At 45.8% G+C, this 1,153,433-nt stretch overlaps 1 protein-coding gene across 1 annotated transcript; it reads right to left on the bottom strand.

The window, feature by feature from the left end:
* Positions 1–325,420: 325,420 nt before the first annotated feature.
* LOC138259736 (sodium/hydrogen exchanger 2-like) lies at positions 325,421–828,628 on the bottom strand. The gene is made up of 12 exons (XM_069207631.1): positions 828,340–828,628; positions 791,504–791,967; positions 720,621–720,871; positions 670,384–670,601; positions 606,601–606,797; positions 451,698–451,787; positions 423,221–423,291; positions 397,105–397,269; positions 384,937–385,039; positions 375,339–375,470; positions 365,379–365,439; positions 325,421–329,747 (listed from the first exon to the last, which is right to left on the bottom strand). The coding sequence occupies exons 1-12, from the start codon at positions 828,626–828,628 to the stop codon at positions 329,617–329,619; spliced, it is 2,172 nt and encodes a 723-aa protein (XP_069063732.1). The 3' UTR covers positions 325,421–329,616.
* Positions 828,629–1,153,433: the final 324,805 nt, after the last annotated feature.

Raw genomic sequence — 1,153,433 nt, 5'->3', positions numbered from 1 at the left:
TTAGAGACTGTTGCCTTCTGGGATGGATTTTTGCCACACTTCCCAGGAAGTGGTCATCACAGGGGGACGACCCTGTCCCTGATTGGAGAACCAGGGCCCCCCTGCTTTTCACCCAGGAGCAAGGATAAAACTGGCAGACCTGCACCCACGCCTCAGATCCCCACCAAATTTCAAGAAGAAAGAACTACAAGGAGAAGAAGGACTGCCCTGCTGGACCCCTGGCCTGCACCTGGACCCTGCACTCAGAAAGACTGCACCAGCTGCACACTTGGGCTTCACCACAAGAAGGACTTTGCCTGGCTTCCACTGGTTCAAGGAGGGACTCCCTGTTTGCTACAGGTGAAAAATTGCTAACCAGAGTCCCCTGCACCAACTCCTGAAAAAGTGACCAGCTGACCACTGTCCAGTGGCCAAAAAGGAGTTTGCGCCAGGTGCATTCTGGGAGTTGAAGTCCGCACTTCCCAAGGACCATCACAGAACTTCTGGACCCTTGGGGTGAGCTGTGGACCCCAAAAGAACCTTAAAAGAACATCTGGGTGAAGCCCCAGAAGTTTGGAAAAGATTGGAGAAATTTTGGAAAAAAGCTCCATAAAGTGACCGACCCGACGCGGAAATTCTAGCCGGCTTGCCTCAACCGCGATCCGGCCTGACTTCGTGGTTCGTCCCGGTAAAGAAAAACATCCAAAAAAGAGACTAAGTCCGAACGTAAAAAGTTGACCGGGACCTTCCAGCCATCGTATCCGAGAAGGGCTCCACGGACGTCGGATCAAGATCCAGGTTTACCCCGGTCGAAGGATTTTCATCTCGAAAAAACGACTAAGTCCGAAGGTAAAAAATCACCACCGAGGAAACCGACTTCGCGTATCCGGACAAGGGCTCCAGGAGGTCGGATCCAACTGGCAGGTTCGTCCCGGTGAAGAAAAACTTCAAAATAAAGACTAAGTCAGAAGGTAACTTTTTAACCGAGGCTTCCCGCGACCTGTAGCCGAGCAGGGCTCCATCGCGGTCGGCCTGAAAGTTTGACTTTGTCCCGGTCCTGGTGCAACCAGATGACCCGATTGGCGCTTTTTGTTTCTATGCGCTAGAAAATAATAATACTTTAAAAATTCATATCTCCGGTTCCCCTGAACCGATTTTAATCGTTTTTGTGTCATTTTAAAGATAAAAATATAAGCTATTTTTATAAATTGGTTTTGGATTTTTAAACTGTTTCCTGTGTTTTATTTAATTACTGTTGTGTGATATTTGAATGCTTTACACTTTGTCTCCTAAGTTAAGCCTTGACGCTCGATGCCAAGCTACCAAGGGTAGAGCTGGGATTAATTTACTGAGACCTAACTGTACTTTTGTGGAGGTTTGTGGCTTGTTGCTAGGTGTAGGTACCTACCTGCCCTACCAATAACCCATTTTCCAACACCCTCCTACTGGGACCCTGGCAGACAACATGGAACTGAAAGGGGACCTTGTGCACTTCTAAGCCACTCTTTGAAGTCTCCCCCACTTCAAAGGCACATTTGGGTATTCAAGCAGGATCTCTGACCCTACCGACTTAGACACTTCTGAAGTTAGACACTTCTTGACAAGGCACTCTTGTCACAGACACTTCCTGGAGAAGAAACCTGAACCAGAACCTGCAACCTGCCCTGAAGAACTACGTGGCTGCCCAAAGGACTCACCTGACAGCTTTCTGTGAAGGACTGCTACCTTGCTGTTGCCCTGCTGCCTTTATTCTCTCTGGCTGTGCGGAGAAGTGCTCTCCAAGGGCTTAGAAAGAGCTTGCCTCCTGTTCCCCGAAGTCTCAGGACCAAAAATACTTCATTCCTGCAAGAATAACTCCCTGTGCGGCGGAAATCGATGCACTGCTGGCAGAAAACAGTGCACAGCCTGCATCGCAGTGAAAAATTCACTGGATGCTGAAACGGAATGAGGCAGCCTGACTTTGCAAGGTAAACATCGATGCAGCGCCAGCATAGCAACCGGAAATTCAACGCACAGCCCACTGGACCGATGCACAGCTGAGCTGGACCGCCACAGCCAGACTTCCAGAGAGGAATCGACGCAGCACCTGCCGTGCGGTAGAAATTTCCACGCAACGCCCACCGGATCGAAGCAACCCCTGTGACTTCATTCTGAAAGCGACGAATTTCAAGGCATCGTCCCCAGGGCGTCTGAAAACCCTGCAACCCGAAGAGGATCCGAGCACCGGAAATCGACGCAAAGCCTTCCCTGCGTGAAAAATAAACTATGCATAGCGGTGTACGGCCCGAGAAATCGACACACACTTCCCCGTGTTCCACGAATCTCCTCCTTTCTGGTTCCTTGCGGAGATTTTGTACGCAAACCAGTTACTTTGTGCTTGCAAAAGACATTTGTTGCTTTTAAGAGACTGAACACACCTTATATCATTTTTACAATGATAATTTCAACATATACTTATTGCCTCCCAATCTTTTTGACCTGCATTTATCAGGATAAATATCGTATATTTTTCTAAACACTGTGTGGTGTATTTTTGTGGTGTTTGTAGGAGCCAGGTCTGGTTTGTAGTGGGTACCTTGGGTACTTACACCTTATACCACATCCAGTTATCCCTTATTAGTGAAGTAGTAGTGTTCTAGCAGCTTAGGCTGATAGTGGTAGCTATAGCAGAGCAGCTTAGGCTGAACTAGGAGACATGCAAAGCTCATGCAATACCACTTATAGTTACACAGTACTTATGCACAAGTAAAGGCAATACTCAGTGTTACCAAAAATAAAGGTATTTATTTGGGTGACACAGTAACAAAAATATCTTAGAGACAATACTCCTTCTGGAGGTAAGTATTACACACAATATGTACACTAGACACCAACATTAGACAAGTAAATAGTCATAGAACAATGCAAACAATAGGAAATGCTATGAATGCAATGGTAGAAAATAGGTCTAGGGGCAACACAAACCATATGCTAAGAAAGTGGAATGTGAATCACGAATTCCCCCCTAGACAAGTATAGTGTGTGCAGAATCGCTGGGAGAGTAAGAATACAGTAAAGGTAAGTAAGCAGGAGTAGAGTACTGCAAGTTTCCTTAGGACACACTAGACCTCGTTTTGGGAATTTTGCAGCAGCCAACCAGGTCTGCAAAGAATAACTGCTGGATTATTGGACCTGAAGACCTGCACAGGAAAGGGACCAAGTCCAGAAGTCGAAAGAAGTTCCAGGAAGGACAGGAGCCCCTGCCAACCAAGAAGAGGGTGAAAAAGAAGAGTCCCCAGTTAGTAGAAGTCTGCAGAAATGCACCCTAGGAAGATGCCAGCAGGTTCCTGCATGATGCAAAATATGTCCCACGGTGCGAAGATTGTTGCAGATGAGATTTCGTGTTGGAAGGCACCAACAAGCCTTGCCTATGACAAAAGTGCATTTTTTATCAAAATGGCAATGGATAGACCCAGGAGGGACTTGTGGGCCTCAACTCTGTGTGAGGAGGAAGAGGAGGCTCTCAGAACTTTAGACAGCCCTCAGGATGCCAGCCAGCACCCCCAGAAGCTGCAGGATCTTGGTTCAAAGGAGGAGCAAAATGCAGTTGATGAGGCACAATAAAAGAAGGTTCCACACCACTGGAGAACAACTCAGCGAGTTGAGCATTTCAGGGTGGAGTGCTGGGGACCTGGGCCAGACTGTGCACAAAGGAATTTTTCAAAGAGTGCACAAAGGCTTCAGGAGGCGAAGAAGACACAATACACAGGGGTACCATCGTTCTCGGGGAAGGCAAGGTCTTACTGCCTCCAAATTGCGTCAGCAAGACCTCAGGACAGTCTACGTTGATGATCTCCACCCTCTGTGTCCTTAGGAGCAAGCTCATTGCTGTGAGAGGAGTCCCAGGGTACCGATTGTCACCTTGGAAGGTGCCTGCTTGGAGCAGGGGAGTGACTCCATCACTCCATGGGAGATTTCTTTGGTCCTTCTGGTGCAGGATGAAGACAGGGAGTCCCCAGAGCATGCACACCATGGAAACTGTTGCAGTTGCTGACTTGGAGCTGAGGTTGCTAAAGAAAAGTGTCTCTTGTAGACACTTTCTTGCAGTTACAGTGTTTCTTGGAGCAGGCTGAGGTTAATCTGAGGTCAGAAGAGTCTGACGTTGTTGCAGAGGATTCCTGAAGGAAACTTGCAAGCAGAATCTGAATCTGAAGAGAACCCATAGGAGAGACCCTAAATAGTCCTGAGAGGGGATTGGCTACCTTATCAGATATGGACCTATCAGAAGGGGTCTCTGACATCACCTACTGGCACTGGCCACTCAGAGGCCTCCAGAGTGCCCCCACACCTTGCAAAGCTGAAGCCTGGGACACACTGGAGGAGGTCTGGGCACCACCCCTGGGGTGGTGATGGACAGGGGAGTGGTCACTTCCCTTTCCTTTGTCCAGTTTCCCACCAGAGCAGGGGAGAAGGGGTCCCTGATCTGGTGTAGACTGGTTTATGCAAGGAGGGCACCATCTGTGCCCTTCAAAGCATTTCCAGAGGTTGGGGAAGGGTACCCCTCCCCAGCCTGTAACACCTATTTCCAAAGGGATAGGGTGTAACGCCCTGCTCTCAGAGGAAATGCTTTGTTCTGCCTTCCTGGGACTGGGCTGCCCAACCCCAGGAGGGCAGAACCCTGTCTGTGAGGTGGCAGAAGCTGTAGCTGCAGTGCAAGCTTCAGAGAGCAGAATTGGCAGTACTGGGGGTCCATAGTGGAGCCCCCAGGATGCATGGAATTGACTCCCCAATACCAGATTCGGAATGAGGGGACACTTCCATTATCTTTGACATGTTACATGGCCATATTCTGAGTTACCATTGTGAAGCTACATATAGCTGTTGACCTATAAGTAGTGCATGCGTGTAATGTCGTCCCCGCACTCACAAAGTCCGGGGAAATGGCCCTGGACTATGTGGGTGCACCTTTGCTAGTACATGGGTGCCCTCACACTTAGTAACTTTGCACCTAACCTTCAGCAAGTGAGGGTTAGACATATAGGTGACTTATAAGTTACTTAAGTGCAGTGAAAATGGCTGTGAAATAACATGTGCGTTATTTCACCCAGGCTGCAGTGACAGTCCTGTGTAAGGGTTTGTCTGAGCAAAAGAAATGCTGCAGCCCATAAGGATCTCCTGAAACCCCAATGCCCTGGGTACCTAGGTACCATACATTAGGGACTTATAAGGGGGGTCCAGTATGCCCATTGAAATTGGTAACTGAAGTCACTGGCCTACAGTAACAAATTTAAAAGCAGAGAGAGCATGCATAAGCACTGAGTTTCTGATTAGCAGAGCCTCAGTGACATAGTTGGGCACCATACAGGCATACACATCAGGCCGCAAACTATGAGCACTGGGGTCCTGGCTAGCAGGATCCCAGTGAGACAGGCAAAACACACTGATATATAGGTTTTTATCTATGAGCACTGGGGTCCTGGCTAGCCTTCTAAGTAAAGCCTGACTGATCAGTGCCAAGGTACCAGAGGGTGGGCACAGGATAATTTGGATTGTGTGTGACTTACCCTGACCTGACCTTTCTTGGACAGGGGGTAACCTGACTGCCAACCAAAGATCCCATTTCTAATAGTGGATATAATTTAACCCTTATTAATTAGGACAGCTTCTGTTTTAGACATATGTTTTATAATACATCATTTTAGCAAATATATCTAGTACTTCACAGAGCTCTGTATTTTTCTGCTGCTCTTCATCCGCACAGACTAATAACTTATGCACACAAGGTCAATTTAAACTCACCCTAATTGTTTCTTCTTTAGTAATATATCTAGACAGCAGCTCAATAAAAAGCAAAAATAGCAATGGAGATAGTAAACATCTATACCAGGTACCCCATTCTAACTGAATTATGCCAATTCCTTCTCAAAATAATTTCATTTGCCATGGAAATCTTAATAGCCTAATGAACTTGAATGGAAAACCCCTAGCTATCACATTTTCTGGAAAATCACAGTTTCCCAGGTCAGATGTTTTTTCTACATCCATAAAAATACACCCAATGGTTTGCCTGTAATTTTTGCAAAGTCTATCACTTGCATGCACACAGTATTGATATGAACCCTATTTTGAGGATGGTGCAGGTCACCCATGCTGGTGGGAGCTTTTAGAAGAATTGTATGACCCATGATCAGTAACATAAATGGCCAACTGGATCCATAGCACCCTGAATCCTTTTTAGGTCTGAGAAAGATTGTTATTTCCCCCTTTTTAAAGAAGGCAAAGGTCCCTTTGAGAGACAATTGTGTCAAACACTTTTTCACTGCAGAGTAAAAGAATCATTCAAAATCCTATTTGCCTCTGCAGAAAAGCCATTCTTCCCAAGTGTTTTTCCCAATGCCATGGTTCTTACTACATCAGTGACTTTATCCACCCTTTAAACTGATGAGCCTCATGCAATAAGCATTTATCTAGACTGGTTTTCTCTAAGAATTTAGGGCCGCATTACGACTTTGACAGTCTGACACTGTGGTGGCGGTCATCCTACTGCCGTATTAAGAGATATACAGCTCCGACCACCAAAAAACAGACCATTTCCCATATCCACCAGGATATTGGCGGAGAGAAAAATGGCGGTTAGACCACCAGCACCACCAGCCCAACAAAAATCAACCAATCTAATTACGATCCACAAATCACGAGAGCGGTTCTTCCATGGCGGAAAACCATTGGTGGTGCGAACCACAGTGGTCTGAACTAACATCAATCAAAACATGCCACATATGAAGTAAACTCACTTTGGGCTACAGTGTTTGGGAAGGGCATGTGAAGTCCTGGGAACTGACAGCACTACAATTCCCAGAAGGGACTAGTCCAGCATTAACAAAACCAGAACTGTGCACTAAATTTGAAATGTCTTACATGCGAAACTAACAATCAAAGTAATACATCCTGAATGGTCCACTATTGAACTGTTGATTGCAATGACAGAGATGCAATGTCCCACTACCAGTACCATTACAAGCAAATCACAGCTACAGCTGTGTCCCATACCAAACTGGACTTAGATAAAACATCCATAATAATGTCATATACTCACCTGGGGGGGTGACACCTAAATGGCAAACTGGACATTGTAGTACATCCAGACAGAAGCCCAGGCCAAACTGTAACACCTATTTTAGTGCCAGCTCTGCCACCATTGTGCATTGTCCAGCTTCTAGCTGGCTCAATGATGCCATACACTTTACTGGGAGAGAAATGTACAGTGTCATGTCTTCACTCAGACAAGATGTGAGGGTATTTGCAGCCATTTAAACACCAACATACTTCAGGAGCATGGAGCATGTTGTATGTAATTGCCATACCATGTTTAGTTGTCCATTTATACATCACTTGTTGCATCACTTACACCAACTGTCTGTTCCATTTCTCTTAAAGTTAACCTTGACATCCCCAACATGGATAGGACACCAGAGACTGACATTACCCCTTGGGATGAAGGCCCCAGTAAGGAAAACAGCCCTGGATGGCTGGACACTGAGGAGTAAGCTGGCCCATCAGGGACACCTGGTCAGTCAACAACTGTCAGCCTCATCCTGTCCTCAATGACTCCTCTCAGCCCTGTTGCAACTACATCTTAGACAACAATGTGCCCCCAAACCTGTGTCCTAATGACAGTTTCTTCTATCCTGTGCCCCCCAGTACAGGTCTCTGAGTCTCCCAATGTCACCCATGACAATGATGGTCCTGCCACCAGTGGGAGTGGGTATACTGTTCCATGGGCACAGGTACCTATGGGTAGGGTGCATGGGAGGGATGGTGTGGGCCAGAGGTTGGGGGCTCCAAGGGACACTAGGGATGGTCTCCTGGTCATCTCCCAAGTCTCTGGAGCCTACCAAAATTCCCAAGGCATGATGGGCCAGGTACTGACCATGATGGGGGAGATCAGACAGCTGCAGAGGGAAAACTACCAGGAAGCCATATAGCAGTAGCAGGCCCAAAATGCCATCCTGGTTTCCATTGCTAGGGTGCTGGGGAACATGAACCCTACCTTGAGTAGGTTTGGCACCCAACATCACGCCTCTTCCACTAGCCATGAGACATCAGGCCCCTCAACATCTGTCGCTGATAGGGAAATTGAGGCCCTGCCAGGTGAAGGGAATGCCTCAAACACCCCGCAAACGTGGATGTCTACCCAGACATTCAGGAGGAGCAGATGCCAAGACTAAACCCACTGCCAGGAAGTTAACCTCTCCTGATTGGTTCCCCCTGTACATCACTGATTCACCCTGTTGACTGTTCTGATACCTAACTCCATTTTCTTATGGTGTAAAGACATTTGACTTGTGTTTCCAAATGGTGTAGCTACTACCCTGATGATTTCATCCATCATGACTGACTCCTTCACTGTTAACTTTATTACATTTCTATTTCAATTCACTCATTTTTTTGTGCACTCCCCAGTCAATACCCCTTAGCCACAGGTCCTGTAAGGTAAGTGTGATATATCAACCATGTACAACTGTCATGTATAAGAAATATTGAACCAAAATGTTCCTGTCCAATGTTATACCTTTGTTATGTTCATCGCACATGTACTGGACAACCAGAATACATACAGCATTGGGATTTTTACATAAACATGACACAAGTCACCTGTATTGTACATCTCTACATATTTATTTGAAGAATGGCAATCACCACAACGTGAAGTCATGCTGTGGACTTAGTGTTACAGCTTAGGTGTCATTCACTACCAACCCACATAATACAGAAGTTAAGGACATATCATTCTATCACCATCCCAGGAGGCAGACAGGTTGGTTCAATGTATCATCAGCTAAAGCCTTATCACATACCCATATTTTAGCCTCCCAAATGACCATACCCCATGGAACAGACAGAGGTGTGTACTAATCTCCCCAGTCATGGAATCTTCCACTTACCATGGTCAGGTATCTGTAGGCTTGCCACTCACCTATGTCAGTCTTCCGACACATGCCCATTGGTCTGCAATGAGGAAACACACTGACAGCTATGCACAAGTTAGGTCACATACAACACAACACATAATGATTGTAGAGTGTCTAGATACCACATTATGACATGTGTTAGACACAAATGGACACACACATGGCACCATTTGAGCCACCTCCAATACCAAACATGTCTTTTGTGTGGAAAAGGACACTACCATCCCACTGTACTGACAGTCTAGGCATAGAACTTACACACAATAAATCTCATGCTAATCAGTACCTGGTTTAATCCATGCCCACTTCTCATGACAGTCTTCAAATACCACTTGCCTGTGACATTGTCTGAGAATGCCAAATGAGGGTGAGCCAAACTGCAAATATGTGATTGAGAAAGATAAGGTATATGCCAGAGTGGAACACACACATGACATTGTCTATTCATAGCTACAAATATAACTTTGATTGTGCATTTTTAAAACAATACAGGTACATAGCAGTTCTGTACACAACTCCAAATAAAATTCAGCATGCATATCTGAGTTATGGGCTTTGGAGTCACTTAAGACCAAAATGATGGTGATATAAAGAATATTACATGGCATGCATAACCTCAACAATATCCCATGAAATCTCTATTGAACATCACATACCTTGAGGCAGTTGAAGAAGTGATTGATGACATCTACCCTGATGTCTCCAGCTTCATCTTCATCATGCTCATCCTTACTTGGCAAATCTGCATTTCCACTCACAGGATCTGCTGGCTCCCCTCATCTGGTATGAATGGCATCTGAAGTCTCAGGGCAAGGCTGGGGAACATGCAGCAGGTAACAATTAGTTGACATACCTTGTAGGGTGAGTAGAGGAGGCTCTTCCAGATTGTTCTATGCTGTGAAATCTTGACTTCAGGAGCCCAAAATTCTGCTCCACGACATGCCTTGTCCTTCCATGGGCGTCATTGAAATGGACTTCCCCTGGCATGGTTGAGTACCTCACTGGTGTCAATAACCAAGGAAGGTTTGGGTACCCAGAGTCTCCTGTAAGATATAGTGACACCAATCCAAACTTTAATCTTGGACATCCACATTTATGGTAGCACGAAAAAGGTACAGACGCACATGACATATGTGAATTACCAACCAGCCAGGCCCTCGCTGTATAGTCGTGTCATCAGCAGTAGAATATTGCTCTTCTGCATGATGAAGGAATCATGGGCTGATCCTGGATACATTGCACAAACTTGTGAAATTTAGAGGTCAGCCAAACAGACCACTTGGATGTTTATGGTGTGAAAGTTTTTCCTGTTCCTATACACCTGTTCATTTGCACTTAGGGGAACCAAGGCTACATGGGTTCCATCTATGGCTCTAACCACATGTGGAATGTGTCCCAAAGCATAGAAATCTGCCTTCACGTGCCAAATCCTCACGCTGGGGAAATCTGATATAGCTATTCAGGTGTTTTAACCATGCAGACAGAACAGCCTTCGAAATAAGACTGAACATGAGCTGAGACATCCCTGAAGTTAGGGCCACTGTAATCTGAAAGGACCCAGTGTCCAGGAAGTGCAGAACTGACATGACTTGAACAATGGGAGGTATGCTTTTGGGATTGCCAATGACAAGGGTCAGATCTGGCTCCAACTGATGACATAGATCCATAATTGTATGTCTATCCAGGTGATATATTTGGATTACATGTCGCGCCTCCATGGTCTACAGGTCTGCTAGTGGACGGTACACTAGAGGTTGTCTTGCACTTCTGAGGCAAGGGTAACTATGTGGGACAACACCAGAATGTCTGTGAATGACTAAATCTATACATTATAAGTATGATCAGAACAACATCACACATGTATCCAAATCATGTCACACGAAACAGTGAATATCTGGTCTTCAGCACATAGCAAGGCAAAATATGAAAGTGTACCAGATTCAAATCCCCAAAACCCTTGCATGTACTGACAGTGAACATTATATCACTCTGTTGACATGTAACACATAATTGTTGCACCTATACCCTCTTCAGATTGTCATTTGTATAGTGACAACACTGTTTCATGTACATAACCCAAAATACTTCATTTTACTTCCTCAACTAATGACAAGCACATTGATACGTGTAAACAGTAAGCCTGTACTTTATATATTGTCATAGATATATGTTTTCGGATAATGATGCAACTTTCATAACTTCATCATACATAGTTGAGCCCTAAAATGGCAGCTGCCTGACATACTGTACTGCACATTATGAAGTGACTTGACTCAGCCGGCGGATGTTATCATGCCGGTAGGCGGTTACAACCGTGGTGGACATTGCCATTGGAACACATTGCATCCTTTGGTAGACTTGGGCCAATGGTGATGTCCCCCAGTGGTGATGGTCCTGTATGTAGCGGGTGTGACGACCATCTTCTGTGCAATCTCTCACTTGACTCTTGACATTACTGCCAGCAAGACTTCCATGACCTGAACTGCTGTGTACTGTCTCTGGGAGCAATCATGACAAGTCCTGCAGATGATAGGGCCCCTGCTTTCTCTCCGGAACAGCTGGACAAGCTTGTGGAGGAGGTCCTACCCCTGCTTGACCAGCTTTATGGTGCACTAGAGGAGCAGGTGAGTCCAATACAATACCAAAGGGCTCAGCCTGTAAGACTACTGAGACCCAGCTGGGGATGTCCTCCAAGGAGAAAGGGGTGCTCGGGGGACCTTAAGCCCCCCTAAAGGCCCACTGTTAGAAATGGGGTCTTTGGTTGACATTCAGGTTACCCCCTGTTCAAGCAAGGACCATCACTCTAGTCAGGGTAAAAGAGAATCACCCTCAGCTAACCCCTTCTTACCCCCATGGTATCTTGGCAGACCAATAGGCTTAACTTTAGAGTGCTGGTGTAAAGTATTTGTACCAACACACCAAGTAAAATAATGAAAACACTACAAAATGATACAACACAGGTTTAGAATAATAGAGAGTGTTTATTTAAACAAAACAAGACCAAAATGACAAAACTCCACAATACACAAGTCAAGTTATGAATTTTTAAAGAATTATTTAAAAAATAGCGCTTAGAAACACAAATTGCTTCGATGACGTCTGAACACGGCGTTGTGACATAGTCGTTCCCAACAATCCAACACCATCGGCGCTGGCCACGGAGTCATGCAGACCCCAAGGTACAGTACCTTGCTGAAGAACGAAAACACGCTGATGCGTGAAGTCGGGATGGTTGCGTCTGTGCAAAATGATGAATCTGCGCACTCCGAGTGGCGTCAGTCACGACGTGGTGCGGCGCCTTCCACTGAGTCACATACTTCAGTAGGGCTGCAGTGGTGTCAGGCCTGCAAAGGTAGTCACGTTCCAGCGAAGATCACGGAGTCGGTTGCAGGCGGCGGCACCGATTCAGCAGCGGCGTCGGTCCGGAGTCGTCCGAAGTCGATTTCCTTGAATTTTCACCAGTTTTTGCTTTCAAGGGCCCAGGGACTGGATAGGGCACCACTTCTCAGGGCAGGAGTCTCTCCAGAGACTCCAGGTGCTGGCAGAGAGAAGTCTTTGCTGTCCCTGAGACTTCAAACAACAGGAGGAAAGCTCTAAATCAAGCCCTTGGAGATTTCATAACAAGAGGAAAGGCACACAAAGTCCAGTCTTTGCCCTCTTACTCTTGCAGAAGCAGCAACTGCAGGACAGCTCCACAAAGCACAGTCACAGGCAGGACAGCTCTTCTTCCTCAGCTCTTCAGCTCTTCTCCAGGCAGAGGTTCCTCTTGTTTCCAGAAGTGTTCTAAAGTCTGTGGTTTTGGGTGCCCTTCTTATACCCAATTTCTCCTTTGAAGTAGGCCTACTTTCAAGCACAGTCTCTTTTGAATGTGAAATCCTTTCTTGCTCAGGCCAGGCCGCAGACACTCACCAGGGGGTTGGAGACTGCATTGTGTGAGAGGAGACACAGCCCTTTCAGGTGTGAGTGACCACTCCTCCCCTCTCTCCTAGCACAGATGGCTCATCAGGAAATGCAGACACACCCCAGCTCCCTTTGTGTCACTGCCTAGTGTGAGGTGCAGCCAGCCCAACTGTCAAACTGACCCAGACAGGGAATCCACAAACAGACAGAGTCACAAAAATGGTATAAGCAAGAAAATGCTCACTTTCTAAAAGTGGCATTTTCAAACGCACAATCTTAAAATCAACTTTACTAAAAGATGTATTTTTAAATTGTGAGCTCAGAGACCCCAAACTCCACATGTCCATGCGCTCCCAAAGGGAATCTACACTTTAATCAGATTTAAAGGTAGCCCCCATGTTAACCTATGAGAGGGACAGGCCTTGCAACAGTGAAAAATGAATTTAGCAATATTTCACTGTTAGGACATATAAAACACATTACTATATGTCCTACCTTAACCATACACTGCACCCTGCCCTTGGGGCTACCTAGGGCCATGTAAGAAAATGGAAGGTTTAGGCCTGGAAATTGGGTACACTTGCCAAGTTGAATTTACAGTTAAAACCACACACACAGACACTGCAGTGGCAGGTCTGAAACATGATTACAGAGCTACTTATGTGGGCGGTACAACCAGTGCTGCAGGCCCACTAGTAGCATTTGATTTACAGGCCCTGGCACCTCTAGTGCACTTAACTAGGGACCTACTAGTAAATCAAATATGCCAATCATGGATAAGCCAATTACATACACATTTTGTAAAGGAGCACTTGCACTTTAGCACTGGTTAGCAGTGGTAAAGTGCCCAGATTAACAAAAACAGCAAATTCAGAGTCCCACACACATCAACAACCTGGGAAACAGAGGCAAAAGGTTAAGGGAGACCATGCCAAGGATGAAAAGTCTAACACCCGCATATTGGCGGTGGCCTACCCTGAGTTTGATGGGAATTTGATGGCAGAACAGCAGCCACAATGAGTTGAGTACTGACTACACTCATTTACATTCCTCTACCGAGGCAGTGTATGATGTGAAAGACTCCTGAGTGTGACAATGTGGTAGGTGCAACAGGTAAAATGTCTCCTAGGTACACCTAGATGTAGAGTCCTCAACATTGGTACGTAAGTGTGCACATTGTATTGTGTATAGGGACATGTTACTCACCTATGTCATCCCTTCTGTACAATACCATATGATGATGCACATGTGACTGTGTCATATGTGCACCACTATACTGCTCCTAATACCCTGCTGGTTGTTCCTTGCCATCTACAGATTCATACTCTCAATATTCTAAGGGTAAATTGTCCTGGTCTTTGCCCTCTGTCCATTCAAATGCCCCTTGATCCATCTCTATGTGCAACATAGAGTCTGACAAGTTGAGAACATGCCTACTAGTCAGAGACAGATAGTCTCGACTCGGCGTAGGGAAGGCGTGGAGGCATAGAGGGCGGGCTTGCGAACAGCCCGCAAACAGCAGCGGCTGAACGCGGAGCTGAATGGGGAGGAGCTGGAGGACTGTGGTCCCTTCCTCCTGAGCCATCCCACACCACCTTTTGACAGTCAGCAGAAGTCCTCCTCCTTCCCAGGAATTGGAACCGGATGTGGCATCGGACTCAGAGCAGCAGAGGGGAGGGAGAGGGCCTAGCAGTGCTCATGGGATGCCCCACCTGGAGGTGGAGACCCCCAACCCCTCCCCCAAAAGAGCCCGGAGGTCAGACCAGGCCCACAGCCCAAGAGAACCCAGGAGCCCAGGAGACCAAGAGTGTGGCAATCATCAGAGAGCCGGAGAGCTGGTGAGTCTTGGATTTTGGAACGCATTGCCTTATTGCGCGCTGATTGTCGATCGTGGCACAGCGAGGCCCAGAAAATGAGCTGAAACCGCATGCCAGGTGGAACTCGTAATACGGTGGGTGGGATATCCATCACATTTGGGAGGGATTAACCCCTTCCGCCAAAGTTGTAATCTGGCCCTAAGACTAAGACGAGACTTAGATTAAGAAGGAGCACCGAGGGGCTAGGTGTGGAATAGTAGATCGCCGTGATTAGACTCTGCTCTACAGCTCACCAGCATCCCAGCATCTTATTAGACATGCAATAGAGTTAAATTGCAATAAAATCCGCAATCATTAGAGCCACTGTTTGAGTTCAAACTTAAAGGCAATTTAAAAGGATAATTCACAAGACCAAAGAGCAAAAAAAAAAAAAAGCCACTGGAGACACTGAAGCTATAAGGGGGCCCTCAAAGCGCTCCACAGAACTGCAACATTGAAGTGCAAAATTACATGGCACTGCAACAATTCAATTGTGACTGAGCATGAACAGAGTTTTCCATGAGTGTGCTTGTGCCCCCCCGGCCCACGGAGACAAAACAAAATAAAGTCTGTGGAGGGGCAGGGGGTGAGGTGGTACTCAATTGTGCTGAGGCAAGTGGCTAGTGGCAAACTAAACTGAATTGAGTAGACTAGCATTTTCTATGCTATATAATTCTATATTGAGAGGGCTATGCAACCAATCAAGAAAGAAAGCATGCACTATCTAAACAAATATTCATTGTGTCACAAAAGACAATTTGCACTAATAGCTCTCCTTCCACCTTCCCACTCAGGACACTACTCAGGACACCAGCCAGCTGATTGAACAAACAACTAGAGTGAATCCATTGCTAAGCTGGCCTTTGTCCCCCCTGGAGGGGGAGCAGACACAGAAGCAGGCGCTGGAACCAAAGCCGGGAGAGGCATTATCAGCACTCAACTCGCTTAGAATATTGAATCCCCGGGCCGGTACCTAAGCCAAAAAAGGCACAAAAAACAGAAAATTTTTAAAGACGATGTAGTTTTCAAAATATTTGGGGTTTGTTGGAAATCGGCACATAGGATCTTTTCTATACTGGCAGCTTGTGGTAAGTTGAGGTGACAACCCAAAACAGCTCAACAGTCTCAATCCGGGTATACGGGACTGAGACCATCCGATCATTCAAACATGATCAAAATGAGAGTGGTGGAAGATGGTGAAGGAGGGTGCCCCACTTGTCCTATAAGCCCCGTAATCAAAGTAAACTCTACGAGGAGTACTGCAATCATTACAGAACCCATAGAAGAAGTGTCACAATGGAGATGACTACGAACCGGATGCCGAGGCAGGTCAGTCACCGACAGATGGGCCCAATGCCCTGAAGGATCACAAGACAGGCTTTAAGTGAAATGTTCCAAATTCTAGGAAAACATACACACATAATTATTTTACAAGAGAGAGGAGTGGGGCAGGAGAAGGAGAATCCATCAAACTTATGGATAACCAAGTAACACAGACTTCCACTGGTCCTCCTACTCCGATATTGGAGCTTCATCCATTACTTAGGTTCACACAAACTGGGCAAGCACAAGATCCTGTTAGCTGTGCTACAAGTTTCAGCCTGGATGCTTCAATGATTGGACAATTGCTAGAACTGGCAGACACTGCATTGGGAGAAAGCAATAACAGTCATAATAACAATGATAGAACAACCAGTATCAACATTTGCCCAGTGGGCCTTGACCGCAGACCAGCTCCCAGGGTAGGGACATCCAGCCAGCTGAAAAGGGGGAAGGCTGTATCTCCAAGCAGCAATAAATGGCAAACAGTGGCAGAGATTCATCAGCCGGCACAATCACAAACAAGGGAGGCCCAGGCACATGAAATCACTGGCAATAGCCAGACCTGTTCCACCCCCGCCCACAAGGTACAAAGAAGTTCCCCAGGCACTGTTCACTGCAACAGGTCAAGATGGCTGGACATTGCAGGAAAATAGTGTAGAAGCGCCAGTTCACGAAAATGAGATTAGTGGGATGTATGAGGAGATCTTGGGAGAGGGAAACTCGCCCAATTAGGAACCGGAAGAAGTGTGCAGATCAGACTACATTACAAACACCATTAATGCCTCTCTCCTAGCAGCAATTAAAGCTCTTACTTGGCTGTCACACAAGATGGAGATTCATCTAGAACTAACCCACATGCTGGCTCAAAGTGTACTAACGCTAGACAATAAATTGAACTAATTGAGTGAAAAGCTAGACAAGTGGGGTAATAGTTGGAAAGATGACAATGCGGTGGAAGGGACCCGCAATGATGAAATAATAGATAAATTATCGACTCTGCCAGACCTGCTAACTAGCCTCATCCAACAATGTAAAGCAGCCGATGAAACTAACAAAAAAAAAGAACGGTGGGACGCCAGTAGGAAAGCAGCGAGACACAGCACCTACCGAATCAACCCAAAGGGGAATCTACTGCACCCATAGAAGGTGAGGAAGGAAGTAGGGAGATGAAATCAAACAACAGGCAGTCAATTGTGGCACACCCAATGCTGTTGACCCCTTTAGATACTAATGCTGCCGAAAATAGCATAGAATAGCAAGTTCCGGAAGTAATCTTCAAACCACTGTGTGAGTTTGATACTAGGATCAATCAACAATTACAACTAACAAGGCAACAGAAGAAGAAGTTGAAAAAAACTCTCAAAGCCACAAAAAAAAACAATAGACTAATTTGCACTGGAAAGTCACACAGGCATCAGGGAATATGCCAGTGCAGATCAAGACCTATCCAATTTTCCAGCAGAGATCGCTATCTACTATGGTACCTGAAACCCACTCCCACGCACACATCACCCCAGTAACTGGGGAGGAATCAGGCAGAAAAGGAAAACATAAATCTCAAGTGGTGAAAAATGTGGATGGCAGTCATATCACTGGGTTGACATGGCCCAAAACTCCAACCAGGCGCAGCCCAAAGGCAAAGGTTGAGAAAAGGATATAGATGACTCAATTCCCAAAAAAAACATGCATCTTCACAGACCGGTGAGACAGAATCTGCGATGGGTCTAGGGCAATGCCCTGTGGTCGAGTGGGGTGATGACTCTACAGGAAGGGCTATCCCCAAGAAGAAACCCTTGATTTATCAGCTATGTCTGGATAGGAGGAAGAGTTCTACAGGTGCCGAGGTAGCAGGGTCGGATGTATGTCAGAACGACGCCTGCCGGAACAACGAATGCCTGAACAAGGAGGTCGGAACAACAACCTCGTTGTTACCACTAATGCCTTTACCACGAATGCCTTAACAACGATTTTTCATTGTAAAGGCGTTCCTGATAAAGGCATTAGTGATAGGCATCCATTGTTCCTGCATGCGTCCCCTCTGGCCCCCCACCCCCACCCCTAAAAATTACCGCAACCCGCCCTCCCCCTAAAACCACGATTGCACCCCCCACCCTTGCCCCTAAAACTACCCCGCCCCACCCTTAAAACTGACCTCCACCCTACCCCCAAAACCTAAAACAACCCCAACCCCATCCCTGAAACCTAAAGTACCCCACCACTAAAACTACTCCGAGCCCCCCACCCTGCCCCTAAACCTAAACCCCCAACCTGCCCCTAAAATTACCTGACCCCCCAACCTACCCCTAAAACCTAAAACCCCAACCCCCACCCCTGCCCTTAAAACTGACCCCACCCTACCCCCTACCCCCAAAACCTAAAACACCCCAACCCCCACTCCTGAAACCTAAAGTACCCCAACCCCCACCCCTAAAACTACGCCGAGCCCCCCACCTTGCCCCTAAACCGAAACTCCCCCAACTCCCCAACCTGCCCCTAAAATTACCCACCCCTAAAACCTAAAACCACAACCCCCCACCCCGCCCCTAAACCTTAAACCCCGACCCCCATCCCCACCCCCAAACCAGAAAAAAACCCGATCCCCCACTCCCGGCCCTAAACCTTAAACCCCGACCCCCAACCCCTCCCCCAAACCAGAAAATAACCCAACTCCCCACCCCCGGCCCTAAACCTTAAACCCCGACCCCCGTCCCCCGGCCCCAAACCAGAAAATACCCCGACCCCCGGCCCTAAACCTTAAACCCCAACCCACCCACCCCAAACCAGAAAATACCCTGACACCCCCACCCCCTGACCTAAACCTTAAAGCCCGACCCCCCACCCCGTCCCCAAACCAGAAAATACACCAACCCTCCACCCCGCCTCAAAAACTAAAACCCCGACCCCCCACCCTGCCCCACTTACCTGAGTCATCGTGACGTCCTCCTCAGCCGACTCCCTTGTTTGTGCCTTAACCACACATGTGCGTTGTTCAGCACATGAGTGGTTAAGGCACAAAACAACGAAGTCGTGGTTAACAAAAGCGTTGTTCTGCTTTCGTTAACCAGGACTTCGTTGTTTAGGAGTCGGCATTGAGGGCGTTTCCCAGCAGGGTCACCCCCATACACAAACAAGGGTGATCCAAAACTACAAAGAAATACAACAGAGAGGCCACGACGAACCCTGCAACCTGGCAACAATCTCAGGAAGAATCCACACAAGGACCCAGTAATCAACCTTCCAGAACAGAATCTAAAGGGAAGCAGGGGGGCATGCCCCCCGGAATTAAGACAAGTGAAACAAAATGGTGCCCATCAGGAACACAAACCAATGCAAGAAACAATCCCACCCTCAGAGGCAACAGAGATGGCTCAGGAGCATGCCTGGACCACAGAACGAAGCCATCGATCACCTGTTCATACATCTTCTTGAGGATATTCCATCATACATAGATCAGATAACGAGCAGGAGCACTATGGGACATCAAACATAGATACTGTAAACTTACAAGAAACCAATGAACAGCCGACAATAATATTCACCCCTTTATATGTATCACAAGTTCCTTTGTATATACTTAATAGGTCAAATATCCTGCGGCTGCTGAACTATTTACTATCACCGGCGAATCTTACAACAGGGGGCCTCTCAACAGTAAACTTTAACCCATAAGCATAGATCAGCCAAAGAGAATCTACATTAATGACATGGGCTGACCAAGGCATGGTTGAGAGACTATTTGAACATGAGGGATTGCTGGAAAATTGGGGCATAAAAATCAGTAAATTAGAGAAAGAACTCTATCCTCGAGTGCTGTCTATGGGAAATGAATCAACAGGCCCAACCAAAAAATTGTTCAGTACCTTGAGGGGAACCCTGGTGATAAAACCGCTGATGGTAGATAAGAAAATTACCATACAGCTGACAAGGAACATAGAAGGGTCTCGATTTGAATTTGATGACGTAAGAAACTATGACAGCAATCTGGAAGGGCCGGACTGGATCTGGCATCCCGCAGCATTGACCCCTAAAGGGAAAATGTATCATTAACCATAAAGGACTCTCATTAAACAAATCAAACAAGGTGATTAAGGTAATCAGCTGAAATGTGGCTGGATTGGCATCCCTTATCGCTAGCCCCAACATTGAGGGCTTCTTAAACTATGTAGATATTATGTGCCTTCAGGAAACCTAGACAAAGGAGCCACAAACCATTCTGGACTACATAACAACTCAGCCCCCTGCACAAAAGAAAAACTTGTTTGGAAGACATATGGGAGGTCTTGCAACGTACGTTAAATTAGACTTAGCGGTTAAACTGGAGCCTTGGGAAAAATCGACTAGTCCACGTCATAACCGTATATGGCTTAGCACTCACCAAAAACACAACACCGATATAAGTCATAAATTTGTACAGAAATCCCAGTCGGGAAAGTAAACAGACAAAGGTTAAATCAATTTTGTCCCTATTAAAGGAATTTTTATATGAACACCAGATCATGAACATCTAAGCGCAGGAGACTTCAATATTCGACATCTCAGCCAGGAGGTGGGGCTCCCTGGAGATTCCATAAGATCTGCCCTAGAAACCGTTTTTAAAGAACAGGAATTGCGATCTTCCAATTGCAGCAACAGAGTAGTGGGCACACTCATCCCAACGTTCAAAAACATCTCTACACTAGACTACACTTTCTTGAGCCCAGCATTACTGTGTAGATGCCTAAGTCATCATAAAGTGACCGAAAGATCTGAGAGTGATCAGAATCCTGTCATAATAGACATAGACCTTGAAATGGTGAGATATCAGTCCTATAAGGCCACCGGACAGCAATTATCAACTAACCTATGCCCATTGACAAAAAAGCTCAAATGGAGCTGGACCAGCAAGGCAAAATACGACCTCTGGAAGCAGGGCAATGGCCCATTAAAATTTCAAAGCTAGACAAGCAAGATCAGTAACCAATGGGCTAACACGATGAAGAATTTACACGCTTCTTTATGCTGTCCAGTGCAGCAAGGGTTAGCAGGATGCAGAAGGCAAAAAGCAGATATGCTTACAGCAATTAGGGAAATACACAGAGCAAGAGAAAATGCAGGTGGACAGAAATTTGATGCAGAAGGAACAAAACCCTGGAAGCAGAAGCCCTTAGGAGGAAGGTGATGAAAGAGCACAAGGAAATACTGTGGAAATTAAATCAAAAGGAGATCGAAGAATGCTGAATCAATTTTTATGCATTACTTCCTCCGAGCAAAAGCAGAGAATTTTGGGACTACATCAACTCATTGCTACACGCATCTGCAAATAAGGTCAATGCAATATCCGCCAACGCATGGGAAAGCCATGTGGGCAACCTCTATGTGGACCCAGAGTCCTCTGAAAGCCAGGGCATGGGATGGGAGCACGATCTAGATGGCCTAGAAAATACAGCGTTAATGGTCACACTCAAATCAGCTAAAATGGTGTTCTGCAATATCAGGCGGGATGGAGCTCCCAGACCAAACGGCCTTCCAGGGAGCATATTTAGAGACTATCAAGACTATTGGGCTGAACCTCTGACCACTTTTTCAATGACTGCCTTCATTATTATGCGGTCCCAGAGGCCTGGAAATGCTCCATACTGCACCCAATCTTTACAAAAGGAGACTCTACTCTCCCGGAAAACTACAGGTTAATAGCACTACTGGATGTGGATGGCAAGGCCTATGAAAGGGTTCTGCTCCAAGAGATTGAAAAATGGATCACTGAAAATAACATCATACCAATATATCAAAACGGTTTTAGACTTAGTTCCTCCACACTAGATAATGTTCTTACTATGTCATACCTAGTTCAGAAAGCACTGAAATCACATGCCCAGCTGCTTTTTGCTTGTTTCATTGATTATAGTGCGACCTCTGAGGGTGTTGTGTGTCACAACCTCTGGAAGAAGCTGGCGACCAGTGGAATTCCAAAGAAATTGTTAGCTTCCGTAATCGCACTTTATCCTGACACCTGGATGAGAATCAAGATCACAAATACACTTCTTACCAAGAAAAATCTCACCCACAAAGGACTAAAAGAGGGATGTGTAATCGCCCCCACTCTCTTTAATCTGTACACAGCTGACCTTGGCTCGGAATTGCACAGAGGAAATCCTCTCCCTCTGAAACTGGGTAAGACAGTGCTCCCCATAATTCAATATCTGGTCCTGCTTGCTCAGACCCGGATAGGGTTGAAAAGGGGTATGGACATATTACATAGCTACAACTAAAAAAATGCATTAACGGCAACATCAGACCAAAAAAGAGAATGGAAACTCAGTCCGCTAGAAATAGAAATGGAAGAAAATTTATCTTGGAGTTTGGCTATTGAAGATGGGGAAATATCATAACCAGTAGCGGCACTGAGAACTAAGGCAGAGAGAACTACTTATGCTTTAGCAAAACACCACCTCCGGCTGCAATCACCAGAGACAATGAGGAGAGTAATTAAAGCAAAACTACTACTTGCTATCACCTATGGACACCTTGCTTATCCCCGTAGGCTGATTAGACTGCTGGAGAAGTGCCAAATGAGAACCTATTCCAGATGCCTAAATCAACCAGACATGCAGGGATATGTCTGGAGTTCAACATAATCAGAATAGATATACATTGCAAAATGGATATAATCAAGCTTTTCCACTCTGTCTGTAGGGCCAATATTGACAGCTTGAGAGGGTCCCTGAAAGCAATCTTTGAAGATGATTCTATCAGCTGCACCATCTATCTAAGGCAAGCTGAGAAATGTTTCAATTAAGCTCCCTCGTACTCATCGGACCCCCTCAGATTGATGGCCCTGCTGAAAAAGACTTTGAAAGACAATGGTGTGAAAGCTTCAAGAGAAAAAGACATTGACATAATCAGGAATGTTGGCGGAGCAGAGGGTTTAGCTCATACAACTACTAATGCCCAATTGTTCACGAAAGCAGCACTGGGAGCCCATGGGTTTCAGAGTATCTTGCACGTGCATCTTTTAACACTCCCCGTCTGGGACTTTAGACGCAACTGGAAGTCAAAGCGGGGATACTCACAAGAATGCACCCTATGTAACTACCATACTGAATTCATAATACATTTAGGGCCATATGTATGAACACTTTTTCCCATAGACACAGAATGGGTAAAAACCTTTGATACATCTGGCCCTTAATATGTTGCTACCCATGCTTGGCCTCAGGCAGACTTCAATTACTAAAACCTCTATTCCTGAAACATGGCTTGAGAACATGCAAAGAAGACGTAAAATATATATTCACTGCAGAGATCCCTATGGAACTGGCTTGTCTTGGGAAATTGTTCACTATTATGAGAAAGGTTTTACAGTTTGCTCGGGGCCAGCAACATGCTAGAATCAAAAGGGGAGATGTGGCCCCTAAAGAAACCTTATTGTCGAAGTGGCTCATTCACCTATGCTAATTTCACTCATACCTAGCCTGTCTTTGACCAACATCATGGTGATACACATAAGACAGGGAACTTTCACTTGAACTCCTGGTCTCTACCACTCTGTTCCACAGTTTTCAAACTTTGGCCCATATTTATACATTTTTAGCACCCCATTTGCATCCTTTTTTGACGCAAAAGTGGCACAAACTTACAAAATACAATTGTATTTTGAAAGTTTGCGCAGCTTTTGTGTCAAAAGGTGGCACAAATGTGGCGCTAAAAAGTATAAATATGGGCCTTTATACTCTCCTTAAATCGATGTTAGACTGCCTGGATACATTTCATTGGCGCTTGCACTCTCACTGCTGTGTTCATAGCTCTTTTTCAGCATTTTCACTATCACGTTTAAGTTTTATAATTTTTATAGCACTTTATTGCATTCACACTCTAAAACTGCAAATTTTATAATAACTTGATATCAGATTGCTAGAATTTTATAATAACTCAATATCAGGTTGTCAGCTCTTGCAGTGTCATTGCTGTGATTATAGCACTTTATGGCATTCACGCTCTAATTGTAAAACTCTGAATTTTTAAATAACTTGATATCAGATTGCTAGAAATTTATAATAACTTGATATCAGATTGCTAGGACAGGCTCAATCGGCCTCCTCATTTTCATTGTTGTAGTCACATTGTTGTATTATAACATAGAATAAGAGGTATCTCGTTTTGTGCCTTTACTGCATTTTAAGCTAGGATTATAGAATTGTATAATATCAGAGGCACCGTCAGACTTTAAGGATAGCCTCTTCTGGCATTTTGCACTTTCATTGCTAAGATGATAGCATTTTAAGACATCTGCACGCTCATTCTAAGCTACAGAAATTTTATACCAATTGATTTGATACCAGACCTTAGGATTGTCTTCATTGACATTTGTACTTTCTTTGCTGGGTTGACACTATTTTATTACTGCATATGACAAGATGTATTTTATCTTATTCTATGTGTGTTTATTGTACTTTGTCTGAAACAATTTTAAGTAATCATGCAATAAAGTTACCTACCTACCTACCTGCCAACTAGTCCTGAGGTTTCCAAAGAGTGTTAACGTATTGTGAGACTGTAATCTCAATCTATTTCACATGCCATACTTCCTACACTTACTCAGACCTGTTAGGAGGTGTACACACTGGTAAGTAAGGACTAAACATTGGCTCATGCGATGTTTCATCAGAATGGACATCCTGCATTTACTAAAGCATGCTAGTCCATCTGGATTCCTAGTGCAACCCATATCATTGATATGAGAGCTGAGAATATTGGTACCATGTACATGTTCTCTGGATGGTAAGTGGCTACACAACAATTTCCTATTCTAAAGTGTTGTGCGCATGCTAAGTAGGCCACACCTACTTAGTAATAGGTACAATCTACACTGTTTTTTGACAACATTGTGTGTACATCATTAGGGTCAGCCATAAATCAACATTGTGATGCAACATAAACATACTTATTTTTGCTATTGTGGATATGTTTGGAAGGCTTTTGGTATGTAATCTTATTGTTTTTAAAGACTTCATTGGGTTGCAGGTGTGGGATTTCACCTTCACATGTTGTTGGAATGGCATGTATAGTCAGTCATTTGGCTTGCCTCATGGTGTATGTCTCTGTCATGTTAAACTCAGAAGTGTGTTGTGGTATTGCAAAGTTCATATACAGATGTGAGATTACTCATGTCTAAAATGTGGATAGTCATGCCGGCACTTGTATGATGGGCTATTTATGTTGCCACACATCAAGATTAGTTGTATTGTATGTGGCCTTCATGCACATGACAGGTTTACATTATATTTAAGGTGTTGGTATGATGCCTGGGGTTGTCTGTCGGTAAATTCTTTGGGCCATGTTGGCCCCTAGGAGTGGATATGACTTTGTTTAAAGGGGGAGAATGACTAAAATGACTAGCTCCACAAAGTATGTATACTCCTTTCCTACATGACTATTGGGACATGTGTTGGTGACATGTGTTTAGACTCTATCATACTCCAATTAAGGAAAAGGCAGGTAGAGTTGTTGCATGTTCGCAAATTTCAATTGTGAAAGTTGTGGACTTTGTGACATGAAATGGTTTTGGCTTGCATGCAACATGCTGTCTTGTGTTTGGCATATGATGTAGTTCCTTTCCTGGTACATTACATCAGCTAATGATATAGGCATGTGTGGATTTTGAGTATGTGATATATTGAAATGAATATTACCACTATTTCCTATGGCTTGGTTCTTGGTTGACTATGTTGCTGTGGATAGGGATTCAGATTCAGATTCTTGTGATATGGTGGTATAGTAGGTGTGTGAGAGGTGACTTATCTGGTGTGTGACATTGTTGTAATGTAGGGATGTAGATGGTATCTAGTTGTGACATTGTATTTACAGTAACCTGGTTCTATCTGGGGGTTGCAATGTGATTAGTGGGTACATTGTGATGTTAGTGTTTGAAAAGAATATGATGACCCTACCTCTCTTTCTGTTTTCCAGCATCAGCAGGCAAAGCTGTTGGCCATGGACCAAGTCTAAGCCTAAACCTAAACCCCTCTCTCCCAAGCTACATCCCAAAGGCCCCCTCCCAAACCTAAGAATAAACCCCCCCTACCACCTCACTGAGAATCCCTGAGGTGCCTGCCACGTGAATGCCCCTACCTGTGGAAGTTACATGGCAGTCAGGAATCAAGTTCAGGGCACACTTATGTGCATTGTTTGCATACAGACTATTGTAAGAGGACTGGCCTATGGCCATTGAGTTTCAAACTGCAGAATTTTCAATAGATCTACAACCAATGTGTTGCTGGTTTAGTGGTTACATCTTTATTATGCATTTCTTTTCCCAGTATGAAGTTGTTCCTGGCTGACATTGGATGTGTGTGAGTATTTGTGTGTGTGTGGTGCTTGTGCTACCTGTATTGTTTGGGCAGTATGTGAGATTGTGTGCTGTACTTTTGTACCCTAAGCATATGAAGTGTTTTGTGTGATGGGCATATGTCTGTTTGAAATATTTTGTTGACATGCTATTGACATGCTATTGAGTGGTGTTTGTGTTGACATGTGTTTGTTGCTGTGTTGTGTGGCTTGGTGTGTTTTGACAGTATGCATGTGCGTGTTGAGTGCATGGTATGATAGATACAATGTGCTGTGTCTGATGTGTATGTCGATTGGTAACTTGTATGACTGTGTGATTGTGTGTTCATTGCCTGTTACTTGTAGGTTGTGTTGTATGTGTGATGTGTCCCTGGATAGTGTCTATTGTGAGTGATTGCCAATGTACTGACAAAGTGTGGCTATTGTATATTGTGAGTGCTTGCCAACATATTGGTGTGGTTGTGGTATTGTGATGTGTTGTGGTGTTGTGTGTTATCATGTGTAACTGGGCCTGTGCTGTGTTTCCATGCATGTGTGTTTTGGTGTATGTATGTGTGTGTTGGCCGAAGTGTGTGTACTGTATATGTGCAGGTGTGTGTGTGGCTGTAAGTGAGTGTGCGTGTGTATGTAGGAGTGCGTGGTTGTCGCCCATGCACCCCTTCCCGATGATATATTGTGTGAGCTTACATATATTGGCAATATACAACAGTAACAGGTAAGTGTGTGTGTACTTACGGTTGCTGTTGATGTCATCAGCAAAGATTTCATAGTCTTTGTGCCAGCAGGAGCAGTGGGATGGCGTCTAGTTCTGGTTCCATGGCGGCTCCGGATGCATATGGCTTCCTGAAGGTGAGTGTCTCCTTTATGCAGTTTGTTTCCGCCTGGGTTTCCATGGTGGTGAAACCGCGGCGGAAACCTTGGTAGTGTGCTGCCTTGTAATCTGTCCAGTGGTAACAGGGTATCCGTCAGCTTGAATATGCCTACGTTGTCCATTGCGGTCCGACCACAGTGGCAGTGACAGCGGTGATTTGGCTGTTTTCCTTTGGGAATACAGCTGTGGTCATAATTTGGCAGTCTTCTGTGCCTGCCTGTAGGCAACACCACCACCACCACCACCTGAGACAGACAAACTCGCAATGAGATCCATAGTGTTTTTTGCCAAAACGGGGAGGAGGTTCTCTGTATACAAATCCTGACAAAATGTTAAAAATATTTCTGCTATTGCTGAGGGATCATCATTCATGATTCCTGTCTCAGTGTTCTTTATTTTAAAGTCAATACAAATCAAATTTTAGTGTTTAATATCAGGCAAAAAATAAATTCTAGTTAGACTTTGAGATTTCCTGCTAAAATAAGTATATTGTTACACCCCTAACAAGAGTGGTGCCCAGAGGTTTCCAGAGTCTGCATGCATTCAAAGGATAAGGAATTGCCCCTTATACTGTGTATTTCTAGGCAACACATTCAGCATTTGACTGAACATCCCATTACGTCGACAGCCCTGTTTTTCACACGCTACAGTCATCAAAAGAGGTGTGTCAAGAGTTCTGGATCATGAGGTATAAACGGCAATGGAGCAACATTGGATGCTGTGCTGGGTGAAAGGTGTCTAATTTAGATGTCTTATTTGTGTGCCAAGTAAACGGTATGAGCTACAGTAGAGACGGATTAACAGATCCTATAAAATGCTCTAATTCAAGATGGTGGTCTGTACATAGGATTCTATTTGAGGTTCCCAATCCAAGACAAAGTAGAGTGTTTTTGTTACATTATTTTCTATTGTGTTATTTGCCAACTTGCTTTATTTTTGTTTCTGATTTTTGCTTCTAGCAGTTGGACCATTTTCTGGATTCTACTTCTTGATTTCTTGTTGGGCTCTTTTCTCCTGCCTGATGTCAGGATGGGTTTGGTGTCTTGTTAATCACATCTGTATTAACCTTCATCTTCAATTAAGGGAGTAGAAGATGTCCAAGGAGGATATTTATCCTTTGTGTTTTTTCTCCTATCTGGGACCCTCTAAATGAGACACTTAAGAACTTCTACATGTACTATTCTTTTCCGAGTGGCACTGTGGCAAGAGTCACCCTTCTTTGGGCAATCAATCTTCACTACAACACCGCCACCCTCTGCGCCCTCAACACCGGCTGCTCTTCTGCCTGCCTTCAAGCCTCCACACCTGCCTTAAAGCCCCCCTCAGGCCACCTGCCGACCATTCTCCTGCCGGAACTGCACCTTCTCCAGCCTTCACACCAACGACCCACCCATCAATGCAGGATGCAACCATCTCAGATGTATACTCCTCAACACCCGCTCCACCCACAAGCACCTAGTAGAGCTATGGAATCTGCTCGACTGAGCCTCCGCAGACGTCGCCTTCCTGACCGAGACCTGGATGCACCCCTTCTCAGCGCCTGACATCACCATAGCCATCCCGGAAGGCTACAAGATCACTCACAGGGACTGCTCCAACAAACCAGGAGGAGGCATCTCCATCATCCACAAGAACACCCTCAGGATCACGACCAACACCAAAGACACCCTCAGCACTGCCGAACTCATGCACTTCCAAATCCACACTGACCCAAGCACCACCCTCTGAGGGACTCTCGTCTACAGGCCCCCCGGCCCATGACTGCAATTCTGCGACTCCATTACCAACATCATCAGCACACACACTCTCGCATCCACTGACTATATACTCCTTGGAGACCTAAATTTCCACCTTGAGAACACCAACAACAACAACACCGCCACCCTGCTCGACAACCTCGGCCTCAAACAGCTCATCACAACACCAACCCAGTCCACAGGACACACACTCTACCCTATTTTCTCCGCCAGCAATCACGTCTCTTTCAGCCATACCACCGAACACCACTGAACAGACCACCGCTGCATCCACTTCTCCTTCCAGAAACCCACAACACACCACCACCCACCACGGATCCCCCACTGCAGTTGGAACAAGGTCACCGAAGAACAACTTATCGCGACCCTCTCCCAGAACCCACCCATCGACACCACTGACACTGATGCAGCTGCCCACAACTTCAGGCAATGTGTCAACACATGTGCCAATACTCTCGCCCCAATCAAGAATCCCTCCAATAGACGCACCGACAAAAATGCCTTCTGGTTTAATGCCAACCTCCACAAACCTAAGCAAAGCTGCTGAAGACTCAATAGGAACTGGCTGCCAAGATCAGACTCTGAACAACCACACAGCCTTCAAAAATGCCATCCGCAGACACCACCAACTCATCCGAGCCGCCATAAGAACAGCCTTCAAAGACCGAATCAACAACAATGCACACAGTCACAAGAAGCTCTTCAATGTCGTGAAGGAACTCTCCAACCCCAGCTTAAACGCCAACGCCATCCCGCCATCCCAAGACCTCTGTGACTCCCTAGCCTCCTACTTCCACCGCAAGATTGCAGACATCCTGAACAACTTCAGCACCCAGAACCCCCCGGCAACCACCACCACAGATTCACCTCCGAGCAACATCCTGCTCTTCTGGACCCCCGTCAACGACAACAACACCATCGAAATCATGAACACTATCCACTCCTGCCCTCCATGTGACCCCTGCTCTCACCACATCCTCAACAAAGCACGCTCCGTCATCGCACCCCAACTACGGAAGATCATCAACAGCTCCTTCGAGTCCGCCACCTTCCCGGAGAGCTGGAAACATGCCGAGATCAACGCCCTCCTTCAAAAACTCAAGGTGGACCCAAAGGACCTCAAGAACTTCCGGCCTATCTCCCTGCTCCCCTTTCCAGTAAAAGTCATTGAGAAAGCCGTGAACAGACAACTAACCTGCTTCCCACAGGAGAATCACACCCAATCCGGATTCCACAGCAACCACAGCACAGAAACTGCCCTTATCGCCGCCTCCGACGACATCAGAACCATACTCGACACCATCGAAACCGCAGCCCTCATCCTCACCGTCTGCCACCACACACTACGCTCACTCTTCAGCAATGCAGGAATACACGACAGAGCCCTGGGCTAGGTCACCTCCTTTCTCACTGGCAGAACCCAGAGAGTCCGCCTCCCCCATTCCGCTCGGAGGCCACTGAAATCATCTGCGGCGTACTCCAGGGTTCGTCTCTTAGCCCGACCCTCTTCAACGTCTACATGGCCCCGCTCGCTAACATCGCCCGATCCTACAACCTCAACATCATCTCATACGCCAACGACACCCAGCTGATCCTCTCCCTCACCAAGGATTCCGCCAAGACCTACCTCCATGAAGGAATGAAGGCCATAGCCGAATGGATGAAGAGCAGCTGCCTCAAACTCAATTCCAACAAGACGGAAGTCCTCATCTTTGGCTCCACCACCTCCGCATGGGATGACTCCTGGTGGCCTACCACTCTCAGAACCGCTCCGACTCCCACCGACCACGCATGCAACCTATGATTCATCTTGGACCCCTCACTATCCATGACCCACCAAGTCAACGCCATCTCCTCCTCCTGCTTCAACACCCTCCCAATGCTCCGAAAGATCTACAAATGGATATCCACCGAAACCAGAAGAACAGTCACTCAAGCCCTCGTAAGCAGCAAGCTGGACTACGGAAATGCCCTCTACTCAGGAACCACGGCCAAACTCCAGAAGAGGCTGCAATGCATCCAGAACGCCTCAGCACACCTCATCCTGGACATCCCCCACCACTGCCACATCACAGACCACCTAAAAAACCTGCACTGGCTCCCAGTGAATAAGAGATTCACCTTCAAACTCCTAACCCACGCTCACAAAGCACTGCACAACACCGGACCAGAATACTTTAACAGACAACTCTCCTTCTACACCCCTACCTGGCATCTCCGCTCCACCAACCTCGCAACCGTCCCACGCGTCCGCAGAACTACATCCGCCGGTAGATTATTCTCGCACCTCACCACCAAAACGTGGAAGACTCTTCCCATCCATCTGCGCCAGACCAAAGACCTCCTTACCTTCAGGAAACTTCTCAAGACCTGGCTGTTTGAGCAGTAGCAGAACCTCCACCTTCTCCCCCCTCCCCTCCTCACAGGTGAGTAATGTGCTTTACAAATCCCTGATTGATTGATTGATTGATCAAGAAGAGGACTCAACAAATCCATTTAATGTCCAGTTTTTGACGTGTGTCTTTGCTCTATGGAATGCAGCTGCATCCAAATATCTGCATTTTGCACCACACATAGAAGTGCCAAATCACCATATTGATTGCTTATGTGCAGGAAGGGGCACCTTTCTGCACATAAACAATCTATCCCCCCAATGCAGACACCCTTGCACTATGGTGCAAGGATCCCTGACTTGGCGCTAGGCAGCTTAATTCAGTGCCAGCGCAGGGGGGAACACAGGAGTGTGTATTCCTCTAAATACGGCAAACCTCTGCATTTCAAAAGTGACGCTGTGCGGCACTGCTAGTTTTGGTGCAGCACCATGCTGTGCCATTTTAACATAAATCTGGGCCTTAGATTTTGTCTAACTGAAGCTCCAGTAGGCTAATATAGCCTTAGAGCTGTTGCTGTGAACAAAGAACATTGGAATGTTGATGCTCCAGGCTTTTATTCAACAGTAAAAGCCTAGAGTACTTCATTGTCTCCAATGGAGCTCTCATCATTCCGATATTCTAATACATATCAGTTGATGTGTGATGTGGGCACAACAGTCTAACTATGCCATTGCCAGACTTCCTTACTTCTCAAAACATTTCACTTGAAAGAAACAAGAGCACACACTTTTCATTGTAAATTAAATTATGTTGCTGGCTTTGATCCTGTGACCCTACTGTTGTGACTTCCGAGGTGTTGCCTTTTCTACTCATCTTGGGGTTGTTTGTTATACCGATGCCTGTAACTCCACCTGAAGCTTTAATACAAATACTCAAGAGCAATGAATATATACAATATACTGATCAGTTGAATTTTATTTAGGGTTAGTGTTTGGGAGGGATTCACCACAGAAAAAAGGCAACAAAGGGAGGAATCTCAGTGGCCCTGGCCTTAGGTGCACTGTGGCCCCAATCTGGCTTTTTAAAATGATGCTGCAGGAACAAAGTCTCCTCTTCATTTAGGGCCTCTAACTCCTGCCTGGAAGATCCCTTCTACCTAATGCAGAGAGGAGTTACATCTACTCTGGCATTATGATTAAACACTATGGTGTGGCCCTCATAAGGACGCAATCATCTTCTGACCCCTATACAAAATCTCAGACATACACTGTCTCCAAATATTTATTGTAGTATGCTCAACTAAGAATATTGTGTGTAAAATATTTGTCATTGATTTCATACGTTAATGTGCTTCTAATTACTTTTAACACAATTCCTCTGACTTTGGGAAGAAAAGTTTAACTGAGAAATAAAAAAAATGTTAAAACATTGGATTTATTGTGCCTGGATACTTCATATTTATTGGACCATCAACACATTGTGGCACGTGTGGTGTGCTTGCTGCATAGAGAGCTTTAAAATCATGGTATGTCTTGCCTGTTTCTGCATACACAAGAACAGTTAATTAACAAATGCCAATGTTCTATGGCCTAAGTGCACTCAGGCTGAACATTGGCACAACTCCAAAGTGGTTCTGGGTATGTAAGACACACATGTTTAAGGGTTGAATCTAGTTGGTTCTTGTTTCAGTGTGTACTTTACCTGTATAAAGGTCAATCTACTAACCTAACTCTTCAGAATTAAGCAAAGTCATCTTTGCCCATGACCCTCAGACTTAAGTGAACATTAGGCATATGATAAACTTTAAGATAATTTATTTCAGAAATCCGTTTTTGCTTAGAAGATTTACTATTCCAAATCCAACTTGAGCAACAAAGTGAAAGTGCAGGACTTTGGAGGGACCAGGTTTGCTATTTCCACTCAAAACTGAGCAACAGTAGAAAAAGTGTTTGAATTTAAAGGGGTCAGATTTACTGTTTCCACCCCAACCTGAGCTACAGTACAGAAAGTGTTGCAATTTGAAGGAGTCAGATTTATTATTCCCATTCCAACGTAAGCAACGTAGAGAAAGTGTTTGACTTTGAGTGGTCAGATTTTCTAATCCCATTCGAAACACAGGCAACAGTATGAGAAGTGTTGGACTTCAGAGGAGCTATATTTAATATTACCTTTCCAACCTGAGCAAAAGTAGAGAGAGTGTTAGACTTTGGAGGCACTAGATTTATTTTTCTCACTTCATCGTAAGTAAAAGTAGGGGATGTGTTGGACTTTGCATAGGTCAGATTTATTATTTCCACTCTTAAAATAAAAGTAAACATACATAAACAGTCAATATAAATTATAGTTTAAAGATATATTTTAAAAAATGTATACATTATATATTTTGTAACATTATACAATTTATAAAAGTTAGTACAAAATCGAATTTCCACATTTGCACATAAACATTTAAGACTATAACTAAAATAACATTAAATAATGTTTATCAATTAAAGGCATTAAGCTATACATATATATAAATATATATATATATATATGTATCTGTGTATATATATATATATATATATATATATATATATATATATATATATATATATATATATATAAATATAAAAACTTTTGATTTTACCGCCACAAAAACCCAACACCACATAAACAAATTGAAATAAAAAGACATATTTTAAAAATAATAATATAAACAATGAGTTAACCACTTCACTGCGGGCGTCGGCCACTGGCCGATGCCCGCACTACCTCCCTGGTGCGGGTCACGACCAGTGGGCGACACCAGGGAGGGGGTTAATAAATCCTCGGGTGCGTCGCACCTGTGGATTATTATTTTTTTTTTATATCCCCGGGAGACACGGAAGCTTCCGTGTCTCCCCCCCCATCCCCCCACCCGCCCCTTTGTGACATCTGACGTTACAAAGTTGATTTCCCCATCGGAGCAGGAAGCAGCCTTTCGGCCGCTTCCTGCTCCGATGGGGAAAACGGCCTTCCCCGCGTTCGGGAAGGCCTCGTGAGAAAGGGGAGAGTGTGCTGCGATCGGGGACCAGGAAACACCACTAGATGCCAGGGATTTCACTTGGGGGGGTCGGCCCCCTCGGAAAACGGGCCGCCCCCTCCCCCCCCCCCCCCTCCTGGGGGCATTTTTTTTTTTTTTTAAAGGTAGTCGCGATCCTGCCCCCTCCCAGGGGAAACATTTTTTAAAAAAAAGAATAATAATAATAAATAAAAATAAATAGACAGGGGGTCGCCCGTGGGCAGGGCGACCCCCTGTGGGGGCAATATTTTTTGTTGTTGTTGTAGGGTTTCCCTGGGGGCCATTTTGGCCCCCAAGGAAACCATACAACAACTAAAAAAAATAGATCTATATATATATATATATATATATATATATATATATATAGATCTATCTATATCGATAGATATATCTATGTACATGAATATATCTATAGATAGATCTATAGATATATATAGATATATGTATATATATATCTATAGATCTATCTATAGAGATATCTATGTATATATATATATATATAGAGATAGAGCTATATATATATATATATATATCACTTTTGTCAATATGTGTGTGGTTTCCCTGGGGGTTGCGATCGGCCCCCAGGAAAACCAGACCCACATATAAAAGTGATATATATATATATATATATATATATGTACATATATATATATATATATATATATATATATATATATATATATATATATATATATATATTTGCCGCCAGTTGTATTGCAGTTGCAGCTTGCGTCTTCAAAGCAATGCACATACTTCAACTGACGCTTTTCAACTGTAGCTTTTAGGCAGCAATAAAAAAGTCAAGTAAGTATTGTGACTATGTTTCTGCTACAAAAGGGTCAGACTTGTCTAGTGGCAGTTTTAGTGCTATAAAGAAGCGCAGAAGGTTTATATGCCTACTGCAAAGAGCCTATCTGTATTTTATGTAAATAGCTGAGTACATTAGTAAAGTCAGCCATTACCTGCGCTATAATACCGATGAAATGTATGTGCGGGGTGGAGGGCAGCTATGGAGAGATGAAGGGCACTTTTGCTGTGTGGTAATGAGGGAATCCGTGGAGGAGGGAGAGGGAGCACCAGTAATGATTGTTGGACTGGGCTCAGGAGGTGCTAAAGACTGTGACGAATGGTATGTGACAAGGTGTTTTTGAGTGTCTTGAAAGAACGTGCTGATTGAGGGAAGAAGCGCAGGTAAGGTGGCCTCTACTGTTGCACGTATCTCACACACACCATCGATTTTGTGACTGTCTACGTAGGCTAGTGTTTTAGAGCAACAGTTTAGCCAATAGCAGAGATGGCATCTTGATGGATGACTGCTGCCTTCGCTCTGGTTACAGAGGACAGCTCTGACATAGGATCAGAGACTGAGACATCAGATACTGAGACAGCATCTGAGGGATAGGACAATGGCGCAGACTCTGGGAGTGATTTTTCAGTCGGAGGAGTCCCATTCGATAACTCCTCTTCCAGTACATTATGAGGGAGGTGATGAGGACAGTCCTGCTGTCCCTTCGCAAGCAGTTTGTGCAACTGGGTAATAGTGGGTTAGCCCAACCCAGAGAGCAGGTGAATGCGGCGGCAAGCAGAGAGAGAGAGAGTGCTCTCTTGGGAGCTCCCCAATTTAGTTCAGCCCCAAATTCCACCGCCCAAATCGTATTGTGGAGACATAAAAATTATCTATGGCAAAACAAACTGGTTTTGTAAGGCAGGCACCTGTGTTTTTGGTCCTGGGTTCGGCCGCCATATAGAGAAACACACTAAACCCACACATTTCTGGGAACTAGACATTCGGGGGAGTCCACAGAGGTGTGACTTGTGTGGATTCCCCAAAGTTTTCTTACCCAGAATACCCTGCAAAGCTGAAATGTTGAATAAAAACTAAATTTTCTGGCATTTCTGTCACACAAACTACAGGAATATGCTGGGATCCACAAAATTCCTACCACCCAGTGACTCCTCACCTGTCCTGATAAAAACACTACCCCACTTGAGTGCCTACACCTAGTGCCTGCGTCAGGAATGGATCACCCCAGGGTCAACAGTTGCCTCATGTAAGGACCAACATTGACCGTTGTGTGATCTATTCCTGTCACGGGCACCAGGCCTACCCACACAAGTGAGGTACCATTTTTATCGGGAGATGTGGGGGAATGCTGGGTGGAAGGAAATTTGTGGCTCCTCTCAGATTCCAGAACTTTCTGTCACCGAAATGAGAGGAAAAAGTGTTTTTTGGCCAAATTTTGATGTTTGCAAAGGATTCTGGGTAACAGAACCTGGTCAGAGCCCCCCAAGTCACCCCATTTTGGATTCCCCTGGGTTTCTAGTTTTCAAAAATGCGCTGGTTTGCTAGGTTTCCCCAGGTGCCTGCTGAGCTAGAGGCCAAAATCCACAGGTAGGCACTGTTTTCTATGAAAAAATGTTATGTGTCCACGTTGTGTTTTGGGGCACTTCCTGTCGCGGGCACTAGGCCTACCCACACAAGTGAGGTATCATTTTTATCGGGAGACTTGGGGGAACGCTGGGTGGAAGGAAATGTGTGGCTCCTCTCAGATTCCAGAACTTTCTGTCACCGAAATGTGAGGAAAACGTGTTATTTTAGCCACATTTTGAGGTTTGCAAAGGATTCTGGGTAACAGAACCTGGTCAGAGCCCCACAAGTCACCTCATCTTGGATTCCCCTAGGTCTCTAGTTTTAAAAAATGCACAGGTTTGGTAGGTTTCCCTAGGTGCCGACCGAGCTAGAGGCCAAAATCTACAGGTAGGCACTTTGCAAAAAACAGCTCTGTTTTCTGTCAAAAAATGGGATGTGTCCATGTTGTGTTTTGGGGCATTTCCTGTCACAGGCGCTAGGCCTACCCACACAAGTGAGGTATCATTTTTATCGGAAGACTGGGGGGAACGCTGGGTGGAAGGACATTTGTGGCTCCTCTCAGATTTCAGAACTTTCTGTCACTGAAATGTTTGGAAAACATGTTTTTTTAGCCACTTTTTGAGGTTTGCAAAGGATTCTGGGTAACAGAACCTGGTCAGAGCCCCACAAGTCACCCCATCTTGGATTCCCCTAGGTCTCTAGTTTCAAAAAATGCACAGGTTTGGTAGGTTTCCCTATGTGCCGGCCGAGCTAGAGGCCAAAATCTACAGGTAGGCACTTTGCAAAAAACAGCTGTTTTCTGTAAAAAAATGGGATGTGTCCACGTTGTGTTTTGGGGCATTTCCTGTTGCGGGCGCTAGGCCTACCCACACAAGTGAGGTTTCATTTTTATCGGGAGACTTGGGGGAACACTGGGTGGAAGGAAATTTATGGCTCCTCTCAGATTTCAGAACTTTCTGTCACTGAAATGTGAGGAAAACGTGTTTTTTTAGCCACGTTTTGAGGTTTGCAAAGGATTCTGGGTAACTGAACCTGGCCAGAGCCCCACAAGTCACCCCATCTTGGATTCCCCTAGGTCTCTAGTTTTCAAAAATGCACAGGGTTGGTAGGTTTCCCTAGGTGCCGGCTGAGCTAGAGGCCAAAATCCACAGCTAGGCACTTTGCAAAAAACAGCTCTGTTTTCTGTCAAAAAAATGGGATGTGTCCACGTTGTGTTTTGGGTCATTTCCTGTCGCGGGCGCTAGACCTACCCACACAAGTGAGGTATCATTTTTATCGGGAGACTTGGGGGAACATAGAATAGCAAAACAAGTGTTATTGCCCCATATCTTTCTCTACATTTTTTCCTTCCAAATATAAGAGAGTGTGTAAAAAAGACGTCTATTTGAGAAATACCCTGCAATTCACATGCTAGTATGGGCACCCCGGAATTCAGAGATGTGCAAATAACCACTGCTCCTCAAAACCTTATCTTGAGCCCATTTTGGAAATGCAAAGGTTTTCTTGATACCTATTTTTCACTCTTCATATTTCAGCAAATGAATTGCTGTATACCCAGTTTAGAATGAAAACCAACTGCAGGGTGCAGCTCATTTATTGGCTCTGGGTACCTAGGGTTCTTGATGAACCTACAAGCCCTTTGTATCCCCGCAACCAGAAGAGTCCAGCAGACAAAACGGTATATTGCTATCAGAAATCTGAAATCGAAGGAAAAAGTTACAGAGTAAAATATAAAGAAAAATGGCTGTTGTTTTCAGCTCAAGTTCAATATTTATTTATCTGTGGGAAAACCTTGTAGGATCTACACAAATGACCCCTTGCTGAATTCAGAATTTTGTCTGGTTTTCAGAAATGTTTAGCTTTCTGAGATCCAGCATTGGTTTCACACCCATTCCTGTCACTAACTGGAAGGAGGCTGAAAGCACCAAAAATAGTAAAAAATGGGGTATGTCCCAGTAAAATGCTAAATTTGTGTTGAAAAATGTGGTTTTCTGATTCAAGTCTGCCCATTCCTGAAAGGTGGGAAGATGGTGATTTCAGCACCAGAAACCCTTTGTTGATGGCATTTTCAGGGAAAAAACCACAAGCATTCTTCAGCAGCCCTTTTCCCCAATTTTTTGGGAAAAAACGACATTTTCACTGTATTTTGGCTAATTTCTTGGTCTTCTCCAGGGGGAACCACAAACTCTGGATACCATTAGAATCCCTAGGATGTTGGAAAAAAAGGACGCAAATTTGGCGTGGATAGCTTATGTGGACAAAAAGTTATGAAGGCCTAAGCGCGAACTACCCCAAATAGCCAAAAAAGGGCTCAGCACTGGGGGGGGGGGAAAGGCCCAGCAGCTAAGAGGTTAATATATAAACAACTAACACAACAAAATCAAGTTATAAATCATTAACCACAGTTCAATAATTTATAAAATCAATAATATAAAAAAACTAGTTTTGGTTACAACAATGACTTACAAATTTATTTAAAATGATCTCTTAAGTAACTGAAAAATAAAAAAGTGTACATAATTAATAATAACAAAGACAGCTCAAACATTAAAATTAACAATTTATAAATAAATAGAAAATAAATAATAAAAACTACCACCAAATTTGACCACAAATCCAGTAACTCACCAATAAATAAATACATTTAAATAACTATGGGCCAGATGTAGCAAAGTTTTGCGAGTCGCAAATGGGCCGATTCGCTATTTGCGACAGTGCAAAATCGGAAATGGGATGCAAAAACCCCATTTCCGACTTGCAAAAAGCGATGGGACCCGTTTGCGAGTCGCATCAGTTGCGACCCCATTTTGCGACCCGCAAATTGCAAGTTGCAATTTGTGAGTCGCAAACCATATGCAATTGCAACTCGCAAATTGCGACTAGTAGCAAAAAGCCCATTTTTGCACTTGCCATTTACCACTAACTCAGAGCAGGTGGTAACCATAACCAAAGTATAAAAGGAGACCCAGAAGGCATCTGGGTTACTCAACATGGCGAAGATATACCTGATAGCAGTGAGAAGGAGAGTCCACGCAGCCCAGCAGAGGAGGAGGAGGGGCCACAGACTGGAGAAGATATATAGAACAAGGCAGACTCTTTTTCAGCAAACTGAGGATGAGATATACGATAAATACCGCCTTAGCAGCGCAGCCATACTAGAATTAATTGATTTACTGAAGCCACAGCTAGAACACCAGACTCTGCGTGGCTGCGCCATCCCTACGCATATGCAAGTGCTATGCTCACTGCACCTCTTGGCCTCAGGGAGCTATCAGGGGGTAATTGCTGTGGCAGGTGGGGTATCCCAAAGTTCAGTGTCAAGGTTCCTCAGGGCATTCCTAGATGCCATACTCACACACAGGTCTCACTTCATATACCTACCCAGGAATGAGGCAGAAATTAACAGCACCAAGCTGGACTTTTACCGCATTGCCCACTTTCCCCATGTCATAGGGTGTGTAGATGGGACACACATTCAAATATGCCCCCCTGCAAATCTGGAACATCTTTTCCGCAACAGAAAGTGTACCCACTCACTGAATATTCAGGTTGTTTGTGACGCCCATTATGTCATCACGGACATTGTAGCTAAGGTTCCAGGCAGTACCCATGACTCATACATGTTTAGGCATAGTGGGATACATCAACGCCTGGAACGTGGGGAATTTGGAGACGGATACCTCCTAGGTAGAGCTACAGACACCTTGCAGACATACACACAGGTCACTATGCACAACAATCAGGACTTCCTAACAGTGTACTTTTTGTGCCCAACAGGTGACAGTGCATATGCTCTAAGGCCATGGATCATGACTCTGTTTTTAACACCCAGCAATGAATGTGAGAGGCGATACAACAATGCACATAAGAGGACCAGGAACCTTATCGAGCGCACCTTTGGACTCCTGAAAGCAAGATTCAGATGCCTCCACCGCAGTGGAGGTGCCCTCCAGTATACCCCCATTACAGCATTCAAAATTGTGGTCGCATGCGCCATCTCCACAACATAGCCACCCGACGTGGGCTACCTCTCACCCCTGCAGACCCAGATCCTGATGATGAAGAGCAAGAACAACCACATCGCCATCATGGGGATAGGAGTATAGCTAATCAAGGCAGACTGAGACGGGAACACATCGCAACACAATACTTTGGAAGGTACGTGTCAACTCCAACCATACTCACCTATTGACCAAAAACTCCATTTGTTAAGTGGAACAAAAATAACTATTTTATTAGTGCAGAAATGAAACTATTTACAAGTAATGAATGTCCATGGGCATGAAAATGCACACCAGGCATGTGGCACATTGACGTCATGTGCCACTTCTAATGGTCCAGGGTGATCTCTATGACCTTCTGCCCCTCCTGCCAGCCTGGCTGGTCCCTGGTGCTTCCGTGGTGCTCTGCCTGCTACTCCTGAGCACTCTGCTCTCAGTGACAGAGACACTGCTCACTGTCGAGCCCTCCTCACTGTCCTGGGGTGTTTCCCCTGTGCCCCTAGACATATTCCGTGTCTCCATCAAGTCAATGATGTGGGTCAGACGTCCCAGGCCCCTAGCCACATCCCCAGCAAAATGGCCCATTTCCACCTGCAGCCCAACTGTCCTCCTCGACAGGCCTGTGGTGTTCATGGCGAGCCTGCCGATGGATGTGGCCATCCTGTCCAGTCTACGCAGGAGCTGACGGTCCCAGCGCCGCCCACCCTCGGCCTGGGCCAGTAGTCCCCCCGCCAGTTCCCTCATGGCAAGGGCAAGGTCCCCAGTGTTAGTGCAGATCATGTCCATCCTTGAGTTCAGGTGCTGCATGCTGGCATGGTTATTGCGCACGAAGCGGTGCAGCACACCACTAATCCTCCCTAAAATTCGATTTTGTAGGTGCTGACCATGCAGCTGATGTGCCTCACTGGTGCTGGGAGGTAGTTGCCCGGATGCAGACTGCAGCCCTGATGTCCTGGACCTGCGACGCCTGCGCAGCGGTGGCTGCCCTGTGATTTCACCTGTCTCATCCCTGCCTGTTGCTGGGGCAGCCTCTTGGGATACTGTTGCAGCAGGTGTGGCTACTGCAGGGATGCTGTTGACCGTGCAGGTGGGGGTGCTGGCGGGTCCTGAGGTGTCCTCATGGGGCTGGCTGATTGGAGTAGTGGTGGTGTCTTGTTGGAGACCTGTGGGACATGGGGAACAGACTGTCAGTATCTACTATCTGTTGCACACTTCCTAATAAACATTTGCCTATGAACTGCCTACTTGACTACATTTCCCATAATGCATCATTCTGGCGTTTGCTACCCTGAAATGGAGCTATCTTGGTTGTGCATGCCTCTGTGTACATGGTGGGTGGGGGTATGGCATTGATCGGGGTACAGGCATGTCACATGGTACTCACCGGTTGATGTGCTGGGCTCTGAGGTGTCCAGGTCCCCAAATCCAGAAACTGCCTCCTCCTCCAAGGTTTCCTCCACCCTTTCTTCCAGGGGTGTGGGTGGTGGCACAGACGATGGTCCCCCTCCTGTGCCTCTCATCTCCCGGAGCCTTTCAGCCAACCTCTCCTTGGTCCGGGAGCGGAGGTCATACCACCTTTTCCTGATGTCATCTATGCTCCTGTGGCTCACCCCCAGGGAATTTATCTTGTCCTGTATGTCCTGCCACAGCTGTTTCTTGGTGGCTTCAGGAACATTGAGGGCTGATTTTCCAAACAAGTCATCATAGTGCTGACAGCATTCGTCTGTCAGCACCTCCAGCTCCCTCTCTGAGAATTTCTGCTTCCTCTTCCTTGGTGTTCCTTCCATGGCAGCTGCTGTTTGTCCTGTGTGTAGTTCAGCAGTTTTAAAAGGGTGTGGTCCTCCCTACTCCCAGGTGTATTAGTAAACTTCCTGGCTGTGATGTCATCATCATGTGCCAGGAAGTGTTTCCAGAGTGTTCTGGAGTGGTTTCTGGAGTGTTCTGCTGCACCTGTAATCAATTAACAAGCTAATCGCAATTTGCGACATCCACTCGCTAATTGCGAGTTCGTTTTTTGCACACTCGCAAAAAGCGACCTCGCAATCGGCGGACTCGCACACTGCGTTGCGAGTCCGGGTGCGAGTCGCAATTTCGGCACGTTTTTTTTGCCTGCATTCCAATTTGCGACTCGCATTTTGCGAGTCGCACCAACTCGCAAAATCCGAGTCGCAAATTTTTTGTTTGCTACATCTGGCCCCAAATGGTTTCGGTATTTTTTTTATTTTGCAACTCATTTTCCTTTAAGGAAAACGGGCTGCAAAATTAAAAAAAACTGCTTTATTTAAAAAGCAGTCACAGACATGGAGGTCTGCTGTCTTCAGCAGGCCACCATCCCTGTGAGTGCAGGGGCTCGCTATGGGGTCGCAAAATGCGACCCACCTCATTAATATTAATGAGGTGGGTCTTTATGACCCCATAGCGAATTGCAGACGGTGTCTGAGACACCGTTCTGCATCCAACTTTGCGAATCGGAAATTGCGAGTCGCACTGACTCGCAATTTCCGATTCGCAAAATCGGAACTACCTACATCTGGCCCTAAATTCCTGGTCACTGCTGGATTAACCCATGACCTTAGCACTATTAGCGTGCCACACTAACCGACCCAGGCAAACAACTATGCATTGATTTAAGGTTTACCGAACTGAAATGAAAGGTTACTACCTGCCTTCCACATGAGGTCACAAGTTATTGATCATAGAGAAGAAGTACAGAAATATTGGGCAGGGTGGTTCTGGGTCCTGTTCATGTTTTGTCTTTTCTTTAAAAAATGTGTATTGGCTAAAAAAGATGGACTTTGAGTTCTGAAAACAATTTAAGGAAAAGGCAGCTCATTTTAGAAGATAATGTGTGATTAGGGTACAGATTTCACGTTGGGGCTTCTCCCAGTTTTACATTTTTTGAGTTGGTAATGCCAGACAATGATCTTTGATTTATCATACACAAAATTTGCAATGCAAAGATAACACTTACAGTGTAAGTGCATAAAATCGCCCAGTTTTCAAAGATAAGGGTGAAGAGTGGAGATGTGGCTTTGGGGGTGTTCCTGCTGCAGTTTGGCCACCGGCTGCTCCACACTTCTGTAACTGACATATTTTTCTCATGAAGGATGTGCGAAAGCCTTACTCTATACCTGGGGACGTCTCAGCTGCCTCTGGTGGAAGGCGCATATATGGAGAGCATGAAGCTGGTGCTGCCAGGCAGGGAAGTCATAACTGGGTCATGCCAGTGCATGGACTTACTCAGCAGGACACCTGGGTCTCTTAATGTTTCCAAAGTACATTGTTTCATAAATAAATCCATCAAATTATGGTGAACACTATGCCCTAAGAAACCTACTTTGTGTCCTGATACCATAATAGTCGGAAATGTAAATATTCAGCTGTGTTGTGGGTTGCTTCCAAAACATGAAGGACATCACAGTAAGACAATGCCTAATGGAGAAGTGCTGAGGCATGCAAAAAAATGATGGATTTAGGCCCAGATCACTGTACTGGGGGTGAATGTTTGACAATGTTCAGCATTCCGTCCATCACTTGTTTATTTTTGCTTTGTCGCCCTAAGTGGGAAGGGTATGCCCAGACGTGGGTCCCGTGCTTCCCATGCCACTGGATTCAAGCTAGCCTGGCTGATGAGGGGTGAAACCCCGAAACTGGTCCCAGGATGCTTTTTTCCAGTCCAGGGAAGACCTGGCCTAGCAGTTCGGGCTGGACTGTTCCCATTGGGAACAGGGTCAAGACTGATTTGCATATGGCTGGGTCCAAACTGGAATGGCATGGGCAGCAAAAAAATGATGGATTTAGGCCCAGATCACTGTACTGGGGGTGAATGTTTGACAATGTTCAGCATTCCGTCCATCACTTGTTGTTTTTGCTTTGTCGCCCTAAGTGGGAAGGGTATGCCCAGACGTGGGTCCCGTGCTTCCCATGCCACTGGATTCAAGCTAGCCTGGCTGATGAGGGGTGAAACCCCAAAACCGGTCCCAGGATGCTTTTTTCCAGTCCAGGGAAGACCTGGCCTAGCAGTTCGGGCTGGACTGTTCCCATGGGGAACAGGGTCAAGACTGATTTGCATATGGCTGGGTCCAAACTGGAATGGCATGGGCAGCAAAAAAAAGATGGATTTAGGCCCAGATCACTGTACTGGGGGTGAATGTTTGACAATGTTCAGCATTCCGTCCATCACTTGTTGTTTTTGCTTTGTCGCCCTAAGTGGGAAGGGTATGCTCAGACGTGGGTCCCGTGCTTCCCATGCCACTGGATTCAAGCTAGCCTGGCTGATGAGGGGTGAAACCCCGAAACCGGTCCCAGGATGCTTTTTTCCAGTCCAGGGAAGACCTGGCCTAGCAGTTCGGGCTGGACTGTTCCCATGGGGAACAGGGTCAAGACTGATTTGCATATGGCTGGGTCCAAACTGGAATGGCATGGGCAGCAAAAAAATGATGGATTTAGGCCCAGATCACTGTACTGGGGGTGAATGTTTGACAATGTTCAGCATTCCGTCCATCAATTGTTGTTTTTGCTTTGAAGTGCTGAGGCAAGCCAGTAGATGACCTGGGCTGTACCAAAGTCTCTTTATATATGTTATATACTGTTGTTAGAACTGACAAACTTGGGGTGGTCTTCCTCCAACTTTTTGCCTGCCTCCCTCCCTTTTGCTGGTCTCATTTTTTGCTGGTTTTAGGACTCTTTGCACTTTACCACTGCTGACCAGTGCTAATGTGATTGCGCTCTCGCCCCAAACACGGTAACATTGACCAAAATGCCAGAGAGTGCAGAAGGGACAGCAAGTTTCCGCTTGCACGCAGGCCGAGAGCGAGTTTCCGGTTTCTGGTTCATTTTGTCCTCGACGCCGTCCGCCGCTGCTGCCCTTGAGGTTTTGCTGTTGCTGTTAGGCCCCCCGCTGGGCTTCTCCTGCGACTGGGTGCCGGGATCTAGGTGCCGGGTGCCAGGTCAGGGTCCCTAAAGGTGGATGAGGCTTCCTCGGAGGGTCTCCCCCCTTGTTGTGGATCCCGCTGGGCTCCTCCTGGGCTGTTCCTGTGGCCGGGAGCAGGGTGCCTGGTGCCTGACGGCGGCGGGCGGCAGACAAAGTTCTTGGGAGGGTCTCCCCCCTTGTTGGTGATCCCGCTGGGCTCCTCCTGGGCTGCTCCTCTGGCTGGGAGCAGGGTGCCTGGTGCCTGACGGCGGTGGCGGTGGGTCCCCCCTTATCTTGGACCTTGGGCCTGAGCTCTGAGTCCTGAGACCCTCAGTCCTGAGCAAAAGAGAGGCTGCGGGCCTTGAAGTTGGGGTGTGTTGTGTCTTGGAGCTCAGGAGCTGAGCCAAGTAAGCCGAGTAAGCTGAGTTGGGGGTCGTGAAGCCTGCCCACCTTGGTGAAGCGAGGTGAGCAGTCTGGCAGTATTGCAGTGCAGGGGAGTAGAGGACTGAAGGAGAAAGGAGAAGGAAGGAAGGAAGGAGGAGGAGGGGATCGTTTGAAGGCCATTGGGCTTGAAGGAACAAGCAAGGGAGCGTGGAAGCTGGCTTGACTTTTGTGGCTGAGGTAAGGGGGGAGAAGGGGAGAGGGGTCTCTCTCTCACCCCCTTCGGTCACTTGCCTGTCTAACTGCCTCATAGTGCCCATAGTGCTCCAACTACCCTGCACTTCTTTTAACCCCTACTGATCCCTACTGACTTCTATTGACTCACAGGAGTCCTAAAAGGTGCTTTTCCCTTCACCGGTCTCCAGTGTCTCTAACTGACTTCATCGTCTTCTGTGGTATTTTACCTACGAAGGCACCATAGTTATTATGACTATTAATTATTGACTATTGACTATTGTCGGGCTGGAATCAGCTTGGCAGCGGAAGCCCCGAAATCCCCGAACTGAATCGCGCAGCAGGAGGGGAGAGGATTAAGAGTGCGGGGGAGTTGGGAGCCAGGAGAGCTCCAGAAGGGCTGGGAGTCGAGTCGGGTTGGCCTTCCCGCTTCTGCCCACCTGGTGCCGGTCTCCCCATTTCATTTTATTTAATTTTGTTTCATTCCTGCCGCAACTGCAACTGCAACTGGGATCGGGTGGTACTTATGGTACTTCTGATGGTATACTGGTGGTACTACTTTACTTTATTGGACATTGCCTATATTTTGAGAGAGCGGTGTATCGGAGACATTTTGTATCATTTTGTAGCAAGAGGGTGATTGAGAACAGCACCAACAGAATGACGTCTAAACGCACAAGAAGGGGTAGGTCCTTCCTGAATCGGGCATGTAAAAAAGCTAAATCAAACCCCCTGAGAAACAAAGTGGCGCAATAAGTAAATATAAAAAGTCTGAATAACATCCTACCATTCCTGTGGAAGGAGCCTTGTGAGAAAATAGTGGTTATGGAAGAAAACACACCTGGCATCATTAATCTATCTCCTCTAGGCCCTACTCAGAATAATGATCCGAATGTTTTGGATGGTGAGGGCTCTACTGCTAAGGAGGGGCCTGCGGGGGCTATTGTGGAGGGGATAAGTCAGGTTAAAGTTACAGATTTTACCCTCCCTGATATAGTTCTGGATGAGGATGAGGGGCTTAGCTGTAGAGTAGCACCCTCAATTATACCAATGACTCCCGCAGAAGCACACTCCAATATTGTCTCACCCTTGCTAAAACTATTCAGTAGTACCCCTTCGGATCATTTTCTTTCTGATTTAACTCCATATTTAACTCCATCTGCTACCATAGATCTATGGTGTCCATCTTCACATCACTTAGTTTTCTCTGAGTCTCTCAAGTGCCTTGAAAGAATTTTATCATCCATCCTAAAACTTTTGGAGAAATTGGTAAAAAATTCAGACCATACTCAAGATATTCTGGTTTCTATTTTAAAAGATTTACTAGTAAATCAAAATATGAGCTATTCCCCGACAGAGTGGATTATGTCATCTAAAAAAGAAGCAACTAAAAGCTTGGGTCTGAACGCAAATGGTATAAACCTGCACTATACAAGTACTGAGGAGCTGAAGATTGAAGGTGAGAGACCCGCTCTCCTCGATAGAGGAATTCAAACTGGGAAATCACAGGTGGACAAAAGAGACTCTAAGATAGTAACGCATGCCTCGGAAGAGAACAAGATATATTCTTTGGACCATTTGTTTACTAATTCTCTTTCAATTCAAAATACTACTCCACTGGACCACATCGCCCAGTCCAAAGAAATGGTCCCTAGCCCCAGTACAGTACCATTCCCAATCTTTCTTCCCAAAGATCACCTACTTATAAAATAGGTGGAGCGAGTAGAGCAAAGTGATCAAGTAGAAATCGATGTGGGGCAGGCCAGTAGAATATCCAAAAGAAGAGGGAAAAAGTTGGGAAAGAAAAGAAATCGGAGAATTATTTTAAAAAAAGAACGGAAGGTTAAGTTCGAAGAGAGAGAACAGTTGGAATATACAGACACAATGAAACTGGGCCTCCCTTTGAGGAATTCTCTGAATAAGACTGAGAGTGCATTTGTAGTTGGACAAGCACAAGTCCTGGCCCAGACAGATGACCCAGCGACTCCAGTGATCTCACGTGTAAGACCTGACTCTTCCATCATGCTCCTGACTGAATTAGCCCATAACGTGGATAAGGGGCCTCAACCGGGAGCCAATTTTCAGAGTATGGGAGGAAAATTCAGACCGACTTACCTGACTATTTGGAATTCTCGGCTATATTTGACTCAAATGTATGCATAAATTGATCATTCATATTATCATGTTTCTTGGAAATAGCTGAGCTCAATCTAATTGAAAGTTCTGATATTGTGAGGGTCTTTCCTGACCGCAGTAAAGGTAGGAGCCAGGCAAAGGTTTGGTTCTATTCCAAAACTACTGTGAAATTAATATTGGCTAAAAGTGCCCAGTTACAACGTAGAGGAATAGATGTGATCCCAGTCAGAGAGAAGTCATTGTTTTTGGGTGGGCCATCTAAGACTCACGGATCTGATCCTATAAATGTAGCCATGAATGGGGGGGAAAAATCTTTTTCCACCTTAGGAGAAAGTGTCCAAGTTTCTTTACACCAAGGTATAAGGATAGTGAACGTGGTGGAAGGGCCCAAATCGCAGGGCTATGGTGCCATTCAAGAAAATTGGAATTGGCTAGCAGGGGTATTGAACAGACCTAAGCCGAGGGAGAAGTTGAATCCGCTTTGTTTTTAGCTCTGGCCCTACCCTGGCTTCCTGGAATATTGCAGGTCTAGGGAAAGATCAATGTAAAGTACAAGTTTTGTGTTCAATGAGGTTTGATTTGATTTGTATTCAAGAAACTTGGTGTCATAATGATTTTATCTGTCCAGGTTACACGGTCTTAAGCAAAAAAGCACTCCCTTAAAAAAAAAGGGCATGCTAAAGGGGAAATAGCCGTGCTTTTAAGTAATAGATATAACTGGGAATATGTCAGTCTCCCCGATTCTATACATTTTTGCCAAATAGTACAAGTACATCTTAGAGAGGAGAAGAGTTAGAAAATACCTGTAACTAATATGAATGTGTATATCCCGCCTGAAAAAGAATGGGACGTTTCACTTCAACAACTCTTTGTACAAATCTGTGCTGTAAGAAACCCCGTCAATTTAATTATGATGAGGGACTTAAACTGCAAAGTTTCTAACACTACACTTTACGCTTTTAGTAACCGAGACAGAGAAAAATACGCTTAATATTCCAGCTATTAAGTTCCCTCCTAGAATTAGGACATATACAAGACGAATTTCCTTGTTGAAAGGCCTATGGGCTTGCAGCTGCATCATTCTTAATGGGCGCTATAGTACAGCTTCTCCCGCAGCTCACCCCCATAAGTCATTTAAGAATAACTCTATAATAGACTACATCTGTGCTTCATCTAACCTGGTTCAAAAAGTTGGGGACATGGAGATATTTGATACTCCATATAGTGGCCATAAAATTTTAAGGCTTTCCTTATGTCTGAAGCTAGGGGCAACAGATTTGTGATCATTAAAAGGTGTAAACGTAAGTAGTATGGGAAAAAATAGGAGAATGTCTTGGTCGACAGTAAAAATGTTATTGATTAAGCCACTGCTGGAGAATATCACAGGAAATCTGGAGGTGTGGGGTAAAGATGCACCAATACAATTTCCCAAGTTGATAAGGAATATTACAGCGCACAAGAAGCCTGGGCTTAATTCAACAAAAGTAGATAACGATCAGCTCCCTATTTTGAACTTGAATAGAGTAATTAATAAGTTAATACATTGACATCTGGAGTACACGTCTAAGGAGTTGAGTAGGGAAATAACAAAACTAAAGAGAAGAAGATCGAGGCTGAAACTGACAATAAAAAAAAAAAGAGGACCAGAATTGGGTGGCATTGAGGGAAGCGGCCATAAAGAGAAATACCAGATTATTCTGGACTATCATATCGGAGAGGTGCGAAAATTGTAAAAAACGTAGCGGCCGCCCCGATAGCAGAGGAAGTATGGAAATCGTATATCCAAGAACTATACGCTGAAAACCAGGGTGCTGATATGGGGAGAAACGAGATAGTATTATATAGAGGTGGAGAAAGGGGTGATACAGAGGCACCAACAGTGATAGAACTAGAAGGGATCATAATATCAATGCATTGTTAAGGCACCATGGGCCCCAATGAGATCCCAATGACCCTAATTAAAAGGGAGCCCTTGCTACGGGCAAAATTACTTCAACCAGTTTTCGGACTATGCTATGCCTATGGCACCATCCCGCAATCATGGACAGGTAGTATAATATTCCCTTCACATAAAAAAGGAGATAGATCAATCCCGTCAAATTAAAGACAAATTGCTTTATTAGACGCTACAGAAAAGATATTTGCAAAAAGTATCCTCATACAATTGACGGATTGGGTGGAGGAAAAGGGTATTTTACCAATGGAACAGGCAGGCTTTAGAAAAGCCCATAATACCCTTGATAATATCTTGATTATGCAAACTATAATTGATAAGTATGTCCAGACTAGGGGAGGTATATTGTATGAAACATTTATCGATTACTCCACAGCATTTGACAGAGTGGATAGGGGAATACTGTGGAAAAAACTCCAAGATCTAGGAGTTCCATCTGGCCTCCTGCAATTGGTGATTGTCCTATACTCATCCATCAATCTGGTGTAAAATCTTAATGGGCGGAGAACAGGGACTATCTTCAAAGATATTAACAAAAAATGGCTTAAAACAAGGTTGCATACTGGCCCCATTACTTTTCTCCCTTTATATTCATGACTTACCTCTGAGCCACAGGAACTCCTACGGCGTTGCCCCTGCGGTGGGGGGCCGGCCAATTGTGTGTCTGATGTATGCGGATGATATAGTAGTGTATGACCGTACCCCAAAAGGCCTAAACCGTCGACTGGATGCTTTGAAAACTTACTCAGAGATGCACTATCTGAAAATTAATGCAGCTAAGTCTCAGTTGGTATGCCTCTCCGGGAAGATCCGTAGAAGAAAAGTCTTGTTTCCCTGGGTAATCGGTCAACATAAACTGGAACAGCAAACTGCATACCAGTTTTTAGGTAAGATCTTTTCGGCTTCAATAAAAGATTCTGATCACACACATCAGAATACCAACAAGGGGGCGTGGCCGGGCCACGAAACAAGATGGCCGCTTAGAGCGAGAGCTCTGCGGCGAGGCGGTCCCGGAGGGGCGAGAAGACAGCCGGACAACACACCGGGTTCGGTGCCCCTCCACACCTACAACAGCGGCGACACGGAACCATGTCCGGGGACCCCGTAGGAGCGGGACTCAAGGCAGGAAACTCGTGACTCGCCCCAGGCCGATAAGGCCTGGAAAAAGGGGCGGAGTCGCGTCTTCGGAAGACCGCGGACGGCGTGCCCGTAGCGGCAAGGAGCAAGCTGAACAGGCCGCAGGGACTGCGGGAGCCGTGACGACCCGCATCCATCTCCCTACAACGCCAACAAACACCCGTGGACCTTCCCCCCCCACAGGGAGACGGGAAGACGCAGCAAAGGGGTGCGGCCCCTTCGACAGCCGGGAGAGAAACCCAAAAAGAGGTAGGATCGAATCTCTTCAAAATAAGAACGGCATCGCCTGAGGCAGAGGCACGACTTCTCCCCTCTTTTCCATCACAGAGGGACAACAAAAACCCTCCGGCTGAGATAATAAACTTTCTCCCCCCCCCTCCAGACAACTAATACTGAGGAGGGCAGAGGGGCACGACGGGAGGCACGTGGAGGTGAGGGGACGAGAGGGGTGAGCGACTGGGGGGGCACCGGAGATGAGGAGAGCCAGAGGGAGCCAAGAGAACAGAGATACAGGAGAAGGGAGTGGACTGACACCAGTGTAAGCCACCGAACATCTATATCCTTATCGGAATCTACAGAGGGAATCTCGGGCCCCACGTGGTCAGACTCTGTAGACAATTGAGGCGATGCCCGGCAACAAACCGAACCATAAACCTGTCAGCAAGCCTGCACGACAACTATTATTCTCAGAAGCGCTACAACACAAACGCCTAACCCCCACGAAGATAAACCCTCAAACATCGCCACCTTTAAACGAGTCCACCACGATGCCTGATAAAGATCAATCCACGACTATGGACAGGATACTACAAGAGATCACCACCGTCAGCCGCCGCATAGAGGGGATGGACGCCTCTATAACTTCATTGACACTAGAAACCAAATCCATGCGATCTGACATTGCCGGCTTTCAATCTAGAGTGACAGAGCTAGAACAACGCATGGGATCACTAGAGACGCAGATCAACACGTCTCAGGTGCGAGAACAAGACTTCATCTACCTCAGGAGCAAACTAACGGACATGGAGGACAGGAGCCGGAGAGACAATATCCGCATACTTGGGATCCCGGAAAACGAAGAAGGCTCGGATATGCAGACTTTTCTGACCTCCACTCTTCCAAAAATGATTTCATTGGACTTTGACCCGCCGCTAGAATTCCAACGGGCACACAGGATAGGCCCAAAACGCTCTGACAACTCCTCAAGGCCCCGCCCAATCATCACATGCTTGCTGCGGCATAATCAAACCCGACAAGTATCACGCAACCACGGCCCTTTCCGAATAGACCAGCACGAGATCCGAATAACCGCCGATTACTCCAAGGAAACCAACGAACGTAGAAAGGCTTTCCTAGCCCTACGACCCCGGCTTCGCAAACTAGAGATGAAATACGGTCTCTTTGACCCTGCAAGAATGTGGGTTACAAAAAATGGAGTATCCAAGGACTTTTATAACCCCGACGAATTGAGACTCTTCCTTGACTCTTTCCAATCCCAGCCTATGGACTCTTACAACACAGACAGTGAGCATGACATTGTAGGAGGCAGTGATAGGGCCGAAACCCCCCACTCGGGAATAGAAAAGGTGAAGACGGCTCTACACGACACCGGAGCCAGTCATAGAGGTAGAGACATGGAGAGACTAACTAGATCATATGATGACAGGGGTCAGATTTTACACGCAGTAGTAACCCACACCCAATTATCGGAAAGAGACAAATCCCGCTCCCCTTTAAAGCCTACAACTGGGTCTTCTTGAGAAGGTAACGCAACAAGACGACTTATGGGACTATCGCCAGAGAGTCGAAAATAACAACTATAGACTCCGCGGAAGGATGAGTACCTTTCCAGATCATATGTGTATTACTATTGTAATTGTCTAAGACTGCTAGTATCAATGTTAAAACCAGATACATGAAAAATCTATGCTCTTTATGACTAGAGCCGAGGCCCTATAATGGAAACTACCAGTAAATCGTTATTTGCCCTCAGTACACAACAGATGATGATTACTAGAACAGGGATCAGACCCCACCAACTGACTGTATGTTGAATAAGGGCCCGGTCCCGACCCTATAACCCTATAACAAGGTAACAAGGTAACAGGGGCATTAAACAGATAACAAAAAATAAACACTAATTAACTATCAAGGAACTTACCTTACATTCCACACACTACAAAGTATCTCATGGTAGTAAACAACAAAGTATGTGAAACTTTCCTAATACACACCACACTCGACCAGCGCCGACATTAGAACCGTTTAGCCCCCATTATCACCCCAAGGGATGGGACTAGACCACGTAAAGATAAATTAATTCCAATACAGGGACACACAATACGATATAACCTGAAACATATCAAAGCTCCCACTACTTGACTTTACCTTATTCTACAATAAGAAACTGGGAAAAAAAAAAAAAAAATAGAACACGAGGACATAATACAACATAATACCGCATAACAAAGCGAAATATTATGACATTCTACACTGCCACTCCACACCACATTATAACATCACAATGTAAATTATAAACTATTAGCTATTCTTTTCCCCAGATGTTCTTACCTACCCCCATCCTAATCATTATTACTATCTTAAACTATCATCAACAACAGAACGACTATGATGGTGGCACATACCAAGTAAGACCTTAGTAGGTCAGTATTATGATGTAATAATACACGGCAAGGAGTTAGTAATAGGATGAGATACGCACTATCCTCGCGTAACCCGGGGCTCAGCTACACTCATTACCTATCCTACGATTAATAGAGAGACGTTTGGCATAATGGCTCCTAACATGATAATGTGATAAGATGCCAGGATATGTTATGTTGATCAACCTAATATGTCATTGAACAGTTGTAAGGCGAGACGAGACGAGGCAGTGTTATAGTTGAAAAGAAATGCTCAGGAAGTATTATATTATACTGTATATTGGTATCTTTATGTACCCATGCATACGCGAGAACTATAATACTCTGTTTGAGCTCTCTCCCCCCCTCCTCTGCCCTGCCCCCCCTCCCCTCGCCAGCCGGTCTCGGTCTTTCTGTCTGCCCAGTCCCTACTTTAATTTACGACCCTATCTTATGAACTCCTAAACACCCTAGGATACCATACAACATCAAGTACTAGACACAACATCCTAAACACCATACCCCATCAACACCCGACACCCCCTCCCTCCTCTCCAGCGCCGCTCAGGTACTATAGTTATTAACCGATCATTACTTCTGCCAATATATACTTTAGTTATATAACTAATACACTAGCCACTAACCACCGATGAACAGACCCACTTCCCGATACATAAACATAAGCACTGCTGTGTGCCCCCCCCACCCCTCCTTATCACCGACATATCGATAACTGGCTGTCTGCTGTTTCCCCCCTTCGCCCCCCCCCGATCGAGACCGCCCGACGGCACGAGAGCTCCGAGAGAAATCGGTCCCGCCGTTTACAGACCTAACGAACGAAGGAGGTTGGACTCCTAACCTCCCTCATCCCTACCCTTCTCCACTTCTTCCCCCAAATTGCACGCTCTCTTGCTATACTCTCATTCTCAACTTCAGCACACGCATCCATCCCTTCCCCCCCTTCTCCCTCTTTTCTTCTCCCTCTCATTTCTCCTTGCCTTCTTTTTCCCTCATATTTCCCCTCCATCTGGCTCTCGTCCTACTTATATTACCTCTCTTCCTTCACCCTCTCCTCTCTCTTCTCTTTCTTCTCCAGAGGATTCCCTTGGCCTCCACCAGCTACTAACCCCCGTATAAAATAAAATAAAATAAAACACCGTATCATATCGAAACACAACTCCCACTCTAACTACTAAGTCAATATCTCCCACCCTCCCTCCCCCCCCCACCAACACCAACCCCGGATCGAGGGTGCTTACTTACTCACCCTCAAGCCCCACCCTCAAGCGACGCGACCATTACGCATACTCTCTTGGAATGTACACGGCATGACGAGCTATGTTAAGCGGAAAAAGATACTGTCCTATCTTCAATCCAAAAAAACAGATATAGCTCTGATTCAAGAGACTCACCTTGACACTCTGGAATCCAGTAAACTTAAACGGGATTGGGTAGGGAGGGTTGCCTTCAGCTGCCGTCCAACGAGTCAGGAATCTGGAAGTAACGGACCCCGCAAATGTGGAGTGGCGATACTAGTGCGTAAATCCCTCCCGGTCACTATCATTAAATCCTGGAATGATACGGAAGGAAGGTATATATTTGCTAAATTAAAACTAGGGGACACTGTTTTATGCGTGGGATCCGTTTACGCACCAACCGGCCCAAAACGCCCATTCCTTCTACAGCTAAATCTCCTCCTGACAGAAATCGGAACTACTCGATACATAATTGGGGGAGACTGGAATCTCGTCCAAGACGCCATAATGGATAGGACAGGCCCTGTCGATGTATGTAACAATCACGACAGAGCGCTTCTGACAGACCTGACCACTGACGTCGGTCTGGTGGACTGCTGGAGAATACAACACCCGAAAGATAAGGAATATACTTTCTTATCCACCGTCCATGGCACCCTATCGCGTCTGGATTATTTCTTAGTATCACACACTGTAATCCCTCATATACAAGACACCTGTATCCTAGACAGCGGGCTCTCAGATCACTCCCCAATACTAATCCGGATCCAGGTGGGACTCTCCTTCTCTGGTCGAAAACCCTGGCGACTGGCTGTACACAGATATCGCTCTCCACAAGGGAAGGAACAATTAAAAGCTCATGTAACCACATACATGGCCGAGAATTCAGGCACTGTATCCTCAAAAAGGATCCTATGGGCGGCAGCAAAAGCAACCCTAAGAGGGAATATGATGCGAGATGCAGCACTGGCCAACAAAGACAGAATAGCCCGCCAAACCACCTTAGAGACCACGATACAGGACCTCACTAAACAATATACCGCCCAACCATCCCCTAGGCTGCGACACGCCTTAGAACAGGCCCGCATGGCACACAATGAACTCTATACATCTCAGGCGGAATACGCACTGCAAAAATTGCGAGGCCGCCATTACGAACAAGGGGAAAAAGCAGGTCGCCTCCTAGCGGCGCAGCTCCGACAAAGAGAGGCAGCCTCTGCCATTGCGGCCATAACATCTTCTTCAGGAGCAGTGCTAACTCGCCCACAAGACATTGTAAACGAGTTCGCCAAGTACTACCGACATTTGTACACTCCTGAAACAACGACAGATCAAACACAAATGGAGACATTCCTTGCCGCGGCCAATCTACCCCGTCTGTCTGAGGCAGGCAGGGCCCTCTTGGACGGTAACATAAGCAAAGAAGAGATAACCCAAGTTATAACAAGCCTCCCCTACCATAAATCACCAGGAGAGGACGGATTCCCTGCGGAATTCTATAAATGGGCTGGGGAGGAGGCAATAACCGCAGTACATGAAGCACTGACGGAAGCATGTCAAGAAGGCTCCCTGGGCGCTCTATCCAATAAAGCCACGATTGTCATCTTGCCTAAGCCAGGGAGAGACCCCCTTCTTTGCGGCAGTTACCGTCCTATCTCCCTTTTGAATGGGGATGTCAAACTCCTAGCCAGTGTTCTAGCAGCGCGGCTCCGCAAGGTGATACCATCATTGATTCACAATACCCAAGTAGGATTTGTACCAGGCCGTACCTCCAGAAATCATATGCGAACTCTTTGCCATACACTTACCTGACGAAGCCCTAGCCCTGTCCCTAGACGCGGAGAAAGCATTCGACCGCATTGAGTGGCCCTACCTATTCACAACCATGAAGCATTTTGGCCTGGGGGAACAATTTATCTCTAAAGTACGTTTATTATATGACCACCCCACAGCACAGGTTAACTGTGGGGGCATCATGTCAGACCCATTCCCTATCGGAAGGGGCACACGCCAGGGATGCCCCTTGTCGCCACTTCTATTTTTATTGGCCATGGAACCCCTAGCTGCCACCATACGAAATTCTCACCAAATAAAAGGGATCCATATCACCGGGGGCATATCCAAAATATATCTCTACGCAGACGACATTCTGTTAACAATGTCCGATCTAGAAACCTCGCTCCCAGCACTACTTTCCACTATAGAAGACTTTGCATCCCTATCCGGATATCGGGTAAACTGGGATAAAAGTGAGGCACTCCCATTATCCCGCATAACGACGAGGGCAGCAATACATGGCCTTCAATTCAAATGGACCCCGACCCGCCTTAAATATTTAGGAACGTTTATTAACAGAGGTCTAGAACATATGGTCAGGGACAACATAGACCCCCTTATATCTAAAATGAAACAAGACTTTGCCAAATGGTCCCTACTAGGCCTGTCCATGTGGGGCAGGACACAGGAGGTCAGAATGGTCACCTTACCACGCTTCACATACGTGTTAGGTATGCTTCCCCTACAGATACCTCTTTCCTCACTCCGATTAATAGACGCATCCATAAGGGCCTTCGTCTGGGGCTCCTCACGCCCAAGACTGAAACCTGCAATAATACTGGCACGACGGCTCTACGGAGGATTAGGACTACCCTCGGTAGAACAATACTCTCTGGCCCTACAACTCTCACAGCTAATATATACGCTTCCGGATATAGCCGATCCACCGCAATGGGTGATCACAGAGAAACTCCTATATGGACAGTATACGGAGATGGGAGGAACATACGCCGACCACGTTCCCTTAACTAACCCCATCCGCAAGGCTACAAACACAGCGTGGTGCAGAGCCCATCGACTACTAGGAGTACACCCCTCCCTGCATACTCAGGCTCCCATAGCAGGGAATAAAAGCATTAAAATAGGAGGGACTATTCTCAGATGGCCCCAATGGTCCGAGGCAGGTATCCACAATATATCTCACATAATAGATGGAGATAGCTTCCGCACATTCGCCTCCCTCCAGGAAGAATTCGGTATCCAAAGTAACCAGGAGTGGCGATATCTACAGCTCAAACACTGTATGCGGAGAACATTAGGAACCCCCCCGTGGCTGCTCAAAACCTCACCCATCGTCACCTATCTTCAGAAATGGGGCCGACAAAAAGGCGTCTTGGCTGGCCTCTATGCCGAATTAACTAACCACCTTTACTCTCAGCCTTTACTTGAACGACTACGCTTAAAGTGGCAGGACATACTAGAGATAACCTACACGGACGAAGAATGGCCAGACATACTAGAAGCCCTCGACAGGGGCGTACGTGAAGCACGCCTGAAATTTTGCCTATTTAAAATCCTTCAGGGATGGTACTGGACCCCCGTTAAACTCTTCAGGGCAGGGTTGATACCTCACGCGAACTGTTGGAGATGCACAGAGCCATATTGCGACCAACTTCATATTTTATGCCACTGCCCCACGGTACAGTCACTATGGGACGCGGTACGCCTCGCCTTATCGGACTTCATACAGATACCAAAACCGACCCCACCAGCATTTATCATTCTACATGACATTCGCCCGTATCCCTCCCTATCGCGGGCACATAAACGATTAATCCACACGGCGCTAGCCACGGCCAAAATATGCATACTCCGGCACTGGAGATCTAGCATTGCCCCCACACCCATGGAATGGATGACGGCCATGTATCAAACGGCTACCCATGAACGAGTGATTTATAACCTACAGGACCAAGCAGAACAATTTGAGGAGGTCTGGCGCCCATTCTTGAAGAGACCATGAAGCGGCTGGTGGATGACCAACGGATGATCAATGTTCAATGATCAATGATTAGGGAATATTAATTACCAATCACCCTCTGAGAATCCTAGACTCCGGAAACACATTTAATCTCCTACTGCCCCCTCTCTCTCTCCCTAGCTACGCTATCCTCTCTTCTCTCTCTCTTTTTTCTCTCTCTCTACCAATCCACAGGCCTCTAATTTTGTCACATGCCCGCGACCCTGAACTACCCAACATAGTAATACAAGTCGCTTCCTAACACAAACAAGGACTGAGAAATCAACTCATATAAGACGTAGACACTCTCTAACCGACCTTACCATATCTATCATACATATCATCTACCTCTAGATAATAACTTGCTACAGACGGAGAAGTACAGAACGATCTACTCTTAGGCCTGAACAAGCTAGTCTCAGGATACAAAGACCCCCTGCCTACCTCGAGTCTCTTCATTCTACATTCCCCCGCGATTACCCTTCCTCTTTCTCCCTCTTTCTTTCCCTTCTCTCCCCCTCCCCATTTCATATGACTATTTTGTCTCTCCCCTATACCAAGACCAACCTCTCCTACACAACCCTATCCTCGCTCCCCCTTCCCTTACCACCCCCCTCCACCTGTTTTCCACTCTTCTTCAAAATAAGGGTACACAACTCAACTATGCAACTGGGAATTTTTACTTACCTGACAGTACATGTATATATGCTTACAATGGAAATAATTGTGGTAAACGAACAAAAACAATGTTTTGAAAGCTAAACAGTTTGTTTATATGCTGTATGTACCGCCATATATATTCTTAATAAAACTTTTGAAACTTAAAAAAAAAAAAAAAAAAAAAAAAAGAATACCAACAAGGCCCTGTCATTAGCCCAAGGCCTTTCAGGCTTTTTATAAGGCCAATGGTAAGCGCCATTTTGCCCATTTCCTATCAGCCTACAGGGTTAAGATCCCAGCGACTCTATTATAAGTGACAGAGTGTGCATCCTTACCAGCCAGGACCCCGTTAACCAGCTGCTGGAAGGTAGCACAGGCATGTTTCCAACCAAAGGGCATCACCCTGAACTGGTAAAGTCCTTCAGGAGTTGAAAAACTGGATCTCTCTTTAGCCCCCTCGAACTAGGCGATCTGCCGGTACCCTTATGTGAGATCAAAAGTAATGAGGAATATGGCAGCGCCCAGCCTGTCTATAAGCTCATCAGTTTGGGGGATGGGGTGAGCGTCAGTTTACTGACTGAAATGAGACCCCGGTAATCCACGCAGAACCTAAGTGCTGGCTTTGCACCGGGTGATGCAGCCTTTGGTGTCAGCACCACAGGGCTGGACCAGGGACTGCTGGATTTTTTGATTACCCCCCAGAGCCAGCATCCTGGCAACTTCATCCCTGATACTGGCCTTCACCCTGTCTGACAACCTGTAAATGTAATTCTCCTGTGTCAATATCATGGACAAACAAGTGTGTGAGTCTAGGGGTCAGAAAAAACAGGGAGGAGTACTGCTCCAGCAGCTGGTAGCAGTCACCTTGTTGTTCCAGGGTCAGGAAGTCAGAGAGACTGACACCCTCCACCAACCCATCACCTTCTTGGGCAGAGAGGAGGTCCGGAAGAGGTTCACTCTCCTCCTCCGGCCTCCCCTTTATGCTCCTTTATCTCTTATGAGCCAGTCCAGTGGTCCTGGAGAACTCTGTGCTCTACTGGCTCCATCACCCACACTTTGTCTTCAGCATGAAACTCCACTAGGTTGGTCTTCTGGTCATACCTGCATTTCATAACCTCTTGACTGGCCTCGAGGTTGCTCTTGGCCTTCTTCCAGAAGTGGTGCATCTGGTTGCGAAGGGTCAGCATGTAGTTGACCACATCCTGAAGGGGTGCCCTTGGAGCTTTCTCCCACCCCTCTTTCACTAAGCTTAGGGGTCCCCATGACTACCCATAAAGAAGTTCAAAGGGCCTGAACACTAGCCCCTTCTAGGGTACCACTCTTTAAGCAAGGAGAAGGCATGGCAAGAGGACGTTTCACTTATGCCTCATGGTTTCAGGGAGGCCAGTGATCATGCCCTTCAAGTCTTGTTGAATCTCTCCACAAGACCATTGGATTGAGTATGATAGGGTGTGGTGCACTTGTAGGTCACCCCAAATGCATCCGACATGGGTTTCATGTATGCAGACATGAAGTTTGTGCCTCTGTCAGACACAATCTCCTTGGGTAATCCCACACAGGTAAAGATCCCATCAGAGTTCTGGTCACCACCAGTGCAGTCACCATCCTCAGAGGGATTGCCTCTGGGTAGCGGATGGTATGGTCCACCAAAACCAGGATAAACCTGTTGCCGAGGGCAGTTTTGCGGTCCAATGTACCAATAACGTAGATGCCCACCCTGTCAAAGGGGGTGCCAATGATAGGGAGTGGGATCAAAAGGGCATTGAGCCTTTTCCCTGTCTTCCCAGTAGCCTGGCAGATAGGACAGGACTTACAGAATGCATCTGAGGCTGTCTGCATTCGGGGCCGATAGAAGCGGGTGACAAGCCTGCCAGGTAAATGTCATGAGCCAGGCCCAGTAGGAAGACTCCGCAACACTGGGGGACCACCAGCACATGTGCTGTCCCAGCCTCTGGTACCTTTGGCTCACTGTAAAGGAGATCATTCTCCCAGTAGATAAGGTGATCCCCAGATGCTGCTGCTTGGACTGAGGCAACATTCTAATATTCTAATTACCATTAGACTTCCCACAGCTGCCCTGGCTGTTAGTGCTTTCGCCTTTGCTAATGTGTAAAACTGCTCCCACAGCAGAAACAATGGATTGGGACACTTGGCAGAAAGACATTTGTGTGAGGTATGTGTGAGATGTGTGAATCATCCTCTCTCAAAAAAAGCATTAGGGGAGGGTTCATGCAACAGGGGACCATAGTGAAGCCTGCCAATTATTAGTTTATTAATTTATAAAGATGAGCTTTATGTGACATGTATGTGATCCAGCCGTATAAGAGCGTATAATTAGCCAGCAATTTTCCACCTGTAATAGCATATTTCAAAATTACATACATGTTTTGTACGTATTCCGTAGTCAAAAATTTATATGAAATAGCATGGTTACCTAGCGCAGTGTGTTCCTAACATCACCAGTAGATTTTCCTTGGTGGTTCCAGGACAGCAACTATGGTGTGAGATAAGATCAATGTTTCTATAGTGTTTATAAGGTCAGACCAAGAAGAGTCCCTGTAATATTGTATTCTATGTTTGAATCTAGGGCCATTATTTATACTGTTTTAGCGCCGCATTTGCATCAAAAAATGATGCAAATGCGGTGCTAAAAAAGTATAAATTTGGACCTAAATTTGCTTTTACGTACCTTGGTGTGTTGTAGATTTAGAGTTTGCATTATGGGAAAAGTATTCATTTACTCATTTGTTGCCTGGTGTCTTTCTAGCATCATTGCTTTTAGACTTTCATTGAAGTTAGTTATCCATGGCTTAGTGTGAATCTCTGATGACAGGGAGTTTCAGATTCTGGGTACATTACAAGAAAACGATATGTATTTCATTGTGTATCTATATGGAGACCTTTGTGTACTATACAGGCTGTTTTAAAAATAATGTTTCTTCTATATTGAGACATCAAGTTTGGTCACTGTGGATGTGATGTGTTTGTATCATTGTTCCACTGTTATAAGCCTGGCTGCTGCATTAGGAGTGGTCCTCATGGGGGTTAAGTGGGTTTTGTTGTGCCTGGGAGCATCATATTGCCATAGTTCAATCTAGGGAATACCAGAGATTAGACTACATTATTGAGGTCCACTTTTGGATTGAAAGGATAGACCTTTTTTATTAGCTTGTGCTTGTCAATGGTATTTCTTGATGCAGAGTTTATGGGAGAGATCATACTCAATGTTTTGTCTAGTGGGATTCCCAGAGATTTGGACAGTTGAGTTGCAATTGTGGTTGTGAGCTTTCCAACACTGCAGGCACAAAGAGCCAGCCAAGGTCGAAGGTTATGCCTTTAGTCCGCACATTGAGGAAAACTGCAGCATCCTGATGGCATCGCAAGGAGCTGCTGTTGATGGTGAAAAGGAGAGAGAAAACGCCAAGGATGGCTGGCAAAGGTTCACACCAAAAAGTGAACAGAGCAACGAGGAGAGGACATAGAAGCAATGGAAGGGTTTATGAATTAGGTGCTGTGCACCCTTCGGGGATGGGTTTAGGGCTCAGGGTGGGTGTGAGATATCCAGGGTAATTTTGTTTTAGGGGTGGGGGCCTCAGGGTAGTTTTAGTATTAGAAGTGGGGTACTTCTGGGCCTTAGGGCAGGTGGGGGGGGGTCGCATGCTAGAACCATGCATGCCATTCCCACACATGCCTTTTCTAGGCATGCTTTTACAATGGATAACTCTAGTGTACTGTACTAGGGACTTACTAGTAAATTAAATATGCCAATCAGGTATAACCAATCATATTCACAATTTATACAGGGAGCACAGGTCATACATACTCTCTTTTACATAAGCACACTCTCACCCGCAAGAAAGCACACAAAATACATTTAAACGTTTTTTACGTACCTTAGGTATTAAGGAGGGTCATATTCCAGCTAACTGTACTTCATTTTTCACTATACTATTGGTAAACAATGAACAATATACTATGCACTATTAGTGTAATGAAGAAAACAGAATAAATACAGGAAAGTGTAGCCCCAAGCAAAGTCTATTAGGAGAGCTGCCCCTGTGTTCCTTGCACTGGTTTTTCCACCTCTGAGGCCAGGGGTCGCAGCTGAGACCCCTGATGACCCCTAAACAACATCTATAGAAGGCCATAGCATGGGGCAAGCACTGGTTTGCAGGCTACAAGAGTTATGGTGATTTTGTACGGGTGTTTGGATGATTTTACTGGCCTCACCAAAGGTGATATTGTCGGGTATCTCTTCGATGGGCAGCACAGATAAGGATAGGGCTTATTAAAATGCATTTCCAAAGTCAAGCACTAAATGGGTGACTCGTGAAGGGTACCAAAATAAGATCAAGAAATAGTAGATCAGGATCTCTTTGTTTTCCTGAGGGTCTGTCTGGCAGTGACAAGAAGAGCAAATTCATAGAGGGAGTGAACCATATAACCTGAAAGGGTGAAGGAACTCTGTTTTGATGAACTAACTTATGTGTACTCTAAATATTGATTGTGAAATACAGCAAGACCTCACTAAATCCTTAAAAGAAGGGTGGTGAATAAATTAATCTAAGACACCCTCACACTAGCTTGTGTCTCTTCAGTCTGACCTTCTTACATACGGTGCCAGAAGTGGGACACTGGTCCCAAAACAGGTTGCACACATCACACAACCAGTAACTATGGAACAGATGATCCAGCAACTTTCTGAATGCCAGAAGCACTTACATTTGGTTCTAGAACAGTATTCTCAGACTGTGCGACAAGACAGGGAAAACATCAATACTGCTCTGAAAGCCCAGGCTACATTAATACCCGATAATCAAAAGGCCCATAACTTGACATTTTTTAATTTGACTGAAGCTTTAATGAGCTCCAAAGTCCACCCCACTTCCCCAGTATAGTTTTAAGGAGCTCATCTTCTGTGGGGGTTCAGAATTCTTTCCATGATGCTCTGTTTTTGAGATGCTGGGGGTAGAGATGTATGAGGGCTTCTCTCTTCTTGGTACTTTGTTTCAGCTGTGTGAATGTACCTGATGTAGTATTCCTCTTGTGTTTTTAATAGTTCAGAAAAAGTTAAATTTTCATTATTTTATCTGTGAAGAATTTTGCAAAGTCTTGGCATTTTTCGAATGTGGCATATGAGTTCTGGACAATGTTGGTCATGTTTGCTGATGTTGTAGAGTTTCTTAGGATGGTTTCTGGCCTTGACCAGTTGTGATCTGCAGAAGGAATTTTTTGTTCTGTATACAAAGTATATTAAATGGGTTTTGTCCAGTGCAAAGCTGTGTGAGGTTGATGGGCTTTGTTTCCATCTTCTCTTTGCCAGTCTGATTTGTCCTTTTTCTAAATTGAGTTGAAGCAGGTGCATGACGGATTGTTTTTTAAGGGCCAGATGTATCAAACGTTTTAATATTCGCAAGCAGCCCAGTTCCTAGCATTGGCCTGTTTGTGGTTGCTAAAAGGCCTTTTTTTGTGTTCAGAACTAAATTGCAATTCGGTAACACACTACTGAATCGAAATTTAGGTTTACAACCAAATACTGATTTGGTATTTTGACTGGGCTTGTTTAGGGTGTCCCTTCCAAAAAACACTTCAAATTGCTATGTATTTATTGTTTGCAACCAAATTTCAGGTGCAAAACATTATTCTTTTACTGACTGCTGAAAGGTAGTAGTAAGGCATTTGCATATAGAAAGGGATCCCCAAGCGACCCCCTTCCCTATTAAGAATGTTGGAAAAAATATTTCTAAGAATAGGCATTGTTTCCATGGATGCCTGCCTACTCTTAAAAAGTGTTACTTAAACGTTATTTTTATTTAATCATCCTGTTTTCCTATGTAAGGAAACGGTTTTCATTTAAATAAAAAAATGTATAACTGTAAAGCAATCACAGACTTGATGGTTTGCTGACTTCAGAAGGTCACCGTTCCGGTGATGGCTACATTTTCTAGTGGGTTGCAATTTGCAACCTACTTCATTAATATTTGTTGGAAATGGGGTATCTAGTTGGCAGTGGTTTGCACCATGTCCAAGTAGGGAGCCTCACTCTAGTCAGGGTAAGGGAGTCACACAGCTACGATAATCCCTGCTCATCCCCTTGGTAGCATGGTTCAAGCAGTTAAGCTTATTTTAGAGGCAATGTGTAAAGTATTTGTACACACACACACAATAACAGTACTCCATACCAGTTTAACAAAATAGCCAATATTTACAACAAAAATCCAACATACACAAAGTAAATATACTAATTTTCAAAGATTAAATGTAGTATAGTGCTTAGAAATATAATAGTTCCCACTGAGGCTATCCCAGTGGCTTGATGCAGTCAATTCCAATCAGCCCGGTGCCACCCGCAAGGGGGTGCAGCTGACCCCAGAGTCATATAGACCCTGGCTACAGATCCTTTGGAATTGATGAGAAAAAAAGATGTTGCAGGGGAGGTGAGGAGTCACTGCAGCCAGAGCAGTGTTGGTTCTTTACTGCCACCGGGGAGGGGAGGCATCAGGTCCTTACTGCTAGGCAGGGGCTGTGAGGTGTTGGCTCCTTATGTTTGCAAGGGAGGTAATGCTGCATTGGCGGTGAGGCGTTGGTCACTTAATACAAGGTGGAGTGTCATGATAAGACCACAGGAACACAGGTGTTGGTGCGGAGTCAGGTGCCATAGATGTTGGTGACCCTCACACTGTAGCTGGACTTTTGAGGCACTCTGGTGGCATTGGACTTGCATTGTAGGTCACAGTCATTGCACTCAGCAGGGACCATGGCTCCAGTGCAGGCAGGGACGCAGAGTCAGAGAGAGGTACCAGTTCCAAAGTTATTTTGGACAGTGATACACTACTTTCTTTCTTGTGGCACCAGATCTCACTCCCAAAAGCCCAGGAACTTGATTAGGCACAAATTGACAAGTCAGGACTCCCAGCAAGAGAGTCCAGGCGCTGTCAAGTGAAGTTTAATATGTCTCTCAGACTTCTTAACAGGAGGCAAGCTCAGTCCAAGCCTTTGAAAAATCTTTGGAAGCAGGATATAGAAAGACAAGACCAGTCCTTTCACTCCCAGGACAGAAGCAGCAAGCAGCAGGCAAGCACAACAAAGCAATAGGCAGAGTGGCAGCCCCTCCTACAGCATCCAGCTCTTCTTCCTGTTGGAATTTCCTAATTCGAGAGGGATTCTAACTATGTGGTGACAGGGTTCCAGTACTTATACCCATTTCTGTCTTAGAAGTAAGCAAACTTCAAAGAGAAGTCTTTGTAGTGCACAAGACCCTATCTTTCCCTGTCCTGGCCCCAGTCACACTCCAGGGAGTTGGAGACAGCTTTGTACGAGGACAGGCACATCCTTATTAAGGTGTAAGTGTCAGCTCCTTCACCACTCTAGTTCAAAAAGACCCACCAGGATATGCAGGGCACACATCAGGTCCCTTTGTATGACTGTCTAGAGTGAATGTGCAAACAGCCCAACTGTCATCCTGACTCAGATGTGTATTCAGCAGACAGGCAGAGGCACAGAATAGTTAAGCCAAAAAATTGCCACTTTCTAAAAGTGCCATTTTCAAACTAACCATTTAAAAACCAACTTCACCAAAATATGTATTTTTAAATTGTGAGTTCAGAGACCCCAAACTCCAGATCTCTATCTGCTCCTAATGGGAAATTGCACTTAAAAAATATTTCAAGGCATTCCCCATGTTACCCTATAGGAGAGATAGTGCCATAGTCCCAGCTGTGAGCAGGGCTAGTCATGCCTTAGTCATATCTTACCCCTCCCATTGTGTGATATCAGAGATGTTGTTATTTTCTATTCATCACAGTACTAGTTTGAATCATGTTATGCCTTTGAAACCTTGTGCGACTTGATTACTCAGTTATGAACATAATGGCAATGTTTAAAGCAGATCTAGACCAATGCATATTGTCAAGATAACTTATGAACACCTGGTCCTCACCCAGGTAATCCAGGAAGCACATGTCAACTACCGACAACTGTTGGTTCTTTAACTGATCCTCCTAATAGAAAAAAGACAGTTGAGAAATGTGTAATTACAATTATGACTAACAAGTTCCTATGTTTTCCCCATGTGTTTCCTTGCACCTGGTTCGGCCTAGCTATGAAAAAACAACCTTTCAGACTAAATCCTGATTAGCTGCAATGCTTACCTGTCTCCTGTCTTCAGCAGCCTTCCCTTTGCAGTGGCAGTCCTCTCTTCACAGTGGCATCTATACCTTCACAGTGACCGACCTATTCTCGCAGTGAGGCACTTCCTGAGTTCCGACCTAGTATATCTGATCTTCTCTGCAGTTACCACAGTCCCTGTAAAAGGCGTGCAGCTTGCAACTAATCTCCTGCATCACACTTTCTTGCTCTGGCAAATGGACATGAGTCATCCAAAATAAGGTAACACAAATTTTTCTGTTTAATTTGGGATTTTGATCAGCGCTGATTAAAACCAGCAATAATATTCAGACCAATCTTATGGCTGAAAAGACATTAGAGAAAAGTTGCATTCTTGTAAACTTCACCTTCCGGGATCCTGAGCTCATAGATGGTTTTCAATCTGTGTTTTCTCAATCAGAATCTGATGTTGGTGTTCTGAAGACGTTTGGGACAATTGAGAACTATAGTGTGATTACGTTTGCATATTTGCATATGAACCTTGAACTCTTGAGACTCTTGAACTACTGAAGAATTTGAAGTAATTTTGTAGTGATTAACTAAGTTATTTTCTCTCAGTGGAAATCCTTGTAAATGATAATTCCAATTCATGATAATTCCTGGATAATGCCTAAATCTCACTGGGGAATGTTTCTAGTGTGAACTATTGGTAGGTTGACGCTACTTAATGCTAAAGATCTGTTTAGTTTTTCCTGTTTTAAAGTGTGGTTTCATTACAGGGAAATCAGAGCCCACACCGTTGTATCTGAATAATCCTTATTGCCAGTATCCTGAATCTAGAACGACAATCCAGCTATCCTTGAGCCCAGCAGTGCCCGGAGTAGAGAAATTTGAATATGCAGAAGTTCTGGTATTTCTCTTTTTCTATCTCTCACAAGCATTCCCTTTGAAACTCCAATGGTTGCAGTCTGTCCTTCATTGCTGCCATGTCAGTTCTCATTTGGATTCAGAGATTATCCTTGCTCGATGTGAAAACCTGAAGTTCAGGTGAGTGGCCCAAACTGAAGGCTAAGCCACAAAAATAGCGTTCCTTTTGGGCGACGATGTCACCATCGACACCCTACACCTAAAAGAAGAGAGTGTGTGTTTAAGGGAGGAGGTAACCAGAAGCAAGACTGAATTCGCACAGTGGAGGGATACTTCACAGAAAGGAAATTGGCCAGTCTTAAGCCCATCTATTTTTGGTAATATATACAAACACTCCGTTGCCTGCCTCTTCTCGCCCACAACAAAACTTACATAGTACAATAATGACTTCTAGTCTGGTTCCTCTGGCTAACCCAGAAAGATTTAATGGCGATAGGGCAAGAGTCACAGTATAAACGAGTCAGTGCCAATTATATTTTATTTGTAAGCCTCAGATTTTTAACTCTGATTCAGCCAAAGTCGCCTTCAAAATTTCTTATCTGGGAGGTGTGGCTGCTAATTGGGCCATTCCGTTGATAGAATCTGATGACCCTATCCTATACAATTTCATAGTCTTTAAGGCAACAAAGAATAGCCTTTCTGCACAACATGTTTTTATTCAGTCCAGTGACAATGAGCTATTAAATTTGCAAAAGGGCTCTAAAGATCTTTCAACCTACATTACTCAATTTAAACGGCTTATTTCTGAAACCCATGGCCCTGAGGAAGAATGTACATCTTTGTTTTATAGAGTCCCTAAGGATGATTTAAAGAACTCACTGGCACACATTGTAGAATTACCTGAGAACTGCACAGAATTCATTGATCTGGTTGTTAACCTGAATCATAGACTAGGTGAATGTAGAAGTAACAAATGACAAGTAGTAGTGGTAGTCCTGAAAACAGAAAACTGAAAGAAAAGGCATGGTTGATAAAGCATCTGAATGTACACTGGAGGTATCAAGGGGTCCTTACTATCAGACAAGAAGGGCAGACAACATAAGGCTAATCTTTGTCTTTATTGTGCCAAGCCTGGTGATTTTGCCAGAAAATGTACTGCCAAGCCAAAAAAGAAAAAGAGATTAGCTTGCCTAGATACTGATGACACAGTGCATGAAAACTAACACTCTTGAAGAATGACAAGATTGCCTTTTCTAGAGTTATAGTTCCTCAGATCTCACAATATATTAGTAATGTTATTAATCGAGTCCCAAGACACATAACCATTAGAATGACTTTCATTCTATCTCCCAAAAAAGATATAGGCCCCCATTATGACATTGGCGGTAAGTACCACTTACCGCCATGCGGACTTCCGCCAACATACCGCGGTGGATCACCGCTACCCGTATTATGACACACACATAGCAATCTGTCACTATACAGCCACACACAAGTCCGCCAGTGCAAAGGTCAGTGATAAACTGGCGGTATCCACACCTACACCGTTACGCCAATAGAACTATGCCCACAACATTATGACCCACCAATCACCACGGCGGACATTCAATTGTGGTAAACCATTGGCAGTACATACCGCCGCACTCAAAATGCACACGCACATACAAAACAACACCACATTGAACAATTAAAACAACACACACCTGACACCCATTCACACATCACACCCACACACCCTCACAACTATAAAACACACACACACATTACCCACAACCCTTTATGAATAGAAACAAGTGCCACAAGAGAGATAGCAAGACCACAGACAAGACCACAGCCACACTCCACCATCAAATATACACCATCCACACCTTACATCACACACCCCAACACATCACCCTACACACCCTCACCCACCCAACTTCCACTACACCCATGGCACCACAACGACACCCCAGGTTCTCAGAGGAGGGTCATGGTGGAGAAAATCATCCGGGTAGAGCCACAGCTATTCGGATCACAGGTGCAGCAGACATCTATTGCTAGGAAGATGGAGCTATGGTGGAGAATCATGGACTGGGTCAACGCCATGGGACAGCACCCCAAAACAAGGGATGACATCAGAAAGAGGTGGAACGACCTACGGGGGAAGGTGCGTTCTGTGGCAGCAAGACACCAAATATCTGAATAGAGGACTGGCGGTGGACCCCCACCTCCTCCCCAACAACTAACAACATTGGAGGAGCAAGTCTTGGCAATCATGCATTCTGAGGGCCTGGCAGGAGTAGGAGGAGGACTGGACTCTGGTAAGCCTAATCTCTATTACTATCACCCTCCTACCTGCATGCCATCACATACCTCTACCCTTACCCTCACTCCCATCACTCCACCACCTTCCACACAGCCCACCATCACAACCCACCCATCCCAATACTAAACCCTGCATGCAACACCAATGCATGGACACCCATCACAGACCTGCATGGACACCTATCAATAAAGCATGCACCCTAGAGGGAAACAGCTAGCTCACCAAATAACAGCTCACACAAAGCAAAGTTGCCAGGGCAAAAACAGCCTTAGAGGGCAACACACCCATGCACAAGATGTCACACGCAGAAACAATAACACTGCATTTACATCCCCACAGGTCCCCCAGCCAACGTCACTTGAGAGGAGGTGCCAGCAACATCCAGTCCCCCCCAGAAGAGGCCCACAATGATGACAGCAGCTCTGGACATCTGGATCACCAACCTGGCCCATCAGGGATCTCCGGACAGTCGGTTACCCAGGCACAGTACCATACCAGAACCTCCGCCCCCGCACAGTACCCACCCAGCGGGCCCATACCTCTGTACCCAGGACACGTCAATCAGCAGTGTGACCACCACTACAGGGACCCCAAGCCACCCCACAAACACAGGAAAATTAGGGACCTGGGGTCAGTGGCAGTGGGCACAAGGTTCAGGGGACAGAGGCACGGGACAAGGGAAGCTGGGAGGACTGCTGTGTGACGGGGGGAACCGACTCTCCAGGAGGCATTCACCAAGATCCTGGGAGCATACCACCATTCCAGGAGACGATGGGACAGATTCTGGACAATGCAGAAGAACCAGCTGCTGCAGGAGGGACAGTACCTGGGGATCAGGGAGGACTTGAAGGACATAAACACCACCCTGGTCACCATTGCAGGCGTGCTGGCAGACATGGGCAACACTATAAGGGTGGCAGTGGCACACCACCAGGCCCCTACCACTAGCCAAACCAATGAACAGCCCTCCACCTCCGCTGCCGCTAGTGGACCGGAGGCCCCGCCACAGGACCAACAGGTTACCAACACCCCACCCCCTGCAGAAGGAGAACCACCCCGCAAACATTCCATGAGATCCAGACAGAAGCCAGAGACTATTTCCAAGACCCCCGCTAGGAAATAAGACTCTCCTGAATGTCACCCTTGTGTCCCACCCTGTCACCCTGTCCACCTTGAACTGCAATTTCTTCCCTTTCCTGTGCCCCCTTGGACAATGCACCTGTGATCCACATAGACTGGACTCTATCCTGGACTTTTCTCCACCATCAACCCAGCCCATTCCACATCCCCCTCTACTTATTAGCACTTAAAAAAACACCCTCTGACAAAATACAAGTATGGAGTATGTCAAATGATTTAAGTATGTATTTGTTTAACAAGGCATAAACACGGCAATACAATAGTACAGTAATGTATACATAGGAATGACCTGTAGTTGGCTGCAGTCAACACAACAGGAGAGATAGTGGGGTACAAATATCTGCAACTAGAGATGCCAAAGTGTACCAAGAGTGGCCACAGAAGTGGGAAAATCAGCCTGCCAGTGACAATGTCAAACACAAAACTGTCAATTAAAAGTGAAGTCACACTGTCTTACCTGTGTGTCATTGGAAGTATTGACAAATTATTGCACTTCTGTTGTCCTCATCCTCATCCTCTGCCTCCTCATCTTCACTGTTCACAGGGTACACTGCTGCCACACACCCATCTCCAGCCTCATCCTCCTGCAGAAAAGGCACCCGGCGACATAAGGCAAGGTTGTGCAACATACAGCATGCCACAATGATCTGGCACACCTTCTTGGGTGAGTAGCACAGGGAACCACCTGAGAGATGGAGGCAACGAAACCTAGCCTTCAGGAGGCCAAATGTCCTCTCTATAAGTCTTCTTGTTCGCCCATGTGCCTCATTGTAACAATCCTCTGCCCTTGTCCTGGGATTCCTCTCAGGTGTCAGTAGCCATGAGAGGTTGGGGTAACCACAGTCACCTGCAAATATCGAGGGACACCTGTTAGACACACACTAACCCTTAGGGCCCACACCATACCCATACACCAACATCCACTGGCTGGGAACCAGGGCTCACCAATTAGCCGCATCCGGTGCCTCTGGAGTAGAGCCATCACATATGGGATGCTGATATTCCTCAGGATAAAGGCATCATGCACAGACCCAGGATACTTTGCATTGACATGGGATGTGTACTGGTCCACCAGGCACACTATCTGCAAATTCATTGAGTGAAAGCTCTTTCGATTTTTGAACACCTGTTCATTTCTCCAGGGGGGGGCACAAATGCAATATGTGTACCATTTATTGCCCCAATAATGTTGGGGATATGTCCCATTGCATAGAAATTAGCTTTCACTGTGGACAAACCTCCACCTGGGGGAAAACAATATAGCTGCACATGTGTTTAATCAGGGCAGACAACACTCTGGTCAGCACTATTGATAACATTGGCTGTGACATTCCTGCTACCAAGCCCACTGTGACTTGGAAAGAGCCAGTTGCCAGGAAATAGAACACAGATAGGACTTGCACAAGAGGGGGGGATCCGGGTGGGGTGACAGATAGCAGATATCAGGTCAGGCTCCAGTTGGGCACATTGTGATTGTGGCTCTGTCCAGTCTATAGGTGAGGATAATGTGCCTGTCCTCCATTGTTGCCAAGTCCACCAGGGGTCTGTACATGGGGGGATGTCTCCATCTCCTATTCATCTGCTGCGGTTGTAATCTATGAGGCAAAACAGTGAGCAGCTGGTCAGTATCTCATATTTCCAAACATTACACTTCATTCCATGTTGTGATTGTAACAGTATATTGTTGGATAGGTCCAAGTGGTGCTTATATGTACTGTGACACAGTTAGGTGCCATGGCCTGCCCCCCCCTGAAATGGCTTACGCCTGTCCTGTGTGGAGGGACATGTGGAAATTAGGTAATTGCGCTGATGTTGTGCGCCATTGTGGGAGGCGGTCGAGAACCGCCGTGCAACTCCTCATTGGTTATCATTGGGCCCTGTGGGTTACGTTGGCCAATGGTGATGTACAGAGGCGGTTCACTCACTTACTACCTGACCTTTAACAGGAGAGGACCTACACTGAATGTGCTGCTGTGACCTGTGTCTGGAATCAACAATGGCTGGTGTCACTAGGGAAAGGGCCCCTGCCTTCACCACAGCGGAGTTGGACAGACTGGTGGATGGGGTCCTACCCCAGTACCGAATGCTGTATGGGCCTCCAGACCAACAGGTGAGTACACTGTGAGCACGATGCATGGGGCATGAATGCATGGAGTGCTGTGTGTGAAGGCCTTGTGTAGGGGGTTGTTGGAAGGGCACTGGGCAGCGTGCTGCATGTATGTTTGGCCTTGTCTGTGCATCGGGGGATGTGAAAGGCTATGGTGGGCCATGAGTGTAACAGGCAGGACACCTTTACCTATGTGTATTTCTCTGCAGGTCAGCGCCCATCAGAAAAAGGGTATATGGGGTGCCATTACCAAGGACGTGCGGACCCTGGGGGTCTACGGCAGGCAGAGCACCCACTGTCGGAAACGATGGGAGGACCTGAGATGCTGGGCATGGAAGACGGCGGAGGCCCAGCTGGGGATAGCCTCCCAATGAGGAAGGGGTGCCGTCGAACCCTGACCCCCCTGATGGGCCGCATACTGGCGGTGGCCTATCCAGAGCTGGAGGGCGCTTGGGGGCATCACAGCAGCCACAAGGGGGTGAGTACAGTGGTCCAATATACTACTTGCGCGTTTTGGGGTGGTATCCCGGTGGGGGATGTGGGCCTGTGGGTGCCCCTAGGCCAGGCCGGACATTGCAGGGCAGGTCTCATGTTGTGCAGGGTCTGATGTAAACTTCCTCCAACAAAGCTAGTAGGCATTCACTAGTACACAGGGGTCTGTGGGTCTAAGGTATGCTACAATTGGCGTTAGGTCCCGACGCCTTCAACAGAACGGTTCACAACGCCGGAACAACAACACATAACATAATTCTGCACTAAAAAAATACATTTTCTTGAATTATGTAGAGTTTGCGCCGGAAAAGGAGATAACACACTGCTGCACTAAAGAAATGTATTTTCTTTAATTTTGTAGAGTTGGGTACTTGGGAAATATGTTCAGTGGTCGACTTGCTCACGGGATCTTGAAGGCGAGCCAGGCCCTTTGCTGGCCTCTCCCTGTTTGTGAGATTGCCCACGCCTGTTGGTATACCACAACTCCCCCCGCCCCATCCAATCAGTGACATTTCACAGGCTTGAAAGGTGGAGGCCTTCGTCCCTGATACGTGGAGAGGTAGAGGAGAAGGTTTTAGGGTCCAAACAGGGTGGAGAGATTTAGAAGGGAAGGGGGAGCAGGCAATTGGAACAGAGACAAGCAGTGATCAGATATCGAAGGGGGTGGGGTTGTAACTGGTCCCCAGGAAGGGGAGGGGTAATAGGCATCCTGGTGTCTGGGGGCTCCAATGCCTCCTAGAGTAAGGAGGGCAGCGACAGGGCGCATGTACCACGACCCTAAGGAGGGAGGCAGTGTGTGAAGACGGCACTATCGGGAAGACAGGAAGGACCAAATCCATGTTTCTTCTGCCGTGGGAGAAATAAGGGACCCCGGGTAGGTGCAGAGGGGAGACTCACCAGAACACCAAATGTGAGCCGACCAGATGAACCGGGAGAAGGCTACAGGAGGGGTGTCAGGCGACAATGGTGCACCAAATAGGCCCGAAGGGACTAGGTCGGGGTACACTATCGAAAGCGCAACATGTTCATTGGTATTGGGTCATAAAGTCGTGAAGGGGGGGCGGGAACTACACCCCATTGTGGGTGTAGCGCACCACCTTATTCGGAACCTGGGAGGCAATTTTCCATGCGCACGTGAAGACCCATGGTTCCCCCGGTGCGCCATCAGGAAGGGTTTACGGAGGGGGGCGGACAGTACACGGAAGGCTCTCAGGCGCGGGGTGAGGGGCAGCGTACATGGGCAGAGGTGGGGGGGTGTCACCTGTATTAAAGCAGGGCTTGCGGGTAACACTTAGCTTCTTGGCATTACCCCCAAAACACCAGACTTGCGGGAGGGGATTATTTGTGGAGGATGTTTTATGCAATCCAGTAACCCGGCTACAATGTGGTGATTTTGGAGATCACGGTAGCGCAATATGAAATAGAGTTCTGTCGCCCTCGGGTTACAAGTGGAGGTATACGCAAAGTACCAGTGCACCCACTTTTAGAAGGGGGCGTTGATTCTTAATCCCAGGCCAATGGGGTTTTCTAGGTGTCCGTGGTGTTGCCTTATGCCCCGACGTGGCGCCGGTCTCAGCAGATGGTGAACAGCATCACCTAGGCATGCAAACCGGCCTTTGGGGCATTTATAACTCTCAGACCTACTACCAGCATCTTCCTGATGTGTGGGAGTGGTCGTGGTTGGGTTTGGTTAATCGTTTGATGCTGCAAACCCTAAGTAGAAAAAATACAAACTCTGAAATGGGATTACAAATGTTATTTCATCCGTAAATTCAGTTTTTGTTATGTAGAAAGCATAGATGTGATTTAAAAAAATCTTTTTACTTTTGAATTTACATTTTTATGTTTCTATAACACGGGGGCGATTTCTCAACAGTGGGGACAACACAGGCAAGGACAAACCTCATACACTATGTCCTATTTTTAAAGTGTCCCGTCATTTATCGACTTATTCAGATCATTCCTGACACCAGCTAGTTTCCAAATCTAATTGACGGTTTAAGAGCTTTTATTATACCATCTTTGTTCTGTTTCCTGTAAATATCTTTGCGAAGTTTGTCCTTCATATCTAGTAGAGGCTGCATCTCATCGTTGACAGTAAAGTCCTCTTTTAAGTTCTACCTGTGCTACGTTTGTGACGTCACTTAAATGGGAAGGGGGGAAGTTACTCCGGTGGCTCCTAATAGTTTACTTTTGCCACTTAGGGGCATATTTATACTCCGTTTGCGCCGGAATTGCGTCGTTTTTTATGACGCAATTCTGACGCAAAACTAACTCCATATTTATACTTTGGCGTTAGACGCGTCTAGCGCCAAAGTCCATGGAGTTTGCGTAATTTTTTTGCGTGGACACCTACTTTGCGTTAATGAGATGCAAGGTAGACGTTCACGTCTAAAAAATTTACTCCGAGGCATGTGCGCTGTATTTACACTCCCGGGCAAAATTCACGCCCGGGAGTGGGCGGGTCAAAAAAAATGACGTACGGCCGCTTTTGCGCTGTTTTTTAGCGCCTGGAAAAGGCAGGCGTTAAGGGACCTGTGGGCTCGGAAGGAGCCCAGAGGTGCCCTCCCATGCCCCCAGGGACACCCCCTGTCACCCTTGCCCACCACAGGAGGACACCCAAGGCTGGAGGGACCCATCCCAGGGACATTAAGGTAAGTTCAGGTAAGTCATTTTTTAATTTTATTTTTGTGGCATAGGGGGGCCTGATTTGTGCCCCCCTACATGCCACTATGCCCAATGACCATGCCCAGGGGACAGAAGTCCCCTGGGCATGGCCATTGGGCAAGGGGGCATGACTCCTGTCTTTGCTAAGACAGGAGTCATTTCTATGGGGGTTGGGAGTCGAAAAAAATGGCGCAAATCGGGTTGAGGCGAAAAATTTGCCTCAACCTGACTTGCCCCATTTTTTGACGGCCAAGCCCCATATCCCCCTACGCCGGCGCTGCCTGGTGTACGTCGTTTTTTTCCACGCACACCAGGCAGCGCTGGCGGCTAACGCCGGCTAACGTCATTGATTAAATGCGGCGCCCGCATGGCGCTTCAGAATGGCGTTAGCCGGCGCTAATTTTTTTGACGCAAAACTGCGTTAGCCCAGTTTTGCGTCAAAAAGTATAAATATGGCCCTTAGTCTCTCTATATGTTTTAGACTTGTGTCAGGGTATTTACTCTGCAGAGATGGCAATTTGGGAATTTAGGGAATAAGCTTCGTGTACCGGCGTCGGCTGCACGCCCTGTGATTCCGGGCACATCAATTAATCTCCTCGTGCTTAAAAAAAAAAAAAAGAAAACACAAATCTGACCCTCTGTATTCTGGTGGTGGTGTAAAGCGCGCTAATGCCCTTGGGATACGTTTGCGCTGTACAAAAACTGCCAAAAAAATACTTTTGGAAAAAAGTGCATCCTGTTTAACACATTTATACCTATGAAGTAATGGTTTCATTTCTGAGTTGTTCATTGCTAAATTGAAATCTAAAAAAAGTTTTGAAAAATGTCCAAATTTATAGAATAAACACTATATACACAGTGCCAGGACGTTTTCACATTAGCAGAGGATGCGTTTTAGTCCAATGCGGATTCGAGTATCATAGACTCACTTTCTATGGGCTGTCCGGACAGAAAAATAATTTCCTTCCAGTATTTTGCAATTAATAACGAACGCTATACAGATACTATTCGGTGATCCCGCAGAATTGAAATTGTGTAGACTTTAGAAAACAATAACATTTGAATTTAATGAAAGATAAAACCATTTTTGTATGAGGCGAGACTTTAAATGTGCAAGGATCCACAATACCACAGAACAAAAACAGTCTGCTGAGGTTGAATCATTCTTTGTCCTGACAGTCATTGGGGATTACAAATCTTTGATTTGGGATGGCATTTTTATAACTTATTAGTTGACTCAGATGCTTGGATAATATTATAAATGCCGATTATCTACAGAAATATACGTTTCCCTACATAGCACTTCATGCCGTCGGTTAGCTTGGGCATCTTATTCATTTTTAGAACATACACTAGCTTTCCTGGAAAAACAGGAGAGCTCATCTGATTGGTGTCCAGGGGCCAGATGTAGAAAAATCTGTTTTTGCGACTTGCAATTTGCAAGTCGCAAAAACGGATGCAGAATGGTGTCTCAGACACCTTCTGCGACTCGCTACGGGGTCGCAAAGACCCACCTCACCAATATTCATGAGGTGGGTCTGCACTAACAGGGATGGTGGCCTGCTGAAGACAGCAGACCTCCATGTCTCTGACTGCTTTATAAATAAAGCTGTTTTTTTTTTCCTTTTGCAGCCCGTTTTCCTTAAAGGAAAACGAGTTGCAAAATGAAAAATAAACCGAAACCATTTGGTTTCGTTTTTTTCAGAGTAGGCAGTGGTCCATAGGACCACTGCCTGCTCTGAAAAAATATTTTTATCGACATTCACAAAGGGGAAGGGGTCCCATGGGGACCCCTTCCCTTTTGCGAATGTGTTACCACCAGTGTGACACTGGTGGTAACTGCGAGTTGGTTTGAGACCGCATTCACGGTCACAAAGCAAATCTGAATTGCGATGCGAGTCGCAAATTGGAAGGGAACACCACTTCCTATTTGCGAGTCGCATTCCCAAATTGTGAGTCGGTACCGACTCGCAATTTGGGAATGTGCATCGCGCGAGGCCGTTTGCATGGCGCAAACCGCGTTTTTTGCAGTTTGCGCCATGCAAACGGCATGCTACATCTGGCCCCTAATCCCTTATGTATCTTCTAAATGTTGTCTCATATGAATTTTAAGTTATTTGAATATTTGTATTTTTGCTGAAGTGGATGCTTGAAAGATGCAAAAGATAATTGTAGGGAATTTAACAACTACCATCGATGACAGTTGTGTGAGTTGGGTGCAGTCTAAGACGAGATTAATTCAGGCTTGGAGTAGTTAAGGCAATTTTGGTTCGTCCATCACAGAGTGAATACGAGGCAGCTGGCAAATTGAAAGGGATAGCTTTGTACTCTCTTTTCTCAAGACCTTACTAGGGGTCTAAAGATCACGTTGTGGGAAAGTCGACTACATAGATAAAGCATGGACAATCTCCACTTGATTTTCAAAGGAAGCTCTCATTCTATATACATCATATTTTTGATATTTTAAGGCATGTAATGTGATAAAAGTACTGGAACGACCAAGATGGTGCACAGTGGTACAGCAAAGGATTGTATATCTTGTAATGTTGGTTTGTTCTTGTAAAGTTGTTATATATCAGTGGGCTTTATTAGTACAGAGAAGAAAAAGATTTGCATTAACAGCTTCAAGTCGAGGCAGGTGATCGATTGCTAATGGAATGTCAAGTGATTTTCTGTAGCTTACGCATAAATTAATTATATACCACAGTAATTTGTGAAAACTCAGGACCAAGAAGCATAGTCAGTCTGTGTTAGTGAGTTTTCTGCAGGAAAAGGCAGGCACAGGTGATGTGGCCGAACATTTGAAAGGTGAGTAAACGCTTGCAAAGATAAATTTTTGGATCTTTTTAAGTGCACTCAAATAAACGTGTTGTGAGAAAACAATAAGGAACTATGCATCAGTTTACAACTGAGTAATGCGTGTGCTGTTTGATGGCAGTGAAGAGACGTTCCAACTGACACCAACTATCCAGAGAAATGTTGTGCTATAAAGTGTTCCAAAGTGAAGATTAAAGCAAAACACGTTCTTATAAGGAAGATATAAGATAGATAACAACACAAAAGGATGATGGACGGAGTGCTGAAACACTCACCCCCACTGATGGATTAAACCACGATCTGTGACTGGGGGTGAATGTTTGATTTGTTCGGCATTCCGACCATCATGTTTTTGCTTTTGTCGCCCTAAGTGGGAAGGGTATGCCCAGACATGGGTTCTGTGATTGTTATGCCACCAGATTCAAGCTAGCCTGGCTCATGAAGGGTGATACCCTGAAAACCGGTCCCAGGATGCTTGTTTCTCGTCCAGGGAGAACCTGGCCTGGCAGTTTGGGCTGGACTGTTCCCATGGGGAGGAGGGTCAAGACTGATTGGAATATGGCTGGATCCAAAGTGGAATGGCATGGCGAGCAAAAAAACTGATGGATTAAACCCAGATCTGTTACTGGGGACTGAATGTTTGATTTGTTCAGCATTCCGTCCATCATCTGTTCTTTTTGCATAAGATAGATAACATACAGCTAATATGAGACCCTGTGAAATAGTGCTTTAGGCATTTTCAGTGTATTTAAGAGTATGGGGCAATATGTTCCACATAGGATCCATTTGTGAATCTATTACAAAAACTTGCAGTGATAGTTGTGGAGGAGAGTGGTCATCTGCTGAAAAAGAACCAGTGAGAATTCTGGGAAAGGGACATTTTAAGGACTAAAACAGCAAACAATAAGACATTTTTACAAGACTTATTTTGATGAAGGACTCCTGCAGCAGATTGGGTTGAGTTCTGTCTAGTGAGTGAAGAAGGGTAGGACCTAGATAGATCTGTTGCAGTGACGGTGATTTGTAACAAGTAGGATGGATGTGGTCTTGGTGTTGCATTGTTCTGTTCTCAAGAGAAATGGCAATTTATATTTGTGAACTTGCTTGTGTTCCTGAAGTTTCAACTACATTCCCCAAAGACATTTTGACGAGCTGCCTAGCAAGAGGTACGTATTTGAAAATGGGACAGTGCCACCAGATATAATTAGGTGTTAATGCTTTCAGATGGTTCTACTCCTATTGAAATGCAGACTGAGGAGCAATCTGCAATTAGGTACCGATCATCAGCTTTGTATGGTCACTTTTGTTAACCAAGCAGAACAGAAAAATTGTCAGTAGTTGGCGATTGGTCTTGTAGCCCCTTCATGTTTCTTGTAGATACCTAAACTAAACAATTGTTCAATCTTGAAAACTTGGCAACAACTTGACATTGTAATGACCTAGTATGTTCTTAAAACAAGGGGAAACTGATTTTCCTTTTATGATGTAGTAACCAACCCAGTTGACCAGCACAAATCACCCAGATATTCAAACAGCTATGGACTGCATATGTCTATGTTTATAAATATTTTTAGCTGATTATGTGTATATTCTAGTTATATGTAGTTCTTTAGAAAATATATATCTCTACTATGTCATAACAATAAACTACACACATACTCTTTAAACCTGTTTAACTAATGTATATTTACTCATGGTTTAAATATGTATATGTATGTACCTATATTTGTGCATATGTCTGTGTATTCATGTGTGTTTGTGTATATATATTTATATATGTGTGTGTTATTCTATGCTTAACATGTTCATAGGTCATTGCATAACTCCTAGATTAGTTGTTATATAAGATATGTATGAATCCCTGCTCTAATTTGATATCACATTTTTGTCTACCCATCACCATATGTCATGTCTCTATCAATCTATCCTCCATTCCCACTCTGACTCATGCAAAATCCATTCTACTACTTTCATCTCCTAAATAACCCTGCCTAAGCTCTTCCCTCCTCTTCCACATCTAACTCACCCAAACCTCACTTTACTACCATGATCTCCCAAACAACCCTACTAAACTCTCCCTCATTTATCTCACCCTGCTACTATGATCTCCCTAACTAACCCTTTCCACAGACTCTTCCCTCCTCCATCCCCCCTTTAGTCATCCCAAGCCTAAACCCTATTACCATAAACTCCCAATTGACACTTCTGGATTCTTCCCTCTTCCACCCCTCCATTGCTCCAGTCAATCCAACTAACAAACTCACATATCCGTGGCTCAAATTAACTCATACTAATATTAAAACGGTACTCATATTTCCCTGTACTAATCCACCACTAATTCCTTTTGGGTTCCGGACTAGCATGCTACTCGCTAAAAAGCGCTTCAATGCCTCGTCAGGGGTAGTAAGCGATATTTAAATACTATTACAGTACAGTACAGGTGTCCATGTCAATGGGCTGGTGACTAGCATTGTGACTGGTAGTGCATTGCCTAGTGCGTAGAACTGCTCCTTGTGTGTTGTGTACGCCAACGGTGGTGTTGTTGCCGCCACTGACCAAGTGTATCGTTTGTCTCTCTCCCCCCCTTTTTGTTTTGTCACCCCATCCTTATGTGCATTAGCATCATCTGGTGGAGGAGCAGAGGCACGGGCAACGTTGGGAGCTGCATCCCACAGGGCCCAGGAGGCCGAATCCACCGACGGTGAGGGCACCAGTGGAACGGAGGGCGAGGGGAGCACCACAGCAGAGACTGGAGGGAACAGTTCGGACAGTGATACCTCCTCTGTTGGAAGCTCCCTGGTGGAGGCGGACACGTCTGTGCCCACCCCTTCTACAGGTACAGCACCGCCCTCCCAGCAGCCCCTCAGCATGTTTCCTGTGCCTGCTCACCCAGGAGGGTGGGCATCTCCTTCGCCCCAAGCACCTCAGGCCCTGTCCCAGTTAGCCCTGCTGCCCTGAGTGAGGAGGCTATTGACCTTCTGCGATCCATCTCTGTTGGGCAGACAACACTGTGAATTCCATCCAGGGGCTGGCAGCCCAAATGCAACAGACCAATGCATTCCTGGAGGGCATTCACACTGGCATGGCAGCCCAACAGAGATCAATCCAGGTTCTGTCCTCCTCTTTGGTGGCAGACATTGCCTCTGTTTCTAGCCTCCCCCCTCCAACTTCCTCTACCCAATACCATTCCCCTCAACCCCAACCTATCCCAAGTACACAGGCAGACCAGCATGCACACAAGACAACACACAGGAGTGGTTCAGGAAAACACAAGCATCATCCCACAGGCACTCACACAAACACCATCCAGATGCAGACATACCAACATCCACTGCCTCCACTGTGTCCCCCTCCTCCTCCTCACCCACCTCCTTCCCAGTTGCGTCTACACTCACACCTGCATGCACTACATCCTCATCCACTCCCACCATCACCATCACACCTATCACTACATGCCCCTCACTAACCGTCACCACCCTCACATCCATGCACATGTCCCCTGTGTCCTCTCCCACTGTGTCTGTGCCCCCTCCTTCCAAAGTACACAAACGCAGGCACTCAGACACCCAACAGTGATCCACCTCACAACAGCATCCAGCCATGCACCTGCACCCAAAATCAGCAGACACCTCCTACAACCACTTCCTCTTCCTCCACTCCCAAACCTTCACCCTCTTCCCACCCCAATGTCCCTAAGAAGCTTTTCCTCTCCACCAGTGACTTCTTCCTTACCACTCCCCCCGTCCTTCACGTCAGGCCAGGTGGTCAGAACCCAGACGAGCACCTCAGCCACCCAGTCCACATCCACAGTAGTGTTGATAGCTGCTCCAGGTGGGAGAGGATCCCGGGCACCAGGCAGCCACACTTGAAGGGTGCCTGCACCAGGTGCTGCAAGGAAGGCTAAGGAGGCACTACCAGCTGCGTCAAGTAAGGGCAACGAGGCACCCCCAGCTGCTACAGGGAATGGCAAGGAGGCACCACCAGCTGCTACAGGGAAGGGCAAGGAGCAATCCCCGGCTGCTGACAGGAAGAGCAAGGGGTCTGCATCAGCAGGCAGAAAGGACAGGAGGCCTGGTGCTTGGACTCATTCAGAACCCCCACCACCACAGTGGTTCAGCCACCCAAGACTGCAGAGGAGGGGCTGGAGCCTCCCCCCACCACTGCCAGCACTGCCACCAGCACCACTACCAGCAGCAGCAACCCCAGTGGGCAGCCTTCCGGGGCTGCAGGGGAAGGGCTGGAGCCTCCCCCCACAACTGCCAGCACTGCCTCAAGCACTCCCACCAGCACCAATGCCAGCAGCAATAACCCGAGTGGGCGCCCACCAAGGCTGCAGGGGAAGGGCTGGAGCCTCCCCCCACCACTGCCAGCACCGCCACCAGCACTACTGCCAGCAGCAGCAGCCCCAGTGGACAGCCGTCCGATGCTGCAGGGGAAGGGCTGGAGCCTCCCCCAACCACTGCCAGCACCGCCACCAGCACCACTGCCAGCAGCAGCATCCCGAGTGAGCAGCCATCCAAGGCTGCAGGGGAAGGGCCGGAGCCTCCCCCCACCACTGCCAGCACCGCCACCAGCACCACTGCCACCACTGAGCCACCATCACTGCCAGCGGACAGTGTGTAGTCCTGCATCCAATGGCTGTTGCGCGGCCTGGCCCCTGCAAATCCTGTGGTTCTGACACCTAGGTGAGTGACTGTGACTTTGCACTCCACAAGATCTGCATCACAGGGCTAAATGCCCCCTCCAGAACCAGTGGAAGAAGCCATTCACTCACCCCATCATTCCCAGGATGAAGCTCACTGGGCACAATGCCCCCTCCAGAACCAGTGAAGAAGACATCCACTCACCCCATCCTTCCCAGGATGAAGCTCACTGGGTACAATGCCCCCTCCAGAACCAGTGGAGAAGCCATCCACTCACCGCATCCGCCACAGGATGAAGCTTACTGGGCACAATGCCCCCTCCAGAACCAGTGGAGAAGCCATCCACTCACCCCATCCTTCCCAGAATGAAGCGCACTGGGCACAATGCCCCCTCCAGAACCAGTGGAGAAGCCATCCACTCACCCCATCCTTCCCAGGATGAAGCTCACTGGACACAATGCCCCCTCCAGAACTAGTACAAGAAGCCATCCACTAGAGAGACTGTGGCCTTGCACTCCCCAGGACCGAGTAGTGGGCAAACCACCCACGTGAGAGACTGTGGCCTTGCACTCCCCAGGACCAAGCAGTGGGCAAACCACCCACTTGAGAGACTGTGGCCTTGTACTCCCCAGGACCGAGCAGTGGGCAAACCACCCACTTGAGAGACTGTGGCCTTGCACTCCCCAGGACCAAGCAGTGGGTAAACCACCCACTAGAGAGACTGTGGCCTTGCACTCCCCAAGACCAAGCAGTGGGCAAACCACCCTCTTCAGAGACTGTGGCCTTGCACTCCCCAGGACCAAGCAGTGGGCAAACCACCCACTTGAGAGACTGTGGCCTTGCACTCCCCTGGACAGCGCACAGGGCATGCTGCCCCCTCCAGGACCAGTGGTGTTGCATTATCTTCCAGCTGAGGTGCCCCCCCACTCCCCATCCCCCTGAGGTGCCTGTCTATTTTTGACCTGATGCCCCTGCAGTGTTCTCTCCGTGTTGTTGCAGGAGTGAGGTGGGGCCTTGGCCAATGTGTTGTGGCCCTGTGGCCCACGGACATTGAGGACTAGGCAGTGTCCCTACATTTGTAAATATGTATAAACGTTTGGATTTTGATGCACTTATTCATAGTATTTTATTGTATAACACTCACTTTCTTCAAATCATTTTGTCTTTGCAGTATTCCTGAGGGGTACGGGGTAGATGTGTTATGTTGCTGCTTCTGGTTGTGTGTATGGTATTGGGGGTGGAGTGTGTGTTGTGCGTGTGTGTGTCACTCTCTTTTTCCTCCCCCCTCCCTTGTGTGCTTGGCGGAAGTACTCACCATGGTCGTCTTCGCCTGCGTTGGTGTTCATAATGAAGCAGAAGGTAGACGAACATGGGGAAAACTTGCAGCTCGGGCTCCATGACGTTGTGGTTGTTCCCTGAGTCTCCACAGGTGAGTCCTTAGACTTCTGAGATCTGTTTCCGCCAGGCTTTTGATGTCGTTTGTACCACCCCAGAAAAGGTGGCAGATAGGCCGGTCATAATAGAGTGAGCGGTACGTTGTCTACTGCCTGGCTGTTGGCGGTTACCGCCGTGGTGCCTGTTGCTTTTACCCTGGCAGTCGGTGTGTTAAAGTGGCTGTCTGTCTGAGTGGTTTCTGCCATGGTCATAATTTCATATTTCTGACCGCCGGGCTATTGGCGGTATTACCGCTGCTTTATCACCGACCTCCAGGGTTGTAATGAGGGCCATAATCTTCCTGTTCTCATTGATTCCGGGGCCACTGGAAATTTCCTTGATCTACCCCTGGCTGAAAAATTAAGTATCTCCTGAGTGACAAAATCAGAACCAGAACCTGTGAGAGCTCTTTCCTCTGGACTGATACGGTTTAATACCACAACACTGACCTTGGTTGGGGATAGCAGTCACACAGAACACATAATCTTTCATCTTATTGACACACCAACTTTTGGTGTGATTCTAGGCATCCCCTGGTTAGAGCATCACAACCCTAAGACAGATTGGGTCTTGAGAACTATAAAATTGGATTCCCCCTTTTGTAGGACAACATGTTATCCAGAAACTCAGGAACCAGTCACACCAGTTCATTGTGTGGCTGCACATCATTCTCACCCTAACACATTACCATAGGAATATCATGACTTTTCAGACATCTTTGATCCTATCAAAACTACCCAGTTACCACCTCACAGGGTGTATGATTGTAGAATTGATCTAATTCCAAGGGCAATACTCCCATGCAGTAGAATTTACCAGGAAATAACCTTATTTACATAAATATTTCAATGAAATGCTAAAACTGGTATTAATAAGGCATACCAACTCACTCATTTCCTCGCTCCTCTTTTGCGTCCCAAAACAGAATGGGTAATGATGGACCAGCATCAACATTTGCACAGTTAACAAGGCCTTGATTAAAAATTGTTACCCATTACCACTCATTCTCCTGCTATTAGATCAAGTATGCAGCTCCAGTAGATATACAAAATCAGATCTACGCACTGCTTACCAACTCATATGTGCTAAAGCTAGAGTTGAGTGGAAAATGGCTTTCACAACACAATCTGGCATATTATAGACAATATTTTGATTTTCTCTAAGACTAAGCAGGATCACGTCCTACATGTAAGAACTATTCTTCAGCATTTGAGAGACAACTCTCAATACACCAAATTAGATAAATGTACATTTCACTAAAGGTCAGTGGAATTCTTGGGTTACCATCTGTCCCCAGAAGGTATTTCAATGGCCCAAAAAATGGTAGAAGCCATTCTTTCTTGGCTGTCACCTACTTCTGATAAAGGGATCCAGGGAGTTCCTGGTTTTGCCAACTTTTATAGGAGATATTTTGCAGGTTTTTCAGATATTGTGGTACCAATTACTCAATTATTAAAGAAAGGACAAACATACTTGCGGTCAGAAGTGGCTGAACAGGCCTTTCAAACCTCGAAGCAGAAATTCATAACAGCTTCCATTCTGTCACATCAAGATCCTGGTCAGCCATTCTTTATTGGGGCGTCCACTTCACAAAAAGCTATTGGTGGGGTGTTATATATCTCAGAGAAATTCCAAGACCGGCTATCTGCACCCTTTAGCGTATTATTCTTGAAAGCTACTTCCTGCTGAACAAAACTACACAGTGGCAGATAGGGAGTTATTGGCCATCAAGGTGTTTTTTGCACAATGGCATCATCATCGATTGGGGGCAAAACACACCATTACAATTTTCACGGATCATAAGAGCTTACAGTTCTTTACTTCAATAAAAGCTCTCACACCTCGTCAAATGCGTTGGCTATAATGTTTTAGTGATTTTGATTTCCTTATCACGTATCATCCTGGAACAAAGCAATTACAATCAGACATTTTGTCTAGGTTGGGTCAAAAAGAAGACAAGGAGGACTCTACACCCCTCCTAGTATTATACCTTCTAAAAAGATTGTGGAAGTGTCAATAGTCAATACTTTCTTGACTGAAGTTAAGGAGGCACTACTAACAATTTAATCTCAGGATTGATTGCTTAACCCAAAACACAGCATAAAAGGTGGTTAAAAAGATGTTTATACCACAAGGAGATTTGAGACACCAAATCATAGAATAGCACCATGACTCGGCCTGAGCTGGGCAGCCAGGTATCCAGAAGACCCTAGAGAAAATTTTAAGAGATTTCTGGTAGGAAAATACTCCAAAAGAGGTTCAGACTTACTTAAATTCTTGCCCTGTATGTGCTCGTAATAAGACTCAACATTTAGCACCCTCGAGTCTTCCACAGCCATTGCCCATTCCACCAGCTCCTTGGCTTACAAACAATTTAGATTTTGTCACTGATTTACCAGAATCTAACACATTTACCACCATTCTGGTAGTGGTAGATGTTATCCAAAATGACTCACTTCATTTCCCTCAGAAAGATACTCTCAGCTGTGGAGTTTAGTGATATATTCTTACAACAAATTGTTAGGTTACATGTTTTACTAACTAAGAATATTTCAGATCGTGATTCACAATGCACATAAAAATTCTGGCAAGTCCTATGAACTACATTAGGAATACTGTTTCCAGTGTATTCCCTCAAATGGCTATTCTCTAATCCTAAGGATGATGCAGACAGAGGGCCAACTTTAACCTCAAATTCTAAGGATGCGCCAAGGGGGAAGAATACTGATACCAGCAACCCAGCCACCCCCGCACCTGATATTGCTCGCTGCCAGGTTGCTGGATGCTGGGGTGAAGTAGCCACCCCACGATCCACCCATTTCCTGCACTACACAGCATGAGGGTGAGGCGATGGAAGATGTTGATCATTAACTTCACCCCCAAGGGATAGGAGCAAGAAGAAAGACGTCATAAAGAGAAAGAGAAAAAGAATGGTGGTGGGGACAGGTGCACGAAGAGTATTTGAGACAGATAGTTCTCTGCCTCGCCCACAGGAGATGGCGGTAACTCCAATTGAAGAGGATGATATGCAAACATCTAGTGAACTGAGGGTTCACCCTGACTAGAACTTGAACCCGGATGCTGTACCATTTCCGATGCCCTCAGGAACCAGACGCACGATAGTGTGGATGCTCGCCACGCATATAATGGTGATACTGCCGTTACTCTTGGTATTACGCCATTGAGAAGATATAGTGGACACTGCCTGGAGTTTATTGATCTATTCCCAGATGTGGGTCTAAATTTACCTCTAAATAGATCACGACTATTCAACCTCTGTTATGCTGTGCTGGAGCTGAGAGTCCTCTCTTCCAGTGATATGAGACTAGTAAAACTGGGATAAAAGGTAAATCAGATTGATATTTACAGGGGGTATGCCTGTTCTGAAAGCATTCAAAGTGATCTAGCCCAATTTTGCTCTTTGGCACTGGTCAAGTTTGCCTCATCAGGGACAGACAATCTAATTCTTAACCAAGTAGATTGTTTTCACATAATTGGGGCCGATGTGCAGCCATGTCCCAACTTTAACCAGGAGGAACCAAGTGGGATGAGCAGTGTGGGAATTATCTTGACATGCTAAGGACTGGGAGTTCTCCCAGGTATGGACCGATACTATGGCAAAAAAAGGAGAAAACCATAGCTAAAGATAGTGAGGGGCGAGAAACATTGACCATTACTATGCATAAGAACTGTAGGCAAATCCCAGCCACGATGGGAGGGTTAAAGGGGACAACTGCGAGGATTAGTCATGGGTAACAGCGGCATTGGCAAGGAGCTCCGGAGCATCCTCTAGAACAAGCGTGGATTGAACAATGAGGAATTGTACTATTGCCCCACCATGCTCCCCCCAACACTTATTTCATGTAACAAATTGAAGGTGGGTTGCTTGAGAATCCTGTCCTGGAATAAAGCTGGTCTGGCTAACAAGCTGAAAGATAATGACTGAATTTGTCAGTCTGTACGATATCTGCTGCTTTCAAGAAACCTGGGCTGTTGAAAGAACATGTATTAATGGGTTCCTGGGATTTGACTTGCTGGCCATTCGGCCCAGGAAGGGACACCCATCTTGCAGTATCTCAATTTGGGTATCGTGCAGGTTAAACTGTAACATAGAACAAATAGATGTGCCACACCTGTTGGCTCGTGCTAATATCCAACATGTGAGACTTTGGGCAGCAAGGGGTAAAGGGAGTATAATGGGTATTTTGAATTTATATATCCCCCCAGAATAGTCGCCGGGGTACAGGTAATCTGGAAAGAATGCTCCACATACATTGGCAAAATGAGAAGAGGTACTGTAAATGATAGAACACCATGGCGCCATGATAGAGATAGGGATGTGATACTGGTATGTGGAGACTTTAACACATCAGCTTGTGATGCCATTAATAGCAGTGAAACTGTGACAGAAGATTGGAGTATGGGAATTCCAGAGACAGCGATGAATTGTACAAAGTCTACAAAAAACGCTAAGGCCTTCACTGACCTTATGCTCAGTAACGGCCTTCGCTTTGTTAATGGCCGCTCCAAGTCGGATGGTGCCGCAAAGGCAACCTTCGACAGTGGAAGATCTCAGTCTGTCATTGATTATGTCATGGTTAATGTGGAAGTGTGGCCAGCTATCCTTGATATGGCTGTGGTTAGTTGGATAGAAAGCAATCACAACCCACTTGCTCTCAATATGAAGCCAAATGTTCTTGGGCTTGGAAATGTGAGAAGGAGATTGTTCTGACCAACTGTAGAAACAGAATACGGTGAGATAGGGAAAAGTATCTGCAGGATCTCCCACAACTTGAACTCATATTGGCTAACTACGTCCAATTTATCTCTGATGCTTCACCTACTGCCAGCCCTCTTATCCTGGCGGCATACGACACAATGATAGGGGAGTTGAGGGCTTTGTGGTCTAAACCTGTAACATCTAATCCATGTGATAACAGTAGAAAAGGGCAGGCGGGTCGCAAAGGCTGGTTTGATGAGGAGTGTATAAGGGTAAAAATAGAGGTCTCGCTTGCCCTATCCCAGCGCCATGATAGCGCTGCTAGTGAAGAGAAATTTAGAGCACATAGAAAGGGCTATAAACACGTAATGGCAACTAAGAAGGGGACGTACCAAAGTACACTCTGGGCTGAACTCAAAGAAACTACCGCTGACTACGACCCAAAACGATTCTTAGCATTGGTGGCAGGAGTGGAGAAGGGGGCAGCGACTGTTGTAGAAACCTGCATAGGCCCCCTTGCCTGAGTTGATTACTTCAGCACATTATATAGTACCCCTGTGGTTGATGCCCCTCCTACTGCCCCTTGTGAGATAAGAATTTTAATCCAAGAGGTAATTAGGGCACTGGAAGCAATGAAGACAAATAAGGCCCCAGGCCCAGATATGGTGCTGGTGGACCTTTACTGTGAGGCATCTCCTTATTGGGCCAAAATACTCACCAAGGTGTTCAATGCAACCCTGGAGGGGAACATAGTACTGCGGTCCTGGTATTCTGCCGTCATTGTTCTGATTTATAAGAAGGGTGATCGAGGATGCCCTGCCAACTGCGGGCTGATCTCTTTGCCTGATGTGGCAGGGAAGGTCCTAGGGAAAGTCCTGCTCAATCGCCTCCAGGGGTGGGTTGACGCCCTGGGGTGTGTTGACAGAAGTGCAAGCGGGCTTTCGTCCCCGAATTGGAACCATCGGCCAGGTCATTCTACTCTACCTGATTTCATATAAATTTACTGTAATCAAGAAGTTCTCTTTATATCTGGTCTTCATAGATCTGAACGCTGCCTTTGATTCAGTAGACAGGGGTAAACTATGGTGGTCTCTGCTAAGTCTGGGGCTGAGGCCTCCCTAGTGAAAGCTATAGCATCTCTTCATACGGACAACACGGCTAGTGTAAGGTATGGGATGGGTGGGGAATGCACAGACCCCTTCAGGTACAAAAGGGCATACACCAGGGCTGCGTCTTGGCACCCCTACTCTTTAGCCTTTTTTTAAATTATGTGACTCAATTACTCTTAGGGGAGCAGTTAGATCTCCCCCTTGCAGCGGTTAGGAGGGTGCCAATACTATTGTTTGCGGATAATGAAGTTCTTATGGCAAGCACTGAAAATGCGGTCCATAGGCTCCTTGCCCGCTTTGTGAAATACTGCGATGAAAAAGAATTAACTATTAATTCCATGAAGACCATGGGGATGACCTTGCAGCCCTCTCCTAGCCTAAAGGAGGAAGCTCATGATTAACCATGCCCCAATTGAAGTTACCAAGCTCTTTGATTATCTAGGGGTGTGGTTCTCTGAGAACTTAAGTTGGGACTGCCATGTTCGGAATGCAGCCATTGCCCTTAAACAAACGTCTGGGGCAATATTGGGATTTAAGTATAAGGCTGGAGGCCGTAGTGTTAGCATCATCCTGGAGATATATGCTAAAAAAGCAGTGGTTGCAGCACTCTATGGAGCGGAACGCTGGGGATTCACAAATGTTAGAGTGCTGCAGATTGCTGAGAATAATTTTCTGAGAACCTTACTGGGGCTGGGACCGGAAACCCCCCAGAACGTTCTCTATGCAGAACTAAATTTGACACAGATTACGGAACTAGAAGCCATAAGGCCAATATTGTACTGGGCAAGAGTAGTGCGCAACCCTAGGGCGGCAGTGTATTTAGAAACTTTGGAAGGAGTCATCTTGTATGGTGGTTCTGAGGGGTGTTCCTGGGGAGCTTATTTTAAAAAGACTCTAGAGAATCTTCGGTTGAAGGGCCTATGGGTGGATCCAGGTAGAGTTACCAAGGATACGGTGGGCCTGATAAAAGATGGATATTGGAAACTCAGTAAGATGAGGATGCACTAGGAACTCAGGCCTGATTCAATCATGCACTATTACTTTAAAAATGTATATGACCCAGGTCCCCAGGCTTACTTGGATATTTTGTATCCTGAATTGAAGTGGACTCTCCATATGAAATAAAGGCTGGGTGTTCTGCCCCTAAGAGGCTACCTGGTCCACACTCATAGGCTGGCAGTAGGTTTGGTGTTGTGTGACTGCAACCTTGGGTAGGTGGATAATGTAGCTCATTCCATCCTGGACTGTTAGAAATTTGATGAGTCAAGGCGCCAGTGGCTTCTCCCTCTTTTTAATGCTAGTGGAGCAAATCCCACGAAAACTGTGCTCGCACTTTGCGCAAGGCTGGGTAATATGAGCGAACATAACCTGGTCGCCTCATACATAGGGGCCACTTGGCCCAGGCTAAGGGAATTGTCAGCGACCCTAGAAGTGGCTGATTTTTAAAACTTTTAAAATTTTACAAGATCTAAAAGGGGCCTAGGCAATAGCGGTATGATGAAATAATGGTTGCCCCACGCTAACGTTAGGGTCCCTCTTTCCGCTCTAAAAGACCCTGTAGCTATGTGAGTTATTACTGCCAATACAAAATACTGTGAGCACAAGCACTTTGCCTCCGGGTCCCCCCACAAGTAGAGGACAGGTACTGACAAAGTGCTGCCCTTCTTCTAAAGATGTGGATGGGGGGGTAGTCGTTCTTAAATCAATTATTTACATTTAATTGTTTGCCAATATGTGACTTTTTATGAATAGAGTGATTGTTGCTAGTATGTTTTAAGCTGTGACTATGGGGCTATTATAATTTTTTTGTCTTCTTTGATGTGTACTTTTTATATTATTGTATGGCGTGTTGCTGATACAAGTTAATAAAATGTATTGACATTAGGAATTGAGTTGGTTCGTTCAACACCCAATCATCCCCAAACTGCTGGTCAAATGTAGAGAGTGAACCGATCTTTGGAACAGATGCTTAGGTGTTTAACCTCCACTCTTACTAGTCAATGGGAACAGGCCCTACCATTGGAGGAGTTCTCACACAAAAATAGTAGTCATACTGCTTTGGGTGCTCTCCTTTCTTCTTCCTCACCGGTTATCATCCATGGTCCCTCCCAGTGATCTCAAACACAGCAAAGCTAATGCCTTCTGTCTCTGAAGGTTACTGACATTACAAGATACACAAGTACAAGCCTCTAAATGTTTAGTACAAAATAAACTAATAATGAAAGCACATGCCAATAAACGTAGAACTCCTGCACCTAAATATAAGAAAGGAGACATGATGTAGTTATCCACTCGCAACATCAGACATGAGAGCCCAAGGAAACTTTAATCACGATTCATAGGTCCTTTTCCGATTACTGATATTCTGACACCTGTCACAGTATCTTTACACTTACCAGATGAATATGCTATACATCCAGTGTTTCATGTTTCTCTTATCAAACCAAGTCATCCACACACATGAAATGATATACCTCCTTCCCCAGTGGTAATAGGAAATCATAAAGAATATGAAGTACAATGCATCCTAGATGCAAAATGCATTCCAGGAAAATGTATTTTTTGATTGATTGGAAGGGTTAGTCCCCTGATAAGCACTCCTGGGAACCAGCCTCCTTTGTCCATGCCCCTCGTCTCATCCAATGTTTCTATGCCCTGAACCCTACTAAACCTCGGCCTGTTGGTCTGTCTTTTGGAAGGGCAACAGTCATGGTCCCAGAAGGGCTAGTCATGCCTTTGTCAAACCTTATTGCCCCATTATGAGTGATATCAGAGAGGCTGTTATATTCTTTTCATCATAGTACTGGTTTGAATCATGTTATGCCTTTGAAATCTTGTGTAATATGGCAACTCAGTTATTTACATAATGGCAATGTTTAAAGCAGATCTAGACCAATTCTTGTTGTCAAGATAAGTTCTGGACACCTGGGTCTCACCCAGGTAATCCAGGAAGCACAAGTCAACTGTCCACAACCACCTAGGCTTCAACCAGATAATCCAGGAAGATCATTTCAACTGGCCACAACTGCTGGTTCTTTAATTGATCCTCCTAATAGAAAAAGGAAGTTGAGAAACATGTGCAATTACAATAATGCGTAACGAGTTCCCGATGGAGCCAAGTCCAATGTCATTGCACAGAGACCCTCAAAATACATGCTGTTTGCATTCTGAGGGTCCTAGAAAGAGGGGGCCCCAGAACTGGGTTTCTGCCAGCCTTTCCATGGCAGGGTCCCCACCATGGAAAGTCTCGCAGAAACAGGAGACATGATCAGCACAGCTGCATGGAGTTCTGCGCCGCCGTGGCTGACCACCAGTCCTAATGCCAATAGCCTTTCGGGAGCCATGCTTCTGGCGGGCAAGGTGGTCCCCTCACAGTCTGACCAACAGGGTCGTAATTGACGGCTGGACCACCTGGAGTGCAGCAGTCTAACCGCCACTGCGAGTCTGGCGGCCTTTGAACCACAAGACTCATAATAAGGCCAAAGAGCCTGATTTACATCTCAAAGGACGAGTTACTCTGTCACAACAGTGATGGATATCCTATCCCCTGAAATATAAATCCAATAGGATATAATGAGATTCATCTTCTGGGGAACAGGAAATTCATCACAGTTGTGATGGAGTAACTCATCCATGGAGATCTAAATCAGACCCTAAGTAAGAAGATAAAAACTTTGAACTGGACAACTTGCTTGGTGTATCTACTCTCCACTAAATTGTGGTCAGCCTGAAATTACACCTGGGCCCTAGTCAGTGGTTTCTGTTTTTTACATTACTTTACCTTGGTGTTTCTTGCCTTATAAATTAACAAAGGTCATACCTCTGCCCCCTTTATTCGATTTTGTTATTATGGTGCCATTTTATTAATTTTGTCTTTATTTTTAGAAATCGGCTGTGGGACTTTTATTGTTTTCTTTTTCTTTTCTTTTTTCTTAAGCCTGTCTGTTTCTGTCAAAGCTACCAGGGGTTGAGCCCAAGCATAAATTATTGAAATTGTGTGTTTGAATTTACAGGATTGGGAACTTTGTACTTGGCAAGGAGACAGATTTTCCCCAAGGGATCAGATGTATCCAGTCACCCAAGTGTATGGCAATATGATACACAACTGTGGATGGAAAGTGCCTACTTTGCAACTATCATTACTCACAAAAACTGTGCAACAAATTGAAAAATAGATGGCATTAAAGGACTTCAAAGTAAATCTAGAAAATATAGAATTCTTGTTTGTTTCCAGAGAACACTAGTTAAGTTTAAAACAAACGGGATTAGGAAACAAAATTGAAACGTTTTTGCTTAATCTGGCTCAAGATGTCAAACCTCTAAGACTCTGATTCATAAAAACAAGTTTAGCATTTTCACCCCTATAACTAGACCTATGCATAGGGTTAAATGTACTACCTTGAGGGAGGCGCAAACATGCCATGAAGGCTTTACCAGTGGCAGATTTACAGGCTGATTTAAAGGGGTACTCCTAGGAATATTTTGCTTTGTCCTTAAGGTGACGTTATTCACAGGGTATCACTTTGCTATGCAGTTTTGCGTAAAAAAAATTAGCGCCTGCTAACGCCATTCTGAAGCACCATGCGGGCGCCGTATTTATTCAATGACGTTAGCCGGCGTTAGCCGCCGGCGCTGCCTGGTGTGCGTGAAAAAAAACGACGTACACCAGGCAGCGCCGGCGTAGGGGGATATGGAGCTTGGGGGCCAAAAAATGGGGCAAGTCAGGCTGCGGCAAATTTTTCGCCTCAACCCGATTTGCGCCCTTTTTTTCGACTCCCAACCCCCATTGAAATGACTCCTGTCTTTGCAAAGACAGGAGTCATGCCCCCTTGCCCAATGGCCATGCCCAGGGGACTTCTGTCCCCTGGGCATGGTCATTGGGCATATTGGCATGTAGGGGGGCACAAATCAGGCCCCCCTATGCCACAAAAAAAAAAACCCAAAAAACTTACCTGAACTTACCTTAATGTCCCTGGGATGTGTCCCTCCAGCCTTGGGTGTCCTCCTGGGGTGGGCAAGGGTGGCAGGGGGTATCCCTGGGGGCTTGGGAGGGCACCTCTGGGCTTCTTCCGAGCCCACAGGTCCCTTAACGCCTGCGCTGACCAGGCGCTAAAAAACGGCGCAAAAGCGGCTGTACGTCATTTTTTTTGACCCACCCACTCCCGGGCGTGAATTTTGCCCGGGAGTGTAAATACGGCGCACATGCCTCGGAGTCATTTTTTTAGACGGGAACGCCTACCTTGCATATCATTAACGCAAAGTAGGTGTCCACGCTAAAAAATGACGCAAACTCCATGGACTTTGGCGCTAGACGCGTCTAACGCCAAAGTATAAATATGGAGTTAGTTTTGCGTCGGAATTGCGTTAAAAAAAACGACGCAATTCCGGCGCAAACAGAGTATAAATATGCCCCTCAGCGTGGCGCAGGGGGCAACACAGGGGTGTGCCCTATGCTATTAAATACAGCGCATCCCTGCATTATGAAAGTGATGGTGCGCGATCCTGCCAAATTTGGAGCAGCATCTCGCACCATCATTTTCCCTTAAAACTGGTCATAGTTTATTGGTGTAACTATGTTCCAGAGATCGTGTACTGTGCAAATGAATATTGCCGGGTGATAGCAGGGCCATGTTAAATAGGTTAGTAAATCGACACAATACGTTGTGGCGCTTTGCGCGACGTGAGCGCTCACAGAAAGCATAAACCACTCCCCAGTGTATTTACCAAAGGTTAGAGGTGGACACGTTTTAGTAAGAAAAACACAGATATATGGAACTGGAGTAGCGCGGTAACTAACTTATTGTAGTAATCCCTGGCAGAATAAATATTATAACGCTAAAATGTTACTTCAATAAAGCAAAACAAAATTTACATTTATAAAAAGATGTTTCAATAAGCTGTCGAAGAGCTATCAGTCAGTAATTGTAACACAATATCGCCTCCTGGTGTTTTGTTGGAATAAATGCAGTCGTATGCATCATTGTAAAATAACGAACTCCCCAAAATGCATCTTTACTGTATCCAGTACACGGAAACTATAGGACTTGCTGGCATGAACCATCATACACTTGTTGATGAGATGTGTGGGCAGTGGCAAGACATTATTCGATACACCACTCCATGGATGAATGAATCATGAACCCATAGCAAGGTTGATAGTGTTAGTACTGCTCTGTGTAATGGACTGGGTACCAGTTGTTTATCTCTCAAGCAGGAGAAGTCATTCTCTGGGGCAGCTTTGAACCTGTGCAATGAAGTAGCTGCCATAATATCAAGAGGAGGAGTGCATACACATACCTGGATACGGATTGGGACGTTTTAAGACATGGGCAAAGTGGGCCCTGGCCCAGGACCTCAGCTTTTCAGGGGCCCCGATAGAGCCAGCTCTGCTCTGCTGAGACCTTGAATCATTCTTAAACAGATTATTATAAATACAGTTTTCCTTTGATTACTTTTTGATATGTGGGGATCTATGGGAGTCTTTTAAAGGTACTTACAAGATAAATGCTTATGTTTTTCAAGACCAGCTAACATTTAGAAAAAAATGTTATTTGCAAAAAATATTAGTGAGCTACTGCTGTATCATAATATTGAAAAAAACACGTCACTATCCCTAAACATTAGAAGTAAGCACATTTAGAATTTGAACCAGTATGCCTGTGACCTATTCAAAGAGGGCATGAAAGAGCTGAAATGGATCATCGATTCAAAGCTGAGCTGAACAGGGGCCCCAAACCAATTTTGCCCAGGACCAGTGAAATGCCTAAGGTGTCCCTGGATACAGAGGTGGTAAAGGATGATCGCCCACTGCTTAGGATCTGTAGGCCAAGAGTTAAGAGGGCCTAGCGTCTCCTTGTGCCACATTAGCGTCATTTTTTATGATGCTAATGTGGCCTGAGGCAAAATTCGCAGCACCATATTTATAAAGTGGCGCAATGCATGCATAATGCCACTTTGTAACCCCTTAGGCCACATTATGCCTGTGTCAGGCATAATGTATGTAAGGGACGGGCGTTCCCCCATTAGGGGGACTGCAAAAATGGCACTGTGGAATCTAAGAGATTCCACTACGCCTTTTTTAGTGGCATTTTACACCTGCACAGAGCAGGCATTAAAAGGGGGCATATCATTGTCTTCAATGGGCCCCTCTGTACTCTGCAGGATGAGCAACAAAATATTGGTGCTAATCTTGCACAGTACATCAATAGCGTCACAAATGTTGACGCTATTGCCCCTACCCTGCGCCAGTATGTGCTGTATATTTGTTAGAATTGGGGTCTTTGGTTGACATTCAGGTTACCCCCTGTTCAAACAAGTACTCTCACTCTAGTCAGGGTAAAAGAGATTCACCCTCAGCTAAGTCCTGCTTACCCCCTTGGTAGCTTGGCAGAGCAGTAGGCTTAACTTCAGAGTGCTAGGTGTAAAGTATTTGTACCAACACACACAGTAACTTAATGAAAACACTACAAAATGACACAACAGTAACTTATTGAAAACACTACAAAATGACACAACACAAGTTTAGAAACATAGAAAATATTTATGTTAGAAGTGGGGTCTTTGATTGTTAGTCAGGTTACCCCTGTTCAAGCCAGGACCCTCACTCTAGTCAGGGTAAAACAGAATCACCCTCAGGTAACCCCTGCTTACCCCCTTGGTAGCTTGGCAGAGCAGTAGGCTTAACTTCAGGGTGCTAGGTGTAAAGTATTTGTACCAACACACACAGTAACTTAATGAAAACTCTACAAAATGACACAACACAGGTTTAGAAAAATAGGAAATATTTATCTAAACAAAACAAAACCACAACGACAAAAATCCACAATACACAAGTCAAGTTATCAATAAAAAAGCAAAAAGAGTCTTTAAGTAGTTTTAAACACACACTGACGCTGTCAGCGTGAAAAAGTACCTTGGGCACATCAAAAATAACCCTGAACGGGCGAGTGCACGTCAAAAATGGCTTGCGAGGCATTGATTCCACTCACGAGCGACCGTGCGTCGTTTCTTCTTTCGCCGGGTCGGGCGTGTAGTTTCTTCTCTCCACAGGAGAGCGATGTGTCGATCCGGTCAGCACTTTCGGGTCCGGGCAGACCTTGTGTTGTTTTTCCACGCACACCAGTACTTGAGTCGGAAATCCAGCTGCACGATGATCTGAAAACCCTGCAGCGCAGGTTGTGATCTCCCAGCCTCCCAGGAGGTTGCGCATCGTTTCTCCTGCCCCGTGCATCGATTCTTCAGTCGCGTTCCCTACGAGTGTCGTTTCTCAGCTGCGGAGTCGGTGGCGTGTTGTTTCTTCAGCCGCAGATCGGAGCTGCGTCGGTCTTTTCCCAGCACGGCGCTCTGTGCATGGATTTCCTTGTCTTTAGGCTGCCAGCTGCTCCTTTCAGGGTCCCAGGAACTGGTTAGGCACCACAGGGTAGACTAGGAGTCTCTTCAAAGACTCCAGGTGCTGGAGAGAGAAGTTTTTGCTGTCCCTGAGACTTCAAACAACAGGAGGCAAGCTCTAGATCAAGCCCTTGGAGATTTCTTCTCAAGATGGAAGGCACACAAAGTCCAGTCTTTGCTCTCTTACTCTGGCAGAAGCAGCAACTGCAGGATAGCTCCACAAAGCACAGGCAGGGCAGCTCTTCTTCCTCAGCTCTTCAGCTCTTCTCCAGGCAGAGGTTCCTCTTGTTTCCGGAAGTGTTTCTAAAGTCTCTGGTTTTGGGTGCCCTTCTTATACCCAATTTCTCCTTTGAAGTAGGCCTACTTTAAAGTAAAGTCTCTTTTGAATGTGAAATCCTGCCTTGCCCAGGCCAAGCCCCAGACACTCCTCAGGGGGTCGGAGACTGCATTGTGTGAGGACAGGCACAGCCCTTTCAGGTGTAAGTGACCACTCCTCCTCTCCCTCCTAGCACAGATGGCTCATCAGAAAAAGCAGGCTACACCCCAGCTCCCTTTGTGTTACTGTCTAGTGTGAGGTGCAACCAGCCCAACTGTCAAACTGACCCCGACAGGGAATCCACAAACAGGAAGAGTCACAGGAATGGTATAAGCAAGAAAATGCTCACTTTCTAAAAGTGGCATTTTCAAACACACAATCTTAAAATCAACTTTACTAAAAGATGTATTTTTAAATTGTGAGCTCAGAGACCCCAAACTCCACATGTCCATCCGCTCCCAAAGGGAATTTACACTTTAACCCCTTCCCCGCCACGGACGTAATGGTTACGTCCATGGCAGCGCCCGTGTGGCGCCATGGACGTAACCATTACGTCCTGAATGCTTCCCTCGGGAGAAGCGCTAGCGCTCCTCCCGAGGGCCGCCCCCCCACCCCCCTAGGTCAGGGCTGACCGGGGAATCCCTTCCCCTTCCACCCCCGACCCCCCCCAACCCCCCCTGTGACGTCAGCGCGCGCGCGCGCGCGCGCTGATGTGTCACAGGGGCCTCCCTCGTCGCACTGGAAGCTCTGCTTCCAGCGCGATTGAAAAAGAAATGCAAAAGCATTTCTTTTTCAATCACTTGGGAGGCCCGGAGGGGCTTCAAAGGGAAGGAAAAGTATTTCCTTCCCTTTGAAGTCCCTCCGAGGGTTTCAAAAGCCGGATTGCTTGCAATCCGGCTTTTGAAACCCCACTAGACACCAGGGATTTTTTTTTTTTTTTTAAATTGACAAAAGGGAGCGACCCCTTGGGCAAGGTTCGCTCCCAGGGGGGGCATTTTTTTTAAAAGGCCTTTTCTGCCCCCCCTGGGGGCAGATCAGCCTTATTAGGCCGATCTGCCCCCAGGGGGGGCAGAAACCTCTAGGCACCAGGGACCATTTTTTTTTTTTTTGTTTCATTTTTTTTTATTGAGGTGGGGAGCGACCCCTTAGGCAAGGGTCGCTCCCCTTGGGGGAAAATTATATTTTGGCCATTTCTGCCCCGCTTGGGGGCAGATTGGCCTATTTTGATTAGGCCAATCTGCCCCCAAGGGGGGTAGAAACCACTAGACACCAGGGATTTATTTTTATTTTTATTGTTATTGACAAAAGGGAGCGACCCCTTGGGCAAGGGTCGCTCCCAGGGGGGGCATATTTTTGGGAAGGCCTTTTCTGCCCCCCCTGGGGGCAGATCGGCCTACTATTAGGCCGATCTGCCCCCAGGGGGGGCAGAAACCTCTAGGCACCAAGGACCATTTATTTATTTTTTGTTTCATTTTTTTTTTTTTTGGTGGGGAGTGACCCCTTAGGCAAGGGTCGCTCCCCTTGGGGGAAAATTATATTTTGGCCATTTCTGCCTCCCTTGGGGGCAGATTGGCCTATTTTGATGAGGCCAATCTGCCCCCAAGGGGGGTAGAAACCACTAGACACCAGGGAGTTTTTTCTTTGCGTGAATTTCACGCAAAGGGAGCGACCCCTTAGGCAAGGGTCGCTCCCTGGGGGGGAGGGCAATTTATTTTAGGCCATTTCTGCCCCCCCTGGGGCAGATCGGCCTATTATTAGGCCGATCTGCCCCCAGGGGGGGAAGAAACCTCTAGGCGCCAGGGCAAATTTTTTTTTTGTGTTTTTTTTTTTTGTTCTTTCTTTTTTTTAGAGATGGGGAGCGACCCATCAGGCAAGGGTCGCTCCCCTGGGGGGCAAATTGTATTTAGACCATTTCTGCCCCCCTGGGGGCAGATTGGCCGATTTTAGGTCAATCTGCCCCCAAGGGGGCAGAAACCACTAGGCACCGGGGATTTGTTTTTTGGCGCCAATGTCACGCAGGGGGAGCGACCCCGTAGGCAAGGGTCGCTCCCGGGGGCGGGGGGTGGGGGTTGGGGGGGCAAATTTATTTTAGGCCATTTCTGCCCCCCAGGGGGACAGATCGGCCTATTATTAGGCCGAACTGCCCCCGGGGGGGGCAGAACACTCTAGGCGCCAGGGCAATTTTTTTTATTGTGTTTTTTTTTTTTTGTTGTTTCTTTTTTTAGAGATGGGGAGCGACCCATCAGGCAAGGGTCGCTCCCCTGGGGGGGCAAATTGTATTTAGACCATTTCTGCCCCCCTGGGGGCAGATTGGCCAATTTTAGGTCAATCTGCCCCCAAGGGGGCAGAAACCACTAGGCACCGGGGATTTGTTTTTTGGCGCCAATGTCACGCAGGGGGAGCGACCCCGTAGGCAAGGGTCGCTCCCGGGGGGGGGTGGGGGTTGGGGGGGCAAATTTATTTTAGGCCATTTCTGCCCCCCCGGGGGACAGATCGGCCTATTATTAGGCCGAACTGCCCCCGGGGGGGGGGGGGGCAGAACACTCTAGGCACCAGGGCAATTTTTTTTTTGTGTTTTTTTTTTTTGTTGTTTCTTTTTTTAGAGATGGGGAGTGACCCATCAGGCAAGGGTCGCTCCCCTGGGGGGGCAAATTGTATTTAGACCATTTCTGCCCCCCTGGGGGCAGATTGGCCAATTTTAGGTCAATCTGCCCCCAAGGGGGCAGAAACCACTAGGCACCGGGGATTTGTTTTTTGGCGCCAATGTCACGCAGGGGGAGCGACCCCGTAGGCAAGGGTCGCTCCCGGCGGGGGAGGGTGGGGGTTGGGGGGGCAATTTTATTTTAGGGCATTTCTGCCCCCCCCCCCCTGGGGCCGGCTGAGCTACAGGCCAAACACCACAGGTAGGCACCTTGCAAAAAACACCTCTGTTTTCTGTGAAAAAATATGTTGTGTCCACGTTGTGTTTTGGGCCATTTCCTTTTGTGGGCGCTAGGCCTACCCACAGAAGTGATGTACCATTTTTATCGAGAGACTTAGGGGAACGCTGGGTGGAAGGAAATTTGTGGCTCCTCTCAGATTCCAGAACTTTCTGTCACCGAAATGAGAGGAAAAAGTGTTTTTTGGGCCAAATTTTGATGTTTGCAAAGGATTCTGGGTAACATAACCTGGTCAGAGCCCCGCAAGTCACCCCATCTTGGATTCCCCTGGGTTTCTAGTTTTCAAAAATGCACTGGTTTGCTAGGTTTCCTCAGGTGTTGGCTGAGCTACAGGCCAAAATCCACAGGTAGGCACTGCTTTTTATAAAAAAATGTGATGTGTCCACGTTGTGTTTTGGGCCCTTTCCTTTCGTGGGCGCTAGTCCTACCCACACAAGTGATGTATCATTTTTATCGGGAGACTTGGGGGAACGCTGGGTAGAAGGACATTTGTGGCTCCTCTCAGATTCCAGAACTTTCTGCCACAGAAATGTGAGTAACATGTGTATTTTTAGCCAAATTTTGAGGTTTGCAAAGGATTCTGGGTAACAGAACCTGGTCCGAGCCCCGCAAGTCACCCCTCCTTGGATTCCCCTAGGTCTCTAGTTTTCAGAAATGCACAGGTTTGGTAAGTTTCCCTAGGTGCCGGCTGAGCTAGAGGCCAAAATCTACAGGTAGGCACTTCGCAAAAAACACCTCTGTTTTTTTCAAAAATTTAGGATGTGTCCACGTTGCGCTTTGGGGTGTTTCCTGTCGCCGGCGCTAGGCCTACCCACTCAAGTGAGGTATCATTTTTATCGGGAGACTTGGGGGAACGCTGGGTGGAAGGAAATTTGTAGCTCCTCTCAGATTCCAGAACTTTCTGCCACAGAAATGTGAGGGACATGTGTTTTTTTAGCCAAATTTTGAGGTTTGCAAAGGATTCTGGGTAACAGAACCTGGTCCGAGCCCCGCAAGTCACCCCTCCTTGGATTCCCCTAGGTCTCTAGTTTTTAGAAATGCACAGGTTTGGTAGGTTTCCCTAGGTGGCGGCTGAGCTAGAGGCCAAAATCTACAGGTAGTCACTTTGCTAAAAACAGCTCTGTTTTCTGTGATATGTCCACGTTGTGTTTTGGGGCATATCCTGTCGCGGGCGCTAGGCCTACCCACACAAGTGAGGTATCATTTTTATCGGGAGACGTGGGGGAACGCTGAGTGGAAGGAAATTTGTGGCTCCTCTCAGATTCCAGAACTTTCTGCCACAGAAATGTGAGGAACATGTGTTTTTTTAGCCAAATTTTGAGGTTTGCAAAGGATTCTGGGTAACAGAACCTGGTCCGAGCCCCGCAAGTCACCCCTCCTTGGATCCCCCTAGGTCTCTAGTTTTCAGAAATGCACAGGTTTGGTAGGTTTCCCTAGGTGGCGGCTGAGCTAGAGGCCAAAATCTACAGGTAGTCACTTTGCTAAAAACAGCTCTGTTTTCTGTGATGTGTCCAGGTTGTGTTTTGGGGCATATCCTGTCGCGGGCGCTAGGCCTACCCACACAAGTGAGGTATCATTTTTATCGAGAGACGTGGGGGAATGCTGGGTGGAAGGAAATTTGTCGCTCCTCTCAGATTCCAGAACTTTCTGCCACAGAAATGTGAGGAACATGTGTTTTTTTAGCCAAATTTTGAGGTTTGCAAAGGATTCTGGGTAACAGAACCTGGTCCGAGCCACACAAGTCACCCCTCCTTGGATTCCCCTAGGTCTCTAGTTTTCAGAAATGCACAGGTTTGGTAGGTTTCCCTAGGTGGCGGCTGAGCTAGAGGCCAAAATCTACAGGTAGTCACTTTGCTAAAAACAGCTCTGTTTTCTGTGATGTGTCCACGTTGTGTTTTGGGGCATATCCTGTCGCGGGCGCTAGGCCTACCCAAACAAGTGAGGTATCATTTTTATCGGGAGACTTGGGGGAACATAGAATAGCAAAACAAGTGTTATTGCCCCTTGTCTTTCTCTACATTTATTCCTTCCAAATATAGGGGTGTGTGTAAAAAAGACATCTATTTGAGAAATTCCATGTAATTCACGTGCTACTATGGTCACCCCGGAATTCAGAGATGTGCAAATAACCACTGCTCCTCAACACCTTATCTTGTGCCCTTTTTGGAAATGCAAAGGATTTCTTGATAGCTATTTTTTACTCCTTATATTTCAGCAAATGAATTACTGTATACCCGGTATAGAATGAAAACGCACTGCAGGGTGCAGCTCATTTATTGGCTCTGGGTTCCTCGGGTTCTTGATGAACCTACAAACCCTATATATCCCCGCAACCAGAGGAGTCCAGCAGACGTAACGGTATATTGCTTTCGATAATCTGACATTGCAGGGAAAAGTTACAGAGTAAAAAGTAGAGAAAAATTGATGTTTTTTTCACCTCAATTTCAATATTGTTCTTTTTCAGCTGTTATTTTCTGTAGGAAACCCTTGTAGGATCTACACAAATGACCCCTTGCTGAATTCAGAATTTTGTCTACTTTTCAGAAATGTTTAGGTTTCTGGGATCCAGCATTGGTTTCATGACCATTCCTGTCACTGACTGGAAGGAGGCTGAAAGCACAAAAAATTGCACAAATGGGGTATGCCCCAGTAAAATGCCAAAATTGTGTTGAAAAATTGGGTTTTCGGATTCAAGTCTGCCTGTTCCTGAAAGCTGGGAAGCTGCTGAGTTTAGCACCGCAAACCCTTTGTTGATGCCATTTTCAGGGGAAAAACCACAAGCCTTCTTCTGCAGCCCCTTTTTCCAATTTTTTTGCAAAAAATGAAATTTTCACTGTATTTTGGCCAATTTCTTGGCCTCCTTCAGGGGAACCCACAAAGTCTGGGTACCTTTAGAATCCCTAGGATGTTGGAAAAAAAGGACGCAAATTTGGCTTGGTTAGCTTATGTGGACAAAAAGTTATGAGGGCCTAAGCGCGAACTGCCCCAAATAGGCAAAAAAAGGCCTGGCACAGGAGGGGGAAAAGGCCTGGCAGCGAAGTGGTTAATCAGATTTAGAGGTAGCCCCCATGTTTACCTATGAGAGGGACAGGCCTTGAAACAGTGAACAACGAATTTAACGATATTTCCCTGTCAAGACATATAAAACACATTACTATATGTCCTACCTTAACCGTACACTGCACCCTGCCCTTGGGGCTACCTAGAGCCTACCTTAGGGGTACCTTACATGTAAGAAAAGGGAAGGTTTAGGCCTGGCAAGTGGGTACACTTGCCAAGTTGAATTTACAGTAAAAACTGCACACACAGATACTGCAGTGGCAGGTCTGAGACATGATTACAGAGCTACTAATGTGGGTGGCACAACCAGTGCTTCAGGCTCACTAGTAGCATTGGATTTACAGGCCCTGGCACCTCTAGTGCACCTTACTAGGGACTTACTAATAAATCAAATATGCCAATCATGGATAAATCAATCAACCATACAATTTACACAGAGAGCATATGCACTTTCGCACTGGTTAGCAGTGGTAAAGTGCTCAGAGTTCGAAAGCCAACCACAACAGATCAGAACAAATTGGAGGCAGGAGGCAAAAAGATTGGGGATGACACTGCATAAGCAAAAAAGTCCAACAATATTAAATACGTCGCGCACATGGTGGCAGTAGGGGTGTGCTAAGGTGCGCAGCAAAAAGTGGTGCTGCACTGGATGCAGCACCAATTTTCTTAAATTCAGGTTGTAATGTTTAAATATGTGTGAGAGACAGTGCTTAATTTGAGTTAGTGGGGAGGCATCAGCACTTATTTCTGGGGACGGGCTCTTATTTTTCCCCTATCAGATATTTACCAAGTGCAAGAGAGGGAAACATACACAGATCAAAAAGGCAAAGGAGGAAAAAGATGGCAAAACTAGAATGAACAAAAAGGAGGAACTTTCAAGTGTGAGAATAGGGGGAGGCAGTGCCTGTAGTGGATTAAAGACTACTTGCCTCAGTATTCTTCTTGCCAATGTTTTATTGCACTGCCAACTGACTTCTGAGCACAGTTTCAGACACCAGTACTCTTTCTTTCACAAATTAAGTACTGATGAGGGAGGCTTTGAGGTAGGTGGAGCAGTTGCGGCTCGCACAAAGCAGAATGGGTGGCTAAGGGGGAATTATATTAAATTAAAAATAATAGATTTTTTTTTAAAAAACACTTAAAGTCATGCGCAGCTCCGCCCCTCTGTCTCCTCGCTGCAAGCAGGCACACGCTCCCAGCTTGCCCTCCACTAATCCTGACGCTGTTTAGAGCGGCGTTAGGATTGGCTGGGAGCGCCTAGCCAGGGCGCTCCCACACAGACTGGGAGCCTGTGCAGGCATCCACCAGGATAGCAACTATGTTGCTGGGCTGGAGAGAGCCCTGTGTGTATGTGTATTTGGCCAGGCTGAGACGCCGGGCCAAACCCACTTGTGCTCTGAGGGGGAGTAGCTCATCACCCCCGTGGCCCTGCCCCTTTTCCCAAAAAACAATAATAAACAGAGTTTATTATAGTTTTTTCAGAAAGGGCTTGCAGCTGCAGCTGCTGGCAGGGGAGCAAAGATCCTCTGTTTTTTTGGAGGAGTCGCCACTTTTCAGGAGGGATCACGATGTGGACACTAAACAATTTGAACACTAGGGCGGATCTTTAAACAGGCTACTACACGCGAGTCTGTGTGACTCGTGCTGGAAAGGAGAGGTTGAAAAGAGCAGTGCGCACAACATTGCCTTCTTTCTTCAGAGATGAGAAGTAGCAGCCAGGGGAACAAACAAGGAACCTATTGAGGTATTCGAGGATGGTAAGGACCAGGGTATTGTTTCGGGAGCTTGATGAGTAGAGAGAGGAGGGCCCTGGAAGAAGCTGACTAGAAGGCAAAGGGGAGAGGTAAGAGTGGGAACAAACGTAAATCTCCTTTAGGGGTACCAGTTGAAAAAGTATTTTCATGGTCATGCTGGCAATGGTTAGTGCTTACATTTGGTTTTGCAATTGAAGCCTATGAAATTGTTTTAAATACATTATTTACTTAATAGTTCTTGGAGTATCCTACATCAACTACTGTCAGCTCTGAGAAAGTTTCACTCACAATGTGACGGCAATACACGCACTGATCCACTTGTTAACTGAGTTTCAGCGTAATTGCTGGAACACAAGTCCTGTTTAAAAGTTTACCAAGTTATTACCAAACTAACACACAGTAACACTCATGTTATTGATTACTCGTTTGGGAGAACATTGCATGCTCACAGTATTTGAAACAGTCTTGTTTTTACCTGGTCAATGTGCCATATTTTCTCACTTTGGGTTTGCATCATTGATTTTGAGAAAGATAAACTAGCTAAATGCAATGAAATTATGAATATTATGAAAATATTATTACCTCATCATGTTAGACCGGAGAGCCATAGAGTGGTCTTCCCCCAACCTTTTGCCTGCTACCCTCCATTCTTCTGATCTAATTTCCGCTGGATTTAGGACTCTGCACACTTTACCAGTGCTAAACTGCTTGCGCTCACTCCCCTTAACATAGTAACATTGGCTCCTTCCCAATTGGCATTTTTAATTTACCCATCAGTCCCTAGTAAAGTGCACTATATGCGACCAGGGCCTGCACATTAATTCCACTAGTGAGTCTGCAACACTGATTGTACCACCCACATAAGAAGCCCCTTAACCATGTCTCAGGGCTGCATGGCCTGTATGTGCAGTTCTACTGCCACCTCAACTTCACATTAAAAACCCTTTGCCATGTCTTAGACTCCCCTTTTATTTCATATATGACACCCATTAGGTAGGCCCTATGTGACCTACAGGGCAGGGTGCAGTGTATCTAAAAGGCAGGACATGTACTTGTAAGTTTTACATGCCCTGGTAGTAAAAAGTTCCCAAAGTCATTTTTCACTATTGTGAAACCTGCATCTCTCATAGGCCAGACAGGGGAATTCCCTTATATACTTTTAAGTGGTAATATCTGATCTGAAAGGAGTGGCATTGTCATGTTTGATATGTTTGGAATGGTTGAGAGAAATCCTGCTAACTGAGAAAAGTTCGATTTAACATTACTATTTTAGAAATGCCAATTTTAGAAAATAGTCATGTCTCTGCTCTTACTGCTCTCTGTGTCTTACAGCCTGTTTACAATCTATGTCTGGTCTATGATAGGTGACAGCTTCCCTTGTGCATTCCATCAAGACAGCCATAAACACAGGACACTCCCCCTGCCGTCCCTTCTGGGGTCCAGCACCCTCCAACTAGGAGTGGCCTCCTCAGAAGACAACATGGTAGGGGCACTGTTATGAGTAGCCCCTCCCTCCAGATCCGGGGGAACACCCTGAACCTGGTCTTCCAGTCCAGGGTCTGTACCCTCAGACTTGATCACTGCCTGGCAAACCAGGACTTTCTGGGGGGCACGCCTACCCCCCACCAGGTCAGAGTTTAACCTCTGAACCTGGCCATCCAACCCAGAGTCACCACCCTGAGGTTGAACAATTGCCTGGCACGCCAGGACTTCCTGGGGGGCACACTGACCCCCCACCAGGTCAGAGTTTAACCTCTGAACCTGGCCATCCAACCCAGAGTCACCACCCTGAGGTTGAACAGTTGCCTGGCACACCAGGACTTCTTGGGGGCACACTGACCCCTCACCCGGCCAGAGTTTAACCCCTGAACCGGGTCATCCAACCCAGAGTCACCACCCTGAGGTTGAACAATTGCCTGGCATGCCAGGACTTCCTGAGGGGCACGCTCACCCCCCACAAGGGACACACCATCCCCAAGGGCTACACAAGAGTCTGATTGGCGCAGGTCTCCTGACCTCTGCCCATCTGGCAGAGTCTGGATCTCCCCCAAACCAGAAACGGTTTCACCTGGGTCATTCCTGGGGGGCTCTGCTCTCAGAGCTGACCCCTGACTCTCCAGGACCTCCAATGGGGACCGCAACCCCCTCTCAACCCTCTGTCTGGACTTCTGCACCCCCTCACTAGGAGTGGTACTGCCAGACACCAGAACTGGTGGGATTGCTGGCTACAGTCACCCCCCCAAGTTCTTCTGACACTGCGGGCCTCCCTCAACAGGTGGCCCTACGGTACAGGCTAGGCTTCCCTCCTGGCGTTCCCGCATGGAACCTTCTAGGACCTGGGACCTACCTGGGACACTACAATCCTCTCCCACCTCACTTGGTTGGGAAACACCTAGACCACTCCCTTCAGGAGCACCCCCAAATGCCTCTTCAGACTCTCTGGTATTCACCCAGAAGTCTGCCTCCATTGTAAGCTCCCTGAGGTCAGAGAACTCACACTCCACCTGGTGCTGGCATAGCTCTGGAAAATAAGGACCTGACATATGCTCTCCAGCAGTTACATCACTCTGCCCTTCACATGTATTAACCACAGTACCCTTCACCCAACCATCCAGTGACTCAGCCTTGAAAAAGCACTCTACATCACCCTCCAGAGACTGGTGGGACAGTATCTGACTGTCCCTGACACTCAACCCATACTCTTCTGGGATGTCTCCACACTCTATATCCAGGACGGCCACCAGGGGGAACCCTTTTCCCTGTCACTGTCTTCTAGAGCCAGTAAAGTGTCCCTCCCCCCAGTAGGAATATGACTCCCTGTGCCAGGTCCCCAATCCTTCTCAGGGACTGTAGGAAGTTGGCTCTGTATGTGCTATTTCAAAGTAAGGAATAGCATGCACAGAGTCCAAGGGTTCCCCTTAGAGGTAAAATAGTGGTAAAAATAGATAATACTAATGCTCTATTTTGTGGTAGTGTGGTCGAGCAGTAGGCTTATCCAAGGAGTAGTGTTAAGCATTTGTTGTACATACACATAGACAATAAATGAGGTACACACACTCAGAGACAAATCCAGCCAATAGGTTTTTATTTAGAAAAATATCTTTTCTTAGTTTATTTTAAGAACCACAGGTTCAAATTCTACATGTAATATCTCATTCGAAAGGTATTGCAGGTAAGTACTTTAGAAACTTCAAATCATCAAAATTGCATGTATACTTTTCAAGTTATTCACAAATAGCTGTTTTAAAAGTGGACACAGTGCAATTTTCACAGTTCCTAGGGGAGGTAAGTATTTGTTAGGTTAACCAGGTAAGTAAGACACTTACAGGGCTTAGTTCTTGGTCCAAGGTAGCCCACCGTTGGGGGTTCAGAGCAACCCCAAAGTCACCACACCAGCAGCTCAGGGCCGGTCAGGTGCAGAGTTCAAAGTGGTGCCCAAAACACATAGGCTAGAATGGAGAGAAGGGGGTGCCCCGGTTCCGGTCTGCTTGCAGGTAAGTACCCGCGTCTTCGGAGGGCAGACCAGGGGGGTTTTGTAGGGCACCGGGGGGGACACAAGTCCACACAGAAATTTCACCCTCAGCAGCGCGGGGGCGGCCGGGTGCAGTGTAGAAACAAGCGTCGGGTTTGCAATGTTAGTCTATGAGAGATCTCGGGATCTCTTCAGCGCTGCAGGCAGGCAAGGGGGGGGTTCCTCGGGGAAACCTCCACTTGGGCAAGGGAGAGGGACTCCTGGGGGTCACTTCTCCGGTGAAAGTCCGGTCCTTCAGGTCCTGGGGGCTGCGGGTGCAGGGTCTCTCCCAGGCGTCGGGACTTTAGGTTCAAAGAGTCGCGGTCAGGGGAAGCCTCGGGATTCCCTCTGCAGGCGGCGCTGTGGGGGCTCAGGGGGGACAGGTTTTTGTACTCACAGTCTTAGAGTAGTCCTGGGGTCCCTCCTGAGGTGTTGGATCGCCACCAGCCGAGTCGGGGTCGCCGGGTGCAGTGTTGCAAGTCTCACGCTTCTTGCGGGGAGCTTGCAGGGTTCTTTAAAGCTGCTGGAAACAAAGTTGCAGCTTTTCTTGGAGCAGGTCCGCTGTCCTCGGGAGTTTCTTGTCTTTTCGAAGCAGGGGCAGTCCTCAGAGGATGTCGAGGTCGCTGGTCCCTTTGGAAGGCGTCGCTGGAGCAGGATCTTTGGAAGGCAGGAGACAGGCCGGTGAGTTTCTGGAGCCAAGGCAGTTGTCGTCTTCTGGTCTTCCGCTGCAGGGGTTTTCAGCTGGGCAGTCCTTCTTCTTGTAGTTGCAGGAATCTAATTTTCTAGGGTTCAGGGTAGCCCTTAAATACTAAATTTAAGGGCGTGTTTAGGTCTGGGGGGTTAGTAGCCAATGGCTACTAGCCCTGAGGGTGGGTACACCCTCTTTGTGCCTCCTCCCAAGGGGAGGGGGTCACAATCCTAACCCTATTGGGGGAATCCTCCATCTGCAAGATGGAGGATTTCTAAAAGTTAGAGTCACCTCAGCTCAGGACACCTTAGGGGCTGTCCTGACTGGCCAGTGACTCCTCCTTGTTATTCTCATTATTTTCTCCGGCCTTGCCGCCAAAAGTGGGGCCTGGCCGGAGGGGGCGGGCAACTCCACTAGCTGGAGTGTCCTGCTGGGTTGGCACAAAGGAGGTGAGCCTTTGAGGCTCACCGCCAGGTGTGACAATTCCTGCCTGGGAGAGGTGTTAGCATCTCCACCCAGTGCAGGCTTTGTTACTGGCCTCAGAGTGACAAAGGCACTCTCCCCATGGGGCCAGCAACATGTCTCGGTTTGTGGCAGGCTGCTAAAACTAGTCAGCCTACACAGATAGTCGGTTAAGTTTCAGGGGGCACCTCTAAGGTGCCCTCTGTGGTGTATTTTACAATAAAATGTACACTGGCATCAGTGTGCATTTATTGTGCTGAGAAGTTTGATACCAAACTTCCCAGTTTTCAGTGTAGCCATTATGGTGCTGTGGAGTTCGTGTTTGACAGACTCCCAGACCATATACTCTTATGGCTACCCTGCACTTACAATGTCTAAGGTTTTATTTAGACACTGTAGGGGTACCATGCTCCTGCACTGGTACCCTCACCTATGGTATAGTGCACCCTGCCTTAGGGCTGTAAGGCCTGCTAGAGGGGTGTCTTACCTATACTGCATAGGCAGTGAGAGGCTGGCATGGCACCCGGAGGGGAGTGCCATGTCGACTTACTCGTTTTGTCCTCACTAGCACACACAAGCTGGCAAGCAGTGTGTCTGTGCTGAGTGAGAGGTCTCCAGGGTGGCATAAGACATGCTGCAGCCCTTAGAGACCTTCCTTGGCATCAGGGCCCTTGGTACTAGAAGTACCAGTTACAAGGGACTTATCTGGATGCCAGGGTCTGCCAATTGTGGATACAAAAGTACAGGTTAGGGAAAGAACACTGGTGCTGGGGCCTGGTTAGCAGGCCTCAGCACACTTTCAATTGTAAACATAGCATCAGCAAAGGCAAAAAGTCAGGGGGCAACCATGCCAAGGAGGCATTTCCTTACACAACCCCCCCCCAAACGAAAGAGGATGAGACTAACCTTTCCCAAGAGAGTCTTCATTTTCTAAGTGGAAGAACCTGGAAAGGCCATCTGCATTGGCATGGGCAGTCCCAGGTCTGTGTTCCACTATAAAGTCCATTCCCTGTAGGGAGATGGACCACCTCAACAGTTTAGGATTTTCACCTTTCATTTGCATCAGCCATTTGAGAGGTCTGTGGTCAGTTTGAACTAGGAAGTGAGTCCCAAAGAGGTATGGTCTCAGCTTCTTCAGGGACCAAACCACAGCAAAGGCCTCCCTCTCAATGGCACTCCAACGCTGCTCCCTGGGGAGTAACCTCCTGCTAATGAAAGCAACAGGCTGGTCAAGGCCATCATCATTTGTTTGGGACAAAACTGCACCTATCCCATGTTCAGAGGCATCAGTCTGCACAATGAACTGCTTAGAATAATCTGGAGCTTTGAGAACTGGTGCTGAGCACATTGCCTGTTTCAGGGTGTCAAAGGCCTGTTGGCAGTCCACAGTCCAGTTTACTTTCTTGGGCATTTTCTTGGAGGTGAGTTCAGTGAGGGCTGTCACAATGGATCCATATCCCTTCACAAACCTCCTGTAATACCCAGTCAAGCCAAGGAATGCCCTGACCTGAGTCTGGGTTTTTGGAGCTACCCAGTCCAGAATAGTCTGGATCTTGGGTTGGAGTGGCTGAACTTGGCCTCCACCTACAAGGTGGCCCAAGTAAACCACAGTTCCCTGCCCTATCTGGCATTTGGATGCCTTGATAGAGAGGCCTGCAGATTGCAGAGCCTTCAAAACCTTCCTCAGGTGGACCAGGTGATCCTGCCAGGTGGAGCTAAAGACAGCAATATCATCAAGATAAGCTGTGCTAAAGGACTCCAAGCCAGCAAGGACTTGATTCACCAACCTTTGGAAGGTGGCAGGGGCATTCTTTAAACCAAAGGGCATAACAGTAAACTGATAATGCCCATCAGGTGTGGAGAATGCTGTCTTTTCTTTTGCTCCAGGTGCCATTTTTACTTGCCAGTACCCTGCTGTCAAGTCAAAGGTACTTAGAAATTTGGCAGCACCTAATTTATCAATGAGCTCATCAGCTCTTGGAATTGGATGGGCATCTGTCTTGGTGACAGAATTGAGCCCTCTGTAGTCCACACAAAACCTCATCTCTTTCTTTCCATCTTTGGTGTGAGGTTTGGGGACTAAGACCACTGGGCTAGCCCAGGGGCTGTCAGAGCGCTCAATTACTCCCAATTCCAGCATCTTGTGGACTTCCACCTTGATGCTTTCCTTAACATGGTCAGACTGTCTAAAGATTTTGTTCTTGACAGGCATGCTGTCTCCTGTGTCCACATCATGGGTACACAGGTGTGTCTGACCAGGGGTTAAGGAGAAGAGTTCAGGAAACTGTTGTAGGACTCTCCTACAATCAGCTTGCTGTTGGCCAGAGAGGGTGTCTGAGTAGATCACTCCATCTACTGTACCATCTTTTGGGTCTGATGACAGAAGATCAGGGAGAGGTTCACTCTCTGCCTCCTGATCCTCATCTGTTACCATCAACAGATTGACATCAGCCCTGTCGTGGAAGAGCTTAAGGCGGTTTACATGGATCACCCTCTTGGGGCTCCTGCTTGTGCCCAGGTCCACCAAGTAGGTGACCTGACTCTTCCTCTCTAGTACTGGGTAAGGGCCACTCCATTTGTCCTGGAGTGCCCTGGGAGCCACAGGCTCCAGAACCCAGACTTTCTGCCCTGGTTGGAACTCAACCAGTGCAGCCTTTTGGTCATACCAAAACTTCTGGAGCTGTTGGCTGGCCTCAAGGTTTTTGGTTGCCTTTTCCATGTACTCTGCCATTCTAGAGCGAAGGCCAAGTACATAGTCCACTATGTCCTGTTTAGGCTCATGGAGAGGTCTCTCCCAGCCTTCTTTAACAAGGGCAAGTGGTCCCCTTACAGGATGACCAAACAGAAGTTCAAAGGGTGAGAATCCTACTCCCTTCTGTGGCACCTCTCTGTAAGCGAAAAGCAGACATGGCAAGAGGACATCCCATCTCCTTTTGAGTTTTTCTGGGAGCCCCATGATCATGCCTTTTAATGTCTTGTTGAATCTCTCAACCAAGCCATTAGTTTGTGGATGGTATGGTGTAGTGAATTTATAAGTCACTCCACACTCATTCCACATGTGTTTTAGGTATGCTGACATGAAGTTGGTACCTCTGTCAGACACCACCTCCTTAGGGAAACCCACTCTGGTAAAGATACCAATGAGGGCCTTGGCTACTGCAGGGGCAGTAGTCGACCTAAGGGGAATAGCTTCAGGATACCTGGTAGCATGATCCACTACTACCAGGATATACATATTTCCTGAGGCTGTGGGAGGTTCCAGTGGACCAACTATGTCCACACCCACTCTTTCAAAGGGAACCCCCACCACTGGAAGTGGAATGAGGGGGGCCTTTGGATGCCCACCTGTCTTACCACTGGCTTGACAGGTGGGGCAGGAGAGGCAAAACTCCTTAACCATGTTGGACATATTGGGCCAGTAGAAGTGGTTGACTAACCTCTCCCACGTCTTGGTTTGTCCCAAATGTCCAGCAAGGGGAATGTCATGGGCCAATGTTAGGATGAACTCTCTGAACAGCTGAGGCACTACCACTCTCCTAGTGGCACCAGGTTTGGGGTCTCTGGCCTCAGTGTACAGGAGCCCATCTTCCCAATAGACCCTATGTGTTCCATTTTTCTTGCCTTTGGACTCTTCAGCAGCTTGCTGCCTAAGGCCTTCAAGAGAGGGACAGGTTTCTTGTCCCTTACACAGCTCTTCCCTGGAGGGTCCCCCTGGGCCTAAGAGCTCAACCTGATAAGGTTCAAGCTCCAAAGGCTCAGTTCCCTCAGAGGGCAGAACTTCTTCCTGAGAAGAGAGGTTCCCTTTCTTTTGCTGTGTTGCAGTTGGCTTCCCAACTGACTTTCCTGTTCTCTTGGTAGGCTGGGCCATTTTTCCAGACTCCAGCTCTACTTTTTCACCCTGTGCCTTGCATTGTGCTCTTGTTTTCACACACACCAGTTCAGGGATACCCAGCATTGCTGCGTGGGTTTTTAGCTCTACCTCAGCCCATGCTGAGGACTCCAGGTCATTTCCAAGCAGACAGTCCACTGGGATATTTGAGGAGACCACCACCTGTTTCAGGCCATTGACCCCTCCCCATTCTAAAGTAACCATTGCCATGGGATGTACTTTTCTCTGATTGTCAGCGTTGGTGACTGTGTAAGTTTTTCCAGTCAGGTATTGGCCAGGGGAAACCAGTTTCTCTGTCACCATGGTGACACTGGCACCTGTATCCCTCAGGCCCTCTATTCTAGTCCCATTAATTAAGAGTTGCTGTCTGTATTTTTGCATGTTAGGCGGCCAGACAGCTAGTGTGGCTAAATCCACCCCACCCTCAGAAACTAGAGTAGCTTCAGTGTGGACCCTGATTTGCTCTGGGCACACTGTTGATCCCACTTGGAGACTAGCCATACCAGTGTTACCTGGATGGGAGTTTGGAGTGGAACCTTTCTTGGGACAGGCCTTGTCTCCAGTTTGGTGTCCATGCTGTTTACAGCTATGACACCAGGCCTTTTTGGGATCAAAGTTTTTACCCTTGTACCCATTGTTTTGTGAAGAGGCTCTGGGCCCACCCTCCTGTGCAGGTTTTTGGGGGCCTGTAGAAGACTCTTTACTATTTTTAGTTTTGGTTGTCTCATCACCCTTCCCCTGGGGAGTCTTTGTGACCCCTTTCTTTTGGTCACCCCCTGTTGAAGTCTTGGACACCCTTGTCTTGACCCAATGGTCCGCCTTCTTTCCCAATTCTTGGGGAGAAATTGGTCCTAGGTCTACCAGATGCTGATGCAGTTTATCATTGAAACAATTACTTAACAGGTGTTCTTTCACAAATAAATTGTACAGCCCATCATAATTATTTACACCACTGCCTTGAATCCAACCATCTAGTGTTTTCACTGAGTAGTCAACAAAGTCAACCCAGGTCTGGCTCGAGGATTTTTGAGCCCCCCTGAACCTAATCCTGTACTCCTCAGTGGAGAATCCAAAGCCCTCAATCAGGGTACCCTTCATGAGGTCATAAGATTCTGCATCTTGTCCAGAGAGTGTGAGGAGTCTATCCCTACACTTTCCTGTGAACATTTCCCAAAGGAGAGCACCCCAGTGAGATCTGTTCACTTTTCTGGTTACACAAGCCCTCTCAAAAGCTGTGAACCATTTGGTGATGTCATCACCATCTTCATATTTAGTTACAATCCCTTTGGGGATTTTCAACATGTCAGGAGAATCTCTGACCCTATTTATGTTGCTGCCACCATTGATGGGTCCTAGGCCCATCTCTTGTCTTTCCCTCTCTATGGCTAGGATCTGTCTTTCCAAAGCCAATCTTTTGGCCATCCTGGCTAACTGGATGTCCTCTTCACTGGAGTTATCCTCAGTGATTTCAGAGTTGTTGGTCCCTCCTGTGAGGGAACCAGCATCTCTGACTATTATTTGTGGAGTCAGGGCTTGAGAAGCCCTGCTCTCCCTAAGTAGGACTGGAGGGGGGGAATTTCCCTCCAAGTCACTATCTTCATCCTCTGAGTTGCCATCCTCAGAGGGGTTGGCCTTTTCAAACTCTGCCAAAAGCTCCTGGAGCTGTACTTTGGTAGGTTTGGGGCCCATTGCTATTTTCTTTAGTTTACAGAGTGACCTTAGCTCTCTCATCTGTAGATGGAGGTAAGGTGTGGTGTCGAGTTCCACCACATTCACATCTGTGCTAGACATTATGCTTCTAAAAGTTGGAATACTTTTTAAGAAACTAAAACTGGTTCTAGAATCTAATTCAAACTTTTAACAAACTTTTAAACTCTAAAAGAAATGCTAAACAGGATCTAACACAAGGCCCTAGCAGGTCTTTTAAGAATTTAGAAAACTTTTCAAATTGCAAAAATGAATTTCTAATGACAATTTTGGAATTTGTCGTGTGATCAGGTATTGGCTGAGTAGTCCAGCAAATGCAAAGTCTTGTACCCCACAGCTGATCCACCAATGTAGGAAGTTGGCTCTGTATGTGCTATTTCAAAGTAAGGAATAGCATGCACAGAGTCCAAGGGTTCCCCTTAGAGGTAAAATAGTGGTAAAAATAGATAATACTAATGCTCTATTTTGTGGTAGTGTGGTCGAGCAGTAGGCTTATCCAAGGAGTAGTGTTAAGCATTTGTTGTACATACACATAGACAATAAATGAGGTACACACACTCAGAGACAAATCCAGCCAATAGGTTTTTATATAGAAAAATATCTTTTCTTAGTTTATTTTAAGAACCACAGGTTCAAATTCTACATGTAATATCTCATTCGAAAGGTATTGCAGGTAAGTACTTTAGGAACTTCAAATCATCAAAATTGCATGTATACTTTTCAAGTTATTCACAAATAGCTGTTTTAAAAGTGGACACTTAGTGCAATTTTCACAGTTCCTAGGGGAGGTAAGTATTTGTTAGGTTAACCAGGTAAGTAAGACACTTACAGGGCTTAGTTCTTGGTCCAAGGTAGCCCACCGTTGGGGGTTCAGAGCAACCCCAAAGTCACCACACCAGCAGCTCAGGGCCGGTCAGGTGCAGAGTTCAAAGTGGTGCCCAAAACACATAGGCTAGAATGGAGAGAAGGGGGTGCCCCGGTTCCGGTCTGCTTGCAGGTAAGTACCCGCGTCTTCGGAGGGCAGACCAGGGGGGTTTTGTAGGGCACCGGGGGGGACACAAGTCCACACAGAAATTTCACCCTCAGCAGCGCGGGGGCGGCCGGGTGCAGTGTAGAAACAAGCGTCGGGTTTGCAATGTTAGTCTATGAGAGATCTCGGGATCTCTTCAGCGCTGCAGGCAGGCAAGGGGGGGGTTCCTCGGGGAAACCTCCACTTGGGCAAGGGAGAGGGACTCCTGGGGGTCACTTCTCCGGTGAAAGTCCGGTCCTTCAGGTCCTGGGGGCTGCGGGTGCAGGGTCTCTCCCAGGCGTCGGGACTTTAGGTTCAAAGAGTCGCGGTCAGGGGAAGCCTCGGGATTCCCTCTGCAGGCGGCGCTGTGGGGGCTCAGGGGGGACAGGTTTTTGTACTCACAGTCTTAGAGTAGTCCTGGGGTCCCTCCTGAGGTGTTGGATCGCCACCAGCCGAGTCGGGGTCGCCGGGTGCAGTGTTGCAAGTCTCACGCTTCTTGCGGGGAGCTTGCAGGGTTCTTTAAAGCTGCTGGAAACAAAGTTGCAGCTTTTCTTGGAGCAGGTCCGCTGTCCTCGGGAGTTTCTTGTCTTTTCGAAGCAGGGGCAGTCCTCAGAGGATGTCGAGGTCGCTGGTCCCTTTGGAAGGCGTCGCTGGAGCAGGATCTTTGGAAGGCAGGAGACAGGCCGGTGAGTTTCTGGAGCCAAGGCAGTTGTCGTCTTCTGGTCTTCCGCTGCAGGGGTTTTCAGCTGGGCAGTCCTTCTTCTTGTAGTTGCAGGAATCTAATTTTCTAGGGTTCAGGGTAGCCCTTAAATACTAAATTTAAGGGCGTGTTTAGGTCTGGGGGGTTAGTAGCCAATGGCTACTAGCCCTGAGGGTGGGTACACCCTCTTTGTGCCTCCTCCCAAGGGGAGGGGGTCACAATCCTAACCCTATTGGGGGAATCCTCCATCTGCAAGATGGAGGATTTCTAAAAGTTAGAGTCACCTCAGCTCAGGACACCTTAGGGGCTGTCCTGACTGGCCAGTGACTCCTCCTTGTTATTCTCATTATTTTCTCCGGCCTTGCCGCCAAAAGTGGGGCCTGGCCGGAGGGGGCGGGCAACTCCACTAGCTGGAGTGTCCTGCTGGGTTGGCACAAAGGAGGTGAGCCTTTGAGGCTCACCGCCAGGTGTGACAATTCCTGCCTGGGAGAGGTGTTAGCATCTCCACCCAGTGCAGGCTTTGTTACTGGCCTCAGAGTGACAAAGGCACTCTCCCCATGGGGCCAGCAACATGTCTCGGTTTGTGGCAGGCTGCTAAAACTAGTCAGCCTACACAGATAGTCGGTTAAGTTTCAGGGGGCACCTCTAAGGTGCCCTCTGTGGTGTATTTTACAATAAAATGTACACTGGCATCAGTGTGCATTTATTGTGCTGAGAAGTTTGATACCAAACTTCCCAGTTTTCAGTGTAGCCATTATGGTGCTGTGGAGTTCGTGTTTGACAGACTCCCAGACCATATACTCTTATGGCTACCCTGCACTTACAATGTCTAAGGTTTTATTTAGACACTGTAGGGGTACCATGCTCCTGCACTGGTACCCTCACCTATGGTATAGTGCACCCTGCCTTAGGGCTGTAAGGCCTGCTAGAGGGGTGTCTTACCTATACTGCATAGGCAGTGAGAGGCTGGCATGGCACCCAGAGGGGAGTGCCATGTCGACTTACTCGTTTTGTCCTCACTAGCACACACAAGCTGGCAAGCAGTGTGTCTGTGCTGAGTGAGAGGTCTCCAGGGTGGCATAAGACATGCTGCAGCCCTTAGAGACCTTCCTTGGCATCAGGGCCCTTGGTACTAGAAGTACCAGTTACAAGGGACTTATCTGGATGCCAGGGTCTGCCAATTGTGGATACAAAAGTACAGGTTAGGGAAAGAACACTGGTGCTGGGGCCTGGTTAGCAGGCCTCAGCACACTTTCAATTGTAAACATAGCATCAGCAAAGGCAAAAAGTCAGGGGGCAACCATGCCAAGGAGGCATTTCCTTACAGGGACCCTGTGCCTAACGGGAACTACCTCATACTCTTGAACCACCTGGGGTGTGTCAACTCCCTTCTTCAAGTCGGGCACCACATCTCTGGGCTTGTGCCCTTCTTCAGCAGTACTGGATGCAGGATTTTTGCTGCCACCATCTGAACTGGACTCAGCCCTTCCGGCTTCCAGTTTCAGCTCTTCACAGCTCAGCTCCTGAGCTGCAATCCTTTCTTTTTCTAGGGCTAAGGCTCTTGCTGCCTCAGCCCTTTCAATAAAGTCATCTAGCTCCTCCAGCGACCGCTCTGCCTCTAGGAGCCATTCATTTTTCACTGGTTCTCTTTCCTCATCTGAGTAGTCTTCCTCCTCATCTAAGCAGTCCTCCTCCTCATCTGAGGAGTCCTTAGTCATTTGTTTTTTTGCTGCCTCTTCCTCTGCCCATCTTTCTTCCCCCCAGGTTATGTAGGTATCTAGCAGTTCCATCTTAGTAGATCTCCTTGACATAGGAAGTCCCCATTTTCTGCAAAGCCTCCTTAGGTCAGCCTTAGTGAGGGATTCAGTAGGCACAAAGAATGACACAAGGTAGATACCCATTCTCAATCTGATAAGGTATCACAGGCAAAAGCCAAAATCCAAAGTCCAAAATATCAATAATATATCCAGGAGGACATCAGAGAACCAAAAGCAAAAAGATGAAAAATCAAGTTGACCTTCAACTGTGGGTAGGTAGTGAAATACTTAGCTACTGTATGTCACTGCACAAATACAAGTCCTATCCTCACCGCTGATCACCAATGTTAGAAATGGGGTTTTTGGTTGGCAGTCAGGTTACCCTCTGTTCAAGCAAGAACCCTCACTCTAGTCAGGGTAAGTCACACACAATCCAAATTATCCTGTGCCCACCCTCTGGTAGCTTGGCACGAGCAGTCAGGCTTAACTTAGAAGGCAATGTGTAAAGCATTTGTGCAATAAATCATACAATAACATAATATAGCACCACAAAAATACACCACACAGTGTTTAGAAAAATATATAATATTTATCTGGGTATTTGCATGTCAAAACGATCAAAGATGCAATATGAATTTCTAAAGATATTACTAAAAAGTGATATGAAGTGTCTTAAGTCTTTAAAAAGTAAACAAAGTCTCTTTCAAGCACAAAGTACCTGGTTTGGAGTGAAAAATCTCCGCAGAGGGCCGCAGAAGAGGAGATGCGTGGAAAAATGGTGTCTGTGTCGGTTACGCCCCTTCACACACGGACTTGTGTCGTTATTTTTCACACAGGGAGACGTGCGTCGTTCTACGGGAGGAAAAATGGTGTGTGCATCTGTTGCGCCCCTTCACACACGGACTTGCGTTGTTATTTTTCACTCAGGGAAGACATGCGTCGTTTTCCGGCACGCGGACCGTCTCCTTCTATGGATCGCGGGATTACCAGATGTCCCAGGGTCTGTGCGTGGATTCTTTGGCTTGTTATCCAGCTGCGCGTCGTTCCGGGAGGCTGTGTGTGGAATTTTCTATCTCACGGCAGGCGTTGCGTCGATTTCCCCTCTGGAAGTCGGGCGGGGTTGTCCATGCGAGGCCGTGCGTCGAAGTTCCGGTCGCACCGCAGGCGTCGAGCGGAGTCTTTCTGGATCGGCGTGCGGTGAATTTTTCACTGTGGTACAAGCTGTGCGTTGAAAATTTCAGCGCACGAAGAGTCCAAATGAAAAAGAGAAGTCTTTTTGGTCCTGAGACTTCAGGGAACAGGAGGCAAGCTCAATCCAAGCCCTTGGAGAGCACTTTTACACCCAGACAAGAGTTCAGCAAGGCAGCAGGCCAACAGCAAGGCAGCTGTCCTTTGTAGAAAGCAGGCAGGTGAGTCCTTTGAGCAGCCAGGCAGTTCTTCTTGGCAGGATGTAGTTTCTGGTTCAGGTTTCTTCTCCAGCAAGTGTCTGATGAGGTAGGGCAAAGGCCCTGTTTTATACTAAATTGTGCCTTTGAAGTGGGGGTGACTTCAAAGAGTGGCTACGAAATGCACCAGGTCCCCTTTCAGTTCAATCCTGTCTGCCATGGTCCCAGTAGGGGGTGTGGCAGTCCTTTGCGAGAGGGCAGGCCCTCCACCCTCCCAGACGCAGGAAGACCCATTCAAATGCAGATGTATGCAAGTGAGGCTGAGTACCCTGTGTTTGGGGTGTGTCTGAGTGAATGCACAGGGAGCTGTCAACTAAACCTAGCCAGACATGGATTGAAAGGCACAGAAATATTTAAGTGCAAAGAAATGCTCACTTTCTAAAAGTGGAATTTCTAGAATAGTAATATTAAATCCGACTTCACCAGTCAGCAGGATTTTGTATTACAATTCTGGCCATACTAAATATGACCTTCTTGCTCCTTTCAAATCAGCAGCTGCCACTTCAACAATGTATGAGGGCAGCCCCAATGTTAGCCTATGAAGGGAGCAGGCCTCACAGTAATGTAAAAACGAATTTAGGAGTTTTACACTACCAGAACATATAATCAAATCAAATCAAATCATTAACATTTATAAAGCGCGCTACTCACCCATGCGGGTCTCAAGGCGCTAGGGGAAAAAGGGGGGGTTATCGCTGCTCGAACAGCCAGGTCTTTAGGAGTCTCCGGAAAGCGGAGTGGTCCTGGATGGTCCTGAGGCTGGTGGGGAGGGAGTTCCAGGTTTTGGCCGCCAGGAAGGAGAAAGATCTCCCACCCGCCGTGGAGCGGCGGATGCGAGGGACAGCAGCGAGTGCGAGGCCAGAGGAGCGGAGGAGGCGGGTGGGGACGTAGAAGCTGAGGCGTCTGTTGAGGTATTCCGGTCCCTTGTCGTGGAGGGCTTTGTGTGCGTGGGTGAGAAGTCGGAAGGTGATCCTTTTGCTGACTGGGAGCCAGTGCAGGTGTCTCAGGTGTGCGGAGATGTGGCTGCTGCGGGGTATGTCGAGGATGAGGCGGGCCGAGGCGTTTTGAATGCGTTGCAGGCGATTTTGGAGTTTGGCTGTGGTCCCGGCGTAGAGGGTGTTGCCGTAGTCCAGGCGGCTCGTGACGAGGGCGTGGGTCACGGTTTTTCTGGTGTCGGCGGGGATCCAGCGGAAGATCTTGCGGAGCATGCGGAGGGTGAGGAAGCAGGCGGAGGACACAGCGTTGACTTGCTTGGTCATGGTGAGAGGAGGGTCCAAGATGAAGCCGAGGTTGCGGGCGTGGTCTGTGGGGGTCGGTGCGGTGCCGAGGGCCATGGGCCACCAGGAGTCGTCCCAGGCAGACGGGGTGTTGCTGAGGATGAGGACTTCCGTTTTTTCAGAGTTCAGCTTTAGGCGGCTGAGCCTCATCCAATCTGCGACGTCCTTCATACCCTCTTGTAGGTTGGTCTTGGCGCTGGCGGGGTCCTTGGTGAGGGAGATTATAAGTTGGGTGTCGTCGGCGTAGGAGGTGATGATGATGTCGTGCTTCCGTACGATGTTGGCGAGGGGGCTCATGTAGACATTGAAGAGTGTTGGGCTGAGTGATGAGCCTTGGGGTACGCCGCAGATGATCTCGGTGGGTTCTGAGCGAAACGGAGGGAGGTAAACTCTTTGGGAACGGTTTGAGAGGAAGGAGGCGATCCAGTTCAGGGCCTGGCCTTGGATTCCGGTGGAGCGGAGGCGGGTGATTAGGGTGCGGTGACAGACGGTGTCAAAGGCAGCCGAGAGGTCGAGCAGAATGAGGGCGACTGTTTCACCGTTGTCCATCAGGGTTCTGATGTCGTCAGTGACTGAGATGAGGGCGGTTTCAGTGCTGTGGTTGGTACATGTCCTGCCTTTTACCCACACAGCACCCTGCTCTAGGGGTTACCTAGGGCACACATTAGGGGTGACATACGTAGAAAAAGGGGAGTTTTAGGCTTGGCAAGTACTTTTAAATGCCAAGTCGATGTGGCAGTGAAACTGCACACACAGGCCTTGCAATGGCAGGCCTGAGACAAGGTTAAGGGGCTACTGAAGTGGGTTGCACAACGAGTGCTGCAGGCCCACTAGTAGCATTTAATCTACAGGCCCTAGGCACATATAGTGCACTCTACTAGGGTCTTACAAGTAAATCAAATAGCCAATCATGGATAAACCAATCAACAGTACAATTTATACAGAGAGCATATGCACTTTAGCACTGGTTAGCAGTGGTAAAGGGCCCAGAGTTCAAACGCCAACAACAACAGGTCAGAAAAAATAGGAGGAAGGAGGCAAAAAGTTTGGGGATGACCCTGTCAAAAAAGCCAGGTCCAACAGCATTCAATTGCTCAAATTAATCAATCATGATTAAAATTCAGATTACATTTCAATGTTATATCATTAATCAACCATAAAGTGATAAAAAGCATGCCACTGAAACAATGAAAATAGGTTATCAGGATAAAATCTGCTGCTGGCAGCTGACATTCCTAAGATAAAAATGCCCTAAGACCATAACATTCAGTATGGTTAACAAGCTGTTGGAAAGTGGATTATTGGTAAGGGTAGGTAAGTATCTACACTTAGCAGTAGGCCACTAACCTCCACTTAGGTCCAGTTAGGTCTCAATAAACTAATCTCAGCTCAACCATTGGTGGCTTTGCAACGAACGACAAGGCTTAACTTAGGAAACAAGTGTGTAAAGCATTTAAAAATCACAAAGAGACAAATAAGTAAAACACAAAACACAATTAGGAAAACACCAATTCCCAAGAATAGATTATGTTTTTATCTTTAAACTAACACCACAATTATAAACATTGGCTAAGGGGAACCAGAGATATGGATTTTTAAAGAGACAATGATTTCTAGCTCATAAAAGTAACTAGCGCTCAAAGGGTTAAAAAAGATTACACTGGAAAGGGACAAAGTCCAGAGTTCAGGCCATCCACGAGGTAACACTGTCGCACTTACTTTCAGAAGTGTTTCTTGATTCAAGAAAGTGGTCCACTGCACCAGCCAAGGGTTCAGAGGTTCTGGTTTGCCTCTTGGGGTTTTGGACTACGACTCCCACAATGCATCTCTTCATCTTATGGAGTTGCTCCAAATGTGTCCAGGCATCTGCATCTTCTTCCAGAGGTTCTTTTTGGGTCCTTGGTGTGTTCACAACTCGATCCAAGGTTCCAGAAGCTCTGAGTTGCTCCTTGGGAGTTGGGACTAGAATTCCCAGAATGCACCTAGTCAGAATCCTCAAATGGCCACTGGATGCTAGTCAGCTGGGCTCGGCTTGCTGGACTTAATGCAGGTGACTCTGGGCAGCTACTTTGTACCTGCAGCAAACAGGGAGTACCTTCTTGAAGCAGTAGAAGGCAAGCAAAGTCCTTTTAGTGATGAAGCCAAAGTGTGTAGCTGGTACAGTCCTTTAGAGTGCAGTATCCAGGTGCAGGTCAGGTGTTCAGCAGGGCAGTCCTTCTTCTTCCTTGTCTTGTTGCTTGTAGGGATCTGAGGTGTGGGTGCAGCTCGGCCACATTTATCCATTCTCCTGGCTGAAAAACAGGGGGGTCCTGGTTGTCCAGTCAGAGGCAAGATCATTCCCACTCTGAGTGTGGCAAAATTCAATCCCAGGGAGCAACATTCTTCAAAAATCCAACATGGCTGGAAGTGAAGTGATTTTTGGAAGTTAGATCTGGCTGTGTCCACCCACTGGTGTGGCTAAAATTCTAAACACACCCCTCTCCTGCACTCTCCTAATCTTATCAAGAGGGCACCTGATTGTTTGGGGTTGCAGGATGTGAGGAAGGTGCTGGGCTACTCCAAACATCCTTCCCTATCTTTAAAGACCAGTTTGGCCACCCTTTCCCCTTCCTGCTTTACCATCTGTTGAGGCAGATGTCCTCTCCCAAGCACATCCTTTGTGTTCAGCACAGGCCATTTCACACCTCATCAAAGCAGCCTGGCGAGGCTACCATGGCCTGGCCAATCAGAGAAGGGCACTACAGAGCTGAAGTTGGCGACTTTCATGTAGATTTCTAAAACTGTTTACCTGAACTAGTTATATTAACTCCAACAATTGTAAGTTGTGGGATTTATTATAACAAATACTTTGATACTGAACTCTAGGTAGTCTGACACTTAAGGGGACTTTGTTAATTAAAATAAAGTCTCCCCATTTTAGTCTATGGAGGCTATTCACTACAGTGAGGGAAAACAAATTTGCCTGCTTTACCTCACAAGGGCTTATAAAACTATTTTTATAAGGTCCCTGCAATTGGTTACATGGCACCCAACCCTAGGGGCCCATAAGGCACACCTTAGGGGTGACCTATTTGTAAAAATAAGGTAGTTTAAGACTTTGGAAGTACTTTTAATTCCACAGTAGAATTTGCATACAACTTTAATTTAAAAGCAGCCTGAAAGACAGGCCTGCCTTTAAAATGACCCTGGGCACATCGGCAGTGCACCTGTGGATGCATTACCTATGCTGGGGTCTCTAAACGTACATGCCCTACCATATACCAGGGACTTAGAGGTAGGTTGACATAGCCAATTATAATTAGCCTACTTTGCATACTCATTTTACACAGAGCACTGGACCTGGGACTAGTTAGCAGTACCATCAGAGTCAGGAAAACATTAGCAAAAAGTGAAAAATCAGGACAAAAGGATAGGGGGCCTCTGCAATCAGCACAGTTTTCTCACACAAGCCAATAAGCAAAATCGGCAGTGTGTGAGCTCATTCTACAAATAGCAAAGTGAGAGCAATCTGGGGTAATTTAGCACAAGCAGGGCCAGTTTTTAGCAGCCAAAATTTTGTTAAAGTTAAGGAGCCGTAGAGCCTTATAACTGAATAGGTTATGGAAACCAACGTGCAAAATTATCAATACTTTTTGGATTCTTGCTGCAGAAAATAGGACCCACTGTGTCAAACCTAGCAATTTATAAATTCTAAATAATGTGCAAATTAGCAAATGATTAGCGCACTATTGCATTATTAGAATCTAATTTCTGTTCAGCAATGCTTAGGAATCATACTAGGTGGCAAGCCAGCTGAACAGCTCCACCAGCAAAATATGCATTCACTGCCTGCCTACATGTTCTTCTTCCATTGATATTAAAAAAAAGGGGGCTTTGCAGTAGTCTGCGTTTGTGTGCAAGTTCTCCACATATACATAGCAAATGCAGCACATCCTGTTTTGCTGTCCCACATAGTCAGCAATTCTGAATGGTCCAGTGGGTGTTTCCATGGAGGTAGGAGTAATACGGTATGGAGGATACCAAGCTGGTACCTAAATAATGTGGTGGGGCTGTATTAGCATAGCTGTGCAGAGAAAACCAATGGTGCGTCCTTCCCGACAACACTTCTTTGTCCTCTGTTAAAGAGAAACTTTTGACAGCTTTATTGACAAGCTGTTTGAAACTGTTGTATGCCCCCAAGGCCTCCCAGAGATCCAGAAGGCCCAGTTACTCTATTGACTCTTGTAAGTAGTACTTTGCAGCACCACTGTTTTTGGCCAATGATAAATTCCATAAGTGAACATTTAGGCCCTCATGACAACCCTGGCTGTAAATCCTGCTTACCGCCGTGCAGAAGACCACCAACTGTCGTAGTTTGGACTCTTGCTCAGAGCAAGACTGCTGGTTTAAGGATGACAGTACTTTTGTTTGTAGGCGACTACGCCTTTCCTACAACAAGTCGCAACTGTTGTCCCAACCTTACCGGCTCACTAGCAGTACCTCACCAGAAACACAATAACACAATAGTAAAAGAAGAGTTATGGCAGCCGATACGCATGGACTCGAGAATAAGATATCTCAGGGAGTGTCATGGTTAAACGGAAATTACCCCTTTCTCACAGATTTATCATGTCTCAAACAAACACAGGCAATGACAAAGATGCAGTAGAGTTTCAATAGTTTTTATTTAACATAACTGCAATTTGCGATAAGTTGCATGGGCGGCAATGATTAGGATAGTGAATAATGCAAGAAAAAGAATTGTGAAGACAAGAGTCATTATTACAAAGACCCCCACCATCTTGCAATATGTAGAAAAGACATACGAGATGTAATATGCCCTAATACCCTAATGGGAAAAGGCCTAACCTCCTACCTAAAGGAGAGCTGGGTTTGTTAAACCTAATCTGCCAATGCCATGTCCATGAGAGGAGCCCCCAACCCTTGTTACCTTGGAATGAGGTCTCTATCTCAGACTCCGCAGGGACACGAAGACTGGGTCAGCGTCAAGACGACTGCAGCATCGGTATCAGTGATGGTGGCGATGCCCTCTGGTCGGAATCCCTCTGATTATCTGTCTAAAGTGTGATGTATTTATACAGATCTACAAGGACCCCCGACGTAGGTGTGTTCCTAAACAATAGATAACAGACATGCTTGGGACGGCAATTAATATAAACAATCCCTCAAAAGTATAGAAAGGGAAAATCCCTAAGTGTGAACACCTACTGTTTGTTTGTCTTTGGTGCTTGATCTTGACGCCTTGGCGCAGTGACACTGATAATGTTACCCATAACAAGTGGCCTATCTATAAACAAGGCAGCCATCTTAGAAGAAATAAATAATTAAATGGGCTAAGACAGAGCAAGCTAAGAAGGTTAAAAGTCACTAGGTGACAGGGCACAAGTCTGCAAGTCAGAGGCTAAGCTAACTCCTGTTATCCCATTAAAACGAACTAGGATTCACTACACAACATACTGCTGCAGCTGCAGAATTCCGCTACAGGTATTACGACCCACATCCCGGAATCCGCCACAATAGAGACACCCACACAAGTCTGCCACACCAAAGGTCAGTGATAAACTGGCTATAACAAAACCGACACCGTCACGCCAACAGGAATACGCCCACACTATCACAACCCAAGAATCAACACAGCGTTCTTTCAACCGCGGTAATCCATTGGCAGTACACACCACCGCGCTCAAAATACACACACATATACAAAACAAAACCACATTGGACAATTCAAAATATACACACCTGATACACATACACACACCACACCCCCAATCCAATATAAAGCACACACCCACATCACCCACAAACCCTTACTACCAGAATGTTGAAACCACGCCAGAGAGATACACTACCTAAAACAATACCAGCATCCACAGACACACAACACCATCACTTACACAACATCCACGCACCTCAAACAACACACACCAACACACCCCCTCACACATCACAACACACACCACCTCACACATCACCCACACCACATCATGGCACCTCAACGACACCCCAGGTTCTCTGAGGTGGAGCTCAGGGTTATTGTGGAGGAAATCGTCCGGGTAGAGCCACAGCTATTCGGATCACAGGTGCAGCAGACCTCCATTGGAAGGAAGATGGAGCTATGGCGCAGAATTGTCGACAGGTTCAAAGCAGTGGGGCGGCATCCAAGAACTAGGGATGACATAAGAAAGAGGTGGAACGACCTATGGGGGAAGAGCGTTCCGTGGTCTCCAGACACCAGCTGTACAGAGGACTGGCAGTGGACCCCCACCTCCTCCCCCACAACTAACAACATCGGAGGAGCAAGTTTTGGCAATACTGCATCCTGAGGGCCTCACAGGAGTAGCAGGAGGACTGGACTCTGGTAAGGCAAATCTTTACTACCTTATCCCCCCTACCCCAACTGCATGCCATCACATACTCCCACCCTCACCCTCACCCTCACACCCATCACCCCAACAACCCACAGATACCCCACCAACACAACCCACACATCCCAAAACCAAGCCCTGCATGTGACACCAATGCATGAACAACCATCACCCAAGCATGTCCACTACAGAGACTCACTCATGCCCCAAAATCACCAATCACATAAGGACAAAGCCGATAATGCAAGCACAGGAGTATATGGTCACTCACCCATTGCACACAATGGCACACACAGATCCAATAATTATGCACTTATACCCCAACAGGACCCCTACCCAACGACACCAGACAGGAGGTGCCAGACATATCCAATCCCCCCACAGAAGAGGCCCACAGTGATGACAGCAGCTCTGCACAACTGGATCAAGATGACCAGCCCGGCCCATCTGGAACCTCGGGACAGTCGGTTTCCCTGACACTGTCACAAGCCACCACAGAGCCTCCCCACTCAGGAAACACCAGCACAACACCCACCCAGTGGGCCCATCCCTCAGTCTCCAGGACAAGTCAATCAGCAGTGTGTCCACCACTACAGGGAACCCAGGGAAACCCACCAACCTAAGAAAATCAGGGACCTGGGGGCAGTGGCAATGGGCACACGGTTCAGGGGACAGGTGCACAGGATAACAGGGAAACTGGGAGGACTGCTGTGCGACAGGGGGAGGGCAGGCCCAGGGAACCCACTCTTCACGAGGCACTCGCCAACATCATGGGAGCTTACCATCATTCCTAGGAGACGATGGCAACGGTACTGGCCACGTTTCTGGAGACCCAGCGTCTGCAGGAGGAACACTACCTTGGGATCAGGGAGGACTTTAAGTCCATCAACACCACCCTGGTCACCATTGCAGGGGTGCTAGCAGACCTCGCCAACACCAGGAGGGACAAATGGCACAACAAGGGGCCCCTGACACTAGCCTGGACGATGAACAGCCCTCCACCTCCGTCGGCGCTAGTGGACAGGAGGCACCGCCACAGGAACAACAGGACACCAGCACCCCACCCCCTGCAGATGGAGAACCACCCTGCAAACGGTCCCTGAGATCCAGGAACAAGACAGAGAACATTGCCAAGACCCTCGCCAGGAAATGAGACTCCCCTGAATGTCTACCTTCTGTCCCACTTTGACACCCTGTGCATCCTTAAACTGCCATTGCTCCACTTCCTATGCCCCTTTGGACAATGCACCTGTGAAACAAATAGACTGGACTTTGCCATGGACATTCCTCCACCATCCTCCCAGCCCATTTTATAACCCCGTCCACTTATTTGCACAGGAATAAACACACTTCAATCACAAAACAATCTGGAGTCAGTCTGTGCTTTCACAAATGTGTAATTGCAATAACTATGGAATATAGCAATTTACTTGTTCACATACCAATGTAACACAGCTGTAGGCAAGCAGTAAACATAGCAGAGGTCACAAAGTGGGACCCAAATCTGTGAAATGGAAAGTCAAAGTGACAAGTCAGGGTCCATACACGAAATGAAAATGACACACTTATACTAGTTCCAACAATAAAATGAGATGTGGGAAGCAGTGGCATCTTCTTAGCTGTGTCTCACTGGAAGTATTGCATGATGATGTTGTTTCAGTTGTCAATATCCTTTTCTTCTCCCTCCTCTTCTTCACTGTCCACAGGCTTCACAGCTGCCACAAGACCACCATCTGGCCCATCCTCCTGCAGAAAAGGCACCTGGTGTCGCAAAGCCAGGTTGTGCAGCATACAGAAAGCCACGATTATCTGGCACTCCTTCTTTGTTGAGTAGTGTAAGGAGCCACCTGTCAGATGGAGGCACCGGAATCTGGCCTTCAGGAGGCCGAAGGTGCGTTTGATTACCCTCCTAGTTCGCCCATGTGCCTCATTGTAGCGTTCCTCTGCCCTTGTCCTGGGATTCCTCTCTGGGGTCAGTAGCCATGACAGGTTGGGGTAACCAGAGTCACCTGCAAATGTCGAGGGACAACTGTTAGACACACACTAACCCTTAGGGACAGACCCATACCCAGAAACCTATGTCAACTGTATTGGGACCTTACCCTCATCCATTAGCCACACACGGTGCCTCTGGAGTTGGCCCATCACATAAGGGATGCTGCTATTCCTCAAAATGTAAGCATCATGCACAGATCCAGGATACTTGGCATTGACATGGGAGATGAACTAGTCTGCCAAACACACCATCTGCACATTCATAGAATGGTAGCTCTTCCGGTTTCCATACACCTGTTCATTTCTGCTGGGTGGGGGTACAAATGCCACATGTGTACCATCAATGGCACCAATGATGTTGGGGATATGTCCCAGGGCATAGAAGTCACCTTTCACTGTGGGCAAATCCTCCACCTGAGGGAAAACGATGTAGCTGCGCATGTGTTTCAGCAGTGCAGACAACACTCTGGACAGCACGTTAGAGAACAGTGGCTGGGACATCCGTGATGCCATGGCCACTGTTGTTTGAAAAGACCCACTGGCCAGGAAATGGAGTACAGACAGGACCTGCACTAGAGGGGGGATTCCTGTGGGATGGCGGATAGCTGACATCAGGTCCGGCTCCAACTGGGCACACAGTGACTGGATTGTTGCACAATCAAGTCTATATGTGACCAGGATGTGTCTCTCTTCCATTGTCGACAGGTCCACCAGGGGTCTATACACCGGAGGATGCCGCCATCTCATCATCTGCCCCAGCGCATGTGCCCTATGGAGGAGAACAGCGAGCAGAGAGTCATCCAACACTGAGGTCTTATTTTCAGAAACGTTATTAATCCGCAATGTGCCGGTATCTGTCTATATTCCCGGCCTAGATAGGTGTGACGCAGTTAACATCCATCCCATGTGGCCTCCTGAAATGGCAGCTGCCTGACCTGTAAGGTGGGATAAGAGGATATGAGGTAACTGCGCTGGCATTCTACACCATCGCGATGGGCGGTCGAAGACCGCAGCGCAATTCAGCATTGGTTAACATTGGGCCCTATGGGTCCCAGGAGCCAATAACGATGTACGCCGGCGGTGACGGTACACACTGCCGCGGACGTGACCGCCATTTTCTGTCTGTTCACTCACTTGATACCTGACCTTCAACAGGAGAGGACCTACACTGCAAGTGCTGCTGTGACCTCAGTCTGGAAGCGACGATGGCTCATGTGTCTGGGAAAAGGGCCCCTGCCTTCAATTCGGAGGAGTTGGAGAAACTGGTGGATGGGGTCCTCCCCCAGTACAGACAACTGTACGGTCCTCCAGACAAACAGGTGAGTACACTGTGAGCATGCTGCATGGGCAATGCCTGTTTTGAGTGGTGTGGATGGAAGATACGGGGGGCGCTGAGGCCTGCATGTGCGGATGGGGAGTGTATGAGTGTCAGGGCAAGGGTGGGAACTGGGGGGCAATGAGTATGACGGTACAGATGGGTAAGTAATTTCCTTTTCCCCCTGTACCATTCCTCTAGGTCAGCGCCCACCAGAAGAAAGGTATTTCGCGTTCAATCGCCAAGGACGTCGGGACCCTGGGGGTCTACCACAGACAGAGCACCCACCACTGAAAGATGGGAGGACCTGCGCCGCTGGAGCAAGAAGACGGCGGAGGCCCAGCTGGGGATGGCCTCCCATCGTGGGAGGGGTGCACCATGACCTCCCTGATGTTCCGGATTCTGGCGGTGGCCTATCCGGTGTTGGATGGGCACTTGAGGGCATCACAGCAGCCACAAGGGGGTGAGTACTCTCTCATTCAGCTGACTCTGCGCGCATTACGAGGTGTCTGGGTGGGGGAGGTGGGCAATGGGTTCCCCTAGGCCAGGGCGAAGTTGGTAGGCAAGGTCCGTTGTGAGGCAGGCTCTTTGGCACCCCAACCCCACCAGTGGTAAAAGCTATCTACACCTAGTCAGGCTCCTTTGACTTCCAGGTGTCCAGCAATTGGTCTTAGGCCTTGTACCCCATGGTCAGCTGAAATTTCTAGGAACTGTTAGTGCATGGGGTAGTGCAGAGGGCTGCTTCATGTGTATTGTGTCCACCAACAGTAGTGGTGTTGCATGCACTGAACATGTCTTTCTTCTGTCTCCCCCCTTTTTGTGGTCTCCCTGTTCTTGTGTGCAATAGCATCATCAGGCGGAGGAGCATTGGCACCAGAGCAGGAGAGAACTGCAACCCACTTGGCTCTGGAGGGCGAAACAATGGAGTCCGAAGCCACCAGTGGGATGGAGGGCGAGGGAAACTCCACGGCGGGGACAGGAGCAGACAGCAGTGACAGCGACTCCTCCTCTGATGTGAGCTCCCTTGCGGTGGCGGGCACCTCTGTGCCCACCGCATCAACAGGTACAGCCGCCACCCCCCTACCAGCACCGTCCTCCCAGCAGCCCCTCAGCGTGTGTCCCGTGCCCGCTCACCCAGGAGAGTGGACATCTCCTTCGCCCCAGGCACCTCAGGCTCTGCCCCAGTCAGCCCTGCTGCCCTCAGTGAGGAGGCTATTGACCTCCTGAGATCCCTAACTGTCGGGCAATCTACCATTGTGAATGCCATCCAGGGTGTAGAGAGGCATTTGCAACAAACAAGGGCATTCATTCTGGCCAGGCAGCCCAAAAGGCTCTGGCCTCAGCACTGATGGCAGCCATTGTCCCTGTGTCCAGCCTCCCCCTTCCAACTTCCTCCACCCAGACCCAATCCCTTGTACCTCAGCCTATCCCAAGCACACAATCAGACCAGCATGCACACTCATCAACACACAAGAGTGGCTCAGGCAAACATGAGCACCACACATCCCACAGGCACTCACACAAGCACCATCCTCATGCAGACACAGCTTCATCCACTGCCTCCACTGTGTCCCCCTCCTCCACGTCTTCCTCCTCCCTCCCTGTCTCATCTCCACTCACACCTGCATGCCCCACATCCTCAGCCACTGCCTCCATCACCAGCACGCCCATCACCACACACCGCTCACGTGGACTCACCAACCCCACTACCATGCACACATCCCCAGTGTCCTCTCCCAGTGTGTCTGTGAGCCCTCCTCCCAAAGTACACAAACGCAGGCACACACCCACCCAACAGCCATCCACCTCACAACAGCCTCCGACCCATGTACCTTCACCCAAATTCAGCAGACGTACACCTCCTACAACCACTACGTCTACCTCCACTTCCAAACCCTCTCCATCTTCCCATCCCAGTGTGTCTAAGAAACTCTTCCTGGCTAACATTGACCTCTTCCCTACACCTCCCCCCGTCCTTCCCCTAGGGCCAGGCTTTCCAGGTCCCAGTCCAGCACCTCAGCCACCAAATCCCCAGGCACAGTGGTGCCAGCAACTGCGGGGTCATGGAGTGCGCCACTCATCAGGGCTGCCAGTGTGCCATGTAGCGAGGGCAAGGACATTCCGCCACCTGCCAAGGTGAAAAAGGTGCCCACATCCCAGAGGGAGAAGCCAAAAGTACCAGCCACCAAGGGCTCAGCAAAAACCAAAGGGGATAGTGGCAAGACAACTGTGGCACCATCAGAGCTGAGGAAGGGCCAAAAGCTGAAGAGCAAGTCAGGAGAGGGCATGGTGGCACCGACTGAGGGACCAGTGTCACACTTTCTGTCCAAGACCACGCCAACCTGTACGGTGGTGAACACCGCTAGCTGCCCCGCCACCACAACCGCCACCACAACCGCCACCTGCACTGCCCCCGGCACATCTACAGCCTCAGCGACAGTCCCCAGCCTCTTCCCCAGTGGACAGTTGTCTGAGGCTGCAATCAACGTCCTGCTGTGTCCCTCTGCAGGTGCCTACCCATAAACCGCCGCCAGCACCGCAGCGACAGACACCGCCGTAAGCACTGCCGCGACAGACACTGTTGAAAGCACTGCCACCTGCATCGCCCCGGCACGTCTACAGCCTCAGCGACAGTCCCCAGCCTCTTCCCCGGTGGGCAGCTGTCCGAGGCTGCAGGAAACGTCCTGCTGTGTCCCTTTGCAGGTGCTGACCCATGCACTGCCGCCAGCACCGCCGAAAGCACCGCCGCAACAGACACCGCCACAAGCACAGCCGCGCCAGACACTGCCGCAAGCACCGCCACCGGCCCTGCAGCGTACTCGGACACAGGCACCACCGCTGACATGGCTACCATCCCCAGTGGTCAGTCGTCTGAGGCTGGAGGAGAGTTCCTGGACCCTGGGCAGCTTCCATGAGGCATTTCTTCCATCACTGTTTACACCTGCAGGTGGAAGGCACAGCCGTAGCAGTGTGGGGTATGTCGCTGCCTCCATGGCGTATCATGCTACCTGAACCTCGCAAATCTTGTGGCACGCACACCCAGGTGAGGGAATTGTACTGGCCACACTGCACGTGGAGCAGTCTGGGCACCATGCCCCCTCAAGAACCAGTGGAGAATCACATCCACTACCTCAGTCCTTGGCAGGATGAATCACTCTGGGCACCATGCCCCCTCAAGAACCAGTGGAGAATCACATCCACTACCTCAGTCCTTGGCAGGATGAAGCACTGTGAGCACCAGGCCACCTTCAGAACCAGTGGAGAATCACATCCACTACCTCAGTCCTTGGCAGGATGAAGCACTCTGAGCACCATGCCCCCTCCAGAACCAGTGGAGAATCACATCCACTACCTCAGTCCTTGGCAGGATGAAGCACTCTGGGCACCAGGCCCCCTCCAGAACCAGTGGAGACTGTTATACACTTGAGAGACTGTGGCTTTGCACTCCCCAGGATAAAGCAGTGGGCACACCACCCACTGGAGAGACTTGAGAGACTGTGGCATTGCACTCCCCAGGATAAAGCAGTGGGCAAACCACCCACTGGAGAGACTTGAGAGACTTTGGCTTTGCAATCCCCAGGATAAAGCAGTGGGCAACCCACCCACTGGAGAGACTTGAGAGACTGTGGCATTGCACTCCCCAGGATAAAGCAGTGGGCAACCCACCCACTGAAGAGACTTGAGAGACTGTGGCTTTGCACTCCCCAGGATAAAGCAGTTGGCAAACCACCCACTGGAGAGACTTGAGAGACTGTGGATTTGCACTCCCCAGGATACATCAAAGGGCATGGAGACCCCTTGTGCAGCAGTGGCGTCGTGCGTTCATCAGGCTGAGGTGCCCCCCACTCCCTCCCCCTGAGGTGTCTGTATATTTTCGATCTGATTCCCCAGCAGTGTTCTCTCCGTTTTGAGTCAGGCATCATGTGTGGGCCTCGCCCAGGCATTTTGGGCCCAGTGGTCGACGGACAATGATTAATACACTATCCGGACTTGTGTAGTTAGTGTACATATTTGTATATACTGAATTCTGACTTTTGAATAATGGATTGTTCTTGATTACAATGGTTACAATCATTTCCTTTTGTCCTTGCGTTCTTCCAGTGGGCACAGGGGTGTATATGTAATGTTGCTGCATGTATTTGTGTGCATGTTGTTGTGTGTGAGGGTGAGGGTGGGGGTGTTGCGTGTTGCGTGTGTGTGTCACTCTGTTTCCTCCCCTCTCCCCTGTGTTGTAGGTGCAGTACTCACCGTAGTCGCTGCAGCCGCCGCCGTTCAGACTCCTGGTATAAGAGGAGGTAAACCAACATGGGCAGTACGTGTAGTTAGGGCTCCATGACGTCCTGGTTCCTCGTTGGGTGTTGAGAGGTGAGTGTTTTCCCTTCTGTGTACTGTTTCTGCCGTGCTTTTGATAGCGTTGGTTTCACCCCGGGAAAAGGTGGCGAATAGGCCTCTTGTAATAGGGTGGCCGGTACTTTGTCTCCCGCCTGTCTGTTGGTGGTGACCGCCGCACTTTTTGTTTCTTCCGCCGTGGTGGTCGGAGTGTTAAAGTGGCTGTCTATGTTGGCGGTTTCCGCCACGGTCGTAATCCCATTTTCTTTTCCGCCAGCCTGTTTGCTGTATTACCGCCGCTTTAACACCGACCGCCAGGGTTGTAATGAGGGCCTTAGTGTGCTGGGCTCAACTCTCTTAATCCTTTACCAGCTGTTAACATAAGCGCCTCTGCGTGCAAGTTGTTGTGACTGCATGCCAAATACCAGTCTTCTTTCAGCTGGTGAAGTATAATTTGGTAGGTTAAAAATCATTCACAATGCTCTTGTTACTATACCATCCAGCATGCTTGTGCCACTGCCCCTCATACATTCACTTCCGTAGGTGATAGTTGGAATGAAGTTTGCCTGCACCACCTGAATCAAAGGCTTAAGACTTGGTCCCACCATTTTGTTCTTGAGATTTCACAGTGCTATCGCCATAGCAATTCCTCTTCTTTTGAATGCCTGTTTATGCGCAATAAACATAAACAACATAAACATAAACATAAACAATAAACATGCCATTGCTGTCAATTATAACCCCCAAGTATTTGTATTTAATAATTGTTTCTAGCTGTTGTCCTGCCAGATGCCAGTAATGTTTTCTATTGACCTTTGTTTGATTTAACTGAATGACTTTCAATTCATCTATGTTCATCTGCAGCCCATTTTTAACAGAATGATCTTGGGTAGTGTCAAGTAAACCCTGGTGGCTAACCAGAGTTCAGCTAAGCACAAGGTTGTCAGCACATAATAAATTCAAAAGGGCAAGACCACCCATCTTTGGGACATGAGAGTTGCACTTGTCCACCTCAGTTGATATAGCTGACATAAAGAGATTGAATAAGGTCTGAGCTAAAATGCATTCTTGTTTCAGCCCCTTACTAGCTGGAACCCTTCTTGTCAGATAATCACCTGCTCCCAGCTTCACTTGGATCCAGGTATTTTAAGATAGAACAATCAACTGCTTCAAAAGCCTAGATGGAATATTTCTTTTAGCACATTTGTCCCACAGTTTCTGCCTGTTTATATGGTCAAATGCTGAGGCATCATTGAAAAAGCAGAGGTAATAATGGCAGTTTGGCATCCTTTACAACGTCAATCAGCAGGGAGACAATTAGTATGTTTGTGGTAGTCCCCTTAGGCTTGCTGAATCATGTTTGATTGAGGGGGGTGACTGCATTTTTTACCTCACAACCTTTCAGTTCTTCTAAAATGAGGCCAGCTCAGTATTTAGCGTTGTTGTCTATTAATGTGACCAGCCTATAATTGTGTGGCTCATTCTTGTCACCTTTCTTAAATATTGGGGAAATAATCAAACCCCTCCAGGAAGCACAAATTATTTCTGTTTGAAGAATTTGCTCAAATACTAGTTTCAATATTTCCCTCCAGCAATCTGGATTTAGTTTGAATGGAACTGCGGGGATCCCATCTTGTTCGAGTGTTCCCTCCCTCATGCCTTTGGCTATCTTGTTTTTGATCTGTTCACCCGTAATTGTGATTGTCTGAGCATAACCTAAATCGTGAGTATTTTCTCAATCCATGTGACCTGTTATCACTTTTTCCTGTGCACTACTGGAAGGATCCATGTAAAAATGATCCATGAGAAAATTGACTCAGCCCTTTTCTGTTAAATGAGAGCTAATTTCATGGACTGTGGGGTTCTGTAGTCTGTTAATCATTCGCCAGAATCTTGAACTGTTGTTCCTTTTTATGTCATGGAGTAGCTTCACCCAGAGCATCTCTTCTGCTTCCCTTTTCAATTGTCACATGATCTTTTTCTTAGCCACTTTTAATTGCCTCAACGCCTTTAGAACATTGGTCTCGGGCTGTATAGGTGAAGTCTTGGTAATGATCTATTTATTGCTTTCTTTAGACTTTGAATTTGCCTGTATTGTGAAGTAGGGAGGTGGCTTGCTGACATGGGTTGTGTTATAATTGGGTTCTCGCTGCAAGGGTTTTCTCTTGCCATCAATTGTGGCCCTTCATTTGTGGAGTTAGCTTCTTCAAATTATTTAGTGATGTTTTCCCAGCTTTTTATTGCTTTTGGGCCAGCACTTCGCTTTTCTTCCCAAAGATTCTTCACCATAACCAGCAGTTGATCAGGATGATGGGTTTTGCATTTAATCCTTTTAATATTTACTGTATAAATGGAGCTAGAAACCTATGCAGGGCTATTTAAAATAACACCTTGCACACTCATTCTGATTTCTTGTGGGAGGTGGACATGGTGATCTTTTGCTCCTAAATGAAAATCTATAACTTTGCAAATCAAAGAGATGTTTACCAAAGTGTAGTCTTTTATAGTACTGGCTAGCGCATTATCAAAGGAAGCTGCAGGAAAGCGATCTCCTGGGAAGCATCCGTTTAGAGCACAAAAACATAGATGTTCTTAATCTCTCAGTAGATTCTTGGCTAATGTGGTTTGCTTTCCCCGCTTACCACTTTCCTGGTATGGAATGTTCCATGCAGAGAAATGTTCTTCCAAGAAGTAATCGCCTTCTGATCCAGCAAGTGCATGTTAAAGTGGCATGCTAGTACTAAATTTGGCAAAGGCTCCTCCGTTAGTATCCTTGTTAATTCATCTCTCAGCAAATTCGCTCCATTGATCTCATCACAAGGGTAGAGGTACACATTTATGAGCACCAAATGTAAGTCATTATTATTACTTCTTATAGCCAGTGATAGCATGGCCTTTGCTGAAGTTGTCTTTGTATCCAGTACGTTGGCTGCGTAAATGCTCTTTATTGAAGTAGATATTTCAAGGTTACCTTTCAAATGTCCAAATTTAGCTCTTTTTGCAGCTGGGAGATGATAAGTTTTGAATCCTTGCAGATGAAACGATTGTTGTAACCATGGTGGTCATTCTGACCCTGGCGGTCTTTGACCGCCAGGGCGGAGGACCGCGGGAGCACCGCCGACAGGCCGGCGGTGCTCCAATGGGGATTCCGACCGCGGCGGTAAAGCCGCGGTCGGACCGGCACCACTGGCGGGGTCCCGCCAGTGTACCGCCGCCCCATTGAATCCTCCGCGGCGGCGCAGCTTGCTGCACCGCCGCGGGGATTCCTACCCCCCCTACCGCCATCCAGATCCCGGCGGTCGGACCGCCGGGATCCGGATGGCGGTAGGGGGGGTCGCGGGGCCCCTGGGGGCCCCTGCAGTGCCCATGCCACTGGCATGGGCATTGCAGGGGCCCCCGTAAGAGGGCCCCTACATGTATTTCACTGTCTGCTGCGCAGACAGTGAAATACGCGACGGGTGCAACTGCACCCGTCGCACAGCTTCCACTCCGCCGGCTCGATTCCGAGCCGGCTTCATCGTGGAAGCCTCTTTCCCGCTGGGCTGGCGGGCGGTCTGAAGGCGACCGCCCGCCAGCCCAGCGGGAAAGTCAGAATTACCGCCGCGGTCTTTCGACCGCGGAACGGTAATCTGACGGCGGGACTTTGGCGGGCGGCCTCCGCCGCCCGCCAAGGTCAGAATGAGGGCCCATGTCTTTTGTAGAAATAAAAGATCAAAACATTGGAAGTATTGCAATAACCGAGAATCCCTTATTTTTCTTCCCAAGCCGTTAATGTTCCAGGAGCATAACAGTAAAAAAATATTATCTGTTGGTGACTTTTTTCTTCCAAGTCAAATATTGTTGCTCCAAGTGTTTAGTGTTCTGGCTAACCAACCCCAACCATCAAATGTTGAAATATCATCCTTGACTTTACCCTCCCTCCAGCCATCACTTGTTCACTTGAGTTCTGGGTAAGTACTACAAGCCCATCTAAGTACAGATTGTGTCCTCGTCGCAATAAACCTGGGGAGGGGGACTAGCTGTTCTTTGCATTCTGGAAGCAAGGGAGCTGGATACCCTGTTTTTTGGAAAGGCATCACTTTGTTCCCCCAGGCATTTATTTGCACTTGCTCGTCCATGATCCTCTTTGCTTTTGTTACCTCATTCTCTGAGAGGTGTTTGTACTCTTTAAATTCAGTCACTTCCAGATCATGGGATTTTAAATCTGTGAGTCTGCTAATTGAATTTAGTAGTCACACAGTACTTCCTCTATTGAGGATGCCCCCGCTTCTGGACTTATACCCCGGGACAAACAAGGTCATTCTAGCTTCTGGCTGTATCTGTGAATGATTTGAGCAGTTAGCTTGGTGTAACCGTTCATCTGCTTCCAGTGGAGTTGGTACCCCTGTCTATACGAACTCTAAGGTACTTCCAGTAGCTAAGATTGGCGCTGAAGGTTCCTCCTCCGCAGCTACTGTCCCCTCCTCTATTTCGCTCAATGTTCGGTCATCCTGGCTGATGCCTCCCCCACTCCCTTGGTCCTCCTCAATTGTTTTGAAGTTTGTACTGGACAGGTTAGTGATATTCTGTGTGTTAACTGCTATTATTATGCTGGTTCCCCTCTCCACTCGGCTCTTGCCTCTGGTATTACAGGGCAAGTATGGAAGAACACTGTTATATCAGTCATTCTTTTCCTACCCTTCCTCTTCTGTTTCTGGTGTTGCTTTGAAGAGCATGCTACTGTTGACCCTGCTTTATCCTTCTCTAACTGCTCTAACAGAGGGAGGTCCTTTCTGAAAGTTGATTCCTCCACTGTATGAAAGCCTGTAAGTCTCTTGGTTTTCCTTATCTATGTGCTTCTGTAAGAGCTTTTTCTGTTCTTGGACATTTTCCTTGCTGATTGTTTCCTCCTCTACTTTCTCTGCCTTCTCAGCTGTTTGGTCAGTTGTTGCATTATCCTGCATGGGGCTTGCCTGAGCTGATGTCCATTTTTAGAACCTCTTTTATATCAGACAGGAGATTACCTATCATGGCTGGTAATGTTAGAATTTATCAACTATTGTGATACAGTTGCAAAATGATTGAGTTAGTTGTGTTTCAGCCTGGGCCTTTCTAATCAAACTATTCATGTCAGACAGCCTGGTATCGATGTTTGAAACGAGCAAGAATGAAGTACTGATAGTTGCATGTCCATTTTATTGGATTGATATTGCATTTCATTAATTGACAGTTGCATAGTGTTTAATAGGGAGGACCTTATGTTGTCTGTCCCTTCCAGCTTCTACTTAGTGTTCTAAGTTTCTGGCAGTTTGCTGCCCTTCTCCTGAAATAGTTCTGGAGTTTATGAAGTTACCAGTTCTTCCCATCCTTGCCTTGTCAAATATAATGTATTTCATATGTCACCAATTGCTGTCTCAATATCTGAACTCTTGGGCCTCTCAGAGGGGGAGTCTTTGTCAAGGGCACTATTGGAGGACTGTTTTAAGATGAGAGCATAGCCAGGAAATATTCACTGAGTTTACCTCCATAGCTTGGCATTAGAAATGGGGTCTCTAGGTGGCAGAGGTATACACCCTTGTCCAAATAGGTACCACAATCCTAGTCAGGGTAAGTCACACACAATCCAAATTATCACTTTTGCAAGATTAAAAAGAGTCTTAAGTGTAAGAAATCAACAATGGTCTCCTGTTAGCACAAAGTAGCGGGTTTGCATCAAAAAGTACACGCATGGAGACCACAGAGGAGGAGATGCGTGGAAAAAAAAGGTGTGCATCGGAATTTCCAGCCTGGCACAAACGATGCATCATTTCTTTCCTCGCTATAAGGGGATTGCGTCGATTTCCGTCACAAAGGCTTGGTTCCTTGCTGCAATGCAGGTTTCTCTTTGATGCCCAGGGACGATGTGAGGACGTCACAGTTGTTGCGTCGATCCGGTAAGCAATGCGTTGAATTTTCTGTTGCATGGCAGACGCTGAATCGATCCTTCACTCGGGAAGCCGGGCTGCATCATTCCAGTTCAGCTCTGCGTCCATCCGGTAGGGCTGTGTGTCGAAGTTCCAGCTGCAAGGCAAGCGCTGCATCTTTTCTTCACTCAGACCTCAGGCTCTGCCATTCCGTTTCAGCTGTCCAGCGGTTTTCTCATTACAGGCAAGGCTGTGTGTCATTTCCGGCAGGCTGTGCAGCGATTTTCAGCGCACAAGGAGTTCCTTGAAGAGATGAAGTCTTTTTGACCCTGAGACTTCGGAAAACAGGAGGCAAGCTCGATCCAAGCCCTTGGAGAGCACTTCTCAGGAAAGTCAGAGGGCAGCAGGGCAGCAGGGCAACAGCTGGGCAGCAGTCCTTTAGAGCAAAGCACTCCAGATAAGTCCTTTGGGCAGCTAGGCAGCTCCTCTTGACAGGTTGCAGATTCAGGTCCAGAAGTGTCTAAGTTGGTAGGGTCAGAGACCCAGTTTATATACCCAAAAGTGCCTTTGCAGTGGGGGAGACTTCAAATGAAAGAGTGGTTTTGAAGTGCAGAAGGTCCCGTTTCGGTACAACCCTGTCTGCCAGGATCCCAGTAGGGGCTCTGGCAGTCCATCTTGTGAGGGCAGGCCACTGTCCTTTGAAATGTATGTGTCAGGTCCTCAACATTTCCAACCCAGGAAGACCCATTCAGTATGCCGATATGTGCAGGTTTGACTGAGCATCCTGTGTTTGTGGTTGTCTGGGTGAAATGCACAAGGGAGCTGTCAACCAGCTCAGCCCAGATGTGGATTGGAGACAGGATGTAAGGCACAGAAGGATTTTAAGTGGAGGGAAACGCTCACTTTCTAAAAGTGGCATCTAAAATAGTAATATAAAATCCAACCTTACCAGTCAGCAGGACTTTGTATTACCATTCTGGCTATACTACATATGACCTGTCTACTTCTTTCTGATCGGGATCTACCACTCAAACAGTCTATGAGGGTAGCCCTAATGTTAGCCTATGAAAGGAGCAGTCCTCATAGTAGGGGAAAATGAATTTAGGAGTTTTCCACTACCAGGACATATAAAACACACAGCTACATGTCCTGCCTTTTACCTACATAGCACTCTGCCCTATGGGTTGCCTAAGGCCTACCTTAGGGGTGACTCATATGTAGAAAAAGGAGGGTTTAAGGCTTGGTAAGTACTTCTAAATGCCAAGTTGAGATGGTAGTGAAACTGCACACACAGGCCTTGCAATGGCAGGCCTGAGACACTAAGGGGCTACTTATGTGGGTGGCACAATCAGTGCTGCCGGCCCACTAGTAGCATTTAATTTACAGGCCCTGGGAACATGTAGTGCACTATACTAGGGACTTACAAGTAAATCAAATATGCCAATTGGGAATGAACCAATGTTACCATGTTTAAGGGAGAGAGCATATGCACTTCAGCACTGGTTAACAGTGGTAAAGTGAGCAGAGACCCAAAACGAGCAAGAACAGTGTCAGAAAAGTGGAGGGAGGCAGGCGAAAAGTTGGAGGATGATCGCCCTAAGGCTGTCAGGTCCAACACTTGGCTTGTCCTGCTATGATTCAGGTTTGGTGGTACTCAGGGAGGTTCATTTGAATGTAAATAAGTTCGTTGTAACCAGGTCATCCGATTTGCAACCGTCTGAGATTTCATTGACTGCTAGGAATTTTAGACCAGGGCTTATTGACAGACTTTCCTTAAAGCAGGCTGCTGCTGAGGTTGGTTCGTTATTGTGTCTAGGTCTCTCAGTTTCAATTACAGATATTAAAGGTGCACATAGTTTTTGTAGTAATTTCCAAGGAGTATTTAAGTCTGATAAGATGACAACTGTTGGTTTAAGTGGAGCCCTTTTAGCCTCTGCTGTCCCTGGAAGTATTGCATCATTGCAAACAATTCTCTGTATAGCTGATATTCCTGTGGTAACCTCTGCTGTAAAGTGATCAAGAAATAGTGTGTTTATATCTCCCAGGGCCGTGTTCATTCGTAATCCTCCAGAAGCCAATACTCCTTGGTAGCCTCTAGTAAATGGAGAGTTTTTAATATCACTTACATTTCCTTCAGTCATCTTCAATGGGTTGGGCTGTTCTATAACCACTGGATGCAAAGGAGATTGAAGAGCATAGAGGTCCTTGTTTCTTCAGACATAGCAGAGCCCCTGTGTCCCTCATGAAGGAGAATTTTGTGTAAATCCTTGGCTGGTGCTCCTTTGTTTTGGAGGTGGTGGCCGGCTCTACAGCTACCAGAGTTGGGTGAGGGGGTGAAACATTACCCTCACCTAAGGTTCTTTTTTTGATTACTTCATTTGTCCCTTTGCAAATCCATTTCCTTTTGTTACTTTTCAATAATCCAGTTTGCCTCGCTCTCCCTGATCTCATATTTATGCAATCTTCCTAACTGAGCCTCTCCCATGCTTCCAAAACTTTAGAACTCCTTGTGAGCAACCTCAGGTTTTACAACCTTAGATCTAGGTAAATATAGGTGCATAAGTGAATTGCTGGTTTCAGGGATGCTGGAATGCTGGTTTGCTCCTTATGTATGCACCAACTACTTCAGATGCAGGTGTGTGAGGAAACCCACCCAGCCACAGGCTGCTTCCCTTGGTTCCTTGTTTCTCACCCACTGAGACTCTCAGCACCCTCAGCCATCAGGCCAGCTGGCTAGCTGGTGAACAGGAGCACTTGACAACGATTTGGCAGACTTAGGCTTGTAATTTGTCCAAGTCCTACAAGTCTTTAAATCTTGGATAGTCTTTAAGATCTTTTTGCTCAGTTGGCTGAAGCTGATTGGGATCCAGTGAATCCATGGAGTCCAGAAAGTGCAGATGAATACGTGGATGTTCCTTAATATGCCTTAAAATTTGTCTTGATTTTAAGCCCTAGACTGGGGCATGCTTTTCACACCTACCTGGTCACTCCTAATAAACCAAGTCACTGTTTAATTACGATCTGTAATGGCATTTTTTTTTAGACTCCTACCAGTTAATCCTTAATATCTAGCCAGAATAGTAACATTGTCACTTAAAATCTACCCAGAAACCTACCGGTGTCCTGAAAGGTCTATCCAGAATTCTCCTAGTATCCCACAAAGTATAGCCAGAATCCTACCAGTGTCCCTTACGGTCTAGCCAGAGTCCTGACAGTTATCCCTTAAGATCTAGCCAGAATCCTATGTGTCCAGGATCCTACCAGTATCCCACAAGGTCTTGCCAGAATCCTACCATTGTCCCTTGAGTTCTAGCCAGTAACCTACTGGTCGTCTCTTAAAGTCCAGCCAGAAGCCTATGGTTTAGACAGAATCCTACCATTGTTCTTCAAGGTCTAGCCGTGAGCTGGCTCTGTTCTTCAAAGTTACATATTAAGCATACACGCTTCTCAAATACCCCCTATTAAAATAAGTTATCTTAGATTCATGGACCCCTAGACACTTCAGATCTTTTGTGGGCCATCCGGTGGTTAGCAAAATGTATGAAAGTGCGGTGACTAAGTACTTGTTGAATTGCCTCAATGAAGCCCTCTTATTTCACTTCCATCAGAAGAGTCATAGGGCTGAGACAGGCTTTCTGACTCATAGTATAGATCTTAGCTCGGAGTATTGGCCATGCGAGTGCTCTTTTACCTGTACATCGCATTTGACACAATGGTCCACCACCTATTGCCAGAATGAATACATACTGTGTTCGCTCTAGAAAGCACCAGTTTGCCCTTCTTTAAACCATCTTTGACAGACCTCACGTCATATGTTTAGTTGTATCAATTCGTTCCCATCCCAGTGGCTTTAGACTGCAGTTCGCTGCAGAGCTCCTGTTCTCTTCATATACAGACCAGTCAATTAATCTTATTAATTAATGAAGGTTTCAGCGCCAATTTTAGCGTGAGAATAGTTGATTGTTGATTACATTTAAGGGGAACTGGCATTGACACATATCCCTTTGTGGTGTTGTATGAGATGCTAAACACTGAAAGCATTACATTTTGCACCATTTCAAAGGCGCTTTAAATAAAGTTAGTTGTTTGTGGTGGCAGGACTTCTCTTTATATTGGTTTGCATGGAAAGAGCCATTTACTTTTGTCCAGAGTGTCAACCTGGCTTATAGTAAAACACTGAGTAATATAACTAGGTTAAAATTAAAACACCAAATAAGGTGCTAATACTGGTACCTGTTTTTCTTGTTTAAACAGTGCAGACACTTAAGTTCACCTCTTTTATCGAATTTTCATTTGTTGTTTTCAGCCCATGGGATCAAGACCAGGGTGCGAAAATTGCCAAGCTGTACATTGGTAGATTATAAATAATATTCTACATACAAAATGTGTGTCTGATTCACAGATGTTCCATTACAAACGGTCATATTTATCTGAAAAAAGAATTTGCTTTACTCTTAGCCATCATACCCTGTAGGTCTTCTAGCACAGAACACTTGCCTGCTGACCCTTTTTAATACTGGTAGATATTAGCATCTCTTGGTAGTAATATGTGTAACTATTAGCACTGAAGTTAACCCAGGCACTGGGTCCAATTCTCGCTTCTTGTGACCATACAATACACAAATTGACAGTTTCTATTTGAAAGTAAAGGCCGCAATTCATTCAACATTTGACAATTTCTAGCTCGTTCGCAGGCAACCTGCCAAAGTTGTTTTCTTTGCTGATTGTCATGCAGAAATATTTTCATTCTCGTTCAGAGTGCAGCCCTGGATCCTCCATCTTGGTTAGGCTTAACTCACTACTGTCTAGCCGGGCAACAGGCGGGCCTAGGCTACGAGTGCTGGGTCTTTGCTAAGACTTTGCTAAGACACCTCCGTTGTCTGTTGTTGGGCTAGCTCTGCCGTCAGGCAACAAAGACAATTTGTCACCTGCTGTTATCCCTTGTCCTGTGGAGGGGGTGGTCCCATCATTCAGCTCATGACCGTGCTCACTGGCTCCTGCTATGCCGGGTAAGTACCCACACTGCCCCTTGAATCCTCTCATTGCATCTCTCTCATCGATTCTCTTTTTTTATGCCACTGACAGCACTGGTCTAAGGCTTCACCTGTCTTTTTAAAACGTTTGCTCCATCCAACCTGGCTCCTTGCTGTCCAGTTGTAAAAGACTGTTGGAGACAAGGGGTTAGGCAGTGTTTGCCACACCTGCATCTTCTCCTATCTTCACTTTGTGACCTTGGCAGGGTTATCCTCTGACCTCTTGCGGCCCACTTTGCAGGCAGGCCTCCCCTAGTTTCTCTTCAAGTTCAGGCAACCTGTGTTCATGTTAACTTCACCCTATACAGAGAGCTCAGTGGCTTAGTGCCTTGATCAGTGACAGCCGGCAGCTTTTGGAGGGAGGGGGGCAGGTGGGAAGAGCACACACACACACACTCATTCTTTCACACACAGACATGCACGCACATACATCCATTAACAATACTCACAACATTCAAACATGCACGCACACACCAAACATTCATTTTAAAAGTTCACACACACTCATTCTTTCACACACACATGCACGCACGCATGCACATCCATTAACAACACTCATACCATTCAAACATGCACGCACGCACCAAACATTCATTTTAAAACATCACACACTCATTATTTCACACACGCATGCACCCACATCCATTCACACTCATAACATTCAAACATGCACGCATGCATCAAACATTCATTTTAAAACATCACACACACATTCTCACACACACACACTTACTTTCAGCTTCGAGGTCCCAGGTGGGTTGGGACTGCTGCCTTCCCTCATTGGCTGACCTTAGGTCAGCCAATGAGGGAAGGCAGCAGTCCCAGCCTCGTCACAGAGTGGGATGGGGTCAGTGAGACTGCTAACCCCACCCCACTCTGTGACGAAGTGTCACTGATTGACAATCGCCCTCGGCGCTTCAGGGCTTAAACCTGAAGCGCCCAGGGTGAGTGTCAATGGTTGACACTTTCCTCGTCACCCAGGGTAGGGCCTCGAGGCACCTTTGCTGAGCTGAGGAGGTCACGCCCATAGGAGCTGTGACCTCCTCAGCCCAGCAAAATTCAGCTCAGGCAGCCAGGAGTCTGCACAAATCGCGCATGTCTCACTCCTGGCTGTCTGAGCTGAAAATGAAGAGTGTCTGCCAGGCTGACCTTTGTTCAGGCAAAAGGTGGGGGGGCGTGGCCCCTCCGCCCTAAAGGACGGGCCACGCCTGGCCTTGATGTGCCTGAGCTGAAGGGACTACGTAAAAGTTCTGTTCATGCAGTCAATCACCTGACCTTCATTTGAGCTTATCATACTGAAAGCAGTTAAAAATAGGAAATCTCCTTCCACCAGTATGAGGATTCTCGAAATAGACCACCTCACTTAAGGAAAGTTACATCACCCCATGAATCTGACCTTCATGGAGACCGCATTTGAAAACCAGGATTCAGTGTTTGCCACGCCTCTATTGAGCTAGCAGGGGGTGCCTATAGCCCTCTCCTGCTTTACTGAGCAAGCACTGCAACCTGCAAGTGCTACAGCCAATCATTGCTGATGTTAAAGTGATGAGACAGAACATGTTGAGTCCAACTCCTTCATTAATATCAGAAAATAATTTGTTTTAGACCTACATGTTTTCATAACATAGATCTATTATTTTCCATTGTGAATGGGACTACACCAGAGGCTCAAACCGAGTACAAAGTGATAGAAGCCTGCAAATACCTCACGGTCGTGTGATTTTTCTTTTCTTGCTGATTCCCAAGTTCCAGCAGTTAATCACAATCCAGTTATGGTTTATGAAATAATATCCTTGTTGGCACCCCATGGCAGGCCTGGTAACATTTAACCAATGTGGGTGCTTTTGTATGATTAAATCACAATGTACATTACTAATATTATGCAGACCGATTCATCTACACTGGAATTCATATGTGCGTATTGACAAGAAACTATTACAATTTAAATGCATTTGCTATGAAATGCTAAAGTTTGCTTTTCTGGCTTAAGCTAACTATGCCTTAGGTAGGCCTTGACTCCGTCTTGTCTAAAATGGTTGTCATAATGGTTAATCATTTTGTTTATTCTCCCATTATATTTCTGCCTTACACTACATGTGGCAAAATGTGGATTTGTTTATATTGAATGACATTGTTCACAAAGTGGGCCTACTAGAGGAGCTTTCTGTAACATTCTACAAGGACCTTCACCTTGCATACACAAATGCGTTTTTTACAGCTGTCTACTATTGTTTATGTAACAAGTTTGTTCTGCCACCTCTGGATGACATGAGGTCCCTCTTTACAGGTTTGGTAGTCTGAGGACCGTCATGTTGGTGGTGGCGGTCCAACCACAAACAGCCTGTTGGAGAAGACTACCAAATTATGTGTTTGACTGTGGTGCACACAGAAGACTGCCAAAGCACTGCCTGTGTGGTCAGACCGCCGCAGACAATTGGAGCCACCACCAGTCCGGGGGAGATCATGTATCCACCTGACTCATTACAAGGTTGCTCACTGCCAACATTTCCGCCACAGTCAGACCACCACAGAACACCAGTCATAACAATATAAAAGGAGCCACTCACCTCCAGGAAGCCATCTCGTCCAGAGCTGTGAATCACAACTAGACATCATCCAGCTGATCCTGCTCACAGAAAGACAATGAAATCACCATCAACGAGGGCGACAACAACCGTGAGTACCCACACTCACCTGTAACATATGTCAAATGAATGATGTTGAAGTGAAACATAACATACCACAGGGTGGGGGTGCAAGAGCTATACTCAGACACAAGAGTACAGAGACACATACACTTACACAGCAGCACATACACCCACACATACACAGCAAGCACACTGCCACCGGCACATACACACACACCACACATCAAGAACACACAGTTGCAGACAGCAACACAGCACAGGCCCAGCCACACAAATACACATACAACATACGAATTTGTAACAACATAACAAGCGAAAAAATATAAACACATGCCACACACTCACTACCGACACTGGCCAGAGACTTCACACACAAACAACACAATGTACAACCATCTGTGATGGAACATGCACAATTACACCATCACACAACCTATCAATCTACACACATATCACACACACACACAGTACACCAAACCTATCATGCCATGCATAATACACACAGACTCAAACAGTCTAAACACACAGGTCACCAAGCACTATGACAAACACATATCATCACTAAGACAATACGCTAAATACACATACTCATCACACAAAATACACCCTATTCCTGGAAGATGAAAGCACTACACACAACCTCACAGACTGCTCAGACAATACATCACGCAGTACACACACACATAAACCGGCACACAAACAATGTCAGCCATGAACAACTCAAACTTAGGAAAGGGAATGCAGGATAAAGATGTAACCAAAATACTAACCACTGTTTGGTTATATTTATTTATGCAAATAATAAATATGAAAATAAATATGTGCAAGGCCATTTGCCAGTCCATTTTCCATGACAAAAAGCACCTAAGGCACAAAATGGTGTCCCTACTTGACTCCTGACTGCCAGTAACCTCCACAGGTAGAGGCATCAATGGGGCAGGCAGGCACCTCAGGGATTTGTGGGGGTTTGGGACGGGGTGTTTAGGCTTTGGCTTGGGAGGGGGTTAGATCTTTTTGGGAGGGATGGACTTCATTTTGGCAGGGGCAGGGGCATGGGTACTGGCAGGGGTGTACGGGAGGCCTTGGAGGTAGAAGGGATGGCCTTGGGGAGGGAAAAATCATTTTAGGGGTGTCACAAAGGTGTAGGGAAAAGGTCAAACACAGCACGGAAAGTTATTTTGGACACACTGTGACGGTCATAAGAAGGGGGTTTTGGTGTGCAGGGTGAGGGAGTGGTTGTATGATGTGTCGGTGTGGAAATTTTGGGTGCGTGTTTGTGGGAGGTGTTCTTGTGGGAGTTTGTTGGGTGGGTGAGTGTGGGTGTTTATGTCTCTTGGGCTGAGGGGAGATGAAGGTGCTGGGGGATGCCGTGGTGGGTGGGTTGCTGTCTGTTGGGGTGGTGACTGCAGGTATGGTGGATGTGCTGCATGTAGGCATGTCTGTGGTTGTGGTGTCTGCAAGTGTGGTGACTGGGGTGGATGTCTGAGGGTCTGCTGGGGTGCTGTCTGTGAGTAGGCGAGGTGTGGTGGCTATAGCAGTGAATGTTGGTTTGGTGTCAGCAGGTGTGCCAGGTGTTGTGTCTGTGATGCTCAGGGTAGTGAGGGTGTCAGGGCAGGTCGTGACTGTTGCTGAACCTGCAGGTGGATGTTGTCTGTGTGCATGCTGCTGGCATGTCTTGTGGTGCTTATGTTTGTCAGAGCTACCCTTTGGTGTTGAGGTAGATGCATGCCTGTTTGTGTGCTTTGGTTGGGTCAGAGTAAAGGGTAAATTGGGTTAGGAAGAGAAAGGTGGAGGGGGACCGGTAGACAAGGGGTGACTGGCTGCCATCAGTGTGGAGACCAGCGCCTGAAATTGATCTTTGTAGGCCATTCCAGTGCACTTCCAGGAACACATTACTCTATTGTATTTGAGTTGCCAGTCCCTGGATGGCATTCACAATAGTTGACTGACCCACAGAGATTGACCTCAGGAGGTCAATAGCCTCCTCACTGAGGGCATCAGGGCTAACAAGGTCTGGGGCAGAGGTGCCCGCTGCAAAGGAGGCTCCCATCCTCTTGGGTGGACGAGCACAACCAACTGGGTGGTGAGCTACAAGGAGGGTGATGATAGAATGGGGGGTGGTGGACAGAGATGGTACTGGGCTTGTCCCAGATGGGTATGTTTCCACTAGGGAGTGGCCACTGGAGGAGTAATCCAAAGATGTAGTTGATCTGGTCTCCCCCGTTGCACTCCTCTCGCCCTCCAGGCCACTGGGTCCCTCAGTGCTGGTGGTGTTGTGACTGGAGGTCCCGTGGCCAGTAACTTCCCCACTTGGTGTGTCCAGTCTCCTTCGCCTGCCAGTGCTGATGTTGAAAAACAGAAATTCAGGAATGGTTATCAAAGTCACAAGATAACACTTCCACCATATAAACATAAGGCTCATTACATCTTGTTCATCAACAACACGAGGTAGTGCCAGTTAAGTGCCAACATCATGTCACAACCAAACATGAAGTAGGTTCTTCAATATAAACATTGTAATACACAAACTAAGCAATCTAATTGACACCGACAATACCAAGAACCAAGTTGACCAACCACTCTGACCATACCATGACAAGGTGACTTTGCCACATGATACAGGTCCCCTATCCACAACAACATAGTCACACACTAAACAAACAACAATTTATTAATGTCAAGTTGCTTACCACCAATCAAAAACACATACTCAAAACATACAAATATTTTACTCTGATTTAAAATACCAGGCTATGACAAATGTTGTAAAGCAAAGGCAAGCAAGCCTAGTGTAGTTAAGCCATAACTTCTTCATTTCACATAGTTACAACAATACACCAAGGACATATGGAATCCTGTAACAACTCAAATTACCTGGAACTTTGACTGGGACTACATATCCCAGATTCTTTGTGGCCCCAGGAGGCGGCCAACTTACCAGCACCTGCATCCACTCGACCAGAACAACAAGCGCTATTTAGCGCGTGGGGGCACTTGGCGGCGCGGGATGCGCCTGGAACTTTGAAAAGTACTACATATCCCAGACTGCTTTGTGACTCCAGGTGGTGGTCATCTTACCAGCACCTGCATCCACTTGACCAGACCAACGAGCGCTATATAACGCATTGGGGCCCTTTGCAGGGCGGGACGCGCCTGGAACTTTGAAATGGACTACATATCCCAGAATGCTTTGTGGCCCCAGGAGGCGGCCATCTTACCAGCACCTGCATCCACTTGACCAGAGCAATGAGCGCTATATAGCGTGTGGGGGCACTTTGCGGCACGGGACGCGCCTGGAACTTTGAAAGGGACTGCATATCCCAGGCTGCTTTGTGGCCCCAGGAGGCGGCCATCTTACCAGCACCTGCAACCACTTGACCAGACCAACGAGTGCTATATAGCGAGTGGGGGCACTTTGCGGCGTGGGACACACCTGGAACTTTGAAAGGGACTACATATCCCAGACTGCTTTGTGGCCCCTGGAGGCGGCCATCTTACCAGCACCTGCATCCACTTGACCGGACCATCGAGCGCTATATAGAGCATGGGGGCACTTTGCAGCATGGGACGAGGGCAGGCTACGCCTGGGCGAATGCCCAATGTAGCCCGGAGGAGTCTGGGCTGGGCCACCCCCCTAACATTTTCTCTAAGCAGGCACCGTTGACTCTTGCCACTATTGTATCTTCTTGTAGGTGTATCATTGAACTAACTTTTTATAGAACATTTATCCATCAATTATAGCTCAATGGGCAAAAGGAAAGCAATAGAGGGTGGGGCAGGGGCGGTGTTAAAAACAAGTGGAAGAGACATAAGCATGTAGCCAATAACTGTGTTATGGACAGAATCGACAACCTTCTTGACGAATGTGAAGGAATCTTAACTTCCTCTTCAGACAGCGGCCCCAACGGAACTGGGGGAGAGCGCTCCCTTGTCTGGAAGGGCACTGGTCACAAGAAAATTGCTGACATATTTGTAAAACGCGTCCAACAGGCTATAGCCTCCACAGGGCAGGGGGAGGGTAGGGATGTCATCACCCACACTCCCCCATTATCAGCAGATAAGCCTCCAACCGATCCCAGCGAACCTATTCAGTGTTTCAACCGCATTACCCCTTCAATAAATATCTCAGACTCACAGGACGACCCTGACCCATGCATCAGGGTGGGTGGGTCAGTAGATGTAGATGTAAATGAGCACTCAGCCCAGTCAAATGCACAGCATATGTTATGCATACAAGATTTAAAGAGGGAGGTGTCAGAACTTAAGTCTATGGTTAACTCCTTAATTGCAATAGTCAAGCAGCTAATTTCTCCGGACACAACGACTTCCATAAATTATTTCTGCAATCCAATGGAAAACCTTTCAGGTACCATGACAAAATTGCCGACAACGCTAGCAAATAGTTGTGCTGACCAATCTCTAGCTGATGCTAAGATCAGTCCCCCCCAACCCAATAGCTTAGGTGCAGGGAAGGCATTTGATGCCTGCTATTAAACCACAAAATCCACAAGCAATTCTGTCCCTAAATACACTGCACAACCCATCATTGACCGACTCCAATCTACAAGGACTGTTCTAATGGTCCATGTTCCTAAGCTACACCCACTGGCATAAAGAGAAGGGGGAGATTCCATTAGGTTTTTTCTATGTAATACGTAAGCATATAATTGATGCAGTAAGAAGGCCCAATGTAGGCAAACACTTTGACATTCTACAGTTGACACTTAGGGACAGGAGTATGGTAGACAACTTGGTGGCCCTAGACACAAGGACAAGTGCTCCAGAGCAATCCTGTATCCAGTTCAAATATCATAGTCCACCTGTATACTGTGGGGCTCGTCCCATCCACTGCCCAACAGGTAATCCATCTGCTGTTTGCGAGAATGACTGACTTAAAGCATCATCTGAAATACATGCTCAACTTCCCCCCTGACTCACATGAAACAACTGTCTCTGGTCTGCCTGTAGCCCCCAATATTGCCTCCGCAAGCTTTCACGTTTCTTCTCCTTACAGATCCCACCAGACCACTGGTGTTCCATTGTATAGCTGTGATAACATTGTACATTCTTTCCCCAGTGAATCTCACTTATTACAGATAGCAAAGCATGAGAATACTGCACCTATGACCAGGTCAGGTCCCCCAGATGGTTATCATTACTCAATACAGGATTTGCTGGACAATAGTGATGATGACCCCTTTCCTCCCAAGCAACCTCGCCTGTTAAACCACACTCTGGTAACCAAACTCTCAAATATGTCAGTGGACAGGGCTGTCCATTCAACCACCGGGGTACGACTTGTCCCATGGAATGTGGCAGGTCTGAGATCTATCCTCCCCCTCCCGTCCTTCACCCCCCTATTGAGGAATACAACATGTGACTTCTTCAAGAGACATGGTCGACCGACCCACTCTTTCGAACTGGCTATTCCAACTTTTATATTCCAGGCCCTCTGGGGGGTACAGTCATTTGGACTAGAACATCACTAAACTGCTGTATATTACAGCTATCCATTGATTCCCCCGACCTGCTAGGTCTTCGCCTCTCATTTAGGGGTGATGCAATTGTGATTATTTTTAACATCTATACCAGAGAGGTTGGGGGGGTCAGGTTTCCAAAACCCTCTGCATTCTGGAGGCATTTCTGCAAAACTGTTCCCGGAATTACAAAATTATTGTGGCAGGTGACTTTAACATCACATTTGAACCTCTTGACTGGGATGATCTTGGGTCCACCCACGAGGAGGATCAGGTATGGTCTATCCCTGCCCTGGATATCCCACCCCTTAAAAGAAGTTGCTGTTCAAGTAAAATCATTGACTATGGAATTTGGACTTAGGGCACTCAATGGCAGGACCAAATCAGACGTAAAGGGTTGCCATACATATAACAAAGTTAACCACACCAGTAGAATTGATTATCTAGTCAACATAAGATTATGGCCTTTAGTCATTGACATGATGGTTATTGAGAGATCTGAAAGTGACCATAATCCTCTCTCAGTCCACTTGTCAGCTTTGAGCAACCACCTGTCCATGGGCAACACCAAAGGGAATCAGTCTGGTTAATGACAAATGTCACCTAAAGAGGAACATGGTTCTGGCTCAACCTACACTCATTGACGCTGCTAACAACACCTTTGCAATCCCCAACGAGGAAATAAGCTTAACTCACACCTCATGTTTCAAGGGTATCGCAGCCCTCTTCTTATCGCTGATTTAACAAAGAATGCCGCTCCTCAAGCAAGCATTTAATCCGAGCTGTCAAATCTAAGGAAGTAAATGCAATTAGCTCAGCCAGAAAGTCTTACAAATCAGCTATCAACAAAGCTAAATGTGAACAAGATGACAAGTGGTGGGCTGCACTTAGTGATGCTGCACAAGAGAGGAATTGCAGCACATTTTGGTCTCTGGCAGCGCGCAGCCCTGCAAACAGCGAATTGAACATTACAACTAATATTGCACCAAAGGACTAGGTAAACCACTTTAGTGGGTTGTATTCTTCAAACCATGATAGTTCTATCTCTCGACATAAGGACACTTGCCCAAATATTACCCTAACACCCACCCCTCCAGTGTTGCGACTATTTTCCCAAGCGTTCATAGCATACTCTTTAGACTCTCTAAAGCGTGGTAGGGCACCTGGTGCAGATGGTGTTCCAGCAGAGCTATTTTTAACCGCTATAGCAATCTGGTCAAGATATATCGCCATCATAGCGAATGCAATAGCATCTGGGGCGCCAATCCCTGAGTCTTGGAAGGGGGCCATTGTTGTCCCAATCTTCAAAAAGGGCGAAAGAGGCCTCCCCAGTAATTATAAGCCAATTAGTTTAATAGACGGTGTGCAGAAAGTGTTCTGTCATTGCCTTCTGGGCAAGATTCAAGACTGGATGACAGAACATCCTTAGTCCCCTCCAGGCCGGCTTTCGCAAAAAAACTTCTACCATTGAGTAAGCCCTTAGGTTTCTGCTCTTATACTGGAAAACCGTTTTTATTGGTAAAGGGAACCTGTATGTTGCTTTTGTGGACTTGAAACCCTCATTCGATTTAGTACCCCGTAACAGGCTGTGGGAAGTTCTTTCCCTAATGGGAATCCCCAAGCACATTCTTGTATTACTAACTCAGCTCCATGAGGGTAACTATGAACGTGTCAGGTGGGACGATAGGGGGCAGCTAACTGACAGCATTCAGGTGTCAAGGGGTGTGTGGCAAGGGTGTGTCCTTGCCCCCACCCTGTTCTCCCTGTACATAAATGATATCGTCCCCTCTTTACTCAGACTGGAGGCTGACGCATCATCGCTAGGCACACGGAAAGTTCTGGTCCTGCTCCCTGCAGACAATACAACCCTGATATCCAAGACCCCAGGTGGATCGCGTAAACTCCTCATGCTTTTTTGAGGAATTTTGCTCCACACGGCGACTTGAAATCAATGCTTCTAAAACTAAATTGATGACACTTAATCCACACAGATCATTTAGAGGAAAGTTCACTCTCGAGGGAACTCCACTTGAAAAGGTTGGAACTTTTAGTTACCTGGGCATAATGTTAACTGAAAAAATGTCTTGGAAATCACATATTGCAAAGCAAGCCCTGAAGTTAAAGCAAACAACAGGGGTCTTAATAAAGGACTTTAACCTCTCACATACTAAACTAATACGCCCCGCAATCCAGATTTATGAAACCAAGACAGTAAGTTCAGCCCTCTACGGAGCTGAACTTTGGGGCTATGCTAAAGCCCAAGAAATAAATGTTTCTGAAAATAATTTCTTAAGAAATCTAGTGTCCCTCCCGCCAAGTACTCCATTGTTTTCCCTTTTTAAAGACCTAGGCATGAAACACACATTGACCACAAAGCCCCCCTACATTCCCTCTTGTATTGGTGGCATCTTTGGACCACCCTGGAGCTTGCCTCCTCTACTATAGCCCTGCAGGTCATCTTAGAAGCTGACCACTCTCATTGTATCCCCTGGTTCAGACACATCAAGGAGCTACTTTACTCTCTTAGGCTTAGAGAACATTGGGATTCCCCAACCACTACTTTCTTCCCTTCAAAAAGTGATCTTAAAAAATTGTACTTGCATATGGTAGACTCAGAAGACATGAGGGTTGCTCTTCACTCTACACTATCATGTGTCTTCACCAGCCTAAAAGAGATAATATGAGGCTTTCTGGGACTTAATCACGGTGCCAAGAGAAAGGAAGTTGTACTTCCAGTTCCGTATTGGCACCCTGCCATTAAGACTATTTACTAGTCGCTGGTCACATGATGAAACAATCCTCTGCCCAGCTTGTAAAGCACCCATTGAAAACCTCCCTCACGTCCTATTTGTCTGCCCTGCATACACTGCTTCACACAGGAAATGGCTGGCCCCAGCTTGTAGACTGCTGGGTGTTAGCAGGTCCGACTTAGCTCTCCGAATCAGACACTCGTCATATGCCTGTGATTGCTGTTGCCAAATTCCTTGGGGAAGTTGGATTGTCAGAGGGAAACCTATCTGAATAATGGTTTTAGCAAGAATGTATAAACTTACTCTGGGAGTGTATTTAATTTTATTTAATTTTATTATTTTATCTAATCACATGTGCTGTATATATAATATTTAATTCTGTGTGATTATTTATTGTTGCTGTGCTTTTGTGGCTCTTGTAGCCGAAATAAAGTTAATTTGACTAACTGACCATTCATCTAAATTTTCAGTTAAGAAGTCAGAACACATGGCACATACATATCCTCCAATAGTGAGGTATCAAGGGTTGAAATTACAATGTGGGCCTAGTCATCCAGCTCATTTATGTTCTGTGAGCAGGCTTTAGCAGTCAAGTAAGGGCCACGTGAACTCAAACCTATGTTCCACACACAAATACAAGATGTCTGTACCTTACAAATATACAACTGTACTGTTCAGAAAGATGACAATCAGACCTACCTAATCATGCAATTAGTCCATCAATAGACCACTGACTGAGTGGAAACATCACTACAGACATCAGGCATGGCAAGCCTTACATCTGTTTGTGAACGATTCTCATAGGAAAAGCACATGTGTTGGCAACATGACAGGCACACCTACCATGATGCAAGTCACAAGCCTAGAAACACTTACAATACAACTCACATGTGTATGTGAACTTTCACACCTGCAACACATAGGTGTCATTGCCAACATTAGGTACCCAAACAGTCAGGACTCAATAGCCACATCCTTCATAACAACTGCAAGCAGACGTAACGATTTCCAATGTTGAATCATTACAGAACATTTCAATGAATACATGATGATGACACATATATCTGTCAAAAATGTAACTATGAATAGGCTAACAGTGCCTCTGAATCATGCCTAGTACAGTATGCCCTAGGGCAAAGCAGTGTGGCCACTTTGCACTAACAGAACATTGTCAAGGTAGGAAAAATCCTGGCCTATGATACTGATGTATATATGCCCTTTAAATGTTGCAACACCTCAGTGGTATCTACATGCATATTGCCTACTCTGATGAGACTGCACATTATATCAATGTGAATCCCTCGCTTACTGAGGGGGATAACCTTGTAACATGGGTGAAGGAGTTAGCCCTGTATGTCATGTGACATGTCAGGTGGACATCACATGCTGCTGTCCTTTATCAGAAAGCATTTGAAAACTTGAGTTGACTACAATAAGTATGACTCTATTTTGTACATGGACAGAAATCTTGAGACATTTCAGAGGACAGAAGTCAAGGATCTACACAACTTACTAACATGATAATAGGAGGATTGACCTTTTGGTGGGTATGTACAATCACCACTGTAGTAAATGCAGTATAATGGTACACATATGACAGTCACATGTGCTCCATAAAATGCTATTGTAATGAGGGGACTACATATTTGAGGTACATGCCTCCAAATACATAGGTATGTGCACACCTGAGTGCTATAGATGGCTACGGTACATCAATGTGTACACAGGAGATCTGTGACACATTGCACTTACCACATTGTCAGAGCTGACACACTGTGCACTAAATCAATCATCTGTTAAAGGGACAAACTTAATTTAGGCCTGTACTTACCCCCTTGTGGCTGCTGTGCTGCCTTCAAATGCCCATCCAACTCAGGGTATGCCACTGCCAAAATGCGGGCCATTGGAAAGGTCATGGTACGATGGGACTCCATCCTCATTGGGAGGACATACCCTAGCTGGGCCTCTGCGGTCTTCCAGGCCCAGTGTCTCAGGTCCTCCCCCTTCTTCCGACAGTGGGTGCTCCACCGGCTGTGGCCTCAAGGGTCCACACTTTCTTGGATATGGCATGCCAGATACCCTTCTTCTGATGGGCGTTGACCTGCATGGATGACATAGAAAAAGAAAAGATTGTCATATCCACATGGTGCATACTAAAACAGACAGGGCAACTAACTAGTTAGTACAACTTGCCAAACACTGATTGTCTTGAACATCCCTTCCACTGATAGATGAGCATATGCAGTCAGGCCAGATGTGAGGGTGGACACAGAGAGACAACATGCATCTCCAGCACCAGCTTTTTTGTTATCAGATATGACCAGACAGGAAACATATATGCCAATATGGTCTTTCAGGAGGAGTCTGGTATACCACCTCTACTAACCATTGAGAAACAGTCACAAGGTGGGTCAGGGAACATACATCAAACACTCTCCACAATGTCTCAGGACTCAAAGTCTGTCACCAGACATAAGTACATGACCAGGAACTCATCCCATTCTATCCCAATTTTGGGACCCTACACACTTTGAGGACAGATTCTGATACATTGCCCATCAGCCTTTGTTTAGTTAAACCAAGTATAGTTGAGCTAATTAAATATATGTGTACATAGTGCACTTACCTGCTCCTCATGTGCACCATAGAGCTGTCCATACAGAAGTAGGACCTCCTCCATCACTCCAGCTCCAGCTCCAGCTCCACAGCTCCAGCTCCTCGGGTGAGAAAGCAGGGGCCCTATCACCTGTAGGCCATGGCATGATTGCTCCCAGAGGCAGTATCCAGCAGCTCAAGTTGTGGAGTTCTTGCTGGCAGAAGTATCAGGAGTCAAGTGAGAGATGAAGTATGAAATGGCCATCACATCCACTATGTGAGACACCGTCGCCGCTGGCAGTCATCACCATTTGGCCAAGGCCGCCAAAGGCAGCTATGTGTTCCAATGGCAATATCCACTGCAGTAGTATCTGCCTACCACCATGACGACTTCTGCCGGCAGACGTAGGTCCTTTCCTGAGGTCCAGCACAGTAAGTTAGGCAGCTTCCATTTCAAGAACATTATATGGCCTGAAAAGTTGAAACTGAGATACGTAACAGGGTTTGAAAAATAACTACACCATGGTTTTCAGTGCAGGCTATTAGCAACCATGTTACAGAAATCCGATTTGAATACATGTTGTGGTATTCATGGGATGTGAGTTATGTATTGTTGGTGGCATTTTCTGAAGCTCATGGCAATTGGTTTGATGGTATCTGGTCTATAATGTGTGAAACATGGTAAGAATGTCATAATCACTGAGGCTTTCATTGATATGCATATCGATTTTCAAGTCACAATTGCGGAAAGGGGAGGACATAGTAGCAATAAGCCATTATTTCCCAAGGTATGTCCTGTGTACGATGTTTTTACTATTTCATATGGCATGTACAAGCATCATGTATGACATATGTATTTACACACTTACAATGGACACAATGACTGCTAGACACACCTTCTTATTCCTCTTCATCTAGTTACCCTGGTATGAGAAGGGTCAGACAACCTCCAGTGTACCGACCACTAGCAGATATGCAGTCCATGGAGGATCGACATGTCATCCAGATCCACCACCTGGATAGGCAGACAATCATGGATCTCTGTTGTCAGTAGGAGCCAGATCTGGTGCCTGCCATTCATCATCCTAATATCATTCCTCCCTTTGTACAAATGATGTCTGTGCTGCACTCCCTGGCCACAGGCTCCTTTCAAAATACCATAGCCCTAAGTGCAGGGATGTCACAACCTATGTTAAGTTTGGTCTTGAAGGATGTCCTCTCAGCCCTGTTGAAACACCTTAACAGCTACATCTGATTTCCACAGCGTGAGGATTTGGCAGATGTGAAGGCAGATCTTTAAGCTTTGGCACACATACCACACATGGTGGGAGCCATTGATGGTATCCATGTAGCCTTGGTTCCCCCAAATGGCAATGAACAGGTGTATTGTAACAGGAAGAACTTCCACTCCATAAAGTAGTCTGTTTGGTGGACCTCTACATTTCCCAAGTATGTGCAAAGTACGCAGGTTCAGTTCATGATGCCTTCATCATGCGGAATAGCAATATACCTCAGATGATGATACAACATTACAAAGAGAGGGCCTGGCTGATTGGTAAGTCATATTGGTGATACGTGTCAGTATCTAAAGTCTAAAGTCTGCTGCCAAATGTAGGATGTCTCATGTTTGTTTGTTCAAATGCTATGGTTCCTTTCAGGTGATTCTGGCTACCCAAACCATCCCTGGTTGTTGATACCAGTGAGCTGCCCAACCATGCCAGGAGAATTTCCCTTTAATGAGGCCCACAGAAGGACAAGGTGTGTTGTGGAGCAGACCTTTGGGCTCCTAAAGGCTAGATTGCATTAATTAATCAGGTGGAGCCCTCCTCTTCTCATCCACCAAAGTGTGTCAAATCATTGTTGCCTGCTGCATGTACCACAACCTCACCCTGAGAAGTTAGACCCCATATATACCAGATGAGGGGGAACCAGCAGTTCCAGTGGTTGAGAATGCAGAATTGCCAAGTGAAGATGAGAGTGATGAGGATGAAGGTGGAGACATACGTGCAGATCTCATACATCAGTACTTCAACTGTAGGTATGTGTTGTTCTGTAAAATGCTTGACTCAGGGAGTATTTTGGGGGCTTAGAGATGTTTGTGTTTTTGTATGACCATCAGACACCTCATTAGTTGCTTAGCAGTACATAGCTCAAGTGTGCATGCAAAATTGTACATAGAGGTGTGACTATCGTGATGATCTCATGTGTTACTGTCTGTCACACAGCACACTCAGTGCAACTATTGTATTTATAAAATGTCTTTGTGGGTCTTCATTACCATTACCTGCTTATACCTTTTGTATTACACTTTTACTTTGCAGGTTTCTTCGCAAGGTCATCTTTATGTGGTCAATTCTGAATTGTGTCACAGGCAGGTGGGATTTGCAGGTTTGACATGTGAAGTGAACATGGATGGCTCCAAGTACTGTATGGCATCATATTGGTGGTGTGTTAGTTCCATGCCCATGCTGTCAGGACAGTGGGACCTGTGTGCCATGTTGTCTGGGTAAAATGGTTTCATATGTGTGGTCTGTGTCATCCTGTGTACCCCATCACTTCACCCTTCTCATTGGTTTGATAATTATACTATTTAACTTGTATGTAGCTGTCACTGTGTTTCCTCATTGCATGCCACTGTGCATGTGTGTCAAGACATAGATGAATAGCATGCCTACTGATACCCGACCATGGTAAGTAGAAGGTTCCATAACTGGGTGAATTTGTACTGACCTCTGTCAGTAATATGGGGTATGGTCATTTTCGGAGGTATGGTATGGGTATGTGATAAAGATTTAGCTGATGAGACATTGAACCAATCTGTTTGCCTATTTGTACAGACAAACACTGACATGTCCCTAACTTCAGTAGTCTGTGGGGGGCTTGTTGTTCACACCTATTATATTGTGAAGCTAAACTGCACTGTATGAAATTTGGCATGTTATTAACCTATGTGCTGGATGATGTGCTAAATGCGAAAAGGAGTCTGTCCATTTGTACAATTATCCATATATCAGACCCAGATTCAACAGTACATTTGAGATGGGATTTAAATGATTTGTAACATATGTGAAAATAATGTGTATGCAACATGTTTCACAGTTCACTGTTCAATATAGCTAAGAAATGGCTCTCAACCATTATATGTGTTTTAGTTGTGTTTATATGCAAGTGCAAAGGTAAGTTCAAGGATTGGGATCAAATCATATAGTGCAAAAAATGAAGGGTTAAGTCATGGTGGATGCAATGATCAGGGTAGTTGCTACAACATTTGGAGTCTCACGTCCAGTGTCTTTGTGCCTTTGGAAAATGGAGAGTGGTGGAATAACAGGGTGTATCAGTCACCCACAAGGGGAACCAATGAGTAGAGGATCACTTCCTGGCCGTGCTTGAGGTTTAGGCATCTGCTCCTTATGGATGTTCAGGTAAACGTCCACATTTGCAGGGGAGGGTTCTTCAGCTACAGAGGCAGGGGTGTCTGAGGAATGTCCTTCCCCTTGCAAAGCCTCATTCCACTGGCTGCCACAGATATAGAGGGGTCTGATATAACTTGGCTAATGGAAGGGGTCTGTGGTAGTGGACATAACCTACTCAGGGTGGTATTGTCTTTCAGCACCCCTGTTAGGGAGGCCATGAGGGCATTGTGGGCCTCCCACCTTTGCACGACTTCCTGGTGGTTGTCCCTCTGCAGCTACTTTATCTCCACCATCATGGCAAGTAACTGGCCCATCATGTCTTGGGACTGTTGGTAGGCTCACAAGACTTGGGAGAAGATGTCTTGGCCAGTTGTATCCCTAGTAGCCTCAATCCGCTGGGCAACACCATCCCTCTCATGCACCCTACCCCCTCGTGCCTGTGTCCTTGGGACAGTTCGCCCACTCCCACTGTTGGCAGGTCCTTCATTGTCTAGGTTCTCTAGTGATGACTCCAGTACCTGTACTAGGGGCACATGATGGTATTAACTGTCCTTGCGAAACAGGTTTGGGGCTGAATGGTTGCCTGGGATGTCGAAGCAACAGGGCTGGGAGGAGTACCTGTGGGCAGGGTGAGGCTGACAGTTGTAGACTGACCAGGTATCCCATAAGGGTCAGAGAAGCCCTCATTGTCCTCACAACCAGGGATGTTCTCCTCACTGAGGGCTTCATGCAGAGGGGAAACTGGCTGTCTCAGGAGTCCTCTCCATAGTCATGATGGGTAGGCGACCTGTGGAAGAATTGGAAAGGACTGTTACAGATTGTAATGCAACATGCATTATCAATCTTTGACTGGTTAATAGGCTTTGAGCCATGTATAGAAAGGCTGTACTTGATCCCATGATATGACAGTCACACCTGCTTTCAAATCTGGGGTACACATGTCATACACCTTGCTACAGGATGTCAGTTGAGCTTGGCAGTTGGACGTCTGTTGATAGACTCATATCTGGTGTGGCTGGATAATGTTCATGTTACCTCCCAGTTAGCAGTAGTTCAGTATTGAGTCACCAGACAGCTACTGAATGTAATTGTACACTGAACTGTTAATCAGATTATGAGTAACCATTCTACCTGGCCATATATATCAGGTTACACCTAGTACAGCACACTGTAGATATGTATGTTCTCCCCAGGTGGGTATCTGTCAATGGTTGATGTGAGGTAAAAAGGCCAGCGGTAGCTGTATGTTGGTGGTATTGTACTGGCAGATGCCCGAAGCATTGCTTTCAATGCCCTAGAGTGTGAAATTGTTGATCATTCAGGTGGGTTGAGTTGATTGTGTAGTTAACATGCAAAGCTATTTTCATTATGGTACACTGTTCTGGTTTTCTTAATGGTGGAACAGTGCCTCTTGGGAGATGTAGTGCTGTCAGTCCTTGTACCAGCCACACCATACACAGACACTGTGCCCCAGGTGAGTTTAGTTGACATGTGGTATGCGGGAGAGCGGTATTTGGACAGTTGGACAGAGGGATGGTTAGTGTGTTGGCTGTTACAACGTCAAAAAGTGATCAGTGAGCATGCAAGACACAAGTTTAGGGTGACATTTTCAGTGCTGTGACTTACCTGACTCCACTGCCCCAGGTAATCCTGTCAGGCTCGCAGGATGCAGGATATCCAAGACCTTCTTCTCCGGAGATGTGAACGTTGGGGAAGGTTGTGGGGGCCCACCACCAGTCTTGAGGACTGCCAGCTGGTACCTGGCGGCCTTGGAATGTACCTTCCCCCTCAGGCTGTTCTACCTCTTCCTGATGTCCTCCTTTGTGTATGGATAGCTACCTACAGAATTCACCCTGTCGACTATGTTTTGCCACATCTCCATTTTCCTGGCAATGGTGGTTTGCTGGACTTGAACTCTAAATAGGTGTGACTCTACCCTGATTATTTTGTCCACCATGACCCTCAACTCATCGTCTGTGAAGTGGGAATGTTTTTGTGGAGACATGGTAGAGTTGCATGACACAAAAAGGTATATAATTGGATAATGAGGTGTGGGTGCTGTGTTGTGAGTGGGTGACGGGTGGTTTGTGATGTGTGGCAAAGATTGGTTTGATATGTGTGATGCGCAGGTGTGAGATGGGTGGTGTTTGGAGAGGTGAAGGGTGCCTATTCTATGGTTCCTAAATTCGGTGCGTGGCCTCTGTCTAGCTGTGTATGGTGTTTTTGAAGCAAAGGATTGTGGGGTGTGAAGGGGTGTGTTTTATAATGCAGTTTGTCGAGTGTGTGGATGTGTCTCAGGTATGTGGAATTCAAACAATCCAATGTGATGTAGTGTATTACTTTGTAGACCAATGCAGTTTTTGATGGGCTAGCAGTGCTGGTAGTGGAACCGCCCCTTTACCGCCCTCTGTAGTCCTGGCGGTATTGGAATTTTAGTGCGGCTTCAGCAGTCCTGCATGTGTAACTCGTAATACAGTGGTCTGTATGACCACCATCATGGTGGTCTTTTGGCGGCTGCCACCGCAGTGGTCTTACTCAGACCACCAAACTCATAATGAGACCCTAGGTCAAAAGGGCAGAATCAATATTCATGTAGTGGCTTTGTGTGAAGGAATAGGGCTATATGAAATTTTATGATGCAATACTGTGATTTGTTCATGGAATTATCATATGATGGTGATATAGCAAATACAATACTTTCCTTTTTTTATTTTAATTTTATTTGAACACACAGCTTGGTACATGCTTGCCGCACAGATACATGAATACATCAATATCGTAATACCTACAGAAAAAAGAGACTTCCTAATCAATTATCACGATCTGTAACCATTGAGATCCCATATAACATTAATTTTTTTGTATTCTCAGGGCCCAGGAGCCATGCGGCAAAGGGTGCCCAAATTCTCGTGCCATTTTTCCCGGCTGAGATACCTTTTAATTCGTACAGGCTGTTTTCCAGATGATAAATAGATAGAAGCGGTGAAAACCATTGATTAAACCGTGCTGGATCTACATCCCGCCAATAAGATGCTACAAAGCTGCGTAATACAGACATTGCTATGAACAAAAAATATCTATGTCGATTCTCACACACTGAATGGTCAACCCCCAACAAAATCATTTGAGGTGTCAGATAGACTGCTTCTTTCAAAATTTTCTTCAAGATACCAGATATGCCGATAATCAAGCTTGACAATTTTACACACTCAAAAAACATATGATGAAGATCTGCTTTTGGGCTACCAGAGCGCGAGCAGGTAATACCAGCAGTCTTACCCCAGCTCGCAATCTTAGCCGGTGTGTAATATAGATTGTACAATACCATAAAATGCTGAGCTTGAGGGCCTGCAGACAGTAAAACAGTCCGTGCCATTTCCATTGACTCACGAACCTCTGCCTTTTTGGCTCCAACCCGCCCTTCCCACTTTTTAACAAGTAAAGCCAGGTCATCCTGTATTACATTTAAAAGAAGTGGATACAAATTCTTAATACCGCAACTAGTAGGATGTCCCGAAACCTACATCAACTTAATCTTGTCTATGCACAGGCTTTGAGTCATAGCGGTTGATAGAAAAGTCCTGATCTGTAAAAATTTGAAAAAATCTCTTTTTTCCAAAGCAAATTCCGTGCTTAAGTCTTTAAATTATTTAAAATAACTACCAGGAAGGAAAAGGTCTCCAACTTTATGGATGCCATGGCTACCCCATCTCAAACAATAATGGCCTTTAAATATCGATGGAAACATTGGGGTATTCCACAAAGGGGTATAGTAGCAAACTCGTCCTGTGCCTGTCTTACGTTTGACCTGAGTCCAAACCTTAAATGCGGAATAAATTATCTTAAATTTAACCTTTTTATAATAACTAGGTTCCAAAATCCGCAAGAAAACTGCATCTGCTTCTTTACCCAGGATCAAGGTATATATCGAAGGGAGAGTATCTTGCCTGGATCTATCTGTGACATAAAGTGTCTGTGCATACTGCAGTACTGCTGCCAGATAATAGAGTTTAAAATTGGGGCGTGCCCACCCCCCTTTCTTGGAAGCGTCATAAAGTGGAAGGCCCGGTACGGTTTCGTACAGGACCGTATAAAACTACTAACCAGACCTTCTATTGGTTTAAACCAGTCCTGCCCAATCTCTAGCTGGATTGTTCTAAAAAGAGAAAGTACTTTGGGGAAAAACACCATTTTAATCACATAACACTGTCCCATGAGTGATAAATGTAGATTGTTGATGCGAGCGAGATCTTTCCTAGTCTTAATTAGGACCGGGGCCAGCTTTATTTTCACTAATTCGTCAAGATTTGCTATCAATTTAACACCTCGATATTGAACCTGAGTCTTTACACTCTCATCCTTAAAATCTACTGATTCATTCACCAAAATCTGACATTTGCTTTTATTCAACAAATAGACAGACCTTTTCCCAAACTGCAGGGCTTCCTGCTCTATTTCCAATGTAGCAGTTCCAGGATCAGTAGTGACCACCGCAATATCGTCCGCGTATGCTAAGATCTTAGTGCACTCCCCTTTCAATGAGACTGGAATGATCTGATTATTACTAATCAGTTTCCTGATCAAGGGGTCGATGTATAGAGCGAAGAGCAATGGTGAACACGGACAACCTTTTCACGTACCTCTCTGGATACTGATTGAAGCTGACTTCAGCCCGGCAATTTGTAGCGTAGCCATTGGTTTATGATAGAGTTGCTGAATTGCCTCAACAAACCCAGGACCGATGTTATTTTTGGGCAAGACAGCTAATAGAAAGGGCCAATGAACCCGATCAAAGCTTTTTCTGCATCCAGCAGAATTACTGCCATAGGAAGCTTAACCGTAGCACTTGCATCAAGTAGCGCAATAACCCGTTTTATGAGATCTGCCGTGCTCTTCCCTGGAATAAAGCCATGCTGCCATGGAGATACTAAACCAGAAATTACCGAACTCAGTCGGCTGGCAAGTATTTTAGCATAAATCTTGGCATCGCTATTGATTTACGAAATTGGGCGATATGAGCCAGGAAGGCAGGGTTCCTTGTCCTTATTCAGAAAGACTACGATCTTGGCCTCCCTCCAGGAGGCCGGTTGAGGGGCCCCTGCCTGTACTTCGATAAATAGGCTAAACAGCTGGTTGCGTATCTCCACAAAAAAAACCTTATAAAATTCTAATGGAATTAAATTCCCCCCCTGCCGCCTTCCCACTTCCCAGAGCACGAATTGCTATATCTACTTCTTCAAGTGTCACAGGCGCTTCCAAAGCTACCTTATCTTCCTCCCTCAGTTGACCTGATATCTCATTACCCATAATACCAAGCCCCCCCTCTTCTTGTGATTGTTCTTCCTGGCTATATAGTTTTTGATAGAACCGTCTAAAGGCTTCTATAATCTCTGGGCCATTATGGACCAGCTGCCCATCCTCATTCATTAAACTATTAATGTTCCCAAAAACCTGCTTCTGTCTTATTTTTAACGCTAGCTGTTGGCCGACTTTCCCACTATACTCATAACATACCTGACGATGCGGCAAAAATTTTGCAGCAACCCTTTCCATAAAAATCTTAGTGGCCTCTGCCTTAATAATATTTACATCACACAAAATGTCAGAGGTCTCTGCTTCACTGCGGATCACCTCCCCTAATCGTTGCTCCGCAATCACCAGCTTTGTCTGTATTAGTTTTAATTGATCCATGCGCATTTTCTCCTTTCTTATTCCATAGCTCAAAGTTTCTCCTCTGACAGCTGCTTTAAATGTGTCCCATACTGTCTGACTGGAAGCAGAGCCCTGGTTTATCTTAAACAATTCCGGAATCCATTCCTTCATTTATTGGATATAACCTGGATCAGCTAATAATGCCCTATCAAATGTCCAAGATCTAGGCTGCGGGCCCTTTCTCCCAATCTCTGTAGCCAATAGCAATGGATTATGATCTGATATGATTCTAGGGAATCTATCCACCCTTATTTGCTCTTGCAAAGATGCTGTCACAAAAAAATAATCTAACCTAACTAGTTTCTTATGTGGAGCAGAGAAGAAAGTGAACCCTGGATGCTGCGGGCAGCACTGCTGCCAAGCGTCGATCAAGCCCTAATAGATAACCAATGACTGAAGCGCCCTAAAAACTTTCTTTTTTTCTACCCAGGAACAACATTTGTTCCCGAATGGGTTCTTTATTATCTAAATGTATATTAAAATCCCCACACATTATAACTGGCGTTGCCCATGCCGTAAGTTCTAAGTTAAGTGATTCCAATATCTCAGGATCGTCTATATTTGATCCATAAATGGAACATATAGTAAACCTTAACCCTCTAACTGAGCATTCCAACAGGGCTGACCTGCCTAACTTGTCAGCGAATTGTTTATGTATGACCAAAGATCTGATTCGAGTTAATATAGCAACCCCTCTAGTGGTTGTATTTTGACGTGTAAATACCACTAAATTCCACCCATAAAACTCCATTAGCTGCTTTTGTGTGCCTGCAATATGTGTCTCCTGCATACAAATAAGATCAGCATTCCAAGACTTGAAAACCTCTCCTGCAAGCTGTTGCTTTTTTCCATTATTGAGCCCACAGACATTTACTGTGGCAATGCATAATTCACTCTCCTGCCCCATTGTTATGCATGTTGTTACTCCTGGTTACCCTGAACGAGCCTTTTAGCTTTGCTACTTCCACAACCTGAACCCTTTTCCTAACCCATCCCCAACCCATACCCCTACAAATAGAATCTCCATGCTTCTAAGCCGTAAGATGGAATTTGCCAGTCCCGTTAACCCACTCATACTTAAATAATCTACCCAAATTCATGCCTAGCAAAACCTTGCAACCGGCCCCTCTTCTCCACCCTCCTAACCAGTGCCCTCTACAAAAAACAAACAAAAAACACTAATGAAAAATAAGGGAGAGGGGAGGTGCCTATCCCAATCATTACCTTATATGCTTACATATAGATGACTTAATTTTGAGAGAAGCTATTCCTCCCCACCCCCACCCCTACTTTTTACCACTTTTCAGTTGCTGTACATGTTCCCCTGCTTTGACTTCTGAAAGAAAAAATCTTGTGGTTGCTTTATAAATAACTTTTAGACGCGCAAGGCTCAACAGGTAGGCTTCCGCCTCCAACTCCTGAAACTGAACAATCATCTGCCTGAGTCGCCACCGTCTCTCTACTGTGGCATGTGCAAAGTCTGGCCTGGTAAAGAACGATACACCTTCCACAGTCATCTTTGAGTTGGAGCGAGACCTTTCAAACACCACCTGCCTCAATAACAAATTACCAAAGTACACAATAATAGCCTGTGGATAACTCTGGTCTCTACTAGTAGTAGTCAATGTCTGCTTCTTTCTCATTAACGGGAACCGATGTGCTCTCTGGATCTCCCTTTCCCAGTCATACTCAGTAAGATCTGGGAATGATTTCTTGAAGAGTGACTCTACATAGGCCCTGGTATCCTGCCCCTCGAGGCCCTCGGCAATACCCAGAACCCTCAAATTATTCCATCGCTGCGGTTTTCAGCATCTTCTAGTTTCCATTGGGTGTCCGAGATCTGTTGCCCTTGTGTCGCCATCTGTGCTGTTGTTGCTCTGACTTCTGCCTCCATGGAAGCAATGGAAGCAATACGTGTGCCAATGTCCTGGCAGGATTTAACCACCTTTTTGATGCATAGTTGTAACTGTCTATTTGCCAATTTCGCTTTCCTACTCTCCTTCTGGGCCTGCTCATGTTTATGGACCATTGTCCGGTAAATAAGATCTAACGAAGGAGTCTCAGCAGGGCCATCTATAGGAGGGGGCATTGAGGAGTGGCCAGCCGTATCTACTTTCAGGAAAGCCTGTTGGGTGCCAGTATAGTCCCACTGCATTTCACAAACTTCTTCTTGAGGATTAGGCGGGTTTCCCCTGAGCTTAGCCCCCGAATTGTACCTAGAACCAGTCTGTTCCAATGATTTTCTTCTACATGTTAAATGATTAGATGCCCAGATGCTTGCTACAGAGCTACCTTCAATGTCTGAGTCTGTTAGTGGGATTTCCTCATCTAGATCTGAGTCTCTAGATTGATCAGACAGGGAAAAAAAGCTTTCTGCCGTATCAAGCAGCCCGTGATCACTGTTCGCTGGTTTTGCCTCTTTCCCCCTCTGGGCCTGGGCTGAGAGTCTCAAATATCGCTAAGTGTTTGACCATGTCCTCAGCCTGTTGTGAGAGCGCATCCTTGGCTAGGGTGTGAGATTGTACATTGCATTTCCCTGGGTTAAGCTCACGAAACCCTTCCTTTAGCTCCTGCTCAGATGATTTCTCATCCCCCAATGGGGGGGGCCCACCACCTCCCCGCTGTTTCCTGGGCTTGTACTGATAATCTCTGGGCTGGCTGGCTCCGTCCCCTCTGCATTACATATAGAAAGAAATAGGTACTTCAAAAGATGTAGCTGCCCTCCATCGACTCCTGGCACGCTGGATTGTACGTCAGGTACTACCTTTACTGGAGGCATATGTTTGGTCTTCATAAAACTGGCAAACATTGTTGGAACCGAGTTCCTTGCGTCTTTCTCCGTGCCTGGTATCCTCTGCGGGGGCACTTTCCAGTGAGGGTTACTGTGCTCCTTCGAGCCGAGGGCCGGATGTCTTTTAACCCTTTTGGCTTCCACTGGGTCTGGATTCTGCCGTGCCCATGAGGAGCGGGGAGTCCTGATGGGATTCGGCGCCATCGGGACGCTCCAAATGCCAAAAACCGTCCCCAAGAAACAGCAGGAGTCGCGCTCCATCGATAGATAAAAGAGCGCGGCTCCAGGGCAAACGTGGCGCTTAATTCTTTCTGAGGCACCCTCCGCCGCTTGTCCCCCCGGCCTTGATCCTCATAAGAGCCACCAAGAGGCAGTGAGATGCCTGCAGCGGTCTGTGCTGCAGGCGCGCGGCATCCGCGGCATCTGCGGCTTCCGCGGCGGGTGTGGAGGAGCCGTTTGCAGACGAGGGATGGGCTAGAACGGTTGTGGCGATCAGACGGGAAATCCGGCCACCATCTTGGATTCCTGCAAATACAATACTTTCCTATGCAAGAAATAAATGTAAATCTCCACACCTCCTTGCTTTTCTTGTGCGGGGATAGCTCACACATGCAAGTTTAAAACTTAGGTGGTCATTACAACCCTGGCGGTCGGTGTTAAAGCGGCGGTGAGACCGCCAAAAGGCCGGCGGTTAAAAATTTGCAATTACGACCGTGGCGGAAACCACCAACAAAGCAGCCACTTTAACACTCCAACCGCCGCGGCGGTACAAACAAACAGCGCGGCGGTCACCCCCAACAGACAGGCGGGAGACAATGTACCACCCACACTATTATGACAGGCCAATCCGCCACCTTTTCCGGGGCGGATTCACCACGGATAAAAAGACGGCGGAAACAGGAATCCTGAAGGAAAAACGCTCACCTCTACACACCCCACGAGGAATGAGGACGCCATGGACCCGGAACTCCAAATTCTCCCTGCAATAGTCTTCCTGCTCCTCTACCAGGAGCACGAATGCCGGCGGCGAAGACCACGGTGAGTACTTCACCTACAACACAGGGGAGGGGGGAGGCAAAAAACAGGGACACACACATGCAACACGCAACACCCCCACCCTCACCCACTACAACACACACACTAATGCATATCAATACATCACAGTTACACCCCCCAAGCCCCCCGGAAGAATGCAAAGACAATAGAAAATGAGTGTAACCATTGTAATATATTAAAAGCAAGTAGGCAGAAATATATATATATATATATACACCATGTACATAATATATACCAAGCATAGTAGTCCAGGTAGTGCTCTAAGAAAGTCTGTGGAACACTGGGACCACGCAGTATGGGCGAGGCCCACACAAGATCCCCGACCATGATGGAGAGAACACTGCAGGGGCATCAGAGAGCAACTAAACAGGCACCTCAGGGGGAGGGACAGGGGGGGCACCTCAGCCGCTTGAGTGCACAACGCCAAATCCACAAGGGGGCCACATGCCCACTGTTCAATCCTGGGGAGTGCAAAGCCACAGTCTCTCAAGTTTCTCCAGTGGGTGGTTTGCCCACTGCCATATCCTGGGGAGTGCAAAGCCACAGTCTCTCAAGTCTCTACAGTGGGTGGTTTGCCCACTGCCATATCCTGGGGAGTGCAAAGCCACTGTCTCTCAAGTCTCTACAGTGGGTGGTTTGCCCACTGTTCAATCCTGGGGAGTGCAAAGCCACAGTCTCTCAAGTCTCTTCAGTGGGTGGGTTGCCCACTGCCATATCCTGGGGAATGCAAAGCCACAGTCTCACAAGTGGATGACAGTTTCCACTGGGTCTGGAGGGGGCATGGTGCCCAGAGTGCGTCATCCTGCCAAGGATTGGTGTAGTGGATGCTTTTCTCCACTGGTTCTGGAGGGGGCTTGGTGCCCAGAGTGCTTCATCCTGCCAAGGATTGGTGTAGTGGATGCTTTACTCCACTGGTTCTGGAGGGGGCTTGGTGCCCAGAGTGCTTCATCCTGCCAACGATTGGTGTAGTAGATGCTTTTCTCCACTGGTTCTGGAGGGGTCGTGGTGCCCAAAGTGCTTAATCCTGCCAAGGATTAGTGTAGTGGATGCTTTCTCCACTGGTTCTGGTGGGGGCTTTGTGCCCAGAGTGCATCATTCACCCCGTGACGGACTCAGTTGTGTCTGTGCCCTTGCCGCTCATGGGTCAGCGGTGCTGGAGACGGCGGTGCCCTGTTCAGCGGTGCTTGAGATGGCAGTGCCCTGTGCAGGGGTGCTTGAGATGGCGGTGCCCTGTTCAGCGGTGCTTGAGATGGCGGTGCCCTGTTCAGCAGTGCTTGAGGCGACGGTGCCCTGTTCAGCTGTGCTTAAGATGGCAGTCTCCATTGCAGGGTCTCAGCTGCTGGCGGTCCTTCATGGCCCAGCGGGGCTTTTGCTGGCGGTCCTTCATGGCCCAGTGGGGCTAGTGCTGGCGGTGGCCTCCTGGGCAGGTGGGCTGGTGCTGGTGGTGGCCTACTGGGCAGCTGGGCTGGTGCTGGTGGTGGCCTCCTGGGCAGCTGGGCTGGTGCTGGCGGTGGCCTCCTGGGCAGCTGGGCTGGTGTTGGCTGTGGCCTCCTTGGCAGGTGGGCTGGTGCTGGCGGTGGCCTCCTTGGCAGGTGGGCTGGTGCTGGCGGTGGCCTCCTGGGCAGGTGGGCTGGTGCCGGCGGTGGCCTCCTGGGCAGCTGGGCTGGTGCTGGAGGTGGCCTCCTGGGCAGCTGTGCTGGTGCTGGCGGTGGCCTCCTGGTCAGGTGGGCTGGTGCTGGTGGTGGCCTCCTGGGTAGCTGGGCTGGTGCTGGCTGTGGCCTCCTGGGCAGCTGGGCTAGTGCTGGTGGTGGCCTCCTGGGCAGCTGGGCTAGTGCTGTCGGTCCTGTCCTGGGCAGCTGGGCTTGTGCTGGAGGTGGGCTCCTGGGCATCGGGGATGATGGTGGTCTTCTCCGCCGTGCTGCTCTTCCCAGACTTGCCGGGTTTCTTGTGGCCCTTCCCCACCTTGGAAGGTGTCACAGCTGACTCCACACTCCCACCGGGACCCCTGGGAGCGGCTTTGGTGGCTGGAGACTTCCCCCTCTCCTGCCGGGCACTGGCCAACTTCTGATGCTTCACAGGTGGGGGACTGTCTGTGCTGTGGCTCCGTGCCACACTGGCTGCCCTGGTGGCCGGTGCACTCCAGATTCCGGTGACTACAGGCACCACTGGTCCCAGAGATGTTGTGGCTGAGGTGCTAGTTCGGGACCTATGAGACGGACGGGGTGGGGGAGGTGTGGGAAAGAGGTCAAGGTTGGACAGGAAATGTTTTTTGGACACACTGGGACGGGTAGCTGGAGGGGGTTTGGGAGTGGAGGAAGAGGTGGTGGTTGTAGGAGGTGTACGTTTGGTGACTTTGGGTGAAGGTGCATGCGCTGGAGGCTGTCTTGAGGTGGATGGATGTTGGGTGGGTGTGTGCCTGCGTTTGTGTATCTTGGGAGGGGGTGTCACAGACACACTGGGAGAGGACACAGGGGACGTGTGAATGGTAGTGGGGGTGGTGACTGCACGTGAGCGGGGTGTGGTGGTGGGTGTGCTGGAGAGGGACATAGTGGCTGTAGGGGTAGTGCATGCAGGTGTGAGTGTAGACGAGACTGGGAGGGAGACGAGGAGGAGGGGGACACAGTTGAGGCAGTGGATGTTGGTGTGTCTGCATGTGTGTGATGCTTGCGTGAGTGCCTGTGGGATGTGTGGTGCTTATGTTTGCCTGAGCTTCCCTTGTATATTGACGTGTATGCATGCTGGTCTGTAGGTGTGCTTGGGATAGGCTGAGGTACAGGGGATTGGGTCGGGGTGAATGAAGTTTGAGGGGGAGGCTAGACACAGGGACAATGGCTGCCATCAGTGCTGAGGCCAGAGTCTGAAAAGCTTGCTGAAGGGCCGCCTGACCAGAATGAATGCCCTCCAGGAATGCATTGGTTTGTTGCAAATGCCTCTCTACACCCTGGATGGCATTCAAAATGGTAGACTGCCCAACAGTGAGGGACCTGAGGAGGTCAATGGCCTCCTCACTGAGGGCAGCAGGGGTGACTGGGGCAGGGCCTGAGGTACCTGGGGCGACGGTGATGCCCACCCTCCTGGGTGAGCGGGCACAGGGCAAAGGCTGAGGTGCTGCTGGGAGGCCGGTGCTGGTAGGGGGGGTGGCGGCTGTACCTGTAGATGCAGGGGGCACAGATGTTGCCGCCACAACAAGGGAGCTCCCATCAGAGAACGCCCTCCGTCCCACTGGTGAACTCTGAGTCCGTAGTCTCGCCCTCCAGGGCCATGTGGGATGCAGCTCCCTCGTGCTCCGGTGCCACTGCTCCTCCGCCTGATGATGCTAATGCACACAAGAACAGGGAGACCACAAAAAGGGGGGGGGAGACAGAAGAAAGACATGTTGAGTGCATGCATTACCGCTACCGTTGGTGGACATGAAAGACACAGAAGCCCCCTGCACTACGCCGCGCTCTTGTGGTCCACTGTTCAATTCCTGGGAAATGGCCTACAAGGCTATGGACGAAATCTGTACACATAGATGACACAGGGGCTTGAGTAGGTGTACTTGGCACTCTACAGAGGTGCGGTGGGGTGCAACATGGCCTGCCTTACGGAGGGGCCTTGCCTACGGAACTCGCCCTGGCCTAGGGAAACCCACACCTCCCCCACCCAGACCCCTCCACTGCGCACAAAGTCACCAGAATGAGAGTGTACTCACCCCCTTGTGGCTGCTGTGATGCCCTCAAGCGCCCATCCAACTCCGGGTAGGCCACCGCCAGGATCCTGAACATCAGGGGGGTCATGGTGCGACGGGCACCCCTCCCACGTTGGGAGGCCATCCCCAGCTGAGCCTCCGCCGTCTTCTTGCTCCAGCGGCGAATGTCCTCCCAACTTTTCCAACAGTGGGTGCTCCGTCTGTGGTAGACCCCCAGGGTCCGGACGTCCTTGGCGATGGCATGCCAAATATATTTTTTCTGGTGGGCGCTGACCTACATGAAATGTACAGGGGAAAAAGAGAAGTTATTACCAGCTGCACCGTCAAAGTGATTGGCCCCCATCCCTACCCTTGCCATGTGGCACATGCATTCACTGTCTTTCATGCACGCAGCACTCTCCCCCCTTCCTTCTTACATCCAGCCCACTCCACACAGGCATAGCCCACACAACATGCTCCCTGTGTACTTACCTGTTTGTCTGGAGGACCGTAGAGTAGCGTGTACTGGGGGAGGACCCCATCCACGAGCTTCTCCAACTCCTCCGATGTGAAGGCAGGGGTCCTTTCCCCAGACACTCGAGCCATTGTCTCTTCCAGACCGAGGTCACAGCAGCACTTGCAGTGTAGGTCCTCTCCTGTCGAAGATCAGGTATCGAGTGATTGAACAGATAGAAAATGACGGTCAAGTCAGCGGCGGTGCGTACTGTCACCGCCGGCATACATCGTCATTGGCTCCTGGGACCCATAGGGTCCAATGTTAACCAATGCAGCATTGCGCCACGGTCTTCGACCGCCTACCGCGACGGAGTACAACGCCAGCGCAGTTACCTCACATCCCATTGTCCCACTTTAGAGGTCAGGCAGCCGCCATTTCAGTGGCCCACATGGCTTCATTTCCAACTGCATCACACATACCTAGGCCTAGACTCAACACACATACAGGCCTCCTTTTTTGTATGATTGGTGTTCTGGGTAAACTGTGGGTACGTACCTCTTAGTTGTTTGACTCTGTGCTCGCTTGTGTCCTTCATAGGCACCGTCCGCTGGGACATGTGAGGAGATGACGGCATCCTCAGGTGTACCGACTGTTGGTGGACCTGTCGATAATGGAGGAGCGACATGTGATTATCACATACAGGCTTGACCGTGCCACAATCCAGGAACTGTGTACCCAGTTGGAGCCAGACCTGATGTCAGCAATCCGCCATCCCACAGTAATCCCCCCTCAAGTGCAGGTGCTGTCAGTGCTCCATTTCTTTGCAAGTGGGTCTTTTCAAACAACAGTGGCCATAGCATCAGGGATGTCCCAGCCTATGTTTTCCAACGTATTGTCCAGAGTGTTGTCTGCCCTTCTGAAACACATGCAGAGCTACATCGTTTTCCCTCAGGTGGAGGATTTGCCTACAGTGAAAGGGGATTTCTATGCCCTGGGACACATCCCCAACATCATAGGTGCCATTGATGGGACCCCTGTGGCTTTGGTCCCCCCCACAGGAGTGAACAGGTGTACAGAAACCGGAAGAGTTAACATTCTATGAATGTACAGATGGTACGTTTGGCAGACCAGTACATCCCCCAGGTGAATGCCAAGCTCCGTGGCTCAGTGCATGACGCCTACATCCTGCGGAATAGCAGCATCCCTTATGTGATGGGTCAACTCCAGAGGCACCATGTGTGGCTATTAGGTGAGAACCTGGAGGCAAGTCAGTGGGAATGGTTGTCTGGGTCTGGGGATATTCCTCCAGGTTAGTGCTAGTCTGACAGTTGTCCCTCACCATTTGCAGGTGACTCTGGTTACCCCAACCTGTCATGGCTACTGACCCCAGTGAGGAATCCCAGGACAAGGGCAGAGGAACGCTACAATGGGCGAACTAGGAGGGTGATTGAGCGGACCTTCGGCCTCCTGAAGGCCAGTTTCAGGTGCCTGCATATGACAGGTGGATCCCTATTGTACTCACCAAAGAAGGTGTGGTAGATCATCGTGGCCTGCTGTATGCTTCGCAACTTGGCTTTGCGACGACAGGTGCATTTTCTGCAGGAGGATGATCCAGATGGCGGTGTTGTTGCAGCTGTGGAGCCTGTGGACAGTGAGGACGAGGAAGCAGAAGAAGAAGACATGAACAACAGGGACTCAGTGATCCAGCAATATTTCCAGTGAGACACAGGTACAGACCTGCCTACTACATGTACTTTAACATTACTACCTCTATACTGTCTGTCGTTTTCACCTAGTGTATGAGTTGTCACTTTCCCTTACTATTTCACAGATGTGGGTCCCACTGTGTGACATCTGCTTAGATTCCTCAGGGACTAGAGCTGAGTGACATAGGTATTTTGACATTATAATTGAAAGAGCATTTTGTCACTGCAATTGATAATACACTATTTCGAAATCAGACAGACTCCAGATTGTTTTGTGCTTTAAGTGTGTTTATTTTAGTGCTCAATATTGGAGGGGGTAGTGAAATGGTGAGGGGTGATGGCGGAGGAATGTCCATGGCAGAGTATAGTCTATTAGTCTCACAGGTGCATTGCCCAAAGGGGCATAGGAAGTGGAGCTGGGACAGTTTAAGAATGGACAGGGTGACAAAGTGGGACAGTAGGATGACAATCAGGGTGGTCTCATTTCTTGGCGGGGGTCTTAGCATTGTGGTCTGTCTTTGTCCTGGATCTTAGGGACCATTTGCAGGGTAGTTCTCCCTCTGCAGGGGGTGGGGTGCTGGTGTGGTGGTCCTGTGGCGGGGCGTCCTGTCCACTAGCGCCGGCGGAGGTGGTGGGCAGTTCATCGTCCATGCTAGTGTCAGGGGCCCCTTGTAGTGCCACAGTGTCCCTCCTGGTGCACCCCTACGATGGTACCCAAGGTGGAGCTGATGGTTCTGAGTTCCTCCCTGAAGCCCATATACTGTTCCTCTTGCAGGCGCTGGGTCTCCTGAAACTTGGCCAGTACCATTGCCATCGTCTCCTGGGAGTGGTGGTAGGCTCCCATGATGGAGGAGAGGGCCTCGTGGAGAGGGGGTTCCCTCGGCCTGTCCGTCCCCGTCGCACAGCAGCCCTCCCAGTTCCCCTGTGTTCCTGGGCCTCCGTCCCCTGGACCGTGTGCCCACTACCACTGCCCCCAGGTCCCTGTTGTTGTTGGGGTGGTGGGTTATCCTGGGTTCCTTGTAGTGGTGGACACACAGCTGATTGACGTGTCCTGGGAACGGAGGTATGGGCCCGCTGGGTGGGTGCTGTGCTGGTGTTTCCAGAGGGGGGAAGGTCTGTGGTGGCCTGTGACTGGATGAGGGGAACTGACTGTCCCTAGGTCCCCGATGGGCCGGGCTGGTCATCTAGATCCAGTTGGACAGAGGTGCTGTCATCACTGTGGGCCTCTTCTGTTGGTGGTGTGGACATGTGTGGACCTTCCTGTCCGGTGACGTTGGGTAGGGGTCCTGCAGGGGTATAAAAGGATGGTTATTACATCTGTGTGTGTCATGGTGTGCAATGGGTGGGTGACCGTGTACCCCAATGCTTGCATTCCTGTGTGGGACCTTGTGTGATGATAGTTTAGGGGGTTGTATGGGTATGTGCAGTGGGCATGCTTTAGTGATGGGTGTCCATGCTTTGTTGTTGCATGCAGGGCTTTGTGTTGGGATGGGTGGTTTGTGATGTTGGGACATATATGAGGAGTTGGGGTGCTGGGGGTGAGGGTGGGGGTATGTGATAGCATGCAGGTAGGGTGGGGGATATAATAATTAAGATTTGTCTTACCAGAGTCCATTCCTCCACCTACTCCTGCGAGGCCCTCAGGATGAAGAATCGCCAAGACCTGCTCCTCCTATGTCATTAGTTGTGGGGGAGGAGGTGGGGGTCCGCCGTCAGTCCGCTGAACCGCCTGGTGGTGTCTTGAGACCACGGAACGTGCCTTCCCCCGTAGGTCGCTCCACCTCTTCCTGATGTCCTCCCGATTTCTTGGGTGCTGTCCCACTGCGTTGACCCTGTCCACTATTCTTCGCCATAGCTCCATCTTCCTTGCAATTGAGGTGTGCTGCACCTGTGCTCCGAATAGCTGGGGCTCTACCTGGACGATTTCCTCCACCATGACCCTGAGCTCCTCCTCCAAGAACGTGGGGTGTCTTTGCCGTGCCATGGGGTGGTGTAGGTGATGTGTGGGGTGGAGTGTGTGGTGATAAGTGTGCTGATATGTAGTGGTGTGTTGTGTGAGGTGCGTGGAAGTTCTGTGGGTGATGGTGTTGTGTGCCTGTGGATGCTGTTGTTCTTGCTGGTGGTGTCTCTGCCTGGCCTTCTTTCAGAATTTTTGGTCGTGGGGGTTTGTGGGTGATGTGAGTGTGTGTTTTATATTGTAATGGGTGTGTGAGAGTGGTGTGTGTATGTGTATCAGGTGTCTGTGTTTGGAATTATCCAATGTGGTAGTGTTCTGTAAGAGTATGTGTATTTTGAGCGCGGCGGTGTGTATCGCCAATGGAATACCGCGGTTGAAATACCGCCGCGAGGATTCGTGTGTCGTGATAGTGTGGGCGTATTTCAGTTGGTGTGACGGTGGAGGTTTTGTTTTCGCCAGTTTATCACTGACCTTTGGTGTGGCGGACTTGTGTGGGTGTCTGAATTTTGGCGGATTCCGAAATGTGGGTCATAATAGCTGTGGAGGAATTCTGCGGCCGGGGCAGTGTGTTGGCGGTCTTCTGCACGGTGGTAAGCGTCTTTTACCGCCAGTGTTGTAACGACCGCCTTAGTGTTAAATGTTGCAGGTACCGGGGAGAGACTGGAAAATGGGGTGGTGTTCGTAGTAAATGGTGTGGGTGTAGAGAGGAAGGTGGAGGGGTTTAGGAAAGGCTGAGGAGGGGTTTAGATAGAGCTACGTACCCACTCACAAAACAGTAAGTTCCTTTGTATTAACAATTGCATTTCTAAAGTTATCATAATTACATAATGACCTAAAACAGTAGCAATTGTACTCCAGCTCAGAAATGGACTAAGTCCAGCACCAAGTATGGTTAACCACTGATATTGCAACACCCTCCCATTGAAGCTAATGGAAGCAGGGACTTCAAGTTGAACCACCTCTATATATATATATATATTGACATTGTACACATAGAAATTGTTTTAATTTGTTTACAAATGCATATGTAAACAAAATAAATATTATTTTATGGAAAAATATTTTAATATTTTTTAATTTCAAAATACATGTAAGTTTAGCGCTTTGTAACATAACTACAATGGTTTCAATTAATTCTACACATAAACTTTTTATAGCGGGGGTAATACATGTATATATATATATGTAGTTTACATCAGGATATATTTTTTAAGAATTAACAAGCCAGCTATTTTTATTCATTTTTAATCTTTTCATAATGTACCTCAATTTGCTCTCACACTTTCTGCCTGGCCCCCGTGTCACCTCCAGTCCGTGTTCTGCGGCTGGTTGTAGCAGTGGGCGGCAGTAGCCATTATGACTCAGGTCCTTTGGCACCCGATTGGGCACCATTTTTGGAGGTCAGCGTTCTAGTGGCCTGACTCTCCTAGACCGGGAAACCTATTTTTGCCGGCAATGCTGCGACCGTGCAGCAGGGGCGCCTAAGGCAAGCCCGTCCATGCCCATCTGCGCCCATCCGCGCCCGTCCGCGCCCATCCGTGCCCAGCCGGGACCAGGGGCCAGCAGCCATGCCCAAACCAGGTCAGAACAAATAATTTATGATACAGATTTTTTACTTTCTTTTAAGCCCACTCTTCCATCTATAGCCATGGAACGGGAGACATTACATGGGGTGAGTTCAGACTTTCTAACTACAGGACCCCCATATATTGGGAATCGTCCTCATAATTCCCCGCAAAGCAGGTTTCTTTTGAGTAACTGTAGATCATTAGCTGCTCATAAGCTAGATATTAATCTGCTTCTGGACACCCAAAAACCGACAGCGCTGTTCCTAACCAAAACTTGGTTACATGAGGGCTCAGGACCAGATGTGTCACTGGCTTTGCCCAGTGACTATTTAATCATTAGGGTTGACAGAGTGGGGGGGAGGAATTGCTATTTTTTTTAAGGATACGGTCAAGGTGACTTCAGCCCCCCTTGATATCTGAGATTGTGAGTGTTTACTCTTTTCTTTTCTTCTAATTCGCAGCCTTAGTTTCTCAGGAGCCCTAATTTATCCTCCTCCAGGATCAGTGTAACGTTTTATAGATTCATTTCCAGAATATGTTGCTGAGTTAATTTGTAATAAGCCTAATTTTACTATTTTAGGGGATTTTAATGTACACACAGAAAATGAGGACAAGACCATAGTCCAGACATGTTTGTCTGAAATGAGAGCCCTGGACCTTACACAATTAATTACAGGTCCGACACATAACAAAGGCCACACGATTGACCTGATTTTTAGTAATGTAATGAATTTAACGGTCTCTCCACCGACTCCTTTAGCATGGTCAGATCACTTTTTAATTGATTTAAGTTTTCCTACCCAGCAAGCTGGAAAATCTCTGCAGACTACATCTCAACCTCACAGACGTTGGCATACGCTCAAGGTTACTGACTGATTTAATATATTAACCAGTACGAAACCAGCTGTGAATGGGAACTTGACTAGTTCCATAGATTCTGTGAATAATTGGATCACGAATAGTCTGGATGCCCTCATACCTTATACAGTAAGACGGGGGACCTCCATCAGAAAGAAAAGGGAACCTTTGTTCTCCTCTCAGCTGCAGGCACTCAAAAGAGACTGCAAAAGATTGGAAAGGAGATGGAGAAAATCCTATAGTGCTTCTGTCAAACAAGACTATAATAGACGGATTAGACATTTCCATTTGGAAATCAAAGCAGCCCAAAGACTCTACTACTCGGCAATAATTGAACAGAATGCTAACTCTCCTAAAGTAATCTTTCAGTTGCTAAAAGATATTGCTTCCCCTCAGCTACATGCAGAAGGGGTAGAAGCCTCCCATAAGCATAGTAATGATCTAGGCTCCTTTTTTCAGGACAAATTCACTGAGATTTATTTAGCATTTCAGGCCAACCCCACGAGCCATTTAAACACGGAGGTACAGCCTTTTAATGAGACAGTTAGGTTTTCAGATTCCCTCCCTGTTTCTATTGAAAGTGCTGTAAGATCTATGGGCACTCTAAAATCAGGATCCCCCCCTCGACCCTGCTGCCCCTCCGACGATCCTAGCCCAAGGATCACCAATAATAGCACCTATTTTCACTGAGTTACTGAATCTATCACTGGAGAATGGCAGTTTCCCTTCTCAATCGAAACATGCGATTGTTAAACCTCTCCTCAAAAAACCCAATCTAGACCCCTTAATTTTACACAACTATAGACCCATTTCCCTGCTACCAGCCTTTTTTAAAATACTAGAAAAACATGTAAATAGACATTTGTCTGTCTATCTTGAGGCCAACAATATTTTACACCCCTCCCATATGGGTTTTAGACCCTTACACAGTACTGAATCAGCTCTGATTGCAGTAATGGAATGGGCTAGACAGCACCTCGATGATGGCCAGGCTTTGACAATGGTGTTACTGGATCTGAGTGCCGCTTTTGATACGGTAGACCATAGGATCCTACTCCAGAGGATGAAGGAGATAGGAGTCACAGGGACTGTGCTAAGTTGGTTAAATGAGTTTTTAAGCACACAGTCATTCCAGGTACTGGATAGATCTTTTTACTCATGTTGTTATAATAATAGATGGGGCCTACCTCAGGGCTCCTCCCTCAGTCCTTCATTGTTCAATATTTATATGCTGTCTCTTGCTAAGGTAGAGGAGCCTTTTGGCCTCTCTCTGATAACATACGCCAATGACAATTGGTGTTTTCTTTGACTTCAAACTAGAATTCACTAGACACCTTGCTCGGCCCCTGCCTACGGGCAATATCTAATTGGATGTCAGACTGTAAACTCAAACTTAATGCAGACAAAACAGAGTTTATGTTTTTGGGCTCTCGAGGTCCTTTAAAGCCATCCCCCCTCTGCTCTGTCTCCTTTGAGAGAGCTTCCAGTACCCAAGGAACATATTAAGAGTCTTGGGATTTGGCTTGATCTGTAGTTAGCCATGGATCAAGAGGCAAAGAAAACCTCGGCCTCGCGCATCGACATATTTAGACTCCTTAGGAAGGTGTTTAAAATCCTTCTGTTTTTGGCAAAGAGATTAATTATACAGGTATTGATTAGCTCATACCTGGATTATAGGAATGCCCTCTTTCTCGGGTCTCAAAAGTACGTGAAAAGGAGACTTCAAGTGGTACAGAATACCGCCGCTAGACTGCTTTTTAATATCCCTAAACATGAATCCGTTAAATCTGCATTTCTGACCCTGCATTGGCTCCCAGTTGAGCAGCGAATAAAATTCAAGGCTCTATGCTATATACATAGATCCCCACATGATAAAGGGCCCCCACAGCTGCGTTCTTTGGCCACTTTCTATAAGCCCTCAAGACATTTTAGGTCTTCATCAGCAGCTTTGGCAGCAAACCCTCTGTAAAAAAGGTTAGATGGGGTGGAAGGTCCTTGTCATACCTAGGCACGACGCTGTGGAATTCATTACCTTTATCATTACTGCTCACTGACCAGGAACTAATCTTTAGGCAGTTACTGAAAACATGGTTATAGTGATCTCCTTATGAAATCACTGGGAGGTTCTGCTGAAGCGCTGGGAGGCCTTCGGGTAGCTATGCGCTATATAAATTGGTTAACATAACATAACATAATATAACCTTTTATAATCTTTAATGCATGATAAGCAAGTACAAATAAAGTTATATGGCATTTTTTCAAAAGAAATCTTTTAAAAGTGATTTCAATCTAATTTAACATATTTAAATCAATTAAACATTAACATGAAATAAAGTTCACAGTACTGCATGCAAAATAAATAAACAAATCAAACTCATTTACATTCATATTTGACATTTCAATATTTGTTTCCCTGCTTTGCCATGGATAGATCTCTGCAGATGTGGAAAATGAATAGTAGCAGCTTTACAGTAATTAATTATTTAAATATATTGAATTAAATTATAATTAGGTTCTTAAATATTTATTTTTAGAAATCCCAGTTAAAGTAAAATAAATAAATTAAACATATATTGTGACAGTTTGATTAGTATAAATAATTGAAATTAATTTAATTATTTTTCAGAAAAGTTAAATTACACTTTTAAAGCTAAAAAGGTGAACAAAATATTTACCATGAAATAATATATATGTTTTAATCATGTTTATATTTTTTAACATTGAATTAAATATATAGCTTTATCCTGAAGCTAAAAAGGTGCCTGGCAAAGCAGGACATATAGGGGGAACCACCACCCTCTCAAGAGTGACACAGTCTGTTGGTATCATGCAGGGTTTTGCCTGGTGCAGGACTACTCTCCTCTATTCCTATGACAGCACAGGCTGCACTTCCCAGTCAGTAGTGGGCTCCACTTAGTCAGTCTTGGGGTATTCTGTTCTTAGAGGTGGCAGCCCCTTATCCACTGGTCCTTTCACTGTGGGCTGTTTCCACCACCTTCACCTCCATACTCTCCTGTTGGGAGTAACCAGACCTTTCTGGGTGCCATGGGCAGCTATGCCTCTCAGCTCTTCTACCACTGGTGGTAATTCATTCCCCAGAAATTAGCAAGTGAGCATCAAGGGACTAACTAAAACCTCCTTAGGGATGCTTTCCCACTTAAATCTGGGGACACCACAGCCATTTGGCAGAAAAAGTCATGCCAGTGGTCTTGTGTTACTGTACACACCTGCCTGGTGAACTGCTCTGAGGAAATCAGTCTTTCCACCACCATGGTCTAACTAGCACAACTATCCCATTGACTGTTCCCTGATGAAAGTGATGAATCTCACCGTCAGGGATTACAAGTTTACCCTTGGAATCCACCTTCCAACTAAGGAACACCAGGGCATGCTCTACATTCTGTTTCTAAAGCCACACAGGTCACTCCTGCAACAGTCCCACTAGTGTGTGGTGTATTAGGACAGAGTGCTGCTTGTGTCCTAACTGGGAGCATTTATTGCCACTGCTCACCAGGCCTTAGGGATGCCACTGCTCACCAGAACCTTCTCTCTGTTTCTCAGAAGGGGCATGGGAACCCTTTCCCCCACCTTACCTGTCTGTCTCACCATGGACCTCCCCCTCACTCTGCTGAGGTACCTGAACCACCCTTCTTGTAGTAACTCCCAGGTATCTTCTTTTGTAACCTGGTGCTGAGCCAACGGTTGGACTCCATAGCAAGTTCACTAGGTCTAGTGAGCTTGCTGTCTATCAGGTGTTGGTTTGGCTCTGGAAACCAATGACTGAACATGTGCTTTCTGGAAAACAGATTGTAGCCCCTCAAAAGTGTTTACTTTTGCGACCCCACCGAGCAACGATCCAGTGCCTTGCTGAAATACTCCACAAAGTCAACACAAGACTGGTGGGGAAGTTTCTTGCTGTCCATGAACTTCAGTCTATACTTTTCTGGGGTGAGTCCATACTTTCGGATGAGGGCAGCCTTCATGGATGATAGTTCATCCTATTACCCGTCCCCAAGGCCAACAAATAATCTCTCCCCTCTTTAGGTATGTGCTTCCACATACTGACACCCCAATCTCCCTCAGGCACCCTGTGAATTCTGTAGGCCTCAAATCACTTGTATATGTTATCCCTCACTATAAAACTAGGTGTTTAGGGATGTAGTCTCTCCTTTACTCATGAGATACTGTAGTTTTGCTGCCATAATTGTTGATGGACCCTGTGCTTTGTTTGGTCTTCAAGTTCACCTGTTGTTTACTCATTTCATGAACCAGCAGAATGTTTCTTTCTTGCAGAGCCAGTTTATTTTCTTCTAGGGCCCTGTTGCCTTCTGCCTTCTTCCTTTCCAAGGCACTCTGTGCCTGAACCTTCTCCTTGGCTAACTCTCTCTCTCTGCCTTTGTTTCCTTTTCCTCCATCTTTATCATGGATAGCTCCAGCTGGAACTCCTTATCTGCCCTCCTAACCTGCAGCTCCTTCAGGGAGAGGTTGCAGGCAAAGGTGCTGCCTGCTCCAGATCTGATAGAAATCCTGCTCCTGTGGGGGGCACAAGCAGAGATTGCTTTCTGCCTCTTCCATTTTCTCCTCCTGCTCATCCTCCACGACCACATCCTCATCCTCCTCCTGTGCTGTAGCCTGAAAATGGTAGGCCTCACACTAGGTCCTAAGGACATTCTGAAGCCTCTGCTTTTTGGAACTTCTGTTTGCTGGAGGTCCCACTCTACAGAATAACTTGAGCTCAACCAGAGTGTAGCTCTCCAGGTTGTTGAGCTTAAACTCCATGTTTGCATCAGGCAGAGTTACAAGTGCACAAATTCAGGTAGAATAGAAGTGAGTGTGGAAACACAAAAGAAGCGAATCAAGGCAAATTTTCAAAGGAGGTTGAGTCTAGCATCAAATCATGTATATGGGATTTTTAGTGTTACAAAAATCACACTGAATGGAACTGCACAAGCACAAGTACTGAATCCCATTACTGAGCACCAAAGTGAGTGCGAGAAAGTAGCCTCTTTCTAGCACGGTTACCCCCATTTTTGACCTGTTTGTCAGTGTTTGTCAGTGAGTTTTTACTGTGTTACTGGGATCCTGCTATTCAGGACCCCAGTGCTCATAGTTTGTGGCCTACATGTAAGTATCTTTTACTATGTTGTCAGTATGCTTGACTGTGTCACTGGAGTCCTGCTAATCAGAACTCCAGTGCTTATGCTCTCACTGGTTCTAAATTTGTAACTTACATACTGGTAACCCAGAATTCCACTCCAAATTGGTATACTGGACTGCCCTTATAAGTCCCTAGGATATGGTACCTACGTACCCAGGGCATTGGGGTTCCAGGAGATCCTTATGGGCTGCATTATTTCTTTTGCCACCCATAAAAAGCTCATGCAAACACTTCTTCAGGACTGCCATTGCAGCCTGAGTGAAATAGTGTAAGCACTATTTCACAGCCATTGGCACTGAACTAGGTCACTTATAAGTCACGTATATGTCAGACTCTGAAGACTAGGTGCATAGTACCTGTGTGTGAGGGCACCCCTGCACTAGCAGATGTGCCCCCACGTCATCCAGGCCCATTTTCCCTGACTGTGTGAGTGTGGGGAGGCCATTATAAGTGTACACTATATACAGGTCAATACCCATATATAGCTTCACAGTGGTAATTCCAAATATGGCAATGTGAGGTGTCTAACAACTGGGAATCGTACCCCAATACTGATTCCAGTATTGGTTGCACAATCCCATGCACTCTTGGAGCTCCACCATGCCCCCCCTACTGCCATACCAGCCTTCGGAGGTTTTCACTGCAGCATCAGCTGTTGCCACCTCCCAGACAGGCTTCTGCCCTCCTGGGACAGTAACAGCCCAATCCCAGGAAGGCAGAACAATGCATTTCCTTTAGAAGAGGGGTGTTAAATCCTCTCCCTTTGGAAATAGGTGTTACAGGCATTGGAGGTGTATACTCCCAGAGCCTCTGGAAATGCGTTGAAGGCACAGATGGTGCCCTCTGTGCATAATCCAGTCTACACCAGTTCAGAGACCCCCAGTCCCTGCTCTGGCATGACACTGGACAAGGGAAAGGGGAGTGACCACTCCCCTGTCCATCTCTGGGTCCCCTCTCCTGACAATGAGCGTGGTTCCTGGAACACAGGTGGTGGACCAAAATGACCCCGACTGTCCAAAGGTCCAGCTGTCCGAATTTGGTGGAGGTAAGAGCTTGTGTCCCCGAGCCAGACAGTATCCCTGTGCACCACATGTTTTGCAGCTCCTGGGGGCATCTGTGCACTTCTCCAAGAAATCCTTCAAACACAGCATAGCCGAGGACCCCAGCACTCTATCCTGTGATGTTCAGCTCCCTGAGTTGTTCTCCTGCGGTGTGAGATACCTTTATGTAGTGCTTCAATGACTGTCATTTGCAACTCCTTTGTCACCATATTCTGGGACTCCTGTGGGTGCTGCCTAGTCTTCTGAGGGCCCTCTGAAGTGCTGAGAGCCCCCTCTGCCTCCCCAGTCTGAGTTGAGACTCCCAGGACCTTCCTGGGTCTAGGTAGCACTTTTACATGCCAAACGCATCTTTTGCATGAGCCAAGGCTTGTTGGTGGAATCCAAGGACAGAAACCAGCCTGCATACATTTATTCGACGTGGGACATCTCTTGCATCAAGCAGGAATCCTCAGCTGTCTTCTTTGGTGCACTGGAAAATTCACTTTTGCACCTTCCTCTGGGTTAGCAGGGGCTCCTGTTACTCCTGGACTCCTCATTGAGTCTTGGACTTGGTCTCCTCTCTCTGCAGGTCTTCAGGTCCAGGAATCCGTCATTGGTGTCTTGTAGTCTTGCTTGATTTTTGCATTACCCTTCTACCACAACCTCTAGTGTGTTTTAGGAAACTTGCTGTGTTTTACTCCTGCTTTCCTGGGCTCTGGGGTGGGGTACGTTACTTACCTTTGGTGTATTCTTACACTCACAGTGCCCCTCTAACCACTACACTTGCCTAGGTGGGAAAACAAATTTCTCATTCCACTATTTTAGTATATGGTTTGTGTTCCCCCTAGGCCCATTGCAGCCTATGGTGACTTTCACTATTTGCACTATTTTCTGACTGTTTACTTACCTGTTTTTGGTTACTAGTATATATATTGTGTAATCTACTTACTTCCTAAGGGAGTATAGTCTCCAAAGTATTTTTGGCCTTGTGTCACTAAAATAAAGTACCTTTATTTTTGGTAACACTGAGTATTGTCTTTCATGTGTGTGAGTACTGTGTGACTACAGTGGTATTGCAAGAGCTTTGCATGTCTATTAGTTCAGACTTCACTACATTTCACCAATAAGGGATAACTGGACCTTGTGTAATGTGTAAGTACCTTAGGTACCCACTACAAGCCAGACCAGCCTCCTACAGTAAGAAATTGGACCACTGGTTGAGAAGGTTGAATCCCTACTGAAGCAGCAAGCACAGTCCCTGTTAGGGTGAACCACAAGGAGTCACTTAATAACTTGCCCTAAACCGTGTGGTAGCTTGGAACATAAACAGTCAGGCATAACTTAGAGGCAATGTGTAAAGTATTTATGCAGCACACAAACAATAATAAAGTGAATAAAGAACGTAAAAAAAATCCCACACTAATTCAAAATAATAAAGTAAAATGTAATTCATTATTTGACACCAAAACAAGAATGATTTAGCCAGTAGAACCACAGATATGAACTTTCAAATATTTAATTAAATATAGTTCCTAAAAGCACAAAACACTACTGTTAGTTATCTGGTCATGTGAGACCAGTAGAAAGTCAGGATGAGTTGAAGGAGTGCAGGCTGGATACAGGAGCCAGGTTAGTCCCATTGAAAAGATACCTTCTCTAAGTCCAGCGCAAATAGTCTGGTTCATAATGGAGAAGGTCGCAGGAGGAGGCAGAGCACTGTGGATGGTCATTGCTGTAGGACAAAGAGTAGGCCGAGCTTTGAGGATGTTTGTTGCTAAAGTGTGAAGATCCTGTTTGGCGTCATGGATGGTCATTAGTGGAGCTTCACATTTGGCAGTCACCAAGGGCTGTCGATGTTGTAGTGCAAAGTATAGATTTTGCATTGCCAGTCATATTTGGCAGTCACTGAGACATGGAGAGGCGGGTTCACCAGAGTTTCACACTGATGGTGGGTGTAGAAGGCAAGATTTTGGGACAACTGGGCCCGTTTACAATTGTGAAGAGCTTCAAATGTCAGGATTTCCTATTTTCTTCCATGCAGAAATCAACTGATGCAATACCAAGGCACCTCTTGGGGATAAGGAACTCTGTCCAGTTGCAAGTCCAGACAGTTCCAGTGCAGCAGTTGAGCTGCATAGTTGCAGAGAGGCTTCTGGAGCTTGTTATGTCCTTGTAGCTCAGGCCAGAAGGGCAGTTAACTAGCCCTTGGATTCACTCAGGTAGCCTGGGATGAAAAGAGCAGGTACCATCCTCCTTCTCAGTCTTCCTTCTCAGACAGCAGGCCAGGGCTAAAACAACAGGGCAGTCCTCTGGCAACAGGGCCATCCTTCTCTAGTGTCCATAGGTGCAGGCATGTATTGAAGAGTTGTTCTGAGGATCTAATAGTTACACCTGGTGCCAACTTTGAAAGGGGAGAAACTTCTAGACTTCCCCCCATAACTGGTTATGGAATTTCCATTCTTCCCATCCCCTGGCTCCAATGGGTCTGTAGTGACAACAGACTAGTGTGAAGTACTTTCTGAATGTGCTGAGGGAGGACCTTGAAGTACAAGTGTGGTAGATGACAGCTCGGTTCCACTTATTCTGACAAGATGGTCCATCCTAACAACACCAAGTCCCCTTTTGTATCACTATCTAGGAAGTGTGCACCAAGGTCAACTGCCAACTTCACCTAGTCACGTGACCTAGGACACATGTTGCAGACAACAAATAGTTAGGGCAAGTGTTAAAAATGGAGTCTCTAGTTGGCAGAGGTATACACCTTTGTCCAAATAGGGATCACAATCCTAGTCAGGGTGAGTCACACACAATCCAAATTATCCTGTGCCCGCCCTCTGGTAGCTTGGCACTGAGCAGTCGGACTTAACTTATAAGGCAATGTGTAAAGTATTTGTGCAATAAATCATGCAACAACACAGTGAAAACACCACAAAAAGACACCACAGAGGTTTAGAAAAATATAAGATATTTATATGATTACATGGAGGTCAAAACTATCAAAATTGGATAATCACAAGTTGAAATATCACTTTGGTAATAATAATAATAAGAGTCCTAAGAGCTTAAAAGCAACAATTGTCTCTTGCAAGCACAAAGTACCTGATAGGTGTCAAAATAACACGCACCAAGACTGCAGAGGAGGAGATGCGTGGAAAAAGGTAGGTGTGCATTAGACGTCTGGGCAAACAAAGACGATGCGTAGATTCTTTTTCACATGCAAAGGACTTTACGTCGAATTCTGGCGCACAGGCTTGAATCCTCTTTGTGAGCAGGGTCTTTCGACACCCAGGGACGATACGTGGAGATCCTGGGTGTGCAGGACGAAGTCACAGCTGCTGTGTCAATCCGGTGGGCGATGCAGCTGAGTTTCTGTTGCACGGCAGGGGCTGTGTCCATTCCTCTTGCAGGAAGTTGGGCTGCGTTGTTCAGGCTCGCCGATGCCTCTATTTGGTGGGCTGTGCGTCGAAGTTCCAGTTGCAACGCTGGCACTGCATCGATCTCCACTCCGGGAGCAGGGCTGCATCATTCCGGTCCAGTGATGCAGTTATTCTTTCACCGCTAGGCAGGCTGTGCATCGATTCCGGAAGGCTGTGCATAGATCTTCACCACACAAGAAGTTCCTTTACAGAGGTGAAGCCTTTTTGGCCTCAAGACTTCAGGAAACAGGAGGCAAGCTCATTCCAAGCCCTTGGAGAGCACTTCTTAGCAGAGCCAGAGGCAAGCAAGGCAGCAGCGCAAGAGCAAGGCAGCAGTCCTTCACAGCAAAGCAATCCAGGTGAGTCCTTTGGGTCGCCAGACAGCTCCTCTTGGCAGGTTGCAGGATCTGGTTTAGAGTATCTGTCTCAAAAAGTGTCTAAATTGGTAGGGTCAGGGACCCAGTTTATATATCCAAAAGTGCCTTTGAAGTGCACAAGGTCCCGTTTCAGTACAACCCTGTCTGCCCATCGTGTGAGGGCAGGCCACTGTCCTTTGAATTGTAAATGTTCTGCCCTCCACCCTTCCCGTACCAGGCAGACCTATTCAGTATGCAGATGTGTGCAGGTGTGACTGAGCATCCTGTGTTTGTGGTTGTCTGGGTGAAATGCACAAGGGACCTGCCAACCAGCCAGCTCAGATGTGGATTGGAGACAGGCTGTAAGGCACAGAAGGATTTTAAGTGGAGGGAAACGGTCACTTTCTAAAAGTGGCATCTAAAATAGTAATATAAAATCCAACCTCACCAGTCAGCAGGATTTTGTATTACCATTCTGGCCACACTAAATATGACCTGTCTTGTTCTTTCTGATCTGAATCTACCACTCAAACAGTATATGAGGGTTTCCCTAATGTTAGCCTATAAAAAAAGCAGGCCTCACAGCAGTGGAAAACCAATTTAGGAGTTTTCCACTACCAGGACATATAAAACACAGAGGTATATGTCCTGCCTTTTGCCTACATAGCAACCTGCCTTATGAGTTACATAGGGCCTACCTTAAAGGTGACTAATATGTAGAAAAAGGGGAGTTTAAAGCTTGGCAAGTACTTTTAAATGCCAAGTCGAAGTGGCAGTAAAACTGCACACACAGGCCTTGCAATGGCAGGCCTGAGACATGGTTAAGGGACTACTTATGTGGGTGGCACAATCAGTGCTGCAGGCCCACTATTAGTATTTAATTTACAGGCCCTGGGCACATTACAAGGGACTTACAAGTAAATTAAATATATCAATTGGGTATGAGCCAATGCCACCATGTTTTAAGGGAGAGAGCATATGCATTTTAACACTGGTTAGCAAAAACAGTGTCAAAAAGTGGAGGGAGGCAGGCATAAAGTGTGGGGTGATGACCCTAGGACTGTCAGGTCTAACAGCAAGCAAATGCCAACTTGCTAAAGGTTTTTAGAATTGTGACATAACATTCAACTTTATCATTAAAGAGAGGTTTATATTACAATTCTTTTGAAACCAAACTTGACATTCCTACCTGCTCCCAAACAAAGGTGATCACTTAATAAATGTAATAAGGTAACCCAATGTCATTCTTTGGTAGAGGTAGGCCTTGCAGTAGTGAAAAATGAGTTTACTTTTTTTACTGTCAGGACATGTAAAAATTGAACTAAATATCCAACATTTTAAATACTCTGCACCCTGCCCTTAGAGCTGTTTAGAGCCTGTCTTAGGGATGACATATGTATCAAAAAGTGAGGTTGAAGACTGGTAAAAGGGTAATTTTATCAGGTCAAAATGGCAGTTTAAAACTGCACACAGTCCACAATGGTGGCACATGGAGTGCTGCAGGCCCACTAATGGACCGGGTAAATGTAGTGCACTTTACTAGTGATGTGCAAGTAAATTAAATGTGCCAATCATGTGTAAGCCAATTGTACCATATTTTTGGGAGAGAGAGCACAAGCACATTAGCACTGGTTAAGTCCACAGAGTCTAAATCCAAAAAAACAAATTCAGTAAAACAGATGCGAATACAGCAAAACAAGCAAGAGGTGATCCTGCAGGGAGCACAATGCACCTGCCCTCAGCCTGCTCACATCCTTTGCCCAATTAGCCTTGGAGACTGGAACTTATATTTTTACAATTAGGCATTGGATACTTTCTATATAAGATTCTATGAGGAGAGACAGAGAAAGACCCCTTGGCCTGTACTTAGCGTGTACTTGGCATGTACTGGGCGCAGACAGCTAGTGCAAGTGCTCTCCAGAGTCAATCCGATTTGACCTGGTGGAAACAGTATAGAGAGTATCTGGTGCTGCCAGGTATAATAGTTCTGGTGGAAGGGAAGGGCTGTGGGTTTATTTTATTTGAAAAGTAACTGTGGTATCTGTTCGTGTTTTAATAAACGTATGCAGTATTTGTGTGATATATAGTGTGCAATAGGTGCATAGTTTTAAACAAAACGTCATTTACTGAACCGGTTAAGTATCTCGTTTTACTTCAAAGTCTGTTTGAATTTCATATTATTAAAGTCTGTGAAACAGATCTAAATTTGGATTAAAAATAAGTTTGAAATGCAGAAAACAGTGGAACTTAATTCATGGGCACTGTAACGTTTGACATAAGGAAAATGGAAAATCATGGCACAACTATATAGTAGCAGATTCCCGGAAAATAACTTAAATATACAATAACTCTATCCTTCAAATAAATATACTTTTAAGGTAATAAGAGTAATATTTCTTTCCAAAGCACCATGTCATATTTAATTGTGCACTATAACCATGGTCAATAACTTTAAAAAGAATTTACCCTTTAAAGTGTGGATTTTCCACACTTTGAAACTCAGTAGAGTAGAATTGTTCCACCGTATTGTGAGGTCTAAGACCACCGACGGTGATTACTAAAAACTGATTATTTACTAAGTAAACTGAAATGCATAAATCTGGGGCCCGACGAACAACTGGCATCGACTCCCTGAAACTCTATGCTGATCTGTTTGTAGCCTGCTAGGAGATATACGAGTCCAAATCCCCAGCTTTTCCAGGGTTAGAACTGAGCGAAATGATTCACTGGGAAACTATGCTGAAATATTGCTGATCTGCAGACCAAACAAATGTTTATCTTTGCGAAGATCATTTCAAAAGTTGACTATTCCTATACGTGGTACACAAAGCTGCAATTTCCACAGCTATAATCACAAATGCAGATACATGATCTGGAGGGATAAACTTGAATACTGCAAACTACAAATATTTTTACAACTGCTGCTTATAATGACATAAGGTTAAATAAATAGTGGCTCAGGGGCATGCTTTCTAAGCATAACATTTAAGGGAATAGCTTAAGGCATGAAAAAATAAAACATTGAATTACGAATAGCTTCTTCACACTTTGAGCTACGTTAAACTGCGCTTTGTTGCTATTGCTTAGCTTTGGCTGATTAGTTCTTTTTGAGATAGAGTGTTACTTATTGTCGCTTGTTGTTTTATAATTAATTTTGTCTTAGCCCAGTTGTGATAACTTTTGTCCAGTGTGCACATGATGTCACTCCCATCTGCTTTCTGCTTCTGAGCACCAGGGTGCAGGTGGTAGTGCTGCCAAAGAGGTCCCATCTTGTGGCCTGTCTGTCCTAGTCTAACATGGTAATGTGCCACAAACACCTTCCTATTGCGGAGGACGATTGCCACTGCTGCCAAATATCTCCCTGTCTTAGTCAAAGTTCTGCATCATTTACACCTCTCTTGGAGCTGGGTCCTGGTGACAGTGTCACTACGGCTCTCTTGTCTTCTGTCCTATTCATCTAGGTATACCACAGTTATGTGTCACACCTGCCTTGCATGCACGTGAAGGTTCTGCCATATATCCCATCTTTTGTTATATCCGTCTTAGTGTAGAAGGGAGATTGTTCTTCAATTCATTGGGGGATAGAGGCGTGTTTCTCGGGACTTGACAGTGAGTTTCTTGGCGAGATGGCATCAAATAATGTTACTACAGCCGGGAAGTACAAGCTTTGGTCAGTTGGTTCTGTGCTCAGTTTGAAGGAGGTGAATAATTTTATGGAGAAAGGAGATATTCATTTGCACACCCTCTGCCACTTCATGTACGTTTTGAACATATCAGTATATTACAAACTGAACCAGACTTTGTTCTTTATAGGTCTATTCCATCCATGGCTGAGTGATTAAAGACGACCTACCTCCTTCTTTGCACAGGCAGGATGCTTCAACTTTTCTTAAAACAAACCATTCTATCGTGGCAATTTAACTGCCTTGCTAGTTTAATATAGACTTAGGGAGGCAAACATTGGCTTGGGAATTGACTTGGTGAGGCAAACCTGTTGCTGCTCACAAATAATGGTGCTGGGGCCTGCTTATATTCATCTCTCCTCAGTGACCAATGTTGAGGGCCCTAAAGTTTTAGATTTTTCTCCGTTCTTACATCGGCAGACAGAAATACAGTCCAGGTTATATTATGCCAACACACAACACAATGTCCAAGGGAGTGGCTGTTTAAACCTGATTTCCCCATATTAGTAGATATTAGCCACTCCGTTTAGACATATATTGATATGGGGTTTAGCACTAACCTGCATAGTGGCAGCTCATACCCAGGTCTGCCAGTATTGGAAAATAAAGGGTTTCGGGCTGAAATATTCATAATGCTTCTACCTTAATCAGCAGGGTTCAGGAAAACCTCCACCAGAGTATCACACTGATAAAATCATCACACATGTACAAATAGGTGGGGAACCATACTCTGGATGTTTGTTTTTGTTTTTTTGCAATATACAGCAACCTAACAATTATCTGTATGGACAGAAAATATTCACATTTAGTGTGGGAAACATATACCTATGGTATTTAACACCTGTTGGAAAATGGGTTATTGATAGGGCAGGTAGGTACCTACACCTAGCAACAAGCCACAAACCTCCACAAAAGTACAGTTAGGTCTCAGTAAATTAATCCCAGCTCTACCCTTGGTAGCTTAGCATCGAGCGTCAAGGCTTAACTTAGGAGACAAAGTGTAAAGCATTCAAATATCACAAAACAGTAATTAAATAAAACACAGGAAACAGTTTAAAAATCCAAAACCAATTTATAAAAATAGCTTATATTTTTATCTTTAAAATGACACAAAAACGATTAAAATCGGTTCAGGGGAACCGGAGATATGAATTTTTAAAGTATTATTATTTTCTAGCGCTCAGAAACGAAAAGCGCCAATCGGGTCATCTGGTTGCACCAGGACCGGGGCAAAGTCAAACTTTCAGGCCGACCGCGATGGAGCCCTGCTCGGCTACAAGTCGCGGGAGGCCTCGGTCAAAAAGTTACCTTCTGACTTAGTCTCTTTTTCGATGTTTTTCTTCCCCGGGACGAACCTGCCAGTTGGATCCGACCTCCTGGAGCCCTTGTCCGGATACGCGAAGTCGGTTTCCTCGGTGGTGATTTTTACCTTCGGACTTAGTCGTTTTTTCGAGATGAAAATCCTTCGACCGGGGTAAACCTGGATCTTGATCCGACGTCCGTGGAGCCCTTCTCGGATACGATGGCTGGAAGGTCCCGGTCAACTTTTTACGTTCGGACTTAGTCTTTTTTTCGGATGTTTTTCTTGACCGGGACGAACCACGAAGTCAGGCCGGGTCGCGGTTGAGGCAAGCCGGCTAGAATTTCCGCGTCGAGTCGGTCACTTTATGGAGCTTTTTTCTAAAATTTCTCCAATCTTTTCCAAACTTCTGGGGCTTCACCCAGATGTTCTTTTAAGGTTCTTTTGGGGTCCACAGCTCACCCCAAGGGTCCAGAAGTTCTGTGATGGTCCTTGGGAAGTGCGGACTTCAACTCCCAGAGTGCACCTGGCGCAAACTCCTTTTTGGCCACTGGGCAGTGGTCAGCTGGTCACTTTTTCAGGAGTTGGTGCAGGGGACTCTGGTTAGCAATTTTTCACCTGTAGCAAACAGGGAGTCCCTCCTTGAACCAGTGGAAGCCAGGCAAAGTCCTTCTTGTGGTGAAGCCCAAGTGTGCAGCTGGTGCAGTCTTTCTGAGTGCAGGGTCCAGGTGCAGGCCAGGGGTCCAGCAGGGCAGTCCTTCTTCTTCTTGTAGTTCTTTCTTCTTGAAATTTGGTGGGGATCTGAGGCGTGGGTGCAGGTCTGCCAGTTTTATCCTTGCTCCTGGGTGAAAAGCAGGGGGGCCCTGGTCCTCCAATCAGGGACAGGGTCGTCCCCCTGTGATGACCACTTCCTGGGAAGTGTGGCAAAAATCCATCCCAGAAGGCAATAGTCTCTAAAAATCCAAAATGGATGAATCTGATTTTTAGAGGAGAGATCTGGCTGAGCCCACCCACTGGTGTGGCTAAAAATCATAAACACACCCCTCTCCTGCCCTCTCCTAATCTAATCAAGGGGGCACCTAGCTGTCTGGGGTTGCAGGATGTGGGGGTGTTGCTGGGTGCTCCAGATGTCCTTCTCTGCCTTTGAAGACCAGTTTGGCAGCCCTCCCCCTTCCTGCTTCCCCATCTGCTGAGGGGAGATTCTCTCCCCCAAGCACATTCCTTTGTGTAAAGCCAGGCCACTTCACACCTCATAAAAGTGGCCTGGCAGAAGCTGCTGCAGGCTGGCCAATCAGAGCACAGCAGCAAAAACAATGCAGAGCTGAAATTGGCAACTTTTTAGGTAAAGTCTAAACTTTTTACCTGCACTAGTTATATTAAATCCAACAACTGGAAGTTGTGGGATTTATTATAACAATCAATTTGATACCAAATTCTTGGTATGTAACATTTAAGGAGACTTTAAAATTTAAAATAAAGTCTGCCCATTCTAGCCTATGAAGGCCATTTACTTCAATGAGGGAAAAACGAATTTGGCTGTTTTTACCTCACCAGGGCTTATAAATCTATTTTTATAAAGTCCCTGCTTATAGTTACATGGCACCCAGCCCTAGGGGCACATAGGGCACACCTTAGGGGTGACTTATATGTAAAAATAAGGTAGTTTATAACTTTGGAAGTAACTTTAATTCCAAAGTCGAATTTGCATATAACTTTAATTTAAAAGCAGCCAGCAAGGCAGGCTTGCTTTTAAAATGACACTGGGCACCTCAGCAATGCACCTAGGTGTGCACCACCTATGCTGTGGTCCCTAAACCTACATGCCCTACCATATACTAGGGACTTATAGGTAGGTTAACTTAGCCAATTTATAATTAGCCTAATTTGCATATCCATTTTACACAGAGCACTGGCCCTGGGACTGGTAAGCAGTACCCAGGGCACAGCCAAGAGTCAGTAACCACCAGTACCTATCCAGAAAGAGTGGGGGTGATCAGGCAAAAAAAAAGGACTTTCCTACACTGCCCCCCCCCAGATGAAAGGTGATGGGTACTAACCTACACCCTGGTAGTCCTCATCAGCTAAGTGGAAAAACCTGGAAAGGCCATCTGCATTGGCATGAGCAGTCCCAGGTCTGTGCTCCACTGTGAAGTCCATCCCCTGTAGGGAAATGGACCACCTTAACAGTTTTGGGTTCTCCCCCCTCATCTGCATCAACCATCTGAGAGGTCTGTGGTCAGTTTGTACACGGAAGTGAGTGCCAAACAAGTAAGGCCTCAACTTCTTCAGGGACCAAACCACAGCAAAGGCCTCCCTCTCAATGGCACTCCATTTCTTCTCTCTGGGGAGTAGTCGCCTGCTGATGAAGGCAACTGGGTGATCATGGCCCTCTTCATTAACTTGTGCTAACACTGCCCCAATCCCTTCCTCTGAAGCATCTGTTTGCACTACAAACTCCTTGCTATAGTCAGGGGCCAGTAACACTGGTGCTGAACACATAGCCTGTTTTAGGGTGTCAAAAGCTTTTTGACACTCTGGGGTCCAAATGACCTTCTTGGGTTGTTTCTTGGAGGTAAGCTCAGTCAGAGGGGCCACTATGGTCCCAAAATTCTGAACAAACCTCCTGTAATACCCAGTCAGGCCAAGAAAGGCCCTGACCTGAGTCTGGGTTTTTGGAGCCTCCCAATCCAGGATAGTCTGGATCTTGGGCTGGAGAGGTTGTACATGGCCTCCACCAACAAGGTGGCCCAGGTACACAACAGAACTTTGCCCTATCTGGCACTTGCTTGCCTTGATAGTCAGGCCTGCTTGAAGCAGGGCCTGAAGCACTTCCTTCAGGTGGACCAGGTGGTCCCTCCAGGTGGAACTAAATACAGCTATATCATCTAGATAAGCTGCACTAAAAGATTCCAACCCAGATAGGACTCTATTCACCAACCGTTGGAAGGTGGCAGGAGCATTTTTCATCCCAAAGGGCATCACCTTGAACTGAAAGTGGCCCTCTGGTGTGGAAAATGCTGACCTCTCCTTGGCTCTTGGACTTAAGGCAATCTGCCAATATCCTGAGGTCAGATCAAATGTGCTCAGGAATTTGGCAGCCCCCAACCTGTCAATGAGCTCATCAGCTCTAGGTATGGGGTGAGCATCAGTCCTAGTGACTGCATTTAGACCTCTGTAGTCCACACAGAATCTTAATTCTTTCTTCCCACCTTGGGGACTAGCTTTGGGCACCAGTACCACTGGACTGGACCAAGGACTATCAGAGGGCTCAATTACCTTTAGGTCCAACATCTTAGCCACTTCAGCTTTGATGTTGGCCTTGACCTGGTCAGACAGCCTGTACAGCTTGTTCTTGACAGGCAAGCTGTCACCAGTGTCAACATCATGGACACACCAATTGGTGAGTCCAGGGGTCAGGGAGAACAGACTAGCAAACTGTCCCAAGACTTGCTTACAGTCTTGTTGTTGCTGATCTGTCAGTTTGGGAGAGAGTACCACTCCCTCCACTGACCCATCTTTTTCCTTTGAGGACAGGAGGTCTGGCAGAGGTTCACCCTCCTCCTCCTTCCCTTCATCAGTGACCATCAGCATGGTCATGTCTGCCCTGTCCTGGTGGGGTTTCATCCTATTAACATGCAGGATCCTGTGAGGATTCCTGGGGGTGCCAAGGTCCACCAAGTAGGTGACCTCACCTTTTTTCTCTAGGATTGGATAGGGCCCAGTCCATTTGGCCTGTAGTGCCCTAGGAGCCATGGGCTCCAAAACCCACACCAGCTGTCCTGGGTGATACTCAGGCATGGTAGCCTTTTGATCATGCCAGAGCTTCATGAGCTCCTGACTGGCCTCCAGGTTCCTGCTTGCCTTCTTCATATACTCAGCCATGCGAGACCGCAGGCCTAGTACATAATCCAGCACATTCTCCTTGGCTTCCTTGAGAGGCTTTTCCCAAGACTCTCTCACCAAGCACAATGGGCCTCTTACAGGGTGCCCAAACAGTAACTCAAAGGGGCTGAATCCAACCCCCTTCTGTGGCACTTCCCTGTAGGCAAACAGCAGGCATGGGAGGAGGACATCCCATCTCCTCCTGAGTTTGTCAGACAAACCCATGATCATGCCCTTCAGGGTCTTATTGAATCTTTCCACTAGACCATTGGTCTGTGGATGGTAGGGTGTGCTGAACTTATAAGTAACACCACACTCCTCCCACATGGCTTTCAGATAGGCTGACATAAAGTTTGTGCCCCTATCTGAGACCACCTCCTTTGGGAATCCCACTCTGGTGAACACACCAAGTAGGGCCCTAGCCACTGTGGGTGCAGTGATTGTCCGGAGGGGTATTGCCTCAGGGTACCTGGTGGCATGGTCCACTACCACCACAATGTACCTGTTACCTGAAGCAGTTGGTGGGTCTAGGGGACCAACAATGTCAATCCCCACCCTCTCAAAGGGAGTCCCAACCACTGGCAGTGGAATTAAGGGAGCCTTTGGCTTGCCCCCTGTCTTGCCACTGGCTTGACAGGTGACACAGGAGCTGCAAAACTCCCTGACTTTTTCTGACATTTCTGGCCAAAAAAAATGGTTGACCAGCCTGTTCCAGGTCTTGGTCTGTCCCAAATGACCAGCTAAGGGGATATCATGGCTTAAGGTAAGGAGGAATTCTCTATACTTTTGGGGGACCACTACTCTCCTAGTAGCCCCTTCTTTGAGGGTCCTAGCCTCAGTGTAGAGAACTCCATCCTCCCAGTAAACCTTGTGGGTACCACTGGTATCCCCTTGTTCTTGCCTGGCAGCAGTCTGCCTCAGGCCCTCAAGAGTGGGACACTCTCTTTGTCCCTGGCACAAATCTTCTCTGGTGGGCCCACCTGCCCCTTGCAGTTCTGCCAAGTCAGGCAGAGTTTGCAGGGAAGGTGTCCCTCCTTCAGAGTTCAGATCCTCCCCCTCAGGGTTGGATTCTTCCTGACCCTCTGTACTTGTTGGGGCTGGCAAGCCAGACCCAGTGCCCTTTCTCTTCTTCTTGGAGGCTTGGCCCATTGTTCCAGGGTCCAAGTGTCCAGCATTTCCCTGTTGTGCTGCCTGTGACCTGGTCACAGCACACACCCATTCAGGGAGATCCAGCATCTTTGCATGGACCCTTCTCTCCACTTCTGACCATTCAGATGCTTCAAGATCATTTCCCAGTAGACACTCTACTGGGAGGGCAGGAGCTACAGCTACTTTTTTAGGGCCAGTCACACCTCCCCATTCCAGACTCACCATAGCCATGGGATGGAGTTTGGTTCTGCTATCTGCATAAGTCACCTGGTGGAAGACACCAGGTAAGACCTGCTCTGGAGAAACCAGCTTTTCTGTGACCATTGTCACACTGGCTCCTGTATCTCTCAGAGCTTCCACTTCAGTCCCATTGACTTTAGGCCTCTGCCTATACCTCTGCATGATGGGAGGTAAGGTGGCCATAGTTGCAATGTCCACCCCACCCACGGATACTAAGGTGACTTCAGTGTACCCTGATTCCACCCCTGGGCCAACTTCCACCCCCAACCCTACACTAGCAATCCCCTGGGATTGCCCACCAGTGGGGGGCTTCTTGGTGCAGATAGCATCTCCTCTTTTATGTCCTGGCTGAAAACAGTCAAAACACTTGCCGGCCTTAGCAAGCTCCTGAAACCTTCCTGCTTTAGCAGGATCAAAATTCTTTCCCTGATACCCTTTCCCTTTAGAAGTGAATTGGCTCGGGGCTCCCCCTCCCTGAGAAGTTTTTGGGGACTCTTGTGAGGACTCTTTGGGTTTTTTGTCATCTTTCCCCTGGTTCTTCCCCTGAGAAGAACCATGTCCTCCCTTTTTCTGATCACCCCCTGGGGGTCTCTGGTTAACTCTAGTTCTTAACCAGTCATCTGCTGCCTCCCCCAGCTCTCTGGGGTTGGTCAACCTAGAGTCTACTAGATACTGGCGGAGCCTCTCTTGGACACAATTAGTTAGAAGGTGCTCCCTCATAATCAAATTGTACAGCCCCTCAAAGGTACTTACCCTGTTGCCCTGTATCCAGCCCTCCAGTGCTTTCACTGAAATGTCCACAAAGTCCACCCAGGACTGGGTGCTTGTCTTTTGGGTGTCCCTAAACTTAAGCCTATACTGCTCTGGGGTTAGACCAAACTTTTTAGTCAAGCATCTCTTCATACTGGGGTATGAGTCTGCATCCTCCCCACTCATGGTTAGGAGCCTATCCCTCCCAGAGTTGGGAACTAACTCCCAAAGGAGTGAACCCCAGTACTGAGGCTTGACTTTCCTCATCTGGAGGGCCCTCTCAAAGGCCCCCAGCCACTTATCAATGTCATCCCCCTCTACATAGGCAGGAACCACCCCTTTGGGTAATCTGGGGGCAAAACCCCCACCCAGGGACACCTCAGTTTCTTTCTCGCTGCTTCCATCTTTTTTTTCTTTGCTTGCCCACTTCTTTTTTTCTAGGGCAAGCTTATCTGCCTCCAAAGCTATGTAGGCTAGCTGGGCTTCCAGCTCTCTCTCCCTGATGGATGGGTTCTCTCCTCCTGAAAGGACCCCCTTCCTACCACTAGCTTTGGGTCTCCCCCTAGTGACTGTGTCCAGTGAGGACCGTTCCTCCTCTTCCTCACTTGGGGTCTGATGCCTTCCCTCCCCTGAATGGTTAGAGTTAGCATCTTCCTCTTTTTCTTCCTCCTCTGGAGCTTCCTCTGTCTCTACCTCTTGGGCCTCAGCCCATGCTGTCAGGGATTTAATTAGGATTTCCTTCCTGAGATTAGTGGTTGCAGGCAACCCTCTCTCAACACACAACCCCCTAAGCTGGACTACTGTCAGTGTAGGTAGGCTAGCCAGATCAAGCTCCATGGTTCCCTAGTTTTGTGTCAACAAAAACTTTTTGCAAAAATTGGAAACAAGAATTTAGAAAAATTACAAAAATTCAATAATTGAAATTAATCCAAATTAATTTAAAAAAAAAAAAAAATTAAAATTAAAAATTAAAAACAATTTTTGCACTAGGACAATTTAAAGGATTTTTTAATTTGTTTTATCTAAAACTGTAACGTGATATTGAACACAAGTACAGGATCCCGTCGCTGCCACCAATTATGTTGGAAAATGGGTTATTGATAGGGCAGGTAGGTACCTACACCTAGCAACAAGCCACAAACCTCCACAAAAGTACAGTTAGGTCTCAGTAAATTAATCCCAGCTCTACCCTTGGTAGCTTAGCATCGAGCGTCAAGGCTTAACTTAGGAGACAAAGTGTAAAGCATTCAAATATCACAAAACAGTAATTAAATAAAACACAGGAAACAGTTTAAAAATCCAAAACCAATTTATAAAAATAGCTTATATTTTTATCTTTAAAATGACACAAAAACGATTAAAATCGGTTCAGGGGAACCGGAGATATGAATTTTTAAAGTATTATTATTTTCTAGCGCTCAGAAACGAAAAGCGCCAATCGGGTCATCTGGTTGCACCAGGACCGGGGCAAAGTCAAACTTTCAGGCCGACCGCGATGGAGCCCTGCTCGGCTACAAGTCGCGGGAGGCCTCGGTCAAAAAGTTACCTTCTGACTTAGTCTCTTTTTCGATGTTTTTCTTCCCCGGGACGAACCTGCCAGTTGGATCCGACCTCCTGGAGCCCTTGTCCGGATACGCGAAGTCGGTTTCCTCGGTGGTGATTTTTACCTTCGGACTTAGTCGTTTTTTCGAGATGAAAATCCTTCGACCGGGGTAAACCTGGATCTTGATCCGACGTCCGTGGAGCCCTTCTCGGATACGATGGCTGGAAGGTCCCGGTCAACTTTTTACGTTCGGACTTAGTCTTTTTTTCGGATGTTTTTCTTGACCGGGACGAACCACGAAGTCAGGCCGGGTCGCGGTTGAGGCAAGCCGGCTAGAATTTCCGCGTCGAGTCGGTCACTTTATGGAGCTTTTTTCTAAAATTTCTCCAATCTTTTCCAAACTTCTGGGGCTTCACCCAGATGTTCTTTTAAGGTTCTTTTGGGGTCCACAGCTCACCCCAAGGGTCCAGAAGTTCTGTGATGGTCCTTGGGAAGTGCGGACTTCAACTCCCAGAGTGCACCTGGCGCAAACTCCTTTTTGGCCACTGGGCAGTGGTCAGCTGGTCACTTTTTCAGGAGTTGGTGCAGGGGACTCTGGTTAGCAATTTTTCACCTGTAGCAAACAGGGAGTCCCTCCTTGAACCAGTGGAAGCCAGGCAAAGTCCTTCTTGTGGTGAAGCCCAAGTGTGCAGCTGGTGCAGTCTTTCTGAGTGCAGGGTCCAGGTGCAGGCCAGGGGTCCAGCAGGGCAGTCCTTCTTCTTCTTGTAGTTCTTTCTTCTTGAAATTTGGTGGGGATCTGAGGCGTGGGTGCAGGTCTGCCAGTTTTATCCTTGCTCCTGGGTGAAAAGCAGGGGGGCCCTGGTCCTCCAATCAGGGACAGGGTCGTCCCCCTGTGATGACCACTTCCTGGGAAGTGTGGCAAAAATCCATCCCAGAAGGCAATAGTCTCTAAAAATCCAAAATGGATGAATCTGATTTTTAGAGGAGAGATCTGGCTGAGCCCACCCACTGGTGTGGCTAAAAATCATAAACACACCCCTCTCCTGCCCTCTCCTAATCTAATCAAGGGGGCACCTAGCTGTCTGGGGTTGCAGGATGTGGGGGTGTTGCTGGGTGCTCCAGATGTCCTTCTCTGCCTTTGAAGACCAGTTTGGCAGCCCTCCCCCTTCCTGCTTCCCCATCTGCTGAGGGGAGATTCTCTCCCCCAAGCACATTCCTTTGTGTAAAGCCAGGCCACTTCACACCTCATAAAAGTGGCCTGGCAGAAGCTGCTGCAGGCTGGCCAATCAGAGCACAGCAGCAAAAACAATGCAGAGCTGAAATTGGCAACTTTTTAGGTAAAGTCTAAACTTTTTACCTGCACTAGTTATATTAAATCCAACAACTGGAAGTTGTGGGATTTATTATAACAATCAATTTGATACCAAATTCTTGGTATGTAACATTTAAGGAGACTTTAAAATTTAAAATAAAGTCTGCCCATTCTAGCCTATGAAGGCCATTTACTTCAATGAGGGAAAAACGAATTTGGCTGTTTTTACCTCACCAGGGCTTATAAATCTATTTTTATAAAGTCCCTGCTTATAGTTACATGGCACCCAGCCCTAGGGGCACATAGGGCACACCTTAGGGGTGACTTATATGTAAAAATAAGGTAGTTTATAACTTTGGAAGTAACTTTAATTCCAAAGTCGAATTTGCATATAACTTTAATTTAAAAGCAGCCAGCAAGGCAGGCTTGCTTTTAAAATGACACTGGGCACCTCAGCAATGCACCTAGGTGTGCACCACCTATGCTGTGGTCCCTAAACCTACATGCCCTACCATATACTAGGGACTTATAGGTAGGTTAACTTAGCCAATTTATAATTAGCCTAATTTGCATATCCATTTTACACAGAGCACTGGCCCTGGGACTGGTAAGCAGTACCCAGGGCACAGCCAAGAGTCAGTAACCACCAGTACCTATCCAGAAAGAGTGGGGGTGATCAGGCAAAAAAAAAGGACTTTCCTACAACACCTTACTGTTCATACACATTTTGAAGTAAGGTTCCTATTCTGCTTCACGACAAACATGCTCCATCTGAGACAACAAATACCCAAATGTGCCTTACTCTTGTTTGGTAGCATAAACAATTGTGAGGTGACAATAAGAAAGTTCACCCAATACATTGACTATGTCAGGAACCCCGCTTGGAAAGCATTAAGCTTGCTCGATGACTGAGGGCTAAAGTTTATGTGCAGGGCTTACCTGGTTAGGAGTTGAAATATGATCCCAATTTATGTTCTAAACTTACATACATAGGATGGTAGCTTTATGATGGTGATTCACAGACACTTTCTGCTTACTCCTATATTGATCAAGTCAGAGCCAAGCTATTCTTCTCCATCCTCTATGCGTTGGTTCATCTCTCAAGCACAATCTGGTGCCATAGGAAGCCTCAGGGTATCTCTCTGTAAGTCGCTCAATCCAGTTCATGCCTCCGCTCATTTCTCTAGAAGCGAGCGCCACTCCATTTAGAGAACTCTTGTTCTTGGCACTTAGGACCTTGTCAATTGTCCTTAAGGTAAATTAATCCTGGCCCCCTGGTATATTGTAGTAAAAAAAAATAGTTATCCAAAGATTTTCATTTTTAATTTGTGTTTTTGGATCATTAGAGAAGTATGTTAGCTTGGGTAGACATTGCTGATCTGGGCCGAATTTTTCTGGACAGCGTTTTTGAAATCCGCCGATGTGTTGCAGTGCTGATGTAACATTTCAGGAACTATGAGACCTATATACTTCATTTTGATGTCAAAATATAGATTTCGGGGGTCAAATATTGTTATAGAGATAGGAAATAACTCCTCAGAGCAACTCTTCCACCTTTTCCCAAAATGGCGGCTATAATGGAGGAAGAAGAGACATATGAAAACAGTGGTGGCTGCTGCATAACACAAGGGGAGGGGCTGGGGGGAGGACAGAGAGAAGGTAAACATGTTAAAAGCATAAAAACGTACCTTTCCTTCGTCCCTGCTCCCTCCTAGCCTCCTCGCACTCCTCTTCCTCTGGTGTCTCAGCATTCACTGCTGGGACACCAGCACAGGCACCCCAGCATTCCTGGTGCTGCTTTCATGCAAAACCTTGCATGAAAGCAGTGCCAGGATTGGTCTGAGCGGCAGTGACTGCCACTCAGACACAGCCCTGGGGTCTGTGCAGTTTCTCCAGCCTGGCTGTAAAACACAGTCGGGCTGGAGAAACCTAAGAGCGCATGTGTGTCTGGCCGGCCATCTGAGACTGGCCAAACATACATGTGCACTTATGAGCACTCTCCCTTCCTTCCCCTCCCATCTCCCGTGGCCCAGCCCGACCACTCCCTGAACTTCTGGCTGTGCCAGAAGCAGACAAATAAAACTATCTGTAATTTTATTTGTCTGCTTCTGGCACAGCCAGTGGGGCGACGCTCCTTCGCCATAGCAAAGGAGCCACCCTAGTATGGAAATGAAACAAATAATTAAGATTTTTATTCCCTTTATGTTGACATCAAACAATGTTTATGATCTGAATATGAAAAAAGGAATGTATATTACTCCTGTTTTAGAACATTTTCATAGTTCACTTTTTGCAGAATGTTGAACTTTTGACAAGAGCATATTGACAGGGACATCTTTTTGTAGCACAGGTTTTGCAAGCACGTGTACATGTAAGTTCTGTGGGTAGAGGTTTAGAAATTTCTTAGGTTTTAGCATCCCATCAATATCTTCCCAACCAAATTCACACAGATCTTTCTTTACATACGCATGATCCAAAACATTTGCACAACTTCTCATCAAGTAAAAGGCTCTTTTAATGTGTCCACACACAGAATATGACGTCTGTGGAAGGTCACTTAGCAGGATTGATCTCAAACTTACTGTACTGAAGATCCTCAAATGTGTGACAGTCAGAACTTGTTTTCCACACAAGCACAAGATATTTTTCAGTCTTTGACATCATATTATTCTTCTGTCCCAGCAAATCCTTTTAGAAACGTCACAGGTTCAGCAGTAAAATCTCCAAGCTTTGATCAGATTTTGCTCATAGTGTCATCATCCTTAAGACTACGTGCCTTAATAAGAACACTGGGTATCTTTGGGTCATATTTCTTGTACGGAATATAAATCAGGATTAAGCATATTTTCTAGGCTGTTCCATAACATATCCATAACTCTGACAATTCTTGACTTATGAATACTGCAACAGATCTAAGTAGCACAATAATATCTGTGTAATTTGACAATAAAATGATTCAATTGGAACCCTTTCGAACAGCCCAGTCAGCATGTGGCACAACATGAAGGTCAGCTTCCTCCAATTTGCTGTTAAGTTCTTGAACAATATAGTCCGTACCTTTTGAATATATTTCCGCAGGCACCAACTCCTCATTTACAATCATTCCTCTTGTGATAATTGATAATTCAGTGTTCACTGAAGCATCAGCAATCTTTTGGCAACTGAACATAGCCAAGTAAATTTTGTTTGATGTTGATGACCAGAATTTATCAAAATGCACAGGTATAGGTGTCGAATTTTTGATGCAGGCAAGGACAATTGTTCCACTTGTAGACATTCATCTGATTCTCTCACATTCTTCTACAGATACTTCAAGATACCTCTCAAAGGCGATGTGCAGTTCTTGCAAGGTGCATACTGACGTTTATCTCAGTAGAACAGTCTGAATGACCTCTCCCAAATTTTGCTTGGATAAAATTTTGACCATTCGCAATTCTGACAAATAGTCAACAACAACAGCAGTTTTTATTGAGGACACCTTTTTTTAATTGAAATTCTTTAAGTGTAAGCTTTTTTCCGAGCTCTTTTAACACTTTGTGCTTCACTGGTTTGGTTGCAGCATCTCCATCAAATATTGTGTTTGTTGGAAGAAGATCATGTAACATGATCCTTGATAATTTCACCCCTTTCTTTTGCTACATCCATATCTCTACATGCTTGCGAAAATTGTTTTTGTAGCCTGTTTTGTAGTGGCTGGCTGGGTGAGAGTCTTACTATGGCAATTAAAGTGTGGAAGTTTAGCTTTAGTGATTATGTCTAACAGATTCTCTTTCAAGACAGATCTCTCCGGCTTCAGTTCTGCGTATAGTTTTGATCCATGTTCCAGAACATCTAGTAGATGTATCTTTATATTGTTATTCACATATTGTTTGGTCACCAAGTTCTGTAGTCCAGTAGGCTCAATCATTTCAAAAGGGCTTCCTTGCTGCTGTATTAAATGAAGAAAGCTGTCAACATGTTTATTAAAACTTTCTCCTCTTTTTCCTACAAGTTAATGGTGAGGAACAGTTTCATGATGGTCAATTAAGTTTGAAATTGTTATCTCTCTGAAAACATTGCAAATATAAAGGACTTCATAGTAAACTAGCTGCTATTGAGCAACATATTCACTTTTACGTGTCTGACCAACAATTCCCTTGGAACTTTTGTGTGATCTCTTGATTGTCTTTCAGTTTTATATCTGGTGGCACAGCATTAAACCTTCCCTCACTGTCTTTCATTAGAAAATGTTTTTGTATGAATTTCCTGTAGAGGTATGGTTTTTCTACTTCTAGCTTCTTCACCCTTTACAAATACCAGGACCCATGTCTCAGGTAGTTTATGCAATTGAATTTGCGAAAGACAGTAATCAGTGACTCCACGGTCTTCACATGCAGCTCCTAATCACCTTCCTAATTGTTCACTGGAGCTATCATGTGTAAAACATTTCCCCAGTACTTGCAAAGTACTCACTATTCTTCATATTCTTTGACAAACTCTATGACCTTAAGGTTTTCTGATTTTGAACATAGTGTCATGAAAATTGCCCGGCTTTGCTTCATGTCTTTTAAATGGAGTGCACCCTGTGCCGTTTTCACTTCTGAGATAAAATATAGAAAACCTAATTTGTCATTCTTGTTCCAGAAACCATTCTAAAGCAATGTTTTTATAGCCTCAGATACTCTGAGCATACCTTGTAATGAATGAACATAATGAGTTCCACTCAATACTGAATGAACAGTTTTACTTTTGACATGTTTTGACACTTTTTTGACATTTCTGCCTCCATGAGTACATTGTCTATGCCATATCCACTAAAATAACTTCCTACACACCACAACACATTGTCATGTGAAAAATGCCCATCAATGGATTAAGATCCATTCTACTGGATTGCTCATAAAAAGGTCAGTTACAATATGAAAAACACTTTCATCGCAGAAAATTGGCAGCATAGACTGGTCTTCAAGCTGAGAATGCACATTTTGGACATGTTTTAGAGCTGTGTTTATTGTTGCGTAGTTTGTGACTGGAGATAGTATTTCTGGTAAAAATGCAACCTTCTTCAGCGGGACGGTATTCTGGGAGATCAGAGCATAAATCCTAGCCGACGGAGGAATTGGCTTTTCTTCATTCTTCAGCCCGCATTGAATAAGTGATATGAAAAGTCCAGTTAAATCAGCTTTAGCTCTCTATTTTTGCACCTGTCATAGATTGGGTGGGCAGTCATCATGTGTAGCAAAGTTTTCTTTTTGCTGTCATATAATTAATAAAACATGATTTGGAAAAGACAGTACATTTGCACAGCATAAGCCTGTCGGTTCATGGGATTGTCTTCCACTTCTTCACTTATATATTCAAAGCCATCATCAATGTTGTAGGCTTCTGTTCCATACTCAAGAACTTTAGTTTGTAACTGTTTTGCTTTGTTGATATTAAACAATGATGTAAAATGTTAAGACAACATCAGGCATTCTTTGTTGACTTCCATGGTTTTCTGAACACTGGGGAATCCCAAAATTTGTCATTAAGTCCAAAATCTAAATCTTTCAGAATGTTTCCTAAAATGGTTCCTGCTGATTGTACTGCATCCTGTGATCTTATTTTGGCAGCAAGAATCTCAGGAGTCAAATCAACTCAGACCACCCATAATTGGCTCATTTTTTTTTGTTAGACTGACAAAAAACGAATTCTGTCATTGTACATTCTCACCAGAAAACTCTTAATTTCAATATTATGGATCAATACAGTTTCATCAATGTTGACCATTATTTCTCTGATCTCACTGAGTGTGAACTCGTAGTCAGCACTCGAGATTTGCTTTAAAACTTCATGTGCTTTGTCAAAGAGTGCAAACTTAACTGAAGTCTGGCGGTTACCTTGATGCTTGGAGCTCTTTGTACATTCATGTTTTCGAATGTATGCATGCATGAAGTTTAGGTGGGCATACAAATCTGCTGCATATACTCTCACCTGCCTGTTTAGGTCAGCTATTCAGCTGAAAATTAATCTTGGAAGAAGATAAAAACATGTTTGCCGTTTGAGACTCACATACTTTGTGCTTTATTCTTTCACTAGTCCCTTTGGCTCTTGCTCTGGTTAAACCACAGATAACACATTGAAGATCCTTTGTTTTCTGATCAGTTGTTGGAGGTGGGCAACGGGTAGCCATTGATCTTCTAAGTGGATGGGCATTGGGTTATTGTTGTGGTTCACTGGTTTGTGCTATTTTTAAACATCTTACCAGGCTTTTTCCCATAGTATATGACTTGTAGCATGTGTTGTTACAATGCTAAATTATTTTTTCCTCTTCACCCATCAGTTTCAATCTTTTGTGAACTTCGCCTTGCCGTATTTCTGCAGCATCTTGAACTCTTTTCTGTCATGCCGCAGTTGATGTTAGCTTTTCTTTTAGACTAGTTTGGCAAATGACACAATTTTCTTTGTTGAAGGAGTCCTCAGATTTTGTAATCAGCAACACTTTGTCAGGAGGTAAAGGCCCTCTGCTACCACCTGCTTTGCTCATGTTTATGAATTTGAATCAACGGAAAACCTGTAACTAAAAAAGTATTAAAATAATTTACCAATATGATGGCTAATTCACATCATTATAGAAATGCCAATTTGGAAAAAGGTGGAAGGGTTTCTCTGAGGTGCTATTTTCAGTCTCTATAAGACTATTTGACCCTCAAAACATATGCTTTGACACCAAAATTAAGAGTATAGGTCTCATGTTTCCTGAAATATTATATCATCACCTCAACACATCCGCCATTGAAAATGTCATCCAGAAACAAATGGCCTGATTAGCAATGTCTAGCCAAGCTGAATCACTTCTCTAATGATGCAAAAACATAAAACAAAAATCAACATCTCTGAACAACATTTTTTTTACAGAGGTACAGCAAGGGGTCATGACTACCTGTAACCTTTGTTTTTTTCAGTGAATCTTTAAGGTTTTTTAAATTTTATTTCCTAACTATGACGCCCCTGTAACCTTTGTTTTTTTCAGTCAATTTTGTAATGCTATCTCCTAACTATAACATCCCTGTAACTATTTTTTGTAAAGTTCACAGTTTGTTGTATATAAATCATACTACAAATTCACTCATACGGTCAATTTAGCAATATACATTTTCACAGTTTATAATTACATATAAATACATTAAAAGAAGGTTGTTGCTAAGATTGTAAGGTGCAACAAATGCAATGTTGTGAGGAACAGGCAAAAAGCATTCCCATGGCACATCTTCCATGTAGAAGCATCTCAAAACCATCCACTCACAAACATATGACAGTATGATGAGAGAAAAGGAAGGAGGTGCAGCATCATCAGCAGCTGGACCATCTGTGTAACTGTCACCACATGACCAGATGATTACTATCCCTGGTGTCTCACAGAAACTCCCAGACATGATCACCCATTGTGGCAAGTGTAATATGTCAGTGGGACTAAAGATGTCACCTGTTGCTGACTTCATGGGTCCTGTCAACAATGACACTTGGTATTTTTTTTCTCATAATTTCACTTTCCATTCTTCGCAAAGACTGCAGACAGTTGCTTACTCCAAGTTGCCTTTCTTTAATGCTTTTACTACCCTGGTTATTTTTCCTGCAAAATTAAAAAACTCCCAAAAAATGGTTCTTTTTAGGATCATTTCATGTGGTCAAAGAAAGAGCTATCACTTGTGTTATGTTTTTATACAATTGTGTGTTTATGTGTCCCTTAGTTTTTCTATGTATACATGTACCATACCTCACCTTAGTGAAATCAAAGTAGCACATCTGACTACTTTATTATTCACCAAGAGGAATAAACTTATAGAGTATTAAAGAAGACACTAGCAAATGTTATGCAATGTCATCTAGCATACTAAAATGGAAATGGATGTTTACGTGGTTGTATAAGTGTCTCAGTAGATGTGTGAGTGGCTCTATGGGTGTATCAGTGCTTGGGTAAGTGGCTGTCTGGGTGTGTGAGTAGCTGTATGGGTCTCTGAGTGGGTATGTAAGTAGCTGTGGATACGTGAATGAGTGTCAAAGTGTCTATGGGTATATAAGTCTATGGGCCTCGTTTACAAGAATATGACATCAGCCCCAATGCATCAGATTTCTAGCAGTGCCCCATGAACCCCTAATGATGCCATGGATGCAATGTATTTACAATACAGAGCTTCATGGTACACGTTTTCACACATACGTCCAAAATTCGGACAAATCTGTTGCCACTAAACTCACACATTATTAGACTATCATCCAAAAAATGATGCTACTCCAGCAATGCGAGGAGGCCCCATAGGGAAAAGCCTTGCATCCATTTTTTGCCTGCTCTGAGCAGGAAGTAAAATTATAATGCAGTGAAGTTGCAGAATGATGCAGTGAAATATTATTAATCTCACTGTGTCAGTTCTGCGTGGGTTTTTTCCTGTGGGAATGCCTTCCCTGCATATATTATACCTGGTGCAGGTACAATTTGGTGCAGGGCCCAATGCATCCATTTGTAAATATGGAGCAGTGTAAAGCACTGCTAGCATCACTATTGTGTCAAAAAAATGATGCAACACTGGCTCTAAGGCCTTGTAAATGATGCCCTATGTGCGTAGGTATTTCCATGTATAAATGGATGTGTGAGTAACTGAATGTGAGTGGGTGTGTGAATGTGTGAGTGCCTGTATGGGTGTGGTTAGATGTTTGTCAGTGAGTGTGTGGGTGTGTGAGTAGCTGGGTGATTTTCTGTTGAGTGTGCAATTGGGTATCTGAATGACTGGGTGGATATGTGGTAAATAAATGTCTGTATAAATTTGTTAGTGAGTATGTGGGCAGCTGTATGGGACTGTAAGTGGGTGTCAGACTGTGTAAGTGGGTGTATTTATTTTGCAGTCCTGAACACCCTCACAATGCAATCTTATACAACAACACTGGAAGAACACATTTGTAAACCACATTACTCCAATAGATGGTGCCATTCTTCTGTTAAAAAAAAAAAATAGTATTGCAATTTACAAAATTATCAATTAAACTTAGAAATGTTAACAATGCAAAAACCCATATTAGCAGTAAATTGCTACACATTTCCTATGCTCTAATGTTGTGTTAATATAAAAAATAAGCATTTAATTTTCCTATTTTTCACTGTTCTCAGGTGTTATACTTATATGATAAATGATGTACTCTATGAGGAATCGTTCTTGAACAGTGGGGAGAAACAATCATATAAACATTATAAAAAACTCTGAACTGCACAGTATCTCACTGCAAATAAGCAACACTGCACATTGCACCTGATACAATACTTTAAATTATCATTTTATCTGTACTTGCACTACTAATCCAAAGAAACATATGCTAAAAATGAGGACTTCATCACTATCAGTACTTCTAGATATATAAGGCACACCAGCATAGGCAAAGCCTTATAAAGACATCACTCTTGATAGGCCTGATGATATATGATGTCATAAACCCTGATAATGCATCTAAAATAACTAGATTGTTTCACTTTTACAACCGTGACCCTCCTTAAACATTTGGTTCCATAGGAATATGGTAACTTCCAAGGCAATCTTTGATTAATTTAGAGGTTCCTATCTTTATATTCTGTTCATCCACTTCTACTTTTTAGATAGACAGTGCAACAACCAGATCTAATACTAACTCTTTCATGGAAAATGATAGCGATAGTAGTATATATATTACCAGAAACAGATATGTGTCCTGCTTTAAAGTTACTAATCTCATTTTCTAATTTATTTTCATCTGCTTTGCATCATTGATGCATCCAATTGACATACTTCCCAGTTAGTGCTACATGTAAAGCCGACAGACCATCTGTTTGACAATTTAGACATATATTATTTTGTGGAGCTTTTCTCACTAATATCTCAAAGGTCACACTTTTGGAATCTGGTAACATTAAAAAAATAAATCGCTCTGATTCTATTTGGGGAGTTGATGTGCATGAGCAATCTTCTCATTCATGGTCCACAAGTAACTAAGTCCAAATAACTTATTACAGGTATCATGTCTTCTTCTAAAACATCAAACATCACGATTAAAAACTCCTTTGCATCCTCTTGAGTATTTTGAGTAAACTGTCCAGATCCACTACATGTATCTACAGTGTCACGAATTACTGATGCAGAATGTATTGTCATTGTCTCACTACGCAGACGGTTTAACAGACTATACAATGCAAAACACAATATATTCTGTTGTTTCTCAGGCTGTTATCGCCAGAGGGGTTTGACAATTGATAACCAACAATATCTCCGTAATTTAGTTTTTTTGTTTCATAACAACGTCCTTCTTCTTTTTCTTCTCCTTCTTTACAATGCCATCACTATACTGCTTTGAAACTTTACGCCGTGGACAGATGAGCTGTTCTCATTAACTGGATACTGTCCTAAATGAAGACCATAAAGACGTCTTAATCTGTTGCATTCTTTAACACAACTTGAGTCCATGTTTACTCTGCTCTCCTCAGATGCAACGAGACACAAACCAGACAATGTCCTATCTCAAGACAAAGCTACATATGACATACCTTCCTTAAACACTGTACTATCGATATTAATATATGTTGCATCTAAACTTAAACCTTGAGATTTATGAATAGTAACAGAATATGCTAAAGAAATTTAATACTGTTTCAGTCAGATAAATCTTTTACAAGCAAAAAGCATGTAGGAGATTGTGCAATTTGCTTTGCATTGTAAATTTTTCGAATTTAATCACAAGGCATTCCACCATAGTACTATAAGTAAAATTAATAAACTCAACAACTTTACCTATAGCACCATTAAACAAACCAACCTTCCTCACAACATTTAAATTTTGACACAAAATCACCCTACAGTTTTTGCATAGAATTAAACATTTCCCCAATCCTGCAGTTTGTGAAACAGATTTTTCTAATGAATCCAGTTTTGCTTGTAACTTTTTATTGAGCAATACAGTGACAACCTTCTATTCTATTTTATATTTAGCCTTCAGTTTTAAGCATTCTTCTTTCTCCAATTCTACCAATTTATTGTTGAAAGATGCACACTCTTCCAACGTAAGCTTTAGCCACACAATATATTTACCTTCTTGTATAATACTGAACATTAGTTCTGCTGCTGATTTCTTTGTTATTGGATAATGTTTTTTTAAGAAAATGACTTTCTAAAACATGTCTTCCGTCTTTTGAATGAACATCTACTCTAATATCTTTCAAAATTCTGTCATATTTAATGTCAGATATTTGTCACGTATTCCTAATTAATTCTTTGTATTTAGAATGTAAACAAACATCCACAATGACATTGTGTTCAGCTAATCCTGATTGTGCTGTAACACACATGATAAATTACAGTCTGTAGTGTTCTGTAGAAAAGCAATAAGAACTTGCATTAGGAAACTTTTACCAGTACAAGTTTGACTGCTGATACAGAGCAGTATAGGCTTAAATGTTGAGCATGCACACCCATTCTTGTTGTGAAACAATCCATGCTTAACTTTACCTTTCACTTCCATTTATATATTTCAATTTCCTCATCATTTAGTTATCCATTTAATTCTGCCAGATCAATTTTTTCCTGTCTTGATTGCTCCATCACAGTCTCCACCTCATTCATTGCTATTGCCGCCTCATTTTCAACTATTGACTGTCCAAGTGGGTCCTGACTTTGAGGACCTCAACTTTTGCTGCTTTGGGAATGCCCCTTCGCTATGTCAGCAGCAATTATATCTTCCTGTTGAATTTCATCATTGATCATTTTCAAGTAGATTGGAAATACTGATCACTCAATGCCATCCTATGCAGCACTGAAAGAGACTTCATGGCAGTCAGACTCGCCCACAAATCCTGTTTCAGAATGCCAAGGTTTAAACAGCTGCAGAAGTGCCAAATAGAAACATTCTCTTTTTTTCATCAATCTGGTAACTCAGTTTTCAATGGTTAATTAGACTGCCTTTCCTATGTTGAACCAAACACCGATTGCAACCAAGTACAGCAAATTTATCTTGATTTACATTTGTCATATTGTTTCTATATGTGTAGCACTGAAGTACATCATAGAGACAAACATTATCAAGATGTACACTCCTTTTTTGCATAGTAAGTGTCCAACAATTTTGTTTTTACAATGTCTGCACTATCTGGCTCAAATTCTGAAAGATGCTGAATTTCTGATTTCAAAACTCTGTTTTGAGTTAATGCTAGGCCTTGACTCACCAAAACAATTTATTTTGACTTAGAATAGAAGCTAGCAGAATTCATTCAATCACAGCATTCATAGGATCCAATTTCTTTGTGTGACTGCATCTTCAAACTTAAGGTATACAGTTTTTTGTTGGAGACTTTTCATCTGACATCTCTTCCCAAACATCTTTCATCCCCATCTATCAGATTTTGTTATCTATGAAGTAACATAACGAGCAACAGCTATAAAGTTGTCTGCAACAATTTGAATACCCATATTGGTATTCCACATTTCAAAATGGCAGGATTATAGTCATTAATATATTTCAAAGCCTTTGTTCTCCTGAGGTTGTAGGAGTCTTTTGGTGATTTATGAATAAGTGTATATCTCATTATAAATATACATCTTTTCACTCTTCCTATTGAAGTAACAGGTCTTTAAAATCTAAAATGACATTTTGTGTAAAACTTTCCTTTTGCTCTATATTTTTCTTTGGACAGTACTTTCCACATCTATGAGACTGAAAATGTTGTACTTGCTGCTTAATGGTTTTTCCCTCAGTGTATTTTAGAATGCCACATGTAATATACTGTTCTATGAAATGGAGGTACAGGCTCATCTGTGTCTGTTCTGATTTTAGATACATCTTTCATCCACAACAGCATATGACTGTGAGGATCACCTCTTGCTTTGTACTCTTTTCACCACAAGAAATCAGTATCTTCTCTAAAAGGTGAATTTTTTTGTTTGCGGATGAAGGACAACAGAGCTTGAAATCTGTGGTTAAAATACCTGCAAACATTTTCAGGATCCAAAAAGTAAAGTTTTCTTGGTCTCTTCAATTCAATGTCTTTAATGGTAGGGCTTGCTTCTCTCAAAAACTCATGTAAATAATTCCATTCATACTCTGCACAACTCAGTGTTACAAACCAAGTTGTGGCACCTAAATTTCAAAGCATACCGTTGAGTTCACCAAAATGATGACACCAATACTCATTGGTCCCATTTGACATGCCATCAAATTTACCAAATTACATTTGAGCTTCTCATCTTTTCATGATTTGTTTCAACAACGTCTTTTGCAGACATAGTTTGTACATAAACTCCTGTTGTAAGAATATAATTAACAGGATATGACAGTCCAGATAAATCACTTTTAAGTAAGAGATGGAATACATAAAGAATATTTGTCGAAATCTAAGGTCCTCTGAATATAGTCTTGTTGACTTATACTTAGCTACAGGTATTTGCACAGGGCGCTCATTATATCGTCCACCTACTTCAATTGGAAACAGTTTAGAAAAAAATCAAGCTTAAAAGCATTTCTCTCCCACATTCATTGGAGCTCTTTTAGCTTGTTTCATCTGATACAGTTCAATAGCTTTCCCATAACCACTTTTGAATGCAGGGGATGGATACTGTAGTGCTCACATATTTCTTCAGATCTACTTCTATCCACTTTTCCAAATAGTCCACTTGAAGATAACATTTCCTCCTCCATGCATCTTCCATGTGCGACATGCTTCTGATGTACAATATTTTATTTAAGCGACAACATAGCTTTTTTCAATATATTTACATCCATTAATTCCTGCAATATTTTTTTGTTTTTCGTGGCACAGTTTTCACTAGAATAACAGTTCATCCAGAACTTTCTCTACACCCACAGTTTCAATATTGCATTTAAAAATTAAAGATCAATACACAACTCTACCTTTAAGCCTTTTCTGAACCTCATTGGGCAGTAGTTTTCCAGTCTTTGGTTCCATGTGATCGATTGCTTTAAAAGGATGTTTAGAGTGTATGAGTATTCCTTCATAAACACTTAGATGTCAAAATTCCTCTGGAATTTCAACTACTTCTAATTTATTGTGTATTGCTCTGGCTGGCATTTTATTGTCCTAATTTGTCATAGCAATACTTTCACATGATCTGGTGCTTTGACAAATCCAAATGTTCATCCACAAATAATTGCACTGAAAATTCTAGCCACTTTCCTAATTTTCTTCTTCAGTTTGCAAGGAGACATCAACATTTTTAATTTGGCCTTTGCAGTGGGACTTACAAAGTAAATTCTTCTAACTACATTTCACATCTTCGAATGATGAGCTGAAATTTGTTTGTCCATAAACACACCAATGAGGGTCGTAGTACAAGAAGAAATGCAGCAAACCCAAAAAGGAGAAGAGACGCACCAAGCCCTATTAGTATCCAGTAACTCACGATATATATAATAATACAAAATTATTCCAGGTACAATAGTGTGCAACTCCACCGAAGCTCCTGCTGCACAGAAGAGCCTAAGAGGTAACAGAGAACCCCATATGGTTAAACATAATAAGGGGGTGCACCACTTGATCCATCAGGTGAAATACAATAAATATATACAAAGTCCAATATAGTCAAAAAAGTAATGATGCCAAATGTCTGTTGGTTTCTTCCAAAGAGTTTTTAATTAGCACTGGTTCGTAAGAGAAAGCAGCCAACGCGTTTCGCCCTATACATGGGCTTCTTCAGGGCAATATTCCGATTCGGATACAAGTCGGGCTCGTAACGGGCATGTGAACGCGAATGCCGAAAGGTTCTGAAGAACCAAAAAGACTGAATTATCAGGATCCGCGATTTAGCGAAATCAGTATAGCCATAAAAATCCGAAATTAGAGAGAGTGCGTGTCCCAAACAAGGTGGACGGGTCCAATAATATATGGCCAGTCACCAACAGTGTACTCCCGTATATTCTGGCCATATATTATTGGACCCGTCCACCTTGTTTGGGACACGCACTCTCTCTAATTTCGGATTTTTATGGCTATACCGATTTCGCTAAATCGCGGATCCTGATAATTCAGTCTTTTTGGTTCTTCAGAACCTTTCGGCATTCGCGTTCACATGCCCGTTACGAGCCCGACTTGTATCCGAATCGGAATATTGCCCTGAAGAAGCCCATGTATAGGGCGAAACGCGTTGGCTGCTTTCTCTTACGAACCAGTGCTAATGAAAAACTCTTTGGAAGAAACCAACAGACATTTGGCATCATTACTTTTTTGACTATATTGGACTTTGTATATATTTATTGTATTTCACCTGATGGATCAAGTGGTGCACCCCCTTATTATGTTCACACCAATGAGGGTCCTTGTAAATCAGAAACTGTCATGACTTTGCCTGGATGCTTCCAACAATGCAATTTTCTGTTTTGCATTTCAATCTGGAAATTGACGTAGAACATTTCTTAACATATCAATTGATTCCTGGTGAACACTACAAATACTACCGCAATCCCATTTATACATGTGGGCATGTCTAGGTCGTCCTTGTACCTGTTCACCTATTTTCTCCTCTACATTTCTATGAACCATCTCCTCCTTTGCAATGGGAGTACTGTCTTTTAACTCATAGCATCAGCCAGTTGTTTTAACTGCATGCACGAATGCGTTCTGTTGGACATAGCTTTATTCATTAAAGAAAGCCTCAGTACAAGACCCATGCTTCCATTCCCCTTTGAAAAATTTGCAAAAGTTACTTTTATTAAGAAGCCTTTTTTGGCTTCTTTTCTTCATAGACAATACTGTACTGTCCAGTGTTCTCATCCTGTTTAGTATCAAGATAAATAGTTGGTGCTTCACAGCAATTCCTGTATCAACCACTCTCACAAAATGTTGTTTTTGCATCAATGCTGCCCTTCTCTTTTAACACTGCTTCATGTTTCCTACCACATTTCGTATTACCATACTTCTAATCATTCTCAATCACATTTCTTTAAATTATTTGCCACCTTCTCGTCAATGTGACTTTCTTCTTTGTGAGTTGATTTTAAACCTTGCTTTTTCTTTGTGTTTTTCCACATTTTGCATTTTTTCACATTCTGTTTCAAGAAACCCCTTGGTTTTCTTACCAACAACTCTTTTTTACATCACCTATATGCAGATAGTACTCTTCCTTCTGTTGTTTTTGTTGTCTTCTCTGCCTTTCTTGGCATCAGAAATCCTCCTCTTTCAACACAAGTAGATATCTGAAAACAAAATATAGAATACATTTAACTTTACTTTACATACTATTAGACTGCATACTGTAAGCTTGCAAATAGCTACATAAATGGTTATTTCAGTTTGTAACATGCTGTGTAAGTGTTTGAGTATGGGTGTATAAGTGAGTAAATGAGTGGTTGTACAGGTGGGCGACTGGGTGTGTGACTGGTTGAGTGGATAGGTGTATGAGCGTATCAGTGCCTGTGTGGGTGTGTTACAGGATGTGTAAGTAGCTGAGAAGGAATCTGAGTGGTTGTGTTAGTTACTGTATGGATGTCTAAATTAGTACGTAAGTGGCTGTATGGGTTAGTAACTGGTTGTGTATGTTAGTGTTTGGGTGTGCAACTGCCTCTGTTAGTGGTGCATACATAACTGCTGTGTGGATGTGTGAGTAGATTTGGAATTGCCTCTGTCATTGTCTGACTCTGTGTTAGTGACTATTTGGATTTATAAATAGGTATGTGACTGGGTATATGGGTGGGTGACTGGATTTATAACTAGGTGTATATCTGTGTAAGTGCATGGGTACCTAACAGTCAGTGCTGGGCATATGAATCGCTGTATAGGTGTGTGAGCGAGTGCGACAGTGCCTGTATGGATGTGTGAAAGACTATGTAAATGGATGTATAGGTGAGTAAATGGATACATAAATGCTTTTGTTGGTGTGTTACTAAGGCCCTCATTACAACCCTGGTGGTCGGTGTTAAATCGGTAGTAATACCGCCAACAGGCAGGTGGTAAAAAAAATGGAATCATGACCACGACGGAAACCGCCAACATAGACAGCCACTTTAACACTCCGATCGCAACGGCGGTAGCAACAAACACCGCAGCGGGACAGCCAACAGCCAGGTGAAAGGCAATGTACCACCCACTCCATTACAACCCACCCATCCGCCAGCTTTTCAGGGGCAGTACCAACACCATCAAAAGCTTAGTGGAAACAGTACTCTGTAGGGAAACCACTCACCTCTCGACACTCAAGGAAGAACCAGGATGCCATGGAGCCCGAGCTGCAGGTCTTCTCCATCTATCTTCTCTATCTACTCATATACCAGGAGCAGTAACGCAGGTGATGACGCCCACGGTGAGTACTGCACCTAGCACACAAGGGAGGGGGGGATAAAAAAGAGAGTGACACACACACGCAACATGCAACACTCCCACCCACACCCCCAACACCATACACACAAACACATGCAACAACGTTACATATACACCCCGTAACCCTCGGGAATAACGCAAGGACAAAAGCAATGGAGTCAAATGAGTGTAATATTAGAAATTCTGAGAAATACGTTAATAAATAAATAAACAGTATGTACAATATATACAATATATACAAAAGGAGGGAAAATGTCCACATAGAAATAGTCAGTGGCCCACTGGGCCAAAACACATAGGCCAAGCCCACACTTGACTCCTACCTCAATACGGAGAGAACAATGCAGGGGGCATCAGGTCGAAAACACACAGGCACCTCAGGGGGACGGGGAAGGGGAGCACCTCAGCCGGAAGATGGAATAACACCACTGCTCCTGGAGGGGGCTCCATGCCCACTGCTTGGTCCTGGGGAGTGCAAAGCCACATTCTCTCAAGTGGTGGTATGCCCACTACTCGCTCCTGGGGAGTGCAAAGCCACAGTCTCTCAAGTGATGCCTTCTTCTAAGGGTTCTGGAGGGGGCCTTGTGCCCAGTGTCCTTCATACAGGCAAGGAGGGGGTGAGTGGATGCCTTCTTCCACTGGTTATGGAGGGGGCTGTGTGCCCAGTGTGCTTCATCTAGCCAAGGATAGGGTAAGGGGATGCCTTTTTCCACTGGTTCTGGAGGGGGATGTGTGCCCATCGTGCTTCACCCAGGCAAGGAGGGGGTGAGTGGATGCCTTCTTCCACTGGTTCTGGAGGGGGCTTTGTGCCCAGTGATGCAGCACTTGGGAAGTGCCAGGTCACAGTCCCTCACCTGGGTGTCAGACCCACAAGATTTGCAGTGGGCAGGATGCATGACACTCCATGGAGGCAACGCTACAGTCCATCCACCAGCAGCTATGGCTGCACAGTGGTGGTAGTGCTGGTGCTGGTTGGGGTGCTGCCAGTGGTGGGGGGAGGCTCCAGCCCTTCCCCTATAGCCTTAGACGGCTGCCCACTGGGGCTGCTGCTGCTGGCAGTGGTGCTACTTGCGGCGGGACAGGTAGCGGTGCTTGCGGCGGTGCAGGTGGTGGTGCTGGCCACGGTGCAGGTGCCGGTGCTGCCAGTGGTGGGGGGAGGCTCCAGCCCTTCCCCTGCAGCCTTGGATGGCTGCCCACTGGGGCTGCTGCTGCTGCCAGTGGTGCTACTTTCGGCGGTGCAGGTGGCGGTTTTTGCAGCGGTGCTTGCGGCGGTGCACGTGGCGGTGCAGGTGGCTGTGCTGGCCACGGTGCAGGTGGCGGTGCTGGCGGCTGTGCTGGTAGCCACCAGGCCTTCACCTGCAGGCTGGGATGGCTGAAGTGCCCTGGCTGGTGTTCTGTGCAGCTTCCTGCCAGATGGTGGTGCCTCCTTGGGTCTGCCAGCTGGAGTCCTTGATGTGGCCTTGCTGGGTGGTTGTGGCTCCTTCTCCTTGCTGGATGCTGTCCCCTTCTTGCCCTTGCCAGGTGGTGGAACCTTCTTGGCCTTGGCAGGTGCTGGTGTCACACTGGATGGGCTGACGGGTGCCCCCTGAGAGCCTCTGGCAGCTGCAGAAACCACAGCGGGCGTGGACTTGGTGGCTGAGGTGCTGGGTTGGGTTCTAGCCACCCTGGCCAGAGATGAAGGACATGGGGGAGGGGTAGGGAAGAGGTCAATGTTCGGTAGGAAAAGCTTCTTAGAGACATTGGGGTGGGATGAGGGTGAATGTTTGGGAGTGGAGGAAGAGGGAGTGGTTGTAGGAGGTGTCAGTCTGCTGTGTTTGGGTGCACGTGCATGAGCTTGATGCTTTTCTGAGGTGGATGGCTGTTGGGTGGGTGTGTGCTTGCATTTGTGTACTTTGGGAGGAGGGGTCAGAGACACAGTGGGAGAGGACACAGGGGACGTGTGCATGGATGTGGGGGTGGTGACTGCCAGTGAGGGGAGTGTGGTGATAGGCGTGCTGTTGATGGAGGTAGTGGATGAGGATGTAGTGCATGCAGGTGTGAGTGGAGACGCAACTGGGAGGGAGGTGGACAATGAGGAGGAGGGGGACACAGTGGAGGCAGTGGATGTTGGTGTGTCTGAATGAGCATGGTGCTTGTGTGAGTGCCTGTGAGATGAAGTGTGGTGCTTGTGTTTGCTTGAGCCACTTCTGTGTGTTGATATGGGTGAATGCTGATCTGAAGGTGTGCCTGGGATAGGTTGCGGTTGAGGGGATTGGGACTGGGTAGAGGAAGTTGGAGGGGGGAGACTGGAGACAGGGACAATGGCTGCGATCAATGTGGAGGCCAGAGCCTGAAATGCTCTCTGTTGGTCCCCCACGCTAGAGTGAATGCCCTCCAGGTATGCATTCGTTTGTTGCAAATGCCTTTCGACACCCTGGATGGCATTCAGTATGGTTGACTGCCCAACAGTGAGGGATCTCAGGAGGTCAATAGCCTCCTCACTGAGGGCAGCAGGGCTGACTGGGGCAGGGCCTGAAGTCGCTAAGGTGAAGGAGATGCCTACCCTCCTGGGTGAGCGGGCATGGGAAACACGCTGAGGGGCTGCTGGGAGGGCAGTGCTGGTATGAGGGTGGCGGCTGTACCTGTTGTTGGGGTGGGCACAGAGGTGTCCGCCACCGCCAGGGAGCTTCCATCGGAGGAGTCACTGTCTGTAGTGTCAACTCCTGTCTCTATCGTGGTGCTCCCCTCGCCCTCCGTCCCATTGGTGCCCTCACCGTCTGTGGATTCAGCCTCCAGGCCCATGTGGGATGCAGCTCCCTCCGTCGCCGGTGCCTCTGCTCCTCCGCCAGATGATGCTAATGCACACAAGGACAGGGTGACAAAACAAGAAGGGGGGGAGAGACAGAGGATACACTTGGTCAATGCCAGCAACAACACTACCGTCGGCGTACACAACACACAGGGAGCAGCCCTATGCACTAGGCCATGCACTACGAGTTACAAAGCTAGTCACAAGCCCATGGGGTACATAGCATAACACCACCAGCTGCACACCTGAAACCAACAGCACCCTGCCCAGTAGTAGATGGCCACTAACACTAATGGGGTTGGAGTGCTTCAGAGCCTGCCAAACAAGAGACCTACCCTGCCATGTTCGCCCTGGCCTGGGGGCACCCACAGCCCACATCCCCCACCCAGGTAAAACCTCAACACGCGCAAAGTCATGTTTCTGAATCTGTACTCACCCCCTTCTGGCTGCTGTGATGTCTTCAAGTGCCCATCCAACTCCGGATAGGCCACCTCCAGGATGCTGAACATCAGGGGGGTCAGGGTACGACAGACACCCCTTCCTCTTTGGGAGGCCAGCTCCAGCTGGGCCTCCGCTATCTTCCTTACCCAACGGCGCAGGTCCTCCCACTGTCTGCGGCAGTGGGTGCTCTGCCTCTCAAAGAACCACAGGGTACGCACCTCCTTGGCGATGGCACGCCAAATACCCTTTTTCTGATGGGCGCTTACCTGCAGGAGAAATACAGCAGAAAAGGGATTAGTCATACTGTCCGGACTGTCATACTCATGGCCCACCATATCCCTCCCATCCCCTTACGCACATACATTGACCACCTCAGCCCCCCCTACATGAGGCTTACACACACAGCACTCCATGCATCCATGGCCCACGCATCATGCTCACAGTGTACCCACCTGTTTGTCTGGAGGACCATAGAGTAAAGTGTACTGGGGTAGGACCCCATCTACCAGTCTCTCCAACTCCTCTGAAGTGAAGGGAGGGGTCCTTTCCCCAGACACTTGAGCCATTGTCGCTTCCAGATACAGGTTACAGCAGCACTTGCAGTGTAGGTCATCTCCTGTTGAAGGTTGGGTAGCAAGTGAGTTAAGAGATAGAAAATGGCGGTCACGTCCGCGGGGTGCGTACCGTCACCACCAGCGTACATCACCATTGGCTCCTGGAACCCATAGGGCCCAATGTTAACCAATGCGAAGTTGCGCAGCGGTCGTCGCCCGCCAACCACTACGGCACACAACGCCAACGGAATTACCTCATTTCCACTTGTCTCTCCTCACAGGTCAAGCAGCCGCCATTTCAGGGGGACACAAACCATGGCACCTAACTGTGTCACTGCAGACATTGGCACAGCAACTGACTCTCGAATTCACATACTGTTTCTGTAAAGGAAGAAATGCATTTTTATTTTAAAATATGTGTGACTATGACCCTCGGCTCACCGTTTTTCTCCCTAGACTTAAACCGCTGAGGATGAATATGAGATGGAGACATCCCCCCATGTACAGACCCCTGGTGGACCTGGCGACAATGGAGGACAGACACATTTTCCTGACCTACAGGTTTGATAGGGACACAATCCAGGAACTGTGTGCCCAATTGGAGCCAAACCTGATTTCAGCTATCCGCCAGCCCACAGGAGTCCCCCCTCTTTTGCAGGTCCTGTCAGTGCTCCATTTCCTGGCAAGTGGTTCCTTCCAAGCGACAGTGGCCATTGCATCAGGCATGTCACAGACTATGGGGGTCATTCTGACCCTGGCGGCCGGTGGCCGCCAGGGCCACCGACCACGGGAGCACCGCCAACAGCCTGGCGGTGCCCCTTAGGGCATTCTGACCGCGGCGCTTTGGCCGCGGTCAGTGCAGGAAAACCGGCGGTCTCCCGCCGGTTTTCCACTGCCCGTCAGAATCCTCCAAGGCGGCGCAGCATGCTGCGCCGCCTTGGGGATTCTGACACCCCCTACCGCCATCCTGTTCCTGGCGGTTCGGCCGCCAGGAACAGGATGGCGGTAGGGGGTGTCGCGGGGCCCCTGGGGGCCCCTGCTGAACCCATGCCAATGGCATGGGCACTGCAGGGGCCCCCGTAAGAGGGCCCCGCTTGTATTTCACTGTCTGCATAGCAGACAGTGAAATACGCGACGGGTGCAGTAGCACCCGTCGCACCTTCCCACTCCGCCGGCTCGATTACGAGCCGGCTTCATGGTGGGAAGGTCGTTTTCCCCTGGGCTGGGGGGCGGCCTTTTGAAGGCCGCCCGCCAGCCCAGGGGAAAACTCAAAATACCCGCCGCGGTCTTCCGACCGCGGTACGGTATTTTGGCGGCTCCCGCCGGGCGCGCGGTGACCGCGCCCGGCGGGAGTCAGAATGACCCCCTATGTTCTCAAACGTGTACACCAGAGTGTTGTCTGCCCTGCTGAAACACACGTGCAGCTACATCATATTCCCCCAGGTGGAGGATTTGGCCACAGTGAAAGCTGACTTCTATGCCCTGGGACATATCCCAGACATCATTGGTGCCATTGATGGTACACAAATATTTGCAAGTGGCTCTGGTTACCCCAACCTCTCATGGCGACTGACCCCAGTAAGGAATGCAAGGACAAGGGCAGAGGAACGTTACAATGAGGCACATGGGCGAACAAGGAGGATAATTGAAAGAACCTTTGGCCTTCTAAAGGCCAGATTCCGGTGCCTCCATCTGACAAGTGGATCCCTGTACTACTCACCCAAGAAGGTGTGCCAGATCATCGTTGCATGTTGCACAACCTGGCCTTGAGACACCAGGGGCTTTTTCTGCAGGAAGATGAGTCTGGGGGAGGTCTTGTGGCAGCGGTGGAGCCTGTGGACAGTGAGGAAGAGGAGGCAGAGGAAGAAGATGTGGACAACAGAAGTTCACTCATTCAACAGTACTTCCAGTGACACACAGGTAAGACACTGTAACTTCACTTTCCATTGCAATTTTGTGTTGGACATTGTACATGGCAGCTTGATTTTCCATATTCTATGGCCACTTACTATACCCTTTGGCATCTCTATTTTCAGATCTCTGTGCCCCACTCTGGCTCTTGGTGTGTTTACTGCTGCCCACTAAAGGTCATACCTATGTATACATGACTGTATAGTTGAATTGCAATGTTTACAGCTTGTTAAACGAATGTATATTTGAATCAATTGGCAGACTCCATACTTGTATTTGTTCCAAGGGTGTTTATAAATGTGCTAATAAGTGGAGGGGGTATTGCAATGGGCTGGGTTGATGATGGAGGAAAGTCCAGGGTAGACTCCAGCCTATTGGTATCACAGGTTTATTGTCCAATGGGGCATAGGAAGGGGAGCAATAGCAGTTCAAGGTGGACAGGGTAACAGAGTGGGACAGAAGGGTGACAATCAGGAGAATCTTATTTCCTGGCGGGGGTCTTGGCAATATTCTCTGGCTTCTGCCTGGATCGCAGGGACCGTTTGCTTGGTGGTGCTCCTTCTGCAGGGGGAGGGGTGCTGGTGGCCTGTTGTTCCTGGTGCGGGGCCTCCTGTCCACTAGCGCCGGCAGAGGTGGAAGGCTGTTCTTCGGTTTGGTTGGTGTCAGGTGTCAGTTGGTGTGCCATAGCCTCCCTCATGGTGTTGGCCATGTCTGCCAGCACCCCTGCAATGGTGACCAGGGTGGTGTGGATGTGCTTGAGGTCCTCCCTGATCCCTAGGTACTGTCCCTCCTGCAGCCGCTGGGTCTCCTGCAACTTGTACATTATCTGGCCCATGGTCACCTGGGAATAGTGGTCTGCTCCCAGGATCCCTTCAAGTGCCTCGTGGAGGATGGGTTCCCTGGGCCTGTCCTCACCCTGTCGCACAGCATTCCTCCCAGCTTCCATGTTGTCCTGTGCCTCTGCCCCTGAACCATGTGCCCACTGCCACTAACCCCGGGTCCCTGATTGTCTTGGGTTTGTGGGGTTGCCTCGATTCCCTGTAGTGATGGACACACTGCTGATTGACGTGTCCTGGGGACAGAGGGATGGGCCCGCTGGGTGGGTGCTGTGCTGGTGTTTCCTGAGGGGGGAGGCTCTGTGGAGGGTTGGGACTGTGGCAGGGTAACCAACTGTCCAGAGGTCCCTGATGGGCCAGGTTGGTCATCGTGATCTAGGCATGCAGAGCTGCTGTCATCACTGTGGGCCTCTTCGGTCGGGGAACTGGATGTCCAGTGACGTTGAGTGGTAGTCCTGTGGGGATTAAATGCAGTGGTATTGTATCTGCGTGTGCTATCTTGTGCATGGGTATGTTTCCCTCTATGGTTGTTCTTAGCAAGGCAGCTTTGGCTTGTGTGAGTTGTGATTTGGTTAGCTAAGTGATTGTCACTAGTGTGCATGCTGTGGTGATGGGTGTCCATGCAGGTCTGTGATGGGTGTCCATGCATTGTTGTTGCATGCATGGCTTGGTATTGGGATGGGTGGGTTGTGATAGTGGGGTATGTGTGAGGTGGTAGAGTGATGGGGTGAGGGTAGGGGTAGGAGTTTGTAATGGCATGCAGGTAGGGTGGGGATATAGTAGTACAGATTTGACTTACCAGAGTCCAGTCCTCCTGCTACTCCTGCGAGGCCTTCATGATGCATGATCGCCAAGACTTGCTCCTCCCAAGTTGTTAGTTGTGGGGGAGGAGGTGCGGGTCCACCGCCAGTCCTCTGTACTGCTACCTGGTGTCTTGCAACCTCAGCTCTTTCCTGGAATGTTTTGGGGTGATTTGTCAAGTAGGATCTGGGTAAAAATGGGGGTGCCAAAACATAAAATACCCATGTATTTTCCATAGACTTCTTTAAACATGGCTACAGCAACAACTGCTGATCAGAATTACTCAAAATTTGGCAGGAAACTAGAGTTTGGTCTAGAGATTGTGCTTTTTGTGATTTGGCATAAATCCATTCAGTAGTTTTGGAGAATTGGAGAGGCAAAAAATTTAATCATTCTATATTTTGATGGTTCTGCTTGTGAGGGTCCTATGAGCCTCTGGAAAGCGCAAATTTAAAAATGGAGGCCTGGATTGATCAAGATGTCAATTTTTACAGTGAGCCTTAGTGCTCTTGTGGGAGCGAGATGCCACCATGAGTCCCACAAGCATTCTGTTTGGCTGGCAAAATTAGAATAGAAATTGCAGCCATTACAGTTTACTGTGAAAAATTTGAGCTGTTGTGGAAATTAAGTACAAAATCCACAGAAAGGGCAATAAAATGGCAAGCTGCCACATTGATTTAGAGAAGAAATTACTAAGGGATAACTATTGTGAAGATTATAAATGAATATTGTTTTTAATTTATTTCTACTATCTTGCGGGACTGTAGTGAGATAGCGAATGGTAAAAAGGGGTAGATGAGTTCTGAATACACTCCATTAGTAAGAATGCATATTGAGGTCCGTTTTATTTAAAGAAAGTGTGTAAGAGATAACTATTGTCATGAGTACAATCTTGCGACCGTGGACCTTGAAAAAAAGGAAGGAGTAGGTGATCTTTAAGTACACTTTGTTAGAGTGTACTATTTACTAAGATTTATGAGTATCATATAATCTTTTCCCACACCCTACTGTGGACACTCATTATCATAGATAGGGGTCTCAGTGGAGAGGCCAGTCCATCAACACCCCTACTGCACACACCCCTCATCTGAGTGAGAGAGGGACATCTCAAAGGAGAGGCTAGTCCCTCACAATACACCCTACTGTGTAAATTTTAGAGAGACGTCTCAGCGGAAAGGCCAGTCACTCTCCATACACCCTACCACACACACTTGTCTTCTGAGTCTGAAAGGAAAGGCCAGCCCCTCCACAATCACTACCAGGTATACTCATCATGTGAGAGAGAGATCTGACAGGAAAGACTAGTCCCTCCACGCTCACTACTATGTACCCTTGTCATCTGAGAGAGAGGTGTGAAAGGAGAGGCCACTCTCTTTCCATACCCTATTATGCACACCCGTCATCATGGATGATCTCAGTGGAGAGACCGGTGTCTCTCTGCACACACTACTACACATACCGATCATCTGAGAGACAGGTTCACAGGAAAAGCCAGCCCATGTTGCACTCTAATATGCACCACTGTCTTCTCAAAGATAGGTCTGCGAGAAAAGGGCAGTCCCTCTCTGCTCACTAATATGCATACCTGTCATCTCAGAGAGATGTCACAGCTTGGAGGCTAGTATCTGATCCCCCATTCTACTATGCATACCTATCATCTCAGAGATAGTTCTGAGAGGAGAGGCCAGTCTATATATACACACTCTAAAATGCACACTCATCACGTCAGAGAGAGTTATGAGTGGAAAGGGAAGTCTCTCTCCACTCCCTGCTACGCACACCTGTCATCTGAGAGAGAAGTCTTAGTGGAGAGGATTCATTTGGTGGCTGTGGTGGCTCAGCTGGTGCAGAAGTCCCTGGCTGTTCATCTGAATCAGATGAAGACATCTTTCTGCAGAAAGAGAAACAGGATAGGAGAGCAAGCCAATATGTCTTCTCTCGCCAAAGCCCAATAATGAAATAAAACAAAAGGGATGGAACCTCCTTTTTCCTAAATAAGGACATCCATAAGAATCAATCAGAATCCTTCCTTAGGGTTTGCTTCCTCTTCATGACCTCTCCTGGGTGTCTCATGGGCATCTCACAAGATCGTAAAAAATTCCTTCCTTTATATATTGTATAACACACATTGTATAACACAGTACACAATTCATTTTTGTGTAATGTTCTATTTTGTTCAGAATTACAGTGCAACACAGTAATTAACTTAATTCTAAATGTACAATCTTGTTAGTGGTTTGCGGGAGGTGAACAAGAAGTGCATCCAGCTCTCACGAGTGTCTCATGAGAGCCATCACTTTATAAAAAAATAAAAACCTACATTGAGAAATGAACTTGATATGAGCCACAAAGTAAGTACTGTAAACAGTTTTTTCCTTTAGAAAGGGTTTACTATGGATTACACAGTTTGCAGACAGTGAAAGTCTGATGAGACATGCACAACAGAGTATTTTTAAAAATCGACTAAGAACAGTGTACACTCTATGCAAGAGATGTCAGGTGGAAAAGAACCTGCACCCTTCACACTGTGGTGAAAACATTACAGATAGCTGATCTATTATAGCAAAACTACATAGAATGTCTCTTCTGTACAATGTATTTTCTGTAGAATGAAAAAGCTAGTCTGAAGCATAATGAACAAAAGTGAATTGTCACCTACAGACAGAGTTACTGTGGGATAAAAAAAAATTATTTGTTCTATACCACTACACAGCTATGGTGCATTAGGAGCACAGGCATTTTGGAAACACTTATAATCAGTCTCTGTATCCAAGCTATATGAAATTATGTAGGAAAGTCATATAATATCATCTATTTGTCACTATGTAAACTATAAACAAACTAGCACACTCATTGGATGATGTCATCAGTGATGTAATCAATGTCATCAATGTTGTCATAAATTATGTCATGGAACATGTCATAAATGATGTCATAGAACATGTCATGAGTGATGTCATATGTGAGTTCATATACAGTACATGGCAGGGGTCAAGTTATGATTAGTGGTGCAAACTGTAACTGCTGAATTTCTGTGTTTTTTTAGTTCCAAATGTTAACATTGTCAGAGAGCAATTCACCTAATTATAACGTTACTTTAACCTTTGGTTATTGTTACCTAGTGCCCCTATTTTATCATTTCATCCTTGTAATCCTAAACGTTTTGCAGCATTTTGTCAACTGGGGTACAAAGAAAAAAAAGGAGGGGTAATAAAACAAGCGTAAAATCCAATGCATTTCACATTGACTTTTGTATTTTGAATAGAGTGAAAATTATCAGTTTGGTTTTAACGAAATTTGGAAGGACTAAATATATATTGGTGTGCAGATGACTCTGTGAGGTACTGTGAGGTAAGAAGGTAAGAATTTCATAAGTTTTAAATTTAGTGAAATCTGTAGACAGGGCAGTGCTGCAGTATTTCCAACGTATATAGCAATGACAAGTCATTAGCTGACTACCTTTACAAAAGTTAAAGGCAGCCATCTTGTTTCTAGCTTGAGTTTCCCTGTGTTCTGCGTTGTGTTTTTTTTACTTTTTTACATATGTAAATGTTAGACCTGACAGCCTAGGGTTGTCTCCCCCAACATTTTGCCTGCCTCCCTCCACTTTTTGACACTCTTTTTGCTGGTTTTAGGACCCTGCGCACCTTACAACTGCTAACCAGTGCTCAAGTGCATATGCCCTCTCCCTTAAAACATGGTAACATTGGCTCATACTCAACTGGCATATTTAATTTACTTGGAAGTCCCTAGTAAAGTGCACTGCAGGTGCCTAGGGCCTGTAAATTAAATGCTGATAGTGGGCCTGTAGCAATGATCGTGCCACCCTCATTTCTCAGGCTTGCTATTTCAAGGCCTGGGTGTGCAGTTCCAGTATCACATCGACTTGGCTTTTAAAAGTACTTGCCAAGCCTTAAGCTCCCCTTTTTTTACTTATAAGTCACCCCTAAGGTAGGCCTCAGGTAACCCATAGGGCAGGGAGCTGTGTAGGTAAAAGGCACGACCAATACCTGGGTGTTTTAAAACTCCTAAATTAGTTTTCCACTGCTATGAGGCTTGCTCCTTTCATAGGCTAACATTAGGGCTCCCCTCATATACTGTTTGAGTGGTAGATTCTGATCAGAAAGAAGTAGACAGGTCATATTTAGTATGGCCAGAATGGTAATACAAAATTCTGCGGGCATACTGGTGAGGTTGGATATTATATTACTATGTTAGAAATGCCACTTTTAGAAAGTGAGCATTTCTCTGCACTTAAATCCACACATGTGCTGGGCTGGTTGACAGCTCCCTTGTGCATTTCACCCAGACAACCTCAAACACTGGATGCTCAGTCACACCTGCACACATCTGAATACTGAATGGGTCTTCCTGGGCTGGAAGGATGGAGGGCCTGACACTTACATTTCAAAGGACAGTGGTCTGCCCTCAAACAATGGACTGCCATATCCACTACTGGGACCCTGGCAGACAGGATTGTACTGAAAGGGGACCTTATGCACTTCAAACCCCCTCTTTGAAGTCTTACCCACTTCAAAGGCACTTTTGGGTATATAAGCTGGGTCTCAGACCCTACCAATTTTGACACTTCTGGACACTTCAAGATACTCCTTGGGACAGACACCCTGCCCCAGGACCTGCAACCTGCCAAGAGGAACTGCCTGGCTGCCCAAATGACTCACCTGGCTGCTTTGCTGTAAAGGACTGCCACCTTGCTTTTGCCCTGCTGCCTTGCTGCCCTCTGGCTCTGCTGAGAAGTGCTCTCCAAGGGCTTGGATTGAGCTTGCCTCCTGTTTTCTGAAGTCTCAGGGACAAAAAGACTTCATCTCTGCAAAGAACTCCTTGTGCAGTGAAAATCGACGCATAGCCTGCCAGAATCGACGCACAGCCTGCCCTGCAGTGAGAAAATCACTGCATTGCCAAAGCAGAATGACGCAGCCCGGCTTCCCGAGTGGAGATTGACGCAGCACCAGTGTTGCGACCAGAACGTTGATGCACAGTCCACCAGATTGACGCATCACCGAGCCAGAATGATGGAGCTCGACTTCCTGCAAGAAGAATTGACGCCGCGCCTGCGATGCAACAGAAATTTCCCAGCATCGCCCACCAGATCAAAGTAGCTCCTGTGACTTCGTCCTGCACCCCCAGGATTTCTCTGCATCGACCCTGAGGCGTCCAAATATCCCACAACCTGAAGAAGATCCAAGCCTGCATGCCAGAAATCGACGCAAAGCCCTTGCTGCGTGGAAAAGCATCCACACATCGTCTGTGTGAGCCCGAAGAAACCGACGCACCCTGCCCCTCCAGTTTTCCACACATCTCCTCCTATTCAGTCCGGTGCGGATAATTTAGATGCAAACCAGGTACTTTGTGCTTGCAAGAGACACTTATTGCTTTTTAGGAACTAAAGACTTGTATTTATCAAACCTTGATTGTTTTGACCTTAATCTACTCTGATAAATATTCTATATTTTTATAAACCTGTGTTGTGTATTTTTGTGGTGTTATACTGTGTTATTGCATGATTTATTGCACAAATACTTTACACATTGCCTTCTAAGTTAAGTCTGACTGCTCAGTGCCAAGGTATCAGAGGGTGGGCACAGGATGATTTGGATTGTGTGTAACTTACCCTGACTAGAGAGAGGGTCCTTGCTTGGACAGGGGGTAACATGACTGGCAACCAAAGACCCCATTTCTAACAGTAAATATACACAAAAATATATATATGGGGTACTTTCATTAGTAAAAAATACCAGGTTACTTTAAACAAAAAAGCAGTTCACAGTGTACTGGTATTAAATTATAGAGAAATGTATAAACAAAAATGACAACCTTAAAAAACTTTTTGGGGGTAAAGCAGTAAACTCCAAAGTATTTTAAAAATATTGAGAAACGTAGAAATAATTTGATCTACCTAGTACCTTTTTACTAATGTTGTAAAAGATATGACAAAAACACCAAACCTAATGCTTATCTACATTAGAAGGTGTAAAGCACAACACAGAGAAAGTGTACATAAAATAACATTGCTGCCTTTGACTTTTGTAATGCCAATGATTAGCTAATCAGCTAACGACTTGTGACAACCATGTACCATGGTACTACCGTGAAATACCCCAACATTTCACAAAAATACCGCAATAAGAAATATTACTAACTTTAAATACATTTAAACGCATAAAATAATTACACTACTTACCTGCACTACTCAAAATAAACTTCTGTGCACCATAACGTGTAATCCTGCCACGTTTATGCAAAATACAACTCCTGGTTTTCACGAAATGCAAAATATAAAAGTGCATGTTAAATATTTTTAATTTCAGCCTGTTTTGGGATACCCCTTTTTTGTTTACACCCTCTTTAGCCAACTGCACAAAACATTTACTCTGACAATTAAACGTGTAGAAGAAGTCTCCTAAAATGTGCAGATATTTCTCAGACAAGTGCAAAATTACTAAGGTATAATTTAAAAAAAAATCTATAGGTGGATAATATATGCAATTTTCAAAACAAAAAAGTTAACCTACTACCACTTAATGAAAGTTGTAATAGGTTGTTAACAATAATAAAACTTAATACTCAACTACATGTAATACCCTAACCCACAAGTCAGGGAAACACTGAAGTACAATAATGCAAAATTGTCATATAAACAACATGGCTGACTTTTACCTTTGGTAAACACAGCCATCAACCAATCACATCACCATTTCTAAGCCCCATGTACTGTGGTACAACATGACCTTTGCACAGTATACTATAGCACAATATGTAACTACATTTTACATTATTACATTACATTACATTTTACATTTTACAATTACTTACAGTATTTATAAATATATATATGTATATATATATATATATAGATGTATGTATCTATATATATATATATATATATATATATATAGTCACAAAATTAAAATTAAATAAGCATTTAGAGATTATAATTATAATTTCTCAGATATAATTTTACATGTACATAATTTTATTGTACCATTCATTTTAATTTCACACTCCACTTTACGCAACTCTACCATAGAAGAGTTTACTTTACGCTACTGCATTCTCTGCTATTTACAACATGCCATTTCACTTTATGACTCTCCAGTATATGCCTTCATGTTCAATGCTAATCCACTGTATGTTACTCCACTCCACCCAGCATCTCCATACTCCACTCCAGTCTACACCACAGTACTGTATTCTATTACACTGTTCTCCTAAACATTTGGCTATGCCAGTTTACTGGACGGCCCTACACTGTATTGTTAACAACTGTACGCTATTTCACTGTACCAAACTCTATGTTAAGTTATTGCACTAAAAGCTACTTGTTAGAAATTGGGATTTTGGTAGACAGAGGTGTGTACCCTGTCCAAACAGGAACCACAGTCCTTGTCAGGGTAAGTCAGATATTCACCATAAATTAACCTCTGCTCGCCATCTAGGAGCTTGGCACAGAGCAGGTAGGCTTAACTTAAGAGGCAATGTGTCTAATGTATTTGTGCAACACTTCAAATAGTAAATCAGTGAAAACACCACACAAAAACAATCCACACCAAGTTAGAAAATAGCTTAATTTAATGAAAAAAATAAGAACAAAATGACAAAAATCCAATAGGTAGAAGTTGAGATATGAGTTTTTAAAGAATATCTGCAAATATAGTGCTTAGAATCTTAAGGCACCAATCAGGGCTATCTGGTCACGTTAGACCTGGGAAAATCCAAAATGCAGGCTGACCCTGATGGAGCGTGGGCTGGCTACAGGGATCATACTTGTCCCTCTAAAACAGTACCTTGTGTGGAGGAATGCGTCAACATTGAGGATCCGTTGCGAGGAACTGAGAAGCCGATGTGAATGCGATGAACTGGTTTTGTTGTGCGCAGTCAGAGATGCATGGTAGATGAGCAGCCCAGTCATTGATTTGACGTTTTAGAGGTGTAGCATTGAACCCTTTGCGATGAAGGTGATGCATCATCATCGAGCTGGGCAGCCCGTGATGCAAAGTCAATGTGTCGGGCAGAGTGAAGCGCTGATTCCAGGCCATGCAGTTGGTGCTGAAATGTCCTCATCCCTAGCAACAGCAGCGATGGTTTCGCATTGAGTAGAGATGCAGTGGTTCTGATTGGCACAGTGACATTGGTGCATAGGTTTATGTAGACGATAGTTGCAAAATAAAACTTCCAAGGGCTCAGGACCTGATTGCCACCACTTGGTAGGATAGGACTCACAGTTAACTGAATCCAGAAGCTGTAGCAGAGTGGAGTGAAGTTTTTGATTTCCCTGAGACTTCAGAACAGCAGGTAAGCCACCAAGCCCTTGGAATCACTTTGGCTCTTGGGATGTAGAAGTGCAGGTCCAGTCCTTCCCACTCCCAGGCAACGAAGGCAGCAGGGCAGACATAGCAAACTAAGGGGGTCATTACAACCCTGGCGTACGGTGTTAAAGCTGCGATAAGACCGCAAACAGGCCGGAAAAAAAAGGGAATTATGACCGTGGTGGAAACCGCCAACAAAGACAGCCACTTTAACACTCCGACCGCCATGGCAGTACAGACAAGCAGCGCGGCGGTCACCGCCAACAGACAGGCAGGAGACAAAGTACTGCCCACAGTATCACAACCTACCAATCCGCCACCTTTTCCGGGGCGAATTCACTGTGGATAAAAACACGGCGGAAACAGTCATGTCAATGGGAAAACGCTCACCTCTACACACTCCACGAGGAACGAGGGCACCATGGAGCCGGAACTCCAAATACTCCCTGCAATAGTCTTCCTGCTCCTCTAGGATCATCAGCAACGCCGGCGCCGAAGACAGCGGTGAGTACTGAACCTACGACATAGGGGAGAGGAAGGGCAAAAGTCAGGGACACACACACGCAACACCCCCACCCCGACCCTCACCCACTAAAACACACACACCAATGCATATCCAAACATCACAGTAACAACCCCCAACCCCCCAGGAAGAATGCAAAGACAAAAGGAAATGAGTTCAACCATTGTAATGTATCAAAATACAGTAAGCTAATATATACAGATATATATACACATGCAACAAAATAAACATCACGATTAGTAGTGCAGGTATGCACCATTTAATGTCCGTGGACCACTGGGCCCAAAATGCATGGGCGAGGCCCACATCAGATACCTGACCAGAAATGGAGAGAACACTGCTGGGGCATTAGATAGAAATATAACAGGCACCTCAGGGGGAAAAGGGGAGGCACCTCAGCCGGATGACAGCACCACGCCAGATCCACGACCGGGCTCCATGCCCATTGATGTATCCTGGGGAGTGCAAAGCCACAGTCTCACAAGTCTTTTCAGTGGGTGGTTTGCCCACTGTACCATCCTGGGGAGTGCAAAGCCACAGTCTCACAAGTCTTTTCAGTGGGTGGTTTGCCCACTGCTATATCCTGGGGAGTGCAAAGCCAAGTCTCACAAGTCTTTTCAGTGGGTTGTTTGCCCACTGTACCATCCTGGGGAGTGCAAAGCCACAGTCTCACAAGTCTTTTCAGTGGGTGGTTTGCCCACTGCTTTATCCTGGGGAGCGCAAAGCCAAGTCTCACAAGTCTTTTCAGTGGGTGGTTTGCCCACTGTACCATCCTGGGGAGTGCAAAGCCACAGTCTCTCAAGTCTTTTCAGTGGGTGGTTTGCCCACTGCTTTATCCTGGGGAGTGCAAAGCCAAGTCTCACAAGTCTTTTCAGTGGGCTGTTTGCCCACTGTACCATCCTGGGGAGTGCAAAGCCACAGTCTCTCAAGTGGATGACAGTCTCCACTGGTTCTGGAGGGGAACTGGTGCCCAGAGTGCTTCATCCTGTTAAGGACTGAGGCAGTGGATGCTGTTCTCCACTGGTTCTGGAGGGGGACTGGTGCCCAGAGTGCTTCATCCTGTTAAGGACTGAGGTAGTGGATGCTGTTCTCCACTGGTTCTGGAGGGGGACTGGTGCCCAGAGTGCATCACTCTCCCCGTGATGGTCCCAGTTCCGTCACTGCCCCTGCCGCACATGGGCTACCGGTGCTTGACTTGGCGGTGCTTGCCCTGTTCAGCGGTGCTTGCCATGGCGGTCTTTGCCCTGTTCAGCGGTGCTTGCCATGGCGGCCTTTGCCCCGTTCAGTGGTGCTTGACTTTGCAGTTTCTGACCTGTTCAGCGGTGCTTGCCATGGGGGTCTTTGCCCTGTTCAGCGGTGCTTGCCCTGTTCAGCAGTGCTTGCCATGGCGGTCTTTGCCCTGTTCAGTGGTGCTTGCCCTGTTCAGCGGTGCTTGCCATGGCAGTCTTTGCCCTGTTCAGAGGTGCTTGCCCTGTTCAGCGGTGCTTGCCATGGCGGTTTTTGCCCTGTTCAGCGGTCTTTGGCCTGTTCAGCTGTGCTTGACTTTGCAGTTTCTGACCTGTTCAGCGGTGCTTGCCATGGCGGTCTGTTCAGCGGTGCTTGCCCTGTTCAGCAGTGCTTGAGTTTGCTGTCTCTGACCTGTGCAGCGGTGTTTGCCATGGCGGTCCCTCATTGCCCAGCAGGGCTGTGGCTGCCAGGGCCTTCCTGGGCACTGACTCTGGCGGTGGTCTCCTGACCAGTGACGATCGGACTGCCCTCCTGGGCACTGACTCTGGCGGTGGTCTCCTGACCAGTGACGATCGGACTGCCGTCCTGGGCACTGACTCTGGCGGTGGTCTCCTGACCAGTGACGATCGGACTGCCCTCCTGGGACGATCGGACTGCCCTCCTGGGCACTGACTCTGGCGGTGGTCTCCTGACCAGTGACGATAGGGCTGGCGGTGGCCTCCTGGGCAGCGGGGATGATGGCGGCCTTCTCCACCGTGCTGCTCTTCCCAGACTTTGGCTCTTTCTTCTGCCCCTTCCCCACCTTGGGAGGAGTCACAGCTGACTCGACACTCCCCCCGGGACCCTTGTGAGCGGCTTTGCCGGCTGGAGTCTTCCCCCTATCAGGTCGGGCACTGTCCAACTTCTGGTGCTTCACAGGGGGGGGACTGGCTGTGCTTTGGCTCCGTGTCACACTGGCTGCCCTGGTGCCCGGTGCACTCCACATACCTCTAACAGTCACCACTGGTACCGGAGATTTTTTGGCTGAGGTGCTAGTACAGGACCTATGAATTGGAGGGGGGGTTGTGGGAAAGAGGTCAACATTGCTCAGGAAAAGTTTCTGACGAACACTGGGACGGGTAGCTGGAGGGGGTCTGGGAGTGGAGGAAGAGGAGGTGGTTGTAGGAGGTGTAACTTTTGATGATTTGGGTGCAGGTGCATGTTCTGGAGGCTGTCGTGAGGTGGATGGATGTTGGGTGTGTGTGTGCCCGCGTTTGTGTACTTTAGGAGGGGGCGTCACAGACACACTGGGAGAGGACACAGGGGACGTGTAAATGGTAGAGAGTGCAGGTGAGCGGGGTGTGGTGGTGGGTGTGCTGGTGCGAGTCCTAGTGGCTGTAGTGGTAGTGCATGCAGGTGAGAGTGTAGACGACACTGGGAGGGAGGAGGGAGACGACGAGGAGGGGGACACAGTGGAGGCAGTGGATGTTGCTGTGTCTGTATGTGGGTGATGCTTGTGTGAGTGCCTGTGGGATGTGTGGTGCCTATGTTTGCCTGAGCTTCCCTTGTGTGTTGACGTGTTTGCAGGCTGGTCTGATGGTGTGCTTGGGATAGGCAGAGGTACAGGGGATTGGGTCTGCGTGGAGGAAGTTGGAGGGGGGAGGCTAGACACAGGGACAATGGCTGCCATCATTGCTGAGGCCAGAGATTGCAGGGTTCAATGATGGGAAGCCTGACCAGAAAGAATGCCCTCCAGGAATGCATTAGTGTGTTGCAACTCCCTTTCTACACCCTGGATGACATTCACAATGGTAGACTGCCCAACAGTGAGTGACCTGAGGAGGTCAATGGCCTCCTCACTGAGGGCAGCAGAGGTGACTGGGGCAGGGGCTGAGGTGCCTGGGGCGAAGGTGATGCCCACCTCCTGGGTGAGCGGGCACGGGGCGAAGGCTGAGGGGCTGCTGGGTGGGCGGTGCTGGTAGGGGGGGTGGCGGCTGTACCTGTAGAAGTGGGGGGCACAGATGTTGCCGCCACCACAAGGGAGCTCCCATCGGAGGACGAGTCCATGTCGCTGGTTGCTGATCCGGTGACCGCCGTGAAGCTCCCCTCGCCCTCCGTCCCACTGGTGTATTCTGATTCCGTGGTGTGGCCCTCCATGGCCATGTGGGATGCAGCCCCCTCGTGCTCCGGTGCCACTGTACCTCCGCCTGATGATGCTAATGCACAAAAGAACAGGGAGAGCACAAAAAGGGGGGAGGACGACAGAAGAAAGACAGGTGGAGTGCATGTCTTACCGCTACCGTTGGCGGACAATACAGACACAGCAGCCCCCTGCACTACGCCGCGCTGTTGGGCTCTACTGATGCAGTTCCTGGGATATGGCCTACATGGCTATTGTGGACATCTGCACACATAGATGACACAGGGGCATGTATTCCTGTACCTGGCACTCTACAGAGGTGGGGTGGGGTGCCACATGGCCTGCATTACGGAGGGGCCTAGCCTACGGAACTCGCCCTGGCCTAGGGAAACCCACAGCCCTCCTCCCCCACCCAGACCCCTCCACTGCGCGCAAAGTCAGCTGATTGAGAGTGTACTCACCCCCTTGTGTCTGCTGTGATGCCCTCAAGCGCCCATCCAACTCAGGGTAGGCCACAGCCAGGATCCGGAACATCAGGTGGAGGCCATCCCCAGCTGAGCCTCCGCAGTCTTCTTGCTCCAGCGGCGAATGTCCTCCCATCTTTTACGGCAGTGGGTGCTCCGTCTCTGGTGGACCCCCAGGGTCCGGACGTCCTTGGCGATGGCACGCCAAATATCCTTCTTCTGGTGTGTGCTGACCTACATGACATGTACAGGGGAAGAAGAGAAGTCATTACCAACTGCACCGTCGAAGTGAGTGGCCCACATCCCTAGCCTTGCCATGTGGCACATGCATTCACACTCCTTCATGCTCGCAGAACTCTGCCCCTTCCTTCTTACAACCAGCCATCTCCACCCACGCATAGCCCCTACAACTTGCACCCTATGTACTCATCTGTTGGTCTGGAGGACCGTAGAGTAGCGTGTACTGGGGGAGGACCCCGTCCACGAGCTTCTCCAACTCCTGTGCAGTGAAGGCAGGGACCCTTTCCCCAGACGCACGTGCCATTGTCTCTTCCAGACCGAGGTCACAGCAGCACTTGCAGTATAGGTCCTCTCCTGTCGAAGATCAGGTATCGAGTGATTGAACAGATAGAAAATGGCGGTGACGTCCGCGGCGGTGACGTCCGCGGCGGTGCCTATCATCACCGCCGGCGCACTTCGTCATTGGCTCCTGGGACCCATATGGTCCAATGTTAACCAATGCAGCATTGCGCAGCGGTCTTCGACCGCCTACCGCGATGGCGTACAACGCCAGCGCAGTTACCTCACATCCCATTGTCCCACTTTAGAGGTCAGGCAGCCACCATTTCAGGGGCCCACATGGCTTCATTTTCAACTGCATCACACATACCTAGGCCTGGACTCAACACACATACAGACAACTTTTTGGATTATGTTTCGTGTTCTGTGTAGCTGTGGGTACATACCTCTGAGTTGCTTGACTCTGTGGTCGCTTTTGTCCTTCCTAGGCACCGTCAGCTGGGACATGTGAGAAGATGGTGGAATCCTCTGGTGTACCGACGCTGGTGGACCTGTTGACAATGGAGGAGCGACATTTAATCATCACCTACAGGTTTGACCGTGCCACAATCCAGGAACTGTGTACCCAGTTGGAACCAGACCTGATGTCAGCAATCCGCCATCCCACAGGAATCCCCCCTCAAGTGAAGGTGCTATCAGTGCTCCATTTCCTAGCAAGTGGGTCTTTTCAAACAACAGTGGCCATGGCATCAGGGATGTCCCAGCCTATGTTTTCCAACGTGTTGTCCAGAGTGTTGTCTGCCCTGCTGAAACACATGAGGAGCTACATCGTTTTCCCTCAGGTGGAGGATTTGGCTACTGTTAAAGGTGACTTCTATGCCCTTGGAAATATCCCTAACATCATAGGTGCCATTGATGGGACCCATGTATCTCTGGTCTCCCCCACAGGAGTGAACAGGTGTACAGGAACCGGAAGAGTTATCATTCCATGAATGTACAGATGGTATGTTTGGCAGACCAGTACATCTCCCAGGTAAATGCTATGTTCCCTGGCTCTGTGCATGACGCCTACATCCTGCGGAATAGCAGCATCCCTTATGTGATGGGTCAACTCCAGAGGCACCGGGTTTGGCTATTAGGGGCTCTGGTTACCCCAACCTGTCATGGCTATTGACCCCAGTGAGGAATCCGAGGACAAGGGCAGAGGAACGCTACAATGAGGCCCATGGGCAGACTAGGAGGGTGATCGAACGCACCTTCAGCCTCCTGAAGGCCAGGTTCAAGTGCCTCCATATGACAGGTGGTTCCCTATTCTACTGACCAAGGAAGGTGTGCCAGATCATCATCGCCTGCTGTATGCTTCACAATCTTGCTTTGCGACGCCAGGTGCCTTTTCTGCAGGAGGATGGTCCAGATGACGGTGTTGTGGCAGCTGTGGAGCCTGTGGACAGTGAGGAGGAGGAAGCAGAGGAAGAAGACATTGACAACAGGGACTCAGTCATACAGCAATATTTCCAGTGACACACAGGAGAGAACCCTTTCTTGCCTACTACAAGTACTTTCACACTTCTACCTTTACCCTGTCTGTCAATTTCAAGCACTATTTGGTAACTGAGTTGTACATTTCCATTACAGTTTCACAGGTGTGGTTACCAACGTGTGTCATCTGCTTGCATCCTTCATGGACTTGTGATGTGTGACATAGGTATGTTGACATTACATTTGAAAACGCATTTTGTCATTGTCATAGCTAATACACATTTTCAAAATCACAGACTGACTCCAGATTGTTTTGTGCTTCAAGGGTGTTTATTGAAGTGCTAATTATTGGAGGGGGTGGTAAAATGGTGAGGGGTGATGGTGGAGGAATGTCCATGGCAGACTCCTGTCTATTAGTCTCACAGGTGCATTGCCCATATGGGCATAGGAAGTGGAGCTGGGGCAGTTCCAATATGGACAGGGTTACAAAGTGGGACAGTGGGATGACAATCAGGGTGGTCTCATTTCTTGCCGGGGGTCTTGCCATCATGCTCTCTCCTGTTCCTGGATCTCAGGGAGCGCTTGCAGGGTGGTTCTCCATCTGCAGGGGGTGGGGTGCTGGTGTGGGGCGTCCTGTACACTAGCGCCGGCGGAGGTGTTAGGCAGTTCATCGTCCAGGTTAGTGTCAGGGGCCCCTTGGAGTGCCACGGTGTCCCTCATGGTGTTCTGTATGTCCTTCAGCACCCCTACGATGGTGCCCATGGCAGAGCTGATCGTTCTGAGTTCCTCCCTGTAGCCCAAATACTGTTCCTCCTGCAGGCGCGGGGTCTCCTGAAACTTGGCCAGGACCGTAGCCATCGTCTCCTAGGAGTGGTGGTATGCTCCCATGATGGAGGAGAGGGCCTCGTGGAGAGTGGGTTCCCTTGGCCTGTCTGCCCCCTGTCGCACAGCAGCCCTCCCAGTTCCCCTGTGTTCCTGGGCCTCCGTCCCCTGGACCGTGAGCCCACTACCACTGCCCCCAGGCCCCTGTTGTTGTTGGGGTGGTGGGTTATCCTGGGTTCCCTGTAGTGGTGGACACACAGCTGATTGACGTGTCCTGGGGACGGAGGTATGGGCCCGTTTCCAGAGGGTGGATGGTCAGTTTTGGGCTGTGCCTGTGCGAGGGGAACCGACTGTCCCGAGGCCCACGATGGTCCGGGCTGGTCATCTGGATCCAGTTGGCCAGAGCTGCTGTCATCACTGTGGGCCTCTTCTGTGGGTGGGGTAGAGATGTCTGGACCCTCCTGTCTGGTGACGTTGGGTAGTTGTCCTGCAGGGGTGTAAAAGCAAGATTATTGCATCTGTGTGTGACATGGTGTTCAATGGGTGGGTGACCATGTACCCCAGTGCTAGTATTCCTGTGTGGGGGCTTGTGTGATGATGGTTAGGGGGTGTTATGGGTATGTGCAGTGGGCATGCTTCAGTGAGGGGTGACCATGCTTTGTTGTGTCATGCAGGGCTTGGTGTTGGGATGGGTGGTTTGTGTTATTAGTACATTAGTGAGGAGTTGGAGTGATAGGGGAAGGGGTGAGGGTGGGGGTGTGTGATAGCATGCAGGTAGGGTGGGGTATATAATAGTTAAGATTTGACTTACCAGTGCCCATTCCTCCACCGACTCCTCCGAGGCCCTCAGGATGCATAATGGTCAAGACCTGCTCCTCCCATGTTGTTAGTTGTGGGGGAGGAGGTGGGGGTCCGCCGCCAGTCCGCTGAACCGCGATGTTGTGCCTGGAGACCACGGAATGCACCTTCCCCCATAGGTCGTTCCACCTCTTCCTGATGTCCTCACGATTTCTTGGGTACTGTCCCACTGCGTTGACCCTGTCCACAATTCTTTGCCATAGCTCCATCTTCCTAGCTATGGAGGTGTGCTGCACCTGTGATCCAAATAGCTGTGGCTCTACCCGTACGATTTCCTCCACCATGACCCTGAGCTCCTCCTCTGAAAACCTGGGGTGTCTTTGCCGTGCCATGGGGTGGTGTAGGTGATGTGTGGGGTGGTGTATGTGGTGATGAGTGTTGTGATGTGTAGTGGTGTGGGGTGTTTTGTGCGTGGATGTTGTGTGGGTGATGGTGTTGTGTGCCTCTGTGTGGTGGGGTTGTCTATGCTCTGCTCTCTCTCTCTCCGTCTATAATTTTTTGTCTTAGGGGTTTGTGGGTGATGTGGGTGTGTGTTTTATAGTGTATTGATTGTGTGGGAGTGGTGTTTGTATGTGTATCAGGTGTGTGTATTTGGAATTGTCCAATGTGGCGGTGTTTTGGAGATGTGTGTGTGTATTTTGAGCACGGTGGTGTGTACCGCCAATGGAATACCGCGGTTGAAAGACCGTTCCGTGGATTCGTGGGTCGTGATAGCATGGGCGTGTTTCTGTTGGCGTGACGGTGGAGGTTTTATTTTCGTCAGTTTATCACTGACCTTTGGTGTGGCGGACTTGTTTGGGTGTCTGAATTTCAGCGGATTCCGAGATGTGGGTCATAATAGCTGTGGCGGAATTCCGCGGCCGCAGCAGTGTATTGGCGGTCTTCTGCACGGCGGTAAGCGGCTTTTACCGCCAATGTTGTATTGACCCCCTAAGAGTCCAGGAAGGTCTAGTAGAGTTCCAACAGAGTGACAGTAGAACAGCAGTTCTTCTTCCTGGCAGAATGTCCTCAGGTCCAGAAGTGTACTGATTTGGTGGTGCTTGAGGTACATTACTTAAACACAGTAGTGCCTTTGAAGTGGGGGAGACTTCAAAGAGAGGTGTCTGAAGTGCACCTAGTTATGCAACCCTTTGCGAGGGCTCAGGACCCAGCCTATTCATATGCAAATGTCAGCCACTCCCTCCCATCGTGCCCAGGATGGGCCATCAACATGCAGATGGCCACTCAGTTAGCTTACACCTAAGCTCCTTTTGTGTGTGGCTGTCTGGAGGGAATGCACAGTAGCCAAGTTGCAACCCACCCAGACGTGTATTCAGTGACAGGCAGCAGCACAGAATGGTTAAAGTAAGAAAATGTCAACTTTCTAAAAATAAATAGAAAAGTAAAGGTGCAAACAAGGGATCTACTTAAAAACAATATTTTCAACAAAGTTTTGTTGCAAAATTGTGATGTCAAAATATGACATCCCAACTGAATTGAATAATTATTTGACTCATATACAAAAGAATGCACAATTATATGCACAAGCAGGTGTATATATTTTCAAACATATTTCAAAACAAATAGAGATAATTAACACAGAAATTCAGGGGTTCAAAATATGAAACTCAGGGTACTTTGACAATGTGTTTTTAAAATACACGTGAGATGTTTACTGATTGGCTTGTATTTTAAATGCTTTCCTAAGCATTACGCCATTTCAAGCCCAGTCTGAAGTTGGCCTCAAAGGGGTCCGTTATCCTCTTTCGAAAGACACAGTCCTAAAGATGGTCTCACTGAATTATTACAAGTGAGACCAAACCTTTGATGCATAACTCAACATTCTTTTGAAAAACATTGTTATTGTTCAAGAGCCTTGTATTTGTATAGACAATCTCTTATCGTATATTAGAAAGTGGGTATTTTGTACATTGACATATGTTGGAGAACATCTCATCTGTATTTTGAGTACACATTGTCAATGTACCTTGAGAGTTTCTTTAAATTGAGAGTAGGCAAGGTGGCCTTTGGCATTAAGCTTTTAGCAGTAATTTTAAATCCAGATTTTCGTGGCAGGGAATTTGGCAACTGAGGGTGAGTATCCCAAATATGGATAGGACATTTTCCAGCTGCATGTCCAATGTATTAGTTAATGGCTACAGCATACTTGGAGAGAAGGAATCCAGTTGATTCTTTTTCGGTTCTCAACAGAGAACAGATTATAATACCTAGAAAACAGTGATGCTTCATCCCACCGTGAAGGACTGTGAGGCATAACTATAAAACAATTGTGCAACTTCCAAACTGGGCAAGAAATTCAAAGCTAAGCAGCACTCTGTTGCAGTAAGGGTTTAAGCAATTGAGGTCTGGGAAGACTGAAAGTTTAGAACAACATGTTTTATGATGTTTTGGGGTGATATACTGGCCAGCACACTGCAATGTGCTATTTTATGGACTTCATATTATGTAATTAACAGGCTGGTAAACAATCCTTGTAACAAATATTGCTGCTGTAATTGGACACACAGGACCCAGGAAATACTATTGACCCACTAGATTTTCTGTGGCATTAATATGTCTTCCGAAAGCAGCGTTTCTAATGCTATGTATTTTCTCTGTGTCTTTTGTTTACACATTGGTGGTGATACATTCGCTGGGCTAATTACATGTAATAGCCAAGCACAAATATCTGATATACTAGTGAACTTATGGCACAAGTTGTTACAGAGATTTGATTTCTTTCAATCAACGTGCATTTGTTGGTAGCTGTAGTACAGTCAGTAGGTCACAGCTGCTATGAAAAAGAGTGTCAGTCTCATGGTGGAGAGAGAGTCTGAGGTCAGCAGCACCATGCAATTGTATACAGACCTACTTACATCCCTAGCCACTCGGTGATGGGGGATGTTGTTCTGGCACACAGGTTTCATTTAGTCACTTAGGGCCTAATTTATATTTTGCTGGAGAGGGAATACTGTTGCAATTGTGACAATGTTTCTCCTGCCAACATAGTGGTCAGCCCACCCGATTTAAATGTGGGCAGACCATAGGTTTAATCACAGTGGAGACTACCCCAGCCCCACTGTGATTAACCCCTTCCCCCGACTGCAATGCCAAGTAAGGGCTGTCAAAGGAAGACCTCTAATTTCACTTCCCTGATTTAGAAGCCCAGAATTAAGGGTCAGTTTTCACTGCCCATCACCACCAAGAAAACCCTTGAAGAGTAGATGATGAAGAGAGTAGGGCTGAGCAAAGATCCTGGAGGGATTCCGCAGATGAAGTGTAGGGCAGGAGTCTTACTTGCTGGATCATTTCAGACAGAAAGAGGCCAGCCATCTCAGGGAGCGTCTTTCTACTCCTGAATTGTAGAGTCTTGTTATGAGGGTGCTGTGTGAGACAGTGTTGAAGCCTGTGGAGGGGTTGACTAATATGAGTGCTGCAGTTTCCCCTTTGTACATGATGATCCGTACGTCATCCACTGCTGCAAAGAGAGAAGTTTCCATGCTGTGGTTGCTGTGGAATCCACACTGTGATATGTCTAATAGGTAGTGTTTTTCAAGATTGTTGGAGAGTTGTTTGTTGGTAGCTTTCTCCAAGAGTTTAGATGCAAAGCACAGGAGTGAGATAGGTCTGCAATTGCTGAGCTCCTTTGGGTCTGCTGTGGGCTTTTTCAGGAGAGCTGGGATTGGTGTGTGTTTTCAGTTGCCTGGGAAAGTTCCACTTTGGATAGAGGTGTTGATGATGGTGCTGAAGAGAGATCTGACTTCCTCCCATGTTGTAGATATTGTGGGGCCTATGTTGGTGGGGGCCCAGGAGTGCACTGTTGTCAGGATTTGCTGGTGTGTTCCGAGGTTAGGGGTTTCCAGTTTGTGATCTGGTGGTCTGATTTGGTGGTGGTGGGCAGCTAGTTGATGAGTTCTTGTGTCCAGATGCTGTACATCTTGACGATTATGTGGTGAAAGAAATCAGAGAGGTTGTTCCAGAGATCTTGTGAAGGGGTGATGGGGTTGGTGGCAGCTGTGGGGTTGGAGAATTCTTTGATAATATTGAAGGGCTTTTTGCAGTTATTGGAGCTGTTTTCTAGTCTGAGAGCTAGGGCTGTTTTTCTTGCCTCATAGAGTTGGCTGTGGTAATTCCTGAGTACAGACTTGTAAGAGTTTATTGCAATGGTGTCATTAGTGGGTCTCCATTTTCTCTCCAGCTGTTTGCAGTGCCATTTGACTTTCTAAGATCTTCAGTGTACCAGCTGGCTTGTGTGTTGGTTCTTGAGTGTCTGACATTCTCAGGGGGACTCAGGTGTTTGCACCAATAGTGATCCAGTTGTTAAAGGCTTTGATGTTGGCATGCAGGTCACTAATGAGGTTTGATTGCTCGGCATTGAGGGTGTTTAGCACAGTCTGCATCCTTTATATTATTCCAGCTACATCTGAGAATGTTAGCAGTTTTGACTGTATGGGGTTGGGTTCAATAGTGTATCCTGCATTGTGGGTAGGACTTTGGGAGATCTGGGTGAGTACCAGGATCTCATGGTTCTCGACAAGGGGGGTGGAGGTGAGATTGTTTCAGTCATTAAGATGGAAATTGAGGTTACTGAGTAAGTCTGAAGTACACGTGTTCCATGAAGGTTGTGTTATCATCAGGGAGATAGTTCAGGTAATGGAGTCCTTGTGGATGATGGGGAGTCCTTCCCCCAACGTCTTCAGTTTGTCTTGGTGAGAGATCTTGCATCCGAGTAGAGTGATGGTGCTTGCTGATGTTGGGTTTAGCCAAGACGTTATCAGGGAGAGGATGTCTGCAGCATGTGTGTTGATGAAGTTCCAGATCTCGGAGGCATGTTTTCTGAGAGATCTAGTGATAAGGAGCATGCATGCCAGATGAGCTGAGGCATGTGTGGCACTTAGGTTTAGCGTGTTGGTGCAGGTGAAATGGCAGTGAGTGCATGAGAAAGGTCCTACCGTGGAATGAGGTAAGGCGTGAAAACAGCTGTTGTGATGGTGTCCTGTGTTGAGTGCATGCAGGAGTGAAGATCTGTAGTGGTGGTGTTCAGTTGAACCAGGGTCTGTGGCAATGGGTACAGTCAAAGTGCAGATGGGCGCAGACAAGCTTGTCTTTGGAGCACCTGCTGTGCAGTCACATAGCAGCCGCCATTAAGTAGGTCATGGAGAGTGGACAATGGGCAGAAAGAGGCACAAAGAGAGAGAGTGGAGAGTAAAAAATGGGCTAAAAGAGCCACAAGGAGAGCGTGGAGAGTGAAAAAATGGGCACGAGGACAAAGGCAAAGCAGTGAGAGAGAAATTGAAAAGGACAAGGAGAAGAGCACAGGTGTGAGGGTGAGAAGAAGGAACAGAGACTGAGATAGAAGACAGAGCACAAGAATGAAGCAAAGGGTGTGAGGCAGGGTCCGAAAGGGCTTTAGACAAGCTGGAGGACCAGGTCAGGTAAATTGGAGCTGGGGCCTGGGCACCTGCTGAATGGGGTCATGTAGCATTCATGGGAGGAGGATGGGCTATGGAAGAGCGAGGCACAGGAAGCGGGAAAAGGGACTTGAAAGAGATACAAGTAAGGAGTGGGGAGGCGGGAGATGGGAAAGCACAGGACGAATCATTGGAGAATGAATGTAAAGGAATAGCAGACATATGGAAAAGGGACAAATAGGCACTAAGAGAGAGAATGGAGAGAGGAAAAGGGCACAAAGAGGCACAATGAGAGAGAGAGAGAGAGAGAAGAGAAAGAAAGAGAGGGGGGAGCTAAGTGAAAAAACAGGCACAAAGAAGAACAGAGTGAGTGAAGTGAAAAAAACTACATTAAGAGACAAAGAGAGAGAGTGGAGAGTGAAAAAACAGGCAAAAGGACAAAGGCAAAGGAGTGAGAGAGATTGAAAATGATAAGGGGAAGAGCTCAGGAGTGAGGGGGAGCGGAAGTATAAGAGACGGAGAGAGAAGAAGGAGCACAAGAACGAGGCAGAGCCTCAAAGAGCGATGAAGGGTCCAAAAGGACGTTAGACTGGTCCAGGTAAGTGGGAGCTGGGGCCTGGGCACCCAGGGCAGTGATTAGATTTACATATTCATAGTAGTCATCTCATTACTTTTTTTTGTTTTAAGGCAATTAAAAACAAAGATTGGCCAACATGTGTTTTGCCCCCTCACAGGCAAGACAGTCACTGCTGTGCAGTCATAGTGGGTATCAAAAAGTTTTGACACACACTACGACTGGGCCGCAGTGACTACTGGAATAGTCATGCGGGGACACATTAAGGCAGTTTCTGGAGTGGGGCTCCATTAACCAGCATCCCCAGGGCTCCAGGAGGTGTCCCTGTCATCTCCATCACCTGCTGCTGGCAGACGTGTTATATAGCACATTTCTTTGACCACCTGTGCGGGACCCCATTAAGGCACTTTCTGGAGTGGGGACTCCATTAACCAACATCACAGGGCCCCAGGATGTGGTACCTATTATCTTCACCACCTGCTGCTTGCGGACATGATATATAGCGCATTTCTTTGACCTGCTGCATAGGACACATGTGAGCAATGTCAGCAACAGGAAGAGCCGGAGTGGGGCCACCCCCTTTGGTTTTATGGTTGAATCCCTGGTTGCTTCAGGTTTGTGCTGTTCTCATTACCTTTGTGATTCTTTTCGGCCTGCATGACAACATTGGCTGCAGGAGGACTTCATTTAGTAATGATTGTGACTCTTATTTGGATTGTTTTAGTTATATAGTTACAGCTAACCCAGCCAAGTGGACCTATTCTGTTAGTTATTATTAATATTTTTTTTAATCATGCAGTTTGTTAGACCTGGAATCTTTTGACATATTTCCCCCTGTCTTTTTGTCTTCTGACCTCCTATTTTTATGGTATGCCGTACTCTGTTTTTGCTGGTGTATTGTCTATGCGTACTTTACCACTGCTGATCAGTGCTAAAGCGCAAGTGTTCCCTGTGTAAGTAATATTGGTGATTGATTTATCCATGATTGGCATATTTATTTTATTAGTAAATTCCTAGTAAAGTGCACAATGTGTGTCAGGGCCTGTAAATCAAATGCTACTAGTGGGCCTGCAGCACTGATTGTACCACCCACATGAGTAGCCCTGTAAACATGTCTCAGACATCTGCAGTGTCTGTGTGTGCAGTCTTGCACTGCCAATTCAACCTGGCAAGTGTTCCACTTGCCAGGCCCAAACCTTCCATTTTACTAGATGTAAGTCACCCCTACAGTAGACCCTAGGTAGCCCCATGTGCAGGTTACAGTGTATTTAAAAGGTAGGACATGTACTGATGTGTTTTACATGTACTGATGTGTTTTACATGTCCTGATAGTGAAATACTCCCAGATTTGTTTTTCACTATCCCTCCCATAGATTAACATGGGGATTGCATTTAAATTTCTCTTGTGTGTAATTTCCTATTGGGAGCAGATAGAGAGCTAGAGTTTGGGGTCTCTGAACTGACAATTTACAAATACATCTTTTGGTAGAGTTGGTTTTCAGATTGTCTGTTTGAAAATGCCACTTTTATAAAGTGGGCATTTTTTTGCTTAACCATTATGTGGCTCTGCCTGTGTAATCCACATCTGGGTCAGACTGATAGCTGTTTGTGAATTCCCTCTAGACAGTGACACAAAGGGAGCTGAGGTGTAGCCTCCATATCCTGATGAATCTCCTGGGCTAAAGTGGGGAGGGAGGAGCTGACACCTACACCTGAAAGAGCTGTGCCTGTCCCCACACAATGTGGCCTCTGGCCTCATTGAGTGGTTCTGCAGCCTAACCTGGGCAAGGCAGAATCTTGTGAACAACAGAGACTTTCCTTTAAAGTTTGCCTACTTGAAAGGCCAGAACTGGTATAAGTAGTGGATCCAAAACCCCAAACGTTTAGAACACTTCTGGATCAAGGGGAACCACTGCCAAGGAGAAGAGCTGAAGAACTGCAGGAGGAGTACTGCTCCTTTTCTGTGTGTGCTGGGCTGGGTTGGCCTGCAGTTGCTGCTTCCACCTTAAAGAGGACAAAGGCTGGACTTTGCTGTGTATCCTTCTTGCGAAGTTTCTTCAAGGTCTTGAAGTGGAGATTGCCTCCTTTTGGAAGTCTCAGGCACATTAAAGACTTCAGGTTCATCTGTCTACAGCACTGAAAACTGTGTGTTTTGTGCTGCAACTGAATTATAACCACCACCACGCCATCAGCGACACCGCTGTCTGCACTATGACCTAATGACGCCACACAGAGCTGTGCCCCGCTTCACACAGCAACCGTGGTCCCACCAACGGCGCCACCTGATGCCATCACCGAGCTGCTGCTTGCACCCTGACCTGTGGGTCCCACACTCCGCATTGTCTTGCTCACAACACAGCCTTGGTATCCCCGACAACACCGCTGTATGCTGACACCTACGCCACTGCCCGCACAATGGCCCAAAGACACCACTCGTGCGGCGCATGAAGCACTTTCCCATCCCACACCGCAGCCCCGGTCTAACGACGTCAGCATCATCAATAGATGCCCCTGTCTGCACCACGACCCGTGGGTGCTGCAGGGAGCCAACCCTGCATCGTATCCAAACCTAGGGCCTACCAACGACAGTGATTGAGCAACAACGACACCTATGTCTGCACCGCAACCTGGAGACCCCGCAAATCGCACCGCCCTGCTTCACACCGCAGTCCTGGTCTTACCGACACCACAGGTTGTCATCACTGAGCCGCTGCCTGCATTGTGACCTGTGGGCACCGCACATCGCATCGTCCCACTTCACACCACAACCCGACACCATTGACGCTAGTGCTCCTGACTTCTTCATCAGCTCGGAGTTTGATTTGCAATGCATGTGACTTCACTGGCCCGAAGACCCCTGCACCTGCCTCTGGAACCCACACCTGCTGATGCCTAGCGGCACCACACACTGGTTCTCATCGCGAAGATCACAATGCCCTACATTTCCAAGGTACTGTTTACAGGTCCTCCTGACATAGTAGCTGGACCGCACCCCATAGTCGGCTTGAACTGCTGAATTTGTTATTCACAATGCCGTGATAGCCCCAGATGGAGCTATTGAAGTTAAGAAATCATATTTTTAAGTAATTGTTGTAAAATTCATATCTTTATTACTATATGCTGAATTTTTTTCGTTTGGGTCTTGTTTTACACAGATAAATATTGGCTATTTTTCTAAAGCCGGTCTGGTGTCGTTTTGTATAGTTTTCACTGTATTACTGTGTGTTAGGTGCAAATGCTTTACATATTGCCTGACTGCTTGTGTCAAGCTACTAGGGGGGTGAGCAGGGGTTATCTGAGCTGGGTATCTCCCTCACCTTGACTAGAGTCAGGGTTCCTACTTGGCCACAGTGTAAATTGACTGCCAGCTAGAGACCCCATTTCTAACCCAGTTCAAGTGGTTTATTTAGTCGACCAGTTGGATGTAAGAAGGTTAATTCACTAAGGAGGTTGCTTAGCTATTTAACTACTATTGCCAGTTTCTTAGTTTATTTTTCCCAAAATTTGAGTGGGTGAACTTTGTCGATTAATTGTTGCCTAAAGACATGGGGGAAAAAAGAGTTCCAACAAAAAAGTAGGTGAGCCCACGGGGAAAACACCTTAGATTATTTCACCAACTCGATCAACATGCAAGATATTGATAATCTTATAGGGGAGGTGGAGAATATTTTGCTCCCAGAAGCCTCAAACATCTCCGGGGCAAAATAAAAAAAGCTACAAGTTCCTTCTTTAAAAGAAAGGCAAACAAATCTAAGTTATTTCAATCCCTGACCACCAGCCCTTAAGAGAAGGGGCGAGGGGTTAATTTTGACAACAGTTCTCAATTGCATAATCCATCTAAACTCCCTATACCCCTAGAACCTACAATTATATGCTCTGTTTTTCTTCATTGGCTGATACCGTCTTGACCATTAGTGAATCAGGAGTGCCTGCTGCTTCTGCTGCTTTGATGTCAACGGCAGAGGAGGCTAGCGTCCAGATCAAAGAACTTTGGGCAGTCATTAGCACCCTGAGGGCTGAAATAAAGGATCTACGAAGTAAGGTACTTTTTTATTTAAACTCGGTACCCAGGGTCCTTGTCAGCAGGCCAAAAAGACAGCCACAAGCTGTCGCATAGGCTCTCATTAGTCTAATGAGACTACTAGATTTTGAGCCGCAGAATCGCCTGCTGTGTTGGAGACTGAGGGGGTCATTCTGACCCTGGCGGTCATTGACCGCCAGGGCCAACGACCACGGAAGCACCGCCAACTGGCTGGCGGTGCTTCCTGGCCAATTCTGACCGCGGCGGTAAAGCCGCGGTCAGAAATGGGAAACCAGGAAGAGGCTGGCGGGAACAGGTGTCGTGGGGCCCCCTAACAGGGCCCCAACAAGATTTTCAGTGTCTGCTTGGCAGACACTGAAAATCGCGACGGGTGCCACTGCACCCGTCGCACCTCAGCAAATCAGCCGGCTCCATTCGGAGCCGGCTTCATCTTTGCTGGGTCTTTCCTGCTGGGCCGGCGGGCGGCCTTTTGGCGGTCGCCCGCCGGCCCAGCGGGAACGTCAGAATGACCGCTGCGGTCATTTGATCGCGGTGCGTTCTTTTGGCGGTCTCCGCCCGGCGGGCGGTGCCCGCCGCCCGCCGGGGTCGGAATGACCCCGTGAGTTTGTTTAAAATTAGAAGGGGTGTCTGCAGTGGGTGTTTAGCGGAGGAAACTTTAATTTGTTGGTAGATGTCACAACAAAGGACATACTGCTTGGCATCTTTGTACAGACCTGGCCACCAATAACCTGCTTGTAACAATGATATTGTAGCCGCTACACCAGCATGGGCAGATGCTACCCAGTCATGCGCTGCTTTAATCAATCAACTCTGATCTTATGTCTTTGTTGGGAATTTCTCGAACCCTATGCCTGGTATCTTAACCTCAGTGTTTAGGCAGCCTCCCATTCGGTAGGAATATTTAGCAGGAAATACTTTTTGGTAAGGCGTACCTTCAGCCGTAGCTTTCACAACAGCCCATATTTCATCGTCTGGTTTCACACCTCAGAAGGTTACTGCAGCAACAGTGGCCTTCGCTACTGCTGACTTTGCAGCTTCATCAGCCAGTATATTCCCAGCAACGTGTAATCCAACACGCTGGTGTACAAGTGTATGTACAACATGAACATTTGGTAGCTTTTCCTTTAGATCCTCTACTTTCCCCCACAGAAGTCTATGTTTAATGGTGTTGCTTTTAGAATCTCTGAACCCATACTGGTGCCAGTAATTCAGGTGTTCATTGAAGGACTGGACACAATAACATGAATCACAAACAATGAGCATTAACTGTGCAGAATCCGTATGTTCCAGTGCCATCACCAAAGCCTTGAGCTCTGCTAGTTGTGCTGTGTAATCCCCTAGGGTTTGCGTAAATGTATGTTGGGGACAAAATGTATTATCCTCCATGTAGCCACTTCCGACTGCGCAAGCAGTGGAGTATTGATGCTTTGTGCAAATTGCAGGTTGCGCTGAGCCATCGGTGTACATGACTCTTTGATACTGATCAATAGGCAGTATGTTTGCTGGAACTGGGTATTCTAGTTCATATTGTAAAAATTCTTGAGTTTGTAATTTTGGGTCAAAAATGTAGTCTACATCAGTGGCTGTCAAAGACGTTGCCCATTGAGTGTGAATGTAATGCTTTAGCGTTTGGAACGCTGGCATTGGCGACAGCCTCAAGAGCCAGAATTGGAGAGACAACACTAATGCGTTTGCTTTGGGCCAGAGGTCTTTCTTTAATGACAGCCATCTGTACAGCAGTGAGACTTTTCTCAGTGGGAACAAAGCGTTGTTCTGCTGCTGAGTACAAATGCGATTTCTATGCAGTCAGGACTGTCTCACCCTCATTAAAAGTAACAAGGGTGAAACCAATGGCACCAGCAATTACTGTGATTACGAAATGTGTTTTTTTGTCCCTTGTGTGTAAGTGTTGAGCTGCAAGCATGTCTGTTTGCAAAGCTCTGAGAATGCATGTGTGTTCAACAGTCCAAAATGTACTTGAAAAGTCAGGATGTATTAAGTCATATAAAGGTTTTATGCGTTATGCATAATCAGGAATGAAAGTTTGTACAAAATTTAGGAAACTCAATAAGGATTGGATTTTTTAATGGTATTTGGAGGTTGTAATTGTGCACATCTTTCCAGGAATTGTGGCACTAGGCTCTTTCATTCACTTGATAGCCCATATCCCAGAAACAGGACACTAAGGAAGGCTATTTTTAATTTTTTTTAATTGAATTTGTAGCCGAAAATCCTACAACAATGTGGGCTACCCGTCTTAACCCCTTCGCTGCCAGGCCTTTTCCCACACGTGCCAGACCTTTTTTTGGCTATTTGGGGCAGTTCGCACTTAGGCCCTCATAACTTTTTCTCCACATAAGCTACCCACGCCAAATTTGCATCCTTTTTTTCCAACATCCTAGGGATTCTAGAGGTACACTGTGGGTTCCCCTGAAAGACACCAAGAAAGTAGCCAAAATACAGTGACATTTTTGATTTTTTCAGAACAATGGGAAAAAAGGGCTGCAGAAGAAGGCTTGTGGTATTTTCCCTGACAAAAGCATCAACAAAGGGTTTCCTGTGCTAAAATCACCAGCTTCCCAGCTTTCAGGAACAGGCAGACTTGAATCAGAAAACCACATTTTTCAACACAATTTTGGCATTTTACTGGGACATACCCCATGTTTACTATTTTTTGTGCTTTCAACCTCCTTCCAGTTAGTGACAGAAATGGGTGTGAATCGAATGCTGGATCCCAGAAAGCTAAACATTTCTGAAAAGTATATACAATTCTGGATTCAGCAAGGGGTAATTTGTGTAGATCAAACAAGGTTTTCCTACAGAAAATAACAGCTGAAATAAATAAAAATATTGAAATTGAGGTAAAAAAACAGCAATTTTTCTCCACGTTTTACTCGGTAACTTTTTCCTGCGATGTCATATTTTTGAAAGCAATATACTGTTACGTCTGCTGGACTCTTCTGGTTGCAGGGATATATGGGCTTGTAGGTTCATTAAGAACTCTAGGTACCCAGAGCAAATAAATGAGCTACATTTTGCATTGGGTTTTCATTCTATACCGGGTATAAAGCAATTCATTTGCTGAAATATAAAGAGTGAAAAATAGGTATCAAGAAAACCTTTATATTTCCAAAATGGGCACAAGAGAAGGTACTGAGAAGCAGTGGTTATTTGCACATCTCTGAATTCCAGGGTGCCCATACTAGCATGTGAATTACAGGGCATTTCTCAAATAGACGTCTTTTTTACACACTATCTTATATTTGAAAGGAAAAAAATGTAGAGAAAGACAAGAGGCAATAACACTTGTTTTGCTATTTTGCATTCCCTTCAAGTCTCCTGATAAAAATGGTACCTCACTTGCGTGGGTAGGCCTAATGCTTGCGACAGGAAAAGCAACATGGACACATCACATTTTTACATTGAAATCTCAAGTGTTTTTTACAAAGTCGCTAGCTGTAGATTTTGGCCTCTAGCTCGGCCGGTACCTAGGGAAACATACCAAACCTGTGCATGGTTGAAAACTAGACACCTAGGGGAATCCAGGATGGGGCGACAGGAGGGGCTCTGACCAGGTTCTGTTACCCAGAATCCTTTGCAAACCTCAAAATTGGGCTAAAAAAAACTTTTTCCTCACATGGTGATACAAAGTTCTGGAGTCTGAAAGGAGCCACACCCAGCGTTCCCCCAAAGTCTCCCAATAAAAATGGTACCTCACCTGTGTGGGTAGGCCTAGTGCCCGCAAAAGGAAATGCACCAAAACACTTTCTGGACAAATCAAAATCATCAAATACAAAACTACCTGTATTTGCATGGTGTGGGGGGCACCTGCGTTTTTGGTCTTGGGCTCAGCAGCCATCTAGGGAAACCTACCAAACCCAGACAATTCTGAAAACTAGACACCCGAGGGACTTACGTGGATCCCCAATGTTTTCTTATCCAGAATCCTCAGCAAACCTCAAATTTAGCTAACAAATCAAATTTTTCCCACATTTCTGTGTGGGTTCACCACACCGGGACAGATTTCCTACCACCCAACATTCCCCTTAGTCTCCCAGTAAAAATGATACCTCACTTGTGTAGGTGGGCCAAGTGCCTGTGACAGGGAAGAGCCAAAAACATGTTGAAATTGAGAGGGAACCAAAGCGGGTCCAAAAGGGCAGTTTTGAAAAAACATTTTTAGGCTGAAATTTGCTGCAGAATTTTTATCGGTATAGATGAGACAATGCTGGGTGGTAGGAATTTTGTGGATTTCTGCAGATTCCGGAAGGTTCCATCACAAAAATGTGGGAAAATGTATGATTTACAGCAAAGTTGGAGGTTTGCAGGGCATTGTGGGTAAGAAAATGGTGTGGGGTGCATGTGAAGCACACTACCCTGGAATCACCTAGGTGTTTAGTTATCAGATGTGTCTAGGTCTTTTGATTTTTTTACATGGCAGCATCCCAAAGTCCAAAAAGTGCAGCCCTCGCCATTCCAAGTGGGACAATTTTGAGAGTTAGCCAAGCTCTCATGGCCCAATTGTAAAACCAAAACCCCAAATAATCAAATGTTCTCTTGCTTACTGTGGGATAAGATGTTTTAGTGTGCCGAGAGAGAGGTGAAAGACTGTTACCACTTTCAGTTGGGGTGGGGGCATAACCAGGCCCATACTGGTTGGTAGCCACCACCCCACTATTTTATACATATTTTTTTATTCCCTGGCATCTAGTATGCTTTCTGCCCACCCTCCCCCCAGGGAGTGGATTTGGTTTAATTTCCCCATCTGTCCACTGGTGGCCAGAACTTTGGCCCCATTTATTTGGGGTGGGTGTATGGCCATACCCCCACCCTCTTATTTGGGGGAAAAAAACTTCCATGGTCTCTGGTGGGCTTTCTGACTCCTTGGGGGCAGATGGGCCTTCCGAAAATAGGGGGGGCAGGTATGACCAACAGTAAGGTGCCCCTCATGGGGAGTGACCGTTGCCCAAGAGGCTGCCCCCCCAAACAAAACACACACACCAATCCCTGGTGCCTAAGTGGTTTCTGCCCCCGGGGGCAGATCGGCCTAATAGAAATAGGGCGATCTGCCCCCAAGGGGAGAAGAAATGGCCTAAAATAAATTAGCCCCCCCCAGTGGAGCAACCCATGCATAAAGGGTCACTCCCATTGTGTGTAATTGGCACAAAAAAAATCCCTGTTGCCTAGTGGTTTCTGACCCCCTTGGGGGCAATTCAGCCTAATACAAATAGGAGACTCTGCCCTCAAATGGGGCAGAAATTACCTCAAATAAATTTGTCCCCCCAGGGGAACGACCCTTGCCTAAGGGGTCGCCCCCCCCCCCTTGCGTGAAATTGACACAAAAAAAATAAAAATCTCTGGTGTCAAGTGGTTTCTGCCTCCCTTGGGTACAGGGTGGCCTAACAAAAGTAGGCCGATCTGCCCTCAAGGAGGGCAGAAATGGACTAAAGGCAATTTTCCCCCCAGGGGAGTGACTCTTACCTGAGGGGTCGCTCCCCATATATTAAAAAAAAGTAAGCATAACAAAAATATACATATTCTTGGTGTCTAGGGGTTTCTGCCTAATTATAATAGGCCAATCTGCCCCCCCCCGGGCAGAAAAGGCCTAAAAATAAATTGCCCCTCTGGGAAGCGGCCCTTGCCCAAGGGGCCGCTCCCCTTATGCACAAGTATAAAAAAAAAATCCTGGTGTCTAGTGGTTTCTATCCCCCTTGGGGGCACATTGGCCTGATAAAAATAGGCCGATCTGCCCCCTTTGGGGGCAGAAATGGCCTAAAAGTAAAATTGCCCCCAAGTGAGCGACCCTTGCCTAAGGGGTCGCTCCCCACATATATAAAACAAAAAACAAAACAAAAAAAAAGATCCCTGGTGTCTAGCAGTTTCTGTCCCCCTAGGGACAGATCAGCCTAATTGTAATAGGCTGATCTGCCCCCGGGTAGGCAGAAAAGGCCTAAAAGTAAATTGCCCCCCTGAGGAGTGGCCCTTGCTTATGCGCAAGCATTAAAAAAAAAATCCTTGGTGTCTAGTAGTTTCTGCTCCCCTTGGGGGCAGATTGGCCTAAACCCGGCCTAAAAGTAAAAGTGCCCCCAAAGCAGCGACCCTTGCCTAAGGGGTCGCTCCCCACATACATAAAACAAAATAAAAAATGATCCCTGGTGTCTAGCGGTTTCTGCCCCCCTCGGGGGGCAGATTGGCCTAATTGTAATAGTCTGACCTGCCCCCAGATGGGGGGCAGAAATGGCCTAAAAATAAATTGCCCCCCTGGAGAGTGGCCCTTGCCTAAGGGACCACTCCCCTTATGCCGTAAACAAAACAAAAAAATCCCTGGTGTCTAGGGCATTTCTGCTGCCCGAGCGCATCGAGATCGGGCAGCAGAAATTCTGAGAGAGATATGAAAGGAGAGGAAAGGCCTTTCATTTCCTTTCATGTCTCTCTGCCCCTCCACGTGATCAGAGGAGAAATGCTTTTGCATTACTCCCCTGATGGGGGCAGGCCTCTGATGAGGTCAGCACGCAATCAAGCGTTGACGTCATCAGACGCCATAGGGGGTTCAGGGGGGTGGGGGTGGAAGGGGAAGTGATTCCCCTTCCACCCCTGCCCATAGGAGGGGGCCCTAGGCCCCTGGGCGGAGCGCCAGCGCTTCCCCATGAGCCCCTGTCTGGACGTAACGGTCACGTCCTGGGCACCCGAGTGGTGCCGCCCAGGACGTAACCGTTACATTCAAGGCACCCGAGGGGTTAAATGTTGTAGTAATTCATCATCTGTGAGATAGATATCATCTACATAGGTCAATGCTTCAGGGTCAATATCATGCAATATTGAAGTCACACAAGCTGTGAACAGTCCTGGACTGTTCTTGTACCCCTGGGGTAAACAATAGAATTTTTCAGGGAGCCTAATGAGCTGAAACTTGTGAAGTCTCTACTCTCAGGCTCTATATTTTGGCAGAAAAACCCATTGGAGATTTTTTATGCATTATATTATTCATACGTGCTGTGCTATGTGAGTTTTGTATAGCATATGTGCGTGTCTGACCGTTTAAGTGTCTGTAGTCTAAGACTATTCTGTCTGAATTGTCAGATTTAGCTATTGCGAATAAAGGATTATTAATTGGTGGGATGCAGAGTTCGATTACACCCTGGTATTCCAGTTGTGTGAGGATTTCCCTCACGGGTGCTTTAGCATCATGTTTAATAGGATAGTGAGGTTGAGGATGGTTCTGACTTTTAATAGGAATTACATGATAGGAGGAATCTTTGTCCCATCTTATGTGGTTGTGATAGAACGCGGGTGCCTGCGCCAGTGCCCAATCGATGGCGTAGAATTCTGCAAGCTCCTCTGGAACAAGGTGTGACAAAGAAGGTTTAATAACATCTTCCCCATATGGGGATAAATTCAGGTGGCCAATCCTGTTCAGCCAATAACATAGGTACATGACGCGGTCCCAAAAGATTGCGTCGATTGTGCATTCAGTGTCTCCTTCTTACTGTAGCGTTACTTTGTACACCCTATCAGGCATTGAGACACGCATGTCCACAGTTTCTACTTGTAGGAAATCATCAGTTGCTGTCACCTCTAGATGCTCTAGAAGATTCCGGCGAACTATTGTGACCTCTGCCACGCTGTCTAGTAGAGCTAATGCCCACTTCTTGTTTCTTCAAGAGAGCACATTTATTGAGTGGCATGTCGAACTGCAACTGCTGCCACTTTTTTCTTTTTAAATTGGGGTTTTTGTTGGGGAGGTTTCTCTTCCTTTTTAACAGAAACCTCTTTTAAGCATTGTGATTCCTGTCTCTGTTTCATGTACTCAGTTCTTCGCTCTGACCGCCCACCTCTCTCACTGCGTTTTTCCAATGAGTCCTGAAAGGAACGAGATTGGCTTGTATCAATATATTAATATCAGTCAGGAATTTTTATGTTATCCCTATTCCTGAGATTATATCTATTCTGCGGGGCCTCTGTGTGCGGAGATTCTCCCCTTTCTTTTTTAGGAGTTTGTTGTTTTTTGTCCCAGCGTTTCTTATTACCCTCAGGAGCTTGCTTGGTAAAATCTTTATTAGATTTACCCTGGAACTGTAGTTTTGTTTGTCTGACCCCCAGACTACCTTGACCGATACTACAGTAGGTTTCCACGATAATCTTTGGCAGCTCGCAATCTTTATCCTGTGAAGGAACGTCCTGGAGCAGCATGCGCACCGCTAGTGCGACCGCTTCACCTTTAAGGTTAATTAATATAATTGAAGATACCATGGCATAATTGCCCATTAATAGCATCCCCAAGTCCAGGGCCGGGGAAGCCCCGTATTCATCTTGAATTTGTTTCAACACTTCTGGTGAATTGGCAAGTGTTGGTGTACCGTGTGCGGTAGTATAGAATGCGGCAAATGTATTACAGTTATCTATTGTGGGAACCATCCCAAATGGCAATTACATAGTTAGTATTCTGTGTTTATCCTGAGGTCCTGTATGGGGAAAAACTGCTTCCAGCACATTTAGGCACGTATTTAAACTTTTTGACGCTAAACTGAGCTAACGCAGTTTAGCGTCATAAAGTTTAGCGCCGGCTAACGCCATTCTGAAGCGCCATGCGGGCGCCGTATTTATTGAATGGCGTTAGCCGGCGCTAGCAGACCGGCGCTGCCTGGTGTGCGTGGAAAAAAACCACGTACACCAGGCAGCGCCGGCGTTGGGGAAAATGGCGTTAGGGCGTCTTAAAATGGGGCAAGTCAGGTTGAGGCAAAAAAATCGCCTCAACCCGATTTGCGCCATTTTTAACGACGCCCAGACGCCATTTACATGACTCCTCTCTTAGTAAAGACAGGAGTCATGCCCCCTTGCCCAATGGCCATGCCCAGGGGACTTCTGTCCCCTGGGCATGGTCATTGGGCATTGTGGCATGTAGGGGGACACAAATCAGGCCCCCCTATGCCAAAAAAAAATATTAAAAAATATATATATATATATACTTAACTGAACTTACATGAATGTCCCTGGGATTGGTCCCTCCATCCTTGGGTGTCCTCCTGGGGTGGGCAAGGGTGGCAGGGGGGGTCCCTGGGGGCATGGGAGGGCAGCTGTGGGCTCATTTTGAGCCCACAGGTCCCTTAACGCCTGCCCTGACCCAGGCGTTAAAAAGAGGCGCAAATGCGGGGTTTTTTGCCCTACCCACTCCCAGGCGTGATTTTTGCCCGGGAGTATAAATACGACGCATTTGCGTCGCAGTCATTTTTCTAGACGGGAACGCCTACCTTGCATCTCATTAACGCAAGGAAGGCGTTCACGCAAAAAAATGACTCTCATTCCTCATACTTTGGCGCTAGACGCGTCTAACGCCAAAGTATAAATATGGTGTTAGTTTTGCGCCGAATTTGCGTCGAAAAAAACGACGCAAATTCGGCGCAAACGGAGTATAAATATGCCCCTTACTTTTTCTTCTTTCTTCTCGTTTGGCGGGTACCTTACCCATGATCGAATGTACAGTTGCAGGGTTAATGCCTGGCATCACTGCATGTGGTTGCACTGGTGCAGCACGTGCTGGGTTTGTGTTTAATGTTTGCATTACAAACTGTACTAATCGTCTGTATATACCGTCAGCTCAACATATAAGCGACGGACTTCAGCTGCTGTTAAATTAGCTGCAGCTGGGAGAGGTGTATAAGTGGCCAACAAAGGTCAGGTAGGACCATCATTTCTCAGAAAACCTAACTTAACGGGTAACATTGTGTGGGGTAGGGTGCCATCAATCCAATTATTATGTTCTTAATAAGATAAAGGTATTCCTAAATATGAACATGTACCTGTGTTGTGCAGGTATGTTTGCAGGTGTTTAGTGATGAAATATATTTGTGTTCCCATCAACTGCTGGAAATGTGACCCAAGAATAAGAGAGTTCTGTTTTATAAGCTGCATGTGCATCAACAACAAATGTGACTGGACCCCCCTGGGCCGTCAGGCCATGTGCCAGTAAATGTGCAGTAAGGGGTGGACTCATATTGACTGTAATTGCAACCTGTTGTGGATTTGCCATATTAAATGGTAAATATGTTCAGAGATAAGATCACCAAATGGGGATTATCCTTTTAGAGTTCAAGGTTGAACAACCTCCAGCGTCAGATAGGTGTTCCTTACTTAGCTGAGGAGGAAATCCTCAATACCACAAATGTTTTCGTATATAGTACTGTGTCTTTGTATGTAGTGAGACAGAGATTCTCAGGAGGATCCGAAAATTAGAGCCTGACCAAACGTTGGTGGCGCCTTGTCGCGTAGGCTCTCATTATTCTAATGAGACTACTGGATTTTGAGTGGCAGAATTGCCTGAGGTGTGGGAGACTGAGTCTTAACCCACTACAGGTAACACCTGTCGCCCCAATCCGGGATTTGCTCCGGCTAACTAGCAGTGCTTCACCTATAACCAATAGCAGGGATGAGTGGGCAGCTGAGCGCATGACACAGCTGACTTCACAAGGAAATCGTGGTTATTCAGGTCTCATCTGTTTCTCTTAGTTACATTAGTCTCATATAAAAAATGACAAACAGAGGCAGTATATGTTTCAATAAGATTTTAATGAAGTGACTGCATCTTAGGTAACAAAGCATGTACTGCAATGACCAGGATGATAGAGCATGACAGAATTAGAATTGTGACAAGGAGAGTGAAGCATAGAAATAAAGCTACCATATTACAGAGTTAATAGGCTAATTTCTACCTAAGCTATAATAGAGCACAGCATGTTAAGCTCTAGTTCTGCCTTTCAGGTTTCCCTGGGAAGACATCATCTCCCATACCTGAGCAAAGGCCTAATGCCTGCATAAGCAGCTGTAGTGAAGCGTTCAGCAATCAGCATACAGGCGTGGTCCTCTGGCTGGAATCTCCCTCTAAAGTTTAAGGGACAGGGAAGTGTTTATATAATAAAACAGCTGATGTTCTGAGAAAATGTCCCTACGTAAGGATGTGTGTTTTCTATGAATACCAGAGACAAAACTTTTACCACATTCACCGGCAACCTATCTTACTGCAGCCTTGAAAGACACACAGAGTGAACAAGAATGTCTTGTTTGAGAACGTAGTGCTGGCCTAAGCAAGAACAGCTAGATAGAAATAAATAAAACAAGATAGCAAAAGTGGCTTTTGTTAAAATAATAAACAAAGTAAAATAAAATATATCTAGGTTAAAGTGCACAGTGACAGGCTTAGTGTGACCGAAATAACGTTCATTAAGCTATAACTAAAATGGCTACACAGCAAAACCATCACTCATATTGGAGGCTTCATCATATATTGACCCACTATTAAACTGCTCTAGTTGTAGCTCTTATAGCGAGGCCACTGCAGGTTCTCTAAAATAATTTTGTGGTGCAGGCTCAGAAACCCTCTTATCCCTTTTCTGTTGGCAAGCACCAAAACTCTGCTAGATGTGGCATAAACCAGCCCCATATAAATTTGAAGCATGGCCCTTAGGAGAAATGGGAGGGCCTATGTCAATTCCAGGTCCCTCTTTTCTTGACTCCCTCTCTATGTCGGTTCTAGACCCAAAATTAGCTTTCCCCACCTAAAGAACCTCCTTTCATTTTTCCATTGAATAATAATACTAACAACGTCTTCTCCCACATCAGGTCATCTGTATGACCATGGTCCCAAAGTTACATCCATCTTCAAAGGAAGACGAAGCTTCCCTATTAGATAAAGTGCCACACTAGTTCAGGGATGTGAGGAAGTGCTATAGTGCAATTTACTCAGATATAATCAAAGCTCATCGACAGCCATTTTACAGATAAATCAGATTGTATTAAATTGCAATTTTCCCACCCCTTGTTTCTTAATTGTCTATCGTCCTTACAGGTGTGAACTTTTACTTCCAGTGATCCCCAATCCAGTTTAAAGCTAGAGTTCCATCTTTGCAGAGAGTGGAACAAATCCAGTTCCCTCCTCCCTTTCCCAAGTGGACTGACCGGATCCCTTAGAGATTCTCAATGTGAATTTGTCATACACCTCCTCTAACCCAGGTTGCTGTTAAAAACCTCAGTCCCGCTTCAGTTACTCTGTTGGAGGACCCAGGTGATTTGATGTATTCTTCAACTACAGACGTGTATGTATCCCTTATGAGCAACTCCTTGTGTTCCTGGCAAGACAATTCTAACCTTCAATCCCAGAACTTGCAAGACCTGGCCAAGTCTACTCTTCCCATCAACTTCACTTTGGTCTCTTAGAATATTGCAGGACTAGGGAGGAAGCACGTTCAAGAGGATTGGGGCATATTCATTGACTTGGTCAGTTTACCTATGTACTAAGAAACTTGGATCCAATCCCTCCCACAAGCAAGGTTTAAAGACCTTTCAAGTGCCAGCTCACAAGTCACAGGCAGGTAGACCCTCAGGTGGCCTGACCATTTGGTTATAGATTTCATTGGATTGCCATGTGAGACAATTACTCATTGATTCTCTTCACCTGCTTGGGCTCGAGGTCGCTTCCCAGAAAAATGTAAAACGTCTTCTCACTAATGTATATATTAGGAGCATTTAAAAATCAACAGAGTCTCTGGGTTTTCACCTTTTGAGTAGCCTTACTTCATCAAAGTCAAAGGAGGAAGGCAGCTGTGATTGTAGCTAGAGATTTTAATGTATGTTTTGAGCCCTCTGCACAAATAAGGGAAATTACAACTGAAGTAAATCAATACTCTGGAATTCCCAAATCTCAGGCCCCAGTCTAACAACTTTCCGTAGTGTAGCTCTGCAATCTCTGAATCTCTGTACGTGTTGTCAACTGAGAGCCTGTAATGGCAGGACTGCATCTGATAAAGGGCACACCCCACCTTTAGAAGGAACTCCTGTCAGAGTTGCATTGATTACATCTTTGTGGATGCAACGTGTGATGATATTTGTGCTGCTGTCGTGTAAGCTTGAAAACAACTTTTTTAATGATTGTTTTAATGATTGCAAGGTTGTGATGCATTTTTCTTGTATTATTGATTGGTACGTTTATGGTCAATGGCTGAAATAAAGTTTCAAATGAAATGAATGAATGACTGCTAGAATATTATTTTTTTCAACAGAGGTATAAACCTCCTATTACAAAACAGCCTAGGAGGTCAGAGTTATAAATGTTATTGAAATTTAAATGCATCATCACAGATTCTTTACTAATAGACCTAGGAATGCAAACACAGGATCAGACTCTCTACTGGACATATGCAAATTTCAGGGACGAATTAGAGAGATGGCTTTGGCTACCAAGACCCTTTTAGCGCTGAAAAAGCTACAGGTCTGTGCATCATTGAGGGAGTGAAACACGTGCTGGCTGATCTTTGTTTTTGTTTGCCTTAAAATAAAATATATGACTGAGATGACTACTGCAAATCTGTAAATGTAATCACTATACCAATTACATATAGCAAGACCATACTTTTACTACACATTTGATGTATGGCAATGTAAGTTGAAGGTGCTTGGGCCTCTCATAGTCATCAACATAACTTGAAGAAAAGACATACAGCAATTCTGTATGCAGACACATAGGCCTCTTATAATCATCAAAATCTCTTTAAGGAAAGGTGCAGTGCATGGCAATACATCGTGCAAGTTGCAGAAATCTCACCTGGTTGTTATTGTCGCACATAATCACATCTCATGGATATTACAGCCACTGCAGTTCAAAGCACATGGACTTTGGGGGAGCCACTTACAAGATGGTGTAAGTGGGACTGGGCATTAGTTTCCTGCTCCCGGCCTTGGCATGCTTGGCTTCTCTGACTTCCTCAAGGCAAGGTTCTGAATGCAGAATGTGGACTCTGAACTGAGCATGTCCTCCACATTTATGGCAGTTCACTACCTGGATTCCCCCAGGGCAGAAACAGAGTATTATCTTCAGACCTGGGACTACATACTTGCAGCAAAAAGGCAAAAGCAAAACATTCTGCCTCTGTACACGGTTCGTCTTTGCAGCCATCCCCAAGATCTGGAAAAGCACAGCAGTAGGAAGATCCTTCTTCAATCTAGCAGCCCAGACATGAAACACCTCTCAAGCTCAGGCAGACCACACCACTGAAGCAGTTCAGGATGGACCTCAAGACCTGGCTCTTCGACTGAGCAGCACGCCCACAAACAGCACCTAGAGACCCTATGGGTGATTAGCCGTTCCTCATTCATCCTCTAAAAACGTGGACAAAGTTCCATAAGTAAAAGAAAAACTGTAGATATGATGAAGGGTTAGCTTATATCCAGTCTTGGAGCAATTGGTCCGCATCCAGCTGTCCAGTCAGATTTGAAGGTTGTCCCAAATCTTTGGGGTAAATCAATTAACTCAGAATTCATTTTCCTTTTAGAGTTGGTACATCTCCATCAGTTTTGCAGGTGGAACTATCATTCTGAGTTTTTGTTCTGCTTTACAGAAGGTAGCTCTCCAGCAGCAGAGATTACAAGATCTGTGGGCGGGAAAGGCAGCCTCTTTTCTCTTTGAGATGTTGTGCAGTCTGGTGTTGCCTTTTGGCTGTACCTTTACATAGATGCTGTCCTTGAGCGGTCACAAGCTGAGCTGCTAGAACCAATTAGGCCCAGGTCAAGTTAATAATGAAATGTTCCTCCTTGGCCCTCAGCTTTATAAAATATTCCAGACGTATACCAGCCCTAGGGACATCCATTGAGGGTAGAAATAGTAGGAGCGACTGCTACTAAACCCTGTGTAGTGCCCTACAACTCTTGATATTACAACATTCAAAGCAGACTCCCATGAGTAGCCAAACTCAGATGTACTTTTTAACTCTTATGTGCCTTCACACACAATCAAAGGGAATGGGTGGCCTTAGTCTTGATATACATCATAGATTTACCAGAGCGAACCAGTAAGCAGTCTCTATACTGGCTTTGAGGTAAAAGAGCTTTACATCACTATGCTAAGTGGCGCAGTGACCGCCGACATTAAAAAGAGTAACACCTGGGGTAGAAGTCAATCAACAAACACACTCTGGCACTCTGTTGGTAAGCAACATGCCATAATGTGCCAAAATAATTTTCATTTTTTGGGAGAATTGTGATGCTAGTCGCCTGCACTTAGGAAAATTCTTGAACTGACAATGTTATAAAATGAAAAGTAATTTGTTGTAAACCCTGCACCAGGCTCTTTTGGTATTCCACGAGTAGAGGAGCAGCTGTTCTAGAAGTTAGATAAGGTATCAAAGTATTATATATTTTAAAAAATTAAATTACCATTCCTGGGTTGGACTGATGTAAATAGTTTGCGGCAGCTCCATGACTTAAGAGAGCTCTGATGTTGGGGAGATCTAGTGTGTTTTAAACTGAACAGTTTGATAGGCATATATATTTTGAAGGACATTTGTTCATATTTTTGCATAAGGATTCTTTTGGTGCATTTTGAGTAGCCAGTTAATTTCAAAGTTTCACTTTTTACCTGAAACTTTATGAGTAACAACGTTTAAAATGGTGCTCAGTGTTCAGTAGGTTGCAAAAAGAAATATGCCTTTCGGAAAGGTTCATGGTGTCAGGAGACAAGGATCTTTGTATTGGAACTTGGTCACCAGGTAAGTGATGGCAGAGGTCAAAGGTTTTGAAGGTGAGATTTTTCTGGGCATGTGAAATGGCTTGTTACACTTAAACAGAAAAAAGTACAATAAATTAGCCCATTCAGAGAACCAGGTATGAGCTTTGGGACAGGATCAGACAATTCTTTGTGTTTATCAAGTTCAAGAAACTTCTGGTTTTATCAGAAGAGTCAAATATTCATTTGAGTTTCAGTACAGGAAGACATTGGCGGTCATTCTGACCCTGGCGGTCAAAGACCGCCAGGGCGGAGGACCGCGGGAGCACCGCCGACAGGCCGGCGGTGCTCCAATGGGGATTCCGACCGCGGCGGTAAAGCCGCGGTCGGACCGGCACCACTGGCGGGCTCCCGCCAGTGTACCGCCGCCCCATTGAATCCTCCAAGGTGGCGCAGCTTGCTGCGCCGCCGAGGGGATTCCGACCCCCCCTACCGCCATCCAGATCCCGGCGGTCCGACCGCCGGGATCCGGATGGCGGTAGGGGGGGTCGCGGGGCCCCTGGGGGCCCCTGCAGTGCCCATGCCACTGGCATGGGCATTGCAGGGGCCCCCGTAAGAGGGCCCCTACATGTATTTCACTGTCTGCTGCGCAGACAGTGAAATACGCGACGGGTGCAACTGCACCCGTCGCACAGCTTCCACTCCGCCGGCTCGATTCCGAGCCGGCTTCATCGTGGAAGCCTCTTTCCCGCTGGGCTGGCGGGCGGTCTGAAGGCGACCGCCCGCCAGCCCAGCGGGAAAGTCAGAATTACCGCCGCGGTCTTTCGACCGCGGAACGGTAACCTGACGGCGGGACTTTGGCGGGCGGCCTCCGCCGCCCGCCAAGGTCAGAATGAGGGCCATTGTGTTGGAACTTGTGTTCCCTATTCAGATAAATGAAGCAAGGATAGAAGGTTTTACAAATTGAAGCATTATTTATCCCATCTGATAAATACCAATACCACAATGTACACGATTTATTGGGTGTGATAAATAATACCTATTATGAGTTTGTGGGGAATAACATGCAGATTTCAGTGGTTCAAGCACCAAATTCTGCATGATAGGGTAAATACTGTGTGTTTTCTCCTGTAAAATTTTGGCAGGTTCGACCTGTTGAAATTTAACTATGTTGAGTTCTGTATGGTGGAGGAGCATAGCCCCACTGCTGAAAGGCAGCAGAAAGTAGAAAAATAAAATGAAAATAAAACAATTGTATTATCATTTTGTTTATTACTTAACCAGTCTGCCGAGTCTAGGAAGGGGCACGGCCATCCTCTGCGGCAACAGCAGGGAAGAGGTGTGGTAGGTGCACTGGAAGTGCACATGTCGGTTTGGGCAGCTATCTTAGGCTGGCCAAACTGACATGCACACTTAGAACTCTCTACCCGAACTATGTTGCACAGCCAGGTGAAGAACCAGTGCAGGCTCCCAGTCCCTAACTGAGCAGCATTTCAGCTCACTCAGACCAATCCTGGTGCTTCTCTCATGCTGGGTAATGGCATGAAAGAAACATCTGGATTGGGTGGGGAGGGGGGCAGAGAAGCACAGAGGAAGCAGGAGCACAGGAACACCGAGACAGCATCCAGCAGCGGCAGAGAAGTTGTTTTATTTATTTTTATTATTCCCCCCTCCTTTCTCCCTCCCACTCCACGTGCCGCCCCACCAAGTTTTATTGGCAGCAGCCACCATTGATTACTTAATGCAGCTGATAAATAACAAAAAACTCTGTATCGTTATTTATGAGATGCCATAAACTATAGGCTAGATGGTTAATTCCTTCCAGTGAGTAAACCCTACTTATGAACGGGGCAGAATTAACCACCCAACTTGTAATCAATTTCAAAGCATTCATCCTGACCAATGACAAAAGAGGTGAGAGCCCTATGAATTGATGAGGAAAGAAGGTTGACCACCATCGGATCTGCCTGCTAGTGGTGTTGACCGTCCATGCACTGATTAGGTATCTGAGAGATCATAAAAGATGTTGGCATTTGGTTTGGCTTGAAAGGATGGTTCTATTGCTCTGCAACTCTCTTTGGATTTATATTCTAGTGGACTACATTAGGTGGATGTTTGAAAGAAGGTCTAGAACAGGAAAGAAAGGTCAGAGACAAATGGTGTTTGGCATTTGGCCAGGTCTGAATGTACTGCAGATGGTATTGAAGATGGTATTGAAGTTTGGGTTTACATAGGAATAGTTTATTTGATAGGAATAGTCATTAGAAGTTATACAGAGAGGGTATACTTGTGTAAGGAGGACAATATATCAAGATTTAAAGCTGTATTTTATAAACTTAGGCTTTCAAGTGTCAATGTACTTTAACTATTTTATTTATATTTTCCTCAATATTTTCAATAGTGATGCACTTGTAGATAAAATAGTAATGATAATATTTACATATTGTGATAGATAAATAAAACAAATAAGCGTGCATATATATATATATATATATATATATATGTGTGTGTGTGTGTGTGTGTGTGGGTGGGTGTGTGCGTGTGTGTGCGTGCGTGTGTGTGTGTGCGCATGTATATATTACCTAGTGGAAGCCACCACTTGGCAGTTATAGTAAGGACCTAGGGCCAGATGTAGCAAGCATTTTGCATGGTGAAATCTGCGAAAATCGCAGTTTGCGCCATGCAAAATGCCGTTAGCGATGCTCATTCACAATTTGCGAGTCAGTACCGACTCGCAAATTGTGAATGCGACTCGCAAATAGGAAGGGGTGTTCCCTTCCTATTTGCGACTCGCATCGCTATGCTAAATTGCTTTGTGACCGCGAATGCGGTCGCAAAGCAATTCGCAGTTACCACCAGTGTCACACTGGTGGTAACTCATTCGCAAAAAGGAAGGGGTCCCCATGTGACCCCTTCCCCTTTGTGAATGTTGCCAAAAAGGGTTTTTCAGAGCAGGCAGTATGCCTACTCTGAAAAACCGAGACTAAAAGGTTTTGTTATTTTTTTTATTTTGCAACCCATTTTCCTTTAAGGAAAACGAGCTGCAAAATAAAATCAAAAAACAGCTTTATTTAAAAAGCAGTCACAGACATGGAGGTCTGCTGACTTCAGCAGGCCACCATCCCTGTGAGTGCAGGGACTCGCTATGGGGTCGCAAAATGCGACCTACCTCATTAATATTAATGACGTGGGTCTTTGCGACCCCATAGCGACTCGCAGAAGGTGTCTGAGACACCATTCTGCATATGGTTTTGCGACTCGGAAATTGCGAGTCGCTCCGAGTCGCAATTTCCGAGTCGCAAAACCTAGTTTTGCTACATCTGGCCCCTAGTTTATAAAGAAAGAGTTTTTTTTTTTTGCTAATAACTTTGGCGCTGTTTGAGCAATCTTCAAAAAAGAAAATACGACACTCACTTCAGCTGCTGTCAGAAAAGTTTTGGGATGATTCATGAAGCGGGGCAAAGAAAAGGGGGGTCCCGAAACGCATTTTTCCTCCATTCATTCCTCCATAGGAATTTTGAACAGTGATAGTGCCAAAACCACTGGATGGAATTACTCAAAATTTTTGCTCTTGGTCCAGAAAGAAACCTTGTTGTTATTTAGCGTAAATCCGTTCAGTAGTTTTTGAGAAATTAAAGGAAATGCAAATTTGTATATATAGGGATGCAAATGATTTGTGACTCCTCCAGATCTCGTGCTGAGATCTAATTGGCTGCCAACAATTAAACAAGGAAGTGCTCGTAGCCATGTTGGAATTCAGCTTCACAAAAAAAGAATAAAAGGATCAAAAGGGGCCAGGGTATAGACACCCTGACCCCTTTGCTCTGGTTCTGGAGCCCTAAAGGGACACCCTCAGGGTTAAAGTATATTTTTTTACATTGTCACTGGGAATTGCAACAGATACAGGGAAAATTTGTAAAAAATAAAGCACACAATTCTGTAGCCCAAGGGTGTTCCAAGTTCCGGGGGCATTGTTTACTCGGTCCCCCCAAAGCACTGGAGGCCACCACCTCCCCAGGGCTAAAAACAAAAGTAATGGGAGGAGGATGCAGCCCTGGGGACCACCACCTCCCCGGGGCTTCAATTTAATTCTGTGCATGGGGACAACGTAGTCTCCCCCACAGTCCCAAGGACCATCTCCTTCCAGGGGTAAACACTAAAAAAATAAAAAGAAGGTCCAGCACTGGAGATGACCACCTCCCTGGGGCTGTTTCTGTGGGTGGGGTAACTGATGGTCTTGGGGACCGCCAACCTCCAGAGCTGGACACCTGCTATGTCCCAGGGTGCCCGCTCCTGGGACATAGCTGTTTGCTGTGGCTTGGCTGCAGTTTTTGAAGCTGCCCCAAGTCACAGCAAATACTCTGTTCCGATGAACAGCTCTCCCTTCATCAGAGCAGAGTTTTCCTCTGTCTGCCTGCCCTCGGACAGGCAGACAGGCACACAGAGGAAATTGCTCTCAAAGAGAGGGAGTTGCTTTAGCAGCTCCCTCTCTGTCACAGCAATGCTGACTCCCACAGGAGGTGGGGAGCCACATGAGTGGGCCCCAGGGTATGGGGTCCCTGGGGCCAAAATTGGTCCTGGTGAGGGGATCCCCCCCCAAAAAAGTAACAAGTAGGTCAGACACTGGGGGATGGAGTACCTAGGTCAGAGATCAGCCTGGGGATGGGGATTGTATGGCCCCCTCCACTAAAAATAAAATTAATGTTTAGGCCGGGACTTGGTGGATGGGGCCCCCACGGCTAAGATCAGCCCTGTGGAATGGGGTTATGTCACCCCTTCCTCAAAAAAAAAAAAAATTTGTCTTGGCCCCAGGTGATTGGGCCCCAGGGAGAAGAGCTGTGAACCTCCCACCCTAAATAAATTAAATGTTTAGGCTGGGCCCTGGACTGAGATCAGCCTGGGGAGGGGGTGTGCTTTCAGGGTTTAGCTGGTCTAGGGGTTGGCCGCAGGGACAGGTCACAGAGAAATTCAGCAGTTATAGTTAGAATTCTTTCAAGTAACTATAATTCATGGCCTCAGGTAACTATAACTTGCGCCCCCACCATGCATAGTTTTTTCTTTAATAATTTAATTTCTAGTGTTTCATTGATACTTGTATTGACATTATAAAAGTTGTCATGAGTTCTGTAACATCTGGGGTAATTAGCAGTGCATGGCAAAGGTGCGAGTTAGACTTACCTTAGGCCGTGAGTTATAGTTACTTGAAATAACTCTAACTATAATTGCTGAGTTTCTCTGGTTTTGTGTGACTACATTCAGAACCTAATTAGAATGCCCCTCTAACTTTTGCTTTTTTATGTGAGTGTCTAAGGTTTTTTTTACTTATTTTTTAAAGTAATTTTCATTTCTATACAGTAATCCAACCACTGCTGCCATGGCCTTCGGCCTGCAGACCACCAAGCCCATGCTGCCCACCGGCTTTGGCCATGCACAGCGGGAGTGGCAGCAGGGCCTGTCTCTCTGGGTGTTAGAATAGGTGCGAGAGGCAGTCTCTGGATGTGAGAGTGGCTTGAAAAAAAAAAGAGTTGGCAGCAGGGCCTGTCTCTCTGGGTGTTAGTGTAGGTGTGAGAGTGCCTGTCTAGGTATGAGAATGGGTGTGAAAGGGTCTATGTGTGAGTGAGAGTGGGTGTGAGAGTGTCTGATTGTGGTCCAACAGATGAAGGATGCATTGACCTCCACAAAGGATTTCAGATATTTTTTCAATATGGAATTGCAGAGTAAACACACTTGCTTTGCCTTTGCCAACCCCAAGAGTTATGATCATTGTGGAGTTTCAATGGGGTCACCTGCCACATTTATATTTCTAAGTGCTTCCTGTTGAGGTTTAATTTCTGTGAAATGAGCATCATGGCCAGAACTGAAGCTCAGCTGCTTGCTTATCCAACAAGAGTCCACAGTTTGCACAAAATGTCCATCAAACTGGGGCACTTTCTAATGTTTAGTTAGTAAGTATTACCTAGTTGGGCTAATGGCTTGTGTGAGGGAGGGCGGCTGCAGGACCCCCCACCTCTGGCCAATTTCGGCTCTGTGGACCCCATCTCCTGGGTCTCACTACAATTCCATTGGGGATCCACGTGGTCTACCTCACCCAGCTGATTTCAGTCCTTGAGACGCCACCCCGGGGGCTCGGCCTTAATATAATTATTTCTTTTAGGGAGGGGTCATCCGGCCCCCTCCCCTGGTTGATTTCGACCCTGGGGACCCCATCCCTTGGGGCCCAGCCTTAAAATATTTTTTTTAGAGCAAGGGGGCCACGTGGTCCCCCTCCCTCAGCTAATTTCAGCCTTGGGGAAACGATCCCCCAAGGCCCAGCCTTATTGAAATAATTTTTTGGGATGGAGGGCGTCTGTGCAGCCTCTGCCCCATCAATTGTGGCTCCAGGGACCCTATACCCTGGGGCCCAGCCTTAATATGTTTATTTTTGGGGGGAGGCGGCCACAGGCTCCCATACCTCGGCCTTTCTTGGCCACAGGAACCTCACCCTCAGGGGCCCTGCCATCTGTCTTAGGTGCACTGCAGGGCACCCATGGTGCAATGGGACCGCGGGAGGAGTCTGAAGGCCCCAGCAGCCCCTGCCGGCTCCTCGCCTCCTGCGGGAGCAGAACTCCTTTTGCACACAGAGAGGTGCTAAAGATTCAGCTATCTCTCTGTTTGACAGCTCTGTCTTGCTAGAATCTGAGTGTTTGCTCTGACTTGGCGGGAGCTGTCAATAATCCCACCAAGTCAGGGCAAACAACTATGCCTCGGGGTGACCACCCTGGGACATAGCAGGAGCCTGCCCTGGGGGCTGAATGCCCCCTGGGCCATTTGTGGCTCCACGAGGGGGGTCACACCGCCCCCCTTCCAAAATTGAATTTGCCCCGGGGAGGTGGTGGAAACCATGGCTGGGAGTCTGCAATGGATCTCCTTCATTCTTTTCTTGCAGCCCTGGGGAGGTGGCGGTCCCCGGGACTGGGGGTCTGCGTGGCTCCCTTAATTTAAATAAATGGCCCCAGGGAGGTGGCAGTTCCCCGGGCTCTGAGGGAGGACAAACATTTTCCCCCATGGAGGTGGTGGTTTAAGAGTTCACCTGCTTATGTCATTATGTTTTTAACTAGTGAACCAACCGGTAGCAGACAATGTTTATGCCCTTAAAGAGTGTTCTTGTTATTGTTTAGACTTGTAATGAAGGTTAGTCTGCAGCACAACGTTTCTATGTGTTTTATTGTCAACATTGCTGTTTACTAATTAGGAGATGGGCGGTGATTACAAGAGGTTGCTACAGCTTGACGAGACCTATTTACAATTAGAGTTCTTTCAGCCACCAGGGTGTTGTGGTTACAGTAGCATAATTACTTAATGCCCAATCTGTCATATATGAAGAGATAGTGAATATGAATATCTGTGACCCAAATCTTGCTCCAATAATGTTTGCTAATGTTGGCGTTCTTGTGTGTTGTTAAGAAGTTGTATACACTATGGCCCCTAAGGAAGGGCTACTCCTGAAATGCATCCAGGATGAAATGAACACCTGTGGTTTAAATGCAACTGTTGTAAAATAATGGATCTGGTGTGGATCGTTAGTCAAATACTAGTTGGACTTTAGATAATTTGTATGTGGATTGTAATGTCTTCAAGGTGAATGAATAATGAAAAGCTATTCTTAAAAAAGGAGTTCCTGAAGTATTTTGGAACAATTACATTAACATTTTATTCAAGTATCTTTTTTTCCTATGGTGCCCAGTAGGAACTCTGGAGCTTCCAGACTTCTTTTCTACATACTGCAAATTACCCAAACCACGGAAACAGGCAGGAGGTGCACTACAGTCCTTTCACCATTTGTTCTGAGATTACTACAAAAAGAAAGGAGGCTTATTTGTAATACAGAGAAATTGTAACGCATATAAATGGAGGCTTCACCAAGAATGTCACCAGGCAAGCAAGTCATTAGGTTTACTGGTAAGAACAAAGAATCCACATGGCTGTATCAGCTTGAACCAGGATCCTAATGTTAACCTTAGCTATGCTCAAGAGGGAATGAATGCAGTGCCTAATACTTATCTAAACGAACGGAACACAAAATCCTTAACTAGGAAGCTGTCAGGTCACAAGACACTGTGAAGCACATGAGACAAACATGGTGGCACAGAGGACAATGGAAAGTACACCATTTTACATGTAAGACTACATTTCACAGAGTCAGTCATATCTCCAGCCACTAGAGGACCTTCACACTAAAGACATATTTCCAGATCAATAGTGGCATAGGGCCTGATTTGGAGTTTGGTGGATATGTTACTCCCTCACAAATGTGACGGATATCCCATCCGCCTTGTTATTATCTCCATTGGCTATTATGGGATTGTAATACGGCAACTGAGATATCTAACATGTTTGTGATGGAGTAGCCCCCTCCCCCAAGTTCTAAATCAAGCCCAAAGTATTTAGACTTGACTCATATGTAGCTCCCTTGTCTGGCAACAGTGGATGATTTGACTCCTCACTATTCACATTAGTCTCACCTGTCATCACTACACTTTTGTTGTTCCCCCCTTCCATTCTGAACTGAACTCTCCTCTAGTATGACTTATCTGCCTCCTAAACATGAATATAGTTGTATCTCACATCCAATCTACCATCTTCCCAGTGCTTGAGCGTCTTCATATCCAGCTCCAATATTGGTTTCATGGTACACTGGAAGCTAGCTACAGCGTACTACCTGCTGGTACTTGATAAGTCTTAATCTGTGGTATTCATATGTCATACTTCCCTCCAGTGTTGTTTGACCCCTTAGTCATTTGTTTTCTCTCACCTGTAGTTGGAGACCTAAATCTTGATTTGGACTCGAAATACAATGCCTAAAGAATCCAGTCCAGATCTTCCAATTGCCACCAGGAGATGAGCCTAGAGTGTGCCTCTCTCTTTCTCTCGCTTTCATCATCCCAATTTCCACTGGGCCTTCAGCACCATCCTTGACCTCATTCAAGGGGGTGTTGGAGATTTTAATAAAAATAAAAGATGCAAAAAAAACAATAACCCATACAAGCGGATTATAGTGCCTAAATAAACACGTCCTTCACTTGGTTAACTTGCTGATTCTTGCAAATTCCAAATAGTTAAAGCTCAGCAGAGGTGTTTCTTCCAGGACTGTTTGCATAACTTTTCATGATGCAAACTTCATATGTTAACAAATAAAGTTATATTTTCTCTTCTTTTCTTTTTAACCTCTTGACCTGCATTGGAATTCCTAATTTGCCTAATACATTTTACCATTTGTTTCTTTATGAATGAGCTTTCAACGTGAAGATGTGTGTGAGAGAAAAGAAAGAATGAGCTCATACCAAAAACGTACATGATTGTTCTTTCTTTCAGAGACTCAGATGTATGGGAACATTACATAATGTTGCAGTTTAGTTAAAAGTGTAATAAATATTTGTTGTGTTTAGAATGCTCTTTGTTAGAACATCTCAACAGAAACAGTTCCTGTCTTACGGACCCTTTGTCTTCTGATTGGCTGGGAAAATATTTGAAATGTAAAAAAATTTAAATTTATGTATCATATTCTGTATAAAAATGTCCCAGAGAAAGAACAGGTTCACACACTATATAGACATGCTAGAGAGATGTGCTAGAGACTCTGACAAGAGTCACAAGTATTGTCAAAAGCTAGCATCCCAAACCCAACCACTCTCTGCTCATTACTCATAGCTTGCATAAGAGATTCTCTCTTTCGACTTGCTTCACTGTAGGGTTGGGTGGAGCTCAACAGTTCAGTTCAGTTCTTCTTCCATTTGCAATTCCGCAAAGTAGGTTAAAAACTCTGTGAGCTCTGCGGATTTCTCCTAGCAGGCAATATTGCTTGATGTGCCCGTTCCTGCTATGTTTTTCACATGTGCGTGGCCATATTGTTTTCTTCTGTTTCTCTTGGCATGGTGCTGTGCCTAACTTAATCCACCCCTAATCTTTGCAATCCCACCCTTATCTAAATCACCCAGCCCTCATTTTCCTTTAAAACATCAGTGTGTCTTTGTGGTGTGTATTATTTGTTTCTGTAATTTATTTTGTGTTTTACATGACTTTTGATACTTTGTTGTTTTGTTGCTTTTCCCTTTATTTTTTAATTTTTTTCTTTCATACTTCCTTGCTTCTATTTCCTTACCTTTTCCCCATCCAGCACAGTGGCAGAGCAAGGGGCAGAGGGAGTGGTGGCACCGATGCAGCTGCTAATCACACACATTGTGGTCATCATCACCGCCAAGGGGTTCAGCCCCAAACGATTTTTCCTAGGGGCAGGTGGTAGCATTTGTGGTATTTGTGTAGTGCCATCTCCCCTCTATGCTGGCAGTAGGTGGTAGACCTGGGAACGGTTATGCCCTTTGTGAGCATCGACAGCTGTGGGGGAGGGCGCGCCGGTGTGTGCATCCACAGACTGATGTCCAGCACACCTAGCAGCAGTTGACACACCGTTGGGCGGATATACTGGACCTCAAGCAGGTCCTGCTCAACCTGCTGGGTGTGAAGGTGTCCAGGCTCAGTCAGTAAATAATTATGAATTTGTGGTGTGTATTCCAGAATGCTAATATTTTTTTCTAATAGTAGTGCTGACAATCAGATGTAAGTTAAGTTTACGTTGCAACAAATATTATGTGATCCAGATTGAGCTAGCCAGGTGCTCAGTCAGCGCTACCTAATTGTACTTATCGGCATACAATTGCGCTGATTATTTAGGAAGCCATGCAGATTGAGACTCCTCGGTCCTGTCACCAAGAATAAGATAGTGGTAGTAGTAGTAAGTAATATCAGTGAATATGCATTCTGTTCTCTGTGCCTTTCTTTAAGTGGCTTATGCAGTCCCAATCACAATCTCCCAGTGATGCATAGTATGGATCTATGCTTTGAAAAAAAAAAGGGAGACTCAGTTGGCCCATTAAAGGTAGTTGAGAAGCAAAGATCATTTGTTGCAATATAAATGATAACGATAGTCGATACTAGTACTATAGGTGATCTGATTTAGAAAAGTACAATGTTACTGTGTTTGCCTTTGCCTGTCAAAAATATTTCTTGGGAGATTAACTGTACCACTAATCTATTTTTTATCTTTTTTATTTCTTACCTCAACACGTAAGGGGAAGAAGAGGGCAAGATCTGAGGTGGGTTCGGGGGATGAGGGTGCCAGTGACACCAGCAGTGCGGCAGCTGGTGGACCTGCTGACCCCAGTAAGTATTCCTGCTATTTTATTATTATTTCCCTAACTGTCACCTCTCCTCAATTAGAATATTTTTTCTTTTTTTACTGTGCCTGTCTACCTTTTTTGTACTTATTTTCAGTCTATCTAAGCTTTGCTATCCCTGCATATTTCTATTTTTTATGTTTCTGTACCTGACATCCTTCTGTCTGTGCTACTAGGTAGCTTTCTTCTGCTTTATTACTAAACATAGCTTTCCCCTTAACCCTTTATATATCTTGTGGACTGATACTGTGACTAAGAGGATAGATTTTTATGGCAGATACTCTACTGAGAAATTTGCAATGCCAAATCAGCTTTTCTACGCAAGTTTATGAAGGTTTTATTTTCCTTTCTCATGCTCAAACAGCAAAATGAGAGAGTGGCCATAGTCATGGTGGCTCTCCCATGTTGTGTGCATGTATTATTCATTTATCCAGTAGTATGCCATACTAGCACTTTCAATGGCAGTGCAACCTGGCTGGAAAGTAGTATAAGGAGAGTCCCATTGCATTTGTCAACAAAGACCTCACCATAGGTCCCGGAGTGATCAAATATTCTACCCCTTCATTGAACTTCAGAGACTTAGCTCTGCCCCTCCATCATGAAACGTTTGCAGTTGACTTGAATACCTGGCTATTCTAACATAGTTAACTGACAAAATTCCTAAAGTGCCTGATAGAAGAAGAGAGAGCTGTAATGATCTATTACGGTTTTATTTTGTTGAATTAGTTCTTAAAAAATAACAAGTGGAGGTGTATTTGGTATCTAAAATGTGTAATGTTTTTCCCAGCCACAACAAGCACTAGTGCAGGGGCCAGCAGCAGTGCCACCAGTGTGCCGGACACGGCCTGATGGGGAGAACCAGCAGCATTAGGGACAAGGGTTGGTAAGGTATAATGCTTTCTTATTGACAATTACTAGTATACACACTGCAAGGGCATTGCTTGTGACCTCCCTGCTTTAAGAGCTACAGCGGGGATTGAGTTCTTAATACTTAATAGCCTCTTCTATCTGTAACTCAGCAGACAAAAGCTCACAATGAACGGACAATACAAATGATGGGTTGATGGAAAAGGAAATGATGGATGGATGGTTAAAAGAAAGGATCGGTGAAATGGTATATGAGTAAAGGGATGCGTGGGTGTAAAGTTGCATAGGTGTGTGATCAGAGATGCTTGGGTGGGTGAAAGGATATATGAAAGGGTATATTGGTGAAAGGATGCCTGGGTGGGTAAAGGGAGGATAGGTAAGAGGATGCTCATGTGGGCTAAAGGATGGGTAGATGGTAACGATGCATGGGTAAATGAATGAATGGGTGAGAGGATGGGTGAAAGGGTGGATAGGTGAGTGTATGTATGGGGTGGATATATGGATGAATGGATTGGAATGGTGAAAGACTGAATGAGAGAGAATGCAAAGCTTAAATGATAGGTGTCAAAGGTGGGTATCAAAGGGTGAATAGAACAAAGAAAAGATACATTGATAATTGCTTGGATCAAGAAATAAGAGAGCTCTTCTGGAGAAGGACATGTTCACCTGTTTCACTTGGTTTGTTTGGTTATCAAAGCTTTGGGTCAAAGTGAGAGATATTTTAATTTTCTGTCTACTCCCATAACTCACTGTCGTTGTTAAACAAGGCAGATATGGATCCTCCCACCCAACTTCATTTACTACCTCCCTGCCAATAACATTTAGGGCCTAATTCATAAAATGTTTGCGCCGCTTTTGCATAAAAAAAATGATGCAAAGGTGGCACTAATCTTTCATAAATCAGGCCTTTAGTCACCCATGCTACTGTGATGTAACTGCAGCGTGAATCTTCTTAAGGCAATGCAGCATTTACAAACTTGTCAAGGCGTTGCAAACCTAAAACAAGGTGTATTCTCCTCCCAGTGCCCACTCTGTCACCTCTCAGTACTTCAGTCTCTTATTCTTTCCTAAATTCTATCCCGGCCATCAAAACAATTGAAAAAACCCTTTTTGACATGCACCACATTTATGTACAAGTGATTTATAGTTCATGGTTCTAAAACAAATTCAGATGACAGTTCAAATATTATCCTTTCAACATTCATCATCTACAGTAAGGCATGCTTGGGTAAAAAAATGGCCCTGTGGCTCGTAATCAGCCGCATCAAATTCCAATGGCCCTAGGGGTCCTGCAATGTACTGCCACTATGCCAATCTACTTTTTAAACAATTGTTTGCATAGAGCACAGTATATAATTTGCTATTTTCCTTTTTCTTTTGTGCAATAACTACTTCTGGTGGAAATACTCCTACACGCCAGGAGATAGCAGCCCGGCCATAGCGGCAGAGGCTGGAGGTCATCTGCAAGGAGTACCAGCAGCTGGTGTCTCTGCAGGAGGAGGACAAGGCAGCTGTCTTCATGCCGACAGGTCCAAGTTAATCCAGCCTCCCAGGGGCAACAACACCTTCATCCCCGCTGTCAGCAGCCCGTCTGTGTTTCTCCACTGCTGCTTCCCTCATGTTCAGACCGCATATTCCACACCCTCTCCTACAATGCCTTGAACACCTGTACTGCTGGGTGGCACAGATTGAGGCAACTCCAATGCTCTCCAGACTCGCTTGGCAAATTTCCTCTTTTAACCCTTTTTTTACATTTTTTGTTTTAGTGTGAGGGACACTTGTTGTGGGAGAAGAGGGTGGGAAAAGGAGTTAGGACCAGGTTTTTTTTCAGTTTGGACTTGGGCCAGTTGTGGGTGGAAAGGGTGTGTTTTAAAATTGTAAATAATAAAATGGGAACTATTTATTTTACTGTATTTGTGCCTCAAATCTTCATTTTAGTCTTATAATGGCACTGCTATCTTTTAGCACAGTCTATTTTTAAATCTGCTTAAAAAGTGAATGCATTTAGTTATACCCTTGCTCTACTATTCTCTGTAACTATATTGACCACTAGTGGGTGACAGCTATTGACTATTTTACCTACAAAAACCTAGCCACACAGACGACAACATCAGTAAACGTTAACTACTAACTAAATGAGTTCACTTCACTCCATAGTTATTTTACCTGAATAGATGAAGCAAGGGCTGCTACCTATCTTCTTACTGCAAGGTTTCCCCAAGGTGCCTTTTTTATGGTGGTGGTGGTGATAATAGTAGCAGGCTAGAACACTTACTGGTGTGACATCACAAGCAAGGTTCCACTCCCTCCTATGCAAGCTCTAATTGTAGGATTAATCAAAGGGTTATCTATCACTGTCAACTTGACTGAAAGAAAACAGAAAGTTAGTGGATTATATTATATTATAACATTAGAAAGACTGAGACCAGGCTACCATGATGATCAAATGACACACAACAAAGAAGATCTGATATGACAATAAAAACAAGAATATCAGCTTCTTTTGAGCAATGGAGAGCTAGTATTTAATGAAAAATAAATGTAGGAAATGAAATTCTAGAATCAGGAAAAGGTTAACCGTTTACGAAGAACAAGACAACGTCTGAATGATGATTTTGACAATTGATTTGTGGGTGGGTAAGTGGTGCCAGTGTGGGCTACTGCTTAGATAATTTAAGATAATGCAGTGTGTAGGTGTTGCTTTCACCACATCCACCCCTGCAAGTGTGTGATCCATGTATGGTGAAAATGAAGTCACACTTCAATGAACTCGCACAGGTAGGAGCAAGAGGGTTAGGAGTTAGATGAAAGGATGGGAAAGAGGATTTGGGAAAAGAGGTAGTAAAGACAAACACTACATAAAACAATATCAGTATTCAGAGGAGCAGAGCAGCATACCATCATCAATCTGTTGTGGAAAGAAATAAAGGAATGAGTATGAAACAGTTTAGTTAAATGCATTGCAAACCGTGCCTCATCCCCAGAGAGACCCAAGATAGTATATCTCTAAATGTTCTGTCTTCTAGGTTTGAAAAATACAAATTATAGAGGAGTGAAGTTAACTTACCCAGTTCTAAACAAATTATGATTGCTAAAAGAAAAATGATTCTGTATTGCCAGTGTGGGTGGTGCATCTCTATTCTCTCTCTTGGGTTCCTGGCTAAACCTGTGCAGTAGGTAAGTAGGAGTGTTGAGCTTTCACCAAGTTGTGTTCAAGCAAAAGAGGAAAGGGCCTTCACAACTGAAAAACAGAAATTGTATTGTAGAGTCAAGGAGAAGGACAGAAGAAAGGTAAGCTTCACGAGGTGTCAGGAGTGCACCAAAAAGGCGCAGATGTAGAGTAAGAACATAAGAGGAGTTTCATGTTTGAGCCAGCTATGCAACAAACACACACTCAGCAGCATTTTACAAATGAATGCATCTCTTTCCATTGCACATAACTGAGTAAGTACTAGGCCTCAGAGTCTTCATCATCATGGTTTCTCTTTAACCCCTTCGCTGCCAGGCCTTTTCCCCCTCCTGTGCCAAGCCTTTTTTTGGCTATTTGGGGCAGTTCGCGCTTAGGCCCTCATAACATTTTGTCCACATAAGCTAGCCAAGCCAAATTTGCATCCTTTTTTTCCAACATCCTAGGGATTCTAGAGGTGCCCAGACTTTGTGGGTTCCCTTGAAGGAGGCCAAGAAATTAGCCAAAATACAGTGGAAATTTCGTTTTTTTCAAACAAATGGGAAAAAGTGGCTGCAGAAGAAGGCTTGTGTTTTTTTCCCTGAAAATGGCATCAACAAAGGGTTTGTGGTGCTAAAATCACCAGCTTCACAGCTTTCAGGAACAGGCAGACCTGAATCAGAAAACCCAATTTTTCAACACAAATTTGGCATTTTACTGGGACATACCCCAATTTTATAATTTTTTGTGCTTTCAGCCTCCTTCCAGTTAGTGACAAAAATGGGCATGAAACCAATGCTGGATCCCAGAAACCTAAACATTTCTCAAAAGTAGACAAAATTCTGAATTCGGCAAGGGGTCATTTGTGTAGATCCTACAAGGGTTTCCTACAGAAAATAACAACTGAAAAAGAAAAATATTGAAATTGAGGTGAAAAATCATCAATCTTTCTCTACGTTTTACTCTGTAACTTTTTCCTGCAATGTCAGATTTTCGAAAGCAATATACTGTTACGTCTGTTGAACTCCTCTGGTTGGGGGAATATATAGGGCTTGTAGGTTCATCAAGAACCCTAGGTACCCAGAGCCAATAAATGAGCTGCACCCTGCAGTGCGTTTTCATTCCATACCGGGTATACAGCAATTCATTTGCTGAATGTGAGAAACTGGGGCTGATTGCAGAGGCCCCCTAACTTTTTGCCCCCATTTTCCACTTTATGCTGGTGTTTTCCTGACTCTGCTGGTGCCCTGGGTACTGCTAACCAGTCCCAGGGCCTGTGCTCTGTGTAAAATGGATATGCAAATTAGGCTAATTATAATTGGCTAAGTTAACCTACCTATAAGTCCCTAGTATATGGTAGGGCATGTAGGTTTAGGGACCACAGCATAGGTGGTGCACACCTAGGTGCATTGCTGAGGTGCCCAGTGTCATTTTAAAAGCAAGCCTGCCTTGCTGGCTGCTTTTAAATTAAAGTTATATGCAAATTCGACTTTGGAATTAAAGGTACTTCCAAAGTCTTAAACTACCTTATTTTTACATATAAGTCACCCCTAAGGTGTGCCCTATGTGCCCCTAGGGCTGGGTGCCATGTAACTATAAGCAGGGACTTTATAAAAATAGATTTATAAGCCCTGGTGAGGTAAAAACAGTCAAATTCGTTTTTCCCTCATTGAAGTAAATGGCCTTCATAGGCTAGAATGGGCAGACTTTATTTAAAATTTTAAAGTCTCCTTAAATGTTACATACCAAGAATTTGGTATCAAATTGATTGTTATAATAAATCCCACAACTTCCAGTTGTTGGATTTAATATAACTAGTGCAGGTAAAAAGTTTAGACTTTACCTAAAAAGTTGCCAATTTCAGCTCTGCATTGTTTTTGCTGCTGTGCTCTGATTGGCCAGCCTGCAGCAGCTTCTGCCAGGCTACTTTAATGAGGTGTGAAGTGGCCTGACTTCACACAAAGGAATGTGCTTGGGGGAGAGAATCTCCCCTCAGCAGATGGTGAGGCAGGAAGGGGGAGGGCTGCCAAACTGGTCTTCAAAGGCAGAGAAGGACATTTGCAGCACCCAGCAACACCCCCACATCCTGCAACCCCAGACAGCTAGGTGCCCCCTTGATTAGATTAGGAGAGGGCAGGAGAGGGGTGTGTTTATGATTTTTAGCCACACCAGTGGGTGGGCTCAGCCAGATCTCTCCTCCAAAAATCAGATTCATCCATTTTGGATTTTTAGAGACTGTTGCCTTCTGGGATGGATTTTTGCCACACTTCCCAGGAAGTGGTCATCACAGGGGGACGACCCTGTCCCTGATTGGAGAACCAGGGCCCCCCTGCTTTTCACCCAGGAGCAAGGATAAAACTGGCAGACCTGCACCCACGCCTCAGATCCCCACCAAATTTCAAGAAGAAAGAACTACAAGGAGAAGAAGGACTGCCCTGCTGGACCCCTGGCCTGCACCTGGACCCTGCACTCAGAAAGACTGCACCAGCTGCACACTTGGGCTTCACCACAAGAAGGACTTTGCCTGGCTTCCACTGGTTCAAGGAGGGACTCCCTGTTTGCTACAGGTGAAAAATTGCTAACCAGAGTCCCCTGCACCAACTCCTGAAAAAGTGACCAGCTGACCACTGTCCAGTGGCCAAAAAGGAGTTTGCGCCAGGTGCATTCTGGGAGTTGAAGTTCGCACTTCCCAAGGACCATCACAGAACTTCTGGACCCTTGGGGTGAGCTGTGGACCCCAAAAGAACCTTAAAAGAACATCTGGGTGAAGCCCCAGAAGTTTGGAAAAGATTGGAGAAATTTTGGAAAAAAGCTCCATAAAGTGACCGACCCGACGCGGAAATTCTAGCCGGCTTGCCTCAACCGCGACCCGGCCTGACTTCGTGGTTCGTCCCGGTAAAGAAAAACATCCAAAAAAGAGACTAAGTCCGAACGTAAAAAGTTGACCGGGACCTCCCAGCCATCGTATCCGAGAAGGGCTCCATGGACGTCGGATCAAGATCCAGGTTTACCCCGGTCGAAGGATTTTCATCTCGAAAAAACAACTAAGTCCGAAGGTAAAAATCACCACCGAGGAAACCGACTTCGCGTATCCGGACAAGGGCTCCAGGAGGTCGGATTCAACTGGCAGGTTCGTCCCGGTGAAGAAAAACTTCAAAATAAAGACTAAGTCAGAAGGTAACTTTTTAACCGAGGCCTCCCGCGACTTGTAGCCGAGCAGGGCTCCATCGCGGTCGGCCTGAAAGTTTGACTTTGCCCCGGTCCTGGTGCAACCAGATGACCCGATTGGCGCTTTTTGTTTCTAAGCGCTAGAAAATAATAATACTTTAAAAATTCATATCTCCGGTTCCCCTGAACCGATTTTAATCGTTTTTGTGTCATTTTAAAGATAAAAATATAAGCTATTTTTATAAATTGGTTTTGGATTTTTAAACTGTTTCCTGTGTTTTATTTAATTACTGTTTTGTGATATCTGAATGCTTTACACTTTGTCTCCTAAGTTAAGCCTTGACGCTCGATGCCAAGCTACCAAGGGTAGAGCTGGGATTAATTTACTGAGACCTAACTGTACTTTTGTGGAGGTTTGTGGCTTGTTGCTAGGTGTAGGTACCTACCTGCCCTACCAATAACCCATTTTCCAACATAATTGGAAGCAGCGACGGGATCCTGTACTTGTGTTCAATATCACGTTACAGTTTTAGATAAAACAAATTAAAAATCCTTTAAATTGTCCTAGTGCAAAAATTGTTTTTAATTTTTAATTTTATTTTTTTTTTAATTAATTTGGATTAATTTCAATTATTGAATTTTTGTAATTTTTCTAAATTCTTGTTACCAATTTTTGCAAAAAGTTTTTGTTGACACAAAACTAGGGAACCATGGAGCTTGATCTGGCTAGCCTACCCACACTGACAGTAGTCCAGCTTAGGGGGTTGTGTATTGAGAGAGGGTTGCCTGCAACCACTGATCTCAGGAAGCAAATCCTGATTAAATCCCTGACAGCATGGGCTGAGGCCCAAGGGCTAGGCACAGAGGAAGCTCCAGAGGGGGAAGAAAAAGAGGAAGATGCTAACTCTAACCACTCAGGGGAGGGAAGGCATCAGACCCCAAGTGAGGAAGAGGAGGAACGGTCCTCACTGGATACAGTCACTAGGGGCAGACCCAAAGCTAGTGGTAGGAAGAGGGTCCTTTCAGGAGGAGAGAACCCATCCATCAGGGAAAGAGAGCTGGAAGCCCAGCTAGCCTACATAGCTTTGGAAGCAGAGAAGCTGGCCCTAGAAAAGAAAAAGTGGGCATACAAAGAGAAAAGAGATGGAAGCAGCGATAAAGAAGCTGAGGTGTCCATGGGTGGGGGAGTTTGCCCCAGATTACCCAAGGGGGTGGTTCCTGCTTATGTAGAGGGGGATGACATAGATAAGTGGCTAGGGGCCTTTGAGAGGGCACTCCAAATGAGAAGGGTTAAGCCTCAATACTGGGGTTCCCTTTTGTGGGAGTTGGTCCCCAACTCAGGGAGGGATAGGCTTCTGACCTTAAGGGGGGAGGAGGCAGATTCATACCCTAGTATGAAAAGGTGCTTAGCCAAGAAGTTTGGTCTGACCCCAGAGCAATATAGAATGAAGTTCAGGGACACCCAGAAGGTCAGTACCCAGTCTTGGGTTGACTTTGTGGACACCTCACTAAAGGCACTAGAGGGCTGGATTATTGGCAACAAAGTAAATACTTATGAGGGGTTATACAATCTGATCATGAGAGAGCACATCTTGACCAATTGTATCCAAGAAAGGTTACGCCAGCATCTAGTGGACTCTAAGCAGACCAACCCTAGAGAGCTAGGGGAGGCAGCTGATGAGTGGTTGAGAACCAGGGTGGTTGTCAAGTCCCAGGGGGGAGACTCCAAGAAGGGGGGGTCAGGTCCCCAAAAACCTAAGGAGGGAGGTGGTAAGCCCACCACAGAGACTCCCTCTGTACCCCAGAACCCTAAGAAGGAGGAGAGTAAATCCCACTCCCACTCTGACATGCAGAGACAGGGAGACCCAGGGTTAAAAAAGCTCTTGGACAGTAGGGCTTGCTTTGACTGTCAGCAGACAGGTCACTTCAGAGGAGATGCAGCCTGCCCAAAGAAGGTGGTTAGCACTGGGCTGTCCAGTGTAGCCATAGAGGAGGATTCCTCAGATGATGAAGTCCTCCTAGCATTGTGCTGGGAGACAGGACCAGATGGTAAGCTGGTGATCCCTGAGGGTGGGAGTAGGCACTTCCACCACATTCAAGTGAATGGGATCCCTACCACTGGCCTGAGAGACACCTGTGCCAGTCACACTGTAGTGAGTGACCGGTTAGTGACCCCAGACATGTATGTCCCAGGAAAGACAAAGAAAGTCAGGATAGCCACAGGGGAGGTCACCTCCAAACCTGTAGCCATAGTGCCCCTAGAGAGGGAGGGTATCCTTGACTGGATTAGGGTGGTAGTCAGTGCTGACCTTCCCCTAGATTGTATCCTGGGCAATGACCTCCCAGAGGTGAGTCTGGTCACAGATGGGGTGGTCGCCCAGGGCGCCCCCCCAACCCAAAGTCCTGGGGAGTCAGTCCCTACAGTTAGGAGACAGGGGTCCCCAAGAAAAGGAAAGAAGAAAAGGAAGGGTAGGCCACTCTTAAAGAGAGTTCCAGGGAGCCAAAGGCCTTCTGCCCCAGTAGGGGGGGAGCCCAGAGTTGGCACTGGTGAGGCCTCACCTGACCCCAAGGAAGTCCTGAGTAGTCAGGCAGCTGTCCAGATGCAAGATGTTGCCCCTGCACTGACAGAAGGGAGAGTGGAAGGAGGGTGTCTGCCACAGGAGGTGGTAGCCCCCCACTCAAGACAGCAAGAGGGGTGCCAGGACCCCAAAGATGCCCCTAAAGCAGCTCAGCCACCTGTCAGTGGAGAGCTTAGGGTGTGGTTCTGGGTACTGACAGCTGTCAGTAGCCTCTGCTGGGTGCTAGCCTTCCTGGCAGCACTGTACTTGGCCTGGGAGGCAGACCCCAGGGCCAATAGCAAAGTAGGCCCCCTGACCCTATTGGTCATGGTGGGGTTGCTCAAGTGTTGGGTGACCTCTTTGGGTAAGCTAGGTGTTGCCCTAGCAAAGTTTGGAGTAGGGGAGGTGGGCACCTCACTACCCAAGTTGGCAGAGAGAGAGGAGGAAAACCCCCCTAGAGGGAAGTTTCAGTTTGAGTTGGGTCCTTTTACTGTTGGGATGGCTTCACTACCCAGAGGGAGTGACCCTGACAGGAGGATATAAGGCAGAGTAGGCCCTGCAAAGGGACAGCCAGTTTTCTTCACTGTCTTCCTCGCCTAACAAGCCAGGAAGACTCTCCCAGGGTTGGGCTGAGTCTCCTGGGCGTGTGGGCTGGGGGGGGGTTGTGTGAGAAACTGGGGCTGATTGCAGAGGCCCCCTAACTTTTTGCCCCCATTTTCCACTTTATGCTGGTGTTTTCCTGACTCTGCTGGTGCCCTGGGTACTGCTAACCAGTCCCAGGGCCTGTGCTCTGTGTAAAATGGATATGCAAATTAGGCTAATTATAATTGGCTAAGTTAACCTACCTATAAGTCCCTAGTATATGGTAGGGCATGTAGGTTTAGGGACCACAGCATAGGTGGTGCACACCTAGGTGCATTGCTGAGGTGCCCAGTGTCATTTTAAAAGCAAGCCTGCCTTGCTGGCTGCTTTTAAATTAAAGTTATATGCAAATTCGACTTTGGAATTAAAGGTACTTCCAAAGTCTTAAACTACCTTATTTTTACATATAAGTCACCCCTAAGGTGTGCCCTATGTGCCCCTAGGGCTGGGTGCCATGTAACTATAAGCAGGGACTTTATAAAAATAGATTTATAAGCCCTGGTGAGGTAAAAACAGCCAAATTCGTTTTTCCCTCATTGAAGTAAATGGCCTTCATAGGCTAGAATGGGCAGACTTTATTTTAAATTTTAAAGTCTCCTTAAATGTTACATACCAAGAATTTGGTATCAAATTGATTGTTATAATAAATCCCACAACTTCCAGTTGTTGGATTTAATATAACTAGTGCAGGTAAAAAGTTTAGACTTTACCTAAAAAGTTGCCAATTTCAGCTCTGCATTGTTTTTGCTCCTCTGCTCTGATTGGCCAGCCTGCAGCAGCTTCTGCCAGGCTACTTTAATGAGGTGTGAAGTGGCCTGACTTCACACAAAGGAATGTGCTTGGGGGAGAGAATCTCCCCTCAGCAGATGGTGAGGCAGGAAGGGGGAGGGCTGCCAAACTGGTCTTCAAAGGCAGAGAAGGACATCTGGAGCACCCAACAACACCCCCACATCCTGCAACCCCAGACAGCTAGGTGCCCCCTTGATTAGATTAGGAGAGGGCAGGAGAGGGGTGTGTTTATGATTTTTAGCCACACCAGTGGGTGGGCTCAGCCAGATCTCTCCTCCAAAAATCAGATTCATCCATTTTGGATTTTTAGAGACTGTTGCCTTCTGGGATGGATTTTTGCCACACTTCCCAGGAAGTGGTCATCACAGGGGGACGACCCTGTCCCTGATTGGAGAACCAGGGCCCCCCTGCTTTTCACCCAGGAGCAAGGATAAAACTGGCAGACCTGCACCCACGCCTCAGATCCCCACCAAATTTCAAGAAGAAAGAACTACAAGGAGAAGAAGGACTGCCCTGCTGGACCCCTGGCCTGCACCTGGACCCTGCACTCAGAAAGACTGCACCAGCTGCACACTTGGGCTTCACCACAAGAAGGACTTTGCCTGGCTTCCACTGGTTCAAGGAGGGACTCCCTGTTTGCTACAGGTGAAAAATTGCTAACCAGAGTCCCCTGCACCAACTCCTGAAAAAGTGACCAGCTGACCACTGTCCAGTGGCCAAAAAGGAGTTTGCGCCAGGTGCATTCTGGGAGTTGAAGTCCGCACTTCCCAAGGACCATCACAGAACTTCTGGACCCTTGGGGTGAGCTGTGGACCCCAAAAGAACCTTAAAAGAACATCTGGGTGAAGCCCCAGAAGTTTGGAAAAGATTGGAGAAATTTTGGAAAAAAGCTCCATAAAGTGACCGACCCGACGCGGAAATTCTAGCCGGCTTGCCTCAACCGCGACCCGGCCTGACTTCGTGGTTCGTCCCGGTAAAGAAAAACATCCAAAAAAGAGACTAAGTCCGAACGTAAAAAGTTGACCGGGACCTCCCAGCCATCGTATCCGAGAAGGGCTCCATGGACGTCGGATCAAGATCCAGGTTTACCCCGGTCGAAGGATTTTCATCTCGAAAAAACAACTAAGTCCGAAGGTAAAAATCACCACCGAGGAAACCGACTTCGCGTATCCGGACAAGGGCTCCAGGAGGTCGGATTCAACTGGCAGGTTCGTCCCGGTGAAGAAAAACTTCAAAATAAAGACTAAGTCAGAAGGTAACTTTTTAACCGAGGCCTCCCGCGACTTGTAGCCGAGCAGGGCTCCATCGCGGTCGGCCTGAAAGTTTGACTTTGCCCCGGTCCTGGTGCAACCAGATGACCCGATTGGCGCTTTTTGTTTCTAAGCGCTAGAAAATAATAATACTTTAAAAATTCATATCTCCGGTTCCCCTGAACCGATTTTAATCGTTTTTGTGTCATTTTAAAGATAAAAATATAAGCTATTTTTATAAATTGGTTTTGGATTTTTAAACTGTTTCCTGTGTTTTATTTAATTACTGTTTTGTGATATCTGAATGCTTTACACTTTGTCTCCTAAGTTAAGCCTTGACGCTCGATGCCAAGCTACCAAGGGTAGAGCTGGGATTAATTTACTGAGACCTAACTGTACTTTTGTGGAGGTTTGTGGCTTGTTGCTAGGTGTAGGTACCTACCTGCCCTACCAATAACCCATTTTCCAACACTGAAATATAAAGAGTGAAAAATAGCTATCAAGAAAACCTTTGTATTCCAAAAAGGGCACAAGATAAGGTGTTGAGGAGCAGTGTTTTTTTTGCACATCTCTGAATTCCGGGGTGACCATACTAGCATATGAATTACAGGGCATTTCTCAAATAGATGTCTTTTTTACACACTCTTTTATATTTGGAAGGAAGAAATGTAGAGAAAGACAAGGGGCAATAACACTTGTTTTGCTAATCTATGTTCCCCCAAGTCTCCCGATAAAAATGATACCTCACTTGTGTGGGTAGGCCTAGCGCCCGTGACAGGGAACGCCCCAAAACACAACGTGGACACATCACATTTTTTGAAAGAAAACAGAGGTGTTTTTTGCAAAGTGCCTACCTGTAGATTTTGGCCTCTAGCTCAGCCGACACCTAGGGAAACCTACCAAACCTGTGCATTTTTGAAAACTAGAGACCTAGGGGAATCCTAGATGGGGTGACTTGTGGGGCTCTGACCAGGTTCTGTTACCCAGAATCCTTTGCAAACCTCAAAATTTGGCTAAAAAAACACATTTTCCTCACATTTCGGTGACAAAAAGTTCTGGAATCTGAGAGGAGCCACAAATTTGCTTCCACCCAGCGTTCCCCCAAGTCTCCCAATAAAAATGATACCTCACTTGTGTGGGTAGGCCTAGCGCCCGTGACGGGAAACGCCCCAAAACACAACGTGGACACATCACATTTTTTTAAAGAAAACAGAGGTGTTTTTTGCAAAGTGCCTACCTGTAGATTTTGGCCTCTAGCTCAGCCGGCACCTAGGGAAACCTACCAAACCTGTGCATTTTTGAAAACTAGAGACCTAGGGGAATCCAAGATGGGGTGACTTGTGGGGCTCTGACCAGGTTCTGTTACCCAGAATCCTTTGCAAACTTCAACATTTGGCCAAAAAAACACATTTTCCTCACATTTCGGTGACAGAAAGTTCTGGAATCTGAGAGGAGCCACAAATTTCCTTCCACCCAGCGTTCCCAAAAGTCTCCAGATAAAAATGGTACCTCACTTGTGTGGGTAGGCCTAGCGCCTGCGACAGGAAATGGCCCAAAACACAACGTGGACACATCACATTTTTTCATGGAAAACAGTGCCTACCTGTGGATTTTGGCCTCTAGCTCAGCCGGCACCTGGGGAACCTAGCAAACCAGCGCATTTTTGAAAACTAGAAACCCAGGGGAATCCAAGATGGGGTGACTTGTGGGGCTCTGACCAGGTTCTGTTACCCAGAATCCTTTGCAAACCTCAAAATCTGGCTAAAAAAACACTTTTCCTCACAGTTCGGTGACAGAAAGTTCTGGAATCTGAGAGGAGCCACAAATTTCCTTCCACCCAGCCTTCCCCCACGTCTCCCGATATAAATGATACCTCACTTGTGTGGGTAGGCCTAGCGCCCGCAGCAGGAAATGGCCCAAAACACAACGTGGACACATAAAAACTTTTCATAGAAAACAGTTCCTACCTGTGGATTTTGGCCTCTAGCTCAGCCGGCCCCAGGGGGGGGCAGAAATGGCCTAAAATAAATTTGTCCCCTACCCCCAAAACCCCCCCTGGGAGCGACCCTTGCCTACGGGATCGCTCCCCCTGCGTGACATTGGCGCCTCAAAAAAAATCCCCGGTGCCTAGTGGTTTCTGCCCCCTTGGGGGCAGATTTACCTAAAATCGGCCAATCTGCCCCCAAGGGGGCAGAAATGGTCTAAATACAATTTGCCCCCCAGGGGAGCGACCCTTGCCTAATGGGTCGCTCCCCATCTCTAAAAAAACAAACAAACAAAACAAAAAACACAAAAAAACTATTTGCCCTGGCGCCTAGAGGTTTCTGCCCCCCCTGGGGGCAGATCGGCCTAATAACAATAGGCTGATCTGCCCCCGGGGGGGCAGAAATGGCCTAAAATACATTTACCCCCCCACGCCCCAACACCCCCTGGGAGCGACCCTTGCCTATGGGGTCGCTCCCCCTGCGTGACATTGGTGCCCAAAAAAAAAAATCCCTGATGCCTAGTGGTTTCTGCCCCCTTGGGGGCAGATTGACCTAAAATCGGCCAATCTGCCCCCAAGGGGGGCAGAAATGGTCTAAATACAATTTGCCCCCCAGGGGAGCGACCCTTGCCTAATGGGTTGCTCTCCATCTCTAAAAAAACAAACAAAAACATTTGCCCTGGCGCCTAGAGGTTTCTGCCCCCCCCGGGGGCAGATCAGCCTAATAACAATAGGCCGATCTGCCCCCGGGGGGGCAGAAATGGCCTAAAATAAATTTGTCCCCTCACGCCCCCAACCCCCCCCCCCCGGGAGCGACCCTTGCCTACGGGGTCGCTCCCCCTGCGTGACATTGGCGCCAAAAAAAAATCCCTGATGCCTAGTGGCTTCTGCCCCCTTGGGGGAAGATTGACCTAAAATCGGCCAGTCTGCCCCCAAGGGGGGCAGAAATGGTCTAAATACAATTTGCCCCCCAGGGGAGTGACCCTTGCCTAATGGGTCGCTCCCTATCTCTAAAAAAACAAACAAACAAAAAAAAAACACAAACATTTTTTTTGCCCTGGCGCCTAGAGGTTTCTGCACCCCCTGGGCCTAATACCAATAGTTCCTCCCCCCATCACCCCCAACCCCCACCCACGGGAGCGACCCTTGCCTACGGGGTCGCTCCCCCTGCGTGACATTGGCGGCAAAAAAAAAAAACACCGGCGCCTAGTGGTTTCTGCCCCCCTTGGGGGCAGATTGGCGTAGCAAAAATCACCCGATCTGCACCCAAAGGGGGCAGAAATGGCCTAAATACAATGTTCCTCTCCAGGGGAGCGACCCTTGTCCAAGGGGTCGCTCCCCATCTGTAAAACAAACAAAAAAAAAAATCCCTGGTGCAGATCAGCCTAATCAAAATAGGCTAATCTACCCCCCAGGGGGGCAGAAATGGCCTAAAATAATTCCCCCTCCCCAGAGGAGCGACCCTTGCCTAAGGGGTCGCTCCCCTTGCGTGAAATTCACGTAAAAAAAAAAAACTCCTTGGTGTCTAGTGGTTTCTGTCCCCCTTGGGGGCAGATTGGCCTCTTCAAAATAGGCCAATCTGCCCCCAAGGGGGGCAGAAATGGCCTAAATATAATTTGCCCCCTAGGGGAGTGACCCTTGCCTAAGGGGTCGCTCCCCACACCTAAAACAAAAACATAAACAAAAACAAACAAAAATAAAATAAAATCCCTGGTGCCCCTCTGGGGGCTCCCCTTTTTGCCCCCCTGGGGCCAAATCGGCCTAATAATAGGCCGATCTGCCCCCAGAGGGGGCAGAAAAGGCCTTCCCAAAAATGCCCCCCCTGGGAGCGACCCTTGCCCAAGGGGTCGCTCCCTCATGACAATTAAAAAAAAAAAATCCCTGGTGTCTACTGGGTGTTTCAAAAGCCGGATTGCAAGCAATCCGGCTTTTGAAACGCTTGGAGAGACTTCAAAGGGAAGGAAATACATTTCCTTCCCTTTGAAGCCTCTCCGGGCCTCCCCCTCGTGATCGAAAGAGAATTGCAAAGCATTTCTCTTTCGATCCCGCTGGAAGGTGAGCTTCCAGCACCATGAGGGAGGCTCTGTGACAAACAGCGCGCGCTCATGTGCTGATGTCACGGGGGTGAGGGTGTCGGGGGTGGAAGGGGAAGGGCTTCCCCTTCCATACCTGCCTTTGGGGGGGCGGGGGGAAGCACACAGAGGGAGCGAGAGCGCTGGGCTGTGTGCCGAGGACGTAATGGTTACATCCTCGGCACAGCGGCACAGAACAGGTTAAAGTGGATATATTTCTTGTTCTAGCTATTACGGTAGTCTCATCCTAAGTCTTTCCATCTTCCTTCGCCTTATTCCAAGTAGCCCTGTCCCATGCAAGATAGATAGACATGTAGTGCACTTCTGTTGAAGAACAAATAGAGAAAGACAATTGGATCATTTTGTGTGAATTTGTGTTTGTTAACTAAAGTGACTGGCCCGGTCTCTGAAGAACCAGAAAAAAGAAGTGGACTGTGCAGGCAAATTACATTAAGTTTGAAAGGACAATCATATTAAGCAAACAAATATCACCCATCAGCCTCCAAACTTTGCAAATCATCTAAATCAAGTTTACACCTTTGTCAAACATCCTCCTTCACTGTCTGCCACCACATACATCTTCAATCATTGCTCAATAATATATATTCACTCATTAGTGCAATAGTAAATAGTTACCTCTTCCAATCCAAGCACTGTGGTAGATTCAAAATTGTATCTCCTCTTTGATGCTAGCAAAACATTGGAATTTGGCATTGGCACTGGTAGTCTTTAAATAAATGATTTTCTGGGACATACCTGCTAGGTGATGCATAAAGAAAATAGGCAAGGGGCATGCGAGGGAGGCAGGCATTGTCTCCAATGTCCTGAAGGGAATGTGGAGGCTTCTTCACTGCATACTGGTTCAACTCCAATCCAGCCATATATGTGGCTAACAAATGGTGGGGCAGCTTAAATCAAACACATATATAGTTTTACACTAGCTACTTTTTGGCAAAGAAATAAGTTCAATGTGAAATAATAAAAAAGTTTCTATGCTGGCACTGGCATACGCAGTTCAGGAAATAGAGTTGATTCTGACCAATCATCCTCCTCTTCCTCCTGTGCTGTTTCAGGAATAGTGTAATCAGGTGGTATGAAATGTGGGTTAACTTTGATCATGGTCATTCTCTCCACTTTTTGAGGTGAGAGCCTGGTCCTTCTCGCTGTAACAACTGTGCCAACTGCACTGAACACACAATCAGCAGAAACACAGACTACTGGACAAGCCAGATACTTTATTACCAGCCTGCTGAGCTCTGGTCATTAGTGGATCTTCCCATACCAATACAACCATGGGTTTTGATCGGCATACACCTCTTTTGGGTCATCCAGATACTCTTGGAAGATCCTATGACTGGTCATTGGTGCTGCTACTTGCTCACCTTCTTTTGCCTTTGCCTCTGCACTGGACTTGGGACCGGCCACTTGAATCCAAGCCAGTGCAGAAGTTGCGCCCACTTGATATGTTGCTGTTGTTGCTTGTGCTCTTGTTTCTGGTGTTGGCTGCTGTGATGAGACAAGACTGCCCTCTGAAAGTTGAAGGTGGCATCCCATAACTGCAAAGAGGGACTTAAAGTTCTAGCCGTTCTTCTTCCCGGTGCCCAGCTTGTTCAACAATACACCTCTTGTATTTTGAAACATCCCCATCAGAAAAAGGAATGAATGCTGGCTGAATTCTTTGCACTGTGGATCAAGTAGGGTGGCACGGATGTACTCTTTGGACGAGATGATATCATTTCACAGCATTGCATTACAAGCCAAGTAAAAGATTAATCTCTCAAGCAAGGCATGCCCTTCTGGGTTTCTGGCCCAGCGTATCTTGGGAATGTTGGCATGCTCCTAGGATCATGGTGAGTGACTCCTGGAGAGTCGGTTCCCTGGGCCTGTCCTCCCTCTGGCACACAGCAGTCCTCCCAGCTTCCCTGTTTTCCTGTGCCTCTGTCCCCTGAACAGAGTGCCTGTTGCCACTGACCTCAGGTCCCTGAATGTCCTGTGTTTGTGGGGTGGCCTGGGGTCCCTGTAGTGGTGGACACCCTGCTGATTGACATGTTCTGAGGACAGAGGTATGGGCACGTTGGGTGGGTGCTGTGGTGGTGTTTCCTGAGGGGGGAGGCTCTGTGGTGGTGTGAGACTGTGTCTGGGTAAACCACTGTCCAGAGGTCCCTAATGGGCCAGGTTGGACATCCAGATCCAGGCAACCAGAGCTGCTGTTATCACTGTGGGCCTCTTCTGTGGGGGGACTGGAAATTGCTGGCACCTCTTCACCGCTGACATTGGCTGGGATACCTGTGGGGATGTAAATGCAGTGTTATTGTTTCTGTGTGTGACATATTGTGCATGGATGTGTTGCCCTCTATGGCTGTTATTGCCATAGCAGCTTTGCCTTGTGTGAGTGCATGCAGCTAGGGCGTGATAGTAGTATAGAGTTGACTTACTGAGTCCAGTCCTCCTCCTACTCCTGCCTGGCCCTCAGTATACATGATTGCCAAGACTTGCTCCTCCCATATTGTTAGTTGTGGGGGAGAAGGTGGGGGTCCACCGCCAGTGCTCTGTACAGCGAGTTGGTGTCTTGCTGCAATGGAACGCACCTTCCTCCCTAGGTCACCTCTTCCTGATGTCATCCTTTGTTCTTGGGTGCTGTCCCACTGCGTTGACCCTGTCCACGATCCTCCGCCATAGCTCCATCTTCCTAGCAATGGATATCTGGTGCACCTGTGATCCAAGTAACTGTGGCTCTACCTGGATGATTTCCTCCACCATGACCCTTGGCTCCTCCACAGAGAATCTGGGGTGTCGTTGTGGTGCCATGGGTGTAGTTTGAGTGGTGTAGGTGAGGGTGTGTAGGGTGATGTGTTGGGGTGTGTGTTGTGAGTTGCATGGGTGGTGTATAGGCAATGGTGGTGTGTGTCTCTGGTCTTGTCTGTGGTGGTGGTGTCTATCTCATGGCAATTATTTGTAATGGTAAAAGGTTGTGGGTAATGTGGGTGTGTGTTTTATAGTGTTGTGGGGGGTGTATGTGTGTCAGGTGTTTATAGTTTGAATTGTCCAATGTGGTGTTGTTTTGTTTGTGTGTGTATTTTGAGCGCTGCGGTATATACCGCCAATGGTTTAGAGCCATTGCATGTCTGCCGTGGTGATTCATGGGTCATAATGTGATAGGCGTTGTTCTGTTGGCGTAATGGTGTGGGTTTTGATACCATTAGTTTATCACTGACGTTTGGTCTTGTGTGTGTGGCTGCATAGTGACGGATTGGTGTGTGTGTCATAATATGTTAAGCGGATATCCGCCGCGCCGGCTGTATGTTGGCGGCAGTCAACATGGTGGTAAGTGGGATTTACTGCCATGTCAGAATGAGGGCCTACGTGTTCTTTATGGAGAAAGTCTTGCACAACCAGGTTGATGCAATGCAACAAACACAGGACCCTGAAATAGCCGACATCTGACATTACGTTGACTATGTTACTTTATTGTACGTGGCAACAAATCCAATTCTGAGACCTCAGTGTTGCAGCCATTCAGACACCTTGCTGTTAAAATCATCCAAGATGTTAGCAGCTGTATGTAATTTCTCCATGGCAAATATGTCTACTGTTGCATGCCACCGAAAACTCTTAAAACTTTTTTAGGGCCAGGACCTGTAGATAACTTTTGCTTTACCCCCACAAAACAGATCCATTGTGCAGTGATGTACGTGTAATCAGTCACCTGACAACTCATTCACATGTCTGTCGGCAGGAGGATAGTGTGAACAAAACTTTGCTGCAAAGCTTGTCCTGTCAATTGCAGCTTAAATCAAACACATATATAGTGTTCCACTAGCTACTTTTTGGCAAAGAAATAGGTTCAATGTGAAATAATAAAAAAGTTTCTATGCTGGCACTGGCATACGCAGTTCAGGAAATAGAGTTTGTCCTCAAACTCAGGTGGTTTACCCAGAAGTTGGTAAGCCAACACACTTGATTCTGACCAATCATCCTCCTCTTCCTCCTGTGCTGTTTCAGGAATAGGGTAATCAGGTGGTATGAAATGTGGGTTAACTTTAATCATGGTCATTCTCTCCACGTTTTGAGGTGAGAGCCTGGTCCTTCTCGCTGTAACAACTGTGCCAACTGCACTGAACACACAATCAGCAGAAACACAGACTACTGGACAAGCCAGATACTTTATTACCAGCCTGCTGAGCTCTGGTCATTAGTGGATCTTCCCATACCAATACAACCATGGGTTTTGATCGGCATACACCTCTTTTGGGTCATCCAGATACTCTTGGAAGATCCTATGACTGGTCATTGGTGCTGCTACTTGCTCACCTTCTTTTGCCTTTGCCTCTGCACTGGACTTGGGACCGGCCACTTGAATCCAAGCCAGTGCAGAAGTTGCGCCCACTTGATATGTTGCTGTTGTTTCTTGTGCTCTTGTTTCTGGTGTTGGCTGCTGTGATGAGACAAGACTGCCCTCTGAAAGTTGAAGGTGGCATCCCATAACTGCAAAGAGGGACTTAAAGTTCTAGCCGTTCTTCTTCCCGGTGCCCAGCTTGCTCAACAATACACCTCTTGTATTTTGAAACATCCCCATCAGAAAAAGGAATGAATGTTGGCTGAATTCTTTGCACTGTGGATCAAGTAGGGTGGCACGGATGTACTCTTTGGACGAGATGATATCATTTCACAGCATTGCATTACAAGCCAAGTAAAAGATTAATCTCTCAAGCAAGGCATGCCCTTCTGGGTTTCTGGCCCAGCGTATCTTGGGAATGTTGGCATGCTCCTAGGATCACGGTGAGTGACTCCTGGAGAGTCGGTTCCCTGGGCCTGTCCTCCCCCTGGCACACAGCAGTCCTCCCAGCTTCCCTGTTTTCCTGTGCCTCTGTCCCCTGAACCGAGTGCCTGTTGCCACTGACCCCAGGTCCCTGAATGTCCTGTGTTTGTGGGGTGGCCTGGGGTCCCTGTAGTGGTGGACACCCTGCTGATTGACGTGTCCTGAGGATAGAGGTATGGGCACGTTGGGTGGGTGCTGTGGTGGTGTTTCCTGAGGGGGGAGGCTCTGTGGTGGTGTGAGACTGTGTCTGGGTAAACCACTGTCCAGAGGTCCCTAATGGGCCAGGTTGGACATCCAGATCCAGGCAACCAGAGCTGCTGTCATCACTGTGGGCCTCTTCTGTGGGGGGACTGGAAATTGCTGGCACCTCTTCACCGCTGACATTGGCTGGGATACCTGTGGGGATGTAAATGCAGTGTTATTGTTTCTGTGTGTGACATATTGTGCATGGATGTGTTGCCCTCTATGGCTGTTATTGCCCTGGCAGCTTTGCCTTGTGTGAGTGCATGCAGCTAGGGCGTGATAGTAGTATAGAGTTGACTTACCGAGTCCAGTCCTCCTTCTACTCCTGCCTGGCCCTCAGTATACATGATTGCCAAGACTTGCTCCTCCCATATTGTTAGTTGTGGGGGAGAAGGTGGGGGTCCACCGCCAGTGCTCTGTACAGCGAGTTGGTGTCTTGCTGCAATGGAACGCACCTTCCTCCCTAGGTCACCTCTTCCTGATGTCATCCCTTGTTCTTGGGTGCTGTCCCACTGCGTTGACCCTGTCCACGATCCTCCGCCATAGCTCCATCTTCCTAGCAATGGATATCTGGTGCACCTGTGATCCAAGTAACTGTGGCTCTACCTGGATGATTTCCTCCACCATGACCCTTGGCTCCTCCACAGAGAATCTGGGGTGTCGTTGTGGTGCCATGGGTGTAGTTTGAGTGGTGTAGGTGAGGGTGTGTAGGGTGATGTGTTAGGGTGTGTGTTGTGAGTTGCATGGGTGGTGTATAGGCAATGGTGGTGTGTGTCTCTGGTCTTGTCTGTGGTGGTGGTGTCTATCTCATGGCAATTATTTGTAATGGTAAAGGGTTGTGGGTAATGTGGGTGTGTATTTTAGAGTGTTGTGGGGGGTGTATGTGTGTCAGGTGTGTATAGTTTGAATTGTCCAATGTGGTGTTGTTTTATTTGTGTGTGTATTTTGAGCGCGGCGGTATATACAGCCAATGGTTTAGAGCCATTGCATGTCTGCCGTGGTGATTCATGGGTCATAATGTGATAGGCATTGTTCTGTTGGCGTAATGGTGTGGGTTTTGATACCATTAGTTTATCACTGACCTTTGGTCTTGTGTGTGTGGCTGTATAGTGACGGATTGGTGTGTGTGTGTGTCATAATATGTTAAGCGGATATCCGCTGCGCCGGCTGTATGTTGGCGGCAGTCAACATGGTGGTAAGTGGGATTTACTGCCATGTCAGAATGAGGGCCTACGTGTTCTTTATGGAGAAAGTCTTGCACAACCAGGTTGATGCAATGCAACAAACACAGAACCCTGAAATAGCCGACATCTGACATGACGTTGACTATGTTACTTTATTGTACGTGGCAACTAATCCAATTCTGAGACCTCAGGGTTGTAGCCATTCAGACACCCTGCTGTTAAAATCATCCAAGATGTTAGCAGCTGTATGTAATTTCTCCATGGCAAATATGTCTACTGTTGCATGCCACCGAAAACTCTTAAAACTTTTTTAGGGCCAGGACCTGTAGATAACTTTTGCTTTACCCCCACAAAACAGATCCATTGTGCAGTGATGTACGTGTAATCAGTCACCTGACAACTCATTCACATGTCTGTCGGCAGGAGGATAGTGTGAACAAAACTTTGCTGCAAAGCTTGTCCTGTCAATTGCAACACATCATGATGCAGCACTGGAACAGCAGCTTTGACAAAATAGATCTGATTTGAAACCTTCCATTTCGAGCAGATGGCGCCACAAATTCTTAGAATCCCACTCCTTAAACAAAAGAAAAGGGGAGGAGGTCAAGCGCTAACTTTTTTGCCAACTTCCCATTATACAAACATACCATTGTGTGGTTGTGGTTGTAGAGCCCCTCCTGCCTAAACTGTAATAGTAGCCTGGATGTTCTTCTTTTCTGGGACCACTGATGCAGATAACTTTCAAGAAGTAGGTGGTAGTAGACTCAATGTGTAGTGTGAGTCAGTAACTTTATGCTGTGGTGTCTCCATCTGACTCTGAGTCTTCTTGTGTCATTGTGAGGAGGCATAGGCGGGTAATTCTGGTGCATTGCTGTGGACAGGGCTGCTTTGCTTGAGGATGTTGCCTTCTTCTTCCTCATCATCACTTCCCACCATGATTGGACTTGTAGCTGATGTTTCCCGGCTCTCCACATCCTCACCACCACAACCACATTCAGCAATTTCTTTAATGTGCTCCTCCCACCGGATTGCGCAATGTTTTTCGTATGGTTTGTTTGGCCTTCAGTACCGTAATGTGAACCAGACTTCCCTCGACGAACACTTGTGTGGCAAATGAAGCGTGTTGCAAAGTTTTTCTCCTTTTCGCTAAGTGTAAAAAGTCCAAAACTGGGGAGGAGTACTTTTTTAGTGGGCCAATGCCTGAAGAAGAACTGGATGTAGGTGGGTTTGTCGTCGATTGCCTCTCTGCAGTGCATACTTCTACTCAGACCAAGTTGAATAGTAATATTGGACTGCTCTGTGCCAGCCTCCACATTGAGTGGCTCGTCATTCTCCTCAACGTCTTCCATAATTCTAAGGCTTTAAGAAACTTTTATTTTCGCGTGCCTCTCTTTGCGTCTCCTGGACTCTGACGGGGTCTACTCCATGTCCCTATCATCATCATCATCAGAAGTGGTGTCTGAAGAAGATGGCGCAGTAGTACCCTTCCTTTTCCTTGCTGGAGAACTGGGACCCAATGCTTTTAAAAGAGGAGGTTCCTTGTTAGCAAAAAGCTCAACCTCTTATTCTGTTCCAACTTCAGAAAGATCTACTATTGCTGGCTGCTGTCCACTTTGCTCTGGTTCCTAAACTGTTTGGGTACTACTCTACAAAAGAGACAAATCAAATTCAGCATCACTGCTCATCTGCATTGTTATAATTGAGGTGGCTTTCTCACTGACAGACATGGTCTAGGGCTTAGGTTCGGGTGGTGCTATGGATGGGGGAGTGCTGCTCACAGGTTCATCCCAAGAGGCCGGTGAGGCAGTCACACGTCTGCCGAAAAAAGGTTGTGGTTGGCACACCAGTGGTGGAAAGCTGCTTCTTCTTACTGACCACTTAATGAGAGCAACTTTGGGGTCATCTTAAAGCTCTCAATTGACAGTGGCACTAAGCTCTACAAGCGGAAGAGATTGGAGGACTGGTGTCATTGTATAGGCATTCTGTTTGCCAGTATTGTGAGTGATGTCTCCTCTTCTCTTGTGCACATAAAAGCAAATAAGCAGGAAAAACATTTGGTGAAACATGGCATTATTGCAGTTTGAGTTAGTATAGACTAATGCAATATTAATGCAGTTGCTTACTTAGGTAACAGTAATCAATCACTTTAAAGTCAAGCCACACCACCATTCCATAAACAAAATGTGCAGTCAGGATAACATAACACACAACATACTGATAAAGCTCTTTGCTTTATGTCCATCTATTCTAAAGGCGATACCTGTGGCAGTCAGGGAAGTGCATGGATAAATGGAATAATCTTTACAAAAATGAAGGTAAGTGTGCGCCTATTGCAGGCGATGCGATCCAGTGGGAAATTGAATAATCATTAAAAGAAAATGAACGATGCTGAATGCGTCTGCAGTGCACCGAATGCAGGGTGTTTATGAGGAAATGGAATTATAACTAAAAAAACGGAATTCTGTTGCACAGCTGTGCGATCAAGTCAAAATGCAAAAAAAACTAAAAAATAAAAAACATCACAAAAATTTACAATCAGAGTTAAAAAAATGTAAAATCCAAAATAAAAATGAAAAAATGAAAAAAATAAAAATAAAAATATTCAAATAAAATAATAATAAAGTAAAATGAAAAAGTGATAAAACATTGCTGATGTTTGTATTGGAGGATGAGAAGAAACCTATTGTGAGGCAAGGAGATGCAAAATAAAAAAATGCACAAAAATTCATGTAATAAAAGCACTGTTCATCAAAATCATATTCATAATGTAAAAATACTACAATGATCCTCAAGTATATTATTTAACTGAAATAACATCCATCCATGCAAGCCTATGGCAAAACCACACTGGCTGAATGTACAAAAAGGCCACCAGCCCCATAATAAAATAACAACTGTGAGCAAGGAGCATGGAGAACAAAGAACACATGCAAGCTTATGGCAGAACAAACTGGCTGGATGCACAAAATATCTTCCAGCCGCACAGTCAAACAACAGTGAGCAAGGAGGCATGAAGAACAAAGAATGCATGGAAGCCTATGACAAAGGCACACTGGCTGGCTGCACAAAATGGCTGCCAGCCTCATGGTCAAACAACAACAGCGAGCAAGGAGACATGGGAAACAAAGAACACATGCAAGCCTATGCAAAGGCACACAGGCTGGATGGACAAAAAGGCTGCCAGCCACATGGTCAAACAACAACAGCGAGCAAGGAGGCAGGGGCGACAAAGAACACACGCAAGCCTATGGCAAAGGTACACTGGCAGGATGCACAAAATGGTTGCCAGCTACATGGTCAAACAACAGTCAGCACGGGGGCATGGGAAACAAATAACACATGCAGGACTGTCTTATCCAGGTGACTGGTTGACACCTGTTCGGTATAAGTCAATAAGGACGCTCAATGAAGGACCACACGCCAATTATAAATACAATTTAGCTTTACTAGAATTGCAAGTAAAATGTAGGCATTTAGCACATTAACAATAGTAGAATAAGAATAGCAATGAAAATCATCTATTTATATATAAGTACACTACAAGGAGCATCTATGTATATATAGATATAAGCAAAGAGTTCATTGACAGATATAAGTTTTGAATAACTGTATACTAAAATGCATCACACTACGATATTCAGGAAGCAGAATATAAATGAGTTGAATACTTCAGATAAGCTTTGATTGAGTTTCAATTACTGCAGCAGGCTCTCACTACGATGTTCAGGAGGCAAAATATAAACAAACTGAATACTTCAGATAAGCTTTGATTTACTGCTCACCAAAATGCATGTTTCAGTTATTGTAGCAGTTCACACTAAGAGATTTAGAAAGCAAAATATAAACGAGCTGAATACTTCAGCTTATAAACACAGTGCAAGCATAAATAATCAGTCATAATAATAGAGCAGAGAAACAAAGGCCTTTCATCCCTGTGTGGAAACTTAACTTAGTCCACGACATGCTGGGAAGCCCTCTACCGCCTGCTTGGACCTCTCTCCCCCTCAAGCACCACGGTCAGCAAACAGGGAGGCAGCGCTGGGCCATGGCAGCTTCCACAATTCCATCTGCGAGCTTCCAAATCCCTCACCCACACTTCAGTGCTTAAATAACTCGAAGCTTGGATTCTAGCTCATTCTGGCATTTTCTACCTATGTTATCAGTACTTGGCTGCTCTGCCCTTCTCCAGCCTTTGTTTTCATTCAATCTTCTCCCTGTACTCTCGTTCTCAAGGTTGAGACGGAGTCTTCTACACAAACAAGCTTGAAAATAATATCATGAACTTTTCCACGATGTTTGGGAGGGGGTTTCAACAGGCATTACACTCATCTACACTGCTCAAGCTAATTAACCCTTTGCGTCACAATGTCTTCCGCACCTTTCCCTATATTGATCAAAGACTATGGCAAAAATGCACTGGCTCAGTGCACAAAATGGCCACTAGCCACATGTTCAAGCAACGACAGGGAGTAAGACATCATGAAGAACAAAGAACACATTCAAGCCTATGGCAAAGGTGCACTGGCCAGATGCACAAAATGGTCACCAGCCACATGGTCAAACAACAACAGAGAGCAAGGAGGCATGGAGAAAAGAGAAAACATGCAAGCACATGGCAAAAGCGCACTGGCTGAATGCAAAAAAATGGCCACCAACCACTTGGTCAAATAACAACAGCAAGCAAGGAGGCATGTGGAACACAGAACACATGCAAGACTATGGCAAAAACACACTGGCTGGGTGCACAATATGGCCACTAGCCACATGTTCAAGCAAAAACAGTGAGTAAGAAGGCATGAAGAGCAAAGAACACATTCAAGCCTATGGCAAAGGCACACTGGTCAGATGCACAAATTGGCCACTAGCCACATGGCCAAACAGAAACAGAGAGCAAGGAGGCATGGAGAAAAAAGAACACATGCAAGGATATGGCAAAAGCACACTGGCTCGATGCAAAAAAATGGCCACCAACCACTTGGTCAAATTACAACAGCAAGCAAGGAGGCATGGGGAACAAAGAACACCTGCAAGACTATGGCAAAAGCTCACTGGCTGGATGCACAAAAAGGCCATCACCCACATGGCCGAACAATAATAGTGAGCAAAGAGACTTTGGGAACAGCAAACCCATGAAAGCCTACAGCAAAGGTACACTGGCTGGATGCACAAAATGGCCACCAGCCACATGGTCAAACAACAACACAGAGCAGGGATGCATGGGAACAAAGAATACATGCAAGCCTACGGCAAAGACACTCTAGCTGGATACAAAAAATGGCTGCTAGACACCTGGTCAAACAACAACAGAGGCCAAGGAGGCATGGAGAAGAAAGAACAGATGCAAGCAAATGGAAAAAGCACACTAGCTGAATGCACAAAATGTCTGCCAGCCACACGGTCAAACAACAATAGAGAGCAAGGATGCATGGAGAACAAAGAACACATGCAAGCCTATTGCAAAGGCACACTGGCTGGATGAACCAAAATGGCCACCAGCCTCATGGTCAAACAACAACAGTGAGCATGGAGGCATCAGGAACAAAGAAAGCATGCAAGCCTATGGCAAAAATACTCTGGATGGGTGCACAGAATGAATGCCAGCCACATGTTCAAACAACAACACAGAGCAAGGAAGCATGAAGAACAAAGAACGCATGGAAGCAAATGGCAACGGCACACTGGCCGGATGCACAAAATATCTGCCAGCCTCATGATCAAACAACAACAGGAAGCAAGGAGGCATGGAGAAAAAAGAACACCTGCAAGCGAATGGCAAAAACACACTGGCTGGCTATACAAAATTGTCACCAGCCACATGGTCCGACAGCAACAGTGAGCAAGGAGGCATGGAGAAAAAAGAACACATGCACACCTATGGCCAAGGCACACTGGCTGGTTGCACAAAATATCCGCCAGTTATGTGGTCAAACAACAGCAGCGAGCAAGCAGGCATGGGGAACAAAAAACACATGAAAGCTGATAGCAAAGGCACACTGGCTGGATGCCCAAAATGACTACCAACCATGTGGTCAAACGAGAACAGCAAACAAGGAGGCTTGTGGAACAAAAAACACATGCAAGCCTATGGAAAAGGCACACTGGCTGGATGCACAAAATATCTGCCAGCTATGTGGCCAAAGAACAACAGTGAGCAAGGAGGCATGGGGAACAAAGAATACATTCTGGACTATGGCCATAAAAATGAGAAAATGTGGTAACACTGAAGAAAACACTACCATTAATTCAGCAGTGTAAAACATGAAAATTAACTGAGCTATAAAAAAAATACACATCCTCCTATGCAATAAAAAATTAAGTTTAAACAGTAGCCAACATTTGTAATTTAATCCAATGCCACCCCTGCCCTAAATGAAGTTTTAAAACCATGTACCATAGAAATATTTCTTTCTTGCACTGATGACTAGTACTGGGCCTACTCGCTAGATTGCCAGCTGGAAGTATAGGTCATATAGTAAAGTAGATTAATATTGCAAATGTAGCAAACATGGGGAAAAGGTGCTGAACTGTGCAACAGTTTTCCTTTACAAAAGATGAAAATCAATGAAATGCAAAACACTTAACTAGGTCCCTAATTAAACTCCAGGCCACCCACCACAATGAAATTCAAAAATAGTTTTAAAGTACAAGGAAATACTGGTGGCATGCCCTAACAAACAAACAACATCCTTATACAGTAATGATTGAACTTACTTGTGTGATGTCACAAAACAAGTCCTTAAATCCACAGGTATATATCAAGGAGACAAAGAAAGTGATCCTTCTACCTCAAAATCCAGGTTAAATGTGATCAGGAGATAGACAAAGCACTGGACAGAGCCTGCTGGACAGGAACAGAAAGTTGAAGTCTCTGGGGCACTTTCATCCTGTTAGGAAAAAAAGTAAAAATGGAAAAAGCTTCTGGCACTGAGAAACAACTTGAACGTTCCGTTGGAGAAGAAGATACTTTCAAAAACCTCTTTTTGAGTAGATGTAGCTCATCCTTGAGTAGAAAATGTACTGGAGGTGCATAAGTGTTGAGGAGTGGCACTATGGCACTGTTGTGGCTTTAAGCTGTGCAAGTTGGCCCTGAAATCTTGTGAGTGCTCACTAGCAGTCTGAAAATATTGTGGCACTTGTGAGCGAGCGACAAAAATAAACCTCACGCCCATGAACAGTCTCAAAAGTTCACACGCACATGGCCCAAGAATTGTGGAGTTTAAAATAGTTGATGAGATGTAGGACAGTCCACGCTCCCAGGGGTGGGTCAACTTCTAAGGGTGGAGGGAGGGTTTGGCCTTGACAGCCTCATGCTTGCAGTACTGAGCCCAAGACAGAAACAGGATGAAACCCAGCAAACGTATACCTTCCCAGATTGTTACGAGAACAAAGTGAACTGCTTGAAGCTCAGCTGGTCTGGGAAGAATATGTGATGGCAATAGAAAAATGCAATAGAGAGAGTTTGCATGGTGATGGGCTTCATGGTGTACTTCTATGAAGAATATGGAGAGATGATAAGTGACAAGCCCCTCAAATCAGTGAATTAAGTTACTAATATGGGAATTCTTCTACCATCTAAGAGAGAGGAGTTTATAGTCATTGTCTAGATGATAAATAAAGATCCACTGGATTTACAGACACAGGAAAGGGTGGCTATTTCAATATCAGACATTTATCATTGTAGAATGATATACTTAAATATATTTTGTAAGTGGCAATAGTAAAATGCAGAATGTTGTGGGCCATGTCTGGGACTTACTGCATAAGTCTGAACATTACTCAATAGTTAGTCTCTTTATATGTCTTTTAAAAAGAGTCAGTGCTCTCTCAATTATATTCATCATATCATGGACCATGGCTGTGAGACAATCTAGTGCATTCACAGATCATATTTTGGACCACCAGAGATTTAGTGAAGGTCTCTCAACCTGTTTCCAGAACTGGGCAACACACAATCGAGCTACCAGGGGAATGTGTTACACATTTGCCAGTTGTAGATGTCAATGATTCAATGCCAAATAATGGCAGTATAGGGTCAGACCAACAACGTCTCCCATTTACATCTTTTTTAATTTGTGAAATCATTCCTCAGTATCTTTGTACTTTTAGAAATGTTTTCACATCTTCTGGCCCACAATACTTTTTTCGTCACATCCTCTCCAGCAAAATGTTTAGGTACCAAAAACGGCACACAGTGCTACTCATTTTGAATGCAGATAGAAAAAAATATGGAAGTACTAGTGATAAGGTTGCTAACAGTGATTACTGAACTAGTTCATACTGACAAGTGTGGGTGAATACCACATAGCAACATACCTCAAATATCATATGGGTCAGCATCTATCACCAAGGAGCTGGCTTCTTTGGTTATGGAAAAGAAAAAGGCGCTTGACACTTACACTGCATTAATTGTTTAGAAATCTAAACTTACTAAGAGCGTATTTAGCTCTGGTGCTATAAGGTGCTCTGAGCAGTGAACTCCCACCAAATAGGCCCCATTGATATCACTGATATTGGCTGGAATCAGGTTTTCTTAAAATATATGGCCTGTAAATGTGTGGGGTTCCATTAGTGGCACCCCCAATGGCTAGCACTGTAGGCACTGGAAGTAGGGCTCCGGGGGTGCTACAGCACCCCCGAAATAACCATTCTGAAGTTCCGAAGGTGAGGGGGCATTAAAGTTGACTTGTCTTTATCTTTGTCACATTTGCTGTGCGGCCAGAAACAAATGGCAAATGTCAGGCTAGTTTTCTGACAAATTGCTAGATCTTCTCATGGATATTAGTGTTTACTTTCTTTATCTGACTGCAAAGTGAGAGATTTTTTTTTTAATTGAACTATAGCAATCTTGCTGGTTAGAAAGGAAAGGCTGTAGCATGTAGAATCTTTCTAACACACAACAAAATGTGAAGGTCTATAAATGAACTGTATAAATCTTTCAAAATAAATAATCAGTTAGGAAAGTGTAATTTAATCACTTTTTTGTAGTTCTGAAGAATGATGAAAACAAACATTTTAATGGGATCAAAAGAAATCAATACACTTTACTTGGTGATGCCCAAATGACAAATTTTATCTGAAAATCAGTTTCCACACATTATCATTTGTGCGCTGTACAGTTTTTATCAGTAAAACTATATGTACAAATGTAGTAGTCATTTCAATGGAACATGTGCTGTTTGCAAATGACAGTGTGCTATCACACACAGTGGTTTAGTAATATATTGGTGACACTCTGCCCCAAAATGCAGCTGCTTACTTTACACTTACCACTCTCTTTCTGAACGGATGTGGCACATTTGCAACACTTGTTCTTCGTGTGATGTTTGTGTTTTTCAGAATGCCTATGACATTAGTGATGTAACATTGATGGCAATACCCCGCTATGAAAATTGTACCAGCAAAGCTGAGTAGCACTTGCAGGAATTGTGTCTTGATGCTACTGCCTGCCTGAATAACGATACTTTTGTGGTCGGATCAATGAAAAGACACCCACTCAATGGTTGGGGGATCCTTAATTAAACAGGCCTCGCCTCTGCTTCATCTGGCACAGCAAGGGCCTGGGCGGACACAAGAATCAGGAGAAAGTGAAGTAGCACCACTGATAGAAGTTCTAGACATGCACAGATGTTGCCTGCAGGTCGATGGGGCCTGAAAAGTGGGCCTTTGATTTGTGCCAGAGAAGTGTCTCAAAGTCAGGGGCTCCAAGTGGGCAGGACCCCTAAACAGACATATAGGCTGGCGGTTCTTTTCTCCCTATTAAGACATCAGCTATTTGGCTCAAGCCAAACCGCCAATGTACCACACCGTCCGCCACGGCGGTAATGACCGCTGGGCTGGAGACTTCAGTCTCCACCCCGGCGGCCATCACTAGCCTGCCTGCGGGATTATGACCCCGCCTACCACCATGGTTTTCGTGGCTTCCTTACCGCCACGAAAACCATGGCGGTAGGCAATATCAGTGATAGGGAATCCCTTTCCTGTCACTGATAGGGGTCTTCCCCACCGCAGGTTTCCCCCCAACCACCCCCTCCCTCTCCAAACCCCCACCCCTTAATTCACACACCTTCATGCACACACACGCATTCACACATTCATACCCACATTCAGGCATGCATGCAGCCATCCATTCACACACACATCCGCACACACTTACATACATACAAGCACACAGGCATTCACACAACATAACATACACACACTCACACAACCATACATGCACACACACACAACATGCAACACACACCCACATTCCCGAACGCACAGGCATACACACACACACACCCCCCTACACACACAACACCCCTCACCCCCTCCCCTGTCAGAGCACCCGACTTACCTTTTGTGAGGGTGTCCACTGGCAGCAGCAGCGTCCACCAGCAGAACACCGGGAGGCTGTATCATGTGTCATGATACTGTCTGCGGTGGTCTACTGGTGTGGCGCTGCTGCTGGCAGCAGCGCCACCTTACCGCTGGCATGGCAACAGTCAGATTTCTGCCATGCTTCTTGCAGAAATCTGGCTGTGGTCATAATACGGCTGGCAGCTGGTAGCCACAGCGACGGTCTTTTGGCAGCCGTCGCCGCGGCAGAGGCGGTATATACCGTCAATGTTATAATGAGGGACTGGTTGGTTTAGTGCACCTTAATCACCTTAATTCTTTTGGAAGTCTATGCATAATATAGGCCTACACAGGGAAACACATAAGAAGGTTGAAGTTTGCAACGTTCATGTGATGGGATGAAGGGAAATTTATAATTTGCTGCATTTTATGAACAGCCTTACAAGCAGGCATTTGACCTTTGCTAGCGATACACTCCTGTACGAATAATATTGAATGGAAAGAGATGTGTCACAAAACCACCACTTTGGATTATATTCCATTGTGAAAACTATCAATGGCACTGTGAAGGGTTTTTACGCCTGCAGGAACCCTACCTTCACTGAAATGTATCATATTCACCTGTATTTGTTAGCTTGAACGATTTGATGAAATCAACTAAATATTTCCCAGTGAAAACCTGTTTTACAGCACCTGGTGGCATGGTGTACTCTGAAATGTTCTTTATGCTCATGTACTTTGTTTAGTTTATGAAATTTGTGACATTTAACATTAATTGAAAAGTGTGAAAGTTTAGAAATTATGCAATGCAAAGTTGAATGTTTGTTTTTGTCACGGGGTTAGGTTCAAGCAAAAACTGTCTTGCAGGCGAGGGCTCCAAGCTAAATATGTCTAGCCAGTTCTGTTGCCGGTATCTCGATTGACTCCTGAACAAAACCTATAAAGTTGTGCTCTCTCTTAACTCGAGGTGTCCGAATCACATTTCGTGAAATGTATTCGTACGTTTGCACCCATTTCTCAAAAGCTGTTGCAAATGCTCTACATAAAGAGTGCAATTTGGTAAATATCTGGTCCGTGATGCAGATGGTGGGAGGGAGATCATTAACCAAAACAAGAGTTCTTGTACAGTACAAGGTACAGTAGAAGCCAATGACAATTAAGCATATCTTTGTCTTTTATCATTTAAAAACACAGCTGTAAAGTCACAGGTGTAGTGTACAGATCAGAATATGAGACTACCTACTCCATTCTTAGAGAAGTGAGCAGCCGAAACAATGCACAATGTACAGCACCAGCAATGAAACCAAACTACGATCACAATTCTATAAAGTAGAATACAAATACTGACAAACTAAAACCTGTTTTCATGCCTGACTACTGCGGTATGTTTTAGAAACGTTTGAATATTCCTTAAGGTTATTAGAACTGTACTTATGGATCCAAAGTGATGCCACACAAGAGAATATGGCATCTATTCAAAAAGGTATGTCTACCCTTGTAACTTTACTCTTGTGTAAACCTACTACTGCAACTATTAGTAACTTTGCATTTACTAAAAGATGCAAACCTACATATCTCCAACCCCTCAAAACAGGGGATGATACATGCTAGAACAGGATTTACAAGTGTAAAGTTACTACTGGTAATTTTCCACACACAGATGGAATCACCATAATAGAAGTCTCCCTACTGTACAGTACATGGAAATATATAATAAAGTGAATTACTTCTTTAAAAAAATATTAACAATATTTTAATGTAAAATAAAAAAGTAAATGATCTTAAAAGAATTATTGAACTTAAACTAAACAATAAATTTTGCAGAACATTAACCCATCAAATTAAATGTTAATAAATAAATCCACATATTAATTACATTAATATTTTTTTATATTTTATATCCACCCTCACTTTTATTTTTATATCAATTTAACATAAATGTAATTATTCATTAGTAAATTTTATTAAACTTATTTGCTTAGTTCATTTATTTAAAAAATATTTAAATATTCATTTTTCATTCAATATAATTTTAAATTGAATATAACTTTTAACATATATATTTACAAAATATGTATTTTAAATTCAAAATGATTTATTTTATTTAATATTATTTCCTGTGGGCTATTATTTTAAGTCCCTTTCTCCTTTATTTTCTATGAAAGTGTGCAGTACCTATGAGTGACAGGATGTGGTGTTGGACTTAGTCCAAGGCTAGGCTGTGTGCATTTACTACTGTTATGGGTCCTTTAAGACTGTAGTAATTTTAGAAGTGCAGTTTGTGAATAGCAATAAAAGTATTTAGGATATGTTGTAGTGCATCTAAAGTTAGAAATGTAATAAGGGTGCAGTTAATTGTAGTAATCAATACCTCACTACATAACACTAGGCATGTCAATCACTGTAGCAGCCATGTTAAAAAAGACCAGATGTCCTGCTTGATCAATGCGATGAAATCATTCTGATCCTACTTTAGTAACAAAGGAATCAGACATATGTTATTTCAGTGAAATAGCATGCAATTTCCAATATTTTAAATGTTGCTACAACCTATTATTACTGATTACATTCTCTGTGGCCTCAATTAAAAGTGATGAACCCCCTGCTACTTTTGTCATTTCTATGGAATGAAAACAATTTTTGAAAAAGGTAGATGGATACCCTCTCGTGTGAATAGTGAGCTATACAAATCAAAATAACATAAGGTAGGTGTTGTGGTGGCAACTTCCAAATTTTCCTGGCTCCTAGAGTGTTCACTGATCTGAGGTTGGCATAATCTACTTGCCACCCTCACTTTCTAGAGCTATCAAGAAGCACATTGATCTGTCATATAGATTGACTGTAATGTGACTGGCACACTGAATGCTCCCCTCTCTCTAAGAAAGAATGGAAATAAGGAAGGAAAAGGAGGCCAAGAGAACAATGTTAGAAGGAAGCAGGTCATCAGGTTTGTTTTAATATGTGACAAAAATACTTATGGGAGCTCAGAGCTCAGGGGCATGATGGAGTACATTATTTATTTTAAAATGTCTAAAAGGCATGTGGACACGAGGCTTAAAGTAGGTGGAAAAAGGAAAAGGGTGCCAGATATTGCCTGTATGTGTGAATGGGTGAAGCCCTAATAGAGGTGGGGGAGGTTGGCAAGATATGTTATTTGTTCAATGCACAAGAAAGAAAGCTAGAAGTTAATTACAGCAGTGGAGAAAAGGGTGACAGAATACCAATCTATCAGGGTAGGAAGTCAGTTGAAAGGTGTTTAGGTATGATGTCCTAACAACCCTCTAGGGCTAAAGATCTCAAATTAATGTATTGTGAACAATATTTGTAAGCCTTTCAAACTACATACAACTTAATAGAGAGGGGGGCCTATGGAAGTGTGGGATTTTTTTTTAATCATAGTGTTTAATGCATGAGAAATAAAGCTCACACTGGTGTAAGTTAAAGTGTGCTTTCTTTCATTTTGGATGTGACACTGTAATGTATCACGTGATCAGTGTAGTTGTTGTTTTTGTGCAAGAATAAAGAATTGTGGGCTTAAGACTGAGACTTTCCCAATCACATTGAATGCAATGTGCCTATTCAAGGACAACATAACTGTCCTAGAATGAATAACAGACGATGTAACAAGTCATGTCACCTGAATGATTCTGGGAACATCTGAATCTAAAACAGTAGAATTATGAGAGAATTTTCAAATGCACCATGTGGTAAAATATTTCTTCTTGCTTGTTTCCCATTTGGTGTAGTGAATGTAGTGAATAAAATCCTTTGTATATGTCCTACAAAAGAAGCTGCTTATTCTGCTTGTGGGCCCTCACCTTTTACCTATTTTAGAAGGTGAATCTATTCTTGATTCACAGTAGAACTTTACGTTCTTGTATTTTATGATTTATATACTTATATGCATAATTGATGTATTTCTGTGCTAATATTCTTTCAGTAAACTTCAAAACTTTAGCCCTTTAGCCCTTGTCTCTATTTCTTGCTAAAAATGTTTACAGCTTCATCGTAATGTGTGAGATTTAACCAAGTAGAGACAGGTCCATCAGGGAGCACCAAAGTCCATAAGGGACTGCACTGTTTCCGGTCCTAGAGGTTGGTGCACATTGGGCATGTAAATGAGACACAGGACACCTTGTGGCAATTAGGTCTTTACAAAACCATACAATAAATACATACATTGTGCTGCTTCGTATGGCAACAGCTGTTGTCTGAATGAGTCCAGGGAGGGTGTGGTCTGTTAATGAACATGGTACATATATTTTCGACGTACATTATAGGTTGCATGCATTCTTTCTTATTTTATTTGAAGATAACATAAAATACATTTAGATTTTTCCCCCTTTGAAAAGCTATTCTTCCTTTTGAGGAGTAGATCTTACATTTATCTGTACACCACAATGGAGCACAGCAAAACATGTTTACAAAATATAAAATGAATAATTTTTCCATCTGTATTTATATTCATTTCTCAGCTTACAATCTAGTCTATTTTGGTTTGGGCATTCTTGCATTCATCTTCATTGATCTTTGAGACAGACCCATTGGTGTGTTTTATCCGTGGTTTCCAATGATAAAATGATTATTGGATTGACAAGTTTGCAGGTAATAGATCTTTTTGGCTTGCTCTCTTTATCTGTGAATACCAGTGTTCTTCACTCTCCTACTGATGATCAAATACATAGAACTACAACAAAGAAAGAGACAATATGGGATACTCTGGCATGCAAAAACTGCCACTGGAATTTGGTGCTTGATTTAGGGGTGTGTGGGACCAAAATATTGAATTTCAAATACTGATATGCAAAACTATTGTGAATACAATATCCTGATGGTAAATATATATAGGTTAGTATAGGTATGACAGCTTTAAAATACAAAAATCCTCAGGGCACGTAGGTGTGGAGTTTAGAAAAGTAAATCTATACTTACCAAGATACTATAATCTGGTTTTCAATATTTAGCCCATGATATTAGAGCTTATTGATACTTTAATGTTTAATTTTTTGATACAGAAGGAAGTGGCTTAACTTGTAGTGGAGGATTATCACTTCCTTCTGGAAGCAAAAGATGTTCTGTTACCAATCAACTACTGCACTATCACTGCAAAGGTGTTCCTTGTCTAGGGGATTCTCGAATGTAGCTAGCAGCACCTCCGCTCTGAAGCAGGAATGCCTACATTTACACACCTCAAATGGTTCATGTAGATATTCTCCCTCGCCACACGTCTGCATTTTCTTTTCCACCATTCCTAGCATGACTCTTGAAGGCAAGAAATGTCCATTTTGTTTATATACAGAACATTTAAGAAAAAACAATACTACTCCATTAACAACATGTTCTATTGCATTCACAAATCTGAAAGTAAAATACTCCTTTTGTGGAAAACACTGTATTCTAGCATGTGCACAAACAGCCTGGGAGGATAGTGTGTGCAATTTGGCCACTCTCAGCACCTAAGCATTTTTATGTTATCGCAATTTTGTACGGAGCAACAAATTTGCAGATCTTTGTTAACTGCAAACAGAAAGGAAGAGCATTGAACTGTAACAGGTTGGAAATTCCAGGGCCCTGAGCCTGTGGCCAAAATCACTTCCATACAAATAATGAAACTGAGATCACAGCGCCTCAGAGGTCAAAGTTAAACAAAACCAAACTAACTTGTTAAGGGTATGTGACTAGTATACTCTGTGTCAGAGTGTATTTAATTATTAGAAAATAATGGTGATTTGAATGTGCTTAAATTAGTATAAGAAGGCTGTAGTAAGAGACAGTGCCACAGCCAGCTTGCATTGACATCCATTCATAAAAATTGTTCAATTTATGTTTGTGTTTGTATTTTTCCATTTGAGAAAATAAGTGAAATAGACGTTTTCTTCATAGAGTCTACTTGTTGGTTTAGAAAAAGTGTTTTGATTTACCTCCTAACAAAGAAAGTCTGCTGCGAACGCTCTCAAGTACTGCAATATTCAACGCCTTTCGCACAGGGTCAAATGAAAGACAGCCATTCATAATTGTTTAATGTAAGAAAAAAATGCAAGAATATTTCCTTCATTTTCACACAGTAGGTGTGCCTAAATGTTTCTTATTTGATACTTCACATTTTCTTATTTCTATTGGCTTATGTGCAAGTTACTGTATTAGTACAGCTCTATGATGCAAGATCTCATCACGTAAACAGTCTGGCTTTCACTGTCTGAGACCTATAAAATGTTCCCTTTTGGGAGATATGTCATACTTTTTGCTTACTTTCTCAAAGGCAGACTCCATGTTGGACTGTCTTCTGATTTATACTACCCAGACTCATCTTTAGTCCGCCTAGTGGTTTATATTTAGGCTTTACCTGACAAGTATTATGCATGTCCCCTTGCTGAACTATACTTTGGTTCTGGCTATTTACGTGCTTTGAAGCTGTACCTTATTTTGTTACCTCTCACAATTTTATTATTTGATGCATTATTAATGCTGATTTGAATCTAGCAAACTAATCACTTTTTTCCTTGGGTAATGACTACTATATGTAGATAAACGTTTATAGTTTTGACTTTGAATTTTGACCTGTGAAGGCTATCTTGTTAAGTGTGTGATTTGTATAATCTGCATTATAAAGAAGGGCACATCATTTGAGGCATTAAAAAGAAGTACCAGCTGCAATATATAGATGACTTTTGGTGCTATGTTTAAATCATCTCTGGGTATTGACGACTCTGGCTGCCGTGATTTGAAGAACCTAGAGGGAGAAAAACCATTGCACTTTTAACTGAGACCTTAGCTTGAACCCAACCTCAATGGCATAGCATTGTGTCTTGAGCTTCTCAATAGTATGGATATTTCTTGTAGCCTAATTACAAAGTATTCACCAGTGACAGACTAAATGTGCACTATTGCCTATCTATCTTTACACTAGCATTTGCATTGACCGATCTATGCACATAAGTGATATAATGTTTGCATTGACTGATCAGTGTCAGAGTGACAATTGAACTGAAAATAATTGCCATTTCAGCTGGTCTGTTGGTGAACATGTGATGCAAAATTGCCCATTCACTGATGAAAAATTGCTCATTCTCCAGTGCAATGTATGTAATATAGGGCCAGATGTAGAAAACAGTTTGCACGTCGCAAACAGCGATTTTCGCTGTTAGCAATGTGCAAACTGCACTATGCAATGCGCAAAACCGGTTTTGCGATTCAGTAACCTGGTTACCGAATCGCAAAACGGGTTTGCAAGTCGCAGTGCGACTCCCCTTTCTAATTGCGAGTCTCAGTGCAATGCCAGATTGGTTTGTGACCGCGAATGCCAATCGCAGTTTGCACCCATTTGAAATGGGTGGAAACCCATTCGCAAAAGGGAAGGTGTCCCCATGGGACCCCTTCCTCTTTGTGAATGGAATTGCAAACATTTTTTCAGAGCAGGCAGTGGTCCTATGGTCCTATGGACATTCATCTGAAAAAATGAAACAAAAGCATTTCATTTTTCGCTTTTGTAATGCATCTCATTTTTCTTTAAGGAAAACGGGCTGCATTACAAAAAAATGCTTTATTAAAAAGCGGTCACAGACATGGTGGTCTGCTTTCCGCAGCAGGCCACCATCCCTATGAATGCCGCCACTCACAAGGGGGTCGCAAATTGCAACCCACCTCATGAATATTAATGAGGTGGGCCTTTACGACCCCCTTGCGAGTCACAGATGGTGTCAGGGACACCATCCTACATTCCAAGAGTCGCTCTGACTTGCAATTTGCAAGTCGCAAATTGGAATCTTTCTACATCTGGCCCATGGTCCTTAGAAGCAGAAAATGCAAGATTGTTAAATACTCCACATGCAGTATGTAACCATAAAATGCTCTATGACTCCTTTTCTGTTACTAGGCAGTATGCATGTCCACGATGTTTCAAGGCTTTTTAGAACAAATCAACTTAACTCAAATATAATAAATTAATTAAACACCTAAATCATTAGTTAGGCCCTTGTCAACCAGCTAAATCCTTTTTTATTATGTTCAAATATTTAAATGATTTTGAAGCAGAAGGTGTATCTCAGTCTGTATTCATGCATGTGTACATCCACAAAAAGATATCCTATACTATTATAAAGAAGTATTGTGGGATTGAGTATACACAGAGAAAGAGCAGCATTCCAGGTGAAACTTTTTGGGTGATCATAGGCCAAGAAGAACCAGTTATAAAGAAATGTCCTATTACTGCATATACTATTGACTGGTTATCTGCATTATTTTCTAGTCAATCAGTTGAATGCCCCACCTCTACCCCCAAGACTCCAGTCACCATCTCATTCCCTAGGAGAAGAATGCCCATGCTGTAATTCATGTTCACACACATCGTCCATTTTCTGATTCTTCTTCAATAACCTCTTCTGTTGCATCAGGATGAGGAAGCATAACGAAACATGTAGAGGATGCTGGATTGTATTCTACACTTGGGACCGTTTCAGCATCCCCAACTAGAGAATACAGAAGAAAACAGAAGATTATGAGCAGAACATTGTTAATAAACAGTAAATAACATTCTCAAGCAAGCATTTCCCTCAACCAGAAGAACTTCATTAAACTCGAACCAAGGTCAAATTATGATTAAGAAGCATTATTAATTTAGGATTCAGAGCTCATTAGCAGTGTGAGTAGTTGAGAACAAGTACCTTCATATATGCCAAATTTGTAGGACATCTCAGCTGAGGTAATTCATTACATGAGTGTTAATTTATTCTGATAATTTTAAAAAGTGTCTTTACAAAGGAGGCGAAGATGAATCCAAAAATACATGTGAACATGTAGAGTTCACGGGGAATCTCAAACAAACTTTGGAATATGTTGTAAACAGACTAGACTGGTCAGACGTCAAACTATTGATTAGCAGGTATGTGGAAATGCATGTATTGAAAACAGGGAAGTAGAATGGGCCTAATACTAAATGGTTGAGGGGGCAGGGAGCCAGAGTATGAATTATATGAGTGCTATCTTAATAGGAATTATAGAAAATGGTGATGAATGCGCTCATATTTGAATAGTTGTGAGTATTTTCATTTTCAAGTGCTCCCAAGTTACCCACTTTAACAAGCACCAAATCTACATTCATAAAATAAACACAAACGAAAGTGTGCAATCAAACTGCCTAATGCGCCATACTGAACACAAATATACAACGGTAAAGGATCAACCTATGGGAAGCCGTTCATGTCAAAATTACAGCTCCCTATAAAGGATACCTCCTGGAATGCATAGCGTATTGCAAAATGGATATGAAATACACCAGAATGAATATACTATGTGTCAAAATAAATATGATACCTGGCAGAGTGAATCTGACTTGAACCAAAACAAATATGAATATGCTACTTAGTGATTATTATGAATAACTCACACTCAGAATTGAATAAGAGATATACTGAAATATATGTATCAATCATACTGAAATAAATATGGCCCTCACTGTAAATAATAAAGCAATCACTGAAACATGTTTTACGTTTATGTTTTACGTTTAAGTTCACGTTTACACGTTTGCCGTTTACGTTTACATACAATATCTGTCAAAAAGAATGTGACATTTCTTGAAATGACTGACATAGGCCAAGAGGAATATGACACACATTGGAATGAATATGACAGCTTGAAATGAATATAAGGTACTGAAATGAAAATGCATTATTCTGAAAGGAATATAATGTGCAATGAACATTACATTTATAAAAAAATGAATACGGTTTGCATTGAAAGTAATATGACACACATTGACATGATTATGATATGTGTTGCAATTGGTATGAGTCATGTTAAAATCAATATCATGCGTTAATATGAATGAGACATCTATTGAAAGGAATATGACACATGCTAAGATGAATATGACATGAAATGAATATGAGCCCTTTTGAAGTTAATTCAACATGCCTTAAACTGAATATGACTAATGCTGAAATTAAAATGAAACTTGTCAAAATGAATGTTATGCTTTGAAATCAATATGATACACATCGACATGAATATTGCATGTATTGAAATGAATTTCACCTATGTTGAAATGGATATGACCCATGTTAAAATTACAATGTCAGGAGTGAAGATGAATATGACATCCACTGACACGAATACACCATTCATTTAAAGCAATATGACACATGTTAAGATTTATATGAACCATTTTCAAATTAATATGACATCTGATGAAGTTGATATGACCCATATCAAAATTAATATGGCATTCATTTAAATTAATATGGCACTTATTAAAATGGATATGAAACTATATAAGATAAATATAGCATACTTTGAAATGAATAAAGCACATATCGAAATGAACACAAGCCATGTGTAAATTAAAATGCTCACTATTTAAATATGGCTTGCCTTGAATCGATGTTGATTTGCTTTAAAATTAACAATACATATTGAAATTAATATTACATATTCTGAAGACAAATTAATTAACTAAAATAAATATATGTTTTCGACTATGTGCTACATTTAGTTTTTGCCGCCTTTCAGACCTTGAGCACTTTACCACTGCTGACCAGTGTTAAAGTGCAAGTGCTCTCTATCTAAATTGACCTGATGATTGGTTTATCCATGATTGGCATATTTGTTTTACCAGTAAGTCCCTAGTATAGAGCAACATGAGTGCCCAGGACCTGTAAATCAAATGCTACTATTGGGCCTGCAGCACTGATTGTGCCACCCACATGAGTAGCCCTGTAAACATGTTGCAGACCTGCTACTGCAGTGTCTGTGTGCAGTTTTAAACTGCCATTTCAACCTGCAAGTGCACCCACTTGCCAGACCCAAACCTTCCCTTTTACTACATGTAAGGTACCCCTAAGGTAAGCCCAAGGCAGCCCCATGACCAGGGTGCAGTGTATTTAAAAGGTAGGACATGTACTGGGGTATTTTACATGTCCTGATAATGAAATACTGCTGTAGGAAAGTACCATCTTTCTTGGCATGTTATCCCCATTTTTACATGTATGTCAGTATGTTTTTGCCTGTCTCACTGAGATCCTACTGGTCAGGACCCCAGTGCATATAGTTTATGGCCTAATGTGTGTGTCTGTATAGTGCTTGACTGTGTCACTGAGGCTCTGCTAATCAGAACCTCAGTGCTTATGCTCTCTCTGCTTTTAAATTTGTCACTGTAGGCTAGTGACTTCATTTACCAATTTCAATTGGCAAACTGGACCCCCCCTAATAAGTCCCTAGTATATGGTACCTAGGTACCCAGGGTATTGGGGTTCCAGGAGATCCATATGGACTGAAGCATTTCTTTTGCCACCCATAGGGAGCTCAGACAAACTCTTTCACATGCCTGCCATTGCAGCCTGCGTGAAATAGTGCACACTATTTCACAGCCATTTTCACTGCAGTTAAGTAACTTATAAGTCACCTATATGTCTAACCTTCACTTGCTGAAGGTTAGATGCAAAGTTACTAAGTGTGAGGGAACCCTTGCACCATCAAAGGTGCCCCCACATAGTTCAGGACCATTTCCCGGAACTTTGTGAGTGCGGGGACGACATTACACGCATGCACTACTTATAGGTCAATACCTATATGTAGCTTCACAATGGTAACTCCGAATATGGCCATGTAACATGTCTAAGATCATGGAATTGTCCCCCTATTCCAAATCTGGTACTGGGGAGCCAATTCCATGCATTCTGGGGGTTCCAGCATGGACACCCAATACTGCCAAACCAGCTCCCTGAGGCTTGCACTGCAGCTACAGCTGCTACCACCTCACAGACAGGGTTCTGCCCTCCTGGGGTCTGAGCAGCTCAGTCCCAGGAAGGCAGAACAAAGCATTTCCTCTGAGAGCATGGTGTTACACCCTCTCCCTTTGGAAATAGGTGTTACAGGATGGGGAGGGGTAGCCTCCCCCAGCCTCCAGAAATGCCTTGAAGGGCACAGATGGTGCTCTCCTTGCGTAAACCAGTCTTCAGCTGTTCAGGGACCCCTTTCCCCTGCTCTAACCTGAAACTGGACAAAGGAAAGGGGACAACCACTCCCCTGTCCATCACCACCCCAGTGGTGGTGCCCAGAGTTCCTCCAGTGTGTTCCAGAATTCAGCCATCTTGCTTTGTAAGGTGTGGGGCGACTCTGAAGGGCCAGCAGGTGATGTCAGAGACCCCACCTGATAGGTCCTTACCTGATGAGGTAGCCAATCCCCCTCTCAGGGATATTTATGGTCTCTCCTGTGGGATCTCTTCAGATTCTGCTTGCAAGTTTTCTTCAGCAATCCTCTGCAACTACTACTTCACCCTCTGCAACTAGTACTTCACCCCCTGACCTCGGATCAACTGCAGCCTGCTCCAGGAACCGCTGTAACAGCAACAAAGTATCCACAAGGGATACTTTTCTTCTGCAACTTCAGCTCCAGCCAGCAACTGCAACAGTTTCCATGGTGTGCACGCTCTGGGGACTTCCTGTCTTCACCCTTCACCAGAAGGACTGAAGAAATCTCCCTCGCCACTGCGGTGGTCTGCGCTGCCTGTTGGTGTGGGCGGGACTGCAGCAGTCTTTCCCTATGGGACTACCAGCATCGTAATACTGTGGTCTGACTGCCAAGCAGATGGTGGTCACGCCGCCGCCATGGTGGTGCACAAACCGCCAAACTCGTAATGCGACCCTTTGAGAATATGTAACATTAATTTCAATATGTAATATTAATTTTAAAGCAAATCAACATAAGTTCAGAGCAAGCCATATTCATTTAAACAGCAGTCATATTCATTTAAACATGGCTTGTGTTCATTTCAATATTTACCTAATTCATTTTTAAAGCATGTTACATTTATCTCACAGTTTCATTTTCATTTCAAAAAGTGTGACATTCATGTTACAGAATGTCATATTACTTTTGATGTGGGCCATATTAATTTCACCAGGTGTGATATTCATTTCAAAGTGGCTCATATTCATCTTAACATGTGTCATATTCCTTTCTACAAACATCATTCATTTCAATGGATGTCATATTCACCTTAACACCTGTCATAATAATTTTAACACGGGTCATATCCATTTCAACATAGGTCATATTAAAATTTCAATATATGCAGTATTTATTTTACTGTGTATCATATAAATTTTAAAGCATAACATATTCATTTTGACAAGTTTTATTTTAATTTCAGCATTGGTCATATTCAGTTTAAGACATGTTGAATTCATTTCGGTGGAGCTCATATCTGTTTCGATGCATGTCATATTCATCTTAGCATGTGTCATATTTCTTTCAATGGATGCTTCATTCATATGAACACATCTTAATTTTAACATGAATCATATCCATTGCAACATATATGATAATCATGTCAATGTATATCATGTCACTTTTAATGCAAGCCATATTCATTGTGATAAATGTCATGATAATTTTAACGTTACTCGTATTCATTTTAAAACATGTCAAATTAATTTCAATGAAGGTCATATTCATTTCAACTCATGTTATTCATTTTAACATGTGTTATATTCTTTTCAATCAATGTTAACTTTATTTCAATGGATGTCATATTCATATTAACACTTGTCATATTAATTTTAAGATGCATCAATTTTAACATATATCATATTTATTTGAATATGTATCATATTAATTTGAATGTGTGTCATATTAATTTCAAGGCGTGCCATATTCATTTTAACAAATCTCATGTGAATTTCAGCTGTGGTCATACTCATTTGAAGGCATGTCAACTTCAATTCAATGGGATTGAATTCATTTCAACACAAGCCATATTCATTTTCAATCATCTCCTATTCATTTCTGTGTGTCTTATATTCATTGCCATTTCAGTAATATTGATTTCAACACAATTCACATTAATTGCAACATGTTTAATGTTCATTTCAATGTACATTGTATTAATTTCAATGTGCATTGTTTTCTTTTCAGAAGATAATATATTCATTTCAATACTTTATATTATTTTCAATCTGCCATATTAATTTCAATGTATGTTATATTTCTCTTGGCATAAGTCAATCATTTCAAGAAATGCTCCATTCTTGTTGGTGAATATTGTATTTGTTTCAGTGATTGCTTTATTGTTTACAGTGAGGGCCATATTAATTTCAGTATGATTTATATATATTTCAATATATTTCTTATTCAATTTGGTGTGTGTGTTATTCATAGTAATCACTAGGTAGCATATTCATTCTGCCAGGTTTCATATTTGTTTTGGTTCAATTCAGATTCGCTCTGCCAGGTATCATAATTATTTTGACAGATAGTACATTTATTCTGGTGTGTGTCATATTCATCTTCCAGCACACTATACATTTTAGGAGGTGTCCAATATGGGGAGCTGTAATTTTGACATGAACGGCTTCCCATATTAACCATTCTTTCAGAATGTTATATTTTTGGTTAAGAGTATTAACATTGCTCAATTCAGTGTAATACCTTACAGAATGATCTTTTATTATTGTTGAATATTCTGTTTATAAGCATACATCTGTTATTTTTTCAAAACAAACCTTTTTTCGCCAAAATTGAAACTTAATTGTTACATAAGGTTGTGACTTTTATTTAACTGAGTCCGTTTGGCATAATATTTGTATAGCAACATGTTAGTACGAAACTAGGCAAGAACACAAGTAGTACGAGAAGGTGCAAACATTAGCTCCTCTTTCATTTTCAGCGCTGATTTTAATCGATTGGTGGCTCCAAGTGACCGCTAGTGACAGCTGGTAAAAACGTTGAGATTAAAACAATCAAACGGAGGACTGAAAACATTTGGGTCTTTTATTCTCTAGATGTACTTGTTAATCGGCTCGCTGACACTCAGCCCCTTCTCGACGGATAATTGCGTTGTTCAGTTTTTTCCCTCTATTTAGTACTATATCCTAAATGATCAGATATACCTAAATGGTCGATGATGTAATTTCGTAAGTGTTTTCAGCTCTACGTTCATACTGGCACACCATATACCCTTCCCCTTATATAGCATTCCTGCTTGTGCCTTCTGCTTTTCAGTAATTTGTAGAGGAGCAGCAGTTTCCGTAGTGTGTGCAACAGGTACTGTTGGGATAAAATATTATAGTATGGGCAAACAGACTGTCCTCTAACCTGGTTGTGTGTCCAGTAAACCATTTATTGTCTGTTTTACCTAATAAAGAATCACACATGCACAGGGGGGTAAGTGAAATACTCTAGGATGTATACTCACATGCCCACATTGCAGCAGGGTAAAAATAAATATGAACAAATATGGATACAATGCTCTCATTCAGGAAACACGTAAACTAGCATACTCTTGCTCACTTTTGTATGCTTTAATGGCTTTCACATAAACTAGCAGAGTAAATCAAGATTGCTCTGGGGTGGCAATTACCACGTAAAATGGCAACAATATGATGCAAATATGTGCAGGGTCAATTCTCCAAACCCATTTTGACTACATATAAGGGCAGAGTTAAGCTTATATATCCTGTCATAAAAGTGTGAGGCTTGTGGCAATGGCTGTGAACCAACGACTGTTGTAAGGTATTATTACTCTTGCGTTGATGAACTGGGGACCCAGAAAGGGCCTCAACTCACCCATTGGGTTGATAGTCCTTAGTAATAAATTAATTTGCATTACCCAGTCACTGGCTACTCATGGAATGTATGGCCCATAATAGGCAACTCATCTTCATTACCTGCAGCTCAGTGCGCATCATAAGGTTAGAAAGTTCTGCGAACCCATCAACCAGTGAATTGCTGAAGATTATTACCTGGCCCTTTATAAGGAGGGAGGGAAGAGGAACTTGAGTAGTTAAAGTCGCTTTCACAAGAGATGATATCCAAGGGATGATCTCTATTTCTTGTCGCCCATGACAGGCTTTGAAGGGCACTGGCCCAATTGTTCTATCCTGCAGCCTTGATTGCTACTCTTCCCTCCTCAAAGACCAGCTCTTTCCTGCCTAAATGTATTGTATTTGATGTCTGTCGTAGACTCAGGTTAATACACAGCAACAAAAGGCAAAGCAGCAGTCTCCATCATTTATCCCGAATTCAGTTATATCATCACCTACATAATGTTTCCTTCATGAAGGTGAAATATCTGCTTCCACCAAGGCCCAGAAATATGTATCTTGCCTTGTGTTGTGCTGGCTGCCAGCTGTAGTCACACAGCTCCCAGCTTCCACACTCCACACTCACACATACCTTTAAAGAAGGTGGCCCTCCATATTTTTCAAGAGGAAGCAGCTTATCCTGGTTCACTTTATGTCACCTTGATACAGAGATTTATGCACATATCTTATATAATCATTATTTGCATGGACTAGATCCAGGCATTTAGCCAGGTGCCTCTGTACATATTTAGTTGTGTATGCGAGCAGGTTCAACTGAAGTGACAGAGGTCCCTTGAAGGCTATACCAGCACTAAAGATTTCAGGTCAGAGGAGCTAAAACATAGAAAGCAACAAAAAACAAAACTGGTCATATCCTCAGGAGGGGAGGTAGGAGGTGACCAGCAGAAGACTCTATCCAGCAGAAAGAGTATTCCCAAAGTCAATAAACTTGTTCTTCTAATGGATGCTAGCTCTTGCAGTTTTTGTTTATTAACCACTTCTAAAACAAGGTTGAGAACTCCTATATAATATTTTTAAAGCAAAAAAGCTCTGAAGCCCCACTATGCTGCATTAGTAGTGTATTCTATTGCGCACATCCAAACAGTAATATTAAGAGAAAGATTATCAGGAGGCACAATTGTCTGCTCTACAAAAGGCCAGACACTGAAATAGGGGAGTAGCTAACAAAAGTCCAGCAAATGCAGTGGCAATGTCGTCCAGGGCTGTGTTGAGTCCACTGCACCACAATTATGGCTGCATATTACTACCAAATTGGAAGTATGGTAAACAATTTTCGTTGCTTGCATTTAGAACACACTTGCAATGCCAGTGATTAGAATTCTTCTTTGAAGTGCATACGTAAATGACTTTGTTCAAAGGGTACAAGGTAGAGCTTTACCAGCTAGTTTGTAAAAGTGTTGATAAAATGATGGAGATTGTTTGCAGCTTTTTATAGTTGCTGTACTGAAAAGCTACAAAAAGGTCAGTGATTGACCTGGCTAAAAACCCTGCTGCGATAAAAAAGAATGTGCAGCTTAGTTGTCCTTTGTATGACAAGGGGAGGAAAGAAAGTTAGTGTGGAAAGCACTTGAAATAATGAAATTCAGAAATCACCTTCAGTAAAATGAAAGGTTTCTAGTTTAGCGTGACGTTACCTACAAAGATGCAGTAAAGAAAGAAGATGCAGAAAGAGCCTTCAAGCCACCAATAGTCTTGCAATCTATGTAAGAAATGTAAGTGGAAAAGAATCTATGAATTAAAATTATGGCTTCATGGAGACTGTCACAAATGAAATAAGACCTATTGAAGGTACATCTAAAGGTGTAGGAGGTAACTTAATTTGAACACTATGAAAATAATTTCAAACGAGTAGGTTGGAATATGTAGACTGAACTTCTATGTCAAAGGCTCGTTAATGTCCCCAAAGTCGGACCTGCCTTGGCTAGAAAAGCTGCAAATTGAGCAATCCTACATTTTCAGCTTGTAAAGGGTCACATGGGTTAATACAGCAACACACTACTAGCATGGTCCATCTACTGGAATATATTGTTGTTGGAGATAGGTGTCTGATCTCTAAAATGACAGCCAATGTTTTGGAGACAATCTATATCTATAGTGGCTTTACAAATTTAGAACTGAAGATTAGAATAAAAAAATAAGACCTTTGGGCCAGATGTAGCAAAGTACTCTTTTGCATTTCTTAAATAGCGAATTTTAAGAAATTGCTATTTAAGAAATGAAAAATGATATGTAAGAAAATAGTGATTCCCTAATAGTGATTCCAAGATAGTCGCAATCATTATTAGGGAATCGCTATTAAGAAATGCAACTCCATCCAATTTCACTGCGAATGCCTTTCTTAAATCGTGAAAGGCTATTATGCATTCGCAAATGGTGGCTGTTAGACCTGACAGCCTTAGGGTGGTAACCCCTAACTTTTTGCCTGCCTCCCTCCACTTTTTGGACACTGTTTTTGCTGGTTTTTAGACTCTGCACACTTTACCACTGCTAACCAGTGCTAAAGTGCACATGCTCTCTTCCTTTAAACATGGTAACATTGGATCATACCCAATTGGACTATTTAATTTACTTATAAGTACCAAGTAGACTGCACTATATGTGCCCAGGGCCTGTAGATTAAATGCTACTAGTGAGCCTGCAGCACTGATTGTGCCACCCACTTAAGTAGTCCCTTAACCTTGTCTCAGGCCTGCCATTGCACGGCCTGTGTGTGCAGTTTCACTGCCAATTTGACTTGGCATTTAAAAGTACTTGCAAAGCCTAAAACTCCCGCTTTTCTACATATAAGACACCCCTAATGTATGCCCTAGGTAACCCATAGGGCAAGGTGCTGTGTAGGCAAAGGCAGGACATGTACCTATGTAGTTTACATGTCTTGGTAGTGTAAAACTCGTAAATTCATTTTTACACTGCTATAAGGCCTGCTCCCTTCATAGGCTAACATTGGTGCTGCCCTCATACATTCTTTGAGTGGTAGCTGCTGATCTGAAAGAAGTAGGAAGGTCACATTTAGTATGGCTAGAATGGTGATATAACATCCCGCTGACTGGTGAAGTTAGATTTAATATTACTATTTTAGAAATGCCACTTTTGAGCATTTCTGTGAAATCTTTCTGTGCCTTACAATCAATGTCTGGCTGGGTTTATTTGACAGCTCCTTGTGCATTCACTCAGACACACCCCAAACACAGGATACTCAGCCTCACTTGAATACATCTGCATTTTGAATGGGTCTTCTTGGGGTGGGAGGGTGGAGGGCCTGCTCTCACACAAAGGACTGCCACACCCCCTACTAGGACCCTGACAGACAGGTTTGAACTGAAAGGGGACCTGGTGCACTTCTAAGCCACTCTTTGAAGTCACCCCCACTTCAAATTCACATTTGGGTATATAAACAGGGCCTCTGCCCCTTCGAACTCAGACACTTCCTGGAGAAGAAAATTGTAATCAGAACCTGCATCCTGTGAAGAATGACTGCCTGGCTGCCCAAAGGACTCACCTGACTGCTTTCTGTGAAGGACTGCTGCCTTGCTGTTACTCTGCTGCCTTGCTGCTCTCTGGCTGAGGTGAAGAAGTGCTCTCCAAGGGCTTGGATAGAGCTTGCCTCCTGTTCCCTGAAGTCTCGGGACCAAAAATACTTCACCTGTTAAAAAAGGACTCCTTGTGCGGCGAAATTCAATGCACAGCTTGCCCGAAACTACGCACAGCCTGCACCGAGGTGAAAATTTCACGCCGAACCGGAATGACGCAGCCCGACATCGCAACAAGAAGATCAACGCAGCGCCAGAGTAACAACCGGAAATTTGACGCATGGCCCACTGGATCGATGCATAGCCGAACTGGAACGACCGAACCCGACTTACAGAGAGAAATTGATGCACCACCTGACGTGCGGTAGAAAATGTGACGCAATGCCAACCGGATCAATGTAGCTCCTGTGACTTCATCCTACCAGTGCAGAAAATCCATGCATCGTCCCTGGGGCGTCTGAAAACCCTGCAACCCGAAGAGGATCCACGACTGAGTGCCCGAAATCGTCGCACAGCCATCCCTGTGTGGAAACTAAATGACGCATCCCCGTGTGTGCCCCAAGAAATCGACGCACGCCCCTTTGTTTCCACGTTTCTCCTCCTCTGCGGTTCTTTGCAGAGATTTTTCACGCGAACCACTTTGTGCTTGAAAGAGACTTTTTTTGCTTTTAAAAGACTGAAAACACTTTATATCACTTTTCAGTGATATTTCTACATTTACTTATTGCATCTTTGATCGTTTTGACCTGCATTTAACCAGATACATATTATATATTTTTCTAAACACTGTGTGGTGTATTTTTGTGGTGCTGCATGGTGGTATTGTATGATTTATTGCACAAATACTTTACACATGGCCTTCTAAGTTAAGCCTGACTGCTCAGTGCCAAGCTACCACAGGGTGGGCACAGGATAATTTGGATTGCGTGTGACTTACCCTGACTAGAGTGAGGGTCGTTGCTTGGACAGGGGGTAACCTGACTGCCAAATCGCATGTGAATTGTGATGTTTTTGAGGTTTTAGGCAATTTGCATACTCCAAATGAAGATGTAGAAGGAGTTTGCATAGTCCAATGTGTGAGAGTAGGGAAGTCGTCGAACTTCACATGTGTGGTGCTTTGTGCTGACAAATTGGTATACAGACCCTGTGTGGTCTAAGACTCCGGAGTATATTGAAAAAGTGTATGAGACACTTGGTTTTTCTTGCAATTTGTCTGGTTTAATAGATCGATCGGGCGTGGTCGACAAGTAAAAATGTGAGTCAAAGTGAGCAAAATAATTTTCGACTGTGATCTGGCGAGTCCTATGTGCACCAGGACAGACCCACTGATCAGTTGAGAGTAAAATTTGCGGGTCAAATTTTGCTTGCGAATCATGGAAACTGAGAAAGAAGGAGTAGCTGCTAGAGCAAAACTCCATCAGTTAAAAATCTGTAAAGTTTCTGAAGCAATTGTGTTACCTTACCTGTAGTTAACTGACAAATTGGGTTTTGATTTTGTTTAGTGCTTGCAATAAATCACATTAGTTTGGCGTGAATCTCAGTTTAGGAGGACAAGCTGCAAGACTTTGTCAGCTGCAATATGTGTGAGTGTGATGTCATTGGAGCTGCGCTGGGATAGGTTAGTTAGTGAGATGGGTCACACGGACTGGCAGCTGTCCGTGAAGCACAATTGGTTGAGAAGGTGTTTGAAGAGAATTCTGGGATTAAAAGTCACTTCCTGATTTGATTTTGAATAACATAAAGATCATAAAAATAAAAAATGTAAAAGCTTTAAAGAGTGCTTTAAGGGAAGATATGTACATTACAATGAGTAACAGGGATACTGCACCGCCAGAAGGTACACCAGCTTACATTGTGATTGCGGAGCAGGGTGTCATGCCATGTCTTTGGTTGAAACAATGGTGCAAAGTGACAGAAAAGGGTGGGAGCTTGGGGTTTCCTGCCCACTGAACATTTAATTTGAGGAGCCTAAAGAATCTAAGGAGGGTGCTGTATGATCTGAAACCCCCTCCGAGACCAGAACAGTATTAGGCATTAGCAATCTAAGAGTTAGTATCCAGGCAGCAAAAGCGACAACAACAGAAATTTGAGAGGAGATTGAAAAAGACAGAAAAGACACTAGGGGAGGCTAGATGGGACAGTGGTCAGAAATTGTGGAGAGTAGCGACTTTAAAGGGGATTCAAATATTTCCAGCGATTACACAAGACAGCGAGGGAGAAGGAAGGAAAGCTACCAGAAAAAGAAACAGAAGCCCTTCCGAGAGTAGGGAGCAGAGATCAAAGGAGTCTAGAGGATCTTTAACATTTGAGGAAGAGTCAGACAATGATGAGTTTATTTAGCAGTTACTGAGAAACCGTCCCCCACCATATGTAGTGCAAGAGAATAGTCCAAGCACTAGAGTGAATCAGGTCCGACCCAGGTTAACATGAAGAGTCCAGTGCAGATTAATCCTAGCATGACACAGAGCCCAACGCAGCGCAGTCTTAATGCATCTATTACTCCAGTAGCACAAAATCATGTGCCACAGTTGAATGTCCTGAGAATTTACCATGATGTACCCATAGTGGAAACTGCCACAAACTTAATAGTGCCAAAAGGACAGGTTTTCCCGAAACTGATGTTGGTTCAGACAGAGCCAAATCCACTTTTACTGCCTCAAGTGCAGTCACAAGCAGTGCCAACTTACACACCGATAATAGGGACACAGTCAGACAGGTCCGTACTGATGAGCCAGAATGTGGGAACTATGCACCCACAGAACTTCAGTGTTAGACCAAACCCAGATGTTGTGTCTGTACCTGTCACCATTGGTCCAGTTGTACATTTGTTCACACAGGAGAAAAATCGTGCAAATGGACAGGGAGTTCTGAGTCAGAATTCAATGAGGGGAGGACTTAATGGGAATATCCAAGTAGTCTCTCTGTGGGGTAGACCTTTGGCGGATCGAGATCATTGCTAGACCTTAGTCCATTCGGAGTACCTCCGGATACTGTCACAGGGTCGAATGTTAGTCAGAGCCTGAAATTACTGAGGCTTCAGTACCCGAACCCAGTGGTGCAACAAGTGCCACATGCCCAGGCCAACAATATTTCACTGCAATGGAAGAGGAGTACTTGAACTACACAAGACTAGGAATGGAAGCGGGTGAGCTCATTGAAGGAACCTTAGGTGTGAACAGACTAGAGTCCTACACAAAAGCAGAATTGAAATATCTGTGCCCAAAAATTATGAGGGAAGTGAGCAATGTGCATGAAAGGTTAGAAGACCTGGCAAAGAAGTATGGCTTAGAAATACAGAAGACAAACCATTTGAAATGGAGTATTAGGGTAGCATTGTACAAATGGGAAGGCAGATGGGCAAAGAAAAGAGATAAAATAAAAAGGAAATCTGTGGAGCTGACTGCAGATGTGCAGCAGAGAAAGGATCAAATTAAAATATTACCAATGAGAAAGATACCAGGAGGGAATTTTGTTCATGTCCATTGGAGCAGAAATGATATTCTGTCCTTTACGAATGACTATACCAGGTTGAGAGAGAATGGTACCAGCAGTCAGACAGGTTCAAAAAACTTACAGAGTGACTGTGGGAAGACCTGAACACTCTGTTAGAGATAGCAGTCCCAGCTGATCTGTGGATGGAGTGGAAGAGGAGTATAGATTGGCCGACAAAGGAACCAGCGAGAGGTCCGAATACGGGTCTGCCATCTCCTGAAGTAATGAAATATTATTACAAAGTGATTAAATTTCTTAAAATGAGAATTTCACCCAAAAACATTGACTGGTATAGAATAGACAGGACAGCTCAGGATGCAAAGGAGTCAAAACATGAGCATTACAAGAGATTGTTGCAGACATTTAAGCAATACAGTGGTACAGAAATGATCGAGCCGAAAGGCATGATTTATTTTGTGTTCAGATTTGTGGAAGGATTGAGACCTGAAATTGGCCGGATTATTAAGAGTCCTTTGATTTGCTGGCAAGCAAAGCTGACTAATGAGGTGTTGCAGTATGCAGAGTACTGTAGTGACGAGATTGAGTTGTGGCAGAGAAAATTGAAAGAAAAGGCGATGGTGATGCAGATTAAAGTGTCACCAACCATATGAGAGGTAGAGGTCACGGGGAATTGGTAATGGAAACTGTAGCCCTGATTTGAGTACTGTAGTGGTTCAGAATAATGTGCAGGGAATGAAGAGTGTTGCCTTGTGACGCTTGCATAGCAGTCGTACATTGGAAATGGGAGTGTCCGATGATGGTGCAGGAAGGCATTGTTCAGTAAACCTCAATTTGTTTCAAAACATGAGAGGAATGACAATGAGAGGTTATAATCTGGATTTTCAAAATAATGTGTATCAAATGCAAAATGTTCAACTCGTGCAGCAGGTACAAATACCACATGTCTAAGTGACACAGTTACAGCCAATGCAACAGCAGGTTCCTAGACAGCAAATTCAAATACCTCAAGCCCCAATGGAACGGAAGCAGGTGACGCTTCCCCAACAGGTCACAGGTCAGAGGTCTAACCAAAGGAATAACACAGTTCCCCAATTTCTGCTACACAGTGAGAATGGAATAAATGATGATTGGATTAGCAAGAGTTCGGATGAAGAGGAATGTGTGCTTGCAGCATCGTTAGAAGTAGATTAGAAAGGACCATATGAGAAAGGAAAGGTAATGGTTCACAAAGTTTCATTCTTGATTGACACAAGAGCTACACGCTCTACAATGAGAACTTCAAAAGTTCTGAACTTGTCCCTTTCAGGAAAGACAGTTCAGATTGCAGGAGTAGCAAATCAGTATTTTACCAATCCAATTACAGAACCAGATCAGGTTAAAGCTGGCAACGTTAAAGGATTATACAACTTTGTAGTCTGTGATTCAAGTCCAGTATCCCTATTGGGAAGAGACTTGCTGTGTAAAGCCAGATACTCGATTACCTGCTCAAATGATGGAATCGAGATACAGACGAATAGTGATGATGAGGAGGACCTAGCTCCAGAGACCGATTGTGAGATGATAAATGAGGAGTACCGTCTGATTAATTTCTTTCCAGTGTTCACTGTGAAGGAGCTTCCTCCTGATTTGCAGGGAACAGTTGAAGATAAAGTGTGGGATTTGACAGGGAAAGAGATAGGCCCGATAAAGGGAGTTGAGCTGAATGTTTCCCCAGTATCATGTGCCACAGGACATCCTTATAAAGGTTGCTCACATAATTGGAGAATGTGTAAAACAAGGGGTCTTGAAAGAAGTGTTGAGCAGCCCATGTAATTCACAGATAATGGGATTGATAAAGCCCTGTGGAAAGGTTCGAATTGTCCAGGATTTGAGAAAAATAAGGGGGTCATTACAACCCTGGCGGACGGTGTTAAAGCGGCGGTAATACCACAAACAGGCCAGCGAAAAAAAAAGAGAATTATGACTGTGGCGGAAACCGCCAACAAAGACAGCCACTTTAACACTCCGACCGCCACGGCGGTACAGACATGCAGAGCGGCAGTCACCGCCAACAGACAGGGGGAGGACAAAGTACCGCCCACAGTATTACAACAGGCCAATCCGCCACCGGGGCGGATTCACCGTGGATAAAAACACTGCGGAAACAGCCATTTCAATGGGAAAACACTCACCTTAACACACTCCACGAGGAAGGAGGGCAGCATGGAGCCGGAACTCCAAATACTCCCTGCTATAGTCTTCCTGCTCCTCTACGATCATCAGCAATGCCGGCGCCGAAGACAACGGTGAGTACTGCACCTACGACATAGGGGAGGGGGGAGGCAAAAGTCAGGGACACACACACGCAACACCCCCACCCCGACCCTCGCACACTACAACACACACACCAATGCATTTCCAAACATCACAGTAACAACCCCCAACCCCCCCGGAAGAATGCAAAGACAAAAGGAAATGAGTTCAAGCATTGTAATGTATCAAAATATTGTAAGCTAATATACAGATATATGTACACATTAAAAAAATTATACATCACGATTAGTAGTGCAGGTATGTATCATTCAATGTCTGTGGGCCACTGGGTCCAAAATGCATGGGCGAGGCCCACATCAGATACCTGACCAGAAACGGAGAGAACACTGCAGGGGCATCAGATCGAAATACAACAGGCACCTCAGAGGGAAGGGAAGGGGGGGCACCTCAGCCGGATGACAGCACCACGCCAGATCCAAGATGGGGCTCCATTCCCATTGATGTATCCTGGGGAGTGCAAAGCCACAGTCTCACAAGTCTTTTCAGTGGGTGGTTTGCCCACTGTACCATACTGGGGAGTGCAAAGCCACAGTCTCACAAGTCTTTGCAGTGGGTGGTTTGCCCACTGCTTTATCCTGGGGAGTGCAAAGCCACAGTCTCACAAGTCTTTTCAGTGGGTGGTTTGCCCACTGTACCATCCTGGGGAGTGCAAAGCCACAGTCTCACAAGTCTTTGCAGTGGGTGGTTTGCCCACTGTACCATCCTGGGGAGTGCCAAGCCACAGTCTCACAAGTATTTTCAGTGGGTGGTTTGCCCACTGTACCATCCTGGGGAGTGCAAAGCCACAGTCTCTCAAGTGGATAACAGTCTCCACTGGTTCTGGAGGGGGACTGGTGCCCAGAGTGCTTCATCCTGTTAAGGACTGAGGTAGTGGATGCTGTTCTCCACTGGTTCTGGAGGGGGACTGGTGCCCAGAGTGCTTCATCCTGTTAAGGACTGAGGTAGTGGATGCTGTTCTCCACTGGTTCTGGAGGGGGACTGGTGCCCAGAGTGCATCACTCTCCCCGTGACGGTCCCAGTTCCATCACTGCCCCTGCCGCACATGGGCTAGCGGTGCTTGAGTTGGCGGTGCTTGCCCTGTTCAGCGGTGCTTGCCCTGTTCAGCGGTGCTTGCCATGGCGGTCTTTGCCCTGTTCAGCTGTGCTTGCCCTGTTCAGCGGTGCTTGACTTGGCAGTCTCTGACCTGTTCAGCGGTGCTTGCCATGCAGGTCTTTGCCCTGTTCAGCGGTGCTTGTCCTGTTCAGCGGTGCTTGCCATGGCGGTCTTTGCCCTGTTCAGCTGTGCTTGCCCTGTTCAGCGGTGCTTGACTTGGCAGTCTCTGACCTGTTCAGCGGTGCTTGCCATGCCGGTCTTTGCCCTGTGCAGCGGTGTTTGCCATGGCGGTCCCTCATTGCCCAGCGGGGCTGTGGCTGCTGGGGCCCTCCTGGGCACTGACTCTGGCGGTGGTCTCCTGACCGGTGACGATTGGGCTGCCCTCCTGGGCACTGACTCTGGCGGTGGTCTCCTGACCAGTGACGATTGGGCTGCCCTCCTGGGCACTGACTCTGGCGGTGGTCTCCTGACCAGTGACGATGGGGCTGCCCTCCTGGGCACTGACTCTGGCGGTGGTCTCCTGACCAGTGACGATGGGGCTGGCGGTGGCGTCCTGGGCAGCGGGGATGATGGCGGCCTTCTCTGTCGTGCTGCTCTTCCCAGACTTTGGCGCTTTCTTCTGCCCCTTCCCCACTTTGGGAGGAGTCACAGCTGACTCAACACTCCCCCTGGGACCCTTGTGAGCGGCTTTGCCAGCAGGAGTCTTCCCCCTCTCCCGTCGGGCACTGTCCAACTTCTGGTGCTTCACAGTGTGGGGACTGGCTGTGCTTTGGCTCTGTGTCACACTGGCTGCCCTGGTGCCCGGTGCACTCCACATACCTCTAACAGGCACAACTGGTACTGGAGATTTTTTGGCTGAGGTGCTAGTACGGGACCTATGAATTGGAGGGGGGGTGGTGGGAAAGAGGTCAACGTTGGTCAGAAACTTTTCCTGGGACGGGTAGCTGGAGGGGGTATGGGAGTGGAGGAAGAGGAGGTGGTTGTAGGAGGTGTAACTTTTGATGATTTGGGTGCAGGTGCATGTTCTGGAGGCTGTCGTGAGGTGGATGGATATTGGGTGTGTGTGTGCCCGCGTTTGTGTACTTTGGGAGCGGGCGTCACAGACACACTGGGAGAGGACACAGGGGACGTGTAAATGGTAGTGGGGGTGGTGAGTGCAGGTGAGCGGGGTGTGGTGGTGGGTGTCCTGGTGCGAGTCCTAGTGGGTGTAGTGGTAGTGCATGCAGGTGAGAGTGTAGACGACATTGGGAGGGAGGAGGGAGACGACGAGGAGGGGGACACAGTGGAGGCAGTGGATGTTGCTGTGTCTGTATGTGGGTGATGCTTGTGTGAGTGCCTGTGGGATGTGTGGTGCCTATGTTTGCCTGAGCTGCCCTTGTGTGTTGAGGTGTGTGCAGGCTGGTCTGATGGTGTGCTTGAGATAGGGAGAGATACAGGGGATTGGGTCTGCGTGGAGGAAGTTGGAGGGGGGAGGCTAGACACAGGGACAATGGCTGCCATCAGTGCTGAGGCCAGAGATTGCAGGGTTCGATGATGGGCAGCCTGACCAGAATGAATGCCCTCCAGGAATGCATTAGTGTGTTGCAACTCCCTTTCTACACCCTGGATGACATTCACAATGGTAGACTGCCCAACAGTGAGTGACCTGAGGAGGTCAATGGCCTCCTCACTGAGGGCAGCAGAGGTGACTGGGACAGGGGCTGAGGTGCCTGGGGCGAAGGTGATGCCCACCTCCTGGGTGAGCGGGCACGGGCGAAGGCTGAGGTGCCTGGGGTGAAGGTGATGCCCACCCTCCTGGGTGAGCGGGCACGGGGCGAAGGCTGAGGGACTGCTGGGAGGGCGGTGATGGTAGGGGTGTGGCGGCTGTACCTGTAGAAGTGGGGGCACAGATGTTGCCGCCACCACAAGGGAGCTCCCATCGGAGGACGAGTCCGTGTCGCTGGTTGCTGATCCGGTGACCGCCGTGAAGCTCCCCTCGCCCTCCGTCCCACTGGTGTATGCTGAGTCCGTGGTGTGGCCCTCCATGGCCATGTGGGATGCAGCCCCCTCGTGCTCCAGTGCCACTGTACCTCCGCCTGATGATGCTGATGCACAAAAGAACAGGGAGAGCACAAAAAGGGGTGGGGAAACAGAAGAAAGACAGGTTGAGTGCATGGCCTACCGCTACCGTTGGCGGACAATACAGACACAGCAGCCCCCTGCACTACGCCGCGCTGTTCGGCTCTACAGATGCAGTTCCTGGGATATGGCCTACATGGCTATGGTGGACATCTGCACACATAGATGACACAGGGGCATGTATACCTGTACTTGGCACTCTACAGAGGTGGGGTGGAGTGCCACATGGCCTGCATTACGGAGGGGCCTAGCCTACGGAACTCGCCCTGGCCTAGGGAAACCCAGAGCCCTCCTCCCCCACCAGACCCCTCCACTGCGCGCAAAGTCAGCAGAATGAGAGTGTACTCACCCCCTTGTGTCTGCTGTGATGCCCTCATCCGCCCATCCAACTCAGGGTAGGCCACCGCTACCGCTACTGATCCGGAACATCCAGGGGGTCATGGTGCGATGGGCACCCCTCCCACATTAGGAGGCCATCCCCAGCTGAGCCTCCGCCGTCTTCTTGCGCCAGCGGCGAATGTCCTCCCATCTTTTACGGCAGTGGGTGCTACCGTCTCTGGTGGACCCCCAGGGTCCTGACATCCTTGGCGATGGCACGCCAAATATCCTTCTTCTGGTGGGCGCTGACCTACATGACATGTACAGGGGAAGAAGAGAAGTCATTACCAACTGCACTGTCGAAGTGACTGGCCCACATCCCTACCCTTGCCATGTGGCACATGCATTCACAGTACTTCATGCTCGCAAAACTCTGCCCCCTTCCTTCTTACATCCAGCCCTCTCCACCCAGGCATAGCCCATACAACTTGCACCCTATGTACTCACCTGTTGGTCTGAAGGACCGTAGAGTAGCGTGTATTGGGGGAGGACCCCGTCCACGAGCTTCTCCAACTCCTGTGCAGTGAAGGCAGGGGCCCTTTCCCCAGACACACGTGCCATTGTCTCTTCAAGACCGAGGTCACAGCAGCACTTGCAGTGTAGGTCCTCTCCTGTCGAAGATCAGGTATCGAGTGATTGAACAGATAGAAAATGGTGGTCACGTCCGCGGCGGTGACGTCCGCGGCGGTGCGTATCATCACCGCCGGCGCACTTCATCATTGACTCCTGGGACCCATAGGGTCCAATGTTAACCAATGCAGCACTGCGCCGCGGTCTTCGACCGCCTACCGCGACGGTGTACAACGCCAGCGCAGTTACCTCACATCCCATTGTCCCAGTTTAGAGGTCAGGCAGCCGCCTTTTCAGGGGCCCACATGGCTTCATTTTCAACTGTGTCACACATACCTAGGCCTGGACTCAACACACATACAGACAACTTTTTGGATTTTGTTTCGTGTTCTGTGTAGCTGTGGGTACATACCTCTGAGTTGCTTGACTCTGTGGTTGCTGTTGTCCTTCCTAGGCACCGTCAGCTGGGACATGTGAGGAGATGGCGGAATCCTCCGGTGTACCGACCTCTGGTGGACCTGTTGGCAATGGAGGAGCGACATTTAATCATCACCTACAGGTTTGACCGTGCCACAATCCAGGAACTGTGTACCCAGTTGGAGCCAGACCTTATGTCACCAATCCGGCATCCCACAGGAATCCCCCCTCAAGTGCAGGTGCTATCAGTGCTCCATTTCCTAGCAAGTGGGTCATTTCAAACAACAGTGGCCATGCCATCAGGGATGTCCCAGCCTATGTTTTCCAACGTGTTGTCCAGAGTGTTGTCTGCCCTGCTGAAACACATGAGGAGCTACATCGTTTTCCCTCAGGTGGAGGATTTGGCTACTGTTAAAGGTGACTTCTATGCCCTGGGACATATCCCTAACATCATAGGTGCCATTGATAGGACCCATGTAGCTCTGGTTCCCCCCCACAGGAGTGAACAGGTGTACAGGAACCGGAAGAGTTATCATTCAATGAATGTACAGATGGTATGTTTGGCAGACCAGTACATCTCACAGGTAAATGCTATGTTCCCTGGCTCAGTGCATGACGCCTACATCCTGCGGAATAGCAGCATCCCTTATGTGATGGGTCAATTCCAGAGGCACCGGGTGTGGCTATTAGGGGACTCTGGTTACCCCAACCTGTCATGGCTATTGACCCCAGTGAGGAATCCCAGGACCAGGGCAGAGGAATGCTACAATGAGGCTCATGGGCAGACTAGGAGGGTGATCGAACGCACCTTCGGCCTCCTGAAGGCCAGGTTCAGGTGCCTCCATATGACAGGTGGTTCCCTACTCTACTCACCAAGGAAGGTGTGCCAGATCATCATCGCCTGCTCTATGCTTCACAATCTTGCTTTGTGATGCCAGGTGCCTTTTCTGCAGGAGGATGGTCCAGATGACGGTGTTGTGGCAGCTGTAGAGCCTGTGGACAGTGATGAGGAGGAAGCAGAGGAAGAAGACATTGACAATAGGGACTCAGTCATACAGCAATATTTCCATTACGGTTTCACAGGTGTGGTTACCAACGTGTGTCATCTGCTTGCATCCTTCATGGACTTGTGATGTGTGACATAGGTATGTTGACATTACATTTTTGAACGGATTTTGTCATTGTCATAGCTAATACACATTTTCAAAATCACAGACTGACTCCAGATTGTTTTGTGCTTCAAGGGTGTTTATTGAAGTGCTAATTATTGGAGGGGGTGGTAAAATGGTGATGGGGGATGGTGGAGGAATGTCCATTGCAGAGTCCAGTCTATTAGTCTCACAGGTGCACTGCCCATATGGGCATAGGAAGTGGAGCTGGGGCAGTTCCAATATGGACAGGGTTACAAAGTGGGACAGTGGGATGACAATCAGGGTGGTCTCATTTCTTGACGGGGGTCTTGCCATCGTGCTCTGTCCTGTTCCTGGATCTCAGGGACCGCTTGCGCAGTGGTTCTCTGTCTGCAGGGGGTGGGTTGCTGGTCCTGTGGCGGGGCATCCTGTCCACTAGCGCCGGCGGAGGTGGTGGGCAGTTCATCGTCCAGGCTAGTGTCAGGGGCCCCTTGGAGTGCCACGGTGTCCCTCATGGTGTTCTGTATGTCCTTCAGCACCCCTACGATGGTGCCCAGGGCGGAGCTGATGGTTTTGAGTTCAACCCTGAAGCCCAAATACTGTTCCTCCTGCAGGTGCTGGGTCTCCTGAAACTTGGCCAGGACCGTAGCCATCGTCTCCTGGGAGTGGTGGTATGATGGAGGAGAGGGCCTCGTGGAGAGTGGGTTCCCTTGGCCTATCCGTCCCCTGTCACACAGCAGTCCTCCCAGTTCCCCTGTGTTCCTGGGCCTCCGTCCCCTGGACCGTGTGCCCACTACCACTGCCCCCAGGTCCCTGTTGTTGTTGGGGTGGTGGGTTATCCTGGGTTCCCTGTAGTGGTGGACACACAGCTGATTGACGTGTCCTGGGGACGGAGGTATAGGCCTGCTGGGTGGGTGCTGTACTGGTGTTTCCAGAGGGTGGAAGGTCAGTGTTGGGCTGTGCCTGTGTGAGGGGAACCGACTGTCCCGAGGCCCACGATGGTCCGGACTGGTCATCTGGATCCAGTTGGCCAGAGCTGCTGTCATCACTGTGGGCCTCTTCTGTGGGTGGGGTAGAGATGTCTGGACCCTCCTGTCTGATGACGGTAGGTAGTGGTCCTGCAGGGGTGTAAAAGCATGATTATTGCATCTGTGTGTGTCATGGTGTGCAATGGGTGGGTGACCGTGTACCCCAGTGCTAGCATTCCTGTGTGGGGGCTTGTGTGATGATGGTTTGGGGGTTTTATGGGTATGTGCAGTGGGCATGATTTAGTGATGGGTGTCCATGCTTTGTTGTGTCATGCAGGGCTTGGTGTTGGGATGTGTGGTTTGTGTTATTAGTACATTAGTGAGGAGTTGGAGTGATAGGGGAGGGTGTGAGGGTGGGGGTGTGTGATAGCATGCAGGTAGGGTGGGGGATGTGATAGTTAAGATTTGACTTACCAGTGTCCATACTCCACCGACTCCTCCGAGGCCCTCTGGATGCATAATGGTCAAGACCAGCTCCTCCCATGTTGTTAGTTGTGGGGGTCCACCGCCAGTCCTCTGAACCGCGATGTTGTGCCTGGAGACCACGGAACGCACCTTCCCCGTAGGTCGTTCCACCTCTTCCTGATGTCGTCACGATTTCTTGGGTGCTATCCCACTGTGTTGACCCTGTCCAGGATTCTTCGCCATAGCTCCATCCTCCTAGCTATGGAGGTGTGCTGCACCTGTGAACCAAACAGCTGTGGCTCTACCCGTACGATTTCCTCCACCATGACCCTGAGCTCCTCCTCCGAAAACCTGGGGTGTCTTTGGCGTGCCATGGGGTGGTGTAGGTGATGTGTGGGGTGGTGTATGTGGTGATGAGTGTGGTGATGTGTAGTGGTGTGGGGTGTTTTGTGCGTGGATGTTGTGTGGGTGATGGTGGGGTTGTCTATTGCTGTGCTCTCTCTCTCGCCTTCGTCTATAATTTTTGGTTGTGGGGGTTTGTGGGTGATGTGGGTGGGTGTTTTATATTGTGTTGGCTGTGTGGGAGTGGTGTTTGTATGTGTATCAGGTGTGTGTATTTTGAATTGTCCAATGTGGCGGTGTTTTGGAGATGTGTGTGTATTTTGAGCGCGGCGGTGTGTACCGCCAATGGAATACCGCGGTTGAAAGACCACCACGTGGATTCGTGGGTCGTGATAGCATGGGTGTGTTTCTGTTGGCGTGACGGTGGAGGATTTGTTTTCGCCAGATTATCACTGACCTTTGGTGTGGCGGACTTGTGTGGGTGTCTGAATTTCGGCGGATTCCGAGATGTGGGTCATAATAGCTGTGGCGCAATTCCACGGCCGCAGCGGTGTATTGGCAGTCTTCTGCACAGCGGTAAGCGGCTTTTACCGCCAATGTTGTAATGACCCCCTAAATGTCATTGTGAACAAATTTTACCCCGTGGTGCCAAATCCAGCTGTGATGCTGTTTCAGATTCCATGTGATGCTGAATGGTTCACCGTCATAGACTTGTCACAAGCTTTTTTTTCTGTGCCTCTTCATGAGAATAGTCAATTTCTCTTTTGTTTCAAAATTTTTGACCAAGTTTACTGTTGGTGTTGAATTCCTCAAGGGTTTTCAGAATCACCTTCCATATTCAATCAGATCTAGAAAAATAGTCATTGGAATTGCCTTTCTAGTCGACACTGGTACAGTACATTGATGACCTGTTGATTGCGTCCAAAATGAGGGACGAGTGCAAGTATGACACAATTGTCTTGCTTAACCATTTGGGAAAGAATGGTCGTAAAATGTCTCCACTTAAATTACAATACTATCAGAAAGAAGTGAAATACTTGGGTCACCAGATTGAGAAAGGAATAGGGAAAATATCCAGAGAAAGAGTCACAGCCGTATTGCAGATGAATCCCCCAGCCAAACACAGTTGTCAGGATGGTTTTAGGGATGGTAGGCTACTGTTGCCAATGGATCCCAAGTTTTTCAATCATTTTGTTGCAGAAGCTGACTCACAAAGGAGTCACTGATCTCCTAGTGTTAGACCAGGCTTGCATGAAAGCGTTTTTTGGAATTGAAAAAGAGGCTGTGCAAAGCTCTGGCTTTGGGTATGCCTGACTACCCAAAGTCCTCACGTTGTTTTGTCGTGAGCTTGATGCATGTTCTTGTGTAAACTGCTCAGTAACATATTTTTCAGCTACTTTGGACCCAGTCGCAGCAGCTTTTTAGCCGGCTGTTTGCGTGCAGTTGCAGCAGTTGGACAAAGCCTCACACAGTGTGAAGGCATTGTGATGGGACACCCTTTAACCATAATGGTCCCTCACTCAGTTGAAGTTTTACTTACCTGAACCAAAACCCAGTACCTGACAGGTGCAAGATTGACTCGTTATGAGACGATTATTCTAGGGTCACCAAATGTGTAATTGAAAAGATGTATAGTGCTAAACCTGGCAACCTTGCTTCCAAATGAAAATGTTGAAGTTGAAAAGTTGGAAGACATTGAGAATGATTGTCTTGAAGTAACTGATCTGTGCACAAAACAGCGACCTGATAATAGAGACACCCAATTGGGAGAAAATTACCAAATTATCTTTGTTGATGGTTCCTGTCTAAAAGACAATACAGGAGTACTGAGAGCAGGAAATGCTGTGTGCACAATTACTGGTATACTGGAAGCGTCTTGGCTTTGAGGAGTATATTCTGCACAGGTAGCAGAACTGGTAGCCCTTACAAGAGCGTGCCATGTTTCTGCCCAGCTTAACGTTTCCATCTATATGGATAGCCAGTATGGATTTGGAATAGTCTATGACTTTGGCCAGTTGTGGTCACAGAGAGGTTTCATTGCCTTCTCTGGTTCACCAGTGAGAAACAGTGAGAGAATTCAAGAATAGTTTCAAGCTATTCAAATGCCTGAAAAGATTGCTGTGGTGAAATGCAGTGCACATCTGAAATCGCAAGATTTTGTGTCAATGGGAAATGGATATGCAGATCAAGCCACAAGGTTTCGCGCATGGAACTGTATATCATTTAAGGATAAGTGGGAATTGTTACCTGAAGAAGATGAGACATGTCCAAGTTATGCATTACATGTTATAGATCGATTGGAAGAATTGTGAACACCGCAGAATAATGTTGACAGGGAAGAAAGACGATCATGGAGCAAAATGATATGTGTACAGCAACAGGATGAATTATGGGTTTCAGAAGAGGATCATTTGGTTTTGCCAAACAGTATGTTGTCTCAAATGGATAGATATTATCATGGTCAAGCACATGTTGGGAGGGATGCAATGATTCATACTTTTAAGCAGAATTGGTTCAATCCAATGTTTAGACAAGTTGCTGAAGCATTTTGCCATTGTTGCGTCATTCATCAGCAAATGAACGTGGGAAAAGGGACTGTGGTACATTTGAGCCACATTGGAAGAGCCAGAGGTCCATTCAGCAGAATGCAAATGGATTTCATTAAGATGCCTGTATATGGAGGTTTGAGATATGTGTTGGTGATTGTCTGCATCTTTAGTCATTGGATTGAAGCATACCCCACACGAAGGAATGTCAGCCTCAGAATAGTGAAATTACTGCTTAGGGAACTGATACCCCATTTCGGGTTTCCGATCTCTTTAGAATCAGATAGAGGAAGTCACATCAAGAATGAAGTAATTTAATTACTATGGGCAGCCTTGAACATTGAGCAGACATTGCATTGTAGTTACCGCCCTGAAGCATCAGGGCTAGTGGAAGAGATGAATGATACCTTGAAGTGAAGAATGGCAAAAATGTGTGTGTCTACGAATCTGCAACGGCCTGATGCACTGCTGTTACTTCTGATGACAATGAGAAAAACACCCTGCAGGAAGATAGGACTGCCATCACACAAGAACTTTATGGGGAGAGCAATGAGATTGCCAGGGGTTCCTGTAAATGCTTTTGTGAACATAACAAATTATATGTTATTGGACTACTGCAAAGGTCTGGCTGATGTGGAAGCCACAACACTGCCACTGATCCAAGATCAGGACACAACCTGAGAGCTGGTGACTAGGTGGTGGTCTGGAAACACATGAGGAAGACATGTTTTGAACCACGTGGGAAAGGCTCTTTCCTGTTAGTTTTGATCTTTATCACAGCTGTGAAGTGTGCTGGAGTTCCGAACTAGATACATGCAGGCCATACGAGAAAAGTCGCATGTCCTTTGGTCAATGAAGAAGAGTTGTTGAAAGTACCAACAATGACCAGACAAGCCTCAGAGCCGGAAAGAGAAGAAAGAGGAACTGTGACCAGATCTGAGCAAGTTGAGAACAGTCCAGTCAATCCTGTGAGAGACAAAGGAGAAGACCTCCAGGAGAGTGCCAGTGAACGAATATCGATTGAGGCAGCAGGAGAACCTAGTCAGAGGAGGGCTTTTCCAGAAGTAGATGAAGTCAAGAGACAAAGAGAGCAAACGCCAGACCCCGAGGGGGAAGGAGTTGTGGCAGATCAAAGCCAGTGTGATCTAAACCCTCCTGAACCAGTTGCAGGTCTGTCAGGAGAAAATCCTGCAGAGCAAGAAGAAGTTTAAAGTTCAACACTGAAAAGAGCATTGACCAAAGGTCCACTGAAAGGAGATAAGTGTCCGGAGTCACAATCAAGAAAGAAGTAGATATGGCAAGAAGGGAAGATCTGAGTGAAGGAGAATTGAATAGATATCGTTGAAAAAAAAGAGAATAGCAAGTCGAAAGTACGCAGGTCCTGAATGGGCATATGAAACAAGTGAATGGCAAAGACAGTTTTTGTCTTTTTGTTTTGATCGAGACATTCAAGGTCAATATTTATGCTATTGAAGGAAGTTAATGAACTGAACTGTTATGACAAATTGAGAAAAGTACCAAGAGAAAGAGACTGTTCAAAGTAACCAGAAAAGACTTCTTGAAAACCTGATTTGACAAGATAACCTGATTTGACAAGCTGCTAAGCCGATTTTGACAAAGGTCCCTAGAAGTGAGACTGAAAGCTGTAAATAACTGCTGAAAGAAGATTGAAGATTTTTGTTTTTGATTTTTGCTGCGTAGTTCTACGCTTTCTTTTCTACTTTCTGATTCTTTACAGATCATGGGTAACATTAACCAGCAGGGTAGGAAGAATAGGTGCTGCAAATACTTGAGTATTGGTTTGGCAATTGTATGTGTGATATTGATTGTGGGGATGACTGTTCTTGACCAGAGTAAAGCCAATCATACTTCAGCTTTGGAGACGACCACTGCATTAACAGCGATAGAGAAGTTTACATTAGATGAGAAGTATCTGCACGTGGAAAGGGGAACTTTCTTCTAATGTCTTCTATCGCTTATTGAGTGAGTATGCTGAGACGATGCATGTGAGGAATTGTTTTGTGTGCACGCAGATCCCTTCATCAGTCGAAGAAGGAGCTACCTATCATAGTTTGCTTCTTACTTATGGGATAAGTTGTAGTCTGTTACTAACAAGATTCTATAATTAGGAGCACATTCAGTATTTCTATTCCAACCATGATGTAGTGTTTTCGTTTGTCCCCATAATTAAGTACCTGAGTAGTGTGGCTAAGGACAATGCCATAAAATTAGTAAGAGATTTCTTCAAGCCTACATTAACTTTTGGTACAGCATACATGCACAAAAATAGCCTGACATGCTTGCTTACACCTTTAGAAAAGAGCTTCTTAGATCAGACAGATGACAGGAGAAAGGCATTAGAGGAGAAGCTAGAAAAGGGCTTAGAGAAAAGGACTTTTAGAAATGATTACGCTTTTAGTAAAATAGAAACACAAGGGAAATTAGCTTTAAATGCGCAACACATAGGGAAGCTTTGTATATATGGACCTATATCTAGTACTGGCACTATGGCCTTGATGTATTTATTTGCGCCCCATTAGCGTAATTTTTTGATGCAAAAACGGCACAAACTTACAAAATACAATTGTATTTTGTAAGTTTGCATCGCTTTTGCGTCAAATAATGACACTAATGTGGAGCAAAAAGAGAATAAATCAAGGCCTTTGTTTGACTGAACGAGTGGATGTAGGCATGTGTTTTTGATTCAGAGTAAATGGACATTTATGTTTAATGGACAGGATCCAGCGATTCCTGGTATATATTACATTTGTGGACCTAATGCTTATTACCGTCTTCCAAGAGGACGGTATGGCACATGTTTCTTGGGGATAGTTTTCCCAAAGATATTCCAACTTGATGACTTGAAAAGAATACCGAAATTGACTGAGTTACATTACAGTAGAGAAAAGAGAAAGTCTCCTTCTGGTATAGTGCGAGATATATTTGGAGCAATGATTACTTCAGTAGGAGTTGTTCTAAATTCTATAAAGATTTGAAAGTTGTCTACTATTTTGGATAACATGTTGACAAATTTTTCAGGAGTCATGATCCTGATAGATACAGAAATAGCTGCTGTAACAGCTAAGACTCTTCAGAACCGCCTTGCGTTAGACATTCTTTTAGCAAAAGATGGCGGAGTTTGAAAAATGCTTAATTCGAGGCAGTGCTGCTCGTAAATTCCTGATAATAGTAAAGACATTAGAAGCTTACATACTAATCTGACTGATAAATGTGCTGATTTGAAAGAGTTGAAAGAACCAGGTATTTGGGAGAAAGTTGGAAAAGGATTTGTTTCAGTGGGAAATTGGCTCAGCAACATTGGGAAAGGGATAGTTTTGAAATTAATACAAGGGATATTGATTATTGTGATTTGCCTAATTGGAGCATGGGGAATGTGTAAATTGTGTAGAATGATTAATGAAGAAAGCGAATAATGATCAGAGGAGGGAAAAAATGAAAAGGGAAAATTTGTTTAGGGAAAATTCAAAAATGGAATGAAGATTTAAGGGGATAGAAATGACAAAATTTTAGGCGGAAGCAAAAGAATAATTTGTGTGGCAAGATTTAGTGTGATGACATATTTAGTCATCAGAGGAGAGATTGTTAACGACAAGTTTATTAATGAATATTCATGTATTCTGAGTGTTCAATTTGCATAGAAAATGTATTAACATGGAAAAATAATGCACGCATTTGATGTTGCGCCCACGTGAGTGGCTGCCAATGTTCATGAAGTGTACTTATTAATAGCTTATTAATGTAAAACATTGACCTTATGTTTTGTAATATGTCATATTAAAGGTTATGGATTATGTATTGGCTTTATTAAATTGTAGGCCTAATTTAGCGAGGTCTTGGCCTAGTTGCAAGGCTTCACGTCAAGCTGCTTTTCTTAGGCAACTAATAAAGTGTCTGCTTACAGGATTAAATTGTGATTTTCCACTGTACTGACCATGTGCTCGAAGCTGAAGTTTGTTCTCATGCGAAACTGTTTCTAGAAGATGCTGTACTAGCTAGAGAACCAACTTATAAGGTAGTATGTGTAAAAGTGACCATCCCAGGAGAACACAACGGACGCACTGACTGGAGTATAAGTTGAAACAATATTGATACCTGACAAGCCGAACGATGGGAACAGGAGAAGAGGAGCCAATTATCGACATTTGAACCATGTACTGGAGACGTAGTAGATTTGGGGTTTTATTTTCATTGGACTAAATGTAAACATGCAATTCTTTGACCAATAAGGACATGGGAAATAGTTTTAGGAAATCTATATTAGCCAGACTGCACACAGAAAATACACCCCATTAGCTCTATTTTTTTTAACTGTCTAGAGAGAGCCCATTCTCCCCATTGTTCATGAGCATTAGTTACTATTCTTTTCCGAACTGCATGAAGCAACTTTTCTTTTTCTGAACTTTGATGCTGAATCCTGATGTCTTGCTGAGCAAACTGACATCCTATTGAGGAAGACTGTCACAGTTGCTGAACCATATTGAGGACAGGTATTAGACGATGTTACTGATTGTTATGTCTATTTGCTTTTGTTTTTAGGTATCAACTGCTATTTTGACAGAGCCATAGTTAGAGGGTTTTCCAAATTTGTGTGACTAAATTGTTTTGCATGATGCCCAAACATGTTATTCTGATCTGATGTTAGTTACGGTTCTCACTGATGAAGTTCGCTACATGTAAAAGTAGTTGATGTATTTTCTTTGCTGAATCTAAATGTATGTTATTTTGTTTGCACAGTTATTCGTATTATTAATTTGTATTATAATTTCAGAATCTGTGATAGCTCAAGCTTTGATTAGATTGTGATCTTTTGCCGCTTTGGTAAGCCACTATTGTTTCTGTATGTTCATGATTTGATTTTGAGGCTCAGTTACCTGACATTAGAATTGTTATTATAGGAAAATAAATATTCTAGCTTTTATATAAAGCTGTGGTTATTCATGGGCGAGAAGTCATGGTGAGTGGAAATTACTGATTCCTATTGATTATTGATGTCATTGATTGCTAATTGTTATTGATTTGTGTTGGTAAGGGGATATATGATGGGAATTACTCGAAGCGCAGTCAAAAGGTCCATCGGCCTATACGCGTCTTCCTTGTAAGTTTACATGATAAGGTCTGATGCGCTAACACAGCCAATGCTTTGACATTTCAGCAGTCTCAGCTTGGATCAGGACCGAGAATAATTCATGTCGTTAGTGGAGTCATGATTTCACTACCTAGGATAGCAATTCCATTGCAATGAATGGAGTGCATTGTTTTTCGAACGTGATCGGATGTTTTATATGCAAATTATAGTTGTAATCTCCCTGATTGACTAGAAACCTGGTATTATGCATAAACTGATTCTCTCACCTCATATTGTAGTATCACACAGAAGTCCGAAATGGGTGCCTTATTTACTCTATGATGGGTGTCTGTATTCAGCCTGTCCTTCTTAAATATCTGTGCTGCTGATCTTGTTCTAGGTCCTAGTACTTTTTTGTATATTGAAAGCTGCTAAAATGAACCCCCCCCTCCTTTCACCGCTGCTTCACTATTTCCTGAGATATATGCCAGTTACCAGAGGTATCTTCATCTCCATGAAGTCTCCAGGTCCAACACATCACTATTTCGAGTACAACCCCATTCCCCATTCTCCATTGCAGTTCTAGAGTTAGGGACAGTTGGATGTACATTCTTGCACCATTAGGCAACTACCACCAAACAAGGTGGACTGACAAATGTACTATTTTCTTTCCAAGCCAACATTATTTGCGCTAAGGCTACTGGGATGTTAAATACTAAGGCCCATATTTATACTTTTTGACGCACAACTGCGCCAACGCAGTTGTGCGTCAAAATTTTTACCGCCGGCTAACACCATTCCAAAGCGCCATGCGGGCGCCTTATTTATTGAATGACGTTAGCCAGCGCTGCGGACTGGTGTGCGTCAAAAAAAATGACTCACACCAGGCAGCGCCGGCGTAGGGGAAAATGGAGGATGGGCGTCAAAAAATGGGGCAAGTCAGGTGTGAGGCAAAATTCAGGCCTCAACCCGATTTGCGCCATTTTTTTTGACGCCCAACCTCCATTGACATGACTCCTGTCTTAGCAAAGACAGGAGTCATGCCCCCTTGCCCAATGGCCATGCCCAGGGGACTTATGTCCCCTGGGCATGGTCATTGGGCATAGTGGCATGTAGGGGGGCCCAAATCTGGCCCCCCTATGCCACAAAAAAAAAACTAAAAAAAATACTTACCCCAACTTACCTCAACTTCTCTGGGATGGGTCCCTCCATCCTTGGGTGTCCTCCTGGGGTGGGCAAGGGTGGCAGGGGGTGTCCCTGGGGGCATGGGAGGGCACCTCTGGGCTCCTTCTGAGCCCACAGGTCCCTTAACGCCTGCCCTGACCCTGGTGTTAAAAAACGGCGCCCATCAGGCTGGGCGCCGTTTTTTAAGGCCTGTCCCCTCCTGTGCGTCAAAATGACGTCAGAGTATAAATATGGGGCACAGGCCTTAAAGTCATTTTTTGGAAGGGAACGCCTACCTTGCATATAATTAACGCAAGGCTGGTTCCCCCTTCCAAAAAATTACGCACATGGTGGAACTTTGACGCCCGCGGGGTCGGACGTCAAAGTATAAATATGGGGCAGGGTTTGCGTCGATTGTGCGTCAAAACTTTTGACGCACATTCGGCGCAAACAGAGTATAAATATGCTCCTACATGAGCCAGCAAGAATTTGTTTCACTTATTTATTGTTCAATAACCAAGTGCTCCCTACATTTTTAATTTCTGACAGAAGCTTTTGCCAGCGCCAGCAGCTGGTAGACCTGTGTGCAAAAAAGTGTTATTTTGATTTGCCCATGCCTCCAGGTAGCTGCATAAACGAAGTATCCTCACGAAATGCATTTACGATTAGAGATTTGTATCAGATAAAAAACATATAAGCATAGTGATCACCGTTTCTGCCCAACAAAACAATGCCTTCTGGTGTGAAGGGTAAAATATTTTTACAGACTCCTGAATCACAGACTGCTGGAAGTGATTTTCGATCAATCCAGTTTGCCTGAGTTACATTTTAAGTGATGCCCAACAATGTGAGTAATTGCTAAAAATGTGCTTCTGGTCCCAAAATCGTCCTACAGATGATGTATTGTATGAACCTGTCCAACTATTGATTTCAATAGCATGTCTCCAACAGTGACAACACGAGAGCGCTGCTTTCGGTATGTGTTGCTCGACCAAGCCAAACTCCGAGAGAAAAGCAAGTTTGTTAAAACAACTCAAACTCTGATGTTTTCTAACCATAAACCTGAAATATTTCAGCATGATTACAAGAAACGTTAATGTCACATAGGCAATAGCAAGGTTGAAACACTGGCCCTCATTACGAGCCTGGCGGTCATAGACCGCCAGGCTCGCGGTTGGCGGGAGCACCGCCGACAGCCCGGCGGTGCCCCGCAGGGCATTCTGACGTCAGAAGAGGGAAACTGGCGGTCTCCCGCCAGTTTCCCACTGCCCAAAAGAATCCTCCAAGGCGGCACAGCTTGCTGCGCCACCGAGGGGATTCTGACACCCCCTACCGCCATCCTGTTCCTGGCGGTTTGCCCGCCAAGAACAGGATGGCGGTAGGGGGTGTCGCGGGCCCCTGGGGGCCCCTGCAGTGCCCATGCCAATGGCATGGGCACTGCAGGGGCCCCCGTAAGAGGGCCCGCTTGTATTTCACTGTCTGCATAGCAGACAGTGAAATACGCGACGGGTGCAGTAGCACCCGTCGCACCTTCCCACTCCGCCGGCTCGATTACGAGCCGGCTTCATGGTGGGAAGGTAGTTTTCCCCTGGGCTGGCGGGCGGCCTTTCGGCGGCCGCCCGCCAGCCCAGGGGAAAACTCAAAATACCCGCCGCGGTCTTGCGACCGCGGTACGGTATTTTGGCGGCTCCCGCCGGGCGCGCAGTCACCGCGTCCGGCGGGAGTCGTAATGACCCCCACTATCTTCTTTTACCTAACACGGGCACGTGATTATTTCCCATATGCTGAGTTATCTAGCACTGCAAAACTTCTTACATCTTTGCTCACTCCTGGAAAGAAAGGTTAGATGCTGTCCTTCTAGCCCAGGCTGCTTTCTAGACTACAGACTGAGAAATACAAACAAATACGAGCTTTTCTCCAATACAAAACACATCAGGGTATGCTTCTAGGTACACAGTGCAGGAATCTTGGTTGAGTTCAAAATGGGATCTAAAGCACACTACTAACAGTAAATCAGCACTTGAATTGGCATTTGAAAGGCTGTTCTCGGACACCAGGAATTTGCACAGCTAAAAAGTCTTGTTTCCATTTGCTTAAGCAGGCAAATAGCACTTATGCATGCCACTGGTTGCATGATTTATAACATATTAAGGCCGGATTTACTGGCTTTGCCAGTGCTTGCTTTGTTAAGCCTTGGTTTATGTTTTGCCAAGGTTCTACGTCTTCTTATATATATATATTTTAAATAGCATTTGTTCCTTTTAATTTGAGGTCCAGTCTTTGCTGCTTTATTGGCTGTTTAATTTATGTGGTTACCTTGCCCTCCATCACCAAAATTACATTTAGGTTCTCCTCCCCTGGAAAACTGGTAAACAAACTCCACAATTGGGATTCTTGGTTATTTTTATTAGGAACTTTGTGTTTTTTGTTTGATTGATTCTAATAGTTTGCTTGCTTGCATCTGTATCTTAGACATTAACTCGATTCTCTTTTCCTTGCCCCATGGTGTGGTTGCTTGATAGTTTTTTCCTTTTTCATCCTCCTGCTTGGCGTCCTTTCATCGAAACTTTGTTGTGAATATCCAGTTTATGTTTATACCAAGTGACAGATCAACAGAGCCACAGAGCACCTAATAAAGTTATGTTATGAAGCAACCAGGTTTTGGTGGCATTTGATATTCCTATGGGTGTTTTCTGTGCTTAGATGTTACAGTGAGGCACACTGACAAGAGCAATGTGCAATGCTTTGCAGTGATTTAGAACGATTTAAGAACTCAAATGTTTATTAAATGGGGGACTGCGTATTGTTTGTTTCACTGCTTTATAGGTGTGTTCTTAATAAAGTTTCACATTGAGCCTCAAATACTGTTAAAACGCTCCGTATTAAGTTGACTGCGTAACATTCAAGCTACATTCTGAACTTACCAGTTAAGGAACGGTATAATTTCGGCCTTTTTCCAGATTCTGAATGCTGTGAGCTTTCCCTCTATGAATTAAAAAACAATAAAAAAAATGTTTGCACAATCTTTCAAATAAAGGGTCACATGCTCACTCTAAACAAACAGCAGCTCCTAACCCCGAATTAGCAATTATTTCATTCTTTCTATAAATTTGTATTTCAAAAACTGCAGGATGCTAATTAAATATTGAAAATGTAAATGAAAGGTTTCCAATAGCAAGAAAATAGTGATGATTGTATAACTATTAAAAAGATCATGATAGTCATGCTGCCTTCTAATTAAATGAATCTGCTTCACAGCCTTAAGATAGCGTTTAAGTCGAAATATTTTTTTCAAATGGAGCTTCTCATGTCACGGGTGCGATATTGTCATTTAAATAAAACACAAAGTAGTGCCAGAAACAATAAGGTTACAGTGAAATAAACAACCTCGAGTCCTTATATACCACCTCAGGCTATGCTCATGATATCGTGCATGGCCGAACACAATTCAGATATTATCATTAATGTCATCACTGACGGTGACAATGGGACATTAATGAAGATATCAGTGATAGAAAAGTTGTACGGTAAGGGTCCAGGAACTTTACAAATTTCAGATGTTCAAATTTATTAGCCCACTTCAGTCACTCATAAGCCGTTTTTGAAGAAGTGGAATGGATCCATTAGTATGTGAGTCAGTGTCTGGTTGTATGAAAAAATTGCTTTAATATCTGTTTCCACCAAATACACATTAAAGGCTTATATTTCTTCATAAACAGCATAAAAGAAACTAATCATTTTTAAAGATACGTAATTTCAAACTGTTAGAAATGGGGTCTTTGGTTGTCAGTCAGGTTACCCCCTGTCCAAGCAAGGATCCTCACTCTAGTCAGGGTAAGTCACACACAGTCGAAATTATCCTGTGCCCACCCTCTGGTAGCTTGCACTGAGCAGTCAGGCTTAACTTAGAAGGCAATGTGTAAAGTATTTGTGCAATAAATTGTGAAATAACACAGTATAGCACCACAAAAATAAACCACACAGTGTTTAGAAAAATATAGAATATTTATCTGATAAGATGCAGGTCAAAACGATTAAAATGCCATAAGTATATGTTGAGCTATCACTATAAAAGTGACATCAAGGGGGTCCTTACGACCCTGAAGGACGGCCGTAATTTGGGGGAAGGTACTGCCAACAGGCTGGCGGTACCTTTTCCCAAATTATGACATTAGCGGTTTGGCTCAACCCACTCAACCCACCCTTGGGATTATGTCCCCCCTTCCGCCATGGTTTTCGTGGCTTTTTTACTGCCACGAAAACCATGGCAGTAGGCACTATCAGTGCCAGGGAACACCTTCCCTGGCACAGATACTGGTCTCCTCTGCCCCCTCACCATCCCCAGACTCATCTCCCCCTCCCAACCCCCCCAACATCTACACACCCACTCGCGCACACATACACACCCATACACAGAAACATACCCACATCCACCCACGCATGCACACATACATACCCACACACTAACATACATTGTCGCACACATGCATTCACAACATACAACAGACATGTACACTAACATTCAGTCATACATGCACGCATTCCACACGACTCACACCCGCATGCACCCATACAAAAACAGACACACACCCTAACACACAGTCACACACACCCCCACACACGCACACAATACCCATCACCCCCCTTTTCTGTCGGAGAACCAAACTCACCTGCTTGCAGGGGGTCCTCTGGCAGGTGACGGGACGCGGCGCTGCTGCCAGCAGCAGTGTCGGCCAGCAAAACACCGCCAGGCCATATTATGGAACATGTCCTCTGTGCTGGCCATTGGGGTGGTGGGTATGACTCCGCCTTTTCTAAGGCCAGAGTCATGTAATGGTAGGTTTAGCACCATAAAATGATGCTAATCTGGTTAGAGTCATTTTTTTTTTACTCTAACCTGCCTAAAGTCATTTTTTGGTGCTAAATCCTCTTCTTCAACACTGCCAGCCCCACCCGAATAAAGTTGTTTTTATTTACTGTAGCCTACCCTTTGCACCGGCTTGCACCATTCCATAAATATGGTGCCCAGCTGGTGCTAAAAAAATGGTGCAAGCCGGTGCCAAACTTTTTGGTGCAGTTTTGCACCAAAAAGTATAAATAAGGCCCAAAGTATCCTCTGACTGACTGCTATTTTTTTCAACTATTATTCAGCAGTAAGTGAATATCATTTGAAGCGTTAAATAGGAAGGAGCACATTTGGGCAAGTCCTGTATCACTGTTACTATCACCTCTAAATTCTTCATCAGATCTGCATCAAAATGTAGTCAAAGATTAAGTGGCCCACAACAAACTGTAGGTAAGGCAAAAGGCTGCTTATTATAACCCTGGAGACTTAGGCCCTAATTATTACATTGGCGGTACATACCACCTACCGCCGCGGTGACGGCCACCAACATACCACCACCTTGGTTACCATCCGTATGCCATATTAGGAGCACTGCCTGACTTCCGCCACAATGAGGGTTGAAATCCGGCAGTGCTCATGGTGATGGACGGTGGTAAGCTGGCGATGCTAACACCAGCACCGCCACACCAGTTGAATGCCACCAGCCGTTTTATGTCCAGTAATATGGCCTGGCGGTGTTCTGCTGGCGGGGAGCTGCTAGCAGTAGTAGCGCCCCTTCCCGTTCCTGCCGGAAGACCTCCTCAACCAAGGTAAATTGGGCTTGCGACAGGGTAAGAGGGTGGGGGGGTGTTTTGTATGTGTGTCTGAGTATGTGCATGAATGTCTGAGTATGTGCGTGAAAGCGTCTGTGTGTGTTGTGTTGTCTGCGTGGGTGTATGCATATGAGTGAATGCGTGTAAGAATGGTGAAATTAGAGCGTGTCTGTATGTCAGTGTGATTGTGTGTTAGAATCTGTGTGAGTATGTCTGGAAGTATGCATGAATGAATGCGTGCATGTCAGTGTGTGAATGAATGCAGGTATGTCTAAGTGAATGGGTGTATGCATGGTGCATGTGGGTGTCTGTGTCTGTGTATGCAGGGAGGGGGCGTTTTGTGTGAGGGGCACTCTGACTATATAGTGTGGAGAGGGGTGATGTGTGCGTGTGTGGCTGTGGGGGGATGGGAGCAGTTGTGTGGTATGTGCGTGTATGGAGTGAGCGAATGGATTGGAGGGTGGTGAGTCTGGATAGGGGGGGTGTCAGGTAATTGTTGGGCAAGGAGGGGGAGCTGCCTACCGGTGACAGGGAAGGAATTCCCTGTCACCGGTAGGGCCTACCGCTATGGTTTTTGTGGTATTGCTAATGCCACAAAAACCATGGTGGTAGGGCAGCTCATAATGCCTTAGGTGGTACTATGTCGGCCACTGGGCTAGAGATAGATATCTCCGGTCCAGTGCCTCATACCGCCATGGCAGTATGATTGGAGAAGTGGCAGGTTGGCTACAGCCAACCCACCAATCTCATAATGTGGCGGTATGTACTGCCAGCCTGTTGGCGGCGATACCGCCACATTGCCACCAGGGTAAATAAGGGCCTTAATCGTCACTATCCTTGTAGTAATAAAGACTTTAATTCAAGAAGCTAATAATGGCAAGCTGTAGAGTATAAATATACTAATGTAATTATAAAAGAACATACAAAAGTATTGGCAAACATTGTGAAGGAAGAAGAGACCAAAGATTTTGACCTGTAAATAAAAGAACTGTGTAAGGATGCGGGATATCAGTTTAGAAGGGTAGAAGTCCTGCTCAGGAAACAATCAGAAATATTGACAGGCTGAACTAGAAAAGTCAGAAAATTAACCTGCACTTAGACCTCTGGTAGCTTGGCGTAAAAACAGTCAGGCTTAACTTAGAGCAATGTGTAAAGTATTTATGCAGCACACAAACAGTAAATAAGTAGAACAAATAGAACACAAGAAAAATACTAAACCAAATTAGGAAATTGGAGTACATTTTATTAAATGAAATGCTGCAAGAATGACAAAACTCCAATCAGTAGAACCTAAGGTGTTCAATTTGAACACTTTAATTGAATATAGAGCCTAAAGGAACAAAGAGCCACTCATGGTCATCTAATAGTAGTAGCCCGAGGATAAATCACAAGCTCAGGCTGACTGCCATTGAGGGTGGGCCGGATACACAACAAGGTTAACCCCCACTGGCAACATCTCACAGAAATAGTTCTGTTCAAGGTGTAGGAGGCCACTAGGTGCATGGAGAGTGTTGAGGATGGTCATAGCTGTAGCTTAAGGAGCAGGCCTGGTGTCTCTGTAGCACCACAATACGGGCTGGTGTCACTGAGGGTCATTGTTGAAGCTTTGTGTTAGTGGTCACTGAGAGCAGATTCGATGTTGCCAGTCATTGCTAGCGAGTTGCATTCACCTGAGCTTCACATTGGTGGTCGTTGCACCAGCAGAGCCTCGGCAAGAACAGGCCCCTTCACAGCCGTGAAGAGCCTGAAACTTCAGGATTTCACCTTTCTTCACAGAGGGAGCTCCACTGATGCCAACTGAAGGTACGGCTCTACCCCAACCATCCTGTCAGGACGGCCCATCCTGTCCTCATCTAATCCCCTTTTGTGTCACTGTCCGGAAGGAATAAACAAATCCTAAAAGCAATGCTATTTATGGTCATGTGGTCCTGGATACCGGCAGAAGGCACAAACAGGACAAGAAAACACCAATGTTTTTAACGTGGGATTTTCAAAGTTGTGACTTACAATCCAAATTTACCATTAAAGACAATTTTAAGTTAAAATGTATTTCAGTTTAAACAGCATATGTCTATCTGCTCCCAATCCAAAGTTAGCAATTACTAAAAGTAATAGAGTAAACCAGTGTTAGTCAATGGGCGAGATATGGTCTTGTAACAGTGAAAAATTACTTTCAGAGCTTTTCACGGCTGGAAAATAAAAAATTTAAACCCACTTGTCCTACCTTTCAAATACAATGCATCCTGCCCCATGAACCTGTAGTGCCTTCCTTAGGGGTGACATATATGTAATAAAAAGAAAGGTTTTGGCCTGGCAAATGGTTTATTTTGCCAGGTCAAAATGGCAGTATAAAACTGCACTACAGGCTGCAGTGGCAGCCCTGGGGCATGTTTTAAAAGGTTACTTTAGTGTGTGGCACCATGTGTGCTGCAGGCCCAGTAGTGGCATTTAATTTACAGACCTTGGGTACATGTAGTATAATTTACTAGAGATTTAGGAGTAAACTGAATGTACCGATCAAGGTGCTGCCAATTGCTCCATGTTTTAAGGAGAGAGCACAAGCAATTTAGTACTGCTGAAGAGGCAAAAAGTGCACAGAGTCCTAATGCCAACAAAAATGCCCTCAGCAACAGAAGACAAAAATCTTGGCATGACCCTGAAAAAAGGGCCAGGTCCAACAGATTGTAAGAATTCGGCCTATTAGTTAAGGGGAATGAATACCCACTGTAAGTAATACATACAATTCTTATCAGGGCGAACACATAAAGTCACAAAATTAACCTGAGCTCAACCCAGTAGTAGCTATAGCACAGAGCAGAGAGGCTTTATTTAGGGAATGTGTAAAGCATTTATGCAGTACCAAAATGTTAATAAAGTAGAAACACAAAACATGAAGAAAATAAACTATTTAGAAAAATAGAGCATTTTTTAATAAATAAAATGACACCAAACGAAAAATAAAAATCAATGAAGGGAACCAAAAAATATTTTTTTTTATTTTTAACTAAAAATAGTGCCCAAAAGCGTATAGAGCTACCCATGGTCAACTGGTCGCGTAGAACGGAACTTAGGCTCAATTTGAGGCCGATTGTGATGGAGCATGGGTCTGATACAGAAATCAGGTTTACCTAGTCTGAGGTTTTGCCTTGGGACTTAACTGAAGAAGCCTTCTTGATGTCGGGCTCCATGACACTGCCCCGGAGAAGTCGTTGGTTTTTAGTAAGAAAGCTCAGAGCGGGAGAAAGTAGAATTTTGAGCCCAGAGAATGTCCCTCTCTGGCAGGATACTGTTAGAGACTTTGCTCGGTCAAGATTTCTTCAGTCTCACTTAGTCACTCCTTTGGAGCTCAGATTCCTTCAGCAGGGCAAGGCTGCAGGTCATGGCAGAAGAAGGCTCAATAAGGCAGATACTGTCTCTGTGAGGTCCTACTGCAGAAGATTTGCTGTTGTGAAAATGCTCGGAGGGTGCTAACCATGACTTGGCTGGTTTGTCCCGGTCCCCCTGAGGTCTTTGGACCAAACTCTTTTCTAAATTACAGGTTTTTCCAGGGTTATAGGAGAAATCCAGCCAAATACAGCCACTGGTTCCAGGACCTGCCCATGGGAGTCAGAGCTCCCTCAAGTAGAGCCCGCCAGCAAGGTCCTGGGCAGGTCCATTTGAGACTGGTCATCTGGTAAATTGCATAAAAGACATCTTATAGCTTGTTGTGTCCCTTTGGCTTGGAACAGAAGGTCAGCCAACTGACTCTTGGAGTCACTTCTTTGTCCTGGATGAAAGAGAGAGCAGCTCCGGTCCTTCAGGTCCTCTGGTCCAGAAAGTTTTCTGAGGAGATTACAAGAAATGCCACATATATGCCTGGCATCAGCTAGTGTATGTGAGTGACTTCTGGTTCCTATCCAACAAATTGGGTGAAGTTCCTAAGGGTACGTATACCCACTTTTGCAACAGTTTGTGTGCCCTACTGCAAACAATGTCACAGTTCACCTTTCTGACTAAATCCAAGATGGTGAAACCCTTCTCCCCTTGTGCAGAGCCTCTGGGCCCACTCAGAGGTGTGGCTGGGATAATGAGTAGCCCCTACTCTGTGGTCACTTGAAACCAGTTCTGGGGGCAGCTCCCCTCATACTGGGATTGGTACCTGACTGGCTGGGGGAGGGGGAATAAATGAAGGGGTTATCCAGGTGTGTCATCTTGCATTAGTCTATGGCAGGGGAGGTGCCTTTGGAATAAATTAAGTTCCTGGGTTAGCCTTAATTATGATTCTGCCAGAAGAACAAAAACAGATCCCCACACCCATGCCCCTGTCTCTGCTCTGAGAGCAGCTTTCACACTGCATCAGGGCTTGAGCACTGGGAGGGCTGCAGCTGTAGGTTAATGCAAATTAGCCTCCAGAGGCTTTAGACAGGAAAAAGGTAACTTTCTAAAAGTACATTTTCCCTATTAGTTACTAAAAATCGGATTTCACCATTGAATTGCGCTTTTAATAAATATTAAAAATACATGTTTATTGATAATTCTATCTGGTCCCTACCATAAGATAGTAGAATTAATACTAAATATTGCTTCTGAGTGTTAATCTAATGGCCAACCAGACTTCCTAAAGTGAAAATAGCTATTGCCACTAGTCACTGTAAGAACACATTTAACATAAAACGTTTACATGCCCTAGTTTTATGTACCAAGCACCCTGCCTTATGGACTGTAAGGGTTACGTAGGCATCACTTATTAATATTTAAAAGGTTTTGACCTGTCAATATGGTTTATTTTGACACCTTCAATTGCATTTTTTGCATTGCTATGTTCTGGCGTCAATGGTTGGTCCAAAATGAGGTTTGCAATGCCGCTGCAGTAGTTGGAACAATATTTGCTGCAGTCAACTAGTTACATGTAGCCTATATGCCCTGGGTACAACCTGTACCATATTCTAGGGACTTGGAGGTAACTTAACAGTGTATCTATTCAACCATGTCCACAGAGAGAGTACAGGTACCTTATTACTGGTTAGCAAGAATAAAGTGCACAGAGTTCTACAGCCAGCAAAAAAAGATAGGGCAAAAATCTGGAGTTACACCGCAAAAGATAAGGTTATTTCCTACAAGGATAGACAGCCAAATAAAGCTGCCCTTTACTCGGATAAGAGGGAATCCCAAAATTCTTAAATATATTATATACATCAGACAAGAAAAGTGCATCAACACAGGCTTCCCACAAATAGTTATGGTCATGATGTACACAAATCAAAATATGCAACTTGAATTTTAAAAAATTTACCAGTTTGCAAAATTCAAATTGCTAATTCTAGAATACAGTTGTAACAGGTACAGCAATATAAAATGCTATGTTTCATATTTACAAATGAAGGTTTCCCAATTTCTGAATAGGAATTAAATTACAACTGTTGCATAACATCCAAAACCAGAAAGTGAACCAGGAACACTGTGGATGAAGAGAGGAAAGGAGCATGGGCCTAATCACATCAATGAAACACCTCATCTTAATACTTTGTCAAGTCAGAAGGCTCAGAAAAATGGCTTAGAAAAGAGGAAACCCAAGTTCACTAATGATGAAGTAGGATTGTGTTGCAGTGAGCTAGAAGCTATTTAGCAAGGCCTCACTCAGTGTGGCATAATCTATAAATAAGCACATTTCGGGCCACAATAGGGAAAGGATAAATGCATTGGAACAATCAAAGGGGAAATGTGCCAGCATTGACCCAGTTTAAGGAAAGGTTTGAAAGCAAGACGCTGGTGCTACAGGAGACAGACACAGTACAGACCAATTTCCAATATTAATGTAACAGATGAGGGCAAAGCTTCAAGGGGGGTTGTTTGAGGTGTAACACACCCTCTAATAAATGTATTTTGAAGTAGAGTTTTGGGTACAAGTACTGTCAGTCGGGTATGGTGAATTCTTTGTCAGATTTCACATTGATTTTTAAATATACACACAGATGAAAATGCATACTCTCTGTTGTTTTTTTTTTTTTTTAATGATGTTTTTTCCACTTCACCATATAACATTCCACTCTGACACTCTGCTCCATTAAACTCTACTCCACACTATGACACTCTGCTCTATTCCATGCCACTCCACTCCACAACACTCGATTCCACTCTTTGCCACTCTACAACCCTGCTTCATTCTACAATGCTCTATGAAATCCCCTCTACACCACTCAATGGCACTTTAATCCATTCTTTCCTGCAATACCCTACTTCACTAAACTCCACACATCTTCTCCACTCTACGCCTCTCTGGTACTCTACTCTTTGCCACTCCACTCTACTCCACACCACACCACTCTATGCCACTCCACTTTGACACTATATGCCACTCCACAGTGACATAATAAAACTTGAGGGAGCCCCCTGCAAAGCACACAGAGGCCCCATTCTCTGTGGCCCACCACCTACCACTTTTGCTGAGGGGGGGTCTGGAGCTCGGGTTCCCCCCCAGCACCGCAGGGGCTGTGGGGCCTTATGTGATACCACTGCCACTCCACTCTATGACATTCTACTACACTCTACGCCACATGCCATTCCACTCTACTATGCTACTACACTGTACGTCAATCTACTCTCCTCTATGCCACTTTACTCTGTGACACTCTACTCCACTCTGTGCAAAACACTCTATGCCACTCCAAACTGCTCTACACTACTCCACACCTCTCTATGCCACCCCACTTTGACACTCTAATCCACTCAACACTACTCGACGAGGCTCTACTCCACTCTGCGCTCTTCCAATCTATGACACTCTACTCCCTCCAAAACACTCTGTCACTCCACTATATGTCATTTTGTGACACTCCACTCCACTCCACATCAAGCTGCTCCATTCTACTCTACACTACTCCATGCCATGACTCTCTACGCCAATCCATGACTCTCTATGCCACTTCATAACACCCCACTCTACTCCACAACACTATATTTTATGACACTCTACTTCATGCCACTTTCCTTCACCCCAGTAACTTTTAGCCATGCTGAACAGCTTCCAAGCTGGTGTACAGCATGGCTTAAACATATTGCCAAAGCCAATAGCTCTTGCATAGTTGAGGCCTATTGTCTTTGTCAATGCTTGTTTTTATTACAACACGCTGGCGAGATAGCTACAGCTAAAAGATGCTCGAAGTTCGTACATTCTGTTTTGCAAAAGTAGCATGCAACAAGAACTTATGATAGTAGCTATAGATATTTAACTTATAACACAAGCATACCTCTTTGTCAGTCAACTCAGAGTTATGTCTTCTGTGATTTACGCGAAAGCTCTGACGTCTCCGTATTAGGATCTCCTTGGCCTGTTTAGCACCAGTTTCTGTTGGCAGTGTGTGCCTGTTGTATGCCGGTGTCTGATCTCCAAACATGAAAAAAAATGCAATCATTAACAGGACTACCTCCAAAGTTAGCATATGCTGGCAGATACAATGATTTTAATACAAACATCAAATACGCCCCACAGGTGTCCCCCCTCTTTCTCTATAGGCCATGTATCCAATGCTGCCAAATTTCCTGTATATAATATGCTTATCAATTTGTCTCAGCTCTTGTTTCTATAACATGTTCTCTTCATTATATTATATAAATATACTCCATAAGTATGTATTTGTCTGCATCATTCTTTGCATTCACATATGTACCTTTTGATATTTTTTTATATTCATATTCAGTGCTTATTTTATGCCAACTCTTTCGTGTAAAATGCTGTAAGACTTTTGATCTGCCTCGCACATAATAACATAACTAAAACCATTGAATACACAAATAGCATAAATGTGATTGGCTCACAACCTTTTGATTGTTTAAAATCCACCCTAAACATTAACAAAACAAATTCAAACAACCATGAAATCATGCATTGCAACTTTATTTCTAAATGTAAATGCTTCGTTTTCAGCATATTACTTAATAGTGCAGATCTGCTTTTTTGCGAAACACTTTCAGCTTTAATGGATACGGGAACCGAGGAACAGGAGGGTGTTTTGCCTAGGACAACACAATTCGATTAAATAGGAAGATCAGATTAGTATTCTGATCTCCCGATTTCACATATCTTCGTAACAGCATAGATGTTAAGATGTGTTTTTCCACGACGTTCCACCTCAGCAGTCTTGAGAGACCTGGCATGCAGTTGCCCATGGCTGCCGTCACTGCGAGATCCCTGACTCCACCCTCACCAGTGAGAAAGGAGAGGCCTGCGAATACTGAGGACATAGTCTGACTGAGACTCTTCATGGTGTGCTCATACCTCCCCCCACCCTCCACAGTAATAGGAGATGGAACTGAGCTCACCTTCACTGGAATGCTGTTCTGTGCTCTGACCCACACATTATTTCTGTCGGAGAACACTGGTAAGGAATAGTTCTACACACTTGGTAGCGCCTATTGTGTCTGATTCAATGTGAAAATCCCATTCACTATCCTGAGTGAAGGGAAACAAAAGGACCATATACTAGAGTAGCTTAGATAGAACAGCCTGCCCTATACTGTATTGCTACTCTTTGGAAAGGTTAGAAAGATATGCATGTACTCCTCCTCGGCTCCCTCGAGGAGCCGCCATCAGGGGTTGCAGTCTAGTTGCTGACCATTGCTTCCCTGACTCAATATAAGGGTCGAGATGCAGCGGATGCGCAGGGCACCCTCAGACTAACTTCAGAAGGTGATTTATATTTTACTAAGCATCTTTTAAGCATTTCTAACAATAATATTTACATAGCTATCGTTTTTAGCCAATTTTATGTTTTTCTCTGACCCCTCAGGTCCATGTTTAGTGGACTCAGGTTGGTCTTAGCTGCTTTTCAGCGCTGTTTGTGTGTCACATGGGTGCTTTGGCGAAGGGCACCTTACCTGAGCTTTACTCTATTCCACTCTCCTTTCCGTATGCCCCTGGCCTCTGATGCCATTTTTACTCCTCCTCAACTCCCTCGAGGAACTTGGGTTGCTGTCTAGTTGCCACCCATTGCTTCCCTGACCTCACATAAGGGTCAAGATGCAGCGGACGCGCGGCTGGTGTGCCAAAGGCGTGCCTATGCCTAAGTCAAGTACGTCTGCGTCCGTCCATGTCCGGACTGGTCCAGGACCCAGGTACCCTGCTCCTCATTTCTCCGAGAAGGTCACTTATTCCTCCTACCATTTGCACTATCCATCCCTGGCTGTGAAAGCATGTCCTTCTCCCTTTCACTTAATTCTACATATGCTTTCTCTGGCACCTTAATCCACTGCATATAAAGCAATCAAACAAAGGGTCCCTGATCAAATACAGAGAGAGATCTAGGGAAATACTAAAGCAGTAAAACAAACATCACTCTCCCAGATATTAATGCATAATAGCAAATTTGGAATTGCATTATATTGAACACACAATCATTTGTATTAATAGAAATACACACAAAGTAATCAAAACACATATCTTGTAAGACAATTCCCCCTAAACAAAACAGAATAACGTTTAACTAATAGACCAATGTCAATATAACACAAAACAAACAAACAAAATAAATCAAAACAAAAAACAACATCCAAAGCACTGGACTAACAAATAATAACATCAACATATACAAATACATACAAAGAATACTGTTGATCGGCCACAATCGAAATCATAAGCATATATAACCATACATTAAATGCAACTCGATGGATAATGCTTGTTAATAATGAACAGATCCTGTAGTGAAATGGTATGTATCGATTTCATTCCAAAGTCCAAATGATATAAATCTCAAAAAGTTATTTAGAGATACTTCAAAGAATAATAAATTCTCATCAAAGCCCAAACTCGTCCAGTGTCCATAGAATATCAATATCAAGATTTCACAGTCGATCCAAAAGAATAATTGGTTTTCATCAAGACCCAAAGCCAACACGTATTTCGGTGGACTGACCAATCAGAATGGTCACATAATACTGGGGCCACCTTCTTCAGGGCACCATAGGGTACTTATAAATCATGACGCAGTCTTTGATCTAAGCATGATAAAAAATGAATAACTCAATTGAAAATTGTCACATCATTATAGGGGATTGTCAAGCCCGTTGCACTGACAGTGAGGGATCCAAGGAAAGTGAAGATAGGAAGCTATACAAAACACCACCATCACCGTGAAAATGCAAAACATGCACTTAAACCCATCACCGTGACAAGTGTACACGCAAAAATGGCTTTTCAAGACACATGCAGAGCCTAAGTTATTGTTTAAAATACAATAGTGTCTGGTCTCACTCATACCTGATAATACTGTCAACGCAAAGTGTCTCCGAAAATCCTTCTAGGGGGTATGGCGGAGGGCTAATAAGCTGTAGGAACCACGGAAAAACTGCAATATCAACCATCAAAAGCGTATCGATAAAAATAATTAAATCTGATCTATGTGGTTTTCCTTCTCTTGTTCTTGGCAAATGTCTGACGAGAAACAAATACGCGCAGGTCCCCAAAAATAAGTGCCACTGTTCACCACCAGCAATCATCTTCTCAAAATCAAGATTGTAATTATCCCTTGTGACTATGCGTTATCTCTTATCGGATCGGATCGGAAGAGTTGCGAAGAGAAACGGATCTGAGGGAGCATGATAACAATTACATTTGATTATGATTTTATGAATTGGTGGCTGTTTGAACTGGGGCTCTTTGTGCTTTTGTCTGTAAGGGTGGACACTGCCTGGCAGTTCAGGTTGCACAGCTCCTAATGGAGCTGGGCCAAGAGTGACTTGCATACTATTTTTCTCTGTCTAGGGTGACATATTAGGCAAAAAGCAATTTGCTGGAAGATGACCTGAGCAATCACCAGTGGATGGGATTTACTCGAGCAATCTTTCCATCACTTTAAAGTTTACTACAGTAAAGACACAAATTTATACTTTTATAAAAAAGTATAGCGTCGGCTTGCGCCATTCCTGAGTGTCAGCCGGACGCCAAATTAATGGAATGGTGCAAGCTGGTGCTCAGCTTGGGCTAGCATCAACTAAAATGATGCTAGCAGAGTTGGGGAGGCGGTAGGGAAGGAGGTTGTGCCTCTAACCAGACTATTGCCATTTTCTGGTGCACAACCACCAAAAACATGACTTCTGTCTTAGGAAAGACAGGAGTCATGCTCACCACCCCAGTGGCCAGCACAGGGGACAGGTGTCCCCTGGGCATGGCCATTGCACCCTGTACCATGCAGGGGGCCCCAAGTTAGGGCCCCGATTGCAATTAAAAAATATTTTAAAATTACTTACCTGGACTTACCTGGGAAGGGGTCCCCATCCTCCAGTGTCCCTCTGATAGGGGTGTTCCTTATTGCTTTGGGAGGGCACCTGTGGACCCATTCCATGGTGTTTAACCATGGAAATGGGTACACAGGTCTCATAATGCCTGGTCTGACCCAGGTGTTAAATACTGGTGCTAAGCAAGCTTAGCACCATTAATCTGCCGCTCCTCCCACCCGTGTGTCATTGTAGCACAAGGTTAAATATGGGGCAATGGGGATAGCACCATTTTTGGGATGGAAAACGCATACCTTACACTCATCACAAAAAATGGCGCAAAATCCTATATTTCGTGACGAATTTGCATAAAAAGAAATGGTGCAAATTTGGTGCTAAAGAAGTATAAATATGTGTTTAAGTGCAGCAGGTGTGCCCAGACTTTTATTGTTCTTGGCAGAGGACAAAATCAATAGCGCACCGATGAGATCCCGAACTGATGTCAGTGAAGCATGGCATTTGATTTGATGCATTTTTAGAATGGGTTTCTGACTATTATTTCAAGTGATTCAACATCTATTGAGCACCTGTAATGAGGTGATAGTTGTTTGGATCTGTGGTGTCTGGGGTTTTGTAACAAACTGGGTTATTGATTCAGGGGGATGGAAACACTACTCAAGTAGCAACCCCAACTCCTTTCAGGGCGAACCACAAAAGTCACAAATGAACCTGTGCTTAACCTTCTGGTAGCTTGGCGCAAAAGCAGTCATGCTTAATTTAGAGGCACTCTCTGAAGTATCTATGGACGACACACAATAATAAAGTGAAAATACAACACAATAAAAAAAACACACCAATTTAGAAAAATAGAGCTAGCTTTAATAAATTAAATGAGACCATAAACTTTTTTGTAGACAAAGCACCTAAAAGCACAAAGCGCCACTCATAGTCATCTGGTCATGCTAGACTGGGGAAAGTCTCAAGTTCAGGCAGACTATGATAGAGGGGAGGATGTACGAGTAGTCCCGCTGAAAATGTTACCTTCTCAAAGTCCGGCGTGATAACATCCATCCATCAACAGTGGAGGAGGCCAAAAGGAACAGGGAAAATATTGTCATGGTCGTTGCTGTTGCATGTATAGCAGGCCTGGTGTTGTGAACGGTTGTAGCTGTAGCACAAAGATCCAGTCAGGTATCGCAGAGGGTCGCATTGGCATTTACCATTGGCTGTCGTTGCTGTAGCACAAGTGCAGATCTCACGTTGCTGGCTGTTGCAGTAGCAAGAAGAATCTGGCTTACTGGAGCTTGGCACTGCAGTCATCAGAGGCAGCAGAGTTTCAGTGTGAATCAGCCTGTTTGCTGTCCTTACAGCCCAGTAGTTTAGGACTTCTCCTATTCTTGAAGAGGACTGCACCTTGATGCCAGCCAAATGTACAGGACCTACTTAGGCACCTTTTGGGGATCCAGGACTCACTCTACCATAGGCCAGAAAGGCTCAGATAGGGCCAGTTGCAGGTCAATTGGGCAGCTACAGGGAGGCCTCTGGAGCTTGTTATGTCCCTGTTGCTTAGAACAGAAGGGCAGCCAACTGACACTTGGAGTCACTCTGGTTAGGTTGGGTTGAAGGCAGCAGGTCCAGTCAGAGATCAAGACAAGCCTCAAGCAGCAGGCAAGTCTTCTGAGGAACAAGGCAGGGCCCAAGCAGTAGGGAAGTTCTCTGGTAGCAGTGGGCAGGTTTATGCTGAATATGGCAGGCCTCAAGCAGCAGGGCAGTTCTCTAGGGAACAAGGCAGTTATTCTTTAGTCTCCAAATGTCCAGGAGTGACCCTGAATGCCAGCCTGTTAAGTGGGTTAAAGTTCTAGGCTACCCACACATCTGGCTCTGGAAAGTTCTTTACTTCTTCTGACTTGGCTCCAAGTAGTCTAAGGTGACAAAAGGCTGGTTCCAAGTTCCTTCAGTGGGCTAGAGGCAGCCCTCTGAAAAGTAAGTGGGGCAGGGAAAATCTCCACCCCTCCCATCCTGCCAATACCTAATTCCCCTTTGTCTCACTGTCTGAGAGGAATACACAAAGGTCAGCTGTCAACTATTCATAGTCATGTGACCTAGGACACTGGCTGCAGGTGCTAAAAGGTTAGGACATAGAAAATGCCATCTTTCGAAGAGTGCCAATTTCAGAATTGCAAATAAAAATCTGACTTAAAATTCCTTTGAGTCCAAACATGACATTTCTACCTGTTCCCAATCATATGTTACCAGTTATTACATGTAATAAGGTAACCCAATGTTGTCCTTAGGAATAGATGGGCATCACAGTATTGTACAATGAATTTGGGTTTTTTTCACTACCAGGACATGTAAATCTTAAAACACATGCTCAAGCTTTGAAATAAAATGCACTCTGTCCTACGGCCTGTTTAGGGCCTATCTTATGTGTGACTTAAATGGATTAAAAGGGGAGTTTAGGCCAGGCAAAAGGTTTATTTTGCAATGTCGAATTAGTAGTTTAACACTGCACAAACCCAGTAGTTCAGGACCTGCAACCCGGATGCCAACCAAAGGTCCTGTAATGGCAGCCTTAAGACATGTTTTGAAAGGCTACTTTAGAGGAGGCACTAAAGGTGCTGCAGGCCCACTCAAAGCATTTACTTCACTGGCCTTGGGTACGTGTAGTATCACTTTACTGTGGACTTAGAAAATAAATTAAATGTGCCAATTGGGTGTAAGCCAATTTTACCATGTTTAAAGGAGGGATCACAAGTACTTTGTGCATGTTACCACTGCTAACCAGTGCTAGAGTCCTAAAGCCAACAAAAATGAATTTCAGCAAACAGGAGAGAAGAAGGTGAAACGTTTCGGGGAAGTGTATGCCGAAGGTTTTCAGGTCTAACATTGTCTTTTCAATGAACTAACAGGATTTTACAAATCGTATTAAGGGGCATATTTATACTCCGTTTGTGCCGGAATTGCGTCGTTTTTTTTGACGCAATTTCGATGCAAAACTAACTCCATATTTATACTTTGGCGTTAGATTCGTCTAGCGCCAAAGTCCATGGAGTTAGCGTCATTTTTTAGCGTGGACACCTACTTTGCGTTAATTATATGCAAGGTAGGCGTTCCCGTCTAAAAAATCGACTCCGAGGCATGTGCGTCGGATTTATACTCCCGGGCAAAAATCACACCCGGGAGTGGGCGGGTCAAAAAAAATGACGTACGGCCGCTTTTGCGCCATTTTTTTGCACCTGCAAAAGGCAGGCGTTAAGGGACCTGTGGGCTCGGAAGGAGCCCAGAGGTGCCCTCCCATGCCCCCAGGGACACCCCCTGTCACCCTTGCCCACCCCAGGAGGACACCCAAGGCTGGAGGGACCCATCCCAGGGACATTAAGGTAAGTTCAGGTAAGTATTTTTTTTTTTTTTTGTGGCATAGGGGGGCCTGATTTGTGCCCCCCTACATGCCACTATGCCCAATGACCATGCCCAGGGGACAGAAGTCCCCTGGGCATGGCCATTGGGCAAGGGGGCATGACTCCTGTCTTTGCTAAGACAGGAGTCATTTCTATGGGGGTTGGGAGTGAAAAAAAATGGCGCAAATCGGGTTGAGGCCTCAACCTGACTTGCCCCATTTCTTGACGCCCAAGCCCCATATCTCCCTACGCCGGCGCTGCCTGGTGTACGTCGTTTTTTTTAACGCACACCAGACGGCGACGGCGGCTAACGCCAGCTAACGTCATTTATTAAATACGGCGCCCGCATGGCGCTTCAGAATGGCGTTAGCCGGCGCTAATTAATTTGACGCAAAACTGCGTTGGCGCAGTTTTGCGTCAAAAAGTATAAATATGGGCCTAAATGTTATTTTTTTTCAATAGTGCAATAATGTCTGTTCTCATAAGCTCATCTAGCACCTGGCTACAAACGGTAAACTGAATTCAGAGTGTCCAACATATTTTTACTGTTTTATCAAGTGTCTAGTCTAAAACCAGGGGTCACTTTACCCTCAATTATATAAAAATACCTTAAGCTCCTACCCATAGCCTGTATCAGACTCAAGAACTTCAGTCAGATCATCAGGTGCTTTGGCAGAATGGCTGTGGGTGCCAGGAACAAACACACCAAGAGCTAGACAACATCCATGTGTTCTGCCAACCGTCTCAATGTGATTCACAGATCACGCCACTTTAGAAATTAAAAAAAAAACCTCACCTTTTCTAAGATCCTCGCTATTCATAAATGATCCCACTCTCTCCAAATCCACTTACCAGCATGATGTTGATTGCTTCCACCCCAGCAGACACACAGACTACAGTTATAAGTGAGATCATCCTCTCAGCACCTGCAACCAATGATCAGTTATGGTCTGCCTCAAGCCCATTGTACCTTAGATTTATATTCACACCATATGACCGAAGGTTTACCATAGCACACATTCAGCTAAATAAATAATTCATACAAATAAATACACTAAATATGTGAAACGCCCCATAGTGAACAGCTGTTTTGGCTACTGAAGTTTTCTCTGTGTTAATATTCTCTACCATCACTACCAACAGTGTTTAAAACTCTGGGAAAACTATGCACAAAGCCTGACAGCATGAAAAGCTTCGCATTAACTACTTGGCCAACCAGACTATGGTATGATGGCTATGAATGAAAAACAAGGAAAATACATCTATTCCACTAATATAATAGGCAATGGTAAAACGTTATGAATTTGGTAACAGAGTTTTACTTAGAATGCTTCCACTGCCTGTCCAATTAAAATAGATCCTAAATATGGCATGATAAGTGAGAGGGGCCTATCAGGGAGTTCAACATCCAAATATAAAGCTGCTAAAGTACTACTGCTTGGATTTCACAATCAGGTGCATACTTTTGTTTTACCAGAAGGCCCAGCTCTCTCTCTCTCTATCTTTCTCTCTTTCCCTCTCTCTCTTTCTCTCGCTCTTTCGCATTCAATCTATTATGTGGACTCTATAGACATATGCTTTGTGATTTGAAAGTTTTGAAGGCAAATAATGCAAACTGTTAGTACATACATTTTCTAAAACTTCTTTATAGAGAAATGACTGTTGCAAAATGATCTAACATAATGGGAATAAGGTGAGCTGAGGTCAGGATCTCCCCATTAAAAAATAAATTATTTACCTCTAGGAAAATGATTGACCACCTAACCTTCTAAGAGATCAAGTAAGTCTACAAATAAGTTTCGGGGTGAAAGCTACACTTAAAAAAGCCACAACTGCGTTCAAGGACTGTTACACCACAGAGCAGAAAAATGAACTACCTCAATGACACTGCAGTGCACTGCATAACACTGGAGTCCTGCTGTGAAGAAGTGTCAAATAATCTATTGTTCAAGCTTTCCAAAATACGTCATGCTGAAGAAATTGCAAATATGGAGAAAAACGGCAGTATGCCAAGATCTTTGGAAATGTACACATCTTTGAAAGCGGTAAAGCCGACAACATCAAAATACAATTAGCCGTCTACTTTTTCATTTCCTTCACCTTGAATGATACAACTAAGTGCAATACTGGAAATGATAAAACTAAAGTCAGATGTATAAATTTGAAGTAAAAAATGTTGCGAAAAACAATTCAGTTAATTTCATAAGTCTCATATCTGAGATGGAGTTCTTACCGTCTTTCTTATTTGATACAGATTTCTTGATAATATTTTCTGTATATTGTCAAGCTGCTCTGGCGAGACTAATCTTTTTGTACTGGAAATTTGGTTGTGGGTGCTGGAAAAAAACATTTTATTAGAGCATCATAGTTTCACAGAATTGCTAGTTCACATCTTAATCCATGGATTACATTCCATCTGTGTGTCTGTCTATATACCTCTCTGTCTGACTCTCTGTGTAGCTATCTTGCTGACAGACAGTCATCAGGATCCCTCATAAAGGTTTACAGAGGAAATAGGTACACCGTGAATTAATTATGAGTAATGAAAACGTTGTTTTAACCATTATTCCTCAAATACACGGTTAAAAGAGACAGTCCAGAACCTTTGCGTAAAAAACTTTAACAAGGGATCGTTTCCCAACTGGATTCAAAGGAGGGCAAGACTCTAACAAACTGATACCATGTAATTGACCAATGTGTTTACGGTGCACAATGCTTGCTGAAACCTAGACACAGGTTTATGAGGCGTTACCAGAGGAATGTGGTTAAAAATAATTAGTGTTAAATTCATACGATCCTTTTTAATAACATTAAACAAGCAAGAGCAAAGCCAATAGGGCATGTCTAGAGAAGATGAGACAATGGTTATTTTAAACATTTTTAGTACTACAGAATGTGCCACAAATAAGAAAAAAACAAAGGTATGCTGTTGCCTAAACATGGCAACTATATTCTTCATATATAATTTTAATAGCACAATACTGGTGTGTAGGAGGCTGGCCTGGTTTGTACTGGGCACCTTGGGAACTTACACATTATACCAGCTCTAGTTATCCCTTATTAGTGAAATGTAGTAGTGGTCTAGCAGCTTAGGCTGATAGAGGTAGCTATAGCAGAGCAGCTTAGGCTGAACTAGGAGACATGCAAAGCTCATGCAATACCACTTATAGTTACACAGTACTTATACACAAGGAAAGACAATACTCAGTGTTACCAAAAATAAAGGTATTTATTTGGGTGACACAGTACCAAAAAAATCTTAGAGACAATACTCCTTCTGGAGGTAAGTATTATGGACAATATATACACTAGACACCAAAACTAGACAAGTAATTAATCATAAAACAGTGCAAACAATAGGAAATGCTATAGAATGCAGTGGGAGAAAATAGGTCAAGGGGCAATACAAACCATATACTAAGAAAGTGGAATGTGAATCACAAATTCCCCCCTAGACATGTGTAGTGTGTGCAGAATCATTGGGATAGTAAGAATACAGTAAATGTAAGTAAATTACCCCACCCCAGAGCCCAGAAATGCAGGAGTAAAGTACTCCAAGTTTCCTTAGGACACACTGCACCTCGTGATATGGATTACTGCAGTAACCAACTAAGTCTGCAAACAACAACTGTTGGATTCCTGGACTTGAAGACCTGCAAAAGAAGGGGACCAAGTCCAGAAGTCGAAAGAAGTTCCAGGAAGGACAGGAGCACCTGCCAACCCAGAAGAGGGTGCAAAAGAAGAGTCCCTGGTTAGTCAAAGACTGCAGAAATGCACCCTAGGAAGATGCCAGCTGGTTGCTGCATGATGCAAAAGATGTCCCAGGACGTGAAGATGGATTCAGATGTAATTTCGTGTTGGAAGTCACCAACAAGCCTTTGTTACGACAAATATGCGATTTGTGTGAAAATGGCACTGGCTGGACCCAGGAGGGACCTGGGGGCCTCAACTCTACGTGAGGAGGAAGAGGAGGCTCTCAGCACCTCAGGGAGCCCTCAGGATGCCAGGCAACACCCACGGGAGTCCCAGGACACGGGGGACAAAGGAGGTGCAAAATGCAGTTGGTGCAGCACAACAAAGGAAGGTCCCACGCTGCCGGAGAACAACTCAACGAGTTGAGCATCACAGGAGGGAGTGCTGGGGACCTGGGCCAGGCTGTGCACAAGGGAATTTTGCAAATAGTGCACAGAGGCCTCAAGCGTTGAAGAAGATGCAGTACACAGGGGTACCGTCGCTCTTAGGGAAGGCAAAGTTTTGTCTCCTCCAAAGTGCGTCAGCAAGACCTCAGGAAAGTCTACGTTGTTGGGGTCCACCTTCTGTGTCCTTAGGAGTATGCTTGTCACTGTGAGAGGAGTACAAGGGTAACAGTCGTCGTCTTGGAAGGTGCCTGCGTGAGCAGGGGGGGGTGACTCCATCACCTCACGGGAGATTTCTTCGGTCCTTCTGGTGCACGATGAAGACAGAGAGTCCCCAGAGCGTGCACACCATGGAAACTGTTGCAGTTGCTGGCTGGAGCTGAAGTTGCAGAAGAAAAGTATCTCTTATGGATACTTTGTTGCTGTTACAGTGGTTCCTGGAGCTGGTTGCGGTTGATCCGAGGTCAGAGGATGAAGTAGTAGTTGCAGAGGATTCCTGAAGGAAACCTGCAAGCAGAATCTGAAGAGAACCCACAGGAGAGACCCTAAATAGCCCTGAGAGGGGGATTGGCTACCTTATCAGGTATGGACCTTTCAGGAGGAGTCTCTGACGTCACCTGCTGGCACTGGCCACTCAGAGCCCTCCAGAGTGCCCCCATACCTTGCAAAGCAAGATGGCTGAAGTCTGAGACACACTGGAGGAGCTCAGGGCACCACCCTTAGGGCGGTGATGGACAGGGGAGTGGTCACTCCCCTTTCCTTTGTCCAGTTTAGCACCAGGGGACAAGGGGTCCCTGAACCGGTGTAGACTGGCTTATGCAAGGAGGGCACCATCTGTGCCCTTCAAAGCATTTCCAGAGGCTGGGGGAGGCTACCCCTCCCCAGTCTATAACACCTCTTTCCAAAGGGAGAGGGTGTATGTGACAGGTTGGCACAATAAGGACAAGTAGTCAGTGGCAGATGTGATGTTGAATTTTATTTGGTGTTTAGTCTTATCTCATACAGTTCAGGTTTTCCTTATGGATGATGAATGTCTCTTTTATTCTTCCCTTCGTCTTCTCGTTACAGGGCTCCCAGGAGGCGCATGTGGTGTTTGGTCTTTTGCTATGTTTCTATTTCGACCCTATAGTTGTTCTTTCCTCTCTTTTTACTTGTCTTCTGCCTCTTTCTGTCTTTTCCTGGTATAAGTCTGACCCTCCTTCTCCTTCCCTGTGACCTGCTCTGTAGGTCTCCTCCTTTGTTCCTCTCTTTGTTCGGTATTTCTTTTCTGGGTTTGCTTTGTGTTGTCCTTTTTAGAGATATACCTGCTTTGGCCCTTGGTTTATGTCTTTGTACTCGCTCTTCTTCTTTCCGAGTTTCTGTCTGCTCTTGTATTTCACCATTTGTTTCTTCTTCCCCGTGCGAACCCTCCTTTTTTTTCTTTTACCTCTGTGCCCTGTACCTAGAATTGGATTAGGTGCCCGACAATCTCATGGAACCATTTTCTGTGTTTGCTCCCGTTTTGATTGCCCCGCCCTTTTTAAACCATAAAGGGAAAATACATTTTTTTTAAAAGAAAGAACCCAGAAATAAAGTAACAAAACAATTTATCAGATTTTTTCTGATCCCCGTGCCATCTTCGCATTCCCCTCTCCTTCCCCTTTCCCCCCCTTTTATCTAGAACATCCACGCACCTGAGGTGGCCATGCTGTCCCACAAGGGTGGCCGGAGTTTGTGCTGGGTGCCTCCCGGCGCGCTTACTTTTTGGGCACTCCTTCGGATCGGCAGTCGGTCTCCGCGAGGTCTCCTTTTCCCCGGTCACCGTCAGTGGTTCTTTGGGTCTCCTTCTCGCCTGATTCTCCGCCGCCGCCATTCAGTCCCCTGTCCTCCTTTGTACCCCCGGGCAAGGCGCACAATGACTTCCCCTGCCTTTCTACACCCGGAAGTGAAAGGGGATAGGTCGGTGGGTCATGCTCTTCTGGGTTGGAAGAGACAGTGGCAGTTTTCACCTCTCGGCAGGACGGGTCCGAGTATTGTAGCAGAGGCCCATCACAGAGTAACACCCTGCTTTCAGAGGAAATGCTTTGTTCTGCCTTCCTGGGCCTGAGCTGCTCAGACCCCAGGAGGGCAGAACCCTGTCTGTGAGGTGGCAGCAGCTGTAGCTGCAGTGTAAGCCTCAGAGAGCTGGTTTGGCAGTTCTGGGGGTCCATAGTGGAGCCCCCAGGACGCATGGAATTGGCTCCCCAATACCAGATTTGAAATGGGGGACAGTTCCATTATCTTAGACATGTTACATGGCCATATTCAGAGTTACCGTTGTGAAGCTACATTTAGGTATTGACCTATATGTAGTGCACGCGTGTAATGGCGTCCCCTCACTCACAAGGTCCCGGGAAATGGCCCTGAACTATGTGGGGGCACCTTTGCTACTGCAAGGGTGCCCTCACACTTAGTAACTTTGCACCTAACCTTCAGCAAGTGAAGGCAAGACATATAGGAGACTTATAAGCTACTTAAGTGCAGTGAAAATGGCTGTGAAATAGTGTGTGCAGTATTTCACACAGGCTGCAGTGGCAGTCCTGTAAAAGGGTTTGTCTGAGCTCCTTATGGGCGGCAAAAGAAATGCTGCAGCCCATAAGGATTTCCTGAAACCCCAATGCCCTGGATACCTAGGTACCACATACTAGGGACTTATAAGGGGGGGGGGGTCCAGTGTGCCAATTGAAATTGGTAAATTAAGTCACTAGCCTACAGTGACAAATTTAAAAGCAGAGAGAGCATAAGACTGAGGTTCTGGTTAGCAAAGCCTCAGTGACACAGTCAAGCACTACTGCCAACACACCCATTAGGCCCCAAACTATGAGCACTGGGGTCCTGGCTAGCAGGATCCCAGTGACACAGTAAAAACACAGACATACACTCACACACAGGCCAAAAGTGGGGGTAACCATGCTAGAAAGAGGCTACTTTCTCACATGGTATGAGTGAGCATATGTGCTTAGAAATCATTTCTAGGTTCAATGCACATTAAGATTCTAATTTGCACAAAGAGAGGGACTGATGGCTTTGTACTACTTTCATTACAAGACACAGGACCTCATTTAGAATTTGGCAGATGAGATCACAAACTGGACGGATATCACTTCACCTTATAGCAAGTGCATTATATCCTGTGATACTTGTAATAAGGTGGAGTGGATATCTGTCACATTTGTCACAGAGTGACCCTCTGCCAAATTCTAAATTAGACACGAAGTTTAAACACAAATGTTTGCTTAATAAATTGAACAAAGCTAAAGAATGGAAACAAAAATAATGCTGGCCACCTAAAACATTGGCCAATAGCCCTGGCTCTGAAGTACACTTCTTTTTAAGTAGATATGTACATGTGATTAGGAAGAAATGAGGGGGTATCAACCATGCAAGAGAGCCAGTGACTGAAGCTGGCTGATTAACTGCTCTATCTTGCATGCTGTATAATGTGGTGGGTGAAAAATTGAGAATAACAGCTGAGAAGACCAATGGATGAAGACAGAAGACCTAAAACCCCTTAAGGTATGTATTTTGTATTTATTTTTTATGGATTTTTTTTAATTTATGAGGCTGGTGAGGCTCTGTGACAGTTTTCAAAAAAATTATAGTACAAGGGTTCTTTATTGGAGGAGTGCTATAATTTACATAACATAAAATCAACATTATTCACTGCCCCGCAGACAAAGGCAAATGTGAACAAAGCACCCCAAATAAAAACAAGTTGTTTACCCAGCATTAAGATTATGAAAGAGATGTTGGTTGCACCTTTAACCATTTTTATGCAAAATAAAATTACTGGACCAAAAAACATGAAAAAGGATAGATTCCGCTATAGTGTGAATGCCTGCAATTTTAAAAGGTGGTCACAAAATTAATCTTTCTTGCCAAACTGCTGGGCAAGCGCAAGATGTGTGGGTAATAATTCATTTTTTGTATTCACTTATTCTGCAGCAGCTGCTTGAAAAGATAAAACCAGGCAAAAAAAGATAGTGCACTTCTGTAAGTAAAACAAGGAATCAAAATCTAAATGTTTTCCACTGGCTTGTTAGAAAAAGACTATAACAATATTCTTGAACTTGCTAGCATCTAAATGCTTGTAGTGTGAAATTAATCCTTTTTATGTATAATGTCAGCATACCATCCTTATATTACCCAAATTAAGCTGTGTGTATGTGGTATTTCTGTAGCGTGAACCTAACAAAAAAGGTAATTAAGTGATATACGGGATCAGACAAGCATAAATTCAACAACTAACAGGAGAAGTAGCTGGCTTGTGGACCCATGATTGATTGGGATGCAGTGTTCTTTTGAAGAGGTGTGCCTTGGATAACAACATTGAGCTGCCCTTACCTCATGTGAAAGTAAGAATACTGTACTCAACCATCTGTTCAATAACAACATACCAGAATATTTTGCATAATATATAGAACATATTGGAGGTAACTGAATTGGTTAAACAACTTTCAACAAGCACTGTGCTTAACCCAAGCAAATAACTTCCATTGTTAGTGGCAATAAGAAGCAGCATAAAAAGAGCCATTGGTCCAAGTAGAGTGTTTTCTGATGCGGATCCAAGAATCATATAGCAAATGCTACTATCTGTCCTGCTATAGGGAAACTTGCCTGAAATGTCGTAAATTAGGGAACTTTGTTAGGGTCTGCAGGAACATACAAAAGGTTGTGTCAAATTAGCCTGACGTGCATGAGATAAAAGGCCAAGAAGATGTCAAAAATGAGAGAAAGATAACACTCTTGATTGAGATGATCTCCTATATACAAAATACAAATTGGTATTGTATCCCTTAACGTCACTGTAAATTCAAGGCCTCCCATCACCATCATATTCAATAAGCTGTACATGCAGGAATGGGCTCATGTTTATTTGTTACTTCCTGTAGCTTTTGAGGGGGAGGAAATCAACATGATGGGGAACTTTAATGATGATTTGGCCTACAAGGATAAAGTAATCCACATAAAGGTATATATGTTGCTGTAACAGGTTACAGCATTGTGTGTTGGAAGGACCAGGTAAAATTTGGGATGGTGCTTATTAGATTTGTTTGGGTGATGGTCCAGAGTTACAAATTGAATCTCTGGGTGAGATTTGGAATAATCATGTCTATCTTTCTAAGATAGGTTTGGGGTGGTTAAAGGTTATGAGCGTATGATTATATTACAAAACAGTGCTATTTATGTGATAGATAATGTTGGCAGTGTGCCTTTGAGTATCAGAGGACAATTGAAAGAGCACCTGGAAAAGCTATTGGTAGATAAAGTTATTGAGGCTGTAGAGTTCTAACAACTGATTCCACCCTGTGCATAGATCTGAGGCCCTTAAACAAACACATTCTGTTGTATTGTTTCCAGCTTCTGAAAATGTAGGAAATGTTGGAACAGCTGGGGGGCAAAGTTTTTTCAGTGATTGATTTAAGAGCCGCTAAGCACCAGGTGAAATCAAGTGAGGACTCACATTCTTTAACTGCATTCAATATTTCATTTGGAGCATTAAGACTCTTGCATATGCCTTTTGGCCTAGCCTTGGCTGTGGCAGTTTTCTAAAGGTCGATGCACCAAGTCTGGGGGAATGAAAAACAGTTTCTGGCTTACTAAAATGATATTTTGATATCTTCAGATTTTGTTCATGAACATTTGCAAATATTGAACAAAGAACATTTTGAGCAAACATAGCATCAGGGTTAATAGGGGATAAAGCAGGTACCTAATAGAACAGGTTTGGAATCTGGGACACAATATTTCTTCTCAAGATATCGAGCCCAAGGACAATATATTGCAGGTAATAGACAAATGTTCCCCACCTTGTGACAAGAGAAGTTGAGGTCCTTTTTAGGCCTATGTTAGTATTACTTATGGTTTGTAGACAATTTACCTGTGCGGACGGAACCTCAGAGGGCGTTTGTGAGATGTGAAACCAAATATGTTTGCAATGAGGAACAAGATTTGACTTTCTCTAATTTGAGAACCTTGATTAAGTCTCAGCACTTCAACCTTTCATAGGTGATGCTCCCTCTATGGTCACAGTTGATGGCAGTCAAATCAAATTATTGATGATTAGGGGAGCACAGGGCTATTTACCTCCAAACTTCCATTGTCTGTGGAAAAGAAATAACAGTACTATAGAGAAGAAGTCATTGGCTTAAGTATGGGCCATAACACTTTTTGCAACTTAGTTGTAGGGTAGGGAGTTTTTATTTGCCATTAATAATAAACCTTTGGTATTTCTGTTGAATGAGAAGGGCAACAACGCAACACCAAGGCTTATTAGACTACTTTCAAAAATGTATGAATACAAATTCAAGGCCAAACATATTGCCAGAGGAAGGAAATGTAAAGCTGACTTCCTGGCTAGGTGCCCGTCAGCACATGATCCTATTTGTGGCAATTTGGAGCATACTTTCAGTGAGGACATTGAACATGTGTCTGGGTTGGTTGATGGTGTGATAGTTGCCGAGAGAGTGATTTTGCAAAACAAATGGAATGGCACTGTTGAGAATGATGAGTGCCATTGTATGCTTGTAAGTTATTGTCCAAGGGTTGCCTAGGGAGAGCTCAGTACCCCCAAGAACGCAACTTCTTTTACAAGTTCAGAGATTAATTAAGGGTGGAAGGAGCGTTGATTATGAGAGGATTTCTTTAAATTCTTCCAGGTCTTTCAAGAAGCAGCTTGGTCCAAATTGCTCAGAGGGGCCTTGTGGTATCTTACAATTTATGAACAAGTCAAATTTTGGAGAACTTTTTAAATTAAACATTTAGCCACTGCGTTACATAGCCTGCAAGCGAGCAACCTAAAGTACTGGATATGTCTTTTGGGCTGTGCAGGAAGCTCTTTTTGAGAGGATATGGAGTTATCATAAGAGTCTGTACTTCATTATATGCGTAGCTCCATTTGTTTTGTTGCATGGAAGGTTTTCTTCCAATGTGTTGTCACCCAATTGGTTTCTGAAAAAAAAACTAAGTGAGAAGTACTATGCATTATGTCCATGAGATACAATTGAGAGTGTCAGCTCAGGAGAAATCTCTGGTATGGCAATTTAAGAAAAGTAATAGATTGTGATGTTCAAGTGAAGGCAAAGTAAGAATTGGGAGTCGCACAGGTGCTGGTAAAGTGTCTCCCAAATTCTTCCCTAGTAAGTCTAATGTGCAACTTTCTCAACATTCTGTGAAGATGGAGACTGGGAAGTGGTGGAGCAAGAGGAGTGTGGCGAAGGTTTAAGGATGGCGATGCTCAGCATGAGAATAATGTGAGACTTAAGTTAGAGTAACCTACTTTTGGAGCTAGTCTTAAGGCTCCATCTCAAAAATTATGTTTCTGGAGCTCCTGTTGTACCTGGTGAGCGCAGAGTGGTTGACAGGTCCATTCTATCCGATGTACATGGAGGACCTGCCTTGAGTGCTGATACCCCTGATGCTGGGAAGGGATGCTCGTAGCCTATCAGGCCTCCACTGGTTGCCCATTCTTTAGAGAGAGTATTTTCGAATTCCACACAAAATTATTCTGGGGCTTTAGCCTCTGATGGCGTTTGGAAGAAAGATATTGGCAGAACCTGAAGGAATTATTGTAAGCCTAAACATTTATATGATTTAAAATTATTTTAAGCCACCATTTAGAGTTTTTAGCTTTCCTCATAACTAAAACTATCAGACATTGTATCACTCCAAGTATGTCTTGAACAAGTAATCATTTGTTTGCGTTTTGAGATTGGATTCCTTGTATTGGTTATACTTCTGTTTTATTGTTATTTACTGTGTTATTTTACATTGTTGTGATTGTTAATTGTTTCTTCCTAGAACCATTTTCTCTTTCGGTTCCAGTTTTTATTTAGTGGGAAGGGAGGTGTGCTGTATGCTGATAGTTGGGATTAAATTCTCAAATGGTATTGCTCTTTTTCAGATATTCTCTATGAAGGTTCCTGGCTGAATGAGTTACTGGCTGGGCCTGGAGGCCCTACTGAGGAAGACATTATGTGCCGTCTGTACTCTTACATTAAAATATTAATCACCCAGTATTTTACCTGCTCGACCTTCTGCTTGCCAGAACATAACATACACTTGATTGAGAAACATGGATACAAACAAGAATGTAGGGTACTTGGAAACTGATGAGGGACAGGGAGACACAAACAGGGACACTGAAGTGATGAAACACAGACATAGGTACTGGGTCATGGATATTAGCAACAGTCACAGACTCTGAGACAGGGAGACATTGCGTCAGGTATGTAAAAACATGGACACTCAGTCAGGCAGAAACATGGACAGATGTTAGGAAAGGAATACCAGGACTATGGAACTTGAGCAGTGACATGGAAATCAAACAAAGTGGGTGGGGAGCAAGTGACTAAGGGCCAGATGTAGGAAACAGTTTGCACGTCGCAAACAGCGAATTTCGCTGTGTGCGACGTGCAAAATGCACTTTGCAATGCACAAAACCTGTTTTGCGATTCGGTAACCTGGTTACCGAATCGCAAAACGGGTTTGCGAGTCGCAATTGCAATGCCAGATTGCTTTGTGACCGCGAACGGGATTGCAAACCAATCGCAGTCTGCACCCATTCGAAATGGGTGGTAACCCATTCGCAAAAGGGGAGGGGTCCCTATGGGACGCCTTCCCCTTTGTGAATGGAACTGGAAACATTTGTTCAGAGCAGGCACTGCTCTGAAAAACTGAAACGAAAATGTTTCATTTTTCGTTTTCGTAATGCATCTCATTTTCCTTTAAGGAAAATGGCCTGCATTACAAAAAAAAATTATTTATTAAAAAGCAGCCACAGACATGGTGGTCTGCTGTCCGCAGCAGGCCACCAACCCTGTGAATGCCGCCACTCGAAAGGGGGTCGCAAATTGAATATTAATGAGGTGGACCTTTCCGACCCCCTTGCGAGTCGCAGATGGTGTCAGGGACACCATCCAACATTCCAATTTGCGACTTGCAAATTCCGAGTCACTCTGACTCGCAATTTGCAAGTCGCAAATTGGAATCTACCTACATCTGGCCCTAAGAGACTTAAAAAGTGACACACAAGCAGCCCAGACTTGAACACAAGGTGGGAAGGCCTAATTTGACATTGAAACAGTCAGTCACATACATTGACACTGGGTTATCAATATCCAAACACATATACAGCTATGACGGCCAAGGCAATGAGGCAAGAAGAGGCTCAATAGTATTGGCAAACAGAGGCACAGGTGCAGAAACATTCAGGCACTTTTAAAATGAATCATGGTCTCCCTGCCAAAAATCTGGGTTCAAACAGCAGATGGCTACTAAGAATTATATATTCTCATATGTCAAGCGCAGAGTTAAAAAATGAAATAGATTTGAGTCTATTAGGACTTTATGTCCCTAGTTTAAATAGCCAGTATGCTTCTGTCCCAGTTGTCTAGGTTGGGTAGTCAGGACTCTGTGACTCATTTCTCCTTCTTGCTCTAATACAGGTTGAGGAAGCAGCAGAAATATTTTCCTCAGGATCCTACACACAAGAAAGGAAGACATAGAGTTTACCTAGCTCGGAGTTTAATGTAAACTGTTTTTTTAAATGATCTCTAAATTAAATGCAGCCTCAACTAGGGAGTGAGGTTGTTCCTGAGGATTAAATTCACCAGGTATTTATCCAGATTAAACTCTAAGCACCAAACACAAGTTTCCATTTTATCTACATTTAGTTTGAGATCATTATAAAACATCCATACAGTCTCACTGTTCAAACAGCTTTTAAAAGCATCTTCAAAACGAGTTTAGTATTATTAGCATATGAAAGAAAAAAAAATCCGTGCTTCCTTTAGAGTTGTACAGAAGCAGTCTTGTAGAGACTGAGCAACGTGGAGGTGAGGTTAGGCCCCAGTAGGACCAAGTAAACAACCGGATAAAGATGGATCAAAACGATTTTAACTCTGTGGCTTCTTATTCTGTCAATATCGAAAGGCAATTCACTGCAGAACGCCAAGGTTACCCTTGACTGCTAGAAACAAGGAAGGAGGGAGAGATGAGACGCATTGTCTAAGGCCACCAAGAGCTGAGGAAGAAATCAAGAAGGACTCTCGCCGCTTGCCCTCCTAGATAACTGCTGTCATTTACCTAAAATTGGAATTACAGTACACCGTAAGCAACTTCTTCCAGAAATATACCCAGCATGCACAAATTCAATGTCCTTCTTGATTAGTTCTTGCATTGCTCATAGACTTTCTCTGCAGTTTTAATTATTTTTCTCCTTCCATTTGTGTAGGAGGCGCACTTACTTTAAAGACATGGTGGAGGGTGCATGAGATAAGTGTCCGGATTCTGCAAGTTCAATTGCATGTTTCTTCTCAAGTTTCTGATACAGGAGCACAATGCTGGAGCTTGGCTGGCTGTGATCATTGAGAAGAATCTTTTGCAGGTATTTAGTGTTGAAATACTCATATCTGCAAGGAGACAAAGTGAACAGACACTTGAAGTTTAAATGAAACTTTTCAGCCAAGTATAGTTGACAAGATTTGGGATTTAGAACAAGTTATTTTATTCACAGAGAACGACATTTTTACTTAAAAAGACAGAGTTCAAGAAACACTTAATTCTATGTTTAAAAGCTAGTCTCAATAACGAACTGAAACGTTATAAAGAATTGCACATTAAATTCGTAATGTGATAAGAAAAAGGCACTGTAAAAATATTATTTATAGCTTTTTTTTGCCCGAGGTAATCAGAACTAGCAAATCACTTGCCTTTCAAAACCCACCACAAATTTTTCAAAGATGTCTTGTTAAAATGTGTGTTTCTAAGTCAGTTGGGCACAGTGTTTTCTTTTCAGAAGCATTATTTGCTCTTAACGTTTGTTTAGCATTAGATTTTTTTTACAAAACGTGTTGCAAAATTATCATTACCTAATAATATTATGTTTTTGGGAGAAACCAATCATCCCCTGAATGCACTAAAAACGTTTAAAAACAAAGAAGCTGGTATTATGTGTTAGTGCCTTAATTGTCTAGATAGCAAGCATTTGCAATGCAATAGGTCTCGCATTTGCTTGAGTTAGAGCTATTGGCTTTGTAATTTCATAACTGGACTTTTCTTGCCACATAATTCTAGTGGCCCTATATAAATAAAGCACTCCTATTTACCTTCTTCCTCTAACTGCAGCCAAAAATGAAAATGTTGCCATTTAGCAATCTAATTTAAATCTGCCATGCTAATTGCAATAGAATACCACTTTCACCACCCCACCATCAAAGTTGCTGGCTGGCTAACACAATTTCCCCCCAAGAAGGCACAAGACAGCCACGGAGGAGTAACAAGGGAAATAAACTACAAGGGTCACCTAAACATATCAAGAACAGTTGACACAAGCGAGCCAATTCAAAGCGCCACGGCCGCCATGAGCGTGAAGGAGAGACACAAAAGAAAAAGAAGTTTGCTTGCCGTCAAACGAATCGCCAAATGTGCAATTATCCATGTAATAGGGTAGATGGCCAAAGCAGTAACAAAATAGCCCCAAAGAGGAGTTTTGAAAGGCAAGCCTATGAACGAGTGATAGTGATGGGTGTGCGGTGGGCGTGGTTAAAAGCCCACCAATAGATTACAACACATCAGAGCACTTGCGAGCTCGACCTAAAAATGACAATTAAATAATACCATCACAAAATGTGCTGCATTATGAAGCATAATTTGAATTTTCCTGCCACTTAATTTAGTCAGACTTGCCGCATAATTTAGCCCTCTCCTGTCGCATAATTCCAGTGGCGCTGATACAAACACACACACAGATTCTCAAGTGTAATATTCTAGTTATTAACATTGTTGAGAGTGGGGAGGGGCCATGACTCATGAAAGGAAGAGCCTTGAATGAGTCATGAAGCCCCTCCACTTCCTTAAGAGCCCTCTGCATAGCTGCATGTTTGGTTTATGCCATGCTCTTTTGTTAGTGCGCAGCAGTTATAAACAATGTCATGCATCCTTATCCACAGCTAAAGAGGGTAAATTCATGTAGTGACATAAAATCACAATAAATAACGAAGCTTTGTTTGCAAGGCCCCAGCTGTTTTCTGCTGTAGTTGATTATAGATCGTAATCTGTGAGACAATCACCATTGTTTTCTCAAATGAGTCATACCGTACTCTGACAAGAAAGAGGAATGATTGATTGAATGAATGAGATTGAGAGGCCAACATCTGTTCCAAAGACGTGTCCTGGTGCTGTAGAAGACAAATGGAAACCAGTACTAAAACCTAAAAATGAACAAGTGAAAAATAAACAAGTTTTTCTGAATTTTTAAGAAAGTGCTTGATCGTGTGTGGTGCGTAAACTCAACTGGAGAAGGTTCCATGCTTTGGCTGCCAGAATTTAGAAGTGGAGACCTCCTTTCCTGGAGTGTCTACACCTTGGGATGCAAAACAATAGGTATCAGAAGAACTTAATTTCCTGACTGGTAGGTAATGAAGTTAATGTTCTAGAGTAAGATATACTGTGTGAGTTTTGCACTTTATTGATAAATGAGTGAGGTGTGTGTATTAGTACACTTGTTTTATTTGGACACATTTATTTTCACTGGCATGGCAGGTATGCATATAAATATATCTAATATCCATAACTATTTTCAATACAACCTCTTACCTAACCATGCAATTATTTTGGCTTTGTTTGCTTTTTTGTTACGTTGAAATATATATTGCCATTTTTATTAAAGGTTATAGAAGCGCCAACAAGCTGTGTAATGTGGTCTACAAATATTGCCTTTTACAGTGCATTGACTCGAATGTTCATCAATCTGAAGCCCTATAATTTAACCAATATAACTAATGTAAAGCAGTTTAGATTTAGGAGGCTGTTTTATAATATGCTATAACCCCCAAACTCTAGTTCTTAGTAGCAACAGGTTGGATAAACATATGAAGACCTTTTATCAAAGCTCTAGCGACCTCACTTCCTGGTACATCACTGAGGTCGAAGGGTGAGTGATGGAACTTCTGCTTTAGCTATCATTTTCATAAAATTATTAAATTGCCTTAATTACTGAAGGAGGAACACAGAGGAGGAGCTGATATGAAAAGGCACCACAATAAAGCAGAGTTAATGTTGGTTACTCAAAGTGACTATTTTGCTTGGACCAGTTTATCTTAAAGTAAGTATTTTTATCATGATGGTGCATTCTATTCTAAAATGAAAATCCTAATATGTCCAGGAAAGCTATAATTGCTTACTGCAGCAGCTTCTGAAGAAACTTAAACCTCGCACATGGTTCTGTCTACAGTAGCAAATTGACCTCCTGTGGGAAAAAGTTAGTTAATTTTATATGTTTTCTCCTAAACACTTTCAGTGTAACCTCGAAGATTTGAAAGAAGAACTAAAGTAAAACCTAAAGCATATGTTAATTGAACGGGAATATGGACCCGAACTATAAACAAGTCTTTCAGAATTAGAAACAAGGCTGTAAAATGTTTGACGTGTCCTGCGCTGAATGAAACCTATGTGTTGGCTTAAAGTGACAGGGTGGCCTCCAGACTTGCATGTGATTTACGGGGAAGTATTTATGACATGAAAAAAATACCAACTTTACCCGAAATCGCTCTTTGAACAGACAGCTTTATAGGTATGCATCGCGTCTGCACGGCATAGAAGGGAAATCACATTATTGCCTACTTTAAACAAGTAAACCGTCACTTAATTGGGCCGAGTTTGCGCTACTTAAAATTAGAAAACAAAAAGAACTAGTACCTTGATCGCAGTGAGCGGGGCGGAGGAAGACTAATTAAATTAATCTGTTCTTCGGCTATGCTCCACACAGCGACAAAGAAGTGACGGCATGCCATGGACTGCCGAATTAGAAGGCAGCAAACAATAGTCTTAATGGTAGTAGCAAATTTTAAGTGATGGGCGGGCTAAAAGCCCCTTTTTGTAGAGTTCTTTTTTTCCTAAGATACAATAGATCGTCGCCATAGCGACAGCGCATGCGCGCTGCCTGCAGGCTTGACCTAAAAATAGTAAAACATCCATGAGAAGAGAAAAAAAAAGACAACCGTGCATAGCAGCACATCGTGCTGTTTCTAGGGCTTACTTGCTAGCAGAGCTGTCTGTTGAATCAGGTGCATACAATATACCAGGGCCAGCTTTAGGGCAGTGTGAGCAGTGCAACCGCACTGGGTGCTCACCTGCATTGGGGACGCTGACCTCAGGGGGGTGTTTCACAATAACTTATGAAACATGTGATTTAAAAGCAACTACTGAAAAGTTTCTTATTCGTCCAGCCTTCGGGAAACAATTAAAATGTCAAGATACGGCTTGTCAATAATGTTCCTGCTAGGGAGAGAGATGGGAGTTTTGTCTAGCAGCATCTTTGACACACCATAAAGTAGCATAGATGGTTAATGTACCTGCTGCAAAGAACAGAACTATATTTTATGTGGATAGCTGAGTAGATTAGTAAAGCCAGCCTTTACAAGTGCTTTAAAACAAATACATGTATGTGAAAGGGGGCTATAGAGAGATGAGGGACACAGTTGCCAGTTTAGTGAATACAAGGAGGTGGTCTTGAGGTAAAGGGTGCCAAAAAAGACTGTCACACAGGGTGCCACAAGCACTTAAGCTGGCCCAGAAATATACATAGACTGGGCTTTGGGTTAGCACTCTTTAACCATTAGTCTATGTGGGCCAGCCTCTTTCATCCATTGGCTTGTGACATTAATAATCATATCATAGATTAGCCCTTTTGACTATTTCCATATAATTTTGCCTCTCATGGACTTGTTCCATTTCAGTTCAAGAGGAACTATATTACTACAATTAATTTAAAAACCAGAATATTACATGCTCAACAGCCTCCCATCACGTTTCAGGGGAGAGCACTGTGCACTCCCCTCAGTGCGCATGTGTGTTTGGCTGGCCTGCTCTGGAGAGAGCAGGCACAGGCTTCCAGTCTGTCTGGGAGTGCCCTGGCTGGGCGCTCTGGCCAACCTTAATGCTGTTTTCATGCAGCATTAGGATTGGCTGAGTCAGCAGGTTGGGATCCTTTGCCTGCCTGCAGTGACCAGGAAAGAGGACCGGCGCGGCGGCAGAGCAGGTACGTTTTTATTTATTTTTTCATGTAAATAAAATGTTTGTACCCCCTCATGTGCTACCCTGCCCTTGTACATCACAGCGAACCATGACTGGGCATGCAGCTACCCACATGAGTAAGCCCTTTCCTATTCTGAAACTGCACTCCTATAGCTAAAACAGCCAAAAAGGAACCAAAACAGTCATTAATGCACTTCAGCATGAGCCACAGTCACTCACAGGAACAGCAACACCACCCCCAGAACAGTGCTTCCAAATTATTAGAATAACAAACTTTGGTGATCTACCTAGCTTTAATGGATATGAGGCAGCGCTGATGTTTAATGTAATAACAGCAATTGCTTGTAAACATCAAGATTTTGACCGCACCATTTGATATTGGATTGTGGCCAATATATTGATCCACCCCATAAAAGTGGTGGATGGTGAACTCCAGTGGAGCTTGGAGCTGGAACATTTTTCAAAGTGTGGTGCTGGCCTACAGTATCCCATGCAGAGCATTAGGAAGGCCTCCTGCATTTTAACTGAAGAAAGTGTAACTCGCACCCCCCGTCATGCTGGTGTTATTATAGATGTCATTAGTGATGTTTTCAATGATGTCATAGAACTTTTCACGAGTGATGTAATATGTGAAGTTGTGAAGTTATAAGAAGTGAGTGGGCAGGGCATGAGTAATAATTATTCTGTTAACTATAACTGATGAGTCTCAGTTCTGCTTTAACAGGCATTTTTGTCTATCTAAAATGTCACTTTACCATTCTTTTTTTCAGTGAATTACTAAGGATTTTCCTTAATGTATAGTAAAATATTATTACCATACTTAACTATAAGCTCACGTTTATCTTTGTTTTTATCAGTGAATTTTCTAACTATAACTAGCACTCTCTCCATGTCCTGCTTGTGACCTCACATGTTACCTCACTCCCAGTACTTTAGGGTTAGTTCTCTCATCCCTCACTGGACTTTTTATCAAACTATTTCATGTGGTGTAGTAAATTACCAGCAATACAAATTCTGTACGGTTACTTGGTCCAGAGTAATGTTAACTGTTCCACACTCCTCACTGGTGATTTCAATGAGACCCGTAAATGGCTTAGTATTAATCACACACTCAAAACAGAGGAGAATTAGCAATGGGGCATTTCTGCACTATTGGCTCCATCTCTAAAAAAAAAACTGACTGTGCTAGCATGACAGACACCATCATTCACTTTGCTTCCTGGACTTCAGGCCTGTAATGGTATATTAGTATCAGATCAGGAAGGTGTGCCCACATTTAAAAAGGCATAAGTAAAACAATTATGTTGTTAGACATGGGGTCTTTGGTTGGCAGTCAGGTTACCCCCTGCCCAAGCAAGGACCCTCACTCTAGTCAGGACAAAGGAGAAACACACCTGGTTAACCCCCACTCACCCCCTTGGTAGCTTGGCGCAAGCAGGAAGACTTAACTCAGAAGCAATGTGTAAAGTATTTGTACCAACACACACAGTAATACAGTGAAAACACTTCAGAATGGACACCACACCAGTTTAGAGAAACAGGCAATATTTATCTAAATTAAATAAGACCAAAACAACAAAAATCCAACATACCCAAGTCAAGATATTAATTTTCAAAACAATAAGAAATAGAAAACAATGGAAACGTTGATTTTGCACAAAGTACCTGGCTTGCTTAAAAAATAAAGCCACACAAGCGAGCGTGAGTCAGAAAAGTCAGCGATGCGTCGATTCCTTAATCGTTAGTGCGTCCATGTGTCGTTTCTTCTCTGGTCGGGTCGACGATGCATCATTTTTCTCCCTCGCAAGACAGCGATGCATCGATTTCCGGATAGGGCGCCTCGGATCTGTGCAGGGTCAGGATGACTTTGACACCCAGGGACGATGCCTGAGAAATCTGGTTGCATGGTGTTGGAAGAACTGCACTGTATGGGGTTTGCATCATTATCAGCAGCTGTAAGTTGGTGTTGCGCTTCGTTTATCCAGCCAGGGTGCATCGATCTCCCAGCCGCGATGCAGGTGGAGCGTCGATTTCAGCCACAAAGCCAGCGGTGCATCGTTTATCAGCCGCGTTGCAGATAGTGTGTCGAAAATTTACCCGGACAGCATTTTGTGTGTGGATTTCAGCTCTTGTTCTGTCAACTTCACCTTTCAAGGGCCCAGGGACTGCATAGGGCACCACTTGGCAGGGCAGGAGTCTCAGCAGAAGGTCTAGGTGCTGACAGAGGAAGTCTTGGATGGCCCTGAGACTTCAAAACAGGAGGCAAGCTCAATTCAAGTCCTTGAAGATTTTTCACAAGCAGGAATGCACAACAATGTCCAGTCTCTGTCCCCTTTCACAGACAGAAGCAACTGCAGGATAGCCCAACAAAGCACAGTCACAGGCAGTGGCATCCCTTCTCCTCAGCTCTTCAGCTCTTCTTCTTGGCAGAGGTTCCTCTTAAATCCAGAAGTGATCTTGAAGAAATCAGAAGTCTGGGGTTTTGTGTCCACTACTTATACCCCTTTCTGTCGTTGAAGTAGGCAAGCTTCAAAGAAAAGTCTCTGTTGTTCACAAGACCCTGCCTTGCCCAGGCCAGGCACCAGACACATACCATGGAGTTGGAGACTGCATTGTGAGAGGGCAGGCACAGCCCATTCAGGTGTAAGTGACCACTCCTCTTTCCACTTTAGCACAGCTGGCCCATCAGGATATGCAGGCTAAACCTCAGCTCCCCTTGTCTCACTGTCTAGAGGGGATTCACAAACAGCCTAACTGACAAACTGACCCAGACAGGGAATCCACAAGCAGGCAGAGTCACAGAATGTTTTAAGCAAGAAAATGCCTACTTCTTAAATACATTGCGCCCTGTCTGCAGGCTGTCCTGGGCCTACCCCAGGGGTAAAATATATGTATTAAAAAGTAAGGTTTACTTTGCCAGATGGAAGTGACAGTTTAAACTGCACACACTGCTCTCCAATGTAGGACTGAGACATGTTTAAAGTGCTGCGTAGGTGGGTAATACAACCAGTGCTGCAGACCCACTAGAAGCATTTACAGGCCTTGGGCACATGTAGTGCCGCTTTACTAGGGACTTACAAGTAAATTATATTTGCCAATTGGACATAGCCAATGTTACTATGTTTTATGGAAAGGGCACACACACTTTAGCACTGGTTAGCAGTGGTAAAGTGTGCAGAATCCTAAGGCCAGCAAAAACTAAGGGCCTGATTAAATGTTGGAGGATGGAATACTCCATCACAAAAGTGACAGATATCCCGTCCACCATAATATGAACCCGTAGGATAGAATGGGATCGTAATACAATGGACGGAATACTTGTCACGTTTGTGACAGAGTATTCCCCTCCGCCAACATCTAAGTCGCTACCAAGGGTAGCAAAAAACAGGAGGTCTGAAAGCAAAGAGTTAGGGGAAAACCACACCAAGGATGCTAGGCCAAGCACTCCTGTTAGCTCTGTCTTTCCTTCGTCCTCTGGGATGTCTTGTCCTGCCATTGTCAGGTATTTAGCATCCACATCAGAGAAGGACTTATCAATGTTGTAGGTAAAAAGTGAAACAGGGTGGCCTGGAGGTTTTGCCCCAAGCCAGAAATGTGATTCATACAGGCCCATGTGGCCTGGGGGAATAACTGTAGCACACTTTCGGATAGTAAACTTTGATTCAGAACTTCAGGACTTTTGGGCAATTTTTTTTATTTTTAAGTATGGCCTTTTTTATTCTTTGCATACTTTTTTAATTGTTCCCCTTTGTATGTAGACATCTTCCCTTAACATTTCCACGTGTGTTTCTATTATTTGCCTACCCTTCTTAAAGTTTCTATTTACCCTCTGGAGTAAAGCTCAATTTTATTTAAGTTTACTCGATCCCAAGGACTATTTATACTTTGTTCCAAAGTAATATTTGAAAAAAAAAAAACATTTTTTAAAATATTTAAAAAATAAAAAATAAAGCACTGTCTTCCTCAATTTAAAAAAAAAAATGTTTGCAGATTAATGCACTGTATGTTACAAATGAAATGTGTAGTTATTTAAAAGATGCTTTTACTATCATTAAGTCATTTTTAATGCAACACACCTTAAAGGTAAACAAAAAACAGAACATAAAATGTTCCTATGTATTAACTTCAGCATTAAACATTCAATACAGGTAAAATATAGACACAGTTTCTTTTAATAAAAAAATGGTATTCAGCATTCTGTTTTCCCAAAAGGTTTTCGGCGAATGTGTAAGGGATAGAGTTGAGAAATTCCACAAAGCAAAGTTAATTGGGAGGCTTATCCTACTACTCTGCCTAAGCACTACAGGTGGGAGGGTGCTCGTCTTGTTTCGCCCTAGTTTGTGGTGCCCTTGTAGGATTATCTGCACATTATCTGAAAAGAATGATATTGGCATGTTTTGCTTTTTGCCTCTATCATCTTCATGGGCAATGTATTTTGCCTTGCACGTCCCTCAAATGTTGAAGATGTTCTTGGTGCATCTTTGCCATGTCTTTGTAACAATTCACAATATTGTCCAAGTCACGGATCTGCCTGTTAATCATCTGGGGGAGTCCTTTCAGGGAGAAAAGTATCTCTTGGAGAGCGGCCCCATTGCATGAATATCCTCTTGTGCATTAGATTGTTGTTGGAAAAATGTTAATCCCAGCCAGAAGCATTAGACAATGCCAACCCCTCTCCATCTTCCTGAATACTTGTTTTTTCACTAAGTTATTTTCTACCTAAGATGAATGCCAGCGACTGGAGATGCACCTTCATCAGAGGAGAGTGCGGGAGATCACATATAGAGATGCCTGTTAACTGAGGAACATATGGACATGAGTCTTGCTTAACCACTTCGCTGCCAGGCCTTTTCCCCCTCCTGTGCCAGGCCTTTTTTTGCCTATTTGGGGCAGTTCGCGCTTAGGCCCTCATAACTTTTTGTCCACATAAGCTAACCAAGCCAAATTTGCGTCCTTTTTTTCCAACATCCTAGGGATTCTAAAGGTACCCAGACTTTGTGGGTTCCCCTGAAGGAGGCCAAGAAATTGGCCAAAATACAGTGAAAATTTCGTTTTTTTCAAAAAAATTGGAAAAAGGGGCTGCAGAAGAAGGCTTGTGGGTTTTCCCCTGAAAATGGCATCAACAAAGGGTTTGCGGTGCTAAACTCAGCAGCTTCCCAGCTTTCAGGAACAGGCAGACTTGAATCCGAAAACCCAATTTTTCAACACAATTTTGGCATTTTACTGGGGCATACCCCATTTGTGCAATTTTTTGTGCTTTCAGCCTCCTTCCAGTCAGTGACAGGAATGGTCATGAAACCAATGCTGGATCCCAGAAACCTAAACATTTCTGAAAAGTAGACAAAATTCTGAATTCAGCAAGGGGTCATTTGTGTAGATCCTACAAGGGTTTCCTACAGAAAATAACAGCTGAAAAAGAAAAATATTGAAATTGAGGTGAAAAAAACATAAATTTTTCTCTACTTTTTACTCTGTAACTTTTCCCTGCAATGTCAGATTATCGAAAGCAATATACCGTTACGTCTGCTGGACTCCTCTGGTTGCGGGGATATATAGGGTTTGTAGGTTCATCAAGAACCCGAGGAACCCAGAGCCAATAAATGAGCTGCACCCTGCAGTGCGTTTTCAGCATTACCGGGTATACAGTAATTCATTTGCTGAAATATAAGGAGTAAAAAATAGCTATCAAGAAAACCTTTGCATTTCCAAAAAGGGCACAAGATAAGGTGTTGAGGAGCAGTGGTTATTTGCACATCTCTGAATTCCGGGGTGACCATAGTAGCACGTGAATTACATGGAATTTCTCAAATAGATGTCTTTTTTACACACACCCCTATATCTGGAAGGAATAAATGTAGAGAAAGACAAGGGGCAATAACACTTGTTTTGCTATTCTATGTTCCCCCAAGTCTCCCGATAAAAATGATACCTCACTTGTTTGGGTAGGCCTAGCGCCCGCGACAGGATATGCCCCAAAACACAACGTGGACACATCACAGAAAACAGAGCTGTTTTTAGCAAAGTGACTACCTGTAGATTTTGGCCTCTAGCTCAGCCGCCACCTAGGGAAACCTACCAAACCTGTGCATTTCTGAAAACTAGAGACCTAGGGGAATCCAAGGAGGGGTGACTTGTGTGGCTCGGACCAGGTTCTGTTACCCAGAATCCTTTGCAAACCTCAAAATTTGGCTAAAAAAACACATGTTCCTCACATTTCTGTGGCAGAAAGTTCTGGAATCTGAGAGGAGCGACAAATTTCCTTCCACCCAGCATTCCCCCACGTCTCCCGATAAAAATGATACCTCACTTGTGTGGGTAGGCCTAGCGCCCGCGACAGGATATGCCCCAAAACACAACCTGGACACATCACAGAAAACAGAGCTGTTTTTAGCAAAGTGACTACCTGTAGATTTTGGCCTCTAGCTCAGCCGCCACCTAGGGAAACCTACCAAACCTGTGCATTTCTGAAAACTAGAGACCTAGGGGGATCCAAGGAGGGGTGACTTGCGGGGCTCGGACCAGGTTCTGTTACCCAGAATCCTTTGCAAACCTCAAAATTTGGCTAAAAAAACACATGTTCCTCACATTTCTGTGGCAGAAAGTTCTGGAATCTGAGAGGAGCCACAAATTTCCTTCCACCCAGCGTTCCCCCACGTCTCCCGATAAAAATGATACCTCACTTGTGTGGGTAGGCCTAGCGCCCGCGACAGGATATGCCCCAAAACACAACGTGGACATATCACAGAAAACAGAGCTGTTTTTAGCAAAGTGACTACCTGTAGATTTTGGCCTCTAGCTCAGCCGCCACCTAGGGAAACCTACCAAACCTACCAAACCTATGCATTTCTGAAAACTAGAGACCTAGGGGAATCCAAGGAGGGGTGACTTGTGTGGCTCGGACCAGGTTCTGTTACCCAGAATCCTTTGCAAACCTCAAAATTTGGCTAAAAAAACACATGTTCCTCACATTTCTGTGGCAGAAAGTTCTGGAATCTGAGAGGAGCCACAAATGTCCTTCCACCCAGTGTTCCCCCACGTCTCCCGATAAAAATGATACCTCACTTGCGTGGGTAGGCCTAGCGCCGGCGACAGGAAACACCCCAAAGCGCAACGTGGACACATCCTAAATTTTGGAAAAAAACAGAGGTGTTTTTTGCGAAGTGCCTACCTATAGATTTTGGCCTCTAGCTCAGCCGGCACCTGGGGAAACCTACCAAACCTGTGCATTTCTGAAAACTAGAGACCTAGGGGAATCCAAGGAGGGGTGACTTGCGGGGCTCGGACCAGGTTCTGTTACCCAGAATCCTTTGCAAACCTCAAAATTTGGCTAAAAATACACATGTTACTCACATTTCTGTGGCAGAAAGTTCTGGAATCTGAGAGGAGCCACAAATGTCCTTCTACCCAGCATTCCCCCAAGTCTCCCGATAAAAATGATACATCACTTGTGTGGTTAGGACTAGCGCCCACGAAAGGAAAGGGCCCAAAACACAACGTGGACACATCACATTTTTTTATAAAAAGCAGTGCCTACCTGTGGATTTTGGCATAGCTCTGCCGACACCTGAGGAAACCTAGCAAACCAGTGCATTTTTAAAAACTAGAAACCCAGGGGAATCCAAGATGGGGTGACTTGCGGGGCTCTGACCAGGTTATGTTACCCAGAATCCTTTGCAAACATCAAAATTTGGCCCAAAAAACACTTTTTCCTCTCATTTCGTGACAGAAAGTTCTGGAATCTGAGAGGAGCCACAAATTTCCTTCCACCCAGCGTTCCCCTAAGTCTCTCGATAAAAATGGTACATCACTTCTGTGGGTAGGCCTAGCGCCCACAAAAGGAAATGGCCCAAAACACAACGTGGACACAACATATTTTTTCACAGAAAACAGAGGTGTTTTTTGCAAGGTGCCTACCTGTGGTGTTTGGCCTGTAGCTCAGCCGGCCCCAGGGGGGGGGCAGAAATGCCCTAAAATAAATTTGCCCCCCCAACCCCCACCCTCCCCCGCCGGGAGCGACCCTTGGAAGGGGAAGGGATTCCCCGGTCAGCCCTGACCTAGGGGGGTGGGGGGGCGGCCCTCGGGAGGAGCGCTAGCGCTTCTCCCGAGGGAAGCATTCAGGACGTAATGGTTACGTCCATGGCGCCACAGGGGCGCTGCCATGGACGTAACCATTACGTCCGTGGCGGGGAAGGGGTTAAGAGGAACAAGCATCTGTTGCTGATTAGCTAATGACTGGGGACTGGACCATCCTCAGAACTGATTTTGGAGGAAGACTGCTGCCCATCTGTGAAGTGGCCTTCAATAAACAGATAGACCCAAAGCCAAAAGAGTAGATATTTAACTTACCAATTTCTACCAACCATATGCTCAGTGGTGCCAGTCCATGTTTTGTTGCAGTACTAGGAAAAGTAGATGTTATGATGGATGTTCAGGGCCCAAAAAGTGTAAACAAAAGTGTATGATTGTATAATAGTTTAACAATATAAATATAAACGGCTGACTACAAGGTTTGACTGCAGAAACATGTTGTAAAATACAATGTTGAAGCTTTAACAAAAGAAATTAAAGAAATATCCTATAATGTGATAGTGATTATGTTAGCAAAAGGAAACACCTGTGTGTGTAGTTGAGTTGTGTTGTGATATCTCACCCATGTATTGCCCTGCTACTCTTGCAATGTCTCATGTCAAAGCAACCAATCTATTCTAAAGAGTGTTGTATGAAAAGAGAATAAATAAAAGAAAGGTAAACAAAACATCTAAGTGTTTATAGAGTATGTGTCAGAGGGCGTTATGAGGAGTATATTTGTGATATGTGCCTAGAAATATAGGGATGGGAAGGACAGAAATAAAGTGTGTAGGTTGGTGAAAGAGAGAGAGAGGGGGACTTAGAATGTTACCTAGCACCACATTAGTGTTGGAAGGAAGCAGCCCTTACAGCAGGTGGGGGTGCATTGTGGAGAGTATAGTGTCCTTGAGAGGGATGCAACAGAGATGGAATGCAGATGCCCTTCTTGGAGCAACCTGTGCCAGCCTTTCTTAATATCCCCTGCAAGTCATTCCTTCAACCCCAAAGCACCTGCCATGAGACTACTTTCTGTGTTCCACTGAGGGTGAGTGGAGGCATTGCATATAATTATTTGTAGTGTTGTAGCATACATTTAACTTCAAGGGTTGTCTCCTCTAAAGTTACACTTATCTTCCTGTTCAGAAGTGGGGTCTGCATCCCTTGGGAAGAATGCAATGGCTGCAGGATCAGAAAGGCAAAGAAGAATTGAGAGCAATGAAGAAATGATGTGGGCAGTATTTATGTTGTTGGAAAGGATTGGGTGTTAGGTTTGCACTATTTGGTTCATGTGTATTAAATTCTCCTATTCCATTCCATGTGGAGGTCTCTGTCCCAGTTGTGGAGGTCTCTGTCCCAAGTGCAGAGGTCTCCAACAATTGTGCAAAATGTAAAATACAATTGTAAAGTTACTAGAAGTAAATTTACAGTCATAAATTACATGTATGCATATTGCACTCACTACCCTGAGAAGGTGGAAACATGTAAGTCTACACTTTGAAATAATCTTACATATGGTGGATAGAAAAAATTATTAAAGTTCCTACAAAGTGTAAGAGTATATTTACACATGAAGAAATCTAGACATGTATGTTTACCTTGGGGAATAGACCCAGAATATTTGCAACCAAAACCTACTACATCTAGGTACAGTTTGACTGTGCTTTACCTCTTAGCTTCAGTCTCATCATGACTCTTCACCATCTGTAAATAAGAGGCACCTACATGGACCGGGCCATCTGTCACACTTGCCAAGACTTCCTCCCTAATACCTCTGTGACATATCAACTCTTGTGGTAGAACATGCGACCTCCAGTTCTTTGACAATAACCTGCCACCAGTGCTGCCGTTAAGTCCTATTGAATGCTTTTAATAGCTTAAAGCTAAATATCTTTCAGAAATTATAGACATCAAGTTAAAGTTGCTAGTTATCCATATATTGAATTATGTCTAAACTATCACTTTTTCTTTTGGAGGTTGTAACTACTATTACATCGTTAAAAGTCCACTTTTATCTGTACTAAATATCAGTGCCCACAACTGGCCTGAAATACTTATGTATTTATTTATTGGTGATGCTATATCGCTGGTTGCCCTCTCAGAATAACAAAAAATGTAAATCAGGAGGATTCCGCTTGACATTTCATCCAACTATGTAATTGACTTTCCTGATATCACAGGATCATTTTGCAATAGTTTGTGTACAAAGAGTTTGAATGACTCAGAGCTGAGCACTTTACCATACTGGATATATAAATGAAATTGAACAACACAGAGCGTTCAGAGCTCTCTGGTACAGCAGAGACCTGCTAAGGGATAGACAATTGTTTCAGGAAACATAAAACAGTACAGCGGTATGAACAGTTTTAGGAAAATGAATTCCTTATCTCTGGATGGAGACTGGAAAAAAATGGAGAAATAAGGGGCACAGGACATTTATATAGTCAAACAGTGAAGACTATACCTGTTTTTCAAAAGAGGCTCTATTATTAGAGATATCCACAAGTTGTCAGTATCCAAAATGAGGAATAACCCACATAGAATAAGGAAAGAGATAACAAAGTACACAATGTAGTAATTGCGTACTATTAGCTTACTTCTAAGTGATGAAGTGCTAGTTTTTGTGTGCAGATCTCTCCAGATGACAAAGGTGGGCCTGCAAACTTTTCAAAAATGAAGGTTATGACCAAGAAATAGACTCCATACTATTAGAACAAATATTTGTGCTAATATGAACAATGAACATGAATATGAACACCAACTCACAACTGAACACACCTCTGAATTTATAGCTCAGCATTATTTCCATAATAGTCTGCAAGGTTTCAAACTGTAGACCAGTAGCTGTGGTGTAAATGGCATGTTCTGCACCTGGCCTAATCACCAGAAATGAGGGAAGATTTTCCCACATATCACTGATTTGTTTTAAAGTTCTTCTTACTTTCAAAATCATACTGTGTATCCATTTGCATATTGCTTTGGTCGGAAGTATGATGGGGATCCTTTGGCTCCAGTACTCTTTTGCACTGATATTGGAAATTCTCTCTTAAGACTTTGAGTAATTCCTCACACCTTTGAACATAGTTGTCCATCTCACAGCCATATTAATCGAGGCCAAAAACAACTCTGACGAACATCACTCCAGTTCTAATTGCTCTCCACGCACTCCTACTACAAAATGCACATTTTAACTGCTTCTTTCTGGACTACCCAGCAGTGGGTCCTTCGATGTTGATGTGACAAGACATTGGACATTTGGTAGTAGATAGGCAGGAGAATGCAGGAACAGTGTGTGTGTTTGTATGAGTTTGCTTATCTGTGTATATGTGTCTGTGTTTCTCTGTGTCTATTGCTGTCTATTTGCCCTCTGTTCAGTTCCTTTTTAATCAACCTGGGCTTGAACAGTTGGCAGTGCTGGCAAAGAAATATGCAGGCCAGTACGGAGGGGAATCAAAGCTGATCCATGCTCCAAACATTCCCAGATTCTCTAAATCACCAGCCAATGGTCAGTTTTTCAAAGGGCTCTAGTAAAATGTAGCTTGAAAGAAGAGTGGGAGAAATGAAATGTGACGGTAGATGTACAGAAATCCTTCTTTAGCTCTGTACCCCCTTTTCTCTCTCGAGTTCGGGCATTTTTGCCCCTTTCATTAGCTAATGGCCTGTCACTATTGTATTTGCCAGTCTTGTATCTCAGGTAAAACAGCAGTCGATTTGAAAATTTTCTGGCAAATTCTGCTGAGCACTGAGTTAAAATATTTGCCCATCCACATCAAACAGATACCATATGCTTTGAAACTGATTTTAACTGGCGTCGGTGTGGGATTTCATTTCTCCAAAGAATATATCAGGAAAACCATTATTCAGCAACGTTTTGTAGGAATGTGTTATCTATCAATCAATCAGGAATTTGTAAAGCGCATTACTCATCCATAAAGGTTCTCTAGCCGCTGAGGAAAGGGGGAGACGCGGGGAGGGGGAGGTGCTGCTACTGCTAGAAAAGCCAGGTCTTGAGAAGTTTCCTGAAGGTAAGGAGGTCTTTGGTCTGGCGTAGGTGGGTGGGAAGAGTGTTCCAGGTTTTGGCAGAGAGGTGCGAGAATGATCTACTGCTGTTTGTAGTTCTGCGGATGCATGGGACGGTTGCCGGGGCGAGGTTGGCGGAGCGGAGATGCTGAGATGTTATATAAAATGTGCAGTGTATGGGTATCCTGTGCATAAAGGACGAGTGGAAGGTTGAGATGATTATTACCTGTAAGTCTTTTATTAATCTGGGAGTAATAAATACACGCGCCTACTGCATTTCCTTAGGGCTTTTATTATATGCTCACTCATATAATGCTGATGATTCAATCAGTAGTGCCTTACGGCTTAGCCAAATGATTTACTAGTTGGTTCATAATAATGGTATATGTGGGTGGACCTATCCAGTATCTGTTCTAAAACGTTAAAAAAAGGATTAAAACAGTGTTACATGCTTGATCTAATGCCTTGTCATCTTAATATTCAGCTACATCTAGTATTTTCCTCTGCACCAAGTTAACTCAACTTGCATTTGAAGGAAAACCAATCACTCTATGTAAAGAGATTTATGTTAATCAATTTTAGAACAAAGGGAATACGATTACCATGTAACCTGGGAGGATGACACAACATCCTCAAACGTTAAGGATGTTTAATCTGATAAATAGGCTTGGGCATTTCTGTCACTCCCAAAAGGATTTGAGGAGGAAATATTTATTTTCACAGTTTTTCACACAGTAGAACAATGTTATTAGTATTACACATTTTATATAGTGATTTAATTAATACATGTTTCTGTTGTATACATTCTTCCAATCGTTTCTATGTATAATTGTAAGTTTTATTGTGAAGATTTTTTCTGCATATTTTGAAGCTGATTGAAAATAGGTGAATGAAAAATATATTAGACCTAAGCTCATCTGAATACTCCAAAAAGATGTACAAATATTTTGCTTTGGCCTCTTACACTTCATATCTTTTTTGCTACTCATTACAACCCTATGGTAGTAGCTGCGAGTAAAAAGGAAAGTTACAGAGAGGCAAGGATGGGGAGGGAAGATTATCCTCAGACTAGATAGCTTCACACACCTTTCTCAATTTATAATTGTAAGTCAGGGACACAAGACTAAAGTCAAACAAGAGAAGGCCTAAGAAGATGGTGTCTCAGATGTGTGGAGATTTCCTTTCATGATCGGTGCATAGAGTGTGACCCGGGGTTTGGGTTAGGTGATAGGAAACTACAATATGTGTAACAGCCTTCATTCTGCTCCAACTGGAAATTCTAGACTGAAATGCTTGTTTTTTTTATTTTAGCTGTTTCTTTTCCTATCTATTGGCATATTGTCATGTGCAGTAAGATGGTAGCCTTTGCCTGAAATGTTCTGGGGCAGAGTCCACATAGCCTGCAACCTAAACCTGCAATGGTAGAACCTGCTGGAGCACCTGGTGGTACCCATGTCAGTGTGATGCAGTGAGTGCTACATTGGAACGTAGGGATGTGTGAGTCTTCTGCTGCTCCAACATCTAGCAATAAAGCATAGTATGTGTTTTGGTGCTTTCAATTGACATGCCTGGCTTTGATCTCACTACTCCTGCACCACCAAGCCCACAAAAACCTCCTGAGCTATAAATGGATAGTTGTCTGGAGGGTGCTGTCTAGTCCAACAACCCGAGCCAAGTGCCTTTCTGTGTGATCTGCAGTATGAAGCAGCAGTCCTAATAATGTTGTACAGAGAAGATCTCTATATCTTGAATCAACTTTCTGTTTCAATTGTAATTTACTGGGGCCATACCAGAGACAGAAGCAATGCTTTGGAGCAGTCATAGTGTACCAGGTGCGTAAATCTGGGTAGACTAAAGGAGGAAGGCATGGGTCTAGTTAGTGCAGCAGAGGGGTAGCTAAGCAAAAGTGAAGCGCAGAGGGGTAAATGACCTCTTTTGGGGGTAGGTCCCTACTGTCCCAAATTCCATTCCATACCTGTAAGACTGTGTAGAGAGGAATGATACCTTCATCTGAGTGTTCCTCCACTGCCCCCAATTCTACTACATATCTGTTGACTGCATAACTTAGCTTTAATCTCATCTTCTATCCTATGAAACCAAATCTGGTGCACACAAGCCACCTTGTGGGTGGCACTGATGGGGAAGCTGAAGAGGGAGTCCATGCATGTGTTACTGTTTGAAGGAAAATCCTGATAGACTGCAGCAACAATTGCTTCAAGGAACATATGGTATCTCCTTCATGTACAACCCTATCATTAGCCAACTGAAACGTCTTAGCATAGCCAGCCATGCAAACACTGCCTTTAGGAGAAGGCCAAATGAACTCCATTTAAACTTGACGTTATGTTCCAGTTCTCACTATCTGCAGGCAATCAAACAGCATCACAAAATATCTACTGAAAGTCAGAGTAGGTTTCTCACCTCCCAGTCAGGTTTCTGTGTAGACAGATGATATTCTATTAATAGCTAAATGTCATCTAGAAGGACTTTAAAATATTTGTTAAACTCACTCCTGACCATAGAATATACTGGTATTAAATGCACTTATTGCCTAAGCATAGCTGCTGGAGTCCTGTTTTCTTATTCATGCTAACCATGCCTAAAGGAAGTGGCTGTATATGATGTTTAGACCCTCTATTTCACATTTTGTCTCCCAAGGCAACAAAAGAAGATCAGTTTGCTCAGCTGAAAGTTTACTTTCTAATAACTAAGGTTGTCTTCTTCCTTTATCATGATCTCAGACTTGGACATCTGTGTGATGTCTTCATTTTATAAAGTTGTTGTTTTAAATCTGTTTGCATTCTGAGTATGATAGGGTTTGATGGGGTGTGGGTCCCCTGGATCGACAAGAACTGATAATCACAGACTATGAGTTTTTTTTCTTTTGTTAATTAACTCTATCAGATTTTGATTGGCAAAGTGAACAGAGTTTCCTCCTGGTCCTAGTGTTCTGCCATCAGGAAGTGTCCACACTTGATCAGATGTAGGTAGCAGAGCTGGACCAGACTCTACATGACAACCCCTGGTGCCACACAAGCAAGGTGGGATATTTTTTCTAGAGGTGTGCGGGAAGGAGTGTTGCTTGGATAGAACATATCCCAGTGCTCAAATCCCCATCAGATCAAACTGCACCAACATGCCTTGAAATGCATGTATTGTGTCTGACTGTTTATTAATTGTATAGAGATGTGTACTGAAATTGATGCTGGGGGTGCACCATAAAGAACGCCTGGGGACAGAGCAGTACCAGTCAATAGGCCAACAGAGGCATCATAGGAAATTCAGCATAAGTGAGCACAGTGAGGGCGGAGAATGCAGCAAGTGACAGCATAACTGGAGTGAGGATAAGAAGACAGGTGGACATAATGACACCCCAATTGCAACCACCAATGCAATCTCATACATTACCCAATTACCCCAAAGCATTAAATTGGAGGAGTCCGGCTTCCAGTTTGACCATTATTCAAAGTCTAAGAATGACTGTACGAGCAAGGGTGAGAGAGCTTGAGAGAGTGCCATTGCATGATCAACACATTCCTCTTGCCAGCAAGGAGGACAGTGCAACACCAATGATATTTCTGAAATCCAACTGGATGTCTTTCTTCCCATGTAAGGGTATCAATCTACTGGGATGGAGACCAAATAATTGCTCATGAAAGTGGTCCACAAGTGACATCATGAATATTAAATCATATTCCCTATTATATCACATAACCCTCAAACTTTCAGTTAAGAATTGCAAACTGTATTTGAATGGTACAAACCTAGTTTGGCTGATGTTAATCCTTTGTTAAGCATTATTACGCATCCTAAAGTATAAGCTGGATTGTTAGTCAAGGCCATAGCAAGCACTGAGTGATGAAGCTGCTCTTACTGCTGGTAGAGATGCAATATTGAATGCAGTATCAATGTTTGTCCTCTGAAAATGGGTATGACTATTAAAAGTTCTCTTTCAGATATTTGCTACTGAGAAATGCTCATCTTGCTCACTGAAAAATATTACAATCTTGTTGCTATCTAAAAGTCATCCTCTATCTTTATAATAATCTCAGACTCTGACACCTGTGAACTATCTTTAAGTAATGTGATACGTTTTGTACAGAACACAACAAATTTGTGCCTTGTGTTTGACTGCTGAGCTAGCCTCATAACAATTTGTTTGGTGACCCTCCAGGTCAACTGAATATGCAATTCATAGATAATTAATTAATTTTTCTTGTGCTTATAAACCATTTCAGACGCCTTTGATTGGCATGTGCACAAATATTCTGTAACACTTATGTCATAATTCTTTGCTACAGGTTATCACTGGCTTTATCTTTTTGGATGTTCCAAGTGCTGCATTTCTTCTTTACTGACTTTGCTTATATTCCCTCAATTGTACACTTTCTAAGTGCGTAAGTTGTTACCTTTCTTGAAAGTTACTAGAATGATTCACATGTGATATAGTCCATCTCTCATTTGGTCTAGTGGAAATTCAACCAATGCTCACAGTTATTTCATGTTATGTTGTGTCACATTCATTTGCATAGTGTACATCTCAATCAGAAGGGTATTTAGGGGCTAAAAGGAAAATCTAGGTTTCGGTTTCTTGCAAATTTTGAGGACTTAGTTTGCTACCCTGATGTGCAGCGCAATGTTGCCCAATGCTTTTGGAGCCAAGTAAGAGAAAGCACGTCAAGCACGTCCGTCCACCTGCTCTGGCTCTTCGGATGCAGACAAATATGGGAGAGCAGGCAGCTGGATGAGCAATAGGTTTCTGTACAAACTGATATGGCTGCTAAGATATGTGGCACCTAGATTGTGTAGGGTGTTTTACCTGTGTGAGAGGAGTTTGAAGAGTGCTCATTTGTGGACGGTGGGCTAGTGGAGGTCTCTGAGATCTGTGATGTTTGTGTGGGGTGAGAGTTTGAGTGTGAGCCTGGCTGCTGCATTTTGGATGGCCCGGAGCCTCTTGGTGAGCTAAACAGTGATGCCAACTAGGGTTCTATGGAAGCTAAGCAGGAACCAATTGAAGATTGTTCTAAGGATTTTGTCAGAGTGTAAGCAAGAGGAGGCTTTCCACTACTATTGCTAGGTTTCTGGCTTGTTTGACCAAAATGTGTGTTGTTTCGAGTTCAGCTGACCACTAGCTTGAGGTCCACAATTTCTGAAGGGTATTACCTGTGTCTTGTCTGATTTGAGCTTCAGACAGTTGGTCTTCATCCAGCTGACAACTTTAGTCCCACAGGTTGTGGAATTGGTATGGCTGCTGGGAGTGTGTCTGTGAAGGAGTCTAAGAGGGAGAGGATGAGCTGGGTGTAGTCAGCATATAAGATGGAGCTGATTCCATCGGTGTGGGTGATCTTAGCAGGAGGTGCCATATTGTTGTGGAACAGCTTGGGGCATAGTGAGGATCCTTCTGGGACTCCACAGATCAAGTTGCCGGCAGGAGAGGTATATGATGCGAGACCGGACCAAATCGGTGCATACTGTGAGGAAGGGGCTGATCCATTGGAAAGTGGGTCAGCATATGTTAGCCTTATGGAGGCATTGGAGGGGGATGGGAGATGCAGCTGAGAGGTGGAGCAGGGTGAGTGCTGCCGAGTTTCCTCTGTCCACTGTCAGGCGGATTTCATCATTGGCTGTGATGAGAGCAGTCTTGGTGTTGTGGTTGGGTCTAAAGTTGGAATGAGGAGGTGGTTGTTGTTAAGGTGGCCAGCCATTTGATTGTTGCTGAGTTTTTCCATCACTTTAGCTGGGTAGGGAAGCAAGATCAGCCTGTAGTTTGCCTACTCTTCGGCTCTCCTCAAAGTTTTGTCAGAAGAGTAAGCATGATGGTCTATTTCCAGGCATCTGAGAAGGTGGTTGTGGTGAGGAGCCGTTGAGTATTGAGATATGTGTGGTGCACATGAGGTGTTGTTGGAGATACAGTGTGCTTAGCGTTGGATGAGGATCCTGAATGAATGGAGTGCATTGTCTACACAGTTTCCATTAGGGCTATGGTGGGTCAGTAAATTATTGCAGTTTCTGGGGTGCTTGACTCGCCCTGTTGGAGTGCACAAAGGGTGGATGGGTCCTATTGGTGAGCAAAGTTGTTGATTGTGTTGCTGAAATATTGGAAGAGTTGAGAGCAGAAATTCTGGGATGGAGTGAAGTCCTTCATTATGGCAGAGATTTCTTTGGTATTGTGTGAGATTTTTTCATTTTTTCAGTCAATTCAAATTGTTCAGTGGATCTGAGTTGCTGATGGTGGAGCCTGAGAAATGATTTGTAGGTACTTTTGTCAGTTCCGTTATGAGTATGCCTCCATTGGCATTTGAGTTGCTTGCAGTGGAGTTTGGTGAGTATTTTCTGTATACCAACTCAGGGGAGGTCTGGTATTTGGGTGGTGATGGTACTGAGCAGGGCCAGAGTGGCTGAGCAGGAGGTGATCCAGGCATTGAAATTGATGTTGGATCATGTGAGGTGCTCATGGTGAAGCAGGTTTGAAGCTCTGTGATCCCAGTTTGTACAGGGATCCTGTTCTAGTTGTATCACACTGCTTTAGAGGATGCAGTTCCATGTCGGAGGGGGATGAGCAGGTCGAGGGAGACGAAGACGTGGCTGCCCCCTTCTCCAAACTGATTTTATATCTAACATGGACTGATGACTGCTAAGCTGTATTGTCCTTTTCATGTTATCCCTGGTTCAGAAACTGTTCTCAAGACTTTTTGCGCTGTATTGGTGCACATATTTTTACTGTTCTATACACATATTTCTACTGTTTGTTGCTAATGGTTTACATACTTTTCTACTGACTTGATTACATTTTCTTGCAAGCTACCTCTCACACCTGGTTGTGAATTTACTGTAATTTTGTATTCCCAACTTATTGAGTAAATAACCTTTAAACAGGTCCAGTTGCTCCACGCTGGAAATTGAGCGCCTACTATATCGCACTGCAGTGTTCTGCTGTCCCCCGCAGAAAATCATAGCCCTCCACAAGGTGTAACGTTGCCATTGGTTCCAGTATCCATCCCTGAATTTGTTTGGCTTTGATTTCCTTTTTCTACTGTCTGTGTGTGAAACCAAAGTGAGACAAAAAGCCTCATAATATCAAATTTTATCGGAGTCTTGCAAGTAAATAATTTTCTATGAATAGACAAATAAAACAATTAAATAGTTCCAAAATTAGATATTTAAGTGTAAGTACAGTAGACATGACAGAGGGCCCCAAATCCCAACATTATCCAGAAGGAGTAAGAAAATTGAAAATATTTCATAGTAAAAAAAAAATCCAGGAAAAAGGTCAAAATATTAGGGCCTATTGACGCAGGTTACTGAAACTTGTGAGCAATTTACATGTGTAATTTCACTCTTACACTTTTGAATAAGTATTTCTTTTTGCAATTTGCCTTTTACACCAGTAAAGTTATTCAAACGTGTAGACTTATATGTGTCCAACCTCTGAAACAGGAGTGGAGCCAAGTGTAAGAATATAAGTTAATGCAGCCAAAAAGGAGCAGTAGTAAGTCCAGCACCACACATAGCCAATCACTAATACAGCATCACGCTCTCATGGAAAATATCGGATGTGGTCACCTAAAATAGAACACTATAGGAAATAATCTTAAATGAAAATAAATTATTTAAACTTTTTGAAAATATATATAAATTATATTGAATGTTAAAGAAGAATACATATTTTGAAAATATTATTGAATGATCAAATATTTTAAAAAAATTTAATTAAAAAATATATGGAACTTTATTTAAAAAATACATTTCCATTGATCTCATACTATCTTTTTGTAATTTTTAATACATAATAAATACAGACATTTTATTTCAGGTGCTATTTTTATACTAAGTCTTAAAAAAATTATATTTCATTTAATACATTTAAACAAATTAAATATTTAATTTAAAATGAAGTTAATTGTGCTGTAACAAGTTTTACTATTATGTACATTGAAAATAACTATATATGAATTGATTTGGCTAATTATTTAACATAAGAAAGATTTTTTAAGTTTACATGATAGATATTACATGTGATGTATAGAGTATTTAAATTAATGTAAGTTTAACCCAAAATACTGTTGCATTATATTTTTAATAAAAAATGTTATTAAAATATTTTAAGATTAAAGAAAATATATTTTATCTATAGAAAATATTTTATCATTAACTTTAATGATGTAATTTAATTTAATTTAACATTATTCGCTATGAAGTAGAATTTTAAGTCCCTAACTCCATTGTTTTCTACAGGTGAATGTTGCAGTACCAGTGGTTGGTCATGTGGCGTGCGAGGCTCATTTTAGCATAAGTATGTTAAGAAGTACAGTTTGTGAATAACAATGTGCTCAATCTTTCGAGGTGGTACACCTCCACACCCCAAACCCCTGTAACTCCACTTAACCCTTCCTTACTCTTCCATAAACATAACCTGTTTTGTAGTACACACACCTCATTGTTCAACCACTCCCCCAGTCCCCTCCACCATTCTACTAGGAAAGATAGGAAAGGTGGAATGGAGCTTTACACTTGTAGCTTTGTGAATAGATTGTTTTAATACTTTAGTACTACTATTGTAGTACTACTTGGTGTACTACAAAAAGCTGAACAGGCCCTATTATTTTTAGAATGACCGTATTTTCCCTACTCTAAGAATTAGTTTATAAGCAGGAAGTCTATAAATGTGTACTGCTGGGCATTCAGATGTTTAGACTCTAAAGACAATAATCTTCTTAACAATATTTTCAGTCCCTGGCCTGTTCATACATTTTAGAGCATTTTAGAGCACAGATGGAAAACATATACTTAACCACTTTTTCATAAAAGGCAAACCAAAATTATGAGCCAAAATATGTATTGCATTCCCATACTCAATCACGTTGCCATTGTCCTTCACTGACACTCTGATCTCCACACAAAGGGAAAATACAGAAAGACAATAGAGAAAATTAAACAAACCTATAGTCTACAAGCAATGAACCCACATTTAGGACCATATTTATGGAAGGTTAGCATCGCCTTAGCATCATCAATTTTGACGCTAAAGCGGCACTAACTTAACTCCATATTTATATTTTGACACTAGACACATCCATTTTTCATTAATATGGGCCCTAATCTTTTACCTCGAATCTCGACTACACTTGAGAACTTCTTGAGCCTCGAATCATCTGAAAAATTTGGGTGATTCAAATTTGTGCAGTTTCAGTTCACCCAAAATTACATTTTACCTACAATGATTATCTGTTGGCAGAATCTTACTTGTCTTTCCATGAGTATTGCCCCCAGTGTCCACAGACATCTTCAATGCCAGCCAGCAAATGGTCTAATACCTACAAGAGAAAGCAAAAAGTTGTAAAGCCGTGGGAGTCAGTTTCATGCCTAACATTTACAAGTCTCATAGTTATAATGTCACAGCTCTGAACAGCTGTACCACCTCCATGCATTTTGTGATGGATACAACCAACAGCCATACCACCTTCCCCTATGAATTTTACTCAGTCACTGCTGCATCCAGCCTGCTACTTATGGTTACACAACCAATGAATAAAAAGTTACTATTACTTACAATTGAACATTTTCTCTGGTATGCTCACTAATCAGTCTACCAGAAATTTAGACTTTCAATCAGTATCAAGTGAGATGACTGTTACTCTTTCTTCACAACGTGAACAAACATTGAAACACCAATAATTCTGACTTTTAAATGAGAGTACCTTCTCAGTCAATGATGGGTTTAGACATTCAGTAAGATATAAAGCTTGGACTCTGTCACTCCTCTTAGCTGTCATGTGTCAATTCATTCACCAACTGACTCATTCTAGCATTCATCCACTTACACAAAAGCAAAGAACTCACACACAGACTGAACAACATATGCACAAAGGGAATAAAAGTAGAAAACATGCTGCCACTAAAACATGGCCGGCATATCCTTGCAATAACAAAATTTTACGTAGCAGCGGGTGGATGCCTTGCAATAGTATTGTAAGTGGTATTTTGTTACATTAAAGCTACAGCATGGCCACCACATTTAGAACCAAAGTGTTGCGCATTGTGTAATGGTAAAACAGCAATTTCTGTGGGCAATACCATACTATGATAGCATGGTCTATAGACTGTAGCCTCACAGGTGTCAACAAGCATCTGGAAATGAAATGCCAGGTGCTAATACCAAGATATGTGTTCAACTTTGCCCTTTTTGCAGTCATCCCCAGACGTTTTCTCATCCTTTTCCAATTTTTGCTGAATTAATTTTTGTTGTCCTTAGGGCTCTGTGCACTTAACGAATACTAACTAGTGATAAAAGTCTTACGCTCCACCCTCTAAACATGGGAAAATTGCCTTATACCCAAGTGGTATACTTGTAAATCCCTATCAAATTGGTACTACAAGTGTCCAGGGCCTGTAAATTAAATGCTAATAGTGGGCCTGCCTCACTGATTGTGACTTTCACTTCAGTAGCCCTTTACACATGTCTCAGGCCTGCCATTGCAGTGCCTGTGTGTGCAGTTTTAAACTGCTGTTTCATTCCTGGCAAATTAAACCTTTTGCCAGGCTCAACCTGCCTTTTTAATACATATATGTCACTGCTAGGGTTGGCACTGGACAGCCCAGAGGACAGGGTGCATTGTATTTGAAACATAGGACAAGTACTTTTAGGTTTTGCATGTCCTGGTACTGAAAAACTCTTACATTCATTTTTCATTACTGCAAGGCCTACCTCTCCGATAGTATAACATCAGTTACCTTTCACAATTTAAAACTCTAACTTACGGAGAAGTTCGAATTTTAAATTGCAATACCGAAAGAGCCACTTTTAGAAAGTTGGCATTTTCTTACGTTACCCATTTGGTGCCTGAAATCTGCCTGGGTCACATGACTGGGTGTAGTTGGCAATTGGGCTTAATGTATTCTTTCTAGACAGTCATACACAATGAGAGCTCAGGTGTGACATATTGGGCCATCACTAGCAGCATGGGAGGGAGGAGCTGGGTGCAGCCCCAATTACACATGAATAGGCTGTGTCCTGTTTCCAAACAATGGGTTTAAGGACCCTGCATTTTCACTTCAGCCAGCTTAAAGCCAGGGCTGGGGAGGCAGGGAATTTCTTGCACTTCAATGACACTGTCTAGAAGCTATTCCCATCTTCTAGAACCAGGGCATCAGTTTAGAAAAGATGGACCTCAGACACCACTATTTCAGTACACTTTTGGATCTGAAGATACTCTGCTAGGAAGAAGGACTGCTGTGCTGCTGAAAGGACCACTCTGAAGGAGCTGCTGCCTTGCTGTGCTGACTTGCTGCATGCTGTCTTCTTGCCTGGGCAAAAAAAGCAGGTTCTGTAACTTCATCCTGAAACCAGGACCCCAGAGTGACTCAAAGGGCTAGTCTGCTGGCCTCCTAATAGGAGCCTCAGGGACATAACACGCTCCCCACATCTCCTAGACCCATCTCCAATGAGTTCCTGACCCTCAAGAGGTGCCTCTCAGGTCCTGGGCCCTTGGTGTGACTCTTGAGCTCCTAAAGTCAAGCTTTTGGGCTGTTTGTGACCACAAATAAGCACTTTAACACCACAACTGTGTTTCTCACATGAAAAATCAGGATCAGATGCTGGAAATCTATCCCTTCGCATAGCAAACATTGTCCACCTTTGTGGATGACGTACATGAGGCTCCGACCCGCCAGTCTGGGACACCCATCCTGCTCCTCACCTCACACTAACTACCACAAGTGATGCTCTTCTTGCTCCTGGTGAACTTTTCCATGTGAATGGGACTCTTGGCACAAAACGGGATAGGGTAGAGCTTCAGTTGAATTAATTTAGGGTCTGTTTCTGACCTGTGCTCCATTATGGTCAGCTTAAACTTTTGGACTTCACCTAGTCTGTCATGACCAGATAGCCATGGTTGGAACTTTGCTTTTAGGAGCTACAATGCAGATTATTCTTTAAAAATTCATAACTCCAGTTCTACTGATTGGACTGTTGTTGTTTTGGTCTTGTTTTATTTAATAGATGTTGCTCTATTTTCTAACCTGGGATCTTTTTGTGTGGTGTTTTCACTGTTTTAGTGCTGCACACATAGCTTACACATTGCCTCTAAATTAAGGCTGACTTCTCTGTGCCAAGCTACTGGGGTGGTGAGCACAGGTTAATATGGAGTTTTCTTGTGTCCTACCTGACTCAAATTGTGGCTGCTGCTTGACCAGGGCTCACACCCCAGTCAAGCAGTAACCCAATTCACAGCTATATATATATATATATATATATATATATATATATATATATATATATACATATATATATAGATATAGATATAGATATACATACATATACAACAAAGAGGTTTTCACCGCACTCCACGAAGTCTCAATACTGCAATTTATTTCAAAATAACAACCACCAACGCGTTTCAACTCCCCATGGAGTCTTGTTCACAGTGAATGAGTCCCTCTTCCCTTTTACTATTTATACTCAAAATTACTACATCAAACATAATGCATTATGGATATTGTAGTTTACATATATTACAAGACAAATTACAAATAAATGATTTTCTAAACTTAAAATTTAAAATTTAAAAATCCCATTTCCAATGCATGATACTATTCACTTGTGTTTTTCTCTGTTCTTCCAATCCTTTCTGATTTATAATTTCATAGTGTTTGTATTTATTATTTACCTTTTTCAATTTCACTATTTCTACTATCAAGTAGATGACACTCTTGCCTTTAACATTTATTTCATTGATCTTATTTATATATATGTGTGTGTAGGGTGTTGCTTCTGTATTACAGCATATTCTAATCTAATAATTAGTTGCTTTATATCTACATTAATCTGGAGAGATTTATTGCATTCATTCATCATCCTATTTTTACATTATAATATTTTTCTTATCTCTTATTTTATTCTATTGATTCCACATAAATATCAATGAATGCTTTTTCTCTCCATTTTGTTGGCTACCATCATTTAGCTATAATGTCAGATGGTTTAATGATAAGTAACCACCCTACACTACATGATTACTGTTGTTATCATATATTTTCAAAATCATAAATGTACATGTAGTTCCTCATCCATATTCAGTCGATAAGGCATTTTAGTATGGAGCTGAATAATGAGTTTACTCTCCATCTGGCGTAGCTTTCAAATTCTGTCACCCCCTCTCTCACTCTTTTTCATTTGCGCTATTCCCATGAATCTTAACGATCTCCAATCATTAGTGTGTGATCTGGCAAAATGTTTTGCCATGGTATAGCTCATATCTTTGTTAGTAATAGCTCTGGTATGTTCTAAGATCCTTTTCTTGAGCAGACATATTGTTCTGCCAATGTATCTCAATCCACACTCACATTCAAGCATGTATACTACATATTGGCTATCGCAAGTGATTCTCTGTGAAATATGTATGGCCTTACCATTATGATCCATATAGGTTTTCGTATTTTTTGCAATCTGGCACACTTTGCATTTGTTACATGTATAAAAGCCAGTTGCCTCATTCTTCAACCAATTCTTGAAATTGGTGCCACATAGTGGCTCTTTACTAATATATCTTTCAAAGAGCGTGACTTCCTTTACGATATTTGTGGTTTACAACCTATTCGTTTTGCCAAATCCTGATCACTTCTCAGTATTTTCCAGTGTTTTCTAAATATTGATTCTATGTCTTTACTTTCTTTACTGTAAGTGAGAATTAGACGAGGACACACTTCCTCCTTATCACTTTCTCTTTTCATACCCTTGTCTATCAATGTTTGTTGTCGAGATATCTTTTTCGCCCTCTTCTCACTCGATTCAATATTTGCTCTTAAACACCCACGGCGTTCAAATAGTTTACGGACCATGTTAAATTGTTTATCCATTTCTTTATCATTTGAGCAATTACGTCTCATTCTTAGAAATTCCCCAAATGGAATGCTCTTTATCATTGGTTTTGGGTGAAAGCTGCTCCCATGTAACACACTATTGGTAGATGTTGCTTTCCTGAATACAGTTGTATTGATTTGGTCATTCTCTATATACACTTTAATGTCTAGGAAATCGATTTGTTTCTCATTGATGTCATAAGTAAAACTCAAACCACATTCATTTTCATTCAAGATTTTGAAATACATGTCAAATTCTTCTTGGTGCCATTCCAGATCAAAAACAAATCATCAATATAGCGTAGCCATAAGACTACCTTATTCACATGCTCAGAGTATTCATCCTGCCATGCTATTTCTCTCTCCCACCAACCTAAAGTTAGGTTTGCATAACTTGGAGAGAGAGAAATACCCATGGCAGTTCCTCGCACCTGCTTATAGATATTTCTGTCAAATATTTAGATGTTGGTATTCAGACATAGCTCTACCATCTCCACTAACATTTCCGAATGTTTTTTTCTTAAATTTTTCTTTGTTGCAGGAAGAACTTCAATGCATTTAACCTTACTTCATGTCTAATTGAAGTATACAGTGATACTGCATCCACTGTCACTAACTTGTAACCTGATTGCCATTGAATGTCATCTATTATTCGTAGGAAATCTCCAGTATCCTTGATGTAGGAACTGAGAGAGGAAACCATTGGAGCAATTTAATAGTCAACATAGTTAAATATATTTTCAAACAGAGATCCATAGCCAGAGATGATGGGTCTTGCTGGAGGCTTTTTTAATGTTTTGTGAATCTTTGGAAGAAAGTAAATGGTAGGTAGAATCGGATGACTTGGATTTAAATATTTCAATTCTTCTTCATTTATCAATGATTCATTCCGCCATTTTTCCAACTTTTTAGTAATCAATTCCAGTATGTGATTTGTAGGATCATTTCTCAATTTTTCATAACTCATTGTCTCATTGCCTCTGTGACATAGTCATTTCGATTAAGAATCACAATATTTCCTCCCTTATCTGCAGGTTTGATAATGATACTTTCTTTGTCCGCCAGTTGTTGTAAGGCTTTTCGTTCCGTCATGGTTAAATTTTCACCTCTTTTAGTAGATTTAACATATTCTATATTCTCCAAATCGTTAATGACCATTTCATGAAATAGATCCACTTTATTTCCTGGAGTTAAAACAGGACAGAATTTTGAAGCTGGTTTAAAATTACTATATTCATGAATAGTTGTCGAAATTCCCATTGTTTCCAATATTTGATTCAAGGTCATTTCATCATCTTCCAAATTGTTCATTAAGTCATAACAGACTTTCATATCTTCTATTTGATCAATTGTCAAGCCCACATCTTCCTGTGTGTTTTGTTTGTCTCTAGATCTTGGTTGATGTTTACTAAAATGTTTCACTAACTTAAGAGGCCAGCCAAGAAACACACAATCAAATATAGAAAAATCAGAAGAGGTAAAAGAAAGAAAGAACTATCCCCTGCGCAACAGACAAAGGAAATAATAGAAGGTGTGGAAAAGATCGAAGAAGAGAAATTGGTGATAAATTTATCTGATCATATATTAACAAAGGAAGAAGAAAATTTACTAAACAAAGACCTATCTTTTTGTCCTGAATATCATGTGGATAGGGTTGAAACTAAAATAGACACGTATAAGTTTATTAGAAAAATTTATTTTCCTCTCTCAGTTCCTACATCAAGGGTACTGGAGATTTCCTGCGAATAATAGATGACATTCAATGGCAATCAGGTTACAAGTTAGTGACAGTGGATGCAGTATCACTGTATACTTCAATTAGACATGAAGTAGGGTTAAATGCATTGAAGTTCTTCCTGCGACAAAGACAAATTGAAGAAAAAAACCATTCTGAAATGTTAGTGGAGATGGTAGAGCTATGTCTGAATAACAACATATTCATATTTGACAAAACTATCTATAAGCAGGTGTGAGGAACTGCCATGGGTATTTCCCTCTCTCCAAGTTATGCAAACCTAACTTTAGGTTGGTGGGAGAGAGAAATAGCATGGCAGGATGAATACTCTGAGCATGTGAATAAGGTAGTCTTATGGCTACGCTATATTGATGATTTGTTTTTGATTTGGAATTGCACCAAGGAAGAATTTGACATGTATTTCAAAATCTTGAATGAAAATGAATGTGGTTTGAGTTTTACTTATGACATCAATGAGAAACAAATCGATTTCCTAGACATTAAAGTGTATATAGAGAATGATCAAATCAATACAACTGTATTCAGGAAAGCAACATCTACTAATAGTGTGTTACATGGGAGCAGCTTTCACCCAAAACCAATGATAAAGAGCATTCCATTTGGGGAATTTCTAAGAATGAGACGTAATTGCTCAAATGATAAAGAAATGGATAAACAATTTAACATGGTGCGTAAACGATTTGAACGCCGTGGGTATTTAAGGGCAAATATTGAATCGAGTGAGAAGAGGGCGAAAAAGATATCTCGACAACAAACATTGATAGACAAGGGTATGAAAAGAGAAAGTGATAAGGAGGAAGTGTGTCCTCGTCTAATTCTCACTTACAGTAAAGAAAGTAAAGACATAGAATCAATATTTAGAAAACACTGGAAAATACTGAGAAGTGATCAGGATTTGGCAAAAAGAATAGGTTGTAAACCACAAATATTGTATAGGAAGTCGTGCTCTTTGAAAGATATATTAGTAAAGAGCCACTATGTGGCACCAATTTCAAGAAATTGTTTGAAGAATGAGGCAACTGGCTTTTATAAATGTAACAAATGCAAAGTGTGCCAGACTGCAAAAAATACAAAAACCTATATGGATCATAATGGTAAGGCCATACATATTTCACAGAGAATCACTTGCGATAGCCAATATGTAGTATACATGCTTGAATGTGAGTGTGGATTGAGATACATTGGCAGTACAATATGTCCGCTCAAGAAAAGGATCTTAGAACATACCAGAGCTGTTACTAACAAAGATATGAGCAATACCATGGCAAAACATTTTGCGAGATCACACAATAATGATTGGAGATCGTTAAGATTCATGGGAATAGCGCAAATGAAAAAGAGTGAGAGAGGGGGTGACAGAATTCGAAAGCTACGCCAGATGGAGAGTAAACTCATTATTCAGCTCCATACTAAAATGCCTTATGGACTGAATATGGATGAGGAACTACATGCACATTTATGATTTTGAAAATATATGATAACAACATTAATCATGTAGTGTAGGGTGGTTACTTATCATTAAACTATCTGACATTATAGCTAAATGATGGTAGCCAACAAATTGGAGAGAAAAAGCATTCATTGATATTTATGTGGAATCAATAGAATAAAATAAGAGATAAGAAAAATATTATAATGTAACAATAGGATGATGAATGAATGCAATAAATCGCTCCAGATTAATGTAGATATAAAGCAACTAATTATTAGATAAGAATATGCTGTAATACAGAAGCAACACCCTACACACACATATATATATATAATATCAAAGAAATTAAAGTTAAAGGGCAAGAGTGTTATCTACTTGATAGTAGAAACAGTGAAATTGAAAACGGTAAATAATAAATACAAACAATATGAAATTATAAATCAGAAAGGATTGGAAGAACAGAGAAAAACACAAGTGAATAGTATCATACATTGGAAATGGGATTTTTAAATTTTAAATTTTTAGTTTAGAAAATCATTTATTTGTACTTTTTCTTGTAATATGTGTACACTACAATATCCATAATGCATTATGTTTGATGTAGTAATTTTGAGTATAAATAGTAAAAGGGAAGAGGGACTCATTCACTGTGAACAAGACTCCATGGGGAGTTGAAACGCGTTGGTGGTTGTTATTTTGAAATAAATTGCACTATTGAGACTTCATGGAGTGCGGTGAAAACCTCTTTGTTGTTTATACTTTACGAGACTGGTCCTCTCCGTCACTGGGCACCGGCAGTGGAGTGACCGCCCAGCAACCTTTAGACCACTTTGTTTGACATATATATATATATATATATATATATATATATATATATATATATATATATATATATATATATATATTCAAAAATACTTAAATTCACCAGTTATATGTATTTCTAGTAACCATAACTCATGCTCCACCATGCAGTCTTGTCATCAAATATGTAATTTCAGATGTTGCAATGATGTTATCAACAATGTCATAGAAAATGTCATGAGGGATATAACTTGGGGAATGATTAGCAGTGTATGGCGAGGATGCCAATTATAGTTACCTTCTGGGACAAGTTACAATTACTTGCAAGAACTATAACTGGTGAATTTCACAGTTTTTTTATTTAAAACATTACATTTTCACTGAAATTGGCACCTAACAATAACGTTACTTTAACCTTTGGTTTCTTTTTTTCCAATTAATTTTGAAGGGGTTTTTAATGTAGATAAGATATAATCATAATTTCTAACTTTAACCTTTGGTTTTTCAGTTATGTTTTAGGGTTTTTACCATATGTAAAGCCAACCACCTGCTGTGCAAAGACTTAACATAGGGTTGGCTGGAGGGCCAGGTCTATGGCGAAGTCCTTGGTCCAACACCCCCACTGGCAGCAAACGCCCCGTCCCCAACCCTTTATGGGCCCGATGGACCCCCATCCCTGGGGCCTATTTTAAGGAGAGGGGGACTTTCTGCCCCTTCCCTAAGACTTTAAAGCCCCGGGTAACCATCCCTCATGTTATCTCTGTGTTTAAAGGGGAAAGGAGTGAGTGGCCCCTCTCCCGAGCCTTTATGGCACTGGGAAGCCTATTCCCCCGGTCTTTCTTTTGAGTAAGAGGAGGGAGATATGTGTCCCCCTTTCTGAGCCTTTACAGCCACAGAGACCCCATCCTCCGAGGCCTCTCTTCAGTATCCAGCATTGCTCTTGCCCTGCGGGAGCAGCTGTTTTACATGCACCCGCAATTTGGAGCAATTTGAGTTTCCCTGCCCACAATAGTGCGAGCAGGGAAGCAAATATCGGCTACCACCCGGTAGGAGCATTCTGTTTGCCTCATCCCCTTTAAAATTAACATACCTGAAGCATGGAGGTCCCAGGGCCTGCAAAGGCTCAGGGAGGGTGCAGTGCATCACTTATTATATTTCATCCCTGAAGATAGAGTCTCCAGCAACAAAATTGGCTAGGGGAGAGGGGCTCCATGCACACCGACCTCCCCTAATAATGTTTTTAATTGACCGCGAGAGTTGGCCCACCCCACCTGTCATATAAATGTAAAAAAAAAAAGTGAAAAAAATACATTTGTTCTGCATTCCTGTGGGAGTACCGTGGGATTGTGGCATTATTTTTATTTTGGCCCCTAGTGGGGTCCCTCTGGGACTCCCCAACAAGGGCTAGGAAGGCAGGGTATCACTATTTTTAGCACAGGGGGACTAAATGCTTGATCCCAGATTTAAGAGGGATTAGCGCCATTCCAGCTCCACATTAGCATCATTTTATTTACACTAATGTGGCGTTGGAAGGCCAAAAATGTTGTGTCCTATATACAAAGTTGCTCAATGCTTACATTGTAACCCCTTCTGCCACATTATGCCTGCGCTGGGCACAATGTATGCAAGGGGGGTGTTCCAGAGCTGGGGGGCCGAAACAATGATGCAAAGAGATTTCTTTGCATCATTTTTATCTGCATTTTTAATGCCGGTTAAGAGTAGGCATTAAAGCAAGGCTCCCATTGTTTTCAATGGGTCTCTGGGTGCAGGGCCACTTTTCATGAATATGCCCCTTGGTTTCCAGTAACGGCTGCTCCAGCATCTTTTTTCATGTTCTGGCCAGCCAGGCAGGACGCTTTCTCCTGTAGAAGCAAGATGGGCCAAAGGAACAAAAGCCCCTTAAGACAATAAGAACACTATTATTTTTTAAGGTAAGCTCGCAGAACTCTCGCAAGAATCCCCGTAACCAAACTGTCCAGATATACAAATATTTTTGTACCTTAATTTACCTAAAACTACAGAACAGATTTACACAAAATCACAAACAGCATGCTTTCTATACCAAGATGCAGCCGTCTGACAAATGTGGTGTAATTGCGTTCAGAGGTTTCTGCAATACCGCATTCCAAAAAAGGCCATGTAAAATACATGGGTAAGTTGCATTTTACGATCCGCTGTTTTCTCGTACCCACTTGATGGATCACCTCAAAACCTTCCATGAGGTGGAAAGATAAATGAAGATTCGACAAATGCTGTGTGTCTGTCTGTGTCTGTGTGTGTGTGTATATATACATATATACATATATATATGTATATATAAATATATATATATACATATATTTATTATATATATATATATATATATATATATATATATATATATATATATATATATATATATATATATATATTTTCCTTATGGTATATTCTTATAATATGGTATTTAACTTAGCCATATTCAAAGATCCCTAGTTCTTTGGCAAGTATTTTTGTTTATTGGTGCTTAAATATTTACATCCCCATCAAGTAGCGCAATGTATCTATAGAATGCACAAGGATCTAATGGCCGGTGCTATATACTTAGTCAGGGTTTTTTCATAGTCTATACACTAGATAAAATATTTCAGTAGAGCAATATTTAAAACTCATATGTCCTGCATATACAAGATGGTTAGATGGCATTTGCCTTATATTGATATTACAGCAGTCATCTGCTGAATCTAAAGAAACATTTCCTCATTGCAATTTTTCTTGAATAATATTTGAAAAAATGAGAGAAGCAAATACTTGAATGAGGTGCACAGGCCTTTGTAAGTTATCACACGACTTCTGTTTTATATGTGTGACTCCACATAATATAATGATATTGTCATTTCTGTTATGTTTTGATTTAAAATGTGTAGGTGAGTCTTTTGGAGAAAGCTCTCTTCCTTTCATAGAATTTTACTTAAGATCCCTGGCATTAACTTTGTAATAATTTATAGTTTTGCTATCATTGTTTTAATCTTCCATTCACATATTATTGATTTTAGGTTGCTGAACATTTTACTAGTCTTATTTGTACGTATCCTACCATCTGCTGGTTGAATGTAACAATGTACAATTATATGAGGAAAACTGCAGATCACAACTCTCAAATTGGCTGACCAAATTAGCTGGCCAAATTAGCTGGCCGTGGCTGGAATATTTTGATGTAGACATCATTAGATGATGTAATAAAAAAAGTTGTAGAAACAAAATTGTGCTGCAAAAGGATCCTTGGTGGATCACCTTAATCCAGGAAGGATGCAGGAGTATGGCAAACAGCAAATCTTATCAGCTAACTCCATGGATTAAAATAGAGGAACCCATATTTTCATCTCTCCCATTTTGAGATGTGTTTGGACTTGTGATAATTCATGACAAGCACAAGGAAGTTGGGGAGCCAGAACCAATTCCCGAGGTAATGTGTAGAGATGGAAAATCCGCACATCCAAAACATGGCCCTGCAGATCTCACATCATCTCTAAATATTGAAGCAAGCATAGGAGATGCAGCTTCTATTTTGATATTTGGTCCATTTAGAAAATAAAACCCATTCCCATAGTGATGAAATGAGCACTGAGAACATGGGGCTCAGTGCTGAGCTTGGGGAAAAGAGGAGACAAAGACCACACTCTTCCTCCAAAGTCTTCAGAATACTATTTACGGGTGTAAACTATACAAAGGTCACAATGTGTGTCAAAAGGTGGTACTTGTGATTAGATCTTGCTGCAGGGGACTGGACCTGCTGTTTGAGACCTGTGTGAAGATCTAAAGGGATGGACCTGCTCTCACTTGTGCATGCAGGAGCAATTCTATGTTTTTTGCCTTAACGGGCGGGGAGAAACTTTTGTACTCCCACTCGGTGGGAAATTTTCAGCTCCCACCATGTGGAAGCACAGCAGTCTTCTCTGCCCACGTGGAGGCAACAATGATGTTCCAGGGAATGGGTCCTTGGGACACCAGAGCCAGCCCCGGGGTTTGACATTCCTGGGGCCATTCCAATGGCTAGGCGAGGGGGGCTGCAGGCCCCTCCCATAACTGTTGACACAGCCTGGCAAATGAGCTCCCAGAGGCCTGAAAATAGCCTGAGTGGATGGCCACCTTCCTCTTTTTTAAGTAATTGGTCTTGGGGGATGGGGTCCCCTGGCCTAACAATGGCCTGGAGGGGAGCATTTGCATGTGGCCCCCCTTTTTAAATGAAAGAGCCCCGGTGGCTCTGGTTCCAGGGGCCTAGAAAAAGCTCAGGGCGGGGTGCCAAATGCTCCTCTCCTTTCCAAATCTATTGAGCTGACTCTTGGACCCTTGCCCACCCTGTTTTTTCTATGTGCTGATCCTCTGCAAATTGTCAGTATTGTTTTTTGAAAATGTGCATTTGGCTCAAGGCTGATGAAGGTAGAGTTTCCCTACACTGCCCCCTAATGAAATTCATCAAGTCTACTTAATGGAAAAAACTATAATTTGCACCCCCATCATGCACCATGCTACCATTTTAGATGTCATCAGTGATGTTATCATTGATGTTATGGAACATGTAATGAGTGATGTAATATATGAACCAGTCTATTGGCCTATCAAAAAGTAACCATATTGTAAAGTAATCCTCAGAAATATACACATAGCAATGCATAATAGTTTTAGTCACACAAGCATTTAAAATAAAGTATTTTTATTTCAAATAACCATAATTGTGTCTTTGAATATTTATTTCGCACTCTTTGGGCCACAAAATGCAGTAAACCAAAAAGTGCCCCAACACCCCATCTGAAGAGTATTCAAACTCCAGCTTGGAGTGCTTTAAAAATATAGGAAAGCTCTCCTGGGATAATGCATTCTATTACCCAGGAGACTTAAAGATTTGTTTTTACTTTCTGGGGATCTGCTGTTCTCCTTGCAGTCCCGTACAACACTTATATAAATTGTTGGTGGTGACTCTGCCTCTCCTGGAGTACCACAACAATATAGTACATAACAATAAATTCCATGCAGGTGCATTATGGTGCACTCTTGAGGGGGACAGTGAATACAAAATGAGAGGCCTCACTGCTTCAATGATGAAGCAATGAGGCTGCAGCTATTAGGTTTTTTTTTTTGTTGGGTGGGTTCCATACAGGCCACCCACAGCCTAATTTGTTTTAAAACAATATGGCAGCATGGGGAAGCACTCCTGTGCTACCACTGTCCTTTTTAAAATATTATTTTAATTTATTTTTAGTGGGTGCATTGGTACCCCCTGTGGCATCCAACACATACATAAGTGTTGGGGGCAATGGGGGAGCCCCATGGTTCATGCAGCTCCACCGCCTCCCCTAGCAGCATCCATCCTTGGTGCTAGCAGGCGCTTCCTGTATTACTCTGCTCCTGCTCAGTGGGAGCAGCTTTTGTTTCTGCTCTCTCTGGAAGGAGCATGTTCTCTTCCAAGGAGAGCACAAGCAGGGAATTATGTTTGTGATCCCTGCCCTCACTCTCCCAGGCACGGGACAGAACAGTGTTCCTGACTCACCCCAAGGGCCTGGCCTATGGCAGGGTGGTTCCCTGAAAACACCACACCCCATTGGTAAAAAAACAGACTTAGGCCCCAGGAGATTGGGACACTGTGGCCATGAAATAGTTTGGGGTGGCACATGTCCCTCTCCCCTAACAGAAAAAAATGCATGACTCAGCCCTAGGGCCTGGCCTATGCCTATGGGTACTGGGGGAAACACCATTTGTTTCCCCCAGTACCCATGAGTCTTAAAATGACTGCCAAACCTCTATGTAGATCTTATCTTTCGATCTGCTGGACCTACGGTGTTATAGGCCTGATATATCTATAAATTTTGAACTTTAAATTCTCAACCACACCAAATTAATAAAAGTATTCTTTCTGAATCAAGATCCTGCTTTTTCCAGATTTGGTGTAGTTCCAATCACCATTTTAGCTGTAGCACTGTTTAGTTCAGCTATGGTAACTTGTATGGCAAAAGGCATTTCCGGACCTCCCTTTTTTCTCAGCCTTGCCCTTGTTTGACTGATCACCCAAAAACTTCCCAGGAAGGGGTTAAGGCCTGTGAAGTTTGGGAAGTTCCATGAAGATTTGTCAAATGGCCCTAAAGTTATTAGCAAACAAAAAAGAATTGATTTCTATGGAAACCTGATCCTATCTATAAATACATATGGCAACTGGCACTGTATTTTATTTTATATATTTGTATATATATATATATATATATATATATATATATATATACATATATATATATATATATATATATTACCTAGTGGCAGTCGCCACTTAATAGCTATAGTTAGGACCTAGTTTCTATATAAAAAGTGTTTTTTTTTATTGCCTATATCTTTGGAGCCGCTTGACGAATCTTCAAGGAACTTTACAAAACAATGTGCCAGTCACATCAGTTGCTGTCTGGAAAGTTTCATGATGATCCTTCTGAGAAAAGGGAGGGGGGGTCCCAAAACACATTTTCCCCACTCTTTTTTTCATAGGAATTTTGAACAGTGATAGCGCTGAAACTACTGGACGAAATTACACCAAATTTAGCAGGGAGGTAGGTCCCAGTCGAGAAGGACTCTTTTTTTGTTTTGGTGGAAATCCGTTCAGTAGTTTTTGAGAAATTAAGGGGAAAACATAGTTATATATAGAGAGACGCAAAGGATTCACAATCCCTCCCGATCACGTGCTGAGATCTGATTGGCTGACAACGCTTCAACAAGGAAGCCGTTGAAGTATTGTCAGCCATGTTGGGACTCGGCTTCAGCCAAGTCTCAGAAACAAAGGTAAAGGATACCTCTGAAGAATCTGAAGCAAGGGCACCACGAGGGAAGCATTAAGGCCTCCCCCGCAGTGCCAGATAGCCCATTTTAGGCTTGTGTTAAAATGAAAAATTAAAGGGCTCTCCCATTAAGAGCTAAAAAAATTTTTTTAAAAAAGCAAACAAATAACTCAGTGTGAAGGTCACATACCTTCACACTGAGCGTTGAGGGTTCGAGTCCAGCTGGACTTGTTTATTGACATCGTTTATGTTTTTTTATCTACAAATCTTTAAGGTTCATACTGAAAGGTAACATTTCTCTTTTTAAATTAGAAATATATTTTTATTTTTAATTTGTCCAGAAATATCTCATTCTAAGTATGTCATATATCAAAGCCTAAAAAAACTCTATCTCTGTCCCTCTCACTCTTTTTCTCTCTTTCAATCTTTCTCTCACTCTCACACTCACTCACTTTGGCACAGACTCACAGACCTCACTCAGACATTCACACAATTATCCACATACCAACTCAGACCCTTGTGCACCCAGTCACAGCCCCAGTCAGACCGTCACGCACCCACTCACAGACCCACTCAGACTATCACACACCCATTCACAGACACACTGACACCCACATGCACCCACACACAGACCTGCACACACTGACGGACCAGCTAAAACACTTATGAACGCCCTCTCACACCCAGACAGGCAATCTGACAGCCAATCCCGTCCCCTGATACATCCTCTCACACCTATTTTCACACCCTGAGAGGCTGCAGCCAACTCCTGCAATGCACGGCCAAGCTGTGCACAGCATGGGGTTGGGTAGTTAGGGGGGCTGACTGCAGGGTCTGGCTCCCCTTTGCATGGGTGAAGGCAGTGCACAGTGCAAGGTTGGATGCTTATAGGAGGTTGGCCGTGCGCAGCAGTGGTTGGACTATCATATAGTAATGAAAATTACTACACATTAAAAAAAATACAAATTCACTGAAAAAAACAAAGGTTACAGGGACGTTATAGTTAGGCTCACATTTTAAAAGTACAAAATGTTAGAAATACACCAGTTATAGTTATAGTTACCTCATGTAACTATAACTTGTGCCCTCGCCATGCACTGCTAATAACCCCACAAATTACAGCATTCATGATATCTTTGATAACATCTTTGATAATATCAATGTAATATTTGCAGTAAAATGTTTGATGAAAAAACTGTGCATGGCGGGGGCACGAGTTATAGTTACCTTAGGGCACGAGTTATAGTTACTTGAGACAACTCTAACCATAAGTGTTTAATTTCCATGGTAAAATGTGAGCCTAACTATAACATCCCTGTAACCTTTGATTTTTTAAGTGTATATATATATATATATGTATATATTTATATATATATTTATATATACATAAATATATAAATATATATGCACAAACTCATCTGCCCTCTTTTAGGGGGCATAACTGGTGCTTTTCCATGACTGTTTTGCATGGTGGTGCAGGTCCACTGCAGGGTAAGCCTTTAAACTTTCAAATCCTCCGATATCCCATTCCCAGAATGGAAAAGACCACACCTAAAGCAGGATATACAATCCTGTTTATTTCCAAAAAGAGAATCAGCAACAATGCCCAAAGCGATATGGATTATTTATGGCATAAGATTTTCTCCCTGTCTCTTCCACACTCTGATTTGGGCACATGGTCAATGGCATAATATTTCATTTGTTGCCAATCGCTATTGTGTGCCTGATTTGATATGTTTCACTACTGCATAGCTCCTATCACAGTTAACCATCAACCAAATATGTTTCAATATCTTTTTTTTTGGTTAGCACACTGCTTCCAACATATTTCAGACTGCATGGACATTATATAATGTAGATTGTGATCCTGCTTCTACATGTGATGTGTTGATTAATTTTCCTGCACTGGTTATTGGCTATTTGATATTCCATTTTGTTTATACCAATTGTGTACCGTTTGCAGCTTATACACTTCCAAAAGCTTGGTTTCTGCAGCCATGTCTGCTTCTGGTTGCTATAATGACTCTTCCCCCAAACTGGGTACTCTTCTGAAAGTAGTTTGTGGCTTGTCACCAATCAGTTGTGGGATCCATGTTTAATACTGTCCTGTGTTTAGACATTATTTTCCGGACCTCAGTAGATTCCCTCGAGTGTGTAGTGATTAATCAAAGTTTTGAATCTCCTTGTGCAACCTCCCTTTGCTTATGCACCAATGTTGATTTGTCAATGTCTTGCATTTTTGTCACTGCCTTCTTTATACATCGAGGGGGATATTTGCATGTTCAAATCTCCTTGATGAGTCCTGCAAGTTCTTTTCCAATTCCTTGGGCTCCAAACAAATTATTTTAATTCTGACAAACTCTCCATATGGGATGCTCCATTTAGTACAAAGTAGATGAAAACTCTACACATGCAATACATAGTTCATGGCAGTACTTTTTCTATGAAGGGTGATATGAACTTTGTTCTCACTGAAGTGATAGTTATCTAGTGAATATCAGGTCATGCTTTGGGTGACGGTACTTTACTAGTACCATAATGCAATGGCTGCAGACAGGTGTAGTATGAATGGAAGATAAGGCCCACTGCGGAGAGAAGCAGATTTTGGCTGCTTGATGTTAGAAAGTAGGGGCATTTGAGCATTTGAATATTGAGATGCATGTGATCAATTACGTTTATGACACTGCATGTAAGGAACATGTTGCAGACATATATAAAGTGAAAAAGAAATGTGAATATGAAGTGCGTCACTGCACACTACCAGTACCAGAATGCATCAGCTAGAGTGCCCATTCAGCTTTGGTATAAATTGTGGGAGAAAAAGTAAAATGTATGGTAATACGCTATGTTATGAATAATTGTGGGATGGGAAAAGTTAATAAATTGGGAAACATAAAGGAACGAAGGAAAATGCATAAATATATTTTCTTAAAATGTGTTAAAGGGATACATAAACATGAAGATAGGACTTTCCAAATGTTAGCCTGCGATCAAGGTCTTGGTGTCCAAACACATTGGACATTGTTCCTGATTCTCTTTTTGGAAATAAACAGGAATGTATAGCCGGCTTCAAGTGTGGTCTTTTCCTCCCCTGCAACAGGGTATGGGAGGATCTGAAAAAAAATATATATATAATATTTGGGTCTATATAAATATATATTCATACATATATATATATACATATATATATATATATATATATATATATATATATATATATATATACACAGAGAGAGAGAGAGAGAGAGACATATATATAGATAGATATAGATGTATTTAAATCAGTCATATGATTTGTTGTGTTATATATATTTAGTCAGGAATTAGAGTTCGCCCTCAAACTTAAAGTGCTCATCTGGAGATTGCTCATTTGCCACACTTCTGATGTCTGACCAATTGCTCTCATCCAAGACTCTGTCTTCAGGAGCATTATAACTTTTTGGTAAGAAGTGTTTCTTCATCCTAATGATTGTCGATCTGTTCACATTACAACACGAGAGACTGGACTTTCTGAATGTAAGTGCTGCCCTAGCTGAACTGAACACACGCTCTGAAGACACACTAGCTACTGATCATTCTATATGCTTCATTGTTTGCCTCCTGAGCCCTGGCCACTGCTTCTTCTTATCATGCAAATAGGTCAATGGGTCTTGATCCAGGTATATCTCTGTTGGGACATCAATATAGTCTAGGACCATTTTCTCAACTGGCATTGGTGCTACTGCTTACTGACCCTTTGTTGACTGAATTACGTCCTGCTATGTGAAACTGACCCATTACAGACAATGGCAGTTAACTGGAAGCTGTTGCTGCTACAGATTTAGTAGCTGTGTTCATGTTGATTGTTGCTGCAGAGACTGATATCCAAAAGCACTGCAAATTCTGAATGTAGAAGGCTGTACTCCAATTCTACCCTGGTCTCAAATTTGTGGTGGTTCTTTATCTAGATCACTTGGTTTCCTGAGGACCCCAGTCCTTGAGACTTTGAATGTTGAGAAAGCAATGAAAGTGGCTAGTGCTTTTTCGTATCACAGATCGAGTATCATGGCATAGATGTACTCTTGGGAGAATGCAATCTCTTTTTGCAGAGTTTGAGTGGTGTTCAAACAAAGGATTAGTCTATTGACCAAAGCAGCTGCTTCTTTATTTACAGACATAATTGTTTGTGCTAACTTATGCAAATGTCCCTGCAGCATGAGTGACAACAGGATCACTTGGCTCATTGTTATATCCTCCTTGCTGACACCCTTGTGTCATCATTTCCAAAGGAGTAGCATTTGTATATCTCCATTGTCATGGTTTTGGCAGTTGCATCCCCGCTACTTTAAATGACATATTCATTGATAGTCCTGTACTGCTCAAACAGGCATTGCAGCATGCATGGGGCTGAGCTCCGACATGTTGGCACCTCCTGCATCAGGGCATTTATGGGATCTTTATTAGCACACTGAGTGATCCTCAACTGCTTCCAGGCTTTGAACGAATGACTAAAATGAGTGCACATTCTTCAACAGGTGACAAGTATTTTGCTTAATAGTACTACCTCTTTTTTTTTTTGGGGGGGGGCTGCATGATTAGGTTTATGCAATGTCCTAAGCATGGGACTCTGAAGTATCCTCCATCTGCCATGGCTTTAACAATATTACTGCCATTGTAAGTTGCAATGAATCCAATGCGGATACATCTGGGGTGAAGATGTTGGCAGACTTTGGTTTTAAATTCATCCAGTAGTATGACAGATGTATGCAATTTCTCCATAGTGAACAACCAAAATGTCACTTGATGCCAAAGGCCCTGAAAAGCATAATCAGTAGCCCGACCAAAACTTAGCAGTTGCTTCACTCCCTTGAAAGAGATCCAGTGTGCAATGATGCTTATGTAATCATTTGTTTTACAACTTGTTCACATTTTCATCGAGAGGGGATTGGACTGAACAGCGCTGTCTTTCATAGCTTCACCATCCAATTGCAGCTCTTGATGGCACTGGCAAAGCAACAGTGGAAAATTATGTCTGGCTTTTAACCTTACCTTTTCGATGATTTAGAGTTTGGCGAAGGCTGTTACTCCATCACAAACACGTCAGATATCCTGTCCACTATATTACACTGCCATTATATTCTATTGAACTTGCAATACAGCAGACAGGAAATCTGTCACATTTGTGACAGAGTAACTCCTCTGCTAAACTCTAAATCAGATGGACGGAATGCAGAACAAATCAATTCACCCTTAGTTACAGATCTGGGTTTAATCGATCAATTTTTTTGCTTGCCATGGCACTTCAGTTTGGATTCAGCCATATGCAAATCAGTCTTGACCCTGCGCCTCTGAGAACAGTCCAGCTCGAACTGCCAGGCCAAGTCTTCCCTGGACCAGAAGACTGATTTGCGTATGGCTGGGTCCAAACTGAGGTGGCGTAGTGAGCAATAAAACAATGGATTAAACCCAGATCTGCGACTGGGAGTGAATGTTTGATTTGTTCTGCATTCCCTCCATCATCTGTTCTTTCTGTAAACTCTACATCAGGCCCTAATTCTTTGAAAATGAATGAAACCCCGCACCTTCCACAAAAGAAAATGGGAGGAAGTCAAGTATTAATATTTTGGGCACCATCCCAATGAATGAATGTGCTTTCTCTTGGTTTCTGTTGTATGGGAACTCCATAGAGAACATAGCCTCTTCTTCTTCCTCCCTACTACATCATTCTATTAGATGAACTTCTTCTCTCTCTTCACCAGCAATTATGTTTTTGAGGTGCTCTTCCAACACAACTGTGGGTTAATTTTTCAGATACACCAGTTGGCCTCCACTTCCATAATATCCACCTGGCTTACCACTACAAGCTTTTTATGCAACTTGAACATTTTGTGATGCATTCCTCTTGTGGCCTAAGCATTAAAAATTCCAAATTGGGTAGGGGAGCTTTCCTATTGTGCCAAAGTTAGAAGAATTTGTGGTGCTCAAGCAAGGTGGTAGTGCTGTTTTATTCTGTGGTGGGCTATGACTGCGGTAGGTTAGTACATGTTTTGCGGATTTCTTGAGAAGAGGGAAACAGGTGGTTTTGGTGGAATTACATAACTCCGAGCAGATTAAGTGGAAGTGAGCTATACTTCCTCTGTGCAATTCTCCAATGGGAGAATAGTCACAAAAACATCCTCCTCTGCAGCAAGCTCAACTTTCTGTTCTGATATAGTTCTGGAAGATCAGGTGGTGTAGCCTGTGGTTCCTGTTTTTGACTGCACAATGAAGATTCGGTTTGTTCCTGGGTCAGTTCAATTTTAAACTCAATGCTCTCCATGACTGCCGTCACTGCAGTGCTGAGAGACATAGGCATTAGTACTGGTGGTGATACTATTGATCCAGGGGTGATCCAGGGGTGATCCTCCTACCAGCCTCTTCCTAACCAGAAAAGGATGCAGATGGTATGTGGCATTTCTGGAAAAATGAAGTGGGCTTGATATCAATGATGGCACTGGCAGCAAACTTCTGCTCACTGGCCAATTTTTGGGCAGTAACCTCCTTCTTTGGGGGCACCTTCTGCACAAGCAGAAGCACTTAGCAGAGGATTCTGATGTCACTGTCAACTAATTTGCAGACTTCCCTCCATTTCAGTATTGTCCGTTTTGTGACACCTTGTGTACCTGCAGGCAACAAACATGAAGTTGTAAGTCAGTGAGCTTTAGGCAATCTAGACAATGTGATACAATTTCTAGTGCCCCTCCAAGTCTCATGGATATCTTAAGGAAGATGAGGGTAGACAAAAATCAAATAAATTAATGAAATACTTCCTGGAGTCCCGCTATGGCTCATGGGAACCCAATGGGAGGGAGAGGGCAGGCAAAAATTGAATAAATGAATCAGAAACAACAGCTGTGTACTATAATCATCACACCCACAAATAAATATATTAAGAAAAAAACAAAAAAATGAACAAATTAACAAAAAATATCATAGGCTTGTTCTATCAATGTTCCTAGAGAATGGCTTTTAAAAGTGGAATAAAAGATTAAAACATGCACTGGCTGTACGAAATGGTCGTAGCTAGCTCACCAACCACATGGCCAGTAAAGAAAGTACGGAAAACAAAGGCAAAGTGGCCACCACACACTCACACTCATGTTCACAGTCTCTTTCTGTCTACCACTTGCAATGGCTGCATAAAATAGTGGTCGCTGTATGGCCAGCAAAAAAGGAGGCATAGAGAACAAAGACAAAAAGGCCTCCACACACACACAGGTTACACAAAATGATCATTACCACCTGACCAACAAAGAAGGAGACTTTGAGAACAAACTAAAAATGGTGGGCTATGACAAACACACACACAAGCTACACAAAATGGCTAGCACTGCATGGAGAACAAATAACATGGTAAAAATTCCAAAAGTGTGGTTTCTGCAGAGATTACAAGCAAAGATATATGCTGCTTCCCCCAAAAATCCAAAATGACCAAGGGTTGAAAAAAAAAAAGGAGGAGTCTTCAGGACAGGAAGAAAATTTGCTACCCTAAGGGACACATGTACGTACCATTTTTCCTGTCACAAACAGGTTGATTCGCAGAATCGGACCATTTGCGACACGAAAAAACATTTTGGTATGTACAGACCCTATTTTGTGATTCAGTAATCTGTTTACTGAATCGCAAAATAGGTTTGCAAGTCGCAATTAGGAAGGGGCGTTCCCTTCCTAATTGTGAGTCGCAGCGTGATGCAGTATTGTTTTGTGACCGTAAATGCGGTCACAAAACAATAGCAGTTAGCACAAGTTTCAAACTGGTGCTAACCCATTCGCAAACGGGAAGGGGTCCTTTGTGAATGGCAGCGAACATATTTTTTCAGAGCAGGCAGTGGTCCCAGGGACCACCGCTTACTCTGAAAAAATTAAAAGAAAAATGTTCTTTTTTTTTAAATGCATCTTGTTTTTCTTTAATGAAAACGGGCTGCAAAAAACTGCTTTATTTAAAAGCAGTCACAGACATGGTGGTCTGCTGACTCCAGCAGGCCACCATCCCTGTGAGGGCGGCCATCCCCCAATGTGGTTGCAAATTGCGACCTACCTCATGAATATTCTGAGGTAGGTCATGTGTGACCCCATTTTTAACAGCAAACAGTGTAAAGTACACTGCTGTACATAATGTTTTGCAGCTCGCAATTTGCGACTCGCAAAACTTGGGGTTGTACATCTGGCCCTATATTCTTTATATTTTTAGTTGATATTCCAGTCACTTGCATTAAAAAAAAACTGCTGCTCACTTTTGAAATTGTTTCACGCTTAAAAAATTACCCACATAGATTGCTCATGTAAAAAAATAAAAAAATAAACCTAAATTGTTTGTTAACCTGCAACAGTTATGAACTGATGTTCACATTGGGAAATTGCAGCATGCATCTGTGCCAACCGCAATGTTTCCATGCTTCTTCCATTAAGAATTTTCCCTGGATCAGTATTTTTGATACGTGCTGTGACATAGTGGTGTAATCTCAGTATATGCTTATGAATTTCATTAGACAAAGAAAGGAAAAATTACGCCAATTACACCAGTGTAGCTAAAATTTCACCTGAGCTGACGCCCTAACTTGTGGGTTGCAAGGCCTACTAAGTTAAATCCAGTATCTAAAGGAAGGTTTTTTTCTGTCAAAAGGGTTAATTTAAAAAGGTTCACCTGCAGGTTTAAAAAGTGCATAGGTCAGGCTACACAGGTGGGCATTAAGCCAGGTTTTCTTTGTAAGCTCATTGGCTGATGTGCTGCACTCCACAGGTGACGTAACTTGGCATACCATTGGTGTATTTCTTGCACCATATAGTTTGGCCTTAGGGAGAAATTGGATATACCATTTAAGAGTTCGCCAATTTCACTGTCAGATAAGGGGTCACAGCACAAACACTGGCACTTGGATAGCAGTGCTCCAGTGTGTGGAGGACAAAGCCCAGCAATACCAGTCTGGAAAATGGGGGTTAGCATGCAAAAAGAGGCACTTTCTCAAATATAGTGTAGTTTACATATTCATTTTGTATATGACAAGCAGCGGATAATAGTTGTGCTCAGGGCTTTCCATGTCCTGTGAGCTACATGCATATAATATCTCAAAATCATTTCTAACATTTTATAGGTTCAAGGTTTGGTTAAGAGTGAAAAGTAGTCCTTTAATGGTCAGTAAAGTTCCTGGCTGTGCTTACACATATCTTAGTTGTGAAGTGTAAAATAAATTGTCACATATGCATGTCCAAAATATTCTCACTCATCTCCAAAAGTAAAATGCATTGGCCCTTTGAAGCAGAATGCCTATTATACTCACTGATGAACCATGCCATTAAAAATAATAATTTATCCATTAGTGATTTCTGCAATGCCTTTGTTCTGTGTTTACAGAATGTAGTTAAATAGAGCATGTCCCCCTAAGACAGACAGCGGTTACTGCATATAGATGTTCGCTAGATAAGTGTATGTCACAATAATGCATGCACCAGTTTCACTTTAATTTGTACATGTCTTTTCAGGGTAAAGTGCATGTAATGGTAATGTACAAAACAAAAACAGTTTAAGGTATGTGTGACTGTCAAAAATGTGTTTTCCTTTGTCTCTTCGATCAAGAGGATGGGCTACTTTTGGAGCTATAAGCATTCCTCACCGTGGGAATTGCTTTATGCATAACAGTGGGCCGCATCTCAAGAACAAGGGCCCTTTGTGAGGACCCTAATTTAATCCAACGCATCAAACGTATCAGCAACATTACAGATTATTACTTGATACCAGGTACTTTATCAAGGTGCAGCATTATCTCCAGTTATAGCAACACAAAAGGATGACGGACGGAGTGCTGAACAATGCAAACACTCCCCCCCAGTCACAGATCTGGGTTTAATCCATCGTTCTTGGATTAAGGCCCAGATCTCTGTACTGGGGGTGAATGTTTAACATTGTTCAGCATTCCGTCCATCACTTGTTCTTTTTGCATTTGTCGCCCTAAGTGGGAAGGGTATGCCCAGACGTGGGTCCCGTGCTTCCCATGCCACTGGATTCAAGCTAGCCTGGCTGATGAGGGGTGAAACCCCGAAAGCGGTCCCAGGATGCTTGTTTCCAGTCCAGGGAAGACCTGGCCTGGCAGTTCGGGCTGGACTGTTCCCATGGGGAACAGGGTCAAGACTGATTTGCATATGGCTGGGTCCAAACTGGAATGGCATGGGCAGCAAAAAAACGATGGATTTAGGCCCAGATCTCTGTACTGGGGGTGAATGTATGACATTGCTCAGCATTCCGTCCATCACTTGTTCTTTTTGCATTTATCTCTAGTTGTGTCACTAATTGCAACCTTATTGTAAGGCAACCATTACCCAGATCACTTTTTGTCCTGATGATACCCTAACATCCTTCTTAAGGGTTGAAACGTTGTTGACAGCCAACAAGACAGACCTTGTTACTTCTTATCCTATAGGGGAACTGTCCTATGGATATATTTGCTTAAATACAATATAGAGGCTGTCTTTGTGATAATTTATCAATACACCAATTACTATAGAAACAGCAGTGATTCTTTGGATGTTATATGTATTTTGTGGTGTTATTTTCACTTTGGGTGTACTTTTTTCACTATTGCATCCTCTGTTAGTATCATAAACAATTTGTTCTGCTTTGATGGTGATTCACAATAATAAAAGTATGTGTCTGTGGTATATCCTAGTACTGGTTGTACTGTATTTCATTGCGATAAACCTGACAGAGTGTTTATTGTCCAGATATAAGCATTGTTCTTTGATGAATTCAATTGCAGGAATTCCTACATTCTCTTTAAGTGAGTTACATGTGAATGTGTGCTCTTTCAGTGTCTAAAATGTGCGACACAGTGATGTGCTCATTTCTAATTTTACTCTTGTCGTAGGACTTGGAACAATATAGTTTCTTTTAAACTTAAGTTTGGATACTTATTGTAGGTTTATGTTTTTTAGCTATTAATGTTTACATTATACATGTGCTGCTTTTTACCTTTGCCTTCATGGCTAGAATACAAGGTTTCAATCCTCCTCTTTTGTTTCTTGACTCTCATGTTAACCCACCAATTTTCTTAAAGGGCTGGTTCAGGTCTTTTAATTTTTTATTTAGGGCTATCAATCATCAGTGTTACAGAGCTGGGAGAAACAAATATGTCTTGGAGCATGAAGTTTCAGTGGATTTTCATGTGTTTCCTTGTGTGCTCATTAGTTGAAAAGCAAGAGCTAGAGTAACATCAATAATCTATTCAACATGTGGAGCAATGCTTCATTATCATTATCATTAGGATGTTGATATTTTTCTTTAGGGAGCAGCTGCTAAAAAGAACCTATGGAATGTTATGTTACAGCATTAAAGGTTTTAGCTTCCCTTTGTGAACTCAAACGATTCATGGGCCAATTGATCAGTGATTAGTTAGTAGTGCATTGTTACAGGAAGGAAATTCAAGAAAAAGTGTTACCTTCCAACACGTTGACTTTAGCAGAAGCTGCTAGCAGTATTATTCTTTCTTGGAAAGAGGCCAACATCCTTCATTAAAAGAAGAATATCTTAGCAGTCTCAAAGCTTTAGTGTTAATCAACAACAGCAGGGACGCCCATTCTTCTGGGCATCCCACAGATCTTCAAAAGGGATACTCTTCTGGAACGTCTTATGTTTTCAGATCAATGTCTACCATCATCACACTTGACACTTATTTGGCTCACTGAAAAGAAGAAGTCTTGTGTGAGCCTGACATTAAGACCGAGCCATTTAAAGGATTTACTATTGAGTTTATTGGGTCTTTGAATTGTCCATCTCCTTTAGGGGTTTTGAAATTGTAGAGAAAGTATATTTTACTTTTATGGGCAAAGACATTTTGGGTTCCGTTCCTTAAGGCTTAGTCACCATTGAACTGTTGGCCAGGAAGAAATAGCAGGTCCTAATTTGTCAGAAATTATCTGCTTCCCTCACTGGGCAGTAGGTGCGCATTCTAGTTCAGAATAATTGTGTGCAGCCCAATATTAGTGACTCTCCCTCGAGAGTTGGTGACAAGCATATGACTAACTTTGATTGCAGTGAGACACTAAAACAGGCATTAATTAATGTTTGAGGATGGTCTGCATACACTTGAGAGTTCTGAAGTAAAAATCAAGGACAGTGCTATTCCTGTAAAGCACAAAAGAAGGCGACACCTCTCAGCATTAGATATGACCATACCTATGCCCTCAGCAAGTTGTGAGCAGACGATGCAATTGAAACTCGTTATCACCAATTGTTGTGGCACAGAAGAAAAACAATGACTTGAGATTGTGTGTAGATTTATGTTCCCTTAACTGGGCTATCTATGTTTACTCACATTCAATGCCAAAAACTGATGATTTGCTGGCCAGCCTAGATTAAGGAAACATTTTTTTTTTATTGGAATTACAGTCAGCATATTATCAGATTGTTTTTTTCTCCAGAAAGAGTAAATCTCACCATTCCTGTGACTCCAAATTGAGTTTTTCAATACCAAAGAAAGTATTTTTGGTGCTGCAGCTGCAGCAGTGTTTTTTTAACAGGTAACTTGTTTCAAGACCTACAAGTTGTGTCAGATTTCCAGGATTGGAATACAACAACAAAATACAAAAAGTAATGCAGGACATTGAATCTAACAGTCTACACTTTAGAATGGATGATATGTATGTGGCCACAAAATGCTAGAATATTCGGGACACTTTATTAGAGCGTCTGTTATTATACTAGGCCTGGGTTGATCAAAGCTGTTAAAAATCACCCCGCCCTTGGCTACAAATATCAGGCTTTCTCTGTTTCAGGTCTTTCTTCCCAAATATATCTCAATGGGGGATGTCCCACAAGGTTCACTAAGGAAAGGGTTGAATTTGTTTTGGGTAAGTAGCAAGAGTCTGTGTTTGAGGAAATGAAGCCTTATTTATTGAATTCACCCTTACTACAAACTTTTTAATACTTGCTATACCTGTAGAGGTCAGTGACAATGGGATTCCTGCCCTTTGAAAACAATGACAAGGACAAGCGTGAATTAACTCCTACCCAACCTAAGGTCCACACGATATAAAGGAAGCTACAGTATATCTAAAGCATTTAATCTCACTTACCCGAATATGAATCTGCTCACTTACAGTGGGGGGATTTTTACTTCTCTTCTTAACGTCTAGTAATTCAACAAGAGGACGGATTGTCATTCCCTGTAGCACAATGAAAAATACAAATTATTATTTTAAATGTGAAAAAGGTTGTCCTAATTAAACACAATGTAACCATATTTAGGAAAAGTAATTCAATTCTGACTCTACAAAGTAAATGTCACACCTAAATACACAATCAAACAGCTTGTGTTCTATAATCTTACAATCTCTGGTTATGGCAACTGTTTACAAATATAATTGAGAGGATACATTTTCTCTCTTAGATTAAGAAATAACTTGCAATAGATTTGTTGCATATACCGCAACATATATATTTTTTTAAAATAAGAGAATGCAGTTACCCTTGAAAGGAAACATTTTATGCACTGGGGGTGGCGATCATAAACGAAGGAAGAGTCAATTGGCAAAAAGCAATATCCAAGCACTGGTGTTCTATAGAAGATAATATTAATTTAGATTATGTGGATGGATTTTCAAATAACACACTTCCAGTCATTTTTCCCAATGTCTTTTTGAAATACAATATGTATGTTTTGAGAATTGCACAGCAGCAAAACACAGTGTCTGTGTTATGGTTTTACTGGTTGGACTCCTGTTGGTGGCAAGGAGTCATAGCAGGTAGACAGCAGAGAAGCAGCAGAAAAGTAGGTGCAACATTCCTGCAAACCAAAATTTATAACCAGCACAATCTTTAGGATCCGTGATCATTCTCCTTCCAGGCTTGATGATTTGACCCGCATAGATAAAGAAATGACATATGTTAGAAATGTGATCTTTGGTTGGCAGTCAGGTTATCCCCTGTCCAAGCAAGGACCTCACTCTAGTCAAGATAAGTCGAACACAATCCAAATTATACTGTGCCCACCCTCTGGTAGCTTGGCACTGAGCAGTCAGGCTTAACTCAGAAGATAATGTGTAAAGTATTTGTGCAATAAATCATGCAATAACACAGTATAAACACACAAAACTACACCACACAGGCATAGAAAAATATAGAATATTTATCTGATTAAATGCAAGTCAAAATGATCAAGATTCTATAAGTACATGTTGAAATATCACTATAAAAAATGATAAAAAGAGTCTTACGTTCTTAAAAGCAATAAATGTCTCTTGCAAGCACAAAGTACCTGGTTTGCGTCTAAATTGTCCGCAAGGGACCTCAGAGGAGGAGATGCATCGTGGAAAACTTGGAGGTATGCGTCGGTTTCTCTGGGCGCACACAGATGATGCATCAATATTTTTCACTCAGCCAGGGCCTTACATCGATTTCTGGCATGCGGACTTGGATCCTCTTCAGATTGCGGAGAATTTTGACTCTCTGGAGACGATGCAGATAAATCCTGGTCGTGCAGGGAGCAGCGTCGATCCGGTGGGCGATATTTCCGTTGCATGGCAGGCACTGCGTGGATTCTTCTCCCAGGAAGTCAGGCTGCACCATTCTAGCTCGGCTGTGCATTGAACCAGTGGGTATGCTTCGAGGTTCCGGTAGCAATGCTGGTGCTGCGTCGATCTCCACTCGGGGAGCCAGACTGAGTCATTCTGGTTTGGCGTGCAGTGATTTTCTCACAGCGATGCAGGCTGTGCATCGTTTCTGGCAGGCTGTGCATTGAAATTTTGCCGCACAAGGAGTTCTTTGCAGAGATGAAGTTTTTTTGTCCCTAAGACTTCAGAAAACAGGAAGCAAGCTCAATCCAAGCCCTTGGAGAGCACTTCTCAGCAGAGCCAGCGGGCAGCAAGGCAACAGGGCAACAGGGCAAAGCAGTCAGGTGAGTCCGTTGGGCAGCCAGGCAGCTTCTCTTGCCAGATTGCAGGTTCTGGTTCAGAGTTTCTTCCCCAGTGGTATCTTGTCCAGAAGTGTTTGAGTTGGTAGGGTCAGAGGCCCTGTTTAAATACCCAAATGTGCCTTTGGAGTAGGGGAGACTTCGAAAAGTGGCTTAGAAGTGCACAAGGTCCCCTTTCAGTTCCAGTCTGTCTGCCAGGGTCCCAGTCGGGTTTGGCAGACCTTTGCGTGAGGGCAGGCCACTGTTCTTTGACATGTAAGCGTCAGGCCGTCCACCCTCCCAGCCCAGGGAGACCCATTCAGGATGCAGATGTGTGCAGGTGTGAGTGGGCATCCTGTGTTTGGGGTTGTCTGAGTGAAATGCACAAGGGAGCTGTCAACTAACCCAGCCAGACATGGACTGTAAGGCACAGAAGGATTTAAGTGCAGAGAAATGCTCACTTTCTAAAAGTGGCATTTCTTAAAAAGTAATATTACATCCAACTTCACCAGTCAGCAGGATTTTGTATTACCATTTTACCATGTTGGTCCTTTCAGATCAGAATCTACCACTCAAATAGTATTTGAGGGTAGCCCTAATGTTAGCCTATGAAAGGAGCAGGCCTCACAGCAGTGTAAAACTAATTTTACACTACCAGGACATAGGAACTACACAGGTACAGGTCCTGCCTTTTACCTACACCGCACTCTGCCCTATGGGTTACCTAGGGCCTTCCTTAGGGGTGACTTATATGTAGAAAAAGGGGAGTTTAAGGCTTGGCAAGTATGTGTGAATACCAAGTCGAAGTGGCAGTGAAACTGCACACACAGGCCTAGCAATGGCAGGCCTGAGGCATGGTTAAGGGGTTACTTATGTGGGTGGCACAATCAGTGCTGCAGGCACACTAGTAGCATTTAATTTACAGGCCCTGGGCACATGTAGTGCACTTTACTGGGGGCTTCCAAGTAGATTAAATAAGCCAATAGGTGAATAGGGTATGAACCAATATCACCATGTTTCAAGGGAGAGAGCATATGCACTTTAGCACTGGTTAGAAGTGGTAAAGTGTCCAGAGTCCTAAAACCAGTAAAAACTGTTTCCAAAACGTGGAGGGAAGCATGCAAAAAGTTAGGGATGACCACCCTGAGACTGTCAGGTCTAACAGCATTCCACTCATTGCTGTGTCTTGCACAAATAGAAACAGAAATAAGCAAAGCCAAAAAGGTCATTCATTGCTAGTGCTAGGGAAGTGTATCTATAATGTCAGGAAAGAAAGTACAACATCAACGTGTATTTTTATGTTACATCTCATGAACTATGAATGTTGAGAATCATTCAGGTGACAAATATAATTGCAATTCACCCAAGACAGTTATTTATTAGGATCATGTATTATAGTTCAGGTTACTTTGTGAATACTTTAGAAAGGTGTATTCCATCTTCTAGCTCTATAAAGTTAGAGTTTTCACCAACAAGTTATAGATGGTGGGTTATACAGATATTGTGACAAGGCATATCACATGCCAGAGTAAAACCAATGAATGTAAAATAATTGACAACATTCTAAATGAATTATTTATTGGTGCAGATATCAGTGCCTTTATAGATCAGGTTGTGCCCAGCAGTAAGAACAGGAGTAGAAATATTTTCAGTGTCTCTGTTTCTTGTCCCATTCCTCTTGCCCTACGTCTACTGCTGACCATCACCAATAGCCATTGCATGGTCACCAGGGGGTTTGAGAAAGTGTTGATCCTAGAATCGCTTCTGTTGTATCTTGATTGCCGGCATAAATAACATTGGCATGACCCTATTAATAATACCTTGTACGTTTTTCATGTTTATGTAGGTACTAACCAATTGAAATTTCCTGACAATCATTTACAGGAAGCACAAATAAGGTCTTCCTTTCCAGAGAACAATAATGGGGTACAACACATTCAAAGACACTGTCTTTAACACTTTATCCTTTGTGATTAGTCCACAAGGAATCCCAATTTTTGAGATACTGATTTATGAAAAAAAAAGATAGTCTTAAAGAACCATTATTCTTACTAAAAATGTGATTGAAATTGAGGAGCCATACAATAAAAATGATTAGTGTAATTGAAAATAAAGACTCTGAAACATAAGGTATTCATAAAGATAAAAACTGAAATTAGTCATTATAAAGAACAAAGATGAGCAATGTTGGAAACTCAGATTAACAACTGCTCCAATGTCATTGTAACACCATCAAACTCTCAATGTTTGGCAATAAAGGCATTCCTACCCATAAAAATGTCTCTAGTATAGTCAATTACAAATGCAAACTGTCTGAAGGTCTGTGTGAAGTCAGGCCAGTGTGAAAAGCTAAAATGACATGGTCACATTCTTCCTGTGGTTGATCGAGAGAGCCTTCACTACTGCTACTGTATTAGAATAATTATCAACAAAGCTCCAGGAATGGTACCAAGAACACTAGCCATCAGGTAATATGTGTAAGAAGATGTTGAAAAACGGAAAAAGGCAAAAGTGAGAAATGAAGCACATTAAAAAACATATGATAGTGATGCGGGTAAAATATCAATGCTTTAGTGTTTTAGAGGATTCATGGTGTCCAAGGTTATACTAGAAAAGGTGCGGCAGATTTTGTTATACTGATATGGAAGGTTGTAATATTCTACCTGTGATTCCCTCATGAAGCTAAAAATATATAACAACGAAAAGAGAGTCATAATCATCCTCATTGACACCATGGACATGGAAATATGCCCATTGTGGCTGGCAAAGAAACCGCTACTAACAAGGCAAATTGTACGTGGATAACTTAATTAACAAGGATTGATGGACATTTGTGTTCGGGGACAGGACCTCAAGATGTTACACCACTGTCCAAAAACTATTTATCACTATAAATCCATACTTTTGTAGTGAATCCTCGTTTTTTTAATGGGATACAGGAGTTAGCTTAGCCTTTGGCTTGCAGACTCGTGCCCCCATCACCTATTGACTTTCACCCTACTTAGCTTGCTCTGTTTTAGCTCATTTATTTAATTAAATCCTTTAAGATGGCTGCCTTGTTTTTAGTTACGCCCATGTTTTAGTTTTGCAATATCAGTGCCACCGCACTAAGGCGTCAATATCAAGCAACAAAGATAAACAAACTGTATGTGTTCACATTAGGTACTTTCCCTCTTCATGCTTTCAAGGGAATTGTTTATATAAATTACCGTCCCAAGCATGTCCTGTTATCATGTTTGGGAACAGACCTACGTCAGGGATCCAAGCAGGTCTGTAAAAATACTCCTCACTTAAACAAGTAGTCAGAGGGATTCCGACCAGATGCCATCACTGCAATCGATGCTGCATGTCCCCTTGACGCTGACCCAGTCTTCGTGTCTCTACGGAGTCTGAGCTAGAGACCTCATTCCAAGGTAACTAGGGTAGGGGGCTCTTCTGATGGACATGGCATTGGCAGATTAGGTTTAACATACCTGGCTCTCTTTTAGGTTACAGGTTAGGCTCATTATGCTAGGGTATTAGGACACATCCCATACTTTATGTCATTTCATGTTATTGCAAGATGGTAGGGGTCTTTGTATTAATCACTCTTGTCTTTACCAGTCAGCTTCTTGCACTGTTCATTATCCTAATCATTGCATCCCATGCAACCTATCTCAGATTGCAGTTTTGCTATATAAAACCTATTGAAACTTTACTGCATCTTCTTCATTGCCTGTGTGTGATTGAGTTTATGTGAGAAAGGGGTAATCTCCATTTAACCACAACACTCTCTGAGATGTTACACTCTTGAGTCTAGGTGAAAAGGCTGCCACAAATCACCTTTTACTGTTTGGTTTTTTGGTGAGGTGCTTCTTGTGAGTCTGGAGGGTTGGGACGACAGTTATGATTTGTTGTAGGATTGGCATAGTCACTTACAAACATAAGTGTTGTCATCCTTAAACCAGCAGTCTTGCCTAGTGCAAGAGTCAAACTATGACACTTTGGTGGTGGGATTTGTGAGGAAATCACTATGGCCCTCATTATGACACTGGCGGTCGGCAGTGTTATGGTGGAAAGTACTGCCAACAGACTGGCTGTACTTTCCACCATATTATGACATTGGCCATTTGGCTGAAGCCAAACCAGGCCACGGTTACCATGGCGGTAGGCACTATCAGTAATAGGGAATCCCTTCCCGGTCACTGATAGAGGTCTTCCCCACCCCCAGATTCCACCCCCACCCCCTTCCTCTCTAAACCCTCCACTTCATTCACACGCCTCCCTTCAAAGACGCACACATGCATACACACACCCATTCCCACATTCATTCATGCATGCATACATCCATTTACACACACACACTTTCAAACATACACGCAGACATGCATTCACAGTTGTATTAAAAATAGGTATGTTTGACCACTGACTTTGTGTTGCACCACTTTGCATATTAGTTGTTCAGTGTTCACCAGTTGCAGATTACATTTTGTATTCAGTTTAGCTGGCTATTGGCTTTATTGTGGCGTTAGACATTGCAGTTGAGACATTGCAGTTGAGCTGTGTTTTTCTACATCGAAACCTAAGCTTGTTTTTTTCGTATTTTCTCTCACCGAACACTCGGTTCATGATAAGAAAGTACATATTTTTTTATTTCTTCAGTGCAGGGAACAGTTCGGCCTTGGGAGGAGAGCCTTAAAAGGCTGGCCAGTTTTCAACGTTTTTCTTCCAACTCTGACCTACAGTACCCAACATGTTTGAATATTTCCATCTGAGAGGTGGGGGGGCCTTCTAGAAGGCTCTTTCCATGGTTCTTTAAGATACAAAAGAGGTGGCCCTGCTCAGTAGCGAGGGAGTTTCCAAGACCTCAGTCAGGATTGGACGTCAATTGCCTGACACTTGCCCCGTGAGGGTGGATATCTCTTTCTCTCAGTTTAATGGGGTCATCTTCTTGCTGGCATGAGAAAGATGAAGAGCTTGGCAGGCCCTATGGTGATTAACTTTTACTGTATTATTTGCTTTGCAATTATGCTATAATCACATATATTTGCTTTGTACATTGCAGTTGAGAATAATTTTGATTTATTTTCCTTTCATTGCTGTGACTATTTTTAAACGTGTGTCTTCTTTGAACTAAGAAGTGCATTCCAGAGATTTTTGTCAGCTCCGTCATTAGTGAAAGCAAAACAGCAGTTCACAACAGACACGCACTGGCACATCCATACATGCACACACATACGACACAGAATACACACCCTCAGACACGCATGCACACACGTTCAGACACGCCCCCACATTCACACACAACATCCCCCACCCCCCTCCCCTGTCGGAGCACCCACTTACCTATGCTTAGGGGGTCCTCTAGCAGGAGACGGGACGGGGCGCTGCTGCCAGCTGCAGAGTCCACCAGCAGAACACCGCCAGGCCGTATTATTTCTCATAATATGGCTGACGGCAGTCTACTGGCGTGGCACTGCTGCTGGCAGCAGCCCCACCTTAGGCCATCCGCCGGCATGGCCACAGCTAAATTTCCACCATCCTTCTGGCGGAAATCTGGCTGTGGTCATGATAAGGCGGATGGATGGTAGGCACGGCGCTAGGCGGTTTTTACCACCAATATGATAATGAGGGCCTATGTGAGACAACTCCTCAACCTGCTTCACACCAAGATGGTGCTGTACGCAAGGGTGCGAGGCAGACAATAAGAGCATAAAGAACCTAGCTCCTTTGGTCTCATGTGCTAATCTATTAATGGGCAACTCTGTCTTGGATATATTGCCATCTAGATGAAGTTTACCTTTAAGTGTTTATAAGAGGTTATCTAGAATGAATATCACCTTTCACCAACGGTAAGGATACCAAGCCGAGACAAATTTATCACTTTCTCATCCAGATGACAGTTTTTCATTTCGGATAAGGGCTTTCTTAGTGAATGCACCGTAGGCATCAAGGGCAGACTCTACTGATATGTTTCTCCATTAAAATGTGTCAGTGTTGTAGGAAGCAATCCTGGTGTGTGGTGAGCACCTATGGTGTTATCACCTTCTACCAGGACCAGGTATCCCCTATTAGTAAAGTGTAGGCAGTATCTAGGAAGCCATAGCTCTCTAGAGGTAGCTGTGGATGAGCAGCCAAGACTTATCTAGGAGACATGCAAAGCTTATGCAATACCACTATAGTCATACAGCTCTTACACACACGAAAGAACCATACATTGTTACAAAAATAAAGTAACACTAGTACTAAAATACTGTATAGGCAATACCCCAACTAGAGGTAAGTAAAACTACTATTATATACACATTAGAAATCAGTAAATAGCATAGAAAGCAATAGGCACTGGTAAAAGCAATGACAGAACATAGTGAGGTCCCTAGGGGAGGGCCCAACCACATACTAAAAAAGTGGAATGTCAAACACAGTCCCTCACTCAAGAAAGTGAAATCAGTAGAGGGGAGCTGGAGAAACTAGAAACCCCAAGAGGTAAGTATCAGGGTGCCCCCCATCGACCAGAAGAGAAGAAGTAAGTACCTGGTTTTCCCCAAAACCCACAAGAGGACTTTGGAAAAGGACTGTGCAAGACCCAGACAAGACTAGAAGCAATCAAAGGTGGATCCTGACAGAAGAGGATCTGCAAAGGAGGGGGACCAATTCCAGTTTGTGATAGAGTGTCTGATTGTGGCAGGAGCCACAACCCACCCTTCTGTGGATGCAGAACCAGGTCAGTGTATGCAGAAAGTCACCAGTGCAGCATAGGAGCAGAAGAGGAGTTCCAGCAGTGATGCAAGTGATTTCCCACATCAGCAGTCATGATACTGTCAGTCAGTGTTGCTGGAAACCCACCAACAAGCCTTGGAAAATGCAAGCATCTGGGAAGAAGGGTTTGTAAGGCTGAAGGGGACCAGCAAGGTCCAGGGGACTTGAACCAAGCAGGGGAGTCTGAGGTGAGCCTCAACAGCTGGGAGAGTCACAAGAAGAGGAGGCAGCCCCCACAGGTGACCCATGGGCAGCAAGCACAGGAGCTGCAGTAAGGCCCACTCAGCACACTTGAAGAAGAGTCCCACATCGCTGGAGCAGCAGGCACAAGACTGTGCTTTGCAAGAAGGAGTGCTGGGGCTACAAGGAGCTTGAAGATCCCTTGGAGGAGGAACAAACCAGCCTTGGTAGATGCAAGAGTCTCTGTGCATAGGGGTACTCTCCTGCAAGGAGAGGCACGAGCTTACCGTCTCTCAAGTTGGATAGCTGGTAGAGAGGACCAAGGCGACCACTACAGACTACCACTTGTGATGCAGAATACACACATTTCTGTATGAGAAAGGATCCACGCAGCCAGTTGTTGTTGCAGTTGGTGCCTTCGGATGCAGGTGAGTGACTCCTTCACTCCAAGGGATAGTCCTTCTTGCTTCTTGTGGAGGCTGAAGGTTCGCTGCCCTCAGAAGATGCACAACCAGGGAAGTGTTGCAGTTGCTGGAAAGGAGCCGGAGAAACAATGTTGCACAGCTGAGTCCTTCCTAGAGTTGCAGATTGTCGGTTCCTGAAGGTTCCAGTTGCAGTCCCGGTGGCCAGAAGATGAAGTAAATGATGCAGAGGAGTCCTGCTGGAATCTTGCATTTCGAATCTGAGGACCCACCTGAGATCGACATCCTAAATAGCGCAGTAAGAGTGATTGGTTACCTGGCAGAATGAGCACCTATCAGGAGGGGGCTATCATGTCACCTGCCTGACCTGGCCACTCAGATGCTCCCAGGGGCATCTGCCCACCTTGGAATTCAAGATGGCAGAATCAAGTGGCCACCTGGAGGGGCCCTGGCGTGGTGGTCGATAGGTCAGTGGTCACTCCCCTTTCCATTGTCCAGGGATCCCTGGCCAGGGGCAAACCGGTTTATGCAAGAAGGGCACCAAATGTGCCCTTCAAAGCATAGTGGTGGCTCCCCTCCCATCCCAAGCCATGTAACACCTGTTTGCGAGGGAAAGGGTGTTATCTCCCTCTCCCTCAGGAATTCCTTTGTTCTGCCTTTCTCTGCCAGAGTTGGTCAAGCAGCAGGAGAGCATAAACCTGCCTGAGGGGTGGCAGTAGCGCAGGCTGCTCAGAAAGCCCCAGAAGACTGGTAGGAGCAATTCTGGGGTCCTCTAAGGAGCCCCCAGAGTGCATGGAATCATGCAATAAATACTGGCAACAGTATTGGTGTATGGTTCCACCATGTTTGATACAAACATGTCCAGGTTGGGAGTTACCATTATGTAGCTTGAAACAGGTAGTGATGTGTCCAGTACATGGGTAAAATGGCTTCCCCGCACTAACAAAGTCCAGTGTAATGGAGCTGGAGTTCATAGGGCTACCTCTGCTCATGCAGGTGTGCCCTCACACACAGGTTCCTGCACCCTGCCCTCTAGGCTAGGAGGGCCTACTATAGAGGTGACTTACAGTGACGTTGTGCAGTGACCTGTAGTGAAAGGGTGCATGCACCTTTTCACGCAGGCTGCAATGTCAGGCCTGCGGACACATTTTGCATGGGCTCCCCTGGGTGGATCAATACATGCTGCAGCCCGTCGGGAACCCCTGGTGGCCAAATGCCCTGGGTACCCAAGTACCATATACTAGGGACTTATATGGGTGCACCAGTATGCCAATTGTGGGGTGTGATAAGTCGTAAGCAACCAAATTTAGAGGGAGAGAGCACAGTCACTGGGGTCCTGGTTAGCAGGATCACAGTGAACACAGTCAAGACATACCAACAGCATTCAAAAAGTGGGGGTAACCATCCCGAAAAGAGGGTACTTTCCTACAAGTGTCGTATTTACAGGCACAGAAAAACAAAGTGCTTTCATGAGGCTACACCCAACCAGTGGCTTGGCAGAGTTGGGTGTGGCACACTGGAATGTAATGCTGTTCATTATATTGAGGTCCTTTGGTTTTATTGTCTTGTATTTAACATCAGAAAAGTGGGATTTGTTTTTGTTAAATGCAGTGAAGGCTGATGCAAATTAAAAGTAGAGGGGCGGGTGGAGGGGGCATGGGGGAGCGTGTGGGGAGCGCCCGAGGGGGGCAGGGAGGTTTAATAATAAAGAAAAACACTTCCCTGGAGTTACCTGCAACCTCGCGCTCCTCTGCTTCCTGTTCCCAGCAGTCCATGGGACAGCTTCATAGACTCCCTGTGCAATGCCTGCACTGCTCTCATGCAGCATGAGAGCAGCATGGGGATTGTCCTGAGCGGGCTGGTTTACCACATACTCAGGCACAGGGAGTCTGTGCTGTTTCTCCAACTCGGCTATCACATACAGCTTTGTTGGAGAAACCTAAGTGCACATGTCTGTTTGGCCGGCCTAAGACTCCACTCCACTCCTCTCCTACTCTTCCCTCCCATGGCCCAGCCCTGACCCTCCCTGCACATGTTGGCTCAAAGCCACAAGCTGAAAAATGAAACAATAACAAAATATTTAATTTTTCAGAGTGCTGGCTCTGAGCGAGTGGGGCGACGCTCCTCAGCCATTGCAGAGGAGCAGCAGCTGGTTAAATGCAGCAATGGCAAGAAACACAAGTGCTTTTATCTCCATTAACGCTCCTTTTGATAGTCTGTTATGGGTAGGAGGACTGGCTCAGATTAAGGCAATCAGGGTAGAGTTGAAAAGTTTACTCACATGATCTTTCATGTGTGCTGTTTGGGAAGGCTGCAGGACAAGCAAAAAGGCAGAATTATGCCTTGGGCATTTTTTAATAGAAATATGCTTATCCAAGACAGTGAAGGACATATTACGTCTTTATCAAGAAGAGTCACTATGTAGGAAAAACAGACATTTGGATTTAGAAAGGTAGAAGGTCTGTAAGAAACAGTTTGTCATTTTGACATAAGCCCCCATTGGCATTCCCCAGCTAATTATCCTATGAAAATCTGAAACTTTTGGTGAAAGCACAGAAGGTGGACGTAGCAAATCTTGGAAAAGAGTTACATCAAAATTACACCACCTTTCAAGGTTAACTCCTCAGCTAGCCATTGTGGAGGAATTTTCTAAAAAACAATTATATTTTTTTTAAAGGGATCCTGCAAAATATTTCACCCGAGAAATTTCTAAATTTTTGTAAAGTAGCCCCAGGGACAGCATTTAAAGTAATGAGCATGCACATTGATCATGGAAACTTTGAGGCCAATATAAAGGACCATGCAATAATGATACAAAAGACGTGATCTATTTCAGTCTGAACGTATGATTTTTCTAGGCTTATTGTAGCAAGTAAGACATTTGTGCTACACTTATTTCACAGTAATCCTGGTCTATTACTGAACTCCAGGAGTAAGCTAGAAACACTACAAGAGTAAATAAAACCTAAATAAATAAATATCTTTGTGATTCATGCCCAGTGAACAGTGGTGATGGTAAGTGATTCACAGTGAGGATGAGTATGAGTAGGTGTCATTTATTCTTGTGACACTCCTGGCTAACTCCTGAGTTCATTCCAGAAGTAAGCTAGGAGTACTTCTAAATTCCGGCAAAAGACAGGATTACTCCTGGCTTCTTCTTGTGGTTTAGGAGTAAGTCAGGAGTACTACAACAGTGAATGTTTCCTTTATAGTATATTGTGAAACCTACTGGCTTTCCAGCTCAGTGGAGGGAATGGTTTCAATTTCCTGGCAAAGGGCTGCTGGCTGTATTTAGAGATCACTGAGAGGTTTGATACACTGGTAAGGCAAAGATTTTAGTTTTCACGAAACAAACCCCCAAAGCAGGTGTTTATTTCTTGAAAAAAAAAAATAACAATGGCCCTAATGCATAGAAAGCTTTTTCATTCAGGTTGCTATTGTGCATTCTCTCTACCTGGAACTGCTGTGCCTCACCTGTCCCGGGTATGGACAACAAGCGACAATCCATCCAACACTTTGACATGTTAGACCTGTGGTGGGCGGGCTTTCAGGTCAAAGGTGTATGCCAGTTGAAGCTCTGGCAGTGTAAATATCACACGTTTGGCATGGCAGGCCATCTGCCAATTTACAGCAGCGCTTATGTTCCCACAAACTCCAAATGGCTCCCCAAGTCACATCAAATTATGTGTGACTGGCTGCCTGTCTATGGGGAATAGGTTGAAACTCCTTTGTTGTAATGGGTACTTGAGAAAGGCAGGCAATTTGTGGATGTGATCAATATTGGGCTGTGGTCAAATTAGACAATGACAAATACAATTAAAGTTTCATCACAGCACACTCACCTGCCATTGCATCATGGTATCATTTTTCAGTTTAACAGATGTAAGGAACTACAGACTTGCATTGAGAGCCACAAATGTTTTTCTCAATCTGCACATATTGAGATTAGTGGAATATTGTTGTTTTCCCATCTACAGATTTAAAAACTAAGGGGCATATTTATAAGCCCCTAGCACCACCTTACACCACATTAGCATAATTTTATTTTACACTAATGTGGCACAACAAGGCCGAAATCCTCATGCCATATTTACAAAGTGGTGCAATGCATGCATTGCTCCACTTTGCAACCCTTTGTGCTACATTATGCCTGCATCAAGCATAATGTATGCAAAGGGGGCATTCCGCCGTTAAGGGGGCTAAAAAAATGGCACAAGGAAATCTAGGAGATCTCCTTGCGTCATATATTAAAGTACTTTCAACACCTGCTCATAGTAGGTGTTAAAAAGGGGGCTTCCATTAATTATAATGGGCCCCGATGTACTCTGCAGGAGTAGCGACAATATTTTGGTGCCACTCCTGCAGAGTACATCAGTAGCATCAATAAAAATGAAGCTATTGACCCCTACTCTGCATCACGGTGAGCCATATCTTAGATACGGTGCACACATGGTGCGGTTAGGGGGCGCTAAAGGGCGCAAGGAAAGTGGCGCTGCACTAGGTGCAGCACCACTTTCTTAAATATGCCCCTAAATTTGCGCACCATCTGCTGCATTTTAGCAGGAAATGTAACTGATAACTGTTTTTCCTGCCTTTGAGACACCAAACTTCACTGATTGTGAAGCAATTCAGCAGTGAAGAATAGAAATAGGTTTCTAACTCTATTTAAGGGGTTGAGATATTATTCTTTACACTGACCTGGACAAGCCTTTTAAAGCCGATACATGGGCATGCATTCCCAAGAGTAATGTGGATGCATGTGTCAGAGCCTGCTGACATCAGCAAGTCCATGTCACTACACCAGCATTTCTCTTTAGCTCACTCACATTCAATTTGATACTATAATCTGCAACTTTTTAATGATAAGTTGTTATTATGAGGACCCTGAAGACAACAAGAGATGATCAACGTTTTTTTAAAGAAAATGATTGTGAATAGTTAGAAACCTTATTCAATAAACTAAAAGGGGCCCATTTCACAAGGGCCCTCATTTACAGAATTTGTCTGTGAGTAGATGTGATTTACTCTTGAATAGGTGCTAGGGGCATGTACAAGTTTGGGCTCAATTCTCAAAGATTTTGATTTGACTTACTTTTTTAGTACTCCTGAATTCCAGGAGTAACGAGGCATAAGCCTGTGTCTGAAACCCTTTTAGAGGGCAAGCAGGAACTCCTGGGGTCAACCATAGGGACTGAGGCATTTCACTCCTGATTAAATGTATCCTGACCTGCTATGAGCTCTGAGCAACTGGGCCAAGTACTACCCCTGCAGCACTTGACTCTCAGTGGTAGCACAGGTGGAGGAGTACAATGCTTATTTCTGGGGAGATAGGTGTAAGGTTTACATGAGCCCAAGACTCAAAAAACACTCAGCAACCACAATAAATTAATGTCCTGCAAGATACTTACTGCTATCAAAAAAGCAGTATTTATTTATATATATATATACATATATATATATATATATATATAAATATATACATATATATATATGTATATATACGAACAAAAAGTTAAATGCGGCTCACCACAAATAATATACACAGTCTTATTAGGCTTATTAAGGCCAGCAAGCTAGTATTGTCTGGGTTAGAGCCTGATTCACACTTCTGTCTAGGCACTGTGGTTTTTGTGTATAAATTGTTATTGGCATATATAACAAGTACAATTACAAGTTTTCAAATCTTGTTACGTAAAGATATATTTGCTACAGGTCAAAACAAACTAACAACAGAAGAACAACCACTCTACCCCCACCCACCTTTGCTCTAACTGGGCTACAATGGTGACAGAACATCCACGTACAAGAACATTTACAATCCTGAAAAGCATGCATACTTGTATTATAATGCCTGAGACTCACAGACCCCCTGATGCTCCGTACCCCACAGCCATCCTCCCACCCAAACCCTGCTATTCAACTCATCTCAGACACAACCCTTTGACACATTTCCTCAGGGGGGTCTTGCGTTCCATGGCTCAAGCAAATCAGCAAACATAATAGTCTAAGGACTGTAGTTGTTCTATATTTACGTGAGGCAACATTCAGGCTAGGCCCCAGTAGCTAGTACAAGTAAGTCTCATAGGCTGAAGGTGGTTACTTACTCTAGTTGCAAGGATTCAAGTACTCTAGCTGGCCCGCCTCAATGTAGGCTACAAGATAAAGTGAGTCAAGACTTATGCGAGCTTGAACAATCCTAATCCTTGAATAAGCTTTTCACAATGGGGGATGCCACACTTGGATCCGCTCTGACTCCCATCAACCACGCACGCAACCTAGCATTCATCCTGGACTCCTCAATATCCATTACCCAGCAAGTAAACGCGATCTCCTCCTCCTGCTTCATCGCCCTCCGCATGCTCTAAAAGATCTACAAATGAATCCCCATGGAAACCAGAAGAACAGTCACCCAAGCCCTGGTAAGCAGCAAACTGGACTATAGCAATGCCCTCTATGCAGGAACCACGGCCAAACTCCAGAAAAGGCTGCAACACATTCAGAATGCCTCTGCATGCCTCATCCTGGACATCCCCCGCCACTGCAGCATCACAGGCCACCTGAGAGACCTGCACTGGCTCCCCGTCAACAAGGGAATCACCTTCAAATGGCTCATCCACGCTCACAAAGTACTGCACAACACCGGAACAGAATACCTCAACAGACGGCTCTCCTTGTAAACCACGATCCAACAGCTCCCCTCCGCCGACCTCGCCCTCGCAACCATCCCACGCATCCGCAAAACTACAACCAGCAGCAGATCATTCTTACAATTCGCCGCCAAGACGTGGAACACTGTTCCCACCCATCTGTGTCAGACCAAGGACCTCCTTACCTTCAGAAGACTTCTCAAGACTGTTCGAGAAGTAGAAGCGCCACCACCCCTCCCCTCAGCGCCTTGAGACCCTCACGGGTGAGTAGTGCGCTTTACAAATTCCTTGATGGATTGATTGAATAGGTGATGATGTTTCACCACCACGACTTAGCCCCTCGTAAAAAAGGTAAAAGGGAAAAAGCTTTTTCCCATTTTTCAAAGTAAGGCGGCTATGGTTGAACTGGCAGAGAAAGAAACGATGACTAAGAATAAGAGTAAGAATGTGCAAAGGACTACAAGGAGGAGAAAACTTTGTTGAATCAGTAACTGGCAGTGAAGAAAGCTCCGCTTTGACATGAACTCTGTTCCAGTTCTTCCTTTAAACTCAGGATTGTCTCTAATTATCAAAAAGGTGGGGGGAGCCTCTGATGAAAAAAGGATAAGACTTCATCCCCCTCATAGCTTCCTGGGACCTCGTCAGTGCTATTACCAAGTCTTCAAGCTTCTCCTGGCCCTTTAGCAGTGACCTCCCTTCATATTTTGAATCCCTTAGCTGATTTGTTCACTGCTATAGTAGGAGACAATGTCATTTATGATGGCAACGAGATGGGTTGTGTTAGGGTCATTTCCTCCTTTAAGCAGTCATCTATTCCTTGGTCCAAATCATTTTTTATCATCTTAGATCTGGTGACCTTTCCTCTTGGGTTGCTTCACAGATGTTCCCAACCTTAATATGATACAGAGTAGTGACCTCGCTCAAGTCCGTATTTTTAACAGTGGTAGGAACAGTGGGGCCAGAGTTACTTTCTGCTCTAAAGTAATATCTAATTTAATGATACTGAATGGTGACAAGTTGCACTGTTGTGGTGTTATTGTTCTCCCTCTACAAGAGGAGAAGGTCTCTGAATCTTGCTCTTTAGTTCCTACAAATAGGGCACTTATCTTTCTTATTCTCCCCTCCAAGTTACTACCCCATTTGAGAGGGAAAGCAAACTGCAGGTTTCATTGTGGAAAGGGGGTAGGAGGGTTTATGAGAGAAAACAGAGCCCGACCGAAAAGGAGGTAGTAGAGAGATGAAGCAGGGTGGCGGGTGTTCTTAATTCTAATGGCCCAACAGAGATAAAGGTTACAAGTTGTTCCTAATAATGGTCTCAAATTAATTTCTTAGAATGCAGTCGACTTATCATCCAATAAAAACAAAATGCTATTTTCGAAAGGTCTAAATAACTATATAATATGTATTCAAGAAACTTGGAGTGCAAATAATTGGTCAACTGAAGGTTATTTTGTGCTAAGCTCTCCTGCAAATTATGTTAAGAGGGCTCAAGCAAAAGAGGGTATAGCCATGCTGCTCAGCACTTATATTGGCTGGAAATACAAAGATTTATCACATGCTTGCATTTTAATCTAAGCAGCGAAAATAAGTTTTAATGGGAACCAGGAAAGTTTTGATTCATTTTTGATGGTAAACTATTTTATCCTCCCAGATTCCTAATACACCCCCCTGTTGAAATACATGTTTGACTTTTCTTCCGTAAGAATATAGTGGAGGCCTGCACACATATAGTTTTGGTAGGCAATATAAATGCCAAAGTTTCTAACCATGCAAATGATTCCAAAGAAAAAGCACTAAATATCCCTCCAGTTATGTTCCCACTAGCAATAGAGTAGACAAAAGATGATTGGTGTTACAAGAAGGTTTAAGGACTATTGAAATCCTGGTTGTAAACAGGAAAATAGAAAATTATACTCCTGCAAAGGTCATTCACATGTCATGCTCCGGTGGTTCCATTATTGATTACGTAATTGCCTCTTTTGCCACCTTTAATAGATTGTCAAATATGGAAGTTGTACATAACATACATAGTAATCACATGCTAATCTCTTGTGAGATAGAGGCGGGCTTAATGAAAGCAGGACCTTGACATTTTAAAAATGAGTTGTTGAGTTTAAAAAGTCTAATGGCAGAATGGATTAGAATGCCAAAGCAGCAGTAAAATTGAACGAAACGCTAATGGCATTATTAGGTGATCAGCAGATCCCCTCTTCAGATTCTCTAGTAAAGCATGGAATTAGTGTAAAAACTTTGGTCTCTGTAGGAAAGTACCATCTTTCTTGGCATGTCCATTTTTACCTGTAGGTCAGTATGTTTTTGCCTGTCTCACTGGGATCCTGCTGGTCAGAACCCCAGTGCTCATAGTTTATGGCCTAATGTGTGTGTCTGTATAGTGCTTAACGGTGTCACTGAGGCTCTGCTAATCAGAACCTCAGTGCCTATGCTCTCTCTACTTATTAATTTGCCCCTATAGGCTAGTGACTTCAATTACCAATTTCAAGTGGCACACTGGACGCCCGTTATAAGTCCCTAGTATACGGTACCTAGGTACCTAGGTACCCAGGGCATTGGGGTTCTAGGTGATCCTTATGGGCTGCAGCATTTCATTTACCACTCATAAGGAGCTCAGACAAACCCTTTCACAGGACTGCCACTGCAGCCTGCATGAAATAGTGCACACACTATTTCAAAGCCATTTTCACTGCACTTAAGTAACTTATGAGTCACCTACACGTCTAACCTGCACTTTCTGAAGGTTAGGTGCAAAGTTACTAAGTGTGATGGCACCCTTGCACTAGCAAAGGTACCCCCACATAGTTCAGGGCCACTTCCCGGGACTTTGTGAGTGTGGGGATGCCATTATACGCGTGCACTACATATAAGTCAATACCTATATGTAGCTTCACAATGGTAACTCTAAATATGGCCATGTAACATGTCTAAGATCATGGAATTGTCCCCCATTCCAAATCTGGTATTGGGGAGCCAATTCCATGTATCCTGGGGGCTTCACCATGGACCCCCAGTACTGCCAAACCAGCTCTCTGAGGCTTGCACTGCAGCTACAGCTGCTGCCAGCTCACAGACAGGGTTCTGCCCTCCTGGGGTCTGAGCAGCTCAGTCCCAGGAAGGCATAACAAAGCATTTCCTTTGGGAGCAGGATGTTACACCCTCTACCTTTGGAAATAGGTGTTACAGGCTGGGGAGGGGTAGCCTCCCCAGCCTCTGGAAATGCTTTGAAGGGCACAGATGGTGCCCTCCTTGCATAAGCAAGTCTACACCGATTCAGGGACCTCTTGTCCCCTGCTCTGGTGCGAAACTGGACAAAGGAAAGGGGAGTGACCACTCCCCTGTCCATCACCACCCTAGGGGTAGTGCCCAGAGCTCCTCCAGTGTGTCCCATACATCAGGCATCTTGCTTTGCAAGGTGTGGGGGCACCTTGGAGGACTCTGAGTGGCCAGTGCCTGCAGGTGATGTCAGAGACCCCTCCTGATAGGTCCTTACCTGATAAGGTAGACAGTCCCCCTCTCAGGGCTATTTAGTGTCTCTCCTGTGGGTTCTCTTCAGATTCTATTTGCAAGTTTCCAGCAGGAATCCTCTGCAACTACTACTTCATCCTCTGACCTCGGATCAGCTGCAGCCTGCTCCAGGAACCGCTGTAACAGCAACAAAGTATCCACAAGGGATACTTTTCTTCTGCAACTTCAGCTCCAGTTTCCATGGTGTGCACGCTCTGAGGACTCCCTGTCTTCATCCTGACCGAAGAAATCTCCTGTGAAGTGACGGAGGCACCTTCTAAGTTGATGACTGGCTGTCTTGGTGTCCTCACACAGCAATGAGCATGCTACTTGGAACACAGAGGGTGAACCCCATCGACACAGACTGTCCTGAGGTCCTGCTGTCGCAATTCAGAGGAGATAAGACCTTGCCTTCCCCCAGGACGACAGTACCCCTGTGCACTGCGTCTTCTTCACCTCCTGAGGCCTCTGTGCACTATTTGCAAAATTCCTTTGTGCACAGCCTGGCCCAGGTCCCCAGCACTCTATCCTGCGACGCTCAACTCACTGAGTTAATCTCCGGCGACACTGTAGTGCTGCACCAACTGCATTTTGCACCTCCTTTGTCCCTGTGTCCTGGGACACCGGTGGACGCTATCTGGTGCTCTGAGGGCCCTCTGAAGTGCTGAGAGCCCCCTCTTCCTCCTCACACAGAGTTGAGGCCCCCAGGTCCTTCCTGGGTCCAGATAGCACCTAGTGGTTGCAAAACATGACTTTGCCGGAACCAAGGCTTGTTGGAGGAATCCAGCACCAAAACTCACCTGCATCCAGCTTCACGGCGTGGGACATCCTTTGCATCATACAGGAACCCACTGGCATCTTCCTAGGGTGCATTTCTGCAGTTTTCGTTCAACCAGTGACTCTTCTTTGGCACACTCTTCTTGGTTGGCAGGGGCTCCTGTCCTTCCTGGAACTTCTTTCGACTTCTGGACTCGGTCTCCTTCTTTGGCAGGTTTTTAGGTCCAGGAATCCACTGTTTGTTGTTTGCAGACTTGGTTGGTTCTTGCAATAATTCCAATCATGAGGTGTAGTGTGTCCTAAGGAAACTTGCAGTACTTCACTCCTGCTTTTCTTGGCTCTGGGGTGGGGTAATTTCCTTACCTTTACTGTATTCTTACTCCCCCAGCAATTCTGCACACACTACACTTGTCTAGGGGGAAATTTGTGATTCACATTCCACTTTCTTAGTATATGGTTTATGTTGCCCCTAGACCTAATTTCTCCTATTGCATTCTATAGCATTTCCTATTGTTTGCATTATCCTATGTCTAACTACTTGCCTTATTTTGGTGTCTAGTGTATATATTGTGTATAGTACTTACCTCCAGAAGGAGTATTGCCTCTAAGATATTTTTAGTACTGTGTCACCCAAATAAACTACCTTTATTTTTGGTAACACTGAGTATTGTCTTTACTTGTGTATAAGTACTATAAGTGGTATTGCATGAGCTTTGCATGTCTCCTAGTTCAGCCTAAGCTGCTCTGCTATAGCAACCTCTATCAGCCTGAGCTGCTAGAACACTACTACAATTCACTAATAAGGGATAACTGGACCTGGTATAAGGTGTAAGTACCCAAGGTACCCACTACAAACCAGGCTAGCCTCCTACAGTCTCAATCTGTAAAATGAATAATAACCTATCCCTTCAGCAGAGACCATGCTTGGATCCGGTAAGAAGCCTAAATAAAGAAATTAGTAAGGGCACAGATCCTGCAATTTTCTGCAGAATGGAGTAAATTGATTGATCTCCTTAAGAGGAGAAGATGCTGAGCAAAATACTCCTTAAGAAGGAAGATCATAACTGAGTGCACTTAAAACAGGCAGCCTCCCGTAGGGATTCCAAAGGATATTGGAAACTAATTGGTAACAACAGTGGCACCAGAGCAAGGCCTCTGCCAGTTCCCATAAAAGAAAATGTATGGAGATCTTACCCTAAAGATGTATTTTATGGCAACCCTGGTTCTGTTTGTCATCTCCCTCGCAGTTCCCATTTCTCCCACTGTATGTTGGGCTCTATGTCGGGCTCTTTATACGTGTGAGATCAAGGGAATTATTCAGAGAATCAGATCTTCGGGCGCAATGGGCCCATATGAAATTCCGATGAAACTCATTGAAAAGGAGCCCTTGTTGTGGGCCTCCTATCCTACACCCATTTTTTCCTCTTGATATCAGCATGGGGTAATGCCCCCTTCCAGGTCCGGGAAGCATATTAATTCTGCTCCATAAAAAGGGATCTAGACATCTTCTTGGTAACTATCACCAAATCGCCTTATTAGAAGTGATGGGGAAAGTGTTTCATAGGAGCTTATTAGAGAAACTCACCCTAGAAGGTAGTGGAAGGAAATAACCTTTGCATGAAGCAAGCAGACTTTAGGAAAAGAAAATATTCATATTGGATAATATCTGCATACTGAAAAGAATACAGTAATTTGAGGGGTTAACGTCTATGTGCCATTCATAGACTTTTCAGTAGCCTTGATATGGTACACTGGCCTGTACTTTTGAAAAAACTGAAGAGGTTGGGAATCCCAGACAGCCTTATCTTATTAATAATTGCCCTGCATTCCTCTGCCTGGTGCCAAGTGTTACTAAGAGGCGACCGAGGATTATCTACAGTAGTTTCAACAAAAAATGGGCTAAAACAAGACTCCCAAGCCAATCTTTCCTGCCTCCGGACCTGTTCACTGGATGTAAATATGAGATGCTCAGGGAAAAGCAACTCTAGCTTCGTGATGATGGGGCCCAGCTGATGACCTGATTGCCTTCCCTTCATGTTTTTTGGCCTGACGGGACAAAGCTGACCTGATGCAGCAGGGGCCTGGTGATTGCAGCTCTGGTGATTTGACACATCCTCCATCCCCTGACTTGCTCTCAAAGGGCCTGCTCTATTTCACCCAGATTGATGCCAGTAATTGTTTTTAGAGTGCAGGAGGACACAAGACTGCTGGAAGCATGGCTCATACTTGCAGCACTTCATTGTGGGTCTCCACCCCCTTTCCGAGCCGATATACATCATTGCAAGCTTAAAGGTCAGACTCTTTCACAAGTCTATACTGCAGCACTGCACACTGTGGGACTAGAAGGACTGTTAAAATTTGGGTTTTGTGCCTGCAACTAGAGTGCTGAAATTTTGGTCTTGTGCCCGTAACTGGCCATCCTGCCATCTCCTTACTTGCCATTGATGCGGCTGCACTATTTCCACCTGGTTGATGGTGGCAGTTGATTTTAGTGTGGAAGGACACGGACTACCTGAAGTATGGCTTGTGCTCATAGCACTACCTAATGGGCCTCGATCCCCCTCCCGAGCCGACCTATTATCATTGAAGGACTCCTCGCCTCATTGTCACTGGAGCAACCATCTTTGAAGGGTACTTAGGCTGAGTCCTCTGAACATTTTCTTTCCCTAACCTGGAAGCCTGTAGAGGAGTATTAACAGATACCCATTTCATTGAAAAGTAAGTATGTTTCTTAGTGACCTGATTATACTATAAGGATAAGAAGAAGGACTCCTCCCTCCTGAGCTTCTAATGGAGTGGTCTTATTGTAATGGCACTAAGTTGATCCTTCTGTACGTCTGCTCACTATAATACAGGCAGCCTTTTCCACTGCCACTCTTGGTCCGAATGCTCTATCCACCCATAAGCACTCTTGCATGCACTGCAACTCTTTTTGTATTCTGACACTGGTCTATACACTCTAGCAGGAGCTTCTACTCATTTGATACTCAGGATACTATTGCTAATATGGAACCAAACAACCTAAGCTCTAGTGATAGTTTGGTGGCCCTGTTGGGCCGTAATGCTTTCAAAATTAACTACCCTCCAATCTAAGAGCACTGCCAAGTGTTTCAAACATATTCTTCTCAAACAGAACTCTGAAACGCTCCTATCTAGTGCCTATTATTGTGGTAATAAAGCAGGAGTGGTTACTGATTTAATCATCTTCACCAACAGAAGAGCACAATGAAGGAGAGCTATAGCGGCAATGCTCCAGATTAACACTTCCAGGAAAAAACACCACATGGGCTTCGTATAACCATAACATCTTCAGAGGATTTAAAGGCGGAGGCAACCATCACCCTTTACAACAGTGGAAATGTTCCCATCCAATCTTCTGACAGTAATCTCAAGGGATTTGCTGAAATTTTCATGAAGATCATAAACATAGGGGGTTATTCTAACTTTGGAGGAGGTGTTAATCCGTCCCAAAAGTGACGGAAAAGTGACGGATTTACCACCAGCCGTATTACGAGTCCATTATATCCTATGGAACTCGTAATACGGCTGGTGGTATATCCGTCACTTTACCGTCACTTTTGGGACGGATTAACACTCCTCCAAAGTTAGAATAACCCCCATAGTGTCTTACAATGTTCCCTTCTCCTCTCAAAGTCAATGTCCTTACCCCCGCTTCATGATGGAAACACAGCCATCATCCCAACCCACCTCTACCTTATCTCCTATGCTACCTCAAGCTGCCCCCTCACCCCTAGTCACTGCAACACAGGAACTATCAGTGATAGACCCAGAACAGCTTCTCCTAATGATGATCCCTTCCCATCCCTCATTATCGACTTAACGAATTGGCGCATGCCCTTAGCTCATAGAATACCAAGAAATTATACCCACTGCCCGAGAATGGTCAACAGCCTCAACCCAAAGAAAATCTCAGTTACTAATCAGCTTCCCTTAATCAAGGTAACCCCTTCACTATCCGCATCTACTTCACTTTCGGTGACCTTATCAACCACCTCTGACTTTCGAATTGACCTCCCAAGAGCAGAGGATGCCTGCCACTGTCACGCTTATTAGTCCTCTTCCAATCCCTCATCCTAACATCAGATCCAGCAATCCCTCTCCCAGCTCTCCACTATCAGCTTTTTCTTCCCCCATCTCCATTGATCCCTCAGGACTAAGGGCCTCCACGTACACCCTAGAGAGCTCACACATCTCCTCCACCCCTAGACCACACTATACTACCATCTATAATGATAATCCTTCTTTCCTTGAGGACAAACTAACTGATCTTAGTCAAGACCTTCTGTTAGTCAGAGCCAATCTCCAAAACCTTACATACATTACCTCGAAGCTCGAGAAGCACTGGAGTCTTAACCTGACCTCTTGATCTAATATAACCCCTCAGACAAATCAATAACCTAATTTCTCAACTAGATGACCCAACGTCTCTCATCATGTATCATTGAATAACGAGAAGTCACCGAACTTGCTTGTGAGATCTCGACCCCACTTCAACCCTACCTCCAGAACCCAGGGGGTTACAGAAAACTATCTGATGCTGAAATTCACTCCCTTCTGCTGTCATGTACCAATGCAAATAAGGACTCAACACTCAATACCAATACACATAAGGACTCAACATGCTTGCCGAGCACCATCCAGGTTATTACCTCCAACCAGCACAGAAAACCCAGTCTCAACTGTAGATCTATGAACAAGTATAACCTGTTATAAGTTCCCACTGCACACCATGAAACATTAGTTATTGAATCTCATCACAGATTTCTGCTCCTTAATTACAGGTCAGTGGTAAGACACACAGCTGACATCACTGATCTCATTCTTGCCCAAGACCTTGGCCTCCTTTACTTAACTGAAACATGGCTCAATGATTCCTCTCCACCCACTTTGAACATTTTAGTACCACCCAACTATGACATCATCTGACTGGACAAATCCAGAAGAGCTGGATGTGGCAGAGCATTCATTTACCACTCAATGCTCACTCTAAAACAATCACAAATGGCTCTAGTGCCATCGTGTGAATACCTAGGTATTGAAATATGGAGCAATAACAAGTGTGTGAGTAAACCCTCACACAATCTACCACCCCTAGGTAATAACCTACCTTTCATTGAACAAATGATGGAAACCAACTCTTCTTATTCAGACCAACAGATCAACCAGATGTTCCTTGGCGTTTTTGACATTCATTGGAATTACTTAAATGACCGCATTCTTAACAACTTCAAGGCTTTCCTTACAGACCCTCCACCTCATCCAGTCTTGCAATGGCCCAATACACAACGGAGGCTCGACCCTTGATCTAATAATCGCCAAGGATAATGTGATACAACTTGAATACATATCCCCTATGACTGGTCTGATCACTACTTAATCTTCTTCTTTATCATGGAAAATGTGTTGTCTAGAAAGGGTCAATTTCCCAAACCCAGACAATGGTCTAGAGACCTATACAATATTAATCCTACCGAGCTAACTGCTATTAGCACCAACATCCTACCTCCTCCCACAAACATAAGGAATGTGAGTGAGCTTACCGAACACTACAGCCAATCCATGTCAGACATACTGGACATGATTGCTGCGAAGCAGCTTAAAAGAATACCTAGTAGACATTCCAAACCCTGGTTCATTGGCACTTAAATGAGGAAAGACGCAATCTAAGAATTGCTGAGAGATCAAGGAGAATTTCTCCATCTGGCTCTCACCTTAAGCAATTGAGGTCACTAAGCAACTCCGACAACAAAAACATCTGTAGGTCAAAAGCAGAATACGTTACATCGCAACTAGATAATGCCAAAAACAGACCCAAAAAACTTTTCAAAATCATCAAACAATAAGCAACTTTCCATTCTAAACACCACTCAGTAGAAAAGAAGAAACTACCAAATTGCAATCAGTCCTCTGCCATTTCATCAATAAGACAAGGAAGATCAAATTAGAACTGCATCTCGCCTCTCAGTGTCATGACCAGCCCAGTTTCCTCCCACTGCAGCTCCTGGACAGTTTTCCTCATACAGGATACACTACAAAAAATAAGGCTACCCAGTCTTCCTTCAAAATCCATGACAACATTTACAAACTCAGAACAATGGCATTACTAGAAAGGGGGTCTTTGGGTGGCAGTCAGGTTATTTCCTGTCCAAGCAAGGACCCTCACTCTAGTCAGAGTAAAAGAGAATCATCCTTGGTTAACCCCCGCTCCCCCCCTTGGTAGCATGGCACGAGCCGGCAGGCTTAACTTCAGAAGCAATGTGTAAAGTCTTTGTACCAACACACACAGTAGCTCAGAACGAACACTACACTCACACATTTAGAAAAATAGGTAATATTTATCTAAACAAAACAAGATCAAAAATAACAAAAATACAACATACACAAGTCAAGTTATGAATTTGTAAAGATTAAACTCAAAAATAGTGCCTAGAAACACAAAATGCTTCGATGAGGTAATAACTTGCCATCGTGAAGGAGTCTTTCCCAACAACCCGACACCAATGACGCCGGGTACAGAGTCATGCAGACCCCCAGGTACAATACCTTAGTAAAAATGTGAAAACAAGCCAGTGCGCGAAGTCAGGGATTGCAGCTTCACTGGATCCGCGGCAGCGTTGTTTCCGGTGCTGCGGGGTGTAGGAGTGGAGGTGTCACGAAGCGGTGTCAGGTCCTGGCTGTGGAGCGGTGGAGGTGAGGTACGTCGGCGCGAAGCACTGAATCCGCGCACTTCGGGCAGAGTCGATAACCGGCGGTCACAACGTGGTGCAGCAACTTCCACGGAGTCGCGGACTTCGACGCGGCTGCAGTGATATTGGGCCTGAGAGGTTTGTTGCACTTGAGCAAGGACCACAGAGTTGGCTGCAGGTGGCGTCTCGGGATTTGGCAGCGCCATTGGTCCAAAGTTGTCCGAAGTCGGTTTTCTTGGATTTTCACCAGCTTCTCTTTCCAAGGGCCCAGGGACTGAATAGGGCACCACTTGTCAGGGCAGGAGCCTTAACAGAGAGTCCAGGTGCTGGCAGAGGAAGTCTTTGACAGCCTGAGACTTCAGAACAGGGGGCAAGCTCAGTCCAAGCCCTTGGAGATTCTTCTCAAGCAGGACTATACCACAAGGTCCAGTCTTTGTCCACTTTTATAGGCAGAAGCAGCAACTGCAGGATAGCCCAGCAAAGCACAGTCACAGGAAGGGGCAGCACTTCTCCTCAGCTCTTCTCCTTGGTAGAGGTTCCTCTTGATTCCAGAAGTGATCTAATTTTCAGGCATTTTATGGGGCTCTTCTTATACCCCTTTCTGCCTTTGAAGTAGGCCTACTTCAAAGAGAAGTCTCTGTTGTTTCCAAGATCTTGCCTTGCCCAGGCCAGGCCCCAGACACACACCAGGGGGTTCGAGACTGCATTGTGTGAGGGCAGGCACAGCCCCTTCAAGTGTGAGTGACCACTCCTCCCCTCCCTCCTAGCACAGATGGCTCATCAGGATATGCAGGCCACACCCCACCCCTTTGTGTCACTGTCCAGAGAGAGGTACAAACAGCCCATCTGTCAAACTGACCCAGGCAGGGAATCCACAAACAGGCATAGTCACAGAATGGTTTAAGCAAGAAAATGCCTACTTTCTAAAAGTAAAAACAAGAGATGATGAACGGAATGCAGAGCAAATCAAACATTCACCCCCAGTCACAGATCTGGGGTTAATCCATCAGTTTCTTTGCTTGCGATGCCATTCCAGATGGGACCCAGCCATATGCAAATCAGTCTTGACCCTGTTCCCCATGGGTCCAGCCCGAACTGCCAGGCTAGGTCCTCCCTGGACCAGAAAAAAGCATCCTGGGACCAGTTTCAGAGTATCACCCTTCATCACGCAGGCTAGCTTGAATCTGGTGGCATAGCAAGCACGTCTGGGCATACCCTTTACACTTGGGGCAACAAATGCAAAAACAACAAAGGATGGTTGGAATACAGCGCAAATCAAACATTCTGCCCAGTCACAGATCTGGGTTTAATCCATCTTTTTTTTTTCCTTGCCGTGCCATTCTAGTTGGGACCCAGCCATATGCAAATCAGTCTTGACCATGTTCCCCATGGGAACAGTCCCGCCTGAATTGCCAGGCTTAGTCCTACCTGGACCAGAAACAAGCATCCTGGGACTGGTTTTAGAGTATCATCCTTCATCATCCAGGCTAGCTTGAATCTGGTGGCATTGCAAGTATAGGACCCATGTTCGGGCATACCCTTCCCACGTGGGGCGACAAATGCAAAAACTACAGATGATGGACGCAATGCAAAGCAAACTGGGGTGGCATGGTGAGCAAAATACTTGATGGATTAAACCCAAATCTATGACTTTGGGCGAATGTTTGATTGTTCTGCATTCCGTCCATCATTTGTGTTTGTTTAATTTCTAAAATTAGCATTTTAAAGCACACAGTCTATAAACCAACTTCAATAAAGGATGTATTTTTAAAATGTGAGCTCAGAGACCCTAAACTTCAAATTTCTGTCTGCTTCCACAGGGAATCTGCACTTTAATAATATTTAAAGGCAGCCCCCATGTCAACCTATGAGAGAGACAGGCCTTGCAACATGCAACATGGACATGTAATACACATAAGTACATGTCCCACCTTTTATATACACTGAGCCCTGCCTATGGGGCTACCTAGGGCCTACTGTAGGGGTGCCTTACATATATAAAAAGGGAAGGTTTAGGCCTGACAAGTGGGTACATTTGCCAAGTCAAATTGGCAGTTTAAAACTGCACACACAGACACTGCATAATAAAAATGAAAATGATAACGACTATGATACCTATTAGGGGGCTGAATAACAGAAAATCTTGTAACATGGCAGTGGTGCCTTAACCCCTCGGGTGCCCAGGACGTAACCATTGCGTCCTGCACCCAGCCCTCGAGGGAAGCGTTAGCGCTCCCCTCGAGAGGCTGACCACCCAGGGCAGGGCTGGAAGAGGAATCGCTTCCCCTTCCACTCCGGACCTCCCTCACCCCGATCTAATGATGTGAACTTGCGATCGCACGCTGAGATCATTAGAGGCCACCGAACGCGCTGGAAGCCATTTGCTTCCAGTACGTCAAGGGAGGAAGAGGTGAGTTTCACTTCCGGCGGGGGGTGTGTGGAATTGCTTCAAAAGAGGCACCGGGGGAAAGGAAAGGGTTTTCCTTTCCCTTGAAGCCTCTTTTAGCATACCTGCTCCCCGATCGCGATCGGGCAGCAGGAATGCACCACAAGGCACCAAGGAATTTGTCTGTGTGCATGTGTGTGTGTGGTTTTTGTGTGGGTGAGGCCCCTTGGTCAAGGGCCGCTGCCCCAAGGGGGCATAATGTTTTATGCTGTTTCTGCCCCCTTTGGGGGCAGATCGGCCAATTAATTTTAAGCCAATCTGCCCCCAGGGTGTAGAAGCCAAGACAACGCCAGGGATGTTGTGTGTTATTTTTTTTTTTTTAAAATCAGGGCCAGCCCCTTGGGCAAGGGTCTCCACATCAAAAGGGGAAAAACACTGTTGGGCAGTTCTGCAGATCGGCCTATTGTTGTAGTTTGGACTCTTGCTCTAGGCAAGACTGCTGGTTTAAGGGTGACAGTATTTTTGTTTGTAGGCGACTATGCCTATCCTACAAGTCGCAACTGTTGTACGTATGTATGTATGTATGTATTGGGTATTTCTAGAGCGCATTCTGGCAGATGCATCGAAGCGCTAACCTTACCGGCTCACTAGCAGCACCTCACCAGAAACACAATAGTGAAGGGTGATTTGTGGCAGCCTTTACGCATGGACTCAAGAATAAGACATCTCAATGAGTGTCGTGATTAAATGGAGATTACCCCTTTCTCACAGATATATCATGTCTCACACAAACACAGGCAATGACAAAGATGCAGTAAAGTTGCAATCGTTTTTATTTAACACAACTGCAATTTGCGATATGTTGCATGGGCTGCAATGATTAGGATAATGAATAGTGCAAGAAACAGAATTGTGAAGACAAGAGTCATTATTGCAAAGACCCCCACCATCTTGCAATGCATGTAAAAGACATACGAGATGTAATATGCCCTAATACCCTAATGTGATAGACCTAACATCCTACCTAAAGCAGGGCTGGGTTTGCTAAACCTAATCTGCCAATGCCATGTCCATGAGAGGAGCCCCAACCCTCGTTAACTTGGAATGAGGTCTCTATCTCAGACTCCGCAGGGACACGAAGACTGGGTCAGCGTCAAGACGACGTGCAGCATCGATATCAGCGATGGTGGGGATCCCCTCTGGTCGGTATCCCTCTGATTATCTGTCTAAAGTGCGATGTATACAGATCTTCCAGGACCCCTGACGTAGGTGTGTTCCCAAACAATAGATAACAGACATGCTTGGGACGGCAATTATTATAAACAAATCCCTCGAAAGTATAGCGAGTGAAAATCCCTAAGTGTGAACACCTACTGTTTGTTTGTCTTTGTTGCTTGATCTTGACTCCTTAGCACAGTGGCACTGATAATGCAAAGCATAACAAGTGGCCTAACTATAAACAAGGCAGCCATCTTAGGTGAATTAAATAATTAAATGGGCTAAGACAGAGCAAGCTAAGTAGGTTAAAAGTCACTAGGTGACGGGGGCACGAGTCTGCAAGCCAAAGGCTAAGCTAACTCCTGTAATCCCATTAAAACAAACTAGGATTCACTACACTATTTTTTATAGGCCCATCTGACCCCAAGGGGGGCAGAATCCACTAGGCACCAGGGATTTTGTTTGTGTGTATGTATGTGTATGTTTTTTGTGTGGGGGTGCGGCTCCTGGGGCAAGGGTTGTCTCACTAAAGGGGCATAATGTTTTATGCTGTTTCTGCCCCCCTTTGGGGCAGATCGGCTCGTTATTTTTAAGCCGATCTGCCCCCAGGGTGGGTAGAAGCCACAATAACACCAGGGATGTTGTGCGCTTTGTTTTTTTGTGTTGGGGGTTGCCCCTTGGGCAAGGGTCACCCCCCAAGGGAGAAAACACTGTTGGGCAGTTCTTCCCCCTTGAGGGCAGGTCAGTCTATTTTTTTTAGGCCCGTCTGCCCCCAAGGGCGCAGAATCCACTAGGCACCAGGGATTTTGTTTGTTTGTTTGCGTGTGTGTGTGTTTTTTGTGTGGGGAAGCGGCCCCTTGGGCAAGGGTCGCCTCGCTAAGGGAGGATGATATTTTTTGCTGTTTCTGCCCCCCTTGGGGGCGGATTGGTGGATTATTTTTAAGCATGATCTGTCCTCGGGGGGGCAGAAGCCACAATGATGCCAGGGATATTTGTGCTTTGTTTTTTTTGTGTGGGGGGTGGCCCCTTAGGCAAGGGTCGCCCCCCAACACAAGTGTCAGAGTCAACCTAAAGATGTATAAAAGAAAAATATGTGCTTATCAACTCGCTATCCTAGCTCCTCAATCTCTACATGTTTTTGGCCTTTTTCTGTTGGAGGCACCTGGGTCACCCACACAAGTGAGGTATCATTTTTTTTGGGAGACTTGGGGGAATGCTGGGTGGAAGGAAATTTGTGGCTCCTCTGAGATTCCAGAACTTTCTGTCATTGAAATGTGCAGAAAAAGTGTTTTTTGGCCAGATTTTGAGGTCTGCAAAGGAGTCTGTGTAACAGAACCTGGTGCGAGCCCCACAAGTCACCCCATCTTGGATTCCCCTTGGTGTCTAGTTTTAAAAAATACACAGGTATGGTAGGTTTCCATAGGTGCTGGCTGAGGTAAAGGCCAAAATCCACTGCTGGGCACTTTGCAAAAAACAGCTCTGTTTTCTTTGGGAAAATGGGATGTGTCCATGTTGTTATTTGGGGCATTTCCTGCCCCGGGCACTATGCCTACCCACACAAGTCAGATACCATTTTTATTGGGAGACGTGGGGGAACGGTAAGTGGAAGGACATTTTTGGCTCCTCTCAGATTACAGAACTTTCTGTCACCGAAATGTGAGGAAAAGGTGTTTTTTAGCCCACATTTTGAGGTTTGCAAAGGAACCTGGGAAAGGGAATCTGGTGAGAGCCCCACAAGCCACCCCATCTTAGAATCCCCTAGGTGTCGAGGTTTCAAAAATACACAGGTTTGATAGGTTTCCTGTTAGAAATGGGGTCTTTGGTTGACAGTCAGGTTACCCCCTGTTCAAGCAAGGACCCTCACTCTAGTCAGGGTAAAAGAGAATCACACTCAGCTAACCCCTGCTTACCCCCTTGGTAGCTTGGCAGAGCAGTAGGCTTCACTTCAGAGTGCTAGGTGTAAAGTATTTGTACCAACACACACAGTAATTTAATGAAAAAACTACAAAATGACACAACACTAGTTTAGAAAAATAGGAACTATTTATCTAAACAAAACAAGACCAAAACAACAGAAATCCAACATACACAAGTCAAGTTATGAATTTTTAAAGATTAAACTCAAAAATAGCACTTAGAAACAAAAATGCTTCGATGAGGTGTTAACACGGCGTCGTGACGGAGTCGTTCCCAACAAGCCGACACCAGCGGCGCCGGACACGGAGTCGCGTAGACCCCCAAGTACAGTACCTTTGGTGAAGAGTGAAAACAAGCCGATGCGCAAAGTCGGGGATCGCGGCGTCTGTGTGAAACGTTGAATCCGCGCAACTTCGAGCAGCATCGGTCACGACGTGGCGCAGTGACTTCCACGGAGTCGCAGACCATAGCGGGGCTGCCGCGGCGTCGGGCATGCTAAGAGCGTCGCGTTCCAGCGAAGGTCACAGCGTCGGGTGCAGGCAGCCTCACCGGATTCAGCAGCGGCGTCGGTCCGAAGTCGTCCAAAGTCGGTTTCCTTGGATTTCCACCAGCTTTCCTTTCAAGGGCCCAAGGACTGGATAGGGCACCACTTGTCAGAGCAGGAGTCTCTCCAGAGACTCCAGGTGCTGGCAGAGAGAAGTCTTTGCTGCCCCTGAGACTTCAAACAACAGGTGGCAAGCTCTAAATCAAGCCCTTGGAGATTTGTTCACAAGATGGAAGGCACACAAAGTCCAGTCTTTGCCCTCTTACTCTGGCAGAAGCAGCACTGCAGGAAAGCTCTACAAAGCACAGTCACAGGCAGGGCAGCACTTCTTCCTCAGCTATTCAGCTCTTCTCCAGGCAGAGGTTCCTCTTGGTTCCAGAAGTATTTCTAAAGTCTGTGGTTTTGGGTTCCCTTCTTATACCCAGTTTTTCCTTTGAAGTAGACCTACTTGAAAGTAAAGACTCTTTGGAATGTGAAATCCTGCCTTGTCCAGGCCAGGCCCCAGACACTCACCAGGGGGACGGAGAATGCATTGTGTGAGGGCAGGCACAGCCCTTTCAGGTGCGAGTGACCACTCCTCCCCGCCCTCCTAGCACAGATAGCTCATCAGGATATGTGGGCTACACCCCAGCTCCCTTTGTGTCACTTTCTAGTGTGAGGTGCAACCAGCCCAACTGTCAAACTGACCCAGACAGGGAATCCACAAACAGGCAGAGTCACAGAAATGGTATAAGCAAGAAAATGCTCACTTTCTAAAAGTGGCATTTTCAAACGCACAATATTAAAATCAACTTTACTAAAAGATGTATTTTTAAATTGTGAGCTCAGAGACCCCAAACTCCACATGTCCATCCGCTCCCAAAGGGAATCTACACTTTAATCAGATTTAAAGGTAGCCCCCATGTTAACCTATGAGAGGGACAGGCCTTGCAACAGTGAAAAACGAATTTGGCAATATTTCACTGTCAGGACATATAAAACACATTACTATGGGGGTCATTCTGACCCTGGCGGTAATTACCGCCATGGCGGAGGTTGGCGGTAGCACCGCCAACAGGCTGGCGGTGCACCGCTGGGCATTCGGTGTACCGTCGACTTTCCGCTGCCCTTGAGAATCCTCCATGGCGGCGGAGCGCGCTCCGCCGCCATGGGGATTCTGACACCCCCTACCGCCATCCTGTTCCTGGCACTGGCATGGGCACTGCAGGGGCCCCCGTAAGAGGGCCCCACAAAGTATTTCAGTGTCTGCTATGCAGACACTGAAATACGCGACGGGTGCCACTGCACCCGTCGCACCTTCCCACTCCGCCGGCTCAATTCTGAGCCGGTGTCCTCGTGGGAAGGCTGTTTCCCACTGGGCTGGCGGGCAGCCTTTTGGCGGTCGCCCGCCAGCCCAGTGGGAAACCCAGAATGACCGCCGTGGTCTTTCGACCGCAGTACGGTCTTTCGACCGCAGTACGGTCTTCTGGCGGTTCCCGCTTGGCGGGCGGCTCCCGCCGCCCGCCAATATCAGAATCACCCCCAATATGTCCTACCTTAACCATACACTGCACCCAGCCCTTGGGGCTACCTAGGGCCTACCTTAAGGGTGTCTTACATGTAAGAAAAGGGAAGGTTTGGCCTGGCAAGTGGGTACACTTGCCAAGTCGAATTTACAGATAAAACTGCAAACACAGACACTGCAGTGGCAGGTCTGAGACATGATTACAGAGCTACTTATGTGGGTGGCACAACCAGTGCTGCAGGCCCAGTAGTAGCATCTGATTTACAGGCCCTGGGCACCTTTAGTGCACTGTACTAGGGACTTACTAATAAATCAAGTATGCCAATCATGGATAAACCAAACACATACACATTTTGTAAAGGAGCACTTGCACTTTAGCACTGGTTAGCAGTGGTAAAGTGCCCAGAGTAACAAAAACAGTAAAATCAGAGTCCAGCACACATCAGCAACCTGGGGAACAGAGGCAAAAAGTTAAGGGAGACCACGCCAAGGATGAAAAGTCTAACACGTGCCCCCCCCCAGCTGAAAGTGGCGAGCAACTACCCAACCTCATGGGAGTTCTCATCACTAAGGCAGAAGAACCTGGACAGACCATCAGCATTGGCATGCTCTGTACCAGGACGGTGTTCCACCGTAAAATCCATCCCCTGTAGGGAAATGGACCACCTCAACAGTTTTGGATTCTCACCCCTCATCTGCATTAACCATCTGAGGGGCCTGTGGTCGGTCTGAACTCGGAAGTCAAGTCCCAAACAAGTAGGGTCCTAGCTTCTTCAGTGACCAGACCACAGCAAATGTTTCACGTTCTATGGCACTTCACCTACATTCCCTGGGTAGTAACCTCCTGCTAATGAAGGCTATGGGTTGATCTAGGCCCTCTTCATTAAGCTGTGAGAGTACTGCTCCAATACCATGCTCTGAGGCGTCTATTTGCACAACAAACTCCTTGGAGTAGTCAGGTGCCTTCAGCACAGGTGCTGTGCACATGGCAGCCTTCAGGGCATCAAAAGCGTTCTGGCAAGCCTCTGTCCAGATCACTTTCTTGGGTTGCTTCTTAGAAGTCAACTCAGTTAAGGGGGTAACAATGGTACCATATCCCTTAACAAACCTCCTGTAATATCCTGTGAGACCTAAAAAGCCTCTCACTTCAGTCTGGGTCTTGGGAGGCTCCCAAGCCAGAATCGTGTCAATCTTAGGCTGTAGGGGTGCCACCTGGCCACTCCCCACCTGGTGTCCTAAGTACACCACAGAACCCTGCCCTATTTGGCACGTGCTTGCCTTAATAGTGAGGCCTGCCTTCTGCAGGGCCTCTAACACTCTCCAGAGGTGTTGTAGGTGTTCCTCCCATGTGGAACTAAACACAGCAATGTCATCCAGGTAGGTGGCAAAGAACTCATCGAGTCCTGCCAACACCTGGTTGACCAACCTCTGAAAGGTGGCAGGGGCATTCTTCATCCCAAATGGCATCACTTTAAATTGAAAGTGTCTATCTGGTGTAGAGAATGCTGACCTCTCCTTGGCACCCTCAGTTAAGGCAATTTGCCAGTACCCAGATGTTAAATCAAACGTACTGAGGTACTTGGCAGCTCTCAACCGGTCAATGAGCTCATCAGCTCGGGGGATGGGGTGTGCGTCAGTCTTACTGACCGCATTCAGTCCCCGGTAGTCCACACAGAACCTGAGTTCTGGGGTGGCACCAGGTGCAGCAGCCTTTGGGACCAATACCACTGGGCTGGCCCAAGGACTGCTGGAGTGCTCAATAACCCCTAGGGTAAGCATTTTGGATACCTCATCCTTAATGCATGCCCTGACCCTGTCAGTCACCCTGTAAACCTTCTGTTTAATAGGTGTACTGTCCCCAGTGTCCACATCATGTGTGCACAAGTGTGTGACTCCTGGGATCAGGGAGAACAGTGAGGAAAACTGTCCCAACACGTGGCGACAGTCACCTTGCTGCTCCTCAGTCAGGGAGGGGGAGAGGATCACTCCCTCCACTGGCCTATCTTTTTCTCCTGCAGACAGGAGGTCAGGAAGAGGCTCACTCTCCTCCTCTACCCCATCATCTGTCGCAAGGAGCATGGACAGTTCAGTACGCTCAAAGTGAGGTTTGAGGCGGTTGGCATGCAGGACCCTTAAAGGTTTCCTTGGAGACCGCAAGTCCACCAGGTAGGTGACTTCACTCTTGCGCTCCATCACCTCAAATGGCCCAGTCCACTTACCCTGGAGTGCCCTAGGCTCCACTGGTGCCATCACCCATACTTTTTGACCAGGTTGAAACTCGACCAGAGTGGCATTCTGGTCGTACCACCGTTTCATATCCTCCTGGCTTGCTCTCAGGTTCTCCTGAGCGAGACTCCTGAAGCGGGCAGTCTGGTTTCTCAAAGCCAGCATGTAACTGAATCCATCCTGGGGGGGTTTACTAGGAGCTTTCTCCAAAGCTTCCTTAACCAGACTCAAAGGTCCCCTCACAGGGTGGCCATACATCAGCTCAAAGGGGCTAAACCCAAGTCCCTTTTGAGGCACCTCCCTGTAGGCGAACAGAAGGCATGGTAAGAGGACGTCCCACTTCCGCCTCAAGGGCTCTGACAGGCCCATGATCATGCCTTTTAAGGTGCGGTTGAATCTCTCAACCAGACCATTACTTTGGGGGTGGTAAGGGGTGGTGAACTTGTAGGTTACTCCACACTCCTTCCACAGAGACTTCATATATGTGGATATGAAGTTGGTACCCCTATCAGATACCACTTCCTTGGGGAAACCCATGTGGGTAAAAACTCCCCTCAACACACGACCCACCACAGGGGAAGTGATTGATCTCAAAGGAATGGCTTCTGGGTACCGGGTGGCGTGGTCCACCAAGACCAGGATAAACCTGTTGCCCATGGCTGTCTTGGGATCCAGAGGCCCCACAATGTCAATGCCTACCCTCTCAAAGGGAGTACTGACAACAGGCAAAGGCTGGAGGGGAGCTTTACATTTCCTCCCACTCTTGCCACTTGCCTGACAAGTCTGACAAAACCTGCAATGTGCATCTGAGTGCCTGCGCATTAGGAGCCAGTAAAAGTGGGTGACAAGCCTCTCAAAGGTCTTGTCCTGCCCCAAATGTCCAGCTAAAGGCACATCATGAGCCAACCCCAGTAGGAAGGCCCTGAAGCACTGGGGTACCACCAGCACATGGGCTGACACAGGCTCAGGAACCTTAGGCTCGCTATACAGGAGGTTATCCTCCCAATAAATCAGGTGTGATCCTGGCTCCTTGCCAGCCGCCTGGTCTGCAGCCTGTTGCCGCAAACCGTCCAAAGTAGGGCATGTCTTCTGTGCTGCACAGAATGCTTCCCTGGTAGGCCCCCTTCCTGCTGCCACTGCGACAGCTCAGGGACCTCCCCCAGTTCAGCCACCTGTTCCCCTGTAGGCTCCGGGGCGTCACCCTCAGCCTCCGCCTCCTTCCCGGACCATGGGAACTTCTGGCTAAGCTCATGAGCCATCGCTAACTTCCTCTCCTCAAGGGCTAGCCTCCTCTGCTCCAATCGGTATTCCCTTTCTGCCTGTCTGTCCTGTAACTCCTCAGGTGTCAGACCCTTGGATGAGACACTGCTACCTGCCCTGAAGACCTTCCCCCTGGACATAACAGACCCACCCACAATACCATTGTGTACTGAACACTCTTCCTCATCCTCCTCATCTCCCTCATCCTCTGTGTGCCCTTCAGTGCTCTTGGCTGTCACCCAGGCCCTCAGTGCCTTTTGCAGCTCCTACTTCCTGGATGAGCTCTTAATGGGACAGTCAAAACTTTTACAGAACTGCTTCAACTGAGCTTTGGTATAACTCTCCAATTTCTCAAGGTCAAAGTCAGCTCCAACTGATGGATCTCCAGCATTGGACATGATGAAGATTCAAAAACAAGTGCAAAGTTCCAAAGGCAGAAAAACAAGTTCCCAAAATGAAGTTCCAAAGAAAGTCAATCAAGGAATAAGCGAGTCCCAAAGAGAAAAAAACAAAAGATCACAAAACAAGTAGTATGTGGTCACGTAGTGGTCTGAACTCAAACAGTAGTGTATACTTAATCACTGTATGTCAAGTACAAATACAAGTTCAAATCCCATCCGCTGATCACCAATGTTAGAAATGGGGTCCTTGGTTGACAGTCAGGTTACCCCCTGTTCAAGCAAGGACCCTCACTCTAGTCAGGGTAAAAGGAATCACCCTCAGCTAACCCCTGCTTACCCCCTTGGTAGCTTGGCAGAGCAGTAGGCTTAACTTCAGAGTGCTAGGTGTAAAGTATTTGTACCAACACACACAGTAACTTAATGAAAACACTACAAAATGACACAACACCAGTTTAGAAAAATAGGAAATATTTATCTAAACAAAACAAGACCAAAACGACAAAAATCCAACATACACAAGTCAAGTTATGAATTTTTAAAGATTAAACACAAAAATAGCACTTAGAAACAAAAATGCTTCGATGGCGTCGTGACGGAGTCGTTCCCAACATGCCGACACCAGCGGCGCCGGACACGCAGTCGCGTAGACCCCCAAGTACAGTACCTTTGGTGAAGAGTGAAAACAAGCCGATGCGCGAAGTCGGGGATCGCGGCGTCTGTGCGAAATGTTGAATCTGCGCACTTCGAGCGGCGTCGGTCACGACGTGGTGCGGTGACTTCCACGGAGTCGCGGACTTCAGTGGGGCTGGCGCGGCGTCGGGCCTGCGAAGAGCATCGCGTTCCATCGAAGGTCACGGCGTCGGGTGCAGGCGGCGTCACCGGATTCAGCAGCAGCGTCGGTCCGAAGTCGTCAGAAGTCGATTTCCTTGGATTTCCACCAGCTTTCCTTTCAAGGGCCCAAGGACTGAATAGGGCACCACTTGTCAGAGCAGGAGTCTCTCCAGAGACTCCAGGTGCTGGCAGAGAGAAGTCTTTGCTGCCCCTGAGACTTCAAACAACAGGAGGCAAGCTCTAAATCAAGCCCTTGGAGATTTCTTCACAAGATGGAAGGCACAACAAAGTTCAGTCTTTGCCCTCTTACTCTGGCAGAAGCAGCACTGCAGGAAAGCTCTACAAAGCACAGTCACAGGCAGGGCAGCACTTCTTCTTCAGCTATTCAGCTCTTCTCCAGGCAAAGGTTCCTCTTGGTTCCAGAAGTATTTCTAAAGTCTGTGGTTTTGGGTGCCCTTCTTATACCCAGTTTCTCCTTTGAAGTAAGCCTACTTCAAAGTAAAGTCTCTTTGGAATGTGAAATCCTGCCTTGCCCAGGCCAGGCCCCAGACACTCACCAGGGGGTCGGAGACTGCATTGTGTGAGGGCAGGCACAGCCCTTCCAGGTGCGAGTGACCACTCCTCCCCTCCCTCCTAGCACAGATGGCTCATCAGGATATGCGGGCTACACCCCAGCTCCCTTTGTGTCACTGTCTAGTGTGAGGTGCAACCAGCCCAACTGTCAAACTGATCCAGACATGGAATCCACAAACAGGCTGAGTCATAGAAATGGTATAAGCAAGAAAATGCTCACTTTCTAAAAGTGGCATTTTCAAACGCACAATCTTAAAATCAACTTTACTAAAAGATGTATTTTTAAATTGTGAGCTCAGAGACCCCAAACTCCACATGTCCATCCGCTCCCAAAGGGAATCTACACTTTAATCAGATTTAAAGGTAGCCCCCATGTTAACCTATGCGAGGGACAGGCCTTGTAACAGTGAAAAACGAATTTAGCAATATGTCACTGTTAGGACATATAAAACACATTACTATGGCGGTCATTCCAACCGCGGCGGGCGGCGATAGCTGCCCGCCTGGCGGGAACCGCCAAATGACCGCACCGCGGGCAAAAGACCGCGGCGCCCATTCTGGCTTTCCCGCTGGGACAGCGGGCGACCGCCAAAAGGCCGCCCGCCGGCCCAGCGGGAAAGGCCCAGCAACGATGAAGCCGGCTCCGAATGGAGCCAGCGGAGTTGCTGGGGTGCAACGGGTGCAGTGGCACCCGTCACGATTTTCAGTGTCTGCAAAGCAGACACTGAAAATCATTATGGGGACCTGTTAGGGGGCCCCTGCCCTTCCCATGCCAGTGCCAGTGGCATGGGCAGTGCAGGGGCCCCCAGGGGCCCCACGACACCCGTTCCCACCATCCTGTTCCTGGCGGTAAAAACCGCCAGGAACGGGATGGCGGGAAGGGGGTCGAAATCCCCATGGAGGATTCCCTGGGCCAGGGGAAAACCGGCGGGAAACCGCCGGTTCCCCTTTTCTGACCGCGGCTTTACCGCCGCGGTCAGAATGGCCCAGGAAGCACCGCCAGCCTGTTGGCGGTGCTTCCGCGGTCCCCGGCCCTGGCGGTCATGGACTGCCAGGGTCGGAATGACCCCCTATATGTCCTACCTTAACCATACACTGCACCCTGCCCTTGGGGCTACCTAGGGCCTACCTTAGGGGTGTCTTACATGTAAGAAAAGGGAAGGTTTGGCCTGGCAAGTGGGTACACTTGCCAAGTCGAATTTACAGATAAAACTGCACACACAGACACTGCAGTGGCAGGTCTGAGACATGGTTACAGAGCTACTTATGTGGGTGGCAGAACCAGTGCTGCAGGCCCACTAGTAGCATTTGATTTACAGGCCCTGGGCACCTTTAGTGCACTGTACTAGGGACTTACTAATAAATCAAGTATGCCAATCATGGATAAACCAAACACATACACATTTTGTAAAGGAGCACTTGCACTTTAGCACTGGTTAGCAGTGGTAAAGTGCCCAGAGTAACAAAAACAGTAAAATCAGAGTCCAGCACACATCAACAACCTGGGGAACAGAGGCAAAAAGTTAAGGGAGACCACGCCAAGGATGAAAAGTCTAACATTTCCCTAGGTGCTGGCTGAGCTAGAGGCCAAATTCCACAGCTAGGCACTTTGCAAAAAACAGCACTGGTTTCTTTGGGGAAACTGTGATGTGTCCATGTTGTATTTTGGGGCATTTCCTGTTGTGGGCACTAGGCCTACCCACACAAGTGAGGTACCATTTTTATGGGGAGACTTGGGGGAATGTTGGGTAGGTGGAAATTTGTGGCTCTTCTCAGGTTCCAGAACTTTCTGTCACCGAAATGTGAGGAAAAAGGGTTTTTTGGCCAAATTTTTAGGTTTGTAAAGGATTCTGCGTAAGAGAACCTGGTGAAAGCCCCAAAAGTCACCCTATCATGGATTCCCCTATGTGTCTCGTTTTAAAAAATGCACAGGTTTGGTAGGTTTCCCTATGTGCCGCTGAGCTAGAGGCCAAAATCCACAGCTATGCACTTTGCAAAAAACAGCTCTGTTTTCTTTGGGGAAATGTGATGTGTCCACATTGTATTTTGGGGCATTTCCTGTCGCGGGCACTAGGCCTACCCTCACAAGTGAGGTACCATTTTTATCGCGGGACTTGGGGGAATGCTGGTTAGGAAGAAATTTTGGGCTCTTCTCAGATTTCAGAACTTCCTGTCACCGAAATGTGAGGAAAAGGTGCTTTTTTGCCAAATGTTGAGGTTTGCAAAGGATTCTGCGTAAGAGAACCTGGTGAAAGCCCCACAAGTCACCCCATTATGAATTCCCCTCAGTGTCTAGTTTTTAAAAGTGCCCATTTTTGGTAGGTTTCCCTAGGTGCCGGCTGAGCTTGAGGCCAAAACCCACAGCTAGTCACTTTCCAAAAAAACACATCAGATTTCAATGTAAAAATGCGATGGGTCCATGTAGCGTTTCCTGTCGCAGGCATTATGCCTACTCAGGCAAGTGAGGTACCATTTTTATCAGGAGACTTGGGGGAACACAGAGTAGAAGAACAAGGGTTATTGCCCCTTGTCTTTCTCTACTACATTTTTTCCTTCCAAATGTAAGACAGTGTGTAAAAAAAGACGTCTATTTGAGAAATTCCCTGTAATTCAAATTCTAGAATGGGGACCCCGAAATTCAGAGATGTGAAAATAACCACTGCTTCTCAACACCTTACCTTGTGCCCATTTTGGAAATACAAAGGGGCATATTTATACTCTGCGCCGGAATTGCGTCTTTTTTTTGACGCAATTCCGACGCAAAACTAACTCCATATTTATACTTTGGCATTAGACGCGTCTAGCGCCAAAGTCCATGGAGTTTGCGTCATTTTTTAGCGTGGACACCTACTTTGCGTTAATGACATGCAAGGTAGGCGTTCCCGTCTAAAAAATTGACTCCGAGGCATGTGCGTTGTATTTACACTCCCGGGCAAAATTCACGCCCGGGAGTGGGCGGGTCAAAAAAAATTACGTACGGCCGCTTTTGCGCCGTTTTTTAGCACCTGCAAAAGGCAGGCGTTAAGGGACCTGTGGGCTCTGAAGGAGCCCAGAGGTGCCCTCCCATGCCCCCAGGGACACCCCCTGTCACCCTTGCCCACCCCAGGAGGACACCCAAGGCTGGAGGGACCCATCCCAGGGACATTTAGGTAAGTTCAGGTAAGTCATTTATTTTTATTTATTTTTGTGGCATAGGGGGGCCTGATTTGTGCCCCCCTACATGCCACTATGCCCAATGACCATGCCCAGGGGACATAAGTCCCCTGGGCATGGCCATTGGGCAAGGGGGCATGACTCCTGTCTTTGCTAAGACAGGAGTCATTTCTATGGGGGTTGGGAGTGGAAAAAAATGGCGCAAATCGGGTTGAGGCGAAAAATTTGCCTCAACCTGACTTGCCCCATTTTTTGACGCCCAAGCCCCATATCCCCCTACGCCGGCGCTGCCTGGTGTACGTCGTTTTTTTCCACGCACACCAGGCAGCGCCGGCGGCTAACGCCGGCTAACGTCATTGATTAAATACAGCGCCCGCATGGCGCTTCAGAATGGCGTTAGCCAGCACTAATTTTTTTGACGCAAAACTGCGTTAGCGCAGTTTTGCGTCAAAAAGTATAAATATGGGCCAAAGTTTTCCATAATACCTATTTTTGACTCTTTATATTTCATTAAATGAATTACTGTATACCCAGTATAGAATGGAAACCCATTGCAAGGTGTAGCTTTTTTATTGGCTCTGGATAACTAGGATCTTGATGAAACTACAAGCCCTATATATCCCCGCAACCAGAAGAGTCAAGCAGACGTATCAGTATATTGCATTTGAAAATCTGACATGGCAGAAAAAAGCAACAGAGTAAAACGTGGAGAGAAATGGCTGGGTGTTTTTACCTCAATTTCAATATCTTTTTATTTTAGCTGGTATTTTCTGTAGGAAAAGCTTACATGATCTACACAAATGACTCCTTGCTGAATTCAGATTTGTGTCTACTTTTCATAAATGTTTTGCTCCCAAGGATCCAGCATTGGTTTCATACCCATTTCTGTCACTAACTGGAAGGAGGCTAAAAGCACCAAAAATAGTACAAATGGGGTATGTCCCAGTAAAATGCCAAAATTGTGTTGAAAAATGTGGTGTTCTGATTCAAGTCTGCCTCTTCCTGAAAGCTGGGAAGATGGTGATTTTAGCACCACAAACCCTTTGTTGATGCCATTTTCAGAGAAAAAAAATAACAAGCCTTTTTCTGCAGCCCTCTTTTCCCCATTTAAAAAATTGTTTTGTATTTTGGCTAATTTCTTGGTCTTCTCCAGGGAAATCCACAAACTCTGGGTACCTCTAGAATTCCTAGGATGTTGGAAAAAAGGAAGCAAATTTGGTGTGGGTAGCTTATGTGGACAAAATGCTATGAGGGCCTAAGCGCAAACTGCCCCAAATAACAAAAAAAAGGCCTGGCAGAGGTGGAAAAGACCTGGCAGCGAAGGAGTTAAAGATTGCTTACATCAATATTCCCAACCCCTCTTTTCTCTATACTAAATTAACTAAATTCCACACAACAAAGAGCCCACTTTGAGTTTCACAGATAGGTCACACCTGCATATCTTTTTGAACAAAAACCTAATATTCAGCAAAGAAACAGTGCTTCATCTGCAAGTCAACAGATAAGCCAAGTCAAGCCTGGATGTGCATTCCCCTGGTAGTCTTCAGCAAGGAAAGTTAGTAATAACTCTATATGACCCTCAATCTGGAATCTTTGCCACAAAGTCCCACTCTAGTTCATAACACTCTATTCTAGTTCATATATTTTGTCTGAATATTGTTGAACCTTTTCAAATTAAATAATTACTAGTAAAGCCCTTCTAACTTTTTACTTACATTCTGTGAAACCTTGCTTATTGTTTAAAACAATAAGAAGCTATTAGTTTCCATGGAGGTTTATTCATTATTTAAAAACAGTTACAAGAAAAACAATTCAAAATCATACAAAAGAAAACATGAACATATTTTCAAGCTTTATATTTAAAGCATACACCTAAATAAATATTGCTCAAAAAGGGGGGTATCTGAATGTTAAAACATATGATCATTATAATCCCCCCTTAACTCCATCACCTGCTGATGACATCAGTCTACAAATTAGCCAGAAACTGAAATAAAACCAGTAGAGTGGCAGATGCGGGCTTACCGATTGTCCATCATCATAGGTGACTGTGTTCTGGTCAGGGAAAGACATCCTGGCAGCAAGTTTCATTTGCCATCCAGGTCATTCTCTTGGAACTCTGATCACCTCTTGTAGGAGAGCTGAGACTGTTACAAGGAATGTGAGGTTCATTAAGAAACACAAAGTGGATTCCAGTAACGCAGATGATGAGGATATGGAAGGTGAAAGTGAAATAAATGTGAGTTACCCAGCTGTCTTGGATTCTCCCCCTTCACCTCTGTCAGTATTGGGAACTCTACCAAGCAGCCCATCTCCATCATCTCTGAACAAATCGATAGTCCTGTCTTACATCTTTGGATCTCTTGTCACTTCCCCAAACCAGAGAAAGGGCTAGCCTCGGTATTGCCTAAGACCTTACCCTGCTTCATCTCAGCGCTACTGAGACTATGGGTGCGAACTACACTTATAGCTTTATTTTATTATGATTTTTTTTTTATTGAACTTCTATTCTAAAGGTTGGAAGAACTGTGGGTGTGCACGTGTGAAGGCACTAACAGTTTGGATACTACCATGGTTGCTCTCCTGAAGGCTAAGGTCTGGTTGGTTTACCCAGGTCACGTGGGTGAGGTTACAAAATTAAGTTGAAACGCCAGTGCAGAAACCAGTGGTGCACTGAACACGGGACCCATGCCTGGGCATACCCTTCCCACTTATGGTGACAAAAGCAAAAAGAACAGATGATGAACGGAATGCTGAACAATGCAAACATTCACCCCCAGTCACAAAGATCTAGGTTTAATTCATCATTTTTTCCCCACCACGCCACCCCAGTTTGGACCCAGCCATTTGCAAATCAGTCTTGACCCTGCTCCCCATGGGAACAGTCCAGCCCAAATGGCCAAGCCAGATCCCTCTTGGGCCAGAAACAAGCATCCTGGGACCAGTTTCAGGGTATCACCTCAATCAGCCAAGATAGTTGGAATCCAGTGGCACAGTATGCACAGGACCATTGTCTAGGTATACTCTTCCCACTTAGGGTGACAAAAGCAAAAAGAACAGATGATAGATGGGATACTAAACAATGGAAACATTCACCCCCAGTCACAAAGATCTGGGTTTAATCTATTATTTGTTTGGCCACCTCGCCACCCCAGTTTGGTCCCAGCCATATGCAATTCAGTCCTGACTCTGCTCCCCATGGGAGCAGTCCAGCCCAAATTGCCAAAGCAGGTCCTACCTGGACCGGAAACAAGCATCCTTGGACCAGTTTTGGGTTATCACCCCTTATAAGCCAGGCTAGCTTGAATCCAGTGGCGCAGTGAAAACAGGACTCACGTCTGGGCATATCCTTCCCACTTAGGGCAACAAAAGCAAAAAGAACAGATGATGGATGGAATGCTGAGCAATGCAAACAGGTCACGTGGGTGAGGTTACAAAGTTAAGTTGAAATCCCAGTGCTGAGACTTGGCAGGAGATACATTCATCCAGCAGAACTTCTTTTCTGGTCATTGGCATCTCCCTTCTGCACTGTCGAATAGCACGTTATTATTTGCATAAGTAATTTTAACTTATTGCACATGTACACTTAAATATGCAAATAGCTTTGTGAATCGTTCCCCGTTTCTTCATGAGAATGTGAAAAACACATCTAAGTGTAGGCTTTGGTAAAATATCAAAATTCACCGGCAATGAAAGCACAGTGAGCAAAAATAGGATGGATTAAAACGCTGGTTGAGGTTAACTCCAGCATTTCCACCAATTGTTTTTTGTTTTTTTTCAGCAAGTTGTTGAATCTTAAGATGTATTTTTACATAATTGTTGGCATCTGATAAAGTAGAACACCGAGGTACCAACTGACAATTAAGATTTCCCATTTTTTGTCCATTTGCCAAATCAAAATTTTTTATGAATGGATCTATACTTTTAATGCACAAATATATTGAAACCTAAGTATTAATAACCGCCCTCCATCCCCCAGAAACCAGATTGCAGATGTTAAAGAGCTCGATATCAGTCAATGGTATCACCATTTTGCACTGCAAGAACTGATTTCAAATTAGTGTCACTAGGCCCGCTTTGCTAAAAACAATATAAACCATTGGGTTAGAAATTGCGTCATCCTTAAGAGTTGTTGGAATGCATAAAAGCATTCCTCGACCTTTAAAATTCCTTTGTTGTGCTTCGCAGAATTGAGCTGCAACATCACAACAGCCTTTGACAAATCTTCAGAATGCCAGCCGTTCTGAATGGTCATGCTAACCTAGTAAAAGGGTCTTTTCACATCCTCCTAACCCGTATTTGCATATCAAAACTCGCAACCTTGTCACGAACACTGCTCCCGTAGCTTGCGCCATTCAGTCTGCCACAAATGGGTTGAATGCTGCGATTTGCCTTGGAACAGAGAGGTGTCAAATCAAACTTCAAGTAGCTGGGAGCGTGACATATGTCTTCAGAAAAACAAGCCCAATCGGCAAAACCTTCGCCAACTTGTTTGAGAATGAGAATTGAGCTGGTAAAACGCTTGTAATAAAAAGACGTTTCAATTAGCTGTGGTCAAAATAAACATACCAAGGGCACTGGATCTTCCCACTGAGAAACAAGTGCAATCAATTTCGATTTCAAATTATTACATTCGAAAAAACAGACCAGCAAGATATTCAAGTAATGAATGATGTTTAAAATATTTTTCAGCCACTAGATGGTAGTATAGTTCCAGAAAATTCATCGGTAGCATGAGCCATGCTGGAATTAAATAGCCTTGCCAAAATCAAGTGTTATTAGAAAAAAACAGAAACTGTGCTAATTTAACATTTTAACACATGCTGCACGATAATTCCTTCTTCTAAATTCTTGTAAATGGAGGGTTTCTGAGTAGCGCCGCTCACGCTAGCAACACACAGCACCTTCTAGAAACTGTTTGATCATGCACAAAAGAGCCATCAATTAAATTCCCAAATTTTACACTATTTTCATAATAACATAAATTACACAAAGTGTCAGTGTTGGACACTGCACCATGTCTGTTAAATGAGGAGGAATGATAGATAGTCAGATAGGTCTAACCAAAAGAAGTCTTCACAGAAATCGAAATTGTAAGAAAATGAATTATTATTTGGGGTGAGTAGTAGTTCACCTCAAATTAATAACACTAACTTGTCAGGGTATACCCTAACTTCACTAAATTAACTTGAGCTCACTCCCCTTAACGCTATGGAAAAGAGCAGATGGGCTTAACTTAGGGCAATGTATAAAATATTGATACTAAATAGTCACAAATTCAAAACACCAAGCAATACAACTCCTAGAGTTAGAAGGATTGCATTTTTAATTAATAAAAAAAAACAAAAGAATGGCATGGAAACGACAGAAATCTATTAAGGGGAAATGGACATATATATTTTTATAGATCAAAGTGACAAAATTGCCCATAGGACCAGGCACCCTTGGTGTGATTTCCTCTAACTTTTTTCCTTCAAACCTCCTGTTTAGCTGACCTTTTCTGCTGCCTTTAGGACTCTGGGCACTTTGCTAACCTGTGCCAAAGTGCATATGGTTTCAGCTTAAAATATGGCAACATTGACTTATCCACGATTGCCATGTTTAATTTAGTTAAAAGTCCCTAGTAAAGTGCACTACTGATGCCCAGGGCCTGTAAATTGAATGCTACTGGTGGACCTGCAGCATTGATTGTGCCCCGACTCCAGTAGACCTTCAAACATGACTCAGGCCTGCCATTGCAGAGCCTGTGTTTGCAGTTCTAAACTGTCATGTTGAGCTGGCAAGTTAACCCTCCTGCCAGGCCCAAACCTTCCTTTTTAGTACATATAAGTCACCCCTCACGTAGGCCCTAGACAGCCCAAGTGCAGGATGCAGTGTATTTAAAAATTAGGACGTGTACTTTTAAGTTTTATATGCCCTAGTAGTGAAAAACTCTTAAATTCGTCTTTCACTACTGCAAGGCCTATCTCTCTCATAGAATAACATTGAAGTGTAATTTTCAATTCGGAACAGATGGGACCCAAAGTTTGGTGTTTCTATAATCAAATCAATATTTAAAATCACAGTTTATGATAAGGTCAGATTTTAAACTGTAATTCTGAAAATGCCACTTTTAGAAAGTTGGCATTTTTGTACTTTAACCATCTGGTCCCTTCTGCCTGTCTTTGAATGCACATGTGGGTGTGTGACAGCTGGGCTCTTGTGCATTCTCATATAAAGGAAGCTCAAGTGTGACTGATGGGCCATCTACAGCCTGATGGGAAATCATGAGCAAAATGGGAGGTAGAAGCTGACACACCTAAATGTGCTGTGTCTTGATACCACACAAAGCATACCAACCCTCTAGTGAGTCTGGAGCCAGGAAAGGAAGGGCAGGGGCTATGTGCACTTCAAAGGCCTCTCTTTGAAGTCTACCCCACTTCAAAGGCACCACTAGTTTTAAGAACTGGACCACAACCACCACCAAGTCTGTACACTTCTGGACCTGTGAATACTTTATCAGGAGAGTACAGTTCTAGACCTGTAGATACTCTGCCAGGAAGCGGGACAGCTGTGCTGCTGAAAGGAGTATCACTCTGCTGGACTCCTGCTTTGCTGTGACTGCCCTGCTGCCTGCTTCCCTCATTGCCTGGCAGTGAGAAAGAATGGACCTGACTCTCCCTAACCCAGAGCCAACGTGACTCCAAGCGTTAGCTGGCTTACCTCTAGTTCTTCTGAACCCTAAGGGACATCAAAGGCTTTACTTCATCCTGCAGCAGCCCCTGAACTTTCCTTGCTGCAAGTCTTGCCTTGCCAAGTGGCACCAATCCATTCCTGGGCGTTTAAAAAGTTGGTCTAAAGTGCTGCAACTGCCAGAACCTGCACATCAATGCCATTGCACTGATCCAAACCAGTGTATCTCCATCAACACCAATGCATCGCTGCTGCTGCAATGATTGAGGACACTGCATCACCGTCAACACCAACAAATTGCCGTTTCTGTGAAGATCGGGAGAACCTCATTGTAGACGGTGAGATGCATTGCCATCATTCCCAATGAATCTCCAACCATGTGCGGCTCAGATCCAATGCATCACCTGCTTCTGCGAGACTGACACCACCACATCACCTCATTTGCTCCTCACATTTTGTCCTTGGATTCAATGGAACTCCAAACTAAGGTAGTGTTTTCAGCAGTCTAAAGCTGGCACCTGTATCCGACCCGCGTGCCATCGTGGTTGACCTGCCTTTTCCGATTTGACCTGGTCTAGAGCAACCAGATGGCCCTAGTTCGAGCTTTATGCTTCTAAACACCACAACTAAGTTTATTCTTAAAAAATTCTTATCTTGACTTCTACAAATAGGAATTTTGTCATTTTGGTCTTGTTTTGTTCTTTCTATTAAGATCTATTTTTCAAACCTGGTGTGGTATCTTTTTTGTTGTGTTTTCACAGTTTTACTGTTTGAAGTGCTGGACAAGTACTTTATACAAAGATTTTTTAGTTAAGTCTGACTGCTCTGTGCCAAGCTACCAGGGGATGAGCACAAGTTAATTTTAGGAATGTTTGTGACTTACCCTAACTAGGATTGTGGTTCCTGCTTGGAGATGATTGCAAACATCTAGCAAACAGAAACCCAGTTTCCAACATTGGTAATCAGCGGTGAGAATAGGACTTGCATTTGTGCAGGTCCATAGAGTAATTTGGTGTACACTACCATTCCGCACAAAGACCATTTTTAACTCTTTTCAATTCTTCATAATTGGCCTTTTTTTCCAAAATCATGTCTCTTAAAGGGAGTTCTACATCTGCACCTGCACCTGAAAAGATGGACTTAAAACTGCCAACCTGGAGTGTTATACTGTGGCCCAGCTCAAGGATATCATCAAGAGAATTGGACCTTCAGGAAAGAGCTCCACCAGAAAGGTGGATCTGGAAAAGGTGCTGAGGGCCTGGGCAGAAGTTTGTGCTGCTTCTAATGTAGATGCAGAGGAGGATGAGGAGGAATTGATGAAGATAAAGCTGGAGCTTGCCAAATTAAAATTGGAGAAGGAGAGAGCACTGGATAAGAAAAGGCTGGCCATGGAAGAGGAGGAGAAGAAAAGGGCATTGGAAAGGGCATTGGAGGAGACAAAATGGGCCATAGAGGAGAGGAAACTCATATTGGCTTATGTACTGAGCCTGGAAGAGCTGGACATTAAGGCCAGACAGGCAGAGTCCTGCATTGCCCTCTGGAGAAAAAAGGGTCCAGGTGTCCAAGGGTCTGGTGCCTGATTTTGTGGTGGTAGATGACAATGATAGATGGTATGAGGCTTATGAGATTGCTTTGCAGATGCAACAGAACCCATTGAGAGATTGGGAGCTAGTCATGTCCCTAACAAGGGAAGAGACACCCTACTGGCCTTAGGTGCAGGTGACAGGATGAGGTATCCCCCCATGAAAGAAACCCTGATCAGGAAATTGGGCTTGACCCTAGAGAAGTACAGGAAGAAGCTCAGGGAAAGTCAGAAACTACCCCAACATACCTGAGAGGATTGTTTTGATTCCTTTTATAAGACACTGGAGGAAGGACAGTGAAGTAAAACAATATAAAAAGCAGTATAGTCTGACTGCACAGGAGCACATGTTTAGTCTTTATGTTCCAGATCTGTACCAACACCTTGTTGACAGAAAGCTCATTGACCCCAGGGAGCTCACTAAGGAGATGGACCACTGGGTCAGCACCATGGTCTGCAAAAAGGGTGTGCAGTGCTTCACCAGAAGAAGTAAGAGGGACAAAAACAAAAGCAAGGTGTTCTCTAAAGGGCCCCAAAATAGTTATTTGGGTCAGGACTCCCATTCCCCTACTGAAAAGAAAAAGAGATGGTCCCCTGACAGTAGATCTGCATGGAAGGCACCCCCTATATGCTATGAATGCCAGCAGGAAGGGCACTTTAAGGGTTCATGCCAAATGCCCCAAGCGGGAACTGCCTCCCACCAGAGTGAAGCCTCGGGGTTGGCTAGTGTGGGGAGAGATTGTGTCAGATAGTGGAGGGGACAGAGTAAAGGTTACTCTAGTTTCCCTGGGTGATGGAGAAATTGTGGAGAGAACCCACATGCCTAGTAACACTAGGGAGTACAGGCATTCACCATTAATGGGCAGAGGGTGGAGACTCTGAGAAACAGTGGAGCCAGCATGACAACCATCTGGTGTCATCTTGCATCCTCAGAGCATGTAGTCCCTAATGTGTTCCACCAAGATGTTGCAGTTGACTACTGTGAAAGCCACTACCCAGTGACTCTGGCTCCCTTTAAATGGGAGGAGGGGTCTCAGTTTCCTTCTGGGTAGCTGTGAGTTCATTCATGCCTGTGGATTGTCAGCTTGGCAATGACCTGGAGCATACCGCCTGGAAGGAAGTGGAGCTCAGGTCCCACTTGGAAATGTTAGGGTTGTCTGAGTGAGGGTGCCTGGCAGCCCAAGAAGGTGGTTAGAATGACCTGGAGCCTGGAAGGATAACCCAGGGTCCTGCCCAAAAGAGGAAGGACAAGGGGTGCGGGAAACCCACTCTGAAACTCCCATGGTCCGTGAGGAAGCTGACCTTGAGAGGGATGCACCAGAACCTACCGGGAAAGATGTGGTGGAACTGGGGAACCTGTTGGGCTGTCCAAATGGCAGCAGGAGGGAGGTTCCACCAGGGAGAAGTTCTGAAAGGTACAGAAGAAATGCCCTAAATGTGTGGGCCTGCGGCAGTAGGCTGAGACCCAGGCAGCTGGTGGCACTTCTGGCAAACACCTGATTTACTGGATGAATGGTCTCCTGTATAATGAGCTTAAGGCTTCTGAGCCTGGTGCATGCCATGTTGGTGGTCCCCCAGTGCTACAGGGCCTTCCTACTGGGGTTGGCTCATGATGCTCCTTGGGCCGGTAATTTGGAGCAGGGTAAGACCTCTGACAGGCTTGCCACCCACGTTTTCTGACCTCAAATAAGGAAGGCCTCAGATGCGTTTTAAAGGTCCTACCCAAGCAAGTGTGCAAGACAGAGGGGAAGTGCAAGACCCACCTGCAACTTTTCCTGTCATTGGCAACCCCTTTGAAAGGGGGCACTGACATCATTGGGCCCTTGGGTCCCAAGACAGCTATGGGCAACAGGTTTGATCTGGTCTTGGTGGACCATGCCACCAGGTGCCTTGAGGCTATGAGAAACACCAAAAAATAAAAGCTTCCTCAAGGTAAGAGTAGAAGGAACCATCTCTTGCCAATTACTTATGAACCATCACATTGGAGCTAGAAAATAATACATAAGACAAGGACATATTGAAAACCTTTTTATTGAATTAAAATCATTTCATTTTCTTTAAAACTTTTTTCAAAATACATACAAGTACAAAATCAGTTCTTCAGATACCATACCAGAATGTCTGGGTCACAGACCGCATTCTCTCCAAACATGCTTCAGAATGCAAACACTCACCCCAGTACACCACACATACCCAAAACTCAATTATACACTGTCACATATAAAAGCTAAAACAATCCATTAGGCCTAAAACAGAATGGTTGCAGATCTTATGAGGTCACTCCTTTTACACAAAAAACACAAATATATTCAATTGGATTGACCTCTATGCATACATTTTAATAACATTCATAGGCACTTGATATGCTGTGCTGATGTTAAGTCGTATTCAATCAGATTGATACAGTTGTCTAACGTTGTGATAGTACATCAATATTTGTTGGTCAATATCAAATCATCTAAGTTTGGATGCACTCTAAAAAGGTAGTGATCCATCTAATCCCACACAGTGGCTGTTGCACTTTTCGGTGGAACCGCAAGGCTGGGGCCACCTTCTTAAGGACACAGTGATCCAGAAAAGAACCATAAGGGAGACAACTGCAACCCAGACCTAATTTACAGGATGGAGATGAAAATACACAATGATCAATGCACACAATAATGGATACCAAAAAGTACAAAACTAAAGAATGCCTATAGTAGCTCTAGTGGGGTATCAGATCCAAATGAGGGTAACCAGGTACTTAGGCGCTGCAGAGTCCTTGTACTGAGAGGTGAGGAAATAGAAAAGAAACCATCAACGTATGCTACTTAAAGATGCATTCACCATGACCACCATTCCCTTGCTCATGGTAGAAGGCCGTCAACTCTATGACAAATAGTCAATAGACAGTGTTACCTCTGAGACACGCAAGGTTACCGAAACACTGTCCCATGTCCTAATGCACACAGAAAAAAAGTCACAAGTAGACTACTCTGAATGAAGAAATAAAAAAAATGCGTCAAAACATACCGGGCGTAGAGGCCTTATCGACAAAAGTATATACAAGGATGCCATAATACATTCACCTACACTAGTGACAGATAAAAAGGGATGTTGAACCTAATATGCCACGAGACTCCAAGAAGAACTGCTGGAGTCAGATAGTGCCTTGGGTGGAGGGTATTAATAGTACAGGACACAAAATCCTACAATCACACAAATGAACATTAAGCGACTGGATGGTAATACAAAAAGGTCAAGAAACTAGGAAAGGTGCAGCTACTATAGGTAACTACACATATAGGCCTTCCTGAGTCCTCTCCCCCACAAGAATGCAAACTGTGCCGCGATAAAATACGGCAACACTCAAAAGGAGTCGCCTGCTTGGTAAAGACAACAAAGTGCTCTCAAAGAGGGAAAATGTGCCCAAACACTGTGGTTAGTATCCAATAGAGACTGCAAAGCAACAGTAATAACATGATCTCTGTGGCAAGCTAAGAAAGATTGCTGGGAGGCCAACATGAAAAAAGAAAGAGGGGAGGTCATTATCCTAGAGAAAACAGGGCCAGCGCTCCCCGCAAGTAAATAATCCATAATGAACAAGGGAAGAAGCGTAGGTCAAAAAACCGCTAGGTCCCTATATAGAGTACTGCAGAGTAGTACGGCTAAAACAGCAAGAGCGATACACAAGGAGGACAAAACTCAAGACACCAGTCCCTCTTACCGTAAGACCAGGGGGTCTTTAGGCTGATTACATTGATGGACACTGACTCAAATCATCATCAAGATCAAAAGCCGGCGGCTGCAGGAATGTGCGAGAATAAATTGGAAAAAGAGCAGGCCATATGTTCCTGTCCAGGCAGGCCACAATACACCCCGTTCTAATGATTGACAAGAGAATGAGAGCCTCAGTAGGAAGTCCGGTAAGATTAAGAGTTCACCTATCACGGGAACAGGATGGCCTCCAGACCATATTAGATGGCAGGGGAGCTCAGGCTCCATGTTTGACAGGGGAAGAAGCTAGCAGAATAAATCCCTGCATTAATACATTTGGTTCAAAGGAACTAAAGGACAAACATAATGCAAACAAGAGAAAAGACAATTACAAAGAAACCTCTATATAGACATACTTACCTAAAACCAAACAAAAGCAGGTCACAAATCCCCATCAAGGGATAGACAGGAGAACAAGAGCACCAATAGAAAATCAGATAGGGTATTAAGATCGTCTTTTGGAAAAACAAGGCCTCCTAAACGTTCTAACTGATTGTGGAGCTCCAACATCATGTAGGAGTGGAACATCAACCAATAGAAGAAACCAACACAACCATGTCTTGGTCTAAAAAATAAATAGGTATAAGACAAAAATGGAGAGACAGAGAGAAGGGACTGAAGCAGTGATACCCTTACATAGACATGCCTAGGTCCAAAGGTAAAGGAAAAACCAATAAGGGAGGAACAGGGGAAAGGAAATCTGAAAAGAAAGAAACAGAACATAGAAGCAAATCAAACATACTACGTAATGGCATTCTCCCAGGGGATGGACTCATTCAAGCCACTGTCATATGTTCCAAGCATGTAAATCTAGTATACTTCCCTTCCTTTTCTCTGCTTGTCTGTATCCTGCCCTCTGATGGATTGAATCTTCTCTAAAATAATCCATCTTGGAAATTTTTCCGTATGTCTAGCTGGTGTCCAGTGTTGGACCAGAGGATCACGTCTTTGCAATTGTGTATAGTTGATTTATGCTCACTATAGCGCTGTCTGATTTCCCTACTCGTTTCTCCAATGTAAGCCAGTCCACAGGGCACAGGATCACATAAATCACATTCATTGTCCTACAGTTTGTCCTATTGGAGAGTTGAATAGTTTTCTTTCTCAGCGTGAATTCATTGGATACAATGGCATCTTCACATGTGTGACAAGTGCCTCATTTGTGATTGCCTTTTATGGGGCTGAATCCTGTGATGGATTTCTGTTTGTCGTTGAGATGTTTATTAATACGTGGCTTCACTAGTTTATTTCTCAAGTTGTGGTTCCTCCTAACCGCAAACATAGGTTTATCGAGGGTACCTGATTCTGGATTAACATTGAGTATGTGCCACTGCGGGATGATTATCCGTCTGATCTTTTCATTGAGAATCAAGTGCTGAATCACACATACTAGTTTATCTTCCTGCTCATTTCTCCTATCTGGGAACATGCTCTCTGTAAGGAAATGCCTTACTTGGCATGGTTACCCACTAACCTTTTGCCTTTTGTTGATGCCAGTTATGATTGAAAGTGTGCTAGGACCCTGCTAACCAAGCCCATGCACCAGTGTTATTTCCCTAAACTGTATGTTTGCTCTCACAATTGGCACAGCCCTGGCACCCAGATAAGTCCCTTGTAAATGGTACCCCTGGTACCAAGGGCCCTGTGGTCAGGAAAGGTATCTAAGGGCCGCAGCATGTATAATGCCACCCTGGGGACCCCTCACTCAGCACATGCACACTGCCTCACAGCTTGTGTGTGCTGGTGGGGGGAAAAAGACTAAGTCGACATTGCACTCCCCTCAGAGTGCCATGCCCACAACTCACTGCCTATGGCATAGGTAAGTCACCCCTCTAGCAGGCCTTACAGCCCTAAGGCAGGGTGCCCTATACTACAGGTGAGGGCATAATTGCATGAGCACTATGCCCCTATAGTGTCTAAGCCAAACCTTAGACATTGTAAGTGCAGGGTAGCCATAAAGAGCATATGGTCTGGGAGTCAATTACGAACTCCACAGTTCCATAATGGCTACACTGAAATCTGGGAAGTTTGGTATCAAACTTCTCAGCACAATAAATGCACACTGATGCCAGTGTGGAACTTATTGTAAAATACAACCAGAGGGCAGCTTGGAGATGCCCCCTGAATACCATTCTAACTCCTAGTGCTAGGCTGACCAGTTTCTGCCAGCCTGCCACAACGAGTGAAGTTTCTGGCCACATAGGGTGAGTGCCTTTGTCACTCCAGGGACAAAGCCTGCACTGAGTGGAGGTGTTTCTCACCTATGGAGGTGCTTCTCACCTACCCTGCAGGAACTATAATACTTGGCGGTGAGCCTCAAAGGCCCACTTTTGGTAGCAAGTCTGGAGGAGATAATGAGAAAAACAAGGAGGAGTCACCTACCAGTCAGGATAGCCCCTAAGGTGCCCTGAGCTGAGGTGACCCCTGCTTTTAGAAATCCTACATCTTGAGTTTGGAGGATTCCCCCAATAGGAATAGGGATGTGCTCCACTCCCCTCAGGGAGGAGACACAAAGAGGGTGTAGCCACCCTCAAGGACAGTAGCCTTTGGCTACTGCCCACCTGACCTAAGCACACCCCTAAATTTAGTATTTAGGGGCAACCCTGAACCCAGGAAGTCAGATTCCTGCAACCTACAACAGAAAGAAGGACTGCTGACCTGAAAGCCCTGCAGAGAGGACGGAAATGACAGCTCACTTGGCCCCACCCCTACCGGCCTGTCTCCAGACTCAAAGAACCTGCACATCGACGCATCCAGCACGACCAGAGACCTCTGAGGGCTCAGAGGACTGACCTGCACCTAGAGGACCAAGAACCTCCTGAGGACAGTGGCTCTGTCCAGAAAAAGCAACAAAACAGCAACTTTAAAGAGACTCTCACTTCCCGCCAGAAGCGTGAGTCTTCATACTCCGCACCTGACGCCCCCGGCTTGAGTTCAGGACAACAAACACCGCAGAGAGGCATCCCAGACGACACCAATGAAGTGGACACCCTGAGTTGACCTCCCTGAACCCCCACAGCGACGCCTGCAGAGGGGATCCAGAGGCTCCCCCCTGACCGCGATGGCCTGGTAACAAAGGAACCCAACGCCTGGACAAAGCACTGCACCTCCAGCCCCCAAGACCGAGAGGAGTGACCAGCAGGTGGCCCTCATCCAAGCCCAGCTGGTGGCTGGCCCAAAAAGCCCCCCTGTGCCTTGCCTGCATCGCCAGAGTGACCCCCCGGGTCCTGCTTTTGCTTTCAACACAATACCCAACACCTACTTTGCACACTGCATTCGGCCACCCCTGTGCCGCTGAAGGTATATTTTTTGTGCATGTGTGTGCTCCCCCAGCACTCTACAAAACCCCCCTTGTCTGCTCCCCAAGGACGCAGGTACTTACCTGCTAGCAGACTGGAACCGGAGCACCACTGTTCTCCATAGGCACCTATGTGTTTTGGGCCCTCCTTTGACCTCTGCACCTGACAGGCCCTGTGTTGCTGACGTTGTGGCATTGGAGTTGCCTAGAATTCCCAACGGTGGGCTGCCTATGCCCGGGAGACTGACTGTGTAAGTGCTTTACTTAGCTGAGAAACCTAGCTAAACTTACCTCCTCCAGGAACTATTGATTTTTGCACTGTGTCCACTTTTAAAATAGCTTATTGCCATTTTAACCAAAACTGTGTGTACTACTGTTTTAAATCAAAGTTCTATAGTTACCTGTGTGAAGTACCTTGCATTTTATGTACTTAACTCAAATCCTGAATCTTGTGGTTCTAAAATAAATTAAGAAAATATATTTTTCTATATAAAACTTATTGGCCTGGAGTTAAGTCTTTGAGTGTGTGTTCCTCATTTATTGCCTGTGTGTGTACAACAAATGCTTAACACTACCCTCTGATAAGCCTACTGCTCGACCACACTACCACAAAATAGAGCATTAGTATTATCTAATTTTGCCACTATCAACCTCTAAGGGGAACCCTTGGACTCTGTGTACACTATCTCTCACTTTGAGATAGTATATACAGAGCCAACTTCCTACACTCTCCCCCTTGTAATATCTTGCTCTCTTAAGGGAGTCTCTCACTAGTCTTTCACGGTAGCCATGATTCAATAGTTTCATCCTCACAGTGTCTGCATGCTGCAAAATATCCCTGATGTTGGTACAATTCTGTTTAAGTCTGAGAAATTGACTGAACAGAATACCTTACATTTGACATCATGAGTGGGAGCTATCAAAGTGGAGGAGCGTTTTTCTTGCTGTTGGTTTGGTGCACAAAGGCACCATAAGGCGCTGGTACTGGTGCTTGTTTAATATGTCTAAAAATTCCACTTGAGTGTGACTCGTATTGCTTGTGAACTTCAAATTCTGATCACATACATTGAGCCATGACAGGAATTCTCACAACTGTGTTTCATTTCCTCTCCATATTAAATAGATGTTGTCTATATATCTCAACCAATATTTCACATTTTCATAGAAAGGAGCAACTTCATTATAAATGTGTTTTTCTTCAAATTTGCCCATGTACAGATTTGCCACATTTGGGGAATACGCTGCCCCCATGCTACCTCCCTTTATTTGGTGAAAAATCTCACGGTCAAATTCAAAGAAGTTCTCATAAAGAACTATTTCCAGGCACTGTCAGATAAATTCCTTTTGTGGATTCTCATCCTTTCTCGTATGTCTCAAACTGTGCCCAATGCTTGCTGATAAGGGATGTTTGTGTGCAGTGCTTCAATGTCCAATGTGACAAAAAGTTCCCAATGTGCATCAAACTCCATGTCCTTTATCTTCGTAATCCTGTGCCCAGTGTCCCTCACGAAAGAGGACAATTGATTTACCAATGGCTTCAGGAATACATCCACGTATTCGGAGAGTGGTTCCATTGTGACACTAACGGTTGACACAAACAGACGCAGGGGGGTCCTTTACATTTCTGTGCATCTTGAGAATGCCATGAATTATAGGTGAGTATGTGTCCGATCAAGGTACTCAAATTAATTCCCACAAATAATGCCTTGACAAACTGCTTCCAGGCTAATGGTCTGGATGAGTTGTGTACGTTTTTTCTCTGGGTCTCCCAGAATTCTTTGATAGTGTTCCGCTACTTGTAACATGAACTTCATTTTGGATTTGTATGTTTGAGTATACAGTGGCATATTACCTCACCTTTTGTCACATGGCTTCACTGTAATTTCTTTGTTCTCACTGAGTTTTTTACGTTTCCATACTTTCTTTCTTTGTCAGGTTTTAAGTGGGGTTTGGTATATATTTAGTCACTCTTTGGATTTTCCTGAGAACTGCCTTTTCAAAAAGTTCCTCCTCCATTCCCAGACTGTCCAGTGATGGTATGAATGTGGAAGGGGGTTTCAAACCCAATCGATTTTCCTCACCCATGTCCTGTGCAGGCCTGAAAACTTTTTTCAATTTAATGCGCCAGAAGAACGCAAGCAAGTCCTTGGGAAATTCAAATTTGTCACACCCTATACTGGGGACAAATGAAAATCCTTTGGTCAATAGATCATTCAAAATAGGCTTCAACTCCTTCCCACTGAGATTGAGTTCAGTTCCTCTGGTAACATTGTCGTCTTGTCTGGAGAAAATGGGATGATGGATCAAAATTCAGGTATCTGTTCCTTGCTTGGTTCCAAAATCTGGGTCAGTGGCCTCCCCTCCTGGGTCCTAAAAAGCAATTTTGAGGATTATACACCTCGGCCTGATTATAACGATTCTCAAATGAGTCACATTGATGTGAGCTGACCTCCCCTTCAGAGTCTGATGTATCAAAGGAAGTAACCATTTTTTTGCTGGTCCACTCTTTCCTATCTACTGAAGGTGCTCTGGCTCCTGATTGGTTATAGTACTTATCCAAAAGGTACAGGTTGTCTCATTTGGAGGCTTTCCCTCTAAGGACTGTGAGTGCACCAGCAGTGGCCATGGCACTGATGTGACCTGTGTGGGTTTCCCCAAGGAGGTGGTACCTGACCAGAGTTCCAACTTATGTCAGGATACATAAAGGCCATGTGGGAGGAGTGTGGGGTAATATTCAAGTACTCCACTCCTTGTCAACCCCAAATCAATGGGCTTGTTAAAAGATTTAACAGGACCCTTAAAAGCATGGTTATGGGTCTGTCAGAACCCATGAGGCTGGGACATCTTCTTGCCATGTCTTTTGTTTGCAGACAGGGAGGTTCCGCAGAAGGGGATTGGCATCAGCCCCTTTGAACTTCTGTATGGGCACCCTATAGGAGGACCTCTTAGGCTGGTGAAGGAGGGCTGGGAGCAAGATCACAGAAGACACCTCAGGACATGGTGAGCTACATGCTGGCACTCCACAACCAGATATCACGCTTCTGGAAACTCACTTGAGAATCTGGAAGCCAGCCAGGAGGACATGAAAAGTGTGGGTGATGGATCAGTAGAGACCAAGGCCCTGCAAGACCACTGCTCTGGGCCTTATTAGGTGAAGAAGCGCAAGAGTGATATCACCTAGCTGGTGGACCTCAAGAGTCCCAGGAACCCTTTGAGGGTCAAGCATGTCAATCACCTCAAGTTCCTCTTCGAGTTTCCACTGCTAACCAGTTCTTCAGTGCATGAGCTGTCTGCTTAAAACATGGTAATATTGACGTATCCACAATTGGCATATTTAGTGTACTTATAAGTCCCTAGTAAAGTGCACTACTGATGCTCAAGGTCTGTAAATTAAATGCTACTTTTAGGCCTGCAGCACTGACTGGCCACCCACTCCAGTAGCCCTTCAAACATGCCTCAGGCCTGCAATTGCAGAAGCTGTGTGTGCAGTTTTAAACTGCCATGTCCACTTGGCATGTTAGCACTCTTGACGGGCCCAAACCTTCCTTTGTAATACATATGTCAGCCATGAGGTAGGTCATAGACTGTCCAAGGGCAGGGTGCAGTGTATTTAGAAAGTAGGACATGTACTTTTAATTTTTACATGTCCTAGTGGTGAAAAACTCTTAAATGAATTTTTAACTACTGCAAGGCCCATCGCTCCCATAAGATAACATTGGGATTATTTTATCACATTGTTATAAGTATGATTTCCAACAGGGAATAGACGGGACCACCCCAAAGTTTGGTGTCTATGGAATCATAATTTAAAATCACAACTTATGGTGAAGCCATATTTCAAATTGTATTTAGAAAATGCCACATTTAGAAAGTTGACATGTTCTTGCCTTCTGCCTGTCTCTGAATAAAAATCTGGGTGGATGACAGCTAGGATCCTGTGTAGTCCCTCCAGACATCCACAAAAAAAGGGAGCTTAGGTGTAAATGATGACCATCCACAGCTTGATGGGCCATCCTAGGCAAGATGGGAGGGAGAAGCTGACACACCTGAATGTGCCGCTGCTGTGAAGATCAGGAGCACTGCATTGCTTACTGCGTGACACAGTGCCACCATTTCCAACGAATCTCCAACTTTGCACAGCTTGGAGTGACGTAACGCCTACGTCTGCTGGATCAACGCCAATGCTTCACTTCTGTTGCTCCTCACATTTTGTCCTCAACATTGATGCAACTCCGCCCTAAGGTACTGTTCTTAGCAAGCCAAGTCTGGTCCCTGTTTTGTGTAGTGGTTTCATTGTTCTGTGCCAAGCTACCTAAGGGCAAGCAGTGGTTAATTTAGGACTTATTTGTGAGTTACACTGACTAGGATTGTGGTTCCTGCTTGGACAGGGTGCATACCTCTGCAAGAGGAACCCAATTTCTAACTTCGCCAAAAACCACTAAGCGCCAATGAAAATCTATGGAAGAAGGACCTAAGTTTGACTGCAGTGGAACTCTGGTCAGATACACCAAGTGAATTTATCTTGGTCACAGAATTTCCCTTTTGACTTAGGCGCAGAGGACTTGCGCTGTCCTTGCACATAACAAGGTGTTGCACATACTTAAATGGGATTTCAAAATCTATGGAAGGGCTATTTATGTCACCTTGCGTGGCTTGTACTGTGCTGCACTACTTTTCAATTTGATAGCCATTCCATAGGTGAAGTATTTCCTGTGCGCCCACCTATAGAATTTGGTGCAATCCCAGATTCACTAAAAGAAGTAACCCTGGGATTGCACCAAAATGGTGCACCTACCACAGAGAGGCATAACAAGGAGAAATATATTTATTTCTCCTAGTTAATTCCTGTTTATATGCCTGATGCGTTCTGGATCACGCAGAAAAAGAGGAAATGGCTTCTTACAATTGTTTATGTGCAGCAATGAATGCCTTCTTGCACAAAACAACCCTGCCTGTAACTCAGGCACACTTGCAAAATTGCACAAACTTGCCTGCTTTGGTGCTAAGCAGTACACAGTGCACAAGCGTTAGAAGAGAGCAGAAGTGTTCCACATCTTAGTAGATATGGTGCATTTACGCTCTCTTTGTTTCAAGCAACACAGTAAGTCTTTTTTCATGGGGCTCAAAGACCTCCAACAGAGGAAGCCTGATGCTGCATCCGACAAAGTTGCATTGAAATCAGACACCTTTGCTTTGAGGCCGCACTGATGACTCTGGAGGTCTTGGAAGTACAAAAATTGCAAACTCCCACATTTTCAAGGTTTCTGGAGCAACTCATTTGGGTCACTTTTAATGCTCCTAGGACCTCAAGGACAGTACACAGTGGCCAAGACTGACTTCAGCAGATTCCCCCAGCAAGGTCCAGTGGAGGTCCCATTGGTACTGATCAACTGATACCTATAGGAAAAAGGACTCTTGCAGCTTGTTGTGTCTCTATAGTCACACCTGAGGTCAGCCAACTGACCCTGGGAATCCACTTATTTGTTCTGGATACAAGAGAGAGCAGGTCCAGTTCTTAAGTGTTCCTCTCACCACCAGAGCAGGTCCAGCCCACTTCTGATTTTCTATGGGTCCAGAAAGTGTTCTGAGTAGGGTTCCTTGCAGTAGCACATCCAGTGCTTAATTTGTAAATAAAAAGGTGCTGGTGCTCAAAGCCCTCCTCTTAAACACGCAGCTGTTGCAATTAAATGTGCGAGCACGGAATACTGAGGCAGCGTAATCCCGATGCCATCTCTGACCTCTTCAATCCATTTAAAGCCACTCCCTGCCCCTGCACCTCACACCTGCAGCTTTCTGCTTTCTCTCATCGTGACGCTTTTTGTTTTTATCTTTCTCCGTCTTTTCCAAACGTGTCTTTTGCTCGCAGTAAATGCTTGAGGCAGAAGTGTATGCGCCGGCCCTCAAAAATAAGTGCCGGTCCTCAGCACCGGAAATAACAAGCACAAATTAAGCACTGAGCACATATATGGTTTGCAGTAGCCAGTGGGTGGGGTTGACTCCTGGACACTACCGAGCCAATGGGGAAAACACTCTCTGGTTCAACTGTCCTCACATTTTCTGCACATCCTGTTTGCCTTACTGCAAACTATCCTTCATTGCACCCTTTTAAGAAAAGTCTAAGAAGGCAAAGGCCTTCTGGTCTTAGAGAGTGCCGGTAGGTCGGTCAGGGGTGTTTTTAGGGATATCAGCAAACTCCTCCCCTGTGTACACTCAAAACTGGTTCTAATGGCGGCTCCCCTCCCACTGGTTTGGAACCTGCCTGGTTAGTGTGGGTCTTGGGAACAAAGGCTTTCCCTTCATCAGGTCTCTCCGTACACTAACCTATGAGTGGACAGGCTTCACCTCTATCCAGTTCAAGTAAATGTAGTTCCTATATCCAACATAAACTGTCCTTCTTGGGCTGATAAGGATCAAATGTCCCATGCCTACTCCATCCTGCAACCAGGAATAAGCCTTTGTTCTGCTTTGGGATTAGTTTTCACAACTCATTAAGGACAACCACTTGCTGCTGGTCAGTTGCTGGCAGGTTAAAGGAAATTATGCTCTATGACTTTCAGACAGGGAAAAGGTAACTTTCTAAAAGTCACTTTTTCTAAATATTTATGAGAAATCTAATCTGAGCACTGAATTGGATTTTTAATAAACAGGGTAGATCGATTTTGAATGACCATTTTAGCCATTCCTTGTGAAAAGTTACAAATTAAGATCATAATCTGCACTTTAAAAACTTCTAGGATCCAGCTGCAGTGCTGAAAGTAAAAATTGTTTGGAGTCTAGTCACTGGAGGAACATGCCAGGTTTAATATCACACATATCCCACTTGTAAATATTAGGCACCCTGCCTTGTGGGCGACAAGGTGTACTTAGGAAAGACCTATTGTTTAAAAACAGGGTTTCTAACGTGTGAAAAATATTTATTTCAACAGGTTTGTAGGCTGTTGATTCTTGCTACAGGTGGTAAGCTTCAGGCCATGTTTTACTTGCCAGTCCACACAATGGCACAGTAGGTGCTATGGTTCAGAGGTAATATTTAACTTCCAGGCCCTGAGTGTGTTTTCAACACCATATTTCAGGGGCTTACATGCAATTAAAATCTGACAATCAGGTATTAGCCAATTTAACAAGGGAACACTGACACTTTACTCCTGTTTAGCTGGGGTAAAGTGCCCAAAGTTCTAATGCCAGAAAAGCTAGGCTCTAGATAAAGTCAAGAAATCTGGGGTGGCCATGCAAAAAAGGTGAATTTGCTACATAAATCAATGCTTTGGCTTTACTGGAGGATTGCAAAAACACTGTTGGGACAGAAAGTCATCTGCCTTGTAAGAGATGTGGACCCCTGCCCTGAGTAACCAGCTGTGTTGTCTGGATCCCTGATGCAGATTTTTTGGCACAGGCAAACATGTGTGTGTCATGACATTGGCCTTTCACATGATTTGCAGTCTTGTTAGACCAGGAGGGGCACCCAAAGCATAGCCATCACAGAAGTGGAAGGCTACCACCTTCACCAGGAGTTCAGTAGCATGCCATGTAGTGATCAGGAGTAGTGAACAGGTCCTCTTTACTCTGTGTCACTGGAGTAAGGCCTACAGGCTCACTCAACTTTTTGAAAGTGCTGCTGCTGTGTGCTTAACTCACCCCGAGAACTACATCAGGTTGATGTGGAAATGCGTGTGTGGTGGTGACGCCTGCTGAATTCATGTGTGCTTACAAGAAGTACACTACACAAAGGGTGAAGTCTGTTACAGTATACAATTGATAAATGTGTGTGCTGGCAGTATGTCTCTTCAAAATAACCCACTCTGGTACAGCACGGGAAGACTGCAGTACTGAACAGTGTATGCAGACCGAGAGCCTGTGCTACATGTGGGTATGCTGGTGGTGGTATAATACATGAGAATAATAGTGCTGAGTAGTGAGTGTGCTGTGGATTCACACTAAGGCCCATATTTATACTTGGTTTGCACTGAAGTAGCATCATTTTTTTACTCTAATTCAGCGCAAACCTAACTCCATATTTATACTTCGGCGCTAGACACATCTAGCGCCAAAGGTATGGAGTTTACGTCGTTTTCTGGAGGGGAACACCTACCTTGTGTCAATGAGATGCAAGGTAGGCGTTCCCGTCCAGAAAAGGACGAAATGGCCTTTGACCATATTTATTCCCCCGTGCTAAAATCCAGCACGGCGGATGGGGCCTTAAATAATGGCGCTAAGCTTGCTTAGCGCCATTATTTAATGCCTGGGTCTGGGCAGGCGTAAAGGGACCTGTAGGCAGATTTCCATGGTCGGAGACCATGGAAATTGCCCACAGGTGCCCTTCCCTGTCCCCAGGGTCATCCCCACCCACCCCTCCCCACACCAGGAGGTCACCTAAGGATGGGGGGCCCATCCAACGTAAGCCTGTGTGACTATGTTTTTTTTTGGGCAAACACCGCTCGGGGTCCTGACTTGGGGCCCCCTCCACGGCGCTGGCCCCAATGGCCATGCCCAGGAGACATTTGCCCCCTGGGCTTGGCCATTGGGGTGGTGGGCATGGCTCTTGTCTTTACTAAGACAGGATTCATGTCCATGGGGCTGGTGCGCCAGGACATGGGGCTACACTGCCTAGAGTCGATTATTTTGGCTCCAAACAGTGTAGCGCTATAATTTGGCACACAAGCGGTGGTTCCCCCTATACCTCCCTGCCCTGTTAGCATCCATCACAATGACGCTAAGAGGGCATTAGTGCCTTTCCATAAATATGGCGCCCGGCCGGCATCTAGGAATGGCGCTAGCGGGCGCTATACTTTTTGACACAGACCTGTGTTAGCACAGATTTGTGCCAAAAAGTATAAATATGGGCCTAAGCGCAGAAGCGCATGCAAGTGGTGCAATACATTAAGGACCTTGTGATCCCTTTTGGGAAGCCCAGGCCTGCCTTGTGAAAACATGAGGAGTTGAGGGATAACTCCAGACAGATTTGTTTATGTTGCTTTTCTGTAAGCTGGGTGGGACACGCACTGGAGGATGGAAATGCCAAGCTCTCTCTGTGAATTTCAAAGGGCTCTTTGACTCAGTAACCGATCACAAGAAAGGGGCCTAGACACATCTCGGAAGAGAAAGATGAGGCTGGTAAGGGAATCGTAAACAGTAGGACTATAGGCCCAGGTTTAACCTTTTGATGCACACCTGTGATGGGCATGCAAGTGTGAAATTTGCTCACTCGCATGAATCTTCTTTGGAGTCCTGTCTGCTGTGAAATACATCCTTCAAGTGGAAGAAGAACTGGGAAAGATGTCCATTTCAAAGAAGCAGAACCTCAACATAAAACTTCAAGAACCAGACACTAAATTAGATTTGTGACCAGAACTAGGGACCCAAGCCTGCAAGTCTCCCTGCTGGGTGAAGGGAAATCACTCAGGGAAACCAAAACTATCTTCCCTGGAGCCTGGAGTACTAACTCCTGCCCACTCACTAAGATCGTTGTGCCCATACGGAAGAGGAGAGACCTGGAGGGAGGGAGGTCCAGAGGGGATCCCTGATATGAGGACTACCTGTGTGAGGTACCTGTTATTACACAGATAGAGCCATAGTCCATGTCCCAGACTGAATCGGTGACCCCGAATGCCAGAAGGGACCGCCATGGACTGAGTTAAGGAGCACAGTGGGAGAAACCCACTCCTGCATCAATCCGGCCATTGCCCATGTGACATATTGGTTCGGTAACCACGTATGCCATGAGGGTCTGCCATAGGTTGAATCATGGAGCCGGTGGGATAAACCTGCTCCTGCACAAATTGGGCCACCTCCCGTGTGCTGGAATAATTTTAAAAAGGAGGGTCTGTCATGGATGCCAACATAAGGCCAATGTGACCGGATTTGTGAGCGCTGTGGCAGTGACCATGAATGCCAGGAAGGGGCCACTATAGACACTGAGGCCAAAGATCTAGGTAATTGCTACTGTGACCAAGACGGGACCAGTCTGCATAATGTGTTCTGCACCGAAGGAGGTCTAAAGATCAACAGAACACTGCCGGAACCCCGTCTGAGAAAGGAGACCACCCCACATGCATGTGGAAGGAAAAGTGACTGACTGCATGATCGTTGGAACAGGAGCAACCTTGATCATCGGACCCAGCCGGTAGCATGGCTGGAGGGAGAGAACCTATACCTGCCCTGTGCTGCCACGTGTGAGCCTTACTTCACCGATCCAGAGCAGAACTGCTCTGCACTGCTGGAGGGTTCCTTACTGCCAGGGCAGGTAAACCAAGCACTGGGCTTTTGGGGCCCTAGGGACATACCGCTGAGAGAGCGTAGCTTATATAATCTATATTAACATACAATGTTTATGAATAAATGTGTGATAATGCCGCATAGAAATTGTAATAGTAATTGTGCTTGAATATGCAACTGAAATGTGACCACGGGGAGTGGCCGCCAATGCATACGTAGACTAATAATGATGACTAAAATGTTTATGTAATATTATGTATTTGAATAACGTTGTACTAATTATTAATGATTGCGTTATTGAATCTATGCTGAAATCCTTATAGGCCTTAAGTTAGCATGAGCCGAAGCTTAGTTGCTTGGTTCTCATATTAAATGTATTTTTCTATCTTGCAGTGTGCTGACTCACAAAAGGACATGACCCCCTGTGTTTTTTCTTTCAAACTAAAAGACAAATGTAACCATGCTAGATCAGTTCCCATGAATTTTTCCTTGCTTGTAGAATAATGTTAAAAAAAAATGAAACAGTGTAGATTAATGTAATGTACAAGGTCATTCAAACCGGTGAAGACAATGGAGCTACTGACCAAAAGATGTGCAAAGAATTACAGAAAGATGAAATCATACCGGATGTGCCACCTCTGAAGACGTCAATTATGGAGACCAATAAAATGTCTGTAAAATAATATGGGGTGAAGATTTAGGTCACCTAATGTGTTTTCTGATAGGTTAAAGATAGTGGGGTATAACAAATGTCCAATAGAATTTTGGGGGACTGTACCACGAAAAAGGGATAAAAACCCATGACACGGGGAGCCATTTAGAATTAGGTAGGGAATGCTATTGATTTTATCCAGAAACTTTGTCACTCTGTCCGGTGACTTACTTGGTTTTACTTAAACCATCCTTGTCCTTAGATTGCCCATTTACACTTTACCTCCTTATGAGGGATGTGCACCTTTTGCCCCAGAGCTGAGTTCTGACAGATGGCGATTGACTGATGTCCTGAAGACGAAGACTGAACCCGTGTGCTGACCTAATCCTTGGAGGGTAATTATGACAATGCATTTGTAATTTGTCTGTTTGCTTTTCCTTTGTAGGTACCAACTGCTTATTTTTGACAGAGACCATAGTTAGATGTTTTCCAAATTGGTTTTCTAAATTGTTTTGCATGAAGGCCTACATGTGGATGCTAATCAGTGGTTAGGACAGGTGTTCACCAAACTGACGCATATAGACAAACGACCGACTATGTTTTGTTGAACTGCCGCATTATTGACACTCTGCTAAATTGATCTATGTTCACGCCGTGTTATGTTCTGATGTTTGTGATTCTCGCTTTATTGAAATCTTATCAACGTTGCCATATCGTAACTATGCTTTTATGTTTCTTGGTGTTGAGATTAACGCATCTGCTCTTAGATCTGTAATCAATAGGGAATAAAACTCATAAAATTCTACTAAACTGGTGTGGTTATACATGACTGAAAGGTCATGGTAGTGTTTTGAATTTATTAATGACTGACTAAAGTGAAATGTATTGTTGTGATAAATATTGGTGACATCATAGACGTATTGATTGACATATTGATCAGCTATCTCGTCCTAAGGTGTCTCTCAACTGGGTCAAAAGATTCATTGGCCTAAAACGAGTCCTGATGTGTAATAAATTATCATAAAAGGACGCGTTAACAGTTCTGGTAGCAGATCGACGGTTTGGCCCTTTGGGGCCCTAGGACGGAGAATCATTGTTTAAATTGTTTTTCTGAGATAATGCACATTGGAGGTATGATGTGTTTCTAAATTCACCATGACTTTCCTGGGATCTCGGAGCCTGCCTAAGTGAGTTGGGAATGTTCTCGGCGTCATAGCATGCGTGGTGAAGAATTTGCGCTTGCTCAGCTTATGCATTTTTGCAGGTGATTTGTGAAGTTTGTGTGTATTTAGGCCAGGTAATGTTGTTTTAGTAGGAGTGGGCGTACTCCACAGTATGAGAGTAGGGAAGTCGGCGTACTTCATATGAGTGTGGCGCTTTGTGCTCAAAATTATCCACGTAGTTGGTTGTTCCTGTATGGACCAGTCGTGGTCTAAGACTCCAGAGTATATTGAAAAGTGTAGGAGACACTTGGGTTTATGTTGTAATTTGTGCGGTTTAATTAAGTCAATCGGGCGTGGTTGACAAGTCTAGTTTGGGTCAAAATGTATGTGTGAAACCTTCGATGGAGATTTGGCAACTTCTAAAGTGCACTAGAGCAAATCGTTGACAAGTCGAGAGTAGGATTTGCGGGTCGAGTTCTGCTTGCGGGTGCGGGAACTGAGAAGGAGAGAGTAGCAGCCGAGGCTTCAAGTGAAATCTCTGTAAAGTTCTGAAGCAAATGTGTTTCCCTTCCTGTAGTAAACCGGGAAATGTGTGTTGTTGTTGTTGTTAAGGTGCTCGCAATAATTTTTGCATTAGTTTGGTGTGAATCCAGTGAGGGGCGGACGAGCCGCAAGACTTTGTCAACTGCAGTGTGTGAATGTGACGTCAGTGGTGCCGCGCTGAGATAGGTCAGTTGTCGAGAGAGGTCGCGCACGGATTGGCTGCCGTCCGTGAGAGGCAATAGGTGGAGAAAGGTGGGCGAAGAGTGTCCTGGGAATTAAAGTCACTTTCTGACTAAATACAACAAGGGAAAAGACGCAAAGATGAATTTTGTCAAAGCTTTTAAGAGTGCTCTGAAAGGAGACGTATACATTATGGCGAGTGAAGGGGAGCCTACACCGCCTGATGGTACTTCAGCTTATATAGTCATGGAGGAAAAAGGTGTCGCGCCTTGTTTATGGATGAAACAGTGGCGCAAATTGACAGGAAAAGAGGGATGTTTGGCGTTCCCGGAGCATGGGACGTTCAATACGAGAGTTCTAGAGAATTTAAGGTGGATGTTAAGAGTACAGAAGTCACCTCCGAGGCCAGCTCAAGACGAGGCTTTAGCAATTTGGGATTTAATGGCTATTAAACAGAGACAAGAAACATTTCAGAGGAGAATAAAAAGGGCAGAAAAGACTTTAGCTGAGGCTAGATGAGACAACAAGAGTAAAATGTGGATACGGGGAATAGTTGACGGATTAAAATTGTTCTCAGCAATAACACAGGGAGATGAGACGCAGGCGAGGAAAGCCACAGGTAAAACAGACAAAGACTCTAATAAGCCTAAAGAGACTAAGGGCCAGATGTATCATCACAGCCCTTTGCGATTCGGTAATAGCGATTTTTAAGAAATCGCTATTACCGACTCGCAAAGTGGCATGTATCACATTTGCGATTCGGTAATAGCGATTTCTTAAAAATCGCAAATGCTATTACCGAATCGCAAATTGCGATACCGGTCCCATTCGCAGCTATGGGCCTGTTGGTCCATAGCTGCAAATTTTTTGCATTTCCAAAATTGCGATTTCTGAACCAGAAATCGCAATTTTGGAAATGCAAATCCCCCCTCTGCTGCACCCCAAAAATGTTTTGGGGGACATGTAAGGTGCACACATGCCAAAAGGGCATGTGTGCTTTACATGTTCAATTTAAAAATGCATTTTAAATGCATTTTTAAATTTTGCACCAGGTTACCACCTGGTTGCAGTCCATGGTATTTTGCATGTGCAAAATGCCATTCTGCGAAAAATCGCAATTTGCGATTTTTTGCAGCATAGCCTTGCGATGTGGATTTTGCGAATCGCAAATTGCGATTCGCAAAACCCAGGTCGCAACGCAAGGAATCGCTATTTCAGCGATTTCTGCTTTGTGGTCTGCGAATGCCTTTCATGCATTGCAGACCACTGTTTTGCACTCGCAAACGGCCGAATTTTGCGATTCACACCATTTGCGAGTGCAAAACATTTTCATGCATCTGGCCCCAAGAGATCTTGGATAGAAGAAGACGATTCAGATGATGAAGAATTCCTAAATCAGATATTACATGATCACCCTATGCGGTAAGCGACAATGTTCCGAGCACTAGTGCGGATCCTGGGAACCTGAAACAGGAGAAGGGAGTTACTGATACAACACAGACTAGTGATACGGGTTCGATACAGAATGGTGTCAGTGTACCCACTACACCAGACATGCAGATACAGTTGCAACCTCCACCACAGATGCAGAGAATCTATCCAGATGTCCCAGTACTAGAGACTACTACAAATCTGATAGTGTCGCCGGACCCAATATATACAAAATCGAGGTTAGTGCAGATTGAGCCAAGTCCACAATTGCTGCCCCAGCCGCAGCCACAACTGATACTGGGATATAACCCAGCAGCAGGACCTCCATTAATACCTGCCCCGGCTTCAGTAAATCAGACCTTTGGGGACGCTGCTCCACGAGGTTTGGGACCAGGTCAGACACCAGCTGCAATATCATTGCCTATCACTGTTGGTCCACCGGTGCCATTGTAGGCACAAGGTAAACCTGGTATGTGTGATCAGGGAGTAATGACTCAAGATGTAATAAGAGGAGGGTCCATAGGAACTCCCGAGTTAATGGCCCCAGGGGACCAATCGGTCGAAAAACCGAGGTCTTTGCTAGACCTTAGCCTGGTTGAAGCACCATTGGAGGCAATGAGGCAGGCAGGGCTAGGTGTGTTGACCCCACAGACAATAAGTACGAATGCTTCACAGTCGCCAATGATGCATGCAGGGAATATTTCACTGCAAGCTTTTACGGTACAACAGCTAAATGAGTGGTTAGAGAAAACCTATGCTTCACAAAAGACTACAGTAACTGCAGTGGAACCGGAAAGGTTGGAAAGAGATGAGTACCTGAACTTTGTGAGACTGGGCATGGAAGTTGCTGAATTAGTGGAAGGAACAATGGGGGTAAACAGATTAGAGACATACACAGAAGCAGAATTGAGATATCTGTGCCCTAAGATCACTAAAGAAGTAGGTAAGGTACATCAGAGATAAGCGAACCTGGCTGACAAATATAATATAGATATTGAGAATACTTAGCATTTGAAAAGAAGCTACAGGTTAGACTTTGACTCAAAAGACTTCGAGCATATGAGGTCTTCCGGAATGAATGGAAAGGAAATACTGCAAAGTGATCAGATCTGGGGAGCTTTAGAAAAGTGGGAAGGCAGATGGGCCAAGAAAAGAGATAAGGAGAAAAGTGACAGTCCGGGGTCAAGTAAAGCTAAAACTTCACCACATGTGGAATCAGTAAAGATGTTACCCATGAGAGAAACAGCCGGTGGGGTTCTAATCCATGTACCGTGGTCCAGGGGAGACATCCTATCTTTCACAAATGATTATACCAGGTTGAGGGAGAAGCTGATAGAGTGGTATCAACAGACGGATAGGTTTGTGAAGCTTGTGAAGTGTCTCTGGGAAGACCTGAATACCTTGTTTGAGATCATTGTTCCGCCCGACTTATGGCTTGAATGCAAGAGAGGGGTAGACTGGCCAACGCAGGAGCCGGCAAGGGATAAGGTAACCGGAGCACCATCTGAGGAGGTAATGAAGTATTATCACAAAGTGATTGAGTTTTTGAAACAGAAAGTGTCGCCGAAAGTGACTGATTGGCAGTAAATCGACCGAACCTCATAGGAGGTTAAGGAATCAATACCTGCTTACTATGAGAGATTGTTGAAGGCATTCAAACATTACAGTGGTCCTGAGACTGTTGAGCCAAAGGACATGAACCATCTCGTGTTCAGATTTGTTGAAGGGCTGAGACCAGAGGTTAGCCAGATGATTAAAAATCATTTGATCTGTTGGCAAGCTAAGCTGATTGATGAGGTGTTGCAGTATGCGAAATACTGTAGTGATGAGATCGAGTTGAAGCAGAAAAAGTTGAAGGAAAAGGTGATGGTGATGCAGATAAGGGCTGCGCAGGCAGGAATGCAGGGAAATGGAATTCAACAGATGATACAGCAGCAACCGCAAGGAAATGGTGTGTTTCAGGCACAACCGAGAGGTTGAGGTTTTGTGAATCGCGGTCCAGATTTGAATACTGTTGTGGTTCAAAATGATGTGCAAGGGATGAAAAAGATGTCACCATGTCACGCGAGCGGGGGCATGGGGCATTGGAAGCGGGAATACCCAAATGTGGTGCAGGATGGTGTCATTCAACAAAGCACTAATGCCGGCACATTGCAAAATATGAGAGATCCAAAATTGGGAAATCAAAATCCGAACTTATAAATAACATGGTTCAGATGCAAGGGCTACAGCCTATGCAGCAAATGCAAATGCCGCATGTTCAGTCAGCGCAAATGCAGCCAGTACAACAGCAGGTTCCCATGGTACCTAGACAGCAAATGCAACTACCATTAGCTCCAATGGAACAGCAACAGGTGATGCTTCCTCAGCAGGTCACAGGTCAAGTGATGAGCCAAAATAATCCAGTACAGCAATTCCCATTGCGTGGTGAAGATGGAGTGAATGATGAATGGTCGGATGACAGTTCAGACAGCAAAGAATGCAGGCTTGCAGCGTCCCTAGAAGTAGATCAGAGGGGACCCTATGTAGAGGGAAAGTTGATGGGTCACAAAGTTTCATTCTTGGTTGATACCGGAGCTACGCGCTCCACAGTCAGAAGTACAGAGGTTCCAAAATTACCACTTTCGGGGCGTACCATAAGAGTGGTCGGAGTAGCAAACCAATACTTGACAAATCCGATTACAGATCCGGTGCAGGTTGAGATTGGCAACTTCCAGGGTCTGTATAAGTTTGTGGTCTGCGATTCAAGTCCTGTGTCCCTACAGGGAAGAGACTTACTGTGCAAAACAAAATGTTCAATTACCTGTACCAACAATGGAATTGAGGTGCAGACAAACAGTGATGATGAAGGGGATGATGGTCAGTTCTCAGAGTTAGAGGCAGGAACTGCGAATGAGGATTACCCTTTGATAACCTTATTCCCGATGCTTACAGTGACTGACTTACCCGCCGAGTTACAAGGAACGGTGACAGAGAAAGTGTGGGATTTGACAGGAAAGGAAGTGGGACTAATAAAAGGTGTAGAACCAGTTAGATTCAAGTGAAGCCAAATACAGTGTTTCCCCAGGTGCCACAGTACCATATGGCACAAGATGTCCTTATTCAGGTGTCGCAAATAATTGCGGACTTTGTAAAACAAGGAGTCCTGAAGGAGGTATTGAGCAGCCCATGTAATTCACCGATAATGGGATTGAAAAAGCCTTGTGGAAAGGTTCGAATTGTACAGGATTTGAGAAAAATAAACAAGATTGTGGTGAAGTGTTGCCCCATAGTGCCAAACCCAGCAGTGATCATGTTTCAGGTTCTGTGTGATGCTGAATGGTTCACCGTTGTAGACTTGTCACAAGTCTTCTTTTTGGTGCCTCTTCATGAGGACAGCCAGTTTTTATTTAGTTTCAAATTCCTGGACAAGGTGTACAGTTGGTGCAGAATTCCTCAAGGGTTTTCTGAGTCACCGTCCATCTTCAATCAGATATTGAAGAAGGACTTAGAATCCTTAGTACTGCCTTTCAGTTTGACTCTAGTACAGTACATTGACGACTTGCTGATTGCGTCTAGGACATAAGACGACTGTAGGTATGACACATTTGCCTTACTGAATCACTTAGGAAAGAACGGACATAAAGGGGGTTATTCTAACTTTGGAGGAGTGTTAATCCGTCCCAAAAGTGACGGTAAAGTGACGGATATACCACCAGCCGTATTACGAGTTCCATAGGATATAATGGACTCGTAATACGGCTGGTGGTAAATCCGTCACTTTTCCGTCACTTTTGGGACGGATTAACACCTCCTCCAAAGTTAGAATAACCCCCAAAGTGTTGCCAAAGAAGCTGCAGTACTGTCAGAAAGAAGTAAAGTACTTAGGACACTTGATTGAGAGAGGGTCCAGGAGAATATCAAAGGAAAGGGTGACAGCTATTTTGCAAATGAACCCCCCGACAACAAAGAGGGATGTCAGGATGTTTTTGGGAATGGTGGGCTACTGTCACCAATGGATACCCAACTTTTTGATTATCTCAAAACCATTGATAAAGTTGACAGGCAAAGAGATTAAGGATGAACCGTATGCCATAGCCTTATCCAAGGAAGAGCTTGAGTCTTTCATGGAATTGAGAGAGTGCATGTGCAGGGCAACAGCTCTGGGTATGTCTGATTATATGAAGCCTTTTCTTTTGTTTTATCATGAATGTGATGCTTGTTCTTTGTCTGTCTTAACACAGGTCCATGGAGATGCAAACTGCCCTGTAGCATACTTTTCAGCTACCTTGGACCCCGTCGCAGCAGCCTTACCGGGTTGTTTGCCTGCAGTTGCAGCAGTTGCTCAAAGCCTCACGCAGTGTGAAGGCATAGTGATGGGACATCCCCTAACAGTAATGGTTCCACATTCAGTTGAAATTCTGTTGACTCGGACTAAAACTCAGCACATGACAAATGCCCGACTTACCCGATATGAGACAATCATTTTGGGGTCGCCTAATGTCTCACTGAAGCGATGTACTCTATTGACCCCGGCAACTCTACTTCCTGTTGAAAGTATTGAGATTAATAATGAAGAGGAAGTGGAGCATGATTGTCTGAGGTAACAGAACTATGTACCAAGCCCCGACCTGATATTCAAGATACGCAGTTAAAAGAAAATGACTGCATTATGTTTGTTGATGGATCCTGAACCGGTTACGCTATATGTACCATAGCTGGTATCATTGAAGCTTCCTGGCTCGAGAGAGTGTATTCCGCACAAGTTGCAGAGCTAATTGCCCTTACTAAGGCATGCCACGCAGCTGAAAATCTGAGAGTCACTATCTATACTGACAGCAGATATGGATTTGGAATTGTACATGATTTTGGCCAATTGTGGTCACAGAGATGTTTTATGACCTCTTCTGGTTCTCCTGTGAAAAATGGTGAACAAATTAAGGATTTGTTACATGCGATTCAGTTACCTCTTGAAATTGCCGTGGTGAAATGCAATGCTCATGTTAGGTCACAAGACTTTGATGGTCATTACAACCCTGGCGGACGGTGTTAAAGTGGTGGTAAGACCGCCAACAGGCCGGCGGTAAACATTTTGGAATTACTATCGTGGCGGAAACCGCCAACAAAGACAACCACTTTAACACTCCGACCGCCACAGCGGTACAAACAGCTTGGCGGTCCCCTCCAACAGACAGGTGGAGGACAATGTACCGCCCACACTATTATGACAGGCCAATCCGCCACCTTTTCCGGGGCGGATTCACCACGGATAAAAACACGGCGGAAACAGGAATTTCGAAGGAAAAACGCTCACCTCTACCCACTCCACGAGGAAGGAGGACACCATGGAGCCAGAACTCCATATTCTCCCTGCGATAGTCTTCCTGCTCCTGTACCAGGAGCACCAATGCCGGCGGCGAAGACTACGGTGAGTACTGCACCTACGACACAGGGGGGAGGCAAAAAACAGGGACACACACATGCAACACCCCCACCCCCACCCTCACCCACTACAACACACACACCAATGCATATCTATACATTACAGTTACACCCCCTAACCCCCCCGAAGAATGCAAAGACAAAAGGAAATGAGTGTAACCATTGTAATATATCAACATTCCGTAAGCAAAAATATACATATATACACTATTAACAAAATATACACCAAGATTAGTAGTCCAGGTATTGCACCATTTATAGTCCGTGGACCACTGAGCCCAAAATGCATGGGCGAGGCCCGTACACGAAACCAGATCAAAACAGAGAGAACACTGCAGGGGCATCAGATAGAAATACAACAGGCACCTCAGGGGGCAGGTAAGGGGGGCACCTCAGCCAGATGAGTGCACGACGCCAGATCCACGAGGGGCCTCCATGCCCATTGATGTATCCTGGGGAGTGCAAAGCCACAGTCTCTCAAGTCTCTACAGTGGGTGGGTTGCCCACTGCTGCATCCTGGGGAGTGCAAAGCCACAGTCTCTCAAGTCTCTACAGTGGGTGGTTTGCCCACTGTTGCATCCTGGGGAGTGCAAAGCCGCAGTCTCTCAAGTCTCTACAGTGGGTAGTTTGCCCACTGCTGCATCCTGGGGAGTGCAAAGCCACAGTCTCTCAAGTGGATGACAGTCTCTACTGGTTCTGGAGGGGGCTTGGTGCCCAGAGTGCTTCATCCTGCCAAGGACAGACGTAGTGGATGCATGTCTCCACTGGTTCTGGAGGGGGACTGGTGCCCAGAGTGCATCACTCACCCCGTGACGGTCCCTGTTGCATCAGTGCCCCTGCCGCTCATGGGCCAGCGGTGCTTGCCCTGTTCAGAGGTGCTTGACTTGGCGGTCGTTGCCCTGTTCAGCGGTGCTTGCCCTGTTCAGCGGTGCTTGAGTTGGCGGTCCTTGCCCTGTTCAGCGGTGCTTGAGTTGGCGGTCCTTGCCCTGTTCAGCGGTGCTTGCCCTGTTCAGTGGTGCTTGAGTTGGCGGTCCTTGCCCTGTTCAGCGGTGCTTGTCCTGTTCAGCGGTGCTTGACTTGGCGGTCCTTGCCCTGTTCAGCGGTGCTTGCCCTGTTCAGCGGTGCTTGAGTTGGCGTCCTTGCCCTGTTCAGCGATGCTTGAGTTGGCGGTCCTTGCCCTGTTCAGCGGTGCTTGAGTTGGCGGTCCTTGCCCTGTTCAGCGGTGCTTGCCCTGTTCAGTGGTGCTTGAGTTGGCGGTCCTTGCCCTGTTCAGCGGTGCTTGCCCTGTTCAGCGGTGCTTGACTTGGCGGTCCTTGCCCTGTTCAGCGGTGCTTGCCCTGTCCAGCGGTGCTTGAGTTGGCGGTCCTTGCCCTGTTCAGCGATGCTTGAGTTGGCTGTCCTTGCCCTGTTCAGCGGTGCTTGCCCTGTTCAGCGGTGCTTGACTTGGCGGTCCTTGCCCTGTTCAGCGGTGCTTGCCCTGTTCAGCGGTGCTTAACTTGGCGGTCCTTGCCCTGTTCAGCGGTGCTTGAGTTGGCGGTCCTTGCCCTGTTCAGCGGTGCTTGCCCTGTTCAGCGGTGCATGAATTGGCGGTCCTTACCCTGTTCAGCGGTGCTTGCCCTGTTCAGCGGTGCTTGACTTGGCGGTCCTTCATTGCCCAGCTGGGCTGGGGCTGGCGGTCCTTCATTGGTCAGCTGGGCTGTGGCTGGCGGGGCCCTCCTGGGCAGCTGGGCTATGGCTGGCGGGGCCCTCCTGGGCAGCTGGGCTGAGGCTGGCCGGGGCCCTCCTTGACAGCTGGGCTGTGGCTGGCGGGGCCCTCCTGGGCAGCGACGATGGGGCTGGCGGTGGCCTCCTGGGCAGCGACGATGGGGCAGGTGGTGGCCTCCTGGGCAGCGACAATGGGGCTGGTGGGGCCTTCCTGGCCAGCGGGGATGATGGCGGTCTTCTCCGCCGTGCTGCTCCTCCCAGACTTACCGGGTTTCTTCTGGCCGTTCCCCACCTTGGGAGGAGTCACAGCTGGCCATTGGCCAACTTCTGGTGCTTCACAGGGGGGGGGACTGGCTGTGCTGTGGCTCCGTGACACACTGGCTGTCCTGGTGGCCGGTGCACTCCACATACCTGTGACAACAGGCACCACTGGTCCCGGAGATTTTGTGGCTGAGCTTCGAGTTCGGGACCTATGAGTTGGACGGGGGGTGGTGGGAAATAGGTTAAGGGTGGATAGGAAAAGTTGTTTGGAGACACTGGGACGGGTAGCTGGAGGGGGTTTGGGAGTGGAGGAAGAGGTGGTGGTTGTAGGAGGTGTAAGTTTTGTGGCTTTGGGTGCAGGTGCATGCGCTGGAGGCTGTTGTGAGGTGGATGTATGTTGGGTGGGTGTGTGCCTGCGTTTGTGTATCTTCAGAGGGGGCGTCACAGACACACTGGGAGAGGACACAGGGGACGTGTGAATGGTAGTGGGGGTGGTGACTGTACATGAGCGGGTGTGCTGGTGGGTGTGCTGGTGAGGGACGTAGTGGCTGTAGAGGTAGTGCATGCAGGTGTGAGTATAGACGAGACTGGGAGGGAGGAGGGGGACACAGTGGAGGCAGTGGATGTTGGTGTGTCTGTATGTGTGTGATGCTTGCGTGAGTGCCTGTGGGATGTGTGGTGCTTATGTTTGCCTCAGCTTCCCTTGTGTGGTGAGGTGTGTGCAGGCTGATGGTGTGCTTGGGATAGGCAGAGGTACAGAGGATTGGGTCTGGGTGGAGGAAGTTGGAGGGGGAGGCTAGACACAGGGACAATGGCTGCCATCAGTGCTGAAAGGTTTGGTGAAGGGCCGCCTGACCAGAATGAATGTCCTCCAGGAATGCATTTGTTTGTTGCAACTCCCTTTCTACACCCTGGATGGCATTCAAAATGGTAGACTGCCCAACAGTGAGGGACCTGAGGAGGTCAATGGCCTCCAAACTGAGGGCAGCAGAGGTGACAGGGGCAGGGGCTGACGTGCCTGGGGCGAAGGTGATGCCCACCCTCCTGGGTGAGCGGGCACGGGGCGAAGGCTGAGGGACTGCTGGGAGGGCGGTGCTGGTAGGGGGGGTGGTGGCTGTACCTGTAGAAGTGGGGGGCACAGATGTTGCCGCCACAACAAGGGAGCTCCCATCGGAGGACGAATCCGTGTTGCTGGTTTCAGCTCCTGTCACCGCCGTGGTGCTCCCCTCGCCCTCCATCCCACTGGTGTATTCAGAGTCCGTAGTGTGGCCCCCCATGGCCATGTGGGATGCAGCTCCCTTGTGCTCCGGTGCCACTGCCCCTCCGCCTGATGATGCTAATGCACACAAGAACAGGGAGACCGCAAAAAAAGGGGGGAACAGAAGAAAACCAGGTTGAGTGCATGGCTTACCGCTACCGTTGGCGGACAAGACAGACACAGAAGCCCCCTGCACTACGTCGCGCTGTTGGGCTCTACAGTGCAATTCCTGGGAAATGGCCTACAAGGCTATGGACGACATATGCACACATAGATGACACAGGTGCATGAATAGCTGTACTTGGCACTCTACAGAGGTGGTGTGGGGGGCCACAGGGCCATGCCTTACGAAGGGGCCTAGCCTACGGAACTCGCCCTGGCCTAGGGAAACCCACAGCCCTCCTCCCCCACCCAGACCATTCCACTGCGCGCAAAGTCAGCTGAATGAGAGTGTACTCACCCCCTTGTGTCTGCTGTAATGCCCTCAAGCGCCCATCCAACTCCGGGTAGGCCACCGCCAGGATCCTGAACATCAGGGGGGTCATGGTTCGATGGGCACTCCTCCCATGTTGGGAGGCCATCACCAGTTGAGCCTCTGCCGTCTTCTTGCTCCAGCGGCGAATGTCCTCCCATCTTTTGCAGCAGTGGGTGCTCCGTCTGTGGTGGACCCCCAGGGTCCGTACGTCCTTGGCGATGGCACACCAAATATCCTTCTTCTGGTGGGCGCTGACCTACGTGAAATGTACAGGGGAAGAAGAGAAGTCATTACCAACTGCGCCGTCAAAGTGAGTGGCCCCCAACCCTACCCTTGCCATGTTGCACATGCACCCACCATCTTTCATGCTCCCTGTCTACTTACCTGTTGGTCTGGAGGACCGTAGAGTAGCGTGTACTGGGGGAGGACCCCATCGACGAGCTTCTCCAACTCCTCCGATGTGAAGGCAGGGGCCCTTTCCCCAGACGCACAAGCCATTGTCACTTCCAGACCGAGGTCACAGCAGCACTTGCAGTGTAGGTCCTCTCCTGTCGAAGATCAGGTATCGAGTGATTCAACAGATAGAAAATGTCGGTCACGTCCGCGGCGGTGCGTACCATCACCGCCGGCGTACATCGTCATTGGCTCCTGGGACCCATAGGGTCCAATGTTAACCAATGCAGCATTGCGCCGCGGTCTTTGACCGCCTACCGCAACGGTGTACAACACCAGCGCAGTTACCTCACATCCCATTGTCCCACTTTAGAGGTCAGGCAGCCGCCATTTCAGGGGCCCACATGGCCTAATTACCAACTGTGTCACACATTCCTAGGCCTACTCTCAACACACATACAGACCACATTTTGTGTATGAATGGTGTTCTGTGTAGACTGTGGGTACATACCTCTGAGTTGTTTGACTCTGTGCTCGCTGTTGTCCTTCATAGGCACCGTCCGCTGGCACATGTGAGGAGATGGCGGAATCCTCCGGTGTACCGACCGCTGGTGGACCTGTCGACAATGGAGGAAAGAAATTTGATTATCACCTACAGGTTTCACCGTGCCACAATCCAGGAACTGTGTACCCAGTTGGAGCCTGACCTGATGTCAGCAATCCGCCATCCCACAGGAATCCCCCCTCAAGTGCAGGTGCTATCAGTGCTCCATTTCCTTGCAAGTGGGTCTTTTCAAACAACTGTGGCCATGGCATCAGGGATGTCCCAGCCTATGTTTTCCAACGTATTGTCCAGAGTGTTGTCTGCCCTGCTGAAACACATGCGGAGCTACATCGTTTTCCCTCAGGTGGAGGATTTGTCTACAGTGAAAGGTGATTTCTATGCCCTTGGGGGAATCATAGGTGCCATTGATGGGACCCATGTGGCTTTGCCCCCCCCCCCACAGGAGTGAACAGGTGTACAGGAACCGGAAGAGTTATCATTCGATGAATGTACAGATGGTATGTTTGGCAGACCAGTACATCTCCCATATGAATGCCATGTTCCCTGGCTCAGTGCATGACGCCTACATCATGCGAATAGCAGCATCCCTTATGTGATGGGTCAACTCCAGAGGCACCGTGTGTGGCTATTAGGTGACTCTGGTTACCCCAACCTGTCATGGCTACTGACCCCAGTGAGGAATCCCAGGACAAGGGCAGAGGAACGCTATAATGAGGCACATGGGCGAACTAGGAGGGTGATCGAGCGGCCCTTCGGCCTCCTGAAGGCCAGGTTCAGGTGCCTCCATATGACAGGTGGATCCGTATTCTACTCACCAAAGAAGGTGTGCCAGATCATCGTGGCCTGCTGTATGCTTCACAACTTGGCTTTGCGACGACAGGTGCCTTTTCTGCAGGAGGATGGTCCAGATGGCGGTGTTGTGGCAGCTGTGGAGCCTGTGGACAGTGATGAGGAGGAAGCAGAGGAAGAAGACATGCAGAACAGGGACCCAGTCATCCAGCAATATTTCCGGTGAAACACAGGTGAGAATACATTCCTGCCTACTACATGTACTTTTACACTTCTACCTCTATCCTGCCTGTCGATTTCACACAGTGTATGGTCACTGAGTTGTCACTTTCCCTTACGGTTTCACAGGTGTGGGTCCCAAAGTGTGTCATCTGCTTGGATTCCTCAGGGACTAGAGCTGTGTGACATAGGTATGTTGACATTACTATTTCATGTACATTTTGTCACTGTAATTGCAAATACACTATTTCGAAATCACAGACAGACTCCAGATCTTTTGGTGCTTTAGGTGTGTTTATTTAAATACAAAATATTGGAGGGGGAAGTTAAATGGTGAGGGGTGATGGCGGAGGAGTGTCCATGGCAGAGTCCAGTCTATTAGTTTCACAGGTGCATTGCCCATACGGGCATAGGAAGTGGAGCTGGGGCAGTTTCAATATGGACAGGGTGACAAAGTGGGACAGTGGGATGACAATCAGGGTGGTCTCATTTCTTGGCAGGGGTCTTGGCATCGTGCTCTGTCTTGTTCCTGGATCTCAGGGACCGTTTGCGGGGTGGTTCTCCCTCTTCAGGGGGTGGGGTGCTGGTGTGGTGGTACTGTGGAATACCGCGGTTGAAAGACCGCCGCGTGGATTCGTGTGTCGTGATAGTGTGGGCGTATTTATGTTGGCGTGACGGTGGAGTTTTTTTTTTTGCCAGTTTATCACTGACCTTTGGTGTGGCAGACTTGTGTGGGTGTCTGAATTTTGTCGGGTTCCGAGATGTGGGTCATAATAGCTGTGGCGGAATTCCGCGGCCACGGCGGTGTGTTGGCGGTCTTCTGCACGGTGGTAAGCGGCTTTTACCGCCAATGTTGTAATGAGGGCCTTTGTGTCCATGGGAAACCGCTATGAGATCAAGTCGCAAGGTTTTGCGCATTGAACTGTATATCGTTTAAGGACCAGTATGAATTGTTACGGCAAACTGAAAATGACACATGCTTGAATTTTGCATTAAGGGTGGTTGATACACTAGATGAGCTAAAAACACTACAGGGTCGAGCTAGCAGAGAGGAGAAACACTCCTGGCAGAGAATGCAATGTGTACAAAGGGCTGATGACTTATGGGTCTCAGAAGAGGGGAAACTGGTTTTGCCAAATAGTCTCCTGTCACAATTTGCAAGGCTTTATCATGGACAGGCACATCTTGGGAGAGATGCAATGATCAGATCATTCAAGATTGGCTGGTTTAACCCGAAATTCAGACACGCCACAGAGGTTACTTGTCACAGATGCATAATCTGTCAACAGATGAATGCAGGAAAAGGGACTGTGGTAACTTTGAGCCACATAGGGAGAGCTGGCGGTCCATTTAGCAAGATGCAAATGGATTTCATTGAGATGCCTGTTTGTGGAGGATTGAAATACGTGTTGGTGATTGTGTGTGTTTTCAGCCACTGGATTGAAGCTTACCCTACACATAGAAATGACAGTCTCACAGCTGCAAAGCTGCTGCTTAGGGAACTAATACCCAGGTTCGGGTTTCCGGTCTCTATAGAATCAGATAGGGGCAGACACTTCGACAATGAGGTGATTAAGCTCTTGTGTGCTGCATTAGACATTGAACAGAAACTGCATTGTAGCTACCGCCCTGAAGCATCAGGACTAGTAGAACAAATGAATGGTACCTTGAAGTCGAGAATGTCAAAGATGTGCGCAGCTACCAATATGAAATGGCCAGATGCATTGCCCTTAGTGCTGATGTCCATGAGAAACACCCCTGATAAGAAGACAGGACTATCACCCCACGAGATCCTTATGGGTAAAGCTATGAGGCTACCCTCAGTACCTGCAAATGCTCTTGTGAATATCACAGATGATATGGTGTTGGACTACTGCAAAGGTTTGGCTGACGTGGTTCGCTCTTTTTCTCACCAGGTAGAGGCCAACACATTGCCACCGATCAGTGATCCAGGTCACACCCTGCAAGCCGGTGACTGGGTGGTTGTCAAGAAGCGCATGAGAAAGTCGTGTTTGGAGCCGCGCTGGAAGGGGCCATATCAAGTAATACTGACAACAACCACTGCTGTGAAATGTGCAGGCGTTCCAAATTGGATACATGCCAGTCACACAAAGAAGGTAACGTGTCCAACTGATGAGGAACTTGAAGTATCTGACTCAGCAAGTCTAGAGAAGGAAGTCTCAGGGCCTGGAAATAGCCAAGGGGGAGCTGAGACTGTAGGAGAGCCCACTGAGAACAGCCTAGTCCATCAAACAGTAAATGAGTTTGAGAGATGTGACAGTGTGCCTATCTCAGTAGAGGCAGCAGGAGAACTAAATCAAGGAGAGGTTCTCCCAGAAGTAGACGGATACGGGCTAGAGCTTGAACCTGTCACAGATCCAGAAGAAGAAGAATGGGAAATAGTAGAGAGAGATCAAAGCACACCAGCATCCCCTGAGCCAGTTGCAGGTCCATCAAGAGAAAACACCATAGCACAAGAGGAGGGTGCTGTTCAGCGTCCTGAAAGGGCAAGCAGGAAGAAGACGCATAAGGGAGATAACTGGCCAGAGAAACAGACTGCGAAAGAAAGGACTGTACCAGGTGAAACAATAACAGAAGAAACTGATACATCCCGAATAGAGATTCTAAGTGAAGGAGAATTGCAAGGCGAACGCAGATTGAAAAGAAAAAGAACCACAAATAGAAGGTACACAGGTCCTGAATGGGCATATGCAACAACATCTGAAGGGCAACAAGAATTCTTAGCGTTCTGTTTTGATCGAGAAGTACCAGGCCAATACTATGGTACCTGAAATCAATTAAAGAGAGAGACTTTGTTAAAATCAAAATTAAAATCGAAAGCTGAAAAGCTGAGAAAGAGACTTATAAACTACCGGATGTGACATTGATAGCCTGAATTGACTTTGAAAACCCGATTATGACAAGCTGCTAACCTGATTTGACAAGAGGGTCCTGGAGTGAGTGAAATGCTGTAAATACATGCAGAGAGAGAGAGAGAGACTTGTGCATCAAGATAAAAAAAGAGTTTTATATCGTCCTTGAGTTGATTGTTGTTCTGCTGTCTGATTCTTTACAGACATGGCTTATAATAGAGGTAGTAACAAAAGAGGTAAGGTGTGTGGTTGGTTAAGTCTTATATTAGGTATTTTGTGTGCGATAATAATTGTAGGAATGATTGTGGGAATGCCGTGGTTGGATAAGAAAGCAACTAACACTGCTTCAAAATCTGAGACTACAACACTAACACCGTGGGAAACGTTTGAGCAGGATACAAAACACTTGCATGAGGGAACTAACTCAAAGGGGGAACTTTCCACTAATGTCTTCTATCGCTTGCTAAATGAGTATGTTGAAACCATGGATGCAAAGAACTGTTATGTGTGCACAAAGATTCCTTCATCAGTACAAGAAGGGGTCACATATCATAGTCTTCCATTAACATACGGGATAAGTTGTAGCTTGCTATTAACAAGATTCTATAATCAGGAGCATGTGCAATATTTTTATTCAAATTTGGATTTGGTGTTTTCTTTTGTGCCAGTGATTGAGTTTCTGAACAAATTAGCTAAGGAGCATAGTATAAAGTTAGTTAGAGGTTTCTTTGAACCAACGCTTACATTTCGGACAGCTTATGCACACCGCAATAATCTGACTTGCTTGTTGACACCTGTAGAGAAAAGCTTCTTAGACCACACTGATGATAGACGCAAGGCATTGAAAGAAAGATTAGAAAAGGGGCTAGAGAAACGCACATATGCAAATGATTATGCTTACACTGCAATAAAGATGCAAGGCAAATCAGCTATAGATGCATTACATGTAGGGAGGCTTTGTAAATATAGGCCGAAATCTGAACATGACACTTTATTTCCTGGAACGAGTGAATGCAGGCATGTGTTTTTGTTTCAGAGTAAATAGACATTCATGTTAAATGGACAGGATCCAGAGATCCCTGGGATTTATTATATCTGTGGACTTAATGCTTATTACCGTCTACCTAAGGGATGGTATGAGACATGTTATTTGGGAATAGTTTTCCCAAAGATTTATCAGATTGATGACTTAAAGCAAATACCTAAAACGTCTAAATTACAACATGTTAGACAAAAACGAGAGACAGCAGCTGCTGTCGTTGGTGACATATTTGGAGCCATAATTCCTTCAGTAGGGGTTATTTTAAACTCCATAAAGATTCAAAAGTTGTCTACTATTGTGGATAACATGCTGACACATTTTACAGGGGCTGTACTCCTGATGGATACTGAACTTGCTGCGGAAAAAGCTATGACTCTTCAGAATCGGCTTGCTTTAGACATTCTTTTAGCAAAAAGCGGCGGAGTCTGCAAGATGCTCAACGAGCATCATTGTTGCTCATATATACCGGACAATAGTAAAAAGATTAGAGGTATGCTTACTAACCTAACTAAATATAGTGCAGATTTGAAGGATTTGAAGGAACCTGGAGTATGGGAAAAAATAGGAAAAAGAAGTGCCAGAGTAGGGAGCTGGTTTAGCAATATTTGGAGTAGGGTTCTTGAAAAAATATTAGGGGGTCTATTAATTGTTCTGGCCTGTTTATTAGGATTATGGGGAGCATGCAAAATTAATGATAAAATTAAAAGAGATTGGACAAAGAGGAATACAAAGAATGAAGAAAGTGAAAGGGAGAAAATGTTTAATGAAATTTGCGAAAGTTTACACAAGGGACAAGATGTTAAAATGCGCATTATGCGCAAGGTGAAAAATTAAAGTAAAGGGTCAAAGGGAAAGGTTTGTGTGATAACGAACGTCATCAGAGGAGGGACTGAGAGAGTGTAGCTTATATAATCTATATTAACATAAAACGTTATGAAAAAATGTGTGATAATGCCGTATATAAACTGTAATAGTAATTTTGCTTGAATATGCACCTGAAATGTGACCACGGGGAGTGACCGCCAATGCATACTTAGACTAATAATGATGACTAAAATGTTTATGTAATATTATGTATTTGAATAAGTTTGTACTAATTATTAATGATTGCGTTATTGAATCTGTGCTGAAATCCACATAGGCCATAACTCAGCATGAGCCGAAGCTTAGCTGCTTGGCTCTCATATTAAATGTATTTTTCTATCTTGCAGTGTGCTGACTCACAAAAGGACATGACCCCGTGTGTTTTTTCCTTTAAACTAAAAGACGAATGTAACCATGCTAGATCCGTTCCCATGAATTTGTCCTTGCTTATAGAATAATGTTAAAACAAAATGAAACAGTGTAGATTAATGTAATGTACAAGGTCATTCAAACTGGTGAAGACAATGGAGCTACTGACCAAAAGATGTGCAAAGAATTACAGAAAGATTAAATCATACCGGATGTGCCACCTCTGAAGACGTCAATTATGGAGACCAATAAAATGTCTGTAAAATAATATGGGGTGAAGTGTTAGGTGACCTAATGTGTTTTCTGATAGGTTAAAGATAGTGGGGTATAACAAATGTCCAATAGAAATTTGGGGGAATGTACCACAAAAAAAGGATAAAAACCCATGACACGGGGGAGCCATTTAGAATTAGGTAGGGAATGCTATTGATTTTATCCAGAAACTTTGTCACTCTGTCCGGTGACTTACTTGGTTTTACTTAAACCATCCTTGTCCTTAGATTGCCCATTTACACTTTACCTCCTTATGAGGGAAGTACCCCTTTTGCCCCAGAGCTGAGTTCTGACAGATGGCGATTGACTGATGTCCTGAAGACGAAGACTGAACCCGTGTGCTTACCTAATCCTTGGAGGGTAATTATGACAATGCATTTGTAATTTGTCTGTTTGCTTTTCCTTTCTAGGTACCAACTGCTTATTTATGACAGAGACCATAGTTAGATATTTTCCAAATTGGTGTTCTAAATTGTTTTACATGAAGCCCAACATGCGGATGCTAATCAGTGGTTAGGACAGGTGTTCACCAAACTGACGCAAATAGACAAACGACCGACTATGTTTTGTTGAACTGACGCATTATTGACACTCTGCTAAATTGATCTATGTTTACGTCGTGTTATGTTCTGATGTTTGTGATTCTCACTTTATTGAAATCTTATCAAAGCTGCCATATCGTAACTATGCTTTTATGTTTCCTGGTGTAGAGATTAACGCATCTGCTCTTAGATCTGTAATCAATAGGGAATAAAACTCATAACATTCTACTAAAATGGTGTGGTTATTCATGACTGAAAGGTCATGGTAGTGTTTTGAATTTATTAATGACTTTGACTAAAGTGAAATGTATTGTTGTGATAAATATTGATGACATTATAGGCGTATTGATTGACATATTGATCAGCTATCTCGTCCTAAGGTGTCTCTCAACTGTGTCAAAAGATTCATTGGCCTAAAACGAGTCCTGAGGTGTAATAAATTATCATAAAAGGACACGTTAACACCGCCATTGGTGCTGCAACCCCATGGACTCTAGTGACTGAACTTATGAAAGGATTCCAAGGGGAGAATTCTTGAATACGGCCTAATAGTTTGCATTCCCTGGATGCAGTCATCAGTGAATGGGGAAAAACATTTAACCTTTTGTACTAGGGTTGGAAGGACAGGGGGTGACCTGACAACTACTAGAGCTCTAACTTTAAGAAGTATTGTGTTATTGCTTTTGAATGTTGTTTATCTTTGCATGCAGAGTGTTAGAATTAAAATACTTCTTCCCCCCGAAAGAGCGTTGACTGCTCGTCCTACACTACCAATCTGAGAGTCAAGTGCAGAAAGGGATTCTTGGCCTAGTTGAGTGGGATCCATACTGAGGCGGGGCCAGGAAATTGGGAGTAAAAGGCCTCAACCATCATGGTTAGGCCCAGTAGCTCCTGCTTGACCTGTGGCCCTCTGAATGGGGTTCTACTTACACAATTGTGATTTGCCTGTCGGTATGTTTGTGGGTGGGGTGGGTGTATGCAAATGTGTATATTTTTCCATAAGTGCACAAATTACTTGCTTTAGTAATTAACAGAAAATAATTAGTCATGCGGATGTGGTAAAAGAAAATGTCAGCAACTCTCTCCAAGCTCTTCTCATTGATCCCAGTAACTAAACTGAAAACTTTGGGCACAGATAAAACATTTGTGGATTTATCTGAGTTAACATACAGGTGAGCCGAACCTCATTAAAGCTGTGAAGTTTCCAAACTTAACGTCAATTTATTTCCTTGATTTAATTGGTTTGGTGTCAAATTTTTAGTTATTACTGGCAGCTCTAGTGGAGGGCCAAATAGTGCCCCAGAACTGTTCCTCCTGGACGCCCCCAAGCCCTTGTACATCACCACCTCAGCTGCTTATTGTGCCAGGAGGTGACACAGAAAAAGCAAACAAACACTGCACATTGCCACTCATATGTTCATCCAATAACATTTCATTGTAAGGCAGTAATGTTTGCTTAAAATGTTGCAACTGGGTAGATTAGATTTAGGACCAGATTTCCATAGGATATTGATTTTTTGGATTGCTAATAACTTTGTTGCTGTTTTGACAAATCTTCACAAAACTTTTTAAAATAGTCCCATCCTTCACAGCCCCTTTCTGAAAAGTTTTGGGGTGATCCATCATGCAAAACCCAAGAAAAAGGGCAGGGTCACAAAATTCCTTTTCAACTATGCAATTTTACCAAAGAAACTGAACGTTGATACAGAAAAATGTCTGAACAAAATTACACCAAATTTGGCAGAAAGGGAGTGATTTAGTGTAACTCCTTTCAGTAGTTTCTGTGCAATTGAGGTTCAAAATGTATGGATATTTTAGGCTGTGAAGGAACAATGGAACCAACAGATAAAACAATTAGACCTGATTGGCTGCCCTCAACATCAACAAAGGTGTTGAGGAAGCCACGTTAAGACTTGAGGACTCAGTCTGGGAAGTGCCTCACTATATATTCACTATGACTTGAGCCCTTGCCATGCACAATACTGTTGTAAATTGATATTTTAGATGGCATCAGTGATGTTCTCAATGCCGTCATTAAACATGTTATAAGTAATGTAATATGTGAGGATACAAGCAGTTTATGGTGAGAATGTAAGTTATAGTTACTTCAGTTAACAATAATTAGTACATTTCTAGTTTTTTTAATGTAAGTCACTGCCAATGTATAAAAGAGAGACCTTTTGGTTTTGACAAGGGATCATTGCAGTGTCTGTCAATAAGCATTTAAATAGAGCATTTGTATTAAAACAAAATTAAACATGTGCCAGACTCTTTCTTTCACACTCTTCAAGCCACATCATTTAGCCATAAGACCAATCACAAGGGATCCTGCATTTCCAAGCTGAAGAGCTCAAATTCTGGGAAAGCTTAAAAATATAATCAAATTATTCTGGAGCCATTTCATGGACTACAGGAAACATAGGGTTAATATTTTCAGGGTTACGTTTTTGCAGTATTTTTGAGGGGATGCTGCAAACATGCAATGGTGCCCCTGGCCAGATTGGGGTACTCAAAAGGAGGAAGAATTTGCAAATTTGCCTTGAAGTTCATTATGGAAAGCTTCAGTTTGGAAGCAGTGAATAATAAATTATTATAACTTTTTTTGCCTTTTATGTTTTTTTATTAGTGGGAGTGCCGTTCCCACCCGGGCCCCACAACATTTTATTTGTTGAAGCCATGGTGGGGAACCCCAATGCAATCTGGGTCCCTACCAGATCCCTGGCCAGCAATCATTGTAGGTGCAGGCACAAACTATATTTGTGTTTGATTAGTGCCCCAGTCCTCCCTGGGGAACCCACATCTCCATAATATGTTGAGGGACTCAAAGGGAACCTCTAAGCCCCTGTTGTCCCTGCTGGCTCCACAGCCAGCACCCATCCTGGGCACTGGGAAGAGCCAACATCTATGCTTCTGCCATGTGGGAGCAGAATATAGCCCCACACCAGCAGCAGGAGCAAACATTCTTCCCTGACCTAAAGCCAGAAGCGCAAGACATACTTAGAGCTCCAGGGGATGAGTCCCCGGGACCGGCCTACGACTTAGGGAGGGGGCCTCATTCCCCCACTTAAAAATGTATGAAATCTGTACTGGGGGATTTGACAGCTGGCTTTCACCATATGAGCTAGCTCTCATGATGCATAGGGTCTCAGAGATCCCAGAGTATAACTGGGGAGCCAGCCTGTGGAACCACATGTCCCTAGTGGGGAGAGCTATTATTTTTACATCAAAGCCTTCAGAAGACTCAACAAGGGGGCCCATACAGCCCTCTCTCATAACTTTGTACCCACCCCTCAGGCCCTGGCTCACCCTTTTCATTTAACAATGGGGGGGAAGGGCTTGGAGCGTCAAGTTTGCCGTCGCACTTCTAGAGTGCCCTGGAACCCTCCATCATCTGCTTCCATCCTTGCATCTCTAGGACATTTTTCTTCCCCCTTACAGTTCTGTGGGGCTCTGAACCCCTCCTCTCCCACTGCACAGACATAAGACCACTCAAGGCAAAATCCTCCTCCCGGTTTCAATCTGAACTGGCGGCCTGACAACATGGCAGCCGCCATGCAATGCCTCATCAACCAGCTGGTCCTGCAGTGAGCTCAGCCCTCCACTCCACCGAGGAGGAAAAAGGTAAGTACCATCCCAGCTGGCGAGCATTGCAAGTGGCCTCAGGGCTTGGGCTCATACTGCCCTTCACCTCCAGCTACAATACCAGGTACCGGACTGTATGGCAAGAGAAACTATTCCGATCTATACCGGACTACTACATGGTGCTGCTGTGCCTCCAAGATCCACTAAGAACCATTCTGCCCTGGGGGCCTGCTGCTGGGATGGGAACCACTTGGACGTCTGCCTGTGCTACAGGTGAATCTCTGCTGACTGTCCTGTGCATGGTACCAGACTTGGATCCAGGAGACCCTTGAAACCTAATGGCTATGGCGGTGCCTAAGAAGCTGTGCAGACTCTGTGGGATTGTACTCGGCCACGGGGTGCTGGAGCACCACCACATCTATGCAGGCCCAATGTGAGGTCACGGCAGCTCTGAAACTAAAAATCACTGCACAGCGAGTGTTGCAGCAGTCACTTGAATCACACTGGGGTTGTCAGGCCTGTACTGCGGCTGGGCCCACCTTCCATCCCGCAACTCCTCTAATTTTACAAACACCCACAAAGGTTGCTCCTTGGCTACATGGTGAGACAACATACCGGGGTTGACTCCACAGCCCTGCAGGGCCTCACTATCAGAAACCTCCTGCAACCCTAGTGAATCGTAAATAAGGCCACAACACGGTCCACTGACATCCCACCTGTCTGCACCATATCCCTATGCTCTAACCCTCTCCCGGCCCCCCGTGAGTACCATTCAGTGCCCTTGACCTGGGCCGTGTGGCGTAGTTGGGGACCCGGGCCTTGAGACACATACGTGGTCCAACCAGATGGAGCTGACATACAAGGAGTCGAAACTGACTACTGCCCTGGAACACCCTGCCATCCAGGTACATTTACTATTTCCTTTCCACCTACTATTCACAAAGGCGTGCCATTTCTATATCACTTAGTGGTGGTGGGTCTGCCAACTGCACTTTAGGGCCTGGTGCACTCACATACTTGCTCCTAGTCCACCCAGGAAAGACACCCTGGATCCTCTTGGGACACCAGTTACCTTGCTCATCACCCGTATTCCACCAGAGGAGGGACCTGGCTGCTCATGCTGCCATATGCTTGTGGTAAGTAGGCCAGACTCCACCAGCACCATAGTAGCATTGCTTCACCTCATCCTAGTCACGGGTAAAGACAAGCCGGCCTGTACACTGTGCGCTCTAACTTGTATACACCAGTATATTCAAGCTAGGGACAACCTGGAGGCATTGCTGCTGACAAACCTGCCTCAACTGACGGTGATCTTGCTGCCATTCTTCAAGCAATTCATGCCTCCCAAACTTCTGTTGAAACAAAGATTGGTGAGGTGCGTGTGCACATGGCTCTTATGCATCAAGGTCCTCAACGTCATGGCTAAAATCACCAAAGCTGAGCCCTGCCTGTTCACGGTGGAAGACCACATTACTATTCTGAAACAGCAGATCTCCCACCTCCTTTCACACATTGCCGAGCTCCATCGCTGTGCTAAGGGCGTGGAAAACTGCTCTTGCTGCAACAATCTGCAATCTGTGCACTGTGGGGATCCCTAAAGGCGGACAGCCTCCCCAAGCAGCAGCATTTCTGGTGTTTCTGCAAACTTGTATTAAGTCCTAGATGCCTGCAGATCAGCACTCTCAGTGGTTTGCAATTGAGAGTGCTCATAGAGCACTAACACCCAGGCAAATGATAGTAGTCAACTTTAAGGATAGGAATACAATCTTGCAGGTCGCTCAATCTCATGCAGAATTACAATGTGACTAAAGTTATTATCTTCTTGGACTACACCAGAGAGGTAGAGCAGCAGTGCCGCTAATACACAGCGGTCAAACAAAAACTCTGGGCACTCCATCTTCCCTATAGGCTGCTGTTCCCTGCCTGCCTATGGATGGTCTTCACCAAGAAGACTCACTTTTCAACAACCTGAAAGTAGCGTGGATGTAGCTCACTGAATAACACCCCCTCCAGCAAAAAAACACCTATCTGACCCTGGACATGCGGCCCTGTGGGTCAAATAGTCCTGAACTCTCTCCCAAGCTGAAACGGAGTTGCACTCGCTTCCGTCTGGGATGCAGAGCAAAGAGGGCAGACTCACAATCCCCAACTCCTGTGCTGTGGGTGCTGACACTGACTGCTTTTCCTGCCTTCTTGCCTCCTACCACGGCGGGTCCCACCCTGGCTTCCAAGACTCTCCCACCAGAGACAGGAGTGGAGCCCAATGATTTGAATTGAAGGCAGTCCAAACCCTTGGCAATATTTGTCCACCGTAAATGTTTGATTGACATTTGCTTCAAGTCCTAGAGTTGCCCTGATCCTACAAAATAGAGGGGTCTACCACTCCTGTCCCAACTATGAGTTGTGTTGCGACAGATGCTTTTGGGGTGGAAGTATGGAGAGAGGGAGGTTGGGGGGATGGGGAGGGGAAATGTTCTGTTACTATTGTGTCCATGATTGTTTTTGGTCGTGTTTTTGACTTGCACCACACTTAGTACTCTAGTTACATGATGTCTCCTCCATCTTAACATAAGTACATAATCACAGTCCTTAAGTAATGACTGGATCCCCGGAAAGTCTGTCAGTCCGGGATCGGTTGGGCCCATCCCATTAACTAGCATGTCCTTTGCGTCTCATAATATAGGATAGCTACAGGTCCTCTCCTGGAATTGCTGGACCGGGTGAAGCATAGGCAGTCCTGGAATATGCACACTGTATCCCTCCTGCTATCCTATTTCTGCAGGAAATTCGGTTATGAGGGAATAATTTCTCATTTCTGACACACCATAGCTACTACTGAGTCTTTCATTCAGAATTTATCCATAGCTCCCAAGGTGTGCCAATTTTGCTGCTCACTTCCCCTTACAGTCACTGGGAAAGAAAAGGACCTCAGGGCTGCTTCCTCACCCTTACTGGAAGGGCGGGAGGACGTATGATCAATCTTGTCTGTGCTTACGCACCCCAACAGCCCTAAATGTGTTCCTCTGTGAGCTCTCTAGAGTAATATTGGCCGTCCCTGAGGAACTGAAGGACATCGGCAGCAACTTCAATGCTGTTTTAGCCCCAGAACTTGACATCATGAGTGTTCCCTCAGCTCAGGTTGGCCTACCACCCAGCGTCTCTCTGACTGGACCTCTACTCACAGTCTCTATGCACCAATACACTCACACCTCTGCTGCACACCACACTCAATCTCGTATAGACTTCATATTTACGACTGCTCCCGACCTTTGGGAAGGGTCTCAAATCCAAATTTCTGACAGTGCTCCTCTCCTCCTATGTGTGGGCTCTACAATGGGTGACCCACATCCCATGTAGCATCTCAAAGCCTGGTATCGCCAAGACAAGGAATATGTGCAGCACTGGACAATGAACTCAAGGCCTACTTTCAGACCAACAACAGTTTGGTCAAATCAGTCAGCACCTTGTGGACCGCTAGCAAGGCCACTATTGAGGGCTATGCCAATGGTTCTGCTCCTTGTCCCTGATGCTCCCCTTTGAATAGCCCTGGATAGGGACCTTACTAGCAGCCTACAAGGTGCTGGCTGATATGACCGAACTGTTGTTGGTCTGAAGTCCCACCACATCACTCAATTGGAAGCCTGAGACCTACAGCTGGAGTCACAATTGGGCTAAGATAACTCCAGCTGTATCTCCCGGAAGCTAGACTTAGTGCATGAGGAGAACCTGTTCTTGTCGCTCGAAGTCGAGAAACAAATATGGCAGACCTCAACAACCAGGGTCTAAGGATGGGAAGACAAAAATGGCAAACTACTTTACTGGCTTGCCTCCTGCCCACTGGCAAACAGAACAGTACCAGAAATTCCCAACGGCTAGGGCCACAGCCATTATACTCCCAGTGACATTGCGCAGACATTTGCTGACTACTCACTACTCTACACTACTCTGTACTACTATAGTTATCTATGTGCAGCAGCCCCTAGGATGACTAAAAGGTGCTCACTTCCTCCAGGATGTGCCCCTTCGCCGTCTATTTCATTCTGAGGCCCAGATAGTAGACCAGCCGTTATAAATTGGTTCAGTAGGAGTGGTCATGTCAGCAATAGCTTCCAGGAAAACCCCTGGACTGGAAGGGTTGCCTACTGAATACTGAGCCACATGTAGAGAGGTACCCTGATGACTCCTCTCTTTGCCCTCTAAGAGAAGGTGGAAAAGAAGCGGGCCTTCCCACCTGAGAATGACGTGGCCAGACTAATGCAGCTTTATACCGAATGGAAGTACGCAGCATTGCCAAGGTGGCATTGTAAATGCTACAACTTTGGTGGGGCCCTTTAATTTACAGTCCCTGGGTACCCCTGAAAGCACATACTAAGGACTTAAAAGTATGGAAAGTCATACCAATTGGGTACAAGTCAATAATTGGTAGGGTCAGAACAATGGCACTGAGTCCTGGTTAGCAGGCTTCAGCAGTGCACTGTAAGTCAACAAATCAGCACCATAGGTCCAAAACTTTGGAGGTGATCATAGCAAAAGGAATTTCCATATAAATATATTTTACCTAGTGGCAGTTTCCACTTGGTAGTTATATTTAGGACAATGTTTCCATAGAAAAAGTGTTTTTTGGCTTGCCTATATCTTTGACACCGTTTGACGAATCTTCATGATTCTTGTTGCGCACAGAAAGTTTTGGGGTGATCCATCAAGCAGGGCTGAGAAAAAAGGGGGGACAAAAAAGTTGTGTTTCCCATGTCAATTTCCATAGATCTTTCCATTTCCTTTGAACAAGGCTACAGCCCGAACTACTGGACGGAATTACACCAAGGCCCAAATTTAAGAGTGCCTAGCTCCTACTTGCGCCACATTAGCATAATTGTTTATGACTCTAATGTGGCCCAACAAGGCTAAATTCACTGTGCCATATTTACAAAGTAGTGCAATGCATGCATTGAGCCACTTCGTAACCCCGTGTGCCACATTATACCAGCACCAGGCATAATGTATGCAATGGAGTGTTCTCCCATTAGGGGGGCCACAAAAATGTCACAGTGGAATCTAAGTGATTCCTCTGCGCCATTTTTAGCAGCTACTTTTAACACCTGCAAAGAGCAGGCGTTGGGGCATTCTATTTGTTTTCAATGGGTCCGAATGTACTATGCAGAATTAGCACCAAAATGTTGGTGCTAATCCTGCACAGTACATCAATAGTGTCAAAAATGTGACACTATTGCCCCTGCCCTGTGCCATGGTGCGCCATATATTAAATATAGCAACACAAAAGGATGATGGATGGAGTGCTGAACAATGCAAACACTCACCCCCCAGTCACAGATCTGGGTTTAATCCATCATTCTTTTGCTCACCCTGCCACCCCAGTTTGGATCCAGCCATATGCAAATCAGTCTTGACCCTATTCCTCATGGGAACAGTCCAGCCCGAACAACCAAGCCAGGTCCTCCCTGGACTGGAAACAAGCATCCTGGGACCGGTTTCAGGGTATCACCCTTCATCAGCCAGACTAGTTGGAACCCAGTGGCATAGTGAGCACGGGACCCACATTTGGGCATACCCTTCCCACTTAGGGCAACATAAGCAACACAAAAGGATGATGGACAGAGTGCTGAACAATGCCATCACTCACCCCAGTCACAGATCTGGGTTTAATCCATTGTTCTATTGCTCACCATGCCACCCCTGTTTGGCCCCGGCCATATGCAAATCCGTTGTGACCCATTTCCTCATAGGAACAGTCCAGCCCGAAATGCCAAGCCAGGTCCTCCCTGGACCAAATTTGTCAGAAAGCTAGCTTTTGGTACGCAGATTGTGCTTTCGCTTATTTGGTGTAAATCTGTTCCGTAGTTTTGGAGATAATAAAGGAAAATACATTTGCATATCCAAGCCCATGATGACTTTCTGAAGAAAGACAACGTGTGCAGGGAAATGCACAGCTCTGATTGGCTAGGAACACTTCAAAGAGGAAGTTTTGGCAGCCATCTTGGGACCCACTGAAAAAGTTTTTTTAAAAAAGAAAAAAAGCAGGGTGCCGGGGGAGGGGCGCCCTGAGGGATTCCCCCCAAAGCAAAAAGGCATTTTAAAACAAAAATATTGCAGCTAAATTACGATACTGTTGGGAATTCACAGGATTTTTTTTTTTTTTAAATCAAGCGTAGGCTCCCGTGCTTTTTTTTTTAACCCCTTTTGTGCGGGCGTCGGAAACCGGGCCGCCCTCCCCGGGCCATATTTTTTAATTTCAAGGCTGGGGCCCCCTGGGGGGGGGGCGCGATCGCGCCACCCCCAGGGGCTAATTTATTATTATTTTTATATAAAGAAATTGACAGGGGGCCGTCCGTGGCGAGGGCAACCCCCTGTGGGGGCAATCTTTTTTTTTTGCCATTTTGGCTCCCAAGGAAACCCTACAACTACCCAAAAAAATACAGATCTATATATATATATATATATATATATATATATAGATTTATATATAGATTTATATATAGATATATCAGTCCATGTAGATAGATATATCTATGTACATGGATATATCTGTAGATAGAGCTATATATATATGTATGTGTATATATATATATATATATATATAGAGAGAGAGAGAGAGAGAGAGATATTTCTATAGATATATCCATGTAGATAGATATATCTATATATCTATATTTATATACATATATATATAGATCACTTTTGTCAGTGCATGTGTGGTTTCCCTGGGGGCTGCAATCGGCCCCCAGGAATTGCAGTTGCAGCTTGCGTCTTCAAAGCAGTGCACATACTTCAACTGACGCATTTCAACTGTAGCTTTTAGGCAGCAATAAAAAAGTCAAGTAAGTCTTGTGATTATGCTTCTGGTACAAAAGGATCAAACTTTTGTCTAGTGGCAGTTTTAGTGCCATAAAGAAGGGCAGAAGGTTTATATGACTACTGCAAAGAGCAAATCTGTATTTTATGTAAATAGCTGAGTACATTAGTAAAGTCAAACACTACCTGAGCTATAATACAAATTAAATGTATGTGCGGGGTGGGCTGTGACTATGGAGAGATAAAGAGCACGTTTGCTTGGTGGTAATGAGGGGATCCGAGGAGGAGGACATGGGAGTGGGAGCACCAATAATGATTGTTGGACTGGGCGCAGGAGGTGCTAAAGACTGTGACGAATGGTATGTGAAAAGGTGTTTGAGTGTCTTGAAAGAACGTGCTGATTGAGGGAAGAAGTGCAGGTAAGGTGACCTCTACTGTTGCACGTATCACACACACACACCATCAACTTTGTGACTGTCTATGTAGGCTAGTGTTTTAGAGCAACAGTTTAGCCAATAGCAGAGATGGCATCTTGATAGATGACTGCTGCTGACGTCACTCGGGTTATAGAGGACAACTCTGACATAGGATCAGAGACTGAGACAGCAGATACTGAGATAGCATCTGAGGGATAGGACAATGGAGCAGACTCTGGGAGTGATTTTTAAGTTGGAGGAGTCCCATTGGATAACTTCTTTCAGTAAATTGTGAGGGAGATGATGAGGCCAGTCCTGTTGTCCCTTCATAAGCACAGTCTGTGCAACAGGGCAATAGTGGGTTAGCCCAACCCAGAGAGCAGGTGAATGTGGGGCAAGCACATAGAGGGTGCTCTCTTGGGAGCTCCCCAATTTAGTTCAGCCCCAAATTCCACTGCCCAAATTGCATTGTGGAGACATCAAAATTAGCTACCACAAAACAAACTGGTTTTGCAAGGCAGGCACCTGTGTTTTTGGTCCTGGGTTCGGCGGCTAAATAGGGAAACATACTAAACCCAAACATTTCTGGAAACGAGACATCCCGGGGAGTCCACAGAGGTGTGACTTGTGTGGATTCCCCAAAGATTTCTTACCCAGAATACACTGCAAAGCTGAAATGTTGAATAACATGTATATGAATAAAATGTTGCATTTCTGTCACACAAACTACAGAAATATGGTGCGATCCACAAAATTCCTACCACCAAGTGATTCATCACCTGTCCTGATAAAAACACCACACCACTTGAGTGAGAACTTTCTGTCACCGAAATGTGAGGAAAAAGTGTTTTTTAGGCCACATTTTGAGGTTTGCAAAGGATTCTGGGTAACATAACCTAATCAGAGCCCCACACGTCAGCCCATCCTGGATTCCGCTAGGTGTCTAGTTTTCAAAAATGTGCAGGTTTGGTAGGTTTCCCTAGGTGCCGGCTGAGCTAGAGGCCAAAATCCACATCTAGGCACTTTGAAAAAAATCTGCTATGTTTTCCTTGTGAAAATGTGATATGTCCACATTGTGTTTTGGGGCATTTCCTGTCGCGGGCACTAGGACTGCCCACACAAGTGAGGTATCATTTTTATCGGGAGGCTTGAGGGAACGCTTGGTGGAAGGAAATTTGTGGCTCCTCTCAGATTCCAGAACTTTCTGTCACCGAAATGTGAGGAAAAAGTGTTTTTTGGCCACATTTTGAGGTTTGCAAAGGATTCTGGGGAACAGAACCTTATCAGAGCCCCACAAGTCAGCCCATCCTGGATTCCCCTAGGTATCTAGTTTTCAAAAATGTGCAGGTTTGGTAGGTTTCCCTAGGTGCCGGCTGAGCTAGAGGCCAAAATCCACAGCTAGGCACTTTGCAAAAAACTCATCAGATTTCAATGTAAAAATGTGATGTGTCCATGTTGCCTTTCCTGTCGAGAGCATTAGGCCTACCCACACAAGTGAGGTACCATTTTTATCGGGAGACTTGGGGAAACACAGAATAGCACAACAAGTGTTATTGCCCCTTGTCTTTCTCTAAATTTTTTCCTTCCAAATGTAAGAAAGTGTGTAAAAAAGACATCTATTTGAGAAATAGCCTGTAATTCACATGCTAGTATGGCACCCCGGAATTCAGAGATGGGCAAATAACCACTGCTGCTCAATACCTTATCTTATGCTAATTTTGGAAATACAAAGGTTTTTTTGATACCTATTTTTCACTCTTTATATTTCAGCAAATGAATTGCTGTATACCCGGTACAGAATGGAAACCCATTGCAAGGTGCAGCTAATTTATTTGCTCTGGTTACCTAGGGATCTTGATGAACCTACAGGCCCTATATATCCCTGCAACCAGAAGAGTCCAGCACACGTAACGGTATATTGCTTTAAAAAACGCTGAGAAAAATTGATGTTTTTTTCAGCTTAATTTCAATATTTTGTTTTTCAGATGTTATTTTCTGTAGGAAAACCTTGTAGGATCTACACAAATGACCCCTTGCTGAATTCAGAATTGTGTCTACTTTTCGGAAATACTTAGCTGTCTGGGATCCAGTGTTAGTTTCATACCCATTCCTGTCACTAACTGGAAGGAGGATGAAAGCACCAAAAATAGTAAAAATGAAGTATGTCCCAGTAAAATGCCAAAATTGTGTTGAAAAATGTGGTTTTCTGATTCAACTCTGCCTGTTCCTGAAAGCTGGGAAGATGGTGATTTTAGCACCGCAAAACCCTTTGTTGATGCCATTTTCAGGGTACAAACCACAAGCCTTCTTCGGCAGCCCTTTTTTCCCATTTAAAAAAAACAAAAATTGGTGTATTTGGCTAATTTCTTGGTCTCCTCCAGGGGAACCCAGAAACTCTGGGTACCTTTAGAATCCCTAGGATGTTGGAAAAAAAGGATGCAAATTTGGCGTGGATAGCTTATGTGGACAAAATGTTATGAAGGCCTAAGCGCGAACTACCCCAAATAGCCAAAAAAGGGCTCAGCACGGGGGGAGGGGAGGGGAAGGCCCAGCAGCTAAGAGGTTGATAAGTCCCCGGATGGGCAGGTCCTGGGGGCATTGATTTTTTTTTATGTGGGGGACTCATCACCCCCCCTGCAGATCTGGGGACCACCACCTCCCTGGGACATTCAATTAATTTGGTGCGGTGGCCATGTGGCATCCCCACAGCCCCAGTGACCGCCACCTCCCTTAGGCAGTATGCAATAGTAATGCAGAGGGACTGGTTGTGGCTAGACCAGCAATGGAGCTCTGCTAGCCCTCGTCCAAATAAGGGAGAATAAATCCTGCCTATGGCACTGGAGAAACCTCCTTGGTGGGGCTCCCCCGCTGCCCTCCCCCGCACAGACCAGCAGAAAGAGTATTGTGGAGCCCCAGAGGAGTGCTGAAGGCAGGTGACATGCCGTTGAGAATGACGAGCCTGGGCTGTATCATGGTGGCTGCTAGGTTGAAAAGAAGACGGGTGAGCCCTCTGGCATGCTGAAGTCGCTCTCGGGCGTAGAAAATAGGCAGGTGCTGCTCGTACCGATTGTACAGGGCCAACTTGGCAGGGATATTGAGGAGAGCAGCGGAGAGACCCGAGCTGAGAACTGCAGACTCCTGGCAACAAGCAGCAGAAGCGACCTGAAGTCAGCAGCAGCCGCAAACGCCTCGGTGTCAATGAGCTTGTGACAGTGATCTTTAAAGATGATCGGAGGGAACATTTTCTCCCCCTCCCTTAGACCTGCAAAGATAGAGCATGCCAAGGAAGAGATGCTAGGGATCGGGCCTACTGGCAAGGCTCAAAGGGCCTAGCGGTGCCCACTACTGAGGAGTTGGACTGGGGTGCCCTGGACATCATCACTTTTTGACTCCCCTTTGCATGAGGGGTGTTACAGAGGGGAGGTTCCCCCAGCGTTACACTGCAGGGCCCTAATAAAGCACTAGTGGAGACACACATGGGGGCGCCTGGGCCTGCTGGCACTGGAGGGAGAGAGGCGCATGTCTGAGTGAGACTGGAGGACCCTTTGATCATGATGGAAATAATCTGGACGGGACCTGGTGATCTGTGGTCATGGTCCCCTGCTCCATCTAGCCCTTCTTGTCTGTTTTATCATTTGGTGAATCCCCGCTACACTGTTACATACCGGTCAGAGGCCCCTATGAGCCAGACCGATTGAACTATGAAACCGCACATCACAGACCTTAGGTACAACCAAACTGTTATCGCAAAACAACTATGGGCAGGCGTCGTCAAGGGATAGAGGCACTCAGATGGTGCTACTCAAGGAACCCCACAAGAGGCAGGAGAGGACCCTGCACCACTGGCACAACACATAGCAGCAAGATAGAAAGCAGGGAAGGAGACAAAAACAGCCCTGGAGGCGCAAATAGCAAAGCTGGCAGGGGATGCGGGTCTCCTCTGCGATGATCCAAGGAAGTTAGCTGACTGAGAAAAAGACACGGAAATCACGCTAGAAGCTAAGGTACCTCAACTAAAAGACCTAAACCAGAGAGTTGCCGCCATGGACGGGGAACTGAAGACCCTGACCAATAGATTGGAGGATGCAGAAACTTGATCAAGGAGACATAGCATCTGATGGGTGGGAGTCCGGGAAAGGGTAGAGGGACAATCCCCAGGCCTCTGCATTGAAGCCTGGCTGAGCGACACAGTACTAGGTGGAGAACCTTCATGATTTTTCTCAGTGGCATGCCCCCATAAGAACCCAGAGTCCACAGCAGCCGTGGGCTCCCCGTGCCCGATTAATGTGTGTTTGACAAACATCTAATATCGTGATGTGATCCTCCAAACAGCAGGAAAAAAAATTCCCTCGAAAATAGGATAGGACATCAACATATACCTAAACTATACCGCCATTGTCCAATGACAAAGGCGGCTTTTGTCCCAATTACAAAAGTCCTACAACAGCAGAACCTGAAATACGCTCTGATATACCCGGCTATGCTGAGGGCTGAGTTCTGTGGAAAGGCCCACATCCTCACCACCCCTAAGGATGCATGGGATTGGCTCGATGTGCAGCGACTTTACCATGACCCCCCATAGGTAGAAGACTATGGACAGACAGGAACTGCCCGAACACAGGAAAAAATTAAGGATGCTCAAATCAAAACACTGCAAGACATTCAACAAAGTAATGCAACCCTGGCAAACAACAGCTGGAGAGTGCTTGTCCCGGAAACTAGGGGCAGTAGTATAGAACACTCGGAGGACAGAGGACAGCCGGTGATACTCATACTGGAACCTAGCTGATATGGCCCTGGGGGGCTCTCACATGGAGGCGAATTAGAGCTCTCCCCCCTGATTAATCCACGTTGGTGGGGGAGCTTGAGTGTCAAGACTATGATGAAGGAAGAGGCTTTTGGCCACACCCAGAAGAGATCTTCTCTCAGGAGGGACGGTTCCCTCAGTCGGTTTAGGGACAATACATACTGTGAGTTGGGAGGGTAATTAGTTCAGCATCCACAACGCAATTAGGTAGGGAGAGGTGGGTGTTGGGGCCGATGGCCTTTGGTTTTTAATACATTTGTTGGAGGGATATTTCAACATAGTACCACTGAATGGGAGGTTCCCAGGGAAGAGGGTCATGAGAGTTCAAGAGGACTGACGGACAACTAGAAGCAAAGATGCAACCAGGTGAATTGACGTTCATAACCTGGAATGTGAATGGGCTGGGAAACAAGATAAAAAGGGGTTTGATACACAAAGCACTATCTAGGTACCTGCCTGATATAGTATATTTATAGGAAAGTCACCAGCTCCGTGCAATGGAAGGCGGGAAATATAAGGTGATAGGCCACGCTCAATATGCTTCAGGTTCTAGGGGGTAATGGTGTTGCTTCAGAAATCCCTTCCATTTCACATGGTTCACACCTGGGTGGACCCACAGGGGTGCTATATCACAATACTAGGGGATTACAACACTATACCCTTACTACTGTTCAATGTATATCTACCTCTGGGCTACAGGGAGATACACTTCAGCAAGTGGGTGCAATACTGACAGATACCCCTTAGGCGTATACCACAGTGGGGAGTGATTTCAATTTAGTTATGGATACACAGCTAGACAGAACAAGCACATCGACAAGTGGGAGCTTAACAAGGGGCAAATCAGAGAGATTCACACAGGCCCTGGGATTATGCAACATGTGCCAAACCCAACATGTGAGGGAAAAGAGCTACTCATTTTACTCAGCTGAGACTAACGTTCACTTTAGGATTGATTATCTGTTTACCACAGCAGACATATTATCCAGGTTCAGAGAGGCGATATACCTTGCAAGGGGCATCAAAGGCTACCCACTTGAGGCCTTCAGGCAAACAGGGGATAGACGACCTAGAGGAGGTTGGAAGATGGAGACGTGGCATCTCACAAATATAAAAGTGGTAGAAATCTTGGGGAAGGCCTCCCAATAGTACTTCGATGAAAATACAGAAAATGTGCAGAGCCAGTAACTCTTTCGAAGGCAAATAAGCCACTATTAGAAGTGTGATCCTTGCAGGAGAAGTGGTGGACCAATAAGAAAAACAACAACTTTTGCAGACCCTCAAGAGTGACTTGCTGGAGGTAAAAAGGAACTTTGCGGCCTCCCTGCCTCCGGACCAGAAGAGAAAATCAGAGAAGATCAAAAAGAAATACCAAGTAGGGACCAGAGACGAAGTGAAACACAGGCATTTGCTAACACAAAAATGCCTTTATGAGGCGGGAAACAAGACACAGAAGTTATTGGCCTGGATGGGGAGTAAAGAGTGGACGGACTCATTTATAAGAGAACTGGAGACTATTATAGGGGAGACGGTTAGAGACTCCAAAAACATAGTGAAGGAGCTTGCTTGCCCACTAGAAGTGTGATATGCCTCCGACTGACAATCACATAGGGAGACGTATACAGCTTCATAGCTGATTGTCCCATGACCAAGATGAACCCTCAACAAGACCTATGCGGTGGTGACAATTACAAACTGGAAAGACCCTAGGTCCTAATGGCTTCCCGCCGATGTCCTTTCAAAACTCGGCAAATGGGCAATCCCCCATCTATGTGCAGTACTTAAAGGTGTGTTCAAGACTGGGAGGCTTCCTAGAGACATGCAATTAGCAACGATCCTTCTAGTACCTAAGCCTGGCAAAATGCAGGACCATGAGGACTCCTACTGCCCAATCTCACTACTGAATGTAGACTTTAAAATGCTGGCGAAAAAAGTCATGGTGACCCTGGTCCACCAAGACCAGTGTGGCTTTGTCCAAAGGAGCTCAACAGCGTCAAATCTACGACGATTTCACAATAACCTTGCGAGGATTAAAGGCTTTTTTGCAGGGATGGCAATAATCTCCCTGGATGCCAATAAGGCCTTCGATTCTGTGGAATAGCCCTATCTGTTTGGGGTCTTGGAAAAGATGGGCATTGGGCCCACATTTAGTAGAAGGGTCAGACTCCTGTATGACAGACCAGGTGCGAAAGTAAGCGTGTATACACCTCCTCTGAATTCGAACTGCACAGGGGCACAAAGCATGGATTTCCCTTATCACCAATGCTATTCGCGCTGATGATTGAGGGACTACCAAATTGGATACAGATAGATCCACTGATTAGGTGCTGGCTAACCAACAGCAATAGAAAAGAACACATCTCTCTATATGCTGATGATGTCTTGCTCTACTTAACGCAGATGTCCTCATCGATTGGTCAACTGGAAGATATTTTTCGGGGGTTCAGGGAAAGTTGGACAAGTCCTAACCGCTCCCCCTTGGCAATTGGAAACCAAATCAAATACTGACATTGCCACTTAGAGTAGAGACAGACAAATTTAGATATTTAGGGATTTGGGTCACAAAACAGTCCACACAATACTATGATGCTAATTTGGCCCCCATGGTACAACATTTCGAGAAGGACATCAAACATTGGCATTATCCCTGATGGAAAGAGCAGTGCTATACAAAATGATCACCCTCCCCCGCTTCCTTTCTATTCTTCAAAACTATTCATATCATATTTCAGATGCCTTCTTCACTAGGGTGGAGGCCCTGGTCCATACATTGCTGTGGGTGGGACGACAACCAAGGATGGCCCTATGTATACTGCAGGGATCTAAAGTTGAAGGGGAGATAGCTCTCCCCAATAACCGCAAATATTACAAAGCTGCACAGGTGAGTGTGGTTAACTACTGGCCATTTGCCCCCGAGAAGACCTGGATTTCAGGGCAGATAGGGAAGATAAGCGCCATCACAGCTACCTACACTGACTCTTTGGGAGAAATATTTAACCCAATGCAAGCCCAGTCATGGTTGCAGTGATCCAAATATGGAGAAAATTGACAAGGGAAATGGGATGGGCCAACTCTCTGACCCCGAGAACACCCCTATTGGAAGGTTCATGACTTCCTAAAGTACAGGACCTGCAGAGATTGAGACAGTGGGACTCCATAAGGATCTCCACTCAGGTATGGGATGCCACTGGTGTAGTACCTTTCAAACATCTACAAAAGGAATGTAGCATGTCCAATACACAGTGACTTGATGTCCTAGTGGAGCAGAAAACACAGGAGGACGCACCAGTGGAACTCAGACTACTAGATGAGGCAGTCCCACGGAAACTGATCTCCCTTACATACAGCACTTTAAGGAGAAACACACAACCACCCCTGGATGCCTGAGAAATAGAAGAGGGATTGTAAAGATTTGGTAGAGGACGACTGGGGGAAAGCACTTATGTTCCCAACTGAAGGTGCCATACCTGCATCGTTCAGATTAATACAGCTTAAAATATTACCCCGGGTCTATTAAACCCGCACTCTACTCAGTAAGCTGAGAAGGGTGACTAGTGTTGAATACTTGCTAGAGTGCGGGAGGAAAGGCACATTCTTCCATACTTTATTGACTAGCCCCAAGATCGAACCCTTTTGGAAGGAGGAGGAACAGACATTGGAAGAGGCCATGGGGTTCCCCTGGACATGCATCCAACAACAGCACTTTTGGATATATGGGGACACACTGACCACACAAGATACCACAAATTATTGATCAACCTAGGGTACATGTCGGCCAAGAGAGACATTGATAGGAAATGGGGATCTGGAACTCCAGGAAGACAAAAATGGTGGGAAGGCATGGCTAATGGTTGAATGCTGGAATAAGATGTATATTGCAGTAGAGGCAATGAAAAGAAGTATGCAAAAATATGGGGTGGCAAGTAGCGCTGGTCATGTAAGTAATTTCTAAGGAAGCTACAGATGCGGTAGGGAGAGGGATGTAAGGGTTTATGCCAACTCTTCGACACATACAGGGACCACCAGAAACTCTGAGGAGCTAAGCAGGACATTAACCCAGGGGCAACCACATATGTATTATTGCTGTAACAGAAAATGTACAGCGGGAAGAGAAGCTAAAGTTTGTAATAAATCCCTTAACTTTATTCTTGACTGGAGTTTTCCTTCTATTGCCACATTGGTCAAACTGTGTAAGTTAATTGGCTAGTATTGATATGCTGTTGTATGGTTCTACCACATCCTATGCTGGGTCCAAAGATCCATTAAACTCAGTGAGCACTGATTCCTGTGAATGCTCCAGCAGATCTGGTAGCAGAATAATGGTTTGTCCCACAAGGAGGAAGAACCATTGAAGTACAATGGTAGGGAGATGGGATTGGTCCTATGCGATTGACCAGTCCAAAATTTGACCACAACGAATTCTGTCCAATGGTCGACTGATGAGGTTCCAGCATCGTGCCCACAAGAGATGGATGTGTAAGTATTAATAGGGTTTTGAACTTACATTGCTTTTGGCCTGAGGATTGCAGTAAAATCTGAAGTTGTGAAGTGTTTATTGGAGTTGTCATACTCATTTGATTGTAGCTCCTGTTATTATAAAATGTCTGTGGTTGTTGTTGTTGACGGGTCCATCATGGCCTGAGATCCCGGGATATTGCACAAGTTTAGAAGACACTTGATTAATTTATTGTCTGCAGTGAGGTACTTGTCATGAGATGTTGTTGACAGTGACAATAGTTTTCCTTGAGTGAGTGCGAGTTGTGGTTGGTATTAAGTGAATCTTGAGTGTACAAGGAGTATCTGTATCAACCGGAGTGACAATTGCTGGTCAAGTTTCACTTGTTGTGTAATTGTGAAATCTACAGCTGTAAAAGTGTATCCCGGAACAGCTTTGAAGTGTGTGAGTTACTACCCTATATCATACGGACAAGTTTTTAGTTTTTGCTCACAATATTTTGCGTGAGGGGTGTATGAGCGATTGTGTGAGAGACAATTGTTTAGTGACTGCAGTGCTGAAAGGAGTGAGTGTGACATTGTGTGCCATGCTGGTAGAGGTTGGTTCATGTGAAGCCACACCAGTAAGTAGTGTACAGTGCCACACTGCTATTAGTAGAAAACATTGAGACAAAAGGGTTGTTGGATTGAAGTTACTTCCTTCAATCAAAAGTTGCTATGATTAACTGAATTTGATTAAAACTTAAATTTCCTAAATCTTTAAAGAGTGTGTTAAGAGGAGATGTGTTTATTTCAGGTAGGTAGGGAATAGAGACCCCACCCAAAGGTAATCAAGGTCATTATGCACCATCTGTAAAATGATTTTATGCATGTTTGTGGCTTGAAAAAAGGTGTAAGATTACTGAAAATGGAGGAGCCCTAGCATTTCCCTATTATGGAACTTTTAATCTGAAAATTCTAGACAATCTTAGGCGAGTGCTTTGAGAGATCAAAGCCTCCAAGACCCACATAATTTGAAGCCTTTAGTATTTGGGAACTCATAGCATGAGAGAAAATGACAAATACATATGAGAACAGAATGCAGAAAGCAATCAAGACACTTGCAGAAGTTGGATGGGATGAAGAACAGAAAATGTGGAAAGCAAATGTAATCAAAGATGTCAGAACGTATCTATCTATTTCAAATGAAGATGGTGAAAGCACTAAACCCAAGATTAAGAAACAGACATGAAAGTCAGAACAGAGAATGGATACTGACTTTAAAAAGACTGCTACATATGAGAGTGATTCACATGATGAGTTTATAAATCAGATTTTGATGAATCGTTCACCTCTACGCCACTCGGTTGAGGTAGGAGCAAGACGTGAAGTAGCACAAAATGTAACCCCAAATGTGCACACTGCACAGTCCCCAAATCAGATAGTATCAGGTACACCAGCAAATTCAGTGACACAGATTCTTTTACTGAGACAACCAGTTCAGAGTTTTAGAAAGTTCAGCCTGTACAGAGTTCTGTTGTAAATCAGGTTGGGCCAAATTCTAATGTGAAACAGTCACCTTATGTGAATCCACCTGTACAACATTGCATTCCGCATCAATTGGAGCAAATGTTTAGTCCAGGCCAGTCAATTTCAAATGTAACCCGAGTCAAACAGGACAAAGTTTCAGTACTGTCTTAACAGGACAGAGTGCAAGAATGACAATTCCTCAGAATCAGACAAATCATATGGGTCCAGAGCAAATCATATGGGTCCAGATGCCTTAACAGTTCCCTGTGACTATAGGTCTCCTTGTTCCCTTCTATGCTCCAGGTACATCTGGAAGCAATGCACATTCAATAAAGGTTCCAGATACACCAGTTACATACGCTTGGATTACACCAATTAGTATGCAGAGATCAGCATATTCTAAAAACTCAGAGATGGAGAGTAAGGTTCTCTTGTTAAACCACAAACCCCTACACAGGTTGCAGATCTAAACCTGATAACTAGTCAGACAGGATTTACTCCTGATTTGAGGTTTTCTCCGGGAACCCCACTTTATTCTGTGCCTAGGCCAGATCAGATCCTGAATGTAAATTGCAGCACTCCACAAGGAGGAGTACCCTCTAAGACACCAGAGATCGTGTCAAATTTTAGTTCCCCTGAGTCAGCAGAATGGAGGCGTGTTAAGAGCAGGAGTATCACATAATAATAATATAAACCTACAAGGTGTCACTACGCAGCAGTTGAATGACTTGTTAAACAATTTGAGTCGTGAAGTTGCAACAGGTATAACAAGCTGCAATGCGAGGACAGAAGAGACACCAGAGAGAGATAGATCAGTGAATGTGCCCAGTTTGAAATTGAAATTAAATGAAATGATTTTAGGAATGTTAGACAAAGCCCAGATGGAAACTCACATTGACGACAAACTGCGGTTCATGTGCAAATACAGTGCTCAATGTGCAGGACAGGCCTATGAAAAAATAGCCACAGTGGCTAAAACATATGATGTGGATTTGGAGATACCAAAGCCCCAAAAGAGAAGTTACAGATTGGAGGTTAGCACAAGAGATACAGAGCCTGATTTAGATCTCTGCAGACGGGTTACTCCATCACAACGGTGACAGATATCCTAACCACCAAAATCTAAATTCCATAGAAAACAATGGTACTTGGATTTGGTGGAGTGAATATCTGTCACTGTTGTTTCGGAGTAACTCCTCCACCTAGATCTAAATGAGGCCCATAGTCAACATGTGATCCTCTGGAATGAAAGTGCACAGTAGGGAATTGATTATGTACATTCTGAAATGGGGAGCTATAAATATGTAGGAAGGTAGAGATCAGCAGAAAGTGAAGCCAAATGTGCCTCCAGGAGGAGCAAAGCAAGCTGAGGACAATGTAAAAAGGCTGCCCGTGAGAGAGATATCAGGTAGAGATCTGCCCATGAGAGAGATATCAGGTAGAGGTTACATCCATGTACCTTGGAGTAGGAATGTTATTTTATCATTCACAAATTATTACCTAAGAGTGAGAGAGAAACCAGAGGAGTGGTACAAGCTGAGAGATTTGAGAAACTTTCAAAATACCTGTGGGAGGATTTGAGCACGTCATTTGACATTGTGGTTCTGACTGATTGGTGGACTGAATGCAAGGTGAATCTTGATTGGCCAGATTGTGAACCTCAAAGAAATCCAGTAACTGGTGCACCACCTGATGAAGTGTTAAAAAGTATTACAAGGTGATGTCATTTTTGAAAAACAAGGTGTTTCTGAAAGATATTGATTGGCAGGAGATTGACAGCACAGCCCAGGAGTAAAAGGAGTAGATTCATGCTTATCATGAAAAATTGTTGCAGGCTTTCAAACATCATAGTGGTACAAAGAGAATAGAGCTAAGAATATGGGTCATTTTGTGTTCAGGTTCGTGCAAGGATTGAAGGCAGACATAAGTGAGATGATTCAGCAACACTTGATTTTTTGGCGCAACACACCAATTGATGAAATCATGTGGTATGCAAAGTATTGTATCGATGAACTGGAATTGAAACAGAAAAAGTTGAAAGAGAAGGTTATGGTCATGCATTTGAAAGCTGCACAGAAAGCTAGTCAGAGTCCTCAGATGATGGTGAACACTGGAGATATGCAATGAGTACCACAGCAGGTAACAAATGTTGTCAAGTCTAGAAGTAGAGGACGTGGTGTTCAGGTAGATCAGAGTGGAGATGGGTTAGATGCTAAGGCATTGAAAAGAAATAATCTGTGTCAAGCGTGCAGAAATGTGGGTCATTGGCTAAGGGAGTGCCCCTTTATTAATGTGAATAATCAAGTACAGAATACTGGAGTTGCTCAAGTACAAGATTATAATCAGTTTCAAATCCAAAGAGTTTCAAGACACCAAGTTCAAAATGTAAATGTGTCCTCTGGACTGCAGTTGCTGGTACCATAAGCCCAATGACTCGACAGAAAATGGTTGTTCCCCAAAAGAGTTTAAATCAAATTGCAAATGTGAATCAAATAACCACAGTTTCCCTTGATGGACCTGGGTGTGAGAAATTTCCAGAGATTCTTCAAGCAGATAGCTCAGATGATTAGGATTGCATGCTAAGTACATCCTTAGAAGTAGATCAAAGTAGTCTCTATGTAAATGTAGTTATGCGTCTTGATGTATCATTCCTGGTTGACACTGGAGCTACACGGTCCACTGTCAGACCTGTAGAAGTGACAAATGTGTCCCTACCAGGAAAAATAATCCAGTTTGCAGGAGTCACAAATAAACAGTTGAACAACCCTCTACAGAATATGTCAGTGTAAAAATAGGTTCATTTGAAGATGAGTACCAGTTTGTGGTCTGTGATTCAAGTCATGTAAATTTACTTGGGTACGACCTACTGTGTAAGGTATATTGTTCCATTAGATGGAATTGCAATCCAGACAAATGAGGAAGACGTGCCCAGTAAAACTGTGAAGCCGTACTCGAATGTCACATTGTACCCAATGATGATATGTAATGATTTGCACAAAGATTTAAAAGACACACTGATTCCTATGGTTTGAGATTTTTCAGGAAAAGTTATAGGACTCATCAAAGGATTTGAGCCTATCAAAAGAGCAGTGAACTCAAATGCAATGTATCCCAAAACACCCCAGTATAACATGGCACCCGAGACAATTGCTGGAATTGCTCCACTGATTAATAGTTTAATTGAACAAGGTATCTTAAAAGAGATAATGGGAAGTCCATGAAACTCTCCCATTTTAGGACTGCTGAACCCAATGGAAAGTATAGCATAGTCAAGGTCTTGAGGAAGGTAAATGAAACTGGTGCTCCATGGTGGTCCATGGTACCGCATCTTTCAGTGATTTTATTCCAAATTCCATGTGAAACAGAACGGTTTACGGTGAGTGATTTATGTCAAGTCTTTTTCTCCATACCATTACATGAGGAAAGCCAATTCCTCTTCGCATTCAAAATCTGGCAGTAGTGTTTTGGCAAGGTGCCAAACTCCTCAAGGGTATACTGAAAGTTCTTTGATTCTCAATCAGATCTTGAAAACAAATTTGGAGTCCCTTAACCTGCCCTACCACTCAGTCTTAGTGCAATACACAGACAACCTACTTGTTACGTCAAACACTCAAGAAGCATGCAGGAGGGATACAATTGCTCTTCTGACTAATTTAGGAGAGAATGGACATAATGTTTCCCCAGCAAAATTACAGAATTCCAAGAAATAAGTCCTGTACGTAGGTCATCACGTTCAGAAGGGTGTGCAAAAAGTGTCACATTAAAGAATCTCAGCAGTAATGAAAAAGAATCCCCCTGCCACTCAGAAAGATGTCTGAATGTTTTTGGGAATGGGAGTTAGGAATTTAATGGCTACTGTGGCCATTGGATTCCTAACTTTTCCCTTTTGGCCAAGCCTTTACAGAGGCTGACACACAAAGATGTGTGTGATCTGGTATCATTGGATGACAACTGCATATGTGCCTTCACATAGCTGAAAGAAAGCCTATGCTGAGCCCCAGCTCTGGGAATGCCTGATTGTAACAAGAGCTTTTCTTTGTTTTTTGTGAGAGGAATGGATGTGGTCTCTCAGTTTCGACACAGGTGCATGGAAATGCAAACAAGTCAGTGGCTTATTTTTCTGCCACACTTGATCCTTTGGCTTCACTGCTGCCTGGTTGTATGAAGGCAGTTTCTGCCCTGAGCATCAGCATCAAACAGTGTGAAGGCATTGTTATGGGTCATCCCCTCAACATATTTGTTCCCCACTCTTTGGAAATTCTGTTGACCAGAACCAAGACCCACTACTTGACCAGTGCACGCTTGACAAGCTATGAGCAAACCATCCTTGCTTCTTCAAATATTAACATCAAGAGATGTACTGTTTTGAACCCTGCTACGTTATTGCCAAATCCTGTTGAAAATGTCAATGACGGTGGATGAGGTTGAGCATGACTGTCTCGATGTGACTGAATTGTGCACCTAACCAAGACCTGACATTCAAGATGTCCCCTTACCTGAAAATGACTATGTCAAGTCTGTTGTTGGCTCCAGTTTAAGAGATAAAGATGGTACCCTGAGAGCTGGGTATGCAGTTTGCACAGCCTCAAGCATGATTAAAGCCTGCTGGCTTACAGGAGTCTATTCTTCCCAAGCAGCAGAATTGGTTTCTCTTTCCAGAGCATGCTGTTTTTCTGAACAGCTCAAAGGGACAATCTTCACTGATAGTCAGTATAAGTTTGGTGTTGTTCATGATTTCGGGCAGTTTTGGTACCCGAGAGGGTACATGACCTCCTCTGGACCCCCTATCCACAACAGTGATAAGATTTACAATCTGCTGAATGCATTACAACTGCCTGCAAAAATTGTTGTTATTAAATGTACAGCACACAAGAAATCTACTGACTATGTAACCTAAGGTAATACATGTGCTGATGAAGTGGCAAGATATTGTGCTCTAAGTTGTACATCCTGTAATAGAGAATAGAATAATGAACGAAATGATGAGACAAGTCAACATTTCCTGTTAACTGCTGTTGATACATGCAAAGAAGTTAAGAGATTGCAGGAAGAAGTGACATATGAAGAGATGAAGAGCAGTAAAGTTGGGTTAGAGCAGGATGTGTCACGAGAAATGAGGATGGTTTTGGGTTTCAAGTGATGGAACAGCAGTGTTGCCCAATAGCTTGTTGTCACCCATGGCTTGATACTATCATGAAAAGTCACATATAGGTAGGTATACAATGATTAGACCCTTTAGACAGACATGGTTTATTCCCCTGTTCAGACTGATTGCAGAAGCCGTGTGCTACAGATGTGTCACAGTCCTGCAGATGAATGTAAGAAAGCGTTCAGGTGTCACACCGAGTCATATAGCTGGATAAGGACTGTTTAACAGGATGTAGGAGGATTTCATAGAACTCCCTGTGTGCAATGGTCTGAGATATGTCTTAGTCATTGTATGTATTTTTTCACTCTGGGTTAAAGGTTACCCAATCAGGAGGAATGATAGTCTCACAGTAGCAAAGCTGTTAGTTATGGAACTGATTCCACGGTTCGAATTCCCAACTTCTTTAGAGTCAGACCAAGGAACCCATTTCTACAGTGAAGTCCTGAAAATATTGTGTGGGGCACTACAAGGTGAGCAAAGATTACAATGTAACTATAGACCTGAGGCTTTTGGACCTGTTGAACAGATTAATGGCGCCCTGAAGTCCAGATTGACAAAAGTATGTGCATCCACCACTTTGAAATGGCCAGACACATTGCCTCTTGTCTTAATAAGTATACAAAAGAAAGACTGGGTTGTCCCCTCATGAGATTATCATGGGAAGGGTCATGAGATTGCCAGCAGTGCCAGCGTGTGCACTTGTGAACATTACAGATGATTTGGTGCTGGATTATTGCAAAGGACTGGCTGATGTGGTTCATTCTTTCTTTCATCAGGTTGAAAAGATACAGCAAAGCAGCAGCAGGAGCTTTGCCAGGACATATGGCCAGGCAACTGGCTCATGGTGAAAAAGCACGGAAGGAAAATGTGCTTGGAGCCCCATTGGAGAGATCCTCATCATGTGGTTTTGGTAACCACTACAGCTGTTAAGTGTGCTGGTCTCCCTAACTGGGTACATGCTAGACACACTTGCAAAGCTCCAGATCCCCTAGATGGGTACCTGTTACAGAAGGGTTGGTTACAGTGAGCGAGAGGGATTGGGTTAGTCAAGCTGTTGGTGCTGGACACATTGCTGCTATAGCTCAAGTGCAGCCTGAGGGGGGTCTGAGCGAGTCAACAACAGTTGATGGTACAGAAGGGCTGAGACAGAATCAATTAACTCATGCAAGCTCGAATGCTGATGAGGGACCTGAAGCTGCAAGGAAAAGAGATGTACTGGGAGAAAACTAGCCTAAAGAGCACTCAGTGCTAGCTGTACAAGTGCCTCTGACTATTGCTGAAGAGGCTGAAGAGTCAAGTCAAAGTGGCAGTGATACTGAGGGTCAGAAGACCAAAGAGAAAGAGAGTACGAAGCCGAAAAATACTCAGGAGCTTGCAACCTTTTGCTTTAACAATTAGAATCCATTTTCAATATTCTCGAGTTGAAATTGCGTTGGAGCTCAACTTTGAGATCTCATTGCTGTTTGATGAACAACGACATTACAATTGGAAGTGATTTTTAGTTATTACAGCTGTGTGTTTATTAGAGGCATTTGAACTTTTAGTAGAAGCTTTTGAACATTTGCAAGTAGAGAAAACTCTTGAAGAACTTTCTAGGCAATCAAGGTTCTTTTGTGAGTCATTACATTTTTTTAAGGACTACTTTTTAAAAACAAATTGCTGTGCTCAATGTAGGAAGCTTGTTCTCTATGTGGTGTACTAAAAAGAAGTACACAGTGCAGAGAGTCCAGTGGATTCCCAATTGATTTACAAAGGCAAAAGTAGAAAGGACTAATGCTCTATTTTTGTGGTAGTGTGGGCAAGCAGTTTGGCTTTTCAGAGGGTACTGCTAAGCATTTGTTGCACTCACAGAGACAATATATGAGACACACACTCAAAGAATAAATTTGAGATCAATTTGAAAAACTAACACTTTTTTTATATACTTTAAAGCAAAGAACTTTGTTATGAGGTAAGTACCTTTTCAAGCATAAATAATTTTTTGTTTAAAAAATCGACACAGTGCAATTTCAGAGTTCTTCAATGTTAACCTATGGGAAGAAAACACAGTCAGGCAACAAGAACTTATTGATGACTCACAGGACCAATCTTGTAGACTTAAGGTACGTACTCGGCAAGGGTCAGGACCACACCAACAGGTCACTCCGGGCAGCACTGGGGCGGACGGGTGTAGAGGTGTAGTACGCGTCGGGTGCCCAAAATATTTTAATGGGGATTGATCTCTGTGGATTTATGTTGCAGACTAGGACTGGGCATCTATTTGGTTGAGCCAGTGAGTGGGCTCATGTCTTGTGATGCTCGGAGATGTAGGGAGACCAGTGGTCCTCCTCTCCTTGGTCCTGAACGTCCAGGTGCAGAGGGTTCTTGGACCATCGGGTGACTGTCACTAGTGGCAGCCGTGGTTGAAGGCGGCCCACAGAACAGTCTGCAGCTGTGGACTGGGGGACCATTCTGGTCAACCAACAAGTGGGCTCAAGTCTCATGAGCTGGTGGGATGTGGTGACACCAGCAGATTAAGAAGAAGAGGACCATTGGTGTCACCGCATCACACTCTTCTCAATCCAGGGTGTCCATGTGCAGAGGTGCAGTGGACCGTCGGGGTTACAGTCACAGGCAGCTGTCATGGCTAAAAGGGCCAGTGTGGAGGTTGCAGTGGGGAAACCCACAATGGACTTGGCTGCTGGATTCCTGGGGACCAGGTTGGCATTGTTGGCCCACTTCAACACAGGCTGGGAGGCTCTAGTGCAGTGGTACTGTCCGGCTGCAGTTTAGGCGACCCAGAGTCCTCTTCTGTAGCTCTGCTACTTCACAGGAGTTCCTTGTGCTGGAATGAAGGCTGGCAGTATTCCCAGGTTTTTAGAAGTTTCAGCTGGTGGATGAGAACTGTTTCTCGCAATTGTCGAAGTCCACAGGCAGACTGGCAGGGTTGGGGAAGAGTTTGTCACAGATCTTCCGTTCTTGTCTTTTGCATTTCTGGAGTGTCCTTCTTCTTCAGGTCAGTAGGGATCTGAGTTCTAGGTTTCAGGGGTGCCACCAAAATACTCAATTTAAGGACATTACAGGGAGTGCCAGGTGGTAGCCAATTGACTGACCAACTTTGGGTGACTACACCCTTTCTATGACCACTTCTGCTGGGAAGTGGGCATAACCCTAACCCTAGTGGCCTAATTCCTTCCAAACAACGCTGAAGAAATTTAAAAAGTGGTGTCTACTTCAGCTCGTCCACCTTAAGGGTGGAATTGTCATTAAGTGGGCACACCTATTAATTTGCATACTTTTCCTGCGGTTTTGCCACCAAGAGTGGGGTCAGGACAGGGGAGTCAGTCATCTCCACTATCTAGAGAGACCTGGGTTGTACTGTAAAGCTGCTAGGCCTGTGAATTTTCCCTTCCTCGAATGTCTATCCTGCCTGGGTGAGCTGCTAACACCCAAGCCCATTGCAAACTTTTGTCTCTGGCCCTCCTTGGGGGGGCAGAAAAATATCTAAGCTGGCTGAACTTGTCAGGACCAGTCAGCCAACACACTAGTAGCTGGAAGGCTTTTAGGGTGCACCTCAAAGTTGCCCTCTGGGTGCATTTAATAATAAATCTCTCTCACTGGAATCAATGAGTGTTAGTAATGGGGTCTTTGCATGACAGTCAGGTTACCTCCCGTTCAAGCAAGGACCCTCACTCTAGTCAGGGTAAAAGAGAATCACCCTCAGCTAACCCCTGCTTACCCCCTTGGTAGCTTGGCAGAGCAGTAGGCTTAACTTCAGAGTGCTAGGTGTAAAGTATTTGTACCAACATACACAGTAACTTAATGAAAACACTACGAAATGGCACAACACTGATTTAGAAAAATAGAAAATATTTATCTAAACAAAACAAGACCAAAATGACAAAAATCAACAATACACAAGTCAAGTTATTAATTTTTAAAGATTAAATCCAAAAATAGAGCTTTGAAACACAAAATGCTTAAATGAGGTGTTAACACGTCATCGTGACAGAGTCATTCCCAACAATCCAACACCACGGTGCCAGCCACGGAGTCACGCAGACCCCCAGCACCTTGGTGAAGAGAGAAAACAAGCCGATGCACGAAGTCGGGGATCGCGGCGTCCGTGCACTTCGAGCGGCGTCGTTCACGACGTGGTGCAGCGACTTCCATGGAGTCATGGACTTCGGCGGGGCTGCAGCGTTGTCGGGCCTGCGAAGGTCATCGCATTCCTGGGAAGATCACGGAGTCAGTTGCAGGCGGCTTCACTGGATTCAGCAGCGGCGACGGTCCGGAGTTCTCTGAAGTCAATTTCCTTTCATTTTCACCAGCTTTTCCTTTCAAGGGCCCATGGACTTGATAGGGCACCCTTTGTCAGGGCAGAAATCTCAGCAGAGAGTCCAGGTGCTGGTAAGGGAAGTCTTTGATGGCCATGAGACTTCAGAACAGGGGGTAAGCTCAGTCCAAGCCCTTGGAGAGCCCTTCTCAAGCAGGAACATACCACAAAGTCCAGTCTTTGTCCCCTTGCACAGGCAGAAGCAGCAACTGCAGGATAGCTCCACAAAGCACAGTCACAGGCAGGGCAGCACTTCTCCTCAGCTCTTCAGCTCTTCTCCAGGCAGAGGTGCCTCTTGATGTCCAGAAGTGAACTTAAGTCTGTGGTTTTGGGTGCCCTTCTTATACCCAATTTTTCCTATGAAGTAGGCCTACTTCAAATCAAAGTCTCTCTTGACTGTGAATTCCTGCCTTGCCCAGGCCAGCCCTAAGACACTCACCAGGGGGTTGGAGACTGCATTGTGTGAGGACAGGCACAGCCCTTTCAGGTGTGAGTGCCCATTCCTCCCCTCCCTCCTAGCACAGATGGCTTCTCAGGATATGCAGGCTAAACCCCCAGCTCCCTTTGTGTCACTGTCTAATGTGAGGTGCAACCAGCCCAACTGTCCAACTCACCTAGACAGGCAGAGTCACAGAAATGGTATAAGCAAGAAAATGCTCACTTTCTAAAAGTGGCATTTTCAAACACACAATCTTAAAATCAACTTTACTAAAAGATTTATTTTTAAATTGTGAGCTCAGAGACTCCAAACTCCACATGTCCATCCACTCCCAAAGAGAATCTACATTTTAATTAGATTTAAAGGTAGTCCCTATGTTAACCTATGAGAGGGACAGGCCTTGCAACAGTGAAAAACAAATTTAGCAATATTTCACTGTCAGGACATATAAAACACATTACTATGTGTCCTACCTTAACCATACACTGTACCCTGCCCTTGGGGCTACCTGGGGCCTACCTTAAGGGTGTCTGACATGTAAGAAAAGGGAAGGTTTAGTCCTGGCAAGTGGGTACACTTGCCAAGTCGAATTTACAGTTAAAAACTGCACACACAGACACTGCAGTGGCAGGTCTGAGACGTGATTACAGAACTACTTATGTGGGTGGCACAACCAGTGCTGCAGGCCCACTAGTGGCATTTGATTTACAGACCCTGGCACCTCTAGTGCACCTTACCAGGGACTTACTAGTAAATCAAATATGCCAATCATGGACAAATCAATTACATTCAATTTACACAGAGAGCATATGCACTTTAGCACTGGTTAGCAGTGGTAAAGTGCTCAGAGTTCAAAAGCCAACAGCCACAGGACAGAAAAAATAGGAGGCAGGAGGCAAAAAGATTGGGGATGGCCCTGCATAAACAAAAAAGTCCAACAAAGAGGATTTATTAATCTGAGATATTTGGTACTAATTAGAGAACTCATGGAGATTAATCAAAATAGAAGTAGTAAATGCGAATGCATATGTATAAGCGTAGTGGTAATGACAGTTATCATGATTATATTTTCGTTCATTGGTTTAAGTCTGCCCATAGCTAATGATGCGGAGAAGGTTACAGCCACAAGTGCCCCAAATTTAGCAAATCCCATTGCAAATCAGAATACCCTGTACAATGATGAGAAATACTTACACACTGATGATTCTAGAGGTGATTTGTCTGCAAAAGTGTAGTATAAGTTGGTACACGGTATGTAGATACCATAGAAACGAGAGATTGATACGTATGTACACAGTTGCCTTCATGTGTGTGTGAGGGAATCACATATCATAGTTGACCCCTAACCTATGGAATTTACTGTCATTTGTTATTAACACTCTTATATCAGCAGGAGCATTATCAATATTTTTACTTAAATTATGACCTAGTGTTCTCAATTCTCTCCATTATGAAATATTTGCGCAACATTGCAAAGACGAAACACAATGACACAGTGGGAGGTTTCTTTGAGCCTACATTGACATTTCGTACAGTTTATGCCAACAAGAATAATTTGACCTGCATTCTTACCCCAGTAGAGAAGCAATTCATTTGACAATTTGCGGTGAAGGACTATGATGGTTAAAATAGAAAACGAAACAGTTTTACAAATTTGGGAATAAGATGAAACTCATTCAGTAGTTGGAAATAAAGGATTCTTGGCTTTTGATTGACAACATGTAGGGAAGTTATGTGTATACAGACATAGATCAATGAAAAACACACATTTTGAAGGAACTAGTGAATGTAGACATGTATTTCTGTTTAAGAGTGTTTCGACCTTTATGTTGAATGGACAAGACCCCACAATACCAGGTGTTTATTTCATATGTGGAAAAACTGCCTATTACAAGCTACCAAAAGGCTGGTATGGTACATGAAACCTGTGAGTAGTTTTTCTGAAGATCTATCATCTGGACAAATTTTCATGATCCAGTCTGGCATGAGAAATCAAACACCAGAGTTAAGAGAGGAGCTAGTGCTTCAGAAGTTGTGGAAGATATTTTTGGTGCTATAATTTTATCAGTAAAAGTTATCTTAGATGATCTCAAGATTAGAAAGTTGTCAACAATAGTAAGTAAACTATCAACAAACACTGCAGGTGCCATATTAATAATGGACACATAAATGGTTGCTGTAAGATCAATGGTTTTACAAAATTGCCTTGTGTTAGACATTCTTCTCACGAACGAAGACAGAGATTGCAAGATGTTGCATGCTCAACAATGTTGCGCTTACACATCTGACAATTAGTTAGGATATCCGAAAATACATTGCAAACATGACTGGCTTCAAACGGGACCTGAAAGATTTAACAGTACCAGGTGCATTGGAAGCAATAGGTAGTGGCTTTTCTGCAAATTTCAATCGGGTTGGGAGCTTAGAGAGGGATTGTGAGAACCATATTGAGACCGCTATTGGTTATGGCTTTGTGTATCGTAGTTGCAGTTGGTCTTTCCAAATTATTCAAAAATCTGAAAGAGAGAAGAGCCACAAATAGATAGAGAAAGGAGGAGGTTGAGATGGAGACTAGGAGGAGCACATACTATAGAAACATCAAGCAGTTAAAGGATTTCAGAAGATCTTACCTGAATATGCCTCTGAAATTTTGAGCTGTCTAATTGAAAATGAGAGTTGGAATATTTTGTGATGGCTTGATTTGCCATCAGAGGGGCGACTGTTGTAGCAGAAACTTAGTGCTGTCCCTCATGTTACAGTGATCATCTGCATGTGACAATCTATGCATTAGGTTAATCAAATCACTAATAGTTTGACTGTAGAGTGATGCACTGAGAAGACATTTTTTTAAATATACATTTGTTTAGACTAATGTTAGAGACACAGGGGGATTTGCAGTTTAATTAAATGTTAGAAGGATTAAACTGATGTTATGTTATAATTTAGACTCAAAACGAATAGTCTGTATTGAAATTATATTGATTTTCTAATGATTAATGCTTTAAAAAAATGTGTGAAAAATAGAGAAATGTAGTTCCATGCTATACTGACTGAAATGTAATAACAGAGTAATTTTGTTTAAAGTTACTGTAACATGAATGCTAATGGAGAATTCTTAAAGCAGAATTTCTGGTTTGTATTTTAAAATCAAACGTTTAATTTGATTGTATTAATATGCTGTATTATCTCACTTTCATTAGCCTAAGCGAGGCCTGCTTGGTCCTGTATTTTGTGACTGTGCAGAAAATGTCAAGTCATCTTGCTATCGTGTACTTCCCTTTTAGACTTTGTTCCTATGAGAAGACTTTGTTAATAGGTGTCTATGTTCTACACATAGAGAGTTGTAGCATTTGACCTTGGATGTGGAGAACACTGGACTGTGGACTAGCAAATTAAACATTTTTTCAATCTCATGTGGAGTAACACGGATGAATTCTGTTCTCATGACAGGCTTGGAAAAAATTGAGTCTGTTTCAAATTGGAGTCATATGATCGATTTCTATTAGATGTTGCCCCTTCAATGTAAAATATACTGTTGCCCTGATGAATCAGATTGTTGTATGAACATTGATATGTTGATGTCCAGTTGGACTTTGGACAGACTAATTCAAGATTCATGGCAGATAAGATTCCTTAGGAGCTACAAGAAGATCCCTATGCCCTGCATGCTGAGCCCTTTGGAGAGGTATCTTTCTGTCTTTTTTTTACTCCTTTGAAAAGCCTTACTGAGATTATAGATGTTTTCTTCCTTACCCTTGCAGAAGAATAAGCTTCTGACATGCTAATGCTTTCCCTTTTTACATACTTTTTGCCCACCTTGGGTAGTATTTGTTGCCCGAGAGTACCTGTAAGGAAATGCCTCCTTGGCATGGTTACCCCCTGACTTTTTGCCTTTGCTGATGCCAAGTTACGATTTGAAAGTGTGTTGAGACCTGCTAACCAGGCCCCAGCACCAGTGTTCTTTCCCTAACCTGTACCTTTGTTTCCACAATTGGCACACCCTGGCATCCAGGTAAGTCCCTTGTAACTGGTACCCCTGGTACCAAGGGCCCTGATGCCAAGGAAGGTCTCTAAGGGCTGCAGCATGTCTTATGCCACCCTGGAGACCCCTCACTCAGCACAGACACACTGCTGGCCAGCTTGTGTTTCTGGTGGGGATAAAATGACTAAGTCGACATGGCACTCCCCTCAGGGTGCCATGCCAACCTCACACTGCCTATAGGCATAGATAACTCACCCCTCTAGCAGGCCTTACAGCCCTAAGGCAGGGTGCACTATACCATAGGTGAGGGCATAGGTGCATGAGCACTATGCCCCTACAGTGTCTAAGCAAAACCTTAGACATTGTAAGTGCAGGGTAGCCATAAGAGTATATGGTCTGGGAGTCTGTCATGCACGAACTCCACAGCACCATAAAGGCTACACTGAAAACTGGGAAGTTTGGTATCAAACTTCTCAGCACAATAAATGCACACTGATGCCAGTGTACATTTTATTGTGCAATACACCCCAGAGGGCATCTTAGAGATGCCCCCTGAAACCATACCCGACTTCCAGTGTGGGCTGACTAGTTTTAGCAGCCTGCCACATACCAGACATGTTGCTGGCCACATGGGGAGAGTGCCTTTGTCACTCTGTGGCTAGTAACAAAGCCTGTACTGGGTGGAGGTGCTTCTCACCTCCCCCTGCAGGCACTGTAACACCTGGTGGTGCGCCTCAAAGGCTCACCCCCTTTGTTACAGCACCCCAGGGCACTCCAACTAGTGGAGTTGCCCACCCCCTCCGGCCACGGCCCCACTTTTGGTGGCAAGGCCGGAGGAGATAAGGAGAAAAACAAGGAGGAGTCACTGGCCAGTCCGGACAGCCCCTAAGGTGTCCTGAGCTGAGGTGACTCTGACTTTTAGAAATCCTCCATCTTGCAGATGGAGGATTCCCCCAATAGGATTAGGGATGTGCCCCCCACCCCTCAGGGAGGAGGCACAAAGAGGGTGTAGCCACCCTCAGGGCTAGTAGCCATTGGCTACTAACCCCCCAGACCTAAACACACCCCTAAATCGAGTATTTAGGGGCTCCCAGAACCTAGGTAACTAGATTCCTGCAACCTAAGATGAAGAAGGACTGCTGAGCTGAAAAACCTGCAGAGAAGACGGAGACCCCAACTGCTTTGGCCCCAGCTCTACCGGCCTGTCCCCCCACTTCAAGAGAACTGCTACAGTGACGCGTTCCACAGGGTCCAGCGACCTCTGAAGCTTCAGAGGACTACCCTGCATCTAAAAGGACCAAGAACTCCCGAGGACAGCAGCTCTGCTCCAAAGAAGAAACATCTTTGCAACAAAGAAGCAACTTTGAAAGAACACACGTTTTCCGCCGGAAGAGTGAGACTTTGCACTCTGCACCCGACGCCCCCGGCTCGACTTGTGGAGAACCAACACTACAGGGAGGACTCCCCGGCGACTGAGAGCCCGTGAGTAGCCAGAGTTGACCCCTCTGAGCCCCCACAGTGACGCCTGCAGAGGGAATCCAGAGGCTCCCCCTGACCGCGACTGCCTGCTTCTAAGAACCCGACGCCTGGTAAGAACACTGCACCCACAGCCCCCAGGACCTGAAGGATCCGACTTCCAGTGCAGGAGCGACCCCTAGGTGGCCCTCTCCCTTGCCCAGGTGGTGGCTACCCCGAGGATGGCCCATTCTTGCCTGCCTGCATCACTGAAGAGACCAATAGGTCTCACATTGAACTACATTGCAAACCCGACGCCTGTTTGCACACTGCACCCGGCCGCCCCCCTGCCGCTGAGGGTGTACTTTTTGTGCTGACTTATGTCCCCCCCGGTGCCCTACAAAACCCCCCTGGTCTGCCCTCCGAAGACGCGGGTACTTACCTGCTGGCAGACTGGAACCGGGGCACCCCCTTCTCCATTGAAGCCTATGCGTTTTGGGCACCACTTTGACCTCTGCACCTGACCGGCCCTGAGCTGCTGGTGTGGTAACTTTGGGGTTGCTCTGAACCCCCAACGGTGGGCTACCTTGGACCCAACTTTGAACCCTGTAGGTGGTTTGCTTACCTGCAAAACTAACAAACACTTACCTCCCCCAAGAACTGTTGAAAATTGCACTGTCTAGTTTTAAAATAGCTTCTTGCCATTTTTGTGAAAACTGTACATGCTATTTTGCTAATTCAAAGTTCCTAAAGTACTTAAGTGAAATACCTTTCATTTGAAGTATTACTCGTAAATCTTGAACCAGTGGTTCTTAAAATAAACTAAGAAAATATATTTTTCTATATAAAAACCTATTGGCCTGGAATTGTCTTTGAGTGTGTGTTCCTCATTTATTGCCTGTGGGTGTACAACAAATGCTTATCACTACCCTCTGATAAGCCTACTGCTCGACCACACTACCACAAAATAGAGCATTAGAATTATCTCTTTTTGCCACTATCTTACCTCTAAGGGGAACCTTTGGACTCTGTGCATGCTATTTCTTACTTTGAAATAACACATACAGAGCCAACTTCCTACAATGGTGGCAGCGGTGGGATACAAGACTTTGCATTTGCTGGACTACTCAGCCAATACCTGATCACACAACTAAATTCCAAAAATTCTCATTAGAAACTGATTTTTGAAATTTGAGCTATTTATCTAAATTTTTAAAAGTCCTGCTAGGGCCTTGTGCTAGTCCCTGTTAGCATTTCTTTTCGAGTTTAAAAGTTTTGTAAAAAGTTTGAATTAAGTTCTAGAGATAGTTTTAGATTCTTAAAAAGTATTCCAACTTTTAGAAACATAGGGGGTGATTCTAACTCTGGCGGGCGGCGGAGGCCGCCTGCCAGAGTTCCCCCCTCCAGAACACCGCTCTGCGGTCAGGAGACCACCGTGGTGATTCTGGGTTTGCCACTGGGCTGGCGGGCGACCGCCAAAAGGCCGCCCGCCAGCCCAGTGGGAAACAACCCTCCATGAGGATGCCGGCGGAGTGGAGGATGTGCGACGGGTGCAGTGGCACCCGTCGCGAATTTCAGTGTCTGCTCAGCAGACACTGAAATTCTTTGTGGGGCCCTCTTACGTGGGCCCCTGCAGTGCCCATGCCATTAGCATGGGCACTGCAGGGGCCCCCAGGGGCCCCACGACACCCCATACTGCCATCCTGTTCCTGGCGGGAGAACCGCCAGGAACAGGATGGCGGTATGGGGTGTCAGAATCCCCATGACGGCACAGCAAGCTGTGCCGCCATGGAGGATTCCTTTGGGCAGCGGAAAACCGGCGGGAGACCGCCGGTTTTCCATTTCTGACCGCGGCCAAACCGCCGCGGTCAGAATGCCCTGCGGGGCACCGCCAGCCTGTTGGCGGTGCTCCCGCCGACCCTGGCCCCGGCGGTCCTTGACCGCCGGGGTCAGAATGACCCCCATAATGTCTGCTGCAGAAGAGATTGTGATGGAACTCAACCTCACCCCTTACCTGCATCTTAGGATGTCAGAGTTAAGGTCTCTCTGCAAAATCAAAAAGATTAAAACTGGTTCAAACCCTACCAAAGTACAGCTCCAGGAGCTTTTGGCAGAGTTTGCGAAGAACAACCCCTCTGAGGTTACCTTTCCAGAGGGGGAAGCTAGTGATGTGGAGGATTTCCCACCCCCACTCCTAGTTAGGGAGAACAGGGTCCCTCAAACCCTGTCTCCACAAGTGATCGTCAGAAATGCTGCTTCTCTCACAGGAGACTCCAGCAACTCTGGAAGCATAGAGGGCAGCCTCAATGAAGATGACCTCCAGTTAGCCAGGATGGTCAAAAGATTGGCTTTGGAAAGACAGATCCTAGCCATAGAAAGGGAAAGACAAGAGATGGGCCTAGGTCCCATCAATGGTGGCAGCAACATAAATAGGGTCAGAGATTCTCCTGGCATGTTGAAAATCCCAAAAGGGATTGTAACTAAATATGAAGATGGTGATGACATCACCAAATGGTTCACAGCTTTTGAGAGGGCTTGTGCAACCAGAAAAGTAAACAGATCTCACTGGGGTGCTCTCCTTTGGGAAATGTTCACTGGAAAGTGTAGGGATAGACTCCTCACACTCTCTGGAAAAGATGCAAAATCCTATGACCTCACGAAGGCTACCCTGATTGAGGGCTTTGGATTCTCCACTGAGGAGTATAGAATTAGGTTCAGGGGGGCTCAAAAATCCTCGAGCCAAACCTGGGTTGATTTTGTTGACTACTCAGTAAAAACAGTGGATGGTTGGATTCATGGCAGTGGTGTAAATGATTATGATGGGCTGTACAATTTATTTGTGAAAGAACACCTGTTAAGTAATTGTTTCAATGATAAACTGCATCAGCATCTGGTAGACCTAGGACCAATTTCTTCCCAAGAATTGGAAAAGAAGGCGGACCATTGGGTCAAGACTAGGGTGACCAAGACTTCCACAGGGGGTGACCAAAAGAAAGGGGTCACCAAGACTCCCCAGGGGAAGAGTGTTGAGACATCCAAGGGAAAAAGTAAAGAGTCTTCTATAGGGCCCCAAAAACCTACTCAGGAGGGAGGGCCCAGAGCCTCTTCACAATCCAATTTTGGGTACAAGGGTAAAGACTTTGATCCCAAAAAGGCCTGGTGTCGTAGCTGTAATCAGCAAGGACACCAAACTGGAGACAAGGCCTGTCCCAAGAAAGGTTCCACTTCTAACTCTACTCCAGTTAACACTGGAATGGCCAGTCTCTAAGTGGGATCAACAGTGTGCCCAGAGCAAATCAGGGTTCACACTGAAGCTACATTAGTCTCTGAGGGTGGGGTGGATTTAGCCACACTGGCTGCCTGGCCCCCTAATATGCAAAAATACAGGCAGCAACTCTTAATTAATGGGAAAAGTGTAGAAGGCCTGAGGGATACAGGTGCCAGTGTCACCATGGTGACAGAGAAACTGGATCCCCCTGGTCAATACGTGGCTGGACAAACTTATCCAGTCACCAACGCTGACAATCAGACTAAAGTACATCCCATGGCTATGGTAACTTTAGAGTGGGGAGGGGTCAATGGCCTGAAACAGGTGGTGGTCTCCTCAAATATCCCTGTAGACTGTTTGCTTGGAAATGACCTGGAGTCCTCAGCATGGGCTGAGGTAGAACTCAAAACCCATGCAGCCATGCTGGGTATCCCTGAACTGGTGTGTGTCAAGACAAGGGCACAGTGCAAAGCTCAGGGTGAAAAAGTGGTGTTGGAGACTGGAAAAAGGGCCCAACCCTCCAAGAGAAAAGAAAAGAAGGCTGGGGAACCAGCTTCCACACAACAAGAGAAAGAGAACCTCTCTTCTCAGGAAGAAGTTCTACCCTCTGAGGGAACTGAGCCCATGGAGTTAGAACCTTATCAGGTTGAGCTCCTAGGCCCAGGGGGACCCTCAAGGGAACAGTTGTGTAAGGGGCAAGAAACCTGTCCCTCTCTTGAAGGCCTTAGGCAGCAAGCTGCTGAAGAGTCCAAAGGAAAAATAACAGGGACACATAGAGTCTATTGGGAAGATGGACTCCTTTACACTGAGGCAAGATATCCCAAACCTGGTGCCACTAGGAGAGTGGTAGTGCCTCAGGAGTTTAGGGAGTTCATTCTGACCTTAGCTCATGATATTCCTCTTGCTGGGCATTTGGGACAGACCAAGACGTGGGAGAGATTAGTCAACCACTTCTATTGGCCCAACATGTCCCAGAAGGTCAAGGAGTTTTGTGTCTCCTGTGCCACCTGTCAAGCCAGTGGTAAGACAGGTGGACACCAAAAAGCCCCCCTCATTCCACTTCCAGTGGTGGGGGTCCCCTTTGAAAGAGTGGGTGTGGACATAGTGGGTCCACTTGAACCTCCCACAGCCTCAGGGAACCAATACATACTAGTAGTAGTGGATCATGCTACTAGATACCCTGAAGCGATTCCCCTTAGGTCGACTACTGCCCCTGCAGTAGCCAAAGCACTCATTGGTATTTTTACCAGAGTGGGATTTCCTAAGGAGGTGGTGTCTGACAGAGGCACTAACTTAATGTCAGCATACCTGAAACATATGTGGAATGAGTGTGGGGTGACTTACAAATTCACCATACCATCCACAAACCAATGGTCTTGTAGAAAGATTTAACAAGACATTGAAAGGCATGATCATGGGGCTCCCTGAAAAACTCAAAAGGAGATGGGATGTCCTCTTGCCATGTCTGCTTTTCGCCTACAGAGAGGTGCCTCAGAAGGGAGTAGAGTTTTCCCCCTTTGAACTTCTGTTTGGCCATCCTGTCAGGGGACCACTAGCTCTTGTAAAAGAAGGCTGGGAGAGACCTCTTCATGAGCCTAAACAAGATATAGTGGACTATCGACTAGGCCTACATTCATGGATGACAGAGTACATGGAAAAGGCAAGTAAAAACCTTGAGGCCAGCCAACAACTCCAGAAGATATGGTATGACCAAAAGGCTGCTATGGTTGAGTTTCAGCCAGGGCAGAAAGTCTGGGTTCTGGAGCCTGTGGCTCCCAGGGTACTTCAGGATAGATGGAGTGGCCCTTACCCAGTGCTAGAGAGGAAGAGTCAGGTCACCTACCTGGTAGACCTAGGCACTAGCAGGACCCCCAAAAGGGTGATCCATGTGAACCGCCTCAAACTCTTCCATGACAGGGCAGGTGTGAATCTGTTGATGGTAACAGATGAGGACCAGGAAGCTGAGAGTGAACCTCTCCCTTATCTCCTCTCCACAGACCCTAAAGATGGCTCAGTTGATGGAGTGATCTATTCGGACACCCTCTCTGGCCAACAGCAATCTGACTGTAGGAAGGTCCTGCAACAGTTTGCTGAGCTCTTTTCCCTAACCCCTGGTCAGATACACCTGTGTACCCATGATGTGGACACAGGAGACAGCATGCCTGTCAAAAACAAAATTTTCAGACAGTCTGACCAAGTTAAGGAAAGCATCAAGGTGGAAGTCCACAAGATGCTGGAATTGGGAGTCATTGAGCACTCTGACAGCCCCTGGGCTAGCCCAGTGGTCTTAGTCCCCAAACCTCACACCAAAGATGGGAAGAGAGAGATGAGGTTCTGTGTGGACTACAGAGGACTTAATTCTGTCACCAAGACAGATGCCCTTCCCATTCCAAGAGCAGATGAATTGATTGATAAACTAGGTGCTGCCAGATACGTAAGTACCTTTGACTTAACAGCAGGGTACTGGCAAATCAAAATGGCACCAGGAGCAAAAGAAAAGACAGCATTCTCCACACCTGATGGGCATTATCAGTTCACTGTGATGCCCTTTGGTTTAAAGAATGCCCCTGCCACCTTCCAAAGGTTGGTGAATCAAGTCCTTGCTGGCTTGGAGTCCTTTAGTGCAGCATATCTTGACGATATTGCTGTCTTTAGCTCCAGCTGGCAGGATCACCTGGTCCACCTGAAGAAGGTTTTGAAGGCCCTGCAAGCAGCAGGCCTCTCTATCAAGGCATCCAAATGCCAGATAGGGCAGGGAACTGTGGTTTACTTGGGACACCTTGTAGGTGGAGGCCAAGTTCAGCCACTCCAGCCTAAGATCCAGACTACTCTGGACTGGGCAGCTCCAAAAACCCAGACTCAAGTCAGGGCATTCCTTGGTTTGACTGGGTACTACAGGAGGTTTGTGAAGTGATATGGATCCATAGTGACACCCCTCACAGAACTTACCTCCAAGAAAAAGCCCAAGAAGGTAAACTGGACTGTAGAATGCCAACAGGCCTTTGACACCCTGAAACAAGCAATGTGCACAGCACCAGTTCTCAAAGCTCCAGATTACTCCAAGCAGTTCATTGTGCAGATTGATGCCTCTGAACCTGGGATAGGGGAAGTTTTGTCCCAAATAAATGATGATGGCCTTGACCAGCCTGTTGCTTTCATTAGCAGGAGGTTACTCCCCAGGGAGCAGCGTTGGAGTGCCATTGAGAGGGAAGCCTTTGCTGTGGTTTGGTCCCTGAAGAAGCTGAGACCATACCTCTTTGGTACTCACTTTGTAGTTCAGACTGACCACAGACCTCTCAGATGGCTAATGCAAATGAAAGGTGAAAATCCAAAACTGTTGAGGTGGTCCATCTCCCTACAGGGAATGGACTTTATAGTGGAACACAGACCTGGGACTGCCCATGCCAATGCAGATGGCCTTTCCAGGTTCTTCCACTTAGAAAATGAAGACTCTCTTGGGAAAGGTTAGCCTCATCCTCTTTCGTTTTGGGGGGGAAGGTTGTGTAAGGAAATGCCTCCTTGGCATGGTTACCCCCTGACTTTTTGCCTTTGCTGATGACAAGTTATGATTTGAAAGTGTGCTGAGGCCTGCTAACCAGGCCCCAGCACCAGTGTTCTTTCCCTAACCTGTACCTTTGTTTCCACAATTGGCACACCCTGGCATCCAGGTAAGTCCCTTGTAACTAGTACCCCTGGTACCAAGGGCCCTGATGACAGGGAAGGTCTATAAGGGCTGCAGCATGTCTTATGCTACCCTGGAGACCCCTCACTCAGCACAGACACACTGCTGGCCAGCTTGTGTGTGCTGGTGGGGATAAAATGACTAAGTCGACATGGCACACCCCTCAGGGTGCCATGCCAACCTCACACTGCCTATAGGCATAGATAACTCACCCCTCTAGCAGGCCTTACAGCCCTAAGGCAGGGTACACTATACCATAGGTGAGGGCATAAGTACATGAGCACTATGCCCCTACAGTGTCTAAGCAAAACCTTAGACATTGTAAGTGCAGGGTAGCCATAAGAGTATATGGTCTGGGAGTCTGTCATGCACGAACTCCACAGCACCATAATGGCTACACTGAAAACTGGGAAGTTTGGTATCAAACTTCTCAGCACAATAAATGCACACTGATGCCAGTGTACATTTTATTGTGAAATACACCCCAGAGGGCATCTTAGAGATGCCCCCTGAAACCATACCCGACTTCCAGTGTGGGCTGACTAGTTTTAGCAGCCTGCCACACACCAGACATGTTGCTGGCCACATGGGGAGAGTGCCTTTGTCACTCTGTGGCTAGTAACAAAGCCTGTACTGCATGGAGGTGCTTCTCACCTCCACCTGCAGGCACTGTAACACCTGGCGTGAGCCTCAAAGGCTCACCCCCTTTGTTACAGCACCCCAGGACACTCCAGCTAGTGGAGTTGCCCGCCCCCTCCGGCTATGGCCCCACTTTTGGCGGCAAGGCCGGAGGAGATAATGAGAAAAACAAGGAGTCGTCACTGGCCAGTCAGGACAGCCTAAGGTGTCCTGAGCTGAGGTGACTCTGACTTTTAGAAATCCTCCATCTTGCAGATGGAGGATTCCCCCAATAGGATTAGGGATGTGCCCCCCAACCCTCAGGGAGGAGGCACAAAGAGGGTGTAGCCACCCTCAGGGCTAGTAGCCATTGGCTACTAACCCCCCAGACCTAAACACACCCCTAAATCGAGTATTTAGGGGCTCCCAGAACCTAGGTAACTAGATTCCTGCAACCTAAGACAAAGAAGGACTGCTGAGCTGAAAAACCTGCAGAGAAGACTGAGACACCAACTGCTTTGGCCCCAGCTCTACCGGCCTGTCTCCCCACTTTAAGAGAACTGCTACAGCGACGCGTTCCACAGGGTCCAACGACTTCTGAAGCCTCAGAGGACTACCCTGCATCTAAAAGGACCAAGAACTCCCAAGGACAGCGGCTCTGCTCCAAAGAAGAAACATCTTTGCAACAAAGAAGCAACTTTGAAAGAACACACGTTTCCTGCCGGAAGCGTGAGACTTTGCACTCTGCACCCAACGCCCCGGCTCGACTTGTGGAGAACCAACACTACAGGGAGGACTCCTCGGCGACTGCAAACCCGTGAGTAGCCAGAGTTGACCCCCCTGAGCCCCCACAGCGACGCCTGCAGAGAGAATCTAGAGGCTCTCCCTGACCGCGACTGCCTGCTTTTAAGAACCCGACGCCTGGTAAGGACACTGCACCCGCAGCCCCCAGGACCTGAAGGATCCGACCTCCAGTGCAGGAGTGACACCCAGGTGGCCCTCTCCCTTGCCCAGGTGGTGGCTACCCCGAGGAGCCCCCCCCCCCTTGCCTGCCTGCATCGCTGAAGAGACCCCTAGGTCTCACATTGAACTACATTGCAAACCTGACGCCTGTTTGCACACTGCACCCGGCCGCCCCCGTGCAGCTAAAGGTGTACTTTTTGTGCTGACTTGTGTCCCCCCCGGTGCCCTACAAAACCCCCCTGGTCTGCCCTCCGAAGATGCGGGTACTTACCTGCTGGCAGACTGGAACCGGGGCACCCCCTTCTCCATTGAAGCCTATGCGTTTTGGGCACCACTTTGACCTCTACACCTGACCGGCCCTGAGCTGCTGGTGTGGTAACTTTGGGGTTGCTCTGAACCCCCAACGGTGGGCTACCTTGGACCCAACTTTGAACCCTGTAGGTGGTTTACTTACCTGCAAAACTAACAAACACTTACCCCCCCAGGAACTGTTGAAAATTGCAGTATGTCTAGTTTTAAAATAGCTTATTGCCATTTTTGTGAAAACTGTACATGCTATTTTGCTAATTCAAAGTTCCTAAAGTACCTAAGTGAAATACCTTTCATTTGAAGTATTACTCGTAAATCGTTAACCTGTGGTTCTTAAAATAAACTAAGAAAATATATTTTTCTATATAAAAACCTATTGGCCTAGAATTGTCTTTGAGTGTGTGTTCCTCATTTATTGCATGTGTGTGTACAACAAATGCTTAACACTACCCTCTGATAAGCCTACTGCTCGACCACACTACCACAAAATAGAGAATTAGAATTATCTCTTTTTGACACTAACTTACCTCTAAGGGGAACCCTTGGACTCTGTGCATGCTATTTCTTACTTTGAAATAACACGTACAGAGCCAACTTCCTACAGTACCCTTTTCCAAATCATTTTTGTCCTTTTTGTTCTTTTTGTCTTTTACCCACATGTGTTCTGCCCCACACTTGATTTCCCCTAATTGGGTAACTGCAGAATTTCCTTATGCCCGGCAAAATTTAACTTGGAAGTTTGGAATTGCCTTGCTGGTTATTAAATCTGAGCAACATGTATTTTCAGTTCATCAAATGATCTTATTGATGTTTTGCTTTGTCTTTGTAGGGTGCCTAGTTCTTCTAATGTTAGTTGTCCTGAACATATTGAGTTGCCTTGGTCAACCCTGGGTGATTCTGTATCTTTATAACTTTGTGTTCCAAATTGTCTACATAACTCTGAGCTTAAGTTTGTAATACATCCCATGACTTTATTCCAGAAAGGAGTTGTCTCTGATTTGCCACATTGGTCATACTGTGTAAGTTAATTGGTTCGTACTGAAATTTTGTTGCAAAGTTCTGCCACATCCTATGCAGGCTCCAAAGATCCGTTTATCTCGATGAGCATTGATTCTTGCAAAGGATGAAAATGCTCTAGCAATATTATTAAAACAGTTCTTCAAGATGGAAGTTTTACTTCTTTATTTTAAAAAATTGTTGTTTATTTTTCAGTATAAAACCTTTAGACTTTTTATTGGTGTTTCTTGCATGTGATTTGTGAATCACATATAATTGTGTCATAAAGTTATCAGAATATCAATTCATTCTGTATGTTCACCCATTTCCTTTATTTGAGATTCTGCCTTTATTTCTTTGTATTTAGCTCCTCACCACGATATTATATGTAAACACTGGATGAACATCATGTTAATATATTTCTCATATAATGATATTTCTCATGTTTCACTGTTTTCTGTAATTTTTGTGGCATTCATCTCCTTATTTGATTCTTGTCTTATGTGTCTAATTTGGTGTTTGCTCCAGTTACAGTTAGTGCCCAGTGTTTGACAAAATGTAATCCTTTCCTAATGCTGGTGAAAGACAGCGTGCCAGAAGTCACTATTCACTTACTTTCCGGGGCACCGTGTAGTGTGCATTCATGCTGTAAGCACTGCTTTGAATGAGTGGACGGAAACATTCCCAGGCATTTTTAGATCCGAAGAAAAAGACAGCCTTGCCTGTCTTTCTATATCCCCAGAAAGTAATACATAAAAACACAAAAAATTCAACTTGTAGGGAACTCTGGATCAGACCCCCTTTTGTCATTGTTTAGTTGCAGTGGCATTCACATGTTGGATCACAACACACAGCATGCAAAGATTGGGCACTTATTTAGGTCCTTTCAGGGACTAGCCATGTTGCTATTGCCATTCACATATTTGATCAGCCGAATGGGCAGCCATTGGGCAACTGCTGGGTAACACATTGTAACTGATGGTATTTGTTCACTGTCTGCGCCCACCTTTGGAAAGATAAGCACACACAAGGGCCAGTGATTGTTTCTGCATCCACAGCCATTGAAAACCACTATAGGTATTGATGTGCATAACTCAGGCATGGGAAGTTAAAAGCATGCACTGCATAGTAAGTAGAACATGCAGTATTTATGACACTTGTGGCTAGAGTGGCATCTGAGGTGCCTCCTGGCACCTAGCACCATCTGAGCTGCACTTTTATCACTGCAGGATGGGTATCGCCTTTCCTACACAACACAGACATCCCTCCGACTGACCAGAGGATGCAGGGGTGGAGGGTTTTATGAGGATTGCAGCCTGTGTGTTGAGTAGGTGCCAGAGGGAAAGTGTCTGTCAACATGTTGTGTTGTGCTATCCCCTTGCCTCTACATAGCATGTGCAAGACTCTCCCCTTTGGTACAACTTCAGCGGGCATTCAGCAGTTCCCCAATGAGCTCTGTAAAGGTCAGCTCCTTCAAGTGTTGCAGGAGAGAATGCATCAGATAGTGTAGAGTTTGCCAGCACTCACCACATACCATCCATGAGCACTGCAAGACACAGCTCCTTTCTGCTCTCCGCAGTGTCTTAAGGGCTCTGGGGCAGTGGAACCAGCAGATACATGAACACCACCTGCAAGGCAGTGCCAAAGGCCACGGGGTAGCAAAGCCTTCAACTGACAACAGAGATCCCACTGCTTCCTCATGTTGTTCTCATTCTGCAGGCAGTTTAGGTTGCACCAGTTTCTACAACACCTCTGCCAGTAATCTTCAAGCTTTCAATTTCCTGTGATCTGCAGGGCAATTTTTTTCAAGTGCATATTTTTCTTTAATGAACATAGGGGGTTATTCCAACTTTGGAGGAAGTGGTAATCCGTACCAAAAGTGACGGTAAAGTGACGGATATACCACCAGCCGTATTACGAGTCCATTATATCCTATGGAACTCGTAATACGGCTGGTGGTAAATCCGTCACATTTGGGACGGATTACCACCTCCTCCAAAGTTGGAATAACCCCCATAGTGTACTAAAGTTGTAGATTTATGGTTGGCAAGCCTAGTTTGATTTTGAATGTTAGAGTTGCAGGACTCCATATTATCGGAGTGGAAACCAACGTAGGACTAAAGTATACTCCCTTATCTTTGTTTAAACATAAAATGAGTTCCAGAGTTGCCTCAGTAGCTATTCTGGACAAGCCATGTCCCTTTGATGCATGCATTCAAAACCTCACTATGTATGTGAAGGTCTTTTTTTTTACTGCAGAAGGCAGTGCAATAAGGAAACAGCCTATGGTGCTGCTGTGTGCCTCCCGGTTCCCTAAAAAGCTAAATGAGTCCCTCTCGGGATGAAAATGCTGTGACATGCTATTCAGTCCATTTCTATCTTTCATCCTCTAGGCCCCCCACATGTGACCTAGAAGCAATAGTGGGAAATTCATGCAAAAGTACATCTGCAGCAATCCTCAAATTGCTCAAATTAAATTTAGAAATCATCATACACCAAAATAAAACTATTTTTCTACCTGCTCCAGCACAAATGGGGGAAAAGGGTTTCCTAAACCTGACCCTGATCCTTTTCATCATGCCTTGCCCAGTTTAAACGCAACCAAGGAAAGCACAATTTGACAGAAGAGCCTGGAAGTTGTAGTGAAAGATTTGATTCCTCAGGTACCTTATTGTTTTGCAAAAGGGTTTACAAAACATATTTATGAATCAAAACAGTATTTGTGACATAGATTTTCATCTTTAAGACATACAAACAAAAAGCAAACAGCAAAAGCCTTAGATTATGCTGAGTACTGCAATTTGAAAAATATGTTAGGCAAATGTCTTACTATATAATAAACAATGCATAAATATGCATTAGTGCATATAACTTTTGGTCTCCCTGGGACAACTTGTAATATTCTTAATACAAGTAAAGCTCAATGTAAAGCTCTTAATACGAGTGTCACGAGCGACACATTAGAATGTTTGGGAATGGTTGCTAGGGGATGTTGTGCGGCGGTTTGGTGTTCGGGTTATGCGAGAGCACGGTCAACTTAGATGGAGCTCTCTGAGGTTAAAAGGACGATTTATCGAGAACTACAACTTACTTTGTGATTTACTACATTTGATGTTGGCGACGAGTTGGAAACCTCCGAGTGCAGCGAACCCACGAGTGCGAGTCGGCATACAAGCGGCCAGAGAAATCGATGATCGGAATAGGATGACGATCATCTCAAAACGGTGATCGGCAGCGGTGAAGGGCAATGGTGAGAGCTTGTCTCTGTTTGTTTCACAATCACGCAGTTTTTGGAGCAGAGGAGGCATTTCGTAGGGGTGGCCTCATTATGACATGCAACATCGGCTGTAAATACAAGAGAATACGGCAGACATTTTGGAGGTGTGTTTTTTCCTTCTCTGTGCTTTATGGAAGTGTGCCCACTCGCCGTAAAAAAACAAAAATAAACTGTGACCATCTTAGCTGTACAAATTTACAGAGAATAGACAGTTTACAGTTTGTATTTATTCTATATATTGTGGAAAAGGACTTATCCACATTTTAAAAGACGGTGGACATTTTGGAGTGATTTCTTCAGCTGCTTAGTGTGGCTCACTGTTTATTGTGGTTTGGATATTCAAAAGCATACATACAAAACATATATTTATATGTGTATGTGTGTTTGAAAAATGCAATCTGGAATATTGCATTATGAAAGCTGTAAATTCACCACCACCATTTTTAGAAAGCCCAGGTCAACCACATATTGCTTGGAAACATTGGTTTGATGTGTTCGAGACATACCTAGGAGCCATTGGAGTGGCACGATTTAGTCCTGAACACAAGAAATGTTTATTGTTACACTCCATTGGGTTTTAAGGAAGATCTATTTTTAAATATGTACCAGATGTACCTAATGGTGAAGAAGAACTGGATGACTATGAGGCTGCTGTGAAGAAAATGCGTAACATATTTGATGCTCCTCCAAGTCTAGTAGTGTGTAGACATAAGTTTTTTAAAAGAGATCAGTAGAATGGCGAGGATGTGGACACCTACATTTCTGCTTTGAGGTTATTGGCTGCTGATTGTCAATTTGGAGAATTGAGCGACCAACTGATCAGAGATTAGTTTATATGTCACAGTTTGGACAGATCTATTAAGCAAAAATTACTACCTTTGGACAATCCAATGCTATTAGAGACTATTAAAATTGCGAAAAGTATTGAATCATTGATTAAGTCAACAAAAGAGATAGAGAAGTCAATGGACAGTCGAGAAAAAGTTAGTGTGGTCAGAACCAGAGATAACAAAAGGAAGATCAGACAAGTCGAGTTTTCAAGTGGTTTCTTTAAACAAAGAAATATTTGTCTTAGATGTGGATTTGCTATACATATGAAAGGAGTGAAGGATTGTCCAGCTTTAAATGTTCAGTGTAGAAATTGTGGAACAACTGGTCACTTTGCGAAGGTGTGTCAGAGTGAGTGTCGTAAAAGAAGTACGGTAACTTCAGTGGTAGATGATAATGTGGGGTTGGTCGAAGATTTGATTGGGGAAGTTCAAGAAATGGTGTTGGTGGTTGATGGCAGTGTGGCAAAGTGTGGTGATCCTGAAAGTTGTGTTGATCCGTATGTAATCATAAGAGTGAGAGATAAACATATACATTTGTTAGCGGATTCAGATGCTAGAATCACGATGATCATGCAAAATGTGTTTTAGCAGAACTGGAAAGACCGGGTGCTATTACCACCAGATAGAACTCCTGTTTCTTATGAGGAAGAAGAATCGAGCTTCAAGGCTATTTTGAAGAAATTATGGAGTTTAAGGAAAGGCAGATTTATGGTCAAATTTATGTTGCAGCAAAAGGTCTAAACATTAAAAATGCAAATGTTTTGACTAAACTTTATTTAGACAGTGCATTCTATCAGGTCGAGTTGGATCCATAATCAAGATACTTAACAGCATTTGTGTCACCAATAGGGACCTTTCGGCATTGCCGCATGCCGTTTGGTCTGGCATCTGCAGCTTCAGTTTTTCAAAGGATTATTAGTTCTCTATTAAAAGATATATCAAATGTGTCAGTGTTTCCAGATAATGTGCTGATACATGCAAGTGATCAGTTTGAACATAACAGAATTTTAAGACTTGTGTTGGAAATGTTTTCATCTTGTTGAATCGTTCTCAAGAGAAAGACGTGTTTGTTCATTAAATCATCTGTAGAATGTCTAGGCCATGTAATTTCAGCAGATGGTATTTTCCTGAAACCAGATCTGATCGATGACATCAAAGCTGCTCTACCACCTAAGGACAAGGTTGGTGTCAAGTCATTTTCGGAAATGTGTGAATTCTATTCACGTTTTGTTCCAAATTTTGTGAGCAGTGTTAGACCAATATCTAATCTCTTGAAGAATAGTGTGAGCTTTAAATGGAATGCTGAATGTGATGAAGCATTTGAGGATATAGAAAAACAACTAGTTAGTGCAGAGGTAGTAAAGCCTTATGATCAGGATGTGCAGGGTTGTTTGACAGTAGATTCAAGTAACGAAGGTGTAGGGGCAGTGCTAACGCAAACTAAGGATGGTGTTGAGAATATTATTGATTTTGTATAAAGGGCGTTAGGGGAGCCGGAGATCTTCTTTTCTGTAATTGAAAAATAATTGTTAGCCTGTGTGTGGGCAGTTGAGAAATTTAGAAATCATATTTGGGTCAGACATTTTGTGTTAAAAACGGACCATAAACCACTGGTTTTGATTCTCAATGGCACCATTAACAAGACTGTTACACCCAGAATTGCAAGATTTACGGCCAGACTAATGCAATATGATTTTGAGGTTATGCACATTCAGGGGGTCAAGAATATCAGAGCAGACTATTTATCATGCTTTCCACCTTATATCAACAGCACTTGTGATGAGGATGTAGAGGACGGAAGTTGCTTAATTGCTGCTGTTGAAGTTAAACAGGTGTGGGTCTGTTCAGAAGGTGAATGGAAGGAAAAGTTATATGCAAATAAGAAATTGTGTGAAGTTATAAGGTGTATCAAAGGAGGGAAGCCTCATGTGAAAGAGATGGCATTTGATATCCAACCGTTTTGGAAGATGTCTGATGAATTGACCATTGAAGACAGTTTACTCTTGAGAGATGATAAATTGATCCCAACGGTAGAGTTGAGGTTTAAGATCATTGAAAGAGCTCATGAAGGTCATTTAGGAGCAACACTGACCAAAAGAAGGGTATGTGAATGTTTTTGGTGGCCACGTATAGACAGTGAAATTCATAATTTGGTAAAATAAATTGCACTATATGATCCAATAGTGATAAAACATTTAAAACGATCACTCTTCCCATGGTTCCTATAGAGTACCCATCTGGCCCATGGAAGAAGTTGGGGGTGGATTTAGGGGGACCTTTTCATTCTCTGAACTATAATCTCAGATATGCGTATGTGTTGATTGATTATTATTCAAAATGGCCTTATGTGAAATTTGTCCAAGAACCTAATGCGAAATCATTGAAAATGTTTTTTAGGCAGGTTTTCATGAGTGTGGGGTTTCCTGAAGAAATAATTACAGACAATGGTGTACAATTTGTGTCTGAGGATTTCAAAGTGTTCATGGAAGAAGGTTCTATAAAACACTTAAAATGTTTTCTGTACCAACCACAAACCAATGGTTTGTTTGAGCGTTTCAATCGCGTATTGGGAGAGTGCATTAGATGGTCGTTGAAGAATAGGTGTGATGTGGGAGCATCAGTACAGGCTACGTTGGGGGTTTTTCCACCACAGGAGTGTCTCCTTTAGAAGCTATTAGAGGGAGAAAACCAAGTATGCAAGTGAGTCCAGTGTGGATGTCCAGATTTTTCAAGGATATGCAATTAAAGGAATGTGCAACCATGATTAAACAAAATGTAAAGGAAAAACAAAATATACAGGAAATGTAATTTGACAAACGGAAAAGTGTTAAAGAGACTTCCATATCAGCAGGTGACTGGGTATCCATAAAATTACCTACATTTGTCAAGAAAGATAGTCCAAACTTTTCTGATCTGGTAAGACTAGATTTGGTACAGGGCAATGCAATAAAAGTTGAAGGTAACAAATGGTGGAACAAGTCAAAAGTAGTAAAGTTACAAAAGGTGCCAGGAGTGTGTTGTGACGGTGGAGAACCGAGGACTCACAATACAGATACACAAGATGTTTTGCAACATGTTGAGCCAGAATGACAAATGTCATCACCACGTAGAAGTAAGAGAGTGCGTAAAATGCCTTGGAAATTTAGAGTTTGATTTAAAAGATAGTAGTTATTAAGCAACTTTCTGTTTATTTGGGATAATGTTGGCTGTGTTTTCAGTTTTTTTTGTTTATGTAGGGGCGGTTGACATTTGTAAAAAAAAAAACACAATGTAATATTCTTAATATGAGTAAAACTCAAAGTAATGTTCTTAATACGAGTGTCACGATTGACACTTTAGAATGTTTGGAAATGGTTGCTAGGGGATGTTGTGTGGTGGTTTGGTGTTCGGATTATGTGAGAGCATGGTTGACTTGGACGGAGCTCTCCGAGGTTATTATACCCAGTTTATCTTTAATAAAACGATGATTTATCGAGAACTGCAACTTACTTCGTGATTTACTACACAACTGTTGCACCCTAGAGAATTTCCTTCCTCTGCATCTGGCAAAAGTATTTTGTTGCCCAATTCAGTTTCTTATTGTAAGAAAACACTCACTCCCCTTTTTCAAAGGTGTTCATTTTTAGGGATTTCCATGTAGCAACAGTAGATGCCATGTGTATGCTAATAGCTGGACATGTTCAGTTTGTGGGTGTCTTCCTGTTTTTGCACAATCTCCTCAATCTTAAACCTGTGAATGCAGTAACTTTGCCATACTGCTGGATTTTCCTCCTCTATAGGTGCACTTTATAAATGAAAAATTCCCTCATTTCTGAATGTGTGAATCAGGCTGCAAAATTGTTGTAGAGTGGTTTCCTGTGGTCCTTTGAGCTACGCAGGCTTCAATAAACACATATAAATATGGTTGGGTATGAGCTCGAAGAAAGGGATGCTCTTGGTAAGCCAACAGAAGGAAAGTTGATTTTTAAACTAACTGTGATCCTTTAGGTCACTACAGTAGTTAGCGGATGATGGGGATATCAGAAACGAGAACCTGGTCAGGCAAATTATTTTTCTACCATTTGATGTGGATATACCAGGTTTATGCATGAGGCAGTTTGTGCATCAGAAATGGCAGTAGCTCTCAGGGCTGTGGCCATCGGGAATGCGAGAATCAGTGGTGGTTACATAATCAGTGATATTGATTTACGAAATTCTAATTGTGCAATGGGTGAGGATTTTTTATTCAAGAGGGCTAGTCAAAATATTTGCTGAGGGAAGAATTCAACAGGTGACCGAACAAAGCGCTTCAAAAAAACAGATGCACAATCATTTGTGGCAAATCCTATTTTAAAGTGGTCATCATAAATAGGATTTAGGCTGATGTGTTAAAAAGAGATACTTCTGAAGCCAAAATGAATTTGTTTAGTTTTAGCACTTCATACCACAATTCTGCAATTTGTAGGTGAAATAAATAAAAGGTGTGACTACTACCTAATTTACTCAATTTCATGACCTTGGAAAGTTAGAGGACTGATCCTTTCTTTCTGAGAATCACTTGTGACCCGGAGATCACTTCAAGATCAGTGGTTAGTATTACTTATTTAGGCATCTTGCTACAATTTGGTGAAGGATGAATCCCACGTGGGCTCTGTTTCTGGTAGGACAGCTGGTCCGATAAATGCACACTACTCTACTTACTTTGGCAAGAAAATCAATCATTGAACCAGAACACAAACTGAAATTAGAAATAAAACTTACAACAGCTAGATTAGGCATAGTAAGAAACTTCAATGGTAAATTCTAAATGTTATGGTGTAACTCTTTGGTCAAGAACCAACCCAAATTATATTCAATCCCATTTTCCAAGCTGCTAGGGAGATGTCTCATTCCTACTGTTTTCTGAGCATTGTTATTACCAGTGTTTATTGAAAACAGACATAAACAGAACAACATGGCAATTCTTGCTCTCTTGGATAAACTGCTAGTGATTTATACCACAATGCAATAAAAATAGGTAGAGCTAAGTGAAATAGCAAATGGAGCAATACAGTCTTTCTGAGAGTTTTTGTAGTTCAGATCTATTGAGGAAAATTCAGTTTCCACAGTTTTTTTAACTTTTTCAACAAACTTTGGGCCAAATGTACAAAGAAATTTTGACAAATTACTGGTCTTATTTTGTGGGCAGTATTTTTTGGTCCAGTGTGGTATTTTGTGAACCGACCTATGTATTAGTAGGGCAGTTCACAAATTATAAATTCCTAGGGAGTTGCAGTTTGCCCTAACTCAGGAATATTAATGAGATACGTTGCAAATTGTGATCCACTAAGAATCCACTAGAGATGGTGACCACCATGTCAGTTATTGCTTTTAAATAAAGCATTTTTTCTGAAAAGCTAAATAAAACAGGGTGAGTCTAAAATAATGAAACATGTAAGTGTCATTTTTTTAGGAATAGGCAGTGGTCGATGTGATTATAGTCTCCTCTTAAAAATGTTTTGTCAACATTCACAAAGGGGAATGGGCCACATGCTTAGCACCTCCTTTGGGGAGGTGGTAAAAGATTGTTTTGATTCCGGAATTCAGTCACAAAACTTTAATACATAGCAATCTGATTCTATATTTGGAAGGGGCACCCTGATCATGTTCCTTCTAAATATAAATCTGTATTTGGCTGCAACCCCATATTGTGATTTTGTAACAGGTTGAATCACAATTTTTTATTTGCACATAGTAAAGCTCCATTTGTATCTCATGTCATCAGGCTGCAACAATTAACAGACGACACCAGAGTCTGAAAGGCAGTTACCATAATGGCAATTGTGATTGCTGCACTTTGTATTTGATATAAACAACCACCATTTGTGCCAGTAACATGAATTAGCATCTGTTTGTGTAAAGTAGTTGATGGGGCACAAAACTTCAGAGAGAGACACCAACCGTTCACTACTGCACTCACCTACACCTATTGCAAAGCTTTCCCATGGGCAACTCCCAATACATGGCAATCACACCTTTAGTTAAGATTAGCAGGTAGCATTTGTATGTTCCGGCTTCTCTTGCTGCATCAGTTTATTCACCTAAGTGGGAGTCGGTTGTTTTTTCTGATGCTTCAATACTTGAACAAAGAACATAAAGCTGAGGCCTTGAAAAGGACTGACAGTCTTACATCAAAGCTGGGTGTCTTCTGCCACAGGCACTTTGTTAATCGCGGTATAGTAATGCCAGCATAGGTTTGTTTTGAAAGCCCGTTGTCAGTGCAAAAAATGTGTGACTTTTCTTGTGGACAAAGGCACCATTAATCTTAATTATGGCAGCTGTTAATATGAACTATAGGCCTCATTACAACTTCGGCAGTCTTTTCCAAAGACCGCCAAAGCCACTGCAGCCAACAGACTGCCAGTGCTGGTGGTCTGCTGACCGCCATATTAGGAGTACTGTTTGGACATCTGACTCCGTCAGCCTGGCCAAAGCAGTTGCATCACCAGCACCGCCATTCCAGCAAGTGTCCGCCCGCCATACTATGAGCCATAATATGGCCTGGCGGAGTCTTGCTGGCGTCATGGTGCTGGTGGTACAAAACCACCAGGACCAATCCCTTCCCTGACGACCAGCTCACCAGAAAAGGTACGTTGATCGTCTAAAGGGGGGCGAGGAGAGTATTGGGTGCATGTGTGGTGTGTGTGTGTATGTGTTCAAATGGGAGTGCCTGAGTGTGTGTATGAATGCAAATGGGGGTGTCTGAGTGCATGTATTTGTGCAAATGGGGGTGTCTGAGTGCCTGTGAGTAAGCGAGTGGAGTGTCTGGATGTATGAGTGTGGTTGGGGGTGTCTGCATGCATGTGGAGGGGAGTGGGGTATGTTGGGGTTGTAGTAAGTAGGTGTGTGTATTGGGATGCATGCGGGTAGGGGTGAATGTGTGCATCTCTGCAAGTGAGCGGGGGTGCATGTGTGCAAGTCTGCGAGTGAGTGGGGGTGTGTGTGTGAAAGTATTCGTAGGGGTGTGTATGTGAATGTATGCATTCGAGAAGGGGTGTGGGTGTCTGTAAGTGTGTGGAAGTGTGGGGATGCATGTGCTGGTGACAGGAATGGGGATTCCTGTCTCCAGGTGCGTTACTGCCAGGGTTTTCATGATAGAGTGAATGTCACCAAAAGCCTGGCAGTCGGCAGCCTTGTAATCCGGCTGGCAGGCAGAGGCCTACCGCCAGGCTGGATGAGCTCACTGCCGGTCACATCGGTGCGACCTCACCAGCGGGCCAGGCGGCATTGTGGTGGTATGGCTTCTGCAAAACCCCACAACTTGTAATGGAGCAGTTTTTACTGCTGGGTCCGCGGCAGTAAGACCATTACAGTGAGGCTGGCGGTCATCAGACCGCCAGCCTTGCTCTGTAAGGAGGACCTATGTTTGGGAAGCTGTGCTCACTTGAGCACCAGATACATTAATGGTGCAATGACAGTAGCCAACCATCAACATATCAGATGACTCATACCTTCCAGCATGGAAATGCATTTTCCTGTCTTATCAGTTGTCCTGTCACAATATTGCCTCAAGCTACAGCAAACTCATGATGTTTCTGCCCATAATAAGGCCTATGGGCCCTGAAATGGTGGTATCAACATGAACTATGGGGCACATAAAATTTGAAAGAGCACAGCCCACACCTAATCTTAACATACAAACCGTCAAATTATTCACCTACTAGGAGGAATGGGCACATATTCACAAAGAGAGGGAAAGAAAATCAGTGAAATCGACTTGACTAAACACTTGCTGTTAAAATCTATGTTGGATCTTGGTCATCATTGAGATACACACTTAACAGTTGAAGAGGCTACAGTGGCCTAATGTTGTTTTTTTCTGAGACCATTAGAGGCTAAATTTACTTCTCCCAGAATTTCAGCAAACTTGTGATGTGGGATATTATGATGAGGGACTGACACATAGTGAATGAAACATGACAAAATACTTGATTTTGAACAACCTACATTGAAGTGATGCAGAAGGAAAGGTCAAGGAATGATGCTAGGTGTTGGAAAAGCTCTGTAGCGAAAATAAATATTGTCCACATCCTGTGGAGACAAATTAGGCTGAAAGGTCATTTATATATGGTAGGGATACAGATAGAAGTGGTGTTCTGGAAGCCCACTGATTTGGCAAGCTATAGTGAAAGTACTAAACAGTAGGTCTGATGGTCATCCTATTTCATTGCGTGTTCACATGTGTTTCATGTCTCCCATTATGGTGGTCTCACAATATATGTTGAGGAAATAAAAAACATCCAAAGGTGCCTATTTCTGATAATTGATTAGGAGGCCTTACAAACCTAGGTACCTATGAATGTCTGTAGGTAAACAACCAGTAAGCTATATTTGCTGAGAGGTAAAGGACATTCTTAAATCCTCTCTAGATATATTGGACATGGAGTAAGGGTGGTTCTGCTTATTTTTCATTACTTCTTTTTATAGACAGCCTAAGCTGCCTGCCAGAGCTCATTTAATCACAAAAGACAACTGAAAGTGCTGTATGGTTTTGAGTTAGAATATTGTTAACAAACGATGATCTGACAAAATGATTGTGTCCCCAATATTGTTGCCAAACCTATTGCCCCACTGGAGTTAATAAACACAAGATTAACAAGACCCTATTTTCAATTCAATAGCTTTGTCAGTGCAACCTGGTGACAGGAATGTTACACTATATAGTTTAAAATTGTGTGCAAACACAATAGGAAGGAGTTTTGCATAGTTTTGCATACACCAAGAACCCTACTTACAAAGTTCTCAAATTCAGAAGAAGCCAGAGATGTATGGTTTTCATTGTATTTGTAATTGTATTCTTAGTGTTTAGTTGTGAGTGAATTAAAATAAGTTTTTCATTTAAAAGTAAAAGCACTGACTGAACATTAGCTTATTTGATGTTATTTTGTGGTTTATGGTTTGTGAAGTTCTGACTTTCTAACCCTTACTCCTGCCCTGTGCAAGCCATGGACTGTTGTGGCTTGCTGCTTTGACGACTGACTGCTACTGGTGGAATTTGGTGCTCACTTTTTGTCTAATGGTAAGTTTGTCCCTGAGCGCCATCTCTTCTGCTTTACATTTTGTTGCATTGCAGTTGTGTTAACCCATTTATGAAGTTGATCATTAATGATAAAGATGTTAATGCTGACCTTCTGTCAAATAAAGTAACAACAGACATAGCATGGTGTAACCCATGACAAATACAATTGTAAAAGCTTTTTCATTGTGAACTCTCTGACCATACAAAGGGAGGTCAGTTTGTGTCTGGTATTTATTTTTGTGTGAATGTAAGGAAATGCCTCCTTGGCATGGTTACCCCCTGACTTTTTGCCTTTGCTAATGCTAAGTTATGATTTGAAAGTGTGCTGGGACCCTGCTAACCAGGCCCCAGCACAAGTGTTCTTTCCCTAAATTGTACCTTTGTCTCTACAATTGACACAACCCTGGCACCTAGGTAAGTCCCTTGTAACTGGTACCCCTGGTACTAAGGGCCCTGATGCCAGGGAAGGTCTGTAAGGGCTGCAGCATGTCTTATGCCATCCTAGAGACCCCTCACTCAGCACATGCACACTGCTTCACAGCTTGTGTGTGCTGGTGGGGAGAAAAAGACTAAGTCGACATGGCACTCCCCTCAGAGTGCCATGACAACCTCACACTGCCTGTGGCATAGGTAAGTCCCCCCTCCAGCCGGCCTTACAGCCCTAAGGCAGGGTGCACTATACCACAGGTGAGGGCATAAGTGCATGAGCACTATCCGCCTACAGTGTCTTAGCAAAACCTTTGATATTGTAAGTGCAGGGTAGCCATAAGAGTATATGGTCTGGGAGTTTGTCAAACACGAACTCCACCGTTCCATAATGGCTACAGTGAAAACTGGGAAGTTTGGTATCAAACTTCTCAGCACAATAAATGCATACAGATGCCAGTGTGCAATTTATTGTAAAATACACCCAGAGGGCATCTTAGAGATGCCCCCTGAAAACATACCCGACTTCCAGTGTAGGCTGACTAGTTTTTGCCGGCCTGCCACACACCATATATGTTGCTGGCCACATGGGGAGAGTGCCTTTGTCCCTCTGTGGCCAGGAACAAAGCCTGTACTGGGTGGAGGTGCTTCTCACCTCCCCCTGCAGGGACTATAACACCTGGCGGTGAGCCTCAAAGGCTCACCCCCTTTGTTACAGCGCCACAGGGCATTCCAGCTAGTGAAGATGCCCGCCCCTCCGGCCACTGCCCCCACTTTTGGCGGCAAGGCTGGAGGAGATAATGAGGAAAACAAGGAGGAGTCACCCCCCCCAGTCAGGACAGCCACTAAGGTGTCCTGAGCTGAGGTGACTCTTACTTTTAGAAATCCTCCATCTTGTGGATGGAGGATTCCCCCAATAGGATTAGGGATGTGCCCCCCTCCCCACAGGGAGGAGGCACAAAGAGGGTGTAGCCACCCTCAGGGCCAGTAGCGATTGGCTACTGCCCTCCCAGACCTAAGCACACCCCTAAATTCAGTATTTAGGGGCTCCCAGAACCGAGGAAGATAGATTCCTGCAACCTAAAGAAGAAGAAGGACTGCTTACCTGAAGCCCTGAAGTGAAGAAGGAGACGACAACTGATTTGGCCCCAGCCCCACCGGCCTGTCTCCCTACTTCAACGAAAACTGCAACAGCGACGCATCCAACAGGGACCAGCGACCTCTGAAGTCTCAGAGGACTGCCCTGCATCCAAAGGACCAAGAAGCTCCCGTGAACAGTGGTTCTGTTCAAAATCCTGCAACTTCTTGCAACAAAGAAGCAACTTTAAGGACTTCTCGTTTCCCGCCGGAAGCGTGAGACTTTCTACTTTGCACCCGACGCCCCTGGCTCGACCTGCTGAAAACTAACACTGCAGGGAGGACTCCCAGGCGACTGCAAGCCCGTGAGTAGCCAGAGTTGACCCCCCTGAACCCCACAGCGATGCCTGCTGAGGAAATCCAGAGTCTCCCCCCTGACGCCGACTGCCTGTAACAAGGGACCCGACGCCTGGAACCAACATTGCACCCGCAGCCCCCAGGACCTGAAGGAACAGAACTCCAGTGCAGGAGCGACCCCCAGGCAACCCTCTGCCTAGCCCAGGTGGTGGCTACCCCGAGGAGCCCCCTCCCCCTGTGCCTGCCTGCATCATTGAAGAGACCCCGGGTCTCCCCATTGCTTTCTACACAAAACCTGACACACTGCACCCGGCCTCCCCTGTGCCTCTGAGGGTGTACTTTCTGTGCCTGCTTGTGTCCCCCCGGTGTCCAACAAAACCCCCCTGGTCTGCCCTCCGAAGATGCGGGTACTTACCTGCTGGCAGACTAGAACCGAGGCACCCCTGTTTCCATTGAAGCTTAGGTGTTTTTGGCACCTCTTTGACCTCTGCACCTGACCGGCCCTGAGCCGCTGGTGTGGTAACTTTGGGGTTGCCTTGAACCCCCAATGGTGGGCTACCTTGGACCCAACTTTGAACCCTGTAAGTGTTTTACTTACCTGTGAACTTAACAATTACTTACCTCCCCCAGGAGCTGTTGATTTCTGCAGTGTCCACTTTTAAAATAGCTTAGTTTTGTAAAAACTGTACATGCTATTGTGATTATTCATGGTTCCTAGAATACCTGAGTGAAATACATTTCATTTGAAGTATTACTTGTAAATCTTGAACCTGTGGTTCTTAAAATAAATTAAGAAAATATATTTTTCTATATTAAAACCTATTGGCCTGGAATCAGTCTTTGAGTGTGTGTTCTTCATTTATTGCCTGTGTGTGTAAAATAAATGCTTAACACTACCCTCAGATAAGTCTACTGCTCGACCACACTACCACAAAATAGAGCATTAGAATTATCTCTTTTTGCCACTATCTTACCTCTAAGGGGAACCCTTGGACTCTGTGCACACTATTTCTTACTTTGAAATAGTATATACAGACCCAACTTTCTACAGTGAACTAATGGACTTTTCTTTTTAATGTAAAAACACAGACTGGATAATCATGTAATAATTGATTATGTGCATGTCAGAGTTTCAAGTTTTAACCTACACTACCTATTACAATAAACTTTAGACTCCTATGCCTTCCTGAGATTAAAGTGCTAAAAGCGTGGATCTGCTACCCTTCTGGTTGCAATTGTGAGGTAGCCCCAGAACACCAAAGTGTAAAGACTCATTTTGTCCCAGTTGGATCCATGCAACCCCTGATTGCTCAGGTACACATTCCGACACGAACCGCAACAGAAGTGCATTTGTACTGCCCATCGCTCCAAATTAAATCACCCCTACCCTGACAGGACAAGTTCCAGTAGCTACTGCAATATTCCCCACTGGAAAAACAGCACATGTAATGCTGTGTGTGTCAGCAGGGGCAATGCTAATACAGCATACCATGTTGGGTTGTGGAGTCACTACTTTAAAGATATCCAGATATAATAACACAGCAATGTATATAGAAAAATCTGGTGGTAGTATGTGCTCTAATACAGAAAACACAGCCAAGGTTCTATGTTTTGCTCCCTGTCTCTCTCTGCCAGCAGTGATTGTGTTGTGTATTTTTGACCACTGCTGGGCTTACCAGAAGCTACCTTTATTCCATTCCAGTAGGTGATGATGGGGTGGGCAGGGTCTATATGTTGCCATGCTGATTTACCTATTCCTCAAGCAGGGACTCCAGTGTGCAAATAGTCTGAGTCCTAGTCCCAGAGGATTGTACTCTTGAATTTGGAGTACAACAATATTGTGGCATACTAATATCCTTCGACATATAACGATCGACAAAATATCAAAAGGTAAGCGCATTGACATAAGTACAGATTTACTGTTCTTATATCCACATTTATGTGCCTTCATTCTATATATAGTCAAATCTATACATACTTACCTTTTAAAAGTTTGTCCACAATAACTGTGTCCCATAATATCCTGGACTCAGTATTCAGGGCTCACACTATCCCACAATGAGCATTTGTGAGCAGTAATGTTTCCATAGTAGAAGGCTGAGACTACTGACTACTGTAACCGGTATTTGGGGATGTCAGTCAACACAACTGGTTGAGGATGTTATGTGGGAGTCAGTGATCAATGCAGAGAGGTTGGTGAGTGGAACAGTCAACAGTGGTCACTGGGCAAGGGCATCTAGCCTTCTGCAGTGGGTGTAGGCAGAGAGGATCTCACATAAAAAAATTAAACAAAATAGGTCCAAACTTTGCGTATTACAACATGGTTTTTCAAATAAATTTGCTAAAAAGCCTTGGGATGGCCTTCTAGTTTTAAAAAGGAATGAATGCCGTTTGCCACTGCTATATTTGTGCCACAGTAACCAGGAACAGTATTTGTCCCAAGCCCAAAGTGAGAAAACATGTGTCAAATACAGAAAAAATGGATCCATGTCAGGCACATATTCATGCCATGGAAGTTACCATGCCTGTCTGATACCACATGGCAATTAGAGTAAATACACATTTGGGGCCTGATTTAAGAAAAGTAGTGTTGCATCCAATGAAGTGCCACTTTTCCTGTGCCCCTTAGCGGCCTCCTACCACCACCATGTGTGCTCTGTATTTAATATATGGCGCACCATGGTACAGGGTAGGGGCAATAGCATTAAAATGTTTGATGCTACTGATGTACTGTGTAGGATTAGTACCAAAATGTTGGTGCTAATCCTGCACAGTAAATAGGGGCCCATTGAAAGTAATGCCATGCCCCCTTTTAATGCCCGCTCTCTGCAGGCATTCAAAGTAGCTGCAAAAAATGACTCAGTGGAATCTCTTGGATGGGGAATGCCCCATTGCATGCATTATGCCTGGTGCAGGCATAATGTGGCACAAGGGGTTACAAAGTGGCTCAATGCATGCAATGTGCCACTTTGTAAATCTGGCACAGCAATGTTGGCCTCGTTGGGCCACATTAGCTTAATAAAAATGATGCTAATGTGGTGCAAGGAGGTGCTAGGCCCTCTTAAAAATGGGCCTTAGTATCTTATGATGAAAGAACACAAGCAGTTGTAAATTATGTGTAGTCATACAATATTCATCACTATTTGTGTACCAACTGAGGGACCATAGAAAATGTGCTGCTAGTAATATTTCAGCCTTTCTGGGGAGCTGCTCAGGTATACTAAAGCACTGCTTTAAAAAATTTAGCCTCTCAGGTGTGAACATTGATGGTCCTTGGCACAAGAGACTGCATACTCTGCCAGTTAGCTGTTGCCAAGACTAGTGCTACTGGTGTTTGGATTGGTACAAGTTGCTTATTATAGAGGCGGCGGCTTCACACATTTCGGGGCAGATTTATGAAAAGTGGTGCTGCACCTAGTGCAGTGCCACTTTTCCTGTCCCCCTTAGCGCCACCCTAACGCCACCATGGTAGTGCCATATTTAAAATACAGCGCACCATGGTGGTAGTTAGGGTGACTAGCATCATCATTTTTTTATGCTAGTCTGGGGCTTTGCAGGATTAGTGTAAAAAATGATGACGCTAATCCGGCAAAGCACCCAGGGGCCCATTGTAATCAATAGGAGACTCTTTTTAATGCCTGCACCGAGCAGGCGTTAAAAAATGCCGATAAAAATGGTGCGAAGGAATCTCATTGATTCCTTTGCTCCATTTTAACACCCCACCCTTCCTCATCCTCACCTATTGCAAACATCGATATTCTTCAGCTGCATAAAAGGGTAAAGGATCACTTACCTGGACGAACACAGTGAAGAGAATGACAACGGTCGTTGCTGCAATGAAAAGCTTCTTTCTTGAAAAATCAGGGAGCAAGAAGACGAGGGAGAAGCAGATGGCACCCCTCAGACCTCCATACGCTATTATGAACTGGTCCTTGCGGGTCACCGCGTTCACGTGTAATTTATTGATGATAAAGGTCAATACAAGAACTCCTAAAATATGAAAGTAGACAAAAAACATATTCACTATCCCATCTTTTTCTTTTTTCTTTATGTTCAATATTCGTAAGCAATCAGTAACAGCTTATAAAAATAATCTTTAAAACGACATCTCTATTGTGTTAAACCGACGTTTCATGGATTTAACCTAGATGGGCTGTGACAGTGTTTAGCAAACCAATGGCAACATCTAATCAATGTAATAACTTCCCAGCGTGGAATACATTGATGATCAGCTTCAAGATACTCTTTCTTACTACAAGTGAAAACGAAGAACATTAATTAGAAACATGTTAACAACTTTTTCATTCAGCTGGCACATGGTCCTTCTTCTGTAGCAGTTATGTTTTCTCTTACCGCCCAACATTATATTATAGGCGGTCATTCTGACCGCGGCGGTCGCCGCCCGCCAAGCGGTTCCCGCCGAAAGACCGCGGCGGCCATTCTGGCTTTCCCACGGGGCCGGCGGGCGACTGCCAGAAGACCGCCGGCCGGCCCAGCGGGAAAGCCCCTTCAACAATGAAGCCGGCTCGGAATGGAGCCGGCGGAGTTGCAGGGGTGCGACGGGTGCAGTGGCACCCGTCGCGATTTTCACTGTCTGCAAGGCAGACAGTGAAAATCTGTATGGGGCCCTGTTAGGGGGCCCCTGCACTGCCCATGCCAGTGGCATGGGCAGTGCAGGGGCCCCCAGGGGCCCCACAGCACCCGTTCCCGCCATCCTGGTTGAAACAGGCTGGCGGGAAGGCGGTCGGAATCCCCATGGCAGTGCTGCAAGCAGCGCCGCCATGGCGGATACCCTGGGCCAGCGGGAAACCGGCGGTAAAACCGCCGGCTCCCCTTTTCTGACCGCGGCTTTACCGCCGTGGTCAGAATCGCCCAGGAAGCACCGCCAGCCTGTTGGCGGTGCTTCCGCCGCCCTCCGCCATGGCGGTCATGGACCGCCAGGGTCAGAATGACCCCCATAGTGTGTATGAGACGAAAAAAACAGCGCCAAGCATATATGAAAAGTGCATTGTAAATATTCGATGACTTCTGTGACCGAATAGACGCACGATTCTGCAAGCACCTTTTCAATGCATCTACCTCAAGTACTTGTGATTTGGAAGGTTATATTTAGTTACTGTCAATCAAAGTCCATCCATATATAAACTATCCTGACATCCTTCAACAAGCACATCTCTGCATTCATTCATTCCTTCCTTGCGTCGTGAGTGATGGGAAAGACACCATGATATCCGTCAGCTGTGAGGTCTGGAACAGTGGAATCGAGACACCACTGAAACTAGCAGAAGTTCTGTTGACGCTGGGGTCACTCTTTGGAGGAGTCAACAGGGTCCAAAGGCTTCAGTGGCTTCAAGGGCTTCAATGCATTCCAACAAAATGAGGAATAATAGTGCCCTTTGAGATGTTTTTTCTAGCATCTCAAAGCCCCACTAGAGTTATCTCAGTTATTTTACATTGGCAATACTCAGCCAGACCTGACCAAAGCAGTGGGTAAGTGTCTGGCCATGCCAAATGATTGTTACTTGTTTTTTGAGTATAGCAAATAAAGGGAGCACGTGTTTCAGATTGTTTTACCATCCATGCTGGGATGACTCGCTATTGGCTTGTAGCTGGTTTAAATAGGTAAGGTTACTTTCAGTGTTTGCTAAAAGAATAGGAAAAGTAGGGTTAAAATAAAGATTACATCAAAGTGTCACAAGCAAAGAATACAAAATGTAATATGGGAAACAGGGTGCAGGTAAACACATCTAACACACTTCTTAAGACACAGCAGTATTTAGTAATTCCTAAAACAAGACCCAGCGGTGGTAATGCCAATGGCGTTTTTTTCGAAAATTAATGATGGTGAATGGACATCAGTTGTAGATTTCCAGTGGTTGAACGATCGCTTCTCCATAGTTTTTATATTCGTTCAGTTTTCGCTGGTGCATTTAAGGGTCATCCTCGTGCCCTTGATGATTATTGTGGGGTCTGGTGCACTAGAAAGGTGGCAGATAATAAAATGCAATTCGGTTACTCACTTAGGGGAATAACACACAGGCTCAGCAATAGGTGAATAGCTCACAAACACAGAATTAGGTAGGTTTTGAACTGGCTAGGGTAGTTGTCGACAGTTTACAGCCTATGAAATTGATAAATTGCACGCAGGCTTTGAAATGAACAATAAACGTTGATAATGGCTTGTTTCGGGTACTGTGTTCAAAGTCTTCTCTTGGTACAAAATAAGTCCTGCTACTCTCTTTTAGAGCATCGAGCTCTAGAATAAATTTGAACTGAAATGATTAAAAGGAGAGAGCTGTTGGAAAAGATTTCATTTTACCTGAATTAAAAAAGACTGCTAAACAGTGAAAAAAAAATCCTTGTGAGAAATGCCAGGCAACGGACAGGCTACGGGAGCAAAGGTAATTAAGATTGGAGTGTCGGATTACCAAATATGCAAAGTGGGCACCAGCCTATGGGCCTCACTCCTTTTTGGGGCCTCACTCCTTTTAGTGGCCCCCAACAACGGATCAACATAATATTGATTTGATCTTGAAAGAAAATTACAAGAAAAGTTTCTTAAATTGTTTTCAAAAGAGAGAAAAAAATGAATCAACTCAAAGAAATGAAAACTTTACAATAAAGAGTCTATAGAGAAAATATTGTATTAATGTAATGCACCCATTAACAACTTAAAGTACTAAACCATGGACATGAGATTCACATAACACTATGCCTCTTAAAACCTCATCTTCTGTGTAATGGATAGTTGTGGGTAATAAAATTGGTTTGTTAAAATTGTTGATTGGTAAAATTAAAAACGTATTAGGAGATAATTTGCGATGGGGGCCCTGATATTTCGACTGCCTAAGGGGCCATCACAGGTTTTAATCTGGCACTGCTTAAACAACAGAGGATGATTGTGCAGGGAGTGACGAGTAAAGCAACATTGCAACAAACTGGAATCTTGGAGTTGATCAAATTGTGGTTTCATGAGAGGAAGGCTTTTGGTGTCATACTACACCAGGTGGTGTATTTTGAGTCGCCGTTCATTAAAGTCTTCTTTGGTACCGAGATAAAGCCTGCAGCTCTCTTAACCTCTTTCCACTTCAAACTAAATTTCACCTGGAATGAGCAAAGGAAGGAGGGCTTCTGAAAAATGTTCTAGCTTATCAGAGGAAAAACTGGTAAAACAAATCCTGAGAAATTTGAGGCAACCTACCCAGGCCAGCTATAGATGAAAGAAGTTGAAGAGTGGATGCCAAAGGAACACAAGAGGCTTCCAGAAGGAATAATTAGTAGAACAACATTGTAGCACATAGATGGAAGCCCAGAGCTGATCGTATAGAGACAAGAAAGGGAAAAATTGCTTTCTCCAGGAATGTACGTTTCGGCCAACTTCGGACTGGCACAACAGAAACAAATTATGGAAAAGGGAAACAGATTTTCACATCAGGGGAACCATGGACTAAAATAAAAGAGAATATAAACTGTAGATCAGGAGCCTATTTCAAGAATCTGTCCAGTAGAAAAACAGAGGAGCAACAATACAGGATCAGTTCCAGCACAAGAAATGTAAACAAAGACGCAGGCCACTCATAAAGATATGGATAAAAGCATCAGAACACCGGCATCCTCAGCAGCAGATTAAAGGGCATTGAAAAGAGGAAAGATGCATGGCTCCCACATTTACTGCAGGAGCTGATGCCAGCAAGCAAAATAGGGGAAAGAGACAAACACAGAATGCAGGATGTTCCTCAAACAGAGAGCCAGAAGAACCAACAATGTCAAGAAAAGGCAGTGTGCGTGGCAGATATAGAAAGCGGGGATTTCGCCAAAGCAAACACAAGGAAACCTCTGCGACTAAGAGGTTAGTCACATTACACTTGGAAAGGTTCATTTCCTGACACTCTGCACCCCCTTCCTCCAGCTTTTCAGATGTTGCAGATTGAATTTCTATAGTGGATAAACAGCATGGATAGAAGATACTGCACGCCCAAGATATAGCACTATGAGTGTAAAGAAATGGCTCCCTGTTGCAGTTACCCCCCACTTTTTGCCTGATACTGATGCTGACTTGACTGAGAAGTGTGCTGGGACCCTGCTAACCAGGCCCCAGCACCAGTGTTCTTTCACCTAAAATGTACCATTGTTTCCACAATTGGCACACCCTGGCATCCAGATAAGTCCCTTGTAACTGGTACCTCTGGTACCAAGGGCCCTGATGCCAGGGAAGGTCTCCAAGGGCTGTAGCATGTATTATGCCACCCTAGAGACCCCTCACTCAGCACAGACACACTGCTTACAAGCCTGTGTGTGCTGGTGAGAACAAAATGAGTAAGTCGACATGGCACTCCCCTCAGGGTGCCATGCCAGCCTCTCACTGCCTATGCAGTATAGGTAAGACACCCCTCTAGCAGGCCTTACAGCCCTAAGGCAGGGTGCACTATACCATAGGTGAGGGTACCAGTGCATGAGCATGGTACCCCTACAGTGTCTAAACAAAACCTTAGACATTGTAAGTGCAGGGTAGCCATAAGAGTATATGGTCTGGGAGTTTGTCAAACACGAACTCCACAGCACCATAATGGCTACACTGAAAACTGGGAAGTTTGGTATCAAACTTCTCAGCACAATAAATGCACACTGATGCCAGTGTACATTTTATTGTAAAATACACCCCAGAGGGCACCTTAGAGGTGCCCCCTGAAACTTAACCGACTATCTGTGTAGGCTGACTAGTTTTAGCAGCCTGCCACAAACCGAGACATGTTGCTGGCCCCATGGGGAGAGTGCCTTTGTCACTCTGAGGCCAGTAACAAAGCCTGCACTGGGTGGAGATGCTAACACCTCCCCCAGGCAGGAATTGTCACACCTGGCGGTGAGCCTCAAAGGCTCACCTCCTTTGTGCCAACCCAGCAGGACACTCCAGCTAGTGGAGTTGCCCGCCCCCTCCGGCCAGGCCCCACTTTTGGCGGCAAGGCCGGAGAAGATAATGAGAAAAACAAGGAGGAGTCACTGGCCAGTCAGGACAGCCCCTACGGTGTCCCGAGCTGAAGTGACTCTAACTTTTAGAAATCCTCCATCTTGCAGATGGAGGATTCCCCCAATAGGGTTAGGATTGTGACCCCCTCCCCTTGGGAGGAGGCACAAAGAGGGTGTACCCACCCTCAGGGCTAGTAGCCATTGGCTACTAACCCCCCAGACCTAAACACGCCCTTAAATTTAGTATTTAAGGGCTACCCTGAACCCTAGAAAATTAGATTCCTGCAACTACAAGAAGAAGGACTGCCTAGCTGAAAACCCCTGCAGCGGAAGACCAGAAGACGACAACTGCCTTGGCTCCAGAAACTCACCGGCCTGTCTCCTGCCTTCCAAAGATCCTGCTCCAGCGACGCCTTCCAAAGGGACCAGCGACCTCGACATCCTCTGAGGACTGCCCCTGCTTCGAAAAGACAAGAAACTCCCGAGGACAGCGGACCTGCTCCAAGAAAGGCTGCAACTTTGTTTCCAGCAGCCTTGAAAGAACCCTGCAAGCTCCCCGCAAGAAGCGTGAGACTTGCAACACTGCACCCGGCGACCCCGACTCGGCTGGTGGAGATCCAACACCTCAGGAGGGACCCCAGGACTACTCTGATACTGTGAGTACCAAAACCTGTCCCCCCTGAGCCCCCACAGCGCCGCCTGCAGAGGGAATCCCGAGGCTTCCCCTGACCGCGACTCTTTGAATCCAAAGTCCCGACGCCTGGGAGAGACCCTGCACCCGCAGCCCCCAGGACCTGAAGGACCGGACTTTCACTGGAGAAGTGACCCCCAGGAGTCCCTCTCCCTTGCCCAAGTGGAGGTTTCCCCGAGGAACCCCCCCCTTGCCTGCCTGCAGTGCTGAAGAGATCCCGAGATCTCTCATAGACTAACATTGCGAACCCGACGCTTGTTTCTACACTGCACCCGGCCGCCCCCGCGCCGCTGAGGGTGAAATTTCTGTGTGGGCTTGTGTCCCCCCCGGTGCCCTACAAAACCCCCCTGGTCTGCCCTCCGAAGACGCGGGTACTTACCTGCAAGCAGACCGGAACCGGGGCACCCCCTTCTCTCCATTCTAGCCTATGTGTTTTGGGCACCACTTTGAACTCTGCACCTGACCGGCCCTGAGCTGCTGGTGTGGTGACTTTGGGGTTGCTCTGAACCCCCAACGGTGGGCTACCTTGGACCAAGAACTGAACCCTGTAAGTGTCTTACTTACCTGGTAAAACTAACAAAAACTTACCTCCCCCAGGAACTGTGAAAATTGCACTGTGTCCACTTTTAAAACAGCTATTTGTCAATAACTCGAAAAGTATACATGCAATTTTTATGATTTGAAGTTCCTAAAGTACTTACCTGCAATACCTTTCGAATGAGATATTACATGTAGAATTTGAACCTGTGGTTCTTAAAATAAACTAAGAAAATATATTTTTCTATACAAAACCCTATTGGCTGGATTTGTCTCTGAGTGTGTGTACCTCATTTATTGTCTATGTGTATGTACAACAAATGCTTAACACTACTCCTTGGATAAGCCTACTGCTCGACCACACTACCACAAAATAGAGCATTAGTATTATCTATTTTTACCACTATTTTACCTCTAAGGGGAACCCTTGGACTCTGTGCATGCTATTCCTTACTTTGAAATAGCACATACAGAGCCAACTTCCTACAATGAGTAAATCCTTCAAGTCTACCAAATGTTGTTATTTATTCTTCGAAAAACAGTAGTCATAAATTGCCTTAAAAATGAATTCTTCATGGCAGTCAGTTATCGCAGGTTTTTTTGCATACAAATCTTCTCAGAATAAAAAGAGTGGGATGGGTTACTCCCAAAAAAGTTATTTCCTTCAAAAAATGTATTAACCTCAACCATTCATTTTTTTTCTATCTTGTTCAAACTACTACTCTGGCTATCAATCGTTATGAATGTGCACAAAAACTAAAGATATCAACAATCAGAAGATATATTTTTGTGCCTGAGAAACTTCTGTTGGAAAACAAGACAAATTGCATTCCTCTTGTCAGGAGCGTAGCCTTCTGCTTCTTGATTCGCCTGTGTCCGTACAAGGCCCACTAGATAGGAGAATTAATAGCAACAAGAGTAAACAGTGACAGACCCGTAGCCAGAAGTATATTTTTAGGGGGGCAAGGCCAGAAGTGTAACAAAGGCCCCGCAGCCCCAGCGGTGAGTGGGGCACCGAGTTGCAGGAGGCCCCCTCAGCACATGACCTGGCCTGAGGGAGTCTAAGGCAGGCCCCCTCCATGTTCATTGCAGGGGGGCAAGCTCCAGTTTAGTTACGCCACTGGGCATGGCCCTCTGCTATCACCAGACATTAAAGCTTTGCTATATAGGTGCATCCTTTCCCAAATACAGATTGTACTACTATGTAATGCCCCCCAGAATATCGCAATACAAGAATGTCAAGGGCTGGCTATTGAAAGGTAAGTACATATACAGAAGCATAGATTTACTATTCGTAACTCAACTTCTACATACCTGGAAGATATATATATTGCATAGGTAAATATATGTGGCGACGGATTAAAAAAACTATTCATACCTACCTGTTGATATTTCAGATTCAATATTTTGTTATCGATATTCTAGTTTTGATATCCAGGTTGCACACAGTGTGATTCTATTTGAAGGAATATGTCGATTTTTGAGGTACATATTAAAGCACTCTCGATCACCTTTTCACAATCCAACATTAAATCATATCAGTTAGACAGAATTTAAAGTAGAAAGATGTAAAGCTGTAAAGTAGGCTGACGGGCAGCTTTGTGTATTTTATAAACTGTTAAAGCTTTGTATAATGCAAAGCTTATCAAGTTATTAAAAAAAATATGCTGGCCTCAGCTCAGAGCTCCCCCCCACCCATCTCACCTCTTAACTGAGGTGCTGGGTGTACAACCTTAACACTCAAACATTTTTTTGTTGGAAGATGTCTTATCTATGACATTCTTCATTGGGACATCATCACACCTGGAAGACCCGAAAGGATAAAAAATTCACATCAAGTATTGTTAGGAAACTTCATCTGCTTCATAAAGTGTGGGATTTACTAATTCCGCACAACTTTGTAAGTGAAGTTTTAGTTTAACTTGCTACTAATTTAAAATAACTACACAGAGAGCTTGGACTATGTCCATATTGGGAAATTATTGGCGAACAGTGTGTTTAAAATATTTTAGGGATGCAACAATGGTGAAAACTAAATAGAATTTAGATATGTTACAGGAGAGGTTAGGAAGGTCCTACAATTATTTACACTGTAAAGTTGTGATAAATGATGGATAGCTGAATTATGTTTAATCACAATCATCAATATAAATTGCATGGACTTGAAGAAGGTTCTGACATTGGCATATACCCTTCATAGTTACAGGCAGCTTGTGCGAAATGTTTTGAACACAGGCAGTCCTTCATTAGACATTGATTAGCAAGACAGGTAAGGCTAGCATGGTAAAGTATAGGTGATTGTGTGAGCCCTTGATCAGTCCATTTGAGGCCTGTGACCTGTCTGAAGTCTAAAGCTCTGAGATGTGGTTTCACTGTTTGCATCTAGGATCATGTTCTGTAATAACTTCTCTCTTTGATGGTGCTTGCACTGTACCTCCCATTTCGATGCTACAGAGAACTTCACTTCCAGAATTTTGGATCTTCTCTACAGTTACATATGCAGTAGAGTCCTTGCAAGGGACCCTCAAGGTGGCACCCAATATAGGGCTAACATTGCTGAGATGAGAATGAACTTTTCTGAGTAGTGAATGTAGAAAGCATGAATGCCTACTATGTGTACTAGAAACGGAAAATGTTTACTTGCAGAAGCATTGTATGCCATTAGAATAGGTGCAGATAAAAGTCAAGCTTCATGTTATGAAACAGTTAAGAGACTGCCATATTTAAATGTACACTAGGAAGCCAATTCACCTTCTTAGCAGAACTTTAACTTCTCAGGAAGTAGGTTGTACTTTTCAGTGTCTATATAAGAAAGAAGACGTGGCTGATATGCATTGAAAGAGAATGTGTCAGTACCTCTCACAAAGAGCAAATAGTAACAAATACCAAGAGGGTGCCATTGTTAAGCTCTTTGCAAAAAAGCAAAGTGGATCAAGTAACAATGGTTAGATCTTATTAGAATTTTGAAGACTAGTATGCAAGGTCATTTGTGTATTTTACACTAAGATCCCTTTAAAAAAATAAAATGCAAAATTGTGCATTGAAATCACATTGGACCAGGTGCTTTGGACAAAAAATGATAAGCTATAAATTGCACTTAAAATCACCACTCACCATTTGTCTACATGTAACACCAGAAACATTTTCTTTTCCAAAATCAAAGTTGGTACACAAGGAAAATTCTTCCACACAAGTCCTAAGTTTGATTTTTGTTTTGCTGTATTGCTCAGCACATTGTGTGCACTGACATTACACAGCAAAACATAAGTGAATGCAGATCGTACTAATGGAATATGCGTTGAACTATAAGTTTTCCCAGTGTTCCTACGCTTCTAATGATAACAGTAGTTCCCCACTTGTGTGATGGAGCCAATGCCTGTGAACTGAAAGTTTCCCTAAGGCCCGTAAGACACAAGGAGAAATCAAGATTTTGGCCCTCATTATGACATTAGCTGTCAGCTGACCGCCACGCCGGTGATGGTGGTAGTACCTCAGCCAGGCTGGCGGTGAAGACCGCCATATTAAGACCACGGCGGTGATCCCTCCCGTATACAGCCAATGCACCGCCTGAACCGCCACTTGGTCCAGTCACTGAGCACAATTTTTGCCACCTACAGAATGGCGGAACACCATTCACCGCCTACCATATTACAACTCAGCAGACCACCAAGATTTCCGAGGTGGGACCACTGCCATGAAACGCCCGGCAGAAACAACCCATATAAAAGGAGACACTCACCTCCAGGGACACAGAGGAGTCAGCGGCCACCATGGAACCCAAACTGGAAGCCCTGCCGATGCTGTACCACGCGATGGGAGTTCAGGAGCAGCAACACCAACCAAGACGCTGATGGTGAGTACAGCTGCCTAACACACAAGGGAGGGAGGGGAGCGTGACACACCCACACACACAACACACGCCACACACATGCAACACACAGAGAACAATTGACTGAAAAGTACAATAATAGAATCCAGAAGTAAAAAAGATGCCAGGACAAATACCTTTTATCCAACCGGTGGGAATAGCAATCACAATATCTGAATTGAACTATATACACAAAGGGCCATTAACCAGGCCAATAGTGTCCATGGCAGTGTGAGCGGTCCACCTGATTCCTGACAGGACAAGTGACTCCACTGGGCAGGGGCATCGACGTGGAAGGCAGGCACCGCATGGGGGCAGGGGGAGTCGGCAGGATTGGGGCTGGTCTTTTCTTGGCAGGGGGGTCCTTAGATTTGGGTTTGGGAGGGGTGGGCCTTTGTTCCTCTTTTTCAGGGCCAGAGGAGTGTGCTTGGAGCGGAGGTTCGGAGTGGCTGTCCTGTGCCCCGTTATGGGAGGTGTCTAAGTGGGGGGAGGGACATGTGTTACACCAGGGGGGCCATGAGGGGATTGGGAGCTGGAGGTACTGGGCTGGGGGAGCAGGACCTTCCCTTTCCGGACATGACGGGGTGGGTCAGGAGGAGGGAAGAGGTCAAGGCGGGCAAGGAAACGTTTCTTAGGTACAGTGGGAGGGAGTGTGGGAGGAGGTTTGGGAGTGGAGGTAGAGGGAGGAGTAGATGTGCTGGAATGGGTTGCAGGTGCATGTACAGTGTGCATGTGTGAGGTTGATGGCTGTTAAGTGTCTGAGTGGGAGCGTTTATGCTTCTTTGGAGGGGGGCAGACAGGATGGGAGGGGAAAAACAGGTTGTGTGCATGTATGTTGTGGTGTTGTCTGCAAGTGAGGTGGGTGTGCTACATGTGGTTGTGATGGTGGTGGTGACTGCGCATGTGGTGAATGGCGTGCTAGTGTGCGTGTCTGCTGTTGTGGTGACTATGAGCAAGGCTGTACAGGTGCAGGATCTGGGACTGAGGATGCAGCAGTTGCAAATGTGAGTGCTGATGTGACTGTGAGGGAGGAGGTGGAGGGGGAGACAATGGAGGCAGTGGCTGTTGTGTGTGCTTCTGATTGTTGGCTGTGTGTATGCTTGTGGTATGATCTGTGGTACTTCTACTTGTCTTTGTGAGTCCTGTCTGTTGTCTTGGGTGCATGCTGGTCTGAATGTGTGCTTGGGATGGGTGGGAAGAGAAGGCTCTGGGACTGTGAACAGGTCGTTGGAGGGAGGCAGAAGAACCAGGGACATTGGCTGCCGTCAAAGAGGAGGCTAGAGCCTGAAATGATCTCTGTAGGGCAGCCAAGCCACCATGAATGCCCCCCATGTAGGCATTGCATTGCTGCATCTGGGATGCCAGCCCCTGGATGGCATTCACTATGGTTGACTGCCCTACAGAGATGGATCTCAGTAGGTCAATAGCCTCCTCAATGAGGGCAGCAGGGCTGACAGGGGTAGGAGCTGAGTTGCCTGCGGCAAAGTAGACACCCACTCTCCTGGGTGAGTGGGCACGGGCAACTGGGTGGGGGGCTACTGGGAGGACGGTGCTGGTACGGAGTGTGGAGGAAGATGATGTTGCTGGGGTGGTCCCAAAGGGGTCTGCCACCACCAGGGAGCTTCCATTAGAGGAGGTATTGAGTCAGTAGGTTTAGCTCCTGTCTCCCCTGTGGTGCTCCCCTCACCCTCCAACCCACTGGTCCCTTTGGTGTCAGTTGACACTCCCTCCTGGGTCACATGGGCTGCAGCTTCCCCCCTTGCCGGTGCCCCTGCTCCTTCGCCAGATGATGCTTATGCACACAAGGACAGGAGAAGTAAAGGAGAGAGGGTGGGGGGAGAAAGAAAGAGAGCACAGGGTCAATCACAGAAATCACAGCACATATGGCATACACATCACAATGACTCACTGGAACTAACATTGTGCAGTAACAACTACAATACCAAACCATTGCCTGGGAACAACAGTAGAAATGTACTCTGACACTACCATCGGCACACCTACTGGGACTCACTAAGCCATGTCTGCCTGTTGACAAAGGCACAGCTACATAATTCTGACCAGGTGACTGCACAACGTGCAATTGGAAAGTCACACCACCCAAGCAGTGGAAATCAGAGCATCACAACAACACCGGTGAGTCAGGATGTAGGTTTCAGACCAAATGTACACACTACCCTACATTGCAGGACTTTACAAGATTAGCTTCAGGGGCACATAAGGCCATATACTGACCACAACCTTGCACCCAAACACCATGGCAGGCAGCAGGAAAGAATTCAATACAGTGTGTACTCACCATCTTGTCGCTGCTGTGCTGCCTTCAAGCGCCCATCTGGGGGCCAGTATGTGGGCCATTAAGGGGGTCGTTGGGAGGACATCCCCAGCTGGGTCTCCGTGGTATTCTGGGCCCAGTGTTGCAGGTCCTCCCACCTCTTTCTGCAGGGGGTGCTCTGCTGGTCATATACCCTCAGGGTCTGCATGTCCTTGGTGATGGCACGCTATAACCCTATCTTCTGACCTGCATAGGGAACACAGAAAGAAGGACACCATGAACTCCGCACACATTTTGTTACAGCAGTGGCTTACATACTGCATAGCTCCCACATTAACCTTACACTTTACTCGTACCTCTGTGTACACATTGCATGCAGCATAAATACATTCCCCAAATGACACACTGCCTACACACACTTATGTCTACATACAGCCATGTTGCATTCAAAGTACCTAAAAGGTGCTCACCTGTTGATCTGGAGGCCCATACAACTGTCAATTCAAGGGTAGGACCCCATCCACAAGCTTCTCAAGTTCTTCAGATGTGAGGCTAGGGCCCTATCCCCTGTAGCATGGGCCATTGTGGGTTCAAGACACAGGACCCAGCAGCACACGCAGTGGAGGTGTTGTTATGGTGAGAGTCAGGAATCAAGTGAAGTGGGATACAGAAAATGGCAGTCACGTCCGCACTGGTGAATACCATCACCACCGGCAGTGATCATCCATAGAATTCCAAGTTAACCAATGAGGAGTTGCACGGCAGTGCAGACCGCCCCCGCTATGACACCTAATGCCGGCAGGACAGGCAGTTACCATTTCGTGATGCTGGTACTCATGGCGGTCAATTCAATGTGCGTCATGGGTTCCGATGGTACACACCAAGGCAATTCATATCCGCTACATACTTTGGTTTGGTTGTAGACTCTGGCACTCAAATTAGATCTCAACCCAGTGCACTGCTTTCAGATGAGTATTTGACAGAACATGTACAAAGGGATGCTACAAATCAAGACACACGACTCTGACTACATTTGTGAGACACAATGGCAAATGAATAGTATGTATCAATAAAGTAGTCCGTTTGCATGTAGGGGACACTGTTGCAAATTACAATCATTGGTAGCGTGAATTGGATTTGACTGCTCTGTGTACTGTGATGTTGTGTGTCCATCCGTCCTGTTGTCACACACTTCTGATGTTTGTTTTAATTAGACACCAACCACTGAAGAGGAGAAGGAAGAAGCATGCACCCATATACAGACCCCTAGTTGACTTGGCTACACTGGAGGAACGCCACATTACACTCACCTATCGGTTGGACAGGACCACAATCACTGAACTGTGTCAACAATTGGAACCAGATCTAATTCCTGCTCTTAGTAGTACTACAGCAATACCCCCTGCAGGACAGGTGCTGTCAGTGTTCCACTTCCAGGGCAGTGGCTCTTTCCAGATAACTGTGGGCTTGGCTACAAGTATGTCAGAGCCAATGTTTTCAAATGTGCTGAGTAGAGTTTGTCTGCCTTGCTGAAACACATGCAAAAACAACAAAAGATGGACGGAATGCAGAACAAATCAAACATTCACCCCCAGTCACAGATCTGGGTTTAATCCATCCGTTTTTTTGCTTGCCATTCCATTCCAGCTCAGACCCAGCCATATGCAAATCAGTCTTGACCCCCCCTCAATAAATATTCAGATGGTCTGCCTTGCTGATCAGTATATTTCCCACGTTACTGCCAAGTTTCCAGGATCTGTGCATGATGCTTATGAGGCATAGCAGTGTCCCATAGATGAAGGCACAACTACAGAGAGAGAGAGTGTGGCTCATAGGTGAGCTTGAGGTTTCACGCAATGTATGTCACTGTATGCCCCCTGGAGTTTTCCTCTGTGCTATTGTGCATGAGTAATGTGTGTCTCTCACTACTTCCAGGTGACTCTGGCTACGCAAAACTATCCTGGCTGTTGACACCAGTGAGGAATCCGAGGCAAGGCCAGAGAATCGTTACAATAAAGCACATGGTCGGACCAGAAGAGCAATCAAAAGGACTTTTGGCCTATTGATAGCCAGGTTCAGGTGCCTCCACATTTCTGATGGATCCTTCTCTACTCCCATAGGAAGGTCTGCCAGATAGTGGTGGCTTGCTGCATGCTGCACAATTTGGCCCTCAGACACCATGTGCCATTCCTGCAGGAGGAGGGGGCAGACAATGCACCTGTGGCAGCAGAGGACACTGAAGACAGAGATGAGGATGGGGAGGAGGAGGACACATCTGATACTCCAGTACTTCCAATGACACTCAGGTAAGACTGTACTTATGTTCATACCTCCATTACAACATAGTGCTGTGTGGCTGCTGTGTTGTGCCAAGCACAAATGTGTGCATTGTTTGACCTGACACTGTTCCATCTGTGGTCAGTCGTGCCAGTGTCATGGTGATAGTTATCAAGCTTATTCAGCCTATGCAATGTATCAGTAGTTTAGCATCTTCAAATACATGCCCACATCAAACTGTGTCCTTATTTCTTACAGTAAGTAGTATTTGTTGCTGGGAATGTTGTGTGAGTTACAATGTGCTTACACAATCACTCTGTGACTTCATTTTTCCTGACAGCGTGACCCAGATTAGGTGGTCCAGAGGAGGGATTGGCATTCTGGCTACTTGGCATAGCTAATACTGTGGTATCTTGTGTGAGGGCCTGAGATGAGTTGTTTCTCCTCGTGTATGGTGTTTGGAGTCAATTCCTGTGTAAATGTCTAAGTTGAAGTGACCATCTGAATGTAGGCTGTTTTCTTACAGGGGATCATGTTGCTCTACTTCCTTTACTTCTCATTTGAATGTCACTAATGATTTCCCTTTCTGCAGATGTTGGTGTGGTCACTACTGTGAACTCATGTGATGCCTACAGACTGCTTTCACACAGTTTGGTGGATGGTGACTTGTCATATGCTCTCACACTGGTTATGTGTACCCCAAACTGACTGCCATTGGATGGATTCACACTTTATGTTACATATGCACAGTATCACACAGGTCAAGACATTCCATATTGTTGTAATTAAAGCACAAAACAGTCAGTTGTGTTTAACTTTGTTTATTGAATTGACAAAAAGGAAGGGATGGTGCAATAGAGTGGGGTGATGGTGGACACAGTCTTCAGTGTAGTGGCCCAGTAGGTTTGTAGCACAGGTCCAGGATCCCTGGGAGCATAGGGAAGGGAGCAATGTCAGTCCAATGGAAACAAGGTGTCTCAGTTGCACACAAGGGAGACATTTAGGATGGGCTCACTTTCTGGCAGTGGTTTTTGTCTTGGCTACAGTCTCTGGTGTCTGTCTGGGTTGCAGGGAACATTTGTGGAGTGGTTCTTCTGCTGCAGAGGGAGGGGTGCTGGTGGCCTGTGAGTCCTGTGGCAGGTACTCCTGTCCACTGGCTGCAGCAGATGTAGAGGGCTGGTCAGTACACTGGCTAGTGGAAGGGGCCTGCTGGTGTGTTGTATACTCACACATGATGGTAGCCATGTCACTCAGCACCCCTGCAGTGGTGGCCATGTTTGTATTTAAGGCCTGCAACTGCTGCATGACCTCCTGGTGGGGTTCCTCCTGCAGCCTCTGGTTCTCCTGCAAGATGGTGAGTACCTGGCCCATGCTGTCCTGGGATTTCTGGTGTGCTCCCAGGAAATGTGTGAGTGCCTCCTGGGCAGTCGGTTCACTGGGTTGGGCTACCCCCTGGTGCACAGCTATCTTCCCGCTGGCCCTGGCCCTCTGTTCCTGTGTCCCCTGAACTTTGTGCCCACTCCTACTGACACCAGGACCTTCATCGTCTTGCCTGTGTGGTGTTGACTCGGGTCCCCGTACAGGTGGGCACACTGTTGATTGACGTGTCCAGTAGACAGTGGTTTGGGAATGTTGGGTGGCTGCTGTAGCATTGGAGTCCGATGTGGAGTGCTCTGTGGTAGACTGGGTGTTGGCTGTGATGTCCGACTGCGGTCATCACTGGAGCCTTTTTCTGGTCGAGGACTGGGTTGACATGGTACATGCTGACCACTGACATTGGCTGGGGTACCTGTGGACATGTATGAGATTTGTTACAATAATTGTCAGTTACATATGCAGCATTTCTGGCTTTCCCTATGGGATGAGTGTTGTTCTTCCACCTTTGGTTTGTGTATATTGATGGATTGTGGGATTGGAAGTGCTACATGCTGCCCATGCATTACTGATGTGTGTGCATGCATGGCTTGGAGGGGTGTGCTTGCAGTGAGTAGGGCATTTAGGGGTACACAGTTGAGGGTGGTTATGGGGGTGGTTCTGTGTTTGAGATGGAGTGGGGTGAAGGGAGTCAGGGTGATGGGGTGACATGGCATGCAGGTGTAGGTGCGGGATAGTAATGGTGACCAGTGTCCACCCCTCCAATGATTCCAGTGAGGCCCTCTGGATGCAGGATAGCCAATACTTTCTCCTCCCATGTTGACAACTGTGGGGTAGGAGGTGGGGGTCTACCTCCAGTCTTCATGACAGCAATGTGGTGCTTGAATGCCATTGTACACACCCTACCTGTAGGTCGTTACACCTCTTTCTTATGTCATCCCTTGTGCTTGGATAGGTTCCCACGGAGTTCACCTTGTCCACGATCCTCCGCCATAGCACCATCTCCTGGCAATGGATAGCTGCTGGACCTGTGCACTGAACAGCTGTGGCTCAACCCTTACGATTTCGTCTACTATGACTCGCAACTCCTCATCAGTAAAATGGGGTTCTTTTGTGGGGACATACCTATTGTATAGTGGGTGTAGTGTGTGTGTTGTGCAGGGGATGTAATGTTTTGTCAGGATGCAGGGTGTGTGTGCATGTGGGATTCTAGTAGTGATTGTGTCCAGTGTTGTGTTTTGAGGTATGGTGTGTGGTGTGTGATGCGTGATGGGTGTATAGGTGGTTGTGGTTTGTGTGTGCAGTTCTGTAAATGTTTGGGCTGGGAATGTGTTGCTAGGTTTTTGCTTTTGCAAAGACTTGTGGGTTGTGTGGGGGGGTGTTTTATAGTGCTGTTGAAATTGTGTGCATGGTGTGTGGGTATATGTGTCAGGTGTGGGTTTTTCAATCTGCCCAATGTTGTCTTCTGTTAGTGTGGAGTGGCCAAATTGACCGTGACGGTCCGCACTGCCAATGGGTAACTGCTGTTGAGTAACCACTGTGGTGATTCACGGGTCATTATTTGAAGGGCGGTGTGTTGCAGGCATGATGGGGAGGGTGGTGGGACCGACTGTTTTATGCCATCGTTAGGTCTGGCGGAATTGCTGTTTGGGCTGCTTTCTGGTGAGTTTGTGTGTCATTATCTGGCTGGCGGATTGCAGCCTAAGTGGCAGTCTGTTGGTGACCGTCACCACGGCGGTCTTCTGAAAAGACCTCCAATGTCTTACTGAGGGCCTTTGCCTTGAAAATTGACTGATTCTGGTGATATGAATAGCTGTGATAGTTAGACCAGAACTCAGTCGACACCCAGAGACATTTTCCAGACCCAAATTTGTTTGTAAACAAGGTACCTAGGGAAGTATGGCATGGATTCCAATACTTTTTCTTACCCAGCATGGCTTGCAAAATCCAAACTTTGGCTAAATCACAGATTTCGTCATATTTCTGTGAAGGATAGCTCTGTAATCTGAGAATATTCGAAAGATTCCTACCACCCAGTGATCCCACACTTTTCCCAATAAAAATACTACCCCAAATGTTCACCAATTATTTAGCACTTAGCACATTAATTACGTTGGATCTTATAACAGCAATTTATCTGCTGCGATCATAAATAGGATGAAGATAAAGCAGAATTTCAAAGAGTCAATAAAGATAAAAAACTACACAGATCTTAAATTACATTATATAAAAATCAGAAAATGGTAGTCGATGTTCTGGGGAGATCTCTGGAGAAGTCAATTGTAATACAAATGCTTTCAGCCTGAAATGCCCTGATTATGGTTTCCACATTATTTAGTTGAAGGAGATGATTCCTCATTGTGAAAAGATAGTCTATTATAGCAGCTCTTTGTGAAATAGCAAGCTGTGTTTTTCATTTCAGATTCACACTACTGTAAGTTAGGTTATTTGCACTCCTCTGTAGCTGGTATATTAATCTGACAAACTGTGTGGCTCCTGCAAAAAAATAATCTTTAGGACAGATACCTACTCTCACCAAGCTATATTTCATAACAGGTCGAATAGAAGTCAGACCTGACATGTGATAACTCTGCCACAGTACAACAGGCTAATCAAAGCAACATGCAATATTGGAATCTGTTGTTTCCTGATTGGACATCGCTTCTGAATTATGTTTGGGTTTCCTATCAGCTCCTCATGTACAACACTGTGGTGTCCCACAGTGGTCATCATGCCCCTTGTACTATTCAACATCTACCTAACCTCCTTACCCAACCTAGTTAAATCATTTAGGTTCACCTGTTACAACTATGTGGATGACACCCAAACTGTTTCTAAAACTGGATGCGCTGAAAGACCTCTACAGTTTAATACTTGATGACTGTCTTCAGGCCGGAAATGCATGAATGATGAATAATCACCTAAAACTAAATACCGCAAAGACAGACCTTATGAACTGCGGACAGTAACAAAAATACCAGCCTACTGCCATATGGCCTAAGGAACATGAGGCCCCTCTGAAAATATCAAGAGAAGTCAGAAACCTAGGGGTAGCCATGGATTCAGACCCATTTTTTAAAGTGCCTTGTACACAATGAAACACTACATTGCATCCTCCCACTCTTTGGATACCTCAAAAACTGTAAACCATCCTCACACTCGTAATCTCCAAGCTTGACTATGCCAACAGTCTATACCTGGTTGATAGTAAGCTGACTGATCCCAGGAAGCTTGCTATGGTGGTCTCTGGGTTAGTACCAGAGTGTCCAACAAGTAACCAGGGAGTGACCTCAAGATGGGTGGTTCTGGATCCCGACAACAAAGTGAGGGGGGTCATGGGAGACACAGACATGTCCCAGAGCAAGGTGGAAGGTAAGGGATCCCATGCCCCTCCTGAGAAAAAGGAGGGATGTTCTGGTGGGCACAATGCACCCCAGGTCCAACACCTCTGCTTTGACTGTTCTCTGCTAGGACACAAACAGGGGGACTCCGTCCGGCCTGAGAAACCGCCAACTGGTAGAAATCATATAGGTGTGTCAAGTATGGCGATAGGGGTAAATAGGCCCAAGAGGCAGGTCATAGACCATGGCATGATCTCCCTTAGCTGGTGTTAAACTCAAAAGGTGAGCTTATGATCCCTGGGAGTGGGAGTCATCACTTGCACCAGGTCAAGGTGAATAGGATCCCTGTCACTACTCTGAGGGACACCAATGAACGGCAGATCATGATAGTGGAAAGGCTACTTTTTCTAGAGCAGTACACCAACCAGGTGTGTAAGGTAATTTAGGCCCCTTGGCAGGACTTTTTCTTTCCCTTTGGCCCTTGTTTCCCTGGAGTGGGGTGGGGTAGGGAGGTATCTGATGGTAAAGGTCATAGTTAGTCTCCAGATGCCCATAGTCAGCATTCTGGGGAGTGAATCTGCCTCAGTGTCAGAAGAACTGAGAGGGATGGCCGCCCAAGGCACCTAACAGTGCAGATTTTTATGGGTACCACTCCCAAGGGGAGGGAACTGGAACTCAGATGGAGGGGAAGGATAGGAGAGGGGTACATAACCTGGTCTGAGTGTCTAGACTCAGGATACCATCCCTGAACTAGTGGGAGGTAAAGTGGATGAAGGGTGCTTAACACTGGGGGCTATTGCTTCCCACTAAAAGGTCAGATAACCCTGGATGACTGCGGCCTGGTTCTTGAGACTGACAGCTGTCAGTTGCCTCTGATGGTTATTGTCATTATGAGCAGAGTTTTACTTGGGTTGGGTACATAAGTCTGACCAAGGGGTGGAATGGGCGACAGCACTCTGTTTTACCTGATAGTACTGTTTGCCTACTGGGATACATCTGTGAGAAAGTTAAGGTTGGCACTGCATAGATGGGGTCCATAAGTGAGGAGAAGAGCTCCCTCTTTGTCAGTCCAGTGGCTCAGGAAGTGTAAACAGAGGGATCCAAATAAGTTCAGAGAGGCAACAAATTGACAAGGGTCCCTGCATAACAGGACCTTTGTTCATGTTCTAACGCCTCAGCAAAGAAGCACAAGAAGATATTGATTAGACTACCTTGGCATTTGGCTGGAGGGGGGTTGTGTTGGATTTGGCCCTCACCGCATGGTCATCCCCAAACCTTTTGCCTTTCCCCTTCAGTTTTCTGAACCTGTTTTTATTGACTTTAAGGACTCTGTGCACCTTACCACTGTACACCAGTGCTAATTTGCTTGTGCTGTCTCCATAAAACATGGTAGAATTGATTTATACCAGATTGGCATATTTAATTTACATGTAAGTCCCTAGTAAAGAGGCACTACCTTTGCCCAGGGCCTGCAGCACTGATTGTGCCACCCACTTTAGTAGCCCTTTTAAACATGTCTCAGGTCTGACATTACAGACTGTATGTGCAGTTTTTAAACTGCCATTTTGACCTGGCAAAATAAACCTTTTGCCAAGCCCAAACCTTCCTTTTTAATACATATATGCCCCCACTAAAGTAGGGCCTGAACAGCCCAGGGGGCAGAATGCAGTGTATTTAAACAGTAGGACATGTACTTCTAAGTTTTACATGTCTTGGTAGTGAAAAACTCTTCCATTTGTTTCTCATTACTGCAAGGCTTAAATTTTCCATAGGACAACATTGGAGTTTTCTTATTACATTTATCAAGTTCCAATGTTCAAATGGGAACAAGTAACCTGTTCAGGTTTGGTGTCTTTGGAACTGTAATGAAAAATCCTATTTTATTTTACAGTTAGATTTTTTAATTGCAATTTTGAAAAAGCCACTTTTAGATAGTTGGCATTCTACTGCCTTATCATTTTTGTGCCTGCAGCCTGTCACTGTGTCACATTGCTGGGTGTAGCTGACTGTTGGGCTTTGCGTATTCCTCCTAGATAGCTACACACAATAGCAAGCTTGGGTGTTCCTGGATGGGCCATCACTGGCAGTATAGGAGGGTAGAGCTGGGCACTACTTACACTTGAATAGGCTGTATCCTGCCTCTACACAAAGGACTGCATACCCCCTGCAGTTAGTCTGAAAGAAGGGCAGGAAGACAGAAAACCTGTGCACTTCAAAAGAAAACCTATAGAAGCTTTCCCACTTTAAAGGAGGCAACTGGTGTAAATATTGTCCCTCAGACACCCTCTCCTTAGTACATATCTGGACCTGTGGAAACTCTGCCAAGAAGAAGGAGTGCTGTGCTGCTGAAAGGACTGCCACACTGCTGCACTGCTGCTCTACTAGATTACTGCCTCCCTGCATTGCTATCCTGCTGCCTCCCCGCCTGAGTCAGAGGGATTGGACCTGCACCTGAAGCCAGGACTACCAGAGTGACTCCAATGGCTTGTCTGCAGGCCTCCTATTCAAAGCCACAGGGATATACCAGGCTCCCAAGCACCTGAACAAGCACCTAGATCCAGCTGGAGCATGCCCACAGGTCCTGGACCCTTTGTGTAGCCTCATTTGGGGGGAAAGGAGGTTTTTGGGCTCTTCGTGACCACAAACTGGCCCATTAAAGTCAAAACCTTGTCACTTCTAGAAGTCACCAACACAAAGTTCAGTCACACTGACCCTTCATACTACAACATGGACTGCTCGTAGCGAATGCCATTGAAAGCCCCAGCCCTACCATCTATGATGAAAACAGGACCTTTGCATTTAACCCGAAGACCGTCCACAACACCAGGCCTGCTCTTTGTGCTACATCAACAACTGTCTGATGATTCCCTGCACCTTGAGGCCTCTTCCACAACGAACGTGACTCTTTGTTGAACTGAGAAGATAACTTTTCAGCGGTCCTAACCTGGTCCCTGTATCCGACCCATGCTCCATTGCAGTCAGTTGAACTTGTAACTTTTTTCCGGTTTCAGACTTTCTGATACTATTTTCACTAAAATCTTTAAAGTTGTAAATCTCCAGTTCTAATGACTGAAGTTTTGTCATTTTGGACTTGTTTTATTTATTACAATGTTCCCTAGTTTTCTAATCTGGTGTGGGATCCTTTTTGTGCTGTGTTTTCATGTTATTACTGTTTGAAGTGTTGCACAAATACTTCACACATTGCCTGTAAGTTAAGCATGATTGCTCTGTACTAAGCTACTAGAGAGTTGAACACACAGCAATTCAAAAGGGTTTCACCCACCCTCAACCAGTAACCCAATTTCTTGCAGGGTGTTCCATTACCTCAAACAGATTTTCCCCTGCCTTTGACAGGAGTACATCTGGCTGTTTTCAGTAAGGAAGACTACCCGAAAAGTTGTGCAAGGACCCATAAATTACCAGTTTAAGGATGATCACCAGGTTTTGCACATGTCACTGTCCCAGAACATAGATGGGGTCCAAAAGTGAGGAAAAGAGCTCCCCATTCGTCAGTCCAGTGGCTCAGGGAGTGTAAACAGAAGGATCGAAATATAGGATTTGCGACCCCTTATGCAAATCCTCGCACCACGAGGAATACTGTGATTGGTTAGTTGGACACTGTTCAGAAAGATGCGGCCTCCATTTTATGAACCAGGTCACAGTCCCATGGAATGGAAAAAGGGTCTCATAATAATAGAAGGGGGCAGTGAGTGGTACTCTGACACCATGGGGGCATTAAAGGGTGTGTCAAATCACAGTTGTTGTGTTTAGAAAGAAGAAACCCTGTTTTGTGGCACATCCATTGAGTCGCGACTCCAACGCGGCCTTCAGCGCAGCCCCCGTGTAAAGCCATGATGGAGTCGCAACTCCGGGCGAACGCTCAAATAAAAAACACAGACACTCATACTCACACTCACAGATTCACTCATACCCCACTCACAGATCCACTCAGGCACCCACCCAGACAAACACTAAAACATTCAGGCATCCACTCAAAGACCGAGCCGGACACTCATGCACCCACTCACAGACGCAGTCAGAAACTCATGCATCCACTCACAGACCCAGTCAGACAATCATTCAGCCACTCATACACCCACTCAGACACTCATGCACACACCTACAGACTGACTCAGACACTGATGCATCTACCCACAGGCCCACTCAGACACTCATGCACCTACTCACAGACTCACTCACACACTCTTACAGCCACCCACAGATTCACTCAGGCACTCATGCAGCCACACACAGACCCAATAAGACACTCATGCCTCCACCCACAGAGCAACTGAGACACTCGTGCACCCACTAACAGACTCCCTCAAACACTCATGCACCCATCCACAGTCCTGACCCAGATACTCATGCAGCCACCCACAGACCCTTTCAGACACTCATGCACCCCCCCACTGACACACTCAGATACTCATGCACCCACTTACGGACCTAGCCAGACACTCATGCAGCCACCCACAGACCCACCCAGACACTCATGCACCCACTCACAGATGTACTCAGACTCTCATGCACCCACTTAGACCCAGTCAGACACTCATGTAGCCACCCACAGACCCACTCAGACACTCATGCACCCTCTCACTTACACACTCAGAAACTCATACAGCCACCCATAGATCCACTCACAAACTCATACACCCACGAACAGACCCACTCAGACACTCATGCACTCACCCACAGACCCACTCTGTAATTCATGCACCCACTCACAGACTCACTCAGACACTCACGCACCCACTCACAGACCCAGTCAGACACTCATGCAGCCACCCACAGACCCACTCAGACACTCATACACCCACTCATAGACCCAGCCAGACACTCATGCACCACTAACAGACCCACTCAGAAACTTATTCAGCCGCTCCCAGACCCACCCAGACACTCATGCACTCACCTACAAACCTACTCAAACACTGATGAATCCACTCACAGACCCAGTCAGATACTCATGCAGCAACTCACAGATCCATGTAGACACTCATGCACCCACCCACAGACCTACTCAGACACTCATCCACTCACCTACAGACCTACTGAGACACTCATGCACCCACTGACAGACCTACTCAGACACTCATGCAGTCACCCACAGACCCACTCAGATACTTATGTAGCCACTCACAGACCCAGTCATACACTGATGCAGCCACTCACAGACCCACTCAGACACTGATGCACCCACTCACACACCCAGTCAGAAACTCATGCATCTACTCACAGACCCAGTCAGAAACTCATTCAGCCACTCACATACCCATTCAGACACTCATGCACTCACCTACAGACCCACTCACACACTGATGCACCCACCCACAGACCCACTCGGAATCTCATGCACCCACTCACAGACCCACTCACACACTCTTGCTGTCACCTACAGATTCACTCAGGCACTCATGCAGCCACACACAGGCTTAATAAGACACTCATGCAGCCACCAGGAGAGCCACTCAGACACTCATGCACCCACCCACAGCCCCACTCAGACACTCATGCACCCACCCTCAGCCCCACTCAGATACTCATGCAGCCACTCACAGATCCACTCAGACACTCATGCACCCACCCACGAGCACACTCAGCTACTTATGCACCCACTCACAGACCTAGTCAGGCACTCATGCACCCACCCACAGACACACTCAGCTACTCATGCACCCACTCACCAACCTAGTCAGACACTCATGCAGCCACCCACAGACCCACTCAGTCATGCACTCAACTCACATACACACTCACTCATTCAGCCACTCCCAGACCCACTCAGATGCTAATACATCCACTGACAGACCCACTCAGACACTCATGCACCCACCCAGAGACCCACTCAGACACTCGTGAAGTCACTGTCAGACCAACTCCGACAGCGTATGATTTATATATGCATGGTGTAACTAGTTGGCTAGAAGGTGTTTTTAGGGTTGTGCCACCATTTTATAAACATTGTCATGGTTCTGGGGGATGGAATTAGGGGTGAGGAATACAGAAGGGGTCAGAGTAGATAAACTCTGACACCTTTGGTATATTAAAAGATGCCTGAGGTATTCCTTCTACACCTACAAATGGTTGGTCTGGAGTCACAGCCTCATTGTGGCACCAGATGGAGCTGCGATGGAATTGCGACTTTAAAATTCCATTACGAAAAAAATTAGTTTTTCAAGGGAATTAATTACAGTTTAGAATGTAAGGTGGCTCTTGTTTGTATAAAATAAATTCAGATAAGAGCGGTTGCAGAGTTTGAAATTATAAAGTGCTTACCATCTCTTCTATATATTGCTGGCATGTGAAATTGTAGAATATTATTGTAAATACAACCCATGGCTTAGTCTCTGAGATATGCAGAAAAGTTTTGTTAATATGTTTCCTAGCTTTGTCAATCTGTGGACAAAACGTGGGTGACCACTTTAGTAATGTGTCATTAATTGTCTAAAAGTATCTTTCATTAGGGTTTCCAATCTTACTCCAGTGAGTGTGCCTAGGTCATTACCACCACAGTTCCCAATCATGAGGTGAGGTTGTTGGCAATCTCTTATGCTTTCAACCAATGGAAGCAACTGATGCCACTTTAACCCTCTCTGGCCAACACAAGTGATATCCACATTAGGCAAACCCTGGTCCCTGTTAATGCTACTCTTTCTAGGATTATCACTTGCCCAGTAAACACAGCTGTGACCTACAATCCACACTCTCAGCAATTTGAATATTAGAAGGAGGAGCACTGAAGAGAAGGCTGCAGTTCACTAAAGGAGTTTTGAAAATGTGAGGTGGTTAAAAAGGAGGGAAGCAGTAGGTTTAAGAAAAGCACAAAAATGTTTGGATGTTTAAAATAGATGACTAGATGAAAGCAAGTTGCAATTTACAGCATGGAGTTACTGCATCTGCGATTGGATGACAATTTGTTGAAAAACATATAGGGCCTCATTACAACTTTGGAGGAAGGTGTCCAAATGTGACGGATATACCACCAGCCGTATTACAACTCCATTATATCCTATGGAACTCGTAATACGGCTGGTGGTATATCGAACACATGGGGGACAGATTAACACCTCCTCCAAAGTTGTAATCAGGCCCATAGTGTTTTTGATATGCTCAGATTTGCAAATAGTCAACTACACCTGGTACAGAACAAATGAAAAGCTAGCATGCTCCTAGAAGACAGTGCTGAGACCTTTTAAACTTCTGGCACAGGGAGTGTCACAAACAAGGTTGTTATGGCAGCTGAACCAGTACACTACGGGGGTGGGAGATTGCATTTAAGGGCAGTAGAATAGTACAATTACAATTTTATTTTGCAGATGATAACTTACAAAATAATATTTCTGTTAGTGTGTATTATGACTAAAAGAAAAATAAAGGAAAGGATTTGTTATTTAAGTTTTGCACCCCTGTCCAGAGTCTCAAATCCATTGCAGTTTTACATGGGGCCGTGCTGGGGGACGCAAAGGATTTGCGACTTCAGGAGTATTGTATAGCACATTGGGCTTCTTTAAGAGAGGCAAACAAGGAGTTAACAGATATTAACCATTCAGGTCTTGGGTAATAGAAGATAAATATGAAACAAAACTTTTGATTTGTTAAGCACTACAATACCAGTGAGAGCAGAGCTCAGAAGATTGCTATTAAGGTTTACTTGGTGTGAGTGTACTGTACAATTCTTATGCTGAGGTTTTATGATTATAGAAAGAAAAGAGTACAGAAGAATATTGTGATAATATTGTAACTATCAGGAGCAACTATTTAAGAGGTATGTGCATAGAGTATATATGTTTTAGTGGATATATAGGGGGTACAAACAAACAGCTTGGCGGTCACCGCCAACAGACAGGCGGAGGACAATGTACCGCCCACACTACTATGACAGGCCAATCCGCCACCTTTTCCGGAGCGGATACACCGCAGATAAAAACACAGCGGAAACAGGAATTTCGAAGGGAAAACGCTCACCTCTACACACTCCACGAGGAAGGAGGACACCATGGACCCGGAACTCCAAATTCTCCCTGCGATAGTCTTCCTGCTCCTGTACCAGGAGCACCAACGCCGGCGGCGAAGACCACGGTGAGTACTGCACATACGACACAGGGGAGGCAAAAAACAGTGACACACACACGCAACACCCCCACCCCCACCCTCACCCACTACAACACACACACTAATACATATTTATACATTATAGTTACACCCCCCAACCTCCCTGGAAGAATGCAAAGACAAAAGGAAATGAGTGTAACAATTGTAATATATCAAAATTCAGTAAGCAAAAATATACATATATACACTATTAACAAAATATACACCAAGATTATTAGTCCAGGTATTGCACCATTCATAGTCCGTGGACCACTGGGCCCAAAATGCATGGGCGAGGCCCACACACAATACCAGATCAAAACAGAGAGAACACTGCAGGGGCATAAGATAGAAATACAACAGGCACCTCAGGGGGAAGGGAAGGGGGCACCTCAGCCGGATGAGTGCACGATGCCAGACCCACGAGGGGCCCCCATGCCCATTGATGTATCCTGGGGAGTGCAAAGCCACAGTCTCTCAAGTCTCTACAGTGGGTGGGTTGCCCACTGATCAATCCTGGGGAGTGCAAAGCCACAGTCTCTCAAGTCTCTACAGTGGGTGGTTTGCCCACTGATCAATCCTGGGAAGTGCAAAGCCACAGTCTCTCATGTGGATAACATTCTCCACTGGTTCTGGAGGGGGCTTTGTGCCCAGAGTGCTTCATCCTGCCAAGGACTGAGGTAGTGGATGTCTTTCTCCACTGGTTCTGGAGGGGGCTTTGTGCCCAGAGTGCTTCATCCTGCCAAGTACAGAGGTAGTGGATGTCTTTCTCCACTGGTTCTGGAGGGGGCTTTGTGCCCAGAGTGCTTCATCCTGCCAAGGACTGAGGTAGTGGATGTATCTCTCCACTGGTTCTGGAGGGGGACTGGTGCCCAGAGTGCATCACTCACCCCGTGACGGTCCCTGTTGCGTCAGTGCCCCTGCCGCTCATGGGCTAGCGGTGCTTGAGTTGGCGGTCCTTGCCCTGTTCAGCGGTGCTTGAGTTGGCGGTCCTTGCCCTGTTCAGTGGTGCTTGCCCTGTTCAGCGGTGCTTTAGTTGGTGGTCCTTGCCCTGTTCAGCGGTGCTTGCCCTGTTCAGCGGTGCTTGAGTTGGCAGTCCTTGCCCTGTTCAGTGGTGCTTGAGTTGGCGGTCCTTGCCCTGTTCAGCAGTGCTTGCCCTGTTCAGCGGTGCTTGAGTTGGCGGTCCTTGCTCTGTTCAGCAGTGCTTGCCCTGTTCAGCGGTGCTTGAGTTGGCGGTCCTTCATTGCCCAGCTGGGCTGGGGCTGGCGGTCCTTCATTGGTCAGCTGGGCTGTGGCTGGCGGGGCTCTCCTGAGCAGGTGGGCTGTGGCTGGCGGGGCCCTCCTGGGCATCTGGGCTGTGGCTGGCGGGGCCCTCCTGGGCAGCTGGGCTGTGGATGGCAGGGCCCTCCTGGGCAGCTGGGCTGGGGCTGGCGGGCCCCTCCTGGGCAGCTGGGCTGTGGCTGGTGGGGCCCTCCTGGGCAGCTGGGGTGTGGCTGGCGGGGCCCTCCTGGGCAGCTGGGCTGTGGGTGGCGGGGCCCTCCTGGGCAGCGACGGTGGGGCTGGCGGTGGCCTCCTGGCCAGCGACGATGGGGCTGGCGAGGCCCTCCTGGGCAGCGGGGATGATGGCGGGCTTCTCCGCTGTGCTGCTCCTCCCAGACTTGCCGGGTTTCTTGTGGCCCTTCCCCAATCTTGGGAGGAGTCACAGCTGAGTCCACACTCCCACCGGGACCCCTGGGAGCGGCTTGGGTGGCTGGAGTCTACCCCCTCTCCTGCCGGGCACTGGCCAACTTCTGGTGCTTCACAGGGGGGGACTGGCTGTGCTGTGGCTCCGTGACACACTGGCTGTCCTGGTGGCTGGTGCACTCCACATACCTGTGACAACAGGCACCACTGGTCCCGGAGATTTTGTGGCTGAAGTGCTAGTTCAGGACCTATGAGTTTGACGGGGGGAATAGGTTAAGGGTGGACAGGAAAAGTTGTTTGGACACACTGGGACGGGTAGCTGGATGGGGTTTGGGAGTGGAGGAAGAGGTGGTGGTTGTACGTTTTGTGGCTTTGGGTGCAGGTGCATGCGCTGGAGGCTGTGGTGAGGTGGATGTATGTTGGGTGGGTGTGTGCCTCCGTTTGTGTATCTTCGGAGGGGGCGTCACAGACACACTGGGAGAGGACACAGGGGACGTGTGAATGGTAGTGGGGGTGGTGACTGCACGTGAGCGGGGTGTGCTGGTGGGTGTGCTGGTGCGGGACGTAGTGGCTGTAGAGGTAGTGCATGCAGGTGTGAGTGTAGACGAGACTGGGAGGGATGAGGGAGACGACGAGGAGGGGGACACAGTGGAGGTAGTGGATGTTGGTGTGTCTGTATGTGTGTGATGCTTGCGTGAGTGCCTGTGGGATGTGTGGTGCTTATGTTTGCCTGAGCTTCCCTTGTGTGGTGAGGTGTGTGCAGGCTGGTCTGATGGTGTGCTTGGGATGGGCAGAGGTACACGGGATTGGGTCTGGGTGGAGGAAGTTGGAGGGGGGAGGCTAGACACAGGGACAATGGCTGCCATCAGTGCTGAGGCCAGAGTTTGAAAGGATCGGTGAAGGGCCGCCTGACCAGAATGAATGCCCTCCAGGAATGCATTAGTTTGTTGCAACTGCCTTTCTACACCCTGGATGGCATTCAAAATGGTAGACTGCCCAACAGTGAGTGACCTGAGGAGGTCAATGGCCTCCTCACTGAGGGCAGCAGGGGTGACTGGGGCAGGGCCTGAGGTGCCTGGGGCGAAGGTGATGCCCACCCTCCTGGGTGAGCGGGCACAGGGCAAAGGCTGAGGGGCTGCTGGGAGGGCGGTGCTGGTAGGGGGGTGGCAGCTGTACCTGTAGAAGTGGCGGGCACAGATGTTGCTGCCACCACAAGGGAGCTCCCATCGGAGGACGAGTCCGTGTCGCTGGTTTCAGCTCCTGTCCCCACCTTGGTGCTCCCCTCGCCCTCTGTCCCACTGGTGTATTCGGAGTCCGTAGTGTGTCCCTCCATGGCCATGTGGGATGCAGCTCCCTCATGCTCCGGTGCCACTGCTCCTCTGCCTGATGATGCTAATGCACACAAGAACAGGGAGACCACAAAAAAGGGGGGGGGGAAACAGAAGAAAGACATGTTGAGTGCATGGATTACCGCTACCGTTGGCGGACAAGACAGACACAGAAGTCCCCTGCACCACGTCGCGCTGTTGGGCTCTACAGTGCAATTCCTGGGAAATGGCCTACAAGGATATGGACGACATCTGCACACATAGATGACATAGGTGCATGAATAGCTATACTTGGCACTCTACAGAGGTGGGGTGGGGGACCACAGGGCCATGACTTACGGAGGGGACTAGCCTACGGAACTCGCCCTGGCCTAGGGAAACCCACAGCCCTCCTCTCCCACCTAGACACCTTCACTGCGCGCAAAGTCAGCTGAATGAGAGTGTACTCACCCCCTTGTGTCTGCTGTGATGCCCTCAAGCGGCCATCCAACTCCGTGTAGGCCACCGCCAGGATCCTGAACATCAGGGGGGTCATGGTTCGACGGGCACCCCTCCTCCGCCGTCTTCTTGCTCCAGCGGCGAATGTCCTCCCATCTCTTCCGGCAGTGGGTGCTCTGTCTGTGGTGGACCCCCAGGGTCCGGACGTCCTTGGTGATGGCAAGCCAAATATCCTTCTTCTGGTGGGCGCTGACCTACATGAAATGTACAGGGTATGAAGAGAAGTCATTACCAACTGCGCCGTCAAAGTGAGTGGCCCCCATCCCTACCCTTGCCATGTGGCACATGCACCCACGTCTTTCATGCACGCATAACTCTGCCACCTTCCTTCTTACAACCAGCCCTCGCCAACAGGCATAGCCCATACAACATGCTCCCTGTGAACTTACCTGTTGGTCTGGAGGACCTTTAGAGTAGCGTGTACTGGGGAGGACCCCATCGACGAGCTTCTCCAACTCCTCCGATGTGAAGGCAGGGGCCATTTCCCCAGACGCATGAGCCATTGTCTCTTCCAGACCGAGGTCACAGCAGCACTTGCAGTGTAGGTCCTCTCCTGTCGAAGATCAGGTATCGAGTGATTGAAGTGATAGAAATTGGCGGTCACATCCTCGGCGGTGCGTACCATCACCGCCGGCATACATCGTCATTGGCTCCTGGGACCCATAGAGTCCAATGTTAACCAATGCAGCATTGCGCCGCGGTCTTCGACCGCCTACCGCAACGGTGTACAACGCCAGCGCAGTTACCTCACATTCCATTGTCCCACTTTACAGGTCAGGCAGCTGCCATTTCAGGGGCCCACATGGCCTAATTACCAACTGCGTCACACATACCTAGGCCTAGTCTCAACACACATACAGGCCACATTTTGTGTATGAATGGTGTTCTGTGTAGACTGTGGGTACATACCTCTGAGTTGTTTGACTCTGTGCTCGCTGTTGTCCTTCATAGGCACCATCCGCTGGGACATGTGAGGAGATGGCGGAATCCTCCGGTGTACCGACCGCTGGTGGACCTGTCGACAATGGAGGAAAGAAATTTGACTATCACCTACAGGTTTGACCGTGCCACAATCCAGGACCTGTGTACCCAGTTGGAGCCAGACTTGATGTCAGCAATCTGCCATCCCACAGGAATCCCCCTCAAGTGCAGGTGCTATCAGTGCTCCATTTCCTTGCTAGTGGGTCATTTTAAACAACTGTGGCCATGGCATCAGGGATGTCCCAGCCTATGTTTTCCAACGTATTGTCCAGAGTGTTGTCTGCCCTGCTGAAACACATGCGGAGCTACATCGTTTTCCCTCAGGTGGAGGATTTGCCTACAGTGAAAGGTGACTTCTATGCCCTTGGACATATCCCCAACATCATAGGTGCCATTGATGGGACCCATGTGGCTTTGGTTCCCCCCCCACAGGAGTGAACAGGTGTACAGGAACTGGAAGAGTTATCATTCGATGAATGTACAGATGGTATGTTTGGCAGACCAGTACATCTCACAGGTAAATGCTATGTTCCCTGGCTCAGTGCATGACGCCTACATCCTGCAGAATAGCAGCATCCCTTATGTGATGGGTCAACTCCAGAGGCACCGTGTGTGGCTATTAGGTGACTCTGGTTACCCCAACCTGTCATGGCTACTGACCCCAGTGAGGAATCCCAGGACAAGGGCAGAGGAACGCTACAATGAGGCCCATGGGCGAACTAGGAGGGTGATCGAGCGGACCTTCGGCCTCCTGAAGGCCAGGTTCAGGTGCCTCCATATGACTGGTGGATCCCTATTCTACTCACCAAAGAAGGTGTGCCAGATCATCGTGGCCTGCTGTATGCTTCACAACTTGGCTTTGCGACGACAAGTGCCTTTTCTGCAGGAGGATGGTCCAGATGGTGGTGTTGTGGCAGCTGTGGAGCCTGTGGACAGTGATGAAGAGGAAGCAGAGGAAGAAGACATGCAGAACAGGCATCCAGCAATATTTCCAGTGAAACACAGGTGAGAATACATTCCTGCCTATTACATGTACTTTTACACTTCTACCTCTCTCCTGTCAGTCGATTTCACCCAGTGTATGGTCACTGAGTTGTCACTTTCCCTTACGGTTTCACAGGTGTGGGTCCCACCGTGTGTCATCTGCTTAGATTCCTCATGGACTAGAGCTGTGTGACATAGGTATGTTGACATTACTATTTCATGAACATTTTGTCACTGTAATTGCAAATACACTATTTCGAAATCACAGACAGACTACAGATCTGTTGGTGCTTTAGGTGTGTTTATTTATATACAAAATATTGGAGGGTGAAGTTAAATGGTGAGGGGTGATGGTGGAGGAGTGTCCAGTCTATTAGTCTCACAGGTGCATTGCCCATATGGGCATAGGAAGTGGAGCTGGGGCAGTTTCAATATGGACAGGGTGAAAAAGTGGGACAGTGGGATGACAATCAGGGTGGTCTAATTTCTTGGCGGGGGTCTTGGCATCGTGCTCGTCTTGTTCCTGGATCTCAGGGATCGTTTGCGGGGTGGTTCTCCATCTGCAGGGGGTGGGGTGCTGGTGTGGTGGTCCTGTGGCGGGGCGTCCTGTCCACTAGCGCCGGTGGAGGTGGTGGGCAGTCCATCGTCCATGCTAGTGACAGGGGGCCCTTGTAGTGCCACAGTGTCCCTCCTGGTGTTGAGTACTTCCTTCAGCACCCCTACGATGGTGCCCAGGGTGGAGCTGATGGTTCTGAGTTCCTCCCTGAAGCCCAAATACTGTTCCTCCTGCATGCGCTGGGTCTCCTGAAACTTGGCCACTACCATTGCCATCGTCTCCTGGGAGTGGTGGTATGCTCCCATGATGGAGGAGAGGGCCTCGTGGAGAGTGGGTTCCCTTGGCCTGTCCGCCCCCTGTCGCACAGCAGCCCTCCCAGTTCCCCTGTGTTCCTGGGCCTCCATCCCCTGGACTGTGTGCCCACTGCCACTGCCCCCAGGTCCCTGTTGTTGTTGGGGTGGTGGGTTATCCTGGGTTCCCTGTAGTGGTGGACACACAGTTGATTGATGTGTCCTGGGGACGGAGGTATGGGCCCGCTGGGTGGGTGCTGTGCTGGTGTTTCCAGAGGGGGGAAGCTCTGTGGTGGCCTGTGCCTGTGTGAGGGGAACCGACTGTCCCGACGCCCCCGATGGTCCAGGCTGGTCATCTAGATCCCGGTGGACAGAGGTGCTGTCATCACTGTGGGCCTCTTCTGTGGGTGGAGTGGACATGTCTGGACCCTCCTGTCTGGTGACGTTGGGTAGTGGTCCTGCAGGGGTGGAAAGGCATGATTATTGCATCTGTGTGTGTCATGGTGTGCAATGGGTGGGTGACCGTGTACCCTAGTGCTGGCAATCCTGTGTGGGAGCTTGTGTGATAATGGTTTAGGGGGGTGTATGGGTATGTGCAGTGGGCATGCTTTAGTGATGAGTGTCCATGCGTTGTTGTTGCATGCAGGGCTTGGTGTTGGGATGTGTGGTTTGTGATATTGGTACATTTGTGAGGAGCTGGAGTGATAGGGGTGGGGGCGAGGGTGGGGGTATGTGATAGCATGCAGGTAGGGTGGGGGATGTAATAGTTAAGATTTGACTTACCAGAGTCCATTCCTCCACTGATCTCAGGATGCAGAATCGCCAACACCTGCTCCTCCCATGTTGTTAGTTGTGGGGGAGGAGGTGGGGGTCCGCCACCAGTCCGCTGAACCGCCTGGTGGTGTCTTGAGACCACGGAACGCACGTTCCCCCGTAGGTCGTTCCACCTCTTCCTGATGTCCTCCCGATTTATTGGGTGCTGTCCCACTGCGTTGACCCTGTTGACTATTCTTCGCCATAGCTCCATCTTCCTTTGCAATGGAGGTGTGCTGCACCTGTGATCCAAATAGCTGTGGCTCTACCCGGACGATTTCCTCCACCATGACCCTGAGCTCCTCCTCCGAGAACCTGGGGTGTCTTTGCTGTGCCATGGGGTGGTGTAGGTGATGTGTGGGGTGGTGTGTGTGGTGATAAGTGTGGTGATATGTAGTGGTGTATAGTGTGAGGTGCGTGGAAGTTATGTGGGTGATGGTGTTGTGTTCCTGTGGATGCTAGTTTGTTGATGGTGGTGTCTCTCTCTGGCCTTCTCTCTGTAATTGTGGTCATAAGGGTTTGTGGGTGATGTGGATGTGTGTTTTATATTGTACTGGGTGTGTGGGAGTGGTGTGTGTATGTGTATCAGGTGTGTGCATTTGGAACTGACCAATGTGGCAGTGTTTTGAAAATGTATGTGTATTTTGAGCGCGGCGGTGTGTACCGCCAATGGAATACTGCGGTTGAAAGACCGCTGCGTGGATTCGTGGGTCGTGATAGTGTGGGCATATTTCTGTTGGCGTGACGGTGGAGGTTTTGTTTTCGCCAGTTTATCACTGACCTTTGGTGTGGCGGACTTGTGTGGGTGTCTCAATTTTGTCGGATTCCGAGATGTGGGTCATAATAGCGGTGGCGGAATTCCGCGGCCGCGGCGGTGTGTTGGCGGTCTTCTGCACGGCGGTAAGCGGCTTGTACCTTCAATGTTGTAATGACCGCCATAATTTTCTGAAATGTGTATAAATATCATGAGTAAATACTTATAAAAGAGACAGAAGTGTATACAGTATGAGATAGAGAGAAACAGGTATTAGCTATTACATGTGTAATTATAATATATAGTAATGCATGTATTTGCCTAAAAATGCATGGATCAGTGCTTTTATTTAATATAGGTACTTTATGTATATACAAAACATATTTAAAGGTGTTTCCTTATTATTATGTGAAGTGTATAATACACGTGACATACAGAGAAAAATAAGAAAGAAATGTGATGTTTTTACTGTTCTTCCACATTTAGATTAGTTATGAGGTTCTGTAGCATTGGCATGTATTACCAGGTTTATTACATACAAAATGCAATAAATTATGATGTAGTGTATATCTTTTCCATGGGATTGTCCCAAGTAACATCAATGATATAACATTTTCCCCAAGAAAATGATTCAGAGATCCCAATGCATTATAGGCCATTAGAAAGTATGTAGATAGTGTTGTCTACACTACGATAAGAATGGAGATATTGAGTGCAACAGTAATATAGTCAGATAAACAGCTATGCAAACATTCATATCTTGAGGTTCATACTAATAGTGTGAGAGAATAGAGATTCATTAATGAATATATTTTCCAAAGTAATAGGTAACTGATGAAAATGATAGTCACAATGAAAAATTGGAAGGGATATTGGTATCTATTTGGAATCTACAGTGGTGTTTGTGTATATATATATATATATATGTATCCTGTTCGAGAAAAAGTACATGGCTGCACCTACTAATAAAGTGAGATATTCAATGATATAGTAAAGCATATACCGAAGGTGTGATTTTTCCTGTGACACCAATAATAACTGAGAATGGCATAGTGTGGTTTAAACATGAGAAGGAACACATGTAGAAAAAATAGAACATGAATTATAACATGATAAAAAAGAATGCAGTTGCTCATCATTTCAGACAATTCTGTTATACATTAGTGGTTAAGCTGGTACTGGAAACACGTTTTTTCATTAAAGTTATCTCTACTTACCTGCAGAAAAATATAGATTCCAACTTATTGTGTGTAGTAACTGCGCCAACTGGATTAGCTGGACACAACATCACGGAAATAACTTTACACAGACTACTAATGCTACCTGTAGAACATAATCATAAATTGGAATACATCAAGTGAACTGCGTAAGCTTGCTTTTGTTCAGCTGTGATTGCAAGAGATATTAAAAACAGAAAACAATATCTTGTTTGGAGGAAAATATTTGATAGTTTTTGGAGACCTACTACAACTGACTCCTGTAAAAAGACAGCCGTTTTTTAAAACTCTCTCACATGATGACACTCAAAATTCACTAGGAAGCATAAGCAATGTTAACATTTGGCAATATTTTGAATACAATGAACTTGTGAAAAATATGTGTCAAGCTTCTGACATGCACTATGGAAACATTCTAAAGGAAATTAGAGTGGGAGTTCTGACACAGGAGGCAAAATTGATGTTGAGAAGTCAACTTATAAAGGATCTCTTTCCCTCTAACAAGGCACGAGCTGAGCTAATGTATACATTTTCCAAAGAGGGAAAGCATATAGGGGCAGATTTATGAAAACTGGTGCTGCATCTTGTGCAGCACTACTTTTCTTGCACCCCTTAGCGCCCCCATGCCACCATGTATGCGCCTTAATTAAAATACGGCACAACATGGCAGTACTCAGGGGGACTAACATCATAATTCTTGGCGCTAGTCTGGCACTTTGCAGGATTGGCATAAAAAATGTATAATGCTAATGCTGCAAAGCACCCATAGGCCCATTGAACTCAATGGGAGCCTCTTTTTAATGCCTGCTTTTAGCAAGCATTAAAAATGCTGATAAAAATGACGCAAAGAAATCTCATTGATTTATTTGCGCTATTTTTATGGTCCCCTTAGCGCCGGAACGCCCCCCTTGCATACATTATGCCTGCCGCAGGCATAAAATGGCTTAACAGGTTACAAAGTGGCACAATGGTGCAGAGGTTTTGGACTTCCAATGCCACATTAGCATAAAAAAATGATGCTAATGTAGCATTGGAATGCTGCTAGGCCCACATAAATCTGGGCCATAGTTTATTTGATGCCCACGCTTTCAAGAGTGTGCAACGTGTAATGAAAAATTGCTTAAACTAGAAAATGGAAACATTTTGGAGATTACTGCTGTTCACAAAATTGAACACCAAGGAGTAACTATACTACTTAGTGAAAAAATTCCAAAAAAGTTGTACTGTTTGGAGAAATCGGTTTCTAAGACTGCTAGATTAGAAAAGCATTTTTGTCTGCAAGAATTGTAGAATATTTGAAAGACATAATTTAAATGGTGGAGAAGGATTGGTAAATGGTGAAATGGGAAAAATTGATGACTTTATTAATTTTCTGAACAGTAATGAGGTTGAATTTCTCGCTATAAAGTTTGATCATGTTGATGAGTTTAAGCAAATTGGACGATATGTTGTATGTTTTTTGATTATGAAAAATGTGTGTGTATGACGAAAACAGTTTCCAGTTTGTCTTGCATATGCTGTAACAATCCACAAGTCCCAATGTCTAAGTGCTGATGCTGCATTTATTAATATTGGAAATACAGTTTTTAAAGAAGGATTGTCATATGTGGCAGTGGCACGAGTTCAAACATTAGCTGGTCTGTTTCGAATGGATTTTGGTGGAAAAAAAAGTAAGTGCAGATGTAAATTGTGTGAGAGTGTACAATAGGTTAAGAAGTAAATTTGCTCCTCATTTAGGACAGTACTGTGTTTATGAAAAGAAGATACTATGTTCTAAGCGGAAACTGACAAAACAGTCTACAAAAAATATAGATAACATAGGAAGCAAACCTAAAGAAGAAGGTGTAAAGAAAGGAAAGATAGAAAAGGACGCAGATATTGTGGGTTTACAGTTTGATAACACTACTGGCTAATGGTGTCCTCAATGCTCTCTTTCATCTACCACATGTAGAAAATGCTATCCAAGATAAAACACATTGTGTACAGCACGTTTTAATTGTCTTCAGTGGTTATCTCGAAACAGAACTGCAATACAATCTGTTTCAGGAAGATTGAGGACTAGTAGATCAATACAGTGGATCTATAGTATTTACTCTAAATGCTCAGCAAGATGCACAGGAATTTCTTATGGTGATCCTTGGAATTTTAGAAGAAGAAAATGTGGATATTGATATTATATGTGGACTCAGTTATACATGGTATCATGAGTGTGAAGATTGCTCTTTCTCATCTACCACTAAAATCCAATGCGAGCGCTTTTTTGTACTTAACTCTTCTGCATTGTAAGACTGTGCCTTTTGAAAAACAAATAAATAGAGTGACCAAACTATGACATGTTGAACATGTAAATCTAATCTGTTGTCTACATTGCTTATACAGTGGAGTGGTAAATACATTATAGCTATGTTCAAACGATGTAGAGCAGATGGAGCAAAATTGGACAGTGAAATTACAAATTTTAAAACTGGCCAGATATCATTTTCTGGTAGAACATATTGTACTTTGGCTATAATCTTCCATAAAGGAATAAACATTACTTCTGGACATTATACTGTATATTTGAAGACAAAAAACAGATGGACAGGATGTAATGATACCAGTTTGCAATTTAAACAAAAACTACCTTTCAAACTTACTAATTCTTATTTAATGTTTCTTGAACTTAAGTTCTAAAGCGGATCAGTACTATAACATTAGATTGTTTGTATGTGGATCAATACTAGTATAGACATAATTCGACCTAACAAGGGTGATATCTTGAAAAACAAATGAAAAAAGTGATCTGTATTTGAAATCTATTATAATAGTTGGGTACACAGCCTTCTCTGTATGTGAATCATGACTAGTGCAGACATCATTAGGCCTAAAAATGGTGGTGACAATAAAAATTATGAATTAACTGTGGAATTATTTATTTGACCTGCTTGCATGAAAAACTCTTACTTTTGTATCAGGCATAATAATGAGCAACGTTATTCAAAGATCTGTAGTTTATTTTAGCGTAGAAATTATAAGATGAGTACATTTTATTAATAAAATTAGGTGAGGGGGCATGGCCAAGATAGCAACTGTGCTGGTCGTGTAAGGCCGGAGCTCCAAGTGGTCCCGGCAATTATCATACTGAATAGGCTGGTGTCCGCACTCCGGAGGCCCTTTGATCAGCACCGCCAGATGCCGGAGCCTCTGTGGAGCCGAGTGGGCTGGTCCCGGTCGCTTGAGAGGTGGCAACAAGAGCGACAGCCGGGCTAAGAACTGAGGGGCCAGTGAGCCTGCTTGTGGGTCACAGCGGGGGAACGTGTGCATCGGCGGAGCCCTGGGTCGGAGAGAAACAGGTGAAAGAGGAGGGCCCCTGCTGTACCCCAACTGAAAGCAGATAAATTGCAGCCCTGACTACGACTCCATGGTGACACCTAGACCACCCATGGCCCAATCGAGGGACAAGGCCAGAGGAGCACCAAGGTGACAGGATTCACTGGGTGAGGACACAACTGCGCTGGGGGGCCAATACCCCCAAAATGACTCCTCCCCCTTGCTGACCCTAGCTGAAGGTGAGGAAGGAAGTAGGGGCAGGGTTAGGGTGAAGGAGGTGCCGGTGGACATGACCCATTCTCAGCGCTGTAGTCACTGCGGTGCCTAGACACTATTCGATAGGAAAGTCTTGGTCATGACGAGGTGACATTGCTCACTCTGGAAGAGTCTGGGCAAGTGTGATTTGGCCCTGTTACAGTTTGGGGCATCAATAAGCCTCTGGAAACGGCATCTCTAGGTCTCCCAACAGCGAGAGATTTGGAGACTGTTGGTCATTACTGGTGATTGAAAAGACCTTGTTGGGGGCATTGGGCTACAACCTGGGCCAGCTGCTGTAATATTGTGAATCCTACAAACTGCCTACCTACTGCTGTGAATGTTGCCACCTTGCAGCTGACCTAGAAAAGGTGCTTGACGGGTCCTAGTGTCTTTCCACCCTGCTTCTTTCTAGGCGGATGTCCATCATGATGGGTAAGTCCAAACCCCTCAAACCACCAGTAGGGGGATCAGGTGAGGTGTTGCACTCTACTAATTCATTGGTCACTTCCTTGGAGAGTCTCCGCTACCTTGAAACCCAGCTTCAAACACACTACTTGAAGTTTGATAAAGTACTACAAGGTATCCTAGAGACAAAAACTTCTCTGGAGTCCCGGATTGACCCAATTTCTATAGAAGTGAATCTACTTCACGCTTACCATCACAAATTAGTGTACGGTGTGGGGGAAGTGGAATCCATTCTTGCCACAATGCAGCCAATGGCGCAGGATGTTCACACCCAGCTGCAACGAATGGAAGATGATATGGCTACACTGCAGCATATGTCGGAGGATGCCGATGGGCGTTCCAAATGCAGTAATATTCACCTATTGGGTTTCAAAGAGCCCGCCAAAGGCCCTAGTGTAGAGCTTTTCATAGAAACCTGGCTCACAAAGATGGTATTGGAGGGCAAGACACCAAAATCCTTCTCCATTGAGAAAATGCATTGCATACCTGGTCGCCTTATGGTGCCTGGTTCTCCGCCATGACCAATAATAGCACGGCTGTGTTATAGTCTTAGCGTGGGTTCCTTGTCACTTTAATGTTTATTTATGAGCGTTCCATTTGGACTGGGAAGGGAGTGATGCGTTTGTTCTTGCCGAGGCAGTTGGAGTGTGGCTGGCTTGGTAGGAGGATCACGTTTGTTCTCGTGAATAAATCTTCTTGTTTGTTATTCACTTCCTCTCAGTGTGTGTCCTCGTTACTTCATTTTGACGATGAGTGCCAGTCACACATATTTGTTTTTTGCACTGAGAGTGAGACAACTGTGTTCCAATCGAACCTGCGTATCTCGTTGGATGTGAGTGAATTGCCTACCCTGGAGCTGTTCAGATGGAGTTAGCTGGTCTCAGCGCTGTGACAGAGGAGCAGGAATTGGGCTAATTCAGAGGAGGAGTGGGAATCTGGCTAATTCGGAGGGTAAAGAAGCCACCCTACTTTCATGATTAAATGGTGAAGTGCCTGCGCCTGTTGACTGTGGTATACTTAGGCATTCACGCACTTACCGTTTACCTGTGCTCGCGCTCATAGCACTTCATTCCAGTGGTCCTTTCTATGTGGTCCTGTTCATAGAGTCTTTTTTATACGATTGCATGGCTTTCAGGAAGTACCCCTGGCTACATTAGAGGAAAGGGCATTATCACAACCCTGGCTACATTAGAGGAAAGACCCTTAGCAGCAAACTAGTGGAGGAAAGAGAAAAAGGATTACAGTATATGTTCTCTTAGTCTGTCTTGCTTTTCACAGTTTTTGCAAGTGTTTCATTATGGCATCTTCAATTAACATTCCGACTCCATTTTTAGATCAGAGGTCTCCACCATCTGTCCAATGGGAAGAGTGGATAGATCTTTTTGAGAACTTTGTAGTAGCATTAGATGGTCAAAAAAATTCGGCACAGAGGAAAAAAGCACTATTATTGAGCACTATTGGCGAAGAAGCACACCACATTTTCAAATACCTACCAGAAATTAGTAACGATGATGGCCAACCTTTGGAAGAAGTGTATCAGGAAGCAAAATTACATTTAGAGAAGAGATTTTCAAAAGAAGAGAATCTAGTGATGTTGTGTTAAAAGTTCTATACTAGACCACAGAAAGAAGGAGAGTCGTTGGAAGACTTTATTTCAAGCCTACGTGAACTATCTGTGAAGTACAAGTTCGGTCCTATGACCGATGAGTTGATTTGTGACCAACTTATTGTACAGTGCAGAAGTAAAAAAAACTTGAGAGTGTTTGTGGGCAGCAAAGAAGCCTTCACTTAAAGATGAGATTACAATTGTAAACATTGTAGAGGAATCAGATATGTTTATGAGGGAAATCAACAGAAAAGAAAGTATGTGTGGTGAAGGTGAAGATGAAGATGAAGTTGCAGTGGTATCGAAAGATTATGTTCTTCCCAAACACAGCAGTTTAACAAACAATAAGCAGGATAACAAAGAACAAAAGTTGGCCAAATACAAATTTTGCTCAAGGTGTGGGAGCTCAGGGCACACCAATGATGCCAAGTGGTCTTTTGCTCTTAACAACGATTGTCTAAAGTGTGGTCGCAAGGGGCATTTTGCTTCGATGTACAAGGATGGTTTCAAGTCACGTGTGGCTGTAGCAGATCAAGCAGAAGAAAGCTGTGTTGATGACCGTATCCTTCTTGTACAATCTACCGTGGTGGGAAAAGGAAGAGAGACCAAACCACAGGGAATTTTTACTATTGCAGACAGGGAGGTGGAATTAATGGTTGACTCTGGATCATTGTACACCATTATGATATTACATTGTTACCTAAGGACATCAGTCCAAGAGGTTATCAAGGATTAGAGATCAAGGTTTTAGGTTATTTTGGGTCTCTTATAAAATGTGGTTCTCGAAGTGTTGAAGGGAAAATTTATGTAGCAGAATCTGGACCACCGATACTGGGGTGGGAGCATCAATGTGATTTACATATTGTCATTGACCCACATTCTGATGACAAGATTTTAATAGTAGAGGATGGGTGTCTGGAAGAAATTCTGAATGATGCCAAAGATGTGTTTGATGAGGAATTGGGGAAGTTGAATGGGTATGTCAATAAAATAATACTGCAAGACGATGCTGTTGTAATGAAACACAAAGTGAGGAGAGTACCAGTGGTTGTGAGAGAAGAAGTAAAATATATGTTAGATGACATGATCGATCAAGGTATAATTGAACCTGTTGAAGCCTCACCATGGGTTTCTCCAGTAGTTAATATAAAAAAAGTGATGGCAAACTTTGCTTCTGTGTGGATTTGCGCAGTTTGAACCAGTTTGTGGTCACAGGCACCTTGCCTCTTCCAAACATTAATGAACACTTGTCTCTGCTCGAAGGGGGGAAGTATTTTTCTAAGTTGGATATGAAGAGTGCATATCACCAGATCAAATTACATGATGAGTCCCGTGCACTCACTGCTTTCATAACAATGGAGGGCACGTTCCAGTTCACCAGAATGCCATTTGGTTTGTCTTCAGCCGCAAGTCTGTGCCAAAGGATCATGTCAAATTCATTCAAAGCAGTACAGAACATGACTTACTTCCAAGATGACATTTACATTTTTGGCCAAACTATAAAAGAACTCAATGTGGTTCTAAGATCAGTATTCAATAGACTGAGGGAAGGTGGTTTGACTTTGAGAAGAAACAAGTGTACATTTTTGGTGGAAGAAATAGATTATCTAGGTCATACTGTTTCTGGAGAAGGGTTCAGACCTAAGGAAGATTTGATAAGAGCTATTCAAATTGCACCCATTCCACGTGACAAAGATCAGGTGCGTTCGTTCATGGGCCTCATAGAGTATTAGAATAAGTTTGCTGAAATTTTGCTCAAAAGACTGAAAATGTAAAAATGTTGTTGAGGAATGGCTGCAACTTTAAATGGGGAATGGAACAGCAAGTTGTGTTTAATGCTGTGAGGAAAGACATTTGGGAAGCTGGTATTTTGTCACTTTTTGATACCCGTCTTAAGACTATTTTGACGGTTGATGCCAGTGCTTTTGGTTTGGGAGCAGTACTATCACAAGTGCATAAAGGAAAAGAAGCAACAGTGGCTTTGGCTTCATGTTCTTTGACTGCCTGTGAACTGAATTATTCGGTAATCGAGTATGAGGCATTGGCTGCAGTGTGGTCTGTGGAATATTTTAGGGCCTTTTTTTGGGGCATAGATTTTACTTTACTTTCTGACCATAAACCTTTTCTTAAAGTGTTGAGGCCGGGGGGAGCAGTTAAAGGTTCTGCTAAGCTAGCGAGGTTAGCTGCTATGCTTGAAGAATATCGGTTTTGAATGAGATATATTCTGAGTTGGGAAAATGCACAAGCAGACTGTCTCTCTAGGCTACCTTTGGACTTGGAGAGTGCAGACAAGATGGACGATTTGCTCAAAGAACCGGAAGGAGCAGTAATTTGGTTGAGTGACATTGAAGAATGGGGTGCAGGTACTTTTTCTGCAGAAGAATGGAAACCTTCTATGGAAAATAACTCAGTTCTCAAAGGTGTAGAATGTATGATTGTGGAAGGGAAGAGGAGAGATAGTACTGTTATTCCATCTTTGAGATCGTATTTAAAACTTGTGGAAGAGTTGTCTGTTGTGAAAGAGAATTTAGTTATGAGAAATTATAAGTTTATTCCACCAGAGGGTTTAAGAAAAAGGATTTTTATTCTAGCGTATGAGGATCATCTAGGACAAACCATGACTAAGAAAAGAGTCAGGGAAAACTTCAGGTGGGCAGGCATGGATGACATGATTTCCAAATAGGTGATAGATTGCACCACCTGTACGGAGAGTGAGAAAGGAGTGAAGACTGGTGCGCAAGGTGTACAAGGGCATATTGAAGATCCTGGGCTACAGTGGAGTGCAGTGTGTATGGAATTTATTGGTCCCATGCAAGGCATAGGGAATAAGTGTAGAAATGCTTTGTTCATGGTCGATGTCCACTCAAGATGGGTGGTTGTAAAATTTGTGCAGGAGATCAACACTAGGCGTACCATTGAGATTTTGAAGGAAGTTTTTCCTCAGCTTCTAATAACAGATAATGGTACCCAACTTACCTCTTATGAGATTAAGATGTTTTTGGAGACGTGTGGTATCATACATAGGAGTACAGCGTTATACAATTCACAAGCCAATGGAATGGTGGAGAAGATCAATCGATTAGTAAAAGGTACTATTCTGATGGGCATTCAAAGTGGGAGGGACTTAAAAAAAAATTGTGGATGAAATGGTGTTGTACCACAGTGAACAAAGCCACAGGTACAAATCCTTTTGAGAAGATGAAGTGTAGAAAACAGGGCTCTAAATTGCTACCGGCATGGTTGATGCATAGTAGTGTTGGAGACTTAAGCTGTGAGGATAAGGTAGTAAGGAAGAAGGATGTGAAGGAAGGTGATTGGGTGAAGATCGCACATGGTAGAGTGTCTGGGGGTCTTTCTAAATTCTGGGGCCCATTCAGGGTCAGGAAGGTGAGAGACAATTATGTGGAGTTAGAGAATGGCAATAAATGGAGTAAAAGGAAGGTAGCTGTCTACCAAAGAGGAAGTGAAGGAGGTGTGACAGTTCAGTGCAACTTTTGTTTTTGTGGTTACAAAAGTTTTATGTTAATGAGTGATGAGGATTTGGTTGGTGGATCTGATGGAAAGGAATGTGAGGGTGTAGCGAAACAAGGTGCTGAATTGGGAGTTAGAGGTGTGGATTTTGTGCAAGAGAGTGCAGATCCCGTACCACATGGTGGCTTGGCAGATGGATGTCACGGTCATAGAGTATGCAGACCACCATGTTATTTGCAGGATTACATGCAATATGTTTAAAGTTGCTGTCTTGAAGTTCACAGACCAACATATTATGTACAGGATTACTTACAATGTGTTTAAATACTTTTATTGGTTGCTTGTTGTTTTTTTATTTTTATTTATGTCTTTGTGGGTTTTTGTGCTTGTTAGAAAACTGGAAGGGAGAGGAATGTGTTATATTATTGTGGGTTAGTTGTCACTTTAATGTTTATTTATGAGCATTCCATTTGGAATGGGAAGGGAGTGATGTGTTCATTCTTGCCAAGGCAGTTGGAGTGTGGCTGGCTTGGTAGGAGGATCGCGTTTGTTCTCGTGAATAAATCTTTGTGTTTATTATTCACTTCCTCTCAGTGTGTGGCCTCGTTAATTCATCGGCTGCTTAATTAAAGGGCCCAAGACCTGCTTCTGCAGTGGTTCCAAACAAAGGACCCGGGCAACATGACAATGCTCCGATTATAGTGTATCCTGACTTCACCATGGCGGTACAACAGCAACTAAACTCATACCTTAAAGTGTAACATCGTCTACAAGAGGTAAATTTGAAATATGCCCTGCTGTTCCCAGCTAAGCTTTGAGTCATAGACGTGAAGTAAGTCATGTTTTCCACTTTCGTATGGAGGACGTATGGACCTGGCTCTATGCCAAGAATCTTGTAAGCGCACCATCAGAGACTCAGGAACGCGGAGACTGGCTAATGTCCACATCCAGGAATCAGAAGAATAGAACACCCAGGGCTAAACCAACTAAGGATCAAGCAGCTGCAAAGCCGGCATGAGCAGTCTCAGAGGCCTCTCTTTGCAACACAAAGTCTTACGTGGCCCTACAAGCTGAGCGCGCAACTGACTCCAGTTCTGATACAGGTGGCTTTCAATCCTCTGGCACTCTGCTCCACATGGGGCCATGGTTTATTCCAAGATCCGCAGATGACCTGTGAAACTGTTCCTCTGCCATATGGTACACACACAGGAAGATCCCAAATCAGTCTCATAGGAAAAAATGATCAGTAAAGCTAAGGACCCAGCAACTGTATCTTGTTATTCCACACTGGGCACACTCTGGCTCCTTCCTGGACTCCGCCCCAGGAGAACTGTTCCATAACAACCTACCTGCCACAAGGCGTTGACTAGATATTTGCTGTTTTTCTTTACTAAGGGTGGCATGATGTTGTTAAGCACTCAGGCCTGGGAATAGGAGTTGTTTATGATGTTCGTGTTATAATGTTTCATATTACTGTGTGGAACCCACGATGTTGGTATGCGGGTAATGGAGGAGTCGCCGAGAGGGGGGTCAATAACATTGACATGCATTTAGATATTTGTACACTGTTCTCAGGACTGCAATGTATAATGTTGTTACTTGGAATGTTTGGGGTATAGCAACACCGAACCGAAGACATAAAACATATGCGTATATCCGATGACGCCATATTTACTTTGCTTATATTCAAGGGACCGACCTTACCAAAAGAGAGGTGACCAAAGTTTGTAAGTGATGGCGTGGCTAAACTTATGGAATAGGCTTTTCATCCTATGCCGGCAGTGTCTTTATCTGGGTTGCGCCTGAGGTTCCATTTATATCCAATAGGCTATTGTCAGACCCTGAAGGTAGATATATAATGGTAGAGGGTACCTTAGACAGCCACCCTAAATATCTGGTCTCTTTATATGCCCCCAACACTGCCCACGCCACCTTCCTAGATACTTTATCCCCTACTATGTTGTCACAGCCGCAGGACCCAGGGTTATGGGGAGGCGATTTTAACTGTACACATAATTCGAATTGGGACCGATCGCTGCCACCCATGCTGAGCACAGCGAATGTCTCTGCAACAAAACATTTCCAACAGTGGAGTAAGAGCCTAGACCTGCATGACGTTTGGAGACTAGGTCACCCTGACAAACAGGAATACTCCTACTACGCTTCAGGCCATCAAGTACACACACATCTCGATTATCTCCTCTGCAATTCTGAAAGTTGCCCATTAATGCACAGTTCTGAATACCTCAGCAGAACTCTATCAGATCATTGCTTGCTTAAGGTCACGTTTCAGTGGGGAAGCCCACATCCAGCAATCCCCTCCTGGCGCCTGCGAGTGGAAGCTGGCCCTTTAGGGCACGCTATATCGCACCACACTAGCCACAGCATCTCTGCTTACTTTCAGGAAAATGCAGGAACGGGGACATCTATGGAGTTGGAATGGGACGCCCTGAAGGTGGTTATGCAGGGACATTGTATCTCCACGACATGGGGTGTCCGCTCCACTCTCACACGTAGTGTACTTGAATCAGAGAGGCTTTTGCGTTTCTTGGAAATGGAGGAGGTTACCCTGCCAAGTATATATCCAAAACTGGCAGCCCAGATCCCCCATTACTGGGGGGAGCTTAATATGCTAGACGGCCTAGATTATCAATCCTATGTGTCCCACTAACACGCGGACGCAGAAAAGCCAGGACGTATATTAGCATGGCTGCTGAAAACAGAGACATCGAGGACCCTGATAAGAGCCATACGTGATCACACAGAGACTGTCCAGATCACTCAGGAGGACATTAATGAAGTATTCAGTAAATATTACAAACAATTACACACTGCCCCAGAGGCACCTTTCCCTTCCCTACTATCTACATGGCTCCAGGCTGGGTTGAATCCCACCTTGTCTCTAGCACAACAACAGGAGCAAGAATAGGCCCTCCAGCAAGAGGAAATTACATTGGTGATTCAGCAAATAACACTGTGTAAAACACCAGCCACAGATGGGTTCCCTGTCGAGTACTACGCGACCTTCGGGTCCTCTTTAGTCCCTCATGTCCTTGAGGTCTACAATGAGGCACATCAGTGTGGCACACTGCCTGAATCGCTTTGGGAAACCCTGATCATTGTGCTGTTGAAGCCTGGTAGGGACCCCTTAGAAGTGAGCTCTTATACGCTGCTGTTAAGGCTAAACCTTGATTACAAGAACTTAAGCAAAATTCTTATGAACAGACTTATAGACCTATAATAAGTACACTTATTCACATTGACCAGAGTGGTTTTGTCCCAGGGAGAGCCACACACTCTAATATCAGATGGCTGTGCCATATTGTTGACTGGGGAGGTGGTTCTTCCAGTGGCAGTCTCATTGGATTTTGAGAAGGCGATTGATGTGCTGGGTTGGGAATCTCTGTTACAAACCCTTTAAGCTTTCGGATTGGAACTCAACTTCCTCAGATGGGTTAAGCTCCTTTATAAGGATCAAAGAGCGCACGCCCATACAGGCCACTACATCTCGGGTTCCTTTTCCATAGGACAGGGAAACCGGAAAGGTTGCTCCTTATCGCCGGTTCTGTTCACGTTCGCCATAGAGACACTGGCTATAGCACTACACTCCAGAGGTCCGAAATGGAGCATTGCGATAGGGCCAGCATGGCATGTCGTTTCATTATATGCCAGTGACATTCTTATATATTTGCGGGATCACGTCACCACACTACCACTTTTATATGACTTACTTACGCACTTTGGGGAGGTTGCAGGCCTTAAGATAGATTGGGGCAAATCATGCTTATTCCCATTGCGTAAGGTGGCATACGAACACTGCTACCTGTTACATGGAGGACACCTCCCCTGGGCCTTTGATACCTTACATTACTTGGGAGTCAATGTTTGTCATACTTCCAGGGACTTGGTGGGGGTAACCATGAGTGGGGATTGTCATCTATACACCAGTCTATGCACTTCTGGACGCAATTGCCTTTGTCTCCCATGGGCAGGGCATCGATAATCAAGATGCTGGTACCCCCACGATTGTTATACCTTTTTGCTGTTCTTCCAGTGATTTCACCTAGGTCCCTCTTCCGCTCCCTGCGGAGTCTGGACATGGCCCTAGTGTGGGGAACGGCATGCAAGAGAACCTCATTGACGATCCTACAAGAGCTTTGTTCAGAGGGAGGTCTAGGAGTTCCTAATTTCAAATTATAGTTTGCTACAGCGCAGCTACAATGGTCTATGTGCTGGCTGGCAGATACTGGAATGGGAGAGGTGTGCCTGATAAGAGCTGGCCTGAGAAATTACAGCCTCCTGAAATGGCTGTTTTCTTTGGATGGGCAGGACTGTAGACCTGGATTACTGCTACGCACCCACCTGGACAAGTTAGATAAACGTCAGGCGGGCACCTCTTCCATATGCACCAGAATTACCTTAACAGGACGTACCACCCATGAGTGGCTTAATGGGTATATATGACTCCACCCCATGGAGGGAGGCTGGGCTGACAAACCTAGACAATTTGTATCATGACGGTGCCTTCATGTCCTTCCTGGTCCTTCGGGAGCAATATGAGATGGGGTGGGCATTTTTCTCACTTACTTACCCATCAAAATGAAGCTTGCTAGCATATGACCCCCAGGAACATCTGAACCTCTAGTAAACGCAGTGCTACAGTTCATTCTTACGCACAGCTTGGATCATAGAGCTGTATCGGCCCTATGTGAGGCACTTTTTCATGGGAGGAGTAACCCACCATCTCAGAGTAGGGTACGGTGGGAGGACTCCCTAAACATAGAGCTCACCAATACACAATAGGATATGGCCCTCATGCACGTCAAGCATGTCTTTCATAACGCACAGCTGAAAAATACACTATTTGATTATGTACATCAGGCTTACTTTACACCTTATGGCTCAGCAAAATGTTCCCAGGTTCGCGTCCTAGGTGCCCCAGATGCAACCTCGAACTAGCCACTTTTATCCACATGGTTTGAGAATGTCCACCAATATTGCAAACTTGGACTGAGGTCATGACACGCATATACAAGATTGTAGAGGTCCATATCCCTCTGACCCTACTTCATTGTTTTCATTGTCTTTTCAGAATATTGGCACATACAAAACGCAATAAACACTACCTGAAATTCACTGATCTTGCAACCGTGCTCTATAAGCACCTAATTGCCATGCACTGAAAAGCACCTCATCCCCCCAAAATAGATAACTGGCTGCGAGTTACTCACAAATGGGTTCTGGCGTAAGCCAAAGCCATGTTTAATGACCATTGGTTGTGCAGTGGAGACACTGCCATTATGACGTGGGATCTTTATACTCTCTGCCTATATGACAATGTATACCCACCTGCGTGATGTTACCCCTTGTGCATGGATGGTTTCCTACAGAGTCGACCTTTTTGACTATCCTCTGTCTAGCTCCATCTTCTTGGCCAAGGGCGTCTGCTGCACCTGTGCGCCGAATAGCTGTGGCTCAACACCGAGTATTTCATCCACCATGATCCTTAGCTCCCTGTCGGTGAAGTGGGGGTGCTTAGGGGGTGCCATGGTGTGTATGTGGGTGGTGTGTTGTAGGTGAGTTGGTGACAGTGCTGTTGTGTGGATGGGTATGTGGTTTGTGATGGTTGATGTGCAGTGTTTGAGTTTTGGTGGTGGTTTTGTGTGTGTTACTTGTATGATGGTTACTTCAGTGTATGCGTGTTGAGGTGTCAATCTCTGTCGTGCTATTGGCATTGCACAGGATTGTGGGATGTGTATTTGTGTATTTTATAGTGGTGTGGGTGGGTGTGTGAGGTGTGTGGATGTGTGTCAGGTGTGTGCTTTTGAAATTTGCCAATGTGTGGATTTCTTGTTGGCGGATCCCATTGCTGACTGCGGCGGCCCGTCCCGCCAATGGTCATTTGACATTCACTGACCGCTGTGCTGATTTGTGCCTCATTATTTGGTGGGTGGGGGGTTTGTATCTGTGGCAGTGTCAGGGTGATGTTTACTGCATTTCTGCCGTCGTTGGCCTGGTGGTGGGTGGAGGTTGTCAATTTTTGGGCGGTCTGTCTTTTTGGCATCATTATATGGTGGTATGCAATCCGCTGCCACTGGCGGTCTTTTGTCAGCCGTCAGCACGGCGGTCGGCAGTGTTTGCTGCCAAATTCATAATGAGGGCCTAAGTAAAAAAAAAGTACGTACATACAGGTCCCGCTGTCAAAATCCAAAGCTTTTATCTCTGTCCCCTGCACGCGAGCAGGGGACAGAGATGAAATGCCTCAGCATGCAGGGAGCTGCTGTCAAAGCAGCTCTGTGCTTGCTGAAGCAATGGCACTGCAAGAGAAGCCTTCAGGCTAAATAAATAGGGAGGAACCTTGGGGGAGCCCTTCAGGGCTCCCTTGCGGTCCATGAAAGCCCATGGAGGGCTAAAAAGAATTATTTTTAAAAAAGAAACGCTGTAGCATTAGAGGTTCAAGTCCAGCTGGACTCGTTACCCCCTTTTTATTATATCATATTAAAGTACAAATTATTATATTTTTTGACAAATACTTTTTTTATTTTCTATTTTAAATTGTACACAAATAGCTCATTATATGTATGTCAGACATCAAAGCCTAAAAAACTCCAAATCTCTCTCTCACTTTCTTTCTCTCTCTTTCAATCAATTCTCCCACGCACATACCCATTCAGACACCTGCGTACCCACTCACAGACTTACTCACTCACGCACCTACTCACAGACCCACTCAGACACTCACACACCCACACACAGACCCACTCAGACCTTCATGCACTCACTCACAGCTCCAGTCAGACCCCCACACACCCACTCAAACCCAATCAGACAATTGTGCACCCACTCGCACACCCAATCAGACTGTCACAGACCCACTCACAGACCCACTGATACCCTGATACACCCACTCACATCCCTGTGCACATACTGACGCACCCACTAAAATGTTGATGTTTGCACCTTCACAACTCGACAGACACTCTGACAGCCACTTTTACCCCAGATACAGCCTCTCTCACCTATCACACCTTTCCCCCAGACACTCTTACACCCAGGGTGGCTGCGGGCAACTACCCCCATGCATGCCCAAAGGGCAATGAACAGGATCAGGGTGGGTGGTTAAGGGGGTTGGCCGCAGGGACTGGCTGCAGGCCAGCCCTTGCGGGCAACCCCTAATGTGCACAGGAGAAGGCTGTGCATGGTGCAGGGTGGGTGCTTATAGTGGCTTGGTCTCAGGGCCTGGCCACAGGCCATGCCCTTTGGCCAACTGCTGCAGTGCACTGCCGAAGCTCATGCCTGGCGGTGGTAGGATTCACGTGTAGCAATGAAAATTACTATATGTTAAAAAAACAAAGAAATTCACTGAAAAGAACATAGGCTACAGGAACATTATAGTTAGGTTCCTAATTTACTTGTACAAACCCAGAAAAAATTCAGCAGTTATAGTTAGACTTCTTTCAAGTAACTAAAATGTGCGCCCTAAGGTAGCTATAACTTGCGCCTTCGCCATGCACAGCTAATTACTCCACATATTATATAATTGATGACATAGTCATAATGTCACTGCAACATTTACATAAAATTATTGATGAGGCAACTGTGCATACTGAGTTATAGTTACCTTAGGTGCAGTTTTTAGTTACTTGAAAGAACTCTAACTATAACTGCTGAATTTCTATAGTTTTGTGTGAGTAAATGCAGAACATAACTATAACATCCATGTAACCTATATATATATATATATATATATATATAGTTATAGTTAGGACCATGATGATTTCATAGGAATTGCATTTTTTGACTTGCACATAACTTTGGTGTCTTGGTGTTGTTTGACCAATCTTCATGAAATTTTGAAAAAAAAAGTGTACTGTTTAATCTTCTTCCATATGGAAAGTTTCTGTCAAGCAGGAGCCAATAAAAATGGAGGAGTCAAAAAAGTGCATTTCCCATGTTAATTCCCATAGGAGCTTTGAACATGACTACAACCCAAACCACTGGACGGAATTAAACCAAATTTGGCAGAAAGGTAGTTTTTGGTAGGCAGATTATGATTTTAGTTATTTGATGTAAATCTGTTCAGTAATTTAATAGAAAATAAAGGAAAACCAAATTTGCATATCTAGAGGCAAAGGGTTCGCAAATTCTCCTGATCTCGTCCAGAGATCTGATTGGCTGCCAATACTTCAACCAGGAATAGTTGAAGGCCATCTTGGGACACTGCTTCAGCTGAGTCCTGAAAAAAAAAAAAAAGAAAAGGAGCCAGGGTAGGGACACCCTGACCCCTGAGCTCTGGAGCTGGGGTTCCAGAGGGACCTCTTCAAGGAAGAAAATTTTAAATAAAAACAAGCGAGGAGTCCCAGGCTTGTTTTAGTATAGCCCCTAGGTAAGCCAGGTCCCAGTGGCATATAAAAAATAAAGGTGTAGGGCACACAGGGCTTATTTATGCTCCAGGTACCGCCTGGGATTAAATTCAATAGAATGTGGTGGGCTGCATGGCCCCCCACACCCCAGGAACCACCACTTCTCTGGGGCAAAATGTCTTAATTATAATACTGGGATTCTGCAGACTCGCCTGCTCCCCGGAGACCACCTTCTTCCCGGGGTTGATATAAAATGAAGAAAATTGGCCATTTGCAGACCCCAGGCCTTTGTGGACCACCATCTCCCTGGGGCTAAGTTAAAATGTTGGAGGGGGGCCACTCCTCATGGAGCCAATAATGGCCCAGAGAACCGTCACCCCCCAGGGCCGGCTGCTGCTATGTACCTGAGTGCCCACTTCCAGGGCATAGTTGCTCTGACTTGGCAGGAGCTTTAACAGCTCCTGACAAGTCAAGACAAACACTCTGCTTCTAGGCAAGAGCTGTCAATTTGCTCTTACCCACTAGAAGCAGAGGTTTCATCTCTTTCCCTGAACACAGAGATGCGAACAGGGAAAGAGATGAAATATTTGCTTTTGCAGACAAGGAGCTGCCTGTTTAGCTGCTCCCTGTGTGCAAAAGCAAGACAGCTCCCATAGGAGGTGGGAAGCAGGCTGGAAATATGGGGCATTGAGGGTCCCCCCTGAGGGGTACCCAGGAAAGATGGCGGCCCAGGGGGATGGGGTCCCTGGGGCTAAAATCAGCCCAAGGAGGGGGGCCATCTGACGCTCCTCCCCTATTCAATGGAGGTGGGCCCTGGGGGATGGGCCCAACTTGGCAGGGGAGGGGGCCAAACAGCCCCCCTCCACCAATGAGTGGATGTGGGCCCAAAGGGGATGGGGTCTTCAGAGCCGAAATAGGCTGGGGGATCATGCGCCCCCTCCCCTACATTACATGGTTCTACCTTTAAGTTGCTAAAAGTATGCAAATGTGCAAATCACCAGGAAGCTGCGCCCGCCTGGCCCAGCACCATCTACCTTAGTAGTATGTATATGTCTTCCCCCCTTTTTGCCAGGATGATGGACAGCTTCCCAAAGGGCTTCCTAGCACATTTCCTGTCAATTTTGATGACACACTCTTGTTGCAAAGGAATATGAGGACATCTCCACAAAACAAAGTAGCACTTACTTTATGTAGATAAGAGGAAGAACCCTGGTTTGCTGGAGATTTACATCTTGGTAGTCGTGTGGCCTCTCTATAGGATAATTCATCTAATCACAGAATTCTAGACAAATAGACAACAGGAATAATCATGCTGCCAAAACGCACACCAAGCCACTGGAGACATTTGCTTATGCTCCATCACACAGCTGCAGTGCAGAATATATACTGGACATTTACCCAAGGAGGCAGAAAGAACTCCACTTGGGTAGATATTTCATGCAAAGCTGTGGACTCTTGTTGGATTAAAGGGCAGATTAGGATTCTTTGTGTCACAGTCACTCACACAGTTGCTGACACACATAGAGACACTCATGAACCCACTCACAAACCCACTGACACACCCACGCACCCACTAATAGGCCCACTCACAGACTCACACACCTGCTCATAGTCCCATTCAGAGACTCACACGCCCACTCAGACACTTCCGCACCCACTCTCAAACCCACTCAGAGACTCATGCACCAAATCACAGACCCACTCAAACACTCACACACCCTCTCACAGACCCACTCATACGCATGCACTCACTCACAGACCCACTTGAACACACATGCACCTACTCACAGACCCACACAGACAGTCACACACCCACTCCCAGACCCACTCAGACTTTCACACATACACTCACAGACCCACACAGACACTCACAGAGACACTCTTATACCCACTGTTACACTCAGAGACACCGTTTTACACCTACTCTCACACCTAGACAGACACTCTCACACCCACATAGACCCTCTCACACCAACTCTTTCATCCAGAAAGAAAATCTCACACCCACTCTTGCACCCAGAGACACCTTCTCACACCTATTCTCACACCCAGAGAGAAAGGTTCTGCAGCCACTTCCCGCCTCACATGGCCTAAGGTTGTATGCAGCACGCAGTTGGATGGTAAGTGTGTTAGTCACAGGGACTGGCTATGGTTGGTTTAACATATAATAATGAAAATACTTTACATTAAACAAACCAGAGAAATTCACTGAAAAAAACAAAGGTTACAGGTACGTCATAGTTAGGAAATAGAATTGTTTTCAATCATAGATATTGACTTAAAAAACAAAGGTTACAGGAATGTTACAGTTAGGTTCTAAATTTACTCACACAAGACCAGAGAAATTCAGCAGTTATAGTTAGAGTTCTTTCAAGTAACTTTAACTTGCGGCCAAAGGTAACTATAACTCACATTCTTGCCATGAACTGCTAATTACCCCAGATATTAGAGGACTCATGACAATTTTAATAAATTCAGTAAAAATATCACTCAAACGTTAGAAGTTAAATTATTGAAGAAAAAACTGTGCATGGCGGGGCACAAGTTATCGTTACCTTGAAATAACTCTAACTATAACTGCTGAATTTCTATGGTTTTGTACGAGTAAATTCAGAGCCTAACTATAATGTCCCTGTAACCTTTGTTTTTTTTCAGTGGATATATATATATATGTTCTCTCCCAGGAAGCCTGCCCCAATCTGCACACTGTTCTTCTGGCAATTCTGAGAGATGGCACAAATCCAGTTCGACTAGTTGCTTTTCAGAAGGGATTTATTATTTCATTCAATAAAGTGCAAAGTGCGAAGTGCCACAGAGAAAATCTGGCCTACGCGAAGGCAAAAAGCCTTCGACTGGGCCATCCCATAGTCCAGTGCAAAACATAGATTTAAAGGGATCTCCTCATTTATGTCAACACCTTCTCTTAAAGGTATAAACACACACAAACCACTTGTGTAACATGTAGAGCTATTCCTATACAATCAATCCTCCTTATGGCAGTATGAGAATCCAAATCACATAATGACCTTGTAATGAGTTACAGTTTATACAATCACATGATCATTACATCAATTCACTAATTTTTTGATAAAGTACTTCTTCTGCTAAAATGTTATTTATTAACAAAGTGCTTATCACAGGTTTGACTCCTTAATAGCATAATTATTTACATTCGCTACAGCAAACAATTTACTATCTTTCATTATTAGCACATGATCATTTACTAAACTCCACTTATTTTTTGGTTCAGTACTTCTATTGATAAAGTGTTTTTTCATAATAAAATGCTTATCATATATATATTTTGGGTTGAGCTGTCAAGCGGGGACTGAGAAAAAGGGGGGGCAAGACACATGTTCCCCATTCATTTTTCCACAGGAAGTTGTAGTCATAGCTACACCCCAAATGGCTGAACAGAAGTACACCAAAATAGGCAGAAAGCTCAATCTTGGTCCAAAAAGTGTGCTTTTTATGATTTGGTCTAAATCCTTTCAGTATTTTCTTTAGAACTTAACACTCAAACATTAAATGTTTCACACAGCGGAGGATCTGCAGTCTGGCAGATCTCATGCTCAGATCTGATCGCTTGCTACCACACCAACAAGGATGTGGCAGCAGCCATCTTAGGACTCAGGTCTCAGTTCCAATTCCTCTATAAGAGGTAAAAAAAACAAATTGGAGGCAGGGTAGGCATAGCCTGCCTCCCAAGACTGGTAGGTGGTACCCAGAGGAACCACTCCTGGGGTCATTTTTTTTAAATGTTGCCACAAATTAGAGGATCTGCCAATCCATAGTAACATTTTTTTAAAAGCTCTGTCACCTGGGATCTTAAATAACATAGGGCTGGGCATAGTACTCCTCCCTGATCCTCTGTGAGGCCCCAGAAACTCTATCCCCAGGGGCTGGTGTGAAAAATAAGGGAGAGGGCAGCGCTGCCATAATAGGCCACAGGACTCCATCAACAAGGCCAACTGCGGATAAAACGTAGAGGCCCATCTCCTCCCTGAGCCTGTAAAAGGACTGGGAATCCCATCCCTGGGGCAAGCAAAATTACTGTATCTGGGGGGCTCTTCCCTGGAACACAGTAGTTTACCTGCCTACATTAGGGTGACAAGAAAACACATATTTGATTCAGCCTGGCAGGAACATTTTTAAAGTTTCTACCAGGTAGGAGCAGACATGTCTTCCCTGCCAGCAGGAACACAGGCAGGAAAGGTATGGCTGCTCTCACTTGATGGTAGCTCTAAAAAAGCTCCCACCGGGTGGGAGCTGACTTCTGTTCCACTGCCCATGCGCCAGCAATCCCTTGGACCCAAAATGACTGGGGGAGGGGCACTGTGCTATTGGCCATTCAATGTGTGGGGTTTGCTGCCTGCGGAGTTTTGGATGTAGGCCCTGCAGCTAAGCTCCCACTGCATACAGCCAAAGGACATGCAAGTTGGGGGTTGGTCTTACATGTGGCAATAAAATATTACTTTTGCATTAAGAAACCTAAAATTCACTGAAAAAAACAAAGTTAAAAGTAACAATATTGTTAGGTGAGAATTTTAGTGACAATCTAATGTTTTAAAAGAAAAGAAAACACTCACATTCACGAGTTATATTATCTCAAGTAACTATAATTCATGCACTAAGGAACTATAGCTCACCCACTTGCCATGCACGGCTAATTACCCCACATATTACATCACTCATGACATCTTCTGTGACATCATTGTCAATATCACTACAACATTTGAAATAACATCATTGATGAGAAGACTGTGCATGACGGAAATGTGAAAGCCCAATCAAAACCTTTTGTGACATTCAGTGGCAGGAGTCTAACACTTCAAGTTCAAAGTTGATTCAGACAATCAAGGTGTGCTCATTGTGTTTTTAAATGACAATGTGATTGCTGACTGTATGCAGACAGCCCTCTGTGGTTGAGTGAGTCTTTGTGTATGGTGCAGGACAGCCTAGCAGGTGGGCATGTCTCTAAATCTCAGTTAAAAGACATTTCGATAGATCAGTTTCATTTAAGATACTGATTTGGGGAATCCTGCAATTGGTTTATTATTAAGGCCATTTGGTATTGCTGTATTGAAATGTGTGTTTTGACCACTGACTTTGTGTTGCACCACTTTGCACTTGGCTTAGCTGCCCACCGTCACATTAGTGTTCACCAGTTGCAGACTCCATTATGTATTCAGTTTAGCCTTAGATTCATTCTGCCTATTGACTTTCTCATAGCATTAGACACTGCCATGTTAAAGGCTTCCAGCGATCTTCCACGTTGTCTGTCTGTTTTCGAGCTTTTTCTCACCAAGGGCTTTGGTTGATAAGGATGTACTCAGACGGCAGGGAACGGCCTTACATTGACTTAACATCTCGGGATTGTGGCCAAACCCCAACGTGTTTTCAAAGCATATCTAAACTAGCCAGCATGTTTGAATACTTCTCACACAACAGGAGGGTTTTTTCCAGAAAGTTCCTTTGGTTTTTTAAGATATAAAATAGACCAGTGCTACAGTGAGAGAATCAAAAGCCTAAATCAGGATTAAGACATAAAATGCCTGATATAGATTTCCCATGAGGGAGGAGGTCTCTCTTTCTCGCAGTCGAACAGGGTCATCGGTTTGCTGGCAAGAGAAAGATGAAGCACCTGACAGGCCCTACTTTGATGCATTTTTATTAATTATTTGCTTTGCAGTATAATATAGATACATATATTTGCTGTGTATATTACAGTGGAGAATCATTTTGGTATGTTTTCATTTCATTGCTGTGATTTGTTTTTAAACATGTGCTTTCAACATGCTAATCTCCTTTTAGGAACCTTGTGTAGTGAAATAATAGATGTCTTCTTTGGACTAAGAAGTGCATTCCAGAGACTTTTTTCCAGTGTATGAGCTTTTCAGCTCGGTCATTAGTGAAAAGCAAAACAATTGCATGCTATACTGTATGGCTAATCTGACACTGATGCTCCCTCTTGCCACAAGTATACACAACACCTACTGGTCCTGAGATGCGTTACCGAACAATTTCTGAATGTGTCATGCAGCCATGAAGGTGTAAGTTGCAGTCCCCATTGGCTTCAGTGTGTGTTCCTTTTTTATTTAGTCTACTTATAAATTGGTCACAGAACACCCAAAAATCAGCTAGCACACTCTTTCTGGTGTTACATATGCTATTTACCAATGAATATTTTCAACATAAAATCGTTTATAGTGTGATCTCCCTTTATTTTAAATTTTAGAGATGTTTACTGTTGCCAGTGTTTTCATTAATACCACATTTTGTAATTGTAGGAACACTTGAAATGAAGCTCTGAATATACCCAAACCTTACATATATTTTTCAGGATCTGAACATGAAAGTTCAGTAAATGGGAGCTGACATATTTGAAGTAGAATGACTATGGCCCTCATTCTGATTCTGGCGGGCGGCGGAGGCCGCCCGCCAGAATTCAGCCCTCCATAATACCGCTCCGCGGTCAAAAGACCGCGGAGGGTATTATGAGTTTTTCCCTGGGCTGGCGGGCGGTCTCCAAAAGTCCGCCCGCCAGCCCAGGGAAAAACTCCCTTCCCACGAGGATGCCGGCTCGTAATCGAGCCGGCGGAGTGGGAAGGTGCGACGGGTGCTGCTGCACCCGTCGCGTATTTCACTGTCTGCTATGCAGACAGTGAAATACTAGCGGGGCCCTCTTACGGGGGCCCCTGCAGTGCCCATGCCATTGGCATGGGCACTGCAGGGGCCCCCAGGGGCCCCACGACAATCCTTACCGCCATCCTGTTCCTGGCGGGCGAGCCGCCAGGAACAGGATGGCGGTAAGGATTGTCAGAATCCCCTCGGCGGCGCAGCGAGCTGCGCCGCCTTGGAGGATTCTTAGGGGCAGTGGAAAACCGGCGGGAGACCGCCGGTTTTCCCTTTCTGACCGCGGCCAAAGCGCCGCGGTCAGAATGCCCAAGGGAGCACCGCCGGCCTGTCGGCGGTGCTCCCGCCCCCGTTGGCCCTGGCGGTTCTCTACCGCCAGGGTCATAATGAGGCCCTATGTCTGGTGATTATTTCATTAAGATAGTTCACTGGTGTTTGACCTCACGTCCTTGGAATGGTATTCCGTTATATGCTTTGCGCTCACTCCTCCTGTTTTGCTGATTTCGTTTTTTGCTGGCTTTAGGACTAGGACACTGATAACCATTGCTAAAGTGCTTGTGAATTTTCCTTCAAACATGGTAAAATAGGCCTAATCCTTATTGGAAAATTTTATTTATTTATAAGCCCCTATTAAATAGTAACACATGTACACATGGCCTGGAAAATAAATGCTACTATTGGGCCTGTATCGCTCTTTATGCCATCCACTAAAATAGCCTTTTGAAACATGTCTCAGGCCTGCCTCTGCAGCATATAGTGCAGTTCTGAACGGACATTTCAACCTGGCAACATAAGCATTTTGCCAGGCCTAAACCTTACTTTTTATTATTTATAAGACATCTCTACAGTAGACCATAAACGCTCATAGGGCAGGTTGCATCATATTTAGAAAGTAGGACATGGGTGCTTAACTTTTACATGTCCTGGCATTGAAAAAGTCCTAACGTAATTTATCACTGTTGTAAGGCCCACCTCTTCTATTGGCTAACAGTTAGATACCTTATTACATTTTAATAAGTGCTAACTTTAGGTTAGAAGCAGATAGAGATATGCTGTTTAGACTCAAATAAATTGTAATTTAAAATGCTTGCTCTTTAATGGAAATGTTGGATTTCAAGTTAGAATTCTGACAATGCCACTTTTAGAAAGTTGGCATTTTCTCCTCCCAACCATTTGTGCCTTCTGCCAGTGTCCTCAGTTACATGACTGTGAGTGGTCCTGCCTTTGGGGTTTCTGTAATGCTTCCAGATAGTAACTCAGAAGGGTCTGGGGTTTGGACAAAATGGGCCATTCTGGCAGGATGGTTTGGAGCCTTGATGGGGAAATAGAAGAGCTTTTCAGAACCAGATGTGGGGGTAAGACAGTGAGTCCTCCCAAACTAAGGCTGACCCCAGGTACAAATATTGGACCTCCACAGTTGCTCACCAAAACAATCCAGGGCCTGTGGAAGTTACAGAAGAAGGACTGTTGTGCTGCCAGATGACTGTCATACTGTTTGAGGAACTTCCTTGCTGTCTGAGAAGGAAGAGTGGACCTCCTTGTCTTTACCACAGGTTAACAAGGGTAACATCAAGGGCCAGTTGGCTGACCTCCTGTGTAAGCTTCATGGACACAAATATCTTCAGAGGCCTCTTTGCAACTGCCCAGTTGACATGCTGGAACTGGCTCTGCCTGGACTAGCAATTGGCCTACTTGAGCCCTGTTGGCCTTAGCTGGAGTGAGCCCCTAATCCCCAAGCAGTACCTCCCAAGGAACTGAACTCTTGGCTGGCATCAGAGTGTACTCCTCCCAAAGAAAAGGTGAATATCCTGAAGTTTGGGCTCCTCACGAATGCAAACTGGCCCATTTGTGTCAAGATTCTGCCACCTGCGATGACTGCCAATGTGAAGCTCCTGTGAGACCTAACCTTCGCATCGTCAACAACCGCCAGCGCAAGCCCCATACATTGTGGTATTGCAAAATGCCAGCCTGCGACAACTACCAATGCAAAGCTACAGCAATGACAGTCCACAATGATTGGCTGGCTCTTTCTGCTACAACAATGACCACCCATGATGCCCGACCTGCTCTTCATGATGACTATCCACAACGCTCAGCCTCCTCCTCGGATCCCTTCTCAAGCACAAATGGCATTCTTCACATTGGATTTTGAAGGTAACTCTTCAGCAGGACTAGCCTTGCGCCTGCTCCAACTCGCGCTCCATCACAGTCAGCCTGAACTTTTGACTTTCCTCCAGTCTAGTGCAACCATAACACCACAAGTGGCACTTTGTGCTTTTAGGCACTGTTCTCACTTAAAACGTTAAAGCTGAATATCTCTGGTTCTACTGATTGGATTTTTGTCATATGAGAATCACTTTATTTATTAAAATGTTCTCTATTTTTCTACATTGGTTTTGAATTTCTCTTGTGCTGTGTTTTCATTTTATTACTGTTTGTTTGCTGCATTAGTACTTTACACATTGCCAATAAGTTAAGCCTGATTGTTTTTGTGCCTAGAGATCAGATGGTTATGCAGTTTAGTGACTTTTTTGGTTCACCGTGAGAAGGATTGAGGTTGTTGACTGAGTGAGGCTTCCACCCACCTCAATCAATAACCCAATTTCTTACAATTGGCAGGTGAGTATGCACCAAAAATATTTATATAACTTGAAGGGCATATGTTTTATTGCTGTAAGAGGTGTGTTAGCCTAACAATAGTAATACTGTGGCTAATAATACATATTATTTGTGTAGGACAAGAAAATTCAAGGGCACTAACTTCTCCAGACAAAAAGTAGCTAGAAGTGGATCATTTTGATGTGTTTACAAATCCAGCCCCTCGCTGCCTCACTAACTGGCTCATGGAATGGCTAACTTACTGACTCTCTCACATTGCTAGGATAATGAAGAACCTTACCTGTCACAAAAAAAGAGCTACTTACAAATATTCTATTTTACCTAAGGCTCTCCAGACAAGGCAGAAGACAAGGGTGAAGAAGATGTAAGGCCAGTTCCACTCATGGTTGTCTTCGATGGTTGAGACCCCAAGAAAGATGAAAATAAGTGTCTCACTAACGCTACTCCACATTTTCATGAAGTATTTTATCGTAGTGTGGGATTTCTGGGAAATATTAGCTTCCACATAGCGTTTCATACTCATGGCACAGGCAATAATTCTGGGGAAAGAAAATCAAAATTAAAAATAATTTACCACTTTATCAAGCAATTTTAGCTTTTTTTGTGGAGTAAAATGTTATTTTAAGTACTTGTCATTATTTACTGACTAAAGCCAATCGGCTTTGTATCACACAGCAGGGTATGCAAATACACAAGCACACCTCTTCTGATACAGTTCATCAAACATACAGGCAGTCATGCACATAGGCCAACGAGGATAAGAGCATATTTGCACACAGACTACCATAAGCATACATTACCATGCAGCAGGGGTCACAAGGTGATGTGCACCAGGACAGCACAAACTGATACGCATCAGAGGAGCACTGTTTATGCACCTCAGAGGAGCACTGGGTGTGGAGCTTCAGGGAAGCACTGAGTGATGTGCCTTTGGGTAAAGGGCGATATTCCTCACAGAACCACTAGTTCATATGCACAAAGTTAGCACTGAGAGCTGTGAATTTGGGAAGCCTTGTGTGCGCTGCTTATGACCTCATATATTACATCACTCAAGACAAATTCTGTGACATCATTAATAAAATCACTGAAACACCTGAAATTGCATCATTGATGACAACACTGTGCATGGTGAGGGCATGAGTCATAGTTACTTTAGGTCATGAGTCATAGTTACTTCAGGTAATAATAACTGGTGAATTTCAGTTGTTTTGTTATTTCAAATGTTATGTTTTAACTGACATTTTCACCTAAATATAACATCCCTTTAACCTCTTTTTATCAGTGAAAATACACATGTAAGTATATAGATAAATAGATAGATAGATAGATAGATAGATAGATAGATAGATAGATAGATAGATAGATAGATAGATACACACACACACACGTGTATATGTATGTATGTATGTGTACTTATATATATTTTTTTTTTCACTGAAAAAAACTAAGGTTACAGGGAGGTTAAAATTAGGATCAACTTTTAAATGCACAAAGTCATAGATATTCAACAGTTATAGGTTTAGTTATTTCAGGAAACTGTAGCTCGCGCCCTAATGTAACTATAACTGGCGCCCCAGCCATGCACAATTTTCTCATCAATAATTGTAATGAAAATTTTGCAGTTATGGTATTAATGATGTCATAGAATATGTCATTACTGATGCAATATTTGGGGTAAGAAGCGATGCATGGAGGGAGAGCGAGTTATGGCCAATGTCATGCTGACAACCCACCCTGGCTGTGTAAGGCAGGGCGAGGCTGCAGGGCATGGCCTATGGCTCACCTCCATATGTAGGCAACCTGGAAGGGAGGCACACAGTCCCTCACCCCGACCTAATTATGGTCCAGGGAACCCATCTCTCATGGCCTGACCAATTAATGTAAGATGAGGGGGGCACATGGACACCCCCTCCCCAGGCCGATTTTGGCCCAAGGGAGCCCATCCCCCAGGGCCTGTCCAGTTATTGAAAGGGGGAGAGGTGCCAGGTGGCCCACCTCACCTGGCTGATTTTGGCCCCGGCACTCCACCCCAGGACCTCACCAATCATTGAAAGGGGAGAAGCGCCACGTAGCCCCCTCTCCCAGGGCTGATTTTTGCCCTAGGGGGCCCAATGACTTGTTCTCAGCATGCCCTGGCCCCACCCATGGATCCCACTGTGAAGTGTTGGGGACCATGGGGTGAGCCTTAAAACCCGGCAGTCCCTTCCAGCTTCCTATGTCCAGCAGGAGCAGGCATTGCTCACACATGCAGGGAGCATCAAAAAAAATTTTTTAAAACAATTTCCTGAGATCCACGGAACCTCCATGATGGTCACTGGAAAAATGAAAAAATGTTTTTGGCCCTGGTGGGAACCCTGGGGTACCCCATCACCAGGCCTAGTGAGTCAGCGTATTCCTACCCTGCCCCTTCTATAATCTGCATCAGCCAGAACCTTCATCGCATATTAATTTTATCCAATTTCTTAACCTCCTATCTGATCTGGTTTCCTTGTTGTCAGCATTTGAAAGTCTTAGAAATCATAGATTTGTTGACATAATCTACTGTAGCATTTGTGTGGCTGTTATAATGCATACGTGGGGTGCCAAAGTGCTTGCCCAAATTGATAGCAATCTCTATCATGTCGAATATGTCACTGGGAGGGTGGTGTTTCTGTTTTAAGTGCATGTATCATGTTGTGAAGGATATCCAACAAGGTGCGGTTATCATGTTATGAGTCACAGTGCCTGGCTGTGTTATGTGTGATGGTATGTGAGAGATAGACAGGCAAAATATAATTAGAATAAGAACTAACCAGCTCAGCCACAGGGCCAGTGAGATGTTCCCCCTGTAGCTAATCTGATAAAGGGCGAAATAAAAAAAGACCCACTAGTCCATACAGCGGCATGAGACATGAAGAGATGCTGTTGAAGGCTTAAAAGGATACCAAAAGGCCAAGAATGGAAATTGGTGACATAATCCATAGCCAAACACCATTTTATTTATTTTATAGGTAGGGACACTGTCTACTGCTGAACAAGTACTCCACATGATGGAGATAGGCATGAGTAATCAGGGCCGGCAACCTGAGCAAAAACTACATAACTTTAACTACATACATTTTAGATTCCATATACTCCAGCTGTGATTAAGCATGCCAAAATTTGGAAGAGAGGTTTACTATCCAAGCTCCGGTGGGCTACCCCTTGTCTTGTTGCATCTTAGACCACAGCTTGACGTACACCCTGCAAATGCTGGGGTGAGAAACAAAGCACCTACAAGGTTGTTTCCCTGACAGCCAAGGGAGGAGCCAGAAAATTAAAATAACCCCCACTTTGAGCCATACCTCCGGTCACACAGAGCATAAAAAGCCAACAAACTCAACCCTCCTTGGAAGAGTTCCACTCAAGCTTTCTTCCTCCTTTTTAACCATCTTATCTCTCCACCCTGTTACCTTTTATCTATCCACTCATCAAACTGTTCTTCCTTCCATCTTTCCATTGACTCACAAATTCAGCTATACTTTCTTTAATCTATCTATCCTTTCACTGTTTCATATATATATTACTTCTTGCTCCTATCAATGTACTTTGTATCTATCCATCTTTCCATGCATCAATCCTTTGTCTTTTCCTTTCTCATTTCACATACAAGATCATTCTTCCATTCAGTCACACTTTCACTTATAGATCCTTCCACTCTTCAGTCCATGCTTTCATCTTTCCTATATTCTTCTTTTTACCCTTCCATTTATCATTTTACCCTTGCACTTCATACATCTTTTCAACCTGCCATCAATTCATTCACCCTTACTTCCTTTCACCTTTTCTTGCTTCTTCCCTTTCATTTTTTGTTCCTTTCATTTACCCTTCCTCCCTTTCTTCAGTTCCCCTTTGCATCTACTAATTTTGCTTCTCCCCTTTTTTACTTTTACATTATTTTTTTATTTCTCTCACTCACACTTTCCATTTTCCTCTCTCTGTGCTTCTCTATTTTATAACTTGTTTTGCTTTCTTCACTGTGCCTTTCGACCTAAGAACACAGCCTTCTGACATAATGTTTCTTAAGGGTGTTATGTATGAGCATGTGCCTGCAAACATCGAATACATGAGGCCCATAAATAATTATTTTTAAGAAGGAGTGAGTTCACCACCCCATGGGGCCCAGTGACACCCCCATTTAAGCTGCTAACTACACCTATGCTGACAGCATAAGAGCAAATCAACCTGCTGTCCTAACCTCTCCATGCACACTGAGGACTTTTCTTGGATCCCAGAGACTCTAGTTCTTTCTAATTTACATAGTAGGCATCTTCTTGACCTAGAGTTTCCTCCCAGAACAACTTCAACATTCATTAATTATAGTGAATGACAATTTGGGGTAAAAGAGAGGCAGTGCAGTATAAGGAGACTTACCACACTTCAATTCTTTCAGCTAGGAAAGCTGTATGACACTATTTGACAGTTCTCAATTTATCCAATCTTAGCCAAGCTCTTCTTCGACTAGTGAGCCTTGTGGAAGCAATTTTTTATGTGCCTACACTAGCTAACTTCCTTTCTGAACTCCTTTGTCTAGTCATTTCCACTCTACCACTCACTACCCTCCTCCTGCCCATTAACGGTGCTCTCTTCTAGATTCAGCAGCCTTTGAACAAAAACAAACTCATATGCAACTGGTGGAATCTACTCTCCTGGGTAACTCTCAATTTAACACCTCTGAATGCTTGCTCCAGCCAGCAGAGTGTGTTGATTGAGTCTACCGTATACTGCAGCTTAAGTCAGCTCTGGGAGACTAAAGCAAGAACCATCGACTTGGTCCATGCAGGCACATTGCAGGGAAACATTTGACTACTTTAAGGCTGTTAACATTGTCTCAGTTAGCCTTATTGATTCCTGGGCATTTGGCTACATCCTGCTGACCCTTCACATTGTGTGACATGACCCACAAACAGCTTTTATCCACATTAGAAGATGAAAGTATGCTGAGCCCTGCCAGGTAGGAAAAATCAAACTAACCTGTAGGAGGGATGGGCGGATATATGGACTCGGAGGCTGTGTAGGTTTCTGAATCTTGAAGTTTTATTGCTGTTTTGTACAAAGAATAAGGTCAGAGATTCCAGGAGAAGTACGGGTCATCAGCACTGGATGAGGTCTTAAATGATATTTTTCTTCTTCTTTTTGGTTATCGTGGGTGGATGTGGCCACCAGTGGCCCCAGAAAAAGAAAAGGGCTGTAAGTAGGATGTCCCCAACAAGAGGTGTAACCATCACCGGCACCTGTGGAAATATTATCATGTAAAACAAATATGGGCCTTCATTATGAACACTGCGATCGCAACCGCTGTGTTCATGCTGACGGTCAAAACACTGACCGCCAGCGTCCCCGGGTCCCTGCCGGACGTATTGGGAACATTCCTGTGGGCTGGCGAGCGGAAACATTGTTTCAGCCCGCCGGCACACAGGAATGCCTGCCCGGGACATTGACGGCGGCTCCACATGGAGCTGCCGCCAATGCCTCTGTGCGGCGGGAGCAGCTGCACCCGTCTCGCAGATCCTGCGCGATGGGGCACTGCACCGGGGCCCCTGCACTGCCCATTCCAAGTGCATGGGCAGTCCAGGGGCCCCCCGGGGTGCTCCGGTGCACCCCTTCCGCCAGCCTTTCCCTGGCGGGGAAACCCGCCAGGGAAAGGCTGGTGGCTGAGGAATCATTATCCGAGGGGCAGCACCGCTGCCCTGTCGGATAATGTTTCCGACTGCCGCCAGGCTGCCTGATGGAGGCAGCCTGGCGGTGAGTGAAGGCTGCTGATGGCGGCCGTCATGGGGTTCATTATGTGGTGGTGTGGCCCGCCATGCCGGCTGGCGGTTTTACCTGCCACCGCTGACATGGCGGGCATACCGCCACGTTCGTAATGACCACCATAGTGAGGTTTTCTTGCATAGGGGTTCCCTTCTCACCCCACTTATCTCTGTACATTCCCTCTTCCTTTTAGCCTATGATCACTCGGTTCTGTAATGAGGAAAAAACACAACACAACGAAAATAAAAAGACCTCAGTATAGGGGATTCTCTCTACTTTATTTTTGCCAGTATGTGCATTGTTAATGTGAGGATCACCAAAAACTGCACCGCAGATTAGGAAAATCATCTGTTCTTTGGGGTATTGTCACACACTGTCTTGTGGAGAATCTCATTTAATCAGCTTAGAGTACAGCAACAAGACTTCCCCAACTGCAACTTTCTTCCCTCTCCCCTTCCTGCTGTATAAACCAACCCACCACAGTGCTTCCTGCTCCCGTCCAGAGTCACTCACCCGCAGAGCGTCAACTCTCCGGATTTGTGGCGGGCAAGACAGGATCCTCCGGTGGCGACCACCACTCCTCGGACCATGTCTTGGAGAGTTCGTCGAGGTTGGTGGGATTGTTTTCCTGGCTCTTATTCCTCTCATCCGGTTGCTCACTCAGCTCTTCCTGACTCTGATTTATTTAATCTTGATTCTCCCACAGATCTCCAATGCTTTCTCAATCTGCTGCTGTTCTTGTGGTTCTCTTCCTGGTTCCCACAACACTCCTTCCTGGGTTCTACTTCTCATCTCCGTGGATTGGCTCATGGCAGTTATAACTCCACCCTCCTGTCCCTAAAAAGAGTAGTCTGTCTTTATTGTTTTGGTTCGTTGGGAGTCCCCTCCCTTGCTGATAGTTTGTTTCTTTTCTTTATTACAGGTGTTGCTGATTACCTGAGCGACCGGACAACCTACCTCAGTACAATGATTCCAGGCTGTCCACCTCACATACCCCATACCACATTAAGGCAGGTCACAATGTCTCAAGCTAGCCTTGTAGACTCCTGGGCACTTGGTTGCATTTTGGTGAATGATCTGAACCTTTGCACTGTGGAGGTATAACTCTCAATGTACCTTTGTCAGCAATAGAAGATGCAAGTGGTTATGAGCCCTGCCAGCGGCCATTACCACAATGAGAGTGGTCAAAATATCATGGGCTAACTTTGCTGAATCCCAGGGAATTTGTCTTGTCCTATTGATCTTTCCCATTGTGAAGATATGACCTGCAAACTGTAGTTTGTTATCACATGACAGTACTTGATCACTGCCCACTTTAAACCCAATCCTCGACTAGCATGGGTGTGACCCAAACTTTTAGGGTTGCTGTAACTCCCTTAAATTTTGAAGATGTTATGTTACCTAGATATTCTACAGGGAATTAACTTGTGACGCTGATAATCTATAAAAAGTTGAATACTCTCCAATTCAGTGCTTTTCTGTCATATATATATATATATCTGAAAACTGTGTACATAGTTCCATAGAAAAATAGTTTTTTGACTTGGCTATATCTTTGGCACCGTTTGATGAATCGCCATTAAATTTTCCAAATAAAGTATCAAGTTAGGTCTTGTTGTGCATAGAAGGTTTTTGGGTGATCCATCAAGAAGGGGCTGAGAAAAAGGAGGGGGCTCATAAAAATTGTGTTTCCAAAGTTTATTCCCATAGAAGTTTAGACACGGCTGCAGCCCGAACCGCTGGCCGGAATTACACCAAATTTGGCAGAATGGTTGCTTTAGGTCCCTAGATTACGCTTTTTGTTATTTGGTGTTAAGTAGTTTTTGAGATATTTAAGGGAAAAGAAATATGGCTATCCAGAGCTGTGGATCCTGGAAACCTCCTGTTAAGATCTGATTGGCTGCCAACACTTCAACTAGGAAGGGTTGGCACCCATTTTGGGGCTTGGCTTCAGCTGAGTCCCAAAGAAAATACAAAAGAAAAGGAAAGGGGCAGTGTAGGTATACCCTAAACCTCCTGCCTTTGTTCTGGGGTCCACCTGGGACCCTGCCAGGCCTAAAAACATTTTTTTTTAGCAAAATCCACAGATGGATCAGCAGATTTTTTAAAGAATTTAAAAAAGAATGTGCAGCCTCACATGCTTCTAAGTCATTTTGCCCCCAGGTGGGCCAGGTCCCGGGGGCATGGCTAATGTAATGTTTAAGAAGGGGTGAGCACAGGGCACCCCTCTCGGGCTTTTAAAAGCCCCAGGGAACACCACCTTCCCGGTGCAATAATCAATAAAGATACGGGGCTGCAAGGACCACCAACATCGGGCCATAGGGACCAACAACTCACCAGGGCAACAAATTAATACTGTTAGGGGCACTGCATGGACCCCCACGTGCCCAGGTGACCACCACCTCCCAGGATTACATTTTTAAATATACAGGGGCCCCATGAATCCCCCCTTATGCTCCCAGCACCAGGGAAAACCACCTCCCTTGCGCTATATGCTATATATTGTAGGGGGGTCCATGTGGACCCCTTAGCCCCAGGAAACACTACCTCCCCAGGGCCCTAGAAATTTTTAAAAACATGGAGGAGGGCACATGGCCCTAGGTGGGGCCAGGGCACCCAGGCAGACGTGGCCAGGTGCCATGGTCCCCGGGGCCAAAATAGGCCTAAGTAACAGGGCCACATGGCTCCCTCTCATTTTGAAGTGAAAAATATTTTCTAGGGAGGTTGTGGTCCCTGAGGCCTGGGGTCGTCCACGCAGCGCCCCAACTATTTTTAATTTGTTGCACTAGGGAAGTGGTGGTCCCGGGGGCCTTGGGGGTCCATGTGGCCCCACAAGAATTTTTTAAAGGTAGCCCCTGGGAGGTTGTGGTTCCCAGAGGGGTCTACACAGCTCCCCATATATTTATTGAAAGTAGCCTTGGGGAGGTGGTGATCCCCAGGGCTGGGGGGTCAGCACACCCGCCCTTTAAAAAACTTTCCTGTGTATCTCTGGGGAGTGATGGTCCTCACAGTCCCCCAACAATTTTTGTTAGGTAGTCCTGTAAAAGTGGTGGTCCCGGGGGGTCCACATGCCCCCCACCATTTGTTTCACTTTGAAGGCATACTAAACCTAAAAAAAATTGCCAGATCTATGGGTTTTGTCAAAGCGAGATTATTTCTGATTTAATTATTGCAATATTTGCATTATTCGTTGTAGTAATGTGTTTCATCTTTAAGGTTAGATTCATCAATTTAATTAATTGTGTCTAATTCAAAAAAATCAAATCCATTTCATATAACCAATGAATGACAAGCCAAATTAAGTGGTTGGTGGTTCATGAGCAGCTCGGTAGCTTTGTTTAAGAGAAGTGTAGTTTAATTTAGGTACGTTCTAATTGTAGGAGTAGTGAGTTGTGGGACTGACTAAGGCAGAGAGGGGATTGGCTGTGGTATAACACAAGCACATCGAACTTCATGGGCCCCAATTATAAAACAGAAAAGTGAAGGACGAAATGATTGAATTCATCTCAGCCACTGGTGAGTATTCATACAGTCCAGTCCATTACAGTTTTGAGATCAGTCGTATGTAAGTAAGAAGTCGTCCATTTCTGGTAGAAGCAGACCAGTGTAACTGCTAGGTCATGTCCCAAACTGGTTGAGTCTTGTGAGCCCCGTTAATGAGGTGCTGATTGAATCCATTGGAACTTCTCCCAGTGGGACTGGTAGTTCCCTGACCCATGTCATGTGACATACCATCCATGGCCCCTTTGTCCATCATAGGACTAAACAATTCAAACTATCTGTCGCTGCACCTGAACTACACAGTAACAAGGAAGCATTGAGGTCTAGCTTTCTGTCTGTTGACGCATTTTTGTGTTCATTCATTTCTGCCTATAGGGCAGCATTGCCTTTTTGCCCTGAACACAGAGATTTGTAATTTGAAAAATGTGATTGCCATCTCCACAGATGTCTTTAATCTCAAGAAGCTAAATATATCTTCCATGCCAAATGCTAATAATACAAATTTGATTAGTTAGCAATTAGGTATTCTGGGAAGGAAGCCATTTACTTGTTTAAACTATGTTTAACATAGATTCTGTCCCAGTAGTCCACCCGGAAAGCATCAGAGCCTTGGAATGCTCAAAGCAGCATACCAGCTGAAGATGCAAAAGAATCCTTCAGGACATTGTTATATTCTATGTAGTGTTGGTTACTTGAGAATGTTGTGTTGGCGATCGTTTCGATCGAGTCAGTTGCTGTCCAGCTGGCTCTGGAGGAGGATCATGTTTATTTTCTACGAATAAACTTCTTGTACCTTCAACCTGATTGACTCTGTGTGCAGCAGCTACACTCGTTGGATAACCGTGTGGGTGAAGTAAACACGATCCAATCGGATCCATGCGTGTAAGCAGACGGTAACTGACAGTGATGACGAACTATGTCCGGGAGAGGACCGCTGTGCCGTCTAGCAGTAAGGCGTCAACTTCGGGTCAGAAGAGGAGCTTAGACGGCTCTGCGTGACGAAGGAGCGCGCATATTTACATTTATTTCACACACTGGTAAATATGTGCTTACCATTTTAGAGGTCCGCGCGGTCCTCATGTGCTGCTAATGATCCTGTTCTTTCTGTCCTCGTTGTGAGTGTCAGTCTCAAATCACAGTGGGGAAACCTGTGAAACTGTGAACCCCGCCCCACTCACAAATTAGAGGAAAGTACGCTATTTGCTTTTTTGCTAAGGAAAAGGAAAGGTCCTTAGCAACCAACAAGTGTGGAAGAGACACTATAATTCAATGTTGTGATGACTTCTGCTATTAACGTTCCAGCACCATTTTTGGATAATAGATGTCAACCCTCTATACAATGGGAAGAATGGATAGATCTATTTAAAAACTATGTGGTGGCATTGGATGGCTAAAATTTCTCTGCGCACAGGAAGAAAGCACTGTTGTTAGGCACAATTGGCAGAGAAGCTCATCAAAGGTCCTTAGCAACCAACAAGTGTGGAAGAGACACTATAATTCAATGTTGTGATGACTTCTGCTATTAACGTTCTAGCACCATTTTTGGATAATAGATGTCAACCCTCTATACAATGGGGAGAATGGATAGATCTATTTAAAAACTATGTGGTGGCATTGGATGGCTAAAGTTTATCTGCGCACAGGAAGAAAGCACTGTTGTTAGGCACAATTGGCAGAGAAGCTCATCATATTTTCAATTTCTACCAGAAATTTGCAATGACAATGGACAACCTTTAGGTGATGCTTATGAAGAAGCAAAACTACTTTCAGAAAAGAGATTTGCCAAGGAAGAAAAATATAGTAATGTCACATTACAAGTTTTACACTAAGCCACAAAAAGAAGGAGAGTCACTAGAAGACATCGTTTCTAGTTTACATGAATTGTCGGTGAAGTGCAAATTTGAGCATATGACTGATGAGCTAATTCGAGATCAACTTATTGTACAGTGCAGGAGTAAAAAAACGCAAGAACAGCTATGGGAAGCAAAGAACCCATCCCTGAAATATGCAATTTCCATTGCAAAAATCGTAGAGGAATCAGACATGTGCATGCGAGAAATGAACAAAAAAGGGAATGGAAGTACTGAAGGTGTAGAGGAAGTGGCAGTAATATAAAAAAAACATAATCTGTCCAAGCACGGTGGTGCTGCAAGCAGTAAACATGGGATTAAGGATTCAATCTTGTTAAAACCTAAATTCTGTGCAAGGTGTGGGAGCTCTGTTCATACCAGTGATGCTAAATGGTGTTTTGCTGTTCATAAAGACTGTAGGAAATGTGGTCGCAAGGGGCATTTTGATCAGATGTGCAAAGACGGCTTCAATTCAAGAGTTGTGGTAGCTGATCCTGTGGAGGAAAGCTGTGATAGTGACCGCATCTTACTAGTTCAAGCTTCTGGAACAGGGAAAGGGAGAGTGACCAGGCCGAACGGAATCTTTACCATAGCTGACAAGGAAGTGGAACTAATGGTGGACTCTTGTTCACTGTATACTATTATTCCAAAGTCATTGTGGATTGAGTTATGGCATGATATTTCTTTGTTACCTAAAGATATAAATCCTAGAGGGTATCAAGGGGTGGAGATTGATGTCGTAGGTTATTTTACCTCTTATATTAAGTTTGGCAATCGATGTGTTGAAGGGAAAGTTTATGTGGCAGAGTCTGGGCCACCGATTTTGGGATGGGAGCATCAATTTGATTTGCATATCATCATTGATCCCCATTCTGACAATAAGGTTTTGATGAAAGAAGATGAAACTTTGGAAAAAATTATTGAAGATGCTAAGGGTGTATTTGATAAAAAGCTGGGGGAGTTAAAAAGGTACGTCCACAAAATTATACTGGAAGAGTGTGCAGTAGCGATAAAACACAAAGTGAGGAGGGTAGCGTTGGTGGTAAGTGAAGAAGTAAAACATTTTTTACAAACCATGATGGATCAGGGTATAATGGGAACCAGTGGAGGCCTCACCATGGGTTTCACCAGTAGTTATTACAAAAAAAAGGGATGGCAAGCTTTGTTTTTGTGTGGACTTACATAGTTTAAATAAATTTGTGGTCACAGACTCCTTTCCTCTTCCAAACATAAATGAACTCTTGTCTCTTCTCAAAGGGGGGAAGTATTTTTCTAAATTGGATATGAGGAGTGCAGATCATCAAATTATATTACATGACGAGTTTTGTGCACTGCCTTTGTGACTATGAAGCATACATTTCAATTCACCAGAATTCCTTTTGGGCTGTCCTCTGCAGCAAGTGTGTTTCAGAGAGTTATGTCAAGTCTGTTCTCTGGATTGCAGAACGTGATGTATTTTCAAGACGCCAATCTGATTTTTAGTCATACAGTAAGTGAACATAATGCTGTTCTTAAAGCTGTTCTAAGCAAATTGAAGGAAGCTGGTTTGACCTTGAGGAGAGACAAGTGCAATTTTTTTGTGGAGGAAACTGATTTCCTAGGCCATACTGTATGTGGAGAAGGGTACAAACCCAAGGAAGACTTGTTAAATGCTATTCGTTCAGCACCCATTCCAAGTAACAAAGATCAGTTGCATTCCTTTATGGGGTTGATAGAGTATTACAACAAGTTTGTAGAGGATTTTGCTTGGAAAACTGAAAGCTTAAGAATGTTGCTGAGGAAGGGGTCCAATTTCAAGTGGGGAAGGGAACAACAGATTGCATTTCATACAGTGAAAAAAAACATTTGTGAAGCTAGTATTTTGTCTCCTTTTGATACTCGCCTTAAGACAATTCTGACTGTGGATGCGAGTGCGTGTGGTTTGGGAGCTGTACTATCTCAGGTATGTAAAGGGAAAGAAGCAACTGTGGCTTTTGCATTGCTGTCTTTGACGGCGTGCAAACAGAATTATTCTGTGATAGAACGCGAGGCTTTGGCTGCTGTGTGGTCAGTGGAGTACTCCAGGACTTTTCTTTGGGGCATAGATTTCACTTTACGTTCTGATTACAAACCGTTACTTAAGGTGTTGAGTCCTGGTGGTGCGGGTAAAGGTTCTGCTAGACTAGCGAGGTTAGCTGCCAGGTTCCAAGAATATCGTTTCAGTATGAGTTAAATTCCTGGTTGGGAGAATGCCCGAGCAGATTGTCTCTCGGGGCTGCCTTTAGACTCGGTAGGTGTGGACAAGGCGGAGGATTTACTCAAAGAACAGGAAGGGGCAGTAGCTTGGTTTAGTGATATTGAGGACTGGGGTGAAGGCACTTTTTCCGTGGAGGAATGGAGGATTTGTATGGAGGATTCAGTACTCAAGGGTGTTGTACGAATGATTGTGGAAGGTAAAAGGAGGGAAAGTACTGTGGTTCCATCCTTGAGACCTTATTTAAAACTGGTGGATGAGTTATCTGTTCTAGATTCAAACTTAGTTATGAGAAATGACAAGCTTATTCCACCAGAGGGTCTAAGAAAGAGGATTTTTGTGTTGGCACATGAGGGTCATTTGGGCCAAACCATGACTAAGAAGAGAGTCAGGGAATACTTTTGGTGGCCAGGCATGGATGATATGATTTCAAGGTGGGTTGTAGATTGTACAACGTGTAAAGAAAGCGAAAAAAGGTTGAAGACTGGTACGCGTGGAGTTTAGGGTCATATAGAAGATCCTGGGTTACCGTGGTGGAATGTGTTTGGAGTTTATTGGTCCCATGCAAGGTGTGGGGAATGCATGCAGAAATGCTGTGGTCATGGTTGATGTGTACTCAAGATGGGTGGTTGTGAAGTTTGTGCAAGAGATTAGCACTAGGAGTACTATTGAAGTGTTGTGGGAGGTTTTTTTGGAAGAAGGTTTTCCTAGAGTCTTGATAACTGATAAAGGCACTCAACTTACATCTCATGAGATGAAGAAGTTTTTAGAGAACTGTGGAATTATCCATAGGCGTACAGCTCTTTATAATCCTCAAGCCAATGGAATGGTTGAGAGAATAAACCGATTGGTGAAAGGGACAATGTTAATGGGTATGCATAGTGGAAAAGATGTAAGGGAAATTGTAAATGAGATGGTCTGGGCCCACCGTACTACAATATAAAATCTACGGATGCAACTCCGTTTGAAAGAATGAGGGGAAGGAAGCCAGGTTTGAAATTATTGCAAGCGTGGTTGTCGAATGGTTCTGTGTGTGATACAGGTTGCACAAGCAAAAATACTAGAAGAAATGATGGAGATTGGGTAAAGATCAGACATGGTAGAGTCATTGGTGGTCTTTCTAAGTTCTGGGGTCCTTTCAGAGTCAAGAAGGTGGGAGTGAATCATGTGGAGTTGGAGAATAGTGACAAACGGAATAAAAGAAAGGTTGCGGTCTGCCACAGGAGGAAAGAAAGTGATGTGGAAGTTAAGGATAACCCTCCCTTTATAAAGGGTTACAACAGTTTTATGTTGATGAGTGATGAAGAGTTAAATGCCAAGTCAGATGGGAATGCTTCTGAGAGAGTAGAACATCTGATGCTTAGTCCCGGCATAAGTGATACTGAACATAATCAAGTGGGGGCAGAATCTGTTTCAAATGATGGTATTACAGATGGTGGTCGCAGCCAAAGAACTCGCAGACCACCATGTTATTTGCAGGACTATGTACAATTTGTTTAAGTTGTGTCTTGGAACTCTTTTGCCTTCATGTTTTTAACATGATTTTAATTTTCTTTAGTTTTTTAGGATATAGTATAATTGTATTTTGTAATTATGTTAGCTTTTCGTTTATGTGTGTGTTTTGTGTGTTTTGGGGAAAATTGGAAGGGAGGGGGATGTGTTATATTCTATGTAGTGTTGGTTACTTGAGAATGTTGTGTTGGCGATCGTTTTGATCGAGTCAGTTGCTGTACAGCTGGCTCGGGAGGAGGCTTGCATTTATTTTCTACGAATAAACTTCTTGTACCTTCAACCTGATTGACTCCGTGTACAGTGAGATTACTACAGACATTATCGGATGTACTTTGAATGACGTGATTTGGAGTGATAAGTATAGTTTTGCATCATAAAAAAATCACAAGATTTGTGACCACGTTTTTGGAGGTTGGAGTTGAGCCAATCTTTTTTAGCCCATCCGCTGGTATTCTGCCTCCTTCTGTGTCTCCAGTTATATAACTTTAGTATGCCACATTCAGCCGGTCCTTCAATGATGTATATGTTTCAAGCAAGTGGAGGTAATTTTTTGTACTGTTTTTCTTCAAGTGAATATGAAGGTGGATATCATAAATGTACAATTGAAAATGTGTTTGGTACTGTGTACTAACCTAGGCCTGCAACCTCATAAAGATATTTAAAAAACGGTGTGTGTGGGGGTGTTGGGTAATGTATATCCCAGTTGAACCCTGCAACAAATAGGTGCTGTTCAAAGTAGCAAATAGTTCTTAACCCATTGTCTTAGGATAGAGAGAAATGACTAGTACGATGTAAGAGCTGTGCTGCTGACCCCAACCTGAAAGTTAGTGGTTTTCCCATCCAACCAATCTGAGGCTCTTCCACCTCATTTAGAGTCAGAGAACGCCAATGTTGCTGACAGAGAAGGCTCAGTTGGCTCCACACCTGAAACCATCTGCTGGTGCCATCTTTTCTGTTATAGGGGTTCTAGGTATGTGCTTGTGATGGACCACCCTATTGTATATTTGGATGATGGATGGTTTGGACCACATGGAAAGGGGATGACTCTGAAAGTTCTAGAATATCAAATGCTAACCAGATTTCCCAGATTGTTACAATTTTGTTTAGCGATGCAAGGGTCATCTTTGTGTTCTGTCTCCGTTGTCTCCCAGAAGGCTTTCAATAGCTCATTTGACTGATGTGAGGCTTGATTGATTTGAGTCTGGCAGTGAAACTTTTTTTTGTCTCTGGATACCCACTTCTCATTCTCTAATATAAGCTTGCAAAACTTGTTATCAGAAGTTGCCTAGGTTTTTCACTAACCTTATTCTAGTGTTCGACTTTGTCTGCTCATGTTGGCTTGATTTACATCTATCTGATGGCTTTATCAGATGGTTGTAATTTCTCAGCCACGATGGGGCCAGGTCCAGGAAAGCTTCCATGTCATTGCTATAGGAGAGGAGAACATGGAATGGAATATTATTTTTGAGAATGTATAGAGCATATCTCCTTGCGTTGTATGCAAAGAGTTGAACTATCTCAGTTTGTGGCTTTAGTTTTTGTTTGACATTCCTTAGACCTATCAGGGAGTGATCATGATTTATGGCTGATATACATGATGTAGATGTGTATGATCCAGGTAAATACTAAGCCCAGTGAATACTCTGAAGTGTGGGAGATAGCCGAGATCAGTAGAAAGAAGCCTATAGGCTAAGCCTTTGCATCACTGGGCATGTCAACAAATGGATGAAACTGCCTATTAACAAGATAGTGTATGGCAGGACTTGGTGTATGGAAGTCACTGAATGTGTTTAATAAAACATTAATTGGATCATGGGTTCACTAGAAATGTGGTGTAGGATCAAGAGTAAATGGTTGGGATGTGACCTCAGGTGCCCAACAGTACGGTTGTTGCTTCTTTAGCACAAAGAGCAGAAAGATTTAATACCAGAGCTATACTTTGTGGGCTTAGCGATATTGCTGTGCCATCACGGGATGTGTAGATGCATAACACATTATCAGACACACAGCAAAAACATATGAACTGCACATTAGACACGCAAACTACCAGAACAGGTCCACATACACACCATTACTTAATAAACATGCACAGAAAATACACACAAAACTTACATTTCCAATAGACACACATAAATGCAACAAACAAAAAGGCAAAATACATGCTTATATTTGACACACACCAGACCACCAAACGAACCACAGAGGACACACACAACCATAATTAACACACTTTCACACACACAAGTAAGACTTATACATAATGCATATACCTGAACACACACGTGTTAGACACCAAACACTCTCACAATGACAGAACACAAAAGCATTCTCACACTTGAAAACACCCAGTGCAGAAACACCTTTCAAGACCTCAGTCTAATGAGCAAAGTAGCAGGCCACGGCATCGATTGCTTATCCACCATTAACTGCCTTATCTGAGATCACACAATGAAATGCAAGATCAATGCATGAGTGGGCAGTACTGGATTGCAATAATAGAAAGAGAGCTGACTAATATTACAACCCCACTCTCCCACTGATTTATTACTAAGGGGACAACAATTTGAATAGCACTTTTAGTAAGTAATTTGCTGTGAGGGTGGTTATGCAAGTGGGCATTTTGTGCATTTGTGCACATCCCTGAATGTCTATTCAAGAGACAATCACGGTCACTTGTACTATCTACTCACTTCAGGCTCCACTCTTCTGGACTGCTGCGCTGAAGACCCTGCTGCCTTGCTGTGCTGACCTGCTGCCTATTGCTCTGTTGCCTGGGTGAGGGGGACTTGCCGTGCATCTCTTGACCTCAGAACCCAGACTGTCTACAAGGGCTTGTTGGCTGGCCTCCTGATCTGAAGCTTCAGGGACATACAAGGCTTCCAACAACCTTGCATCTGCACCTGGACTCTGCCATCTGTGAGCCTACCCTCCCAAGCGTGCCACCTGAGTCCTGGACCCTGGAAAGTAGGCTTAAGGTGCCTTGTCAGCCTCTGGTGGTCCAGCAGAACCGACAGATCTTCTCTTCTGCACTTGCAGCTCCAAGCAGAACCAACACATCTCCACTGCTATGGGGATTGGACCCGTTTCAAAGACCTGTATCACACTGCAGCTCTTCCGACCTGCTTCATTGTCCCAACTGTGCAATGCATCCTCGTTGCAGGCCCTTATCAACGTCAGTCTCAACAATGCCAAATTCTAGATCATAGCCTTGCAGCTCTTCGGAAGCAACACACCTCCCTAGCTACACGCTGCATCCTTAGAGCTGGACTTCACATCACAAGCCCTGTCGGCAGGATCCTCGATGATGATGCCGGCCCTCGCATCACAGCCTCGCCCCGTCTCAGAACTAATGTATCGCTTTGGCTGCTCGACACATCTTTGATGCGAATCCTCACAACACATTACAAACCATGATTCAAGGTATGTTGTTTAGCAGGTCCAACTGGGTCCCTGTAGCTGGCCCGTGCTCCATTCGGTTGGACTGAACTTGCGACTTTTTCCCAGTCTGGCGTGGCCAGATATCCACAGTTGGTGCTGCGTGCTTTTTGGAGATATATTCACAAACATCTTTAAATGTGAATATTTCTGGTTCTACTGATTGGATTTTTGTTATTTGGGTACATTTTATGCTAACTTGATCTGGGATCTTTTTTGTGTGGCATTGCCACTGTTTTACTCTTTGAAGTGTTGCATAAATACTTTGCACATTGTCTCTAGCTTAAGCCTGATTACTCTGTGCCAAGCTATCAGAGGGTTGAGTATAGGCTTTTTTAGGTATGGCTTGTACCTCACCCTGACCAAGAATGTGGTTGCCGCTTGACCAGGGCTCACACCCCAGTCAACCAACAACCCAATTTCTCACATTGATGATAAGCAGTGAGGTCATAGATTTGTGTTTGTGCTCTGCGATGCAGTGATTGTGTGTACATTACCATCCCATATCTGAGACCAATCTAAGTTTAAATTCTCCCTGATTAGCCTTTTTTATTTTTCTAAATTCTCTGACTGTTATGCCTGAATCCACCTCTATCAATATGGAGTTTGCGCTGGTTAACATGGAGTTCTACACTTTGGCACAGCTCAAGGAGTTCTGCAAGGAGAGGGAATTCCCAGCAAACACACTGCCAAGAAGGTAGAGGTCCAAAAGGCACTAAGGGCCTGGACAGAAGCCCATCAGTGACTGATTGAAGCCACATGAGAGGATAATGAGATAAAAGGGCCTAGGTATGGCCTTTTCCGGTGGTACCACCTGCACTATAGGGGGGTCACTTGACCCCTGAAGTGGAGCCTTCTGTCAGGGCAGGGAGCAGTGCCTCTTCCCGCAGCCTGCCCCCAGAGGAGCTGGCATACAGGAGGGAGGGAAGAAAGTTCAAGCTGCAGATATCCCAGTTAAACAAAGGAGGAAAGGAAACTGACCATGGAGGAGAAGAAGGTAGAGGGGGGCCTTGGAGGAGAAACGTTGTTACTAGCTTGTGAACTGAGACTAAAGAAGCTTCACCTCAAAAGTAAGCAGTCAGGGTCCAGCAGTGATAATGGCAGCCTCTCTACAGTGCCCTCTGGAGACAAAAGTATCCAGATTCCCAAGAGTCTGGTGCCTGACTCTTTTGTGGGGGACAAGTGGTTTGAGACTTATGAGATTGCTTTACAGATGATCAGGATGCCTGTGAGGGATCCTGTGCACCTCTACACTACCTAGTGAAGGTAGGGACACCCTAATTACCCTAGAGAAGGGGGATAGGATGAGGTATCCCTCATTAAGGTAGCCCTTATCAGGAAGTATGGCATTACCCCCAAAGAATATAGGAAGATGTTTAGGGGCAGCCAGCAGCATCCCAACAGACCTGAGTGGGTTGTGTGGATTCCTTTTGCAAGGCACTGGATGATTGGGTGAAAAGCAGTATAGTAAAAGATTATCAGTGGCTGTACAGTTTGATTGCAAAGGACCACATGTTCAGTCTTGTTTTGCAGATCTGTGATTGATAGTAAGCTCACTGATGGCAGAGAGCTTTTCAAGAAGGTGGATTGCTGGGTCGGCACTAGGGTCCACAAGAAGGAATTTGGGGGAGATCATCACAAGGGTAGACAGGGTTCTCATCAGAGGAAGGAGGGGGGAGGCTAAAATAAAACTAAAGAGTTCTCTAAGGCCCCCAAACTAGTTCCACTGGTCAGGACTCCCATCCCCTAACTGAGAAAAATAATAAATGGTCCCCTGACAGTATATCATCAGGTAAGGCACCCCTCAAGTGCCATGAGTGCAAACAGGAAGGGCACTTCAAGAGAGATGCCAAGTATCACAAGTGGGCACAGCCCCCCACTGGTTGGCAGCCACTGGGGTTGTCTCAGGTTCCTGAAGGGTAGCTGTGAGCCTGTCTATGCCTGTGGATTGTCTGTTTGGCAATGACCTCGAGCATACCATGTGGAAGGGGGTGAAGCTCAGGTCCCACTTGGTAATGTTACAATTACCTGACTGGGGGTGCCTGAATACACATTCCATGGCCGCCCGAGAGGTAGTCAATAGCTTAGGCATCTGTCAAAAAGAAGAAGGACAAGGAGTGTGGGAAACATGTTCATGAAACTCCCACATTCAGGGAGGAGGTTGACCATCAGGGGAATGCTCCGTAGCCTTCAGGTGAGAATGTTGCAAGGCACATATGGTATGCCCTACTCTTGAGGGCCTATTGCGGCAACCTCTGGTGATCACCTGATTTACTGGGAGAATTGTCTCCTGTATAGTTAACCTAAGGTTCCAGAACCTGGGGCAACACAGTTGTTGGTGGTCCCCAGGTGCTAAATGGTCTTCATTCTGGAGCTGGCACATCATGTACCCCTGGCAGGTCATTTTGGGAAGAATCAGACTTTTGACAGGCTTGCCACACACTATTATTGACCTCAAATGAGGAGGGCCTCAGATGCATTCTGCAGTTCCTGTCTAAACTGCTAGGCCAGTGGCAACTGAAGAGGGAATCACAAAGTGTTCCTGTCAACGTTTTCTATCATTGACACCCCCTTTGAAGCAGTGGGCATCAACATTGTTGGGCATCTGAACCCCCATGACATCCATGGGGAGCAGATTTATCCTGATCTTGGTGGACCATGCCATCCGGTACTCGGAGGCTATCCCTATAAGAATGTTGACTGCGCCCTCCGTGGCCAGAGCACTGATGGGGATATTTACCCCTGTTGGGTTTCTCAAGTAGTTGATGTCAGACTGCGGTGCCTACTTCATTTTAGAGTACATGAAGACCATGTTGAAGGATTGTGGGTTTCTACAAGTTCTCAACTCCTTGTCATCCCCAAACCAATGGGTTTGTTGAGAGATTCATCAAGGCCCTCAAAGGCATGATCATGAGCCTGTCAGAGCCCTTAAGGTGGAAGTGGGACATCCTCTTGCCATGCCTGATGTTTGCATGCTGGGAGGTGCCCCAGAAGGGGGCTGGCTTCAGCCACGTTGAGCTCTTGTATGGGTACCCGGTGCGAGGACCTCTCAGTCTGGTCAAGGAAGGGTGGGAGCAAGCTTCAGGGAATGATTCCAGGAGGTAGTCAGCTACATACTGGCACTTTTGGAAGCAAGCTAAGGTTAATCTAGAAGCCAGCCAGGAGGTCATGAAACAGGGGTAAGACCAGAAGGCCACTCTGGTCGAGTTTCAGCCTGGCCAAAAAGTGTGGGTGATGGAACCCGTGGAGCCCAGAGCCCTGCAAGACTGTTGTTCTGGGTCCTATGTGGTAAAGGAACGTAAGAGTGAAGTCCCTTACTGTCAGGGAGACCAGATCCTCGGGGCCTGCGTATGCTCCCAACATGTCTACCACTAGACAGCTCCAAAACTGATAGAAATATCACAGAGCCTGAGAGGGTCCATGCGGGGGAAAAGGGGATTAGGAAGGGAACAGCTGGGAAGGAGACCTGTAGGAAGAAAAAGGTTAAACAACACAATATTAAGATATTATAACAGTGATTTTCACTAGACTATGATTCTAAGCGTTGTCATACTGGAACCATGGATAACTTAAGCAAGGACTATAACTAGACCTCAAGAAGTCTGGGTACCTGGAAAGGAATCAAGAATGGTTAATAGAATGTTTCATATGAACTTTTCATGAAATGTCACGTACTGTCTAGGAATATAAGAACCTTTTAGAATAATGTTTCAGAACAAACATTGCATCTTTACATGAGGACAAAAGGTAATCTGAAACATTCCCTGGAAAACAATAGGAATTGTATGAAGGACTTAATATGTACAAAGAATGTAACATCTTGAATTTAGCATCTTTGCAGAAAATTCAAAGGCCCTGGATAATTATGTGTACATCAGCAAACACTACACATCAAAGTTTTAGGTGTCATGAAATGATTGAGCACACTGTAAGCGATCTGAACACCAAGGTTTGAATGCGGGAAATGAATCGCGCACACTGCCAATTCCAACAAGTAAATGCAAATGCCATCAAATGGTCGCACACTCTGTAAGCGATCTAAACATTAAAGTTTAAATGCGGGAATGAATCGCGCACACTGCTTATTCCAACAAGAATATGCAAATGCCATGAAATGATTGCGCACTCTGTTAGCGATCTGAACATCAAGGTTTAAATGCGGGAATGAATCGCGCACACTGTCGATTCCATCAAGAATATGCGAATGCCATGAAATGATCACGCCAGCCCTTGCCGATCTGAACACCAAGATTTACATGCGATAAATGAATCGCACACACTGCCGATTCAAACAAGAATATGCAAATGCCATGAAATGATCGCGCAAGCCTTTGCCGATCTGAACACCAAGATTTACATGCGGTAAACGAATCGTGCACACTGCTGATTCAAACAAGAATATGCAAATGCCATGAAATGATCGCGCACTCTTTTGCCGATCTGAAAACCAAGATTTGCATCAGAGCAATGATTCGCGTACTGGAAAACAATTGGAATTGTACTAAGGACTTAATATGCACAAAGAATGTAACATCTTGAATTTAGCATCTTTGCAGAAAATTCAAAGGCCCTGGATAATTGTGTGCACTTCAGGAAACACTATACATCAAAGTTTTAATTGTCATGAAATGATTGCGCACACTGTAAGCGATCTGAACATTAAAGTTTAAACGCTGGAATGAATCGCGCACACTGCCGATCCCAACAAGAATATGCAAATGCCATGAAATGATCACGCACTCTGTAAGCGATCTGAACATCAAGGTTTAAATACGGGAATGAATCGCACACACTGCTTATTCCAATAAGAATATGCAAATGCCATGAAATGATTGCGCACTCTGTAAGCGATCTGAACATCAAGGTTTGAATGTGGGAATGATTTGCGCACACTGTCCATTCCATCAAGAATATGTAAATGCCATGAAATGATCGCGTTAGCCTTTGCCGATCTGAACACCAGGATTTACATGCGGTAAATGAATCGCGCACACTGCCAATTCAAACAAGAAGATGCAAATGCCATGAAATGATCGCGCACTCTTTTGCCGATCCGAACACCAAGATTTGCATCACAGCAATGATTCGCGTACTCTGAAAGTTTCACGAGTAGGCCCCAAAACTCAAGAGTCCCTAAGAACGGGGTCGGGGGCCCAGCCCAACCTCAGTCTTACCACCCTGCTCAAGGATCACCAAAAGAATGCATGGCAGGCCTGGAACATCAAAGTAGGCCTCCGGAACAGGAGCTCAGGAAAATGCTGCTGCTCTGCACCAGGACCTCTGAATAGTGAGCACGTGGAGCTGGGCTGGCTCCCTCATATAGAGTCTGGCCCAGCCCACAACCACACCTAGTCATGCCGCAGAGAAAGCTTCTGGAAGGTCCTAGAAAGGGACCACACCCTAACACACTCAGTAAGTCTGCAGCAATACCTTGCAAAAGAACAGTTATTGCAAACATCGTTAATAGTGTTTTTCAAGGTTAAAGTCTGCGATGCAAAAGGTTAACATACTGCATATAAACACAATGCATGAATTATGCTCTTGCATAAAGGCTGGGTTTTTGCATTTTAGTCACCTGTAGAGCACGCACTGCCCTGATGTTGACACTTACCTGGTGGACCTCAAGACTCCTAAGAATGCTTTAAGGTCCTACTTATCAATCATCTCAAATCCCACTTTAAGAGGTCTGAGTTATCCATGATCCTGTTCAATGACGATGAAGTGGAGGAGAGTGAACCTCTCCCTGACCTTTTTTCTTCCTTGCAAAGAGCAGGATAGGTCAGTGGAGGGTGTCAGATTATCTCCTACACTGATCATAGATCAACAAAGAGACTGTTGACACTTGTTGGGGCAGTTTGTCTCTTTATCCTTCCTTAACCCAGGACTCACTATATGGTGTAGCCATGATGTTGAGACTGGGGACAGCTTTCTGGTGAAGAGTAAAATCTACCAGTTGTCTGATAAGGTGAGAGCCATCATCGTGGAGGAGGTCTCCAAGATGCTGGAGGTAGGTGTTTTTGAGGCCTCAAACAGCCCTTAGTCCAGCCCAGTGGTGTGAGTCCCCTAGGCTGCCCCTCCAGGTGCCACCCTGAACTTAGGTCCTGTGTAGATTACCGGGGGCTCAATGCAGTCACCAAGTGAGATGTGGACCCCACCGGCCAAGCTAATGAGTTCATAGATCAGCTAGGAGCTTCAAAGTACCTCAGCACATTTAACTTAACATCTGGGTACTGGCAGATTGCCTTGACCGAGGGGGATATAAAGTGGTATGTGTTCTACCCCAGAAGGGCACTTCCAGTTCTGGGTAATGCCCTTCGGGTTGAAGAACGCCCCTCACACTTTCCAGAAGTTGGTCAAATGGGTCCTGCCTGGGTTGAAGAATTTCAGTGCTGCATATCTCAATGACACTGTGGTCTTCAGCTCCATCTGGGACCCCATTTGTGCCACCCTTTAGTAGGTGCTTTAGTCTCTGCAGAGGGCAGGCCTCATTAACAAGGTCAATAAGTGCCAGATAGGGCAGGTTTCAGTGGTCTAGTTGGGACACCAAGGCCTTGATTTATACTGTTGCCCGCAAAACTGCGCTACTGCAGTTTTGCATGAAAAAGTCAATCATCAGCTAGCGCCATCCCAAGACACCGGCTGGACGTCATATTTATGGTATGATGGTAGCCGGTAGTAAGGCCTGGCTAGTGTCATAAAAAAGGACGGGTGGGGGAGGCATAGGGGAAACAGGAGGTTGTGCATCAAAGGATGACGCCAGTATGGGCAATTTACATGCTACTCCACAGGCCCAGGTATAGGTAATGCCATTTTACTAGGGACTAGCATGAAAATTAAATAGTTCAATTGGGTATATCCCATTTCACAATCAGAATCATAAGCCATTTCACAATCAGTCTTTCAGGCCCAGTGCCTGAAAGACTGATTGTGCCACCCACTTAAGTAGCACTTTAAATATATCTCAGGCCTGTCATTGCAGCCTGTGTGTATGCAGTTTTAAGCTGCCATTTAACCTGGCAAAAAAACATTTGCCAGGCCCTAACATTTATTTTTAATACATATAAGTCACCTCTAAGGCAGGCTCTGGAAAGTGAAAGGGCAGGGTGCAGTGCATTTAAAAAGTTGGACATGTGCTTTCAGATTTTACATGTCCTGGTGGTGAAAAACTCTTACATTCATTTTTCACTACTGCAAGGCTTACCTCTCCCGTAGAATAACATTTGAATTAACTTATCACCTTTTTATAAGTGTAATTTCCAAATGGGAACAGGTGACCCCTTCATGTTTGGTGTCTCTGGAATCCTAATATAAATCCTAACTGATGGTGAAGTCAGATTTTAAATTACAATCCAAAAAATGTTGATTTTAGAATGTTGGCATTTTCTTGCCTTAGGCCTTTGGCGCCTGCAGGCTACCTTTGGGTCACATGACAGGATGTAAGTGACAGTTGGGCTTTGTGTATTCCTCCTAGACAGCTACACATAATGTGGAGCTTAGGTGTGACTTGATCGGTCATCACTGGCCGAATGGGAAGGAGATGGGCCTAGCCCCACTTACACCTGAATAGGCTGTGTCAGATTTCCACACAATGGGCTGCATACCCCCTGCATACCCCCTGTAGTTAGTCTGGAACCAGGAAGGCAGGGCACCTGTCCACTTCAAAGGCATGCCTCTAGAAGCTTCTCGTAACAAAACAAAAGGTACACTGTTCCAGAGGATCACGCAGGGAACCCAAAGGTTTAGGAGCAAGAGCCCTCACACATCCATATGGATGTCATGCTTCATCATCGGGGGATGCTCCTCGTCAGACCGGCGCTGCAATGTCTGACGGGCTCCACTTGCAGGGAGATCTCTGATTAAACAGGAGAGAAAGGTTAGGTTAAAATTGATTCTAAGCCTCAACAACCAAATGATTTATTTATAAAGACCGAGAACTTAGACCAAGATTAAAAACAACGTGAAAGTGTGAGTGTGAGGATAATGCTCAACCACTTTCTCATAAGGAGTCAGGGTAAGGGAATTGTCACTTAGCCTCTAGAAGTAGGTCAACATGTTTCGCGTCCGATGGTCCAAACGGATCCAATGACGCTTCATCAGGACCAACATAAACACAAACAAAACTTCTCCTGCAGTGCTCAATTTTTTTTTTACAATACTATTAGGTCTATAAAAGGACAGAAAACGCAGGGAGATAGCAACTCCTGTCACTTACATTGAAGGCTATTGTCCGTCCGGTCAACTAAACAAAAAGGTCGCCCATCCCCAAATTATGGAATTGGCTCCCTGGGAAGATGAAAGCCTAGGACTGTTGCTGTAGTTGTGCAGTGGTCCGTCGTTTACGAACCTACCCCGGCGCCTCTCTTCCCGTGATGACGTACACTGCTGGACCTGTGGGTACTCTGCCAGAAAGAGAGGTTGCTGTGTTGCTACAAGGACTGCCACTCTGCTGGGCTGCTGCTCTAAAGGAACTTCTACCCTGCTGTGCTGACCTGCTGCCCTCTTGCCTGGATGAGAAAGAATGCACCTGTATCTCTTGACCCCAAAATCCAAGTTGCTCAATAGCCTAGTTGGCTGGCCTCCTGATCTGAAGTCATATATACATAACAGACTGTAAACAGCATTACATCTGCACCTGGACTCTGCCATCTGTGAGTCTACCCTGCCAAGTGGATTTGATTGAACCGACGAATCTCATCTGCTATGCTATGTGGTACAGCCCCAAGCAGAACCAATGCATCTCCGCTACTGAGTGAATTGGTCCCGTCGCAGAGACCTGCCTCACACTGCGGCTGTTTGGAACTGCCACATCGCCCTGTGTACATTCTTCATTGACAGCAGCCTCAATGGAGACTTCAGACTGCACATCACAGTCTCACAGCTGTTCAGAACTGACGTGTCGCCCCAGCTGCACGTCACATCCTCATTGTCGGACTTCACATCACAAGCTCAGTGGATGAGATCCTCAACGATGACTCAGGCCCTCGCATTGCAGCCTCACTGCATCTTGGAACCTGTGCATCACTTCAGCTAAGTGAAGCATCTTTGATACAGGGTCTTGCAATGCTCCGCAAACCAGGATTTAAGGTACTTTATATAGTGAGCATAACTGGGTCCCTGTAGACAGGCTGTGCCTGAACTTGTTACTTTGTCCCAACATGACCACATTTCCACAGTTGCCGCTTTGTGCTTTTTGGCACAATTTGCACTAAAATTGATAAACTTGAATATCTCTATATCTATTGATTGGATTTTTGGTGCTAGGGTCTGGTTTTATTTATTACATTTTACTATATTTTTCTAACTTGGTGTGAGATCCCTTTTGTCTGGTGTTTTCACTCTTGTACTGTTTGAACTGTTGGTCAAACACTTTATACATTGCTTGTAAATTAAGCCTGATTACTCAGTGCCAAGCGACCAGAGGTTAATTTAGGGTTGGCTTGTACCTCACCCTAACAAGGATTTCGGTTGCTCCTTGACTGGAGTTTACATGCCAGTCAACCAACAACCAAATTTTTCACAATGACTATGTACTTGGTTGCCCCAGTTCATTTTCCTCGCCCCCTTGTTCACTATAGTCTGACCACTGGTTCTCCATTGAACCATCACACCTCTGGAAAAAGACATCATGTGAATGACTAATCATTCTAAGTTGACATATACTTGATATGAGATGATGGTGTTGTTCTTATCATGTATTTCTTAGCATGGTGGAGCTGATACTTTGAGTGCATGTGCCTTGGGACATGCAGACAGGAAGCACAGAGGTGGGCAGAGGCAGTTACCACACAGATATGCAAGAGGCAACACACATCTCTGTAAGACTGTTCTTTGGTGCTTACAAGTAAAAGCTGCAATTTTCTGCTTTGACATTACAGCTGTGTGCTAACTAGCGATGTATGCTGTTGTTGATACTGGAAGAGTGTCATTATTCGACTGATCATTACAAAATACAACTAGTTAGAGGATTCTAACCTAGAAACTGGAGAGCAAATATTGAGTTTTAGTGACTAGAGAAATGTTTATTGTTTGTAGGATTTCATATAGTTTTAGATATCTTGTTCGGTTCTGCATAAAACTGTTGAAAGAACACATTTTTCTTACCACCTTTCCCAATTTATTCAGATTTTATAACACAATACAATGTTTTCAGTTAATTCCTTTTCCATCTGTAGTAACCACCATTTCAGGGTATTTCCTAGTTTGTAATTCCTAACCCCACTGATGAAAACCCCAATCACTTTGAATCATTTTATAAAGTAATTCCCTATTGCTTCAGTGTTTTCCTCTTTTTCACAGTGCTACATTTCCTGGAGTCCACAAAGGCAATCCTGAGACTCCCCCAGTTGAGAGAGGGCATGCTCACTTGCCTTATGAGGGGGTGATACCCCAAACTAGTCCCAGCAAGCGTATTTCTGATCCAGAGAGGACATGGCCTGACAGTTAGGGATGGACTGCTCCCATTAGGAGCAGGGCCAATACTGATTTACATATGGCTGGGTCCAAACTGGAGTTGTTTTTGCATTTGCTGCCCTAAAGGCTGCAATAGTGTGAGCAGCCTGGAGCCTCACCAATTATTACTGGGGATCCAAGGAGGCAGGATGACAGTGCTGTGAAATGGTTGTCAGCATGGATGCAGGATATGAAAACCTGTGTGGATGCTGGTTGTAGTAGATAAATTTGTGGTAGTCACCTACATTAAGCAAAGGCCGAGTGATAGGGGAAGAAAAGAGGGTGAGCCAAGTGGCATGGATGGCTACAGTGGATTTTGGCAAAAAAAACAGATGATGGATGGAATGCTGAACAATATCAAACATTCATCCACAGTCACAGATCTGGGCCAAAATCCATAGTATTTTTTGCTTGGCACACCATTCCAGTGTGGACCCAGACATGTGCAAATCAGTTTTGACCCTGCTCCCCGTGGGACCAGGCCAGCCTGAACCGCCAGGCCAGGTCCTCCCTGGAATGGAAACAAGCATCCCGGGACGAGTTTCAGGGCTTGGCATTTCAGACGGGACTTTTGCCATAGGAAGCAGGGTCAAGACTGATTTGAATATGGCTGGGTCCACACCGGGGTGGTATCATGAGCAATAAAACAATGGATTGGGATGCGGCCTGAGAGATTGCCAGTGGCTGAGATTAATTCAAGCATTCCATTCATCACCTTGTTGTTTTTGCATTTGCTGCCCTAAGTGTGCCGGGCATGCACAGAAGTTGGTCTTGGGCCCACTGTGCTACTGGGTGCATGTTACCCTGGCTGGTGAAAGGGGGTACCCTGAAACTGGTCCCAGGATGCATGTTTCCAGTTCAGGGAGGACCTGGCCTGGCACTTCTGACTGGACTGTTCCCATGGGGAAAGAATTGACTGAACTGCATATGGGTGGGTCCAAAATGGGATGGCATGGTGGGCCAAAAAACAATGGATTGGCATATGGCCCAAGCAATTGCTAAAGGTTGAAAATATTTTAAGCATTCCATTCATCAAATCATTGTTTTTACAGTGGATTTTGGAGCAGAGACTGTATCCATGGATCAGCAAGTTGAGACGTCTGGAGCCAAGGGGTTGGAAGCTGTCTTCAGAGCAAGGGGTCATTGGATTTTAAAGACTGCCTTTTGATGACATAGGAGCGGCTAGTACTGGTGAATGTTAGAAAGCTGGATATGGTCTGTGTATAGTGGGTAAGGAACAATGCCCAAAACACTCCTTGTTTCGGAATCTGGAAGAGGGAGCTCAGAAAGTAGTCAGATTGAAAACAGCGTGAGCCACCTTCAGCTATGGTGTGGTGTCATACTAAGCTTACCACATCCTTTGTGGGAGAGCTTTTCTTTTTGTCTTGCAAAAAGGGACACTCAAACAGTACGCATGTACATGCGGTCCCGAGAACTATTGTGGCATTGTCGTATTGTGTCTAATGGCTAAGACAATCGACTAGTGTTTCTCAATCAGGTGTTTGAGCTTTATAACCAGTTAGAGACTGTTTATAATTCTAAAACAGATTATGGGTTGGCATTTTAAAATGCACCTGTATTTAAGACGCCTACACACTGCGGAACTGTGAGGGCTCGTAACTTTTCAGTGAATTCCATAAACGGCGCCTGTGAACTATTGTCCCCTAGTTTACGGTATGCTTTGTCATACAAAGGTAATAGTCGTAGCATAAGAAAATAAGGCAGAGATGCTCTGCCAATTCATTCTACCAATTTCATGCCCAACTAATTCATTCAAACGTATTGAATCCATCTAAATTATCCCAGGATCTTATAAGATCTTTACAAACGAAATGGATTTATTTTTTAAAAGAAAATCATTAGCAAACAAAAAGAAGCGCGTGATCTAGAGCTCCACAAACGACTACAAATAATGTTATTTTTGATATTCTTTTTTACGAAAGAAAAAGATTCTGTAATAGATGCAAACCGATGTAAAAAATGGAAAGATCATTAAGATTTAAGTACTTGCTCTTTGCTGATGTTGCGGGCAATGTTCTTTACTTTGATGTAATACTTATGGAAGCAGAGTTCCAATTACTGTTTGTCCACTTAGCTCGTCCATTAGCTCTGTGATATTGTATTGTGAATTATTGACTATGTCCGCCATGGGGGAATGCAAAGCTACCATGAACAGATTAACAGATGCTGCGGTGCACATCAGAAGTGAGCGCTTGGATAAATTCAAGCCGACCCTCTGGACACAGGAAACGACTTCCTCTTCTATCTGGTTTCGGTGTCCTAGCATTTTCAGGGCAATCGTCAGCCTTTCGAAATAAGGGGACACTTCCATTCCAATTCTTATGTATAGACACATTTTTCCAAATTATAGAATTTGTTTTTGTTTTCAGCAGATTATTTTCATAGCAAAGTGCTTGACAATATTTTGAAGCAGATATAGTTAGGGTCACCCGTCCATAATTTTCACGAAATGTCCGTAATTTTCACGGCCTGTCCGTAATTTCGACCTGCCGTCCGTCCGTTGCCAGTGATGAAAGGTTTAATGGAGAGCATTTGTTTGTAATTTTAGCCTTTCACCTAAGGGAGAAAATTTAATTAGGACACATCAGTTTTTCCAGCTGGACTGTAAGGCAGGAAGTCTCCTGTGCTCTGAGGGAGGGAGGGGCAGACAGATAAGGAACAAGCCTGCTTGTCAGGGTGTCTCCTTCCCAAACACTAGGTGAAAACTGTATATTATTCAAATCTGTATTTTAGAAGGCCATTTCTTATTTAACTGAAATGTATTTGTGCATTCTGTAGCAGCCTATATTATGATGTGTTTAATGCATGTCTAAAATAAGGGCTTACACATTCACAGTTCTTTTGAGGACCTAGGTACCTCATAGTACAAACAAACATTGTCAAAGCCAATAGGTCCTGTCTACACAAGAGTTATTGGCTTTGCCAATGTGTTTTAGCCATGTTATATACCAGAGTGGCTGCTGTTTAGCATGGCTAAAAGTTAGTGGTATAGTGGTGTAGAGTGGAGAAGAGTGGCATAGGAGCAGTGGCGTACAGCACAGTGGTGCAGAGAAGAGTGTAGTGGGGTACAGTTCAGTTGTTTGAAGTTCATTGGCATAGAGCGCAGTGGTTTAGAGTGCAGTGGCATGGAGTGGCATGGGACAGAGCAGAGTGGCATAGAGTGCAGTGGAGTAGAGTGGCATATAACAGAGTGGCAGAGAGTGTAGAGTGGTGCAGTGGCATAGAGTGCAGCGTAGACTCACGTGGCATAGAGTGCAGTGGCATAGAGTGGTGCAGAATGGAATATTGCAGAGTGGTGCAGAGTAGAGTATAGTGCTGTAGAGTGCAGTGGCGTAGAGTAGAGTGATGCAGATTGCACTGGCATAGAGTATATTGGCGTAGAGTGCAGTGGCATAGAGTGGCATGGGACGGAGTAGAATGGCATAGAGTGGAGTAGACTGGCATACAATAGAGTGACAAAGTGCAGTAGTGCAGAGTGGTGCAGTGGCATAGAGTGCAGAGTAGAATCACGTGGCATAGAGTGCAGTATGGAATAGTGCAGAAAGGTGCAGTGCAGAGCAAATTATACTGCTGTAGAGTGCAGTGCCATAGAGTGGGGTGATGCAGAGTAGAGTCGCATAGAGTGCAGTGGCATAGAATGCAGTAGTGCAGAGTAGAGTGGTGTAGAGTACAGTGGCAGAGAGTGAAATGTTGCAGAGTCGAGTGTCAGTGCAGTGGTGCAGAGTGGAGTAAAGTGGTACAGAGAGCAGTGGCATAGAGTGCAGTGGTGCAGAGTAAAGGGCAGTGGTATACAATGCAGTTGTTTAGAGTGCAGTGACATAGAGTGTCATGGGGCAGAGTAAAGTGGCATAGAGTGCAGTGGAGAGGAGTGGCATACAAAAGAATGGCAGAGAATGCAGTAGTGTAGAGTAGGGCAGTGGCATAGAGTGCAGAGTAGACTTGAGTGGCATAGAGTGCAGTGGTGCAGAATGGAGTAGTGCAGAAAGGTGCAGTGCAGAGCAAATTATACTGCTGTAGAGTGCAGTGGCTTGGAGTGGGGTGATGCAGAGTAGAGTTGCATAGAATGCAGTAGTGCAGAGTAGAGTGGTGTAGAGTACAGTGGCAGAGAGTGAAATGTTGCAGAATCGAGTTTCAGTGCAGTGGTGTGGAGTGGAGTAGAGTGGTACAGAGAGCAGTGGCATAGAGTGCAGTGGTGCAGAGTAAAGGGCAGTGGTGTACAATACAGTTGTTTAGAGTGCAGTGGCATAGAGTGTCATGGGGCAGAGTAAAGTGGCATAGAGTGCAGTGGAGAGGAGTGGCATACAAAAGAATGGCAGAGAATGCAGTAGTGTGGAGTAGGGCAGTGGCATAGAGTGCAGAGTAGACTTGAGTGGCATAGAGTGCAGTGGTGTAGAGTGGTGCAGAGTGGAGAAGGGTTGAGTGGTGCAGTGCAGAGCAGAGTATAGTGTTTTAAAGTGCAGTGCCATAGAGTGAAGTTATGTAGAGGGTGAGTGACATATAGTGCAATGGAATAGAGTGTATTAGTGCAGAATGCAGTAGTACAGAGTAGAGTGGTGTAGAGCATAGTGGCAGCCAGTGCAGTCTTGCAGAGTAGAGTGTCAGAGTGCAGTGGTGCATAGTGCTGTTGTTTAGAGTGCATGGGCATAGAGTGCAGTGGTTTAGAGTGCAGTGAGGCAGAGTGGCGTAGAGTGCAGTGGCGTACAATAGGTTGTTTCAGAGTAGAGTGCAGTGGCATAGAGTAGAGAGGTGGAGGGTAGGGTGGAGTGGCATAGAATGCAGTGGTACAGAGTGCAGTGGCTGAAAGTGGATTATTTCACTGTAGAGAGAAGTGGCGTAGAGTGGAGAAGTGCAGGTAGAGTAGAGTTGCTTAGAGAGGCATAGAGTGTGATGGCATAGAGTAAAGTGATGTAGAGTGCAGTTGCATAGAGTGCAGTGGTGCAGAGTAGACTAGAGTGACATACGGTGTATTGATGTAGAGTGTAGGAGCATAGAGTTGAGTGTTACAGAGTAAAGTGCACTAGCATAGAGTGCAGTGGTGTACAGTGCAGTGTTGCAGAGGGCATAGAGTGAAGTTCCTGAAGGGCACTTGTTTACCACTGAACAAGGATGTAATGTGACACCTGAATGTAGCATACCTGGAGGCAATCACAAAAAGACCACAGTGAATAAATAGTGCTATGTTAAAAAAGAGTACATGAAGGCACTGATAAAATAGTGAGGCATGGCGTCTCTTGGGTGTGTCTGTAAAACTGATATTTGTTCTTGAATTTTTGTCCTGAATTTTGACTCTTCGTCCTGAATTTTAATCCTGAAGTTTGACCCTTTGTCCTGAATCTTTTACAGTCCTGTCCAGAATTTGCCTCAATGCCAGGTGGTCACCATCTTCCAAAAGTGCTTGGTAGGAGGGCTTGAGCACATGCACATGTTGATAGTGCTACTTAGCTTACAATAATGACTTTTTAAACCTTTCCAGTAAAATCGAACTGCATCTGAAATGACTGCAGGACATTGGGGAGATTACAGTAAAATATGCTCCTGCCAAACAATTTATAGTTGTTTTTGTAATCCAACAGGGTAAAAGAGATAAGAAGGCATTACGGTTAAATGTTCACTGTATTTCAGGGGTGGTTGTGGGATGTAAAGGGCTGAAGGCCCAGTTTTTTTTTTAAGTGGGTCTGGGGTTGGGCAGCACTAGCCTGTGGCAGAAAACTAAAAGCAGGCATTATGGAAGTGGAAGTCTATATTTTAGTGTTAGACCTGATAGCCTTCGGGAGATTTTCACCCAACTTTTTGCTTGCCTCCCTCTTTTTTTTCAAATCTCGTTTTTGCTGGTTTCAGGACTCTGCATACTTCACCACTGCTACCCAGTGCTAAAGTGCTTGTGTTCTCTCCCCTAAACATGGTAATAGTGGCTCCTACCCAACTGGCATATTTAATTTACCTATAAGACCATAGAAAAGTGCACTAGGTGTACCCAGGGCCTATAAATTAAATGCTTCTAGTCAGCCTGCAACACTGATTGTGCTACCCACATGAGTAGCCACTTAACCATGTTTCAGGCCTGCTTTTAAGTGGTAATGTATGATCTGAAAGGAGTGACATTCTCATGTTTGGTATGATCGGGTGGTAATGAGAAATTCTGCTTAGTGGTGAAGTCAGATTTAACATTACTATTTTAGAAATGCCACTTTTAGAAAGTAGGCATTTCTCTGCACTTACTGCTCTCTCTGCCTTACAGCCTGTCTCCAATCCATGCCTGGTCTATGCTGGTTGAATGATCCCTTGTGCATTCCACCCAGACAGTCATAAACACAGGACACTCAGCTGCATCTGCATTCATCTGCATACTAATGGGTCTTCATGGGCAGGAAGGGTGAAGGAGCCCTCCCTTACATTTTAAAGGCTAGTGGTCTGGCCTCACACAAAGGTCTGATTACCCCCACAGTTCTCCTAGCAGACAGTACTGGGTTGAAAGGGGAACTGTTTTCCTCCACTTCAAATGCACATTTGGGAATGTATATATATGGGTCTGTGATCCCCCTTAAAATCAGGCACTTGTGGACCTACAGAGGGACTGCTGTGCTGCCCAAGGGACCCATCTAGATTGCTTTTCTGGAAGGACCGCTCTCCTGCTTGTTGACCTGCTGGCCTGTGGCTTTGCTGGAAGGACTCTGCCTTCCCTCACAAGTACTCTCCAAGGGCTTGGATTGAGCTTGCACCTGTTCTGAAGTCTCAGCACCATCAAAGACTATGGGCCAGATTTACCGACAATTCATGAAAAGCAGCGCACTAGCCAAAAACGTTGTGTTGCATTGCGTGACAGGGAGGGAGCAGGGGAGCACCATATCTACAAGGATATGGCACTCTCCTTTCTTCTCCTTAGCGCTAGTGCTGATTTACGCAACACACACACCTTTGAGCCATAGTGCAAAAGTATGTGCGTGAGTATAGCATCGTTTTATAGTGGAAGGGCACCTTTCCAGTACAAAATACTATGCTTAGACACACTTTAAAACATTTCCACATGAACAGTGCTGCATGCATGCAAAGTTGGAAAAGATAGGAGAAATTAAAACATTCCTCCTTTTAACACCTACTTTCAAATGACGTTAACTTTTGGTGCAAAACTCTGTCCACTATTATTTGTGGATTCTGTGTTGTGTTAAAAGGCATGGGTGGTTAATGGGAATTCTGATGTACCACCCATGTAACACGCCCTCAATGCTAAGTAACGCAAAACACTTTTAGAATATTTTCCAGGACAAAACAAGTTTTGTGCTGGAAAGTAAGTGAGGAAAAAACATTTTGCGCTGGTTAGCTTCACTTTTGTGACACTAACCCAGTGCAAAATGTTTGTAAATCTCCCCCTTACTTTGAAGGAGAAAATCTACTGCACCGGAAAAACCGATGGAACGCCTGCAAAATGTGCCGCTATGCCTGCAGAGTCGACAAAGCACCCGTCTCATGCCTGAAAAATCATGGCATCACCTGACGGATTGACGCAGCACTTGTTGCCTCTTCACAACACAATTTGTATTTCCCATGCATCGTTCCTGGGCGTCAGCTTCGGCGTGCCAGACAAAACCGACGCATCACTTTAGTTTCCAACAGATCTCATCCTCTGTGGCCCTCTACTTCATTATTTTTGACTCAACCCAGGTAGTGTGTGTTAAAAGGATACAACCACTGATTCTTGAGTTCTTGACTTGTGCATATTGGATTTTTGTTATTTTAGTCTTGTTTTATTCAGATAAATAATATCTATTTTTCTAAACTGGTGTGGAGTACTTTTTTGTGGTATTTGCACTGTTTTACTGTATGAGTTATTGCACAAATACTTTAAACATTGCCTTCGAAGTTAAGCCTGCCTGCTTTGTGCCAACCTACCGGAGAGTGAGTGCAGGATCATTTTGGTTGTGTTGTGACTTGCTCTGACTAGAATTGTGGTACCTACTTGGACAGGGTGCCTAATTCTGCCTACTAGAGACCCAATTCAGTATTTGGTGACTTGAAGCAGTGATAGCAAAGCTAGATTCATTATCTGTCTTAAAGAACTACACTCTATGTATTGTAGTTGTGAGCTCAGGAGTGTGTTTTAGTTTATTAAACCTATTTTCATTTTCAAACACTTATGTTCAAACACATTGCAGAGATTTGGGGCTGCATAATGGTGAGCACATATTATTATCTTTCAGTTTATCTGGGCATAATTTGCTCATGACAAGTGACACAAGTCAACGAGGAAAGGAGTAAAAGGTGGCCCTCTGCCACAGTACACAAATGTATAATAATTATTACTTTGCTATTGATTTTGCCCTTTGTGCTACATTCACTTATTTCTTGAAAGATAATAAATGTTCCTTACATTTTAAGGCGAATAAGCCCATGGGCTACTGATTAACCTCTCGGGACAAGGTCACATGGTTGACAAGGATGGTATCCAAGGTCTCTTCAGGGTTGGCCATGATGATTAGTCAGAGGTACATTTCTGTTGTGTGTCGCAATCTCATATGAAGCAAAACTGCTTCTCTGATTAAATACTTTTGATTTTTTTTTTAAATATATTTGTAAATGTCTACAGTATATATATATATATATATATATTGTATATATATATATATGAATATATATTGTTAAGTTTTTATTCATGCTTATTTCATCTTGACTACATCTAGAACACAAAAATGGTTTAAATATTCTTTGAAAGAAAATTGTTAGACCTGACAGCCTTAGGATGGGGTCATCCCCCAACTTTTTGCCCGTCTCCCTCCACTTTTCTGACACTGTGTTTGCTGGCTTTAGGACTCTGCACACTTTACCATTGCAAACCAGTGGTAAAGTGCATATGCTCTCTCCCTTAAACATTGTAACATTGGTTCATCCCCAATTTGCATATTTGATTTACTTATCAGTTCCTAGTAAAGTGCACAACATGTGCCCAAGGCCTCTAAATTAAATGCTACTAGTGGACCTTCAGCATTGATATTGCCACCCACATACGTAGCCCGTTAACCATGTCTCAGGCCTGACATTGAAAGGCCTGTGCTTGCAGTTTCACTGACCTTTCAGCCTCTCTCCAACCAACATCTGGTCTGTGCTGGTTGACAGCTTCCTTGTGCATTTCACCCAGGCAACCACAAACACAGGACACTCAGTCACACCTGCATCCATCTGCATATTGAATGGGTCTTCCTGGGCTGGATGGGAGGGGGTGCTGACACTTACATTTCAAAGGTGAGTGACCTGCCCCCACACAATGGACTGCTAAACCCCCTACTGGGATCCTGGTAGACAGGACTGAACTGAAAGGGGAACTTGTGCACTTCAAAACCACTCTTTGAAGTCTCCCCCACTTCAAAGGCATTTTTGGGTCTATAAACTGGGTCTCTGATCCCACCAAAGACACTTCTAAACCTACACCTGCATCCTGTCAAGAGGAACTGCCTGGCTGCCCAAAGGACTCATCTGTACTGCTTTGCTGAGACGGACTGCTACCCTGCTGTTGCCCTGCTGCCCTACTGGCCTCTGACTTTGCTGAGAAGTACTCTGCCTTCCCCAAAAGTGCTTTTCAAGGGCTTGGATTGAGCTTGCCTCCTGTTTTCTGAAGTCTCATGGACAAAATGACTTAATCTCTTCAGAAAACTCCTTGTGCATTGAACATCAATGCACCACCTGCCAAAATCAACACAAAGTCTGCGTTGTGACCAAGAAATTTGCCGCACAGCTGAACGAAAGTACGCAGCTCTGACTTCCTGACTGGAAATTCTATGCAGCGTCTGCCTTACGATGGAAAATTCGAAGCATCCCCTTCTGGATCGATGCAGCACCCATGCCTTCTTCCAGCACATCAATGATTTTCCCTGCATAGTGCCTGGGCATCAAAATATCCTCGCACTGCAGTGAGGAACCAATACTGTGTGCCGAAAAATGACGCAAACCCCTTCCAGCGTGGAAATAAACAACGCATCGTCTGTACCACATCGGAAAATTCGATGCACACCCTATTTTTCCACGCATCTCCTCCTCTGCGGTCTCCATGCGTCATTATTTTTGATGCATACCAGGTACTGTGTGTAACAAAGAGACAACTGTTTATTTCTAAGGATTAAAACTCTTTTAAACATTTTTAAAGTGATATTTCAATTTGTGCTTATTTGATCTTTGTCGTTTTGTCCTTATTTTATTCAGATAAATAGTATCTATTTTTCTAACCTTGTGTGGTGTATTTTTGTGGTGTTTTCGCTATGCTACTGTATGATTTATTGAACAAATACTTTACACATCGCCTGCCGACGCAGGTCCACCTTAAATTAGGACTCGTACAGCAAGATTTGGTCGCAAGAGCAGAGACGATTAAAACTTGGTACAAAATCAGTCACTCAGCAGACAAATTGAATGAGGCTCTCTGGCAGGCACTAGAACATGATCAGTACTCAGCCTACAGCAAGTACCTTCAATCATCAGTTGTCCAACTACGACTTAAGGATTTGTGGGAGGCAGTCCTGACATACAAGTCATTCTCTAAAGGGACTACTAAGGACACTAAACTGCTTTTATTCATAGAAGATAAAGACAAATTTACTGCCTGGGCACATGCGTGGATGACCAAATATATCAAACTTTAACCGGCTGCCTATCTCTTCACAACGTTTTCACCACACAGGAGACACACGCTCATGACAATGTTATTAGGCAACTTGCCAACCTTGGCCAATGCTCTGTCATGGAAGAACATTATCTTTCAGCAGTGTAGGCACTGTGCATGCCAAAAGGAAGATCTAATACACACATTCTGCATCTGTCCAGGTTTGTTAGCCCTTCAAAAGGGACTACTTAAGAGGATGTTCACTAACCAATGACATATCTTAAGCTCCAGGATAGTAATAAACTGAAGTGCTAACAGCCTGTACATCTTTGATCTCCCATTATAAGCTAGACATTTCTTCATTCTTTTATTTCAGAGACACTAAAACAAAAAGTTTCTCTTTCCCTTTTTTTTTTACTTTCCAATTTACATTTTATCTCTCTGTATTAAAAATCGTATTCTTTCATTTATCATGCAACTTGGCAAAATTGTTAAGGTTTTAATCAACTGAAACAATAAATAAATAAATAAATAAATACAAATTCAAATACATTGCCTTCTAGGTTAAGCCTGACTGCTCAGTGCCAAGCTATCAGACGGTGGGCACAGGATGATTTGAAGTGTGACTTACCCTGACTAGGTTTGTGGTCCCTACTTGGACAAGGGTGTATACTTTTGCCAACTAGAGAACCTATTTCTAACAAAAATGTTTTCATTTAGAAATCATCTAAACAGCTGGAACTGGCATGAAACGTCCACACTTAAATAAGTCAAGCAGTGTGGGATAGGCTGGGATCAACCTATCAGAATATTTTTAAATCAGTGAAATGAAGGATCCTACATAGTGCCCCACTACCAGAAGACAATGGAGCATACTAAAGAGGCATGTTAGAACATATAAATTAGTACTCCTGTATTACTTGTTGACATCCTCTTCTGGCTGTGGAGGTGTATTGAAAATGTGCAAATCGTCCATCTCCAAGGAATGCAATAACTTAACTTGTTTGCTGTAACCTGGGAATGTTGTATCTACTGATACTTGATAATTAACTTTAAACACATCTACGTATGTCTCCCAGGATGTGTCAGAAGTCCTAGAGATGTAAGAGAACATATCATCTGTGACACTGTTGTTTTCAAACTCTTATAGATGATACCAAAATATATCTCAAAGCTCCAAACAAGCCCATTCACTAAGGCATCTTCAGTCATGTAAAGCAAAACATTTGGATATTTTGGGGCCAATTTACAAAGTCATGCAACAGTATATTAAATAGTGCTCCTGTAGTAATACTCAGAAATGTACTTCTATATCGTCCTGTATAAGTACTAAGGTGCATATTTATACCCCATCTCTGCTGAATTTGCATCATTTTTTTCACGCGAATTCAGCACAAAACTTCCTCCATATTTATATTTTGACGTTAGACCAGTCTAACGTCAAAATATTGAAATTTGCACCATTTTGTAGATGTGTGGACCTACCTTGCGTCAATGAGATGAAAGGTAGACGGTCCCATCTAAAAAATGGTGCTAACCCAATGGCCCAATATTTATCCCCCCGTGCTAGAATGACGAACGGGTGGGAGGAGAGACTACTAATACCATTATTTAACGCCTGGGTCAGACCAGGCATTAAGGGATCTGTGGACCCATTCCGTGGTTAAACACCATGGAATGGGTCCACAGGTGCCCTCCTCAAGCCCCAGGAACACCCTCCCCCACCCCAGAGGGACACCGGATGATGGGGGATCCCATCCCAGGTAAGTAGGGTAAGTATGGGTAAGTATTTATTTTAATTAAAGTGCCATCAGGGCCCTACTTGGGGCTCCCTGCATGGCACAGGGTGCAATGACCATGCCCAGGGGACCCTTGTTCCTTGTGTTGGCCAGTGGGGTGGTGGGCATGACTCCTGTCTTTTCTAAGACCGGAGTCATGTGGTATGGATGGTTTTGCATCAGAAAATGACACTAGGCTGGTTAAAGTCATCTTTTTTTTACTCTAACCAGCCTAACATCATTTTTTGGTGCAAAATCCCCTCCTCCCATACCGCCAGCCCCACCCAGCTAACGTAATTTTTGTTTTATGCTAACCCACCCTTTGCACCAGCTTGCCCAATTCCATAAATATGGCTTCCAGCTGGTGCTCAGGAATGGCGCAAGCCGGTGCTAAACTTTTTGGTGCAAAACTGCATTAGTGCGGTTTTGCACCAAAAGTATAAATATTCCCCTAAGTACAATATCCTAGGCAAGCTCAGCTTAGTACAGGATGTCTGTTCTTGCTGACAATGCTGTGGTGAAGGAAACATCTTTGGTAATTAAAGGAGCACTTTAATATGTTTAAACTGGAAGTGGTAATGAAAAAGGATAACTTTTAATTCAGGTCTCCTCATGAAGGTGATGATAAGCATAAAGATGTGAACATGGAGCTTTGAGAAGGACTAGTCTCTACCACAAATGGATTTTCTCCTCCTAGTATGAAAATATGTCTAGATTTGCGAATGGTGTAGAGGGAGACATTTTAGACAAAGCAACCTCTGTAACAACACCAGTAATGTAAATGGCCTTGTAACAAAAAGTAATTCAAATCAAAGTTCAAGGAAAGTCTCAGTTGCAAACACAGAACTAGCAACATGTAGCATGTAAGCAACCATAGGGCTCCAAATTCAGACAGAAGTTGAACAATCCCAACTCAGAGGGCTGCCTTGTTTGTTGAATGCAGGAACTGCACCGCTAAAACACCAAGAACTGCTACTGATTCTGTTTCTGTCAAAAAGACTATGGGCCTGATTTAGACTTTGGCGGAGGAAGTGCTCAGTCACAAACGTGACAGATATCCTGTCCGCCTTATTATGATCTCCATAGGATATAATGGGATGGCAATAAGGCGGATGGGAAATCCGTCATGTTTGTGACAGAGTATTCCCCTTCGTCAAGACCTAAATCAGGACCTTTCGCCCTAGTAAAGGATTATATTTATCTCTGAAAGAAGTAAAGAACACTTGAAATCTGAACACAATGTAAAAATTCTAGAGCCTAACATACATTAGTTGTCTTCAGGCCAAAGACATTCCTGATTGGTTACAAACTGTAATTGCCTGTTCACCAAAAGCAGTGGGTGCCTGCTAATTCTGTTGAACTTGAGGGCTTATACCAAGAGGAAAGGCTGATAATGAAAAATAGACAGACTGCATGTTTTTTTCTGGTATCAAAACACCAAGCCCTGCCATGTTGTTCCAATCGTTGCAATCAGAAAGTGGCATAGAAATATTAACCTAGAACTTTTATGGTCATCGGGTAGGAGTATGTTCAACCCTAGAGCTACTGCATATTTGCAGCCTTCATTTACCACAAAAAAGCAGCTGTTAAAAAGGTTATTTTCGCCAGCGGCCTAAGTTCACCTAAATCCATCCATTGGCCATTTTTAGGTCTCAACTCACAAACAGCTTCAGTTGTCCTACTATCTACAATACCATACAGAGTAGGTTTGGTGTCAGTCAGTTTCTCATTATTAGATGGTGTTATGCTTATATCAGTTCCTTGCCCCATATTTGAAGACTTTACTCCCTGTGTTTATGTTTGTCCTGCCCTAGGACCATTCCTACTGCCTCACAGTTTTCAGATTGGTTGACTTGTATCCTTCTGCTGCTGATGCTGCTTGTTTTAAATTGACTACTTTTTTCTTTCACTTTCAGCACTCAATGGGAATGCATGTGTTTTCTTGCTCTCTCCAGTGAGTGGCATCTTTCAAATATTCATGAACTGCATTGTCTCCTTGCGCCGTTTTTGCTTAACCACGTCAGGTTTTGCCTGCTTTTATGAACCCTCTATGATTCCACGAAGCCAAATGCTCTTTTTCATATAGCATGCAACGCGTTTCAGATATTCTTGCTGCATGGAAAAAACAAGTCACGTGCTGCAAAAAGTGGACGTCATACGCAACTCAAAATGTTTTAGGAAAAGTTGAAACTGCTCTGTTCGCTCGTATCCGATTCAAGCACGTACAGATGGTTTATGAAGAGCAGCTGTCTATTGCTACGGGAGTCAGAGGGCTACAGTGGACAGATGCGCTCTATCTACAGAAGGAAATTTCCCTTGGGCTGACAAGACTGCTTGGATGTGATTAGTGTGTCTTCCAAATGGCATATACCAGGGTGCTTGTGTGTAGTATATTGCGTGTAATTGCTCTCTGAAGGAAAACAAAACGTGGTTTGTGCAGACAATACTTTAGCCCTGTTCATTTCCTTCTCAAGGACTGCTGTTCAAATGAGCCCTCCTCTGCTTCACTGTTTTTTCTTTGCTGCTTCACAAATAGATATGGCCTGACATTGCTTCATGTTTTACATCATTTTTTATGAATGTGCTGCTATAATCAGTTCCATAAAACACATGGCATTTTTCTGACCTGTTGAACAGACCTCAATAAAATTTATTTGTGTAGGCCACCTAAGGTAATCCTTCCAGTCGTTTTCCACAAAACGAAGTAGTCTTCTTTTAATTATCATTTTTGAAGGACAGATAAGTTTACCTGTCACATCAACAGGTTTTATTAAATACTTTCAAGACGTAAGGTTCTTTTTTAATCATCTGCGAGTGTGTGTGCTGTTGCTGGCGCAGATATGTTAATTAGAAATAATAATGAGTGTTATGCATTTTGATTAACAAGAAAATGATAGTAAAAATGAAACGTAGAAAGAATAATGAGCACATTTGAAAAATGTGGCCACAGAAAGTGGCTGCCATCCGTCATGAGTTATACTAAAATGACTAAAAATTGTGTGAAATATTGAAAGCGTATAATAATAATAATGTACTAATATGCCATTTTAAGATGTATAACGTATGTTTTGCATTATATTGTAGAGCTAACCTTGCCAATGTTATGGCCTAGTTTTGACAGGCATCATGCAGAAGCTGAATTACTAGCACAGTAGAGAAGCTAATGTATTGAACTGTCCCTGAACTTCTCATGTTAATAAAGTCTGCTTAGCTAGAATTTTCTGCAATGTACCTATGGACATGAGAGAAGTGAATCAAATTGCAACATATGTTGTGTAGAGCAGACAAGATGTACTTTCCCAGGACTCGAACAATAGAGACACTGACTGAAGAAGAAGATGCAACATTTTCAATACCTCATGAACCGGATGATGAGGACATCGTACAGTGAACCAATCAATGAACTGAGAATGGTGTTATCTTAGAATTTATAGATTAGTAAAATAAGCATTATTGGTTAGGGTAATAACTGGGGATTGACTGACCAATTAGGAATTAGTGGGATGGACCGGGTAACCTTAATAAAATGACATGACAAAGGGCAAAATCCTCAGATGTGAGGGGAGAACTGATGCAGATATTAGATGTCAGAAGACGCAATTCGAGATTCCGTCATTGGGCTCATGTTCTTGAGAGCCTGATGTGTTGCTGATTGATTGATGACCTGAAGACGAAGACTGACTTTGTTGCTGATCCATTCTGTGGATAGGTAGCTCTGACAATGTGACTGTTAACTTTTGTGCCTTTCTTTCTAGATACCAACTGCGCTGTTTAAATAGTTTTTCTTTTAGCTAAATGTTTTCTAAATTCATGTTCCAAATTGTTTTTCGCATGAAGTCCCACATGCTAATGTTAATCTGTGTTATGTAAGGTTCCTTTGGGTGACACTGACAGTGACAAATGATTGACAAACTGACTGCTGAACTCCTCTATTAATGATGTTATATTCATCTTTGTTGGCGAATGCTGAAGCATTAGAGCATATGTTTTCTCAAGTTCTGATTAGATTATGTTATTGGTGGTCATTAATGAACTAATTCTGAGACTGATTGAATAAAGTTTGAATTAAACATATGGAGCAGAATTGTAACTAATAGGGAAATAAAATTACTAAAACGTATATTGAGTTGTGGTTATTCATGGAATGTTGAATCATTGATTAATGATTAATAATTCTCTTAGTGATTATTGATTGGGTATATTAAATATTGATAACACTGGTCACTACATGGCTAGGATACTCCTTGTGATCCAAAAGGTTCGTCGGCCTATACGCGTCCCCTTGTAAGTTTACTAAGGACCAGGCGCGCTAGCACTGTTCATCATTAAAGCAAACTTGGGGGGGTTTCAGGCCGAACTGTAAGTAATCAGTATGCAATTTATGTCCTCAATTTCTGAATTCGAAGCCAATTGATAATTGTGGAGTCATTTCATTCAAAAAGGTACCATGCATGTTGGTTTAAAGTCTTGTATTTTCAGCACTTCATGGGAGTATGTTCCCTGTTCTCTTCCAGGCGTGTTGTTTCCCCCTCATATCCGTACCACCTCACTATTTTGCTCTCCCTACTTATTGGTGTTCCCCTCCCCCGTTCGCTCGGCAAATGCCTTTTAAAGGCAAGACCTACTAGCTTTGCCAATGCTTGTTTGCAGTACAAAGAGACAGATTCTTGGCATGTGCCCTTCCAAATTAAAATATCCAAAAGGTGCAAACTATTTGGACAAAAAAAAGCCAAACATAACTCTCTACAGTCGTTGCCTTTCAGCTACATAGAGTAAGGTCGGATAATTGCATATCAGCATCATCATTCATCTGAAAATGGACTTGAGGGACTGTGAGACTAATGCAGTCTACCTTTGTATTACCAATGGAAGCCATTCAAGGAACTTTACACAAGGTCAATGAACATCTCCGCTGCCATTGGAAGCACTGGTCAGTATGCTAATATTGCTATGTTCACCTTAGAGGAGTTGCACAGAGCTATTTTTATCAAAATGGCATTCAATGCAAACTTTTAAGTGGCTCATACCAAGGATTTGACTGAGAATTATGTGTCCAGCAGTGGCAGTACTATTTTGTGTGTACCAGCAGACAGCAAGTGTTACTGTTTTGCAAACAGCCTGAACTTGCTTTGAAATGCTCTTTAAAAGGAGGTTGCCAACCCAGTAGCCGCCATATGACAAACAAATAATTGCATTATATTAACAGCCAAGTAGCATTTCGGTAACCTGCAAGAGTCAATCAGTGTTCCCAACATTTCCTCACACTGTAAGTTTCAACCGGGCAGAAGCAAGTATGTAAATGCTTTACAAAAAATTTCATCCCAATGGTTCAAGTGCTGTAATTATCCTGGCACACAAAAAATATTTCAAAGATGACAAGGGACTGACTCCGGCCAATAACATGCTTCAGCATTTGGAATTAAAGGCCAGGACCAACAGATGGATATCATCCAACACAGTGTGTATCTATGTCATTGCTTTGAATTCACACTATAGATTAGCCCCATTCAATGGTTGATGTTACAAAATATAAGAGCTTGATCCTGGACAGAAATGCAGCGTATGAGGCAGAGAGGATTAAAGTTCAAGACACATGAGGAATTGCTAATGTGTCCTCCTCTCACACCTCCAAACAGAGCATGGTATGGAGCAGCATCACTGCAACGACACTTGCAGCACAGCAGTAACCACTAGTCTGTCAGTAGGTCACCTGTGAGCATAGCACAACTTCAAGGCAATGGAGATACCTGGTGTGTACCCAGGTTCATCAAAAGTAAAACACCAGTAGACAGACAAGATGGTGCTCCCAATCTAGCAATGCTCCAAACTGGCTGTGTCACAATATCCTTTGCAATCCTATTCTCACCCCTGCAAAATGCCTTCGATCACTAGCTCCATTGTGAGCTCCCTTTGTCTTCCTGCTGCAGAAGCAACTAGTTGTCTGGAGTTGTGGGCACGGTCTGGGCAGCAGATGAGGTGCAATAAAAAAGGAGGCCTGGTACTAAGCGATGATCCTGGGAGGGTGGTCGTGGCAAAACCTCTGGCCACAGCTGTCTGGAACCAAGCAAAGACAAACAGATCGAGAGCAGCTTGCTGACACAGTCCTGGCCTCATAGCCTATTAAGACTGAGGTCAGCAAAACGGGAGAGAGCACCCACTTGGTGATCCGTTGTTGTCCTGGCAGCCATCAGTGGGGGTGAAGATGGAGATGCGATCACTGCTGTGGCTGGACGGGTAGCACTACTGCCCAGTAAAACCTAGGAGAGTGATTAAGAAGGGAGAGCACATTCCCAATGATCAGGTGCTGATCCTGGGAGCTGAAACTGTGGCCTTCGGAAGATAAGGGAGAAGATGTGACCCTGTTCTGGAGTCCAAGAATGGACTCCATGGGGTCAGGCAGTTTAGAAGGACTAGCAGAGGACCAGGCACGAAAGCAATAGGAGGAGCACTGAGTCTTGCCAGAACCCACTCCCGAGATAGACGTTGGACCGACGATGATCTGATTGAAGAATTAGCAGGGGCCTTGGAGTTAAAGGTTGGACCCAGGCTGCGCTTCTACAAGAGAGTGTATGTAAATGTGCAGAGAGTGGGATGATAAATGAAAAGGAAAAAAATAAGACAGACATTGGCATTCATTAGCAACGCAAAAGGATGATGGACGGAGTACTGAAACTTTTCAACCACTCACCCCCAGTCAGAGATCTGGTTTAATCCATCGTTATTTTGGTCACCATGCCACCCCAGTTTGGACCCAGCTTATATGCAAATCAGTCTTGACTCTGTTCCCCAGGGGAACTGTCCAGCCTGAACTGCCAGGCCAGGTCCTCCATGGACCGGAAACAAGCATCCTGGGCCCAGAGTCAGGGTATCACTCTTCATCAGCCAGACTAGTTTCAATACAGTTGGCACAGTGAGCAAGGGACCAATGTCTGGACAAAAAATATTATACCCTTCCCACTTTGGGCAACTTTAGCAACACAAAAGAATGATGGGTGTAGTGCTGAAACATTTCAACCACTCACTCCTGTCACAGATCTGGGATTAATCCATTGTTATTTTGGTCACCATGCCACCCCAGTTTGACGTAGCCATATGCAAATCAGTCTTGACCTTGTCCCCCATGGGAAAACTCCAGCCCGAACTGCCAGGCCAGGTCCTCCCTGGATAAGAAACAAGCATCCTGGGACCGGTTTCAGGGTATCACCCTTCATCAGCGAGGCTAGCTTGAATCCAGTGGCACAGTGAGCACGGGACCCACATCTGGGCATACCCGCCCCACTGCAATATTGAGATAGGAATATTTATTGGTATCCAAGAGGGACAAAGCTTCCCTAAGAGTGGAATATTTGCAAGGTATTGACTGTTGTGCTCTTGCAGAAGAGTGTGTCTATAGAGTTAAAGACTGCCCAACAAAATGCTTCGGGGTTTGGGACAAGGATCATTTTGACAAAATAAGACCGACGTCCAAGGATCACAACAGGGGAGCAGATGGAGATTATTGAATGGTAAAGGTGGTTTTGACCAAATATATTGACAAAATCTGCTCACAGGGTCTACTTAGACTGCATGGCATGTGGGTGGGGCACTCAGGTAGATGTGCTGAAGGTAGCTGTTTCCTAATCGTTGAGATCTTATATTTCTTTATGATGAATAAACATCAATGTTTTGACAAAATGCCAAAAAAGTGATATTAAAAAAATGTTAAATGCCCTATCTCGAAATACTTTCCTAAATGTGTCCTCTTGGCAAAGAAAAACGAATAAAGGTCAATATCAAAAGGGATAACAGAGAAAATGCTTCAGTAGTATATGGACGTACATGTAAATTCCTCACTAGTGCATAAGTGGTTGCTATTTTGGCATGTTAAAATGGAGCAGTGCCGATCTCAAAGCAGGCTTGAAAAATTATGCTCTGCAAACGCATCCCCTCCAATAATTGCTAAAATAAACGAGGCTCACTAGTATCCGAAGAGTAAACCGTAGCTTTCAGTTTAAGGCCGATACTCCAAGCAGGCTTCAAATAAAAGCAATTCTCTGTCTCATGCAAGCAACATGTGACAACACAGACAAAAACACCACGTACATGCAAGCATATTTTCCACCGTCCTGGTCACGCAGTATTTGCTATGTAAAATAAAAATGGATTATCGCTGCAGTGCACCAATGTGCCGAAAATGTGATTATTAAATATGAATTGTGCCAAAAATGTTATTATTAAATATGAATTGCTGTGAGGTTGTACGTGCGTTAGGTGGCAGAGCGCTAAGGCTCTCCACAGCCAAACTCAAAAAGGAAAAAAAGTATCTACATTACATTTGTAACACTGACTTTGTTAATAGAATAAAGAGGAAACTGAAAATGTAACACTTGGAAAATTTTAGCACTTTTTAAATGCCTTAGAGTTATTGTGGTGTGAGTGAATTTCCTTCAAATGAATCTCTTTAATCAGGAAAAATAGCGACCAAAATAAGTCATATTACAATTAGAGACAACAGCTGGAATCGATAAGCGCTTTATCACTATGAAGTGCAGCACAGAATGGACCCAGTGCTCCCGACTGAACCGCCCGTCCAAATGCTCCTTTATCAGCAACGCCCTGGAGCATGCAGCAATTTCTGTAGCCAGACACACTCATGTCACTTCATGTTACTGCTGCGACGTGACAGTCTGTTAGATTTGCCAAGGTTACAGTTTCAAAATAAACATAGTACCACGTTTTAAATAAAAATGGTGCCACCGATACGTATTTGCATTTCCGAACTTTTCACTTGATTGTCTTTTACATTAACTAACAATGTTAAATCAAGAACCACTTATTTAGTGCGGTTGACGAGCTCAGCCAGAGAGGGAGTTCAGGCCCATTGTTTAAAGGGCAATGCCAGTCAAACCAGACAGGAACTGGCGTATCTATAACTGCAGCAATGGCTGTAGGAGAATGCTTCATGTCTGCTCATACTGAGTGCACCTGATTAAAGCCTTACCAAAATAACAAGGGGTTTCGAGCCAACCCAAACTGGCCTGCTGGCCTTTTCATCTAGTCTCATCTGCAGTGTTCCAGCGTAGAGAAAATCATTTCTTTTCTTATTTTTCCAACGTGCATTTCAACAAACGAATGAGTCGGATTCCATCAGTTTCATGAAGCGCTCCACAACTGCCTTCCATTGTGCTCCTAATCTTCTGGGCGCCTGAATTCACGCGGAATACGTTCTGCCATTATTTATGCATAATTGTACAGTCTGCTGTGTGTTATATTTTAATTTGATTTTTCAAAGAGTTTTACAAATGTAATGTGTTCACCACAGTATTAAGTGCTCCTCAGGTTGAAGCCTAACGTACGCTTCTTTTGTAACACGTTCTCCCTCATTGTTAGTTTCAAAATTAAAATATATATATATGTGGTACACAATTTAAAAAAATACTTACGCCACAATCCCAGAGAGGTGGAACATCTCTGCAGTGAGGTAGGACAGGTAACTGAACAGGAACACGAAGAGGGGCTCAATGACACGGATGTTCTTGGTAAAGCGAGTGGTCAAGGCAGCAACTACTCCAAAGACAAGGCCGACAAATATACCACCCAGTCCGACCACGAAAAACTTCCCTACTCCAGCCATAATGTCCACAATCAGGATTTCAGGCATTTTACTGAAGTTTTCAAATATCTTGTACAGCACCTGGAGGAAAGAGAGAAGGGAAAGAGCATTCGGTGTGTGGCAGCTCATTCGATTTCTGCCTTTGACTGGTCTTTCAGCCAAGCACAATAACAACAAGCACTGGCAAAGTCGAAAGGTCCGGCTTTAATGTGCCAACACACATGTACACTGGCATGCACAAACCAAATAGGTTACATGTGTTGCACGAATAAATGCTGTTTATTGTATTAAAAGCAACAATATTGACTTTGCCAACACTGGAAAAAGTAGCAAAAAAAGATTGTTTTATATTTGGAAGGAATGCATAAACGATATCCTTCTATTTTTCGTTAATATTGTACAGAAACACATGGCCTCCTTGTCCACTGTTACTCTTGCCTATCGCTGTCAAAAATCCCTAAACTGCATTTTACAAAAAAAAAATGAACAATCATTTTAACTCCGAAACATAAACAATCTGCTAAAATAATACATTTGTATAATTTCTAGAACGGTAATTTTAAGGAAATGCCTCTTTCTGCATGATCATTCCCAAAATTGTGGACTAGTCTTTCGACTCTGAGTGCACTGAGGCCTGCTATCCAGACCTCAGCGTCGGTGTTCTTACCCCTTACAAAAAGTATGTTGTATTTGATACTCCCCACTGTCATAAGCCTACGTATGTATCTCTCTATTATATGGTACCAAGAGTACACAGGGAATGTGAGAATGTCCACCCAGGGCTGCAGCACTTATTGTGCCAACCTGCATGTGACAAAGTACAAGTACAAAATGGCTCTCACCCAGCCCCTGCACACTGGAAGGGCAGTTTTAAACTGTTCAACTTTGCCGTTTAGGCCAATGGCAAAGCCCCCACTTCCCTTAACAATATATGTGTCTTCCCTAAGGAAGGACTATCGAGCCCCATGGCAGGGAGCAATATATTATTAAGTGGGGCATACATGTTATTATGTGCTAACCAGTAAACTGCCAAATTGTCATTTTACTGGGAAAAAGCTAGCAGCACTTTGGTTAGTGCAGAGTTACAGGCTGACATCTCCGTCCCTTTAATTTATAAATGGGACTAATAAAATGGGTACTTCAAGGTATCAAATTAATTGCGACATTAAACTCAACTTGATTTCCAAATCAAATGTATAGTCACTTTTAAGGAAAGGCAGATTTTAGAAAGTTGCCACTCCGTTGCCCAGTTTATCTGATGGCCTTTTGCAGTAGCTGGCCACCAGACATCTGTCTGCCCTCCTGGGGTGTAGTGTAAATGACCCCCAGGCTTTGGAAAAATAGAGGCCCGCCACAGAGGGAGGTATTACCTACTTCTTGCAGGAAGCCACGGATGGTGTTGGCCCAAAAGGCGATCTTCAAAGACAAGCCGCCTTTGGTGGGCAAATGGTGATCACACTCAAGAAGGGCTGCCCCTTTGTTCAGGTAGATGGGCTTGGGACGGGAATAGAGAGGGGAATCCAGTAGTGTTAGAAATGGGGTCTCTAGTTGGCAGAGGTGTTCACCTATGTCCAAATAGGGACTACAATCCTAGTCAAGGTAAGTCACACACAATCCAAATGATCCTGTGCCCACCCAATGGAAGCTTGGCACTGAGCAGTCAGGCTTAACTTAGAAGGCAAGGTAAATGTATTTGTGCAACAAACCATGCAATAACACAGTGGAAACACCACAAAAATACATCACACAGGTTTAGAAAAATATAACATATTTATCTGGTTAAATTAAGGTAAAAACAATCAAGATTCAATAACCACAAGTTGAGCTATCACTTTTGCAAGTTTACAAAGAGTCTTAAACCTTAGAAATCAAAAGTTGTCTCTTGTTTGCACAAAGTACCTGGTTTTCATCAAAATTACCACGCATGTAGACTGCAGAGGAGGAGATGCATGATAAAATAAGGTGTACGTCAGATTTTCCAATGCTGCACAGACTATGCTTTGTTTCTTTCCATGCTGCAAGGGGCTTTGCGTCGATTTCCAGTGTGCAGTCTTGGTTCCCCACTGCGATGCAGGGATCTTTGGGTGCCCAGGGACTATTCGGAGAAAAATGCTGGGCATGTGGGAAGAAGTCACAGGCGTTGCGTCGATCCAGTAGGCGATGCATCAAATGTTATGGCACATGGCAGGTGCTGCATCGATTCTTCACTCAGGAATTCGGACTGCATCATTCCGGTTCGGCTGTGTTGTGATTTTCTCGTTGTAGTGCAGGCTGTGCATCGTTTCTGGCAGGCTGTGCGTTGATTGTTGGTGCTCAAGGAGTTTCCTTGAAGAGTTGAAGTCTTTTTGGCCCTGAGACTTCAGAAAACAGGAGGGAAGCTCAATCCAAGCCTTTGGAGAGCACTTCTCAGCAGCAGGGTAACAGCATGGCAGCAGTCATTCACAGCAAAGCAATCCAGGTGAGTCCTTTGGGCAGCCAGGCAGTTCCTCTTGAGAGGTTGAGGATCTGGTCCAGAGGTGTTTGATTTGGTGGGATCAGGGACCCAGTTTATAGGGGGAGACTTCAAAGAGTGGTTTTGGAGTGCACAGGGTCCCCTTTTAGTACAGCTCTGTCTGCCAGGGTCACAGTAGGAGGTTTGGCAGTCCATTGTGTGAGGGCAGGCCACTAGCCTTTGAAATGTAAGTGTCAGGCCCCTCCACCCTTCTGGCCCAGGAAGACCCATTCAGTATGCAGATGAGTGCAGGTGTGACAGAGTGTCCTGTGTTTGTGGTTGTCTGGGTGAAATGCACAAGGAAGCAGTTAACCAGCCCAGTCCAGACGTTGATTGGAGGCAGGCTGTAAGGCACAGATGGATTTTAGGTGCAGGGAAATGCTCACTTTCTAAAAGTGCATTTCTAAAATAGTAATACAAAATCCAACTTCACCAATAAGCAGGATTTTTTATTAGCATTCTGGCCATACTAAATATGACCTTATAGCCTTAATGGTATCCTATGAAAGGAGCAGGCCTCACAGTAGGGGAAAACGTATTTAGGAGTTTTCCTCTACCAGGACACATAAAACACACATGTACATATCCTGCTTTTTTACCTACATAGCACCCTGGCCTATGGATTACCTAGGGCCTACCTTAGGGGTGACATATGTAGAATAGAAAAAAGGGAGTTTAAGGCTTGACAACTACTTTTAAATGCCAAGTTGAAGTGGCATTAAAACTGCACACACAGGCCTTACAATGGCAGGCCTTAGACATGGTTAAGGGGCTACATAGGTGGGTGGCACAACCAGTGCTGCAGACACACTAGTAGCATTTAATTTACAGGCCCTAGGCACCTGTAGTGCACTTTACTAAGGACTTACAAGTAAATTAAATATGCTAATTGGGTATGAGCCAATGTTACCATGTTTTTAGGGAGAGAGAAAATGCACTTTAGCACTGGTTAGCAGTGGTAAGGTGTCCAGAGTCCTAAAGCCAGCAAAATTAGGTCAGAAAAAGAGAAGGAGGAAGGCAAACAATGTGGGGATGACCCGCAGAGAGACCATTTCCAACAAGTAGCCACAACAGTTTTTATGTGGCTGTGTAGCCCACAGGTAGCCACACCTCTAGGGTGGGCTACCGAGCTCCTCATAACCTAGGAAGAGTTCATACATCTTGTAGAAAGAATAGTGCACCCTGGAATTGCTAGATGCCACACATAGCCAGAATTTGTCACAAAAAGGGAGGGATCCTGGTAACCTAGTGCCTAGTGACAACATCATTCCCCCAGGGCAGTTACAGGGCTAAAAGATGCCCCTCCCCTCCCCCCCGGCACCCTGAACCTCAGATCGCATCTGGACTGGAGAAAGGACCAAAGAAACACTGCCTTGCTGACCCCTGGGCCTGGCAAGAGAGGTTGCACCAATTGCCGGATTGCACATGCTGCTTCTTGGGCTAGTGAAGAGAGGACTGTGCTTGTGGCACCTGGCTGTTGGAAAAGTGGTTTGAGAGCCTCAAACCACAAAGGTTACTCCAGTGACTCCAAGTGTCAGTTGGTTGACTCCCTGTTCAAGCACCAGGTTAATAAAACCTGAAGTAGCCAGTATTGGCTAGCAAGTAGCCACCTGCAAGGAATCGCTGTTGACTGCCGACATGCAGCTGAGAAGACTTCTGCTTAGGACTCAAAAGTTGCACCCATATCTGTCAGACAGAGGAGAGTCATCAGAGTGTGGATTGGTCACCAAAGATAGACAGTATCACCATACAAACCACTGAAACCGCTGTGACGAGAGACTGTCCCAAAGAGTACTTCGAGGGACAACAAACCCTGTGGCCAAAGTCCCCCCCATCTTACCTGTGGTCTGAGGAATAACCACAAGGAGACATGCATCAACTGCACAGGATACAGAGCATTCTTCAGCATCCTCAGCATACTGACGATCCTCTGCATCAGTACCACTCCAGTGAAGTCTACAACGATTTTGATGTACATTGTGGAACTTGAGACCACTTTGGTGGCCAGGTGCCTGTCCAAATATTCCTTAATGGCCTCCCTGACCTTCTACCTGTCAGAATTGGTTGCCCCATCCATGTTGGAGTAGTCGAACACACCTCTGTCAAACGTTTCAAAAGTTTCCAAATTTAAAGTTACCAGTGCTTGTTTGTGCTTGGGACTAAAATGCTGACACTTACATTTCTTTAAAAATCTATATCTATGGAACCCTCTGATGGATTTTGCTCATCTTGATATTTAAAAATCCATGAAAATATAATCTATTTTTCATAAATTATTGTAGGATTTCATTTGTGTTGTCTGACTTTCTTTTTCTGTTAATTGGTGCTTCTAAATGCTTTACACTAGTTCCTTTGCTCAAGCCTTGCTTCTCAAAGCCACAGCTACCCCCAGTTGATCAAGAGGTTTTACAAATGAGCCAGACTGAACCCAATATGGTTTTGTAAGTATATTACATCGTGAGGTCGTACATCAACACCAAACAATACACCAAAATCCTCACAATAATGTTAAAACATAAAATGTGAGATTTCTGCTAAAAAGCCATACCTCATCTCCACTTCTGTCTTTTCACATCTATCCATAGCACATATGGCCAAAGATGTGAATGGAGGGACATGCTTAAGTGAAGGAATCAGCAAATGACCATAGAGGCTACACAGTCTAAATTAGATGCTGGCAAAAATGGCCACAAATGCTGTTTACATGTCTGTACATATAGACCCGATTTAGAGCTTTCGCTAACACAAATTATGAAAAATGCTGGAACAAACTGGGCAAAACATGCACATATACCATTTGCATGCATGAGTCTCTATTTCATGTACAGAATTACTTAACTTGGTAAAAGGTGGTAAATAATTTCCCTAACTCTATTGCTCCCTAGATCCTGTTGCTTCATCCTTAACAGTTGTTTTCATTCCACCCGGATACACATCTATGTATCTGCTCAGTTGTGTCCTATGACCACATCAGAGGTCCGTTGAAAAAAATGTATAAAAAGTATGTTGCTTCACGTTCATGTCCTTTCATCTGTGGCAACTGTGAAATGGCAAGGTCCCTAAGAGAACACTGGGATGGTGCTCCTACATGAAATCCGTTCAATATAATACAAGCAGCTTGTGACAACCATGTATTTCTAAATTTGTTCATGAGCAGGGAATTCCAAAGGTAATTAGAAAATGTTATTTGATCAAAATAAAACTGAAAGTCCATTTCAGTTTAATCACCATCTTCCTCCTTCTAATGATTGCAAGGTGAGGTTCTTGACAGAGAGTTTACCCTGCTTATAGTTGGAAGTCCCTCCCAACCTAAGTTTCTTTTCTTTATATGTTTTCTATTCCTCCCTAAACAGTTTCTACCCCTATTGAATCATTAACACCATATCTCCATCCTCCTAGTCCCAGTCATTACAGTGTGGAGATTTCCCAACCCAAGAAAAAATTATCCAACAATAAATATATTTTCTCATTTTGGAGGAAAGCCCAGTCCCGTTTTTTACGCATATACAGGTTATTTATAGTTTTTATCCCTGAATAATCTCCTACCTTCCTTTACCTACTCCCTTCACTGAGCCCTAAAATCCCTTGCCTCGCTTTATCTCTACCTTTCCCTAAACCCTAAAACACCCTTATCCTTTTACCACTAACTGACTGTGAACCCTCAAAAAATCCTTACCTCGTTTCACCTCTACCCACCCCTGAACCATAAAGACATCTTTCACCCATTACCTCTACACACCTCTGAGCCCCAAAAACTCTTACCACCCGCCTTACCTCTACCTGGCCTTGAAACCTAAATAAACGTACATCCCTTTACTTCTACTCACCCCTGAACTCTTACCTCCCTTTACTGCTACACTTCCCTTTATCCTAAAAAACAAACCCCCTACAGCTTAAATGCCCCTTTTTTTTTAAATGACTTTAAAAACACGTCAATACAAATATTTACCTGCATAGGAAAGTACTGTGCCGTAAAGGTAGTTTTTAAATTCCCTTTAGAATTGCAACTCAAGTATGATGAGCCAGATTTTCTAATGAGATTTTGAGATTTTTTTTTAATGGCTATTGACATCCGTTGTTTGACTTAAAACAGGTTAAGTCAAAAGTTTCTAAGAGCAAAACCGATTTAGCAGAGGGAGTTATTCCACAGCCAAAGGGGTAAATGACATGTCCTGTTGCCTGCTACTGCTTGCCTGGGCTGCCTATGCTATCATGTCACTGCCTGTAGACTGTTTGCTGTTATTGAATCTTTAAGAGTGTCTTCCAGCAGCCGTATCATGATCTGTTTTAGCATTGCCCAGGCGGACAATGTGGTAACGCCTCTGATTTTTCATGGAATAGTGACAAAAAAATGATAACCCCCACTTTGAACCGTATCCACTGAGTGAGGTAATTGTGATCCTGACCCTTTCTATGAAGGTCACCGAGAATGTTTTCCCAAAGCAAAGTTTCATTTTCTCCTTGCTACATTCCTTTCTTCTCTCAGCAAACTTCTTCATTTGAATCCCTTTCTTTGTTCTTTTTGTGCTACCAATCCATTTTCCTCACGTGCTTTACTTGCAATAGTGCTTTTCTTTGCATGTTTTTCATTTTATTGTTAAGTATTTCTCTGTCTCTAAACATTTTGGTTACTTTTCCTACCCGTAAACCCCCATCCAAAAGCACTGCCATGGTATCTTCATTCATTCTGTATTATTTATTAGCTTCTGCTCAATCTTGTGCAAATGAGTCACAGATTAAAGCTGAAAAAGGCCATTAAAACTCCTTAATCAGCCAATTCGCTGCCCAGATGAACCTCGTGTATAGGGCGCATTCCTACACCCTTGTCTGCAGTGCATCCCTTAAATCTCAGAGGTAGAGCATGAGCTAAAGGCAACACAATTCTGAAACAGAAAGCCGTCATTGCCTCTCTGAGTACAAAGCAAAATGTCTCACGATATACATAGGACTAGCTCAATGATTTCAACCACAAAGTGGAATACAGTGACCAACATGAAACTGTTAAGAGTTGCTAATGTGGAATTGGAAATATAGTATCAAGATAAATACCCTCAAGAAGTAGGAAGGCAACGCAAACGACCTTGACTTCCATTAGAAATTTCAAAGTAAAAAAGAGTCCATCAAGAGTGCATTGAGTGCACCCTCAGAAGAAAGCCTGCAGCAGCATAACAAGGTAGCACCCTCGAGCTGTACAAGTCTGAAGGAAAGACAGACGAAAAAGAGGTAGTTCATGTTTCAAAGGAGATGAGGACAGTTCCTCATGAACTATCAAGAGGGTTCCTGAATCTGCAAGAAGGGACTCCCAAGTGCAGCCAAAATCCAAACTACCTAAAGTGGGAGACCCAATCATAAACAAGATGACACTTGACCAGCAGTATTTCATCATTACTAATCTTTCTATAACCATCTCAGCACAACTAACTGATGCTCTGCGGAATAAGTTAATGGATTAATTCAGAAGTTGACCCCGTATTAGTTTGACCATGCAACATATCAGAGGTTGCCAGGAAAGGGATAGATGGTTGATGAGTATAGGCTTCCAGAACTCTATCATTGTGGGCTGTGGGGGATAGTAGCCTCCAGAAACGTTTGAAGTTAAACAAAGCCATAACATCACAGCATTCTGTTCAGAATGTTATTCTAACTACTTAGTGAACTTATCACAGACTCATCATGGCAATAATATGCGCAAGAACTGATCTCAGTGCAAAGTACTCCTGTGGCCTGATCCTGAAAGCTCATGAAAGTCCATAAAAAGATAAGACAGTAGGAAAGTGGCCATTCAAAAAACTCTATAAAGCAAATCAGGCCCCTAGCTAAATTTCATTTTCCAAGGCCATAGTGAAACCAGGCTTCCTATTTTATCTAAGGGGGGAACTAATCTGAATGAACTAACCATAATAACTATTTGTACTAAAGCAATGAAAGGAAGGAATGGAAGACGTTAACACGAGAGACATGTTGGTGCTAGATAAACAAGCAGCTGATAATGGGGTTTTGAGCAGTAGCTCACTAAAAGAAAAGGAACGATTTCAAAGCTTCCCTGGGCCCAACATGCAAAGAGATGGCTTGTAAACCCAGAAGCAGTGTGTTCCACAGCTCAGGAAGACTAACCAAGGAGATCTATCCCAAGTCTCGCTTTTTTAAACTTAAGGACAGCGAAAACAAGAGAATTAATGGAACAGAATCTCTTCAACAGATTGCTCAAAGTAGGACAGGATTCTGGAGGGGGCCTTTCTAGTCCATTAAAAACTTTGAGCCAGATGTATCAAAGGATTTTCTATTCGCAAACAGTGCAAATCGGTAAATTCCACCGCTTACGAATGCAAAATCGGCTTTCACGATGTATGAAAGGCATTTGCAGTGCAAATATTAGGAATCGCTAAAATAGTGATTCCTTGCAACTGCGACGAGTAAATGCGAATCGCCTACTGCGATTTACAAATATAGATGTGAATTTGCGAATTGCAAACTGCGATTCGCAAATTCCATATCACAATGCAATGTATCAAAAAGTCGCATTTTGTGATTATTCGCAGAATGGCTTTTTGCAAGTGCAAATTACCACGAAGTGAAATCAGGTGGTAAACAGGTGCAACCTATAGAAAGCGGCCCAGAATGACCTCTTTTCTACATTGGCTGCAATCTACATGATGGCGAGGAGAATGAGGATCCTGGCAGGTTTGAGGAGAGGGAGGAGGAAACAGGAGTGCATTTTTAGAGTGTGCATTACCCTTTTTGACCAGTCAGAGGAGGAGATATGTGATAAGTACAGGTTAAGCTCAGCCATGATACTTGACCTGATAGCTGATCTACAACTCCTACTTCAGCAAAACACACATAGGACCAATAGCATACCCACCCATGTGGGGGTATTATGCTCCCTGCTCCTATTAGCCACAGGGAGCTATCAAGGGGTCATAGCAGCAGCTGGAGGGGTCTTACAGAGTGTTCTATCACGCTTCTTCAATGCATTTCTCAATGCCATGGTGAGCAAAATTCAACAGCACATAAGATTCCCCAACACCCCACAGGAATTACTACTTACAAAATTCAATTTCTACCAGATTACCCAATTCCCACATGTAATAGGTGCCATCAATGGGACACATGTAGTTATCTGTCCACCATCGGCCACAGAGTATGTTTATCAGAACCGTAAAAGTTCACATTCCATGAACATACAAGGAATTAGCAATGCCTCCAACATTATAACAGATCTTGTGCCAGATACCCAGGTTGCACACATGATTCCTACATCTTTCGGCACAGTGGAATAGTAAGACTACTTGCTGGGGAGTTTGGCGAAGGATACCTACTTGGTAATGTTATAGTTGACAATGTCGCCTTGATGTATATGTGATGTCACGGATAACAATTACTAATTTTACTCTCCTGTCATTCTAGGAGACAGTGCCTACGCCGTGCGGTCCTTCATACTGACGCCCTATCTGAATTCTGCAACGCCAGCCAAAAGGAGGCATAATGCTGCTCACAGGACACCCTGCAACATTGTAGAGAGGACCTTCAGCCTGCTGAAGAGCCGTTTCAGATGCCTACACAAGAGTGGTGGTGCACTACAATACAGCCCTGAAACCACATGCAAAATCGTGGCTACTTGTGCCATGTTGCACAACATTGCAACAACGAGGGCCATACCTGTGGAACCCACCGAGCCTGACTCAGATGAAGTTGACGATCCCTTGCCACCACTTCAGCCAGCAGACAGAAGCAATGCAGCACAGGGCAGACATAGACGTGCTGAGATCACGCACAACTATTTCTGATGTAAATAATGACAATACCACATCTAATTTTATGTATTGCTATAGGTAGCATCTTTAGTGCCTTGACTTCAGGTGATATATGTGTGATTAGGACATAGGTATGCACTATACACAAACAGGTGTGAGTAACAGAGTCACACTATTAGCATCATAGTATCACTGCATTGCTACATGATATGCAAGTCCCCTGTACCTCCCAACATTACTTACTACGTCCACTCACTCCACTTGAGTGCTCAGTGGTCTCAGTGGCACCTCTTGTAGCAGGTTCAAAGACAGTACTGTGTCTGGTACTGCGACGCCTAGGATCCATCACAGGGCCTGTGAGACTACTGAGGCTAGAGAGCTTCTCACTATCCCCACCACCCGGTTCGCTGTTTGTAGCACTCCCTGCTGACTGTATTGTCTCCAAAACATTGATGATTGCACCAATCCTTGTGAAACGTCCCGACTGCAATGTGCCATCTCCACTTGTATGCCCACAGCATGTCATGATACCAAAGCAGTTGTGGTTGTGAGCCGATTGACAGATATGCAGAACCCATCCAACATTTCCATCAACTGGTGATGGCGCCTACAGTGGCTGACATGCTCCTGCTGCATCACAGTGCAGAGTTCCCTAATGGCGTTTGTCATCTCCTTTGCATTTTCTGCTGCTGTATGCTGTCCCTCATGCAGCTTGCACACGTTTTCATTGAGAGACTCGAACTGCATGTGCATTGATCCCATGTTTTCACTGAGAGACTTGTGATTGTGAGACTCAAACTGCCTGTGCATTGCGCCCATGTTACAGGTGTGGTGTGGGTACATCATCTGGCATTTCATCAGAGTCCAGGTTGTACTCAGGGAGGGGTAGCACTCTTGCCCTGTGTCTAATTGGTGCTTGTATGAAGGACTCACTGGTGTTTGAGTCGGACTGTGGCTGAGTTTCACTATCCCCCACATTTCCACCTTCTGCTGCATCAGGGCCCAGAACATCTGCAACAACAATGTGCAGCATGTCATTCTTGGATTAGAACTCAAATAGTTGCATAACAGTATTACATTTACACTTGCATAGTATCACCGAGAGTCTTTTGTGTTGTTTCTCTGTTTGGTTTTACACTATCTTGCTATTTATGTGGTAGTTGCACTTTAGGTGTGTGGACTACCACTCCCATAAGGCATTGTTGTGTTGTATGTAAGATGTGGCAATCACACTGCATAGTGTCATCGCTATTTTCTAAGGGGCATTTGTACATGCACATATGGGGAAACACATCATTACTGCCCTTACCTTTGCTGGTGCTGGGTGTGCCTGAGGTGTCAATGTCAGTGACACCACTGACAGCTTCAGGAAGCAGTGTGGACTCCACCATCTCTTCCACTGGTGTAGACGGTGTCTGGGTGAGTGGTCCTCCTTGGGTGCTCTTTGCCTCCTTCATACCAGCGTTTTCTTATCTCTTCGACAGAGCGCTGCGCAACACCCCATCTCATATTTTGGTCTGGATGTCTGACCACAGTTTCCTCTTCTCACTTTCAGGCACCAGTTTTTTCCAAAAAGTTTGTTGTGGTTCCTGACCACATCCTTGGTAAGCATCTCCAATTCCTGCTAACTGAATTTGAGTTTGCGCTTCCTATCTCCTTTCTCCTTCACATTCCCATCAGTAACCATAATCCTGTTTGGTCCTGGCTGGCTCTCAAGATTGCCTCCCTGGTGCTTGGCTGGGTCTCTCTGCCTGCTCCTGTAGGTGGGGCTTTTGGAAACAGCATGGACTGACTTATTTCCTGGTTGTGATATCATCAGGCTGTTTCAGGTTGCCGTTTTCGCAATTTGCGATTTGCAAAAACCAATTCGCTATTTTTTGCGATTCGGTATGTGCAACTCGCAAATTGCGATTGAGAATTTTAAGAAATTGCTATTACCGACTCGCAATTTTCATACATCCCATTTTGCATTTCTAAAATAGCGATTTCCTAAAATTCGCTATTTAAGAAATGCAAACCGGGAGCTTGCTACATCTGGCCCTTTGTGAATAAGGTACAACGCCTTAAAAATGACCCTGTGCTTCACAGAAAGCCAATGAAAATTCAAAATGGCTTTGGAAATTTAATCAGATTTCCTCAGTCTGCCAGCAGCACCAACAGAAACATTCTGAATTTGCTGCAACTGGGACAGATCAAGGTGACTTGGATAGAAGCAATTACAATAACATAATGTGAAGTAAAGTCTTCAATGTGTAACAAGTAAGCAGAAACAAAAGTGTATTTTTTGATTATTCAGGTTGAAAAAAGCAAGATGAGACCACAGCCTTGATCTGTGGTACCATAAATAGTTGAGAATCAAGGTAAACCGCAAGAGAATTCACTGAAGTTGAATGTATCTGTGTAAAGCTCATAGCTGTGGTCCAAGGAGTATTATCCCATCTATCTAGGTTTCTTTTTGCCACTAACAGTTCTATGTTATTAGCATTTAATTGCAGTAAGTTAAACAACATCTATTGTTGAACAGCTAGGGGACAATTGGGTAATTGCATGACCGAGCCAGGTGTTTGCTTGGCAAAAGATAATGTGAGTGCCACCTATGTATGATAGAGCTGATTAGCCACAAAATTCAATGAACACAATCAAAGGACAAATGTACATGTTGAAAACATTGGATGAGAGGGAAGAGCCCTGATGGGTACCACAGCAGATCCCTTGAGCATAGAAGCAAAAGGAAGGAAAAAACACAATTTGTATCAGGTACTTTTCTCATCTGTAATCCAAACCTTATCCTGTACAAATCATCAAATCTCATTGTGAGAAACATCATTTGGAGTTTCCAGGTGAGGCTTGCAAAGAGGTAGACCGAACCTCATGGATCTCCGCCAAAGAGGTTTCACATCCAGAGGAAGACATTGAGGTTTTGCTTCACATAATACTGTACAATGTTAAAACTAAATAATAGAAAATAACATAGATTAAGGGCCTCATTACACTGCATAGCCACACTCCACAAAAACATGACAGTGAAGTGTTCAAAACATTGTGTCACACAACAGCAACATCACACATAATTCAAACGACACACACACATTGATCACATGCCATGGACTGTCTTCAGATTGAAGACACATGTGTATGGATGTGTCATTTAACACAAACATCCCCCCCATGAAACAACCTGGCAATGGACCCACATTACAACACAATGGAAGGACAATGGGATGCTCAATAGTTAGAAAAACAAATATCCAAAGCTCACAATGCAAACAATACCTTCACAATAGAGATGAGGGCATCAGGAGCACTCATGGAAGAATGCTGCTCTGGGTCAAATTACACTTTGCACATGCCTCTAGCACAACAGTTGCACAGAGATTGGTCCTTCAGGTATTTCAGGGACAAACAATAGTAGAGCCAAGTGAGATGCCTATCTGCATAGTGTGTAAGTGCAAGTCAAGAAAGCACATACAACAACATCATGGGCCATACATCTAGATGAAGTAGCTGCAAGGTACGCACAGCAAAATGGACACATGTTCAGTCAAATGTAAAGGAAGCTAGCAAAAGTGAACACCCTTTATGTGTGGGCAAACAAACCTCAAGCTTCCGCACATGAGACAAATGTACAGTCCATATCAGGGGGGTAAGTCTAACACCATACATGCTGACATTGGCCAACACAAGATGAAATACTTACCATACCAAACATAACACAATGCAATGAGATCCCAATTGCATTAACAAACAAATATCCATCCAGTCAACATCCTTGTCTTGGGCATTGGCCACAAAGTCAGATATGCAAACACCAGCAAAAGGATCAGGAATCAGGGTGAAACACACACACAACTGTAAGCATACAATACAAGTTACTCAGGATCAACATAAAGGTAGAAAATTAATTGCAGGACAACAAAAGCAAGGACTTGGGTTTATTCAATTGAAATGAAGAAGATCAAAGGTCATTGACCAGTCTAAAGTGTCCATGCTCATGACAGTGCCCACACTTGACTCCAATCACTGCCAGGTGACCGCTAAAGGAAGGCGCATTAAGTGTGCAGGGAGACACCTCCCTTGAGTGGGGTGGGGTTGGATTTGGGATGGGTGAGGTTGGGTTTGGGAAGGGGGGTCTTTTTCTTTGGAAAGATAGGCTTCTTCTTGGGGGAAGGGTATAGGTGCTTCCGTGGGGGGGGGGCAAGTGTGCCAGGGGAGGACTTGGATGTGGAAGGGATGGGTTGCGATGTGGGTGGGAGCCTCTTGGGTTTTGGACGTTAGGGTCTCATCAGGACAAAAAATAACATAGGGAATGGTCGCAATACAGGGACTGCAGCTGCATCATGTCATTATGACCATAGGTTATAGTGTCAAAATTCAAGAATATATATCAAACTCAGTGCCTTAATGGATAGTTGGTCACAACAACCTGTACTTAAAACAATATCGATGCAGCTCCCAAAGAGATATGGCACATCCAAGGATAAGGATTGCCTTGGCCACAAAGTCACTGGTTCTCCCAGGCAGAGAACAAACATCCATAACAAGGGTCAAAACGTCATCGACAACCAACAAGACAGACCCCGTGCCTTATTTCTGTGTTTATTATAATATATATGTTGATGTACAAACTTCCAGAAGGCTGCCTTTGAGTACACTTATGCACTTATCATTCAATGTTCTTTTGTCATTTAATCCAAATTCACGTGAACATTTCGGTGTGCTTGTGATAATTGGTATACATTGAGTGGGCACAGTGGCACAGTTGCATAGCCACAGTGACTTCCACAGCCTGGACTATGTTGTATACTGGGAGATACATTTGACAGGCCCTGGTCCCTGCAGGCTAAGCATACCGAACTTACATGACACTCACACTTCCATCACTTCCGTGCATGACAGTACATCATGTGGATTCAGCAATACTGCTTGTGCCTTGTGTGGCAACCTGAATGGCACAGTAAGTCATGATATGCCTTCCGGACAACAGTTTGGCAAGGCCAGATGTGGGGTGAAAGATCTGTGGCACAATACACATTGCTTACACAATCCTGAAATGTTCAGACAAAATGCATGAACAACTCATGCTGTCAAGCACATAGATCTTGTCTAACATTTTACAACCATCATAAACAAAGAAATGTATGGCAGTAAGGTCTCCTTGCCCAGCTATGTGCATCCAACAGAAGGTGGATCTAGGACCCTAAAAACATCAAATCACACATTGTGAATGAACATAACATATACTACTGGTCACCAATACCTGCACCATGTACATCCCATTGATATCACACATTGTAGCCTGTAAGGAGGGAAAGGGTGGGGTAGAACAGAGTCAATTGTACCAATGAGGTACTTACCAGCTCCTCTGGTGAGTCATGGAGCTGTCCATAAAGGGGAAGGACCTCACTCACAAGCCTCTCCAGCTTCTCTGGGGAGAAGGCAGGGGCCCTTTCACCTGCTGGATGTGGCATGATTGTGCCATGATTGCTCCCAGAGGCACCACAGCAGCTGAAGTGGTGGAGGTGTTGCTGGCAGCAGTGTCAGGAGTCAAGTGACTGATTTTGCACAACATGGTGTAGAGATACACCACGTACTCAGTCATCACCGCCGATGGACACAACCATTGGGCTGCGACTGCCACAGACAACAGCATCAGCCTATCGCTGTGTCCTCCCCAGTTGGAACTGCCTACTGTGTGGACAACTTCCACCGGCAGATGCAGGCGAATCCTGATGTCCAGTAGAGTAAGTCAGACATCCTCCATTTTGCCGGCTTGAAATGCTGTATAAGGTCCTGTAAAATGCATCACAACAACAATATACATTTCATATCATTAGAAACACCCTAAATATGTCTTCTTGTGTAGGTCTAGCTACACAACCACCAGTGTAGTGTTTTGAAGGGCACAGATGGCTTATGACGGCTGTACACAGCCCACCACGGCCAATAGTAGTTTTTGTCGGTCGGAAAATACAGTTCCATTTTGAGGATGAAATGTGTAGCAGATAGTTGTGTGATGACTGAATTCTTGTTGTGGATGTTTGTGTTAACAACCATGTGGCTCACATTTGACCCTTGTGTAGTTCTCAGTTGTGATGTGTACCTGGTGTCACGTCCATCCAGTCAGAAATGCTTTGTCACATGATATTGTTGGCATGCATCATGTATTTTGCTGTGGACACACTGACTAATGGTGCGGATCATGTCTTGACACACATAGGTACCCTGAAAGAGGGAGGATGCAACAACCTCCTGTCTACTGTGTACTTCCAGACCTTCAGACCATGGAGGAATGCCATGTGATCAAGTTATACCATCTGAATAGGCAAAAAAAGTGGACTTATGCCATCAGTTGCAGCCAGATCTGATGCCAGCTACCAGTAATCCAACCTGCATACCACCCATTGTAAAAGTCATGTCAGTATTGCACCTCCTGGCCACAGGTTCATTCCAACACACAGTGATCCTATCTGCTGCTATGTCCCAATCTATGTTCAGTCTGGTGTTGAATGATTTCCTATCAGCAATGCTGAAACACATTAACACCCATATCAGGTTCGCCCGACGTGAGGATTTAGCCAATGTGAAGGCTGACTTCTATGGTTTTGCCCAAATGCCACACGTGGGGCCATTGGTGGCATGCATGTTAGTTTGGTGCCACTGCAGGCCAGTGAACAACTCTATTGCAACAGAAAGAACTTCCATTCCATCAACATGCAACTTGTCTGTTTGGCAGATCTCTACATCTCAAATGAGTGTGCATGTTATCCAGGATCAGCTCATGATTCCTTCATAATGTGAGCACCATATCCCAGCTGATGTCACAACTGCAACCAGAGAGGGCCTGGCAGGTTGGTAAGTCACATCTGTCCTGATTGTATGAGCAATGTAAGGTGATACAATAATGAGGTGAGTGACTCATTGTTGCACTTATGTCTCATTCCTTAACAGGAGACTCAGCATATCCAAACTACCCTTGGTTGTTGACGCCGCTGAGGTGTAACGTAGGCTCTCATTATTCTAATGAGACTCCTGGATTTGAGTGGCAGAATCGCCTGTGGTGTGGGAGACTGAGTCTTAACCCACTACAGGTGCACCTGTCGCCCCAATCTGGATTTGTGCTCCGGCTAACTAGCAGTGCCTCATCTCTACCCAAGAGCAGGGATGATTGTGCAGCCGAGCGCATGACACAATTGATTTTTCAGGGAAATCATGGTCACTCAGATCTCATCCGTTTCTCTCAATTACATTGGTCTCACAGATACAATGACAAACAGAGGCAGTATGTGTTTCAATAAGGTTTTAATTAAACAATCTCATCTTAGATAAGAAAGCATTTACTGCAATAACCAGGACGACAAAGCATGACAGGATTACAATTGTGACAAGGAGAGTAAAGCATAGAAATAACACTACCATATTGTCACTAGAATCAATAGACTAATTCCTACCTAGGCTATATTAAAGCACAGCTTGTTACGCCCTAGTTCTGCCCTTCAGGTTTTCCTGGGAAGACATCATCCCCCATACCTGAGCAAAGGCCTGAAGTCTGCAGAAGCAGTTGTAGCGAAGCATTCAGCAAATCAGCATACAGTCGTGGTCATCTGACTGGAATCTCCCTCTAACGTGTATGGAACATGGAAGTGTTTTTATAATAAAACAGCTGATGTTCTGAGAAAATGTCTCTACGTAAGGATGTTTGTGTTTCCATGAATACCAGAGACAAAACTTTTACCACGTTCACCGGCAACCTATCTCACTGCAGCCTTGAAAGAAGCATAGAGTGAACAAGAAAGTCTTGTTTGAGAACGTAGTGTTGGCTTAAGCAAAGAACAGCTAGATAGAGAGAAATTAAACAAGACCGCAAAAGTGGCTATTGTTAAAATAATCAACAAAGCTGAATAAAATATATCTAGGTTAAAGTGCACTGTGTTCTAAAGTAACGTGCATGAAGCTATAACTAAAATGACTACATGACAGAGGAATTCTACTACGCCAAATGAAGTCTGCTTCAATGAGGCTCATGTAAGAACACAGCAGCCAGTGGAGCTGGCTTTTGGGTTCCTGATGGCCAGATTTTGCTGTCTGGACAAGACTGGTGGATTCTTCTTCTACTCAGCCGGGAAAGTGTTTCAGATCACTGTGGCATGGTGCATGCTTGTTAGACCTGACAGCCTTCGAGTGGTCACCCCTAACTTTTTGCCTGCCTCCCTCCACTTTTTGGACTCTGTTTTTGCTGGTTTTAGGACTCTGCACACTTTACCACTGCTATCCAGTGCTAAAGTGCATATGCTCTCTCCCTTAAAACATGGGGACATTAGTTAATACCCAATTGTCTTATTTAATCTACTTGTAAGACCCCAGTAAAGTGCACTACATGTGCCCAGGGCCTGTAGATTAAATGCTACTAGTGCTACTAGTGGGCCTGTAGCACTGATTGTACCACCCACATACGTAGCCTCTTACCTCTTAGCCTTGCCTCTGGCTTGCCATTGCAAGGCCTTTGTGTGCAGTTTCACTGCCTCTTCGACTTGGCATTTAAAAGTACTTGCCAAGCCTTAAACTCCCCTTTTGTCCCCCCAAGGTATGCCCTAGGTAACCCATAGGGCAGGGTGCTATGTAGATAAAAGGCAGGACATGTACCTGTGCAGTGTGTATGTCCTGGCAGTGTAAAACTCGTACATTTGTTTTTACACTGCTGAGAGGCCTGCTCCTTTCATAGGCTGACATTAGAGCTACCCTCATATACTGTTTGAGTGGTAGATTCAGATCTGAAAGGGATAACAAGGACATATTTAGTATGGCCAGAATGGTAATACAAAATCCTGCTGACTGGTGAAGTTGGATTTACTATCACTTTTTTAGAAATGCCACTTTTAGAAAGTGAGCATTTCTCTGCACTTAAATCCTTCTGTGTCTTACTATCCACATCTGGCTGGGTTAGTTGACAGCTCCCTTGTGCATTCCACTCGGACAAACCCCAAACACAGGGTGCCCAGTCACACTTGCACACATCTGCATATTGAATGGGTCTTCCTGTGCTGGGAGGGTGGAGGGCATGACACTTACATGTCAAAGGACAATAGCCTGCCCTCACACAAAGGACTGCCAGACCCCCTACTGGGACCCTGGCAGACAGGATGGAACTGAAAGGGGACCTTGTGGACTTCAAAGCCTCTCTTTGAAGTCTCCCCCACTTCAAAGGCACATTTGGGTATCTTAGCAAGGTCTCTGGCCCTACCAACTCAGACTCTTTTGGACAAGATACAACTGGTGAAGAATCCCTGAACCAGAACCTGCAACCTGCCAAGAAGAACTGCCTGGCTGCCCAAAGGACTCACCTGACTGCTTTTCTGCAAAGGACTGCTGGCCTGCTGTTGCCCTGCTGCCTTGTTGTCCTCTGGATCTGCTGACAAGTGCTTTCCAAGGGCTTGGATAGAGCTGACCTCCTGTTCACTGAAGTCTCAAGACTCATCTCTGCAAAAGAACTCCTTGTGCGGCAAAAATCGTTGCACAGCCTGCAAGAAACGACTCACAGCCTGCGGTGAGAAAATAACTGCACGCCAAGCTCGAACAACGCATCCCGACTTCTCGATGAGAACATTGATGCAGCACCAGCGTGCGACTGGAAATTCGATGCACGGCCCACTGGATCGAGGCAAAGCCGAACCAGAACGACACAGCCCAACGTCCTGAGAGGAATCGACGCAGCACCTGCAGTGTGGCAGAAATTTTCACACAACGCCCACTGGATCAACACAACCCTTGTGACTTCATCCTGCATGCCCAGGATTTCAATGCATAGTCCCTGTGGCGTCCCAAACCCAACAACCCGAAGAGGATCCAAGTCTCTGTGCCGAAAATCAACGCAAAGCCTGCCCTGCATGAAAACTCAGTGATGCATCATCTGTGTGCCGGAAAAATCAACGTGCACCTCCCTGTTTTCCAAGCAACTCCTCCTCTGCGGTTCCTTGTGGACAATTTGAACGCAAACCAGATATTTTTTGCTTGCAAGAGACAATTGTTGCTTTTTAAGAACTAAAGACTCTTTATATAATTTTCTAATTGATATTTCAATGTGTACTTATTGAATCTTACTCGTTTTGACCTGCATCTTACCAGGTAAATATTATATATTTTTCTAAACACTGTGTGGTGTATTTTTGTGGTGTTCTACTGTGTTACTGCATGATTTATTGCACAAATACTTTACACATTGCCTTCTAAGTTAAGCCTGACTGCTCAGTGGCAAGCTACCAGAGGGTGGGCACAGGATAATTTGGATTGTGTGTGACTTACCCTAACTAGAATGTGGGTCCTTGTTGGACAGGGGGTAACTTGACTGCCAACCAAAGACCCTATTTCTGACAATGTTCCACAACATCACCCTGAGGTGGAATATCCCATAAATCCCAGGGTAAAGGGAGTCTGCGGTGCCACCAGGTGAGAATCCTGACATGCCAACTGAGGATGACAGTGGTGAAGAAAAAGGAATTGACTTGCGAGAAGATCTCATCCACAGCTACTTCTTATGAGCGTAAAAATGGCATGTGATGTTATGGCTGTGACTGTACAATGAACTGTAATTGTGAGAATGTGTGGAGTTGAGTGTTTTGGAAACAGCTAGGGAGCTGATACTGTGCAATAATCAACCAAAGGCTGATTGGTTAGATAGCTCTTAACACATCCCCACCTTGATGATGTTCCTTTGTTTGTGTCAGTTTACTTGCAATGTACTTTGTTTTCTAGATGCTTGCTGGTGTTGTATGCATGGTTTCAAGCCTATACTATATGTGTTTTGTTCAGTGTACAGGTACCTTCACCATAACATCTTCATGAGGGCATTTCAGAGTTGTGACATTGGCTGATATGTAATGCTGTCCTGACTTACGAAGTGGACATGGATTGTTCCAGGTAATGTAGGTCACAGGGTTTGGATGTAGGAGACCTGCGCCGAGACAGCTTGCACAGTGTTTTGGTGGAAGGTGAGAAGTGCAAATTGGACTTGTTTTGTGTGCTTTGGTTGGCCTAATGCATCATCTATGTCATCATGTGGACAAACAATATGCAGTCCTAGACCACAACCAAGTAATTTTCCCTTCACATTATCTAAACACTCTTTTTGTATGACCTGTATATAGCTTGAGATGTGTTTCATCATTGTAGGCCAAGGTGCCTGTGCCACAACACTGACATATGTTTTTGCCATACCACCAGATGCATGAGCACTGGATTATGATGGCCCTCTGATCAGGCCCTATTGTACTGCCATCTGTCTGTATCTTGGATTCTGTGATGTTGAAATACTTTGGTGTGGTATGTGATAAGCTAGTGGTTCCAAACGTGTGATCTGGGTCCGCAAAGCCTCCTCAGGGGGTCCGCGACTGCTTAAAGAATTAAATAATATTAACAAATTAATAAAGTGTATATAAATAAAGTGACTATCCAATTGAGCATTTGAAAACATACTGTAAATGTCACAGGATTTGAAATTGCAGGCCAAAAATTTAATTAATATCTTCAGATTGATTCATGGGAGCAGTGCAGGTGCATCAAACAGAATCGGTAAGGGTGATGTATAGCTTCAATTGAATTGAAAAAAGCTAAAATCTTCCCATTCAAAATATTTTTTTATGTTTTGTATTTGTATTTGTTTGTTAAATAAATAAAATATGTTATCATTTGTTTATGTGTTTGATGAATGCTTGTTTCTGTATTTGTTATGCATTGCTTTGAGTTTGAAATCATCAACTATGTTTAGGCCTGGGTCCCCAGCTTCCAGTAATGAGTGGGTGGGAGGGTCCCTGGATTCCAATAATTATTCAGTGGGGGTCCCCGGGTTCCAGTAATGATAAAGTCGGGGTACAAAAAAGTCAAAAGGTTGGGAACCACTGTGATAAGGCTCAGGCTGGTGACATCAACCACTTCATTGTTTGCCTATTCTACAGGACAATGTCTGACAAATCACTTCCTTCCATGATCTGGAGGTTAGTACCTGTAAATATGTTTATTTACTCAGTATGAGTCAATCATTTATGATTTCCAATAGTTCAGACATGTTGACAGCCTATGCTCTGAACACTGTAATACAATATTTACTTTGTCTAGACACTTGCTTGTATGTGTTTGTGTGGGATGGTTGTAATCCTGAGCTGGACACTGTGTACATGCAACCTATCCCATCTTGAACAAGTACCGTGGACCATCATCATCGTATGGTTCACATGTTCTGACATATCTACATGGCTTATTATGAAATCAAAATTAGCAGACTATGGGGGTCATTCCGACCCCGGCGGGCGCCGCCCGCCGTGCGGAAACCGCCCAAAGACCGCACTGCGGTCAAATGACCGCGGGGGTCATTTCAACTTTCCCGCTAGGCCGGCGGGCGATCTCCAAAAGATCGCCCACCGGCCCAGCGGGAAAGCCCCTGCAAAGAGAAAGCCGGCTCCGAATGGAACCAGCGAATTTGCAGGGGTGCGACGGGTGCAGTGTCACCCGTCGCGATTTTCACTGTCTGCTAAGCAGACAGTGAAAATCTTTGTGGGGCCCTGTTAGGGGGCCCCTGCACTGCCCATGCCAGTGGCATGGGCAGTGCAGGGGCCCCCAGGGGCCCCACGACACCCGTTCCCGCCAGCCTCTTCCTGGCGGTGTAAACCGCCAGGAACAGGCTGGCGGGAAGGGGGTCGGAATCCCCATGGCGGCGCTGCAAGCAGCGCCGCCATGGAGGATTCCCTGGGCCAGGGGAAAACCGGCGGGAAACCGCCGGTTCCCCTTTTCTGACCGCGGCTTTACCGCCGCGGTCAGAATGGCCCGGGAAGCACCGCCAGCCTGTTGGCAGTGCTTCCTCTGCCCTCCACCGCCAGGGTCGGAATGAGGGCCTATGAGTCAGTGAAAGGTGATATTATTGTGAAGTTATGACCAACAGAAAATATATGTGACATAACAAAAATTAATTTGTGAAGAAGTCAATCATGCTGAATGAAATCATTGTAGTAGATTCCACACCACTGGGAGTCCAATGACCAGAGTACTCCTCCCATTGGAAATGGTAGGTGGTTCAGGATCAGTCCAGAGTGAATGTGGGGTACACAAAGGAGGTCTTTATGGAAGAGGTTTATTGCTGGCAATAGTGGGAGGCTTGCCATCTGCACTGAGTGGGTTGCTTGCTGGGCATCCCAGGTTGCGGTGGTGGATAAGCTGCTACAGAGGCAAGGTTGCCTGTTGTCTGTTGTTCCTCTGGCCGGGCCTCCCTTCCTATGGCCAGCACGAATGTTGATGGGCCTTCTGTAGATGAACCAAAGGAAAGGGTAGACTGGTTTTGAAAAGCCCTGCTCAGGGTGGTGTGTATGTCCCTAAACTCCCCTGTTAGGGAGGCCATGTTGGAATTGCTGGCTTCCATCTGTTCACACATGTCCCTATGCATATTCCTCTCTAGCTGCTTGATTTCCTGTAGTTCGGTGAACGTCTTGCCCATCAGGCCTTGGGACTCTTGTTAGACCCCCAAGATGTGGTTAATGATGTCCTGGCCAAGAGCAGCCACAGTGGCCTCATCCCACTGGCCCAGCATCCCTAACATGCACACTACCGCCACAGGCCTGTGCCCCTGCCACAGGGTGCCTTCTCTAACTGATTCCTGGACCCTCATTGTCCGAAGTTTTGTGCTGCACCGCAGGATCTAGGACTTTGGGGCACAAGATGGTGGACACTGTGCGAGTTACATGGGTTGGCGGGTGAATGGTTGCCTGGGATGTTGAAACAACAGGGCTGGGAGGTGATGTTGTGGACACAGTGAGACTCATTGTTGCAGCCTGAACAGGCTGCACAGATGGGCCAGAACGGTCCTCCACATCCAGATGTCCGGGAATGTCGACATCACTAAGGGTTTCATCCTGGGGAAGGGGTAGTGGTAGTTTGCTCCATGGCCTCTGTGTGCCCAGTGGCAGATCTACCTGTTAAGGTAAAACATACATTGTTACTGGTTGTATTGTGACATCTGTCACCAAAGGTTTTGTGTTACAGTGAACAGAGACCTTGGGCAAAGTTAATTTGTAGTTAATCCAATTGTGCCAAGTAACCATGGTATTGGCTGATTTGATATGACGTGTAAAGCATGCCAATTCAATTTGACTCAAGCTGCTAATGAGATGTGCAGATCAGTTGCACTTTGGAGTGTGGCCTGAAAATGACATTTTACCACTAGTGCAGGCAACACAGTGGACCATTTTGAGGCCAAGTTGAGTGGGGTGCAGGCAGACCCAGGCCTTTGTTATATATGTGACTAGAGTCATCATGTGCACAGTGCTGTGTCAATGTCTCAGCTGCTGCTGCCAAACTGGTGATGTATCTTGAGGCCTTAGGAATACTTGATGTGCACACTGGGTAAGGTGTCATTCCTGTCCTCAGTAGTTTTATCTTGGGTTAGCAAGTCAAGCTAGAGCTAGGCAGACAGACACATCTCTGATTTGAGCATGACCTGTTCTCGATCACTCCCAGGTGAGTAAACTTCATTTGAAAGTTGACAAACAGGGGTATTTGGACAAGTGACCACTGGGCTGATGTTTGGAGTTACTGACACAAGACCTGTTGGGTTTTGTAGTCAGGTCACTCCCTCTACTACACACACTTTACAAATGGTACTCTCACAAGTGAGTACACTTCAATTGAGGGTTCACTAGCACATGTACTGGGGCAAGTGAACTCTGGGCTGGTGCTTGGAGTTACTGGCACAAGGCCTGCTGGGAGTTGTAGTCAGGTCACTCTCTCTACTATACACACTATATAAATGGTATCCTCCCAAGTGAGAACACTTCAATTGAGAGCTAAGACACAGGGATAAATGAGGCAAGTGAACACTGGGCTGGTGGTTAGAGTCAGAGGAACAGAGCCTATTGGGCTTTGCAGTCAGGTCACTCCCTCTACTTCCCAACACTTGACAAACGGTATCCTCCCAGATAGGTAAACTTCATTTAAGAGAGACTAACAGATGCATTGGGGCAAGTGAACACTGGGCTGGTGCTTGGAGTTACAGACACAAGGTCTGCTGGGAGTTGCATTCAGGTTACTCCACCTACAACACACACTATACAAATGGTATCCCCTCGGTGAGTACACTTCCATTGAGAGTTCACAAACTTGGGTATTTGGACAAGTGGCCACTGGGCTGGTGTTTGGAGTCACTGAAACAGAGCCTATTGTGTATTTCAGTGAGAACACTCTTTCTACTATACACACTATACAAATGGCATCCTCCCCGGTGAGTACACTTCCCTTGGGAGTTCACAATCAGGGGTATTTGAACAAGTGACCACGGGCTGCTAGTTGGAGTTACTGGAACAGGGCCTATTGTGCTTTGCATTCAGATCACGCTCTCTGTTACACACACTATACAAATGGTACCCTCCCAGGTGAGTACACTTTTTTGGGGAGTTCACAAACAGGGGTATTGGTACAAGTGACCACTGGGCTGGTGGTTTGAATTACTGGGACAGCGCCCATTGTGCTTTGCATTTTGATCACTCCCTCTACTACACAGACTTGACAAATGTTATCCCACCAAGTATGTAGACTTCATTTGGGAGACGCTAAACAGGGGTCTTTGGACAAGAGAACACTGGGCTGGTGTTTGTATTTACATAAACAGGGCATGCTGGGAGTTGCACTTAGGCTACACCCTCTACTCCCCAACACTTGACAACTGTTGTGTATTACATATGTGTATGCAGGCTGTATTTAGGTTTGAACATATATTTAAATTTTGGGACATATCATGGATCCTGGAAAGTGTTTTAGTTATTGTGAGATTTCCAGGCACCACTCAGACATATGGCATGTGATGGGCTTTGGTAACTGTGGTGCTGGGTCTAACAATACAGATTGACAGTGTTAACACTCCGATACTCTGTGTATTGAATGTTGGTGAGGTACATGAACAAGACAGTGGCAAAAGCTGAGCTGTGGGCATGCATGACATTGCATTTCTTCTAAGGTTCTTGTGTTGTAACTTACCAGACTCTACTTCCCCAGGTATTCCTGTCAAGCCCTCAGGATGCAGGAGGCCTAGACCTTCTCCTCAAAGGGAATGAATTGTAATGGGGCACTGGGAGGGCCACCACCGTTCTTCTTGGCCGGTAGCTGGTGCCTGGAGGCCAGAGAATGGACCTTGCCCTTGAGGTAGTTTCACCTCTTTCTAATGTCCTCCTTTGTGTGAGGGGTGGTGCCTACAGCATTCACTCTGTCAACAACCCTGTCCCGCAATTTCATTTTCCTACTGAGAAGAGGATGCTGGACTTGTGATCCAAAACAATTGTAGTTCTACTCTTATGATTTCATCCACCATGACTCTTAACTCATCTTCAGAGAAACAGGAATTTTTCACATGTTACATGGTGGACAAAAAAAGAGGGTGACAGGGACTTACGTTAGAGGGGAAGTGCAATAGGGTGTAAACGGACAAAAGTGTGTGACGGGTGTTCTGAGGGTTGGTGAAAAAAGGGGTGCCTAATCTATGTAACAATCGATATGTGCTGGTTGTGGTTCTTTGGGTCCGTGTAGAAATGCAGATGATTGTGGTCTGTGAAGGGGCGTGTTTTATAGTGTGCTTTACAGGTGTGTCCACTTGGTCAATGTGTGTCAACTGTGTTGTTTTTTAATTCATCTAATGTGCACTTGTATGTTACCATTGGCTGACTGCCATGGCGATTATCTGACTGTAATATGCTCGGTGGTTGGCTGTGGCTCTTATAGTACTGGTGATCGGAGCACCAAGACACAAGCCACCTTGCCACTGGCGGTCTACCTTTTTTGCTTGACGGTTTGCAGTCCTGCCTGTATATCTCATAATACAGTGGTCTAGGGGACTGCTGGTGAGGCGGTCTTTCCAGGACAGCCAACATGGCTGTTTGCTGGTCCAACCGCCAAAATCGTAATCAGGGCCAATATCTTTTATTTCCTGGAGAAGTAACCACTTGAATCTTCATGTATATTTGACATTCCCGGAACTCTGAGTATGAGCAATAAATCTTTTGAGCCTAATCATGCTCATTCCTACAATAAGAAAAGTACTAATGTGTCAGAATCCAGCCAAATAATATTATCTACCTGAACTCATGAAGAATCTTCTTCAGGGAAAGATTGACTCAAGGTGGTCCTGACAAATTATAAAATGATATTTACATGGAAAGGTTTTTACTATAGTGGTCGAGCAAGCTGATTACTGAATGTTGGGCATTTTTCTTTGTTATATTTTCTCCGTTCTCTTTTCACCCTAGCATCGTATCTGTATTAAAAGACCAACATTTGACTGAATGTAAATAACACTAGGTTTGCTAACTCGTGGTAGATGTTAAACATTTCCTTAGTTTGATTGGGTGCCCCAAGGATGTGTTTTACATGAAAGCCTTCTTGGTTCATTTGATGGCTTTGCTGTGACTATTCCTGTGTATCCTACTTTAGGTTTCATGTCCTGCAGCCCGACCCTTGTTCAATGTTGTTCCTGATTGTAGTTAGCAAATTACAACTTCACTAGATCTCTGTTGAGCCACTTACTGAGTACTTTGAAACCATTGCAGGCTGTCAATGGGGCTAACAGAGTACAACAAACTTGATCTAATAGATGAGTTGCAAATGACCATGAAATTCTAGGAAGTCCTTATGTAGCACCAATGATGATGACATTTCAAGTGCTGGGATAAAAATGACTGTTCTATAGGGGTGACGCTGAAGCACAGTGCATTTTTTTGTGTTATTCAGCATGAGCCTGTATGGTTTAAGATTAAAAAAACATTACCACTATTTGTTGGCAGGAGAGACAACTAAATGTTTTTCTTCTTCTGTAAGTGTAGAAGAAAATCCTAACTGCTACAAAATTGAGACCTCTAAGGATGGTGTTTAGACAAAACATTGAATAAAAAATATTGTGAAACCAAAATATTGCGTCAAAATTATTGCGATGTGCAAAATATCATGGACAGAAATATCGAAGTTAAGAATACCGTTTGAAGCATTGTATATATTATATATTGTTATATATATTATTGTTTTCATGGTTATTATATTATGTTTTTTGGACTATTTATTAGGGTTGAATGCTTTTTTCTGATTTATTTACTGTAAAATGTAAATATTATATTTTTTAATATACTAGAGTAATTTTTTATAAGCTTTATTACATTTTCGGAGTCTGATTTTGGGTTTATAGGTTAAAAGAGTGGGGAGATTTTAAAAATGTCTGTATCTGGAAAAAACAAATCACTGTATCAGTGATAATATGATATTTAATTGATTTAATTTGTATTGTTATACTTATTATTTTATCTTTAATGCAAAAATATAGAAATTTTGGGAACTAATGTTTAATTAAATATATTTTCATTTTACTAATGTTTTCTTATGTTTTACTATTTTAGAAATATTTTTGATATATTTGATATATAATCTATTAATAATAGCATATTTTTTTAATTTATGTTGAAAAATATTTTATTGTTTGAATGTATTTATTGAAAAACAATGAGTGAAAATGTTCATATGTTTTGGGTTAGTTTCTATATGCTTTGTTGTTAAATTGCATACACTTATTTTATTATGTAGCAGTTTTTATTGTGTAGAAATTGTATTTTTAATTATTTTTTATTTTGTAGAAACTTAATTATTGAAATACGTTTTTTATTTATAATCTTTTATATTATGCATTACAAATGTTATTGTAAATTAATTTGATAAATTATGGCTTTTTAAGTGATTCATAATTTTAACTGTAAAATATTTATAGTTGATTCTTAGGATAATTTATATTTTTAATTTAGTTCTAGGTATGTTGATGGAAAATTAAAGTAATTCTAACAAATATTTTAATATACATATGTTGTTATGTTTTTTTCGCAATGGTATATGAAAAAAATTAAATTCATAATTCTGTATAAGTTTATTTCCATAGTTAAATTGGTTATATTTGTTATGTATTTAATCATTCATTGTGCTATTTCTATTATGAGTGGTGGAAAACGTCTACGTATTAATTACAATTAATGAAACATACTTTCTTTTTGTGTTATTACATAATTTATTAATAATGTATGCTTATTTTTTGTGGATTTTCATATATTATTTTTTTATATAAAACATATGAGAATTTGTATGACTATTTTTAGATTAAATATTAGTAAAAATACCAGGTTTTTATTAAGGGGTGATAAATATATGTTGTGCTCTCTTTACTTTTAAACATCTTCAAAAATGTATTTGGAGTGAACTAGGAACAGTAAATCTGATTATTTTAGTGTCCAAAACTGTCCCCATAACAGTATAGGTTGGAATGGAAATAATAAATGTTCGTCTTTAGTGTCCAAAGCACTTCCCAAAATGGTTTTGATTGAAGTAGGAATAGTAAATGTGGCCACTTCAGTGTCCTACATCTTCCCCTAAATGGCTTAGGTTGGAGTGGTAACTGTAAATGTCACTGCTTTAGTGTCCACAACATTCCCTAAAGTTTTTTAGATTGTAGTAAGTAAATGTGACTCATTTAATATGCAAAGCATTCCCTAAAATGGTTTAGATTGGAGTGGGAATAGTAAATGGGACCACTTTAATGACCACCACTTTTCACAAATTTGTTTAGATTTTTTAATGTCCCACACCTTCTCCTAAATGGCTTACATTAGAGTGGGAATAGTGAAAATAGGCCCATATTTATACTTTTTGATGCAAATCAGCGCCAGGGCAGATTTGCGTCAAAAAGTTTACGCCGGCTAACGCCATTCCAACGCCTTATTTATGGAATCAAGTTAGCCGGCGATGTGACCTGGTTAGCGTCAAAATAAATTATGGTAACTGGGCAGCGGAGGCGAAGGGAAGAATGGAGGTTGTGCGCAAAAGAATGGTGCAAGTCAGGTTGGAGTAAAAAATATTGGCTCTAACCAGACTAGTGCCTTTTTTTGTTGCACAACCCCCATGGAAATTTCTCCTGTCTTAGCAAAGACAGGAGTCATGCCCCCCTGCCCAATGGCCGTAAGTCCCCTGGGCATGGCCATTGGGCACAGTGGTATGTAGGGGGGCCCAAGTTAGGGCCCCCATGTCACTTACAAAAAATATATATATACTTACCTGCACTCACCATGGATGAATCACCCCATCCATGGGTGTCCTCCAGGGGTGGGCTAGGGTGGCAGGGGATGTTCCTGGGTGCAGAGAAGAGCACCTGTGGACTGCTTCCATGGTCTCCTACCATGGAAATGAGCCTACAGGTCCTTTAACGCCTGCCCTGACCCAGGCATTAAAAAACGGCGCAAATCCGGCTGGGCATCATGTTTTAAAGCCCGCCTCCTCCTGTGCGTTATTTTGACGCCAGAGGATAAATAAGGCGCACATGCCTTAGAGTAATTCTTTGCACAGGAACACCTACCTTGCATGTCATTAGCACAAGGTAGGTTTTCACGTACAAAAAATGACTCAAACTCCATAAATTTGGCGCTGGATGGGTCTAGCGCCAAAGTATAAATATGGAGTTAAGTTTGCGCCAAATTTGCATTAAAAAAATGACGCAAATCCGGCGCGAACAGAGTATAAATATGGGCCACAGTACCTCTAGTGTACGGAAGCCCTTTAATGTTGCACACTCTCCCCAAAATTGTTATGGGTGAAATTGGAAGAGTAGTTGTGACCCTTTTACTGTAGAACACAACCATCAAAATGGTTTCACTAGGAGTAGGAGTAGTAAATATAACCACTTTTGTGTATAACATGGTTAGTCAAATATATTAAATGAGAGTGTACATATAAGATGATGAAAAATTATAAGTATGGCATTTTTCACAAACATCATTCATATTGACTTTTTTAAAGGATAGTAAATGACACATTTTATACATTTTTTATATTGTTCTTTTTTGTTTATATTTTAATTAACAAATATATTTACATTGTTAGACACATATTTTGTTATATAAGATAAAATGAAAAGTTTGTATTATACTTTTTTGTGAAATGCAAACAGTATATTTTTTTAACAGTGTTCTACATATTGGTATTTTTCAACATTTCTACAAATATGATACATTTTCTCAACCATATACATTTGTTATACATGCATTTTTTATAACAAGTTTTATATCATTTGTAGGTATATTATAAACAGTAGTACATTATCATATTTATTGTTTTTATAGTTCTACTTACATCATTTATTCCATTATTTATATTTTTCTTAATAATTGTATTGGTATTTTCCGACATATTTTATACAATTGTTACATAGTTGTTATACATTCCTAAAAACATTTGGTTAAAGTCCAATTGTTTTCTGAACTGTCATTTTTCATCAGATTTGGTGGGAGTGACTCCTGGTTACCTGCTATTGATTGTTGAATAAGAGGTTTTTTAACTTGTTCTATAGAGAGTTTGGGGTATGAGGAATATGGGTAGATCTAGCTAGTTATCATTTTGACAGTTATTTAGTAGTATTTGTTTAATGTGTGTTTGCTGTGGTTTAGGCCTATATGAAGTTTGGTACTAGGCTCATGTTGTTTTAAATATTGTCATGTTATTTGTTGTGTTTATTACAGTTTATGTAATGTTTATGTTGTATTTTGAAATAGTGTTTTGTGAAGGTAGGTATTATATGTTGTTTTACAGGTTTACAGATCAGAAGTCTTCTCATGGACCTGTGATTACTGTGTGTTTTTCAAGAAAATTAATTCAGATTTTAGTAAGCCAATATTAGTATTTTAGTTCCCTTTGATTTTTTGGGTTTCATCAAGTGGTTCTTTTTTCAATTTGACAGGGGTTTTTATGATTCTTTATCAGACCCCCAGGATATTATGTAATGGAATATGGCTAAAAAATGAAAAGTTTGTGTCACAAGATTGCATTTTGTGGCATTTTTGTGTGTGACATCTTATTTTAGTGACAGTTAATAGTTATGCCCTAATGAAAAAAAAAGGTATTTGCAGAAAAAAACATGGTTTATGGCCTCCTGATCACAACAGCATTCTGCCTTCACCCACACTATAATTTCGGGACTCCAAGACTTAAGAACAACGCATTAACACTTGATGTCAGAGATGCCCATCTAGTCGCTGGATTGCACAGCTTGAAAGAAAAATCATTGATAAATCCTGGCATCCTGCTTGATCAAATTATGTGACCTTAGCCAAATACTTTATTTCACTGAGCCTCCTTTTTGAACCTGCTACCTTTTTGACCCTGCCACCTGCTGTAGTAGGTCTATCTATCTATCTATCTATCTATCTATCTATCTATCTATCTATCTATCTATCTATCTATCTATATACAAATATATATATATATATATATATATATATATATACATACATATGTATATATATATATAGTGCTGAGATCTGATTGTCTGCCAACACTTCAACCAGGAAGTATTGGCAGCAATGTTGGGACGCGGCTTCAGCCTAGTCCATAGAAAAAAAGAAGAAAAGGGGCCAGGGAAGGGACAGTCTACCTCCTCAGAGTAAAAAAGCATGTATTTAACATTTTCAGTGGGAGTCGTGGCGGATCCACTGAAAATAAAAAAAAAACAAGCATAGGCTCCTGTTCATGTTTCAGTGAAGCCGCTGGGTGAGCCAAGTCCCAGGGGCAAAGACATTTTGAAGGGGAGGCCACTCCGCTCCTCTGCAGCTCTGGGGACCTCCACGTCCTGGGGGCACAATTACAAATAAAATATGGGGAGGGGGAGGTTGGACCCCCGGCAGCCCCAGGGACTGCCACCTCCCTGTGGCTAATCTTTAATGAGATTGGGCACATGCCCCCTGCATCCTCGGGGACCACTACATCCCGGGGCACAATTTGTAATTGAATGCGGGGGCCACCTTCGCCACCCATCCACAGCCCCGGGGGCCATTACTTAGCCAGGGGGTACTTTATATACCCCTGGTCCTGGGGACCACCACCTACCCGGCACAAATATAGATGTGTGCAGGGGGCTGCGCCAGCTCCCCGGGGCTAAAATACAATAATGAGGGGGTCAATTTTAGATCCATGGCCCGGGGACTACCACCTCTCTGGGGCCAATATCATATGTTATGCACAGAGGCCACCACCTCCTTGGGGCTAAATTACAATAATGAGGGGATTCATTTCGGACTCCCGGCCTCGGGGAACACCTCCCCAGTGCAATACTCATTGGAGGTGGGCAGCACGGACCCCCTCAAGGAGCCAATGATGGCCCTGGGAACGGCCCCCCGGTCTGGCTCCTACTATGTCATAGCTATTTGCTTTGGCTTGGTGGGAGGCTGATAGCTCCCACCAAGCAAGAGCAAACAAAGTCTGCTTTTAGCAGCAGAAGTTGTCAAACGGCTCCCAGTGGGAGAAAGTTTCCATCTGTTTCCTTTCATGCAACTATGTGTGCAGGGAAATAGATGAAAATATTGCTCCTGCAAACAGGGAGCTGCTTTTTAAAGCAGCTCCCTGCTTGTGGGAGCAATGGCGGCTCCCTCAGGACATGGGATCCGGCTAGGACCACGGGCCTTGAGACTCCCCCTGCGGACCTGTCACTCTCTCTCTCTCTCTCTTCCATCCCATCAAAGGATGGAAGAGAAAGAGAGACTGTTATTGCAATGGTCTCTCCATACAATGACTTCAAAGAGTCAGACTACCAATATGTTTGGCAAAAATGTTATAGTTACGTTTGGATACAATGTGGAGTCACTTCTAGCCTAATGGTCAAGGTCTTGTGCTGTCACTCTGTAGGCTGAAGGTTAAAATCTTAGTATTGCTTTGCTGTGTGTTTGTTTATTTACTAGTGTTTTAAACCTTCCTAGCGATGGAACATTCATGTTTCGTTCCAGTCACATCTGTGGATTGTTTGTCAGAGGTATTTCTGGAAGCATCATAGTAGGGAGTCACCTATGGCCTAAAAGTTAAGGTCACAGGCCCTCATGCTGACAGTTGAGGAATCTACTTCAGGTATGTCCATGGTCATTTTCCTTCTTTAATTTCTTTTAAACTTTAAAAGTTTAAGGTTCATACTTGAAGGCGAACTCACTCTTTTTAATTGACAAATACATTTTTATTTTCAATTTGTTCAGAAATATCTCATTCTATGTATATAATTCACCAAAACCTAAAAATCTCTGCCCCTCACTCTTTTTCTCTCTCTCAATTTCCCTTTCATTCTCATTCTCCCACTCACAAACCCACTCAGGCCCTTACACACCCACTCACAGATCCACTCACACAATCATGCACCCACTCACAGACCCACTCAGACCCTCGTGCACCCACTCACAGCCACACTGAGACCCTCATACACCCAATCAGACACTCATGCACCTACTCACAGATCCACTCAGACTCTCACACACCCACTCGCAGACCCACTGAAACCCTCATGCACCCACTCACAGGCCCACACACAAACTGACACAACCATTTGCAGATCTACTAAGACAAAACCCCCTCTCACACCCAGATATACCTTCTCACACCTATTCTAGCACCCAGAGAGACAGGCTATGGGCAATTCCTGCTGCATACGGCCAAAGGCTGCATGCAGCATAGGTTTGTGTGGTTAGGGGGGTTGGCCACAGGGTCTGGCTGCAGGCCAAGCCCTGAGGCCAACCCCCACCATGCACAGCCAAAGTCCATGTGCAGGAGTGGTTTGATTATCATATAGTGATAAAAATTACTTTACTGTAAAAAAACATAGAAATTCTCTAAAAAAGAACAAAGGTTACAGGGACATTATAGTTAGGCTCACATTTTAAAAGTACAAAACCAACGAAATTCACCTGTTACAGTTAGAGTTATTTCAAGTAACTATAACTCATGCCCTAAGGTAGCTATACCTCATGCCCTTGCCATGCACTGCTTATTACTCCACAAATTACAGCACTCATGAAATCTTTGATAACATCACTGATAATATCAATGTTGATGAAAAACTGCACATGGTGCACTGTGTCCCGTGCACAACGTGGTGCATGGGCACAGTCCACCTGTCGTGCTGACAGGATAGGGATAGATGGCCAGCAGTAGCTCCATTAGGCAGACCTCTGCCTCCCCAGTCAGTCACATCAGCCCCACGGGGAACTCGTAATCTGGCAGTCTTGAGACCGTTTACCTGGTGCCATTCGAAAGACTGCCACCATGGCCGACTGGCGGTCTGACTGTCAGAATTATTATGAGGCCCTAAGTGATTTGTCCAGACTCACAAGACATTGGGCCAGTTCTGGGACTTGAACCTGTCCTCCAGTTCTAAAGGGCAGCTTTGATCGCTATACCACATGGCCTCCCTTTTACCAAATAACAAACAACACACATACCAACATTTTGACAGTAGAAAGAAGGAGATTTTGAAACGAAAATCAGGAGATTTAATGTCCCCCATTGACTTGCATTGAAAAAAAGGCAATGTTGGTGAGACACTGCTAGAGGAGTCTCCTGCCTAAACAGGGCTGTTTAGTATGCATGAAACAATTGTTGAGTGTTCGCATAGTATTATCCCTGTCAGTTACCAATGTAGGGTTAAAAAAGAGAATAGCATCAAGATTTACTGGGTTCAATGTTGTGTTTATTTCTAATTTTGTGCTTTGTGGTTGATGTGCTGTTGCTTGATTATTAAACATACCATCAGACTTTTTTCTGTTCTATATGCTTTTTTGACAGATATGTAAAAAAAAATAGTTTAATATTGAGTTACAAATTGTTAATGCACCCTGGTATTTATCTTTGTTAAGGTTTGCTTTTTTGGTTAGTGTGTAGGTAGTTGAGGGCCTGATTATGAACTTGGTGGTCTGGCCATTGGACCGCCAATACAGCAGTCGGGAGGACCCTGCCAAGCTGGATGGCTCCCCACTGCTGTATTAGGACATTACAGTTGGGCTGGCGGTATTGTCTGCGGCGGTGTCACTGCAGCAGCGTGCCTAAAGCACATGTCACTGCAGTGAAGTGCCAGATGCAGCTAGGGTGCACTGTTGCTAGGCACAATGTTGTACATGGCAGCAGTGTGCACTGACAGTGCAGGCATAGGAGGGCACAACATGTGCCCTCAGTGATACTGCTCAAAGGGCAAAGTCACCCTGGGACCCTATTAGGGGCCCCTTCATGCCTTTCCACTGAGCTTTTCATGTTGGGGTCCCTGCCATGAAAAGCTCGGTGGAAAGGCAGGTCGTAATCAGGACAGCAGTGCCGGCATTGGCTCTGCCGTGACTGACCACAGCTTTCCTCTCTGCTGCCACTGCGGGGTCGAGGATCCTGGCGGTTGCGGCAGTCTTATGGTGGTCCAACCGCCATCATCATAATCTGGTGGTTGGACCACTGAAGATGCGCCGATTAGGGCACCACAGCGGGAATGGCTGTCCCAGGACCACTGTACTCGTAATTGGGGCCTAGATGTTTTATAGTAGAGATTTTGCTATTGAATTTAAGTAGTGTGATCCTTTGTTGTTAATAAAGATCCTAACTTTACATTGTAGCATGTATAACATTATAGTGGTTTGTTTACTTATTTTGGGTTTAATTTGGTTACTGATTGCTCGATTCTTATTTGTTAGTAGCTTTTTTCTTTTTGTAGGGCTTTTATGCATTTGTAGAGTATAGGTTGTGTTCTGCATAGTGTGGTTTGGAAGGCATTGTGCCATTCTTCTACTGCGATGTTGATTTTGGCTTCTTTACCCACAGTGCTGTTGTGTACATGCCACCATGGTATCTGAAATTTGGGTTGGCATCTGTGTTGAAACGGTGCAGTCAGTCAACCCAAGTGTCTTCAAAGGAGCCCTTTAGGGGACTTAGGGCCCGATTACAAGTTTTTGGCAGTCGGACCGACAGCCTGCCTAGGCAGTGGTACCTAAAAGACCTCCATGACGGCGGTCCCCAGACTGCCGTATTACGATGTATGCAGGCAGAGCTGCTACCTGCCAAGCCCAAGCACACCATCAAACAAGCATGCATACACCTCAACACACACAAGTAGCTCAGGCAAACATAGGCACCACACAACCCACAGGCACTCAAGCAAGCATCACCCACATACAGGCACAGCAACATCCACTGCCTCCACTGTGTCCCCCTCCTCGTCATCTCCCTCCTCCCTCCCAGTGTCATCTACACTCTCACCTGCATGCACTACATCTCCAGGCACTAGGACTCGCTCCAGAACACCCAGCACCACACCCCGCTCACCTGCACTCACCACCCCCCTACCATTTACACGTCCCCTGTGTCCACTCCCAGTGTGTCTGTGACACCCCCTCCCAAAGTACACAAACGCGGGCACCCACACACCCAACATCCATCCACCTCACGACAGCCTCCAGTACCTGCACCTGCACCCAAAACACCTAAAGTTACACCTCCTACAACCACCTCCTCTTCCTCCACTCCCAGACCCCCTCCAGCTACCCATCCCAGTCTTCGTCAGCAACTCTTACTCAGCAACGTTGACCTCTTTGCCCCCACCCCTCCAATTCATAAGTCCCGTAGTAGCACCTCAGCCAAAAAAACTCCAGGACCTGTGGTGCGTGTTCAAGGTGTGTGGAGTGCACCGGCCACCAGGGCAGCCAGTGTGACACGGAGCCAAAGCACTGCCAATCCACCCCCTGTAAAGCACCTCAAGTTGGAAAGTGGCCGACGGGACAGGGTGAAGACTCCTGGCGGCAAAACTGCTCACAAGGGTCCCAGGGGGATTGCAGAGTCAGCTGTGACTCCTCCACAGGTGGTGAGGGGCCAGAAGAGGTCTGCACAGTCTGGTAAGAGCAGCATGGCGGAGAAGGGCGCCATCCTCCCCAGCGGCCGGGACGCCACAGCCAGCACCGTCGTCACTGGTCAGGAGACCACTGCCAGAGTCAGTGCCCAGGAGAGCAGCAGTATCGAGTCACTGGTCAGGAGACCACCGCCAGAGTCAGTGCCCAGGAGGGCAGCAGTATCGTCACTGGTCAGGGGACCACCGCCAGAGTCAGTGCCCAGGAGGGCAGCAGTATCGTCACTGGTCAGGAGACCACCGCCAGAGTCAGTGCCCAGGAGGGCAGCAGTATCATCACTGGTCAGGAGACCACCGCCAGAGTCAGTGCCCAGGAGGGCCCTGGCAGCCACAGCCCCGCTGGGCAATGAGGGACCGTCATGCCACACACCAATGCACAGGTCAGAGACCGCCATGGCAAAGCACCGCTGAACAGGTCAGAGACCGCCATGGCAGAGCACTGCTGAACAGGGCAAAGCACCGCTGAACAGGTCAGAGACCGCCATGGCAAAGCACCGCTGAACAGGTCAGAGACCGCCATGGCAAAGCACCGCTGAACAGGGCAAAGCACCGCTGAACAGGTCAAAGACCGCCATGGCAAAGCACAGCTGAACAGGTCAGAGACCGCCATGGCAAAGCACCGCTGAACAGGGCAAAGCACCGCTGAACATGTCAGAGACCGCCATGGCAAACCACAGCTGAACAGGGCAAAGCACAGCTGAACAGGTCACAGACCGCCATGGCAAAGCACCGCTGAACAAGGAAAACACCGCCACATCAAGCATCGTTATCCCATGTGCAGCTGGGACAGTGACGGAACAGGAACCGTCACAGGGAGCCTGATGCAGTCTGGGCACCATTCCCCCTCCAGAACCAGTGGAGACATGCATCCACTCCGTCTGTCCTTAACAGGATGAAGCACTCTGGGAACCAGTCCCCCTCCAGAACCAGTGGAGACATGCATCCACTCTGTCTGTCCTTAACAGGATGAAGTACTCTGGGCACCAGTCCCCCTCCAGAACCAGTGGAGACTGTTATCCACTTGAGAGACTGTGGGTTTGCACTCCCCAGGATGGTAAAGTGAGCAAACCACCCACTGTAGAGACTTGAGAGACTGTGGCTTTGCACTCCCCAGGATGGTACAGTGGGCAAACCACCCACTGTAGAGACTTGAGAGACTGTGGCTTTGCACTCCCTAGGATACATCAATGGGCATGGAGCCCCGTCGTGGATCTGGCGTGGTGCTGTAATCCGGCTGAGGTGCCCTTCCTCTTCCCTTCCCCCTGAGGTGCCTGTTGTATTTCTATCTGATGCCCCTGCAGTGTTCTCTCCGTTTGTGGACAGGTATCTAGTGTGGGCCTCGCCCATGCATTTTTGGACCAGTGGTGCACGGACATTGATATGTGCATACCTGCACTACTTCTTGTAATGTATATAATTTTGAATGTGTATATATATCTGTATATATTTGGAACTGTATTTTGATACATTACAATGTTTGAACTGATTTCGTTTTGTCTTTGCATTCTCCTGGGGGGGTTGTGGGTTGTTACTGTGATGTTTGGAAATGCATTGGTGTGTGTGTTGTAATGTGCGAGGGTGGGGGTGGGGGTGTTGCGTGTGTGTGTCCCTGACTTTTGCCTCCCCCCTCCCCTACGTCGTAGGTGCAGTACTCACCGTTGTCTTCGGCACTGCCGTTGCTGGTGTTCGTAGATGAGCAGGAAGATAAGGGCAGGGAGTATTTGTAATTCCGGCTCCATGGTGTCCTCCTTCCTCGTGGAGTGTGTGGAGGTGAGCGTTTTCCCATTGCAAAAGCTGTTTCCGCCGTGTTTTTATCCACGGTGAATCCGCCCCGGAAAAGGTGGCTGATTGGTGGGTTGTGATACTGTGGGCGGTACATTGTCTTCTGCCTGTCTGTTGGCGGTGACGGCCGCGCTGCTTGTCTGTACCGCCGTGGCGGGCGGTGTGTTAAAGTGGCTGTCTATGTTGGCAGTTTCCACCACAGTCAAAATTCCCTTTTTTTGTCCGCCGGCCTGTTTGCGATATTACCGCACCTTTAACACCGTCCGCAAGGGTTGTAATGACCCCCTTAGTCCTTTATCTTAAAGCATATTTAAAAAACAATGAATCAAATGTTTGAATTAATGTCAGCCATGGGTAATTACTCAGGCTGCATCCCAGACCATCGTTTCACTTTCACACCATGCCACCTCAATTGAGACCTAGCAATATAAAAATCAGTTTTGACCTTGATTCAAAAAGGAACAGTCCATCCCTAACTGCAGGCCATTCCCACCCCAAAACAAAACACAAGCAAATCATGGCTGAAATAGCCTTTAATATGGGTCCTCTGCTGGATATAGCTTGGTTCCAGTGTGCACAGGACCCACGTCTGAGCATGCCAGTCCCATTTAGGGCATCACACTGAAGCAGACAAAAAGTGATTGATGAAATGCTCACTGGTAATTACAGAGGGTGGCACCCCAGTCCATCATTTTTTTACCCACCATTCCACCTCAGTTTGGACCCAACCGTATGCAATTCACTCCTCACCAACATCTACATGGGAATGTATTTCTAATCAAAGAAGAATGAGTTATTCTTAAAATGCACTTGCCAGGTAGTTTCATGATAACTGTAATTTCTAAACCTTTTAAAACCTCTTTGCATACAAGGCTTGTCAGTGGGGAATATAAAGTTTAGAGAAAATATTTTGTAACAAGAGAGAAAGATGGAAATAGGACTGAGTCAAGAACAGGCTTTGGCAATTGTTTCCCACTCATCCTTTAAAATTTTAAATGCTGTAAACTGGGGTTACGTTCAAAGTGAAATTTATTAGAGAAGAAGTTGTCTGATGACGCACACTTGCGGTATGGCTCTTAAAGTAACATTCATCATACTGCCCTACAAGAATGAACAGACCCACTAAAAACAGGCTCTCATTACGATTTGTGTGGAGTTCCCCATGCTGGTGGTAATAGAAATCACAAATGGATGGATCAGGAGTATGTGGTATTGGATTCCCTAGTGCGGGAATTATGCATATTTTCTCAGGACAAATCCACCAGGTAATGTCTTGAGGAGTTTGCCAACATTACAACACCCAGATTTATGGGGTCACCTTTATGAATCAGAAACACTGGTTACTGGTTTTTCCTTAGTCCATATTGGAATATAATTGATCCCATGGTAATACTGGGATGTGGAGTTACTACCCCATAATTTCAACCCACGCATAATAAGGGCATTAAGAGATGAATTTCACTGTAGAGTTTAGCTGCACATTCTGAGAGGTACCCAGTGCAGAGGGCTCAGTAGAATCAGAAATCTAATTCCACAAAATAGTTCTAACAATAACTTTAAGCACAACATTTTGCCAATAGGATCTTGGGTGGATCCTTGCTTTTTTGTTTTAATTTTAAAGAAGGCAATATTGTCTTAGCTAGGTAGGAAATATTACACTATTCTTTTAATATACATATACAATTTGGATATATGGTAGAATGTATACGGTTTGTTTACATTTAGAAATAATATTATTATGAACAGTATTCAACTGAAAAATATCAACAGCACACAGTGTCATTTGCATGCATTCAGGAGACTCTTCTACGCACAGGATCCGATAAGATGAATTGGAAATCAAGATTTGAGTTAGTTTGTATCACATATTCTGCATATGCACGTGGGGTTCTGATATGGTAGCCCCTGGAGTGTCATTTCAGAATAAATACACAATGGTAGACAAGGAAGGGGGGTATGTCTTTGTTGCAGGTACCTGGGATGAAGGAACCTAACTGTGGAGAGTATATACATACCCAATGTCAATTACATTCAGTTTATGCATTCCCTAGTTACTATGCTTTCTGAATTACAGAACTGTGCATGATTATTGGGTGGGGACTATAATATTGTGGTTGATGTTCAAAAGGACAGATCTGTACTTCTCTTGCAAAATGCTACTTGTAGGGCAAGCTCTAGGCAGTTTAACTTTTGGCTCACAAACTGTCGGTTGACTGAGATACGGTGGGAACAGCACTCAGTCTGAGATGAATATTCACATTACTCAGTCGCGCATTGCTATAAACACTGTTGGACATATTTTTGGGTAAGCATGGGGCGGCACGCAAGGTAACAAGAATGGCGTACTTAGGCAGAACACTGTCAGTTCACAATCCATTATGGATGAGGGAAGATAGGTGGCCTGCGACCAATGTCCCCACTCGGAGATTGCAGGAGGATGCACTCTTAGATACACTATTCAGACAAAAAGGAAAGGAAATTATTTCACACCACTTCTGGGAAAATGAGGGGATGGGCAGTGATATCACTTCTGAATGGGAGGCTTTTACATTTTTTATCGCGAAGCATGTGCTTGAAAACGACTTACATGGCTAGGAAGGTCTTGACTCATCAGTTAACAAAAGTGGAACTTGTGATGCATGTACTGTAAATGTTAGCTGTCATGGAACCAGTAGTACGCAGACACAATACAATGCCAGAGATAAAGAATATCATGATCTAATGTTAAAACGTAAGCTTCTTTCGTTATTAATAATATTTAGCCAATGAACCAAGGGCGAGAGAGTAAACAGGCCACGTAGTGGCTAGTTTGTGCTGAGGAGCACAGCTTGTGGCTCGTTCATGCTGAATAGGATCAGAAACCAATTTATGCCATACACTCTCACGGGGGCCATATTTTACATATACAGCTACATGTCAGCCAGACCTTCACTGATTATTATACATCTCTCTATGCTGTCCCAGGCAAAGCACTCTTGGGACACTTGCTAAGGGAGTACTTAGCTGGGATACATACGCCCATTGTGACTCAAGAATGAAGGGATGCCCTGACCACTTTAATGATAGTTGAGGATATATTGGCAGCCATAGACCAGCTGGAGACCCCACAAGCTGTGGTAATCGATTTACTTGGGGTGGGGGGTCTTTTCTGTCTACACTGGTGGAGAAACTTGGTCTATGGTTTGGGAGTATGGTCTGAATGCGGTTTTATATGGCCAGGGTGTACACTGAGCTGGTGTTTTATAAACCTTGATTGATCCAGAGGGGTACTCGACACGGGTGCCCATTCTCCCCCAACCTGTTCACAATGGCTATGGACCCATTGGCCTGTAAACTGTGAGAGAGGGCCCAGGATTAAAGTATAGATTTGGACACATGGGTCCATGTAATCTCACGTTAAACAGATAATTCTCTGCTGTAACTACGGGAATCCCAAAGCAGGCTTGGTGATGCCATGACATTTCTCTGGGTTAAAGGGGGAAGTCTTGCTTGTTCCCAGTCTTCCCGGGGGAGATGAACTGAAGTAAGAGCTTACAATCACTTACCTGAAATGGGAACCAGACGCCTTCCAATAACTCAGAGTGGAACTGTATCACAATGAGGAATGTTTGGTGGCTGATAATGTGGGGAAAGCAATCACCATAATCAGATAATCCTTGCCCTTTCAGTTCTGCCTCCCCTTTCACCTATGGGATGGGTTTCTATTATCAAAATGAATATACTATCACAATTGCTATATGTTGTTGGCAATTCCGATTACACTGAAGAAACCACTTTAGAGAGCTAACTGGACTTCTCACTTAACTGATTTGGGAAAAGAAGAGGAAACGTTTAGCATATGTTAAAATTGCACAAGGGCTATGTGACAGTGGCATGGGGCACCCGATTTAAAAATTACTATTACATGGCACAGTTGATAAGGCCAATGAGGGGGATTGCGGCACTCCCTTGTCAGGAGGCCTTGGATATATCTCCAGGCTCCCAGAAATACATGGATACTGGGACCATTGCTGGACACCTGAAAAGTTGCTAAGGGCCACATCAGAGCAGCTAGGGTAGCTCAGTTCTGCTGGCATAGGTACATGGCCAAAATGAGAGGGGGGGGACACCCTGCGCACCCAACATAGCTTTATGCTGCTTACCCAGTCGTGTCACACTGACCTAGAAGTTCATTCATAGGAAATGGAATGAGACTGGGATATTGGCAGTTTATATCAGGGCAGCATGCTGATCACATTTTAGATGCTAAGTGAAGAAACAGGTATGGCACTTGGCCACTCGATAGCTCATGCAGCATTAACAAGGGTGGTGCAACTCACATAGAGAACTGAAGGCACCAAACCAAAGGGGTCTGCCCTGCTTGAAAATATTCTTTCACTGGGAAGTTGCAGGCACAGAATGACCCATTTATAATGGACCTTAGTACATATGATTTCTTTGTCAGGGCAAAGCTAGATGGGAGTGATATCTGGGTAAGGAGATCTCTGATCCTTATTGGTACAGAGTCCTCTGCTACCCTAAGATAGTCAAATGAACCAGAGGTTTGAATTCACCTAAATTAGCTATCTGCATCAGACATACCTTTCCTCACACCAATCAGCAAGGATATTTCCTGGTGCATTGGACCTCTGTCCTAGATGTCAACATCTCAGGCTATCTCATGGTGTGGACTTCTGAGCAGATTGGGACATACCGGTTGACAGTGGTCAAAATGTGGGGATAGAGTCAAGAAAACAATTGCCATTGAGCCTTCTACCTGTCTGTTGAGCATAACCAAATGGCACAAGTCATCGAAACCTAAATGCCCCTTCATTGACTTAGCATTTATCTTAGTTAACTAGAATATAGCAAAAGGATAGAAGGGCAGAATGGTACCATCAAATAAACTGTAGCTACCAATGTACATAAATGGACGATTGAAGAATTGGTAGTTGTCTATGTGGTACAGTTGAGCATGGTCTTGAACCGATAGTGAACTTGGAGGGTTTTCGGACAGCAATAGAAGCCAAGAATAAGGAATTGCTGCCATGATCCAACAGACATACTGGTCAGTTGAAGTGAAGGAGTGTATTCTCCTGGATACCATTGAGCCATAGACACAAGGAGGGCAGAGATGTACATTGACAACCCTTGATATAAGACATATTTCCAAAGATGTAGAGTATGGGGGTAATGGTGGGTTGGCAAATGTCATAAATAAAAAATATGACTATGAGTGTGGTGTGCGAGGGGCAGACGTTGGGGACATTTACCATGGCATTGCTGGTCGTTTTTTTGGATGTATAATGGATAACAGATCAATGGTTGTGGTCTCTACTTGCTGATGTACATCATGAGCGAACATGTAAAATCAATAGCCATTAAAAAAACAGCACACTCAGTGTCATTGCATTATGTTAAACCATTGCACTCCTTGGTATGAACGTAATTGAATATTTTCATCACTAATGCATAAAGCCAAAGAAACAGAGTCGGAAATATTTCTTTCACCACTGACGCAAAAGTCTGTAAAAGAAATTCTGGATCTGCAGAGTAAAAGTTTATAAAACAGCAGCATTGCAAACCTTCGTCAACTGAATGTTAAATAAACTGAAATTAGGTATTAGTGAAGATTTAATTTCAGAAAACCTACCCAGCTGTGCAAGGGCAGAAACTGAAAGTGAAGACACAACCTCAAACTCTGAAAGATGAAAGTGGGAAATTAAGTGTATTATTATATTGTATCATTGGTAAATATATTATCTGTCAGGGTAAGACTATAAATCAGACATATGAAATCAATAATGTTTAAAATAATTCATACATATTTTATTTGTGAGGACAGTTCCCATGAACACAGCCTGGGTCTGCTCTATCTTGCCATAAAATTGGTGGCACGGCAGCCAGACAGCTTTTCAATGAGCACTGAACTTTTGACTAATTGTTTCTATTTGACATCATTGACAACAATGTAAGGAATGGCTTCTTAATAATTATGGTTTGTTTTAAAATCTGAGGAGTTATCATCACATGTTCCCGCTTTAATGAAGAAACTTAACCTTATCATTTCATGCATAATGGTGGACTTGTTAAAAATCTAGAGGGACATGCTTAACAAAATAAAGATATTAATGAACGTGCAGCAAGACACATGATAGTATGAATACCTCTAGAGAAAAACTCATATAAGTAATGTTAAAAGAGTGTATAAATGAAGTGAAGTCAGAACACTTCAAGATGGACCCCCGGGCTAAGCTCTCCTGCCGTTCCCAGAGAATTGAGGCATCTTTCCATGGTTTGTGGTCCTCTCTCAGGAGTTTGGAATGCAGCAGCAGCTGTGGAATTGCTGGAGAGTGGCACAGTAATTTTTCAGACCTTTGTATGGTCTGCTTCAATAGCTACCTGCCAGTGATTCCGCTCCTCATGTCTGGCTACTGCAGCTGCCATTTTCTTCATTGATTTAATCAGAGCTCCTCAGGGGTCTCTCCACAATGAGGAATTCCTGTCATTCCAACACCTGCTTCTGGTTCCTCTGTCTCTATTTTAAATGGGAGCATGTATTTATTTGTTTATTGCATCATAATGCTACAATATGAACCTGGGTTCCACCTTTAATGACTGACTTTTTCTGACAAAGTTCTTGGTCATTGCCATGCTTCTACAGTATCTCAACATAAGGCAGTGAAGTGTAAGTAAATATCACATCCACTGTTGTCCTCATTCCATGTCTTCAAGTGCTACCTTAATTTACGACCTGCCTTTTCATTTACAAGCAGTGGGAGTACTTTGTTAACAATGGATCATCATCTGCCATCTACAACTAAACACTTTTCTTCTACCACTCCTACAGTTACATCCAGGAAGGACCAAAGTGATAATGTTAACAAGCAGGCAAATTAAGACCCTGTTTCTCCAACTAAATCTCCATTGTCCCTCATTCTAGAGGATGTAATGGATAAATTAAAAATGTAAACACTTTTTTGGTTGAAACTAATGCCACACTTCAAAGAATTGAGGAGAAATTATCAAAGTTGGACATTCGAGTTTCTGAGACGAAAACAAAGAATTTGTGCCACCCAGGATGTTATGGTTATTTGACTTTATGTCAAAGAAGATCTTCCTGCTCAAAAAGTACCCAGAGGATCTGCAAAACCATAACAGACGTACTAATCTCAGAATCTATGGCCTTCGTGAAAGAATTGAGGGGTCCCACATGATTTCTTTTCTACCGCTTGACATTCCTAAAATTGTTGGACTTAAGGAAAGTCCTACTCTTAATATACAGGTATCTCATCGTGTTGGGTCAGCTACTCATTCCAAATCCAACTCTGCTCACCCATGGGGTATTATTGCCTACTGCCTACTTTCTGCAATACTTGGACCTCGTTATGGTGCTCTCAGTCTTGAAAAACTGCAAGCAAATGTTATGGTCAGTTCAGTAGATTATATTTGCACAGGATGTGGCTCATTCAACAGCTTTTGAATGGAAGGAATTTCTAGATCTTCACCTCACACTGAGATCCATAAATGCTCATTTTGGCCTCATTCACCCATGTGTATTTAAAGTCATGTACAAAGATAGGTTCTACACATTTGAAAATCCAGAGGATCTAAAGAAGTGTATCAATAGACAAAAAGTAGAAGCTGAACTTGAACTCATTTGTCATGTTATTGTTATGCTTCATTATATGTCTCTTAAGGTTGTGATTGTTTGTTGTTGCTGTTCTGTCATAGTGTCTTTAATGACTTTATTCTCTTTGTCTTTGCAGGTTCCCTGTATGTCTTTGAGGTTGGTTCACAGTATCCTGTGGTCTTGACTTTTATGTCTCTCCATATCTACAGACATCAATGTATGTGAATAAGTTTCTTGTTTTGGTAGGTATTCCTGTATATACTTTTTTGTGTATCACCTGAACATCTATCCTGTCCATACCTTCTCTTACTTTATTTTATGGTTGTCTCCTTTTTTTCTAGGGTGATGGGCCCCTGGATATCCTTCACAAATATGCTCTGCGATCCTCTCTGTTTACTGCTATTATTCTCCTTTTTTTTCTCTGTGCCCATATGGTTGACGTCTTTCGGCTTGTTGCCATCTCTGTTACTTTTACAAATGTGAGCTTGTTGTGCTCTCCTGCACCTTTCTCTTTTTTCTTTTCCAATCCAACCCTCTATGCTTTTTTCTTCTATTCTATTCTCTCTCTCTTTTATTACCCACTCAGCCTATTTTGATTGCCTGGTTGGATGATCTCCTATATATTTTTTTCAACTATGAACTTTCATCTTGATTTATATTCATTCTCTCCTGATTGTATAAAATGAGTAATCTATGCATTGTCTCTAGGAATGTAAATGGTCTGCTTAACCACATTAAAAAACAGAGCATTTTGACATATTTATCTAGGCTAAAGTTTCAGATTGCTTTACTGCAAGAAACGCATCTTTCCAAAACATATATAACTTCTTTACAGAGACAATGGATGTGGCATGTTCCCTGATCTCTGGCTACTAAACATAAAAACAGTGTCATTAGTGTGTTTCATAAATATTTATCTCTAGACATCAACAAAGGAGTTAAAGATGAGGAAGAACGGTGGCTTCTTTTGGCCCTAAATATTAATCATGTACCAATCTCTACAGGCAATGTCTATTGTCCTGAAGGTATAGGTTTTCAATTGTGGGATAACCTTTCTTCTTAATTGCATTCATGTCCCCCAGATAACCTTAAGGTAGGAGGGAACTGTAATCAGTTCTTGGATCCATTTATTGATCAAAGCTGCCAGTCCATAAATATTGCAAACAAAAGACAAAAATCTTTTACAACGGCTATTCACTCTTGAGGTTTGTCTGATGTCTGGAGGGCCTTTCATCCTGACAGTGTGAAATTTATCTTTTACTCCCCTGCACATCATTTGAACTCCAGTATTGACTATATTTTTGTTACCCACAATCTTTTACGATCTCTGACACAGACCAAAATTGGTTTGATTTTAATTTCTGACCATCCCCCAGTTATAGCTGACATTGATTTAATACCCCAGCATTAATGCACCAATAGGTGGAGATTTAATAAGACTTTATTACAGGACAACACTGTCATAGATTTGTTTCACCAATTTTCTATTGAATTTTTTTGTATCTAAATTTAAACTCTGATACTACTAGGATGCATGGCTGGCTTGCTTACAAAGCAGCCGCTAGAAGACTTATTATTGATTATGTCACCACTAAGAAAGAAATTGCCTTGTACCATAAAAATGTGTTAGCACTTCTCACTGCAGCTAAACTAGAATTGAATAATATGCATGCTACTGTCTTAAATATTTTAAAAAAATTATGGGGGCTGTAACAAAGTAGGGAATCTATTAGTCAATATTTTAAAAATTAAAAAATAGAAATTTCAACTTAATCCCATGGAGGGTAACGCCATAATACTGACTCATGTCAGCATGTTACAATGTTTTCTTAATTTGTTATACTAATCTCTGTGGATCAGATCTCTCTCCATCAGAGGAGACATTTGACAATGTTTTCACTTCTATCCCATGCGGACAGGAAGGATCTGCTGACCCTTCCTCCTTGGAAAAAACATTTCTGTCAATGAGCTCATGGATACTCCAGTTAAATTACATAAATATAAAGTTACTGGTCCAGGTGCGTTTTCTAGTGAGTTTTATTCCAAATTCCCAAAAATACTCAAACACAAACTTTATTTACTCTTTGAATATTTTCTTTCCATAAACAAGGCACAAGATTCATTTCCTGAGGGCATTCTATGTCTGGTCCCAATAAAAGATAGAGACTTAACTCTGTGAAAATTACCTACCCATATCGCCTATTAATATAGACAGTAAAATTTTTGCTAAGCTTTTAGGCCTCCGTATAAACCTTAAAAGTAGCTGTTGTCACTTAAGACACAGTGAAAGCTTTCAACCCTGTTAATTGGGATTTCATGTATTGTGCACTGAGGTGGCAAGGTTTTTGGATGGTTATTTTGGAATACATAGGTTTACCTTACTTTTCGCACACTAAGTCATTTTTTAGCAACGGCCAACAACCCTCTTATTTTGAACAGCATAAATACACTTGTCAGGGTTGTCCACTCTTTCTCTTATTATTAATTTTGACTCTACTTGTCAAGGTTGTGCACTCTTTCCCTTATTATTCATTTTTACTCTGGAACCATTTTTGAAAAAAAATCAAAGGTCTTTCAGTTTTCTTGGTTTCAACATGATGGTTAAGGCTCCCAGTTTTCCATATTTACTGATTTCTACAGAAAAATACAGTCAGAAAACAATGTTTTTCCTGACTGTATTTGTTTTTAATAGCAAAAAATGCTGGAAATTGTGGTTCTTATGAGAGACTCTCGATGCTGTCTTTCATGAATTTCAGGCAAAAGCTGAGCAGATAAGACCCATGGGAAGTTGAAAACAGGATGACAATTCCTTAAGTACAGGCATATGTTAACATACATTTGTAGTATAACGCTAATATGTTACTGTAGGTGTACTGTTTGTTATATGTGGCTGCTTAATTTTCTAAAACACGAGAGGCATCCACCTAATGTGGTAATATACTGTTTTACGACTCCATTTATTCTCAAAACACAAAATAAATATGGTTAAATACCAATTAGATGGCCAAGAAAGAAATATGGCTAAATGCAGATGGAAATACCATGGCACTGGGAACCCTAAGAATGAAACTAAGGTAAAATTTACCACTTATGTTGATGAAGTCCTTCTTTTCATATACAATTCCTGACTTCTTCAAATTATTATTGTTGCACAAAATAAACAACATTAAACTTACAAACAATCTCTATAAGTACTTTAGTGATTGTACTATACTTTAAAAAAATCTGCGATATTCACAGATACATCATATGATTATTAAGAAAATTAGTACTCTAATGAACTAAAAGTTGATGAAATACAGGGGCATATTTATGAGCCTCACTGCATCAATTTTACACCACGCAACGTGGTGTTGCATGGTGCAAATGTGATGCAAGCCCTAAGTTGTTGCGTAGGTTCTCATTATGCTAATGAGGCTATGGGATTCGGGTGGCAGGATTGCATAGATTGTGGGGTTCTAAGTACAATTCCACACCATGTGACACCTGTCGGCCTAATCCAGGTTTTCCGGCTAACTAGCAGCACCTCAACTCTACCTGAGAGCAGGGATGATTGTGGCAACCGGGCGCATGACAAGGAAGACTCCTCAGGGGAATCGTGGTCAATCAGATCTCATCCATTTATCGCATTTGCATTGGTCTGACACAGGCAAAGACAACAGAGGCAGAATATAGTTCAGTAAAGGTTTTATTGAAGTAACTGCACCTTAAATAAACTGGCAAGTATTGCAATAACTAGGATGATAAAACACAATAAAAGCAAGAGGGTGACAAGGAGAGTGAAACACAAAAACAGTCCCACCATGCTGTCGCCAGGAGTGTGATATAGTTCTCCTACCTACGCTAGGTTCAAGCACAGCATAATAAGACTAATCCACCCTTCAGGTTTCCCCCTGGGAAAACATCATCCCTCATACCTGAGTAAAGAAGCCTATAGTCTAGAAAGACACTGTCCTCATGTAGGTCAAAGGATCGGCAAGCAACCGTAGTAAGGCAATCAGCAATCAGCATGCAGTTGTGGTTGTCTGGCTGGAATCTCCCTCTAACATGTATGGGACGAAGAAGTGTTTTTATAATAAAACAGTTGACATTTAAAAAATGGTCCCCACGTATGAGAGTGTATGTTTCTCTGAATGTTTGAGACACAGCATACCACGTTTGCTAAAATAACATGCCTAAAATATGTCTAAAATAGCTATACAACAAACTCAGACTTATGAAGCCACGCAAGGCCCCTTTGTGTGGCCCTGTGTGGCTTCATAAATCTCAAGTAACGCAACGCAGCAGAAATAACTGCTTTCCATTAATGTTACCTAAAAAGGCATTCCATGGGTGTTTCCATGCAACTCCCATGGTTTTTGACGCATTCCCAGATTTACCAGATATGGTAAACTGAGAATGTGCCCAAATCCTACACCTGACCAGGAGAGGCGTAACAAGGACAAATATCACTGTTGGACCTGGCTTTTTGACGGGGTCATCCCCAAACTTTTTGCCTCCTTCCTCCTATTTTTTCTGACCTGTTGTTGTTGGCTTTTGACCTCTGGGCACTTTACCACTGCTAACCAGTGCTAAAGTGCATATGCTCTCTGTGTAAATGGTACTATTGATTGGTTTATCCATGATTGGCTATTTTATTTTACTTACAAGTCCCTAGTATAGTGCACTATATGTGCCTAGGGCACAACTTAGTATAAAACAGGGTCTCTGCCCTACCTCATCAGACACTTGCTGGAGAAGAAACCTGAACCAGAAACTACATCCTGCCAAGAAGAACTGCCTGGCTGCTCAAAGGACTCACCTGTCTGCTTTTCTACAAAGGACTGCTGCCTTGCTGTTGGCCTGCTGCCTTGCTGAACTGCCTGGCTGCTCAAAGGACTCACCTGTCTGCTTTTCTACAAAGGACTGCTGCCTTGCTGTTGGCCTGCTGCCTTGCTGAACTCTTGTCTGGCTGTAAAAGTGCTCTCCAAGGGCTTGGATAGAGCTTGCCTCCTGTTCCCTGAAGTCTCAGGACCAAAAAGACTTCTCTCTTTCACTTGGACGCTCTGTGCGCCGAAATTTTCGATGCACAACTTGTTCCGCGGCAAGAAAAACGCCGCACACCGACGCTGATCGACGCGACGCCTTCGGGACGACCGAAACTTTGACGCACGGCCTCGCAAGGACAACGCCGCCCGACTTCCCAGGAGAAATCGACGCGACGCCTGCCGTGAGATTAAAACTTTGACGCACGGCCTCGCAAGGACAACGCCGCTCCGACTTCCAAGGAGAAATCGACGCGACGCCTGCCGTGAGATCAAAACTTTGACGCACGGCCTCGCAAGGACAACGCCGCCCGACTCCCCAGGAGAAATCGTCGCGACGTCTGCTGTGAGATCGAAACTTCGATGCGCAGCCCCGCAGAACGACGCGCAGCCGGAAAACAAGTAGGAAAATCCACGCACAGACCCGGGACATCTGGTACTCCCCGCGCTCCACAGAAAGAGACTGTCCGCGTGCCGGAAAACGACGCACGACTCCCCGCGTGGAAAATAACGACGCAAGTCCGTGTGTGCTGAGGAGAAATCGACGCACACACCAGTTTTCCACGTATCTCTTCTCCTGTGGCCCTCTGAGGAGATTTTCCACCAGAAACGAGGTACTTTGTGTTTGAAAGAGACTTTGTTTGCTTTCTAAAGACTTAAGACACTCTATATCACTTTTCAGTGATATCTTTACAAATTCATATTTGTCCTAGAGGGTTCATATTGCAACTTTGATCGTTTTGACCTGAAAATACCCAGATAAATATTATATATTTTTCTAAACACTGTGTGGTGTATTTTTGTGGTGTTATACTATGGTGTTGTATGATTTATTGCACAAATGCTTTACACATTGCCTTCTAAGTTAAGCCTGACTGCTCGTGCCAAGCTACCAGAGGGTGGGCACAGGCTGATTTTGGATTGTGTGTGACTTACCCTGACTAGAGTGAGGGTTCTTGCTTGGACAGAGGGCAACCTGACTGCCAACCAAAAACCCCATTTCTAACATTAGTGATCAGCGGTGAGGATAGGACTTGTGTTTGTGCAGTGACATACAGTAGCTAAGTATTTCACTACCTACCCACAGTGGAAGGTCAACTTGATTTTTCATCTTTTTTGCCTTTGGTTCTCTGATGTCCTCCTGGATATACTATTGATATTTTGGACTTTGGATGTTGGTTTTTGACAGTAAGACTTTATCAGCAATGAGATTGCTTACCTGCTCACTCTTTGTGCCTACTGACCACCTCACTAAGGCTGACCTAAGGAGGTTTTGCAGAAAATGGGGCCTTACTGTATCAAGGAAATCTACTAAGATGGAAATGCTACATGCCTACATAGTCTGGGGGGAAGAAAGATGGGCAGAGAGAGAGGCAGAAAAAAACCAAATGACTAAGTATCCCTCAGATGAGGAGGGGGACTGCTCAAATGAGGAGGAAGACTACTCAGATGAGGAAAGAGAACCAGTGAGAGATGAATGGCTCCTAGCTCTAGAGCGGTGTATGGAAGAGCTAGATGAGCAGCTTGAAAGGGCTGAGGCAGCAAGACTCTTAGCCCTAGAAGAAGAAAGGACTGCAGCTCAAGAGCTGAGCTGTGAAGAGCTGAAACTGGAGGCCGGAAGGGCTGAGTCCAGTTCAGATGGTGGCAGCAAAAATCTTGCATCCAGTACTGCTGAAGAAGGGCACAAGCCCAGAGATGTGGTGCCCAACTTGAAGAAGGGAGTTGACACACCCCAGGTGGTTCAAGGGTATGAGGTAGTTCCCGTTATGCACAGGGTCCCTGAGAAGGATTGGGGAACTGGCACAGGGAGTCATATTCCTACTGGGGGGAGGGACACTTTACTGGCTCTAGCAGAGAGTGACAGAGAAAAGGGTTCCCCCCTGGTGGACGTCCTGAATATAGAGTGTAGAGACATCCCAGAAGAGTATGGGTTGAGTGTCAGGGACAGTCAGATACTGTCTCACCAGTCTCAGAAGGGTGAGGTAAAGTGCTTTTTCAAGGTTGAGTCACTGGATGGTTGGGTGAAGGGTACTGTGGTTAATACATGTGAAGGGCAGAGTGATGTAATTGCTGGAGAGCATATGTCTGGTCCTTATTTTCCAGAGCTACGCCAACACCAGGTGGAGTGTGAGTTCTCTGACCCCAGGGAGCTTACAATGGAGGTAGACTTCTGGGTGAGTACCAGGGAGTCTGAAGAGGCATTTGGGGGTGCTCCTGAAGGGAGTGGTCTAGGTGGTTCCCAACCAAGTGAGGTGGGAGAGGATTGTAGTGTCCCAGGTAGGTCCCAGGTCCTAGAGGGTTCCATGAGGGAACACCAGGAGGGAAGCCTAGCCTGTACCGTAGGGCCACCTTTTGAGGGAAGCCCCGCAGTGTCAGAAAAACTTGGGGGGGTGACTGTAGCCAGCATCCCAACAGTTCTGGTGTCTGGCAGTACCACTCCTAGTGAGGGGGTGCAGAAGTCCAGACATAGGGTTGAGAGGGGGTTCCAGACCCCAGTGGAGGACCTTGAGAGTCAGGGGTCAGCTCTGAGAGCAGAGCCCCCCAGGAATGACCCAGGTGAAACTGTTTCTGGTTTGGGGGAAACCCAGACTCTGCCGGATGGGCAGAGGTCGGGAGACCTGCGCCAACCAGACTCTTGTGTGGCCCTTGGGGACGGTGTGTCCCTTGTGGGGGGTGAGAGTGCCCCCCAGTAAAGTCCTGGCATGCCAGGCAAAGATTCAACCTCAGGGTGGTGACCCTGGGTTGGAGAACTAGGTTCAGAGGTTAAACTCTGACCTGGTGGGAGGTAGGTGTGCCTCCCAGGAAGTCCTGCTATGCCAGGCAATTGTCCAACCTCAGGGTGTTGACTCTGGGTTGGATTGCCAGGTTCAGAGGTTAAACTCTGACCTAGTGGGGGGTAGGTGTGCCCCCCAGAAAGTCCTGGCGTGCCAGGCAATTGTTCAACCTCAGGGTGGTGACCCTGGGTTGGAGAACCAGGTTCAGAGGTTAACCTCTGACCTGGTGGGAGGTAGGTGTGCCTCCCAGAAAGTCCTGGTGTGCCAGGCAGTTGCCCAACCTCAGGGTGGTGACCCTATGTTGGAGAACCAGGTTCAGAGGTTAAACTCTGACCTGGTGGAGGGTCAGTGTGCCCTCCAGGAAGTCCTGGTGTGCCAGGCAATTGTTCAACTTCAGGGTGGTGACTCTGAGTTGGATGGCCAAGTTCAGAGGTTAAACTCTGACCTGGTGGAGGGTCAGTGTGCCCTCCAGGAAGTCCTGGCGTGCCAGGCAATTGTTCAACTTCAGGGTGGTGACTCTGAGTTGGATGGCCAAGTTCAGAGGTTAAACTCTGACCTGGTGGAGGGTCAGTGTGCCCTCCAGGAAGTCCTGGCGTGCCAGGCAATTGTTCAACTTCAGGGTGGTGACTCTGAGTTGAATGGTCAGTGTTGGAAAATGGGTTATTGGTAAGGGCAGGTAGGTACCTACACCTAGCAAAAAGCCACTAACCTCCACTTAGGTCCAGTTAGGTCTCAGTAAATTAACCCCAGCTCAACCCTTGGTAGCTTGGCAACGAGCGTCAAGGCTTAACTTAGGAGACAGTGTATAAAGCATTCAAATATCACAAAACAGTAATTAAATAAAACACAGGAAACAGTTTAAAAATCCAAAACCAATTTATGAAAATAGTTTATATTTTTATCTTTAAAATGACACCAAAACGAATAAAATCGGATAAAGGGAACCGGAGATATGAATTTTTAAAGAATTATTATTTTTCTAGCGCTTAGAAACAAAAAGCGCCAATCGGGTCATCTGGTTGCACCTCGACCGGGGCAAAGTCAAACTTTCAGGCCGACCGCGATGGAGCCCTGCTCGGCTACAGGTCGCGGGAGGCCTCGGTTAAAAAGTTACCTTCTGACTTAGTCTTTATTTTGAAGATTTTCTTCAGCGGGACGAACCTGCCAGTCCTATCCGACCTCCTGGAGTCCTTCTCCGGATACGCGATGCTGGATTCCTCAGTGGAGATTTTTACCTTCGGACTTAGTCGTTTTTTCGAGGTGAAAATCCTTTGACCGGGGTAAACCTGGATCTTGATCCGACGTCCATGGAGCCCTTCTCGGATACGATGCCTGGGAGGTGCCGGTCAACTTTTTACCTTCTGGCTTAGGACGAACCACCAAATCAGGCCGGGTCGCGGTTGAGGCAAGCCGGCTAGAATTTCCGCGGCGGGTCGGTCCCTCTATGGAGCTTTTTTACAAAAATTCTCAAATCTTCTCCAAACTTCTGGGGCTTCACCCAGATGTTCTTTTAAGGTTCTTTTGGGGTCCACAGCTCACCCCAAGGGTCCAGAAGTTCTGAGATGGTCCTTGGGGGGTGCGGACTACCACTCCCAGAATGCACCTGGCGCAAACTCCTTTTTGGCCACTGGACAGTGGTCAGCTGATCACTTTCTTCAGGAGTTGGTGCAGGGGACTCTGGATAGCAATTTTTCACCTGTAGCAAACAGGGAGTCCCTCCTTGAACCAGTTGAAGCCAGGCAAAGTCCTTCTTGTGGTGAAGCCCAAGTGTGCAGCTGTTGCAGTCCTTCTGAGTGCAGGTTCCAGGTGCAGGCCAGAGGTCCAGCAGGGCAGTCCTTCTTCTCCTTTAGTTCTTTTCTTGTTGAAATCTGGTGGGGATCTGAGGTGTGGGTGCAGGTCTGCCAGTTTTATCCTTGCTCCTGGGTGAAAAGCAGGGGGGTCCTGGTTCTCCAATCAGGTACAGGGTCGTCCCCCTGTGATGACCACTTCCTGGGAAGTGTGGCAAAAATCCATTCCAGAAGGCAACATTCTCTAAAAATCCAACATGGCTGAATCTGATTTTTGGAGGTTACATCTGGCTGAGCCCACCCACTGGTGTGGCTTAAAATCATATACACACCCCTCTCCTGCCCTCTCCTAATCTAATCAAGGGGGCACCTAGTTGTCTGGGGTTGCAGGGTGTGGGGGTGTTGCTGGTTGCTCCAAATGTCCTTCTCTGCCTTTGAAGACCAGTTTGGCAGCCCTCCCCCTTCCTGCCTCACCATCTGCTGAGGGGAGATTCTCTCCCACAGGCACATTCCTTTGTGTGAAGCCAGGCCACTTCACACCTCATCAAGGCCGCTTGGCTAAGCTGCTACAGGCTGGCCAATCAGAGCACAGCAGCAAAAACAATGCAGGGCTGAAATTGGCAACTTTCTAGGTAAAGTCTAAAACTCTTTACCTGAACAAGTTATATTAAATCCAACAACTGGAAGTTGTGGGATTTATTACAACAATTAATTTGATACCAAATTCTTGGTATGCATCTTTTAAGGAGACTTTAAAATTTAAAACAAAGTTTCCCCATTCTAGCCTATGAAGGCCATTTACTACAATGAGGGAAAAACGAATTTGGCTGTTTTTACCTCACCAGGGCTTATAAAACTATTTGTATAAAGTCCCTGCTTATAGTTACATGGCACCCAGCCCTAGGGGCACATAGGGCACACCTTAGGGGTGACTTATATGTAAAAATAAGGTAGTTTAAGACTTTGGAACTACTTTTAATTCCAAAGTCGAATTTGCATATAACTTTAATTTAAAAGCAGCCAGCAAGGCAGGCCTGCCTTTAAAATGACACTGGCACCTCAGCAGTGCACCTATGGGTGCACTACCTATGCTGTGGTCCCTAAACCTACATGCCCTACCATATACTAGGGACTTATAGGTAGGTTAACTTAGCCAATTATAATTAGCCTAATTTGCATATTGATTTTACACAGAGCACAGGCCCTGGGACTAGTTAGCAGTACCCAGGGCACCATCAGAGTCAGGAAAACACCAGCAAAAAGTGGAAAATGGGGGCAAAAAGTTAGGGGGCCTCTGCAATCAGCCCTGTTTTCTCACAGTCAGGTGCAGAGGTTAAACTCTGACTTGGTGGGGGGTAGGTGTGCCTCCCAGAAAGTCCTGGTTTGCCAGGCAGTGATCCAGTCTGAGGGTACAGACCCTGGGCTGGAAGACCAGGTTCAGGGTGTCCCCCCGGACCTGGAGGGAGGGGCTACTGATAACAGTGCCCCTACCATGTTGTCTTCTGAGGAGGCCACTCCTAGTTGGAGGGTGCTGGACCCCAGAAGGTAGGGCAGGGGGAGGGAAGCCTCACCCCGGGCTCTAGTCCAACCTGAAGGTACAGACCCCAGGTTGGAGGGCTAGTTGCAGGTTAACAGCCCTGCACTGGTGGAGGAATGGTACAGGGCGACTTCTATAAGCACCCTGACCATGTTGGACTCTGGGGGTACCGCTCCAGGAGGGAGGGTACAGAGCCCCAGAGGGGAGGACCAGGTTCAGGCTGTCATCCCTGACCTGGTGGAAGGGAGAGTGGTTAAAGGGTGCCCAGCACCTGGGGCTACCACCCTCCACTCCCCACAGCCACAGTGGTGGGAGAGCTTTGAGAGGCCTGGGGCCTGGCTCTCATCGCTGGCAGCTGTCAGTAACCACTGTGGCTTGCTGTCCGGGTGGACAGAGTTATCCCTGGGGGGGGGGACAAGTGTCACACCCCGGGGGTAGAGTGGGCAACACCACTGTGTTGGTCATGGTGGTACTATCCTACTCCTGGGATACATCTGTGAGCAAAGTAAGGTTAGGTGCTGCACAGATGGGATCCGCAGGTAAGGAGAAAGGTTCCCCATGGGTTGGCTTAGTGGGCCCTGAGAGTATGGACAGAGGGATCCAATTGGAGTCAGGAAGGCGAAGAACTGGAGCATGCCCCTGCTGTTGTGGGCCTGGGTCTTTGTTCTGTCGCCTCAAACAGGGAAGTACATCAGGATAGTGATTGTTCTCCCCTGGCTTTAGGCTGGTAGGGGGTCATGTTGGACCTGGCTTTTTGACGGGGTCATCCCCAAACTTTTTGCTTCCTTCCTCCTATTTTTTCTGACCTGTTGTTGTTGGCTTTTGACCTCTGGGCACTTTACCACTGCTAACCAGTGCTAAAGTGCATATGCTCTCTGTGTAAATGGTGCTATTGATTGGTTTATCCATGATTTGCTATTTTATTTTACTTATAAGTCCCTAGTAGAGTGCACTATATGTGCCTAGGGCCTGCAGATTAAATGCTGCTAGTGGGCCTGCAGCACTGGTTGTGCCACCCACTTCAGCAGCCCCTTAACCCTGTATCAGGCCTGCCATTGCAAGGTCGGTGTGTGCAGTTTCACTGCCACTTCGACTAGGCATTTAAAAGTACTAGCCAAGCCTAGAACTCCCCTTTTTTTCTACATATAAGTCATCCCTAATGTGTTCCCTAGGTAACCCCTACAGCAGGGTGCTGTGTAGGTAAAAGGCAGGACATGTACCTGTGTAGTTATATGTCCTGGTAGTGTAAAACTCCTAAATTCGTTTTTACACTACTGTGAGGCCTGCTCCCTTCATAGGCTAACATTGGGGCTGCCCTCATACACTATTTCTCCTTTTTTTTCCTCTTTCTATATGTGCTACATTCTGCAGAGAGAGAGAGGAAAAATAGATAGCCCATAATAAAAGTAAAGATGACAATTTTACGAAGCCAATATGATGATCAATATATAAACAAAAAAAGAGACTCATCAGGGGTAACAAATCAGATTTAAATCCGTATTGTTACTTTGTTGTCTGGATACAAAAGCATAAAAAAGCAATCATAACAAATCTCTTCTGATTAGTTGTTGTGTTGAGGATGCATCAGCACTATCCAATCTGATAATGACAAAGCAAATTCCACCAGCTAATTAAGGTGATAATCTGTAATGCAACTGCAACTGACATGTCAATAAACTTTTCCACCATAGTGTTATTGTTCCATTTCGAAGATGAGCCACCAAGTAAAAACAGATGCTTGTCAAATGGTTGTGTGATCAAAACAAATATCAGTGAGCTTATCCCAGACGTGAGACTAAAATAAACTTGCTGGGAAGCATTAAAAAGAACTTATGAAAAATGACACTATATTCTTCGTTCCATGGTCAATGATATCAAAAGTCACAGCTGACAAATACCAAAAGTGCGTACTCTTGATTTCATTGCATGCTTCTTTCAACCACCATCAGACACTCCCTGCCTCTTTACCTCACAGTTTCAGGTTCTTTTTTAATTCTTGCTTTCATTGTTGTCCCTATTTTTAAGTCTTTGGCTTTCTCCTTCTGTGCCCCTTTTGTATTTTCTCTCTCTTGCTTTGGGTCAAGTCTGATAAGGAGAGATAAGTGACAACCCAAAAAATTTGAAAGGAAAATGTGTTTTCACATATTGTTTGGGTGTGAATGCACACCTGCGTACTGTTTATTTTTATGTGTCTTCAGTATAGAGAAGGATTATGTTCTGATATTTCCTTACATAAGCACTTGAACCCACAAACATTTCTATACATACTACCAATGTCCATTATGCATTTGGGGTCTTCTACATCTTGATAACTCTTTTCTCCTGGTAGGTATAGTACATATTCCCCACTGTCATTCAATTGTTCAGTTCCCACAGAACTAATTGTACTCTTTGGGGAGCAACTTTCACACACATCCATAACTTCCAAAGGTTTGTCCACTTTTAACAAGCCACTCTGTAACCCAGGCACTCATTAGCATTTGCTTTATGGCCATTCACCCCAAACCTGTTTTCCAGTGCTTAATTTGAGTCAGGGGTTGCCGGTGGAGCCCACCGGGACTCATTTTCTGGGGACTGGAGCTTATTCTTATCAGATTTTTCCTAAGGGCAAGAGGGAGGAAACACAAAGGAAAGAGAAGGAGGAAGAGAAAGACAGAAAAAGTCTCAAAAGGAAAAAGCAGGAACCTGTAAGGGTGAGATAAAGGGGCAGGGAGTGTCTGGTAGTGGATTAAAGAGGCCTGAGGTAGATTGAAGATTGCACAGCCTTGGTATTCGGTGCACTTACATCTAATATCACTGCCGCAGGGTTACAAGCACAACTTTGGGCATCAACTCATTCTTTTACAAATTAAGCACTGTTATGCCTCATAACCCTTGTTAATATTTTACTTGCCCTTATCAAACATTTTACTTTTCTCCTTCACAGTGTTCATGATTTCTTTACTTTCTCCATTCACCTCATTCACATTACTTTTCACTGTACGAACCTCAACGACATTTCTCCTAATTCAAACCTTCACACACTTGGAAGCTAACTCGTCACCTCTGTCTACATCCACCATTTCTGTAAAAGTCAAAATTATTTCAACACCATAAGTTTTCTTGAATAACATTTAGGTCTGTCATGACAGACAGCTATCTAAGTGACCTGATGTTAACAAGTCTTTAAAATAAATGTTCTCCACTGTTAATTTAAATTTATTTAAATCATGAGTTGGAACTCCAAAGAGGTCCACATGCAAATACAATACAAAATAATATAGAAAAAGACCCTGAAATTCCAATTTTAAAACCAGTATAAAACACTACATTCTCTATAAATAAGTTACATTCACTGGATTTCCTAATACGCGTCATATCATGCAAGCAGTTACTCCCTGGATAGAAATCACTTTTAAAATATACTCCCAAATCCAAGATTAGATTGGCAACCATCCAAACCAATTAGGACCTATACATAATATCTATATGGATATAATACGAAAACTACATCAACAGAAAACCCTCTGCCCATCAAATAGGCATTCAAAATAATAACATCAGAATGTTTTATATTATATAAGAATCATATAGGGTCTTAACCCTGCCAAGGGAGGATCAACACATTTCTCTTGTACCGTACTAAAGCAAAAATCAGTAAAGATTTAAAAAGGACTTTAAATATTTAATAACCCAATAACAAAATAATTCATTTGGTGGGTTGTATAAGATTTCCAAAGTCTCTTTGGCAGAGTAAATGTTAAGATTCAGGTAGAGGGGTTTCAACCATATTTTCCTATAAACTTTTAAAACGGGGCAAACAAACACAACATTCTTAAGATCTTGTACCCCCAATTGACATAAATCACAAATATTTGAAGACCCATCCCATTTAGAGGTGAGTTCTCGTAGTGGCAATCTATCTAGTCTCAACAAGATAAAAAAAGTCTCACCCCAAGTGGGAGATTCCAAGTTCAATATGGCTGAGAGTTTTTGAAAGTTACAGATTTAGTCAGTCATTAATCTCCTCTTTAGGAAACTAGATTCCTAATCTAAAGAAAAACTTTTAGACCATGTCACCTCTTTCATGGTTTTTTAAAAAAGAATCGAAGGCAGGGAAAGAATCATGTCAGGATCAAGCAGTTGTGCTGCAAGATTTAAATTTGTAAAAAACTTAAATTTTTCTCTTAAATTACTAAAAAAATATTCTGTAAAAGCTAAGGGCAGCCCCTGAGATCGAATTATTACAAGAGGCAAGCCATCTTAAAATCTGTCCATCGGCCTTATCAAGAAAACCCCATTTAGGAATCTCGATACATTCTATACCGTAAAGAAAGGTTGCTGGTATCTTTACTCGATAAGCAGTGAGAAGATGTAACAAATGTTGCTGGCCAACTGCATCATAAAAAGCAAATAGCCCTTGCACTTGAGAGAAGGCTTTACTGACATTATTTCAAATATGGTCTTGGGCACTGAGTGAGTGGAATAAAATATGTCCCAAAAACAATACGTTTTTACCCGCTCTAACTTATGTTGATCCAAGAACCAGGAGAAATTGATCTTTTTACCAAACCTTTTCCCAAGAAAACAAACAACTTGAGATTTGGATATATTGATTTTCAGGTGGTGCTGCATAGTGTACTGAATTAAGGCAGCTAAACGCTGGTTTGCACCTTTCGGGATAAGGACAGTCACAACTATATTGTCCGCATATAACAGGCATGAGATAGGTCGACCTCCAATTTTGGGTGCAAAACCAACTCCATTCGATAAGAAATCCGACAAATCTTAAAAATATAGAGAAAAAAGCAACAGAGCCAAAAGTCAGCCTTGCTTCAAACCAATGTTTGTAGCAAATTCAGAGGACAAGCCCTGCTCTCCTCCTAAAAGAACTTTGCACCAGGTGGAAGAGTGCAGAGCAATAATTAAACGTAAAATATTTGGTGGAACACTCATCTCGTGCAGTTTCTTCCATAGGGCCTACCGATCTAAGCTATCAAAGGCCATTGAGAAATCTATAAAAGCAGCATATACAACTCCACCCCTAAGCTGAGCATATTTTTTATTAATAGTTTGCAATATAAGAATATTGTCCAAAGTATTGTGTTCCTTTCTAAAGCCTGCCTGCTCCAGAGGGAGGATCGCATTTTCCTCAACCCAAGAAGTTAGGTGTACTAATATGCTTTTCACAAAGATCTTACTAGTTGCGTCCAACAGTGCAATTGGCGATAATTTAAAGGGAGGGTTTTGTCTCCCTTTTTATAAAGAGGGATTATAATACTCCCTGTCCAACACTCTGGAATTTACCTTGTAAATAGCAGTTGTGAAATACCGGGTGAATAATTTTTGCCCAGAGATGAGGTTCTTGTTTCAGCTATTGAGGGAGCAATAAAGGACTTACGATAACCACACTCATCAGATACCATAGACCAAAACATTTGAGTATTTTTGGACACTGCGGCTTCCCTAAATGCAACCCACTTCTGGTCCTCCTCCTCCTTCCTTATACTTCTCTTCATACGTGTTCTTCTTCTTTTTAAGAGGGAAATTTTCCTATTACTGTCCCTCGACAACCCATCATGTCTTTTCCTTACCAATTTATGGATCTCTCTGTTCAATAATGGTACCGATAACTTTACTTTCTTTTGAGGGGGTATTATACATTTGGGCTAATCACTTCGGGTAATGCATGTCATGAATTTGGTGAAATAGTTCAAAGGATTCCCACTCCAAACAGGGATAGATCTCACTGAGCATTCAAGGACGTCTTTAACATATAAGATTTTAGCTGGTGTCCAATAAATTCTGCCCATTTTCCATTAAAACTAATATCCTTGCCCTTCAAATTCCACGAATCAATTGAAGGTAACTGAATTTTTAGAAAAAGATTAAGAATCTTATGGTCACTATAATGTGAATCAGTAATTATCATATCCTCCACCAATTGGGTGATAGCATAAGAGGCCATCATATAATGATTATTAGACTTACTTTGTAAGGATTTGTGGGGGAAGGCTGCAGGGGAATACGAGCGAAAGCACCTGTTTAAGATGATACAACTAAGATTCCTCAGTCCTTTCAATAAGATCCACCCCCTTTTATCTGTCTTAATTCTAGGGGGAAATAGAATGGGAGAGATATTCATCGCATCCTCGCTCTCTAAATTACAAAAGATGGAAAAGGTTTGGTTAGAGATCTTGCAATTTAAGACTCCCATGATCAGTACCTCGTCTGCACACTCCTTTGAGTTAGAGCAGACGGCAAAGATATGATCAAACATTTGTGATAAAGCTGAATCATAATCCTTTTCAAGAGGGATATAGGCACTTACTATTAATAAAGGAAATTTCCTACCATTCTCCAACCTTAGAAACACTTGCATGATTTGAAAAAAGTTCAAAGAAACTTGCATAAACACAAAATCCCACTTATAGTTACTGCTAAACAACATAGCAACACGCCCTTTTGCGTGCCCTTTCGGAGAAGACTGGGCCTTTAAAAAATGAACAAAGTACCCGGGGCAAGGGAAATCCGAAACCCTCCAGGTCTCTTGGATACAAATTAAATCAGTCTTACAAGACTGGATCAATTCTAAGTTTTCCAGATGATTCCCCAGACCTGCAGCGTTCCAAGAGACTACTGTAAGATTAGGGTTAGTAACCAGGGTATAACGGTTTTCCCTTCACCCGAGTGCTATTTAAAGCTGAATAGAGAAGGGGGGCTTCTTCCATACATTTCACCACTCTTTGACAATGAGACAGGGAAACTTTCACTTTGCCCAAAGCGGAGGCAGAGAGATCCAACACTAGATAGCTGGGAGTATCGATCCTGAGAGAAAGAGGGGGAGATTGCTGCAATTTACGAAACATTTCTTCATCCCATACTGGGAACACCTCTATACCTCTGCGTAATAATTGCTCACAATTATCTAAAATCAAATTCACCACAAATTTAGAGGTAAACCAGTCTTTAGACAATAACTCATCTCCCCTCTGCTCTAAGGATTACCAAGCAATATCCCTACTGTCTATTTGCTTTAACTCCTCAATGATAGCAAAACAAGAGATTAAAAAAGAACAATTTAAAACTAAATCCTGATCAAGAGGAGCAGAATATTCCAGACAATCAGGGATTGCCATAAGCCCTTTTCCGGCTTTCATCCTACAGGTGGCTTACCTGCCCTTATTACAATTAAAGACTGTATCGGATAATCCTGTAGACACATTCTCATTACAATAAGGTTCAACACATGGGTTTAAATCTGAGACAATCTTCATTGAGTCAAGTGAGTTATCACGTTGCCAACCCCTACTGGGGGGCAAACCAAACCATGTTTTCCCCTGGGAGACGGCGATCCCACAGATCTCATATCCTTGAGCGTCTTCGTCCTCTGGGCCAGATCATGCTCTTCCTAGTCACACAAGGGCCCATTAAGGTAAATATTCTCAAACTCAACCTTTCTTGGGTTCTTTTTTGGAATGAGCAGTTTCCCCTTTTTTCTCCCTTTTTCCCCCTTTTTCTCCACACTTTTCGCCTCTGCAACCTCTTTTGAAGCCGAACTCATATTAAGCTCTGCTGATAATGGGGAAGGATGGATTTTGGGCAGAAAAATGGGAAAAGGGGCCACCGAGAGATTTGACTCAGAATCAGATACGACTTGCAATTACGATTACTCATAGATAGAGGACTGGGAAAAAGCTTTTCCAAGGAATAAACAATACATTCTTGCTTCAAGGGATCTTGTAAAGTTGAAGCTTTCAACAGAACCTGAGGTTTACCCACCTGAGTTCCCTGATCAAGAAAAGTAAGCTGAGTGCTAGAGGCTGAGATACCCGAGGGGCAGTTGGGGACATACATGTACTAGAACCTTGACCGTCAAGATGTGGAGATCCAACCTTTACAACCATAGATGATTTATCATCCATATCTAATTTGACATGTTTTTATCTAACAAAACTTTCAATATAGACAATAAAATGTCCTGGGTATGATCAGAATTATTTAAAGATTTTTTTTAAAGCGCCAAGACTGAAGATAAAATTCTCTCTAGGAGTTTGAAGGACTCCGAAAATATAACATATTGGTCTGGAGGACAACCCTGTAAGTTCTCGGAGGACCCCAGTACTGGCATCAAAGTGGGCAAAGCTGGTGAAAGAGAAAGCTCAGTGGGGGTACTACTGAACAACCTTAAGCCAGAAGGACTGATTTTAGGTTCACCCAGCAAAGGGGTAGTCGGACAATAATCGGATAAATTACCTATGATAGCGGCACCATTCAGTTCTGCATCAATATCTGGGAGGGCAAAAGTCCCCTCCTCCAAGGGCGCCAACCCCATTCTCTGAAGGAGCAATATAATTCATAGAGACCCCTACCAGAGAACACTTATTATTTCCCCGAGTGTCAACACAGCTAACCGCTAATCAATTTTGTTCATTGATGTTCAAATCTTTAGATGACTCTTTTTGAAGAAACGGTAGGATAGTATTGATGCTTTTTAAACTTAGATGATGAGCACCCATATTTCTTAGGGGGATGGACTTGGTCTTTTTACATGCCCGACTGAGGAAGGTCCAGCCCCTTCGCAAGCACTTGACAGTCATCCTTACGGCGGAGAAGATTCCCACACCCTTAATTAGCACCAGTACCAGCATGTACCACAAGAGAGCACCTGGGAAGTACTCACAAAAAGTAAAGAATAAAAAGTGGAGAGGCTACCGCAGCCAAACCCCAGTTCCAAGAACTCCCAGCTACTCCAAACTGGCTCTTGAGATTGCAAATCTAATGATTCTGTATGTTTGTGAGTTTTTTGTGGGGAATGAAATGAAAACAATTTTACATTCTATTTTCTGTGGACTGCAATGTGTTATTGAATTATTGGCAAATCTCCTTTCAACTTATGTTGTCCAACACTGAAATGCTTACCTCAGGGGCATGTGAAATTTGCATATTTTGCTTTTCCATGGTTATATAAATTTCAGGAAAGATATGCATAACTATGCAAATTATAAATCCACAATTTAGCACTATATTTTAGCATGATGCAAGTAAAAAATAGCATTAAAAAAAACACAAGTTGCATGCTTTCTGGTGTAAGAAAACCTGGCTTTTGCAGGTGCCCCCCGATTGTTTGCCCTATTTGAACCCCTAGATGCTGGTTTTTCGACTGTGATAATGCACTGAGACCTGATACCCAGGCCCCAGTGTATGTGTTCTCTCTCTAAATTGTCATGTCAACATGGTGAATTCCTGATTGGCAAAACATTACTCTTTTATAAACTCCTACTAAATGGTACCCAGGGTACTCAGGGAATGAGTGATAAAGGGATCCCCAGGGTTGCAGCACGAGGTTGTGCCACCCTGGAGGACCCAGGCAAACTACTGATGGCAGGCCTGCCATTGCATACTGCCAGAGCAGTGCAAACTGCTCAGTTTTGATTGTGCCCTCATCATGATTGGCAAAGTCACATTCACTGCCTTACATATATTTCAGACACTCCTAAGGAAGGCCTATGCAACCCAGGAGGTAAGATGCATCATATTTGAGGTGCAGGCATGTAAGCACAAGCTTATATGCCTCTGTAGCATCCTTTCCATTGAGGTACACTGTAAGTGCATACCGGTATATAGGATAACATGGGACTTAAGCCCCAGTTGATCAGGGCTGCTTCTTCTATTATGGGACCATCTAGATATGTCAAGCTTGGTGCCCAACACCATGTCTTCTCTCACCCAACATGAATTTCGTGCCGATGGACAGGTGGCATGCACCCAGGTGGCACACTAGAGGTTGCCCACCTGTGTGCCACCCTCTTTTGCACGCTGGCCGAGCAGCCCATGCTTTTCCCCATGTTTGCTGCCACCAAGACAGAGCTCTGACCTTCTGCCAGGCAGCCTGGGCACTCCCAGAGGTAAGAACAAAGAGCTGAGGTAGGCAGGAGGTCATACTTCCCGCCCCACAGCCGGGCTAGTGAATAGAGCCATCAGGGCAGTGAGCTTCAAAGGCTGCACAACCGCCCAGCCAGAAAACAGCCCTCCCACTGCCCCCAGGCACATTTGCTCATAGACAGGTGGGAAATTAGGTATGCAGTGCTGTGCACACCCCCATCAGGCTGGAGACACCTCTAGGGTGAGCAGCCAGGTCTGTGTACTAAATATGAGTGCCTATCATCTTAGTAGTGGAAGAATAGAGAGTTCTGGGTAGCTAAAGGTAACCTGTAGGAGCTAGCTGACAATTGCCCACTTGCCCCTTCACACCTCTAACTCCCCTAAATCTGGGATTTTACACCCCTGACACTAGAACCTCAGATTGCATGGACTAACTTTGAAGAAGGACACACAGAATCTCTACATCACTGACAACCAGACACTGCCCACTGCTCCAAAGCAAAAGAGGGAAACTCTGTCCTTGAGGCAAAAGAATGGGAACTGCGTGATCGACCTTAGTCCTTGACTGAAACTCATCACTCCTGACCAGAAGGACACCTGTGAAATCCAGAAGCACCCTCAGTCTTCCTTGGACTGGTGGCACTAGTCCCCTGCAAACTGCAGGTAAAAAGACGCTCTGGAACCAAAGAATTGATGGCCTCCGGGCCGAGGAATCGGTTGGATGCAGTTGTGGTAGTGCTTTGCGGGAGTCATAGTCTCGCTTTCCACGATGTTACAGGCCACTACCCCACTGCCCTGGACCTCAAGACGTCTCAAAAGCATCTTGCTGTCCCAGGTGACTCAACGCTACAAGAAGAGAGCACTGCCCAGCACCTGTGACACACATCAGCAATGACCCCAAAGCTGAGTTTTTGTATCCCCTTTGCTACAGCATTGTGTGTATGGTGAAATCAGCACCAGCTCAGGCCCTATTCAGCACCACGGGCAGCCAGGACAGCTCTGCCCCTGGGCCCCCCATGGTTGGTAGAAGTGAACCGACTGTTGTGACCTGCTCCCTGCTCCCAGGGCCTGCACTAGCTTAGTCATGCAAGGGTTCCCCGGAGCTCAACACCTAAGTGATTGTTTGTCACATGTGCCATCCCTACCTTTGACTTCAACGCAAGTACTGTTCAGCACCCGGAGAGCTAGGACAACTCTGCATCCAGACACCATGGGCCAGGTAAAACTACTCTGACTGTTGTGATCTGGTCCCAGGGACTGACTAGCTTAACCCCCCCAAGGGTTCCATGCAACTCGTCTTTCAGTGTATTTTTGCAACCAACTACAATTTCCCATTGACTTCAATGCAACTTTTAAATGCCAATTCTGCAGTGATTTTCTATTGCTTCCAAAATCAATATATCCGGTTCTCCCAAGCCTATACTGTTCATTTTGGTTCCTCAATTTATATAAAAATAAGCTCTATTTTTAGAAATTTGTGTCGGATTTCTTTTGACTTGGACAATTACTTATCATCCATGTGTGTATTGTGAAATGCTTAACACATGCTCCTCTGAGTCTGACTGCTCTTTGCCACACTACCAGTACTGAGCTAAGGATGTGAAACCAAGGACCATCTCTGGAGTATTGTGAGAGTATTACATGGTGACGACTAACCCCCACACCACATAATACTCCACCTTCCTACATTACTGTTATTTCCAAGCACTAGTGGTAAAATTATGGCATCAATAGTGCATAATTATGTGATGTGGTGTAATGGCATCATTTTGGGAATTTCACTTAACAAGCATACTACAAAATAGTGTAAATTGCGCCAGCATAATTTAAATTTTACCCAGGCCTACTTACCATATTTTCATAAACTAATTTAAACATTAAAAATTTAGGGGCTTCCTTACTGAGTAATTTTCCAGTCTTCACACTATATTTCCAGGTAAAAGGGATTGATTTACACAGGGTCTTAGCCTGCCTAAGACAGTCATACGCCTGTCTTTGCTTGCTAAACACAATCATAGTACTATTGGGGATGGTTTAGAAATTATTTTTCCTTACTATGACAGACTTAAAGCTGATGTACAAGTGAAATAAATTGCAAGTATTCCTGATAATAACAGCATATAACACTCTCCGTCAGAATTGTTGGTAGTTTGTAGCAGTGAAAATAACGGTTGCTGCTATTTCTCTTAACCCGAGAAAGAACAAAAGTCTTCAGTTGAAATATTTGAGATGTGTTTTTGTTATGTATTCAATTTCTTATATTTTTCCTGTAGCTTTCAAAATTATGCAAACCCCTCATGTGTGCAATATTAAAAACTAACTATTGCGCAATATTTTCATGAACAATTAAACGACATTACTTACAACAGTGACTGCATCATTAAGGAGCGACTCTCCAAAGACCAAAATGTGAAGCTTTTCGTTTACATGAATTTCTTCGAAAACAGACAACACTGCCACGGGGTCGACTGCTGCAATCAAACTACCGAACCAGAGGTTGTGGAGAAGGGATATTTCCTGCAAGCCAAATGCCTCCACCTGACATATCCCGTAAAGTGAGACACCAATTCCAAACACATTCCACATGGTTCCGATCACTGCATACCAAAGTATAGTTCCCAAGTTTTCAAAAAATGGCCGACTGGGCATGAAATATCCTGCATCTAAGACTATTGGCGGAAGTAAGTAGATGAAAAATACATCACTGTTCATGACAGGTGGAGACTTGACCTTCACACCATTAATGATTCCTCCCATGACGAGTCCGACAATTATCAACACGCAGCTTTCGGGTACAACAGAGGGGAGTTTATTGGAGAGGTGGAACCCTGGGTAGAAATGGGACAAAAAGAAGCAATGTTTTGGATTAGAAGGGAATTTTCTAGTTTTATTTCAGGATACATATGTACTTATAGCTTAACATTCATAAATGGAACATGTGTATAAGATACACCTTTTCTGGTATACGAAGAGCCCAGACTTTTATCTACTGGTTTGTGAATAGTTCCTTACAATCAATTATCTTAAATCATCCTAAGATTTTAATACACAGAGTGAATGTAAAGATTAGGCCAGCAGTTGGCAGAAGACGTGCTTCAGGAAACCCCAGTGGCTGACCTGGTTAATAAGTGACAACAACATCATCACACTGATAGTTTTGTCCGATATTATTTAACATAAAATAGGTTCTGGGTTCTTAACCTGGCTCTGCCACATGACTGTAAATGTTTCGTTCTGGAACAGCTTCTCCCTGTGGCTAAAACTGTAAATATGCATGACATATAATGCAATTTGTGAAAAGCAAATAGTAAGGGGCTGATTGCGAGTTTGGCAATCGGAAAAACCTGACTTCCAAACTCCAGATGAGGAGACCGCTACGGTGGTGACCGCCAACCAACTGGCCCCGTTATGAGTTTTCCACTGGGCTGACTGGTGAATATCAAGGTTTATGCCGGTCAGCTCAGTGGAAAATGTGCAGTGGCATTGGACTCAGCTCCACATGGAACCAAGTTAAATGCCATCACATAGGGGGCCCCCCTAGCGCCCTTGGAATGTGCATTGTTTGCTGAGCAGACAGTGCTCATTCTGACGGTGCTGGGAAGGGGGGCTCCTGCTCTGCCCACAACAATGTTGTGGGCATGCATGCCCCCCGTAGCCTTCTGCACCACCGTGACTGATTACAACCACAACCACCATCATCCCTTCAGGATCAAAGATTCTGACAGAGATGGTGGTCTTTTGGCAGTCCGACCACCAGGGTCGTAATGTGGCGGTCAGACCTCCACAGCCGCACCGGTCTGACCTCTACCGCGAGTCTGGCGGTCTTCAGACTGACAGACTCATAATAGGGCCCTAAATGTCTAATTAATGTACAGTGTTCAATTGCTCATCAGATGGGTTTATAGTATATACAGGCCAATGCACATTATTTTGACAGACAATAGGCTAAATATGAGTTCTGATTCAAAGTGCAACAAAGGAGTAAAACAAATATTGGCATTAATAAATGTGATTCAGATTTGTTTGGGGGGGTAATTATAAAACTTAAGAAAAACCAACAATATGGATCTCAGAGTGAGAGTACCGGAAATTGTATGAGTATTTCCCCAGCCACAGACTTACTAATAATGTATTGGTTCTCTGAGGGTGGGTAGGATTCAGCCTGTTATGAGTTGGACTTCATGGTCCTCTAAGAAATGGGGAATTACTGAGGGAATCAGCAACTTCATTATTTATCACTTGACCACATGCAACTTTTCAGCGGTTTTCAGCAGCAATATAAGGTGTTCCAAAGGATCTGATCATTCCAATGAAATATGTAATTCATGCAGTTTTATTCAATTTGCAAAAAGTGGTTGCAAATTAGCAAGCAACTTTTTGTGAATGGAATAGTATTTTGGGAAATGACCTATATACTAGTAGATCAGTTCACAAAATATCATATGACACAGTAGCAGAATAACCTGCATTATTAATATTCATTATGCAAGTCAAAGTTTGCAGCCCTCTCTGATTTACTGCAATCACATTGACGCTTGGCTGCAAGGAACAGCCTACCATCATCTCTATAAATGCATTTCAAAACGGAGAAACATTTTTTAAAGTAGCCCATGTTCCTTAAAGGAATCAGTGATGTTTTTAAAATAAAAATGTTTTTGGGTTTGTAAAACTCCAGGGGAAGAAGGCAGTGGTCCCAAGAAATGGGATCATGCGAAGAGCACATTGACATCATATGGCCCTAGTTTTCGTCTGTCCCTTTTGCAGGCTGTATGTCCGTCACACAAGTGGGGTGCTGTTTTCATCAAGAGAAGATAGGAAATTCTGGATGCTAGGAATTTTGTGGATCCACTCAGATTACAGAACAAACTGCCACTGAGCAAGGTTGCATGGTCCATTTATGCCAGTTGGGTATCTTGAAATTTCAAGGGGCTTAAAAGCATTGTCATTTAACTCAATGTATTACATGTATTAATATGTTTTATAATCAATTGTTTGAGGAAACATGGTCTGCTAGGGATTTTAGATCATCAGATTATTTTGTAATTCCAAATTCAGCAAAATAAGCTATATACTAAAGCATACTTTTGTAATATCATTAACTGATAAAGCCTTCTGGATCAACTGAAATGATCAATGAGCCCACAATGCAACTTGCTTGGAAGAAATTAGGAGTATTAGTTGAACAGGGTGAGCTAATAATAATCACAATCCTTTTCAGAGTGAACCACAAACATCACTAAATAAACCTGTGCTTAGGCCTCTGGTAGCTACGCACAAAACAGTCAGGGTTAAGTTAGAGGCAATGTGTAAGGTATTTTTGTGCAGTACTAAAACAGTGATAAAGTTTAAATGCAAAACAAAAAAGTCCCCAAACAAATTTGAAATATACAGTATAATTAAATAAACAAAATTGCACTAAAATGACAAACCTCGAAGAGGGACGCATTTTTAAAGGTTTGAGTAAATAAAAGTGGAACCAAGAAGCATTAACTGCTGATATCAGTCAAAAGTTGTAATAAAAGAGGACCCAGACGCAATTTGATGCTGACTGTGAGGGAGCACAGGTCAGCTACACTAACCAGATTTGTCCTAGTCAAAGATTTTACTTTCTGACTTTATTCCTTTAAGTCCCAATCCACCATGGGAGTATATTTCTAAAGCCCCTAGGTCATCATAAGAGGCACTTAGAGACTCACTGAGTGGCAGGTAGAGGCCACAGCAGGGTCCATATCCATATCCAGATCCAGTTGCCACTGGTAGGCTGGGTAGTTGCAGGAAAAGTCCTCTTGCAGCTTTTTGTTCCCACATAGCTTAAACAGGTCGGCCTTATGACCCTTGTAGACCACTGTTATGCCCTGGATACAAGAGGGAGAGCAGGTCCTGTAGTCAAGGCTCTTTCCAGGTCACAGACAGCAAGGCAGTCCTTTTCTGTTCTTCTCAGGTCCTGAGTTTGTCCTGAGTGGGTGGCTGGAGGTGCCACATGTATGCCTGGCAAGTGGACAGGAATGACCCCTGGGGACACCCTAACTAATTAGGTAAAGGTTTCTGGAGCCACCCCTACCCACCTTTGGCATTTTTAAGATGGCAGAATGTTTTCAGCCACACTAAAATTGTGCTGTGCGTGTGTGGGGAGTGTACTGTGGTAATCTTAGTAACCACCAAAATGAAACACCAACATCCAATTTAAAGCAGTCCTTGTATCACCAAAAAGCTGAGAGACATCAATCTGGTAGAATAAAAGCTGGCCTTCCAACCGCCAGGTAATGAACCAATAAGAGATGTTTTGGTATCCTATCTTCGCCCGTTTTAAGAGCACACCAAGCATCATATGAATACCTACAGCAGTGAAGTGGTGTAGAGTAGCATAGAGTGGAGGGGTGAGGAGTGGAGTAGAGTGTCATGGAGTGGAGTAGAGTATAGTAGAGTGGCATAGACTGTTGTAGAGTGCAGTTGCATGGAGTGTCTTGGGGTGGTGTAGACTGGACTAGATTGAAATAGCGTGTTGTAGAGTAGGGTAGAGTGGCATACAGTGGAGAAGAGTGGCATGGAGTGGCGTAGAGGTAGTAGAGTAGAGTGGCATAAAGTAGAGTGGTGTGGAGGTGAGTAGAGTGGCATACAGTAGAGTGTTGTAGAGTGGAGTAGTATGTCATGGAGTGAAGAGGTGTAAGGTGGATTAAAGTAGCATAGATTGGTGTAGAGTGATGTGAAGTGGTATAGAGTGGAGTAGAGTAGCCTAGAGTGAAGTGGCTTAGATTGAATTGTCGTAGAGTATAAAAGAGTGTTGCAGACAGGTGGATCATGGAGTCGAGGGTTATAGACTGGAGGGGGTTAGAGTAGAGTGGAGTAAAGTGTTGCAGAATGGACAGGCATAGAGTGGAGTAGTGTGTTATAGAGTGGACCAGAGTATGTTAGAGTGGAGCCTCATGGAGTGGCATGGAGTGGAGTAGAGTGGAATGAAGTAGAATGTCATAGAGTGGAGTATTGTGTAGTGAAGTGTCTAGAGTGGAGTGTCATAAAGAGGAGTGGCGAAGAATGATGTAGAGTGGAGTGGTATAGAGTGTTGTAAAGTGACGTGGAATGAAGTGCCATAACGTGGAGTGTCATAGAGTGGAGAAGAGTGACGTAGAGTGGAGTGACATAGAGAGGAATATGAATGGTGTGGTAGCACACTCTCATTATAGACAACACATTTTCAATTGAAATGACCATTACATTTGCACAGACTGATAACTGATAAAACTATACAGCGCACAAATGATAATGTGTGAAATTGTGAAACCTAGAATATTGATTTGTTTTAATTTAAATATAATATTTGTTTCCACAATACTTCAAAATTACAAAAAAGTTCTTCATTTGTGTTTTCCTAATTCTGATATATTCTGAACTATTTGCAGATTTCATTTACAGATATTTAAATTTTGTTGTGTGCTAGAAAAAAGCCTTTCCCTTCAAACCCCTAGATTGTCACATACATCTTCTCATTTTGAAGTCATAGAAAGAAAATTAACCACCAAACTTACACGGAAGACAGAGACTGACATTTGACCTCAGTCTTGGAACGCACAACAAATATGACAAGATAAAAACAAAATTTAAAGGCCTTTTTACAGAAAGTGAATACTAGTAGAAGAATACAAGGAGAGAGTCAGAGGAGTTTTGTACAGGCTATGCTCCATGGGAGGGACACACACATGCTGGACAGTCTCAAACAAATAAATCTAGCAAAAAGAAAGCAAGCAAATGTGTTTTACAGAAACAAAGTTAATGATAAGCAGAATGTATTCCTAGGTCAGCTTTCAAAATGTCCACAAAAAGTGTTTAGCAACCAGACAGCTGTATTGTCTGGTAGGCTTTGAGCACAGTGTGATTGGAGATGACTGGTTAGCCAGACAAAAAAGGAAGCAGTCCTAGGTGTCAACTTCATCTGCGTGTGACAGTGGAGGCATCTTAGTAGTGTATCACAGCCCCCAGGTTATCCTGTCAAAGGAAGTCCAGCACCTGTTCAAGCCCAAGACCTTTGTCCACTGTCTAGGAGCAATACACACAAACTGCAGGAGAGTGTTTAGGGGTCAGGTGATACTGATAGTAAAGCCTTTCGATTTAGGCAGGAAACTGACACATTTCTAAAATTGTAAATTCCAAAGTAGTGATATAAAATCTGACTTTACCTTTTAAGTTAGATTTATAATTACACTTGAAATTAATTCTTGACGTAGTTCTGTAGCTGATCCCAAACTGAATTTAGCCCTTATTTAGAGTAAATGGGTAAACCAGTGTTGTTACATGGGAGGCCAGGCCTTGTCATAGTCAAAAACAACTTTGGAGATTTTTGACTGCCGGGACATGTAAAAAAGTTAAATATACTTCTCATACATTTTAAATACCATGCACCTTGTCCTATGGGCTTATGGCCTACCCTAGGGGTAACATATAAGTATTAAAGAGGAAGGCTTAGACTTAGCAAAAGATTTATTTTGCCAGGTCGAAAAGGCAGCTACAGATAAAGCCACCATACAGTAAGACTCGATATCAGGAACCCCCAGCCCTCCTCTATTGAAGGAGAGATAAGGTGTGTCCAGTGTGACCCACCTCCTATTTGCTCTGCTTACCGATTCCGTTGGGAGAGTGGATAACTCCTGAAAAAAATGGTCTCTTAAGCTGTCTTGAGGAGGGCCACTCTCCCCATCTCCAGGGGTTATTTACTCCAGAACAATGTTAAGGATCTGGCTGCCATTATCACCCACCCCAAATTGCCCAAAATACATCTCAGGAATTCGTATGAATGACATTTAAGTGGTTGGGCATCTACTGGTAACCCATGTTCTTTTGATTAAGCCAATGGCATGGCCCAATCCTTGGCGGAAGAAGATACGACTTGTTTTCATTTATTTGATTGTTCACTGAACCTACACGGTTCTTTCAGCAGCTTTGGGAGGTCCTCATTGCAATCCCAAATATATACTATAAAATGTCATCAGCATACAATGAGATGACATGGGTATAGCCATTGACCTGTATGCCTCACATACCTACACCTCATCTCACCAGGCATGTCAAAGGCTCACCATTTTCGAATTTCAGTGGTTTCAAGTGAATACAGAATTTATAAAAATTAATTACATTAAATTATGTAATAAAATAATGTTATATTAATTTTCTAAATTCGAGGAAGGTTATTAAAATCTGTTAAAATAAAATAATGTATTTTTAGATAATTTTGCTTTAACATTAAATTATACTTATTGATATTTTTACCAATTTGAAATACCTTCCCTTTAAGTTACATTTATTTCTTATGGGCTTGTTTTAAGCCCCTACCTCCCTTATTTTCTATGGGAGGGTGTTGCAGTATCAACTTTTTGCCATGTGGGGTGTATACATAGTACTGCTCCTTTTTGGCATTAATAGCTTTACACTTGTAAATTTGCCCTTGCTCTGATTTCAGGGGCCCAGAATTTTAATGTAACTTTACACTCAGATTTTGTGAATAGCCCAAAGTAATGATGCTACTACAAAATATAATAGTGAACTTTCACATGTAAATTACTCACTAGCATGTTATCTTTGTGAATAACCCCCACTGTGTAATTTGGTTCTTTACTTTGCTGTAATAGAAACATTATATTTTGGAGTTAATTTTTTGTCTACGAGGTAGAGACATGCTTGGGCATAGCCTTTCTTAAAGATAAAGCAAAAATACTGGCCATAAGTGTATGTTCCAGACTGTTGTTGCCAGTTCACAAAGTAAAGATGAACATACATATGGCTTTTTGAAAATGCAGCAAAATACTTAAATCTTCTCTCTGTTCTACTGATACACCCACATTGTTCTTAAGGGGCTCATAGGGGTGCGGGCTGATGCTAGCATGATGTGAATGTGCTGGAGCAGAGCTCCTGGCTGGGCCTGAGAATGTCATAAAATAACAACGGCTTTTCTGTATCCTGATTGCCTCTAAGGGCAGTGGAAGGCAAGTAAAGGCGATGGGATAGTGGATGCAATGTCCATAGAGCATACAAGGGATTTTTGGTACACCAAGCTGTTCTGCCCGTGTACATCGGACGGTGGCCATCTTGTGTCCAGATCCTGACAGAACCCTGCTAGAGACAGGAATGACGGCACAGAGCACCTAAGAAAGAGTGGATGCTGTGCCCAAGAGATGTGAGGTGGGGCCTTTCAAAACTGATACTTTTGAGTTAATCGACCTCACTGAGGCCATCCAGGATTGCCTGTCCTACTTGTTGTCCCTGTGCAGAATGAGAAAATAAGATTGTCAGCTCCAAACTGAAGGAACACCAGATGACACTGGGAAGGATTAGATCATAACCCCTCGTAGTAAAAAAGGAGGTGAGTGAGGTGCGGAAGGATTAGCCAGAATCAGACACACCTAGCATACACAGAAGAGCTGGTGGGGGGATGCAACAGCAACAATGGAAGCATGGACAGATGGAGGAGCTGGAAGCTGCAATCAACAACACAAAAATCTCCCATTGAATAGTGGAGAAATGACATGGTGCTACTGGGTGCATGAGAGGCAGTGTTTGGATGATGGGAACTCCCTCTTTAGGGGGGTCATACTACCAGAGGCAAACTATGGCACCAGTTCATGTCAGCAAAGGGTCACAAGCCATAATACTATGTAAGCATCGATGAAGAGCAACCAATAGTTTTATTGAGGTACTACTCATGGGATCAACCTCAACAGTTAGAAACCTGCAACCTCACTACTTGTCTCCTAAGTGAGCAGGGCTGCACAACTGTAAGCCAACGCAACTTTGGTTACTGAACAGCATGTACCAGAACTGCTACTGTAACATATGAAGAAATCAAAGTGGTCCACAACCAGTAAGGCATGAAGTTCTGTTGGGCAGGTGTTACATCAAAACAGCCTTGCCTGCGGATTTCTTCTCCCACCTCAGATAAGGAACCCTGACATGGAGGCTTCAAAGAAAAGCTCAGGTCAACAAGCCCTAAACAGGACCTACAGTTATGCCTGGCAGACTAGCAGCAGCTCACCAAGACTCTTGCCAAACAAATGAGAATGGTCAAGTCAGAGCTCAGTAACATTACTGGACTGGAGAAAAGAAGCGCAAGCTTTCACAACTAGAGCTGGATTTAACAAGGACTCTTTTCTCAGCTACAGTCCGTCTCCTGTGAAAACCACGCAACAATTGCTAAAATTACCATGGAGACTTAGGACAATAAAATATAGTGTGAAGATCTAGAGGACAGATTGTACAGAGGTAGTGTGAGAATCCACAATGTTAGCTAACATATGGAGGGCTCAGACCCTGTGGAGTTCTGTATGAGGCTATTACCACATCCTGGGCCTAGAATCTCCAGCAACAATTGGAACTGACAGGGCACATAGGGTGGGACCACTTCATCCAGGCTGAGGCGTACAACCAAGAGGTGTGATAGCCAGGCTGACATCATTAGACATCATTAGACACAATGGATAAGATCCTAGAAGTAGCCCAGACATATACTGTCTAGTTATATCAAGATGTGTCCCAAGCCACCTTGCAGAGATGGAGGGCTCTAACTAATATTATAATGGAACTCCAAAACTTACAAATCACATACAGATGGTACTAATTTTTGACGTGGAAGAAACACCAAACCATTCAGATCTCTAATAGAAGGGTGAGACATACTGGAAAAGTAGGAGTTTTCAAGAGATGCTGAGAGGTCCCCTCCACCATGGAAAGAGTGCATACCAACGGACAGATGTGAGAGAAAAAAAAGGCAATCCCACAAAAGTAGAACTGAAATGAAAAGAGAATAGGCTGATGGACGGCAAAGCCAACAGTTGAAAAGCGTAGTCACTGAGACTAAGGGGATGACTTGAAGGATGATGAGGCAGACTCACAGGAGAGGTCCTGTTGACCACAAGTGTGATACTCTGTCACACCAGAAAATAACACCCAAAGGTGTTCAGTTATATGGGTTTTACTTAGGGTACAATATTTTTTCTGTCTCCTTTAAAAGGTTTATAGTTCAAGGAAAGGAGAAGGGAAGGACAAAACCAATGTATCACATTCAGCTTGCAATAGCAGCTATTGGGTCTCACGGGGAAAGGTCCCTGGTGAGTCAGAAGAGCCAGATATCCAGTAGACTCTGTAGATTAAGATATGGTTAGACTCATATCATGGAATGTTAGGGGTCCTGACATGCTGGTCAAATGCCACTAGGTGTGGAGCGCCATTCGGAATGAGTCTCTGGATATAATGTAGCTACACAAAACACATTTATTGGCTATTGACATAAGGCCTATGTCTTTACCCCACCTCCCCAACATATAAAAAAGCAAGAGTGGTGATGATAGCAACTCGCAAAAGAATTGGTGTTAAAGGTTAAAAAAGTGTGTACAGATTCCCCAATAGGATGTTTCATAACTATTATGGGAGAACTTCGTGGATGGGACAAAACAGTGATTACTTTTTACACCCTGGACACTAACCAGGAGAGGTAAATTCTTCAAACATTGAATAAGGTCTTGGATATAGCGAGGGGAGAGAAAATGTGGGTGGAGGATTTTAATTTAGTCCCACACACTAATCAGGATAAACATCCATTAGATTTCACACAGGAGCGGGGATGTTCCAAGTTCTATTGGACAGGCTAACCTTCACTTAGGCTATCTGATCTATAGAGGGAGAGGCACCCCACGGAGGGGCAGTTTATTTTCTTCTCTCACTGTCACAGGAGCTTCTCAGCATTAAAACAGATTTGGGGAACGGGGCCATGCTGAAGCAAACAGAAAAAACAGACACGGGCCTCATAACTATATCGGACCACAACCAACTTACTTGGGATTTTGAGTAGGGAGAGAAAAACTGAGAGATGCCCGTGGAGAACTCACCGAAATATCCTAAAAGACAAACTACAGCACAGAGCTCGAAAACTAAATTGGAGTTTATTTTGTGATTCATCAAGACACAGTAGACTCCTTTGCTTTAAACTGAGATGCCTTTAAGGCACTCATAAGGAGAAGGTCAATGCTTTCAGAGCCCAACAACAATGGATATGATCTTTGATGGAGGATAAACTAGAGGCAGAGCTGAAGGAGAAAGAGAGGCAATATAAAAATAGGAAATCAATCTAACTCCTGAAAGAAATGACAAAAATAAGGGGCAGTTAAACCTACTACCTACAGAGAGGTCAGAAAAGTCACTATTGAAAATAAATTGCTACAAAAAGGTCAAAGAGGCAGACAAGCTCCCAGGGGCTAGATTGTATCACATAAGGGATGTGACGCATATCCCTAATGTCAGACACCTGAATGGGACTATGATGTAGAGGGAACAGGAAAAGAAGGAAGCAGTCGAGTTTCTATAGGTGTCTCTTTCAGAGCCAAGACCCAGCATTTTGAAGATCAGTGATTTCCTCCAACCCATCCAGTTGCCTGTCTGACCTAGGCAAAGCGTGAGATTTGAGAAAGAAATCTCGCATGAAAAGGTGGGGAGAGTGATACAAATCTACCTGCCCACAAGCCCCCAGCGCCAGATGCCCTAACAATTATTTTTTGTAAATTATTCACTCTTGAATTGATCCCTCACTTACCTAAACCTTTTCATTCTTTTCAGATCTCAGGAAAGGTCACAGACTCAATGAAAGAGGCAGTCTTCACCCAAATACATAACTCGGGTAAAGCTAGGGAACAAGGCACAGTACGTGAACGGATCGCACTCCTAAATTTGGACCAAAAGATTCATTAAAAAAAGTTTTAGCAAACATACTAGAGCAGTGTCTCCCATAGTTAGAAGACCCAGACCAATCAGGGTTTATAAAAAATCGGCAAACATTCAATAATACTCGTAGCGTTATTGATCCTAGCAATCAATGCAGAAAAAATGTGGTTGAACAGAATGGCCCTCTTTTACGTAGGTGCTACCAAAAATGAGAATAGGCCATATGCAAAAATCTATGGGAGCTAGTTACGAAGCTCCTCCAAGGCTGGGGTCATAGGCATTATACTGGGGAAAGTACAGAGATGTCACCCTTCCAATGGGCAAATAAGTTAATTAAGTACCTGGGAATTCAGCTTACCCCATCACTGGGGATCTATACAGGGCAAATTACCACTCTGTTTCCTGGATGGAGCATATGGCTTCTTAACGATGATTATTCCTCCACACCAATTATATCGTTTACAAGCCCTCCCAGTTTCCATCCAAATGCACTAGTTTCAAAAGTTACCTAGTTTCAATTGGCATGTTCTACATTTATATGGCAAAACGACAAACCCAGAGACAACAGGAAGATCTGCCCACAAGTAAGGAAGAAGGTATGAAAGTACCTGATCTGAAAGAAAAACACGCACTGATCAAGCTGCTGATGGCATTTGAATCGTCGCAGAAGGAAATTGAAAGGCACTGGTTGATAATGGAAAGGAATTTGTTGGGCCTCTTTGGCAAATAATGTGGCTTCCCTGAATCATTCGGCCTAAGGTGGCATATGTGTCTGATGGCATTCGACGTCTGGGAAAAGGGTGGGATTACCCGAGTAGAGCAACACAAGTGGCATGATCTCCATACCCGTTTACACCATTTCTAAATATTCCAGACTTCACATCAGCTTTGGCCAAGTCCCGCTTTGAAGCACTAAAGACTAGGGTCTGCGCCATGATACGAGTTTCGTTTCAAACTGAGACAATTACATACATGTTCCCATTGAAAAGCAGAGTGAAAGTTAATAGCAGACAGACATAGTCACAGTCAGCGAAGACACTGAAAAATGCACCAGAGCAACAGAGAAGCAGGAAGAGGGACCTTATCTCTTTGAAAGAATATTTGAGCCATACTGAGGCATAATAAGGAGAAATATCTTAATTTCTCCTCGTTACTTCCCCTTTCTATGTGCGCTGCATTCTGCAACACACAAAGAAAAAGGAGTATGCCTCAGGGCTTATTTTTGTTCAGTAGGGTATCCCTTCCTGCACAAACCATCCTGGTTAAAACGCAGGAACCCTTGCTTCATTGTGCAAGGATTCCTGCATTGGCACTAGACAGCGCAGGGAAAAGCCAGAAATGCACTGTAAAATGCTAAGTACAGCACCTTCCTTATCATGCAGAGTAGCAAGGTGACTTGGTGCACTTCGCGATTTGTTAATAAATGTGTCCCTGAGAGTGTACTGAGAATGTGGAGAATTTCCACTGGTCTCCCTACCTTGTATTTTTAAGGGCTTAGCTTCCTTTGGTACCCTTTGCACAGACCCAGGTTGATGGCAGCATTATAGATTTTGTGCTTCAGAAGCTGCATCCTAGAGTGATGGCTACTAGCCTCCCTTTCTACACTAAATATATTGGTCTGGGGCAGATGGTGACTCATTTGTGTTTTGTTATGTGTGGAAACGTTCATGAAAATTGTGTGCATGGTTTTGCTATAATGTTAAACACGTGCAAGCTTGTAGTTACTAGCAGTACGTCTGTCATTAAGATGATCTTGAGCCCAACACTGGCATTATTACATTTGTGAATGCTGTTTTCAAGCTGGAGAATAAATGTTACCCACAGAGTACGGCAGCGGCGGCTCCTCCGTTGGGGCAGAGGTGGGTCGCCCGCCAGCAGCAGCTGCTGCAAATCCTTTAGTAAATGAAACGATAATAAACCAAGTTTATTGTCGTTTCGTTTGTTAAAGGGACTGGGCATTAGGGATGACGATGATATGAGGGGAGTTCACTGTGCACTTCCCTCGTTGCACATGTATGTTTGACCAGCCGTCTTAGGCCAGCCAAACACACAGGCGCAGTAGGCTCTCTCCAGCCCAGCAACACAGTTGCCGGACTAGAAAGAACATGCACAGCCTCCCAGTCTGTCTGTGTCAGGCTTGGCCGCAAGGCAGGCTGGGAGCCTATGCCTGCAGCAGAGGAGATGGAGGAGTGGAGCAGTGGCATTCAGATAAGTTTAAAATAAATAAATAAATAAATGTACTCCCTCCCAAACCCACCCCACCACCTCCACGTGCAGCATCCGCCCCACATGAGCACAGTGAGCCGCGACTGGAGTATGGCAGTAACAGCCCTCCTTCTGCTACTTCTAGTCTTATTCTGTTGTCTTCATGACCTCTCTAGGGGATTATACAAAGAAAGGTTCTACATGGCCAGCCTCATGTAGCCTTTTCTCACAGCAGTGCATGCTATGAAAAGAGAAAAGGACACCTTTTACAGAAGCCCCTACAACAAATGATGCTGTGCTTTACCCTGGTTGGCTTTACATCGAACAGCAAATGCACTAACCTTGGCTGGCAATGGGCTTCTATCCAACCACAATAATGTGGAAGTATAAGCTTACTGAACACCTTTTTTTTAACAGACTTGGATGGACGTTGTTGTGGTGCTTCCAGAATGTAGAGCTGAGTGCTCCCAATTTTTTATCTTGGCTAGTAATTGTCCTAAAGGTCATGCAGAAGCTTTTCTGGCCTGCCAGATGCTGCTGAGAACCTTGACTTCATTGATGCTAACAAACCCCCTCTAACCCTCATCAAATATCTGAGAATGGGTTTATCAATATTCAGTGTCTACAGTGTAGATAAGCTGAGTCCTGACTCTCCCTGGCAAGAGCATACCCCCTTCCTTCCTCGCTATTTGTATTTTTTGTTGCTCCCCTTACTCTGTTTTATTGCAGGAGCCCAGCATTGAGCTGGATCAAGAAAGGCCTGTGTGGTCTCAGTGTGTACCTTGTTGTCCCATTGACCTCACACACCATTGTTCCTTAGAAAATACTTTTAACTTCCCAGACTTTCAGCCACTTTACAAGCCCAGAGATACTTCAGATTTCTTTCATTAATTTACCTTATTCCATATTTTGTTTCTGCAAGTTTTCAGTGTTCATTCAGAAGGCTAATGAATGACAAAGCTTGTAAATCCAAAAGAACAGGAACAAAGTTTGTAAGGAGGATCCTAATCCTTACAGCCGGACTGGGAACCCAAAGCAGCCCTGGCACACAATTTTGTCAGACCAGCCCCCGGGTCGGGGGGGGGGGAGGGGGGACAAAGCACTGCTGCTTTTGTTCTTTTGTTACTGGGGGCCGATGTTGCAGCACTGCTTCAAAACTGCCCCCCAGTATCAAAACTGGCCCACACTGCTGAAAAACCATCCCTCAACCTTCCAGCCCAACAGAAAAATGCCTGATGCCCGCTACAGCCCTCGATAATCCTTCAATTTACAGTGCAGTGTTTGTGATCAGGTAGTGATCTTAAACGATACATATTTATGAACATTGTATGAATCATTCAAACATATTACAGTAACTGTATTGTCATTCTCGTTATCAGGTGTGTTCTATTGATCCCGATCATATCATGATCAGAAATAGCATATGGGCGCCAATTCACAAAAACATTTATGAACACGGCACATATTACTACAAGAATACTTTTTTATTCGAAATGTCTTACTCCCTATTAGTGAAAGTGCAAAGAGGGTCATTTCTCTTTGTACTAACAAGATCAGGATGTTCCCGAATCATTCCCTTTTTAGATGTTTTGGAGCAATTCACAAAGGCTCGTAAAAGTACATAAAAGGGTACTACAGGACTAGTGTTTTACACATATACTTGGGTCCTACTGTTATTACTGTATTCTACTGCAGTGCCATTTTTAGAGTGCATTTTGATTTGGTGCTTTTCAATAAATCTTATTGACCTTATATGTCGATATATTTTTTAACTGCTGCTGTACTAGACCATGACTCAACTCACATCACCTTCTTTGAGGTGAGGGGTTATGGCTCATTAACTACCCCACATGTCTACCTAGAGAATCAAGGAGGCTTATAAGGGCAATTTTCTTTTTCATACAAAGTAACAAGTGTCCTACTTAGTGTGAACCCCAACACTCTTGTCTTTCACAGTGTTTGGTTATCCCTTTCCTCTGACGTCTGACTGCCAACACTCCCAAATTTGAGTTGAAAACTCCTGAAATCTGAACTCAGAAAGAGTGGTACTGTGTGAAGTATGAGTCGCCCAGAAGTGGCGTGTAAAAAATATTGATCCCTACTATCTAAAGCATATCAGAGATAACATACATCAGAGCGCAGAGAAAACTGTGCTATTTTGCTCTGACAATTAGAGGCAAATGGCAGTATTAAGATCATTGTAGTAATACAATACAACAGGTTGTTCTATACCAACATGCTCGGTCTGTGATTTGCGACCTCTGTCCTCTCTGTTTCTGGGTCTTTGGCTATGTAGGTCTTCTTCCAGCTGGGTGTCCACAAGATCCTTCCTTGTGTCTTCCCAGCCTTTCTTCTCTTTTTATGACTGTTGAGTCTTCCTGTCATTTCTGTCCTCTATTGTCTTTTTGTCCTCTGACCACTCTGTCTTCTCTTTTCCCCTTGCTGAAATCGTTGTCCCTTTTCTCTTTGCAGTGATCCCAGGGCTGCTGAGGAGGATTTGTATTGTGGGAACTTGGATTCTGGTAAAACTTCCTACCACAGTTCCATGAGCCCATAGGACTCTCACAAAACTTGCTAATGGTGGAAGCAAAGTATAGACTCTTCGCGATTCTGTAGCAATAGTGAAACATAGTAGCAGCAACTGAGACTTCCTGTTGGAATCCTGTCATTTCTTCTTCTGGTAAATCAAGGAAAGACATCTTGGAAACAGAAGTATCTCTCACTGGTATAGACTTGCACTTGTTATCACAAGAAGTCGTCAATTCAGATTACACACTCTCCAGAGCTTGTTTGTTTGCACATGGACTCATCCGTTAGAATTTCAAACTCTTTTGTACTTGTTTTTTTTTTCCAAAAGGAATAATCCTTTAGTATTCTAAATTCCATTGCACGTGCTTTTCCACAAAGAGTTAGCTGTGTGGGTTAGGAATTATTGTTTGTTAACTCCAGTGAAGGTATATTGCCAGATCAACATCTGATGGCCAGGGATAGAAATTAAACATGCAGTACTACCCAATGTTTTCCTTGTTACAGTTATCCACGTATCTCTTTCTACATAAACCAAGCACAAAAGATTACCTCCTAGGAGTGAGGTAGCTCTCTTTAAAAACGATGAGTAATAACAATGAGTGTGATTCACAGTTACCATATTAAACATAACTGTATTTCAGCTAAGAAGAAAAGTTGAGTTTCAGTTTAGAACAGAGTGGAATAAGAAACGATGAACACATTTATTATAAGTTACAAATAATTAAAATTATGTTGAGGTATTTTGAGTCCCAAAACATGTTATTATGTTCTATAGAATTTTCTATGCTTAGTTTTCAATCTGACAGGAACTGTTATACAGTATAGAAACAATGCTTGAATTTCTTTAACAATCAGTACAAATGATGACTCATTTCCATTTTATCTGAAGCCATATGCAAAACAAGAAGGCAATTCATTTTTGCAATATTGTTTTACATGAGCATGCATAGCTTGATTCCATTAACTGTTGAAGTTTTTGCTGTCTTATGGAATATTGATACAGAATATAAAATTTTCAATGAAACAATGTCAGAAGCTAGCAAACATTACATAAAGAGAGGGGGTTTACTTTCTCTGACTGGTAGAATTCTGACTCACATCTAAGGACCTGCTTAAAAGATGCCTGGAGCTTGGCTGGGGAGATAATGGGACTAAAAATTCAGATTCCATCCAATAACATCCTTCAACTCAATTAATTTTGAGTTGTTGGGCCCATACAGGAAAATAGCACCTGGATGCATTATCAGCAGGTTAAAATCTTCATTTTGGATGCCTGCTCTGGGTCCCACTCAGAAAAGATCTTAAACGCGAGAGGGTACGGTACTAGAATATAATAGACTAAATATTGACTTGCAAAAATAAGGTGCCCTAAATATTGTTTACAAAGTATATTGCCCCCCCTAGTTTCAATAATGGAGAACTAATAGGCCAAAATGTAAATTATATTTACAATACAATATTTAAGTCAGGCAATAAGTCAATGATATACAACGAGGAGTGGGGGGCAATGCAGGTCATTAGACAGGGGCTGTGAGTGAGGAGGAAAAGGGCAACAGTGTTAGGGTAGGCTTTTCTTTTTCTGGGTGGAGCTCCCCACATGATATTGGAGAGTGTAGAGTGGTCGCTGGGCTGTACCAACACCCAAAACACATTCTCCATGCTGCTAGTTATTTTACTTGGTGCACATCTGCACTTGTCAAAACTGCACCCAATGTTTCAACACGTGGTAGGCATGTCAGCCTTAGGGTGGTCTTCTCTCAAACTTTTGCTGGCTTACCTCCATTTTTGTGATGAAATTGGTGTTATCAATGCTTGTTTTACCAATGCTTGTTTGCTAATGTGAGCAGGTGTAGGCATGTGCTTCTAATTGGGTGTGGTGTAGACATGTGCTTCTAATTGGGTGTGGTGACTCATCCACATGTGGAAACTCAACTACTTTCCTGATTGGCTATAAATAGCAGAGTGAAGAATGCCTCTTTGCTTGGCTTTGTTTTGCTTCCTGGTCTCAGCATCTGATTTGGCAGTCCAGCCCCTGCTGTCATCCTCGTATTCAGGACTTTTGAGGCAATTATTTCTTTGTTCCTGTACCAGTTGACACCAGGCATTCCTCCAGCCCTCCGGAAGAGACTGCAGCTAAGTGACTAGTATTCTCCAGGGAGTTTGTTCTTTGAGCGCTGCACTTTACTGGAACAGCTGGTGTATTTCAGACCTCGTATTTTGTCTTATCTTGAAGAGACAATGCATTTTTTAACATTCTACATTATTATTGTAGTTACTTGCCTACAGGTGCTTCAGAAAATCTGTTTGAGCTCGATTACTACAAACAGTGACAGTGCAATTTTTAAAAGTGCATGTATGTGACTTTTCTTTCTTTATTAGCATAACTCTTGGATTTAAATTGTGTCATTCACGCCTGTGTTTCAGATTTGAGGAATTTGCTTTTTGAAGGGTTTTTCACACACAGAGTGAAACCAAACCAAACTGTGCCACCCTAACTGTTTGAACCCAGAGTGGACATTTGTATTTCTTGGATTGTTTTTGTTTCTTTTAGTTTACCCCTATGCATGCAGGAAGGTTATATGTGATGTCATTAATGCCCTTGTTTGTCTGTCTTGTGCATGATAAGTACAACCTCAGTTCTATTTGTAGTGTGCAACAGTGAATCTCTGTGAAGCCAGCCCTTGTGTCGCAGTACTTTTTGTTATGGTATTCAGTTTGGGTTTTTGGTAATGCAGTGTTAGTAATTGTGCCGACAGTTATTATTATCCAAGAAAAGTGCTGGAGCATCCTGGTGTTCTTCTACCTCTCCTGTGCCCATATCAAAAAGAGAGATCCAGTTTCAAGGAAGTTGAGTGCACTAACTCTACCATCACTCTGTCAACAATGACCTGCCCCCCGAGGATACAGGGTGCCTGACCGGCAAGACATGGCAGTGTTTTGTCCCTTTCTCTTCCACTCCCCCTTTCCTTTTGGGACACCTGCTGGGGTTTCTGTGTCCACCAGGAAGTGTCGAGGGGTGTTCCAGGAGGTCAGCGGGCATACCATTGCCCCTGCAGACATCCTGCGTTTCAGGTGAGTGGCCCTGTCTCGACAATCAGTATACTCCTGATTGGCATATTTAATTTTCCTTTTAAATCCCTTGTAGAGTGGTATACCATGTACTCAGGGCCTGAAAAGTAAATACTACTATTGGGCCTGCAGCACTTCAAAACATTTCCCCGGCATGCCATAGCAGCCGGAATGCAGTTTTAATCTGCATGTCGACTTGGAATTAAAAAAACCCTTGCTAAGCCTTAAACTCCCTTTTTATTACGTATAAGACACCCTTAAGGTAGGCCCAAGGTAGCCCATATGGTAAGGAGATGTGTAAATAAAAGGATGGTCATGTACATTGAAGTAGTCCATGTCCTGGCAATGAAAAACCCCTTAATTTATTTTTCACTTCTGTGAGGCCTATCTGTCCCATGGGATACCATTGGGTTGCCCTATTACATTCAATAAGTGCTAACATCTGATTGAGGACAGATAGGCATTTAACGTTTGGTATCTATGAAGTTGTAATTAAAAGTCCTCTTTAATGGTAAAGTCGGATTTTAAATTACAGTTCTGAAAATTGCATTTTTAGAAAGTTGGGATTTTCCTGCCATTTGATGCATCCAACATCCATTGGGTCACATGGCTGAGTATAACTAACAGTTAGACTTTGTGAATTCCTCCCAGACAGTCACACAATAGAGAAATATGTGTGCCTGAATGGGCCCTCTGCTGGCAGGATGGGGGTGCGGAGTTTGGCACAGCCTCACTTGCAACTGAAAAGGCTACGCTCTGTCTTCACACAAAGGGCTTGTTACATCCACATTGTCTTTGCAACCAACTTGGAGTCAGAGCAAGGGAGTCAGGAAATTTCAAGCACTTCAAAGAGGAACCTCTAGAAACATCTCCCAACTTCAAAGCAGGCACCAGGTATAAAAGGTAGGGGCCAATGACCCACGTTCCAGTTCACTTTCTGGACCTGCAGAAGGACTCCCAGAGGACTCCCTGCTGCTGTGGCCTGCTATGTACGCCACAAGTCTGCTTTGCTACACCCAGAAAAACTGCCTTGCTGCCTGTAGCATGTCTTAAACCCTTAGAGGTAAGCCCTGTCATTTGAGCCCTGCATTTTCACCTGAACCCAGGACTACCAGAGTGACTCCAAGGCCTCTTGTTCACAGCAATAGGCATACTATCTTGATCCACACCTGGACCCAGCCAGAGTGAGTCCTGAACACCCACGTTGTGTCCACCCATTCCTGGCCCCTTGGTGGTGGTGCTAGAGGTATCCAGATATCCAGAATATAAAACTTGAAATTAAGAACATTTTTGGTTTAAAATTGCTCTGCAAAGTAAGGGAAGATCAGGACCAACCTGCTTGTTGAACCAACCAAGATGCATTGCTGTCCGGTTTGACTTTTTAGCTGCTGCTGCTACATTATTTTCCACAGCAGAAAATCCTGTTCAGTGGTCCTCTGCCAAAGGGGTATTCAATCTCCTGGAACTGTCTTTGGTACAGCCTCCTGGCTTGTCCTGATAAAGATTTTCAACTTCCCCAAAAAAAGTCCAAAAGTAGAAATCTCTGATGTGACTTCTTCCACTGGCTCCCTGACGATGATGCTCTTTCCTTGGATATTGCCTGCAGCCTTACCCTGCTGTACATACCCGCTCAGAATATCTTTTAGAAAATTCTGCTAAGTTCAAAACTAAGCCCTGATCAGGCCCAATTCACTTCTATCTTAACCATGCTCCATCGTGGTCTGCCATATTTTTAGACTTTGGCCTGCTTTCACATGACTAAATATCCACGAGTGGCGCTTCGATCTTTTAGGAGCTACATTTTGCTAAAAACTTTTTTGTCATTTTGTCATTTTGGTGTCAAATAACATACCAAAATTTGCTCTATTTTTCAAAATTTGTGTGGGATTTTTCTTGTGTTGTGTTTTCCCTTTATTGCTGTGTGAGAGCTGCAGGAATACTTCACACATTGCCTCCAAGTTAAGCCTGCCTGCTTTTTGTGCCAAGCTCCTCAGGGTTAAACACAGGTTAATTTAGCGACTTTTGGTGGTTCACCCTGCCTAGGGCTGTGGCTGTTGCTTGACCAGGGCTCACACTCTAGTCACCTATCACACCAATTTCTCACACTGAGAAGTGAGTCATTCTAAATGAGTCCTCTTTGGTTATCCTATCGTGTATATCAGAATATTCAGTTACTTTTCTGTGCATTTACCTAGTAGGATACATGGCCCTCAACCTTGATCCAAGTAAGCCTAGATTAGAAACATGAGGATCATGAGAATTGACTCTTTATTCCCCTTTAACTAGTCTGATAATACTACCTCACTGACCATTGTAACACCACAACATCCTGGACAGCTTAGAGCACTCTAAAATGAAAAGAGAAAAAGCACAGCGATCACTCCCAGGAACATAACTGGAAAGAACAGTTCCCTTGTGAAAGAGGGTAGAAAACAATACAAATCATAACTAAAAGAAACAAACTAAATCTAATTTCAGATAGAACCAAATTGAGTCAGCCACACGTCTAGAGACACTTTTTGAAGTAATTAAGACAAAAGCCCACTCCGATCACAACACAGCTATAATTACCAAGCTTCTCTGCAAAAATGCATAATATATACCAGGATGAACAGATTTGGGTTTTTAATCTGCTACTGGATGAGCCTGTCAAGGCTGCTGGCCTTACTTTAAATGCCACCCTGATTTATAACCCTGCTATCCAATAATCCAGTCAGACAATGATGTAATCTATATATTACAGAACCCCACATCCACTGCAAGTAAAAAGAAGACAATTTTCCCCTGCACGAAAAGGGTCCATTGAATTTCACCTACAAAGGCTTGCTCGAGACTGTTGATGGAAATTCAAAACCTAACATGCAGTGATAGTTCTGTCTTCTTTATTGAAATGTGCAATTTGCTATTAAAAGCATCTAAACCTCATCCTATTGGTTCAAGACTATTATCCTCCACAGTTTAGCCAGAAGCTAAAAAAACGAGCATGATAAACTATAGTAGACTCTAAATAGTGAAAAAGACCACAAGATAAACACTGATGATGAATTAGAAGGCAAAAAATTATTTTGTTGAACCAACATTAAAAGGGAAGAATATTAGTCTACAGTCATTTTTCAGCTGTTCACCTCTGCCCTCGACCTAATGAATTGCTTTCCACAGACATATTTCACTAATAGACAAAATAGGATATTTTAAACATATTTCTCATAGAAACGAATATAACAATCAAAAGGCAATGGTGACAACTGATACATATGAGCTTTGAGATAAATAAACGACCACTCCAGAAAAAAAGTATTCTAATACCAAGATCCACTACCCCATTCAGTCCATGTTAGACCTGGCATCCTAGGTTTGGTTTCCACTGTCTTTTTGCCTCTGCTTCCTGTATTTTGGACTGTGTGCTGGACTTCGATTGTGCTTGTTTTTGGTACTCTGGGCACTTTACCAATGCTGATCAGTACTAAAGTGCAAGTTTTCCTTGTATAAATTGTGATTATGATTGGTTATCCCTGATTGGCATATTTGATTTACTAGTAAGTCCTTACTAAAGTGTAATAGAGGTGTCTGTAAATCAAATGCTACTAGTGGGCCTGCAGCACTGATTGTGCCACCCACATGATTAGCCCTGTAAACATTTCTCATACCTTCCACTGCAGAGTCTGTGTGTGACGACTTGCACTGCCATTTCAACCTGGCAAGACTACCCACTTGCCAGGCCGAAATCTTCCCTTTTACTACATGTAAGTCACATCTAAGGTAGGATCTAGGTAGCCCTATGGGCAGGGTGCAATGTACTTAAGAGGTAGGACATATATTGGTGTGTTTTACATGTCCTGATAGTGAGATATGCCAAATTCGTTTTCGACAATTGCAAGGCCTATCTCTCCCATAGGTGAACATGGGGACTGTCTTTAAATGTCTTTTAAGTGCAGTATCCCTTTGGGAGCAGATAGAGATAAAGAATTCGGGGTCTCTGAACTCACAATTTAAAAATGCATCTTTTGATAGATGTGGTTTTTAGATTGTCTGTTTGAAAATGGAACTTTCAGAAAGTGGGCATTTTCTTGCTTAACCATTCTGTGCCTCTGCCTGCCTGTGGAATCCACGTCTGGGTCAGATTGACAATTGGGATGATTGTGAATTCCCTCTAGACGGTGACACAAAGGGAACAGAGGTGTGTCCTGCATATCCTAATGAGTCCGTCTGGGCTAGAACGGGGAGGGAGGAGCTGAAACCTGCACCTGAAAGGGCTGTGCCTGTCCTCACACATTGCAGTCTCCAATCCCCCTGTGTGTGTCTAGGGCCAGGCCTGGGCAAGGCAGGATGTTGTGAACAACAGAGACATTTCTCTGAAGTTTGCCTCCTTCAAAGACATAAATGGGTATAAGTAGTGAATCCAAAACCCCAGATTTTTAGAACACTTCTGGATCAAGAGGAACCTCTGCCAAGGAAAAGAGCTGAAGGGCTGGAGGAGGAGTACTGCCCCTTTACTGTAAGTGCTTTGCTGGGTTGGCCTACAGTTGCTGCTTCTGCTTTGAAGAGGACAAAGACTGGACTTTGTTGTATATCCTGCTTGTGAAGTTTCTTTAAGGGCTTGGACTGAGCTTGCCTCCTCTTAAAAAGTCTTAGGGACATCAAAGACTTCACGTACCTGCCTCTGGGTTCGCTTGCTGTGGACCCTAATTTGCCAGGTGGTACCTATTCCAGTTTCTGGGCCTTGGGAGTGAAAGCTGACCTAAAAATCAGAACCAGGTGCATCGACTCCGGATGACTCCAAGACTGAATCTGAAGCCTGACTCCACAACACCCCCTGCAACCGAAGCCATGGTCCCTGCTGGAGTGCAACAACCACGACTGGCACTGCAGGCCTGATGCCGCCGCTGCCCCACTGATGCCCGGCAACTCTGTGAGTCAGAGTGCTGTGTCACCGACGTCTGTGACACCTGACTCTGCTGTGGCACCTGCACCCCGTGAAATGATCGCAACCCTGAGAAGTCGCCAACCAAGTCTTAATTCGCTGGATTCATCGACCCCGCCGGACCATCAGGAACCAACGCCTCACACCAACGCAGCATCACCTCCCCTGCTCTGCAGTAAGGAACCGATGCCGCACCAGATCCATCGACACCTCACCTCCCCAAATCCACGCAGCAGCTTGTTTTCCTCATTCACCAAAGGTACTGTACCTGGGGGGTCGTGAGTGGCATCCGATTGTTGGAAACGACTCCATCAACAACGTCGCAATAGCTTAATTTGGAGCTATTGTGTTTCTGAGAACCACATTGAAGTTTAATCTTTGAAAATTCGTATCTTTGCTTGTGTATGTGGGATTTTTGTTGTTTTTCTCAGCTAAATATTGGTTATTTTTCTAAACTGGTGTTGATTGCTTTTGTGGCGTTTTTACTGTGTTATTGTGTGTTTTTGTACAAATACTTCACACATTGTCTCTGTGCCAAGCTATTAAGGGTGTGAGCAGGGGTTATGCTAGGTGTGTATCTCCCTTATTCTGACTAGAGTGAGGGTCCCTGTCTGGACAGAGTGCAAAATGACTGTCAACCAGAGACCCCATTTCCAACAGTCCCCAACCACACCAGCAGCATTTCACTCTTAACCTACAGTCATTTGACTGTACTTATGACCAGCCTAAGTCACTAAGGTCCAAGGAGTCTAGGTCAGATCCTGCGGCAGCTTTCCTTCTGAAAGTGCGATCAACACAGTTTGTAACACTCATTTTACAAATTGGTCCTTCCAACCATCCACAAAGCTCTTCGTTGAATGGATGAAATGAAAAGGCAAATAATTGCACCTGCTACAGAAGGTCATTTTTGAAACCTTGATACTGTTTCTATCTAGTTTCCAGCTTATAGCGAGGTGCTTGCCATTCAGTTTCAGGATTTTTAGATGGTTCTCTTGACATGCAGATGAAGGAGAAGGCTACCTATGTGTAATGCTGAATGTATCAGAAGGGTAGACCAAAACATCCTGCTACAGAGATTGGCTATTATGGCCCACATTTTTCAAGAGGTTCTACTTCAAATTGATGTATTATCAAAATGGAGACCACTGGACTGATCACACCAGGCTGATGAAACTCATTTTTTTAGATCTGTCTTAATGAGGGACTCCCATTTCCATGAGTTTCTGGTGATTTAGTGGAAAAATATATCAAACCTAGGCTGGATTCCAGTTATGTATTACACAAATTTAAAAACTCCTTACAGCGTCTAAAATATAAGGAATTATAGGAAACATTATTTTACAAAGGGTGACTTTGGAAGTGACAACCTCAGAACCCCTAATTAGAACACTCCTGACCTGAGAAGATTCAGAAGAAAGTCTGCTCTGCTGTCTGAAGAAGAAAGACTGAGCCTACTTACCTTGAATTCAGTACTCCAGAAGTGACTCCACGGGTCAGTGGCAGACCTGTTTGAGCTACTGGGACACAACAAGCTTCCAGAGACCCTTCCTGCTTTCCAGCTTACCAGCAGTATTTGGAACTGAATTGGTCATCTCTGTTGGCCTCTGTCGAAGTGAGTTCTAGCCCACCTCCAGCCCCCAAATGCAGTCCTCAAAGTCCAGAACCCTTGGCTAGAGGCAGAGCGCACTTCTTCCTGTTTAAATGAAGATTTCACCGGATCTGGCCATGCAGCACCTAACCAAAGGCTTTACAAGAAGGAACACCAAGCAACACAAAGCATTGAAGGGAAAATCATGGAGATCCCACCCAAAGCTAGCTCCGGATATGCTGCCGAGTGACATAGGGCCCGAAGAGCCATGCAGCCCCACCCAAGGGATTCATCAGAGCAGACACTGAGCAACTTTAATACCCACCAAGCCTTGCAGCAGAACTGAAAGCTTCACCAGATCCAACACCAAGTGACACATCGCTCCGCAAAGCAACTTTGCACAGACCTCACATCCAAATCATAAAGTAAAACCTCCAGCAGGCAGAAACTGGCCCTGTATCCAGCCCACAATCTTTTGTGGTTGGCCTGAATCTGTAACTTTGTCCTAGTTACTCACAGTTAGTGCTTCACATCTTTTGGCACTGTTTTTACCTAAACCCTTTTCAACTCCTAACTCCTATTCCTCTGATTGGATTTCTGTTATTTTATGGGTTGCTTTATTTAATAATATATCCTCTCTTTTTCTAAATTGTTTTGGGATATTTCTTGTGTATTAACTTGTTTGCTGTTTGAGTACTGCATGAATACTTTACATACTGCTTCAACGTAAACCACAAGTTTTTTTTTGTTATTTTTGTGGTTCCCCCTGACTGTGGTTATTATTTGAAGTGGGTTCTCACTGCCTTCAACTAATACTCCAATTTCTTAAAATAACAGTATGTCTTGCAGACAACTGAGCTGTCAAGCTAGGCCTAAGAAGGCGTGAATGCAGCCCAATAATCACCCATTGCTTTGTCAAATGTACCCCATCAGAAGCTGTTTTTACACTGATGAATACTCTGAACCATGAAACGTTCTTCACAAAGTAATACCTAGAGGTTCTGATGTGGAATTTGAATGGCGGCAGCCTGCAAACCCTTATTAAATAATTTAGAAAAACAATCATAGGCGTTCGTCTATATGGATTCCTATCTACCAATATTTATTGATGATTAGTATAATATAATCAAATGTGAAAATGGCGAAGAAAACACATTTTAGTAACACATTGATACGATTCTTAGTTTGATAGTTTCATGTTATTTTTAAGCCTTATAATATACATTTATCCACTTTATTTTCTTTCAGCACTTTCACACAGGACAGCGGCACTCTAAAAAATCAATAACTTGTTCTATTGCCAAGAAGTTTCCTAATGTTCCGTTTCACCGACTGGCTCGTTAATAATGCATTACATCGCTGTTTGGTACAAATATATTTCTCTCCTATGATACCACAATGAAAATATGTTGTTGCTTTATAAAATATGTTAAAAAGGCGAGATTAAATAACAATGAAGTTTATTTTTGTAAAGCAATTAAAGGCTAAAACCAAGCCCTCTCAGAGCTCTCAAATGGAAAAACGTCCAGATTAAGTTTGTCAGCATGTCGGACATTGGAGTTTTCTATAGCACAAATGATGCAGTAGCATCAGACGATTATTAGATTAATCATACATGTAATTGAATTATTATAGAACATAAGTTCATCAAAGCTTTAAAGCGTTTGTGTAATAAGGTTACAAGGGAGTGCCGGCTGAGTTTACATTGCTCTCATTATTATAAAAATAACTATTAAAGCTATCTGCTGTCATGCCAGCTTTTGTTCTGCTGTTCATTAACGATTTACTGTACAAAAAGCTTTTACAGCTCTTATGGTCAAAGATGAAAGTTGAACAGACGTGAATCACTGTTGAAGTATCTGTTATCACTCTATAAGCCTTAGGAGTTACATGCATGCAAGAAGCTGTGCTTGAGGGCATAGGATGAAAGTATGACTGCAATGAAAATTACTTCATATCCTATTTGTAACTTTAAAGACCAGTTGTACAGAGCAAACGTCTAATTGTTACCTAATAGATGTACATACAGAAATTTTGCATTTTGACTGGGTCAGTGCAGGTGGATATTTACTAGAACAGTGATTTTTAACCTGTGGTCCGAGGGACCTACTCAAGGGGTCCACAAATAGTTTACAAAATTAAAGAATATTAAAATTAAGAAATTCAAATTAAAAAAGTGTATACAAATAAGGAGGCAAATTTGAAAACGTTTCTTTATTTTTGATTGTGAATCAAGCAGACTATTTCAATATTCGGGGATTTGTTTAATGTATGCTTGTTTGTATATGTTTATGTATTGTTTGAGGGTAAAACTATCGAAATTGCTTAGTCCAGTGGTCCCCGGCTTCCAATAATGACTCATTGGGAGTCTCCATGTTACAACCATGACTCACAGGAGGTCCACAGTAGACAATAAATTCAAGAACTGCTGTACCAGAATATTCATAGCCAAAACATTGAAACAAACCTCAAAAAATAAGTTGATCAAAACTTACATATCACTTTACCATGTAGCCTTGTCAGAACCCGTTCAGGGGGGTCACAGGGCAGGGAGGGCTTACTAGGCTTCAACAGTGGAAGTTGTGGTTGTTTGCTTCTGGTGTCCTGCAATATGTTGTACTATTCTCTGCAACTGGGCACAAATGCACCCCTTAAACATGTGACTCTCAGGGTAGTGAGGGCAAGCAGCTTAAAGGCGTCTCAGAGAGGTAGTGAGGGGGCAGAGAATCAGAACTCAAACAACACACAGAATAATTCCCTGCCCAGCCCTGTGCTTATCTTCTTTAAAGAGAAGTACTTTACTACCACAGCAAATCAAGATACAACACACAGTAATGAGAGTTCAGGTGCAGTGTTCTAATAATCATGACTCTGGGATTCTAGCTAATTTCTCCCATACTAACTTCAGTGTTCTAACACAATTGTTAAAGTACCCTTCCCACTCCAGCATTCTAATATGACTGCTACAGTTCCCACACATCTAAAGTGTGCTAGCCGAAAAGTAAAGATCAATGGCAGGAATAAGACACAGGTGCAAGTTCACCAATAGAATTCTGTGAACACCTACTAATTTTGGCACCTTGAAGATGAGTTCAGTTTGTACCTTAAAAAGTAGTTCATGGTGACAATTGTTAAGTCCTCTAATCTACAGAACTATCTTTTGAGTTCAAGGCAAGTCTCACAGTCTTTCACTACAGACCTCCAGTTACCTGTCTCTCTTGGATCTCCCTGCTGGGAATGGACAGCATGGCATGCCCCAGCATTTGCTACTTGTATTCAGCAACTGCAGCCTCTAGGCCAGAGGGGGGCCTCTACAATGTTAGTGTTTTGCAAGACTCGCAGCATATCAGTGTAGCCACAGAAATCAGTACAGAAGCAGAACAGGTCCCTCTGCTCATGTTGCCCTGCAGCTGAATGGCATTTGACACTTAAGTGGTTGTTAACTTTTCATTCAGTTTGCCACATGACCAACCCCGAGAGGCCATGTGACCTCTCACAGCTCTGGTTACACTGCTGCTAACATAGACTTTCTGCTGGGTCTTCCACAGCCTGGGAACATGTCTGGACTTGTCTTCTTGGAAAGTTTCTGCTGAAGGACTAGGCACATTTGTTCCCTCTCTGAGCAGGCAGTCTTCTAGGTGCTAGGCAAACCCATGACTCTCTAGCAAGCTGTACAGACTTCAGGTGATGTCCTCTCAACTCTGGTATGCCAGATATCTTGCAAACACCAGCTCTAGATCGCAGCAGCTCTTTGAATACTTCGCTGAGCCCTTGCTGAGTTTGTAACTGAAACAAAGTGGGAAGTATCAGTCACACCTTATTACTAACAGGGGATGTTGATCTCATCTTATTACTAACAGGGGATGCTGGAACCAAATTGGGGTGGTTCCTTTTCAAATTCCATTTCTGGTTGCAGTGCAAAAACAGCCTTCCTCTCCCAGTAAGTAGGGATTATGCTGGCTTCAAACATGAGTATCAAACATAAGGACACTCAAATGGTAAGATCTGTATCTGGCTGTCATCAGCCTTTCTGAAGTAGCACTCAGGGAAAGACAAAAAGGCAGGCTCTTTCTAGAAACCACCCTACTTCTAACAACATCTGTTCACTCACCTCTATTCTTCCACAATCAAGTAAACAATATAGTTCAGATGGGACAAATCAGCAATCTCCTGCTTAAGGATCCTGATAGAATTTCCAGTAGTATCCCTGTCCTCATTCTCCCATACATCAGTGTGTGGTGCTCCTCTCTTTAACCCTAGGAATGCAAACAATACACTTTCACTGTCAGGGAAGCTACACTCGATCCTCCATATTTTGCTATGTCAAAAGAGGAGTAATCCAAAATGGATCCTGCTAGTTCTAGCAACCATACTCACACCTCAACACTTGGGACCATATTTATGGGCTTTTGACATGGGGCAATGCAGCAAAGCACCTTGATCAAATGGAAAGGGCAGGAATGTGCAGTATATTTGCGATAAGGTGCATTCCTGTCCTTTCCCACTGCACTGGAGCCGTTTTGGCTGCCTAGCACCAATGCATGCACCCTTTCACCATGGTGCAAGGGTCTCTGTGTTCTAGGTGGGATTGTTTTTCTGCTAGAAGGGGCACCTTCCTGCACAAAAACAATCCTGGGAGGCGTTTTCCTCTTTCTATGTGTGCTGCAGAATGCACCACACATAGAAAGAGGAAAGGGAGGAAGGGAGGAGAAATAAACATATTTCTGCTTGTTGTGTCTCTTCCTTGGCGGCGTAAGGTTTTGGCACATTCCCAGTTTTACAGGCCCTTGTAAATCTGGCAATGTGTCAAAATACACGGGTGTTGCATGGGAACACCCACCACAACGCCCATGGAATGCCTCCCTTGTGCAGAGTAAGGCAATGCAGCGATTTACACTGCTTTGCTATGCTCCATATCTACGAGGCCATTCAAAGCACGCACAGTGGCTTTGCGTTGCCTCATAGATATGAGTTCAAGGGTTGTGCTGCCATTGCATCACATAAAGAGGTGCAAGGCGCTCATAAATATGCCCCTTCATTTTGTGACCATCCATACCTTATGCACATGCAATCAACGCAAGGATCTGGGTGTCACGGATAACTTGAACTTTATATGAGTGTGGCAAGTTAGCACTGCACTCCATCTAAATCAGGAAAAAGGTTTATGCAGTACTATAATCTACAAAAAAGTGCCTGCTCCCACCACTACTTTATGTCAACATCCCAGAACAGAGACTGTAATCCCATGTCACGAAAGGGTGCACACATAGCCTGTTCAGGTCACAGAACAGGTTCTGGGCCTCAGAGTCATCATGGACAGGCTTAGTCCTCAGTGCACATGCTACTTTATCATAATAGCTGGACCAAATGAAAGTCAGAATGCCAGGGAAGGTCAGTGTAGTGGTACACACCTGTTTGCCATTCAGGGTACATTCATGTCACAAAAAGCCTTAACAGCTTTCTTTGAATATCAGAGATTTCTAATATAGAGTTATAGTGCAGACTGCACCACTATTGAGAGACAAAGTGATGTTTTTTGTACTCCTGGCGTCAGAGGTGTACAAATCAGTGCCAAGAACACGGGGGCTGTGCATTCTTTATTGTATGGCACCTTTTAATTGTGCTAATAGCAAATTATATTTTATTATTCAGTATTAGTGTAATAAAACATGAAGCACAATTAGGACCAAAGGTGGCAGCTGGTGTTAAGTAAAATGGTTTTAATGCATGTTACATGTGTGCTTGCGGATGAGGGTGTGTTTATGTGAAATAGTATTCATATGTGTAAGGAAATGTTTCTGTATGTGTAAGCATGTGTGTGTCTGAGTGAAAGTGAGTGACAGTCAAGTGACAGGTAGTGAGTGAGATTGTGTAAGAATGAGGCCCAGATTTAGTATTCTTTGGTGTAAGGCAACACTACACTAAGGTTGCTGCACTCCCTTGTGTCAAGGGGGAAGAGAAAAATGTGCATTGTCTAACAAGATTTAGTACAATTTTTCACTTCACTTTTGGCAGCCAGACGCCAATGTGCATACCTTCTGTGAGAGTGCAAAGTGTGTGCATTTTCTGAAGCATAGATTTTGTACTGAAAGGGGTCCCTTTCAGTACAAAATTCCCACTTTATAAGTATGCAGCAAACATGCAAAGTTGGAAAAACAAGAAGAAATGAAAGAACATTCTCCTTGCTACCCCTGCCTCGAGAAGGCATAAGATTTTGGTGCAAACTCCTGTCTTCCAATGTTTGCAGAAAGGGATTTGGGGCCAAAATTCATGGGTGGTTGCATGGAAAAGCCTATGAAACATCCGTGGAACGCTCCATGATAGACAATAATGCAAAGCATACCACAACTTTGTGTTACTTTGTGATAATATCCAAAGCAAATCCTCAGTTGTGATGTTAGAATAATGTGACATGCCTTCCTGGAAACAGATCTGGATCATATGAGTTCACTTCATGTGATGTCATGAAGGTCAGTGGGTATGTTATTTCACTACCATTACCCATGGCATTTCGGTGAATTGACACCCATGGAGTAATTTGAAAGCTTTTCAACAAAAAAGATGGTAGAGGCTTATCACAAAAGTAATGCAACAGCAATGCTTCTTGTAACCTTCCACTTACATAGTATCATGAAAAGGTCTATAATGACTAATGTTCTTAATTACATCCCATATATTAAGGATCCGATTTACAATAGCTCTGTGATCCAAGGTGAAGGCCACTCTTAGGCTTTGTTTTCGACCTATTGACTTTGTCCCAATCAATACCTACCCGATAGTACCACCCCCTTACATAACTTTGCTGAAATATGCAACTACATTCTGCTTTTATGATAATTGTGAGTTGTGAATTATATAAATATGAGTTCCACTTTGAAACGTTTACAGCCCTAAAGTGAATTGGAGCTAGAGGAGTGCAGGGGAGCACTGATTTATTTCATGTAGAGGCAGGAAGGGTTTCTGGGAGGACTTGTATGGTTGTTTGTGTGCTAGCACTAGGCAAAGTGTGGCAGTAGATCGTTTGTGTGGCTGGGATTGTAATGCCTGCTGGGATAGTAGTTTTTTTTCTGCAATCCAGTGGGAGCTAATGCTGAGAGGAGATGTTGAGTTATTGTTGAGAGAAGAGGCCTGGTTTAGCATGTGGTACAGTAGGTGGTAAAAATTGAAAAACTGAGGTGGGAACTAATTATGGGATGACAAGGAAATACACTGCAGATGGAAATTTGAGAGGTACAGAAGTGTGGGGAAGTAAGTATGAATGGAAGGGGAGACAGTGATGTTATTTTGATGAGTGCATTATGCAGTGGGAGTGCACAGTCAAGTGAGCACATTGTGACCCTTGTTGGACCTAACTGTGAGTCAAAACAGCTGTTAATTTCTCATGGTTTACAGGGCCAGAAGAGCCTTGTATTCAACAGGACATTTCCCAGGTGGGCTGGAGCCACTGGTGGCCAGTTATGAAAGCGTATGGATGCTTCTGGTGCCTGTTACAGTTTTCCCAGCTCCCAAGGTCAACTGCAGCAGGCACCAAGAGCCTTCAAGAGAGAGAGAAGGAGGGGGGATGTAAAGAGAAAGGGATATGAGAGAGGCGAGAAGGCGAGAGAATGGACCAATAGAAGCAGAGAGTTTGCACGATGAGAAGAAGGCAGTGCAACTTGTGCATGTCTCCCAGCATCTGGTTCTCATATATGGCATTGCAGCAGTGTGGTGGCACATGATGCGGTACTAGCATTTGGTACAGCAAAGTGGAGTGCAGCAAAGACTCATAGTTCTCACAGACTTTCATTTCAGCCCCAGTGGGAATAGGGGCCAAATAGAGATGGTCATGAGGTGCAGTCAACCAGCAACTCACCTGATCTGCTTATGACAGAAGAGGTTATCTCAGTGGCTTGGGGGCATAGCAAGTAGGAGAGCTGCCTGGGAATGACGCCATCGCTGCGCTTGGTAAAAGATGGAGGAAGCAAGTGCTGTCAGTGCATTTGATTACAAATCCTCGGCTCCCCTGGGCACCACTTGTTGGTGAAACACTACAGATTTTGCTGGTCAGGTGAGATCAATCTTGGAAATTGTGGCGCTGATGTGCTTGCCAGCATGTTAGTGTTTATTCTCAAGAGTTCCTGCACTGTTACCAAACTACCACATGCAATAGTTTATATCTTTGTCCTGTATATATTTTTTCCGTATTTTATTCCATTGGCACGATCACCATTCTTTAGCAGGTTTTATAAATCCATGCCCCATCTGGAGCTAGCCTGATGGACTTAGAAGATTGGAATGTTAGAAACAGGAACGTCAGCAAAGATGTAGGTTGAAGGAATAGCCTGATAGCAGAAATTCTCCAACTATTCCCCCTCACAGTTCTTTCTGAAAAACCTTACGTATCCCCTCTTCTGAGGCTTGACTGGAACCCCTGTGCTTATACCTAACTTATCACAAACTCCCTCTCCCTCCATGATCTAACAAAACCGGCTGCTGTTATGCTGGTCGAACAAGGTGTCCATCCTGTCCTCAGAACATACCACAAATGCTCACAAAGAGGACAAGCAAAATCAATCCAGATCACAAGGGACACGTTCAAGAATCTCCCCATCGAAATAAGAAATAAAAAAACTCTAATAGACGCTAGATACTTCAATGGAGTGTTGAGTTGTTTAAAAATCATCTTTAGTCATTTGGTCATGGCTCTGTTGATCTTGTGGATGGGTTTAGAGTCTAAGGAACAGAGTAAGTAGTGAAAGCGTGAAGACTAATTCTTACACTTGCCTAAGCTTGTGGGGCTGTGATTTCACAAACATGCCCAGTTGCTCTTATGGAATAAATTACCCACGTACACCTTCTGCCTCAAGCTCATCTATTTCCCACCCTTCTTCCCAATGCCCCTGTATCCATATTGTTGGATTCACTCTGGGGTTGCTCTGCGACCACCTGTCTTACTATCTGGTGACTGTGGTATGACTAAGCTGGCAGGGGCAGGAAGCTGGAGTAGGACATTTAAGTGACAGTTTCCATCACCAATGGATGTGGGATTGTCCATGGCTTGTCAGATGATGGCTTCCTCCTGCTGATGCCCTTCCATTGAGAAGGCCATTGGCTTTGACTTTGCCATTGGCTTTGTAGCTCTGAATATGACTCCTACTTGTTTATCCACGAGTAGGATTGTGGTATCCTCAAAGGATGAGGCAAAATGGCATCACCTGACTGATCACCACTGGACTGTCTCCCAGTAGCATTTCATTTGTATCCTCTAATTGACACTGTCCTTCTCTATCACAAATGTAAAGAGCACATATCTGCACCCATCTTATCCACCTTTGGAAGGTTCATATGGACCAGAACCGACGTCCTTTCTTTTCAGTAGCATGTTTAAGCAATAATAACTTGTTTTTGCCATCTCTAAGCACTGTAGGTAGCAAGTGTTACTATCCTCTGATTAATAATCGTCTATAGAGCTCCACTGATATAATGAGTTAGCCTTGACAAGATTTCAACTCATGCATGTAGGTTGCTTCAGATGCCAGCACTGAGCATTTAACTTCCACAGCCACTGGCATAGCTGATAGGACAGTGGGGGCAAAGTGGAGCCACGAGGTACTATGAGAAGTCGTTAGCCTCTTGTGATGGTAGGAATTACGCACTTTATTTAATGAGATGTACCGAGACTACGTGACATGAAAAAGCAACGTCATATTAAATATCTTTATAAGTTAACAAATAATAAATTCAAACTATGCGATGCGCGCCTTTATTCAGTGTTGTTATTAAGGTAGAAAATGAAGATTATTAATTCCATGTATTGGTGCATGTTGCACATACATTGAACTACGCAATTGTCGACCTTCTGTACAGCTCCACTAAGCCCAGATCATGCTCAAGAAAACCATGAAGCTAAATATTTAAACAGAGAATAACGAGTGTTTCCAGCACCAGATCGCGTAGGCCAAAGGGATAATTTATATTTTAGTGCAGAAGCATCCTTCACCGAAGTGCATGATGTAACACACTGCCTTCATTAATATTTGATAACCATGAGTGCAATGTTTTAACTAAATATATATATTATCCTTGCAACACTATTTATTTCTTACATCTAGTAAATTAATTGAGTGAAGACTTCGTTCAATTATTTGAAGTTAAATGGTTGATTTATATACAAGCCTTAAAGGTTTATTATAACGTCTAATGCTTACTTAATATTACACGTAGGGCATACCTTCTTACTGGACACCCCAGTAGCATAATTTAGATAAAGGATGCACAGCACGCCTGTACCCCTTAGATCATGGCTTTAAGTGGGATGAAAAGATTTGGGGGCCGTTCAAAGGGGCGTGGAGAATGTAATTAAGGGCGTGGCTTAAAACATGTAAATTGTAAAAGTCTCTACTTCGCATAGTGTGCCTCCCTACTGGGATTTTGCTGCTTCTTTCTGTGGTTTCATCCAGATATATAATACAACAAGTAGCTTTACACCCACACCAAGACAGTACTATTGGCTTTGTCACTGGTTATTAGCTGCATGAGATAATTAAGCAACAACAATTGTATCTTTGTATAAAATGTTTAAAATGTTTCAGTTCGGAAATGAGACTGTAAAAGAACTCTAACAAGTCTCTTTGAAGATACATCAAAGGCAGTGAAGGGTGGTACTGTTGCCGAGTTAAGATTTTATTTTCACCCTGGGGGTCAGGGCAAAAATAGAGTGCTCGATAGGGACCCCTCTCAGCACCTGCTTTTTAGAACTGCCGGTGCTCAGCACCGGCAGGACTCGGCCCACTTCAAGCCCTGCCTTATACTGTATACTAGACCCCAGGCGGCTAGCTGCTGGCACAGTGACACCCGTGGGAGCGCCTGTCTTCAGCTCTCTCCTGTCTGCAGTAATCTGAGACCACTCATGTTTGCAGACATTTCATCTGATGTAGTCCTAAAGCATACGAGTCACAGCATGAATGGGGCTGCTTATTGCCTCCAATTAGAATCAACCTGTGCGTGACTTGTTTTCAAAGGGTGATAGAAAACTCATGGAATTAACATCTTTTAAGCAGATTTTTCTATTTATTAACGAGAAGGCGACAGAAACTAGAAATTAATCAAATACCCGACAGACAACTGCATCATGCAAACTCACTCACTCGAACAATGAATGATGGGCATGCCAAACAAAGTACATTTCGTTTCAAAGAGTAAGCGTCGTCTTACCTATTTTGGCCAAAGAGGCCAGCATGATCCAAAGCGTAATTTCAAAGGGGACCCGCACATGGTGATAATCGAGGGAGAACACTTTCAGCCTTGATGACAAATTTTGAATCGGTAGATCCTCCGAAGAATTAAGTACCTCTAAAGTGTCCTCTGGATTCGAAACCGTGTCACTGTGCCTGATGGCATCATTGAGTTGATGGAGGTCTGCTGCTGCAGCAGCAGTTGTGTGGATCAGACACAGAAGCAGGCCGTGGGTGAGGGCAGATGCCAGGGACCACCTTCTCTCCATTGTGCTCCGGCTGACAGCTGCAGGTATTTTCAGGCTGGCTGGTATGTGGCACCAGGCGGCCCTCTGCTTCAGGCAGAGATAAGAAGACACTGGTGTTTCTCTCTGCTGTGAAGCTCAAAGGCGTCCACTGAGCTAGAGAGCCGCCTAGAGGGAGAATGTGAGATCAACGGCGGGGAGGGAGGCAAGAGAAGACTCAGCACTGTGCAGCCATCGTGACCTACTCCGAAAACGAACCCAAACTGGGATAACTTTAGCACCATTCCAGTTTGACATTGCACAAAATGCTGATATGATTACAGAAAATGAATTGTAAAACTTGTTAAAATGTTTTATTTTTTTTAACAATGTATGTGCTTTTCATAAACCCAATAGTAGAACTCCATAGACTGATTAACAAAGCCATTCTCGTCCATAAACATACTACTGTGCAATCGTACATCACGGTGCAATTAAACATTACGCAGTTGTAATGCCACGTATACACCACATCCTGGCATACAGGCAATGCAAGCAGCTGAAGTACACACACTCTATAATGAGCTAGTAGCACTTTACAGATGATTAGTACAATTATCTACGTGGACCTTGAATACTGCCACAGCACGGGCTGCACCAGATGGTCACCGATTGGCCATTGCTGGGGTTAACCCACAAACAGTACATTCTATCATGGGCAAGGCGCACACGGAGGTAAGAACATTCCATTCTGGATAGCACAAAAAAAACTAACCAGCTGAAAGCAGTGTTCCCATATGGGACCCCAAAATAAACATAGAAGTCTCAGATTGAGCTTGCCATTTGGAATGGTTCCCTCAGTGGACAACTGCATCACATGGAGTGCAGTCTTTGCTGCAATTTACACTACTACGCATGGACACATGGAACCCCAACACTTTCCAACTTGCTGGAAGTGTTAATATAAATTAAAAATGAACATGGGGCTGTTACAGCCCTGGATTTGGGGATAATCTTCAACACAGTCTCCTCAATAATACTCAGTAACATTAAAGGGGAAGCGGTAGCGTTGGCTATATGCTAACAGCTCCAAGAGATTCAGGAGCATCAACTATCGAAAATGATTTCCAAAACCTATACTAGTATGGGACAGGATAGTTTGGGAGTCAAGCAGAAAAAACTGTCAATTCAAAGTACCACCTCTAGGGACGGTACTAAACAAGCACAGGAGGGTTCTAATCAACGCTGAAGTAAACACAAACAAAATAAAGAAAGAAGTCAGAGAGCAGACTCTCCGCATTCGGAGAGTTTCAAAAGGAGATATAATCTCAGAAATAGAGGAACTTTAAAGACTCCTGACAGATATACTAATACGCATCCCTCTAATTTCTTCCAGGACATGCTGGATAAATGGAGTAACAGCAGGTCAGTCAGAGCAGTTCATTGACTACGTGGAGCAGAAAAAAGACAGTGTTCCTTGGACAAGAAAGAGGATAAATCCCAACAAGAAAAGCCCCCATTGAAAAAGAAAAAGGTGGCTGCAGTAACATTTAAACATGCCAGCAACGCAGAGGACATTGTTAAGGAACAAGACGTGGACAGAGACTCTGCTAGACAGCGCAGCAGAGGTCAAGATTTGTCACCAGTGTCTGAAAGATCATCTGGATGTGACAGCAACTAATGACTATCTTGTAGTTGGGACTGTGGACAGGTGACCCTTCACACCCACTGGGTATATGATACAAATATCCAAATTGAGGAAGACATAGAGCGCACTATTAGCATAATTGTTTGGGAAGAGCTTAATTGTGATATCCCATTAGCAGAAAAAGGCCGGTCACCCGAGTACGTCCGTAAGCTCCCACATGGGGAAGATGTCAGTTTGCCTTCTTTCTCAAATCTTGTTCTGGATGCAGTAAAGGAAGCCTATGCTGTTAACCGGGCTTTGGCATAGGCACCGGTGCTGTACCACAACCATGTAGGGTGGGATAAGGATTCCCCCTATCATTTGATACCTATCAGGTCTACACCTCCGCCTCAACCTCAATTTCCAGTCAAATATGAGGCTAAAGCCCCAGTGACGGAAATCCTCACTGAACTGCCACCTCACACAACACCAAAGAAATCTTCGCCGTGGTCAAAGAGTTTGCCAAACCCCAATTGGAAGTGGCAAACATCCCTCCATCTCAGGAACTCTGCGACAGACTAGCCACCTTCTTCCACTGAAAATCCAAAGACATCTACAATAGCTTTGGACCCCAAGACCCTCTGAGCCCACCAACAGACTCGCTCCATCGTGAGCAGCATCTACTCCGGAGCCCGTACTGACCCGTGTCCTCACCACATTTTTAACAAAGCCGACACCTCCATCGCACCCGACCTCCAACACATTCTCACCTGTTCCATGGAGATGGCTACCTTCCCCAAAGACTGGAAGCACACTGAGATCCACTCGCTCCTGAAGAAACCCATGGCCGACCCCCTGGACCTCAAGAACTTGTCGCGGCGCGAGCTGAGCATTCAGCTCGGGGCGCGTCCGGCTGGCCGTGGCGGCCGGGCATGCCGCGCCCCTGCCATTCTTTACTTTTCTCGAGGCTCCAAATTGGGCATGGGGCCTCAGCAAATTGCGGGTGTGGCATGCCCTCATTACATTCTTGGACACCTCCCTCCACACCCCTCACTTACCTCATGAATCTATCCTTTTTTCCTTTCTTCTTTTCTTTTTTCTTCTTTTCCTCCTGTATTTATGCACTTCTCCAGCTGCCATGTTCTTTCTTCTTCTCAGCATGCCTTCTTTCTCTGTGCATGCCTTAGGAACCTTTTTTAACATGGTGTTTTTCTCTATATGTTTCTATGATTTATTCCCAATCCAATATGGTGCCTCTCTACTTCCTGTTGGTCACTTCCTGTTCTTGGGTATATAAGGTGAGTGATTTGTGTTCTCTTTGTGCTGCAACGCTTCCTTTGGTGGTGATCTTCACCCCTGATTCTTTCTTTGCCAGTTATATTTTTTCCTAGCCTGTTCCAGCATTTTTCAGTATAATTTTTTGTCCTGTTGGAAAGACTTACCTTTTTTACTTTTTGTTCTTGTTCCAGGGAATTCCTACTTTTTCCCTTTGGGTTTTTTCCTTCTGGGACTCCTTCTGGAGGGCACGGACTGCTTTTGGCATTCCCTCCGTTGACAGCACCATGGCTACCAGAAAGGACCGCCCCTACCTGGGTCAAGGCAGAACCTGCAAAAATCAAGGCCTCTCCACAGTTCCAGTGGGCCAAAGACATAAGCGACGAGTAGTCCGTGACAGAACTACCGCCCCATCGCTCTGCTGCCTTTCCCAGCTAAGCTGATTGAAAAGGTTATCAATGCACAGCTCCACAAATACATCAAGGACAATAACATCCTCAACATCTCCCAATCAGGTTTCAGGAGCAACCACAGCACGGAGACTGCCCTCCTGGCTGCCACAGATGACATCCGCTTGCTCCTCGACCACGGCCAAACAGCAGTTCTCATCCTATTGGATCTATCGGCTGCCTTTGACACGGTCTTGCATCACCCCCTCTGCTCCTTACTCCATGCAGCTGGCATCCGCGGAAAGGCCCTACAATGGATACGCAATGGATACGCTCCTTCCTATCCAGCAGAACACAGGGAGTCAGACTCCCACCTTACCTGTCAGAACCTACGGAGATCAGCTGTGGAGTTCCACAGGGCTCCTCCCTGAACTCCAAACTCTTCAAAATTTACATGGCTCCGCTTGCATCCATCATCAGGAAACACGGACTGAACATCGTCTCCTATGCCAATAACACCCAGCTGATCATTTCACTGATCGAAAACCTCACGAATGCCAAGAAAAATTTCCACAATTGGATGGAAGCCGTCACCATCTGGATGAAGGACAGCTGCCTCAATCTCAACTCTGACAAGACTGAGATCCTCATACTGGGACCCTCCACATCAGCTCGGGGCGACAACTGGTGGCCTGCTACCATCGGTGCCCCCCCACCCCAACAAACCAAGCACACAACCTCGGCTTCATCCTGGATTCATCACTCACCATGACCCGCCAATTCAACATGGTTGCATCCTCCTGTTTTCATACAATCTGACTTCACTGGAAGATCTTCAAATAAACCCCAAACGACTGCCACAAAACTGTAACCCACGCTGTGATCACCAGCAGACTTGACTATGGCAATGCCCTCTATGCTGGCCCCACCCAGAAAAACCTGAAGAAACTACAGCACATGTAAAACGCCTCTGCCAGACTCATCCTTGGCTTCCCCTGCCACAAACTCATCACCAGACACCTAAGAGACCTCCAATGACTTCCAGTCGAGAAAATAATCAACTTCAAACTCATTGTCCATGCATACAAGGCTTTCTACAACCTAGGACCCACCTACCTCAACGACCGCATCACCTTCTTCTCTCCCACCAGACCGCTCCAATCTGTTCAACAGGTAGTAGCCACCATACCCCGCAAACAGAAGACCTCGGGCGGGGGAAGATCCTTTGCCTACCTCGTGGCAAAGCGCTGGAACCCCCAGCCTCTTCACCTCAGGCAGTCACCATCATTGGCTCAAATCAGGAAAAGACCTTAGGACCAGGCTCTTCAACTGAAGCACCGAGGACTGACCCCCTCAGCGTCTTGAGACCCTTATGGGTGAGTTGTTGCACTCTATAAATTATGATTGATTGATTGAGTAGCAGGGAGTAATAGAGCCCTGTGTCTCTGCAATTAATAATCCATAATTGCAAAACCAGACCATTCATATAGAATAGTCTTAGATTATGGACACTTAAACAACTACACACACACATACACAATATAAAATGCACACAGCACCGAACTAATTAACAACATAGTATGTAAGAAATATAAAACAACCGTGGATATTTCCAATTTTTTTCTCTAAGAAATACGTAGCGCATGAAAGTCTGGACCTGAGTGCATTTGCATTTGGCTGACAAAAACACTTTTGTTGTTTGCCCTAGGGCTTTAAGAACAGCCCAGGGTTGTTTTCTGCCCATGTAACATCAATATTGCATGATATTGATCCTGAGGCGTTTGAGGATGACATCTATCTCACAGATGACGACCTCAACATTCATCTTGCCAAGGTCAATCAGATCATCTTAGGATTTGCCGTCTTGGGCTACAAATTAAATTTTATGAAAACTTAAAATAGCCTTTCTCAGTATACTGTTCTTGGGATACACAATCAGATGAAGGCAAGAGCCTGGCCCCGCACTTTTCAGAAATATGTGCTCAACTTTAACCAACAAATATCATCAAGAAACTGTATTCAGTGCCTGGTTTCTTTAACTTTGGCAGAATTTACATTCCAGATTCTGCACAATGCATAAAACCACTCTATGATTTAATTTGCCCATATTTCTCAAGCAAATACTGGACAGTTGAACATAAACACACATCCTTAGAGGATTGCAGCAAGACATGCTAGAAGCAAAACACTTACACACATGTGACAACAAAACAAATTTGGTCATCAGAATAATTGCTGGGGCCATCAGGTTCACTTATGTCTCCTTTAATGAGGGTGACAATATGCCCATAGCATAAAAAACATATTTGCACCCACTGAAAAGATTCTGACTGCTGTACAAATGACTGTCATTAATGAAAGGCCACTAGCCCAAGGGAAATGTATTATTGTCGTTACCCCGGGGCCGGCCCTAGAGGCTGTCACCAAAGCAAGCATTGCTAACACTAAAGCATCACATTCACAATGGATTCAATGGGCAACCTCCCTGACTGCCATTGATGTAGAATACATCTTTGACCCAAAGCTTAAAACACAAGAATTTCTCCAGTACGTACAGGAGTACCCTGCACCCACTAACATCTTGACCCTTGACAGATACCAAACTGCCATTTATACTGATGGTTCAGCACAACTAGCTATAAATATAAATCATCAAAATTCAGTTGCTTGCATAGCTGTGAATGGCGTGATGAAGGATGGTGTGTTCCACCCTCAACATACAAACATGCAGATCCTGGGGGACTGTACAGCTCAGTTGGCACTGGTAAATACGGATCCAGAACAGCTCACATTAATTGTGTGTGATTTGTATTACTGTGTCCAGTCCTAAAATGATTATCTTAATCACTGGCGGTAGAACAAGTTCAGAAACTCAAAGAAGAACACCATAAAACACAGAACTCTGTGGGGGAGGGTGCTAATCTAAAGGATAAGCTACCAGATGCTCATGTAGTACATACACAGGTCCATCAGCATGTAGGAGTACACACTGTAGGAAACACTTTGGCTGATGAAGCTGCCAAATCAGCAGTAGCTACAGCTTCCATTGCTGCAGTGACTCGTTCTCACATGAGATCGCATAGTGAGATTCAGGCTGCTGTGAAGGCTTCGGCTGAGAACAAGCCTCTTCCAAAAGCATACCCGCAAAATATTCCTAACATATCAGCGCACAGAATGCTGACTTAGTGACAATTCCTGTGGTGGGAGATCAAGTGATCTCCAACCAAGACCAGAGATTTGATCTCATCAAAGTAGCACATGAGGGTGTTGCATCTGCTCTTGCTGGTGTGGTGGCCGCAATATCCCTTCTACAGAAATGTTTCTGCTGGCCAGGTTTATACAAACAGACCTAGCAATATGTCCTTTGTTGTGACATTTTCCATCAAAAAAAGGGCTCCAACATCAAACGCCCACTGCAGACATCCCTCTTAGGCCCATATTTAAACTTTTACAATTGTATTTTGTAAGTTTGCACCGATTTTGCATCAAAAAGTGGCGCAAATGTGGCACTAAAAAAGTATAAATATGGGCCTTAGTGTCCAATAGGCCACTACAATGTGTATATGTGGACCATTGTGACCCCTTACAACTTGATGATGCATACAAATACATCTTAGTTGTTGTTGATTCTTGTTCTAGATTCCTGTGCATATGGCCACAGCAGTTGGCAGACGCTTAAACTGATATAAAATACTTGCTGGTCTTTATCAATACATATGTGGTTGCAGCATTCCACTTGGATCAGGGCTTTGCTTTTGCCTCTAGGGTATTCAGGGACACCACGAAGATGTTGGGTTTTGAACTCCATTACTCTTCCCCATATCATTCCATGGATAACAGTGTTGTGGAGAGGAATAATCGCGAACTAAAGTAATCCTCAAAAGCAAGAGTATTTGGTTCAGGCCGCAGTTGGCTTCAATACCTGTATGGGGTACAGAGAGCAATGAATAACCTGTGAAGACAGTCCTCCGGGGGACGCACTCCTTATGAGGTCCTCTTTGGAATACCTATGCATGTCCCTTATCTAGATGGCCCTGGTATGGTGGCGGCAGAGACACCATTGACATAAATGAATGTCTCACTGTCTTACAGAAACTTCAAAAAGTTTGTGATAACAAATTAATCCGCCAGTGCCACCACCTTAGGAATAACATCCACAGGCCAGACTCCTAAAGTTAGGGATCTGATTCGTGAGAAGAATGCTGTGAAGAAGGAAACTGGCCCATCTTACAGAGCTCCAGTTAACCTCCTGGGTATTCAAAGCTCCAGAAATGTCATTCTACCACCGCTGCCAGGTTCCAAAGGAAAAAGATTCATCTTTATTAACAACGTAAAATTGCACCACATTGCCGATCCTGCACAGTAGACCCCGGGCCCCTTGGGTAATTCCTGGTCCCCTCTTACTAACCAATAGGAGTTACCTCTTCAAAGAAGAAACAACACCTCTTCTGAATATAGCTGTATGTACAAAAATGCTACGAATACCTCCTCAAGCATGGGGAGAGTAGAGAATGAGCTTCTGCTAATTCCTGGTACCACTTCACTGTCAAGAACTGTCTAAGATGTGGCTGTTTATTACTCCAATGCACCACAAACTGATGACATTGTCTGCTATAAACCTCCATGTGAAGTGGATGCATCCATTAGCAATGCACAAGCTCCTGTGTTTTCACAGACTGCTTCTGGTTACTTCATCGACCAACATGAGTTTTCTTCAAGTTCATCTACATCTGCAACCGAAACTCTTTCAAAGATACGCAAGCTGTACATATGTGACTGCTTTCTTTCTTCTGATAAATGGTCATTTTCTTCCAGAACGTTCTTCTATTGAGCCAATGGATAAAGTTTTAACTCCATATGTCTCCTCACATAAGGTTCGAAGAGACTTGTCTCTTATGAACATTTCAGCAGTACCAATTCTTGACGGGATTGTTTGGGATAAAGTACCATTTGATATATGGTCCTACTGAGGTTATCCAAATTCCTTAAGCATTTAAAATTTTAATAACTGATGTAATTACACTTGATGTTGTTTCTGATGGCTGGGATGTTAAAACAGCTAATTATATGCTGTCTGGACTGCAGAATTACACTGTATTTGAAAGTGAAGATGTGTATATGAGCACAGCAAATTATGAAGAAATGTTTTGTTATCATCATTGGGGACATTATTTATTGTACCGAGCAACTAGACATAGAGCATTATTTAATTACACACAATGGGAACATTATTCAACTCCACCTGTGGGAAGCCCCAAAACATATGTAGATAAATTTACATATTTCTCTGGGCATGATATTACAAGTGCAGAGTCATACTACTTTAAATTACCACCTTCTAAAATACTAAACATTTTGCTAACTGACACCAAATTAATCTATCCAGATGCCTTTGTTTCCCGACTTGCTATTGAAGGTTATGAATACTGGAAGAACACTACTGATGTGAAAGTGTATGGGGAACAAAACATTGGCAAAAATATGTATTATAGCATGCCTTATTCCTGTACAAATGATATTATTAAATGACACAGTTCAGCAAACATCCTGCTTAGGGTTAACAAAAATAAAAGAAATGAACACGCCCAGTATCCCCACACCAACAAAATTTACCAATTGGCAAAAATACTTAAATATCACTGAAGAAGAACGGAATACTTCTGTCCAGAATAGTACCTATAATTCCACACTTTCAAGTCCCAGTGGGTGGTTATGATGGCCTTTGAACACAAATGGGTGTCAGGCATGTTTTGTTAATTTTGCAGGGGGTTTCAAGTTTAGCCGGCCAGATCCTCGCTATGTCTCAGGTCAACACTCTGGTATAGTTACTACATACAGTGTGGGAAAACAGTGCAAACAATGGTTATGTAACACCTTAGCAGCAGTTAAAGAACATCTTAGTCTCATATCAGAGGAATTAGCCTTGCAGGATTTCTTGCTAGATCTAAGAAAACCCCGCTCTCTATGATGATTCCTGATTGTCATATAAAATTAGATGTAGAAGTGGCTGCACGTTTAAGGCAGATAGATAAACAAAGTGTGGAAAATACTTTAGCTGTTTTCGATAATGGCATGAACACTCTGTCTAACAGAATATATACACTTAATAATATTGTGTCATCTGCGATTGACATCATTCAGGATGATGTGCCTATTACAACATGGGCAAATTCAGCTGCGTTCCATCATGCAGTTGGGGTGTACATTTCAGATTCTGAAAGATGGCTGCGTCCCTTGGAAATACATAAACAGTAGTTAAGTGTTTGCTCCTTTTAATTTGTCCATATAATTGCTAAAAAGGAAGCAAGTTACACCATGCTTAACATTGAAAAGTTGGAAACGCTGTCTTTCACTGTAGCAGAGGCACAATCAACAGTATGTCTAGTACATGGGGTTATAAATCTGTCAAATTGTACCTTTCATTTAAAAAAATGTTTGAAACATTTTGCTGGGGCCAGCTATGAGAGGCTAGGAGAAAGCTATACTAAGGAAGAGTAAGTGTTGCCTTTTGGGTTCAAATGTGTAAACGGTGAAACAGAGGTCTTTCTGAGCGGAAGAGAATGTGAGACTACTGTTAGTCATTCATTGATTTGCAAGCAGGTGTCCCTTCACGTGTTTTGCAATACGTAGGTCGCAAACATGGCATGCTTTCTGAAGGGTACTCCATTCCCTTAGATTCATCTAGCATTTCATATACTTTAAATGGAAGTTATGTGGTTCTGAAAGATCAGAGTTGTTGCGGAATGAGGCCAGGAATTGCCTACTCAATTACAGTTTCTCAAATTGTAACTTGTTGCAGCCATGTTTTATTCCCCCCATAAAAGAGATAAGAGTAGCAGAAATGTGGCCTCACATTGATACTACTAATATAAATTTTGACAAGCTGAGCAGACTAAAGGCACTACTGTTTCAAAAACAAGTGGCATTGATGCCATCCAAGAAGACGTACACTCTCAGCCAAGATATAATCCTGATTAAATACCAACTTCCCCAAGCACTTTGGAGAGCTGGTCTGCAGAATATTCAGTGCCTTGAGCATTGCTGGGATTGCTCACTTTTTAAGGCTGTGGGTCTCTATTTGTTTCCTCCTTCCAGATCATCTTCAGAGTCATTCCTTCAGCTATCCATTCACTCTTTTTGAGTGTGTTTGGTGGATTTCCTATAACTTTGACACTGATTGGAAGAGTACTGCCACTGCCACTGCTATTCCTGATATGCAGTTGTTGTGCTTTCTCAGCTTAGCGGAGTGACAGAGCTACCACCAGCCCAGCTCTGTTGTGACCACATAATGCAGTACTTTGGCGCGATTCATTGCTGGATGAACTGGAGCATGATTGATCATTGTCAAAAATTTGACCATTGACTTTAAAAAAAATGTAAAATGTGGTACCAAATTGCTTTATTAATTTGGCTCGTGTTTCGCCTGCCATGCTTGTCATGGTTGACATCATGGCCCTTATTACAACCCTGGCGGTTGGTGATAAAGTGGCTGTAATACCCCCAACAGGCTGGTGGTAAATGCCGCCAAATTATGACCATGGCAGAAACAGCTCAGACAGACAGCCACTTTAACACACCGACCGCCAGGGTGGAATCAACAGGCACCACTGTGGTAACCACCTACAGCCAGGCAGAAGCCAATGTTCCGCCCACTGTATTAAGACACCGGAAACCGCCACCTTTTCCGGGGCGGTACCAACGTCATCAAAAGCCTGGTGGAAACAGATCTCAGAAGTCAAAGGACTCATCTGAGGAGACTCAGGGAAGAACCACGAAGCCATGGAGCTGAGCTGCACATATTCCCAATGCTGATTTACGTCCTGCTCCACTACGAACACCAACGACGGCGAAGGCGACCACAGCGAGTACAGCTGCCTAGCACACAGGGGGGGGAGAGAGTGACACCATACACACAAGCAGATGCAGTAACATAACATATTTACCCCATACCCCTCAGGAATAATGCAAGGACAACTCCAATGGATAAAAGTGAGTGTAATAAGATAAAATAGTAGCAATACGTGCATCCAAATCAAAAAGTAAATACATATTTACAAATGAAGGGACACTGCCCAGGCCTCAATGTTTGTGGGCCACAGGGCCACATTACAAAGTCCAAGGCCCCACTTCACTCCTGCAACAACACGGAGAGAACACTGCAGGGGCATCAGGTCGAAAATAGGCAGGCACCTCAGGGGGACAGAGAACGGGGGGCACCTCAGCCGGCAGACGGTACAACGCCACTGGTCCTGGAGGGGGCAACATGCCCTGTGCTTTGTCCTGGGGAGTGCAAGGCCACAGTCTCTCAAGTGGGTGACTTGCCCACTGGCTCTGGAGGGGTCAACATGCCCTGTGCTTTGTCCTGGGGAGTGCAAGGCCACAGTCACTCAAGTGGGTGACTTTCCCACTGGCTCTGGAGGGGCCGACATACCCATTGCTTTGTCCTGGGGAGTGCAAGGCCACAGTCTCAATTGGATGGCTTCTCCACTGGTTCTGGAGGGGGCATGGTGCCCAGTGATCTTCATCCTGGGGAGGATGGGGTCAGTGGATGGCATCTCCACTGGTTCTGGAGGGGGCATCGTGCCCTGTGATCTTCATCCTGGGGAGGATGGGGTCAGTTGATGGCATCTCCACTGGTTCTGGAGTGGGCATTGTGCCCTGTGATCTTCATCCTGGGGAGGATGTGGTGAGTGAATGGCATCTCCACTGTTTCTGGAGGGGGCATCGTGCCCTGTGATGCAGATCTTGAGGAGTGCAAGGTCACAGTCTCTTAGGTGGGTGTCATACCAACAGGATTTGCAAGGGGCAGGCGGCACAACAGCCCATGGAGGCAGGTCTACAGAATGTCCACCGGCAGTGACGGCTGTTCAGTGGTGGCAGTGTTGCTGCTGCTGCTGCTGGTAGTGGTGGGGGGAGGCTCCAGGCCATCCCCTGCAGCCTCGGATGGCTGCCCAAAGGTGCTGCTGGTGCTAGTTGTGGGGGAAGGCCCCAGCCCATCCTCTGCAGCCCTAGATGGCTGCCCAATAGTACTGCTGCTGGTGGTGGTGCTGGTGGCGGTGCTGCTGGCAGAGCTGGTGGGGGAGGCTCCAGCCCATCCCCTGCAGCCTCGGACGGCTGCCCACTGGTGCTGCTGCTGCTGGAGCTAGTTGTAGGGGAGGCCCCAGCCCATCCCCGGCAGCCTCGGCCGGCTGCCCACTGGTGCTGCTGCTGCTGGTGAAGTGCTGGTGGCGGTGATGCTGGCAGAGCTGGTGGTGGTGGTGGGCGGAGGCTCCAGCCCATCCCCTGCAGCCTCAGGCAGCTGCCCACTGGTGTTACTGCTGCTGGTGGTGGTGCTGGTGGCAGTGCTGCTAGCGGAGCTGGTGGTGGTGGTGAGAGGAGGCTCTAGCCCATCCCCTGCAGCCTCAGACGACTTCACCACCATGGTTGGTGGTGTGGGCTCCAACAGAGTCCCAGCACTTGGCCCCTTGTCCTTACTGCCTGCTGGTGCAGGCCCCTTGCCCTTCCTGCCAGCAGCTGGGGATGGCTCCTTGCTCCTTTTGGCAGCAGCTGGGTGTGGCTCCTTGCCCTTCCTTGCTGCAGCTGGGGGTGGCTCCTTGCCCTTCCTTCCTGCAGCTGGGGGTGGCTCATTGCCCTTCCTTCCTGCAGCTGGGGCTGGCTCCTTGCCCTTCCTTGCAGCAGCTGGGGGTGGCTCCTTGCCCTTTCTTGAAGCACTTGGGGCAGGCACCCTTTCCATCTGGCTGGCTGGTGGCTAGGATCCCTTCCCGCCTGGAGTTTCTGGGGACACTATTGTGCCCGTGGACTGGGTGGCTGAGGTGCTTGCCTGGGTTTTGATAACCCTGGCCTGACGTGAAGGACGGGGGGAGGATGGGTAGGGAAGAGGTCAGCAGTGGAGAGGAAAAGCTTCTCAGGGACATTGGGGCTGGAAGAGGGAGAAGGTGTGGGAGTGGAAGAAGAGGGAGTGGTTGTAGGAGGTGTCAGTCTGATGTGTTTGGATGCAGGTGCATGGGCTGGATGCTGTTGTGAGGTGGATGGCTGTTGGGTGTCTGAGTGCTCTCGTTTGTGTACTTTGGAAGGAGGGGGGCACACACACAGTGGGAGAGGACACAGTAGACATGTGCATGGATGTTGGGGTGGTGACTGCCAGTGAGGTGTGTGTTCTGATAGGTGTGCTGGTGATGGTGGAAGTGGATGAGCATGTAGTGCATGCAGGTGTGAGTGGAGATGCAACTGGGAGCATGGTGTAGCACGAGGAGGAGGGGACCGCAGTGAAAGGCAGTGGATGTTGGTATGTCTGCATGTGGATGGTGTTTGTGTGAGTGCCTGTGGGATGAAGTGTGGTGCTTGTGTTTGCCATGTCCACTCTTGTGTGTTGTCCTGTGTGCATGCTCGTCTACATGTGTGCTTTGGATAGGTTGGGGTTGAGGGGAATGGGACTGGGAAGAGGAAGTAGGAGGGGGGAGGGTGGAAACAGGGACAATGGCTGCCATCAGAGAGGAGGCCAGAGCCTGGATTGATCTGTGTTGGTCTGGCAAGCCAGTGTGAATGCCCTCCAGAAATGCATTGGAATGTTGAATTTGGGCTGCCAGTCCCTGGGTGGCATTCACAATGGATGACTGCCCAACAGAGATGGATCTCAAGAGGTCAATAGCCTCCTCACTCAGGGCAGCAGTGCTAACTGGGGCAGGGCCTGAGGTGCCAGGGCGAAGGAGATGCCCACCCTCCTGGGAGAGCAGGCACGGGCAACTCGCTGAGGGGCTGCTGGGGGGGCAGTGCTGGTACGGGGTGGCGGCTGTACCTGTAGCTGGGATGGGCACAGAGGTGTCTGCCACCATCAGGGAGCTTTCATCAGAGGAGGTATCCATGTCCGAACTCTCCCCTCCAGTCTCTGCCGTGGGGCTCCCCTCGCCCTCCGTCCCACTGGTGCCCTCACGGTCGGTGGACTCTGCCTCCTGGGTCGTGTGGGATGCAGCTCCCTCCGATGCTGGTGCCTCTGCTCTGCCGCCAAATGATGCTAATGCACGTAAGGACAGGATGACAAAACAAAAAGGGGGGGTAGAGACAAAGGATACACTTGGTCAGTGGCGACACCAACACCACCGTTGGCTTACACAACACACTCCCACACAGGGAACAGCCCTACGCACTAGGCAATGCACTACCAGTAACAATGCTAGTCAACAGGCCATGGGTATGGACAGATACCACCAACTGCAGCATACCTAGAACCCACACACCCTTGCCCAGTACTTGATGTCTACTAGCTATGTTGGAGGAATTTCACATCAGAACCCTGCCCAACATGGGACCTACTCTAGGGCACCCACAGGCCCACATCCCCCACCCGGATACCACCCCACCAGGCGTAAGTAGTAATGAAGGGCACTGTACTCACCCCCTTGTTGCTGCTGTGATGCCCCCAAGTGCCCATCCAGCTCCGGATAGGCCACCGCCAGTATGCGGGCCATCAGGGGGGTCAGGATTCGATGGGCACCCTTTCCTTGTTAAGAGGTCATCCCCAGCTAGGCCTTCACAGTCTTCCATGCCCAGCGTCTTAAGTCCCCCCACTGTTTGTGACAGTGAGTGCTCCGCCTGCCATAGACCCGCAGGGTCCGCACGTCCTTGGCAATGGCACGCCATATACCCTTCTTTTGATGGGTGCTGACCTGCAGAAGAAATAGACAAAGGGAAAGGTATTAGTCAGACCAGCCTGCCTGTTACACTCATGGCCCACCATGCCGCTTACCATCCCCATTAGCAAAGACATGCCCAGCATGCATGCTGCACACTGCCAAGGGCCCATCCACCAACCCCCCTCCTAAACGAGGCCTTCACACAGAGCACTTCATGCATTCATGCACCATGCATCGTACTCACAGTGTACTCACCTGTTGGTCTGGCGGCCCATACAGCAGTCGGTACTGGGGTAGGACCCCATCCACCAGTCTCTCCAACTCCGCAGAGGTGAAGGCAGGGGCCCTTCCCCAGTCACACGAGCCATGGTAGGTTCCAGACACAGGTCACAGCAGCACATGCAGTGTAGGTCTTCTCCTGTTGAAAGTTGGGTAGTAAATGAGTGAACAGATAAAAAATGGTGGTGACGTCCACGGCGGTGCATACCGTCACCGCCGGCGTACATCACCATTGGCCACTGTACCCCATAGGGCCCAATGATAACTAATGAGGAATTGCACTGAGGTTCCCGACTGCCTCCCGCAACGGTACACAATGTCAGTGGAATTACCTCATTTCCACCTGTCCTTCCATACTGGACAGGCGGACGCCATTTCATGGGGGGGAAGGCCATGGATCCTAACTGCGTCACAGTTCCAATTTCACATACTGGACATGTTCCACCAAAATATTGTAACAATCACAATATGCATTGAACTGTAGTGGTTACAATGTACAGATAATGACTAGCTGCTCACTCTTTTGCCCCATAGATTGCAACCACTGTGGATGAATAGGACATGGAGATATTTCGCCATGCACAGAACCCTTGTGGACTTGGCATCTTGGCAACAATGGAGGACAGGCACATTGGCGGTCATTCTGACCCTGGCGGTTGAAAACCGCCAGGGCAGAGTGCCGCGGAAGCACCGCCAACAGGCTGGCGGTTCTTCTGGGGCAATTCTGACCGCGGCGGTAAGGCCGCGGTCAGAAAAGGGAAACCGGCGGGGGTCAGAATGACCCCCATTATCCTCACCTACAGACTTGACAGGGTCACAATCACAGAGCTGTGTGCCCAATTGGAGCCTGACCTGATATCTGCTATCCGTCACCCCACTGGGATCCTCCCTCTTGTGCAAGTGCTATCAGTCCTCTATTTTTTGGCAACAGGTTCTTTCCAAGTGACAGTGGGCTTGGCAGCAGGAATGTCACAGCCAATGTTCTCAATAGTGCTGACAAGAGTGTTGTATGCCCTGATGAAACACACGTGCAGCAACATCATTTTCCCCCAGGTGGAGGATTTGGGTGCGATTGATGGGACACATATTGCATTTATCCCCCCCCCCCCGGCAAAATGAACAGGTCTTCAGAAATCGAAAAAGTTATCACTCGATCAATGTGCAGATGGTGTGTTTGGCGGACCAGTACATCTCCCATGTCAATGCTAAGTATCCAGGCTTGGTGCATGATGCTTTTATCCTGAGGAATAGCAGCATCCCAAATGTGATGGCCCAACTCCAGAGGCACAGGGTGTGGCTAATAGGTGAGCCATGGTTCCCACCCAGTGGATTTTGGTGTATGGGTATGGTGTGGTACATAAGGGTAAGCGTGTGGCTAACAGTTGTCCCTCGATATTTGCGGGTGACTCAGGCTACCCAAACCTATCATAGCTACTGACCCCTGTAAGGAATCCCAGTACAAGAGCTGAGGAACATTACAATGAGGCACATGGGCGAACAGGAAGGATTATTGAACGTACCTTCGGCCTCCTGAAGGCCAGGTTTCGGTTCCTCCATCTAACAGGTGGATCCCTGTGCTACTCACCCAAGAAGGTCTGCCAGATAATCGTGGCATTCTGCATGTTGCACAACCTTGCCTTGAGACGCCATGTGCCTGTTTTGCAGGAGGAGGAGGCTGGAGATGGCGGTGTGGCAGCAGTGGACCCTGTGGACAGTGAAGATGAGGAGGCAGAGGATGAGGATGAGGACAGCAGAAGTGCAGTCATTCGTCAATACTTCCAAAGACACACAGGTAAGACAGTGTTATTTCACATTTAATTGACAGTTTGATGTGTGACATTGTCACTGGCAGGCTTTGAATTCCTACTTCTATGCCAACTCACTGTACCCATTGGCATCTCTTTTTGCAGATGTTGGTGCACCACTATTGCTCCTGGTGTGTTCACTTCAGCCAAATACAGGTCTTTCCTACATTAACATTACTGTACAGTTGAATTGCAATGTTTAAAGCTTGTTAAACGAATACACACTTAAATTATTTGACATGCTCCATACTTGTATTTTTATAAAGTGTGTTTATTGCAGTGCTCTGACGAAAAGGGGGAATTACTATGGGCTGGGTTGATGATGGAGGAAAGTCCAGGTTAGAGTCCAGTCTATTTCTAGCACAGGTGCATTGTCCAAGGGGGAATAGGAAGAGGAGCAATGGCAGTTCAAGGTGAACAGGGTGACAGAGAGGGACACAAGGGTGACAATCAGGAGAGTCTTATTTCCTGGCGGGGTCTTGGCAATAGTCTCTGGCTTCTGCCTGGATCACAGGGAATGTTTGCAGGGTGGTTCTCCTTCTGCAGGAGGAAGGGTGCTGGTGGCCTGTTGGGCCTCCTCCCCACTAGTGGCAGCGGAGGTGGAGGGCTGTTCAGTAGTCTGGCTAGTGTCAGGGGCCCGCTAGTGTGCCACTGCCTCCCTCATACTGTTGGCCAAGTCTGCCAGCACCCCTGCAATGGAGACCAGGGTGGTGTTAATGGACTTCAAGTCCTCCATGATCCCCAAGTGCTGTCCCTCCTGCAGCCGCATGTTCTCCTGCATCTTGTCCAGGATCGGGCCCAGTGTACCCTGGGAATGTTGGAATGCTCCCAGGATCTCTGTGAGTGCCTCCTGGAGAGTCAGTTCCCTGGGACTGCCCACCCCATGGTGCCCAGCAGCCCTCCCAGCTTCCCTGTTGTCCTGTGCCTCTGTCCCCTGAACCGTGTGCCCACTGACACTGACCCCAGGGCCCTGATTGTCCTGGGTTTGGGGGGTGCCCTGGGGTCCCTGTAGTGGTGGACACACTTCTGATTGATGTGTCCTGGGGACAGAGGTATGGGCCTGCTGGGTGGGTGCTGTGGTGGTGTTTCCTGAGGGGGGAGGCTCTTTGTTGGTGTGAGACTGTGCCTGGGTAACCGACTGTCCAGAGGTCCCTGATGGCCCAGGTTGGTCATCCAGATCCAGGCGACCAGAGCTGCTGTCATCACTGTGGGCCTCTTCTGTGGGGGGACTGGATGTTGCTGGCACCTCTTCTCCAGTGACATTGGCTGGATACCTGTGGGGATGTAAATGCAGTTTTATTGTTTCTATGTGTGACATATTGTGCATGGATGTGTTGCCCTCTATGGTTGTTATTGCCCTGGCAGCTTTGCCTTGCGTGAGTTGTTATTTGGTGGGCTAGATGATTGTCTCTAGTGTGCATGCTGTAGTGATAGGTGTTTATGCCGGGCTGTGAGTGGTCTCCATGCATTGGTATGGCATGCAGGGCTTGGCATTGGGATGAGTGGGTTGTGATGGTGGTGTGTATGGGAAGTGGTGGAGTGATGGGAGTGAGGGTAAGGGTGGGGGTATGTGATGGCATGCAGGTAGGGTGGGGTGATAGTAATAGAGAGTTGACTCACCAGAGTCTAGTCCTCCTCCTACTCCTGCCAGGCCCTCAGGATGCATGATTTCCAAGACTTGCTCCTCCCATGTTGTTAGTTGTGGGGGAGGAGGTGGGGATCCACCGCCAGTCCTCTGTACTGGTGTCTTGCTGCAATGGAACGCACCTTCCCCCCTAGTTCGTTCCACCTCTTCCTGATGTCATCCCTTCTGGTGTGCTGTCCCACGGTGTTGACCCTGTCCACTATTCTCTGCCATAGCTCCATCTTCCTAGCAATGGATATCTTCTGCACCTGTGATCCAAATATTTGTGGCCCTACCTGGATGTTTTTCTCCACTATGACCCTTAGCTCATCCTCAGAGAATCTGCGGTGTTGTTGTGGTGCCATGGGTGTAGTGTGAGTGGTGTGGGTGAGGATGTGTAGGGTGATGTGTTGGGGTGTGTGATGTAAGGTGCGTGGGTAGTGTATAGGTGATGGTGGTATGTGGTTCTGGTTGTGTGGGTGCTCTTCCTGTCTCTCTCTGCTGGCAATTATTGGTGTTAGTAAAGGGTTGTGGGTAATGTGGGTGGGTGTTTTATAGTGGTGTGGGTTTGGTGTGTGTATGGGTGTCAGGTGTGTGTAGTTTGAATTGTCCAATTTTGTGTGGTTTTGTTAGAGTGTGTGTATTGTGAGCAAGGCGGTATGTAGGCCAATGGTTTACCGCCGTTGAATGTCCGGTGTGGTGATTCCTGGGTCATAATGTTGTGAGCGTTGTTCTGTTGGCGTAACGGTGTGGGTTTTGACACCGCCAGTTTATCACTGACCTTTGGTATGACAGAATTGTGTATGTGGCTGAGTAGTGTTGGATTAGTGTGTGTGTGTCATAATATGGTGAACGGATATCTGCCTCTACGGCGGTATGTTGGCGGCAGTCAGCATGGCGGTAAGTGGGATTTACCGCCAATGTCATAATAATGAGGGCCTATATCTCTTTTGTATATTTTTAGCTTAGAATGTAGCTAGATTTTAGGCTTTTATCTCAGAGCATTTATAGACTTGAACTCATGTACCCTCGCTAGTGAGTTAGAATCCTTGTTTCGGCAATGGGGAGGGTGTGGTGAATCCATTTTAGTTTCCCACTGGGCACAGGAGTTAGCTAAGCCTTTGTCTTGCAGGCCTGTTGCTCTGTCACCTAGGGTTCTCCTACCCACTTAGCATGCTCTGTTTTATTCCATTTATTGTATTACTTTATTATTTTATGTATTTATCAGCCTTGTACGTAGGTGTTGCCATCATGTCCCTTTCTCACTTACGTTTGACAGGAACATGATGCACCCTTGTTAGGAATTGTTTATGTAATTGCAGACACAAGTCTGCCATTTTATCAGTGGTTTAGTAACATACCTGTGTCAGGGAGTCTACATGATCAGTATAAATACACCTCACAAGGACAAGGTCATTAGAGGGGTTCCTTCCAGATGTCATATACGCTGCACGTTACCTTGCAGCAGAACCCAGCCTTTGTGCCTTCACAGAGCCTGACCTAGAGACCTTATTCCAAGGTAATGAGGGCTGGGGGGTGCTTCTTGTGGACATGGTACTAGCATATTAGGGTTTATCATACCTAGCTTTCACTAGGGTAGAGATTAGGCGTTTTATACTAGGAATTGCATATCTTATGTTTATTGCAATATGGTCGGGGTTTTCATGTTCAAAACTCTTATCTTCACGATTTTGGTTTTATTATCACTCATCATCCTAATCATTGCAATTCATGCATTTTACGTAGATTACAGACTTTTCAATAAATATATTGGAAACCTTCCTACATCTCCTTCATTGCGTGTGTATGTACTGTATGAGACTTATTGCTGAAGAGAGAAAAGGGGAACTTCCATTCCTCCACGACATCCCTGAGAGGTCTCATTTAAAGTCCATGCGTAAGGCTACCAGAAATCACCTTTGCAGTCTATGTTTTGGTGAGGTACTGCTTGTGAGCCAGGAGGGTTGGGCCGACAGTTGCGACTTGTTGTAGGAGTGACTCAGTAGACTACAAACAGAAGTGTTGTTGTCCCTAAACAAGCAGTCTCTCTAAGGAGCAAGAGTCCAAAAGGTGGCCATTGTTTCAGTCTGCAACACTTGCATTAAAAATCTAGGGGAAGATTTATCATTATTTCACACAGTGCAGAGCAGCACACTACCTTGTTGGGCTGCACTGCTTGAAATGGAAAGGGTAGGAATGCCTTGTAGTGAACATGATACCAACCATTCCTGTCCTTTCCTTGTGCTGGCACACAATGTGCTGCTTTGAGATAATGCAGGGCACCCTTGCACCATCATGCAAGGGTGCCTTTTCTGCAGGCAGGATTGTTTTTGTTCCAATATTGCAGGACAAAGCTGAGAATCCAAAATATTTTAGTCCATGGTTAATCGAGTATTTGATACCAGCTGCCAGGTTTGTTGAGTACAAAAGTTCAATCCTTTATTTAAAATGCAGTCTCATGAATTCTTTTGGTGGTCCCCAAATGACTTTTGGACACAGAGCCAACACATGTTTCACCCGTTGGTGGCTAAGCAAGCCTAGTGCTTCTTCATGGCTGGTTATACAGTAGAATCAATGCCAAAATAGAAGACTGTTAACAGTGGTCATACAAAAAGACACACAGTTGCAAAGTTACAATACCCCCAACCATAAGGGAGGGTTGAATTTCTTTTGAGCTTATTTTGGAAGCACACCAGCTTGTTTCCGGCTTGTGTTCATGAAGGGTTGTACTTCTACCTGGATTCTTTCTTCACAGAGAGGGCTCGGTTTGAATTTTAGTCTACAGTGGAATGGTCTTCGTTTTGTTTTGCACCAAAATGTGATACCGCACTCCTGCTGATATTTGCTAATAAATATGTTTTCCACATAATATTTCCCCTATATTTGTTTTGCCCCTAAAAAAGTGTTTTCAGAATCGTTCCTTAGTTACAACAGGAGTGGTTTGGCATCTTAATGTGATTTTGCACCTAAACTGAATTTACACCTAAATGCATTTGTGATTTTTGTTTGTTTAAATCTGTTTTTTGCATCAAAAGGTATCTTTACACCCCTGATGATTCCACACCAGAATGCACCTTTGCCACACATCTATAATCTGGATAATAATTATAACATATTATTACAACATGTCTACATCAACAACATGGTAAGGTACAACGAGGTAGCCACAACATGTTACATTTACAAAGCATTATATGGGGTGACATATGTGCAGGCCTTTTTCTGATTATGTGCATGTTACATACAGATCAGGCCTAATTTTAGTGCAGGACCAGAGGCTCTTATTATGCTTCTCTAATCTTTCATTTTAATAACAGCAGCAGTCAAGGGTTCAAACAAAATTACAACTCCCATAAAGCACAGAGAAGACTAGCCAATGGGAGCAAAACAGTACAAATTTAAACTAATGAGGAAACAGAAACACCTATATTATTCCACTTGACTGCGAACAGCCCTCTTTTCTTGCTTCTCACAGTCAATTTAAGTACCTTTATTCATATTTACATGTATTATTACATTGTCTGTAATATTTGTCATATGATATTGTCTTAATTACATATGTATTCCTCCTCACCTTTACTTTGTTTGTTCTGATCTGACTAATGTTTCTCCTCACCTACCATGCGCCCACGACAGTGTTGTAAACTGTGCGCAGCCATCTTTCTCCATATTTGTGGCGCAGTATCTTTTCAGTGCTGTTTGACGCATTGACCCAGCAACGCCTTCTATTTGGTGCTGTTTGGCTGCTTTTAGCCTCCAAATATCATCTGAGCCTCCTTGGTGTCTTTTTCTCTCCTGCACAATGAGACCATGCCAGTTAGCCACTCACTGGGGGCGCTGCCTTTCTCTCCCCCCCTTCGTAGCTTCCCTCATATGTTTCCTTCTTCTTCATCCCTCCTGGGAGGGTCAGACTGTTGCTGTAACACACCCCTTTCCTTTAATAAAGCTTGATAGTTCTCCTATTTCCCATGAGAATGATGATGATGGGAGACATTTAAAAATAACCTGAATCATTTATTTATTCCACCGTCCGAACAAGCTGTGGCCGCTTCTATGACCAAAATGTGTAAAAATATTGGAAATGCACGGTTAATATCATGTCTCAGAAATTTATGGCCCATTCTGTGGGGGGAAGCAGAAAATGAAAAACCACTGTGTTACCTAAATTGTCTACGAAGGTGCATTCAGTTTCCTCTCCTCAAGTTGGACATGTGAATAGTGATGTTCCCTCACACATGGATGAGGACGTAGCTCCTCCCAGCCCTCCAAACAAGAAGGGAATTACCAAGACACCTTATAAGTGCAAAGTTAAAACTAAACATACTTAGGAAAAATCGTCAAAGATTATCATATCTCAAATTATGGACACTGACGACAACATGGGTGATAAAGACACTGATGATGACAAGGACATGTTTGATTCAGTTGATCTTTTTTCTAAAAACCTACAATTTTGTCCTGTCCCTCCGATTCCTCGAAAAATCTGTCCTAGATGCAGATGGCATGCCCATATTTGTTCCTTGTCTTTTACATCACCCGAATTTGACAGAATGGTCTCCTGTTGAGCATGTGGGAAATTGCATTTCCCCCAGACTGCGACTGTCATTAGAAAAACAGATTGGGGCCAAACTGACATCCGAATGCCTTTGACCTTTGTTGCCATCCAATATTGCTTCTACTCCTACAATTGATCCCATCTTACTCAATTTCTTCTCTATGTTCGGGAAAGACACCCATAAAGGGGTAGGTAAAGCTTGATCTACTTGACACAATAAGCTGCTTGATATTATTGGTCCCCTCGCTCGCACATTTGATATGGCAGAAGCAGCCAGATCAGAAAATAATTCCATTAACCCCAAAGAACTAACTCTATGGATTCAAAGAGCCTTTTGCCTTTTATGCAATGGAATCATGCCATCACCCATGAAGTAGAAAAGGTCTTTGACTCAAGGTGGATCCTAAGCTGGCAAGTCTCTCTCCCTTAACCCATGCATCAAAGCAAAAGGATTCTTATTCAGGACTTCTTTATTAAAAAGCTCAGTTCATTTGTCACAGATTTTAAGTCCTTTGACAAGGCACAACAATCCATCAAAAAAGTACTTTCCCAACGTGTTTTTGCAAGGGCCATTAGAGGCAGCTTTACCAGCCGTTATTTCTGCAACAAGTGTTACCGAGGTTTCTACAATAACAACACCTACTACTGCTATCAAGACTACAAGCCCCAATTTTATCCCGAAGGAGCCAGAGGTCCGAGACAGATGAGTTCCAGAGCTAATGCACAATCAGGTGAGTCCTTGTGCTGGCCATCCTCTGGAAGGAGGTCCTCGGTGGCAAACGTTAACGTCACACCTTTGGGTCTTAAACACAATTTAAGGTTATTTTATAGAGCTCTAAGCAAAGTCTTTTCAGAGGGTGCTTCCTCCTCCTCCAAAGTTTTACTCAGAAATGGCAACATGATATCTCAAGCAATTCAGTCTCTGCTTCAGAAAAACACAGTTCAACACTGCTCCCCAGATCCTTCAGGGTTAATAAGTTCCATCTTTTTAGTTCAAAAGAAGAACAAAAAGATGGGATGTCATCAATCTCAGATTATTCAATCACTTTGTGGTATACCATCATTTCAAAATTGAAATAATTCTTCAACTCAGCGACTCCTTACTACAACACGACTGGATGGTCAGGCTAGATCTCCAGAATGCATTTCTTACAATACCCATCCACCACAGCTGCAGAAAATTCCTTCAAGTTTCAATGGCTGGGGCAGACTTATTGTTTTTCTTTCCTACATTTGGTCTTTCTTCAGCACCATGGTAATTTATAAAGGTCATAAAACCACAGATCCCGAGGGATCCACTTCAATATTTATTTAGACAACATACTTCTGATGTGTTAAAACCTTTAGGCCCATATTTCTACTTTTTGACGCAAAGCTGTGTGAGATGGAGTCTGAAGAACCCCCTACATCACCAAAGATGTGTGCACCATACTTGTTGGTTTTGTGTTTCTGACACACTCCATGAGGTTAGATTCACTTTCCAATGGTATTTGTGATGGACAATGAGTAGACCAAGGATTAAGTTGAACAAAATTTATTTGAGGTATTTACAAAATACTTTTTTGGTTGATGATGTATAAAAGTTGTCAACAATTGTCAGTCTCCTGCGGACTCCTGCTGCTGTGTTTGGTTGGTCCCCCCTCAAGGTCTTCAACCCCATCATCCTCCTCCTCGTTGTGGACATCTACTTGTCCATCCCAGGAGATATTGTTTCTGACACACATGTTGTGCAGGACAGCACATGCCTGTATGATCTTGCATACCAGCGGGGAGCATATAGGAGGCTTTCTCCTGTCATGTCCAGGCACCTGAACTGGGATTTGAGAAGGCCAAAGCTCCTCTCCACCCCATTGCGTGTTTTCCTGTGTGCTTCATTGTAGGCACACTGTTCATTGGTAGTTGGATTTGCAAATGGGGTCATGACCCACGGCTGTATACCATAACCTTAGTCAGCTTCAAAGATAAGAGGGAGAAATTTAGTGAAGAGTTGAGAGGGACCTGGAATATTCCATGGCAGTAGTTGGTTGCAGTTTGAGTGGTGACTCAGAGGTGTTTGTGGTGGTGTGTATGTTCCAGGCCTTGTAATATGGCTCGATTTGTCTGTGTTGATGTACGTCATTCTTGGGTACTGACTCAAGGACCTGTATATGACCATCTGAATTCCAATACGTATGCTTATCATGAATGTAACATGTTTTGTGTAGTCGATTTTAATAGCAGGGTCCTCATATTAGATAGAGGCTACCACCTCCTTGCAGCACAATGGTGTCAGATATGTGGCCAGCATAGCTGCCCTACAAAGCCAGCCTATTTCATCGATGTAGGCATGTGGCATTAAGCATGCAGTATAACACTTAGTGGGCCTTAGTGGCAGATGATGGTTTTGTCAACTATCTTGGCCCTCTTTACAAATCTGGTGGTGTCAAGAATGCCAGGCTCACAGTGGATGTTGGACCGCTGTGGTCATGACAGTATGACCCCCACATTATGACTGTGGTGGACCCACCATGGTTGTACGACCAACATTGCCAGGTTGACACCAGCCAGCTGCCTGCCAGTCCCAGTGGTCTTAATCTGCGGGGGCAGCGCTGCAAGCAGCTCAGCCCTCTGGATTTAGACTCCCAGATCTGCCAGCCTTTGCATGGCAGTTCCACTGCCATGCAAGGGCTGGCAGAATGGGGGTGCCAGGTGCCCCCTGGAGACCCTGCACTGGGCAGTGCCGGGGACCACATGGACAGACCTGTAGCGCTTTCCAGTACACAAATTACATGCAGTAATAGCAGCTACCGGTGCTGCTGCACCCACCCCAATGCCACATTGCAGCAAGAGGACTTACAAACCAGATGCAATGTTTTGGCCCTCTTCCCAGCTGGGCCGCCATATGGAAAATAATGCTTGCGCCCACAGGCACAGCAGTGAACTCCTAATTGGGCCAGCAGGGTTTAGACCACAATGGCGGTCTAACTGTGGTGGAAGTTTACCAAGCGGCCTCTTCCGGAAAACAAACTCACGATGAGTGTCCAGGTGTCGAAGGGTGTGTATCACATATTAGCATGATGATCACATTTGGTACCGGTGTATGTCCTAGCTTCTTAGTAATTGGATTTTCAGCCAGACGTACTACACATGCACAATGCAGACTTTGGGAGGGGGCCCAGCTATTTTTCTGAAAGGTCACTTAGTACAGTGCATATATGGCCAGTCATGTCCTCCATACTTCTACAGGGGTCTACTATGGTATCCATGAATATTACAGTTTAGCAGTGAATCTGCACCGTGGTGTACTATTGTTAGTCTGCAGTATAGGCATGATGGTGTTAGGGGGCGCTAAGTGGGGCATGTGAGGTGTCAGTTGAGTATTTGTGGCACCATTTCTCATGAATCTGTCCCATTGTCTATAATGGCAGGTACATTAGTCTTCCTATGTGTGCAATACAATGCATTCAACAGATGTATGTGCAGCCTGCAGGTATGTCAGGCATGTGTAGATGGGATGTAGTTGTAGTTGGCACCACTTTGGTGGCATTAGATGTGGATTGTGCCTGAGTCTTGCACACCATGAATGAGGTGGGGATGTGCCTGGGTGTGACTTTCTTTACATGCTTATGCCATAGGCCATCGATATGGCAGAGCTATAGTTGGTTTGGTCTAATGTGTGTGAAGTATAATTACTAGTCAACCAGTGGACACTTGTAGTGGTTTGTGGTCTTATTCTGTTTGCAAAGAGAACATAGCTCTTCCTGTCCTTCACATGGTGGGGCTGTTAGTTTGTGGCTGTATTAGGTACATGTGGGTGTCTGCGTTTGTGATGTCCAATCATTGTGGTGTACTGCGGAATGTTGCATATGTGTTGTTGCCAGTACATCTGTGGTCCCAGGCCCATGCATCTTTGTTGTGGTGTATATGTTGTTTGTCTTACAGGGTTGGTGTGTTATGTGTGTATTGATTGGTTGGTTGACTAACCGAAAAGTAGGCCATTGCCATATTGTCCATCCTGGAACTGCTCATTGATGGTGAGTGCCGGAATATTTAAGCATCATGGATGCTGCTGGGGTAATTGGCTGAGATGTTGGTGAAGAGCCCACGGTGGTCCACAATGGCCTGCACATTTATCAAATGTGTGTGCTAGCGGTTCCTGTATAGGTGTTCCGTAGCTGCAGGTGGCAACAGTCACACATTGGTGTAGTCCATTGCACCCAGCACATGCAGAAACCCAGCAATCAGATAGAATCCTTGTTTGGTCTCCTGCTGCAATTTACGGGTGTTTGGGAAGCAGATGTGGTAGGGTGTGAGGTGGATGATGGCATCTAGGACCTTAGGCAGGTGAGCAGATATTGATGGCTGGTGGACACCAGCCACTAGTGCCCTTGTTGTCTGAAAGGATCCAGAAGCCAGTATATGCAGAACAGTGAGAAGCTTTGTGATGGGTGATTATGTTGTAGGGAGTTTGCAGCGTTGCCGTAATGTCTGGTGCAATCTGGTTCAGCAGGCGTAGAGTGGACTCCCGGTTGAGGTGGTAAGTCCTGATGATGTCTTGCTCCCTGAGGCCAAAGACGGTTGTCCTCTGCCAAAATACCCTCTCCTGCCTACTGTGTTGCCTTTGTCAGTGCCATGGTGGTGTTTGGGGGTGCTGTTGTGGAGGGAGAAGCTGTCGTTGCGGACATCTGCGGTGTGTGCCTAGCTGGAGCAGTATGACTTCCATGTTGTCCTGGAGGTAGCAAATGTCCCTTGTGTGAATTTTCCTTATATAGTGGCATGTGTTCTTCATTTTAATGACTGGTCGAACCTAGGCGTTAAAATTTCACACAAAACAGGGTTAACATCATTTTTTTGGGTCCGCCTCCCAAACATGCATCATTTTTGCATGGGGGTTAATATGGCGCTACGTGCTTAGAGTCATTTTATGTATGGGAATGCCTACCTTGCATCTCATTGACGCAAGGTGGTTTTATGCATTTAAAAATTGATGTTAACTCCAATATATTGATGCTAGACGGGTCTAGCGCCAAAATATAAATATAGAGTTGAGTTTGTGCTGATTTTGCATAAAAAAGCACAAACAGAGTATAAATATGCCCCTCAGTCTCTCCAATCTCAGCTACAGCTCACTTGTTTCCTTCTCTCACATTTGAGATTTTTTGTCAATGAAGAAAAATCTGTAATAACCCCATCAAGTGAGATAGAATTCCTATGATTTTTTAATCAATTCTTTAAGTGCCACCCTTCTTTTTCCTCTGTCAAAAGTCAATGCCATAAAGTCAGAGATACTTCAAACTCTTCAAAGTGCTCTGATTTGTCTCAGATCTTTAGCAAGAATTGTAGGTCTTCTTTGTTCTTCCATACAGACAGTTTTTCGAGGTCCCCTCCACTATCGGACACCTTCAAAGACTGACAATTCTATACCTATGCAGAGTCCTCACTTACTCTGAAGTAGTAACTCCAGGTTCAGAATCTCAGGTAGAGCTTCAGTGATGGATAGACCATTTAGATGCATGGAATGGCGGGACTATCTTTGCTTCAGTCCCCGATCTTGTATTAGAATCCAATGCAAGCCAGGCAGGCTGGTGCACCCGATGTGGACCATTTATGGAAAATTCACTTTTTTCTTGGCCTCCTGTTTCTCAGCCCCCACTTGACAGATCGTCCCAAAACTCCCCATGCACAACAAGACCCTTAGGCACACTTTGTTTGGAAAATGTAATGAAGATTCAGAAAACGGCGCCAAAGATACATGCAAGTCAAAAACACTTTTTCTATGGAAACTAGGTTCTAAGTATAACTACCTACTGGCAGTAGGTAGGTATGAATAGTTAAAACCATGTTTCCATAGGAAAGCATTTTTATACTTGCCTATATCTTTGGCACCGTTTGACGAATTTTCACAAAACTTTACAAAAAAAGTGTTGCCGTGATTCTTGTTACGCATGGAAAGTTTTGGGGTGATCTGTTAAGCGGGGGTCGAGAAAAAGGGGGCACAAAAAAGGGTTGCATTTACCATGTTAATTTCCATAGAATTCTTTAGACACAACTACAAGCTGAACCACTGGATGAAATTACACCAAATTTGGCAGAAAGGTAGCTGCCGGCACGCAGACTACACTATCACTTATTTTGTGTGAATCTGTTCAGTAGTTTCTGCGATATTGAAGGGAAAATAAATTTGTAAATCTCTGGCAGTGAATATTTTGACTGAAGTGTTGCGATTGACTGACACATACTTGACTACACAGATGCGGCCCCCATTTTATTTCACAGGACACAGCCCTGGGAGTGAAAATCCAAATTGAAACTGGTATAAGGGGTCAGGGTGAAGGTGAAGGTACCCTGACCCCAGGGTTATGATATACATGTGTTTTAGGTGCACATTATGAGTTTAAAGTAATTTTGCTTCACCATGCACAATATTCATGAAAATTCAGTATTTATAGTCAAAGTTCTTTCAAGTAACTATAACCCACACACTAAGGTAACTATAACTCGCGCCTTCACCATGCACAGCTAATTACTCCACATATTATATCATTGATGAGATCTTGTATGGCATCTTTGACTTTATCACTGCAACATTTGCAATAAAATTGTTGAAGAAAACTATGCATGACGAACATGTAGGACCATGTTTCTATAAGATGTGGGGTGAAAAAGTGGGAGGGGGGCAACATTCATTTTCTCAATACAATTTTACATATGAAAAATTAGACACAGCTGTAGCCAAAACAGCTAAAAGGAATTACACCATATTTAGCAGAAAGCTAGATTTTGGTCCAGAAAGTGGTTGGTGATTTTGTGTAAATCCTTCTAGTAGTTTCAGTAGTTTTTGAGAAATTAAGGTTAACATATAATTGGATATTCTACCCTGTGTAGGATCTGCAGATCTATCAGGCAAAAAGATATGATCTGACTGGCTATCACCACTTTAACAAAGATGTGGCATCAGGCATTATTTTAGGCCTTGGGAACTCAGTCCCCTTCCCTGAAAATAAGAGTAGGAATACCATGCCTCCTTGGCCTGGTGTGGGAGCCAAACCCCTTTTTTTAAAATCATCGCAGACCTGTGGTGCCCAAAAGAAAAAAGCAGACTCCATCCTGTTTTCAAATGAGCTCCCCCCCCCCCCAGAATGGATCAGTGTTTTTTTTTTATGGGAAGCATCCCCTCCCTCCTGAGCCTCTTCAGCCCCCTGTGATACCACCCCCATGGCTGTTTTTTATTAAAAAGGACGGGGCAGCCCTCTCCCCAAGTCTTAAGTAGGCTCTGAAAATTCCTTCCACTAGTGCCGCAGTAAAGGGAAAAGGGAAGGGGGAAAAAGAAAAGGCCTTGGGGACCTCATCCCCCAGGGCTGATCATGCTAACTGGGAGAGAGGGTATGTGGCTCCCTCTTCCCAGCCTCACTAGGACACTGGCAACCTCATGCCACAGTCTAAGACCTACATTTTAGGAGGAAGGGGAGCAACTCCCCTCCCCAAGCCATGCAGGACTTGGGCACCCCCACCCCCTGGTGCCTAATGTCAAATGTGAGCAGTGTCCCAAGGGCCCCATCACCTGGTGTACTGCAGTTCCCAGCCTGGAAGAGTGAGGCATACCCAGCCTGCACTTTCCCAGGCAGGGAGCACAGAAAAATGGTGTTCCTACAGGGACGGGAGAAAAGTGACTGAGCCAGTTCCTGCCAACACCACAGTGGGTATTGATTGGGGAGCTTGCAGGGGCCGCAGAAGCATTTGGGCTCCCCAGGTCACCCAATGTTGTGGGTGACCTATGTAGGCATCAGGACACCCACTTTAATAAAATATTTTAAAACTTTCAGGCTTCTGCCACAGTGGTGGCTGGGGAGCCAGCAGGGGCTGCGGAGCCTTTGTTGCTCACCCTGTGCCCCAGGAGAGCTTATTGTATGTTTTTTTTAAAGCACTGACTGGAACCATTTTCTCTTCAGTTGAAGTGGCTGGTTCTATGGCTGTACTTTGTGACCTGAATAATGTTTAAAAAGATGCAAAGACAAGAATAATATTCTTAATTAAAATGCTTTATTGAAAAGCATTGTGACAATCACTTTTATTAGGCATTCTAATGTGTACATTTATAAAATATCCATTTAACTATAGTTAGTGGCGACTTTTTGACAAAGCCTATAAGTCTGCTCCGTATATGTTGATCTACTGACCACTTGATAAAGCCAATAGGCCCCCAACTTTTTATATTTTAATGTTTTTACCCTTTGACACTGTTCATTGCCTGTGGAGTTTGACTGCCGCGGCCAGGGTCTGCGCCTAACCCCAAGCACCAACAAAGGCCATGCATAATGGGGGAGTTGGTGCCCATGGGGTGTTTTGTACCCAACACCAGGCCATTCACAGCCAAAGGGCATGCATGGTGGGGGCCTGGGCACCCACAGGTGGTTTGGGCATAGGGACTAGCCATATGTCCTGCACCCAACCACATGCCACACATGACAATGGACAGCTTACTTTCAATAAAAAAAATAGATATTCACTGAAAAAAACAATGTTTAAAGGGATGCTATATTTAGGTGAAAATGCCAGATAAATCATACTATTTGAAACAAAAAAAACACTGTAATTCACCAGTTAAAGATATCTCAAGAATCTATAATACATGCCCTAAAGTAACTATAGTTGCACACTCGCTAATTACCTCACATATTGCATCACTCATGGTATGTTCTATGACACCATTGATAAAATTACTGCAACATCTGAAATGACATCATTGATGACAACATGGTGGGAGTTAGCCTTATCTGTTTTTGCTGGCTGTCGAATTTGGCATACTTCTGTTTGGCCTACTTAAATTGCCTATATGTCACTAGCATTGGGTACAAAATGTACTCAGGGTCTGGAAGCTAAATGCCTCTAGTGTACTACAGCCCCTATAGTACCATCCACAACCATGGCAGTGCAAATATGGCTTGAGGCCTACCACTGTAGCCTGTCTGGAGCAATGTACAAACTGCCAAAATAACCCCAGGTCCAAACCTTTAATTTAAATATGAAGAAGTCACCCCTCTATAGCCTAAAAGGCAGGATGAAGGGTATTTAAATGTAGCACATGTAGACATTTAGGCCCTCATTACAACATTGGCGGTAAAAGCCGCTTTCCCGCCGTGCAGGAGGCCACCAACACACCGCCGCGGCCGTGGAATTCCGCTACAGCTATTACGACCCACTGCTCAGAAACCGCCAAAATCTAGACACCCACACAAGTCCGCCACACCAAAGGTCAGTGATAAACTGGCGATAACTAAACCTCCACCGTAACGGCAACAGGAATACGCCCACACTATCACGACCCACGAATCCACGCAGCGGTCTTTCAACCGCGGTAAACCATTGGCGGTACACACCCCGCGCTCAAAATACATACACTTTTACAAAACACAACCACATTGGACAATTCGAAATACACACACCTGATACACATACACACACTACTCCCAAACACCCAATACAATATAAAACACACACCCACATTACCCACAAACCCTTACTACCCAAAAATCCAAAGAAGGCCAGAGAGACAGCAAAGCAAAGACAACACCAGCATACAGAGGCACACAACACCATCACACATACACATCCACACACAAAACACCACACACCCCTAAACATCACCCCACACATCACAACACACAGCACCACAAACATCACCCACACCACCCCAAGGCACCGCAAAGACACTCCAGGTTTTCTGAGGAGGAGCTCAGGGTCATGGTGGAGGAAATCATCCGGGTAGAGCCACAGCTACAGGTGCAGCACACCACCATAGCTAGGAAGATGGAGCTACGGCGCAGAATCATGGACAGGGACAACGCAGTGGGACAGCACCCAAGAACATGGGATGACATCAGGAAATGGTGGAACGACCTACGGGGGAAGGTGCGTCCCGTGGTCTCAAGACACCACATTGCGGTTCAGTGGACTGGTGGCAGAACCCACCTCCTCCCCCACAACTAACTACATGGGAGAAGCAGGTCTTGGCTATACTGCATCCTGAGGGCCTCACAGGAGTAGCTGGAGGAATGGACTCTGGTAAGTTAAATCTTCAACTACTTCATCCCCCACCCTACCTGCATGCTATCACATACCCCCCACCCTCGCCCTCACCCCCATCACTCCAACACCTCACATATGTCCCACTATCACAAACCACACATCCCAAAACCAAGCCCTGCATGCAACAACAAAGCATGGACACCCATCACCAATGCATGTCCACTACACATACCCACATAGACCCCTAAACAATTATCACACAAGGTCCTACACAGGAATGGAAGCACTGGGGTACAGGGTCACCTACCCATTGCACACCATGGCACACACAGATACTAAAACTATGCATTTACACCCCTGCAGGACCCCTACCCAACGTCACAGGACAGGAGGTTCCAGACATGTCCACTCCGCCCACAGAAGAGGCCCACAGTGATGACAGCAGCTCTGTCCAACTGGATCTAGATGACCAGCCCAGCCCATCTGGGACCTCTGGACAGTCGGTTCCCCTCACACAGTCACAGGCCACCACAGAGCCTCCCCCTCAGGAAACACCAGCACAGCACCCACCCAGCGGGCCCATACCTCTGTCCCCAGGACACATCAAGCAGCAGTGTGTCCACCACTACGGGGAACCCAGGCTAACCCACCACCCCAACAACAGCAGGGACCTGGGGGCAGTGGTAGTGGGCACACGGTTCAGGGGATAGAGGCCCAGGAAAACCAGGGAACTGGGAGGGCTGCTGTGCGACAGGGGGAGGACAGGCCCTTCCAACATCATGGAAGCCTACCATCATTCCCAGGAGACAATGGCAACAGTACTGGACAAGTTTCAGGAGACCCAGCGGCTGCAGGAGGAACAGTATTTGGGGTTCAGGGAGGAACTCAAGTCCATCAATACCACCCTGGGCACCATTGTAGGGATGCTGAAGGACCTCGTGAACACCAGGAGGGACACTGTGGCACAACAAGGGGCCCCTGACACTAGCCTGGCCGATGAACTGCCCACCACCTCCACCGGCGCTAGTGGACAGGAGGCACCGCCACAGGACCACGACACCAGCACCCCACCCCCTGCAGATGGAGAACCACCCCGCAAATGGTCCCTGAGATCCAGGACAAAGACAGAGAACAATGCCAAGAACCCTGCCAAGAAATGAGATCACCCTGATTGTCATCCTTCTGTCCCACTTTGTCACCCTGTCCATCCTTAAACTGCCCTAACTCCACTACCTATGTCCCTTTGGACAATGCACCTGTGATACATATAGACTGGACTCTGCCGTGGACATCCCTCCACCATCACCCCTGACCATTTTATCACCCCTCCACAAATTTGCACTTAAGTGAACACCCTTGAATCACAAAACAATCTGGAGTCAGTCTGTGCTTTCACAAATGTGTATTAGCTATAACTAAGGAAAATAGCAATGTCCATTGTATTGTCAACATACCTATGTCACACAGCTCTAGTCCATGAGGTAACATAGCAGAGGTCCCACAGTGGGACCCACATCTGTGAAATCGAAAGGGAAAGTGAAAATCAGGGTCCATACACTGGGTGAAAGTGACAGACAGATGAGAGGTCGAACAATTTTATCAGACGTAGGAGGCAGTGAGGTCTTCATACCTGTGTCTCACTGGAAGTATTGATGGATCACAGTGTTTCGGTTGTCGATATCCTCTTTTTCTGCCTCCTCTTCTTCACTGTCCACAGGCTCCACAGCTGCCACAAGACCTCCATCTGGACCATCCTCCTGCAGAAAAGGCATCTATCGTCGCAAAGCCAAGTTGTGCAGCATAAAGCAGGCCACGATGATCTGGCAAACCTTCTTTGGTGAGTAGTATAGGGAACCACCTGTCATATGGAAGCACCTGAACCTGCCTTCAGGAGGCCGAAGGTCCTCTCTATAATCCTCCTAGTTCGCCCATGTGCCTCAATGTAGCGTTCCTCTGCCCTTGTCCTGGGATTCCTCACTGGGGTCACTAGCCATGACAGATTGGGTTAGCCAGAGTCACCTGCAAATATTGAGGGACAACTGTTAGACACACACTAACCCTTAGGGACAACCCCAGACAACCATTCACACTGTAAAGGGTCCATGTCCTCACCTAATAGCCACACATGGTGCCTCTGGAGTTGCCCCATGACATAAGGGATGCTGCTATTCCTCAGAAGGTAAGCGTTATGCACTGAGCCAGGAAACTTGGCGTTCACATGGGAGATGTACTGATCGGCCAAACACACCATCTGCACATTCATTGAATGGTAACTCTTCTGGTTTCTGTACACCTGTTCACTCCTGCGGTGGGGTACCAAGGCCACATGTATCCCATTAATGGCACCTATGATGTTGGGGATATGTCCCAGGGCATAGAAGTCAACTTTCACTGTAGGCAGATCCTCCACCTAAGGGAAAATGATGTAGCTGCGCATGTGTTTCAGCAGGGTAGACAACACTCTGGACAACACGTTAGAGAACATTGGCTGGGACATGCCTGATGCAATGGCCACTGTTGTTTGAAAGGACCCACTTGCCAGGAAATGGAGTACTGACAGGACCTGCACTAGAGGGGGGATACCTGTGGGATGGCGGATAGCTGACATCAGGTCTGGCTCCAACTGGGCACACAGTTCCTGGATTGTGGCACGATCAAGTCTGTAGGTGACTATTACATGTCGCTCTTCCATTGTCGACAGGTCCACCAGCGATCTGTACACCGGAGGATGCTGCCATCTCCTCACCTGCCCCAGCAGACGTGCTCTATGGATGAGAACAGCGATCAGAGGGTCAGCCAACACTGAGGTACGAAATAAACAACTTTATTGCACACATTTGTCAATCCGCTATGTGCCTGTCTTAGTATGTATTCAAGGCATAGATATGTGTGACACATTTAAAATGAATGCCATGTGGCCCCCTGAAATTGCAGCTGCCTGACCTGTAATGTGGGACACAGGGATATGAGGTAACTGCACTGGCAGTGTACAACGTCACGGTAGGCGGTCGAAGACCGCAGCGCAATCCTGCATTGGTTAACATTGGACCCTATGAGTCCAAGGAGCCAATGGCAATGTACGCCGGCGGTGACGGTACGCACCGCCGCGGACGTGACTGCCATTTTCACTCGGTTCACTCACTTGATACCTGATCTTCGACAGGAGAGGACCTACACTGCAAGTGCTGCTGTGGCCTCAGTCTGGAAGTGACAATGGGTCACGTGTCTGGGGAAAGGACCCCTGCCTTCACATCGAAGGAGTTGGACAAACTAGTGGATGGGGTCCTCCCCCAGTACACGCTACTCTACGGTCCTCCAGACAAACAGGTGAGTACACTGTGAGCATGCTGTATGGGCAATGCCTGTTTGGAGTGGTGTGGATGGGAGATGGGGGAGGGAATGAGGCGTGTATGAAACGATGGTGAGTGTCTGTGCGTCAGGGCAAGGGTGGGAACGTGGGCCAATTACTGTGATGGTCCGGACGGTTATAGTTTTTCCTTTTCCCCTGTACTATTCCTGTAGGTCAGCGCCCACCAGAAGAAGGATATTTGGCGTGCCATCGCCAAGGAAGTCCGGACCCTGGGGGTCCACCACAGACGGAGCACCCACTGCCAGAAAAGATGGGAGGACATTCGCCGCTGGCTGGAGCAAAAAGACGGAGGAGGCCCAGCTGGGGATGGCCTCCCAACGTGGGAGGGGTGCCTGTCGCACCATGACCCCCCTGATGTTCCAGATCCTGGCAGTGGCGTATCTGGAGTTGGATGGGCGCTTGAGGGCATCACAGCAGCCACAAGGGGGTGAGTACAGTCACATTCATCTGATTCAGTGCGCATGGGAGGTGTCTGGGTGGGGGAGGTAGGCAGTGGGTTCCCCTAGGCCAGGGCGAGTTTTGTAAGCAAGGTCGTGAGGCAGGCTATGTGGCACCCCACCCCACCAGTGTTAAGAGCCATCTATCCCTAGTCAGGCTCCTGTGACTTCCATGTGTGCTTCAATCGGACATGGGCCTTGTACCCCATGGCCCTGTGATTAATTAAGGAACTCTAAGTGCATTGCGTAGTGCAGAGGGCTGCTGTGTCTGTAGTGTCTGCCAACGGTAGCGGTATTGCATGCACTGAACATGTCTTTCTACTTTCTTTACCATTCTTTTTGTGGTCTTCCTGTTCTTGTGTGCATTAGCATCATCATGCGGAGGAGCAGTGCCACCAGAGCAGGAGGGAGCTGCATCCCACATGGCCCTGGAGGGCGAGACTACGGATTCCGAATTCACCAGTGGGATGGAGGGTGAGGGGAGCTCCACGGCGGGAACAGGAGCTGAGACCAGCAACACCGACTCCTCCTCTGATGGGAGCTCCCTTGCGGTGGTGGGCCCCTCTGTGCCCACCGCATCTACAGGAACAGCCGCCTCCCCTCCTACCAGCAGTGCCCTCCCAGTAGCCCCTCAGCGTGTGCCCCATGGCCGCTCACCCAGGAGGGTGGGCATCTCCTTCGCCGCAGGCACCTCAGCCCCTGTCAGCCCTGCTGCCCTCAGTGAGGAGGCCATTGACCTCCTCAGATTCCTCCTTGTTGGGCAGTCTACCATTCTGAATGCCATCCAGGGTGTAGAGAGGGATTGCAACAGACCAATGCATACCTGGAGGGCATTCATTCTGGTCAGGCAGCCCAACAGCGAGCTTTTCAGACTCTGGCCTCAGCACTGATGGCAGCCATTGTCCCTGTGTCCAGCCTCCCCCCTCCAACTTCCTCCACCCAGACCCAATCCCCAGTACCTCAGCCTATCCCACGCACACCATCAGACCAGCATGCACACACCTCAACACACAAGGGTAGCTCTGGCAAACATAAGCACCACACATCCCACAGGCACTCACACAAGCATCATACCCATGCAGACATACCAACAGCCACTGCCTCCACTGTGTCCCCCTCCTCCACGTCTCCCTCCTCCCTCTCTGTCACATCTCCAGTCACACCTGCATGCACTACATCTTCAGCCACTACGTCCATCACCAGCACGCCCATCACCACACACCGCTCACGTGCACTCACCACCCCCACTACCATTCACACATCCCCTGTGTCCTCTCCCAGTGTGTCTGTGAGCCCGCCTCCCAAAGTACACAAACACAGTCACACACCCACCCAACAGCCATCCACCTCACGACAGCCCATGCACCTTCACCCAAAGTCAGCTAACAAACACCTCCTACGACTACTAACTCTTCCTCCACTCCCAAACCCCCTCCATCTATCCGTCCCAGTGTGTCTAAAAATCTTTTCCTGTCAAACCTTGACCTCTTCCCTACACCTCCCTCACCCCTTCCATCCCCTAGGGCCCTCCTTTCCAGGTCTCAACCCAGCACCTCAGCCACCACATCACCGGGAAAAGTGGTACCAGCAGTAACTGGCTTCTGGAGTGCCCCAAGCAGCAGGGCAGCCAGTGACCCAAGGAGCGAGGCCAAGGACATTCCCCCACCTCAAAAACAAAAGAAGTTTGCCACAGCCTGGAGGGAGAAGGCCTAAACACCTGCCACCAAGGGCTCTGCCAGGACAACAGTTGGGAGTGGCAAGACAGCTGCGCCACCATCCAAGGTGGAGAAGGGCCAGAGAATGAAAGGGAAGTCGCCACCAACCTGCACAGTGGACAAGACCGCCACCGGCACCGCCACATGCACCGCCACATGCACTGCCACATGCACCGCCGCCACGGGCACCGCCGCTCAGGACACTGCCACCGCCACTCAGGACACTGCCACCAGCAGCACGCTCAGTGAGCCCCGCACCAGCACTGCCGCCCAGGTCACTGCCGCCAGCAGTACACTCAGTGAGCCCCCCACCAGCACCGCCGCCCAGGACACCGCCACCAGCAGCACGCTCAGTGAGCCCCCCACCAGCACCGCTGCCCAATGTGCCCCGCAAGCACCGCCGCTGCTGAGGCCGCCGCCAGCACCGCCAGTGGCCATGCCACATCCTGTGCCAGTGGCACCACCGCAGACATGGCTGCCATCCTCAGTGGTCAGTGGTACGAGGCTGGTGGTCAGTTCCAGGGGCCTGAACAGCTTCCATGTTGGCCCACCGTCAGTGGAGTGTCAGATCCACTACCTCTGTCCTTGGCAGTATGAAGCACTCTGGGCACAAAGCCCCCTCCAGAACCAGTGGATAATCACATCCACTACCTCTGTCCTTGGCAGGATGAAGCACTCTGTGCACAAAGCCCCCTCCAGAACCAGTGGGGAATCACATCCACTACCTCTCTCCTTGGCAGGATGAAGCACTCTGGGCACAAAGCCCCCTCCAGTGGAGAAAGGCATCCACTACCTCAGTCCTTGTCAGGATGAACCACTCTGGGCAGAAAGCCCCCTCCAGAACCAGTGGAGACTATTATCCACTTGAGAGACTGTGGCTTTGTACTCCCCAGGATAAAGCAGTGGGCAAACCACCCACTGAAAAGACTTGAGAGACTGTGGCTTTGCACTCCCCAGGATATAGCAGTGGGCAAACTACCCACTGAAGAGACTTGAGAGACTGTGGCTTTCCACTCCCCAGAATAAAGCAGTGGGCAAACTACCCACTGAAGAGACTTAAGAGACTGTGGCTTTGCACTCCTCAGGACACATCAATGGGCATGGAGCCCCCTCGTGGAGCTGGCGTCGTGCACTCATCCGGCTGAGGTGCCTCCCTTCCCCCTGAGGTGCCTGTTTTATTTAGCTCTGATGCCCCTGCAGTATTCTCTCCGTTTGGATTGGGTATTGAGTGTGGGTCTCGCCCATGCATTTTGGGCCCAGTGGTCCACGGACTATGTAGATACATGGATTTGAATTCTTGGTCTACATATTTGTTAATAGTGTATATATATTTTGAGTAATGGATTTTTCCTGATTACAATCGTTCAAATCATTTCCTTTTGTCATTGCGTTCTTCCTGGAGGGGCTGGGGGTGTAAATGTAATGTTTCAGCATGTATTGGTGTGTGTGTTGTTGTGTGTGAGGGTGGGGGTGTTGCGTGTTGCGTGTGTGTGTGTCACTCTCTTTTCCCTTCCCCCTCCCCTGTGTCGTAGGTACAGTACTCACCGTGGTCGTTGCCGCCATCGGTCGTGCTCCTGGTAGAGGAGCAGGAAGACACTAGCAGGTAGAATTTGGAGTTCCGGCTCCATGGCGTCCTGGTTCCTCGTGGGGTGTGTAGAGGTGAGAGTTTTCCCTTCCAAGTCCAGTTTCCGCCGTGTTTTAGTTTGCGTTGAATCCGCCCCGGAAAAGGTGGCGGATTGGTGTGTCATAATGGTGTGGGTGGTACATTGTCTTCTGCCTGTCTGTTGGCGGTGACCGACATGCTGTTTGTTTGTACCGCTGTGGCTGTTGGAGTGTTAAAGTGGCCGTCTATGTTGGCGGTTTCCGCCATGGTCGTGATTCCATTTTTTTTACCGCCGGCCTGTTGACGGTGTTACCTCTGCTTTACACCGACCGCCAGGGTTGTAATGAGGGCCTTAGTTTTAACTTGTCCTTATGGTGACTTGCACCCAAAAGCTATTTTTACTGTTGGAAGGCTGGCTGCCTCATAGGGAAACACTGGGGATATTAAATATTAAGTCAGCTATCTCAAGGTAGGGAGAAGCTAGAAATGCATTTTCCTTATTTATCAAATGTCCAATTTAATGGTCACACATTAAGGAAAATTAACTATTAGAAAGCTGCCTTTTCCCTGCCTTAGGAGGCTAGTTAGCATTACTTGCCAACCTCAGCCCCCTGAGTTAATGGCCCCGATTGAGATGTGAAAACTGCTCTCAGGGCAGAGACAAGGGCTTGGGTATGTGGGGATGCGGTGATGTTTTGTGTTTGTTCATGTGTCCGGATGTCCATTAAAGCTGTGCCCAGGACCTTAATTTACTTTAAAGGGGACTCCCCTGTGACAGCCAAGATGCCAGATGACACCTAAACAGGCCTCTTCTATTGTTCCTCCAGTCAGGCAGGCACCAATCCCATTGGAAAAGAGCTGAACCCAGAATTGTTTTGAAGTGACCAAAGATGAGGGGCTTGTTAATCTGGCCACACCTCTGGATGGACACAAAGGTTCTGCACAAGAGAAGAAGGGTTTCACCATCTTTGAATTAGGCAGCGAGGGGCACTGTGGGATTGTTTTCAGTAAGTCAGACAGGAACTGTTTCAGAAATGGGTAGGGTTACCACTAGAAACATTTACCCCACTGGTTAGGGAGGAACCAGGAATCACTCTCACCTACTAGCTGGTGCAGTCAGTGTGTAACCTGAATGCCTGGACCTGCTCCATCTTGTACTCAGGACAAAGAAGTTGACTGGAAGGGTCATAACGCTGACATGTTCATGCTAGACTGATACAAAAAGATGCAAGAGGCCTCCTCTGCAAATGCCCAGCTGACCAGTTCCAACTGGACCTGCCCTGGATCCTGCTGTTACCTCTGCTGAATGATTCCAAGCTCTAAAACAGTCAATAAGTATGAAGGTAGAAATCTTGACTTGGCGAAGGCACCAAAAGTATCCAGCAGATGATGGGCATTCTCTGGGCTTAAAAATTGAATTTCTCCTTCTCCGAGCTTTCTTGGCAAAAGCCATTGGCTCTACCAGGAATTCATCTAAAAAACTATACAACCTCATGGAACCCTCTTTGGCTACAATCTGCTGCCCTGCCCCGCTGAAGATTTTGGACATCCATTTTAGAGACTAAGGGCCTGACTTGAGTTTGCTGGACAGGTTACTCCACCACAATTGTGATGACTATCTGGGCTGCTGTATTATAAGTGCTATTAGATTTAATACACTTGAAATACGGCAGACAGGACATCAGTCACGTTTCTGAAGGTGTAACTTGTCTGACAAACTCTAGATCAGTCCCTAACTCCCAAGCTAAAATCTTGGACCAGGCGTGGACGGGCGCAGACGGGCTTGCCTACTGGTGCGCCTCCGGCACACCATCGGCGCACCATCGGTGTGCCCGCAGCGCCCGCCATTAAGAAGGGAAGGGGGAGGGAGGAGCAGCTGGGAGGCGGGAGGGATCGGCGAATGGGAACGCGAGGGGGGCGGGCCGCGGGGAAGCAGCGGCGGGGAAACGCGGCTCAGAGGCCGGCGGGGGAGCGCACAAGGGGCAAGAAAAACAGTTGCAAAAGCGAGAAGGCACAAAAGGTAAACAGAGGCACAATGAAATGCTATAACCAAGGCGCAATTCTATAAACAAGGCACAGTAAACAGTGGCACAATAAAACGCTAAACACAAGGCACAATGCTATAGACAAGGCACAGTAAACAGTGGCACAATTAACGCTGTAAACAAGGCACAGAAAAACAGTCACAAAAAAAGGAAAACGGCACAATGCACACAAGTCTAGCGACGCTTACCAGAAGCCCACTAGACACCAGGGATGAGGCTCAGGCGGGTGCCTGCGGGTGGAGGAGGGCCTCGAACACGCGAGTAGCAGCGTGGGCGGGGGTCAGGGACACGGACACAGCAAGGTGGTGCTGCGGTCGTGGGGGAGCGAGTTCCTGACCGAAGGCAGGTCAGAGGACGCTCACCTCCGACGCGCAGCGCCTGCCATTAAGAAGGGAGGGGGGAGGGAGTTCAAGAAGACACAAGACTGGTGAACAACAGCCCTTCCCTGAAATCAGAACCCTCACTTCAAGATCCTTCTGAAAACTGAACAATTCAGGTTCATTTTCTAAATGTACTATCTGAATACCCTGCCTGAACGGACACATTCTCCTTACTAACAATATTCTTCTATGATATCACATAATGTTTGTACCCCTTCTGCACTCTGAAGTATTTTAAAGGTTAGACATATTATATAGTCAAACTCCTAAATATATAAATTAGTAAATATCTAAATATAATCATCTATATATATATATATATATATATATAATATATATATATATAATATATATATATATATGTGTGTGTGTGTATATATATATATATATATATATATATATATATATATATAGATATATATATATGTGTGTATATTTATATATATATATATATATATATATATATAGAGAGAGAGAGAGAGAGAGAGAGAGAGAGATATTTGGCTACACATTTATTGCATGATCTTATTATGACCACCAAAACCAAAAATAAATACAAGGCTCTTCATATCAGACTATAACACCTCCTCATCATCAGTAGCAAATGCCATATTCTCATACTGGCTCAATTAAAACTAGCCTACGTTTTAATTTGTTTCCAAAGGGCATACCCTCCTAGCCAAAAAGATGCTTGTTATTCTTAGTCTTGAACAACACAAAGATACCTTATGGGGAAAATGTGTTAACTTAATTTTGCATAGCAAGGCCTGTGAGGTGCACATTACCCTAAAGTTTGTATGAATTTAACCGAATCCTCAGATATCAACCTTCATATTTTAACAAAATACTCTAAAGGCCATAAAAGCTTCTATCATTGCTAGAAATAGTAAACCTTTTACCATGATGAAGATATTAACACAAACCTATCCCTATAACACTATAGGTTGCCACTTTCAACTTCAAATTCCCCTTCTCCACAGTATCACTAACCCGTTCCAGAGACCATAATATCTTCATAAATTAAAGTAGCTGGGGCTGTAATTTGGGGGAAAACTTGTCTCATGTGGACAAATATTCAAATACTTTCAAAGATTAAAGCCAAACACCTTGCGCTAGCTAACACCAGTGCTCATACAGCCTTCTTCTGTCAGCTAATCTACCAGACTAGCCCAGGTACGCCAAAGCACATGAAGAAGTGACCACCAGTAAACATGATTCACTTGCGAAGGACAAACACTTGTCTCATACTTCATTGCAGCCACTTACTACTGACCAGAGCACAAATCTCACTCTCCACCGTTCTCTCCCAAGGGCATTTTCTTCATATGGATTTCTCTACTGACTTCGCCAATTAAACCTGCTTGGCAAACCTACCGCTTAAAATCTTCAAACAAATGCCAACTACAATGCTATGGAACATTCTTCTTTGCACATTAACACTAAGACACCCTATGCCAAACATTCTCTTATCACAGATGCCATAACACTTCCCATTACCTCATTTGTATACCATAAATTCATAATAGAGGTTTTTTGTAGTTCTTCTAGATAAAAGAAAAGAATGGCAGCCAAAGTCTTGGACTTCAAGAAGACTGTGGGATTTTTGTCTAACCTTCCTTTACTGAAACTGGTTTTGTTGGCCATAGGACTCTGCACTTTTTACCCCTACTAACCAGTGGTTAAGTGTTGGTGTTCTCACTTTAAAACCTGTAAAGATTGGCATGCAAGTAATTAGCACAGTTAATTCCCTTGACAGTCACTAGTATATGGTACTACCAGTCCAGAGGGCCTGTAAATTAAATGTTATGAGTAGGCTGCAGAACTCATTGTGCCAGCCACTAAGTAACACTATAAAAACATGTCTCCAAGCCTGCCACTGCAGCCTGGGTGTACAGTTTCAAACTGTCATATCGACCTGGCTAAATAAACGTTTTCAAAGATCTAAACCTTCCTTTTTAATTCTTATACCTCATCCCTATGGTAGTCCTTAAAAGCTCATAGGTCAGGTCTATGGTTTTTAAAAAGTAGAATATGTATTATTTATGTTTTACATTTGCTACCAGTGAAAAATCTATAGTCATTTTTCACTGTGGCAAGGTTGTCTCTCTCACAGGTCAACACTGGTTTACAATATTCCCTGTCATAAGTGCTGAATTCAGTTTGGGAGTAGCTAGAAAAATGGTTCAAGGACTAATTTTATTAGTAATTTTAAATCCAACTTAGTGGTCAAATAAAATGTTATATTGGTATTTTGTGATTTACACTTTTAGAAAGTTGTCATTTTCCTGCCTGGAACCTAAAGACTTTCCTTCCAGTGTCAAGCTGTCACCTGCTCCTTGATGGCTCCCCTGTGGTGAGATGTGTATTGCTCCTAGACAGTGAACAAAGGGTCCTGGGAGTGGGGAGAGGTACCCCTCACTTTACAAGATGGCCTAAGGGGCAGCTCCCAGCCCCTTCCTGGGCTTCACAAATGTCTGCCTTGTCAACGGAGGATGAAGCTGACGCCTACGCCTGCCTCCCTTTTGTCACTCTAGAGAGGCTGGAACCAAACTCAGTGTGGGTAGAGGAGCTGATCAGAACTGGTTTAGGGGCGGACAAAGGCTTGCCCTCCATCAGCTTGGTTCATCAGGGCACACAGTACTTCACATTTCCATTGTAAACTCTGTACACAAAGACAGAACTATAAATGTAGATTTGTCCTCATGCAAGGGGACTCCCATTGACCTTGGTTTGATCTGCTCCTGTCAGCCATATAATTGGCACAACAATTTTATTGGCACAAGTGTGGTAATACTGGGTGGTAGGAATTTTGTGGTTTCTGTGTATTCCAGAAGTTTGCATCACAGAAATGTAAGGAAAATACATGATTTCAAGCAAAATTTGAGGTTTGCGGAGCACCATGGGTAAGAAAACCTTGTGGATTCACCCAAGGCACACTACCCTGGATACCTCTAGTTGTCTTGTTTTCCAAAATTCTTAGGGTTGGTAGGTTTCCAGGAATGGCAGCTGAGCAGGGCCCCAAATCCTACAGCTATTGCATTGCTGATCTCTCCACATAGAGCTTAAAGGCCTTTTGTGTTGTGGTCTCATAGCCCACCCACACAAGTGGGGTACCGTTCTTATTGGGAGACATGTGAGAACTCAGGGTGGTAAGTAATTTGTGACTCTCTGCAGATTCTAGAAGTTTTCCTCACAGAAATGTGAGGAAAATGTGTGCTTTAGTCAAGGTTTGAGGTTTGCAGGACATTGTGGATAAGTAAATGTTATGGGGTCCACGTAAAGCACACCACCATGGACTCCCCTGGGTATCTAGTTTTCAAAACTGTCTGGGTCTGGTAGGTTTTCCCAGGTGGCAGCATGCTCAAGCACAAAAAGTGAAGCCATTTCTCATTGCAAGTGGAGCGGTATTGGCTCATATGTAAAAACAACACCCAAAACAATTACAGTCTGTAGGAGGCTGGCCTGGGTTGTAGTGGGTACCAGAGGTACTTACACCTTGTGCCAGGTCCAGTTATCCCTTATTAGTGTAGAAGAGGTGTTTCTAGCAGCTTAGGCTGATAGAAGGTAGCTATGGCAAAGCAGCTTAGGCTGAACTAGGAGACATGTAAAGCTCCTACTATACCACTGGTGTCATATGCACACTATCATAAGAAAACACAATCCACAGAAGTACTAAAAATAAAGGTACTTTATTTTTATGACAATATGCCAAAAGTATCTCAGTGAGTACCCTCAGTATGAGGATAAGAAATATACACAAGATATATGTACACAAACCAAAATTATGTAGGTAATAGCAAAAGGAAGTAATGCAAGCAATGTAAAGTTACAGTAGATTGCAATAGGAGCACATAGGTATAGGGGCAACACAAACCATATACTCCAAAAGTGGAATGCGAACCACGAATGGACCCCAAACCTATGTGAGCTTGTAGAGGGTCGCTGGGACTGTAAGAAAACAGTGAGGGTTAGAAAAATAACCCACCCCAAGACCCTGAAAGGTAGGTGTAAAGTGCCCCATATACCCCCAGAGAGCATAGAAGTCGTGATAGGGGGATTCTGCAGGAATAACAAACACCAGCAATGCAACAACAGTGGATTTCCGGACCTGAGTACCTGTAAGACAAGGGGACCAAGTCCAATAGTCGTGACAGTGTCGAGAGTGGGCAGGAGCCCAGGAAATGCCAGCTGAGGGTGCAAGGAAGCTGCCACCTGTTGGAAGAAGCTTGGAGTTCTGCAAGAACAAAGAGGACTAGGAACTTCCCCTTTGGAGGATGGATATCCCACGTCGTGAGGAAGCTTGCAAAGGTGCTTCCACACAGAAAGACCACAAACAAGCTTTCCTAGCTGCAAGGGTCACGGTTAGGGTTTTTGGGTGCTGCTGTAGCCCAGGAGGGACCAGGATATCGCCACTTGGAAGAGGAGACAGAGGGGGCACCCAGCAATATAGGGAGCCCTCACAGAAGCAGGCAGCACCCGCAGAAGTACCTGAACAGGCAGTTAGAAGAAAAGTGAACCGGAGTCCACCCAAAGTCACAAAAGGGAGTCCCACGATCCCCGAGGACAACTCAGAAGGTTGTGCACTGCAAGAAGGAGTGTCGGGGACCCAGGCTTGGCTGTGCACAAAGGAAATCCTGGAAGAGTGCACAGGAGACGGAGCAGCTGCAAATCATGTGGTACCCAGCAATGCAGTCTAGCGTGGGGAGGCAAGGACTCACCTCCACCAAACTTGGACTGAAGAGTCACTGGACTGTGGTAGTCACTTGGACAGAGTTGCTGAGTTCCAGGGGCCACGCTTGTTGTGCTGAGAGGGGACCCAGAGGGCCAGTGATGCAGTCTTTTGGTGCCTGCGGTTGCAGGGGGAAGATTCCGTCGACCTGCAGGAGATTTCTTCAGTGTTCCTGGTGCAGAGAGGAGGCAGGCTACACCCAGAGCATGCACCACCTGGAAACAGTTTAGAAAGCCGGCAGGATGAAGCGATACAAGATTGCTAGTAGTCGTCTTGCTACTTTGTTGCAGTTTTGCAGGCGTCCTGAGCAGTCAGCGGTCAATCCTTTGGCAGAAGGTGAAGAGGGAGATGCAGAGGAACTCGGGTGACCTCTTGCATTCGTTATATGAAGAATTCCCTAAAGCAGAGACCCTAAATAGCTAGGAAAGGAGGTTTGGCTACCTAGGAAGGAGGATTGGCTACCAAGAGAGGTAAGAGCCTATCAGAAGGAGCCTCTGACGTCACCTGCTGGCACTGGCCACTCAGTGTGCCACAGACACCTCTGTTTCCGAGATGGCAGAGGTCTGGGACACACTGGAGGAGCTCTGGGCACCTCCCCTGGGAGGTGCAGGTCAGTTGAGTGGTCACTCCCCTTTCCTTTGTCCAGTTTCGCGCCAGAGCAGGGCTGGGGGATCCCTAAACCGGTGTAGACTGGCTTATGCAGAGATGGGTACCATCTGTGCCCATCAAAGCATTTCCAGAGGCTGGGGGAGGCTACTCCTTCCAGTTTTCACACCTATTTCCAAAGGGAGAGGGTGTTACACCCTCTCTCAGAGGAAATCCTTTGTTCTGCCTTCCTGGGCCAGGGCTGCCTGGACCCCAGGAGGGCAGAAACCTGTCTGAGGGGTTGGCAGCAGCAGTAGCTGCAGTGGAGACCCCGAGAAGGCAGTTTGGCAGTACCCGGGTTCTGTGCTAGAGACCCGGGGGATCATGGAGTTGTCCCCCCCAATGCCAGAATGGTGACAATTCCATGATCTTAGACATGTTACATGGCCATGTTCAGACTTACCATTGTGACACTGTACATAGGTAGTGACCTATGTATAGTGCACGCGTGTAATGGTGTCCCCGCACTCACAAAGTCCGGGGAATTTGCCCTGAACGATGCCTGGCAGCGTCCCAGTGACACATAGACTAAAACAACATATATACAGTGAAATATGGGGGTAACATGCCAGGCAAGATGGTACTTTCCTACACAGTCTTCTTGCTTGCCATTGGGATGAGATTCTTTACTCCACAGAAGAGCAGAAAAGTTGACACTTTGAGTGGATCTGGCCCATCCTGATGTTAGGATGGGCCAGATCCACCCCAATATTTTATTTAAAAAAACATATCCCTGCCATTCAGTGGGTTGTTTCTCCCAGGGGCAAATTGGAGGCAATTCTCCCGAATGGTTTGTCCTTTTTGGGGTGGGTGTGGCCAATGTCAGAGTGCAACACCTGTACCACTTTCTTGCACCCCAAAGGCAAAAGCCCTAGTTTCAGGTGGACTTTATAGCCCCCCCCCTCCCAGGGAGAGGGCAGATGCCCCAAATTGGGAAAAACCTATCTGTCCCCAGGTGGGCAGAAACCCCCTTCGGGGGGGGTATGGCTAGATGCCAGGGTAGGATGTCGCACCCTTTTGTTTGTTTAGAGCTGTTTAGAAATCCCTGGTGTTCAGTGGGCTCTCCCCCAGGGGCCGAGTGGGGTGAATACCCCTACCTACTCCTGGTGGGGCAGAAAGTCTAAAGGGGGGTACGGGTGGAGGAGAGCACAGTCCCGTGCCCCAAGGGGGTCATTTCTGCCCGAACAAATACTGCATAAATACAGTCCCTGGTGTCTAGTGGGCTTTCTGACCCTCTCCCCCCCCCCCGGTTGGGGCAGATTGGGGTAATCATCCTCATCCGCCCATGAGGAGAGACCGAAAGACTGTCAGTACAGTTTTGTTCCTTTGATTTATCTGTGATGGCTAGTTAGATCCTTTTTTATTTACTCAGTAAAGACGTTTGACAGTTCCTCACCTTTTTCATTTGGAGTCATCTGTGTACATGTTTTTATGATCTCAAATAGTTTCTTGGACATCATTTCACTTTGTCTCTTTCCCTCAATAGAAATGAGGATTTTGATTTGAAAATGAGTTTCTTGTATACGTTTATTTCTCTGAGGAGGAGTGTCATATTCCTAGGTGAGGTGTAATGGCACCAATTTCATTTCATGGATCAAAGGTTTTTTTTCTCCTTATTTATCTCCTTTGAGTACCACACAGTTGAGTCCTTTTTTCTTTGCCATTTTAGGAAGTGCAGAGCTAGTTTGTCTAGGGATTCTGCCATCATTTCAGCATAACGGGTTATTACACCATTCACTTGAATGGTTGGGGAAGTTTCTTGAAAAGCATGTTCTATTTGTCACAAGATGGTTACTTTGTCAATATCTCTTAAGTTTCTCATCCATTCCTTCGGCCTTGTTGGACGAGGAGTATCAACATCAGGGGCATGCCCTAGTGACTCCACCATAACTGGGCAAACAAATATAATATACAAAAGGTATTGTATATTGTGGGGAAGAATATTGTACAAATTGTTACAACAGCGAGTACATGAATTAATCACTGGAATTGTTAAAAACAACTTAAGAAAATCATGTGTTCTATTAATCATGATAGTGCAATAAACTGTTACTCAGTGCACAAGCACCTGAAATAAGAAATAATCATATCATCATTCAAACCCATATCACACACATAAAAGACCACAAATCAAAACACCTGCCAGGCTAAAACAAGAATAATTGTGTCAAATACAGTCAAACTCTAGTTTCCAGTACATTGAGGGCAGTGTGGATGTAATCCTTATTTCAGTACCAGTCCACAAAAGAGGTAGTTCATGGGGATACCACACAAAGAGGATACTTCCGTCCGCTGTTTATCAATGTGAGTTATAAGTATAATTCAATATCTCTCCGGTTTAAATAACTCCTCCAAAAAGGTGTCATGACTGTTGGACGAGGAGAGCAGAGTTCAGCTTGATTCTCACAATGAATATTAGAGAATTATCTTACTAATTGACTGGTCTTACCTCGTCAATCGTTTGCTTTATTCTCTTTAGCAATGGGGGGCGGTGTGCAATGTTATTTAAGATAGTTGGCGAGGTGTGAGGTTAGGACAGACACCAACAGATCATTTTTGTTGTATCGTTTGTTGTAATTGTGAAAGTCTCCTATAAAATATTGTTATCATTTTTGATTGCACATATTGTGGTAAATTCATCAGGTTGGTTTAAGTTAGGTTGTTTCTCGTGGGATGATAAATAAGGTGGAAAGAAAGGTGTTTCTGTTCTGCTGACTTTAATTTATTATGTAGGTATTCAAAGATTGATTGAATCTTTTTGGATGCTGCTGAACCCTCAGACTTGCCTGTTCTCTTTAGGTGAATAATGTACTATCCTTGAGGGATCAGCAAACCTAGGAATAGTTGGGATGATTCTGTAAGCCACCATTCAGATAGGAAGGTCACCTGGAGACTGTCGAATGTATCTATAACACCCGTCTCAAGGTTGTGCCTGGTGCAGGTCTGCAGCCGGGTAGAAGGCATTTTAAAGAAGAACTTTGTGTGTATTCTAACAGGTTTTATTTCTAGTAGGTTGCAGCTGTTTATCTTATGTTGGTATTTCCTAATGGTCTTCGTGGTTGTTTCATAAAGGTTCTAATATTTTGAGTAGCACTGTTCATTCCAATGGTAGTCTAATTATTATCATTAAATATTACAAAACTATTTTGAGGTATTATTTCGGCTGAACATACAGTAATTCAAATAGCACAATGAGTATTTTCCCTCATATCTTGTCATTTGGTTTAGTATTTACAATGGACATTACTTTATCTATGTTTCAGGATCACAGTTGCTACAAAATATATTATATCAGTGTACTACAGTTGGTGGTGGGCATAAAAGGGGTTACTAAATCCGGGCACTGTTTAAGTTCTCTATCAGATTTGTCTTTACATCGGACTAATAATCCCTGAGAAGCACTTACCACCTGGCTCTTGCTTCAATAACAGTAGTTAGCTAGTCGTTATATCTGGTGATATATTAACCCCCAGATGGCACTCAGTGGTAAATGTGCCCTACTACAATTGGTCACGTTTTACTATATTGCATTTCTACCATTTTATCCACATATTTTGGAATGTTTGCTTTAAAATGTGTAAATGGAACTCATTCATTTATACATATATGCATGTACAGAGGGGCTTTGTGTCGATCCTCTTCATTCACTGGTATGGCAAATGTCATTCAAAGTTTTATTTTGCCTGCCACAGAATACAGCAAGAGAACATGGATCAGCCCACTTAAGCCACTGGCTGTCTTGCACTGTGAGTGATGGGATTTTGCTTGATCACATGTGCACTACGCCTAAAACGAAGTGTGTTCCAGTGCCCGGTCTGGTGGGTCAATAGTATAATTTCAAAGGTGTTCTTCTTTCTATACTGTATCCATTTCAATCACTCTGTGTCTTTAAACTATGTATTCATGTTTTAGTAATTCAAATCCATAGTTTGTTTTCTTTGTACAAATACAAATCAGCTTTTCTGCTGATCTGTATTAAAGCTAAACTGACCTTTGATACTTTTTCTAAGTACAAATGTGTGGTATCCTAGTAACGTGTAAGTGCGTGTGTTCTGAGCACGAGAGATGAGAGAATGTTGTATTTACTATGGAATGGTGTGGGAGGCTTTTGGAATGGGCAGTGAGAGAGCGACAGTTGATGGGGAGAGAAGAGGATGTTGGTTGGTGTAGGGATTTATGCTTGACTTCTGTCTTACTAAACCATCTCTACAACCACCTCTGTTATCGGTGTTGTTCCGGCGCTTGCATCCACCCCTGCTGACAATCCTACATTGGCGACAAGCGAAAAAAAACAGATCGGTCGTGAGCAGAGTTTGCGAAGCGCAACGCTGGTCTGTAGACTACAGAGAAGAAAACAGATGGTGGCTGATCCCTAACAACACGACTAAGAAGCTTCTCCGTCAAGTTATTTACATCCGAGGTATTTCATTAATGTACTGACGTGTTTATTTTGGCTTCGGCTCTTCCTCGAGCTTCGCCTAGCAACAGTGTCTATTGACGCGTCAAGAAATGCGTCTCCTGCCGCGTGTGTGCTTCGCGAAAAGCTCCTGTGCATATCCCTAGCAACAATAACCAACAACGCCTCCTGAGACAACGCGTCGCCTTCTGAAGCCCAAATCTATCGGAAACTGTAACCTACAGTGTTCCTTCTATCGTGAAGATTGTGCCTCGTGTCGCGTTAAGCATTTAACCAAATATTTTGGCAAAAGAGACATCATCTTTTATTGTTTTTTTTACTTGTCTCTCAATCTACATTAACTCAACCTGCTGATCACAGTATTCTATTTTCACTGTTTGTAATGCAGAATGTACCTGCTGCACCTTTTTTTTAACTGCTCCCGGTGATCCACCTATTCAATGGCAAAAGTGGAAGAAAGTATTTAACAACTATGCTAGGGTGTGTGGTACTTCATTGAGTGCAGAAAGGAAGACATCACTTTTAATGCACTGTTTAGGCACTGAGGGCCAAGAAGTTTTTGAAAATCTCTCGGATTCAGACTCTTATGGCCTCAATGAATTTGAGATTTGTATAAAGAAATTGGATCTGCATTACTTACCAAAAGGTACAGTTCTTGAAAGGTACCAGTTTGGAAAGAAAGTGCAACGCCAAGGAGAGACAACAGAACAATATATAACGGAGCTTAGAAGACTTGCTTCCATGTGTACATTTGGAAATTCTTATGAGGAACATTTAAGGGATCAATTCATGCTTGGCTGCTCCTTGGAGAAGGCAAAGGAAAGCATGTGGCAAAAAGATAATCCATCCCTAGATGAGGTACTAGTATTGGCCAGAACCTGTGAACACTCCAGGAAATGTGTTGAAGTACTTCGAAAAGACTCCATTGTTCCTGACACAACAAGGGAAGAAGGAACCTCCGTGAAAGCTATACTGTGCAACAATACTGACAATAGAGGCGGTGGGGAGTCTGTAAAAACAAAGAAAACATTTGCTGGGAAGTGTTTTAGGTGTGGGGGCATCAGTCACATGGCCAATAACAGAGATTGTCCTGCCTGAAAAATATTCTGTAGAAACTGTGGTAGAGTTGGACATCTTGCAAAATGCTGCAGGGTGAAGAATAACACTAACAAAATAAGAGAAGTGTGGTGTGATGGTGATGCTAATGATGCCGAAGCTGTGAATGTGGTTCAGATCTTACAAACAAGTGTTGGGTCTTTTGATGGTCCTGTGGAGTCAATCTTAGTTAATGGTCAGCCTCTCAGAATCCTATTTGATTCTGGGGCAAAGATCACATTAATACTGAAAATGTTCTATGATCAGTGTCTGAAGGGGATGGTCGACTTACTAAAACCGGATGTGTTACCCAAGGGTTATGGTGGTGAACCAATCAAGTTGCTGGGTTACTTCTGGGGAAGTATAGAATTTAAAGGTCGACTCATTCCAGCAAAAGTGTATGTCTCTGTAAAAGGGGACTCTTTGATTAGTTGGTTTCATCAACGTGATCTTCGAATTCTGCTCAATCCAAATGAAGATCCTCCTGTTAGGCTTAAGGATAACCACACGGTTCAATCTGTCTCAGAAGATGTGTGTATGTGGGTGAAAGAGTTTCCAGATGTGTTCAGCAAGAGATTAGGATGTCTTAAGAACTACGTGCATCAGATTAGGCTTAAGCCTGGAGCACTGCAGAAGGCAGCAAAAGTGAGGAATGTTCCCTTGTTGGTAAGGGATAAAATGAAAGCTGAGATCGATAAACTCATCACGAATGGTATCATTCAAGAGGTTGAGGCTTCAGAATGGGTGGCACCAGTAGTTATGGCAAGGGAGGCCAATGGGGAGGCCAGACTCTGTGTTGATCTCAGAGATTTGAACAAGTCAGTCATCATAGACCACTATCCACTCCCAAATATTACAGAGTTGTTGTGTTCGCTTAGTGGGGCAAAGCACTTCTCAACTCTAGATTTGGCTTCTGCTTACCATCAAATCAATTTACATGTGTCTTTTCCAGGAACTTACCACTTTCATAACACCTTTTGGCACAATCAAGTTCCTTAGAATGCCGTTTGGGTTAATCTCTGCGGCGTCTTTTAATCACAGGTATCAATCTGGTTGAGCACAATGAGAGACTGAGGTTGGTTTTAGAGAGGCTACGAGACAATGGTCTTAGGCTCAAAGCTGAGAAATGTAAGAAAAATATTTCCACGATAGAGTACTTGGGTCATGAGATTTCGGCGAAAGGGATTCGTCCCAAGGCGAGTCTAGTGGATACTATCATAAATTTACCCAGTCCACAAAGTAAAGAAGAGCTTGTAAAATTTCTAGGGATGGCGGAGTTTTACAATAAATTTGTCCCACGTTTTGCAGAAAGAACCTATAGTATGAGACAGTTGTTAAAAAAAAGAGCAGAATTTAACTGGAACCATGCTTGCGAAAAAGAGTATCAAGATATCAAAGCCGGCCTTGATAAGGCAGCAGATTTAGGGAGTTTTGACGCACATGATGAAATTATTTTGATGACTGATGCTAGCTCAAAGGGTCTTGGGGCGGTCTTATTGCAGAAGAAAGACGGTGAAACAAGGACAATTCTTTTTGCATCTAGATGCTTGAAGGGAGCGGAATTTAATTATTCAGTTGTTGAAAGAGAGGCGCTTAGTGTCTTTTGGGCGGTGAGAAAGCTGAGGAAGTTCTTGTGGGGACATAAATTTCAGATAGTGACCGACCACAAGCCTCTCATAGAGGCATTTACTAAGAAAGGAATAGAGATGATCTCACATAGAATCAGGAAGTGGGTTGTAGCATTGCAAGAATTTGTATTTGTGATTTCTTACATGCCTGGGACATTAAGGGGGTCATTCTGACCCCGGCCGGCGGCGGAAGCCGGCGGCCTGGCTGGAACCGCCAGAATACCGCTGCGCGGTCAAAAGACCGCCGCGGGTATTCTGGGTTTCCCGCTGGGCTGGCGGGCGACCGCCAGAAGGCCGCCCGCCAGCCCAGCGGGAAACACCCTTCCATGAGGATGCCGGCTCCGAATGGAGCCGGCGGAGTGGAAGGGGTGCGACGGGTGCAGTTGCACCCGTCGCGATTTTCAGTGTCTGCATGGCAGACACTGAAAATCTTGGTGGGGCCCTGTTACGGGGGCCCCTGCAGTTCCCATGCCATTGGCATGGGCACTGCAGGGGCCCCCAGGGGCCCCACAACACCCCATACCCCATACCGCCATCCTGTGCCTGGCGGCCAAAACCGCCAGGAACAGGATGGCGGTATGGGGATCGGAATCTGCGCCGTCATGGAGGATTCCCCAGGGCAGCGGAAAACCGGCGGTACAGCCGCAGTCAGAATGCCCAAGGGAGCACCGCCAGCTCCCGCGGTCGTTGGCCCTGGCGGATTTTACCGCCAGGGTCAGAATGACCCCTTAAATGTTCAGGCTGATTGTCTTTCGAGACTTTGTCCAGATACAGGAAAGGATGATGAGATTATTGAAAGAGGGTGTTTTGCTGACATCGCAGCTGATGAGGAGATTAAGGTCTGTATTGTTACTGAGGGAACAATTTCGGAACCAGTGTGGGTGGATGAATTGTTAAAAGATGTCACATTGCAGGAAGTACTAAGCAAAATCATAAATGGTTGGGGTGTCAGAAAGAGTCAATCTGAAGAGATGTCAGGTTACTGGCAAGTCAGAAATGAATTGTCTGTGGTGGATGGGCTATTGATGAGAGGCAGCAAGTTGGTTCCTCCAGCTAGCTTGAGAAAAGATCTCATAAGTCGTGCCCACTCAAGCCACATGGGCATCTCCAAAACAAAGGAGAGATTAAGGAACGCCTACTGGTGGCCTGCCATAGACATGATGGTAGAAAGAGAAGTGAGAAATTGCCATGAGTGTGCACGTTCAGATAAGGTATTGAAATGTAGAACTCAGCCTATGGTCACGCGTGAAGAGTCCTCCGCACCCTGGGTTGACATAGCTTTAGACATTTTAGGTCCAATCAGACTGAAATCTGTTGATCGATATGTTTTAGTATGCATTGATATGTACTCACGTTGGCCTGAGGTCAAATGTGTGAGCTCAGTTGAGTCAAGAGATATAATCAACTTTCTTGATGACTTGTTTGAGAGAGAGGGGTTTCCCTCTACTTTGCTGACTGACAATGGGGTGCAGTTTGTCTCTGAAATAGCGGAGTCTTTCTTAAAAGAAAGGGATGTGGTACATAAAAGAATAGCTCTTTATCACCCAGAATCTAACGGAGTCGTGGAGCGCTTTATAAAGGTGCTGAAAGAATGCATGCAATTAGTGCTTGTTAATGGCGTTGAGTGGGAGAGTGAAGTGAGAAGAAAAGTACGAGACTATCGATTAGCACCACATTCCACCACAGGGGTGACTCCTTTCCAGTTGTTCAAAGGTAGGGTACCGTACAGCGAAATCGAGCCTAGGTGGGTAATAAAAAAAAGGAAAGAGGTTAATGATCAGGTAGATAACATTGAAGGTTGGAGAGAGAGAGAAAGGGAAGTGAAAGGAAAAAGGAAGCTGAGATATGAGGAGCGTAAAGCTGTAAAAAGAACGGTATTGCGTGAAGGTGATTATGTGAAAATAAGGTCTCCAAGGAAAGAGGGAAAACCATCTAAATTCAAGGGTCCATTTAAGGTCATAAAACTGTTTAGGAATGCTGTGAAAACAGAAGACCACAGGATATGGAATTTGAATAGGGTGGCTAAGTGTTTAGGACCCAATGGAGGTGCTCATGACTCTCTAGACACTTCACCGGAAGTTACTGCTCAAGATGCTCCAATCATTCTATGCGTCACTAAGATGCGAAACCCATCTGAGACTCGGCCAAAAAGAAATGTATCAAAGCCGTCATGGTTCAAGGACTATGTTAAGTGAACTTCGTGTTATTTTCTAACTTCATGGACTTTGTGTTGATATGTTCAATCTGTTTTGTCTCAGCTTGTAAACAACATAATCTGTTCAGGGTCTATGTGTTTGATACTTAATTGTGTTCAAATATTTTCTTTGTAATCTGATATGGAGAAGGTGGTGTGGTATCCTAGTAACGTGTAAGTGCGTGTGTTCTGAGCACGAGAGATGAGAGAATGTTGTATTTACTATGTAATGGTGTGGGAGGCTTCTGGAATGGGCAGTGAGAGAGCGACAGTTGACGGGGAGAGAAGAGGATGTTGGTTGGTGTAGGGATTTATGCTTGACTTCTGTCTTAATAAACCATCTCTACCACCACCTCTGTTATCGGTGTTGTTCCGGCGCCTGCATCTACCCCTGCTGACAATTCTAGAAAATGCCTGCTAGGAAACGCCCTTGCTGTTCTAATTAAAATCAAATATGCTGGTTAGTTGAAAAAAACATGTACTGGAAGCATAAGGCCACCATGTTTAGATGGCAGCATGTTTTGTGTTCTTGTTTTATTTTGTGACACGTACTTGCAATGTAATCTAAAGAAAACTAAGGACTGCGCTAGTTAGTCAAGGCCACACATGTTATCTTTTCAAAGGGTGACTGTCGCCGCTATAGCCTGTCCTCTGCAGATTCTTATGAAATTTTGCAGGTATTGTTTAAAACCCTAAAACGCCAGCTTTGAGTAAGCTAACGCACCTCTAAATTTAAAGCATCTCTAATGACCCATTTGCTCCCCATCACCTTGCCTAAATCTTCCCTTGAGAGTAAAATGAAAGAAGGTTTACTGTGTCTTGGGACAGCAATACCAATCTAGTTTCTCCGATTGTCCTTTTATGAAGGGGCAAAGACAACGCCTCGGCTATTTCACTAAGGACCAGGGCACATCCTGACACTGCCACCTTCTTATTGGAAAAGAGTGAAATACCACAGCATCTGGCCAAAGGATGGACATCCGAACCTTGTGCCTCTTTTACAAAGAGAGAATCTTGGCTGACGTTTACCTATGTACAGCCTATCAACCAGAACCCTGCAGCTGTCCTACAAATGGGTAGCTGTTGGAAAAAAGCACAGTCTTTTTGCCTTCCTCTTCTTTATCTGACCTCATTTTTGTTGGTTTTTGCACTCTGGGCACTTTACCACTGCTAACCAGTGCTAAAGTGCATGTCCTCTCTCCCTGAAACATGGCAACATTGGCTCATACCCAATTTGCATATTTAATTTACCTATAGGTTCCTAGTAAAGGTGCACTATATGTGACCAGGGACTGTAAGTTAGATGCTAGTAGTGGGCCTGCAGCACTGATTGTGCCACCCACGGAAGTAGCCCCTTAACCATGTCTCAGGCCTCCCATTGCGAGGTTTATGTGTGCAGTTGCACTGCCACTTCGACTTGGTATTTAAAACTATTTGCCAAGCCTTAAACCCCCCTTATTACATATAAACTACTTGTGCAGGGTGCTATGTAAGTAAAGGGCAGGACTGGTAGTAAAAAACTCACAAAGTCATATTTCACTATTGTGAAGCCTGCTCCTCTCGTGGCCAGCATTGGAAATTCCCTTATATTCTTTTAAGTGGTCATGTCTTATCTGAAAGGAGTGGCATTGTCATGTGTGGTATGGTTGGAATGGTTGTGAGAAATCCTAGTTACTGGTGAAGTTAGATTTAACATTACTATTTTAGAAATGCCACTTTTAGAAAGTAGGCTTTTCTCTGCCCTTACTGCTCTCTGTACCTTACTGCCTGTCTCCAATCCACATCTAGTCCGTGCTGGTTGACAGCTCCCCTTGTGCATTCCACCCAGACAGCCATAAACACAGAACACTCAGCTGTAATTGCATCCATCTGCATACTGATGGGTCTTCTTGGGCAGGCAGTGGGGGGGCTCTCACTTACACTTCAATGGCTAGTGACCTGACCTCACACAAAGGACTGATCACCCCACACATATCTCCTGGCAGACAGAGCTGGGATGAAAGGGGAACTGGTGCATTTCAAAACCACTCTTTGAGGTATTTCCACTTCAAAGGCACATTTGGTTGGATATACTGGGTCTGTGACCCCCCAAAAATCAGACACTTCTGGACCTACGTCTGGACTCTGTCAGAGAGACTGCTGTGCAGCCCAAAGGACTCATCTGTACTGATCCAAAACTGGTATACAGTAGGGATAATAAATGTGTTTACTCATACTTATAATTATAAGTTATCAGCAACCCCACCAGGGTCACATGGCACCCTGCCCACCAACTCATATTTTCTACACATTGTGGGCAATGCTGCCTTTTCTATACATTTACAATTGTATATATAGGTACTGCTTCCTATGTCCTGATGAGGCTTATAGTTGGAGGGCCGAAACGTGTCAAACCAACAATTTAAGGAGTGTTATGAATTTATGCACTAAGAGACTATGATATAGGATTATACCACATCTAACCAGTAAGTACAAATAGTTATCTACCAGTGATGGTATTATTCGCCACTACCTTATTTGGAGGATTGCTCTTGGAAAAAGTGTTTGGCAGCCCACAGTGGCAAATTTTGTTAGAGGTTTTCAGTGCAATACTATTTGCATTCAGTACCTGCTTTTTAAAAATTGTGATGTATATTTAGATATTTTTGTGTGACTTGATGTATATATATTTGTTTTAGTGGCGTGAATTGTGTCAATATTGTATATTATATGTGTTGTTGCTTTAGAGGAAGAGCGAGACAAAGGGAGACAAATATAAATTCATATAAAGCATGAATATCAGAATTTAAAAAAAAATCCAGTGACCAATTAATGTCTTCACTGTGACATATAATATATATGTATTCATCCCTACTGTATACCAGTTTTGTATCAGAACTGTTGGTTAGCCCAGTATAGTCGAGTTACAAGGGTTTCCCCCTATGATTTTGTACAGGCAAAGTACTCATCTGGACTGCTTTTTTGGAAGGACTGCCCTCCTGCATGTTGCCCTGCTGCCTGCTGCTCCCTGACTCTGCTTGATGGACTCTGCCTTCCCCCACAAGTGATCTCTAAGGGCTTGGACTGAGCTTGCTTCCTATTAAGAAGTCTTAGGGCCATCAAATACTTCACCAGAGAGAGAAAATCCAATGCATAGGAAAATTGACTCAACACCTGCAAAATTAGACACAGCACATGTCTTGTGGCTGGAAAATCACTGCATCACCTATCATATTGATGCAGCACCTGTTTCCATCTCCCAGCACATTTTGGATTTTGCAAGCATCCTCCCTCGGTGTCAAAATATCCCTGCACCGCAGTAAGGAGCTAAGGCTCTGCACCTGGAAATTGACACATCACCTTGCCTGTGAGGAAATAATCCATGCATCACCTCCACTGTGCTGGAAAAATCAATGCATCTCTTTATTTTCTGATGCATCACCTCCTCTGCGGCCCTCTGCATCATTATTTATGATTGGATCCCTGGTACGTTGTGCTAAAATGATACAGCCATTGATTCCTATGGATTAAGACTTACCAAAACCCCTAAAAAGTGATATCTTGACTTGTGCATATTGGATTCTTTTTGTTTTGGTTCTATTTTATCAATGTGTCTAAACTGGTGTGGAGTACTTTTTGTGGTGTTTTCACTATCTTACTGTATAAGTTATTACACAAATACGTCACACGTTGCCTTCTAAGTTAAGCCTGTCTGCCCTGTGCCAAGCCACCGGAGGGTGAGCACAGGATAATTTAGGTTGTGTTGTCACTTACTAGACTAGAATTGGGGTCCCTTCTTGGACAGGGTGCATACCTCTGCCAGCTAGAGACGCAATTTCTAACAGTGGTGCAAAGAGGAATGACTTGCTGCCTCTCCACTAATGTGCTGCTGGTAGTTATGGTTTGCATGCAACAGCAGCTCTTGCCACTCTTATGGGACCAGGAGGGGACCTCAGCACTTTCAATCTAGCGCGCACCCATCAATGGCCCTCTTCTGCTGTGGGGCCTGATTACTGAGTCTCACTGCATGCCCCATGTCATGTTATTGGACAGCAATAATCAGGCACTGCTTCACAGTGATGATACACTCCACCTGAGAAGTAAGTAGGAGGACAGTAGGGCTGAACACCACTGTCCCCGACAGTGCAGCCCTGTTACCGCACAATGCAATCCAGAATAAATACAGAGACTGGTGTGGGAATGACTCATCTGAAGAAGGATTTAAAGTCTGGTGATGATGCATGCAATCAACCAATCTTTCAAAGTAAACGAAATGGATAAATGGGCAGGTGCATCACAAGGAAGTGGAGCTGAGCAAACCACAAATATAAAAAATGATGAATACAAATTAAATGAAAATTATGAAAATAAATGAAGAAAAAAGACAACGAACCCACGAACACATAAAAAACATTGCACTCCTCTCATCACAAAGAAAACTGAAGATTGGAAAGGAATACAGCACACGTTGTTGAGTTCACAACCTTGTGAGTTTTGAAGATCAAAATCACTGCAACAGAGTTTACAGAAAGTGCAGAAGGTAAAATGCAAACTTTTTTGAAGCAACGTCTAGTCAGAATGTTATTCCAATTATACAAATAAACCCCACTATGTACTCAGTCAGAACTACCTCTTGCCCACTACCATCATTTATTGAACTGATAGCCCGAGTCACAGCAGCCCGCAAATGGGAGGTTTGGATGGCACACCACGCAATTATTCCAAAGCCACCAGAGGAACAGATGGAACTGCTGAGAGAACGTTCCTGCTTCACTATGCAGGTAAGATGTTCAAAGTGTTTCTGAGACTAAGCTGATATGAATTATGAGTCAAGTGTTGTGGCACTGGAAGCATTCCTCAATCAACATATAAACCTAGAATATGAATGTTCTGTCCTTGGGCATGTGTGAAATAGGGAACGAGACTGGATTGATAGCTCCTACGCACGCCCTCAAGAACTTGCCAGCACATATACTCATGGTGACCCAATCACAGACTTGAGGAAAGAAGTAATGTAAAGATGTGATTGGTTAGTGCTGCAAGCTTGTTTTCATTAAGTGCCCAAATGTAATATTAGCACACACAGAAACTATCTCCCATGCCTGTATATTTTAATTATATGTCAGGGATGCACATCATATGTTAGTGTTAGTCATAAATATTAGGGATAACCACTTTATGCAAGGATACCCATTAGGAACCAAGGATTTTAACCTTAGTTATAAGTAGTATTTTTCAAAGGAAGGCCACAACTATGACCGCCATAATGTAGAGGCTACCCTCCGTGCCCCCAAAACTACAATCCATAGCATGCCCACAGTAATCAATGAGTGCAACTTCATGCCAATGATATTATAAAGCCTACACTGCCCACAATAAGTCAGGGTAGACCACCATCAGACCAAGAATTCCCTCATATTCTGAAGCACACTAACCTGTGTCAGTGCTACTATAATTCAGAGAATGCCAATAGTATGCCAGGAAGAGATAGCTAATACCAGGGCTAACTTATTACATCATTAAGTCACTGATGCCTATAGAGCCACCAAAATGCCAAGACACCTACCAGATATTCATAATTGATTGACTCACACACACTCTGATACCAACACACTCACTTCCACCTACACATGCTCTCATACCAACACACACACTCTCATACCAACAAACACACTCACACCAACACACAAATTGACACATACGCAAATATTTACATATATAGGCATACCATTCCATGAGGCTCTATGCTGTCAGGAGCTGAGGTACTGCATGGCATGGTGCCAGACGTACACAGAGGTCTATTATCCCAAACAGTTGTAATCAGTTGTTAGACCTGACATCATCGGAGTAGTATTCCCCCAAACCTTTCAGCTTCACCCCTCCTATTTTTCTGAAATTGTATCTGCTGGCTTAAAGACTATCTGCAATTTACCACTGCTAACCAGTGCTAACTTTCTTGCACTCTGTTCTTCAAACATGGTAACTAACATTGGCCTACACCTAATTGGCATATTTAACTTACCTGTCAGTTAAATATGCCAATTATGCACATTTAATTTACACATTTGGCACATTTAATTTAGTTGTAATTCCCTAGTAAATGGTACAACGTGTACCCCAGGCCTGTCAATGGAATAATACTAGTGCACATGCAGTATTCATCGTGCCACCCATTAAAGTAGCTTTTTAACACATTTGAGGCCTGCCATTGCAGCCTGTAGAGCAACTTTAGACTGCCATTTCGACCAGGCAAAATAAACCTTTTGACACGCCTTAAGCTTCATTTTTAATATGTTTAAGTCACCTCCATTGTAGGCCGTAAAGGCACATCGGGCAGGGAGCATTGAATTTAAAAAGTAGGACGTGAGTTCTTAAGTTTCAAATGTTGTAGCAGTGAAAAACTCCTAAAAATGTTTTTTCGCTGTTCTGAGGCCTATCCCTTCCATTGACTATTACAGGGTTACCTTTTTACAATTAATAAACGCTAACTTTGGAATCAGAGCAGATAGAAATCTGCTGCTTACACTCAAATGATTTCCAATTCAAACTCCTCTTTAATGGTGAAGTCGGATTTAAGTCACATTTCTGGCAATGCCACTTTTAGAATGTTACATGTGCTACAGTGGGTCTGGTTTGTGTGTTGATAATTCCTTGTTTTAACATCCCTGATACATCATTTTGCTCATAATTGTATTTACTGCTGTATATTCTGAATTTGGTTCATGTGAGAACCATTGTAGCACAATATAATGATATACCCAGGTTCACATAGGTTTGAGGGTTGCTCTTGTAGCAATATTCCTACTTTTAGAAAGTTGGCATGTTCTTATCCAAAACATTTGATCCTTCTGCTAGTTTCCTATGTAACATGACAGAGAATGACTCTGGCAGGATGACAAGAGACAAGCTGTACCACTTACATTTCAAAGGGCTTTGCCTCCTGCACAGGCAAAAAAAACTGACACCAGGCCTGACCTGTCTTTTGTCCCTCCAGACTGTTGGGCAATTTGACAGGGAAAAGGAAAGTACTATCCAGAACTTGATGTAGCTGTAGGATAGGGAGTCTTGTCACAGAAAGGCTTGAACAAGGTATAAATATTTAACCCCAAGTGTGATTCATCAAAACTCTCCTGGACATGTGAAGGTTATAAAATAAGGACTGCTCTGCTGCTAGAATGCCTTGCTGTCTAGGAAGGACAATTGGACCTGCTTATCTCCACCCCAGGCTACCAATAGTGACTCCAAAGGTCAGTTAGCTGATCTCTTGTGTGAGATACAGGGACAAAACAAACTTCAGAGGCCTCTCTGCAAATGCTGAGCTGACCAGCTGCAATAGGACTGCGTGGTCCTGCAACTGATCCTGCCTGAGACCTGCTGTTGGCCTCTGCCTGAAGTGAATCCTGTTCCCTAAGAGGTGGCCCCAGGTCTTGGGCCCCTGGTTGGCATCATAGTGTATGACGCAGCTCTATGCAGGACCTCGCATTGCAACCACTCGCAGCTCCTGATCCGTGGCCTCAGATCTGAAACTGCACGATGCACCTCAATGCAACACCTTGCAGGGCATTGCAGCCCATGCTGTTCTTGATCACACCTGTCACAGTGCAACATAACTCACAACAGGACCTGTCATCATAGCCCTTGCAACTTCTGATCAGAACAATTGCAGAGATACGCAACTCGACACTTGACTTCATATCACCACTGATGCACAGTGGCGCAAAGCATTGCATCAAGGACATAATGTACAAATCTCAGCTGGACTGACCTGGTCCCTGTTCCCAGCACATGCATTCTTTCTCAGGTTCTGGCCTTTATCTTATGCCCTTCCTTTACAATCAATCACATCACGTCCCAGCCCCAAGATTTTTATATGTCAGGCTTTTATTCACACTGTATGCGGAAGCCAATTTACAAATGATATGTCTCTCTGCTTCATGACTAGATGGCTGGTCTATAGGTGCAAAAGCAAAACAATCCGTTAGATCATTTGTCTCATGACCAGCTGACGTAAAGAGTGCTAAGTGCTCTTACCCGAAAATACTTGAAACATAGATGTATGATGGGACACCCCTTTGCAGAATCACAGCGTTTTCTAATGCCCAGTTTCTCATTTAGAGTCTATACCCTGCAGCACTGTACAGTTCCAAGCACTCAGGGTAACGGGATTGGGCTCCTGGTGAGGCTTAGCCCAATAAGCCAGCTGACACAGAATAAATCTATATGAAACCAAGACTGACAAATGTATTAGTCGGAACTAAAGATTAGAGGGAAAATAAATGTAAAATTAAAGGTGAAATAATCAAACATGTGATAACGAAGTGAATTTCAGATTTGGATTGGTTATAAATAAATAAATGACCTGCCATCCAAGTTTCAATAAGAGGTAGGATATTAGAAAACACAAATCTCACAGAGCTGGCCAAAGTCACAGTGGTTGGGCAGGGACAGAGGAGAAACAAAATGCTTATTGTAGGCTACTCATTGGTTATTGAAGCAAAGTTGCTGGGTTAGGAAATAGAAATCCAAGAACTGAAACACTGAAAGCTGAAACAGTGACTATGCTGCCACATTTGTGTGACTTTGAGCAGAAACAGTAATGATACCCATAAGTAATCAGGTTAATAGTTGTAGGAGATCGTGGTACCTTTCTGGGGTTGGAGCACACTTCAGAACTTCATGAGGATATACTTCACTCTTTCAACCTGACCTAGGGCTAGAAGAGTATCCCTCCCCAAGTGAGCATATACTTAAAGAGAATTCCCCCCAATCCTTTTCAGGGGCACTGTGCTTTTCGAGGGCCACCTCATAGGCCTCAAACCTCGTGTCAACATCATTACGCAACACAAAGCTAGGCACCAGAATTTTGGGAATGTGGACCATTGTACCTCCTCTATGCACTTCTGTGTCGCTGCCACCAATTGTACTAATTTCCTATACCCTTTTGAGTCCATTTCTCATGGGCCGTAAGAATTGTCTTCTCCTCCATGACTAGCCTTTTCTGCTTCATTAATAAAGTTGAAATAGAATATAATTTAGTGGATATAATGGCAACCAAAACAGGAAAAATCCAATCAGTAGAATCACAGCTATGAGTTTTTAAAGTTTAAGTTTAAAAATAGCACAAAAAGGCGTGAATCAGCAACTGTGGGTATCTGGTTGTGAAGGATCAAGACAAAGTTACAAGTTCAGGCCGACCATGATGGAGCATGGGCCGGATCCAGGACCAGACTGGCCCTGCTGGAAGTTTTTCCTTTTGATGACAATGTCAGGGCAGTTCAGTGGTGTTGCTTTGCAGAACTCTGCATCAGACCCTGTGAAACCTTCATTTAGGCAGAAAGAAGTGCATTCTGTCTTTAGCCAAGAGTCTAGGGCTTTAGGTCAACACTTGGGGGGGACAAGATTGTCTCCCAAAGAGGTCAGCAGAGAACATCAGGACAGATCCTGTTGGGCCTAGTCAGCTAGGAAGCAGGAAAGGCCTCTGGAATTTGTTGTATCCCTTTAGTTCATCCAGAAGGTCAACCAACTGACCGTTGGGGTGATTTCTGGGGTCCTGGATTCTAGGTAAATAGGCCCAGTCTTCATTCAGGCTTCAAACAGCAGGGCAGTCCTTTTTCTGAGTCTTCACAGGTCTGGGAGTGCTCTGATTTCAGGCTTTGGGGAGCTCACGTTTATTCTTAGTGCCAGCCTGTGGTTGGGGTACAACACTTTGGGGGTTATTCTAACTTTGGAGGAGGTGTTAATCCGTCCCAAAAGTGATGGAAAAGTGACGGATTTACCACCAGCCGTATTACGAGTCCATTATATCCTATGGAACTCGTAATACGGCTGGTGGTATATCCGTCACTTTACCATCACTTTTGGGACGGATTAACACTCCTCCAAAGTTAGAATAACCCCCTTTGTCTAATTCTAATTCTAAAACTGGTTCTGGTCAGTTCCTTCTTTTCTTTTGGATTTGGCTCATGCCTGGCTAGTGAAACAAAGGCAGGGTTTCAGGTTCTTCTGTGTGGGCAGGGCCAGGCCCCTTTGACGTGTAATCAGGGTACCTGCATTTCTCCACTCCAGCCACCCTGTCAGAAAGATCCTCAACTTCCCATACACACTGGCCCTTTGTACCATGTTTAGAAGGGATATGCAGCTCAATCCATGGAGCCAGCAGGGATCAGGTGACACCTGAATACTGACAGAAAGGTCATTTTAGGTTTAAGCAGAAAGTGCAAACTTTCTGAAAGTAGCATTTTCAAAATAGCTATTTAAAATTCTACTTTACCATTATGTTGGATTGTAAGATTCTATTACAATGACCCTCAAATCATTTTTTTTGTCTAACTGCTATTTTCTAACAGATGTTATGCATTCTTTAATGTAACTCAGTGCTTTTCAATGGGAGAGATAGCCTTGCTGAAGTAAAAAATGACTTTGGAGGATTTTCACTGGTAAGACATGTAAAACCTAAGTACACATGTCCTACTTTCTAAAGACTATGCATTCTGTCCCATGGTCATTTAGGTCCTACCAGAGGAGTGGTATATTGGTATTGAAAAGGAAGGTTTAAGCCTTGCAAAAGTTTTATTTTGCCAGGTCGAAGTGGCATTTTTAAACTGCACTGCAGTCTGCAATGGCAGGACTGAGGCGTGTTTTGCAGTGCTACTTTTGTGGGTGGTACAATGAGTAGAAGCATTTAATTTATATGCCCTGGATATATGTAGTACTGTTAGCACATCTGACCTTAATAAGTAAACTTACAAGGGGACGCGAAGGGGTCGATTAACCTTTTGACACACATTTAAGATTCAATGATCAATAATCAATCAATAACATCAATAATCAATGACAATCAATAGCACTAGTAATCATTTGGAGTCAGTAATTGTCACACACCATGACCTCTCAGTCATGAATAACCACATCTTTTAGTAAAAGTTAGAATATGTATTTCCCTAAATTAACAATACTAATGTTACATAAAATAATCTCAAAATCAAATGATAAATACAGAAACAACACTGGCTGCCCAAAGCAACGAAAGAACCGTATCTAATCAAAGATTGAGCTACTATACATTCTAAAGTTACCGTGCAAATTAACAATAAGAACAATTGTGCAAACAATGTCAAATACATTTAGATTCAGCAAAGAAAATACTTCAAGCGTTATTCCCTATAGCAGACTTTCATTAGTAAGGATCCCTTAACTAACAACTGATCAGCATCAGCATGTTGGGTTTCATGCAAAACAATTTAGTATACACAAATTTGGAAAACATCTAACTATGGCTCTATCAAAATAGTGTGGTTGGTACCTAGAAAGAAAAAGCAAACAGATATAAGCAACACATCAGTAATAATATACCTCTCCTCAAATGGATCGGCAAGCTAAGATAGTGTTAGTCATCAAGACATCAGATTGGTCAGCAAGGAATCAGGATTCAGCATCAAAGTTCAGAAAAGTCAAAGTCTTTAAGCAGCAAAGTTAAGCTTGTTCCTTGTCAAGACGCTCAAGAAAATAACAACCTTTCAGCAAGAGAGAAAATGGGCAAATGGGCTGTCTTCCATCAGTGCAGTCCGACTAAGTTGGATCTCCTAAAACTACTTCCCAAGTCCCTATTGGTCAAGGAATCGCATGTTCACACTTTGTCCAATAAAACTAAACCTTCAAATCTATAATTTCTTCTAATACTCAGTTCACATGTTGCTGATTGGTTTCTCTTGTAATGTCCTCATCATCCGGCTCATCAGGTAACAATATTGTTGCGCATATACTCCAGTCAGTGTCTTCATTGGTCTCCTCCTGAGAAAGTCAGTCTTACATACATTACACTCATATTGTAACATTTAGCAAGAACAGCATCTTCTAGCAAGTGATTCACATGAGAAAGACTTTCAGCTGTGAGCACATTTGAACAGTACAGTGGAAAATCACAGTTTAACCCCTTTGCTGCCAGGCCTTTTCCCCCTCAGGTGCCAGGCCTTTTTTTGGCTATTTGGCGCAGAGCGCGTTTAGGCCCTCATAACCTTTTGTCCACATAAGCTACCCACGCCAAATTTGCGTCCTTTTTTCCCAACATCTAGGGATTCTAGAGGTACCCAGACATTGTGGGTTCCCCTGAAGGAGACCAAGAAATTAGCCAAAATACAGTGAAAATGTTTTTGTTTTTTTAAAACAATGGTAAAAAACGGCTGCAGAAGAAGGCTTCTGTTTTTTTCCCTGAAATGGCATCAACAAAGGGTTTGCAGTACTAAAATCACCAGCTTCTCAGCTTTCACGAACAGGCAGACTTGAATCAGAAAACCCAATTTTTTCAACACAATTTTGGCATTTTACTGGACATACCCCATTTTTACAATTTTTTGTGCTTTCAGCCTCCTTCCAGTCAATGACAGAAATGGGTGTGAAACCAATCCTGGATCCCAGAAACCTAAACATTTCTGAAAAGTAGACACAATTCCGAACACAATTCTGAATTCAGCAATGGGTAATTTGTGTAGATCCTACAAGGGTTTCCTACAGAAAATAACACTGAAATAAAAAAATATTGAAATTGAGGTGAAACAAACAGCCATTTTTCTCTACGTTTTACTCTTTTTCCTTCAATGTCAGATTTTTTAAAGCAATATACCGTTATGCCTGCTGGACTCTTCTGGTTGCGGGGATACATAGGGCTTGTTAGTTCATCAAGAACCATAGGTACCCAGAGCCAATAAATGAGCTGCACCTTTCAGTGGGTTTTCATTCTATACCGGGTATACAGCAATTCACTTGCTGAAATATAAAGAGTCAAAAATAGGTATCAAGAAAACCTTTGTATTTTCAAAATGGGCACAAGATAAGGTGTTGAGGAGCAGTGGTTATTTGCACATCTCTGAATTCTGGGGTGCTCATACTAGCATGTGAATTACAGAGCATTTCTCAAATAGACGTCTTTTTTACACACTGTCTTATATTTGGAAGGAGAAAATGTAGAGAAAGACAAGGGGCAATAACACTTGTTTTACTATTCTACGTTCCCCCAAGTCTCCCGATAAAAATGGTACCTCACTTGTGTGGGTAGGCCTAGCACCCGCGACAGGACATTCCCCAAAACACAGCGTGGACACATCACATTTTGCCAAAGAAAACAGAGGTGTTTTTTGCAAAGTGCCTACCTGTGGATTTTGGCCTCTAGCTCAGCCGGCACCTAGGGAAACCTACCAAACCTGTGAATCTTTGTAAAACTGGAGACCTAGGGGAATCCAAGATGGGGTGACTTGTGGGGCTGTCACCAGGTTCTGTAACCCAGAATCCTTTCCAAAATTCTAAATTTGGCAAAAAAAACACTTTTTCCTCACATTTTGGTGACAGAAAGTTCTGGAATCTGAGAGGAGCCACAAATTTCCTTCCACCCAGCGTTCCCCCAAGTCTCCCGATAGAAATGGTACCTCACTTGTGTGGGTAGGCCTTGTGCTTGCAGCAGGAAATGCCCCAAAACACTATCTGGACACATCAAAATTATCAAATAGAAAACTACCTGTTTTTGCAGGGGCACCTCCCTTTTTGGGCCTGGGATCAGCAGCCATTTAGGAAAACCTACCAAACCTAGACGTTTCTGAAAATTAGACACCCGAGGGAGTCAAGGGAGATGTGACTTGCTAGGATCCCCCAATGTTTTCTTACCCAGAATCCTCAGCAAACCTCAAATTTAGCTAAAAAATCAAATTTTTCCCACAATTCTGTGTGGGATCACTTCACCCGGACAAATTTCCTACCACCCAACGTCCCCCTCAGTCTCCTGGTAAAAATGATACCTCACTTGTGTAGGTGGGCCAAGTGTCTGTGACAGGGAAGAGCCAAAAACACATCGAAATTGAGGGGGAACCAAAGTCGGTCCAAAAGGGCAGTTTGAAAAAAATCATTTTTAGGCTGACAAGTGCAGCAGACATTTTATCGGTATAGATGAGACAATGCTGGGTGGTAGGATTTTTGTGGATTCCTGCAGATTCCGAAAGGTTCCATCACAAAAATGTGGGAAAAATGTGTGCTTTCCAGCAAAGTTGCAGGTTTGCAGGGCATTGTGGGTAAGGAAATGGTGCGGGGTGCATGTGAAGCACACCACCCTGGAATCAACTAGATGTTTAGTTTTCAGATGTGTCTAGGTCTCGTGGATTTTTCTACATGGAAGCGTCCCAAAGTAAAAAAAAGTGCAGCCCCCACCATTTTAAGTGGGACGATTTTGAGAGTTACCAAACTCTCATGGCCCAAATGTAAAACAAAAAACAAAAATAATCAAATGTCCTCTTGCCATGGGATAAGATGTTTTAGTGTGCGGGGGAGAGCTGAATGACTGTTAGCCCCTTCAGTTCGGGTGGGGGCATAATCAGGCCCATACTGGTTGGTAGCCACCACCCCACTATTTTCTTTTATTTTTTTATTACCTGGCATCTAGTGGACTTTCTGTCCCCCCGGGGTGTGGCTCAGGGGTAAAACAACTTTGGCCCCATTTATTTGGGGTGGGGGTATGGCCATACCCCAACCTCTTATTTTTAAAAAAAATTCTTCCCTGGTCTCTGGTGGGCTTTCTGCCCCCCTTGGGGGCATATGGGCCTTCCACAAATAGACCAATCTGCCCCCAAGGGGGGCAGTTATGGCCAACAGTAATGTGCCCCCATGAGGAGCGACCCTTGCCCAAGGGGCTGCCACCCCAAACAAAACACACACATACACACACACCAATCCATGGTGTCTAGAGGTTTCTGCCCCCTTTGAAGGCAGATTGGCCTAACAAAAATAAATGGCCTAAATACAATTTGCCCCCTCCAGGGGAGTGACCCTTGTCTAAGGGGCCGCTCCCCATACATAAAAACATAAAGTAAATAAAAATATATATATATCCCTGTTGTCTAGAGGTTTCTGCCCTGCATGGGGGCAGATACGCTTAATTATATTAGGCCGACCTGCACTGGGGGGCAGAAAAGGCCTAAAAATATGTTGCCCCCCAGGGGAGTGGCCCTTGCCAAACGGGCCGCTCCCCTTATGCGTTAGTATAAAAAAACAAAAAATTCCTTGGTGTCTTGTGGTTTTTGCCACCCCCCCACCCCGGGGGCAGAAATGGCTGAAAAATAATTTGGCTCCCCAAACATAAAAAAATAAATAAAAAAAAACATCCCTGGTGTCTAGTGGTTTTCTGCCCCCCCCCCCCCCCGGGGCAAAAATAGCCTAAAAATTGTTTGCCTCCCTGGGGAGCGGCCCTTGCCCAAGATGCCGCTCCCCTTATGCGCAAGTATGAAAAAAATCAATAATCCTGGGTGTCTAGTGGTTTCTGCCCCGGCGGGGGTAGATCGCAAGGCCGATCTGCCCCCGGGGAGGGAGAAATGGCCTAATAATAATTTGACCCCCCGGGAGCAACCCTTGCCCAAGGGGTCACTCCCCAAACATAAAAAAATACAAATAAACAAAATAAAATTATCTCTGGTGTCTAGTGGTTTTCTGCACCCCCTGCGGGAAGATCGGCCTAATAATTTTAGGCCGATCTGCCCCCGGGAGGGGGGGGGGCAGAAATGGCCTTAAAATCATTTCCCCCCCTGGAGAGTGGCCCTTGCCCAAGGGGCTGCTCCCCTTATTGGAAATAAATGATCTCTGGTGTCTAGTGGTTTTCTGCACCCCCTGGGAGAAGATCGGCCTAATAATTTTAGGCCGATCTGCCCCCGGGGGGGGGGCAGAAATGGCCTTAAAATCATTTCCCCCCCTGGAGAGTGGCCCTTGCCCAAGGGGCTGCTCCCCTTATTGGAAATAACAACAACAAAAAAATACTTGGTATCTAGTGGCCATTTCTGCTGCCAGTTCGCCTCGCGATCGGGCAGCAGAAATGCTCAGAGAGAAATGAAAGGAGAGGAAAGGCCTTTCCTCTCCTTTCATGGCTCTCTGCCCCTCCACGTGATCGGAGGAGAAATGGTTTAGCATTTCTCCTTCGAACTGCGGGGAAAGGCCTCTGATGAGGTGTAGCTCGTGAAAGCGCGCTGACGTCATCAGATGCCACAGGGGTTCACAAGGGGGCGGGGTGGAAGGGGAAGTGATTTCCCTTCCATCTCTGCCCAGGGGAGAGGGGTGCTCAGCCATCTGGGGGAGCGCTAGCGCTCCCCCACGGGGGCCCATAGCCAGACGAGCTGGTCTCGTCCTCGGCACCGGGCAACCGGTGCCAAGGGCGAGACCAGCTTGTCCGGGGCACCCAACAGGTTAATTCTCTAAACAGACATTTTATTAAGCAGTTTAGAAATACAGCTTGCCATGAGGCCGTGTAACTAGGCCAGGACCTCCGCTAATTTAAGGCCTACAATTAATAAGGCTAATACATAATGCATAACCCTTTATATGATGTATTATTACATTAATCAAACATAAGCTCAATATTTCATATTAATAAACAATTAATAAGTATACTTCGTGAACACTAGTGGCCACTCACGTGGACACATTTTCATACGTGTGCATTCTTTTTCTCTATATTATTAAATTTTCTATGCAAATCCATCACTCAGAATACATGAATATCCATTAATATTTTTTGTTAAAACACCTGCTTTAGCAATCCCTCCTCTGATGACTAAATGTGTCATCACACAAATTATCACCCATAAATTTTTACATCAGCTAAAATTCTGTAATTTCAATCCTTCATACTTTTGTTCTCTTTTCAAATTTTCCCTAAACAATTTTCCCATTTCTTTTCTTTTCTTTTCTTTTCTTTTCTTCCCTCCTCTGATTGTTCTTTGTCCTTTTTAATTGTGTTCTTTTACACAATTTACATATTCCCCATATTCCAATTAGGCAAAGAATTACAATCAATATCCCCTGTATAATTTTAAATGATATTTCTTTCCCAATGTTGCTGAGCCAATTTCCCACTGAAGCAAAACCTTTACCAACTTTCTCCCAAACACCTGCTTCTTTCAATTTTTTCAAATCAGCACTTTCATTAGTCAGATTAGTAAGTAAGCCTTTAATTTATTTACTATTATCAGGAATGAACAAACAACATTGCCTAAAATTAAGCATTCTACAAACTCTGCTATCCTTTGCTAAAAGAATGCCCAATGCAAGGCAATTCTGAAGAGTCACAGCTCTTTCGGCAGCTAATTCAGTATCTATCAGAAGTATGGCTCCTGAAACATTTGTCAGCATGTTATCCACCATAGTAGAAAACTTTTGATTCTTTATAGAATTCAGAACAACTCCAGCTGAAGGAATTATTGCTCCAAATATGTCTCCCAGTATACCAGAAAGAGACTTTCTCCTCTGTCTCATTTGATGTAATTCAGTCACTTTCGGAAACTTCTTTAAGTCATCCATTTGAAAGATCTCTGGGAAAACTATTCCCAAATATCATGTCCCATACCATCCTCTTGGAAGACGGTAATAAGCATTAGGACCACAGATGTAATGTATCCCAGGAATCGCCGGATACTGTCCATTCTACATAAGTGACCATTTACTCTGAAACAAAAACATATGTCTACATTCACATGTTCCCACAAAAAAGGTGTCAGCTTAATCATTCTTGTAAGTCCTTTTCTCTAAGCCGTTTTCTAGGTTCTCATTCAATGCCTTTCTCCTGTCATCTGTGTGATCTAAGAAGCTCTTCTAAAGGTGAAAGCAAGCATGTTAGGTTGTTGTGGTGAGCATAAGCCGTGCCGAATGTCAATGTAGGCTGAAAGAAACCCCTAACTAATACTATGTCATTATCCTTAGCTACTCTACTCAAATACCTAATTATAGAGACAAATGAAAACACATCATATTTTGAATAGAAATACTGGATGTACTCCTGGTTATAGAATCTTGTTAGTAACAGACTACAACTCATCCCATATGTTAGTGGCAAACTACGATAAGTGATGAAGAAATCTGCGTACACAAATAACAATTCTTCGCATTCATCTTCTCAACATACTCATTCAACAAGCGATAGAAGACATTAGAAGAAAGTTATCCTTGGGCATTAGTATCCTCATGCAAATATATCTCATCTAACCTAAACTTCTCTATTGCTGTTAGTGCAAAAGCAGAAGTATGGTTGGCAGACATTCCCACAATCAATATCACAAACAATATTGTGCATACAATCGCCAAACCAATACTCATATATTTACAGCACCTATTTTTACTACCCTGGTGGCTAATGCCACTCATGAGCTGTAAAGAATCAGAAAGCAGAAAATAAAATTTAGAAAAAACTACAGCAAAAATTTTAAACAAAACAAATTCTTCTTTCAGCAGTTATTTACAGCTTTTAGTCTCACTTCCAGGATCCCTTGTCAAAAATCAGCGAGTAGCTTGTCAAAATCAGGTTTCAAAAGGTCAAATCAGGTTATCAAAGTCTTTTCCAGTTACTTTCAACAGTCTCTTCTCAAAAATGTTCTCAGATTGTTTCAACAGTTCAGTTCATCAGCTTCCTTCCAGTACCAAAATATTGACCTGGAATGTCTCTATCAAAACAAAAAGAAAAAAAATATTTATGCCATTCACTTGTAGTTACATACACCCATCCAGGACATGCGTATCTTTGACTTGCTTTCTCTTTCTTTTCAACTTTCGATCACCATTCAATTCTCCTTCACTTAGATCTTCTCTCCTTGTTGTATCTACTTCTTCTCCAATTGTTGTTTCAACAACTACTTTCTTTCAGTTTGCTTGTAACTCTAGCCATTTATCTCCTTTCAGTGGACCCTTGGCAATGTTCTTTTCAGTGTTGAACTTGTAACTTCTCCTTGAGGTATGGTGTTTTCTCTTGACGGACCTGCAACTGTTTCAGGAGGAGTCAGATCACAGTGGCTTTGATCTGCCTCAACTCCTTCCCCCTCGGGGGTCTGGCAATTGCTCTGTTTGTCACTCAAAATTGTCTGCTTCTGGGAAAGCCCTCCTCTGATTAGGCTCTCCTGCTGCCTCTGTTGAGATAGGCTCTCCGTCACCCTCCCGGGGGGCTTCTCCTTCGTCTCTCACAGGAGTGATTGAATGGTCCTCAACATGTTCAGATCCGGTCTCAGTTCCCCTTTGTTCTCCTTCCAGCCCTGAGACTTGTTTTGCAGCTGTTGATACTTTCAACAACTCTGCTTCTTCATCAGTCGGGTATGTCACTTTCTTTGTGTGGCTGGCATGGATCCAGTTTGGGACTCCAGAGCACTTCACATCTGTGGTAGTTGTCAGAACTACCTGGAAAGGTCCTTTCCACTGAGGCTCCAAACATGTTTTCCTCACATGTGTCCAGACCACAACCCAGTCACTGGCCCTCAGTTTGTCTCCTAGGTCATGGATCAGTGGCAGTGTGGTGTCTTCTACCTGCTGAGAGAAAGAGCGAACCACATCAGCCAGACCTTGGCAGTAGTCCAGCACCATATCATCTGTAATGTTGATAAGTGCATTTGCAGGCATTGCTGGCAACTTCATGGCTCGGCCCATAAGGATCTCATGTGGCGACAATCCTGTCTTCCTGTCGGGTGTGTTTCTCATTGTCATCAGAACTAAATGCAGTGCGTCGGGCCATTTCAGATTTGTGGCCGCACACATCTTTGCAACTCTTGACTTCAAGGTACCATTCATCTGTTCCACTAGTTCTGATGGTTCAGGGTGGTAACTACAATGCAACTTCTGCTCAATGTTCAATGCTGCACACAGTAATTTAATTACTTCATTGTTGAAGTGACTTCCCCTATCTGATTCTAAAGAGATCGGAAACCTGAAACGTGGTATCAGTTCCTGAGCAGTAGTTTCGCTACTGTGAGACTGTCATTTCTTCGTGTGGGATAAGTTTCAATCCAGTGACTGAAAATCCAATCACCAACACATATCTCAAACCTTCACACACAAGCATCTTAATAAAATCAATCAGTATTCTGCTGAATGGACCTCCTGCTCTTCCAATGTGGCTCAAATTAACCACTGTCCCTTTCCCCGCGTTCATTTGCTGGCAAATGACGCAACAATGGCAAACTGCTTCAGCAACTTGTCTAAACCTTGGGTTGAACCAATTGTGCTTGAACAACCGAATCATGGCATCCTTCCCAACATGTGCTTGACCATGATAATACCAGGTCATTTGAGACAACAGGTTATTCGGCAAAACCAATTGACCCTCTTCTGAAACCCAAAATTCATCTTGTCGCTGTACGCATTTCATTTTGCTCCTTGAACATTTTTGCTCCCTGTCAACATTATTCTTCAACATTTTCAATTCCTCCAACTTGTCATTTACTTTCAATGCAAAACTTGGACATGTTTCATCTTCTTCAAGTAACAGTTCCCACTTATCTTTGAACGATATACAGTTTAATGCGCACATCCTTGTGACTTGATCCACATATCCTTTTTCCAATGATACAAAGTCCTGAGACTTCAGATATGTACTGCATTTCACCAAGGCAATATTTTCAGACATTTGAATAGCATGCAGCAGTTCTCTAATTCTTTCACCATTTCTCTCTGGTGAACCATAAGAGGTAATGAAACCTCTCTGTGACCACAACTGGCCAAAATCATGGACTATTCCAAATCCACATTGGCTATCCATATAGGTGGTAACTTTCAGCTGGGCAGAAACATGGCAGGCTCTAGTAAGGGCTACCAGATCCACTACTTGAGCAGAATACACTGCTTGAAGCCAAGAGGCTTCCAGGATACCAGTAATTGTGCACACAGCATATCCTGCTCACAGTGTCCCTGTGTTGTCTCTTAGACAAGAACCATCAACAAAGATAACTTGGTCATTCTCTTCCAATCGAGTATCTCTAATGTCAGGTCTTGGTTTTGTGCACAAGTCAGTTACTTCAAGACAATCATGCTCAACATCTTCCTCTTGCTCAATTTCAACATTTTCATTTGGAAGTAAGGTTGCTGGGTGCAGCACTGTACATCTTTTCAATGACACATTTGGTGACCCTTCGATACTCGTTTCATATCTGGTCAATCTTGCACCTGTTAAATACTGTGTTTTCGTCTTTGTAAGTAGGATCTCAATAGAGTGATGGACCATTATAGTCTAGGGATATCCCATCACAATGCCTTCACACTGTGTGAGGCTCTGTCAAACCGCTGCAACTGCACGCTGCAACTGGGTCCAAAGTAGATGAAAAATATGCTACTGGGTGGTTTACACCACCATGGACCTGCGTCAAGACTGACAAAGAACATGCATCTCGCTCATGACAAAACAACCTGAAAGGTTTTGTGTAGTCAAGCATACTTTTGGAGCCTTGCACAGACTCTCTCTCAATTCAGTGAACGCTTTCATTCCAGCCTGGTCTAAAACTATGGGATCAGTGACTTTTTTATGAGTCAGCTTCTGCAAGGGTCTTGAAATGACTGAAAAATTAGGAATCCATTGGCTACAATAGCTTACCATCCCAAGAAACATCCTGACATCTCTCTGTGTCGATGGGGGATTCATCTGCAATATGGTTGTAACCCTTTCTCTGGATATCTTTCTCGACCTCTTCTCAATCTGATAACCTAAGTATTTCACTTCTTTCTCACAATATTGCAATTTAAGTGAGGACACTTTATGACCATTCTTTCCCAAATGGTTCAGCAAAGCAATTGTGTCCTACTTGCACTCGTCGCTAGTTTTGGACGCAATTAGCAAGTCATCAATGTACTGTACCAAAGTTCATTGGAAAGGCAATTCCAACGACTCCAAATTGTTTTTCAAGATCTAATTGAATATGGAAGGTGACTCTGAAAACCGCTGAGGAATTCAACACCAACAGTAAACTCTGTCCAAAGATTTGAAACAAAAGAGAAATGGACTTTCCTCTTGAAGAGGCACAGAAAAGAAGGCTTGCGACAAGACAATAACAGAGTGAACTACTCAGCATCACACGGAATCTTGAGCATTACCACAGCTGGATTTGGCACCACAGCACAACTTTTGACGACAATGTTATTTATTTTTCTAAAATCTTGGACAATTAGAACTTTTCTACAGGGCCTCTTCAAACCCATTATCGGTGAATTACATGGGCTGCTCAATACTTCCTTCAAAACTCCTTGTTTCACAAAGTCTGCAATTATCTGGGCGACCTTCATAAGGACATTTTGGGGCATGTGGTACTGGGGAATTTGAGCATTCAGCTTTACAGTAACTTTAACTGGCTCAACTCCCTTTATCAGATCTATCTCTTTTCCTGTCAGATCCCACACATTCCCTTTAACCGCTCCCTGTAAATCAGGATGGATACTGGACTTGAATCACATACTAAGAATCAGTGCAATCCCCGGAAGTTGCCAATTTTAACCTGGACTGGATCTGTAATCGGGTTCGTCAAATACTGATTCGCTACCTCTACAATCTGAACTGTTTTACCTGAAAGGGGCAAATTCGGCACTTCAACTGATCTTACTGTGGAGTGTGTAGCTCCTGTGTCAACCAAAAATAAAACTCTGTGACCAATGACTCGTCCCTTCACATAGGGACCTTTCTGATCTACTTCTAAAGAGAATGCAAGCACACATGGCTCCTCATCTGAATTTTCGCTCACCCAATCATCGTTTATTCCATTCTCACTGTGTAACGGGAATTGGTGCACTGTGTTATTACTTTAGTGAAGCTTCTGACCTGTGACCTGTTGAGAAAGCATCATTTGCTGTTGTTCTATTGGGGCTTGAGGTATTTGAATTTGCTGTCTAAATACCATGGGAACCTGCTGTTGCACTGGCTGCAACTCTGTCATTTGTACACATGGCATTTGCACCTGATGCATGGGTTGACGATTCTGCACTTGATTCACATTATTTTGAAAATTTGGATTACGACCTCTCATTCTCAGTCCTCTCGTGTTCTCAAATAAATTGACATCATTAGTTTGCTGAACAACAGCTTCCTGCACCAAGATCGGACACTCCGGTTTCCAATGTCCGACAGCTTCGCAAGTGTGACAAGGCAACAATTTCTTCATTCCCTGCACATCATTCTGAACTACTACAGTACCCAAGTCTGGTCCGCGATTCATATTACATCTGCAACCTCTACCTCTCATCTGGGGCTGAAACACCATGTTTCCCTGCTGCTGCTTTGGTAGCTGTTGTGGAAAATTCTCTTGCATTCCTGCCTGAGCAGCTTTAATCTGCATCACCATTGCCTTTTCCTTCAGCATTCTCTGTTTCAACTCAATCTCATCCCTAAAGTATTTTGCGTACTGCAACACCTCATCAATCGGCATTACTTGCCAGCAAATCAAATGATTCTTAATCATCTGGCTAATTTCAGGTCTCAATCCTTCCACAAATCTGAACCCAAAATAAATCATGTCCTTTGCCTAAATTGTCTCTGTACCACTGTAATGCTTGAACGTCTTCAACAACCTCTCATAATACGCATGTATCGACTCCTTTGCTTCCTGAGCTGTCCTGTCAATTCTCTGCCAATAAATATTCTTGGGCGAAATTCTCGTTTTCAATCACCTTATAGTAATATTTCATTAGCTGGGGAGACGGTCCACCAGTAATTTTATCTCTCTTTGGATCTCTTGTTGGCTGATCTACACTCCTCTTACACTCTATCCACAGATCAGCTGGGACCACTTTCTCTAATAAGGTGTTCAGGTCCTCCCACAGGCACTTTGCAAGTTTTACAAACCTATCTATCTGTTGGTACCACTCTATTGGTGTCTCTCTGAATTTTGGATAATCATATGTAAATTATAAAATATAACTTCTGCTACGAGGGACATGAACAAAATTCCTCCCTGGAATCTCTCTCATTGGTAAAATCTTCACTGGATCTTGGCCCTGAGGCACATTTGCAGTCAACTCCACAGAATCCCTTTTCCTTTTTTCTCTTTGCTTTACCCATCTGCCTTCCTGTTAGACTTGGCAATCTTGGCTTGGTTTTCCCTAAATGTTTGCCTCTGTTTCCCAGGTTGTTGATGTGTGCTGGACTCTGTTTTTGCTGTTTGTTACTCTGGGCTCTTTACCACTGCTACCCAGTGCTAACGTTTAGGTGGTCCTATGTAAAATATATGTGTAATTGGATTTCCATGATTGGCATATTTGATTTACTGGTAAGTCCCAAGTACAGTGCACTAGAGGTGCCCAGGGCATGTAAATCAAATGATACTAGTGGGCCTGCAGCACTAGCTGTGCCACCCACATTAGTAGCCCTGTAAAATGGCTCAGACCTGCCACTGCAGTGTCTGTGTGTGCAATTTCTAACTGCCAATTCAACTTGGCAAGTGTACACACTTTCCAGGCCTAAACCTTCCCTTTTCTCAAATGTAAGACACCTCTAAGGTAGGACCTAGATAGCCCCATGGGCAGGGTGCAGTGTATGTTAAAGGTGGGGCATGTACTTATGTTTTTTATAAGTCCTGTCAGTGAAATACTGCCAAATTCGTTTTTCACTGTTGCAAGGCCTATCTCTCTCATAGGGTAACATGTGGGCTACCTTTAAATATGATTAAAGTGTAGATTCCCTTTGGGAGCAGATGGACATGTGGAGTTTAAGGTCTCACAGTTTAAAAATACATCATTTAGTAAAGTTGGTTTTGAGATTGTGTGCTTGAAAATGCCACTTTTAGAAAGTAGGCATTTTCTTGCTTAAACCATTCTGTGACTCAGTGTTTGTGGATTCCCTGTCTGGGTTAGTTTGACAGTTGGGCTATTTGCACCTCTCGCTAGACAGTGACACAAAGGGAGCTTGGGTGTAGCCTGCATATCCTGATGAGCCATCTGTGCTAGGAGGGAGGGGAGGAGTGGTCTCTTACACCTGAAAGGGCTATGTCTGCCCTCACACAATGCAGTCTCCAACACCCTGGTGTGTGTCTGGGGCTTGGCCTGGGCAAAGCAGGATCTCACAAAACAAGAGAGACTTTCCTTTGAAGTAGGCCTACTTCAAAGGCCAAAATGGGTATAAGAAGAGCACCCAAACCACTAAAAAATTGGATCACTTCTGGAAACCAAGAGGAACCTCTACCAAGGAGAAGAGCTGAAGAGCTGAGGAGAAGTGCTGCCCTGCCTCTGACTGTGATTTGTGCAGCTATCCTGCAGTTACTGCTTCTACCTGTGAAATGGGGCAAAGACTGAACTTTGTTGTGCATTCCTGCTTGTGAAGAAATCTCCAAGGGCTTGTCCTCCTGCTGTTGAAGTCTCAGGGCCATCAAAGACTTCCCCTGCCAGCACCTGGACTCTCTGCTGAGACTCCTGCCCTGCCAAGTGGTGCCCTATCCAGTTCCTGGGCCCTTGAAAGGTTAAGCTGGCAGCCAAAGACTGCCGTGCGGGGAAATTTTTGATGCACCTTCCAAGACGTGGCTGAGAAACGACACACTGCCGGCTTCGCAGCTGAAATCTATGCTCCAACTGCATTGCGGCTGGAAGATCGACACAACGTGGCTGGAGAAACGACACGCAACACCCGCTGACGGAGGCTGTTAACTTCGCATCCCCACATAGAGCAGTTTTCTGATACTGTGCGACCGGATTTAGGATGCAAACCTCGCTGGGCGTGGAAAACCAATGCAAAGACTGCCTGGACCCGAGGTGCCTGTCCGGATCGACGCATCGCTCTCCTGCAGAGGGGAAAAACGATGCACACCGACCTGACCGGAGAAGGAACGACGCACGGTCTCACTTGCGAGTGAAAAATCGACGCATTGCTGGCCTTTTCTGATGGCTGCTCGCCCGTCTGGTGTTATTTTGATGCAACCCAGGTACTTTTTCACGCTAACAGTGTTAGCACTGTTTTCTAAACATTTAAGACTCTTTTTGTTTTTTTAATTCATAACTTGACTTGTGTATGCTGGATTTTTGTAGTTTTGTTCTTGTTTTGTTTAGATCTTTCGAGTCCTCCACCTTCCCAGAGAGCTGGAAACACGCCGAGATCAACACCCTCCTCAAAAAACCCAAGGCGGACCCAAACGACATCAAGAACTTCTGGCCTATCTCCCTGCTCCCCTTCCCGGCAAAAGTCATCAAGAAGGCTGTCAACAGACAAATAAACCGCATCCTTGAGGAGAACTGCACCCTGGACACTTCCCAATCCAGATTCCGCAGCAACCACAGTACCGAAACCGCACTCATCGCTGCCACCAACGACATCAGAACCATACTGGACAACAGCGGAACCGCGGCCCTCATCCTCCTGGACCTCTCTGCCCAATTCCACACCATCTGCAACCACACTCTACGCTCATGCCTCAGCAATGCAGGAATCCGCGACAGACCCCTGGACTGGGTCTACTCCTTTCTCACTGGCAGACCCCAGAGAGTCCGCCTCCCCCATTCTGCTCGGAGGCCACCAAAATCATCTGCGGCGTACCCTAGGGTTCATCCCTCAGCCCGACCCTCTTCAACATCTACACGGCCCAGCTCGCTAACATCGCCCGATCCCACAACCTCAACATCATCTCATATGCAGACGACACTCAGCTGATCCTCTCCTTCACCAAGGACTCCACCAAGACCAACCTCAATGAAGGAATGAAGGCCATCGCCGAATGGATGAAGAGCAGCTGCCTCAAACTCAATTCCGGAAAGACGGAAGTCCTCATCTTCGGCTCCACCCCCTCTGCATGGGATGACTCCTGGTGGCCTGCCACTCTCGGAGCCGCCACGACTCCCACTGACCACGCACACAACCTAGGATTCATCTTGGACTCCTCATTATCCATCACCCATGCTCACAAAGCACTACACAACACCAGACCAGAATACCTGAACAGACGGCTCTCCTTCTACACCCTGACCCGGCATCTCCGCTCCGCCGACCTCACCCTCACAACCGTCCCACGCATCTGCAGGACAACAAATGGCGGTAGATCATTCTCGCACCTCGCTGCCAAAACTTGGAACACTCTTCCCATCCACCTGCAACAGACCAAAGACCTTCTTACCTTCAGGAAACTTCTCAAGACCTGGCTGTTCGAGCAGTAACAGCACCTCCCCTTCCCCCCCTCCTCAGCACCTTGAGACCCTCATGGGTGAGTAGTGCACATATACAAATTCCTGATTGATTGACTGATTGATTGATAAACATTTCCCATTTTTCTAAACCTGTGTCCTGTCATTTTGTAGTGTTTTCAGTGAGTTACTGTGTGAGTTGGTACAAATACTTTATACCTAGACTCTGAAGTTAAGCCTGTCTGCTTATGCCAAGCTACCAAGGGGGTGAGCGGGGGTTAACTGAGGGTGATTTTCCTTTACCCTGACTAGAGTGAGGGTCCTTGCTTCATAAGGGAATAACCTGACTGCCATCCATAGACACCATTTTTAACACTTCCCATTTGTCTAACGCTCCTCAGGTCTGGGCACTTTGAAGTAATTCTCTAAGGTGTGCTTTCATTCCGGTGGATCTCATGTGTTCAAAGTCTTTAGTCTCAAAATATAATCTGTAGCTCCTTTTCAAATGCTTCATTTTATCTATTTCTATGCCGTACTTCTCTGCCGGGTCTTCTAGCTTCTGATGCACTTTGCTCACTTCCCTTGTAATCTTCGGGCACAGATATCTCTGCTTCTGTGTAGGATTCTAACCTGTTTACACCCACAGTTCCTTTAATGAGCTCACCCGTTTCCATGCTTATCCTAGCTTAGTTCAAACACTCCTCTCCTCTAGGAGCACTCTGCGGGGTATTCAGCTTGTCTAACCATTCAGTCAACTGCTGAGCAGCCAAACCTTGCAACAAGATGTTACTGGCTTGGACAGGTGGTACCTGCTGTGCAACTGCATTCGGGTTCTGCGGTGTCAGCACTTTCAAGCTCTGGCTAATGTTTGACCCTATCATAGTATCTGGAAGTACTCTGAATGTATTATTGTGCAACAGTGATCTCGATCCGTCAAAAGATTGTCCCACAGGACAGACTACTCGAGTATTTTTGTTATGTCTTCCCCCATTGCATTCTGTGTCATCATACTCCGTTCACATACACTGGTTTTCTTCTGTGCAAATAAGTGTACGGCTGGACCAATGGTAATAGGTAGAGATATGGCATCTGGGGTTGGGCTGGTACTTAAGTTCTGTGGGAGAGTAACTCCCATGTTCTGAATCATCATTGAAGACATATCTGACTGTGTCCCTGTTACTGGAGTGAATCTCAGAATAACTTGTGGTTGCACTTGTGGCAGTTAAAGTGGAGTTGGTTCTGTCTGAACCAGCATCGGTCTCTGGAAAACCTGTTCAGTAGGCCCCATTAAGTTTGTAGCCGTTTCCATAATGGGTACAGCAGGGTAAATTCTCTGAACCTGATTTGTACTACTGGAGTAGTAGGCGCCTTAAGACAACCCTGCATCGTATCTGTGTCAGGCTAGTATTAACCTGTGTCAGAGCTGAAGGATCCGCACTGGTGCTTGGATCACTCTCATTTGCTGCATATGGTGGTCGGCGATTTCTCAATAACTGTAAAATAAATTCATCATCATCTGATTCTTCCTCCACTGTTGAAGACTTTCTAGCCTCCCTACTTTTGGACAGCCTCCTGTTAGTCCTTCTAGTAGCTTTCCTCCCTTCCTTCTCATTGTCCTGCGTGATCGCTAGGAACAACTTAATTCCGTGCAAAGTCTCATTTATCCAAATTCTCGGAGCACTGTCCCACCTAGCTGCTGTTCATGTCTTTTCTGCCTTTCTCATTCTCCTTTCAAATTTCTGTTGCTGTTGCTCTCTGGCTACTACCTCCCAGATCGCTAATGCCTCACACTGTGCTGGTCTTGGAGGGGTCTTCGGATCATACAGTACCCTACTCAAATGATACACAACCCTCAAATTGAATGTTCCTTTTAGCAGAAAATGCGAAACACCCACCTTTCTCTGTCACTTTGCACCACTGCTTTAGCCAAAGACATGGCATGACACCCTTCTCTTCCATTACAATGTAAGCTTGTGTACCTTCTGGCAGTGTAGCCTCGCCTATACACGTTGTAATGTACATATCTCCACTTAAAGCACTCTTTAAAGCCTTAAAAAATGTAATCTTTTGGACCTTTATGTTATTCAAAATCAAATCAGCAAGTGGCTTTTAATCTCAGAATTCTCTTCACCCACTTTCTCAACCAATTGAGCTTCAGGGACGGCAGCCAATCCGTGTGTGACGCTTTTTACTAACCAACTTATCCCAGCGTGGCTCTAATGACGTCAGACTCACACATACTGCAGCTGACAAAGTCTTGCGGCTTGTCCTCCGAAACTCTGATTCACACAAAACAAATGCAAAAATTGCGAGCACTGAACCCAAAATCAAAACCAAATCTGCTGGTTTACTACAGGAAAGGTAACACAATTGCTTCAGAAACTTTGCGGATTTTACACTGACGGCCCTTACTGCATTTACAGCTACTCCTTCTTTCTCAGTCTCCAAGATTTACAAGCAAAATTCAACCCGCTAATTTTACTCTCACCTGATCAGTGGGTCTGTCCTGGTGCACATAGGACTCGCCGGATCTCAGTCAAAATTTTCTTTCACTCACTTTGACTCACACTCTGACTTGTCGACCACGCTGAATCAATCTACTAAACCAGACAAATTACAATATAAAACCAAGTGTCTCATACACTTTTCAATATACTCCGGAGTCTTAGACCATGCAGGGTCTGTACATCAACAACCACGTGGACAATTTCTGAGCACAAAGCGCCACACACATGTGAAGTTCGACGACTTCCCTACTCTCACACTGCAGAGTACGCACACTTCTTCTACAACTTAATTTGGAGTACACAAACTCCTTAAACCCTCACAAACATCACAATTCACCTGCGATATGCATAAGCTGTGCAAGCACAAAACCTACTCTATTCACTCTATCACTAGAACGCCAAGAACATCCTCAAACAAACATTGGCAGGCTCCAAGATTCTGGGAAAGTCATTTCAGGACTTAGGGAAACATTTTCTCTCCAATTTGTATAATTGAAAAATAAATCCAGATCTCAGTAATACTGAACTCTCTAAGGACCAAATCATCAAGCTACTACCATCTCTGTTGATCTTTCTGTCTTTCTGCTACCGTTTCTGTGAACACTTAAGGAGACGAACCATCAGTCTTTCGACTATCTCTGTTATTACCACCTATACTGAGCATTTATGATGGGTTCTTAAGGAGATGAGCCTGTACCGGACATCTATGATGGGCTCCTAAGGAGATGAACCATCACCTCTGCTACTATCTCTGTTAGCGCATCTGACCTTAATAAGTAAACTTACAAGGGAAGCGAATAGTTCGATGAACCTTTGGACTTGCATTTAAGATGCTCCCACCAGTACATGCAGATCCACGATCAATACTCAATCAGTAACATCAATAATCAATGACAATCAATAGCACTAGTAATCAATTGGAGTCAGCAATGTCACACAGCATGACCTCTCAGTCATGAATAACCACCCCTTTTAGTAAAAGTTGTAATAATAATTTCCCTATATTAACAATGCTAATGTTACGTAAAATAATCTCAAAATCAAATGATAAATATACAGAAACAAAACTGACTCTCCAAAGCAACGAAAGAAGCATAATCTAATCAAAGCTTGAGCCACTACACATTTTAAAGTTACAGTGCAAATTCATAATAATAACAATTGTGCAAACGATATCACATACATTTAGATTCACCAAAGAAAAGACATCAAAGGTTATTCCCTATAGTAGACTTTCATTAGTAAGGATCCCTTAACTAAAACCAGATTAGCAGCAGCATGTTGGGTTTCATGCAAAACAATTTTAGTAAACACAAATTTGGAAAACATCTAACTATGGGGGTCATTCCTACCCTGGCGGTCCGAGACCGGTAAAGCCGCGGTCAGAAAAGGGAAACCGGCGGTTTCCCACCGGTTTTCCCCTGGGCTGCAGAATCCGCCATGGGGATTCTGACCCCCTTCCCGCTAGCCTGCTTCTGGCGGTTTTGACCGCCAGAACCAGGCTGGCGGGAACGGGTGTCGTGGGGCCCCTCGGGGCCCCTGCAGTGCCCATGCCAATGGCATGGGCACTGCAGGGGCCCTCTAACAGGGCCCCACATTGATTTCCAGTGTCTGCATAGCAGACAATGGAAATCACGACGGGTGCAAGTGCACCCGTCGCACAAAAGCAACTCCGCCGGCTCCATTCAGAGCCGGCTTCATCGTTGCTGTGGCTTTCCCGCTGGGCGGGCGGGCGGCCTTTTGGCAATCGCCCGCCCACCCAGCGGGAAAGCCAGAATGACCGCCGCGGTCTTTTGACCGCGGTACGGTCTTCTGGCGGTTCCCGCTTGGCGGGCGGCGTCAGCCCCTATGTGTCTTATCCAGGTGACTGGTTGACACCTGTTCAGTATAAGTCAATAAGGACGCTCAATGAAGGACCACACGCCAATTATAAATACAATTTAGCTTTACTAGAATTGCAGGTAAAATGTAGGCATTTAGCACACTAACAATAGTAGAATAAGAATAGCAATGAAAAGCATCTATTTATATATAAGTACACTACAAGGAGCATCTATATATATATATATATATATATATATGTATATATATATATATATATATATATAAGCAAAGAGTTCATTGACAGATATAAGTTTTGATTAACTGTATACTAAAATGCATCGCACTACGATATTCAGGAAGCAGAATATAAATGAGTTGAATACTTCAGATAAGCTTTGATTTACTGCACACCAAAATGCATGTTTCAATTACTGCAGCAGGCTCTCACTACGATGTTCAGGAGGCAAAATATAAACAATAAGCTTTGATTTACTGCACACCAAAATGCATGTTTCAGTTATTGTAGCAGTTCACACTAAGAGGTTTAGAAAGCAAAATATAAACGAGCTGAATACTTCAGGTTATAAACACAGTGCAAGCATAAATAATCAGTCATAATAATAGAGCAGAGAAACAAAGGGCTTTCATCCCTGTGTGGAAACTTAACTTAGTCCACGACATGCTGGGAAGCCCTCTACCGCCTGCTTGGACCTCTCTCCCCCTCAAGCACCACGGTCAGCAAACAGGGAGGCAGCGCTGGGCCATGGCAGCTTCCACAATTCCATCTGCGAGCTTCCAAATCCCTCACCCACACTTCAGTGCTTAAATAACTCGAAGCTTGGATTCTATCTCATTCTGGCATTTTCTAGCTATGTTATCAGTACTTGGCTGCTCTGCCCTTCTCCAGCCTTTGTTTTCATTCCATTTTCTCCCTGTACTCTCGTTCTCAAGGTTGAGACGGAGTCTTCTACACAAACAAGCTTGAAAATAATATCATGAACTTTTCCACGATGTTTGGGAGGGGGTTTCAACAGGCATTACACTCATCTACACTGTTCAAGCTAATTAACCCTTCGCGTCACAATGTCTTCCGCACCTTTCCCTATATTGATCACTCCACCCCTTAGATGAGCGTGATGCATGTTGAAACGGATATCATTTACTTTGACATTCCGCTAGCTAGGTTGCTACTAATACTGGTCAACGTTATTCTAAGCGCCTGCATCTTTAGTATGAAGCTGCTTTGTGCATACATATAGTCTACATAGTATAGTCATTAGCGTAACACAAACAATCAATAACCAAATTAGCTGTTGTAACACTATAGTTAGCGTCTTTATAGCTCTTAGTGCCCAGCCTAAGAAGATGTCATACCAATGATGCTCAGTTATTTGCTGGATGCATGAAGCAGTGTGCATAAGCTGTTTAGCGTTTATGGTCATCAGTATGGCTGTATCCTTGATGTATTTAGCTGCCATATCAAATTTAGCAAAGGTAACTTGTGCGTAGTGCCTGATTGCCTCTTATCTGGGTAGCTTAACAATAAGCGAGATGTTCCACTTTAACTGCGCACGCATTTGCATCTGTAATGCGCTTATGGTGAACTTAGTCAGTCGGTACAAGATGTGAGTGCTTATGTCAATAATACTGGTAATATTGTGCATACACATTGCTTGCTCTCCGGTGGTTTGTATAAATCCGTTAATAAGTAAGGGATGATTAATGACATAACATATACTCTCTGTCCCTATCTGATATAAGTCTGTGCCATTTAATAGGATAAGGTAACCATTCACATTCTCCCGGTACTGTGTGAAGACATGGATCTAGCACCCGTCCAGTGTGTGTACATACCCACCCCTTAGACCAATCTGCACATCTAGTGGGATCTACAGTGTGATTTGTTTAATCAATCAACTTTTTGTCAGTGTGAGGTATCCACCATTCTTTTACTTATCACTACGGGTAGCAATATAAAGGGGCACCATATGTTAGGAGGAAGATCACTTCTTACTATATCAAAAAGAGCATAACACATTTCTTCCTCACCGTGAAACTGTCTGGGCTTTACCCATATTTCTTCAGGCAAATGCAATTGTTGTCTCCAATATTCACCCTGAGGCTGTCCCCATTCTGCGTTAAAGTCTGCACACTGAAGATTAACAATGCTTTACCATAGTATGCACTAGATACCCTTGGACACTGCTTGTGTGTTTTAAAAGCTCTTTTTTTCCCGAATTGTTCATAAGTGAAATTATGCCATTGCGAATCGCGATACAACCCACACAGGACTTTCCATACTTCTTGTGAGTGTGTGGGCCCCCATTGAGAAATTACTTTTATGGCCTCTCCTGTACTATATCCTGTAGAAGATAGCTTATTCCTAATGGCTTCAACATCAAAATAATTCAGGGCCCCTACCCCGATTCCGGTGGCCCCAGCTATCAGGGACCCTAGATCTCTTCTATTGCGTAACTTTGGCAAGGGCCATAACTGTGGTGTCCATGGTGCACATAATGGATCATACTTTGAGACATTCCCCTTGACAAAATTTATCTGTAACACAATACGATTAATTATGCTTGCATGCAGAACTTGCTTACATCCTATTCTATATCGCATTATAGAAACTTTGCTTAAGTTGTTAACCATGCATCTTTCGGTTATATAAAACATGAAGGCTGGTGTTCTATTGTTCATTATAACAACCACCATGTGTCCTGGTATCACAATATTTACATATCATGTATAGCATGTAACACAAAGCCTGTACTGTTGCTGGCGTCCCCTCCACCTTGTTCAGTCCGTTGGCATGTCGGATTTGCTGTCCAGTTACCTTCCAGGTCACAGCTTTGGCAGCCATCCACTTACCTCCAGGTACCTCCACGTTGCAAAGTGAAACATTTCCCTGGTCATCAGTTATGTTAGCGGCTTGAGGTGCACAAGTGACATGAAGGACTATATTCGGTCGGACTCATAAACATTTTCCTGTTATAATCATGAACCACGTCATCGATGCAGATGTCATCATTTACGACCGTGGGGTAAGTCTCACTGCAAGTACAAATACAGGTACATTTGAGTTCTTTAAAAGTATAATTTACGTACTCCCCAACCCTTGACTCAATAACTCTCCTGTCTCTGGCTTTTTCCCTGGATGGTTCACCCATACTTTCTTCCTGTGCTTCCAAATCCTCCCTCACCTCTCTGGGTGTTATCGGGGGGCAGATCTTTCTTCAATGTGAGGGGTGTACGCTTGTTCACAAATCACTTGTGCAAGTCTATCATGTGCTGATAACTTTTTTAGCTGGTCTTTCAACAATCCGTTATAGCTCTCAATCATGCCTATAGCTTGTGGATTATAACTAAGGTGCACAATCCACCGAATTCCCGGTTCCAGCGCCCAGGCCGGAACTGTTTTCCCTGAAAAGTGGGTGCCCCTATCTGTTTGGATCTCATCAGGTGCCCCATAATGTTTTATCAGGTAGTTTAGCCCTCGCAAAGTGGACTTTTGGTCTGCAGGCTTACAGGGCATACCCAACATAAGGCCAGAGTAGGTGTCCACCATGGTCAATACGTAGCTTTTTCCTCCTTCTTTTGGTAGCAGCCCGATATAGTCCAATTGCCACACTGTAGTAGCTGCAGTTCCTCTTCTGATATGGCCGCTAGGCTTCTTTTGCAAGGGCATTTGTCTAATCTGGTTGCATGTGGGGTACTCCTTTACTGCTTTTTGCACTTGTTCTTTAGTGGCTGGAATTTGTCGTTGCTGTGCCCATGCATAAGTGCCATTCTCTCCTGGATGTCCGGATGTTGCATGGGCCCTGTTTGCTAAAGCGGCGTCAGCTTCCTCCTTGATGACCACTGTTCGCGTTTTGGCCATTTGATCTGCGGTGTTGTTGAATAGAAATGCAAGTGAGGTATCCGATGGGCAATGGGCAGCCACATGTCCCACATAGATTTGACAGTTTTGCCCTTTCTCCCACATCTCTTCCCATAGCTGCTCGCCTCCCGAAATGGGGGTGCCTTTAATTTTCCATCCATCCTTGCGCCATGTCGTGGCCCAGCTTACTAGTCCTTGGTAAGTGGCCCGACTGTCAGTGTACACAAATGTTTTCTCTCCGATGGGGGCTTGTTCGATCACTGCTGCTACCCCCTGCAGTTCTGCAAGCTGGCTTGATTCATTATCCCTTCCTCGCAGCAACATCATTTCTGTAGCAGGCTAGAATGCAACTGTTTGCAATTGTCTTTTTCCTTGATCGTACCGGGCGGTACCATCTGTGAACCATGCATTTTGCTGTTCTTCTTCGGTGAGTGGTTCAAAAGGCGGGGCTGTCTTAAATGGTGAGGATTCCATTTCAGAGGGCTCTGGTGCAGGGGCCATTGCCTGCAAGCCCACTGCCCGTAGCTTATCTTCTTGTAACTTCGACACTCCTGCTGGTCCCGGTTTTGCCCTCTGCTGCAGATACCATTTCCACTTCACAATGGCAAACTCCTGTGCTCTGCCTACTTTATTGCCAACCCCTTCTTCTCTTGTCCAACCTAGTAAGGGGACCCATGTTTTTAAAGTGACCAGCCGATCATCAGTTATGCGTTCTATTTCCGATAAGGCCCAATCTTGTGGCACCCTCTTTTTTCCCTGCCTCTGCCATAGGCTCCACATCACTACATCATCTACATCATCCTGTACTATCATTTCCAGCTCAAACAAGTCTCCTTCTGTGATGGGACCTAACGTAAAAGGATTCTGTAGTGCATCTTTTGCTCCAGTGTCCCACGATCTCACCAACCATTTAAACAAAGGCTCTGCAGGCATCTGCCTAAACATACGGGTTCTTTTCAACAACTCACTCTGCGTATAATCTCTTACCAAATGAGAATTCTGTATTTGCCCACCATTCACTCCCTTTTCACCTTCAATTTCACCTACACGTCCTTCTCCACTTTCAACTCCACCTAGTTCTATTACACGTACTTCCACCTCATCCTCCCAATTCCAGTCATCATTGTCTGAGACTGTTCCATCCCAAGTATATGGATCCCAATTTTCTTTGCGTACCAATGCCCTCACTTGCACAGTTGAGGGTATTTTAGGCTTCTGCCTACTCTTCTGTTTGTGTACCAGTGCCCTCACTTGCACAGTTGAGGGCATTTTAGGCTTCTGCCTACTCTTCTGTTTGCGTATCAGTGCCCTCACTTGCACAGTTGAGGGCATTTTAGGCTTCTGCCTACTCTTCTGTTTTGCTACTCGTACTGCTAATGCGGTGCACCTTGCCTCCATTTGATCACCCCGAGTCACTGCACTTTCTATGGTCTCTTTCATAAGTAACTGCCTTTCCTGCAAGGCTGCAACCTCATCCCACAGTTTTATTATCTCTGCATCTTGTGTTAATGTTTTCCTGTATACTGTACGGAGCACAGACAGGAAAAGCCATCCCACTTGCCCTGCTGCTTTCAGCTCCAGCTTCGCCCCTCTTAGCTTCACACTCTCAACCGCATCTTCCACTAAGAGAGAAGTCACTTTCTCATCTAATGCCTCCCATAACACCGCCGCTGCCCACCGGTTCAGGAGTCCTGCCACACCAGAGAACAGGTCAATTGCTAACCACCCAGGAATGGATCTGGCTTCTGCCCCATGCTGCCTTCCGCTCTCTGCCTCACTTTTCTTATGTCCCCAAAGAGGCATTATTGACTTATGCCCCACTTCTGGTACCAAATGTCTTATCCAGGTGACTGGTTGACACCTGTTCGGAATAAGTCAATAAGGATGCTCAATGAAGGACCACACGCCAATTATAAATACAATTTAGCTTTACTAAAATTGCAGGTAAAATGTAGGCATTTAGCACACTAACAATAGTAGAATAAGAATAGCAATGAAAAGCATCTATTTATATATAAGTACACTATAAGGAGCATCTATGTATATATATATATATATATATATATATATATATATATATATATATATATATATATATAAGCAAAGAGTTCATTGACAGATATAAGTTTTGATTAACTGTATACTAAAATGCATCGCACTACGATATTCAGGAAGCAGAATATAAATGAGTTGAATACTTCAGATAAGCTTTGATTTACTGCACACCAAAATGCATGTTTCAATTACTGCAGCAGGCTCTCACTACGATGTTCAGGAGGCAAAATATAAACGAACTGAATACTTCGGATAAGCTTTGATTTACTGCACACCAAAATGCATGTTTCAGTTATTGTAGCAGTTCACACTAAGAGGTTTAGAAAGCAAAATAGAAACAAGCTGAATACTTCAGGTTATAAACACAGTGCAAGCATAAATAATCAGTCATAATAATAGAGCAGAGAAACAAAGGGCTTTCATCCCTGTGTGGAAACTTAACTTAGTCCACGACATGCTGGGAAGCCCTCTACCGCCTGCTTGGACCTCTCTCCCCCTCAAGCACCACGGTCAGCAAACAGGGAGGCAGCGCTGGGCCTTGGCAGCTTCCACAATTCCATCTGCGAGCTTCCAAATCCCTCACCCACACTTCAGTGCTTAAATAACTCGAAGCTTGGATTCTATCTCATTCTGGCATTTTCTAGCTATGTTATCAGTACTTGGCTGCTCTGCCCTTCTCCAGCCTTTGTTTTCATTCCATCTTCTCCCTGTACTCTTGTTCTCAAGGTTGAGACGGAGTCATCTACACAAACAAGCTTGAAAATAATATCATGAACTTTTCCACGATGTTTGGGAGGGGGTTTCAACAGGCATTACACTCATCTACACTGCTCAAGCTAATTAACCCTTCGCGTCACAATGTCTTCCGCACCTTTCCCTATATTGATCACTATGGCTCCATCAAAATAGTGCGGTCGGTACCTAGAAAGAAAAAGCAAACAGATTTAAGTAACACATCAGTAATAATATACCTCTCCTCAAATGGATCTGCAAGTTAAGATAGACTTTGTCATCAGGACATTATTTCGGTCAGCAATGCATCAGGATTCAGCATCAAAGTTCAGAAAAGGCAGTCTTTAAGCAGCAAAGTTAAGCACGTCTCTTGTCAAGACACTCAACAAAATAACGACCTTTCAGCCGGAGAGAAAATGGGCAAATGGTCTGTCTTCCATCAGTGCAGTCCGACTAAGTTAGATCTCCTAAAACTACTTCCCAAGTCCCTATTGGTCAAGGGATCACATGTTCAAACTTTGTCCAATAAAACTAAAACTTCAAATCTATAATTTCTTCTAATACTCGGTTCACATGTCGCTGATTGGTTTCTCTTGAAATGTCCTCATCATCTGGCTCATCAGGTAACAATATTGTTGCAGCTTATACTCCAGTCAGTGTCTTCATTATTCTCCTCTTGAGAAAGTCAGTCTTACACACATTACACTTATATTGTTACATTTAGCAAGAACAGCATCTTCTAGCAAGTGATTCTCATGAGAAAGACTTTCAGCTATGAACACATTTGAACAGTACAGTGGAAAATCACAGTTTAATTCTCTAAACAGCCATTTTATTAAACAGTTTAGAAATATAGCTTGAAATGAGGCCGTGCGACTAGGCCAGGACCTCCGCTAAGTTAAGGCCTACAGTTAATAAGGCTAATACATAATGCATAACCCTTAATATGATTTATTACTACATTAATCAAACATGAGCTCAATATTTCATATTAATAAGTATACTTCGTGAACATTAGTGGCCACTCACGTGGACACATTTTTAAACGTGTGCATTATTTTTCTCTATATTATTACATTCTCTACGCAAATCCATTACTCAGAATACATGAATCTTCATTAATATTTTTAATTAAAACACCTGCTTTAGCAGTACCATGTACTAGGGAATTATCAGTAAAATAATTGTACCAATCAGGGGTATCCCAACTTTACCGTGTTTGAAAGGGAAAGCACAAGCAATTTACCATTGGTTAGCATAGGTAAAGTACACAAAGTCCTAACGCCAACAAAAAACGGGTTCAGCTACAGAAGGCAAAGATCAGGTAGGAAACCATGCAAAGGATGGCCATTTCTAACAATGGTGCATTATGATATCCACTGAAAAACTAGCATCAGACTCCAACTTACAAAGATACAGGCATGCAAAAACACACAGACATGCACCCTTACACACACAGTTATACTCTTACTCCTTCCCTTGCACCAGTAATCACATTCCAATAATCGTTGGGGGTTACACTAATCGTTGGAATGACAATTAAGGCAGAATTTTAGCGTGCGATGGTCATCTCACCCCATTTTCTTTTCCTTTTACAAACACTTTCTTTGAGCACTGCCATGCAAGTCAACTAAACTTTTTTGGATTGCCCTTGAATGTATAATGTAATGTAGGTTAAACCAGTCTGTCTACAGAACGTGTACTTTACTGACTACTTTACATTGACGTATTGTCTGCCTGGATATCTAAAAACAACAGACAGCATAAACCTAGGAAAATGATTTTGAATATGATTCTGATTGCTAAACAAGTATTCTAACTTTTTAAACTTAATTTGTGAATAATTGTTTGGATGAACTATTGTTTTTATAACACATGTTGTTACAGTTTCTAGGCTGAAGCATCATCAAAGTAATCACAATTAAGTAAGCTTTGAACTTAATTTTGCATTTAGAAAAGAACAAACTTTTCATCAATAATTAGCCACACACAGTTTTAATTATTGGTGGGGACAGATTTTATTAGAAAAGCAAAGTTTCACATAAGTCTCAAATATTGGGCTATGTGTAGTTTGATCAGTTTCCCGCTTTCCTGTGTATATTCCCTGGCCTATATTTTTTGTTCAAACGGACAATATTTTTTTAGGAATGCTAGTTGTACTGAAAATGAATATTCTTTTCTCTCACAGTTTAACATTAAAACCATTTTCCTCAAACAGGATAGATGCTTGCAGCCCTTTTTCCCTCGAACCAGCTTAGGTGGGGTACAAAATTCGGATTTTCGTTTAAAACACGAAATACAGAATGTCAAACATTTTGCGAACCAATCACACCTTTCAAAAGTACTACAAAAATAGAATTTGTAAGAGACATTTTGCACACCCGCAGTTTAGTTCATTTCATAGCATTAAGATAATTTACCATTCAGTCCCGAAAGTAGAAACGTTGATACTTAAAAAGAAGACCACAGCCCGGTAATTCACAATCAGAGGTGTTAGTCGATGGCCCACATGCCAAGCACAGCAGTGAGGTATCCGTTGCTTCTGTCACTGTTTTATTAAGAGAATACGTATAAACAAAATGCCAACAGTGTCTAGGATTTGCCATTGAGCAATAAAGCGGCCAATATTAATCTAGTCTCCAGATATTGTCGTGTTTTCTGTCCAATGGGAAAGTGGGTAAAACGTCGGCCAGGCTCCTATGTGTGCTTTTATTCTACCAGAATCCAAAGATCTTTCTTCTTATGTTATGTTATAGGGTACTTGCAAAGCCCAGAGTTTGCCAATTATTTGGCGTCTTCATGCCATCAAATCCCAGTTAACTCCAATTGACTTGACTTGGAAAGTATATGGAATGACATGTTTACCAACACTTCTGCACCATATATTAGATTGTAAAGTGATGCAGTTTGGACACAGTGGTGCTTAAACCACTGTGATTCAATGCTGTAAGCCTGCATAAATACTAACAAGCAAATCTTCCTACTGAGTTAAGACCAAAATGGAAAGAATGATTGCATCCTCCTCTGTTCTGCATTAAAAACCAAGAATACCATGAGAGGCTTCAAGCAAAAAGCTTCAACTGTGGTACATTTGGGAAGATCTAGAGAACTTTGACTACTAGATACCACAGAATTACAGCTAATGTCCAAGACCCCACTTCCCGAGAGACCACTCCCATGGCAGGAGCATACCTTTTTGCAAATAAGGTTTTGGTAGAGGTTCTAAGCAATAGCTTTATATTAAGCATTACTCTTTAGTGGGTCTATCGTAGCAGCTGTGGGCTTGCTATTCACGAGCCTTACTTAACATTGTAAAGTGGGGAAAAGGGTAAAAATAACCTCTAAATATTTGCATTATTTTACATGCCTAAGGGTGGTGAGGGGCACTGTTAGACCTAGCATTCTTGGCATAGTTTCCCCTGTCTTTTTGCCTCTGCTTCTTGTATTTTTGACTGTGTGCTGGACTGCGTTTTTTCTTGTTTTGGTACTCTGGGCACTTTACCACTGCTGATCAGTGCTAAAGTGCAAGTGTTCTCCATCTAAATTGTGATCATGATTGGTTATCCCTGATTGACATATTTGATTTACTAGTAATCCCCTAGTAAAGTGCACTAGAGGTGCCCAGCACCTGTAAAACAAATGCCATTAGTGGGCCTGCAGCACTGATTGTGCCACCCACAAGGAGCCCTGTAAACAGACCTGTCATTGCAGTCTCTGTGTGTGCAATTTTAAACTGCCATGTTGACCTGGCACGTGGACCTACTTACCAGGCCCAAACAGTCCCTTTCTGTACATGTAATGCACCCCTTAGATAGGCACTAGGTAGCCACATGGCCAGGGTTCATTGTATTTGAAAGGTAGGATATGTACTGATGTGTTTTACATGTCCTCATAATGAAATACTGCCAAATTCGGTTTTCACTATTGCAAGGCCTGTCTCTCCCACAGGTTAACATTGGGATTGCCTTTAAATACCTTTTAAGTGCAGTTTCCCATTGGGAGCAGATAGAGTTTGGGGTCTCTAAACACACAATTTAAAAATACATATTTTGTTAAAGTTGGTATTTAGATTGTCAGTTTAAAAATCCACTTTTAGAAAGTAGGCATTCTCTTGGATAACCATCCTGTGCACCTGCTTGGCTGCTGAATCCACGACTGGGTCAGACTGACAGTTGGGCTGTTTGTGAATTCACTATAAACAGTGACACAAAGGGAGATGAGGTGTGTCCTGCATATCCTGATGGGTCTTCCTGGGCTAGAGTGGGAGGGAGGAGCTGAGACCTGCTCTTGAAAGGGCTGTGAATGACCTCACACAAGACAGTCTCCAAACGCCTAGATTGTAGCTGAGGAAGGGCAAGAAAGAGACAGGGTCTTGTGCACTACAAAGACTTTCCTCTGAAGTTTGCCTACTTCAACAACAGAAATGAGTATAAGTATTGGACTGCTGACCTCACAGTTTTAGAACACTGCTGTAAGGAGGAGCACTGCCTCTTTGCTATGCGTGCTTTGCTGGGTTGGCCTGCAGTTGCTGCTTCTGCCTTAGAGAGGGCAAAGGCGGGACTTTGCTGTGTATCCTGCTTGTGAAGATCCTCCGAGGGCTTGGACTAAGCATGCCTCCTGTTAAGAAGTCTCAGGGACATCAAACACTTCATTTGGCAGCACCTCAGCTCTCTTGCTGAGACCCCCTGACTTTCTAAGAAGTGCCACATCTAGTCCCTGGGCCACTGGAAGGGGAAACTGGCAGAACCAGAGTGAAAATCCATGCGCCGGAGCTGAGCGGCAGAAAGATTAATGCAGTGCCTGCACTGCAGCTGAAAAATCGATTGACACATCACCAGCTCAGCGTGGATTAATTGCTGCTGTGCATCAAAATTTTCCATGCAATGCCCCTGGACGTCAAATCTTCAACATCACTGCTCGGACCAGAGGCTGCTCGTCCAGATATCGACACATCCCCTCCTCTGCAAGGAAAGAATCAACACATCGCTTACCCATCAGGTAAAGAATCGACACATGGCCTCGCTTGCTCATAAGGAATCAACGTATTGCTTGGTTTACTGACTTACGATAAGCCTGACTGCTTGTGCCAAGCTACCAAGGGGGTGAGAAGGGGTTAGCTGAGCTGTGTATCTCCCTTATTTTTTGTAGAGTGAGGGTCCCTACTTGGACAGGTTGTAAACTGACTGACAACTAGAGACCCCATTTCCAACAGGCAACATTCAAACTAAAACTATTCAAAATAAAACTTCCAGGACACGGTTTTGGTGGGTTCTCTGCACTACCTTTGGTGCTCACTTGTAAACTGCACAACTTTAAAGAGTCTCTGGTATTTGTTGGCCTGGTATTTCAGCTTCCAAGTTTGCAAAACAACTTCTGCACTACAATATGCCACAGCCTTTGTGTAGCATCATAGGCCCTCATAATGACATTGGCGATAAATGCCGCTTACGGCCGCCAACATACCGCCGCGGTGGCGAATATCCGTTTGCCATATTATGCCATATTATGACACACACACACACCAATCCGAAAGAATACAGCCACATTCACAAATCCGCCAGCCTAAAGGTCAGTGCTAAAGTGGAGGTCCCAAAACCCATACCTTTACGCCAACAAAACAAAGCCCATCACATTATGACCCACGAATCACCACAGCAGACATTCAACGGCGATAAACCATTGGCAGTAAATACTGCTGCGCTCAGAATGGACACTCATATACAAAACAACACTACATTGGCCAATACGAAAAACACACACGTGATATTCATTCACACAGCACTCCCACACCACTTTAAAACACACACCCACATTACCCACAACCCTTTACGAATACAAATCATTGCCATAAGACTGACACCAAGACCATTGAGACAACTAGACTTCCACCACTTCCACCCTTACATCCCTCACGCACCCCACATCACACACCCCGCCAAATTACTGACTACACTCTCACCAACACACACCACACAACACCCATGCCCCTACAAAGGCACCCCCATTTCACTGATGAGGAGTTACGGGTCATGGTGGAGGAAATTGTCAGGGTAGAGCCACAGCTGTTTGGAGCACAGGTACAGCAGATATCCATTGCAAGGAAGATGGAGCTATGGCGGAGAATCGCAGATAGGGTGAACGTCGTGTGACAGAAGCTAAGAACAAGGAACAACATAAGGAGGAGATGGAATGACCTATGGGGGAAGGTACGTTCCATAGTAGCAAGTCACCAGCTCGCCCTACAGAGGACTGGCGGTGGACTCCCACCTCCTCCCCCACAGCTCACAGCTCACAGCATGGGAGGAGAAAGTCCTCACAATACTCCATCCCGAGGGACTCACTGGAGTAGTCGGAGGACTGGACACTGGTAAGTCAACAATTACCGCTTATGACTAACCACAATGCCAAGCCCAGCAAGCTATACCAATGCATGGACAGCCCTCCCAGCCCTGCATGGACACCCATCACCAAAGCATGCACAGCATAGGGAAACTAACAATCCCACAATACATCACCATACACAAGCAAAAGGTGGCAGAGCAACACCAACGATAGAGGGGAAGCAAGGGATATACAATATGTCACACACATGAAGCATAATACATCACTTACATCCCCACAGGTACCCCAGCCAATGTCAGCGGAAAGGAGGTGCCACGACTATCCAGTCCCCCAACAGAAGATGCCCCCAGTGATGACAGTAACTCTGGACTTCTGGATCTGGATGACCTACCTGGCCATCAGGGACCACAGGACAGCCGGTCAACCGAGCCCCCTCCCAGTCCACCACACAGCCTCCCCCTTCACTATCCAAAACCACAGCACCCACCCCGCATACCCACACCTCTGTCCCCAGGACACGTCAATCAGCAGTGTGACCACCTGTACAGGAACCTCAGGCCACACTTCATACCCAAGATAATCAGGGACCTGGGGTCAGTGGCTGTGGGCACACCGTTTAGGAGACAGAGGCAAAGGCTAACAGGGACACTGGGAGACCTGCTGTGCGCTAGGGGGAGGACAGCACCAGGGAACTGACTCTCCAGGAGGCACTCTCTAAGATTCTGGGAGTTTACCAACATTCCCAGGACACAATGGGCCAGATCCTTGACAATGTGCAATAGAACAGGCAGCTGCAGGAGGGACAGTATCAGGGGCTCAGGGAGGCCTTGCAGGCCATTAACACCACCCTGATCTCCATAGCAGGGGCCCTGGCAGACATGGTCAAAATCATGAGGGAGGCAACACCACACTAGCGGGGCCCTAGCACTAGCCAGTCCATAAACCAGCCCTCCACTTCCACTGCAGCTAGTGGGCAGGAGACCCCACCACAGGACCCACAGGCCACAAGCACCCCTCCCACTGCAGAAGGTAAACCACCCTGCAAATGTTCCCTGGGACCGAGACAGAAGCCAGAGACACTTGCCAAGACCCCCACCAGGAAATGAGACTCTCCTGATTGTCCCCCTTGTGTCCCACTCAGTTCCCTTGGCCACTTTGAACTGCCGTTGCTCCCCTTCCCATGGCCCCTTGGACACTGCACCTGTGCTACAAACAGACTGGAACAATACCCTGAACTTTCCTCCATCATCACCCCATTCCATTGCACTTTCCCCTCAATTTCTTAGCACTACAATAAACACCTTGAACACAACTTGACTACTAGTATCTTATGGATTCATAATGTGTGTTTATGGAAACATTAACATCTAGTGTAAATGAACTGTACACTGTGAGAGCATAGAAATAATGACCTGTAGCTGGCTGTAGTCAGCACATCAGTACACTGTTGTTATATCACCAACATCTGTAAAATGACAAACCATAGGTGACAGTAAGTTGAGATGCAAAAGAAGTTAATGCCATCATGCTACAGCCATACAGAATATGCCAATAGTCATAGGAATGTGCAGTTGTACTGTCTCACCTGTGTGTCATTGGAAGTACTGACGGATAACTGATATTCTGCTGTCCTCATCCTCAGCCTCTTCATCCTCACTGTCATCAGGGTCTACTGCTGCCGCAGGGGCATCTCCAGTCTCCTCCTCCTGCAGAAAAGGTACATGGCATCTGAGGGCCTGGTTGTGCAACATGCAGCATGCCACTACCATCGAGCAGACCTTCTCGGGTGAGTAGCACAGGGATCCACCTGTCAGATGGAGGCACCTGAACCTGGCCTTCAGGAGGCCGAAGGTCCTCTCGATAACCTGTCTGGTTCACCCATGTGCCTCATTATACCGTTCCTCAGCCCTGTCCTGGCATTCCTCACAGGGGTTAGCAGCCACGATAGGTTTGGGTAGCCAGAGTCACCTGCAAGTATTGAGGGAGCACATTTAGCCTCTCACAATCCTATGGGGTTAACACCAGAAGGCATGCACTAACATACAGTGGGTGGGGACCAAAGCTCACCTATTAGCCACACCCTGTGTATCTGTAGTTGGGCCATCACATTTGGGATGCTGCTATTCCTCAGAACAAAGGCATCATGCACCGACCCAGGATACTTAGCATTGACATGGGAGATGTACTGGTCCGCCAGGCATACCATCTACACATTCAGTGAGTGGAAACTCTTACGATTCCTGATCTCCTGTTCATTCTGGCAGGGGGGACAAATGCAATATGTGTACCATCAAATGCCCCAATAATATTGGGGACATGTCCCATTGCATAGCATCTGGCCTTCACAGTGGCCAATTCTTCCACCTGGGGGAAAGAAATGCAGCTACACATGTGTTTTACCAGGGCAGACAACACTCTTGCCAGGATGATTGAGAACATTGGCTGTGATATTCCTGCTGCCAAGGCCACGGTCACTTGGAAAGAACCAGTTGCCAAGAAATGGAGCACTGATAGCACTTGCACATGAGGTGGATCTCAGTTGGATGACGGATAGATGAGATCAGGTCTGGCTCCAATTGGACACAGAGCTCTGTGACTGTGGCCCTGTCCAGTCTATAGGTGATAATAATGTGCCTGTCCCCCAGTGTAGCTAAGAGCACAAGGCGTCTGGACATGGGGGTATGTCTCCACCTCCTATTCATCTGCAGTGGTAGGTATCTAAGGGATACAAGAGTGAGGTGGCTGTCACAATTTGAACAATGGAACCACAACTTCAGTCTACTTGGCCCACTTATGTAATGGGACAGTGCTAATGGCGAGGTATGTGCCAATCTAATCGGTGGCGCAGTTTATGTCGATATAACTGTTCCCCGTCTGAAATGGCGACTGCCTGTCCTGTATGAAGGGACAGGTGGAAGTGAGGTAATTCCGCTGACGTTGGGCGCCTTGGCGGAAGGCGGTCGTGCACCATCGTGCAATTCTTCATTGGATAATATGGGGCTCTATGGAGTACAGTGGCCAATGGGGATCTGCGCCGGCGGTGACTGTGTACACTGCCGCGGACGTGACTGCCATTTTCTATCTGATTCCTCACTTGTTTCCTGACTTTCAACAGGAGAACACCTACACTGCGTGTGCTGCTGTGACCTGTGTCTGCAACCTACTATGGCCCGTGTGACCGGGGAAAGGGCCCCTGCCTTCACTTCGGAGGAGTTGGAGCGACTGGTGTATGGGGTCCTTCCCCAGTATGGACTGCTGTATGGGACTCCAGACCAACAAGTGAGTACGCTATGGGCACGATGCATGTGGGAAGGATGCATGGAGATGTGTGTGCAAGCATTGTGTCATGGGGGTGGAGTGAATGTCTTTTGATGGTGTACATGGTGTGCGCTGTGTGATGTGTGTGCCAATGTTGATGGAAACGGGTATGGTGGGCCATTTGTGTGACAGGCTGGACTGTTTGTTTAATGGTGTTCTCCTGTCTGTATTGCCTCTGCAGTTCAGCGCCCATCAAAAGAAGGGATTATGATGTGCCATCACCAAGGACATGCGGACCCTGGGGGTCTATGGCAGGCGGAGCACCCACTTTCGGAAACGGTGGGAAGACCTGAGACGCTGGGCACAGAAGACCACGGAGGCCCAGCTGGGGATGGCCTCCCAATGAGAAAGGGGTGCCTGTCGGAACCTGACCCCCTTGATGGCCCGCATACTGGTGGTGGCCTACCCTGAGCTGGTTGGGCGTTTGAGGGAATCACAGGAGGGAGTACAGTGAGGGAGGGGTGAGTACAGTGGGTATCTTTACAAATTTTGGCAGGTGGTGTGCGATACGGGTGGTGGATGTGAGTTAGTGGGTGCCCCTAAGGCCAGGCCAGACATTACAGCCTGGGTCATTTCTAGGGTAATGGGTGTATAGCAAATACAGATAACCTAGCTTGTTACCAGTCCATTTCAGGCAGGGCATCGTGGGTCCCAGGACTGCTGAAGTTGGCGGTTTGTGGCCGCATCTAGCCATATCACTGGCAATTCGATGCATAGTGCTTAAGCCTGTTCCCTCTGTGTGACTATACTGTGTATGCCAACTGTGGTGTTGGTGCAGTCATTGACCCAGTGTTTACTTTGCCTCTCCCCTCCCCTTTTTTTCTGTCATCCTGTCCTTGTGTGCATTAGCATCATCTGGCAGAGGAGCAGGGGCAACGGTGACAGAGGGAGCTGCATCCCACAGGACCCAGGAGGCAGAGTACACTGATGCTGAGGGAACCAGTGGGACAGAGGGCGAGTGAAACACCACAGATGAGACAGGAGGTGACAACACAGACTCAGATACCTCCTCCGATGGAAGCTCCCTGATGGTGGTGGACACCTCTGTGACCACCCCAGCTGCAGGTACATCCGCAGGCTCACCCAGGAGGGTGGGCCTCTCCTTCACCCCAGGCACCTCAGGCCTTGTCCCAGTCAGCCCTGAGTGAGGAGGCGATTGACCTCCTGAGATCCATCTCTGTAGGGCAATCAACCATTGTGAATGCCATCTAGGGGCTGGCATCCCAGATGCAGCAATGCAATGCATTCCTTAAGAGGGCATTCACGGTGGATTGGCAGCCCAACAGAGATCGATTCAGGCTCTGGCCTCCTCTCTGATGGCAGCCATTGTCCCTGTTTCTACCGCCACCCCTCCAACTACCACTTCCCAGTCCCATTATCCTCAACCCCAATCCATCCCAGGCAACCATATAGACGAGCATGCACAAGACAACACCCAAGACTGGCACAGTAAAACACAAGCACCACGTCATCCCACAAGCACTCACGCAAACACCAGACAGTTGCTAACACAACAACATCCATTGCCTCCACTATATCCTCCTTCTTCTCCTCCTCCACCTCCCTCCTAGTCATGTCCATACTCACACCTGCATGCACTAGATCAACATCTACCACCAGCGCCACCACACCAAGTAGCACACACACCTCACTAGCAGACACCTCCACAACATCCATGCATGCGTCCCCTGTGTCCTCTCCCACCATGTCTGTCCCCCCTCCTAAAGGACACAAACGCAAGCACTCACACACCCAATAGCCATTGACCTCACATCAACATACAGCCAATGCACCTGCACCCAAATCCAGCAGACATACACCTCCTACAACTACTCCCTCACCCTCCACTCCCATCAATCCTCCCGCCCCACCGTCTCTAAGAAGCTTTTCCTTGCCCAACTAGACCTCTTCTCTCCCCCTCCCCCAGTTCTGCCCATAAGAGCAGGGTCCATATGACCTAGCCCAGCACCTCAGCCAAACAGTCCACGGGGACAGTGGTGGCAGCACCTCGTCGTGGTGGGGAGAATACCACACCTCCAGGCATGAAGGGAAAGGAGCCTGCACCTCCAGGCAAGAAGGGGGAGGAGCCTACACCTCCAGGCAAGAAGAGGAAGCAGCTTGCACCTCCAGGCAAAAAGGGGAAGGAGCCTGCACCTCCAGTCAAGAAGGGGAAGAAGCCCTCAACTCCTGCCAGGAAGGGTAAGGAATCCATGCCCCATGTCATGGAGAGGACGAAGCCCTCTAATCCAGCTGAGGCTGTCAGGGTGACACCTCCACCACCACTAGTGGTCATGGGGTCCCCACCGCCAGCTGAGGAAGTGCAGCCATCATCACCAACACCTCCATCTGCCACAACACAGCAAACATCACTGCCTGCAGAGGCTGCCCAGGAGGCACCTTCATCTGCCACAATACAGGAAAAGTCACCACCTACAGGTGCTGCCCAGGAGGCACCTTTGTCTGCCATAACTCAGCAAACATCACCACCTGCAGAGGCTGCCCAGGAGGCACCCCCATCTGCCACAACACAGCAAACATCACCACCAGCAGTGGCTGCCCAGGAGGCATCTGCCCCAACACAGCCAACATCACCACCTGTAGAGGCTGCCCAGGAGGCACCTCCATCTGCCACCACACTGCAGCTATCACCACCTGTAGGTGCTGCCCAGGAGGTACCTCTTTCTGCCACAACACTGCAAACATCACCACCAGAAGGAGCCATGTAGGCCAGCTTACAGGGGCTGTTGTATGAGGGCCCCCCTCCAGAACCAGTGGGAAAGCAACCCACTCCAGAGACTGTGGCCTTGCACTCCCCAGGACAGAGTAATGGGCATGGAGCCCCATCCAGAACCCGTGGGAAAGTCACCCACTCGAGAGACTGTGGCCTTGCACTCCCCAGGACAGAGTAATGGGCATGGAGCACCCTCCAGAACCAGTGGGAAAGTCACCCACTACAGAGACTGTGGCCTTTCACTCCCCAGCACAAAATAACGGGCATGAAGCCACCACCAGAACCAGTGAGAAAGTACCCACTCGGGAGACTGTGGCCTTGCACTCCCCATGACAGAGAAATGGACATGGAGCCCCCTCCAGGACCAGTGGGCTTGTTCCCGACTCTGGCTGAGGTGCCCCCAATCCCCCTGAGGTGCCTGCTCACTTGCAAACTGATGCCCCAGCAGAGTTCTATCCAGATGAAATCAGGATTCGAGTTGGGCCTTGGACTGTGCCCTGTGTCCATTGTGGCCCTTTAAACATTGGACTGGGCAGTGCCCATTTGTGTACATGTGTACATATCTGTTTCATGGACAATTCAATAATTTATTAGCTGTTGATTTTAATACATTCACTTTCGTGCATTCCTGTTATCCTTGTATTATTCTGCTGTGTATTGGGTGCAAATAGTTTTTTGGCGTGCAGCTGGACGTGTGTATGGTGTGTGTTGGGTGTGTTGGGTGTGTGTTGTACGTGTGTGTATCACTCTTGTTATCCTCCCTCCCTCCCTCCCTTGTGTGCTAGGCAGCTGTACTCACCGTCGTTGTCTTCGTCGGCGATGGTGTTCCAGATGGAGCATAACGTAGAAGATCATCGGGAAAACTTGCAGTTCAGGTTCCATGGCGGCGTTGTTCTTCCCTGTGTCTCCCATGGTGAGTCTTTTCTTTTCAGTGATGTGTTTCCGCCAGGCTTTTGATGGCATTGGTACCACCCCGGAAAACATGGTGGTTTCCTGTGTCATAATATGGTGTGCGGTACTTTATCTTCAGCTTCCGCCGTGGTGAGTGTTTTGTCCGGCCTGGCTGTTGGTGTGGTACATTGGCTGCCTATGGGAGTTATCACCGCCATGGTCATAATTTGGCAGTAATTACCGACAGGGTCATAATGAGGGCTGTAGTGTACTGTCCATAACTAATGATGGGATGTTATATCGCCGTCATAGTTTACAGCACAAAAGTGCATGTAAAGGTGACTACAAACAAGTAGAAGGACAGGGCCCTCAAAGTTCCCTTATTTATAGTTTGATTTATAAACATGATGGCAAGCAATGGTTTGCCTACACCAGCTTATAACTGTATGCAAATTTCTCTTTTTATTTAAGTTCCCCTGCATTTGTGATCCTTACTAACCAAAATGGACATCATTTGTATTTATGCACAATCCAGTGTCATTGTCAGTCACACGGACTGTGCAAAACTGCCCCTTCCATTCCCCCTACCCACGCCCACTTCCCAATTGTTGCTCCTTTTCTAGGCTGAGCGTAAGCGTTCAACCTCATGTATACTTTTACTACACTTCTTATGGCTTCTCCCTCCTTTTTCTGTTTCAGAGCAGTGACCAACTACTGTATTATGCCACTTTGGTTTCTTTATCTGTTGCTGTGACAGATTGTTTTTTTAATGTTTTTTGTGCTCCCTTTCACTTTGGGTGTTTTAGGCTGGCAGCTGCCTGCGTTTTATTGCAGCATTCCGTTCCTACCAGCTCTTCCCATGTTCCTGACATTTGTTTTGTCTTTATTTCAGTGCTGTCCTTGTTTATCTCTGGCTCCTAAAATAAACTTATTTTACAAAAGAAACACCTGGTTGTTTAGCTCACTGCTCACTAAAGCCACAATATGTCCTTTCTGGTAGAATGTAGCTAAACCTAGAAGCGATAAGGTGAAATGTTTAGCATTGCATTGCATCTCGAGTTTCTCTCTCCAGGGCCCCTCCCTGCCAGCACTCAGGACATCGCACACAGGGCATTGCTTATTTCCTTTACTGGGGCCATATATTTCCCCCGGCTGCTCTGCTCATTGAAATGCAAGGCAAGCATGCTTGAAAGACTTTTCATTTGGTTAAAAAAAAAATACTTTTCGAACCTTATTTTTCAATTTCTATTAATACCCCTCAATGGCCTGTGATTTCTGATGCCAGTAGCTGCCAGTGACCACCAAAACATGGCAGAAAAAGTTGAAATTATGAGACAGGGTTGACCACATTTTGCTCCCTAGAGTCATTTCGGAATAACACACTCTGTGGCTTGTAAAAAGTTGCCGAGCCACCTTTACTCATCAATAACACAATGCTAATGTGACCTGAAGTGTTTCTCAGCATTCGCTGTGCTGTCACAGTCCATGCCCTTCCTACACACGGTGAAGATGCCATCAATAACAGGCGCAAGACCCCAATAGTTTCTCAGAAACTATCACTTTTTGCTGCATTTAAAGAACAGAAGATTTGAGGGACAGTGCAGGTACAGAACATACAATGAGCCCTAAAAACCTGCCCTAGTTTGGTCTACAAAAGCAGTTTCATTTGTTTTCTTTAGAAAGCCCATGCGTATATCACGCAGTCATGGTGGAATACACATTAATATGGCAGATCATTCATAAATACGTTACATCAGGGTGTCGACCACAGCGCCAGGAGTGCTGGACCCTTGACAGATTTTCAGGCAACCTACATAAAATAGATTTTCATCCAATGAATTGAAATTGAATTGGTTTACGTAATCAGGGGCAAATTTGAAAATCTGAACTGAATCCTGCCCTCTTAGATCCTTCCCACCTGGATTTACTATCCAAGACCCTTGAATACATAAAACAGATATTAAAACCACGCCGTTAATTTTTTAAGTAATTGTGTTCATATTTCCCATCAACAGGGGGAATAAATTAAACAAAAATGCTACATATTTGCAATTGTAATGCTTTGCTTGAAATGTAAGAAGACCTCCTGCCTTTCCTCAATATTATACTTCACCTTATTCATTTAATGAACATAACTTCATACTCAAGCTGCCTCATAGCTCCCCAGATTGTTCATTATGAGCTGTTCAAGCAGAAACAAGTAAAACGCGACTGTGCTACCGTAACAAGTGATGAGACCACTATTGTTTCAAAAGAGTCATTCAAACATCTAATGCAAAAAAGATGAAGACTGTGGTATTAATTTTATAGTTCAAGATATAAAACCCTACATATGAAAGATGGCATTTCACACAGTATATGGAAAATATTTAATGCAACATTTCCCCACCTCACAAGAAAAAATGACTTGAATATGTACCACCATCATAAACAATGTGAATAGGAAATTTGTATCTACTAATTTTATGTATTATTTCATTTTATATTGCTTCATGTAATCCTCCGCACGCAAATTGTTGTGCTATTGACCTTTTGATTGCAGCTAATGATCTTCAACACACATTTACTAGGACAGAGATGAGGTTTTGGCCTTAGCTTTTTCGGTGTGGTTTGCACTACACAAACTATGTACAGGCACAAAGACTAATGACTGCCTTGTTAGTCAATTAATTGGTATCTGGGAACAATGTAAGGAGTTTGGGCTGATACTGCTCCTTCGTTCATTTACCAAATTACAAGATGGGTTCTGAGTTATTGGCTCTAATGCAGATTTTCCTAGTAATTTATGAAGGAAAGTCTTAATTTTATTAAAGACAAGGAGGCGAGTATTATGCTAATTTATTTTCTTTAATTTAAACAGCAGCTGCAGTCAAGAAGAAAAAACTACGGAACCCATAAGTCGAACAACAGTAGCCAATGGGAAATAAAGTGTAGTTTAACAATATGCACCAATCACCGTCGAGCAGACCCAATAATACCTATCTTGAGTGAGAGCAGCCCTCTTTTCTAGTGCAAGACTAATAAGTAACAAATAACAGAATAATGGTACAATAAATACATATTGCCATGAGAACAGATAAAAGTTATTGAAGTAACATCAAAAGTCCAGAAACAAAATTCAGAAGCCTCTGTGGATCTGAAAGATGGGTGTTCAAGAGAGAAGGAGAGGTCGATATTCCTGTAGATGGAGGAATGAAGAAGGGATCTCTAAGAAGAGGTCTGTTGAGTCGTTGAAGATGCTGGAAGGGAGGGAATAAAACAAAAATGTCAGAATTTGTAGAGGCGGGGTAATACTTGCCTCCATGTCTATAATAAAATTAAGACTTTCCTTCATAAATTACTAGGAAAATCTACATTTTATGACAAGACCGGAGGCTCCTATTATGCTATTTTAAAGCGAATCAATAACATTTAATTAAGTAAGTTGAATTGGCTTACAATAAAATACTCTGAAAACATTATCATTAGACTAGTCAGCTGATCTGAGAATGTCTTCAAGGCGAGATCCAGACCAGAAAGCTTTAGAAGCCGTAGCTCCTCTAGCTGAGTGGGCACCAAAGGCAGAGATATCTATACCAGCAAGGGACATGATCCAACGAACCCAGCGGACCAAGGTGGGGGAGGACACAGGATTAAAAGGTTTTCTGAAGGAAATGAGGAGTTGGGATGCATAGGTGTTACTCAAATCGGCTGTCTGCTGTTCATAGACTTTCAAGCACTGGCCTACGCATAACGTAGGGTGATCAGGAAAAAAGGGATAGAAAACCAATGAAAGATTAGTTTTAGTACTTCTATATACATTAAAAAGAACACCTGTTGGGGTAAAATGACGAGCTATAACATCTAACGCTCTAACATCAGATAAACGTTTGAAAGAAACAAGGCATAATAACATGGTGAGTTTAGCAGATAATTGTTTCAAAGAAAGCATTGAATTGTCTGTCTAGTCAACAAAAAGGTTTAACACAGCATTTACATTCCACAAAGAACTGTATTTGGGTTTTGGAGGATTAGAAAAGTTTACTCCCTTTAACAGATGGCAAACCAACGGATGTTCTCCAACAGGTTTTCCATTGATGTACGCGTGAGAAGATGAAATTGCAGATCTGTACAGGTTGATAGTACGAAAAGACTTACCTTTACTGGCTTCTGCCACCAGGAAATTGACAATCAAAGTTATATCTGTTGTACACGGATCAACGTGTTTTCCCACACACCTCCTATGCCAGAGAGACCATGCTGATCTATATGCTTTTTTCGTTTCTAGAGCCCAGGCCAGATTGATGAAGTTTGAAGCTTCTGTCAAAATAGGTAGCAGAGATTGGGATTCCCTGATATTTTCCAGGCTGAAAGGGGGAGGGGATTCTGTAGTATCAGCCTGTGGCAGAGGCCGAGGGGGTTGGTCAAGAGTTCTGGAAAGGAGGGAATTAGGAAAGAAGCATCTATTGAAAGTTCCAGCAGAGTGGGGAACCACACCCTGGGAATGCCAGAAAGGAGCTATGAGAACTAACGTGGCCTGTTGGCGTCTGACTTGAGCCAGCAATCTTGAGATCATGATGAACGGAGGGAAGGCATAATTGAAGGAGGATGACCAATCCTGAGAAAAAGCCTTGAAGGCTAGTGCTAATGGATCTAGGTGCCAGCTGAAGAACTGTGGGAGTTGTGTATTGAGACGGGATGCAAAAAGATCTATGTGAAAGGGACCCCTTTTGTGAGGTATGGTTTTGAATACCTCGGTGTGAAGCTTCCAATCAATGGAGTCTTGGAAGTGACGAGAATGCCAATCTGCTACTGAACTGAGATTGCCCGGCAAATACTCTGCTTGAACTGAAATTCTGTTTTGAAGACAAAACTCCCAAAACCCTTTCGCCTATTCCGCTAAAGGCTTGGAATTTGTGCCTCCCAGATGGTTGATGTAACGAACTGCAGAAAAGTTGTCCATTCTCAGAAGCACCGAACAATAAACTATGGTGGTCATTACGACCCTGGCGGTCAGAGACCGCCAGGGGTAATGTGGCGTCCGTACCGCCAACAGGCTGGCGGTACGGAGGCCGGTCGCACCACCGGGGCCGGCGGTTTCCCGCCGTTTTAGCCCCGGCGGTGATAATCCGCCAGGGCAGCGCTGCAAGCAGCGCTGCCCTGGGCATTATGACCCCCCTACCGCCAGCCTGTTTCTGGTGGTTTGCACCGCCAGGAAGAGGCTGGCGGTAAGGGGTGTCCTGGGGCCCCCTAACAGGGCCCCGGCCAGCTTTTAAATGTCTGCATAGCAGACAGTGAAAAGCGCGATGGGTGCAACTGCACCCGTCGCACGGCTGCAACACCGCCGGCTCCATTAGGAGCCGGCTACTATGTTGTGGCCTCATTCCCGCTGGCCCAGCGGGAATGTCATAATGGGGGCCGCACGGCGGTTACCGCCTGGCGGCCGGCGGTAGCCACCCGCCAAGGTCGTAATGACCCCCATGTCTCTTGCAAGACTTTTGATTGCAAAGGTGCTGGCAAGCATCTCTAAACAGTTGATGTGCAACCTTGACTCCTCTAGAGACCATGTGCCTCCAGTCGATCAGAAGGATTTCCGATTTTATGGATTTTATTTTAGCTGACAGAAGGAGAAGAGTGGCTGACATGGAATCTACTAGAAAACCTAAAAACTTGACTCTTTGAGCCTGAATTAAGAAAGACTTTTTGTAATTGATAATAAAACCGAGATCTGAGAGAGGAGTACTAGTGAGATGGACGTGAGACAGAAGGTACATAGGATTCTGGTTCATGATAAGGATATCGTCCACGTAACTGATCAGTCTGATCCCTCAGGCTCTGAGAAAGGCCACTACCGGTTTCATTAGTTTTTTGAAATACCAAGGAGCGGACGACAGGCCAAAAGGTAGGGAAGTGAAGTGGAATGTTTGATTGAGCCATTGGAATTGGAGATTTTCTGAGAATCTGGGTGCATGGGAACTGTGAGGTACGCATCCTGTAGATCCAGTCGCACCATCCAGTCTCCTTGAAGCAAGGAATCCCTGAGGTGTAGAATAGTTTCCACCATGAAGTGGTGATATATGACAAATTGGTTGAACTGTTTTGGATTGATAACGGGATGCATCTTTTTGTTCTTCTTTAGGACTAGAAAAACTGAGCTGACTAAACCCGAAGGGTCTAGAGAACAAGGGGCAATTGCCTGTTTCTGCAAAAGAGATTGGATTTCTAAAGTGACTAAGTTTGTCATTTGAACAGAAAACTGAGGAGGATGAGGGAAAATTGATTGAAAAGGCTCTGAGTAGAGCTTGATAACATAACCCTGAACTGTATTTAAAACCCAACGATCTGCTATGAGATCTTGCCATTTTGGAAGGCATAGAGTAATACAACCCCCTACGACGGGAAGAGAAGAAAGTTGACTTATCGGGTTGTAATGAGAACCCGGAACTGCGATTGCCTTTGTTCCTGAAACCCCTGTTCCTTTGTGGATAAAACTGCATCCTGTACTCCTGGTATGAGTTGCTGTTGTAGTAGCCTTGGGAACCTTGGTTGGGATAGGTAGGGCCGGCAAAGCGGTTCCTGCCTCTGCCGGCCCTGGAGAAAACCCGAGATGAAAACATCTTTTTCAACGACTGTTGTGCCTTATCCAATGAGGCAAAAGTTGCGACATATTTGCTCAGTTCTTTAATGAAAGAGTCACCAAAAAGTAAACCCTCTGCCTTAATACCTGGATCTGAGCCAGCGAGGTTTACCGACTTGGGTCATGCTTCAGCAGGAGTCCTTTCCTGCGTTCATGGGTAATGGCCAAGTTAGCATTGCCAAGTAGACATAAGGCACGCTGAGCCCACAACGATAACTCCATGGGATCAACTGTGGCGTATTCCAAGCAGGCTGATTCAGCCATGTCAAAAATACAGGTTAAGGGCCCTACAATGTCCAAAAGTTTGTCTTGTCGGGTAGACCAAGCTTTATCCACCCCTTTACGAGGGTCTTTCCCAAACTTCGTAAAGAAAGTTATCAGGGACAAATCAATAGTAGGTGTTGTTGTTATTTTTGAAGGTAAAGCTGGACGGGGACATTCGGAGTAAGTTTCGCCCATACTTATTTGTCTAAAGAAGTACGCAACCTAGATGTTACATATTCCGCCACATGGTCAGCGGGAAACCACTCAGTAGAGCGCGGATGTTGAATGTCGTTCGGGTCAAACATTGGAACCCCTTGTGCATCCATTATTTTGCATGGCCCTGACAGATCCTGGTTCTCAGATTTGGTTCTTTTGTGAGGAGGAGGGGAGAAAACATCTCCATTGTCCCTTATCGGAATTATCTGAATCCGAGTGAGGGTCATGCATCTCATCATCTGTGTCAAGAATCTTCTAAATAATAATAGGGGAGGAGAAATGTTTAGAATTTTCCATGCACTTTTTTGAAGGTCTAGATAATGGTAACCCCTCCTTTAAAGGAGGCCTTTGAGGAGCCACGTCCTCTGTGAGAAATTCTCACCTCCCAATAGCGTCGTTTTAGAATTTTTTTAAGGGCCAGAACGCTTTCTGCTATCCCCCGCAGACTGGGCCAGCATGGTTTTTGAGACCATCTTGACAACAGAATTCTCCAAATTCTTAAATAATTTCTCCCATGAAGCTGAAACAGCTTGCTCAACCGACAATTGAATGAAATCATTCAAGTTATCCTTGAGGACTTCTTCCTCCTCCTCATGAATAAGCTGGGATACAGTGGAGCTGTCCATGGTGGCAAGAAAACACAGTATTAGCAGGCTATGGGCAAGAATAGGAAGGAAGGGGTTAACCTCCTCACAGACAGTGAAGGAGAAGACCAGGCTCTGCCTAGGGGCGGGGAAATACACCAAAACTGAAAGCCGAGGAGCTCCTATGAAACGGAGCACACAGGGCGCTGCAGGCAGCCGGAACTAGATGAAAAGAAGGTAAAGAAACACACGGCAGATATGCCAGTCACTCGTTTCCCCTCAACAGCCGGTTAAAATGGCGACCGCGCGTTGAGGGGAAAATTGTGAAATATGTGAATAGCGCGCAACGCAGGGTGCGAGGCAGAAATGCGGTTACAAGTCGACTGGAAAAGCAGAGACGGGCGAAGTATAAAGCGCATGTAACACAATTAAACCACTGCATTAAACATTTGACATACATGTGTAAAAGTAGATGAAAAATAATACTTACCTTGACTGCGAGCAGCAAGAAAAGACGGCTGTTCTCAGTCAAGATAGATATTATTGGGTCTGCTCGACGGTGATTGGTGCATATTGTTAAACTACACTTTATTTCCCATTGGCTACTGTTGTTCGCCTTATGGGTTCTGTAGTTTTTTCTTCCTGACTGCAGCTGCTATTTAAATTAAAGAAAATAAATTAGCAAAATAGGAGCTTCGGGTCTTGTCATAACATTTCACACTCTCAGATGCTAATTTAAGTATTGTATATCCCTCAATGTACCACATCCAGGAACAAAGTAGATGGCTCTGGATTGGACAGTGCAAACGAGGTCAAACTTAACTTCCTATAGAAAAAAACGGTGACACCCAGCCTCCAGCTGGACAGATCGTATTAAACCAGTTGTGAAATGGATCCTTCACCTTGGCCCTGCACGAGGTTCAAGGTGAAGACTGTGCACGGTATATCATGTGCTTATGACCAAAGCACTTATTTCACAGAACAAGTTCAGAAAATACGTTCTAGTCCATCATTTCCAGGCCTCAGAACACTTCTTGCCTAGATATCCTAGGAAGAAGAAAACCTGCAAGGGATGGCTTTCTTTCTTATTCTTGGGGTCCAGAGCTGGAATAAAATGCCCGTTTTGCTTCAAACTAATGGTTAACAACTTACCTTTCGAGAATCATTTTACACTTTTCTCATTTTCAGTTGCACTCATCCGTATATCTATAAACTCTCACTGTGTCTGTTTCCTTATTGTCAGCATGCCGAATTTGGCTCTATAAGTGACGTATAACATATGCTATGGAATAATTTGTTATGGTTGGGGCTCCATATTGATACATAAAATAATACTTTGGGATACTGACTGAAAACAATGAAGCATGAGCATACATGAGTAAAAAGTGGTATACCATCATCTGTAGTATCAAGTTAAGTGGCCTGTTTTTTAGGAAGCTATCATCCCCCAGTGTTCTACAGAAATAACATTACTGGTTGACTCCAAAAGCTCTTACACCTTGGCAAGCTACTTACTGTTTTATGTCCAGCTAGACAGTCTGTATCTTCACTGAAATGGGAAACAAATTAGACCCCATAGGTCAGTTATTCAGAAAGCGATACTGACAACAATGCCGTACACCAGGCAGCGCCGGCGTAGGGGAATATGGAGCTTGGGCGCCAAAAAATGGGGCAAGTCAGGCTGAGGCAAAAATATCGCCTCAACCCGATTTGCGCCATTTTTTTCGACTCCCAACCCCCATTGAAATGACTCCTGTCTTAGCAAAGACAGGGGTCATGCCCCCTTGCCTAATGGCCATCTTCTGTCCCCTGGGCATGGTCATTGGGCATAGTGGCATGTAGGGGGGCACAAATCAGGCCCCCCTATGCCACAAAAAAAAATACTTACCTGAACTTACCTTATGTTCCCTGGGATGGGTCCCTCCATCCTTAGGCGTCCTCCTGGGGTGGGCAAGGGTGACAGGGGGTGTCCCTGGGGGCATGGGAGGGCACCTCTGGGCTCCTTCCGAGCCCACAGGTCCCTTAACGCCTGCCCTGACCAGGCGCTAAAAAACAACGCAAAAGCGGCTGGACGTAAATTTTTTTGACCCGCCCACTCCCGGGCGTGATTTTTGCCCGGGAGTGTAAATACGGCGCACATGCCTCGGAGTCACTTTTTTCGACGGGAACGCCTACCTTGCATATCATTAACGCAAAGTAGGTGTCCACGCTAAAAAATGACGCAAACTCCATGGACTTTGGTGCTAGACGCGTCTAACGCCAAAGTATAAATATGGAGTTAGTTTTGCGTCGGAATTGCATAAAAAAAACGACGCAATTCCGGCGCAAACAGAGTATAAATATGCCCCTTAATGCTAAATCTCAACTGACATTTCCTGCTAGGCAACTTGGCTCGCGGACTCATCTGTTTGAGGATAAAGGGCTCAGTCACAGCAGTAGCATCAGCTTTTGCCAAATGGGCCAAAACAGCATTGGACATAAACGTATAGGCTAGGTTTGTAGTCTGTGACTCGAGTCCAGTATCCCTGCTGGGAAGGGACTTACTTTGTAAGACAACATGCTCCGTTAATTGTTCAGACACTGGTATAGAAGTACAAACTAATAGCGATGATGAAGAAGAACCGGTGGCTGAGACGATGATCAACAATGCTAATGGAGGGGCGGAGCCAAGATGGCGTGGAGGACAGATGCTTCTTGAAGAGCTCGTAGCGGCCTCTGCCAAAATATCCTTTGTTCACTATTTCCCCCTCCGAGACATACTGAATCGGAAGAGAGGGGTTCCTCCCCTCCCTCCTTCTTTGTGCGGTCCCCGGACGGTGGAGTGTGAGGTGACTGGGGTGCTCCTCTGCGGTCACCGGGGAGGCACGGCGGGCCCAGACTTGGAGGTTTTCCCACCGCGAGAGAGGAGGTGAGGGAGAGGTGCATCGGAGGAGAAGGACGGCCGAGATTTGGCCCGTGGTTTGCAGGACTCCTGGCCGGGACACCCCTGGAGCGCCTGGTGCCTGGGGCTGGTTAAAGGTAGACTGTCGACGCGGAGGGCAGGGGCGGTGAGGCATGGCTCCGGTGCACTACCATCACTGAAATCGGATCTCCGGTGCCAGAGCTGGGGCAGCGGAGGAGCAGAGAGGGAAGTATGCCCTGGATGGAAGAGAGGCCAGAGCGAGGGTGGTACGGCTCAACCCCCCATCCCTCCCCCCTGGATTTTGGGCGCCTTGAGAGGCCGAAGGCGGGCGACCGGGCATTGCTGCTCCGATACCCGTAAGAGATGGAGAGTGGCCAGGAGGCAGGAGAAGTCTGCGAGCCTGTTGGATGGCGACCGGCTAGTAATGTGCAGAGAGGTGGGAAATCGGTGGGATTCAGAGACTATACGCCGTCCCGGGGGTGGTCGAAGGTGCAGAGATAACTGAGGAGGGCACCGGCTCCCCTCCGGTAACAGAAGGAGACTTGGCAGAGAGACCGTCAGGTGAGCGCCTGGCTTGCTCCGGGGCGGGGGGAGGTTGAGAGGGGCCCCCCCAGTTTCCTGCTTGCGGCTGGACGCGGTGGTACGTGCCCTACTGGCGGGCCACTGAGAAGTTGGGGAGCCAGAGGGGCTTGTTGTGGAGGTCTCCCAATGGCACGAGATAAGGAGCTTAAACAGCCTCGACAGGGCAAAATGGATCATTACACCAAGGTGGTGACCCCCTCCCCCGATGCCAGTGACAGATCCTGGGGTGGCACCGGACAATAATGCGCTTCTCTCTGCGATTCAGGCATCCAGGGGGGCTCTGGAGGAGCGAATGGGCGAGGTACACTCAGAGGTCTCCCTGCTCCAACAAAACCTCCGTAAAGTGGCAGAGCGAGTCACGTCCACAGAGTCACGCATATCTGAAATGGAGGACACAGTTAGGGACCTGCGGCGGCTGGAGGACGCTGAAAACCGAGCTTGACGCAATAATCTCCGCTTTGTGGGCTTTGCAGAAGGGCTTGAAGGGACTGATATGAATCATTTTTTGGAGCAGTGGTTCAGGAGAGTCCTTCCGCCTGAAAAGTTTTCTGCCTACTTTGTGTTTGAACGTGCCCACAGGGCATTGGGGGGGAGGCCCCCGCCTTGTGCGCCCCCTAGGCCTGTGATAGCCCATTTTCTGAACTATCAGGAACAAGATATGATCCTAATGGAAGTACATAGAATGGGGGAGATCCGGCATGACAGCTCTAAGACCCTGGTCTTCCCTGACTACACTAGAGAAGTACAGAAACAACGCCGTACCTTTGACTTGGTCATAGTCGTACCTTTGACTTGGTCAAAGCCAGGCTTTGTGGTCTTCAGCTCCAGAACATGCTCCTCTTTTCCGCCAAACTAAAGGTCTTGTTTCAGGGTAAGACTTTCTTTTTTCAGTCACCGGAAGAGGCCTGGGGATGGATTGAGGAGCGTCCCCGGCTCTCTAGGAAAGAGAGTGGAGAGGCTGAGAAGGGACCCCAGGAGAGGGAGGGTGCGAGACCCAAGGATTGGTCCCTCCTGATGCGCAGAGAAGGGCAGAGACAGAGAACTGGCAGCGACACACTGTGGTGCCTTCCTCGCGGGTGGCAAGGGGAGCGGACACTACTGACTTGGAGGGGAATCGTAGCGCAAGCACTCGGGGTGCGGTGGAGCTACAGCTGCGGACTTGCTGATGCCTGGGGGTCGATCGGACCCGGGGGGGTCCCCTCACCTGCTATTGGAGGCTATTGACAATACGAAGGCGGAGAAAGAAGTGCCGGAGGCCCAGAGGTCCGGGGGTGGCTCAATGAATGGAGGCTGGAGGAGCATGGAGAGACGATACCGTTTCGCCCCCCCTCCAGGAGGACTACAGTTCTCTTAAGACTAAGGGGGGTGTGATACAGGGTTGCATACGAGAGAAAGAAGACTTTCTCATCTGAGCACTAAAAAGCTGGATTTCCACCTGTTTTGGTGGCACATCTCCCCTTTAAACACGTTCTACAAGTTTGTATTGTTGGGAGGGCAGGGTGAGGGAGGGGGGGCTACAGACCTCTTGTCTCTTGTGGGGTAGGGGTGTGGAGATGTACACTCCCAGGTGCCAAAGGGAGGTGGGAAGGGGAGTGGGATGGGGCTCTGTTACAAGAAGGTTAGTTTCACTGTTGTTGTCACGTTACAATTTAACCCACAGACACAAATAGTTGAGTATTGCATGACTGGAAAGGTTGTTCCTCTATCCCCTCTTTCAAGCTCCTGGAGGTCCGAGTGGCCGCAGAGCTTAGCTACTATGATTAGATGTTTCAGATGGCCCCCTTGAGAGAAGCTAGGGCGATGCTCTCTGAAAATGAACAGGGCTTTACTATCCTCTCCTGGAATGTGAATGGTCTGGGGGACAAGTTTAAGCGCGGACTAGTGTCCCAATATATTAAAAGGCAGAAACCAGATATAGTACTCCTCCAAGAGACTCATCTCAGGGGTATGAGGTGTGCTTTTCTGAGCAGGGGCCCATATGTAGTGCTGGCACATGCGGGATACACGTCTGTCTCTAGGGGAGTAGCAATCCTGATCCGTCTGTCCCCTCCCTTTTGTGTCATTCGCCGATGGGAGGACCCTGATCATAGATATATAGGTGTACGGGGACTGTCAGGAGTCTGGAAATCACCTTGAACGGTTATCTAAAGGCCCTTGCTGACACAGGTTTGTTTCTCTTTTGGCCATGGTATACGTGTGTAGTACTACATGTGCTTCCTGGGACTGCAAATCCCATAATGCACAGCCTGGTAGTCAGGAAAGCCCGGATTCTGTTTCCCATTGTTTTCTATGGGAGAAGTCCAGTTGCTCCTTTTCACTGGATCCTCTCCTCCAGGGCTTGTGAGTGTCTGAAGCTACACGCACCTGAGACCTCTCCTGTGCAGCCCAGCTTGGAACTGCTTATCAGCAGCCATTTCCTCAAGTTCCCTGTCGTGCATTGGAGTTTGATTCCTTTGTGTTACAGACCCTTTGTCGGATGGTGTTCCAGTTTTGTTCCTGTTCTGTTCCAGCTTGATCCTGTTTCCTGTTTCTTTGCCCTGCTCCTGATTGTTCCAGCCGGAGTCTGCTACCTATATCTTAGCCTTGTACCTGTTTGTTTCTTCCAGAGCCTGCTCCCTGTTTCTCTGTCCTGCTCCTGCCTTGTTGCAACCTGAACCTGCTCTCTGTTTCCCAGTCCTGTTTATTGCATATTCCTACTCCCTGTATTCCAGCCCTGTCCGTGCCTGTACCAGCCAGAACTTGCTCTCTGTTTCCCAGTCCTTTCTCTGTATGTTATAGCATGAAGTTTGCACCCTGTTTTCCAGTCCTAGTCCTGCCTTCGCTTCAGCCTGAGTCTGTTCCCAGTTCTTGCCTCTGCCTCATAGTTTGTTTCCTTCTGTTTCCATTTCCTCTCGGTATTTGTGTCTGGTAAGTGTTCTATCAGTCTTCACCAGTGTATAAGTGTCCTCCTTTGTACTAGGGTTGGCCCCTGGTTCCCAGGAGGCAATTCCAGCCCCCATCCTTGTCTAATGTTATACGTTGTCTTTCGTTCCTAACAGTGACAGTGTGCTATTGCTGTTTTTACAGGAATCGCCACTGTGTTTCCAGCTGTACCCACAAGAGCGTGTCTTGTGTATGTAAGTACTGTCCTTGTTTGTGCTCTAGGGTCCAGAGACAGAATCACTTCTGCTGCCTCCTTTCTATGGGGCTGGCAGGGTGACTATCTGTAAGAGCAAACTGCACAGAGGCATTGACATTCCCTGTCACTGTGGGAGGTTCTGCGCCCTACTCTGTGTACAACCCCAGCTTGTTTGTCCATTAGTAATCCGTTTCCTGTTTGTTCACACAAGGGTTGATCTTCTTTTACTTTCCTGTTTCCTGTGCCTGTCCATAGCTGTCCTTTCCCGTGTATGCCTTTAGCTGCTCTTCTGCCCCAGTACACTACCTCTTTAGGATATTCGGTGACCTCAAGGGGTGTCCCAACCACAGTCCTGATCAGACCCACCCAAAACTGTGGCACACTGGGGTTGTTGGACCTGTGTAGACGGACGCATCCAACAGACAGAAAGTACTTGTATTTCTCTGGGGCTCATAGGGTTTTCTCCCATTTAGACTATATTTTTGCCCCGGCGGGAGAGGTAGGCAAAATACACCAAGCTGAATACCTGGCAAGGGGACTGTCGAATCACTCCCCTTTGATGGTGCATCTGGGGTGACGACTGAAGGGGCGCATGGGGTGGAGGATATGTGCTTGGGATCTACAAGACTGTGAGGTGGTGAAGGGACTTAGGGTGGATACTGACTTATATTTTAAAGAGAACCTGGGGCCAGTCGGCTCTGCAGTGGTGTTGTGGGAGGCTCACAAGACAGTACTCCGAGACAGTGCACAAAATCTAGTAGCTCAGAAAAGGCAAAGAGCCAATAAACAGCTAAATAATATGAAAGGCAAGCTCCTAGAATTAGAGGGAGCAGTAATACAGAATCCTACATCCATGCTCCTTCATCAACAAAGCTGAATATCGAGCGACAGCAGAAAAAGAGGCTAGGAATCGTCTGCAGGCGGTCCAATGCAGGCTATATGAGACTGGGGACAAAGCCGGGAAATTATTAGCCTTGCTTGGGCGGAAGGAAAGGGAGGCTAGATGGATACAAGAGGTGGAGTCACAAGACGGGACTAGGGTGTCCACCGACAAAGATATTGCAGAGGCATTTTCTTGTTATTAAAGAGACTTCTACAGGGCAAGACCATTAGAAAATGCCGACTGCATCACTGAATATCTGGACAGTATAGATGTTCCTGTCTTGGATGTAGAGGGACAGGAAGGAATAGAGGAAGACATTACATTAGATGAGATCACAGCAGCAGTGACGAGGCTGAGATCGGGCAAAGTCCCAGGCCCAAATGGGTTTCCGGCGGAGATCTTTAAGAGATTCCACAATGTATTAGCGCCCCATCTCTTAAATATGTTTTTGAAGGCTTGTGAGCAAGGAGTCCTTCCCTAGACTTAATGAGGGCTGAGATAGCAGTGATATATAAAGAGGGGAAAACCAAATGGTGGTGTGCGTCATACAGACTGATATCTCTGCTAAACGTGGAAGTGAAAGTTTTGGCCACAGTACTGGCAATTCGCATGATAGGTGTTATCCCACAATTAGTTCGTATAGACCAGACTGGCTTTATGCCTGGCCACTCCACAAGACATAACCTGAGGCGAGCGCATGTGTGGCTGGCCGCGATCATGGGTCGACTTGAACCTCACCTGTTTCTAGCCCTAGATGTGGAGAAGGCCTTTGATGCGGTGCACTGGCCCTTCCTGGAAGCTACGCTAACACAATTTGGTTTCAGTCCAAAATATAGAGGGTGGGTGTGCCTGCTTTACTGCAGCCCGGTGGTGGCGGTGAGGGTAAACTGAGTCCTCTCCTCTGAATTCCCCATTGCACGGGGCATGAGACAGGGATGCCCGCTGTCCCCCCTACTGTTTGCCCTCACCCTGGAATCCCTAGCGTGCAAGATCCGCACCTGTCCGAGCCTCTACGGTTTTAGACTAAAAGAGGAAGAGGAACGTATTTCCTTATACGCGGTTGATGTCCTCCTCTACATAACTCGCCCAGTGGTCTCCCTCCCGGCGCTCTTTCTCCCACTTGAGGAATATGGGAGGCTCTCAGGATTTTGTATTACCTAGGATAAAACAATTCTTTATGCACCGCAAGATGATGCTTTGCTGCCCCCGTTTGCCGATACGGCTGCAGTGTACAGGTGAAGGCTTCATCTATCTTGGCATTTACGTGACACACGAAGCTGATAGATGCCATGCTCATAACCTGGGGAGGGTAATGAAGGAGTGCAGGACGGACTTGGACAGATGGAAAACACTGCTTCCTACATTGATGGGCCGAATGGTAATGACTAAAATGATTCCCTTACCAAAGCTCCTATATGTTCTACAAAACACATACTATCAGATCCCCTCAAGCCTGTTCAGGGTCATAGATCGTGATCTGCAGCTCTTCCTCTGGGGGAGAAACATCCTAGAATAGCTCTTAAGACACTACAATGCAATCAATACGCAGGGGGATTGCCTCTGCCGGATATAGAGGCTTATTACTGGGCGACGCACCTGGTCAATGTTAACAACTGGATATTCGCATCAGAGGAACATCCCTCTTTCCACCTAGAGCGGCTCCAATGGGATAGGAGGTCGTGCAGGCAGTTCCTTTATGAGGGAGGTGGGATTAGACATCTTCTTCCAGCGACGCAGGCAGCCCTGAAGGCTTGGGCGAGAGCTAATAAGATGAGGGGGTGGCATATGCGTCCCACTAAAGAGACCCCACTTTGGGAGGTGGGCTGGTTGTGGGAAATTAAGAAATTGGAAGGTTTTGAATGTTGGGACCGGATTGGCATTATTAAAAGTTGGGGACCTGATGGAGGATGGGGACATTATGGCCCTCATTACAACCCTGGCGGTAAATCACACTTACCACCGTGCTGACGGCTGCCAACATACCGTGGCCGCAGCGGAAATCCGCTACAGGTATTATGACCCACATCTCATAATCCACCACAATACAGACACCCACACAAGTCCGCCACACCAAAGGTCAGTGATAAACTGGCAATAGCAAACCTACACCGTTACGCCAACAGCAATACGCCCACACTATCATGACCCACGAATCAACGTGGCGATCGTTCAACTGCGGTAATCCATTGGCGGTACACACTGCTGCGCTCAAAATACACATACATTTACAAAACACAACCACATTGGACCATTCAAAATACACACACCTGATACACATACACACACCACACCCACACACTCAGACCACTATAAAACACCCACCCCTTACAATGACTTTTCGGTAAGAAGCAGAGAGATCAAGAATAGCAAACACATCCCCAGCATCCACAGGCATACAACACCTTCACTCATACAACATCCCCACACCTCAAAGACCACACCCCAACACAACACATCACACAGCACAACAAACATCACGCACTCCAAATTATGGCACCTCAAAGACACCCCAGGTTTTCTGAGGAGGAGCTCAGGGTCATGGTGGAGGAAATCATCCGGGTAGAGCCACAGCTATTCGGATCAAAGGTGCAGCAGACCTCCATTGCAAGGAAGATGGAGCTATGGCGGAGAATTGTCGACAGGGTAAATTTAGTGGGACAGCACCCCAGAACACTGGATAACATCAGGAAGAGGTCAAACGACCTACAGGGGAAGGTGCGTTCTGTAGTATCCAGACACCAGGTAGCTGTACAAAGGACTGGCGGTGGACCCCCACCTCCTCCCCCACAACTAACAACATGGGAGGAGCAAGTCTTGGCGATCATGCACCCTGAGGGCCTTGCAGGAGTAGCAGGAGGACAGGACTCTGTTAAGTCAAATCTTAACTACTTTATCCCCTCTCTACCTGCATGCCATCACAAACTCCTACCCCTACCCTCACACCCATCACCCCAACATCTCACAGATACCCCACTATCACAACCCACACATCCCAATACCAAGCCCTGCATGTAACACCAATGCATGGACACCCATCACAGACCTGCATGGACACCCATGACCAAAGCATGTCTAGTAGAGAGACTCACCCAGGCCACAAAATCACCACTCGCACAAGAGCCCAAGCCGATAGTGCTAGCACAGGAGTAGAGGGAAACTCACCCATTGCACAAGATGGCACACACAGATACAATAACTATGCATTTACACCCCAACAGGACCCCTACCAAACGTCACCGGACAGGAGGTGCCAGCTATATCCAGTCCCCCGACAGAAGAGGCCCACAGTGATGACAGCAGCTCTGCACGACTGGATCAAAACGACCAGCCTGACCCATCAGGGACCTCTGGACAGTTGGTTCCCCTGCCACAGTCCCAAACCACCACTGAACCTCCCCCCTCAGGAAACACCACAACAACAACTACCCAGTGGGCCCATGCCACTGCCCCCAGGACACATCAATCAGCAGTGTGTCCACCACTACAGGGACCCCAGGCAAACCCACTAACCCAAGACAATCAGGGACCTGGGGTCAGTGGCAGTGGGCACAGGACAACAGGGAAACTGGGAGGACTGCTGTGCAACAGGGGGAGGACAGGCCCAGGGAACCCACTCTCCAGGAGGCACTCTCCAACATCATGGGAGCATACCACCATTCCCAGGAGACCATATGCACGGTACTGGCCGAGTTTCAGGAGACCCAGCGCCTGCAGGAGGAACAGTACCTGGGGATCAGGGAGGACTTGAAGTCCATTAACAACACCCTGGTCACCCTTGCAGGGGTGCTGGCAGACATGGCCAACACCAGGAGGGAGACTGTGCACAACAACGGGCCCCTGACAGTAGCCCGAACGATGAACAGCCCTCCACGTCCACCGGCGCTAGTGGACAGGAGGTCCCGCCACAGGACCAACAGGCCACCAGCACCCCACCCCCTGCAGAAGGACAACCACCCCGCAAACGGTCCTTGTGATCCAGACACAAAACAGAGAACATTGCCAAGACACCCGCCAGGAAATAAGACTCTCCAGATTGTCACTCTTCTGTCCCACTCTGTCGTCCTGTCTTAATTGAACTGCCATTACTCCACTTCCTATGGCCCCTTGGACAATGCACCTGTGATACAACAAGACTGGACTCTACCATGGACATTCCTCCACCATCACCCTAGCCCATTGCACATACCCCTCCACTGATTAGCACTTAAACACCCTTGAATCACAAAACAATCTGGAGTCAGTCTGGACTTTCACAAATGCGTTATTACAACCTCTCTGACAAATATCAATGGCAATGTTCATTTGCACATGCCAAAGTATGACTGTTGTTGGGCAGCAGTAAACATAGCAGAAGGCAGAATGTGGTACCCAGATCTGTGAAAAGGAAAGCCAAAGTGAACTGTCAGGGTCCACACACAGAGGTAAAAAGTCACATTTATGCAATGTCCTACAGTAGTCTGATATGAGAGGAGCAGGGCCAGTCTCTTACCTGTGTCTCAATGGAAGTATTGCATGATGATGTTGTTTCGGTTGTCTATATCATCTTCTTCTGCCTCCTCTTCTTCACTGTCCACAGACTCCACAGCTGCCACAAGACCAACAACAGGCCCATCCTCCTGCTGTAAAGGTGCCTGGCGTCCCAAAGCCAGGTTGTTCAACATACAGCATGCCACAGTGATCTGGCACACCTTCTTCGGTGAGTAGTATAGGAAGCCACCTGTTAGATGGAGGTGCCGGAATCTGGCCTTCAGGAGGCTGAAAGTCTGCTCTATAATACGCCTAGTTTGTCAGTGTGCCTCATTGTAGCATTCCTCTGCCCTTGTCCTGGGATTCCTCACTGGGGTCAGTAGCCATGACAGGTTGGGGTAACCAGAGTCACATGCAAATAATGAGGGGTATCTGTTAGACGTACACTAACTCTTAGGGACGACCCCATACCCAGACACCTATTCAAACTGTGTGGGGACCTTAGCCTCACCTATTAGCCACAGACAGTGCCTCTGGAGTTGGCCCATCACATAAGGGATGCTGCTATTCCTCCAAATGGAGGCGTCATGCACAGAGCCAGGATGCGTGGCATTCACATGGGAGATGTACTGGTCTGCCAAACACATCTGCACATTCATGGAATGGTAGTTTTTGCAGTTTCTGTACACCTGTTCATCCCTGCGCGGTGGGACAAATGACACGTGTACCATCAATGTCACCAATGATATTGGGGATATGTCCCAGGGCATAGAAGTTACATTTCACTGTGAGCAAATCCTCCACCTGGGGAAAAATGATGTAGCTGTGCATGTGTTTCAGCAGGGCAGATAACTCTCTGGACAACACATTAGAGAACATTGGCTGAGACATGCCTGATGCCATGGCCACTGTTGTTTTAAAGGAACCACTGGCCAGGAAATGGAGCACTGACAGGACCTGCACTAGAGGGGGGATTCCTGTGGGATGGCAGATAGCTGACATCAGGTCTGACTCAAACTGGGCACACAGTTCTTGGATTGTGACACGATCAAGTCTGTAGGTCATAATGATGTGTCTGTCTTCCATTGTCGACAGGTCCACCAGGGGTCTCATCATCTGCCCCAGCGGATGTGCCCTATGGAGGAGAAGGGTGAGCAGAGGGTCATATACCACATAGGTAGCGCAAGGGTGTTTTGCACTATTGCGATTTAATCTGTGTGTTGCGCTGTCTGTCCGTATTCCTGCCCAAAAGTGCTGTGTCACAGTTAGGTGCCCCGCCATGTGCCCCCCTGAAATGGCGGTTGCCTGACCTGTAAGTAGGGACAAGGGGAAAAGAGGTAACTGTGCTGGCGTTGTACAGCGTCTGGGTAGGCGGACGAAGACCGCTGCGCAATTCAGCATTGGTTATCATTGGGCCCTATGGGTTCCAGGAGCCAATGACGATGTACGCCATCCTTGTGTGCATTACTATCATCTGGCGGAGGAGCAGAGGCACCGGAGCAGGAGGGAGCTGCAACCCACATGGCCCAGGAGGTTGAATGTATGGAGTCTGAAGGCACCAGTGGGATGGAGAGCGAGGGGAGCTCCACGACGGGGACAGGAGGGGACACCAGCGACTCCTCTTCTGATGGGCGCTCCCTCTCACCTCACCTCTGTGCCCACCGCAACAACAGGTACAGCTGCCAACTCCACTACCAGCACCCCCTTCCAGCAGCCCCTCGGCGTGTTTCCCTTGCCCCCTCACCCAGGAGGGTGGGCATCTCCTTTGCCCCAGGCACCTCATGCCCTGCCCCAGTCAGCCCTGCTGCCCTCAGTGAGGAGGCTATTGACCTCTCGAAATCCCTTACTGTTGGGCAGTCAACCATTTTGCATGCCATCCAGGGTGTAGAGAGGCATTTGCAACAAACAAATGCATACATGGAGGGCATTCACTCTGGCGTGGCGGCCCAACAGAGATCATTTCAGGCTCTGGCCTCAGCACTGATGGCAGCCATTGTCCCTGTGTCCAGCCTCCCCCCTCCAACCTCCACTACCTCAATCCCAACTTGGGATAGGCAGAGGTAGAGGGTATTTTCCTCTACCTCTGCCTATCCCAAGCACACCATCAGACCACCATGCACACACATCAACACACAAGTGGCTCAGGCAAACATTAGCACCACACATCCCACAGGCACACACACAAGCACAATACCCTTGCAGACACACCAACAACCCCCTCCTGCACATCTTCCACCTCCTTCCCAGTCTCATCTCCACTCACACCTGCATGCACTACATCCTCAGCCACTACCTCCATTACAAGCACGCCCATCACCATACACCGCTCACGTGCAATCACCTCCCCCACTACCATGCACACGTTCCCTGTGTCCTCTCCCAGTGTGTCTGTGAGCCCTCTTCCAAAAGTACACAAATGTAGGCACACACCCACTCAACAGCCATCCACCTCACAACAGGCTCCAGCCCATGCACCTTCACCCAAACTCAGCAGACGTACACCTCCTAAAACCACTACCACTTCCTCCACTCCCAAACCCCCTCCATCTTCCCGTCCCGGTGTGTCTAAAAAACGTTTCTTAGCTTCCATTGACCTCTTCCCTACACCTCCCCCGTCCTCCCCCTAGGGTCAGGATGTCCAGATCCCAGCCCAGCACCTCAGCCACACAATCCTCGTCCAGTGTGGTCCCTGCAAGTCCAGGAACATCGAAGGCGGCACCCATCAGGGCTGCCAGTGTGCCACCTAGTGAGGCCAAGGACCACCCTATTCCGCCACCTGCCAAGGTAAAGAAGGGGCCCGCATGCCGAAGAGAGAAGCAGAGCCAACCACCCAGCAAGGCCTCTTCCAGGACCAAAGAGGACAGTGGCAAGGTCCCAGCAGCGACTTCCAAGGTGGGGAAGGGACACCAGGGCAAAGGGAAGTCAGCTCAAGGCACGGTGCCTCCGGGTGAGGGACTGGTGTCACCCCTTCTGCAAGACAGACCAGCAACCTGTACGGCGGTGGCCACCACCGTGATGACCGCCACCTGCACCACCACCTGCCCAGCCACCTGCACGTCTGCTGCCTCTACTACAGTCACCAGCATCATCCTCAGTGGGCACTCTTCCGAGACTTCAGGAGACAGCCTGGAGTCTCCCTCCACAAGTGCAGACACCTGCACCACCGGCAGCATCTCCGCCGCAGACACCGCCGCAGCCACCGTCACCTGCCCCATGACATGCGCAGCCAGTGCCACTACAGCGGACATCAGCAGCATCCCCAGTGGGCAGCCGTCCAAGGCTGCTGGATATGTCCTGGACCTTGCATAGACTACATGAGGCACCACAACCAGCACTAGCGCTACCAGCAGTTGGCAGGCTAAGTCGCCGCAGGGTATAGTGTGTCTGTGCCTCCATGGAGTATCATGCTACCTGTTCCCTGAAAATCTTGTGGCTCAGACACCCAGGTGAGGGAATGGGAACTGCCACTCCCCAGGTGCAGCATCACTGGGCACCAAGCTCCCTCTAGAACCAGTGGAGAACAGCATCCACTACCCCAGTCCTAGGCAGCATGAAGCACACTGGGCACCAAGCCACCTCCAGAACCAGTGGAGAACAGCATCCACTACCCCAGTCCTTGGCAGGATGATGCACTCTGGGCACAATGCCCCCTCCAGAACCAGTGGGCAACCCACCCACTTGAGAGACTGTGGCTTTGCACTCCCCAGGACCAAGCAGTGGGCAACTCACCCACTTGAGACACTGTGGCTTTTTACTCTCCAGGACCAGGCAGTGCACCCACTTGAGAGACTGTGGCTTTGCATTCCCCAGGACCAAGCAAAGGGCAAACCACCCACTTGAGAGACTGTGGCTTTGTACTCCCCGGGACCAGGCAGTGGGCAGTGCACCCACTTGAGAGACTGTGGCTTTGCACTCCCCAGGACCAGGCAGTGGGCAGTGGACCCACGTGAGAGACTTGAGAGACTGTGGCTTTGCACTCCCCAGGACCAGGCAGTGGGCAGGGCGCCCCCTTGAGGAGCAGTGGCGTTGTTCCATCATCCGGCTGAGGTGCCCCCCCTCCTCTTCACCCTGAGGTGCCTGTGTTTTTTTTTACCTGATGCCCCTGCAGTGTTCTCTCCGTTTTGAGTCAGGTGTCATGTTTGGGCTTCGCCCATGCTTTTTGGGACCACTGGTCCACAGACATTTCATGGAACAGTATACGGACTTGTGTACTTTCTGTAAATATTTGTATATACTTATCACTTAAAGTTATCTTGGCCTATCTGATTTTTTGATTATTACACTCGTTACAGTCATTTCATTTGGTCCCTGCGTTCTTCCAGGGGGTTACGAGGTGTATATGTAATGTTGATGCATGTATTTGTGCGTATGGTGTTGGGGGTGAGGGTGGGGGTGGGGTGTTGCGTGTGTGTGTCACTCTCTTTTTTCCTCCCCTGTGTGCTAGGTGCAGTACTCACTGTGGTCGTCACCACCGTCTTTGATGTTCCTGGTAGATGAGGAGGTAGACCAACATGGGCAGGTCCTGTAGTTCCGTCTCCATGGTATCCTGGTTCCTCGTTGGGTATCGTGAGGTGAGTGGTTTCCGTTCCAAAGACTGTTTCCGCCATGCTTTTGATAGCGATAGTACCACCCCGGAAAAGCTGGTGGATTGGTGCCTTGTAATAGTGTGGGCGCTACATTGTCTTCTGCTTGTCTGTTGGCGGTTACCGCTGCGGTGTTTGTTGCTACCGCCATGGCGGTCGTAATGTTAAAGTGGCTGTCTGTGTTTGCGGTTTCCACCATGGTCGTGATTCAATTTTTTTTACCGCCGGCCTGTTGGCGGTATTACCGCAGCTTTATCACCGACCGCCAGGGTTGTAATGAGGGCCTATGTCCTTTGCGTCCATTCAAACTGAATATGCGTTGAGCAACACACAGCATTACTATTACACACGCCTGAGACATGCATGGAGAGCGGAGGGTCTCCCGGGAGAGGGAATGCCAAACTGCGCTCCTCTAGAGGGCAGACAATTAATGGGTGGGATAGATGCTAAGGCGACATCCCTCATATATAAGACTATTAACAACAATATGCAAACACACTGGTACACCTGCGCAATAACTGGGAGGTAGAGCTGGGACCGATGGAAGACATAGACTGGGAGGCGGCACTGATGTTCCCCAGAGAGGTGGCGATTAGGTCACGACTCAGGCTGATTCAGTTTAAAATTCTACACAGGGTATACTATGATACACAACAACTACACTTAATGGGAAGGGCTAGACACCCAAACTGTATCAGAGGCTGTGGTAATGTTGGATCCTACCTTCACGTGGTGTGGGAATGTCCCAAGATTAAGAAGTTTTGGAGTAAGGTGATAGAAGAGAAGAAGGGAGTGCTGTCAGTACAGATTCCTTTAGATCCCAAATTTATTCTACTGGGAATACCTAATGATATTGACTTGCCCCAGAGAAAACTTACGCTGTGTGGACTGGGACTGATGGTAGCCAAAAAGGATATAGCCCGCCTTTGGGGCTCAGAGACATGCCCATCGGGGGAGGTGTGGAGGAGAGGGATGGAAGGGTTCATGATGGGGAGATAAAGTGACGTACACAGATAGAGGATGCCCGTGAAAGTTTCAAAAGTTTCAAAAGGTTTGAGGAGCATGGATGGCATATTACTCCTTGGAGATATAGCTGACTGTCGTATAGGGACTCATGGGGAGAGAAGCGATACACTCCTTGACATATGGCAACAGGAGAGACCGCAGGGAATGATGAGTGGGATGAGAGACATGAACTTAGGGACTTCTCAACGTGCTGATGGGTGTTGTGTTGGGGTTTGGGTGGAGAGGGAGGGCTGGGGGTGTTTGGCATATGTTTTTAGTTTCAATGCATTGCAAAGAGATTGCTATATAATGTCTAACCTGATATGCTATTTTTTTTTTTAACTCAAATAAAAACACTGATGAGGAATACCCATTGATTGAGTTTTTCCCAATGTTTACTGTGAGAGAATTGCATGCAGATTTACAGGGAACAGTGAAGGAAGATGTCTGGGACCTGACAAGTAAAGAAGTGGGCTTATTTAAAGGAGTGGAACCGATTAAGATCACATTGAAGCAAAATGCAGTATTTCCACAACTTCCACAGTATAACATGGCACAAGGTATCCTGATGAAGGTGGCGCAAAGAGATTTTCTAAAACAAGGGGTTTTAAAGGAAGTGTTGAGCAGCCCATGTAATTCACCGATAATGGGCTTAAAGAAGCCATGTGGGAAAGTGCGCATTGTGCAGGACTTGCGAAACGTGAATGATATGGTGGTTAAGTGTTGTCCAGTAGTGCCAAATCGAGCAGTGATACTGTTTCAGATTCCTTGCGATACAGAGTGATTCACAGTGGTTGACTTGTCACGAGCTTTCTTTTCTGTGCCTCTTCATGAGGATAGTCAGTTTCTTTTTAGTTTCAAATTCCTAGACAGAGTCTACAGCTGGTACAGGCTTCCACAAGGCTATACAGCGTCACCATCACTGTTTAATCAGATCCTGAAAAAGAATCTGGAGTCATTAGAATTACCTCATCAATCAACTCTACTACAATACATTGATGATTTGCTGCTCGCATCCAGAACAAGGGACGAGTGTATGTACGACTCGATTGCCCTGTTGAATAATTTGGGAAATTTTGGACATAAGGTATCACCTGTAAAACTGCAGTATTGTCAAAAACCAGTGAAATATCTGGGACATCAGATTTGAGAAAGGGTCAAGAAGAATCTCCAGGGAGAGAATTACCGTGATATTGCAAAGAAATCCCCCGACTTCACAAAGAGATGTTAGAATGTTTCTGACAATGGTAGGGTATTGTAGACAGTGGATTCCAAATTTTGCTGAGATTGCAAAGCCCCTACAGTAGTTAACTCACAAGGAAGTTAAAGATCCCATTGCCCTAGATGAAGCTCAGATGAAAGGAGTCACTGAACTGAGAGAATGTTTGTGCAGAGCTCCAGCGTTAGGAATGCCTGATTACACAAAGCCATTCACATTGTTTTGCCATGAACGTGGTGCTTGTTCTTTGTCTGTTTTGACAGAGGTCCATGGAGGTGCTTATTTTTCAGCTAACTTTGACCAACTGCGGCTACTGCACGCAGGCAACCAGGTAAAGCTGCTGCAATTGGGTCCAAGTCTTTCTCAATTTGAGGGGGTAGTCATGGGATACCCTTTTACGGTAATGGTACCACACTCTGTTGAAATCTTACTGACAAGGACAAAAACACAATATTTGACTCGTGCAAGACTGACAAGGTATGAGACGAGCATATTGGGTGCTCCAAATGTAACATTAAAAAGATGTACAGTGTTAAATCCATCGACATTGCTTCCAAGTGATACTGTTGAAATTGGAAAAGAAGAAGAAATTGAGCATAATTGTCTTGAGGTAACTGATCTGTGTACAAAACCAAGACCCGATATTAGAGACACATGTTTGGAAGAAAATGACCAAATTGTCTTTGCTGATGGTTATGTCTCAGATGCGGAAAAGGCGACATGGAGAGCAGGATGTGCGGTATGCACAATTACAGGCACCTTAGAACCTTCCTGGCTTTATGGTGTATATTCTGCACAAGTGGCAGAATTGGTAGCTCTTACTAGAACATGTCATGTTTCTGCGAGACTAAGAGTCACAATCTATACAGACAGTCAATATGGATTTGGAATTGTACATGATTTTGGTCAATTGTGGTTGCAAAGAGGTTTCCTGATCTCTACTGGAACACCAGTGAGAAATGGCGACAAAATAAAAGAGTTGTTGTATGCAATACAGTTAGCTGAAGAAGTTGCAGTGGTAAAATGCAGTGCACACCAAAAGACGCAGGATTATATCTCATTGGGAAATGGATATGCAGATCAAGTCGCAAGGTTTTGCGCATTGAACTGTATATCATTTAATGACAAGTGGGAATTGTTGCCTGAGGAAGAAAATATTTGCACAAGTTTTGCATTAAAAGTGATTGATACTTTAGAAGAATTGAAAACATTGCAGGAAAATGCAGTTAAGGAGGAGAAACGACTTTGGGTAAAATTGAAATGTGTTCAAAGGCCTGATGAAATTTGGATTTCTGAGGAGGGTCAGATGGTGTTGCCCAATAGTTTTTTGTCTCAGATGGCCTGCTATTATCATGGGCAAGCACGTATTGGAAGTGATGCCATGGTCAGGTTTGTGCAAAATTGATTGGCTCAATCCTAAATTCAGGCAGCAAAGACAGTATGTCATCGATGTATAATTTGTCAGCAACTAAACGTGGGAAAAGGGACAGTGGTGAATTTGAGCCACAATAAAAGAGCAGGAGCTCCGTTCAGCAGAATGCAATTGGATTTCATTGAGATCCCTGCATGTGGTGGTCTGAAGTACATGTTGGTGATTGTGTGTGTCTTTAGCCATTGGATTGAAGCACACCCCACACAAAGGAATGACAGTCTCACAGTAGCAAAGCTGTTACTTAGAGAGTTAATACCACGTTTTGGATTTCCGATCTCTTTAGAATCAGATAGGGGAACTCACTTCAATAACGAGGTGATTAAACTCTTATGTGCTGCACTAAACATTGAGCAGAAGTTGCATTGTACCTATCGCCCTGAAGCATCAGGACTAATGCAACAAATGAATGGTACATTGGAATCAAGAATTGCCAATATGTGTGCCGCTACCAATCGGAAATGGCCAGACACATTACTTTTTGGTGTTGATGTCAATGCGAAACATACCTGACAGGAAGACAGGGCTGTCACCCCATGAAATCCTCATGGGCAGAGCAATGAGATTGCCAGCAATTCCAGCCAATGCACTTGTGAATATTACAGATGATATGGTGTTGGACTACTGCAAAGGTCTGGCTGATGTGGTTTGCTCTTTCTCTCAGCAGGTGCTGTCGCGTGGGCTCTCATTATCTAAATGAGACTACTGGATTTCTAGGCAGTAGGATCGATAACAGTGTGGGGGACTGAGTCTGACCCACGTGTAAGGAACTCTGTCACCCTAAATCCGGTTTTTGCTCCGGCTAACTAGCAGTGCCTCATTTCTCCCACGGGGAAGAGATGATTGGGCAGCCGAGCGCATGACATCTTTGGAACTTCTCAGGGAAGTCGTGGTCACTCAGATCCAAACCAACTCTCTCATTTACAATATGATCTCATATACAAATGAAAAAGACAGTATAAGTTTTATATAATGATTTAATAAAACGACTGTATTTTAGATAATAAGGCATGAGCCGCAATTACCAGAACCATACAACACAGTAGGATTGTAATAGTTACCAGGAGAGTAAAACATAAGAACAAAGCGATCATCGTGTATAATAGTTTCTACTCTCCCTCTGCTTGTTCTATTTCGAGCACAGCATGTTAAGCTTCTAGCTTGCCTGTCTGTATCACTGGGGAGACATCAGCTCTCATACCTGAGCGAAGGCCTGTGATCTTGCTTCAGCATCTGCAACGAGGCAGTCAGCGTCTAGTTCTGGTTCCCTGGTCGGAATCTCCCTCTTGCGTGTATTGGGACAAGGAAGTGATTTTATAACTAACATGTCAGCGTGATCACAAAATGTCCCTACGCAGGAATGCCAAGTCTAAACTCCTACCACGTCTATCGGCAAAGTACCAGACTGTATCCTTGACTGAAGCACAGAGTGAATGTGTTATGGAGAACTCCAGTGCTGAAGTAGGCAAAACAGTGTGATATGAATAAAAAACAAAACCGTAGAACTGGCTATTTGAAAAATAACAGTACGAAGCCTAATAAAAAGCATTTAGAGCAAAGTGCACAGAGGCTCTAAGCTGCCAGCAAATGAATAAATTACATCCAGGGCAAAGTGCACAAAGGCCTAAAGCCTGAAGCTAACGCGCAAAGGATACGTAAAACCAACCACACTACAGTGCAGACCACCACCCTGCCACCCATACCATGACCAAGGTCACAATCTGAAAACTGGAGACTGAGTCCTCATCAAAAACATGTCCACAAGACCTGTTTGGAACTGTGTTGGAAAGGTCCCTGCCAGGTGGTGCTAACAACTACGACAGCTGTAAAGTGTGCAGGACTGCTGAACTGGATGCATGCAAGTCATACAAAGAGAGTGGTGAGTCTACAAGAGCATGAAGAAGCGTTGTTGTGAGCACCAACAACAGCGAAACAAGTAGCTACACTTGAACCGAAACAAGAGCAAGCTGAGCCCGAGGTTGAACCTGAGCTTGTGGAAGATGGGTCTCTCACCCCTGTAAGAGACAAGAGTGAAGAATTACAGGAGGGTGTGCAAAAGCCTATCTCAATGGATACAGCAGGAGAACCGAGCACAGCAGAGGTTCTCCCAGAGGCAGACGGTGCTGAAACGCAAATGGAGCGAGTGCCAGATCAAGGGGGTGAAAGAGTTGAGACGGATCAAAGCCAAAGTGTTTCGACTCCTCCTGAACCCGTTGCAAGTCCATCAAGAGAAAACACCATAGAAAAAGAAAAGGAAAAGAGTCCAGTCTTGAGGAGAATACTGACAGAAGGAACGAGAAAAGGAGATAATTGGCTTGAGTCACAAATTGGAAAGAAGAAGGAATTGGTCATAAATGAAATAATAGAAGAAGTGGATACTACGAGAAAGGAAGAATTGAGTGAAGGAGAATAGGTGGTGAACGTAGGTTGAAAAGAAAAAGAATAGCCAGTCGAAGATACGCAGGTCCTGAGTGGGCATATGCAGCTACGAATGAATGCAACATGAGTTTATGTCCTTTTGTTTTGATAGAGAAGTTCTGAGTCAGTACTTTGAATGAACATGAAGGCAAACAAAAGACTGAGTTGTTGAGCTGATCTAAAGAGACCTGAGAAAAGACTGTTGAAATAAAATTGGAAAAGACATTGATAACCTGAAAACAGGGTGTGACAAGCTGATCATCGATTTGACAAAGGAAAACAAAAGGTTCCTGGATGTGAAACTGAACTGTGAGAAGATACATTTTTCTTCATTTTTGATTTTATTCGTTGCACTTTATTTAAGAGTTACTTCTGCTTTCTGATTCTTTATAGATCATGGCTGAGTTAAACAACCAAGTTAGGAATGTTAGGTATTGTAGATATTTGAGTGTTGGAGTGGCAGTTATGTGTGGAATATTGTTTATAATAATGATTGTGGGAATGTCTATTCATGATATGAAAAAGGCTATTATTGTTTCTGTTCCTGGAACTACTACACTAACAGTTTTAGAAAAGTTTAAGTTAGATAAGAAATATTTGCATGATTATACTAATGCTCAAGGAGAGCTTTCTTCTAACGTATTCTATCGCTTGTTGAGTGAGTATGTTGAGACATGGATGCAAGGAATTGTCTTGTGTGTAGGCAAATTCCTTCCTCCGTGGAAGAAGGGTTACGTACCATAGTTTGCCATTAACATATGGCATAAGCTGTAGTTTGCTACTAACAAGATTCTATAACCAAGAGTATACACAATACTTTTACTCCAACTATGATTTAGGGGGTCATTCTGACCCCGGCGGTAAAAGACGCTTACCGCCGGTCAGAAGGCCGCCACAATACCGCCGCGGTCGCAGTAAACCGCCACGGTCATTCTGACACTCAAGAGGCAAACCGCCAAAAACCCGACATCCACAAAAGTCCGCCATACCAACGGCCAGCGTTAAACTGGCGAAGACCAAACCTCCACCGTCACGCCAACAGAAATACGCCCATGCCATTACGACCCACGAATCCACGCGGCGGTCTTTCAACCGCGGTATTCCATTGGCAGTACACACCGCCTCGCTCAAAATACACATACAGCTCCAAAATACAGCAACATTGGACAATTTGAAATACACACACCTGAGAGACATACACACAACACTCCCAAACATCCAATTAACTATAAAACACACACCCACATCACCCACAAACCCCTACGACCACAAATCAGAGACGAAGCCCAGAGAGAGACAGCACAGAATAGAGAACACCATCACACAGAGGCACACTACACCATCACCCACACAACAACCACGCACAAAACACCACACACCACTACACTCACCACACTCATCACCGCAAACACCACCCCACACCTCATCCACACCACCCCATGGCACCCCCAAGACACCCCAGGTTCTCAGATGCAGAACTCAGGGTCATGGCGGACCCCCACCTCAACCCCCAGAATTTACAACATGGGAGGAACAGGTCTTGAACATCCTGCATCCTGAGGGCCTCGCAGGAGTAGGCGGAGGAATGGACTCTGGTAAGTCTAATCTCAACTACTTCATCCCCCCCACCCACCAGCATGCCAACTCATACCCCCACCCTCCCCCCCACCCCATCACACATCCTCCCTGCTAATGTCTCACCATCACAACCCACCCATCCCAACACCAAACCCTGCATGCCACCACAAACCATCGACACCCATCACCTAAGCATGCCCACTGCGCATACCCATCTCCCCCACAAACCGCCGTCACAACAGCCCCCACAAAGGAATGCCAGCACTGGGGTACACGGGCACCCACCCATTGCACGCTATGGCACACACAGAAGCAATAACCATACTCTTATACCCCTGCAGGACCCGAATGCCACCACACCGCCCAGGAGGGTCCAGAAATGTCCATCCCACCCCCAGAAGAGGCCCCCAGTGATGACAGTAGCTCTGTCTCCCTGGACCCAGATGACCAGCTCGGCCCATCGGGGACCTCGGGACAGTCGGTTCCCCTCAGACAGCCACAGGCCACAGCAGACCTTCCCCCCTTTGGGAACACCAGCACAGCACCCACCCAGCGGGCCCATGCCTCTGTCTCCAGGACACGTCAATCAGCGGTGTGTCCACCACTACAGGGCACCCAGGTTAACCCACCACCCCAACAACAGGGACCTGGGGGCAGTGGTAGTGGGCACACGGTCCAGGGGACAGAGGCCCAGGGAAACAAGGGAACTGGGAGGGCTGCTGTGCGACAGGGGGGGGACAGGCCCAGGGAACCCACTCTCCACGAGGCCCTCACCTCCATCATGGGAGCATACCACCACTCCCAGGAGACAATGGCGACGGTCCTGGCCAGGTTCCAGGAGATCCAGGTACTGCAGGAGGAACAGTTTATGGGGTTCAGGGAAGAACTGAGAAACATTAGTTCCGCAATGAGCACCATCGTTGTGGCTCTCAACCAGATTGTCACCACATTGGGGGACCTTGTGGCACTACAAAGGGCCCCTGTCACTAGCATGGACCAGGAACAGGCTACCACCTCCGCCGGCGCTAGTGGACAGGAGGCCCCGACACAAGAACAACCGGCCACCAGAACCCCACCTCCTGCAGAAGAAGAACCACCCCGCAAGCGGGGCCTGAGATCTAGGAAGAAGACAGAGTAGGATGCCAAGACCCCCGCCAGGAAAGGATACCCACTGATGTCATCCCACTGTCCCACATTGTCACCCTGTCCAACCTTAAACTGCCCCTGCTCCACCTTCCACAGGCATATGGACAATGCACCTGTGAGACTGAGAATCTGGACTCTGCCATGGACATTCCTCCACCATCACCCATCACCGATTTTCAACCATGTCCCAAAATTGAGCACTTTAATAAACACACTTATTGCAAACAAATAATCTGGAGTCTGCCTGTATTTTTGAAAATAAGTATTAGACATAAACGTGCCAAAATGACCAGTTACATTGTGATGACAACATACCACTGTCACACAGCTGTAGTCCATGGGCAAACAAAGCAGAGGTCACGCAGTGGGGCCCACATCTCTGACATTGGTAGGGAAAGTCACAACTCTGTTAGCATACACTGGGTAAAAAGGACAGACAGTAGAGAGGCAGGAGACTGTAAGTAAATGTAAAATGCCGGTGTTGATTCTTACCTGTGTGTTATTGAAAATACTGCTGTATCACTGTGTCCCTCTTGTCTGTGTCGTCCTCTTCGTCTTCCTCCTCTTCACTCTCCGCAGGCTCCACAGCTGCTACCACACCACCATCTGGACCATCCTCCTGCAGAAAAGGCACCTGGCGTCACAAAGCCAGGTTGTGAAGCATACAGCAGGCCACGATGATCTGGCACACCTTCTTTGGTGAGTACATTAGGGATCCACCTGTCATGTGCAGGCACCTAAACCTGGCCTTCAGGAGGCCGAAGGTCCGCTCGATCACCCTCCTAGTACGCCCATGTGCCTCATTGTACCATTCCTCTGCCCTTGTCCTGGGATTCCTCACTGGGGTCAGTAACCACGGCAGGTTGGGGTAACCTGAGTCACCAATTAGCCACACAAGGTGTCTCTGTGGTTGTTCCATCACATAAGGGATGCTGCTATTTCGCATGATGTACGCGTCATGCACTGACCCAGGGAACTTGGCATTTACATGGGAGATGTACTGGTCAGCCAAACAGACCACCTGGACATTCATGGAATGATACATTTTTCTGGTCCTGTACACCTGTTCACTTTCTCTGGGAGGTACCAAAGCCACATGTGTCCCATCAATGGCACTAATGATGTTGGGAATATGTCCAAGGGCATAGAAATCACCCTTCACTGTAGGCAAATCCCCCACCTCAGGGAAAACGATGTATCTCTGCATGTGTTTGAGCAGGGCAGACAACACTCTGCCTCTGCTGTCGCCTCTCTTCTTCTTCATCTTCTTCTGAGGTCTTCTGCCTGTCTTCTGCCTTCTGTTCCTCGTCTTCCGTATCTTCATCTGTGATCTTCTGCTCTTCTGTGATCTTCTGCTCTTCTGTGATCTTCTGGTCTCCTGCTCTTCTGTTCTTCCGGTCCTCTGTTCTTCTGTTCTTCTGTTCTTCCGGTCTTCGGTTCTTCTGTTCTTCCGGTCTTCTGCTCTTCTGTCTTCTGTCTTCTGTCTTCTATCTTCTGCCTTCGGCTCTTCTGCCTCCTCCGTCTTCTTCTCCCCGCGCCTGCCCTCCTGCTCCTGCCTCATCCCCCTCCCTCACTCGCCTCCCCCTCTCTATCACCCTTATCTAACCCATTCGCTATCTACCTCCCTCACTCCTCCTATCGACCTATCTCTCTGTCTCTCTATCCCACTATCTAACTCCCTCACTCTCCACCTCCTCCTATCTACCTATCTCTCTATCTATCTATTTCTCTATCTATCGTTTTCCCTATCTATCTATTTTTCTCTATCTATTTCTCTATCTCTCCCCCCTTCCCGCCACCCCCTCTATTACCTATCTTCCTATCCTCTCACTCTACCTCTCACCCTCACCCACCTCTACAACCCCCCCTCCCCTATCTTCACAACCCTACTCCTATCTCTCTCCCTAATCTCCTAAACCTCCTAACACTCACCCCCCTCCACCCTTAAATCCCCCTCCCCCAGCTCTTCTCACTCTACCTGTCCCCCCCTCCCTCGCGCTTTCCCGCCGTGACCTCCTGCACGCCCCGCCCCCCAGCTCCCATTCGCCCCCAGCTGACCCCTCCCCCCCTCCTACCTCATATGGCGGCCGCTGCGCGACAGTGGTAGTGACCCTTGACCCAAGGGTAGGTCGCTCCCCCTGCCGCTGCAGCTCCTCCAGCTCCTCCAGGTTCCTGAGTTCCTGAGACCCACCTCAAAATAAGTACCCCCCACCTCCCAGCCCCTCGCCCTGCCCCGCGCTACTCACCCTCTCTCCTGCTCCTGCTTCTTTTCTTCTTTTCCTCTTCTCTGTTCTTCCTCCTCGCTCCTCGTCTGTAATCTTCTTCTGTACTCTTCTTCTCCCCGTCTTCTCTCTTCTTCTGTGTGCTTCTCTGCCTCTCCTGTCGCCTTTCTTCTTCTTCATCTTCTTCTGAGGTCTTCTGCCTTCTGTTCCTCGTCTTCCGTATCTTCATCTGTGATCTTCTGCTCTTCTGTGATCTTCTGCTCTTCTGTGATCTTCTGGTCTCCTGCTCTTCTGTTCTTCCGGTCCTCTGTTCTTCTGTTCTTCTGTTCTTCCGGTCTTCGGTTCTTCTGTTCTTCCGGTCTTCTCCTCTTCTGTCTTCTATCTTCTGCCTTCGGCTCTTCTGCCTCCTCCGTCTTCTTCTCCCCACGCCTGCCCTCCTGCTCCTGCCTCATCCCCCTCCCTCACTCGCCTCCCCCTCTCTATCACCCCTATCTAACCCGTTCGCTATCTACCTCCCTCACTCCTCCTATCTACCTATCTCTCTGTCTCTCTATCCCACTATCTAACTCCCTCACTCTCCACCTCCTCCTATCTACCTATCTCTCTATCTATCTATTTCTCTATCTATCGTTTTCTCTATCTATCTATTTTTCTCTATCTATTTCTCTATCTCTCCCCCCCTTCCCGCCACCCCCTCTATTACCTATCTTCCTATCCTCTCACTCTACCTCTCACCCTCACCCTCACCCACCTCTACAACCCCCCTCCCCTATCTTCACAACCCTACTCCTATCTCTCTCCGTAATCTCCTAAACCTCCTAACACTCACCCCCCTCCACCCTTAAACCCCCCTCTCCCAGCTCTTCTCACTCTACCTGTCCCCCCCCTCCCTCGCGCTTTCCCGCCGCGACCTCCTGCACGCCCCCGCCCCCCAGCTCCCATTCGCCCCCAGCTGACCCCTCCCCCCCTCCTACCTCATATGGCGCCCGCTGCGCGACAGTGGTAGTGACCCTTGACCCAAGGGTAGGTCGCTCCCCCTGCCGCTGCAGCTCCTCCAGCTCCTCCAGGTTCCTGAGTTCCTGAGACCCACCTCAAAATAAGTACCCCCCACCTCCCAGCCCCTCGCCCTGCCCCGCGCTACTCACCCTCTCTCCTGCTCCTGCTTCTTTTCTTCTTTTCCTCTTCTCTGTTCTTCCTCCTCGCTCCTCGTCTGTAATCTTCTTCTGTACTCTTCTTCTCCCCGTCTTCTCTCTTCTTCTGTGTGCTTCTCTGCCTCTCCTGTCGCCTTTCTTCTTCTTCATCTTCTTCTGAGGTCTTCTGCCTGTCTTCTGCCTTCTGTTCCTGGTCTTCCGTATCTTCATCTGTGATCTTCTGCTCTTCTGTGATCTTCTGCTCTTCTGTGATCTTCTGGTCTCCTGCTCTTCTGTTCTTCCGGTCCTCTGTTCTTCTGTTCTTCTGTTCTTCTGTTCTTCCGGTCTTCGGTTCTTCTGTTCTTCCGGTCTTCTGCTCTTCTGTCTTCTATCTTCTGCCTTCGGCTCTTCTGCCTCCTCCGTCTTCTTCTCCCCACGCCTGCCCTCCTGCTCCTGCCTCATCCCCCTCCCTCACTCGCCTCCCCCTCTCTATCACCCCTATCTAACCCGTTCGCTATCTACCTCCCTCACTCCTCCTATCTACCTATCTCTCTGTCTCTCTATCCCACTATCTAACTCCCTCACTCTCCACCTCCTCCTATCTACCTATCTCTCTATCTATCTATTTCTCTATCTATCGTTTTCTCTATCTATCTATTTTTCTCTATCTATTTCTCTATCTCTCCCCCCTTCCCGCCACCCCCTCTATTACCTATCTTCCTATCCTCTCACTCTACCTCTCACCCTCACCCACCTCTACAACCCCCCCTCCCCTATCTTCACAACCCTACTCCTATCTCTCTCCCTAATCTCCTAAACCTCCTAACACTCACCCCCCTCCACCCTTAAACCCCCCTCCCCCAGCTCTTCTCACTCTACCTGTCCCCCCCCTCCCTCACGCTTTCCCGCTGCGACCTCCTGCACGCCCCCGCCCCCCAGCTCCCATTCGCCCCCAGCTGACCCCTCCCCCCCTCCTACCTCATATGGCGGCCGCTGCGCGACAGTGGTAGTGACCCTTGACCCAAGGGTAGGTCGCTCCCCCTGCCGCTGCAGCTCCTCCAGCTCCTCCAGGTTCCTGAGTTCCTGAGACCCACCTCAAAGTAAGTACCCCCCACCTCCCAGCCCCTCGCCCTGCCCCGCGCTACTCACCCTCTCTCCTGCTTCTTTTCTTCTTTTCCTCTTCTCTGTTCTTCCTTCTCGCTCCTCGTCTGTAATCTTCTTCTGTACTCTTCTTCTCCTCGTCTTCTCTCTTCTTCTGTGTGCTTCTCTGCCTCTCCTGTCGCCTCTCTTCTTCTTCATCTTCTTCTGAGGTCTTCTGCCTGTCTTCTGCCTTCTGTTCCTCGTCTTCCGTATATTCATCTGTGATCTTCTGCTCTTCTGTGATCTTCTGGTCTCCTGCTCTTCTGTTCTTCCGGTCCTCTGTTCTTCTGTTCTTCTGTTCTTCTGTTCTTCTGTTCTTCCGGTCTTCGGTTCTTCTGTTCTTCCGGTCTTCTGCTCTTCTGTCTTCTATCTTCTGCCTTCGGCTCTTCTGCCTCCTCCGTCTTCTTCTCCCCGCGCCTGCCCTCCTGCCTCATCCCCCTCCCTCACTCGCCTCCCCCTCTCTATCACCCCTATCTAACCCGTTCGCTATCTACCTCCCTCACTCCTCCTATCTACCTATCTCTCTGTCTCTCTATCCCACTATCTAACTCCCTCACTCTCCACCTCCTCCTATCTACCTATCTCTCTATCTATCTATTTCTCTATCTATCGTTTTCTCTATCTATTTTTCTCTATCTATTTCTCTATCTCTCCCCCCCTTCCCGCCACCCCCTCTATTATCTATCTTCCTATCCTCTCACTCTACCTCTCACCCTCACCCACCTCTACAACCCCCCCTCCCCTATCTTCACAACCCTACTCCTATCTCTCTCCCTAATCTCCTAAACCTCCTAACACTCACCCCCCTCTACCCTTAAGTCCCCCTCCCCCAGCTCTTCTCACTCTACCTGTCCCCCCCTCCCTCGCGCTTTCCCGCTGCGACCTCCTGCACGCCCCCGCCCCCCAGCTCCCATTTGCCCCCAGCTGACCCCTCCCCCCCCACCTCATATGGCGGCGCTGCGCGACAGTGGTAGCGACCCTTGACCCAAGGGTAGGTCGCTCCCCCTGCCGCGGCAGCTCCTCCAGCTCCTCCAGGTTCCTGAGACCCACCTCAAAGTAAGTACCCCCCACCTCCCAGCCCCTCGCCCTGCCCCGCGCTACTCACCCTCTCTCCTGCTCCTGCTTCTTTTCTTCTTTTCCTCTTCTCTGTTCTTCCTCCTCGCTCCTCGTCTGTAATCTTCTTCTGTACTCTTCTTCTCCCCGTCTTCTCTCTTCTTCTGTGTGCTTCTCTGCCTCTCCTGTCGCCTCTCTTCTTCTTCATCTTCTTCTGAGGTCTTCTGCCTGTCTTCTGCCTTCTGTTCCTCGTCTTCCATATCTTCATCTGTGATCTTCTGCTCTTCTGTGATCTTCTGCTCTTCTGTGATCTTCTGGTCTCCTGCTCTTCTGTTCTTCCGGTCCTCTGTTCTTCTGTTCTTCTGTTCTTCTGTTCTTCCGGTCTTCGGTTCTTCTGTTCTTCCGGTCTTCTGCTCTTCTGTCTTCTGTCTTCTGCCTTCGGCTCTTCTGCCTCCTCCGTCTTCTTCTCCCCGCGCCTGCCCTCCTGCTCCTGCCTCATCCCCCTCCCTCACTCGCCTCCCCCTCTCTATCACCCCTATCTAACCCGTTCGCTATCTACCTCCCTCACTCCTCCTATCTACCTATCTCTCTGTCTCTCTATCCCACTATCTAACTCCCTCACTCTCCACCTCCTCCTATCTACCTATCTCTCTCTCTATCTATTTCTCTATCTATCGTTTTCTCTATCTATCTATTTTTCTCTATCTATTTCTCTATCTCTCCCCCCTCCCCACCACCCCCTCTATTACCTATCTTCCTATCCTCTCACTCTACCTCTCACCCTCACCCACCTCTCCAACCCCCCCCCTATCTTCACAACCCTACTCCTATCTCTCTCCCTAATCTCCTAAACCTCCTAACCCCCCCCTCCTCCACCCTTAAACCCCCCCCAGCTCTTCTCACTCTACCTGTTCCCCCCCTCGTGCTTTCCCGCCGCGACCTCCTGCACGCCCCCGCCCCCCAGCTCCCATTCGCCCCCAGCTGACTCCTCCCCCCCTCCTACCTCATATGGCGGCCGCTGCGCGACAGTGGTAGTGACCCTTGACCCAAGGGTAGGTCGCTCCCCCTGCCGCTGCAGCTCCTCCAGCTCCTCCAGGTTCCTGAGTTCCTGAGACCCACCTCAAAGTAAGTACCCCCCACCTCCCAGCCCCTCGCCCTGCCCCGCGCTATCACCCTCTCTCCTGCTCCTGCTTCTTTTCTTCTTTTCCTCTTCTCTGTTCTTCCTCCTCGCTCCTCGTCTGTAATCTTCTTCTGTACTCTTCTTCTCCCCGTCTTCTCTCTTCTTCTGTGTGCTTCTCTGCCTCTCCTGTCGCCTCTCTTCTTCTTCATCTTCTTCTGAGGTCTTCTGCCTGTCTTCTGCCTTCTGTTCCTCGTCTTCCATATCTTCATCTGTGATCTTCTGCTCTTCTGTGATCTTCTGCTCTTCTGTGATCTTCTGGTCTCCTGCTCTTCTGTTCTTCCGGTCCTCTGTTCTTCTGTTCTTCTGTTCTTCTGTTCTTCCGGTCTTCGGTTCTTCTGTTCTTCCGGTCTTCTGCTCTTCTGTCTTCTATCTTCTGCCTTCGGCTCTTCTGCCTCCTCCGTCTTCTTCTCCCCGCGCCTGCCCTCCTGCTCCTGCCTCATCCCCCTCCCTCACTCGCCTCCCCCTCTCTATCACCCCTATCTAACCCGTTCGCTATCTACCTCCCTCACTCCTCCTATCTACCTATCTCTCTGTCTCTCTATCCCACTATCTAACTCCCTCACTCTCCACCTCCTCCTATCTACCTATCTCTCTATCTATCTATTTCTCTATCTATCGTTTTCTCTATCTATTTTTCTCTATCTATTTCTCTATCTCTCCCCCCTTCCCGCCACCCCCTCTATTACCTATCTTCCTATCCTCTCACTCTACCTCTCACCCTCACCCACCTCTACAACCCCCCCTCCCCTATCTTCACAACCCTACTCCTATCTCTCTCACTAATCTCCTAAACCTCCTAACACTCACCCCCCTCCACCCTTAAGCCCCACTCCCCCAGCTCTTCTCACTCTACCTGTCCCCCCCTCCCTCGCGCTTTCCCGCTGCGACCTCCTGCACACCCCCGCCCCCCAGCTCCCATTCGCCCCCAGCTGACCCCTCGCCCCCCTACCTCATATGGCGGCGCAGCGCGACAGTTGTAGCGACCCTTGACCCAAGGGTAGGTCGCTCCCCCTGCCGCTGCAGCTCCTCCCGTTCCTCCAGGTTCCTGAGTTCCTGAGACCCACCTCAAAGTAAGTACCCCCCACCTCCCAGCCCCTCGCCCTGCCCCGCGCTACTCACCCTCTCTCCTGCTTCTTTTCTTCTTTTCCTCTTCTCTGTTCTTCCTCCTCGCTCCTCGCTCCTCGTCTGTAATCTTCTTCTGTACTCTTCTTCTCCCTGTCTTCTCTCTTCTTCTGTGTGCTTCTCTGCCTCTCCTGTCGCCTCTCTTCTTCTTCATCTTCTTCTGAGGTCTTCTGCCTGTCTTCTGCCTTCTGTTCCTCGTCTTCCGTATCTTCATCTGTGATCTTCTGCTCTTCTGTGATCTTCTGCTCTTCTGTGATCTTCTGGTCTCCTGCTCTTCTGTTCTTCCGGTCCTCTGTTCTTCTGTTCTTCTGTTCTTCTGTTCTTCCGGTCTTTGGTTCTTCTGTTCTTCCGGTCTTCTGCTCTTCTGTCTTCTGTCTTCTGCCTTCAGCTCTTCTGCCTCCTCCGTCTTCTTCTCCCCGCGCCTGCCCTCCTGCTCCTGCCTCATCCCCCTCCCTCACTCGCCTCCCCCTCTCTATCACCCCTATCTAACCCGTTCGCTATCTACCTCCCTCACTCCTCCTATCTACCTATCTCTCTGTCTCTCTATCCCACTATCTAACTCCCTCACTCTCCACCTCCTCCTATCTACCTATCTCTCTATCTATCTATTTCTCTATCTATCGTTTTCTCTATCTATTTTTCTCTATCTATTTCTCTATCTCTCCCCCCCCTTCCCGCCACCCCCTCTATTACCTATCTTCCTATCCTCTCACTCTACCTCTCACCCTCACCCACCTCTACAACCCCCCCACCCCTATCTTCACAACCCTACTCCTATCTCTCTCCCTAATCTCCTAAACCTCCTAACACTCACCCCCCTCCACCCTTAAATCCCCCTCCCCAGCTCTTCTCACTCTACCTGTCCCCCCTCCCTCGCGCTTTCTCGCCGCGACCTCCTGCACGCCCCCGCCCCCCAGCTCCCATTCGCCCCCAGCTGACCCCTCCCCCGCCTCCTACCTCATATGGTGGCCGCTGCGCGACCGCGCCGCTGGCGCGCCAGAGGCGCACCAGAGGCAAGCCGGTCTGCGCCCGTCCGCGCCTGGCCCGCTCCCAGCGCCACAACCCCTGCTCCCCAGCTCTCCCAAGCCCCGCTGATCCGCTACGACTCCACGCCCTCAACCCAGGGCGCTCCAACACCTGCTTCCAAGCTCACCCCAAACGCACCCATGGACCCTTCGCCTGCAACTCCTGCAAACGCATCTTCCACCACGCAACCACCACGACCACAAGCCTGCGCGCCATCAACCACCTCAAGTGCATCCTGGTCAACGCTCGTTCCGTCCACAAGCACGCCGTTGAACTCTGGGACCTCCTGGACTCCACAGCACCGGACGTCGCCTTCATCACGGAGACCTGGATGAACGCCTCCTCTGCTCCAGACATCGCCACCGCCATCCCCGAAGGCTACAAGATCTCCAGAAAAGACCGCACCAACCAAGTTGGAGGAGGTATCACCATCGTCTTCAAAGACTCCATCAGCGTCACCACCTCTACCGAAGACACTCCTTTCGCCGCTGAACACCTGCATTTTCAGATTCGCACCGACCCGAGGACCACCCTCAGAGGATCACTCGTCTACCGTCCTCCCGGACCGTGCGCCCCTTTCAGCGACGCCATCGCCGACTTCATCTCCCCGCAAGCCCTCGCCTCACCGGACTACATCCTCCTAGGCGACCTCAACTTTCATCTGGAACAAAACAACGACCCCAGCACCACCACCCTGCTCGACAACCTCGCCAACCTCGGCCTCAAACAACTGGTGAACACCGCCACACACATAGCCGGACACACGCTCGACCCTATCTTCTCCGCCAGCAAACACATCTTCTTCAGCCACACCTCTGCTCTACACTGGACCGACCACAGCTGTGTCCACTTCACATTCCGACGCGAGACCCGCCTCCTCCGCACTCAACCCATCCCTCGTCGACAGTGGAACAAGATCCCCGAAGAGCAACTCTTCTCCGCACTCGCCGCCAACCAACCCACCCTCACCACCGACCCCAACGACGCAGCCCTCAGCCTCACAAACTGGATCTCCAACTGCGCAGACAACCTTGCTCCCCTCAAACGCACGCATCGACAGACCAACACCAAAAAACCTCTCTGGTTCTCTGACACCCTCAAAGAATCAAAGAAAATCTGTTGCGCCCTCGAGAAGGCCTGGCACAAGGACCACACCGCTGACAACATGACCGCCCTCAAGAACACTACCCGCGAACACCACCACCTGATCCGCGCAGCTAAAAGGAACTTTTTCACCGACAGACTGGACAAAAACAGCCACAACAGCAGAGAACTCTTCAGCATCGTCAAGGAGTTCTCCAACCCCAACGCCAACGCCGTCACGCCCTCACAGGATTTGTGCGAATCCCTCGCCACCTTCTTCCATCGCAAGATCAGCGACCTCCACGACAGCTTCGGACACCAGACCCAACCTAACACCACCGAACCCGCACCCCCGGCCATCACCCTCTACAACTGGACCCACATCAACACTGAAGAAACCAAATCCACCATGAACTCTATCCACTCTGGCGCCCCTTCGGACCCCTGCCCTCACTTCATCTTTAACAAAGCCGACGACATCATCGCCCCTCACCTCCAGGCCGTCATCAACTCTTCTTTTTCTTCTGCTACCTTCCGTGAATGCTGGAAACACGCCGAAGTCAACGCCCTACTAAAGAAACCTACGGCTGACCCGAGCGACTTGAAAAACTTCTGCCCCATCTCTCTCCTGCCTTTCCCAGCCAAGGTAATAGAGAAGACTGTCAACAAACAGCTGACCACCTTCCTGGAAAACAACAACCTGCTCGACCCTTCACAAACCGGATTCCGAACCAACCACAGCACGGAAACCGCCCTCATCTCAGTCACAGACGACATCAGATCCCTGATGGACAACGGTGAAACAGTCACCCTCATTCTCCTCGACCTCTCGGCTGCCTTCGACACCGTCTGTCACCGCACCCTAGTCACTCGCCTCCGCTCCATCGGGATCCAAGGCCATGCCCTGGACTGGATCGCCTCCTTCCTCTCAAACCATTCCCAAAGAGTTTACCTCCCTCCGTTTCGCTCAGAACCCATCGAGATCATCTGCGGCGTACCTCAAGGCTCATCACTCAGCCCGACACTCTTCAATGTCTACATGAGCCCCCTCGCCAACATCGTACGCAAGCATTACATCATCATCACCTCCTACGCCGACGACACCCAACTTATACTCTCCCTCACCAAGGACCCCGCCAGCGCCAAGACCAACCTACAAGAGGGTATGAAGGACGTCGCAGATTGGATGAGGCTCAGCTGCCTAAAGCTGAACTCTGAAAAAACGGAAGTCCTCATCCTCGGCAACACCCAGTCCACCTGGGACGACTCCTGGTGGCCCACGGCCCTCGGCACCGCACCGACCCCCACAGACCACGCCCGCAACCTCGGCTTCATCTTGGACCCTCTTCTCACCATGACCAAGCAAGTCAATGCTGTGTCCTTCGCCTGCTTCCTCACCCTCCGCATGCTCCGCAAGATCTTCCGCTGGATCCCCGCAGACACTAGAAAAACCGTGACCCACGCCCTCGTCACGAGCCGCCTGGACTACGGCAACACCCTCTACGCTGGGACCACAGCCAAACTCCAAAATCACCTGCAACGCATTCAAAACGCCTCGGCCCAACTCATCCTCGACGTACCCCACAACAGCCACATCTCCGCACACCTGAGACACCTGCATTGGCTCCCAGTCAGCAAAAGGATCACCTTTCGACTTCTCCCCTACGCACACAAAGCCCTCCACAACAAGGGACCGGAATACCTCAACCGACGCCTCAGCTTCTACGTCCCCACCCGCCTCCTCCATTCCTCTGGCCTCGCTCTCGCTGCCGTCCCTCGCATCCGCTGCTCCACGGCGGGTGGGAGATCTTTCTCCTTCCTGGCGGGCAAGACCTGGAACTCCCTCCCCACCAGCCTCAGGACCACCCAGGACCACTCCGCTTTCCGGAGACTCCTAAAAACCTGGCTTTTCGAGCAGCAGTAACCCCCTCTTTCCCCTAGTGCCTTGAGACCCGCACGGGTGAGTAGCGCGCTTTATAAATGTTAATGATTTGATTTGATTTGACAACACCTTTGAAAACATAGGCTGAGACATCCCTGATGAAATGGCCACTGTTGTTTGAAATGACCCACTTGCCAAAAAATGGAGTACTGACAGCACCTGCACTAGAGGGGGGATCCCTGTGGGTTGGCGGATGAGTGACATCAGGTCTGGCTCCAGCTGGGCACACAGTTCCTATATAGTGGCTCGGTCAAGGCTGTATGTCAGAATGACATGTCGTTCCTCCATTGTCGACAGGTCCACCAGCGGTCTGTACACAGGAACATTCCTCCATCTCCTCGCAAGTCCCAGCGGACGGTGCCTAGGAAGGACAACAGCGAGCACAGAGTCAATCAACCCACAGGTACGTTCCCACAGCTTGCACAGTACACGATTCTCTATGCATTGAATGGCTTGTATGAGTGTCGATGCAAGGCCTAGGCATGTGTGACGCAGTAGAAATTAAGCCATGTGGGCCCTTGAAATGGCGGCTGCCTGACCTGTGAAGTGCGACAATGGGATGTGAGGTCAATGCGCTGGCGTGGCACACCGTGGCGGTAGGCGGTCGAAGACCGCGGCGCAAAGCCGCATTGGTTAACATTGAACCCTAGGGGTTTCAGGAGCCAATGACGAAGTGCGCCGGCGGTCGCGGTACCCACCGCTGCGGTACGCACCGCCGCGGACGTGACCGCCATTTTCTATCTGCTTAATCACTCGAGACCTGATCATCCACAGGAGAGGACCTATACTGCAAGTGCTGCTGTGACCTCGGTCTGGAAGATACAATGGCTGCTGCGACTGGGGAAAGGGCCCCTGCCTTCACTTCTGAAGAATTGGAGAAACTCGTGAATGGGGTCCTCCCCCAGTATGCGCTACTCTACGGTCCTCCAGGTAAGTACACTTGGAGCATGCTTTGGGGGCAATGCCTGTGTTGAGTCGGGTGGATGAAAGATGGTGGGGAGGGGAGCGATTGAGGCATGCATCAAACGACGGATGAGAGCATGTGCCACATGGCAAGGGTGGGGATGGGGGGCCACTCACATCGAGCATGCAGAAAATTATGACAATGTTAATTCTCCCCCTGTACAGGTGACATAGGTCAGCGCCCATCACAAAATCAACATTTGGCGTGCCATCGCCAAGGACATCCGGACCCTGGGGGTCCACAACAGACGGGGCACCCACTGCCGCAAGAGGTGGGAGGACATCCGCCGCGGGAGCAGGAAGACCGCGGAGGCTCTGCTGGGGATGGCCTCCCAACGTAGGAGGGGTGCCACTCGTCAATTGACCCCCCTGATGTCTCGGATCCTGGCGGTGGCCTACCCAGATTTGGATGGGCGCGTGAGGACATCACAGCAGACACAAGGGGGTGAGTACAAGCACATTCTGCTATCTTAGCGCGCAGTGGAGGTGTCTGGGAGGGGGAGGAGGGATGTGGGTATCCCTTGGCCAGGGCGATTTCTGTAGGCTAGGCCCCTCCGTAAGGCATGGCCCTGTGCCCCCACCCCCCACCTCTGTAGGGTGCCAAGTACAGCTATCCATGGCCCTGTGTCACCTATGTGTGCAGTTGTCGTCCATAGGCTTGTAGGCCAAGTCCCAATGATTGAGTAGTGTATCCCAAGTGCGCGGCGTAGTGCAGGGGGCTTCTGTGTCTGTCCTCTCCGCCAACTGTGTTGCCAATGCATGCACTCAACATATCTTTATTTCCCCCTCCCCCTTTTTTGCTGCTCTTCCTGTTCATGTGTGCATTAGCATCATCAGGCGGAGGAGAAGTGGCATCGGAGCACCAGGGAGCTGCATCTCACATGGCCCTGGAGGGCCATGCAACCAACTCGGAGTTCACCAGTGAGACGGAGGGCGAGGGGAGCTCCACAACGGGGACACGTGGAGACATCAGCGACACAGACACGTCCTCGGAAGGGAGCTCCCTTGTGGTGGCGGCAACATCCGTGCCCACCGCAACAACAGGTACAGCTGCCACCCAGCGCACCAGCTCCGCCCTCCAAGCAGCCCCTCAGCGTTCGCCCCGTGCCCGCTCGCACACGAAGGCGGGCATCTCCTTCGCCCCAGGCACCTCAGGCCCTGCCCCAGTTACCCCTGCTGCCCTCAGTGAGGAGGTCATTGACCTCCTCAGGACGCTCATTGTTGGGCAGTCTACCCTTTTGAATGCCATCCAGGGGGTAGAAAGGGAGGTGCACCGGAGCAATGCATACCTGGAGGGCATTCATTCGGGTCAGGCTGCCCATCAGCGATCGTTCAACGCTCTGGCCTCAGCACTGATGGCAGCCATTGTCCCTGTCTCCTGCCTCCCTCCTCCAACTTTCTCCACCCAGTCCCACTCCCCTGTTCCTCTGCCTATCCCAGACACACCTACAGACCAGCCTGCACACAACTCAACACCCAAGGGCAGCTCATCCAGACATAAGCACCACACATCACACAAGCATTCACACAAGCAACAGCCACATGCAGACATACCAACAGCCACTTCCTCCTCTGTGTCCCCCTCCTCCTCGTCTCCCTCCTTCCTCCCTGTGACGTCTCCACTCACACTTGCATGCATAACATCATCAGCCACTACGTCCATCACCAGCACACCCACCAGAACACTCCGCACACGTGCAGTCACCACCCCCACTGCCATTTACACGTCCCCTGTGTCCTCTCCCAGTGTGTCTGTCACCCCCTCTTCCAAACCACACAAACGCAGGCAGCCACCCATCCAACAGCCATCCACCTCACGACAGCCTCCGTCACAAGCACCTGCACCCAAAGACACCACACTTGACTCTCCCACAACCACATCCTCTTCCTCCACTCCCATACCCACTGCACCTACCCTTCCCACTGCTCCTAAAAAGTTTTTCCTTTCCCAAATTAACCGCTTTCCATCACCTGACTCACCCCCTTTATCTCGTAAGAGTCCAATCAGCACCTCAGCCACCACAACCCCTGGACCTACAAGGACCATAGTACAAGGATATTGGAGTCCACCACCTTCAAGGGCAGCTACATCGGCCAGCAGTAAAGGGACAGCCAGCCCACCCCCTGGGAAAAAATCCAAGAAAGGCAAGGCCCGGCGCGAGAGGCCAGAGATGGCAACCTCCAAAGGCACTACCCTGGCACCGTCAGGAAGTGGGGTGCCACCTGGCACATCTACAAAGGGAGGCAAGGGCCACAGAGAATCACGGAAGGATGGCAAGGGCAGCACGGCCGACAAGTCCGGCAGCAGGCGAGCTGCCCAGGAGGGCCCCACCAGCCCCATTCCGGGTGTGAAGGAGGACACCCACGGGCGCGGGACTCCAGCACAGGAGGGCCCCGCAAGCGAGAAGTCGGATGGCGAGTGAACTCCATATATTGGCCGGATATGGTGCCCTGGAGACACATGTCAAGAACCGCTGAACAGGGCCCTTCAAGACAAGCACCGCTGAACAGGGCCCTTCAAGACAAGCACCGCTGAACAGGGCACTTCAAGACAAGCACCGCTGAACAGGGCACCGCCGTCTCAAGAACCGCTGAACAGGGCCCTTCAAGACAATCACCGCTCCGCTGGGCCCTTCAAGACAAGCACCGCTGAACAGGGCCCTTCAAGACAAGCACCGCTGAACAGGGCACCGCCGTCTCAAGAACCGCTGAACAGGGCCCTTCAAGACAAGCACCGCTCCGCTGGGCCCTTCATCTCAAGCACCGCTCCGCTGGGCCCTTCATCTCAAGCTCCGCTCCGCTGGGCCCTTCATCTCAAGCACCGCTCTGCTGGGCCCTTCATCTCAAGCACCGCTCCGCTGGGCACCGCCGTCTCAAGCACCGCTCCGCTGGGCCCTTCATCTCAAGCACTGCTCCGCTGGGCACCGCCGTCTCAAGCACCGCTCCGCTGGGCCCTTCATCTCTGCACCGCTCCGCTGGGCACCGCCGTCTCAAGCACCGCTCCGCTGGGCCCTTCATCTCTGCACCGCTCCGTTGGACCCTTCATCTCAAGCACCGCTCCGCTGGGCCCTTCATCTCAAGCACCGCTCCACTGGGCACTTCATCTCTGCACCGCTCCGCTGGGCACCGCCGTCTCAAGCACCGCTCTGCTGGGCCCTTCATCTCAAGCACCGCTCCGCTGGGCCCTTCATCTCAAGCACCGCTCCGCTGGGCCCTTCATCTCAAGCACCGCTCCGCTGGGCCCTTCATCTCTGCACCGCTCCGCTGGGCACGCCGACTCAAGCACCGCTCCGCTGGGCTCTTCATCTCAAGCACCGCTCCGCTGGGCCCTTCATCTCAAGCACTGCTCCGCTGGGCCCTTCATCTCAAGCACCGCTCTGCTGGGCCCTTCAAGTCAAGCACCGCTGGCCCATTGGCAGAAGGGGCAGGCCTGGATCTGTGTCGGGCAGGGCTGCACAATGCACTCTGGGCACCATGCCTCCTCCAGTACCAGTGGAGTCTGTAATCCACTTGAGAGACTGTGGCTTTGCACTCCCCAGGATGTAACAGTGGGCAAGCCACCCACTGTAGAGACTTGTGAGACTGTGGCTTTGCACTCTACAGGATGTAACAGTGGGCAAGCCACCCACTGTAGAGACTTGTGAGACTGTGGCTTTGCAGTCCCCAGGATGTAACAGTGGGCAAGCCACCCACTGTAGAGACTTGTGAGACTGTGGCTTTGCACTCCCCAGGATGGCACAGTGGGCAAGCCACCCACTGTAGAGACTTGTGAGACTGTGGCTTTGCACTCCCCAGGATGTAACAGTGGGCAAGCCACCCAATGTAGAGACTTGTGAGACAGTGGCTTTGCACTCCCCAGGATGTAACAGTGGGCAAGCCACCCACTGTAGAGACTTGTGAGACAGTGGCTTTGCACTCCCCAGGATGGGACAGTGGCCATGGAGGCCCCTCGTGGATCTGGCGTCGTGGACTCATGTGGCTGAGGTGCCTCCCCTTCCCTTCCCCCTGAGGTGCCTGTAGTTTTTCTATCTGATGCCCCTGCAGTGTTCTCTCCAATGGATTCGGGTCTCCTGTGTGGGCTTTGCCCATGTGTTGAGGCCCATTGGCCCACGTACAATGACTGAAACCCAATTTGGACAGGACAATTTACATATGTGTATATAGTTATAGATGTTGGAAATAATTTTTTACTTAGCCTTACAATATATTTGAATTTCATGATCATTTTATTTTGTCTTGGCATTCTTCCGGGGGGTGTGGGGGGTGTCACTCTGAGTTGTTGCCCTGCATTGATGTGTAGGTAGTTGTGGGTGAGGGTGGGTGTGTCGCGTATGTGTGTGCCTGTAATCTTTTCTCCTCCCCCCTCCCCTGTGTCGTAGGTGCAGTACTCACCGTTGTCTTCTGCGCCGGCGTTCGTGCTCCTGGTAGAGGAGCAGGTAGACAGTAGCTGGTAGGATGTGTAGTTCTGGTTCCATGCTGTCCAGATTCCTCGTGGAGTGTGTAGAGGTGAGCGTTTTCCCGTTCGTAGTCTGTTTCCGCCGTGTTTTTATCGGCGGGGCTCCTGCCCCCGAAAAGGTGGCGGATTGGTGAGTTGTGATAGGGTGGGCGGTACATTGTCTCCCGCCTGTCTGTTGGCGGTCACCGCCGCGCTGTTTGTTTGTCCCGCCGTGGTGGTCGGAGTGTTAAAGTGGCGGTCTGTGTTGGCGGTTTCCGCCAGGGTCAGAATTCCATTTTTTTGACCGCCTGCCTGTTGGCGGGTTGGCCGCTGCTTTAACACCGACCGCCAGGGTTGGAATGACCCCCTTAGTGTTTTTACTTGTTTCTTTTATTAGATATATGAGTAAAGAAGCAAAGGAGCATGATATAGTATTAGTTAGAGGCTTCTTTGAACCAACATTAACATTTGGGACCGCATACACACACAAGAATAATTTAACCTGTTTGCTTACACCATTAGAAAAGAGCTTTATAGGGCATACTGACAACATGAGAAAGCATTGAAGGAAAAGTTAGAGAATGGATTAGAAAGAGAAATAATAAGAATGATTATGCTTACACTGCTATTAAAACACAAGGGAAGTTAGCTTTAGATGCATTACATGTAGGGAAGCTTTGTATATATAGGCCAAATTCACGCGCTGACACATTATTTGCAGTAACAAGTGAATATAGGCGTGTGTTTTTGTTTCAGAGTAAATGGAATTTTATGCTGAATGGTCAGGACCCTGTGATTCCTGGGATTTACTATATTTGTGGACTTAATGCTTATTGCCATCTTCCTAGAGAATGGTATGGGACATGTTGTTTAGGGATAGTTTTTCCTAAAACTTATCAGATAAATGATTTAAAGAAGTTCCCAAAAGTGACTGAATTACATCATAAGCAACAGAGGAGGGAAACCTCTTCTGCAATTGTGGGAGATATTTTTGGTGCAGTAATTCCTTCTGTAGGAGTTATTTTGAATGCAATCAAGATACAGAAGTTGTCTACTATTGTGGATAACATGCTGACAAATTTTACAAGGGCAATACTCCTGTTAGGTACTGAATTATTTGCAAATAGAGCTATGACGCATCAAAATAGGCTAGCTCTAGACATATTAATAGAGAAAGATGGCGGAGTCTGTAGGATGATTAATGCTAAGCATTGCTGCTCATACATTCCCAATAACAATAAGGAGGTAAGAGACTTAGGCGGTCATTCCAACCCTGGCGGTCGGTGATAAAGCGGCGGCCAACCCGCCAACAGGCAGGCGGTCAAAAAAATTGAATTCTGACCCTGGCGGGAACCGCCAACACAGCCCGCCACTTTAACACTCCAACCGCCACGGCGGGACAGACAAACAGCGCGGCGGTCACCGCCAACAGGCAGGCGGCAGACAATGTACCGCCCACAGTATCACAACTCACCAATCCGCCACCTTTTCCGGGGCAGGAGCCCCGCCGATAAAAACACGGCGGAAACAGACGACGAATGGGAAAACGCTCACCTATATACACTCCACGAGGACGGAGGACAGCATGGAACCCAAATTAAACATCCTACCTGCTCTTGTCTACCTGCTCATCTACCACGAGTACGAACTCCGGCGCAGAAGACAACGGTGAGTACTGCACCTACGACACAGGGGAGGGGGGAGGACGAAAGGTTACGGGCACACACATACGCCCCCACCCCCAACTATCAACATACCAATGCAGAGCAACAACTGAGTCACACCCCCCAAACCCCCCTGAAAAATGCAAAGACAGAAAAAAAATGTCACTTAAAATTTATGTATAAATTAGGTTAATTGAAGTCATGGAAAATTATCGTTATGAAATATCAAAGCAAAAATCATGAACAGTGCGAAAGCTATGTACATAGTCAATAAGTCCTGCTCAGTGTGTCAAATATCCACAGTCCGTGGGCCAATGTACACCAAACACATGGGCAAAGCCCACACAGGAGACCTGAGTCCGTTGGAGAGAACACTGCTGGGGCATCACATGACAAAACTACAGGCACCTCAGGGGGAAGGGAAGGGGGGGCACCTCAGCCACAGGAGTCCACGACGCCAGAACCACGAAGGGGCCACCATGCCCACTGTGCCATCATGGGGAGTGCAAAGCCACAGTCCATCATGTGGATTACAGATTCCACTGGTCATGGAGGAGGCAGGTGCCCAGAGTGCAGCGTGAACACTAGCTCGACACAGAACCGGCACTGTCAATGGGCCAGCGGAGCTTGACAGGAAGGGCCCAGCGGAGCGGTGCTTGACAGGAAGGGCCCAGCGGAGCGGTGCTTGAGATGAAGGGCCCAGCGGAGCGGTGCTTGACAGGAAGGGCCCAGCGGAGCGGTGCTTGAGATGAAGGGCCCAGCGGAGCGGTGCTTGACAGGAAGGGCCCAGCGGAGCGGTGCTTGACAGGAAGGGCCCAACGGAGCGGTGCTTGAGATGAAGGGCCCAGCGGAGCGGTGCTTGACAGGAAGGGCCCAGCGGAGCGGTGCTTGACAGGAAGGGCACAGCGGAGCGGTGCTTGACAGGAAGGGCCCAGCGGAGCGGTGCTTGACAGGAGGGGCCCTGTTCAGCGGTGCCGTTCTTCTCGGCGGGGCCCTGTTCAGCGGTGCCTGTCTTCACGGCGGGGCCCTGTTCAGCGGTGCCTGTCTTCACGGTGGGGCCCTGTTCAGCGGTGCCGGTCTTCACGGCGGGGCCCTGTTCAGCGGTGCCGGTCTTCACGGCGGGGCCCTGTTCAGCGGTGCCTGTCTTCACGGCGGTGCCTGTCTTCACGGCGGGGCACTGTTCAGCGGTGCCTGTCTTCACAGCGGGGCCCTGTTCAGCGGTGTCTGTCTTCACGACGGGGCCCTGTTCAGCGGTGCCGTTCTTCTCGGCGGGCCCTGTTCAGCGGTGCCGTTCTTCTCGGCGGGGCTCTGTTCAGCGGTGCCGGTCTTCACGGCGGGGCCCTGTTCAGCGGTGCCGGTCTTCATGGCGGGGCCCTGTTCAGCGGTGCCTGTCTTCACGGCGGGGCCCTGTTCAGCAGTGCCTGTCTTCACGGTGGGGCCCTGTTCAGCGGTGCCTGTCTTCACGGCAGGGCCCTGTTCAGCGGTGCCGTTCTTCTCGGCGGGGCCCTGTTCAGCGGTGCCGGTCTTCACGGCAGGGCCCTGTTCAGCAGTGCCTGTCTTCACGGCGCGGCCCTGTTCAGCGGTGCCGTTCTTCTCGGCGGGGTCCTGTTCAGCGGTGCCGTTCTTCTCGGCGGGGCCCTGTTCAGCGGTGCCGGTCTTCACGGCGGGGCCCTGTTCAGCGGTGCCTGTCTTCACGGCCGGGCCCTGTTCAGCGGTGCCGTTCTTCTCAGCGGGGCCCTGTTCAGCGGTGCCTGTCTTCACGGCGGGGCCCTGTTCTGCGGTGCCTGTCTTCATGGCGGGGCCCTGTTCAGCTGTGCCTTTCTTGTCCATCAAGGGAGCCAGACCTGTCCAGGACTCCCTGCTTAGTCGCCCTCCGACCGTGCAGTTGCTGGACCCTCCTGTGACGGAGTCCTGGGCCCGTGGGTGTCCTCCGTCAAACCCGGGATGGGGCTTGTGGGGCCCTCCTGGTCCGCGCCCCTGCTGGCTGACTTCTCCGCCCTGCTGCCCTTGCCCTCCTTCGATGAGGCTCTCTGGCCCTTGCCTGCCCTTGATGTTGTGGCAGGTGACGGGCCACGACTTTGCTCCTTGGGGGCAGCCGTGTCAGCCTTCTCACGGCGGGCCTTGTTTTTACGGGTTCTCTTTCCAGGGGGGGGGCTGGCAGTCCCCTTGCTGCTGGCCGATGTATCTGTGCTGGGAAAGGGTGGACTCCAAAACCCGTGCACAATGGTCAGACTTGATGCAGGGCTGGTGGTGGCTGAGGTGCTCTTCGGACTCTTACCAGATGGAGGGGGTGGGTCAGGTGGTGCAAAGAGGTCAAGTTTGGAGAGGAAAAGTTTTTTAGGAGCAATGGGAAGGGTAGGTGCAGTGGGTATGGGAGTGGAGGAAGAGGATGTGGTTGTAGGAGAGTCAAATGTGCTGTCTATGGGTGCAGGTGCTTGTGACGTAGGCTGTCGTGTGGTGGTTGGCTGTTGTGTGGGTGGCTGCCTGCGTTTGTGTGTTTTGGAAGAGGGGGTGACAGACACAGTGGGAGAGGACACAGGGGACGTGTAAATGGCAGTAGGGGTGGTGACTGCACGTGTGCGGACTGTACTGGAGGGTGTGGTGGTGATGGAAGTACTGGCTGATGGTGGTGTGCATGCAGGTGTGAATGGAGACGTCACAGGGAGGGAGGAGGGAGACGAGGAGGAGGGGGACACAGAGGTGGTAGTGACTGTTGCCATGGCTGCATCTGGATGTTGCTTGGGTGAATGCTTGTGGGATCTGTGGTGCTTATGTCTGGATGAGCTGCCCTTGGGTGTTGAGGTGTGTGCAGGCTGGTCTGATGGTGTGGATGGGATAGGCTGAGGAACAGGAGACTGGGAGACGGTGGAGGCAGTTAGAAGAGGGAGGCAGGAAACAGGGACAATGGCTGCCGTCAGTGCTGAGGCCAGAGCATTGAACGATCGTTGATGGGCAGCCTGACCCGAATGAATGCCCTCCAGGTATGCATTGCTCCGATGCACCTCCCTTTCTACCCCCTGGATGGCATTCAAAAGGGTAGACTGCCCAACAATGATGGTCTGTAGGAGGTCAATGACCTCCTCACTGAGGGCAGCAGGGGTAACTGGGGCAGGGCCTGAGGTGCCTGGGGCGAAGGAGATGCCCGCCTTCTTGGGCGAGCGGGCACGGAGCGAAGGCTGAGGGGCTGCTGGGAGGGTGGAGCTGGTGCGCTGGGTGGCGGCTGTACCTGTTGAGGCGGGGGCACGGATGTTGCCGCCACCGCTAGGGAGCTCCCTTCCGAGGACATGTCAGTGTCGCTGCTGTCACCACGGGTCCCCGTTGTGGAGCTCCCCTCGCCCTCCGTATCACTGGTGACCTCGGTGTCTGTAGCATGGCCCACCGGGGCCTTGTGAGTTGCAGCTCCCTCATGCTCCGATGCCAATTCTCCTCCGCCTGATGATGCTAATGCACACATGCACAAGAAGATAAAGAAAAAGGGTGGGGGGAGAAATAAAGACAGGTTGAGTGCATGCATTGTCAACACCTTTGTCGGAGAGGACAGACACAGGAGCCTCCAGCACTACGCCGCGCAATCAGGGTACACTACTCAGTACTTGTGACTAGGCCTACAGGTCTATGGACAACAAATGCACACATGGGTGATGCTGGACCCTGGATTGCTGTACTTGGCACCCTACAGAGGTGGGGGGCGGGGGCACAGGGCCCTGCCTAAAGGAGGGGACTACACTACAGAAAGTGCCCTGGCCTAATGTCACCCACAGCCCTCCTCCCCCACCCAGAACCCTCCACTGCGCGTAAAGATAGCAGAATGTGCTGGTACTCACCCCCTTGTGTCTGCTGTGATGTCCTCACGCGCCCATCCAAATCGGGGTAGGCCACCGCCAGGATCCGGGACATCAGGGGGGTCAAGGTACAACTGGCACCCCTCCTATGTTGGGAGGCCATCCCCAGCAGTGACTCGGCGGTCTTCCTGGTCCCGCGGCGGATGTCCTCCCACCTCTTTCGGCAGTGGGTGCCCCGTCTGTTGTGGACCCCCAAGGCCCGGACTTCCTTGGCGATGACACGCCAGATGTCGAGTTTCTGATGGGCGCTGACCTATTAGACATGTACAGGGTGGGAAAGGAAATTTCAAAATTTTTAAGCATGTCAGATGTGATTGCCCCCCCCTCCCCAACCCTGCCATGTGGCACATGCTCTCATCTGTCGTGCCTTGCACTCCTCATTCGCTCCCCACCCCACCATCTTACATCCACCATACACAACCCAGGCATAACCCATTCAACGTGCACCCAATGTACCTACCTGTTGGTCTGGAGGACCGTAGAGTAGCGCATACTGGGGCAGGACCCCATCCACAAGTTTCTCCAACTCTTCTGAAGTGAAGGCAGGGGCCCTTTCCCCAGTCGCAGCAGCCATTGTCTCTTCCAGACCGAGGTCACAGCAGCACTTGCAGTATAGGTCCTCTCCTGTGGATGATCAGGTCTCGAGTGATTAAGCAGATAGAAAATGGCGGTCACGCCCGCGGCGGTGCGTACCGCGGCGGTGCGTACCGCGACCGCCGGCGCACATCGTCATTGGCTCCTGAGACCCATAGGGTGCAATGTTAACCAATGCGCCTTCGCACTGCGGTCTTCGACCGCCTACCGCCACGGTGTGCCACGCCAGCGCGTTGACCTCACATCCCATTGTCACACTTCTCAGGTCAGGCAGCCGCCATTACAAGGGCCCACATGGCTTAATTACTACTGCGTCACACAGGCCTAGGCCTTGCATTGCCACTCATACAAGCCTTTCAATGCATAGCAATTCGTGTACTGTGCAAGCTGGGTGAACGTACCTGTGGGTTGCTTGACTCTGTACTCCATGTTGTCCTTCCTAGGCACCGTCCGCTGGGACTTGCGAGGAGAAGGATGAATCCTCCCGTGTACCGACCGCTGGTGGACCTGTCGACAATGGAAGAACAACATATTATACTTCGATACCGACTTGACCGAGCCACTATACATGAACTGTGTGCCCAGCTGGAGCCAGACCTGATGTCCCCCATCCGCCAACCCACAGGAATTCCCCCTCTGGTGCAGGTTCTGTCAGTACTACATTTTTTGGCAAGTGGGTCTTTTCAGTCAACAGTGGCCATGTCATCAGGGATGTCTCAGCCTATGTTTTCTAAGGTTTTGTCCAGAGTGTTGTCTGCCCTGATGAAATACATGCAGAGGTACATTGTTTTCCCTGAGGTGGGCGAATTGGCTACAGTGAAGTGTGATTTCTATGCCCTTGGACATATCCCCAACATCATTGGTGCCATTGATAGGACCCATGTGGCTTTAGTACCCCCAAAAGACAATGAGCAGGTGTACAGAAATAGAAAAAATGACCATTCGATGAATGTCCAGGTGGTCTGTTTGGCTGACCAGTACATCTCCCATGTAAATGCCAAGTTCCCTGGGTCAGTGCATGACGCGTATGTCATGCGAAATAGCAGCATCCCTTATGTGATGGAACAGCTACAGAGACACCGTGTGTGGCTAATTGGTGACTCTGGTTACCCCAACCTGCCTTGGCTATTGACCCCAGTGAGGAATCCCCGGACCAGGGCAGACGAACGGTACAATGAGGCCCATGGGCGAACTAGGAGGATTATAGAACGGACCTTCGGGGTCCTGAAGGCCAGGTTTAGGTGCCTGCATATGACAGGTGGATCCCTAATCTACTCACCAAAGAAGGTGTGTCATATCATCGTGGCCTGCTGTATGCTTCACAATCTTGCATTGCGATGCCAGGTGCCTTTCCTCCAGGAGGATGGTCCAGATGGTGGTGTTGTAGCAGCTGTGGAGCCTGTGGAGAGTGAAGAGGAGGAAGACGACGGGGACGACACGGACAACAGGGACACAGTTATACAACAGTATTTTCAGTAGCACACAGGTAAGGATCACCCATGCCATTTTACATTTACTTCTGGCCTCCTGCATCTCTACTTTCTGTGTTTCCCCCCAGTTCCTTTTAACTGATTTTTGACTTTCCCTTCCCTTTTCAGAGCTGTATGACCCACAGCGTGACTTCTGCTTTGTTTGCCCATGGACTAATGCTTATTGACATTGGTTTGTTGTCATCACAATGTAACTGAACATTATTGCACCGTTATGTGTAATACATTTGTACAGAATACAAGCAGACTCCTGATTTTTGAAGTGCAAGTGGTGATTTATTTTAAGTGCTACATATGGGTCCATGATAGTTAAACGGTGATGGGTGGGGGTGGAGTAATGTCCATGGCAGAGTCCAGTTCTCATTCTCACAGGTGCATTGTCCATATGCCTGTGGAAGGATGGAGCAGGGGCTGTTTAAGGTTTGACAGGGTGACAAGGTGGGACGTTGGGATGACATCAGGGGGTTTCTTATGCTGGCGGGTGTCTTGGCATCCTACTCTGTCTTCTTGTGTGATCTCAGGTTCCGCTTGCGGGGTGGTTGATCTTCAGCAGGAGGTGGGGTTCTGGTGGCCTGTCGTTGTGTGGGGGCCTCCTGTCCACTAGCGCCGGCGGAGGTGGTAGGCTGTTCGTGGTCCGGGCTAGTGACAGGGGCCCTTTGGGGTGCCACATGGTCCCGCAATGTGGTGACTATCTGGTTGACGGCCAGGACGATGGTCCCCATTGCGGAACCGATGTTCCTGAGTTCGTCTCTGAACCCCATGTACTGTTCCTCCTGCTGTGCCTGGATCTCCTGGAACCTGGCCAGTACCGTCGCCATCGTCTCCTGGGAGTGGTGGTATGCTCCCATTATGGTGGTGAGGGCCTCTTGGAGAGTGGGTTCCCTGGGCCGGTCCACCCCCTCTCGCACAGCAGCCCTCCCAGTTCCCCTGTTTCCCCGGGCCTCTGTCCCCTGGACGGTGTGCCCACTACCACTGCCCCCAGGTCCCTGTTGTTGTTGGGGTGGTGGGTCAGCCTGGGTGCCCTGTAGTGGCGGACACACCGCTGATTGACGCGTCCTGGAGACAGAGGCATGGGCCCGCTGGGTGGGAGCTGTGCTGGTATTCCCAGAGGGGGTTGGGTCTGCTGTGGCCTGTGTCTGTGTGTGGGGAACCGACTGTCCAGAGGTCCCCGATGGTCCGGGCTGGTCATCAGGTTCTAGGTCGACAGAGCTGCTGTCATCGCTGGGGGCCTGTTCTGGGGGCGGGATGGACAAATCTGGACCCTCCTGGCCGGTGTGTTGGCGTTCGGGCCCTGCAGGGGTAAAAGAGTATGGTTATTGCTTCTGTGTGTGCCATGGCGTGCGATTTGTGGGTGCCCTTGTCCCCCAGTGCTGGCATTCCCTTGTGGGAGGAGTTGGGAGGGTGGTTTGTTGGGGGGGATGGGTATGTGCAGTGGTCATGCTTAGGTGATGGGTGTCCATGGTTTGTGTTGGCATTCAGGGATTGGTGTTGTGTTGGGTGGGTTGTGCTGGTGAGACATTGGCAGGGAGGATGTGTGCTGGGGGGTTGGGGGTGAGGGTGGGGGTGTGGGTTGGCATGCTGGTGGTTGGGGGGGTGAAGTAGTTGAGATGAGACTTACCGGAGTCCATTCCTCCGCCTACTCCAGCGAGGCCCTCAGGATGCAGGATGTTCAAGACCTCTTGCTCCCATGCTGTGAATTCGGGTGGAGTGGGTGGGGGTCCGCCGCCAGCCTTCTGCACAGCGATGTTGTGTCTTGACACCATCGACCGCACCTTCCTCCGTAGGTCGTTCCAGCGCTTTCGGATGTCTTCCCGGTTTCTGGGATGCTGTCCCACGGCGTTGACCCTGTCGACGATCCTTTGCCATAGCTCCGCCTTCCTGGCTATTGTGGTGTGCTGCACCTGTGTGCCGAAGAGCTGGGGCTCTACCCTAATTATTTCCTCCACCATGACCCTGAGTTCTTGGTCCAAGAACCTGGGGTGTCTTTGGGGTGCCATGGGGTGGTGTGGATGAGGTGTGGGGTGGTGTTTGTGGTGATGTGAGTGGTGGTGTGTGGTGATGTGTGCGTGGATGTGGTGTGGGTGATGATGTTGGGTTCCTGTGTGTGTTGTGGTTTGCGTTCCCTGTGCTCTCTCTCTGTGTATTGCGCCTTGTCTCTGAATTTCGATTTGGGGGGGTTTGTGGGTGATGTGGGTGTGTGTTTTATATGGTGATGGGTGTGTGGGAGTGGTGTGTGTATGTGTCTCAGGTGTGTGCATTTTGAATTCTCCAATGTGGCTGTGTTTTGTATGGGTGTGTGTATTTTGACCGCGGCGGTGTGTACCGCCAATGGAATACCGCGGTTGATAGACCGCCGCGTGGATTCGTGGGTCGTAATGGCATGGGCGTGTTTGTGTTGGCGTGACGGTGGAGGTTTGGTCATCTCCAGTTTATCGCTGCCCGCTGATGAGGCGGCCTTCCGTGGATGTCGGGTTTTTGGCGGTTTGGCAGTTGTGGGTCAGAATGACTGTGGCGGTTTACCGCGGCCGCGGCGGTAGTATGGCGGTCTTCTGACCGGCGGTAAGAGCCTTATACCGCCGAGGTCAGAATGACCCCCTTACTCACTAACTTAACTAATTCAAGTAAGGATTTGAAAGAATTGAAGGAACCAGGGGTTTGGGAGAAAGTTGGAAAATGATTTGCTTCAGTGGGTAATTGGTTTAGTCAAATTTGGAATGGGGTATTACTGAAAATTGTACAGGGAATAATAATTGTGATTGCATGTATATTAGGATTATTGGGCATATGCAAATTATGGCAAAGGATAACATTAAGGAGGTGTAAAAATAATCAGAGGGAAGAACAACCTAGGGAAACAATATATAGGGAACATTTAAGAAGACAAAATACAACAGAAACTGAACTGTAAAATGTTGATAAAGAAAGGTGTGATGACATATTTAGTCATCAGAGGAGGGACTGTTGAAGCAGATATGCAAATTATAAAATTATTAATGATGTTTATGTGCTTGAATAATGAAAAGTTTGTAGAGAAATTAATCGCAGAAGAAATAATGTGCATGTTTAAAAATATGCCGTCGGGGCACGACAGCCATATATACGAGATTGCACTAATATAACTGAAACTGTAAGAAATAATGAAAAATATACGAGAATAATGTAATAATATGTCATATTGAAATGTATAACCTATGTTTTACTTTAATTTATAGTGCTAATTTAGCTGAAAACATGGCCTAGTCTTCCTAGGCCTCGCACTCAGAGAGCAGAAATAATAACCGCCTTTGCAAGAAGCTGACATGACTCTGAACTGCCCAATGTTAAAGTTGCTTAGCTAGAATTTTCTGCAATGTACGGGCGGACATGAGATGATGAAGACAATTTGATACAATTATGTGTAGAGTAGGCTAAATGTACTTTCCCAGGACGTGCACATTGGAGGCACTGATTGAAGAGGAACATGCAACAATTTTGATACCTGAAGAGCCGGATGATGAGGACATTGTATAGCGAACCAATCCACATCTTAATCTACTATTAAAATTGGTAGATTTGGTAAACAAATACTATAGGTTAAAGTCATATCTGCTGACTGACTAGGAGGATGGACTGGGGGACCCTAATAAGTCATGATAAGGGGTTAAAGAAGAAGGTTGTGAAGGGTAAATTGATGACGTCAGGAGACGCTGTCAGAGGTTCTGTCGTTGGGCTCATACTCTGAGAGCCTGATGCGTGGCTGACAAATTGATGACCTGAAGACGAAGACTGACTTTGTTGCTGATCCTTTCTATGGATAGGTAGCTATGAAAATGTGATTGACTAATTGTGCCTTTTCTTCTAGGTACCAACTGCGCTGATTATAGAATTTTCACTTAGATAGATCTTTTTCCAAATTAATGTTTTTCACTAAATTGTGTTGCGTGAAGCCCCACGTGCTGATGCTAATCTTGGCTAGGTAGGCTGTAAGAGGTGACGTTGACAATGACAAATTGCTGACGAGCTATTTGCTTAACTCTGCTATTATTGCTGGTATTCTTTTGGCATATGTAGGTGCATTTACGCATATAGTTTCTTCAAGTTATGTTATGATATTTTTCATGAACAAATTAATAATTGAGTTGATTGAATAAGGATTGATCTAACAGATGATTTAGAATTGTAATCAATAGGGAAATAAAAATTGTTTAACTCTTCACCGAGTTGTGGTTATTCATGAGAAGATGTTTTATTAATGGTAGTTTATGCTGATTATTGATTTCAATAGTCAATACATGACTAGGATACTCCATGCGATTCAAAAGGTTCATCGACTTATACGCATCCCCTTGTAAGTTTACTTACTAAGGACCAGACGCGCTTGCACCTTTCAGAACACAAGGCCTTGCATTTTTTATCTTTAGTTGAAATCTTTTTATAAAGATGTCAATGAAAGCTAAGCTTTACTGTTGTAATAACTATAATATTAAGACATATAGGGGGTCATTACAACATTGGCGATAAAAGGCGCTTACTGCCGTGCAGAAGACCGCCAATACACCGCCGCGGCAGTGGAATTCCGCCTCAGCTATTATGACACACATCTCGGAATCCGCTGAAATTCAGACACCCACACAACTCCGCCACACCAAAGGTCAGTGATAAACTGGCGGAAACAAATCCTCCACCTCCACGCCAACAGAAACACGCCCATGCCATTACGACCCATGAATCCACGCGGCGATCTTTCAACCGCGGTATTCCATTGGCGGTACACACCGCCGCTCTCAAAATACACACACATCTCCAAAACACCTCCACATTGGACAATTCAAAATACACACGCCTGATACACATACAAACACCACTCCCACACACCCAATACTATATAAAACACACACCCACATCACCCACAAACCCCTACGACCAAAAAATCACGAACGAAGGCGAGAGAGAGAGCACAGAATAGACAACCCCATCACACAGAGGCACACCACACCATCACCCACACAACATCCACGCACAAAACACCACAAATCACTACTCTCACCACACTCATCACCACATACACCACCCCACACATCACACACACCACCCCATGTCACGCCAAAGACACCCCCGCTTCTCCGAGGAGGAGCTCAGGGTCATGGTGGAGGAAATACTCCGGGTAGAGCCACAGCTGTTTGCCTCACAGGTACAGCACACATCAATAGCCAGGAAGATGGAGTTATGGCGCAGAATAGTGGACCGGGTGAACGCCGTGGGACAGCACCCAAGAAATAGAGAGGACATCAGGAAGAGGTGGAACGACCTACCGGGGAAGGTGCGTTCAACGGTCTCCAGGCACAACATCGCGGTGCAGCGGACTGGCGGCAGACCCCCCCCTCCTCCCCCACAACTAACAACATGGTAGGAGCAAGTCTTGACCATCATGCATCCTGAGGGCCTCGGAGGAGTCGGTGGAGGATGGGACACTGGTAAGTCAAATCTTAATTATCATATCCCCCACCCTACCTGCATGCTATCACACACCCCCACCCTCACACCCTCCCCTATCACTCAAAATCCTCACTAATGTACCCATAACACAAACCACCCATCCCAACACCAAGCCCTGCATGACACAACTAAGCATGGGCACCCCTCACTAAAGCATGCCCACTGCACATACCCAGAACACCCCCCAACCATCATCACACAAACCCACACACAGGAATGCTTGCACTGGGGTACACAAACACCCACCCATTGCACACCATTACACACACACATGCAATAATCATGCTCTTATGCCCCTGCAGGAACCCGAAGGACCGTCACCACACCAGAGGGTCCAGACAACACCACTTCACCCCCAGAGGAGGCCCACAGTGATGAGAGCAGCTCTGCCCCACTGGATCCTGATGACCAGCCCGGACCATTGTGGGCCTCGGGACAGTCGGTTCCCCTTGCACAGGCACAGCCCAACACTGACCTTCCACCCTCTGGTAACACCAGCACAGCACCCACCCAGCGGGCCCAAACCTCCCTACCCAGGACAGGTCAATCAGCGGTGTGTCCACCACTACAGGGAACCCAGGATAACCCACCACCCCAACAACAACAGGGACCTGGGGGCAGTGGTAGTGGGCACACGGTCCAGGGGACGGAGGCACAGGAACACAGGGGAACTGGGAGGGCTGCTGTGCGACAGGGGGCGGACAGGCCAAGGGAACCCACTCTCCACGAGGTCCTATCCTCCATCATGGGAGCATACCACCACTCCCAGGAGACCCTGCGCCTGCAGGAGGAACAGTATTTGGGATTCAGGGAGGAGCTCAGGACCATCAGCTCTGCCCTGGGCACCATTGTAGGGGTGCTGAAGGACATACAGCACACCATGAGGGACACCGTGGCACTCCAAGGGGCCCCTGACACTAGCCAGGACGATGAACTGCCCACCACCTCCGCCGGCGCTAGTGGACAGGAGGCCCCGCCACAGGACCACCACACCAGCACCCCACCCCCTGCAGACGGACAACCACCACGCAAGCGGTCCCTGAGATCCAGGAACAGGACAGAGCAAGATGGCAAGACCCCCACCAGGAATTGAGACCACCCTGTTTGTCCTCCCACTGTACCACCTGGTTCCCCTGTCCATACTTAAACTGGCCCAGCACCACTTCCTATGCCCAGATGGGCAGTGCACCTGTGAGACTAATAGACTGGACTCTGCCATGGACATTTCTCCACCATCACCCATCCTCATTTAACAAACCCCTCACATTTCTGAGCACTTCAATAAACACCCTTGAAACACAAAACAATCTGGAGTCAGTCTGTGTTTTAGTAAATATGTATTATCAATGACAGTGTCATAATGGGTTTCCCATTGTAAGGCTAACATACCTATGTCACACATCACAAGTTCTTGAAGGATGCAAGCAGATGACACGTTGGTAACCACACCCGTAATGGAAGGGTACAACTCAGTTACCAAATAGTGAATGAATTCGAGAAACAGGATAGAGGTAGACGTGTGAAAGTTAATGTAATGTTAAACATGAAAATGTTCTCACCTGTGTGTCACTGGAAATATTGCTGTATGACTGACTCCCTGTTGTCATTGTCTTCTTCCTCAGCTTCCTCCTCATCACTGTCCACAGGCTCCACAGACTCCACAGCTGCTACAACACCGTCATCTGGATCATCCTCCTGCAGAAAAGGCACCTGGCGTCGCAAAGCCAAATTATGGAGCATGGAGCAGGCGATGATGATCTCGCACACCTTCATCGGTGAGTAGAATAGGGATCCACCTGTCATATGGAGGCACCTGAACCTGGCCTTCAGGAGGCCGAAGGTGCGTTCTATCACCCTCCTAGTCTGCCCATGGTCCTCATTGTAGCGTTCCTCTGCCCTGGTCCTGGGATTCCTCACTGGGGTCAATAGCCAGGAAAGGTTGGGGTAACCAGAGTCCCCCAATAGCCATACACGGTGCCTCCGGAGTTGAGCCATCATATCTGGGATGCTGCTATTCCGCAGGATGTAGGCGTCATGCACTGAGCCAGGGAACATAGCATTTACCTGCGAGATGTACTGGTCTGCCAAACAGACCATCTGTACATTCATGGAATGATAACTCTTCCTGTTCCTGTACACCTGTTCACTCCTGTGGGGGGGGACCAGAGCTACATGGGTCCCATCAATGGCACCTATGGCGTTGGGGATATGTCCAAGGGCATAGAAGTCACCTTTCACTGTAGGCAAATCTGCCACCTCAGGGAAAATGATGTATCTCCTTACGTGTTTCAGCAGGGCAGCCAACACTCTGGACAAGACGTTGGAAAACATAGGCTGGGACATCCCTGATGCCATGGCCACTGTTGTCTGAAAAGACCCACTTGCAAGGAAATGGAGCACTGATAGCACCTGCACGTCAGGGGGATTCCAGTCGGATGGCGGATTGGTGACATCAGGTCTGGCTCCAACTGGGTACATAGTTCCTGGATAGTGGCACGGTCAAACCGGTAGGGGACGATGACATGTCTCTCTTCCATTGTCAACAGGTCCACCAGCGGTCGGTACACCGGAGGATTCCGCCATCTTCTCACATGTCCCAGCTGACGGTGCCTACGAAGGACAACAGCGAAGAATCAGTCATTATCCCTCCAGGTATGTACCCACAGTTACACAGAAGACTATACCACTCACAAAACCCTTCCTGTATGTGTGTTGAGTGTAGGCCCAGCTATGTGTGACGCAGAGGTAAATTAAGCCATGTGGGCCCCTGAAATGGTGGCTGCCTGACCTCTAAACTGGGACAATGGGATTGTGGGGTAACTGCGCTGGCGTTGTACACCGTCGCGGTAGGCGGTCGTAGACCTCGGCGCAATGCTGCATTGGTTAACATTGGAACCTATGGGTCCCAGGAGCCAATGAACAGGTGCGCCAGCGGTGATGATGCGCCCCACCGCGGACGTCACCGCCGCGGACGTCACCGCCATTTCCTATCTGTTCAATCACTAGATACCTGACCTTCGACAGGAGAGGACCTACACTGCAAGCTCTGCTGTGACCTTGGTCTGGAAGCGACGATGGCTGCTGCGTCTGGGGAAAGGGCCCCTGCCTTCACTGCTCAGGAGGTGGAGAAACTGGTAGACGGGGTCCTCCCCCAGTACACGCTACTCTACGGTCCTCCAGACCAACAGGTTAGTACCAAGGGAGCACGTTGTATGGGCTATGCCTGGGTGGAGAGGGCTGGTTGGAAGAGGGAAGGGGGCAGAGTTCATAGAACATTAATGCATGGGAATGAATGGGCCACATGGCCAGAGTAGGGAGGGGGCCACTCACAACGACGGTGCAGTTGGTAATGACTGTTCCTCTTTCCTTGTGCATGTCATGTAGGTCAGCGCCCACCAGAAGAGGGACATTTGGCGTGCCATCGCCAAGGAGGTCCGGACCCTGGGGGCCGACCAGAGACGGGGCACCCACTGCCGGAAAATATGGGAGGACATTCGCCGCTGCAGCAAGAAGATGGCAGAGGCTCAGCTGGGGATGGCCTCCCAATGTGGGAGGGGTGCCCGTCGCACCATGACCCCCCTGATGTTCCGGATCCTGGCGGAGGCCTACCCAGAGTTGGATGGACGCTTGAGGGCATCACAGCAGACACAAGGGGGTGAGTACACTCTCATTCTGCAGACTTTGCGTGCAGTGGAGGTGTCTGGGTGGGGGAGGTGGGCTGTGGGTGTCCCTAGGCCAGGACGAGTTCGGTAGGCAAGGCCCCTCCGTAATGTAGGCCATGTGGCACTCTACCCCACCTCAGCAGAGTGGCAAGTCGAGGTATAGTTGCCCCTGTGGCACCCATGTGCGCAGATGTCCACCATTGCCATGAAGGCCATATCCCAGAAATTGCATGTGCAGAGGGCAGGAGCACGGCGTAATGCAGGGGGCTGCTGTGTCTGTCTTGTACGCCAACGGGAGCGGTATGCCATGCACTAAAACTCTCTTTCTTCTGTCTCCCCCCCTTTTTGTGCTCTCCCTGTCCTTTTGTACATCAGCATCATCAGGCGGAGGTACAGTGGCACCGGAGTACGAGGGAGCTGCATCCCAAATGGCCATGGAGGGCCCACCACGGACTCTGAATGCACCAGTGGGACGGAGGGCGAAGGGAGCTTCATGTTGGCCACCGGATCACGAACCAGCGGCACAGACTCGTCCGCCGATGAGAGCTCCCTTGTGGTGGCGGCACCATCTGTCACCAGGTACAGCCACCACCTCCCCTACCAGCCCTGCCCTCCCAGCAGCCCTTCAGCGTTCGCCCCGTGCCCGCTCACCCAGGAGGGTGGGCATCACCTTCGCCCCAGGCACCTCAGGCCCTGCCTCAGTCACCCCTGATTCCCTGAGTGAGGAGGCCATTGACCTCCTCAGGTCACTCACTGTTGGGCAGTCTACCATTGTGAATGCCATCCAGGGGGTAGAACGAGAGTTGCAACACGGTAATGCATTCCTGGAGGGCATTCATTCTGGTCAGGCTGTCCTTCAGCGAACCCTGCAATCTCTGGCCTCAGCACTGATGGCAGCCATTGTCCGTGTGTCTAGCCTCCCCCCTCCAACTTCCTCCACCCAGACCCAATATCCTGTACCCCAGCCCATCCCAAGCACACCTACAGACCAGCATGCACACAAGTCAGCACACACAAGTAGCTCAAGCAAACATAGGCACCACACACACCACAGGCACTCATGCAAGCCTCACACACGTACAGACACAGCAACATCCACTGCCTCCACTGTGTCCCCCTCCTCCTCTTCTCCCTCCTCCCTCCCAGTCTCGTCTACACACACACCTGCATGCACCACATCTACAGGCACCATGAATGGCACAAGGACACCCAGCACCACAAGCCGCTCACCTGCACTCACCACCTCCACTGCCATTTACACGTCCCCTGTGTCCTCTCCAGTGTGTCTGTGACACCCCCTCCCAAAGTACACAGACGCCGGCAATCACTCACCCAACATCCATCCACCTCACGACAGCCTCCAGTACCTGCACCCAAAACAGCTAAAGTGACACCTCCGACAACCACCTCCTCTTCTTCCACTCCCAGACCCCCTCCAGCTACCCATCCCAGTGTTCGTCAGAAACTGTCCCTCTGTAAAGTTGACCTTCTTGCCCCCACCCCCCACAATTCATCAGTCCTGTCGTAGCGCCTCAGCCAAAAAGCCTCCAATACCAGTGGTGCGTGTTCAAGGCTTGTGGAGTGCACCGGCCACCAGGGCAGGCAGTGTGCCCCGGAGCCAAGGCACTGGCAGCCCACCCCCTGTAAAGGCTCTAAAATTGGAGAGTGGACGACGGGACCGTGTGAAGACTCCTGGTGGGAAAACAACTCACATGGGTTCCAAGGGGATTGGAGAGTCAGCTGTGACTCCACCAAAGGTGGGGAAGAGCCAGAGGAAGTCTGCCCAGCAAGGCGGAGAAGTGCACCATCATTTCCGGCGGTCGGGACACAACCGCCAGCACCGTCGTCACTGGTCCAGAGACCACCGGCGGAGTCATTGCCCAGGAGGGCCCAAGTATCGTCACTGGTCAGGAGACCACTGCCGGAGTCACAGCCCAGGAGGGCCCAAGTATCGTCACTGGTCAGGAGACCACCGCCGGAGTCACAGCCCAGGAGGGCCCAAGTATCGTCACTGGTCAGGAGACCACCGCCGGAGTCACAGCCCAGGAGGGCCCAAGTATCGTCACTGGTCAGGAGACCACCGCCGGAGTCACAGCCCAGGAGGGCCCAAGTATCGTCACTGGTCAGGAGACCACCGCCGGAGTCACAGCCCAGGAGGGCCCAAGTATCGTGACTGGTCAGGAGACCACCGCCAGAGTCACAGCCCAGGAGGGCCCAAGTATCGACACTGGTCAGGAGACCACCGCCACCGCCGTAGTCAGTGCCCTGGAGGGCCCCGGCTGCCACAGCCCCGCTGGTCAATGATGGAACGTCATGCCAAACACCAACGCCCAGTGTAGAGGACGTCATGCCACACACCAATGCCCAGTGTAGGGAACGTCATGCCACACACCAATGTCCGTATCAGAACCGCCATGGCAAAGCACCGCTGAACAGTCCAGAACCGCCATGGCTAAACACCGCTGAACAGGGCAAAGACCGCCATGGCAAAGCACCGCTGAGCAGTCCAGAAACGCCATGGCTAAACACCGCTGAACAGGGCAAAGACCGCCATGGCAAAGCACCGCTGATCAGGGCAAAGACCGGCATGTCAAAGCACCGCTGAACAGTCCAGAAACGCCATGGCTAAACACCGCTGAAAAGGGCAAGCACCGGGTAGGAATGAATGGACCGCCACATCAGGCATCCTTATCCCATGTGCAGCTGAGACAGTGACAGGACAGGAACTTTCACAGGGAGACTCATCCAGTCTGGGCACCAGTCCCCCCCAGTACCAATGGAGACCTGCATCTTCTTGAGAGTCTGTGGCTTTGCACTCCCCAGGATGGCACAGTGGGTAAGCCACCCACTGTATAGACTTGAGAAACTGTGGCTTTGCACTCCCCAGGATGGTACAGTGGGCAAGCCACCCACTGTATAGACTTGAGAGACTGTGGCTTTGCACTCCCCAGGATGGCACAGTGGGCAACCCACCCACTGTAGAGACTTGAGAGACTGTGGCTTTGCACTCCCCAGGATACATCAATGGGCATGGAGCCCCGTCGTGGATCTGGCTTTGCAGTCATCCGGCTGAGGTGCCCCCCCTTCCCTTCCCCCTGAGGTGCCTGTAGTATTTCTATCTGATGCCCCGGCAGTGTTCTCTCCGATTGTGGTCAGGTATCCTTTGTGGGCCTCGCCCATGTATTTTTGGATTGTTGGTGCACGGACATTGTTATGTACATATCTGCACTACTTCTCGTATTGTATATAATTATGACTGATTTTCATATATATATCTGTATATTTTTGTATGACATGTATATTGCCACATTACAATGTTTGACCAAATTTTGCTTTGTCTTTTCATTCTTCCGGGGGGATTGTGGGTTGTTACTGTGATTTTTGTGAATGCATTGGTGTGTATGTTGAAATATGCAATGGTGGGGGTGGGGGTGTTTGGTGGGTGTCCCCCTAACTTTTGCCTCCCCCCTCCCCTGTGTCGTAGGTGCAGTACTCACCGTTGTCTTCGGCGCCTACGTAGCTGTTGGTCGTAGGGGAGCAGAAACACTAGGACAGGGAGTATTTGGAGTTCCAGGTCCATGGAGTCCTCGTTCCTCGTGGGTTGTGTTCAGGTGAGCGTTTTCACATGGCAAAAGCTGTTTCCGCCGTGTTTTTAACCACGGTGAAGCCGCCCCGGTAAAGGTGGCGGATTGGCGGGTTGTGATACTATGGGCAGTACTTTGTCCTCCACCTGTCTGTTGGCGGTGACCGCCACGCTGCTTGTCTGTACCGCCGTGGCGGGCGGTGTGTTAAAGTGGCTGTCTTTGTTGGCGGTTTCCGCCAGGGTCATAATTCCCTTTTTTTGTCCACTGGCCTGTTTGCGGTATTACCGCAGCTTTAACACCGTCCGCCAGCGTTGTAATGACCCCCATAGAGTCCAATCTCTGTGGTCAGAGGCTAGTAAGTGTATTAAAAAAACTAGCTGCTGGTGCTTACGTATATCTTAGCAATATTTTTTTGTATGCAATGCCATGTAAGCTGTGGTATTGTGTGTAAAGGCACAGTGAAAAAAAGAATCATATCTACAGCATCCATTTTATGACATCCTCATTCCTCACTCCTCATCCTTACTTCTCATCCCTATTTCTCGTCCTTCATCTCTACTCACCCCTGCTTCTCATCCAACATCCCTGGTTTCTAAGGAACCATTGTGGAGTAATTGGCTGTAATGAAGAAGGAAGGAGTAATATTCCAGTAATTCCTGGTAAGAATATGCTTTGTCCTGGTTGACTTAGGCATCGGGTGTGGTTTAGTGATTTAGTTATAATAGTGTGTTGTTTGTATGTTTTTAGATGTAACATGAGGTGTTCCTCTGGGAGAAGATTTTGATAATGGAATTACAATAAGTGTAAGTAATGATTGGAGTGGGTTTGTAGCAGCATAATTAAAATAAACAATTTTCATAAGAGTAGATCAAGATTGACTATTACTTGTTTGATTATTCCAATAGACCCCTATCGTTTTAGTCCTGATGAAGACCCTTATGTGAGCCCGGATGTAGTCGAGAACTGGATGGGTCGAAACGTCGACGATAGTGTTTTTGAGCCTGGATGTACTTTCTCTTTTATTATGAAGGGAGGACTTGAATGAGGATTTTGTAAACACCAAAGCAGTACGCGCTCTATTGGCAACAAAAATGCAAAAACCCAGCACTCTCAAAACAATGTAATTTATGCATTGTGCTGATATGTTTTGGTTTAACCTTTTGCATTGCAGAGTTCAATCCTGAAAACTTATTTTTAATATGCTTACAAATACTGTTCCTTTGCAATGTATTGCTGCAGGTTTTCAGAGTGTGTTAGGGTGTGGCCCCTTTCCAGGGCCTTCCAGAGACGTTCCCTGCAACATGCCTGGGCGTGGTTCTGGGCTGGGCCAAGACTCTATAAAAGAGAGCCAGCCCAACTCCCAGTGCTCACTATTCAGAGGTCCTGGTGCAGAGCAGCAGCTTCTTCCTGAGCTCCTGTCCCGGCGGCCTATTTGGATCTTCCAGTCTTCTGCCCTTCATCCTTCATTGGTGATCATTGTTCCACGCGGTAAGACAGTGGTTGGACTGTTCCGACACCGTTATTGAGAATTTTCATATTCTTGGTTTAATTCTAAAATGAGTAACAGAATACTTGCGTGCTACCATTTCTTGACATGTATATGGTAGTTTACAAATAGGGAAGACGCGCGATTTGTTTCATAAAGGTTTGACTTTGTTATTCATTGCGTGCTACCATTTCTTGACATTGGCATGGTGGCTTAAGAATCGGCAAGACGCGCAATTCGTTTTATGGTGTTTAAACATTGTTGTCCATTGCGCGCTACTATTTCTTGACATTTACATGATGTTTTACGAATTGGCAAGATGTGCAACTCGTTTCATGAGGATTTAACTTTGTTGTTTATTGCGCGCTACCATTTCTTGACATTTACATGGTGGCTTTAGAATCGGCAAAAGAAGCGCGATTCGTTTCATTGTACTTTGATCTTGTTATTTATTGTGAGCTGTTATTTCTTGACATTTACATCGTGTTTTACGAATCGGCAAGACGCGCGATTCGATTAATGATGATTTGACTTTGATATGCATTGCGTGCTACCATTTCTTGGTATTTTACATGGTGACACTCGAATCGGCAAGACGCACGATTCTCTCCTCGAGTTTAATTCATGTTGTTTATTGTATGCCACCATTCTAAGATATTTATTATGTAATATTCGAGTTGACAAGTTATGTGATTTGTTTCCTGAATCCATATTGTGTTATTCATGGTGCACAATCCTTTTATGGTGTTTACTATATATATATATATATATATATATATATATCTGCAATATGCGCAATTTGTGTTGAAACATTTTAAGAGTACACAGAAGGCCAGAGTTTCTAGATGCAATATTGTATGGTCCTAGTATACATTCTCAAAACAGGATTTATATGTCTGGTTTAAGATTTTGTCAGAATGTTTTTCTGATTCTCGTGTAAAGGAAAGTACTTGATTTAGAAAGTTTTCATTTAATTCATCTTGGTTCCCCTACAGGTATCCGGCCATCTTGAAACTTAGTCATTTTAAACTTAACTCTTAGATTGTTCATGTTTTCAGAGTGACTAGGCTTAGAATCATAGTCTAGTATTGATTTCAGGAGATATAATTTTCATATTGTGTGTTCTAAACTTTTTCTTACCACAGGTCTTCTTCCCAGCTGTTCCCTTCCTAATCCCCTCTTCCCCTCTTGAACTCTCTCAGTCTCTGTGATTTATCTATCAGAGTCTTGGAGCTGTTCAGTGGTGGACGTGTTGGGAACGTGCAGAGACCCCAAGGATCTGGTGACTCTGACAGATTTATCACCTCTGATTTTATCTGAATGATTAAATGAGTAACAAGTTGAAACAGCAAGCTCCTCTTTCTTGTGAATCTATGTGTTTATTGGATGGACTTCTCTGTCCTGTTCTTTCAGAATCACGTGCACTTTACTTCTGAGCACTTATCTTCTGCCCTCTGTATCTTAAGGTTTTTCATAGGGGGGTTTTGTAGTTTTGTATACGATTTAATCTTTTGTATTATAGTAATAAATGACGTGTTTTTTTAATTTGGTTTCATTATGCTGTATATTTATAAAAAGTTATGTGTTCCCGAGTGGGCTTTTGCTAATTTCTACCCAGCCCTTCCCGGGTGTATAGGGTTACCCTCTGTGGTTTTGTAATATACTCTTAGAGCAGGTGCTGACCTGCGAAGGGTTTTTTGATTTACTCACATTTTGGAGATAGAAGTTGATTACAATGACTTTTGAGAAAGAAACATTATCCCATAGTGAGGATTACATAAATAGATTGATACAGGGCCAACCAGGGTCGGATTTTTTAGGTAATATTTCCACTTCAATTGACCTCTCATTGAGTGAAAAGATTAACCAACTAGAGTGACTTGAGAAAAAATTGGTACGCACTCGGTTGCATGGCCATTTATTAACAAAACATCTTCAGTCCAATACTATCCCGTTAGGGTTACAAGTTAGGAATGAACCAGCAATTTTTGTGGATAATCCAAAATTTTAAGAAAATTTTAGTTTTGTAGCAAATAATTGTTCAAGACACTGGATGGTATTGGGAGTTGAAACTGCACTGAAAGAGGTTCAGAAAATGGTGAAGGAAATTGCAGACCTCAGAAAAGATATCTGAGAATAAGGCATTAGTTAATGCCAAAGAGGCACTAGAACGCCTGGATAGGACAATGAAAGACTTTAACACTAGTACGCAGATGTATAAATTGGATAAATTGGCGAGGGATATTAGTCTTCATGATAAGAGATTGACTTATCCATATCTGACAGAGGATTATTATAAGAGGACGTGGTGGCATGAGACGATACACCACTTTTTCAGAATCCTCAGCTTCAACTGGGGGTAGTGAGAGTGACAATGAACAGCCATCAATGAGTATGGCTTCTCATAATCAAGATATACATCAACTAGACTTGACCTCAGGGCCTTTTTTAGGACCAACACAATGGACCCCCCAGGGGATAGGCGGCCGCCCCTGGAACAGGGGCTTTCCCAGAGAACGAGGTTGGGGGAGGGGACGATACAGAGGGAGGAAGCAAGTACGTTTCCAACAGGAAGATCATGGAGAGATCCAAACACGGAGACAACACTACAGGTGGTGAATCGGTCTAATCTGGTGGTAAATTTATCCACCTACCGTCTGTCAGCTGATGAAGAACAGATTTTATTTAAAGGACTTTCATTTGTCCCGACGAATCTACCTAATTCCTTTAATTTGAAAATGGAATTACGTCAGTTTTTCTGTAAGGTCAGATTGAGGTACTACTTTAATAAGTCTACATCATGCCCCTCAACTTCTGTGACGGGTTTACACATACCTTTACCTTTACTCCCCCTGCCCATTTAATGTCACAAAAAAATCTGACTTTTGAACAGGTGGTCATGTGGTACACAATGAATTTGATATTCAAAGGGAGGTATGTGAAGTATAACATTACTAAAGCAGAGAGGGAGGCACTGTCCAGGTTGAAATCCAATAGAGAGATAGTGATTAAACAAGCAGATAAGGGAGGAGCTATTGTAGTACAAAACACTGGAGATTATAAAAATGAAATTTTGACACAATTGGCAGACACTGTGAGCTATTTGAGATTGGAATTTGATCCTACGAATGAGTTGATGACATTGATTAAAAAAGTCACAGATATAGGTTTAGAGATGGGTTTCTTATCAGAATTGGGACATGCTTTTTTTTAACAAAAAGAATCCTCATATGCCTACGATTTATACACTCCCTAAAATTCACAAAAATCTCCAAAAGCCTCCGGGCCATCCGATAATATCAAGATGTGGTTCCATTTTGGAACCTATTTGTAAATATGTGGATTTCTTTTTTAAACCATTAGTTCCAGCAACGGAGGCCTACCTTAGAGATACTATGGAGACTATAAACATTTTGGACAAGTTACATTTTGATAGTGAGAACCAAATTTCGGTGACAATGGACATTGTTTCATTATACACAAACATTCCTCAGGGACAGGCCGTACAAGTGATGAAAGAGAGACTAGATGGGAGACCACAGCCATCACAAGTACCCACTGGGTTCATAATAGAACTATTAGAGATACCTATGTCTAGGAATTTCTTTTATTTTCAGGGGAATTTTTACATGCAGACTAATGCGGTAGCTATGGGTGCAACTTTTGCACCAGATGTAGCAATTTTGTATATGGACAATTTTGAACAACAATATATCTTTGTTCAAACTTCACCAATTTTTACTCATATTTCGTTATGGAAACGTTATATTGATGACGTAATATTGATCTGGACAGGTACCCGAGTGGACCTGTTGAGATTTCACAAATGGTTGAATGGCAGATCAAAAGATATTCAATTTACTATACATTCAAGTTCCTCTGAAATTGAATTTTTGGATATAACTATTAGAGCAGAAGATAACCAACTCTATACCACTCTATATAGAAAATCGAGTGAGAGGAATTCTCTTCTACAATATACGAGTCATCATCCTCGCAATCTTAGAGATAACCTACCTTATGGGCAATTTCTTCATCTCAGAAGGAATTGTACTCGCAAACAAAATTACTTTGAGGAATCTGAGGAATTGTTGAATCGCCTCATAGCACGAGGTTATCCCAAGAGGTTAGCTAGGAAGTCACGCAAGAGAGCTTGGTTTTGCCATAGAGATCACTTACTTGAACCAAAGATAAAAATGGACAGTGATGAGAATAAGCTGGTTTGTGGTACGACAAACTGTACAAGGAGTACTGAAATCAAAAAGATCATTAATAATTATTGGAGTTTGGTTTCTGATGACCTGGAAATATTTGATTTCCTGATGCATGCTTTTCAGAGGGCTAAGAACATAAAAGATTGGGCAGTAAATTTGTTGTTAGCAGATCCCCCTAATACCTCTCTTTCAACAATGCTAAGGTTACCAAAGATTGTGGGCCATTTTAAATGTGGATCTTGTAAAGTCTGTAAACAATGTTTGGAGATGAAAGTATTTAAATATAAGCACGTTTCTGTGACCTTGAAAGAGCATACCAATTGTAACAGTGTTAATGTGATCCATGTGATTAGATGTCCATTGTGATCTGTTGTGTGTGGGCCAAACTAAACAAAAAATCAAGGTGCGGATCTTACAACACTGCAGTCGTATCAGATGTAAGGTACAAGTGGCACCATTGGTTGAACATTTTACTACATTGAATCATTCAGTAGATTCCCTAAAATGGGGGGTGATTGATAAGATTATTGTCACCCCACAGGGGGGGGGTAATTTGGCAAATATACTGAATGTACAAGAGTGCAAATGGATCCACCTTTTGGATTCTGTGAGTCAAGGCCTGAATGAATATGAGGAGATAGCCAGGCAGACAGCTAGTCTGTCTAATGGGTAGATTAGATTCTAGGTTGTAGTGTGTCTGACAGGGTTGGACTGCAGTATTCCAAAGGTTCTTGAAGGCCCTTAGTTATTATAGGGAATGAGATAAAATGTTGCTGTATATCTTTTTTTGATTAATAAACCTTTGGGGATCATGGTACTTGATTGTTATATTGATCTGCATCTGACTTGGCACAAGGTTGCTGTATCTAATGAGGTGAGGATTAATTGTGTTAATGTTTTGGAGATAGGATTTTGCGGTTCTTATTTTCATTGGTGTAATGGTAATTTATTAATCCCACATACCGCTCTCGGTTCACTTAGGTATTGGACAATGTTGTATTATTGTCCTTTATGGTGAGATTGGTAATGCTTAAGGGAAGTCGCATGCGTAAGCGCACGGGAGTAGAACAATGGTGTATTCCTGCTCTGGGTTCGTTTGATCTCTCTCGTACAAGGTGAGAGAGGGTGGGGAGAATATGGTAGCCGCTTGCACATTTGGGCCCATATTTATACTTTTTGACGCAAAACTGCGCTAACGCAGTTTTGCGTCAAAAAAATTAGCGCCGGCTAACGCCATTCTGAAGCGCCATGCGGGTGCCGTATTTATTGAATGACGTTAGCCGGCGTTAGCCGCCGGCGCTGTCTGGTGTGCGTTAAAAAAAACGACGTACACCAGGCAGCGCCGGCGTAGGGGGAAAATGGCGTATGGGCGTCCAGAAATGGTGCAAGTCAGGCTGAGGCAAAAAATTCGCCACAACCCGATTTGCGCCATTTTTTTGCGACGCCCATCCCCCATTGAAATGACTCCTGTCTTAGCAAAGACAGGAGTCATGCCCCCTTGCCCAATGGCCATGCCCAGGGGACTTCTGTCCCCTGGGCATGGTCATTGGGCATAGTGGCATGGAGGGGGGCACAAATCAGGCCCCCCTATGCCACAAAAAAAAATATATATATACTTACCTGGACTTACCTTAATGTCCCTGGGGTGGGTCCCTCCATCCTTGGGTGTCCTCCTGGGGTGGGCAAGGGTGGCAGGGGGTGTCCCTGGGGGCTTGGGAGGGCACCTCTGGGCTCACTCTGAGCCCACAGGTCCCTTAACGCCTGCCTTGACCCAGGCGCTAAAATCCGGCGCAAATGCGGGTTTTTTAGTCCCGCCCACTCCCGGGCGTCATTTTTGCCCGGGAGTATAAATACGACGCATATGCATCGCAGTCATTTTTTAAGACGGGAACGCCTACCTTGCATATCATTAACGCAAGGAAGGTGTTCACGCAAAAAAATGACGCTAACTCCATGAACTTTGGCGCTAGACGCGTCTAACGCCAAAGTATAAATATGGAGTTAGTTTTGCGTCGCATTTGCGTAAAAAAAACTACGCAAATTCGGCGCAAACGGAGTATAAATATGCCCCTTGGTTTAAAATAGAACAATGTTTTTCGCTTAGTTGATTCGTTCGTGGCATAATATCAATTTGCCATTTCATAGAAAATATTGAATGGGCTACAGAAGGTGTGGAGAGTGATGCATTTACTCTTCGGCTTTAGACCGGAACGGAACGATTTTTCTGTTCCTTTTCCGTGTCCTTGTTTATAATATAGCATGGCGATTTCCGGTAAAACTGGAGAGTGCGCAGTGTGCGCATTCAATAAGGCAGACCAATGTGGAACACCTTAACAAAGGGTTCCGTGTCGGTGTGTATTAGAGAGGATGGAATGCGCTACAGGAAGCCCATAGAGTGATTTTATATTTTTTCTTCGTTTTCAGACCAAATGGAATGAGGCTTTGGTCTGTGTGAACAATGAAGTAGGCGATTTCCGGCTTAACTGGACTATGCGCAGAGCGCGCATTCAGCAAGACGGACCAGTGTGGAACACCTTCATTAAGGGTTCCACACCTGTGTTTACTTAACGAAATGGGGCAAGCTATATAAACGTATTGCTCTAATGTTGTTTTTCTTTTACCGACAGCTGGACGTGGATTTAGGCTGCCAGTGTCCTTATACCTTAATGTTTAAACATCTTAAGGTATGTGGGGGTGGTCGTTTTTGTAAGCAAAATGGTTTTTCGTTGTCAATAGTTGTTGTAGGTTTTATAATGAATATAGTATTTTTGCATTAATTAGTTATTATGGTTAGGAAGTTGGTTGTTGTATGAATAGTTTTATGGTTTATTTAGGTTTGGTTTCTAAGGGACCATTGTGGAGTAATTGTCTGTAATGAACATGGAAGTAGTAATTTTCCAGTAATTCCTGGTAAGAATATGCTTTGTCCTGGTTGACTTAGGCATCGGGTGTGGTTTAGTGATTTAGTTATATAATAGTGTGTTGTTTGGATGTTTTTAGATGTGACGTGAGGTGTTCCTCTGGAAGAAGATTGTGATAATGGAATTACAATAAGTGTAAGTAATGATTGGAGTGGGTTTGTAGCAGCTTAATTAAAAAAAAAATCAGAAGAGTAGATCAAGATTGACTATTACTTGTTTGATTATTCCAATAGACCCCTATCGTTTTAGTCCTGATGAAGACCCTTATGTGAGCCCGGATGTAGCCCGAGAATTGGATGGGTCGAAACATCGAATATAGTGTTTTTGAGCCTGGATGTAGTTTCTCTTTTATTAAGAAGGAAGGACTTAAATGAGGATTTATCACCTCTGATTTTATCTGAATGATTCAATGAGTAATAAGTTGAAACAGCAGGCTCCTCTTTCTTGTGAATCTATGTGTTTATTGGATGGACGTCTCTGTCCTATTCTTTCAGAATCACGTGCACTTTACTTCTGAGCACTTTTCTTCTGTCCTCTGTATTTTAAGGTTTTTCATAGGGGGTTTTGTAGTTTTGTATGTGATGTAATCTTTCGTATTATAGTAATAACTTATGTGTTTTCTAATTTGGTTTCATTATGCTGCATATTTATAATAATTTATGTGATCCCAAGTGGGCATTGTAGTCTTTTGCCACCATCTAAAAGTGGCATTTTCAAATTTACAAATTAAAAAACAATGTCACCAAAAGATTTAATTTTTAATTGTGAGTCCAGAGACCCTAAACTCCAACTCTCTATCTGTTCCCAAAGGGAAACTGCACTGGAAAGATATTTGAAGGCAATCCCCATGTTAACCTATGGGAGAGATAGGCCTAGCAATACTGAAACCTGAATTTAGCAGTATTTCTCTATCAGGACATGTTAAACACAGCAGTACATGTGCTACCTTTTAGATACACTGCACCCTGCCCATGGGACTGCCTTGGGCCTACCTTAGGGGTGATTCACATGTAGTAAAAGGGAAGGTTTGGGCCTGGGAAGTGGATGCACTTGCCAGGTCAAACTGGCAGTAAAACCATACAGGGAGACACTGCAGTGGCAGGTCTGAGACATATTTACAGGGGTACTTGTGGTGGCACAATCAGTTCTGCAGGCCAACTTGTAGCATTTGACTTACTTGCCCTGGGCATAGATAGTGCACTTTACTTGAGTCTTACTGGTAAATCAAATATGCCAATCATGGATAAACCAATCACCAATATAATTAAGACAGAGAGTACTTGCACTTTAGCATCGGTCAACAGTGATAAAGTGCCTAAAACTAGCAAAAAAGAAGTTCAGCACAGAATCATAACAGGAGGCCAGAAGCCAAAAAAGACAGGGGAAACTATGCCATGAGCTGACAGGTCTTACAACCATTAAGATGCAGTGTGTTAACATGAAAAAGGGAAACATGAAGGTGAAAATGTCCCTAATTGGCTAATATTTTCCTTGACTTCAATGTTTACTTTAAATATATTAAGAAAATAATAAATACATGCTATTTATGAGCAAATAAGAGATGTTAGCCGACAATGCATGCTGCTGACATTAAGGGATTGTAAATGAAACATTTTAAAATGCATGCTAGCTTTTATTTCGATTGAATCTGTGTTTACCTTGAACTTTCCCTTTGCTCAGGACTTGCTCTTCCTGGTTTCCGACACAACTGAAGCTCAACTGGTCCTGAAATCTGCAAACTGCAAGAAAAGAAAAAAACAGCCATCAGAGCTAAAAATCTGCCTCAAATTTAAAAATTTTATTTTTACAAATAAAAATTAAACCAGAAAAGGTTTCGATGGTTTGAATTGCACTGTCTCCAATGTTGATTTTAAACACTTTCTTTCCTACATATAAACTGAAACCAGAAAGGTTATCCATGAACTGTATAACCCTTTGTTCAAGAGCTGATTTATGGCCCCTGCCTTCCCCAAACCTGCAGAGCTTTCTGCAGAGACCTATGTAAACAGAAAAACACTTAGTTAACCCCTTGGCTGTCAGGCCTTTCCCCCTCCGGTGCCAAACCTTTTTTGGGGTATTTGGGGTAGTTCCTGCTTCAGCTATCATAACCTTTTGTCCGCATATGCTAGCCACTCCAAATTTGCGTCCTTTTTTCCAACATTCTAGGGATTCTAGAGGTACCCAGAGCTTGTGGGTTGCCTTGAAGAAGACCAAGAAATTAGCAAACATACAGTTAAAATTTCATTTTTTTCCAGAAAAATGGGAAAAAGGGCTTCAGCAATACATGTGTTTTTTTCCCCTGAAAATGGCATCTACAAAGGGTTTATGGTGCTAAAATCATCATCTTCACAGCTCAGAAAACCAAATTTTTCAACACAATTTTGGCATTTTACTGGGACATACCCCATTTTTACTTTTCTTTGCGCTTTTCACCTCCTTCCAGTTAGTGACTGAAATAGGCGTGAAACCAATGCTGGATCCCGGACATCTGAACATTTCTGAAAAGTATATAAAATTCTATATTTAGCAAGGGGTCATTTGTGTAGATCATTTCAAGGTTTACCTACAGAAAGTAACAACTAAAATAAAATAATAATCAAATTGAAGTGAAAAAAGAGACATTTCTATCCACGCTTTCTTCTATAACTTTTTTCAGCTAGGGCAGATTTTTTTAAGCAATATACTGTTACATCTGCTTGACTCTTCTGGTTTCAGGGATATATAGGGCTGGTATACTGGGTATACAGCAATTCATTTGGTGAAATATAAAGAATGAAAAATAGGTACCAAGGAAACCTTTGTATTTCCAAAATGGGCACAAGATAAGGTGTTGAGAAGCAGTGGTTATTTGCACATCTTTGAATTCTGGGGTCCCAATATTAGCATGTGACCTACAGGGCATTTCTCAAATAGACGTCCTTTTTACACACTGTCTTATATTTGGAAGGACAAAATGTAGAGAAAGAAAAGGGGCAATAACACATGTTCTGCTATTCTGTGTTCCCCAAGTCTCCAGATAAAAATGGTACCTCACTTGTGTGGGTAGGCCTAATGCCCGTGACAGGAAACACAACATGGACAGATCATATTTTTACATTGAAATCTGATGTGTTTTTTGGAAAGAGCCTAGCTCTGGATTTTGGCCCCTAAATCAGCCAGCACCTAGGGAAACCTAGCAAACCTATATATTTTTGAAAACTAGACACCTAGGGAAATTCAGAATGGGGTGACTTGTGGGGCTCACACCAGGTTCTACTACACAGAACCTTTTGCAAACCTCATTATTTGGCAAAAAAAACACTTTTTCCTCACATTTCGGTGATTGAAAGTTCTGGAATCTGAGAGCAGCCACAAATTTCCTTCCACCCAGCACTCCCCCAAGTCTCCCCAAAAAAATGGGACCTCACTTGTCTGCGTACTCAGCGAGTTAGGCAATGCAGGACGGAGTGCTGGGGACCTGGGCTAGGCTGTGCACAAAGGAAGTCTTGCAAATGTGCACAGAAGCCTGAGCAGCTGCAGTTCATGCAGTACACAAGATTACTGTCTGGCGTGGGGACGCAAGGACTTACCTCCACCAAATGTGGACAGAAGGGCCACTGGACTGTCGAAGACACTTGGACCCAGCTCCTGTATTCCAGGGACCATGCTCGTCAGGAGGAGAGGGGACCCAGAGGACCGGTGATGCAGAAGTTTGGTGCCTGCGCTGGCAGGGGGAAGATTCCATCGACCCACAGGAGATTTCTTCTTGGCTTCCAGTCCAGGGTGAAGGCAGACAGCCCTCAGTGCATGCACCACCAGGAAACAGTCGAGAAAACCGGCAGGATGAGGTGCTACAATGTTGCTGGTAGTCGTCTTGCCACATTGTTGCGGTTATGCAGGCGTCTTGGAGCAGTCAGCGGTCGATCCTTGGCAGAAGTCGAAGAGGGAAGTGCAGAGGAACTCTGGTGAGCTCTTGCATTCGTTATCTGGTGAGATACCCACAGGAGAGACCCTAAATAGCCCACAGAGGAGGATTGGCTACAGAGAAAGGCAAGCACCTACCAGGAGGGGTCTCTGACGTCACCTGCTGGCAATGGCCACTCAGAGCTGTCCATTGTGCCCTCACACCTCTGCATCCAAGATGGCAGAGGTCTGGGACACATTGGAGGAGCTCTGGGCACCTCCCCTGGGAGTTGCTGGTCAGGGGAGTGGTTACTCCCCTTTCCTTTGACCAGTTTCGTGCCAGAGCAGGGCTGGGGGGATCCCTGAACCGGTGTAGACTGGCTTATGCACGTAGGGCACCATCTGTGCCCTTCAAAGCATTTCCAGAGGCCAGGAGAGGCTACTCGTCTCAGGCCCTTCACACCTATTTCCGAAGGGAGAGGATGTAACACCCTCTCTCAGAGGAAATCCTTTGTTCTGCCTTCTTGGGACTGGGCTGCCCAGGCCCCAGGGGGGCAGAAACCTTTCTGAGGGTTGGCTGCAGCGGTAGCTGCAGAGAAAACCCCGGGAAGTTAGTTTGGCAGTACCCGTGCTCTATGCTGGAGACCAAGGATGCATGGAATTGCCCCCCCAATACCAGAATGGTATTGGGGTGACAATTCCATGATCCTAGACATGTTATATGGCCATGTTCGGAGTTACCATGGTGACGCTACATATAGGTATTGACCTATATGTAGTGCACACATGTAATGGTGTCCCCGCACTCACAAAGTCCGGGGAAATTGCCCTGAACAATGTGGGGGCACCTTGGCTAGTGCCAGGGTCCCCTCACACTAAGTAACTTTGCACCTAACCTTCACTAAGTGAGGGTTAGAAATATAGGTGACATATAAGTTACTTAAGTGCAGTGTAAAATGGCTGTGAAATAACGTGGACGTTATTTCACTCAGGCTGCAGTGGCAGTCCTGTGTAAGAATTGTCTGAGCTCCCTATGGGCGGAAAAAGAACAGTTGCAGCCCATAGGGATCTCCTGGAACCCCAATACCCTGGGTACCTAGGTACCATATACTAGGGAATTATAAGGGTGTTCCAGTGTGCCAATCAGAATTGGTAAAATTAGTCACTAACCTGCAGTGACAATTTTAAAAGCAGAGAGAGCATAAACACTGAGGTTCTGGTTAGCAGAGCCTCAGTGATACAGTTAGACACCACACAGGGAACACATATAGGCCACAAACTTATGAGCACTGGGGTCCTGGCTAGCAGGATCCCAGTGACACATATCAAACATACTGACAACATAGGGTTTTCACTATGAGCACTGGGCCCTGGCTAGCAGGATCCCAGTGAGACAGTAAAAACACCCTGACATATACTCACAAACAGGCCAAAGGTGGGGGTAACAAGGCTACAAAGAGGCTACCTTCCTACACGGGGCCACAAATTTCCTCCCACCCAGCATTCCCAAAAGTCTCTTGATAAAAATGGTTCCTCACTTGTGTTAGTAGGCCTAGTGCCCACGCCAGGAAATGCCCCAAAACAGAACATGGACACATCACATTTTCCCAAGGAACACTGACCTGTTTTTTGCAAAGTGCCTACCTGTGGATTTTGGCCTCTAACTCAGCCGGCATCTAGGGAAACCTAACAACCTATATATTTCTGAAAACTAGATACCTAGGAAATTTCAGAATGAGGTGACGTGTGGGGCTCTCACCAGGTTCTGTTACCCAGAGTCGTTTGGAAACCTCAAAATTTGGCCAAAAAAACACTTTTTCCTCACATTTCGGTGATACAAAGTTCTGGAATCTGAGAGGAGCCACACATTTCCTTCTACCCAGCATTCCCCCAAGTCTCCTGATAAGAATGGTACCTCACTTGTGTGGGTAGGCCTAGTGCCCGTGACAGGAAATGCTCTAAAACACAATGTGGACACATCACATTTTCCCAAGGAAATCATAGCTGTTTTTTGCAAAGTATCTAGCTGTGGATTTTGGCCTCTAGCACAGTCAGCACCTAGGGAAACCTAGCAAACCTGTACTTTGTCTCTTTGGCTGCTCTCTGAGGTTGCATCGGAAATTTCCCCGCACGGCGATCTGCGCATGGATTTCCAACCTTGATCCACCAGCTTCACCTGTCAAGGCACCAGGAACTGGATAGGGCACCACATGGCAGGGATGGAGTCTCAGCAGAGGCTCCAGGTGCTGGCAGAGAGAAGTCTTTGCTGTCCCTGAGACTTCAAAAACAGGAGGCAAGCTCAGTTTCAAGCCCTTGGAGAGTTCTTCACAAGCAGGAAGGCACACAAAGTCCAGTCTTTGTCCCCTTGTACAGGCAGAAGCAGCAACTGCAGGATAGCTCCACAAAGCACAGTCACAAGCAGGGCAGCTCTTCTTCCTCAGCTCTACAGCTCTTCTCCAGGCAGAGGTACCTCTTAGTTTCCAGAAGTGATCTAAAGTCTGTGGTTTTGGGTTTTGAAATAGGCTTACTTCAAAGAAAAGTCTCTCTTATTTGTGAAATCCTGCCTTGTACAGGCCAAGCCCCAGACACACACCAGGGGGTTTGAGATTGCATTGTGTGAGGGCAGGCACAGCCCTTTCAGGTGTAAGTGACCACTCCTCTCCTCCCTCCTAGCACAGATGGCTCATCAGGAAATACAGACTACATCCCAGTTCCCTTTGTGTCACTGTCTAGAGAGAGGTGCAAACAGCCCAACTGTCAAACTGACCCAGACAGAAATCCACAAACAGGCAGAGTCACAGAATGGTTTAAGCAAGAAAATGCTCACTTTTTTAAAAGTGTAATTTCCAAACACACAATCTTAAAATCAACTTTACTAAAAGATGTATTTTTAAATTGTGAGCTCAGAGACCCAAAACCCCACGTGTCTATCAGCTCCCAAAGGGAATCTACACTTTAATCATACTTAAAGGCAGCCCCCATGTTAACCTATGAAAGGGATAGGCCTTCTACCATTGAAAAAATAAATTTAGCAGTATTTCACTGTTAGGACATATGAAACACATTAGTATATATCCTACCATAAACATACACTACACCCTGCCCATGAGGCTACCTAGAGCCTACCTTAGGGGTGTCTTACACGTAAGAAAAGGGAAGGTTTAGGCCTGGCAAGTGGGTACACCTGCCAAGTCGAATTGACAGTTTAAAACTGCACACACAGAGCCATGTTTGCAGAGCTACTATTGTGGGTGGCACAACCAGTGCTGCAGGCCCACTAGTAGCATTTGATTTACAGGCCCGGGGCACCTCTAGTGCACTGTACTAGGGACTTACCAGTAAATCAAATATGCCAATCATGGATGAAACAATTACATACACATTTTGTATAGGAGCACTTGCACTTTAGCACTGGTTAGCAGTGGTAAAGTTCCCAGAGTAACAAAAACAGCAAAAACAGAGTCCAGCACACATCAACAACCTGGGAAGCAGAGGCATAAAGTTAAAGGAGAACACGCCAGGGATGAAAAGTCTAACACGTGTCCCCCCGGAGCTGGAAGTGGGGAGCAACTACCCAACCTCATGGGAGTTCTCATCACTAAGGCTGAAGGATCTGGACAGACCATCAGCATTGGCGTGTTCTGTACTAGGGTGGTGTTCCACCATAAAGTCCATCCCCTGTAGGGAAATGGACCACCTCAACAGTTTTGGATTCTCACCCCTCATCTGCATTAACCATCTAAGGGGCCTGTGGTCTGTCTGAACCTGAAAGTGAGCCCCAAACAAGTAAGGCCTTAGCTCATTCAGTGCCCAGACTACAGCAAATGCTTCACATTCTATGGCACTCCACCTACGTTCCTTGGGAATTAACCTCCTGTTAATGAAGGCTACGGGTTGATTGAGGCCCTCTTCATTAAGCTGTGAGAGTACTGCTCCAATACCATGCTCTGAGGCGTCTGTTTGCACAACAAACTCCTTGGAGTAGTCAGGTTCCTTCAGGACACGTGCTGTGCACATGGCAGCCTTTAGGGCATCAAAAGCAGTCTAGCAAGCCTCTGTCCAGATCACCTTCTTGGGTTGCTTCTTAGAAGTCAACTCAGTCAAGGGGGTAACAATGGTACCATATCCCTTGACAAACCTCCTTTAGTAGCCAGTGATACCTACAACAGCTCTCACCTCAGTCTGGGTTTTGGGAGGCTCCCAAGCCAGAATGGTGTCAATTGTTGGTTGTAGGAGTGCCACCTGGCCACTCCCTACTTGGTGTACCAAGTACACCACAGAACCCTGCTCTATTTGGCACTTGCTTGCCTTAATAGTGAACCCTGCCTTTTGCAGGGCCTCTAACACACTCCAGAGGTGTTGCAAATGTTCCTCCCATGTGGAACTAAAAACAGCAATGTCATCTAGGTAGGCGGCACTGAACTCATCCAGCCCAGCCAACACCCGGTTGACTAAGCTCAGAAAGGTGCCAGGGGCATTTTTTATTCCAAATGGCATCACTTTAAATTAAAAGTGCCCATCTGGGGTAGAAAATGCAGACCTCTCCTTGCCTCCCTCAGTCAAGGCAATCTGCCAATATCCAGACATTAAGTCAAACGTGCTGAGGTAGGTGGCAGCTCCCAACCGATCAATGAGCTCATCAGCTCGTGGGATGGGGTATGCATCAGTCTTTCTGACCGCATTGAGACCCCGGTAGTCCACACAGAAACTGAGTTCTGGAGTGGCACCAGCTGCAGCAGCCTTTGGGACCAATACCATTGGGCTGGCCCAAGGACTGCTTGAATGCTCAATAACCCCTAGGGTTAACATTTTGGATACCTCATCCTTAATGCTAGCCCTGACCCTGTCAGTCACCCTGTAAACTTTCTATTTAATGGGTGGACTGTCCCCAGTGTCCACATCATGTGTGCACAAGTGTGTGACCCCTGGGATCAGGGAAAACAGTGAGGCGAACTTTCCCAACACCTGGCGACAGTCCCTCTGCTGCTCTGTAGTCAGGGAGGGGAGAGCACCCATCTTTTTCTCCTGCAGACAGGAGGTCAGGAAGAGGCTCACTCTCCTCCTCCACTCCATCATCTGTTGCAAGGAACATGGACAGTTCAGTCCGCTCAAAGTGGGGTTTCAGGCGGTTAACATGCAGGACCTTTAAAGGGTTCCTGTGAGTCTGCAAGTCCACCAGATAGTTGACTTCACTCTTGCACCCCACCACCTCATAAGGCCCAGTCCACTTGTCTTGGAGCACCCTAGGCTCCACTGGTGCCATCACCCACACTTTTTGACCAGATTGAAACTCGACCAGAGTGGCATTCCAGTCACACCACCATTTCATATCCTCCTTGCTTGCTTCCAGGTTCTCCTGTGCAAGACTCTTGAAGTGGGCAGTCTGGTTTCTCAGAGCCAGCATGTAGCTAAATACATCCTGGGGGGGTTTACTAGGAGCTTTTTCCAAAGCCTCCTTCACCAGACTTAAAGGTTCCCTCATGGGGTGGCCATAGATAAGCTCAAAGGGGCTAAACCCAAGTCCCTTTTGAGTCACGTCCCTGTAAGTGAACAGAAGGCCTGGCAAGAGGACATTCCACTTCTGTCTCAAGGGCTCTGACAGGTTCATGGTCATGCCTTTCAAGGTGCGGTTGAATCTCTCAACCAGACCATTACTTTGGGGGTGGTAATGGGTGGTGAACTTGTAGGTTACCCCACACTCCTTCCACAGAGACTTCACATACATGGATATGAAGTTGGTACAAAGTTGGTACCCCTATCAGATACCACTTCCTTGGGGAACCCCACGCGGCTATAAGCCCCCATTAAAGCACAACCCACCACAGGGGAAGTGATTGATCTCATAGGAATGGCTACTGGGTACCGCGTGGCATGGTCCACCAAGACCAGGATGAACCTGTTGCCCTTGGCTGTCTTGGGATCCAGAGGCCTCACAATGTTAATACCAACCCTTTCAAAGGGGGTACTAACAACAGGAAAAGGTTGGAGGGAAGACTTACATTTCCCCCCATTCTTGCCACTTGCCTGACAAGTTTGGCAAGACCTGCAATGTGCATCTGAATGCCTGCGCATTAGGTGCCAGTGAAAGTGAGTGAGAAGCCTCTAAAAGGTCTTTTCCCACCCCAAATGTCCAGCTAAAGGCACATCATGAGCCAACCAAAGTAAAAGGCACTGAAGCACTGGGGTACCACCAGCACACGGGCTGACCCAGGCTCAGGAACCTTAGGCTCACTATACAGGAGGTCATCGTCCCAATAGATCAGGTGAGATCCTGTCTCCTTGCCAGCCGCCTGGTCTGCAGACTGCTGCCGCAAACCCTCCAGAGTAAGGCATGTCTTCTGTGCTGCACAGAATGCTTCCCTGGTGGGCCCCCCTTCCTGCTGCCACTGAGACAGCTCAGGGACTACCCCCAGTTCACCCACCTGTTCCCCTGTAGGCTCTGGGGCGTCACCCTCAGGCTCCGCCTCCTCCTAGACCGTGGGAACTTCTGGGGCTGGTTTCCCACGCCCCTTGCCCTTCCTCTTTTTGGCGGTCCCCTGGGCCACTGTTTCAGGCTCCAGAGGCTCTTGACCACCCTGACGGTCTGCCATTCACCTGGTGGATACGCATACCCACCCAGGCAGACCCAACATCACCAAGTGTGACCTGTGTTCCACCTCCTTGCAAGGGGAATCCTCCAGGTCATTGCCATGCCATGCAAACAATCTACAGGAATGGTTGGACTCACAGCTACCTTCAAGGAACCCTCCATTCAAAGGGAACCTACGCCACTCTGCACAGGCGCTCTGAGTTGTCCACTGAAACTACTTGTTGAAGTTCCCGGGGATCAATTCTCTCTTCAGGCACCAGTTGACTCCACACTGTAGTCACACTGGCTCCCGTGTCTCTCAGAGCCTCCACCCTCTGTCCATTAATGGTCACCCACTGCCTGTACTTTTTAGTGTTCTCAGGCACAAGGGTTCTTTGGACCATCTCACTGTCCCCTAGTGAGACAAGGGTCATCTCAGGTGGCTCCCACCCACCTGGAACCAACTTCTCTATAAGCGTTACACTAGCCAAACACTGGGACTGCGCACCAGTTGGTGCCGGTGTACTCTTAGGGCATTTGGGGTCCCACCCTCACATGACCCACTTGGTCACATGCATAACACTTACGTTGGGGACCCCCTGACACTGGCTTCCCTTTGGAGAACCATGGCTTCTTCACACTGGGGGCTGGGAATCTTTACCTTGGGAATCAGTTTGGGTCACTTTAGAGAGCTCCCCCTGTTTACCCTTACCCCCCCTTTCTTCTGAGAGGGACCCTGCCAACCCTTGGCGTGGTCTCCCCATACCTCTTTTAGAGCCTGGTGCTCTCCCAGAGGTCTGCTTCCTGCGCACGCTTCCTAGGATCAGTCAGCTTGCAGTCAATTAGGTGCTGGTGCAGCTCTGGAAAACATAAACTGTACAAGTGCTCCCAAGCAATCAAATTGTAAAGCTCCTCATATGTTGTTACCTTACTGCCCTTCACCCAACCATCCAGTGACCTGCAAAAAGAATCAACACATTCCAACCATGTTTGGGACTCCTTCATCTTATAGGACCTGAACTTTTCCTTATACTGCTCAGGGGTGAGACCATGGCAGTCATTACAACATTGGCGGTAAAAGCCGCTTACCGCCGTGCAGAAGACCGCCAACACACCGCCGCGGCCACGGAATTCCGCCACAGCTATTATGAGCCACATCTCGGAATCCGACAAAATTCAGACACCCACACAAATCCGCCACACCAAAGGTCAGTGATAAACTGGTGAAAAAAAATCCTCCACCGTCACGGCAACAGAAATACGCCCACACTATCACGACACACGAATCCACGCGGCGGTCTTTCAACTGCGGTATTCCATTGGCGGTACACACCGCCGCGCTCAAAATATACACACATCTCCAAAACACCACCACATTAGACAATTCGAAATACACACACCTGATACACATACACACACCACTCCCACACACCCAATACAATATAAAACACACACCCACATCACCCACAAACCCCTACGACCACAATTACAGAGAGAAGGCCAGAGAGAGACACCACCATCAACAAACTAGCATCTACAGGCACACAACACCATCACCCACACAACTTCCACGCACAATACACCACACACCACTACATATCACCACACTTATCACCACACACACCACCCCACACATCACCTACACCACCCCATGGCACCGCAAAGACACCCCAGGTTCTCGGAGGAGGAGCTCAGGGTCATGGTGGAGGAAATCATCCGGGTAGAGCCACAGCTATTTGGATCCCTGGTGCAGCACACCTCAATTGCAAGGAAGATGGAGCTATGGCGAAGAATAGTCGACAGGGTCAACGCAGTGGGACAACACCCAAGAAATCGAGAGGACATCAGGAAGAGGTGGAACGACTACAGGGGAAGGTGCATTCTGTGGTCTCAAGACACCACCAGGCGGTTCAGCGGACTGGCGGCGGACCCCCACCACCTCCCCCACAACTAACAACATGGAAGGAGCAGGTCTTGGCGATTCTGCATCCTGAGGGCCTCGCAGGAGTCGGTGGATGAATGGACTCTAGTAAGTCAAATCTTAACTATTACATCCCCCACCCTACCTGCATGCTATCACATAGCCCCACCCTCGCCCCCACCCCTATCACTCCAACTCCTCACAAATGTACCAATATCACAAACCACACATCCCAACACCAAGCCCTGCATGCAACAACAACGCATGGACACCCATCACTAAAGCATGCCCACTGCACATACCCATACACCCCCCTAAACCATCATCACACAAGCCCACACACAGGAATGCCAGCACTGGGGTACACGGTCACCCACCCATTGCACACCATGACTCACACAGATGCAATAATCATGCCTTTCCACCCCTGCAGGACCACTACCCAACGTCACCAGACAGGAGGGTCCAGACATGTCCACTCCACCCACAGAAGAGGCCCACAGTGATGACAGCACCTCTGTCCACCTGGATCTAGATGACCAGCCCAGACCATCGGGGGCCTCGGGACAGTTGGTTCCCCTCACACAGGCACAGGCCACCACAGACCTTCCCCCTTCAGGAAACACCAGCACAGCACCCACCCAGCGGGCCCATACCTCCGTCCCCAGGACACGTCAATCAGCTGTGTGTCCACCACTACAGGGAACCCAGGATAACCCACCACCCCAACAACAACAAGGACCTGGGGGCAGTGGCAGTGGGCACACGGTCCAGGGGACGGAGGCACAGGAACACAGGGGAACTGGGAGGGCTGCTGTGCGACAGGGGGCGGACAGGCCAAGGGAACCCACTCTCCACGAGGCCCTCTCCTCCATCATGGGAGCATACCACCACTCCGAGGAGACGATGGCAACGGTACTGGCCAAGTTCCAGGAGACCCAGCGGATGCAGGAGGAACAGTATTTGGGGTTCAGGGAGGAACCATCACTCCGCCCTGGGCACCATCTTAGGGGTGCTGAAGGAAGTACTCAACACAAGGAGGGACACTGTGGCACTACAAGGGGCCCCTTACACTAGCATGGACGATGAACTGCCCACCAACTCCGCCGGCGCTAGTGGACAGGAGGCACCACCACAGGACTACCACACCAGCACCCCACCCCCTGCAGACGGAGAATCACCCCGCAAACGGTCTCTGAGATCCAGGAACAAGACAAAGCACAATGCCAAGACCCCCGCCAAGAAATGAGACCACCCTGATTGTCATCCCACTGTCCCACTTTGTCACCCTGTCCATATTGAAACTGCCCCAGCTCCACTTCCTATGCCCATATGGGCAATGCACCTGTGAGACTAATAGACTGGACTCTGCCATGGACACTCCTCCGCCATCACCCCTCACCATTTAACTTCCCCCTCCAATATTTTGTATTTAAATAAACACACCTAAAGCACCAAAAGATCTGAAGTCTGTCTGTGATTTCGAAATAGTGTATTTGCTATTACAGTGACAAAATGTTCTTGAAATAGCAATGTCAACATACCTATGTCACACAGCTCTAGTCCATGAGGAATCTAAGCAGATGACACACGTTGGGACCCACACCTGTGAAACCTTAAGGGAAAGTGACAACTCAGTGACCATACACTGGGTGAAAACGACAGACAGGATAGAGGTAGAAGTGTAAAAGTACATGTAGTAGGCAGGAATGTATTCTCACCTGTGTTTCACTGGAAATATTGCTGGATCACTGAGTTCATGTTCTGCATGTCTTCTTCCTCTGCTTCCTCCTCATCACTGTCCACAGGCTCCACAGCTGCCACAACACCGCCATCTGGACCATCCTCCTGCAGAAAAGGCACCTGTCGTCGCAAAGCCAAGTTGTGAAGCATACAGCAGGCCACGATGATCTGGCACACCTTCTTTGGTGAGTAGAATAGGGATCCATCTGTCATATGGAGGCACCTGAACATGGCCTTCAGGAGGCCGAAGGTCCGCTCTATCACCCTCCTAGTTCGCCCATGGGCCTCATTGCAGCGTTCCTCTGCCCATGTCCTTGGATTCCTCACTGGGGTCAGTAGCCATAACAGATTGGGGTAACCAGAGTCACCTAATAGCCACACACGGTGCCTCTAGAGTTGACCCATCACATAAGGGATGCTGCTATTCCGCAGGATGTAGGCGTCTTGCACTGAGCCAGGGAAAATGGCATTCACATGGGAGATGTACTGGTCTGACAAACATACCATCTGTACATTCATCGAATGATAACTCTTCCGGTTCCTGTACACCTGTTCACTCCTGTGGGGGGGGGGAACCAAAGCCACATGGGTCCCATCAATGGCACCTATGATGTTGGGGATATGTCCAAGGGCATAGAAGTCACCTTTCACTGTAGGCAAATACTCCACCCGAGGGAAAAAGATGTAGCTCTGCATGTGTTTCAGCAGGGCAGACAACACTCTGGACAATACGTTGGAAAACATAGGCAGGGACATCCCTGATGCCATGGCCACAGTTGTTTGAAATGACCCACTTGCAAGGAAATGGAGCACTGATAGCACCTGCACTTGAGGGGGGATTCCTGTGGGATGGCGGATTGCTGACATCAGTTCAGGCTCCAACTGGGTACACAGTTCCTGGATTGTGGCACGGTCAAACCTGTAGGTGATAATCAAATTACTTTCCTCCATTGCCGACAGGTCCACCAGCGGTCAGTACACCGGAGGATTCCGCCATCTCCTCACATGTCCCAGCGGACGGTGCCTATGAAGGACAACAGCGAGCACAGAGTCAAACAACTCAGAGGTATGTATCCACAGTCTACACAAAACACCAATCAAGCACAAAATGTGGCCTGTATGTGTGTTGAGACTAGGCCTAGGTATGTGTGACGCAGTTGGTAATTAGGCCTTGTGGGCTCCTGAAATGGCGGATGCCTGACCTGTAAAGTGGGACAATGGGATGTGAGGTAACTGCGCTGGCGTTGTACACCGTCTCGGTAGGCAGTTGAAGACCGCAGTGCAATGCTGCATTGGTTAGCATTGGACCCTATGGGTCCCAGGAGCCAATGGAGATGTACGCCGGCGGTGATGGTACGCACTGCCGCGGACGTGACCGCCGCGGATGTGACCGCCATTTTCTATCTGTATAATCACTCGATACCTGATCTTCGACAGGAGAGGATCTACACTGCAAGTGCTGCTGTGACCTCGGTCTGGAAGAGACAATGGCTCGTGCGTCTGGGGAAAGGGCCCTTGCATTCACATCGGAGGAGTTGGAGAAGCTTGTCAATGGGGTCCTTCCCCAGTACATGCTACTCTACGGTCCTCCAGACCAACAGGTAAGTACACAGGGAGCATGTTGTATGGGCTATGCCTGTGTGGAGAGGGCTGGTTGTAAGACGGAAGGGGGCAGACTTCTGCATGCATGAAAGACGGTAGGTGCACTTGCCACATGGCAAGGGTAGGGATGGGGGCCACTCACTTTGACGGCGCAGTTGGTAATGACTTCTCTTCTTCCCCTGTACATTTCCTGTAGGTCAGCGCCCACCAGAAGAAGGATATTTGGCGTGCCATCGCCAAGGACGTCCGGACCCTGGGGGTCCACCACAGACGGAGCACCCATTGCTGGAAAAGATGGGAGGACATTCGCAGCTGGAGCAAGAAGACGGCGGAGGCTCAGCTGGGGATGGCCTCCCAACGTGGGAGGGGTGCCCGTCGAACCATGACCCCCCTGATGTTCCGGATCCTGGCGGTGGCCTACCCGGAGTTGGATGGGCGCTTGAGGGCATCCCAGCAGACACAAGGGGGTGAGTACACTCTCATTCTGCTGACTTTGCGCACAGTGGAGGTGTCTGGGTGGGGGAGGAGGGCTGTGGGTTTCCCTAGGCCAGGGCGAGTTCCATAGGCTAGGCCCCTCCGTAAGGCATGGCCCTGTGGCCCCCCACCCCACCTCTGTAGAGTGCCAAGTACAGCTATTCATGCACCTGTGTCATCTATGTGTGCAGATGTGATCCATAGCCTTGTAGGCCATTTCCCATGAATTGCACTGTAGAACCCAACAGCGCGACGTAGTGCAAGGGGCTTCTGTGTCTGTCTTGTCCGCCAACGGTAGCGGTAATCCATGCACTCAACATGTCTTCCTTCTGTTTCCTCCCCCCCCCCTTTTTTGTGGTCTCCCTTTTCTTCTGTGCATTAGCATCATCAGGTGGAGGAGCTGTGGCACCGGAGCACGAGGGAGCTGCATCCCACATGGCCATGGAGGGCCACATTACGGACTCAGAATACACCAGTGGCACAGAGGGCGAAGGGAGCACCACTGCGGGGACAGGAGCTGAAACCAGCGACACGGACTCATCCTCTGATGGGAGCTCCCTTGTGGTGGCGGCAACATCTGTGCCCCCCGCATCTTCAGGTACAGCCGTCACCCCCTCTACCAGCACCACCCTCCCAGCAGCCCCTCAGCCTTTGCCCCGTGCCCACTCACCCAGGAGGGTGGGCATCACCTTCACCCCAGGCACCTCAGCCCCTGCCCCTGTCACCCCTGCTGCCCTCAGTGAGGAGGCCATTGACCTCCTCAGGTCCCTCACTGTTGGGCAGTCTACCATTTTGAATGCCATCCAGGGTGTAGAAAGGCAGTTGCAACAAACCAATGCATTCCTGGAGGGCATTCATTCTGGTCAGGCGGCCCTTCACCCAGCCTTTCAAACTCTGGCCTCAGCACTGATGGCAGCCATTGTCCCTGTGTCTAGTCTCCCCCCTCCAACTTCCTCCACCCAGACCCAATCCCCTCTACCTCTGCCTATCCCAAGCACACCATCAGACCAGCCTGCACACACCTCACCACACAAGGGAAGCTCAGGCAAACATAAGCACCACACATCCCACAGGCACTCACGCAAGCATCACACACATACAGACACAACAACATCCACTGCCTTCACTGTGTCCCCCTCCTCATCGTCTCCCTCCTCCCTCCCAGTGTCGTCTACACTCACACCTGCATGCACTACCTCTACAGCCACTACGTCCTGCACCAGCACACCCACCAGCACACCCCTCGCACGTGCAGTCACCACCCCCACTACCATACACATGTCCCCTGTGTCCTCTCCCTTTGTGTCTGTGACACCCCCTCCGAAGATACACAAACGCAGGCACACACCCACCCAACAGCCATCCACCTCACGACAGCCTCCAGCGCATGCACCTGCACCCAAAGCCACAAAACGTACACCTCCTGCAACCACTACCTCTTCCTCCACTCCCAAACCCCCTCCAGCTACCCGTCCCAGTGTGTCCAAACAACTTTTCCTGTCCAGCTTTAACCTATTTCCCAACCCCCCTCCCCGTCCAACTCATAGGTCCTGAACTTGCACCTCAGCCACAAAATCTCTGGGACCAGTGGTGCCTGTGGTCACAGGTATGTGGAGTGCACCGGCCACCAGGACAGCCAGTGTGGCACGGAGCCACAGCACAGCGAGTCCCCCCCTGTGAAGCACCAGAAGTTGGCCAGTGCACCCAAGCCTCTCCCAGGGGTCCCAGTGGGAGTGTGGACTCAGCTGTGACTCCTCCTAAGGTGGGGAAGGGCCACAAGAAACCCGGCAAGTCTGGGAGGAGCAGCACGGCGGAGAAGACCGCCATCATCCCCGCTGCCCAGGAGGGCCACGCCAGCCCCTTCCTCGCTGCACAGGAGGCCACCACCAGCCCCATCCTCGCTGCCCAGGAGGGCCCCGCCAGCCACAGCCCAGCTGCCCAGGAGGCCACCGCCAGCCCCATCCTCGCTGCACAGCAGGCCAGCGGCAGCCCCATCCTCGCTGCACAGGAGGACAGCGGCAGCCCCATCCTCGCTGCCCAGGAGGGCCCCGCCAGCCACAGCCCAGCTGCTTAGGAGGGCCCCGCCAGCCACAGCCCAGCTGCCCAGGAGGGCCCCGCCAGCCACAGCTCAGCTGCCCAGGAGGGCCCCACCAGCCACAGCCCAGATGCCCAGGAGGGCCCCGCCAGCCAAAGCCCAGCTGCCCAGGAGGGCCCCGCCAGCCACAGCCCAGCTGCCCAGGAGGGCCCTGCCAGCCACAGCCCAGCTGCCCAGGAGTGCCCCGCCAGGCACAGCCCAGATGCCCAATGAAGGACCGCCAGCCCCAGCCCAGCTGGTCAATGAAGGACCGCCAACTCAGGCACCGCTGAACATGGCACCGCCGTATCAATCACCGCTGAACATGGCACCGCCAACCCAAGCACCTCTGAACAGGGCACCGCCAACTCAAGCACCGCTAGCCCATGAGCGGCAGGGGCACCGACACAACTGGGACCGTCACGGAGTGCGTGATGCACTCTGGGCACCAGTCCCCCTCCAGAACCAGTGGAGACATGCATCCACTACCTCTGTCCTTAGCAGGATGAAGCACTCTGGGCACCAGTCCCCCTCCAGAACCAGTGGAGACATGCATCCACTACCTCTGTCCTTAGCAGGATGAAGCACTCTGGGCACCAGTCCCCTCCAGAACCAGTGGAGACATGCATCCACTACCTCTGTCCTTCTCAGGATGAAGCACTCTGGGCACCAGTCCCCCTCCAGAACCAGTGGAGACATGCATCCACTACCTCTGTCCTTAGCAGGATGAAGCACTCTGGGCACCAGTCCCCCTCCAGAACCAGTGGAGACTGTTATCCACTTGAGAGACTGTGGCTTTGCACTCCCCAGGATGAAGTAGTGGGCAAACCACCCACTGTAGAGACTTGAGAGACTGTGGCTTTGCACTCCCCAGGATTGAACAGTGGGCAAACCACCCACTGTATGGACTTGAGCGACTGTGGCTTTGCACTCCCCAGGATACATCTTTGGGCATGGAGCCCACTCGTGGATCTGGCGTCATGCACTCATCCGGCTGAGGTGCCCCCCCTTCCCTTCCCCCTGAGGTGCCTGTTGTATTTCTATCTGATGCCCCTGCAGTGTTCTCTCCGTTTTGATCTGGTATCGTGTGTGGGCCTCGCCCATGCATTTTGGGCCCAGTGGTCCACGGACTATAAATGGTGCAATACCTGGACTAATTTTCTCGGTGTATATTTGGTAATTAGTGTTTATATGTATATTTTTGCATACTGTATTTTGATATTTTACAATCAATCAATCAATCACGATATTTATAAAGCGCGCTATGTACCCGTCAGGGTTTCGAGGCGCTGGGGGGAAGGGGGGGGGGGGGTGGAGGTGTGCTGCAGTTAGCGGTCGAAGAGCCAGGTTTTGAGGAGTCTCCTGAAGGTGAGGAGGTCCTGGGTCTGGCGTAGAGATGTGGGGAGAGAGTTCCAGGACTTGGCGGCGAGGAAGGAGAAGGATCTGCCGCCGCAGGTCTTGCGCTGGATTCGGGGGACGACGGCGAGGGCGAGGTTGGCGGATCGAAGTTGACGTGTGGGAGCGTAGAAATTGAGTCTGGAGTTGCGGTAGGAGGGTCCGGCGTTGTGAAGTGCCTTGTGAGCGTGGGTGAGGAGTTTAAAGGTGATCCTCTTCTCCACCGGGAGCCAGTGGAGTTCCCTCAGGTGAGGGGAGATGTGACATCGGCGGGGTATGTCGAGGATCAGTCGGGCGGAAGCATTTTGGATACGCTGGAGTCGTTTGATGTCTTTGGTTGGGATGCCTGTGTAGAGTGCGTTGCTGTAGTCAAGTCTGCTGCTGACGAGGGCTTGGGTCACCATCTTTCTGGTCTCTGTTGGAATCCACTTGAAGATTCTGCGGAGCATGCGGAGGGTGTTAAAACAGGAGGAGGAGACGGTGCTGACCTGTTTGGACATGGTGAGTGCAGAGTCCAGGATGAAGCCGAGGTTTCTTGCGTGGCTGGCAGGGGTGGGTGGAGGTCCGAGGTCGGCGGGCCACCATGAGTCGTTCCAGGCCGAAGGAGAGCGCCCGAGGATGAGGATTTCCGTCTTGTCGGAGTTGAGTTTCAGGCGACTGTTGTTCATCCATTCGGCGATGGATTTTAGTCCTTCGTGGAGGTTTGTTTTGGCGGTGAGTGGATCTTTGGTCAGGGAGAGGACGAGCTGGGTGTCGTCGGCGTAGGAGATGATGCTGAGGTGATGCTGGCGGGCCAGTTTTGCGAGGGGGGCCATGTAGACGTTGAACAAAGTAGGGCTGAGGGAGGATCCTTGGGGGACGCCGCAGATGAGGTTGGTGGCTTTGGAGCGAAAGGGGGAGAGTCGGACTCTCTGAGTTCTGTCGGAGAGAAAGGATGAGATCCAGTGGAGGGCTTTGTCTTGGATGCCGGCTTCCTGGAGGCGGGTCAGTAGGTGCAGTGGCAGACTGTGTCAAAAGCGGCTGATAGGTCGAGAAGGATGAGGGCCGAGGTTTCGCCGTTGTCCATTTGATGTCTGATGTCATCTGTGGCGGCGAGGAGAGCAGTCTCCGTGCTGTGGTTTCGTCTGAATCCGGATTGTGAGGGGTCCAGGATGGAGTTGTCTTCGAGGAAGTGGGTGAGTTGTTGGTTACACTCATTTCCTTTTGTCTTTGCATTCTTCTGGGGGGGTTGGGGGTTACTATGATGTATAGATATGTATTAGTGTGTGTGTTGTAGTGGGTGAGGGTGGGGGTGGGGGTGTTGCGTGTGTGTGTCCCTGTTTTGTGCCTCCCCCTCCCCTGTGTCGTAGGTGCAGTACTCACCGTGGTCTTTGCCGCCGGCGTTGGTGCTCCTGGTACAGGAGCAGAAAGAGTATCGCGGGTAGGATTTGGAGTTCCGGGTCCATGGTGTTGTTGTTCCTCGTGGAGTGTGTAGAGGTGAGCGTTTTCCCTTCGAAATTCCTGTTTCCGCCGTGTTTTTATCCTCGGTGAATCTGCCCCGAAAAAGGTGACGGATTGGCCTGTCATAATAGTGTGGGGGGTACATTGTCTTCCGCCTGTCTGTTGGCGGTGACCGCCAAGCTGTTTGTCTGTACCGCCGTGGCGGTTGGAGTGTTAAAGTGGCTGTCTTTGTTGGCGGTTTCCGCCACGGTCGTAATTCCAAATTTTTTACCACCGGCCTGTTGGTGGTCTTACCGCCACTTTAACACCGACCGCCAGGGTTGTAATGACCACCCATATCTTGTGAGTAGGGCATCTTTCATGACAGGGTAGGTGAGCTCCTGAGAATCCCCTAAGGCTGTCAGGGTATCCCTCCCCTCTACCTCAAAGTGTTGCTGCCCCCATTGAGCTTCAGGGACCAGATTCATTTGAAGAGCAGACTCATACCCCTTGAATCACAAGTATATGTCATCCTCCCTCTTGTAATCCTTCACTAGATCTTTTGAAGTGTGTACCCTTCTCTCAGGCTGCACTATACTGTTGCTGACACCATCTCTACTGGACTGGCTCCTGTGATCGAACTCCTTTAAGCGAAGCTCATGAGCCAGAAGTATCTTCCTTTCCTCAATGGCCATCCTTCTCTCTTCCATCTCTAGACTGAGCTTTTCCAACTCTAATTGGTAGTCTCTCTCTGCCTGTCTGTCCTGTAACTCTTCAGGTGGCAGACCCTTGGAGGACACACTGCTACCCACCCTGGAGACTCTCTCCCTGGACAAAACAGGCCTACCCACTACATCATTGTGAGTTTCTTGCACCCCTTCCTCCCCTTCCTGCTCCTCATCTGTGTGCCTCTCAGCTTCTTTGGCTGTCACCCAGGCCCTCAGCTCCTTTTGCAGCTCCTTCTTCTTGGATGAGCTCTTAATGGGGCAGGCACAATCTTTACAGAACTGCTTTAACTCAGCCACTGTGTACTTCTCCAATTTCTCTATGACAAAAGCAGCTCTAGCTGATGCATCTCCAGATTGAGACATGGGGAAGAGTTAAAAAAGTGCAAAGTTCCAAAGGCAGAAAAACAAGTTCTCAAATGAAGTTTCAAAAAAGTCAATCAAGGGATCAGCAACAAGTAGAACAAAAAGAAGTTCCAAAGAAAAAAGCAAAAATCACAAGACAAGAAGTATGTGGTCACGTAGTGGTCTGAACTCAAAACAGTAGTGTACACTTAATCACTGTATGTCAAATACAAATACAAGTCCAATCCAAACCGCTGATCACCATGTTAGAAATGGGGTCGTTGGTTGGCAGTCAGGTTACCCCCGGTCCAAGCAAGGACCCTTACTCTAGTCAGGGTAAATGAGAATCACCCTCAGTTAACCCCCAATCACCCTCTTGGTAGCTTGGCATGAGCAGGCCGGCTTAGCTTCAGAGTGCTAGGTGTAAAGTATTTCTACCAACACACACAGTAACCTAATGAAAACACTACAAAATGACACAACACAGGATTAGAAAAATAGAAAATATTTATCTCAACAAAACAAGACCAAAACTACCAAAATCCAACATACAGAAGTCAAGTTATTAATTAAAAAGCAAAAAGAGTCTTCATGATCTTTTAAACACAACGCTAACGCTGTTAGCATGAAAATGTACCTGGGTCGCATCAAAAATAAACCAGCACAGGTGAGTGTGCATCGAAAGAAGCTTGCGATGCGTCGATATCACTCACGAGCGAGACCATGCGTCGTTTCTCTTTCACCGGTCCAATCGGTCGTGCATTGTTTCTTTCCACGCAGGAAACAGATGTGTCGATCCGGACAAAACACCTCAGGTTCAGGCAGGCTTGCATTGTTTTTCCACGCCCAGTGATGTTGTGTCATTGCAGCCTCCGTCAGCCATGCTGAACGTTGTTTCTCCAGCCGCATGTGTCGATTTCCCAGTCGCGCTGTGTCGATTTCAGCCGCAGATCCAGCGGCGCGTCGTTTCTTTAGGAGGTTATGTCAGAAATTTCCCCACACAGCGATCTGTGCGTGGATTTCCAAACTTGATCCACCAGATTTACCTGTCAATACCACAGGAACTGGATAGGGCACCACTTGGCAGGGCAGGAGTCTCAGCAGAGGCTCCAGGTGCTGTCAGAGAGAAGTCTTTGCTGTCCCTGAGACTTCAAGAACAGGAGGCAAGCTCAGTTTCAAGCCCTTGGAGAGGTCTTCACAAGCTGGAAGGCACACAAAGTCCAGTCTTTGTCCTCTTGCACAGGCAGAAGCAGCAACTGCAGGATAGCTCCACAAAGCACTGTCACAGGCAGAGGCAGCTCTTCTTCCTCAGCTCTTCAGCTCCTCGCCAGGCAGAGGTTCCTCTTGGTTTCCAGAAGTGATCTAAAGTCTGTGGTTTTGGGTGCCCTTCTTATACCCATTTTGCCCTTTGAAGTAGGCTTACTCCAAAGAAAAGTCTCTGTTGTTTGTGAAATCCGCCATTGCCCAGGCCCCAGACACATACCAGGGGATTGGAGACTACACTGTGTGAGGGCAGGCACAGCCCTTTCAGGTGTAAGTGACCACTCATCCCCTCCCTCCTAGCACAGATGGCTCATCAGGAATTGCAGACTACACCCCATCTCTCTTTGTGTCACTGTCTAGAGTAGAGGTCTTCAAACTGGGGGGTGGGCCCCCCTAGGGGGGCCCCCAAATGATCCCAGGGGGCGGCGCAAGACTCCAGCTAAAAGAATCATTATGCAGATAACAGGCCATTGTTTTCAGCAGAAGCATGTGATTGCATTTTTAAAAAGGTAACCATACTTAAATGCAATGTTTAAATAGGTCTAGACTTATTTAAACATCGCTATCCTTATAAAATAATTGTGAAAAATTCTGACGGGGGGCAAGTGATTTTTATTTTTCAACTGGGGGGGCGCAGCATTAAAAGGTTTGGAGACCACTGGTGTAGAGAGAGGTGCAAACAGCCCAACTGTCAGACTGGCCCAGTAAAATCAACCTTACTAAAAAATGTATTTTTAAATTGCGAGCTCAGAGACCCCAAACTCCACATGTCTATTTGATCCCAAAGGGAATCTATACTTTAATCATATTTAAAGGCAGCCCCCATGTTAACCTATGAGAGGGATAGGCCTTACAACACAAATTTAGCAGTATTTCACTGTTAGGAAAAGCACATTCATGAATGTCCTACCTTAAACATGCACTGCACCCTGCCCATGGGGCTACCAAGGGCCTATCTTAGTTGTGTCTTACATGTAAGAAAAGGGAAGGTTTAGGCCTGGCAAGTGGGTACATTTGCCAAGTCAAATTGGAAGTTTAAAACTGCAACCACAGACACTGTAGTGGCAGGACTGAGCCATGTTTACAGAGCTACTATTGTGGGTGACACAACCAGTGCTGCAGGCCCACTAATAGCATTTGATTTACAGGCCCTGGGCACCTCTAGTGCACTGAACTAGGGACTTACCAGTAAATCAAATATGCCAATCATGGATCAACCAATTACATACACATTTTGTATAGGAACACTTGCACTTTAGCACTGATAAGCAGTGGTAAAGTACCCAGAGTAACAAAAACAGCAAAAACAGAGTCCAGCACAAATCAACAACCTGGGAAACAGAAGCAAAAAGTTAAGGGAGACCACACCAAGGATGAAAAGTTTAACAGATGAGAAATAGGGAGGATGGATGATGAATCAGAAGTACGGATGATGGATGAGAATTAGGGATAATGGATGAGAAGCAGGGATGATGGATGAGAAGTAGAGATGAGAAGCAGGGATGAGGGATTAGAAGTAGCGATGATATATGATGGATGAGAAGTAGGGTTCATGGATGAGAAGTAGGGATGATGTATGATGGATGAGAAGTAGGAATGATGGATGAGAAGCAGGGGTAATGTTTGATGGAGGAGAAGTAGGGATGATGGATGAGAAGTAGGGATAATATATGATGAATGAGAAGTAGGGATAATGGATGAGAAGTAGGGATGATGAAAGGAAAGTCGGATGATGGATGAGAAGTAAAGATGATGTATGATGGACGAGAAGTAGGGATGATGGATGAGGAGTCCGGATGATGGATGAGAAGCAGGGATGAGACAGAGGGATGAGAACTAGGGATGATGGAAGAGAAGTAGGGATGATGAATGAGAAGTAGGGATGATGTAGGATGATGAGAAGTAGGGATGATGAGTGAGAAGCAGGGATGATAGATACCTTACAATGATGAGTAGTAGGGATGGAGGATGAGAAATGGGGATGAGAAGTAGAGATGACGAGTGAGGAATGAGGACGTCCTAAAATTGATGCTGTATATATCAACAAATTCTCACCTGTATGTTTAAATTCCCCACCCACCACCCCAGGCATCTATTTACATCAAAAATACTCTGCATGTTTATTGACTTAGCTGGGAACAGTCAGTAGGAAGAACCCTGAACTGAAACTGTTGTTACACATAAAAGTTATTTAATTGTGTTTATGAAAATACATAAAAGCAAGTAGCCTTACGGATAAAGAAAAACAATTTTCAAACGTGATCATAACAAACAAAAATGTTGAGCACCGTACTTCACCTCAAATTGCTAGAGCCTCAGTTGTCGTTAAGTGTAGGTATTGGTAGCGTATGATACCCATATGTTGCTCTTGTTCCCCATTTGAACAATATTGCAATCCCCTATAATTTAATCACCTGACTGAAAGTTTACAATGAAGCATTGTTGCTACTTTTCATGGTTATTGTATTTTTTGATACTGTCTTTTATCACTGTTTATTAGCATGACAGTTTTCAACAGTATTTGTTGACAACAGGGTTATTGACAAAGTGGCATGACTTCCTGCAATGTCTTCCGAGGACTTACTAGGTTAGCACTGTTGTTATCCCTATTTCAATGATATGATGGCAATGATACTGCCGACGTTTCTGAAAGAAATGAAGACTAACTGTACATAGTATGCATAGATTGCAAAACTTCCGGTTTGCAGCAGACATGGATCTAAGCCTGATCCATCTCTGTGCTCTCGGTATTATTTTATCTAGCATTGGCAATCACACGAGATTTGGCGTATAAGTGAAAATGTGTGAAAGTTCCTTTACAGTCACTGTCGTGTTTAGTCTCCTAATCACTTACCATACGTGCACTCTCATTCTTCCTTATACTCATACATAGGAGTGGTTCCTCTTTTAGGGTGCAGAGGCATTGCCTCCCTATATTTGTGACCCCTCAGATCCCTATTTGTGCTCCCCATCCCCCAGTATTAAACGTATATACTCAATTTGTGTTTTTTTTCCCCTCTAGCAGGAGAGCCAGCGATTAGCTTTTTTAACTGCTGCCGGATAGTTGTTGAAGTTCCAGAGGAAGGTAGGAGGGGCTTAGAAAATATTTGATAGTAGAAGCAGAGAGTGAGACAGACTCGCTAAACTGGCATTGGGCAGGTCAGGTTGGATGGCAGCTTTTCTATGACCAGCCTGACATGCATATTAGGCCTCTCTCAGACATGCTCAATTAGGGAGCCATCTCAGCCGGGGGAATCACAGCTGCAGCCCCTGGTCTCCTCAGGAGCACTAACTTCGGCTGCTCAAGCCAGTCCTGGCACTACTCTCATGCTATGTTGGTAACCTAAAAGCAAGAGAGCAGTGTCAGGATTGGCTCTGAGAGTGGTTAGGCTGCCTCACTCAGCATGGGGGTGGGAGTTTCTATTCCGACAGGATTCTCAGCCTCAATCACTTTATGGCTTCATTATGAAGCCACGCAGTGATTGGATGTTTCTGGCATTGCCATGTTCCAATCTCTTTTGCCTCCACCAGCAATACCACAGTGACACACAACATGACGAGGAAATGAATGGTGCGGTGCGAGAGACCAGACAAGAGTGGAGGTATATAGAGGCCCTATGCCTGCCCAAATTGCAATATGATTCCGTCATTCACTAAAAACATTAATCAATTCAATGCAGCCTGCAGGTCAATTGTAACACATAGGGGGTCATTCCAACCCTGGCGGTCGGTGTTAAAGCGGCGGCCAACCCGCCAACAGGCAGGCGGTAAAAAAAATGGAATTCTGACCCTGGCGGGAACCGCCAACACAGCCCACCACTTTAACACTCCGACCGCCACGGCGGGACAAACAAAACAGCGCGGCGGTCACCGCCAACAGACAGGCGGCAGACAATGTACCGCCCACCCTATCACGACCCACCAATCCGCCACCTTTTCCGGGGCGGGAGCCCCGCCGATAAAAACACGGCGGAAACAGAGCACGAACGGGAAAACGCTCACCTCTATACACTCCACGAGGAATCTGGACAGCATGGAACCTGAATTAAACATCCTACCAGCTATTGTCTACCTGCTCCTCTACCAGGAGCACGAACGCCGCCGCAGGAGACAACGGTGAGTACTGCACCTACGACACGGGGGGAGGAGAAAAGGTTACGGGCACACACATACGCAACACACCCACAAGTCCGGCACATATTGGCAACATTCCATTGTTCGTGGGCCAATGTGCATAAACACATGGGCAAAGCCCATACACGAGACCCGATTCCATTGGAGAGAACACTGCTGGGGCATCAGATAATAAAACAACAGACACCTCAGGGGGAAGGGAAGGGGGGGCACCTCAGCCACATGAGTCCACGACGCCAGATCCACGAGGGGCCTCCATGCCCACGGCACCATCCTGGGCAGTGCAAAGCCACAGTCTCTCAAGTCTCTACAGTGGGTGGATTGCCCACTGTACCATCCTGGGGAGTGCAAAGCCACAGTCCATCAGGTGGATTACAGATTCCACTGGTTATGGAGGAGGCATGTTGGCCAGAGTGCTTCGTGAAGCCCTGCCCGACACAGATCCGGCCCTGCCAATGGGCCAGCGGTGCTTGAGATGAAGGGCTTAGCGGAGCAGTTCAGAGACGGCGGTGCTCAGCGGAGCGGTGCTTGACAGGAAGGGCCCAGCGGAGCGGTGCTTGACAGGAAGGGCCCAGCGGAGCGGTGCTTGACAGGAAGGGCCCAGCGGAGCGGTGCTTGAGTTGAAGGGCCCAGCGGAGCGGTGCTTGAGATGAAGGGCCCAGCGGAGCGGTGCTTGACAGGAAGGGCCCAGCGGAGCGGTGCTTGAGTTGAAGGGCCCAGCGGAGCGGTGCTTGAGTTGAAGGGCCCAGCGGAGCGGTGCTTGAGTTGAAGGGCCCAGCGGAGCGGTGCTTGACAGGAAGGGCCCAGCGGAGCGGTGCTTGACAGGAAGGGCGCAGCGGAGCGGTTCTGAGACGGCGGTGCCCAGCGGAGCGGTGCTTGAGATGAAGGGCCCAGCGGAGCGGTGCTTGACAGGAAGGGCCCAGCGGAGCGGTGCTTGAGTTGAAGGGCCCAGCGGAGCGGTGCTTGAGTTGAAGGGCCCAGCGGAGCGGTGCTTGAGATGAAGGGCCCAGCGGAGCGGTGCTTGACAGGAAGGGCCCAGCGGAGCGGTGCTTGAGTTGAAGGGCCCAGCGGAGCGGTGTTTGAGATGAAGGGCCCAGCGGAGTGGTGCTTGACAGGAAGGGCCCAGCGGAGCGGTTCTGAGACGGCGGTGCCCAGCGGAGCGGTGCTTGAGATGAAGGGCCCTGTTCAGCGGTGCTTCTCAAGGCGGGGCCCTGTTCAGCGGTGCTTCTCACGGCGGGGCCCTGTTCAGCGGTGCTTCTCACGGCGGGGCCCTGTTCAGCGGTGCTTGTCTTGGCGGGGCCCTGTTCAGCGGTGCTTGTCTTGGCGGGGCCCTGTTCAGCGGTGCTTCTCACGGCGGGGCCCTGTTCAGCGGTGCTTCTCACGGCGGGGCCCTGTTCAGCGGTGCTTCTCACGGCGGGGCCCTGTTCAGCGGTGCTTGTCTTGGCGGGGCCCTGTTCAGCGGTGCTTGTCTTGGCGGGGCCCTGTTCAGCGGTGCTTCTCACGGCTGGGCCCTGTTCAGCGGTGCTTCTCACGGCGGGGCCCTGTTCAGCGGTGCTTGTCTTGTGTTCCTAGGGAACCAGATCTGGCCAATAATTGCCGCTCAGTCGCCATCCGACCTTCCGCTTGCGGGGCCCTCCTGTGCTGGAGTCCTGGGCCCGTGGGTGTCCTCCGTCACACCCCAAATGGGGCTGGTGGGGCCCTCCGGGGCAGCACGCCTGCTGCCGGACTTCTTCGCACTGCTGCCCTTGCCCTCCTTGGCAGAATCTCTGGGGCCCTTGCCTCCCTTGGTGGATGGGCCATGTGACGGTGCAAGGCTGGTGTCCTTGGGGGCAGCCGTCTCAGGCCTGTGGCGCCGGCCCTTCCCTTTTTTGGTTCTTTTCCCAGGGGGTGGGCTGCCTGTCCCCTTGCTGCTGGCCGATGTTCCTGCCCTAGGAGCTGGTGGACTCCAATAGCCCTGAACGATGGTCCTAGTAGGTGCAGGGCTTGTGGTGGCTGAGGTGCTGGTTGGAGTCTTACGAGATGGAGGGGGTGGGTCAGTTGTTGGAAAGAGGTCAAGGTTGGAAAGGAAAATCAATTTAGAAAGACAGGGACGGGTAGTTGTAGTGGGTATGGGTGTGGAGGAAGAGGATGTGGTTGTAGGAGAGTCAAGTGTGCTGCATTTGGGTGCAGGTGCTTGTGACGGAGGCTGTCGTGAGGTGGATGGCTGTTGGGTGGGTGGCTGCCTGCGTTTGTGTGGTTTGGAAGGGGGGTGACAGACACACTGGGAGAGGACACAGGGGACGTGTAAATGGTAGTGGGGGTGGTGACTGCACGTGTGCGGACTGTTCTGGTGGGTGTCGTGGTGATGGACGTACTGGCTGATGGTGGTGTGCATGCAGGTGTGAGTGGAGACGTCACAGGGAGGGAGGAGGGAGACGAGGAGGAGGGGGACACAGAGGAGGCAGTGCCTGTTGGCATGTCTGCATGTGGATGTTGCTTGGGTGAATGCTTGTGTGATCTGTGGTGCTTATGTCTGGATGAGCTGCCCTTGGGTGTTGATGTGTGTGCAGGATGGTCTGTAGGTGTGTCTGGGATAGGCAGAGGAACAGGGGAGGGGGACTGGGTTGAGGAAGTTGGAGGGGGGGAGGCTAGACACAGGGACAATTGCTGTCATCAGTGCTGAGGCCAGAGCGTTGAACGATCGCTGATGGGCAGCCTGACCCGAATGAATGCCCTCCAGGTATGCATTGCTCCGATGCACCTCCCTTTCTACCCCCTGGATGGCATTCAAAAGGGTAGACTGCCCAACAATGAGCGTCTGGAGGAAGTCAATGATCTCCGCACTGAGGGCAGCAGGGGTAACTGGGGCAGGACCTGAGGTGCCAGGGGCGAAGGAGATGGCCGGCTTCCTGGCCGAGCGGGCACGGGGCGAAAGCTGAGGGGCTGCTGGGAGGGCGGAGCTGGTGCGCTGTACCTGTTGTTGCGGTGGGCACGGATGGTGCCGTCACCACAAGGGAGCTCCCTTCCGAGGACGTGTCGGTGTCGCTGACGTCTCCACGGGTCCCCGTTGTGGAGCTCCCCTCGCCCTCCGTCTCACTGGTTAAGTCCAAGTCGGTTGCAGGGACCTCCGGGGCCATGTGAGATGCAGCTCCCTCGTGCGCCGATGCCACTTCTCCTCCACCTGATGATGCTAATGCACACATGAACAGGAAAACCAACAAAAAGGGGGGGGAGAAGAAAGAAAGACATGTTGAGTGCATGCATTGGCGGCACCGTTGGCGGAGAGGACAGACACAGAAGCCCCCTGCACTACACCGCGCACTCGGGGTACACTACTCTATTATTGTGACTTGGCCTACAAGTGTCTGGACGACAAATGCACACATAGGTGACACAGGGCCATGGATATCTGTACTTATCACCCTACAGAGGTGGGGGGTGGGGGCACAGGGCCATGCCTAACGGAGGGGCCTAGCCTACAGAAACCGCCCTGGCCTAGAGATAGCCACAGCCCTCCTCCCCCACCCAGACACCTCCACTGTGCGCTAATATAGCAGAATGTGCTGATACTCACCCCCTTGTGTCTGCTGTGATGTCCTCACACGCCCATCCAAATCGGGGTAGGCCACTGCCAGGATCCGGGACATCAGGGGGGTCAATTGACGACTGGCACCCCTCCTACGTTGGGAGGCCATCCCCAGCAGAGCCTCGGCGGTCTTTCTGCTCCCGCGGCGGATGTCCTCCCACCTCTTGCGGCAGTGGGTGCCCTGTCTGTTGTGGACCCCCAGGGCCCGGACGTCCTTGGCGATGGCACGCCAAATGTCGATCTTCTGATGGGCGCTGACCTATGTGACATGTACAGGGTGGAAAAATAAACATCAACACTTTTCTGCATGGTCGATGTGAGTGGCCCCCCCTCCCCAACCTTGCCATGTGGTACATGCTCTCATCTGTCGTGCATTGCACTCCTCCTTCGCTCCCCTCCCCACCATCTTACATCCACCCCACTCAACACAGGCATAGCCCATACTACGTGCTCCCTGTGTACTTACCTGTTGGTCTGGAGGACCGTAGAGTAGCGCATACTGGGGGAGGATCCCATCCACAAGTTTCTCCAATTCCTCAGATGTGAAGGCAGGGGCCCTTTCCCCAGTCGCAGCAGCCATTGTATCTTCCAGACCGAGGTCACAGCAGCACTTGCAGTATAGGTCCTCTCCTGTGGATGGTCAGGTCTCGAGTGATTAAGCAGTTAGAAAATGGCGGTCACGGCCGCCGCGGTGCGTACCGCGGCGGTGCGTACCGCGACCGCCGGCGCACATCGTCATTGGCTCCTGAGACCCATAGGGTTCAATGTTAACCAATGCTGCTTTGCGCCGCGGTCTTCGACCGCCTACCGCCACGGTGTGCCACGCCAGCGCATTGACCTCACCTCCCATTGTCACACTTCACAGGTCAGGCAGCCGCCATTTCAAGGGCCCACATGGCTTAATTTCTACTGCGTCACACAGGCCTAGGCGTTGCATTGCCACTCATACAAGCCATTCAATGCATAGCAAATCGTGTACAGTGCAAGCTGTGGTTACGTACCTGTGGGTTGCTTGACTCTGTGCTCCATGTTGTCCTTCCTAGGCACCGTCCGCTGGGACTTGCGAGGAGATGGAGGAATCCTCCCGTGTACAGACCGTTGGTGGAGCTGTCGACAATGGAAGAAAGACATGTCATACTGACATACAGACTTGACCGAGCCACTATACAGGAACTGTGTGCCCAGCTGGAGCCAGACCTGATGTCCCCCATTCGCCAACCCACAGGGATTCCCCCTCTGGTGCAGGTTCTGTCAGTACTCCATTTTTTGGCAAGTGGATCATTCCAAACAACAGTGGCCATATCATCAGGGATGTCTCAGCCTATGTTTTCTAAGGTTTTGTCCAGAGTTTTGTCTGCCCTGATGAAATACATGCGGAGCTACATAGTTTTCCCTGAGGTGGGCGATTTGGCTACAGTGAAGGGTGATTTCTATGCCCTTGGACATATCCCCAACATCATTGGTGCCATTGATGGGACCCATGTGGCTTTGGTTCCCCCCAGTGGAAGTGAGCAGGTGTACAGGAACAGAAAAAGTTATCATTCGATGAATGTCCAGGTGGTCTGTTTGGCTGACCAGTACATCTCCCATGTAAATGCCAAGTTCCCTGGGTCAGTGCATGACGCCTTCATCATGCGAAATAGCAGCATCCCTTACGTGATGGAACAGCTACAGAGACACCGTGTGTGGCTAATAGGTGACTCTGGTTACCCCAACCTGTCGTGGCTACTTACCCCAGTGAGGAATCCCAGGACAAGGGCAGAGGAACGGTACAATGAGGCCCATGGGCGAACTAGGAGGATTATAGAAAGAACCTTCGGCCTCCTGAAGGCCAGGTTTAGGTGCCTGCATATGACAGGTGGATCCCTAATGTACTCACCAAAGAAGGTGTGCCATATCATCGTGGCCTGCTGTATGCTTCACAACCTGGCTTTGCGACGCCAGGTGCCTTTCCTGCCGGAGGATGGTCCAGATGGTGGTGTTGTAGCAGCTGTGGAGCCTGTGGAGAGTGAAGAGGAGGAAGACGACGGGGACGACACAGACAACAGGGACACAGTGATACAACAGTATTTTCAGTAGCACACAGGTACGAATCAACCACGCCATTTTACATTTACTTAAAGTCTCCTGCCTCTCTACTGTCTGAGTTCCCCCCCAGTTCCTGTTAAATGAGTTGTGACTTTCCCTTCTGTTTTCAGAGCTGTGGGCCCCACTGCGTGACCTCTGCTTTGTATGCCCATGGACTACAGCTGTGTGACAGTGGTATGTTGTCATCACAATGTAACTGAACATTTCTGCACCGTTATGTCTAATACATTTGTTCAAAATACAAGCAGACTTCAGATTTTTTAAGTGCAATAAGTGATTTAATTGAAGTGCTACATTTAGGAACATGATTGTAAAACGGTGATGGGTGATGGTAGAGTAATGTCCATGGCAGAGTCCAGTTCTCAGTCGCACAGGTGCATTGTCCATATGCCTGTGGAAGGATGGAGCAGGGGCAGTTCAAGGTTGGACAGGGTGACAATGTGGGACAGTGGGATGACATCACGGGGTTTCGTTTGCTGGTGGGGTCTTGGCATCCTACTCTGTCTTCTTGTGAGATCTTAGGTTCTGCTTGCGGGGTGGTTCTTCTTCTGCAGGAGGTGGGGTTCTGGTGCCCTGTCGTTCTGTGGGGGCCTCCTGGCCACTAGCGCCGGCGGAGGTGGTAGGCTGTTCCTGGTCCAGGCTAGTGACAGGGGCCCTTTGTGGTGCCACATGGTCCCGCAATGTGGTGACTATCTGGTTAAGGGCCACGACGATGGTCCCCATTGCAGAACTGATGTTCCTCAGTTCCTCTCTGAACCACATGTACTGTTCCTCCTGCAGTACCTGGATCTCCTGGAACCTGGCCAGTACCGTAGCCATCGTCTCCTGGGAGCGGTGGTATGCTCCCATGATGGAGGAGAGGGCCTCTTGGAGAGTCGGTTCCCTGGGTCTGTCCCCCCCCCTGTCGCACAGCTGCCCTCCCAGTTCCCCTGTTTCCGTGGGCCTCTGTCCCCTGGACGGTGTGCCCACTACCGCTGCCCCCAGGTCCCTGTTGTTGTAGGGGTGGTGGGTCAACCTGGGTGCCCTGTAGTGGTGGACACACCGCTGATTGACGTGTCCTGGAGACAGAGGCATGGGCCCGCTGGGTGGGAGCTTTGCTGGTGTTCCCAGAGGGGGTTGGGTCTGGTGTAGCCTGTGGCTGTCTGTGGGGAACCGACTGTCCCGAGGTCCCCGATGGGCCGGGCTGGTCATCAGGGTCCAGGGAGACAGAGCTGCTGTCATCACTGGGGCACTCTTCTGGGGGTGGGATGGACATCTCTGGACCCTCCGTGGCGGTGTGGTGGCGTTCGGGTCCTGCAGGGGTATAAGAGTATGGTTATTGCTTCTGTGTGTGGCATTTCGTGTAATGGGTGGGTGGCCGTGTACCCCAGTGCTGCAATTCCCTTGTGGGGGCTTTTGTGACAGTGGCTTGTGGGGGTGATGGGTGTGTGCAGTGGGCATGCTTTGGGGATGGGTGTCCATGCTTTGGGGACGCATGCAGGGCTGGGTTTTGGGATGGGTGGGATGTGATGGCGAGCCATTAGCAAGGAGTTGGTGTGATGGGGATGGGGGTGATGATTTGGCATGCAGGTGGGGTGGGGGGAATGAAGTAGTGAAGCTTTGACTTACCAGAGTCCATTCCTCCACCTACTCCTGCGAGGCCCTCAGGATGCAGGATGTGCAAGACTTCCTCCTCCCATGCTGTGAATTCTGGGGGAGTAGTTGGGGGTCCGCCGCCAGTCTTCTGCACCGCGATGTTGTGCCTTGATACCATGGAACGCACCTTCCCCCGTAGGTCGTTCCACCGCTTCCTGATGTCGTCCCGATTGCGTGGATGCTGTCCCACAGCATTGACCCTGTCCACTATTCTTTGCCATAGCTCCATCTTCCTGGCAATGGTGGTGTGCTGCACCTGTGCCCCGAAGAGCTGGGGCTCTACACAAACTATTTCCTCCACCATGACCCTGAGTTCTGCGTCAGTGAACCTGGGGTGTCTTTGGGGTGCCATGGGGTGGTGTGGATGAGGTGAGGGGTGGTATATGTGTTGTAGAGTGTGGTGAGTGTGGTGGTGTATGGTGTTTTGTGCGTGGAAATTTTGTGGGTGATGTTGTGATTTGCCTCTGTGTGATGGTCTACTCTATGCTGTGCTCTCTCTCTCTGTCCTTCACTCGCAATTGTGGTCGTAAGGGTTTGTGGGTGATGTGGGTGTGTGTTTTATATTTAATTGGGTGTGTGGGAGTGGTGTGTGTATGTGTCTCAGGTGTGTGTATTTGGAATTGTCCAATGTGGTAGTGTTTTGTAAAGGTGTATGTATTTTGAGCGCGGCGGTGTGTACCGCCAATTGAATACCGCGGTTGAAAGACCGCTGCGGGGATTTGTGGGTCGGAATGGTATGGGTGTATTTCTGTTGGCGTGACGGTGGAGGTTTGGTCATCGCCAGTTTCCAGCTGCCCTTTGGTGTGGCGGACTTTTGTTGTTGTCAGGTTTTTGGCGGTTTGCCAGTTGCGGGTCAGAATGACTGTGGCGGTTTACCGCGACCGCGGCGGTGTTATGGCGGTCTTCTGACCGGCGGTAAGCGCCTTTTACCGCCGAGATCAGAATGACCCCCATAATGTTTCTCGCATTTCTGCAGAAGTCTGAAGTCTGCATGACATGTAAGCCATATCTTTCGAGGCTCTAGGTAACAGAAAGTGTTTGTTCTGACGTTCAAACTACAGCAATTTGAGTATTTTAAAGAGTGTATCCTTGCTTGATCCTTGCATGGATCACGTTTCTTTAACATCTTTATGTTGCTGCTCGTTTTTCTTGTGACTGACCGCATCACTTTGATTGCTCCTGTTCTCCTTCTCGTTGTCGTTCTATTCGTTTTCTTGAGCGCTACGCATTCCGTAAGTCACTTTGGAGCATTGGAACAGGTGCCTTTTTCTTCCCGTAGGCCAAGGTTGGAGTCCAGACTGAAGGACAAGAGTGACCTGCTCCCTTCAGCCGGTCATATAACTGGGGTCCTCACATAGACAAAATACTTTCTGCAGACAGTAGGTGTCTTAGGGGCCCTCATCTTGTTGGCGGGGCTATTATCACAGAGATGAGTGATCAGTATTCCATTGGGTGCTGAACTGTGGTCTGAGTTTGGATTTGACGGTACCAGGTCTCACCCAGAACCAAAAACAACGAGACGTGGAGACGCGCGACTCAGAAACGCCTCAGGAGCTCCTTGAGGCTCGCGGCTCCTCTCGCGGACCCCTGCGGAGGCGTGTGACCGGATGAGGCTTGTGGGGGGGCAAGGAGGGCGCAGTTGCCGCTGCTCCAGTTTAGCAGCTTCAGCAATCGTAACGGCTAACAAACAGACAGCAACGGACATCCCTGCATGCCGGCACATCGGGATACCGGTGAGAGGTGCTCTCTGTCCCCCCGGCTCTCCCGCTTTGGACCAGAGGGATCTTGGGAGCTGGTTGAAGGCCATGGGGTTCATGGTGGTTGAGGGGGGCGGCAGGTGGTGGTGGCGGTACAGGAAGGGCTGGGAACTGTCAGGTGTGGGGTGTGAGTGCAACACACCCCCCCCGCCTGCGGTGCCTCTTCCGCTTCCTGGGTTCTTTTTGGCTTGCCCACTACTTACCCACCTTGCTCCTCCTTTTCTCCCCCTTTGCACTCCCCCTGCCTCACTCTAGCCGGATTATCACTCCAGTACATCAGTATTTTGGTGTTTTGGCATTTCAGGCGCGCTGGTGCCCCTCCACCGCCCCCATCACTCATCTAGTGCCGGTCAATTGTCTACAGTCTTGAGGCCTGGAGGAGAGGCGGCGCCGTGATTATTAAGCTGGCTAGCTGGCTTCATCAAGCATTCTTAATCCTCCAGTTGGTGTGCTCGTGCCCCTCCACTGCCTCAACCATTCATTCATTGCTAGCCTAGTGCTAGTTACAACATATAGGCGTGGAGGAGAGGTGGCACCCTGAACACACAGCTAGAGCAGGCAAATAGTCTGGTCCACCAGGAACTTAGTTATTGTATTATTCAAGACTAACCCAAATTAATTCCATCACATGGGGCTGTTCCTTCAGCGTCAGCAAGCATTAGTAAGTAAGCCTGCATAATGCATTCTGGCAAGCTTCGGGTCGATCCCGACTGGGGGAGGACGAGACCTCCAAAAAGAGCAAAACATTTCCATCCAGTGAACTCCCCAGTAATATGTTCAAGCCCCTCTGGAACTGAAGGGACACAGCCCACTGAACAGAGGGAATCCAACTTGGAACCATCCTCAATGCCATCAGCAGGAAAAGTGGAGTATAAAATCACAGACCATCCCTTGATAGAACTCATTGATACAGACTCCCTTGAGGGTGACACAAGCACAGAACAAGGAAAAACCATTAATTCCCATGAAGCTAGTCAAAAGCACGAAGCAGATATGTTGCATACCAGCATTCAGGATAGTACCCGCAATTCTCAGTTCCAGTCGGATGTTCCAGCCAACACGTGGGGCACACTTCTGTCAAAATTGCATGTCATGGCAACCGCAATAAAGCACCAGGCAGATAAGCAAGATATTCAAGTTGATTTACTTAATATTATGGCTAAATATATCGTGGGCATTGATTCAAAACTACAAGCCCTAAATGATTTGATTCAGAGAGCCCAAAAACAGAATTATATACAACAAGTGGCGTGTGACTTTGCGATCTCAGGGGATAATCCCCAGACCATAGTTCCCATACTAAATGATATACTAGCGGAGGTCGAGCACAGGCCCTAAGTACAATGGAAAGACTCTGGGGGTTATTACAACTTTGGAGGAGGTGTTAATCCATCCCAAAAGTGACGGTAAAGTGACGGATATACCACCAGCCGTATTACGAGTTCCATAGGATATAATGGACTCGTAATACGGCTGGTGGAATATCTGTCACTTTACCGTCCCTTTTGGGACGGATTAACACCTCCTCCAAAGTTGTAATAACCCCCTCTGTGTTTTAGAATTTGAAGAATCAGGAAAAGGTGAAAAAGAAAATAATATCATGGAAAATTTGTTAAGAGAACCCTTTAATGTATCACCCCTACAAGTTATGACACAAATAGAGCCCGGAAACACACATGGCAGTTCACATGAAGGAGCCCACCAATTAGGGAACCATTGTAAGAATTCAAGTATCCTTAGAGAAATTGAGGTGAATACTCCCCATAATGCCTCACAAAGCCCAGTACACTCAAGGTCAAAAAGGAAAAAGAAGAAGCAAAGGAAATCAAGGAAAAAAACAAAACTAGTTAAACAGAAAAATATATGTCAATTTTTCACACATTACAAGCAGCCAGTTGTTAGTAATGTTAATACTTTGCCATCCGATATTAAGTTATCCGCAATGGTCGAGGAATGTCCCAGTTCAGGCCTAAGTTCTCAAAGTGTTTTTGTATCTTTAGCAACAGAGGGCCAAAAACACAAGGAACAAAGCCATCTTTTTGGTCATTCAATGGCTGAGAAAAATATGGCCAAAGTGTCATATACTACCAGTAAAGCGATTAATAAAAGCCCAGTTCCCAGGGTATGCACGCCAGTAAATTCTCAAATAAATACAGATTCTAACGAAATAGTAGACCATCAGCATTTAACATCAGAGGATATTAATCAGGAACAGGAAAAGGTGGGAAAGGCCCAAAGATGAATTAAAGGAGTCTATCCAGTTCCAACACACCGTCAAAATATCTGTTGCAGCATCAATCGGATACAGGTAATAAACATTCGATCCAGAACAATGAAGCATCCACAAATGCCTCATTGATGGCAGTGCCCACAGTGGCACAAAAACTACTCCTTATTCCCCATTTTAAATCAGAGGGAAATTTTGATACCCTGAATAGAGGAAACATTCTTAAATTAATTGGGGAAATAAGAAGCCTATCTCACATCTCATCAGTGGATCTGCTCTCTGTTGAGTTTAAACCCCACCCACTTGGGAACGATCAAGAAGCCACACTCACAACTTGGTTCACAGTAGGCCATGTGCATCAATTAATATCACATACTGATGCTTTTTTGTTATGGGGCATCAAATTACGTCAAATAGACCGCCCTTGATACCCAGGTCCACTGCGGGCCCCCAGGAACTGTAACAAATCAGTGTTAAGAGGGGCGACAGGGGCAGATATAATCCATTTGGCAAGGGGAAATGTATCAGTCGTGAAACACGATGGTGATAGGAATAGGCCACATATTTTGGGCCTCCAAAGAATCTCACCCTTTTATTCTACAAAAAAATCCCTGACAGTAGTCAAAAAATCAGGAATCGGGGTGTAGTTAATCCATATGTTAAAATTTGCTCATGGAACGTCCATGGAATCCAAACACTACTATATGATCAAGAAGTCCAAACCTTTCTTCAGGAATATGATATCATTTTACATCAGGAAACCTGGTGCACAGAGCTTATTGCGGTGTCTGGGTACGATACCTCATGCATTTCAGCAAGGTCTAACAGCAAACATGGCCATGCAAAATGAGGCCTGGCGACCTTGATTTACACGGCCCTCATATGCCATAAAATCCCAATTGATGTAGAATCAAATTGGATTCAAGCAACCAAGATCACATTAGGCAGCCCACAGTTCAGCCAATTAGATCTAATCCTTATAAATGTGTACATTCACCCAAAAAATGCTCTTAAGGGGGGCAAACTGCCAACCTGGTGTGAATTTATTAAAACCATACTGAGACAATATCAGGAGTCCATACTGATTATTAGTGGTGATTTCAATTGTAATTTATTGTCCCCAAAAGGAGGAAACGCAAAAAACAAGGGGTTTGCGCCCAAAGATGTCAGCTTGAAAAACTAGGTCTAACCTTACTAAATGGAAACAGCGAAAAGGATTCTCTGGCATCTGTTACCTTTGTAAGTGGGAAAAGAAGTTCAACCATCGATTACACCTTTATAAATTCCCCTGCAAGGGCATTGGAAAGGGACTTTCAAATCAAATGCAGAATGGAGAGTGATCATCTCCCACAATCATTGGAACTAGCATATAAACCCGAGTTGCTACAGTCCTCGAATGGCTTAATAAATCCCCCAGAGTTGTTTAATCTTGAGAGATTGAAATAGTGTGAGAAGGAAACGGCATCAGTGATGAAGGAGGTATTCCAGATGGCTGGTGCCCTGGGTGAAAGAAAAACACTTGCAGATATACAAAAAAAGGAGCCGATCCTCAATATAGATTGGAATAAAGACTGGGCCGTGCTATGTCGCGACCTGCTGGCAAAATTCCCAGCCACCTCCAACTCAAATCTGCTGGGGCTACACCACGTACACAAAAGGGACTGTGTTAATCAACCTTGGTTCAATAAAGCTTTAGGCAATCAGAAATCACATATTGCGCGTCAAACCAGGAAAATGGTAAAAGCAATCCAAGGAGGAAGAGATGAAGAAAACCGTATTTTATGGTCTCTGAAAAAAAAGTATTGTCTTGATTGTTGGGTCGCAAAAAGAACCTATGCGGAACATGCAAGGTCCAAATTATTATGGGCAAGCCGACAGTCAAATAGTAAGCTCTTTTGGGGGCTGGTGAACGATTTGGCAGTGGGGAAAAGCAGACATCATAATTGTGGGATATCACAAGCAGCCTGGGTGAGTCATGTCAGTAGTCTGTACGGGCTGGCAACCAACCCGTCAAAAGGCAGAGCCAGACTTCTTCCCACAGTGATGGGGTGCGAACTATCAACAAGTAATAATCAACCACTAAATCCCCAAGTTAAGGGTAGGAATTTAGACATTGACGAAAAGGATGATCAAATGCAAGTTTGGAAGCTAGAGCAATAAGTCGGTCTGATTAAGAAAATGAAGTCGGAAGGGGCAGCCGGAACAAATGGACTTCCAAATGCAATCTTTAAAGCTGATCCAGTATATTGCGCACAATATTTTCTGCCACTATTTAACGCTATCACTCACTCCAATCAGGTCCCAGAATCCTGGAGAGGAAGTATAATACACACCATCTATAAAAGTGGAAATCTCACTCTTCCTTCAAATTATGGGCTGATAGCCCTCACTGACATAGAGGCCAAGCTGTACGGCTCATGTTTGCTGCAGAGTCTTCAAGCCTGGGTAGACGAAAATAAATTATTCCCAAGGTTTCAAACAGGCTTCAGGGCAGGCATGGGAACGTCATCAAATCTAATTGCACTCTCCCTTGTAGTGGAAAAAGCCAGGCACAAGAGGTTGGGACTCTATGTATGTTTTGTTGACCTTAAATCAGCCTTTGACCGGGTTCCACTGGAAAGATTGTGGGCTAAGCTTGCTAAATGGGGCATCCCCAACTACCTACTGAGGGCTATTATGGATCTCTACACTGACACCTGGGTCCAGATTAAAATTGGAGACGGTTCAAGATTAACAAATAGAATACCTTCAAAATCAGGCTTAAAGCAAAGTTGTGTTCTGGCACCAATTCTTTTTAATTCTACTTTTTCGCCCTAGGACGGAGGACTATTGTTTACATTGTTTTTCAAGATAATGTAAATTGGAAGTATGATGCGTTTCTAAATTCCCCATGACTTTCCCGGAATCTCGGGGCCTGCCTAAGTGAGTTGGGTATGTTCTCTGCGTTTTAGTATGTGTGGTGTAGAATTTGCGCTTGCTCAGCTTATGCATATTGCAGGTGTTTTGTGAAGTTTGTGTGGATTTAGGCCAGGTAATGTTGTTTTAGTAGGAGTGGGCGTACTCTGCAGTATGAGAGTACGGAAGTCGGCGAACTTCATATGAGTGTGGCACTTTGTGCTAAGAAATTATCCATGTGGTTGTTGTTGGTGATGTACGGACCCGTCGTGGTCTAAGACTCCGGAGTATATTGACAAGTGTAGGAGACCCTTGGGTTTTTGTTGTAATTTGTGCGGTTTAATAGGTCAATGGGGCGTGGTTGGCAAGTCAAGTTTGAGTTAAATTGTGTGAGTGTAACCTTCGATGGAGATTTGGCAAGTTCTAAAGTGCACTAGAGCAAACCATTGACAAGTCGAGAGTAGGATTTGCGGGTCGAATTCTGCTTGCGAGTGCGGGAACTGAGAAGGAGAGAGTAGCGCCAAGGCTTCAAGTGAAATCTCTTTAAAGTTCTGAAGCGATTGTGTTACCTTTCCTGTAGTAAACCGGCAGATATGGGTTTTATTGTTAAAGGTGCTCGCAATATATCGCATTAGTTCTGTGTGAGGAGGATAAGCCACAAGACTTTGTCAGCTGCAGTGTGTGTGAGTGTGACGTCAGTGGTGCCACGCTGGGATAGGTCAGTTGCCGAGAGGGGTCGTGCACTGATTGGCAGCCGTCCGTGAGAGGCAATAGGTTGAGAAAGGTGGGGGAAGAGTGTTCTGGGAATTAAAAGTCACTTTCTGATTAGATTCAAAACAAAATAAAAGACGCAAAAATGAAGTTTTTCAAGGCTTTTTAAAGAGTGCTTGGAAGGGAGATACATATATTTAGGGCGAGTGAAGGGGAGCCTACACCGCCTGAGGGTACTCCACCTTATATTGTATTGGAGGAAAAGGGAGTCGCGCCATGTCTTTGGATGAAGCAGTGGCGCAAATTAACAGAGAAGGAGGGATGTTTAGCGTTTCCAGAGCATGGAATGTTCAATACAAGAATTCTAGAAAACTTGAGGTGGATGTTAAGTGTGCAAAAGCCGCCTCCAAGACCAGCTCAGTATGAGGCATTAGCAGTCTGGGATTTAATGGCCATAAAAAGGGCAGAGAAAACTTTAGCTGAGGCTAGGTGGGACAATGAGAGCAGGATGTGGAGAAGGGGAATAGTTGATGGACTTAAATTGTTCCCGGCAATAACACAAGAAGATGAGACACAGGGAAAGAAAGCCACCTGTAAGACAGACAAGGGCTCTAACAAGTCAAAAGAGACTCAGAGGTCTTGGGTAGATGAAGATGATTCAGATGACGAAGAGTTTCTTAATCAGTTGTTACACGATCGCCCGCCACCATATGATATAAATGACACTGCTCTGAGCACTAGTGCGGGTCCTGAGGATCCGGCACAGAGTAAGAGAATTACAAGTACAGTGCAGACAAGCGATACAGTTTTGATACAAAATGGTGTCAGTGTACCCACTGCACCAGACATGCAGACACAGTTGCAAACTCTGCCACTAATTCAAAGGATTTATCCAGATGTCCCAGTACTAGAGACAAATATGAGTCTGATGGTGCCGCCTGATCCGATATATATGAGATCAAAGCTAGTGCAGATTGAGCCAACTCCGCAATTGTTGCGCCAGCCGCAGCAACAACTGATTCCAGGTTACAATCCAGTGGCAGGACCTCAGTCAGTACCTGCAGCAACTACGATGAGTCAAGCTTTGGGAGTTAATGCTCCACGGGGTTTGGGACCTGGTCAGACACCAGCTGCTATATCGTTGCCAATTACTGTTGGTCCACCAGTACCGCTGTATGCGCAGGGTAAGCCTGGCATGTGTGATCAGGGAGTGAGGACCCAAGAGGCAATAAGAGGAGGGTTCACAGGAACTCCCCAACCAATGACATCAAGGGAACAAGCAGCAGAAGGACTCAGGTCTTTGCTAGACCTCAGTCCGATTGGGGCTCCTTTAGAGGCAATGAGACAAGCAGGGCTAAGTGTGCTAGCCCCACAGACACTGAGTACAAATACAACACAGTCACAATTGATGCAGTCAGGAAACATTTTGTTGCAAGGCTTTTCCTGGCAACAGTTGAATGAGTGGTTAGAAAAGATCAACGCTTCACAAACTACTACAGTGACCACAGAGAGGTCAGAAAGGGATGAATACTTACATTTTGTGAGACTCGTGTGGAAGCCGCAGAACTAGTGGAAGGAACAATGGGAGTAAACAGATTAGAGTCATACACAGAAGCAGAATTGAGGTATTGTGCCCAAAAACCACAAAAGAAGTGAGTAGGGTGCATCAGAGGTTGGCAAACCTGGCGGATAAATACAACATTGATATTGAGAATACTAAACATTTGAAAAGAAGCTACAGATTAGACTTCGATTCTAAATATTTTGATCACATGAGGTCCACCGGAATGAAAGCGCATCTTAAAGAAATATTGCAAAGTGCGCAAATTTGGGGTGCCTTAGAGAAATGGGAAGGCAGATTGGCAAAGAAAAGAGGTAAAGAGAAAGGCGATGATCCGGAACCAAAGCAGGCTAAAGCCGCACCGGACACGGGTACAATAAACATTTTACCAATGAGAGAAACAGCCAGAGGGGTTCTAGTCCATGTACTGTGGTATAGGGGAGACATCCTGTCATTCACAAATGATTATCCCAGGTTGAGGGAGAAGCCAATAGAATGGTACCAACAGACGGACAGGTTTGTGAAACTTGCAAAATGTCTCTGGGAGGACTTGAATACCCTGTTAGAGATTATAGTTCCACCTGACCTATGGCTTGAGTGCAAGAGAGTTGTGGATCGGCTGACCCAGGAACCAGCAAGGTATAAGGTGACTGGAGCACCATCTGAGGAGGTGATGAAGTATTATCATAAAGTGATTAAGTTTTTGAAGCAGAAAGTGTCGCCGAAAGTGACTGATTGGCAGAAAATCATAGGAGGCCGAAGAGTCAATTCATGCTTACTATGAGAGATTGTTGAAGGCGTTCAAACATTACAGTGGCACTGAAGTCATTGAGCCGAAAGACATGAATCATCTTGTGTTCAGGTTTGTTGAAGGGCTGAGACCAGAGATTAGCCAGATGATTAAGAATCATTTGATCTGTTGGCAAGCAAAGCCGATTGATTAGGTGTTGCAGTATGCGAAATACTGTAGTGACGAGATTGAGTTGAAGTTGAAAGAGAAGGTGATGGTGATGCAGATTAAGGCAGCGCAAACAGGGATGCAGGGAAATGGAGTACAGCAGGTGATACAGCAGCAACCGCAGGGGAACGGAGTGTTTCAGGCACAGCCAAGAGGTCGAGGTCGAGGTTTTGTGAACCGCGGTCCAGACTTGAATACTGTTGTGGTGCAAAACGATGTGCAGGGGATGAAAAAGTTGTCACCATGTCAGGCGTGCGGGGGCGTGGGGCATTGGAAGCGGGAATGCCCAATGGTGGTGCAGGACCTTTCAAAATGTGAGGGGTCCAAAAATAAGGGGTCAAAATCAGAACTTACAGAATAACATTGTACAAATGCAGGGGTTACAGCCCATGCAGCAAATACAAATGCCACGTGTTCAACCAGCACAAATGCAGCAGGTACAACAGCAGGTTCCCATGGCACCTAGACAGCAAATGCAATTATCATTAGCTCTAATGGGATAGCAACAGGTGATGCTTCCTCAACAGGTCACAGGCCAAACGATGAGTCAAAATACACAGTACAACAGTTCCCATTGCGTGGTGAGGATGGAATAAATGATGAATGGTCGGATGATTGTTCAGACAGTGAGGAGTGCAGGCTTGCAGCGTCCCTAGAGGTAGATCAGAGGGGTCCCTATGTAGAGGGGAAGGTGATGGATCATAAGGTTTCATTCCTAGTTGACACAGGAGCTACACGCTCTACAGTCAGAAGTGCAGAGGTTCCGAAATTACCACTTTCGGGGCGTACCATAAGAGTGGTAGGAGTAGCAAATCAGTTTTTGACAAATCCGATTACAGACCCGGTCCAAGTTGAGGTTGGTAACTTCCAGGGACTGCACAAATTTGTAGTCTGTGATTCTAGCCCAGTATCCCTACTGGGAAGAGACTTGCTGTGCAAAATAAGATGTTCCATTACCTGTTCCAATGAAGGGATTGAAGTCCAGACAAACAGTGATGATGAAGGGGACAACGGCCAGTTTTCAGAATCAGAGGCAGAGACTGCAAATGAAGAATACCCTCTAATAACCTTATTCCCGATGCTTACAGTACTTGACTTGCCACCCGAGTTGCAGGGAACAGTAACAGAGAAAGTGTGGGACCTGACAGGAAATGAAGTGGGACTGATAAAAGGAGTAGAACAGGTCAAAGTACAGGTAAGGCCAAATGCAGTGTTTCCGCAGGTACCGCAGTACCACATGATACAAAATGTCCTCATTCAGGTAGCGCAGATAATTGGGGACTTTGTGAAGCAAGGGGTTCTGAAAGAAGTACTGAGCAGCCCGTGTAATTCACCAATAATGGGTCTGAAAAAGCCCTGTGGGAAGGTTCGAATTGTGCAAGACTTGAGGAAAATAAACGAGATTGTGGTAAAATGCTGCCCCATAGTGCCAAATCCAGCAGTAATCATGTTTCAAGTTCCGTGTGATGCAGAGGGGTTCACAGTTGTGGACCTGTCTCAAGCATTCTTTTCGGTGCCCCTTCATGAGGATAGCCAATTTCTTTTCAGTTTCAAATTCCTGGATAAGGTGTACAGTTGGTGTAGAATTCCTCAAGGGTTTTCTGAGTCACCTTCCATCTTCAATCAGATATTGAAGAAGGATTTGGAGTCATTAGAACTGCCTTTCAGTTTGACTGTAGTACAGTATATTGATGATTTCTTAATTGCGTCCAGAACAAAAGATGACTTTAGGTATGACACAATTGCCTTACTGAACCATTTGGGAAAGAACGGACATAAAGGGGGTCATTCTGACCCTGGCGGTAAAAGGCTCTTACCGCCGGTCAGAAGACCGCCATCATCCCGCCGCGGCCGCGGTAAACCGCCACGGTCATTCTGACCCACAACTGCCAAACCGCCAAAAACCCGACATCCACTGAAGCCCGCCTCATCAGCGGTGAGCGAAAAACTGGAGATGACCAAACCTCCACCGTCACGCCAACACAAACATGCCCATGCCATTACGACCCACGAATCCACGCGGCGGTCTTTCAACCGCGGTATTCCATTGGCGGTACACACCGCCGCGCTCAAAATACACACACATTTACAAAACACAGCCACATTGGACAATTCTAAATACACACACCTGATACACATACACACACCACACCCACACACCCATCACCATATAAAACACACACCCACATCACCCACAAACCCCCACAAATCGAAATTCAGAGACAAGGCGCAATACACAGAGAGAGAGCACAGGGAAAGCAAACCACAACACACACAGGAACCCAACATCATCACCCACACCACATCTATGCACAAAACACCACACACCACCACACTCATCACCACAAACACCACCCCACACCTCATCCACACCACCCCATGGCACCCCAAAGACACCCCAGGTTCTCGGACCAAGAACTCAGGGTCATGGTGGAGGAAATAATCAGGGTAGAGCCCCAGCTCTTCGGCACACAGGTGCAGCACACCACAATAGCCAGGAAGGCGGAGCTATGGCAAAGGATCGTCGACAGGGTCAACGCTGTGGGACAGCATCCCAGAAATCGGGAAGACATCCGAAAGCGCTGGAACGACCTACGGGGGAAGGTGCGGGCGATGGTGTCAAGATACAACATCGCTGTGCAGAAGACTGGCGGCGGACCCCCACCCACTCCACCCGAATTCACAGCATGGGAGCAAGAGGTCTTGAACATCCTGCATCCTGAGGGCCTCGCTAGAGTAGGCGGAGGAATGGACTCTGGTAAGTCTAATCTCAACTACTTCACCCCCCCAACCACCAGCATGCCAACCCACACCCCCACCCTCACCCCTAACCCCCCAGCACACATACTCCCTGTTAATGTCTCACCAGCACAACCCACCCAACCCAACCCAAACCCCTGAATGCCAACACAAACCATGGACACCCATCACCTAAGCATGACCACTGCACATACCCATCCCCCCCCACAAACCACCCTCACAACTCCTCCCACATAGGACTGCCAGCCCTGGGGGACAAGGGCACCCACAAATCGCACGCCACGGCACACACAAAATCAATAACCATACTCTTTTACCCCTGCAGGGCCCGAACGCCAACACACCGGCCAGGAGGGTCCAGATTTGTCCATCCCACCCCCAGAACAGGCCCCCAGTGATGACAGCAGCTCTGTCGACCTAGAACCTGATGACCAGCCCGGACCATCGGGGACCTCTGGACAGTCGGTTACCCTCAGTCAGCCCCAGGCCACAGCAGACCTACCCCCCTCAGGAAACACCAGCACAGCACCCACCCAGCGGGCCCATGCTTCTGTCTCCAGGACAGGTCAAGCAGCGGTGTGTCTACCAGTACAGGGCACCCAGGGTAACCCACAACCCCAACAACAACAGGGACCTGGGGGCACTGGTAGTGGCCACACCATCCAGGGGACAGAGGCCCAGGAACAAAGAGGAACTGGGAGGGCTGCTGTGCGACAGAGGGAGGACAGGCCTAGGGAACCCACTGTCCAAGAGGCCCTCACCACCATCATGGGAGCATACCACCACTCCCAAGAGACGATGGCGACGGTCCTGGCCAGGTTCCAGGAGATCCAGGCCATGCAGGAGGGCCAGTACATGGGGTTCCGGGAAGAACTGCGCAGCATCAGTTCCGCAATGGGTACAATTGTGGTGGCACTCAACCAGATTGTCACCACATTGCAGGACCATGTGGCCCCCCAAAGGGCCCCTGCCACTAGCATGGAGGAAGAACAGCCCACCACCTCCGCCGGCGCTAGTGGTCAGGAGGCCCGACACAACAGCAACAGCCCTCCCGGACCCCACCCCCAGCAGAACAAGAACCACCCCGCAAGAAAGGCCTGAGATCGAGGAAGAAGACAGAGTAGGATGTCAAGACCCCCGCCATGCACGGAAACCCCCGGATGTCATCCCACTGTCCCACTTGTTCACCCTGTCCAACCTTGAACTGCCCCTGCTCCACCTTCCACAGGCATATGGAAAATGGACCTGTAGGAACGACAGTCTGGACACTGCCATGGACATGCCTCCACCATCACCCTTTTTGAACTATACACCTTTTTTAAAACTTCAATAAACACAATTATTGCACATTAACCAACTGGATTCTGCTATCTATTTATTTAAACCAAATGTATTCGACATAACCAACAAAACATTTCTAGTTACATTGTTATGACAACATACCAGTGTCACACAGCGGTAGTCCATGGGGACAAAAACCAGAGGGCACTCCGTGGGGATCAGATCACTGAAATAGGAAGTGATATACACAACTAAGTTACCATACATTGGGGTGAAAGGTCAGACAGTAGAGAGCCACTACAGTTACAGATATAATACAATGCAGGAGTAGATTATTACCTGTGTGTCACTGGAAATACTGCAGTATCACTCTGTCCCTGTTGTCTGTGTCGTCCTCTTCGTCTTCCTCCTCTTCACTCTCCGCAGGCTCCACAGCGGCCACAACACCACCATCTGGACCATCCTCCTGCAGGAAAGGCACCTGGCGTCGCAAAGCCAGGTTGTGAAGCATGCAGCAGGCCACGATGATATGACACACCTTCTTTGGTGAGTACATTAGGGATCCACCAGTCATATGCAGGCACCTAAACCTGGCCTTCAGGAGGCCGAAGGTCCGCTCATTCACCCTCCTGGTACGCCCATGGGCCTCATTGTACCGTTCCTCTGCCCTGGTCCTGGGATTCCTCACTGGGGTCAATAGCCAAGGCAGGTTGGGGTAACCAGAGTCACCAATTAGCCACACACGGTGTCTCTGTAGCAGTTCCATCACATAAGGGATGCTGCTATTTCGCATGATGTACGCGTCATGCACTGACCCTGGGAACTTGGCATTTAAATGGGAGATGTACTGGTCAGCCAAACAGACCACCTGGACATTCATCGAATGATAATTTTTTCGGTTCCTGTACACCTGCTCATCGTCTTTTGGGGGAACCAAAGCCACATGGGTACCATCAATGGCACCAATGGGAATGTGTCCAAGGGCATAGAAATCACCCTTCACTGTAGGCAAGTCACCCACCTCAGGGAAAATGAGGTAGCTCCGCATGTATTTCATCAGGGCAGACAACACTCTGGACAACACCTTTGAAAACATAGGCTGAGACATCCCAGATGAAATGGCCACGGTAGTTTGAAATGATCCACTGGCAAAAAAATGGAGTACTGACAGCACCTGCACTAGAGGCGTAATCCCTGTGGGTTGGCGGATGGGTGACATCAGGTCTGGCTCCAGCTGGGCACACAGTTCCTGTATAGTGGCACGGTTGAGTCTGTAGGTGAGTATGACGTGTCTTTCTTCCATTGTCGACAGGTCCACCAGCGGTCTGTACATGGGAAGATTCCTCCGTCTCCTCGCAAGTCCCAGCGGACGATGCCTAGGAAGGACAACATGGAGCACAGAGTCAAGCAACCCACAGGTAAGTGCCCACAGCATGCCCAGTACACAAATCTCTCGGGATTGAATGGCTAGTATGATTGTCGGTGCAAGGCCTAGCCATGTGTGACGCAGTAGGAATGAAGCCATGTGGGCCCTTGAAATGGCGGCTGCCTGACCTGTGAAGTGTGACAATGTGAAGTGAGGTAATTGCGCAAGCGTGGCACACCGTGGCGGTAGGCGGTCGCAGTCCGCGGCGCTAAGCCGCATTGGACAACATTGAACCCTATGGGTTTCAGGAGCCAATGGCGGTGAGCGCCGGCGGTCGTGGTACGCACCGCCGCAGCACGCACCGCTGCGGCCGTAACCGCCATTTTCTCTCTGCTTGTTCACACGAGACCTGAGCATCCACAGGAGAGGACCTATACTGCAAGTGCTGCTGTGACCTTGGTCTGGAAGTGACAATGGCTGCTGCGACTGGGGAAAGGGCCCCCGCCTTCAGTTCCGAGGAGTTGGAGAAGCTCGTGGACGGGGTCCTCCCCCAGTATGCGCTACTCTACGGGCCTCCAGACCAACAGGTGAGTACACGGGGGGCAATGCACAGTGCCCAATGCCTGGGCTGAGTGGGGAGGATGTACGATGGAGGGGAGGGCAGCGAATGACGAATGCATGGCACGACAGATGAGAGCATGTGCCACATGGCAAGGTTGGGGAGGGGGGGCCACCCACATCGAGCATGCAGAAAAGTGATGATGTTTCTCTTCCCCCCTGTACATGTCACATAGGTCAGCACCCATCAGAAGATTGACATTTGGCGTGCCATCGCCAAGGACGTCCGGGCCCTGGGGGTCCACACCAGAAGGGGCACCCACTGCCGCAAGAGGTGGGAGGACATCCGCCGCGGGAGTAGGAAGACCGCAGAGTCTCTGCTGGGGATGGCCTCCCAACCTAGTAGGGGTGCCAGTCGTACCTTGACCCCCCTGATGTCCCGGATCCTGGCGGTGGCCTACCCCGAATTAGATGAGCGCTTGAGGACATCACAGCAGACACAAGGGGGTGAGTACCAGCACATTCAGCTATTTTGCGCGCAGTGGAGGTGCCTGGGTGGGGGAGGAGGGCTGTGGCTATCCCTAGGCCAAGGCGATTTCTGTAGGATAGGCCCGTCCGTGAGGTATGGTCCTGTGCCCCCGCCCCCCACCTCTGTAGGGTGCCTAGTAACGCGATTCATGGACCAGTGTATACTGTGTGGGCAGTTGTCGCCCATAGGCTTATAGGGCATGTCCCAGTGAATGAGTAGTGTACCCCAAGTGCGCAGCGTAGTGCAGGGGGCTTCTGTGTCTGTCCTCTCCGCCAACGGTGTCCCCAATGCATGCACTCAACTTGTCTTTATGTTTTTCCACCCCCCCCATTTTCTTTGTTTTTCTGTGAATGTGTGCATTAGCATCATCAGGCGGAGGAGAAGTGGCATTGGCGCAAGAGGGAGCTGCATCTCACATGGCCCCGGAGGGCCATGCAACGGACTCCGACATGACCAGTGAGACGGAGGGCGAGGGGGGCTCCACCACTGGGACCCGTGGAGACGGCAGCGACACCGACACGTCCTCGGAAGGGAGCTCCCTTGCGGTGGCGGCAACATCCGTGCCCACCGATCCTACAGGTACAGCCGCCACCCAGCGCACCAGCTCCGCCCTCCCAGCAGCCCCTCGGCCTTCGGCCCGTGCCCGCAAGGCCAGGAAGCAGGCCATCTCCTTCGCCCCAGGCACCTCAGGCCCTGCCCCAGTCACCCCTGCTGCCCTCAGTGAGGAGGTCATTGACCTCCTGAGGACCATCATTGTTGGGCAGTCTACCCTTTTGAATGCCATCCAGGGTGTGGAGAGGGAGGTGCATCAAAGCAATGCATACCTGGAGGGCCTTCATTCGGGTCAGGCTGCCCATCAACGATCGTTCAACGCTCTGGCCTCAGCACTGACGGCAGCGATTGTCCCTGTCTCCAGCCTCCCTCTTCTGACTGCCTCCACCCAGTCCCACTCCCCTGTTCCTCTGCCTATCCCATCCACACCTACAGACCAGCCTGCACACACCTCAACACCCAAGGGCAGCTCATCCAGACATAAGCACCACAGAACACACAAGCATTCACCCAAGCAACATCCAGATGCAGACATGCCAACAGCCACTACCTCCTCTGTCTCCCCCACCTCCTCGTCTCCCTCCTCCCTCCCTGTGACGTCTCCACACACACCTGCAAGCACACCACCATCAGCCATTGCACCCATCACCAGCACACCCTCCAGACCAGTCCGCACACATGCAGTCACCACCCCCACTGCCATGTACACGTCCCCTGTGTCCTCTCCCAGTGTGTCTGTCACCCCCGCTTCCCAACCACACAAACGCAGGCAGGCACCCAAACAACAGCCATCCACCTCACGTCAGCCTCCTGCCCAAGCACCTGCACCCAAAGACAGCACACTTGACTCTCCTACAGCCACATCCTCTTCCTCCACTCCCATACCCACTCCAGCCACCCTTCCCATGGCTCCCAAGGAATTTTTCCTCTCTAAAGTGGACCTCTTTTCCTCACCTGACCCACCCCCTCCATCCCGTAAGAGTTCCACAAACACCTCAGCCACCACCAGCCCAGCAACACCAAAGAACGTCGTTCCTGGTTTTTGGAGTCCGCCCTTTCCTTGGGCTGGGACATCGTCCAGCAGCAAAGGCACAGCCAGCCCCCCCCCCTGGGAAGAGGACCAAAAAACTGAAGGGCAGGCGCGACAGGCCTGATACGCCTGCCCCCAAGGAGGGTAGCCTTGCACCGTCACCTGCCACATCGGGTAAGGGAGCCAAGGGCCACGGACAGTCTGCCAAGGAGGGCAAGGGCAGCAAGGAGCAAAAGGCAGGGAGCAGCCGACCTGGCCATGAGGGCCCCACCAGCCCCATTCCGGGGGTATCAAAGGAGAGCCAGGGCCCCAGGACTCCATCACAGGAGGGCCCCGCAACGGAAAGGTCCGATGCAGACTGAGCGGCAAGTATTGGCCAGGTGTGGTTCACTGGAAACACAAGACAGGCACCGCTGAACAGGGCCCCGCCGTGAGGAGCACCGCTGAACAGGGCCCTGCCGTGAGGAACACAGCTGAACAGGGCCCCGCCGTGAGGAGCACCGCTGAACAGGGCCCCGCCGTGACCAGAACCGCTGAACAGGGCCCCGCCGTGAGGAGCACCGCTGAACAGGGCCCGCCGTGAGGAGCACCGCTGAACAGGGCCCCGCCGTGACCAGAACCGCTGAACAGGGCCCCGCCGTGAGGAGCACCGCTGAACAGGGCCCCGCCGTGAGGAGCACTGCTGAACAGGGCCCCGCCGTGACCAGAACCGCTGAACAGGGCCCCGCCGTGACCAGAACCGCTGAACAGGGGCCCGCCGTGAGAAGCACCGCTGAACAGGGGCCCGCCGTGACCAGTACCGCTGAACAGGGCCCCGCCGTGAGAAGCACCGCTGAACAGGGGCCCGCCGTGACCAGAACCGCTGAACAGGGCCCGCCGTGACCAGAACCGCTGAACAGGGCCCCGCCGTGAGAAGCACCGCTAAACAGGGCCCCGCCGTGACCAGAACCGCTGAACAGGGCCCCGCCGTGAGGAGCACCGCTGAACAGGGCCCCGCCGTGACCAGAACTGTTGAACAGGGCCCCGCCGTGACCAGAACCGCTGAACAGGGCCCCACCGTGAGAAGCACCGCTGAACAGGGCCCCGCCGTGAGAAGCACCACTGAACAGGGCCCTTCCTGTCAAGCACCACTCCGCTGGGCCCTTCATCTCAAGCACCGCTCCGCTGGGCCCTTCATCTCAAGCACCGCTGGGCCCTTCCTGTCAAGCACCGCTGCGCTGGGCCCTTCCTGTCAAGCACCGCTCCGCTGGGCCCTTCATCTCAAGCACCGCTCCGCTGGGCCCTTCCTGTCAAGCACCGCTCCGCTGGGCCCTTCCTGTCAAGCACCGCTCCGCTGGGCCCTTCATCTCAAGCACCGCTCCGCTGGGCCCTTCATCTCAAGCACCGCTCCTCTGGGCCCTTCATCTCAAGCACCGCTCCGCTGGGCCCTTCATCTCAAGCACCGCTCCGCTGGGCCCTTCATCTCAAGCACCGCTCCGCTGGGCCCTTCCTGTCAAGCACCGCTCCGCTGGGCCCTTCATCCCAAGCACCGCTCCGCTGGGCCCTTCATCTCAAGCACCGCTCCGCTGGGCCCTTCATCTCAAGCACCGCTCCGCTGGGCCCTTCATCTCAAGCATCGCTCCGCTGGGCCCTTCATCTCAAGCACCGCTCCGCTGGGCCCTTCATCTCAAGCACCACTGGCCCATTGGCAGTCCTGGTTCTGTGTCGGGCAGGCCTTCACGACGCACTCTGCCCACCATGCCTCTTCCATGACCAGTGGTCTCTGTAATCCACCTGATGGACTGTGGCTTTGCACTCCCCAGGATGTAACAGTGGGCAATCCACCCACTGTAGAGACTTGTGAGACTGTGGCTTTGCACTCCCCAGGATGGCACAGTGGGCAATCCACCCACTGTAGAGACTTGTGAGACTGTGGCTTTGCACTCCCCAGGATGGCACAGTGGGCAATCCACCCACTGTAGAGACTTGTGAGACTGTGGCTTTGCACTCCCCAGGATGGTACAGTGGCCATGGAGGACCTTCGTGGATCTGGCGTCGTGGACTCATGTGGATGAGGTGCCCCCCCTTCCCTTCCCCCTGAGGTGCCTGTCTTTTAATTTTAGTGATGCCCCAGCAGTGTTCTCTCCAATGGACTCGCTCTCCTGTGTGGGCTTTGCCCATGTGTTGCTGCACATTGGCCCACGGACATTTGGACTTTGAATGACTGGGCCGGACTTTTGCTACTTGTATGGATAGTGTTCTAGATGTGTATTCATTCTTCATATATTGCTAAGGTCGCTATACTTTATTGTTGCAATAATATGGTTCTACTTTTACATTCATTGCCTTTTGTCTTTGTTTTTTGGGGGGGAGTGGGGGTGTCACTCTGACTTTTTTATCTGCATAGGTGTGTAGGTATTTCGGTGGGGGTGAGGGTGGGGGTGGGTGTGTGGCGTATGTGTGTGCCCATAAACTTTCCTCCTTCCCCCTCCCCTGTGTCGTAGGTGCAGTACTCACCGTTGTCGTCTGCGGCGAGGTTCGTGATCCTGGAAGAAGAGCAGGAAGGCAATGGCTGGGAGGATGTGGAGTTCGGGTTCCATGCTGTTCCGATTCCGCGTGGAGTGTGTCGAGGTAAGCGTTTTCCATTGGAGTTGTCTGTTTCCGCCGTGTTTTTATTGGCGGGGCTCCCGCCCCGGAAAAGGTGGCGGATTGGTTAGTCGTGATAGGGTGGGCGGTACATTGTCTGCCGCCTGCCTGTTGGCGGTGACCGCCGCGCTGTTTGTTTGTACCGCCGTGGCGGTTGGAGTGTTAAAGCGGCGGCCTGTGTTGGCGGTTCCCGCCAGGGTCAGAATTCATATTTTTAGGCCGCCAGCCTGTTGGCGGGCTGGCCGCCACTTTAACACTGACCGCCAGGGTCAGAATGACCCCCAAAGTGTCCCCAAAGAAGCTGCAATACTGTCAGAGAGAAGTGAAGTACTTAGGTCACCTGAATGAGAAAGGGTCGAGAAAAATATCCAAAGAAAGAGCGACAGCCATACTGCAGATGAATCCCCCGACAACCAAGAGAGATGTCAGAATGTTTTTGGGAATGGTGGGCTACTTTCATCAGTGGATTCCCAACTTCTCGATTATTTCTAAACCATTGATAAAACTGACAGGCAAGGAAGTTCAGGATGACCCGGGTAACATACTCTTGTCCGAGAAAGAGATTAAAGCATTCATGGAGTTGAGAGAATGTATGTGCAGGGCACCAGCTTTAGGTATGCCTGATTACACTAAGGCCCATATTTATACTTTTTGACGCACAACTGCGCCAACGCAGTTGTGCATCAAAAATTTTACAGCCAGCTAACGCCATTCCAAAGCGCCATGCGGGCGCCTTATTTATTGAATGACATTAGCCGGCGCTGCGGACTGGTGTGCGTCAAAACAAAATGACTCACACCAGGCTGCGCCGGCGTAGATGAAAAAAATGAAATGAAGGAAAATGGAGTTTGGGCGTCAAAAAATGGGGCAAGTCAGGTCTGAGGCAAAATTCAGGCCTCAACCGGATTTGCGCCATTTTTTTTTACGCCCAACCCCCATTGAAATGGCTCCTGTCTTAGCAAAGACAGGAGTCATGCCCCCTTGACCAATGGCCATGCCCAGGGGACTTATGTCCCCTGGGCATGGTCATTGGGCATAGTGGCATGTAGGGGGGCACAAATCAGGCCCCCCTATGCCACAAAAAAAATACGGAAAAAAAAACTTACCTGAACTTACCTTAACTTCCCTGGGATGGGTCCCTCCATCCTTGGGTGTCCTCCTGGGGTGGGCAAGGGTGGCAGGGGGTGTCCCTGGGGGCATGGGAGGGCACCTCTGGGCTCCTTCTGAGCCCACAGGTCCCTTAACGCCTGCCCTGACCCAGGCGTTAAAAAACGGCGCCCATCAGGTTGGGCACCATTTTTTAAGGCCTGCCCCCTCCTGTGCGTCAAAATGACGTCACAGTATAAATAAGGCGCACAGGCCTTAAAGTCATTTTTTGGAAGGGAACGCCTACCTTGCATATAATTAACGCAAGGCTGGTTCCCCCTTCCAAAAAATGACGCACATGGTGGAACTTTGACACCCGCGGGGTCGGACGTCAAAGTATAAATATGGGGCAGGGTTTCCGCCGATTCTGCGTCAAAATGTTTGACGCACATTCGGCGCAAAGAGAGTATAAATATGCCCCTAAGCCTTTTGTACTGTTATGTCATGAACGTGATGCATGTTCTTTGTCTGTTTGAACACAGGTCCATGGAGGTGCAAACCGCCCAGTAGCATATTTTTCAGCTACATTGGACCTAGTCGCAGCAGCCTTACTGGGTTATTTGCATGCAGTTGCAGCAGTTGGTCAAAGCCTCACACAGTGTGAAGGCATAGTGATGGGACATCCCTTAACAGTAATGGTTCCTCATTCAGTTGAAATTCTGCTAACCCGAACCAAGACACAGCATATGACAAATGCTAGGCTGACTAGATACGAGACTGTTATACTGGGGTCTCTGAATGTTTCCCTCAAGAGATGTACTGTATTGAACCCGGCAACTTTACTTCCTATTGAAAGTGTAGACATTAAGGATGCTGAGGAAGTGGAACATGATTGTCTTAAGGTAACAGAACTATGCACCAAACCAAGACCTGACATCAAAGATACTCAGTTAGAAGAAAATGATTACATTATGTTTGTTGGTGGTTCATGTTTGAGAGACTCAGTAGGAGTACTGAGAGCTGGTTATGCTGTGTGTACTATCACCGGTATTCTAGAAGCTTCCTGGCTCGAAAGAGTGTACGCTGCACAAGTGGCTGAATTAATTGCCCTTACAAAGGCATTCCACGCAGCTCAAAACTTGAAAGTCACTGTCTATACTGACAGCAGACACGGATTCGGAATTGTACATGATTTTGGCCAACTATGGTCACAGAGGGGTTTCATGACCTCTTCTGGTTCACCAGTGAAAAATGGCGAAAAGATTAAGGATTTGTTGCATGCGATTCAGTTACCTCTTGAAATTGCCGTGGTGAAATGCAACGCTTATGTTAAGTCACAAGATTGTGTCAATGGGAAACGGCTATGCAGATCAAGTCGCAAGGTTTTGCGCATTGAACTGTATATCGTTCCGAGATCAGTGGGAATTGTTACCTGAAACTGAGAATGAATCATGTTTGAATTTTGCATTAAGGGTGGTTGACACATTAGATGAGCTAAAATTACTGCAGGGACGTGCTGGCAAAGAAGAGAAACGCTCCTGGCAGAGAATGCACTGTGTACAAAGAGCTGATGACTTATGGGTCTCAGAGGAGGTGAAAATGGTTTTACCAAACAGTCTTCTGTCACAGTTTGTGAGATTCTATCATGGCCAAGCCCATAAAGGGAGAGGCGCAATGATCAGGTTGTTCAAAATCGATTGGTTCAATCCAAAATTCAGACAAGATGCAGAGGTTATCTGTCACAGGTGCATCATCTGTCAACAGATGAATGCAGGAAAAGGGACGGTGGTAAATATGAGCCATGTTGGGAGAGCTGGCGGTCCATTTAGCAGGATGCAGATGGACTTCATTGAAATGCCTGCGTGTGAAGGACTGAGATATGTGTTGGTAATTGTGTGTGTTTTCAGTCATTGGATTGAAGCTTACCCTACACGTAGGAATGACAGTCTCACAGTAGCAAAGCTATTGCTTAGGGAGTTAATACCACATTTTGGATCCCCGATCTCTTTAGAATCAGATAGGTGCAGACACTGCAAAAATGAGGTGATTAAGCTCTTGTGTGCCGCATTGAACATTGAGCAGAAGCTGCATTGTAGCTATCGCCCTGAAGCATTAGGATTAGTGGTACAGATGAATGGTACCTTGAAGTCGAGAATGGCAAAAATGTGCACAGCTACCAATCTGAAATGGCCAGATGCATTGCCCTTAGTACTGATGCCAATGAGAAATACACCTGACAAACAAACGGGACTATCTCCTCATGAGATTATGATGGGTTGAGCTATGCGATTGCCCGCAGTACCTGCAAATGCTCTTGTGAATATCACGGATGATATGGTGTTGGACTACTGCAAAGGTCTGGCTGATGTGGTCCGCTCGTTTTCTCACCAGGTGGAGGCTAACACATTGCCACTGATCAGTGATCCAGCTCACACCCTGAAAGCCGGTGACTGGGTTGTTGTCAAGAAACACGTGAGGAAGTCGTGTTTGGAGCGGCGTTGGAAGGGGCCATATCAAGTAATACTGACAACCACTACTGCTGTGAAATGTGCAGGGGTTCCGAATTGGATACATGCCAGTCACACAAAAAGGGTGACGTGTCCAACTGACGAGGAACTTCAAGTATCCAAAACAACAGTTGCAGAAAAGGAAGTCTCAGGCCCGGAGAGTATTCAAAGGGGAACTGAGACTGAAGGAGAGCCCACGGAGGACAGCTCAGTCACTCAAAGTAAGTTCCAGAAGGGTGAAAGTGAGCCTATCTCAGTTGAGGTAACAGGGGAACCGACGCAAAGAGAGGTTCTCCCAGAAGCTGACGGATACAGGTTTGAAGTTGAGCCCATGACAGACCCTGAAGGTGAGGGGAAAGAAGCAGAAGGAGGTCAAAGTGAACTGACTCCTCCTGAGCCGATTGCAGGTCCACTGTACTGAAAGGCCAAGCAAGAAGAAAACGCATAAAGGAGATAACTGGCCGAAGCCACAAGCTGCAATACAGAAAGTGATTCCTAGACACACAATTGAGGAAGAAGTTGATACAACCAGAAAAGAGGATCTTAGTGAAGGAGAGTTACAAAGTGAACGCAGACTGAAAAGAAAGAGAGTCGCAAACAGGAGGTACGCAGGTCCTGAATGGGCGTATGTAACAACAGCTGAATGGCAACAAGAATTCTTGGCGTTCTGTTTTGAACGAGAGGTACCAGGTCAATACTACAGCACCTGAATTCAACTCTAGAAAGAGACTGTGTTAAAATATTGAAACTAAAATTTGAAAGCTGAGAAGCTGAGAAAAGAGACTGATAAATTACCGGATGTGACACTGATAACCTGAATTGACTTTGAAAGTCGATTATGACAAGCTGCCAAACCTGATTTGACAAAAGGGTCCTGGGGTGAGTGAAACGCTGTAAATACTCGCAGAGAGAGAGAGACTTTGTATAAGGAAAAAAATAAAAAAGTGAAAGCTTTTATATTGTCCTCAAGTTGATTATTTGCGTTATATTATTCTGCTATCTGATTCTTTACAGATCATGAGTTATATTAAAAATAAGAGTAAAAAGGGTAGGATGTGTGGTTGGTTGAGTGTTATTCTGGGTATAGTATGTGCAATAATAATTATAGGTGTGATTGTGGGAATGCCATGGATAGATAAGAAAGTGACTAACAATGCTTCAAAACCTGAGACTGCTACACTAACACTGTGGGAGAAGTTTGAGCAGGATGCAAAATACTTGCATGAGGGAACTAATTCAAAAGGGGAACTATCTACTAATGTCTTCTATTGCCTGTTGAGTGAGTATGTTGACACAATGGATGCAAAGAATTGTTATGTGTGTACAAAGATTTCTTCATCAGTACAAGAAGGGGTTACTTATCATAGCTTGCCGCTAACTTACGGGATAAACTGTAGCTTGCTATTAACAAGATTCTATGATCAAGAGCATGTGCAATACTTGTATTCTAACATAGATGCAGTGTTTTCTTTTGTGCCTGTGATTGAGTTTCTAAACAAATTAGCTAAAGAACATAGCATAAAATTAGTTAGGGGTTTCTTTGAGCCGACACTGACATTTGGGACAGCTTATGCGCATCGCAATAACCTAACCTGCTTACTAACGCCTGTAGAGAAGAGCTTCTTAGATCACACTGATGATAGACGAAAGGCATTAAAGGAATGGTTAGAAAAGGGATTAGAAAAATGCATACTTGCAAATGATTATGCTAACACTGCAATAAAGACGCAGGGCAAGTTAGCTATAGATGCATTACATGTAAGTAGGCTTTGTATATATAGGCCAAAATCTGAGCATGACACTTTATTTGTGGGAACGAGTGAGTGCAGGCATGTGTTTTTGTTTCAGAGTAAATGGACATTCATGTTAAATGGACAGGATTCAGCGATCCCTGGGATCTATTATATATGTGGACTTAATGCTTATTACCGTCTTCCTAAAGGATGGTACTGGACATGTTATTTGGGAATAGTTTTCTCAAAGATCTACCAGATTGATGACTGAAAGCAAATTCCTAAAATGTCTGAATTACAACATACTAGACAAAAACGAGAGACAGCGGCTGCTGTCGTTGGTGACATATTTGGAGCCATAATTCCTTCAGTAGGGGTTATCTTAAACTCCATAAAGATTCGAAAGTTGTCTACTATTGTGGATAACATGCTGACAAACTTCACAGGGGCTATAATCCTGATGGATACTGAACTTGCTGCGTAAAGAGCTATGACTCTTCAAAACCAGCTTGCTTTAGACATTCTTTTAGCAAAGAGTGGCGGAGTCTGTAAGATGCTTAATGAGCGCCATTGTTGTGCGTTCATACCAGATAACAGCAAAAAGATTAGAGGTATGCTTACTAACCTAACAAGAGATAGTGCAGATTTGAAGGAGCTGAAGGAACCTGGAGTTTGGGAGAAAGTTGGGAAAGGAATTACAAGTGTAGGGAATTGGTTTAGTAATATTTGGAATGGGGTTCTTGCTAAAATATTAGGGGTCTATTAATTGTTCTGATTTGTCTATTGGGATTATGGTTATCATGCAAAGTTAATGAAATAATTAAAAGAAATTTACAAAGCCAAACAAAAGAAATGAAGAAAATGAAAGGGAGAAAATGTTTAATGAAATTTGGGAAAGCTCCCACAAAGGGCAAGATGTTGAAATGCGCATTATGCGGAAAGTGAAAGGTTAAGAAGGGAAAGGTTTGTGTGAGGACAAGTGTCATCAGAGGAGGGACTGAGAGAGCGTAGCTTATATAATCTATATTAACATGAAATGTTTATGAACTAATGTATAATAATGCCGCATAGAAACTGTATTAATGTATTTTGCTAAAACGTGCGCTTGAAATGTGCCCACGGGGAGTGGCCTCCAATATATACGAGGACTAATGAATCTGACTAATAATGTTGAAATGTTATGTTATGATATGATTTTACACTAATAATAATAGATATATGTAAAGGTTTTGCTTATAAATCACTAGGCCTTATTTAGCGTGAGTCGAGGCCTAGCAGCCTGACTCTTATATTAAATGTGTTTTTCTAACGTGCAGTGTGCTGACTTGCTGAAGGACATGAACTCTTGTTTTCCTCCAAACTAGAAGCTGAATGTAACTGTAGTAGATCTGTTCTCATGAAATTCGACTTGCTTGTAGAAACATTTTAGCAGAATGCAACAATGTAGACCAGTCGTAGGTACAAGGTCGCCAGAACTGGTACAGACAATGGAGCCACTGACCGAAGATGTGCAAAGGACCACAAGACTATGAAATCATACCGGACATTCCACCCGCTAAATACGTCAATCATTAGGACCAATAAAATACGTGAGAACTGTTATGGGGTGACAAATTCGATGAGCTAATGTGAAGTTAATTGGTTAAAGATAGTGGGGTGCAACCCCTTGTCCAAACAAATTTTAGGGGAATGTACAACGAAAAGGGGATAAAAACCCTTGACACCAGGAAGTAAATTAGAACTAGATAGAGCGAGGGGAGATGCTGATGCGATTTGCTATGATCCAGAGACTTTGTCACTTTACTTATTGACTTGCTACTTTTACTTAGAGCCATCCTTGCCCCTAGCTTGCCCGTTTACACTTTATCTCCTTGTGAGGGAAGTGCCCCCTTTTACCGGAGCTGAACTCTTGATGGCGAATCAACTGATGTCCTGAGGACGACGACCTAACCTGAGTGCTGACCCAATAACGGAGGGTAACTATATGACAATGAAATTGTGATTGTCTGTTTGCTTTTCCTTTCTAGGTACCAACTGCTTCTTTTGACAGAGACCACAGCTAGATGTTTTCCAAATTGGTGTTACTAAGTTGTTTTGCATGAAGCCCAACATACCAATGCTAATTCGAGGTTAGGAGAGGGGTCCACTAAACTGACGCAAATAGGCAAATGACCAAATTTATGCTTTGTTGAATAACATAATGATGATACTCTGCTAAAAATAATCTATGCTGACGACCTATTATATTCTAATGTTTGCGATTCTTGCTTTGATGAAATCTTATCAGAGTTGCCATATTGTGACTATGCTAATGTGCTTCTTGATTTTGAGACTAATAAACTTACTAGTAGAACTGTAATCAATAGGGAATAAATATCACAAAAGTCATAACTAAATTGGTTTGGTTATTCATGACTGAAAGGTCATGGTGGTTTCTGAGTCTTATTAAATGTCTTTGACTAAGGTGAATTGCATTGTCGTAATAAATATTGATGACATTATTGACGTATTGATTGACATGTTGATTAGCTATCTCGTCCTAAGGTGTCTTCAATCAGGGTCAAAAGATTAATTGGCCTAAAACAAGTCCCAAAGTGAATAAATTAATCATAAAGGGACGCGTTAACAGTTTGTTACTCTTCTAGAGTGTCCTTTTATTTTGGAGCATGGAGAGTGGTGTGAACTTTTTATCTAGGCCACTTAATTACAACTATCCCAGTTAATAAGTATTTTCCATATTTAGCGTGGTACCACAAGGGGGTGAGCTGCCACTTATGGGGCATTGTAGGCAATGGTCTTGAATGAGAGTCTTTGTTTCTCCTAATTGATGTAGTCACAGTTGCTCACTAGGAGCTATTTGATATGATTGCAGTATATTGCTTCGCCAGTCCCTGAGGGATTGCTTGTCAGTTAATGGCTTGCAGAGATGGGTGCAGCCAGGTACCCATTTGCATACAGGTGTCCAGCCCCACCTGTAAATGTGTTTTAACCGGGTTGGGGTTGCGGGCATTGTTTGGGTGGGGGAGGAGTGGGGGGTAAATAGGTGGGCCGGAGCAGTCTAATTATAGCAAACACCATCTCTGCCTGCATAACTACACTGACATGGCAAACTGGAATGATATAATTCTCATTTTCAGAGTGGGCGTGGGTACAGGCCTGCAAAGCCCCACTCGTTCATTGGGTGGATTGGGTGACATCACTTAATTAAACTTAACAAGTGTGTAAATCTGAGTCCCCCTCTCAGGTTATTGTTCTGTCTGCCCTCGTGACCCTCTAAAGTCAGCCTTAGTAATTAAAGGCATTTTGTTTACCTGAATGACCCATCCGTCTATCTGTCACATTTCCTACTTTCCAAAATGCGTGTATGGGCTCATAATTTTGATTTGTTTTTCATTGAGACCTTTCTTTGTTCGTATGTAGCACTTTTAGCTCTCCCTATCCTTTGCCAGCAGAGCATAAATCACAGTGTCTTGCATCACTTTCTCTGTAATACTAACTTTTGCTTGCAAAGATGATCATGCTATTGTTTTTCACAACCGTTTAACCCCTTCAGGCTTTTTCCCCTCCTCTGCCGAGCCTTTTTTTGGCTATTTGGGGCAGTTTGCGCTTAGGCCTTCATAACTTTTTGCTCACATAAGCTACCCACGCCAAATTTGCGTCCTTTTTTCCAACATCCTAGGGATTCTAGAGGTACCCAGACTTTGTGGGCTCCCCTGAAGGAGACCAAGAAATTAGCCAAAATAAAGTGAAAATGTTTTTTTTTTTTTTTAAATTGGAAAAAGGGCAGAAGACGAATGCTTGTGTTTTTTTTCCTTGAAAATGGCATCAACAAAGAGTTTGTGGTGGCAAGATCACCATCTTCCCAGCTTTCAGGAACAGGCAGACTTGAATTAGAAAACCCAATTTTTCAATACAATTTTGACATTTTACTGGGACAAACCCCATTTTTACTATTTTTTATGCTTTCAGCCTCCTTCCACTTAGTGACCGAAATGGGTGAGAAACCAATGCTGGATCCCAGAAAGCTAACCATTTCTGAAAAGTAGACATAAATCTGAACTCAGCAAGGGGTCATTTGTGTAGATCCAACAAGTGTTTCCTACAGAAAATAACAGCTGAACTAAAGAAATATTGAAATTGAGGTGAAAAAAACAGTCATTTTTCTCCACGTTTTACTCTGTAACTTTTACCTGCAATGTCAGATTTTTTAAAGCAATATACCGTTACATCAGCTGGACTCTTCTGGTTGCGGGGATATATAGGGCTTGTAGGTTCATCAAGAACCCTAGGTACCAAGAGCCAATAAATGAGCTGCACCTTGCAATGGGTTTATATTCTATACCGGGTATACAGCAATCATGTGCTGAAATATAAAAAGTTAAAAATAGGTATTAAGAAAACCTTTGTATTTCCAAAATGGCCACAAGATAAGGTGTTGATAAGCAGTGGTTATTTGCACATCTCTGAATTCCGGGGTGCCCATACTAGCATGTGAATTACAGGGCATTTCTCAAATAGACGTCTTTTTTACACACTGTCTTACATTTGGAAGGAAAAACTGTAGAGAAAGACAAGGGGCAATAACACTTGTTTTGCGATTCTGTGTTCCCCCATGTCTCCCGATAAAAATGGTACCTCACTTGCTTGGATAGACCTAGCACCCGCGACAGGAAATGCCCAAAAACACAACGTGGACACATCACATTAGGCCGACCTCTAGGCACCAGGGATAAATTTATTTTTTTTTACATTTAGGCCACTTCTGCCCCCCTTGGGGGCAGATTGGCCTATTTTAATGAGGCCAATTTGCTCCCAAGGGGGACAGAAACCACTAGACACCAGGGAGTTTTTTTTCTTTTTCTGTGAATTTCACGCACGGGGAGCGACCCCTTAGGGAAGGGTCGCTCCCCTGGGGGGCAAATTTATTTTAGGCCATTTCTACACCCCTGGGGGCGGATCAGCCTATTTTAATTAGGCAGAGCTGCCTCAAGGGGGGCAGAAACCACTAGGCACCGTGGATTTTTGTTGTTGTTGTTGTTTTAGAGATGGGAAGCGACCCCTTAGGCAAGAGTTGCTCCCCTGGAGGGGCAAATTGTATTTAGGCCATTTCTGCCCCCTTTGGGACCAGACCGGCCGATTTTAGGTCAATCAACCCCCAAGGGGGGCAGAAACCACTAGCCACCGGGGATCTTTTTTTTTTGCACCAATGTCACGCAAGGGGAGCGATCCCGTAGGCAAGGGTCACTCCCCAGGAGGGTAAATTTATTTTACAGCCTCCCCTGGGATTAAATACTCTGCAGCTTTTGTTTATGGCATTTGCTGATTTATTAATCCCAACGAAGCCTCAAAGAAAAATTAGTGCCAGGCCCCAGAAATAAGGTAATTGCACTACACTCTGTCAATGAAGAAGGGGTGGGTGTGTTAGCGCGCCTGACCTTAAAAAGTAAACTTACAAGGGGGCAGGAATAGGTCCATGAACCTTTTGACTCGCGATTAAGATGTTCTTACCAGAGCTCCAGTACATAATCAATAATCTATACACATTAATAAACAATCATTAGTAATCAATAAAAGCAATAGAGTCAGTAATTGTCACACACCATGACCTTTCAGTCATGAATAACCACACCTTTAGTAAAAGTTTAGACTGTTTATTTCCCTAGATTAACAATGCTAAAGTCATGTAGATTAATCTCAAAATCAAATGAAACACATACAGAAACAGCACTGGTTGTCCAAAGAGGCAGAAGAAATGCAACCTAATCAAAACTTGAACTACAGCGCATACTAAAGTTATAGTGCAAATCAATAGAAAAGTCAACTTCAACAGCGAAATGAAGTACATGAAGTTTAGCAGAGAAATTCATCAAGCATTAGTCCCTGTCATCATAAGTCATTAATGAGGATTCTTAACTAACCTCCGATTAGCATCAGCATGTTGGGCTTCATGCAAAACAATTTAGTAACACAGATTTGGAAAAACATCTAACTATGGCTCTATCAAAACAGCGCAGTTGGTACCTAGAAAGAAAAAGCAAATATGAATGGTAATCACATGTTCGGAATATACCTATCCTCAGAGTGGATCAGCAAAGCAGAATCAGTCTTCGTCCACAGGACATCAGTCGATCAGCAAAGCATCAAGCTTCGGCATCAGAATTATAAAGGGCAAGGTCATTAAGCATTAAAGTTTAGCACTTCTCTAGTAAAGATGCTTAAGAAATATCGACCTTTCGGTCAGCTGGCAAATGGGCAAAAATGACTGCATGAAGGCAAGGGCAGAATGTCTCAGAATGTCCGTCTTCTCACTGTGCAGTGTCGTTATATTAAAATTACCTAAACTATCCCCTAATTCCCTATTGGTCAGTTAATCGTATGTTCACACTCTGTCCAATAAAACTACTATCCCAAATCTATGAATTCTAATATTTCTCCATTCTCATATTGTTGATTGGTTCGTCTTGCGATGTCCTCATCATCCGGCTTGTCAGGTAACAATATTGTTGCATCTTCTACTCTAATCAGTATCTTCATTGTTCTGGTCCTAGAAAAGTCAGTCTCACACACATTACACATAAAATGTTGCATTAGCAAGAACATCATCTTTTAGCAGTCGGTTCACATGAAAAGCTTCTGTTATGAGCACATTTAAACAATACAATAGACATTTCACAGTTTAATTCACTTGGTCAGCATTTTTATTAAACACTAAAAAATACAGCTTTTACATGAGGCCTGGCAAAATAGGCCAAGGCACTCGCTAAGTTAAGGCCTACAATTAATAAAGCTAAAGGAAACTTCATAACCCTCAATATGACATATTACTGCATTAGTCTAACATATATTCAATATTTCATAAGTATTTAATCATTGATTAGTACACTTCGTTAACATTGATGGCCATTCTTCGTAATCACATTTTCAAATGTGTGCATTATTTTTCTACATTATTACATTTTCTACATAAACTTATTATTCAAAATACATGAACACTCATTAATCATTTTTATTAAAATATCTGCGCTAGAGGGTGCAGGCCCTGGGTCAGCCTGTTGAGCTTCATAGATTACTGACACAGCAACGTAGGATCTCCTCCTTGCCTAGAGCCGTGGAGTACATACAAGCACCTGTGTAGGTCACCCCCTAGGGGCACGACACAGCAGATTCAGAAGTTTGGGAACATGGTTGTGGATCTTAAATAACGACGTACAACTAAAAACATTCTTTCATGCCGCTCAGTGGCTCTCCTAAATTACTTATAAGCACAGCACTGCAAAGTGGTAGCTAATAATGCAATGAGTGGGCGCTCTTCAAAACATCAAAGCACTTAAATGCACCAGCTTCCACCCATGAACATTGCAGGTAAGGGCTGTGACTGCCTGGACATGGCACAGAAACCATTTATCCGTCCTCCCCAGCACCAAGAAGCAAAGGTATCTGATCACTCAGGCAGACCGCTAAAATGGCTCCGTACTACCATGAGGTGCTCAATGCTGCTGTGGGGCGCTCTGTTTGCAGGGCTCTTTGAAGGCTGGGTTTAGCATCCAGGAGCAAATAGGAAATGACATAAAACACATCTGAAAATTAACAGTGGAAGCATATGTTTCTGTGCTTGTCCCTTGTACAGACCACAAGGGCTCCTGGGGAAACGTCTGAAACAACGCATTGGAACAATAGAGATGTATCCCATGCAAGCATAACCATGCTAGCCGGAAAAACGACTGCCTTTTTCTGTGCCTTAGACACGCATGTGCTGAACTACAGGGGTGGGATGGATTAAGGGCTTGGGGTGGGAGGGGGTGGTTGGGCATTTTAGGGTAGGGATTGCGGCATTTGTTTTTTAAGTTTTAGGGGTGGGGTGGATTAAGGGCTTGCGGTGGGTGGAGGATGTTGGGCTAATTTATTTTTTCAGGTGTGGGGTTTGAGTATTTTAGGGTGGGGGCTCATGCTTTTTTTTAGGTTTTAGAGGTGGGTTGGATTAAGGGCTTGTGGTGGGTGGAGTGTTGGGCTATTTTTTATTTAGGAGCGAGGTGGGGTGGTTGGGTAATTTAGGGTGCTATTTTTGTTTTTTAGATTTTAGGGGTTTGATGGATTAAGGGCTTGGGTGGGAGGTTGGAGATTTTAGGGTAGGAGGGTTGCGCTATAATTTTATTAGGTTTCAGGTGTGGGGTACTTTGGGCCTCAGGGTGGAAAGGAGGGTGGTATGATAGAACCACGCATGGCATTCCCACACATGCCTTTACTAGGCATGCTTTTACAATGTAAAATTATTGTAAAGGCATGCGTGGTAACAACACAATCATTGTTCTGACCACGTTGTTAAGGCATGCATGGTTTCAGCATGCATGGTTCCATCATACATTCAGGCTCCTGCTTATATCCAGGAAGAGCAGCCTCCAGGATTGGTTTGGGACCATATTAGGCCCGGGCATCAGAACTTTTTTTTTTTCAAAACAATTATTCCACTGCAGCTCACCTACTTGTTTCCTGATGCTTATTTCAACTAACTTAAAAGTACAATCAATAAAGATACACTATTGTTGAAGAACTAGTTTAGTTATATAAAAGAAGAGAAAGACAGCCTTCATATTATCCCACTAGGACTACTAAAGTCCTATGAGAAATGTTAAGTCAGCCATCGAGTTATCAACTTCAGGACAACAGTTAAAAATAAAAAAGGCTGAATTAAACATTTTTTCAGGAAGATAAATATTTAATATTTAGAAACATTTTACTTAATCTCCAGCCCCCCCTTCACAAAGCAAGTGCTTTTGACTTAAGCAGCTCCTGAAAGCCTGTCACACATGGAAGTGGGAGGGTCAGGCATATGTTATGCATGTGTTAATTACAAGCCTTGACGTCGCACTGTACATTTTACACACTGCACTAACTGTTGAACAATTTTAATTCAGTAAGATATGGAGCATTTATAATGTGTTTCAGTATTTAAAGTCGACACATTCCTAATTGCTTTATGAACCTTCTTGCTTTCTCAAATGTTCTTGAAAATGCACTATTTTTCTACTCTTTTCAAATTTTCTGGGGGGAGAATTCCTCCAATTTCTCCCTTATGATAGTTGGGCTCGCTCACTATGCTCACTTGACACAGGGCAATCATCCTGAACGTTTACCCTCACCACTTTCGAAGGTCACCAGCAGCCACTGCTCATACATCCATTGATCCACTTACTGACCTATTCAGGCACATACACACTGACCCATCCATAATAAAGTAAACACACAAATTCAGGAAGCTTATGCAAGCTAAATTAAAAGCATAAAAGTAACAAAAAGGATATGCTGCTTTATCAGATATGAAGTCAGCATATGCTTGTAATAAAAAAAGTAAAAAATCAAGTATAGCTATAAGCGGCAATCATGGAGTGCCATTTTGAATACTGCAGGAACAGTATAATAACTATCCACTGGCTTCTGGCTTTCAACATATGTGTTTTACATCAAGTAGTGCAGCCGTAGTATCTATTGCTTTTGTCAGAACTTTTCATAATAAACAGGAATTACTTGTGGCATTTGATATATCTTCTCCAAATGAACTAAGCAGCCCTATAGCCCTTATCATTGAACTGTTAACAAACCAACCTGAGCTTATTATATTGAGCTTAAGCTTTCCCACAGAGCAACAATCGGGCACACAATTGCTGATATGTACAACATTACAGTTGAAAAATAATATAGTACATTCATAAGAGAGCCTACAAGGTGTTCGCACTGTGCAAACTTCCTAACCCAAGGGTTCGGCAGGGAGAGTAACTAAAACCAAACCTGTTTGGTAATCCTTGAGATGCTATCTAACAATAGGCTGTGCTTGCATAACAGGCTCTAACATGTCATAACAATCCACCCTTAAATGCCTATTGACTTTAACATATACTTTTTGCAACAAACAAGTCTGGTCTAATGGTCTGAATGAAAGTTTTCATAATAAACAGATCAGACCTATGGCATCAGCCATATCTTTCCCCAATGAATGAATAAAACTTACAGCCTTTACTGTTGACTTGTCACCATAACCAACTGATGCCTACTTTATCAGGGCTAGGATTTCCCAAAATGCAACCACTAGGAACATAATAAAAAAATGCAAAATATTTACACAATTACATTTGAAAAATTAATGTAGAGCTTAAACAAGGCATATCACAGAGCAAATCTTCAACCCTAAGGATTTGCAAGAGGGGGGAACACACACTACAACATTTGTTTACTAAAACAATCTTTTAGAGTCCATGTAATGAAATTCTATTATGGAGCCTTCATCACAGCACATTAATGATCCACCCTTAATGGACTATTCCCTTTGCAATATGATTTGCACAATAACAAAGTCAAACCTACTGCCTTTATTGAACATTTCACAATAAACTGATTAGTCTTGATCATTGGCTGGATACACTAACCAACTCAAGACCAGTGTCCTGATCATAAGCTTTTAGTAAAGGCCAAAACACAATAAAAGCAGAAGGTGTGTGCTTCAGTGGAAACACACACCTTCTGCCCAATCACAACATACAACATGCAGAGAAGATCACACCTCCTCAATCAAACCCTGTAGAAAGGAGCCTGTCTCTCTCTCAATATTGCCTCTAAAGCTGTTTTGTGGTGACCACATGAGGTCAAGCAACAGCAGCATTGTCATGCCAGACCTAAAAAGGGGCAGAACTAAAAAGGGGCAACACACTTCCAGGTAATCAGACAATCAGAAGGGGAATGTTGAATGAGCCGTAACAGAGGTTCACAGAGCACCACCCCTCTGAATCCCTCTGCAGTCCGCCTTAAGGTGAGGGCCAGAGGCATTTTTAACCCTTTTACTCCCATCCACAAGTTTGTAATGGCATCAGTGAAAGGTGTCACTACATGTACTCAATACAGCTGCTTAGTTCCTGTATGTATACACACCAGGAAAATAACTTATTTGCTCTGATGAGATCAAGTACTGATATGCAACATAGTAGTTAAGGGCATACTGACCCAACCATTTCTTAAAATATAATGCATAGTTTAGGCTTCATATCTTCTTAAAGCCATGTCTTTGAACCTCTACATATCCCCTGCTTTGTAAAATCCAAACAGATGTTTAATTTGTAATGTTTGATTGGAAAATGTTATCATTGCCAATTTTGAAGCATACATTTAACATGATCTGGGAACATCATTGATAAATGTAGATTCTAGTTCAAGTCAAATGTTACTTTATTTTGGCCATAAAGCCATAAAAATATACATCCAATCGAAGTTTGAAAAACATAAATTATAATCATATATTAAAATCAGCAATAAGGATAAAAAAACAAGATGTAGAATAAGGATACACATAAAGTGCAATACAAATCTGTGCTCAAGGATTCCAGTAAAGTGCATTATTAAAGTACCAAGTAACAGTATCAAGTATGGACTAAAAACAGCCTTATCTAGCTACAGCAAATAAAACACAATTTGAGCATAGCAGAACTGCCTAAAGTTTCTTGCTTAAAGAAACCATTCAGACAAATATGAACTAAGGGCCTGATTTAGATTTTGGCAGATGGGTTACTCCGCTATGACAGATATCCTGTCTGTCGAAATATAGATCCCATGGAAATAATGTACGTATAGTCCCACCAGCACTAGTTGGCTGCCACAAAGTTTATTAAGCTTAATATTACAAGCATGCTTTTCTTGTGTATGTTACCACAAAACTTGCTTAACTGAAGTGAAATTAATATTTTTCACATTATAGCAAAGTGGCTGTTTGAAGCCCTCTTGTCAGTAAGCTACATGCACAGTAAGTTAATATAATACCAGACAACAAGACAGCTCTTTGATTGCGCAGCTCATGGGCTCGGGGAGAACAATACATTTCATTCATGTCTGTGTAGGCTCAGCCCTGGTCAAATATTGCATTTTGTACAGATGAAAAAAGTAAGAAAAAAATGTTCAAAATCCAATTCAAATAACTAAAACAAGACAAAGTGGCCAAAAAGTGGCTAGATTGGTTTTAATGACACCCAAACACAAGCACCACTTTAGCGTTTGCCAGTCAAGTGCTACTTTCATTTTCTCGCCTTTCTTTCAACAATATTGGTTCCCCTTTGTGCTGTGAGGCTCGCTCTGAACATGATGCCCTGCAGGGCTCAATGAAATGATTGTACATTTGCTTCTGTAATTTCTAATGCAGGAGGAGGAAGCTGGAAGCTATTATGGCTGTAAGATGCCACCTAGTGACATGTGTGCATACAGCCAGAGACTTTTTTTGCGGCCAAAAGATAACTATTGCGGCCATCATGCTGCTCAGCTGATGTAAAGCAGTTGCAGATACCACACAGGTCAGTCAGTGATGTACACACAGGAAAGAACCACATCAGTGTTAGGAAAATAATGTATTGTTTATTATAACACAAACACTAAACCAACTTTTGTATATCTCCTAATCATACAAAAATGAACATACAAAAATGTACTCAGAAACAGGTAAGTAAAAGAATAAAATACATGGGCCCCAATAAGGGGAGGCACACCATATACTAAAAAAAATGGAATGTGAAAGTAACTAGTAACCAGGACTACCACCAATGACCCTTGGGACTGAGAAAGTATTAAATCATCAGAAGTGAGTATCTAGAATTCCTCAGGCACCCGTATGCAGAGTTATAACCCCAGGTCAGTGTCAATAGGATAACATTGGGAAGTCACGGTTAGAGTTCTCGTGTTCTAGGACCCTTCCCAGATGATTCAGAGAAAACCCATTCAGGCAAGGGTGGTTCAAGAGTGCCCCCACTTGAGGATACCCAGAGAAGCGGAGTACCTGCATCAGGGAATCCAGGTGCATAGGGATGAAGTTGTTTCAGAACCTCCCTTTGAAGTCAATGGGGACCTCGGTTGTCCAGCTGCTGTCTTGACTCATGGACCAGGTCGGTGAAACCCAGGCATGGATTCCAGTTGAAGAGGTCTTAAGGAAAGAGGTGGCAGAGTCCAGGCCACCAAGGATGCCCAGACAGTTTAGGGGGCAATACCCACCCTTCTTGCAGATGCCTCCCTGTTGGACGGCGGTCAAAGAAGTGCAGCTGTGGAGTCCAGGCAATGTAGGAGCATCGCAGGAGTCATCCTCAAGCTGTCCCATGTCAGTTTTCGGATTACTGAGGGGCCAGTAATCATCAGAACCAACAACAAGCCTGGGCCAATGCAAGAAAACGTTGCAAGAACTGTTGCAGAATGTTGGGGACCAGCAAGGTCCAGGAGACTCTACTTTTGCATGTAAGCCAGGGCCAGACCGCAGTAAGCAGGAGAGCCAGTAGGAAGCATTGGAGTCCCCAGCAGAACCTTCTGGCAGCAGGCACAGGGAGTCACAGGGAGTCACAGGGAGGTCTTAGCAGAACAGCAAAGAGAGATGCTCTTGTCGCAGGAGTTGCAGAAAGGACATTGTTCTTTGAGCTGTTTAGTGCCGGAGGCTGGGGCTTCTTTAAGTTAGGAGGTATTTGGACTGCACAGCCAACAAGCCTTGGAAACAATAGGGGTTCCAGTCAGGTAGCTCCAGCGAGGGACCTCAGACTTCTATGTTGCAAAGAAGACAGGTGAAATCTCTGGAGGGCCACAGAACTACCACCTTTGTTGTGAAGCCTTGGAGAATCCATGGGACAGCAGGATCCACAAACTGGTAGTCGATGTTGAGGTGCCTGTTGATAAAGGGGAGTGACTCCTTTGCTCCAGGGGAGATTCCTTCTTGATTTCCCAAGTGCAGGCATAGCCTTTGTGACTCTGGAGAATGCACAGCCATGGAGGTTGCAGAGTCCTTGCAATACATGGGGACAAAGATGCAGTCGGAGCCCTCTTACTAGGTGCACTTTTGTCTTGGGTCCCATCAAATTCAAGCAGCAGTCTCAGTGTCTGGGTTGCAGAAGTGTCTTGCAGAAGAGACTTCAGACAGTTCCAGAGATGAATTCATAGATGACTCTACGGTCCCTTTCTCAGGGGAGCCCTTAAGTAACACAGGAAGAGGGTTGAACACATACTGCAGTGACCCACCCATTGGGGGGGTCGGAGACATCACCCTGCTGCTGGACTAACCAGTCAGATGATCCCAAGGGCCTCTGCAAATCTTGTTTCCAGGATGTCAGAATCAAGTGGCCGCCTTGCAGAGCTCTGGGCAGCTCCCTAAGGAAGGAGCTGGATAGGGGGGTGGTCACTCCCCCGTCCTTTGTGTGGTTTCGCACCAGTGTGAGAGCCGGGGGCTCCTGCACTGGAGTAAACTAGTTTATGCAAGAAGGTCACCAAAAGTGCCCTTTAAAGCAGTCTGGTGGTGCTCAGAGGCACCCAACCCTAGCCCAGAGACACCTATTTCTAAAGGAGAAGTGGTAACACCTCTCTTCCACAGGAAATCCTTTTTTCTGCCTTCCCCTGCTCAAGTTAGGCTCAGCAGCAGGAGGAATGAACAGTGTCTGAGGTTGGCAGCAGCACTGGCTGGTATGTAGACCCTGCCAGGCTGTACAGCCAGACATGGGGGATTCCCTAGGGAACTCCCAGAGCACATGGTATCATGCGACCAGCAGTGGAATTGAGGTAGTTCCATGATTCCAACATGTCTGTTACCAAACAAGACTAGGTTCGGTGAAGTCATTATGTAGTTGTTCATCTCATGTTGACCAGTGTCCACTACATACCTTAAGATGGCTTACCTATACTTACTAAGCCCAGAAAATGGAGTCTGGGGTTTGTAGGATCACCTCTGCTCCTGAACGAGTGCCCTCACACTTAGAACCATGCAACCTGCCCTTAGGCTGAAGGGCCTACCTTAGGGGTTACTTATAGGGTCAGAGTGCAGTGATTGTGAACCTTATATCTGGGGTGAAAGATGTATGCACCATTTAAAAGAAGCTGCAATAGCAAACCTGTAGTCACAGTTTGCATAGCCCCCCTTGTGTGGCACAATACCTGTTGCAGCTCATGGGGGACGTCTGATGCACCAATGCTTTGGGTACCTAAGTACCATATACTAGGGACTTACATAGGTGCACCTTCCAAAGTGCAGCTCCTCTGGGGCTCTGTACCCTCCCTCTAGGAGCGGCACCGCCAGAGTATAAAATTGTCAGGATGCTTGTAGAAGCAGTCCTGCACAAGTCTCCCACCAGTGCAGGGATGTTAACCTGCAACTGGTCCTCCAACCTGGGGTCTGTACCTTCAGGTTGGATTAGGGCCAGGAGTGAGGCTTCCCTCCAACTGCCCTCCCTCCTGGGGTCCTGCACCCCCCAACTAGGAGTGGCCCCCACAGAAGACAACATTAGAGGGGCACTGTTAGCAGTAGCCCCTTCCTCCAGGTCAGGGGGGACACCCTAAACCTGGCCTTCCAATCCAGGGTCTGTACCCTTAGATTGCACTGGGATCAGGGGTGAGTCTCTCTCTCCCCTGCCCCTACTCTCAGGGTTCTGCACCCCCCCTCAAGGAGAGTACCCCTTGAAATCACACTGGGGGGGTGATTGGGCAAACCGCCCCCCCTTTCAGGTCAGTCTGCACCCTACATCGAGTCTGCAGTGACCAGCCAAGCATTAGAGTTTTACTCACTGTTCAACGCTGTCACTGCCTCTCTGGGGCTTCAGTGAATTTGAAATTACTTTAAAGTGAAGTGTTGGACTTTTTTGCTTATGCAGGGTCATCCCCAATCTTTTTGCCTTGTGTCTCCTATTTTTTCTGACCTGCTGCTGTTGACTTTTGAACTCTGAGCACTTTACCACTGCTAGCCAGTGCTAAAGTGCACATGCTCTCTGTGTAAATTGTATGTAGTTGGTTTAACCATGACTGGCATATTTGATTTACTAGTAAGTCCCTAGTAAAGTGCACTAGAGGTGCCAGGGCCTGTAAATCATATGCTACTATTGGGCCTGCAGCACTGGTTGTGCCACCCACATACGTAGCTCTGTAATCATGTCTCAGACCTGCCACTGCAGTGTCTGTGTGTGCAGTTTTAACTGTAAATTTGACTTGGCAAGTGTACCCACTTGCCAGGCCTACACCTACCCTTTTCTTACATGTAAGGCACCCCTAAGGTAGGCCCTAGGTAGCCCCAAGGGCAGGGTGCAGTGTATGGTTAAGGTAGGACATATAGTAATGTGTTTTACATGTCCTGACAGTGAAATATTGCTAAATTCGTTTTTCACTGTTGCAAGGCCTGTCCCTCTTATAGATTAACATGGGGGCTACCTTTAAATCTGATTAAAGTGTAGATTCCCTTTGGGAGCGGGTGGACATGTGGAGTTTGGGGTCTCTGAGCTCACAATTTAAAAATACATATTTTAGTAAAGTTGATTTTAAGATTGTGTGTTTGAAAATGCCACTTTTAGAAAGGGAGAATTTTCTTGCTTATACCGTTTCTGTGACTCTGCCTGTTTGTGGATTCCGTGTCTGGGTCAGTTTGACAGCTGGGCTGTTTGCACCTCACACTAGACAGTGGCACAAAGGGAGCTGGGGTGTAGTCTGCATTTCCTGTTAAGCCATCTGTGCTAGGAGGGAGGAGAGGAGTAGTCACTTACACCTGAAAGGGCTGTGCCTGTCCTCACACAATGCAGTATCCGACCCCCTGGTGAGTGCCTGGGGCCTGGCCTGGGCAAGGCAGGATTTCACATTCAAAAGAGACTTTACTTTGAAGTAGGCCTACTTCAAAGGAGAAATTGGGTATGAGAAGGGCACCCAAAAGCACAGACTTTAGAACACTTCTGCAAACAAGAGGAACCTCTGTCTGGAGAACAGCTGAAGAGCTGAGGAAGAAGAGCTGCCCTGCCTGTGACTGTTTTGTGGAGCTATCCTGTCGTTGCTGCTTCTGCCAGAGTAATAGAGCAAAGACTGGACTTTGTGTGCCTTCCATCTTGTGAAGAAATCTCCAAGGGCTTGATTTAGAGCTTGCCTCCTGTCGTTTGAAGTCCCAGGGACAGCAAAGACTTCTCTCTGCCAGCACCTGGAGTCTGTGGAAAGACTCCTGCTCTGACAAGTGGTACCCTATCCAGTCCCTGGGCCCTTGGAAGGAAAGCTGGTGGAAATTCAAGGAAATCGACTTCCGACGACCTCGGACCGACGCCGCTGCTGAATCTGGTAACGCCGCCTGCACCCGACTCCGTGATCTTTGCTGGAACGCGACGACCTCCGCAGGCCTGACATCGCTGCAGCCCCACCAAAGTCTACGACTCTGTGGTAGTCGCCACACCACGTCGTGTCCGATGCCACTCGAAGTGTGCAGATTCAACGTTTCACACAGACGCCGTGATCCCCGACTTCACGCATCGACTTGTTTTCACTCTTCACCAAAGGTACTGTACTTGGGGGTCTACGCGACTCCGTGTCCGGCGCCGCTGATGTCTGCTTGTTGGGAACGACTCCGTCACAACGCCGTGTTAACACCTCATCGAAGCATTTTGTGTTTCTAAGCGCTATTTTTGAGTTTAATCTTTAAAAATTCATAACTTGACTTGTGTATGTCGGATTTTTGTCGGTTTGGTCTTGTTTTGTTTAGATAAATATTCCCTATTTTTCTAAACTGGTGTTGTGTCATTTTGTAGTGTTTTCATTAAGTTACTGTGTAGTACAAATACTTTACACCTAGCGCTCCGAAGTTAAGCCTACTGCTCTGCCAAGCTACTAAGGGGGTAAGCAGGGGTTAGCTGAGGGTGATTCTCTTTTACCCTGACTAATGTGAGGGTCCTTGCTTGAACAGGGGGTAACCTGTCTGTCAACCAAAGACCCCATTTCTAACATGAAGGCTTAGCAATGTCTACACCTTCTTTGTTCTCTAAATTCCTACAAGCAGCTCAATTATGTCATTTTGGTTTCCTTGTCTTCTAGCCAGAGCTTCAGTGACACCTCTTTTGCCTTCAAGACAGTGCTCTGTAAACTCAAAACTACTCCACTGTTTTACTTATATAGAAGACACACCAACTACTGTTGTAAATGCTATATTGAAACAAGGCTAAACACACTTGAATCTTGCTAAAGCCTATGTCTCACTTGACTCCGTCATACCATAGCATAGACCATTGCATAATCAGGAGTAAGAGGGCAGAGCTAGCACATTGTGATGTTGCAAATGAAATCACAACATGATGCAGTGCATGACTTTCTGTAAAACAACTTCCAGCTCACAAGCCACTCATGGTATGCCCCATTCTTTTCAGGTAGTACCACAGCATTGGCCAGCACAGGAACAAGCATGGGCCAGAAAATGCCACCTCCAAATGCCTGGCCCCAGGTAGCCACCAGCATACTGTAGAAATATCTCTGCTGCCTCAGAATAATAATCTACATTTGCAACCTCATGAACAAGTGGGAAGGGCAGGCAACCACTGCTTTGTTAACACAAAAATCCAGCTAACATGCTGCATCAGTGGTTTGTCTAATGGGAGGTATTGTTGGGGTTTTCAATGTGAATTGTAGGGATTTGTGGGTTTTTTTTCTGTGTGTTAGAAATTGGGTATCTATTTGGCAGAGGTATGCACCCTGTCCAAGTAGGGACCACAATCCTAGTGAGGGTAGGTCAGATACACAACCTAAATTAACCTGTGCTCACCCTCTACTAGCTTGGGACAGGGGAGTCAGGATTTTAAGAGGCAATGTGTAAAGTATTTGTGCAACACTTAAATTACAGTAATACAGTGAAAACACCATAAAAAGACTCTGCGCCCATTTAGAAAAATAGAAAATATTATTATGAGTAAAACAAGATAAAAACAACAAAAGTTCAATACGTAGAACTTGAGATATGAATTTTTAAAGAATAAACTGCAATATAGTGCATGCAGGGTCTGCTGAAAAGTACCTTGGATGAAGGGTCACGTTTATGTCCAGGAGGCGATGCAAAGGCCATCTGTCAGTTCTGATCCACCCGCACAGTCCAGGGGGATGCATTATGATTGAGCTGCTCAGTAGTCGAAGCAATGTCCTTGAGGTGTGGCATCAAATTTGTTGTGATGAAGGTGATGCTTCAACATCGAGCTGCGCAGCAAAGGTGATGTGAAGTCCTCGACAGCAGCAGCGATGTGCCATCTTCAAAGTAGGATGCAGCAGTTCCAATCGGTGCAACAGCATTAATGCATCAATTTTTGCAGGAGAACAGCTGCAGAGTTCCCCGTAGAAGGTCCAGGACTGGGTTGGCACCTCTTGGATAGACAGGACTCACAGTTGGCAGAGTCCAGCAGCTAAAGCAGAGTTGGAGGAAGTCTTTGATGGCCCTGAGACTTCAGAACAGGAGGAAAGCCAGCAAGCCCATGAAGTCACTTAGTTTTTCTGAGGATGTATAGAGTTAAGTTCAGTCCTTCTCACTCCCAGGTGAGAGGCAGCTGGCAACAGGTCAACACAGCAAAACAGTTCAGCAGAGTGGCAGTCCCTCCTGCCAGCACAGCAGTCCTTCTTCCTGGCAGAATGTCCTCAGATCCAGATGGGTACTGATTTGGTGGGGGTTGGGGTCCAGAACGTCTACCCAGTTGTGCTTTTGAAGTTGGGGAGACTTCAAGAGAGGCCACAAGGTCCCTTCTCTTCCTTCCCTGGCTCCAGACACTCTACAGGGGTTGTGCAGCTCTTGTGTGGGAACGGGCACAGCCCTACTCAGCTGTAAGGGCCAGCTCCTCCCTCCCATCCAGCCCAGTAAGGCCTATCAACCTGGAGTTGGGCCATCAGGATGTAAATGCAACACCACCGCTCCATTTGTGTATGACTTTCCATAGGGAATTCACAAACCCCAGCTGTTACCCACACCGGACGTGTATTCAGAGATGGGCAGAGGCACAAAATGGTTAAAGTAAGACAATGCCAACTTTCTAAAAGTAGTATTTTCAGACTTACAAATTAAAATCAGGCTTCATCCTAAATTGTTGTTTTAAATTGTGAGTTCACGGGACGTGGCCAAAATGGCGGGCAAGTAGGGTGCAACTTACATCCTGGCAGGCCCAGGCCCAAACCCTCCCAAATAAAGCAGTCTGGGTGGACTCACTGCAGGATAAGACATCAGTGGAACACCTCTGGGCTGATCGGTGGCAATGAGAATCATGGATTGCCACACGCCCGCCAGTAATAGAATTCCAGAGAAGAAGGTGGTATCCCTAGATAGTGCGCGAGATGCCCCCACACTGAATCGAATTAGGCCCTGCAAGTGCTGCCTTCACAGCCGGGGGCCTCTGGAGGACAGGGGGTGGCCCCCATGTTCGGGGGACTCCTGATGCCTAGTTGAGCGGAACTTCCTAGCACCAGCGGACAGTGGTGACATCTGAGGAGGTGCGCAGCTGGCACTGAGATGGATTGGGTGAAGCAGAGTAAAAAATGTCGACCATGCCTGGGCCTAGCAGAAGCCCCTATCCACAAAGTGAAGGTGAGCCCAGCGTGCCACATCCCCAGTGAACGTTGGAACCAAGCCTCCGCCTCTCAGCAGAGACAGCAAATATGATGCCGCAATAGCAATTGACATTGGCACAGCGGGCCAGGTGACCAGCCTGAGCAGTCTGGGGGCAGGGGCTTTACCTGACGACTGGCCACCTCCCCTGAGAGGTGACAGGCCGGTGTCTAGCACAGATGCACCTGTAGATGTTTTGATGCCTGGGGGGTGCTGAAAGCAGGCAGGTTTGTGAGCCACGCCAGGGGAAAGGTAGGGTTGACTCCCCCCAGGAGGCAATCATGAAAATGGCATGAAGAGGCCTACCCCTACTCCACCTACTGGGAATCAGGCCTTATACAGATGCCCTAGAGCTACAAGTGGGAACAGCCCTCTGCTAGCCCACAGAGTAGGACGAAGAGGGTAAATTCAATGCATTGCTCAGCACTTTCCCTCCAAGAGTGCTGCCCTGCTTACTACTCCTTGACTTGCCTACAGTCGTATACCATGCAGTGGGAACTGGCATGGCCACAATATACTGCACCACATATTCTCTCTGGCCCTCCCTCTGTACCACTCACCATTGAAACACCTCCCGCAACACTTTGGGTAACACAACAGCCATACCAGACTGAGCCGCTCCCCCCTTGCAAAACAATATTGGCATAGTCCCCTAAATGTGCCCATCTCTCACGGGGTACTGGCTTCTGACCTTACACACTGGGCACTCCGACAGGGAACTGTGAACCAGAGGTCCCACCAGTGCAGTCCGGCAGAGGGGACTACACTAGCTACCACCACAAAGTAGGAGCACGGAATGGTCCTGAGCAAAGACTCAAGCCACAGCACACATATCCACTTAAAGTAATAGATAGCAGCCTATAGGATCTGGCTTGGTTTGAGCCCTCACAGAACGGAGACTCGTACATGGGATTGGGGCAATATTACTCTCTATATGCACCTCTTCTAGGATATAAACCTCAGCAGGAGCTTTCAACCTCGCTGGTAAACCATACTCCTGAGAACACGGGATAGGACCATGGCAGTTACAAGTAATAAAAAGGACTGGACCCTCAAAGACATGCTGACAAAGCTGATGATGGTGCCCAGTGGTAATGGTCCCTCTCTTGCTAGCTCCAAAACTCCATTGGAGGGCAAGGAGATAGAAGGCCCTGTCACCTAGTCCTTTCTTGAGACGCTCTTCGCCTCTCTCAGGGATGGTTAAAAAGGACCTTTCTCAAGAACTGAAAACAGTTCTTGGGGACAGAATATCAAACTTGGAAGATCAGGAAACAAGCAGAGGTGAAGAAATTGAGCAATTGCAGCAAGAAATCCTCTGCCTTAGAAATCAACAAATAGATCTCCGGGCACATGCGGAAGACCTGGAGAAACGGTCCAGGAGAAGCAATATACAAATTCAAGGCATCCCCAACAGGGTGGAGGATGACAATGTGGAGGCCTACGCCCAAGCTCTTTTTGCTCAAATTCTGGAGGCACTGCCCAGCTCAACCACCCAACTGGATCACACACACAGGGTTGGCCCCCCTTGGTCCAGAACTGCTCCGCCGGCTGATTAATTTAAATGTGTGCATGAATTCCCAGTTAAAGAACAGATCTTTAGTAAAGCCTTGGAACAGCATCTCCTTCGGTTCAGAGGTCATACTGTGATGCTCTACCCAGACCTCTCAGCCTTGACATTATAAAAATGGAAAATCTTACATCCCATAACCTCCTTCCTGCTGGAATTAAGCATCTCCTACTCATGGGGATATTCCTTTCGCCTCATCTTCCATTGGGATGGGAGGCTGCATCAGATTCAATCTCTCGCGGATATGAGGGAAAGTCTCGGTATTGCTGCTGACTCCAATGAGGCTTCCTTGCCCTCTACTGGGGCGACCAGACCTGCAAAACATCATCAGAGGTGAAGGAGACCCTCAGCTAGGGATCTTCAACCCAGCCTGGAGACCATAGCACAGGAAAGGAAAGCAATACTTGAGACAATCTCCCAGGACACTGACAAATGAAGCTCCATATGAGTAATTTCTGTTGACATTCGCTGGGGGGATGAGTGAGGACCACCTTAACTCAAAGAGTGAAGATATTGACTGAACGACACCAGACTGACAACCCTGTTCTCAGAGACTTCACTGGCCTTCTGGTAGCCCCAAACTGGGCTCCGGGTACACCAGAGACATTATGTTTGTTGATGTTTTTTAGTTGAGGGGGAGGGTTACTCACACCTTCATTTGGGACTCATACATAGAACAACACACACAGCTGCTGGCAACGGTGCCTGTAGGCTCTATTTCGGTCTCTGGGGGTGCCTTAAAAGAGATATGATGGAGATTTCAAGGAGGTGGACAGCTTTAGTGATGTAGCTGGCTTCCGCATCAACATCCATAAATCACAGGCCCTCAGTCTGATGATTCCCCGCGCCCATGAGGATCAGCTTTCCAGCTGTTTTCCCATGCAATGGGCTGAGCAATTGATCGCCTATCTTGGCATTCAACTGGCGAAATGAATGAATATCATTGCGACACCTAATGATGGACAGCTTCGCCAACAAGTGGTCAAGGACTTAGCACAATGGCGCTCCTATCCCCATTCCTGGGTGGGTACAGCCGCCATAAAAATGATGATCCTCCAACGGATTCTGTTCCTTTTTCAGACACTCCCAGTGGTTCCACCTACAGGAACTCTTCAGCCCCTGCAAAAGGCCCTGCACAATTTTATATGGGCCAATGGGTGCCCTAGAATGAATAGAGATTTAAGCCACCAACCACCAGCAGAGGGGGCCTGGGCATACCGAATCTCCAAATTTACTATCAGGTGGCCCATCTCCACTACATGTTGGTATGGACCAAGCCGGAATCAGAAAAGCACTGGCTGTTTATGGACCGGGCGATGCACCTCTGGAAAGTCCCCTTCTTGAAGAGACCACAAAGGCCCAGAAGCCTCTGTTATTCCCCAGACAGGGGCATGCTCGTTCGTGTGTGGGATGCACTAGCTACGCGCAGGGGCCTGACCACCTTTCCTTCGCCTCTCACACCTTTCGAAGGAAACTCTGATTTTACCCCAGGCTTGGACCAAGCCACATTTCATCAGTGGCAAGAGGTTGGTTGCCGATCAATGGGCCACTTTTTGGATGTAGAGAGCTCTATTCCCTTCAAAATCCTGAGAGGCTCTTATGACCTACCAGAGACAGAATGCCCACATTACAGGCAGATTTGACACTGGCTCACCAACCCCACTAACCGAGCCAGAGCGGGCTGTCCCTTGACAGTGTACGAGCAGTGGCTTGTGATGAACTTCAATGAAAAACATCTAATAACTGAACTCTATGGTATTCTCCTACATTCCACCTCAGCCCCTAAAACCCTTCATCAAACCCGATGGGAACAAGAAATTGGTAGGCAGTTCTCACCCAATGAGTGGAGTGAGATTTATTACTGGGCATGACTTACAGCTAGCAACATGGCGAGCATAGTCAGCCCCTAAAATCACCTCCTATTGGTACCTCACACTTGTTTGACTACACAGGGGTAACCCCACACTCAATCCCCAATGTTTGCATTATTGCAGCCAAGCGAACACCTTACTCTACATACTCTGGGATTGTCCTAAACTCCAAAATGTCTGGGAATCTGTACTGAATGATATAGATGAATGTCTCCATAGGACGTTGCCCCGCCTCCGCCATCCCCCATACCACCTTAGGCATACCAAATGCCCTCATGTACCCAAGCAAAAGCAGGCAAATTAGCATCGCTTTGAGAGCAGCCCACCAGACGATCTTGGCCCGCTGGGACGGACTGAATCCCAACACACTCAACATGGCTTCAGTGCCTTTGGCATGTTCTGGGGATGGTTTAGCTGTCCCTAGGATTAGCATCTTTAGTGAACTCCTACCGGGACCTGTGGAAGCCCTACATAACACTATTAACGATAGATTTCTGCAAACTGACTTGCCCCAAATACCTGCAACTTCTTCTCCTTTTGGAGGAGTGACTGTGACCCCCACTGACACGACCACCTGGATGACGTAATTATTCATAACATGTACTTAATGTTTTTGTTTGTAGACAGCATAAGGACCCCAGGAGGGAGGGGCGGGTGGATAGTTGGGGGGGGGGGCTTATAGGGTGTTAATTTGTTTTCTGATGCTTTGCCCATTCCATGCTTCTGCTGTAAACCTTTCCATTAGCTCCCCACTGGCTGCACGATGTAGGTGGGTGAATGTGAATTTTCTAAAACATTTAATAAAAAAGAGTTAAACTATAAATTGGGAGTCCGTAAACACTGAACTCCAAATTTCTCTTTTTTCCAATTGGAAATTACACTTAAAGACTGTTTCAAGGTAATCCCAATGTTAACCTATGGGGAGACAGGCCTTGCAATAGTGAAAAATGATTTTTTCCCCACCAGGACATGTTAACTTTAAAAGTACATGTCCAACTTTTTTAATTCACTGCACCCTGCCATTGAGGCTAGATAGGGCCTACCTTAGGGGTGACTTACATTTAATAAAAAGAACGGTTTGGGCCTGGCAAATAGGTGCACGTGCCAGGTCGAAATGGCAGTTTAAAACTGCACACACAAGCTCTGCAGTGGCAGGCCTTAGGCATGTTTAAAGGGCTACGGTAGTTGGTGGCACAATCTGTGTTTCAGGCCTACTAGTAGCATTTAATTTATAGTCCTGTGCACATATAGTGCACTTTACTAGAGAATTACAAGTAATTGAAATATGCCAGTTGTGGATAAGCCAATAATACCATGTTTAGAGTACAGACCACCTGCACTTTAGCACTGGCTAGCAGTGGTAAAGTGCACAGCATACTAAAGCCAGCAAAAATGAAGCTCACAAAACAGGAGATCAGAAGGTAAACAGTAAGAAAAAACCATGCCAAGGATGCAAAGGTCTAACACTGTGTTTGGGTAATTTGGGGGTTTTTAGTTAGCAACAAAGAGATAACGTGCAATCAATCAAACATGCCTATGTGGCTAAATATTGACCTAGACAATTTGATAATCTAATCATATTGCCATTGGTACTCATGTCTGCTTGCATCTTCTCCCCAGCTTGCCCTAACGTGTCTTACCGTGCAAAATCTAGCACAGAGCTATCCTCATGGGTGATTCCTCGTTGAAGTGCATTATTGTACAGGAAACAGCATGTCAAATTGATGAAACTGACAAGAGGGTGGTTTAGGATTTAAGGAACTTCCAATAAGTACAACAAAGCATGCCCCTAGTATGACACATGTATGCACCATCACATTCCTGGCTAAAATGTTTGCTACATGTTTCCATTTACGAGATTAAGGGCCTGATTTAGATCTCGGCTAATGGAATACCCCGTCTCAAACGTGACGTATATACCGTCTGCCGTATTACGATCACCATTGGTTATAATGGATCATAATACTACAGACGGGATATATGTCACATATATGAGGAAGTTTTCCCCTCCGCCGAGATCTAAATCAGGCCCTTAGTTCTTGGATAAAATCATGCACACTAGGTATCCTGAGGCATAACACCCTGGCCTTTACACTGACCAATTTGGTCTGTATTATTGTAGCTTTTGTGCACAATATACGTTATACATGAAACCATTGTTATGTTCTCTGTCACTACCTCCACAAAATGATTTGTTGGTGAGTTATGCCTGTCAGTGGAAGGCTTTTGATAATCTCCGGAGGTGCACTACTTTGTTATTAAATGCTTGAACACTGATTCTTTCTTTCCTAACCATTTCATGCCACCCTCCAATTTTGATGCAGTTGTTGCATCCATGATCACTGCTTGCTTTCTAGGAGGAAATCTGGAGGATCAGTATCCATCATGTCCACGACTCACCTGCCAAGAAATGTGAAATGTGTGCACTCTTCTGTTATTCTGATGGAGTCCTGCAGGGAGTCGGTGCATGCACGATGGTATTTTTTTGGCAGTCTCACCCTTCCAGGTCCTGTTTGACAGTGTAAGGGATGAGATTGTTCTTTTTAGGGCCGTGTTCTTCTTCCAGGTCGTTTTTTGTGTTCTACAGATTAAGCACGACATTATAACTGGTATAGAAGCTCATAAAATGAATACATTCACACCCACCTAGTCAGCATACTAGAGCTTTATGTGTTTACATACATTAGTGTTGCTGAACTCCTCATGTTTAATAAAAATACAATTTACACTTTCCTCCACTTATACCACCAACAAATTACACCATTAGCAAATTCAAAGTATGTCATCATTAGCTTGTAATTGTTAGGCTGTGTACTTTTTCGTTCACACTTTTGCTGGATAAAGCCCTGTAACATATTTTTTTGTAAAGTTTCAATTTCCCCAAATGTGCGTTCGTTTCATCGTGTGTCCATTTTACTTTAGCTATCCGTTCCACCATCATATACTTTTGATTTTGTTCACCGAATGACAGAACAGAACCGGAGTTCCCCTTTTAAAGGGAGGAAACACCACTATGAAGCCATCCGTTAGCGCAATCTCACCATTGCCTTAGCAATGTATTCCGGATGTCTGGTGTAACATCCTTTATTTAGCAGCTGAAAAAATTCGTGCATAATGCCAGTGACTAAGGAAGAACTTAAAGGTATGGACAGTTCGCATTTTACTTGTTATCTGCCACTTGCAATTAATTGTGCTACACAGACGGATACTCTCCCAACCATAATCAGCTGTGTGCAGAAGAAGATTGCCTCAGTCGCAGTTGTATTAATTTCACAACTGAGCTGCTTCATGAAATTGCTGTGTGCCAATTTCAGACAACTTCGTCCTTGGATAAAGTTACCTGCAAACAACGTTTTTGTAGGAGATTTGTGCTGCGAAAACCTTTTTCAAGACAATTTTCCTACAACAAATATAGTGTATAGCCTTTGTCCTAAAACCCTAAACCTTTTACAGGTTTGTTGACTTTATACCACGATGGCTAAGTTTAAAATAAAACTGTCTAAAACTGGCTAAAGTTAAACTTCCAACCGTTCTGTAAATGTTACATCAGAAGTTTGCTTCCCTCCATGTGCCTATCCTTCGTCCGACCATATCCAACCTCTGAGATGGAAGACAATGTGGATATTGTGCATAAAGTGCTAAGTGCAATAATCAGCCAATGAGAAACGTTTGTTCCCTTGGGTCCTGTAGTTTGATGTAGGAACACAGAGGAGGGAGAGATTGATTGAGCAGAGGGGTCTGAACGTCACTCTGCCTTTAACCTGCAACAGGCAGAGCTAACTGTAGTGCAGGGTGATATTTTGGATGTTACCCAGCCATTACATAAGGTGTTGATTTGGCAAGCCACCGTAGAGAATTGTGTTGTGGTCTAGGTGGGAGCTGACCAGAGCTTTGACCGTCGAGAGGTGAAATTCAGGGGGCATAAAAGGTAAGGGATTTTGAGTGATCTAAATTGGTGGATCGAAGATTTTATCACTGCCACAGGTTGGGAGTTTATACTGGCGTTACCACCACAGAGGGGTCTCAGGATTTTTGACAATATTGTTGCTCAGGGTGGATTCTCCAAAAAAGGTGGATAGAACAGATCAAGTTCATTTTTTTTTTTGGGGTGGGGTAGGTACTGGACCCTTTGATTTTTGGGCTGCTTTAGCTCATTCATATTTCACTTGATTTTAGTCCATAAGCGATATTTGCGCATTTCTCATGACTCTCAGATATATTTGCACATCATTGTCATAAGAGTAGAATACGAGGTTGTGCGATACGTGGAAATCAATGACAGGTTTTACATAAATACTGCTGATTAGGTGTGACAGTGGGGCTACTTTCAATATCCTGTAAATCGCCAACCTAGGAGATGAGCAGTCACCTATTCTGATCACTTGAAATCAGTTTCTGACAGGTCTGGGCGCTAGCAGTTTAGAGAATGGACTCCTGTGGGACCGAGGTGGATTCACAGAAGCTGGCTGCTGGCTGCCGACTCCTCCGCGAAACTGCCACCAACCACCCCAATATATTGGCAACACTTGGAACTGTGTCAGTACCGCAGGGAAAAGAAGAATAGGACATAGAGAGGGAGAGAGAGGTCTTCATGTTCAAATTTGTCTGTCTTGACTGGTCTGTCCTCTGTAAGTGCTGTCCCTCCTATGATGTCTTGTTAATCCTCTGTGATGGCTCGTCTCCATGTAATCCTTATTGCAATGTAAAAGACAGGTAAGTGGATGTAAAGAGAGCAGCTATAGTTCCCCGTGCCTCCTCCTAACCTCTAAGTGTGACCCTGATCATACTCGAACGTTCTCTCTTCCCCACATAAGTGATTATAGCTTTAGCGTTGGGTTTTCTGGTCTCTGCTTTGGGTGGAATCCTGAAAGGGAAACCATTCAGTTCTCTCCACTGTTCTACAATAGGAACATCTTTTTCCCCAGTGTCTTTCCTATGAGTACCTGAACTTTCTTGTGGATTTTTTCCTTTAGTTCTATTTTAGGAATTGTCTTTATTCCTCAGAACCCTTGGTTCATAAGTGGTTTTAACAATAGTTCACAAAAATACAACCTTTGAGTGTTTTGCCAAAATTGTTCCAACTTTGTTTTTCAAAGTTAGAAAGTTGGTTGCTCTTAACAAATATTTAGATAACTTATTGTTCAATTTCTAACCTTTGTGTCTTTTTTCCTTCGGAGTCTATGGACTCATAGAGTGTGAGAGCCCCTTTAAGTAGAGTATCAGGACAGTATGTATGTCAGCTCTACTGAGCAGCACTGGTCCATTACCGTTTTAGAGCAGCGTGTGTTCACATTACTGTTTAATCTAACACAGGTGACTGTTGATAAGTTGTTCTTCTTTTCTTGCTTTTTTCAGGTGCTGGAATCAACCCAGGTGTAGCGCGGAGTCCAGTCAAGGATCAGAGTGCTTGAATATTCTTAGCATGGGGACTGGAACCCGCAAGGTTTTTCTTCAGAAACAGGTAAGTAATACCAAGGCTGAGTAACTGGGAGGGTGTGGCTGATATAGCAGATGTGCTCTTAATGGCCAACGTTTTTGTAATAATGCGCTCTCTGTGAGTTTCCAGAATGTTCGGGGTGGGTTATGAGCCGCCAGCTCAGAGAGGCAGAAAAATAGTGGATGCAATGGCAGGACTTAATCTTGGGCACAAAGCTGTGGACTCCACCCATGCACTAGGGCAAATGCTGGATGTCATTGCCTGTAATGCATCCTTGTTAGTAATAGCAAGCCCCCTTCCATTAACATTATCTAATCATTTCTTAGTCTCTTTCACACTGTCAATGCCCGTTGAGCGACATAAGATCAACAAAATGATAAGATCAACATGACTGTGGCATCTTATGGAGGACATAATGTTAAATAAATATGGAGGCGAATCCAGACCAAGTTAACAGACGGGGTGGAAGAAGTGGTTGTCTGCTCTAATCCACCCCTTGACCAAGGGTTGGATAAAATGGCTCCTTTAAAAAGAAGCCCAGCAAATAAAAACAAGCATTTGCAATGCAATGGGCCTTGTGTTTGCTTGAGTTAGAGCTATTAGCATTGTAAAATCCTAACCAGACTTTTCTTGCCACATAAACTGAAAATGAAAAGATAAACTGTTTCACCTACGCAAGCTGAAAACTGTGAAGCAAACACACAAAAGGAAACAGAAGTTAGCTCACAGTGAAACGTATCAGCAAAAGTGCAATTACCCATGTTACTGGCAAAAGTGCAATTATCCATGTAACTGGCAAAAGTGCAATTATCTATGTAACAGATCAATGTCATGCAAAGCGCATGACTGCTGGCCAGTGAGATCGCGCTACCTACGAAACAAAGAGAAAAAGTAGTCCAGAAACCACATGGAAAACATGGAGCCTCATATGTTTTCAGTAGTTGGCAGGTGCACTCGAGGAGGGCTAAACACCGGAAAAGGCATGACGTATGCATGCCTTTCACTAATCAAATCAAGCAAATTTTAAAAGGTAAGCGCATGAACCAACCAAAGTGATGGGCGTGGTTACAAGCTCGTAGAGAGATAACAACAGGGACAGAGAGATTTGCGTGCTGGACCCTAAAGAGAAGTGCACACACACTAAAGTTTATGGCTGATCGTGCAATAATACATGTAACAGGGTCAGTCTGCAAGGTGAAACGAAACAGACTCGAGCTGGGACAAACATGAAGCATTTATCAACTAAATCAAGGGATTTCTGTAAGGCAGGCCCAGGAATGAATGAAAGTGATGGATGTTTCTAAAGCCCAACAGAATAGATTACAACAGGTCAAAAAGCAGCGCTTGGGAGCTGCCATGTTTAACCTAAAAGGTAGAGATGCTATACTCAACCTAAAAAGAAATGTTTCTGGTGTCAAATGGATTAATGTTTGCTTGTGGGATCGGGATCCCGGGGCAATCCTCAAGCATTGATCCACCCAGGAGCGTTACCTCTTGGTATCTATCCTGCACAGATCAGTGTTTGGGGGGTGGTGGGTCCACAATTATGCCCCAATCCCTGATCAAAGTCTAATGGGGGTGTCTGTTTCCACTTTGTTTGGTGTGATGTCACCAAAAAACATAAAAAAACAAACTTGGGATGCAAGAGAAGCTTTTCCCTGATGTCCTGAATAGTTTTTGAAAAAGAAAATCCTTCTGTTACGAGCACCAGATGGATTTTCTCAGGCACTGCTGTCGACGACCTGTTGACATCCACCATAATGTCAATGGGTTGTTCAGCGCAGTTAAGTAGATAACACTCTAACTCATCTTAAAATGCCTCTTGTGACCAGTCAAATACCTTTCTTCATATGAAATGTATTTGGAAGCATTATACATGCCGGCTCTGCCCTTCATTGGCTCTGCCCTCATTCTGGCACTTTTCTCATTCCCAGTTTGTGGTCTTCCAAAGTATGTTTTCCATTTTCATCACTAAATCGTAATAACGTTTTTATCTACTCCTGGCCTTGTCAGCATTCACCATTTCTGCCTCCGAATCGTATATACACAATGGCTTTAAAGGCCAGCTGAATTGTTCAAAAAGGTGTTTGGTATCCTTGACTTTTGAAACCCACATACAAATTCAATCCATGGTGTGTTGTAAGAACATAGATCAACATGTGTTCCCTGCTTCATGGTATGCATTCTAATACTTGCAGTCATATGTAGAGCACATACCAAAATGCAAAGAAAATTTGAAAATTTCCCAGGGATTGATAAGCCTAAAAGCAACACATTGCGAGCATTGAAGGGTATGCAACATTTTATCCTGCCTGTACCCCTGTTATTTGTCAAAAATATATCCCATAGTGGAGTACAAGCTAGCTGGCCCGTGCCATGTTTAAAGCTTTCGATAAGCTTTAGCATTTTTAACCAATAGCAATTTTGAATATTTCAAAACATACTTATGATCTTAAAAGTGAAACTACAAAGTCTAGAACGCAACACACGCTTGATTAAAAAGCTAGTTCTGCATAAAAGCATCACAGGACAATTAAAGCAACTGTAAGGCTATCCTTTGCCTGTGTAAATATGTGCATTAAAATAAACAAACCCAGAAAGAAGCCCAAACTGAGTAGTCCTGCTGCACCGAACACTGCTAGGAAGATAAGCCGGGGCATGGCTCTTCCTCAGGTGGTACAGCTCAATGTCTTCATCAAGGGGCATCAACATTTTCCTTGGCCCTCTCTTCATCTATCCGGTTCCGAAATGCAGTGGGGGCCCAGAGCCGAGTCAGGAAAAGTCAACGATTCTGCTGCCCGGTACACAATTCCTTGTATTGTAGGGTCCCGAACTGAAGTAATGGAGTGTGCTGACCACGTGGTTCCCAGCCCCCTCCCCCCTTTAATCATCAAGGGAGGTTGATTTTGGTCAAAGTTCAACTTTCCTTACCATATAGTTCTTAAGCAACTCATTCTTGAACTTGAAAACAAATTGCTGCATCGTGTGCAGATAATTAACCTAACCTTCAGCAATAAAAGCAAAATAGATCAAAAAAACTAATTACACTTAACCTTTTAGGTGCGGGCGTCGGCCACTGGCCGACGCCCACACTCCCTCCCTGGTGCAGGTCACGACCAGTGGCCGACACCAGGGAGGGGGTTAAAAATCCTTGCACCGGAGGATTTTTTATTTATTTTTTTCCCCGTGGGAGACGCGAAGAGCTTCCGCGTCTCCATCCCGCCCCCCTCCCGCCCCCTTATGACGTCGCGAGGCGTGCTGACGTCACAGTTTTTCCCCACCGGAGAAGGAGAGAAGCAGGTAAGCGTTCTCTTTTTCTCCGGTGGGGAAAAAAAGGCCAAAACGGCCTCCCCAGATGCCAGGGAGGCATCGATGGAAAGGGGAGGTTCTCCCCTTTCTATCGATGCCTCCCTGGCACCGTTTCCTGGCCATGGATCGCAGCGCGGCTGCGATCCATGGCCAGGAAACGCCCCTAGGCACCAGGGATCTTCTTTGGGGGGGGTCGGCCCCCTTGTAAAAGGGCCGCCCCCCCCGGGGCAATATTTATTTATTTCCACAGTTTTGGGGGGGCGATCGCGCCCCCACATTAAAAAAAAAAGTTGAAAAAAAAAAATTTGAAAACAAAGTGGCGGGGTCGGCCCTTAGAACACGGGCCGACCCCAGGGGGAAAAAAACACGTGTAGTTTTCCCTGGGGGGGCCGATCGCCCCCCCAGGGTAAAAAACAGAAGGAAAAAAAACAAATTGTTGGTGGTCAGCCCTTAGGGTGACCATCAATGGGGCCATTTTTTTTTTTATACATGTGTGCTTTGCCAAGGGCAAGCACACATGTATAAAAAAAAAAGGTTTGTGACATGAGTGTCTTGTTTTCTCTCTCTCGCTCTCATATATGTGTATATATGTATACATATATATATATATATATATATATATATATATATATATATATATATATTTATATATATATAGATATAGATATATATATATATATCTTTTTTTTTTTCAGGACAAGCATTGCAGCGCCCATGTGCTGCTTTTCTGACTTGTTGGTGTGTATCTGGGCTTCTAACAATGCCCACCTCACGCCCATCACTACCACTCGTTCGTGGGCTTGCCCTTCAAAAATCCTTTGATTACATTGGAAAATGATTTACCTTTGTCCCTCCTTGGGGAGGTTTTGTTACCGCCTTGGCCATCGACCCTGGTACATGGCTAATTGCACTTTTGCTGTTACGTTTAACTGCGAGCTAACTTCTTTTCCTTTTGTGTATCTCTTCACATGATGCTCATGGTGGCCGTGACGCTGTGAATTGGCTCTCTTATATGAAAGAGTTTAACTTTCAATTATCAATTTATGTGGCAAGAAAAGTTGGGTTAGGAGTTTATAACGCTAATAGCTCTAACTCGAGCAGATGCGAGACCCATTGCATTGTAAATGCTTGTTTTTCTTTTGTGTGTTGTTTTATAATGGTGAACAATTTCACCGCACTCCACGAGGACCGTGATGGAGGAGAGCAACCTCGAAAATATTTTGTGAACAAGAATCTCACCGCACTCCACGAGATTCAAATTGACATGTTTTATTGCAAGTATAAACAATGAAAGAAAAGAGGGACTCATTTACTGTGATCAAGACTCCTTGAGAGTCGAAACGCGTACGTGGCTGTTGCTTGCAATAAAAGATGCCAATTTGAACCTCGTGGAGTGGGGTGAGAATCTTGTTCACACAATATATATATATGCTTGGATTTTAACATGGACTGGTGCCTGGGCTTTTCGTTTTTTTGGAGATATTTTCTGTGGGAGGCTTCTACCCAGTAACCCAGGCCGCCTTGCAGGGTCTGTGGCCCCTTACGGAGCAGGAGGTGTCAATGATATATATATATATATATATATATATATATATATATATATATATATATATGCATGTCTTTTCTGTAGTGGCAGTTGCCATAAAGTAGCTGAGTGGATTAGTAAAGGCAAGCGTTACCTGCGCTTTAAAACAAATGTAATGCCAGGGGGACTAAGGAGATATGAGTGGCACTTTTGCTGGGTAGTACTGAGGGAATTAGAAGAGGAGGTAATGGGAGGCAGAGCACCAAAAATGACTGTTGCACAGGGTGTGTGGTAAGGTGAAGTAATACATTATTTTTTTGTTTTTTTCAGTGTTTTCAGAGAATCTGCAGAATTGGAGAAGAAGCGAAGGTAAGGTGACGACATTTCCTGTTGTACACAACAAACATACCCACAAGCAATTTTGTGACTATCTGCCTTCTACGTAGGCTAGTAATTTAGAGGGACAGTTTAGCCAGTTGCAGGGATGGCGTCTCGTTGGATGACTGCTGATCAAGCCCTAGCTCGGGTTATGGAGGACAGTTCTGATGTAGGCTCAGAGACTGAGACAGCAGACACTGAGACAGCATCTGAGGGAGAGGACAATGGGGCAGATTCTGGGAGTGATTTTTCAGTCGGCGGAGTCCCATCTGAAGACACCTCTTCCAGTGAGTCTGAAGGAGACAATGACGACATCCGTGCTGTCCCTTCGCAAGCACATTCTGGGCAGCGGGACCACATTGGGTTAGCCGAACCCAGAGAGCACGTGCTTACTGCCGCAAGCACAGAGAGAGTGCTCTCTTGGCAGCCCCCCTGTTTGGTTCAGCCCCAAATTCCACCTTTTACTGGTGACGCTGGATGTAAAGTCGATACAGCTAACTTTTTGACAGTCGACTACATCTATCTGTTTTTGGATGTTGACTTTCTTCAGAAAGTTGTGCAGCAAACAAATTTGCGTGCAAACCAATTTCTGAGGGAGCGCGGAGGCACTCTAGGGCCCCGTTCTAGGGCACGCCAGTGGACTTCCACTTCGCTGGCGGAGTTGAAGATATTTGTGGGCCTTACGCTCAAAATGGGGTTAGTGTAGAAACCCACCTTACAGTCCTACTGGACGACTCGCACGGTTTGGGTAACTCCCATCTTCGCACCATACATGAGCAGAGATCGTTTTTTGCTACTGCAGCGCATGCTGCATTTCAATGACAATTCTGCTGCATTGCCCCGGGACCATCCAGATCATGACAGGTTGTTCAAAATTCAGCCTGTCGTGGAACATTTGTCTGCCAGGTTTCCAGAGATCTATACTCCTGGAAGGAATATAGCAGTCGATGAGTCCTTGTTCCTGTACAAAGGACGGCTGCTTTTCAGACAGTACATTGCGAGCAAAAGAGCTCGCTATGGCATAAAGCTGTACATGCTGTGTGAGAGCTCTACTGGCTATGTGTACAGCCTGAGAGTGTATACAGGGAAGGATTCTACCCTAAACCCTGTAGGTTGCCCTCCCGCGTTAGGGGTCACAGGTAAGATTGTATGGGAACTTGTCCAGCCACTTCTTCACAAAGGTTATAACCTTTATGTGGACAATTTCTATACAGGAGTAGAGCTGTTCAGTGAGCTCTACAAAGCTGGCACTGTGGCCTGCGGTACAGTTCGTTGTAACCACAAAGGATTCCCGCGGGAGCTTGTTTGCAAGAAGCTCCAGAAATCACAGAGTACTGCATTGCGTTCTAACGAACTGCTCGCAGTCAAGTTCCTAGATAGGCGTGATGTATACGTGCTCACTACAATTCATGAGGAGAGCACTTCTCCCATCACGGTTTGGGGTCAGATGGCCGAAGTCCACAAGCCCATCTGTATACTCGATTACAATAAGTACATGGGTGGAGTGGACAAGAACGACCAGGTTCTTCAACCATACAATGCGTGTCGCAAAACTCGCACTTGGTACAAGAAACTGTTTACCCACCTGATTCAGATGGCAACATATAATGCGTATGTTGTTTACCGTCAGACAACAACAGGAAGACTCATGACTTTCCTTGACTTCCAGTTGTCTGGAATTGAAAGCCTCACTGCTGTTACAGAAGAAGCAGCAGCCTCCACCTCATATGTTCTGGAGGATGTGGCAAGGCTGCAGGAGCAACACTTTGCTGATCACATACCTAAAACACCCAAAAAGGATCGTCCATGTCATCACTGTAAAGTGTGCTCAAAGCATGGAAAGCGGCAGGAGAGTCGGTATTACTGTCCCCAGTGTCCATCACAACCAGGCCTCTGTATCCCTACTTGCTTTACGTTGTATCATACTAAAGCAAAGTTCTGGGAAATCGACTGAGGTTGAGCTGCTGTTGGGTAATCCTTTCAGTGGCAGTGCATGGATACCGATCGTCCATGGGCCACTGCTTCGTTAGGCAAGGAGCCACAGAATTTTACTTCATCATGGACTTCCTTTTGGCGTGGTCGGTGTTCTGTTCAATTAACATGCATGTTCTTCCCCCTACTGCATATACTAGTGGACAGAACATATGCCACATTGCCACGGAGTACCCTTTCTTCACCTGCATGTCTACCTTACTTTCAACGGTAGATATGCTCTCTCAGTTCGAGGAATCACTTTGTACGGCATACTTGGAAACCCCCAACTTGCTTCCACAAACTAGTATAGGTTCACTTGGCTATTATACAGGATTAGCCAGGACTCTGATGAGAACAGAGACATGGATGGGTAAGGAAAGCTTATGGTAGGAGTGCCTTCACAGGGTTATTGCACAGGTAGAAGGCAGATAGTAAAGGTAGTACAGATGTACATCATCTACACCTATGGATTCAAACCCATTGGTGCCATCCCAGCACTGAAGGAGAATGACTTGTATAGGTCAGTGTTTGACCTGCTTTTCATGTTCATCCTCCATCAGAACTTAGTAGATGTTAAGTTTGCTGTATAAGTGCATTATAGTCACATCACTGCACATAATGTTGGCTGGGACATATGCTATGTTCTCATGGACTCCCCTATGTACCAAACACTACCCTTTTCCATAGCCTATGACCTTCTCTTTAGGGAACATCATGAGAAATCCCCAGCATGTCTCCCTTAGTTTCAAAGGTAGATATGCTCACTCAGTTAGAGGAATCGCTTTGTACGGCATACTCGGACACTCCCAACTTGCATCCACAAACTGGAAGGAGTTGGATTTAGCACAGAGAGTGCGTTAAAGGCGCATGAAAAACATGTCTTCCTGAGCCTCAGGTGGCTGTCACAGGAGTCATTAGTAAAGGTTTGTTACGCATGCATTTGGTAATGTTAAGGAAGAAGGAGGCAGTTAGCCTATGACCTTCTCTTTAGGTAACAGCATGAGAAATCCCCAGCATGTCTCCCTTAGTTTCAAAGGTAGATATGCTCACTCAGTTCGAGGAATCGCTTTGTACGGCATACTCGGACACCCCCAACTTGCATCCACAAACTGGAAGGAGTTGGATTTAGCACAGAGAGTGCGTTAAAGGCGCATGAAAAACATGTCTTCCTGAGCCTCAGGTGGCTGTCACAGGAGTCATTAGTAAAGATTCGTTACGCATGCATTTGGTAATGTTAAGGAAGAAGGAGGCAGTTACTTGACAGGTGGTAAAATGTAGTCAAACTTATTCCGTTCTGTGGCGTGTGAATGTGATGGGCCCTTGTCTGGCAGCGGTAAGTTAATGTGAGTGCAGTGATTGGTTGGATTGGGCCCGTGGCTGGTGATATGAAAGGGTTGTTTGTTGTGTGTGAATGGCGTGTGAATGGACCATAAAGAGGTTGGTGCCTGGACGCGGCTTTATGGCTCACCTTCAGAAGGCTTGGTTTCAATATTCAGATACTTTGATAAGTAATCATGCTTTGAAACCATAATTTCTGGAGGTGCTAAAACCAACCAGTGTGAGTGGTGGGTTAACTTTAACAAACTAGTACCAGGGGAGTCCAAGGGTGCAGGACTTGCATGGCTCTCACCAGTTTTCCTTCACCCAGAATCCCCTTGAAATTACATTATGTGCTTAAAAAACACATTTTCCTTGCATTCCAATGAGCAGAAGTCCAGGGATCTGCAGGGATCCTCAAAATTCCTACCACCCAGTGTTTCCCCACTTGTCCTGATAAAAACACAACCCCGCTTGTGTGCCTGCGCCTAGTGTCTGCTTCAGGAATGAATCACTCCAGGGTTAACAGTAGACCTCAAGCAAGGACTACCATTGACCCTTGTGTGATCCATTCCTGTCGCGGGCGCTAGGCCTACCCACACAAGTGAGGTATCATTTTTATCAGGAGACTTGGGGGGACGCTGGGTGGAAGGAAATTTGTGGCTCCTCTCAGGTTCCAGAACTTTCTGTCACCGAAATTTGAGGAAAACTTGTTTTTTTAGCCACTTTTTGAGGTTTGCAAAGGATTCTGGGTAACAGAACCTGGTCAGAGCCCCGCAAGTCACCCCATCTTGGATTCCCCTAGGTCTCTAGTTTTAAAAAATGCACAGGTTTGGTAGGTTTCCCTATGTGCCGGCTGAGCTAGAGGCCAAAATCTACAGGTAGGCACTTTGCAAAAAACACCTCTGTTTTCTTTCAAAATATTTGATGTGTCCACGTTGCGTTTTGGGGCATTTCCTGTCGCGGGCGCTAGGCCTACCCACACAAGTGAGGTATCATTTTTATCGGGAGACTAGGGGGGACGCTGGGTGGAAGGAAATTTGTGGCTCCTCTCAGATTCCAGAACTTTCTGTCACCGAAATGTGAGGAAAACTTGTTTTTTTAGCCACTTTTTGAGGTTTGCAAAGGATTATGGGTAACAGAACCTGGTCAGAGCCCCGCAAGTCACCCCATCTTGGATTCCCCTAGGTCTCTAGTTTTCAAAAATGCACAGGTTTGATAGGTTTCCCTAGGTGCCGGCTGAGCTAGAGGCCAAAATCTACAGGTAGGCACTTTGCAAAAAACACCTCTGTTTTCTTTCCAAAAATTTGATGTGTCCACGTTGCGTTTTGGGGCATTTCCTGTCGCGGGCGCTAGGCCTACCCACACAAGTGAGGTATCATTTTTATCGGGAGACCTGGGGGAACATAGAATAGCAAAACAATTGTTATTGCCCCTTATCTTTCTCTGCATTTTTTCATTCCAAATATAAGAGATATTTGTCTATTTGAGAAATGCCCTGCAATTCACATGCTAGTATGGGCACCCCGGAATTCAGAGATGTGCAAAAAAACACTGCTCCTCAAAACCTTATCTTGAGCCAATTTTGGAAATGCAAAGGTTTTCTTGATACCTATTTTTCACTCTTCATATTTCAGCAAATGAATTGCTGTATACCCAGTATAGAATGAAAACCAACTGCAGAGTGCGGCTCGTTTATTGGCTCTGGGTACCTAGGGTTCTTGATGAACCAACAAGCCCTTTATATCCCCGCAACCAGAAGAGTCCAGCAGACATAACGGTATATTGCTTTAAAAAATCTGACATCGCAGGACAAAATTACAGAGTAAAACAGAAAGAAAAATGGCTGATGTTTTCAGCTCAATTTCAATATTCTTTTCTTTCAGCTGTTATTTTCTGTAGGAAAACCTTGTAGGATCTACACAAATGACCCCTTGCTGAATTCAGAATTTTGTCTAGTTTTCAGAAATGTTTAGCTTTCCAGGATCCAGCATTGTTTTCATACCCATTCCTGTCACTAACTGGAAGGAGGCTGAAAGCACCAAAAATAGTAAAAATGGGGTATGTCCCAGTAAAATGCCAAATTTGTGTTGAAAAATGTGGTTTTCTGATTCAAGTCTGCCTGTTCCTGAAAGGTGGGAAGATGGTGATTTCAGCACCTGAAACCCTTTGTTGATGGCATTTTCAGGGAAAAAACCACAAGCCTTCTTCGGCGGCCCTTTCTTCCCATTTTTTGGGGAAAAACGAAATGTTCACTGTATTTTGGCTAATTTCTTGGTCTCCTCCAGGGGACACCACAAACTCTGGGTACCATTAGAATCCCTAGGATGTTGGAAAAAAAGGACACAAATTTGGCGTGGATAGCTTATGTGCACAAAAAGTTATGAAGGCCTAAGCGCGAACTACCCCAAATAGCCAAAAAAGGGCTCAGCACTAGGGGGGGGGAACGGCCCAGCAGCTAAGGGGTTAACTTGGAGATGCCCATTTGATAATGTTGTCATTAGATTTGTTTGCTTGCACATCTCTCCATCTACTTATAGTGTGTTGTCACTTTATTTCCGTGTTCATCTTCCAAAGGCTATTCTCTCTTGGGAGGGAATGATTCTCAGCTGCGGGGAGGTGGGAGAAAGAAGGTGGAGCTGGGGGCAGTGGGAGATAAAGGGTCACGTTGCATGTTGTGATTCCAGAATTGGTCTTCATGTTTTTCTTTAATTGATTAATAGTATAAAAGAAGTTGGCAAAAAGCAGAAAAGAAAAAAAATGCAGCACAATCACGCTATGTAAAACATAGCGCAATCGCGCTGAAATTGAAAATGGAAAAACCAAGCACAATTGCGCTATGTAAACCCCAGCGTGATCGCGTTGCATGGAAAATAAAAAGATAAAGTAGTCCGGAAGCCATGCTGAAACCATGCTGTAACCGGCAAAAGTGCAATTATCTATGTAACAGGATCAATGTCATGCAAAGCGCGCGACTACTGCCCAGCGAGATCGCGTTACCTACGAAACAAAGAGAAAAGTAGTCCAGAAACCATACAGAAAACATGGAGCCTCGTATGTTTTCAGTAGTTGGCCGGTACACTCGAGGAGGGCTCAACACAGGAAAAGGCATGACGTATGCATGCCTTTCACAAATGAAAGCAAGCAGATTTTAAAAGGCAAGCCCACGAATTAATGAAAGTGACTGACGTGACATGGGCATGATTAGAACCCAAAAGAGAGATTACAACAGGGGACGGAGCGCTCCCCCTAAAAATTCCCCCTTGGCTGCTTGGTTTACATCTGCTCTGCAAGAAAAGAAAATGAAAACGAAAGCTGGTAAGACACTGGAGACATTCGTAGGTGCAAGGAGATAAACTACCCTATGAAGTTGCTCTCTGGAACTTTTGCATAAACAAAAGAGGCAAAAGCAGACGCCTTTTCTAATGAAATTGTAGCTGCCAATAATGCCACCAGAGCACTTTTTGGATAGTTGGGACTTTTTCACTTAAACACCGGAGCTGACTAACACAACATTCCAGCGTCCCAAACTCTGAGTGATGACCTTTCTTTATTTTTTTTCAAGAGAAGGTAGAAACATCTATTCAGATTTTGAGATGGAGAAGAGGAAGAGGCATTTCAGGGAAGACGTGGGTGTAAAGATTTTGCATACTCGCTAAGTTAAAGCTTTTGAGAAGGTATCCCTGGCTGGTTCTGAATCGATTATTTTAAAAGCAAGATCGGGTCGACCATTCGAATCTTGGTCTCCTAAGATTTTGCCTTGGACTTCCCCATCTGTCAATTTTCTAGTCAACACATTATTTTATCTGTCATTGAAGGAGGGAGTGACGCCTTCTGCATGGAAAAAGGCGCTGGACTTACCTTAAAAAATGTAACAGAAACATCCATTGCTTGAACAAATACGGACTGATCTCTTTACTTCCTGCAAATGCTGGAAAAAATGGTTAATGGTCAGATTAGTAGGTTTGTTGAAAATAAGGGAGTTCTAATTTCCTCTCAACGGTGCTTTCATTCAAGCTTCAGTACATAAGTAGCTGTTTTACAGGTCACTGAATTCATCAAAACCAATCTCGATGGGGGTAAGCTCTGTGATCGTTCTCCTTTATCTCTTGGCCACATTTGATACTGTGTCCCATGAGATTCTCCTAGAGAGACTGGAAGGAGCAGGAATTGTGGACAAAGCATGGCGTCTGTTGAAATCTTTTCTATCCAATAGAGAACAGCTGTTTATCATCCTACATCTCGAGTTACAGGGAAATGAGACTTGGCACTCTGCAGTTCTCAGCCCTAAGGCCCACGTTGTTTAACACATATTTGGCACCTTTTGTTCAGGCAGCGGAGCCACAGGGCTTTATTATTGTGTCCTATGCAGATGACATACAATTGATGTTAGCCTTTCATCAACTGGATGACACAGTAGTAGTAAACTTTCAGGGCTGCCTCATTGCTTTTGCTAACTGGATGCACAGTAGTTGTCTTAAGCTGAACTCTGACTTCCTCTCAGGGTTTTAGAAATCCCATTGCAAAGGGCGAGCCTGCAATTTCCGCACTGGTGGCCGAAAATTAGGGATCAGCTTTGACAAGGATCGAGCTTTTATGCTGTAACTGCAGGCTCAGATTTTTGCATTTTAGTCCACAAATCTTTACAAAAGACCATCAAATTCCTCTGTGTGGTGGGGGCAAGGCTTTGTTCATGCTCTTATCATGGCCTGACTAGAGTATGGCACTGTTCTGTATCTGGGGTGCAGGCGGAACCATTGAATAAGTTCCAACTGGTGCAGAATGCTGTGGCATGCTTAATTCTGAGCACCCCCAAAAGGCAGTCCATCTACAGAGGTTTGAAGGTAACGCAAAGTCAAATTTAAAGCCCTCATAATTACTCATAAAGCAGTGCATGTGGAATCCTTTTTTTAAATCTGGCCTCAAGATTTTCCTCTTTGTAATAGAGCATCACTGACTTCAGTAAGCTCAGTACCGGTACACTCACTTGGGACCAGCTGGCTGCGCTTCACAAATGGTTCTTCATTCATTCATGCAATGGAATGTATAAGAAAGATTGGCACAGATCTATCTCTGTGAATCAGGTAATGTCACAGGGAATCAGGAACAGTATTTTAGCAGGATTTGGTATCACAGGACACCATGGGACAGTAATATTGTTACATTTTCACAGGTCTCGCATGACCTGCTACTTTTTGTTTGGTTTCTGTTATCTCCATAATCAGAGAATTACAGGGACTTCCTAAAATCTCTTTTAAAATGCTTTGCTCTAACAAGTATTCAATCACAGAGGTAATTCCAGTCACTTCCTCAGTTATACGTTTCCTATGAGTTCAGTATGACTGTGTATTATGTCAACAAGAACTTCAGAAAATAGAGACTTAGGGGGTTATTACAACTTTGGAGGAGGTGTTAATCCGTCCCAAAAGTGACGGTAAAGTGACGGATATACCACCAGCCGTATTACGAGTTCCATAGGATATAATGGACTCGTAATACGGCTGGTGGTATATCCGTCACTTTACCGTCACTTTTGGGACGGATTAACACCCCCTCCAAAGTTGTAATAACCCCCTTAGTCTACCTATATCATCAGTAAATGTTGGTTGGGTTTGGCTAGCTCACAGTAGCACATCTAAACCCTTAACTTGACTAGGGTAGTAGATGTTATTGGTAACCTCGAACATGACCACTCTGATTCCCCAGAAATTTCTGGAAACAGATCAGACTCTTCTGTTTGTTACATTTGCATGCCCACAGTATCAACAAGAGAGATACAAAAATACATTTTCATATATTTATTGAAGAAATTGTATTTTTGTTATAAAAACATGAGATGCAGTGATTATGCAGATGAGACACAGCGTTATAATAAGCATTATTAAAATGATGAAAAATACAAACAATTCAACCATGTTAATTGTTTCTAAACTTAAAGTACTCTTATCTGTCACTAATATCTATACTATGGAGAGTATAGCCGGAGTTCCCTCTGCAATACCTTGGTATTATGTGTCAGGAAGACGGTCTCAGAGCATTCAAATATGCACTCTACCTTCCTTGTCAGGATGAAGGTCGGAGGCAGCAGGGCTGCATCTCAATCAAGTCACACAACGGTTCCATGATAACCTCAGCATGAAGTGCTCCTCTTACCAAGTGTAACCTGGATGCTGTTTATATAATAAAACACTGTCTTTATTGCACTGTGGCAGAGGTGCAGAACAACTCATTACTGTGTATAGTATTAAAAAAAAGTCTCAATAAATAATCAAGGGCATCCTGTTCTGATTCTACAACTCTGGAGCTAAATGTGCAGACTACTGGTCGACTGTGCCTACCAAGAAAAAATGTGTATGTAGCACATTTCTGTGTTAAAGGAAAATATGTAAAAAGTAACCGTTAGAAAAAGATGTCAAGTTAAACAAGAAATTTTAAATGGAGATTAAGCAGTGGCCCTACAACACCCCTGGCAAGAGGGTATATTGTGGCAATTGGAGAAATTTAGCATCTTGTTTGTTACCTGTACAGATTCAACACTTTTGATCAGACCAATGTCTTTGCCGGAATAATCCCAGACTTTCTCCTTTACAGAGTCCTTTAAGTTGGGTGGTAGGTCTCCTTTTGTCAAAACAAGAAATAGCTCCACAATAGGCTTCTGAGTACTTAATTTAAATTTAGCATCCTCATCATTTATTTGAAGCTTGACACTATCTGGTGTACAATAAATTACAGTTAATTTTGCATAAGATGTCCCTATGTAACAGGCCTTCTGGACTAGAATCACATATCACAAACTGACGTCTGTCTGTCACAGCTACAACTTGGATTTGCTTTCTAGAGAGGGGTAGGTTTGGGACTTCCACTGTCCTAACAGAAGAACTGGTTGCACCAGTGTGGATCAAAAATGTTATGGGATGTAATTCTCCTTCTGCATATGGTCCACTCTGGTCTACCTCCAAGACTGCTCCAAGCACATAGGCGGTCATTCCAACCGCGGCGGGCGGCGGTAGCCGCCCGCCTGGCGGGAACCGCCGAATGACCGCACCGCGGTCAAAAGACCGCGGCAGCCATTCTGGCTTTCCCGCTGGGCCGGCGGGTGACCGCCAAAAGGCCGCCCGCCGGCACAGCGGGAAAGACCCAGCAACGATGAAGCCGGCTCCGAATGGAGCCGGCGGAGTTTCTGGGGTGCGACGGGTGCAGTGGCACCCGTCGTGATTTTCAGTGTCTGCGAGGCAGACACTGAAAATCATTATGGGGCCCTGTTAGGGGGCCCCTGCACTGCCAGTGGCATGGGCAGTGCAGGGGCCCCCAGGGGCCCCACGACACCCGTTCCCGCCATCCTGTTCTTGGCGGTAAAAACTGCCAGGAACAGGATGGCGGGAAAGGGGTCGGAATCCCCATGATTCCCTGGGCCAGGGGTAAACCGGCGGGAAACCGGCGGTTCCCCTTTTCTGACCGCGGCTTTACTGCCGCGGTCAGAATGGCCCAGGAAGCACCGCCAGCCTGTTGGCGGTGCTTCCGCGGTCATTGGCCCGGGCGGTGGGTGACTGCCAGGGTCAGAATGACCCCCATAATCTTCCTCTACTCTCAGACATTGTCATTGTGATTGATCAGATCCTGGAGCTCAGAAAGTGTAAACTTCCAGGAACTGTTGGAAAGTCTCTGAACTCGAGAAGGGGTTCTGTGGATCTTGTGTACCTGCGTTCTCATTATATCTTGGAGTGTTCAGATGATGCTGCATCAAGAAGGTTTGGGGCATGTTAGGATTAGGAGATTAGTGCATTTGCCTATTTGAAGCTGGCATAGCATTCATATTAGGCCCTTGGCCATCAAACTGTATTCAATTTGTATTTGAACAGCGTACACGCTTCCAGTGGTCCAACATATTACAATAATAACACTATGGAGGTCATTCTGACCGCGGCGGGCGGCGGTCGCCGCCCGCCATGCGGTCACCGCCGAATGACCGCCCAACGCTCAAAAGACCGCGGCGGTCATTCCAACTTTCCCGCTGGGCCGGCGGGCGCCCTCCAAAAGAGAGCCCACCGGCCCAGCGGGAAAGCCCATGCAACAGTGAAGCCGGCTCCGAATGGAGCCGGCGGAGTTGCAGGGGTGCGACGGGTGCAGTGGCACCCGTCGCGATTTTCACTGCCTGCTAAGCAGACAGTGAAAATCTTTGTGGGGCCCTGTTAGGGGGCCCCTGCACTGCCCATGCGGGGGCCCCACGACACCCGTTCCCGCCATCCTGGTTCTGGCGGTGAAAACCGCCAGAAACAGGCTGGCGGGAAGGGGGTCGGAATCCCCATGGCGGCGCTGCAAGCAGCGCCGCCATGGAGGATTCCCTGGGCCAGGGGAAAACCGGCGGGAAACCACTGGTTCCCCTTTTCTGACCGCGGCTTTACCGCCGCGGTCAGAATAGCCCAGGAAGCACCGCCAGCCTGTTGGCGGTGCTTCCGCTGCCCGGAATGAGGGCCAATGTTGTTTTCTTTAACATAGCTATATCCATTTCTGAATTCAGGTCAACAGGCATGCCTCATACTCCACCTGATGGGACACCATTTGCACCTTATATTATCTGACCTTGATATACTACTCCCGGTAAACATCCTTTTTTATGACTTTTTTATTACGAAAGTCGTGGTTAACGAAAGCGTAACAATGCTTTTTTTAACCACGACTTCGTATTTTTGTGCCTTAACTAAGTATGTTCTGAACAACGAACATGCGTGGTTAAGGTACAAAGAAGGGAGTTGGCGAAGGTAAGTGGTGGGTTTAGGTTTTGGGGTGGGGTTGGGGGGGGGGGGCGTTTTTGGTTTTGGGGAGGGGGTGGGGGGTCAGGGGGTTTTAGGTTTTGGGGTGGGGTTGGGGGGGTGGGGCGTTTTTGGTTTTGGGGAGTGGGTGGGGGGTTAGGGGGTTTTAGGTTTTGGGGTGGGGTTGGGGGGTGGGGCGTTTTTGGTTTTGGGGAGTGGGTGGGGGTCAGGGGGTTTTAGGTTTTAGGGTGGGGTTGGGGGGGTGGGGCGTTTTTGGTTTTGGGGAGTGGGTGGGGGTCAGGGGTTTTTAGGTTTTGGGGTGGGGTTGGGGGGGTGGGGCGTTTTTGGGTTTGGGGAGTGGGTGGAGGGTCAGGGGGTTTTAGGTTTTGGGGTGCGGTTGGGGGGGTGGGGTGAGGGATGTAGGGTGAATGGTGCCTATTGCTAATGATTTTATCAGGAATGCCTTTACAACGAAATATCGTTGTTAAGGCATTCGTGGTAAAATCATTAGCGTTGTTAAGGTTAGTAGTTGTTTTTAATTCGGTGTTCCGTCATATAATCACAACTCCCTGCATTCCATTTCCATCACTAGAACTATAGTCAGAATTCGCTGGGTAGGTGCCACTCTGGAAGCGCCTCTGGCCTAACTTCTGAGTCAACATTAATTTCTTCTTAATTCTCTTTTGTCTGGCTGGGGGAATGGCTTGGACGCCGAAGATGGTGGACGTGTGAGCCTGCTGCTCCACACAAACCATTAATTATCCTGTTCCATGATAGCCTGGGGCAACTATTGACCAGCTGCTAACACAGTGGAGACGCATGGGTGCCCACAGAGACAAGCCAGGGGCTAGAAATTGGTGATACCTCTGCACTGACTGATCCTGAGGTTGGGCGGCATACCAGACCCGGACCAGCAAGATGGCAGTTTAAGGCTGCCAAAAGGATCCAACAGGAGAAGCCTTGTTCAGTGTGACAACCAATGTGGCTTCTGCGCATCCCGGGAACAGGAGCTGGATGCATTTCCGCCCCACCACCCACCCAAGATTGCGAGGCACATTGCAGACCCTTCAGTCACCAAGGTTGAAGAACAGGCAGACTAACAACAGCTAGAGTGCAGAACCTAGGGCCTTCACAACTGGAGCTGGAGGTTGGCAGCAGAGCCGCAGCAGCACAGAAAAGGTGTGGAGGTGACACCCTTGGGGAAGTGTAAACTTCACCTCCCCTGGGGACTCCACCAGGGTTCACGCTTACCACAGGCCCAGCCTGCAGTTGCGGAGGCCCATTGGGTTCATCGGGCTGCAGCTTTGCCTGGGACGCCAGGCTTCCGGAACCTGCGGGGGATCCTGGTCTGCAACAACACAGCCCAGGACAGGTGTGTCCTTAAAAGCAGCATCACTGCGTACAGAGAATAGGTCCTTCTGCTGGCGGGGTGACGAATGGAGGAGCTTACAGTGAGCAGTGAGTTTGGTACAGAGTGGCTAGCTCTGGGACCTGCCACAAAGCAAGGTATCGGGCCATGATCGGGGCACAAGACAGAAGGCCCTTGCAACATAACTGGCCATTGGAGCTGGCTCCCCCCTCCATCTTTTCCCCCCACTTGAGAGGCCAGGGGCACATTGTGGGGCTTATGGACATTGAAGTACAGATGGGTGTGCGCTGCCACTTGGTGTGACAGGGCCCATGGGGCCTTGATTAACCCTACAGACTACTGCGGTTCGATTGGGTCACCAATGCAGAACTACTTGACCCCTTGTGCCCCACTTCTCCCCTGAGAGGGTTTGAGGAGCCTGTGGGGAACCCCTCTGGCCTTGAGAGCAGGAATGACCTGGATGAAAAGGGCTACTTTGAGAGGGCGACCAAGGGTGGAATACCACAGGGCGTGACACAGATGAGGGCGAGACCCAGTGGCCCTGCCGAATGGCCACCAGTGACACCTACTACTACTGTATAACACTGTACTTATGGTCGGTGAGGAGAACTGATTTGCCAGGTGACTGGAGGGAGTTGCGCTCCTGCCCATCAGTCTTGTTAACTGTCTGTCTGTGGACTGTAAGTCCCAAAGGCGGTGTGCATTGGGGTTATGGCTCTCCGGCTCTGATACTCTGTGGTGGCATTGCTGGTACCTGCAGATTGTCCCTTCCACGATGCCCCAGCCAGACTCCTGAAACTCCAGAGCCCTCTTGTCTGCCTTTGCTGATCTAGGTAGGATTGCAACACTTTCTTCAGAACATAGGACATTGTGGCAATGGGAGCACTAAAGGCTAAGCCACGCAGTCCAGCACCTTAGAAAACTCTCCCCCATCAGCTGCAGATGCCACAGGGCTTGAAAACTCAGATGCATCAGTGCATTTTCATTTTGACAAGACACTCAGAGCCATAGCCGACACTAAGGGGGTCATTCTGACCTCGGCGGTAAAAGGCGCTTACCGCCGGTCAGAAGACCGCCATAACACCGCCGCGGCAAACCGCCACGGTCATTCTGACCCGCAACTGCCAAACCGCCGAAAACCCGACATCCTCAATAATCCGCCACACCAAAGGTCAGCGAAAAAATGGCGCTGACCAAACCTCCACCGTCACGCCAACAGAAATACGCCCATACCATTCCGACCCACAAATCCACGCGGCGGTCTTTCAAACGCGGTATTCCATTGGCGGTACACACCGCCGCGGTCAAAATACACACACCCATAGAAAACTCAGCCACATTGGTCAGTTCGAAATACACACACCTGATAACACCACTCCCACACACCCAACACAATATAAAACACACACCCACATCACCCACAAGCCCCTACGACCCGAAATCAGTGACGAAGGCTAGAGACAGAGCACAGAATAGAGAATCCCACAACACAGAGGCACACAACACCATCACCCACACAGAATCCACGCACCAAACACCACACACCACCACACGCACCACACTCATCACCACAAACGCCACCCCACACCTCAACCACACCACCCCATGGCACCCCAAAGACACCCCCGGTTCAGTGACGCCGAACTCAGGGTCATGGTGGAGGAAATAGTCCGTGTAGAGCCCCAGCTCTTCGGGGCACAGGTGCAGCACACCACAATTGCCAGGAAGATGGAGCTATGGCAAAGGATAGTGGACAGGGTCAACGCGGTGGGACTGCATCCACGCAATCGGGAGGACATCAGGAAGAGATGGAACGACCTACGGGGGAAGGTGCGTTCCATGGTATCAAGGCACAACATAGCGGTGCAGAAGACTGGCGGCGGACCCCCACCTACTCCCCCCGAATTTACCGCGTGGGAGGAGGAAGTCTTGCACATCCTGCATCCTGAGGGCCTCGCTGGAGTAGGCGGAGGAATGGACTCTGGTAAGGCAAATCTTCACTACTGCTTCCCACCCCCACCCCACCTGAATGCCAAATCATACCCCCACCCCCACCCTCACCCCCTCCCCCATCACACCAACCCCTAGCAAAAGCCTCACCATCACAACCCACCCATCCCAACACCAAGCCCTGCATGCGACCCCAAAGCATGGACACCCATCACCAAAGCATGCCCACTGCACACATACACATCACCCCCACAAGCCACCCTCACAAAAGCCCCCACAAGGAAATGCCTGCACATGGGTACACGGACACCCACCCATCACACGAAATCCCACACACAGAAGCAATAACCATACCTTTATACCCCTGCAGGACCCGAACGCCACCACACCGCCACAGAGGGTCCAGAGATGTCCATCCCACCCCCAGAAGAGGCCCCCAGCGATGACAGCAGCTCTGTCTCCCCGGAGCCAGACGACCAGCCCGGCCCATCGGGGACCTCTGGACAGTCGGTTCCCCACAGACAGCCACAGGCTACACCAGACCCAACCCCCTCTGGGAACACCAGCACAGCTCCCACCCAGCAGGCCCATGCCTCTGTCTCCAGGGCACGTAAATCAGCGGTGTGTCCACCACTACAGGGCACCCAGGTTGACCCACCACCCCAACAACAACAGGGACCTGGGGGCAGTGGTAGTGGGCACAACGGCCAGGGGACAGAGGCCCAGGAACACAGGGGAACTGGGAGGGCTGCTGTGCGACAGGGGGGGGACAGGCCCGGGGAACCGACTCTCCAAGAGGCCCTCTCCTCCATCATGGGAGCATACCACCGCTCCCAGGAGACGATGGCGACGGTACTGGCCCGGTTCCAGGAGATCCAGGAACTGCAGGAGGAACGGTACATGGGGTTCAGGGAGGAACTGAGGAACATCGGTTCCGCAATGGGGACCATCGTCCTGGCCCTTACCCAGATCGTCACCACATTGCGGGACCATGTGGCACCCCAAAGGGCCCCTGTCACTAGCCCAGGCCAGGAACAGCCTACCACCTCCGCCGGCGCCAGTGGACAGGAGGCCCCCACACAACGACAGGCCACCAGAACCCCACCTCCTGCAGAAGAAGAACCACCCCGCAAGCGGAACCTGAGATCTCACAAGAAGACAGAGTAGGATTGCAAGACCCCCGCCAGCCTAAGATACCCCCTGATGTCATCCCACTGTCCCACATTGTCACCCTGTCCAACCTTGAACTGCCCCTGCTCCATCCTTCCACAGGCATATGGACAATGCACCTGTGCGACTGAGAACTGGACTCTGCCATGGACATTACTCCACCCCCACCCATCCCCGCTTCCCAATCATTTACCTATATCTAGCACTTTAAATAAATCACTTATTCCACTTAAATAAATAGGAGTCTGCTTGTATTCTTAACAAATGTATTACACATAACGGTTCAATAATGTCCAGTTACTTTGTGATGACAGCATACCAATTTCAATAAGCTTTAGTCCATGGGCAAACAAAGCTGAAGTCAGGCAGTGGGTCACACAGCTCTGAAAAGGGAAGGGAAAGTCACAAATCAGTTAACAGGAACTGGGGGGAAACACAGGCAGTGGAGACGCATGAGGCCTTAAGTAAATGTAAATTGGGGTGGTTGTTTCTTACCTGTGTGCTACTGAAAGTATTGTTGTATGACTGTATCCCTGTTGTCCATGTCGTCCCCGTCGTCTTCCTCCTCTTCACTCTCCACAGGCTCCACAGCTGCAACAACACCACCATCTGGACCATCCTCCTGCAGAAAAGGCACCTGGCGTCGCAATGCAAGATTGTGAAGCATACAGCAGGCCACGATGATCTGGCACACCTTCTTTGGTGAGTACATGAGGGATCCCCCTGTCATATGCAGGCACCTAAACCTGGCCTTCAGGACCCCGAAGGTCCTTTCTATGATCCTCCTAGTTCGCCCATGGGCCTCATTGTAGCGTTCCTCTGCCCTTGTCCTGGGATTCCTCACTGGGGTCAGTAGCCACGACAGGTTGGGGTAACCAGAGTCACCAATTAGCCACACACGGTGTCTCTGTAGCTGTTCCATCACTTAAGGGATGCTGCTATTTCGCATGACATACGCGTCATGCACTGACCCAGGGAACTTGGCATTTACATGGGAGATGTACTGGTCAGCCAAACAGACCACCTGGACATTCATCGAATGATAACTTTTTCTGTTTCGGTACACCTGCTCACTGTCTTTGGGGGGAACCAAAGCCACATGGGTCCCATCAATGGCCCCAATGATGTTGGGGATATGTCCAAGGGCATAGAAATCACCCTTCACTGTAGCCAATTCGCCCACCTCAGGGAAAATAATGTAGCTCCGCATGTATTTCATCAGGGCAGACAACACTCTGGACAAAACCTTAGAAAACATAGGCTGAGACATCCCAGATAATATGGCCACTGTTGTCTGAAACGACCCACTTGCCAAAAAATGGAGTACTGACAGAACCTGCACCAGAGGGGGAATCCCTGTGGGTTGGCGGATGGGGGACATCAGGTCTGTCTCCAGCTGGGCACATAGTTCATGTATAGTTGCTCTGTCAAGCCGATATGTAAGTATGATATGTCGTTCTTCCATTGTCGACAGGTCCACCAGCGGTCGGTACACAGGAGGATTCATCCTTCTCCTCGCAAGTCCCAGCGGACGGTGCCTAGGAAGGACAACATGGAGCACAGAGTCAAGCAACCCACAGGTTCGTTCACACAGCTTGCACAGTACACGAATCGCTATGCATGGAACGGCTTGTATGAGTGGCAATGCAAGGCCTAGGCCTGTGTGACGCAGTAGAAATCATGCCATGTGGGCCCTTGAAATGGCAGCTGCCTGACCTGTGAAGTGTGACAGTGGGATGTGAGGTCACTGCGCTGGCGTGGCACACCGTGGCGGTAGGCGGTCGAAGACCGCGGCGCAAAGCAGCATTGGTTAACATTGAACCCTATGGGTCTCAGGAGCCAATGACGAAGTGCGCCGGCGGTCGCGGTACGCACCGCCGCGGTACGCACCGCCGTGGGCGTGACCGCCATTTTCTATCTGATTAATCACTCGAGACCTGATCATCCACAGGAGAGGACCTATACTGCAAGTGCTGCTGTGACCTCGGTCTGGGAGATACAATGGCTGCTGCGACTGGGGAAAGGGCCCCTGCCTTCACTTCCGAAGAATTGGAGAAACTTGTTGATGGGGTCCTCCCCGAGTATGCGCTACTCTACGGTCCTCCAGACCAACAGGTTAGTACACAGGGTGCACGCTGAATGGGCTATGCCTGTGTTGAGTGGGGTGTATGTAAGATGGTGAGGAGGGGAGCGAATGAGGAGTGCAACGCACAACAGATGGGAACATGTGCCACATGGCAAGGTTGGGGAGGGCGGGCCACTCACATCCACCATGCAGAAAAGTGATGATATTTCCTTTCCCACCCTGTACATGTCAAATAGGTCAGCGCCCATCAGAAGATCGACATTTGGCGTGCCATCGCCAAGGACGTCCGGGCCCTGGGGGTCCACAACAGATGGGGCACCCACTGCCGAAAGAGGTGGGAGGACATCCGCCGCGGGACCAGAAAGACCGCTGAGTCTCTGCTGGGGATGGCCTCCCAACGTAGGAGGGGTGCCAGCTGCCAATTGACCCCCCTGATGTCCCGGATCCTGGCGGTGGCCTACCCCGATTTGGATGGGCGCGTGAGGACATCACAGCAGACACAAGGGGGTGAGTATCAGCACATTCTGCTATCTTTGCGCGCAGTGGAGGTGTCTGGGTTGGGGAGGAGGGCTGTGGGTAACTCAAGGCCAGGGCGCTTTCTGTAGGCTAGTCCCCTCCGTTAGCCATGGCCCTGTGCCCCGCCCCCCACCTCTGTAGGGTGCCAAGTACAGCTATCCATGGTCCTGCATCACCCATGTGTGCATTTGTCGTCCATAGACCTGTAGGCCTAGTCACAAGAACTGAGTAGTGTACCCCGATCGCGCAGCGTAGTGCAGGGGGCTTCTGTGTCTGTCCTCTCCGCCAACGGTGTTGCCAATGCATGCACTCAACCTGTCTTCATTTCTCCCCCCCACCCATTTTCTTTTTCTTCCTGTGCATGTGTGCATTAGCATCATCAGGCGGAGGAGAAGTGGCATCGGCGCACGAGGGAGCTGCATCTCACATGGCCCCGGAGGGCCATGCAACCGACTCCGAGTTCAGCAGTGAGACGGAGGGCGAGGGGAGCTCCACAACGGGGACCCGTGGAGACCCCAGCGACACCGACACGTCCTCGGAAGGGAGCTCCCTTGCGGTGGCGGCAACATCCGTGCCCACCGCAACTACAGGTACAGCCGCCACCCAGCGCACCAGCTCCGCCCTCCAAGCAGCCCCTCAGCGTTCGCCCCGTGCCCGCTCGCACACCAAGGTGGGCATCTCCTTCGCCCCAGGCACCTCAGGCCCTGCCCCAGTTACCCCTGCTGCCCTCAGTGAGGAGGTCATTGACCTCCTCCGGACGCTCATTGTTGGGCAGTCTACCCTTTTGAATGCCATCCAGGGGGTGGAAAGGGAGGTGCATCGGAGCAATGCATACCTGGAGGGCATTCATTCGGGTCAGGCTGCCCATCAGCGATCGTTCAACGCTCTGGCCTCAGCACTGACGGCAGCCATTGTCCCTGTCTCCAGCCTCCCTCTTCTAACTCCCTCCACCCAGTCCCAGTCTCCTGTTCCTCAGCCTATCCCATCCACACCATCAGACCAGCCTGCAAACACCTCAACACCCAAGGGCAGCTCATCTAGACATAAGCACCACAGATCCCACAAGCATTCACACAAACAACATCCAGATGCAGACATGCCAACAGTCACCACCACCTCTGTGTCCCCCTCCTCCTCGTCTCCCTCCTCCCTCCCTGTGACGTCTCCACTCACACCTGCATGCACACCACCATCAGCCAGTACTTCCATCACCAGCACACCCTCCATTACAGTCCGCACACGTGCAGTCACCACCCCCACTGCCATTTACACGTCCCCTGTGTCCTCTCCCACTGTGTCTGTCACCCCCTCTTCCAAACCACACAAACGCAGGCAGCCACCCACCCAACAGCCATACACCTCACGACAGCCTCCAGCCCAAGCACCTGCACACAAAGACAGCACACTTGACTCTCCTACAACCACATCCTCTTCCTCCACTCCCATACCCACTGCACCTACCCTTCCCATTGCTCCTAAAAAACTTTTCCTCTCCAAAATTAACCTCTTTGCATCACCTGACCCACCCCCTCCATCTGGTAAGAGTCCAAAGAGCACCTCAGCCACCACCAGCCCTGCATCTAGTATCACCATAGTGCAGGGCTATTGGAGTCCACCAGCTCCTAGGGAAGGAACATCGGCCAGCAGCAAGGGGACAGCCAGCCCACCCCCTGGGAAGAGGACAAGAAAAATTAAGGGCCGGCGCGAAAAGCCTGAGACGGCTGCCACCAAGGAGAGTGGCCTTGCCACGTCACCTGCCACAACATCTAAGGGAGGCAAGGGCCAGAGAGCTGCAGCGAAGGAGGGCAAGGGCAGCAGGACGGAGAAGACATGCAGCAGCCGAGTGCACCAGGAGGGCCCCACCAGCCCCATACCGGGTGTGACGAACGACACCAACGGGCACAAGACTCCATCACAGGAGGGCCCCGCTACTGCAAGGTCGGAGGGCGACTAAGCGGGGAGTCTTGGCCAGGTCTGGCTCCCTTGAAAGACAGGACAAGCACCGCTGAAGAGGGCCCCGCCAAGACAGGCACCGCTGAACAGGGCCCCGCCGTGAAGAGCACCGCTGAAGAGGGCCCCGCCGTGAAGAGCACCGCTGAAGAGGGCCCCGCCAAGACAGGCACTGCTGAACAGGGCCCCGCCGTGAAGAGCACCGCTGAAGAGGGCCCTGCCAAGACAAGCACCGCTGAACAGGGCCCCGCCGTGAGGAGCACCGCTGAAAAGGGCCCCGCCAAGACAGGCACCGCTGAACAGGGCCCTGCCGTGAAGAGCACCGCTGAAGAGGGCCCCGCCATCTCAAGCACCGCTCCGCTGGGCCCTTCATCTCAAGCAACGCTCCGCTGGGCACCGCCGTCTCAAGCACCGCTCCGCTGGGCCCTTCATCTCAAGCACCGCTCCGCTGGGCCCTTCCTGTCAAGCACCGCTCCGCTGGGGCCTTCCCCTCAAGCACCGCTCCGCTGGGCCCTTCATCTCAAGCACCGCTCCGCTGGGCACCGCCATCTCAAGCACCGCTCCGCTGGGCCCTTCATCTCAAGCACCGCTCCGCTGGGCCCTTCCTGTCAAGCACCGTTCCGCTGGGGCCTTCCTCTCAAGCACCGCTCCGCTGGGCCCTTCATCTCAAGCACCGCTCCGCTGGGCCCTTCATCTCAAGCACCGCTCCGCTGGGCCGTCATCTCAATCACCGCTCCGCTGGGCACCGCCGTCTCAAGCACCACTCCGCTGGGCCCTTCATCTCACGCACCGCTCCGCTGGGGCCTTCCTGTCAAGCACCGCTCCGCTGGAGCCTTCATCTCAAGTACCGCTCCGCTGGGCCCTTCATCTCAAGCACCGCTCCGCTGGGCCCTTCCTATCAAGCACCGCTCCGCTGGGGCCTTCCTCTCAAGCACCGCTCCGCTGGGCCCTTCATCTCAAGCACCGCTCCGCTGGGCACCGCCGTATCAAGCACCGCTCCGCTGGGCACCGCCGTCTCAAGCACCGCTGGTCCATTGACAGGGCCGGTTCTGTGTCGAGCAGGTGTTCACGAAGCACTCTGGGCACCATGCCTCCTCCAATACCAGTGGAGTCGGTTATCCATCTGATGGACTGTGGCTTTGCACTCCCCAGGATGGTACAGTGGGCATGGAGGCCCCTCGTGGGTCTGGCGTCGTGGACTCATGTGGCTGAGGTGCCCCCCTTTCCCTTCCCCCTGAGGTGCCGGTTGCTTTATCATCTGATGCCCCTGCAGTGTTCTCTCCAATGGTATCCGGTCTCCTGTGTGGGCTTTGCCCATGTGTTTGTACACATTGGCCCACGGACTATGGATATTGAACGGACTGTGCAGGACTTATTGACTATGTTTATACTTTGCACTATGTTCATTATTTCTTTTGTATATTTCATATGGCATATTTACCATGACTTCAATGAACCTATTTTATACATAAATTTTAAACTTCATTTGAATTATGTCTTTGCATTCTTCCGGGGGGTTTGGGGGTGTCACTCTGACTTGTTGCTCTGCATTGGTGTGTAGGTATTGGGGGGGTGGGTTGGGGGGGTGGGTGTATCGCGTATGTGTGTGCCCGTAAGCTTTCCTCCTCCCCCCTCCCCTGTGTCGTAGGTGCAGTACTCACGTTGTCGTCTGCGCCGGCGTTCGTACTCCTGGTAGATGAGCAGGTAGACAATAGCCGGTAGGATGTGTAATTCGGGCTCCATGCTGTCCTCCTTCCTCGTGGAGTGTGTATAGGTGAGCGTTTTCCCGTTTGTAGTCTGTTTCCGCCGTGTTTTTATCGGCGGGGCTCCCGCCCCGGAAAAGGTGGCGGATTGGTGAGTTGTGATAGGGTGGGCGGTACATAGTCTGCCGCCTGCCTGTTGGCGGTGACCGCCGCGCTGTTTGTCGGTCCCGCCGTGGCGGTTGGAGTGTTAATGTGGCGGGCTGTGTTGGCGGTTCCCGCCAGGGTCAGAATTCAATTTTTTGGACCGCCTGCCTGTTGGCGGGTTGGCCGCCGCTTTATCACCGACCGCCAGGGTTAGAATGACCCCCTAAGTCTGCTCTTCAACATGACATTAGTGCAGTTTCTGTGGGACTGGGACTGCTGTGGGGCGAACACCATAAATTGGCTGAACGAGTCAAAGATGTTGAAACTTTGATGGGGGACATGCAACCTGAACAATAAGTGCTAACACAAAAGGCAGAGGGACTAGCGGAAAGAGTGTGCATCCTGGAAAGGCATGCTGAGGATATGGAGGGTCACAGCTGCCATGATAACATCAGAGTGGTGGAGTCCTGTAGGGCACAGAGGGGCCTGACATGGTGGCATATGTGGAAAATTGGCTCTGGACAGAAGTGGCACTGGATCAACCTACCCTCCATCTTTTCCCTGGAGCGGGCCCACAGGGTCTCAGCTCACCCGCTGGTACAGGGTCACCCGTCTCACCCCTTGGTGACTAGACTGCCTCATTACTGGGACAGAGACATAACACTTCAGAGGGTGTGGATGGATGGCCCCTTCACAGTGGATAATAGCAAAGTCTCTGTGTTTCCAGACTTTGTAGCAACGGTCCAGGCACAATGTGCCTCGTTTTTGATAGTCAGGAAGGCCCTTCAAGATAAAGGACTGCAGTGCTCCCTGATGTTTCCCACCAAACTTTGGATCATCCTGGCTAGTACAGCCCATTTCTGCGAGACCCGGAGGCCGCCTGGAGCTGGATGGAGTTCTACAGCTTTGAATCAACACTCCCCAAGGCCAGGCCTTGTTCGGGCCTTGACAAACAAAGGCCCAGAAAATGTTCACAGGGGACCCTTATTGGGAGATCACTGAACAAACCATCTCTCTCCCAAACTGAACAGGAGCAAGCAGTGGCCCTGCTCGCAGTTACTGAGATTGTCATGTCTCAGAAGGCAGATGTTGACACTGGCACCCCCTTGGAGCGCAGATCACTGCCCCTGGACGCGGAAACTTCCCTAAGTAATGGACAGTGCCTGCCAAAAGTAGCTCCACAGTCTGTGGATGAACTGATCCAAGAAGGAGGACTTAGAAGGAGGGAGCTGTCTTTGTATGGTTTCCTACTCACTGATCCTGACCTTCTGCTCGGTTGGAGAGAGATCACAGCTTGTCCTTGGATTACTGTTATTGACATTGGAGTTTCAGATAACGTCTCATGTTAGTGATTATAGCCAGAACTGTGGCCACTGACTAGCGGCTCTCAGGCACTGGGTTATAGACCAGCCAGCACACCTGGGGCCTATTTGTTTTTGATGCTTGGACTTGGGCGGCATGGGTGATACTTGCCTAGCGTAGCCCCCCCACCTCCTGTAATAGCCTCTGTCTGGGCACTGGAGGTGGCTTTCTTGTAATGATGTTGTTGTTTTTCAGGTGTGGGGGGCAGGCTGTTGCTGGGCTACTTGAGAGATGGGGTGGTTGTGGCTGAGGATTTTATGTGCTTGTCTCGAGAGTCCTTATGCTTGGTTTTGAGGGGGAATCTGGAAGAGAGAGTGAGAGCCGCTCTGAGTCCCACTCACACCTATTGGGGTAATGACCAGCTAAACCCACATTAACCCTGCACATTAACCCTTCTATCCTGGAACATTCGCAGGATGGGGTCTGCGACTATACACCACAACATACACAGATACCTGAAGAGTTTTAGCAGGACAGCTTGCAATATTACAGTAAATACCCCTTACCCGTGGGAGGCAGACTGATTGAGACATAGATGAAGGGGGCAATTATTTGCCACCACTTATTTGGCATCACCTTTTGTGCTCACTCACTCAGAAATTGATAGAGAAGGATGTCTTGGTTAACAGTAAACGTCTAGGCGAAGACATGAAGCTATGGAGGGTGTATGCCCCAAACCAGGACCAGGGGGGTCATTCTGACCCTGGCGGTCACCGACCGCCAGGGCCAACGACCGCGGAAGCACCGCCAACAGGCTGGCGGTGCTTCCTGGGCCATTCTGACCGCGGCGGTAAAGCCGCGGTCAGAAAAGGGGAACCGGCGGTTTCCCGCCAGTTTTCCCCTGGCCCAGGGAATCCTCCATGGCGGCACTGCTTGCAGCGCCGCCATGGGGATTCCGACCCCCTTCCCGCCATCCCGTTCCTGGCGGTTTTTACCGCCAGGAACAGGATGACGGGAACGGGTGTTGTGGGGCCCCTGGGGGCCCCTGCACTGCCCATGCCACTGGCATGGGCAGTGCAGGGGCCCCCTAACAGGGCCCCATAATGATTTTCAGTGTCTGCTTTGCAGACACTGAAAATCGCGACGGGTGCCACTGCACCCGTCGCACCCCAGCAACTCCGCAGGCTCCATTCGGAGCCGGCTTCATCGTTGCTGGGTCTTTCCCGCTGGGCGGGCGGGCGGCCTTTTGGCGGTCACCCGCCCGCCCAGCGGGAAAGTCAGAATGACCGCTGCGGTCATTTGACCGCGGTGCGGTCTTTTGGCGGGCGGTGCCCGCCGCCCGCCGGGGTCGGAATGACCCCCCAGGTGCCCTTTCTCCATGCATTGTTAGCGCCTTTGGTAATGGACAACCTCATTATTGAAGGAGACTTTGACTGAGTTGCAGATGTTACACTTGATCGCTCTGCTCCGCTACCCTGACAGAGTCTTGGCCCACAAGACATCAGAGGGGTTCAGAGAATGGATGGGACAGCGGGGGACAGCAGATATTTGGTGGGTCTAGCATGGGCAGACAAGAGACTACTCATATTTCTTTCACATATATCAGCTACACACCATATTGGATATGTTCCAATGCTCGGACAGGCTTAGCCAATATGTGACTCATATGGAATGTTTGGGTTGCAGACTGTCGGATCATAGCCCTTTATAACTGAAATTCTGTCCCACAGAAGACCACCCAGTGGTACCCACATGGCTGCTTAACGCACTACACTTAGAAGATGTAAGCTTTAAGGATTCTGTAGGTACTGGCATTACATATTATTTAACACACAATCAGGGCACAGCCTACTCAGGTTTTGTTGAAAAGTAGTGGTCTGTGGCCACTGCCTAGGACAGTCTTTGGGAGTTAGGCAACAGCTTTATGGGGAACTCAGCATGCTGGAGAGCAAACTTCATGAACTTGATAATGCAGGGGGATCGAGGAGGGTGCAGGGGCTCACTTGGGGGAGGCCAGGAAACAATATGATATTTTACTGGAACGCCTGGACTGCCATGATTTTTAAGAATATGTGGCTAGAGCACACAATAAGGAGGGTAGGCTGGGTGGGTTATTAGCATGGTTCATCAGACCAGGGATAAAAGGGATCCCTATTACCCAGATCTTATCAGGCAATGAGGCAATGCTTTACTCACCTAAAGCAATCAACACATCTTTTCAAGAATATTATAAATCTCTTTATAGACAGCCGGAACCCCTCGTCTCAGAGACCCTGCACAACTTCCAGGCTGAGCTCCACTGCAGGTTTTTGATCAGGTGACTCGGGAAGCTCTGGTAGGCCTGATCTCAGTCCAGGAGATCAAATCTGCAATTAAAGGAATGGCAACTGGGAGTTTTACTCAGCATTCGGTGGGACCCTGGCTCTCAAGCTGAAGGCCTAGTTCACTGACTCACTGAAACTAGGTTCCCTGCCAGCATCCACCAGGGATGCCACGGTCATTCCGCTCCCCAATTCCAAGTAACTGGGTTTTTGTGCATCTGCATTTCGTCCTTTATCCATGTTAGACATGGATTTTGAGATTCTAAGTAAGATCATGGCACTCTTCCCCATATGCCAGCGTCAATATAGTTACCAAAATGGGTCTATCCCAGAACAGAGCACCTCCCTAAATCTCTGAAAGCCATACCACATTCTCTACCTCCCAGACACCCTGCTCCAGCCACAACCTATTATTATGTCAGTAGACCTTGAAAAGGCATTTGACTCGCTGAGGTGGGACTTCCTTTTCAGGGTCATCTGCAATATGGGACTTGGGGAAACCTGGATTATATGGGTTCAACTGCTGTACTCTGCACCCACAGCCTGTGTCAAAATAGGTTTAATGGTTTCCTCACAATGCGATGTCTATCTGGGCAGTAGACAGGTATTCTGCACGATGGTGACGCATAGCACATTGATGTACATGACCCCATCTCACTGCACTGCAATGAACAGTCATTGTATTTATGAAAATGTTCTAATACTAATTTCTCACACTTTGCCGTTTGTTATGATCATGGGGCCAGCTAAACACTGCTTCTTTCTATGCTGAAAATGACATACAATTGTAACTTTATTGTTACCAAGAAATGCTAATAAAAATAAGTTAAAAATAAATTATCTTTAGCCTGGCCCCAAATCCTCTCTGCAGTACTTTGCATACCGCAGGATTTCCTCTAAAGGCTTGGACCAGAAAATCACATTCTGCTGCATGTGCAAGTAAATCTCTAGGTGAAAACCAGGAACAAAATGATACACAAAATTGCGAGATCCTCCCGCTTGGGATTTTCGACACACTATGCTAACAAAAACCTACATAAGTTTTTCATAATTGGCATGCACTAACTCTTTAGACTCTTGTATGGTCCCTGGGCTTCTTAACTCAATTAATCTCTTTCAGGGAAACCTTAGCAAAGCATCCAAGTTAAGATCAAAGCTGTAGTTTATTTCTACAACAGACCCACAACCTATGAAGGATCTGGCCAACTCTCAGTCCCCAGGCAACAACTGTTACCTGAAATTCTAGAACTCACCATCAACCTCAAATAATACATAAATAAACAATGTAATATATGGAGTACACGTCATTGCCATACATGATGTAGAGGTAGGTATCATTCTCTAAAGTAATGTAACTACTGGTAAAATTATGAAATCATAAAGTTAGAGTTCATACAAATAAATAGATGAATAAAAAGTTTGAATATGGGGGGGGGGGCGTGGCCTGAGTATCAAGATGCTGGTCGCACTCTAAGAGTGCTTCGGACCCCTCTGTCATCCCCTCTGTAATCCATGGCCATCAATTTGTAACAAAGCTGCCCTGGACCAGCAACCAGTGACTTGATGTTGATGGTGTCCTTGTCTGCTGCCTGAGACCGTGATGGCGATCTCCCGGGCTGGCATGGAGACAGGTACTGTCTACTCAAGATAGCAGCACTATCTCTGTGATGGAGAACCCTGTCCTGTGGCCCTCTTCGATAGGTCCTGGCCCCCCTGTGCAGCATGACATCTCAGGGAGAACCACCTGTACCTGCAGCGGGATCTCTGCAGAGCGAAGCCCTGGGACCTCCCTGCTGAGCATCTGGGCTGTGAGATCAGCTGGCATGAGTGGAAGGTGTGGCAGCCCTGAGGTGAGCTGGCAGGTGCCAGGCGGTGAGCTCGCAGAAGCTGTTTCGTCTTTGCTGATTTCCTCCATGCACAGCCAGGTGGAGCGAGTGTGCTTGCGAAGCGGCATTCCCCCCTTGACAGTGTTGTTCCCACCTGCATTATCTCTGCCCGGTGGCCGGGAGAAGCGGGCCCCCCGGCCCAACAACGTTGAACATAGCTGAAGCAGGTGAGAGGGAGATATGCAGACGGCCCTGAGAGCGTGGATCTGCAGCGTGGGCCTCATGCTTGTCTCGTCACCTGCTGCCCCTTGTGTTGCGGCCAGGCCTCCACAATGGCAGTGACATGCTGAGGGGCACAGAGGGACCTTCTGTCTTAGCCCGGGTCTCAGGCCTCACAACCACCGGAGGAGGACTGGTGGCAGTGACCCAGAAGAGGGGGGAACTTTGTCTTGTAGGCTCTCTCCAGCCTACGTGACACAGGACCCTGGTTGAGGCATGGAAGTGAGTCCCCCCACCCTGAAAGATAATACATCAGAGGGCAAGGAACTGGGGTGATGTCCACTGTGGTGAACCCCTGAGATGTGCATATACCCACTTGGTCCTGTACAGGATGGAGACCCATGGAGAGGGGACTGCTTCTCTGACCTCTCACCCTGATGTGGGCCTGTGCCACTGCTTGCATCTTGCGGGGGCTGAGCTGGGGTATGCGCACTGGACCTTGACAGTGGACATTAGATATCCTGCACCCTACTTGGCGGTCCCTCTTTGACATCCATCTGCAGTGCCTGCTCCCTGTTAGGCCCACCTGGAGGGCGCTCACCCCATTGTTGTACCGAGGAGAGATGTCTGGGTCCCTTAAGCAAGGCTCTGCCTCACTGGATCTGAGGACTTCGCCCCAAAGTTACCCAGGTGCTCTGACATGGCTATTTCTGTGGCCACAGCTGGTGGTGAGCAGTGTAGGGCCGAGGAGGAACAGAAGCTGCTGGCTACACACCTCAGACCATGGGGAAGGATAATGCCTCCCAGTCCTCATTCGTTCAAACCTGTATGGAACAATTTGCTATAACAACTATCACAATACAGCAATGAGAATAGAGGGTGTCAATGTGGAGCTGGCATCTGGAGACCTCGCCACAATCCTTCAGGCAATGCAAACCTCCAAAACAGCTGTGGAAAAAAGATCGGCGAGGTCCAGGTGGATACAGTGCTGCTGCTCCAGGACATCCGCAATGCCACAGCTCGGCTGTCAGAGGCTGATACGTGGTTATCCACTGTAGAAGATGAAATGAAATCACTCAAAACACAGGTCTCAACTCTTCTTACTCGTACCGCTGGACTGCACAGATGTGCGAAGACACTGAAAATTGCTCCCGGCATAACAATATACGCATAATTGGCATCCCCGAAAAATGTGACCCCCACAGTCAATGGTAGGCTTCCTTGAACAATGGATCAAAATGTGGATGCCCCCCGCGCCTCTCTACCTGGTTTGCATTGGAGCGAGCACACTGGGCCCTGATCCATAAACCGCCACCAAGCTCATCTTCGAGGCCAGTGATAGCCCGCTTTCTTAACTTTTGAGATAGAGATGAGGTCCTCCAGGAGGACCAATCCCAAGCTTATCTCTGCTGCGGAGATGTCAATCAATCAATCAATCACTTGTTAAGCGCGCTACTCACCCGTTAGGGTCAGATGTAGGTTGACGGGGAGGGAGGTCCAGGTTTTGGTGGCGAGGTGGGAGAAGGATCTGCCGCCGGCTGTGGTATGATGGATGCGGGTGATGGTAGCGAGGGCGAGGTTGGCGGAGCGGAGCTGGCGGGTGGGTACGTGGAAGCTGAGACGTTCGTTGAGGTAGGCAGGGCCTGTGTCGTGGAGAACCTTGTGAGCGTGGATGAGGAGTTTGAAGGTGATCCTCTTGTTGACAGGGAGCCAGTGAAGGTCTCTGAGGTGGGCTGAGATGTGTTTGTGGCGTGGGATGATGAGGATGAGGCATGCAGAGGCGTTCTGAATATGTTGAGGTTTCCTCTGGAGCTTGGCTGTTGTTCCCCCGTAGAGTGCGTTGCCATAGTCCAGTCTGCTGCTGACAAGGGCGTGGGTGACCATTCTTCTGGTTTCAATGAAGATCCATCTGAAGGTCTTGAGAAGCATGCAAGGGTGTTGAAACATGAGGATGAGACAGCGTTGACTTGCTGGGTCATGGCGAGCAATGAGTCTAGTATGAAGCTGAGATTCCGTGCTTGGGTGGTGGGAGTTGGTGCAGTTCCTAGGGTGGCCTGGCCACCAGGAGTCATCCCAGACAGAGCGGTTGGAGCCGAGGATGAGGATCTCTGTCTTATCTGAGTTCAGTTTGAGGGGGCTCGTCTCCATCCAGTTGGCGATGGCATGCAGTCCATTGTGGAGGTTGATCTTAGCTGTGGCAGGGTCCTTGGTGAGAGAGAAGATCAGTTGGGTGTCGTCCGCGTAGGAAACGATGTTGAGGCCATGAGAGCGGACGATGATGGCGAGCGGCACCATGTAGATGTTAAAAAGGGTTGGGCTGAGAGAGGATCCTTTTGGGACTCCACAGATGGTCTTGGTGGATTTCGACAGGAACGGAGGGAGGCAGACTCTCTGGGTTCTACCGGAGAGAAAGGATGTGATCCAGTCCAGGGCTTTGTGGGGGGTCCCGGCGTCGTGGAGGTGTGTGCTGAGGGTGTGGTGACAGACGGTGTCGAAGGCTGCTGAGAGGTCAAGGAGGATGAGGGCCGCATTTTTTCCTTTGTCGAGCACGATCCTGATGTCATCGGTTGCGGCGATGAGAGCGGTCTTGGTGCTGTGGTTCTTGCGGAAGCCAAATTGGGAGATGTCGAGCGTGCTGGTGTCCTACAGGAAGCGGGTCAGTTGGCAGTTAACTATCTTCTCGATGACCTTCGCAGTGAAGGGAAGGAGGGAGATTGGCCGGTAGTTCTTGAGGTCTTCGTGTCTGCCTTGGGTTTTTTGAGCAGGGCGTTGACTTCGGTGTGTTTCCAGCTCTCCGGGAAGGTGGTGGTTTCGAAGGAGCTGTTGATGATGGCACGGAGTTGAGGGGCGATGATTTGGCCGGCTTTGTTGAAGACATAGGGGGTCATTCTGACCTCGGCGGTAAAAGGCGCTTACCGCCAGTCAGAAGGCCGCCACAACACCGCCGCGGTAAACCGCCACGGTCATTCTGACCCTCAAGAGGCAAACCGCCAAAAACCCGACATCCACAAAAGTCCGCCACACCAACGGCCAGCGTTAAACTGGCGAAGACCAAACCTCCACCGTCACGCCAACAGAAATACGCCCATGCCATTACGACCCACGAATTCACGCGGCGGTCTTTCAACCGCGGTATTCCATTGGCGGAACACACCGCCGCACCCAAAATACACCTACAGCTCCAAAACACAGCCACATTGGACAATTTGAAATACACACACCTGAGACACATACACATAACACTCCCACACACCCAATTAACTATAAAACACACACCCACATCACCCACAAACCACTACGACCACAAATCAGAGACGAAGCCCAGAGAGAGACAGCACAGAATAGAGAACACCATCACACAGAGGCACAATACACCATCACCCACACAACAACCACGCACAAAACACCACACACCACTACACTCACCACACTCATCACCGCAAACACCACCCCACACCTCATCCCCACCACCCCATGGCACCCCCAAGACACCCCAGGTTCTCAGACGCAGAACTCAGGGTCATGGTGGAGGAAATAGTTCGGGTAGAGCCCCAGCTCTTCGGGACACAGGTGCAGCACACCACCATTGCCAGGAAGATGGAGCTATGGCAAAGAATAGTGGACAGGGTCAACGCTGTGGGACAGCATCCACGAAATCAGGACGACATCAGGAAGCGGTGGAACGACCTACGGGGGAAGGTGCGTTCCATGGTATCCAGGCACAACATCGCGGTGCAGAAGACTGGCGGCGGACCCCCACCTCCTCCCCCAGAATTTACAACATGGGAGGAGCAAGTCTTGAACATCCTGCATCCTGAGGGCCTCGCAGGAGTAGGCGGAGGAATGGACTCTGGTAAGTCTAATCTCAACTACTTCATCCCCCCCACCCACCAGCATGCCAACTCATACCCCCACCCTCCCCCCCACCCCCATCACACATCCTCCCTGCTAATGTCTCACCATCACAACCCACCCATCCCAACACCAAACCCTGCATGCCACCACAAACCATCGACACCCATCACCTAAGCATGCCCACTGCACATACCCATCTCCCCCACAAGCCGCCGTCACAACAGCCCCCACAAAGGAATGCCAGCACTGGGGTACACGGGCACCCACCCATTGCACGCTATGGCACACACAGAAGCAATAACCATACTCTTATACCCCTGCAGGACCCGAACGCCACCACACCGCCCAGGAGGGTCCAGAAATGTCCATCCCACCCCCAGAAGAGGCCCCCAGTGATGACAGCAGCTCTGTCTCCCTGGACCCAGATGACCAGCCCGGCCCATCGGGGACCTCGGGACAGTCGGTTCCCCTCAGACAGCCACATGCCACAGCAGACCTACCCCCCTCTGGGAACACCAGCACAGCACCCACCCAGCGGGCCCATGCCTCTGTCTCCAGGACACGTCAATCAGCGGTGTGTCCACCACTACAGGGCACCCAGGTTAACCCACCACCCCAACAACAACAGGGACCTGGGGGCAGTGGTAGTGGGCACACGGTCCAGGGGACAGAGGCCCAGGGAAACAGGGGAACTGGGAGGGCTGTTGTGCGACAGGGGGGGGACAGGCCCAGGGAACCCATTCTCCATGAGGCCCTCACCTCCATCATGGGAGAATACCACCACTCCCAGGAGACGATGGCGACGGTCCTGGCCAGGTTCCAGGAGATCCAGGTACTGCAGGAGGAACAGTTTATGGGGTTCAGGGAAGAACTGAGAAACATTAGTTCCGCAATGGGCACCAACGTTGTGGCTCTCAACCAGATTGTCACCACATTGCGGGACCATGTGGCACCACAAAGGGCCCCTGTCACTAGCATGGACCAGGAACAGTCTACCACCTCCGCCGGCGCTAGTGGACAGGAGGCCCCGACACAAGAACAACCGGCCACCAGAACCCCACCTCCTGCAGAAGAAGAACCACCCCGCAAGCGGGGCCTGAGATCTAGGAAGAAGACAGAGTAGGATGCCAAGACCCCCGCCAGGAAAGGATACCCCCTGATGTCATCCCACTGTCCCACATTGTCACCCTGTCCAACCTTAAACTGCCCCTGCTCCACCTTCCACAGGCATATGGACAATGCACCTGTGAGACTGAGAATCTGGACTCTGCCATGGACATTCCTCCACCATCACCCATCACCGTTTTTCAACCATGTCCCAAAATTGAGCACTTTAATAAACACACTTATTGCACACAACTAATCTGGAGTCTGCCTGTATTTTTGAAAATATGTATTAGACATAAACGTGCCAAAATGACCAGTTACATTGTGATGACAACATACCACTGTCACACAGCTGTAGTCCATGGGCAAACAAAGCAGAGGTCACGCAGTGGGGCCCACATCTCTGAAATTGGAAGGGAAAGTCACAACTCTGTTAGCATACACTGGGTGAAAAGGACAGACAATAGAGAGGCAGGAGACTGTAAGTAAATGTAAAATGCCGGTGTTGATTCTTACCTGTGTGTTATTGAAAATACTGCTGTATCACTGTGTCCCTGTTGTCTGTGTCGTCCTCTTCGTCTTCCTCCTCTTCACTCTCCGCAGGCTCCAAAGCTGCTACAACACCACCATCTGGACCATCCTCCTGCAGAAAAGGCACCTGGCGTCGCAAAGCCAGGTTGTGTAGCATACAGCAGGCCACGATGATCTGGCACACCTTCTTTGGTGAGTACATTAGGGATCCACCTGTCATATGCAGGCACCTAAACGTGGCCTTCAGGAGGCCGAAGGTCCGCTCGATCACCCTCCTAGTACGCCCATGTGCCTCATTGTACCGTTCCTCTGCCCTTGTCCTGGGATTCCTCACTGGGGTCAGTAACCACAACAGGTTGGGGTTACCTGAGTCACCAATTAGCCACACACGGTGTCTCTGTAGTTGCTCCATCACATAAGGGATGCTGCTATTTCGCATGATGTACGCGTCATGCACTGACCCAGGGAACTTAGCATTTACATGGGAGATGTACTGGTCAGCCAAACAGACCACCTGGACATTCATGGAATGATAACTTTTTCTGTTCCTGTACACCTGTTCACTTTCTCTGGGGGGGTACCAAAGCCACATGTGTCCCATCAATGGCACCAATGATGTTGGGAATATGTCCAAGGGCATAAAAATAACCCTTCACTGTAGGCAAATCCCCCACCTCAGGGAAAACGATGTATCTCCGCATGTGTTTGAGCAGGGCAGACAACACTCTGGACAACACCTTTGAAAACATAGGCTGAGACATCCCTGATGAAATGGCCACTGTTGTTTGAAATGACCCACTTGCCAAAAAATGGAGTACTGACAGTACCTGCACTAGAGGGGGGATCCCTGTGGGTTGGCGGATGAGTGACATCAGGTCTGCCTCCAGCTGGGCACACAGTTCCTGTATAGTGGCTCGGTCAAGCCTGTATGTCAGAATGACATGTCGTTCCTCCATTGTCGACAGGTCCACCAGCGGTCTGTACACGGGAACATTCCTCCATCTCCTCGCAAGTTGCAGCGTACGGTGCCTAGGAAGGACAACAGCGAGCACAGAGTCAATCAACCCACAGGTACGTTCCCACAGCTTGCACAGTACACGATTCTCTATGCATTGAATGGCTTGTATGAGTGTCGATGGAAGGCCTAGGCATGTGTGACGCAGTAGAAATTAAGCCATGTGGGCCCTTGAAATGGCGGCTGCCTGATCTGTGAAGTGCGACAATGGGATGTGAGGTCAATGCGCTGGCGTGGCACACCGTGGCGGTAGGCGGTCGAAGACCGCGGCGCAAAGCCGCATTGGTTAACATTGAACCCTATGGGTTTCAGGAGCCAATGACGAAGTGCGCCGGCGGTCACGGTACGCACCGCCGCGGTACGCACCGCCACGGACGTGACCGCCATTTTCTATCTGCTTAATCACCCGAGACCTGATCATCCACAGGATAGGACCTATACTGCAAGTGCTGCTGTGACCTCGGTCTGGAAGATACAATGGCTGCTGCGACTGGGGAAAGGGCCCCTGCCTTCACTTCTGAAGAATTGGAGAAACTCGTGGATGGGGTCCTCCCCCAGTATGCGCTACTCCACTGTCCTCCAGACCAACAGGTAAGTACACTGGGACCATGCTTTGGGGGCAATGCCTGTGTTGAGTCGGGTGGATGAAAGATGGTGGGGAGGGGAGCGATTGAGGCATGCATCAAACGACGGATGAGAGCATGTGCCACATGGCAAGGGTGGGGATGGGGGGCCACTCACATCGAGCATGCAGAAAATTATGACAATGTTATTTCTCCCCCTGTACATGTGACATAGGTCAGCGCCCATCAGAAAATCGACATTTGGCGTGCCATCGCCAAGGACGTCCGGACCCTGGGGGTCCACAACAGACGGGGCACCCACTGCAGCAAGAGGTGGGAGGACATCCGCCGCGGGAGCAGGAAGACCGCGGAGGCTCTGCTGGGGATGGCCTCCCAACGTAGGAGGGGTGCAATTCGTCAATTCACCCCCCTGATGTCTCGGATCCTGGCGGTGGCCTACCCAGATTTGGATGGGCGCATGAGGACATCACAGCAGACACAAGGGGGTGAGTACCAGCACATTCTGCTATCTTAGCGCGCAGTGGAGGTGTCTGGGTGGGGGAGGAGGGCTGTGGGTATCCCTAGGCTAGGGCTATTTCTGTAGGCTAGGCCCCTCCGTAAGGCATGGCCCTGTGCCCCGCCCCCCACCTCTGTAGGGTGCCAAGTACAGCTATCCATGGCCCTGTGTCACCTATGTGTGCAGTTGTCATCCATAGGCTTGTAGGCCAAGTCCCAATGATTGAGTAGTGTACCCCAAGTGTGCGGCGTAGTGCAGGGGGCTTCTGTGTCTGTCCTCTCCGCCAACTGTGTTGCCAATGCATGCACTCAAGATGTCTTTATTCCCCCCCCCTTTTTTGCTGCACTTCCTGTTCATGTGTGCATTAGCATCATCAGGCAGAGGAGAAGTGGCATCGGAGCACGAGGGAGCTGCATCTCACATGGCCCTGGAGGGCCATGCAACTGACTCGGAGTTCACCAGTGAGACGGAGGGCGAGGGGAGCTCCACAACGGGGACACGTGGAGACATCAGCGACACAGACACGTCCTCGGAAGGGAGCTCCCTTGTGGTGGCGGCAACATCCGTGCCCACCGCAACAACAGGTACAGCCGCCACCCAGCGCACCAGCTCCGCCCTCCAAGCAGCCCCTCAGCGTTCGCCCTGTGCCCGCTCGCACACGAAGGCGGGCATCTCCTTCGCCCCAGGCACCTCAAGCCCTGCCCCAGTTATCCCTGCTGCCCTCAGTGAGGAGGTCATTGACCTCCTCAGGACGCTCATTGTTGGGCAGTCTACCCTTTTGAATGCCATCCAGGGGGTAGAAAGGGAGGTGCACCGGAGCAATGCATACCTGGAGGGCATTCATTCGGGTCAGGCTGCCCATCAGTGATCGTTCAACGCTCTGGCCTCAGCACTGACGGCAGCCATTGTCCCTGTCTCCTGCCTCCCTCCTCAAACTTCCTCCACCCAGTCCCACTCCCCTGTTCCTCTGCCTATCCCTGACACACCCACAGACCAGACTGCACACACCTCAACACCCAAGGGCAGCTCATCCAGACATAAGCACCACACATCACACAAGCATTCACACAAGCAACAGCCACATGCAAACATACCAACAGCCACTGCCTCCTCTGTGTCCCCCTCCTCCTCGTCTCCCTCCTCCCTCCCTGTGACGTCTCCATTCACACTTGCATGCACAACATCATCAGCCACTACGTCCATCACCAGCACACCCACCAGAACACTCCGCACACGTGCAGTCACCACCCCCACTGCCATTTACACGTCCCCTGTGTCCTCTCCCAGTGTGTCTGTCACCTCCTCTTCCAAACCACACAAACGCAGGCAGCCACCCACCCAACAGCCATCCACCTCACGACAGCCTCCGTCACAAGCACCTGCACCCAAAGACACCACACTTGACTCTCCTACAACCACATCTTCTTCCTCCACTCCCATACCCACTGCACCTACCCTTCCCACTGCTCCTAAAAAGTTTTTCCTGTCCAAAATTAACCTCTTTCCATCACCTGACCCACCCCCTCCATCTCGTAAGAGTCCAATCAGCACCTCAGCCACCACAACCCCTGGACCTACAAGGACCATAGTACAAGGATATTGGAGTCCACCACCTTCAAGGGCAGCTACATCGGCCAGCAGTAAAGGGGCAGCCAGCCCACCCCCTGGGAAAAAATCCAAAAAAGGCAAGGCCCGGCGCGAGAGGCCAGAGACGGCAGCCTCCAAAGGCACTACCCTGGCACCGTCAGGAAGTGGGGTGCCACCAGGCACATCTACAAAGGGAGGCAAGGGCCACAGAGAATCACGGAAGGATGGCAAGGGCAGCAGGGCCGACAAGTCCGGCAGCAGGCGAGCTGCCCAGGAGGGCCCCACCTCCATTCCGGGTGTGAAGGAGGACACCCACGGGCCCGGGACTCCAGCACAGGAGGGCCCTGCAAGCGAGAAGTCGGATGGCGAGTGAACTCCATATATTGGCCGGATATGGTGCCCTGGAGACACATGTCAAGAACCGCTGAACAGGGCCCTTCAAGACAAGCACCGCTGAACAGGGCACCGCCGTCTCAAGAACCGCTGAACAGGGCCCTTAAAGACAAGCACCGCTGAACAGGGCCCTTCAAGACAAGCACCGCTGAACAGGGCCCTTCAAGACAAGCACCCTGAACAGGGCCCTTCAAGACAAGCACCGCTGAACAGGGCCCTTCAAGACAAGCACCGCTGAACAGGGCACCGCCGTCTCAAGAACCGCTGAACAGGGCCCTTCAAGACAATCACCGCTCCACTGGGCCCTTCAAGACAAGCACCGCTGAACAGGGCCCTTCAAGACAAGCACCGCTGAACAGGGCCCTTCAAGACAAGCACCGCTGAACAGGGCACCGCCGTCTCAAGAACCGCTGAACAGGGCCCTTCAAGACAAGCACTGCTCCGCTGGGCCCTTCAAGACAAGCACCGCTGAACAGGGCCCTTCAAGACAAGCACCGCTGAACAGGGCCCTTCAAGACAAGCACCGCTGAACAGGGCCCTTCAAGACAAGCACCGCTGAACAGAACCCTTCAAGACAAGCACCGCTGAACAGGGCACCGCCGTCTCAAGAACCGCTGAACAGGGCCCTTCAAGACAAGCACCGCTCCGCTGGGCCCTTCATCTCTGCACCGCTCCGCTGGGCACCACCGTCTCAAGCACCGCTCCGCTGGGCCCTTCATCTCTGCACCGCTCCGCTGGGCACCGCCGTCTCAAGCACCGCTCCGCTGGGCCCTTCATCTCAAGCACCGCTCCGCTGGGCCCTTCATCTCAAGCACCGCTCCGCTGGGCCCTTCATCTCAAGAACCGCTCCGCTGGGCCCTTCATCTCTGCACCGCTCCGCTGGGCGCTTCATCTCAAGCACCGCTCCGCTGGGCCCTTCATCTCAAGCACCGCTCCGCTGGGCCCTTCATCTCAAGCACCGCTCCGCTGGGCCCTTCATCTCAAGCACCGCTCCGCTGGGCGCCGCCGTCTCAAGCACCGCTCCGCTGGGCCCTTCATCTCTGCACCGCTCCGCTGGGCCCTTCATCTCTGCACCACTCCGCTGGGCACCGCCGTCTCAAGCACCGCTCCGCTGGGCCCTTCATCTCTGCACCGTTCCGCTGGGCCCTTCATCTCAAGCACCGCTCCGCTGGGCCCTTCATCTCAAACACCGCTCCGCTGGGCCCTTCATCTCTGCACCGCTCCGCTGGGCACTGCCGTCTCAAGCACCGCTCCGCTGGGCCCTTCGTCTCTGCACCGCTCCGCTGGGCACCGCCGTCTCAAGCACCGCTCTGCTGGGCCCTTCATCTCAAGCACCGCTCCGCTGGGCCCTTCATCTCAAGCACCGCTCTGCTGGGCCCTTCATCTCAAGCACCGCTCCGCTGGGCACCACCATCTCAAGCACCGCTCCGCTGGGCCCTTCATCTCTGCACCGCTCCGCTGGGCCCTTCATCTCTGCACCGCTCCACTGGGCACCACCGTCTCAAACACCGCTCCGCTGGGCCCTTCATCTCTGCACCGCTCCGCTGGGCCCTTCATCTCAAGCACCGCTCCGCTGGGCACCGCCTCATCTCAAGCACCGCTCCGCTGGGCCCTTCATCTCAAGCACCGCTCCGCTGGGCACTGCCGTCTCAAGCACCGCTCCGCTGGGCCCTTCATCTCAAGCACCGCTCCGCTGGGCCCTTCAAGTCAAGGCCCATTGGCAGAAGGGGCAGGCCCGGATCTGTGTCGGGCAGGGCTGCACGATGCACTCTGGGCACCATGCCTCCTCCAGTACCAGTGGAGTCTGTAATCCACTTGAGAGACTGTGGCTTTGCACTCCCCAGGATGTAACAGTGGGCAAACCACCCACTGTAGAGACTTGTGAGACTGTGGCTTCGCACTCCCCAGGATTTCACAGTGGGCAAGCCACCCACTGTAGAGACTTGTGAGACTGTGGCCTTGCACTCCCCAGGATGGCACAGTGGGCAAGCCACCCACTGTAGAGACTTGTGAGACTGTGGCTTTGCACTCCCCAGGATGGCACAGTGGGCAAGCCACCCACTGTAGAGACTTGTGAGACTGTGGCTTTGCACTCCCCAGGATGGGACAGTGGTCATGGAGGCCCCTCGTGGATCTGGCGTCGTGGACTCATGTGGCTGAGGTGCCTCCCCTTCCCTTCCCCCTGAGGTGCCTGTAGTTTTTCTATCTGATGCCCCTGCAGTGTTCTCTCCAATGGATTCGGGTCTCCTGTGTGGGCTTTGCCCATGTGTTGAGGCCCATTGGCCCACGTACAATGACTGAAACCCAATTTGGACAGGACAATTTACATAAGTGTATATAGTTATAGATGTAGGAAATCATTTTTTACTTAGCCTTACAATATATTTGAATTTCATGATCATTTTATTTTGTCTTGGCATTCTTCCGCGGGGTTTGGGGGGTGTCACTCTGAGTTGTTGCCCTGCATTGATGTGTAGGTAGTTGTGGGTGAGGGTGGGTGTGTCGCGTATGTGTGTGCCCGTAATCTTTTCTCTTCCCCCCTCCTCTGTGTCGTAGGTGCAGTACTCACCGTTGTCTTCTGCGCCGGCGTTCGTGCTCCTGGTAGAGGAGCAGGTAGACAATAGCTGGTATGATGTGTAGTTCTGGTTCCATGCTGTCCAGATTCCTCGTGGAGTGTGTAGAGGTGAGCGTTTTCCCGTTCGTAGTCTGTTTCCGCCGTGTTTTTAACGGCGGGGCTCCCGCCCCGGAAAAGGTGGCGGATTGGTGAGTTGTGATAGGGTGGGCGGTACATTGTCTCCCGCCTGTCTGTTGGCGGTCACCGCCGCGCTGTTTGTTTGTCCCTGTCAAAGCCCAGCTCACCTGAGTTCTTGTTCAGTTCTGATGGAGGTTGAAGACAATCCGACCCCACCCTGAAACTGCTTGTTCCAGCACACTAGTTTTTAAAACAGTGCACTAAGAACAGAAGCTCAAGGGAAGGGGGGAAGTGGATAAAATAAAAAAAAGAGAGACAACACCGTTCTTGCGTTTCCACTGTTGAAGTGCTGCACAAATCTGCGGCCCTTTCTGACTTCTGTAGAAACTGGTGCCTAATGAAACATAAACAAAGAACAGATAAGTGCAACCTATTCCTAAATGGGTTCCTGACTATCCCTTTATTTATTGGAAATTCTCTTCTAAAAGTACCTCTTGGATCCTGGTCTCTAGTTTCCAGGTTTGGAATGTGTTACTGCTCTGGGATGTGTTTTCTATTACTGTTAAGCTTCTAAAAAATTAAACAAATACCGTTATCAGAATTACCAATATCAAACATTCATCATAATATAACTAAAGCCTAAATTCCCAATAGCAGACTCACTTTTCGCATATTTCCAGAATCTTTTATAAAACAAATACTGTACTTTTACATCAAAATACAGCATGTAATTTGTGCAAGTCCTTGATTTACTGTTTTCCTTGCTGTCAATGGTTTCCAC

This window comes from Pleurodeles waltl, chromosome 2_1 (genome assembly GCF_031143425.1).
Source record: "Pleurodeles waltl isolate 20211129_DDA chromosome 2_1, aPleWal1.hap1.20221129, whole genome shotgun sequence".
In the NCBI taxonomy this organism is placed as follows: domain Eukaryota; kingdom Metazoa; phylum Chordata; class Amphibia; order Caudata; family Salamandridae; genus Pleurodeles; species Pleurodeles waltl.
The sequence above is the reverse complement of the archived record's forward strand: the minus strand, read 5'-3'. Positions and strand labels throughout refer to the sequence as shown.

What these genes read in the sequence shown, in the direction of transcription:
- LOC138259736 (XM_069207631.1), bottom strand. Translation starts at nt 828,628, where the DNA reads ATGGAGAGAAGGTGGTCCCTGGCATCTGCCCTCACCCACGGCCTGCTT. An exon ending in CCCTCCACCATGTCTTTAAA is followed by an intron (nt 385,040 to 397,104) that starts GTAAGTGCGCCT and finishes GTTTTTTTCCAG; the next exon opens with CACCCACAACCAAATTTCCA. An exon ending in TGTATCAAATAAGAAAGACG is followed by an intron (nt 375,471 to 384,936) that starts GTAAGAACTCCA and finishes TTTGGAGATCAG; the next exon opens with ACACCGGCATACAACAGGCA.